Genomic DNA, 970,000 nt, shown 5'->3' on the forward strand with positions numbered 1-970,000 from the left:
CCGCTCATTTCCTGTCTCTACACTGTCCTATCCAATAAAGGTGCAAAAAGCCCAAAAAAATATCTTTAAAAAAAGAAATAGCATCAAAATACACCCTGTGTGTTTCGGAAATACATTCAGCCGGTAAACAGGAAGTCGATGTGCGACAGACCTGAAAACGGTACACACGGTATAGAACTCCAAGCTGAAGCTCAGTACCAAATATCAAGCAGTTGTGATTTGTAGTTGCTGAGAAAAGGTGTTACGAAAATTTTGTAAATCCACGCGATATACGTTTTGTAAATACATTCAGCCGGTAAACAGGAAGTCGATGTGCAACAGACCTGAAAACGGTACACACGGTATAGAACCCCAAGCTGAAGCTCAGTACCAAATATCAAGCAGTTGTGATTTGGAGTTGCTGAGAAAAGGTGTTACGAAAATTTTGTAAATCCACGCGATATATGTTTTGTAAATACATTCAGCCGGTAAACAGGAAGTCGATGTGCGACAGACCTGAAAATGGTACACACGGTATAGAACCCCAAGCTGAAGTTTGGTACCAAGTGGCTATGATTTGTGGTTGCTGAGAAAAAGGGTGCTTTGGATGGACGGAGATACAGACAGACAGAGGTAAACCAGTATACACCCCTCCCCCCCTTTTCAGAGTGGGGGCATAAATTAAAATAAATAAATTAATTAACTTTTTTGAAAAAACCAAACCCTGCACCTGCAGAATTACATTTGAATTCAGAAGGAGGGCATCTGATTATCTGGGATAAAAACATCAAGTGGATCCCATTCATTTTTTTTTTATTCTTATTACCTCGCCCACTACAGAGTAAACGGGGCGAGGTATTGCTTTCGATCGGGTTTCTTCATTTTTTTTTTTGTTAGCAACATTACGGGAAAAAGGCTGGACCAATCTTCATGAAACTTTCAGGATAGATGGGCACTGGTCTCAAATAGAACCTCCAACATTGAGGGTCATCCAGTCAAGGTGACCAAAAAGACTTGGGGGGGGGGGGGATTAATTAATTAATTTTAAAAAAAGCAGCTCTGAACTCAGACTGCAGGAGTGCTGCCTCAGAAAGACTCCTCCCACAAACACGCTGATTGGATCACTACCTGCGTCATTTGCATACACTGCTGTCATTGGATGGCTTCTTGGCTCGTTTACATACGCAAAGGAAGGGGTTGTGGCCACGCCCACTTTTAAACCCCTTTGATAAAAACTTCCCCGCTCTGTTGATTTATTACCACCACTTCGCCCGCTATGGACTGGATTAAAGAAATCGCTTCCAGACATCTCATCTCATTATCTGTAGCCGCCTTATCCTGTACAGGGTCGCAGGCAAGCTGGAGCCTATCCCAGCTGACTACGGGCGAAAGGCGGGGTACACCCTGGACAAGTCGCCAGGTCATCACAGGGCTGACACATAGACACAGACAACCATTCACACTCACATTCACACCTACGGTCAATTTAGAGTCACCAGTTAACCTAACCTGCATGTCTTTGGACACGGGGAGAACATGCCAACTCCACACAGAAAGGCCCTCGCCAGCCACGGGGCTCGAACCCGGACCTTCTTGCTGTGAGGCGACAGCGCTAACCACTACACCATCGTGACGCCCACTTTCACACGTTTATGCTTATTACAGACGGAAAGCGCGTTCCACTGAGCTCTAGCACCGGGCCATTTCCGGGAAATTAGAGTTTGGGTCATGGCGACAGCGTGTGTATGTCAGCCTCGGTTCAGAGGTTTCAGTTTCGAAAACTGCAAGCTGTAAGAGTAGAACAAGATAAAAGTACAGACACTTGGTATATTTTATTATATTATACCTATTTTTTTCTGCAATATCTTCCTTCATATTCATCATAAGTGCTACCAGGCAAGGTTTGTTTTGCCCAGCAACACTTATTATTGTAATCCTGTAGAACCTTGAAAGCACCAAATGTTGCCTTCACATTCCCCCACACACAAAAAAAAGAAAAAAAAAAACAGTTATAAATGTACAAGTGTTGAGGAAATTCTCACAGTTAAATCATTAAGGGTCAATTAAATAGTTTGCTCGGGCAAATTACAAGGCTGCACTGTGAGGAAACACTTTGGTACGAAGCAAATCATAAGACTAGTTTCCATGACAGATTATTCTGAGAATGAGAGACTGCTGCTACTTCAGTATGCATGAAGAGAGAAGAGAAAGAAAAAAAAAGCCTGAGTGAGGGTCTCAATAAATTGAAGTAAGAGAATAAATTTCCGCGTCTGATCACTCCCTGGGCGTACAGGAGAAACTCATCATATAGGAGTTAAACATCAGAGAGAGAGAGAGAGAGAGAGAGAGAGAGAGAGAGAGAGAGAGAGGAGCTGTTGGCAGAAGTGTCTTCCGTTATCTGCAATATTATTCATAAGCTACAGCAATGCAATACGCTCGACAGAGAGCTTGACATAAAACCTTAAAACTGAAGCACTAATGACAACTGCCGCCTTCATCTTACTCAAAAGAGAATTACTAAAATATTATTCACAATCCTTTAAAGATTATGCCTAATTAGGCTCACATGGAACGCTGGAGTGGAGCATGGCTTGTTAACGTGCTGAAGAAAATGAGAAAAGGGTTTCCCACTGGGGCCTCGGATGACATTTCGTAACTTTGAAATGACAGCCAAAGCAACGCACCCACATGAACTAACTCCAGCCTTTTCTGCCTCTCCGATTTCCTCTGCTTCCTTCCGGTATCAAAGATTTCCAGTCGTCAAGGCAGAAAGCTAAATCCATAATATTCAGGATTATTTCTTTACCTTGAGCCTTCAGGATGCTTCGCGTTTACGGTTAAACTAATTCCGGCTCAGAAACGTGACCTACTTTCCCAGCCTTCCTCGCTCCTAAAATCTAAGGCTGTAACGCTACGTTCACACTGCAAGGCTTAATGCTCAATTCCGATTTTTTTGTGAAATCCGATTTTTTTGTGAGGTCGTTCACATTAACAAATATGTGGCAGATCACAGAATCCAGGGACACATGTCGGCCCGGGGACATTTTGAGTTATTGACAGATTCAGAAAGTACAGTTTCTAAGCTTTCCAGTGATGCCTTCTATGTGGAGATCTGACAATATTTGAAGAATGTGTGGCCTTTTGAAAGTGTATACTTCTTAAAACAGAAAAGGGAGAAAATCGCCCTCAAATGCCGCTTTTCCACTACAAACGCGGCTGAGTTGGGCTGAGCCATGCCGTGTCGAGCTGAGTGAGGCTATTGGAGTTGCATTTCGACTACAACCGCGCTGAACTGTGCTGGCTGGAAGTGGGTGGACACATTGGGTGGAGTTAGCGAAAGTGCGTGGACGTCACGTGATGTCGTTAAGCAGCGCAAACAGTGACAGTGATCTTTTAAGCGGTAGTCTCACAACCCGAATAGTAAACAATAAACATGGACATGAAGTCGTTAGTGTTGCTGGTCTTGGTTCTGTGGCTTGTTGTCACCGACAACGCCAACAGATACTGGCAAGAGCGTATAGATGAGGCGAGGCGCATAAGGCTTCAGAAATTCTCGTAATTCTTCTTCTTCCGGGTCTACGGTGTTTACAGATCCCAGCGTGCTCGCGGGGCGTGTGTGGGCATGTGAGGACACTCCTCCTCACCAATCAGTGCACAGGGGAGTGTCTGCTCACGCCCCCAGCCTCACTCGGCTCGCTTTGGCTCGCTTCAGCCCCACTCCAAAACCGTGCGAGTTTTAGGGGCTAAGCAGGGCTGAAGCGAGCTGAGTCGTGCTGTTCTTTGGTAGTCGAAACACGAGCCGTGTCGGGCTGAAGTGAGCTGAAGCGAGCTGAAAAAGGGTAGTGGAAAAGGGCCAAAAGTTTTCCATCTCAGCTACTCCTGGGTGTAGGGCGGGCACATAATGCTGCTCATCTGCATGACATTAAGGAAAGCCCTACCCCCTACTAGCTAGCACGATGCTACTTTCATGTAAACAAAGATCACCACGTCAATTTTCCTTCCATGCAAAGTATGCCCAAAACAATTATGAAGTGCAAAAATAAGTCCTAAAGTATACTTTAACGTTTTGTGGTTGAAAAATTACTCACACCGTAAGAAAGAAAGATAGCACAATGATGACACAACTAACAACACTAGTTTCATGTAAAGCCTCGGTCACAACCGGCCGTACCGTGCTCCTACAGCCGGTCTACATGCAAAAAACGCAAGAAACACACGGAGAGCGCGCGTGTGAAAAGCACGAGAGCGTGCGTGTGACATACTGATTTTCGAGCCACAGACCGGCCGCAGAGGTTCTTTGTCATGTCAAACAAACTCTACGGGCGCTTACGGTTTTTTCAGGTTGCAAGACAAACTTACGGCCAACGCACATCTTTCTCTGTGAAAAAAAAAAAAAAAACGTAGCGATTTGGGAAACGCCAAAAATCACACGGCCAAAAAAAAAAAATCGTACGTCCGGTTGTGACCTAGGCTTAACCAAACCACAGCACTCTCCATTACATGCAAAAATAACCACACAGCCTTAGATTAATAAACACCCCATCAGAAAGAGAAACGGCGCCTTGCACACATCAATGCCTCCGATGGACTGTAATCCTAGAACGGTCCGTGTATCATCCGATCATTCAAGTATTCCATTCAATCTGGAAAACGAGGTTGCGGTTTTTTTTTTGGCTAGAAATGGTGATCTCCGATGTAAATACCGTGTGTCTGTTTGCTTCGCGGTGTGTCAGGTCCTCTGCGCTCTGTTTAGTAACTCATTCCATAGTGAAATCACACGCCTGTATGCAGTTAAGTAGCCATGCACTCAGCTCGCATCATACAGCTGATTCGCAGGAAAAAAAAAAAGACTTAAATCATCATGTGAATGGCCCATAGGGTAATTTACCCACACCCCCCAGCAGGCTACAGTCCTGACAAAAACAAGACAATTTGCAACAAAAAAAATGTATGCTTTTCCAACAAAACAATCTATTATCTAAAATACTGATTGCATTCTTCAAGATCTCAACTTGCACATGATGGAAAAAAACAAAAATCACAAATTTCGAAAAAAAATGCTTCTTTTGCGATTATCTCGGATTCGTTTCGGCCGACATGTGTCCCTGGATTCAGTGAGGGGTCACATATATGCGACTTGTATATGATCCTCAGTATGAACGAAAAGCGACCTAAAAGTGTTCCGCATGCGCATTGCAGGATACGACGACGTCACACGCAGTGAGCATGACCAGTGTTTACGGAAGTAACCTAAAGTTTCCTGTGTGTGACAGTAGCCAGCATGGAGTACCTGGCGATGCTGCAGTTGTTGTTGCAACGGAGCCAGAACATGCACAATAGCCTGATGTTAAGGAGGAGGTTGAGAAGGAAGAGGGCAAGGGTTTCGGCTCAGGCGTTCTGCGGGGTAGTGACTGCAACCTCCGTTCAAAGGAACGTGTCATGCGCCATGTTTTTGTAACTTTTTTTGAGAGACCCGCCGCCTACTTCAGCGCAGAATAGTGACGTTTGTGGCTTGTTGATGACGTGCAAGTCGGATGAATGCGACCTGGCGGTTCAGACTGAAGTCGCATATGAAAAGATCGGACAGGAATCGGAATTAGGACCACATATCCAAACGGCCTGGGTCGGATTTGAAAAAAAATCGGATCCGTGTCGTTCATATTGTCAATAAAAGATTGGATACAGGTCACATATGAGCGAAAAAATCGGATTTGAGTCACTTCAGCCTGCAGTGTGAACGTAGTGTAAGTCGAACCTAGAACTCCACACACATTTCATAAAGAAACACGAACCAGCATCCAGTAGCTTAACTATGTTCAGCCAGTCAATGTGGAATTTCCAGAGCAAATCAAGATTTGTGTTCACATGCGTTCCTGGTACGATGAGCACCAGGAGACAATGAAATGGTGAAGGTGGCAAGGGAGGAGAGAGACGATGTACAGTGACAGAACGAGAATGTATTGGATTGTAACACAGACACACTGTAGCTCACAAGAGAGACCACACCGTCAGCTGTCTTACCAACAGCACAGCTGAGGCACTGCAGGCGCGAGTTCAGGACGCTCAGTACATAGACATGCACATAAATATTCCACTCTTATTCCAAATATGACAGTTATTCCATAAAATCGAGTCGTACATGAGCTGACAGCCGACGAGGCACGGAGTCGGCTAGAAGCCATGTACGACGAGATTAACTGTTTTATTCTATCTATATTCGCTGGATTTTGAGAAACAGAGCATTTTTGTCATTTTCTGCAAATTCGATAAATAAAAACTTTATACAAAACGTCCGACAAAATAATTTCGGCTTAGAATGTACACAAACGGGCAAAATAACAGGAGCAATTTGTTAAAAATGATTTCCATATTTTGTTGCTTTTTTCAGGGGTTTTGTTTTCGAGTCGAGTTTTATTTCGTCCTCGGTTGGTTCAGCAACACACGCCACCATTTTGTTTTTCTACTCACGGTATAGATGACTTGCAATCACGTGATCAAAACATGCTGCATCATGAGCGTCCGCCATGACGGTGGACATACAAAGTAACTAGCCGCTGAAAGCGTGTCCGTAAGCAAATGCTGGATTTTCTCAGCATTACGACAATTTGAACGTTTGAGCGAAGATTCAATACAAAGAGAAGATAGGTGTGTGTGGTTTTGACCCAAATTATTATTAAAAAGTCAGACTTGGGGGCGTCGTGGCTCAGGTGGATAAGGCGCCATACCATAAATCCGGGGACCCGGGTTCGATTCCGACCCGAGGTCATTTCCCGATCCCTCCCCGTCTCTCTCTCCCGCTCATTTCCTGTCTTGACACTGTCCTATCCAATAAAGGTGGAAAAAGCCCAAAAAAAATCTTTAAAAAAAAAAAGTCAGACTTTTCTGAAGATAAGATGCTTCTACCGAAGAATCAAGTCCAACCTTGGACAAAACATAGCCCATGTTCTGAGTGGGTGCCCAGTCTGGATCGTTTCTTTCGTATAATTTTGCTGGCGCTCGTAGAAGTAAAACGGTAATACACATGCTAAAATTATAACGACCGAGTGAACCACAACAAAAGAACGCTCATTTTATAGCAAATTCTAGCAACACGAAAAATTCTTCCATGATATTATCAAGAAAGCTTTCGAATCTGACCTGAGATAAATTCATCACTGCAATCACAAGCTGTTTTGGTTTTAACCTCTGTTCGATCAGCCCTGCCGATGTTGTTCAGCCGTGCTCGTCTCCTCTCCGTACTAAGCCTCAGGTGGTGTTTACATTAGACCGTATCCGTATCGTTTTCGTTGCAGATGCACTGTCCGTGCACATTAAAACGCCGGAAAACGACTCCACAGGCGGAACAGTCTGAATCCGCCAGGGTCCACGTATTCAACCCAGTACGTATCTGATCCGGTGCTGTGTAAACATTGAGGAACGAGGATACGCAGTGCTGAGCTCTAGCTGACGTCGTCATTGGACAACGTCACTGTGACATCCACCTTCCTGATTCGCTGGTGTTGGTCATGCCACGTTGGTCATGTGAATGAGCAATACAGGAAGTGTGTTGAAGAAGTCATTAAGTGAATGAGCAATACAGAAAGTGCGTTGGTTACCGTAGCACTAAATAGTCTTGTTGTAATCGCAAAAAACGGCCGTTCTGCGAGGTGAAGAGTGTACCGAACACTGTTAGATCCTTCTAGCATAAACACGAAGGCCATACACGGTGTAAAAAAGGCGTCATTGTAGTACCAGTACCGCCGATAACGGACTGGCATACTTCATTTTTTACAACGACATCCTTCCACTTGCAAGTGGTGAGTGACTTGCGCATGCCCGATATGCACTGGGATCATGTGATGTGCCGTCTAATTAGTCATGTGATTAGCGTATCCGTGTATTGGCGTTGCTGTGTGCACGGGGAACGGTTTTGTTGCGGGCACAGAAAGTGTGTGTGTGTGTGTGTACGCGAATCGTTTTAAAAACGTTAATCTGATGATCCGCTGATTCGAAATAATGTAAACAGGGCCTCAGAGTTTCCTCGACCTCTTTCCGAATCACGGACGAAATTCTAAAAAACCGGAACGTGCCATCATCACGAGTACTGTTGTGACTGCGACCACATACGGCACAAACGATATGGCATCGCTAAAAGAACGCTTAAAGCAGTGCAAAAACAGTTGTGTGCGCGTGATTATGTTTTGTATGGAATGACGTTTGACCCCGCATTTGTATATCCACCAACATGGCCGACGTCCGGGTTTCTACTTTGCTTTGATGTCACTTGCAAGTCAAGGATATGAGCCGATAGCCTCATAGTAGACTAGCCAATCAGAGTGCACGGTTGCTCATATCCAGTGAATGTGGATAGAAGAATCGCAGTTTGATACGGGTCACGTAAACAGCATTATCCGATGACTATATCTGGGATGTGCCGATATTATTCGGGTTTTAGGTGCTTTGGGGTTTGCTAATAGGCAAACCCCAAAGCATGGAAATTATATCTATCTATCTGTGAAGGTTCTCAGTCATCCAGGTCATAGTAAACCGTGGTTGCTAAAGAAGGCAACTGGACTTGTTTGAAATTCTTGAAGACGTTTCAGCTCTCATCCGAAAGGCTTCTTCAGTTCTGTTTGACACATACCCCTTTTCCACCAAATCAGTTCCAGGGCTGGTTCGGGGCCAGTGCTGGTGCTGGTTCACAACTCGTTCAACTTGCGAGCCAAATGAGAACCAGTTTGCTTTTCCGTAGCTCGGGGTGCTAAGGGGAGCCACGTCATTACGTCGCTGTATATGTCAGTTACATCACTGCATTTGCATAAACCTTGGCGCAAACATCGAAGCAACAACACCACGAAGAAGAAGCAGCAACAACAACAATAAATAAATGACTTCGCGTTTGTACAGCTGCTGCTTCTCGTCGCTTAAAAATGGCGACCTTTCGCGGTCTTGTTATTGTTGTTGGTCTTAACAACTCCACCCCCCCCAACTGACGTAAGCGGTTCTTTCCTCTGGCCCAGCAAAGAGCTGGTGCTAGCCTGGAACCGTTTTTTCTGGCCCCAGAGCCAGTTCTTTGTCAGTGTAAACAGAAAACCTGGTTCCAAACTAAGCACTGGCCCCGAACCAGCCCTGGAACTGCTTTGGTGGAAAAGGGGCAACAGATCACGAACGACTCTCTAAGCTGCTAACACCGTTCACACCTGGCCCCCAGGGACCGACACCTACAGGATGACTCAATGACCCAGGTGAGCTCAGTGACTCTCCTTCGGGTTGCTTTTGATCCACTAGAGGATAAATATCTGGAACTCCCCACTAGTCAGACAGAACTGAAGAAGCCTTTTAGATGAAAGGTGAAACATCTTCAAGGATTTCAAGCAAGTCCAGTTGCCTTCTTTAGCAACCACAGCAAGCCAAAAGCCTAATGCTGTCAACGCGGGATGAAAAAAGGCAGGGGGGCCATGGGTCATCCCCCAGAAAATTTTTAAAATACAGATGTAAAAATAGTGTATTCTGAGTGATCCTGAGTAAATAAAAATCTTCTTGATCTCATGATTTAGGTGGGTAGGGTAATATGTAAAAAATATAAAACGAATGAAAATGAAAGTAAGGCTTCTCTGATGACTTCATGCCAATTTGACCCATTTTCCAAGTTTTAAAGGTCAACCATGGGTCGACTTTTAATACATGTAGTAATTTTTTGAATATTTAGTTATTATTGTGGAGGTCAAGACTATCTTCAAGATTCTGCAGGCATTGAGGCTTCAGTAGGAAAACGGCAACCCTAAGAAGAGCTGCTCCAATACGAGAACAAAGAAAATAGTCTATCAGAACGAAAAGAGACTAAATATTTTACATGAGGAACTCGAGTTAAAACGCGAGTCAATGTAAAGTACTCTTAACAGGATTTATACATTTATGTATTTATACTATTAAAGCACTTCATACAAAAACATTAGTGAAACTTCTATTCAATTGTAATTCTATTAATGTGAAGCCTAGGTCACAACCGGACGTACGATTTTTTGGCCGTGCGATTTTTGGCGTTTCCCCACATCGCTGCGTTTATTTTGTTCGTGGAGAAAGACGCACGTTGGCCGTAAGTTTGTCTTGCAACCTGAAAAAAACGTAAGCGCCCGTAGAGTTTGTTTGACACGACAAAGAACCTCTGCGGCCAGTCTGCAGCCAGTCTACGGCTTGAAAATCAGCACGTCACACACGCGCCCTCCGTGCGTTTCTTGCATTTTTTGCACGTAGACCGGCCGTAGGAGCACGTACAGCCGGTTGTGACCGAGGCTTAAGCAAAACCTAACTGCACTTTTTTTTTTTTTTTTTTAACTTGTCTAGCTTTGTACTTCATTAATGACAAACGTCAAACTGTGTTATTTTTACTGGCAACAAAAGCCGTGAATCAACAGACTTCACTTCGATGAAGTTTAAATGCAACTCGGCTAGGTAACGCGTACGCGGTACTGACACAGATACTAGTGGACAATGCTCACTGTCATAGCAACACAATTCTTGCCATCTAAAAACAATCACTTTTCTCAGCGAATTGAAACAAATAGACTCCTTCGCAGTAAACGTCATTCATATGAAAGCGGAAATTGCGCGCGCAGCCTGGACCCAAAAAAGACTCAGAAATGCCTAGTTGTTGTGTTGTCGGGTGTCAGAATCGTAGCAGTGATGAGGTTAAAATGTTCAGAATTCCAGCAGGATCTCACCCATTCCCCCCCCAAAAAAAAATATCGCCGACGTCTATGGCTACAAGCCATCAAACGTGTAGACTGGGATGAAAGCACCATCAAAAATGCGCGGGTTTGCAGCGCCCACTTCATCACAGGTAAGATCAGGCTATTTATTAAATCTCTCTTTTTTATTCTTTCTAGTCTTCGTTTATTGATGTAGCAAAATACTTTGGTAATGTTTATCTGATTAGCTGGGTCATAGTTACACAATGTAATGAATATTGTTAGCATGTTAGCTTAGCTTTGCATGCAGTTTTGTTTGTAGGAGAGGTCTCGCTTGACTCAAGCAGTCCAGATTTTGTGCCATCATTATTTGCGTATGCCGAAAATCACAATTTTAAAGCAAGGATGGAAAGGTAAAATTGTGTGCCCTCACTCTAAATGCCAACTTACGCTGACTGCTCTAACCTAGCTCCCGCCCCGTTCAGTTTCATTTCTGCTCTCTGCCTCTCGCTTTTTACGCAGCTCTGATTTCTCTTAGCTGCGCTCTTTACACCATCATTCCTTTCATGCCATTCCCTCCTGCAAATTGCTGTTTAGTGTTGGGATTTGCTGTTGTAGCTAAAGCCACATTGCCATCACATCACTGGCGTAATTTGATTAAAACAAAATGAATATGAATGGCCCATTGTTAATCAAGTTGTACATGCCCACACATAATCATATGCGTCTAAAGACTTGTAGGCACGAAGTTTTTCGTGGGTGTACACTGAAGTCTTGTCAATAAGGTACGAGTATATATCTGGCCATTGTATACCAGGGAACTTACTAACATCGTCCGTCCACTCTTTAATTAAATGCGGATCCGGTAGGCGATGTCCACTTGTTAGAGTTAACTTATTTATGTAGCCTTCTCGATCTTGTAACGACAATTGTTTGGCATAATCTGACAGCTCATAATGCCAGTCTATGGGCAGCGCCATTGTTTCTGGGTCCAGGCTGCGCGGGCATCCTGGCAACGGTCGGTTTGTTTACAAACATGCGAAGGGGTCTATAAAGCAGGCCACATAAAAATACAAGTAGTTTTTTTTTTTTTTTTTAAACAACCCACTGCGAGGAGCCGGCGATGGAGCGTTTACAGGCCGCAAAATCGCCAGCTGCCGGCAGTTACCGAGACAGCTGCTAAAAGTAAGATATTATATAGGCTTATTATAATTGTGATTCTTTTTTTTTTATTTCATCAATTCAAAGAGTCATAAATTTCTATCACGATTCATCATAGCTCGATATACAGTTGTGGTCAGAAGTTTACATACAGTGGCATGAACGTAATCTTGGATATGAATGTCATGGCAATATTTGGGCTTTCAGTAATTTCTTTGAACTGTTCTTTTTCTGTGGCAGAATGTACAACATACAGATTTACATTTTTTTTTAAAAAGCCACTTGAATTTGGTGCACAAGTTCTTTGGGTTTTCTGAAAATCAACACAGGGTCAAAATTATACATACAGCACACCTAATATTTGGGTAAAATGTCTCTTCGCAAGATTCACCCTGACCAAACATTTTTGTTTACCATGAACAAGCTTCTGGCAGAATTCTGGTTGGATATTTCATGACCCTTCATGGTAAAATTGGTAGAGTTTAATTAAATTTGTTTTTTTTTTCTTGGCATGGACTCGACTTATAAGCGCCGTCCATACAATAGGGTTGAGGTCAGGACTTGTTTTCAGCTTAATGTTAGCCTGCTTTATCCTCCACAACCAGCTCTGATGTGTGTTTGGGTTCATTGTCCTGTTGTAACTCCCAAGTCGTGTTCAAGTTTCTGATGGTTTATGCTGAAGAATTCTGAGGTCGTCCTCCTCCTTCATTATTCCATCTACTTTGTGCAATGAATCAGTTCCACTGGCAGCAAAACAGCCCCAGAGCATGATGATCCTACCACCACCACCAGCTGGTACAGTGTTCCTCTGTACATGGTGGTCATTGTGGCCAAACAACTCAATCTTTGTCTCATCTGACCATACAGCTTTCCTCCAGAAGGCTTCTTTGTCCATGTGGTCAGCTTCAAACTTTAGTTAAGCTTGAAGGTGTCAATTTTGGAGCAGGGGGTTATTTCTTGGATGGCAGCCTCTTATTCCATGGTGATCTGAACTGTAGACAGTGATCCATCAGCTTCACAGGGCTGTGCCAGGGTGGTTCCCAGGTTGTTCCTGACCATCCAAACCAACTTCCTTTCAGCTGATGGTGACAGTTTGGGTTTCCTTGAAGCCAAGTGGCTTGGCAAAGTGACTACACCTCACAATAACTTGGATACAATTGTCTGAACTGATCTTGGAATTTGCAGTTGTTTAGAAATGGCTGTGAGAGACGTTCCGGAGTTGTGTAGATCTGCAATCCTCTTTCTCAGATCTGCACTGAGCTCCTTGGACTTACCCATTTTACTGTGTGTTGGTCAATCCAATGAGTGCTGTAAACAAACCCTTTTTATGAAGCCACAGAGAAGCTACCAGCTGTAGTCAATCATGATCGAGACCTCGGCCTTGGCAAGATAAGAGACATTTTGGAAGTTTCAGCACCTCTGAATTAATAATCTAAGTGAGCATATGTACATTTTTGACCCTGTGTTGATTTCAGAAAACCCAAAGAAAATTAAAACTTGTGCACCAAACTCTAGTGGGTTTTTTTTTTTATTAAAGATGTATGCTGTACAATCATTCTGCCACAGAAAAAGAACAGTTCAAAGAAATTGCTGAAAGCCCAAATATTGCCATGACATTCATATCCAAGATGACATCCATGCCATTGTACGCAAACTTTTGACCACAACTGTATTGTTACACAACTACACACACACCAGCAATCTGGAGTCACTAATCCACCTACTGGCGTGATTTGGAACACTGAAGTAAACCCACGTGACCGTGGAGAATGTTCGAAAACTCTGCACAGAGAATCACATTAATTATGCATATTACTCCTAGCTAATGTTGATAACATCGAACACCAATATTTGCTGAAGTTAGCTACGGCTACTGATAACGCCAATTTGTTCTGTATGAGCAAAATAATAAACTGCCCCAAACGGATTCGAAAGTTAAGACCATGAGACCTGATGTACTTGAATTAGGACAGCGTTAGGATGACTGGAATATGCCGTGCAGCTCGGATTAAAGCTCACTGTACTTTTTTCATTTTTGATAGATTCGGTCTCTGTCAGAAGTTTGATGTGTGATGACTGATAAAGGCATAACAACCGATTAATAAGCTGTGCCGATTTGTTGTAATTTAGCAGCTGCTGCTGAGATTAAACATTCGGCTTGAGACGCTGATCATAAGCTAGTGTTCAGTGGAGAGGTTTTGTCCAAAAGTAATTAAATAAACCAAAACACTTTAATCATCCACAGTAGAAAACAGATGGAGAAACATCCCAACGCTTCATTAAGTTCACGCTCCTTGGGTGCCTTGTCTGTAAAACTGAAAATAGAATGAATTAAATCAGTAAAATGACATTACAGCAATGCCATGGTGAAAGAACTCTGTGTGATGATCTAATAACATTAACCTTCCTTATTCTAACTGATCAAACGTTACCTGGTGATGATGAAGCAGATAGCAGGTGATGTGCCTGCTTGGCTGAATGGTGGAATAAGGCTGTCCAACAACTTTTTCCACTTATCCATCTATGCCATTTCCAAATGTGTTAGATCAGTCATTGTCAATAATAAACAACCCCATCCTCACACGGTCAAGAATGAATACAAAACCTGTGGCTCGCAGGAGTAATTTCAACACACACGCACGCACTTTCCCAAATGGTGTCTTCAGTAAAACGAACAGGTTGTGTTTATTTTTGGCTAATGCGTATCAGCTACTCACGTCGCTAGATTATTTTAATTTCTGGGCAATTCTTCAGCAGAGAGGCCAAAAGGACGAAATTAATCAGACTGCCTTAACTTGTCAGCTCAGTGATCTTGCTAAAGTATGGACTCCAAGGCAAAATGTACTGAAAACCATGTTAAAAAATTCACACGCCCCCACAAATTATAGCAATGTCGCTTCAGAGAAATCTTGGTTTGAATTTTCTCATCTCATTATCTGTAGCCGCTTTATCCTGTTCTACAGGGTCGCAGGCAAGCTGGAGCCTATCCCAGCTGACTACGGGCGAAAGGCGGGGTACACCCTGGACAAGTCGCCAGGTCATCACAGGGCTGACACATAGACACAGACAACCATTCACACTCACATTCACACCTACGGTCAATTTAGAGCCACCAGTTAACCTAACCTGCATGTCTTTGGACTGTGGGGGAAACCGGAGCACCCGGAGGAAACCCACGCGGACACGGGGAGAACATGCAAACTCCGCACAGAAAGGCCCTCGCCGGCCACGGGGCTCGAACCCGGACCTTCTTGCTGTGAGGCGACAGCGCTAACCACTACACCACTGTGCCGCCCGGCAGCGCTCGAAACTAACGGTGTCCCGACGTCCCGGGGACCATAAAAAATGTCATCGGGACACAAAATTATCATATCTGGGACAATCCCGGGACAATGGAAAAAAATAAATCTAGAAAAAAAGTTCTACATTAATATTATTTACAAAGCCGTAACACATACGTAGACATTCACCTAATTTGTCAATTTTAATTTTAAAACGTTAACAGCGAAAAATACATAGTAGCTACACTTTCGATGCACCTGCATCCGTAGGCTACAGAGCAGCGCATTCTGTTCGAGAATCTTCGGCCGGAGTCCGCATTATATGGACTTGGAATGGAATTGCTACCGCACACGCTGCGCCGACTCTTGCCAGAACAAAAATGCTGAAGTGGTTGAAGCGGACCGACCGCGGGGAAGAAACTGAAAGCCCAGACATAACGTCTCCGGGACCTTCAGGATCCAAAGTGTCATCGCCTGGTCTGCAGGCAACGCTAGCAACTTAATGAACACTGTTAGACACGTTATAAAATACAACAGGAATGATGTGGATGATATTGACGGAAGATACCGTTCAACAGAATAAGTGAGTTTTCTTGGTGTCTTTCTAGTTCAGAAAGTTTAGTCAGTCAGCAGCACAACTAGGCTCGGACCTGCCACTATGCTGATGTTGCTAACATTTGCACCCACGTTTCGGCAGCGAAAGTTCATAAAAATGGATAACGGAAAGTTCATAAAAATGGGTAACGGTAATGGATAACGGAAAGTTCATAAAAATGGATAACGGTAATGGTGAAAATGATAAGTTGGCCTTATAAGTGCCAACAGATATTCAAGGTATAAGTAGATGAAATGAACATAAAAGGGGTCTTATTTTCAGCTAAAGTGTACTGCAGATGTAGGGAGTTGAAACATTTTCTGAATGAGCTAGTTGGCCCCTTTAAATAAACGGGTATCTATTCATACAGTGAGATCGCCAAAGTTTAATAAACTGAAAATGCAATAACTGTAATTTTGAAGTAGATGATGTATAGGACATGTGTCGCTTGTGTCTTGTGACTTATTGTAAAAATGATATAAAGGGTTCAAAATCGCATAGTTACAAATATAATAGTAACTTCATATGATAATATGGTTATTTCAGAGAGGAAAAAAATGGGGACACTATTGCTTCCATTCGGGACAATACAACACAGAATTCGGGACCACTGGGGGACACAAAGAAAAAAAGTTAATTTCGAGCCCTGCCGCCCGGTTTGAATTTTAAGAAATGAAACTTCAGGTTTTTTCTGACGTTATTCCGTTACTGACTTTTCTTTCTTTATGAAAGATTTTGCATTCAGAGTTCAACATAGAAAAATTGGCGATGCTTTTTTAGGGTCCAAAGATCCCTCCATACAATGTGAAATTTTTATTTAAATACCATTATCTTGAGTACTGCAACTTAAATTTTAATTAAAAAAAAAACAACCCACACAAACATTTTACTATGAATGTAATTCTGTTACCAACAAACTACCCTTCTAAAGGCCTCTGCATGCTCTTGCGACAAGGCTTTCGCAGATAGCTTTTCGCAGACGGTTGTAATTTGTCGTTGAGCGGGGAGTAATAGGCGTGTGCGATGTTATTCACCGCCACAACGCAAGGGGGTGCGAAGTCGCTAGGAGTAGTTGGTGGGTGTGGTTAGTGGAGTGTTTATCCTCCGGTTACTTATAATGACTAGAACTGGAGTCGTATAGATGTCCGTACTTCCTCAATCAACCGCTCTTCATGCTGCTCCATCTTCGCTCGTGTTTTTAAAAATGCCGGTCGTGAAAACAAACCAAACCGGGAAAGTAGGGAAGCGGAAGTGCGTGAACAGCGGATGTAGAGTGGACCAATCAGAGCCCTCTTGTCTGTGGCGCTGTCTGCGAGGCTTCTGCGGTGGTCACAATTTTTGGGAGGTGCGCGCAGAGCATCTACAAAGGTGGGGGGGCTACGCAGACACTGTCTGCGACGCTATCTGCGAGGACTGGGTTGTCAGCATAAATTGGCCTTAACAAACATCGCTAGCTACAACACAGACAGGGACAAATTTGTTCATACCCTTACCAGGGTTTTTTCGAGAAAAATTTAGTATGAGGGCGCTCACCATGGCGAGGGAGCAAAGCGACGGGGGGGGGAATGGTGTTAGTTGTCCCCCCGCCGTGCGAAGTCTTTGAAAAATTGAGGCTACAATGGGACATTCTGAGGCTATCTATCAGAGGGAAATTGTAACAAATTGTCTGTCAACATTGAAAAAGAAAGAAGTAATCATCTTCTGCCCCGGACAGTCTTTGGCTTTCTTCCGTTTCGTGCCGCGGGATGACATCTTTAAATGCCCAAGTGTCAACAAAAACAACTCGCGAACTACTTCTGTCAAAAGCTCCCGCGCCGGTGGGTGAAAGGTCATTCAGTCTCGAGAAATCTCGCTCTACAAGTCAGCTGACCTTGTATGTAACCCATGACAAATCTCGCGAGAGCAGCCGCGACAAGTAAACAACTAAACAACATAGCGCCTCAGTCTGTTAAACGCCAATTCGGATTGTTTTTGCACCGTCTGGCGGTGTATCTACTATGATTGGAATATTTTTGGAGTAATTATAATGTATTTGATGATCAGACACATTGTCACGTGGTGTTGCTGGGATGTTTTCACGGAGAAAAGATCGTTTTGAGAAAGATTGCATGTTGTGCAGTAGCATACAGTAAGTGCATGGCCTAAGTGGGACTTGGGGTTCAATCGGCATTTCGGTAAGGGGGCGCACGCCGAGAGTAAGAGGGCGCAGCGCCCCTGTTCCCCGGTTTAGACGAAAGCCTGCTTACAGCTCAATAAAACAATACTTTACTCCAACTGAAAAGTAATGAAATTAAAAGCAATTCTCTCATGTATACTTGCATGTCAGAGTCAAGGAAAAACAAGTGTGAAAAGAAATTATTTACTGCTTATTTTACAAAGATATTCTAAAATAGCCTGGACAGATTTGTATGTCCCTAGAAAAGATGATAAATAATTGGATTACAATGATACTGTTTAACCTTAGGCGGCACGGTGGTGTAGTGGTTAGCGCTGTCGCCTCACAGCAAGAAGGTTCTGGGTTCGAGCCCAGTGGCCTTTCTGTGCGGAGTTTGCATGTTCTCCCCGTGTCCGCGTGGGTTTCCTCCGGGTGCTCCGGTTTCCCCCACAGTCCAAAGACATGCAGGTTAGGTTAACTGGTGACTCTAAATTGACCGTAGGTGTGAATGTGAATGGTTGTCTATGTGTCAGCCCTGTGATGACAGGACAGGAATTTCACGAGTGCCACGGCCCACGTGCCCTCTCAATTTGGCCTTGTGCCCTTGGAAAAAAAATATCTGCCGTAAGGCCACAGTGGCCTTGATGCCCTGCGGTTTTGTAGTCTGCTTCGTGACTGCCCATAGGCTTTAACATCACCTGCGTCTATTGATGACATTCTGGATTCTTATTGGGCAACTCATCAGTGGTGGATCAGACTCGAGCCTGGCATGAACCGCTCCGACGCGCTATAATGACACCAATCTATCACCAGCCAACCAGGAGACTTAATCAAACGCATCCCCCGCCCACTTGTGTCCGCATCCGAGATGTTGAATTTTCACAGAAGGAGGGAAGAAGTTGACTGAGGTAAGACTGTGTGATAAATTAACGAACGAATAAGATAGGAATTTCAACATATAGGGCTTAAGTTTGTTACCATTAAATAAGCATTGCTTGTACAGTAACGTTATGTCGTTATAACGTTGACCCAATTTTAACGTGCCGAGTACCGACTGTAGCCGCTAACAAATGCTAATTAGCTTGCTGTCAAGTTTTTCCTTTGTCGAGCTTTAAGCGCAAGGTCATGGATGTTACTACTGCTTGTTCCTGCCGTAATATGGTACGTGATGTGTGCTGTTGTCTGTTCATAGCCACTTTTTTAATCTATGCAGTTAGCATGGTTTTGTTACCAGTATTGTATGTTTCTTTTTGCTGTTTAACCGAAGTCAGAAGGTCAGAAATGTTTTCTTTGTCGTCTATTTAGTTCATTTTATTTCCTCAATAATTTTCCTTGATTGAGAAATCGGTCTGGGCTCTTATGGGTTAATCAGTAGCCTGCATGCTAGTATATGTTCCATTTACAGTCAAACATTTTGATGGACTCCAGGCTCAATTTTGATTAATCAAAAATCTGCGTAGTAGTACAGTCTGAAGATGCTCTTGCACAGTCGGTGTCAACTGAACAAAAATTATGGGCGGATATAGGTTTAATAAGTTTTACAATTTTTGAAGTGAGTGATGGATTGATAAGTTTAGATGTGTTCAATATTTTCTTATCTTCAGACATAGTGTAGGAGATGTTTCTTTACCTGCTTGATAGTTTCGACTGAGACTCCAATCTTCCTCAGAAGAGTCATTAGTCCTTAAATTAAATTAATTAAAAGTAAAGTAACTTTACAGACGTGAACTTAAAATCATTGTTTTATTTTATGGCCTTGGTGCCCTGGCTTTTGGCCTTCGTGCCCTCAAAAATTTGACAGCACAAAAGGCCAAGTGGCCTTGCCCCTAAAATGGCGAAATTCCAGGCCTGCCTGCCGACTTATCCAGGGTGTACCCCGTCTCTCGCCCACAGTCAGCTGGGATAGGCTCCAGCTTGCCTGTGACCCTGTACAGGATAAGCAGTTATGGATGGATGGATGTTTAACCTTAATTAGTATCACAGGTTTCTTCACTCTTGTAAATCAGCCTCATTCATCCCATCTCATTATCTCTAGCCGCTTTATCCTGTTCTACAGGGTCGCAGGCAAGCTGGAGCCTATCCCAGCTGACTACGGGCAAAGGGCAGGGTACACCCTGGACAAGTCGCCAGGTCATCACAGGGCCGACACAGACACAGACAACCATTCACACTCACATTCACACCTACGCTCAATTTAGAGTCACCAGTTAACCTAACCTGCATGTCTTTGGACTGTGGGGGAAACCGGAGCACCCGGAGGAAACCCACGCGGACACGGGGAAAACATGCAAACTCTGCACAGAAAGGCCCTCGCCGGCCACGGGGCTCGAACCCAGAACCTTGTTGCTGTGAGGCGACAGCACTAACCACTACACCACCGTGCCGCCCCTGTAAATCAGTCATTTGGTCTATTTAAATGGAGAAAAGTCGCCACTCTGCCATTTGGTATAGTCATGTGCACCACACTGAACATGGACCAGAAAGCAAAGGAGAGAGTTGTTTGAGGAGATAAGAAAGAAAATTATAGATAAGTATGTTAAAGGCAGAGCACGAGTTGGCCTCGTGGTTAGCGTGTCTGCCTCTCAACCGGGAGATCGCGAGTTCTACTCACGGTCGGGTCATACCAAAGACCATCATAAAAATGGTACCTCCTACCGTCTGACAAGACACGCTGCAATACAGATGTGAGTGGGGAAGTCAAACTCTCACGGTTACCAGAGGACTAGCCCCCCCACTGTAACCCTAGCTGTATAGGCGAGAGCCAGAGGGCTGTTGAAATGGAGATTGGCGCTGCACCCATACGCCTTAAAGAGCTGGTTCGTACTGGGACAGGAGACTGCCTGGGAAGACCAGATTCTGGCATGAGAGATATTAAAAGGCAAAGACTATGAGAGCATCTCCAAGCAGCCTGATGTTCCTGTGACTACGGTTGCAAATATTAAGAAGTAGTTCTACGGGACTGTAGCCAACTTTCCTGGATGTGACTGCAAGAGGAAAATCTATCACAGATTGAACAGAAGGATAGCGCCAATGGTAGACAAAGAGCCAAGGACAACTTCCAAAGAGATAAAAGTGGAACTCCATGGTCAAGGTACATCAATGTCTGATTGTACCGTTTGTTATTTTTTGAATGACAGTTGGCTCAATGGAAGAAAACCCAGGAGGACTCAACTGTTGAAAGAAAAAAAAAAAGCAGCCAGATTGAAATTTACTAAAATGCAGACTGACAAGCCACAGTGCTTCTGGGAGCATGTCCTATGGACGGATGAGACAAAACTCAAGCTTATTGGCAAGTTATATCATCTCCATGTTCACAGAAGAAAAAAAATTAAGCTTTAGAAGAACACCGTACCTACCGTGAAACACAGAGGAGGCTTGATTATGATTTGGGGCTGCTTTGCTGTGGGGTGCCTTGAATCTGTGCAGGGCACAAATCTCAAGACTACCAAGGCATTCTGGAGCGAAACATACTACCTGGTGTCAGAAAGCGCCGTCTCAGGTGCAGGTCATGGGTCCTCCGACAGGATAAAGACCCAAAATACACAAGTAAAAACACCCAAGAATGGCAAAGAACAAAACATTGGACTATTCTGAAGGTGGCCTTCTATGAGCCCTGATCTGAATCCTAGTGAACACCTCTGGAAAGAGCTGAAACATGCTGTGTGGAGAAGCCACCCTTCAAACCTGAGACGGCTGGAACAGTTTGCTCAGGAAGAGCGGGCCAAGCTACCTGCTGGCAGATGCACAAGTCTCACTGAGCGCTACAGAGATCACTTGTTCAGAGTGATTGCTGCTAAAGGCCGTGCAACAAAATATTAAGTTCAGGGTAGTATCATTTTTGTCCATGTCATTTTCACTTGTTTTGTTAAATTAAAAATAAATTCAACTGAATCAAAAATCAAAAGCAAACTCTGATGCGTGTTAAACATGGAATAAACAATGATGGATACCATTAACCTGTCAGTTTTGAGTTATTTCAGACATAGTTATGGGTTCTTTTTTTTGGTCCATGTCTGTATAGACCCTTCCCACTGACGTCACCGGAAACCGGAAGTAAACAGACCCTGCGCCATATTGGAAGACCAACAAACTCGTGATTAGGGGGAAATAATGGCAGCGCGCGGAATTTAAACCCACGAGGCACTTGATTCATCATAAACCTACAATGGTAAACTTTTGTGCGGTGTTAGGGTGTTCCAACAAAGCTGATGGGAAAGGTGAAAAGAAGTCTTTCTACAGAATACCAGCTGTGATTGAGACACAAGGGGAGCAAACCAAGGAGCTTTCTGCCAGGAGACAGAGAATAAGTGCATTACTGGGTGTCTGTGAGCAAAGGAGAGCCTGAACGTTGCAACCTCCCTATTGGCTGTTTGTAAAAATGCATCAATTGTTGCCCTTCATCACGGGCTCGAGAGACGAGACCTGACGAGTTAGCTCGTTGGTAGCAGAACAAAATGTCTGGACACAAATCGGGTTTTCAGAAAAGGAAAGAAAATAAATGGAGGGTCGAAAATACAAAAAAGGAGGCAGAAAAAGCAAAACGAGTTAAGGTAGAACAAATGGTTACTTTTCTGAGGCAGCCCGCCGTGGCTGCCTGCAGGCTTATTTATTATAGCCCATTTAGTTAACATAGTTGATATAAAATGTTTATAGTTATGTGATGGTTGTCCTCAGTGTTCGAACTATGCCGATATTTTCAGGGGGGTTCCTTTTTTTCCCTGGGGGGTGCTTGCGCTTGTCTCGGAGCGCGGATCTCCAAACACGAGAAGCCTATCTTACGCACATATCACGCGGACTCTACACCTCCACACACGCATCGCGTCTGAAGTCATAACTCATCAGGGGAAATCGTGTCCGCACTGGCATGTTCAAAAAACAACCTCGCGTCAACAATGATACCACACGCAAGAAAAAAAAAAAAAACAGTCAGGCTACTCAACAACCAACCTGGCAGCAGCAGTCGTTGTCATATCGGCTGATTTTATCTTTGATGTAAACACAACACTTCGGATATGCAAAGGCTTCCCGTTACACACGATTGCTATGTCAATAAACATCATTTTGCCAATATTTTAGAGACCCCCCAACATTTCCCAAATCATGTTTTCAAGGGATCTCATGTCTGTTTCAGGGGATCTCGGATCCCCCGAGTACCCCCGTAGTTCGAACACTGGTTGTCCTGATTTAGACTGGTGTGTTTTGGTTTTTTTTTTTGGGGGGGTTGCACGATGTTGCACCCGGGTCCAGATTAGGGTAGAACCGGCCCTGGCTACATCTCAGGTGTAGTTTGTTTTATGCATGTATGTACTTGCATAGATGTGTACTTGGTCTTCCAATATGGCGACTACCGAAATCTCGCGGCGCGGTGACGTCATGCGGGAACCCTCTATACACTTTCTGCTGTGACAAACATTTACACTCACTGTTCACTGTAAAACCAGCAAGTAGAACAGATTAAAGGTGCTGACTACAGTCATGTGACATTCAATTTTTTAATTTTTTTTTATTTTTTAATTGTGCATGGCATTTTCCTATGTCCCGCAGGAACAAGATGTGATCATTTTGACATGCTGAGAGTCGCTTTTCTCCGTTTTGGGACCATTTTCCTACTTCTTGAGGTAAACAATACGGCCCGACAAAAACAGCAGAATTTGAGGAGCTTTAACTAATTAGCATAACTATGGAACTGCGTCACACCAAGATGGCGATGCGTGGAAAACATCGTGACTCTGCAGCAACCTCGGAGAGTTTTGAGTCGCAGGGATGTCATTTGTGGTTGACGTTCACGAATACGTCTTTTCTCAGTTACTGCTTGTGTGTTATCGTTTCTTTCTCTGTAAGATGAAAACATTAGGTGTGCAAGTCCATACGCGCTACCGTGGAGTCGAGCCCATGCATTCTTAGGCTAAGATAGCTAAGCACTAGCTAGAATGATTTAGTTATCTGTCCAGAAAAACGACACGTCATCTAACCTTGCAGTTGCACTCATTAGGCAGGGTTTCCTTTTCTTTTCCGCTGACAGGAGAGCGGCATCTGCCATGTTTGCCCACGCCGACTTGTTTTGGATAAAAGTAGCTCAAACATGCCCCACGGTGGTCATGTGATAATTGTTGCTCGCTTGCTTCGGTGGTCTCCGGAATCATAAAACGTGGGACGCTTTTAATCTCAGCAAAATGTTTACACACAAGATACACAGTGTGTGCAGCAGCCAAACATCTCAAAACTCCAACAGCAACAGAAATAAAACATTTTACCCAGAATTCAACTTTGTAATAAGAACCTTTAAGATGACGCCAATCCCATTTTGTACACTTATTATTATCCATCCATCCATAATCGCTTATCCTGTGCAGGGTTGCGGACAAGCTGGAGCCTATCCCAGCTGACTACGGGTGAGAGGCGGGGTACAGCCTGGACAAGTCACCAGGTCATCACAGGGCTGACACACAACCATTCACACTCTCATTCACACCTACGGTCAATTTAGAGTCACCAGTTAACCTAACCTGCATGTCTTTGGACTGTGGGGGAAACCGGAGCACCCGGAGGAAACCCACGCGGACACGGGGAGAACATGCAAACTCCACACAGAAAGGCCCTCGCCGGCCACGGGGCTCGAACCCAGAACTTTCTTGCTGTGAGGCGACAGCGCTAACCACTAGGGGTGTGCAAAAATATCGATACGGCGATATATCGCGATACTTTGTCTTCTGATTCAATATCGATACTCAAAATTTGAATATCAATATTTTTTCAAATAATAAATCATGTTTCAGATGGGTTGTAAATCCAGTATGACTTCCGCACCTCCGCTCCGCGAGGTGTCGCTACCTCACTGCAAGGCACTCTTCGTCTTCTCTTTTTTCCCCCGACGGTTGCAGTGAGGAAAAAAAACAAGCAAGCATGGCTGTTAACGTAAACCTAGAGACGCTGCCGAACTTTAAGGCAGATGTTTGGAGGCACTTTGGATTCCAAAGGAAAGGAGAAAAAAAAAAAAAAAAAAGTGAGCCGGTGTTCTGTAAAGTTATCCTACCTCTTGGATTTGTCCTACCAAGCCTACTGCGCATGCGCGAAATCCAGGAGGGTAGGAAAATTCAACAGTAGTTTTGTCCTACCGATCAGCTGGGCTGATAGAAAATCGGTGAGTATTTCACGCATTTGCCGATTTTTATGTTTTGTGCGTATTGGTCGAGTCTTTGGCCGAGTCAAATAATTTGTAATGCCTTGTTTTGAATAATAAACCGGTCTGTATGAGAACTTGCTAATTCATGTCTTCTGCGCATGCGCAGTAGGCTTCGCAGATGCACAGTAGACTAAGATGCCCACTGCACTTTTCAATGTTTCAGACAGTGTGTTGTTCCTGCAAAATAAGCACAAGTTAAATGTTCTCCGGTACGTGTTCTCAAGTTTACAAAGAACAAATTGATATTAGTGTTAGCGCTGAAATGTATGTGCAGTCTGCAGTGCAAGTTTTAAGTTTTCATAAAACAATTTGATTCTGCTTGTTAAGCAGCACTGGTGTGTCCATGCTTTCAGAAAAGTTGAGAATACTAGCACAGAAATGGGAATTTTCTGTATGTTGTAGTGAAGCAACTCTTGGTTTTGCCAGCACTAGAATAGAGACAAATACATGTCTGGCAAGAGTGTGTAGTTATGTATGTGAAATGTAATTTTACAGTGGTCAATAAATTCTGATTTTCTTCAGTGACACAGATATCGTGATGTGGTTGAAATTTCTTGCAATATATCGATTATCGCAGAATCGCTGTACTGTGATATCGTTATCGTGGGCAAAATATCGCCATAGTATCGTATCGTGAGGTATCTGGTGATACCCAGCCCTACTAACCACTACACCACTGTGCCACCCATATAATCATCAAACAATGCAAAACATTCAAAAAGACACGTATTTCACTCTTCTCCAGGACCACATACTGAAGCTTCATGTCTGCTCTCACCAGTATATAACCTAAATCAAATCTGGATAATCACTGGCCATGACTGTCCTGCACTTTCACCCTAGATCATTGGATCTCTGTTAAAAGTTCATCTGGGAGTGTCTATACATTTTTTCACCAAAATAAATAAATAAATGGATAAAAACCCACAACCAGCATTAAATAAATAAATTTCCCCAAATGATGAAGTGTTCATGTGGTTAATTCACATTTGAGTGAAATGCAAGAGAGCACCTTACATTACTGGAGGTCAAATATTGTTATGGTCAAAAGGTACGGAGAAAATCCTGTGACTAAAACGTTCTGGAAGTCAAAGCAACGTTTAACAGAAACGTCTTGTGTATTTTTATCATGAAGATATTTTATTGAAAATGCGGCTAGAATTTTGTATAATCATATAACAAATTAAATGTTATTAGCTTATTATATAGCGTGCGCACACACACACACACACAGAAAACTGATTTAATAAACTAAATGCCTAACCTTCCTCATTCCAAACAGTGACCAAAGGACATACAACAGCTAACACTCAGAAAACCCAAAGTCAAAGCTGGAAGAGTTAAGCCAAGCAGGCGTGGTGAGGAAATAGGGGTCAAGTCAGGCAGTCGTCACGTCACTCTGACGATAATGTAAATCTCTGAGTGCAAGTGACAAACAGGATGCAAATAAATGCAAACCAACAGCAGCACACTGCTCATTTGAGGTAGGGGTTAGTTGGATATGTTTGTCCTCAGGACTGCAAAAGTCAGACCAATACCCACCTCTGCTCAGACTGACCACATCTCGGACACGAGATCTTCAGGTGCACGGTTACACAACCTGTATGTCCTGGATGTGGTCTCCACAAATTTACATCGCCTTCATGAATCACTTAAATACAGAGGAACAGGGTTAAATCGGACAGGGCTCGACGTGAACGTGTTCGGTCTGAGAAAAAGGCGTCGGAAATTCGCCGTTGCTGAATCCTGAACCAAAGTTTAACCTCAACCTATAAATGGGGGCATCATGGCTCAGGTGGATAAGGCACCATACCATAAATCCAGGGACCCGGGTTCGATTCCGGCCCGAGGTCATTTCCCGATCCCTCCCCGTCTCTCTCTCCCGCTCATTTCCTGTCTCTGCACTGTCCTATCCAATAAAGGTGAAAAAAGCCCCAAAAAATATATTTAAAAAAAAAAAAAAACCTCAACCTATAGACCCCTTCGCAGTAAACGTCATTCATACGTAAGCGGAAATTGCACGCGCAGCCTGGACCCAAAAAAGACTCAGCGATGCCTAGTTGTTGTGTTGTCGGGTGTCAGAATTGTAGCAGTGATGGGGTTAAAATGTTCAGAATTCCAGCAGGATCTCACCCATTCCAAAAAAATCGCCGACGTCTATGACTACAAGCCATCAAACGTGTAGACTGGGATGAAAGCACCATCAAAAATGCGCGGGTTTGCAGCGCCCACTTCATCACAGGTAAGATCAGGCTATTTATTAAATCTCTCTTTTTTATTCTTTCTAGTCTTCGTTTATTGATGTAGCAAAATACTTTGGTAGCGTTTGTCTGATTAGCTGGGTCATAGTTACACAATGTAATGAATATTGTTAGCATGTTAACTTAGCTTTGCATGCAGTTTTGTTTGTAGGAGAGCTCTCGCTTGACTCAAGCAGACCAGATTTTGTGCCATCATTATTTGTGTATGCCGAAAATCACAATTTTAAAGCAAGGATGGAAAGGTCAAATTGTGTGCCCTCACTCTAAATGCCAACTTACGTTGACTGCTCTAACCTAGCTCCCGCCCCGTTCAGTTTCATTTCTGCTCTCTGCCTCTCGCTTTTTACGCAGCTCTGATTTCTCTTAGCTGCACTCTTTACACTATCATTCCTTTCATGCCATTACCTCCTGCACATTGCTGTTTAGTGTTGGGATTTGCTGTTGTAGCTAAAGCCGCATTGCCATCACATCACTGGCATAATTTGATTAAAACAAAATGAATATGAATGTCCCATTGTTAATCAAGTTGTACATGCCCGCACATAACAATCATATGCGTCTAAAGACTTGTAGGCACGAAGTTTTTCGTGGGTGTACACTGAAGTCTTGTCAGTAAGGTACGAGTATATATCTGGCCATTGTATACCAGGGAACTTACTAACATCGTCCGTCCACTCTTTAATTAAATGCGGATCCGGTAGGCGATGTCCACTTGTTAGAGTTAACTTATTTATGTAGCCTTCTCGATCTTGTAACGACAATTGTTTGGCATAATCTGACAGCTCATAATGCCGGTCTATGGGCAGCGCCATTGTTTCTGGGTCCAGGCTGCGCGCGCATCCTGGCAACGGTCGGTTTGCTTACAAACATGCGAAGGGGTCTATAAATATACAACTATGAGAGGGAGGAAGGGGTGGGGGAGAGTGAGAGAGAACTCCAAACACTTAATGGTGGTTAGAAATAAAACTTCTCAATTCCCCCCCATAGCTATATTTCAGCAAAATTATGCGGAAATGTATTATTTACTTTTTAACCTTCACTCCACCAGCTTCCTTCAGAAGACCCAGTTTAACAAGTGCAGCATTACAAATCCAGTCTGTCAAAAGATCTCTACACCGGAGGTTTGGTGAAATTAGCAAACGAAGGCAAACATTTTCAAACAGCGTCTCATTTGCTTCGAGTTCATTGTGAACATTTGCGCAAACACCCACAAACTGAATGAGGATGTCGTTCTCAGGGAACAAAACATGAAACCGTGCATCAATACAGACGCAATGAACGCAGAGTACAGACAGAAGGCTCCGTCAATATCCGTATTTAACCTTGAGCATAAGCGAGCCAGAACTGAAAAAGGGAGGTGTGCGCCTAGAGTCATCCCAGAAAATATATTTAAGCTTTCGATTTTATTTAACCTTCTTACAATAATTCAAGTGATTAACTTGTCTGTCAGTTACATTCAGTGTTGTAGTCGAGTCACTAAACCTCGAGTCCGAGAACATGACTCCAACCGCAACATTTGACGGTGGCTGTTGCTGCCTTTATGTGAAAGCGTCTCTGCCACTGTGTTGGACTAACGTTCCTGCTCAACTGCACCGTTATAGTTAACAGGCTACAGATACAAAGCGAGTGCATCACTCAGCAAGCCCCGCCCACTATCAATAGGGCAAATCACATGAGCGAGGGTTAACACTAGCTAGTTCATCACTCAGCAAGCCCCGCCCACTATCAACAGGGCAAACAACCTGAGAGAGGGTTAACACTAGCTCGTTCATCACTCAGCAAGCCCCGCCCACTATCAACAGGGCAAACAACCTGAGAGAGGGTTAACACTAGCTCGTTCATCACTCAGCAAGCCCCGCCCACTATCAACAGGGCAAACAACCTGAGAGAGGGTTAACACTAGCTAGTTCATCACTCAGCAAGCCCCACCCACTATCAACAGGGCAAACAACCTGAGAGAGGGTTAACACTAGCTCGTTCATCACTCAGCAAGCCCTGCCCACTATCAACAGGGAAAACAACCTGAGAGAGGGTTAACACTAGCTCGTTCATCACTCAGCAAGCCCCGCCCACTATCAACAGGGCAAACAACCTGAGAGAGGGTTAACACTAGCTAGTTCATCACTCAGCAAGCCCCGCCCACAATCAACAGGGTAAACATGAGAGAGGGTTAACACTAGCTAGTTCATCGCTCAGCAACCCCCGCCCACAAACGGCAAACAACATGAGGGTTAACACTAGCTAGTTCATCACTCAGCAAGCCCCTCCCACAATCAACAGGGCAAACAACATGAGGGTTAACACTAGCTAGTTCGTCACTCAGCAAGCCCTGCCCACTATCAACAGGGAAAACAACCTGAGAGAGGGTTAACACTAGCTCGTTCATCACTCAGCAAGCCCCGCCCACTATCAACAGGGCAAACAACCTGAGAGAGGGTTAACACTAGCTAGTTCATCACTCAGCAAGCCCCGCCCACAATCAACAGGGTAAACATGAGAGAGGGTTAACACTAGCTAGTTCATCACTCAGCAACCCCCGCCCACAAACGGCAAACAACATGAGGGTTAACACTAGCTAGTTCATCACTCAGCAAGCCCCTCCCACAATCAACAGGGCAAACAACATGAGAGGGTTAACACTAGCTAGTTCATCACTCAGCAAGCCCCGCCCACAAACGGCAAACAACATGAGAGAGGGTTAACACTAGCTAGTTCATCACTCAGCAAGCCCCACCCACAATCAACAGGGCAAACAACATGAGAGAGGGTTAACACTAGCTAGTTCATCACTCAGCAAGCCCCGCCCACTATCAACAGAGCAATGAACATAACATGTCACTTCCTTCTCTGGGTGGAGTCTTGCCAAATGACAATTGACGTTCGAGGTTGTCCCCGTCGTCTCCTCGATAATTCTTCTATATATGGAACACGTAGCAGTGCATTTTCCCCACTGCAGGAGAAATCTGTATAAGCAAAGCAGCCAATCTTAGGGGCGTTCTCTCCAGGCATTTTAGCGCCACGTTTAACGTTAGTTTGCTCCTGAACATGACGTATGAACAGGTGAATGTGCATTCTCTTGCACGAAATTAGTATAAACATGAATGCAGATGTAAATATCTTATACCAAATTATTATGGCAAGTTACAAAAAAATAGAGAAAATCCGAGTCCTCGTCTCCAGTTTATGAGTCTGAATGCAGTTAAGGCACGAGTCCCAGTCCAAGTCCTCAGTGCTCAAGTCAAGTCACGAGTCCTTAAAATTAGGGCACGAGTCGGACTCGAGTACTACAAGCCTGGTTACACGGGCTCTTTTTCTGAAAGCCTCTTTGTTCTATGCCATCATGATCAATCCTAAGTGTTAGCGAAGTGAGTGTCTTGCTCTCTGTGGTTGCTAGTTTAGGATAACTTGCATACACCACATACAGCTAAAGCATTAGGTATTCAAATCTAACAATTTGAAATGTTTCAACAAAAACTTTCAAATCCAAAACTTAAAAATAAATAAATAAAAGTTCCCTGAATTTGAACACACCTCTTTATAGCCAAGTGCGATTTTTTCACATGCTGTAGTGAACGTCATACTTGGATAACGTTTATGGATAAACGTTAAATACGCTAAATATCTCGAAGACCAAAGACATGGTTATTGATTTTAGAAAGCACAACCAGATCCAGATGCCCACAGAAATTAATGGTCAGAAAGTGAAGCGTGTGGACAAGTACAAATATCTTGGCACCATTATCGACAACAAGCTCACATTTGAGGTAAACTGTGAAGCTGTTTTTAAAAAGGCCAACCAGCGTCTGCACTGTCTGAGGAAACTGTCTTACTTTCACACTGATCGACCCTTGCTTACCCTCTTTTACCGTGCTTTTATTGAATCCATCTCATCTTTCTGCTTGGCGTGCTGGTTCAACAACCTGTCTTTTAAAACAAGAATTCCCTTTTTCAAATAGTTAAGTGGTCTGGCAGGCTGATTGGAGAGCCACAACTTAGTCCTGAGACCCTGTACACCAGACAGTTGCAGAGGACAGCTGGTTCCATCTTGGAAGATAGCGCTCACCCACTGTATAAGGAATTTCAGCTCCTTCCATCTGGTTACAGATACAACCTACCTGTCTGCAAGACAAAGCGTTTCAGAGGAAGTTTTGTCCCCTCTGCTATAAGAGAGATTAATAATCTCATCTCATTATCTCTAGCCGCTTTATCCTGTTCTACAGGGTTGCAGGCAAGCTAGAGCCTATCCCAGCTGACTATGGGCGAAAGGCGGGGTACACCCTGGACAAGTCGCCAGGTCATCACAGGGCTGACACATAGACACAGACAACCATTCACACTCACATTCACACCTACGCTCAATTTATGCCGCTTTTCCACTACCAACGCGGCTGAGTCGGGCTGAGCCGTGCCGTGCTGAGTCGGGCTGTTGGAGTTGCATTTCGACTACAACCGCACTGAACCGTGCTGGCTGGAAGTGGGTGGACACATTGGGTGGAGTTAGCGAAAGTGGGTGGACGTCACGTGATGTCGTTAGGCGGCGCAAACAGTGACATCAATGATCTTTTAAGCGGTAGTCTCACAACCCGGATAGTAAACTATAAACATGGAGGACATGGAGTCGTTAATGTTGCTGGTCTTGGTGCTGTGGCTTGTTGTCACCGACAACGCCAACAGATACTGGCAAGAGCGTATAGATGAGGCGAGGCGCATAAGGCTTCATAATTCTCGTAATTCTTAATTCTTCTTCTTCCGGGTTTACAGATCCCAGCGTGCTCGCGGGGCGTGTGAGGACACTCCTCCTCACCAATCAGTGCACAGGGGAGTGTCTCCTCACGCCCCTAACCCCACTCAGCTCGGTTTGGCTCGCTTCAGCCCGGCTCGCTTCAGCCCTACTCCAAAACGGTGCGAGTTTTGGGGGCTAAGCAGGGCTGAAGCGAGCGGAGTCGTGCTGCTCTGAGATAGTCGAAATGTGAGCCGTGTCGAACTGAAGTGAGCTGAAGCGAGCTGAAAAAGGGTAGTGGAAAAGGGCCATTAGAGTCACCAGTTAACCTAACCTGCATGCCTTTGGACTGTGGGGGAAACCGGAGCACCCGGAGGAAACCCACGCGGACACGGGGAGAACATGCAAACTCCACACAGAAAGGCCCTCACCGGTCACGGGGCTCGAACCCAGAACCTTCTTGCTGTGAGGCGACAGCGCTAACCACTACACCACCGTGCTGCCGATATTAATAATATAACTTCTAAACATAGGCTGTAATAGCACAATTTATTTTATTTGTTTTATAATTCATTTTTAATTTGTTTATATATTTAAGGATCTTATCAGTCTCATTTTATTACATATTCATCAATCTGTCATGGCTGGGATATCACTGTTTTTTTTTTTTTTACACAATGTGACACTAGGTCACTCTAGGATGCGCTACTTTGGTACTGTCTAATGTTTACTGTTTTTAAACATTTCTGTAATATTTCAAGTGTTTGTATGTTAAGTGTGTCCTTTGTTTTAAATGTTTTGTATGAGTGGAGATCACTTGGCTGCGCACCAAATCTACCTTTGGGTACAAATAAGTTATCTAATCTAATCTAATGGATAACTACATGATGTAACAAAATGGACACAAGCCTATTCAATGCTGTTCATACTCAATCTTTAAATCTATGGTTTTCTGCTTTTTCACTTTCAACAGCAAAAAGCAAGATACACACACACACACACACACACACACACACACACACACACTGCATGGCTCAAAGACTGCTGATGTGTCACCTATATGAGCCTTTGTACAGGGTGCCTTTGTATGTTCCAGCATGGCAATTCCCCTGTGCACAAAGTGAGCACCATGAAGACCTGCTTTGCTGAGGTTGGAGTGGAAGAACTCGAGTGTCCTGCACAGAGCCCTGACCTCAACCCCACTGAATACCTTTGGGATGAACTGGAACACTGAGTGCGCCCCACACCTCCTACCCAACATCAGTGCCTGAGCTCGCTAATCCTCTTGCGGATGAATAAACACAAATCCCCACAGTCACGCTCCAAAATCTCACAGAAAGCCCTCCCAGAAGAGTGGAGGTCATTATAACAGCAAAGGGGGCTACATCTGGAACGGGATGGTCATAAGACGACATCACAGGATCAAGTCAGTTCAGGAACGTCTATAGCTTTCAGAAATACAGAACCAGTCAAACACACCTTGAAATTCAATGGGGGATTTTTCCCCCCCTTTATTTTTATTCACCAGAAGGTCACTTCATGTCTTAAAAGTAATGATGGATGTCGTTTCTTGACATAATATAGATTACTACAGTTGTGGAATAGGGTTATTTACTGTATTATTATTTATAAGTAATGATCTCAAACGCATTAAGAAGGCAAGAAATTACACTAGAATTTTTGATGAGGCACGCCTGTTAATTGTAAAGCATTCCAGGTGACTCCCTCGTGAAGCTGGTTAAGATAATACCAACAGTGTGCAAAGAGTCATCAAGGTAAACGGTGGACTCTTTGGAGAATCTAAAATATGAAAATATTGGGGGGGGGGGGGGTTTAAACCCTTTTTGTGTTTACCACATAATTCCATATACAACCCCTGGCAAAAAAGTATGGAATCACCAGTCTTGGATGAGCACACATTCAGACGTTTTATTCTGTAGAACAAACTGAGATCACAAACATGATACAATAATAAAGTCATTCCAAAGTGCAACTTCTTGGCCTTCAGAAACACTAAAAGAAACGAAGAAAATACATTGCGATAGTCAGCAAATGTTACTTTTATAGACCAAGCACAGGGAAAAAAAATATGGAATCACTCAATTCTGAGGAAAAAAATATGGAACCACTCAATTTTCAGGTAGAAAATAAGGACTCACCCAGTCAATTTCCTTTCCCTAAATTGACACCTGCCTCAGATTATATCTGCTCGTTAGTCTGCAGTTAGAAACAGCGCAGTTATCACACCTTGGAGGGCTGCTGGACCAAGTGGACTGGCAAGAATCATGGCTCCAACAAGAGAGATGTCTCTTGAAACAAAAGAGAGGATTGTCAAACTTCTTAAAGAAGGTAACTCTTCACGCATGGTTGCCAAAGATGTGGGCTGTTCACAGTCAGCTGTATCTAAGATATGGACCAAGTACAAACAGCATGGGAAGGTTTTTAAAAGCCAAGCGTACTGGTAGACCAAGGAAGACATCAAAGTGTCAAGACAAAAAACTTAAGGCCATATGTCTTGAAAACCGAAAAAGTACAACAAAACAAACGAAGCATAAATGGGAGGAAGCTGGAGTCGACGTACAAGTATGTGACCGAACCGTGAGAAATCGCCTAAAGGAAATGGGATTTTCATCTAGGAAAGCTAAAAGAAAACCATCATTGACACCTAAACAGAAAAGAACAAGACTACAATGGGCTAAGGAGAAGCAATCATGGACTGTGGATGACTGGATGAAAGTTATCTTCAGTGATGAATCCCGAATCTGCATTGGACAAGGTGATGATGCTGGAACTTTTGTTTGGTGCCGTTCCAGTGAGATTTATGAAGAGGACTGCCTGAAGAAAACATCCAAATTTCCACAATCCTTGATGATATGGGGCTGCATGTCAGGCAAAGGCACTGGGGAGATGGCTGTGGTTACTTCTTCAATAAATGCACAGGTTTACATTGACATTTTGGACAGTTTTCTTATCCCTTCAATTGAAAAGATGTTTGGGGATGATGAAATAATTTTCCAAGATGACAATGCATCGTGCCACAGAGCAAAAACTGTGAAAGCGTTCCTTGGTGAAAGACACATCCAGTCAATGTCATGGCCTGCAAATAGTCCAGATCTCAACCCAATAGAAAACTTGTGGTGGAAATTGAAAAAAATGGTCCACGACAAGGCTCCGGCCTGCAAAGCTGATCTGGCAACTGCAATCAAAGAGAGTTGGCACCAGATTGATGAAGAATACTGTTTGTCACTCATCAAGTCCGTGCCTAAGAGACTGCAAGCCGTTATAAAAGCCAGAGGTGGTGCAACTAAGTACTAGTGATGTGTTTTGAATGTTCTTTTGTTTGTCTGTTTTTCATGATTCCATATTTTTTTCCTCAGAATTGAGCGATTCCATATTTTTTTCCCTGTGCTTGGTCTGTAAAAGTAACATTTACTGACTTCCACAATGCTTTTTCTTCATTTCTTTTAGTGTTTCTGAAGGCCAAGAAGGTGCACTTTGGAATGACTTATTGTATCATGTTTGTGATCCGAGTTTGTTCTACAGAATAAAACGTGTGAATGAGTGCTCATTCAAGACTGGTGATTCCATACTTTTTGCCAGGGGTTGTATTATATGAATACAAGTGTTTGACTGGGAATTATTATACATCCAGGGCACTTTTTCGATGTAATATAAACATGTATTCTATTCCCTTCCAGCGGGTTTCATTCATGTTTTGATAGCATGCAATATTGTTAGCATATTGCTTATCAACCATGTATTATGCCACTCTACCCAATGGAGAATGAGCGTGCAATACTGTTACAATACCGTATGCTGTAAAGACAACACCAGGGCTCAATATTAAGCATTGCCCGATTGCCCGGGGCAAGTGAAACATGCATTCAGGCGAGTGAGATATATGTCTCCGACATGCCCGATTGGGAGAGTTGAAATGAGCATATATTACGAACTAGCACCACAAAAATTAGGCTTTTTGATCTTTTATTTCAGTTCCTAAAAGCATCCTTCACCACGTATCCACCATTTTGTCTTGGCTGTTTTCTTCGTTTCGGTTTAATTTACTGCTTTGCAAGTTATTTTATATCCCCCCGCTGTTGTAGTATGATACGCGTACTGTTTACAGACCCCTTGTGCATGACGTCACACGATAATTACAGCTGGGGCCAGACAGACACCGTCTTTCATCCGTCTTCAATATGGTTAATTTTTGCGCCGTTTTTGCTTGTTCAAACAGAGAAAAATCGATAAAAGGCATTACCGTCTTCCTGCCATCAAGAAAAATGTTAACAAATAGAACCAAATGCTTCAAGAACAACGAGGAAATGAGTGGTTAAAGAATACGAAGAGAGGAGCTCAGCCTGAAAACTCCAGAGAAATTCACAATTGTATTTAAAATGTATTTTACAAAAACAAAAAGTTGGAAGTGGGGTCATTCCGTGCCAACTCACCTAAGGGTCCCCACATCACCGTCTCAGATTTTGCTCAAAAAATTCTATAATCAAGAATCATATGTTTGTACCACACATGCAAAATATTAGCTCCCAATTCATTGTAGTTTTGGAACTACTGGCCTTTGAAATTTTGATGTCAAAATACCACATGACGAAATGGCTCTTTCCCCAACTTCAGAGACCCATAACTTTTTATTGCAGCTATCTAGACAGTTGTGTTTGCAGATTCTTACTGAATGATACCCACTCTTTTCAAATCTGTTGTCAGAAAGCCTCTGAAGGACATACGTTTTGCATAATGGGAAGCCAAAAATGACGTTTTGGCCAAAATCACATAAAATTCATTAAAACTCTAGGGGGCATAGTAGAAATATGAAGCTAGTTAGATTTTTTTCCCTCACTACATAGTATTTGTAGGGTTGTTATCTGTTCACAGAAACATATTTTGCCATGAAATTTCAATTCCTGAATTTACAAAAAAAATTTTAACATCTTACGTCCTTTCCGAGGGGGCTAAAATAGGGCATTTTCGCCATCTTATTTGGTCATGTGGCTAGGGGTTTAGGATCTTCAAATTTTTTGTGAAGATGCTCTCATATAAGATGTAACTACTCCCTGATTTTTTTTAACAAACGCCCCTTGCTTCATATTTTAATAATTTTTTTTGTACATGGACAGTTTCATCATTTTTCACTTTTTTCCACATTCAGAACTCTGTAACTCTAAATTGGAAGATTCCTACTAGCAGCTATTTCAGATTTACCTACACTGACACACAAATTTTCATATTTTAGTAGTTGTATGCCCAAGAAATTCATATTTTTCTTTCTATTGGGACCTAAAAACAGCTATTTGGCCAAAAATGACAAAAACGCTGGGCAGCTTTTAATAAACAAGGGAATAATAAAGGGGTGTTTTCCACACAAATTAAGGCTTATAAGAACCTAATCTAGGCATACACATTTCCTGAACAACTTTTTCTGTATTGTATATTATTTTTTGCAATTAGAAAATTTTAGGTATAATTGCAATTTTTGTTGAATATCCTTGGAAAATATAGAAAAATAACAACAAAATTCTGGAGTAGTATTTTTTTATATACTTCAAGGTTGTGTAAGCACAAAACATTTAGCAATGAGGTTTTATTTACATATTAACACATTCAATGATCCATGATCATGATGTTGAAAAACATCACAAGATTTGTACATAATTTAAAGTCAAATATGGGCATCCGTGATAATGGGTAATTCATTCACAGGCAGTACAGTTTCATGTGATGTGCTAAGACACTCATAAACTGTCATCTAGTAGTACATAAGTTAAAACTTAAGTCTTTCACAAGTTTGAAGTCATCCTCTGTTAGTTGGTAATGGCGTCCCCCACTTTTTATGTTTGGGGCCTCTACCACACAAAGGACATGAAGCAAAGGCACCCAACATTCATCTTTCCTGCTTTGTGGTGGCCATGAGAATGTGTTGCCTCGTCCTTGTCTCATGAAATTGACATACACATCATTTTCTTCTTCATTTCTGGTGACAATATTTCCAATGTACCATTTTCTGTCATAAACACAGGCAATATATTTGCCTGGCTGGTACATATTTGGTGCAGATTGGGACATTTGGCTTGGGGCCTGTAACTGGGACTGTAAAACTGGTGTGGTTTCAGGTCCTATGTCCACTACCGATGATGGTACCACATCAGAAGAAACCCTTCTCATCTCCAGCTGAGTGGGTGCAATTGGGCAGAAGCTGTGATGAGATCTTGTTCCAGGATAGAAAAAGTCACCACATCTTTAATTTATGAGGAAAATAGCCCATTCCCTCCAGAACTTGAAAAATATTGTCAACATTTTTGTCATTTTTGGCCAAATAGCTGTTTTTAGGTCCCAATAGAAAGAAAAATATGAATTTCTTGGGCAGACTACTACTAAAATATGAAAATTTGTATGTCAGTGTATGTAAATCTGAAATAGCTGCTAGTAGGAATTTTCCAATGTAGAGTTACAGAGTTCTGAATGTGGAAAAAAGTGAAAAATGATGAAACTGTCCATGTACAAAAAAAATTATTAAAATATGAAGCAAGGGGCGTTTGTTAAAAAAAATCAGGGAGTAGTTACATCTTATATGAGAGCATCTTCACAAAAAACTAGAAGATCCTAAACCCCTAGCCACATTAACAAATAAGATGGCAAAAATGCCCTATTTTAGCCCCCTCGGAAAGGACGTAAGATGTTAAAAAAATTTTTAAAAATTCAGGAATATAATTTTCATCGCAAAATATGTTTCTGTGAACAGATAACAACCCTACAATTACTATGTAATGAGGAAAAAAATCTAACTAGTTTCATATTTCTACTAGGCCCCTTAGAGTTTTAATGAATTTTAAGCGATTTTGGCCAAAATGCCATTTTTGGCTTCCTATTATGCAAAAAGTATGTCCTTCAGAGGCTTTCTGGCAACAGATTTGAAAAGAGTGGGTATCATTCAGTAAGAATCTGCACACACAACTTTCTAGATAGCTGCAATAAAAAGTTATGGGTCTCTGAAGTTGGGGAAAGAGCCAATTTCGACATGTGGTGTTTTGACATCAATATTTCAAAGGCCTGTAGTTCCAAAACTACAACATAATTGGGGGCTAATATTTTGCATGTGTGGTACAAACATATGATTCTTGATTAGAGAATTTTTTGAGTAAAATCTGAGACGGTGATGTGGGGGAGTTCCTGAAATTTAGGTGAGTTGGCACGGAATGACCCAGTGAGGATGGACGAGTTTGCTGAAGAAACTAGTTTTATATTTTTCTGCTTGCATTCGAATTAGCGCCTTCATCAAAGTGTTTGATTTTCTTAAAGGTGAAGCCGCTTCCTTATTTGACACAGAAAACCCAGACTAGTTTCAAACAACTCGGGCATTTAAAAAAAAAAAAAAAAAACCCTCAATAAGGAGCGACATGCGCAATAAATCCTGAAAGAACAGACATATATTGATCGGGTATTTTTTGGTCATCATCCACCTCCAGGTTTATTTAACAAAAAAAAAAAAAACACCCACCCCACACTGCTTCATGACAGACTGGCTGCACTGATTCGGTTTCAGGTTGCCAGGTCTGTTTCAAACACCTACAAACTAAACAATAATTTTAAACTCAAACATTATCCTCCCTGTCATGACGCAGCACTTTTTTTGTTTTGTTAAACCTAGAGGTGGATGACCAAAAAATAAATATATATATATATATATATATATATATATATATACACACACACACACACACACACACACACACACACACACACACATACACACTGTACTGTTCAAAAGTCTTGGCACCCTATTGTTTTCTTCATACAAACTTTGTTATACATTTAGATTTCTATTTTAGGATTTCTACATTATCGAGTAATGAACCTACAGAGAGTTCTACACAAACACACTGAACTTTACAACAGCTGCATGCGTGTGAAATGGAAATAAATCGACTAAGGCAGGAAAAACTATTTTGGATAAAATTGTTATTGTCCGTTACAAGTAACCAATAACCCAACTTAATAATAAACTTACTCAAGAACCAAACTTCAACTCAATGTGTGATCTTCATTTTATGTTGCAATTCACAACTATTCTATGGTTTACTAAAAAAATTTTAAAAAATAAAGTCGTACTCGCAAAATAGGGGGAAAGTGATCATACTGGGGGGAAAATGGAAATTAACTCCCACTTGCTCCCCAGGGCAAGTGGGTTTAAAAGTTAACCTGGGCTGAGGTCAGTATTCAAGGCCGAGGTCACGGTATTTCACCATACGGACCGACCTTAAGCTGGTAAATAATATATTTATTTTTCCCTTTACCAAATTCTAACAGAAAACGAGAGCGCCCGAAAGGGAAAACCGAGCCAAGCCACCATTTTGAATCCTCATTCACGGCTGTAATGCAAATTGCTTCCTCCTCGGTATACAAGTGCACTTCCATGACAGGGGAAAAAAAAAAAAAAACTACATTTTGCCGCCTATGTAGTCCCCTATTTTAGGGCTGTGCGGTATACATGGTATGACGGTAGAAACAATGTAAATTTGGCCACGGTAGAGATTTGTGCTCTGCCGTCATACCGTCGATTACGTCATCGCACCTGCCTCTGTGTGAAAATGGCCGCAAGCACAGGAGTGGCGGAGAAGGAGGAGCTAATCAAAAAAAAAAAAAAAACACCAGTGCTACATCCGTGATTTGCATGTGGTTCAGGTTTAAAAAGTCGGATGTTGAGCAGAAAAACATCATCTGCAAAGTGTGTGGAGTAACTGTGACCGCCAACAAAGGTAACACGAGCAATTTATTTCACCATTTGAAATCAAAACATGTGCTCGAGTATGCAGAGAGCCAGAGGCTGCGCTCGGCTCAAACACCGGCTCAGTCTACGAACACGGGAGGAAAGAAAAAAAAAAAAAAAGTTTCCCCCGCAACCCATCAAGGCCAATTTATGCTGACAACCCAGTCCTCGCAGATGGCGTCGCAGATAGCGTCTGCGTAGCCCCCCCACCTTCGCAGACGCTCTGCGCGCACCTCCCAAAAATTGTGACCACCGCAGAAGCCTCGCAGACAAGAAGGCTCTGATTGGTCCACTCTACATCCGCTGTACACGCACTTCCGCTTCCCTACTTTCCCGGTTTGGTTTGTTTTCACTACCGCCATTTTTAAAAACACGAGCGAAGATGGAGCAGCACGAAGAGCGGTTGATCGAGGAAGTACGTACATCTATACGACTCCAGTTCTAGTCATTATAAGTAACCGGAGGATAAACACTCCACTAACCACACCCACCAACTACTCCTAGCGACTTCGCGCCCCCTTGCGTTGTGGCGGTGAATAACATCGCGCACGCCTATTACTCCCCGCTCAACGATAAATTACAACTGTCTGCGAAAAGCTATCTGCGAAAGCCTTGTCGCAAGAGCATGCAGAGGCCTTCAGACCTCCATTGTGCAAGCCTTTTCCAAGGAGTACTCCTTATGGCAGAAAGAGCACACGGTGGAATGACAGAACAAGAGCCATCACAACACACTTGTGCAAAGACATGGTCCCTTTCCAAACGGTGGAGCGCAGCGAGTTGAAACACATGATTAAAATTGTATTTAGAATTGTATTTGTGTTCTTTAAGATGTGGAAAATTTGTTTGGTAACTTTTGGACTATTTTGGATTAGAGAAGAAAACCTTATCGTTGGCAACCAAAGTTCAGTGTTTGTGTTTGCAGCTTGATTGTAATTTGAAATATGAAACCAAAATGTTCAGTGACAGTTTTTGCACACGAGAACAAAAGCCTGTTCTGTCTGTGTACTTGAAGTAGTGTTATTAGAATATCTATTTATTTTTTGTGTTCTTTAAGATGTGGAAAATTTAATGTTTGGTGTCTTTTGCACTACTTTGGATTACAGAACTATTTCACTGTTTTTGCCATTTGCCTGATAGAAAACCTCTCTTACTTGAAGTACTGTTTATAATATCCCCTTTATTTTTGTACTTCTGAGGCGCTATCCTTACTTCTGTTGTTCTTCTGCACAATAAATGCTCAAAAAATTACATCTTTGCTTTTTTGTTGTTTAAATCAATTTAGCTTTGCTAAGGAACTACAAAACCCATTCAGAAACACTTCCATTATAAGTTCTACACCGCGACATTTATACCGCGATATATACACTACCGTTCAAAAGTTTGGGGTCACTTTGAAATGTCCTTATTTTTGAAAGAAAAGCACTGTTCTTTTCAATGAAGATCACTTTAAACTAATCAGAAATGCACTCTATACATTGCTAATGTGGTAAATGACTATTCTAGCTGCAAATGTGTGGTTTTTGGTGCAATATCTCCATAGGTGTATAGAGGCCCATTTCCAGCAACTCTCACTCCAGTGTTCTAATGGTACAATGTGTTTGCTCATTGCCTCAGAAGGCTAATGGATGATTAGAAAACCCTTGTACAATCATGTTAGCACAGCTGAAAACAGTTGAGCTCTTTAGAGAAGCTATAAAACTGACCTTCCTTTGAGCAGATTGAGTTTCTGGAGCATCACATTTGTGGGGTCGATTAAATGCTCAAAATGGCCAGAAAAATGGCTTGACTATATTTTCTATTCATTTTACAACTTATGGTGGGAAATAAAAGTGTGACTTTTCATGGAAAACACAGAATTGTCTGGGTGACCCCAAACTTTTGAACGGTAGTGTACCGTTACCGTGAAGAGATTCAATTTATACTGTGATATGAATTTTGGGTCATACCGCCCAGGCCTACCCTATTTATACAAAATTGAGTCATTCAGGATTCAGCCAGGGCGGCACGGTGGTGTAGTGGTTAGCGCTGTCGCCTCACAGCAAGAAGGTCCTGGGTTCGAGCCCCGGGGCCGGCGAGGGCCTTTCTGTGCGGAGTTTGCATGTTCTCCCCGTGTCCGCGTGGGTTTCCTCCGGGTGCTCCGGTTTCCCCCACAGTCCAAAGACATGCAGGTTAGGCTAACTGGTGGCTCTAAATTGAGCGTAGGTGTGAATGTGAGTGTGAATGGTTGTCTGTGTCTATGTGTCAGCCCTGTGATGACCTGGCGACTTGTCCAGGGTGTACCCCGCCTTTCGCCCGTAGTCAGCTGGGATAGGCTCCAGCTTGCCTGCGACCCTGTAGAAGGATAAAGCGGCTACAGATAATGAGATGAGATGAGATGAGGATTCAGCCATGTTTTTGCTCGGCGTTAGCAACAGTTACAGGTTTTTAGCTTTCTCCTGAAATGTTTTCTTTTATTTCTTCTTCCTCAGGGTAGTAAAACTCGCTTTCGCTGTGAACACTGTCATTATCGCTATCCATGCTGTAAAATTAATGCTATTATGCTGAGAAATGCTGGCAAAAATTGATAAGATTTTTGATAGAAATCTTATAAATAAATCTTATAAAAAGATAAATGTTGACAAAAATTGCTACTGTGTTGTTTGTTGTTGTTAACGAGCGAGTCGCCAGAGGTCCGTAACCGGGGATATGGACCCGCTTGCCAGCCAATCAGAGCACAGGATTTGATGGAAACCAGAACACGAAAAAAACAGAAGAGACTTTTGTCACTCGTGAAGAAATCGATGAATTGTTTTGATAAATTTGGGTACTTTGTTTGTGGATGTGTCTATATAATAAAAAGAAAAAAAAAAAAACGTTGGCTTGAAGATATGAAGTTTATCTTCTTGTGTTGAAAAACTTGCATTCTTCATATGAAATTCATCACGGATCGGAGTGACATATTTAAATAATATTGGCTGGCGTTGAGTGGTCCATCAGATATATTCCACTCAGCTAGCATGATATTGAACGAGTCGAAGATGAGTTCAATATCATGCTTGCTGAATGGACTATATCTGATATACCATGAAATAAAGTCAGCCAATATTATTATTATAATAATAATAATAATAATAAACACATTCGATGGAACAATTCTAGATTTTACAAAAAAAAGTAAAGAACGGGAGGTTACTCTCAAAATCGTCCCTATTTAACAAAGCAAACCTGGTGGCCAAGTTGGTTTACAAATTGTCACAGTCGCTCGCTAGCATGGAAGTTTGACGTGTAAACACTTATCTTATGGCATTTTCAAATCACTGCGACAGTTTACTGCGGGCGCTGCCAGCAAACAAAGAAATGCTTCTGCGCATGCGCAGCAAAAACCTCGCTCATTGAATATTCGCATCAGCTCCGACATGTGACGTCACGTTGTCTTGACAACCATGCAATATCGGAAACCCTGTTCAACACTCATTCTCCATTGGGTAGAGTGGCGTAATACACATAGAATACTCGATATGCTAACAACACTGCATGCTCTCGAACCAAATGAATGAAACCCGCTAGAAGGGAATGGAATACGTTTTTATTCCATTGACAAAGTGTCCTGTATGGATAATAATTCCCGATATTTATTACACTCCGATGACGTCACTCCCAGCGTCTTCCCACTGACTAGACGCGTGTTGTCAAAATGGCGAACCGGTTCAAAATTGAAATTCTTTTGATTAACTTGCTTTTTTTTGTGGATGTGTCCATAGAATACAAAGTTTGCTTCGCTCACTCGTGATTATAATATACATTACCACTCAAAGATAAACTTCATATCTTCATCCAACTGTGTAATATCCTCTCGACAGATGTTCTGTATGGTTTTGATATATTCAGTATTGTTCTACAATGCAGATCAGGCAGTCAGTTCAGTTGTTCGGGTTCAATGCCCGAACTGATAAAATCACATCAGTTTTTCTTTGGCTAATCAGACACAAGGTACGCCACCACTCTTGCCAGAGCGGTTGGGGGTTAGGCGCCTTGCTCAAGGGCACTTAAGCCAATCCTGCTAGTCCAGGGAATCGAACCAACCACCTTTTGGTCCCAAAGCAGTTTCTCTAACCATTAGGCCATGGCTTCCCCATACAATGTCGGAGAGAGTCATAATACAGAAAAAAAACAATGAATGAGTAGGCGTGTCCAACCTTTAGACAGGTCCCGATCGGACAGACAGATAGATGAAAATGCCAAAATTTGATGTGAAGAGGTTTCCCAGTCTGCCACATAAATACAGCCAGGAGCATCAAAATTAAATTCCCCTCAGCGGGATGGACAAAATAAATCCAAACTTTGATCAAAAAACAAACAAAAAAAGAAACCAGCTGTAAAAGGTTGAAAATATACAGCGTACTTAAAGTGCTAAAAATCACACAGTTGAAGCAGGGCATTATGATCTCCCCCAGTATCGGTTCCACACTAATAATTTATAGCCAGCAGGCCTGACATCTCTAATCTGCTCGAGACACACACACGCAGGCATTATGCAAATGTGCATACACATTTTTAGATTTGTTGCCACCCAGCTGACGAAACACCACTAGCTTTTAGCTTCTTCACTCTGTTAGTAGCTGATGATTTCTGAGTGGATCCTGTACACGAGTCTCCCGCACTCCGATACGTGATGTACTTATAATCATCTGCATCATGTATGTGGCGTGTTCTTTACCGAGAGAGCGGGGACGCACACATCCCAGACTGAGGGACATTTTCTCATCTGATCACCTGAAATATTTTATCAAAGTGTGATGTTCAAGGACATCGCACAGCTCTTTCACACGAACACAGCTCACAAATGAACTTAAAGCTCGGCACGATTACACCTGTAACATTTCATACTCACTAACACAAGCTTGCAAACTGAGCCGACTCGGTTACTAAGGGCGTTTTCACACTTGGTCCCTTTCAGCCATCCCATCTAACCGAACTCAGATCGATGACTCAGCATTTTTTGCGCATATGTGAACACTCCAACCGTACCCAGACCCCTTGAAAGCGAACCGAACTGAGACCACCTCAGGAGGTGGTCTCAGTACGGTTCGCTAAAAATCAACGGTACGGTTCGCCTAATCTGCGCATTGTGAACAAAAAGCGCACCGGGTTCACTTCGCCTTTTTCACTGTAGTTTAACCTTCTTCGTTTGCCGTAGTTGGTCACGTGACTGTAGCAGGGAAACTCAACTTCCTTTTGGAACTTACCAGCCGTGTTTTGTGCTCATAGATAGCTGGAATAAATTTATTTTCCTTAATCCGCACTATTTTGATCAAAGAATACAGCAGGGCAAGCATGGCAGCAGACATTTTGATTCACGAGAAAATTACCCAGAATTCCGTGCACTGGGGGTCTGAGGGCTCTAGAGGACCTGGTGCGAACAGAAAGAGGACTGAGGCCCCATCAAAGCTTAACTGGACCAGAAAGAGAACCCAGTCCTCTTTGTAATAAATTCACAGTGTGAACACAAAAAGAACCGAGTTCTTTTTCTGTTGGTCCACTTTTTGGTCCACTTAAAGAGGACTGAGTCTGGTTCCTTTAAAGGGGACCAGGTGTGAAAACACCCTTAATTTTAAACAGATTAGCACAAATACAGGTCTGGTCAAAAGTTTGTACACCCCTACTCATTCATAGGTTCTTCTGTATTTTGTACATTGTAGACATCAAAACTATGAAATAGCACATGGAACATAGTCCTCATCAAAAATTATGTGGTGAACAAAAAAAACGCTTCATATTTTAGGTTCTTCAAAAACACCACCGTTTACTTCGCCGACGCTTTGTAGACTATTGGGGTTATCTTAACCAGCTTCATGAGGGAGTCAGCTGGAACACTTTTCAATTAACAGGTGCCTCGTCAAAAGTTAATTAGCACAATTTCTTGCCTTCTTAATGCAAACGGTAAATAGTAAATGATAACACAGTAAATAGCCCCATTCCGCAACTGTAGTAATCCATATTGTCAAGAACCATTCAACCAAGTAAAGAGAAACAACATCCATTACTTTAAGACATGAAGTGTCTTAATTAATAAAAATAAAGAAAAACATTTAATTAGAAGGCATGTCTAAACTTTTGAATGGTTCTGTATGCATCATTATCTGATTTTTAAATCATTAAAACTTTTTATGCTTGAACTTGCCATTACTGAAATCGACAGATGCAGATTTGAAACACTATCATCAGCTCAACATTTTTGGTTTGATAAAAATTGCAAAAATAGTTAAAAATATATATTTTATATAAAATAACCAACCAACCACAATGGGTGGCACAATGGTGTAGTGGTTAGCACGGTCACCATACAGCAAGAAGGTTCTAGGTTCGAGCCCAGTGGCCGACAGGGGCCTTTTTTTTGTGTGTGGAGTTTGCATGTTCTCCCCCTGTCTACATGGGTTAGGCTAACTGGTGGCTCTAAATTGACTGTACGTGTGAATGTGAATGGTTGTTTGTCTCTATGTGCAGCCCTGCGATGATCTAGCGACTTGTCCAGGGTGTACCCCGCCTCTCACCTATAGTCAGCTGGGATAGGATCCAGCTTGCCCGCGATCCTGTACAGGATAAGTGGTTATGGATAAGAAGAAGAAACCTTTGTCACATGCACACTTCAAGCACAGTGAAATTCGTCCTCTGTATTTAACCCATCTGAAGCAGTGAACACACGCGTGCACACCAGAGCCCCTGGGGAGCAGTCAGGGGTTAAGTACCTTGCTCAAGGGCACTTCAGCCCAAGGCCGCCCCACGTCAACCTAACTGCATGTCTTTGGACTGTGGGGGAAACCGGAGCACCCGGAGAACATGCAAACTCCGCACAGAAAGGCTCTCACGAGCCGCTGGGTTCGAACCCGGAACCTTCTCGCTGTGAGGCGACCGTGCTAACCGCTACACCACCGTGCCGCCATAATGGATGGATGGATGGACAATAACCAGTGTTTCAGAAAAGCATACTGTGACATAATTGATCACAATATCAATGTTATATTATCACATGGTGTAGTGGTTATCACTGTCGCCTCACAGCAAGAAGGTCTGGGTTCGAGCCCCGTGGCCGGCGAGGGCCTTTCTGTGTGGAGTTTGCATGTTCTCCCCGTGTCCGCATGGGTTTCCTCCAGGTGCTCCGGTTTCCCCCACAGTCCAAAGACATGCAGGTTAGGTTAACTGGTGACTCTAAATTGACCGTAGGTGTGAATGTGAATGGTTGTCTGTGTCCATCAGTGCGTTTACATGCACATAGAGAAAATCTAATTTCTGCCGTTGCTCGACTGAAATCGAAGTTCTAAATGCCATGGAAACACCTTAGTTCGGCTGAAATCGAACCGAACTTGATTTCTCGTAATCGAGCTACACGACCTAGATTATGCGATTTTAGCCGAGCTACTTAGTGCATGTAAACCCTATCGAGCTACGTATTCGAGCTACTTACTTCAGCACTGCCCCTTCCGGAAGTGACGAGACCACAAGCGGGAAACACAACAGCCTCGGTCGGCATGACAACAGCATGAATCTTTTCTTTTTGTGGCATTGTTTGCACTGTTAAAATTTAGCTCACTTACTGTATCACCAAATACATCTGTACAGCTGTTGCATAGCTGTGAATTGTGTACATAAACAAGTCATTGTATTTGTGTGTGCATATATACGTGTCCAACATCTGAAGAATGTCAATAAAAACAAAACAATTGAACTTTGTGTTTATTAAGACATAAGTTAAATTGTAAGCAAAAAAATATTTTGTAAGCAAAAAATGGACTTTAGAAAAATATACAATTGTGCAAAATAAGTTGTCTTACAAAACAGTGGTCTGCGCAGGACAGTTTGTAGCCATACAGTCTGTTAGAGCAAGCCTAACAGCTTGAGCACGGAACTTGTGAACACGGAACTGCCAGTGTTGCCAGATTGGGCGGTTTTAAGTGTATTTTGGCGGATTTGAACATGTTTTGGGCTGGAAAACGTCAGCAGTATCTGGCAACACTGCTGATAACTTTGTTTATACTCTTGAATAGCTCTTCTTCCTGACGACAACCGGAAGTGTACCAACACGATGGGGCGTGTAGCGCCACCTGTGGCTCGGGTGCACAGTGTACCTCACACAATCGCTCGATTTCCTTGTGTGCATGTAGGATTGGATTTCTCTGGCACCCCTGCTGGGACCCTCAGCAGCTCGATTTGGATGTGCATGTAAACGCACTGCATGTGTCAGCCCTGTGATGACCTGGCGACTTGTCCAGGGTGTACCCTGCCTCTCGCCCATAGTCAGCTGGGATAGGCTCCAGCTTGCCTGTAGAACAAGATAAAGCGGCTACAGACAATGAGATGAGATATTGTCACATCACCCAACCCGAGTTAACAGCAATCTCCAGTGCCATCAAAACAGACAGTGACCAAGCTGGAACAAGATGATACGGACCGGTATCGGGCATCATTGGATACTCAAAGTTCTAATGCGAAAAACGTCACCATAGTGAAATTTTACAAATAGGATCAGTCCATGCCAACATTTAGGATGTTAGAGAAATAAACAAACAAAGTCCGTGTCAAGGACAAAGCTGATCCCTGAAATGTTTGATGTATTAAATATGATGTCTGAGAGCTTCCTGGAGAAGAAGAGAAAAAAAAAAAACAACAACAAAGTCACATGCACTCAGCACAGGCTTCAATCCCAAGGCACACTCCTCACACTCCTCATGACTCAATGTCATCCTGATTAATTAATGACTGTGGATCAGAGGCACTTGATCACAGGAAGGAGAGATTACACATGTACCTGAAGGGTCACAGGAGGTCAAATGACACCCAGGGACACTCGTGAGTAAAACAAAATCGGACTGTAAGCACAGGAGGAGTGTTTTAAACAAAGAAAGAGTCTGGGTGAAGAAGAAACACAGGCACCACTCTGAGGAGTGTGTGGAGTGTTAACAACAACAACAACAACAGTGCTCATTTTATCGAAGACGGGAGGTTTTTAAAGCACAGCACTCTGAGCTTTCCTCACTAAACCTTCTCTAGACACAAAACACAAAGCGGACACACTTGTCCTCCTCACAGCAGAGCCACAACACACACACACACACACACACGCAGCTCCACCAGAGCGCCGCTCATTGTTCATGATGAACCGGTTAAAGCCTGTTAGCATAGCGGCGCGCGCTGCACACAGTTATCGCCACTCCATCCCGAGCTAGCCGGCTAAGCTAATGCTAAGCACCGCAACCTGTGATTAATCACGGGCGAAGCGGGAGCGGTTACCTCTCCTCACAGCCTCGTCGTAGGAAAGGAAGCCTATCCGCGACTCTTTGGCCCCCATGTTGCTGCCCTCATTTCAGTGAGGAGTCTGTCGGTCGGTCTGTCGGTCGCTGCGTGCTGCCCCGCTCTCCCCGAGTAGCGCCTCCGCCGCGGGACTCCGCTCAGCTCCAGCGCCTCCAAACTACACTTCTGTGTTGTGAATGTGTGACGCGCGCGCCCTCCGCTCCAAGCCGACACCGCCTCCATCCTGGTTCACGTGACCCCGTACGGATGACGTCGCAACACCTTCTGGCTCCCTGTGTCAGCGCACTCGATGAGGTATTCAATAATAATGCCTTTCGCAGCCTATCTAGTGCACTTGATATCATATAGGAAGCGATATGGGATACAGCGCCTGGCCCATCACCTGATCGTAAAGCGGGGGGGACTGAGGGCTTGGAGCGGAACTGGACCGGAGAGCTGGAGTGTTTTATTAAAGAGAAACTACTGAACCTTATTGCACTCAGTCGGACTGTGGTCATGCTTAGGAATCATGTGGTTCTCCCAAGAAGGAACTATTGGCTTGACCACAGTAATTACCACCATACCGCGTGTGTACACACATACAGTACAATATACTATATAACAAGATTTGCATTTACAGGATAGATAGATAGATAGATAGATAGATAGATAGATAGATAGATAGATAGATAGATAGATAGAGTGCCTGAAAAAGAAAGAGGGAAAGAGAGAGGTTTTACAGAGTTTAGACAGAAATTAAGAGACAGGGAAGTTGATGAAGATATTTAGACATAGATAGATAGATAGATAGATAGATAGATAGATAGATAGATAGATAGATAGATAGATAGATAGTGCCTGAAAAAGAGAGAGGGGTTATACAGAGTTTATACATGGAGAAATTAAGAGACAGGGAAGTTGATGAATAGATAGATAGATAGATAGATAGATAGATAGATAGATAGATAGATAGATAGATAGTCTGAAAAAGAAAGAGGGAAAGAGAGAGCGGTTATACAGAGTTTATACATGGAGAAATTAAGAGACAGGGAAGTTGATGAAGATATTTAGACAGACAGACAGACAGACAGACAGACAGATAGACAGACAGACAGACAGACAGACAGATAGATAGATAGATAGATAGATAGATAGATAGATAGATAGATAGATAGATAGATAGATAGAGTGAGTGCCTGAAAAAGAGAGAGGGGTTACACAGAGTTTATACATGGAGAAATTAAGAGACAGGGAAGTTGATGAAGAGATAGATAGATAGATAGATAGATAGATAGATAGATAGATAGATAGATAGATAGATAGATAGATAGATAGATAGATAGCCTGAAAAAGAAAGAGGGAAAGAGAGAGGGGTTATACAGAGTTTATACATGGAGAAATTAAGAGACAGGGAAGTTGACGACGTCTCTTTCAGGGAAGACCTTGCATTTTCCAACATGACAATGCCAAACCACATACTGCATCAATTACAGCATCATGGCTGCGTAGAAGAAGGGTCCGGGTACTGAACTGGCCAGCCTACAGTCCAGATCTTTCACCCATAGAAAACATTTGGCGCATCATAAAATGGAAGATACGACAAAAAAGACCTAAGACAGTTGAGCAACTAGAATCCTACATTAGACGAGAATGGGTTAACATTCCTATCCCTAAACTTGAGCAACTTGTCTCCTCAGTCCCCAGACGTTTACAGACTGTTGTAAAGAGAAAAGGGGATGTCTCACAGTGGGAAACATGGCCTTGTCCCAACTTTTTTGAGATGTGTTGTTGTCATGAAATTTAAAATCACCTAATTTTTCTCTTTAAATGATACATTTTCTCAGTTTAAACATTTGATATGTCATCTATGTTCTATTCTGAATAAAATATGGAATTTTGAAACTTCCACATCATTGCATTCCGTTTTTATTTACAATTTGTACTTTGTCCCAACTTTTTTGGAATCGGGGTTGTAGATAGATAGATAGATAGATAGATAGATAGACAGACAGACAGACAGACAGACAGATAGATAGATAGATAGATAGATAGATAGATAGATAGATAGATAGTGAGTGAGTGAGTGAGTGAGTGAGTGAGTGAGTGAGTGAGTGAGTGAGTGAGTGAGTGAGTGCCTGAAAAAGGGAGAGGGGTTATACAGAGTTTATACATGGAGAAATTAAGAGACAGGGAAGTTGATGAAGATATTTAGCCAGACAGAAATAAAGAGATTGATTGATGGATGGATGGATGGATGGATGGATGGATGGATGGATGGATGGATGGATGGATGGAAAGAAAACAACATAGCTTAGGTGTCATTAATAAGACCAACACAACAAAGTTTGAATGAAGTTTCTCAGTTAAGTGATTCTTGAGGAATTATTCGCAGAAAATCAGTTTGAAGAAAAAGAGGAAATAATAAAAAGTGAGGAAGAACAGTATAGTACTCAGGACACCTATACGTCAGTACTCTCGGGCATAAAGACATAGTATTGAAGTACAAGATGTATAATGGAGTCAATAGACAACATAATAGTTGCTTTGGAGGGCATTAGGAGGCATTTTTGGGGGAAATTAGGCCAACTTGTTGTGTAGCTTAATATCACTGGAGAAGAGAATCAAAAATCTTGAATCAAAAGTTTTGACTCGGAATGATCTGAAATAAACTGCAGCATGGTGGTGCAGTGGTTAGCCCTGTCGCCTCACAGCAAGAAGGTTCTGGGTTCGAACCTACTGGTCAACCCCGGACCTGTTTGCATGTGCGTTGCCTCCCACAGTTAGGTCAGTTGGCTCCTCTAACCTGCCCGTAGGTGTGAATATGGGTGTGAATGACTGTCTCTCTGTGTGAGCCCCGTGATAGACTGGAGAAATGTCCAGGGTGTGCCCTGCATCTCGCAGCACTGGCTCCAGCCCACCTGCCATCTTCAATGGATAACCAGTATGGAAAATCTCTGAATGATCTGAATCATTACTAGAAGAGAGAGAGAGAGAGAGCAGATCCTCTACAGCAGGGGTTTTCAAAGTGTGGGAGAGTGAGCCCCCCCCTCAGAGAGCAAATAAACAACAGCACCCCCCCTTACAATTTTTGTTGTTGCTATACTTAATGTTCTATTCATATTTTTAAAAAATGGTTGTTGTACACATTTTTATTTTTTTCTTTTACACATTTTAAACATCTGTGCTTTTTAAAAAATCTTTTTTACACATTTTAAACATCTGTGCTTTTTTAAAACATCTTGTTTTTTTACACATTTTAAACATCTGTGCTTTTTTAAAAATCTTTTTTACACATTTTAAACATCTGTGCTTTTTTAAAACATCTTGTTTTTTACACATTTTAAACATCTGTGCTTTTTAAAAAATCTTTTTTACACATTTTAAACATTGTGCTTTTTTAAAACATCTTGTTTTTTTACACATTTTAAACATCTGTGCTTTTTTAAAACATCTTGTTTTTTACACATTTTAAACATCTGTGCTTTTTTGAAAATCTTTTTTACACATTTTAAACATCTGTGCTTTTTTTAAAACATCTTGTTTTTTACACATTTTAAACATCTGTGCTTTTTTAAAAATCTTTTTTACACATTTTAAACATCTGTGCTTTTTTAAAACATCTTGTTTTTTACACATTTTAAACGTACTTTTTTTAAAACCTCTTTTTTTTTACACATTTTAAGCATTTGTGCTTTTTAAAACATCTTTTTATGCATATTTTAAACATCTGTGCTTTTTTAAAACATCTTGTTTTTTTTACACATTTTAAACATCTGTGCTTTTTTAAAAATCTTTTTTACACATTTTAAACATCTGTGCTTTTTTAAAACATCTTGTTTTTTACACATTTTAAACATCTGTGCTTTTTTGAAAATCTTTTTTACACATTTTAAACATCTGTGCTTTTTTTAAAACATCTTGTTTTTTACACATTTTAAACATCTGTGCTTTTTTAAAAATCTTTTTTACACATTTTAAACATCTGTGCTTTTTTAAAACATCTTGTTTTTACACATTTTAAACATCTGTGCTTTTTTAAAACATCTTTCTTTACACATTTTAAACATCTGTGCTTTTTTAAAACATCTGTGCTTTTTTAAAACATCTTGTTTTTTACACATTTTAAACATCTGTGCTTTTTTAAAACATCTTGTATTTTACACATTTTAAACATCTGTGCTTTTTTAAAGCATCTTGTTTTTTACACATTTTAAACATGCTTTTTTTAAAACCTCTTTTTTACACATTTTAAGCATTTGTGCTTTTTAAAACATCTTTTTTTTTACACATTTTAAACATCTGTGCTTTTTTTTTAAACGTCTTGTTTTACACATTTTAAACATCAATAGCATCGTTAGCTAGCACCTCTTGGCAGACAACACACTGTGGCAGTGGAGCATCTTCAGATCCAGTCCATGAAAATCCAAACTTTAAATAATCGTGCTCATACTTCCTTCTTTTTCTGCTTGGCCCAGACTCCGTCTCCTCATTCACTGTAGCTTTAGGCACTAAAAATCGATCCATTTTGTCTCTGGCAAAGGCTAGCTGAAGTTCGCTAAATGTCCGCAATAGTAACTTATTCTGGTTTATTTTTCCTCACGTTGCGCCCCCCCGAAGAACTCTGGTGCCCCCTAGGGGAGGCGCGCCCCACACTTTGAAAAGCCCTGCTCTACAGGATGTGACAGTCTAAAATAATCTATCCAGCACATGTGCTGCTACTTTGGATTCCACCGAGGGCATGCATTATAAAAATAGAAGACTCCGAAATCCTCAGTAATTGCACAACAGGTGATGGCTCAGACCGTTTCATTATTTTCAGAAAATACTTTTCAGAGATACTGCATATTTGAGGATTTTTAGGAAATTCAGCAGCCGTGCCTTGATTGATACCCATATCCTTGAATTTAATAAAATGCTAGGAGTAAATGGTGGCATTTAAAGCAGACGTGAAGCATGAACAGAATGGATGTATAAATGTTTGGTGAGTCTTAATGATGTAGTCTGCAGTGGAGGGACATTTGGATGGCATTTGTAATAGACTAGAGATTGCCATGACAAAATGAAGTGGATCAATTCAGGAAGGAGTGCTGGATTTCAGGAAAGGCAACATCATGTATTCTAATGCCTTGAGAGCCACAGACATTAAGACAGTTGTTCTCAAAGTGAGGTCCAGGGACACTCAGACGTCCATGAAGCATCACCAGGGCATCTGTTTGTTTGTTTTTTCTTTTTTTTTTTAGTTGCAGTGGTGGAAATCACAACCTACCATTATCAAATTTATTATATTTAATCTTGTATAGTTATTCGATTACTGGAGTGGTTACTTGAATGAAATGGGTTTAATTCAAACTTCAATAGCTCAAAAAACAAGAAGTAGAGCCATAAATAATGTCAACTTGGACCTAATATGTTCTGTCAGTGGAAAGTTCAGAAAGACACCTCGAAAACTCATATAAACAGACAAAATATTGTTGTACACATTTACACTCACCGGCCACTTTAATTGGAACTTGTTCTTGATTCTAAGATTCTTGTTCTTGGCTGCAGGAGTGGAACCCAATGTGGTCTTCTGCTCTTACATGCTGAGATGCTTTTCTGGTCAGGACGGTTGTAAAGAGTGATGATATGAGTTACTATATCCTTCCTGGCAGCTCGAACCAATCTGTCTATTTTCCTCTGACGTCTCTTATCAACAAGGCGTTTGTTTCCACCCAAAGAACTGTCCCTCACTCAATGTTTTTTGTTTTTCGCACCATTCTGTATAAACTCTAGAGACTGTTGTGTGTGAAAAGCCCAGGAGATCAGCAGTTTCTGAAATACTCAAATAAACCAGTCCATCTGGCTCAAACCAACACCCATGCCACAGTGAAAGGCACACTTTGAGATCACAATCTTTCCCATTCTGATGTTTGAAGTGAACATTAACTGAAGCTCTTGATTTGGATCTGCATGATTTTATGCGGGCGGCACGGTGGTGTAGTGGTTAGCGCTGTCGCCTCACAGCAAGAAGGTCTGGGTTCGAGCCCCGTGGCCGGCGAGGGCCTTTCTGTGCGGAGTTTGCATGTTCTCCCCGTGTCCGCGTGGGTTTCCTCCGGGTGCTCCGGTTTCCCCCACAGTCCAAAGACATGCAGGTTAGGTTAACTGGTGACTCTAAATTGAGCGTAGGTGTGAATGTGAGTGTGAATGGTTGTCTGTGTCTATGTGTCAGCCCTGTGATGACCTGGCGACTTGTCCAGGGTGTACCCCGCCTTTCGCCCGTAGTCAGCTGGGATAGGCTCCAGCTTGCCTGCGACCCTGTAGAACAGGATAAAGTGGCTAGAGATAATGAGATGAGATGATTTTATGCATTGTGCTGCTGTCAAGGGATCGGCCGATTATGCCCAGGTCAGACAGCAGGCTGCAACTAGTTTTCAACTACTTGCGTCTACCTGCGATAACAAAATCACAGGTAAATGCAAGACTGGTCTTGCATCGACACACGACGACACAGATAACGGCAGAGTGTTGCAGAGGGTCTTTAGCAGAGGCAGGTTGATGCAAGTGGATCATGATCTGTTCGCATTCCAGATGCGATTCGCTTCCAATCGGTGCGCATACCAGGTTGAGGCGTGTAGAGGCAGGCGGTCGTGCAACGCTTGAGCGACCAATCGCAGGTTGAAGCAGGTAGTAGCAGCTAGATGCAGGCTGACGCAGGGGAAGACAAGTCTTTAGAGAGGGCTGCGATGCATCACAGGTAGATGCAGACTGCACCTGCAAATAGTTTCCAACAACCTGTGAGTAATCTTATGGTCTGATATTTTTTAAAGGTTTTCTGTGCGCCGTGTCAATCTGCGTCTAGCTGAGTCTGCATCCGACTGGTTGATTCAGCTTAAAAACTCTGCATCTTGCAATACGTCTGACCACAACGAAGGATTTGACGCAAAACGCCTGCGTCCATCTGCGACCGATTGCATGTCGCAGCATGTGTCTTTCTGCCGTCTGATCTGGGCATAAGATAACTGCATAAAACAGCAGGTGGATGGGTGTTCCTAATTAAGTGGCCGGTGAGTGTAAATTATGCTCATGAAATAAATCAGTGTTGAGGGAGTCTGTGGAATTTACAGTTAAAGTGGTTCCTGACCACAGAACATTTAAGAACCTCTGACCTGCCTTCAGCATAGTGCTTACTGACTTCAACTATGCATGTGGAATACTTTGAATAATAACTTTCATGGCGTTTCAGTTTAATGATTATTATTTTCATTTCATTTGAGTAATCAATGTAATTTGTAGGGGCGGCACGGTGGTGTAGTGGTTAGCGCTGTCGCCTCACAGCAAGAAGGTCCTGGGTTCGAGCCCCGGGGCCGGCGAGGGCCTTTCTGTGCGGAGTTTGCATGTTCTCCCCGTGTCCGCGTGGGTTTCCTCCGGGTGCTCCGGTTTCCCCCACAGTCCAAAGACATGCAGGTTAGGTTAACTGGTGACTCTAAATTGAGCGTAGGTGTGAATGTGAGTGTGAATGGTTGTCTGTGTCTATGTGTCAGCCCTGTGATGACCTGGCGACTTGTCCAGGGTGTACCCCGCCTTTCGCCCGTAGTCAGCTGGGATAGGCTCCAGCTTGCCTGCGACCCTGTAGAAGGATAAAGCGGCTTGAGATAATGAGATGAGATGAGATGTAATTTGTATATGCCTTTATTTTTAACCATAAAGAAGGGGTTCTCAAACTTTTACCAGTAAGGGATCCTTTAAAAAATTCCATAGACTCCCTCAATACAGGTTTTTCATAATTCTGACTTAAGTTCTCATCATGAAATCTTATCTCCTAATAATGACTTATGATTTAGTGTCTCATAATAATGACTTAACAGACGTAACACTCATAACAATGAGATCTTAAGTCATAATTGTGAGAAAATGTCCTCATTAGTATGGCATAAGTCATAAGTCATTTGAGATATGTTCTCATTGTTATGATATGCTACAGTATGTGACTTCATTTATTATTATATTATTTTTTTTTATAAGTGGTGGACTGGGGTGGCACGGTGGTGTAGTGGTTAGCACAGTCGCTTCACAGCAAGAAGGTCCGGGTTCGAGCCCCGTGGCCGGCGAGGGCCTTTCTGTGCGGAGTTTGCATGTTCTCCCCGTGTCCGCGTGGGTTTCCTCTGGGTGCTCCGGTTTCCCCCACAGTCCAAAGACATGCAGGTTAGGTTAACTGGTGACTCTAAATTGAGCGTAGGTGTGAATGGTTGTCTGTGTCTATGTGTCAGCCCTGTGATGACCTGGCGACTTGTCCAGGGTGTACCCCGCCTTTCGCCCATAGTCAGCTGGGATAGGCTCCAGCTTGCCTGCGACCCTGTAGGACAGGATAAAGCGGCTACAGATAATGGATGGATGGATAACTGGGAGGGCGGCACGGTGGTGTAGTGGTTAGCACTGTCGCCTCACAGCAAGAAGGTCCGGGTTCGAGCCCCGTGGCCGGCGAGGGCCTTTCTGTGCGGAGTTTGCATGTTCTCCCCGTGTCCGCGTGGGTTTCCTCCGGGTGCTCCGGTTTCCCCCACAGTCCAAAGACATGCAGGTTAGGTTAACTGGTGGCTCTAAATTGAGCGTAGGTGTGAATGTGAGTGTGAATGGTTGTCTGTGTCTATGTGTCAGCCCTGTGATGACCTGGCGACGCCCGTAGTCAGCTGGGATAGGCTCCAGCTTGCCTGCGACCCTGTAGGACAGGATAAAGCAGCTAGAGATGAGATGAGGATAACTGGGAGCAGATGTTCGCTTGGTGCCCTCTAGTGGCTGCTTTTTTAACAGCATTATTCCTGCTGGGGCACGGTGGCATGGTGGTGTAGTGGTTAGTTTGCCGTTGCCTCTCAGCAAGAAGGTTCTAGGTTCGAGCCCAGTGGCTGATGGGAGCCTTTCTGTGTGGAGTTTGCATGTTCTCCCCGTGTCTGTGTGGGTTTCCTCCGGGTGCTCTGGTTTCCCCCACAGTCCAAAGGCATGCAGTTGGGTTAACTGGCGACTCTAAATTGCCCGTAGGTGTGAATGTGTGAGTGTGAATGGTTGTTTGTCTCTGTGTGTCAGCCCTGTGATGACCTGGTGACTTGTCCAAGTTGTATCTCGCCTGTAGTCAGCTGGGATAGGCTCCAGCTTGCCTGCGACCCTGTAGAACAGGATAAGCAGCTACAGATAATGGATGGATGGATGGATGGATGGATGAAGGTATCTTTGCTCTCCGGCATTTCTTTGGATGTGCCTAAGACTTTTGCACACTACTGCATATGCCCCATGTGATAATTTACATATTAATGCTCTCAAAAGTATGACCTTTTATGTGAAACAGTGCCACTCTTCCCCCACGTATTGTGGACAGAAGGCTGCTCATTTTCCACAGACTATCCCCAGCACATGACAGCTTTTTGGTACCAATAACTTGGTCACCCATGAAAGGTCCAGCAGTCTTGCTGCTCATCTCCATCTGTTCATGTTCATGGAATGTACCTGGAAATACATTAGGAGCTAAGGCAGCACAGACCTCACACCATGTTAACTGCTTGGACCCACCCAGTCCAAAATCTCAGGTAACTGACAACCAACGTCGGGCAAATGGTTCCCAAAATTACTGTGTGCGAAAGGTGGGGATTAGTTGCCATATTCATGCTATGTTTTAGGCCCTTTGGACACACCACCTCATTCGTAGTTTTTTGATTATTTTCTGTATTGTATAACAATACTGAAGGCATCAAAACTATGAAATAATGTATGGAGTATATGGAATTATGTGGTAAACAAATGTTAAAAAAAACAAAATATGTCTCATATATGTACTACTCTGGACACCACAAGGACATGTCTTCCAGTCTTCCACTTCCTGGACATTATAACCACAAACAGCTTCCTTTAGGGCAGCATGGTGGTTATCGCTGTCGCCTCACAGCAAGAAGGTCTGAGTTCGAGCCCCGTGGCTGGCGAGGGCCTTTCTGTGCGGCGTTTGCATGTTCTCCCCGTGTCCACGTGGGTTTCCTCCGGGTGCTCTGGTTTCCCCCACAGTCCAAAGACATGCAGGTTAGGTTAACTGGTGACTCTAAATTGACCGTAGGTGTGAATGTGAGTGTGAATGGTTGTCTGTGTCTATGTGTCAGCCCTGTGATGACCTGGCGACTTGTCCAGGGTGTACCCCGCCTTTCGCCCGTAGTCAGCTGGGATAGGCTCCAGCTTGCCTGCGACCCTGTCGATAATGAGATGAGAGATGAGACAACTTCCTTTACAAGGAGCTCTGCACAGAGAAGCAGGAGGAACCTATGACCCACAGGGGCTTCCTGGAGGAGGTGATAGTCCAGTTGTGTGGTGTCACAGTTGCAGTCCCTCTTGCCCAGGCACTGAGTGGCCTCTTACCCGTGGCAGTCTCTAACCAACCTGATACAAGCAGGAGGGCATGATATTGGTATAAGACCTGTGTAGACTGTAGGCAAATCAGGCAGGTCAGTCAGTCTACCCCCGGGATGTGTAAGGAGTGTGATATGGCCCTCTGTCTCATCGTAGACAGGAACTGCTTTGAGGCATGGCACAACTAATGTTTGTTGTAAGTAAAAAAAAATGGAAGGACTTCTCTTGAAAAAAAATTTAATAGTTTTTGATGTGTGTTGGTTCGACTCTGTTTCTTTCCCTTGATTGCCATGACTTGGGTGAACAAGAGTCCAAAGCCAAAAACCTTCATTCATTATTGTTCTCTTTGTGAACTTGATTGTACATTACAGGGTTGAGGTTATACAAACATTATTACGCAAGGAGAAAAACAGGAACACATGGCTTAAACCCGAGCAAAAACTGTTGATGATCACAGCTAAGGAAGTTTGGGGAACAAAGATCACACCTCATCTCCTGAAGCAATTTCCCATCCAAGCCTGTAGAGGTATGTCTCAAACCCTTTCTCCTCGGTCAAAAGAACCACAGAGGGATTCAATGGACCCTGAAGACTCCCTGCAATGAGACAGCACCCTCACCTGGTATCTCTCTCTCTCTCTCTCTCTCTCCAGGGCTCTGGGGTGAAACAAAGCTTCCTGAAACACGAATCACATTTAAACTGGTTGCACTGGAAACTGTATCGAGGTTCAAAACTCTCTGATCTCACTAGTGACATCTTCTGGCCATATGTATTAAAACACTACACACTAATATCTCATCTCATCTCATTATCTGTAGCCGCTTTATCCTGTTCTACAGGGTCGCAGGCAAGCTGGAGCCTATCCCAGCTGACTACGGGTGAAAGGCGGGGTACACCCTGGACAAGTCGCCAGGTCATCACAGGGCTGACACATAGACACAGACAACCATTCACACTCACATTCACATCTACGGTCAATTTAGAGTCACCAGTTAACCTAACCTGCATGTCTTTGGACTGTGGGGGAAACCGGAGCACCCGGAGGAAACCCACACGGACACGGGGAGAACATGCAAACCCTGCACAGAAAGGCCCTCGCCGGCCCCGGGGCTCAAACCCGGACCTTCTTGCTGTGAGGCGACAGCGCTAACCACTACACCACCGTGCTGCCCGCCTGATAATATTAATGATAGATAAAATGTTAGCATGTAGTAATAATAATGGCACTTGTGATGACAATATATATATATATATATATATATATATATATATATATATATAAAATAATGTTTTGAACAGGGGATTCAAAGATTTGAATAAGGAGTATTCTGGGGGGTTGAAGTTTAGCTTAGATTAAATGCATTGTCAAATTTATGCTTGTTTTGTGCAGTTGGGTATAAAAAATGAAGTCTGTGGAAAGAGTGACCTCAAAGAAATCCATCCATTATCCGTAACCGCTTATCCTGTGCAGGGTCGCGGGCAAGCTGGAGCCTACACTACCGTTCAAAAGTTTGGGGTCACCCAGACAATTCTGTGTTTTCCATGAAAAGTCACACTTTTATTTCCCACCATAAGTTGTAAAATGAATAGAAAATATAGTCGAGACATTTTTCTGGCCATTTTGAGCATTTAATCGACCCCACAAATGTGATGCTCCAGAAACTCAATCTGCTCAAAGGAAGGTCAGTTTTATAGCTTCTCTAAAGAGCTCAACTGTTTTCAGCTGTGCTAACATGATTGTACAAGGGTTTTCTAATCATCCATTAGCCTTCTGAGGCAATGAGCAAACACATTGTACCATTAGAACACTGGAGTGAGAGTTGCTGGAAATGGGCCTCTATACACCTATGGAGATATTGCACCAAAAACCACACATTTGCAGCTAGAATAGTCATTTACCACATTAGCAATGTATAGAGTGGATTTCTGATTAGTTTAAAGTCATCTTCATTGAAAAGAACAGTGCTTTTCTTTCAAAAATAAGGACATTTCAAAGTGACCCCAAACTTTTGAACGGTAGTGTATCTTGGCTGACTACGGGCGAAAGGCGGGGTACACCCTGGACAAGTCACCAGGTCATCGCAGGGCTGACACATAGACACAGACAACCATTCACACTCACATTCACACCTACGCTCAATTTAGAGTCACCAGTTAACCTAACCTGCATGTCTTTGGACTGTGGGGGAAACCGGAGCACCCGGCGAACATGCAAACTCCACACAGAAAGGCCCCTGTTGGCCACTGGGCTTGAACCCAGAACCTTCTTGCTGTTTGGCGACAGCGCTAACCACTACACCACTGTGCCGCCCCCAAAAGAAATTATACATGTAAATTTGAAGTGGATATATACAGTGGAAATATATTAAATAGCAAACGCAAGTGTGTCCAAATATTTTTCCCTTTACTCTAAGTATTTTATTAATTGATATTAAGTAAATGGTATGAACTGACAAAGTGAGCAGCACGGTGGTATAGTGGTTAGCACTGCCGCCTCACAGCAAGAAGGTTCTGGGTTCAAGCCCAGTGGACGATGGGGGGGGGGCCTTTCTGTGTAGAGTTTGCATGTTCTCTCCGTGTCTGCATGGGTTTCCTCCACAGCCCAAAAACATGCAGTTAGATTAACTGGCTACTCGAAATTGTCCATAGGTGTGAGAATGGTTGAAAGGAGAAAACCTCTACAATAATCCAGTAGAAGGGAACAGGAAACCACTAGAAACTCTGATGGATGTCAGAACCGGACCTGCCATCAGGCAGAACACTAAAAGAGAGATGAACTGACTAAATAGCACACATTAGCATGAACTACTGGTATTTGAAATAGCAGCGTGAATTTAATTTCGCCTCTTGTTAGAATGAGCAATACCTGACGCATCTAGTTTGCAGGCGGCACAGTGGTGTAGTGGTTAGCGCTGTCGCCTCACAGCAAGAAGGTCCTGGGTTCGAGCCCCGTGGCCGGTGAGGGCCTTTCTGTGTGGAGTTTGCATGTTCTCCCCGTGTCCGCGTGGGTTTCCTCCGGGTGCTCCGGTTTCCCCCACAGTCCAAAGACATGCAGGTTAGGTTAACTGGTGACTCTAAATTGACCGTAGGTGTGAATGTGAGTGTGAATGGTTGTCTGTGTCTATGTGTCAGCCCTGTGATGACCTGGCGACTTGTCCAGGGTGTACCCCGCCTTTCACCCGTAGTCAGCTGGGATAGGCTCCAGCTTGCCTGCAACCCTGTAGAAGGATAAAGCGGCTACAGATAATGAGATGAGATCTAGTTTGCATCTGGATTATTGGGAAACGGTGGCTCAGTGTTCAAGGCTTCGAGTCACTGTGAAAGGTTTTATCAAATACCAGCACAGCAATTGCTGCTATTCTTGTCCTTGATCAAGACCTTTAAGTCTCAACTGCTTCATTGTATGCTATCTAAAGTTGCTTTGGATAAAAAGCGTCAGGCAAATGAACAAAATGTAAATGCTGGGTAATATCTTGCTGGACTAGTTTGTGAAAGGTGATTTGATATCCAAATGAGTACAAAATAGAGACGAGTAGGTTTTCACGAAACAAGACTGCTGTAGATACACCTACAAAACACGTCGCTTAGTGACTGGAATGAACTACACGCTATTGCGCGAAGTACGAGAGACAGTTTAGATTGGTGTTGGACGGAACTGTAGATACAGGGTCAAAATGGGATGTGATTTTGATGACAAGCTTGAGAATTTAAAACAGCTTGAATGGTTAGTTTTATTTACCCCCCCCCCAAAAAAAAGTGCAGGATATAATCATCTCTGTTTGACTCAAACATTCAATACATTCTATAGATATTTGCAAATGAATGAACATCTGAAGACAGCCATGTTTTAATATTGGTCTTATTAGTGTGTCAAAAGGAAACTGATTTACAAAGTCCACATCAGCATCATATTATTTTTGACCCCAGTTACAGATGTTCACAGCTGCTGCAGATACAAAGAAGCTGAACATAGTTTGATGGTTACAGGTGCAGAAATTAACACACACACACACACACACACCAAAATCACTGATGTTGACGTATTCATGACCTCTATTGTGATTAGAAGCGTGTCAAAGAAGCATTGGGTCAGGGTCTGTTTTCTCAACAAAAGAAAAGGAACGTCTGTAAGAAGAAGCCGAAGTGCTAACCCAACGTGAAAAATATCTGAAAGTAATATTCTACAGTAAAAGGATCATGCGCAGTAATATAGATGGTGATTTCCATGATTAAACTAGCTGTGTTTTATTAAAATCAGTGTCGCTGTTTCCACACTTCAACACGTTTATAGTAAACGCTATTAAAACAGAGCCCGGTCTTGGTTCAGGAAATTTTTTCCCCCCATTTTATAGAGCTCTAGTTTCTAAAGTAGATTTTTTAAAATAAATAATCAATTTTGGGTTTTAGCTCATTATTGGGAATGCTATTAAAACCTGAGTTACCACAAAAGCTACACTGCACAGAAATGTAAAATAATTGCACGAAAAATAAATCAAAGCCCTTTGATGCTACTTTATTATGAGCTGGAAATACGGTTGTACATCACTTCGTTACACTTGGCATATTCATATAATAATTAGTTTGTTCAGGCTTGCTGCCTGGTGGAAAAGTGATTCCCCCCCCCAATTTCTATCCACTGTCCAGCTCTTCATCATACAACAGCGACCAAATGGGAAGGATGAAGATGACCATGTGTTTCTTCTGAGACGCGTGAAGCCTGCCAACAGCATCTTTTCCAACTGCTGCTCCATCAGAGGACACAAACAGAAAGTGCCATCAACCCTCTTCCACATACATGGGCTTATCATTGACCATGAATGCCAAATGTGAAGGACAGAGAGCGAAGGATAAAGAGGAATCCAGGGAACATGGTCAATTTTGATCCCTTGGTTCCCAGTGGTGGTGTCAAGAATCAAACTTATAGGCTCCTGAAAATATGGAAAGATGTTTTTTGTTGCGCTAGTTGGGAGCGGAGAAGGTCAATCAAATCATTTTGATAGGCAGTCAAGCTACATCACAAGACAATTTCTTCCCCCAGCATTACGTTTTCCAAATCTAATGCCGGAATTAAGAAAGGCTGCTTCCTTTTATCGCGTCTAGCATCTGATCCGGCTTTTTTTTCCCACGAACGTGCAAGGTGCTCTCTTTTTCCCAGTGCACCCTGGGAAAACTTTCCTCAGTCTCAGCAGTATCTGGACTCAAATGCAACAGATTTTACTTCAGCCATCTCATAAGAACAGTAACTCCAAGTATTTTCTATTCGGTCATCAGCAGTGATTCATTCAGTGCGAATCAGATCCTCGAAACTCTCATTTCCTGGGATTCTGTTTAGACACGTGTAATGCGCTCCAAGATTATAAACCATTTGCAAGGTTATCCAATCAGAGTGTGTATGTGTAAAAATAAAATTACAGCTGCAAGAGCGCTCGACTATCAAAGAAAGGCAATCATTTCCAGTTTAGAAACGATCACCTCACCAAATTAAGACGAGAATGAATACCTTTAGATCTTCCAATGATTTCCACATGGTTACACTACACCACACAGGACCAACTGAGGAACACCAATCACTTAGAATTTTAAAAAAGTCTAATTTGAGTGAGACCGGTTCACTTATGTAGTTTCCCCCCCAATTATGTTTTCATGGTCATGGACTGACAGCAACTTCTTACAACGTTGGAAGGTACTCCCAAAAACAACAAAATGACATCTATAACAGTTTTACAGTCAAATATCTGACAACATCCACAGGATGATCAACATAACGCTGCCGTTATTACAAATCAATCATTCAAATGGGAAATACATCACTGTCAAGATCACAGGTTGTTTTTATTGGTCGTGTTGTAATCTTCCAATAATACATGTATCTGTGTAAACAAGGCAAACTTTATCACTACTCCAATTCCCTTTATATCATCTGCAGGGTGGTGAAATCAGATTTCCAACAGTAGAACAGGTGAGACAAACTTCAGTGCACTCACATATGGAATGTGAGAGCGAGAAGAGAACTCGTCCTGCAATTTCAATTTACTAATTTTCACGGCTGGAACCGAAGCAAGCGTATGGGCTGACGAAGCCAGAGCACCACCAGCTGAGCGTTCGTTAAGGCTAAGGCTGGGACTTTACTTAGTGCCGGGGTCATTAGTGCAGCGTTGGTGCATTCCAAACCACTCCATGCAGATCAAGGCAACGCTCTGCATTTACTTTTCTTTCTCTCACACACACACAAAGTAGACTTCACAATCTGATCTCGTCACTGAAAATAGAAACGCCATGCCCCCCCCATTTAAAACAACAGTCCTGTAATATATAACACAAATATTTTAATGTGTGATTTGGAAAGTCGTGTTTGAGAATACTGCCTCTGTTCAAAGTAACAAAATGCTTCTATGCAAACTTTGCTTAAAGCTTCACCAAGCATCTTGCTCATTGCAGAATTCAGAACAAGTGGAGAGAGAGAGAGAGAGAGAGAGAGAGAGAGAGAGAGAGAGAGAGAGAGACAGTCATTAATAAGTAACAGGAATCAAATGGATCTTAATTAAAATCAGGAGGATGAGAGTACAGCCATTATGTGCATGGTACATGGTGGCTAATGAAGTCCGCCTCCATGACGGTGCTCATCAGTTCACACCAGCCCTACGTTATAAACACAACTAGTCCCTCTGTGGAGAGTGGAGCCTCTTCACAAAGCCGCTTGCAGTGATCAGCTCTTTTCTCTGGCAGAGCGCCAAAGGTCTTACATCAGTGCAAATCTGAATAGGTCTATGAAAGGATAACAACAACAACGACGACAATGACCAATTAGAGCAGACCACACGACACGCTCGTGTGCGTTGCCATTGTCCGTCTGGGTGTATCCGTTGCTCGGCTGTCTGACTCTGCAGTGGTTCGTGTGTCCTCGCCCGCTTTACTCGCTCCTATTGGCAGCCATGTTCTCACCAGCAGGTTTAAATCAGTCAGTCATTTTGGCTCATCCACTTGCAATGTTGCACCTATAAGATTATAGCACACTTTGTATATAAATTATTGGCATTTTTAAACGATACTATGAGTCAGTACTAATATGCAAGGATACAAAAATTAGGGGAAGGAGAGAAAAGGGGGAGGGGGAAGCACAAACTCTATATATAAAGCAAAATCCACTGGTCCATAATTTCTATTCCTTTCATCATGGCATGAAAGGAAAAAGACACCAGAAACAATTAAAAAAAAAAAAAAAAAAAAAAGTAACACAGGTTTCCTCATACTTGCCAAAACAGAACAAACAGGTAAATCATAAAATGCAGGACTCGCCATTGCAGGGAGAAGAGAAGTGGTAAACTTGATAAAGAACTTAGACAAGCGTACGGTATGTGATGCATCTGTCCTTCACTTGTCCCGAGAAAAAGTGACTGGTCTCCCTGTCTAGCCTGCCTCAGTGAGCACTCGGTCCTCGCTTTGGGAGTGCAGGCAGAGAACATCCACAGTATTTATGTGTGGAGCAATAGTTCAGACAGCACCCCCCCCCCCCCCCCCCCCCCCAAAAAAAAAAAAAAAAAAAAAAACACACAAACCACACATTTTATATTTCAACCTGTAAAACTAATAGGATGCGCGTCTCGCTTTTTTTTTTTTTTAAGCAAGTCAGATAAATAATCCGGTCCTCTGAAGTCTAAAATTCCATTATAGGAACGTGAGCTTGGTGCCATCAAAAGGTGGCTTTTCCACCGCAAGAGTTCTGATTGCATTGGTAGAGATGCCATGCCATCACCAGGGCTCATGTGAATAACAGGGCTGTGGGACTTGCTTACATGGGTGACCTTGCACCTTGAAGATCCAGTCCCTCTCGCGACTCAGTGTGATTAGGTGTAAATAAATCCGGATGAGGATGTGTGAGAATGCAGGTGAGTGAATTAGGAGTGTGTGGAATGAAGACCACAAGGTCCTGTAATTTAACCCATACAGGAACGTCCTACAGCGTGGCTATTTGACAGCAGGAAGGACTGCACCACTTCGTCCGTGGCCTGGGGGCTGGTGTTGACGTCTTCTAGGGCGTCAGCCACCGCAAACTGCCTGTCTCTCAAACGGTTCCAGTTGGACAGGATGTTGTGGTACTCAAACACCTTCTCATAATTCCCCACAGAGTTGTAAAGCTTAATCAAGCCTCTGTAGTCATACTCGAGTCCACTGTAGCCCTCTCCAAACAGCTTCTTACCTGTAGAAATAGACAAGGCACATGTTGGAATTACAACAAATCTAAAGGCAACTACGATTCCTGCTCGACAAGCAAAAAAAAAAAAAAAAAAAAAAAAAAAATCATCAATACCGTATCTCCAAACAGACAGACATTCACTCACTGTTGGTCACAAATATTAGCTTTTACTAATTATGCAACGAAATGTCATTGGGTTCACCATGATTCGATGGTCCACTGGCTGACAACACATGAGTGAAGGATGGATCTCACTTTCCCCAATCTCAACCAACAAATCCTAATACCATGGTCAACTCTGGGTCGTGTTGATCCAATGGGTACATGGTTGCTAAGCATCAAAGAAGTTAGTTTGTACTGGCAACTATGCCATAACTCTGGTAAAATGTGACCGATTTGAATGAAATTGCAATATGCGCATTCCCGACATTAAGAATCCTGCCAAGTTCCATGAAATTCCTCCAAAAATTGAGAAAGGAGGAGTTGATTTCAGAAGGAGAGTACCCTTCCCGGGAGGGACATCACCATAACATATAATCCCCTTTCGGGCCTTTCAGCCAGCAGAGGATTAAAAAAAAAAAAAAAAACACCCCTTTTTGCCAACTACATGAAATTCCTCCAAAAACTGAGGGAAGTTGATTTCAGAAAGCAAGCTCCCCTTGATCAAACTGCCAAAGTACAAGTTTGTTAACAATCAAGGGCATAACTCTGGTAAACATTTGCCCAAATTAAACAAGATTTCAATGTGTGTAACTGTCATATAACAAAGCCTTTTGCCAAGTTTGGTGAAATTCTTCCACAAATTGTGAAAGGAGTTGATTTCAGAAGAACGTACACCCTCATGAAATTGTCCAAGTACAACTTATTTAAATCAAGGGTCAAAACTCTGGTAAAATTTCACACGAAATTAAATCACAGTATGTCTGCATTACCGTCATATAACAAGGCCTTTTACCAAGTTTTGAGAAATTCATCCAAAAATTGAGAGAGGAGTTGACTTCAGAAGGAAAACGCGCTCATGAAATTGTCAAATTATAATTTTGTTAATCAAGGGCTGTAAATCTGGTAAAATGTGACCGAACTGGACGAAATTAGGATATGCATATTACCGACATATAACAAAGAATCCTGCAAAGTTTCGTGAAAATCCTCTAAAAATTGAGAGAGGAGTTGATATCAGAAGGTGAGCATCCTTCCTGGGACGGACGGACGTTGCCACGACATAATCCTCCTTCGGGCCTTTTGGCCAGCGGGGGGTAAAAACTCCCTTTTGCAGCGCTTGTGCACACACATTAGGGTATCAGGAGTGCCTAGGAGTTTCTTTTGGGCGGTTCATTTCAGAAAACATGCTTCAACAAAGGGCGGCACGGTGGTGTAGTGGTTAGCGCTGTCGCCTCACGGCAAGAAGGTCCGGGTTCGAGCCCCGTGGCCGGTGAGGGCCTTTCTCTGTGGAGTTTGCATGTTCTCCCCGTGTCCGCGTGGGTTTCCTCCGGGTGCTCCGGTTTCCCCCACAGTCCAAAGACATGCAGGTTAGGTTAACTGGTGACTCTAAATTGACCGTAGGTGTGAATGTGAGTGTGAATGGTTGTCTGTGTCTATGTGTCAGCCCTGTGATGACCTGGCGACTTGTCCAGGGTGTACCCCGCCTTTCACCTGTAGTCAGCTGGGATAGGCTCCAGCTTGCCTGCGACCCTGTAGAACAGGATAAAGCGGCTACAGATAATGAGATGAGATGAGATGCTTCAACAAGCTGTTCAGATTTGGCGCCCCCTTCTACCGGTAGATCAAAAGGGGAGCTCATTAGAATGAGAAGTGTATTGGTATTTAGACCAAAGCCTATCGCATGAAGACCTCAGGGAACTGTCTCAACTACGAGATCCTATGAGGAAGCACAGTTTATATCTGTCGTTTTTAAATCCATATGGAGCTGGGGCATTGCTTTCCCCCCCCATTCATCTTCTCAATTTGGACACCTGCCGATTTGCACCCACTACCCAGATCTCCCATACCACATGACAGTACGGCCAATTTGGTTCTCTTTATGGCTGTGGAACCACTGGGATTTAAACCAACGATCTCTAGATGATGGGGCGGATGCTGTTCTGTTGTGCCACTTGTGGGGGACATTGCTCTTTAATGAAGGCCCTTCACCGACCCTGGTGGGATGAGCTTTGGACAGGCATGTATGGACATATACGTGGGGCTCACCAATGGCGATGGAGCGGAGATAGAGCCGTTCGGCGTCATCGTACTGGTTCATGTCGTAGTTGTAAAGGGAGGCCAGGTGTCCCACAGACAGAGCCACCTCATAGTCCTCCTGTCCCAGTAACTGCTCTTTAATCTGGATGGCCTTGATGTGCATCTCCTCGGCCTCCTGTAATACAAAGCCACCTTCAAGAAGTCTGTTCACTCTTTAGGAAAACGATAACCTCAAACTGACTCGTTTTCACTCAAACTAAAATACATGTTTTCTTTAATGAACACATCAGATGTACTTTTCCCAATTGCGACATACCATTAAAATCAAAACCAACTGGGAGCTGCAGTCACCGATTTGCTTTCTAACCTACAGGTGATCATATTTATATTAAAAAAAACCAAAAAAAGTCATGCTGCAGTCATTTATTAACCTAGATTAAAGCGACTTAACCTGACTCACTGAAAGGAAAAATAAATAAATACATCTTATAACCTTGAACTTGCGCATAGACTGGTAGAGACGGCCCAGGTTGCCATAATGTTTCGCTGTCTGGACATTAAACTCTCCAAAGGCTTTTTTAGCCAGCTGGAGGGAGGAGAGGTGCAGGTCATGGGCCTCCTGCAGAAGCCGCTCTTCCGTTTCTTTATTGTGGCAGTCTATGGCAATTTCCTCCAGGATTAGTGCTAGTGAAGGATAATTAACACACAAAATGGAGTGAAATAAGTGTTAGATTTCCAACAAGCGGGAAACCAACAAGGACAAAAGGTTAAGCTTTTCTCTTCACAGACAACTTCCTTCACTTTAAAGGAGTTAGAAACGTTGTCGAGCATGGCCCTTACCTTTCACCCTCTTGGAAGAGGCCAGTAGTAGATGATCCTCAGGGAGAATGTGAGTTATGATGTCTATGGCCCGTTCTGCATGAAAGCTAAACACAAGGTCTTGAGTAAGACTACTGAGAAACATTACACATCAACTGGGCACTTCATCTTATTGAATAAATTTTTCTGTGAATAAAAATAAAAGGCGTGCCCTTTCTGACAGAACAATTTAACCATGTTAAAGGCCAGAACAGCAAGTAGAGGTCTGTGCTCATGTGTCTGATGCCAAAAACACTAAGAGCCATTGAAAAATCCCAAAGGAATTGCACTGTTTGAGTAAAATTGTGATTTTATTGCATCATCCTATCTTCTGAACTCCGCTTGCCAATGAAATGGTATTTCCTTTGGATTAAGAGTCACGTTTGTCCCAGCACAAAGAGAACACATGAAAACATTCTTGCTCTTTTGCCTCTGACCTACAAAATACATATAAACAAGCACTTGCCTAGGAGGAAATAAATAAATAAATAAATACAAATCTGAGAAAATGAATAATACCCCTGATTATTTCCAGGGAAAATCAGATTTATCTGGTACTGTACTTCTGTCAGCCAAACAGCCAGCTACGAAGTCTGGGAAGAGAAAGCCTTACTCACAGTGCATTGTCAAATTTTCCAGAGCTGTACTGGTGCACATAAGAGGAGTATGCGAGGTCTTCATGTGCCGTGGCCACATGGATATTTTTCCCTCCAAACACAGACTGCCGAATATCTAGGGCAGTCTGACAACACGCACACACACAAAATGCGGTTAATAAACAGTAAGCTTTTCCTATTTAAAAAAAAAAAAAATGCGTGACTGCTGAAAATGACACTGAACCCACCTGATATATGGCGACAGACTGGCAAATGTTATCTACATTCAGAAGATAAAATCCATAATCCAGCAGCGTATCAGAGTACTTTGGGTGCTTGTGTCCAAAATGTTCCCTGAAAAATGCAATCATGCATCAGTATTTATTTAAAAATAAGTGCCCTGCAAGAGTATTACTGTGGAAAAGGAAGGGAGGTTGTCAGAATATTCCCCCCCCTGCCAAAAAAAAAAAAAAATGCAATACTTTTAACCAACATGCACCACTGAAAATGCAGATCCACAACAATGCTATAAAAATATATGTTACAATACACGAGCAGACATGAAGAACTGCTCACACACTGAGAACATGTTTACAATAAATTATCAAACTACTAACCAGACCCAACATTAGTTAAACCAATAAGATGAGGGCGGGTTGATCTTGCTCGGTAATTTTTCAATTTATGAATGATTCTCAGCAGCACGGTGGTGTAGTGGTTAGCGCTGTCGCCTCACAGCAAGAAGGTCCGGGTTCGAGCCCTGTGGCCTACAGGGGCCTTTCTGTGCAGAGTTTGCATGTTCTCCCCGTGTCCGCGTGGGTTTCCTCCGGGTGCTCCGGTTTCCCCCACAGTCCAAAGTCATGCAGGTTAGGCTAACTGGTGACTCTAAATTGAGCGTAGGTGTGAATGTGAGTGTGAATGGTTGTCTGTGTCTATGTGTCAGCCCTGTGATGACCTGGCGACTTGTCCAGGGTGTACCCCGCCTCTCGCCCGTAGTCAGCTGGGATAGACTCGTGACCCTGCACAGGATAAGCGGCTACAGATAATGGATGGAGTTCTTATTTAATGCAATTTGGGGGGGGGGGGGGGAGACGACGACAAGCAAACAAAAAAAACATAGGTTTAATTAGAATGGACTTCGGAAAATGTAGCTGAGCAAACATTTTCCGTTGCTTTTAAATAAAGAATATTAGAATTTTTTTTTTTTTTTACACTATTTGCAACTGATTGTGCAATGGGCATCATGTTTCGCATTATGATACCAAATGCCACCACATCAGTAACTTTGTTCCCCTGGGCTCTTTGTCATATGGAACAGGACTTTTAAAAACAAAAGGCTCAGCTAATGTCACTTTTGAATTGAGATCACATCTTGTAATTTAACCTCCAACTGGAAAGAGTCAAAAGAGGGGGGGAATTAAGATGAAATTCCTACTAGTCAACATGGCTGCTCACCAAATCAGTAGTACACATACACAGTGGCTTTGAATGACTTCTGTTTTACACACCACACACACGTATTTGCTTGTGATCAATCACTATACAGACATGTAGGCCCTTAAAGCTAAAACGTGGACTACACACACCATGATTAGCTGGCTAACTTTATGCCTACAAAATACGAAAATGGAGGCATCCATGCTTTACTCTTCATTGGTCAAACATGTTGAGGTGGAAAACATAATTCCAACCAGCAAATCCGCTTACGAGCATTTTATTTTTCACGAACTTGTTTGTGTATGACTTTTCAAACCAGTACCACTTCCACAGCTCTGAAGTGATCTTTCCATGTGCTCATTCCTCAGTGATGTGCTGCCTGTTTATTTTGGTGTGGGTTTTTTTTTTTGGTCCAAGCGTGCTGTTTGGAGGCAGCGCAGGCTGTAGGAAGTGTTTATCTAGTTAAGAACGCAGTGTTTTTGCTTTGTTCTGAAGAGCATTTACATTTTTTTTTACATTAAAAAAAAAAAAAAGTAAAATATGCAATATGTACATAAACAATCTTGATTAAAATGTTTTGAGAATCATCTCATCTCATTATCTGTAGCCGCTTTATCCTTCTACAGGGTCGCAGGCAAGCTGGAGCCTATCCCAGCTGACTACGGGCGAAAGGCGGGGTACACCCTGGACAAGTCGCCAGGTCATCACAGGGCTGACACATAGACACAGACAACCATTCACACTCACATTCACACCTACGGTCAATTTAGAGTCACCAGTTAACCTAACCTGCATGTCTTTGGACTGTGGGGGAAACTGGAGCACCCGGAGGAAACCCACGCGGACACGGGGAGAACATGCAAACTCCATACAGAAAGGCCCTCGCCGGCCCTGGGGCTCGAACCCAGGACCTTCTTGCTGTGAGGCGACAGCGCTGTTTTGAGAATCATGTTAAAACCAATTAATCGAGAAAAAAAAAAAAAATCACCCAGCACTGTACAAGACAGACAGATTCCGTGAATCAGGTTAAATTGGTAAATCAAGTTAACACATCTCGTCAGTAAATCCATCCATCCATTATCTGTAGCCGCTTATCCTGTCCTACAGGGTCGCGGGCAAGCTGGACTCTACCCAGCTGACTATGGGTGAGAGGCGGGGTACACCCTGGACAAGTCACCAGGTCATCACAGGGCTGACACATACAGACAAACAACCATTCACACCTACGGTCAATTTAGAGCCACCAATTAGCCTAACCTGCACGTCTTTGGACTGTGGGGGAAACCGGAGCACCCGGAGGAAACCCGTGTCCACACAGAAAGACCCTAATCAGCTGCTGGGCTCGAACCCAGAACCTTCTTGCTGTGAGGTGACAGTGCTAACCACTACACCGCCTCAGTAAATACAATTTAAATTCAATAAAAGAATTGTGGCGTCTCAAACCTGATAATGGCACACTGTTTGTGTGATCCATTCAGACTCTTAGCAGCATGTAATGAAACAAAAGCTGTGCATTTCAAAACGTACCAAAATCAAACATGCAAATTAGCTCTCTGGCCAAGCTCTCTTTTGTGTAACTCAAAAGGAAGAAGGATAAGCCTTTTCATTTCGTTTTCTCAACAACCCTGTTGCCCATCCCAATTTATCCAAATAAAGAGGAAGCATGGGATTGCTTAAAGGGGACATATGAAAAACTCCCTTTTTAAAAAAAAAAAAAAATGCTTGTGCACAGACGTTTGGGCAGATGGAGCCAACCAACCCACAAACGCTGAAATAAGACACCTAATCAGTTTCTTTTGAGCTGTGCACTTCAGAAAACATGTGCTTCAACAAGCTGTTCAGATTTGGCTCCCCTTTTTTCTTAGTCACAAAATCATTAGAATCATGTTCCTCCTCCTCCAAAAAAAAAAACCATCTGACTATCTGCCTTCGTGGCTTACGAACGATCATTGTGAATGAATATTCAAGAGGAAAGTACTACCTGACGGATAGATAGATTTACTTTATTGATGCCGAGCTGGGAAATTGTTTAAAGCCGGATGGTAGAAAAAGGCGAGTCGGGTGAGCAGTGGCTCTTTACCGTTTAAATGAACAGAAACTTGAGAAGAGAGCTGTGCTGCTTGATCCTTGTGGTATTTTGACCAAAGCATGTCTCAGATATTTCATTAAGACCTCAAGACACGGTCAGCTCGTGGAAACGGAGTATTTCACCTTCAAGTATAAAATGTTCATTACACTTCACACAACAGAAGCAATATTTTACCACAAATGGTCTGCTTTATTGTGCAGTCTGTCGCGTGGATTGCTTGATACACAGATGTAGCACATCAAGAGCCCCGTATCTTAAGACACTAGTGTGTGTCGTGTACGAATGAGTCGGAAAGACTGTTTGATGAGCTACTGGATGGAAACATTTATGATTGAAAATATACTGAAGCAAATACTACTGTAGTGATTATTAAATTATTATAAAGATGCTTAACTCTTTAACCCTTAAAGCAGTTGCTACAGCCACCCTTGTACATGTATATACTGTTCACCCTTAGAACATATTTACAAGAAAAAAAAAAAGTCTAAAGACTAAGTTTTAGACAAGACGTCATATGTCGTCATTATGGGATATACACGGGGTCGTCATTACGGGGTAAAGAGTTAAAGTAATGCTAAATCATATTATGCTTTAACTGGCTATTTTAGATTAAAATACAGTGCTAGGCAAAAGTTTGGACACTCCTACTCATTCATAGGATTTTCTGTATTGTGACTACTTTACATTGTAGAACAAAAGTAAAGACATCAAAACTATGAAATAACATACAGAGCATATATGGAATTGTGTTTAAAAAAAAAATTTCATGTTTTAGATTCTTCAAAAGCAGCCACCGTTTACCTTGAGGACGCTTTACACACTCTCGGCGTTATCTTATACCCTGTCCACACTAGGGATTTTGTACCGATACAATACTACTTTCGTACCGCAACACCTGTCCACACTAGCAACTATACTGGTACTGTAGCGGTATAACTGTAACGGTACGAAACCCACAAATGTATGGGTTTCGTACCGGTACAGTATCGGTACTGTAGCGCTTCGCTGTAGTATGGACAGATGAAGCGGTTCTGTATTGATCCCAGGGCTTTGAACCAGAATTTTTTTCCTATTGGCTCGTTCCGAACAGAAACGGAATTTTAACGTTTCCGGTTTGGGGTTCCACCATTAAATAGACGTTCCCGAACCGGTTAGAACAAAAAAAATTTCGTTCCCGGAACGGTTAATTACGTTCCCTGTCAGCTATTTAACAAATGGCTATAAAATTATGTCTCTGTCTCATCCAGCTTAAGCCAAATGTAGGCTAATTCTATTACAACCTTCATTAAATAAGACAAGAAATAATTCAAAACAATTATTATTTCAAATGTTGGCGATTTGGATTCTCAGTACGTCTTCCCATCTACACAAACAGAAAAAGTGCCAAAAATGAAAGATAATTCGTTTAGTGTGTTACCAAAGGCTAGTCAGGCCCTATGCATTGATAGGCTAACAGAGGTTAACGTCATTTAATGTTCGCGAGCCTCTCATTAACGTGGACAAATATATTGATATCGTGTTTGAAATTGACGTTTTTGAATAACGATAGACTGCAATATTTACCTCTTATTTAAGATGTGGAGACGTGATAGTAGTCCACCCTCCCGCTCTCTCCATTCAGTCAGCGAACGTCACACAGGAAGTGAACCCCAGCGGGTCATAGAAACTTGCGCAGGAGAAGAATGACTTTTTTTTTATTTGTAGGCTACGGAAACTTTGAGGAACGAAATAAAAACCGGTATTAACCGGTTACCATTATTTTTAATAAGTGTTTCTGTTCCGGAACATAAAAAATAATAAAGTTTCTGGTTTCGTTTCTGTTCCATGTGAAATAGAAAAAGTTCCCGGTTTTCGTTTTCGTTCCTTGAACCGGTTCAAAGCCCTGACTGATACAAATATAATGCGCATGCGCAAAGTCACACACCTCAATCAAAAAGCGCACACGTTTCATCCGGCATATTCTCGGAAGGAAGTTACTCGGTAACCACGGAAACATTTCGCGCACGCGCATTTCAACTACCATGAAAGAAAACCGCAAACATTTCTCGCTAGTGTGGACAAATGCACTAAACTGTACCGGTATACTTTGTATCGATGCAGTTATACCACTTTCGTACCGGTATAAGTGTGAACACAGCATTAACCAGCTTCATGAGGGGAGTCCCCGGAACGCTTTTCAATTAGCAGCTGCGCCTTGTCAAATGTTAATTAGTGAAATTTCTTGCCTTCTTAAATGATGTGTTTGAGATCAAACAGTAAATAATAATAAAAACACAGTAAATAGCCTAATTCCACAACTGTAGTAATCCATATTAGGTCAAGAACCGCTCAACTAAGTAAAGAGAAACGACATCTATCAATACTTGAAGACATGAAGTGACTTCTAATTTAAAAAAAAAAAAAAACCCACACCACTGAATTAGGTGTGTCCAAACTTTTGATTGGTACCGTCCTTAACATAATAAAACGGCATGGAACACAGAGGGCGTTAACCCGTTGGTCAGAGAGAGCTTACCGTGCCAGAAATACTGCATGTTTTATCAGCTGCTCAGCTTTCCTGAACTCCCTTTTAACAACACATGCCTGCAGGGGACACATTTGTCACAAAATGAGACACTGTTCAGAATAAATTCATCTCAAGTCTGCTTACGGACTGTAGCCATCTCGTCCGTACAATTATTTATTCATAAAACAATCAACTGATTGTGGAAAACCCAAACATGACCATTCTACAGTGCTAAAGAAATACCTTTGAGGCTTGTCTCAGGACATCGACCACCACCTTGACAGGCAGGCCAACAGTGATCTCCTTCATGGCCTCTATACACCAGCGGTATGCCTGAAAGGCCAAAGAGTACATATTCGACAAACAGAAAAAGGTACACTTTTTTTTTTCTAAACACGTGAAAGATCAGGCCTGGGTGTTCAGCTCCTTACCTCATCATAGTGGCTTTTGGCAAAGAGCAGAGCGCACAGCTCTCCGTAAAGGGCAGCCTTGTTGGCATGGTGACCATGTTTGGCTAACTTGTCCATGTACGACTGGGCCAGTTTGAACGTCTCCTCTCCCAGGTGATATTTGCAGTTGCCGTTGCGCACATGAAGCAACCTGACACAATCCAAACAGCAAGAGGAACAATAAAGGATCCGTGATGTGGCTTGAGGAGTTATGAGTCATCACGGAGTAATTGCAAATCATTAAATTACGAAGTTCAAAGAAAGAATATTTATCCTCACCTCACACAGCACTCCAGTGCACGATACCAGTGCAGAATCTCATCATGTAACATACACAACTGCAGACATGAGAGGAAGACCTTCTCTGCGTCCCCGTACCAACCAGCATCTGACAGAAAGCCACCTGACAGGAAAACAGACGTTACTACCACTTTCAGTCAACCATTAACAATATTTAAAAAACAAAAGCACAGCTGCGGACCTAAAACAAAGCCAAATTGGATGGCCTTCTCTTTAACGTGAGTGTCTGACTCGGCAATGTACGAGCATCTACGGCTGAAGGAGTTTGCCAGGATTGATGCCACTTTCACGCCATGGTCCATTAGTGCCTGGAAACAGTGGTGTAGGAGGTGCCTGAGAGGACAAAGGTAAAGAAATCTCAGACAACGTAAGGAACAAAGGCCAGGTTCCCCACAGACAAAAAAATAAGAGATAGAAAACTCCATGTTTCTTAAAGATGCCTCAACTTTCATTTGTGATACTCGTTTGGGTAAGTCCAAGCCAAAAAGACCCAGTATACAGAAAATTGGTTGCAGCAATATTTTTATCTTAATAGTGGAAGTTACTGATGAAAACATGTAAATCTAAATTAGTTTTCAAAATTTCAGCTTTCTAGACCCAGAGGTTTATTTACACCATTTTGAAAAATTACCAAATTAGACTAGAAAACGTACCCCCGAAATTCTCGCCAGGGATTTTAAATGCATTTTTATGAGCTTCTAGGCTGCACAGAGGTTTGAAATTTGGTAAATTAACTCTCTACATGTTGCTAATCTGGTAGGAAAACGTAGAACCATCTATCTAGAAAATTCTGGCCATAGGTACTTCCTAAAAATGAAGAAAAACGCACTCGTGAATGGGGTTTAGGGCCCTAAAAATACTAGAAAACAAAATGTATTCATCTATCACTACCTGGTCTTATTATAAACCAGATTACCTGGTCACGTATATAATGGGAGCTCTTTAGATAAAATATTTACAGAAATATGGCAGATTCAATTACATACCCCACAAAAAGGATCATATCTTTAAGACCCTGAATGGAAATGAAGCACAGTTAGCACAGGTCTGCAGCTTGGTAAATAGTTTCATTAATTCAGTCACTACAAACATGTCAAGTGTCATCTTGTTATTTGTGCATCATTCTCTTTTTTCAATCCCAAATCATCCATTTTTAAACACCCTCGAATTTGTGTATTTAGAAGAAAACAAAGGAAATGTCATCAAATATAAAGTGATTAAATTATATACATGTATTTACGGAAGCCGAGAGAGGCCCTTCATATAATCCTTTTTTTTTTTTAAATTCACCCTGTTATCCCGAGATAACGACACAATTAATTCAGGATCTCGAGAAAACAAAACCGTTATTCCGAGATAACGACATAATTAATTCAGGATCTTGAGAAAAAACACCACAACTAATTCGAGATCTCAAGAAAACAAAATTATTCCGTGATCGAGAAAACAAGACAATTATTCCATGATCTCGAGTAAACAGCTGAGAAATGGTTCATTCAGGTGCGCCAAGAGACTTGTGATATGCTGACTTTGGGGCTATTTCTCATTCTGTATAGACGCAACTTTGGTCATTAGAATGTCTGGAATAATCGATCACCTAATAAGGCAATATTCTGATCAGGGGTTGACACAGGGAGAGATTGCATTAAGTCTTTTAATAAGGGATCATTTCAAAATTAGTCCGCGGCACCTCCGCAGAAGACTGGCCCGGCTTCGCCTCTACCGACGGAGATACAGTGATCCAGCTGAGATCACGGAATAATTGTTTTGTTTTCTCAAGATCACGGAATAATTGTTTTGTTTTCTCGAGATCTCGAATTAGTTGTGTTGTTTTCTCGACATCCTGAATTAATTATGCCGTTATCTCGGGATAACAAGATGAATAAAAAAAAGATTATATGAAGGGCCTCTCGCGGCTTCCGTATGCATTTTAAAATACTGGTGTATACATGATCTATGGAAAATTATAAATACTGACAGTCTGTCAGAAATGCAACTGTAAACAGACAATACACCCAATATCTGTCATGACAAACATATGAATAGAGTGCTGCATCTGCGATCTTAAATTACTCCCTCATGGTCAAGTATATAGTTATTTGTGAACTGTACAGTACATATAACAGCAAAACCAACGTCATTAAAAATGGATGATTTGGGATTGAAAAAAAGAGAATGATGCACAAATAAGATGACACTTCACATGTTTGTAGTGACTGAATTAATGAAACCATTTACCAAGCTGCAGACCTGTGCTACATTTCCATTCAGGGTCTTAAAGATATGATCCTTTTTGTAGGCGAGGTCATTGAATCTGCCATATTTCTGTAAATACTCTATCTAGAGAGCTCCCATTATATAAGTGACCAGGCAATCTGATTTATTATAAGACCAGGTAGTGATAGGAGATGAATATATTTGCTTTCTAGTATTTTTAGGGCCCTCAACCCCACTCGCAAGTGCGTTTTTCTTCATTTTTAGCAAGTACCTATGGCCAGGATTTTCTAGATAGAAGGCTCTATGTTTTCCTTCCAGATTAGCAACATGTAGAGAGTTAATTTACCAAATTTCAAACCTCTGTAGTCTAGAAGCTGAGAAAAATGCATTGAAAACCCCCAAAAATCCCTGGCGAGGATTTAGGGTGTACATTCTGGTCTAATTTCAGTCATTTTCAAAATGACTGGAGTTCATAAACACACAGAATAAGGCCCTGAAATGCATCACTTCATATTTCACCAGTATCTCTTACCATAAGCCTTCACAAAAAAATGAATCCGGTGCTGCAACCACCATCTGGTCATTTGGCATGGACCTACCCGTTTGTATAGGTTTATACTGTGTATAAATAAGATCTCTTTTCTGAAGTTTTTAGGGTCAAATGAAGGATCTGGAAAAAGAAAGCTCAACTACAAGTAAAAACGAACATGTCGACAAAACAAAATGGAACGGCATTAAAAAGGTTGATCCTGAACGAGCAGTGATGTACTGTTCAAATCTCTTACACATCATCATGTTCTAACATGCAGTGAAATAAGCCCCATGCTTCGTTGCTGCCCAATACTGACAAAAAAAACAAGACAGATCTCTGTCCTACTGTCCCGTACCTTTTGTCAGAGGCTCGGAGGACTTTGGCAAAGACCTCAAGCTCACAGAACTCCCCTCCCAGCTGACAAAGCCGGCCTTGCTGGTAAAGCTGGAAAATTCAGAGAAATGTGAGACTGACTTCACATTTATTGTCCATGTTGCACAATGCAGACAAGTAACCCTTTCCCTTGGGAAAGGAACAGAGCTGGAAAATGGATGCAAGGAAACAAAAAAAGGCCATTCAGAAACACACACAATAAGAACATGCAGTACTTGGACATACTTCTAGAAGAACTTCGACATAGTTTTCACTGAACCCTGCTCTGAATCAACAACACACTACAGGAGACAAATCTGCAATAATATAATAAAAAAAATATTTTCCCAAAAGTGGATAGAAATTAACCTGAAAGGAAAAAAGGGACAGAAGGTAGTCAGTTTCATCAGTACTAAAAGGACAGAAGGATAGGACTGAAAGACATGCACTACATAAAAATATAGCTGCCTTTTTTTTTTTCCCATGGTATAATCAGATATATTCCATTCAGCTAGCATGATACTGAATTTGTCCTCGACTCGTTCAATATCATGCTAACTGAATGGAATACATCTGATATACCACGGAAAAAAAGCCAGTCATCATTATTATTATACATAAACATTCCTTTCAGGTGTTCAGCATGTCCTCATCTTTCAAAAATCTCTCAAAATCTTCCGCATTTAACGAAGCAAACCTGGCAGCCATTATTTGTTTCCAAACTGTCACAGTCGCCTGCAAGCGTGGAAGTTCTGCATCTCTGATGCGTCTCTTTTCCAGTTTTTTTTTTTAATGTTTAAATGTCCGTTGGTATGTTTTTCTCTTATAAATGTGTGTGTGTGAATCTAATGAAGTTTTGGGAGTCTTTCAGGTGTCCAATGCATCCTTCTCTTTCCCGGCGAACAAAAGGGGTGTTCACACGGCAACTTTTACTCCGGTGTAGCACCGGGGCTGCCCCGGTAGAGCGTTCACACGGTACAAAGTTATACCGGTGTAGCCCCTGAAAGCTGCTTAAACCGGTGCAAATCTAACCCTGCTCGGGAGGTGGTTTAAGAAATTTACTCCGGAGTAAATGCTAGTTTGCGGGGCAGCACCGATATAAAATGGGACGTCTGAACGCTACAGGGGTAGACTCGCTACGTGTGAGGAGAGTTGATTACATACGGGCATTGCATAATTTGCATCCTGGTATTTTGCGCTTCCAAAATGGCGAATATCAACAACAACAGAACTGCGTGTCTTCCAGTGTTGCCAGATTGGGCGGTTTTAAGTGCATTTTGGCAGATTTGAACATATTTTGGGCTGGAAAACGTCAGCAGTATCTGGCAACACTGGTGTCTTCATCCACGTTGTTTTCCCGGCGCTTGGTGATGCCATGACAACCGGGAAAAGGAAGTACATTTTCACGCATGCGCATATTTCATTTCCGCATCATTACGATCATAGCACGGTCGCAAAAACTGCCGTGTGAACGCAAGTGGGGCTGCACCAGTGCTAACACGCTTCTCTCTAGTAAGCAGGTTTGTGACGTGTGTAAGATATATCGCAACAAAATACATCGGTGCAGCATCGATGCAAATATGTGCCGTGTGAACACCCCTAAAGACAATTTTCTGCGTATGCACAGCCAAAAAAAAAAAAACCCCACTCACTGAATCGTCATATCAGATCCAACATGTGATATGTTTTGACAACCATGCAATATAGCCAGTATCTCACTGGGCTGCGACAACCTGCGACTAGTTGGAGACAACAATTGCGTTACAACATGCGCATTCAGTTCTCGCACTTCAGCCAGTCTCTCACTTCACGGAAACTGACTTGAGAAGGGTTCGTGATGGCTTTGCGACACCAGCGACGCGTTTGCAGCTATTTTGAGAGAAAATCTGTCGCGCTAATTTTTTGAACATGTTCAAAACTTCAGCGACAAAGGAGCGACACTTTGCGACTCGCGCGAGGAAATTCAGAAGCCCCGCGAACGTTTCAAGACACTTTTGAAACTCTCTTGCGAATGACGTTCGCAATTTGTCGCAGCCCAGTGAGATACTGACTTACCAAACCATATTCAACACTCATTCGCCATTGGTTAGAGTGACACAATGTATGCAGGATAAGCAACATGCTAAAAACATTGCATGCTATCAAACCAACTAAATGAAACCTGCTAGAAGGGAATAGAACGTTTTTATTCCATCGGAAAAAAAGTGTCCTGTATGTATAATAATTCCCGGTATTTCACGCCGATGAGGTCAGCGTTTTCCCACTGATTGGACGCACGCGGTCAAAATGGCAAACTGGCTCAAAATTTAAATTCTTTTGATTAACGTGCACATTTTTTGCGCACGTGTCCATATAACAAAAAGAACATTATATACAGTGGTGCAAAGATATGACGTTTATCTTCTCGTGTTGAAAATACTTCCACCACTCGAAGATAAAACTTCATATCTTCGCACCACTGTGTTGTATCCTCTGTTTAGGCCAATACCAAATAAACCAATTAAAGGGGACATGTGAAGCCCTTTCAGTGCTTGTGGTATTTTGACCAAAGCGTGTCACAGACATTTCATTCAGACCTCATGGAACTGTGTTAACTTGTGGAAAAGGGGAAGAACATGCAACCTTTGGTATATTATCGACCATTTTAGCAAACAAGTATGAACGAGATTATTTATCTATTGCTCACAGAACAATCAACATGATGTACTCCATCGCTAAAAGGAATGGTTTGTGCTGGAACGATTGGCCAAATAACCACATGAACAGAGCTTTCATGCTGTAGGCACTTTTCGTCTGCAGATTAGGCGTTATTTTCAATGTTACCATGACAACATGGGGTGCTTAAGTGCAGCAGGAACATTCAACTAATTAAAAATTACTTAAGATATTAAAAGGATATTAATGGTTCATTTGGTCATGCTATTTTTGTGTCAGTAGCAGAAATTATAAACATTTTGAGGTTTTATGATCAGAAATCACAGATTTACAGCCATCACATGCTTAATCCAAGGCACATCTACAGCATCTTTTTGAACTGCTGCTCATACAACATTAGGGGGTGGCATAACACTCGAAGAAAAACAATCTGCCCACTTCCATACGCACAAAGCTCACGATTGGTTAGTGTCACTGTAACTGACAAGAGAGAAAGAGTTATACCACCCTTCCCTCCCCGAAAGCACGGCCAATTTTGTTCCCTTGGGCTCCCGGCCACGGATGGCTGTGACATCACCGGGATTCAAACTCGCGAGCTCGGGATGATCGGGTGAATGCTTTTCTGTTGTGCCACTTAGGAGCCACGCTGATACAACATTTAAAAGCACATTGCTGTTCTTTTCTTATTTGAAAATAAAAAATAAAAATAAAAAGGAGTCCATTTTTCTGAAGCCTGTACCTGTCACTCAGAGAACATGCACGAATTGAATGACTGACTATCTGTCTCGTAGCGTGCGCCGTTATTCAAGGGATGCGATAAGCCATTTATGAGCCACGGAGGGAGGAGGCGGCTCAGGGTTTGTTCATGCAACCAAACCGTGCAGGGCTCGAAATTAACTTTTTTTCTTTGTGTCCCCCAGTGGTCCCGAATTCAGTTTGTATTGTCCCGAATGGAAGCAATAGTGTCCCCATTTTTTTCCTCTCTGAAATAACCAGTGGTTAATATTATCATATGAAGTTACTATTATATTTGTAACTATGCGATTTTGAACCCTTTATATCATTTTTACATTAAGTCACAAGACACAAGCAACACATGTCCTATACATCATCTACTTCAAAATTACAGTTATTGCATTTTCAGTTTATTAAACTTTGGCGATCTCACTGTATGAATAGATACCCGTTTATTTAAAGGGGCCAACTAGCTCATTCAGAAAATGTTTCAACTCACTACATCTGCAGTACACTTTAGCTGAAAATAAGACCCCTTTTATGTTCATTTCATCTACTTATACCTTGAATATCTGTTGGCACTTATAAGGCCAACTTAAAATTTTCACCATTACCGTTATCCATTTTTATGAACTTTCCGTTATCCATTACCGAGCCTAGGTGTGCTGCTGACTGACTAAACTTTCTGAACTAGAAAGACACCAAGAAAACTCACTTATTCTGTTGAACGGTATCTTCCGTCAATATCATCCACATCATTCCTGTTGTATTTTATAACGTGTCTAACAGTGTTCATTAAGTTCATTCAGTTGCTAGCGTTGCCTGCAGACCAGGCGATGACACTTTGGATCCTGAAGGTCCCGGAGACGTTATGTCTGGGCTTTCAGTTTCTTCCCCGCGGTCGGTCCGCTTCAGCCACTTCAGCATTTTTGTTCTGGCAAGAGTCGGCGCAGCGTGTGCGGTAGCAATTCCATTCCAAGTCCATATAATGCGGACTCCGGCCGAAGATTCTAGAACAGAATGCGCTGCTCTGTAGCCTACGGATGCAGGTGCATCGAAAGTGTAGCTACTATGTATTTTTCGCTGTTAACGTTTTAAAATTAAAATTGACAAATTAGGTGAATGTCTACGTATGTGTTACGGCTTTGTAAATAATATTAACGTAGAACTTTTTTTCTAGATCTATTTTTTTCCATTGTCCCGGGATTGTCCCAGATATGATGATTTTGTGTCCCGATGACATTTTTTATGGTCCCCGGGACGTCGGGACACCGTTAGTTTCGAGCGCTGGAACCGTGTATTCGTTAAGTGCTTTTCTGGAGGTCTGTATTTAAGTGAAACCGAATATTTTATCGAACAATTTTCTTATTGCGACTGACCAAGCGTCTTTCAAAAAGTACATATCGCTAGTCTGGCTAACGCAACTTCAAAGCTCTGCGAGCATTGGTCTGGCATAGATATTAAGCCCAACCGTTTCCCAAAGCGCGTGGTTGACCCGCCTCCCTGAAATGCCTCAGTTTGCTACTGGTCCAAGCCAGAAAAGGCTGTGACGAAGCTTAAACCAATCACATCACTCTTTCCTCTGACGTATGTGACGCGACGGAAACTGCTTGAGTAACAGGAAGAAGATAAATACCTCCAGGGCTGCTCTTTGCTCCGTTTTCAATGAGAACTTCCCGTTGAATGCTTTCAATGCAGCATCTACCGCTGTGTCAAAGGCTTGCCGCTGCTCCATGTTCGTAATGTTTCTAGTCAATGAAGCGCTTCCGGCATAGATTCTGTAAACAATCTATGGCTTCCGGTCGCAGTTCTACTACGTCACTGCCTTGAACACGCCTCTACCCAGGGCCGTTGGAGATGCTCAAAGTTGATTGGCTCCCGATTTTTCGGGAGCTTGGAAGAGCTGGAGATAGCTTGCCTTGCCAGACTAAGTTCGCAACACCCCCCCGTGTTGCGTCACACTTAGGATGGGCGGGCCCAGGCTAACATATCGCTATCGTTTTATCACCCAGGCCTCGCACAGCTTATATACAAGCACTAACAACTAAACATACTCTGTATTGAACTGCATCATGATGTTTATATATAGAAGATATTACGGAGTGGTGTGAAGATAGGAAGTTTATTTTTGAGCGGTGTGAACATATTCACAAGTGAGTGAAGCAATTTTTCAACATGAGAAGATAAACTTCACCTCTTCGCACCACCGTGTAATGTTCTTTATATTATATGGACACATGCACAAAAAAAGAGAGAAAAAAAACCCCACGCAAGTTAATGAAAATATTTTTAATTTTGAACTGGTGCGCCATTTTGACAACACACGTCTAGTCAACGGGAAAAACACAGAGTGACGTCATCGGAGTGAAATATTGCGAAATGTGTCGTCAGGCAGGTCCGTGATGCATTTCATATGAAAAATCTGAGTTTCACACATTTCACTATACAAGACTAGTGCCAAAAGTAAAGGTGATCTTTATCTCGCGTTAACTGAAATCTTCAACACGGACATTGGGGAGAATTTGAGGCAGACGAGTCTTTATGAAATGTAACGTATTACACAGACAAGTGTTTTACTGGAAAATATGCCACTTGTACATTTTTTCATACGAACTACATCCGGGACATGGAGCAACACATTTTCCATATCCTCACGAGTGAAGATATCGATGGATTGTTTTGATAAATTTAGGTACTCTGTAGAGCTGGGCGATATGGCCTAAAAATAAATTTCGATTTTTTCACAAAAAATCCGATTTTCGATTTTAAATCGATTCCCCCTACTAAAAATCAAACTACAGATGACAAAGAAATGGTTCAAAACAAGTTTTACCTTTGCTTTCACTTAAATTTCCCCTTTGGGGTTAAAGGAACAGTCCACCGTACTTCCATAATGAAATATGCTCTTCTCTGAATTGAGACGAGCTGCTCCGTACCTCTCCGAGCTTTGCGCGACCTCCCAGTCAGTCAGACGCAGTCAGACACGCTGTCACTCCTGTTAGCAATGTAGCTAGGCTCAGTATGGCCAATGGTATTTTTTGGGGCTGTAGTTAGATGCGACCAAACTCTTCCGCGTTTTTCCTGTTTACATAGGTTTATATGACCAGTGACATGAAACAAGTTCAGTTACACAAATTGAAACGTAGCGATTTTCTATGCTATGGAAAGTCCGCACTATAATGACAGGCGTACGGAGCTCAGATATCAATGCGCTGCCGAAGCGCGCAGAAGGTGTTAGTACGCCTGTCATTATAGTGCGGACTTTCCATAGTATAGAAAATCGCTACGTTTCAATTTGTGGAACTGAACTTGTTTCATGTCACTGGTCATATAAACCTATGTAAACAGGAAAAACGCGGAAGAGTTTGGTCGCATCTAACTACAGCCCCAAAAAATACCATTGGCCATACTGAGCCTAGCTACATTGCTAACAGGAGTGACAGCGCGTCTGACTGACTGGGAGGTCGCGCAAAGCTCGGAGAGGTACGGAGCAGCTCGTCTCAATTCAGATAAGAGCATATTTCATTATGGAAGTACGGTGGACTGTTCCTTTAAAGTGCAACCAGAAACAAGCTAAAAAAACAAGCTTGTAGATGAGAACATCGCGATAGCATCTGTGATTGCCTTCCACCGCGCCCCATTCTCATCATAATGCACACAGTTCGAAAAAGTGTCTGGGACGGTTGCTTGCTTTACTGTGGATGGTGCGCTCGTGCTACGGCTGTGTTCATTCGGCTGGGAGCAGCACTTCTCCAGCTCCGCTGCAGGCTTCTGTTTAATGCCTCGGTCACAACCGGCCATACGTGCTCCTACGGCCGGTCTACGTGCAAAAAACGCAAGAAACGCACGGAGGGCGCGCGTGTGACGTGCTGATTTTCGAGCCGCAGAGGTCCTCTGTGATGTCAAACAAACTCTACGGGAGCTTACATTTTTTTCAGGTTGCAAGACAAACTTACGGCCAACGTGCGTCTTTCTCCATGAAAAAAAAGCAGCGATTTGGGAAACGCCAAAAATCGCACGGCCAAAAAAAAATCGTACATCCGGTTGTGACCTAAGCTTAAGGTGTTGGAATAAATTCGTCGTGCTGCTTCCTTTCAAAGCAACCGTTTTCAAACACACCTTACAACGAGGACTTGTTTGGTCTGCATCCGACGCCGCAAAACCGAACCAATTCCACATCACGGAATAAGTTGCTCCTTTCTTGGGCACAAGCTGCAGCTTTCCCCCAATTGCTGCCATGTTGTTTGGGAGTGTCTATGGCAAGCGCGCGGGAGGAGGGCTATAGTGTCGGTGCCCGATCCGTCCCTGCTGCCCGATCTGTCCTGCACATGCGCAGAGGGGAGCGTCGGTGGCGAAAGTTAAAACTGAGAGAAAACCAATTTTCATAAAAAAAACACAGTCCTTAACTGTAAATTCGAATTAATTGATAAAATCGATTTATCGCCCAGCTCTTGTACTCTGTCTATATAATAAAAAGAAAAATCACACATTGGCTTGAAAATATGAAGTTTATCTTCTCATGTTGAAAATATTTTTCACTCATGAAATACAGAGTGCTTCAAAAAATGTGATATTATTTGAGGAAGAATAAACCTTTATTTGTCGCATGCACACTTCAAGCACAGTGAGATTCATCCTCTGCATTTAACCCATCTGAAGCAGTGAACACACGCACACACTCAGAGCAGTGGGCAGCCACACTACAGCGCCCGGGGAGCAGTCAGGGGTTAGGTACCTTGCTCAAGGCCAACCCACATTAACCTAACTGCATGTCTTTGGACTGTGGGGGAAACCAGAGCACCCGGAGGAAACCCACGCGGACACGGGGAGAACATGCAAACTGCACGCAGAAAAGGCCCTCGCCGGCCACGGGGCTCGAACCCAGAACCTTCTTGCTGTGAGGCGACAGTGCTAATCACTACACCACCGTGCCGCCCAGAAACTACATAGTCAAGGCAAACGAAACTGAACAGGCTGAACATTGCACAATATAAGAATATTGAGAAATTCAAAAAGGTACGTGGATTCCATGAACCATTTCACAAATTTTCAAAATGCGTGCTGCCTGAGAAGCAGTCAGCCTTCCTCTTTGAACTTTTTGCGTCATGTCCAAATCTGCACTGCACATTTTATCGCAATTGTTGCGTCTCCAACTAGTCGCAGCCCAGTGAGATACAGGAAGTGCGAGTGTATCTCACTGGGCTGCGACAGCCTGCGACTAGTTGGAGAGACAACAATTGCAATAAAATACGCAAATTAGCGACAATTTTCACTTGGAATCACACCGAATTGATATTCGCACATTTTATCGCAATTGTTGCGTCTCCAACTAGTCGCAGGCTGTCGCAGCTCAGTGAGATACACCCACACTTCCTGTCTCACGGAAACTGACTTGAGAAGGGTTCGTGACGGCTTCGCGACACCAGCGACGCGTTTGCGGCTATTTTGAGAGAAATTTCGTCGCACGAATTTTTTGAACATTTTCAAAATTTCAGCGACGAAGGAGCGACACTTTGCGACTCCTGCGAGGAAATTCAGAAGCCCCGCGAACGTTTCAAGACGCTTTTGAAACTCTCTCGCGAATGACGTTTGCAATTTGTCACAAGCCCAGTGAGATACTGACTTAAAGCCTACAGCTCATTTCCTTTTAAAACTGCACTCACTGTACCGGAGACTAATTTTTTTTTCAAAATAAATTGAATGCGTTTCTGGAGACTTTGTCAAATTTGCTTCTTATTTTTGCAGCAAAACCCTTCATTATACAGAAAGCTGTCTATAACATTAGGTTTCCAGCACAAAACTGAACAGTTGGAAAAGTAAAATGTTTTCATACTGACTTGCAAGAAGTCTCATCTCATCTCATTATCTGTAGCCGCTTTATCCTGTTCTACAGGGTCGCAGGCAAGCTGGAGCCTATCCCAGCTGACTACGGGCGAAAGGCGGGGTACACCCTGGACAAGTCGCCAGGTCATCACAGGGCTTACACATATGGCCCTTTTCCACTACCCTTTTTCAGCTCACTTCAACTCACTTCAGCCCGACACGGCTCGCGTTTCGACTATCTCAAAACAGCACGACTCAGCTCGCTTCAGCCCTGCTCAGCCCCCAAAACTCGCACGGTTTTGGAGTGGGGCTGAAGCGAGCCAAACCGAGCTGAGTGAGGCTGGGGGCGTGAGCAGACACTCCCCTGTGCACCGATTGGTGAGGAGGAGTGTCCTCACATGCCCACACACGCCCCGCGAGCACGCTGGGATCTGTAAACACCGTAAACCCGGAAGAAAAAGAATTACAGATTACGAGAATTTCTGAAGCCTTATGCGCCTCGCCTCATCTATACGCTCTTGCCAGTATCTGTTGGCGTTGTTGGTGACAACAAGCCACAGCACCAAGACCAGCAACACTAACGACTCCATGTCCTCCATGTTTATTGTTTACTATCCGGGTCGTGAGACTACCGCTTAAAAGATCACTGATGTCACTGTTTGCGCCGCCTAACGACATCACGTGACGTCCACCCACTTTCGTTAACTCCACCCAATGTGTCCACCCACTTCCAGCCAGCACGGTTCAGCACGGTTGTAGTCGAAATGCAACTCCAACAGCCCCGCTCAGCTCAGCCCGACTCAGCCGCGTTTGTAGTGGAAAAGCGGCAATAGACACAGACAACCATTCACACTCACATTCACACCTACGGTCAATTTAGAGCCACCAGTTAACCTAACCTGCATGTCTTTGGACTGTGGGGGAAACCGGAGCACCCGGAGGAAACCCACGCAAATATGGGGAGAACATGCAAACTCTGCACAGAAAGGCCCTCGCCGGCCCCGGGGCTCGAACCCAGACCTTCTTGCTGTGAGGCAACAGCGCTAACGACTACACCACCACGCCACCCTCGCAAGAAGTCATACAATAAAAATCATGACATTTGTACGAAAAAAAAAAAAGGATACCCAAGACTTTTGCACCGTACTGTAGCTATGGAGCAGCCATGGCCTGAAGGTTAGAGAAGCAGCCTTGGGCCCAAAGGGTTGCTGGTTTGATTCCTACATCATAGCTGAAGTGCCCTTGAGCAAGGCACCTAACCCCCAACTGCTCTCCAGGTGCTGTAGTATTATTCTTCATTTGCATGGTTAATTATGCATGAGGCTTTGAACCGAAAGTTGGCCATACTGGAGGATATACACAAACTCACACGGCACACATTGACTATAGAAGTTATTCTCAAGAGGTTGTTACGCTCAAGAATTCCTTTTGCTTCTTCACTATGCCGACTCTGTGCTGTAATTGGGCGCAGGCACAACTCTATTCAAGATAAGGGGACTTAAGTTAAGCCTAGGTCACAACCGGACGTACGATTTTTTGGCCGTGCAATTTTTGGCATTTCCCAAATCGCTACTTTTTTTTGTTTGTGGAGAAAGACGCACGTTGGCCGCAAGTTTGTCTTGCAACCTGAAAAAAACGTAAGCGCCCGTAGAGTTTGTTTGACATGACAAAGAACCTCTGCGGCCGGTCTGCGGCCAGTCTACGGCTCGAAAATCAGCACGTCACATGCGCGCCCTCCGTGCGTTTCTTGCACGTAGACCGGCCGTAGGAGCACGTACGGCCGGTTGTGACCGAGGCTTTATTTTTTAGAATTCCAGCAATTCTAAATCATCAAGGAGAAGGAAAAAAAAAAAAAAAAAAAAACCTTGCCCAAGGAGCGTCGACATCAACGGCTGTCCAACTGGCTGATCTAAGCGATGAGAAAGCAAAAACTACACGAGTCTGCAGTGAACATTTTATCAATGGTAAGTGCTATGAACTAGTTATTAATTGAAAGATCGCAATAAGAAATATTAGATCGTTTAATAGCCTGGTTGTGCAGAAACTCGCAGTGATCAAACATGACAAAACCGTGACCGAGTGTGTGATCCGACAATCAAAGGCTTCTACGATTATTTCGTTTTAAAAAGAGCTGTATAAGATTTTTGATGACGCTGCTTTTATTTTGCTTTTTCTTTCGATTAAGGAGACCAGCTGAGCTCGACAATTTTACGGATCCAGACTGGGCTCCAACACAAAATACAGGCCGCAACAAAATCAAGGACGGTACTAAAGGTGCGCTTGAAACGCTCGCGCAGAAAGAAATGTGAAATTATTGAAGAATCTTCCCAAACGATCACAGGGCCAATCGAAGAAGATTCATGTCAGTCCCCTACCTCAAATATTAGGTACAGCCTCCTCGCCTGGTCAGCGCTCTTTTATAACAGATTTAGTTATGTAGTGTGGTAGATACCTAGCATTTTGACTGCTTCAAAAGACTGTTCTTAAAATGGATTTGAGACAAGAGACAAGCTTCTAAATGTAACCCTGCTTTACCTTCCAGTCTGTACTCTTAGGCCAAAAAAAAAAAAAAGGAGTGTTTCCGGTAACCCGACCGATCGAGAATTTCCGCGTCGAAATTGCCGACCGTAAAGTTTTTATTACAAATTTCCCTCGATATTTTAGTGTAAGCAGCGTTAGTTTGTCATAATTTTTTGTTTCAACGCATTCAAGTTGTGAAAGAAACGATAAAAAGTAAAATGTTTCGCCACTTCTATCAGCCCTCCTGCATAAACATGGAAGCGCACTTGTATACTGAAGCAGGAAGGGAAAACTGAGCCGAGGCATCATTTTGAATCCTCATTCAAGGCTGTAATGCAAATTGCTTCCTCTTCAGTGTACAAGTGCACTTCCACAGCAGGAAAAACACTACATTTTGCCGCCTATGTAGTCCCCTATTTATACAAATAGGAGTCATTCAGGATTCAGCCATGTTTTTGCTCGGTGTTTTTGCTCGACCCAAGTTCTACAGTAGGCTAGGCTAGGCCGTCTGCTTCTAATGGAAGTAGCCTAGGCCGTTATTTTCACGTTATTTCTTGATAAGGTGTTTTCACGTTATTACATGAAAATATCATGAAATAACGTGATAATTTCATATCATGAAACTACGTGATGTTATGTTATTACATGATAAATATAACGTAAAAACGTGATAACTTTAACAATATCTTCACGTAATTACTTGATTCTAAGCCAGTTTTTTTTTTTTTTGAGTGTGGCAGCAATACGCTTCCGTAGATCATAACTCGAACTCGTGATTTTTTTTTTATTCGTTTAAAGATTTAAAACACTTATTTTATTATGTGTGGTATAAAGGATTCTGTGCCAAAATACTATTTTGTAAGATGCTTACTTGTGTTAATTTTTTCGAACAAAATAAAAATAAAAAAAAAGGAAAAAAAAAATTCCTATCTACCGATCTTATTTTAGTATTTCATGTTACCTGAAAGGCTGAAATGCACTTTTTTTTTTTGGCCTTACCACTGTGCATATTGTATACCCTCCAACATCAAATCCAAGTCCTTCCCATGCCATATGGTGGCGCCAATCCCAGTTTCCGTAGCCCTCAGCCTCTCACATAGCTAGGGTTAGAGTGGGGGGGCGGGTCCTCTAGTAACCGTGAGAGTTTGACTCCCCACTCGCATCTGTATTGCAGCGTGCTTTGCCAGATGGCAGTAGGTACCATTTTTATGATGGTCTTTGGTATGACCCAACCGTGAATAGAACTCACGATCACCCGATCAAGAGGCGGACACGCTACCACTAGCCCAACTCGCGGTATCCTCCAACATGGCAGCGGTCAATGACGCAAGCAGTCTTGACCATGTGGCTGCAAACAAAAAATAGCTGCCCACTGCTCTGGGTATGTGTATGTGCTCACTGTTCACTTGTGTGTTCTCACTACTTCAGATTGGTTAAAGCTATACAGAATTTCGATTTCATAAAATCAGTGAAATTTGGTCATTGCGATCTATGTTTATTTCGGTAATATCTCACAAAATATCAGGCCATTCTGTAGCTGGGAAGTTATTTAATTTGAGAAGATTAAAACAAATAGTGTGCATGAAATTGCTCGCCTTGCGCAGTCAAGCAGACAGAGGAAGTCTGTGTGTGTGCGCACACGCATGCGCAGGTTTACCTGCGTCATCATCTTTTCCTTTTGGGTTTTACGACAGCTGGCATCCAGTGTTGCATTACTGCCATCTACAGGTTTACCTTTGATGGTGCACCGAGTTACATCATTCTGTTGCTAAATGAACAGCTGGTCACATCGAGGTGCTTGCTGACCACCGATATTTATTAGTTTGCTCCTGCGTTTCCTTTCCTTCGTATCTAACAATGTATTTTCTTCCTGCTTCGGTCTTTCACATTTCATTCGCACACTCATGTACTGCATTTTTCTCTCCTGTTTCAAATTCGTATTCCAAGGATGTTAAGGTTTGCGATAGGAGTGACAAGGCTGGACAGGATAAAGAACGAGCACATCAGGAGAGTTTGGGAATTAAAAGTGCATATCACAGGTAAATTCAGGAGCAAGATCAATGTAATTCTCCTATTTTATATTAAACTTGTCAAATATCTGTCACATTCTGCATTCTCTGCAATTTTTTTTACCTTGTTCAATACCAGAAAAATTCAGTTGAAATCAAGCCATTTGAGTTGAATTGGTCCACCTCTGGAAAAACTTGGCATTTGGATTTCCCGGCAAACATTGATTTTCGTGACGTCACGTGCGGAACGCCTCCCTCTGAATCCTACGTCAGCGCTGGTTTGTTTATGAGAAAACGACCTGGTGGTTTTCTGCAAATTTCTTCAACGTTATCGTCTAATTATTAAAATGGTTAACAGATGTATCGTAGGAGGGTGTAGCAACACCAATCTTAATGGGATTAGTACTCATCGTTTTCCAAAAGACCAGACAATGAGAGAGAAATGGGAGCGCTTGGGCTACACAGGCTGTGCACTGAAACCGTGCAAAGCTCGCGCAGCCTGCTGGCGCTTCCGCAGGTGACGTCACGAATCTGGCTCCAGACTCCCTTGGGATTTTTCCAGACGCGTTTTGGTATTTTATTTTTTTCTGCTGTAGACAGATGGCCTTGCGCAAAATTACCCTTCTGGATGAGTGTGTAAAGGGACATACTTTCATATTTAAAAAAAAAAGAAAAAAAAAGAAATTGGTCCAGAATATGCCCTTTAAGCTAAGAGAGATGAGACTGAGATGGTATGGGCACATCCTGAGAAGAGATGCAGAGCATGTCAGAAGAAGAACGTTGAGGATGGAGCTGCTAGGCAAATGAAAACGAAGAAAACCAAAGAGGAGATACATGGATGTGGTGAGAGAGGACAAGAAAGTGGTAGAGAAGGATGTGGACGACAGGGAGCAATGGAGACGAAAGATCCGCTGTGGCGACCCCTAATCAGGAGCAGCCAAAAGAAGTAAAAAGAAAGCACAACTTTATTCATCACACACTTGTGAAATTTTCTCTCTGCATTTAACCCATCTGAAGCAGTGAACACACACATGAACAATGAGCACGCACACACACACACACACACCCAGAGCAGTGGGCAGCCATGCTAACAGCGCCCGGGAGCAGTCGCCTCGCTCAAAGCCGTCCCATGTTAACCTAACCGCATGCAAACTCCACGCAGAAAGGCCCTCACCAGCCACTGGGCTCGAACCCTGAACCTTCTTGCTGTGAGGCAACCGTACAAACCACTACACCACTGTGCTGCCCAAATTTGTATCCCAGAATGCCTTGCACGAACAGGGAAAGCCCACCACGTGATGCATGACGTAGTATCTTGAATTGGGTCATGGTGAAGCAGGAAAAAAATAAATACTGTAGGCCACGTGGGAGGAATTTCACTGCTCGAGTGCACAAGTGAGGCTTCTTCTATCCAGCATACACTAACTTCTACACACACCAAGAGAAGAAATGGATAACTTAAAAAAAAAAAAAAAAAAAAAAAAAAAAAAAATTGTAAAAACCCTCCTGATGCACGGATAGAATTAAAAATGCATTCCTTCAAAGTGGCCATGGTTTATTTAGGCTTCATACTGACATGAACCCAGACACTTCAGTAAAGGGTTGTTTTACAATCAGGCTACGCAAGCTAAAAATCACATTTAACACTTATTCTCTTCAATATCAAAAGGCTTGACTAATGCCGCTTTTCCACTACAAACGCGGCTGAGTCGGGCTGAGCCGTGCCGTGCTGAGTCGGGCTGAGCGGGGCTGTTGGAGTTGCATTTCGACTACAACCGCGCTGAACCGTGCTGGCTGGAAGTGGGTGGACACATTGGGTGGAGTTAGCGAAAGTGGGTGGACGTCACGTGATGTCGTTAAGCAGCGCAAACAGTGACATCAGTGAGCTTTTAAGCGGTAGTCTCACGACCCGGATAGTAAACAATAAACATGGAGGACATGGAGTCGTTAGTGTTGCTGGTCTTGGTGCTGTGGCTTGTTGTCACCGACAACGCCAACAGATACTGGCAAGAGCGTATAGATGAGGCGAGGCGCATAAGGCTTCAGAAATTCTCATAATTCGTAATTCTTCTTCTTCCGGGTTTGCGGTGTTTACAGATCCCAGCGTGCTCGCGGGGCGTGTGTGGGCATGTGAGGACACTCCTCCTCACCAATCAGTGCACAGGGGAGTGTCTGCTCACGCCCCCAGCCTCACTCGGCTCGCTTCAGCCCCACTCCAAAACGGTGCGAGTTTTAGGGGCTAAGCAGGGCTGAAGCGAGCTGAGTCGTGCTGTTCTTTGGTAGTCGAAACGCGAGCCGTGTCGGGCTGAAGTGAGCTGAAGTGAGCTGAAAAAGGGTAGTGGAAAAGGGCCATAAATAAACTTGGTTGTTTATTGTAGCCCTGTGATAGCTCTATTTACCATGCAAAAAAAATTGGTGATAACGTTATTTTTGGTGAATGTATGGCAATATGTCATATTTAGCAAAATTACTCGTGTCATTTAGAAAAAGTGCTTTTTTGACCACAGGTAGCTCCAAAAAGGATGCGCTTACATCATTCTTTATACCATAAAACACATATTTGGTTCCATATCATTGGAAACATAGTTAAGTTTTAAAGTTGAATGCCAGTAAGTTTTCAGACTATTTTGATCAAATCAGTATGTAATTGTGTCAAAAAAAAAATGTCCTCTAATTTTTCAATATAAAATAACATATCTAAAATGATTATTTTCATCCTAAAATGTGGTCAAGATATTGGGACAAAAATATTAGAGACAACGAACACAAAGCTTACAGCCTTATATTTAAAAGCACTATGGAAGTAGTGGATTCTGAATTGTCAAAAAAAAAAAAAAGTCCTCTCCGAGAATCACTTCATTTGTTTCTCCCATCTTACAGCAGATTACACAAAACTACCATACACATTAGGGTGGTCCCGATTCCGAAATGTATGGGAAAAATTTCTACCAAAACATTCCGACCACCCTGCCATTTTTTTTACATAGGCTAAAAGAAGGCAACAAGCAAAATTTCAGAAAAATTGGTTAATATTTAGAGGTGCCACACGAGGTTGCAAACCGGGTTAAGCCATTAACATTAGTTGGTGTGTAGACTGTTGCAGAGAAGATCTCAAACCCCCAAAAAGTCACAGTTCTAGAGGGAATACGCCACTTCTATGAAAAAGAAGAGGCAGGAAGAGTTTATAGACTGATAGAAGGTTAACTTTCATGCACTAAGGGGTTCTTAAACAATGAGCACTGATCGTAATATGCTGATGAAGTTGTGAATGTTTTTCTTTCTATGTTTTTCAGATGGCTAGCAACAGGAATACAAGTAGTACCGGTGGTGCAAAGCACAAAACCAGAAAGGACAAGTATGTTTGGTTAATTGGTCCCACTTCCAAGGAACTGTCTGGGAGAAAGCTTCCTTCTGCTAGGGAAGTCCTTAGTGTGTTCTTATCTCCACAAGATACCATAATACCGAAGGGTTTAGAAAATCACAGACAAGTAATAGCTATTGTTACTTTGAACACAGTTAGTTATATTACTGTACTGTTTGTATTAATATAAGGTCCCTTCACTGGCTTCCAGCAAGATACAGAATTGACTTGAAAGCATTGCTGCTGGTGCACAAATCTCTAACGCCGCTTTTCCACTACCAATGCGGCTGAGTCGGGCTGAGCCGTGCCGTGCTGAGTTGGGCTGAGTCGAGCTGAGTGGGGCTGTTGGAGTTGCATTTCGACTACAACCGCGCTGAACCGTGCTGGCTGGAAGTGGGTGGACACATTGGGTGGAGTTAGCAAAAGTGGGTGGACGTCACGTGATGTTGTTAGGCGGCGCAAACAGTGACATCAGTGATCTTTTAAGCGGTAGTCTCACGACCCAGAGAGTAAACAATAAACATGGAGGACATGGAGTCGTTAGTGTTGCTGGTCTTGGTGCTGTGGCTTGTTGTCACCGACAACGCGGACAGATACTGGCAAGAGCGTATAGATGAGGCGAGGCGCATAAGGCTTCAGAAATTCTCATAATTTGTAATTCTTCTTCTTCCGGGTTTACGGTGTTTACAGATCCCAGTGTGCTCGCGGGGCATGTGAGGACACTCCTCCTCACCAATCAGTGCACAGGGGAGTGTCTGCTCACACCCCTAGCCCCACTCGGCTCGGCTCGCTTCAGCCCCACTCCAAAACCGTGCGAGTTTTGGGTGCTAAGCAGGGCTGAAGCGAGCAGAGTCGTGCTGCTCTGAGGTAGTCGAAACGCGAGCCGTGTCGGGCTGAAGTGAGCTGAAAAAGGGTAGTGGAAAAGGGCCATAAATGGTACAGGGCCCAATTACCTCTCTTGCCCGTTTTCCACCAAAGCAGTTCCAGGGCTGGTTCGGGGCCAGTGCTTAGTTTGGAACCGGGTTTTCTGTTTCCACTGACAAAGAACTGGCTCTGGGGCCAGAAAAACCGGTTCCAGGCTAGCACCAACTCTCTGCTGGGCCAGAGGAAAGAACCGCTTACATCAACGGGGGGGGCGGAGTTGTTAAGACCAACAACAATAACAAGATCGCGAAAGATCGCCATTTTTAAGCGACGAGAAGCAGCAGCTGTACAAACGCAAAGTCATCCATTATTATTACTGTTGTTGTTGCTGCTGCTTCCGCCTTGTTTTTGCTTCGATATTTGCACCAAGGCTTATGCAAACATAGTGACGTAACTGACGTATACAGCGACATAATGACGTGGCTCCCCTTAGCACCGCGAGCTATGGAAAAGCAAACTGGTTCTCAGCTGGCTCGCAAGTTGAACGAGTTGTGAACCAGCCCCAGCACCGAACCAGCCCTGGAACTGATTTGGTGGAAAAGGGGTACCTGATATGTTGCAGCGGCCTAACCCAATCAGATGGTAACCAGATCGCAGCAGCAAAATTTACTGGTAAAACCTGTTGTTAAAACAAAGTGTGGTGAAGCAGCTTTTAGCTACTATGCAGTGCAGCTATGGAACCAACTCCCAAAGGACATCAAAGGCTACGTTCACACTGCAGGCTGAAGTGACTCAAATCCGATCTTTTCGCCCATATGTGACCTGTATCCGATCTTTTATTGACAATATGAACGACACAGATCCGATTTTTTCAAATCTGACCCAGGCCGTTTGGATATGTGGTCCTAATTGCGATTCCTATCCGCTCTTTTCATATGCGACTTCAGTCTGAACCGCCAGGTCGCATTCATCTGACTTGCGCGTCATCAACAAGCCACAAACGTCACTATTCTGCGCTGAAGTAGGCGGCGGGTCTCTCAAAAAAGGTTACAACAACATGGCGCATAATCACGGGCGCAGATAGAGGGGGGGACGGGTGGGATTCGTCCCACCCAGATTTAAATTCACTTCGTTCGGTCCCCCCCACTTTGCATAAGGCAAACCTCATGGAAAAATCAAAAGACTAATTACCATTCGGTTTATTGAGGTGCACGGCAGTGTATACATAGTTGCAACAACTCGCATAAAACAAAACAAAGACTAATATTCGGTTGGTTGAGCTGCACAGACTGCACAGGTTGCGAGCTCGAGCTTGGTTGCTATGGTAACCCACAACAAGTTTGACAGGCATATCGGGGTTGGGGTTGGTTTGCTGGCGCTTTGTCCCCCCCCAGTTCAAAAAATGTATCTGCGCCCCTGCGCATGACATCAATGCGAGGGACGCTTCGGGCTGTGAAGGTTCTGAATCTTCTCAATGGAAGGACGCAGAGGTTAGGGAGCTGATTTCCATTTGGGGGGATACAGCTATTCAAGCTAGATTGGATGGGTCATACCGCAACCGGGCGGTTTTACTTCCGTAAACACTGGCCATGCTCACTGCGTGTGACGTCGTCGTATCCTGCAATGCGCATGCGGAACACTTTTAGGTCGCTTTTCGTTCATACTGAGGATCACATACAAGTCGCGTATATTTGTTAATGTGAACGACCTCACAAAAAAATCGGATTTCACAAAAAAATCGGAATTGAGCATTAAGCCTTGCAGTGTGAACGTAGCGAAAAATGCTCCTGCTGTTGGCAGCTTCAAATCTAGACTAAAGACCAAGCTGTTCTCAGATGCTTTCTGCTAACTGATAAATATCGTCATCTTTACAGGTGGCGGCACGGTGGTGTAGTGGTTAGCGCTGTCGCCTCACAGCAAGAAGGCCCTGGGTTCGAGCCCCGGGGCCGGCGAGGGCCTTTCTGTGTGGAGTTTGCATGTTCTCCCCGTGTCCGCGTGGGTTTCCTCCGGGTGCTCCGGTTTCCCCCACAGTCCAAAGACATGCAGGTTAGGTTAACTGGTGACTCTAAATTGACCGTAGGTGTGAATGTGAGTGTGAATGATTGTCTGTGTCTATGTGTCAGCCCTGTGATGACCTGGCGACTTGTCCAGGGTGTACCCCGCCTTTCGCCCATAGTCAGCTGGGATAGGCTCCAGCTTGCCTGCGACCCTGTAGAACAGGATAAAGCGGCTAGAGATAATGAGATGAGATCTTTACAGGTTTTAAACTTTACTTAACTTTTATTCTGCTGTTTTTTACTGAACTTTTACTTCATTTTATTATTGTATTTCTACTATTGTTTAATTCTTAGTATTTTTTTCCTCTCTTCTTCCCCCGTTATTTTATGTAGTTTTATTTTCTATTGTTTTGCCTTTACCTCTGTAAAGCACACTGAACTGCCACTGTGTATGAAATGCGCTGTAGAAATAAACTTGCCTTGCCTTAATATGAAACAGTTAATCTCATTCATCTCATTATCTGTAGCCGCTTTATCCTGTTCTACAGGGTCGCAGGCAAGCTGGAGTCTATCCCAGCTGACTACGGGCAAAAGGCGGGGTACACCCTGGACAAGTCGCCAGGTCATCACAGGGCTGACACATAGACACAGACAACCATTCACACTCACATTCACACCTACGCTCAATTTAGAGTCACCAGTTAACCTAACCTGCATGTCTTTGGACTGTGGGGGAAACCGGAGCACCCGGAGGAAACCCACGCGGACACGGGGAGAACATGCAAACTCCACACAGAAAGACCCTCGCCGGCCCTGGGGCTCGAACCCAGGACCTTCTTGCTGTGAGGCGACAGTGTTAACCACTACACCACCGTGCCGCCCATGAAACAGTTAATAAGCCACATTATTTTATATTGTGTCTTGAGTGAAAACTTTAATGGCTTTGTGGCGCCTCTAAACATTGTTCAATCTTAACCAAATTTCGCACAATAACTTCTTTTAGGCAATGTAAAAAAAAAAAAAAAAGTGGTCGTAACAAAATCCTAAAAAAAAAATTGGGGACCACCCTAATACACATGTCAAAAAAATTACCTGAAATCTGTTCTTTAACTTGTCCTTCACTTAAAAACTGGTACAAGAAGCAGTTTGAATCAATGTGAATTCTGAACCCCTGTGACACAAACTTTGTTCCTTGATTGTAAAACAACCCTAAAGTTGTCAGGATTAAATATTTGCCACACAAAAACAGACCATGCAAACAGTGAAGACAGATCCCAGCCAGTTGATGACTCCATCATGGACTGACACTGAGTGAACTCCTCGACCTCGCTAGTGAGCTCAACTTACTGATATTCCCACACACGATGAAACCACACAACACACACACACACACACACGTTATTTATTAACCCAAGCTCGCTTTTTCAAGCACAACTCGACACAACTTCCGGTCTCGCTAGTTTAACGTTAGCTAATCTTTCCAACACAGCACAAGCTTCCATGCTAACCTCAAAACAAAGTGCTTCTCTGTACATGTCGTTAGCGAGTCTTGTTTACCTTGTAGTAAACGTCAAACTGGATATTTTCAGGAAGTGAGCGGATATCCCGTCGCGACCGACTGTAATTATCCACCACGGCTGATATCGCGGTGTTGTACAGGGTCTCAGGAATCCACTCCAGCTCCACAGCAGCCATGTTGTTTTCCTTCTCCAAATATCCACCAACAGCCCCCTTTGACTTTCCCCTTCCTTCGCTACCTTAGCAAGGTACACCGCTTTTCTCCGCCGCTCCTCATACACCTCAATCCGAGAAACAGAGCGGGAGGGAGAAAAAAACCCCAAAGCGATCGAAACAGACCGCTGTCCTGCGGGTTATAAAAGCGACCCGGTCATAATCTCATATTTTTAAATCTGGTCCTCCTCCTCCCCCCCCTCTCTCTCTGTCTTTACAGACGACGTTGATCGAACTCGACGTAATGACGCAATGACGTACAGGACGTCGATGTGAAGCCACGCCCACCACGGTCAAACAAAACTGACCAACCCCTGATAGTGTACTAATCCTCCTTTTTCATCAGAATAGAGCAACCTGTAAATGTGTCAGAGATTTCTAATCACATATACAGTTTAATATATAAAAAATAGTGGTTAGTGCTGTCGCCTCACAGCAAGAAGGTCCGGGTTCGAGCCCCGTGGCCGGGTGGGTTTCTTTCGGTTTCCCCCACAGTCCAAAGACATGCAGGTTAGGTTAACTGGTGACTCTAAATTGACCGTAGGTGTGAATGTGAATGGTTGTCTGTGTCTATGTGTCAGCCCTGTGATGACCTGGCGACTTGTCCAGGGTGTACCCCGCCTTTCGCCCGTAGTCAGCTGGGATAGGCTCCAGCTTGCCTGCGACCCTGTAGAACAAGATAAAGCGGCTAGAGATAATGAGATGAGATATAAAAAATAGCATGAGGTTTAGGGGTGGCACGGTGGTGTAGTGGCTGGCGTCGTCGCCTCACAGCAAGAAGGTCCAGGTTCGAGCCCCGTGGCCGGCGAGGGCCTTTCTGTGTGGAGTTTGCATGTTCTCCCCGTGTCCGCGTGGGTTTCCTCCGGGTGCTCCGGTTTCCCCCACAGTCCAAAGACATGCAGGTTAGGTTAACTGGTGACTCTAAATTGAGCGTAGGTGTGAATGTGAGTGTGAATGGTTGTCTGTGTCTATGTGTCAGCCCTGTGATGACCTGGCGACTTGTCCAGGGTGTACCCCGCCTTTCCCCCGTAGTCAGCTGGGATAGGCTCCAGCTTGCCTGCGACCCTGTAGAACAGGATAAAGCGGCTAGAGATAATGAGATGAGATATAAAAAATAGCATGAGGTTTAGGGGCGGCACGGTGGTGTAGCGGTTAGCGCTGTCGCCTCACAGCAAGAAGGTCCGGGTTCGAGCCCCGTGGCTGACGAGGGCCTTTCTGCACGGAGTTTGCATGTTCTCCCCGTGTCCGCGTGGGTTTCCTCCGGGTGCTCCGGTTTCCCCCACAGTCCAAAGACGTGCAGGTTAGGTTAACTGGTGACTCTAAATTGACCGTGAGTGTGAATGGTTGTCTGTGTGTCAGCCCTGTGATGACCTGGTGACTTGTCCAGGGTGTACCCAGCCTTCCGCCCGTAGTCAGCTGGGATAGGCTCCAGCTTGCCTGCGACCCTGTAGAACAGGATAAAGCGGCTAGAGATGATGAGATGAGCATGAGGTTTAACTCATTCTTCTTCTTCTTCTTTTGGCAGCTCCTGATCAGGGGATCACCACAGTGGATCTTTCGTCTCCATTGCTCCCTGTCTTCCGCATGCTTCTCACCACATCCATGTATCTCCTCTTTGGCCTTCCTTGTTTTCGTGTGCCTGGCAGCTCCATCCTCAACATTCTCTTTCCAACATGCTCTGCATCTCTTCTCAGGATGTGCCCATACCATCTCCGTCTCATCTCTCTTCGCTTAATTCCCAAGCTCTCCACAAGTGCTGTCCTTCTGATGTGCTCGTTCCTTATCCTGTCCAACCTCGTCACTCCTTATTGCAAACCTTAACATCCTCAACTCCGCCACCTCCAACTTTGCCTCCTGTCTCTTCGTTAAGTGTACGGTCTCCAATCCATACATCACAACTGGTCTCACTACTGTCTTATACATCTTACCTTTCACTTTTGCTGGGACTTTCCTATCACAAACGACTCCCGAAATCCTTCTGCAACTGCTCCACCCTGCCTGCACTCTCTTTCTCACCTCACTATCACAGCCTCCATTTTCCTGCATAGTTGACCCCAGGTACTTGAATTCACCATGAGGTTTAACTCATTAAATTTCCCAATGTGGTGGCACAGTGGTGTAGTGGTTAGCACAGTCGCCTCACAGCAAGAAGGTTCTGGGTTCGAACCCAGTGCCTTTCTGTGCAGAGTTTGCATGTTCTCCCCGTGTCTGCGTGGGTTTCCTCCAGGTGCTCCGGCTTCAAAGGCGTGCAGTTAGGTTAACATGGGGCGGCCTTGGGCTGAGGTGCCCTTGAGCGAGGCACTGCTCCCCAGGTGCTATTAGCATGGCTGCCCACTGCTCTGGGTATGTATGTATGTATGTATGTATGTGTGTGTGCTCATTGCTCATGTGTGTGTTCACTGAGAGGAAATTTCACAAGTGTGTGATGAATAAAGTTGTGCTTTCCTTCTTTCAATATTCCCACTGGATGTACTGTATCTGAGACAGCTTTCACAGCAGCAGCACAATCACAGGATGTCCCACACAAACAGGGCCACCTTTTTGTCTTGGCCAGACAAATGACTGCTGCATGTTTTGCTATTTTCCTAAATAAATGCAGATCAGAGTGGAATTGAAATGTCAGTGATTTGTTTACTGAAGTGATATTAAATGAAAGTTTGAATCAGCATTGCCCTAGGTGATTCCATCCATTCATTATCTCATCTCATCTCATTATCTCAAGCCGCTTTATCCTGTTCTACAGGGTCGCAGGCAAGCTGGAGCCTATCCCAGCTGACTACGGGCGAAAGGTGGGGTACACCCTGGACAAGTTGCCAGGTCATCACAGGGCCGACACATAGACACAGACAACCATTCACACTCACATTCACACCTACGGTCAATTTAGAGTCACCAGTTAACCTAACCTGCATGTCTTTGGACTGTGGGGGAAACTGGAGCACCCGGAGGAAACCCACGCGGACACGGGGAGAACATGCAAACTCCACACAGAAAGGCCCTCGCCGGCCTCGAACCCAGAACCTTCTTGCTGTGAGGCAACAGTGCTAACCACTACACCACCGTGCTGTCCTGCCCTAGGCGATTATATAAGCAATAAACAACAACAACAACAAAATATATCTACAAGCAGAGATGAGGGGGCCAAGCACCCAGCAGAGCATAGTTGCCATGGAAACCTAATGTCATTCTGTCAAGGACATGGTTGACAAAATGACTCGCAGGAAATTCCATGTCAACTGACCACTGATTGGCTGAGATATGAGCACACTTCCTGTTTGGCAGCTTTGCCGTCAAAAATACAATCTCAGAACAGGAAATGGCAGCATGTTCTGATGTCAGGATCACAAAAGGCTTGACTGGAAAAAAAAGATTCAGGTTTTGAGAAAAAAGACATGCAGAGTAATGACTAAAAAAAATGCTTTTCCTTATTATAGCGCCCCAGCGTGGTCAAATAGGGGTACTTGTTGCTGGACTCCTTCAGGGTGGAGTTAAGTCATTTCACCAACACCAATGTTTAGTGTAAAAGTGTTGCTGAGATCTGGACTCACTTCCTGTTTGGTGGTTTCACCATTGGATTTCATTGGATGACAGTGGCCATATCGTTTACCCTAGCACAATACTTTGAAGAACTTTTGGTCAGAACCCTCTGTAGATGATATGTACCAAATTTGGTGGTGATAGGATCAACAGTCTAGGACTAGTTTACAAAAGCAGGTTTTTCGAAAAATTCAAAATGGTGGAAAATCTTTAAACGGCGGGTGGTGTAGTGGTTAGCGCTGTCGCCTCACACCAAGAAGGTCCTGGGTTCGAGCCCAGCGGCTGGCAAGGGCCTTTCTGTGTGGAGTTTGCATGTTCTCCCCGTGTCTGTGTGGGTTTCCTCCGGGTGCTCCGGTTTCCCCCACAGTCCAAAGACATGCAAGTTAGGTTAACTGGTGGCTCTAAATTGACCGTAGGTGTGAATGGGTGTTTGTCTCTGTGTCAGCCATGCGATAACCTGGCAACTTGTCCAGGGTGTACCCCGCCTCTCACCCATAGTCAGCTGGGATAGGTTGTAGAACAGGATAAGCGGCTACAGATAATGGATGGATGGAAATGGATGGACCTTGAAATTTGGCCTGTTGGTGGCACTACAGAGATGGATGGACGGATTGACCCCAAATTTGATGCCTGGATAATTTGGACTGTCCTCTATCAATATGCCAGATTTCATCAAAATACACCAAGGGGTTTGATGGGCTGCCATGGACTCCTATGGCAAAAAGTTTGAAAATAATATTGAAAAATTCAAACAGTTACAATAGATGCCTTGCATCCTCAGTGCTTAGACCCCAATGACAACAGTATGAGGACTGATTAGTGAAAAGTGGTCTCTTATATAATATTCTTCTTTTCTTGACTGACATGGAATCATTTTTTTCTGTAACATTTAATTTTGTGCAGAAAAACTAATGTTTGGAAATCTAAAAAGTTTTTATACTGACTGGATACTGTGCAAGTCATAAAATAAAAATCTACAACAAAGTTTGTACTAAAAATAGGGTTCCTAAGACCTTTGGACAGAACTGTATGTCAAATAAGTACAGTAATACAATACTGAACCTAAGAGGAAGAAATGTGCAATATACAATTGTATGTGACAGTTATACAGGCAGCATGGGCTGAGTGTAAATGATTCTGTTGTAACATTACAGTCAGGGGTCTAATAGTGCCATACAAAAGTGGAAGAGCAGCATTTCAACTGACACTGACAGAAGGCAACACACTGCTGTCATTTAAAGCATGTAATATTTTCAATAATGATATAAAGCATGGTGGCACGGTGGTGTAGTGGTTAGCGCTGTCACCTCACAGCAAGAAGGTTCTGGGTTTGAGCCCTGTGGCCGGCGAGGGTCTTTCTGTGTGGAGTTTGCATGTTCTCCCCATGTCCACGTGGGTTTCCTCCGGGTGCTCCGGTTTCCCCCACAGTCCAAAGACATGCAGGTTAGGTTAACTGGTGACTCTAAATTGAGCGTAGGTGTGAATGTGAGTGTGAATGGTTGTCTGTGTCTATGTGTCAGCTCTGTCATGACCTGGTGACTTGTCCAGGGTGTACCCCGCCTTTCGCCCGTAGTCAGCTGGGATAGGCTCCAGCTTGCCTGCGACCCTGTAGAACAGGATAAGCGGCTACAGATAATGAGATGAGATATAAAGCATGGTGGCATGTTGGTACAGTGGTCAGCACTGTTGCATTTCTCTGTGGAGTTTCCATGTTCTCTCTGTGCCCGTGTTGGTTTCCTCTGGGTGCTTGTCCCCTCCCAACCCAGTCTAAAGACATGTGGATTAGGTCAACTGGCTACTCTAAATTGCCCATCGGTGTGAATGTGAGTGTGAATGGTTGTTTGTCTTTGTGTAAGCCCTGTGATAGATTGACAACCTGCCCAGGGTGTACCCACCTCTTGCCCGAAGTCAGCTGGGAATAGCTCCAGCTTCCTCTGCAAACCTGATGCATAAGCAGTATAGATGATAGATGGATATAGCAGTATAGATGATACATGCATTCCAGTTATTAAACAACAAATTAAGTAGAGTCTGCTCTTAAAGGCATGGTAGGTAAATTTGAAGAAACCAGCAAGAGTATGTTAGATTTTGAAAGTATCTGAAAAATTCCACCCTCTCCCTTCAAATCACTCCTCCAAACCATATGAACGAGCACTGCCTGACTACTGCTGGAGGACGAGTCCACTAGAGAGAACTTTGGCGGGGGGTGTAGTCGCACATTGTTGTCAGATCCAACTACCTCATGTCTCATTCACATGTAAGAAAACACCAAAGATTATCATAATGTATGTAAGCAACGAACATAGCAACTGATGCTCAGAGCTGTCAACGAACTCACTAGCTTTAGCAGTATGTCTGCCGAGCATTGTGGAAGACTCTGGTTAGGCACAATGGGTGTGCAGGTGGACAGGCAGGTAGATAGACAGGCAGGTAGGTAGACAGGCAGGTAGACACACTGCAAAAAATGATGTCTTAGCAAGTGAAAATATCTTGAATATAGTTGAAACGATCTAGCATTTCCCATTCGAAGAATACAAGACACCAATTCTGAGATTATTAAATCTAGTTTGAGATTGCAATCAACTTATTCCAAGATGTCTTACCAAGTAAAAATATCTGTCCATGCAGAAAGATAATTTCACGAGTATGAAGTAATTTTCTCCTCAAATTCAGTTTTAATTTTTTTGCAGTGCAAGCAGGTAGGTAGACAGGTAGGTACACAGGTAGACAGGTAGGTACACAGGTAGGCAGGTGGACAGATAGGTACACAGGTAGACAGGTAGGTACACAGGCAGGTAGGTGGACAGGCAGGTAGGTGGGTGGACAGGCAGGCAGGCAGGCAGGTAGGTAGGCAGCTACACAGGCAGGCAGGTAGACAGGCAGGCAGGTAGACAGGCAGGTAGGTAGGTAGACAGATAGGTAGGCCATTCAGATTGAATGAAATGACTGGACAGGCTTTTACAGCCCTGAGATTGCCAAAGATGACCAGATATTTTTCTTTTTATTGTCAGAGTATTTGATTTATTAATTACTATCAGGGTGTAAAGATAATTTCAATTAAAAAAAATGGTGGTGTAGTGGTTAGCGCTGTTGCCTCACAGCAAGAAGGTCCTGGGTTCGAGCCCCGTGGCCTACAGGGGCCTTTCTGTATGGAGTTTGCATGTTCTCCCCGTGTCCGCGTGGGTTTCCTCTGGGTGCTCCGGTTTCCCCCAAACACATGCAGGTTAGGTTAACTGGCGACTCTAAATTGACCGTAGGTGTGAGTGAATGGTTGTTTGTGTCTGTGTGTCAGCGCTGTGATGACCTGTGCAGGGTGAACCCCAGCTGGGACCCTGCAGAGCAGGACAGTGGAAGGCCTGCCTTTTTCTTTTCCCCATTGTTGTAAGTGGATAATTTGACCAGCAGATGTCGCCACACCTGTGTGTGACTGTAAGGCCAGTAACGGACCCTCCGCCTTCAGCTCATCACACATTACAACAACAGCCGCCGTGTTCCAATGCAGTGCTGCGCCCTTCTGCACACACACACCCAGACCCAGCCCGCTGCCTGACCGCCCGGAGAACGGTGAGTCCTGGCCGGTTTTGCTGTTATTCTGCGGGGGTTCTGTTCTGTGCTGTTTGGGTCGGGGCGCTGTGTTTATTGTGTTCTGTGGTGGTGGAGAGAGAGAGAGAGAGAGAGAGAGCCGCTGCAGTGAGCCGCTGTTAGCCTGTTAGCTAACTGTAAACCCCGGAGAGGAAAAGCAGCGTTTTCCCTCAGAGCTGCTGCACATGAGGGCTGCGCCGCTGGAGTCAGTACAGCCGAGGAACATTCCAGCCGCAGGGGTTCACTCACTCTCTCTCTCTCTCTCTCTCTCTCTCCGGCTCCGGGTCCAGATCACTGGAAGTGCAGGAATAATAGGAATAATAATAACATGACTTAGCTGTAAGTGTCAGCTGGGCTGTCCGGGTCCGAGCCCACACTGACCCTGAGGCGAGTCTCCTTCAGCTCCTCCTTTCTCCTTCAGCAGGCTGCTCCTTTCTCCTTCAGCAGGCTGCTCCTTTCTCCTTCAGCTCCTTTCTCCTTCAGCAGGCTGCTCCTTTCTCCTTCAGGACTCTCATTCACTCCTTCAGCAGGCTGCTCCTTTCTCCTTCAGGACTCTCATTCACTCCTTCAGCAGGCTGCTCCTTTCTCCTTCAGGACTCTCATTCACTCCTTCAGCAGGCTGCTCCTTTCTCCTTCAGCTCCTTTCTCCTTTAGCTCCTTTCTCCTTCAGGACTCTCATTCACTCCTTCAGCAGGCTGCTCCTTTCTCCTTCAGCAGGCTGCTCCTTTCTCCTTCAGGACTCTCATTCACTCCTTCAGCAGGCAGCTCCTTTCTCCTTCAGCAGGCAGCTCCTTTCTCCTTCAGCAGGCTGCTCCTTTCTCCTTCAGCTCCTTTCTCCTTCAGCAGGCTGCTCCTTTCTCCTTCAGCTCCTTTCTCCTTCAGCAGGCTGCTCCTTTCTCCTTCAGCTCCTTTCTCCTTCAGCAGGCTGCTCCTTTCTCCTTCAGCTCCTTTCTCCTTCAGCAGGCTGCTCCTTTCTCCTTCAGGACTCTCATTCACTCCTTCAGCAGGCTGCTCCTTTCTCCTTCAGCTCCTTTCTCCTTCAGGACTCTCATTCACTCCTTCAGCAGGCTGCTCCTTTCTCCTTCAGCAGGCTGCTCCTTTCTCCTTCAGGACTCTCATTCACTCCTTCAGCAGGCTGCTCCTTTCTCCTTCAGCTCCTTTCTCCTTCAGGACTCTCGTTCACTCCTTCAGCAGGCTGCTCCTTTCTCCTTCAGCAGGCTGCTCCTTTCTCCTTCAGCAGGCAGCTCCTTTCTCCTTCAGCAGGCTGCTCCTTTCTCCTTCAGGACTCTCAATCACTCCTTTCTCCTTCCGCAGGCTGCTCCTTTCTCCTTCCGCAGGCTGCTCCTTTCTCCTTCCGCAGGCTGCTCCTTTCTCCTTCCGCAGGCTGCTCCTTTCTCCTTCAGGACTCTTTCACTTCTTTCTCCTTCAGCAGGCTGCTCCTTTCTCCTTCAGCAGGCTGCTCCTTTCTCCTTCAGGACTCTCATTCACTCCTTCAGCAGGCAGTTCCTTTTTCCTTCAGGACTCTCATTCACTTCTCCTTCAGCAGGCTGCTCCTTTCTCCTTCAGCAGGCTGCTCCTTTCTCCTTCAGGACTCTCATTCACTCCTTCAGCAGGCTGCTCCTTTCTCCTTCAGCAGGCTGCTCCTTTCTCCTTCAGCAGGCTGCTCCTTTCTCCTTCAGGACTCTCATTCACTCCTTCAGCAGGCTGCTCCTTTCTCCTTCAGCTCCTTTCTCCTTCAGCTCCTTTCTCCTTCAGCAGGCTGCTCCTTTCTCCTTCAGGACTCTCATTCACTCCTTCAGCAGGCTGCTCCTTTCTCCTTCAGCAGGCTGCTCCTTTCTCCTTCAGCAGGCTGCTCCTTTCTCCTTCAGGACTCTCATTCACTCCTTCAGCAGGCAGCTCCTTTCTCCTTCAGCAGGCTGCTCCTTTCTCCTTCAGCAGGCAGCTCCTTTCTCCTTCAGCAGGCTGCTCCTTTCTCCTTCAGGACTCTCAATCACTCCTTTCTCCTTCCGCAGGCTGCTCCTTTCTCCTTCAGCAGGCTGCTCCTTTCTCCTTCAGGACTCTCATTCACTCCTTCAGCAGGCTGCTCCTTTCTCCTTCAGCAGGCTGCTCCTTTCTCCTTCAGCAGGCTGCTCCTTTCTCCTTCAGCAGGCAGCTCCTTTCTCCTTCAGCAGGCTGCTCCTTTCTCCTTCAGGACTCTCAATCACTCCTTTCTCCTTCCGCAGGCTGCTCCTTTCTCCTTCCGCAGGCTGCTCCTTTCTCCTTCCGCAGGCTGCTCCTTTCTCCTTCAGGACTCTTTCACTTCTTTCTCCTTCAGCAGGCTGCTCCTTTCTCCTTCAGCAGGCTGCTCCTTTCTCCTTCAGGACTCTCATTCACTCCTTCAGCAGGCAGTTCCTTTTTCCTTCAGGACTCTCATTCACTTCTCCTTCAGCAGGCTGCTCCTTTCTCCTTCAGCAGGCTGCTCCTTTCTCCTTCAGCAGGCTGCTCCTTTCTCCTTCAGGACTCTCATTCACTCCTTCAGCAGGCTGCTCCTTTCTCCTTCAGCAGGCTGCTCCTTTCTCCTTCAGCAGGCTGCTCCTTTCTCCTTCAGGACTCTCATTCACTCCTTCAGCAGGCTGCTCCTTTCTCCTTCAGCTCCTTTCTCCTTCAGCTCCTTTCTCCTTCAGCAGGCTGCTCCTTTCTCCTTCAGGACTCTCATTCACTCCTTCAGCAGGCTGCTCCTTTCTCCTTCAGCAGGCTGCTCCTTTCTCCTTCAGCAGGCTGCTCCTTTCTCCTTCAGGACTCTCATTCACTCCTTCAGCAGGCAGCTCCTTTCTCCTTCAGCAGGCTGCTCCTTTCTCCTTCAGCAGGCAGCTCCTTTCTCCTTCAGCAGGCTGCTCCTTTCTCCTTCAGGACTCTCAATCACTCCTTTCTCCTTCCGCAGGCTGCTCCTTTCTCCTTCCGCAGGCTGCTCCTTTCTCCTTCCGCAGGCTGCTCCTTTCTCCTTCAGCAGGCTGCTCCTTTCTCCTTCAGGACTCTTTCACCCCTTTCTCCTTCAGCAGGCTGCTCCTTTCTCCTTCAGCAGGCTGCTCCTTTCTCCTTCAGGACTCTCATTCACTCCTTCAGCAGGCAGTTCCTTTCTCCTTCAGGACTCTCATTCACTTCTTTCTCCTTCAGCAGGCAGCTCCTTTCTCCTTCAGCAGGCTGCTCCTTTCTCCTTCAGGACTCTCAATCACTCCTTTCTCCTTCCGCAGGCTGCTCCTTTCTCCTTCCGCAGGCTGCTCCTTTCTCCTTCCGCAGGCTGCTCCTTTCTCCTTCCGCAGGCTGCTCCTTTCTCCTTCAGGACTCTTTCACTCCTTTCTCCTTCAGCAGGCTGCTCCTTTCTCCTTCAGCAGGCTGCTCCTTTCTCCTTCAGGACTCTCATTCACTCCTTCAGCAGGCTGCTCCTTTCTCCTTCAGCAGGCTGCTCCTTTCTCCTTCAGGACTCTCATTCACTCCTTCAGCAGGCAGTTCCTTTCTCCTTCAGGACTCTCATTCACTTCTTTCTCCTTCAGCAGGCTGCTCCTTTCTCCTTCAGGACTCTCATTCACTCCTTTCTCCTTCAGCAGGCTGCTCCTTTCTCCTTCAGCAGGCTGCTCCTTTCTCCTTCAGGACTCTCATTCACTTCTTTCTCCTTCAGCAGGCAGCTCCTTTCTCCTTCAGCGGCAGCTCCTTTCTCCTTCAGCAGGCAGCTCCTTTCTCCTTCAGGACTCTCATTCACTCCTTTCTCCTTCAGCAGGCTGCTCCTTTCTCCTTCAGGACTCTCATTCACTCCTTTCTCCTTCAGCAGGCTGCTCCTTTCTCCTTCAGCAGGCTGCTCCTTTCTCCTTCAGGACTCTCATTCACTCCTTTCTCCTTCAGCAGGCTGCTCTTTTCTCCTTCAGGACTCTCATTCACTCCTTTCTCCTTCAGCAGGCTGCTCTTTTCTCCTTCAGGACTCTCATTCACTCCTTTCTCCTTCAGCAGGCTGCTCTTTTCTCCTTCAGCAGGCAGCTCCTTTCTCCTTCAGCAGGCAGCTCCTTTCTCCTTCAGCAGGCAGCTCCTTTCTCCTTCAGCAGGCTGCTCCTTTCTCCTTCAGGACTCTCATTCACTCCTTTCTCCTTCAGCAGGCAGCTCCTTTCTCCTTCAGCAGGCTGCTCCTTTCTCCTTCAGCAGGCTGCTCCTTTCTCCTTCAGGACTCATTCACTTCTTTCTCCTTCAGTGATGTTGAACTGAGAGCTGTCATTCAGGTGGGGAGTCAAGTTCAGCTGCCCTCATGTGTGAGGAATAAAGATAATCTCATCTCTCTGAGGTGTTAATTTGAGACCTGTGTGTGTTTTAGCAAGACCTGGCATGCTGTCAGTGAGGAGGATAAACTGTCCGAGAATCACACATTTAACCAGCAGGATGTTTTGTAGAGATGTGGCTTTGTGTTTTACCAAAATTTAGATAGATAAGCCACATTAACATTAAAATACTTGCCTGAAAAATGTATCTGCTAAACAGCATTGCCAGATCTTTCTCATCTCATTATCTGTAGCCACTTTATCCTGTTCTACAGGGTCGCAGGCAAGCTGGAGCCTATCCCAGCTGACTACGGGTGAAAGGCGGGGTACACCCTGGACAAGTCACCAGGTCATCACAGGGCTGACACATAGACACAGACAACCCGTATAACCCGAGTAATAATCAGTGTGAGTAACGATATCTCATCAGGGCTCGACGTTAACTGTTTAACCCGCCTGTCCAGTCGGAAAAGCAGCAAGATTTTTCACTTGTCCTGACCTTAACATTATTACTATGTATGGAAAGGAAAGTGGTTAACAAAGTTTACCCGAAAGCATGTATAGTTATGATAATCATTATGCTTTAAAGGGGAATTGAAAGCAAATTTTTTAATCACCAAAATTCTATTTCTCTCATTTTATAAAATGTAAGAATGCATTTCCGACAGCTGTTTTGTCGCTGCTGTAGCAAGTTCTGAGTGTTTGAAATATGCTCTGTAATATATATCAGTCCATATGTCAAAGCAGTGGCTGTAAACGAGATTCGCCGAGACCTGTGCGAGACATCGTAGGACGGAAGTAAAACGTACAGCGGAAATAAAAATGACCAACAACATCTGCCAACGTTCTCAAAAGATGCGCGCGCCCTCCTTCGAATGCTGACGTAATCAAGCCGGAAGTTTTCCGTGTCTGAAATCGCTCCCTACTCGCTATATAGGACACTATATAGCGTGGACACCATTTTGTAGCGCTGTCCGAAACCTTAGTGAGGATTATGTGGGAAATGCGCTCAGTATAATATGGATTTATCACAAAAATACATCTCATCTCATTATCTGTAGCCGCTGTATCCTGTTCTACAGGGTTGCAGGCAAGCTGGAGCCTATCCCAGCTGACTACGGGCGAAAGGCGGGGTACACCCTGGACAAGTCGCCAGGTCATCACAGGGCTGACACATAGACACAGACAACCATTCACACTCACACTCACACCTACGGTCAATTTAGAGTCACCAGTTAACCTAACCTGCATGTCTTTGGACTGTGGGGGAAACCGGAGCACCCGGAGGAAACCCACGCGGACACAGGGAGAACATGCAAACTCCACACAGAAAGGCCCTCGCCGGCCACGGGGCTCGAACCCGGACCTTCTTGCTGTGAGGCGACAGCGCTAACCACTACACCACCATGCCGCCCTAACTGTATTTCTGAAATGCTATTGGCTAGTTCGTTGCTTGGTTACGGTTATAAAGATTAGCACATTTTGTCAACAAAATGGCTGACTCAGCAATGCTGCGTTTCGCTATATTTGATGAAGAAATCATAAACCAATCGAAAGCTGCAAGCGGAAATGAAAATACCAAAAAAAAGTAAGGTTTCTTGGCTTTCCGTGTTTAAGAAATGGGCCACAGAAAGACAAATAAACGACTCTCTGGTGGCATATGAATGCTGTGAGTTAGACAAGGTGCTATTGCAGTTTTGTGCAGAAGTGAGGAAAGAAAATGGGGAAAACTACGAACCAGACTGTTAAAGTGCATATCCTGGACCAATTTCATTTTTTTTTTTAATATGAAAGTATGTCCCTTTACACACTCATCCAGAAGGGTAATTTTGCACAAGGCCATCTGTCTACAGCAGAAAAAAATTAAATACCAAAACGCGTCTGGAAAAATCCCAAGGGAGTCTGGAGCCAGATTCGTGACGTTACCTGCGGAAGCGCCAGCAGGCTGCGCGAGCTTTGCACGGTTTCAGTGCACAGCCTGTGTAGACCAAGCGCTCCCATTTCTCTCTCATTGTCCGGTCTTTTGGGAAACGATGAGTACTAATCCCATCAAGATTGGTGTTGCTACACCCTCCTACGATACATCTGTTAACCATTTTAATAATTACGCGATAACGTTGAAGAAATTTGCAGAAAACCACCAGGTCGTTTTCTCATAAACAAACCAGCGCTGACGTAGGATTCAGAAGGAGGCGTCTCGCACGCGACGTCATGAAAATCAATGTTTGCCGGGAAATCCAAATGCCAAGTTTTTTCAGAGGCGGACCAATTCGCCTCAAATGGCTTGATTTCAACTGAATTTTTCTGGTATTGCGCAAGGTAAAAAAAAATTGTGCAAAATGTGACAGATATTTGACCAAAGTTTAATATAAAATAGGAGAATTACATTGATCTTGCTCCTGAATTTACCCGTGATATGCATTTTAAAGTAATGCAGGCAGCATTGGATCGGCATCTGAGACGAGAAATATCCGGGATCAATCCTGAAAGATGTTACTTTTCAATAATCACGACAAGTCCTCGAGGGAAAGCGAGAGATTTGCGAAAACAAGGAATGCTTTAGAAACTGATTCAAACGTGCAAGATAGTCTTGCACCCTGATTGGTTCAGAAAACATGAATGACAAATGTTGTGAACTTGAATGGCTTCCGAAGTATGAATTTGGCCCTGTATATTATAAACAAGTAATCATATGGGGCCGAGTAAAATTAAGGATCAGTTTCACTCGTGATTTCAAAGTTTTGAAATTGCCCTCAAAACTTCGAAATCACTCGTGAAATGAATCCTTAATTTTACTCGGCCCCATATGATTACCTATACTAATCAGCTCAAGGTCCAAAAAAGAGCTCCGTGAAACCAACCAAGCAATAAACCCAACCCAGTCCCAAAAGATCTGAGGTGGACAGTAACCAAGTACATTTACTTGAGGACTGTACTTAAGTGCACTCTTTGAGTATCTGTAATTGGGGGCCAAGCAGCGAAGCTGCGAAGGCACCCATAGTGATTCTATTGTTTCTTATTATTATTATTCAGTCCACTTCCGCCTCTGCAAGTCTATGGCAGCCCATAGAACCGTCTGGTAAAAAGTTGTGAAATTTGGCACACTGATTCTAGACACTCTCAACATTCCTCTCAGCAAATTTCAGGCCTCTACCTCAAACCCTCTAGCGCCACCAGCAGGTCAAAGTCGCAGATACATTTCTGCTTGTAACTTTTGAACCGTTGGTCTGATTTTCAAAAACTTGGTATCCCTGGAATCCTTGGGCCAAGACGAATCCAACGCACCCCATGACGTCATTTTCCGCCCATATAGTTTTCCCGCCATTTTGAATTTTGTGAAAATCAATTAAAATGTTTCAACTCCCTCAATTTTTTACCAATTTCTCCCAAACTTGGAAGATAGCATAATTGGACCAACCTGCACAAAAGTTATACCCAGTGATTTGAATTTCACAAGCGTTTGCCCGTGGCAGCCAATCAAATTTGGCTGCGCAGATGCCAAACAGGAAGTGTGCTCATATCTCGGCCGCCCTTTGGAGTATCTTAACGAAACTTGGTGGCATTATGCCCCACCCATCCAAAAAGGGCCACAAAAAATTTGGAACAAATTGGCTGCTAGGGGGCGCTATAACTAGGAAAAATGTCTTTTGGCTCATATCTCATGATGCCTTTTGGGTAGAAACAAAATTCCACTGCCTCTGGAATCCTTGCGTCAAGTCGAAACTATCGCACCCTATGACGTCATATTCTGACTTGAGGTTTTTCCACCATTTTGAATTTTGTTAAAATCAATGAAATTCGATGGCAACCCATAGAACCATATGACTAGAGGTTTTCAAATTTGGCAGCCTGATTCTACGCTCCCTCAAGGGTCTTGTCGCCAAGTTTCAACTCACCACCTCAAACTCTCTAGCGCCACCAACAGGTCAAATTCGCAGGTACATTTCTGCTTGTAACTTTTGAACCGTTGGTCTGATTTTCAAAAACTTGGTATCCCTGGAATCCTTGGGCCAAGCCGAATCCAACGCACCCCATGACGTCATTTCCGCCCATATATTTTTCCCGCCATTTTGAATTTTGTGAAAATCAATTAAAATGTTTCAACTCCCTCAATTTTTTACCAATTTCTCCCAAACTTGGAAGATAGCATAATTGGACCAACCTGCATAAAAGTTATACCCGGTGATTTGAATTTCACAAGCGTTTGGCCGTGGCAGCCAATCAAATTTGGATGCAAAGACGCGAAACAGGAAGTGTGCTCATTTCTCGGCGGCCCTTTGGCCTATCTTAACGAAACTTGGTGGGATTATGCGCTACCCCTTCTCAAAGGGCCACAAAAAAGTTGGAACAAATTGGCCGCTAGGGGGCGCTATAACTAGGAAAAATGTCTTTTGGCTCATATCTCATGATGCGTTTGGCCTAGAAACAAAATTCCACTATGTCAGGAATTCTTGGCTGAAGACGAATCCATCGCAACCTATGACATCATATTCTGCCTTGAGGATTTTCCGCCATTTTGAATTTTGTTAAAATCAATGAAATTCTATGGCAACGCATAGAACCGTCTGACTAGAGGTTTTTAAACTTGGCACACTGATTCTAGGCTGCCTCAAGGATCATGTCACCAACTTTCAACTCAACACCTCAAACTCTCTAGCGCCACCAACAGGTCAAAATCACATGTACATTTCTGCATGTTACTTTTGAACAATACGTCTGATCATCAAATTCTTAGTATCGCTGGGATGCTTGGCGCAAAAGGAATCCAACGCGCCCTGTCTCGTCATATTCCACCCAGTAGATTTTCCGCCATTTTGAATTATGTGAAAATCAATTAAAATGCTTCTCCTCCCTCAATTTTTGAACAATTTCTCCCAAACTTGGTAGATGGCAACTGGGGACTAAGCTGCATACAAAACTTACCCGGTTTTTAGAATTTCCTAAGCGTTTGGCCGTGGCAGCCAATCAAAATTGGAAGGCAGATGCAAAACAGGAAGTGTGCTCATTTCTCGGCCACCCTTTGGCCTATCTTAACGAAACTTGGTGGCATTATGCACCACGCCTCCCCAAAGGGCAGCAAAAAATTTGGAACAAATTGGCTGCTAGGGGGCGCTATAACTGGGAAAATGTCTTTTGGCTCATATCTCATGATGCGTTTTGGGTAGAAACAAAATTCCATTATCTCTGGAATCCATGCGTCAAGACGAATCCATCGCACCCTATGACGTCATATTCTGACTTGAGGTTTTTCCACCATTTTGAATTTTGTTAAAATCAATCAAATTCGATGGCAACCCATAGAACCATATGACTAGAGGTTTTCAAATTTGGCAGCCTGATTCTACGCTCCCTCAAGGGTCTTGTCGCCAAGTTTCAACTCACCACCTCAAACTCTCGAGCGCCACCAACAGGTCAAATTCGCAGGTACATTTCTGGTTGTTACTTTTGAACCATACGTCTGATCGTCAAAATCATAGGATCTCTGGAATGCCTTGGTGACATCGAATCCAACGCGCCCTGTCTCGTCATATTTCACCTGGTAGATTTTCCGCCATTTTGAATTATGTGAAAATCTATTAAAATGCTTCTTCTCCCTCAGTTTTTAACCAATTTCTCCCAAGCTTGGTAGATAGTAACTGTGGACGAAGCTGCAGAAGAATCTTACACGGATTTATGAATTTCATAAGCGTTTGGCCGTGGCAGCCAATCAAATTTGGCTCCTCAGACGCAAAAGAGGATGTGTGCTCACATCTCGGCCGCCCTTTGGCAGATCTTAATGAAACTTGGTGGCCTTTTGCCAGACGCCACCAGAAAGGTCCCCAAAAAACTTGGAACAACTTGGCAGCTAGGGGGCGCTATAACTAGGAAAAATTACTTTTGGCTCATATCTCATGATCTGTTTGGGCTAGAAACAAAATTCCACTATCTCTGGAATCCTTGGCTCAAGCCGAATCCATCGCAGCCTATGACGTCATATTTAGCCTTTACGATTTTCCGCCATTTTGAATTTTGTAAAAATCAATTAAAATGCTTCTCCTCCCTCAATTTTTCACCAATTTCTCCCAAACTTGGTAGATAGCAACTTTGGACTAAGCTGCACAAGGGCATTACCTGGCCCAAGTGCATTCTGCTGGCCTTCCGACTAGGCTCATATGTTGCTTGGCCCCCACATTGCTGCTTGCAGCTATATTTTTACTTGAGTTTTTTTATTTTTTTGAAAACTTATGACTTTAACTTCACTACATTTGAAAGACAAATATCGTACTTTTCACTCCACTACATTTCTGTCAAGTTCCTCGTTACTATGAAGCAGCTTTGAAAGTGGATCTTTTTTCTTTTCTTTTCTAAAATGCGATTGCTTTTTCCCCAGGTGACACTGAGACAGCCGATCAGTAATCACCAGGGTCACGTCACGTCCATAGACTGTATAAAATCAAGCTCAATGATTTCTCAGCAGCGTTATTTAACACGATCAGTTGATGGCAGAATGGAAGGAGGCGGTTCTTCTGGAGAATGCACACACTCATGACCCATGAACCCATGTTTCAGTTTTCTGAAAGGATTAAAGATTCATTTCATTTTAAATGTTTGCTTTGTTTGTCGAAAACGAACCACGTCACGGCCTACAAAAACTCGCCATCCGACCTGCAGAAGCATATTGAGGTCTAATAAACGTTTTATTCCAAAAGAAAGTCTGCAACGAAGTTGTCTGTGCTTTTAGAGCTCGCGATAACAGGCCTAGAAATTCATATATTTTTTTCACCAGCCAGCCGGACTAGTTCCCTTCCAGAGTAACTCGCCAAACAGAAAATCAACTCGCCAAAATTTGTTCATGTATGAATTTTACTTCTGTCAAAAATAACGCAAAAGAGAGTAGTTACCATTGTTCATGACTAATGTGCATTTATTTCAACACCCGAGTATTATGATACTGTTGTTAAATACATAAATGAGAACAACACAGAGCACCATAATATAATATCAACAAATAATAATATATTGGAAAACTTGGCAACTTGGTGTATGAGTATTGAAAACAAATATAATTACTATCATGACTATAGCACCCAAAATATGTCCAACATGCTTTCTGTATTTAACCATTTATGAGAGAGAAAGCATTAGGAGCTTCATATTGACTAGGAATCAACTTGAAAAAAATTAGTTATTCCATAAAAATCGTATCGCAGCCAAGGCCTACCCTGCTCCCACGTTTGCTTAAAAGCCCTTTGTCGTTTCTCCTTCTCGTACGCTTTATCGGCGGCCTTTTTCTCCTCTTCAGACCGAGGTCGCTTTGTCCCCATCTCTGGCGGTTTCTGTACACCTTTCAGAAAATTCCACATCGCAACGTAGCTTTGGCAGATGTAGATGTAAACAACAACAAAAACACGTGTTTAAACGGGCGATAATGTGGCCACATCTATTGAATTTGATAACGTGATTACCGCGATATTCAACGAGATGTGTTATATACATGCGCAGTAGTGAAAAAACCGACAGCCTGACTCGTACACGATATGATTCGGAATTCTTCGGTATTTTCCGTCCTGCCGATAAACACATCGATTAACACAGACACGGCACGCGCTTAATATGTGGCGGCTTTAGTTGACGGTGTGTCTGAATCTTTGCTTCTTATATATTTTTTATTTTCAACTAGCCAGCCGGGCCGGCTAGTGACAGGAATTACCCGCCAAATGACAAATAAAATCACCTTGGGCGACCGGACCACCGCGAATTTCAAGCCGTGGATAACGTTGCAACAGCTATGCAGACTGGTTAGTCAAATGACTTTCTGTGGATTTGCCCGCCAAGTTGCCGTAGCCTTGTCCATGGCTAACGTTAACACATAGCTAGTTAACTTGGACACAGTTAGTTAGCATGTAAAAACGGAGTTACGCTAACATGAATAACGTTAACTTTAGTATAATCTTGCCGAATAAACAGAATGTAGAAATCTTTCTTTTCTAGTAGCGTTAGCGACCCAATATGATTTCGAGTTTGAAAAGCGTTTGCTAGCATGTCAGGTGGAGCTTCACTGACTAGCTAGCTTAACGTTAAACCAGCATGATGGCACAGAATGCGTTCATTTTGTGAATTCACATTTCTGTCCTTGGTAACGGTATTAGGTTTTGTGGCAATAATACAACGATGCATTGACAGAAAATGTACAACCCCGATTCCAAAAAAGTTGGGACAAAGTACAAATTGTAAATAAAAACAGACTGCAATGATGTGGAAGTTTCAAAATTCCATATTTTATTCAGAATAGAACATAGATGACATATCAAATGTTTAAACTGAGAAAATGTATCATTTAAAGAGAAAAATTGGGTGATTTTAAATTTCATGACAACAACACATCTCAAAGTTGGGACAAGGCCATGTTTAGCACTGTGAGACATCCCCTTTTCTCTTTACAACAGTCTGTAAACGTCTGGGGACTGAGGAGACAAGTTGCTCAAGTTTAGGGATAGGAATGTTAACCCGTTCTTGTCTAATGGAGGATTCTAGTTGCTCAACTGTCTTAGGTCTTTTTTGTCGTATCTTCCATTTTATGATGCGCCAAATGTTTTCTATGGGTGAAAGATCTGGACTGCAGGCTGGCCAGTTCAGTACCCGGACCCTTCTTCTATGCAGCCATGATGCTGTAATTGATGCAGTATGTGGTTTGGCATTGTCATGCTGGAAAATGCAAGGTCTTCCCTGAAAGAGACGTCGTCTGGATGGGAGCATATGTTGCTCTAGAACCTGGATATACCTTTCAGCATTGATGGTGTCTTTCCAGATGTGTAAGCTGCCCATGCCACATGCACTAATGCAACCCCGTACCATCAGAGATGCAGGCTTCTGAACTGAGCGCTGATAACAACTTGGGTCGTCCTTCTCCTCTTTAGTCCGAATGACACGGCGTCCCTGATTTCCATAAAGAACTTCACATTTTGATTCATCTGACCACAGAACAGTTTTCCACTTTGCCACAGTCCATTTTAAATGAGCCTTGGCCCAGAGAAGACGTCTGCGCTTCTGGATCATGTTTAGATACGGCTTCTTCTTTGAACTATAGAGTTTTAGCTGGCAACGGCGGATGGCACGGTGAATTGTGTTCACAGATAATGTTCTCTGGAAATATTCCTGAGCCCATTTTGTGATTTCCAATACAGAAGCATGCCTGTATGTGATGCAGTGCCGTCTAAGGGCCCGAAGATCACGGGCACCCAGTATGGTTTTCCCGCCTTGACCCTTACGCACAGAGATTCTTCCAGATTCTCTGAATCTTTTGATGATATTATGCACTGTAGATGATGATATGTTCAAACTCTTTGCAATTTTACACTGTCGAACTCCTTTCTGATATTGCTCCACTATTTGTCGGTGCAGAATTAGGGGGATTGGTGATCCTCTTCCCATCTTTACTTCTGAGAGCCGCTGCCACTCCAAGATGCTCTTTTTATACCCAGTCATGTTAATGACCTATTGCCAGTTGACCTAATGAGTTGCAATTTGGTCCTCCAGCTGTTCCTTTTTTGTACCTTTAACTTTTCCAGCCTCTTATTGCCCCTGTCCCAACTTTTTTGAGATGTGTTGCTGTCACGAAATTTCAAATGAGCCAATATTTGGCATGAAAGTTCAAAATGTCTCACTTTCCACATTTGATATGTTGTCTATGTTCTATTGTGAATACAATATCAGTTTTTGAGATTTCTAAATTAGTGCATTCCGTTTTTATTTACAATTTGTACTTTGTCCCAACTTTTTTGGAATCGGGGTTGTTCTTTTAATACTTAAGTATTTTTAAAAGCAAGTACTTCAGTACTTTAACTTGAGTAAAAATTTGACTGGACAACTTTCACTTGTATCGGAGTAACATCTGACCACCAGGATCTGTACTTTGACTTAAGTAGTGAAGTTGGGTACTTTTGTCCACCTCTGCAAAAGCTTTACTCTCTTTAAACATATCTTCAACTTATTCATCCATCCGTTATCCGTAACCGCTTATTCTGTACAGGGTCGCGGGCAATATCCGTGAGCCAGTCCCAGCTGACTATGGGTGAGAGGCGGGGTACACCCTGGACAAGTCGCCAGATCATCACAGGGCTGATACATGGAGACAAACAACCATTCACACTTAGTCAATTTAGAGCCACCAATTAGCCTAACCTGCATGTCTTTGGGGACGGTGGTGGGTTCGAGCCCAGTGGCCGACGAGGGCCTTTCTGTGTGGAGTTTGCATGTTTTTCCCTGTGTCTGCGTGGGTTTCCTCTGGGTGCTACGGTTTCCTCCACCATCCAAAGACATGCAGGTCCTAAATTGACTGTAGGTGTGAATGGTTGTGTGTGTGTCTGTGTCAGCCCTGTGATGATCTGGCAACTTGTCCACCTCTCACCTATAGTCAGCTGGGATAGGCTCCATTTTGCCCGCGACCCTGCACAGGATAAGCGGTTATAGATGATGGATGAATGTCTTTGGACTGTGGAGGAAACCCACAGACACGGGGAGAACATGCAAACTCTACACAGAAAGGCCCATGTCGGCCACTGGGCTCGAACCCAGAACCTTCTTGCTGTGAGGCAACAGCGCTAACCACTACACCATCGTGCAACCTCGGGTTATCCATTATGTTGTAAAATTATTTAATACAGCAGCCTCACAGACTTGCATCTTGACACTTAAAGTGTGATCTTAAATGGCGTCAGATTTATCGTGTAACTTTTTGAGCTGTTTTCGTTTTGCTTGGCTGTTTCTGAAATCACCCACAATGCTGCTTGATTTGGTCAAAGTCGTGCCAGTTGGATTTAGGGCTACTGTGCTGTATCGTATCGTCCATGTTGTACCGGTACGATTCCTTCCTGTGATGAGAATTTGTCATCCCGCGATGTTGACAATTTAGTATAAATACACAGACGATTATAGAAAATCGTGGTCGAGAGATTTGGACTATTTCTCGATAATCACCTCGAGCGACTCGGCAAAATGGCGGCCGATCGCTTCGTCACCGTAAGAGAGGAAGAATTACAAATGATGAAGGAAAACGCTGTTCCTAAAAGCACGAAAGATGCTCCGAAGTTTGGTCTAAAACTATTCAAAGGTAACGTGGAGTCGTGACTTATTTTATAGATTTCAAAACAAAGTATTTTATGTGACTCGGCGTAGATAAGTGACAAGTCTGCGCCGCGCCGTAGAGCCCTGCACTCCCGCGGGACCCGCCGCAAAGCAGTGCGGCGCGGGACAAATTTTGAAAGCTCATTGCGGGCGGGACCGGAAGTGCACATATGCGGGCGGGAGCGGGAGTGCACATATGCGGCGCGGGCGGGAGCGGTGATAAGCTGCAGTCCCGCTAACTAAAAACATGTTTGAAATAAAATTTATAAATTATTAATTTATGTCTATCATATATAATTTGTGCTGGATATTTTATTTGGCATTAATAAAAACATTTTAAGATGCCTATATTTGCAGAGAGAGTCAGATTGCCAGATTGAGTGAGGAATGGCATCTTAAATTTGCCATTGATCACCTTAACGGGAAATCCTTTGATCACTCTAATGACTTGCCGTTCACACCCAGCTAGCAAGAGAACCATGAGTGAAGTGATTTACTGCTTGAGTTAGTCTACAACTCTAATCAGAGAGACAGGTTACACAGTGACGGTAGGCTTGACTCAATGCTATCCCAGAAATCCTTCCTGTAATATGCAAATTTGGCTGTCCAATCAGAGGCGGCCAAATTTGCATATTACAGGAAGGATTTCTGGGATAGCACTGAGTCAAGCCTACCGTCACTGTGTAACCTGTCTCTCTGATTAGAGTTGTTCACTCATGGTTCTCTTGCTAGCTCTGTTTTGCAATAAAAAAAAAAAAACATTGGTACAAAGCAAGCCCATTCACTTTTTTATGCTGATCAGAGAATTACAATGGTTTCTCATGTGACAAAAATGTGTGATTCGCTGTTAAATATTTTAATCACTGGACAGCACTAATTATTATTATTAGAGACACTACATGCTGAATCCAGAAACAAGGTAAATAATAACAAACGTGAACATGAGCTGTAGATATTTATGCTCAACTCCACTCAAAGTAGGGGGCGGGGCACCATCACGCTGTGTCAAGACAAGAACTTTCCTGAGAAATAACGCGAACGTCTGCATCATGCGGGATTTGTGGGCGGGAGCGGGATTTGTGGGCGGGAGCGGGACTGAAAATCATAATTCTTTGCGGGCGGGAGTGGGACTGCACAATGCGGGCGGGAGCGGGACTGAAAAATCCGACCCGCGCCGACCTCTACCGCGCCATTATGACTGTACATTAGCATGCTGTTTTTGAAGTTTGAAATAAGTGATTTTTTTTAAAGCATGATTTATTTTTATTTATTTAAATAATGACTTGTGTGTATTTATGCTAAAATAATTATCCACCTCAGGCTCAGTGGGTATCGGTGAATAATAACCTCAACTCTGTCTCTGTTATGATTCACCGATATTCACTTCACCTTCGGTGAATAAATGTTAAACATCGATGACGTGTTTACGTGTGCGCTGGAACGTAGGCAGCTCACACGTAGAACTAGAAGAAGGAGGGCGGAGTCAGTAAAATTCACATTGTACTTTTCACCTACTTAATCGGTCCACTTTAGTATTCGATGATGGTCAGGATCGTTTTACTTTTTTGGATCAGTGTTTGGACTCTCAAGACAGGATGTTGATGTTACTGTACTTATGGCCAAAAAGGCATTGTGGAATGGTGCTATTTTCATACTGTCATTTTATAGCTTTGCCGTAAAAACTACAATGAGAGATCGCGATAGAGTTTTTGGTCTATACAGCCCAGCCCGAGTGGGTTTTAGCCCTTGCTTCACCTCTTCCTGAAGACAGTGATGCAGCAGAGCTTTAGTCCTTTAAGCTGTCTCACCTCTTCATCTGTTCACTCTGCTCCAAAAGATAAAGTTCAAAAGCTTCATGCGAAAACCCAAGTTGTTGATGATGTAATGCTTGTCATTCCGTAGCTCTTTGGGTCTTTACTGTCACGCGGTACAACTGTGTTGTATTCTAGAACGTAGAGTCTGATGGTTCTGTTTCCACGTCTTCTTATTAATGACATTGATATTTGCTGAGTGAGAAAAGAAGGAAGATGATGACCAATCAAATGAGGGTTCTGGGTTCCAGAAGGTTCCACCGATGTTACGCAATAGAACGACAAGCCGAGAAAGCCGGCAAAAAGGACGAGCAGCTTGTGACGCTTGTTGCCCGAGATCCCGTCGAACTCCACGACAGTCATCCGAATATATTGTCTGAACCTGTCGCGGTACAGCTTCAACTCGAGATTATGAACGTCTCACTGTTGTCGTTTCTGGTCCAAAAGTGAGTCGGGTGGACTCGAAACTTTCTCTGACTGAGTGCATGTCTGTAATTATTACGTCCTCATCACTGCGAGACGACCCCACCGTTCACTCAGGACGTTCTTGAGAGTCGTGGCGTGAAAAGAGCACAAAATGGAACGCGTAATATTAAAAAAAAAAAAAAAAAGTAAGTCCCCAGATCTTAAGTCAGTTGAACACCTATGAGAGATTTTGGAGTGACGTGTTTGTCACAGCGCTCGACAACACTATCATCAAAACACCAGCTGAGAGGGATTACTTTTGGAAGAACCGTTTTAAGCAAGCCAGTGTTATTGTAGAGGCTTGTACAATCTGTGCTGAGACGCTTTGAAGCTGCTGCGGTGGTTTGTAGTGTTCGTTCTTTCTCTCTTTATCTCTCCTTTCCTTCCTTCCACTCATCTGTATATTCTTATCTGCTTTTTTTTAATACAAGTTTAAATAATTAAAATACAATTTTTGATAGCCCACACTAGGGCTGCGTACCTAAATGTAACATTAGGTACAGGTACCGGTACAGAGGTTTAGGGACAGGTCCAGACCTGTACCTGTACCCAGGGTGCGATTTGTCAAAAAACCAGAAGGGGGGATGTTTTTTTTTTTTTTTTTTTAATCATGAAACGTCACAAAATTAAGGTAACAATAGGCTAACCGCTCAATAACATCCGATGATATCAAATGAATAACACTAAATGAAAACGAACACTAAACCAGAGATAGTAAATTCATCTTCCTATCTCTCTGACTAAATACACGAACACTAACACACAACAAAGTTCGCATGGCTTGTCGCGTTGCTGTGATGTTTCTCTCCCTCTGGATTAAATGGACAGTGACTCGAAAATCACTAAAATACATGAATACTAAGGTGGGGTTTACATTAGACCATATCAGCGGATCATCAGATTAACATTTTTAAAACGATTAGCGTGCACAAAGCAACACCAATACACGATTCGCCTGCACACAGCAACACCAATACACGGATACGCTCGGCTCCGCAGGCATCCTGCGCTCCAAATCACTCCGCCCTGAACAGCGAGTGCCCTCTGGAGGGTGCGCACTCCGGCCCTGCGCAGCTCACAGAGCGCATGAGTGAAGCGCACGAGCAGTGATTCGGGACTGAGCCGCTGTGTGTGTGATCCCAGTGCATGTTGGGTATGCGCGTCACTTACCACTTGCAAGTGGAAGGATGGCAAGCCTAAAGACAATCATAACTACACAATGGGCAGTATTTGCATCAGTATTTGCAGTATTTTCATACTTTTATACTCTTTAATGAAAGGTGATACAAGGCGGAAGTCCGCGCCGTTTTTCAGCAGTCGCGTCACATGACCAACGCCAGCGAATCAGGAAGGTGGATGTCACAGTGACGTTGTCCAATGACGACACCAGCTAGAGCTCAGCACAGCGTATCCGCGTATTCTCAATGTTTACACAGCACCGGACCAGACACGATCTGGATTGAATATGTGGACCCTGGCGGATTCCCGTTTCCCGGCGTTTCCAGGCGTTTTAATGTAAACGGATAGTGCATCCGCGAAGAAAACGAGACAGATACGGTCTAATGTAAACTTGGCCTAAATGAACAGTTTGTTCTGATGGCGCAGTTCATGTGGCCTTTTCTGCTTTCCCGTCGATGCGCTATCCGCCGCGTTTTGCCCTTCTTTAATCCACATTTCTGCGAATTTCTCAGCAGGGAAGGAACGCACGTCTGGCCCACTGACAGCGAGGAAAAGAAGGCTGTCAGTGTGGATACATTCATTCTGTTGCGCTCATCAGTAAGGATGTGATTCATGGCGCTAAATCCACGTTCACACTCTGGATATTGTTATTATCTACAATGTATCTATTTGCTGGGGACGTTCGTGAACATCAAAGCTGCCACTTCGGGTCATTTTGAGAGTGAGTGCAATGTAGACCATAGAAAACTGTCACAACATGCCTGTCATGTCAACTTTTTTTTTTTTTGGTTTGTTTGTTTTATTGACGGGGTTGTCCCCGAGGATTTTTTTTTTCAGCAGAGATAAAAACCAGAGGGGGGGATGATCTCCACCATCCCCCCCAGCAAATCGCACCCAGCCTGTACCTGAACAATTTGACAAATTCTTCTGAACTTCTTCAATAATGACAGAAACAATAATAAACTGTTGACAACTTGTCAGTATCTTTATTCAAAGAAAACCGAACAGAACTAGGTTTTCTACCTCACTTCTCAGTCTCACACTATAGTTAACTTGGGACAAAAAGTCATAAGTTGTCTCACAGCGAGAAGTGACTACACTAGAGTACTACAGACTACGCGCAGTCCGCGGCCTTTAACTTGCGCGGCAAAATTACACAAAGCAACAAAGGCTGCCAATGCCAGCAAAGGAAAAATGGCTGACCTGCTTTTGAGTCTTTTTGACCAATCAGAACGCTGGATCAGCCAAGCTCTCGCAATGTCTCGTGAGACTGTGGCGAGAGGATCTCAAATCAAAGATGGCTCTGATTTCAAGTTTCAGCGCGGCATTTTACGTCTTTTCCAGTGCTATATTTTCGATTTTCATCTTTGTGGTAGGATTTACGCATCTTCAGTCACAAAATAAGCATTTACTTAGTGTAAATTTATATCGGTACAGTACCGGTACTTCATGATCCGGTATTTTGGACCTGTACCGAATCGATTTTCATGGTACAGTACCGGTACGCAGCCCTAGCCCACACGCTTTTATAAATTCATATTATTAATCTAAAGTATGCGATAAATAAACTTATGACAGCAGCTAGGCGCGTGAAGCTTCACCCAATTCATGATTCGATTCACGATGCGATTTTCCCATGATATTTTTGAAAAAAAAATTAAGAATTTTATTCCCCCACCAAAAAAGCGACATTTATTTTCCTATTTTTTTATCAATTTGAATATTAATTTGTTCAATTAAAAAAAAAAACTTTTCAGAGATGTCCACAAGCACCGGCGACTGGCGGTTTTCTCCGCCTACACAGACGCTGTACGCCGGTTGCTCGATCCCAGAAAAAAAACCCTTGCCTTTCAATGTTCAAGTGATTTATATCGTCTCTGCTGTCCATGCTTTGCTGCAAATCCACTTATTTCAACACAAAACTGTCTTCGATTCGGGTCTCGCATGACCGGAAGCGGTGCCATATTTGTTGATCGGTTCTCGCACTCTGATTGGCTGAGCCTGACCACATGACCCTGCCGTAGCGTATGTAGTTATGTTACAGAGCCAGGCAGCGTACTACAGAGAGAACCCTGCCTTTTATTTAATTTTTTTAATAACAACAATAATTATTTACACATGTTTGGAAAGGTTGTAGTAAAAAATATATATGTTATTTACCAGTTGGGAGGTCTGTATCGTGAAATACCGTGACCGAGGTCTTGAAAGTACTGAGCGAGGCCCTCTGGGCCAAGGTTAGTATTCAAGGCCGAGGTCACGGTATTTCACCATACGGACCGACCTTAAGCTGGTAAATAATATATTTATTTTTTCTTTACCAAATTCTAACAGAAAACGAGAGCTCCCGAAAGGGAAAACCGAGCCGAGGCGCCATTTTGAATCCTCATTCACGGCTGTAATGCAAATGGCTTCCTCCTCGGTATACAAGTGCACTTCCATGGCAGGAAAAAAACTACATTTTGTCCCCTATGTAGTCCCCTATTTATACAAAACTGAGTCATTCAGGATTCGGCCATGTTTTTGCTCGGCGTTAGCAAGTTAGAGGTGTTTAGCTTTCTCCTGAAATGTTTTCTTTTATTTCTTCTTCCTCAGGGGAGTAAAACTCGCTTTCGCTGTGAACACTGTCGTTATCGCTATCCATGATGTAAAATTAATGCTATTCTCCTGAGAAATCCTGGCAAAAATGTATAAGATTTTTGATAATCTTATAAATAAATCTTATTTAAAAAAAAGATAAATGTTGACAAAAAATGCTACTATGTTTGTTGTGAACAAACGAGTTGTCAGAGGTCCGTAACTGGGGTCCGTATCGTAGGACACGGACCCGCTCGCCAGCCAATCAGAGCGCAGGATTTGATGGAAACTGGACCGTGAAAAAAAAAATTGCCTATTAAATAAAATATCCCTTTTATTAAACATGAAAAAGGTTAAGAATAAATAGGCCTTTTCTTCATAACCATTTTTGAACATTTCTACGACCTCCATTTACTTCTCTTTACTTTAGCCTTCAGCAGTCTGTAAAAAGAGAGCTCGGAGTTCTCGTTAAATCTATTTGTAGAGTCAATCGTACAACAGGTCGTTCCCATTTTAGATCTGGGTTGTTGTTGTTTTGTGTTTTAGTGCCATTAGAGCTGTATTACATGCCTCACAGTAACTCAAAGGTAGACAGAAAAAAATGTGGCAACCCTGCCATTTACTAAACGAAAGCTCTATGGGTTAAAACTGTAAGCTTGTGTGTGTTATCAGTTATCATGCAGTGAAAATAAACACGTACGCTACCGTTCAAAAGTTTGGGGTCACCCAGATAATTTTGTGTTTTCCATGAAAAGTCACACTTTTATTTCCCACCATAAGTTGTAAAATGAATAGAAAATATAGTCAAGCCATTTTTCTGGCCATTTTGAGCATTTAATCGACCCCACAAATGTGATGCTCCAGAAACTCAATCTGCTCAAAGGAAGGTCAGTTTTATAGCTTCTCTAAAGAGCTCAACTGTTTTCAGCTGTGCTAACATGATTGTACAAGGGTTTTCTAATCATCCATTAGCCTTCTGAGGCAATGAGCAAACACATTGTACCATTAGAACACTGGAGTGAGAGTTGCTGGAAATGGGCCTCTATACACCTATGGAGATATTGCACCAAAAACCAGACATTTGCAGCTAGAATAGTCATTTACCACATTAGCAATGTATAGAGTGCATTTCTGATTAGTTTAAAGTGATCTTCATTGAAAAGAACAGTGCTTTTCTTTCAAAAATAAGGACATTTCAAAGTGACCCCAAACTTTTGAACGGTAGTGTATGATTGTCGTATTAATGTAAAGCATGCTACACTGGACACATGCGTCTTTAACACTACGTTCACACTGCAGGCTGAAGTGACTCAAATCCGATTTTTTTCGCCCATGTGACCTGTATCCGATCTTTTATTGACAATATGAACGACACGGATCCGATTTTTTTCAAATCCGACCCAGGCCGCTTGGATATGTGGTCCTAATTCCGATTCCTGTCTGCTCTTTTCATATGCGACTTCAGTCTGAACCGCCAGGTCGCATTCATCCGACTTACACGTCATCGACAAGCCACAAACGTCACTATTCTGCGCTGAAGTAGGCGGCGGGTCTCTCAAAAAAAGTTACAAAAACATGGCGCATGACACGTTCCTTTGAACGGAGGTTGCAGTCACTACCCCGCAGAACGCCTGAGCCGAAACCCTTGCCCTCTTCCTTCTCAACCTCCTCCTTAACATCAGGCTATTGTGCATGTTCTGGCTCCGTCGCAACAACAACTGCATCATCGCCAGGTACTCCATGCTGGCTACTGTCACACACAGGAAACTTTAGGTTACTTCCGTAAACACTGGCCATGCTCACTGCGTGTGACGTCGTCGTATCCTGCAATGCGCATGCGGAACACTTTTAGGTCGCTTTTCGTTCATACTGAGGATCACATACAAGTCGCGTGTATTTGTTAATGTGAACGACCTCACAAAAAAATCGGATTTCACAAAAAAATTGGAATTGAGCATTAAGCCTTGCAGTGTGAACGTAGTGTAGGTCTCAGGTCTTTAAATGGAGTTTCAGTCCTGGTCAGAGTTTAATAGCGCTGAAGTGAAACAAGCAGAAGAGCTGAAAGCAGAAATGCCTGCAGTGTTGTTCCTGGTTGAATCGGATTATAATTTTAGGTGCTGTAAATGAGGGGATTTTGAAGAAGTTAGTAGCACAGGAACAGCAATTCATTATAAAAAATGGCCTCATATTCTGTTTGCGTTTGTCCTGGAATGACTTCCTGTCTTTGGAGGAGGAATTTTTTCCCCCTTGTTAATGGGCCTTGTTTGGATATTGGGCTCTCCTGCTGGTGGGAAACGGAGAATGTAAAAGCTGTTTTTTTAGAGCCCTGTGGATTTCATAAGTCCCCTTAAGCCATTAAACTTGAACTCCCGATGTTATTATTAGCCTGTTAATATTGTTGTTATAGATGTAGCATGTTTATTACATTAAGCTCACGGAGTGAAGTTTTCAGTCAACGTGATGAATTTCTGTCATATTTGGAGGCCATTATTGAAACATTTGCACCATTTGTGGGTTTATAGTCAAATATTTTCATGTAATTTGTGGAACGTTCACAGCTGCACTTCCAAACACATCTCTGCGTGCAGGGTCATTGAAAGTTCAAATGTTTTTAATGTTTGTGTGCTGTTCTCAAAGCAAATGTGGCCACTAGGAGAACAGGAGCCGTGTGTGTTTTGCTAGTTTATTCCCTATCGCTATGCTATCGTAAGTGAGCGAAGTCATCCCGGATGATTTTAATATTCTGTCGAACCAAAGGTGGTATTCGATCTGCTCATGGTATATGGTCTGACTGACATGCTCCAATGCGGGTCCTCGCTGTACGTCGAACTCAAACCCTACTGATAATGAAAAGATGAATCTGCCAGAGTGAATCCATAGTGTGTTCTGATCACCATGAGCAGGTCTCGACATTAATGGTAGCCCGACTGTCCGGGACGACCAAACAAGTTGAATATTTCTTAATCACCATTTTTATATGAATTATTCCAGAGTTACATCAATAAAGTTCCAACAAAACCAGTTCAATCGCCTCGATTCGGCCGTGTTATTGTTTACGAAATTCCAGGGACGCCGAGTACAGCAGTGTAAAAATAACCAGCCAAATAAACATCTGTGGTGAATCTTCATTTCATTTGAACGGTCATTGTATTTTTCTTTTGGATGGTCCACATTAACCGTCACAAATGTCTTAAAATATTTCGGGGGAATTTTACGACAGTGCTGAACTCGCGGTTTGTTTTCGTCCGCAACGTGACTCTGTCACCCTTATCATGTCCAACTCGTTTTCTTTCGGTTTTATTTCTTTAAATTAATTTATACTTGACGTTTTACTGGATTAATTAAGATTTAACTTTATTTCCTCCAGAAGCTTTGAATTTGGGTGAGTCTAACTCTTAAAACTGCCGATCAGGTAATGGGTTATAACAACACATGCATCATAATGGGGCATGGGATAGTTTTTATCCCCCTGGCATATAAACCGGGGGGGGGTTATAACTATTGCACTGTCCGTCTGGAAACATTTTAGTTTCCGGAGCATAACTCAAAAATTATTAGGAATTTTTTCACAAAACCTGATGGTTATGTTAAGTGACTAGAGGAGCCTTTTACTCGGCCTTTTGACATTTTGTGATTTTTGTGATTTTTTTTTTTCCCCTGTATTTCCATGGCAACCAATTCAACTTAGGAAAATTTGGAGTGGGGGCTGGGGGATGTCATCTCCTGATGACTCTGGTTGTTTATTTGTTCCAATTAAAGTTTGAGTTTTATTGAAAAATTATAATCATTAAAGGAGAACTCCGGGTGCTCCGGTTTCCCCCACAGTCCAAAGACATGCAGGTTAGGTTAACTGGTGACTCTAAATTGAGCGTAGGTGTGAATGTGAGTGTGAATGGTTGTCTGTGTCTATGTGTCAGCCCTGTGATGACCTGGCGACTTGTCCAGGGTGTACCCCGCCTTTCGCCCGTAGTCAGCTGGGATAGGCTCCAGCTTGCCTGCGACCCTGTAGAACAGGATAAAGCGGCTACAGATAATGAGATGAGATGTATTTTTGTGATAAATCCATATTATACTGAGCGCATTTCCCACATAATCCTCACTAAGGTTTCGGACAGCGCTACAAAATGGCGTCCATACTATATAGTGCCCTATATAGTGAGTAGGGAGCGATTTCAGACACAGGGAAAACTTCCGGCTTGATTACGTCAGCATTCGAAGGAGGGAGCACGCGTGTTTTGAGAACGTTGGCAGATGATGTTCGTCATTTTTATTTCCGCTGTACGTTTTACTTCCGTCCTACGATGTCTCGCACAGGTCTCGGCGAATCTCGTTTACGGCCACTGCTTTGACATATGGACTGATATATATTACAGAGCATATTTCAAACACTCAGAACTTGCTACAGCAGCGACAAAACAGCTGTCGGAAATGCATTCTTACATTTTATAAAATGAGAGAAATAGAATTTTGGTGATTTAAAAAATTTGCTTTCAGTTCCCCTTTAAAGCATAATGATTATCATAACTATACATGCTTTCGGGTAAACTTTGTTAACCACTTTCCTTTCCATACATAGTAATAATGTTATGGTCAGGACAAGTGAAAAATCTTGCTGCTTTTCCGACTGGACAAGCGGGTTAAACAGTTAACGTCGAGCCCTGATGAGATATCGTTACTCACACTGATTATTACTCGGGTTATACGGACAGTGACCAGGAAATGTCATATGCTTTTGTTGGTGTGGCGTTTTCCCGTTAGAACATGCGCTCTTTAGCCCTGTTTACATTATTTCGAATCAGCGGATCATCAGATTGTTTTTAAAACGATTCGCGTACACACACAAATAGCAGGAAGTGAAGTCCGCGCCGTTTTTCAGCAGTCGCGTCATATGACCAACGTGGCATGACCAACGCCAGCGAATCAGGAAGGTGGATGTCACAGTGACGTTGTCCAATGACGACGTCAGCTAGAGCTCAGCACTGCGTATCCTCGTTCCTCAATGTTTACCCAGCACCGGATCAGATACGAACTGGGTTGAATACGTGGGCCCTGGCGGATTCAAACTGTTCCGCCTGTGGAGTCGTTTCCCGGCGTTTTAACGTGCACGGACAGTGCATCCGCAACGAAAACGATACGGATACGGTCTAATGTAAACACCACCTTTGTTCCAGGCTGTTGATGGTGTTATTGTTGTTGCTTGACGCAGACATAAGACACATGACTTTCAAAACACGGGCTCGTTGAAAACTTCTCACTGCACCGCGGCTCGTTGCGGGACAGCGAACCAACGTTTCTGACGCGAAGTTTAGCCGTATTCTGAAGGTGACTGTAACTAGACTACTCACGTATGATCTCTGTTGTTTTCCTTTTCTTCAGGTGACATGAATTAAGGCGTTCTGGACTTGCATGAGCCACCCTGCCTCTGTATGGAAAAAAGCCTCACATTTGAAGATATAAGGGCCACAGTTGTGGGACTTGCTGTTGTCAGAGCTGAATCATGTTCCACTTGATCAAAAAGGACAAAGAGAAGGATGCAGGGAGGAAGAAGGACAAGAAAGACAAGCGGGAGCGGATGTCTGCCGCGGAGCTGCGCAGCCTCGATGAGATGAGCATGAGGAGGGGCTTCTTCAACCTGAACCGCAGCTCAAAGCGGGACTCGCGCAACAAGCTAGAAATCTCCAACCCCATCCCTATCAAGGTGGCCAGCAGCATGGAGCTCAGTCTCAATGACATCGAGTCGGACGGGCTCAGTAACCGCAGCAGCGTGGTGCTCGACTCGGAGCAGCTCAGTGCTGCGAGCTCAAGCGACGATCTGAAGGGTGACTACGGGAACTCTGTGCGGGAGCGGGCGGCTCGGTTCGGCCCTCTGGCATCGCACAGCTCGCAGATGAGCCAAATTATGAAGCGTTTCTCCTTCTCGCAACGGAGTAAAGAGGAGAGCCCTTCGGAAGGCTCCACTCCATCTGGCCAGAACTCGGCTGCACCGTCTCCACAGGTGGAGAACAAACTGCTGGTCTCTGAGCGTAAGCAGAGCCTCCCAAAGCAGCCTGCAGCTGGGAAGAAGGTTCACATCCCAGAGATGGTGGAGAAGACCTTCCCAGCCAGTTTGTGCCTTCCAGCTGTGGTCCCTCCACCAACTCCTGAGATTCGTGAGCTGGAGCTGCAGCGGCGTAAAACGGGTGACTTCGGCTTTTCCCTTCGTCGCACCACCATGCTGGACCGGGCGCCTGATGGGAGTGTGTACCGGCGAGTGGTGCATTTTGCTGAGCCTGGCGCTGGGACTAAGGACCTAGCTTTGGGGTTGGTGCCAGGAGACCGGCTGGTGGAAATTAACGGCCGAAACGTGGAGAGCAAGAGCAGGGACGAGATTGTGGAGATGATCAGGCAGTCGGGTGATTCCGTACGTCTGAAGGTGCAGCCGATTCTGGAGCTGAGCGAATTGAGCCGCTGTTGGCTGAGGAACACGGATGGGTTGCGCCGAGATGCCTTAGATGTAAGCCTTTGTCTGTCTGTCTGTCTCTCTCTCTTTCTCTCTCTCTTCAACTGCTGTCAATGCTGTTATTAACCAACTCAGGGAAAATCTCACCCACTTTGGTTTCCTTCCACCAGGTATCCTTCTGTACACAGTGTTGTATTTGCATTCATTTCTTTTCAGGGGGAATGCTCTTACTACAGGACTGATCTTCTCCAATCTAATGAGTATTTTCTTTTCAGCCCACTTTCCCATCGGAGACGGCATGTAACGATATATTGTGCGGTGATAAATCGCGATACAATTTTATGACTATTTGAATCGATGAAATAAAGAAAAAAAAATGAATCGCGATTATTATCAGGCTGTGTAATCTTTTGTTTTTCTTGGCGTTAATCGTGCTATTTAGACAGCAGAGGGCACAATAATGTATAATCGCAGGAATACGTGTGACTTCACCATAGGTGGAAGTAACACAGCGTTAATACTGCCAAAATACATGAAAAATAGATCTAAAATTGGAAAGAGCTGTTCTGCGATTGACTGTACACACAGATTTAACAAATCAGAACTATCTTTTTACAAACTGCTGAAAGCTGAAGAAAAGACGAAAAATGGAGGGAGTACAAATGTTCATAAAAATTTATGAAGAAAAGACCTGTTTAAAAAAAAGTTTTTAATAGAAGGAATATTTTAGTTAGGCTATTTATATCAGGCTTTCGTCTAAACCGGGGAACGGGGCGCTGCGCCCTCTTACCGAAATGCCGATTGAACCCCAAGTCACACTTAGGCCATGCACTTGTATGCTACTACATAACATGCAGTCTTTCTCAAAACGATCTTTTCTCCGTGAAAACATCCCAGCAACACCACGTGACAATGTGTCGGATCATCAAATACGTTATAATTACTCCAAAAATATTCCAATCATAGTAGATACACCGCCAGACGGTGCAAAAACAATCCGAATTGGCGTTTAACAGATTGAGGCGCCATGTTGTTTAGTTGTTTACTTGTCGCGGCTGCTCTCGCAAGATTTGACATGGGTTACATACAAGGTCAGCTGACTTGTAGAGCGAGAGTTCTCGAGACTGAATGACCTTTCACCCATCGGCGCGGGAGCTTTTGACAGAAGTAGTTCGCGAGTTGTTTTTGTTGACACTTGGGCATTTAAAGATGTCATCCCGCGGCACGAAGCGGAAGAAAGCCAAAGACTGTCCGGGGCAGAAGAAGATTTACTTCTTTCTTTTTCAATGTTGACAGACAATTTGTTACAATTTCCCTCTCAGATAGCCTCAGAATGTCCCATTGGAGCCTCAATTTTTCAAAGGCTTCGCACAGCGGAGGAGGGGGGGGATGGACAACCGACCCCATCCCTTCCCCTTTGCTCCCTCGCCATGGTGAGCGCCCTCATACTAAATTTTTCTAGAAAAAACCCTGTATATTTTACTCCAACCTTTTATAAATGTCAGGAAATAATTATCGTTGGTGGTTCAGAAAATGAAACAAGTTGTTTTTTTTTTTTTTTTTTTTTTAAACAGAAGTTATTTTTAAGTTGATGAATAGGAAATTAATTCTTGCGGCTTTTGGTAATAAGTTTCTTCATTTTGTTTTATTTTTCAAAAATTTTGTTGGAAAATTGAGCCATGAATCGAATTGAGTTGTGAATTGGGCGAGTCGTTCTATGCCTCCATAGGAGTCGCGGGTTGCAGTGATTTAAAGGAACAGTCCACCGTACTTCCATAATGAAATATGCTCTTATCTGAATTGAGACGAGCTGCTCCGTACCTCTCCGAGCTTTGCGCGACCTCCCAGTCAGTCAGACACGCTGTCGCTCCTGTTAGCAATGTAGCTAGGCTCAGCATGGCCAACGGTATTTTTTGGGGTTGTAGTTAGATGCGACCAAACTCTTCTGCGTTTTTCCTGTTTACATAGGTTTATATGACCAGTGATATGAAACAAGTTCAGTTACACAAATTGAAACGTAGCGATTTTCTATGCTATGGAAAGTCCGCACTATAATGACAGGCGTACTAACACCTTCTGCGCGCTTCGGCAGCGCATTGATATCTGAGCTCCGTATCAATGCGCTGCCGAAGCGCGCAGAAGGTGTTAGTATGCCTGTCATTATAGTGCGCACTTTCCATAGCATAGAAAATCGCTACGTTTCAATTTGTGTAACTGAACTTGTTTCATATCACTGGTCATATAAACCTATGTAAACAGGAAAAACGCAGAAGAGTTTGGTCGCATCTAACTACAACCCCAAAAAATACCGTTGGCCATGCTGAGCCTAGCTACATTGCTAACAGGAGCGACAGCGTGTCTGACTGACTGGGAGGTCGCGCAAAGCTCGGAGAGGTACGGAGCAGCTCGTCTCAATTCGGATAAGAGCATATTTCATTATGGAAGTACGGTGGACTGTTCCTTTAAAGTTCAAAATTTGTTTGTTCATCAGCTTTTCTTCACCCAAACTCTCAGTTTAATTCAGTGTTGTGTTTAAGGAGGTTGTTTCCTCTGGTGTAACAGCCACTCCACACCTGGAGACATGCAGCACAGATCTTATCGAATATTTTTTTTCATTTTCCGTGCAAAGTGTGTGTGTGAGTGAGTACGTATTACCATGTTAAAATGGATTTTGACACTAAATCTTTTTTTTTTTTCCTGTTTGTTTCAGTTGCTAAATGCTTGGCATAATGCCAGGTAACTTTAAGCGATTACATTCACAAGTGGTATTTTCGCCTCGTTCTGTGCATTCAAAAAAGACGAAGCCAATTTTGTTACGCTTGATGAGTTTCTTTGCCAGTTTAAGGCTCGGTCTCCAAACCATCCATTATCTGGAAAAAGGATGGGTATGATCTTACTTTGGGTTCATTTAGAAAGCAGGCGTACATGATGGAGCTAAAAATATGTTTTCACAATACAAATTCAAGATGTTAAGACGGTATCTAGGGTCGCTGACAAACAGACTACGGTGTTAATGATAGCTCTGGAAATGGTCTTAAGATTTCTAAAAGAAAAGGAGTTGAAATGAATCATTTTTTTTTCTGCTTCGGTAACTGCTTTATCTTGATCAGTGTCCCAGTGGATCCAGCTGTGTCGCGGCTATATCGGGAACAATGGGCGGGAGGCAGGAATACACCCCGGATGGGACGCCAGTCCATAAATACATAACAGCAGCGTCTGTCAGTGTTTTACACTCAAAAGCCACTTTAATAGGAACATCTGCGCGCCTACTAGTTTATTCGGCTCTCGGACGTTTTTTCAAACCTTTAACTATCCAGTTTTGGTGAGCCTTTCCCTCCTGTGCCTTTCTCTTCCGGCGTGGAACCTTGTGTCATCTGCCTCAAGGTTCAAAGTGTTGTGTCTTTTGAGATGCTTTTCTGCTCATCCCAGCTGTAAAGAGTGCTTATTCGAGGTACTTTAACCTTCGTATGAAATTGAACCAGTCTGGTCATGATCCTCTGACTGCTCTTATCAACAACTGGTGGTTGTTTGTTTTTCGTGCCATTCTGTGTAAACTCTGGAACCAACGAAGCATGCCATGGTCAAAGTCACTGAGATGACGTTTCTCCCCGTTCTGATAACGTTAAAGTGCCATTCCACCATTGGATGTATTCTTTGGCATAAAATACAATATATTTTGACAACATATATAAATGGTATCACTAGACAGAGAAATCTTTTAGCTTCAAAATGATATATCAAACATCATTTTTTGACAACGACAAGTATATTTAATTTTGCGACCAAAGTCACCTACCCTTTTAATTTCCGCGCGTGATGTCATCGGCAGGTTCCCCTTCTTGTGTACCACGTGACATGTGACGTGGCACATATTATCAGCAATGGCGGATAGAACGCGATAAAAATAATACCAATAAATCTAGCTAATACCAATAAATCTAGCTAACTGAAAGATTAACTCAAAATTTTTCGCAATTTTTTTGGCCCCCATATACGAGGAGAAATGACTCTCTCACTTTGGGGGTTTCCTGGTCTAAAAATAGACCGACACGTGGTACACAAGAAGGGGAACCTGCCGATGACATCACGTTTCACTACCGCACGGAAATTAAAAGGGTAGGTGACTTTGGTCGCAAAATTAATATACTTGTCATTGTCAAAAAATGATGTTTGATATATCATTTTGAAGCTAAAAGATTTCTCTGTCTAGTCATGTTGTCATAAAATATATTATATTTTATGCCAAAGAATACATCCAATGGTGGAATGGCACTTTAACTGAAACACGTGACCGGTATCTGTATGATTTTATGCATTGAGCTGCTGAAATATGATTGGCTGATTGGGTAATTGTGTGAATGTGCTGCTGTACAGGTATTCCTATTAAAATGGCCAATGAGTGTAAAAGTACTGGTGAAAATTTCAATAAAATGTGCACCGAGATGTGATTTTGATATTGATATGAAATTGGTATGTAGACTGAGGGGCGGCACGGTGGTGTATTGGTTAGCACTGTCACCTCACAGCAAGAAGGTCCGGGTTCGAGCCCCGTGGCTGACGGAGGCCTTTCTGTGTGGAGTTTGCATGTTCTCCCTGTGTCTGTGTGGGTTTCCTCCGGGTGCTCCGGTTTCCCCCACAGTCCGAAGACATGCTGGTGGCTCTAAATTGACCGTAGGTGTGAATGTGAGTGTGAATGGTTGTGTGTCAGCCCTGTGATGATCTGGCGACTTGTCCAGGGTGTACCCCGCCTCTCACCCATAGTCAGCTGGGATAGGCTCCAGCCCGCCCGCGAGCCTGCTCAGGATAAGCGGCTACGGATGATGGATGGATGGATGGATGGATGGATGGATATAGACTGGGGCTGCCCTACCAGTGAATATGGACTAGGTATATAAAGCAAGAGGAAAGAGCCAATTGTTATAGCATTTATTTTGGTATCTATTCATTGAAATCTGAATAGATGGGCACAATTTTTACATTTTCTCATTACATTTAGTCACATATCATCACCATCTCTGTCTCTCTCTGTGAATTGTGAAAAATAAGCACACGCAGGCCAGCTGGCCTTTTGCAAAATGAGCGTGTCCCCAGACTGCTGACAGCACAGACAGAGAGACGTCACTCCTCCTCATCCTACTGTGTGCATGACAGTAAATAAGATGCATGTCCTAGCGTGAGGAAAGCAGCCTCTTCTGTGTGTGTGTGTGTGTGTGTGTGGGGTTAATGTGAACTTGAGGCTAATAGTACTGTAGGGAAGCAGCAGGGAGCATAATGAAGCTCTGAGCCTGAAAGACACGATCTGCTCTGAGCTGCTTTATGCCTGTGATTGTATCGTCTGCACGTGTCCCTGTATGTTTTTATAAGCGGGTGATGTATTTGCCACCGAGTGACACCACACTCTCACAGGCTTGCTGTGTAACGAGGGTGGGGGTTTGTGAAGAATCCACCCTAGACACGCTACTCTGATGCAGCGAGTCCTTTCCAATCCCAGGCTGGGAATCACTGGAACACCAGTCAAAGGCCTGGAAAACTCTGACATGTGAACATAGCGTTCACAACCCTGTAGAAATGAGATCACTGAAAGGCTTGAGACAGAAACTAGAGAATGTGATTTTACAACACAATGGACAAACAGTGACCAAGAATGTGCTTTTCTTGTAAATTGAAAACGCGCGCACTAGTTACCCCCTTTCATACCAGAGCTGCTCCATTGTTCTATTTTTGGTTTTACCAACAAACAAAGAAGCACTTGACACGGCATCTTAAAGCCAGTCTCCTTTTCTACTTATTTCTGCTTTGGAGTGATGGGAGAACTGAGATTTTCTTGCCCTATGGCACCACTATAGACTTTACCACTTACCCATCATTTTTAAAAATCTTGCTTTAAATAGAAATTTCTCCAATGTCAATATTATTAGTCCCACTGGAGAACTCCTTTCTCTTCACTTTCCCATGGCGTAAGCAAGTCCCTTATTTTGTCGCATAAGCCTCAGTCACAACCACAACTCAGTACGTGCTCCTACGGCCGGTCTACGTGCAAGAAACGCACGGAGGGCGCGCGTGTGACGTGCTGATTTTCGAGCCGTAGACTGGCCGCAGAGGTTCTTTGTCATGTCAAACAAACTCTATGGGCGCTTACGGTTTTTTCAGGTTGCAAGACAAACTTACGGCCAACGTGCGTCTTTCTTCACAAACCAAAAAAACCGCAGCCATTTGGGAAACGCCAAAAATCGCACGGCCAAAAAAATTGTACGTCCGGTTGTGACCTAGGCTATATATGATGCTGCTTAAAGACATCTCATTCTATTATTTTTATAATACCCCTGCTCCCTGGGGGGGGTGTATACTGGTTTACCTCCATCCATCTGTCCGAAACACCCTTTTTCCCAGCAACCACAAATCATAGCCACTTGGTACCAAACTTCAGCTTGGGGTTCTATACCGTGTATACCGTTTTCAGGTCTGTCGCACATCGACTTCCTGTTTACCGGCTGAATGTATTTATGAAACGTATAGCGTGGATTTACAAAATTTTCCTAACACTTTTCTCAGCAACTACAAATCACAGCTGCTTGATATTTGGTACCGAGCTTCAGCTTGGGCTTCTATACCGTGTGTACCGTTTTCAGGTCTGTCGCACATCGACTTCCTGTTTACCGGCTGAATATATTTACAAAACACAGGATGGATGTTGACGCTATTTCAAGAAGCAGAATGCTGGGGGCGTCGTGGCTCAGGTGGGGGGGTGTCGTGGCTCAGGTGGATAAGGCGCCATACCATAAATCCGGGGACCCGGGTTTGATTCCGGCCCGAGGTCATTTCCCGATCCCTCCCCTTCTCTCTGTCCCGCTCATTTCCTGTCTCTACACTGTCCTATCCAATAAAGGTGCAAAAAGCCCCCAAAAAAATCTTTAAAAAAAAAAAAAGAAGCAGAATGCTGTTTGAAAATGACAGTTTACCAGGATGCTATTTGAAATCCCTGGGGAGAGACACGGCTCTTTACTTACTTGTTTCAGGGTTAATTATTTGTTGAAGTCAACATTCATAATCAGTGTCCTATTCCTTCCATTGCCTGCCTTCTGATATAAGCGAGAGCGGGGGGATACGTAAGTGAGCAGGAGCTCAGAGTTGATCTTGTTTTTTCATTTTCTTTTCCTCTTTTCTGAGGATCTTTAGAATAAAACGAAAGAACAGAATGAAACAAAACATCACTTAATTGTTGCCTAAATTGTGATTACGGGTAGTGCAGGTGGGAAAAAAAATTATAGTATTATCCATTTGGTTCTCACAGTCGTTTGTCCTAAAACGTTGCCTATTGTAATGAAAGACAGTCTGCAACAATACGATAGCGACGGAGTCCATACGTGCGGCGCTCCATGCAACCCCATGTTGTTCTCCAGAATTTGAGAAAGAACAACTGTAGGTTTGAAGCCACTGTTAGTCTCTGAAACCCATCAGTGGGTTTCCTGGAATATTCTTGGCATGTCCTGTGAGTAAGCACATATCAGGATCACAAACAGGAACTAAAGAGCTCAGTCTTTGTTCTGGTGTGTGTGTGTGTGTGTGTGTGTGTGTGTGTGTGTGTGTGTGTGTGTGTGTGTCAGACTGGTGATGTGGGGCTGCCACGAGCCTTTAGAGACGCCGTGTGTGCCCGCGTGACAGACAGCACGGGTGTAAACCGAGGCCCTCTTTAAGCAGCAGGAGATATTCTGAGCTCCTTTTATCCAGGGAAAACAAATAGCAAGGTTATAAATTCAGAAAAGGAGGAGCTGGAACGTGATCATCTATCTCCCCATTCAGACACTGGCCAAATAGGAGTGGCTGGCAGGCTGTATTGAAACTTTTAAATGTGACTTGTTGGCAAGTTTATCAGTGACACGATGGCAGTATTATCAAGCGAATAATACCTTATATTATTACTCTGTTTCTCAGCCCAGGCTGGATCCTCCACCTCTGACGGACCCGGCACTCTAACTTATTAGTCTGGAGGTATCATTTGGTGTACTTAAAATATTGTTTTTCTTCATAATCATGATGTCTAAAGGAGGGTTTGAAGAGAACCGAGTCGAAATTGTTTTCAGGGCTCAGATCTCTTACTTTAGGGCTCCGGGAATCATTGCTCACGTTTGCCAGTAGGAAGTGAGTATGGGATTAATTCTTCATTGGAAAATAGAAGACTTGGAACTGTGCGTAGGGGTGAGATTTAAGAGTATGGATGCACTATTTTTGCCTCTTCAGAGCAAATTGTCGAAGAGTGATTGCTTTTGGCAGGAAGCGCCATTCAGGAATCTCCCTCCTCCATAGAATAGCTGAGGAATGCCTCTGAGGAGGAGGGAGTAAGGAACACGCTGTAGGTTCCTCTCCCTTCTCGCCTCATTCTTCCATGAATGTCACCAGGATGTCCTGTGACTAACTTCAGGAAGCCTGCATTAGAGAGCTCCTGAAACAAACAGGTAAATAGGTCTCCGTTCACAGTCTGACCATGATATCTTCACTGACGCTATGTATATACACTACCGTTCAAAAGTTTGGGGTCACCCAGACAATTTTGTGTTTTCCATGAAAAATCACACTTTTATTTCCCACCATAAGTTGTAAAATGAATAGAAAATATAGTCGAGACATTTTTCTGGCCATTTTGAGCATTTAATCGACCCCACAAATGTGATGCTCCAGAAACTCAATCTGCTCAAAGGAAGGTCAGTTTTATAGCTTCTCTAAAGAGCTCAACTGTTTGCAGCTGTGCTAACATGATTGTACAAGGGTTTTCTAATCATCCATTAGCCTTCTGAGGCAATGAGCAAACACATTGTACCATTAGAACACTGGAGTGAGAGTTGCTGGAAATGGGCCTCTATACACCTATGGAGATATTGCACCAAAAACCAGACATTTGCAGCTAGAATAGTCATTTACCACATTAGCAATGTATAGAGTGCATTTCTGATTAGTTTAAAGTGATCTTCATTGAAAAGAACAGTGCTTTTCTTTCAAAAATAAGGACATTTCAAAGTGACCCCAAACTTTTGAACGGTAGTGTAATAATAATATGTTCAATTTATATAGCGCCTTTCTCAAAACCCAAGGTCGCTTTACAATAATAGGCAGGAAAAAAAAAAAAGTCCACCAAATAGAGGTCAGGATATCATTCCAATGGTGTAGCCGCCACAGTCCCACCAAAAGGCACACGAAAACAAGTCCCACATCTCCAGCATAGCCGCCGTGACGCCGCCAGCAACATCGCTCGAACGCCACGCCATGGATCCATAAAGCGAGCACAGAAGCACCGCCATGCAGAGCGCTGGTACGTCCCAAACCACCTGCACAGACACCGCGACGCCACCGAGCAACATCACTCGGAACATCACGCCAAGCATTAAAGCACAGAGTGCTGGTACGTCCCAAACCGCCTGCACAGACGTCGTGACGCAACCGAGCAACATTGCTCGGAACATCACACCAAGCATTAAAGCACAGAGCGCTGGACAACCACAATGTTAAAATGAGCAACGAGCTCACTGCAGTCCATAGCTGGGAACACAGGCATCACCCACGGCGAACCAAGGCCTGGAGGGAACCGATGCCCAAAACTGGGTCTGGAGCTACACCACAACCGGCGGACAGAACACTCAAATAAACACCAAACGCAGAAAAAAGAAAAAAAATTGGAATAAAAAAAGGAGAGAAAAAAAAGCTCCGGTGAGAAGCAGAGTATATGAGCTTGTCCGTGTTCTTCCCTATTTGCCGCTTGTGAACCAAACTCCAAACCAAATCTTGACTTTCGCATGCGGTTTTGGTGGCACGAACAGAAACCAATTATTTTATTTATTTCTCTCCCTGATGAGCATTTACTCAAATGATTTCAAATAATCAGTAAAATCTGAGGTGCATTAAAAAGACGGTGCTTTGTTGCACTATTTCTAGTTTGGAGAAGAACCGAACTGAGAGTTGATGTGTGCGTACTTGCAATATGATGGACAGCATGTTTCTCAGGCTCCACGGAAACGCCCTGTGTCTTACCCGCTGTGACGCTGACTACAGCAAGTTGCCCACAGCTGTGTGCCAGATGCAGACATGATTGCACATGGAGTTTTCAGGTACAGGGACACACGCTCGTATTTAGCTTGAAAGGCTGAGCATTCGATTAAATATTCAAGGTGAAACCATGACACACACGTTCACACAATACCAGTTTTGCAACTCAAGTCACATGTCTCTGATATGCACGCTTTGTGCATTTTTGGAGAGCTGTTTACTTCCACTGACAGGGCAGGGACAGAACAGTAAACAGGCTGCACACATTTTACCATTCTGAAATGTTGTTACGAATAAGAATAAGATGCAGGTAATGATTTTATTGGAAGCATGCTTGGAAGTGTGTCACGCAGTAGACTGGATCAGAAGGTATCAACTTTGCTGTGACTTTTTCTTTGTGGTACTAGGATTTTCTGTTTCTTAGTACACAGGCTGAAGTTAAAGACACCAGCATTCCACTGCACATAGCTATTATTATTATTATTATTATTATTATACCCCTGCTCCGAAGGAGGGGGGGTATACTGGTTTACCTCTGTCTATCCGTATCTCCGTTCATCCATCCGAAACACCCTTTTTCTCAGCAACCACAAATCATAGCCACTTGGTACCAAACTTCAGCTTGGGGTTCTATAGCGTGTATACCTTTTTCAGGTCTGTCGCACTTCGACTTCCTGTTTACTGACTCAATATATTTATGAAACACACACGGTGGATTTACAAAATTTTCACAACATTTTTCTCGGCAACTACTGTAGAGACACCCTGATGTGGGTGGAGCACAGAAGCACGGCAGGCGGTTGTTTGCGTCGTAATTATTTTCTTTATTGCTGCTTTTCAGCACGCAACTCAAAACTCTCTCTCTCTCTCTCTCTCTCTCTCTCTCTCTCTCTCTCTCTCTCATACATACATATATATATATATATATATATATATATATATATATATATATATATACACACACACACAGGCTACTATCAATCCCTCGGTGCTGACCTCCCCTTCTCACTCCCCTTCCCTGACTCCGCCCTCCATTCACAGACTAATGCTCTGCTACGCCCCTGCTGCCACATACCCCCACCGTCCAACTCAAGCCAGGGAGCCGTCTGGCCTGCAGCGGACACCCCCCCCCCCCCCCCCCCCCCCACTGAACAGAGGGTGAAAGGGCGTCCCAGTAGGTAGTACCAGAGGGTGAGGACCGCCCACTTGATGGCTAGGCACTCTTTCTCTATCGTGCTGTACCTACCTTCCTGCATTGACAGCTTCCAGCTAAGGTACAGAAAAGGATGCTCCTCCCCCTCCACTTTCTGGGACAGAACGGCCCCCAGCCCTCTGTCCGATGCATCTGTCTGTAAAACAAAGGGGAGAGAAAAGTCAGGGGAGTGTAACAGTGGACCCCCACACAGTGCAGCCTTTACCCTAGAGAAAGCCTGTTGGCATTGCTTCGTCCACTGGACCAGATCTGGTGCTCCCTTTTTAATGAGATCAGTCAGCGGGCTGGTGACATGCGAATAATTAGGTATAAACCTACGATAATAGCCAGCCAGCCCCAGGAACCGTCTCGCCACCTTTTTGGTCTTGGGCCTCGGGCAGGTCGCAATCGCTGCCGTCTTATTAATTTGGGGACGCACCTGCCCATGGCCTAAGTGGAAACCCAGATACCGTACTTCCACCCGCCCAATTGCACGCTTGTTTGGGTTAGCTGTGAGACCCGCCCGCCTCAGCGACTTTAGGACGGCCCTAAGGTGTTCAAGGTGCTGCAGCCAGTCATTGCTGTAGATGATAATATCATCGAGATACGCGGCTGCGTAGGTGGTGTGGGGGCGGAGAACCCTGTCCATAAGCCACTGGAACGTAGCAGGCACCCCAAACAACCCAAAAGGAAGCGTGATGAATTGGTGTAAGCCAAACGGTGTGGAAAAGGCTGTTTTCTTTTGGGACAGAGGAGTCAAGGGGATCTGCCAATATCCCTTCGTTAAATCCAGTGTCAAATAAAAACGGGCAGTGCCTAATCAATCGAGCAGCTCGTCAATGTGAGGCATTGGGTACGCGTCACATTTAGACACCGCGTTGACTTTCCAATAGTCCATACAGAACCGGACCAACCCATCGGTCTTGGGGACCAGGACTACTGGGCTGCTCCAGTCACTGTGGGACTCCTCGATTTATGCCCATTTCAAGCATGGCCTCGAGTTCATCCCGGACCACCTTTTTTTTTTGGTGTGTTCAGGCAGGCGGTAAGGGCAGCTGCGCACTACCACCCCCGGGGGCGTCTCAATGTGGTGTTCTATGAGGTGGGTGCGGCCAGGCAGGGGCGAAAACACATTGGAAAATTCTTTCTGCAACTGGGCTACCTCCGTGAGTTGGGCCGGGGAGAGGTGGTCTCCATAGGGGACCAGAGTGGTGGGTGATGTCAATTTCCTTTCTTGAACCTCCAGCCTCAGCTCCGCCTTCTCCGGGATTACTGACACCAACGCCACGGGGACCTCCTCATTCCACTGTTTTAATAGATTGAGGTGGTAAATTTGCAATGCCCCACCCTTGTCCGTTTGCCTCACCTCATAGTTGACGTTCCCGACTCGCCGTGTGACCTCGAAGGGCCCTTGCCACTTGGCGATCAATTTGGAGCTCAGCGTGGGCAGTAATACGAGTACTTTGTCTCCCAGTGTGAACTCCCTAAGGAGTGTGCCCCTGTCGTACAGTCGGACTTGATGTTCTTGTGCCTGCCGCAAATTCTCCTGGATTAAGTGCGTGAGTGTGTGGAGCTTGGCGCACAGGTCGAGAACGTATTGAATTTTGTTCTTACTAGTTGAAGGTCCCAATTTTCATGTAGCATGTCCAAAATGCCACCCGGCTTATGCCCATATAATAATTCAAATGGTGAAAAACCTGTGGAGGCTTGCGGGACCTCTCGTACTGCAAATAGCAGGGGCTCGAGCCACTTATCCCAATTACGTGCATCTTCGCTTACGAACTTCCGCATTATATTTTTGAGAGTTCGATTAAAACGTTCCACTAAGCCATCAGTTTGTGGGTGATAGACGCTGGTGCGGATAGGTTTAATCCCCAGTAACCCATATAGCTCACGCAGTGTGCGTGACATGAATGTAGTGCCTTGGTCTGTCAGGATTTCTTTTGGAATCCTGACCCGGGAGATAAAGCAGAAGAGCACTTCTGCAATACTGGGCGCTGAGATATTGCGCAGAGGCACTGCTTCTGTGTATCGCGTTGCATAGTCCACCAGAACTAAAATAAAGCGATACCCCCGTGCTGACCGATCTCATGGCCCGACGAGATCCATCCCAATTCTTTCAAAAGGGGTCTCAATTAAGGGGAGAGGGCGCAAAGGTGCTTTTGGAGTGGCAGCGGGATTTACTAATTGCCATTTGCAGCACGCTGCACACCACTGACGGACATCCCCGCGAATCCCTGGCCAATAGAACCGGGCCATTATTCGGGCTAGTGTCTTATCCTGCCCTAAGGGTTAACCGCCGCCTTTACACTATGCTTTTCCTCTCGAAATAGAATGTGCATGGACACTAAAGGGTAGTTGTGAACATCCCCATGCACACAGAACACCTTCACCACTCGTGCTCTCTCCAATGCCTCACCTTGCACCAGGCTTTGGTGGATTGAGGTCTGGTTACAGCCGGAATCCACCAAAGCCTGGTATGTATCCTCCTTGGACACTTACCGGTATACGATACGCTCCGGCCCGATCGAGGGCGGTTTCTGGCGCGTAGGGGACCCGGACCACCACGCCCACCTCCATCGCGGAGCACTGATGTTGGAGATGTCCCTGCTCCCCACAGCGCCAGCACACCGGCCCAGGCTCTCTCTCTCTCTGCACCAGTGTTACGGACATCACTCACCTGGGGGGGAGGAGACACAGACAAGGAAGGGGAAAACGGGAGGACACCACGGGTGTACCGAGCCACGCCCTCCCCCCCCCACAGTGGGGGAATGGGGCAAGGACGGGAAGCGGAGGGAGAGGGAGAGAGAGGGGAGACATGCCTTCCTGCCGTCGGAACTGCCGCCATGTGGTACTCTGCCAGCTCGATAGCTTGGTCCAGCTACGCCGGGTGATGACACTGGGCCCACTCCGCTGGTCCTTCTGGAAGTTGCGCGATGAATTGCTCCAGTGTCACCAGATTGATCACTCCCTCGACGTCGCGGTCATCTGCCCTCAGCCACCGTCGGCAGGTGTCCCGGAGTTGTTCCCCAAATGCGAATGGTCGACTGACCTCCTCCAAGTGCAGTGAGGGGAAGTGCTGTCGTTGTTGCACTGGGGAGCGGCTGACATGCTGGAGGATGGCTTGTCGGAGGTCCACGTACACGAGCCGGCTGTCGGCGGGGAGCTGCAGCGCAGCCAGCTGCGCCTCGCCTGTCAGCAGGGGGAGGAGGCGCGCTGTGTGCTGGTTGACCGTCCAACCCCACGCTTCCGCTGTTTGCTCAAAGAGCACAAGGAAGGCTTCCGGATCGTCGTGCGGACCCATCTTTGTTAGGGTGAGGTGGGGAGGGTCCGCTCTGGTGGCGGTCGTGGACCCCGCTGACGTGAGCAGGTGCCGGAACACCTGGTGGTCTTCTTGTTGGGCCAGCACCAAGGCTTTGAACCGTTGTTCTTGCTCCTTTCAGAGGGCGACCAGTGCTTGGTGCTGGTTCTGCTGGGTTGTGGCGAGGGCATGGATCAGGTCCTTGAACGGAGAGGATTCCATGGGGCTGTTCCCTTCTGCAGTCCGAGGTTTTGGCACCACTGTAGAGAGACCCTGATGTGGGTGGAGCACAGAAGCACGGCAGGCGTTTCTTTGCGTCTTAATTATTTTCTTTATTGCTGCTTTTCAGCACACGACTCAAAACTATCTCTTCTCACACACACACTACTATCAAGTCCTCGGCGCTGACCTACCCTTCTCACTCTCCTTTTATAGGGCGCGGTCACTGGAGGGGAGACACAAACACACGTTAATTGACAACAGGTATAGCGATACGACCACTCACCTTCCCTGACTCTGCCCTCTGTTCACAGACTGACGCTCGGCCACACCCCCGCTACCACAACTACAAGATATTTGGTACTGAGCTTCAACTTGGTGTTCTATACCGTATATACCGTTTTCAGGTCTGTCCCACATCGACTTCCTGTTTACCGACTGAATGTGTTTATGAAACATATAACGTGGATTTACAAAATTTTCCGAACATTTTTCTCAGCAACTACAAATCACAACTGCTTGATATTTGGTACTGAGCTTCAGCTTAGGGTTCTATACCGTGTATATCGTTTTCAGGTCTGTTGCACATCGACTTCCTGTTTACTGACTGAATGTACTGACAAAACATATAGTGTGGATTTTGACGCTACTTTAAGAAGCAGAATGCTATTTCAAAATGACAGTTTACCAGGATGCTATTTGAAATCCCTGGGGAGAGACACGGCTCTTTACTTAGTTGTTTCAGGGTTAATTATTTGTTGAAGTCAACATTCATAATAAGTGTCCTATTCCTTCGATTGCTTGCATTCTGATATAAGCGAGAGCGGGGGGATACGTAAGTGAGCAGGAGCTCACAGCTGATCTTGTTCCCTTTCAATTCTCTGAGAGTTGAGGTAAATTGTTGTGGGTACCCCCCCCCAGGACTGTTATGTTATTTGAACCCTGTTGATGTAGGAACAGGTTCAGCGTGACAGTTTGTCCCATTGAACAACATTTATACTCCGAAGACAAGTGTTTCGGGTGCAATAACCTGAATTTGTTGGAAAATGCCCTATTTGGGATATTTTACATCAGTGCATGTGTTTTTGTAAAGCCTCCGTCACAGAAATGTCAAGGCCAGACTTGCTGTTGTAACATCATACCAGTTATCTCTAGATTGATGGAATTTAGACACTCAGGATGGTTCTTGTTTTCCCACTTCTGCCCCATTACAGATTAACAGTGTCAGAATCAAAGGCTCAGGCCTCTAATCATATGGATTATGCTGTCTGTCATGTGGTGTGAATTTGCATTGCTCTGAATAAATGCACACAAACACACAGACGTCACTCGCCCTAAACCACCTTCCTGCACACGGTTACCGTTGCTGTTGTGTTTGGCCCAGGCCGTATTATTTTACTCCCCAAGATTGAGCGCTCCATTCAGGAAGTACTCCTGATTTGATTGGCTCTCACTTTATCGTAACTGTCTTAACTGATTTCTGAACTTAAACGCACCCTATTCTGAGCTCAGCAGCGTTTATTTTTTTTTCTCCGTTTGCTTTTCCCCAGAACTAAAACCACGCTCCAATAACTGCACACTTGCAAAACTATAGGTGACAGCAATGTTTTTCATTGCCTCTTAAAGATTGCCCTGCTGCTCCAACTTAATGATTGTATAAAACGGGAGGTAATTTTTTCCCTTTGGCACTTCAACAGCCACATTACCTGCTTTCTTTGCTGTCTGTGCCCTTTTTAGTCAAAACTATGCATGTTGGCAGAAGTAATGAATGAATGTTTAAGCCATACAAACAGGTTTCATTTAGAATTTGAACCTTTTGTGTCTGTATAAAAGCAACATGACGTGTGCGAGGCTGTTTTTTTTCAAAATCATCCTTTTTCTTCAGTTTTGAAGGAATTTTGACCAAACCTGCATGGTCCCCGCATACACTCTTTACCAATCTTGACCACTCCCACAGAAAGTTTGATCAGTCCAGCTTGCTCTTGTATAAAGGATGACCAATTCCACCCGTTCCCACTTAATGTTTGACCAATCCTGCCTGCAGAAAGTCTGACCAACACTTTGAACTTGCCCAGAAAGTTTGACTAATCTGCCTGCAGAATGTTTGACCAATCTTGCATGCTCTCGTAGAAATTTTTACCACTCCTGCCTGCTCTGGCAGAAAGTGTGACCACTTGTACCCACACCTGCACATAGTTTGTCCAATTCTGCCCTCTCCCACAAAATTTGACCAATCCCGCCCACTTCTGCAAAATTTTTGACCCAACTCATCTGCTGCCACAGAATGTTTCACCAATTCCCCTGCTCCTGCAGAAAGTGTGACCAGTCCTGCCTGCTCCTGCAGAAAGCGTGACCAAACTCATTTGCTGCTGCAGAACGTTTCCCCAATTCCCCCGCTCCCACCGAAGGTGTGACCAGTCCTGCCTGTTCCTGCAGAAGGTGTGACCAGTCCTGCCTGCTCCCGCAGAAAGCGTGACCAAACTCATTTGCTGCCGCAGAACGTTTCCCCAATTCCCCCGCTCCCACCGAAGGTGTGACCAGTCCTGCCTGTTCCTGCAGAAGGTGTGACCAGTCCTGCCTGCTCCCGCAGAAAGCGTGACCAAACTCATTTGCTGCCGCAGAACGTTTCCCCAATTCCCCCGCTCCCACCGAAGGTGTGACCAGTCCTGCCTGCTCCCGCAGAGCGTTTTACCAATTCCCCTGCTCCTGCCGAAGGCGTGACCAATCCTGCCCTCTCCTGCCGAACTTTCACCAATTCCCCTGCTCCCGCCGAAGGCGTGACCAGTCCTGCCCTCTCCCGCCGAAGGCGTGACCAGTCCTGCCCGCTCCCGCAGAAGATGTGACTGATAGCTCTTTCCACCATGCTCCCACATTGAATGAGGCCTTCAGAGTTTTTTTGTTGGGTCCTGTGGCATCCCAGTCCAGATTATAAAGATTTGTAAATCAGGTAGCCTACAGTATTTAATATAGTGACATCAACCACAGCATTACCCTATAAAAGAGGACACTGATTTGTATTTCCTGGTAATGCACGCATTTACTGTTGATGCTTTTGTAATGGTACACTGGTCTCATGCATAGTGTCCAGGGCTGTTTATAGGAGTGGTAGTTTTTGGGGGCTGAATAAAGCTTTGCTGGGTGTGCCAGCCTCGAGTGTGATATGAAGGAAGTAATTGAGCGTGCTCAGGAAGTCCTGCATGGCAATCAGATAAAGCCAATTGTTCATGCTGTACTTGCCACTTGGACTCAGCTGATTTTTATTTTTTATTTTTCCCCCCACTGGCATTTGTTAGATTCTGATGCAGTGTTTGTAGATACACAATGAGATGTTTTTTGGCTAATGAATGGAAAAATGCTCTCTAATAGGGAAATATTTTGTTGTGTAGGTCTGCAGAGAATCTTTAAGGGTTCCCCTAGAGGGAGAAACTGAAGAACTCGTGATTTACTTTGCCCATGGGAGCTTTCCAGACCTTCTTTTGGACACGTGTCCCTGAGTAGTATTGAGGAATGTTGATTAGGCCTTGTTTGTGTGTTTATGATTAATGTTAATGTGTGGTTCAGCTCTGTGACTGATGGGGGAAACATTTCCTCCCTTAACTTCTATTCTGGCATTTGTGGAATTTGCTTTGGAACAAACATGACACTTCCTGACCGGGTCTTTGGAGAAAGCAATGCAGAGGTGGGGTTTAAGACACAACTGAGAGCAAAGTTTCGAAGAGAACAGCATTTTATATTCATGTATCTGCTTAACCATAGCCTTCTTTTAAAACTGATCGACTGTGTTAGAGAAACTTAAGGTCGGATATATCTGTCGTGAATTGTTTCACTCTTCAGACTGTGTGTGCTTTGAGGAGAGTATGGATCATTTGAAATACGGAAAGACTGTAGTTTATGATGGTTATTTTTACTGAGTGTCATATCTTCTCAACTGTTTATGTTCAGACAGGGGTACGCTAAATGATCTTTACTGCCCTTTAGTCAGTCTGAGCGTCTTGTCCATCAAGACCTAATGAAGATTCATATTGGTGCATATGACTTTTCAAGTCCACACCAGGATTGTGCACGACCAGGTCACCATTTCCGTGAATTCTTTCTTGATAGTGAACTTGGTCTTTGACACCTGTTTTCTCAATCACCGAGGGTCCCAATTAGTCGGGAAGTCTCCAGAGGAAGTGTACGAGAAGGCTGCGGCTGACGAGAATAGAGATGCTTAGAAGTCTGTGATGCTTCCCGTCAGGAAGGCACTTTCATCAGTGTCATGAGAAAATGGCTCAACTGTTCCACGGTGGCTTACTGCGCTAGACCCTGCCCATCCGGGACCCATGTAACCCTTCCCTCCCCTCCCCGTTATGTCTCGGATAGCCCCCACCCTTTATCGTTTTGGAAATTTGTCAGTCTGCACGTCATTCTCAAGAAGAAAAGGACAAAACCCTCCATTGAGCAGGCACTTAGAAGACATTAACATTTTGCATAGGTTTGCACGGTCTGCCCTATGAAGCAATAAAGGCCATGGTGAAGTGGCAGTGGCTGACCACCACTCTCCAGAGCAGAGAAGGGCCCTTCTGTTTGCCTGCACTGAGAGAATTTCCCTCTCGCTTCCTCCACCCCCTTGTATACCCACAGCTTCTGGCTCAGATTGATCCAGGTTTGATTGTCGCCTGGACTTGGTACAAAGCATGCTTCTGTTCTAGATTTAGTGTTGAACGCACAGGCAGAGCGTTTTCCTATTAAAACCTGACATTAGCTGTGGGGTTGGGGAGTGTAGAGTATCAGCGTTTATTCTACCTATACAACCTTTATTCAGTCGCTCCTCTCTGAAACAGTGGAATTCCTTTGGCTTTGTTAGCTGATTTATGAAAAAAAGACTAGAGCCTTGTGGTGTAACAGTAATCCGCACACAGCATTTAACTCGAATTCACATGAAATCCAGAACAGGATGGCTAGGATAGAGTATATACGGTAAGATTGATTTATCAGTCTCGCAGAGGCACTTGAGCCTCTGACGATCTTTAGACGTCTGCCATCTTTAAGGATGTACCTAAATGCAGTCAGAGGAATCCGTGAGAGGGGGTTGGAGAAAGGAAACTTCTAGAGCGACGGCACATGGGTGGTTCCTCTGCTTTTTATTTTTGCACATAATATAAATGGGGTATGAATGCCCCACCTCTTGCAAAACGACATGATGCATGCAGATCCAATAACGAGAACCACAAATAGAAAATCTCATTCTCATCTCATTATCTCTAGCCGCTTTATCCTTCTACAGGGTCGCAGGCAAGCTGGAGCCTATCCCAGCTGACTATAGGCGAAAGGCGGGGTACACCCTGGACAAGTCGCCAGGTCATCACAGGGCTGACACATAGACACAGACAACCATTCACACTCACATTCACACCTACGGTCAATTTAGAGTCACCAGTTAACCTAACCTGCATGTCTTTGGACTGTGGGGGAAACCGGAGCACCCGGAGGAAACCCACGCGGACACGGGGAGAACATGCAAACTCCGCACAGAAAGGCCCTCGCCGGCCCCGGGGCTCGAACCCGGACCTTCTTGCTGTGAGGCGACAGCGCTAACCACTACACCACCGTGCCGCCCACAAATAGAAAATGAAAAATTGTAATGAAATTAACAGTGGGGACAAATAAAATGCTTTGCTTCAAAAAGCAGGCAAGCAGAATCGTTAAAAAGAAAAAAAAAAAAACACATCAGCATCGAAGCATGTTATGTGCACGTGCAAGAATGCTCTAATTAAGGATCATTTAGTGTACAGAACCAGTCAAACGTTTAGACACACCTTCTAATTCAGTGTTTTTTCTTTTTTTATTAAGACACTTCATGTCTTAAAGTAATGTTAAATGTCGTTTCTGTTTACTTAGTTAAGTGATTCTTGATATAATCTGGATTATTACAGTTGTGGAATAGGGCGATTTACTGTCTTTTTATTATTTACTGTTTGATCTCAAACACATTAAGAAGGTAAGAAATTGCACTAATTAACTTTTGACGAGGCACCCGCTAATTGAAAAGCGTTCCAGGTGACTCCCTCGTGAAGCTGGTTAAGATAACGGCAATAGTGTGCAAAGTGTCAAGGTAAACGGTGGTACCATATGATTCCATCTATGTTCCATGTGTTATTTTATAGTTTTGATGTCTTCAGTATTGTTTTACGATGTAGAAAACTTTGGGAGCAAAATGTCGCCGGTTCGATTCCCTGGACCAGCAGGAATAGCTGAAGTGCTCTTGAGCAAGGCACCTAACCCCCAACTGCTCCTCGGGCTGCTCTGGGTATGTTGTATGTCGCTCTGGATAGGAGTGTCTGCTAAATGCCTGTAATCCATCCATCCATTATCTGTAGCTGCTTATCCTGTCCTACAGGGTCACGGGCAAGCTGGAGCCTATCCCAGCTGGGGTACACCCTGGACAAGTCGCCACAGGGCTGACACATAGAGACAAACACCCATTCACACTCACATTCACACCTACGGTCAATTTAGAGTCACCAGTTAACCTAACCTGCATGTCTTTGGACTGTGGGGGAAACCGGAGCACCCGGAGGAAACCCACACAGACACGGGGAGAACATGCAAACTCCGCACAGAAAGGCCACTGGGCTCGAACCCAGAACCTTCTTGCTGTGAGACGACGGCGCTAACCACTACACCACCGTGCCGCCCTGAATGCCTGTAATATAATGTAGAAAACAGTCAAAATGTAGAAAAACCTATGAATAAGTAGGTGTGTCCAAACTTTTGACTGGTATTGTATATCCTTCATGGATGCTGGATAACCTACATTTCGTTAAATCCAGAAAAAAAAGACAGGTAAAAATGAATCATGATATTATTTCAGGCGGCAGCACGGTGGTGTAGTGGTTAGCGCTGTCGCCTCACAGCAGGAAGGTCCGGGTTCGAGCCCCGTGGCCGGCGAGGGCCTTTCTGTGTGGAGTTTGCATGTTCTCCCCGTGTCCGCGTGGGTTTCCTCCGGGTGCTCCGGTTTCCCCCACAGTCCAAAGACATGCAGGTTAGGTTAACTGGTGACTCTAAATTGACCGTAGGTGTGAATGTGAGTGTGAATGGTTGTCTGTGTCTATGTGTCAGCCCTGTGATGACCTGGCGACTTGTCCAGGGTGTACCCCGCCTTTCGCCCGTAGTCAGCTGGGATAGGCTCCAGCTTGCCTGCAACCCTGTAGAACAGGATAGAGCGGCTAGAGATGATGAGATGAGATGAGATATTATTCCATTAAAAACGGTGGTAACTTTGAGGAATCTAAAATACGAAGCATGTATAGTACTGGGAAAAAGTCTTGGGTGCATGGAAAGAAATGCTAGAGACCAAAAATGGCTTAAAAAAGAATGAAATGAAATGTTTCATCTTAAAAAAAACAACCCCCCCCCGATAAACAGCAGTAAGCCATAATAAATGAAACACAGTCAATATTTGGTGTGAGACGACCCTTTGCTTAAAAAAAAAAAAAATAGTAGTCTGAGGTACAGTGAGTGCAGTTTTATAATGAAATGAGCTGTAGGTTTTACTGATCATCTTCCAGAACCAGCCACAGTTCTTCTGGACACTTGGTCACACTCGCTTCTTCATTTTGCCCCCAAACCCAGCAGACTTCAATATGTTTTCTTTTTTAATCTGAAAAGTGCTCTCTTATGTAATATGCTGCTCAGATACAAACTTTTTTTTTTCCCACATTTAAGTTTGTGCTGGAAAATGAACGTTTGGACTCTAAAATGTTTTCGTACCGACTCGAGAATGTAGAAGTCATAAAATAGAAATCTATAACAAAGTGTGTATGAAAAAAAAAATAGGGTGCCTCAGACTTTTGCACAGTACTGTATATTTTTTAACACTTTTTTACGACATAATTCCATACATGTTCCGTATGTTCACTAAAGTCCATTTAATGTGATGGTTGTGTCCAAATCACTCACTCGTTCACTACTCCCTACTCACTATATAGGGAATTCTATATTGATGGCTATATTTCAAAATAATAAATACATGCGTGTATTTTTGTGATAAATGCATATTATACTGAGCGTATTTCCCACGTTAATAAATACAGAGTACTTTGTGTCTGCTGCATCTTTCAGCTCTTTTAAATCAAGGCTGGATACTTTCTTCTTTGCCGCTGCCTTTTATTCTGTCAAATTTGAGGCTTTTGATTAATTCCTCGCTCTGCACTCACTTTTTATTCCTATGTTTTGTGTCTTATTCTATTTTAGCTTTTATTTCCTAGTCCCTGACTATTTTTAAGTGTGCTTGAATGTCCGTTTATAATGTTTCTTCCTCCGTCAATTCACCCCAACACCCCCCCCCCCCCCCCCCCCCCCCCCTTCTTTAAGCATGACTGCAGTGCATGATGCAGGGTTTTTTCTAGAAAAATTTAGTATGAGGGCGCTCACCATGGCGAGAGAGCAAAGAGGGGGGGATGGTGTCGGTTGTCCGTCCCCCCCCTCCGCCGTGCGAAGCCTTTGAAAAACTGAGGCTCCAATGGGACATTCTGAGGCTATCTGAGAGGGAAATTGTAACAAATTGTCTGTCAACATTGAAAAAGAAAGAAGCAATCTTCTTCTGCCTCGGACAGTCTTTGGCTTTCTTCCGTTTCGTGCCGCGGGATGACATCTTTAAATGCCCAAGTGTCAACAAAAACAACTCGCGAACTACTTCTGTCAAAAGCTCCCGCGCCGGTGGGTGAAAGGTCATTCAGTCTCGAGAAATCTCGCTGTACAAGTCAGCTGACCTTGTATGTAACCCATGTCAAATCTCGCGAGAGCAGCCGCGACAAGTAAACAACTAAACAACATGGTGCCTCAGTCTGTTAAACACCAATTCGGATTGTTTTTGCACCGTCTGGCGGTGTATCTACTATGATTGGAATATTTTTGGAGTAATTATAACGTATTTGATGATCAGACACATTGTCACGTGGTGTTGCTGGGATGTTTTCACGGAGAAAAGATCGTTTTGAGAAAGATTGCATGTTGTGCAGTAGCATACAAGTGCATGGCCTAAGTGTGACTTGGGGTTCAATCGGCATTTCGGTAAGGGGGCGCACGCCGAGAGTAAGAGGGCGCAGCGCCCCTGTTCCCCGGTTTAGACGAAAGCCTGATGATGGGATATATTGCTTGGTTAGTGACCATCAGTTGTACACTACTTTTCATGATGCATTGTGGGATGCTTTGAGTGCACTATATAGGGTGTAAATAATTCTCACTATACATTCGGACAGCACTACAAAATGGCGAACTCATTCACTATATGGTCCACTGTATAGCGAGTAGTGAGTGATTTCGGACACAGGGCAAGTGTCAGTTAGCGAGACGGTTTCATTTGCTAAATATGTTTGTTCTTTCCTCTTCCTTTTCCTGCATCCTTGCTCATTTTTCACAATTGGAGGTGGTAAGAAGCAAGAAAGGAACACTATAGAAGTGAGACGCACCCAGTATCCGTTCTGTGCGAAGGACGACTGAAATGTTTCCGAAACACTTTCAGTGCCTTTACGATATGTGACAATTACGGTCCATGACCTCATGCTGTAATCTGTTTACGAGCTGTAAGAATCTTCCTTCTTACTGGTAGCGGAAAGTAGTGTAATTTTTTACGCAGTCTCCCCCATGGAAACACTAGAAGTGTGTAGTGAGATGGGGGAAAGGAATGCTTTTTGTCTCCAGACTTGTTCTTTTCCGTGCAGTCCAGTATGGTTGTGGTTTGTGAAGAAATACCACTGATTCCTGATGGCTCATAGTTTATTGTTCCCCCTGGCTACAAGCGTCTAAAGCAAGCGCTGGTACACTTGGCCATGTTGACTGAACTCGAATATCCAGGTGAGCGCCCGTCTCCTGACGAATCCTGAGGATGACGTATTGGTGCATTACTGACTGTTGATCACCAGCCTGCTTGTTATCGCAGGTAAAAGTGGAGCAGTCCGAATGTCTCCGAGGAGAAAGACATGATGTGTGTCACTGTCCTGCATGTCTGCACAAGCATTTTTCCTTAACTGTGATCTCAGCAAAAAGAGTAATGACATTATCCATTTAGGCCATGCCAGAAGGCCAGTCTATCAATTACCATTCAACAGCTGTTGGTTTATCTGGCAGATGTTCTGTTAAGCTTTGAGAAGATATCAAGCTTGGGGTTGAACATCTGTTTACGGCCAGAGTCAGATTATGCATCTGTGGTATGTGATTATGGCATTACGGTGAGTGCACTGGAGCAGTTGAGTTAGTGCTGTATGCGTTTTGGTGCTTTTACACAAGGCTTACACACCCACCATGTACTAGTGCATCTCAAAAAATTAGAATATTGTGAAAAAGTTCAATATTTTCCATCAGGTATTTAAGAAAGTGAAAATGTTATATATTATAGACTCATTACACATAAACAAATGTTTCAAGCATTTTTCTATTTTAATTTTAATCAGTATGGTATGCAGTACAAAAACATAAAAAAAAACCCCATCTCAAAATATTAGAATATTTCATTTCGAGTTTGAGTAAAACAGTATGAACACAGTGTATCTCTCGGTCTAGTTCAGTACACACAACCACAATCATGGGGAAGACTGCTGACTTGACTGTTGTCCAGAAGATGATCACTGATGCCCTCCACAAGGAGGGTAAGCCACAAAAGGTCATTGCTGAAAAGGGTGGCTGGAAAAGGTGCACAAGCAACAGGGATGGCTGCAGTCTTGAGAGGATTGTCAAGAAAAGTTGATTCAAGAACTTGAGAGAGCTTTACAAGGAGTGGACTGAGGCTGGTGTCAGTGTATCAAGACCCATCACGAACAGACATCTTCAAGAAAGGGGATACAACTTTCACATTCCTAATATCAAGCTACTCCTGAGCCAGAGACAATGTCAGAAGTGTCTTATCTGGGCTAAGGAGAGAAAGAAATGGACTGTTGCTCAGTGGTCCAAAGTCCTCTTTTCAGATGAAAGTACATTTTGCATTTAATTTGGAAATCACGGTTCTAGAGTCTGGAGGAAGAGTGGAGAGGCACAGAATCCAAGGTGTTTGAAGCCCAATGTGAAGTTTCCACAGTCTGTGATGATTTGGGTGCCATGTTATCTGCTGGTGTTGGTCCACTGTATTTTATCAAGTCCAAAGTCAACACAGCCATCTACCAGGAGATTTTAGAGCACTTCATGCTTCCATCTGCTGACGAGCTTTTTGGAGATGCTGATTTCCTTTTCCAGCAGGACTTAGCACCTACCCACAGTGCCAAAACTACTACCAAATGGTTTGTTGACTATGATATTACTGTGTTTGATTGGCCAGCCAACTTGCCTGACCTGAACCCCATAGAGAATCTATGGGGTATTGTCAAGAGGAAGATGAGAAACACCCGACCCAAAAATACAGATACGCTGAAGGCCACTATCAAAGCAACCTGGGCTTCAATAACACCTCAGCAGTGCCACAGACTGATTACCTCCATGCCACACCGCATTGATACAGTAATTCATGGTAAAGGAGCCCCAACCAAGTATTGAGTGTATAAATGAATATACTTTTCAGAAGTTGGACATTTCTGTATTGTAAATCCTTTTTTTGATTGATCTTAGGGAATATTCTAATAATTTGAGAGACTGGATTTCTGATTTTCATGAGCTATAAGCCATAATCATCAAAATTAAAACAAAAAAGGCTTTAAATATTTCACTTTACATGTAATGAATATAGAAAATATGAAAGTTTACCTTTTTGAATTAAATTATGAAAAAAAGGAACTTTTTCATGATATTCTAATTTTTTTGAGATGCACTAGTATAGTAGTAGTGCTGTCCATTGATTCCGATGATGTCTGAATCATCGCTCTCCAAGTTGTTCTTTGATTGCATAGTCGCTGCCAAGAGTTAAGAGGAATGTTCCTTTCTTTCAAGTTGTGTTTTACTGTATCTTTGAACCGGAGCTTGGGACAACCAACTCCTCTGGTACCATCTTCCAGTTGGGAGATGATGATGAGCTTTGGCAGTCTGTAGTTGGGCATTCTGTTAACATGACCAGTCCAGCGAAGAGTTCTACTAATCAGAATGTCATACATGCTGGGCAGGGAGGCCCTTTTGAGAATGGTACTGTTAGAGACATAATGCCACCATTTTATACCCAGGATTTGTAGCTGTCGCATCATGTATGCATTGAGTTTTTGGGCTGAGGCTTTGTAGACTGTCCAGGATTCCACGCCATAGAGAAGAGTGGAAAGTACGATGGCTCGGTACACTGCACGTTTGGTATAAAAAGTTTAATCCTTATTATACCAAATCCTCTCCTTCAGCCGACCAAACGCTCTAGATGCATAGGACATGCGGAACTTGAGTTCTGTGTCAATTTTATTATTTGATGTTACAGTTGAGCCAAGATATTTGAATCTAGGGATGGCGAAAACTAAAAAAAAATCTTGCCCGACCACCGAGCCTCATTAGCCGGTTAAAGTCGGTTAACCTATGAGTTTAAAATTCTAGAATTGGAATTATTAGAATCTATTCTAAATCTAACCGCGAGCATCCGCACATTCAGTCCCAGTCGCTGCCCTCCACTCACATTACCTTTTCTACAGCGCGAAACATTTAGTCAAACTGATGTCGAGGGGTTTGTATTGGAGCGGAGGACAAATGGCTCCAGCTTAGAGACAGTTTCAGTTGGCCATGATGGCGTTGAAAATCAAGTCAAGTGCTAGAAGTAGTACATAACATTCAGTGATGGGAATAACGGCGTTAAAATAAGGGTGTTTTCACACCTGGTCCCCTTTAAAGGAACCAGACTCGGTCCTCTTTAAGTGGACCAAAAAGTGGACCAACAGAAAAAGAACTCAGTTCTTTTTGTGTTCACACTGTGTGAATTTATTACAAAGAGGACTGGGTTCTCTTTCTGGTCCAGTTAAGCTTTGATGGGGCCTCAGTCCTCTTTCTGTTCACACCAGGTCCTCTAGAGCCCTCAGACCCCCAGTGCACGGAATTCTGGGTAATTTTCTCTTGAATCAAAATGTCTGCTGCCATGCTTGCCCTGCTGTATTCTTTGATCAAAATAGTGCGGATTAAGGAAAATATGCGCAGTGCACGATCATTACATTCACTTTTTTATTGTGGCCGACTCATCAGTCAGTAAGTTCAGAAAGCGGCTGTGGTAAGTTCCAAAAGGAAGTTGAGTTTCCCTGCTACAGTCACGTGACCAACTACGGCAAACGAAGAAGGTTAAACTACAGTGAAAAAGGCGAAGTGAACCCGGTGCGCTTTTTGTTCACAATGCGCAGATTAGGCGAACCGTACCGTTGATTTTTAGTGAACCGTACTGAGACCACCTCCTGAGGTGGTCTCAGTTCGGTTCGCTTTAAGGGGGTCTGGGTACGGTTGGAGTGTTCACATATGCGCAAAAAATGCTGAGTCATCGATCTGAGTTCGGTTAGATGGCTGAAAGGGACCAAGTGTGAAAACGCCCTAAAGGCTGTCATAACGCCGGGTAATCTAATTAATTAGCTACAATCGTTATAACGCCGTTACCAATATCAACACGCCATTACTGCATGGTATTGAAGTTGCTCTGAAGCCGTCACCGACTTGGCTCACAGACATAAAAGCTGCGTTTGTCACTCCCCCTCCAGACACCGCTGTCATTTCATTCTCTCCCCTTCCCTCCAAAAGTCGGCATCTGCGCCTTTAGTTTGCGTGGAGATCTGCAGAGATCTGATCTGCAATAACATGCATTGTTGGCTACAGACCGAAACATACTTTCAGAATGCACTGGCCAAGGCAGGACTAAACTCCATGTGCCTTCTAATAATAATAAAAAAAAAAAAAAAAAAACAGAATAGTAATTTGTAAGCTAAAAAGTCTAGCCTGATACTTTTTGAGACTTTTCTTTCACCGAGTGGCAGCTGTCTTCAACTGGGGCGGGAGGGCGGGACATGACTAAATGGGTCTTTAACTGGGGCGGGAGGGCGGGACATGACTGAATGGGTGTTTCTGATTTGTCAGTTGTCGTCCTTACACCGCATGGCATGCCCCAAGCGTTTACAGCACAGAATTCCAGGTTCTCCGCTCCAAAATCGGCAGTTTCAAAACGATTTATTTATTTATTTTTTTTTAACTGACACGTTTGTGACGAGAAGTCGCCCGTGTGCACGGAGCTTAAAGGAGATACACAGAACTTTTATTTTTAAATACATTTCTGAGTGGATAGTATCGTCATCCTTGACTCTTGTATGCTGCATAAATGGGAATAAAAAAATATATTTTTGAGAGTTAAAATCGACCGCAAAGTTGGCATTCGAGCTGCCCCGCTGAGCCGGCCAGCCCTGAGTGCGTGACGTCGCAGCGGGAACCGGTTTTAGGGCCGAGGCCTTTTACAGCTATAGACCAAAGTCATATAAATAAACATTTATTGTGAAAGTAAGAAATCCCGTTACCAACTTGCTCAACTAAGACTGATTTGACTTCATTGATTGTGGGTTGACTCTCATTAAAACAGGATGGGTGTTATAACTTATGCAACTTACATGTACATGCATGCATTTTCACTGATAAAACGTAAAAGGCTCATTAAATAATCAGATGAACTGAGATAATCACATTCTGAAGCAAATTAAATAATCTTATACCAGTAACTTAAACACGCAATACAAGTTACGTGTATTAATCTAAATGCAGGTAAACACTGAGTTGTTTTTGTTGTTTTGTATCCAAATGAGAGTCGGAGCTTACCCGTCTGTGTTCTCGCTTCTTGAAGGCCGATCTTGTGGCCGATTGTTTTGAAACAATCTGACTTTCAGTTGTTCGTTCAGTTCTCTGTTCATTCACTTCTTCCACGTAAGGGCGAGATATTGCTGCTGAGGCGAGCATATCCAGCGGAGAAATCAGACGGCTGGTTCACTCATTCTCCATTTTCTCCATACTGAGTACTCCGTCATTACTGCTCGGCTCAGGCAATTACGAAAACCCGAGATGGGACGTCACTGGTTTTAGCAACGACCGTGGGGAGGTCACTGCCCGAGTGATATGTCACGTCACGTTCCATCCTGGGTTTTAGCAACAACCCTCAGCTCACACTGAACTGGTGCAACTGAACTCACTTTCCTTTTCTTGTAGTTTTATTTAATTGTTGGTCCTGCACCCTCTTTCAATACGGGCTTATAGCCAACGCTCCTCAACAGATCAGAGGTTTCATACGAGCCTTCAGTAAAATGTGCAGAGCGGAGGAGAGACCACTTCGTTGGCGCCCAATGTGCCCGTGAACTTCTCGCAAAATGCGTCCAAATCTTTGCAGTTTGAACATTCTTGGGCCATGAATGCAACGTAAATTCACCTTCTGTCATGTTGCTGCACCCGCCAGCAACACATCTACGTGGCATGGCAATAAATTAACTCAAAATGGAGGCTCGGAGTTGCAATCAGCTCTGTATTTTAGTATAGCGCAAATGGCGATGAGACCGATAGCCTTCCTGCTGTGACATCACGGATGCCAACGTCGTTCACTCAGACCGCTACCTATATAAGTCACTTTAATCGTAAAAATTACTATATTAGATTTATTGTTAACACTTAAAACTATTCCTGTGCCATTTCTTGAGGTCTCAAGGCGTTTATAAACAAAAGTGAGGCCATGGCTCTGTGTACATGCTTTAAGATGATGCCAATAGTGTGCAAAAACATCAAGGTAAACTGGCTATTTTTGAAGAATTTAAAATATGAAACTTTTTATTTTTTTAAAACACTTTTTCATTTACTACACAATTCCATCTGTGCTCCAGATGTTATTTCATAGTTTTGATGTCTTCGGTATTGTTCTACAATGTAGAAAACAGTGAAAAATGCAGAAAAAACTATGAATGAGTAGGGGTGCCCAAACTTTTGACTGGTACCGGATATCCCGTTCTCAGAAATATCGTGGCCTTAAATTATTGTGTTCCTAATATGTCTTATTTCATATCTTGCAAAGAAATTTCGTAAGAGAAACAATGCAAGCTGGAAAGTAAGAGTTTTTAAAGCATAGTTCGGATGCCTTAAATATCTGGTTAACTAGAACTCGCTGATCTGGCAGAGAACCCGAGGCTGGAGTCTGCAGACGTCCTGTTGCAGCAGCATGTTTGGATTTGCCACAAATGACATGCTTTAGACTTGTACCACAGCCTAAGCTTCATAGGTTCTTGATGACTGTTTAACTCTCTTGCACATTTTTCCACATTCTGGTGTGATCTGGAGCTTGATTGGGTAATCATTTGTGCTAGTTCCTGTACATGTGAAACCGGCAGTCCCACATGCCAATGTTGAAAACATGCTATTAAATCACGAGAAGGAGAATCAAAGAAAAATAGTGTGCTGTAACGGTGTGGTCTGAGGTCTGGATGGATGGAGTGAGTGAGTGCAGTTAGGGTACGGAAGAAATCATGCTCCGTTTCACCCCCTCCCACACTCGTGCACGTACGCACAAGGTCTTCAGTGCACTGCAAAAAATGGCCTTTCAAAAATAAGAAATAAAAGATTAAAGCAAATCATATTTGCTTGAATCAGGTGAAAAAAATCTGCCAATGGAACTCGTCAAATTTGACTTGGTAAGATTTCTTAAAGTAAGATGAAAAATCGAACCTGTTTTTAGATGAAATAATTCCAAAATAAGATTGGGGAACTTATTATGCGAGATCTGATTAACTCAAAATAATCAAAATAGTTCTTATAACAAGATCGTACTTCTTACATTTAGCCATTCAAGTCATTTATTTCATTTTAAGGGTATTTCACTTAAATTCATGACAAAGTCTTAGCAGTAAAAACTGAATTTAAGATAAATATACTAATAAGGATTGTTAAATTCTACAACTAAGCATTGCTAGCTTAAAAGATTCTCCTTTTGTGACCTGTAATTAGTAAAATACTCTAGATATCAGACCAGAGACTATCTTGAATCAAGTTGATGACACGTGTAGCATTGCAACAAGTTTATTTATTTTTTTCTCATTTCAACATTCAAACATTAAAACATCTCTTAAGATTCCACTTCCCCAGGTCCTCAGGCACCAAAAAAAAAAAGAAGTCTACGCATTTTGACTTACAGTGCTTACACAACGCCAAAGCAACCGTGCATTTTGGGGGCACTGACTATTCATGTGTACGAGGGGTTTACAAGATCAGGCACAAAAAACAAACAAGCAAACAAAACCACTGAACTTAACTCACAGCATTCCAAAAAGACCTCACTAAAACGCCCTCCACTTACTCATAAACTTTTTGAAGGCACTTGTCTGGTCTAGAGTCTGTACAGCATCTAGAAGGAGCTCAATCTGAATGACTGAGTAAACAGTCGCAGTAAACTAAAGATATGCAAGGTGACCAAACGTCTACGCATTTTGACTTACAGTGCTTACACAACGCCAAAGCGACAATGCATTTTGGGGGCACTAGATTCAAAGATTTCAGTAAAGTTCATTTATTCCCAAAACAAGCATACTTTTTTTTTCTTGAAACAAGATGAACCGCATTTGACAAATGTCCAAAATGTACTTACTTGTTTTAAAAAAAAACTTGTTTTATTTTCAAAGCTGCTCCAAATAAGACTTTTTCAAGACATTTTGTCTATACAAGATTTTCAAGATGGACTGTCTAAAAACTAGCCTTTCTAGCTAAATGAGGTTTTGCTTGTTGGGCAATTATGTCTTATAATAAGGGTGGCTAGATGTATTGACTTGAAAATAGACAAATAAACTTCCTAAGATTTTTATTTTTTGCAGTGTGGTGTTCTGGCCCATGAACATGAACCCAGTCCTCCCGACTGGTGAACCAGTTATAGGCGTTCCTTGTTCCCTGGTGGTTCCCTGAGGCTTCAGAACCATCACGAACCTCCGACACTTTGACTGTCATGAGCTGCTCTGGTCAGGATGGTGGAATCATCTGAACAGACATGGAATGCTCTTAATTGAGCCTTGGTGTTTGGAGCTTCTGCTCTGTGTGTGTGTGTTTGTGCTCAAGCTTGGTGTGTTGTTCTAAAAGTTAAAACTAGAACAGACGGCATTACAAAACCACCAGAACTGGATAATATTTTTCTATCAGATGTTTCTGTAGTATTGAATATGATCAGATCTCGAAATGCCCGTGTCCTTCAGGTGCTGACAGGGACGCTGCCGATCTCCCACACTGTGGCCAAGCTCGTAACTGTTAATTATTTAAAGACAGCCGCTGCAGACTCGGTGCATAATGAAACAGGTATTTGGGAGGAAGCCACTGAAGTGTGAATCACTGACCTTCAAAATTCTCTGCTTGTGTAAAAAATGTTGGAGGGGGGCTTCAGGAGTTATCCTCGTTTTTAACCAGCAGAGGCCCTTCAGTACTTATGGCTGAAGTATGACTGTGAGGAGAAAGTCACGTCGCCAGACCAGCTTTCTTTCTCAGCAACTACATGATGCAGCATGTTGGTAAAAGATGTGTGTGATATCACTGGGTGTTAGCTGCTTGGACATGAAATGTTACTTCACATTCCTGCTCGAGCTTTCCGAAATTTAACGCAAGCTTATTTGTTGTGAGAGGGGTTTTTTTGGGGGGAATAATTGACTCTTAAAACCGTCAATGAGATAATGACATGGAAATGGCCAGAGAGGTGTAATTTTAATTATTCTATCCACATTCACTGGCTATGAGCAATCGCGCGCTCTGATTGGCTACTCTACTCCTAGGCTAAAAAATCTTCAGTTCCACACTCCCAGTTGATGGCGGTTTGCCAACTGCCAAAAAAACCCTTAAGCTTTTTTTTTTTTACCTGAGGGGGTCCGTGTACTTTTTCGTTCATTCATTATTCTATTTTGGAAGTCACATGAGAAATGAAAAAGGACTCGTTTATGAATTTTTACACTTGTGTAGGACTTGTGAAATGGAATCCAGAGCCATGTTTTGATGTATTTTTAGTTGCTGAAAATGAGTCATTGAACAACAGAAAAAGGGAAAAAGCAATTTTGAAAAAGGCCGTTCTGAATTGCGTTTTAGTTTATTTAGAACTTAGGTTTTGGGTGACCTGGAAGTCAAGTCAAGTTTATTTGTATAGCGCTTTTAACAATAAACATTGTCGCAAAGCAGCTTTACAGAATTTGAACGACTTAAAACATGAGCTCATTTTACCCCTAATCTATCCCCAATGAGCAAGCCTGTGGTGACGGTGGTAAGGAAAAACTCCCTCAGACGACATGAGGAAGAAACCTCGAGAGGAACCAGACTCAAAAGGGAACCCATCCTCATTTGGGCAACAACAGACAGCATGACTATAATATTAACAGTTTAACATGAAGTCAGTTTCGTTGATGCTATAAACCCCACACCGATGGAAACCCGAGCGCAAAACTGTTCACAACAACTGCAGTCCCAAAGTCAGCAAGTCAACTGCAGTCCCCAGCCACAAAAGCACCACTGCAAGAGTCCAGAGCGTCCTCCAGGCGTGACCCCCAACTGTCCACATGGGGCCGCCCTCCACAGGAGCGATGCGATGAGACTCCAACCAGACACAGGGCACCAGGATGGATCAGGCAGGTCCGAGGAGCAGAAGAGGTCAGCATCTCAATCCCAGGACTGACATGTAACTCAGAGGGACAGATGGGGGGGAGAAGAGAGAGAAAACGCAGGTTGTTAGGTATGCCCAGTGTCACCTGAATAAGTAGGAACGGTATACATATTGCACTGAGTACAAGCAGGGACTCCGGCAACTAACTAAATAGCATAACTAAAAGGGGAGAGCCAGAAGGTAACACAGGCATGAGGGAGTCCCGGAACATAAAGCAGCAGCCACTACACCGTCAACAAACTCGAGCGAGCAAGTGAGTGGGGACTGACAGCATCCATACATCCCAGTTCACCAAAACACTCTATGTCTGAGGACCCTCCAGATCTACACCTTTACCTCATAAACACCATTAACACAAGGCTTGACTAAACAGATATGTTTTCAGCCGAGACTTAAACGCTGAGACTGTGTCTGATTCCCGAACGCTACTTGGAAGGCTGTTCCATAACTGTGGGGCTTTGTAAGAAAAGGCTCCGCCCCCTGATGTAGCCTTCACTATACGAGGTACCAGCAGATAGCCTGCACCTTTTGATCTAAGTAGGCGTGGCGGGTCACAGAGGACCAGAAGTTCACTCAGGTACTGTGGTGCGAGACCATTCAGTGCTTTAAAGGTCAATAGTAGCATTTTATAATCAATACGAAATTTGATTGGGAGCCAATGCAGTGTGGACTCAACACTGATCTTTAATACCATCATGATGAGTCATGGCTCTGCACTTATTTTAATTCAGTATTTCTATAGTGACAGCCTAAGCTTGTGGGCGGGTTGGGAGCGTTATGGTTTGTTTATTCTCATCCGCATGACATGGCGTCTTTGGAGGCATATTCTGACTTAATTTGCAAAATGTTGCGAAGGCATGCTACGCATGCAGATATTTCACAGTCTTCTTCACGTAGATTCACCCGTTTGGGGCCTTTGAAGAGTATGTACTGCGTAGCATCCATGATCCATGAACTCGCTGGAGGTTGATCTGTCGTCGTCGTCGTGTGTTGTAAGTGAGACACGAGTGAGCGTGAGCCAGGCGGTGTAATTTACTTCCGGGTGAAATATAGGATCAGTCAAATGAAATTCAATAAAGGAATAAATGAATATTACAAAATAAGAAAACGATCAGAAATGTTGTCCACTTTTCTAATACTACTATTTGATGATGGCAATACATTTCGAAAACAAAATAGAGCCATTTCTGCTTGTATTGTTTTAAATAAAACACCAAGCTGCACCCTTTTTTAAATTTCATCTTTCATTCCAAAATAGAATAATGAATGAATGAAAAAGTACACGGACCCCTGAGCTTTTTCTTTTTTCTTTTTCTTTTTTGTGTTTGTGTAGTTTGAGGTTTGTTTTTGTTTGAGTGATTTGTCCGCCGGTTGTGGTGTAGCTCTGGACCCAGTTTTGGGTGTCGATTCCCTTCAGGCCTTGGTTCGCCGTGGGTGATGCCTGTGCTCGTAGCTATGGACTGCCGTGAGCTCGTTGCTCATTTTAACATCATAGTTGTCCAGCGCTCTGTGCAGCAGTGCTTTAGCGCTTGGCACGGTGTTCCGAGCGATTCCGAGCGGCTGTGCAGGTGGTGTGGGACTTATTTTCGTGCGCATTTTGGTGGGACTGTGGCTGCTACACCATTGGAACGACATCCTGACCTTTATTTGGTGGACTTTCCCCCCCATAATTGTAAAGCGACCTTGGGTTTTGAGAAAGGCGCTATATAAATTGAACATTATTATTAAAGAAGAAGAAAATCCAAAAAAATACAAAAAAAAGCAACAAAATATGGAACAAAAGTATTTGATGGTAAGAATGCGTCTCTTTAAAAAAAAAAATTTTTTTTCAAGAATTATCGCATTTTCACAAATTGCTCCTGTCATTTCACTGGTTTGTTTACATTCTCAGCGGAAATGATTTTGTCGGAGGTTTTGTATAAAGTTTTTATTTCTCGAATTTGCAAAAAATAAAAATGCTCCGTTTTTTCAAAATCCAGTGAATGTGGATAGAATAAAACAATTATTCTGCTCAGTCTCATCGTACATGGCTTATCTGCTCATGTACGACTCGATTTCGTGGAATAACTGTTAAATGTACACGAGTGGAACCCAATGTTGAGATCTTCTGCTGTTGTAGCCCATCTACCTCATTGCCTGATGCGCTGAGCATTCAAAGATGCTTTTCTGCTCATCATGGTTATAAAGCGTGCATATTTGAGTTACCATAGATTTCCTGTCAGCTGTAGCCAGTCTCCTCCGATCTCCCTCATCAGCAAAGCGCTTCTGCCTGCCTGCCTTTGGCTTTTGCACGATTCTGTGTAAACTCTATAGTGAAAATCCCCAGGAGATCATCATTAGTTTCTGAAATTCCCCAACCAGCCCATCTGGCACCAGCAACGAAAGTCACAGAGTACAAAAACCACGAGAGGCCCTTCATATAATCTTTTTTCACCTTGTTATCCCGAGATAACGACATAATTAATTCAGGATCTCGAGAAAACAACACAACTAATTCAAGATCTCGAGAAAACAAAACAATTATTTCATGATCTCGAGAAAACAGCTGAGATTTCTAGCAGAGCTGAGACGAAGCCGGGCCAGTCTTCTGCAGAGGTGCCGCGGACTAAATGATCCCTTATTAAAAGACTTGATGCAATCTCTCCCTGTGTCAACCCCTGATCAAAATATTGCCTTATTAGGTGATCGATTATTCCAGACATTCTAATGACCAAAGTTGCGTCTATACAGAATGAGAAATAGCCCCAAAGTCAGCATATCACAAGTCTCTTGGCGCACCTGAATGAACCATTTCTCAGCTGTTTTCTCGAGATCATGAAATAACGGTTTTGTTTTCTCGAGATCTTGAATTAGTTGTGTTGTTTTCTCGAGATCCTGAATTAATTGTTGTTATCTCGGGATAACAAGGTGAATAAAAAAAGGATTGTATGAAGGGCCTCTCTCGGCTTCCGTAACAGAGATCACATCACTTTTTTTTTTTTTTCTCCCGGTCTGATGTGAATATGATCTGAAGCTCTTGACCTGTATCTGCGCCATTCTATGCATTGCTCTGCTGCCACATGTTTGGCTGATTTGGATAATTGCATGAATGAGCAGGGGGAGAGTTGTTTTGAATAAAGTGGCGGGTGAATGTAATAATTCATTTAGACATTTTTATGAGTGACTTACAATTGAGGCTGGATGCAATCCAAGAACCGAGCGGAGTCATTGTGGCATGAAGGTCTTGCGTAATGCCTGCATGCTGGTTCTGTCATTTGTGGATTTAACCACACAGTGTTATGATCACGAACCCTGGGCAGGCCTAGAAATTCATATATTTTTTTTTTTTCACCAGCCAGCTGGACTAGTTCCCTTCCAAAGTAACTCGCCAAACAGAAAATCAACTCGCCAAAATTTGTTCATGTATGAATTTTACTTCTGTCATAAATAACGCAAAAGAGAGTAGTTACCATTGTTCATGACTAATGTGCATTTATTTCAACACCCGAGTATTTTGATACTGTTGTTAAATACATAAATGAGAACAACACAGAGCACCATAATATAATATCAACAAATAATAATATATTGGAAAACTTGGCAACTTGGTGTATGAGTGAGTATTGAAAACAAATATACTTACTATCATGACTATAGCACCCAAAATATGTCCAACATGCTTTCTGTATTTAACCATTTATGAGAGAGAAAGCATTAGGAGCTTCATATTGACTAGGAATCAACTTGAAAAAAATTAATTATTCCATAAAAATCATATCGCAGCCAAGGCCTACCCTGCTCCCACGTTTGCTTATAAGTCCTTTGTCGTTTCTCCTCTTCAGACCGAGGTCGCTTTGTCCCCGTCTCTGGCGGTTTCTGTACACCTTTCAGAAAATTCCACATCGCAACGTAGCTTTGGCAGATGTAGATGTAAACAACAACAAAAACACGTGTTTAAACGGGCAATAATGTGGCCACATCTATTGAATTTGATAACGTCGTTACCGCGATATTCAACGAGATGTGTTCTATGCATGTGCAGTAGTGAAAAAACCGACAGCCTGACTCGTACACGATATGATTCGGAATTCTTCGGTATTTTCTGTCCTGCCGATAAACACATCGATTAACACAGACACGGCACACGCTTAATATGTGGCAGCTTTAGTTGACGGTTTGTCTGAATCTTCGCTTCATATATGTATTTTATTTTCAACTAGCCAGCCGGGCCGGCTGGTGACAGAAATTACCCACCAAATGACAAATTAAGTCGCCTTGGGTGACCGGACTAGGGATGCCGAAAACTAAAAAAAATCTTGACCGACCACCGAGCCTCATTAGCCGGTCAAAGTCGGTTAACCTATGAGTTTAAACAGGGATGCAAACGGCGCGCCTTTTGGCGGATGCCGCCTTTTTCACGGCTGAATCGTGCAGATCCGATTTTTTTTTTTTTTGGGGGGGGGGGGGCGTTGGAGTGTCTGAATAATTTCATCAGAGTAAATTCTGTATTAAAATTACTACATAAGCAAATGCCGTTACAGTCCATGAAACATAGGAAGTATGAGAAGAAAACAGTAAATCAGAAAGCTGCGCACGTTACATTTAGTAATTTTAATACAGAATTTACTCTGATGAAATTATTCAGACACTCCAAACGCCCCCCCCCCCCCCCCCCCCCCCCCCAAAAAAAAAAAAAATTGGATCTGCACGATTCAGCCGTGAAAAAGTCGGCATCTGCGCCTTTAGTTTGTGTGGAGCGATATGATCTGCAATAACATGCATTGTTGGCTACAGACCGAAACATACTTTCAGAATGCACTGGCCAAGGCAGGACTAAACTCTATGTGCTTTCTAATAATAATTAAAAAAAAAAAACAGAATAGTAATTTGTGAGCTAAAAAGCCTGCATCTACACTTTTTTCTTTCGCCGAGTGGCAGCTGTCTTCAACTGGGGCGGGACATGACTGAATGGGTGTTTCTGATTTGTCAGCTGTCTTCAACTGGGGCGGGAGGGCGGGACATGACTGAATGGGTGTTTCTGATTTGTCAGCTGTCTTTAACTGGGGCGGGAGGGCGGGACATGACTGAATGGGTGTTTCTGATTTGTCAGCTGTTGTCCTTACACCGCATGGCATGCCCCAAGCGTTTACAACACAGAATTCCAGGTTCTCCGCTCCAAAATCGGCAGCTTCAAAACGATTGATTTTTTTTTTTTTAACCGACAACCAAAAAAAAATTAACCGGTTGACGTTGATTCGGTCAACCACCGGTCAAACGGTCATCGGTTAACATCCCTAGACCGGACCACCGCGAATTTCGAGCCGTGCTGGGCCTTAACCACTGCCGTCTTCAGATCTGCCTGGGCAGGATGTTGTCTCGGTTTTTGTAGTCAGTGTAGTGAATGTATCCAGACTGGCACTGGCTGCAGCCATGGCTTCGGTGTGATTCTGCATGCCTGAGAGAGGTGGCATGCTGTGAGCTGCTCTGTTATAACTCGGTGTGGTGGGACAGCCACTCCACTGCAAATTGAAACACTTGTCATTAACTCCTCAGACACAGGAAAGAGTTTTTCCTATAAACACAGTGTAGTGTAGTGGAGCAATGGAGGACCCACAGTGTTCTGGAACATTCATTATTCACATTGTCGGAGTCCTAACACTGGCGACAGTGCGTTTTCTTTGGAGGAAATCCCTGGCAAGATGATGTTATCAGTGTCCGGATCAAGGCTGTAATTAGTTTGAAGTCCAACTTCCTGTTATATTGTCTCTGGTTCAACGCTGGCTTCACAACACCGTCGTTCATGTAAGTGAACCTTCTTTCATGTGTCAGCAAATGATGTACTGTTGATGATGCATGACGTTTGAGTCCGAAACACACACACACGCACACAATCTGACCTGACAGCTTAGATTTATTTAAAGGAACATTTAGCCCTTTTCTCCTGAGCTATTTGAAGCAGTGCTTTCTTCAGAATAATTTTCTTCTTTTCTTCTTCATACATACTTTGAGTTTTCAGAAAAAGTTACATATTGCAATTTCAGCATGATTATTCGTTCACTTGGGGATAAGGGTTGATTGATTATCAGCCTAACTGATAACCAGAGCCGATATTCAAAGTTTTTCTGATGATTAGACTCGGCACCTTTTCTTGCTGATAAAACCCTATTTTTTTATTTTTGGGTTATGTACAGTACTGTGCAAAAGTCTTAGGCACGTGGAAAGAAATGCTATCGACCAAAAATGGCTTAAAAAATAATGAAAAATGTTTCAACGTACTATAAACAGTGATCAGTAAGCCATAATAAATGAAACAAAGTCTGTATTTGGGTGTCAGACGACCCTTTGCTTAAAAAAAAAAAAAGTAGTCTGATGTACAATGAGTGCAGTTTGATCAGGAAATGAGCTGTAGGTTTTACTGAGCATCTTCCAGAACCAGCCACAGTTCTTCTGGACACTTTGACTCTCACGCTTAATTTTGCAGCAAAACCCAGGGGCCTTCATTATGTTTTCTTTTTTAATCTGAAAAGTGCTCTCTTATGTAATATGCTGCTCAGATACAAACTTTTTCTGTAACATTTAATTTTGTGCAAGTGAACGGTTGGAGCTCTAAAATGTTTTTGTACTGACTCGATAATGTAGAAGTCATAAAATAGAAATCTATGAAAATGTTCATATGGGGGGGGGAATAGGGTGCCTAAGGCTTTTGCACAGTACTGTATTGCCCCTTTTCCACCAAATCAGTTCCAGGGCTGGTTCGGGGCCAGTGCTTAGTTTGGAACCGGGTTTTCTGTTTCCACTGACAAAGAACTGGCTCTGGGGCCAGAAAAACCGGTTCCAGGCTAGCACCAACTCTCTGCTGGGCCAGAGGAAAGAACCGCTTACGTCAGCGGGGGTGGGCGGAGTTGTTAAGACCAACAACAATTGCAAGACCGCGAAAGATCGCCATTTTTAAGCGACGAGAAGCCGCAGCTGTACAAACGCGAAGTCATCCATTATTATTATTGTTGTTGTTGCTGCTGCTTCTTCTCCGTGTTATTGTTGCTTCGATGTTCGCACCAAGGTTTACGCAAACGCAGTGACGTAACTGACGTATACAGCGATGTAATGACGTGGCTTCCCTTAGCACCGCGAGCTATGGAAAAGCAAACTGGTTCTCAGCTGGCTCGCAAGTTGAACGAGTTGTGAACCAGCACCAGCACCGAACCAGCCCTGGAACTGATTTGGTGGAAAAGGGGTATATGTGTATATCCTGACACAACTGCGATTAAAAAACAAACAGACAAACAAAAACCCACAGCACTATTGGATTGCTTGAATGAAGAAGAAGAAACCTTTATTTGTCACATGCACACTCAAGCACAGTGAGATTCGTCCTCTGCATTTAACCCATCTGAAGCAGTGAACACATGTGCGCACACATACCCAGAGCAGTGGGCAGCCATACTACAACGCCCAGGGAGCAGTTCGGGGTTAGGTACCTTGCTCAAGGGCACTTCAGCCCAAGGTCACCTCATGTTAACCTAACTGCATGTTTCCCGGAGGAAACCCACGCAGACACGGGGAGAACATGCAAACTACACACAGAAAGGCCCCTGCCGGCCGCTGGGCTTGAACCCAGAACCTTCTTGCTGTGAGGCGACAGTGCTAACCACTACACTACCATGCCGCCTGTGGGACACAGAAATATGGGTGACGCATCAAGTACAGCCAACCAACTCTTCTGTCGTCTGTCTCTGTGTCCCATCTGCAGTGTTGTTGGATTGACAGAAACGTGGACCATTTACCGAGTAAATCCAATCAAACCTGCTTTTCTGTGTTTGTGAGAAACATAGGAATTAAGCACTTTTTAAAAAAAAAAATACTGTTCTAACATTTTCATTTCCTGCAAGTTGTGAGTAAGAATTAAATTATTTCAAAGTACAATTATCAAATTTATGGTAAATTAATATCGGGTCCAAATATCAGTCATCAGTGTACTGGTACTTGATGACGACTAATAATTGGTATCGGTATTGGCCCAGGAAAACAAAAATATTGGTTGAGCCCTACTTGCGGAGTCCAACACAGAACGAAACGAATATGTACAATGCCACTCAAAAGTTTGTGCACCCCACTCATTCATTGGTTTTTCTGTATTTTGACTATTTTCTACATCGTAGGACAAAACTGAAGACATCAAAACTATGAAATAACATCTGGAATTATGTGGTAAACCAAAAAAAAGTGTTCAACAAATGTTTCACGTTTTAGATTCTTCAAAGTAGCCACCGTTTACCTTGATGACGCTTTGCACACTATTGGTATTATCTGAACCAGCTTCATGAGGGAGTCACCTGGAACGCTTTTCAATTAGCAGCTGTGTCTCGTCAGAAGTTAATTGGTGCAATTTCTTACCTTTTTAATGCACTTGAGATCAAATAGCAAATAATAAAAATGCAGGAAATAGCCCGATTCCACAACTGTGGTAATCCATATTATGTCAAGAACCGCTCAACTAAGTAAAGAGAAACATCATCCATCATTACTTTAAGACATGAAGTGACTTTTAATTAATAAAAATAAAGAAAAACAACTGAATTTGAAGGTGTCGCCAAACTTTTGACTGGTGCTGTATGTTCAAAACGCAGCATAAATTGTTGTGGTTATGACAGTTTTTTTTTTTAAATATATATTTTTAATGTTCATTCAAAAGCTGAAGTGGTTTGAGGATTTTGCAGAATTAAGTAAAGAGGTGAGAGATCTGTAGACTAAACATGTCCATCCGTGATGTTTAAATCACACCTTCAAGGAGAACTGAAGGCAATTTTTTTTTTTATCATCAAAATTCTATTTATCTCATTTTATTAAATATCGGAATGCGTTTTTGATCGCTATTTTGTCGCTGCTATAGCAAGTTCTGAGTGTTTGAAATATGCTCCGTAATATATCAGTCCACATGTCAAAGCAGTGGCCGTAAACGAGATTCGTTGAGACCTGTGTGAGACATCGTAGGACGGAAGGAAAACGTACAGCGGAAATCAAAGTGACCATCATCTGCCAACGTTGTCAAAAGACGCGCGCGCCTTCTTTCGAATGCTGATGTAATCAAGCCGGAAGTTTTGTTTGTTTTGATAGCAATCAGGAAAGTTTGAAAAAAGTCGGCAGTAATCGTCATTTAATCTTGTTTTTGTGCAATACTTGTTTTGGAAAACATCAGAATCTAAAAGCTAAACGATGAAAAAGCTCATAAATTCTTAACACATGAATGTGTGTCTTGTGCTAAGTCAGCAAATTACATCTTGATTTCATCAATATGTCGTAAGACAATCATAAGCAAAATAACTAAGAATGTCTTTAACAATGTTAAACAAATATATTATAAGAAAGTAAACAAAAAATAAGGACAAACCTAAACAAAGACAGTCATAAGCAAAACATCTCATATCAAGAATATGTTCTTAAACAATGTCCAGCCGAGACAGAAGGTCATTTTAACTGAACAGAAATTAATCCTTAATTTTGTCACCATTTTAATAAATTACTGCCTTCTTGGTCAAGAATAATACTTATATAAACCTAACAGTTTTCAAAATGGCGGCACTGACACCTGGCTGACACTTGACGTTTTGAAGTCTCGCACAAGTCTCGTGAAGATCGCGCGGATAAGCGACGCCTGCCGTGGACCAAACGAACTAAATTCAACACAGCTAAAAACCGAATAGGCCGATAAGTATAATATTTAATTGCAATTAGTTGCCAATACGAGTCACAGTGTAAGGTTACGAAAACCGAAAATGTCATTGAATAACACGTTAATTAAAAAATAAAGCAAGTTTAAAAATGGCTTGAGTTCTCCTTTAATAATATGGACTGCTCCTAAACTCTTAAACTGGTCAGGAGTTTCAGATAGCTGGATCTAACGCACACTCCGCTGCTCTGGACCAAAGGCAAATAAACACCTCGATGTGTGTTTGTCAGCAGCAGATGTTCGGATCCCTCTTTATTCACTGAGAGCTCGGGCTCACACTGCTGTTTACTAACCGATATGTGTTTGCCTCAGGGCAGAGGCAGGGCAATCAATTCATTAGCGTCAGGAAGCATGTGAAGGACGGAGCACATTTTGTACTCCACTGAGGCTGAGAGGGCCCCGTGACTGACTAGTTTATGATGTTCCCTGTTTAAACCCTGCTGATTCAGCCGAACCAGCCCAGCTTGCTGCAGAGCGATGGAGAACAGTCGAGCATGTTTGTGGAAGAGCGAACGTCGTACTAAACAAAGCCATACTGAGGCACTGTGCCAGTACAGCGGCAATGAATGGCACGTGGTCTAGAAATGTATCGGTGACCAAATGCTCACGCTGAGTGAGAAGCGTCGTAATTACACCGCAGGATTAGACGGTGGCAAATCCGTCACCACCAAGGAAGATGACTGTTCAAGCATATTTCATTAGAATGAGGTAATGAGGTGCTTCACACGTTGACAGCTGATGTCTTTGCCAGAGGAAATATACAATAGAGGCTTTGCGCCTTCACGTGACACCCCCCCCCGTAGCAACGGTAACTAGGGCGCCATGACAGGGGGCATGCTTGTAGTGCTTCATTCAACCGAGTTACTGGTTATTGATCAGTATGGGAAGGTTTTGCTGTGTTTTTGGATGTGCAAGTCGTTTTGAATGAAACCAAGACATCAGATTTTTTTAATTTCCTGAAAGTAATTCATCATCAGGGAGGAAAAAAACGAGATTTCTCAACGTGGAAGGGGAAAAATGGGGAAAAAAAACATTCAGTGCGACTCGGTGTTGAACGGAGATGTTAAAAACCCCGTGATATGCTCACTTCATTTCCATGAAGGCAAGAATTAAAAAAAAATTATTTCGTAACTGCAGCGCAGTGCTCATTCTTGTCCAGTGAAGTTAACATGAGCAACACAGCAGCTCTGCAGAGCCTCACCTTCACTGAGACTTAGTGCATTTATATCCGGGGATCCTTTGGAGTGCATTGTGCACATGCTTGGGACCCAGTTATTATGGAAAATACCTGATACCGATTTGAGCGCAATCAGCACGCACATGTAAGGACATGGAGGCTTTGTGACACATCATCATTATCACAGTCATGTTTGTTTGTAGCCATCCATCCATCCATTATCTGTAGCCGCTTTATCCTGTTCTACAGGGTCGCAGGCAAGCTGGAGCCTATCCCAGCTGACTACGGGCGAAAGGCGGGGTACACCCTGGACAAGTCGCCAGGTCATCACAGGGCTGACACACAGACACAGACAACCATTCACACCTACGGTCAATTTAGAGTCACCAGTTAACCTAACCTGCATGTCTTTGGACTGTGGGGGAAACCGGAGCACCCGGAGGAAACCCACGCGGACACGGGGAGAACATGCAAACTCCACACAGAAAGGCCCTCGCCGGCCACAGGGCTCGAACCCGGACCTTCTTGCTGTGAGGCGACAGCGCTAACCACTACACCACCGTGCCGCCCCTGTTTGTAGCCATGTTTATGATTTTGTTTTTGTAAATATCACGGCTGGTAATAAGGGGTGTTCACACGGCACATATTTGCATCGATGCTGCACCGATGTATTTTGTTGCGATATATCTTACACCGGTGTAAATTTTGTGGAGCGTTCACACGTCACAAACCTGCTTACTAGAGAGAAGCGTGTTAGCACCGGTGCAGCCCCACTTGCGTTCACACGGCAGTTTTTGCGACCGTGCTATGATAGTAATAATGCGGAAATGAAATATGCGCATGCGTGAAAATGTACTTCCTTTTCCCGGTTGTCATGGCTTCACCAAGCGCCGGGAAAACAACGTGGATGAAGACACCAGTGTTGCCAGATACTGCTGATGTTTTCCAGCCCAAAATATGTTCAAATCCACCAAAATGCACTTAAAACCACCCAATCTGGCAACACTGGAAGACACGCAGTTCTGTTGTTGTTGATATTCGCCATTTTGGAAGCGCAAAATACCAGGATGCAAATTATGCAATGCCCTTATGTAATCGACTCTCCTCACGCGTAGCGAGTCTACCCCTGTAGCGTTCAGACGTCCCATTTTATATCGGTGCTGCCCCGCAAACTAGCATTTACTCCGGAGTAAATTTCTTAAACCACCTCCCGAGCAGGGTTAGATTTGCACCGGTTTAAGCAGCTTTCAGGGTCTACACCGGTATAACTTTGTACCGTGTGAACGCTCTACCGGGGCAGCCCCGGTGCTACACCGGAGTAAAAGTTGCCGTGTGAACACCCCTATTAACACACTTCCAACACTTAGAGCCATCTACCTCCACATACCTGACGGAATATTTCACAAAGTCTCTGTGTCCGAAATCACTCACTACTCGCTATACAGTGGACTACATAGTGAGTTCACCATTTTGTAGTGCTGTCTGAATGTTTAGTGAGAATTATTTACACCCTATATAGTGCACTCATAGTATCCCACAACGCACCGTGAAAAGTAGCGTACAACCGATGGTCATTAACCAAGCAATATATACCGTCATGCTGAAAAAAGAAGTATGTTGGGGTGAATGGACGGAGGAAGAAACGCATTATAAACGGACATTCAAGTACAATTAAAAATAGTAAGAGAATAGACAAAAGCTAAAATAGAATAAGAGATAAATACAAGAATAAAAGAGTGCAGAGCGAGGAATTAATCGAAAGCCTCAAATTTGATGTAATAAAAGGCAGCGGCAAAGAAGAAAGTATCCAGCCTTGATTTGAAAGAACTGAAAGATGCAGCAGGCACAAAGTATTTTGTATTTATTAATGTGGGAAATACGCTCAGTATAATATGGATTTATTATTTTGAAAACCCACCAGCCGACTGATCTGGCACGTTTTAATTGTGCGACAGTAATGATGTTTATAACACATCGGGCCAAATTACTCAATTCCGACTGGTCAATCAAGGAGGGCTTTTTTCCTGAACACGGGGCCGTATTTCTGAAATGCTATTGGCTAGTTCGTTGCTTGGTTACGGTTACAAAAATTAGCAAATTTTGTCAACAAAATGGCTGACTCTGCTGACTCAGCAATGCCGCGTTTTGCTATATCTGACGAAGAAATGATAAACCAATTGAAAGCTGCAAGCGAAAATGAAAATACCCAAAAAAAAGTACGAATTTTTGGCTTTCCGTGTTTAAGAAATGGGCCGCAGAAAGACAAATAAACGACTCTCTAGCGGCATGTGAATGCTGTGAGTTAGACAAGGTGCTATCGCAGCTTTATGCAGAAGTGAGGAAAGGAAATGGGGAAAACTACGAACCAGACTCAAAGTAATGCAGGCAGCATTGGATTGGCATCTGAGACGAGAGAAATATCCGGGATCAATCCTGAAAGATGTAAATCCTCGTGTCATGATGAAAGATGCTTTAGAAACTGATTCAAACGTGCAAGATAGTCTCGCGCCCTGATTGGTTCAGAAAACGTGAATGACAAATGTTGTGAACTTGAATGGCTTCCGAAGTATGAATTTAGCCCTATATATTATAACCAAGTAATCGTATGGGGCCAAGTAAAATTAAGGATCAATTTCACTCGTGATTTTGAAGTTTTGAAATTTTCCAAACTTCGAAATCACTCGTGAAATGAATCCTTAATTTTACTCGGCCCCATACGATTACCTATACAAATAACAGCGTGACGGGTTAATGTGAAAGTGCTTTTTTTTTTTTTTTCATTTTGCCAATGAGCTCACTATATATAGTCCTCTATATAGTAATTCCCTATGTAGGGAGTAGGGAGTAGTGAATGAGTGAGTGATTTTGGACATAGCCAAAGTCTCTGTGAAAACAGTGTGCTGATTGCGCACTCATCAATATCCGGTGTTTTCCATTATGACTGGGTCCCAAGCGCATGCACAACATGCTCCGAATGCACTTTCAGTCTCAGTGAGGCTCTGCAGAGGCGCTGTGTTGCTCATGTTCACGGCACTGTATAAGAAAGAGCACCACACTGCAGTTATGAAGAAAAATTTTTTTTTTGGAATTTTTACCTTCACGGAAATGAAGTGAGGATACTGTAGGATTTTTGACCTCTCCTTTCGACACCGAGTCCCAGTGAAATGTCCCCCCCCATCCCATTTTCCCTTCTAGGTTAAGGGTGTTTTCACACCTGGTCCCCTTTAAAGGAACCAGACTCAGTCCTCTTTAAGTGGACCAACAGAAAAAGAACTCAGTTCTTTTTCTGTTCACACTGTGAATTTATTACAAAGAGGACTGGGTTCTCTTTCTGGTCCAGTTAAGCTTTGATGGGGCCTCAGTCCTCAAAGAATACAGCAGGGCAAGCATGGCAGCAGACATTTTGATTCAAGAGAAAATTACCCAGAATTCCATGCACTGGGGGTCTGAGGGCTCTAGAGGACCTGGTGTGAACAGAAAGAGGACTGAGGCCCCATCAAAGCTTAACTGGACCAGAAAGAGAACCCAGTCCTCTTTGTAATAAATTCACAGTGTGAACACAAAAAGAACTGAGTTCTTTTTCTGTTGGTCCACTTTTTGGTCCACTTAAAGAGGACCGAGTCTGGTTCCTTTAAAGGGGACCAGGTGTGAAAACACCCTTAGATGCATTTTAGGATACTTGAATTTCACCCAAGTAGTGTTTCCCTCCACCAACTGTGTCGTCTTGTCTGCTCTGACTTGTTGTCCAGCAAATAATACAACTGATTGGACGCTCTCTTAAAAGCTTTCATTTGGCTGCTAAATGAGCACGACAGTAAAAGAGTACATGCAGGAAGCGCTTAGCCTGCTGGCTTGCGTGTCTCTCAAATAATTTATGACTTGTCTGTTCGGCCAGGCAGTAATGGAAAGGCTTTACATGCACTTCCCTCATACTGAAGTCGGCTTACAGTAAAACCAAGACATCAAATAATTTATACCAGACAGGTTAATATCGCCTTCAAGTATGCTTTTGGCTCTGTATAACCAAACACACACACATGCAAGTTAGAGTAAACTGCAGAGCAGGCATCTTCAACCCCCTCCCCAACACAGGAACAGTGCCAGCTGTTAGTTTAAGCAGGTATTATCTGTCAGTGTGTGTGTTAGAGATTGACCTGCAATAAACGGCTGTGTTTAGTCTGACTGTAGAACCTGAGCTTTGTGTAAGAGACATGTCCAGGACGCAGTGCGAGTCGACGCTGACTCTGATCACAACTGCCTTGCTGAAAACAGAGCCAGGTCAGAGGCCTGGTATTTCAGCACCAGCCAGATCGCGTCAAATGCTGATTGTTCATCTGGTGCAGAAGTCGAATGCGATAACAATAGAAGCTGCTGTGGGTGAATTTGCTCATTCGGTCATGATTTGTATAAACAATGAGGCTGGATTATTCTTTGTTATTACAACTTCATTAAAAACGGTGCCTTGTTCTGGGCTGCACTCTGTTCTTCTCGGAGCTCTTCCACTGAAATTCCCATGTTCCCATATCTGACATGTTTCCAGTATCAGTGAGCAGCTCACATGCAGTTGATTTGGTGATTGATTTGAGCCTAATCAGCACAGGTCAAAGCCTCGCTTGTTCATTGCTGTTTACCGCTGCGAGGGCGGTCAAATTGCTTTCAAGTTTTTAATCACTGAAACTCTGCAGAATGCTGAATGCACGTGGGTATTTTTGAGCCTGTAATGTTACACAACCATAGACAGGCCAAGCTTTTGCAGCAGCACGACACACGATTGCCTGAATCGTAAGAGGTGAAAATTGTCACTTTATGGAAAGAAAGTCACAAGAAGACAGAGTCACCTTTTTATTGGAAAAATGCCGTGATTCATTTTTATCTGTCGTTATCATCTCATCCGGCCGGTAGGCAATGAGTTTATGTCGTCATGTGTTGTCCGTCCGGCGTCATCCACATTTCATGAAAATTGCTGCTTCTCCCTGAATTCACCAATTTTTATTCTTTTTGGCAGAAAAGTAGATCTGCCTGGGGTACATGTACTGTAGCTTCTACCCAAATTTGCATAATTGCATTTAATAATGAAGATTTGGAGTAATTAAAGTGCATATCACGGGTAAATTCAGGAGCAAGATCAATGTAATTCTCCTATTTTATATTAAACTCGGGTCAAATATCTGTCACGTTTTGCGCAATTTTTTTTACCTTGCGCAATACCAGAAAAATTCAGTTGAAATCAAGCCATTTAAGGCGAATTGGTCCGCCTCTGAAAAAACTTGCCATTTGGATTTCCCGGCAAACACTGATTTTCGTGACGTCGCGTACGGGACGCCTCCCTCTGAATCCTACGTCAGCGCTGGTTTGTTTATGAGAAAACGACCTGGTGGTTTTCTGCAAATTTCTTCAACGTTATCACGTAATTATTAAAATGGTTAACAGATGTATCGTAGGAGGGTGTAGCAACACCAATCTTGATGGGATTAGTACTCATCGTTTCCCAAAAGACCGGACAATGAGAGAGAAATGGGAGCGCTTGGGCTACACAGGCTGTGCACTGAAACTGTGCAAAGCTCGCGCAGCCTGCTGGCGCTTCCGCAGGTAACGTCACGAATCTGGCTCCAGACTCCCTCGGGTTTTTTTCAGACGCGTTGGCCTTGTGCAAAATTACCCTTCTGGATGAGTGTGTAAAGGGACATACTTTCATATAAAAAAAAAAAGAATTTGGTCCAGAATATGCCCTTTAAGCCCTGACGAGCAGTTTCCACACAAATCGCTGCTTCTCCCTCAATTCTTCACTGATTTTGATTCGTTCTGGCATGAAGGCAGGGGTACCTAGGGGGCATATAACTTCTACCCAGATTTGTTGAATTACAATTATTAATGAAGTTATGGACTAATTAAGCCTTAATGAGCAGTTCAACAAAAATTGCTTCTTCTCGGTCAATTCTTCACCGTTTTGGATTCTTTCTGGCAAATAGGTTGGTATTCCCAGGGTGTCTGTAACTTTTATAGTGCAAGGTCGCCCACTTTAGATCATTCCTTCTGGACTCAACGGGGCCGGAGTGAGAGACACTGCCATTGACAGTCTTGTTGTTGTTGTTATTATTATTAATACTACTACTCCTACTACTACAGCTACTACTACTAATAATTTTATTTGCTGAATTTAACTAAATGTCGGTTATCCAGCATCCATGAAGGATATACAGGATGAGTCAAAAGTTTGTACACCCCTACTCCTTCATGGGTGTTTCTGTATTTGGAGTATTTTCTACACTGTACAACAATACTGATGTAGGTGCAATTGGTAATTGAGTGATCAATCTCATTAAATCTGAAGGTTAATAATTAAATAATTAAATTGAATCAGTCTCCTTGAATCATACCATTGAATCATTCTCATTGAATCAGTCTCATTGAATCGTTTTCATTGAATCAGTCTCATTGAATCATACCATTAATTTTGGTGCTTAATAATAAATTACCAAACAGCTAAATTATGGTATGTTCCAAATTATTATGATCACTTACCGTATTACACAATTTATATGCACCTTTGAACAGCCCTATTCCACAACTGTAGTAATCCATATTATGCCAAGAACCGCTCAACTAAGTAAAGAGAAACATCATCCATCATTACTTTAACACCTGAAGTGTCTCTTAATTAATAAAATTAAAGAAAAAAATTTAATTAGTAGGGGTGTTCAAACATGACTGGTACTGTGTGTGTGTGTGTGTGTGTGTGTGTGTGTGTGTGTGTGTGTGTGTGTGTATATATATTCAGTCCCTTTAACACACATTTAGGCTTGTTGCATAATAATGTGGATTTTGCACCTTTAAATGCAGGTTTGAATAATATTTCAGTCCCAAACAACTCTGTCTCGTTGTGTGTTCAGAGACGGAGAAATTCTCTTTGAACCTGAATCTGAAATTTTCCAAGTTTTATAAATTCAAGCATATTTTGCATTCCATGTTGATTAGCACAGACAGAAATAGTCTGGTTCCCAAATAAGGTCCGATTGTGGGTTGGTGTGTGGGAGCAGGCTGCAGTTAAACTGTCATTTGTTTACACCATATGGGTTGGACATCAAATTACTTGGAAGTGTTTTGTGGGATCTCGAGGCAGTGTCAAGTGACACGCTTGTGTTAGGGTTACCTTCTTTGGCGTGTCTTGAAATAGAAAGTGATTGATTGTTATATAGTATTTTGTTTTAAGGTGCCTGGAGATCAGCATTTTAGGCTTCGCTCGCAGTGAGCGGAGACACACCATGCGAATGATGAGCTGCTTTTTTTAATCACAGGGTTGAAGCGGTAGTTGAAGTCATTAAGACAGAAAAACGGATCTTCGAGCTAGACCGTTCTGCATGTTTTCAAATTTCAAGGTTTATTATCTAAAGGCGAATTCTCAGCAAACTGAAGGGGATTAAAGCGTCATCCGAGAGCTAGAGTGCCATGACTTTTGTGCACTTCTCTATCCACAGTCTTCAGAATCCGATTGGCTCTCGGCACTTCTGTATAACTTTGGAACGTCTTGCTATCCTTTCTTTATAAATTTAAATAATTTATCAAATAAGTTGATTAAATTAATAAATTATACTTGATTTAATTATTTTTATTTCACCTTTATTTAACCAGGAAAGACTTGTTGAGATGATTAAAAATCTCTTTTACAAGAGCGTCCTGGCTAAGACTGGCAGCAGCACAGTTAGTATGGAATCAATTTTGTGCCAAAATGTTCATACAATACTTTTGAAATATCAAACAAAAACGACAAATCAAAATCCAAAAAAAAGTCAATTTTTTTAGACTGGCAAACAAATTATTCGTGTAATCGTGCAAAATCTCAGTCTATTACTCTTCAGAAACCTTTTATTTTTGTTCCGCGTCTTTCTCAGTTTTGTTTGACGTAATTTATTTTGGTTGCGATTCCAGCTTTCTCGTTTGCGCTCCCTGACTTTTTGCTTGCAGTTTTGGCACAAACTTCACGTGTGGGTGGGCTGTCCAGGAACGCATTCCCATTGGCTAACTTGTGTTTGACTGACGGCTACGCTCGGCGATTCCCCGGAGGCTGTTGCGGCCATTTCCTACTCGGACAGCCCACCCACACGTGAAGCTTGTGCCAAAACTGCAAGCAAAAAGTCAGGGAGTGCAAACGAGAAAGCTGGAATCGCAACCAAAATAAATTACGTCAAACAAAACTGAGAAAGACGCGGAACAAAAATAAAAGGTTTCTGAAGAGTAATAGACTGAGATTTTGCACGATTACACGAATAATTTGTTTGCCAGTCTAAAAAAATTTTACTTTTTTTGGATTTTGATTTGTCATTTTTGTTTGACATTTCAAAAGTATTGTATGAACATTTTGGCACAAAATTGATTCCATAAGTTAACAAAGCATAGAGGCAAATGTATATCCATACACACAAAGATTAAATAATTTACAAAATAAGTTGCACAATAAAAAGGTCATTTAAAAGTAAATCAACAAAAGTTCATTAAAAATCTATATCGCGAAAAGTCAGGCAAAACACTTCGAGCGAGATGTTTCTGTCTGCAAGTCATTTAAAATTGCTTTAAGAACATGTAATGAAATGAACTCCTGAGGTTTCAGGTCAGTTGGGAATTGGTTCCAAGCAGAGGGCGCAAAAAACTTAAATACCTTTTTTCCCCGATTAAATAATTGATTTTCTGTAAGAATAAAAATCATTGATGTTGCTCCCCTCAGGGCTGTGTTCTGAGCCCTCTGCTGTTCACGCTGACGGCACATGACTGTGTCTCCAGGGCTACCAGCAACCACGTTGTGAAGTTTGCGGACGATACAACAGTGGTGGGCCTCATCAGGGACGATAACGACCTGGCCTATAGAGAGGAGGTGGAACAGTTGGTGGGCTGGTGCAGGGAAAACGACCTGATCCTGAACGTGGACAAAACTAAAGAGATCATTGTTGACTTCAGGAAAAACCAGCCCAGCCATGCTCCACTTCTCCTCAATGACACGGCCGTGGAGGTGGTCAATAGCACCAAGTTCCTGGGGGGATACATCCCGGACAACTTCACCTGGTCTGTGAACACCGCGTCACTGGTCAAGAAGGCACAGCAACATCTGGACTTCCTGCGTAGGATGAGAAGAGCCCACCTGCGCCCGCCCATCCTCACTACATTCTACAGAAGCACCATAGAGAGCGTTCTCACCAGCTGTATCTCTGTGGGGTCTGGAGGCTGCAGTGCCTCTGACTGGAAGACTGTGAGGAGAGTGGTGAGGACAGCAGAGAAAATCATTGGGATTTTCTTCTCTTCCCTCCATTCAGGATATTGCACCAAGTCAGAAACATCATCAGTGACCCCTCACACCCTCGCTATAGACTGTTCTCCCCTCTGGAAAGAGGTTCCGCGGCATTAGGTGCAGGACCACCAAGTTCTGTAACAGCTTTTTCCCCCAGTCCACCAGACTGCTCAACTCCAAACCCAAACTCTAAACTTCTATTTATAACTTGAACATTCCAAATCCCACAGGTCACTTTATACTACTGCACTTTATAATATTTTTCCTGCTGCATACATGTGTTATTTACCAGCTGGGAGGTCTGTATTGTGAAATACCGTGACCGAGGTCTTGAAAGTGCTGAGCGAGGCCCTCTGGGCCAAGGTTAGTATTCAAGGCCGAGGTCACGGTATTTCACCATATGGACCGACCTTAAGCTGGTAAATAATATATATATTTTTTTCCTTTACCAAATTCTAACAGAAAACGAGAGCGCCCGAAAGGGAAAACCGAGGTGAGCCGCCATTTTGAATCCTCATTCACGGCTGTAATGCAAATGGCTTCCTCCTCGGTATACAAGTGCACTTCCATGGCAGGAAAAAAAACTACATTTTGCCGCCTATGTATATGTTTTATACAAATAGGAGTCATTCAGGATTCAGCCATGTTTTTGCTCGGCGTTAGCAAGTTACAGGTTTTTAGCTTTCTCCTGAAATGTTTTCTTTTATTTCTTCTTCCTCAGGGTAGTAAAACTCGCTTTCGCTGTGAACCCTTGTTATCGCTATCCATGCTGTAAAATTAATGCTATTCTCCTGAGAAATGCTGGCAAACATTTATAAGATTTTTGATAATCTTATAAATAAATCTTATAAAAAAAAAAGATAAATGTTGACAAAAAATACTACTATGTTTGCTGCTGTTGTGAACGAGTGAGTCGCCAGAGGTCTGTAACTGGGGTCCGTATCATAGGATACGGACCTGCTCGTCAGCCAATCAGAGCACAGGATTTAATTTAATTTAATACACTTCATATTTATTTCTGTGTTGAGCCAAACTGCAATGAAATTTCGTTTGGTGTACACTTGTTGCAGACTGAATGACAATAAAGGTTGTCCAAGTCTGTTGTATGCAGCACTACTGTTTTGTCAGCATATTCGAGGCATTGGGTTCTTTCTGTAACGGTGGCACAAACCTGCCTCTACCCTCTCCTCTGCCTCTACCCTCTCCTCTACCCATACCTCCAACCCTTCAAGCGGTTCATTCAGCCGTGACTGACCATGAAGAAGTGCTCTGTTGCTTTCAAGAGGACGCTCTCACATTCACCATGCGTCTTTATGAAGCACCTTAAACTTAAACTCAGTACAGATTAGTTCCAGGGGTGTGTACCTGAGGCTCTGGGAGTGTGTAGCGTTTAAGCCTAGGTCACAACCGGACGTACGATTTTTTGGCTGTGCGATTTTTGGCGTTTCCCAAATCGCTGCGTTTTTTTTGTTCGTGGAGAAAGACGCACGTTGGCCGTAAGTTTGTCTTACAACCTGAAAAAACCGTAAGCGCCCGTAGAGTTCGTTTGACATGACAAAGAACCTCTGCGGCCGGTCTACGGCTCGAAAATCAGCATGTCACACACACTCCCTCTGTGCGTTTCACGCGCACCCTCCGTGCGTTTCTTGCATTTTTTGCACGTAGACCAGCCGTAGGAGCACGTACGGCCGGTTGTGACCGAGGCTTTACATACGTGATGAGAAGGGTGTGTGTGTGCATGCTCTTCTCCCTTGACCATCTTACACATTTAAGAATGAGTGCATGAGAAGCTGTGTAATGCAGCCATACGCTGTCTCATCTGTGCTCCACTTCTTCTCTTACGGCTTCATAAATAAGTAAATTAATTCTTCTTTAGTAACCGTTTTATCTTGGTCAGGATTGCAGTGGATACACTGTCCATTTCAGGGCTCTGTGCACGCGCGCGCACACACACACACACGAAATTTACAGTAGTCAGTCCACATACTGGCATGTTTTTGGGAGATGGGAGGGAATCCAGAGGAAACCTAAGCGGACACATGATGCGTGTGCAGTAACCTGAGCTCAGGACTGAACTGTGGACCTGTTTGTTGTTCCACGTTTTCAGAAAGCTTGACTGCAGCACTAAGAATAATGTGGCTATGATGAGAACAGGCTCTCGGGATTATAACTCCAGATAAATATTTTGCATCACTGTGGTGCTTTTTATATCTAAAAGTATACAAATATTGAAGTTACTGTATTTTGCATATTTGTCTCACAGCCTTGTTCTGTACTGCCTCACTTTGGGGGGAGGAGAGGATTCTTATCTATTTCACACACATGGAATAAACTTTAGGGCGTCTTGAAATATAAACGTCCATTTCAAATATTTAATCATGTATATCTTTTTAAATTTTTGCAACGTTACACACAAAGGCTTGAATAATGCAACAATGCTCTCACAGCAGGAAATGATGTCATGTTAGCGTTTGAGAGTATTGGGAATCAGTCCTCAGCTTTTATAGTCCAGTTAACAAATGATTATTGATGTTTATATGCTCTTTAAATCTTGTACAGTTCAGCAGCTTACAGAGGCATTAATTACGTTGCCCCATATAAGCTTATAGCCTCTGGTCATTTTCCACAAACACTCTATAGTGCAGTAATGTTAATATAGCGTTAATACACTACATTTCTTCTATCAGTGGCCACCCTGCTCGCGTCTACAGTTTTCCCTTCGTAACACTGGCTTTAATGCATGAGTGTCGGGTTTCTGAGAGGCCACGCTTTCCTCAGAGCTGATTTTCAGAAGGTTTCTTATCACTCCTTTTTTTAAAACAAAGTGCCAGTGGGGCGGCACGGTGGTGTAGTGGTTAGCGCTGTCGCCTCACAGCAAGAAGGTCCGGGTTCGAGCCCCGTAGCCGGCGAGGGCCTTTCTGTGCGGAGTTTGCATGTTCTCCCCGTGTCCGCGTGGGTTTCCTCCGGGTGCTCCGGTTTCCCCCACAGTCCAAAGACATGCAGGTTAGGTTAACTGGTGACTCTAAATCAGGGGTCACCAAACTTTTTTTTCTCTGGGGGCCACATTATCGTTCCTGACTGTGATGGGGGGCTGGGGTCGGGTCAGCTATATCACATAGAATTGTATGACCCAGACAAATATGACCACCAGCAGGCCTCATTGTGTAGTAGAGATTACTAGCCTGGCACAGCCATCCCCACTATTATATCCACACTACTATATCCACACTTGATTCCTGGCACATATTTGTTTATCTTTACTAGTGGTTTGCAAAAGTAGTAATCAAGTCTTCACACTTTGTTTTAATTTGAAATACCACTGATATTCCATTTATTTATTTTCTAAGAAAAATAATATCAAAGCTGTCAAGGTAAGAAACATCTGCCTAGTTGAGGTGATTGACACTGGCAAAGGTGAGTGGAAAATTATAAATTGTAGGTAGGCCTGTTGATATTATTAATAATATTGATAATAATTGTATGCAGCACTTAATAAAGGTCAAATAAATAGGCCTAGAAAATAAATACATTTTAAAAAACAGTGAAATTATAATAATATGAGCAATAGATCAATAGATCACAGCAGTTGTGCTGTGTCCTGCACGTCGTTGCTCTCATCCATGGCCAAAGCAAAAAACTCGAATTCTGACGCTTTCTCATTCAGCTGGTCATACACGTTGTCCCCCAAATCTTCGGTTCGCCTGGTCATAGTAGGTGCGGAGAGACTCACCGCGTTGAGCGCATCCTTCTTGTCGGGACACACCTCCTCAGCCACAGCAAGCATGCATACTTTCACAAAGTCCCCATCGGTAAACGGCTTTCCATGGGTAGCGAGTAGGTGAGCTACCTTATAGCTAGCTCGGACAGCAGCCTGGTTGATCTGGGTTTGGGGAAGGAATACATTCTGTTGTGCAGCCAGTCCGCATTTCATCCTCCGAATCCTGTCTTCTCTTGTTTGCCCTCGCAAACTAGCATACTCTTTATGGCGGGTTTCGTAGTGACAACGCGGATTATATTCTTTGAAAACCGGCACACTTTCTTTACATACAAGACAAACTGCACGGTCCTTACACTGAACGAAAAAATAATCGGTGGTCCACTGTTCTTTAAAAACTCTGCACTCTCTGTCAGCTTTTCGCTTACCGCTAGCCATTTTGCTGTCCTGAACACTGACAGTTCTCTGCGCGTGCGCTGCCTGTCACTGCTTGATCGCGAGCATATGACGAAAATTCGGAAAATATGAATAGTTCATTTTATAACTAAATATCAATTTTAATTGATAAAATCAACAAAATACAAGATGCAGACATGTTATTATTTGCCAAAAAACTATTTAAAAAAATAGGCCATGACCACTTTTGGGGATTGCCTCATAGGGCCGGTTCAAGTGGTGGGGGGCAGAGGGGCTGGGGGGCTGGTCAAAGGGGGGCGGCGGGCCGGATCTGGCCTGCGGGCCGTAGTTTGGTGACCCCTGCTCTAAATTGAGCGTAGGTGTGAATGTGAGTGTGAATGGTTGTCTGTGTCTATGTGTCAGCCCTGTGATGACCTGGCGACTTGTCCAGGGTGTACCCCGCCTCTAGCCCATAGTCAGCTGGGATAGGCTCCAGCTTGCCTGTGACCCTGTAGAACAGGATAAAGCAGCTAGAGATAATGAGATGAGATGAAGTGCCAGTGATTGACCTGGACCCACTGTTCCACCACAAAGAGACGTCAATAAAATCCTTTAAAACAATCAGTTGTCGAAACCTCACATAGCTGAGATTTTTAACTGTTGATTGTCTAAAGTGCAAGTCTGAGTGCTGACCTGTGTAGGAGACCAAAACACCCCCAATGCAGTTCTTCACTTTCTAATCCTCCTTAATGACCATTATTTGTTTTCAGAGGTGGACAGTAATGAAGTACATTTACTTGAGTACTGTACTTAAGTGCACTTTTTGAGTATCTGTACTTTAGTTGAGTATTTTTTTTTGGAAACCTATAACTTTAACTCCACTACATTTTCTATCAAGGTCCTCGTTACTCGTTACTATGAAGCAGCTTTGAAAGTGGATGTTTTTTGTTTTCTTTTCTAAAACGTGATTATTTTTTTTTCACAGGTGACACTGAGACAGACTATCAGAAATCACGAGGGTCACGTCACGTCCATAGACTGTATAAAATCAAGTTCAGTGATTTCTCAGCAGCATTATTTAACACGATCAGTTGATGGCGGAATGGAAGGAGGCGGTTCTTCTGGAGAATGCACGCACCCTATATGGCTATACCTAGAACCCATGTTTCAGTTTTCTGAAAGGATTAAAGATTCGTTTCATTTTAAAGCTCATAGGCAACGGTTTTAATTTTATGCACATTTGAAACTTTATATGTTAAAAAACCCTCTGTAATTTTCTTCTGGTATTGTTAATAAGTAATAATTAAAATAAGTTAGTGCGGATTGCGGGAAATTTCTGTTCAGCTATTTTCGTGACCACTCGGTGCGTGATGTCATTTAAGCCAAACAAACCGCTTGAGTTGAGTCCACTTCCGTTTACTTACATTGCCATTTGGCTTGAGTGCAGACGTGCGTTCGGGAATTTCCAAAGAAAAACCATGCCTTATTGTTGTGCAGTGGACTGTAACAACGGGACCAGGTCAGGAAGAAGTTTTTACCTTTTTCTGAGAGAGGAGAAGAGGCAGAGCGAGTGGGTTGGCTTTTTCCGGAAGAGGAGAAAAGGCGGAGTGAGTGGGTTGGCTTTTCCGGAAGAGGAGACGAGGCGGAGCAAGTGGATTGTGCGCGTGAAGCCAGAGGGTTGGCTTTTTCCGGAAGAGGAGACGAAGCGGAGAGAGTGGATTGTGCACGTGAAACAAAATCAAGCAGTCAAAGAAGAAACGGAGCACCAACGCTCAAGCAAAAAGGAGAAGATTGGCGGTAAACATTTTTACTTTTGCTGGCAATTGACAAGTCAAGAATCCTGAGGGATCCTGGACAGTCATTGTGGAAATGAGACAAAGGGATATTTCCTCACTTAGAGTCGGCTATAAATAGTATAATCCCGCGGATGGCAGGCTAATGCGGCCTACCGGCGCACTGTCAAGTAATCGTTCCCTATATCCACTAGGGAGGGCGGTTTAATTATTCTTCAAAAGGGCTCTTATTTAGTATTACGACAAAAGTAGGAATTTATCATAACTACCAGGATGAATTGTTTGGGCGCGAGTCTTGTTGAGGGTCACCGCGATCAGAGTCAGCCGAGTCGCTGTCCGATTCCGAGGCCGCACGGTCAAACCAGTGAGCCACATTCACCGATTGCTTTGCAACGGCCATAGGTTCATACATGTATGGTTTCACCTCTCGATATTTAATTTGGAGAGTTCCTACTCCAGAATCGCTATCAGACATTTTACACAACCTCTCACGACCAAAGTCCGTACACGTGTGCTCGGTTCGCAAGTAAACACAGAGCTGCTCCCGGTCTGTTTGGCTTAAATGACGTCATGACGACGGTCCCCTGGTGGTGAAAGTGCGCATAAGAGATGTAAACAAACCTTCGGAACTTGGGCAAAACAGAATATTTTAACCGTTTTATTCAATTTTAGGGTGCAAATTAGACACCAGGAAGATTGAATTTGCTTTTTAGGTCGTTCTTCTAGACAATAAAGTTGATATTCTGCGTTTCACCTCCAACCGTTGCCTATGACCTTTAAATGTTTGCCAAAAACAAACCACATCACGGCCTACAAAAACTCGCCGTCCAAGCTGCAGAAGCATATTGAAATATGTAAACGTTTTATTCCAAGAGAAAGCTTGCAATGAAGTTGTCTGTGCTTTTAGAGCTAGCGATAACGTTGCAATAGCTATGCAGTCTGGTTAGTCAAATGACTTTCTATGGATTTGCCCGCCAAGTTGCCGTAGCCTTGTCCACAGCTAACGTTAACACATAGCTCGTTAACTTGGACACTGTTAGTTAGCATGTAAAAACGGAATTACGCTAACATGAATAATGTTAACTTTAGTATAATCTTGCCGAATAAACAGAATGTAGAAATCTTTCTTTTCTAGTAGCGTTAGCTACCCAGTATGATTTTGAGTTTGAAAAGAGTTTGCTAGCATGTCAGGTGGAGCTTCAGCTCTACAGGTTTGACAAAATAGTCAGTAAATCCAGTCGGTTGCTTCATAGGCGTTGGGTTTTGTAAGCGTTGTGGCAATAATACAACAATGCGTTGACAGAAAATGTATTTTTAATACTTAAGTATTTTTAAAAGCAAGTACTTCAGTACTTTAACTGAAGTAAAAATTTGACTGGACAACTGTCACATGTATCGGAGTAACATTTAATCAGTGGGATCTGTACTTTGACTTAAGTAATGAAGTTGGGTACTTTGTCCACCTCTGCTTGTTTTAGGTTGAACACTTTGTTGAAGGCTTGTTTAATCTTTTTAGATCAAAAATGTAGTTTTCCTTTTCTTCTCTCTTTGGCATTGTTAATTGTTTGTATAAATACGGAGGTGGTGTAGAAAATCATGCACTGATTGGTCAAGAGATTCGGATTATTTCTCGATAATCACCTCGAGCGACTCGGCAAAATGGCGGCCAGTCGCTTTGTCGCTGGAAGTGAGGAAGAATTACAAATTATGAAAGAAAATGCTGTTCCTAAAAGCACTAAAGATGCTATGAAGTTTGGTCTAAAACTATTCAAAGGTAACGTGGAATTGTGGTGATTTTATTATTTTTTAAAATCCATTTCAAAACAGAGGATCTTATGTGACTCGGCGTAGATAATTGGTGCAAGTCTGTGCCGCACCTTTTATATTTGCGTACCGCTTTTGAAGTTTGAAATAATTTTTTTTTTTTTTAATACGAGGTTGTTGGGTTTTTTTGTAATCACCTGTCTGTTTATACAAAAACAATTATCTGCGTCAAGCTCAGTGAATAATAACCTCAACTTCGTCTCAGTTATAAATCACTGATATTCGCTTCGCCATTGGCAAATAATTGTTAGTTCATGATATACTGGTCTATACTGGATTTTCAAAGTCCCTTCCCACGCCATGTGGCGCATAGGGCCGCGCCGATCTCCATTTCCGTAGCCCTCGGCCTCTCACCTATTACCGTACGTAGCTAGGGTTAGAGTGAGGGGGCGGGTCCTCTGGTAACCACGAGAGTTTGACTCCCCACTCACATCTGTATTGCAGCGTGCCTTGCCAGACAGCAGTAGGTACCATTTTTTTATGCTGGTCTTTGGTATGACCCGACCGTGAGTAGAACTTGCGATCTCCCGATTGAGAGGCGGACACGCTAACCACTAGGCCAACTCATGGTTATTGATGGATTTTATTTCACATTAATGACCTCGAAACAGTTTCAGTTTACTATGACGGAAAGTCTGAGAGCCCATATGAGTCCAGTCAAAAGCATATGAGATGACGGAAAGGGGCGGGGCTTCCAGGTAATGTCAGTTAAAGCCAGGTTATGTAGGGATTTGAGCTTCAAAATCATTTTGATGATGCATCGACTTGTAATACGGAGAACGGCTTGTCTTCCATCCTGACCCCACACCCAGAACCCCGGTTCTAGCGCTGTGTAGCTCTGGTGGAGTGTTCCTGAGACCTCCCGTGTGAACTGCATGACACTTTACAGGGCCACATCAACAACTATTGGTCTTCGGTTAGCTTTAAGAAGAAACTAGCTCGGTATTCCAGGACGGACATCATGGCAGAGGCAAAGAAATCAAAGAAAACGCTGCTGGAGGAAGTCAGGATGAGAAAGAGAGAGTGAGTGACCGAGAAAGAGACCGGACAAGAAGAAATCTTGGACTGACTTTGACTTATCAACGAGAGCTAAGAGGTTAATTTAGTTGACTAGATGTTCTTTATCTATTAGCACCCCATAGTGTTAGATACGTCAGTGTGAGTAGTATATTGTCTATGGTTCTAGTTTATGTTAGCTTAGCATGCGACTGTTCTGAGCTGGATGTAATACTTGTGCAAACTTTGCCTCAGAAAACCTTCAGTCAGCGTGGTTCTTTGGATTCTGTGCCCGTCAGCATGCCAACAGATGCAAAAACTGCCAGTTCTCATATAACCAGGCTTTAATATCAGAGAGTTTAAAACACTTGTGCAAATCATTTGAGATTCATAATTAAGTTATTCCACGAAATCGAGTCGTACATGAGCTGATAGCCGACAAGGCGCATAGCACTGAGTTGGCTATCAGTGATGTACAGCAAGATTGAGTGGAATTACTGTTTTATTCTATCCACAGTCACTGGATTTTGAGAAACGGAGCGTTTTTATTTTTATTTTTTTTGCAAATTCGATAAATAAAAACTTAATACAAAACGTCCGACAAAATCATTTCCGCTTGAAATGTAAACAAGCCGGCGAAATGACAGGAGCAATTTGTGAAAAATGCAAAAATAGTTATTGTTAAAAAAAAAAGATATGTTCTTACCATCAAATACTTTCATTCCAAGTTTTGTTGTTTTTTTTTGTATTTTTGGGGGTTTTGTTTTTGAGTAGTTTTTATTTCATCCTTGGTTGGTTCAGCAAAACACGCCGCTATTTTCTTCCTTTTTTTTTTGTTGGTTGGCAAACCAACTTAAAGGTGCATGACTGCCACCGACTGGGCTGGAGTGTGGAACAGGAAATATTTGGGGCAGAACTATATTCTTTTATTTCGCTATTTCTGTTTCTTTTAAATACTTTAGAACAAAGTGATATATCTGACTTGATGTGCACCACCGTTTTTTTTTTCTGCTTACAGTACCGGTATGTGTGCTGATATCCTAGTAGTAGAGTAGCCAATCAGAGCGCACGATTACTCATATCCAGTGAATATGGATAGAATGAAATGTATATAAAAATAACATACGCGCGCATATGCTTATCTCCTGTTTTACTGGGGAGAAGACAACTGCTCGTTTGGTTTATTTTTAAATGATGACGCATACTCTTAGTGTGGCAGGCGGGTCTGGAAATATAATTGGAGTAAAAATCACTGGATATCGTGGCCGTGTAAAATCCCTACGTCAGTGACTAATCACCTCTATGACTATGATTCTTTCTGCTTGTTGAGGTATTAAATAATCCTGGTGTGACTGTGCAGTGGATCAACCCAGTTCCCTGGAGGCTGTGGTGCTGAAGCATGACGTCACACTGCTGACCTCTGCACAGATGCTCCCGTCCCTTTCACCGCCTCTGTACCTTTTTGATCTTTGTCTCAGGGATGGAGTCATGCCCGTGAGGACGTCTGGTGCCTTTTCGGGGTTATGACTGGGAGTGGGATGTTTATCTGTGGCCTTTTTATCTTTATTTCAGTGGACTGGACTGCAGTTTTGTCTGGGTGTGGTGGACGAGCTGAACAGTAGCCCTGTGGTTAGTTTGGGCTTAACCAGCGCACAGTGGGTTTACTTCCCATGACTCCTTAAGTCCATAGGGAGAACATGTCTTGCCTGTTATATTCTATTTTGTGCACAATTGAAAGTTTTGAGCAAACACTACACATACTGTGAGTCATGTTAACAGGTCACCTGGTCTGTATCAGCATCTGGACAGTGCAGTGGTGCTTGAAAGTTTGTGAACCCTTTAGAATTTTCTATATTTCTGCATAAATATGACCTAAAACATCAGATTTTCACACAAGTCCTAAAAGTAGATAAAGAGAACCCAGTTAAACACATGAGACAAAAATATTACACTTGGTCATTTATTTATTGAGGAAAATGATCCAATATTACATATCTGTGAGTGGCAAAAGTATGTGAACCTCTAGGATTAGCAGTTAATTTGAAGGTGAAATTAGAGTCAGGTGTTTTCAATCAATGAAATGACAATCAGGTGTGAGTGGGCACCCTGTTTTATTTAAAGAACAGGGATCTATCAAAGTCTGATCTTCACAACACGTTTGTGGAAATGTATCATGGCACGAACAAAGGAGATTTCTGAGGACCTCAGAAAAAGCGGCGTTGATGCTCATCAGGCTGGAAAAGGTTACAAAACCATCTCTAAAGAGTTTGGACTCCACCAATCCACAGTCAGACAGATTGTGTACAAATGGAGGAAATTCAAGACCATTGTTACCCTCCCCAGGAGTGGTTGACCAACAAATATCACTCCGAGAGCAAGGCGTGTAATAGTCGACCAGGTCACAAAGGACCCCAGGGTAACTTCTAAGCAACTGAAGGCCTCTCTCACATTGGCTAATGTTAATGTTCATGAGTCCACCATCAGGAGAACACTGAACAACAATGGTGTGCGTGGCAGGGTTGCAAGGAGAAAGCCACTGCTCTCCAAAAAGAACATTGCTGCTCGTCTGCAGTTTGCTAAAGATCACGTGGACAAGCCAGAAGGCTATTGGAAAAAATGTTTTGTGGATGGATGAGACAAAAATAGAACTTTTTGGTTTAAATGAGAAGCGTCATGTTTGGAGAAAGAAAAACACTGCATTCCAGCAGAAGAATCTTATCCCATCTGTGAAACATGGTGGTGGTAGTATCATGGTTTGGGCCTGTTTCGCTGCATCTGGGCCAGGACGGCTTGACATCATTGATGGAACAATGAATTCTGAATTATACCAGCGAATTCTAAAGGAAAATGTCAGGACATCTGTACATGAACTGAATCTCAAGAGAAGGTGGGTCATGCAGCAAGACAACGACCCTAAGCACACAAGTCGTTCTACCAAAGAATGGTTAAAGAAGCATAAAGTTAATGTTTTGGAATGGCCAAGTCAAAGTCCTGACCTTAATCCAATGGAAATGTTGTGGAAGGACCTGAAGCGAGCAGTTCATGTGAGGAAACCCACCAACGTCCCAGAGTTGAAGCTGTTCTGTACGGAGGAATGGGCTAAAATTCCTCCAAGCCGGTGTGCAGGACTGATCAACAGTTACCGCAAACGTTTAGTTGCAGTTATTGCTGCACAAGGGGGTCACAAACACCAGATACTGAAAGCAAAGGTTCACATACTTTTGCCACTCACAGATATGTAATATTGGATCATTTTCCTCAATAAATAAATGACCAAGTATAATATTTTTTGTCTCATTTGTTTAACTGGGTTCTCTTTATTTACTTTTAGGACTTGTGTGAAAATCTGATGATGTTTTAGGTCATATTTATGCAGAAATATAGAAAATTCTAAAGGGTTCACAAACTTTCAAGCACCGCTGTAATGTATAGGGTGAGATTGCTGGTTAAGTGCATTTTATTCAGACTAAGGGGAACAAACATTTATAGGAACATTTATCTTCTAGCAACATTTCTAAAGTGCATCATGATTCTCTCAGTGTTTCTTCCTCTTGTCGTCTCGGAGTTTTTCCTTGCTAACGTTGCCTTTGGCTTGCTCATTTGGCTTACATTTGTAAGTGTGTCTGTTGTTCAAAACGCTATACAAATAAATTGACCTGACTTGATTGCACATTACTGGTCAGCTGTAAGAGTTTGCTCTCTTCACGCTGGTTTATGATTAGTTTTGTCAGCTTTTCCATGGACCTGTGTGTTCCTGCTTCTGAAAGCTCGTCTCTTTCTTGCACACCATCATGAAGCACTTAATATCCCTGCCAAATGAAAACTTTTTTGTTTTGTGAAATAAGAGGTACCCATCTGGACATGAAATGTAACGATTGAACGACTGATTTGTCAACCCCGTTTATGCAGAATGGACAGCAGCAAAGCAGCTGATGTTTGTATAGTGTGGTTTTGGCTGTGCTAGCGTTCTTACATAACAAAATGATGAGTGAGCAAGTCTGAGCCTCAGGTACATTCGGGTGTGAGTAACAAACTCTGTGTTAATATGTGGTTAGCACAAGTAGCCACGTCATTCCAGTTAACACCCCGCTGCTGCCTTGGACAGAAGCCATGTCTTTCATTATGCTGTTGGCCTTTTCTTTTAGTTTTGCAAGCAACAGGTCCACGATGTTAATCAGCTGATTTCTGTAAAGCTCTACAGATCAGGCCGGAGTTTCCCAAAAGCATTGCAGCACAAAAATCATCGTTAAATGGTCGAGCGAGCAGCACAATGAACGCTCGCTCTCCTAGTTAAGATGCTCTTGGGGTTAAGAGGCTTTTGGGAAACCCACCTCAGGAGTTTCTGAGGCCTGGTTGGTGGGTGTTGATGCGATTTGAGGCTGTTTGGAGAATAGACAGAGGTGAAATGAGGTATGGCGAGGTGATGCTCCAGAATACATAGTCTTCACGTTATCCGTGGCTGACGGGCTCATAGCTCACAATCGTCCCCAAATGCTGCCTATACACCTTTAAGTGCACTGTACCATTTCTCCATGTACTTCAGTCAACGGTTTCAGTCACACACTCATCCACATGGTATTGAGTCATGCTAATTAACTCTGTTTGAGCAGGAGCTGAAGGCAAACAACAGGTCTTTGAGAGATTGATCCTCTGTTAGAACCACACGGGCAGGCTGGGTCAGTTTTAATAAAGCTTAGAGCGCCCTCATGTGACTGGATCACTGAACTGATGCAGTGTCGGCACAGTCATGCCATCTGATGGCAAGATGATGAATTGCAGCTACTGTACAGGTCGTAAGAATAGGAGAGGCCCAATTTTATAATACTGGTAAAACACATCAACAGTTCAGCATTGTCCACAGCCTCAGTAAAGGATTTTTGCTGATGCATAACCAATGTGTGAAAGAGTTCAAAACTTTCTGCTGTAAAACAGCCATCACATTCAACTTGGATAAGCATCTGACTCACGAGCATCACAGCCTCGATATACATTCCACAGGTAAGATGTTTATAGCTCAAGAGCTTCTGTTTACCTGAGTGATGTTCATGACTGCTTTTCCTCTGTAGTAAACAAAATTTTTTTCGCGGTCCGGTTTCTGTCAAATCCCACGCTCTGATTGGCTGGCGAGCGGGTCCATATCCTACGTTACGGACCCCGGTTACGGACCCCTGGCGACTCACTCATTCACAACGACAACAGACATAGTAGCAATTTTTGTCAACGTTTATTTTCGCATTTCTCAGGAGAATAGCATTAATTTTACATCATGGATAGTGATAACGACAGTGTTCACAGCGAAAGCGAGTTTTACTACCCTGAGGAAGAAGAAATAAAAGAAAACATTTCAGGAGAAAGCCAAAAACCTGTAACTTGCTAATGCCTAGCAAAAACATGGCTGAATCCTGAATGACTCAATTTTGTATAAATAGGGGACTACATAGGTGGCAAAATGTAGTTGTGTTTTTTTTTTCCCTGCCATGGAAGTGCACTTGTATACCGAGGAGGAAGCAATTTGCATTACAGCCGTGAATGAGGATTCACAATGGTGGCTCGGCTCGGTTTTCCCTTTCGGGCACTCTCGTTCTACTTCCTTGTCTCCAGACCGCCAGATGGCGCAGTTTAGACTGTGTGAAACCCCTTGCACTAGCCGCATCTCTTGCCTAGAATTTATACCCAAGTGGTCAACTCGTGACGTATGACGTGCCCTAAATGATAAAACAGTAGCACGCACGTCTATCATTGCCTTTCGCTTTCTCGCCGTTGTCGAGATCAGACGTGGATGCAACAGAGCTATCTTACGGAGTTGTCTCCAACAGCTGGCTCCACAGTTTTACCCTTCGGATCGGATTGAATATACAGTTAGGTCCATAAATATTTGGACAGAGGCAGCATTTTTCTAATTTTGGTTCTGTACATTACCACAATGAATTTTGAACAAAACAATTCAGATGCAGTTGAAGTTCAGACTTTCAGCTTTAATTCAGTGGGTTGAACAAAATGATTGCATAAAAATGTGAGGAACTAAAGCATTTTTTAAACACAATCCCTTCATTTCAGGGGCTCAAAAGTAATTGGACAAATTAAATAATTGTAAATAAAATGTTCATTTCTAATACTTGGTTGAAAACCCTTTGTTGGCAATGACTGCCTGAAGTCTTGAACTCATGGACATCACCAGACGCTGTGTTTCGTCCTTTTTAATGCTCTGCCAGGCCTTTACTGCAGCGGTTTTCAGTTGCTGTTTGTTTGTGGGCCTTTCTGTCTGAAGTTTAGTCTTTAACAAGTGAAATGCATGCTCAATTGGGTTGAGATCAGGTGACTGACTTGGCCATTCAAGAATATTCCACTTCTTTACTTTAATAAACTCCTGGGTTGCTTTGGCTTTATGTTTTGGGTCATTGTCCATCTGTATTACGAAACGCCGACCAATCAGTTTGGCTGGATTTGAGCACACAGTACGTCTCTGAATACCTCAGAATTCATCCGGCTGCTTCTGTCCTGTGTCACATCATCAATAAACACTAGTGACCCAGTGCCACTGGCAGCCATGCATGCCCAAGCCATCACACTGCCTCCGCCGTGTTTTACAGATGATGTGGTATGCTTTGGATCATGAGCTGTACCACGCCTTCACCATACTTTTTTTCTTTCCATCATTCTGGTAGAGGTTGATCTTGGTTTCATCTGTCCAAAGAATGTTCTTCCAGAACTGTGCTGGCTTTTTTAGATGCTTTTTTAGCAAAGTCCGATCTAGCCTTTTTATTCTTGAGGCTTATGAGTGGCTCGCACCATGCAGTGAACCCTCTGTATTTACTTTCATGCAGTCTTCTCTTTATGGTAGATTTGGATATTGATACGCCTACCTCCTGGAGAGCGTTGTTCACTTGGTTGGCTGTTGTGAAGGGGCTTCTCTTCACCATGGAAATTATTCTGTGATCATCCACCACTGTTGTCTTCTGTGGGCGTTCAGGTCTTTTTGCATTGATGAGTTCACCAGTTCTTTCTTTCTTTCTTTCTTTCTTTCTTTCTTTCTTTCTTTCTTTCTTTCTTTCTTTCTTTCTTTCTTTCTTTCTTTCTTTCTTTCTTTCTTTCTTTCTTTCTTTCTTTCTTTCTTTCTTTCTTTCTTTCTTTCTTTCTTTCTTTCTTTCTTTCTTTCTTTCTTTCTTTCTTTCTTTCTTTCTTTCTTTCTTTCTTTCTTTCTTTCTTTCTTTCTTTCTTTCTTTCTTTCTTTCTTTCTTTCTTTCTTTCTTTCTTTCTTTCTTTCTTTCTTTCTTTCTTTCTTTCTTTCTTTCTTTCTTTCTTTCTTTCTTTCTTTCTTTCTTTCTCAGGATGTACCAAACTGTAGATTTTGCCACTCCTAATATTGTAGCAATTTCTCGGATGGGTTTTTTCTGTTTTCGCAGCTTAAGGATGGCTTGTTTCACCTGCATGGAGAGCTCCTTTGACCACATGTTTTCTTCGCAGCAAAATCTTCCAAATGCAAGCACCACACCTCAAATCAACTCCAGGCCTTTCATCTGCTTAATTGAGAATGACATAACGAAGGAATTGCCCACACCTGCCCATGAAATAGTCTTTGAGTCAATTTTCCAATTACTTTTGGTCCCTTTAAAAACGGGGTGGCACGTGTTAAGGAGCTGAAACTCCTAAACCCTTCATCCAATTTTAATGTGGATACCCTCAAATGAAAGCTGAAAGTCTGGACTTTATGTCCATGTCCATTATATAACTATAACCTGAATATGTTTCAGTAAACAGGTAAAAAAACAAAATTTGTGTCAGTGTCCAAATATATATGGACCTAACTGTATCATCAGTGGATTCCAGTTTAGAAAAGCTAGTCTTAGAAGAAGGTGAGTTATCTTTGCTGTGCAGACCCACCACACCGGTCTAGCACGCTGACTAGCATTCGCAGCTAGGTACAGTCCGATGCCCACACCCCGGCATTGGAACACCATACCATAATCGCCTCACACTCTTGTCTGAACGTGTGCTAGTGCCCAGCCCCCGGTGCAACACATTTCCTTAAACCATAACCGACGCCATCCCTGGCTCGGCATCGAGAGGTAAGTTCAGTTGCGTGGTGACAGACCTCTCCACCGGTCTAGCACAGTCAGTAGCGCACTAGCGCCCAGTCCCCGGTGCAGCAGCGCAATAGCGAAACGACCACTACCTGTCCCCATTCCCTGGCGCAGCGTAGCGAAACAATAAATAAAGAGCACCTGTTTACCCGTGCCTTTATCCGCTTCACAAGTGCAAGGTGCTCAGCCCCCAGCACCAAAACATTTGTATGGCCTCAAGCTTACAGTGAATCAGATTGGATTACAGCACTGTTAACAAGCAATTCTCGTGTGTTCTCTCCATGACACATAACGTTAACTGATTGTGTGTTAATCGGCTACAATAATTAATACAATAACATTAACACGATTAGTAAGTATGGCCTGGCGTGTTCTGTGTGGTACACCCATGGAAGTGGAAGAGCCACATGATCACTGCCCCAGCTGCCTGGGAATTAATCATCTCAGAAAGGCTATGACTGATCCATGTGTGCATTGCAGCCTGCTCTCCATACAACAACGGCAGGCACGATTAGCAGGCATTGAGGGAAAAGAGGACTGCCTTCTCTCTTCTCCTCCAGCTCAGGAGCACGCAGGTAAGCGCCCAGTGGCTTCGCATGCTCCCCCAAGAGTGAAAAAGCCTAAACGTTCACAGGAGCTGACACGCAGGGTAGATCAATTGACAGAGTGTTGCACAGATAAGAGAGATGCTTATTAGTATGCATTCACAACATGTGTCACAGCCTGGCTCTCAGACAGAGGATGAGGCTCCTCTGCCTGCTTCACAGCCAATCCTGCCTCCATCTCCCCTACACAGAGAGGAGGATATGATTTCTCTTGCTGCCACAGATAGCTTGTTTCCTTTGGGCAGAGATTTTTCATCCCCAGACGACCATGTTGCCTTCCACTCTCCTGCTACAGAGAGTGGCAAGTAGTCAGAGGACAAGCCAGAATCATCCGTGGTCAATGCCACTCTAGCAGGAACCATTCGAATGGCCCTGGCAAAGCTTAACATAGAACCTCTTTCTCAGAGTCTGGTGCAGACAAACCATCTTTGTTGCTTATCCACACACAGCAATGATCTTTGTCCCTCACTGTGAGGACTTTAAGATGTTTACTGAGGCACTAAAGGAGGCAAATACCAGCAGAATGGACCGTCCCACTAGACTGCTTGCTTCCATGGCAAACCCAGGCTCTGCAGGCCTGGGCCCCATGCCATCAGTGGAGTCAGCAGTGGTGTCACTGGTTGCCCCACCTGATGAAGCCCTTCGTGCTGACCCGCGGTGCCCTAGCCCAGAGTGCAGACGCACTGACAATTTGGTGTGTAGAGCTTATAACACTCAGGCTACAATGGGGCGGGTCCTGAATACCATGGCCCATTTACTACTTGCTTTGCAGACAACCCTACAGCCAACCTCAGATGCGGCTGCCTCTGAGTTGATAGACACTGCTCTTCAGGGCGTGGGGGCAATGACTAAGCAGTATGGTAAGTTTATGGGACTGCTACTCCAAGCGCATAGGCAGATCTGGGTATCACAGTCCCCTCTTCCTGATGCAGCTAGGAATGTCTTGCGCCAACTACCCTTGGCCGCTGAGCAGGTGTTTGGCCCAGCAGCGCAAGAGGCTCTAAACCGCCGCCAACTTGTTTCTGAAACACGCTCCCAACATGTGAAACCGAGACCTGCTTTCAGACGACCTCAGGCATTGCCACCACCTACCTTTCGCGGCGCCCCTTCCTACCACTGCCATACAGCAGCAGCCTTCCAGCAGCCTCAGCGGAGGCAAACAGAACATGGTTTTCCCCAGCACGGAACACGTGGCAGACCCCCTACCTCTTTTCCAAGGGTGACTCACAGCCGTCCCCCCAAAGCTGCACACCGCCCACAGTCACGAGACTGATGGTGCGTGGCCAGCGGCAGGGCGTTTTACTCCTAAACAGCTGGAGTGCTGGGGCTCAACAATGCCAAACCTGTAGGTCCTGAACACCCTCAAAGGTGGCTATCGCCTTCAATTTCGCCGCCGGCCTCCTCTAAACTTAGGGCTATGTGTCACGTGTGCTCAAAGCCTGGAAACACGTTCTGCCCTACTATCGGAAACTCAGTCCCTCTTAAACAAAGATGCCGTAGAAAAAATAGACCCCCAGACACGTCTGGGTGTGTTCTCCACCTACTTCGTTGTACCCAAGAAAGATGGTGGGCTCCGGCCAATACTAGATCTACGCCATCTAACACTTAGCTATCTAAACACTTACTGCCCTTTCGTATGCTGCGTACTTCGGACGTGCTCCACTCGGTGGAGGCGGGAGACTGGTTCATTACAGTGGATCTACGAGACGCGTATTTTCACGTACCCATTCATCCTCAGCACCGTCTCTTCCTTTGTTTCCATTTCGAAGGTCGCTTGTTCCAGTTCAAGGTGCTTCCTTTTGGGCTATCACTGGCCCCCTGGGTCTTTACCAGGTGCATGCGCGAGGTCCTGTCTCCATTACACTGCCAGGGCATCTGTGTTCTACCCTATCTGGATGACTGGCTGCTTTGTGCATGGTCCCCAGAGCAAGCGCGTGCGAATGCTCAGATACTACTCAATCACGCTTCAGCTCTCGGTTTGACGGTGAACTTCAAGAAGAGCACACTGGAACCGACTCAGACCATCGACTTCATAGGCATTCACCTGAATGCAATCACGCTACAAGCATGCCTGACTCAGGGAAGAATTCGCAACATACTGGGGCTGGCCACACGAGTCCGGTCAAGTCAGACCGTCTGCTATGGCCTGCTGCTGCGTCTTGCAGGCATGTTGGTGGCTGCAACACCTGTTATTACATTAGGCAGGCTTCATCTCCGGCCTTTCCGATCATGGCTGAGGGCCAAGAGACTCTCAGCTCAGACCCAAAAGCGTGTGCTGGTGTCTGACACCAAAGGGCATTGCCTCCCTGAAGCAGTGGGCACTGAGAGCTTTTCTTCTGAGGGGAGTCACACTGGGACCACCCCCAGCTCAGAGGGAGGTCATCACCATGGATGCCAGTCAACACGGCTGGGGCAGAGTGTGGAATCACCAGGGGATTCATGGTGTGTGGCAGGACAGGTTCCGGTCCTGCCGCATAAACTACTTGGGACTGCGGGCCGTCTGGCTGACGCTACAGCGCTTCAGAGGACAGCTGGAATGCAAACGTGTCCTTATTCAGTCGGACAACACTCCAACAGTATATCACATCAACCACCAGGGGGGAATGAGGTCCTCCTTGCTGAACACCCTAACCAGGCAGATCTGGCTGTGGGCGGATGCACACCTGCTATCTCTGAGGGCAATACATGTGCCCGGGAAGAAGAATTGTGTAGCGGACACACTCTCTCGGGGCGGGCCCCTCATGGGGGAGTGACGCCTGAACGAGGAGGTAGTTCAGATGATTTGGAAAGCATACGGACAAGCGGAGGTGGACCTATTTGCCACCAGAGAGACGACCCACTGTCCGAAGTGGTTCTCACTGCGGGGCGAGCCTGGGTCCCTGGGACAGGATGCATTGGCCCATCAGTGGCCTAACCTGAGGCTGTATGCGTTCCCTCCATTTCCACTGATATGGCAGATACTCGAGCGCATACGGATGACCAACCAGCCTGTGCTTCTGGTCGTGCCATACTGTGTATACAGTCCCTGGTTTTATCTTCTGAAAGCACTGTTGACAGGTCCACCCAGCCCTCTACCAGTCAAGACAGACCTGCTGACCCAGTTGAATGTCAGTCTGTGGCACAGACACCCTCAGAGACTGAAGCTCTGGGTCTGGCCCTTGGGGGCTCATCCGGCATACTAGAATGTTCACAGGGGATCAGGAACACTCTTCTAAATGCTCGTTCTCCATCTACATGCCTGTTGTATAGTGGCAGATGGAAATATTATTCAGCATGGTGTTCTGAACGCAGTATTGACCCAGTGGCAAATACTTTGAAGAACATTTTGGAATTTCTGCAGGGCCTTTTGGAGGCTGGTCGCTCTGCATCGACCCTGAGAGGATATGTGGCTACGATGTCAGCCTACAGGGGTCCAATTGATGGGCACCCTGTCGGGGCGCACAAGATGATTGTGACCTTCCTGAAAGGTGCAAAACGTTTGAATCCACCTCGCAAATGCGTCGTACCTCAGTGGGACCTCCACATTGTGTTGAACAGTCTCTGTAGCCCTCCATACGAACCTCTGGGGAGTGCTGAAATTAAGTGGCTTTCAATGAAGACTGCTTTCCTGATTGCAGTGGCCTCAGCAAAAAGGGTAAGTGAGCTGCAAGCACTCTCCGTCAGCCCACTGTGTCTGCAGTGGGGGCCAGAGATCTCACGAGTAACGTTGTGGCCGAACCCTACTTTTCTACCTAAAGTGTTGGGTCCAGATTTTGTTAACAGGCCTCTAATTATTCCTAACTTGGATCCTTCAGATAATACACTGAACATGGACCTTTGTTCTGTTAGGGCACTTAGGCAGTATGTGACAGCCACAGCAGACTAGCGAACCACTGACCAATTGTTTGTGTGCTTCAGTGACAGATGTAAAGGAGCGGCCTTGTCTAAGGATAGGTTGGCTCATTGGATTACAGACACTGTGTATCTTGCACTTATTCTTCTACAGGCCATGACATGCCGACGGCAGTGAAATGTCACTCCACTCGTTCTGTGTCTACCTCTTGGGCTGCCCTGAACGGTGTGAGTCTATTGGATATTTGTTCAGCTGCAACCTGGATGTCGGCCTGCACATTTTCCAGGTTCTACAGGATAAATGTCGCTTCTAGTTCTTCATGCATGCATGCAGGCTGTGTTTAGTGCTGCTCCATCTGTTCATTAGCTGTGGACAACAGCAGTTCCTTTCATGGGAGGTGTGAGCTTTACAACCTCCACCAGTTCTTGATTGTTACAAATGCAATAATAGAAGTGTAACTAATCTGACTTGTTCAATAAAGTGAAGTCAGTAACATAACGCTAGTCTGTGGTGTTTTTTTCCTTTGTTATGTCTTATATATTAGTTGGGCCCTCGTGACAGCTTGGACACAAGTCTTCCACACAGTCTAAACTGCGCCATCTGGCGGTCTGGAGACAAGGAAGTAGAATGCTGGTTACATAGGTAACCGTGGTTCTATGACTGGTGGAAGACCGCCAGATAGACCAGTCACTCGGGACTCTGATTCTGGCGAAAAAGGCTCCAGGCAATGATAGACGTGCGTGCTACTGTTTTATCATTTAGGGCACGTCATACGTCACGAGTTGACAACTTGGGTATAAATTCTCGGCAAGAAATGCGGCTAGCGCAAGGGGTTTCACACAGTCTAAACTGCGCCATCTGGCGGTCTTCCACCAGTTGTAGAACCACAGTTACCTGTGTAACCAGCATTTTCTGTTAGAATTTGGTAAAGAAAAAAATAAATATATTATTTACCAGCTTAAGGTCAGTCTATATTGTGAAATACCATGACCTCGGCCTTGAATACTGACCTCGGCCCAGAGGGCCTCGGTCAGTACTTTCAAGACCTCGGTCACGGTATTTCACAATACGGACTGACCTTAAGCTGGTAAATAACATATATTTATTTTTTTCGCGGTCCAAATCTTGTGCTCTGATTGGCTGGCGAGCGGGTCTGTATCCTACGGTACGGACCCCAGTTACAGACCCCGGTTATGGACCTCTGCCGACTCGCTTGTTCACAACCACAACACAAATAGCAGAATTTGTCAACATTTTTCTTTTTTTTTTTAATAAGATTTATTTACAAGATTATCAAAAATCTTGTAAATTTTTGCCAGCATTTCTCAGGAGAACAGCATTAATTTTACAGCATTGATAGCAATAACGACAGTCTTCACAGTGAAAGCGAGTTTTACTAACCTGAGGAAGACGAAATAAAAGAAAACATTTCAGGAGAAAGCTAAAAACCTCTAACTTGCTAACGCCAAGCAAAAACATCGCTGAATCCTGAATGACTCAATTTTGTATAAATAGGGGACTACATAGGCGGCAAAATGTAGTTTTTTTTTTTCCTGCCATGGAAGTGCACTTGTATACCGAGGAGGAAGCAATTTGCATTACAGCCGTGAATGAGGATTCAAAATGGCGCCTCGGCTCAGTTTTCCCTTTCGGGCGCTCTCGTTTTCTGTTAGAATTTAGTAAAGAAAAAAATAAATATATTATTTACCAGCTTAAGGTCGGTCCGTATGGTGAAATACCGTGACCTCGGCCTTGAACACTGACCTCAGCCCAGAGGGCCTCGTTCAGTACTTTCAAGACCTCGGTCACGATATGGACCTCCCAGCTGGTAAATAACATGTATGTATTGCATTGATGTTGAATATTGCAAGATTATACATGCTGTTGCTATCAAAGTCAGAAATTCTTGCATTGTGACAACCGTAGTGGGCGTGGCCTTGGAAAAAAAAAACACTGAAGATATTTGTTTGAATAATTTAGTGGCATTTTTAACATGACATTTTAATTGTTTGTTGTTGATTGATGAAGGATGCTTTGTCCTCTGGAACAGACGTATGTTTCTTTAAAAGACTGGCATTATATTGCAGTGCTCATTTTTGTCTCTGCTAGTGAAAGAGATGAATTGTAGGTGAGCTGTAGAGCTGTAGTGTCTTCCTCTCGGTGTGCTCTTTAGTTATGAAACGGCTCATAGGAAGCGCCAGGCCCTTGCATCATTTCCTCTGCCTGCATCTCACAGCACTTTTGCATTTGTGTTTTCCTCTGCCTTCGGCTTGCTGCACCCTGACCCAGTCCAACCTGCAACAGCCCAGAGCAAACGGATCCGCTTGGCCACATGAGCTCACAGTGGATTTACATACAGAGCAGAATCAGTTTGTATCGATGAGCAGCTGTTGCTGAGAGAGTGGAGTACAGCAGAGAGCAGAGTGTCATCATTCTGCATTTTGCATTCTTGGGGGTGGGGAGTAAGTGAGGACGATTAGAGAAGTGATGGTGGTTGGGATCTATATTTAGCCTGTCGTGACCCCCTTGCACTGCAACAGCTGTCCCTCCTCTTCGTCTCGCCATGCAGTGTCAGGAATCGAGGAGTCCAGTCAACCTGTGAGGGACGTGAACTCGTCGGATCTCCCCTTTGTCTCTCTGTCTCTTTGTGGTGGCTTCTTCGAACTTGTCTTGTGGATCGTTTTGAAATACGGAGGGTAGGGAAGCCACACTGGCACTGAAGAACCAGCACAGAGGAGCTGAGGTAAGGCAGTGAACGGACTTCAGACTTTGAGGATTTTAGCGCTCGAGACACAAGCAGAGCTGTTTGGAGAGACTGCGGGCTCAGTGTGAAGGCTCAGGCCGAGGCCTGTCGAGCTCTACTCCACTATTTTTAGGCTTGAGAACGGCAGGTCAGTGGAGTATCTAACTTGGGCTACTGTAGCACTTTAATCGAGCCCTGAAGTATCAGTGTGGTCGCTTTATTTTGGCATGTTTAGGTGCTGCATGGTTGGGGTTGGATTGCTTCTGGCTGCCCTGTGAGGTCCGTCAATAAAGAATAGACTGAAGTGAAGCTTTTTATTTGAGTGTTTCTTGTGAATAAAGGCTGCGAAGATTCTGATCATCTGCTATAACTGTTTTTTAACATCACTATTAGATTTTTGTTATACTCGATAATGCCCCAGAATTGATATGCTGTTTTATGAGTTTAACAAACATCCAGCTTGTTGGGTGAAACGTAAAAAGCTCGATCAGTGACTACTGTTCTTAGGAAACTTTCAGAACCACAATAGCTCCCAAAGGTTTCCTGTTTCCTGTGATGGAAAGACAAATCTGTCTATTAGTGAGTTCCATGATCACATTCTGTGCTTTGTGTTAAGGAATGAGGTGGTGTTTTCGTAAAGAAAGGGCCTCTGGTGCAGTGTGGGAGAGTCGTCTGCTGTTTAACTGTACAGCAGATGTGAAAGTTGCAGGAGTGTGAGCAGGTAACGCTGCTCTGGAAATGGACTTTTTGTTCTTGTTGTAGATGTCTAGTCATGGGTTTTTATTTTTTCGCTCTCGGTGTACTTCTTTAATCACGGCTGTATTCGGATTTTTAGGCCCACTTTACACGGGGACGGTCTGAAACAAAAACGCAAAAGTCCGTTTTCGTTCTCACTTTTTTCCGCGTCTACATGACTGTTTTCAAGGAGGAAATCTGCGTCTATACGGTGACGCATAAATGTGTGGAATTCAATTGGATGTGCATGCCAGGCGGCTAGGTGGTGCTGTGAAAGACCTCCGCTATGTCTGCACGCATGCGCAACGTCTTCCGTCTTGTCTGATCTGCACATCTGCGCCGCGAAAACTTTGACTACTCTGGCTATGGTAAGTAAGAAAGTAAGTAAAAAAGTAAGAGCATACTATACCCGCCTCTGTTCATTAACGGTATATGTGCAGATTCGGTATAGATGTTCGAAGGACTCCTGGACGTTTATTAAAGCTGCCAGAGCAGCTTGAAGGTCTGTTGGATCGATGTAATCAGACATGCTCTTACTTTTTTACTTACTTTCTTACTTCCCGGGCTGGCATGTACAGTATATGACATATGTATGACGTAAACGCGTACCCGACGTGAGCAGATCCGAGCAGGGTTTCGCGTATTGGGTAGTTTAGACGGATATGCAACGGGGGCTGTTTTTAACTTATCCACTCTGGAAGGCGTTTTAAATTTTTTTCCGTTTTTCAGCCTCGGAAACGCCGTCCCCGTGTAGACGAAAGGCACTTCCGATAAAATATTTAGTCGTTTTTACCCGACAGCGTCCTCGTGTAAACAGGCCCGATTATAGGTGTTGTCCTGCAGGGTAGGTGTTATTTCTGGGTTAATACCTGAGGATAAATTTGGGGTCAGCAAAACATTGCTGCAATTGATTTTACTATCTTTAGAAAAAAAAAAGTGTGTGTGTGTGTCGAAGTCTGGGAAACCCATTGGATATTATAGAGGCTAGATTCCAGCAAACACCTTAAAAAAAGGTTTAAAAATGTTAATTTTTTTAACGACTGTAACATACTTCTCAAATGTAAACCATAATATATTTCACCAAAATGATGTTAAAATGTTTTTATTCACTTTTTAACCTTGATAAATATTACGTTGCTGTTTAAAAACAGTCACTCCACCTAAAGATTTTTAAAACCTTGTTCGGAAAGACTTGGATCAAACTGTTGGGGATAACCAAAATGTTAACTTTACTGTATTTGACCTCTAATTTCCAGAACTACATACTGTATCGTAGAAAAGGTCGGAGTTCATCCTGTGAAGGGTTTTCCCAGGCCGTCACACGCGCATGTGGTTTTAGCGAGAGCTGTAGAACAGTGTCCGTCTTTTTTCATGTATATCGGTGTTAAGGAATTCATCATTTCATACTTTTTTTCATGCGTTTGTTCAGTTTCTTTGTTCAGGTGTTACCCGAGTAGACTGTATGGCAGTACTGAAGACGTAGCTCCCAAAAAAAGGTTCTGCTCTCACTTCACTTTACATAGATAAGCACTCTTTATTTAGCAGGAATGTGTGTGTGTGTGTGAGATGACTATGAGCCTTGAGATGCACGATTAACCTGATTTTTAATAATCAAACCACTTTACTTAGGCTGTGGGCATCGTAGCAGATGTTCCAGATGTGTGTGTTTTGTTAGAGTAATCACAGCATTCACATGATGTAATAGACAGAAATGCCTGTAATCCAGTGTGTATAGCAAGCTTTCAGACTTTTTCACACAGTTGCGGTGTGTTGTGTAAGCCTGGATAGTTTGAGGACTGTAGGTTAAGGACAGTTATTTTGTAAGATAAAATGTTGTTCTGGTCCAGCAGAGAGGTCTGGAGCTGAAGCCTCACATTTTGCCCAATGTCTGAAACCTTGCAGCATTCTCAGTATTACAGATGTTTCACTGTGTATTCAAAGAATGTGTAATAATTAATAATACTAGTGTACGAGCAGTTGGTGCTATTATACGAAAATGGTCCACACACACACGGGTGGTGTGAAGTGGAGAGTCTTACCACCCCAAAGTGCATTATTTTCATGTACCAGCGTGTTTCATCGTGTGCTGTTATGCTTATACCACAGTAATTTGCCAATGATTTCAATATTTAATTTATTAATGAATGATGTCACACTTTTTATGGTTTATGCTTATATTTAATGTTGTGGAACTTCCATGAGACAAGTTTTTCTTCCTGTCAGGTAACACGAGATGTTTTTGGACAAGAGGAACTATTTCATAGTTCTTAGAACTGTTTGAGGAAGGTTCAGCCTTTTTTTTGGAGGGGGGGGGGATGTGTCTGCACTGCAGGAACAGAAAATGATCGTAGAATGCCATTTTTAAGGACACATTTTTATTTATTTATTTATTTATTTATGTATGTATTTTTAAAGCTCCTAATTCAGGGTAGGTACTCTCCTAGCACAAGAGGAGCTGTGAGTTATGAGAGTCTGCAGGGTTTTGGTCCCGATGTAGGTCTTCGGTGATTGGTCCCGATGTAGGTCTTCGGTGATTGGTCCCGATGTAGGTCTTCGGTGATTGGTCCCGATGTAGGTCTTCGGTGTTTTGGTCCCGATGTAGGTCTACGGTGTTTTGGTCCCGATGTAGGTCTACGGTGTTTTGGTCCCGATGTAGGTCTACGGTGTTTTGGTCCCGATGTAGGTCTACGGTGTTTTGGTCCCGATGTAGGTCTACGGTGATTGGTCCCGATGTAGGTCTACGGTGTTTTGGTCCCGATGTAGGTCTACGGTGATTGGTCCCGATGTAGGTCTACGGTGTTTTGGTCCCGATGTAGGTCTACGGTGTTTTGGTCCCGATGCAGGTCTACGGTGTTTTGGTCCCGATGCAGGTCTACGGTGTTTTGGTCCCGATGTAGGTCTACCGTGTTTTGGTCCCGATGTAGATCTACGGTGATTGGTCCCGATGTAGGTCTACGGTGATTGGTCCCGATGTAGGTCTACGGTGATTGGTCCCGATGTAGGTCTACGGTCTTTTGGTCCCGATGTAGGCCTGCGGTGTTTTGGTACCAATGTAGGTCTATGGTGATTGGTCCCGATGTAGGTCTTCGGTGATTGGTCCTGATGTAGGTCTTCGGTGTTTTGGTCCCAGTGTAGGCCTGCGGTGCTTGGTCCCAATGTAGGTCTATGGTGATTGGTCAAACAAGAGCCAATACAGCATTTGCAACCACCATGTTTTTAAAAATCAGTGTAAAATGGTACCCGTGTAAACAATACGTCTTAATGTTAGCATGAAAGAAAAAGAAAACACGGTCAAATGAACCAACAGAGAAGTCCGGGCTTTATTGAGCGTATATGCTAGAAATTGTCGCTAGCATTTCCCGCTAACGTCATGCTATCAAGCTGGTTTACATCAGTTCAGTATTTCTATTGGTGGTGCCACTGTAAACAGAAGAAAAGCCCTTGAAGGTATGTAGTTCTTGGGGGAGCTTCCCATTGGGTAGTTCCTCTTAAAAGTCCCGAGAATGGTTTGATCTGAAAGCACCTACTTACAGTCAGGCCCATGAATATTTGGAAATCGACAAACTTATTATTTTATTTGTCTATCACAGTATATTGGAATTACTTGAAATAATGAATATGAGCTCAGATCTTCAGCTTCAAGTTTAAGGGTATTTATGTCCAGATTGGGTGAACATTGTGTAGGACTTGCAGCACTTTTTTGTATGTGGGCCCAGAACACCCCACACACTCCCAAAACAAGGTTGCAAATCCTTTGTAGTCAATGACTGCCTGAAGTCTTGAATCCATAAACATCATCAGGTGCCGGGTTTCTTCCCTGGTGATGCTCTGCCAGACCTTTACTGAAGCTGTCTTCAGTTTTGGTTTGTTCTTGGGGTGGTTTCGCCTTCAGTTTTGTCTTCAGCAAGTGTAATACATGCTCAGTGGAGTTCAGGTCAGGTGATTGACTTGGCTATTGCAGTTTGGAGTTACTTGACTGAATCTGAGCAAACAATCTAGCCCAGTACACGTCAGAATTCATCCTGTCAGCAGTCATGTGTGCCTCCTCCAGGACATGAGGTGGTACGCTTTATAATGGTACTTGATAATTAATGGTACTTGATAATTGTGCGGTTCCAGAACTGTACAGGCATTTCTCAATGGTGTGGTTGGTTTTGCTGTTTTAAATTTTTTTTTGGCAAATCTCTCTTTTTGAGGCTTACCAAATGGTTTCCATCTTGTATTTAAACCCTCTGTATTTTCTCTGGCAGTCTTCTGCTGATTTTTGACTGACACAGACCTCCTCTTCCTGGAGAGGATTCTTGATCTGACAAACTGTGGTAAAGGAGTGTTTCTTCACCAGAGAATGAATTTTTGTCGTCTACCAGAGTAGTTTTCCATGGTCTTCTGGGCCTTTTGATGTTCCTGAGCGCACCAGAACGTTCTCTCCTTTTAAGAATGTTCAAAATCATTTCACTAACCACACCGAATGTTTTCGCTATATCTTGGATAGAGTTGTTTTAATTAAAAAAAAAAAAATTTTAGCCTAACGATGGCTTGTTTTGAGATCATATTCAAGAGCTCATTAACAATAACTTTGTCAGTAGCCAACTGTTTATGGACCTGACTGTACGTTATAGCAATGATAGTCATCCCCTCACGTCCTGTGTCTCCTTTTTTTCCTCTCTTGAAGTTTCTTCTCTCAAATGAGACAAAAAAAAACTTTTTTACAGAGAAGCAGTCATTTAACAGAAAATACAGAAAGTGTAAACTGGATAAGCATGAGAGTCTCTGGTGTTGGCAAACTTTCCAAAGAACTGTGACCGTTACAAAGCATCTTAGACGGCAGTGCTATAGGATTCGTGAATTTTGATTCTTCAGTAAGTGTTGATGAACTTCTTATAAGAGTAGCCCTGACTGTAGTGCTGGCTACAAGACAAACCTCAGGGTTACATTAGCGTGCTTGTTCTAAGATGCAATGTTTCTGTAGCAACAGCTTATTCACAGGTACTAGGGCTGTAACGATATGCGTATCGAAATCGCGATACGCAGAGCCACGATCCGTATCGCGATACAAGAAGGCAGAATCGCGGTACACCCTTTCAAACTTCTCCTCAGCCCAAAAACAGAGGCGCTTCCAAACTTCAATTTATGAATACTTTTTATTTAAATTACATTTTAAAGTTACTTAAATTACTTTTATTTTTTTATATCTATTAGTAAGTCGTTTTTTCGCCGACCTGCGACAATCTTCTGCGAGTCACGCAACGTCCACACTCGCCACTGGCAGAGCATTCATTTCTTTTAAGCGGTCGCCATTCTGGTTGCGACGCGGGGAGCGAATCTGTAAACAAGCAGCTCATTGGCTGGCGAGGTGTGCCACAAGCCAATCACAATCACTTGACCGGAAAGGCATGCAGTGTTGCCAGATTGGGCGGGTTTAGGTGCTTTTTGGCTGGTTTTGAACATATTTTGGGGTGGAAAACGTTAGCAATATCTGGCAACACTGAAGGCATGTCTGCTTGGGCGGAAGCCTTCTGCGGCAGTTACATTTTGACACGCGAGCAATGTTTCACCATAAAAATTCCGTAATTTCCATCCGTTTTCCGCGATCACAGAAAATCATTGGCCCTATGAGAGTGAGACAGTGAGAGAGCCACCCCCCCAAAAAAAAAATCTTAACGGATTTACACAATTTGGAAAAATGACTTTTTCAGAACCGAAAAAAACAGAGCTTCCGGCTCAACAGTATTATTTTGAGAAATAAAACAATCTTTGGATATACATTTGTTCATTTTTGCATACATATTACTCATTCTCTGCAGTGGTCTGAATTATTTGTTATTAAATAGTTAATGTAAGTAAGTAAATGTTAATAAGTCAAATTTACTACTTTAAAAAAACATTTTTAAAAAAATCCATCGATTCGTGGGTCAAAAATCGCGATACGAATCGAATCGTGAGTTGGGTGTATCGTTACAGCCCTAACAGGTACTAGTATGGAGGAGGTGGCATGGTGGTGAAGTGGTTAGCACTGTCACCTCACAGCAAGAAGGTTCTGGGTTCGAGCCCAGAGGCCTACAGGGGCCTTTCTGTTACCCCTTTTCCACCAAATCAGTTCCAGGGCTGGTTCGGGGCCAGTGCCGGTGCTGGTTCACAACTCGTTCAACTTGGGAGCCAGCTGAGAACCAGTTTGCTTTTCCATAGCTCACGGTGCTAAGGGAAGCCACGTCATTACGTCGTTGTATACGTCAGTTACGTCGCTACGTTTGCATAAACCTTGGCGCGAATATCGACGCAAAAACAACACGGAAGAAGCAGCAGCAGCAGCAACAACAATAATAATAATGGATGACTTCGCGTTTGTACAGCTGCTGCTTCTCGTCGCTTAAAAATGGTGATCTTTCGTGGTCTTGTTATTGTTGTTGGTCTTAACAACTCCGCCCCCTGCTGACGTAAGCGGTTCTTTCCTCTGGCCCAGCAGAGAGCTGGTGCTACCCTGGAACTGTTTTTTCTGGCCCCAGAGCCAGTTCTTTGTCAGTGGAAACAGAAAACCCGGTTCCAAACTAAGCACTGGCCCCGAACCAGCCCTGGTGGAAAAGGGGCATGTGTGGAGTTTGCATGTTCTCCCCGTGTCTGCACGGCTTTCCTCCACAGTCCAAAGACATGCAGGTTAGGTTAACTGGTGACTCTAAATTGACCGTAGGTGTGAACATGAGTGTGAATGGTTGTTTGTGTCTCTTTGGATCAGCCCTGTGATGACCCGGCGACTTGTCCAGGGTGTAACCCGCCTCTCACCCATAGTCAGCTGGGATAGGCTCCAGCTTGCCCGTGACTCTGCACAGGATAAGCGGTTACGGATAATGGATGGATGGTGATTGAACAAAGCAAAATAGTCAGCTGTTGATATGGTGCAGTTTTCTGTGAGCAGATAAAATTCTGCAAAATGGATTCTTCTCTTTTAATTGCTTGCAAATTGCTGTGGTATAAGAGGGTTTTGTTTATCGGAAAATAATACGTTTTGAGGTGGTAACGGCATTCCACCACTCCATTGTCGATCATTTTTCTATAACGGCACACCCTGTCATGTGTTACTCCTTACCTCGTGCCATGTTTTCCTTTGACCCCTGTCACCCTCTAAACCTCACTTTAAACCACAGATATTCAGTGTCTCTTCTTTCCTCCAGTGCTGTGCAGACGTTCTTACTTGAAGCTCGGTCCAAGGTTGACGTCTCCAATACCAGAATCTATTGTGCTCGGAATCTTATCTCTTGGCTGTCACATATCGGCTCTCCCTGCCGTTCATCCCCTGCTCCTCCTTAGCCAGCCCAGCCCATGAGCGCAACGTCACCACCATGGCTTTCTCATCACGCTTTTCCTTCTGGGAGCAAAAGGAAAGTGGTGTTCCGTTCTCAATTCTCCTTTCACTGCGCAGTGTGGTCCAAGTAGTGTTTTTTTTTTTTTTTGCATGCATCATGGCTACAATAATACATAAAGGGTGATGGCTCTCATAATAGTCATCAGTGTATATTCAAATGCATGGCGCAGTTGGTGTGTGATGTGTGTACTTTGAGGGACATGATTCACTGTGTGAAAATGACCAGTGCACTGTAACACAGATCATATTCGAAGGCGTTCTGCAAGTCTACTGATGCTTTGCCAAAGTACTACAGTTTAAAAATAAATAAATAAAATAAATTTGCAACTTGCCTGACGACTTCACTAAATGGATGCTGCTGGTTTTATATATAACAATCAATTTTGAGCTTGGATCATATTGTGTGATATTTTTATTATTCATGGATACAAACGGCGTGCCTTTTGGCGGATGCCGCCTTTTTCACGGCTGTCTGGGGGACTTGTGTGAATCGCGCAGATCCGATGAGTTTTTTTGGGGGGGGGGTGTTGGAGTGTCTGATTATAATTTCATCAAAGTAAATTCTGTATTAAAATTACTAAATAAGCAAATGCCGTTACAGTCCATGAAACATAGGAAGTATAAGTATGAGAAGAAAACAGTAAATCAGAAAGCTGCGCACGTAAAGCCAATTACGTAACTTACGTTGGACTGATGGAAATCCTTGCGCGTACAGTGAAGTGCAGCCAGCAGCAGATAATGGCGCGCAGCCAATTGGCTTTACGTGCGCACTCCAACACCCGCCCCCCCTTAAAAAAAAAAACTCATCGGATCTGCACGATTCACACAAGTCCCCCAGACCGCCGTGAAAAAGGCGGCATCCGCCAAAAGGCGCGCCGTTTGCATCCCTGATTATTTCAATTTGCACATCATTTCAGGCCCACTTTACACGGGGACGGTCTGAAACAAAAACGCAAAAGTCCGTTTTCGTTCTCACTTTTTTTCCGCGTCTACACGACCGTTTTCAAGGAGGAAATCTGCGTCTATACGGTGACGCATAAATGTGTGGAATTCAATTGGATGTGCATGCCAGGCGGCTAGGTGGTGCTGTGAAAGACCTCCGCTATGTCTGCACGCATGCGCAACGTCTTCCGTCTTGTCTGATCTGCACATCTGCGCCGCGAAAACTTTGACTACTCTGGCTATGGTAAGTAAGAAAGTAAGAGCATGCTATACCCGCCTCTGTTCATTAACGGTATATGTGCAGATTCGGTATAGATGTTCGAAGGACTCCTGGACGTTTATTAAAGCTGCCAGAGCAGCTTGAAGGTCTGTTGGATCGATGTAATCAGACACGCTCTTACTTTTTTACTTATTTTCTTACTTCCCGGGCTGGCATGTACAGTATATGACATGTATGACGTAAACGCGTACCCGACGTGAGCAGATCCGAGCAGAGTTTCGCGTATTGGGTAGTTTAGACGGATATGCAACGGGGGCTGTTTTTAACTTATCCACTCTGGAAGGCGTTTTCAATTTTTTCCGTTTTTCAGCCTCGGAAACGCCGTCCCCGTGTAGACGAAAGGCACGTCCGATAAAATATTTAGTCGTTTTTACCCGACAGCGTCCTCGTGTAAACGGGCCCTTAGGAGGTCATGCATGAGTGTGTGTGTGTGGTGTGTAATCTGCAGCACGACCTGGCTCAGCCATGTTTTAATTGGTTTAAAGTGCACATTATAATTGCTTTCTCCCACAAACCTCTTCAGGTTAAAGAAGAGACAAAGGCAGCCCCCAAGAGTTTGAAAGAGAGTGTAAGTGTTGTGAAAAACCATCACGACTAACTGACAGGAAGCTGATTTTACTAGTTGGTGTGGCTCTAGAGGAAACATTCTTATCCACTTTACAATGATTTATATCACTCCGTGTTGCATAAGGCATTTTACTTCGAACCTTTGTCAATACAGAACAGGATATTGTCTTCACGAAGCTGAACTTGCCTGCTTATGAGATCCAGGAATAATGCTCTTGCCTTCCTGTAGGACAGTTAGCACAACAAGCAGATGATCTACCGAGTCTCCGATAGTCCTGCAGGCTGCTGATATCTCTTATGGTTAAGTCTGTCAAGCTGTATGCTTTAGCAGCATATAGTAAGGTACACGCAGGGTCATAAAGTGCACGAATGAACTGCGCAAGGATTAGATCTGTTCATCGCAGATTCCACAAAGTCCTCAGGGAGACTGTCTTGTAAAACGTTAAATTGTGCTTGTAATTGCGCTGGTTAGCTAGTATGTGTCATTCTACAGATATAAATGATTTATTCGACTGAGATTAGTGTAACTTTTGGCAGTACATGAGGTCTACTGGATTGCTGTATGAATGCAAGCCAAATGGTATGGATTTCCATACCAAGAAAGGTATGGAAAAGGAAGTCTTGGGTTTAGATCTGCATGTCATTCTAAGCTGCATGTCTTATCTCAGTATCTCTTATCTCAGGATTTAAGATTCTGGTTTAGTGTAGGGCAACGTGTTACTAATCAGCGAACGACTTGCTTCAATGTTACCTACTTTGCTGATCGTTATTCCTTGTGTCACTGACCCCAGGGGTGGTGCAGCAAATGAGACAGTTCAGTAATGCATGAACAAGAACATGAGCACAATCCTGGCTCTTTAGCTTATTGAGCCTGTTCGTGTTATTTTAGTGTTCTGTTAAGTATTAGTATAAGTAGTTTATCACCTTTTCTTGAACTTTCATTTATATATGTCCTTTAACACTCTTGTTCCTTGCCCAATGCCGTCTGGCTGAGTAGTCAGATAGTAATGGCAGTTTCAGTAGTCGCTCCCAGTCAGTGCCCAGTCTGGAGCCTGCTAAAAGGCTGCTGCGGACCAAGAGCCCCCAGCCTGCTCGAGATCCTCTTGGACATGCCCAGTCCCAGCCCCAGTTCCGGGAGCGATTCCAGAGCCCTTCACCCACAAGAAGCAGGTTTTCTATTATCAAGAACCCAGACCCATCCAACATCCAAGAGCACTTCAAAAGCCCTGAGCCCCGTCCAGGTTTGCAAAATCATGAGCCTGTCCTGAATGGAAATAGCAAGACCAATGGTCCTTTAGCTAGCAACACCACAACCACAGTCAGTGCCTGTCAGCCAGAGATGACCGAGGAACCGAATGGTGTAACTTGCAAGAAGGTTGTGAAGGTGGTGAAGAGAGTGGTGAGGAGGATAGAACCTGTAAATGAGCACGCTGCTGCTACTTCTAAGTCCGCAACTCTTTGTCAGACTCCCACAGAGCCTCCAAAATCTGCCTCTGAGCCACCCAAACCCTCAACAATGTCTTTGATACCCCAGTCTGCCCCTGAACCATCCAAACCTATGCCAACATCTGTGCCCAAGGTCACAAAGATGCCCATGTTTTCTTTTAAACATGACTCCATAAAGAAGGAGGAGAGAGATGACGTGTCCAAAGGAGTAACCAGCCTGTTGATCCGGGGTAGGACCAGGGAGCTGCGACCTCGTCCTTGTAAGGAGGTGTCTGCAGAAAAACAAGAACCCAAAGAGGAGGTGAACACCGAGGACAAAACAACCTCGGCAGCAACAGGGAAGAGTGTGCAGAAACCAGAAGCCAATCGAAGTATGCATTCAAAGCCAGCGGAAAAGACTTGGGCATCTTCTCCTTCGATCTCTCCTGCTACTTCACCTCCAGTTCAGTACCCCATCACCCCACCAGCCGGATTCATCCCAGCTCCCAAGACAGTACTTGTGCCAAAGACTTCACACATGGTTCCTCAGCCTGGTTTTATTCCTAAAGCTACCGAAGTCATTAAAACCCCTCCAGTTTCTGCACCACCAACATCCATTCCAAATCCTAAACCTGCATCCATTGTGCCCAAGCCAGCTCCTGTAACTTCCAAAGCACCTCCAGTGCTTACTCCAGTCAAATCTACCATTAACTCATGTCCTGAACTGTTGACTACTTCGCCCAGGTTCACCCCAACCCCCAAACAACTGACGACAAAGATCCTAAAGGTACTGCTTGCGTTTCTGCTGCATGAAACACTTTACCATCGTTGGACTGTGTGTGAGAATTCAGGCAACTTAAACTAGCAAGTTTGTCCAAAGTTTTAAAAATGTAACAACTTTGCTTTAACATTGTGATTTCTGATTTTAATGGTTCTAACATCACTTACTTTGTACAGCGAGAGCAAATTATTTTCCCAAAAGATAGAATGGTTATCGCCAGAGTAAATTTGCCACGGGTGTCATCTGTTTTCAGGTTGTCCGTATGCTCATCTGAAATAACCAGTTTCAACAACCAGTGGTTGAATGTTTGTAGGATTTGTATGAAATTATCATTGGAACCAGCAGATGAACTGGTTAGATTTTGTAATTGATCCAAATAAGGTCATAGTTATGGAATCAATTTTGTGTCAAAATGTTCATACAATACTTTTGAAATATCAAACAAAAACGACAAATCAAAAAACAAAAAAAAAGTCAATTTTTTCTAGACTGGCAAACAAATTATTCGTGTAATCGTGCAAAATATCAGTCTATTACTCTTCAGAAACCTTTTATTTTTGTTCCGCGTCTTTCTCCGTTTTGTTTGACGTAATTTATTTTGGTTGCGATTCTAGCTTTCTCGTTTGCGCTCCTTGACTTTTTGCTTGCAGTTTTGGCACAAACTTCACGTGTGGGTGGGCTGTCCAGGAATGCATTCCCATTGGCTAACTTGTGTTTGACTGACAGCTCCGCTCAGCCATTCCCTACACGGATTCTGGCGGACTGTTTGACGAGTGACCGATCCATTGACGGTAAACAAGGATGGAGTGGACTTCAGTGGCGACTATGATATTGAATTAATTCAACAAAGTGTAAGTGCGGGACAAATGTGTTGTATGCGTTGCAGTAGTGCACATTATGCAGGCGTGTTTAACGTTAGTCAGACAGCTATTATATTGGGTAGTGGAGCTAAGGCTAACATTTGACTTGCCACGAAACACCTGCATAATGTGTTCAATATCACTGAAGTCCACTCGATCCTTGTTTACCGTCAATGGATCGGTCACTCGTCAAACAGTCCGCCAGAATCCGAGTAGGGAATGGCTGAGCGTAGCTGTCAGTCAAACACAAGTTAGCCAATGGGAATGCACTCCTGGACAGCCCACCCACACGTCAAGTTTGTGCCAAAACTGCAAGCAAAAAGTCAGGGAGCGCAAATGAGAAAGCTGGAATCGCAACCAAAATAAATGACGTCAAACAAAACTGAGAAAGACGCGGAACAAAAATAAAAGGTTTCTGAAGAGTAATAGACTGATATTTTGCACGATTGCACGAATAATTTGTTTGCCAGTCTAAAAAAATTGACTTTTTGATTTGTCGTTTTTGTTAGATATTTCAAAAGTATTGTATGAACATTTTGGCACAAAATTGATTCCATACATGGTCACAAAGTCCAAAGTTTGAGAGAGTTTTAAGTTTGTTGTACAGAGAGATTTCTTTTCGTTTCGTGTTCAGGAACGCACGGCCAGTTTTTGGTGGCGGTGTCCCTGTTGGCACTGTTGGGGTCATTCTGCTACTTCAATTTTTATTTTATTTTTTTACTTGGGTTATGATTAAAATCTATGTTTTATTGATAGCATTGATAATTTTGATAGTGTACCTATATATATATATATATATTTTTTTTTTACGGCTGAAGTGGAGGTCAGAACAAACATGAATAAAATTCCCTCGGCAGAAATGGCAGCTCACTGAAGGGGAAAGGAGATGCGATGTGAGGGATGCAGTTGTTTTTGTAGCAGTTATATTTGCGTTGGCCTTCTTTATCTTTATCACGTTGAACTTTGAACTGAGAACTCGCAAGAATCTGTCATGTGAGCTAGTAGAAAACTAGAAGACAGGATTGTGGTCTGTTTAGTTGGTGAAAAGAGCTGCTTATTATGAAATTGTCACACCAGGTGTTAAAATTTTCTTTTCTCTGCTCGCGAGGATTTAGTTTCTTGTGAGCAACGTTGGCACTTCTGTTTGGACCATGTTATTTGGAGTGTGTCCATGTTTAACAGAAGTCTTCGTTTTGGACTAAGAACAATTAGTTCTTTCTCGCTTGTGAGATTAGAGTCCTTTAGTACGAGCACAAGGCTTTGTGGCTGTATTGTCATGGGCAGGCTTGTGAATCTGTGCGAACAAGATGGAGTTAGAATAAGAGCGGGGGCCTGAGAAGGCAGTTAATTGCGCTTACACACTTTGCACACGAGGGAAGAAATCGGTCCAATCCAGACAGACCTTCTGTAGTGAATTATTTTGCTTGTAGATGTGCATTGCATGTTAAAATCTGGCTGTTTGTGTGCTTGTTTTATCACAAACTCATTTACTGGAACATGAATGCACTTGAACGTGTTAACGCTGACCTTATGCACATACTGTGTATGTATGTATTTATTTATTTTTTACATGTACTATGTATATATGCCTAATGTTCAAAGGTGAAGACAGTATCACGTCTATCCTTGACCCAAACTGCAAACTCTTGTCAGGGCATCATATCTAAAGTCTGTCATCTACCGATGATCCAAAAGGTGCGTTTGTGTGTGTGCATGCTAAAGTACGCAGCGGATGCACATTGCAAGAATGAAACGCATTAGAACAGACACAACTAACACACGTCTACCATCGCTGTGGTCAGCTCTGTCGCACTAATCTACCCGAAGAGGTCTCTCGAACTATGTGGTCACAAACTGTAGCCATACAACCTTCACAGCTACACTTCCTTTTGCTGGTCTGACTTGTAGGAGAGCCCTCCACCGAGTCCTACTGAAGCAGCTCAAAGACGATTGGAGCAGATCTTCTCTGTAACTGTAATTACTGCTGTCTTTTTTTTTTCCCTCCCCCTTTCCTTTAGTGTTATTTATCCTTTCCTTTTATTTTCACGATAATCTGTTCCTTTGCACTGGACCGGAGTTTTCTCCCAGTAAAGCCCCCCCCCCCCCCCCCCCCCCCCCCCCCCCCCCTAAAACTAACCAGTTTCACCCTCAGTTTTTCAATCTTACAGTAGGGGTTGTTGATGCAGCAAAAATATCACATCACGATACTTGATAAGTCTGATATCTGAGGAGTATTACAATGTATAAGACTGCTGACAACCTGTTAGGCCCTGGTCACACTGCAGTTCACGATGGGTTTGTGAATACTTGGCAGTGAAAAATTGGTCGCATCGCCACCAGAGGTGGACAAAGTACAGATCCCGGTGGTCAGATGTTACTCCGATACAAGTGAAAGCTGTCCAGTCAAATTTTTACTTAAGTTAAAGTACTGAAGTATTTGCTTTTAAAAATACTTAAGTATTAAAAGAACATTTTCTGTCAATGCATTGTTGTATTATTGCCATAACGCTTACAAAACCTAACGCCGCTAGTAAGGACAGAAATGTGAATTCGTAAAATGAACGCATGCTGTGCCATCATGATGGTTTAACGTTAAGCTAGCTAGTCAGTGAACCTCCACCTGACATGCTAGCAAACTCTTTTCAAACTCGAAATCATATTGGGTAGCTAACGCTACTAGAAAAGAAAGATTTCTACATTCTGTTTATTTGGCAAGATTATACTAAAATATTTCTGAAAGGACTTCAGATAAGTTAACGTTATTCATGTTAGCGTAACTCTGTTTTTACATGCTAACTAACAGTGTCCATGTTAACTAGCTATGTGTTAACGTTAGCCATGAACAAGGCTACGGCAACTTGGTAGGCAAATCCATAGAAAGTCATTTGACTAATCAGACTGCATAGCTATTGCAATGTTATCGCTAGCTCTAAAAGCACAGACAACTTCACTGCAAGCTTTCTCTTGGAATAAAACGTTTACAGACCTCAATATGCTTCCGCAGGTTGGACGGCGAGTTTTTGTAGGCCGTGATGTGGTTTGTTTTCGGCAAACAAAGCAAACATTTAAAACGAAACGAATCTTTAATCCTTTCAGAAAACTGAAACATGGGTTCTAGGTAAAGCCATGGGTGTGTGCATTCTCCAGAAGAGCAGGGATCCCAGACGTCCGCTATTTAGCGGAATTCCGCTATTTTTCTAGCCAAAGTGGTGGTGGTGGTGGTTTTTTTTTTTTAATCTCTTGTATATCCGTTAAAAATATGTTTAAGTAAAATGACCAGCAGAATACATTCTGATTTGGTTTGCTTGTTTAGCGATGTTTTTGTCAGCTTCGTTTGTTCTCGTTGACATTCGGGAACACTCGGAAGTTAAATTGATGTAAATACCGCGAGACTGTACACGATAGAACGAGAAAACAGTATGGCTGCGCCCATTTGCTAGAAAATGTGTTTTAACTCCGTTCGTGCTTTTGTTTCTAATGCGTTGAACTTACTTCAATATGCAGGGCTGTGAAATTTCCGCGGATTCTGTCGCGAAAAATATCTTCACAAAACGTCTATTTTTGCATTAAATCATTGAGGGGATCTAGTCGGTTTTAATCGCCTTGCACGAGACCGGCGGCTCAATACAGCCGGACTCGCGGAGTTTTATGCCAGCTGAGCGTGGAACACGTCTTGACTGCGACTCGTGCATGACAGAGCTAAAAATAGCTATTGCGTGACCTGGCACCGCGTACGTGAATTCTGTACTTACAGGGTGCAAGATCAGACATAGTTAAGATGCCATCAAAAAGGAAAGCTCAGGAGGTGTTTGAGAGAGATGCAAAGAGGGCGAGAAAAGAACACACAGACTGAAGGAAAAGATGAAAAAGAACAAGTTTGCAAAACTGAAAGAGATGGTGTTAAAGAAAAGAAAATTAAAAGACTTTCATTAGATGCTGTTTGACAGACTATGAGCATTTTGTAAATAGCTTTAATAGAGGAATGCAAATACTATAGAACTAATAACTAATAGCCTTACTGAAAGATGAATTGAAAGAAATAGCTGGGAGTGATGCAAAGAGGAATAGAAGGAGCCAGAAGTAAAAGAAAAGATGTAAATAATATATTCGATAAGAAACACTAGTTTTTTTAAAACTTTTGCTCTGTAGACAAGAGACATTGTGAGAGACTCTTGGAAAAAGCCAGGACATAATACAAGAATTAAGTGTAATTTGGAAGACAACAGGTATCTCTCACTTAAATATTGAGCATGATTTTTCACAAAGTCATTTTGAAAGGCCTATCAAAGTTTTCTTTTATTAACATTTCTTTAAATTGTTATTTACACATTTTTTTTAACTTTTATTTTGATTACGAGATAAAATACATAGGCACTTATTAGATATTTCAAGGTATTTTACATGGATCTTTCATTTTAAAAGAGAAAACTGTTGATGGGTATTTTATATGGCAAAATGAAGACCAAGACTAGTCAAATATTTACTTGTTGAGATCAATTTTTTTACTTGCAGGAAATGCTCAGAATACACCATATAACACCTAAAATGGCTTGGTGTCTGGGGGCCTGTGGAAAAAAGATATCGTCCATAAAAGAGATAGCGGAACAGTGTCCGGGTTAGAAGAAGTATATTCTTCAAAGCTGCATTTTCATCTAATTTTTATAGCTAAATAATTTTTTTTTTTGCCACTTATGTCATTGATTACAAAATATGCCATCAAATAGACACACATTATTGTTAAATTCTGTTGCTTTTCTATGTTAAATCTATGTAAAAAATGTGTTCTATAGCATCTTTAAATGTTAAAATCTCAACAGCTTCAGGGGGCTTGCAGCGCCCTTGACCCCTGCTGATAGAGGAACGTAAGAAACTATTTTTTTCAATTACTGCTGGGATCCCTGGAAGAACCGGCTCCTTCCATTCTGCCATCAACTGATCGTGTTAAATAACGCTGCTGAGAAATCATTGAGCTTGATTTTATACAGTCTATGGATGTGACGTGACCCTAGTGATTATCGATAAGCTGTCTCAGGGTCACCTGCGAAAAAACCAATCGCATTTTAGAAAAGAAAAGAAAAAAGATCCACTTTCAAAGCCGCTTCAGAGTAACGAGTAACGAGGAGCTTGATAGAAATGTAGTGGAGTGAAAAGTACGATGTTTGCCTTTCAAATGTAGTGAAGTTAAAGTCATAAGTTTCCAAAAAACTAATACTCAAGTAAAGTACAGATACTCAAAAAGTGTACTTAAGTACAGTACTCAAGTAAATGTATTTCGTTACTGTCCACCTCTGATCGCCACCAATCATGTGATACATGGCGAATGTTCTCTGAGCTTCGCAAGTGTTGTTTTTTTTTTTTTTTGGGGGGGGGGTGTATCTCCACCTCATATGTGGCCAAAAATGTCATGAAAAATTTCAGTTCATGCATTTAAATTTGGTGGTGATGGTCTTGTCGGCAAATTAAACAGCGAATACTCGCAGATGGGTTTGGGAATATTTCCCAAAGCTCAGGGAATCTTCGTCGAGCCTCTTGAGATGTACTTGTCTCAAATCCATTCCCGATGCTCACGGAAGCCTCATCAACACAGCGGCTCGGCATCACCTAATCTTCGCCAAGACTTAAAAAGCACATTTCCATTTGAAGATCCTTCGGCGCGTGCATGCATGCTCTTGGGACCCAGTCGTTATGGGGAACACCTGATGCTGATTTGAACGCACTCAGCATACGCATATAAGGACGCTCTTTTCACAGAGACTTTGCAAGTATTCTGTCAGGTATGCAGTGCAGGAAGAGTGTTTATTAGCAGGCGTGATACATTTACAAAAAACAAAACGTGAAGCAAGGTCAGGGTAATAAACGAAACCAGGAGCAGAGTCATAAACATGGCTAGAAACAAACGTGACCGTGATAATGATAATATTTCACAAAGCCTTTGTGAAAACAGCGTCCTTATATGCACATGCTGATGGCGCTCAAATCAGCATCGGGCGTTTCCCAAAACGACTGGGTCCTGTGAGCGAGCGTGGTCGCTCAAGCACGCGAAGGTGTGACAGTCAAGTGTTCACCTGATGTGTGACACCAACTTTTATGCCATGCATCATCACCAAAACGCCTCATTTTCACCGATAACCCATCGCAAAGCATCACGAGCTGTAGTGTGACCATCGCTTTAGTAAAACAATAGTGTTGCGTTAAAAAAAGAGCTCAAATAAATTAAATTAACATGATGTTAAACTAAAAAAAAAAAACATGATACAGGAATGCCTGGGATATCACAGAAGTGTATTGTCACATCATTTATCATATCATCAATATTGTATTGCCCAGCCCCATCTACAGTTAACCTGTTATTCCTATAGATGGTATTGATTGAACATCTCGGTGCATCCAAATTCTGCCTCGTTTAAGCCACGGTTACAACCGGCCGTACGTGCTCCTACTGCCGGTCTACGTGCAAGAAACGCACGGAGGGCGCGCGTGTGACGTGCTGATTTTCGAGCCGTAGACTGGTCGCAGACTGGCCGCAGAGGTTCTTTGTCATGTCAAACAAACTCTACGGGCGCTTACGGTTTTTTCAGGTTGCAAGACAAACTTGCGGCCAACGTGCGTCTTTCTCCACGAACAAAAAAATACGCAGCGATTTGGGAAACGCCAAAAATCGCACGGCCAAAAAATCGTACGTCCGGTTGTGACCTAGGCTTTAGACTGACGTCAGATTTTGACACTATTTGTGAAATTGCACGAATGACCCTTTTGTCCACTTTGTCCCACTCGCTCTAGTCTCTCATCCAGGTTGTTTTGCATTGGACTTATCTGCATGCTTCTCTGTCTCACTCCATTGCCTTTCTAGCACAACATCAGCATTTTCTCTGGAGTTCCTTCATGTTCATCTCCATTTCTCTGTCCGTTTGCTCTTCTTACCTGTTATCTTACGTGTTTTCTCATCTGCCCTTCTGTTTCTTGTCCATTGCTGTCTTGGCTGCGGCACTTGACGTCACTGATTTGGCTTGGCTACTTTAGCCGGAGCCCGTGCAAAGGGCATCTGTGTCCACATCCACTCAGGTCCAGGGCCAGCCCGAGAAATCATCTTTCAGTTTCACCGCAGTGTGTTCTCGCGCAGTCTGCTTCAGTGTAAGCTTCTGTTCCATGCCCTCTCCATTTCCCCAATGCTTCTTTTTTCCTTCATTTGTCAATTAATGCTTATATTGACCTTGTTTTTTTTTATTTGAATAACTAGGCCTCAGATTAACACTCTCTATGATACAGTCCCACATAATACTTTAATTACACCCTTAACACTCGTATCCATTCTTGTGTTGGTAAGCCTAGCCATTGCATGGTGGCTAAAGATGAGCTTGTTCAGTTTGAAGCCTGCAGCATGTAACAGTTATGTTTCAGTGAAACGTTGTGATATTAGTTGGTTGGCATTTGTAAATGATTTGCACAGCGTTGCTATTTATGAATACCACCTGCTGTTGTCACATTGCACCTTCATGTTTATAATGTTCATACGACTGTGTATTACTTCATCTCACCAGTGCAGAGTCTTAGTCTGGTAAGCCATTTTATTCTATTCGGTAAGCTGGAGACGACAAATGGGATTCACAAGAATGCTGACCATCTTAATCGTTCTCTTAGAAAATGCTGTTTGAAATCAAGCCATGATTGACTGATTTAAACGCCAAGCTTAAACCACACTCACAACCCGCCGTACGTGCTACTACGGGTGGTTCTATGGTAAAAAAATTTGGCAAAACCGTGCTTGAGACTTGCGCGACGCTTGCTTGTGTTCAGCGCTGTAGAAGGTCGCAGACTGGCCGTGGAGACTGTTGGTCCCGCACATGGAAATTCTACGGGTCCTGCGAAAAATCAAGAACGCATACACGACGTACAGGACCCGTGCTCCTTTTGTACGCCTGAACCAAGTCAGCGGCACGGCGAGTAGGGGCTTTTTGCGATGATTGTGCGTCACTCGTGCATCTTACTGTCATTGTACGAGTGACGTGACGTGCCTCAGAAGTACTACATCAGTATTCCACACTTGCTATTTCTGCGGACCCCAAGACAGAAGTACATCTCACTTAGACCCCAAGGTGTGGCGCGCGGCGCACGCGATCTGCACGCAACATGAGGGGCAAGGCTGTGGGTATATACTGTACATTGGGGGAGGAACCGATCATGTAGCGTGTAGCATTGTAGAAGGGAACAAGATGGCCGTCACCATACCATCGCAACGACTGAGGGGGTTGGACCTTTTATAGGCAGATGATAGAAGATGAGGAGCAGCACGAAGCGATATTGATTTTGCTAATACAGGAACACCGATGTCGGAACGTGAGGCGGCAGAGGCGGTGGCCTCTGTCCCATCTTTTCCCAATCACTTCCTCTCTCTTATCTTCTGCCGAACGCAACCTGTACTTGACAAGTACTTTGCCCATGCTCCTCCCCCAAACTTTCCCCCGGGTTCACCGCGACCCTGCGGCACGGCTGCGACCTACCAAACCCTGCGACCCACGCGTGTCCAAAACACTTACGGCGGGTTGTGAGTGTGGCATTATGTTGAGAAGGTGCTCTCGCCTCCTGACAGCTGAAATGTTATACTGTGTGCTTTGATGTAATTCCTCCCATTCCCAGCACTCTATGCAATTACATTTCTATAATATACACAATTAACAGTTATTCCACAAAATCGAGTCGTACATGAGCTGCACGCCGAGTCGGCGACAAGCCATGTATGACTAGATTGAATGAATGAATAATTGTTTTATTCTATCCACATTTACTGTATTTTGAGAAACGGAGCATTTTTATTTTTTGCAAATTCGATAAATAAAAACTTTTATACAAAACGTCCAGCAAAATAATTTCCGCTTAGAATGTAAACAAACCGGCGATATGACCGTAGCAATTTGTGAAAAATGCTGCTATAGAGGTTTTTCACCTGACGTCACAGGGTCACGTGACGCCCCGGTGTCCGCCATTTTGAAGGTCAAGCTAGCTAATGTCAACAACAGTAGCTGGTATGTTACTGTAGCAATGTTTACGTTCAGTCATTTGGATGACTGTTAAAACCTTTCAGTCTCAAGTTTTTCCTTTACTGTATTTACTAGTTTACTGAGGTAGCGCGCTCGGGCAGGCCGGGAGCTAGCGCGCTCGGGCAGGCCGGGAACTAGCGCGCGCCGGAGCACGCTAGCTCAGTAAACTAGTAAATACAGTAAAGGAAAAACTTGAGACTGAAAGGTTTTAACAGTCATCCAAATGACTGAACGTAAACATTGCTACAGTAACATACTAGCTATGTTGTTGACATTAGCTAGCGCTAACAGCTAGCTGCTAGTACACTGCTACAACACAGACACCAACCCTAATAATACAGTTCTTGGTCATTGCCTGGTAACAGCAAATTTATAACGGGCCACGTCTCAACAGACTAAGAAGTTATTTCAATGACATTTCATAACATTTTGTTTATCCTGAGGACCGAAAGTAAATGAAAATGTGAACAAACCGTAGCTGTAATAAGACGGCGACCACCAGCTCCAGGGACGACCCGCTGATGTAGGCATGTTACCCAGCCTGACAAAATATTTGTAGGCATCCAAACTCTTATACGCTTTCAGATCAATACGATGGCGTATGGCGATGGGTTTTTAACGACATAGGTATACAGATCATGTGGGATACAGATATACAGGTATACAGATCTAGCGGGAGTCGCCATTGTTGTGACCGCCAAAATGGCGCCATCTACTTGTCAACATGGCAACGGTCACGTGGGTCGAAAACCTCTATAACAATAATAATTCTTGAAAAATAAAAAAAGGTATGTTCTTACCATCAAATGCTTTTATTCCGTATTTTGTTTTCAAGGCGAGTTTTTATTTTGGTTGAGCAGCATGCTCCGGCATTTTGTTTTTCTCTACTCACGGTATATGAGCTGATAGCTTCGTAGTAGGGTAGCCAATCAGAGCATGTGATTTGCTCCTATCCAGTGAATGTGGCTAGAATGATATATCCTTTCTCTAAAAGAGTAGCACATAGAAATGTGAATATGGAGAGGTTGATGGTATGTAACAGTGTATTTGCTCCTTCTGGTCGGCTGCATGTCACAGGGACAGGTGGACGAGGATCCTGTGGCTGTCCTCCAGGCGGCCCATGCTGCTGCCGCCCAGCCTCAGGTCTGCTGTGTGTGTGTGTGTGTGTGTGTGTGTGTGTGTGCTGTTGCCCCTTGACTTTCCATGTCAAGAGTGCTACGTGTGCCCTTTGTTCGGAGTGCTGTGATCTCACACCTACCCTGAACAACACCACTTACCCCAGCAGCATAAGTGACACATTAAAATGATAAATATAACTACTCTGAAAGGTGACGAGCAATAAAAACTGATCATGAATATTTTAACACGTTCGGCTGATTCGGACCTTTTGTTACTGTATATCTGGGTGTGGTGTTGCGCCTGTTTGCTTTTACACCGAGTGAGAAATGCAGGATTATAGTCACAGATCAGTTTGACATTTTTTTCCTGTAAATATTTACATGAGGGTTCAAAATGTATCAGGAATGCGAAGAAGCATCAATACCATTCTTTCTTGTTATGTGATGTCCTGATGTGAATTTATAGCATTCAGCACCTTAATATCCTGCTTTCTTTTGTAAGCCGACCCTGCCGGTCATGCGAACACTGTTTATTTGTACCCTTTGTTTGAAAGCACCTCTGGTTACCCATCATACACCCCTGCAGTATAGAAGCTGGCTTTTCATGCTGAACTAAGGTTTTCAAACAGCACCAAAAGGCAACTTCGATCGTATCTCCTGCGGTAGTTGTTCTCCAGTGCATGCACCATGCATGGAGTGCTTCTGAGTGGGTTTTGAGTCTGTATAAAGTATAATGTTTGAGCGTGATGGGTGTACTTTCTTGTACAGGTGAAGACGGAGGAGCAGATAGCTGCAGAGCAGGCATGGTACGGCTCGGAGAAAGTGTGGCTGGTCCACAAGGATGGCTTCTCTTTGGGTGAGTTCCAGCCCTGTGGAACATTTTATTTATTTATTTATTTATTTATTTTTTAAGTGTTTCATATAAAACTTAAGAACGTTCACAATGGGCTCCAAAAGAAGAACCTTATTGTCGAGTGATCGCAAGTTTATGGGCATGAGTCAAGGGAGCAAAGTTGGCCATGCTCTCTGGGTGAGACGGATGGCATACAATTTTTTTTTTTTCCCTGTCAATTCCATGGACACCTGCCAAAGCTGGGCGTCTGTAAGCTCATGTATGTGGAAGAGGGCAGATAGCACTTTCCTCGAAATGGTATGCTGGCATGAGCAACAGCTTGAAAAGAGGCGATTGGTATTTTTTGGTTGGCAAATACATATTCCTCTGTCTAATCACCTTTTGAACATGAAAGTTTCTGAAAAAATTTACACAAATGTGTTTGATTTACCGCAGCAGAGAGTCTTCCACAGAAGTCAAGGGGGGTTCATGGTTCAAATGTTCAAAAGTTGATGGACCCCTATATTATGGTTCCACTATGGTGCTTGCTTAGAACTGTGTTTGAGCTTTGAACCATGATACCACCTTGATTTTATTGTGGAACTATGGTTATGTTAAACTATAATTGTACAGTAATTTCATTCTGGTGTATTGTGATAACTGTTTATTTCGCATTTAACCATAATACTACTACATGATAGAGCAGCTGATATATACAGAGGCTCCAACTTGGGAAATTGCAAAGAGGGAGATTCTCCCTCTCTGCGAGTAGCTCGGAGGGAGACAAGTTTGAGCGCCGTAGGCGCGAAGGCGGGTTTTTATTTTTATATATATATATATATATATATATATATATATATATATATATGAGTGATTCCACGCTTATGGGTACTGAAATGGGGACATGAACTTATTCACCTAAAACCATTTCTTTTTTTACCATCAGGTCACAAAACATGTAATCTTTAATGAATGATATGTTAAAAGATAACTTTAATTTTCTGAGATGTAATTAAAACATATTTATATGCCAAAGTCAAGCCTATGAGTTCCAAAATGATGTCTGTTCCATTACTTCTGTTACGATTGTCCATCTCGCGTCTGTTACAAATTAATTACAATCTAGCTCTATACCATGTTAATCTTATTGAAAGAATGTGTATGTTTATTCTACTACACATGTTTATTAATTATATTTGCTAATTCTACATTGTTAAAATTGAGAATATATATGTCCACAACACTTCTGTTACGTTCTGACTTTGGCATATAAATATGTTTTTATTACATCTCAGAAAATTAAAGTTATCTTTTAACATATCATTCATTAAAGATTACATGTTTTGTGACCTGATGGTAAAAAAAAGAAATGGTTTTAGGTGAATTTTTAAAAATAAGTTCATGTCCCCATTTCAGTACCCATAAGCGTGGAATCACTCCTCATACATATATATATTAGGGGTGGGACTAGATTAAAAAAATCTAATTAATTACAGGCTTTGTAATTAATTAATCTTAATTAATCTCAATTAATCACACTACCGTATTTGCCCCAAAAGCAACATTTATTTTATGTAACTAAATAATATGTGAAGAGTTCAAATAATACACAGACATGATTTTTAGATTCAAACTCATTTAATGGCTGTAAACAATAAATTGCATTTCATTTTGCAATAGTAACAAAGGTAAGGTCCCTGTCCAAAATTGAAGAGACTAAGGTTTAAGTGGCTTTAAAAAGTGTCTTGGAAAAAACAAATTGCATTTCATTTTGCAATAGTAAACAAAGGTAAGGTCCCTGTCCAAAATTGAAGAGACTAAAGTTTCAGTGCCATTTTACTAACCATTTTAGTTGTTACCTTCCGGATCACACGCCGCAATCTGAAATACATCTATCTCGTAGACCCTTGTCTTCTACCACCGATAGCGGCCTGCAGTCCAAGGCGATCCACTTGGCCAGCGTGTTCGCAAAATTTTCCGACGTTGCCCTGCTCATTTTCTTCTGGAATCCAGCCATTTCTTCGAGTTTGCACTGCTGACCAGAACTGCTACCTCGAGCTGCAGCTGTTTCAGTAATCGCGGTGACATGCTTGGCATTTAAATGGTACCGTAAAGTTGACGAGCTTCTGTGATAAGCAAACTCCTTTCTGCACAGTTTGCAATAAACTGTGGTTTTATCAACAGTTCCACCGGGTCGTTTTTTTGAATATAAATTTACTGTCCAGCAGACCCAGCGCGCTTTCAAGCTCCATTGCTGTAACTGGAACTGTGTGCGTCAGTATATTTGTCGCACCATAACACGGTGCACTAACAACGGTTCCGGGTTGTTTGGCATGCAAACTGCGATAAAATGCGTTAATATTTTTAACGAATTAATTTGTTTGAAATTAATTAATCTTAATTAACATGTTAATGTCCCACCCCTATATATATATATCTCATCTCATTATCTCTAGCCGCTTTATCCTTCTACAGGGTCGCAGGCAAGCTGGAGCCTATCCCAGCTGACTACGGGTGAAAGGCGGGGTACACCCTGGACAAGTCGCCAGGTCATCACAGGGCTGACACATAGGCTACGTTTACATTAGACCGTATCTGTCTCGTTTTCTTCGCGGATGCACTGTCCGTTTACATTAAACCGCCTGGAAACGCCGGGAAACGGGAATCCGCCAGCGTCCACGTATTCAATCTAGATCGTGTCAGCTCCGGTGCTGTGTAAACATTGAGAATACGCGGATACGCTGTGCTGAGCTCTAGCTGGCATCTCATTGGACAACGTCACTGTGACATGCACCTTCCTGATTCGCTGGCGTTGGTCATGTGACGCGACTGCTGAAAAACGGCGCGGACTTCCGCCTTGTATCACCTTTCATTAAAGAGTATAAAAGTATGAAAATACTGCAAATACTGATGCAAATACTGCCCATTGTGTAGTTATGATTGTCTTTAGGCTTGCCATCCTTCCACTTGCAAGTGGTAAGTGATATGCGCTGGGATCACACACACAGCGGCTCAGTCCCGAATCACTGCTTGTTCACTTCACTCGCGCGCTCTGTGAGCTGCGCAGGGCCGGAGTGCGCACCCTCCAGAGGGCACTCGCTGTTCAGGGCGGAGTGATTTGGAGCGCAGGATGCCTGCGGAGCCGAGCGTATCCGTGTATTGGTGTTGCTGTGTGCACGCAAATCGTGTATTGGTGTTGCTGTGTGCACACTAATCGTTTTAAAAACGTTAATCTGATGATCCGCTGATACGGTCTAATGTAAACATGGGCATAGACACAGACAACCATTCACACTCACATTCACACCTACGCTCAATTTAGAGTCACCAGTTAACCTAACCTGCATGTCTTTGGACTGTGGGGGAAACCGGAGCACCCGGAGGAAACCCACGCGGACACGGGGAGAACATGCAAACTCCACACAGAAAGGCCCTCGCCGGCCCCGGTGCTCGAACCCAGACCTTCTTGCTGTGAGGCGACAGCGCTAACCACTACACCACCGTGCCGCCCTTTAATGAATGATATGTTAAAAGATAACTTAAATTTTCTGAGATGTAATAAAAACATATTTATATGCCAAAGTCAGAACGTAACAGAAGTGTTGTGGACATATATATTCTCAATTTTAACAATGTAGAATTACTTTTTGAAACATAGGAAGGAGATGTTTTAGCAAATATAATTAATAAACATGTGTAGTAGAATAAACATACACATTCTTTCAATAAGATTAACATGGTATATAGCTAGATTGTAATTAATTTGTAACAGACGCAAGATGGACAATCGTAACAGAAGTAATGTAACAGACATCATTTTGGAACTCATAGGCTTGACTTTGGCATATAAATATGTTTTTATTACATCTCAGAAAATTAAAGTTATCTTTTAACATATCATTCATTAAAGATTACATGTTTTGTGACCTGATGGTAAAAAAAGAAATGGTTTTAGGTGAATAAGTTCATGTCCCCATTTCAGTACCCATAAGCGTGGAATCACTCATATGTATGAATGATTCACCACATTTCGTGTCAATTAAATCTTATTAATAGTAACGGATCTAGATAAATCCAGTGACTATAGACCAAACTTTAATATGCCTGAAGTCGATGTTAATGTAAATAATGACTATTATAAATTGCCAATGGTAGACCCTCTGATGATAATGTTCTTCTAATAATATTCTATTTCTAAGTCTAAGTTAGTAAAAGTCAGACAAGTTGGTTAGAATCTAACGTCTGGTCTGGTGATCTAACCTTGTCAGATATAGGGTCGTCTTGCTGCCGTCCAAAATAGTCCGCCATTCGTCCCTGGCGACCATCGCGACGGGTGATCCGAACTTTATCTTGGTGATTTTCTGATATTTTTTTCTTTGTAGTTTGGCTTTCGCCATTTCCACCAACGGAACTTCGTTTCATTATCTCATTCAAAAGAACGTAAAGTTAAAGACGAGCAGGTGAGAAATGCAGACGCAAAAAAGCAAACAAAATGGTTGAGTGTTGCGGGTTTTCTCGTTCTCTCATGCGTATCATTAATTGCGCCATCTGTATGCTTTATCGGTAACTGCTAAGACATTGGGTGGGCTCAAGTGTGTACCCCGCGGCGTACCGAATTCCGCTCGATTCATATGCGGGCTTGATCTGCGCGTGCATGCCTCCGGCATTCACTCCAATCCCCCCCGTTACACCGATCGATGTACCGACCGGGGAATCGGCATATACTGCGGGGTACACACTTGAGTCCACCCATACAGTGCCAGACACACAAAAAGCGGAAAGTCAACTATTAATTTTCTTCAACATAAACGTATCAAGTTTTATATATATATATATATATATATATATATATATATATATATATATATATATATATATTTAACTAATCATGTGTAGTAAGGGCGGGCGGGAGATTTTTATGTTGTCAGTGGGGGGTCGGGAGGATTTTCTAAATGTTCCCTAAAGCGGGAGATCTCCCGCCCACGGTGGGAGAGTTGGAGCCTCTGTATATATATTTTCCCTGATGGTACTGCTAGTGTCCTACTGCGATATATTATGGTTACTGTGGTTGTTGTATACTTTTCATGACTGGTTTGTTTACTTTTGTGCCAAAAACATGGTTATTTTTTTAAACTATATATAATTTAATTAACTATTTAAAGGTAGACGGCCTTTCAGATTTTTCAAGTGTAGATCATAAAAAGAATTTTGCCTGACTCCCAATTGTTTTTGTTTAGTGGACTGAAAGCTACTGAATTCGAATTGCAGGCTTCCAGATTTATTAGTGTTTTTTTTTTTTTTTAAATAGAACAATTAATGAATTTAAGGCCATGTGGCTCTAAATTCTCCGCTATTTTTTCCTGCTTCACCATGACGCAATTCAAGATACTACGTCATGCATCACGTGGTGGGCTTTCCCTGTTCGTGCAAGGCATTGTGGGATACAAATTTAAAACAGGAGAGAAAAATGGCGGATGTGAGTGTGCGAATGAAACGTGAAAGACCGACTACAGTAACAGAAAGCGAGAAGAAAAGACGTTGTGTTATATACGAAGGAAAGGAAACGCAGGACCAAACTAATAAATATCGGCGCTCAGCGAGCACCTCGGTGTGATCAGCTGTTCGTTTAGCGACAGAACGATGGAACGGTCAGTGCACCGTCAAAGGTAAACCTGTAGATGCGCGCACACACGGACTTCCTCTGTCTGCTTGACTGCACGAAGCGAGCGATTTCATGCACATTATTTGCTTGGGAATCCGCTCAAATTAAATAACTTCCCAGCTACAGAACGGCCCGATATTTTGTGAGATATTACAGAAATAAACATATATCACGATGACCACATTTCAGAGGGAACTAAATTTCACCGATTTTATGAAATCGAAAGGCCGTCTCGCTTTAACGAGCTTAATAGTATTTCGCCTAAATGGAAAACCTTGTCTTTGTTTGCTTTTATTTTCAAGGCCTTTGGCATTTTGTGCCATGTTATTTGCAAACTGTTTGGGCTCAGCACATTTGTGGTTGGTCTTTTTCCCCCCCATGTCACTGCAGCCACTTTGGTGAAGACAGAGGCGGGCAGCCTGCCAGAGGGAAAGGTGAAGATCAAACTGGAACATGACGGGACAGTACTGGATGTGGATGAGGATGATGTGGAGAAGGTCAGGATATGAGCAGTTTCCTGTGTTCTTGCTTTGTGTGTGTTTGAATAGAGGGAATTTTCTGGGCAGGGTTATTTGTCCCTTGGACAAGAAGCACAGGCGGTGGTAGACAAACTGTGCATGAGTTTCTATACTTGAGTAAGACTACGTTCACACTGCAAGGCTTAATGCTCAATTCTGATTTTTTTGTGAAATCCGATTTTTTTGTGAGGTCGTTCACATTAACAAATATATGTGACTTGTATGTGATCCTCAGTATGAACGAAAAGAGACCTAAAAGTGTTCCGCATGCGCATTGCAGGATACGACGACGTCACACGCAGTGAGCATGGCCAGTGTTTACGGAAGTAACCTAAAGTTTCCTGTGTACGACAGTAGCCAGCATGGAGTACCTGGCGATGATGCAGTTGTTGTTGCGATGGAGCCAGAACATGCACAATAGCCTGATGTTAAGGAGGAGGTTGAGAAGGAAGAGGGCAAGGGTTTTGGCTCAGGCGTTCTGCGGGGTAGTGACTGCAACCTCTGTTCAAAGGAACGTGTCATGCGCCATGTTTTTGTAACTTTTTTTGAGAGACCCGCCGCCTGCTTCAGCGCAGAATAGTGACGTTTGTGGCTTGTTGATGACGTGTAAGTCGGATGAATGCGACCTGGCGGTTCAGACTGAAGTCGCATATGAAAAGAGCGGATAGGAATCGGAATTAGGACCACATATCCAAACGGCCTGGGTCGGATTTGAAAAAAATCGGATCTGTGTCGTTCATATTGTCAATAAAAGATCGGATACAGGTCACATATGGGCGAAAAAATCGGATTTGAGTCACTTCAGCCTGCAGTGTGAACGTAGTGTAAGACACACACACACACACACACACACATAATGTTTTGAACTCTGATAAAGTATTAGCATTAGAACATAGTTGTCAGAGAGCTCACTTGTCTTTTAATAGGAGAACGTGTATAATGAAGGTTAAATTTCACTTTCAGCCGGATGTACACTACCGTTCAAAAGTTTGGGGTCACTTTGAAATGTCCTTATTTTTGAAAGAAAAGCACTGTTCTTTTCAATGAAGATCACTTTAAACTAATCAGAAATGCACTCTATACATTGCTAATGTGGTAAATGACTATTCTAGCTGCAAATGTGTGGTTTTTGGTGCAATATCTCCATAGGTGTATAGAGGCCCATTTCCAGCAACTCTCACTCCAGTGTTCTAATCAGGGCTTTGAACCAGAATTTTTTTCCTATTGGCTCGTTCCGAACAGAAACGGAATTTTAACGTTTCCGGTTTTGGGTTCCACCATTAAATAGACGTTCCCAAACCGGTTAGAACAAAAAAATTTCGTTCCCGGAACGGTTAATTACGTTCCCTGTCAGCTGTTTAACAGATGGCTATAAAATTATGTCTCTGTCTCATCCAGCTTAAGCCAAATGTAGGCTAATTCTATTACAACCTTCATTAAATAAGACAAGAAATAATTCAAAACAATTATTATTTCAAATGTTGGCGATTTGGATTCTCAGTACGTCTTCCCATCTACACAAACAGAAAACGTGCCAAAAATGAAAAGAGAATTCGTTTAGTGTGTTACCAAAGGCTAGTCAGGCCCTATAGAGGGCTACCGCATGACGTCACCGCGCCGCGAGATTTTGTTAGGCGCCATATTGGAAGACCAAGTACACATCTATGCAAGTACTGTACATGCATACATAAAACAAACTACACCTGAAATGTAGCCAGGGCCGGTTCTGCCCTAATCTGGACCCGGGTGCAACATCGCGCAACCCCCCCCCCCCCCCCCCCCAAAAAAAAAAAAAAACCAGTCTAAATCAGGACAACCATCACATAACTAGAACTATAAACATTTTATATCAACTATTTTAACTAAATGGGCTATAATAAATAAGCCTGCAGGCAGCCACGGCGGGCTGCCTCAGAAAAGTAACCAAAGTAACCATTCAATGACACAACTGAAGGCCTGCAGGCACAGCGGTCTGCCTTAAAAAGTAACCATTTGTCCTACCTTAAAACTCGTTTTGCATTTTCTGCCTCCTTTTTTGTATTTTCAACCCTCCGTTTATTTTCTTTCCTTTTCTGAAAACCCGATTTGTGTCCAGACATTTTGTTCTGCTACCAACGAACTAACTCGTCAGGTCTCGTCTCTCGAGTCCGCGATGATTCCCGTGGGAAGGGCAACAACTGATACATTTTTACAAAAACAGCCAATAGGGAGGTTACAACGTTCAGGCTCTTCTTTGCTCAGACACTCAGTAATGCACTTACTCACTTATTATCACGTGGAGACGTGATAGTAGTCCACCTTCCCGCTCTCTCCATTCAATCAGCGAACGTCACACAGGAAGTGAACCCCAGCGGGTCATAGAAACTTGCGCAGGAGAAGAATGACTTATTTGTAGGCTACAGAAACTTTGAGGAACGAAATAAAAACCGGTATTAACCGGTTACCATTATTTTTAATAAGCGTTTCTGTTCCGGAACATAAAAAATAATAAAGTTTCTGGTTTCGTTTCTGTTCCATGTGAAATAGAAAAAGTTCCCGGTTTTCGTTTTCGTTCCTTGAACCGGTTCAAAGCCCTGGTTCTAATGGTACAATGTGTTTGCTCATTGCCTCAGAAGGCTAATGGATGATTAGAAAACCCTTGTACAATCATGTTAGCACAGCTGAAAACAGTTGAGCTCTTTAGAGAAGCTATAAAACTGACCTTCCTTTGAGCAGATTGAGTTTCTGGAGCATCACATTTGTGGGGTCGATTAAATGCTCAAAATGGCCAGAAAAATGTCTCGACTATATTTTCTATTCATTTTACAACTTATGGTGGGAAATAAAAGTGTGACTTTTCATGGAAAACACAAAATTGTCTGGGTGACCCCAAACTTTTGAACGGTAGTGTAGCTACTTATAATAATGCTTTCATAATCCGAAAGTGGATTTTCAACTGAATGTCTGAACCATCTGTTTGATATGTTTGGATCCAGGACAGCAGTTTGAATTAATGCAGCTATGACCGCTTTAATCTCATTAAAACAGAGGGTGTGTCAGAAACCGAGAGCAGCTGCACTGATGTCTTACTGCCTAAGCTGTCTTACAAGGGACATCTTGAAAAACTGTGAAGGCACCTTTATAAGGAAACTGTTTAAGACAGGCTTCAGAGGTAGCACACAGCACGTTGCCAGTTTTCTCACCAAGCCTGTAGGTGTGATTGAAGTATCAGTGAGGAAAATTGAATGTTCTGCCTTTTTCTTTTTCCTGACTGTTGATGCACTGGATTATGGGATTATATAAGACAGTGAAGGATGCGTATAGATTTGGATTTGACTTTATCCTCATGCGTCCTTAATAGACAGCAATTTTTTTTTTATAGTTTCAGACAGACCCAAGGTGTCAAACCTGCACTCGTCTCACTCCAGCCTCTACCACTCTGTTCATTGCTGGCCTTTCTTCTCCCAGGCAAATCCTCCATCCTTTGACCGCTCTGAAGACTTGGCGACTCTGCTCTACCTGAACGAGTCGAGCGCGATGCACTGTCTGCGGCAGCGCTACGGAGGAAACCTCATCCACACTTACGCTGGGCCCAGCATGGTGGTCATCAACCCCATCAGCGCTCCTTCCATGTACTCTGAGAAGGTAAAAACAAGGCACACTTCTTCCTACTCAGGATTTTTCTAGATAGATAGTTTATATCTCCTATCAAACGGCTCAGCTGTCTGCATTATAATACATGTCATTTTTAGACAGACCATTTTAAACATGATGTGAAATGGACCAGTAGCTCTAAGTGGCTAATGGGATCAGCATTCTATGAAATTTTATAAAGGATCTACTCATTTGTATTATAAAATGTATTTACTGACCGAAAGCTGTAGTATTTTTGTTGCTCATGAAAACTCGTACCATAATGCTTTATAGATCAGGCTGATTAGTTGGCGGTGTAGAAATTTGAAACCTTTTGCAGTAATGTGGGATTAGGCATGTTGAAGACAGACCTAATGCCCAACATACTTTTCAGATTAATAGCTATTTGAGCGCCATTATTTTGCTTCCATTGAGCAATACGAAGTTATGTGCATACTTCTTAATCTTGGCAGTTTATTCCCAACCAGGCTGTGGAAAAATAATAAAAAGTTACTGCAGTGTGGTCTAGGCTTTTATGATGATTAACTTTTGTTGGTGTAACTTTGGGTTTTTAGTCGCCAGCAAAAATATGTGCGTTATTTTTATGGGCACCCAATGGCATTGCCTTTAGAGGTTTCTTTACATGGTGCTTTTGCTCAGTGGGAGGTACAAATGATGGAACCACTGAATTAATAAGTCAATAACAATTCTGAAATTCTCATCTCATCTCATTATCTGTAGCCGCTTTATCCTATTCTACAGGGTCGCAGGCAAGCTGGAGCCTATCCCAGCTGACTACGGGCGAAAGGCGGGGTACACCCTGGACAAGTCGCCAGGTCATCACAGGGCTGACACAGACACAGACAACCATTCACACTCACATTCACACCTACGCTCAATTTAGAGTCACCAGTTAACCTAACCTGCATGTCTTTGGACTGTGGAGGAAACCAGAGCACCCGGAGGAAACCCACGCGGACACGGGGAGAACATGCAAACTCCACACAGAAAGGCCCTTGCCGGCCCCGGGGCTCGAACCCAGGACCTTCTTGCTGTGAGGCGACAGCGCTAACCACTACACCACCGTGCCGCCCAATTCTGAAATTAATAGAACAAATTGATTTAAAAAAAAAACATAAGCTTTGTGTTATTGGGGTGTTTTTTATTACTTATTTGACTCGCAGTAGTGAGTTGCCATTGTGAGTTTTTAGGTAACACTAGCAATTCATTTGAAGTACAGTATTACTTGTTCAAAAATTGCAAACACATCTCCGTTGCACCGAAAATGATTGCCTTGTTATTTAGGAAGAAAAGTCCACCCATGTCAAGCTAAGAACATTGCAGATCTGACTGTGGACACTAACACTGAGCCAGGGCTCAAACAAAATTACTAGATATTTACAGTATATAAATAAAACATTTTTGTGTATGCATCTACTGTTTGTTTTTTCTCTGTCTGTTTGTTGGTTTAAATATCCAGAGCAAATTGCATTTCTGCAGCACCACCACCACTCTGCTCTGTGGGTCAGTTTCGCGGCTCAAAACTACAAAAAAATAAAAGACCACATGCAAACCAAAATAGATACAGTGGTGCTTGAAAGTTTGTGAACCCTTTAGAATTTTCTATATTTCTGCATAAATATGACCTAAAACATCAGATTTTCACACAAGTCCTAAAAGTAGATAAAGAGAACCCAGTTAAACAAAATATTATACTCGGTCATTTATTTATTAAGGAAAATGATCCAATATTACATATCTGTGAGTGGCAAAAGTATGTGAACCTTTGCTGTCAGTATCTGGTGTGACCCCCTTGTGCAGCAATAACTGCAACTAAACGTTTGCGGTAACTGTTGATCAGTCCTGCACACCGGCTTGGAGGAATTTTAGCCCATTCCTCCGTACAGAACAACTTCAACTCTGGGATGTTGGTGGGTTTCCTCACATGAACTGCTCGCTTCAGGTCCTTCCACAACATTTCCATTGGATTAAGGTCAGGACTTTGACTTGGCCATTCCAAAACATTCACTTTATTCTTCTTTAACCATTCTTTGGTAGAACGACTTGTGTGCTTAGAGTCGTTGTCTTGCTGCATGACCCACCTTCTCTTGAGATTCAGTTCATGGACAGATGTCCTGACGTTTTCCTTTAGAATTCGCTGGTATAATTCAGAATTCATTGTTCCATCAATGATGGCAAGCCGTCCTGGCCCAGATGCAGCAAAACAGGCCCAAACCATGATACTACCACCACCATGTTTCACAGATGGGATAAGGTTCTTCTGCTGGAATGCAGTGTTTTCCTTTCTCCAAACATAACGCTTCTCATTTAAACCAAAAAGTTCTATTTTGGTCTCATCCGTCCACAAAACATTTTTCCAGTAGCCTTCTGGCTTGTCCATGTAATCTTTAGCAAACTGCAGACAAGCAGCAATGTTCTTTTTGGAGAGCAGTGGCTTTCTCCTTGCAACCCTGCCAAGCACACCATTGTTGTTCAGTGTTCTCCTGATGATGGACTCATGAACATTAACATTAGCCAATGTGAGAGAGGCCTTCAGTTGCTTAGAAGTTACCCTGGCGTCCTTTGTGACCTCGCCGACTATTACATGCCTTGCTCTTGGAGTGATCTTTGTTGGTCAACCACTCCTGGGGAGGGTAACAATGGTCTTGAATTTCCTCCATTTGTACACAATCTGTCTGACTGTGGATTGGTGGAGTCCAAACTCTTTAGAGATGGTTTTGTACCCTTTTCCAGCCTGATGAGCCTCAACACCGCTTTTTCTGAGGTCCTCAGAAATCTCCTTTGTTCGTGCCATGATACACTTCCACAAACGTGTAGTGAAGATCAGACTTTGATAGATCCCTGTTCTTTAAATAAAACAGGGTGCCCACTCACACCTGATTGTCATCCCATTGATTGAAAACACCTGACTCTAATTTCACCTTCAAATTAACTGCTAATCCTAGAGGTTCATATACTTTTGCCACTCACAGATATGTAATATTGGATCATTTTGCTCAATAAATAAAAGACCAAGTATAATATTTTTGTCTCATTTGTTGAACTGGGTTCTCTTTATCTCCTTTTAGGACTTGTGTGAAAATCTGATGATGTTTTAGGTCATATTTATGCAGAAATATAGAAAATTCTAAAGGGTTCACAAACTTTCAAGCACCACTGTAGCATGTTTGGTTCATGCCCTGAAATTGGGTCAATTCGGGGCTGAATCTCTCTCTCACTCCAATAGAAACGCACTAGACTTGGATTGGAACCAAACTTTTACAACCTTGATCAGTAGGTTTTGGACTGGTTGTCCAGTTGCTGCGTAACTGCCTAAATGAACCAGACTGAGGGGATAAAAACATACCAGAGTGCAATTCAAATGGACTAAATGCTGTTAATGTGAAAGTACCCTAATAAACCTTAGTTCATAACAGTTGAGAAAACGATCATGAGTCACTTTGATTACTGAAGAAAGTCTTATTTCTAGTTGGAAAACAGTTTTACCTGTCGAATTTTTTTTTCCCTTTTCCAGTTTAGTTTTTCTATTGTGACCTAAGACTTTGTTGCGATCCTGTACATACGGATTATAAATCTGTATAATTCTTGTGCCTCTAAAAATAATAATAATTTAAATATGTACAGTTCTCGCTCAAAAAAACAAGCTCATCATCCCAACCCTATATTTGCAGGTGATGCACATGTTTAAAGGCTGCAGGCGTGAGGACACAGCACCTCATATCTATGCTGTGGCTCAGTCGGCCTACCGGAACCTTCTGACCACACGGCAGGACCAGTCCATCGTTCTGCTTGGCAAAAGTGGCAGTGGGAAGACCACCAACTGCCAGCACCTGGTGCAGTACCTGCTGTCCATTGCTGGCAGCACTGGCAAGATCTTTTCTGGTAAGTAATGCTGAAAATGTTAATGAAAAAATAATGATCATAAATCATACATGGCAAGGCAGGGTGTAAAGATAGTATGAGAGTGAACTGGTTAAGGTATTGGAACAAACCAGGAGAAGAGGCAACTGTGCAATACACTACCGTTCAAAAGTTTGGGGTCACCCAGACAATTTTGTGTTTTCCATGAAAAGTCGCACTTTTATTTCCCACCATAAGTTGTAAAATGAATAGAAAATATAGTCAAGACATTTTTCTGGCCATTTTGAGCATTTAATCGACCCCACAAATGTGATGCTCCAGAAACTCAATCTGCTCAAAGGAAGGTCAGTTTTATAGCTTCTCTAAAGAGCTCAACTGTTTTCAGCTGTGCTAACATGATTGTACAAGGGTTTTCTAATCATCCATTAGCCTTCTGAGGCAATGAGCAAACACATTGTACCATTAGAACACTGGAGTGAGAGTTGCTGGAAATGGGCCTCTATACACCTATGGAGATATTGCACCAAAAACCACACATTTGCAGCTAGAATAGTCATTTACCACATTAGCAATGTATAGAGTGCATTTCTGATTAGTTTAAAGTGATCTTCATTGAAAAGAACAGTGCTTTTCTTTCAAAAATAAGGACATTTCAAAGCGACCCCAAACTTTTGAACGGTAGTGGACGTGCAGCGTAGTGTTAGGGCTGTGTGGCAGACGCTCTGAGAAAAGTGAGAGTTTGGCAGTAGAACAGGTTGGCATTTATTTGGTGGTGGAATGGTATTGAGGAAGTGAATGATTGATTGATTGATGGATGGAGGCTTTGCTAATGATGCCCACCAGACCAACTCTGATAATTAGCCTTGCGTATTATGCAGTCAGCACGATTATTGATTAACTGAAGATTACATTGTAGTTTTAAAGAGGCCAAGATGCTATCTGCATAGGTTCACTTCACTACTACTTCATCTGGAAACACCCCTTATGGGTCAATCAGGGTGTAAGATCAAGCTTGTGTGTGTGTGTGTGTTTTCCTTTATAGCAGAGAAATGGCAGGCAGTCTACACTATCCTGGAGGCATTTGGGAACTGCACTACCTCCATGAATTCAAATGCAAGCCGTTTCTCCCAGATTGTCTCTCTGGACTTTGACCAAGCCGGCCAGGTGGCCTCTGCCTCCATCCAGGTACTGTTTTGTTTCAAGTCTTATAAAAATGTACACACAGCTGTTCTGAATTTCAGTAGTACTCCAATTCTGCTCTTTAAAAAAAACCCAACCCAAAACCTGTTTTGGCATGGCTGTGTAGACGATGCTGCTGGAGAAACTGAGGGTGGCCAAGAGGCCGGAGGCTGAGTCCACTTATAATGTGTTTTATTACATGATGGCTGGGGCTGACAGCACTCTCAGGTAAGAGTGTTCATGTGTGTATTCACAACTTTACCCTCAGGCAAACCTTATAGCTACGGATAGTACTGTACTAATTCTGGCAGCTGCGAAAAGTGAACATTCCATTTCCAAAAGCTTTTCTATCAAACAGTTCACCATTTCGCAGAAACATTAGCAAAACATGAATTTTATCCTTGAGCAAAGTTCACCAGTGCATTTTTATTACTATTTTTTTCGTGGTCCGGTTTCCATCAAATCGTGCGCTCTGATTGGCTCGCGAGCGGTCCGGAATCCTACCCCGGTTATGGACCTTTGGCGACTCGGTCGTTCACAACAACAAAAAACATGGTCGCAATTTTTTGTCAACGTTTATTTTCACATTTCTCAGTATAATAGCATTAATTTTACAGCATGGATAGCGATAACGACAGTGTTCACAGCAAAAGCGAGTTTTACTACCCTGAGGAAGACGAAATAAAAGAAAACATTTCAGGAGAAAGCTAAAAACGAGCTTGTAGCAGGTTTGTTCTAAATGTAGTTTCCCTTTCGGGCGTTCTCAATTTCTGTTAGAATTTGGTAAAGAAAAAAATAACTATATTATTTACCAGCTTAGCTTTAGGTCGGTCCGTATCGTGAAATACCGTGACCGAGGCCTTGAAAATACTCTGGGCCTCGGTCAGTATTTTCAAGACCTTGGTCACGGTATTTCACGATACAGACCGACCTTAAAGGATATGGGACATGGATTTTTACCTGGGTATAATTATGTATAAAGGACATAAGAAATGCCATCTAAATCACTGCAGGGCGTCAAAAATGTGAAAATCATCACATTATTCAAGTTTTTTTATACATCAGCGTAAAACAAGGATTCGTTAATGAGCTAGGTGGTCACGTGACCCGTGACGCAACAAAAACTTTCCAAGGAGCCAGCGCTTGGGAATCTAATGTAAACAGGTTACCGAAATGGACACCATCGACAGTGATATTCCCGATGTTTCACAGAGATGTGAAGTTAGACCCTATCAATTCAAACCGATAGCTGGAAATTCACATGAACATGGATCTTGTCTTTACTCTGACGGGTCAGATGATTCTGAGAGTGAGAGTTCATTCAATCCCCATGAAACTGAAAGCGGTCGGCTGGATAACACTTCCTGGTAAGTTAAAAACAATTCTGCTCAAAGGCTAATGATCTGTTGAAAGAAGTATTATTTTTGTATCATACATTGAAAGTTCATCATAGATCTAGCTAAAGTCCGTTGCAAGCTAGTTTTTTTTTTTTTGCTGATATTTTTCGAGATTGTTTGAGATACAATGCTTCCAGAGTCCGAGATGAAAACATTCAAAATGGTGAAACGAGTCAGAATTATGATAATCAATAATTGATACACCCAAAATTATAATACTAATCCTTACCTCGGCTTTCAGACGCTTAGCGCAGAGGTCTTCAACAGGGGGGTCGCGAAATCGCACCGGATCACTCATATCAACAAAAATATTCCTGCCCTGTCCCCTGGCCTCCGTGCAGGGATGCAAACAGCGCGCCTTTTGGCGGATGCCGCCTTTTTCACGGCTGAATCGCGCAGATCCGATTTTAAAAAAAAAATAGCGATATTAATTCATGAAACATGAAGTATAAGGATGAGAAAAAAACAGTTTAAATCGGGAAGCTGCGCACATTTGTGCAGCCTGGCGCAAATGTGCGCAGCTTCCCGATTTAAACTGTTTTTTTTTTCTCATCCTTATACTTACTGTTTCATGAATTAATATCGCTCAGTACCTGAGTATTAATGTTGAAAGAATCCTCAGTGAAATGGTCCGAACACAGTTTGTGGGAAACAGCAGGTGCAAAGTTTTTTCAACAGGTGTTCTATAAAGTTATCCTACCTCTTGGATTTGTCCTACCAAGCCTGCTGCGCATGTGCGAAGCCTACTGCGCATGCGCAGGTGAGCCCACACTTTCCTCAGCTTCGGGTCCTTGGGGAATGCAAAAAAACTTACTCCAGGGCATTTCCCATTGGAATTATTGCAACCATAAGCAGCACAGTACACCATGATGTCCAATGTATGATGTTCAATGTACTTTAAAGACTATAAAAACAATTTTCTTGTCATCCACTTCTCCATTCATCTACCCGCTTGTGCTGTGCCCGAAAGTTTTTGTGACGTATGATCACGTGACAGCGGCTCTTCCAGTTGCAAAAAATGCATATCGGAAGTCGAGCAGAAATGCCATATAATCATCACGAATATAACGATTTTGCTGAATTTAATAGATGATTTTGTATTTGTTGATGCAATTAATTCATATTTTTAATGGAAAGAAACTGATATAACGTGCTTTTATGTTTCATGTATATCCTTTAAGCTGGTAAATAATATATATTTATTTTTTCTTCCCCCTCCACAGGACCGAGCTTCATTTCAACCACTTTGCTGAGAAAAACACCTTTGGAATTATGCCTCATTCAAAGGTAGAGCCCTTGCACAAACTTGCAAAGTACACATCATACTGATCTGAAGATGCTTTAGCACAGGCTAAATGAACTTTACGATGTGGACTTCCTGCTTAAAGATACCTCATTTAACTTCAAGTTAGTTACTAGGTTCAGGACATTTGTTCAAGTATTAATAAAGGTGTGTGTGTGTGTGTAGTCTGAAGACAAGCAGAAGGCAGCACAGCAGTTCACTAAGCTGCAGGCAGCTATGAAGGTGCTCGGTATCTCTGCTGATGAGCAGAAAGCTCTTTGGCTCATACTGGGGGCCATCTACCACCTGGGAGCTGCCGGGGCCACGAAAGGTAGGTGTATGTGTGAGAACCTGAGATACAGATCTCATTGTGTATCCATATTCAGTTCAAATACTTCTGTGCCTCTCCAGACATATGCCCCTTTTCCACCAAAGCAGTTCCAGGGCTGGTTCGGGGCCAGTGCTTAGTTTGGAACCGGGTTTTCTGTTTCCACTGACAAAGAACTGGCTCTGGGGCCAGAAAAACCGGTTCCAGGCTAGCACCAACTCTCTGCTGGGCCAGAGGAAAGAACCGCTTACGTCAGCGGGGGGGGCGGAGTTGTTAAGACCAACAACAATAACAAGACCGCGAAAGATCGCCATTTTTAAGCGACGAGAAGCAGCAGCTGTACAAACGCGAAGTCATCCATTATTATTATTGTTGCTGCTGCTGCTGCTTCTTCCGTGTTGTTTTTGCTTCGATATTCGTGCCAAGGTTTATGCAAACGCAGCGACGTAACTGACATATACAGCGACGTAATGACGTGGCTTCCCTTAGCACCGCGAGCTATGGAAAAGCAAACTGGTTCTCAGCTGGCTCGCAAGTTGAACGAGTTGTGAACCAGCACCGGCACTGGCCCCGAACCAGCCCTGGAACTGATTTGGTGGAAAAGGGGTAATATTGTCCACCTAACCCACACACTGGTTTTGCCCTGTAATGACTGACTGTACCAGTACCAGTACACCATACTCAAAGCCAATCAATACATAGAACACACACACACAGCACAGTGAGAGCTGTAGTGTAGCTATTTTTGTGCGAGCATCAGATCCCAAGACCCTAAAACCTGGTTTAATAAGACCGAAGGTTTTAGAAGAAGCAGATGCAGTCTGAGTTCATTAAGACATAAGGTTCAGAAAGGAGCGTACTGTATAGAGGAGATGTTCTCTGATGCATAAGACTGTGTCGGCATGTGTGAGATATGTTAGTGTGCTGTTTTTCTAACCCTGATGGAGTTAAATTGCTCTGTGTGTAGTAGCTTCCTTGCCACAAGGCCAGGATGGACGCACTAATAACAGTCCTCAGATTGCTCGGTCTCTACATGTGGCCGGGCTGTTTGTTTTACTATATTGCATCCGACACATCTGTCTGTATTGTTGCTGCGCTCTGTGTGACACTCTGCTCACTCTCTCTCACACACACACACACACACACACACACACACACACACACACACACACACACACAAGGGACGGGCTGGTCGCGGGCTTCAGTCTGATTGATGTGTCAGTATCCAATCATTTTGAGGTGGTACCTCGATATGATTGGATGGCGTTTTTCCTTTATTTTACACTGTAGACTGGATTAAAATATTTCGTTTTTTGGGTCAAACCTTCTATTGTACTGCTTGCAACATGGGTGTGCATTTCATCCATTGATGGTATGGCTGATGGCTTTCAAAACATCTCTGAATGGGGCAACAGGTATATTACATAAAAATGGATAACGGTAATGGTGAAAATGATAAGTTGGCCTTATAAGTGCCAACAGATATTCAAGGTATAAGTAGATGAAATGAACATAAAAGGGGTCTTATTTTCAACTAAAGTGTACTGCAGATGTAGGGAGTTGAAACATTTTCTGAATGAGCTCGTTGGCCCCTTTAAATAAACGGGTATCTATTCATACAGTGAGATCGCCAAAGTTTAATAAACTGAAAATGCAATAACTGTAATTTTGAAGTAGATGATGTATAGGACATGTGTCACTTGTGTTTTGTGACTTACTGTAAAAATGATATAAAGGGTTCAAAATCGTATAGTTACAAATATAATAGTAACTTCATATGATAATATTAACCACTGGTTATTTCAGAGAGGAAAAAAATGGGGACACTATTGCTTCCATTCGGGACAATACAAACTGAATTCGGATCACTGGGGGACACAAAGAAAAAAAGTTAATTTCGAGCCCTGGATCCTGAAAATAGCGAGTCGTCATTCCGAATGTTATCAGTGGAGAAGCAGCGATTGAACCCAGTTTTCGACCACCAAAAAAACCCTACAGTAACCTTTAGACTCTACGGTATGTACGCCTTTCTCTGCTTGGTGTTAAGGTGTTCTAGACCAACGGGGCTGTGTTAAAAACACAGCTATAAAACATGCTGACGTCGTGAGATGATGAGTAAAGCCTGTAGCATAGGGCAGGTTAAAAACGAGAGGGTTTTTTTGTGGAAGTGTGTGCGTGTGTATGTATACAGTGTCCTCCATGATTGCCACCCTGTAAAGATTAGTAAAAAGGGTTTAAAGTGGCACATGTATTTTGTTGAAAATAATTATTTCTCGATGAGGGATTTGTTTTTCTCTGAATAAATTAATTTCAATTAAAGGTTTGATTTCTCTCACTTTTTCAGTGAGAGACGAAGCTAGTTCATCAAAAGGTGATTTTTTTTTTCCTTTTTCTTACCCTTTTTACTTATTCTTACAAGGGGTGCCAATAATCATGGAAAGCACTCTGTGTGTGTGTGTGTGTGTGTGTGTGTGTGTGTGTGTGTGTGTAGAGCATTGTGTCCTTATTTAGAAACACCAGGGCAGGGGAATATGATATAACATCAATATTGTGGTCAATTGTGCCACAGTACATGATGTGTCATAAAGTATCTCAGTTTTTATTTTACAACAGTTTTTTAAATTAAGTTGCAAACTTTGATTGAAAGCAGTTGGTTCGATGTTAGTTTTATGAAGTCCAAATTTTTCCAGATTTTTCCCACTTTTTCTATATTTAATTAATTTTTGCAGACATCAAAGGACATACGCAGAACCTTTATTTTTAAATAAATTTCTGAGTGGATAGTATCTCCATCCTTGACTCTTGTATGCTGCATAAATGGGAATAAAAAATATATATATTTTTGAGAGTTAAAATCAACTGCAAAGTTGGTATTCGAGCTGCCCCGCTGAGCCAGCCAGCCCTGAGTGCGTGACGTCACAGCGGTAACCGGTTTTAAGGCCGAGGCCTTTTACAGCTATAGACCAAAGTCATATAAATAAACATTTATGGTGAAAGTAAGAAATCCCGTTACCGACTTGCTCAACTAAGACTGATTTGTCTTCATTGATTGTGGGTTGACTCTCATTAAAACAGGATGGGTGTTATAACTTATGCAACACACATGTACATGCATGCATTTTCACTGATAAAACGTAAAAGGCTCATTAAATAATCAGATGAACTGAGACAATCACATTCTGAAGCAAATTGAATAATCTTATACCGCTAACTTAAACACGCAATGCGAGTTACATGGATTAATCTAAATGCAGGGAAATAACAAGTGTTGTTTTGTATCCAAATGAGTCTCGGAGCTTACCCGTCTGCGTTCTCGCTTCTTGAAGGCCGATCTTGTGGCCGATTGTTTTGAAACAATCTGACTTTCAGTTGTTCATTCAGTTCTCCGTTCATTCGCTTCTTCCACGTAAGGGCAAGATATTGCTGCTGAGGCGAGCATATCCAGCGGAGAAATCAGACGGCTGCTCCACTCATTCTCCATTTTCTCCATACTGAGTACTCCGCCATTACTGCTCGGCTCAGGCAATTACTAAAACCCGGGATGGGACGTCACTGCTTTTAGCAACAACCGCGGGGAGGTCACTGCCCGAGTGATATGTCCCGTTCCGTCCTGGGTTTTAGCAACAACCCTCAGCTCACACTCCAGGAGGACTGGTGCAACTGAACTTACTTTCCCTTTCCCTGTATGTCGAGCTATACATGCTCGACATACAGCACAGATGAAATATCAGTCCTCTCTGACCCACGGTGCAAACAGGCAATGCAATAAATAAAAATAGAATAATTGGAACAAAAAACAGTATAAACACTCTAGATAGGAACTAGACATAGACTAAACACTCAGACAAACAATATAAACAGTATAAACACTAGATGAGAACAAGACACAGACTAAACACTCAAACAGACGGTATAAACACTCTAGATATGATCTAGATGTAGACTAAACACTCATATATACATACATACATACCGTATATATACACACACACTGGTTCAAATAAACAAACAATCAGGGGCACTTGAGGGCACTATAGTTTTCTTTTAATTGTTGGTACTGCGCCCTCTTTCAATACGGGCTTATAGCCAACGCTCCTCAACAGATCAGAGGTGTCGTACGAGTCTTCAGTAAAATGTGCAGAGCAGAGGAGCGACCACTTCGTAGGCGCCCAATGTGCCCGTGAACTTCTCGCAAAACGCGTCCAAATCTGTGCAGTTTGAACATTCTTGGGCCATGAATGCAACGTAAATCCACCTTCTGTCATGTTGCTGCACCCGCCAGCAACATGTCTACGTGGCATGGCGATAAATTAGCTCAAAATGGAGGATCGGAGTTGCAGTCAGCTCTGTGTTTTAGTATAGCGCAAATGGCGATGAGACCGATAGCCTTCCTGCTGTGATGTTTCGGACGTCAAGGTCGTTCACTCAGACCGCTACCTATATAAATCACTTTAATCATAAAATTACTATATTAGATTTATTGTTCACGCTTCAAACTATTCCTGTGCCATTTCTTGAGGTCTCAAGGCATTTATAAACGAAAGTGAGGCCATGGTTCTGCGTATCTCCTTTAAGTTAACGTATCAGCTCAGTTTTCATAGTTTATTTAAGGAACATGACTGCTGGCAGCTTAACAAACCTGTATATATCACGATACATGTTGTGTATTGTCATATTGCCCATCTTCACTTAACAGTATATACAAGTAATACATTCTTGGGACATAATTGTAATAGGCGGCACGGTGGTGTAGTGGTTAGCACTGTCGCCTCACAGCAAGAAGGTCCTGGGTTCGAGCCCCGGGGCCGGCGAGGGCCTTTCTGTGTGGAGTTTGCATGTTCTCCCCGTGTCCGCGTGGGTTTCCTCCGGGTGCTCCGGTTTCCCCCACAGTCCAAAGACATGCAGGTTAGGTTAACTGGTGACTCTAAATTGAGCGTAGGTGTGAATGTGAGTGTGAATGGTTGTCTGTGTCTATGTGTCAGCCCTGTGATGACCTGGCGACTTGTCCAGGGTGTACCCCGCCTTTCACCCGTAGTCAGCTGGGATAGGCTCCAGCTTGCCTGCGACCCTGTAGAAGGATAAAGCGGCTAGAGATAATGAGATGAGATGAGATAATTGTAATAGTTCTAATATTACAGTACATTGAGCAACTGCAAGGAACATGGGCTTACTTTAAAAGATAAATTTGTGAAAACACACCTGGATTTCAAAACAAACAAACAAAAAAAACCCACACTCAGATCCAGATATGTTCATGTTTTCTGAAAGTTGTAATTTATTCCTCCATCGTGGAGCCGGACTTACAGTGTGTATCCTTGTAAGCTGCTTTGTACGATCTCTGTTGTGAAATTACCGTGAGTTGGCCTAGAGGTTAGCGTGTTTGCTTCTTGACTAGGAGATCGTGAGTTCTACTCACGGTCGGGTCATACCAAAGACCAGCATAAAAATGGTACCTACTGCCATCTGGTGAGGCACACCACAATACAGATGTGAGTAGGGAGTCAAACTCTCATGGTTACCAGAGGACCAGCCCCCCCCACTCCAACCCAAGCTATGTAATAGGCAAGAGGCCGAGGGTTATATAAACAGAAATCGGTGCTGCCCAGTGCACCTTAAAGGTGTGGTTAGTACTGGGACAGGACGCTGCCTGGGAAGACCAGGTCCTGGTATGGGAGGGACTTTTTTCAATTGTTAAATTGTATCAGAAACTAGAAGTACAGTCATATGTGGCTTTGTACGTCTCAACAGCCACATTAATAGCTCTGGAATATTGCGTCAGGACATGTGCTTTGATGAATGCTGAACACCGAGTATTTTCGCATCACAAAGACAAACAAACAAAACCGAGAACCACCATTGGAGGGCAGTGTTACCCTTCCTTAAAGAGTCATTCTAACCCAGGGCTGTTCAACTCGGCCACATCAGCATATCTGTGAGTCCTTGAAGGGCCATAATTTAAGGCTTTTATTTATTTATAAACACGTATCAATTAACATCAGTAACTTCGGCTCTAAAATTAGAATATGGTACTTTAGAGAGAACAGTGAACAAAACTTGAGTGTGTCTGATTTAAGAAGAACTCGCACAGGATTATGCCCCATCGACATCTGCAGATGTGTCCTTGGTCTCTCCTCCCCTTGAGACTTGTCTTCATGCTCCATCAACTTTTCTCTCCTTTTTTTTTTTTTTAAACACATTTTTAGAGCTCTACACCGGGCGATACGTTTTGGGATTTGGAGTCAATCAGAGGAACGCACTACAGGCCAACGCTCGGCTCTTTTTGAAATCTTTTTTTGGATGCAGGTCTGACTTGCATCAGCGCAGCAGAAAGGCATCCAATTAAACGAGCGTTTTAGCTTGGGGTCTGGTGTACGTTCTAGATTGTATGAGAATGTTGATGAGTAGGTACCACAGGCCATTTTAATATTCGATTCTGCAAGTTCACACGGGCGAATGAAATGAGGCAGCAGGCAGTGTTTGGTGTGCAAGCCCTGAACGTAACCTTTCAGACAGAACAGGTGCAAAACACACACACACACACACACACAAACATTTTGCACTGAGTGTCTGTGGCTGCTAATAAGGTTCCACAGGCTTATCGGCTTTGGTGGAAATCTCAGCGATAAAGCACCAATTATGTCTCTTTTTAAAAGTTCTCTAGAAAAACCAGTCGTGAATTTTGATCAACAAAATATGAAATTATAAGTACTTATTTCCTTTAATGTATTTACTTCAAATGAAGGTTAGAGTTCCCACTTGTGTTCACTGTGAGATTAAGCTGATTCACTTTTTATGACCCTTTTACCCATCTTTACAAAGAGTGCCAATAGTTCTGGAGCTGGCGATGCTTTTAGTTTAAACTTTATTAAACGCAGAATCCAAAAAAGATAGACCTTATTTACATTGGAGCTGTGTTTAGTTAAAAGAATTATGTACAAGGATATAAAAATCTCGGGGGCGTCGTGGCTCAGGTGGCTAAGGCGCCATACCATAAATCCGGGGACCCGGGTTCGATTCCGACCCGAGGTCATTTCCCGATCCCTCCCCGTCTCTCTCTCCCGCTCATTTCCTGTCCTGTCTCTACACTGTCCTATCCAATAAAGGTGAAAAAAAATCTTTAAAAAAAAAAAAAAAGGATATAAAAATCTCATCTCATTATCTGTAGCCGCTTTATCCTGTCCTACAGGGTCGCAGGCAAGCTGGAGCCTATCCCAGCTGACTACGGGCGAAAGGCGGGGTACACCCTGGACAAGTCGCCAGGTCATCACAGGGCTGACACATAGACACAGACAACCATTCACACTCACATTCACACCTACGGTCAATTTAGAGTCACCAGTTAACCTAACCTGCATGTCTTTGGACTGTGGGGGAAACCGGAGCACCCGGAGGAAACCCACGCGGACACAGGGAGAACATGCAAACTCCGCACAGAAAGGCCCTCGCCGGCCCCGGGGCTCGAACCCGGACCTTCTTGCTGTGAGGCGACAGCGCTAACCACTACACCACCGTGCCGCCCGCGGATATAAAAATATAGATTATAAATATATTCAAATGAAAATGAGCAAATATGAATAATAATGAAACAAAAATAAGAAACTACGTTAAACAATTCTGCATAGCATCAGATGAAATGATATCGAAAGTCAGATTAGTGCCAATACTTAAATATGTACAAAATATGCAGGCTAATAATTAACTTTAGACCAGTAATTATTAGTAAAAGCCCTTACAGAAAAAGATTTCTTGATACTGTCTTTAAGACTGTTAAACGATTTGGCAGCAGAAAAGGAAAAAGAACGAAGGCCAGACTTGGAAGAAACTTTTGACATACGTACCCGTATATGAATATTATTTCTAGATCTAGTGTTTATAATTATGTACTTCTGAATTCAAGCAAAAAAATATTAGACAAATATGACGGACAAAAGCCATTTAAGCATTTAAATACACTTCTGAAAATTCCACCTGGCGGTTAAACTAACCCAACCAAGACTTCTAAATAACGTTTCAGTACGTTCATCTCTGACTGACTTTCTTAAAGTGCCATTCCACCATTGGATGTATTTTTTTGGCATAAAATACAATATATTTTATGACAACATGACTAGACAGAGAAATCTTTTAGCTTCAAAATGATATATCAAACATAATTTTTTGACAACGACAAGTATATTAATTTTGCGACCAAAGTCACCTACCCTTTTAATTTCCGCGCGTGATGTCATCGGCAGGTTCCCCTTCTTGTGTACCACGTCACGTGTGACGTGGCACAGATGATCAGCAATGGCGGATAGAACGCGATTGTCAGCTTCGGAAAAGAAGCGAAGGAAAATAGCAAGTGATGCCCAAAGGAGACGGTCGATGGTGAATATCGGCACAGCAATCGACAAGTGGAAATCGCGTTCTATCCGCCATTGCTGATAATCTGTGCCACGTCACACGTGACGTGGTACACAAGAAGGGGAACCTGCCGATGGCATCACGTTTCACTACCGCGCAGAAATTAAAAGGGTAGGTGACTTTGGTCGCAAAATTAATATACTTGTCGTTGTCAAAAAATGTTTGATATATCATTTTGAAGCTAAAAGATTTCTCTGTCTAGTCATGTTGTCATAAAATATATTGTATTTTATGCCAAAAAAATACATCCAATGGTGGAATGGCACTTTAAGGTAATACGAAATCTTTATCTCTATTGTTTTGGCCCTCAGGGTCTGTTTTAAAACCTGATCATTGTTTTAGTGACAATATTTATGTGATTTTGTCCCAATATCTGCCAGAGAGTGCTTTGTGGTTGCGTTGAATGAGTGAATGATTCAGTGTTTTGTGTGTTAAAATGCTGGTGTTCTAACCTCCCGTTTTCCAATTGCATGTTGCATGCCACTGAATGCAGAGACTGAAGAAGGTAAAGAAAAAAAAAACCCAAACCCATAACCTCAATCAAACTTTTCTTCAACTCCATGTTTGAGCGGTATTTCGTAACGCCTTTATCGCTGCTGCCAGACATTTTCATTTGCATTTTTATTGTCTCCTGTCCCCATTCTTCTTTGCCTTACTGTTGGTGTCTCTCTCGCTCTCTGTCTCTCACTCACTCTGTCTCTCTGTTCCTCTCTATCACTTGGTAGCCACGTCCCAGACTTTCTCAAAGCCAAGCTAAATCTCGTTGGAGGCGGAGCGTGGGATCAGAACTTTGTTGTCTTTTAAGCTCCACTGCTCTGATGTCCCCCTCCCCTCCCCTCCCGCTTGTAGACTTTTCAGCTCTGCAGTGCTTTTGTGTTCTTACCATCCAAAAAAAATAAGAGAAAGCTTGTCTGTTGTCTGGCCTTGTCTGTGTTCAGCATGTTTTCTGTGATAGAGGTTTTTTCTTCTTCTGCATGAGCTGCTTTGGGTGCTGCTTTCATGCCTCTACCATCTGCTCGTACCACTTTACACACACTTTACTCTGTGGGCTTTGTAATTTCAAATTCTTAAACTTTTTTTTTTTAACTTTTGTTTGACAAATGTCATTCTTTGAAAGCAGATGCATTTTCTGTGATTAGGGTGAAATTGGCTCGGAAACCTCTCGAAATAAGTCTGTTATTACATCCCTGGTCTGGCAATTTAATCCGTTTGTTACCATGCTAACATTAATTTGCCAAGACGTCGATCAGTGGAGCCACTGAGTGTAAATGGAATTCTGTCTGATAATTAAAAAAAAATCATTTGAAATGTAGTTCAGAAACAGAAAATGCATCAGAAATGGCATTAGCCTAGAGCTCTTGAATTCTCCAGCGCTACAGCTGCTAACACGGGCATTTTCCTGACAGTCGGCCGTAAACAGTTTGCACATCATGAGTGGGCCCAGAAGGCGGCCTACCTCCTGGGCTGCACTCTCGAAGAACTTTCCTCATCCATCTTCAAACATCATCCAAAAGGAACCCTGCAGAGATCCACCTCCTTCCGCCAAGGTCCAGATGACATCGGCGCTGGAGAAAGCCCAGGTACACACCTTTTGATCTGACAGTCCGGACACACTAAACATGTCGAGTAAATAATTCAAAAAGTCATCATGATGTGCACCAAATGCCTGAGTTCACTACCAAGTGTTGTTCATCACTGAAGCAGAAATGCTTCCAAATTAATTTTATGAGAAAAGATCATCTTCATGAATTTAGACAAAAATGCTGATAGCAAGAATGTTGTTAATTTTTTTAAAACAATTTTTGTGTTGTTAATAAAATGAGAGTGCTTGGTAGTAGTTATATTTCCGTTTAAGACACGTGCTCCTGAAGCTTATTTGCCTTGCTTTGGTTTAAGCTAACGCATTGCTGATGATTCAGGTACAAAAATCACGGCTCTGGAGTGTCTGGAGGCCTTGGCTGCTGGGCTCTACGCAGAACTCTTTACTCTCGTCATCTCCCTCATCAACCGGTCAGCCCCTTCTCTGCTCATTTCCTCCATCCTCAGAACAGCACCGTAGCCCTCACCACAGATGAACTTAATGGAGTGTGGCTAAGGGCTTTCACTTTCTGTGCATCTCCAAAGCAAGAAGGCATAATTTAGCAGTCCATAGCTTTATTTTTGTGCATTTTATTTATTTTATAATAAAAAGAGGCAAGCTGAAATGGCTCCAAGTATAACCTCATGATTTTGAAACGTTATCATTTTATAAATCATGTAAAAACATATATCCTGGTCAGACTGAAATTGCATGTCATAGGATTTTCATTTTCTCTTAATATCACTTCAAGCGAGACTGCCTTTCGATTTCATAAAATCGGGTTCCCTCTGAAATTTGGTCATTGTGATGTATGTTTATTTCTGCAATATATATATATATATATACTGGGTGCGATTTGCTGGGGGGGATGGTGGGGATCATCCCCCCCCCCCCCCCGGTTTTTATCTCTGTTGAAAAAAAATCCTCGGGGACAACCCCGTCAATAAAACAAACAAACCAAAAAAAAAGTTGACATGACAGGCATGTTGTGACACAGTTTTCTATGGTCTACATTGCACTCACTTTCAAAATGACCCGAAGTGGCAGCTTTGATGTTCACGAACGTCCCCAGCAAATAGATACATTGTAGATAATAACAATATCTTTGCGTTCTATGCAGGGATGCAAACAGCGCGCCTTTTGGCGGATGCCGCCTTTTTCACGGCCGTTTTTTTTTTTTTTTTTTAGGGGGGACGTTGGAGTGTCTGATTATAATTTCAAAGTAAATTCTGTATTAAAATTACTAAATAAGCAAATCCGTTACAGTCCATGAAACAGGAAGTATAAGGATGAGAAAAAAAAAGTTTAAATCGGAAAGCTGCGCACAATGTGAACTGCGCCATCAGAGCAAACTGTTCATTTAGTATTCATGTATTTTAGTGATTTTCGAGTCACTGTCCATTTAATCCGGAGGGAGAGAAACATCACAGCAACGCGACAAGCAATGCGAACTTTGTTGTGTGTTAGTGTTCGTGTATTTAGTCAGAGAGATAGGAAGATGAATTTACTATCTCTGGTTTAGTGTTCGTTTTCATTTAGTGTTATTCATTTGATATCATCGGATGTTATTGAGCTGTTAGCCTATTGTTACCTTAATTTTGTGACATTTCATGATTTAAAAAAAAAAAAATCCCCCCTTCTGGTTTTTTGACAAATCGCACCCTGTGTGTGTGTGTGTATATATATATATATATATATATATATATATATATATATATATATATATAAACCAGGCCATTCTGTGGCTGGGAAGTTATTTAATTTGAGCGGATTCCCGAGCAAATAACGTGCATAAAATCGCTCGCTTTGTGCAGTCAAGCAGACAGAAGAAGTCCGTGTGTGCGCATATGCAGGCTTACCTTTGGCCGTGCGCTGACAGTTCCATTATTCCGTCGCTAAACGAACAGCTGATCACACCGAGGTGCTCGCTGAGCGCCGATATTTATTAGTTTGGTCCTGCGTTTCCTTTCTTTCGTATATAACATAACGTCTTTTCTTCTCCCTTTCCGTTACTGTAGTCGGTCTTTCATGTTTCATTCGCGTCCTCTGTTTTTCTCTCCTGTTTCAAATTTGTATCCCACAATGCCTTACGCAAACAAGGAAAGCCCAACACGTGATGCATGACGTGGTATCTTGAATTGTGTCATGGTGAAGCAGGAAAAAATACTGAAGAATTTAGAGCCACGTGGCCTTAAATTCATTCATTGTTTCATTTTAAAAAACCTAATAAAATTGGAAATCTGTGATTCGAATTCAGTAGCTATTGGTCCATTAAACAAAAATAATTGGGTGTCAGGGAAAGTTCTTTTTTACCTTTTAACTTGAAAAATCTGAAAGGCAGTCTAGCTTTAATTAGAAAGCAAATAGAGTGTCCGTGTATATGAATTTCTGAGGTTAAAAAAAAAAAAGTCTAAAGCATTATATCTGAAATAAAAAAAAAAACACATCCTCCCATGTGAATGTAAAAGTCAAAACGTTCTGGTTTAAAATGTTTACTCTTAATGGCTATACAACTACAGAAAATATAATTTCTCAAAATATATCCATGTTCTGGAAAGGCACAAAATTGATGCAGTTTAGAAAAATATAGTTTTACAAAAACAAAAGTTTGAAACAGTTCAACTGGAGACAGGCTGAACTGAGAATGAAAAAATGTCTAAAAAGCAACAATAATTAGGATAGTGATTTGATGTAAAATTACAGTTATGATCTCAAGTGACATGGAGGTGATTTTACATTTGTATATTTTCCTAAAACAGTGTTAAATTGACTGTGTGCACAGTATGCATGAAAGAGTTAAAGGCTAAATGAGTGTAAACTGCAAATAAATGGTAAATGAAAACTTTTTAGTAGACTTGTACACAGACGATGCGAGATGAGGTTTATTACAAGAGATGGATTTTGGTGCAATTCATAAAAAAAAAAATCAATAGTCTTACAGATGCACAGTGAGTTTAAGTTAACATGAGGGTTTTGTGTGCATGTATATTTTAGAGCACTGAAGTCAAGTCAGCACTCGCTGTGCTCTCTTCTAATTGTGGACACTCCGGGTTTTCAAAACCCTCGGCTAGCGAAGCGCGGCGCCACTTTTGAGGAGCTGTGCCATAACTATGCTCAGGAGCGCCTGCAGGCCCTGTTCCAAGAGCGTACGTTTGTCCAGGAGCTTGAGCGATACAAGGAGGTACAACAATGAAGATGTACTTGAATAATCAGTGTTGTTCTCTCTCTCTCTCTCCCCCCCCCCCCAGATCATACTGTGCTTTATTGATTGATTAATTCCGTCTTTAATCATCAAATTATATACAATTAATTGATTGGCAAATTATGTAGATTTGAGAATTAATTTTTATAACTTATTGTTGTTTTGCTGCGGTTTTGTTACATGATTTTCAAATTGACCTGCCTTGTGACCAGAAGAAATAAACCCCGGGATGAAAATGATATAAATTGCTGGGATCAATCAGGCCAGTGCTAAATTATATCTCTGTCTCGAATACTGTGACATTAGGATTTGATAACGTTTCAAATAGTGAAGCAGTTTTAGCAAAATCAGAAGACAATGATAGAAATGTTGAATACGATTGGCTCTCATTTTCAAAAACATCTTTCCTGTTTTATGTTCAATAAGGCGTTATATACCCTGTCCACACTAGGGATTTTGTACCGATACGAAACTACTTTCGTACCCCAACACCTGTCCACACTAGCAACTATACCAGTACTGTAGCGGTATAACTGTATCGGTACGAAACCCACAAATGTATGGGTTTCGTATCGGTACTGTAGCGCTTCGCTGTAGTGTGGACAGATGAAGCGGCTCTGTATCGATACAAATATAATGCGCATGCGCAATGAACCATTCCTACTTCTTCCGAGTTATTCATACAATACGCACGTGCTTTCCAGCTGTAAATAAAACGTCAAAATGGCTCAAAACGACCATGGAGCTACATGGAGCAAAGAAAGGGGGGAGAAAGGGAGAGGGGGAAAGAGGGAGGAAGAAAGGAGGGAGAGGGGGAAAGAGGGAGGAAGAAAGGAGGGAGAGGGGGAAAGAGGGAGGAAGAAAGGAGGGAGAGGGGGAAAGAGGGAGGAAGAAAGGAGGGAGAGGGGGAAAGAGGGAGGAAGAGGGGGAAAGAGGGAGGGAGAGGGGGGAGGGAGAGGGGGGGAGGGAGGGGGAGAGGGGAAAAAGGGAGAGAAAGGGAGGGGAAGAGAAGGGAAGAGGGAGAAAGTGAGGGGGGAGAAGGGAAGAGGGAGAAAGTGAGGGGGGAGAAGGGAAGAGGGAGAAAGTGAGGGGGGGAAGGGAAGAGGGAGAAAGTGAGGGGGGAGAAGGGAAGAGGGAGAAAGTGGGGGGGAGGGAGAGGGGGGAGGGAGGGGGGGGAGGGAGGGGGAGAGGAAGAAAGGAGGAAGAGGGGAAAAAGGGAGAGAAAGGGAGGGGAAGAGAAGGGAAGAGGGAGAAAGTGAGGGGGGAGAAGGGAAGAGGGAGAAAGTGAGGGGGGAGAAGGGAAGAGGGAGAAAGTGAGGGGGGAGAAGGGAAGAGGGAGAAAGTGAGGGGGGAGAAGGGAAGAGGGAGAAAGAGGGAGGAAGAAAGGAGGAAGAGGGGAAAAAGGGAGAGAAAGGGAGGGGAAGAGAAGGGAAGAGGGAGAAAGTGAGGGGGGAGAAGGGAAGAGGGAGAAAGTGAGGGGGGAGAAGGGAAGAGGGAGAAAGTGAGGGGGGAGAAGGGAAGAGGGAGAAAGTGAGGGGGGAGAAGGGAAGAGGGAGAAAGTGAGGGGGGAGAAGGGAAGAGGGAGAAAGTGGGGGGAGGGAGGGAGGGGGAAAGAGGGAGGAAGAAAGGAGGAAGAGGGGAAAAAGGGAGAGAAAGGGAGGGGAAGAGAAGGGAAGAGGGAGAAAGTGAGGGGGGAGAAGGGAAGAGGGAGAAAGTGAGGGGGGAGAAGGGAAGAGGGAGAAAGTGAGGGGGGAGAAGGGAAGAGGGAGAAAGTGAGGGGGGAGAAGGGAAGAGGGAGAAAGTGGGGGGGAGGGAGGGAGGGAGGGGGAAAGAGGGAGGAAGAAAGGAGGAAGAGGGGAAAAAGGGAGAGAAAGGGAGGGGAAGAGAAGGGAAGAGGGAGAAAGTGAGGGGGAGAAGGGAAGAGGGAGAAAGTGAGGGGGGAGAAGGGAAGAGGGAGAAAGTGGGGGGGAGGGAGGGAGGGAGGGGGAAAGAGGGAGGAAGAAAGGAGGAAGAGGGGAAAAAGGGAGAGAAAAGGAGGGGAAGAGAAGGGAAGAGGGAGAAAGTGAGGGGAAGAGAAGGGAAGAGGGAGAAAGTGAGGGGAAGAGAAGGGAAGAGGGAGAAAGTGAGGGGGGAGAAGGGAAGAGGGAGAAAGTGAGGGGGGAGAAGGGAAGAGGGAGAAAGTGAGGGGGGAGAAGGGAAGAGGGAGAAAGTGAGGGGAAGAGAAGGGAAGAGGGAGAAAGTGAGGGGGGAGAAGGGAAGAGGGAGAAAGTGAGGGGGGAGAAGGGAAGAGGGAGAAAGTGAGGGGGGAGAAGGGAAGAGGGAGAAAGTGAGGGGGGAGAAGGGAAGAGGGAGAAAGTGAGGGGGGAGAAGGGAAGAGGGAGAAAGTGAGGGGGGAGAAGGGAAGAGGGAGAAAGTGAGGGGGGAGAAGGGAAGAGGGAGAAAGTGAGGGGAAGAGAAGGGAAGAGGGAGAAAGTGAGGGGGAAGAGAAGGGAAGAGGGAGAAAGTGAGGGGGAGAAGGGAAGAGGGAGAAAGTGGGGGGGAGGGAGGGAGAGGGAAAGAGGGAGGAAGAAAGGAGGAAGAGGGGAAAAAGGGAGAGAAAAGGAGGGGAAGAGAAGGGAAGAGGGAGAAAGTGAGGGGGAGAAGGGAAGAGGGAGAAAGTGAGGGGGAGAAGGGAAGAGGGAGAAAGTGAGGGGAAGAGAAGGGAAGAGGGAGAAAGTGAGGGGGGAGAAGGGAAGAGGGAGAAAGTGAGGGGAAGAGAAGGGAAGAGGGAGAAAGTGAGGGGGGAGAAGGGAAGAGGGAGAAAGTGAGAGGGGAGAAGGGAAGAGGGAGAAAGTGAGGGGAAGAGAAGGGAAGAGGGAGAAAGTGAGGGGGGAGAAGGGAAGAGGGAGAAAGTGAGGGGGGAGAAGGGAAGAGGGAGAAAGTGGGGGGGAGGGAGGGAGGGAGGGGGAAAGAGGGAGGAAGAAAGGAGGAAGAGGGGAAAAAGGGAGAGAAAAGGAGGGGAAGAGAAGGGAAGAGGGAGAAAGTGAGGGGAAGAGAAGGGAAGAGGGAGAAAGTGAGGGGAAGAGAAGGGAAGAGGGAGAAAGTGAGGGGGGAGAAGGGAAGAGGGAGAAAGTGAGGGGGGAGAAGGGAAGAGGGAGAAAGTGGGGGGAGGGAGGGAGGGAGGGAGGGAGGGAGGGGGAAAGAGGGAGGAAGAAAGGAGGAAGAGGGGAAAAAGGGAGAGAAAAGGAGGGGAAGAGAAGGGAAGAGGGAGAAAGTGAGGGGAAGAGAAGGGAAGAGGGAGAAAGTGAGGGGAAGAGAAGGGAAGAGGGAGAAAGTGAGGGGGGAGAAGGGAAGAGGGAGAAGGGAAGAGGGAGAAAGTGAGGGGGGAGAAGGGAAGAGGGAGAAAGTGAGGGGAAGAGAAGGGAAGAGGGAGAAAGTGAGGGGGGAGAAGGGAAGAGGGAGAAAGTGAGGGGGGAGAAGGGAAGAGGGAGAAAGTGAGGGGGGAGAAGGGAAGAGGGAGAAAGTGAGGGGGGAGAAGGGAAGAGGGAGAAAGTGAGGGGGAGAAGGGAAGAGGGAGAAAGTGAGGGGAAGAGAAGGGAAGAGGGAGAAAGTGAGGGGGGAGAAGGGAAGAGGGAGAAAGTGAGGGGGGAGAAGGGAAGAGGGAGAAAGTGGGGGGGAGGGAGGGGGGGAGGGGGAAAGAGGGAGGAAGAAAGGAGGAAGAGGGGAAAAAGGGAGAGAAAAGGAGGGGAAGAGAAGGGAAGAGGGAGAAAGTGAGGGGAAGAGAAGGGAAGAGGGAGAAAGTGAGGGGAAGAGAAGGGAAGAGGGAGAAAGGGAAGAGGGAGAAAGTGAGGGGGGAGAAGGGAAGAGGGAGAAAGTGAGGGGGGAGAAGGGAAGAGGGAGAAAGTGAGGGGGGAGAAGGGAAGAGGGAGAAAGTGAGGGGGGAGAAGGGAAGAGGGAGAAAGTGAGGGGGGAGAAGGGAAGAGGGAGAAAGTGAGGGGGAGAAGGGAAGAGGGAGAAAGTGAGGGGAAGAGAAGGGAAGAGGGAGAAAGTGAGGGGGGAGAAAGGGAGATTCGTTTTGTTTGTTTCTTTCTCAACTGCCTCGCGCGTTTTATACGATTCGACTGAATAAATGACCACCAGAAATGCAGACTGTACATTGACAACAAAAAGCACACACGCGTTGTTTCATCCGCCATATTCTCGGAAGAAAGTTACTCGGTAACCACGGAAACATTTCGCGCACGCCCGTTTCAACTTCCGTAAAAGAAAACCACAAACATTTCTCGCTAGTGTGGACAGATGCACTAAACTGTACCGCTGTACTTTGTATCGATACAGTTATACCACTATCGTACCGGTGTAAGTGTGAACACAGCAATAGTTTAGTCACTGGTCACAGGGTAACCAAAGAAACTCCTCACACACCTACAAAAATCAGTGATGTCCTCGTGAACTAATGACCCCTCTGTTCCCATTTAGGAAAACATAGAGCTTGCATTAGATGACATAGAGCCCAGTACTTCCTTATCTGTAGCAGCTATAGACCAGGCCTCAACCCAAGCGCTGGTAAGCACCTCCTCCTCTTTCCCACTGTCCCTTGCTGTGTGTCCAGCACTGCAGATTAGCATGGTGATCTTTCTCCCTCCATGCTCTGGGCTCTTCCTGAAGCAGTGCGATGCACAAACGCAGCAGCTACCACTTGCATGATGCACCTCTGCTTTTTTTTTTTTTTCTTCCACTTTGTGAATGCCTACTCCATCTCATTTATGGTAATTGTCGTAATGATTGTAATGTGGAATGTAGGGTTGTTTATGCCTCCTGTGTTGAATGTAATAAGGACCGTAATGACAGTGGAGTGTCGAGTGTGGTTTTTTTTTTTTCCCCTCTTTCTTTCTCTCTCTAACTCTCACACACGTACCTTCTCTTGTACAGACAGATGTGGATATGATAGATTTATAATTGCACTTTCAATACTTTCAGATTGTAATGAGCCTGTAAATTTATTCTTCAGTTGACAGAACAAACATTAGCAGCAGCTATACTTTCATCACTTTCCTCTATAACCGTCATAAAATCATGGGGGGGAAATAACCATTTTCATTGACATCACTGTTTGAACTTTTTTTTAACCAACAGTACTTATTTCGTACCACAATTTAGCCCAATTATTCAGAAGTACTTAGATATCATTTTATCCCCCGCTGGCTGAAAGGCCCGAATGGGGATTATGTCGTGGCAATTTACGTCCGTCCGTCCGTTTGTCCCAGGAAGAAGGGTGCTCACCTTCTGAAATCAACTCCTCTCACTATTTGTGGAGGAATTTCACAAAACTTGGCAGGATTCTTTGTTATATGTCGGTAATACGCATATTGCAATTTTGTTAAATTTGGTCACATTTTAACAGTTTTACAGCCCTTGATTAACACAGTTATACTTGACAATTTCATGAGTGTTTTCTCCTTCTGAAATCAACTCCTCTCACAGTTGTTGGAGGAATTTCTCGAAGCTTGGCAAAAGGCCTTGTTATATGACGGTAATACACTTATTGCGATTTAATTTCGTTTGTGAAAATTTGACCAGAGTTTTGACCCTTGATTAAATAACTTGTACTTTGACAGTTTCATGAGGGTGTACGTTCTTCTGAAATCAACTCCTCTCACAGTTGTTGGAGGAATTTCACCAAACTTGGCAAAAGGCTTTGTTATATGACCGTTATACGCATATTGAAATTTCGTTTAATTCGGGCAACTTTTACCAGAGTTCTGCCCTTGATTATTAACAAACTTGTACTTTGGTAATTTCATCAAGGTGTGCTCGCTTTCTGAAATCAACTTCCCTCACAATTTTTATCCCCCGCTGGCTGAAAGGCCGGAAGGGGGATTACTGTATGTCGTGGCGATTTCCGTCTGTCCGTTCTGGGAAGGGTACTCACCTTCTGAAATCAACTCCTCTCTCAATTTTTGGAGGAATTTCACGAAACTTGACAGGATTCTTTGTTATATGTCGGTAATACGCATATTGCAATTTCGTTCAATTCAGTCGCGTTTTACCAGAGTTATGGCAGAGCTGCCAGCGGGGGATATTGTATTCTCAGAGCACTGTTATTTAAGGCCGTCCAACACGTCGGGTGAATCCCAAATGGCGTGAGAACACATAGTTTGTTTTTATATACACTACCGTTCAAAAGTTTGGGGTCACCCAGACAATTTTGTGTTTTCCATGAAAAGTCACACTTTTATTTACCACCATAAGTTGTAAAATGAATAGAAAATATAGTCAAGACATTTTTCTGGCCATTTTGAGCATTTAATCGACCCCACAAATGTGATGTTCCAGAAACTTAGGTGGTGTTTACATTAGACCGTATCAGCGGATCATCAGATTAATGTTTTTAAAACGATTCGCATGCACACAGCAACGCCAATACACGGATACGCTAATCACATGACTAATTAGACGGCACGCAAGTTGAAATGTGTAGTGCAGCTCAGCGCTTCTTCCTCAGCGGCTCGGCTCCGCACAGGCATCCTGCGCGCCAAATCACTCCGCCCTGAACAGCGAGTGCCCTTTGGAGGGTGCGCACTCCGGCCCTGCGCAGGTCACAGAGCGCGCGAGTGAAGCGCACGAGCAGTGATTCGGGACTGAGCCGCTGTGTGTGTGATCCCAGTGCGTATCGGGCATGCGCGTCACTTACCACTTGCAAGTGGAAGGATGGCAAGCCTAAAGACAATCATAACTACACAATGGGTAGTATTTGTATCTTACCATGAACAACATTAAGAATGACAAAGCAAAGCATTATATTCATACTTTTATACTCTTTAATGAAAAACAAAAAGGTGATACAAGGCGGAAACAATAGCAGGAAGTGAAGTCTGCGCCGTTTTTCAGCAGTCGCGTCACATGACCAACGTGGCATGAACAACGCCAGCGAATCAGGAAGGTGGATGTCACAGTGACGTTGTCCAATGACGACGTCAGCTAGAGCTCAGCACTGCGTTTCCTCGTATCTCAATGTTTACACAGCACCGGATCAGATACGAACTGGGTTGAATACGTGGGCCCTGGCGGATTCAAGTTGTTCCGCCTGTGGAGTCGTTTCCCGGCGTTTTAATGTGAACGGACAGTGCATCCGCGACGAAAGCGAGACAGATACGGTCTAATGTAAACACCACCTCAATCTGCTCAAAGGAAGGTCAGTTTTATAGCTTCTCTAAAGAGCTCAACTGTTTTCAGCTGTGCTAACATGATTGTACAAGGGTTTTCTAATCATCCATTAGCCTTCTGAGGCAATGAGCAAACACATTGTACCATTAGAACACTGGAGTGAGAGTTGCTGGAAATGGGCCTCTATACACCTATGGAGATATTGCACCAACAACCACACATTTGCAGCTAGAATAGTCATTTACCACATTAGCAATGTATAGAGTGGATTTCTGATTAGTTTAAAGTGATCTTCATTGAAAAGAACAGTGCTTTTCTTTCAAAAATAAGGACATTTCAAAATGACCCCAAACTTTTGAACGGTAGTGTATGTGATTTATAAAATTGTTACATAGGTTCAAGGTCTTTAAAAAAAAAAAAAGCATGCCATTAATTTATTCACAAGACTTGTTTTTCTACATCAGGTGTGATTTATTTATTTTTTATTAAAAATAAATAATCAGGTGACAAAAAATACAGTGTGGGATCTTTTGTATGTAAATATTTTAAATATTATGAAATCCATTTCATTCGTACCTTAATTTTTAACTCCGTAAACTGAGACATAGCTTGTATACAACATAGCTCATATTAGGGACTTTATACCTTATTTTGTTATGAGCATTCGTACTGAATTAGTGTTCCCCAGTGTTAAGTATTCTTAATGTAATAATTTGAAAAAATAATGAAGAAAAAAATATGTTTAGTCAATTCAGGGAAGTTCAGTCCGACAGTCTATACTAGGGCTGCACGATATCAGAAAAATATGCGATATTCGATAACATGACTGAATATCTCGATATCGATATGTATCACAATAATTAAATATATAATGTTTTTCTTACCTCTACTCGCCGTTCTGCCCTGTCTAGCATTTAAAAAAAAAAAAAACACCCAATGCATCGCTTCCATTCCAACATTATTTTTTTATTGGAAAAACATGGCTACACCTGCAATGGTGTCCATCAGTCATCTTTAAATCTCTTAATTTTTGTGAGCGCAGCAGAAATATATTCGGGGAAGTATACAGTCTCTAGACATCGTGTCTTCAGCTCGAACTCTTCAGTCAGAAAATGAACTGTGAAACTCAAGTAGGGTTCTGTGGTGCGACTTGACCATAGGTCTGTAGTACTTGCGTAGTACTCCGCTCCACTTACTTCAAGTGTAACTGATTTTCAACACGTGTTGTACATGTCTGGAATTGCGACTTGAGAAAAATAATTCCGTGAGGGAATTTTATACCGTCGGTCCAGTATTGAAATCATGTCCACAAATCCACTGCCGGTAACAGCTGTCATTGGCATCATGTCTTTCGCCAAGTATCTCGCTATGCCTGCCGTTATGTCTTTGTGGCGTTTAGAATGTGTCTCATAAGGGGTTATACTAGCAAAGCTCTGCTGAACTGTAGTCACCTTCGTAATTTTAGATGTTGAAGGACTTGGCATATCATTGGACTGTTTGCTGCTAACGCTAGCTTGGATCTCTTCGTACAGGTGTTTATGGTTGTGTTGTACATGCTTATGGAGATTTGTCGTGTTCCCCTTGGTAGCTGCCACCACTGTTTTACATGTCTTGCAAAGTACCTGAGTTTGCAGTACGTCATCCCTCCTGAATCCAAAGTACTTCCAAATAGTAGACGTGCGGTTTTTTTTTGGAAACCAGTTCCTCCTCACACAAGTTTGTCTCACCACACTTGCTACCGCTCCCACCTTCCGCCATCACCACGAGGCTTTTACTTGTTTTGCAATAGGGGGCAGAGTTATCCCGCGGCGCTTGTTGACATTCGAATGTGATTGGACGGCACAGAAAAATGTGCCTTTTATTGAAATTTAAGTAATTTTTGCGGTATGTGTATCGCAAACTATGATATCGCGATATCGATACTTTTTCGATATATTGTGCAGCCCTAGTCTATACATACATACTTTTTTTTTAATTAAAAATAAATTTTTAAAAAGGTCCACTGAAATGCATTTTACACATTTCACTGACATCAGCAAAACAATTTATTCTGGTTCCCACCACTGGAGTAGTCAACCACAAGCTATAAGACAAGAAAAAAAAATTGGCAAGCCATTAAAGCCAGTAATTGCTTAAGTGGACAGCCAGAGTGCAAAGTTTAAAATCGCCTGCCTGACTTCCCTGGAGCTTTACTTCAACGCGAGGCTTTTAATGAGGAATCTCGGGCTAATGGGTCGTCTTTTGTTTGTGTGATGTTAAGATGATTAGGCTTTTGTGACTCATGCTTTTCCCGCTCTATTTCACAAAGAATGCTCAGCAGTGCTGCATTTCTGAACCCTGAACTGTGTTTGTGTGCATCTTCTTGCGCGTGTGTCAGGTGAGGACTCTGGCGAGGACTGATGAGGCACGCGGATTGTTGTGGCTGATGGAGGAAGAGGCTCTGCAGCCCGGGGGCTCCGAGGAAACTTTGCTGGAGCGCCTTTTCAGCTACTACGGCCCCACAGAGGGAGAGGTCAAAGGTCAGCATCATCTCTCACACACACCCTCAACATAGGCAACCCAGTTCTTCCAGAATACCTTACAGTTACAGGAGATGGGTTTGTGTCTTCACACTTTTTCAAATCCACATCCCCCCCTCCCCTTTCATCTAGGCCCGAACCTTCTACTGAAGAGTGAGAAGCAGTATCACTTCCTGCTGGGTCATAGTCATGGCACAGACTGGGTGGAATATGATGTTCTGGGCTGGTTGTGTCACGCCAAGCAGAACCCAGCCTCCCAGAATGCTGTCACTCTGCTACAGGACTCGCAGAAGTAAGACACACCTCCCAATGACTAGCAGAAGCATCTTTATTTGATTATACCGTAAATCCAGTGTCCAGTTTATTGTATGTTTTCGTGAATTCTGACACCTAATAAAACTGTCTCGGCTGGCTTGAGAAGTTGAACGAGCACCAGGAGGCTCAGTAAAAGTGAACTATTATTAGCAAGTACTTCTTTTAACACTCGTCTATTACCGAGCAATATCACTATAAAACAGAGGACTGTATTCTTGTTGGCTGTTGAACGGTTAAGAATATCTTATGACCTTGGGTTGAGGTGACCTAGGTATAAACGTTACGAGAGAGCGCTTGTCGTGAGAAGCCGAAGAAGAGAATGTGAGCATTGAACTGACTCTGATATGCCCCTTTTCCACCAAAGCAGTTCCAGGGCTGGTTCGGGCCCAGTGCTTAGTTTGGAACCGGGTTTTCTGTTTCCACTGACAAAGAACTGGTTCTGGGGCCAGAAAAACCGGTTCCAGGCTAGCACCAACTCTCTGCTGGGCCAGAGGAAAGAACCGCTTGCGTCAGTGGGGGGGGGCGGAGTCGTTAAGACCAACAACAATAACGAGACCGCGAAAGATCGCCATTTTTAAGCGACGAGAAGCAGCAGCTGTACAAACGCGAAGTCATCCATTATTATTATTGTTGTTGTTGCTTCTTCCGCGTTGTTTTTGCTTTGATATTCGCGCCAAGGTTTATGCAAACATAGCGACGTAACTGACGTATACAGCGACGTAGCTGACGTATACAGCGACGTAATGACGTGGCTTCCTTTAGCACCGCGAGCTATGGAAAAGCAAACTGGTTCTCAGCTGGCTCGCAAGTTGAACGAGTTGTGAACCAGCACCGGCCCCGAACCAGCCCTGGAACTGATTTGGTGGAAAAGGGGTAACAGAGGGAAACACCTGTGTATAATCCTGAAGCTTCAAAAAAAAAAAAACCTACTTCTCTCTTCCAAGTTCATGCTTGCTTGCATTTTTAATAAGAAGAAAACACAAAATTTACTTCACAATCCAGCAGCCTTTGTGGACTTGGCTAAAGGGTTTTCTGTGTCTCACTGTTTAACTTGTCAAACATGACGCTAACATTTTGTCTCTTCCTATTCTTGCTTTTGCTACTCAGGAAGAACATTAGCGGGTTGTTCATGGGGCGTTCAGGAGGCGCCACCGTGCTTTCAGGCTCCATTGCCGGCCTTGAAGGAGGTTCTCAGCTGGCCCTGCGTCGGGCCACCAGCATGAGGAAGACTTTCACCACCGGCATGGCTGCCGTCAAAAAGAAGTCCCTGTGTATCCAGATCAAGCTGCAAGTGGTCTGTACAAAACTATTTAACTGTATTGTGAGACAGCCTGAAAAAAAAAACCCTCAAAGGAGGAGGTAAATCTGTTGTATGGTTTGTGTTTGCTGCACCAGGATGCTCTTATAGACACAGTGAGGCGTTCCAGGGTGCATTTTGTGCACTGCCTGCTGCCCAAAGCAGAGGCTCTGAGTGGAGAGCTGCGTTTTCATGGAGAAAGCTGTGACACGGGGCTCATGCAGCTAGACGTGGTGCTGCTGCGCGCTCAGCTCCGAGGCTCCAAGCTGCTTGATGCTCTGCGCATATATCGCCAAGGTAGGACACGAGAGTGCGATGATTCAAATCCACCTGCACAAACCTCTCCATGCCAGTAGAGACGATATAAACGTGCGCATTTTGGTTATTTTCATATACTTGACTGACAAAATGGGCAAGTCCATTAATTCTTGAAAGTTGAAAAGAAAAAAAATCCACACTGACTTGTCTGGTTTCTTATTTAGAGCCTACTGATAATCCTCCCAGCACTACACGTTGATGAGACTTTATTTTCATATGCTGTGCTTTTGTTCTGGTGTGGGATTGACAAGTGTGGTTTTGTCAGTTTTGACAATGTAGAAATGACCCCCGGGTGACTTCACATTCCACCAAATCAGTTCCAGGGCTGGTTTGGGGCCAGTGCCGGTGCTGGTTCACAACTCGTTCAACTTGCGAGCCAGCTGAGAACCAGTTTGCTTTTCCATAGCTCGCGGTGCTAAGGGAAGCCACGTCATTACGTCACTGTATGTGTCAGTTATGTCGCTACGTTTGCATAAACCTTGGCGCAAATATCGAAGCAAAAACAAGAAGAAGCAGCAGCAACAATAATAATAATAATGGATGACTTCGCGTTTGTACAGCTGCTGCTTCTCATCGCTTAAAAATGGCGATCTTTCGCGGTCTTGTTATTGTTGTTGGTCTTAACAACTCCGCCCCCCGCTGACGTAAGCGGTTCTTTCCTCTGGCCCAGCAGAGAGTTGGTGCTAGCCTGGAACCGGTTTTTCTGGCCCCAGAACCAGTTCTTTGTCAGTGGAAACAGAAAACCCGGTTCCAAACTAAGCACTGGCCCCGAACCAGCCCTGGAACTGATTTGGTGGAAAAGGGGCATCAGTCATCAAAGGACAGCTTCGCGTTTTTTTTTTTCTGTAAAATACACTAGCCTGAGAACAAGACATTTGGTTTAATTCCAGAAATAATCAAAATAAGAACTAATTCGGCTTAAGATTCTGATTTTATTACATTTTTCATGAAATTAACTGGAGTTGCTGTTAAAAGGTAGGTTGATGCTGTAAGCAGTAAAGTGAGCGAGCTTGTATTCAAGAACATGCATACATTATGTGGATTTAATTTGTTCTGGTGAATATCATTTCTATGAATTATGCAGCAAAATCAGCAAAGCGTGTCATTGTAAAACTTCTGGTTTCCAAAGCTGATGTTAGAGTCAGCAGAAATTTGTGGAGATTTGCCCATTGTACACTGTCCTTGTCCTTGTGTTGATCTGGTACTGGGAACTTTCTCATACAGCTCATCAACCTCACACAATCAGCTCAGCATTTGGCTCTCCTCTCTCTTCAAGGTTACCCCGATCACATGGTGTTCTCCGAGTTCCGCCGGCGCTTTGACGTACTCGCACCACACCTGACTAAAAAACATGGACGTAACTATATTGTGACAGATGAGAAAAGGGTGAGTCACTTTCTGTGTGTGTGTGTGTGTGTGTGTGTGTGTGTGTGTGTGTGCGCGCGTTTTTTTTTTTTTCTCCATTAGCTTCTCTACTGTGTAATCGATTATGACAACGCTGGGGGCCCCTGAGCTGAGTAATGACCAGCTCTGCTCATCGTTCTTTTTCTATCTCCGCTGTCTCAGCAACAGAACAATAAAACAGCTTAAATCAAAGACCTCAGTGAAACCTTTCTGAGAACCATCCCGTCCTCCTAACTAAACTCACCTCAGGGAAATAGAATATCTCAAGGCCAAGATTAGGATGGTTATTATATACTACGAAGAATACTGTGAACTAAGACTAAGTACGGTGCTGCTTTCTACAGTATATGCAACAGAGGCTTAATGGGAGTTTAGAGACACTTCCCTTTTTTAATTTTCGACGTAAAATTTGATTTGCGGCAGTATTTAAAGACCTGAAAGCTGTGCAAGAGAGATTTAGACGAGAAAAAGGCAGAACTATCTATAAGGGAATATCCCAGTCAGCCAACTTTAATGGAATTTTCCAGCTAATTTATTTCTACTTTGTCTGTAGTGTATGCACAATTATCACCAACAGCAATTTCAACATGTTTACCTACGCTCAGAAAGGAATGGGGAAACCTGTTTATACTCACAACTCTCTGATTTAGATTAGATTCGATTCGATTCGATTCGATTCGATTCAACTTTGTCATTGCACATGTCACAGGTACAAGGCAACGAAATGCAGATTGCATCTAACCAGAAGTGCATCGCAGTAAATAACACAAGTGTAATATACAAACAGGAATTACAGGGTATGGAATGGTATTATGATATAGATATGTACAGTATGTGCTGATCTTCATCCCAGCCGAATGCGAAGCGGCTGGGATGAGGATCAGCACCTCCAAGTCCGTAAGCCGGAAACGGGTGGAGTGCCTATTCCGGGTCAGGGGGGAGTTGCTACCAAAAGTGGAGGAGTTTAAGCATAGACATCCTGTTATTACGTAGACGGAGCATCCAACGTAAATTCTAAAAGCGCTGACGAGACGCAGGGCCGCCATCTTGGAGTGGTGATACGCTGCACTCAGTGTAATGCGCCATAGACATCCGATTATTACGTAATAATAGGATGTCTATGTAATGCGCTGGCAGCACTGGCTCGCATTTTTTTGTCATACATGTAGCTATGATAAAGGATAGCAGTGGGGTTATTATTCATAGCTGGCTTCACGTTAATAGAATATCCTGATATTAAGTGAACAGACGTCGGAGATTGTTGAAGTTGAGGAAACGGTGATTAATATCCTACAAAAAATGTGTGAATACTAAATACATTAGATATAAACAGCTTAACATTTTTCTATCGGCTATAACCACCAATCTGTTGCAATGGATAGGGTAAATTCAGGTAAAGTGGGACACTTTTTTAAATAAAATGCGGTTTTAACAATCTAAATCCATTATAATGATTCAAATGTGTGTATGTTTTCTTTAAATAGATTGTTAAGAACATATCAAAGGGGAAATTAATCTCATCTCATCTCATTATCTGTAGCCGCTTTATCCTGTTCTACAGGGTCGCAGGCAAGCTGGAGCCTATCCCAGCTGACTACGGGCGAAAGGCGGGGTACACCCTGGACAAGTCGCCAGGTCATCACAGGGCTGCACATAGACACAGACAACCATTCACACTCACATTCACACCTACGGTCAATTTAGAGTCACCAGTTAACCTAACCTGCATGTCTTTGGACTGTGGGGGAAACCGGAGCACCCGGAGGAAACCCACGCGGACACGGGGAGAACATGCAAACTCCACACAGAAAGGCCCTCGCCGGCCACGGGGCTCGAACCCGGACCTTCTTGCTGTGAGGCGAGAGCGCTAACCACTACACCACCGTGCCGCCCGGAAATTAATCTAGTCAGTGAATTTATAAGAGCCTTTTACATCCTTCAACACAATCTGACCCCCCTTCAGCAAAGCTGATGTATTCAGGTTGAGTGGGGCACTTTGTTTGGTATGTAGGATGTGTGTGATGACCATATATTGACCACAAACATTTTTTTTTTGTTTTAAAGCATATCAAAACATTTATTTATAACAAATTAATGTCAAACATAAAAAATATAATGTAGTAAATGAATAAACTAGTAAATAAATAAAAAAGGTAGTATATGAATAAACATTTAATAACAATATATATAATATTAGCATACAACATTAAAACATGACTCTGTTTGAAATGGTTCGCTCGTTTGAGCAGGAGTACGCTGAGCACCAGCCTGGCATCTTGTCTCTTGTCTTCTTCTTCAGTCGTGTAGTATGGTGCAGTAATAGACGTTACCTTGATATATATGAGTATCTCGCGCTTATCTCACCACTCCAAGATGCAACCGTATTTCTTGCGTCAGAACAGCCAACGCTCCGTCTACGTAATAATAGGATGTCTATGAGTTTAAGTATCTCTGGGTTTTGTGCACTAGTGATGGTAAGGGGGGGCGGGGGGCGGGAGTTGGACAGACGGATCGGGACAGCGTCAGCAGTGGTGTGGACGCTAGGGCTGGGTATCACCAGATACCTCACGATACGATACTATGGCGATATTTTGCCCACGATAACGATATTATCACGGTACAGCGATTCTGCGATAATTGATATATTGCAAGAAATTTCAACCACATCACGATATCTGTGTCACTGAAGAAAATCAGAATTTACTGACCACTGTAAAATTACATTTCACTTACATAACTACACACTCTTGCCAGACATATATTTGTCTCTATTCTACTGCTGGCAAAACCAAGAGTTGCTTCACTACAACATACAGAAAATTCCCATTTCTGTGCTAGTATTCTCAACTTTTCTGTAAGCATGGACACATCAGTGCTGCTTAACAAGCAGAATCAAATTGTTTTATGAAAACTTAAAACTTGCACTGCAGACTGCACATACATTTCAGTGCTAACACTAATATCAATTTGTTCTTTGTAAACTTGAGAACATATACCGGAGAACATTTAACTTGTGCTTATTTTGCAGGAACAACACACTGTCTGAAACACACTGAAAAGTGCAGTGGGCATCTTAATTGGAGCATCTTAATTTAATTGGAGCGAAACAGGCTTTGCAAAGTGCATTCTCTTTGTCCGGCTCACTGTTTTGTTTTTTTTTTTTCTCCTTTCCTTTGGAATCCAAAGTGCCTCCAAACATCTGCCTTAAAGTTCGGCGGCGTCTCTAGGTTTATGTTAACAGCCATGCTTGCCTGTTTTTTTTTTTTTTTCCTCACTGCAACCGCCGGGGGAAAAAAGAGAAGACGAAGAGTGCCTTGCAGTGAGGTAGCGGCACAGCGACACCTCGCGGAGCGGAGGTGCGGAAGTCGTACTGGATTTACAACCCGTCTGAAACATGATTTTATTATTTGAAAAAATATCGATATTCAAATTTTGAGTATCGATATTGAATCGGAAGACAAAGTATCGCGATATATCGCCGTATCGATATTTTTGCACACCCCTAGTGGACGCTAAACCGGTCTGTGGTGGTAAAGAGAGAGCTGAGCCAAAAGGCAAAGCTCTCAATTTACTAGTCCATCTACGGTACGTTCCCACTCTCACCTATGGTCACGAGCTGTGGGTAGTGACCGAAAGAATGAGATTGCGGATACAAGCGGTAGAAATGAGTTTTCTCCGCAGGGTGGCTGGGCTCTCCCTTAGAGACAGGGTGAGAAGCTTGGTCATTCAGGAGAGACTCGGAGTAGAACCGCTGCTCCTCCAGATCGAAAGGAGTCAGTTGAGGTTGTTTGGGCACCTTGTTAGGATGCCTCCCAACGGAGGTTTTCTGGGCATGCCCCACCGGGAGGAGACCCTTGGGCAGACTCAGGACATGCTGGAGAGATTATATCTTTCAGCTGGCCTGGGAACACCTCGGTATTCCCCTGGAAGAGCTGGTGGAGGTGGCCGGGGAGAGGCAAGTCTGGGCTTAGGCTGCTACCCCCACGACCTGGATCCAGATAAGCGGTAGAAGATGGATGGATACAAATGTGCGATATGAATGTACTATAGTGCAATGGTATGATATGATCTAGATATTTGCAGTATATACAAAATGCAGTATGAATAAACAGTAGTGCAAATGGTGATAGTGCAGTGAAGTCAGTTCAAGTCAATTCAGTTTGGTCGGGGGGGGTTGGTGAGTGTGTGTGTGGGTGCACCGTTGAGATGGGGGTGTGTGTGTGTGTCAGCATTCTTCCTGAAGTCCATGATGAGCTCCTTGGTCTTATTGGTATTGAGCAGCAGGTTGTTCTCGCTGCACCACACAGCCAGGCGGTCCACCTCCTGCCTGTAGGCTGACTCATCGTTGTCCTTGATGAGGCCCATCACTGTGGTGTCATCCGCAAACTTGATGATGGTGTTAGTGTAATGTACAGGTCTGCAGGCATGAGTAAAGAGGGAGTAGAGGAACGCATCATAACCACCAATAAACTCTAATTTCCACGTATATCTATCCTTTGCTTCTTTCTGACTTAGATTATCCAAATAATCCGGTAGTAAAGCTTTTTTAGCTGTAGCTTTCTTCGAACTACAGACGTCTGACATCATCGTCAATATCGCTTGTCTTCCATATTTAAACAAAGTTCACTTGTCCCTACCAGGACGAGGGTAGCGACGGTTGGTAATGTAAGTGTGACGTCAGTGCAAGGGGCCTATATATGGAAAATAGGACTGTTTTAGAAAGCAAATTCTGTGTAGCAGTTATTGTCCTGTTTTAAAATGTAGGTTTTTTTATGCCTCCGCCACCGTAAGGTGCAAGAGGCATTATGTTGTCGGGTTGTCCGTGCGTCCGTCCCGAAACCTTGTGAACGCGATATCTCAAAGGCTAATGAAAGGAATTTCACCAAACTTTCACCATTTGTGCGCTTTGGGACAAACATGAACTGATTAGATTTTGAGATCAAAAGGTCTAAGGTCAAGGTCGCTGTGAGGTCAAATGTCTGTCCGAAAACCTTGTGAACACAATGTCTCCAAGGCGAATGAAAGGAATTTCACCAGACTTTCAATATTTGTGCATTTGGGGACAAAGATAAACTGATTAGATTTTGAGATCAAAAGGTCTAAGGTCAAGGTCACTGTGAGGTCAAATGTCTATCCGCGTGCATCCGTCCCAAAACCTTGTGAACGCGATATCTCAAAGGCTGATGACAGGAATTTCACCAAACTTTCACCATTTGTGCACTTTGGGACAAACATGAACTGATTAGATTTTGAGATCAAAAGGTCTAAGGTCAAGGTCACTGTGAGGTCAAATATCTGTCCGGAAACCTTGTGAACACAATATCTCCAAGGCGAATGAAAGGAATTTCACCAAACTTTCACCATTTGTGCATTTGGCGACACAGATAAACTGATTAGATTTTGAGATCAAAAGGTCTAAGGTCAAGGTCACTGTGAGGTCAGATGTCTTTCCGAAAACCTTGTGAACACAGTATCTCCAAGGCTTTTTTAATGCAAGTAATTTCAGCAGGTCAAGATTACTGTGAGATCAAATGTCCATCCCCAAATCACACCTTAATAAGGCGTGTAGTCTACCAGGCGGAGGAATCCCCATCGACGCTGTTGGCGTCGAGTTCTATCTACTGTAGTTTTTGTTTTTTTTTGTTAATCTATACAGAACCAGTCAAAATTTTCATCACCCCTTTTAATTCAGTGGTTGTTAATTAATTAGAAGTCACGTCATGTCTTAAAGTAATGATGGATGTCGTTTCTCTTTACTTAGTTGAGCGGTTCTTGACATAATATGGATTACTACAGTTGTGGAATAGGGTTATTTACGGTTTCGTATCATACACATTAAGAAGGCAGGAAATTGCACTGATTAACTTTTGACGAGGAGCAGTTGTTAATTGAAAAGCATTCCAGGTGACTACCTCATGAAGCTGGTTAAAATAATGGCAGTAGTGTGTAAAGCGTCATCAAGGTAAACGGTGGCTATTTTGAAGAATCTAAAAGATAAAACATTATATTTTTGTCTTGGACAGTTTTTTTTTTTGACCGCATAATTCCATGTATGCTCCATGTGTTGTTTCATAGTTTTGATGTCTTCGATATTGTTCTAGAAGATAGTCAAAATACAGAAAAACCTATGAATGGGTAGGTGTGTCCAAACTTTTGGCTGGTACTGTATGTAAATATGAAAATGTAATATTGTTTTCATAAAAAAAAAAAAATTGGTTCGTTCTAACCAAGCAGCATTGATTGGCCACAACACCCTGATCTCTGTGTGATCAGTACGAATGTGCTGTTCCTTCGAACGAGAGTTTCACACTGGAATCCACTTGAAAGTAATCTGTAAAAGTGACTGATTTGGTAAGGGCCTACGGTATGAAGAGACAGTGACTTGAGAATACCACGAAGGAAACAGCATCTGAGCTGAGTGAACAAGATGAGATTTGGGACAGCGAGGCAGTTTTGAATCCAAGTGGATGGATGTGAACATGTAGGGGGCAGAGCTGTGCCATACTGCGGTGCACTGTGTATTAACTTTCTGTACCTGTCGGCATGTGCATGTTTGTGTTTCAGGCTGTGGAGGAGCTACTAGCGTTTCTGGAGCTGGAGAAAAGCAGCTATCACATGGGTTTGAGCAGGGTAAGTAGTGACACATTCTCACTCTGATCACAGGCTTTTTTTTTTTTTAAATCCCATACTTTTATTCAACAATCCTCGATTATGGATCAGTGCATAGAACAAGCATTTGGCATACAGAATCAGGACAGGGATCAGTTCTGAACAGATGGTATGATTTCCATTTAGATTATGAAATCTTTTGGTTTCCCTCTATGCCACTGTCATCTGCCTCGAATCGATGCTGCTGACACCCCCCCCCCACACACACACACTTCACAGCTGGAGAAAACAGTGCAGCAGCCAATAGGGAAGCTGGGCCAAAAGGTTGTTCCTCCTCAGCCGTTCATTGATGCTATGATGAGACTGCCACTTTTGGAGCACGAAAACCAATTAAGAGACATTTGCGTCTCACAATTAGCAGTCATGACTTTGGCTAAGGCCTGGAAGTTTCTGCCGCACTCACTGATTCTCTATGTTTCGTGCAATTAAAGTTGAATTTGTGCCCTTTCCTACATGCACATTCTGAACGATACTGGCAGACAACAGCTGTGCATTTGGGACGTGCTGTACGCCAGTGAGTTACAACGAACGCCAGTCAGCTCAGTGGGATCACAGCAGCAAAGAAGGAAAGAAAGAAAGCCAATATAGCAGCAGGCTTATAAATTGCTGGTTTAAATGGGGGGGGGATAGGAAATGGGAATCTCTAGGACAATACGCAGACCACAAGTGGTGCAAATTTACTCGCATGTACAAAACCAAATGTGACAACTGCTTTCAGGTGTGTATAAAAGTATAATAGTAGCTACAGAGTGGCACAACAGAAAACCTTCACCTCATCAGTAGATCAAAGGTTCACAAATCCTGATGTCAAAGCCATCCATAGCTGGGAAGCAAAATTGGGCATGCTGTCTGGAGAGGTGGCGTTCTCTCTTCAGTCACAGTGGCGTGCTAATGGTGGGCTAATTCATGTAGAAGAGGGCGGATAGTGCTTTCTTCCCATTGTGTTATACTTCATTGTGATGCAGCAGTTCTTAAACCTGGCTTCATGTGTCTCGGAGGAAACGCGTGTTTGCCTTCACCCTCCCTGGTTGGTAGATGATGTTGATGGGTGAGAATTGGCAAGTGACCGGGCTGGGGAGAAAATTGGGGGGGGGGGGGGAACTCGAACTCATAAATTGCATTTCCACCAGAGGAATCAGGGACAGTATTTAGTTCATGCACCATCGTCCTAGAATCCTTGTTACTTCCTGCTCTAGAATTAGTTTTTGTGAAGCAGAACATCAGTGTGGGAGTTTGTCATACTGAACTGATTAGTACATGCTCCTGGTGGCATGCGTGCTCACAGTAAGCGGTGTAAAAAGTGCGAAATTGTCCTTTCTGTGCACAGCTGGATTAAAAAGCTCGGGTTAATGTTCATATCATATTTGTTCTTCGAGGCAAAAGCAAAAGAACAAAACTGCAGAATGATGAATTATAGCTATATTTTATTTCAGTTTGATGTTTAATAAGAACGATAAAGAGATGTACCCATTATCTCAAATTTTGCAAAAAAAAAAGTTCAAGCAGAGCATATGTGAGGTTTTTGTGCTGCAATTTGTCTGTGATGATAATGCCTTCCCACAAATGAGTCCAAAATCATTCATGGGTACAGACTTGAGTATTTGGGCCAAGTGTGAAAAACAGCTTGAGGGCATCAGCATGAATGAATTGATGGAGATCAGTGAACATCAGATTATTATGCTCAGTCCTTCCAGATGTAGGTAAGGAATGGAACACACAATGGAAGCTGTGTAGATGGAGACTATGTTTAGCCCTGTTTAGGACTGTAGCTGCTTGCGTTTAACCTTCTGATATATGAGCATTCTGATGTACAGCGGTGCTTGAAAGTTTGTGAACCCTTTAGAATTTTCTATATTTCTGCATAAATATGGCCTAAAACATCAGATTTTCACACAAGTCCTAAAAGTAGATGAGATCCCAGTCAAACAAATGAGACAAAAATATTATGCTTGGTCATTTATTTATTGAGGAAAATGATCCAATATTACATATCTGTGAGTGGTAAAAGTATGTGAACCTTTGCTTTCAGTATCTGGTGTGACCCCCTTGTGCAGCAATAACTGCAACTAAACGTTTCCCGTAACTGTTGATCAGTCCTGCACACTGGCTTGGAGGAAATTTAGCCCATTCTTCCATACAGAACAGCTTCAACTCTGGGATGTTGGTGGGTTTCCTCACATGAACTGCTCGCTTCAGGTCCTTCCACAACATTTCCATTGGATTAAGGTCAGGACTTTGACTTGGCCATTCCAAAACATTCACTTTATTCTTCTTTAACCATTCTTTGGTAGAACGACTTGTGTGCTTAGGGTCGTTGTCTTGCTGCATGACCCAACTTCTCTTGAGATTCAGTTCATGGACAGATGTCCTGACATTTTCCTTTAGAATTCACTGATATAATTCAGAATTCATTGTTCCATCAATGATGGCAAGCCGTCCTGGCCCACATGCAGCAAAACAGGCCCAAACCATGATACTACCACCACCATGTTTCACAGATGGGATAAGGTTCTTATGCTGGAATGCAGTGTTTTCCTTTCTCCAAACATAACGCTTCTCATTTAAACCAAAAAGTTCTATTTTGGTCGCATCCGTCCACAAAACATTTTTCCAGTAGCCTTCTGGCTTGTCCACGTGATCTTTAGCAAACTGCAGACGAGAAGCAATGTTGTTTTTGGAGAGCGGTGGCTTTCTCCTTGCAGCCCTGCCATGCACACCATTATTGTTCAGTGTTCTCCTGATGGTGGACTCATGAACATTAACATTAGCCAATGTGAGAGAGGCCTTCAGTTGCTTAGAGGTTACCCTGGGGTCCTTTGTGACCTGGCCGACTATTACACGCCTTGCTCTTGGAGTGATCTTTGTTGGTCGACCACTCCTGGGGAGGGTAACAATGGTCTTGAATTTCCTCCATTTGTACACAATCTGTCTGACTGTGGATTGGTGGAGTCCAAACTCTTTAGAGATGGTTTTGTAACCTTTTCCAGCCTGATGAGCATCAGCAACGCTTTTTCTGAGGTCCTCAGAAATCTCCTTTGTTCGTGCCATGATACACTTCCACAAACGTGTTGTGAAGATCAGACTTTGATAGATCCCTGTTCTTTAAATAAAACAGGGTGCCCACTCACACCTGATTGTCATCCCATTGATTGAAAACACCTGACTCTAATTTCACCTTCAAATTAACTGCTAACCCTAGAGGTTCATATACTTTTGCCACTCAGATATGTAATATTGGATCATTTTCCTCAATAAATAAATGACCAAGTATAATATTTTTGTCTCATGTGTTTAACTGGGTTCTCTTTATCTACTTTTAGGACTTGTGTGAAAATCTGATCTTGTTTTAGGTCATATTTATGCAGAAATATAGACAATTCTAAAGGGTTCACAAACTTTCAAGCACCACTGTATGAGCAATTTGTCCTTACAGCACCACGAGTGAAAATGCTCTCTCGAGTTTTTTTTTTTTTCTTTCCTCCTCGTCTCAGACATTATGACAAGATGAGCTTCGTGACCCATCTGACAAAGCCGTTCTGCTCAGATAACCATGCTGACCTTCAGCTGTCGGTACTAGAGCAGCCGTGCAACTTAGTGGGTGAAGGATTCAGGGCTGCTTGCTGACCCAAATTGGCACCCCTTGGTGTTGCTTAGTAGTTTCATCAGCACTCTTCATCATGGGTGTCAACACGTACTGCTCCAGCTAAGCAGTGTGTCCTAAAAATGTGTTGCGATGATGTGATTTAAAAATAGTTGTGTCAAGGGGTGTCCTAATAAATGAATTATGAAGTCTCGGTAGATTATATGGTATTGTTTCATTACCCTCCACTCATCTACAGGCTGCTGTGTGTCTTAATAAAAAAAACTGCAGAAATGTTGGCTGGTTTTGATCTATAGAGGAAACCTGCACTGTGGTGCAACGGCATATAAAAACTCAATCAAGAGACGTTTGCTGGCATCGTTACCGATGTAGGGTGATTTAATCAGCCGACACTCAGAACCTCTGCTCTGTGCTCTCGTCGTACTGGCTGTTAAATCCTTTGGGTAGTAATGCAGTTATACTGACACGTTTTTATTTCATACAAACGGAACATGTGAAATGAGAGAGGATGCTTGTTGCAGCTGGTGTGCTTTAGAGAAAGAACTCTCCGACTAGACACACAAAGAAGTCAAATCGCAGCGCTTGTTTTACGAGCTGTGGATCTCATAAATGTGCTCTCTTTACAGGTATTCTTCCGGGCAGGTGTTCTGGCTAAGCTGGAGGAACAGAGGGATCTGCAGACCAGGCGCAACATCACGCTCTTCCAGGCCACCTGCAGAGGCTACCTCGCCCGGCAAGCCTTCAAAAAGAGGAAGGTGAGTGCCGATAGAGCTTTTTAATTCTTCATCATCAGTGCCACCCCTTAAACATCTTATGGCAATAAAATACGATTCAGAATATGAGCAAAATGAGACTGCGTTATATTTTGTTCTTTGGGCTGCGTTTGAAGTGAGAGTCCTCTGCGGTGAGTGCACGTCCATCTGCTGTAGGACTGTTTGCCCATCAGGACTACATCAGGATTTCATCAGAGCAGCCTATAATAAATCCCCCTGGCTGTGCCCTCAGTTGGCAGATAACATTCAATCTGACTGTCTTCAGGGACACACTGCCTCTCACTCAGCCCTCCATCATGGCTGGATCGATCCCAGCTTGCTCGTGTCCTCTTTCACCCCCACCCTCACCCTCTGGTACCCTGTGTACATTTATGCCTCTGTTCACACTCTCTTTTGGTCGAAAATCAATACGAATGCATTTCTATGGAGATGTGTGCAAATGAAAAATAGTAGTCTAAAGACTACAGCAGAAAGTATGGAGTCATGTTTTCCCTTTTTGCCTCACGGAAATGGCGTTCGTTAAAATGGAGACGCACGTATTTTATCAATGAGAACAGAGTTATTTGTATGGTGAAAACGTTTCAGAAATATTTATGGTGTGAATTGATCTTGGACTATGAAGACGTTATTCTTGCACACCAGCTTTATCTGAAGTCTTCGGTCTTCCTTTCGTCAGTCTGTCATATTGAAAAAATAAAGTCCAGCACCAAGCCGTGATCGAACTCTCCCGCTATAACTGTCACTTTTTGTTCTGTTCTTACATGACAACTTTATTTATCACACGTACACTTTAGCACAGTGAAATGCCTCTCTGCATCCAACCCATCTGAAGCAGTGAGCACACACATGCACACATATAAGTGAACAATGAGCACAAGCACATACCCAAAGCAGTGAGCAGCTATGCTACAGCACCCGGGGCGCTGTTACTGTAGGGGTCTTGCTCAAGGGCACTTCAGCCCAAGGCCACTCCATGTTAACCGGGAGCACCCGGAGGAAACCCACGCAGACACGGGAAGAACATGCAAACTCCACGCGGAAAGGTCCCCATCGGCCGCTGGGCTCGAACCCAGAACCTTCTTGCTGTGCCGCTCAAAACATCACACGTTAGATACAGTGCTGAGCGTAAATGAGTACACCCCCTTTGAAAAGTAACATTTTAAACAATCTCTCAATGAACACAAACAATTTCCAAAATGTTGACAAGACAAAGTTTAATATAACATCTGTTCAACTTATAACGTGAAAGTAAGGTTAATAATATAACTTAGATTACACATTTTTCAGTTTTACTCAAATTAGGGTGGTGCAAAAATGAGTACACCCCACAACAAAAACTACTACATCTAGTACTTCATGACAGCACCAAGTCTTCTAGGCATGGAATGAACAAGTTGGCGACATTTTGCAACATCAATCTTTTTCCATTCTTCAACAATGACCTCTTTTAGTGACTGGATGCTGGATGGAGAGTGATGCTCAACTTGTCTCTTCAGAATTCCCCATAGGTGTTCGATTGGGTTCAGATCAGGAGACATACTCGGCCACTGAATCACTTTCACCCTGTTCTTCTTCAGAAATCCAACAGTGGCCTTAGATGTGTGTTTAGTCATGTTGGAAAAGTGCACGACGACCAAGGGCACGGAGTGATGGTAGCATGTTCTCTTTCAGTATAGAGCAATACATCTGTGAATTCATGATGCCATCAATGAAATGCAGCTCCCGACACCAGCAGCACTCATGCAGCCCCACATAAGGACACTGCCACCACCATGTTTCACTGTAGGCACCAGGCATTTTTCTTTGTATTCCTCACCTTTGCGACGCCATACAGTTTTGAAGCCATCAGTTCCAAAAACATTTATCTTGGTCTCATCACTCCAGAGTATAGAGTCCCAGTCGTCTTCATCTTTGTCAGCATGGGCCCTGGCAAACTCTCGGCGGGCTTTTTTGTGCCTGGGCTTCAGGAGAGGCTTCTTTCGTGGACGGCATCTATGCATGCCATTCCTCTGCAGTGTACGCCGTATTGTGTCACGGGAAATAGTCACCCCAGTTTGGCTTTCTACTTCTTTAGATAACTGCAGTGAACTTGCATGCCGATTTTCTTCAACCGTTCTCATCAGAAGACGCTCCTGTCGAGGTGTTAACTTCCGTGGACGACCTGGACGTCTCTGTTGCAGTTCCATCTTTCTTAAATTTTTGTACCACTTTTGCTACAGTATTCTGACTGATAAGTAAAGCTTTGCTGATCATCTTGTAGCCTTCACCTTTGTGGTGTCAAGAAATTATTTTCTTTGGGGAATTCTGAAGAGACAAGTTGAGCATCACTCTCCATCCAGCATCCAGTCACTAAAAGAGGTCGTTGTTGAAGAATGGAAAAAGATTGATGTTGCAAAATGTCGCCAACTTGTTCATTCCATGCCTAGAAGACTTGGTGCTGTCATTAAAAATCATGGAGGCCATATAAAGTACTAGATGGAGTAGTTTTTGTTGTGGGGTGTACTCATTTTTGCACCACCCTAATTTGAGTAAAACTGAAAAATGTGTAATCTAAGTTATATTATTAACCTTACTTTCACATTATAAGTTAAACAGATGTTATATTAAACTTGTCAACATTTTGGAAATTGTTTGTGTTCACTGAGAGATATTGTTTAAAATGTTACTTTTCAAAGGGGGTGTACTCATTTACGCTCCGCACTGTATGTTCAATTCTGCGTCTTTATTTTCTCTCAGTATGTTTCACTGTTAAATGACTATTTACTTACCATCGGAGTGTTCTGTTACTGCTTTGTGGTGTGGTGGTTTCATCAGTATTTTCACATACCTGCGTGTTCCTGTTTCTGAAAATGTAATCTACTTTGTAAAAAAAAATTCTACTAAAAGCCATATAACAGCTAGCCTGATGCGAGTAGCACAGTGCTATACGCAGACTTCAGCAAAACCTTTTTTTTTCATATGTAGGCTTTTTTCATTAATTTTTCTGTTCATGACATTGCCTCCATTGATATACATATCAGTAGTGTGCAGTCGTAAAGCACGACTTTAAACGCCGCCTGCATGTCCAGTGAAACCCTTTGTCTTGCGACTGTCAATCAGGAATAGGCTCCGCCCCGTTTTTCTGATTGTTACTGCCACTTGTTTGCTGGGTAACTGCAGATTAAAAACATTTTATCCTGGGTACTGTGAGTATTGGTGCAGGATATTATAGATAATCTTGGTGATGGTTCAGGCTGGTGCAGCGCTGCTGTGGAGGTTACATGGAACCTCATCCCTGTGGTTTAACACCGCTGTTTGTCTGAACATTTTTGTATGTGCATCTGTAAAAGGTTTCCACAATATCATTGTGTTTTTCAATCCACTTTTGTGTAAGGGAAGCAGACTGTAGTTTAAGTTTCTTGGTTAAATCCATCCAAGGTTGTGACATTTATTGGAGAGCAGAAGGATGCTGAAGTGGGCCTTTGTACCTGTTACTTTACCCACAAAACCTACTGGTGGACAGTGTTGGGCACGTTACTTTCAAAAAGTAATTAGTTATAGTTACTAGTTACTTTTCCCAAAAAGTAACTGAGTTAGTAACGGAGTTACTTTGTCATTAAAGTAACTAATTACCAGGGAAAGTAATTATTCCGTTACATTTTGTTACCCCCCCCCCCCCCCCCCCCAAAAAAAAAATCAAATTCAATTAGTGTAATCATAATAAAAGTGAATGTTAAATGTGTTTAATGACTGAAATGGACACTTAACAGAACCAATCAGTAACATTATCTACACTATATTAATATTTTTGTGGGACAATGTGAGAAGACATCAAATTTAATATATTTTTGTAGTTATTAAAATTGTTACTAATTACTGGCCACTGACGAGGACAAACGCTTTGTTCCTCGACATAATGTGCATTGCACGTAGACATTTTTGCCTTTTATTTCAAGTAATGAAAAGCAATGGCTGTATTTCCAGTTTGAACGCGCAGTGTTGGGCTGACTGCTCGCCATCACTGTGTCTTCTGATTGAAAGCATGCGCAGTAGTGCAGTAGGCGTGGCCTACCTACGTATGTTGTCCAAATCTACTCTGATTGGCTTACTGTGCCGTTGTCTCGCGTCTCCCTGCCCCTCACGAAAGCAGAGTGAAGAAAGGCTGAACGAGCATGTGCCAGATGAGAACAGCTTTAATAAAGTAACGCAAAGCATTTTATTGTAAGTAACGGGAACGGCGTTATAACGATGTAAAAAGTAATTAGTTAGATTACTCGTTACTAAAAAAAGTAACGCCGTTTATTTCTAACGCCGTTATTCCCATCGCTGCTGGTGGAACACATTTTCTTCACAAGGCTTTTTCAGAGAAGGAAGTGTGTGAAAAGCCTGCCTGTGGTGTGAAGTTTATTTGTAGTCTTCTGCTAATTAAACAGTGTGTTTGGATGCAGGCAGGATGAGGAACGCTGCTCAAGAACTGTAATGGTTTTTCATTAATGCTGGGATCCGACTACACCAGGGCTATTCAAATACATTTGCAGGGGGGCCAAACTAGAAAATTACAAGATTTGTGAGGGCCAGACAGAAAATTGATATCAGCTAAAGGCAATTAAAATATACTATACTAAGGTACATAATATATGAAATAAAATAAGGTACATTATTCTTTTCCTTTATTATGAAATATAATGAAAACGGTACTTTTTTTAATAGATGAGGACACGTTGTCTTTCATTTTTTGGTCAACAATCCTTTTGTCAACAACCGCCAGCATGTAGTTTCTGACTCGGTGAAGGGTCTTTTTTTTTTTTTCTTGTCAGTATCCACGCCACTCGTAGAGATGCAATCAAAGCTCTCTTGTTCTGTGCAAAAGCCACCAATTGCACGCTGACTTTGTTCAAAAGAAGTTACCAGTCTGTCTATTCTCCTTCGTCTGTCCTCGGAGCCCTCTCGGTATTGCTCAGAAAATGAAGCATGTTTCGTTGTAAAATGTCTCTTCACGTTGTACTCTTTGGCCACAGCTACAGATTCGTTGCACAATAAACACACAGGTCTATCGCTTGCCATAGTTGGCAAAGTAAATAAGTACTTTTCAGTCCATTCGCTTTGAAATTTACGGTTTTCTCTGTCAACTTTGTGATGTTGCTTGGACACTGCCATGTTGCCACTGCTGTAGCTGCATGGAGTGTCACATGGCGAGAATGAGTGAGTGTTTGTCACCATGGAGATGACCTGTACTCTGGTCTGTGCCAGAGCGGTAGAGAAAACTGTGCACCGCGGCAGATACGTAGATATGTTTTTTGTTTTGTTTTAAAAAATCTGCCGCGGGCCGGATTAAATTTCAATCGGGCCAATTTCGCCCCCGGGCCGCTATTTGAATAGGCCTGGACTACACAATACATACATATATATACTTTGTCTTTCACAATGGTCACAATGTCATTAGGCAGTCCTAGTGCTATAAATTCTTGCTGTGTCTTGGTCAGAAGACTGGCAGCACAAGTTTGACCCCGACGAAGCATCGTTCACGTCCTTGCGTGTCGTCATGTGGGAGGGTAAAGAAATTGTCAGTCATGGCTATCAAGGAACGCGTTGTTAAACTGCAAGAAAATTCAGACGTGCTAGACTTTTCATCTGGGTGTCATGGGGCGTCCCAGGTGCCACATCGCCGTTCTTTGTTTATGTCAAGAATCTAATTACTCCTGACAAGCCGTCATGTCCCCGCCATTCCTCCAGTAGGAATCTCTTAAAGAAACCTTCCTTCAATCTCAAGATCTGTAGATCTTTGTATTATTGCTGCTCCTCAACTGTGGAACAACTTACCAGAAGACAGCAAGGACTGTACTAACATCGACTGCTTTAAACGAAAACGCAAGACAAGACGCATTTGTTTAATCAGGCCTTTGAATTGTAACTCACGGAAATGACACCAAGTCCATCATCATCATCATGTCACACTACAAGGCCAGTCCATCATTCCCAACGTTCATATTGAGGCCTAATGCTGGAAATGTATCGGCCACAATAAAACCGTGTCAAAATCGTGCCGAATACGATTCGTGTGGTCTGATCCTGGCACAATTCTGCCCGAGACTGTTAAATTGAAGGTTGTCGTGCTAACTGAAAAAACAGCAAACTGCCACAAATTGCACTTAATTTTCTTGTCCTCTTTTCTATTTGAGAGCTCCTGAAGCTTGGATTGCAGCTCTTGAAATAGAGACGTTTCCAAAAGAACATGGGTCTCCGTCTCTTTTAGTGGTGGAGCAATAATAGCTCTGATAGACCGGTCATTACAGAGAAATTTTAGCTGAGAGTCATGCAACTTTTATGTCCTGATTGAAAACTCTGAATGGGATTGATGGAAAAAAAAAAAACTTTCTGAACAAGGTTGTCTCTTGTGGAGAAAGAAAGGAAATGATGACATGTGTTCACGTAATAATTTTAATTGCAAATCCTGTTTAGCCTTTCTGGAACCTCCTTTTTTTTAATTTTTAAAAACCCCACTCCGAAAGAAGGGGCATACTGGTTTACCTCTGTCCGTCTGCCTGATATACCCTTTTTCTCAGCAACCACAAATCATAGCCACTTGGCACTGAACTTCAGCTTGGGGTTCTATACCATGTGTACCGTTTTCAGGTCTGTCGCACATCAACTTCCTGTTTACCGACTGAATGTACGGTATTTACGAAACATATAGCGTGGATTTACAAAATTTTCGTAACATTTTTCTCAGCGAATACAAATCACAACTGCTTGATATTTTGTACCGAGCTTCAGCTTGGGGTTTTATCCTGTGTATACCATTGTCTTGTCGCACATCGACTTCCTGTTTACTGACTGAATGTATTTACGAAACTTATAGGGTGGATTTACAAAATTTTTGTAACACTTTTCTCAGCAACTACAAATCACAAATGCCTGATATTTGGTACCGAGCTTCAGCTTGGGGTTCTATACCGTGTATGCCGTTTTCAGGTCTGTCGCACGTCAACTTTGTTTGCCGACTGAATGCATTTATGAAACATATAGCGTGGATTTACAAAATTTCCGTAACATTTTTCTCAGCAACTACAAATCACAACTGCTTGATATTTGGTACCGAGCTTCAGCTTGGGGTTCTATACCGTGTATGCCGTTTTCAGGTCTGTCGCACGTCAACTTTGTTTGCCGACTGAATGCATTTATGAAACATATAGCGTGGATTTACAAAATTTTCGTAAGACTTTTCTCAGCAATTACAAATCACAATTGCTTGATAGTCAAGTCAACTTTATTGTCAAATATGCTATACATGCTCAACATACAGCACAGATGAAATATCAGTCCTCTCTGACCCACGGTGCAAACAGGCAATGCAATAAATAAAAATAAAAATAGAATAATTGAAAAAAAAACCCAATACAATTTGGTACTGAACTATTACTGAAGAATCCTATTTCAAAATGACGGTTTACCAGGATGCTGTTTGAAATCCCTGGGGAGAGACACGGCTCTACTTACTTGTTTCAGGGTTAATTATTTGTTGAAGTCAACATTCATAATAAGTGTCCTATTCCTTCGATTGCTTGCATTCTGATATAAGCGAGAGCGGGGGGATACGTAAGTGAGCAGGAGCTCAGAGTTGATCTTGTTTTTTGTTTGTTTTTTAGTGCTTTACGTCATACAGGAGGAAATATTTTTGAGCAGACTTTGAAACTGTAGAACCTAATGACAGCCATTTTATTCCCATGTCTGAATCCTTGTGTTTCCTTTGTGAATCCTTTGCCTCAACCCTGCTGACAGAACTGCGTCCAATTCATAGTGTCTGTTGTTACAAAAACGTGACTGTGGAAGCTAATATGTATGTAGGTGCCTGTCAGAAGCGTGCATGCACATAAAAGCTACCTGCTGCTTCACATTCGAGTTCAGACGAGCTCAGGTCCATGTGTGTGGGACCATTTGAGAGCGAGCAGATACAATTTTGTTGTGTTAAGGCTCTTGCTGTGTGACAGATTACCTGAAGGCCATTACCAGCTCTTACAACCACGAGCTGAATTTTGCCACTCTAATTGGATTTCCAGATAATCTGCTCTCATTGAAGATACGCATGTTTCAGCAGCCAGGAAACATTATAGCAGTTTAAATTAGCTTCTGAGTGGTATTGATGTGCAGTTTAATTACCCGCAAGGGTTTGGGATCTGCTTCGCAGTCCAGCATTGAGTAACTCTCTCAGCAAGAAGATAGGCTTTTCTATAGCATGAAGGCTCCATAGATCCCAAGCCCAGAGATTTGGACCTTCGTCCACTTGGGGGTTATCTTCCTGCTTTCTGCTGCACTGGAGCTGGACAGAGCTGCCGTTCCTTCCTCATTCCGAAACAAAGCTCTATGTAATGACAGATGAACATGAAGAGTGAACTAAATTCTTCTCCTTTTTGCATCTTTTTCCCATGTCTATGTGGGATCGATGCGGATAGGTTGAGCTGATAGGGTTACGGGCCCAACATTGGAAGCTTGGCGGTGCAGAGGTGCGACCCCCAGACCCTCTGATCAGTAACTCAGAGCTTTAATTATTAAGAGGTTCTGTGGCAGAAATCTGGCAGCAGTGCAAAAATGGTTTCCTCCTCTTAATGTTCTGGGGAAAAAAAGTCAATCACTTCAAGCTGTTAGTTTTTTGGGTATTTATTTTTCTACGTATTCTCTATGCTTGAAGGTGAGTCTAATGTTTTCTTTTACATTGTTTAATGCGAGCAGGTGTCACAAAACTATATAATTTTTCTACACGCTCTCCATTTTGCTCAGTGCAAATATTTCAGTGCTTACAGCAGATACGCAGAACCTTTATTTATAAATAAATTTCTGAGTGGATAGTATCTCCATCCTTGACTCTTGTATGCTGCATAAATGGGAATAAAAAATATGTTTTTGAGAGTTAAAATCGACCGCAAAGTTGGTATTCGAGCTGCCCCGCTGAGCCAGCCAGCCCTGAGTGCGTGACGTCACAGCGGTAACCGGTTTTAAGGCCGAGGCCTTTTACAGCTACAGACCAAAGTCATATAAATAAACATTTATGGTGAAAGTAAGAAATCCCGTTACCGACTTGCTCAACTAAGACTGATTTGACTTCATTGATTGTGGGTTGACTCTCATTAAAACAGGATAGGTGTTATAACTTATGCAACACACATGTACATGCATGCATTTTCACTGATAAAACGTAAAAGGCTCATTAAATAATCAGATGAACTGAGACAATCACATTCTGAAGCAAATTAAATAATCTTATACCACTAACTTAAACACGCAATACAAGTTACATGTATTAATCTAAATGCAGGGAAACGACAAGTGTTGTTTTTGTGAATTTTTTCTTTTTTTTGTATCCAAATGAGAGTCGGAGCTTACCTGTCTGTGTTCTCGCTTCTTGAAGGCCGATCTTGTGGCCGATTGTTTTGAAACAATCTGACTTTCAGTTGTTCGTTCAGTTCTCCGTTCATTCGCTTCTTCCACATCAGGGTGAGTTGGCAGCAATATCCAGTGGAGAAAATCAGACGGCTGCTCCACTCATTCACTCCATACTGTGTATTCTGCTCGGTTCAGGCAATTACTAAAACCCAGGACGGAACGGGACGTCACTGGTTTTAGCAACAACCGTGGGGAGGTCACTGCCCGAGCGATATGTCACGTCCCGGGTTTTACCAACAACCCTCGGCTAACTCCGGAAGAACTGGTGCAACTGAACTCACTTTAAAAAAAATAAAATAAATACTTTCCTTTTCTTGTTTTCTTTTTCTTTAATTGTTGGTACTGCACCCTCTTTCAATACGGGCTTATAGCCAATGCTCCTCAACAGATCAGAGGTGTCGTACGAGTCTTCAGTAAAATGTGCAGAGCAGAGGTGCGACCACTTCATAGCCGCCCAATGTGCCCATGAACTTCTCGCAAAACTCGTCCAAATCTTTGCAGTTTGAACATTCTTGGGCCATGAATGCAACGTAAATCCACCTTCTGTTGTGTTGCTGCACCCGCCAGCAGCACATCTACGTGGCATGGTGATAAATTAGCTCAAAATGAAGGATCGGAGTTGCAGTCAGCTCTGTGTTTTAGTATAGCGGAAATGGCGGTGAGACCAATAGACTTCCTGCTGTGACGTTACGGACGTCAACATCATTCACTCAGACCGCTACCTAAATCACTTTAATTGTAAAAATTACGCTATTAGATTTATTGTTAACGCTTCAAACTATTCCTGTGCCATTCTTGAGATCTCAAGGCATTTATAAACGAAAGCGAGGCCATGGCTCTGCGTACATGCTTTAACAAGTGTCTGGATTCCTCTTGAAAAAATTGGTTCAATTCTAATATACATCATATGGCCAAAAGTATGTGGACGGCTGCCCATCGGACTCTGAGGGGGGTTTAGTCCAATAATCTCCACTCTTCTGGGAAGATTTCACGAGATTTCGGAGTGTTGCTGTGGGCATTTGTGCTCATTCAGCCACAAGAGCATTCGTGAGTTCAGGCACTGATGTTGGGCGATGAAGCCTAGGTCTCAGTTGGCATTCCAGTCCATCCCAAAGGTGATCATTGGGGTTGAGACCAGGGCTTTCACACCAGCCTTGGCACACCATGTCTTCATGGACCTTGCTTTGTGCACAGGGGCATTGTCATGCTCGAACAGCTTTGGGTCCCTTAGTTCCAGTGAAGGGCAGTTCTTAATGCTGCAGCATACAAAGACCTCCTGTACAGTTGCGTGCTTCCAACTTTGTGACAACAGTTTGCGGAAAGGCTCACACATGGGTGTGATGGTCAGGTGTCCATACATTTTTGACCATATAGTGTTATAATCTTGTACAAGGTTTACATTTGGCTCACCCTCCTAGTTGGAACTGCTGATTTGAGAGTTCCACAGCTGCTCCTTTTTACTGTATGATGTGTTTTACTTTACTTGTTTCAACAAGTCGTATTTTAAGACAAATTTATTAAATAACAAAATAGGAGTAGGATTGTTTATGCTGGTATTTCTGTAAGGTTATATCAGCTGGATGTTCAGTTTTGTTTTGTTTTTTTATATGTTGCAAGTCTGTGCTCCAACCGCCATGTTACGATGTTGCAGATCCAAGACCTGGCCATCCGCTGCATCCAGAAGAACATCAAGAAGAACCATGGCGTGAAGGACTGGCCCTGGTGGAAGCTCTTCACCACCGTACGGCCTCTCATCCAAGTGCAGCTCAGCGAGGAGCAGATTCGTGGCAAAGACGTATGTTACTGCTTATTTATCAGCCACCCCCAACCCAATGCAGGTTCTCTTTGTTTTGTGATCCTTTCCTCTCGTGTTCTATCACTACCAATCTCAGTAAAGCCCTGTCCCAAATAGCACAGTAAACCCTCTATGATGATGCAGACAAAGTGTGGTCCCGTTGTACGCTAATCATTGAGGGTCATTGCTCACTAAATTATGACTAGTCAAACTTTTGTCATTTCCAAAGATACATTCAACATAGCAATGATTATCAAAGATTATGTACGGCACAAAGGTGAAATTACTCGGGGGGCGTCGTGGCTCAGGTGGATAAGGCGCCATACCATAAATCCGGGGACCCGGGTTCGATTCCGACCCGAGGTCATTTCCCGATCCCTCCCTGTCTCTCTCTCCCGCTCGTTTCCTGTCTCTACACTGTCCTATCCAATAAAGGTGCAAAAAGCCCAAAAAAATATCTTTAAAAAAAAAAAGGTGAAATTACTTGCTTACAGCCTGTGCAGTAGCTTCATATCAAATGATAAATAATCTATAGGCGAAATTGCATTATTTATTGTGTTCGGTTTTTATTTGTTAGTTATTTCACATTTCGGAATCATGTTAATATATTCTTCTTCGTTGTTTTCCACCATTTGAAATGATTGGTGCTATTCATGTGTTTAAACTGCCTCAAAACAGAAATGGGAAATGCTTCATACACAGCTGAGAGGGTGCCAAATATCTCTTTATCTGTGTCTGTTTCTCTCCATGGATTTGTCTGTTCTCTCGGTTTTGTCTCCATTTCTTTCTCTCTGCTCATGTCTGCCAACATCTCTCAGGATCCACCTTCTGAACGGAGTCCTTTCCAGACACTTCAAAAGCACTAAATCGTTGCACCATGTTTAGGTTTTGGCATTTGACAGTGGCAGAGCTGCACATAAAGCCTATGTGGATGGTCCCTGTTACTTGCTCTTCCCTGTCGTAGTCCCTCCTGAATTCCAGCCTCTCAGAATTCGTTTAGTCTCAGCCAAAGCCCCTCGGCCCCTTTGATTCACGTCTCTGCATTTTTATCTCCGTGTGACTGTAGAAAAATGTGTGTGAATACATTACCTGTGTACTTTCAGCCTGCTGGCTCTTTTGGGATGCGTCGTGGCACAGAGATGTTACTTGGATCAAATGCAGCTCCTCCTCTTGTGGGAGACTGAAGTGAGCCAATAATTCAGCAGGTGTATACGTATTTATGTGTTGCACGTCCACTTGGCTGCGTCCTGCTGAATTTTGTGGTCAAGTAGTGAGGCGTGCTGCTGACTCTAGCTCAGGGCAGCCTGATTTAACAGAAACGGTGCGAACTCCTTTAGCCAGACAGTATGCAGAGCCACACCTTCTTCAGCATTCAGGTGAGAGAAGAAGAGGCTGGAGGAAAGAGTGCAGAGAGGAGAAGTTCCTTTTTATATATATAATATGTCCTTTCTGTTAAATTGTCCATCAGTTGAGTGTCTCTGATGAGGATTGTGTGTTGTTTATGAGCTTCCTGTCTGGAGGAACTTCCTGTCTCCTAATTTTGTGTCTTTTTTTTTTTTTTTTAAAGGAGGAGATTCAGCAGCTGAAGCTGAAGCTGGAGAAAGTGGAGAAGGAGAGAAACGAGCTGCGACTCAACACTGATCGTTTAGAGAGCAGGGTGAAGTTACATTACATTATTATTACATTACAGACATTTAGCAGACACTCTTATCCAGAGCGATGTACAACAAACCCAGAGCAGCCTGGGGGGCAGTTGGGGGTTAGGTGCCTTGCTCAAGAGCACTTGAGCCATTCCTGCTGGTCCAGGGAATCGAACCGATGATCTTTTGGCTTCTCTAACCATTAGGCTTTCCCCACACGCGTTGGAACACAAGTTCATGCAGATTTCACTGCTCGTATCCAGGTTTCAACAAAGGCTGGATTAGGGCAACTGCTAAGATGCTAATAAAGGCAGCCATCCATCCATCCCCCCCCCCCCCCCCCCCCCCCCCCCCCCCCGTGCAGGGACACAGGCAAGCTGGAGCCTATCCCAGCTGACTAGAGGCGAGGTTAGGGTCAGGTCATCGCAGGGCTGACGCACCGAGACAAACAACCATTCACAATCGCACCTACGGTCAATTTAGCGCCACCAATTAGCCTAACCTGCATGTCTTTGAACTGTGGAGGAAACCGGAGCACCCGGAGGAAACCCACACAGACACGGGGAGAACATGCAAACTCCGCACAGAAAGACCCTCGCCGGCCACTGAGCTCGAACCCAGAACCTTCTTGCCATGAGGCAACAGTGCTAACCATTATACCACCTGCTAATAAAGGCATTTTAGCAATATTAAATTATTATTAATATTATATGCAACCAATTAGACAGCTGATGAAGACTCATGATTTAATGCACGAAAAAAAAAACCAAACCAATATCTGAGCTTAGCTGTATTGCTGTGATTTGATGTTTAATGGAAGAAGCCATGATCATGATTAAAACATAATCAACAATTACGTAGCCCCGGGTCAGAATGCGAAGTTCCAGATTATTTTTAGAAAATCTTTTGATTGCGCGCACACGCACAGCCTCAAATGACATAGCTAAAATGCTAACAGCTTCGTGTCACATATCTAAAGCATGATGTTGAGGTTCAACACCGGACTTATTCACAACAATCTGAGGTCATTTGAGGCAAGGCCACTGTATGGTAAGTGCCTGCATTTCTGTGTTTTAGATCACAGAGCTGTCATCAGAGCTAGCTGATGAAAGGAACACGGGCGAGTCTGCCTCTCAGCTGCTCGAGTCCGAGACCTCCGAGAGACTACGGCTGGAGAAGGACATGAAAGACCTTCAGGTATCTGCAGAACTGCTATGACACTTTGCAGTAGAGTTGAAATTTGACAGAATAATTTCTAGGGCAGCGCCTCGTCTTGGAGTGTTGTAAATGCACTGGGATAATAAATAATCGTAATATTAATCGTAAATAACACTGTGTGGACTAGGGTGCATCAGTTGCCCTCACTTTCATAAAATCTGATGCATTTTTGTTTGGGTGTTCCTTTTCACCAATAAAGACATCCTGTAACATTTTTTGACCATATTCAAAAGTCTAATAGTGGCACCATGAGGTTCATTTTTTTGCCAAAAAACGCTTATTTTATGTTTGAATCACAATGTTGGACTCCATTTATTGATTTCTTGTGAGCCAGAGATCGTGTTAAGAACCTTTGCAAGGGATTGAGAAGCATTAATGTGATTCATAATACATTTGTATTGTTTAAAAGTAGTTGAACAATGATTCAATGAACAGCTAAAACTCAAACTGTGCTTGATGATATATTTAGAATATGTACTAAAAATGTGTATCTAAGATATTTGGTATACTCTATAAGGTGCCATACACTACGTTCAGACTGCAACCTGAAACGACCCATATCCGATTTGTTGTGAAATCCGATTTTTTTGTTAAGCCGTTCACATTACCAGTTATATGAGACTTGTATGCGATCTCCAATATGAACGGAAAACGACCCAAAAGTGTCCCGCATGCGCAAATTGACACGTAATAAGCACATCTACGTAATACATAAACAAAAAAAAAAGCGCACTCTTCAAGTTTAATGATTTCTTTTTTTGTTTGTTTGTTTAATTATCTGATTAGTGTTAAAGTGTGAGGTCTCGTGTGTGTTTTTGTTTCTGAACTGAAATGAAAACGTGTAGCCTGGTAACGAGGGTTGACTCCTAAATGTCTCTCTAATTTCTATATAAGTGCACTACATGTTACTAGGAAGTAATGGATTTTTAAACTCTATATAGTGCACTCGAGCTTCAGTAGGCAGTCATTTGGGATACGGCCGCTGTATTACCAAACTCTTAATTCAGGCTTAATAATTTGCACATATTTATTTCGTCATATTAATAAACTTTTTCGACATTTTTATAAATATTTATTTAGATTGTTTATAGCCAGCTGAATTCTGCAACTTCTCTCAGCGCTGGCTCAAGGTGCAGAAACACCAGTGCAGTTTGCGATGGAGATGAGGCGAGACCTGGCGATGTGGTTTTTGTGGCGGCGGCGGAACTCACACAATAATCTGATTAATGTGGGCAGCAGACTAATGAGACCGAAGGTGTCAAATTACTGGAAATTTCCAGAACAATCTTATCTTGTAATACAGGATGGTTTAAGTTATAAATCAGTTATAGAAACTGTTTTATTTAATCAGGCTAACAGATCAACATCCAGGTCCCTACCAAATCCACCATTAGCTTGATCAATTCTATAAAAGTCTATTTAAATTCTGAAAACTGTACAAATGTTGTTGTTTTCCACCAAAGAGGCGGGATTAGCCAACGCAGAATAGTGACGTTTGTCTCTTGTTGATGACGTGTAGGTCGCATGAATGCGACCTGTCCGGTCAGACTGCAGTCGCATGTGAAAATATCGGATATGCATCGGATTTAGGACCACATATCCAAGCGGCCTGGCTCGCATGTGAAAAAATCGGATCTGTGTCGTTCAGATTGTCAATAACAAATCAGATACAGGTCGCATATGGGCAGAAAAATCGGATATGGGTCGTTTCAGGGTGCAGTCTGAACGGAGTCATAATGTTTCATGAAAAGTGATCGAAATTGTCATAAAAGTCATAGCAGCTTTTTCCATAACTTTGAGCTCCTGGTGCCACCATTAAACTTATGAATTTTGTCAAAATATTTCACCCAGTGTGTTTTCTTACCAAAAGGAACATAAAAACAAAAATGCATCATGATCGGAGGAACTTTTCATTTTTAGGGGGCAACTGATGCACCGTAGTGTGTGTGCACACTAGGAAGCTACAAGTGACTCCTATGTGGGGGTGCTACCGTATGACTGCTGCGGTTATTTCTTGTGGGTGTGTACTGTCCAGGTTTTTAATGTTCAGTTAAGTGGTAAATCGAATGCAGTGGTGTTGTATAATGTCAAACTTTCCTGTACTCTGAATTAAATGCTGCTCATCACCCTGGAGCTGTGATGCCTCTGTGGCACAAACATTAAGACACGAATCGGTGCACATCACTTGCAAGTTTGATCGCAGGGTTAGACAGAAGGTGTTTTTGTGTGTGGGAGAAGGAGAGAGGCTCTGTACTTGTCTCTGCTGATGGTGTATGTACACTACATATTTATTTTTTGCTCGTTTGGTTAAGTTGGCCTGTGAGGTACAAAGCTCTTCTTTTCGAGCAGATGGTATTTACCAGATTCAAGAACCTGTGTGTGTGTTTGCATGCGTCAGGCCAAGTTCGACACTATGAAGAAGCAGATGGAGTCTATGGAGATGGAGGTCATGGAGACTCGGCTCATACACGCCTCCGAGCTTAACGGAGAGATGGACGACGATGACACAGGCAAGGGACAGTACTTCTTGCTCAAAGCACTCAAGCATATATGCAACACACACCACTGCCATTTCACTATAACGGTGTAGGCTGTGAGTGGGAATGAATTATGTGGCCAACTTTTCAACTAATAGCATTCTTCATGAAAAGGAGCAGATGGGTGATATTTTTAGTATAAGCATTAAGGCATGCTGTACATCTTTTTTTTTTTTCCACCCAGCTATCCATTTTTGTTTGTTTTAAACTTTTTCCGAGCATCCTGACAGTTAATTACCCCAGAAAGAATATCAGCACTGAGTTTCTCTGTGTAATCTCTAACAAGGTGACACTTGTAGAGAGATTTTGGATCTTGTCCTTCATTCAGACCATTTTAAGCTCCTTTATACAACCCCTGGCAAAAAGTATGGAATCACCAGTCTTGGATGAGCACACATTCAGACGTTTTATTCTGTAGAACAAACTGAGATCACAAACATGATACAATAATAAAGTCATTCCAAAGTGCAACTTCTTGGCCTTCAGAAACCCTAAAATAAACGAAGAAAAAGCATTGTGATAGTCAGCAAATGTTACTTTTATAGACCAAGCACAGGGAAAAAAATATGGAAATCACTCAATTCTGAGGAAAAAATATGGAATCACTCAATTTTCAGGTAGAAAATAAGGACTCGCCCAGTCAATTTCCTTTCCCTAAATTGACACCTGCCTCAGATTAGATCTGCAGTTAGAAACAGCGCAGTTATCACACCTTGGAGGGCTGCTGGACCAAGTGGACTGGCAAGAATCATGGCTCCAACAAGAGAGATGTCTCTTGAAACAAAAGAGAGGATTGTCAAACTTCTTAAAGAAGGTAACTCTTCACGCATGGTTGCCAAAGATGTGGGCTGTTCACAGTCAGCTGTATCTAAGATATGGACCAAGTACTGTACAAACAGCATGGGAAGGTTTTTAAAGCCAAGCGTACTGGTAGACCAAGGAAGACATCAAAGCGTCAAGACAAAAAACTTAAGGCCATATGTCTTGAAAACCGAAAAAGTACAACAAAACAAACGCAGCATAAATGGGAGGAAGCTGGAGTCGATGTATCAAGTTTTCAAATCAAATCAAGTTTATTTGTACAGCGCTTTTAACAATAAACATTGTCGCAAAGCAGCTTTACAGAATTTGAACGACTTAAAACATGAGCTAATTTTATCCCTAATCTATCCCTAATGAGCAAGCCTGTGGCGACGGTGGCAAGGAAAAACTCCCTCAGACGACATGAGGAAGAAACCTCGAGAGGAACCAGACTCAAAAGGGAACCCATCCTCATTTGGGCAACAACAGACAGCCTGACTATAATATTAACAGTTTTAACAGGTATAACCCTCAACTGTCCTCATGGGGCCGTCCTTCACAGGAGTGGGGCGATAAAACTCCGACCAGACACAGGGCACCAGGATGGATCAAGCAGGTCCGAGGGGCAGAAGAGGCCAGCATCTCAATCCCAGGATCAACATGTAACTCAGAGGGACAGATGGGGGGGGGGGGGGGAGAGAAAGAAAACATGTTGTTAGGTATGCCCTAAAAATGACAAGTATTAAATCTGTGTGGTAGGCTCGCAGAGACGAGAGTCTTTACATCAGGCATGACGCACAATGGCATGTTAATATGGTAAAAAATATATCATGACCTGCTCTGGCTGGATGCTTGATTGGGTGATGGGAGCACACTCCTCAGCAATGATGAGATGCAGATGGGACCCTTAGGCCTGGCCAAGACAATTCAGTTACATTTCACCGGGTCTGGGACATGCGACAGAATGTCTGACGGCCGATTCCCTGCAGGCTACGATAGCCAGTCGAGGTCCCCACCGTCTCCACCAAAAGATTTCCTGTTGACTCCATGTAACTCAAGTATGTGACCGAACCGTGAGAAATCGCCTAAAGGAAATGGGATTTTCATCTAGGAAAGCTAAAAGAAAACCATCATTGACACCTAAACAGAAAAGAACAAGACTACAATGGGCTAAGGAGAAGCAATCATGGACTGTGGATGACTGGATGAAAGTTATCTTCAGTGATGAATCACGAATCTGCATTGGACAAGGTGATGATGCTGGAACTTTTGTTTGGTGCCGTTCCAGTGAGATTTATGAAGAGGACTGCCTGAAGAAAACATCCAAATTTCCACAATCCTTGATGATATGGGGCTGCATGTCAGGCAAAGGCACTGGGGAGATGGCTGTGGTTACTTCTTCAATAAATGCACAGGTTTACATTGACATTTTGGACAGTTTTCTTATCCCTTCAATTGAAAAGATGTTTGGGGATGATGAAATAATTTTCCAAGATGACAATGCATCGTGCCACAGAGCAAAAACTGTGAAAGCATTCCTTGGTGAAAGACACATCCAGTCAATGTCATGGCCTGCAAGTAGTCCAGATCTCAACCCAATAGAAAACTTGTGGTGGACATTGAAAAAAATGGTCCACGACGAGGCTCCGGCCTGCAAAGCTGATCTGGCAACTGCAATCAAAGAGAGTTGGCACCAGATTGATGAAGAATACTGTTTGTCACTCATCAAGTCCGTGCCTAAGAGACTGCAAGCCGTTATAAAAGCCAGAGGTGGTGCAACTAAGTACTAGTGATGTGTTTTGAATGTTCTTTTGTTTGTCTGTTTTTCATGATTCCATATTTTTTTCCTCAGAATTGAGTGATTCCATATTTTTTTCCCTGTGCTTGGTCTATAAAAGTAACATTTACTGACTTCCACAATGCTTTTTCTTCATTTCTTTTAGTGTTTCTGAAGGCCAAGAAGTTGCACTTTGGAATGACTATTATTATTGTATCATGTTTGTGATCTGAGTTTGTTCTACAGAATAAAACGTGTGAATGAGTGCTTATTCAAGACTGGTGATCCCATACTTTTTGCCAGGGGTTGTATTATTATTGTTTGGTGACGTGGAAGGTGTTTCACATCACAGGTTTCCAAATGGAGTTTAAATCTGGAGACTGAGATGGCCTTTGATAAACATTGATTTTGTGTCCCTGTACCAATTTCTCTGTTGATTTTGAATAGTATTTGGGTCATTGTCTCCAGACGTGAAGTATTTCTCGGTTAAAATAACTTCGGATTTTGAAGAAAGCACGATGCCAGTCATTTAAAGCCTGGATCACTGGCCACAGAACAGCCTCAGTGATCCAGCAGCATATTTTAATCAGAGTACGATTTTGCGGACTTGAGCGGAGCCATTGTCAGCAGTCTGAGTTTTTGATTCGTATGTCAAAACCACGCCCACGACCTACTACTTAATTATTTTATACAAATATTTGTGCCGATCCTCAGAGTCTAGACAGCTCCCAACAATTCAGGAGTTGATTGTAAGCGAAGAGCAGCATTATGATGCCTGGGTTTAGAGCTGAGGCCGCAGTTTCCATCTGTCATGTGCCTGTGTTTAGCCCTCAGCTTGAGGGATTTTAAGAGACTTTGGGAGGCCATGGCTCACTGGGCGTTCAGATCGGCTGGTTTTGAGCTCGGATTCAGGTGGGCTGCCTGGCCTCGGTTTCAGACCTCCTGACAAATGAGAAAATAATCTGCCGGATCAGGTGCAGCTCTACACCAGCCACTGTTAGACGACTTCTCTAAAAATGCTGCACTGCTATCTAGAGCATAGACGTCTGTCTGTCGGTTCCTCTCTCTGAAGGAAAACGTTTTATGTAAAGTAGCTGTCCTGCATGTTCTGTCTGTCTTTTTGGATAGTATCATTATGAAAGTATTAACTGACCTCTTAAAAAAAAAAAAAAAATATCCGCGACCTTCATTCACTGTAATGTAAGGACTGGTTCTGAGCTGAATTGTAATGAATAAGACTGATGAATCTGCGTGTGTAAGATGGGCTCCGTTGTGCTGAGCTGTTTCCTGTTTCAGTATGATTGATTTCTGAATGTTCAAGCTAAGCCATGTGTATCCAATTTGTCCCACTCCCCTGTAGTTCCCCTTTATCTACTGATTATCACACTGCACTCTTCATGCGACTGCTAAGTTGTTAAAGTGCATATCACGGGTAAATTCAGGAGCAAGATCAATGTAATTCTCCTATTTTATATTACACTTTGGTCAAATATCTGTCACATTCTGCATTCTCTGCAAGTTTTTTACCTTGCGCAATACCAGAAAAATCCAGTTGAAATGAAGCTGATTGGTCCGCCTCTGAAAAAACTTGGCATTTGGATTTCCCAGTAAACATTGATTTTCGTGACGTCGCGTGCGGGACGCCTCCTTCTGAATCCTACGTCAGCGCTGGTTTGTTTATGAGAAAACGACCAGGTGGTTTTCTGCAAATTTCTTCAACGTTATCGCGTAATTATTAAAATGGTTAACAGATGTATCGTAGGAGGGTGTAGCAACACCAATCATGATGGGATTAGTACTCATCGTTTCCCACATTGCGCTCAGGTGACAATTCCATATTTCAATGCAAAATCGCTAGCTGCTAAACTTGGACTACACAGGCTGTGCACTGAAACCGTGCAAGCTTGCGCAGCCTGCTGGTGCTTCCGCAGGTGACGTCACGAATCTGGCTCCAGACTCCCTTGGGATTTTTCCAGACGCGTTTTGGTATTTAATTTTTTTCTGCTGTAGACAGATGGCCTTGTGCAAAATTACCCTTCTGGATGAGTGTGTAAAGGGACATAGTTTCATATTTAAAAAAAAAAAAGAATTTGGTCCAGGATATGCACTTTAACGTTCCTATAGAATGAACTACGCATTTTTACAACATGGATGCAAACAGCGTGCCTTTTGGCGGATGCCACCTTTTTCACGGCTGTCTGGAGGACTTGTGAATCGCGCAGATCCGATGAGTTGTTTTTTTTTGGGGGGGGGGGGGGGGTGTTGGAGTGTCTGATTATAATTTCGTCAAAGTAAATTCTGTATTAAAATTACTAAATAAGCAAATGCCGTTACAGTCCATGAAACAGGAAGTATAAGTATGAGAAGAAAACAGTAAATCAGAAAGCTGCGCACGTAAAGCCAATTGGCTGCGCGCCATTATCTGCTGCTGGCTGCACTTCACTGCACGCGCAAGGATTTCCATCAGTCCAACGTAAGTTACGTAATTGGCTTTACGTGCGCAGCTTTCTGATTTACTGTTTTCTTCTCATACTTATACGTCCTATGTTTCATGGACTGTAACGCCATTTGCTTATTTAGTAATTTTAATACAGAATTTACTTTGATGAAATTATAATCAGACACTCCAACACCCCCCCCCCCCCCCCCAAAAAAAAAAAAAAAAAAACCTCATCGGATCTGCGCGATTCACACAAGTCCCCCAGACAGCCGTGAAAAAGGCGGCATCCGCCAAAAGGCGTGCCGTTTGCATCCATGTTACTAGGAAATTCAGCAGGGAAGTTTTTCACTTGAATATGTGGTACTGTGTAAAGCAACATGCATTTAGGTTTGGGCAATAAAAGCAAAATTATTATCGAATATATGGCATTATTTTCAGAAATTTGCATGGGTACCAGTATCAAAGCATACACATTTTTTGTGGCTATCTAAAGAATCATTTACAAGTTTATGGTCTCTCAGACAAGGATGTTTAACTTTTTTATATTTAATGACTCATATATAAATTGCAATGAAACAAAACTGAGAACAAATTTCGTAGTGAACAATCTCGAGGTTTTGCACCACAGACCAGTCTAGCAGCTGTGTGAAAAAGCTTCATTTTCTTAATACTGTATTAAAGAGTCATGTAAATATCTCTAAACTAATACATTTTTAATGTCATGCCTAATTTATTCTTGAGTTTGACACTGACACGTACACTACCGTTCAAAAGTTTGGGGTCACTTTGAAATGTCCTTATTTTTGAAAGAAAAGCACTGTTCTTTTCAATGAAGATGACTTTAAACTAATCAGAAATCCACTCTATACATTGCTAATGTGCTAAATGACTATTCTAGCTGCAAATGTGTGGTTTTTGGTGCAATATCTCCATAGGTGTATAGAGGCCCATTTCCAGCAACTCTCACTCCAGTGTTCTAATGGTACAATGTGTTTGCTCATTGCCTCAGAAGGCTAATGGATGATTAGAAAACCCTTGTACAATCATGTTAGCACAGCTGAAAACAGTTGAGCTCTTTAGAGAAGCTATAAAACTGACCTTCCTTTGAGCAGATTGCGTTTCTGGAGCATCACATTTGTGGGGTCGATTAAATGCTCACAATGGCCAGAAAAATGTCTCGACTATATTTTCTATTCATTTTACAACTTATGGTGGGAAATAAAAGTGTGACTTTTCATGGAAAAAACAAAATTGTCTGGGTGACCCCAAACTTTTGAACGGTAGTGTAATTGTGAGCATAGTTGTTGTCGGAGTGTTTTGGCTCCATGTATCTGTGCGATTTTTGAACACAGACTATAGCCATTTCTGTGAGGCTTCTGCATTCCTAAAAACACACACACACGTGCATTAAAGCTGTGTAAACACTCATTTTCTGTAATGCATGGACCACGACAGCTGTTTTGTGTGTGCAGCCATTTTGCAACAAGTAACACTTTTAAGGCAAATACATCTGTTGTGTTTATAGCTTTTTCCCCCCCTCAACCATTATATGAGTGGTTGATAAACATCTCCAACTTTAGCCTTAATTGGCATCCCCTACAAAAGTCCCTGTGGAAGTTGTTGCTATAGAATACAGTGGATATAAAAAGTGTACACACCCTGTTAAAATGATAGGTTTTTCTGATGTAAAAAAAAAAAATGAGATCACGATAAAAAATTAAAAAACTTTTCCCACCTTTAATGCGACCTCTACAATTCAATTCAAAAACAAACAGATCTGTTCGGGGGAAAAACAGAAAAAATTTAAAAAATAACAATAAGCTGGCTGTGTAAGTGTGCACACCCTTTAACTAATACTTTGTCGAAGCACCTTTTGATTTAATTTCAGCATTCAGTCTTTTTGGGTCGGAGTCTATCAGCCTGCCACATCTAGACTTGGCAGTATTTGCCCACTCTACCTTGCAAAAGCGCTCCAGATCTGTCAGATTGCGAGGGCATCTCTTGTGCACAGCCCTCTTCAGGTCACCCCACAGATTTTCAATTGGGTATAGGTCTGGGCTCTGGCTGGGCTGTTCCAAAACTTTTTTGGGGTCATTGTCATGCTGAAAGATGAAATTCCTTTTCAGCTTTCTAGCAGACACCTGAAGGTTTTGAGCCAAAATTGACTGGTATTTAGAACTGCTCATAATTCCCTCCACCTTGACTAAAGCCCCTGTTCCAGCTGAAGAAAAACAATCCCAAAACATGATGCTGCCACCACCATGCTTCACCGTGGGTGTGGTGTTCTTTTGGTGATGTGCAGTGTTGTTTTTGTGCCAAACATTACCTTTTGGAATTGTGGCCAAAAAGTTCAACCTTGGTTTCATCAGACCATAACACATTTTCCCACATGCTTTTTGGAGAGTTGATGTATTATTATTTATTTTTTTATTTTTTATTTTTTTTTGCAAAATTTAGCCAGGCCTGGATGTTTTTCTTTGACCCTACCTCATAGTCCAGACATATGGAGAATACGGGAGATTGTTGTCACATGTAGTACACACCCAGTACTTGCCAGAAATTCCTGCAGCTCCTTCAGTGTTGCTGTAGGCCTCTCTGCAGCCTCCCTGACTGGTTTTCGTCTTGTCTTTTCATCAATTTTGGAGGGACGTCCAGTTCTCGGTAATGTCACTGTTGTCCCATATTTTCTCCACTTCATGCTGATGGTCTTCACTGTGCTCCATGGTATATCTAATGCCGTGGAAATGTTTTTGTCCCCTTCTCCTGACTGATACCTTTCAACAATGAGATCCCTTTGACGCTTTGTAAGCTCTCTGTGAACCCTGGCTTTTGCTGGAGGATGCAACTGAGTGAATGTCTGAACTTTATTTGGGGTTAATCAAAGTCATTTTAATAGATGGCAGGTGTGAACCCAAAAAGACTGAATGCTGTAATTCAATCAAAAGGTGCTTTGACAAAGTATTAAAGGGTGTGCACACTTATGCAACCAGCTTATTGTACGTTTTTTATTTTTTATGTTTTTTCCCCCGAACAGATTTGTTTGTTTTTCAATTGAATTGTACAGGTTATAGGTCACATTTAAAGGTGTGAAAAGTTCTGAAATTTTTTTACATCAGAAAAACCTATCATTTTAACAGGGTGTGTAAACTTTTTATATCCACTGTACCGTATATAATAAATTAATCACTTTCTGACCAATCAACAGTATAATTTACTTTAGGCCACACCAATTTAATTAGTTGGTTCTCGGATTTTTTCAGGAAAAATATGAAGCGAGCGGGCGAAATAAAATTAAAAAAATGCTCTGATGGTAAAATTAGCGGTGGAAATAGACCAAACAATACAGGCAAACCAGTAAACAGAATTTCAGCACACCTGTCAAAGATTTTACGCTTCTGTTCGCTGAATATCCTAACAATCACAAACACAGGCTTTGCAGGATTCCCCTCCACAGGCATGTTTCTTCCACAAGTCTTTATTGAAAGTGAAAGGGGCGATTTGATTGGTTTTCGATGTCACATGACTTTTTCTATTGGCGGGAGTTTGATTTCGATTTTTTTTTTTTTCATTTTGCATTTTCTTCAAGCGGCGATTCCGAGAACCAACTAATTGAATTGGTGTGGCCTTAACCACTTATAAAAGCATCATGGTACTTTGGTGTGTTTTTTTTTTTTTGAACCAAATAAAACTTAAAAATATGTGTACGTTGTGTGCTTGTATAGGAGGAGAGTGGAGACTGAAGTATGAGCGAGCAGTCCGTGAGATTGAGTTCACCAAGAAGAGGCTGCAGCAAGAGTTCGACGACAAGCTGGAGGTGGAGCAGCAGAACAAGAGGCAGCTTGAAAGACGGGTAAGGCTACATTCTGCTGTAAGATAATATTGTGTAATTCGTATTAAATTTATTGTTTTTGTTTTTTACTGCACAAACAAAGCAAGAATTCATCAAAGAAATATTACTTTTTCTGACTTGGTGGTCATGATACTGTGGTTACACAAGATGCATCATATAAATACCTAGCAGACAGAAATGACACCTGTATTCTCACACACACCTCATAGGCAATCACCTCGTGCACGTTTTCACACTGCAGCTTGTACTGCTGACAATAATAAAAGCAGTAGAAAGGCACATCATAGTCAAAATTTATGATGGATCACAATGAAATTCTGCTGCTCTTCACTCTGAGTGATGCAAGGCAGGATGCTTGCACACTCCCTGCCAGTGTTCAGAGATGTTCACAATTATCAAAGGTGCATAAAACACTCTCCGGAAGCTGCTTGGGTTTTTCCTTAACCAATACAGAAAGGAGACTGATGACACGCTGTCTGAAAAGGCTCTGAACATTTTGTATGTGTTAGCTGACAGACATGCAGGCAGACAATGAGGAGGTGCAGCGGGTGGCGCAGCAACTGAAGAAGAAATGCCAAAAGCTGACAGCCGAGCTTCAGGACACCAAACTCCACCTGGAGGGCCAGCAAAGTCGCAACCATGAGCTGGAGAAGAAGCAGAGGAAGTAAGACTTGCAACATTAAAAGTCTGTCAAATTTTCCAAGCAGTCATTAGGGTAAGGGCTGAGGGCCCGGTCCCACAACACCAATAACTATACCTATAGCTATAACTATGGCTATACCTATGCCTGAATTGAGTTCCAGTCTGGAGCAGTCACACCATGACTATAGACCCCTTTCACATGACGTCACCGCGCCGCGAGATTTTGTTAGGCGCCATATTGGAAGACTAAGTACATGCACTCACAATATAAAACAAAGTACGAGCGAGAGTAAAGTGACACGATGGATGATAATTCGGGTTATGTGAGTACATTACCAGCTGCAGAAAGGGCACGGTATGTGGAGAAACTGGCTGTGATTGATGGGTTTGACCCATATGATAAGACTCGCGGCAAGGGAGAATGGAAACATAAGGAGGACCTGACACCAATTCTGCCATCTGTTTGTTACCCAGACATTGTAAACTATTTGTTGTTTACACCCAGTGCCTACACTCAGTGTTCGAACTATGCCGATATTTTTCGGAGGGGGGGTCCCTTTTTTCCCCTTGGGGGTGTGTGTGCTTGCGCTTGTCTCGGAGCGCGGATCTCCAAACACATGAGAAGCCTTGCGCTTGTCTCGGAGCGCAGATCTCCAAACACATGAGAAGCCTATCTTACGCACATATCACGCGGACTCCACACCTCCACACACGCATCGCGTCTGAAGTCATAACTCATCAGGGGAAATCGTGTCCACATTGGCATGTTCAAAAAACAACCTCGCGTCAACAATGATACCACACGCAAGAAAAAAAAAACAGTCAGGCTACTCAACAACCAACCTGGCAGCAGCGAGCAAGCCCCAAACCATCCTAAATTATTATTATTATTAAATTGTAGAAGTCTGGGAGGCTTGCTCCTCATACAGTTACCAACTTGGGGCCACTTTAGCATGTTTTAAATCTGAATTTCTTGCGTTTGCTTACCTCAAAGTGTCCGCAGATCATGCACAGACTTGTCCATTATATCCACAGTTTTTTGCCAAGTCTCACACAGGTTTCTTTCAAGTCTACTGTTGGGCCAATAAATCATAAATAAAACAGCTCAGATTTGTTTGTTTAAGTCGTTTGCTACTCCACTTTATTCTCGTGGGTTCACATACCGCTGCCGTTATTTCCCCCTAATCATGAGTTTGTTGGTCTTCCAATATGGCGCAGGGTCTGTTTACTTCCGGTTTCGGGTGACGTCAGTGAAAGGGATCTATAATCCCGACTGGTCCTTCCACTCAGGGAAATAAATGCATGCAACTTAGGAATAGTCATGGAAGTTTTTTCCAAGTAGTAGCGCATTATTCCGGGCCATACTGCACAGCTTGGACTTCAAAACAACCCATGCACACACTCCGGTGGTTGATAAAATACGCAAAGGTGACTGATTTACGGAAATATAATAAAAAAGGATACAAAATACGGAGTGGTTACGGATTTTAATACGGATACTAATAATTTACAGATTGGTCACGGAGATTTCAGTATATTACAGATTGGTTATTGATGATCCATCACGGATAAAAAGTTAAGAATTGTAAAACAATTAAATGTTTGGACTGCCGAAGTTCATAATTAAAACATCCTACTTGCATTTATATATTCATCATCATCATTCGGCTGCCGAGCAGGCGACCACTAGCTTCCTCTATTTCAGCTTGTCATTGGCAAGGGATTCAATTTCCTTGTCGGAAATGAGATCATATCCTTCACCCGTGAGTGACTTTCCGGATGTAGGTCGGATATAAGGTGGCTTGTCTACCAGGCCTTTGTTTGCCATGTTGTGGGACGTACAAGGCATAAGTCCTTGCTGGCTCGTCTGTGTTCAGACGAAGTTGGTGACCGAGGAAGGACAGTTGGCGGTGCTGTACAGTGTTAATGAGTGTCTCCGCCTCCAGGCGTTGGTATATGGTCAGGTTAGAGACTCTCAGTGCGTTTGATGCCAAGCATTATCCTGTAACACGAGGTTAGATTAGATTAGATAAAAATTTATTGATCCCTTTGGGCGGGTTCCCTCAGGGAAACTGAGATTCCAGCAGCATCATTACAGATAAACAGAGAAAAGAAATAGAGAAAACTTCTAGATAAATTAAAATAAATTAAGTATTTACATATACAAATATATAAAAAGAATAAGATATGGGGGAGGGGGAAGGGGGGCGGTAGGAGAGATATTGCACTTTATATTCCAAAATATAGGTTAGGTTGCGTATGAGTTGATTTTATTACTCATGTCTTGTGAGATAACCCAGGTTTTACAGCCATACAGGAGAACGGAGAGACAGGTTGTTCTAAAGAAGGCGAGTTTTGATTTCAATGGGACTTCTCCCGATCTTCTCCAGCCTCCAAAAAATTGACCATGCTAATCCCCGTCTCCGGTTTAGATCAGTTTTGCTGTCAGCAACCATGGAACCCAAATAGTGGAAATCCGAGACATGATTGAGTTCCTCCTCATTAACCTGGAGGTGATTCTGAGGGCACAGGTTATATGTCATGTACTCAGTCTTGCTAACACTTATCTCGAGCCCAACTGAATCAGTTGGGGCATTTATATATTTACTTTATTAATTTACTATTGAGTATATTACTATACTATTAAACTGCCTCAAGTGGAGGAGTTTAAGTATCTCGGGATCTTGTTCACGAGTGAGGGAAGGATAGAGCGCAAGATCGACAGGCGGATCGGTGCAGCCTCCGCAGTGATGCGGTCGCTTTACCGGTCCGTCGTGGTGAAGAAGGAGCTGAGCCAAAAGGCGAAGCTCTTGATTTACCGGTCAATCTACGTTCCGACTCTCACCTATGGTCATGAGCTTTGGGTAATGACCGAAAGAACAAGATCGCGGATACAAGCAGCCGAAATGAGTTTCCTTCGCAGGGTGGCTGGGCGCTCCCTTAGAGATAGGGTGAGAAGCACAGTCACTCGGGAGGAGCTCGGAGTAGAGCCGCTGCTCCTCCACAGCGAGAGGAATCAGCTGAGGTGGCTCGGGCATCTCTTTTGGATGCCTCCTGGACGCCTCCCTGGGGAGGTGTTCCAGGCATGTCCCCCTGGGAGGAGGCCCCGGGGAAGACCCAGGACACGCTGGAGGGACTATGTCTCTCGGCTGGCCTGGGAACACCTCGGTGTTCTTCCCGAGGAGCTGGCCGAGGTGTCTGGGGAGAGGGAAGTTTGTGCTTCCATGCTCAGACTGCTGCCTCCGCGACCCGGCCCCGGATAAGCGGAAGAAGATGAGATGAGAATTTACTATTGATATTTCATGGAAACTCTCATATCTGTCAATAAAAGATCCGTGCTTTGTATTTTTCCATGAATCCATATTCCATGACTTCATGATACAACAAGGATGTGCACAGGTGCCTGGGAAAAATAGCACGTGTTCAGACAACGTCACATGTAAAACAATTACCTGATTGGTCAGATGTTTTATCGGATCAGGTCCAGGCCTGGAAAAATCGCTCCAGAAGCAATTTCACCGATACGGATAAACCCAGGCCTGGGCTATAGGGATCGTTATCGGTCTGGTGTGACCATCAACCACATAAACTGCAAGGGACTGATTTATTTATAGTTATTGCTATAGTTGTTGGAGTTATCAGTATTGTGGGACCGGGCCTTGAAAGTACGGTAAGTGTTGATCATAGTGCAGGGAAGAGTGGACAGCGGTTATCATATTTTCCTAACTAAGCAGGCAGGGATGGCCAACAATGCATTCAAATGTATTTTGATACATAGTATAGCACACTTTAAATGTTTATATAATAAAAAGGTGCAGAATACTACAAACATTTAAACGTGGTGTGTTGTATCTTAATATACATAAATGCGTTTTCTGAAGAAGCCTCGATCAGTGGTGCTACTTCAGTTGATTAAGAATAATCTGAGCGTTCTTGCTTAATATAGGTAGTTAACACTACACTGTAAGTATGAGCTAAATCATGAAGAGTTCTTCTTCTGTACGGTTTCTTTCATTTGTACTTTAGTTAGTAGAAATACAGATGCTAACTTGCCCCTTTTCCACCAAATCAGTTCCAGGGCTGGTTCGGGGCCAGTGCCGGTGCTGGTTCACAACTCGTTCAACTTGCGAGCCAGTTGAGAACCACTTTGCTTTTCCATAGCTCGTGGTGCTAAGGGAAGCCACGTCATTACGTCGCTGTATATGTCAGTTACGTCATTGTATACGTCACTTACATCGCTACGTTTGCATAAACCTTGGCGCGAATATCGAAGCAAAAACAACACGGAAGAAGCAGCAGCAGCAACAACAATAATAATGGATGACTTCGCGTTTGTACAGCTGCTGCTTCTCGTCGTTTAAAAATGGCGAGCTTTCACGGTCTTGTTATTGTTGTTGGTCTTAACAACTCCGCCCCCCCGCTGACATAACCGGTTCTTTCCTCTGGCCCAGCAGAGAGTTGGTGCTACCCTGGAACCGGTTTTTCTGGCCCCAGAACCAGTTCTTTGTCAGTGGAAACAGAAAACCCGGTTCCAAACTAAGCACTGGCCCCGAACCAGCCCTGGAACTGCTTTGGTGGAAAAGGGGCAATAGTCAGCTCATAGAAGCTTTATCTGTTAAGTATAACAAATAAAATTATCATGTAAATCTTTTAATGACTTGGCAGTCATCCAGTAGCAACACTCCATGGATTTATTAACATTGGTGACATGACGACTCTTGGCATTATTCCCTGAGAAGCCTGAAGGGGACACAGTGAGAGTGTTGTGTACTGTCGGCAGTGCTGTAGGAGTAACTGGCACTGCACCTCTTGCTTTCTCGCAAAGAGAAAGATGAATCTCAAATAATTTTCCAGCTCAGTGCCACCTTGTGAACCCACAAATGACAAAATTCATAGTTGCTGATAGAATGATTGAAGTCTCTCATCTGCAGGAAGTGAGCACTACGTGGGTGAGTAGCTGTAGCTGAGCTTGTCCTGGCTCTTGAATTAACAAATGTATTCACCTCACTTTGGGGGTGGGTGGGGGGTCGAGCGCCGGGTGTGAGCGCCAATATAACCTTCATAGTCTGTGTTGAGCTGCCAGTGAACATGCACATGTTTTCTTTAATGTCTCGCAAAATGACACAGCTTGCCAATCAATTTAAATTGTCGAATCATTAAATATAAAAAAAAGCTGATAATTTGTCAAAAGTATAAAAGGATATTTGTTGGAGTGCAAAAATCTGATAAGTAAATCAGTATCATTGATATTGTCCTGAAGCAGGAGATTAAATTTGACATATTTTCCATGTGGGTGTAGTGGTTAGCACTGTCGCCTCACAGCAAGAAGGTTCTGGGTTCGAGTCCAGCGGCCGGCGAGGGCCTTTCTGTGCGGAGTTTGCATTTTCTCCCCGTGTCCGCGTGGGTTTCCTCCGGGTGCTCCGGTTTCCCCCACAGTCCAAAGACATGCAGGTTAGGTTAACTGGTGACTCTAAATTGAGCGTAGGTGTGAATGTGAGTGTGAATGGTTGTCTGTGTCTATGTGTCAGCCCTGCGATGATCTGCCGACTTGTCCAGGGTGTACCCCGCCTTTCGCCCGTAGTCAGCTGGGATAGGCTCCAGCTTGCCTGCGACCCTGTACAGGATAAGCGAATTACGGATAATGGATGGATATTTTCCATGTGTGAGATAAAACTGACACAACATGGACAATACATTTGAACATAAATGATCTTAAACCATCTTGCACTCTTGTGATGTTTCTCTCTTTGTTTTTCAGCAAATATAGCAGTGTCATACTGAAAACAGGAAAATTGCATCAATGCATGCTTACCTAAAAGACATCAATATTATCGTTATTTAACAATTATTCGCCGAAGGCAAAGGGAATATCGTTGATGAATAACCGAGACGAAGTCGAGGTATACCAAAACTGACTGTTTTTAGTACAAGTACACAGGCTATTATTTCAAAAAGAACAAAAACAATCATAAGAAAAAAAAATTATTTCAAACTTCATGCAAGCAGCATGAATGTAATGTGCTGTAATGTGCGCAAGCTTGTCACTTATCTGTGCCGACTCACGTAAAATACTTCGTTTTGAAATAGATAAAAGAAATCACAGTTCCACCTTAACTTTTGAATAGTTTTAGACCAAACTTCATAGCATCTTTAGTGCTTTTAGGAACAGCATTTTCTTTCATAATTTGTAATTCTTCCTCACTTACGGTGACAAAGCGATTGGCCGCTATTTTGCCGAGTCGCTCGAGATGATTATCAAGAAATAGTCTGAATTTCTCAACCAATCAGTGTGCGTGATTTCCTGAAATCATCTGCATATTTATACTAAATGTGTATAGGCACTGCCTAAAAGCGGAGCTCCCGATGAGTGTAAAATGCGTTAGTAAATTATCCCATGTTATTTTTTTTTTAAAAAGCAAATTAAAAAATAAGCGCTGGATAAAAACTCATCTATCGTATGTAAATAAAGATACAAATTTTGTTGTTCACTGGACAAATGTTTGAGATACGTTGCCTTGCACTTATGATCGGGTTCCCTGTGGTGGTACACGTACGTTGTTTGTATGTTGCTTGTCTTTATGGACGTCGTACAGTTGCAAAAGCTATCAGAAATCAGGTTGATGCATTACCATATTCTCTTAAATATGAAGCGTCGCTCTGCACGTGGGGAGCTCCGCTATAAGAAGCATTGTTCAAGGCCAAATTGTTAGGGAAATATTAAATTACATAAGTGAATGTTGCAGTAGTGCTGCGGTAGCTGTGCAACTCATTGCTTAAATTGTCATGTTTTCTTTTTATCTTTTCCACTGATGACTTTAAATGTTGGACAGACTTTATCTATTATCTGATCCCACCCTACTCGTATTTATTCCAGTCCCAGAACTTCTTGAAGGTTTTGATGTTCTATATTATTGGTATGTTATTGCCTGAATGGGCAAAAAGAAAATGTGGGGTCTGTGTGTGTTTGTGCACAGGTTTGACTCTGAGCAGAGTCAGGCCCAAGAGGAGGTGCAGAAAGAGAGAAGTCAGCGTGAGAAGCTGAGCCGGGAGAAAGACATACTGACTGGAGAAGTATTCGGCCTCCGACAACAATTGGAGGTCAGCAACTTCTCATCTTCTGCTTTCACGTCTCTTAATATGCGATACGCAGCTATTACTTCTGGCATAACATTAAGGTTCCCTTTACAGACCATTTTTACTGCATTTAGTTTAACATTGACAATCTATATGCTTTCAGCATTAACCCTCATCCTACTGACATATTTTACATACAAATCTTACCGACTGGGGTCCGTTTGGACCCCAATTACAAAATGTGAATTTTTTCAATAAGTAGTAATGACAACATTTTTAGTGAGAACTTATTTTATTAATTAAAACCAAACAGGATTACAATAAAAAATGCTCATTATTAACAGTTTATCTACTCTAACTAAGCTATAATCGGCACATACTACTCTAAAAAAAAAAATAGGCACGGTTTGAGATATTTTGCCGATTTTTTTTTTTTTTGTAACTGAATTACCTGAAATTCAAATGGAGTTGTACCGGTATTTGTGTCAGACAGAGTCTAAATGTGGAAAAAATATAAGCATATGCAAGAATGTTATATGAAAATAAACCTTTCTGAACACAGAATCTATGCTCTGTACAAGGTTTACTGACTGGGGTCCGTCTGGGTTGGGTTGAGGAAGCTGGTTAGCATTAACTTGTTCTCCATTTCCTGGGTCTACGGATTCAGTGTCACTGTATTCTGACTGTTCTGAAATATAATCCTCTTCTGCATCTGATAGGTCTGAAACCTCTAAATCAGACCCATCATCTACCTCTAGGATAGCTCTTGGGGCTTGAGCAGCAGTGTAACTTGCCAATCTTCTATTGTTTGCCATTATTCACTGTAAAAAAAAAAAATCAGGATGATATATGCATCAAAAATGTTGACAAATTCACATTCCTGACTGGGGTCCGATCGGACCCCAAAGGAATATTGTTTATTATTGCCGCATAACAATTAGAAACCTGAAATAAAATGATGTATTGGAACAACCTGACATAGTCTGACAAAGTCATAAAATAAAATAAAAAATTGTGCGAATAATAATTGTGTGGCATATGAAAAATACCCTCTGGGGTCCAATCGGGCCCCAGTCGGTAGGATGAGGATTAATATACCAGAAATAATGCAACTTAAAACGCGTATCAAGTGAAGTCTGTTTAAATGTTAATGAAATAAAGCACCATTGAATTGCTTATTCAGTGCTTGCTTAGAAAGTCCTAAATTATTTAAAAAAATTATAGTGTGTTCCTAAATGTTGATGTATTACTGAACTTACTGAATGTGTGAATATATCAACTCGCTTTTCAGGCTCAATTTAACAACTGCAAACATGTTAAACAAGCTGGTGGTTCATACTGGCCATCGTAGGCTTAATTATTATGCTTCTACCACTAGTTTCTTTGTTTCTGCATTTCTTGGAATAAGTGATTTAATGTAGGATTTGTACTAGTGCACCTCAAACAATTAGAATATTGTGAAAAAGTTAAATATTTTCCTTCAATTATTTAAGAAAGTGAAAATTTAAAATATTCTAGACTCATTACACATAAACTAAAATGTTTCAATCATTTTTCTATTTTAATTTTGATAATTATGGCCTACAGCACAATTTTTTTTTTTAATCTCAAAATATTGGAGTATTTTTCATTACAGGTTTGAGTAAAACAGTATAAATACCGTGTATCTCTCAGTCTCATTCAGTACACATAACCACAATCATGGGGAAGGCTGCTGACTTGACAGTTGTCCAGAAGACAATCAATCATTGACACCCTCCACAAGGAGGGTAAGCCACAGAAGGACATTGCTGAAAAGGCTGACTGGAAAAGGTGCACAAGCAACAGGGATGACCTCAGCCTTAACAGGATTGTCAAGAAAAGTTGATTCAAGAAATGGAAGAGCTTCACAAGGAGTGGACTGAGGCTGGTGTTAGTGCATCAAGAGCCACCACACACAGACGTCTTCGGGAAAGGGGCAAGAACTGTTGCGTTCCTAATATCAAGCCACTCCTGAACCAGACACATCGGAAGCATCTTACCTGGACCAAGGAAAGAAAGAACTGGACTGTTCCACAGTGGTCCAAAGCTCTCTTTTCAGATAAAAGTACATTTTGCATTTCATTTAAAAATCAAGGTCCTAGAGTCTGGAGGAAGAGTGGAGAAGCACAGAATCCAAGGTGGTTGAAGTCCAGTGTGAAGTTTCCACTGTCTGTGATGATTTGGGGTGCCATGTCATCTGCTGGTGTTGGTACACTGTGTTTTATCAAGTCCAAAGTCAACGCAGCCATCTACCGGGAGATTGTAGAGCACTTCATGCTTCCATCTGCTGACAAGCTTTATGGAGATGCCGAGTTCCTTTTCCAGCAGGACTTAGCACCTGCCCACAGTGCCAAAACTACTACCAAATGGTTCGCTGACCATGACATTACTGTGTTTGATTGGCCAGCCAACTTGCCTGCCCTGAACCCCATCGAGAATCTATTGGCTATTGTCAAGAGAAACACCCAACCCAAAAATACAGATGAGCTGAAGGCCGCTATCAAAGCAGCCTGGGCTTCAGTAACACCTCAGCAGTGCCACAGGCTGATCACCTCCATGCCATGCTGCATTGATGCAGTAATTCGTGGTAAAGGAGCCCTGTAGGTGCAAGAGGCTTATCAAATCAGTCTCATGTAAAAAGGGATCAGTCTCATAAATTCATTAATCATTAATTCAAGTGTCTAATAGTTTATAGCTAAACTGTTAAAATCACTGGAATAACTTGGTGGTGATGTTGCTATAGTTTATTGTAGCTCAAATGTAATATGTTTACTCTAGATCTATAACATTCATATAACAACCAAATGAGTGAAGGCAATTAGAATACTTGGTTGGCAGAGGTTGGCATTCAGTGGATGTTGTAGCAATAAACAGGACACAGTTTATTCCAAAGATACCATTTATTGAAATAGCTGACATGAATTAGCAAACTAATACTGATCAGATATAGCAACAATAGCAGCCAAGGAACAATTCAGTATTGTACTATATGCCAGTGTTAGAGTGTAGGGGCAAGTGGATGTTAAAATGTGATGGGGAAATCACGTGTTTATGGGGGGGTGTGTGTGTGTATGAGTAGGTGTGGTGTGTGTATGGAATGCGAATGGAATGCGCGAGCCGTGCCAGGCTGCGCCCAGAGGGGGAGGGTCAACACAGGAGAGCGCGTGGAAAAGAAGAACAAAGGAATCTGTAGTTTAACCTAGTCTCGGCTAGGCCTTAAACCCAAATTCTGCTCAACCCTTAGCTACTTCTGAAATTCCAATGTTGAGGAATGGAGTACGACGGAGGGAGTTACAAAAGAGAGAGAGAGAGAGAGAATGCATGCACGATCTAACTAAATACAGATAGTAAACAAAGTAAATCAAACAACACGCGGTCTAAGACTGACTTTCATGTGAATCAAAATGTGTACATTTAAACCATAAATTAATTCAAATAAACAACACTCTTCACATTAACTAGCCACAACTAAGACTAACAATTGCCCAGATGCCAGCCTTACTTGAGATCGCTCTTGTTAGGGATTGAAAGTGCACCTTCCATATCTGAAGACAGCGCGGGGCGCAGATCTCGGGAGAAAGCAGTGGTTCCTTTCACTTTTAGCTCGACAGCTGAAGATCTTCAGTGTCCCGTTGGTCGTCCGATGATCTGGAAGGAATCTTGTTTATAGTTTGTCGACGTTGAAAAAGGGAAAAGGGATCCGGTCGCCTTTTCTCTTTGAAATACTTGCGTGGGCTGCAGTAACTAACCGGTTCAGTTATTATTACAACTATGCGAAGATCAAATACATTGAACTTTGGCTAAAGGTCCGGTATCAATAGCTCGTTCTTTGTTCTTGTCCTTCTGTAGCACTGATGCATCGGTTTCTCTTTCATGTGTGGAATCCACTGCCAGAGAGAAAGAATTTCGGTTCCGCCACTGGTTTAAAGCAGTCGTGACGTCACTGTATTTGGTATCCGGTATCGTCTCTGTATCCAGTACCGTTGCAGGGAGTCAGAAGAATGGGCGGAGCTAGAACATGGCGTCGAGTACAGGGATTGGTGTGTTTCAAAAATGGTTACTATGGTTATGGGCATGGCAATCCATCCCTACAGCCCCGACCAAGTATTGAGTGTGTAAATGAACATACTTTTCAGAAGCTGGACATTTCTGTATTGTAAATCCTTTTTAATTGATCTTCGGAAATATTCTAATAATTAGAGATCCTGAATTTCTTATTTTCATGAGATATAAGCCATAATCATCAGAATTAAAACAAAAAAGGCTCTAAATATTTCACTTTACGTTTAATGAATATAGAACATGTGAAAGTTTACCTTTTTGAATTAAATTATGAAAAAAGAAAACCTTTTCAAACTTATTCTAATTGTTTGAGATGCACTAGTATATCCTTGCTACCACCAGAAGAACTGATTACAGTTTAGCATGGATCCAGACATGGTCAAGGTATATTTTAAGGGTATTTGAGGCATATAAATTAATAACAAGAAGGGATACAGTTATTGGAGGCGGAGTTCTACTTGTATTAGTTGAAAGTGTGAACATTGGTTAATGCATGTGCTGATTATTTGGCTAAATTGGTTTATTATTGAAAAATAACGTTATACAAGTGTCAGTTACAGTGTTTTGTTTATGGTGCATTAATACTGAAGTTCATGGTTAACTAAGGTGTTAAATCATGTTAGGTAAGGAATCTTGAATGTAAAACGTTACATGCATCAGCAGTAAGTTCTGTGTGGGGTTGAGTGCAGATCACAATGAGAACTGTAATAACCTAACACTGGTTATATTTTCACTCAGGACAAAGATCTGGAAATGTGTGCTCTCAATCTGAAGCTGGAGCAGATGGAGGCTGAGCTGCAGGATCTGAACTCTCAGGAGTCAAAGGATGAGGCCTCACTAGCCAAGGTCAAAAAGCAGCTCCGTGACTTGGAGGCAAAAGTCAAAGATCAGGAGGAGGAACTGGATGAGCAAGCAGGCAGTATTCAAATGTTGGAGCAGGTATGTAAACACAAACTCGTTGCAGCTTCCTGAAGGGAATAGATTCATTTACATGACACACTTCAAGAATGCAACTCTTGTTTAAAGGTCATAGGCAACGGTCGGAGGTGAAGAACCCATTCTCAAAAAGATTGCGTTTTGGGCACCCAAAACGCCGGTGCCATGTGGACGCCAGACCTAAACGATAAGCAATTGTATCGGAGTCACCTGAATCCGTTGCCGTGTGGACAGGGCCATGGCCACATTATTAGGAAGACGTGTGTCTGTATAAACACGCACATACATTTAGCATGCAAATGGCATGTGAACCATTAGCATGTTAGCATGCCCGCAGGTATCATTTTAGCGGTGACCAGTTAACTTCAGCTTAGTGGCCACTTCATCAGGAACACTTGCGTTCGAACATACATATACACACACGCACACAGACGTTTATCATGTTAGTCAGTAGCATGCTGGCATAGCCATGACAAGCTATCCCTTTTGTCTCATTTACACAATGATTGTACAGGATCCCTCAGGATTCTTTACTTGAAAAATTGCAAGCAAAGGTAAAAATGTTTATCTCCAGTCTTCTCCTTTTTGCTTGAGCATTGCTGGTCCATTTCTTCTTTGACCGCTTGCTTTTGTGCTCGAATTTTGTTGGAACAGCGTCAGGTTTGAGCCTTCTCTGTTCAACACTGACACCTAAACTCTCCAACAGTTGGGGATTCTTCAAAAACGAATCCTCCTCGAAGTGATCGGAGCACAGAGCGGCGTATTTTAGCCTGGGCCCGCCCATCCTAAGTGTGACGCAACACGAGGGCCTGTTGCGAGCTTAGTCTGGCCAGGCAAGCTATCTACAGCTCTTCCAAGCTCCCGAAAAATCGGGAGCCAATCAACTTTGAGCATCTCCAACGGCCCTGGGTAGAGGCGTGTTCAAGGCACTGACGTAGTAGAACTGCGACCGGAAGCCATAGATTGTTTACAGAATCTATGCCGGAAGCACTTCATTCACTAGAAACATTACGAACATGGAGCAAGTTCTCATTGAAAACGGAGCAAAGAGCAGCCCTGGAGGTATTTATTGAAAGGAAGGACGTTTTCGCCTTGCTCCCGACCGGCTTCGGTAAGAGTTTAATCTACCAGTTAGCCCCGTCGCGTCACATACGTCAGAGGAAAGAGTGATGTGATTGGTTTAAGCTTCGTCACAGCCTTTTCTGGCTTCGACCAGTAGCAAACTGAAGCATTTCAGGGAGGCGGGTCAACCACACACTTTGGGAAACGGTTGGGCTTAATATCTTTGCCAGACCAAATGCTCGCAGAGCTTTGAAGTCGCGTTAGCCAGACTAGGCATATTTACCCGGCTGCCAACCCTCTCACTTCGTGCACACAATCCACTCTCTCTGCCTCTTTTGGAAAAAGGTAAAAACAACTTCCTGAACCGGTCTTGTTGTTAGAGTTCACTGCACAACAACAAGGCATGGGTTTTTCTTTGGAAATTCCTGACCGCACGTCTGCACTCAAGCCGAACAGCAATGAAAACACATGTAAGTGGACTCGACTCAAGCGATTTGTCTGGCTGAAATGACGTCACGCACCGAGTGGTCACGGAAATAACCGACAGAAATTCACTGCAATCCTCACTAACTTATTTTAATTATTATTTATTAACAATACTTCTTGGGACCAGAAGAAAATTACAGAGGGTTTTTTAACATATAAAGTTTCAAATGTGCATAATGAGCTGTAATGTATTCATTCCTTGAATAATGAGTGCCCAATTGCAACATGACATGCAAATATGTTGATATATTCATCCAGATAGTACACAGTCAGCATTTTTTTTTTTTTTAAACACTGAAATGTAATACCTACTTGGTTCATATTGTTTGGCATCAACACATGCCACAGGAATGTGTAGACTGGCATGTAGTGATGTGCTATGGTGTGTTCATGCAGGCCAAGCTACGTTTAGAGATGGAAATGGAGAGGCTGAGACACACGCACTCTAAAGAGATCGAGAGCAAAGATGATGAGGTGGAGGAGATCAGACAGTCATGTAGTAAGAAGGTAAGACCGTTTCCTTTCACACTTGGGTGTATCTACTCATATCCCCACTTCATCATTATAACTGGGGGGAAAAAAATCTTTGTTTCGGATCAGTGAAAGTAACTCGGTTTGTTTCCAATGCCTTAATTATGTATACATTATTGGAAGTGCCTAGGATTCCTGATAAATGCCCATCTGGTTCAACACACTATAAAGGGAAAAAATACAGTAGTGCTCTCATGCAAAATGAATTAAACAAGGTACAATCTGGAATATAATGACAAAGTACAATCTTCATGCTAATATTCAGGTTATCTGTGGGTCACAAGGCTGTGGGTGATTTTATGAGGATTGAAACAGGTGTTTCAAAACAGCTATTCTTCTTGAGCTGCTTCTTTCAACTAAGCAGTTACTGTACTTTGATACTTAGTGTAGAGTTTTAAATGACTGATGACCGTAGCCTTTTCCAGGTGACGGTGCTGGTACTTCTAATGGTTATTTTGCAAAAAAAATCCACATTCAACCCCATTTCCAAAAAAGTTGGGATGCTGTGTAAAATGCACATAAAACCAGAATGTGTAACTTGCAAAGCATTGAAACTCTGTCATGGAAAATGGGACAAAAACACATGTTGAAACTGAGAAATTTTATTGTCTTTTGAAAACATATACAACCCCGATTCCAAAAAAGTTGGGACAAAGTACAAATTGTAAATAAAAACGGAGACATCTCTGAGACATCCCCTTTTCTCTTTACAACACTCTGTAAATGTCTGGGGACTGAGGAGAAAAGTTGCTCAAGTTTAGGGATAGGAATGTTAACCCATTCTTGTCTAATGTAGGATTCTAGTTGCTCAACTGTCTTAGGTCTTTTTTTGTCGTATCTTCCGTTTTATGATGCGCCAAATGTTTTCTATGGGTGAAAGATCTGGACTGGCCAGTTCAGTACCCGGACCCTTCTTCTACGCAGCCATGATGCTGTAATTGATGCAGTATGTGGTTTGGCATTGTCATGTTGGAAAATGCAAGGTCTTCCCTGAAAGAGACGTCGTCTGGATGGGAGCATATGTTGCTCTAGAACCTGGATATACCTTTCAGCATTGATGGTGTCTTTCCAGATGTGTAAGCTGCCCATGCCACACACACTAATGCAACCCCATACCATCAGAGATGCAGGCTTCTGAACTGAGCGCTGATAACAACTTGGGTCGTCCTTCTCCTCTTTAGTCCGAATGACACGGCGTCCCTGATTTCCATAAAGAACTTCAAATTTTGATTCGTCTGACCACAGAACAGTTTTCCACTTTGCCACAGTCCATTTTAAATGAGCCTTGGCCCAGAGAAGACGTCTGCGCTTCTGGATCATGTTTAGATACGGCTTCTTCTTTGAACTATAGAGTTTTAGCTGGCAACGGCGGATGGCACGGTGAATTGTGTTCACAGATAATGTTCTCTGGAAATAATTAGCCCATTTTGTGATTTCCAACACAGAAGCATGCCTGTATGTAATGCAGTGCCTTCTAAGCGCCCGAAGATCATGGGCACCCAGTATGGTTTTCCGGCCTTGACCCTTACGCACAGAGATTCTTCCAGATTCTCTGAATCTTTTGATGATATTATGCACTGTAGATGATGATATGTTCAAACTCTTTGCAATTTTACACTGTCGAACTCCTTTCTGATATTGCTCCACTATTTGTCGGCGCAGAATTAGGGGGATTGGTGATCCTCTTCCCATCTTTACTTCTGAGAGCCGCTGCCACACCAAGATGCTCTTTTTATACCCAGTCATGTTAATGACGCCAGTTGACCTAATGAGTTGCAATTTGGTCCTCCAGCTGTTCCTTTTTTGTACCTTTAACTTTTCCAGCCTCTTATTGCCCCTGTCCCAACTTTTTTGAGATGTGTTGCTGTCATGAAATTTCAAATGAGCCAATATTTGGCATGAAATTTCAAAATGTCTCACTTTCAACATTTGATATGTTGTCTATGTTCTATTATGAATACAATATCAGTTTTTGAGATTTGTAAATTATTGCATTCCGTTTTTATTTACAATTTGTACTTTGTCCCAACTTTTTTGGAATTGGGGTTGTATGTTCATTTGAATTTAATGTCAACAACACATTTAAAAAAAAAAAGTTGGGACGGGGCAACAAAAGACTTGTAATGTTTTAAAAAAAATGGTTAATTGGCAACAGGTCAGTAACATGATTGGGTCTAAGAGCATCCAAGAGAGGCGGAGTCTCAGAAGTAAAGATGGAGAGGGGTCCACTGCTCTGGGCAAACAGTGCAACAATTTAAGAATAACGTTCCTCAATGTAAAATTGCAAAGAATTTAGGGATCACATCATCAATAATACATAATATCATTAAAAGATTCAGAGAATCTGGAGAAATCTCTGTATGCAAGGGACAAGGCCGGAAATCAACATTGGATGCTGTGATCTTCGGGTCCTCAGGCGACACTGCATTAAAAATAGACCCGATTCAGTCGTGGAAATCACTGCATGGGCTCAAACACTTCCGAAAACCATCATCTGTGAACAGTTCTTTACTGCATCCACAAATGCATAAATGGAAATCGTGGACACCGCATCCTCCAGGCTAAAGAGGAGTGGGACCATCTGGCTTGTCATCAGTGTATAGTTCAAAAGCCAGCATCTGTGATGGTATGAGGTTGCATTAGTGCACATGGCGTGGGTAGGTTGCACATCTGGGAAGGTCTCATTAATGTTGAATGATATACAGTCATGTGAAAAAGAAAGTACACCCTCTTCCAGTTACATGGTTTTACCAATCAAGTTGACATAAAAATCATCTGATCCTTACCAGGTCCTAAAATTATGCAAATCTAACCTTGGGTGTAAACCAACACACGACAGATTCCACCATGTCATTATTTATTTAACAATAATTAAGTGAAAATGCAGAATCCATGTGTGAAAAGTAAGTACACCCCATGATTCAATAGCTTGTAGAACCACCTTTTGCAAGCAATAACTTGAAGCAGTCATTTTCTGTATGATTTTATCAGTCTCTCACATCATTGTCGAGGAATTTTTGCCCTCTCTTCTTTACAACATTGCTTCATGTTTGAGGATGTTTGTTTATGCACAGCTCTTTTAAGGTCCCGCCACAGCATTTCAATTGGGTTGAGGTCTAGACTTTGACTTGACCATTCCAACACCTTGATTCTTTTCTTTTACAGCCATTCTGCTGTAGGTTTGCTTGTGTGCTTGGGATCGTTGTCCTGTTGCATGACCCAATTGCGGCCAAGCTTTAGCTGTTGGACAGATGGCCTCACATTTGCCTCTAGAATACTTTGGTATACAGAGGAGTTCATGGTTACCTCAATGACTGCAAGGTGCCCAGGCCCTGTGGCTTCAAAACAAGCCCAAATTATCACCCCTCCACCACCGTACTTGATGGTTGGTATGAGGTGTTTGTGCTGATATGCTGTGTTTGGTTTTCACCAAACATGCCACTGTGCCTTATGGCCAAACATTTCCACTTTGGTCTCATCTGTCCAAAGGGCAGGGTTCCAGAAGGCTTGTAGCTTGTTCAGATGCATCTTTGCAAACCTAAGCCGTGCTGCCACATTCTTTTTAGATAGAAGAGGCTTTCTTCTGGCAACCCTTCCAAACAAGCCATACTTGCGCAGTCTTTTTCTAATTGTACTTTCATGAACTTTAACATTTAACATGCTAACTGTGGCCTGTAGAGTCCTAGATGTAGTTCTTGGATTTTTTGCAATTTCTCTGAGCATTGCACAGTCTGACCTTGGAGTAAATTTGCTGGGACGTCCACTCCTGGGAAGATTGGCAACTGTCTTGAATGTTTTCTGCATCTGAATAATCTTTCTCATAGTAGAAAGATGGATTTCAAATTATTTGGAAATGACCTAATGACCCTTCCCAGACTGATGTGCAGCAACAATTGCTTCTCTAAGATCATTGCTGATGTCTTTCTTCCTTGGCATTGTGTTAACATAGACCTGAGTGCTCCAGACCAACCAACTGCCAAAACTTCTGCTTTTTTAAGGGATGGCCAAATTTGCTGATGACTAATTATCAAATTCGTTTGATCAGTACCTGGCTGCTAGTCTGGTTAACACCAGACCATATCACAAGTGAAATATGGTCTGGAATCCGCCTATTGAATTTCTCGTAGGGGAGGTGTGGTTTACGATTGTCAACGGCCGTTTATTGGACGTTGCGAATGTCTATCATTTGGCGTATACGTAGCCCATGACCAATCATGGCAGTTGTACCCGGTGACGTAGTTAGAGCGACGAAGAAGATGAAGAGGCGAAGAAAGACTGTAACGCCAAACGCTGTTCTTTTTTTAAAACAAACTTTCGCTCTAAACTATTCAGAACAGTGTCTAAAGCTTGATCGAAAGTTTGGTTCGTATCGCTCGCTGCCATGTTAAATGTGATCCGTAAACAGTCCCAAATAAACTACAAGCTTCCGTTTGTCGGGTAGTACGTGTCACCGTCTTTCCACCCCTCCCCACTCTCTGATTGGCTCCCTAACTCAGGTGAGCCTTTAGACCATAGTTTCCATGCTGTCTTTTCAGATCGGAACGATTGTGCAAAGCAGCATGGGATTTCCCAGGCTACCTGGCTGCTAATTGCCTTCATAATTTCTATGGAAGCAGTAAGGGTGTACTTAATTTTTCACACACTGCTACTGCATTTTTGGCTTACTTTGTGTTAAATAAATAATGACAGGTGAATTTGTCATGTGCTATTGGTAATCTGAGGTTGTATTTCCCTAAATTTAAGACCTGGTAAGGACCAAATGATTTTTTTAATGTCCTGACACTTAAAACCTAGCCTTGAAAGAGGGTGTACTTTCTTTTTCACATGACTGTATATACAGGTTTTGGAGCAACATGCTGCCATCCAGACACAATATTTTTGGGGGAAGGCTGTGCTTATTTCAGCAAGACAAACCACATTCTGCATGTATTACAACTACATGGCTCCGTATTAAGAGTCCAGGTGCTAAACTGGCCTGCCTGCAGTCCAAACCTGTCTCTCATTTAAAACATTTGGTGCATTATGAAGTGCCAAATACAACAAAGGAGACCCTGAACTGTTGAGCAACTAAAATTGTATGTCAGGCAAGAATGGGACAACATTTCTCGTTCAAAACTACAGCAGCTGGTCTCGTCAGTTCACGTTTTAGCTAAATGTTTAGAGTGTTGTTAAAAGTAGAGGTGATGCAACACAGTGGCAAACATGCCCCTGTCCCAACTTTTTTGAAAAGTGTTGCCGGCATCAAATTCAAAAGGAGCACGTATTTTTCATAAATTTCTCCACTTAAACATTTACAAAATCATTGTTCTGTTTTTATTTGTATTTTACAGTGTCTCAACCTTTTTTTTTTTAGAAATTTGATTTTAAACCATGCACTATAAGCCTTTCAGACATAACCCCCCCCCCCCACCCCCCCAAAAAAAAGGACAGGAAAAAAATTTCAGTCATCCTCTGTTTTCACATCTCTGCTTAAAAAAAATAATTAAAAAAAACCCCGCACATACTGAATTAGTGCCAAGCACTGTGTGCTTTCTTGCATTGTCCTCTCCATTGTTCTGTGTGTTGGGGAGGAAACGAGAGCGTGCAAACACAGATTCCTTTTTTTTTCCTTTGCATTTCTTTCCCAAAACAAATTCCATGAATCTGAAAACATTCTTGGCTAATTAATAATTGTGGTTGTCTTTGTACAGATACTGTGTTTTTGCCCATTGGTGCCCATATTTAGTTTTAACAAATGTAACACCAGAACACGTTATTTGTTGTATTCTGATGTGCTGCTATGATGCCTAAGTGGCTTCCTTGCTTTGCTCTTGCCATCATTTTGTAGTGTGTGTCATCATCAGGAAATTTCCAGGTGAAAGCAGGGTTAAAAATAATACCCAGAAAACCTCTACAGACTATATTCATGAGTTGCACCCCTACATTAGATTATATCACTGCTGAATTTTTCTTTGATAATTACAATGCATTCTGATTGTTGCTCATCTATTTTTGCCGGGTGTGTGGGTGTGTAGCTGAAGCAGATGGAGGTCCAGTTGGAGGAGGAGTATGAAGATAAACAGAAGGTCCTTAGGGATCGAAGAGAGCTGGAGGCCAAGCTGCTGACCGCACAAGACCAGGTATAAAACAGCATATACAAACATTTTTATTTCCACTTGTCTTTCTTTATCTCCCTCTTTCTCTTTACTTCCTGCAGCACGGTGAGATTCATAAACGTTTTAAAACAGTTTCTTGTTTACGTCGAGTTCATTGCGAACGTTTCCAAACACATACGAACGGTCTGAGGAGAGAATTCTCAGCGAACAAACATGGATGCTGGATTTGGGGAGATGGGAGTTATCATAGAAAATATATGTCGGCCTTCAATTTTATTTAATCTTCTTACGATAATTCAAATAGTTAACTTATCTAACTGATAGTTACATGCTTTCAGAAGAAGTCTCCTTTTTTTGTATGCTGTCGTTATTGATTCTTAGTGTTAGCTAAGCTTGAGTATTGCTCCCTGTGGTGGTTAGTTTAGGCTAGCTCGTGTACATCACATACAGCTAAAGCATTCGATATTTAAGTTTTGAAATAGAGCCCTGCACTCCCGCGGGACCCGACGCAAAGCAGTGCGGCACGGGACAAATTTTGAAAGCTCATTGCGGGCGGGAGGGGGAGTGCACAATGCGGGCACGGGCGGGAGAGGTGATAAGCTGTAGTCCCGCTAACTAAAAACGTGTTTAAAATAAAATTTATAAATTATTAATTTATGTTTATCATATATAATTTGTGCTGGATATTTTATTTGGCATTAATAAAAACATTTTAAGATGCCTAAATTTGCGGATGTGGTCTAATCTCGCGTACGTTTCCGATTCCTTTCCGCTCTTCCGTGTTTGAGATCTCCGATCATGCCAGAAGAGCAGAGCTCCTCTAGTGAAGCTCACAGTGCTTCAGAAGTAAGTGCTGCTTTAAAAAGAGGTACATTTACCGTTAAAAAGTCAAGAGTCCTGAAATCAGACATTTGGAAGTCGTTCTCACTCGTGTACGACGCAGAGGGAAATCAGCTGCCCTTTGCTTGTTGTGATAAGTGTTGTGAGCTGTAGATATTTATGCTCAAATCCACTCAAAGTAGGGGGCGGGGCACCATCACGCTGTGTCTTTAAATAATATTAATTTCTTATAGGCCTACTTGTATTTCCTAGAATGTAAATGTGAGGAGTGACATATAAGCTATGTGCAATGTACAATATTCTTAATATCCACTGTAGATTTTGGTAGGTGTGTTGGGTATCTCTGTAAAGCCTGAGCTGCGCATGCCGCCTGGCAACGCGCACCCTCGCTACGTGCGCTAGGTGAAGGATCGGTCAGTGGAGAGCTCAGCTAAGTTCAGCATGTTTAATTCCCCAAGCCAATGACAAGAACTTTCATGAGAAATAACGTGAATGTCTGCATCATGCGGGATTTGCGGGCGGGAGCTGGACAAAATATGGCAGGCGCGGGCGGGAGCGGGACTGAAAATCATGATTCTTTGCGGGAGCGGGACTGCACAATGCGGGAGCGGGTGGGAGCGGGACTGAAAATTCTGTCTCGCGCAGACCTCTATTTTGAAATGAAACTTTGGTTGTTATTAGTAGGCAAGAGGATTCATGTCATCAGAGTATGCTGATCTAAAAAAAAGTTCAAATTTAAAAGTTCAAAGAAAATCTCTTCACCTGGAACATTCACTTCAGTTTGCCGAATTTGAACACACCTGTGCTCTTGATTTTAGTTGTCTCAAAATTTATACAAGTGCTGCGAGAAGCAGAATAACTGCTGGGTCTTCTGCTGTTATTTGTTGTTCTGTTTCCCAGGTTAGCCACAGAGATATAGAGACAGAAAAGCGCCTCAGGAAAGATCTAAAACGCACCAAAGCCCTTCTGGCTGATGCCCAGATCATGCTGGACCACCTGAAGAACAACGCACCTAGCAAGAGGGAGATTGCCCAGCTGAAAAACCAGGTGTGGACACTGTTCCATCATCAGTTGCAGGCTGTGCATCCAGTGCTGTGGGTCCCAGGACTGACTGTGTGTGTGTGTGTTTTCCAGCTGGAGGAGTCAGAGTTCACCTGTGCTGCTGCAGTCAAGGCCCGCAAGGCCATGGAGGTGGAAATCGAGGACCTTCATGTTCAGATGGATGACATCTCCAAAACCAAGCAGGCTGTGAGTGTGGGCAGATCAGTAAAGAGGGACAGTAAAAGTTCTGAGGACGAAACCTAATTAAAATGTGTTTAGGTTGCCAAGGAAGACGGTATTGTGCATGAGGTTATAAGGCAAGTACCAGGTCTTTTCAAATGGGCCAAAAACAAAAAGCATCTAAAGAATGCAGGATCAAAAAATGAGCACAACTTTGGGAACAGTCAGGGCTTCTAAAAACGATATTATTAATGTGAATCGAAAAGAAAATTTTCTCAAATTAATGTATTGGAAATGAAGCATTAGAGAAAGCGCTCACAAATCCAGAAAATCAGCAGTGTCCATCAGGATATCGGTTCAATAATTTACAGCAGGGAAATGATTTCTCCCCATAATTACATGTTTCCGATTCCTTCTCTAATTTGAACAAGACATATCATCCTGAAATACATTTACTCTTTAATAACGCTGTCATAAGCCGCCACTTCTGCAGCCTGAAAGGAGGATTTATAATTGAGTTCACACAGCAGCAGGTTGGAAAGAGGTATTGGAAGAGAGATGAATGGTTGTGATTTTACACACATCGTTTTGGGCCCAATCTTTATTATTCTGTTTTCCGTTTACAGCTCCTGTGGAGCGAAAAACTGTCTGATTGGGTGTCAAATTGAGTCGTTTTATCTGTGAAAACGGCACAGTTGAGTGTGGTACCATAGTGTGTTACTCTGTGGTGTATGTGCAGTATCCTTTAATGTTTTGTGGCAGCGTATAGATGCTCTCCTGTAGATGCAGACCGAGATGTATTCTCGGCTTTGGAGGAATAGTGGAGTAAATACTGGAATGAAATGGCGACATTTAAAGGTCCGTTTAAAACAGCACGGCGAGGTTCGAAATTGAATTCCCACAGTATTCATTCTATTTTTAATGGCTTGCAGAAATAAAATAGAACTAGACCCTTGTGAAACACTACTGAGATTACCGGTCAACTATACATGCAGATATACTGAGGCAAAGCTCTGTGATCCAGCAGCCATTGAGATGAACCCGTATACTAATCTATTATTGTCTCCAGTTACCGTTTAATTTCAGTGTTGTCACATGGTGATAACAAGCCCGTCTAATACTTATGAGTGTAATTCATTCTGCAGTACAGACTCCCATCTTTCATGACCCAGCAGAGATTGGTTTTGTCAAGACTGAGCAAATACACATTGGCCAGATATATTTGGGAATCAGCAGAGTTTTTCAGACCGTGTGTACTGGAGGTGAGAACTGAATGAGGAAGAAGCCCATATGCTGACTTGTGCCTGTCAGAGCGGGTAGAGGAAATGACTGGGAAGCTGAAGACATCCTCAGTTTGTTGGCTCTGGGTGTTGAAAGTGTATGTTAAAGATCGTTTTGTATGTCGTTAACTTGTTTTCCATCCATTTCCGTTTGCTAAGAGGATTATAGAACGAAAGGAAACGGATACGGGAGGAATTTAGAAATAACAGGCATATTGAATAGCTCCCTGCTGATGTGTTCACATTTTTATAAAGATGTGATTTATGATTCATTCTACTGCATGCTCAAAAGCCCCTTTGTCGTTTTAAAAACGTTTACTGTCGGGGGTTTTTTTCCCAGCAAACAAAAGGAAGCGTGATTGTAGACTTCTGCTGAAAGTGCAGATGTCCGACTATTTGAAATGTAATTTACAAAGCACAAGTTACTGTCCGTTTTACAGTGTGTAATGACCACAATTAGCATACATATTGTACAATAAACTGTAATGAAAGCCTCATATTATAGGGCTGTTTGAAAGGAAAGTGATTCAGGCCATTAGCTACAGTATCTTTGTCCGTTTTTGTAACATGCGAGTACGATCAAAAGCTCTACAGCTACACAGACTGGTTCTAAACTCCATTTCATTTCCCACTTCTCTGTTAATGAATTCGTTCACTTTCTCTGATATCCACATTTTCATGCCCTATTAATAAACCCAGCTCTTATTCTTCAGAGATTGCTTTACTGTATCGTACAAGTAATTATTATTGAACGGAATTAAACCTCTGACACTCCCAGGGAAAGCAAGTTGAGAAGTGCCAGCTGTAGCTTGTAATAGTAAAAGTGATTATTGTGTATGGCGCTTGTGTTTCTGAATTATGATGGGATTTTGTGTGAGAGAAAGCAAGTGCACACATACACACAAAAATTACCAACTTCATCAAAGCCTTGAGGCACCTGCTTGAAACAATGACAAATTTTCTCTTTTGAGAGGCGCCCTCGATATTTTTTATGCAAAGCAAAATTCAAGCACAGTTTGTGAATACTGATCTGCTGTGCTGCTTTCTGCCTGCTGTCTCTCCCAGTTGGAGGAACAACTGAGCCGTGTGCAGCGGGAGAAGAACGACCTGCAGTCGCGCATGGAGGAAGACCAGGAGGACATGAACGAGCTCATGAAGAAGCACAAAGCAGCTGTTGCCCAGGTAACTATTTCCCCCCTTCTTTTCTCTCTGGACCCATGACACCACTGCTTCCTTCATCTGCACCAGTACATTGGAAGCACGATGGTGTGTATACAACCTGACACTCTTCCACTAGCTTTCAGTTTCTCAGAAACAGCATCAGCCAATGGCAATTCTGTACAGAATTATTTTTAGGTTTGTTATTTTGTGAAAGCTTGTCATTACAGTGGTGCTCTTCAGAAAATTGGACTTCAGTCTCTTCAGTGCTGTGTTTCTAAGGAAGAAGAGTTCCTGGAACGAAAAAAAAAAAAAAATCTGAGTCACAAAATGTTTTGCAGCAGTTTTGCTCTATTTGAAGCTGTTTCTGAATATTTGCTTAGCTCACATGCTATCATTTCCCAGTCTATTATAATTTACTGCTGTGTATGGAGGAATTTCACCAAACCTAGTAAAAGGCATTGTTGTATGTCGGTAGTACACATATTATTTTGTTCAATTTGGTCGCATTAACAACCTTGTACTTTTACAATTTCATGGAGGTGTGCTTGCCTTCTGACATCAACTCCTCTCAAAATTTTTGGAGGAATTTCTCGAAGCTTGGCAAAAGGCCTTGTTATATGACGGTATTACGCATATTGCGATTTAATTTCGTTTGTGAAAATTTGACCAGAGTTTTGGCCCTTGATTAAATAACTTGTACTTTGACAGTTTCATGAGGGTGTATGTTCTTCTGAAATCAACTCCTCTCACAATTTGTGGAGGAATTTCACCAAACTTGGCAAAAAGCTTTGTTATATGACAGTTATACGCATATTGAAATTTCGTTTAATTTGGGCAATTTTTACCAAAGTTCTGCCCTTGATTATTAACAAACTTGTACTTTGGCAATTTCATCAAGGTGTGCTCGCTTTCCGAAATCAACTTCCCTCACAATTTTTATCCCCCGCTGGCCGAAAGGCCGGAAGGGAGACTATGTTATGGTGATGCCCTTCCTTCATTCCTTCCTTCCGTCCGTCCCAGGAAGGGCGCTCACCTTCTGAAATCAACTCCTCTCACAATTTTTGGAGGAATGTCACGATACTTGACAGGATTCTTTGTTATATGTCGGTAATATGCATTATTGTAATTTCGTTCATTTCAGTCCCATTTTACCAGAGTTATGGAATAGTTGCCAGCGGGGGATATTGTGCTCTTGTTTTATTTAGTCAATGCTTTTGCATATTGTAGATGCAGTATATTTTTATGGTAAGGGGCTGAGTCTGGATATCCAGCCTTCCTTCATGTCACTTTCCCACCTTCTCTGCTCCATCATTTCCACTTTTAGTTGGCTTTCGTACAGTCCGTGGCAGTATGTATAAGTAGGTATATCATACATATAAGTGAAATTAATATAGTGCAACCAGTTGCAATCTCATTGTTTCTGACCATGAAATTATAAACACTATGGAAAGAATATGAATAATTATTAGGAAGGAACAGAAAATGTGTTCGATTAGATACAAATACAAATAGGAATAGAAGGTGCACCGTTTGTTTGTTTGTTTGTTTTTGTACATTTGCACTCGCAGTAGCACTGAGTCTCAGCTTTGTAGTAGATTCTGATAGTGAATTTGTAGCAATACAGTGTATAACAAACCTAAAAATGACGGTAAATGACACAAAATGTTCTTTGATCGCTATTATTGTCAACTAAAGTCAGTAGTTCTGTAATTTGCCAAAGACAGTTGTTTTGAAAGACAGTTCCCTAGCTTGCTCAGTCACATTAGATAGACACTTGCCGGGAAGTTCCACACACCATCGGGCACTGGTATGAACTCGAATGATGTGGATAAGGAACTGGAGTTCAGGAATGGATTAGATTGAATTATGTACTGTATAAAGCCTCGGTCACAACCGGCCGTACAGTACGTGCTCCTACGGCCGGTCTACATGCAAAAAACGCAAGAAACGCACGGAGGGCGCGCATGAAACGCACGAGAGCGTGCGTGTGACGTGCTGATTTTCAAGCCGTAGACCGGCCGCAGAGGTTCGTTGTCATGTCAAACAAACTCTACGGGCGCTTACGTTTTTTTCAGGTTGCAAGACAAACTTACGGCCAACGCGCGTCTTTCTCCGTGAACAAAAAAAAAAACGCAGCGATTTGGGAAACGCCAAAAATTGCACGGCCAAAAAAATCGTACGTCCGGTTGTGACCTAGGCTTAAATAAAATAAATTGCTTGAAAGTTGTTTCTACTTAAACAGTTGTTTCTCATTTGTTGCATATGGGACTGTTTAGCACGTTATTTTTTTTATACTTTACATAAAAACACAGTCTGCCGTAAATTGCACTAAAAATCAAACTCCGTGTTCCTGTGAAAGTGGGAGGACCTCCCAGACTTTCCAGTAATATCTAGAAATTTGGCTTTCCTAAATAAAATGAATCAAAATCTCATCTCATTCTCATTATCTCTAGCCGCTTTATCCTTCTACAGGGCCGCAGGCAAGCTGGAGCCTATCCCAGCTGACTACGGGCGAAAGGCGGGGTACACCCTGGACAAGTCGCCAGGTCATCACAGGGCTGACACATAGACACAGACAACCATTCACACTCACATTCACACCTACGGTTGATTTAGAGTCACCAGTTAACCTAACCTGCATGTCTTTGGACTGTGGGGGAAACCGGAGCACCCGGAGGAAACCCACGCAGACACGGGGAGAACATGCAAACTCCGCACAGAAAGGCCCTCGCCGGCCACGGGGCTCGAACCCAGGACCTTCTTGCTGTGAGGCGACAGCGCTAACCACTACACCACCGTGCCACCCATGAATCAAAATTTTAAATGAAATAATGCTGTGTTTTTTTTTTTTTTTTACATCTACTAAGGCTGATGATACAGTATAGCGTATGCACTAATGGTTTTATAGGATTTTTCACATTGACTTAGGCGGGATATTGTGAGTGACTGACTCTTCTTTCCTGTTGTACAGTCCTCTCAGAGCCTGGCACAGGTCAGCGAGCTCCAGACGCAGCTAGAGGACGCTATGAAGGAGAAACAGGAAGTCCAGGAGAAGGTAAGTCCAAAGACAGAGAAGCTATGTGTCTGTTGCGTTATTAGAGATTTGTTTGTATTTTTAGCATGCAACATGAAAAGTTAAATGGAGAATGAGCCTGCCTCGATTAGGGATGAACTCCTTTTGTAAAACTTAAGGTCTCTCTAAGCTCCTGACTTACAAGTGTAACAAGTAAGCTTGCTCTATTCTCAAAAACTCCTGCGGCAATAAGGTCAGGACACTAGAGATCAGTGTCTCCCTCCGCTCCAAAAAGCAACAAGCCATAGATAAGGATCAGATCATGTCGCTCAGCAATTACCCTTGCTGTTTCAGTCAGCTAATCTGGTGCTTACTCCCGACTCACAGATATGCGGATAAACAGGCCAGAGCAGCTGAACTATCAGCTGCACGATTTCATTCCATTGGCTTTGTGGAAAAATATTTAATGCCTCAAACCCAAAGGTGTCAGCAACTCAAGGGCATACAAAGTTGCTTCTGTTTTCATCTTCGTTTTCATCTAAAGTTCAGTTCAACAAAACAACAGCTCCGAGCCTGGCTCAAAAGTCAATATCTGAGCAGTCATTATTCTCAGCTGCAAAATTCTTCACCTCTTTGAAAATAAATGAGAGCACGCTCAGAGATGGAAAACAGAAGTGCCAAGAGGGCTTTTGAATAATGGATTCAAGAGGTTGGCAATTAAGACTCCAATGCGGTATGCTGAGCCAGGCCAATGGAGCACTTTTAAAGAGGGCCACCAGTAATACATCCTGTGGCGATTCTCTATCGACAAATTATGACTCCTTTCAGCCAAGAACAACAACCACCTCTGGAAGTTTCATAATTCAGTACAGATCCCACAGCAGAATGCAGATGAATTTTGTAGTCCACAGTTTATCTGGGTCTGTGTTTACGTGTCCTTGTGTCACTAATCTCACTTTGCGTGTACTCCGGCAGCTCACGGCACTGCAGAGTCAGTTGGAGTTTCAAGAACAGTCTATGGTGGACAAATCTCTGGTCAGCAGGCAAGAGGCCAAGATCCGTGAGACCGAGACCAAACTTGAGTTTGAGAAGACACAGGTGAAACGTCTGGAGGTGAGTGGGCAGGACAAGTGCTCTGTTTGTGTGACCTTGTTTTTGTGTTAGGTAAGATTAGTTTGCGTATAGCCTACAGTCGAAAAGACCAAAAACTCAGGCTGCACAACATTTCAGCTGCGTTACTTTTAGCTGTGGAAAGTGTGTCAGTATACAGTTATATAACAGCTAAAATGTTGTCGTTTAAGTTACCAGATTAAAGCCATAACCAGATCTCAGTAAATCTGATTAAGACATTATAATTTTAGGCCAGAAATTGAGTTGTTCTTTAGTTTCTATCGAGTTAGTTTCCAGCCAGAAAAAAAAATACTTATTGGCAACTTCATGTTTGTTTGGGGCGGCACGGTGGTGTAGTGGTTAGCGCCGTCGCCTCACAGCAAGAAGGTCCGGGTTCGAGCCCCGTGGCCGGCGAGGGCCTTTCTGTGCGGAGTTTGCATGTTCTCCCCGTGTCCGCGTGGGTTTCCTCCGGGTGCTCCGGTTTCCCCCACAGTCCAAAGACATGCAGGTTAGGTTAACTGGTGACTCTAAATTGAGCGTAGGTGTGAATGTGAGTGTGAATGGTTGTCTGTGTCTATGTGTCAGCCCTGTGATGACCTGGCGGCTTGTCCAGGGTGTACCCCGCCTCTCGCCCGTAGTCAGCTGGGATAGGCTCCAGCTTGCCTGCGACCCTGTAGAACAGGATAAAGCGGCTAGAGATAATGAGATGAGATCTTTGTTTGTTTGTTTTTTATTTAAAAGTGCACGCATTAGAAAAGAAAGCCAATACCTATTGACTTATGTGTTTTAATGGTTCTGCTGTTCTTCAGAGTCTAGTGTCGAGGCTGAAGGAGAATATAGAAAAACTGACTGAGGAACGTGACCACCGTAGCACCAGTGAGAACCGTGAGAAGGAGCAAAACAAACGACTGCAGCGTCAAATCCGTGACCTCAAGGAGGAGATGGGTGAACTGGCCAAAAAGGAGGCTGAAGCCACCCGGAAAAAGCACGAGTTGGTGAGATGGGCAATACTTTTTTTTTTTTTAAATTCTTGTGTACAGTAGGGGCAGGCTTATTCCTAACACAGTGTTTGTGATATGCACAGTGCAGTGCTTATCATGCTTGTCCTGTGTTGTACCATGTGTTAAGTGACCCTGTTCCTATAGGAAATGGACATTGAGAGCATGGAAGCTGCAAATCAGAGTCTTCAGGCAGACCTCAAGCTGGCCTTCAAAAGGATCGGTGACCTGCAGGCGGCTATCGAAGATGAGATGGAGAGCGATGACAACGAGGATCTTATCAACAGGTAAACTGTTCTATTACCCCATCTCTCTCTCTCTCTCTCTCTCTCTCTCTCTCTCTCTCTCTCTCCCCCTTTCTCTCGCTTATCCCTGCCAAATGCAACGACTCAGTGGGGGAACGAAAGCTTTGGACAGACAAGTTCTTTGAAGTCAGTTATCACTTATTCAGACTGATTAAAATATTGGAATAAAAATTGCTACACAAATCAGAGAATTATTTTCATAATCGATTCATTAGTAATCATGTCAGTAACTGGATGTCAATTCACTTTATGCACATTTTGTAAGCGGTTAAAATAAATGTTTACGAATGTTAATGGGTTTCACTTTTAGTGATAAAAAATGCTTTACATAATTATGCAAATAGCTGCTGTCACATTAAGTTTACTTTGGCAAGTTAAAAAAAAAAAAGCTCTTTGCCTTCTAGAAATGTATAGCACAATATCATGCACACATTTTCCTTTGTTTGGCTTCCCTGATGTTTCCATCGCCAATTGATAAAGGTGACAGAAACGTAATCAACCGAACAGACAGGCAGCTGATTAATGCTGGCTGGTGTCCTGTCTTTCCGATAGCACAGCGTCTTTCTGTAAACACTGAGATTTGCTTGCATTTATCTGAGGTTTTCTGTTGCAAACCCCATTTCCAGAAAAGCTGGGATATTTTCCAATATGCAATAAAAAACAAAAATCTGTGATTTGGTAATTCATATGAACCTTTATTTAACTGACAAAAGTACAAAGGAAATATTTTCAATAGTTTTACTGACCAACTAATCGTATTTTGGAAATATAAACAAAGTTAGAATTTGATGCCTGTGATGCACTCCGAAAAAAAAAAATGTTGGGCAGAGGCAAAGTAAGACTAAAAAGTTTATAGGATATTTAAGTAACACCATTTTGGAAGAGTCCGTAATTAGCAGGTTAATTGGTAACAGGTGAGGGTATCACGATTGGGTATAAAAGCAGCATGCACCAAAGGCTCAGTCTTTGCTAGCATGGATGGGTCGTGTCTCACCCCTTTGTGCCAAAATTCGTGAGAGAATTGAGAGTCAATTCAAAAAGAACATTTCTCAATGCAAGATTTTAGGTCTTTCAAAATCCACAGTGCATAATATTGTGAAAAGATTCAGAGACATCTCGGTGCATAAAGGGCAAAGTCGGAAACCACTGTTGAACATGCGTGACCTTCGAGCCCTCAGGCAGCACTGCCTGAGAAACCGTCATGCTAATGTGACAAATATAGCCACGTGGGCTCGGGAGAACTTTGGAAAACCGTTGTCACTTAACACAGTCTGCTGCTGCATCCAGAAATGCAAACCTGAAACTGTATTACACAAGGAGGAAGCCAGTCATCAATTCTATGCAGAAATGCCACTGATTTCTCTGGGCCCAAACTCATCTCAGTTGGACTGAAAGACAGTGGAAATGTGTGCTGTGGTCAGATGAGTCCACATTTCAGTTTGTTTTTGGGAAAACCGAGCATTGAGTTCTCCGTGCCAAAGGTGAACACGACCATCTAGTTTCTTATCAGAGAAAAGTGCAAAAGTCAGCATCTTTGATGGTATGGAGGTGCATCAGTGCCCACGGCATGGGCGAGTTGTACAGTATGTGTGTGAAGGCACCATTGATGTAGAGGTATATATTGGGATTGTACGAGACGCATGTTTCTATCAAGGGAGCGTCTCTTCCCGAGAAGTCCATGCTTATTATAGCAGGACTGTTCCAGGCCTCATTCTGCACAGGATACAACAGCGTGGCTTCATAGACACAGAGTGAGTGTGCTTGACTGGCCTGCTGCCAGTCCAGATCTGTCTTCTATTGAGAATGTGTGGTACGTCATGAAGAGGAGAATCAGACAGTGGTGACCACGGACTGTTGAGCAGCTGAAGTCTTGCATCAAGCAAGAATGGACAAAAATTCCACTTGTAAACCTGCAACAATTAGTATCCTCAGGTCCCATACCATTAAAAAAAAAAAGTGTTATTAAAAGGAAAGGTGATGCAACACAATGGTAATAATACCTCTGTCCCAATTTTTTTTGTGTGTGTGTGTTTTTTTTTTAAGGTATCAAATTCTAACTTTGTTTATATTTACAAAATACAATTAAGTTGGTCAGTAAAACTACTGAATCTTTTCTTTGTATTTTGTCAGTTAAATAAAGGTTGAATTGACAAATCACAAATTTTTGTTTTTATTGCATTTTGGAAAATATCCAAACTTTTTTGGAAATGGAGTTCGTAAATATAGATGAAACATTATATTCTAGAATTAAATCACTAACTTTTTTTGTTTTGTTTTTTTTGTCTCCCCACTAAAGTGCAATTTTATCACTATGCCTTTTTCCTACAGAGGGATTTGTTATAATAGATGACGGGTTGACAGTCCAATCACGTAACACCTGAATTTGTATAATTACGTTATTTTCCTTTTTTCACTTTATCCCAACATTTCAGCAAATAATTTACTTAAAATTGAAAGGGGCAAAAAAGAAATAAGATGAAAAGCTGTTGAGTGAACTTTTTTGTTTTGCTCATTGACTGACTGATTCACTGACGGACCTATTTACTGACCGAATGACTCAATGACTGACTATTGATAGCATTCAAAGAAAGACAGTGAAAATATTAGCATTTACATGTACCAAAGTCCTGAACAAGTAGCGCACGTGTATGGTATAAAAGAGAGGGGAGAGAGCACCTAGTCAAGGCCAGACTATAATCAGAAATGGCACAAATGCTTTAGCAAGGGGGAAAAACCATCTCCACACCAACTTTTGCTGAATCTGCAATAAATATTTTCTTCAAATTTGGACCTTGGTTCACATTTATTGCATAATTTTCTGGTTCAGGTCATCTCATTTATCGATCCATTTTGTGTCTGTCTGTCTGTCTGTCTGTCTGTCAGTCACTTTTTTTTAGTTTGTGATATATGCCTGTCTCACTTTTCTTTTCTCTTTTTCTATTTGTTTGTTTCTTATACATCTTATATTTCCAGTTTACAAGAGATGGTGACTAAGTATCAGAAACGAAAGAACAGAATGTGAGCCTGAGCAGTTGTTTGAGCTCATTTTAACCTGGTTTGGTCTTCTTTTTGGATAATATTGCAGTATCCAAGTCATTTTGAGAAAATGACCCTGCAAAAAATGTATATAAATAATATGTCAAATACAGTTATTTTTAGTTCAAATTGTTATTGTAGTGAGGGTCCAGATTATTAGGCGACAGGCCAGTGATACTGCAATACGCTCCATGGACATGACAATTAACATCACCCACTGGTATATGATTATCTCCACTATTTGTTTTGCATGGAATCACGTTATAATCCATGCATGTCACTGACCATATGAGCCAAGCATGATCTCAGTTTGGTTTTCTTTGTTATATGTACATTTTTTTTCAGTATATGCTTGTTGATACTTTGGCAGGTAAGTGTGTGTGTGTGTGTGTGTGTGTGTGTGTGTGTGTGCAACCATACTGCCTCTGGACTAAACGTGTCATTTGAACTTGTGTTGTTCTCAAGTGCCATCTCTCCTTACGGCATCCTCTACAGAGCTACTAGAAAGCTGCCACCTGTCTTTCTCTCAGAGTCTACGATAGAATATACTCAGTCACTTTATTAGGAACACCCATACCCCTGCTGTCTGTTTTCTGCAGTTCTCTAATCAGCCGATCCCTGGACAGCAGCACAATGCATAAAATCATGCAGATCCAAATCAAGAGCTTCAGTTAATGTTCACTTCAAACATCAGAATGGGAAAAATTGTGATTTCAAAGTGTGACTTTCACTGTGGCATGGGTGTTGGTTTGAGCCAGATGGACTGGTTTGAGTATTTCAGAAACTGCTGATCTCCTGGGCTTTTCACACACAACAGTCTCTAGAGTTTATACAGAATGGTGCGAAAAACAAAAAACACTGAGTGAGCGACAGTTCTGTGGGTGGAAACAAACGCCTTGTTGATAAGAGAGGTCAGAGGGAAATGGCCAGATTGGTTCGAGCTGCCAGGAAGGATATAACAACTCGTAGCAACTCTTTACAACCGTGGTGAGCAGAAAAGCATCTCAGCATGCAACAGCAGAAGACCACATTGGGTTCCACTCCTGCAACCAAGAACAGGAATCTTAGAATCAAAAACGAGTTCTGATTAAAGTAGCCGGTGAGTGGGGGCGTCGTGGCTCAGGTGGATAAGGTGCCATACCATAAATCCGGGAACCCGGGTTTGATTCCGACCCGAGGTCATTTCCCGATCCCTCCCCGTCTCTCTCTCCCGCTCATTTCCTGTCTCTACACTGTCCTATCCAATAAAGGTGAAACAAGCCCAAAAAAATCTTAAAAAAAAAAAAAAGTAGCCGGTGAGTGTATATATTGTGTGCGCTGAATATTTTACAATCCTTCTCCTGGGATCCGACTGCTTTTGACAGAGAAAGACGAGGGCGTGTTTCTCATCAATCTTTTAACCATGCAAGCTAAATAATACATAACCCACAAATGACCTGGTAAAAAGTCCCTCCAGACCTGCCTACGAGTGGCTCCCAGCGCTGAACCATTTTCTGGCATCAAGCTACTCTATTCGCACGGCAGTGACTCATTTTTACCGACCAGCACACATTGCATTCTTTTTTTTTTTTATTTCATGTGAAAATGTTTTACCCCCAAATAAATAAACTAATAATCAGTTGCAAGCTAAACAAAAGTTGGGTGGGCAAAGAACGGAGAAATTTTACTGAAGTGAAAATACAGACACTGCGTTGATGTCTTACTCATTTAAAAGTGGAAATATTCAGCCAAAAAACTTACTCAAGTGAAGTAAAAAGTAAACATGTTAACTAATGAAATTAATTTCATGTCACGTTTTCTTGTGAAAAGTAACATAAGAAAGAAAAAAAAAAGAAAGAAAGCACAACTTTATTCATCACACACTTGTGAAATTTCCTCTCTGCATTTAACCCATCTGAAGCAGTGAACACACACATGAGCAATGAGCACACACACGTACTCAGAGCAGTGGACAGCCATGCTAACAGCGCCCAGGGAGCAGTGCCTCGCTCAAGGGCACCTCAGCCCAAGGCCGTCCCATATTAACCTAACCTGCATGTCTTTGGGCTGTTGGGGAAACGGGAGCACCCGGAGGAAACCCACGCAGACACGAGGAGAACATGCAAACTCCACACAGAAAGGCCCTCGTCAGCCGCTGGGTTTGAACCCAGAACCTTCTTGCTGTGAGGCGACCGTGCTAACCACTACACATAGTAACTGCATAAGAGTATACATATTCAATTTCAATAATACTCAAGTAAATAATAAATGTGCCAAAATAATATTGAAGTATAGTAACAAAGTACAATTACTAAAGTATTGTCCACTCCTAGTTGCTATGCAAATTTTCCATTGCAATTCAGAACATTTGCAAGCACAATTCATAGGATGCCAAGTCCAAAGTGAAACTTCAGTTCAATTTGATACTAAAAATTACCCCTGCTACTGTTAAAAATATATATCAAAGCCTCATATGTATTATTAGTGCATGTGTATTATATTCCACAAAACCATATCCTGTGAGTTGTTCATTGGTGCAAAAGTGTTTGTTTGCCTAACAAGACTGTTACACAGTTTCCCTAATGCTGTGCAGTCAATATCAAACTGTGTGATACAATGCCGTAATTGTGTGATCAAGTCCTTGACTACAAAATACCTCGTGTCCTGCCTGCCCAGCTCCAGATTTCCATACACATACCCCTTTTCCACCAAATCAGTTCCAGGGCTGGTTCGGTGCTGGTGCTGGTTCACAACTCGTTCAACTTGCGAGCCAGCTGAGAACCAGTTTGCTTTTCCATAGCTCGCGGTGCTAAGGGGAGCCACGTCGTTACGTCGCTGTATACGTCAGTTACGTCACTACGTTTGCATAAACCTTGGCGCGAATATCGAAGCAAAAGCAACACGGAAGAAGCAGCAGCAACAAAAACAACAACAATAATAATGGATGACTTCGCGTTTGTACAGCTGCTGCTTCTCGTCGCTTAAAAATGGCGATCTTTCGCGGTCTTGTTATTGTTGTTGGTCTTAACAACTCCGCCCCCCCCGCTGACGTAAGCGGTTCTTTCCTCTGGCCCAGCAGAGAGTTGGTGCTAGCCTGGAACCGGTTTTTCTGGCCCCAGAGCCAGTTCTTTGTCAGTGGAAACAGAAAACCCGGTTCCAAACTAAGCACTGGCCCCGAACCAGCCCTGGAACTGCTTTGGTGGAAAAGGGGTAACAGAGCGTCTCCCCTCTAGCCCTACTCAAGACATTTAGAGGCCAGCTTGGTTCAAAGTCGGTGCACATACACAAGCACTCAGAGCGCTTTAATAAAGGCTTGGGGTGTGCTCCAAAATTACTTATACAACTATATTCCTCATCCTGCTGCAGTGGAATCAATTCAGTTTTTGTTTCTCCATTGTGTTTGTGCTAGATAAATGAATAATTTTATGGATATTGAGTGAGTTCAGTGTGTGTGAAAAGCAGATGTAATTCTCTTTTCTGAAACAACATTATTCTCTGTAACTTATTCTGGAGACAGCTGACTGCGATGGTCCCAGAACACAGCTATAAGCACATTGTCAAAATCCCAATTAAAACTAGGACTGGTAGCTGTGACCTCATTTGGAGTTTATCCTGTGTATGTCAACTCTGAATGAAGCTGCTACTACCTTCTGACTCCACTGATGCTTTTTAAAATATCTATTCCATGCACAGTGCTGCACAATAAGTGAGCTATAAGACTAATCTGTAGAGACAGGGAAGAATTGACTTGCAGCTGTGGCTAAACATAAATCCTGGGGCTTTATCTTGGTCTGAGAAATGAGCAAACAGACCTGGGATTTTAGTTAGCTGCTCCATGTGCAGACCATTAATGTCTTGGCTCCTGGGGACTGTATGTTTTCCCCCCAATTACTGACGGCACCACTGATCTTCCACTGTTACTGCTTTATATCTGTTTGCAGAACGGTGCAGTCACTGTTAGTAAAGTTGGTTAAAACTATCCAAGTGCTCATGTTCTCACCCTTTTAATGTATTTAGAAATTAGTCCTTTACATATGACCAGAGAACTTTGTAAGAGCTCCCTTTTCTTACAGTTTTTATCCCCCGCTGGCCGAAAGGCTCGAAGGGGGATTACGTCGTGGCAATTTCCGTCCGTCCGTCCCAGGAAGAAGGGTGCTCACCTTCTGAAATCAACTCCTCTCACTATTTGTGGAGGAATTTCACAAAACTTGGCAGGATTCTTTGTTATATGTCGGTAATACGCATATTGTAATTTCGTTAAATTCGGTCACATTTTACCAGAGTTACAGCCCTTGATTTACAAAATTATACTTTGACAATTTCATGAGAGTGTGTTTTCCTTCTGAAGTCAATTCCTCTCACAATTTGTGGAGGAATTTCACCAAACCTGGTAAAAGGCTTTGTTATATGTCGGTAATATGCATATTGTTATTTTGTTCAATTCAGTTGCATTTTACCAGAGTTATGGCCCTTGATTAACAACCTTGTACTTTCACAATTTCATGAAGGTCTGCTTGCCTTCTGACATCAACTCCTCTCAAAATTTTTGGACGAATTTCTCGAAGCTTGGCAAAAGGTCTTGTTATATGACGGTAATGCACACACATTGTGATTTTTAATTTTGTTTGTGAAAATTTTACCAGAGTTTTGACCCTTGATTAAATAACTTTGACAGTTTCATGAGGGTGTACGTTCTTCTGAAATCAACTCCTCTCACAATTTGTGGAGGAATTTCACCAAACTTGGCAAAAGGCTTTGTTATATGACAGTTACCGTATACGCATATTGAAATTTCATTTAATTTGGGCAACTTTTACTAGAGTTATGCCATTGATTATTAACAAACTTTGGCAATTTCATCAAGGTGTGCTTGCTTTCTGAAATCAACTTCCCTCACGATTTTTATCCCCCGCTGGCTGAAAGGCCTGAAGGGGGATTACGTCGTGGCGATTTCCGTCCGTCCCAGGAAGGGCGGTCACCTTCTGAAATCAAATCCTGTCTCAGTTTTTGGACGAATTTCACGAAACTTGACAGGATTCTTTGTTATATGTCGGTAATACGCATATTGCAGTTTCGTTCAATACAATCACATTTTACCAGAGTGATGGCATAGTTGCCAGTGGGGGATATTGTGTTCTCAGAGCGCTCTTATTGGATTTTGTGGTCTTTTACAAGCTTCTGTCAGTCCATAATTCCTCTCTTAGATGTCTATGTTGCTGTCATTTAGAAATGCAGCATTTGCACCCCAAAGTCTTCATTTTTATTACCCCAGAGTTAAAAGCTCTTTTGATTACACTCTCTAAAAAATTGGGAAGCCCTCTCCACTTTTCATCAGACTCATTTATGTACTGGGAAGAAAAAGCAGAGTCTGCTCAGCTAGGATGTCCAGTGCCTGCAAGGACTCGAGTATGAGAGCTGACTAACACGAAGAATGGCATTGAGGCTTTTAGGCCTCTGCTGATTGAGCGCATGTCTCAATGCTGTTGTGTCTGTGCTATAAAGCCATTTGTTTCTCCCCTACTGCCAAACTAACAGTTCATGCCGAATCTGCTTTTAGCCCGGGCGCTGACACTCTCCATTTCCTCCTTTTCTTCCTTATAGTGAAGGTGACTCAGATTCCTGCACTGAAGTGGAGGACCGAGTTGATGGTGTGAAGTCCTGGCTCTCAAAAAACAAAGGCTCGGCCAAGAACCTGTCAGATGACAGCAGCCTGAAGAGCTCAAGGTCAGTAGTTAGAGTCTACCTTTCCCCTCTGGTTGCTTATCGAATGGTTCGGTCCAAACAAAGTACACCATGCACATAAAGTGGGTTAGGAAAGTGCATTTGCTTGCTTGAAGGGAACTTATTCTTACCCACTCACTTAATCTCCTCATTGCCACAAGGTTTGATGACAGAGGCTTCTTTAGAAGAAGCGGCCTGCCTGGCAGATTTATCGACACGCCTCTTGGCCAGCTGGCATGCCTACACCTGCTCCCCTCTTCCAGAGATTAATAGATTGAGCCTGCTGGCTGACAGCTTCGATTGCCCTGCATTTGTCTCTTTTCCAGAAGATTTAAGCCTTCCTCTTGAGCCCCTCACAACTTTTAAAAAACTTTGGAGCTTTAAATTCCTTTTCATCATGTTCCCCATTGTGCACTTGCCCTAGGCATGGGTTTTGAGGCAGCATTTCTCAGAACTTCTGGTTAACTTTTAGTAACACAAACAATTATGTAAAGACAATCGGACCGCGATATTGCAAAATTACACAAGTGATATTTGTGTGCACTGTACCTTTTATACTTAATTCAAGTAAAGAGCTTAAGAAGGTATGGTTGATAATTGAATTTGAATAACAACTAATTATGTTTGGGTTCTGTTTGGATTGCTTTTTAAAGCATCAGTGCTTCCTGTAAGCCAAATCCCCACTTTTTTCACCTTTTACATTACTGTTCTGTCCTGACTTCTGACATTTCTATCAGATAAAACCATGATTTAAAGGAGGAATCGTTCCACATACATATTTGAATAATATGATTCCTCACCGTGGTAGAGGAATGCAGTTACCATTCACAGTGTTTCTCTAGAAAATGAGCTAGTGGTCAGTTAGCAGCTGTGTATTTGTTTTCAAGCAGTGAGAGAGCGTGAGACAAAGGTTCACCAAAACATAACTGTAACTGCACTTTAAATGCTGTGTGGAAATCTCTTTCTTAATGCCACACATCATTTTTTTTTCATTTCGTAACTCATTGTTCATTTCTATGTCTATCCTCCTTTCCATTTCTTTCCATTTCTTTGTTTGCTGTATTGGCCTACTCCCCTTCAACTGCCCCCTTCATCTAGATATGCTGCAAACAGTGATGCCAAAGAGGGGAAGGAATGGCAAGAGAATGGCAAAGAAGGTAAAGGTTTAGACCAGAGTAGGCCCGTGTCTGTGATGAGTTCACTCAGTTATAGGAAACGCTCCAACCTTAAAGATTCCGTTGGTGGCAAAGGAGATGAGGGCTCACTCTTTAGCACCCTCAAGGAACAGGATGACTCTCAGGAGCTCTCATCCTTCCGCAAAAACAAAGCCATGCAGCCTGATGCCAGGGACTCGTACTCTGTGAATTCCTGGTTGAACGATGATCTGGATGATGGCGGCTCAGTTATCTCAGAGGCTTACTCAGCAGCCAGCAGGGCCAGGAAGGGCATGGACAGCCGCTGGTCAGAGTTGGACAACAAATCGGTTGTGTCGTCCATGGGCCCAAGCCGAGCCTCTTGGTTGGATGATGTCAGATCCAGTGTGAGTACTGCAAGCATGCTGAGTCGTCGCCGCAGTATGTCTCGACTCGACGAGCGCCAGAGCGAGCGTGGCTCAGCAGTTAGTCCATCCCTGAGCTGTAGAAGTCCAGGAAGTGTGAGCCGGAGAAGCCCTGGCAGTGTGAGCCGTGCTGATTCCCGTATATCCTTGGCTCGTAGTTGCCGCCTGAGCGAGTTTGATGTGGACGATGATGCCATGAGTGTGGCTTACACCGAATTGCACTCCAACTCCTACAGTCCCCACCACTCCTCCAGCGGCCGCAGCATGTCCGTGCCCCCACGAGCAAGAACCACTGACGCCGATCTGCCTGATGCCTCCGACCTCAAGCCTGTCAGCCACCGCAATTACCTTGACCCAGATTTGGAAGCAGCAATCAATGAGGTGCTGAACTTCAAGCCCATCAAGTTCAAGCGAAGCAGCTTGGAAGACTCTGAGGCTGAGACTGGCAAGCTAAGCAAGCATGGCGAGGAGGAAGATGATGAGGTGAAGAGTATGAGGTCTGGCAGGGACAACAGCCGCAGCTCCTCCTGCTTGAGGCGCTCTGCTTCAGCTGTGGACTTCAGTCGCTCCAGCAGCAGCCTGAGCACCCGGAGCAGGAAGAAGAGCAAGAGCAGGAAAAGGAGAAGCCACAGCTCCGATTCCTCGGAGAACGAGCGTCGAAGGAGGAGGTCCAAGAAGAAGGGCAAAAAAAAGAAGTCGAAGAAGGAGTCATCCTCCTCTTCCTCCTCTGAATCTCAGTCTAGCTCAGAGTCGGATTCCAGCTCGGGAGCCTCCACTGTCTCATACAGAAGTGCTAACAGCATCAAGAGGGCTCCTGGTAGGCAGGCATCAGCTTCTGAAGACGAGAGAGAGCCTGGAGGCTGTTCTGAAGCGGCTCCACCACTCAGCAAGAAAGAGGAGAAGAAGAGGAAGAAGAACGTGGATAGTGTGATGATGAAGTATCTGTACAGGCCAGACAGTGACTGAAGATGGCAGTAGGTGATGCCTGGTTTGGAGTGAAGTGTGCTGTATGCATGATGATGAACTAACCCTGAACATGTGTCTCCAGACCATCTCACCTTTTTAAACGTATCACACTATCTTTTAGCATGAATAATGATGAGCATTTTCTCTTCACATGTATTTTATTCTTATTCATTCTAACACGCTCTGAGTTACAGGTTTGTTGTATGCATGAATCTAACGAAAGGTAACAGAAGTTCTTTCTTTTTTTTAAATTATGACTCTCAAGTGATTCAGTCATGACTTTTGCACTCATTTCAGTTTAGAAAGGGGATTTGTTTTTGCTCAATTTGTTGAAATGTCCTTGTGATTAATTGCTCCAAACAAAAACAGCCAATGGAGTAACTGAAGTCAATTCAGAGGTAACTATAGATTTCCCCTCTGGTATTTTAATTCCGGTATAATTAAAACAGACCATTGATCTGCACAACTTGCCAGGAATCTTAAAGTACAGCAAAAGTTAATCTAAAGCATAGTGATTTTATTTATTTATTTATTTAAAGTTCAGTTAAATATTAGCTGTAATGACACTCCAGGTTTGTGTGTATACTGCCATGTATTTGCTTCTGAGCTATTATCCTATATGTACAGTTGCAGTCAGAACATTGCATACACAGACAGACATGAATGTTATGGCAATATTGAGCTGTGAGTAACTTTCTTTGGGGGGAAAAATATTTTGTTGAACAAGTTTCCATTTAGGGGGCGGCACGGTGGTGTAGTGGTTAGCGCTGTCGCCTCACAGCAAGAAGGTCCGGGTTTGAGCCCCGTGGCCGGTGAGGGCCTTTCTGTGCGGAGTTTGCATGTTCTCCCCGTGTCCGCGTGGGTTTCCTCCGGGTGCTCCGGTTTCCCCCACAGTCCAAAGACATGCAGGTTAGGTTAACTGGTGACTCTAAATTGACTGTAGGTGTGAGTGTGAATGGTTGTCTGTGTCTATGTGTCAGCCCTGTGATGACCTGGCGACTTGTCCAGGGTGTGCCCCGCCTTTCGCCCGTAGTCAGCTGGGATAGGCTCCAGCTTGCCTGCGACCCTGTAGAAGGATAAAGCGGCTAGAGATAATGAGATGAGATGAGAAATCAACACAGGGTCAAAATTACGGTATACATACAAGGTCAAGAATGTACGTACAGCACACCTCATACTTGGCTAAATGTCCCTTAGCAAGTTTCACCTTTAACCAGATGCTTTTGGTAGCCATCAGCAAGCTTCTGGCGGAACTCTGGTTGGATATTTGAACACTGTTCTTGGAAGAATTCAGTTAAATTTGTGTTTCCTGGTACGGACCCAACTTTTGAGCACAGTACACATATTTTCAGTTGGGTTTGAGGTCATGACTTGCTTGTTTTTGTCAAACAAACCCTTTCTATGTTGGCACAGAGAAGCTACCAGATGTAGTCAGTCACAATCACTAACAGGAAGTTAAAAGGCTTTGGCAAGTTGAGACATTTTGGAACTTTCAGCACCGCAGAATTAATAATGTAAGTGGGCGTATGTAAATTTTTGACCCTGTATATATAATTTTGACCTTGTGTTGATTTCAGAAAATCCAAAATAAATTAAGATGTGTGCACCCAATTCTAGCTTCTTTTTTCCCCCCTTTTAAAGATGTACAGTACCAGTCAAAAGTTTTGACGCACCTTCAAATTCAGTGGTTTTTCTTTATTTTTATTAATTAAAAGACACTTCATGTCTTAAAGTAATGATGGATGTCGTGTTTCTTTACTTAGTTGAGCGGTTCTTGACGTAATCTGGATTACTACACTTGTGGAATAGGGCTATTTACTGTATTTTTACTATTTACTGTTTGAGCTTAAACACGTTAAGAAGGTAAGAAATTGCACTAATTAACTTTTGACGAGGCACCTGTTAATTGAAAAGCGTTCCAGGTGACTCCCTCATGAAGCTGGTTAAGATAACGGGAATAGTGTGCAAAGCGTCAAGGTAAACGGTGGTGTCTTTGAAGAATCTAAAATATGAAACACATTTTGATTTTTTTTAAACACTCTTTTGTTTACCACATAATTCCATATATGTTCCATACATTAATTCATAGTTTTGATGTCTTCAGTATTGTTCTACAATGTAGAAAAATGGCTAAAATACAGAAAACCTATGAATGAGTAGGGGTGTACAAACTTTTCACTGGTACCGTATGTTGTACAACCATTCTGCCGCAGAAAACGAACAGTTCAGAGAAGTTATTGAAAGCTAAATATTGCCATAACATTCATGTCCATGATGGACAGTCGTTCAAGTCCGTGCATGTAAACTTCTGACTTCAAGTGTACAGCTGGGTAGGTAGGTTGTACGTTCGGTGGTAGCTGGTTTGCTTCGCTAATCTTCCATCCTGATATTACAGCAAGAGTTTGCCAGTGTCGTATTGAAGAGTTGTGTGTCAGACATCACATCGTCTTCACAAAATCTGCCACACGTTCCTTGTGATTTTAATCAAACCCTGTTTATCCTACAGTCCCGCCTCTGGTCGAAGACGCTTCTGCCTCAACAGATCTGATGAGGAAGAGGAGGAGGAGAAGGAAGAAAAGCGCACAGCCCGACGCGCCTACCGCTGCTGATATGCCTGGAGCAGCTACCTGAATGACAGGGGCAAGCAGGAGACGAGCATGTTACACTTCTATACACTCACAAACAAGCAAACACACACGCGCACTCTCTCTCTCTCTCTCTCTCTCTCTCTCTCTCTCTCTCTCTCTCTGTCTCTCACACACACACACACACACACACACACACACCCCTCACATCTTGCTACTCAGTATTGGCATCCTCCTTTGAGTCCTGATGCAAATGAGAGGATCTCTATCAAGGAAAAGTATTCTGGAGCACCATCATCCATCTCTTTACTGCACTGCGCGCGCACACAGCCGTCACATTTTATTATCGCATATAGTAATGTCACTTCTACTTTCGTGCATTGTGTTATGGATACTTACGCCTTCAAGTATCAAAGACGCACTACACTGGAAGTTTTTGGGGATTTTTTTATTTTATGTCGTTGGACCTGCTTTGTCTCGTTTCCCCAAGTACTTCCCCAGAGTGTACTGTACCGTTCCACCTGGTCCCTCCTGGTCCTGCCGGCACAAGTCAAGCTGAGCCCAGGGATTACCTTGCTAGTGTAAAGTGGGGAGATTTGTCCTGTTTGCACTTGATTAAAAATAGGAAAATGGAAACAAATATTGTTCTACCAAAAAAGCTTTTGTTGCAAGTGTGTACATAGATTTTTCAGGAAAAAAATTTTTTTTTCCTTTCCTTGACTTTGAGTAATGTAAGGAAAGTAGTGTCATCAATATAATCTCAGCTTTCTGTAGGTATGAGCAACCCCCCCCCCCCCCCCCACACACACACACACACACTGCGTCCTGAGACCCTGAGCTGTCTTTCCTCAGCGATCTTGCAGTGCAGCGAATTCATTTTTTCATGCTGAAGAAGGCTGCAACCTCTGTTTCTCCCTCTCTGTCCTCACTGTGATTTTGGGATGTCGCACATCATTCGCCTGATAGTACTGTGCTCATGATTGAAATTCTCGGCTCAGCTGTCATCTTCCTTTTTCACCATTGTGTTTATGCTTATTTTGCTTCTTGCTCCTAGCGTACATTCTGGCTTTCCAAAGGGAATGTGCTTGATCCTCAGTTTGGTGCAGTTTGACGATTACCTTGCCCATTTCCTTTATTTTCACATGGTCAAATACTGGAAAGTGCATCATCTTTGACAGTTGTGAATGGCTTTTAAATTGATATTATACAACTAAACAACACACAAGTGGCATGAGCACATGAATGGAACTGATGCTGTGAATCCAGCTTTCCTTCCTTCCATAATTCCTTACACCCTTGCTTGCTTACTACCCTCCTTCCGTATTTCCTCCCCTTCCTTTGTTCCTTAAGTATGTTTCCATGTTGGATTCTGCAGTATTTTCAGCCTTACTTTTTGCTTTTTAGGTAGAGCTGCACTTTCTTCTGCCGTTGCTCTTATTTTGCTTTCATTATAGTATTTATGGACTAGCATTAATGAAGTGAGCAAAGTTGCCAAATGCACACCGTTTTACAAAAAGCATGGAGAGAAAAGATCCGCTGCTTTTATTTTATTTCGAAGGGAGCCAGCATTTGTTTCACGTGGTTTTTATGAACTCTCATAGGTCAGTGATTTCTTCCTCATTTCTATGCAGTCATTATTAATTTTATTATAAAGAGTGTGTGTTTTATCATGTTTTGGCTCCAGACAAACACAAGGCAAAAAGATACATAACACTGCTGGCTGTACACATTAATATGAATATATAAGTCTGTATGATTCATCATAGCTTTTAAAATAACTCATGTTTATTTTCCTTCTTGAATAAATGACCACTTGTTATAAGTAATAATTTTTCCATTATGGTTTAATATATTGTAAATAAATGATGGTGATTGTTAGACTTGCTTCAGTGTTTTTGATTTCCTCATTTCCTTCTCTCCAGTTTCTTCCATGAAAGCTTGCCTTTATAAAATCCTTTTGTTGCCATCTTAAATATGCAGCTTCACCTTACTTAGCTTTTTCAGAGCGTTGGTTTGGTTTGAGAAACCTAAGAAGCAAGACGCTATGGTAGAGCAAGCCCTTACCTTTTTTAAATCGTATTTGGGGGGGAAAAAATAAAGTCTGTTGCTTCAGGCCATGTCAGATGAAGAGACACATGTCGAGCCACAGAAAAACTGCACAGCTACTGTATGTCAAAATATATATGCACTCTATATTCACATACATATTTCAGGCAGTTCAATGCTAACTGCAGAAAGTAATCATGTCTGCTTTTTTTTTTTTTATAACCCCGCTCCGAAGGAGAGGGGGGTATACTGGTTTACCTCTGTCTGTCCATCCATATCTCTGTCTGTCCGAAACACCCTTTTTCTCAGCAACCACAAATCATAGCCACTTGATACCAAACTTCAGCTTGGGGTTCGATACTATGTCTACCGTTTTTGGGTCTGTCGCACGTCGACTTCCTGTTTACTGACTGAATGTATTTACGAAACACACGGTGGATTTTGACACCATTTCAAAATGACAGTTTACCAGGATGTTATTTGAAATACAGGTGTGGTCAGAAGTTTACATACAGTAACATGAATGTCATGGCAGTATTTGGGCTTTCAGTAATTTCTTTGAACTGTTCTTTTTCTGTGGCAGAATGGCTGTACAGCATACAGCTTTAATAAAAAAAAAACACACTAGAATTTGGTGCACAAGTTTTAATTTTCTTTGGGTTTTCTGAAATCGATATAGGGTCAAAATTATACATACAGGGTCAAAAATGTACTTACACTTACTTAGATTATTAATTCAGAGGTGCTGAAACTTCCAAAATGTCTCTTATCTTGCCAAGGCCGAGGTCTCTTAACTTCCTGTCAGTGATTGATTGACTACAGCTGGTACGGTAGCTTCTCTGTGCCTTCGTAAACAAACCCTTTTTATAGCACTCATTGGATTGGCCAACACCCAGTAAAATGGGAAAGTCCAAGGAGCTCAGTGCAGATCTGAGTAAAAGGATTGCAGATATACACAACTCCGGAATGTCTCTTGGAACCATTTCTAAACAACTGCAAATTCTAAGATCAGTTCAAATAATTGTATGTAAGTTATTGTGAGGTGTAGTCACTTTGCCAAGCCACTTTGCTTCAAGAAAACCCAAACTGTCACCCTCAGCTGAAAGGAAATTGGTTTGGATGGTCAGGAACAACACAGGAACCACCATGGCACAGCCCTACCATGAACTGGAAGCTGATGGATCACTGTGTACAGTTCAGATCACCATGGACTTAAGAGGCTGCTATCTAAGAAATAACCCCCTGCTCCAAAATTGACACCTTCAAGCTTAACTAAAATTTGAAGCTGACCACACGGACAAAGGAAAAGCCTTCTGGAGGAAATCTGTATGGTCAGATGAGACAAAGATTGAGTTGTTTGGCCACAATGACCAGCATGTACAGAGGAACACTGTACCAGCTGGTGGTGGTGGTAGGATCATCATGCTCTGGGGCTGTTTTGCTGCCAGTGGAACTGGTTCATTGCACAAAGTGGATGGAATAATGAAGGAGGAGGACTACCTCAGAATTCTTCAGCATAAACCATCAGAAACTTGAACACGACTTGGGAGTTACAACAGGACAATGAACCCAAACACGCATCAGAGCTGGTTGTGGAGGATAAAGCTGGCTAACATTAAGCTTAAAACAAGTCCTGACCTCAACCCTATTGAAAATATATGGACTGTGCTTATAAGTCGAGTCCATGCCAAGAAAAAAAAACAAGCAAACTTAATTGAACTCTACCAATTCTACCATGAAGAGTCGTGAAATCCAACCAGAATTCTGCCAGAAGCTTGTTCATGGTAAACAAAAATGTTTGGTCAGGGTGAATCTTGCAAAGAGACATTTTACCCAAATATTAGATGTGCTGCAGGGGCGATTTCTCAGAGACAACAAGGGAAGCCGAACTTCCCCTAAAATTCTCTCCCCAAACTGCGGCATCTACGACGTTGAATTCTCATTAAAACAATAACTTGCATAACATAATATATGCCCAAGATTGTATTTACGTTCATAACTATCCCTATGTCATCCTGTAACTTATTTGAGTGATGTCTGACGAACTTGCAGTTCGCTACGAGAATCACCTTTGCTGGCAGCCGGGTATCCGTTGCAGTCTACGAGATGGCTCTGAACAGCCAATTTCGGCTAGTTGTTATTGGTTAAAATCGACAAAATCGTCACTTCCAGGGAAGCCGGGTATCTCTGGGGGTAAACGGAACATTGGGCGGGCCAAGAAGCCGGGCTGATAAAGGATTATTGGAGGTGGTGTTTGAAAGACATGAGGAGGGCGGTCGCTGTACTTCGGCGTCGGCGAGGAACACGGTAAGCATGATCAGTCAGTCCCTAGCGGATGTCGAGAAAGTGTAGTCGTGTGCCAAAGTGCTGTCCGAATTTCTTTTCATATAAACGTTTCTTCTCATTGATGTCTCTGTACATTACTCTGCAAATAAATGTAAATATTACTCGTTGTGCTCCGTTAACTTTCATCCATTCTATCAGTTTGATCATTCGTGAATTCACTCATTTATTTCATTTGTAGTTCAATCAACGTGGTTGTAGGCTAGCTTGAGCCTTATTGGGATCTGCAGTGCTAGCTGCTAACAGCTGGTATCTATCTGCTATAATGGCAAACGTCGTGGACATGCTTTTGTCAAAACGTTTTGACACTCTGCCATATGAGGAGAAAGTGAGAATTAAAGAGCAAGGCAGACCAAAGCCCAAGCTTAATCTCATTCAAAAATCAGCAGGTCATAACAGGTCTTTTCAGGTGTCTTGGTATGAAAATGTGAACTGGTTGACTGGGTCTCCTGTGACTAATAAAATGTACTGTTGGCTATGTCTTTTGATGAAGCCCTCTCAGGGAAATTTAGTTTGGTCAAAAGATGGGTTTGGTGACTTGGTGAATTTCAAAAGGGCTTGCAAAAGGCATGAAACGAGCAATGAGCATGTCACTTCATGTGCAAGACTTGGGTGTCTGGGGAGGGTCAGGGTGGAACATGCCATCGATGAAGGTGCTCGTATACAGTGTGCAAGGCATAATGAAATAGTCACTCAAAACAGGGCCTTCCTGAAACGTTTGATAGATGTTACCTCATTGCTTGGCCGTCAGGAACTGTCATTCAGGGGGCACAATGAGAGTCATGAATCGGACAACAAGGGGAATTACAGAGAATTTACTGAAACATTAGCAAAATATGACTCTGTCCTAGCCACACGTTTTCAGTCATCAGCTGTGTTTACTGGTATGTCTCACACCATTCAAAATGACCTGATCAATGCACTTGCTGCCACTGTTTCTGACGAGATAACCAGTGAAGTGCAGGCTGCTCCCTTTTTTGCTTGGCAGGTGGATGCTTTGATATCCGGCCTACAGGTTTTACGATGAATGCGTAAAATGGGCTTCCCCTGTTTTAAAAACTAGCAGCCGCCACTGGTGTGCTGTATGTATATTTTTGACTCTGTATTGATTTCAGAAAACCCAAAGAAAATTAAAACTTGTGCACCAAATTCTAGTGTTTTTTTTTTTTAAATTAAAGCTGTATGCTGTATAATCATTCTGCCACAGAAAAAGAACAGTTCAAAGAAATTACTGAAAGCCCAAATATTGCCATGACATTCATGCCACTGTATGTAAACTTCTGACCACAGCTGTACCTGGGGAGAGACACGGCTCTTTACTTACTTGTTTCAGGGTTAATTATTTGTTGAAGTCAACATTCATAATAAGTGTCCTATTCCTTCGATCGCTTGCATTCTGATATAAGTGAGAGTGGGGGATACAAAGTGAGCAGGAGCTCACAGCCGATCTTGGTCTCTTTTTTTGGGGGGGGGGGATTTTGGGGCCAGAAAATCTGACTGGAATTGTATTCATCTCTCTAAGGTACTCATAAGCAATAGCTGGAGAAATAAATTACTACTCAAAGAAATCTTAGGAATCATGAAAATCGATGCATTGCAGGAATCCTGTTACAACAGATCTTCTAAAGATCTCATTAAGTAATTAATAACTGTCTAAATTATGTAAGTGCCATTTGTAATACAGGTAGACCATGTGGACAAATTGAAGGTTGCTGAAGAGATGTGCATCAACATTATTACATCAGTCTCAAGGCGAGGTACAAATATCAGCGTACAGTGTAATGCATTTCTAAGAAAAGCTCAAAGAACAACAAAGTATTGGTATGTCCGCCCCGTTTCCCTGCCTCATTTAGATCAATAATGGTTTGCTCTATTAGGTGTAACAAATTATGATAATTAGAAAAATATTGCATGTGGATGACACATTATGGTGGTATGATTATATGTAATGACTGTAATTATTAGATGTGCAATCAACCTTGAATCTGAATAAAAATTCAGTAATGAAATGAGTAATGAGGTTACAAAAGCACGTTTAACATTCTTAATATAATGAATATAGAGGTGATATTTTGACTTATCACCTGGAAAATAAGCAAAACAGAGTCATGCTTTATTACAGTTGTGATCGAGCACATATTCAAATCCATGCCAACATTCAGAAGTGTATAAAAATACGGAGTCAGCGAAGCCGCTTTTTGCATAATTGAGGCATTTCTATCAAGCACAGGGAAAATATGTAATGCGTTTTCTTTTCCCATATTTGCTTATGCAGACTGTATTCACGTTTGCTTTGTTCACAAATAATTGATTGTGCTCTGTTCCTTCATTACTTTTGGATGGTGTTTTTCTTGCAGAGTAACTACATTGTGCAGCTCACTGCCATCACAAAGCTGGAGTCAGTGTGTATTTAACTGTAAACTGAACACATGACAATACACACTGAAAAACATAAGCAGCTTAAAGAAACAATTTTTTGTTCTCACTAAATTAGTCACATAATGTTTATGCTTGGTTAAAATAACATGACCGATCAGAAAAAGTTCCACTATTGTAATACATTAGACTCAATAACATTGCAGTTATTAGGGATGTGCAGTTGCACGAGTATACATCTACCGTACAACCCCAATTCCAAAAAAGTTGGGACGCTGTGTGAACTGTAAATAAAACAGAATACGATAAGTTGCAAATTATGGAAACCCTATATTTCATTGAAGATAGTACAAAGACAACATATCAAATGTTGAAAGTAAGAAATTCTATTGTTTTTTTTAAAATATGTGCTCATTTTGAATTTGACACTAGCAACATGTTTCAAAAAAGTTGGGACGGGGCATGTTTACCACTGTGTTGCATCACCTCTACTTTTAACAACACTCTGTAAACGTTTGGGAACTGAGGAGAGCAATTGCTGTAGCTTTGAAAGAGAAATGTTGTCCTATTCTTGCCTGATATACAATTTTGGTTCCTCAACAGTTTGGGGTCTCCTTTGTTGTATTTTGTGCTTCATAATGCGCCAAATGTTTTAAGTGGGAGACAGGTCTGGACTGCAAGCAGGCCAGTTTAGCACCTGGACACTCTTACTACAGAGCCATGCAGTTTTAATATGTGCAGAAAGCAGTTTGGCATTGTCTTGCTGAAAGAAGGAAGGCCTTTCCTGAAAAAAATTTTGTTTGAATGGCAGCATATTGCTCTGAAACGTGTCGATATCATTCAGCATTAATGATGCCTTCCCAGATGTACAAGCTACCCATGTCATGTGCGCTAATGCACCCTCATACCATCACAGATGCTGGCTTTTGAACTGTGCACTGATAAGCCAGATGGTTCCTCTCCTCTTTAGCCTGGATGACGTGGTGCCCATGATTTCTAAAAGGAATTTCTACTTTTGTTTTGTCAGACCTCGGGACAATTTTCCACTTCGCCTCAGTCCATTATGAAAGAGCTCAGGCCCAGAGAAGGTGGCGATGTTTCTGAATATTGCTTATATTTGATTTTAACTTGCATTTGTGGATGCAGTAATGAACTGTTTTCACAGACGATGGTTTTCTGAAGTGTTCCTGAGCCCATACAGTGATTTCCACTACAAACACGTCTGCTTTTAATGCAGTGTCGCCTGAGGGCCTGAAGATCACAGACATCCAATGTCAGTTTTCAGCCTCGTCTCTCACATCCAGAGATTTCTCCAGATTCTCTGAATCTTTTAATGATATTATGTCCCAACTTTTCTGAAAAGTGTTACTGACATCAAATTCAAAATGAGCATGTATTTTTCAAAAAAACAATAAAATGTCTCAATTTCAATATTTGGTATGTTGTCTTTGTACTATTTTCAGTGAAATATCGGGTTTCCAAGATTTGCAACTCTTCAAATTCTGTGTTTATTTACATTTTACATAGCATCCCAACTTTTTTGGAATTGGGGTTGTACTGTAAAACACTCGATTATTTCTGTATCTGATTTGATATGCACTCACTGGATGGAAGACCTTTCCATCATCTCATTCATGCAAATATCCACTCATGTCACAACAGCACAATTCATGCAGACACAGGTCAAGAGCTTCAGTTGATGTTGACATCAAAATCAGGACAAGGAAAATGTCAGTGACTCAGTGACTGCGGCATGGTTCTTGGTTTGAGCATTTCAGAAACTTGACTTCCTGGGATTTTCATGTGCAACACACTCGAGTGTATACAGAATTGTGCAAAAACATTCAGTGAGTGGCAGTGTTTTGTGCAGAAGCACCTTGTTGATGAGCGCTGTCAGAGGAGAATGGCCAGACTTGTTTGACATGAAGGCTATGGTAACTCAAATAACCACTCTTTACAACCATGGTGAACAGAAAAGCATCTTAGAAAGCACCATGTCAAACCTTGAGCTGGATGGGCAACACCAGTCGTCAGCCAAGAACAGAAATCTGAGGCAACAGTAGGCACAGGTTCACGAAAGCAGGGCAGCTGAATATTGGGAAAAACATCAAGTTCTAAACCAGTATCTGCATGATTTTATGCATTGTGCTGCTGAAACATGATTGGCTGAATGAATAGCATCCCACAGATCATAAAGTTTGCTGGGATTTTACATGTGATGCTTCAGATTTTGAACTGTTATATACCGTATAAAATGAAAAAAGTTGGCATATCAAGCATTTTATCATATTTATTCACAGTAATCTTTTCATAGGTTTCATCTTCACTACTTAATTACAGACCACAAATAACACACTATGCTCTCATTGTGTTTCTAGGGAACAGCTTATATCCCATTAGGGCACCTCTTTTGTGTTCTAGTTTTAGGGCTCTCATCTCTCAAAGCAGCAACCAGGTGAAGTGTGTTTTTGTGAGCCAAAAAGACCAATAGCTTGGAGCTTTTAGGGACTGGGCTTTGTTTGATGTATTGTGCTTTCACACATTTCATGTTCAATACTGCTGAGCCTTTCTACAGGTCTTTTATTCAGGTTAGACCTTTACAGAGAGGTAAACAACCCAGGGCTTCCTCAAGATAACTTTTAGATGTGTTCTGTTTCTTCTGTGTTTTTACACTGAGACCCAGATGAAAGCCAGCGTGAAGAGGTTACAATGGTGGAAAATGCAACCGTAGAAAAAAGCTGTAAGCAAAAACTTAGTTGGTTTATTTTTGGATATTCATGCATTTTCTGACAATACATGTCATTAGTTGTACACTTGAAATAATCTTGTCGAATCAAGGTAAAGCGGCAGTATGTGGTGTGTTAAAAAAAAAATTTCAATCAAAGAAATACCTAAATTACAGTATCGTTACACTGCTGTGAGTCAACACAGAAAGCCTGTAATAATAATTTAGAGTCGGAGCTGTCAGGTCAGGCTTGGTGTGAGTTTCTGGGACTCGACATCACAGATATACCATGAGCTAGTTTTAATGGCAGTGTTATGAAGCCAGCACCAAAGCAGCGACATGGAGGTTATACCTAAACATCAACCCTGTTATCCTCTGCTCTGTGCCATCACTGTTGTCAATCAAAAAAAGGAAGGAAGGGATGGTGATCTAGAGATCCAGCTTGCAAAATGGGAAACCAACAGGGGCCTGGATGAAAATGGAGGATGAATATCAGTTATTCACAAGGAGTGACGTTGAGTTTGAGAGTAATGAGTTGGCTTTTTGTTGGCTGAACAGATACAGTAGTTACCGCGTTTAGTAGTTACCTTGCTAAGTTCTAATACAATAACCAGTCAACTTAACCTTGTACAATTTATAGCTGAGGTTGTTTCAGCTGGTTTTAATCAGCTAGACTGCATATTCTATTTGTTTGGCTGGATTAAGTATTTCTAGTTCACCTGTGTCCAGTCTATTGATTATGACTGGACCAAAGCTCCTGGTTGCTTTCAGCATGTGTATTTTGTTCTCTGCTTTCAGTAACATGGAGAAATTAAGTAACTCTGCACAGATAGTAATCTGAGTTCAGGATCAACTCATGAACACTGGAGCTGTGAAATAAGCACGATCAGCTACACCACTTTGCGGTCCCAGAGTAGCCTCACAGTCCTACAATTTCCAAATTTTGTAAATATTTACAAACAATACAGTATATAATTGTATATACGTAAGCTCAGAAGCAGTGGCGTAGCTAGTAGTTAATTTCAGGCAAGATGAGGAAATGTAGTAAATAAAATCGCTGTGATCTGTACGATTAAATCCATTAAGTCTTCCGGTAGATTAAAAGGCAATCTCATCTCATCTCATTATCTGTAGCCGCTTTATCCTTCTACAGGGTCGCAGGCAAGCTGGAGTCTATCCCAGCTGACTACGAGTGAAAGGCGGGGTACACCCTGGACAAGTCGCCAGGTCATCACAGGGCTGACACATAGACACAGACAACCATTCACACTCACATTCACCCCTACGGTCAATTTAGAGTCACCAGTTAACCTAACCTGCATGTCTTTGGACTGTGGGGGAAACCGGAGCACCTGGAGGAAACCCACGCGGACACGGGGAGAACATGCGAACTCCACACAGAAAGGCCCTCGCCGGCCCCGGGGCTCGAACCTGGACGTTCTTGCTGTGAGGCGACAGCGCTAACCACTACACCACCGTGCCCCCCAGATTAAAAGGCAATCTCTGAGAAATTAAAATTTCTTCTGGGGAAGAATCATTGTCTTCCTAAAAATAACTGTGCGCAGACTGGCACTGGGATTTGAACTCTCATAAAATCTACAACTGTGCTGTATTGAAATAAAAGCAAAATAAATACAGTAAGGGAGAAATAAATATTCAGTTTTGTCTTTTATTCAATATACGGGCGGCACGGTGGTGTAGTGGTTAGCACTGTCGCGTCACAGTAAGAAGGTTCTGGGTTCGAGCCCAGTGGCCGACTGGGGCCTTTCTGTGCGGAGTTTGCATGTTCTACCTGTGTCTGCGTGGGTTTCCTCCGGGTGCTCCGGTTTCCCCCACAGTCCAAAGACATGCAGGTTAGGTTAACTGGTGACTCTAAATTGACCGTAGGTGTGAGTGTGAATGGTTGTTTGTCTCTGTGTCAGCCCTATGTAGGTACACACAGTCTCTTTAAGAAACTACATTTCCCATCAGCCAACTTCCGCGTTGACCTACGTCATGCCTGGGCGGGATTTCCAACGTCACATCCTCCATGAAAGCATAAGAAACTGAGCAACGCTTCCTTCTTTCTCTTTGGTTCTAGGACTTGGATCCGTAGGCATAAAGAGACACTATCTCCTCGGCTCTGTGAACCACGCGGTAACAGACAAAGGAGGCATCTGCTGTCAGAGCATCCACGATTCAGCGCGATTTTTGTTTACCTTTGGCCACGGTAAAAATCCAGAATCGTGCAATTTTTAGACTCAGACTGAGTTACAACCGGTTTTCATTTATTCATTATAAGTACGTACGGACTGCAGCCAAGCAGTCAATTTAAAAAGTTAGAAGCGACCGGATCCTTCTAATTTTAAAAGCTGTGCACATTGTCTGATCAGAGACTTTCTTTTCATCACGAGCGACCACCCATCGGACCAAGAAATGCTCTGCGCCTCACCTGCTCCACAACAGTGAAACTACAAAAGTCTCGGAACATCTCTTCATAATCTTGCGTAGAGGCAAGATACTAAGTAAGACTGGCAAATTTTGGGCATAAAACTAGCCTTAGGAATTAGCTTTATTAAGGAGTGTGAATTAAACTCAGTAACGGTTTAATTGTGTACACTGTAGACACTCTGTGTTGAATTGATTGTTCTATTTTGTTTTGATCTCTCAATTGTTTAATAGATAGGCTTTGCATGCTCTCTCTCTCTTATTCCTATCTAACACTTTAATTTCATTATTACACATATCTTGACCTCATCAAGATTTCAGCGGATTTAGTAATGCTATAAGCTAGTGAAATTAGCCTACGGCTAATTCTTTTGTCTCATTAGCATCCAAGGCTAATTGTACTGTCTCAAGGGACCACAAGGCCTCCACCACGTGGAGTTAGCTACCAGAGCTAATTCTTTTGTTTCCACAGGCCCTACACAAACACACCTTAGCTAGCATTCCTTTGTCTTAGCTAGCGACACAAGGCTAATCTGTGTCTCCACACGTGGCCAACATATCTCAATTAGCAACCAAAGCTAACTCTCTTGCTGTACTTAGAAACACGTGGTCATAAGGCCTCGCTCACACACACACACACACACACATATACCATATCATATTTGTATATAATGATTCCAACTGCTATTATCCATTTTTATCTTTGTTATAATAAATTCATTTATTATTGAAACTGTGTGTTTATTTGTGTTCCGATATTTTTGAAGTCACCCAACCTCAAAGAATTCCAAGGTGCATATGAGTTGTATAATACGGTAAGTGATCATAATAATTTGGAATATACCATAATTTAGCTGTTTGGTAATTTATTATTAAGCATCAAAATTAAAGATATTATTTAATGAGACTGATTCCATGAGAGATTTAATGACTTAATGAGACTGATTGATTTAATGAGATTGATCACTTAATTACCAATTGCACCCACACCTGCGATGACCTGGCGACTTGTCCAGGGTGTACCCCGCTTCTCGCCCATAGTCAGCTGGGATAGGCTCCAGCTTGCCTGCGACCCTGTACAGGATAAGCGGTTATGGATAATGGATGAATGGATTTAATATACTTCCAGTGCATACCTGTATATCTACCTCAAATTTGCACACATCTTTTGACTTTGTACTTATGAATATGAACAAAAATGTAAGTATTCATTTTATACATAAAATGTATATTTTCTATTTAAGATGTATATTGTTCAATCATACTGCCACAGAAAAAGAACAGTTCAAAGAAATCACTAGAAGCCCAATATTGCCATAACATTCATGTCAGTGTATGTAAATATCTGATTGCAACTGTATGTAACAAGGACCTAAACTGAACTAATAAGGCACCTGCAGGATTATATCATTATTTTCTCTTTTATGAACGCTGATGTGGAGAAAGATATTGCTTTCCTCATACAGCTGTTACGTATGTTTTTTTTTTTCATATATACATTCATAAAATTGGTTCATTCATTCAGAAAATTGGTGGGCTTGAAACTTAATTTTGAATTATTCAAAGAGGACCTGACGGAATATGAAACAATTAAAACTATAAAGAAACGTAATATTTTTTGCTAAATTCAGTATTTTTAATTAGTCACATGTCAAATGAAAATAATCAGCTCTTTGTTCGTTATCCTAACAACCCGTGAATAAGCAAACTGGGGCTGGGGGAGAATCTGAGGACAAGATGTTTGACTCCCAACACCCCATTCCCCTGCCATTCTTTTTGTGTGTGTGTGTGTCAGAAATAAGAATATAGATCAGAACTAAGCAGATCAGCAAAGGGGGGAAAGAAAGAATTTTCTCACCAAATCAGTTTTATTTTGTATCATATTGTTGCTGATTCCCCATCCCATAGGGGGGGAAAAATCACATTTATTACACGATATTCATTCCTGAATATTCTTCTCCTGTAAATTAAATCTGTCACTACATATTTCTCATCGAAGCCTCACACTGTACCTGCCTCTCTTTGCAGCACACATCTGTGCAACGTTGCTGTGTGCGTTGCTTTAAATCCTGATTGGTAGGAAAAATGCAATATTCTTGGGGCAAATTATCATTTTCTACCATAAAGTGTCACGAAACGTAAAGAGACCGAGATCTAACAAAAGATAGAAAGAAAGTACTGTGGTGAGGATTTGATGTAAAGAGACTATAAAACCATTTGATGATGTTCCATGTTCCCCCAGTAGCAGTGCCACAGAGCTCATTACGCTTTGAAATGCAGCGGTTGCATGTTGGTTTGTTTATTTATTTATTTTTATTTATTTAACTAACCCTCTCCCCTGGGAACTCCCAAATGAGGGAGGAAATGGGGCTTATACTGCCGTCAAAATGCTTCTCGGGAGCATTCTGAGACTTCCACACCATCACATTCAATCCACACAGCCTGAAATCCAGGTCTAATATTAGAGATATGGCATAAGCTATTTCTTACGTCACATTAAATTGAGGAATCCGAGTGCTTTCCTACATATAACAAGCTTTATTGGATAGGATTTATTTATAGTCTTACTTTTTACTCCATAAATTCCTCCCCAGCCACTGTGAACATTTTCTAATCCATAAACTGCCAATACCACAGACAGCCCTACTTCACATCACCAAGTTCAGCAGTACTAGACAATATTGCCATTTTCTCATGAGTTTTGACAGATGACCTTTGCAATTTGACCTTCATTGAAACTGTCACTGTGCTCTGCTCTGGATGATGAGTTCCAGTCCAGTGACTGAACCAAATCACTCTGCTCTCACCCAAAACGCCCCTCGATATCATTGCTCTACAGGACTCCCCATGTCTGGCTTCATCAGGCCAGGAAACAGACCTCACTCAAAGCTCTTATTTCTACCAACAGTGAGGATCTGGAAGAGTCAGTGAGCTTGGAAACCTGCTACTAACATCTGTGTCTTGAGGCTGCACGGGCTCTGGTAAATAAATGTGGCGGAATAATGGCAGTACAGATGCAGGGTTCAAAAAGTCACTGCCACCTTTTGTTATACAGCTACACACACATGAGAGGGGGAAAAAAGTCCAAGAATTTAAGGAAGTATCAGAATGTCCTGTAATATGATATGGAGTTTGCTCATAGTTAGAATTGCATTACGATTTTTTTTTTATAATTATGTGCATTTTTATGTCGGACTGCAGTGTTTTAGAAGTACATCTTCATTATACAGTACTTTTTGTGCTTTAGCTCATGAAGGGTTTAGTTTAACTCGTCGTCATTGTTGGCTGTCCATCGCTAGCGATGATGACTGCTTCATTAGGATGCACAGAAATGCAGATGGACTGTGAGGCCTGCACCAGAATGACAGAGTCAGCCACAGCAGTGGCACGAATGGCCCGGCCGAGCCGCCACAGAATATCTGGCTTTGTGAGCTCTCTACTATTCTCTTAACGAAGCGCCTTGTACAGTAAGGTAAGACAAATGACGTCGTGCCCCCATTGTGTTGTCTCTCTGGACCTCCAGACCTGATGCCAGGTGGTGCACAAAAAGCACCACAGATCTGATGGATATGGAAGTTGCCTCACAGTGACAACTGACTTGCCAAGTGATGTCATCCATTGGCCATTTGAGTGGTTCTTCCGCATGCCATCTGGCGGAGTACTATTGACCCTGTTGGGTTCATCTGCCACATTGCACCAAAATGCGCCCTGCTGCCAGCACCTTATTCGTGATGTACTATTTAATCCATAGCTGGAACCCAGGTAGGTGCTACCACTCCAGGTCAGAGCAGACCTGGGAGCAATGGTGATTAAGGGGTAACTCCACTTTCCTCAGTACTCAAGTCCTCCCAGACCTCAGACTCACCACCGGTTGCTGTTTAAAGTCATACCCAGGACTGAGAGGATGGGATAGGATAACTTGGGAGAGAATAGAACAGGGATGGGCAACTTGCATGATAAAGGGGGCCACAATTTTTCATCACCACCATCAGAGGGCTACATGACCGTGCACTTCAACTAATCAGATATGAGAGAAGTTACAAAATAATTTTAAATAAGAACAAAATATTTGTTTATTCTTATGTCTGTATGTTTATTGAACCAACATACATTTATTTAATATTTTCCACACTGAAATGCATTTTTAACATAATGCTCGTCTTGTTAAACGACAAACACAAGTTTGTTTTAAAAGAAACAAAGTGCAAAGGGCTCACATTCAATGAGGCACAAAACTAAAAAAAACAGCGGCCCAACATTAAGTGCAACTTAATGAGATACTTGTGGTTTTGCCTGCTGGCGCACAATAGACTGGATATCAATGTCAATCTTTGTGCATCCAGTCCGCATCAAATGAAAAAGAGCATCATCCGTGAGTCTGTTCCTCTCTTTTGACTTAATGTGCTTCATTGTTGAAAAGCTGCTCTCACAAATGTAAGTGCTCCCAAACATGCTGGCCATTGACGGAGCAAAATCTCTGAGGAGTGGAAAACGTGCCTCTGGTAGCAGGCTCCAAAATGAAATTCCCCTCTCGTTCCGCTTTGCTTGAAAATACGGATCTGACTGCAACTTGCAGAGTTCGAGCTGCAGTTCTGATGGTTGCTCGCTGACAGCAGCAGAGACGGGGTCCGTGAATAGCGTAATTTGTGGTTTCATCACATGAAAATCTTGGAAACAATCGTTAAACTGCTCCTGCAATTTTTCGATGTCGGCCCTATACTTCTGAAGTAGTTTCTCGCACCTGGGGTTATCTTTTCGCATCTCCTCACAAGCGGGAAAGTGTGCCAAATTTGGACGATGGGAAGAAAATCCTTCTATGAACAGGTTGAGTTTACACTGGAATGCGGTTGTGTGCGCATACAGATCGCAAACAGTTTGGTCTCTCCCCTGCAAGTGTGTGTTAAGGTGGTTGAGATGCGAGGTGATGTCTGTCAGAAAGGCCATGTCGCAAATAAACCATGTGTCTTTGAGTTTTCTGCAGTAGGTGCTTGTATCACCAGTAATACTGTTCTCCAAGAACACTGGTAGTTCAGAGCGCAGCGCAAAAAACGCTCCAGACACTTTCCTCGACTCATCCATCTGATCTCAGTGTGCATTTGTAAATCCCCATACGCGGCGTCCACTTCATCCAAAAAAGCAATGAACCTCCTGTGACAAAGGGACCTGTTCCCCCCTCTGATGAGATTTGTTACTTTGGTCACTAAATCCATAACATGGCTAAAGTTCAGTGTCTTCGCGCAGAGGGCTTCCTGGAGAGATAAAATGCATGGCATGTTAAAAAAATATTTTTGTCCTGCCATGTCAAACTCAGGCCTACATCTCACAGTTAATATGAGGCTACTCACCTGATGTATGATACAGTGCAGTATAGGGCAGTTTACCCCACTCTGTCGGAGGAGCCCTGCGAAACCTCTGTTGCCCCTTTTCCACCAAATCAGTTCCAGGGCTGGTTCGGGGCCAGTCCTTGTATACAGCATCGTAATGACATAATGACGTGGTTTCCTTTAGCACCGCGAGCTAAAGGAAGCGCCCTCTATCGGTCAACAGTGTAATTACAACTGTAAAAAAAAAAAAAAAGGCCGCAGTTAATTTTTTTTCCTGATAATTAATAAATGATCTACGGGCCACACTGAGTAAGGAGGTGGGCCGCATGCGGCCCGCGGGCCGCCAGTTGCCCATCCATGGAATAGAATATGACAAGATAGTGTACATTAGGATATAACACAAAGAATAGAATGGTCACAGAAAAGAACATGACAAAATAATATAGAATCTGAGAAACAATTAGGACAATATGATAGAGTACATTATAAGAGAAAAAGAGGGAATATGACAATAGAATAGAAACCATTTTTAAGACGTAGAAAAGAATAGGACAAAATACTATACATATTCTATTTAGTTATAGAATAGACAGTCATGACAATACAACAGAATAAATTAAAAGAAAAAAGAAGGGTATAGAAAGAAAGAGAAAGATAGAATGCACAACTTAATTTTACAAGTGTGTGATGAATATCCTCTCTGCATTTAACCCATCTGAAGCAGTGAACACACACATGTACACACATGTGAGCAATGAGCGTGCACACATACCCAGAGCAGTGGGCAGCCATGCAAACAGTGCCCAGGGAGCAGTTGGGAGTTAGGTGCCTCGCTCAAGGGCACCTCAGCCCAAGGCTGTCCCATATTAACCTAACCACATGTCTTTGAACTGTGGGGGAAACTGGAGCAACTGGAGGAAACCCACGCAGAGATGGGGAGAACATGCAAACTCCACACAGAAAGGCCCTCGCCGGCCGCTGGGTTCGAACCCAGAACCTTCTTGCTGTGAGCCCATCATGCTAGCTACTACACCACTGTGCCGCCCTATATGACAGAATAGAATACAACAAAATACTCATCTCATCTTCATCCACTTATCCGGGGCCGGGTCGTGGAGGCAGCAGACTGAGCATGGAAGACCAAACTTCCCTCTCCCCAGACAACTTGGCCAGCTCCTCGGGAAGAACACCGAGGCGTTCCCAGGCCAGCCGAGTGACATAGTCCCTCCAGCGTGTCCTGGGTCTTCCCGGGGGGACATGCCTGGAACACCTCCCCAGGGAGGCGTCCAGGAGGCATCCGAAAAAGATGCCCGAGCCACCTCAGCTGATTCCTCTCGATGTGGAGGAGCAGCGGCTCTACTCTGAGCTCCTCCCGAGTGACTGTGCTTCTCACCCTATCTCTAAGGGAGCGCCCAGCCACCCTGCGAAGGAAACTCATTTCGGCTGCTTGTATCCATGATCTTGTTCTTTCGGTCATTACCCAAAACTCATGACCATAGGTGAGAGTCGGAACGTAGATCGACCGGTAAATCGAGAGCTTCGCCTTTTGGCTCAGCTCCTTCTTCACCACGACGGACCGGTAAAGCAACCGCATCACTGTGGAGGCTGCACCGATCTGCCTGTCGATCTCACGCTCTATCCTTCCCTCACTCGTGAACAAGATCCTGAGATACTTAAACTCCTCCACTTGAGGCAGGACTTCTCCACCAACCTGGAGAAGTCCTAGAACTGGCCCTTATTGTAGTGGAGGGGTTTGTGTGCTTGAATGATCCTAGGAGCTATGTTGTTGGGGGCATTACGCCCCTGTTAGGGTCTCCCAAGGCAGACAGGTCATAGGTGACAGGCCAGACCAAGAGCAGTTCACCAAACCCCTTATGGATATTAAAAGAACAAGGACCGTGACATCGTCCAGTATGGCACAGCCGGGGCCCCACCCTGGAGCCAGGCCCGGGGTTGGGGCTCATATGCGAGCACCTGGTGGCCGGGCCTTTGCCCACGAGGCCCGGCCAGGCTCAGCCCGAAGCGGTGACATGGGCCCGACCTCCTGTGGGTTCACCACCCACAGAGGTAGCCGTAGGGGGCCGGTGCAGTGTGGATTGGGTGGCAGTCGAAGGCAGGGGCCTTGACGACCTGATCCCCGAACACAGCGGCTAGCTGTTGGGACATGGAATGTCACAACAAAATACTATTTAGCTAATCCAATACTGATCCATCAAAGTTCCTCTCATGCCAGAATCTGATCTTCCCAGGCAGTCTCCTGTCCCAGTACTAACCAGCTCTTTGAGGTCTATGGGTGCAGCACCAATCTCTGTTTCGATGTCCCTCGGCCTTTCGCCTATACAGCTAGGGTTACAGTGGGGGACTAGTCCTCTGGTAATCGCAAGAGTTTGACTCCCTACTCGCATCTGTATTGCAGCATGCCTTACCAGACGATATTAGGTACCGTTTTTATGATTATCTTTGGTATGACCTAACCACGAGTAGAACTCACAATCTCCCGGTCGAGAGGTGGACACGCTAACCACTAGGCCAACTTGCGGTATAATACTGATCCATACTTTGTTTATATTCCATTTCTCATGTCCTATGTGTATTGTAAAGAGACAGCTCTTTACTGCAATAAAACTACATGTCTCTCTACAGTAATGTAAAGAGAGAGCTACAGATTGAGGTGAAAAAGCCTAGTGAATTAGTATGTACAGTGGTGCTTGAAAGTTTGTGAACCCTTTAGAATTTTGTATATTTCTGCATAAACATGACCTAAAACATCAGATTTTCACACAAGTCCTAAAAGTAGATCAAGAGAACCCAGTTAAACAAATGAGACAAAAATATTATACTTGGTCATTTATTTATTGAGGAAAATGATCCAACATTACATACCTGTGAGTGGCAAAAGTATGTGAACCTTTGCTTTCAGTATCCGGTGTGACCCCCTTGTGCAACAATAACTGCAACTAAGCATTTCTGGTAACTGTTGATCAGTCCTGCACACCGGCTTGGAGGAATTTTAGCCTATTCCTCCGGACAAAACAACTTCAACTCTGGGATGTTGGTGGGTTTCCTCACATGAACTGCTCGCTTCAGGTCCTTCCACAACATTTCGATTAGATTAAGGTCAGGAATTTGATTTGGCCATTCCAAAACATTAACTCTATTCTTCTTTAACCATTCTTTGGTAGAACGACTTGTGTGCTTAGGGTCGTTGTCTTGCTGCATGACCCACCGTCTCTTGAGATTCAGTTCATGGACAGATGTCCTGACATTTTCCTTTAGAATTCGCTGGTATAATTCAGAATTCATTGTTCCATCAATGATGGCAAGCCATCCTGGCCCAGATGTAACAAAACAGGCCCAAACCATGATACTACCAGCACCATGTTTCACAGATGGGATAAGGTTCTTATACTGGAATGCAGTGTTTTCCTTTCTCCAAACATAACGCTTCTCATTTAAACCAAAAAGTTCTGTTTTGGTCTCATCCATCCACAAAACATTTTTCCAATAGCCTTCTGGCTTATCCATGTGATCTTTAGCAAACTGCAGATGAGCAGCAATGTTCTTTTTGGAGAGCAGTGGTTTTCTCCTTGCAGCCCTGCCATGCACACCATTGTTGTTCAGTGTTCTCCTGATGGTGGACTCATGAACATTAACATTAGCCAATGTGAGAGAGGCCTTCAGTTGCTTAGAAGTTACCCTGGGGTCCTTTGTGACCTGGCCGACTATTACACGTTTTGCTCTTGGAGTGATCTTTGTTGGTTGACCACTCCTGGGGAGGGTAACAATGGTCTTAAATTTCTTCCATTTGTACACAATTTCTCTGACTGTGGATTGATGGAGTCCAAACTCTTTAGAGATGGTTTTGTAACCTTTTCCAGCCTGATGAGCATCAACAATGCTTTTTCTGAGCTCCTCAGAAATCTCCTTTGTTCGTGCCATGATCCACTTCTACAAACATGTGTTGTGAAGATCAGACTTTGATAGATCCCTGTTCTTTAAATAAAACAGGGTGTCCACTCACACCTGATTGTCATCCCATTGATTGAAAACACCTGACTCTAATTTCACCTTCAAATGAACTGCTAATCTTAGAGGTTCACATACTTTTGCCACTGACAGATATGTAATATTGGATCATTTTCCTCAATAAATAAATGACCAAGTATAATATTTTTGTCTCATTTGTTTAACTGGGTTCTCTTTATCTACTTTTATGACTTGTGTGAAAATCTGATTATGTTTTAGGTCATATTTATACAGAAATATAGAAAATTCTAAAGGGTTCACAAACTTTCAAGCACCACTGTACTAAATCTCGTCTCGTCTTCTTCCGCTTTATCCGGGACCGCATCGCGAAGGCAGCAGTCTAAGCATGGAAGCCCAAACTTCCCTTTCCCCAGACACCTCGGCCAGCTCCTCGGGAAGAACACCGAGGCGTTCCCAGGCCAGCCGAGAGACATAGTCCCTCCAGCGTGTCCTGGGTCTTCCCTGGGGCCTCCTCCTGGGGGGACATGCCTGGAACACCTCCCCAGGGAGGCGTCCGGGAGGCATCCAAAAAAGATGCCCGAGCCACCTCAGCTGATTCCTCTCGATATAGAGGAGCAGCGGCTCTACTCCGAGCTCCTCCCGAGTGACTGTGCTTCTCACCCTATCTCTAAGGGAGCACCCAGCCACCCTGCGAAGGAAACTCATTTCGGCCGCTTGTATCCGCGATCTTGTTCTTTCAGTCATTACCCAAAGCTCATGACCATAGGTGAGAGTCGGAATGTAGATTGACCGCTAAATTGAGAGCTTCGCCTTTTGGCTCAGCTCCTTCTTCACCATGACGGACCTGTAAAGCGACCGCATCACTGCGGAGGCTGCACCAATCCGCCTGTCGATCTCACGCTCCATCCTTTCCTCACTCGTGAACAAGATCCCGAGATACTTAAACTCCTCCACTTGAGGCAGGACTTCTCCACCAACCTGAAGAGGGCAAGCCACCCTTTTCCGGTCGAGAACCATGGCCTCGGACTTGGAGGTGCTGATTCTCATCCCAGCCACTTCACACTCGACTGCAAACCGCCCCAGTGCATGCTGGAGGTCCTGGTTTGAAGAAGCCAACAGGACAACATCATCCGCAAAAAGCAGAGATGAAATCCTGTGGTTCCCAAACAGGATTCCTTCCGGCCCCTGGCTGCACCTAGAAATTCTGTCCATAAAAATTATGAACAGAACCGGTGACAAAGGGCAGCCCTGCCGGAGTCCAACATGCACTGGGAACAGGTCTGACTTACTGCTGGCAATGCGAACCAGACTCTTGCTCCGTTCGTACAGGGACCGGACAGCCCTTAGCAAAGCACTGTACTAAATGAATGTTAATATTCAATTCGTCTCTTTGTGCTTAGTGCATACTATTGTATTAATCCCTGACCAAATATCATCTAAATGCCAAGACAACTGATGACTCTTAAAATAAATAAAGTATTAATTGCTTATCAGACTTGTTAGAAATGCTATCTTCCCTCCATTCACAAACCGGTGCTTGACCATGCGCCACTTCCATATACAGAAGTTAAACCACATCTTCAGGGCAATGACACAGGATGCTCACAGGCTCCCTTTCAGTATGCTCACTTAGTGTACTTCACTTTTTCAGTAGAGTCATGCCATTTGCAGAAGCACTCTCATGCCATGACTGTGGTGGTGTTATGGATCAGGAGTGGGCAGAAGGATGAATAATGGGATTTGGTGAAGGACTGTGTGGAGTGGTGCACACATGCAGCCCTACATAAGTAAGAAGGGGGATGCTGGTGGATTTTAGCAGGATCAAGCCCCTTCTGCCTTCTGGCACTACTGATCAAGAGCCCACTGAAATGGTGAGGATGGAACAGCACCTTAGTGTGCACTTAGACAGCCGACTTAACAGTGCTACCAACGTGATTGCTTTTGGGTAGCTCTCAGGAAAACTCTGTTAATTTAAAAAAAATATGACGACAGTAAGATGATGTCATGGTGGTACAGTGTAAAGTTTGCATGTTCTCTTTGTATTTGCGTGGGTTTCCTCTGGGTGCTACAGTTTCTGTCCACAATCCAACAGACGTGGACAGCAACAAAGTACGTTTACTTGAGTACTGTACTTAAGTATACTTTCTGAGTACCTGTACTTTTACTTGAGTATTTTTTTTTGACAACTTATGACTTTAACTTCACTACATTTGAAAGACAAATATCGCACTTTTTACTCCACTACATTTCTATCAAGGTCCTTGTTACTATGAATCAGCTTTGAAAGTGGATGTTTTTTTCCTTTTCTTTTCTAAAACATGATTGTTTTTTTCACAGGTGACACTGAGACAGATGATCAGTAATCACTAGGGTCACGTCACGTCCATAGACTGTATAAAATCAAGTTCAATGATTTCTCAGCAGCATTATTTAACATGATCAGTTGATGGCAGAATGGAAGGAGGCGGTTCTTCTGGAGAATGCACGCACTCGGCTTTACCTAGAACCCATGTTTCAGTTTTCTGAAAGGATTAAAGATTCGTTTTGTTTTAAATGTTTGCTTTATTTGCTGAAAACGAACCACATCAAGGCCTACAAAAACTCGCTGTCCAACCTGTGGAAGCATATTGAGGTATTCTTTCTTCTTTCTTTGATTCATCCATTGTCTTGCAACATTGGTGATGCCATGACAAAATGTGTTCTCCAGTGTACTCTGTTGTTCATCACTCTCACCAGTTCAACATCGTTCAGACAGGTTTCTTCCTTGATAAGTTGCCTCAAGGTACTACGAGGGCGACCAATCCTACGTTTACATTCTGGCTGCCACAACAAGAGCTTTCCAGCAGGTTCATTGCTACACATCACATGACCAGCCAGTGCTAGGCGTCGTCGTTGGATCACTTCGCTAATGCGTGGAAGAGAACCATACAGTTGGGCGTTCATCTTGTTCATTCATGTTCATCATGTTTTGGAGGTATATCAATGTTTTATTCTAAGAGAACGCTTGCACTGAAGTTGTCTGTGCTTTTAGGGCTAGTGATAATGTTGCAATATCTACAGTATGCAGTCTGGTTAGTCAAATGACTTTCTATGGATTTGCCCACCAAGTTGCCGTAGCCTTGTCCATGGCTAACGTTAACACAGTGCTAGTTAACTTGGACACTGTTAGTTAGCATGTAAAAACGGAGTTATGCTAACATGAATAACGTTAACTTATCTGAAGTCCTTTCAGAAATGTTTTAGCATAATCTTGCCAAATAAACAGAATGTAGAAATCTTTCTTTTCTAGTAATGTTAGCTACCCAATATGATTTTGAGTTTGAAAAGAGTTTGCTAGCATAAACCACCATGATTCCACAGACAGATTCATATGTGAATGAATACATACACTTACGCATGTGTGCACCCACACACGAGACCTGTGAGATGGACAGTATTGTACTAGTCAGTCGCAACAAATTGCTGGAATTTTTTGTTTTGATGTCAGATGATGGTCTTGCATTTTTTTTTTGTGTCTTGCTTAAAGCAGTATTGCTGTTACACAGTTATTTAGCTCAAGGTGTGGATCTGGGTTTTAAGCAGGTTGGACTGTCATTTTTATTTTCTGAGCAAGCTGCATTTACAGCTATTTCAGTGTCTTAATGATACACATACATGTGTGCACACGCTGCCAGAGCTTGTCAGAACACTACCATGCTGCTTTGTGGGGGTGGGGAGGAGTGTTACAATTAAAAAAAAAAAGACAATGGCTCTTTTTCGGTTCAGTTGTGTTTCATTTTGTATCATTCTACCAGGCGTTTATTCTACAGGTTCTACAAGCTGGTCAGTAAATCCAGTCGGTTGTCTCAGAGGCATTAGGTTTTGTAAGCATTGTGGCAATAATACATATATAAAACAAATATAATACAACAATGCATTGACAGAAAATGTACTTTTAATACTTAAGTATTTTTAAAAGCAAGTACTTCAGTAGGGCGACATAGTGGTTAGCACTGTTGCCTCACAGTAAGAAGGTCCGGGTTTGAGCCCAGCGGCTGGAGAGGGCCTTTCTGTGTGGAGTTTGCATGTTCTCCCCATGTCTGTGTGGGTTTCCTCCGGGTGCTCCGGTTTCCCCCACAGTCCAAAGACATGCAGGTTAGGTTAACTGGTGACTCTAAATTGACCGTAGGTGTGAATGGTTGTTTGTCTCTGTGTCAGCCCTGCGATTACCTGGTGACTTGTCAAGGGTGTACCCCGCCTCTCACCCATAGTCAGTTGGGATGGGCTCCAGCTTGCCTGCAACCCTGTAGAACAGGATAAGTGGCTACAGATAATGGATGGAAGTACTTCAGTACTTTAACTTGAGTAAAAATTTGACTGTCCAACTTTCACTTGTATTGAAGTAATTTGACCAGTGGGATCTGTACTTTGACTTAAGTAATGAACTTGGGTGCTTTGTCCACCTCTGCAATCCAAAGACATGAAGATTAGGTCAGCTGGCTACTCTAAATTGCCCATAGCTGTGGATGTGAGTGTGGATGGCTCAGTGTTGTATAGTAACGAAGTAAAAATACTTCACTACTGTACTTAAGTACATTTTGGGAGATTTTGTACTTTACTTGAGTTTTCAAATTTTTGAGAACTTTCACTTTTACTTCACTATATTTTTTTAACTTAATTGCATAGTTTTACATTTTCAAAGAGCTGTTTAGTTACTCGTTACAAAAAAAGAAAGGGAAAAAAACGTGTTTTAACCCCACTGACTGCAACGAAGTCAGGACGTGCCTGGGCTTGTTCACCACTTGTGCATGACAACCAATAGGCTACACCTACCTGTTGGCTTCACGCAGTAAGCAGAAAGCTAGCTTCGCAATCAACAGCCCTGATGGAAGAGGAGACGGAGACAGCAGCTACTTCGGCTACAAATGAAGAGGAACCTGATGATGGGCACCCCTGGCCATATTTGAACACAATGTTCCCTTACGTTGATGTGAAGGATTCGTCCTATCGAATGAAGTGCCTCTTATGCCTTCCAAAAAACGTGGAAATTCTATCTTATAGAAACTCCCTGTCCAATCTAAAGAAACACATCGAGGTTTTCTCAGGTTTTTCAGTTTTCTCCAAATTACTTTTTTCTTTTGATTATTATGACAGCAATTGCATGTATGCACCTCCATAGTTTATAAAGTGCAATAACAGTAGCAGCTTTTTTTATGTTTTTTTTTCTTAATGGTGTGATGTATGCCTAATTTTCAGTACTTTCTCTTAGTTTAAAAAACAAAGGAAAAAATGAGAAAAAAAGTGTCAAAACTATGGTCTCCATCTTCAGATGCCAGATAGGCAGCTTCATTTTTCTCCCAATTTATTTTTTTCTTGTTGTGTGTGCACCTCTATTTTCAGCAGTGTAATTGCTTGTCATGAACCATTGGTGACAAATTACCTTCAGTTTACCAAAATATTAAAAATATTACAAATTCAGATTGCCTTTGCTTGTTTACTTTTACGTGTACTTTTAATTACATTACTTGAGTACATTTATTTTTGCATTACTTGTCATACTTAAGTGCAAGAAATGTCAGATACTTTAAGACTTTAACTCAAGTAACATTTCAGTCAGTGACTTTGACTTTTACCAAAGTCATTTTTTGGAAGGGTACCAATACTTTTACTTGAGTGTGATTTCCCAGTACTTTATACAACACTGGGATGGCTGTTTGTGTCTCTGTGTTAGCCCCGTGATAGACTGGAGACCCATCCAGGGCTTTACCCCTGCCTCTCGTCCCATGTCAGCTGGAATTGGCTCCAGCTTCCTAGCGTTCCACACTGCAGCTCTGAATAGTGGCATTTGATACTATTCTTCGTGTGCAACCATGTGACAAAATAGTGTGACGTATGCATCCGCCGCCATGTTGGATGACGTACAAATCCAGAATGCCTTCTCGTGCGAACAATAACTGATGCATCTCTCTGACTTTCTTGAAATATTATGATTCTCTGGAGTCCTCTGCCAAGTCAAGATTCAGAGAAAAATTTGAAATTTGTGGCTTTGACTCATATATGTCAAAGCCGTCCGATTATACAGAGGATTTAGCCTCATCACCACTGATTGAATACCCTGATATTGTGAACTATCTTGTTCTACAAAAAAAAAAAAATTTGCATAAGTAAACTGAAGTTACTGGCTTACTGGAATGGCATGGCGAATCTCTCACCTGGCAAAGTTGACCCACATGGTTCTCCTTGTGTATCCAAACTCGCTAAGGTTTGCGCTGCTTCTAATCTGGCTTTCTTGGCAGATCTTTCATTTATCCTGTTGCATCCTGATCTTATCACGTCCTAATTTGTGTTGGTGCCCAATCTGGATTTGTTTTATCGCGTAGGTTTGCCGGTGCTCCTGCAAGGTGAGAAGCAGAGCGTTTGTGCTAAAGCTCAAAAGTTCAAATTAATCAGCAAAAACACAGCTTTAATTAACAATGAATTCTTACCAAATATAAAGTGGTCACCACACACATGGGTGTAATTAGCTTTTTCCTCAGTTAAGTCCTTACTGTGTATGTTTTTGAACCACAGTGTATGCATGGCTCTCTCTGGACAGCTCTTCATCTGTCTTGTCGCCGTTTTTAATTATTTTGGGAATTCTGAAGAACCGTTTCTCTTTGTTACGAGTAGCATTATTACCGCAATTATATCCTGCACACAAAAGAGGCACGGTCTTTCTTCAAAGGCAATTAAATCAAAAGAAAATCACGAAGCATTGCAGCAGCTCAAAAATGAAACGCCGCTATCTTGGTGGTGGTGGTTGTTATCATCCAACATGGCCGACTTCCGGTTTGGAAAATAAGTGACATGTCACATGCACACAAAGAATTTGATTCTTTGCCTTCCTAAAACTGAATGGTGTTTTCTCCTCTGTATGTTTTTTACCTGACTTGTGCAGGCCAACAACCTCATGTCTCTTTTGTGTTGAAGGCTTATTGGTTTTTATGGTTTTCTTGTTGGAAATGGTTGACAAATGGTATTTTATCAAATGGAATGGGTAATTTATGGCAAAGCCAGAAACCTATGTAGTTTTCCCAGCCACTTTTAATGACATTCAGTGATTAAGTCTCATGCTTGCTTTTGTATTTGTCCACTTTTCTTCTGATGCGCTTAATACAGCCCTTAAACATGACAACACACCTCTACTCCTTTATTTTATCCTCCTCTAGATCAAGAGCACTCATACGCTCAGGTTCATAAAACCACACATGACCAAACTTGATCCAGTTCTCTCTTTTTCTATTAGACACAAAATATCCCTGTAATCCCCTCCATGTAGAGGCATTCTGAATAGAAACAGCTCACCTGTATAGTGTGAAGCTGAAATCCTGACTCCTTGTGTAGCCTTACACACACGAGCTACAAAGATTTTATTTATTTATTTATTCAGACTATGACATGGAGCCAGATTCCTGCAAGCTAAGAATGCAGCCTGGAGCCCCTTCTGAGCCCAAACTTGCTTGTCCACTCTTTGCTCATGCATTGTTCAAAAGCTCACACCATCATCAAACCCCCATCTGCTGAGGTAAATATTAGCTCACGCATGTTTGATGGCAATTTAATGTAGCCATTAATAATCTAACGCAATCAATATGCTCTTACTCCTAGCCCCAAGGATGAATGAGCTCCAGCTCCCCTGCTGTCACGCTGTATAATTTCCTCATTCCTGTTGATGGTGGTGAACGGCTATAGTAATGGACCACCTGATTAGTGATTAACATGTTTACAGGGTGAAATAGTTACAGGCGGCACAACACGCAGCCTGGTTCCTTTGAGGCAAATTGCTCCGTGGCTGATGTCTCTCTTTTTTTAGCAAACAATTTGCTTTGTATGCAGCTGGGACACTCGCTTGGGTATAGAGAAGGAAATAATGCATAAAACAAATATGTGCTTTAAGTTGAATGAAAGATGAAAACATTGGTATTGTGCATCTCATTAGATGAAGCTAATGGCTCCCATGACTTGACTCAAGGACTAGATCTCTTCCCATTTGAGGCAGGAAGATCATCTCAGCTTTGAAAATTATTTAAAATTATTTTATTATTTGGGGTGGCACGGTGGTGTAGTGGTTAGCACTGTCGCTTCACAGCAAGAAGGTTCTGGGTTCGAGCCCAGTGGCTGACGATGGCCTTTCTGTGTGGAGTTTGCATGTTCTCCCAGTGTCTGTGGGTTTCCTCCAGGTGCTCCGGTTTCCCCCACAGTCCAAAGACATGCAGGTTAGGTTAACATGGGGCAGCCTTGGGCTGACGTTGGGTTGAAGTACCCTTGAGCAAAGCACCTAACCCCCAACAGCTCCCCGGGGTGCTGTAGCATAGCTGCCCACTGCTCTGGGTATGTGTGTGTGCTCATTGCTCGCATGTGTGTGTTCACTGCTTCAGATGGCTTAAATGCAGAGGAGGAATTTCACTGTGGGCTTAAGTCTGTGCTTAAAGGGAAACTGAAGGCAATTTTTTTTATCATCAAAATTCTATTTATCTCATTTTATTAAATATAGGAACACATTTTTGATAGCTATTTTGTCACTGCTATAGCAAGTTATGAGTGTCTGTAATATATCAGTCCTACAATGTCAAAGCAATGGCCGTGAACAAGATTCGTTGAGACCTGTGCGAGACATTGTAGGACGGAAGTAAAACGTACAGCGGAAATCAAAATGACCAACCCTGTGTCCGAAATCGCTCACTCATTCACTACTCCCTACTCCCTATATAGGGAATTACCATATAGAGGACTATATAGTGAGCTCATTGGTAAAATGAAAAAACGCTTTCGGACACTACTCCATCACGCTGGTATTTATATCATTACTGTCGCACAATTAAAACGTGCCAGATCAGTCGGCTGGTGGGTTTTCAAAATAATAAATACATGCATGTATTTTTGTGATAAATCCACAAAGCGTATTTCCCACATTAATAAATACAAAGTACTTTGTGTCTGCTGCATCTTTCAGTTCTTTTAAATCAAGGCTGAATACTTTCTTCTTTGCCGCTGCCTTTTATTACATCAAATTTGAAACTTTTAATTTGATTTCTTTCAGCGCGACCGCAATGCATGATGGGATATATTTCTTTAGTTAGTGACCATCGGTGGTACACTACTTGTTGTGACGCATTAGATATTTTGAGTGCACTATATAGGGTGTAAATAATCTGCACTAAGGTTTCGGACAGCACTACAAAATGGCGTCCCCACTATATAGTGCCCTATATAGTGAGTAGGGAGCGATTTCGGATACAGGACAACATCTGCCAACGTTGTCAAAAGACGTGCGTGCCCTCTTTCAAATGCTGATGTTTTGTTTGTCTTGATAGCAATCAGGAAAGTTTGAAAAAAAGTAGGCCGTCATTGTCATTTAAATTCGTTTTTGTGCAATATTTCGTTTGGAAAACAGTTTTCAAAATGGCGGCACTGACACCTGGCTGACACTTCACGTTTCGAAGTCCCGCACAAGTCTCGTGAAGATCGCGCGGATAAGCGACGCCTGCCGTGGACCAAACAAACTAAATTCAACACGGCTAAAAACCGAACAGGCCGATAAGTATAATATTTAATTGCAATTAGTTGCCAATATGAGTCACAATATAAGGTTACTAAAACTGAAAACGTAATTGAATAACACGTTAATTAAGAAATAAAGCAAGTTTAAAAATGACTTCAGTTCTCCTTTAAGTGTATGTGTGACAAATAAAGGTTTCTTGGCTTCTTCTTAATGGAAGACAATTATGTTTGTCCTGTTTACCGTGGTCGATTTGAACTCATATTCATCCATGTGATATGAATTTTTCTGCAGCTTATCATGTACTGTGGTCTTCCTTTCAGACAATTACAGCAGAGGAAGTTTTGAGATGTAAACCAGAGATATCACAGATACATCATTTAGCCAGAGCATGTACCAATGTGTATTTCATAGACATTATCAAGACATACAAGATTTTCATTGAAATTACTTGAATTTTAGGCATTATTGATTTACCAACAATCTTCACTCAAGCTAAACTAACAAACTACTACAAATCATGTGTATAAGCATTCTTGATAAATTAGTCTTGTGTTACTAGAAATTTCTTCACATGTATTCTGCTACAGATGATGGTCTCATGATGGATCTTATTTACACTTGCCCAGGAAGCGCTGGATACTGAAAGGTGAAAGGTCATAGGAAGGATTCTGGCCCATGCTCAGCTCACATAGCACCTTCCCTACGATTGGACCAAACTTAAAACCGTGGCCTATGGAGATACAAATCAGATTTTTGTACAGGTGACACACAGCACTCTGTAGAGGAGAATATACAGTCCTTTATGTATAGCGTAAGAGGTGCTCCAGAAAAAATAAAATACCCATGGGGACAATTCTCTACAGTATGTTAAATAAAGGAGAATGTCTTGCATGCATATCAATTCTTAGACGCTGATGTATAAAGGGTGGCACGGTCACTGGTTTGAGCCTAACACCCGGTGAAGACCTTTCTGTGTGGAGTTTGCATGTTCTCCCCGTGTCTGCGTGGGTTTCCCCCAAAGACATGCAGTTAGGTTAACATGGGGTGGCCTTGGGCTGAGGTTGAGCTGAAGTGCCCTTGAGCAAGGCACCTAAACCTCAACTGCTCCCTGGGCGCTGCCCACTGCTCTGGGTATGTGTGTGCACATGCGTGTGTTCACTGCTTCAGATGGGTTAAATGCAGAGGACAAATTTCATTGTGCTTGAGTGTGCATGTGACAAATAAAAGCTGCTTCTTCTTCTTGATTAAATTAGAGCTACAATATGTAAGATGTTCTGAAATGTACTGCTTTCAGAGTGAGGCTTTTTTAAGTACTGATGGCTGAGTGGCCTAGTTTCTGACCAACAGACCTGCGCGATTGTGTGATGGTAATGTGAAGGGTAGCCATGGCAACTGTGAAGTCCTTGCTCCAGTGTAGCAGCTTTTATGTTAAGTGCATAGTGGACAATAGAAGGTTGTTTCCCCAAAACAATCTCAGAATTGGAGTCAAATCATTGCACGCTTTGAGATTTTCGGTCAGCAACACACACACACACACACACCCAGAGCAGTGTTTAGGAGAAGCAGAGAGCCCGAATGCAGTTATTACAGCACTAAATAGAGAAAAAAAGAGCAGTAGAAGGTTAATAACAGGGCTTTCTCAGTTCCAGTCACAGGCCTAATGTTGAATTGAGGGCGAAGAATAAGTGCCATAAATCATTAATGGAGTGTGTGGTCTACAATGCTCTCCAACACACCTCCCTTCAACCGCTCCTCTATATGAGAACAATACAGCACAAAATGAATAGCTTTCCCCAATATATCCCAATAGAAGCTTTATGGCACTTTTTTCCTGAAGCCTTTAAAATGAAACTATACTAGCAGAGTTCTTTCGGTCGATGGTCTGAGCGGAAATTAATTAGCCTCGTAATTAGTTAAAGGATGAGACAATAGGAGCAGATGGATTGAATGCCAGGAGAGCCCTTTGGTCCCAAAGAGGCAGCTATGGAAGCATGCAGCCACCCAGCAAGCCACAAGCATCTTTAATTAGAGGATAAAAGGCATGTGCACTGGGGGGATCCATTCACCGTCCTTCACTGCTGCCCCAGCTCAGTCCCTCATTAAAAACTAAGCCTCTGTGTGTGTGTGTTGTGACACTCAGAAGACATGGGAGTAAGAGATGTATGGTTTATTACTACTGACCTGAGAAACCAGCTCCAATCACAATGTTGCTGTAAGATGGGTGGCGGTCCAGGATAAAATGGTTGTCAGGTGTGACCTAAGCGAACAGGCAAATAGAGAGAATGTCATAATAGCACTCTTCACAGAGAAATATTACATGACATTACATTAATGGCATTTAGCAGACATGCTTATCCAGAGCAACGTACCACATACCTAGCACAGCCTGGGGAGCAGTTGGGGGTTAGGTGCTATGCTCAAGGGCACTTCAGCCATTCCTGCTGGTCCAGGGAATTGAACCAGCGACCTTTTGGTCCCAAAGCTGCTTCTCTAACCATTAGACCACAGCTTCCCCCATTAAATATTCACTAAATACTCCACTGACTGCTTTTAATGAACAACACGCAAGCCAAAGAGATCAGGATAGAATTCAGTTTGTAAAAGAATTTCACTTTTCAAGAGCGAGGCAGCATGGTGGTGTAGTGGTTAGCGCTGTCGCCTCACAGCAAAAAGGGTCTGGGTTCGAGCCCAGTGGCCGACAGGGGTCTTTCTGTGTGGAGTTTGCATGTTCTCCCCGTGTCCGCGTGGGTTTCCTCTGAGTGCTCCGGTTTCCCCCACAGTCCAAAGACATGCAGGTTAGGTTAACTGGTGGCTCTAAATTGACCGTAGGTGTGAATGTGAGTGTGAATGGTTGTTTGTGTCTGTGTGTCAGCCCTGTGATGACCTGGTGACCTGTCCATAGTCAGCTGGGATAGGCTCCAGCTTGCCTGCGACACTGCACAGGATAAGTGGTTATGCATAATGGATCGATGGACGGACCTTTCAAAAGTTGTGAATGCACGCGTTTCACTACACTAATGCCTTTGTAAACGTGACAGAAAATGATGACAACTTGCATGTCATCAAAAGGGGAGATACCTCCTCAATGGGAAGTCATTATTAATTTATTTCTTTACATGCATATTACTGTGTGTCCACAAGCCTACCATGAATCTAATTTTTAAAGCTATCATGGATTTTGACTCCCTCAGGTTTTATTTTCCCATTATTTTTTAGAAGCAAGCATGTAATCATCTGTTCACGGTCATTTTTGTTATTGTAAAGTTTTAGTAGTTAGTAATTTAGTGAAATATTACACCCCAGGTCCAGGAAGCATGTCTCATGAAGCAGGGTTCCTGACTAAGTTCTTACTTAAATTTTAACAAATCCAATACCGGTGAACTCTCCCAACGTTTGTTCATGACTCTGATATAGCTTTAGACAATAAGGGATCAATTGGTCCCATTGCAGCCAATTGTGTGAGACTTTTCTGTGGCCAAACAAGAAATCCTATATCACAAATGTGAAGCACATAAAACAATGATCCTGGCAAAAAAATAAAAATAAAATAAAAATAAATAAACTGCTAAATTTGAGCAGACAGTTTTATAGTGAAAATTGCTAAATATATTTTAGCTTCACTTGCTATAATATGCAATATGCATTCAGTAGCTCAACTCATGGCTTGTAGAGACTAAGCTGTCTATAATTATTCTTTAGTTGCAATAATAGCAGTTTAAATTGTTGTTTCATTGTTCTATGTTTTAATTTGATGAAGATGTAAGATAGAGACGGCTTACAGCAAAATGTAAAAAAATAAAAATTAAAATAGTGAGACCACGTGTGCCAGATAATACTCTCGCAGAAGGCTGTGTCTAATACTGCGTGGTATTTTTTACATGCCTCTTTGATACAAAAAAAAGTATGTGTATTTTCTTTACAACAGTAATGCAGGTACGTAGGGCTGAGTGTATTTCTCATGTACCGTTCAAGGGAAGTTCTTTTTGAAACCAGTACAAACAGTTATGGAGCCCAAGAAGAGGGGTGTATCAAAAGCAAGCAGTGTACAAGAAATACAGGCTTTCCTGTAATTAATGCACTGCTGTATTTGGCTGTTGGGGGAAGATAATAATGTGGAGGAACAGGGAGGTTCATTCATTTGCAATTGCCACAGGACCTCCTTTATATATCTTTTCTACACCCTCAAGAGAATGTGGAAAAAAATAATTGGGGAGCTATAAATGTTGGAATGAAAAAAAAAGTACATATTTATCTCCCTCCAAATTGTGCCTTGTGCTGTATTGCTTTTGTCTCTTTCCAGAAAAGAGAAATGTTGTAAACATTTTGGTGCTATGAGTTCCTTTTACTGTAACTTTTTGCCATGAAAAAAATTGGGTATTAATGTTAGATGTTATCTCTGTCAGCCGAGAGGTCAGGGTTGATGTGCTCTACCTTATAAATGTACAATAAGTAACTTCAGGTAGTTAAATTATTAAACATAATGCTTGCAGACAGAATGGGAAAGAATTTGACTTGTACATGTTCACTGAATAACTAACATCCCTACCTATTATGTATAGATGAATGAATAGGTGATATTCGCTGACTGATCAAGTCATGAATAGCTTCAGGACTGATAGCTGGAATGTGAGTGCAATCTATAGCACTAAACACCGTATCGTATCAATCTCTGATAAGCATCTGTTAACTTATTATTAATAAATGAAGCTTAGGCTAAATATTGTTCTGTAGAAGTATATGTCTATGGCAAATCAACCACCTTGCAATGGGCTTAGCAAGCTTATCGTACACAGAAAAACACTTTACATGGCAGAAAGCAAGTCTAGTTTTGACGAGTGTTATTTGCAATATCCATCCATCCATCCATTATGCATAACCGCTTATCCTGTGCAGGGTTGCGGGCAAGCTGGAGCCTATCCCAGCTGACTATGGGTGAGAGGTGGGGTACACCCTGGACAAGTCGCCAGATCATCACAGGGCTGACACATAGAGACAAACAACCATTCACACTCGCATTCACACCTACGGTCAATTTAGAGTCACTAATTAACTTAACCTGCATGTCTTTGGATTGTGGGGGAAACCGGAGCACCCGGATGAAACCCACACAGACACGGGGAGAACATGCAAACTCCACACAGAAAGGCCCCCGTCGGCCGCTGGGCTCGAACCCGGACCTTCTTGCTGTGAGGCAACAGCGCTAACCACTACACCACCGTGCTGCCTCTGCTATTTGCAATATCATGCTCTAAAAGGCAGCAAAGATAAAATGTTCACTCTATGGAAATTCTGTATCTCTGACATAAAAAAAAAATCAGGGAAATCCATAGGACTTCAATCTACAAGTGACCGTTTCACAATTTATGCTCTTAAATCGAAGTTTACAGAATGGTACAGCTATTTACACAGTGGGCACTTAGCACACTGTGAAAAATTGAAGACTGAATTTGAGAAGAAAATTACTTAACACTAGTGAAATTACAGTGGGGCAAAAAAGTATTTAATCAGCCACCAATTGTGCAAGTTCTCCCACTTAAAAAGATGAGAGAGGCCTGTAATTTTCATCATAGGTACACTTCAACTATGAGAGACAGAATGGGGGGAAAGAATCCAGGAAATCACATTGTAGGATTTTTAATGAATTAATTGGTAAATTCCTCGGTAAAATAAGCATTTGGTCACCTACAAACAAGCAAGATTTCTGGCTCTCACAGACCTGTAACTTCTTCTTTAAGAGGCTCCTCTGTCCTCCACTCGTTACCTGTATTAATGGCACCTGTTTGAACTCGTTATCAGTATAAAAGACACCTGTCTACAACCTCAAACAGTCACACTCCAAACTCCACTATGGCCAAGACCAAAGAGCTGTCAAAGGACACCAGAAACAAAATTGTAGACCTGCACCAGGCTGGGAAGACTGAATCTGCAATAGGTAAGCAGCTTGGTGTGAAGAAATCAACTGTGGGAGCAATTATTAGAAAATGGAAGACGTACAAGACCACTGATGATCTCCCTCGATCTGGGGCTCCACGCAAGATCTCACCCCGTGGGGTCAAAATGATCACAAGAACGGTGAGCAAAAATCCCAGAACCACACGGGGGGACCTAGTGAATGACCTGCAGAGAGCTGGGATCAAAGTAACAAAGGCTACCATCAGTAACACACTACGCTGCCAGGGACTCAAATCCTGCAGTGCCAGACGTGTCCCCCTGCTTAAGCCAGTACATGTCCAGGCCCGTCTGAAGTTTGCTAGAGAGCATTTGGATGATCCAGAAGAGGATTGGGAGAATGTCATATGGTCAGGTTAAACCAAAATAGAACTTTTTGGTAAAAACTCAACTTGTCATGTTTGGAGGAGAAAGAATGCTGAGTTGCATCCAAAGAACACCATACCTACTGTGAAGCATGGGGGTGGAAACATCATGCTTTGGGGCTGTTTTTCTGCAAAGGGACCAGGACGACTGATCCGTGCAAAGGAAAGAATGAATGGGGCCATGTATTGTGAGATTTTGAGTAAAAACCTCCTTCCATCAGCAAGGGCATTGAAGATTAAACGCGACTGTGTCTTTCAGCATGACAATGATCCCAAACACACCACCTGGGCAACGAAGGAGTGGCTTCGTAAGAAGCATTTCAAGGTCCTGGAGTGGCCTAGCCAGTCTCCAGATCTCAACCCCATAGAAAATCTTTGGAGGGAGTTGAAAGTCCGTGTTGCCCAGCGACAGCCCCAAAACATCACTGCTCTAGAGGAGATCTGCATGGAGGAATGGGCCAAAATACCAGCAACAGTGTGTGAAAACCTTGTGAAGACTTACAGAAAACGTTTGACCTCTGTCATTGCCAACAAAGGGTATATAACAAAGTATTGAGATGAACTTTTGTTATTGACCAAATACTTATTTTCCACCATAATTTGCAAATAAATTCTTTAAAAATCAAACAATGTGATTTTCTGTCTCTCATAGTTGAAGTGTACCTATGACGAAAATTACAGGCCTCTCTCATCTTTTAAAGTGGGAGAACTTGCACAATTGGTGACTGACTAAATACTTTTTTGCCCCACTGTATCTTGCTGCATGGACAGATATTTTTACTTGGTAAGACATCTTAGAATAAGTTGGTTGCAATCTAGAACTTTAATAATCTCAGAATTGGTGTCTTGTATTCTTCTAATAGGAAATGCTAGATCGTTTCAGCTATTTTCACTTGCTAAGACATCATTTTTTACAGTGCCGACATCAGGGAAAATGTGTGATTTTTCTGACTCCTAACTGGTCCAAGAGCTATTTACACTCTCCGATCCTAAACATGTCAACTCTGCAGTATAAGTCAGCACAGCCTGATGTAGGAAATTCAGGGTAAAATAAAACCAAGCTTAAATATAACCAATAAATCCTTCGTGAAACCAGCCCTAGGCATTGCTTAAAGCTTCTCCTTTACTTACAGGCACAACATGCTCTATGCAATTTAGTGAGACTCATTGGTGCAGTATCTTCAGCTTAAAAAAAGTGTACATTTTCTATTGCACCATCTGGTTAGCAAATTCAAGACGTTAGTCATGCTGTAAAGTAATAGTGTATCCACCTGCCAATCTGCTTTTACAGTTTTACTAGGGCTTTAACACTCAGTGTGTTGGACTATATAGAGACTACAGTATGTACGTAAAGAGCACTAACTCACCGTGTACATACAGCTCTCCACAACAGCAGGCACAGGCACAAGGCCCGGGAAGCAGCGACTGATATAGCTAGACACAGTATCCACGTCGTGTCTATCTGTCTCTCTGTCTCTCTCATCCGGCTCCGTTTCATTGCCCCTGTGGTAGCAAACCTGAACATGACACACATGACCAGTAGGATTTATAACAAGAGAAATACAACAGCAGATCCATTGGGAACCTTCGTACAGCAATACAGCACCATATTTCATCATTGGTAGTTTACTCAGAAGAGCTGATAGGCAGAAAAACCCAGACTCTAGTGACTGGTGCAAAGATGCATCGAACATGACTTAACTTTGTGTTCTTTTTCTCAGCCACGTCAAGCATGCTCAGTCGGAGAACTCCCACTGAGGCTATAACATGCTGCGAAACAGGGTCCATGACCAGGAGAAGGGTGACTACTGCTTTTTAGTATAAATACATAGGTGATTATAGAAAATCGTGTACGCTGATTGGTTGAGAAATTTGGACTATTTCTCGGTAATCACCTCAAGCGACTCGGCAAAATGGCGTCCAATTACCTTGTCACCATTGGTGAGGAAAAATTAGAAATTATGAAAGAAAATGCTGTTCCTAAAAGCACTAAAGATACTATGACGTTTGGTCTAAAACTATTCAAAGGTAACGTGGAGCTGTGATTTATTTTATCGATCTCAAAACAAAGGATTTTATGTGACTCAGTGTAGATAAGTAACACAAGTCTGCACTGCATTTTTATTACATTTGCATGCCGCTTTGGAAGTTTGAAATAAATTATTTTTAATATGATATTTAAAAAAAAAATCATCTGTGTATTTATACTAAAACAATTATCTGCTTCAGACTTGGTGAATATCAGTGAATAATAACCTCGACTTCGTCTCAGTTATTATTCACCGATATTCACTTTGCCTTCAGTGAATAATTGTTCATTAATCAAACATGTTTTACTGAATACAGAACAGCACCGCAGATTTGTGGATCAGTCTAAGAAATGAACCTCTGTGATGCTCTCAGTGGATATATGAAAGCTTGCTCAGTCACTCTAGCCAATTTTCACACTAATTCCAATGAAATTTCAACTTTTTAAATCACATCTATTGCAGTGATGTTCAAATTTATAAGGAATATTGTACTGTAATGTTTGTACATATGAGTTTTAATTCGAGAATTACAGCAGGTATCGTTACAGCATCTCAGCTCCAGGGTCCTTGGTTAGGGCTTAAAGTGCATATCACGGGTAAATTCAGGAACAAGATCAATGTAATTCTCCTATTTTATATTACACTTTGGTCAAATATCTGTCACATTTTGCATTTTGTGCAATTTTTTTACCTTGCGCAATACCAGAAAAATTCAGTTGAAATCAAGCCATTTGAGGTGAATTGCTCCGCCTCTGAAAAAAATTGGCATTTGGATTTCCCGGCAAACATTGATTTTCGTGACGTCGCGTGCGGGACGCCTCCCTCTGAATCCTACGTCAGCGCTGGTTTGTTTATGAGAAAACGACCTGGTGGTTTTCTGCAGATTTCTTCAACGTTATCACGTAATTATTAAAATGGTTAATAGATGTATCGTAGGATGGGATTAGTAGGGGAGAGCGGGGTAAGATGAGCCACCCCCTGTTTCTAAGAAACAGTAAACAAATGTGATCATGTGACCACATTCAAAGGGGGGCGGGACCATTTACTTACACTTGTGGAGAGGAGCACCACATGTCAAACTAGGTGAGGGAGATATTTATAAAAATGTGTTTTTGTGCTTTCTAAGTCAATTCCATGTTTGTCCACAGTGAAGATGATTTAGAGAAGACAAAAGTAGAATAATATTTAGACACATTAGGGTTAAGTTAGTGGCTTTCTAAGCTATGATATGAATGCTAATAAAAATAATTTTGATTAGCCTAATCCCCTTTATTAGCATTTTTCTACAAAATGGTGGCCACGGGGTAAGACGAGCCATTAGATGTGGGGCAAGTTGAGCCACTGGCTCAACTTACCCCATTGGTGGCTGAGCTTACCCAATATGGATGACACTTAAGTTTTCACATTTACTGGTCATATATGACAACAACATTTTATATATATATATATATATATATATATATATATGACATCAGATGAGGAAGACCAGTTGTTAGATGTGGGGGATTATGTTGTGGCAAAATTCACGGGGAAGAAGAAAGTGCATTTCTTCATTGGCCAGATAATCAAATTGGATGTCTTCGAAATAGAGGCAAGATTTCTCAAAAGAAGCCAGTCATGCCATGGCTCTGCAAGAAAGCCAACCTTTGTCTTCAAAGAGAAAGATAAGGCTGTCCTGTCAAGACAGGATATTGTGAAAAAATTGCCCCACCCCTTTACTGTTGGGGGGACAGCACGGAGGGAGAGGCAAATGGTGTTCCCTTGCAATTTGAATGCTTGGAACATTGAATAATGATGAAATGATTGATGGAATGATTGCTGCATGTTTTAGCAATGTTTTAACCTACTGAAAGAAATAAGATTTTTTGGCACTGTTCTACTGTTTTAGTAATTTCTATAATATAGTATATCTCTCATTCCCTCTCTAACCATCCATCTTTCTATCTATCTATGCATATCTCTCTCTCTATCCATCTATCTATCCCTCCCTATCCCATCTCGTTCTATCACCTCTCTCTTCATCTCCCCTTCTCTATGCAACGGCCCTATCCCCCACTTGATTGACTTGACTTGATTCACTGATTGCATTTCTAATAATAAAAGTTGTTTACTTTGTTAACCTAACATGTTTTGTGTTGGCTCAATTTACCCCACACAGTGGCTCATCTTACCCCGTGCATGGGGTAAGTTGAGCCACTTGACATTTTTTTTTCAAGAGGTAATATCACTAACCATAAGAGCTTATCAATTATTTTTTGCTCAGATAGTAACAGTACACTTTGAAATTTGGTATGGTGTGTAGACTGGAAGCAAAAATGGCTTTAACATGTAGTTATGATGAAAAATGTAAAAAGTGGCTCATCTTACCCCGCTCTCCCCTACTCATCGTTTTCCAAAAGACCAGACAATGAGAGAGAAATGGGAGCGCTTGGTCTACACAGGCTGTGCACTGAAACCGTGCAAAGCTCGCGCAGCCTGCTGGCGCTTCCGCAGGTGACGTCACGAATCTGGCTCCAGACTCCCTTGGGATTTTTCCAGACGCGTTTTGTTATTTTATTTTTTTCTGCTATAGACAGATGGCCTTGTGCAAAATTACCCTTCTGGATGAGTGTGTAAAGGGACATACTTTCATATTTAAAAAAAAAAAAACCAAAAACAAAATTGGTCCAGAATATGCACTTTAAGCTTGAGTCAGTGTCTGTGTGCAGTTCTGCACATTCTCTCCTTCATGTTGGTTTCCTCTGGGTTCTCTGGTTTCCTCCCACCTCCCAATAACATGCCAGTAAGTAAACTGACTACATTAAATTGCTCCAAGGTATGAATGTGTGTGTGAGAATGTGCGTATTTTGCCCTGTGATAGACTAACATCTCATCCAGGGTGGATATGATTGCGGGCTAATGTGAATATTCTTAGCTTCAATCAGATATATGAAACACAATGTTATTAAGCCGTTGTGGTTATGAAATGATTCAATGCCCTGTGCGTTTGATATGGTGTTCAGTGTGACTTGCTCTCCCCTCGTTTGTAACATGAATTGCGTGCCGCGTGTGCCTTGGTTGGGGTTACTTTACGGGGCTGGAAAAAGTTGGCTGTGTCTTGCCTGGCTCAGCTGCCCCACTGCCTTTGCTAGTACCTGCTGCATCATCCGAATCTTTTTTAAAATATTTATGCAGTGAGCTCCTGAGTCTCTTGGTTTCTTCCTCTCTTTTTCTCTTTTCTTTTCTGTGCTCCTGACTTGTGCATGTTGGCAAATGGCACGCACGCTGATTGTCGAAGCGCTATGATCGAATGATGTCATTTTTTTCCCCTTAAAGGTGGAGTAAGAGATTTTGGAATAACGGTTCCCACAAGCCATATTTTGAAAAGAAACACACCTGCCCTCGCCATGCTCCCCCCCCCCCCCCCCGCGTCTCCACCCCTCCTCCCCCTTATAAAGCCTGAGAAAGTCCAGCTTTATAATGGGTGTCTATTGCGTTACACACCAGTGGAGCAGAGTGTAGAGAGCTTGGAAAAATAGCTCAAACTTTCTCATTTAAACTGTGTTTTCAGCTCCAATTTTCACTCCACACACATAATTTTCTCAAAAGTAGTAGCCACACTTGTCCTGATTCACACAATGTGTCTACCTACACGATAGGACTTGCAGTTTTTGAATGAGAAGCCTGAAAGTGAGGAGAGGACAGGCGAGCAGCCCCATAGACTGCCATTATAAACTTGGCAGAAAAGTCACTCGTTTTTAACTCGCTCTAGTGACCTCATTTTTTACACTACAGACAAAAAAAATTACATCAGTGTGTTCAGGAGAGCCTTGTGGCGCTCAATGTGAAAGAAATTTGTGAATATCTCCTTCCGTTTACGTGTAAATCCCCGTTGTTTGGAGGGAGCGCACTGAGAAAATCCTGTGACACTGCTCGCAGTGTGCGGGTTAGGGGAGGGGCTGCTCTCTCTCTCTCACACACACACAGAAGGGACGGGCTGAAAGAGTCAGACCAAACCATTTTTGCATTAGGGGTGGTAGGGGGTTCTTGACGCCTTTTTCAAAGACAATAAAGGCAAAAGATCTAGAAATAATTTATTGAATGCAAATATAGCACATTTCTCCCTCAAATCAACACATTTTGAAATGAAATAAAATAATCACAACTTCATGAGAGCCCAGTTCTGCCCCCCCCATTCCTGGGCCCGGGACAACATACCCGTTCGTCCCCCCCTGTCGGCGGGCCTGGTCCTTCATACTGCAAAATTAAGGAAACACTAATTTTCATGTGTTGTGTTCAGACATGATTTTTTTTAAATATTACTTTTTTTTGTATTTTCGTACTATTTATCTTTTGCCATCCTCTTCAGAAGTAGGAGCAGAAACAACAGTACACTTTCCAGTTTTCTCATGAATACCACAGTATTTCTGTATTTAAATGGAGGACACGATGTGGCCTATTTGACATGAAAATATAACTTGCAGATTTCTAGTGTGACTGTAGTTTTAAACAAAGTACTACAGGTACATTATCATTCAAAATGTTGGGTATGTATGTTGAAATCTGTTCCTCAGACAAATTTTAATAAGCAGCTTAAAAGTAGATGGCCTTTCGATTTCATAAAATCTGTGAAATTTAGTTCCCTCTGAAATTTGGTCATTGTGATACATGTTTATTTCTGTAATATCTCACAAAATATCAGGCCATTCTGTGGCTGGGAAGTTATTTAATTTGAGGGGATTCCCGAGCAAATAATGTGCATGAAATCGCTCGTTTTGCACAGTCAAGCAGACAGAGGCAGCCCATGTGTGCATGCGCAGGTTTACCTTTGACTGTGCACTGACAGTTACATCATCTTGTCGCTAAACGAACAGCTGATCACACCGAGGTGCTCGCTGACCGCCGATGTTTATTAGTTTGGTCCTGTGTTTCCTTTCCTTCACAACATAACGTCTTTTCTTCTTGCTTTCCGTCACCGTAGTCGGTCTTTCACGTTTCATTCGCACACTCACGTCCTACATTGTTCTCTCCTGTTTCAAATTTGTATCCCACAATGCCTTGCGCGGACAGGGAAAGCCCACCACGTGATGCATGACTTAGTATCTTGTATTGTGTCATGGTGAAGCAGGAAAAAATAACAGAGAATTTAGGGTCACGTGGCTCTAAATTCATTAATTGTTCTTTTAAAAAAAAAAAAAAATTGGAAGTCTGTGATTCGAATTCAGTAGCTTTCAGTCCACTAAACAAAAATAATTGGGTGTCAGGGAAAATTCTTTTTATGACCTAAACTTGAAAAATCTGAAAGGCCGTCTAGCTTTAAGTAATTTTTACTTAAAAGTAAAGTATTTCCTAAACAAGAACTAAATTTACAGTGACTGACTTGGAGAACTTAGGCAAAACAACCATCTTATTTAGGAACTTTAAGAAAAGACTCCTGAGTGGCTTCTTCCTTTGATATTTTTCAGTGATGTGTGATACCTCAGAGTAATTTTTCATTGCTGTATGATGCAAAATGTTAGTGTTTGATTTGAGACATTACGACATACTCATGTACATAGTGTACAGCATAAAATAATCTAATATAGCATGCACTGAGAGGCTCTGGTTGAAATTATGGATTCTCTGAAGTGATTGGCACAGTACTATTTTGTGAGGGGCACAACACTGAAGAAAACAGCACTATGCCAGTCACCGAAGATAATCCATAATTCCTGGTGACTCTCAGTGCATGGCATATTTGATTTACATCCCTCATCAAAAAAATTCCCAACTAAGTGTTAACTCCGAAGAATTAGAAATAAATATGAAAAGAAAAAATCAAATTGCTAGGCATGATCATGATGCGTAGATCTACACACAGAGAAATGCTCGTGGAGCCACAGCTGTGACTCGAGTTGGCTGTATAGCTTGAAATTGTGACATCAGTTCATGATATATCCAGGATATACCATGACTGACTCACACCATATCCATTTTTTTTTTTTTTGGACGTCACAAGAAACATTGCTTAATTAATGGTGGAACTATTTTATGTCATGTGAGCCATCCTTGGTCAATCCCTGCATGGGAATTTTTTGATGAGGGATATGATATACACCTTTTGAGATGCATGTCGTGGGTCATACATGTTGTTGATCAGCTGGACAGAAATTCTCAGCTCCTTTCGCTCACCTTCATCAGTCCTGGATATTCATTGGATGGGAGACCATAGATATCATGCTCCGCCTCCTTTGGATGCATCTGGATGAAGCAGGGAAAGCGATTACTGGTGCTGTAGGAGCCTGGGACCTTCTCTTTCCAGTAGCACACATTTATCCTTAGCACCTGCCGAGAGATACAGAGAGAGAAAGAGGAGTTGTTGCTGCTGCTGTTTTTGATCCCAGAGTAATCACCAAGAGTACTGTTCTCTTATTACTGCAGCATCAGGAATAAGATTTTAATTAAATGAATGTACACTGATATAAATCACATCCTGAGGAAAGTAATAAGTATTTAGAAGTTCTCACTTTAATGAACTGTCTATCCTGCTTCCTCATTCAGAGATCATAAAAACCCAGAACAAATCCAGACATCACACATAGACCTACTTACTTGGATGCAGGCTCTCAGCCTTAATTAATAATGCAATTTCAATTCAGAGACCAAGCTTAAAGGAGATACACAGAACCTTTATTTTTAAATAAATTTATGAGTGGATAGTATCGTCATCCTTGACTCTTGTATGCTGCATATATGGGAATAAAAAATATATATTTTTAAGAGTTAAAATCAACTGCAAAGTTGGCATTCGAGCTGCCCCACTGAGCCAGCCAGCCCTGAGTGCGTGATGTCACAGCGGTAACCGGTTTTAAGGCCGAGGCCTTTTACAGCTATAGACCAAAGTCATATAAATAAACATTTATGGTGAAAGTAAGAAATCCCGTTACCGACTTGCTCAACTAAGACTGATTTGACTTCATTGATTGTGGGTTGACTCTCATTAAAACAGGATAGGTGCTATAACTTATGCAACACACATGTACATGCATGCATTTTCACTGATAAAACGTAAAAGGCTCATTAAATAATCAGATGAACTGAGACAATCACATTCTGAAGCAAATTAAATAATCTTATACCGGTAACTTAAACACGCAATGCTAGGGTGACCAGATTTCCCTAGTCTGAAACCGGGACACTTTTGCGCGCGATCATGCTCGTGCACGCACACCTTTTTTTTACGTAAACGTGACACTCAGAGAGGTGCTCTTATCATTTTGTTGAAGCTCACATTTATCAACATCTCACATGAAATAAAACAAACAGGCATGTTGTTATCTAGTAGCATAGTGGTATACAGATCAGTTAAATTATGGTCAGACAACAGATTTTGTAATGGCTGAGAATAGGCCAGGCTATGTCCATAGGCCAAATTTAAACTGATTTATTTCACCTGTTTGTGAGAACACCAAGAAGAATGCATATGCACATGTAGGCTATATCTCTAAAATTGTATGCACTATAGCATGAACTTAAAAAGTAGATATGTGACCTCAACATAGCCTCGGTCAGAATCAACCTTACTAACCATTCCCCACAACTGAATGAATAAAGCAAGAAGATGTGTACAAAAGTGAACACTTTAATGGAAGGTGCAACAAGCTGTTCAACACAGCAATATGGCCAAACTGTCAGAATGGTATGTTAAACAGAATCCTTTTTTTATTCACCTTGTTATCCCGAGATAATGACATAATTAATTCAGGATCTCGAGAAAACACAACTAATTCGAGATCTCAAGAAAACAAAACCGTTATTCCGAGATCTTGAGAAAACAAAACCGTTATTCCGAGATCTCGAGAAAACAAAACAATTATTTCATGATCTCGAGTAAACAGCTGAGAAATGGTTCATTCAGGTGCGCCAAGAGACTTGTGATATGCTGACTTTGGGGCTATTTCTCATTCTGTATAGACGCAACTTTGGTCATTAGAATGTCTGGAATAATCGATCACCTAATAAGGCAATATTTTGATCAGGGGTTGACACAGGGAGAGATTGCATTAAGTCTTTTAATAAGGGATAATTTCAAAATTAGTCCGCGGCACCTCCGCAGAAGACTGGCCCGGCTTCGTCTCTACCGACGGAGATACAGTGATCCAGCTGAGATCATGAAATAATTGTTTTGTTTTCTCGAGATCTCGAATTAGTTGTGTTGTTTTCTCGAGATCCTGAATTAATTATGTCGTTATCTCGGGATGATAAGGTGAATAAAAAAAGATTATATGAAGGGCCTATCTCGGCTTCCGTAAATATACACTCAAACAAAACAGTAATAAAGGAGGAGAGGGGCGACAGCCCGAGGAATGCCCCCACAGGAGCGCACAGCATTTGCAACATAGGCTACCCAACTCAGTACAAGAGCAAAGCACTTACAGTGTGTGCAGTAGGCTTCGTGCGCATTGTTCTGCACCTCTCGGAGGAAGGGGTAGGTGCCCTGTAAATCTTTGGAAAAGGTAAATTTTCTTTTCGGCATAATTGCTGCGGCATTACTGCTGCTAGCTGCTAGACAAAGAACATTCGCGCCAGTTAATGTTTATTTTATTGTTGCATGGCAACACGTTCTGTTGTCTGGAATAATGTGGCTAAATAAACACCCACGCCACAGGGCCAGGGGGCAGTAACCAGGAAAGCTTGCGATTCCTGTCAATTCATCAAATAGTAAATGCAGACATTTCTCCGCTAATGATTCCCATGCTGCTCAGTCACAAACGTCGCGAGTGGCGAAAACCGGGACATATCCGTGTCCCGACAGACTTTTGTCGGGACTCGGGACACACAACCCCAAATCGGGACTGTCCCGGTAAAACCAGGACGTCTGGTCACCCTACGCAATACAAGTTACATGTATTAATCTAAATGCAGGTAAACAACATGTGTTGTTGTTTTTGTTGTTTTGTATCCAAATGAGAGTCGGAGCTTACCCGTCTGTGTTCTCGCTTCTTGAAGGCCGATCTTGTGGACAATTGTTTTGAAACAATCTGACTTTCAGTTATTCGTTCAGTTCTCCGTTCATTCGCTTCTTCCACGTAAGGGTGAGATATTGTTGCTGAGGCGAGCATATCCAGCGGAGAAATCAGACGGCTGCTCCACTCATTCTCCATTTTCTCCATACTGAGTACTCCGCCATTACTGCTCGGCTCAGGCAATTACTAAAACCCGGGACGGGATGTCACCGGTTTTAGCAACAACTGTGGGGAGGTCACTGCCTGAGTGATAATATGTCCCGTTCTATCCTGGGTTTTAGCAACAACCCTCGGCTCACACTCCGGGAGAACTGGTGCAACTGAACTTACTTTCCCTTTTCTTATAGTTTTCTTTTCCTTTAATTGTTGGTACTGCACCCTCTTTCAATACGGGCTTATAGCCAACGCTCCTCAACAGATCAGAGGTGTCGTACGAGTCTTCAGTAAAATGTGCAGAGCAGAGGAGAGACCACTTTGTAGGCGCCCAATGTGCCCATGAACTTCTCGCAAAGCACGTCCAAATCTTTGCAGTTTGAATGTTCTTGTGCCATGAATGCAACGTAAATCCACCTTCTGTCGTGTTTCTGCACTGGCCAAAAACACCTACATGGCATGGCGATAAATTAGCTCAAAATGGAGGATTGGAGTTGCAGTCAGCTCTGTGTTTTAGTATAGCGGAAATGGCGATATCGGTCTGATAGCCTTCCTGCTGTGACGTTATGGACGTCAAGGTCATTCACTCAGACCGCTACCTATATAAATCACTTTAATTGCAAAAATTACTATATTAGATTTATTGTTAAGGCTTCTAACTATTCCTGTGCCATTCTTGAGGTTTCAGACATTTATAAATAAAAAGTGAGGTCATGGTTCTGCGTTTATGCTTTAAAGAAGCCCAAATGCTTCCCCATTGCCTGTGTTTGTGTGTGACTCATGGGTGGGACAGGGAAAGAGACGTGCCCTGGTTTGTTTATTCTGAGCAGTGGTTGACTTTTCAGGCTGACCGGGGGTGATGCCAGTCACGCTCCAAAGCCTTATGTGTATTTCTCAGTCCCTAACCTCACTGTTGCACTATGGTGGAAATGATTTTCCTTCAGATAATGCATCGTGACCTAGAGTCTAGCATTCACTTCAGGACAGGATTGTTGCCGTATGAAATTTTAAAGGCAGATAAAGATGGAGCAGGTGAGTGAATGTAAGATGTTGTCTGCCTGTGGTTTGGTGAGAAGCTGTCAGTGCAGAGCTCTGCAGTACCTGCAGTGGAAGTTGCAGTCCAGTGTGGGAGAGAAGTGTTTTGGCCCAGGGACCAGCTGTGATCACTAGATTCTTTGCTTGGTATGTCCCAGAGTCTGTCGTCACTGTGATCAAATCGCCAGGCTCAATATTAATCACTTTCTCTCCATCTTTTATCACACCACCATGTGACTGGAACACCATCTGGAAAGAGGAGAAAAAAAATCCTTGGATTTAACAAACCAATAACAGACAAACCTCAAAACTGGCACATACAGTGTCCTCCATGATTATTGTCCCCCTTTGTAAACTTTAGTAAAAAGGGTTAGAAAAAAAATCCACCTTTTTGGCGAAAAAGTAATCGCTCACTGAAAAAAATGAGAAAAATCAAACCTTTAATTTAGATAAATTTATTCAAAGAAAAACAAATCCTTCAAGAAATTATTATTTTCAACAAAAACACATGTGCCACTATTATTGGCACCCTGGAAATGATGGTGAACACGATGTAACTGAACCATGTTTCCCATTTAAATTGTACGTGTTTGAGTTGATTGGAGTGTGTAGGAACTTTCAAGCTGTAATCCATGACTTCCTGATTAACTGGGGCACAAATCTGAGGTGACACAGAGGCCAAATTCTCTTTCCCTGTGTCTGAAATTGCTCACTCGTTCACTACTCCCTGCTCCCTTTATAGGGAATTACTATATAGAGGGCTATATTTGGACTATCATTGGTAAAATAGGAAAAAACAACAATGCTTTCGGACACAAGTCCCTTGCGCTGGTATTTACGTCATTACTGTCGCACAATTAAAACATGCCAGATCAGTCAGCTGGTGGATTTTCAAAATAATAAATACATGCATGTATTTTTGTGATAAATCCATATTATACTGAGCGTATTTGCCACATTAATCAATACAAAGTACTTTGTGTCTGCTGCATCCTTCAGTTTTTTCAATCAAGGCTGAATACTTTCTTCTTTGCCGCTGCCTTTTATTCCATCAAATTTGAGCCTTTTGATTTTATTTCTTTCAGCACAACCGCAATGCATGATGGGATATATTGCTTGGTTAGTGACCATCAGTTGTACACTACTTTTCGTAATGCATTGGATACTTTGAGTGCACTATACAGGGTGTAATAATTCTCACTAAGGTTTCGGACAGCACTACAAAATGGCGTCCCCACTATATAGTGCCCTATATAGTGAATAGGGAGCGATTTTGGACACAGTTAGTCATCCATCAACATGGGAAAGATCAGAGAACACACAAACCGAATGAGGGAGAAGTGTGTTGACCTTCATGAGTAAGGGAATGGTTATAAAATAAAAGTAGCTACTAGCCTGAAAATGTCAATTTCTACTGTTAGGGCAATAAAAAAAGTGAACACCAACTGGAACTGTTACAAACTTGCCTGGAAGAGGACCCAAGTTTATTTTACCCCCACGTACAGTGAAGAGGAGGGGAAGAGAGGCAAAAAAAAAAAATCCCCAAGGATCACTGTTGGTGAATTACAAGAAAAAGTAAAATCTTGGGGGCATCAAAGTCTCCAAAACTGCCATCAGACTCCACCTCCACGCCAACAGGTTATTTAGGTTTGCCAGAAAAAGGCCTTTTCTGTTAGTTAACCACAAATGTAAGTGCCTGAAGTTTGCAAAATGCTGGACAACTTGTGATGTATTAAAACTGGAGCTTTTTGACAATAAACACTCAAGGTGGGTTTGGTGTAAAATATGGTTGGAAGTTCTGTGATGTTTTTTCTCCAAAGCTGCTGGAAACCTTGTTCGGGTACATGGCATCATGGACTCCATGAAATACCAGGAGATGTTAAATCAAAATCCGTCTGCCTCTGCCAAGAAACTAAAACTGGGTCGTCACTGGATCTTCTAGCAGGACAGTGATCTGAAGCACATGTCCAAATCAACACAAAAATGTTTAGCTGAGCACAGAATCAGGCTTCTGCCCTGGCCATCTCAGTCCCCTGACCCATTGAAAACCTGTGGGCTGAGCTGAAGAGGAGAGAGCACAAGAGAGAGCCTCAGACCCTGGATGATCTGGAGAGATTGTGTAAAGAGGAACAGTCTCAGATGTCCTGCTCTGTATCTCCAACCTTATAAAATGTTATAGGAGAGACTCAGTGCTGTTTTACTGACAAAGGGAGGGTGTACAAAGTATTTAATGCAGGGGTGGCAATAATAATGACGTGTTTTTGTTGAAAATGTATTTCTTGATGAGGGATTTGTTTTTCATTCATATCATTATCTCTAGCCACTTTATCCTGTTCTCCAGGGTCGCAGGCAAGCTGGAGCCTATCCCAGCTGACTACAGGCGAAAGGCGGGGTACACCCTGGACAAGTCGTCAGGTCATCACAGGGCTGACACGTAGACACAGACAACCATTCACACTCACACCTACGGTCAATTTAGAGTCACCAGTTAACCTAACCTGCATGTCTTTGGACTGTGGGGGAAACCGGAGCACCCGGAGGAAACCCACGCGGACACGGGGAGAACATGCAAACTCCACACAGAAAGGCCCTCGCCGGCCACGGGGCTCGAACCCAGACCTTCTTGCTGTGAGGCAACAGCGCTAACCACTACACCACTGTGCCACCCGGGATTTGTTTTTCTCTGATTAAATTTATTTCAATTAAAGGTTGGATTTTTCTCATTTTTTTCAGTGTGAGATGAAGCAACTTTACCAAAATGTGGATTTTTTTTTCCTAACCCATTTTACTGATCTTTACGGGGGGGGGGCAATAATTGTGGAGGGCACTGTATAATCGTAACCTTAGTTAATGGCAACCTTCAGAAGAATGAGTGCAAATAATTCTAGGAACAATAGACATAATAATTCAGTAACTAAATCATTTTTCTTTAAACAAAGCTCATCCATTATCTATACTGCTTATCCGTCAGAGTTGAGGGGGAAGCTGGCGCCAATCCCAGCTGACTTCAGGTGAGAGGTCCAATAGTTCAATCTGTCACAGGACTAACACAGAGACGAACAATCACTGACACTCACATTCACACCTAGGGGTAATTTAGAGTAGCCAGGTGACCTAATCTGCATGTCTTTGGACTGCATCAAAACCTTTCCTAAATAAAATATTTCTTAAAACATAGGTGGTGAAATTACTGGTATGTCCTAAAGAAGAACAATGATGATGACAACAATAATAATACAATTTGGGAAAAAGTCCCTTGTTCACCATCATAGGGAAACCGACAGAACTTTTAAGACATAACAGATCGATGGTTATTAATCTGGACATGGAAGGCAATGAATATTTAAAAAAAAAATACACAAGCAGTTCAAAATACCATAATAAAAAAAGTTTTAAAAGTCTAAAACAGTTGAAAATTTACCAGAAACTGGACCCATGAGCATACAGTGTGGGTGATGCTGATGTAGCCAAAGAATAAAGATCAAATTTCAAAATGTACAGTTTAGCTGATTCCTGCATGTTGTCACAACACAAGTTACACATTCAGCTATTAGACACCATCTGTGTAGAAAAGTATTGTGCAAAATAAGCCCTTCCTGGGTGTCACACAAAAAAGCAGGGCCTGTACTTTGCCAAGCCTGACTGGAACTACATTTGAAAGTGTAATTTTTAAACTATTCATACGTTTGGTGAAAAAAAAAGTTTTACATACAAAGATATGCACCAACATTCACTGTAAAATATGTACAGTGGTATGCAAAAGTTTTGGCACCCCTGGTCAAAATTGCTGTTACTGTGAACAGTTAAGCAAGTTGAAGATGAAATGATCTCCAAAAGGCATAAAGATGACTCATTCCCTTTATATTTTAAGCAAAAACAATTTATTTTCATCTTTTACATTTTCAAAATGACAAAAAAGGAAAAGGGCCTGAAGCAAAAGTTTGGGCACCCTGTATGGTTAGTACCTAATAACACCCCGTTTGGCAAGTATCGCAGCTTGTAAACATTTTTTGTAGCCAGATAATAATCTTTCAGTTCTTACCTGGGGGATTTTCACACATTCGTCCTTGCAAAAGGCTTCCAGTTCTACAAGTTTCTTGGGCTGCCTTGCATGTACTGCCCTTTTGAGATCTATCCACAGATTTTCAATGATGTTTAGGTCAGGGGACTGTGAGGGCCAGGGCAAAACCTTCAGCTTGTGCCTCTTGAGGTATTCCATTGTAGATTTTGAGGTGTGTTTTGGATCATCGTCTTACTGTAGGACCCATCCTCTTTTTAACTTCAACTTTTTTACAGATGGTGTGATGTTTGCTTCCAGAGTTTGCTGGTATTTATTCGAATCCATGCTTCCCTCGACCAATGAAATGTGCCCTGTGCCACTGGCTGCAACACAACCCCAAAGCATGATCAATCCACACCCATGCTTCAGAGTTGGAGAGGTGTTCTTTTCCTGGAATTTGGCACCCTTTTTTCTCCAAACATACCTTTGCACATTGTGGCCAAAAAGTTCTATTTTGATTTCATCAGTCCACAGGACTTGTTTACAAAATGCATCAGGCTTATTTAGATGTTCATTTGCAAACTTCAGACGCTGAATTTTGTGGCTAGGACGCAGGAACGGTTTTCTTCTGATGACTCTTCCATGAAGGTCATATTTGTTCAGGTGTCGCTGCATAGTAGAACAGTGCACCACCACTCCAGGGTCTCCTAAATCTTTCTGAAGGTCTTTTGCAGTCAAACAGGGGTTTTTATTTGCCTTTCTAGCAATCCCAATGAGCAGTTCTTTCAGAAAGTTTTCTTCATCTTCCAGACTTCACCTTGATCATCACTGTTTCTGTTAACTGTCATTTCTTAATAACATTATAATCTGAGGAAACAGCTGAAAACACTTTGCTACATTCTTGTAGCCTTCTCCTGCTTTGTGAGCATCAATTATTTTATTATTCAGAATGCGAGGGAGTTGCTTAGAGGAGCCCATGGCTGTTGATTTTAGGGACAAGTTTGAGAAGTCAGAGAATTTATACAGCTTTGAAATCTGCATCATCTGGCCTTTCCTAATGAAGAATTTGAACAAGCCACAGCTCAATAAGCTAATTAAGTCAAGTCAAGTCAAGTCAAGTTTATTTGTATAGCGCTTTTAACAATAAACATTATCGCAAAGCAGCTTTACAGAATTTGAACGACTTAAAACATGAGCTAATTTTGTCCCTAATCTATCCCCAATGAGCAAGCCTGTGGCGACGGTGGCAAGGAAAAACTCCCTCAGACGACATGAGGAAGAAACCTCGAGAGGAACCAGACTCAAAAGGGAATCCATCCTCATTTGGGCAACAACAGACAGCATGACTATAACATTAACAGTTTTAACATGACAGTTTCATTGATGTTATAACTCTTCATTGATGGAAACTTGAGTGCAAAACTGTTCATGACAACTGCAGTCCTAAAGTTAGCAAGTCAACTGTAGTCCTCAGCCATAAAAGCATTACTGTAAGAATCCAGAGCATCCTCCAGGTATAATCCTCAACTGTCCTCATGGGGCCGTCCTCCACAGGAGCGATGCAATAAAACTCCGACCAGACACAGGGCACCAGGATGGATCAAACAAGTCCGAGGGGCAGAAGAGGCCAGCATCTCAATCCCAGGACCAACATGTAACTCAGAGGGACAGATGGGGGGGAGGGGAGAGAAAGAGAGAGAAAGAAAACACAGGTTGTTAGGTATGCCCTAAAAATGACAAGTATTAAATCCGTGTGGTAGGCTCGCAGAGATGAGTCTCTTGACATCAGGCATAATACACAACAATGGCATGTTAATATGGTTAAAAAATATCATGACCTGCTCTGGCTGGATGCTTGATTGGGTGATGGGAGCACACTCCTCAGCAATGATGAGATGCAGATGGGACCCTTAGGGCTGGCCAAGACAATTCAGTTACATTTCACCGGGTCTGGGACATGTGACAGAATGTCTGACGGCCAATTCCCTGCAGGCTACGAGAGCCAGTCGAGGTCTCCACCCTCTCCACCAAAAGATTTTCTGTTGACTCCATGTAACTCAGAGTGACAGATTTTGGGGGGGGAGGGAAAGAAAAAGCAGGTGGTTAGGTATGCCCAATGTCACCTGAATAAGTAGGAACAGTATACATATTGCACTGAGTACAAGCAGGGACTCCGGCAACTAACTATGACAACATAACTAAAAGGGGAGAGCCAGAAGGTAACACAGGCATGAAGGAGTCCCAGGACATATAGCAGCAGCCACTACACCGTCAACAAACTCGAGTGAGCAAGCGAGTGGGGACTGACAGCATCCATACATCCCAGTTTACCAAAACACTCTATGTCTGAGGACCCTCTAGATCTACACCTTTACCTCATAAACACCATTAACAAAAGGCTTGACTAAACAAATATGTTTTCAGCCTAGACTTAAATGCTGAGACTGTGTCTGATTCCCGAACACTACTTGGAAGGCTGTTCCATAACTGTGGAGCTTTGTAAGAAAAGGCTCTGCCCCCTGATGTAGCCTTCACTATACGAGGTACCAGCAGATAGCCTGCACCTTTTGATCTAAGTAGGCATGGCGGGTCATAGAGGAGCAGAAGTTCACTCAGGTACTGTGGTGCGAGACCATTTAGTGCTTTAAAGATCAAAAGTAGTATTTTATAATCAATACGAAATTTGATTGGGAGCCAATGCAGTGTGGATAAGACAGGGGTGATGTGGTCATATTTTCTAGTTCTAGTAAGGACTCTTGCTGTTGCATTTTGAACTAACTGGAGCTTGTTTATGCACTTACTGGAACATCCAGGCAGTAAGGCATTACAATAATCCAACCTGGAGGTAACAAAAGCATGGACTAGTTTTTCCGCGTCATGCAATGACATTAAATTTCTTATCTTTGCAACATTTCTGAGATGAAAGAAAGCTATCCGGGTAATGTTATCAATGTGAGTTTCGAATGAAAGACTGGGGTCAATAATCACTCCGAGGTCTTTTACTGCTGCACGTGAAGAAACAGAAAGGCCATCCAGAGTTACTGTGTAATCAGAAAACTTACTTCTAGCTGTATGTGGTCCTAGTACAAGTACTTCAGTCTTGTCAGAGTTAAGCAGAAGGAAATTAATAAGCATCCAGTGTCTAATGTCCTTAACACATTCCTCAATTCTATTAAGCTGGTGTCTCTCATCAGGTTTTGCAGAGACATACAACTGTGTGTCATCAGCATAACAGTGGAAACTAATACAATGTTTATGAATAATATCACCCAGAGGTAACATATATAGAGAAAAAAGCAGTGGACCCAAGATAGAACCTTGTGGAACACCAAACTTTACTTCAGTACGTCTAGAAATATCACCATTTATATCAACATACTGATAACGATCAGTTAGATAAGAGCTGAGCCAGGAGAGGGCCGTTCCCTTAACTCCCACAACATTTTCTAGTCTATCCAGAAGAATGGAATGATCAATGGTATCAAATGCTGCACTAAGGTCAAGCAACACAAGTAGCGAGACACAGCCCTGATCAGACGCCAACAGTAGGTCGTTTACTACTTTAACCAGAGCTGTCTCTGTGCTATGATGAGGTCTAAATCCTGACTGATACATTTCATGGATGTTGTTCCTATGTAAATATGAGCATAACTGTTGTGCAACAGCTTTTTCAAGGATCTTGGAGATAAAGGGGAAGTTTGATATTGGCCGATAATTGGACAGCTGACAGGGATCAAGGTTAGGTTTTTTAATCAGGGCTTTGATAACTGCTAGTTTAAAGGATTTGGGTACATAGCCAATCGTAAGAGAAGAATTTATTATTTTTAGAAGCGGTTCAATTGCTTCAGGTATTATCTGTTTGAATAGACATGTAGGTAAGGGATCTAGTACGCAAGCTGAGGCTTTTGATGCCGAGATTAATGAAAGTAATTCAGTTTCTTTAAGGGGAGTAAAACATTCTAACTGATGATCTGATACAGTTATATTGTTAACTACAAGGTCACTTTCATTGAATTAGTAGTTTGAATTTTTTGTCGGATATTCTCAATTTTGTCATTAAAAAAATTCATGAAGTCGTTGCTACTACTGTACATACTGCAGGTGTGCATGTGTATAGTGGACTTATTCCTCATTAATTTTGCTACAGTATTAAATAGGAATCTAGGATTATTTTTGTTATCTTTTATTAGGGAGGAGAAATATGTTGATCTCGCAGCACTAAGAGCTTTTCTATACTTCAGGAAGCTCTCCTTCCATGCTAATTTGAACACTACCAATTTTGTTTGACACCATTTACGTTCCAATTTTCGAGTGGTCTGTTTTAAAGTGCGAGTGTCATCATTATACCAGGGTGCTAATTTTTTGTCTCTGACCATTTTCTTTTTTAGAGGAGCTACATTATCTAAGGAATGGTGGAATGTTGACTCTAAGCATTCAGTTGCCTGATCAAGTTCTGCAGGAGCTGACAGTGACCCAATCAAAGTTGATAACTCTGGGAGATCATTTATAAAGCTCTGTGCAGTAGTTGACGTGAAAGTACGTTTAATACAGTAGCGTGGTGAGGTGCATATATTATTACTCAGACATAGTTTGAATGAGATGAGATAATGATCTGAGATAACTTCAGACTGTGGAAGTATGACTATATTGTCTACGTTTAATCTGAATGTAAGTATTAGATCAAGGGTGTGACCACCATTATGGGTCGGTCCTATGACATTCTGATTAATCCCTACTGAATCTAAGATGGACACAAACGCTGTTTTTAAAGGGTCTTCTGGGTTATCGAAGTGAATATTAAAATCTCCGACAACTAAAGCTTTGTCTAAGGAAATAACCAGATCTGAGATAAAATCTGCAAATTCAGAAAGAAACTCAGAATATGGCCCCGGGGGCCTGTAAATAATAAGCAATGGAATTAACTGGGTAGACTTATTTTTCGAGGCTACATACATTATATGAGTATGAAGAACTTCAAATGTATTAAATTTATAACCAGGTTTTTGTGTTACACCTAGATAATCATTATAAATAACCGCAACGCCTCCTCCTCTGCCAGTTAGACGAGGCTGGTGTATATAACTGTATCCAGGAGGACTCGCTTCATTTAATGTTATATATTCATTTGGCTTAATCCATGTTTCAGTTAAACAAAGTACATTAAACTCCTGATCAGTAATGAGTTCATTAACCATTAGCGCTTTAGATGTAAGAGATCTAATATTTAATAGCCCCACCTTTAGATCAAAGGTGCTGGCAGCAGCTGTACAGTCAGTATGATCTAATTTTATATTGATTAGGTTACTGGAACAAACTCTTTGAAAATTTCTACCTTTTTGTTGAGCTCGGGGAACAGACACAGTCTCGATGTAGTGGGCCCTGAGTGACGACTCTGTAGCTAGCAGACAGTCGGTTTAGCCTGTTCATCTGCAGTATGATCTAATTTTATATTGATTAGGTTACTGGAACAAACTCTTTGAAAATTTCTACCTTTTTGTTGAGCTCGGGGAACAGACACAGTCTCGATGTAGTGGACCCTGAGTGACGACTCTGTAGCTAGCAGACAGTCGGTTTAGCCTGTTCATCTGCTCCCTGGCCTTGGCTCTGGATTGTCAGAAATTAACTAGGCCTGTTCTGAGACTATGACCTATGCTGCAGGAAATGAGAGCAGCACCTTCCCAAGTGGGATGGATACCATCCTGCCCTAACAGGCCAGCAGTGCCCTCAAAATTAGCCCAATTATCTATAAAGCCCACACTGTTTTCAGAGCACCACCTGGACAACCAGCAGTTCAGCGACCATAACCTGCTGTAAGCTACATCGCCACTCCGCATTGGGATGGGGCCAGAGCATACTACAGCATCGGACATCGCCTTCGCTAATTTAAACACCTCTACAAAGTTACTCTTAGTAACCTCAGACTGACGAAGGCGTATATCATTAGCTCCTGCATGGATAACTATCTTTGAGAACCTGTGCTTGCCTAGGACCCTAAGATTACCTGCTATGTCCAGCGCCCTGGCTCCCGGTATACACCTGATTAAAGCTGCTGGTGCCCCTAAAGGCTGAGCTAATTTCACGTGCCGTATTATAGAGTCCCCTATAACCAGAGCTCTTTCAGGTTTCTCAGTGGGTGCATCACTAAGGAGAGCAAACCTGTTCAGCACGTGAAGCGGAGAGGAGTGGTGCTCCCATGGGTGAGCCTCAGCAGTAGCTTTGGCTCTACGCTTATGCCGCCGAGCCATCACCCATTCGCCCTGCTGTAAGGGCTCTAATGCTGGAGTTGGGGGATTACTAACTCCACCTAGGGCATCCAGACTTTCCCCTACAGAAACTACACTGTTCTCACGCTCACTGACCTTCTCTAAAGCCTGGATACGCGCTTCTAACACTATAATCTTCTCCGTCGGAGAGCTAACTAATCTGCACTTATCACAAATAAAGCTAATAAAGCTATCACTAGTGACAGAGGAAGAATGACTAAACATCTTGCACTCAGCACACTGAACAGGCTGAAGGTGTGCCATGATGAAAAGATTCACATACCTTAATCGAAGATCTGTTTATATTAAAGCAGATCCGATGTGGATGGCCTCCGCTTGTGGTCTTTACACAGGAGGAGAGAAAAAGAAAGCTTCCGGTCTCGGCGTTCTTCCAAAAAAAGAAAGAGAGAGAAAGGAAAAAAAAACGGAAAAAGGAAAGCGACAGTACAATAAAAATTAAGAGGATACTGGAAAATTATTTGTAGAAAAAAAGTTAAAAAAGGATTAGTAATTAACGCCAGCACTCGCGGGAAAAAAGGACTCACCGCAAACAACTCCGGAACCAGGAAGTGCACAAACCAGGTCTGGAATTAAGGTCTGGAACCTTGGTAAAAGTTATCTGAGAACTCAAATGTATTGGGGTGCCCAAACTTTCGCATGGTGTTCCTTTTCTTTTTTCACTCTCCAATTGTACAAAACAAAAATAATACACAAATCTTGCAGAAAACGCTGAAAAGAAATGTCTTTACTTTTATGCCTTTTGGTGATCAGTTCATCATCTGCTCACTTAACTATTCACAGTAACAGACATTTTCAGTAAGGGTGCCCAAACTTTTGCATGCCACTGTATACTGGATCTTTGATACTTTGGAGCGATGTTGTGGTTGGTGGTTTGGTGGCTGATGTCATGGTTGACGGATGGTTGACTGTTCACTTTGTTTCAGCAAAGAGTCTGGCTGCCATGTGGTTTAGATTTATACATCGAGCATTCAACAACATAATGACCCAAATCTTGGATTCAAATAAATATAGAAATAATTGCAGAAACACAAAATCAATGTTTTGCCATGATCACCTCAGTCTCCGGGTTTGAACTGGGTGAGATATGAATTGAATGGCCATCTACCTGCATTAAAAACATAAGAATATACCAGAGCTTGAAGTGTTCTGCGTGAAGAATGGGTCCAAGATCTCTCATGTGTTCTGCAAGGTTGTTTGGCATTAGAGGAAGTATGCTGTTATTCCCTTCAGATGAGACTTCACTGAATATTAGCTACTGAATTGTTCATCATTTGGAAACCCAACTTTTGTTTTCTGGAAAAATTTCTTCTTCTTTCAGCTGCTCCCGTTAGAGGTTGCCACAGCGGATCTATTCCGTATATTTTGATTTGGCATAGGTTTTACACCAGATGCCCTTCCTGACACAACCTCCCCAGTCTATTTGGGCTTGGGACTGGCACTAAGTCTGCAGTGATTTGTACAGCCCCAGTGGCTGGGTATTTTACCTAATCTGCATGTATTTGAACTGGAGGGGAAACCAGAGCACCCACACAGATACCGGGAGAACATGCAAACTCCACACAGAAAGGCCCCCACCAGCCATAGGGTTTGAACCCAGAACCTTCTTGCTGTGAGGCAACAATGCTAACCGCTTCACCACCATGTTTTCTATTTTCTGGAAAAAATTATACTTAAAAAAAATTATACTATTTTAATGAAGCTTTTAGTGTTTGAGAAAATATTGTGTTAAAATATAACTAGCACCACTCGTATATATAAGCTCAAAATATGTTTAAGCTCACTGTGTATGTGTTATTTATTTTATATGGTCACTTTTGTTTGTTTTCATGATGTATGCCCAAAGTTCTGGTAGCTTTTCTGTTGTATAAGTTGTATTTCTTTTCAGGTGTACTGTGATCTGAGGGCAGAGCAGAATGATGATGATGATGATGATGATGATGATGAGAGCTGGGGAAAAAGTGGACTAGAAAGAGTAGCCCAACTAATGAGCAAGACGCAAGAACTGCTTTTAGACAGGAACATCAGGGAGCCTAACGGTAGACTCTGATGATGAGCTGTCAGCCAGACCAGCCTGAGACTTGGAGAACATTTTCTGTGTGCAAAATGCAAGGTCTTATGGCAGAAAAGCCAGAACAAGCTACATTGACTAATGATAGCTGTCTCATCTTCAAGACTATAGTGCATGCTTAGGAGTGTGGTCCAATTACATACTGGGAGGTCACAGCCATAAAACTACATCTTGGATCATTTAAAAAAAAAGAAACCAGCTTAAAATATGATGGCAAATGTATGTCATTTTCTTCAAGGTTAATAATGGTTTTTAGTGCCTTATCTGCACCCTAAATAGAAGATTAATCTTTTAAAATAAATGCACAGAGGAGAAAATAACTGTCTGCCTATTGAAATAAAACTGACTAATTGCTTTGTGCTCGATGGTGCACTTAGAAGAACTTTTCTTCTCAAAGCTTTGTTCCCTGTGAAGCATTGTGCTGATCTGTCATACTCTGATGAAATGATGAACAAGTACTCTTTATGGATTTTTTTCCCCACACTTTAGAGGAACAGGCTATAATGACAAGACATACTTAAACTCTATCAAACAGCCAAAGTTTGAGAAACACTTTTAATCCAGTTCAAATTTAGTGCAATGAATATGTTAAACATAAAGAGACGTGGTCTACATAAATTGATGAACCCAAGGGTTCACAACCTCCCAGCTTCCAAAAACATACTAGATTAACAGTGGTGCTCGAAGGTTTGTGAACCCTTTCGAATTTTCAATATTTCTGCATAAATATGACCTAAAACATCATCAGATTTTCACACAAGTCCTAAAAGTAGATAAAGAGAACCCAGTTAAACAAATGAGACAAAAATATTATACTTGGTCATTTATTTATTGAGGAAAATGATCCAATATTACATATCTGTAAGTAGTAAAAGTATGTGAACCTTTGCTTTCAGTATCTGGTGTGACCCCCTTGTGCAGCAATAACTGCAACTAAATGTTTCCGGTAACTGTTGATCAGTCCTGCACACCGGCTTGGAGGAATTTTAGCCCATTCCTCCGTACAGAACAGCTTCAACTCTGGGATGTTGGTGGGTTTCCTCACATGAACTGCTCGCTTCAGGTCCTTCCACAACATTTTGATTGGATTAAGGTCAGGACTTTGACTTGGCCATTCCAAAACATTAACTTTATTCTTCTTTAACCATTCTTTGGTAGAACGACTTGTGTGCTTAGAGTCGCTGTCTTGCTTCTCTTGAGATTCAGTTCATGGACAGATGTCCTGACATTTTCCTTTAGAATTCGCTGGTATAATTCAGAATTCATTGTTCCATCAATGATGGCAAGCTGTCCTGGCCCAGATGCAGCAAAACAGGCCCAAAGCATGATACTACCACCACCATGTTCCACAGATGGGACAAGGTTTTTCTGCTGGAATGCAGCGTTTTCCTTTCTCCAACCATAACGCTTCTCATTTGAACCAAAAAAGTTCTATTTTGGTCTCATCCGTCCACAAAACATTTCTCCAATAACCTTCTGGCTTGTCCACGTGATCTTTAGCAAACTGCAGATGAGCAGCATGCACACCATTGTTGTTCAGTGTTCTCCTGATGGTGGACTCATGAACATTAACATTAGCCAATGTGAGAAAGGCCTTCAGTTGCTTAGAAGTTACCCTGGGGTCCTTTGTGACCTCGCCGACTATTACACGCCTTGCTCTTGGAGTGATCTTTGTTGGTCGACCACTCCTGGGGAGGATAACAATGGTCTTGAATTTCCTCCATTTGTACACAGTTTCTCTGACTGTGGATTGGTGGAGTCCAAACTCTTTAGAGATGGTTTTGTAACCTTTTCCAGCCTGATGAGCATCAACAACGCTTTTTCTGAGGTCCTCAGAAATCTTCTTTGTTTGTGCCATGATACACTTCCACAAACATGTGTTGTGAAGACCAGACTTTGATAGATCCCTGTTCTTTAAATAAAACAGGGTGCCCACTCACACCTGATTGTCATCCCATTGATTGAAAACACCTGACTCTAATTTCACCTTCAAATTACCTGCTAATCCTAGAGGTTCACATACTTTTGCCACTCACAGATATGTAATATTGGATCATTTTCCTCAATAAATAAATGACCAAGTATAATATTTTTGTCTCATTTGTTTAACTGGGTTCTCTTTATCTACTTTTAGGACTTGTGTGAAAATCTGATGATGTTTTAGGTCATATTTATGCAGAAATATTGAAAATTCGAAAGGATTCACAAACTTTCAAGCACCACTATAATAACATATTTAAAAACATACCCACAGTCACAGTGACGTCAGAGGTCTAGAAGTGGCTGACCTGGGCTGCTCTGACTGCTCGGTCTGCGTACAAAACTCCCGCAGTTGTTTCCACAATTGCAGCATCTCCGCTCGTCAGGTTCACATTGGGGATGTGTTTGCTAAACTCTTGTCTCTCCAGCACCACAGTAGGAACCTTGTTCCTCTGCATTGAACTCTTAATGAGCTGGAAGTCCTTTCCATTCTCTGGACCCATCAGCAGCAGGCCAGTATGCCTACAACATATAGCACTGAATAGTTGACTTCCAGTTAGGCCTGTAAATTAATCATCATTACCACATCCAAGGCAGCTGGAAACCCAAGGTTTGTCAATTGGAGTCTAAAATTAACATTGTGTCTGTGTGTCAGGAAGTTCCTGAAGAGACAAAGTTGAAAGGAATAGAAAATTATTGGTTTGTAACACTCCTACATCTGCCTACTACCATAATGCACTGGCTCAATTTTAAAGGTGCAACTCCTTGGTCAGTTTGATGACTATATGTACATGGGAAGAGATTGGCTAAGAAGATTTGTATAACTGTATGTGAGACAGACTGTGACAGGCTGGCTGTATGCTTATAGCCTGAATGCATCAACACATCTCATATCTCTTTAACAGATGACTGGCATGTAAAGGGTACCCACAATCTATAGCCTTTACAATCTTGAGGGATTCTCTCCTTTCCAGTGTCTTCCAAAGGTATTCATCCCCCTTGATGTTTGTCCTGTTTTGTCACATTACAAGCTGGAATTAAAATGGATTTTTGGAGGGTTAGCACCATTTGATTTACACAACATGCCTCCCACTTTAAAGGTGTAAATTGTTGTTTTATTGTGACACAGACAATAATTAAGATGAAAAAACAGAAATCTGGAGTGTGCATAGGTATTCATCCCCTTTCATATGAAACCCCTAAATAAGAGCTGGTCCAACCAATTTACTTCATAAGTCACATAATTAGTTGATTTTGATTGCACACAGGTGGCTCTTAGTGTCACATGATCTGTCACATGATGTCTGTATAAATCAGTAGCGGCTGGCTTTTGTAAAAGTGAGGGAGGAAGGAATGCTTGGTTGAAGGTCACGGGCCCCAATGCGACCGCACCTGCTGGACCGGCTATAGTTACACGCACGGGTTGAGTTGATAATAGTTGAAAAACCTATCATTTTAACGGGGTGTGTACACTTTTTATAGCTGCTGTACACATTACTTTCAGGTGTTCAACACATCTTTCTCTTTCAAAATTCTCTCAAAATCTTCCGTATTTAATGAAGCAAACCTGGCGGCCATGTTTGTAGCTCAGCCCATGGAAGGGTTTTGCAAGCAAAACATTCACCACGTCCTCTGTTTCCATTACTTTATTTGTAGAATATCTATAACATAGTCAATCCACTTCCACCTCGCCGTTCTCACTCTGACTGCCGAAGTGCCCGAGTCACCGGATCTAGAAGTTAAGTTTGATAAGATAACCCCTCCCCCCAGGCAGCTAAGGCCTCTACTTATTGGTTCATTGCGCAACGAGGGCTGCAGCCTATTGGTTGATATTTTGTAGCACTTGTCAGATCTCTTAGCTAGTCCCACCCTCTTAGAGGAGGATTTTCCTCCTCTCTCTCATTGAAGTCTATGTTAACCACGAGCCGCCAGTGCCGGAGACTGTTTGAATCGGAGTGAATGGGAGCCGAAGGGAGGAAGATCCTCCGTGCAGTAATTTCTAATAGCGAGCGATAGGGGGTGCTAATGTAATTTCACCCAGAGAAATGAATATAATGTACATGTCGTATTTGGCAGTAAAATAGTAATATTCAAGGACAGCAATTCATTAAATTGGTCAAGACAATTTCAACTTTTTATTCTTAGAATTTTTAAGGAGGATCTTCCTCCCTCTCCTCACTGGAGAAGCCACCTGTGGTATAAATCAACCTGTTCTGGAAGGACCCTGACTCTGCAACACAACTAAGCAAGCAACATGAAAACCAAGGAGCCTCCAAACAGGTCAGAGACAAAGTTGTGGAGAAGTATAGATCAGGGTTGGGTTATAAAAATTATCCCAAACTTTGAATATCTCAGGGAGCACCATTAAATCCATTATAGCAAAATGGAAAGAATGTCACCACTACAAACCTGACAAGAGAAGGCCACCCACCAAAACTCACAGACCAGGCAAGGAGGGCATTAATCAGAGATGCAACAAAGACACCAAAGATAACACTGAAGGCGCTGCAAAGATCCACAGCGGAGATGGGAGTATCTGTCCATATGACCACTTTAAGTCGTACACTCCACAGCGTGGAGCTTTATGGAAGAGTGGCCAGAAAAAAAAGCCATTGCTTAAAGAAAAAAATAAGAAAACACGTTTGGAGTTTGTCCAACAGCGTGTGGCAGACTCCCCAAACACATGGAAGATGATTCTCTGGTCAGATGAGACTAAAATTGATCTTTTTGGCCATTATGGGAAATGCTATGTGTGGCACAAACCCAATGCCCTGAGAACACCATTCCTACAGTGAAGCATGGTGGTGGCAGCATCATGCTGTGAGGATATTTTTCATCTGTAGGGACAGGAAAGCTGGTCAGGACTGAAGGAAAGATGGATGGTACTAAATACAGGGCAATTCTGGAGGAAAAAACCCTGTTTGAGTCAGCCAAAGGTTTGACACTGGGACGAAGGTTCACGTTCCAGCAGGACTATGACCCTAAACATGCTGCTAAAGCTACACTGGAATGGTTTAAAGGGAAACATTTAAATGTCTTGTAATGGCCTAATCAAAGCCCAGACCTCAATCCAATTGAGAATCTGTGGCATAACTTGAAGATTGCTGTACACCAACGCAACCCATCTAACTTGAAGGAGTTGGAGCAGTTTTGCCTTGAGGAATGGACAAAAATCCCAGTGGTTAGATGTGCTGAGCTAATAGAGACATACCCCAAGAGACTTGCAGCTGTAATTGCAGCAAATGGTGGCTGTCCAAAGTATTGACTTTGGGATGGGTAAATACCTATGCACACTCCAGATTTCTGTTTTTTCATCTTAATTATTGTTTGTGTCACAATAAAAAAACAAAAACAATTTGCACCTTTAAAGTGGTAGGCATGTTGTGTACATGAAATCGTACTAACCCCCCAAAAAATCCATTTTAATTCCAGCTTGTAATGTGACAAAACAGGACAAACAACAAGGGGGATGAATACTTTTGCAAGACACTGTACCTGTTCTTATACTGTGTCCATGGTCAGTCTGTATGCTAAACAGAGATCTGTAACAAATCCGTTTCACAAATAATTTGTCCACATTTCACATATTTCCTGTCCACATACATTTAGCTATCATGTACATTAGTTGACAGATGTTCAAAGGTGCAAGTATGATTTGGCTGGTGAGTCTTTCTCAGCATATCAGTGACACTAATAAGGCAGTTTAGTGAGTATTGCTGGGATTAAAAAAAATCATTGCTGGGTTAAGAATAGTCTAAGCAAATTCATTTATTTTGCGTAACTGCTGCTATCTTGTTGTATCCTGGTCAGGATTCCTGTGAATCCCAGGAACATCGGGGGAGGGGCAGGGATACACCCTGATGGGATGTCAATCCATCCAAGCACAGCATACTCACACTTTTCAATTTATTGATTTTTTTCTACATTAATTTCAATTTCAATTCTCAATCCACCTCAGATATGATTTTGATAGGTGGGAGGAAACTCGAGAGCCTAGAGGAACCCCACACAGCTCTGTGGAGAACATCAGAAATTGCACACAAACATTAAACCAAGCTCAGGATCAAGCTGATAAATGCTTTAAACGTTTAAAAAAAACCCCCGCAACACAGCTGTAAATGATTCACTCATACCGGAGCCGCACACACAGCTTGAGAATTGTCTACCAGCTAAATAACTTCACTGGTGGCCCTGTATTGGTTCCTTTTCACTATGGATGGAGTAGACGAGGTGATATATTGTGTGATTCATGTAAGTATAATCTAAATGTACCTGGTAAACAGGCGCACACACAGAAACACACCTGTAAAGCTTCACTCCTGCCTCCTTTTCCAGCTGCTCCCACAGCTCATAGCCCTCCTCCATCATGTCTATGTAGAAGTCTTCGACATAAGCTTTCCTGATGATACGTGTTTGGCCATGAGAGCTCCCACGGGAGTGTGGCAGGAGAAACTAAGGAGAAACGCAAGTGCACACACAGCAGCACATCCTTTCAACATTTTAATCTAGATCTCTTCTCACTCAATACTTAATTCAATAATACTGGAACACATGCAACAGTGCACCAATTACAGTGAATGAAACATTTACATTACAGTATGATAAACAAATCTTAAACTGCAAATAAATCTAACAGGTTGAGCTTGACTGCTACAGATACAGCATGCTTCTATCTTTTTACATATATCACCAACTTGTTCCAGCAATAGAGTTTTCTTGTTATTTTTGGAGAGGTGGTAGGCGGTAAACGATCCCTGAATCCCAGCACCTATAACGATACACTCGTACATCATGTTGAAAAAGAAGTGCTGTTTAAAATGTGCTGAACTCCACTTCCAGTACAGACCAAAGTTCTCACATTTCACTTATGTAAGTGCTGGCACGCTGTGAGACACACCCACTCAGTACTGTTAAAAGTAGACTTGCTCTATAAATGGATTACACTGTGATAAACGTATGCAGAATGATTTAGTAAGTTCTTTGCATATGCTCAGTCAAAGCTGTGCATAAATATGTGCACAAATCTAAGCAAATGTTTATTTTTGGTAAATCCAACGTGTTGAAAACAGATTTGTGTGTACTGATAAATGAGGAGTGTGGACTTTGCTTGAGGATAGACACTAAAATGAGAATGACATCTTGCCAGGTTTCTGCCATTTTTTAAAGCACAACACACAAGGCCAAAGTGGGAGAACTTCCTTCCATCCATTATTCCATTATCTACACCGTTTATCCATCAGGGTCATGGGGGAAGCTGGAGCCAATCCCAGCTGACTTCTGGCAAGAGGTGGAGTACACCTTTGGCAGGTCACCAACCTATCGCAGGACTAACACAGAGACAAACAACCATTCACCCTCACATTCACACATATAGGCAATTTAGAGTAGCCAGTCTAGTAGTAGACTGCTGAGTTCATATACCCAGGCAGCAACATTGCGTCCTCCAAGATAGACGTCGAGCTTCGTCTCTGAAAAGCCTGGGGAGCTCTAAACAGCTTGGATAAAGTTTGGAAATCCAACCTTCCACCAGACCTAAAACATGACTTCTTCAGAGCCACTGTTGAATCTGTCCTGGTTTATGGGTCAACTACCTGGACACTCACCTCCAAACTCCAATCCTCACTCGACGGTGCGTTTACAAGAATGTTAAGAACAGCTTCAAATATCTCCTGGAAAGACCGTCTAACAAATAAAGAACTATACAGATTTATTCCCCCCGTATTGGCAACCATCTGGGAGAGAAGACTACAGTTTGCTGGCCATTGCTGGCTCAACAAGGAAGAGCTGGCAAGTGATCTCCTTCTATGGCAGCCCAAACACGGTACCACCTCTGTGGGTCATCCTGCACATACCTACATCAATCAACTGCAGGACGATACGGGCTACCTAGTAGAAGAACTGCCTGCAGCAATGCAGGATAAATTCGGTTGGAGAAGCAGGGTGGTGAGGGTCCAAGCTTGCTCGACATGATTGATTGATTGAGAGTAGCTAGTTGACGTAATTCGCATGTCTTTGGGCTGTGGGAGGAAACCGGAGCACCTGGAGGAAACCCACACAGACACAGGGAGAACATGCAAACTCTGTGGAAGAATGTGTGTAACAAATTTTCCCTCTTTACCAATTGTGAAATTTGTGGCTATAATTCTTATTACTTACATCAATGCGCTATGACATGAACACACTGCAAAGCAGTGTCTGAAATAGCACACTGCTGTACTATACCTATCGTGTAGCAGAAGGTCATGTCTTTAGACCTACCATGTCTGAATGGTCTTTCGGCATTTTTACTTACAACTCCAATTCCAAAAAAGTTGGGACACTGTTTAAAATATACATAAAAACAGATGTGATGATTTGCAAATCATGGAAACCTGATATTTCATTGCAAATAGTACAAAGACAGCATATCAAATGTTGAAAATGAGAAATTGTATTGTTTTTTGAAAAATGTATCCTCTTCAAAGATTCAAGATTCAAAGATTTTTTTTATTGTCAATTCACTATATATCCAGGACATATAGGATAATTGAAATGCCGTTTCTCTCTCACCTTACCTTGTAAAATCAGATAAAAATATTTATATTAAGAATATATACACACACTGTATATATTGTATGTATGTAAAATCAAACAATGTACAAAATAGCAGTAGTGCAAATACAGTACAATATCTGTAACATAGAAGGTGCTTAGAAGAGCAGCTTATGAAGTGTATATGAACAGTAGTGCAAATGAGCAATAGCAGCAGATACAACAGTAATGTAAATGATTGTAGTGTCATGTGCAAACGGATGAGATAGAGTTTCTTGTGTGAATAAATGTGTTACAGACCAGGGGTAGGGGGTAGGGTAATAGACAGAGTTCAGCATCCTGACAGTCTGGTGGATGAAGCTGTTCAGTAGTCTTGTGGAGCAGGCCCGGAGGCTCCGGTACCTTTTCCCTGAGGGCAGGAGGCTGAAGAGTTAGTGTGAAGGGTGGGAGGTGTCACCAGCGATGCTGATGGCTCTGTGGGTGAGATGGGAGTGATAGATGTCCATAAGGGAGGGCTGAGGGGTACCAATGATCTTGCTGGCTGTGTTCACTATGCGTTGCAGAGTCTTCTGGCAGGAGGCATTGCAGCCTCCATACCACGCAGTGATGCAGCCAGTGAGGACACTTAATGGTGCCCCTGTAGAAAGAGCTCATGATGGGGGGTGGGACTCGTGCACTTCTCAGTTTGTGGAGGAAGTAGAGGCAAGTTTGAGCCCTCTTGGCCAGCGATGCGGTATTGTTGGACCAGGAGAGGTCCTCAGCGATGTGCACCCCTAGGAATTTGGTGCTGCTCACCCTCTCCACTGCAGCACCGTCGATGGTTAGAGGGGGATGCTGTGAGTGACCTCTCCTGAAGTCGACTACAATCTTGAATTTGATGCTATAGCAATGTGTTTCAAAAAAGTTGGCACAGGGGCATGTTTGCCACTGTGTTGCATCACCTCTACTTTTAACAATACTCTGTAAATGTTTAACTAAAATGTGAACTGAGGAGACCAATTGCTGTAGTTTTGAAAGTGAAACGTTGTCCTATTCTTGCCTGATATACAATTTCAGCTGCTCAACAGCTCAAACATCCTTTGACATATTTTGCGCTTCATAATGCACCAAATGTTTAAATGGGAGACAGGTTTGGACTGCAGGCAGGCCAGTTTAGCACCCAGACTCTCTTATTACAGAGCCATGCGGTTTTAACATGTGCAGAAAGCGTTTTGGCATTGTCTTGCTGAAAGAAGCAAGTCCTTCCCTGAAAAAGATTTTGTCTGGATGAAAGCACATTACTCCAAACCCTTAAATAAAAATTTAAGGTTTTGGAGTAATATGCTGCCATCGAGGCATTTGGACAAAGGTGTGACAGTCAACTGTTCGCCTGCTGTGTGACCACAACTTTTAGCTCATGTGTATATTGCCATGTATTGCCAACAAAATGCCTCATTTTCATCGATAACCCATCGCAAAGCATCGCGAGCTGTAGTGTGACCATAGCTTAGTGAGGCGGATATGACGTCAGATGCCACCCAGCAATTGTACCCAACTACGAGTAAAAATTAGCTTCAATTGAAAGAAAAAAAATCAGCCCAGTGGTTGAGAAACACTGCATTAGACCACAGGACAGTTTTCCACTTCACCTCAGTCCATTGAAAAAGAGCTCGGTCCTAGTTTTCCACTTCACCTCAGTCCATTGTAAAAGAGCTCAGTCCTAGTTTTCCACTTCACCTCAGTCCATTGTAAAAGAGCTCGGTCCTAGAGAAGGTGGCGGTGTTTCTGGATATTGTTTATATCTGGTTTTAACTTGCATTTGTGGATGCAATTACGAACTGTTTTCACAGATGATGGATTTTGTTACTGAGCCCACACAGTGATTTCCACTACAGAATCGTGTCTGTTTTTAATGCAGTGTCACCTTGCATACAGAGATTTCTCCAGATTCTCTGAATCTTTTAATGATATTATGTACCGTAAATGACGTGATCCACAAATTCTTTGCAATTTTACATTGAGGAATGTTATTCTTAAATTGTTGCACTGTTTGCCCACACAGTCTTTCACAGAGCAGTGAACCCCTCCCCATCTTTAATTCTGAGAGACTCTACCTCTCTAGGGTGCTCTTTTAATACCCAGTCATGTTACTGACCTGTTGCCAATTAACCAAATTATTTTTTTAACATTACACAACTGTTTCAGTCTTTTGCTGCCCTGTCCCAACTTTTTTTGAAACGTGTTGTTGGTCTCAAATTTAAAATGAGCATATATTTAAAAAAAAAAAAAAAATTTTTTTCTCAGTCTCAGCATTTGATATGTTGCCTTTGTACTATTTTCAGTGAAATATAGGATTTCCATGATTCACAAATTATTACATTCTGTTTTTATTTACGTTTTACACAGTGTCTCTTTTTTTTGGAATTGGGATTATACGTTCTCATTTCCCCTGTCTCAACTTACATTCTAGGTTGTTCTGGGCTGTTTTACAATTAAATCTTCTCTTTAATGTTTTACAGATTCTGATACTAGCCATTATGAAGGCTGCTGTTGCTACTTGAACCATTTCTGATGTTTCCCCCTGCTTTTCTTTGATTTACCGTATATTGGAACATTGATGGAGGGATTTATAGAGGATAAAGGAAGAGAAGAGGGGATTGTAACAAAAGAACAGAGGGCTGTGTCTGGCAGGCATCTTTGAAAAGGCTGAGACTAGGCTTCTCTGTGTGTGCTGTGGAGTTTCAGGCCATTTGGCTAAACAGATGGCTCCCACTGATAGAATGGTGTAGAGAGGGTCAGTTGGTCATGTTCCCTGCTGTCCAGGCCTGTCATGGACAGATAAAGTGTGATCCTCCCTATTGGCACACTTCTACAAAAAAAACTCATATCTTCAAACATCATCTTGCAGAAGATAAACAACATGATGAACAACGTCAAACACCTGAATGTGCATGTATGTAAATTGAACTATGTGATTAACCCTGTGTCCGAAATCACTCACTCGTTCACTACTCCCTACATGGGGAATTACTATATAGAGGACTATATAGTGAGCTCATTGATAAAATCTCATCTCGAAAACCCCCCCCCAAACTTTCAGACACTACTCCGTCATGCTGTTATTTACGTCATTACTGTCGCACAATTAAAACATGCCAGATCAGTCGGCTGGTGGGTTTTCAAAATAATAAATACATGCATGTATTTTTGTGATAAATTCATATTATACTGAGCGTATTTCCCATATTAATCAATACAAAGTACTTTGTGTCTGCTGCATCTTTCAGTTCTTTTAAATCAAGGCTGAATACTTTCTTCTTTGCCGCTGCCTTTTCATCTCATCTCATTATCTCTAGCCGCTTTATCCTTCTACAGGGTCGCAGGCAAGCTGGAGCCTATCCCAGCTGACTACGGGCGAAAGGCGGGGTACACCCTGGACAAGTCGCCAGGTCATCACAGGGCTGACACATAGACACAGACAACCATTCACACTCACATTCACACCTACGGTCAATTTAGAGTCACCAGTTAACCTAACCTGCATGTCTTTGGACTGTGGGGGAAACCGGAGCACCCGGAGGAAACCCACGCGGACACGGGGAGAACATGCAAACTCCACACAGAAAGGCCCTTGCCGGCCCCGGGGCTCGAACCCAGGACCTTCTTGCTGTGAGGCGACAGCGCTAACCACTACACCACCGTGCCGCCCGCCGCTGCCTTTTATTACATCAAATTTGAGGCTTTTGATTTGATTTCTTTCAGCGTGGCCGCAATGCATGATGGGATATATTGCTTGGTTAGTGACAAATCGGTCGTACACTACTTTTTGTGATGCATTGTGGGATACTTTGAGTGCACTATATACTGTAGGGTGTAATAATTCTTACTATACATTCGGACAGCACTACAAAACCACTATATGTATGTATGGTCCTGTTAGGACTGGGACTGTTTTGGCCTCTAGAGGCCGCTGTTATTTCCTTATCTTGTCTTGTTTGTTTTGGCCTCTAGAGGCCGCCACTGTTCCTGTGTTTTGTGTTTGTGTTGATTGCCTGTTTGTCCTCATTAGTGTCACCTGTTTCCCATTTAGTTTGGTGTATATATACTCCCTCAGTTTGGTCCCTAGTCACGGAGTCTTTGTGCTACCTATGGTTTGTTGCCTCTTTCCCGTGTACCTTTAGCCTGGGAAATCCCATGCTGCGTTGCACAATCGTTCCGATCTGAAAAGACAGCATGGAAACTATGGTCTAAAGCAGGGGTGTCAAACCTGATCCATAAAGGGCCGTGTGGCTGCAGGTTTTCATTCCAGCCATGCAGCAGCACCCTGATTTGGCTTATTCAATCAACTGACACACCCACCCTTTAATCAAGGGTGGGTGTGGCTGCAAGTATTTGACTGTGTGAAGACAGTTCAGTTGATTGAATGAGCCAAGTCAGGTGTGCTGCTGCATGGCTGGAATGAAAACCTGCAGCCACAAGGCCCTTTATGGATCAGGTTTGACACCCCTGGTCTAAAGGCTCGCCTGAGTTAGGGAGCCAATCAGAGAGTGGGGAGGGGTGGAAAGACGGTGACGCATACTACTCGACAAACGGAAGCTTGTAGTTTATTTGGGACTGTTTACAGATTACATTTAACATGGCGGCGAGCGATACGAACCAAACTTTCGATCAAGCTTTGTCTTGCACAAACGGCAGTAATCGTTCGGTGCCATTGTTTTCCTATTTTTGTTTGCCTTCTCTTTCTCTTTCCTTCTCTTCTTCGCCTCTTCGTCGCTCTAACTACGTCACCGGGTACAACTGCCATGATTGGCCATGGGCTACGTATACGCCAAATGATAGACATTTGCAACGTCCAATAAACGGCCGTTGACAATCGTAAACCACACCTCCCCTACGAGAAATTCAATAGGTGGATTCCAGACCATATTTCACTTGTGATATGGTCTGGTGTTAACCAGACTTGCTTATGCTCTTGTATTTTTTGGTATTTTGTTTTCTTTGGATTTGTTCTACCCTTTTGGATCTTCTGAGCATTTTGCATTTTGCCTTTTCTTTTCTTTGGACTTTGTACTACCTTTTTGGATCTTCTGAGCATTTTGCATTTTGCCTCTTCTTTTCTCATTTTTTGGACTTTGAACCTTTGGATTATACTTTTTGTTTTTTGCCCTGGATTGTATACAGTGTATATATTGTAAATAAACTGTTTTTTGATACTCTACTTTCTCCTCAAGCCTCTGCACTTGAGTCATTTCCTTGGTGGCCTAGTGGGGGTTTGCTGGATCACTACACCAGCATTCCAGGTTCGATTCCCAGCAAAACCCTAACAGGTTCACTGTATAGTGAGTAGGGAGTGATTTTGGACACATGGTTAAATGTCATGTTGGGTTGAATTATTTTAATGTATTCAAAGATCTGTTTCGATCGACCCTTTATTTCTAAACAGAACCTTTAACACATTTTCCCTGTAATTGACAGGTAGCTTTTAATAACTGAGGAAATTTCTCAGCTGCTGTCTACATGTATAAAATCATCTCTGAAGTATACTGTTACTTTTCTTGCTGCTAAAACTATAGTTCACACACTTCAGCCTCTACTTGAAATTTCTCAAGTAATCCTGTTGGACCCGCATTCCAATTAGACTTGATTTCCCACATCATCTCACTAGAATGGATTTCCTCCACTTCAGACCTCTGACCTCTGAGATATATCAGCCTCTTTGAGATTTCTGGTAGTGGATCAATTATGGCACGTTATTTTATGTCTAAAGAGTGGAGCGTTTAATTGGAAACAGGCTTCTTAATTAATTAAACTGTTTAGCTGTGTCATAATTACTCCCTTGAACATAAAGGTGCTGATAACATGCAGTGCTGCCCCACTTGATAGCAAATAAAATACAATGGTGTTCACGTGTGAGGTTCTGTGAAAGCACTGAGCCACTTCACACTTGCACACAAAGGTGACATGATATATGGCAGCTCTCTTAGGCTTTTTAAAGGAGCATTGCTGTGCTGTTAAGTCGTGTATAAACTGCAGTGTCAGGTGTTCCCAGGAACGCTGCTTTGGAATGACATCAGTAAGTGATTGTGAGTGGAAAATGATACTGCAATTATTTTCGAGGCAGTGGGATAAAAGTGCTGTCACACCACTCTGTTAATGTCTGCCTGTGTTGCTGTATATGTGACCTTAGTGCTCATCAGGGAACTGAGGTGACATGAAAGCTAAACTTTTAAGCATTTCTACTTCTCCGTAGGATACAAAACGGTGCAATTAAGCCATAAAGTCAATATTTTCACTTCAGTATTTTCACTAGCTTTGAAAAAGCAGAATTAATGAACAAAATATAAAGTTTATTAATAGTTTGTTCTGTTCATATGTAGGCATGTTTAGCTTAAGTGTGAATATTTTTATTTAGCCAGTTCAAGTATATCTTTATCCTAAAATGACAGCAGTGTTTGCACACATTCAGTAGGTGAAGCCTGATGATGAGGCTCATACAGATAAGCAACTTGTTACCAAACTTACTGTACAATCCTTACTCTCAGTGGAAATACTCATTCTGGGACCATTGCACATTCGAGGTTAAAGCTAGACTGCCTTTCAGATTTGTCAAGTGTAGGTCATAAAAATAATTTTCTCTGACACCCAATTATTTCTGTTTAGTGGACTGAAAGCTACTGAATTCGAATCACAGACTTCCAATTTTATTAGGTTTTTTAAATAGAACAATTAATTAATTTAGAGCCACGTGGCCCTAAATTCTCTGCTATTTTTTCCTGCTTCACCATGACCCAATTCAAGATACTACGTCATGCATCACATGGTGGGTTTTCCCTGTTCGCGCAAGGCATTGTGGGATACAAATTTGAAACAGGAGAGAAAAAGAGGATGCGAATGAAACGTGAAAGACCGACTACAGTAACGGAAAGCGAGAAGAAAAGACGTTATGTTGCGAAGGAAAGGAAACGCAGGACTGAACTAATAAATATCGGCGGTCAGCGAGCACCTTGGTGTGATCAGCTGTTCGTTTAGCGACAGAATGATGGAACTGTCAGTGCACGGTCAAAGGTAAACCTGTAGATGGCGGTAATGCAACACTGTGGATGCCAGCTGCCGTAAAACCCAAAAGAAGAAGAAGGTAAACCTGCGCATCTACACACGGACTTCCTCTGTCTGCTTGACTGCGCGAAGCGAGCGATTTCATGCACATTACTGTATTTGCTCGGGAATACCCTCAAATTAAATAACTTCCCAGCCACAGAATGGCCTGAGTTTTTTTTTAAAAAAAAAGATATTACAGAAATAAACATATAATCACAATGACCACATTTCAGAGGGAACTAAATTTCACTGATTTTATGAAATCGAAAGACCATCTAGCTTTAAGTTCTGCCTTCAGTGTTTCTACATCTTTGTATTTTATGTAAAACCCCCCACCTTGATCAGTTACATAAGCAAGTTACAAGGTGCAAACAAATCACAAAGTCAGTATTTTCACTCGTGTTTTTGGTTGAAAGAATTATTTTTTGTGGTAATAGTCCTCCCCTCAAAATAACTATGTAAGCTACAATTACCAGGCACTCTTGGGTGAATCATAATAAGTGGAAGAACAGCTTTCCATTGGAAAGGTCATGCATCAAAATAACAGCAGACAGGCAGAAGTCTTCAGTGCACTGTATCACGGCTTGTTATTTACTTGCTGTTTGTTTTAACCACTTTATCATGTTTAAATGGGAATTCATTATTGTCAGTATTCATTATCTCCATATTGAATGTATATGATGGTGTCCAGTCTTGTCTGATGAACAGTTGAACCTCTAGTAGTGGTTTAAAAGTGACTGCTCTATGACTATATCCACTCATCTGAGTATCTCTACTCATGGCTTGAGAACTGCCTTTGTGAATGAATATTCATGAAGAAAGTGCTACCTGATTGGCTGGAATAAGGGGGTGGGATAGGGTGGGGTTTGAGCAGTGGCTCCTTATCATTTAAAGGAGCAGGGACTCAAATCAGCAGTTTTGAACAGGGCTGTTTAGACAGGTGGAGAAGGGAGCTTGTGGTGTTTTATCCTTGTGGTATTTTGACCAAAGCATGTCATAGATATTTCATTAAGACCTCAGGGAACTGTGTCAACTCATGGGAAAGAATATAATATAATATAATATAATATAATATAATATAATATAATATAATATAATATAATGTGTCACCTTTAAAGAAAGAATAGCTTGTTGGTGATCACTCTGGGGAAATCTGATTTCCTCCACAAAGGGAACTGTACATATTTATGAGTGTGATATAGCAGAAAGCAAACTGAATATCCCATTTATAAGCAGTCTCAGAATCTGGAAAACTTGAAAGTTTTAATATTATCAGTCAGGACAAGAGACTGAAATACATAGAGGATATTACACGGTTGCGTGAAGATATGAAGTTTATCTTCGAGTGGTGATATATATCACGAGTGAGTGAAGTGAACAAGTGAAATATTTTTCAACAAGAGAAGATAAACTTCATATCTTCACACCACCGTATAATATTATTTTTATTATATGGACACATGCACAAAAAATACGCAAGTTAACCAAAAGAATTTTAATTTTGAATCGGTTCGCCATTTTGACAACACGCATCCAGTCAGCTGGACAACACTGGGAGGGAGTGATGTTATCAGAATGAAATACCAGGAATTATTATACATAAAGGACACTTTTTCGATGGAATAAAAACACGTGTTCTATTCCCTTCTAGCGGGTTTTGTTCATTTGGTTTGATAGCATGCAATATCGTTAGCATATCGCTTATCCTACATGTATTACGTCACTCTATGAATGAGCGTTGAATATGGTTTACTATATTGCATGGTTGTCAAGACAACACGATGTCACACATCAGAGATGATGTGAATATTTAATGAGAGAGTTTTCTGCTGCACATGCGCAGAAGTATTTCTTTGTTCGCCGGGAAAGAGAAAGACGCCCTGAACACCCGAAAGGCTACCAAAACTTCATTAGATATTCTTCACACATATTTACAAGAGAAAAACATACCAATGGACATTGAAAAACTGGAAAAGAGACACATCGGAGACGTAAAACTTCTGTGTTAGCGAGTGACTGTGACAGTTTGTAAACAAACATGGCCGCCGGATTTGCTTCATTAAATACGGAAGATTTTGAGAGAATTTTGAAAGAGAAAGACGCGTTGAACGCCTGAAAGACTACCAAAACTTCGTTAGATAGTCTTCACGCATACTTACAAGGGATAAACAGGAGTTTCTGGAGTTGGACGTTTTGGAGTGGGACCATTTTTATTGTAAGAACTTTGACTTTGTACATGTACATTGTATTGACAGAGCATTGAATTACATTGGATCAGAATCAGCATTCTGTATTGGTAAGTAACCCCTCCTGTTCTTAACTTTTTGTAAAATCTATAATTGTTCTATTGAATGTATATGTATAATAATAATATTGGCTGTTTTTTTTCATGGTATATCAGATAGATTCCATTCGGCTACTTGTCTTCGACTCATTCAGTATCATGCTAGCTGAATGGAATACATCTAATATACCATGAAAAAAAGCCAGCCAATGTTATTTAAATATGTCACTCAGGTCCACAATGTATTTCGTATGAAAAATGAATTTTTCAACATGAGAAGAGAAACTTCATATCTTCAAGTCAACGTGTGATTTTCTCTTTATTATATAGACACATTCACAAACAGACAAACAAAAAAAAACCCTATGCAATTTAATCAACACGATTCATCGATTACCTCACGAGTGAGGATATTGGAAAATATATTACTAAATGTCTCGGATGTAGTTTGCATGAAAAATATGAGTATCGTATTTCCCAGTAACACACTTGTGTCTATATAATAAAAAAGGATATTCGCTTTTTTTTTTCCATATTGCATATATTAAGTTCTGCAGCCCAGTCTGTTCATAATATTCTGAAAGTGTGGATTATTTTGGAGGAGACGTATGGAGAAATAGAGTGATGTTTTCAAAAATTGTTTGTCAAAGAAGTGTTTTATAATGACGTCTGAGCAAGATCTTTTTATTTGCAGTTATTTGCCTTGGTCATATCCGATGCAATATGTTTGGAGGGAAAAAAACATTCAATATTACAATCTTATAAGGGAAGCACCGCAAGAAACTATGCTGTGAAAATCTTAATGTCTTTCCTTGCCCAGGATGGCAATCTACCAGTGAAAGGAGCATTTTGTGGAAAGATAAAAAATATATATATATTTGAGTTATTTTGTCTGTTATTTTATTTTATGTTTCTAGTAATGGTTTTCAGAGCTGCCCTCCAATATGCTTTCACAACTCCAGTGTGGCAAGTTTTGTATTTGCTTCACCAGAATATCTAAGCTAATGTGAACCTTACTGACCTTTTTGTTTTAGTATTTTCATGATTTATATGGATCTAGGAAGCAACAATGCTGTTTTCTCCTGCACAGGAGAAACACAGCCATCCTGGTGATGGTGTGTATGTGTGTAAAGGACATCAGTATGTCGGATTAGCAGGATTTTTTTTTTGAGCATATAACGCTGGCCTTATTACTGTATACAGAGCCCGAAACCAGATGGAGAGAACGTACATAATAATAGTTCATTGGGTGCACACAATTGTATAAGAGGTCTTTGTATGCTGTAGCATTACAATTTCCCTTCAGTGGAACTAAGGGGCCCAAACATGTTCCAGTATGACAATGCCCCTGTGCACAAAGTGATGTCCATTGTTTACTCATGTTGGAGTGGAAGAACTTGAGTGTCCTGCACAGAGCCCTGACCTCAACCCCACTGAACACCTTTAGGATGAACTGGAATGCTGACTGCGCCACAGACCTCCAGCACTGGCATTAATACCTGACCACACTAATGCTCTTGTGGCTGAATGAGCACAAATCCCACAGTCCCGCTCCAAAATCGAGTGGAAAGCCTTCCAGACGAGTGGTGGTTAAGAAGGACTAAATCTGGAATGGGATGTTCAAAAAGCACAAATAAGTGTAATGGTCAGCTGGCCACAAACATTTGGCCATATGGTGCATACTTGCCATGTCTACTGATTCACATGGTAGTCGACCACTTTTGACAGGTGAATACCGCCTACCGCTATTCGTTCTAAAATCTACCGCTTTACAAAATAATCAGCGAACACTGATGGATTTGCTCTTCCAATCTCGCATCATCTGTTTTCAGCACAGGGGACACAAGTATATAGCGCCAAATAGTTAAGTGAAGTTGAGAGCCAATGGAATGGCACGGTAATGATGTTCAATCTAAATTGTATTGCTCTATCATGCTATTCCATTGGCTCTCGTTATGGTTCTAGCCAATCAGCAATGAGGTCACATGTTACAACAAATCGTGCCAGTATTTGTAAAAACCAAACACACTCTGGTCATTGTGAATAATGAAAACTCCAAAGAAAAAAGTGACAACAAGTTGAAGCTGAATTGGTCAAAGGATCATCCATGCATCAAAGCATCAAGGCAAGGTGAGAAGCATGCATTATGTGAAATATGTCGGTATGATTTCTTGATGAGTTTTCTTCAAATATGGCACTCAGAATGCAGGAGAATGCACCATTTTACACCACTTTTTCCCCCTAAAATTTTCCAGGGGTGGGGGAATGCCCCTGGACCCCCGTAGAAGGGTGTGAATGCGCCACACAATTTCATCTACCGCTTTTAATTCTCTGGGGATTAGCAAGTGTGTCTGGTGTAATCAGGCTTGTAGTACTTGAGTCCAGGACTCAGACTCGAGTCTGACTCGTGCCCTAATTCTAAGGACTTGTGACTCGATGTAAGGACTGTTGGAAGCGGGTGGAGCACAACAGGCCAGAACTGAGTGTTACAAAAACTCTTTTTATTAATAGCTTTTCAGCTTTCCACACTCTCCCAGTCACACACGCACACAAACAAGTGTTCTGGTTGGGGAGAGAGCTCCCTTTCTCTGCTCTCTCTCTCCTTTTAAAGGGCGTGGTCACTGGGGGAGACACACAAACACAGGTTAATTCACATCAGGTGCAGTGATTCTGCCACTTACCTTCCCTGACTCTGCCCTCCATTCACAGACCGATGCTTGACCACGCCCCCGCTGCCACATACCCCCACTGCCCGACTCAGGCTGGGGAGCCGTCCGGCCTGCAGCTGACTCTCCCCCCCCCCGACAGGAGAGGAAATCCGCCACAACCATCTGCGTCCCCGGCCTGTGGACCACCTCGAACTTAAACGGCTGGAGTGCCAGATACCAATGGGTGAGCCACACGCTGGCATCCTTCATGCGGTGGAGCCACTGCAGGGGCGTGTGGTCCGAACAGAGGGTGAAAGGGCACCCCAGCAGGTAGTAGCGGAGGGCAAGGACCGCCCATTTGATGGCGAGGCATTCCTTTTCTATTGTGCTATACCTGCCCTCATGCACCGACAGCTTCCAGCTGATGTACAGCACTGGATGGTCCTCCCCCTCCAGGGACAGGACAGCCCCCAGCCCTCTGTCCAACGCGTCCGTCTGCAAAACAAAGGGGAGAGAAAAGTCAGGGGAGTGTAACAGTGGCCCCCCACACAGTGCAGCCTTTACCTCAGAGAAAGCCCGCTGGCATTGCTCCGTCCACTGGACTGGATCTGGAGCCCCCTTTTTAGTGAGATCAGTCAGCGGGCTGGTGACATCTGAATAATTAGGTATAAACCTACGATAGTAGCCAGCCAGCCCCAAGAACTGTCTCACCCCCTTTTTGGTCTTGGGCCTTGGGCAGGCCGCAATCGCTGCTGTCTTATTGATTTGGGGACGCACCTGCCCATTGCCCAAGTGGAAGCCCAGATACCGTACTTCCACCCGCCCAATCGCACACTTCTTCAGGTTGGCTGTGAGACCCGCTCGCCTCAGCTACCTAAGGACGGCCCTTAGATGGTCTAAGTGCCGCGGTCAATCATTACTATAAATAATTATATCGTCCAAGTATGCGGCCGCGTAGGTGGCGTGGGGGCGGAGGACCCTATCCATAAGCCGCTGGAACATAGCGGGCGCCCCAAACAGCCTGAAAGGAAGTGTGATGAACTGGTGTAAGCCAAACGGTGTGGAAAAGGCCGTTTTCTCTCGGGATAGCGGAGTCAAGGGGATCTGCCAATATCCCTTTGTCAAATCCAGTGTCGAATAAAAACGAGCCGTGCCTACTCGAGCAACTCGTCAATATGAGGCATTGGGTACATGTCGAATTTAGACACTGCGTTGACTTTTCTATAGTCCACACAGAACTGGACCGACCCATCGGCCTTGAGAACCAAGACCACCGGGCTGCTCCAGTTACTGTGGGACTCCTCAACGATGCCCATTTTGAGCATGGCCTCAAGTTCTTCCCGAACCACTTTTTTTTTGTGTTCAGGCAGTCTGTAAGGGCGGCTGCGCCCTACTACCCCCAGGGGCGTCTCAATGTGGTGTTCTATGAGGTGGGTGCGGCCGAGCAGGGGCAAGAACACATCAGAAAATTCTGTCTGCAACTTGGCGACCTCCATGAGTTGGGTCGGAGAGAGGTGGTCTCCACAGGGGACCAGAGCGGTGGGCGATGTCAATTTTCCCTTTTGAACCTCCGGTCCCAGCTCCGCCTTCTCTGGAACTACCGACACCAATGCCACGGGGACCTCCTCATTCCAAAGTTTTAACAGATTGAGGTGGTAAATCTGTAACTCCCCGCCCCGTCCGTTCGCCTCACCTCATAGTCGACGTCCCCAACTCGCCGTGTGACCTCAAAGGGTCCTTGCCACCTGGCGATCAATTTGGAGCTCGACATGGGCAACAACATGAGTACTTTATCTCCCAGTGTGAATTCCCTAAGGCGCGTGCCCCTGTCGTACAGACGGACTTGACGTTCTTGGGCCTGCCGCAAATTCTCCTGGGTTAGGTGCATGAGTGTGTGGAGTTTGGCGCGCAGGTCAATAATGTATTGAATTTCATTCTTACTTGTTGAAGGTCCCTCCTCCCAATTTTCACGCAGCACATCTAGAATGCCACACGGCTTACGCCCGTATAATTATTCGAACAGGGAGAACCCCGTGGAGGCTTGGGGGACCTCTTGCACTGCGAATAACAAGGGCTCGAGCCATTTATCCCAGTTGCGTACATCTTTGTTTACAAATTTCAGAATTATGTTCTTGAGAGTGCGGTTGAACCGTTCGACTAAGCCATCCATTTGTGGGTGATAAACGCTGGTGTGGATAGGCTTAATTCCCAGTAACCCATACAGTTCGCGCAGTGTGCGTGACATAAACGTAGTGCCTTGATCAGTCAGAATCTCTTTGGGGATTCCGACTCGGGAGATGATGCGGAAGAGCGCTTCTGCAATACTACGTGCTGAGATATTGCGAAGAGGCACTGCTTCCGGATATCGCGTTGCATAGTCCACCAGAACTAAAATAAAGCGATATCCTCGTGTTGACTGATCTAATGGCCCTACGAGATCCATGCCAATTCTTTCGAACGGGGTCTCGATTAATGGCAGAGAGCGCAAAGGCGCTTTTGGAATGGTCTCTGGATTTACTAACTGGCATTCGTGGCACACCGTATACCACCTACGGACATCGCCGTGAATCCCTGGCCAATAGAACTGGGCCATTATTCGGGCTAGTGTCTTATCCTGCCCCAAGTGTCCAGCCATGGGATTAAAGTAAGCTGCCTGGAATATAAATTCCTGGCAGCTCTTTGGGATTAAAAGCTGCGTTATTGGTTCCTTAGTCTGAGTGTCCTGCGTCACTTGGTATAATCTATCCTTAATAATGGAAAAATAGGGGAAGGATGGGGTGGCATTTGGCTGGAGCGTTTGACCATCGATTACTCTCACTTGGTCAAATGCATGCCACAGAGTCTCGTCTCGCGACTGCTCCAACGGGAAATCTGCGAGGGATTCCCCGAGAGAGGGAGGAGGAGCCTGCTGCTCCTCACTCTGATGCAGTGATGACGTAAACAGCTCTGTGACAGCTGCTCCCACCAATGTCACACCAGGACCTCCCCCCGCTAAATTATGGCAGGCCCCACTCTTCACTAAATGTGACATTAATTCCCTAAATCCCGGCCAATCAGTCCCCAAAATTATCGAGTGGGTAAGGCAAGGATTAACTGCTGCCTTTACTCTAAATTTCTCCCCTCGAAATAGAATGTGGACCGACACTAAAGGGTAGTTGTGAACATCCCCGTGCACACACAACACCTTCACCAATTGTGCTCTCCCCAATGCCTCATCTTGCATCAGGCTTTGGTGGATTGAGGTCTGATTACAGCCGGAGTCAACCAAAGCCTGATACGTATCCCCTTGGATACTCACCGGTATGCGATATGCTCCGGCCCGATCGAGGGCGGTCCCTGGGGCATCAGGGATCTGGACCACCGCGCCCACCTCCATCGCTGACCACTGATGCTGGAAGTGCCCTGGCTCCCTGCAGCGCCAGCAAACTGGCCCAGGCTCTCTCTCTGCACCAGTGTTCCGGAGCTCACTCGCCTGAGGGGGGGAAGACACAGACACGGAAGTAGGAAACGGTAGGGCACCGCAGGTGTGGCGGGCCGGCTGGGGTGGAGCCGGCCCCCGCCTCCGCGGTGGGGGAATGGGGTGAGGACGAGGAACAGAAGGGGAGGGAGAGAGAGAAGAGAGGGGAGAAGAGGAGACATGCTGTCCTGCCGTCGGAACAGCCACCATATGGTCCACCGCCAGCACGATGGCCTGATCCAGCGATGCTGGGCAATGGCACTGGACCCACTCCGCTATTCCTTCCGGAAGTCGGGCGATGAATTGCTCCAGCACCACCAGGTCGACGATTCCCTTGGCGTCGCGGTTGTCGGCCCTCAGCCACCGCCGGCAGGCATCCCGGAGTTGCTGGCCAAACGTGAACAGCTGGCCGACCTCCTCCAGGCACAGTGCGCGGAAGCACTGCCGTTGCTGCTCCGGGTTGCACCCACGCGTTGGAGGACGGCTCTGCGGAGGTCGGCGTAGACCAGCCTGCTGTCGGCGGGGAGCTGTAGCGCAGCCAGCTGCGCCTTGCCCGTTAGCAGGGGGAGGAGGCGTGCCGCACGCTGTTCCACCGGCCAACCCCACGCCTCTGCTGCCTGCTCAAAAAGAGCGAGGAAGGCTTTGGGGTCGTCCTGCGGACCCATCTTCGTTAGGGTGAGGCGGGGAGGGTCCGTGGCGTTGGTGGTGGACCCCGCCAACGCGAGGAGTTGCCGGAACACCTGGCGATCTTCCTGCTGCACCAGCACCAGGCAGCGCTCGAAACTAACGGTGTCCCGATGTCCCGGGGACTATAAAAAATGTCATCGGGACACAAAATTATCATATCTGGGACAATCCCGGGACAATGGAAAAAAATAGATCTAGAAAAAAAGTTCTACATTAATATTATTTACAAAGCTGTAACACATACGTAGACATTCACCTAACTTGTCAATTTTAATTTTAAAACGTTAACAGCGAAAAATACATAGTAGCTACACTTTCGATGCACCTGCATCCGTAGGCTACAGAGCAGCGCATTCTGTTCGAGAATCTTCGGCCGGAGTCCGCATTATATGGACTTGGAATGGAATTGCTAGCGCACACGCTGCGCCGACTCTTGCCAGAACAAAAATGCTGAAGTGGTTGAAGCGGACCGACCGCGGGGAAGAAACTGAAAGCCCAGACATAACGTCTCCGGGACCTTCAGGATCCAAAGTGTCATCGCCTGGTCTGCAGGCAACGCTAGCAACTGAATGAACTGAATGAACACTGTTAGACACGTTATAAAATACAACAGGAATGATGTGGATGATATTGACGGAAGATACCGTTCAACAGAATAAGTGAGTTTTCTTGGTGTCTTTCTAGTTCAGAAAGTTTAGTCAGTCAGCAGCACAACTAGGCTCGGACCTGCCACTATGCTGATGGTGCTAACATTTGCACCCACGTTTCGGCAGCGAAAGTTCATAAAATGGATAACGGAAAGTTCATAAAAATGGATAACGGAAAGTTCATAAAAATGGATAACGGAAAGTTCATAAAAATGGATAACGGAAAGTTCATAAAAATGGATAACGGTAATGGTGAAAATTATAAGTTGGCCTTATAAATGCCAACAGATATTCAAGGTATAAGTAGATGAAATGAACATAAAAGGGGTCTTATTTTCAACTAAAGTGTACTGCAGATGTAGGGAGTTGAAACATTTTCTGAATGAGCTAGTTGGCCCCTTTAAATAAACGGGTATCTATTCATACAGTGAGATCGCCAAAGTTTAATAAACTGAAAATGCAATAACTGTAATTTTGAAGTAGATGATGTATAGGACATGTGTCGCTTGTGTCTTGTGACTTATTGTAAAAATGATATAAAGGGTTCAAAATCGCATAGTTACAAATATAATAGTAACTTCATATGATAATATTAACCACTGGTTATTTCAGAGAGGAAAAAAATGGGGACACTATTGCTTCCATTCGGGACAATACAACACAGAATTCGGGACCACTGGGGGACACAAAGAAAAAAAAGTTAATTTCGAGCCCTGGCACCAGGGCTTCGAACCGTTGTTCCTGCTCCTTCTGGAGGGCTACCAGTGCCTGGTGCTGGCTCTGGTGGGCCGTGGTGAGGGCATGGACCAGGTCCTTGAAGGGGGAGGACTCCATGGAGCTGTTCTCTTCTGTACTTCCGATCCCGGGTTTTGGCACCACTGTAATGATTGTTGGAGGTGGGTGTAGCACAGAAGCACAGCAGGCCAGAGCTGAGTGTTACAAAAACTCTTTTTATTAATAGCTTTTCAGCTTTCCACACTCTCCCAGCCACACACACACACACACACACACACACACACACACACACACACACACACACACACACACACAAGTGTTCTGGTTGGGGAGAGAGCTCCCTTTCTCTGCTCTCTCTCTCCTTTTAAAGGGCACGGTCACTGGGGGAGACACACAAACACAGGTTAATTCACGTCAGGTGCAGTGATTCTGCCACTTACCTTCCCTGACTCCACCCTCCATTCACAGACCGACGCTTGACCACGCCCCCGCTGCCACACTCGACTTGGACTTGAGCACTGATGACTCAGACTCGTGCATTAACTGCATTCGTACTTGTAAATTGGAGAAGAGGACTTGGATTTTTTCTTTATTTTTTGTAACATGCCATAATAATTTGGCATAAGATATTTATTAATTACATTAATTTTGTACTAATTTCGTGCGAGAGTGTCACACCTGCGCGCCTTGGCACATGTATCAGATAGACTCTCAGGAGCGCTCCGGACAGCACACACGCCAAGTGGACTCTTGTGTGCGCACCATAAACGACTCACACCTGCACAGGATTAAGGCGCAATCAGTGCGCCAATATAAAAACTGTGAAAACACACTTACTTTGCGAAGTATTGAGTTACATTGCTGACACATTACCGAGCCTTATTTCCTTGTTAGGTTTCCTGATCCCTGATTTCCTGTTTCTCGCCTTTGACTCCTGCCGAGTCTATGATAGCCTGTTTGTGCCTCGCTTGACCTGCTGCCTGTTTCAATGTTTTACAATTTTGCCTGCCATTCTGGATTGTTTACCCGTCTTCACTTGTATTAATAAACACACCTTCTGCACTTACATCCATCTCCCAACCATCTCTGACAGAATACTTCACACTCCCTGACAAAGAGAATGCACATTCACCTGTTCATACATCATGTTCAGGAACAAACTAATGTTAATGGAGCTAAAACAGCCACCGTCAAATGGTGTGGTTGGAGTCTTGTTCTTGGACTTGACTCGAATCAATAATGGACTCGACTTGGACTCGACTCGAAATTTTCTTTAATGACTTGGACTTGACTCAGACTTGAACACCGGGGACTCAAGACTGGACTCGGACTCGAGGTTTAATGACTTGACTACAACACTGTGTTGTAATATTATTAAACACCTGAAAAATGTAGTGGGATTACAATAAGGATAGTCTGAATGAAAAAGGGTCACTCTGAGACTCATGAACACTGTGTGGCACAGCTAGACCTCATAGCTGCCTTATTAACTCATAGCTGCTGAGAAGCAAAATAAAGTTATTATAAAATCATGAAACATTTGAACATTTTGCTACTCCTCTGTACAGTGCCCTCTTTAGTCCATTTTACTTGAGCAAGTGTGCACTGCCAACTGTAACACTGCATCCACTCTGGATCTGCTCCAGCTATGGCCAAGTGTCCTTTTCTATAATAGCCCAATACTTATCCATTTTGCACATCTATGCAGAAATTTATTTGAGCTCTGGCCCACGTTAATAAGGAATGTTGTTACATCTGGCCCTAGGCTGGTGCAGATCCAAATGTAATTTTAATGCAATTCAGAAGTGGTTCAGACCTAAGACATATTGGTTTATTAAATAAAATTATGACAGTTTTCAGCCTTTTTTTTTTCAAAAAGTAATTTCTAAGAAACTATGAAGACCACTCATCTTTAAAAATAAAAACGTGCAAAGCGGAATGATATTTTTAGTGGCGTATTTAGGAGCAGACTCTCCTACTCTTCATCACTGTTGTAGCTGTTAGCTGAATGGTCATTAGATAAAGGTCATTAACTGAATGGTAATGTTCATGACTTTGTTGACGGTAGATGCTCTTTACTACTATACCTCCCCAGTCGGATACCAGATTAAACCTTCTGATAACATGTTTGTTGTTGTTGTTTTTATTTGTAGCTTGGAAGGCAAATGGGATTTTGCAGACAGCCTCCATGGATCTGATCAGTATGTTGTACACATATCCACTGAATGGTGGCGCTGACATTAGCTTGATCGTTTTAAGGAGCAATAAATAAGAGTGTAACACTGAATTATTGGCATAATGGTGAATTCAAGATTTAATTTATGAATATACATATACTGGGGTCCAAAAGTCTGAGACCACATTGAAAGTCTTGTTTGTTTTTTCCATTTAAAATGGGAAATAAACAGAAGGTTTTAGAAGACTGAAATATTTAAAACAAGGAATGTCAATGGTCAACATTTACAATTAAATATTTAAAAGGTGCTGACTGCAAAGTTGAATTCTGGGTAACTGGTAAATGTTCTATTTTTGTTGCTGTTGGAGTTTTGAGATGTTTTGTTGCTGCACACACCGTATATACTTTGTGTAAATGTTTTGTCAAGATAAAAAGCGTCTCGCATTTTACGATTCCAGAGATTGCTGAAGCAAGTGAGCAACAATATCACGTGACCACCGTGGGGCGCAGGACTTTACATTAACTTTTTTGCTCACCGGCCACTGTGGCTAGTGGTTTTCCTGAGTCACTAGCCATTCAGCCTTTTCACTAGCCACAATTTTGTTGCCAGGAAATCACAGTTTTTTCTTCACCATGATATGTTAAAGTTCGGAAGATTTAGATTTAATTATGAATGGCGGCGTATAATGTATCTCTACAGTAGCACTCAAGTATTCAGTGCTGTTAAGGTAGATCCCTATATGAAAACATGCAACCAATTCAGACAAAAATATAAACAGAGTATTCTGTTTATTGAACTCAAATTCAAGCCCCTTACAATATGAAATATCATATAATATGAAAAATAACATTCAGTACAACTGAACTGATTCTAATATTAAAAATCCAATTCAAAACATTTATCATTGAAAAACATTCGATGTTTTGATATGCAAGTATTATGTGTATTATCAAGTCTCTCATCTCATTCATCTCATTATCTCTAGCCGCTTTATCCTGTTCTACAGGGTCACAGACAAGCTGGAGCCTATCCCAGCTGACTACGGGCGAAAGGCGGGGTACACCCTGGACAAGTCGCCAGGTCATCACAGGGCTGACACATAGACACAGACAACCATTCACACTCACACCTACAGTCAATTTAGAGTCACCAGTTAACCTAACCTGCATGTCTTTGGAATGTGGGGGAAACCGGAGCACCCGGAGGAAACCCACGCGGACACGGAGAGAACATGCAAACTCCACACAGAAAGGCCTTCGTCGGCCACGGGGCTTGAACCCGGATGTTCTTGCTGTGAGGCGACAGCGCTAACCACTACACCACCGTGCCACCCCATTATCAAGTATTATGTATATTAAGTATTATCTATTAATAGTGTGTGTGTGTGTGTGTGTGAACATGTGAAGAGAGAGACATTAAATGTCCTCATTACATTCATCATCAGATGAGTCTGAATGGTCCATGAAAAATGGTCTTCGTGACCTGAGGCTTCCAGCAGGCCATAAGTTGATGGGGCGAGATCAACTTCTTTCCAATCGCATGAATGTTTCTAAACAGCAGCTCCATCCTCTCCAGCTCAGCCAACTTCATGACAGCCAGGGACTTGAAAGCAATGCTGTCCTGTAGTGAACCAGCCGTCTTCGCCTGTTTTGATATAGTATACCGATGTGTGCACTTGACTTTTTGTGGTCCTTTATAGTTTTGAGTGTTTAAAATTACTGGTGCCTGTCTTTGTCAGACTTTCTACAGTCTTCACAGTACAGGGTATTTTCGGTTTTGCTATGAACTAGCCAATCTCACCCGAACTTCCATTTGTCATTCAACTGTCTTATCTTCCTATTAGCATCTTGTTCAACTCCATGGGCATAGCCAGCTCTGAGGCCCCCGTGGTCCAGACCTCAGTCATTTTTAAGAGCTGAAAATACATTTGTACGCTAAATATTCAACTGGATAAAAAAAAAATAAAGAACATTAAAACGTCTCTGTAAAAAGTGCATTGTTAATTATGTTAAATGCTGATTCTGTCTTCTGTGTCTGTTTCGTGTGGCTCTGAGACCAAGAACACAAAACTGAATGAGCACGCGACTCGGGGGAGGAACGCAGTGCAGGAGACATGAGGTTTCCATGGTAACCATCAGCGCACTTTCATCAAGCTGTTAAATTTACATTTTCGAAGCAGCACAGTTGTAGCCTGCCTTGTTTGTGATTTTTAAAATAAATCATTCAATAAGCCAAAGCAATAGAGGGAAAAGTTTCAACTTACAGTGGTGCTTGAAAGTTTGTGAACCCTTTAGAATTTTCTATATTTCTGCATAAATATGACCTAAAACATCATCAGATTTTCACACAAGTCCTAAAAGTAGATAAAGAGAACCCAGTTAAACAAATGAGACAAAAATATTATCCTTGGTCATTTATTTATTGAGGAAAATGATCCAATATTACATATCTGTGAGTGGCAAAAGTATGTGAACCTTTGCTTTCAGTATCTGGTGTGACCCCCTTGTGCAGCAATAACTGCAACTAAACGTTTCCAGTAACTGTTGATCAGTCCTGCACACCGGCTTGGAGGAATTTTAGCCCATTCCTCCATACAGAACAGCTTCAACTCTGGGATGTTGGTGGGTTTCCTCACATGAACTGCTCGCTTCAGGTCCTTCCACAATATTTCGATTGGATTAAGGTCAGGACTTTGATTTGGCCATTCCAAAACATTAACTTTATTCTTCTTTAGCCATTCTTTGGTAGAACGACTTGTGTGCTTAGGGTCGTTGTCTTGCTGCATGACCCACCTTCGCTTGAGATTCAGTTCATGGACAGATTTCCTGACATTTTCCTTTAGAATTTGCTGGTATAATTCAGAATTCATTGTTCCATCAACGATGGCAAGCCGTCCTGGCCCAGATACAGCAAAACAGGCCCAAACCATGATACTACCACCACCATGTTTCACAGATGGGATAAGGTTCTTATGCTGGAATGCAGTGTTTTCCTTTCTCCAAACATAACGCTTCTCATTTAAACCAAAAAGTTCTATTTTGGTCTCATCCATCCACAAAACATTTTTCCAATAGCCTTCTGGCTTGTCCACATGATCTTTAGCAAACTGCAGATGAGCAGCAATTTTCTTTTTGGAGAGCAGTGGCTTTCTCCTTGCAATGCTGCCATGCACACCGTTGTTGATCAGTGTTCTCCTGATGGTGGACTCATGAACATTAACATTCGCCAGTGTGAGAGAGGCCTTCAGTTGCTTAGAAGTTACCCTGGGGTCCTTTGTGACCTCGCTGACTATTACACACCTTGCTCTTGGAGTGATCTTTGTTGGTCGACCACTCCTGGGGAGGGTAACAATGGTCTTCAATTTCCTCCATTTGTACACACTCTGTCTGACTGTGGATTGGTGGAGTGCAAACTCTTTAGAGATGGTTTTGTAACCTTTTCCAGCCTGATGAGCATCAACAATGCTTTTTCTGAGGTCCTCAGAAATCTCCTTTGTTCATACCATGATACACTCCCACAAACATGTGTTGTGAAGATCAGACTTTGATAGATCCCTGTTCTTTAAATAAAACAGGGTGCCCACTCACACCTGATTGTCATCCCATTGATTGAAAACAACTGACTCTAATTTCACCTTCAAATTAACTGTTAATCCTCGAGTTTCACATACTTTTGCCACTCACAGATATGTAATATTGGATCATTTTCCTCAATAAATAAATGACCAAGTATAATATTTTTGTCTCATTTGTTTAACTGGGTTCTCTTTATCTACTTTTAGGACTTGTGTGAAAATGTGATGATGTTTTATGTCATATTTATGCAGAAATATAGAAAATTCTAAAGGGTTCACAAACTTTCAAGCACCACTGTATGTTTGTCTTGGATAACTTTGCCTAAAACATGGTGGTGTATACTGATTTTTTTCCCCCAGAATTTGTTTTTTTGTGTGTCGGTGTAACGGATGCCAGATTGTTAATGTATCTTAGGCCCACTTTACACGGGGACGGTATAAAACAAAAACGCAAAAGTCCGTTTTTGTTCTCACTTTTTTCCGCGTCTACACGACCGTTTTCAAGGAGGAAATCTGCGTCTATACGGTGACGCATAAATGTCTCCGCTATGTCTGCACGCATGCGCAACGTCTTCTGTCTTGTCTGATCTGCACATCTGCGCCGCTGTTCTGTCAAGTTATCCTACCAAGCCTACTACACATGCGCGAAATCCAGGAGGGTAGGAAAATTCAACAGTAGTTTTGTCCCACCGATCAGCTGGGCTGATAGAAAATCGGTGAGAATTTCACGCATTTGCCGATTTTTATGTTTTGTGCGTATTGGTCGAGTCTTTGGCTGAGTCAAATAATTTGTAATGACTTGTTTTGAATAATAAAACGGTCTGTATGAGAACTTGCTAGGATAACTTTACAGAACACCGGTCCGGCTGAGGTACTGTAGTGCTCGAGGGAGGAGCAGGAGCAAACCGAAACTTTTAATCTGCCTTTATTAAGTAACACTCACTCTTGTTTCGGTGAAGAAAAGGCAGTGTCCATCTCAGCAAAATAAACCCGTTCGGCTGCTAGTTTTGTTTTCAGTCTCGGGTTTATGGTTTCACGGGCGGCTTGAATAGGCGGCGCGCGCGTGCACGCACACGCGTGTGCGCGCGTGTAACTTGGCGACACCAAACTGAGGAGCTCCAGCCGGGCGGGTAAGCAGGAAAACACATCTACTGCATTAAAACACAGAGCAGCTTGAAGGTCTGTTGGATCGATGTAATCAGACATGCACTTACTTTTTTTTTTTTGGATAGGACAGTGTAGAGAGACAGGAAATGAGTGGGAGAAAGAGACAGGGAGGGATCGGGAAATGACCTCGGGTCGGAACCGAACCTGGGTCCCCGGATTTTATGGTATGATGCCTTAGCCATCTGAGCCACGACACCCCCACTTACTTTCTTACTTCCCGGGCTGTCATGTACAGTATATGACACATGTATGACGTAAACGCGTACCCGACGTGAGCAGATCTGAGCAGAGTTTTGCGTATTGGGTAGTTTAGACGGATACGCAATGGGGGCCGTTTTTAAACTTATCCACTTTGGAAGGCGTTTTCAATTTTATCCGTTTTTCAGCCTCGGAAACGCCGTCCTCGTGTAAACGAAAGGCACTTCTGATAAAATATTTAGTCGTTTTTACCCGACAGCGTCCTCGTGTAAACGGGCCCTTAGTTCCATAGGCTACATGGTTAGGGTATGTTTTGTCCTCATTGCTTGGGCCAGATCAAACCATTAAACAAGCTAAAATTATTTTTGCTCTTGCCAGATGCATTATTTTTTTTTCAAAACTGATATTCAGTTCAAACACCATTAAAAGTAATTTCAGGAATAGATCTCTTGTATGGCGTGTAATTCACCCCTCTCATTTAAATATGTCGAACATTTTTCGGCACACGCTTTGCGCATCACGGACCTCGGTGATTTTAAAATGTTGCTCTGCCCCTGCTCATCTCTGCCCCTTTTTTCCTGAGCAGCAGGGTTTGAAACTCCAGCTATATGCCGCCACATAGTGTGCTTGTCAGTCGTCAGCAACTTTGTTGCTTCGTTCATTAACCGCAGGTTACCGTATCACTGATTTTATCTCAGATGTGTAACGGCAGACTCGTTTACCATCACATAATGAGGGACAAGACACAAAATGGTTCAAATCAATAATAAAAAAATTATTACCAGTATTAATAATCAATCAAATAGGGGTATGAAAAAGATAATAGTCGATGTCGTGCATGAGTGGGTGAATGAATGCATCAGTATGTTAGGTAAATAAATGAGAAAGTGAGAGCTAAAGAAATGTAAAGGGGGACAGATTGAGAAAGGAGTCAAAGTGCCTGTGTCAGAGAGAATATCAAATAGTGCCTACAAAAACCGAAAAGTGCTTCCAGCCCTCCTGAGAGAGAGACAGAAACCCTTTTATAGCCCCACCCTAAATACAGTGGGGCAAAAAAGTATTTAGTCAGTCACCAATTGTGCAAGTTCTCCCACTTAAAAAGATGAGAAAGGCCTGTAATTTTCATCATAGGTATACCTCAACTATGAGAGACAAAATGAGAAAAAAAATCCAGAAAATCACATTGTCTGATTTTTAAAGAGTTTATTTGCAAATTATGGTGGAAAATAAGTATTTGGTCAATAACAAAAGTTCATCTCAATACTTTGTTATATAGGGGAGAGCGGGGTAAGATGAGCCACTTTTTACATTTTTCATCATAACTACATGTTAAAGCCATTTTTGCTTCCAGTCTACACACCATACCAAATTTCAAAGTGTACTGTTACTATCTGAGCAAAAAATAATTGATAAGCTCTTATGGTTAGAGTGATATTACCTCTTGAAAAAAAATGTCAAGTGGCTCAACTTACCCCATGCACGGGGTAAGATGAGCCACTGTGTGGGGTAAATTGAGCCAACACAAAACATGTTAGGTTAACAAAGTAAACAACTTTTATTATTAGAAATGCAATCAGTGAATCAAGTCAAGTCAATCAAGTGGGGGATAGGGCCGTTGCATAGAGAAGGGGAGATGAAGAGAGAGGTGATAGAACGAGATGGGATAGGGAGGGATAGATAGATGGATAGAGAGAGAGAGATATGCATAGATAGATAGAAAGAGGGATGGTTAGAGAGGGAATGAGAGATATACTATATTATAGAAATTACTAAAACAGTAGAACAGTGCCAAAAAATCTTATTTCTTTCAGTAGGTTAAAACATTGCTAAAACATGCAGCAATCATTCCATCAATCATTTCATCATTATTCAATGTTCCAAGCGTTCAAATTGCAAGGGAACACCATTTGCCTCTCCCTCCGTGCTGTCCCCCCAACAGTAAAGGGGTGGGGCAATTTTTTCACAATATCCTGTCTTGACAGGACAGTCTTATCTTTCTCTTTGAAGACAAAGGTCGGCTTTCTTGCAGAGCCATGGCATGACCGGCTTCTTTTGACAAATCTTGCCTCTATTTCGAAGACATCCAATTTGATTATCTGGCCAATGAAGAAATGCACTTTCTTCTTCCCCGTGAATTTTGCCACAACATAATCCCCCACATCTAACAACTGGTCTTCCTCATCTGATGTCATATATATATATATATATATATATATATATATATATATATATATATATATATATATATATATATAATGTTGTTGTCATATATGACCAGTAAATGTGAAAACTTAAGTGTCATCCATATTGGGTAAGCTCAGCCACCAATGGGGTAAGTTGAGCCAGTGGCTCAACTTGCCCCACATCTAATGGCTCGTCTTACCCCGTGGCCACCATTTTGTAGAAAAATGCTAATAAAGGGGATTAGGCTAATCAAAATTATTTTTATTAGCATTCATATCATAGCTTAGAAAGCCACTAACTTAACCCTAATGTGTCTAAATATTATTCTACTTTTGTCTTCTCTAAATCATCTTCACTGTGGACAAACATGGAATTGACTTAGAAAGCACAAAAACACATTTTTATAAATATCTCCCTCACCTGGTTTGACATGTGGTGCTCCTCTCCACAAGTGTAAGTAAATGGTCCCGCCCCCCCTTTGAATGTGGTCACATGATCACATTTGTTTACTGTTTCTTAGAAACAGGGGGTGGCTCATCTTACCCTCTGGCTCATCTTACCCCGCTCTCCCCTACCCTTTGTTGGCAATGACCGAGGTCAAATGTTTTCTGTAAGTCTTCACAAGGTTTTCACATACTGTTGCTGGTATTTTGGCCCATTTCTCCATGCAGATCTCTAGAGCAGTGATGTTTTGGGGCTGTCGCTGGGCAACACGGACTTTCAACTCCCTCCAAAGATTTTCTATGGGGTTGAGATCTGGAGACTGGCTAGGCCACTCCAGAACCGTGAAATGCTTCTTATGAAGCCACTCCTTCGTTGCCCGGCCAGTGTGTTTGGGATCACTGTCATGCTGAAAGACCCAGTCACGTTTCATCTTCAATGCCCTTGCTGATGGAAGGAGGTTTTCACTCAAACTCTCACGATACATGGCCCCATTCATTCTTTCCTTTACACAGATCAGTCGTCCTGGTCCCTTTGCAGAAAAACAGACCCAAAGCATGATGTTTCCACCCCCATGCTTCACAGTAGGTATGGTGTTCTTTGGATGCAACTCAGCATTCTTTCTCCTCCAAACACGACAAGTTGAGTTTTTACCAAAAAGTTCTATTTTGGTTTCATCTGACCATATGACATTCTCCCAGTCCTCTTCTGGATCATCCAAATGCTCTCTAGCAAACTTCAGACGGGCCTGGACATGTACTGGCTTAAGCAGGGGGACACGTCTGGCACTGCAGGATTTGACTCCCTGGCGGTGTAGTGTGTTACTGATGGTAGCCTTTGTTACTTTGGTCCCAGCTCTCTGCAGGTCATTCACTAGGTCCCCCTGTGTGGTTCTGGGAGTTTTGCTCACCGTTCTTGTGATCATTTTGACCCCACGGGGTGAGATCTTGCATGGAGCCCCAGATCGAGGGAGATTATCAGTAGTCTTGTATGTCTTCCATTTTCTAATAATTGCTCCCACAGTTGATTTCTTCACACCAAGCTGCTTACCTATTGCAGATTCAGTCTTCCCAGCCTGGTGCAGGTCTACAATTTTGTTTCTGGTGTCCTTTGACAGCTCTTTGGTCTTGGCCATAGTGGAGTTTGGAGTGTGACTGTTTGAGGTTGTGGACAGGTGTCTTTTGGCCCTTTTCCACTACCCTTTTTCAGCTCACTTCAGCTCGCTTCAGCTCACTTCAGCCCGACACGGCTCGCGTTTCGACTACCAAAAACCAGCACGACTCAGCTCGTTTCAGCCCTGCTTAGCCCCTAAAACTCGCACCGTTTTGGAGTGGGGCTGAAGTGAGCCAAGCCGTGCCGAGTGAGGCTGGGGGCGTGAGCAGACACTCCCCTGTGCACTGATTGGTGAGGAGGAGTGTCCTCACATGCCCACACACGCCCCGCGAGCGCGCTGGGATCTGTAAACACCGCAAACCCGGAAGGAGAATAATTACGAATTACGAGAATTTCTGAAGCCTTATGCGCCTCGCCTCATCTATACGCTCTTGCCAGTATCTGTTGGTGTTGTCGGTGACAACAAGCCACAGCACCAAGACCAGCAACACTAACGACTCCATGTCCTCCATGTTTATTGTTTACTATTCGGGTCGTGAGACTACCGCTTAAAAGATCACTGATGTCACTGTTTGCGCTGCTTAACGACATCACCTGACGTCCACCCACTTTCGCTAACTCCACCCAATGTGTCCACCCACTTCCAGCCAGCACGGTTCAGCGCGGTTGTAGTCGAAATGCAACTCCAACAGCCCCGCTCAGCCCAACTCAGCACGGCACGGCTCAGCCCGACTCAGCCGCGTTTGTAGTGGAAAAGCGGCATTTTATACTGATAATGAGTTCAAACAGGTGCCATTAATACAGGTAACGAGTGGAGGACAGAGGAGCCTCTTTAAAGAAGAAGTTACAGGTCTGTGAGAGCCAGAAATCTTGCTTGTTTGTAGGTGACCAAATACTTATTTTACCAAGGAATTTACCAATTAATTCATTAAAAATCCTACAATGTGATTTCCTGGATTCTTTCCCCCCATTCTGTCTCTCATAGTTGAAGTGTACCTATGATGAAAATTACAGGCCTCTCATCTTTTTAAGTGGGAGAACTTGCACAATTGGTGGCTGACTAAATACTTTTTTGCCCCACTGTACAGGTGCAGACAATAAAGCACTTAGGCTCAGGTTCAGCCCATGCCCATGCACTGGCAGGGCCAAACCTGAAGGGGACGCAGGTGGGCATCACACCTCCCTCCCTAAGAGGTTTGCTATAAGTAAACCTCAAACAAATAAACAAACAACAACAAAAAAAAAAGACCTCCTGTGCCACATCATCTTAAATCCTGGGGCCCCCTAGGACTAGGGAAATGCAACACATCAGTACCCATACTAACCAACACCCATACTACGGAACTTTACATAACCATAGTGGAAATAAAAACCCCCACATGATTTTAGACTCTGGACAACGCATCTGCCACAATGTTGTCCTTGCCTCTAATATGTTGAATTTTTAACAGATATTGTTGTAAAATTAAGCTCCAATGCATAATGTGCTGATTCTGGTTCTGCATACGATCAATGAAGACCAATGGGTTATGGTCAGTGAAAATGTCTATTGGACTCAAAGATGAGCCCAAGTAGACCTCAAAATGTTGTACTGCAAGGATTAAAGCTTGCGCTTCTCTCTCCACTGTGGAGTAGACTTGCTGTTGGTGATTAAATTTCTTTGAAAAGTATCCTACCGGGTGTTCTACCCCATCTAATCCTACTTGTAACAGAACTGCTCCAGCGCCACTCTCACTGGCATCAACAGCAACAGTGAAAGGACGGTCAAAATTTGGAGCAGATAGCACAGGGGAAGAAGCAAGCAAAAGCTTAACATTATCAAATGCTTCTTGACATCTGGAAGACCAATGAAATTGAACTTTAGGACTAAGAAGGTTTGTCAAAAGGTGTAATGAGAGAAGAAAAATTCTTACAAAAGGCCCTATAATAACCTGCCATACCAAGAAACCTCCAGAGTTCCCGGTGGTTCTCAGGTATAGTAAAATTACATATGGCTTCAATCTTCACTCCTACAGGTCGAACTTGTCCTCCTTATCTTACCAAGATAAGTAACACTAGCCTTACCAAACTCACACTTGGCAAAGTTTATAGTTAGGTTAGCAGTAACAAGACGAGTTAAAAAGTTCATTGATCTGGTCTAAATGATGAGTCCAGTTGGTACTATAAAGATCATCATCAAGGTATGCATCACAACCCTGCATACCTGCCAAGACCTGGTTGACGAGCCTTTGAAAAGTGGCGGGAGCATTTCTGACCCCAAATAGCATAACATGATACTGCAGGAAATTATCAGCTGTTACAAAAGCAGATAATTCTTTAGCCCTGGCTGTTAAAGGGACCTGCCAATATCCTTTTAGGTGGTCAAATTTGCTCAAAAATTTGGCTGAGCCAACACGGTCTATGCAATCACCACATCGGGGTAATGGATAACAGTATGGCTTTGTAACTAAATTCAGTCTACGATAGTCAGTGCAAAAATGAAAGGTCCCATCTGGTTTGTTCACTAACAAGCAGGGTGAACTCCATGCACTAAAACTAGGTTCAGCAAGATTATGGGCTAACAGATAGTCTACTTCTTTCTGCAACAATTCCCTCTTCCTAGGATTGACACGATAGGCATGCTGTTTAATTGGCAAAGCTCCACCAACATCAATATCATGTTCAATCACAGATGTACAAGTCGGAACATCAGGGAACAGAGCAGGAAAAGACTCAATCAACCCAATGATATCTGTTTTCTCCACATCATCCAAATGGGAAAGATGTAAAGTTAACTGTGCCAGGAACTTAGAATTTCGCAGACACACCCTCCACGATCGCCTGTGATAACCCTTACTGGACTCCTCACTGACAAAATCAAGACTTTCAGAACCATTATCCACCAAAGAGATCACATGATCTGGATCACTAGAGCCCCCTAGAGGCGTAATGGCAATTAATCCAACAGGTGCAACTGGTAAAGGAGAAAAATAAGGTTTCAAAAGATTAATATGACAAACCTGCACCTTTTTCCGCCGATCTGGCGTACTAAGAATATAATTGTGATCATTGAAACATTTCACAATTTCGTACGGGCCACTGAATTTAGCCTGAAAGGGACTATTCAAAAGAGGCAACAAAGCTAAAACTTTATCCCCAAGGTTAAAACTACGTTGTTTCGCCCTGTGGTTATAAAGACGTTGCATCTTGGACTGAGTTTTACCCAGTTTACATCTAGCAGCAGCTCTAGCTTCGTACAAACGGTAGCGAAATCCACTAACATAATCCAACACGTTCATGGGTGTCTCAGCTGTACACCACTCCTCAGCTAAGACAGCGACTGGCCCTCTCACAGCATGTCCAAATACTAGTTCATTAGGGCTAAAGCCCATGCTCTCCTGAACAACCTCCCTAATTGCTAGGAGAAGCCAAGGGAGACCCTCATCTCAATCAGACCCAAGTTCTACACAGTAAGACCGTAACAGAGACTTGAGCGTCTGATGGAAACGTTCGAGAGCACCCTGACTTTGGGAATGGTAAGCACTTGAGATGTTATGTTTGGCTTTCAATTGACATAATGCCCTAGCAAACTGTTTTGACATGAAATTAGACCCTCTGTCACTTTGAAGGACTTTTGGAGTACCAAAAGTTGACATGAAATTGGTAAGAGCCTTCAACACAGACTTAGTTGTCATTGACCTAAGTGGATATGCTACAGGATAGCGCATAGATTGACACATCACTGTCAATAGATAAAGATGTCCAGCCTTAGAGCAAGGCAATGGACCCACACAATCAACTATGAGGTGTTCAAAAGGATTGGACACTGCAGGAATGGGCTGCAATGGCGCGACAGGAATCTGTTGATTAGGTTTGCCGGTTAACTGGCACACATGACATGATTTACATAGGAGGCAACATCTTTCCTCAACTTGGGCCAATAAAACCGATGCACAATCCTGTCATATGTCTTCCACACCCCAGTGTGTCCAGCTACTTTGTTGTGAGCTAGGTCTAGCATCGCTTTCCTGAACTTACAAGGAACTACTACCTGTACAAAAAAAAAAAAGAGTTGGTAAAAGTCTCTCTGAAACACATACCTTCCACACAACAAGCCATCTTGTACAAAGTAGGAGGATTCATCCTCAGGTTTCTCTTGAGATGTTAAAACAAAGGTTTAAGAGAAAAGTCAATCAACTGCTCTCTAATCAAATCTTCACGTGAAACCTTGAACAAATCAGGCAAAGAACAGCGCTCAAGCTCATTCAAACTCAAAGTTGTGACTTCTAACTCACCATTAATCACTCCCAAAGGAGGGGCTACTTTCACAGACTTACTTAACATCTGAGTTATCACCACCTCCAGTGGAGTCATCCAAGTTAGTGTTGGTAGTCTCTAGCTCCCCTACAGGTGATTGTGAAGAACCACTACACACATCAGGTTTAGTAAGGAAAGTGTCATTTAGAGACACCAAATCAGAATCAAGGCCACATTTTACCATGGCAGAAGTGACAGCACAATTAGGAAACACATCAGGATGCCGCCGTGAGCACTGATCAGGCTTTAGTGGTACTTCAGGCACCGAATCAAAGACAACAGGTGGCAAGACGGCCTTGGTGTTACCCCAAACCTTCCCCCCAGCTAGATCATTGCCCAAGATAAATGAAATGCCTGGTACAGGGAGACATTGATGAACTCCCACCAACACATCACTTTTGACCAGTTTTGAAGAGAGACAAACGCAATGTAACGGCACCTGAACAGGACTCATTTCCAAACCCCTGACTAGAACATGTGTTCCGGTGGAAGTACTGTCATACAAAGGCAAAACCCCAGACAGCATAAAAGACTGAGCTGCCCCAGTGTCTTAGTATACGTACTGGCACACTACAATGCCCATCAGGCAAAGACACAGAGCCTTTGGTGACAAAGGGAGTGTACTCTGCATCAACTTCACATTTATCTTGCTTAGAAGCAACCATAGGCCCAACACTCAGTATTATTTAAAGACAGGGCGCTTCCACAGGAAGCCACCAGGCCAAAACTCTTGGCCTTCTCTTTCTCTTACGAAGTTCTACACAATCATATTTCATATGGCCTACCTTCTTGCAATAGTTGCAAATGACCTCTGTGTTGTTAGTAGTAGGACGGCTAGCATTAGCAGGGGGAGATGAGCGCGGCACATTATTTCCACCTCCAGACTGTTGCTGACTCTTAGGAGGGGATCATATTCTGTTCTGATGGCTTACCCAGCCACTACCAGGTACACGCTTATGCGTAAGAACAAACTTATCAGCAAGAACAGCAGCCTCGTTCAACTTTTGCACTTCCTGTTCAGACAGGTGGACAGCCACAGGGAGACAATTCATGAAATCCTCTACGAGGACAAGTTGTCGTAGGTCTTCCCTGGAATCCGCTTTTTGTGAACAGCACCACCGGTCAAACAGACGCTCTCTCACGTGCAAATTCTACAAACATTTGCTGTTCTGTCTTCCTGGTCTTCCTAAACCTTTGGTGATAAGCCTCAGGGACAAGCTCATAAGCGTGGAGGATGGCCATTTTCACATCCTCATACTTCATAGTCTGTTCTAAACTTGGAGCAGAAAACACCTCCTGTGCCTTCCCTATAAAAACGCATTGAAGCAACAGAGGCCACACCTCCTCGGGCCATTTAAGAGTGGTTGCTACTCTCTCAAAGTGAGAAAAATATTTCAACATCTTTCTCTATGAAGGGTGGAACAAGGCGAATATTCTTAGTGACATCAAAACCAGGTTGCAGACGGGCAGGAGGAATGGGTTGTTTCAGTTCAAGCTCAAGCTTCTTCAAGGTCAAAGAATGCTCTTGCTCTTCATTCTCCATATGCTTCAACTCGAGCTCATGCTCGAGTTTGTGAACCTCTAAAGCCCTCTTTGACTCAATCTCTTTTTCTCTAAGAACTCTAGCCTCCCTCTCAGCCTTCAATTTCTCAAATTGTAACTGGTCTGAAGGAGGAGCCTCTGATTCCAACACTCCTTTAAGTATAAGCTGGCTCCTTATAGACTGGAACAATGTCTCTCTCAAGCTTTTCTCTTGAGTAGTTAAGGCCAGTTGATAATGCTCAGCCACTGCACAGAGTTGCACCTTGGTTAAACTAGACAACACTTCCTCAGACGGCTTGGCAATAAAACCTTCAGGGGTTGCCATTTTAACTCACTCAAACCAGTACAAACACTATGCCCAGTTCACACAAAAGTATAGCTATGTGTTACCTATTCTGCCACAATAGGGGTTTAAAGAAACACAAGCTAGGATACCATACACAGCAAAGGGCTACCAAGCGGCCACAAGCAGCTACAAAAACAATCAAAATTTGAGGCACAAAGAAAATTACAGGCTAGGCCACTAGTTCTCTTTCACACATGCAGGCTACACACAGTGGCAAACAAACTGTGATACACAAAACAGTGCACCACACAAATGAACTGGTAACTAATAACCAGAACCAAGTAGACAAATCTACAAACAGCTAATTGTTCACCAATATTTACTGTAGCTTAGCTAAACACCGAGAACGTTAAAGTTCAAACAAGCAACAAGCACTCACTCCCTCAGTTTTAAACTACTTCCCAAAAGGCTAAGTTACTGAGAACAAACAAATAAACCAACAGAGACAATACCTCCATAACACAGTAACTTTAAATAACCTGCATACCCGTTCGCACGCGCAGCCTAAAAATAGCAAAGATAGGCTACGCAAATCACAATGAACATCAGTCAGTCTAAAAATAGACCCGTTCACGTTCTACAAACGTGCACAAACAACTTGCACAGCAAACGCAGACAGCAGTAAACTAATTTATAAACTAACAAAAAAAAAAAAAGAACCCACCACATCCGCAAACACGAACCAAAATACTCCCATGCATCCGGGTGAAATCGTCCATTGATTGACGGTGTATCCTATAAGGCAGTCCACTGGCGTCCTAAATACCTAACCAAAGAAGCTAACTGTCCTAGCTAGCTCTTCTGAGACATGCCGGCCTTGAGGCAACTGGATAACGCTGAATTCGCTACAGACAAGCTGCACGAAGCGTGCCACTGACAGAAGTTATAACAACTTCAGACCAGGATTGTCTCAAAATAACAACCTAAAACAATAAAGAAAAAACAAACAGTGCTCTGAAGGAAAGGCAAGGCCCAGCTGGAGCACTCTTCCTTAGCCAGAGACTGCACGAAATTAATTAATAACCAATGCAAACAACAGACGTTCTCACCTGAACCCACGAAAGTCTATGATCCGGATTTTCAACAGCTCTCCCGGATGAGCCCCCAAATTATGTAATGGCAGACTCGTTTACCATCACATAATGAGGGACAAGACACAAAATGGTTCAAATCAATAATAAAAATGTATTATTACCAGTATTAATAATCAATCAAATAGGGGTATGAAAAAGATAATGGTCGATGTCGTGCATGAGTAGGTGAATGAATGCATCAGTATGTTAGGTAAATAAATGAGAAAGTGAGAGCTAAAGAAATGTAAAGGGGGACAGATTGAGAAAGGAGTTAAAGTGCCTGTGTCAGAGAGAATATCAAAAATAGTGCCTACAAAAAACGAAAAGAAGTGCTTCTAGCTCTCCTGAGAGAGAGACAGAAACCCTTTTATAGCCTCACCCTAAATACAGGTGCAGACAATAAAGCACTTAGGCTCAGGTTCGGCCCATGCCCGTGCACTGGCAGGGCCAAACCTGAAAGGGGCGCAGGTGGGCGTCACAGACATTAAAGTACATTCTGAACAATTCTAACATGTCAGAATGCTTATGCAGGTGCTCATGGGAGTTGTAGGCGCGTAATATTACATTGCAATGCGTTTATTATATCAGATGCCTTCAGAGAAAACTACAATTAAAATATATTGCCATACCACAGAATAAACCACCCGCCAAAGTGGCGAGTGGGACTAAAGTCATTACCCGCCAAAGCCAAATTTTACCCGCATTTGGCGGGTGCTAATGTAAAGCCCTGGTGGGGCGTGTTTGACCTACTTTTAACCAAAACAAGTCAGCGTGGGCAAGCATGGTGGACTCTGCTCTCCAGCCAGCGGAAAAGAAAAGGAAAACCTGTCTAGTGAGTGCAACTGCAAGATAGAGCAAGGTTCGATGACGTACCATTTTTCTGGACAGATAACTAAATCATTCTAGCTAGCACTTAGCTATCTTAGTCTGAGAATGCATTGACTCAACTCCACAGTTGTGAGTATGGAGTTACACACCTAATGTTTTGATCTTACAAGAAAAAGAAATGATAAAAGCAGTAACTGAGAAAATATATATTCGTCTTTTGTTTCACGGATCTATTCGTAAATGTCAACCACAAATTACATCCTTGCGACTCAAGACTCTCCAAGGTTGATGTAGAGTCATGATGTTTTCCATGCATCGCCATTTTGGTGTGACACAGTTCCATAGTTATGCTAATTATATAATCATAGTTATGTTTACCTCAAGAGGTAGGTCCCAAAACGGAGAAAAGCGACCCTCGGCACATCAAAATGATCACATCTCGTCCGCATGATACTGTTCTTGTGGGATATAGGAAAATGCCATGCACAATACATTTTTTTTTTTAATTTCAGATGACTTTGCAGTCAGTAAGTAAGCAAATCTGTGATATTGACCATGTTAACTGCTTTGTACAAAAATAAATAAATAAAATAAAATCAGATTTCCTCATGCCTAATCTCTTCTATTGAAGCATGTGTGGGTGGTGCAGTGGTTAGCACTGTAGCCTCAGAGCAAGCAGGTTTTGGGTTCAAGCCTGCTGATAAGCTGGGTCCTTCCTGTATGGAGTTTGCATGTTCTCCTTGTGCCTGTGTGGGTTTCCTCCAAGTGTTAGCCCTATGATAGATTGGCGACCTGCCCAGGGTGTACCCCATCTCTCATCTGATTTTAGCCGGATAAGAGATATAGAAAATGAATGAATGAAACATGTTCAGATAATACGCCATTGGATTTGATCTAAAATAGATTATAAGGTCACAGTTTTTAAAACAAAACAAAGCGGGGACATACTGTATCAAATACTAAGAAACTCTGATATTCATGTAAATATTTCAAATATTCAACTTTATTTAGTCAATAATATCATTTGTAATGAAAATTGTTGTATTACATGAGAAAAGAATGCATAATAGGTGTGAAAGTCACTTGTGCTCTCAGACCTTTAGGCCCCACTGTATATACTGTACATACTGTATTGTAAATAGCTTTCTCTTTCTCTATTGTTTTCTAATATAATTCTGCACACTGTTTTATAAATGAGACCCACATGCATTCAGAGTCTGTTGATTGACAGAAAGGTCAAGTCCACTCTAAGAATGCAACTGTCAGGACTATGTCATGACTCCCATCATCCAAACATGCTTGGTGGCAGGGTTGCGTAATGAATTATTTCGCAAATGTGGTTTCTGGTTATAGACACAAACAATATTCCTTTTTTCAAGAGCGTTCCATGTTTTCACTTGGTTGTAGGAGAAACACAGCAGAGGACATTCAGATTCAGGCAAACAGGCTGCTTTTGGGAATACCTGAGAGTTTACGCTTTCATGATTTGTACATTTCTGCTTGGCAAAGCAAGTTTGGAAATTACAGTCTTTGTGTGAAACAAATGAGTTTTGCGCACAAAAATGGCAGGTTTAGAGATTTCTTCCATTATTTCTCTGTTTCACCACTTTTACCCCCATGCAGAAGCGCAGTAAAAAAAATTAAAATAAAAAAACAGCAACACAGAAATGCCACGAGACAATTATTCTTTGGGACATATGTCACCATGGTGCACAGCTTTCTGTTGTACCTGAGTTAAATGATTTCTGCTTGCCCTTGCATTTATCTGTAGCTGAGCACCTGGAGAGACAGCTTCGCAAATCTCTGACTGGTGTGGGAGAACAGACCTGTGGGGCCTTGGTCACATCTGGGCAATGTGCAGATTTAGTGGAATAGAGAGATGAGGGGGAAACAAGTCAGACAGTCTACACTGCACCAAACATGGCAGAAAGTAGTGGAATGAAATGTCTCATGGATATGGCACAGAAATGAGCTGTTAAAGGTAGACTGCCTGTCAGATTTTTCAAGTGTACGTCATAAAAATAATTTTCCCCGACACCCAATTATTTTTCTTTAGTGGACCAAAAGCTACTGAATTTGAATCACAGACTTCCAATTTCATTAGTTTTTTTTAATAGAACAATTAATGAATTTAGGGCCACGTGGCCCTAAATTCTCCGCTATTTTTTCCTGCTTCACCATGACCCAATTCAAGACACTACGTTATGCATCATGTGGTGGGCTTTCCCTGTTCGCGCAAGACATTGTGGGATACAAATTTGAAACAGGAGGATGTGAGTGTGTGAATGAAACATGAAAGACTGACTACAGTAAAGGAAAGCAAGAACAAAAGACGTTACGTTGCGAAGGAAAGGAAACGCAGGACCAAACTGATAAATATCGGCAGTCAGCGAGCACCTCGGTGTGATCAGCTGTTCGTTTAGACAAAATGATGTACAGTGGTGCTTGAAAGTTTGTGAACCATTTCGAATTTTCTATATTTCTGCATAAATATGACCTAAAACATCATCAGATTTTCACACAAGTCCTAAAAGTAGATAAAGAGAACCCAGTTAAACAAATGAGACAAAATATTATACTTGGTCATTTATTTATTGATGAAAATGATCCAATATTACATACCTGTGAGTGGCAAAAGTATGTGAACCTTTGCTTTCAGTATCTGGTGTGACCCCCTTGTGCAGCAAAAACTGCAACTAAACGTTTGCGGTAACTGTTGATCAGTCCTGCGCACCGGCTTAGAGGAATTTTAGCCCGTTCCTCCGTACAGAACAGCTTCAACTCTGGGATGTTGGTGGGTTTCCTCACATGAACTGCTTGCTTCAGGTCCTTCCACAATATTTCGATTGGATTAAGGTCAGGACTTTGACTTGGCCATTCCAAAACATTAACTTTATTCTTCTTTAACCATTCTTTGGTAGAACGACCTGTGTGCTTAGGGTCATTGTCTTGCTGCGTGACCCACCTTCTCTTGAGATTCAGTTCATGGACAGATGTCCTGACATTTTCCTTTAGAATTTGCTGGTATAATTCAGAATTCATTGTTCCATCAATGATAGCAAGCTGTCCTGGCCCAGATGCAGCAAAACAGGCCCAAACCATGATACTACCACCACCATGTTTCACAGATGGGATAAGGTTCTTATGCTGGAATGCAGTGTTTACCTTTCTCCAAACATAACGCTTCTCATTTAAACCAAAAAGTTCTATTTTGGTCTCATCCGTCCACAAAACATTTTTCCAATAGCCTTCTGGCTTGTCCACGTGATCTTTAGCAAACTGCAGACGAGCAGCAATGTTCTTTTTGGAGAGCAGTGGCTTTCTTCTTGCAACCCTGCCATGCACACCATTGTTGTTCAGTGTTCTCCTGATGGTGGACTCATGAACATTAACATTAGCCAATGTGAGAGAGTCCTTCAGTTGCTTAGAAGTTACCCTGGGGTCCTTTGTGACCTCGCCGACTATTACACGCCTTGCTCTTGGAGTGATCTTTGTTGGTCGACCACTCCTGGGGAGGGTAACAATGGTTTTGAATTTCCTCCATTTGTACACAATCTGTCTGACTGTGGATTGGTGGAGTCCAAACTCTTTAGAAATGGTTTTGTAACCTTTTCCAGCCTGATGAGCATCAACAACGCTTTTTCTGAGGTCCTCAGAAATCTCCTTTGTTCATGCCATGATACACTTCCACAAACATGTGTTGTGAAGATCAGACTTTGATAGATCCCTGTTCTTTAAATAAAACAGGGCGCCCACTCACACCTGATTGTCATCCCATTGATTGAAAACACCTGACTCTAATTTCACCTTCAAATTAACTGCTAATCCTAGAGGTTCACATACTTTTGCCACTCACAGATATGTAATATTGGATCATTTTCCTCAATAAATAAATGACCAATTATAACATTTTTGTCTCATTTGTTTAACTGGGTTCTCTTTATCTACTTTGAGGACTTGTGTGAAAATCTGATGATGTTTTAGGTCATATTTATGCAGAAATATAGAAAATTATAAAGGGTTCCAAACTTTCAAGCACCACTGTAACTGTCAGTGCACGGTCAAGGTAAACCTGTAGATGGCAGTAATGCAACACTGTGGATGCCAGCTGCTGTAAAACCCAAAAGAAGAAGGAAAAGAATTAGAAGACGGTAAACCTGCGCATGTGCACACGGACTTCCTCTGTGTACTTGACTGCGCGATGCAAGCGATTTCATGCATATTATTTGCTCAGGAATCCCCTCAAATTAAATAACTTCCCAGTCACAGAATGGCCTGATATTTTGTGAGATATTACAGAAATAAACATATATCATTTCAGAGGGAACTAAATTTCACAGATTTTATGAAATCGAAAGGCTGTCTAGCTTTAAGTAAATGTGGTAGTGGTGTCTAGAGTAATGGGGGGCATAGAACCTTTTGGGTAAAATTGCATTATTAATTTTGTCATTGTAGTCAGTTGATATATAACGTTTTAGAGATAAAAATCATGTAACACATTCTGTGTAATGTGATTGACCTTAGCATTAGCAGCTGTGCTAAATGAGATTCAGTCCATGTACCACATTCTGTTCTGCATGCACAGCATCATATGTTACCTAATAAAGAAAACAAGAGAACTGGCCATTTTATATGGAAATGCTTGAAATACTAAACATAGTGAAATAAATATGAGCAGTTAGAAATGCTGACTGAACCATTTTATAGAAAGAATAGTGATTATATAACCAAGATTAGATTATGAAAAGCTGGAGCAATCAGCTCGACTTGCCATAAACCAGAGGAAACAGGCTCACTCATAATATATATTGTTATGCTCTGTAGAACATGACCTAAATTACAGAATATTGTAGCAGTGTTTGCTTGGTATTCCTTTTTATTGCTTTGCCAAATGACCAGGCAGGGAGACGTGCCTGACTGTGCACTGGTGATGACTTACTCTGGATGCAAAGAAGAGATGCATTCTGGGTTGAGGGTCTTTAAGCAGCTCAGCAAAGTCCATCCATCCATTATCCGTAACTGCTTATCCTGTGCAGGGTTGCGGGCAAGCTGGAGCCTATCCCAGCTGACTATGGGTGAGAGACGGGGTACACCCTGGACAAGTCGCCAGATTATCGCAGGGCTGACACATAGAGACAAACAACCATTCACACTCACATACACACCTACGGTCAATTTAGAGCCACCAATTAACCTAACCTGCATGCCTTTGGGGGAAACCGGAGCACCTGGAGGAAACCCACGCAAACATGGGGAGAACATGCAAACTCTGCACAGAAAGGCCCTCGTCAGCCGCTGGGCTTGAACCCAGAACCTTTTTGCTGTGAGGCAACAGTGCTAACCACTACACCACTGTGCCACCCCCTCAGCAATGTCTCTGACTTTTATTAAGACAAATAAGCAGGGCAGTATCGGAACTGCATGGTCAAGCTCTGAAAGCGCACAAATAAGATGATACGGTAGGCAGAAAAAGAGAGAGGGGAGACCTGTGTCTTTAATGTCCTTCATCTTAAATTACTCATACTTTGAATTCATTTTGAGTGCACTTCATCATAGAGTGCATGTCTAGCCGAACAAGAACTGGCGCCTAGCCTTGATGAGACTTGATGAATATGCCTCGACCTGATGAGAGTTGAGAACATATTTAATATTGCTGAGAGAGAGAGAGAGGTAGTGACTTGGCTATTTGATGTAATGGAAGAGTGTAGCGGCAAGATCTGAACTACAGATTTCATTACCGCTGATTGGTGAGTGAATTGCTCTCTCTTTCTCTAGGTGGTGAAAGTGTGAAGGAATCTGTGCTATTTTGTTTTGTGCTGTTTTTTCTTTCTTAAATAATTCATACTATGCAACATACTATAGGATGAAGAAGACTATGTCTGTTTAGAGTATGATATACAGTGGGGCAAAAAAGTATTTAGTCAGTCACCAATTGTGCAAGTTCTCCCACTTAAAAAGATGAGAGAGGCCTGTAATTTTCATAACAGGTATACCTCAACTATGAGAGACAAAATGAGAAAAAAAAATCCAGAAAATCACATTGTCTGTCTGATTTTTAAATAATTTATTTGCAAATTATGGTGGAAAATAAGTATTTGGTCAATAACAAAAGTTCATCTCAATACTTTGTTATATACCCTTTGTTGGCAATGACAGAGGTCAAACGGTTTCTGTAAGTCTTCACAAGGTTTTCACACACTGTTGCTGGTATTTTGGCCCATTCCTCCATGCAGATCTCCTCTAGAGCAGTGATGTTTTGGGGCTGTCACTGGGCAACATGGACTTTCAACTCCCTCCAAAGATTTTCTATGGGGTTGAGATCTGGAGACTGGCTAGGCCACTCCAGGACCTTGAAATGCTTCTTACGAAGCCACTCCTTCGTCGCCCAGGTGGTGTGTTTGGGATCATTGTCATGCTGAAAGACCCAGCCACGTTTCATCTTCAATGCTCTTGCTGATGGAAGGAGGTTTTCACTCAAAATCTCACGATACATGGCCCCATTCATTCTTTCCCTTACACGGATCAGTCGTCCTGGTCCCTTTGCAGAAAAACAGCCCCAAAGCATGATGTTTCTACCCCCATGCTTCACAGTAGGTATAGTGTTCTTTGGATGCAACTCAGCATTCTTTCTCCTCCAAACACGATAAGTTGAGTTTTTACCAAAAAGTTCTATTTTGGTTTCATCTGACCATATGACATTCTCCCAATCCTCTTCTGGATCATCCAAATGCTCTCTAGCAAACTTCAGACAGGCCTGGACTTAAGCAGGGGGACACGTCTGGCACTGCAGGATTTGACTCCCTGGCGGTGTAGTGTGTTACTGATGGTAGCCTTTGTTACTTTGGTCCCAGCTCTCTGCAGGTCATTCACTAGGTCCCCCTGTGTGGTTCTGGGAGTTTTGCTCACCGTTCTTGTGATCATTTTGACCCCACGGGGTGAGATCTTGCATGGAGCCCCAGATCGAGGGAGATTATCAGTAGTCTTGTATGTCTTCCATTTTCTAATAATTGCTCCCACAGTTGATTTCTTCACACCAAGCTGCTTACCTATTGCAGATTCAGTCTTCCCAGCCTGGTGCAGGTCTACAATTTTGTTTCTGGTGTCCTTTAACAGCTCTTTGGTCTTGGCCATAGTGGAGTTTGGAGTGTGACTGTTTGAGGTTGTGGACAGGTGTCTTTTATATTGATAATGAGTTCAAACAGGTGCCATTAATACAAGTACCGAGTGGAGGACAGAGGAGCCTCTTAAAGAAGAAGTTACAGGTCTGTGAGAGCCAGAAATCTTGCTTGTTTGTAGGTGACCAAATACTTATTTTACCGAGGAATTTACCAATTAATTCATTAAGAATCCTACAATGTGATTTCCTGGATTCTTTCCCCCCATTCTGTCTCTCATAGTTGAAGTGTACCTATGATAAAAATTACAGGCCTCTCTCATCTTTTTAAGTGGGAGAACTTGCACAATTGGTGGCTGACAAAATACTTTTTTGTCCCACTGTATAGAGGATATTACACGGTTGTGTGAAGATATGAAGTTTATCTTCAGGTGGTGAATGTATATATCACGAGTGAGTGAAGCGAACGAATTATATATTTTTCAACACGAGAAGATAAATGCCATACCTTCACACAACCATGTAATGTTCTTTATATTATATGGACACATCCACAAAAAAAGGAACAAAAGAAAACGCAAGTTCATTAAAAGAATTTTAATTTTGGACCGGTTCGCTATTTTGACAACGCGCATCAAGTGAGTGGGAAAACACTGGGAGTGACATCATCAGAGTGAAATATCAGGAATTATTATACATACAGGACACTTTTTTGATGGAATAAAAACTTATTCTACTCCCTTCTAGCGGGTTTCAATAATTTGGTTTGAGAGCATGCAATATTGTTAACATATCGCTTATCCTATGTATATTACATCACTCTACCCAATGGAGAATGAGCGTGCAATATTGTTACAATATTGCATATTGTCAAGACAACATGACATCACATGTCGAATCTTATGTGAATATTCACTAAGAAATTTTCCTGGTGTGCATGCACAGAACCACGAGATGCATTGAACGCCTGAAAGGCTACGAAAACTTCATTAGATATTCTTCATGCATATTTACAAGATAAAAACAATAATAATGAACATTGAAAAACTGGAAGAAATGTTTTTTTCCCTAACTCTAATCCGTGTAACTCGGTGTTGCGCTAACATCACCGAGTTGTGAGTAAGCTAGTGTTGGCCTTCACTAACGCTACTGATGAATGCTACACTGGCTGGAAGGTGACTGCACTCCCACGCTAACAGCACTGTGTTGTGGGTAAGCTAGTGTTGGCCTTTGCTAATGCTACTGATGAATGCTACACCAGCTGGAATGTGACTGCACTGTCGCCCTAACAGCACCAAGTCGTGGGTAAGCCAGCGTTGGCCTTCGCTAACACTACTGATGAATGCAACACTGGCTGGAAGGTGACTGCACTACCGCGCTAACAGTGCCGACTTGCGGGCAAGCTAGCACTGGCCTTTGAGAATGCTGATATAAAGAGAATGTGTATGTATAATACTAAGAATAATATTGGCTGGCTTTTTTTGTGGTCTGTCAGATATAGTCCATTCAGCTAGCATGATATTGGACTCGTCTTTGACTTGTTCAGTATCATGCTAGCTGAATGGAATAGACTACTCAAAGCTGGCCCATGTTATTTAAATATGTCACTCAGATCCACAATGTATTTTGTATGAAAAATGTGAGTTTTTCAACATGAGAAGATAAACTTCATATCTTCAAGCTAATGTGTGTTTTTCTTTTTATTATATCGACACATTCACAAACAAAAAGTACCCAAATTTATCAAAACAATTCACCGATTTCCTCACAAGTGACATATAGTGATTTATGTCATGGTTTTGGTTCTCCATGTCCTGGATGTAGCTCGTATGAAAAATACGAGTGGTGTATTTCCCAGTAAAACACTTGTGTCGATATAATATAAGGCTGTATGAGTTGTGTACATGTATTTGTGGAATAAAAGCTACAAATATCTTGTTTTCCATTCTGTGTTTTCTGTGCACTGCAGTTAATCATAGCTTCCAATAGAATTAGAATGCTTTTGGATACTTTGTGCTTTGAACACATTTGGAGTAAACAAGCATATTGCTGTTTGCATATAAGGTATTGAGAGTAATCATGCTAATTCATCAGGTCAGAACACCACCTACCCTTTTTAAGCCTCAATTCTTAAACTAGACTGTTTAAGGTGTTTGCGCTAATCTAAACGACAGAAAAGATCAGCAGAATCAATAGTGTAAGCACTGCTTGAGCGAGTTATTCCCTGAGGTGATCTGAACACATAGATACTGTATATCAATTCCCAAGCTGAACTGCTGAAATACTACCCTTCCCAAATGGCCTTCAGCTCATGTTGTAGTTTTATCATTTCTTTATAAGGCATTCAATCAAAATTAATGGTCGTGTTTAAAACTGTATCCGAGTACCATTCTTCAATTTTGCACCCGTAAGAAGAAGCACTGTGTTCCTATAGACTGATTTGCATATAAAATTTAAATCTTTGAATAACAGATTTAATTCATTTCATTTACACAGAAAAGCCACCGTTTAAAATTAGACAGCCTTTCGATTTGATAAAATTGGGGAAAATTAGTTCTCTCTGAAATTTGGTCAGAGTTTATTTCTGTAATATCTAAAAAAAGAAAAGAAAACAAACAAACAAAAAAACGGGCTATTCTATGGCTGGGAATTTATTATCCCCCACCCGAACGAAATTTGGATATAGAAAGGATATAGAAATGGGTTCCGTTCATCTGTCCGTCCGTCCGTCCAGCTGTCCATCTGATCACATTTTCATTTCTGGGCCGTATCTTTAAAACTACTGAAGATATCTTCATGAAACTTTGTATAAATATCAAGCAACATGTGAACTGGTGCCTTTTGCTATTTTGGATTTTTGAAAAAAAAAGTATTTTTCAAATTTTTACATTAAAAACTAGATTTTGACTTAATTTCTAAGAGCAATGTTCGTTTCCGGAGCATATATCCAAAACTATTCATGATACGGATTTGAAACTTGGCATACATGCTAACAAGGTGATGTAGATGTGCCTTTTCATACTAAGAAATTTGAGAAATTTTAATTTTTCATGTTTCCATGGAAACAATTTCAGACTTAGTCTCTCAGGTTAGTCTTTGGGGTAGGTTTTGTTTCCGGAGCAGAACTTGAAAACTATGAGTGGTACGGTCTTGAAAGTTGGTATATGTGTTGATTAAGTAATGTATTTGTGCCTTTTGATACTAAGAAATATGAGAAATTTAAATTTTTACCTCACCTGGACCAGAGGTCTGGTGGGTTTATGCCATGGGCTGCTGAGGTCAGTGTAAAGAGGTAGGGTTGGTTTCCTGCAGCACAACTTGAAAAATGTGACAAATAATATCTTGAAACTTGGTATATAGTTGGTATATAGGGCGGGGGATATAGATGACTTTGTCTTCTTGTATTTGCACTCGGTTAGGCCACGTGACCCTGAATTCATTAATTGTTCTATTTGAAAAAAAAAAATCACTTATAAAATTGGAAGTCTGTGATTCGAATTCAGTAGCTTTCGGTCCACTAAACAAAAATAATTGGGTGTCGGGGAAAATTCTTTAGATGACCTACACTTGAAAAATCTGAAAGGCAGTCTAGCTTTAATGATCAGGCTTCGGCTTGATTACTGCAATTCAGTTTTCTGATCTACCTTTCTCTCTTTTTTTTTCTGGGTTTGAGAAATTTTGGACGTTATTACCACTCTACCCTCCTTATCCTCGTGAGCTGAGGTACGGTTGGTATTACTGGCTCTATGAGCAGAGATTTCAGTCTGCCCTACAGCAGAGTAAGCCAGGCTTCACCTGCCCACATGTTCATTTACACACACACACACTGTTCATGCACTAATACCAAAGAACATGTGTGCACTTTACTGAGCTGAACCAAAGCTGCTATGAATACATTTAAGGTTATTAGGAGTGAATTTTTTTTCTTTCTTAGTGAATATCTTATTCACTGGTAATATTTATTCAGTCAACAAAATGTCTGTTTTTGAGCTCTGAACAGTAGTTACTGTATTCTTAAGAATTGTATTGAATAATTGTATTTTATATTATTTCCACATAAACAAGCAAATTTAAATTGAAATATTTGTGGTAGTGTGTGTGCACATAAACAACAGTAGCATGTTTAGCATATTTAGCGTACACATGCTAAGATTTGTGTAAAGCATTCAAAAATATCAGTTTCGCCATTATTTCTTTAAAGCTTTCCATCTATTCTCATGTATAGTGCATGAGGGTTGCTCTGTCAGACCCTGTAGCTGGATGCCGAGTGCAAATACTGACTATTTATGAGTGACTCACTGCATGACTAATTTTATATGAGGCATCTTTTCTGGTCCAAGGCTCAGAAAAAGACCAAACATGACATTTCATTTGAATCGTGACAAACTGATTCAATAAACTAGTCTTACCGATGTGATGGTGGCTCAGCTGGATAGAGTAGGCGTGCCATACCCATTGAAACTGAGGTGACGCGTCCCCTCACAATGTGCTCTGTGGGTCAGTTAATTGCAATTTAATTTAATCAATTTTAATCTAAATTCATTAGCAATGGGACAATGGCCGAGATGTGACACAGGGTGATAAGTGACACCCTGATAGCTGCCACTGAAATAAACCTCGCCACCTCAACTCAGACCGCAAAACGACTCTCGAAGAGATCTGTTGCTTCTATGCAACACTTGCAGAGTTAATCACACATAACTCATATTGATTTAATTTACTTTGAAACCTTTTGACCAAATCCTCAGAGTATTAGGAGCTATAGAGGAACTATGAGGCCAACCAATGTCTTTATTTGGTTATTTATTTTGCAAATCAATTACTCTGCAAATGCAACTTTGTCCCATGGCTAATCAGGTCATGCCACCCTTTATTGTGCTTTTGCTCATATCAGCTGCACCAAAAAAGTAAATTTATCCTTTTAGATGTTTAGCAGAGAAAACGAGCCAAGCATGTAAAGATTCATGTTGACAAAATGCATTTTTAGTATAAGTCTATTTTTCTTCTCCAATTTCTCCCAAATGTGGCAAAATCTCCCCTATCACACGAGAGCTACCAACCAGGGAGGGCGAAGGCTTTGAGGCTTCCTCCAAAGACTGCACCAGCATCAGGAGCAGCATAAAAAAACACTATAAGGAAAGCGATATCCACCCACCTCCACATGAATGAACTCATGGACATCAATGCCACTGTGACTGATAGGGGACAGAGAGTACACTACCCCTCCGTCCCTGAGAGGACAGCCAATTTTGCTCTCTTGAGCTCCCAGCCATGGATGGCTGTAGTATTTTTGGGATTCAAACTCACGATTTCCAGATGATAGTGTGATTGCTTTTCTGTTGTACCACTTGGAAGTCGAGTATCAGGAAAACATGAAAATGTGTCATTTTGACTGGAACAGAACACAAGAGATAAATATGCTAGAATAAAATAGCCCAGCGGTTGTCACAATGTTGTCTGGTGACCCCAGGGGCCAATGAAGCACAGCTGGGGGTGTTTTTGTTTGTGTAATTTTTATTACATTGGTGGAAATCATAACCAAACATTATTATTATTATTATTATTATTATTGTTGTTGTTGTTGTTTTCTTAGTTAGCTTACTTGACTGGTCACTTAAAGGGGAACTGAAGGCAAATTTTTTTATTATCAAAATTCTACTTATCTCATTTTATTAAATACAGGAATGCATTTTTGATCACTATTTTGTCACTGCTATAGCAAGTTATGAGTGTTTGAAATATGCTATGTAATATATCAGTCCAGGGGTCGCAGGCAAGCTGGAGCCTATCCCAGCTGAACAGGATAAAGCGGCTAGAGATAATGAGATGAGAATATATCAGTCCATATGTCAAAGCGATGGCCGTAAACGAGATTTATTGAGACCTGTGCGAGACATCGTAGGACGGAGGTAAAACGTACAGCGGAAATCAAAGTGACCAACATCTGCCAACGTTGCCAAAAGACGCGCGTGCCCTCTTTCGAATGCTGATGTAATTGAGCCAGAAGTTTTGTTTGTTTTGATAGCAATCAGGAAAGTTTGAAAAAAGTAGGCAGTAATCGTCATTTAAACTCGTTTTTGTGCAATATTTCGTTTGGAAAACAGTTTTCAAAATGGCGGCACTGACACCTGACTGACACTTGACGTTTCGAAGTCTCGCAAAAGTCTCGTGAAGATCGCGCGGATAAGCGACACCTGCCGTGGACCAAACAAACTAAATTCAACATGGCTAAAAACCGAACAGGCCGATAAGTATAATATTTAATTGCAATTAGTTGCCAATACGAGTCACAATATAAGGTTACTAAAACCGAAAACGTAATTGAATAACACGTTAATTAAGAAATAAAGCAAGTTTAACAATGACTTCAGTTCTCCTTTAAATTGAATGTGTGTAATCAAAACATGAATTACTACAAACAAACAAACAAACAAACAAACAAACATGTAGGCCTAAAAAATATCAGTTTGTACCTACTTAATGACAGTGGAAAGTTTGGCTCAAATAAATAACCCTTTTTTTCCCCTTCTTATTTGATATTTTTTATAAATCTCTCCCAAGAGCTCCACTGAATTTATTTTAGAGTTTACATATAATTAACAGTTATTCCACGAAATCGAGTTGTACAGGAGCTGATAGCCAACAAGCTGCGTAGCACCGAGTTGACTATAAGCGATGTACGATGAGATTGAGTGGAATAACTGTTTTATTCTATCCACATTCACTGGATTTTGAGAAACGGAGCATTTTTATTTTTTTGCAAATTCGATAAATAAAAACTTTATACAAAACATCAGGTAAAATAATTTCCACTTAGAATGTAAACAAACTGGCAAAATGACAGGAGCCATTTGTGAAAAATGCTATAACAATAATAATAATAATAATAATATCCATCCATTATCCATAACCGCTTATCCTGTGCAGGGTTGCAGGCAAGCTGGAGCCTATCCCAGCTGACTATGGGTGAGAGGCGGGGTACACCCTGGACAAGTCGCCAGATCATCGCAGTACTGACACACAGAGACAAACAACCATTCACACTCACATTCACAATTTAGAGCCACCTGCATGTCTTTGGACTGTGGGGGAAACTGGAGCACCCGGAGGAAACCCACACAGACACAGGGAGAACATGTAAACTCCATACAGAAAGGCCCTCGCCGGCCGTGAACCCTGAACCTCCTTGCCGTGAGGAGACAGTGCTAACCACTACACCACCATGCTGCCACAGTAATAATATCCATCCCATCCATCCATTATCCGTAGCCGCTTTATCCTGTCCTACAGGGTCGCAGGCAAGCTGGAGCCTTGAGGGAGGTGTTCCAGGCATGTCCCCCCAGGAGGAGGCCCCGGGGAAGACCCAGGACACGCTGGAGGGACTATGTCTCTCGGCTGGCCTGGGAACGCCTCAATGTTCTTCCTGAGGAGCTGGCCAAGGTGTCTGGGGAAAGGGAAGTTTGGGCTTCCATGCTCAGACTGCTGCCTCCGCGACCCGGCCCCGGATAAGCAGAAGAAGACAAGACGAGACTTTATCCTGTTCTACAGGGTTGCAGGCAAGCTGGAGCCTATCCCAGCTGACTACGGGCGAAAGGCGGGGTACACCCTGGACAAGTCGCCAGGTCATCACAGGGCTGACACATAGACACAGACAACCATTCACACTCACATTCACACCTACGGTCAATTTAGAGTCACCAGTTAACCTAACCTGCATGTCTTTGGACTGTGGGGGAAACCGGAGCACCTGGAGGAAACCCACACGGACACGGGGAGAACATGCAAACTCTGCACGGAAAGGCCCTTGCCGGCCACGGGGCTCGAACCTGGACCTTCTTGCTGTGAGGCGACGGCGCTAACCACTACACCACCGTGCCGCCCCAATAATAATTCTTGAAAAATAAAAAAGATACATTCTTACCGGGGCGGCACGGTGGTGTAGTGGTTAGCGCTGTTGCCTCACAGCAAGAAGGTCCTGGGTTCGAGCCCCGGGGCCGGCGAGGGCCTTTCTGTGTGGAGTTTGCATGTTCTCCCCGTGTCCGTGTGGGTTTCCTCCGGGTGCTCCGGTTTCCCCCACAGTCCAAAGACATGCAGGTTAGGTTAACTGGTGACTCTAAATTGAGCGTAGGTGTGAATGTGAGTGTGAATGGTTGTCTGTGTCTATGTGTCAGCCCTGTGATGACCTGGCGACTTGTCCAGGGTGTACCCCGCCTTTCGCCCGTAGTCAGCTGGGATAGGCTCCAGCTTGCCTGCGACCCTGTAGAAGGATAAAGCGGCTAGAGATAATGAGATGAGACATTCTTACCAGCAAATACTTTCATTCCATATTTTTCCCTTTCTTTGTATTTTTTGAGGGTTTTGTTTCCGAGTAGTTTTTATTTCTTCTTCAGTTGGCTCAGCAACAAGCTCCATTTTGTTTTTCTCTACTCATGGTGTATGAGTTGATATCCTAGTAGTAGAGTAGCCAATCAGAGCGCACGATTGCTCATATCCATGGATGTGGACAGAATAAAGTTAAATATACATATACACAGGCGGCACAGTGGTGTAGTGATTAGCGCTGTCGCCTCACAGCAAGAAGGTTCTGGGTTTGAGCCCCGTGGCCGGCGAGGGCCTTTCTGTGTGGAGTTTGCATGTTCTCCCCGTGTCCACGTGGGTTTCCTCCGGGTGCTCCGGTTTCCCCCAAAGACATGCAGGTTAGGTTAACTGGTGACTCTAAATTGACCGTAGGTGTGAGTGTGAATGGTTGTCTGTGTCTATGTGTCAGCCCTGTGATGACCTGGCGACTTGTCCAGGGTGTACCCCGCCTTTCGCCCGTAGTCAGCTGGGATAGGCTCCAGCTTGCCTGCGGCCCTGTAGAACAGGATAAAGCGGCTACAGATAATGAGATGAGATGAGATACATATACACTTGCTGCAAAAGTGTAAGAGGGATTGAAGTAGCATAGAAAACCATGAACTCCACGCATGCGCAGTTGCCACCTGATATGGTAAAGTTAGTTCTATCTCTGAGGTCGCACAGGGCGCCGAATACTGTGTAGAAACGATGAGAGCGCTGTGCGGCAGTGCAGTCGGCGCTGACATGGCTGCTGTGGGGTTTGTGAGTGTAAGAGATGTTAACTGTCTGTAGATGGAGTTGGACCGCAGTGACGGAGCCGCTGAGCGCGTGCAGGATGGTGCAGTACTGGAGGCGCGTAAGCGAGGGCACTATTAGATTATGTACGGTACGAAGTTGGCGCGCGACTGAAGCCGTTCCGCTTTTGAACGCTAGGAGCCCAAGCAGCGGCGGCGGCGCGCGCGCGCTCAGCCTCAAAAAGCGATCAAAGCGGTTTAGAGAGCGCGCGCGTTTATAATCATCCCCACACCTTTATTCCAGAGCGGAGCTCGCGCGCAGAGACCCCAGGTCCCACTGCAGGCGCGTGTGCGCGTGCGCGCATGTTTGTATTATTGTTTATTTTGGAAGAGCAGTGCCTGTTTATGAAACCAAAGTGTTTATTTTAACACAAGGACGCGTCGCTCTGGCAAAAAAGAAAAAGAAAAAAAAGGAGACTTGAGCATGAAAGCAGCGGCAGTATTTTACAGCTCGAAGATGCTCCTGTGGATGACGGTGGTGATGATCGCACCGGGGAAAGGTAAGACATTCAAAATCACATCCTTCAGTCCCCATCCAGGAGCGCAGGGGTCTGACTCCCTCATCTGAGCTCAGTCACATCAGGACCCGAGGAGCCCACGATGGATTAGGGATCGTTTGCTTTCTCTCTCTCTGTGGTTTAACACGTGTTTTTATTTGCAATGACATGTCAGGATAGAACACACACACACACACACACACACACACGAGATGAGGAAAGGATCAGGAAAAATGAATTTCTCTCTCTCTGTCTTTCTCTCTCTCTGTCTTTCTCTCTCTCTGTCTTTCTCTCTCTGTCTCTCTCTCTGTCTTTCTCTCTCTGTCTCTCTCTGTCTTTCTCTCTCTCTGTCTCTCTGTCTTTCTCTCTCTCTGTCTTTCTGTGTCTCTGTCTTTCTCTCTGTCTCTCTCTCTGTCTTTCTCTCTGTCTCTCTCTCTATCTTTCTTTCTCTCTCTGTCTCTCTCTCTGTATTTCTTTCTCTCTCTCTGTCTTTCTCTCTCTCTGTCTTTCTTTCTCTCTCTTTCTCTGTATTTCTCTCTCTCTCTGTCTTTCTTTCTCTCTGTCTTTGTCTCTCTCTGTATTTCTTTTTTTCTTTCTCTGTCTTTCTCTCTCTGTCTTTCTTTCTCTCTTTCTGTCTGTCTTTCTCTCTGTCTCTCTCCATCTTTCTCTCTCTCTGTCTTTCTTTCTTTCTCTCTCTCTGTCTGTCTTTCTCTTTGTCTCTCTCCGTCTTTCTCTCTCTGTCTTTGTCTGTCTTTCTCTCTTTCTCTCTGTCTTTTTCTCTCTATCTCTGTCTTTCTCTCTCTCTCTCTGTCTTTCTCTCTCTCTCTCTCTCTCTCTCTCTCTCTCTCTCACTCACACACGCACACACACTGTGATGTGTCACTGTTTATCATTATCATGTTTGCTGTATCTTCAGAGCCCATAACTCGTAGTTGTAACAGGTTCTTATGAGCACTGCTGTTCTGCTCCGTCCTGGTCCCAAAAGTTTTAGCCAGCCACTTTATCATGGAAATGATGATGCAAGGAGACCCGATTCAACAGGCACTTCTGATATTAAGGATGTAAGATCATTTGAAAGATTCATTAATTACTCAGCATAAATGAGCCCATTAGATTCACATTAATAATATTTTAAGTTTCAGCCCATATATCGTTCTGATCTTAGTAGAGATGGTTATTGTGAAGTGATCTGCTCACAGAAAATATTTAACTGACTGTATTATTCAAAGGATGTATCCAAAGATCATTATAAATATTTAAAATGTACATATTTATCTGATATACTATAGTATAAAGAGCAGTAAACAGTGATAAATGAAACAAAGTCAGTATTTGGTGTGAGACGACCCTTTGCTTAAAAAAAAAAGTAGTCTCAGGTACAGTGAGTGCAGTTTGATAATGAAATGAGCTGTAGGTTTTACTGAGCATCTTACAGAACCAGCCACAGTTCTTCTGGACACTTTGACTGTCACATGTGCTTCTTAATTTTGCACCAAAACCCAGGAGCCTTCATTATACTTTGTGTCTGAAAAATGTCTCTCATGTAATAAACTGACATCCAGACATATTTCTGCAACATTTAATTTTGTGCTGGAAATCTAAAATGTTCTGGATATGTAGAAAATCTGGATAAATCTGCATAATGTAGAAGCCATAAAATAAAAATCTATAACAAAGTTTGTATTAAAAAATAGGATGCTGAAGACATTTGCACTATACATGCACACGCGCGTATACACACACACACACACACACACACACACACACACACACACACACATATATGTATACATTTCTCCCTGCCCCTGCATATCTGCCCCTGCTTCTGTATGTTATTATGAGCTAGTGTGTACCATTTAGAATAAGCAATTATGCATAAATTATTTTATTATAGGTAATTGTATGGGGCCGAGTAAAATTAAGGATTAATTTCACGAGTGATTTCGAAGTTTTGAAAATGTCAAAACTTTGAAATCATGAGTGAAATTGATCCTTAATTTTACGAGGAACCGTACGATTACTTGGTTATAATATATAGGGCCAAATTCATACTTCGGAAGCCGTTCAAGTTCACAACATTTGTCATTCGCGTTTTCTGAAACAATCAGGGCGCAAGACTATCTTGCACGTTTGAATCAGCTTCTAAAGTGTCTTTCATCATGACACGGCGACACGACACGAGGAGTTTGAGGTTTATCATTTCTTCGTCAAATATAGCGAAACGCGGCATGGCAGAGTCAGCCATTTTGTTGACAAAATTTGCTAATTTTTGTAACCGTAACCAAGCAACGAACTAGCCAATAGCATTTCAGAAATACGGCTCCGTGTTAAGAAAAAAAAGCCGTCCTTGATTGACCAATTAGAATTAAGTAATTTGGCCCTGTGTATTATAATTATATTAACACACAAGATTTGTGGAGCCCTAAGCATCCAGTATTTACCTGAGCAGTTCTCATTCTGAATGATGATTTATTGTGAATAATAATAATAATAATAATAATAGGGCGGTATGGTGGTGTAGTGGTTAGCACTGTCACCTCACAGCAAGAAAGTTCTGGGTTCGAGCCCAGTGGCCGGCGAGGGCCTTTCTGTGCGGAGTTTGCATGTTCTCCCCGTGTCCGCGTGGGTTTCCTCCGGGTGCTCCGGTTTCCCCCACAGTCCAAAGACATGCAGGTTAGGTTAACTGGTGACTCTAAATTGAGCGTAGGTGTGAATGTGAGTGTGAATGGTTGTCTGTGTCTATGTGTCAGCCCTGTGATGACCTGACGACTTGTCCAGGGTGTACCCCGTCTCTCACCCATAGTCAGCTGGGATAGGCTCCAGCTTGCCCGCGACCCTGTAGAACAGGATAAGTGGCTACAGATAATGGATGAATGGATGGATAATAATAATAATTCACACTTTGAATTGCAGGGTAGAAAAATGTATATCTGCTGCAGGAATGCATATGATCTAATGACCACTGAACATTTTGAAGGTACTTCCTACAGCATTAAACTGAAAATCATTCATACCGAGCAAAACATTGTATGCTATTGTGTTTAAAGGAAAAATATACATACCTTTATCGTAAGAGTAATTTCTTTGTAGTTTGCTCACTTGGGCTGTTGCTCAGAGTAGCCCAGAGTTTACAATATAAGGTTACCTAAACATGATCAATCTTGACATTGGCTTATGTGTGAAGTACAGCAAAAGTAGTTGGATAACCCGTTTATAATATTTTACACTGATCAGTTACCTTCCCCATGGTGCGCAGTGGCTTCAGGCACTCTACCTCGCTCTTACCTTCAACAGCACTCCAACTAATGCACCATCGATCCTTATCTTACAGTAAGAGGCAGCTAAAAGCAGGTCCCACCAAACACTACACTATGGATAACATCATAATTTTAAAACAACAGAGAAAGATTGATAGGGTGATTTTTCTCCCAGTGTACGCACATATGTATATATGTTGCAAGAAGTGACACAGGTTTAGATTTGGAGTATGTAACCTGTCTATCGGAGGTTCTTGTGTCTTCTGGAAGTGCGTAAATCCACCTCAGTTCCAGTCGAGCTCTCCCCAGGGTTTTGCTGTGATTACGGGAGTGTCAGAGAAGGTTGATACATCGCTCCCTGCTGGTGCTGGGTAGATCTTGCCTTTGATGCTGACCATTCCTATTGAGAGCAGCCCTGCAGAGGTTAAGCTATTAGCCCCGGTACCAGGAGGTGCCCTGGTCACATCAACCTCTATCAGGCCTCTCGGCTGCGCTGCCTGTCAGTTCTTTCATCCCACCACCAATTCATCCATGTCTTTGTCTCCTTTGGTGTAAGAGGTTATGCCAGGCTCAAGGTGTGGAACAGCTGCCCCTTTCCACCCTACATGTTGTCCACCTTGACATATTGGACTTTTCAGTATGCTACGAGCCTGTGAGTTCGTAACCTTGATTAAAGCTGTGATTATATATGTGAGGCACTGTACTTCATGGTTTCCCATTTTGATCACTTGCAATCCTGAATCGCATCTCTGCTCTCCTGTATACTTACAGTACATGTAACATATTGTATTTCTACAAACAGAACTTAAAAAATAAATAGAATAGAACTTGTCTCTATTCTGGACTTCTATACTGGTCTCGTTAACATTAATCATGCATTTTCATTGCAGGAGAGTTTCAACCTCATGGTACTGTACTAGACATCCTTCCCCATTTTTTCCCCGATATTGTGGACGATAACGTTTTAAATTCATTTAAATCCATTGAGAGTTCTCTTGTGGATAATCTCTAAAGATGTCTCAATGATCAAGTGCTGTGCCAGACATCAGGAGACTACATTAAAGAGAAAAAAATGTGCACAGAGTCACAGGGGAGAGCTGAGCTAGACCCATTTTGTTTGCCTGATTGAACATTTTGTTTTATTTTAAATAGCATTTTCAATAGATATTGGCTGTGGGTTGATAAAACCTTGATGATTCACAGGATCTAATTATACAGCACATTTTCAAAGCTCCTCTGTACTTTTTTTACAGTCTAGCCTGTGTGTCTGCACTTGACCTGGTTATGTCACAGCTTGTATTTTCTTCCAATTATTTAGGATGTTAGAGTCTCATGTGGCTACACACACACACACACACACACACACACACACACACACACACACACACACACACAGAGTAAAACAAAGATTATAATGAAATGTGGTAGAACTCAAGCTTTATGAGTCCTCTCTTCCACTTCTGTAAGTCAGCAGCCTTGATCGCCTAAATCACATCTATAGCACAGTATCCATTCATCCATTATCTGTAGCCGCTTATCCTGTCCTACAAGGTCGCAGGCAAGCTGGAGCCTATCCCAGCTGACTATGGTCGAGAGGCAGGGTACACCCTGGACAAGTCACCAGGTCATCACGGGGCTGACACAGAGACAAACAACCATTCACACCTACGGTCAATTTAGAGTCACCAGTTAACCTAACCTGCATGTCTTTGGACTGTGGGGGAAACCAAAGCACCCGGAGGAAACCCACGCGGACACGGGGAGAACATGCAAACTCCACACAGAAAGGCCCCTGTCGGCCACTGGGCTCGAACCCGGACCTTCTTGCTGTGAGGCGACAGTGCTAACCACTACACCACCGATAGCACAGTATCATTTTCTACAATTCAGTTTATAGCACATCACGTGAATTCTATAACAGCAGCTCTGACAATAATGCTGGCGAAAAGGCAAATCACAGGTTTTTATTAATGCACTCACTTGTATGGTGACCAGATGTCCTGATTTATCTGGGACTGTTCCAGTTTTGAGCTGGGTGTCCCGAGTCCCGACAATTTTATTTGTAAAACACTAAAATGTCCCGGTTTTCAAAATTCACCAACAAATTGTCCCAGTTTTCACCACAATTAAAATATAATGATAATTTTTTTCATAATAATAATAATAATAATAATAATCTCATTATCTCTAGCCACTTTATCCTGTTCTACAGGGTCGCAGGCAAGCTGGAGCCTATCCCAGCTGACTACGGGTGAAAGGCAGGGTACACCCTGGACAAGTCGCCAGGTCATCACAGGGCTGACACATAGACACAGACAACCATTCACACTCACAGTCAATTTAGAGTCACCAGTTAACCTAACCTGCATGTCTTTGGACTGTGGGGGAAACCGGAGCACCCGGAGGAAACCCACGCGGACAACATACAAACTCCGCACAGAAAGGCCCTCGCCGGCCACGGGGCTCGAACCCGGACCTTCTTGCTGTGAGGCGACAGCGCTAACCACTACACCACCGTGCCACCCCGTAATAATAATAATTATTATTAGGCCATCCTTAAAAAAAAATCCGTTTCCTGTCCACCGGGTGAGCAAAAAAATTTTCAGTTGGGAGGGAGGGATTTTTTATTTTTTTTTATATATATGGATGGATAAGAAATCGCAATTCTGCGTTTGCTTTTTCTTTCAGAACTTTTTTATTACAAAAGCAGACACATTTAATAAAATATGACAGTTTAATCAACTGAAACTTGTACAAAAACTTTAAGTTAGCATTTTAAATGCTGACTGCAACATTTGCAAAACTTTTACAAAGGTACTTAAAATGTCCGACACACGGACTTTTTGTAGTTCTAAATCGAGCGTTAGGCCTAGTTCGGATGAAATTACACTATTAAAATGATCACTGAATGATTTGTTTTTCTGAATCTTTACTATTTTGTTGTTCGCTAGAATACCATTTTGCGATTTCACACTTAAGCAAATGTTTGAAAACTCCGCATCTCCTTCCTTCATGGTGGCTGCCATTTTTTTGTGCCGCACGGCGCATGCACAGAGCTGATTCAATTCTATATTCTGTGCGGAATGCAGGGCTTTCCACAAGTGCCGGCTGCCGCCATACAGCCAACTACACAATTAAGTCCAGCCGGCTACTTTAATGACTATTTTTGTAGCCCACAGGCCCTAAATATTAATTTTCGATTTTAATAAAATTAAATGTTTATCTAACGGACTGACAATAATGTCAAACTGAACCGCACTCATTTAAGTTGTGATTCGCGCTGTTTGTACCGATAATAACCACAAATTCCCCGCAGACTTCGTTGATCAAGGGAGAGTAACTCATCCGCGGCCCCAACATGTGGTGTGTGTGTGCGCGCACACTCGGCGGAGGCAGTAGTGTGTCGGGGCCGTCGGAGGGAACAGAAGCAGAGAACACTTATTTTGTCTCCGGTAAACCGGTCTTCTCTCGTTCAATTACGTGCTGGCATCAAAAGACACCATTGGTTGTAAATGAAACCAAACTGAGTCATTGGAGTGTATTTTCATACACAAATGGAGAAATGTTCGCTGAGTGTGTAATTGTGTAGCCCCACTGCAGACCGTTGTCGTTGTTAATTCATAGCATGCTCAGTTGCGTGAATGTGTCATGCACCGAAAATAAGAGATTTACAAGCCAGGAACGCCTCATGATGCAATACGCAAGAAAAGAAAGAAGATTTACTGCCATTTTACTTTGTATTTGAGTAAAGTGAATAAATAAATGGTCTGTGGAAAATACATTTAATCCTGGGAACTGTGTGCACAGGAGTTTATTTTGTGTTTACTCCCCCCCCCCCCGGCTGGCTACTTATTTGTCATGGCTGGCTAGTATGAGCCTTAGTGGAAAGCCCTGGGAATGCGTAAATGTCAAGTTCGATTTTAGATTTACGAACCTGAAAAAAATGTCGAAAAACCGGCGTTAAAAAAAAAATTTCAACCGCACAAACGGCACTCACCCGGCCGGTGGACCGGAAACAGAACATTTTTTAATAATGGCCTTATTATTTCAAACTTCAAAAGCAGCATGCAATTGCACCTTAATCCTGTGCAGGTGCGAGTCGTTTACGGTGCACACGCGAGAGTCTGCTTAGCATGTGTGCTGTCCGGAGCGCGCCCGAGAGTCTATTTGATGCATGTGCCAAGGTGCGCAGGTGTGACACTCTTGCACGAAATTAGTACAAACATTAATGTAGCTATAAGTATCTTATGCCAAATTATTATAGCATGTTACAGTACAAAAAATAAAGAAAAAATCCGAGTCCTCATCTCCAATTTAGGAGTCCGAGTCCAAGTCCAAGTCAAGTCACAAGTCCTTAAAATTAGGACATGAGTCGGTCTCAAGTCCGAGTCTGGGACTCGAGTACTGCAAGCCTGGCGCAGGTACAAAAAAAGGTGCACCTGATACAAAAGTAATGAAGTTTAGCCATGGTAAAGTATGGGAGCAATTTTTTGTAATACAACTCTGATCACAAATTCTTATCATATAATCTGCAATGATTGAAAATGCATGTCATTTTCTGCATTCCAGCAGGATAATCAAGGACTATTCTGAGTATGTATACCCTGCTAATTGTTGTAAACAGCCACTTTTCCAACTGACTCATTTGGAAATGAGTGTTATTGTCACACCTCGAAGATGAAAAACGGCACTCCAGCACTTCCCAGTTGCTGTTAGGGTTCTAGAAAGTTTGTCGCTACCTTCCCCCACATTCTGCAGTAACCATAACCGGATCAGTTGTGCAGTCATGCATGTTTTTTATCCTGGTGGCTGTCAATCACCATGTTATTTCCCCTTCTGTTGTGTTCATGCTCATGACAGAATATTACCATTCAGTATGCATGTATTCTCCTCATTCATTCAAAAGTACATCTGAAGCAGTAAAAATTCCGGAGTGCCTGCGATCTTTTAGTCGGCATATCAGATGCTCATTGTGCATGCAGACGATCATCTAAGTTTCCAAATCTGTTCTTGCTTGAATATTTGAACTCTTGAATATTTTCTATTGTGAATACTATCATTAAAAAGCTTATAATCTCTGCTTTCCAAAGAAATTTATCTTGTTAAGATTGAGGTTGATGTTGGTACAACAGAGTACATTCTGCTCGCGGGACGTCGGGAAACTGCCAGTGCTTTTTGAATCATGGGAAAGCGGTCAGGCTCTCTCTCTCTCTCTCTCTCTCTCTCTCTCTTCTGATTGGTTTCCAACTGGATTACTCATGAATATCAATCAGATAACTTTTATAAAGATGTTCTCTCACTCTCACTGTTTCTGATGAAGGATTCAGCAAAATTTTCCGTCTGCTAGTTTTGATGTTATAATTCACGGGAGACTTTGAAGTGAGTTTTCATAACTTTACGTACTTATTTTTTCAAATCAAACTGATTCATGTAAATAAATAACTATTTTAGAATATAACTGTAGTCGTTGTGATGAAAAATATTGAGATCTTAGTGGTCGGAATGAGATTTTAAAAACCTGGAAGTCAGAAATGCGAGTGCCAATTTCAATTCAGTTAATAGGAATTGTTAGTGGATGTGGCTCACACAGTTTTTTTGAGGTTCGCCTTGAAAGCTGTGAATATTAATCAAAATAATCATTTATATTCTTTCATATAAACACTAGTCGGCCCTACTTAGAAATACAAAGGTCTACAGAGCACAAAGAGGGTATTAGAAATAATATTTTATTACTCTTTTATTTTGATAGAGAATGGTAGATGTGAATGACGTTCAGTGCTTATTTATGCAGATTTTATCATTAACATTGATTTCTCCTTCTTTGTGATGTATAAATGAGAGTTAAGATCAGCTTTATATTGCACAAATAAAGCCATTTGGTGAACCTTGAAGAAGAGAGTGTACCGATTTAACGTTTTTACCTAATTCACATAATTAATACTAATTAAATACGAATTGTTTTTTTGTTTTTTTTTTACAAATCTTTCAAACTTTGTATTCAGTATATAACCATCTATGTGAGTGACAATTTCCATGTAAATATCTTGAAAAATAGAAAAGTTATTAATAAAAAACATTTGATCTCATTGGTTAATGAGGCCCATTTTGGACCATGTGATCCTCATACAGAATATTACGGCAGTTTTCTAAAAATTAAGCCGTTTTTTCAATCTTTGATTTGTAATATCTCAAGAATGGATAAACATGTTTTAATTCTGTCAAAAGTATGTTGTCCTGCATTCAATTCTGAATTCAATGAGAGCAGTTTCAAGCAATTTGGATTGAATTAGAATTTTCACCTGATATGCCTACTATTAGCTCCTGTGCTATGATAAGCACCACACTTTATTTGGCATTTCTGATTATGCCACGTGGTTATAGCCTTATTGTACTGACAGATGGTCATATGGTCATCTCTATCCAGCTGGGCCTGAGCACTGATGTCTGTTCTTATAACTATGGCGGTGCTGAGTACAGCCAGGTCGCTGTGTCTGCTCTTTGTGCCAACTCAGTTCCACCTCAGTGAGCATGCTGACGTGGACGGTACACGGGTCGAGGTTGGCATTATTGGTGTGCTATTATCACTCAGACTCACAAGGCTTTATAATACAAGCTTTTGTCCCACTTGTATGGAGAAGAGGTGGCAGTGATGGGGGGAAAAAAAAAGTGTGGTTGGAGGTATTCATCACAAATCAATGAGGCAATCTCCTTCAATAGCAGCTGCTCCTCACCACGTGATTGTTCTGGCTATCTCCATTTGACTTGGGCCAGTAATCCATACTGCTTATAAATCCTGCAGGCCTTTTGCGTAGAGTTTAGGTCTTACTGTCAGCCATAAAGAATGAAAGGATGGAGGAGCCCTGTGCCTCGCTTCACTGGGTATGATATCTCGGATTCATAATGCACCGAGCGCCTCCACTTCACCCTCCTCTCACTCGTGACCAATCATTCTGACACCAATGAGCTCTCCACACAGGGGCTACAACACCGCCTGTGGTGAGGAAGGGAAATCAAAATAGAAGAAGCTACTGCTATTAAACTATAAACCATTATTTAAATTGCAGACAGAGGCACTGTGCTGCTTTTAATGTTCTCTGAGTCATTGCTATCATTTTATCAACCTGATCGTTGGTCTACATCCCAGCAGCAGACATGTTGTCTGGCACATCTGCTAGGCATGCCTTTCTATTGATCGGGCAGCCAGAGAAGAGCAAACGTTAGTGCAGTGCATCAGCTGCCCCTTGCCTCTCCTAGACTGGCAGGCTGTATACACCTGGCTAATTGGAGCTGGCGTGTGCGGGGTATTCGGAGTCCTGGGTTTTCTGCAGTGATTAAACATCAGATAGCCCATTCTTTCTTCTCACTGTTTGGAATGCCAGCTTCCATCTAGAAGCTGCTTCATCTCAAGCAAAAGCCTGATACGGCTCAGCAGGAAGAGAGGCAGGGGTAATCACCTCAGGAACATGTTTGGTTTACAGAACCAGCTCCTCATTGTTCAAGATGACCGGTGAATTTTTTTCAGCGATAAGAGTAGATTTGTTTAGCTAGGATACTAGTAACATGCAAGGATAAAATATTATATAATAATCTGAATTATTAGTTAGTATTATGAGTTAGAATTATGAGTTATGAGTGTTAAAGGGGGCGGCACGGTGGTGTAGTGGTTAGCGCTGTCGCCTCACAGCAAGAAGGTCCGGGTTCGAGCCCCGGGGCCGGCAAGGGCCTTTCTGTGTGGAGTTTGCATGTTCTCCCCGTGTCCGCGTGGGTTTCCTCCGGGTGCTCCGGTTTCCCCCACAGTCCAAAGACATGCAGGTTAGGTTAACTGGTGACTCTAAATTGACCGTAGGTGTGAATGTGAGTGTGAATGGTTGTCTGTGTCTCTGTGTCAGCCCTGTGATGACCTGGCGACTTGTCCAGGGTGTACCCCGCCTTTCGCCCGTAGTCAGCTGGGATAGGCTCCAGCTTGCCTGCGACCCTGTAGAAGGATAAAGCGGCTAGAGATAATGAGATGAGATGAGTGTTAAAGGAGAACTGAAGTCATTTTTAAACTTGCTTTATTTCTTAATTAACGTGTTATTCAATTACGTTTTTGATTTTAGTAATTATATCATGACTTGTATTGGCAACGAATTGCAATTAAATATTATACTTATCGGCCTATTCGATTTTTAGCCATGTTGAATTTAGTTCATTTGCTCCACAGCAGGCATTGCCTTATCCACACGATCTTCACAAGACTTGTGCGAGACTTGGAAACATGAAGTGTCAGCCAGGTGTCAGTGCCGCCATTTTGAAAACTGCTTTCCAAACGAAATATTGGACAAAAACAAGTTTAAATGATGATTACTGCCTACTTTTTTCAAACTTTCCTGAGTGCTATCAAAACAAACAAAACTTCCGGCTTGATTACGTCAGCATTCGAAAGAGTGCGCGCGTCTTTTGACAACATTGACAGATGTTGGTCACTTTGATTTCCGCTGTACGTTTTACTTCCGTCCTACGATGTCTCACACAGGTCTCAAGGAATCTCGTTTACGGCCAGTGCTTTGACATATGGACTGATATATTACATAGCGTATTTCAAACACTCATAACTTGCTATAGCAGTGACAAAATAGCTGTCAAAAATGCATTCCTGTATTTAATAAAATGAGATAAATAGAATTTTGATCATAAAAAAATCCCTTCAGATCTCCTTTAAGAGTTAGAATTATGAGTTAATATTTCCTGCATTTTCAGAATAGAACTAGTCTTATATTGTTAATAAAATGAATGCTTGAATCAAATTTTTATTGCTTTTAACCATTGTCGATGCCTTGATATTGAAATCTAGTTGGGCCTTTGAGTTTTCAAGCCACAGAACAGTGGCAACGTTGTAAATCCAGGGCAGTAATTAACAACCCTGGTGCTGGAGTAACCCCGCACGGCACATTAGAGCGTTTCCCTTGTGCTAACATATCCATACTGACGTAAGAATGGCTTACTAATTAGATAATTACTTTGATCAGATGTGTTAGAGTGAGAAAAACACAGCCAAATATACAGGGTGGAGGTAATACAGGCCCAGGGTTAGGGGACAAAATGTTGAGCATTTTGAGCTGTTAAAGTGTATGTAGTGCCTTATTGTAATGCTTTAAAATGATTAAATATCATTAGTAATGACCAAAATGAATTAATAAAGCAGGGGGAAAAATAATAGAAATTATTTTTTATTTTATTATCAAGCACAAAACTATCAATAAATCATGGCGTCCGGATCCCAGAAAAAGGCAGCCTTGCCCCAGGGCTAATCTCGCATGACGTCACGTGTGGAACCCCCAGTTACCTGGGTCATTTCCGTTCATCTGACTCCGTGCTTGCTTACTCACTGAAATTGGATATTGTTGTTGGACTCTTACAAAAATAACTATGGGAAAGCGCTGCGTTCTGTTTGAATGTTCAAATTCATATACATTGGTATGCAAAAGTTTGGGCACCCCTGGTCAAAATTGCTGTTACTGTGAACAGTTAAGCAAGTTGAAGATGAAATGATCTCCAAAAGGCATAAAGTTAAAGATGACTCATTCCCTTTATATTTTGAGCAAAAACAATTTTTTATTTTCATCTTTTACATTTTCAAAATGACAAAAAAGGAAAAGGGCCCGAAGCAAAAGTTTGCACACCCTGCATGGTTAGTACCTAGTAACACCCCCTTTGGCAAGTATCACAGCTTGTAAACACTTTTTGTAGCCGGCTAATAATCTTTCAGTTCTTACCTGGGGGATTTTCACACATTCGTCCTTGCAAAAGGCTTCCAGTTCTACAAGTTTCTTGGGCTGTCTTGCATGTACTGCTCTTTTGAGATCTATCCACAGATTTTCAATGATGTTTAGGTCAGGGGACTGTGAGGGCCACGGCAAAACCTTCAGCTTGGGCCTCTTGAGGTATTCCATTGTAGATTTTGAGGTGTGTTTTGGATCATCGTCTTATTGTAGGACCCATCCTCTTTTTAACTTCAACTTTTTTACAGATGGTGTGATGTTTGCAACCCTTTTTTCTCCAAACATACCTTTGCACATTGTGGCCAAAAAGTTCTATTTTGATTTCATCAGTCCACAGGACTTGTTTCCAAAATGCATCAGGCTTATTTAGATGTTCATTTGCAAACTTCAGACGCTAAATTTTGTGGCTAGGATGCAGGAACGGTTTTCTTCTGATGACTCTTCCATGAAGGTCATATTTGTTCAGGTGTCGCTGCATAGTAGAACAGTGCACCACCACTCCAGGGTCTGCTAAATCTTTCTGAAGGTCTTTTGCAGTCAAACAGGGGTTTTTATTTGCCTTTCTAGCAATCCCAACGAGCAGTTCTTTCAGAAAGTTTTCTTCATCTTCCAGACTTCACCTTGATCTCCACTGTTTCTGTTAACTGTCATTTCCTAATAACATTATAATCTGAGGAAACAGCTACCTGAAAACACTTTGCTACGTTCTTGTAGCCTTCTCCTGCTTTGTGAGCATCAATTATTTTATTATTCAGAATGCGAGGGAGTTGCTTAGAGGAGCCCATGGCTGTTGATTTTAGGGGCAAGTTTGAGGAGTCAGAGAATTTATACAGCTTTGAAATCTGCATCTGACCTTTTCTAACAAAGAATTTGAACAAGCCACAGCTCAATAAGCTAATTAAGGTCTGGAACCTTGGTAAAAGTTACCTGACAACTCAGATGTATTGTGGTGCCCAAACTTTCGCATGGTTTTCCTTTTCTTTTTTCACTCTCCAATTGTACAAAACAAAAATAATACACAAATCTTACAGAAAACGCTGAAAAGAAATGTCTTTACCTTTATGCCTTTTGGTGATCAGTTCATCTTCTGCTCACTTAACTATTCACAGTAACAGACATTTTCAGTAAGGGTGCCCAAACTTTTGCATGCCACTGTACAACAGGATATTCAGTTCACAAATTTCCAAGAAATGACACTAATCTAAAGTGACAGTGGGTGAATTTTGTGCAAACGAAGCGGGCAGATTTTGTGTCGCCACCAGAGAAGAGTCAAGTGGGAATTTGTGAGCAGCATTTCGACAAGAACTGCTATGAAGGACAGATGTTCTTGATGGAACAGATGACAGGCCAGAAGAGAAAAAACCTTTTGAAACCAGGAAGTGTGCCAACTATCCAGACTGGCTGACAATGACCACACTGGCACTTGAAATATACCATATACAACCCCGATTCCAAAAAAGTTGGGACAAAGTACAAATTGTAAATAAAAACGGAATGCAATAATTTACAAATCTCAAAAACTGATATTGTATTCACAATAGAACATAGACAACATATCAAAAGTCGAAAGTGAGACATTTTGAAATTTCATGCCAAATATTGGCTCATTTGAAATTTCATGACAGCAACACATCTCAAAAAAGTTGGGACAGGGGCAATAAGAGGCTGGAAAAGTAAAAGTAAAAGTAAAAGGAACAGCTGGAGGATCAAATTGCAACTCATTAGGTCAATTGGCAATAGGTCATTAACATGACTGGGTATAAAAAGAGCATCTTGGAGTAGGGCTGCACGATTATGGAAAAAATGATAATCACGATTATCTTGATCAAAATTGTAATCGCGATTATTAATCATAATTATTCTTGATGTTAGGGAAATCACTTAAATTTTATTTCACTATATTCAAACTAGGGGTGTGCGATCTGACGATATAAAATCGTTAAGAATAAGAACGAGTAGAAGATCGCAGACGATCTGCCAAAGTGGAGAAATCGTATAGGTCGCCTTGGCCAATGAGCGCAATAACTTTTTTTTTCCCTTTGGGTACAATAACTTGACGTTCTATGCTGGTTCCCGCCGACGCGGCAGACGTAAGACGTCCTTAACCTGTAGAGGGACTGAAAATCCGCGATCGCGGAAAATGGGCGGAAATTGCGGAATTATGCATCTGAAACGGAACTTATTGTCAGAAATGGAATTTACACATTCTAAGCTTGGGGAGGCTGGAGCCGCCGATGGGAAAACGAAACTTAAGCCGAGCACCGTGGCTCTTCGTCGGGCTGGAGCCCGGGATAGAAACGAAACCTAAGCGGAGCCCCGCGGCGCGCCTCCGCTTAGGTTTCGTTTCTATCCCGAGGTGGCGCGCCGTGCCCGCGCTGGTTCTTTGGGCAGAGTGCAGAGGTCTCTGGCTGTCAAGTTTGGGGAAGCTTCTTTAAATATAAACTACATTTCGAGCACAAGAGGCTGGTGCTAGCAACATTCAAACAGCCACAATAAAGCTATGCAGAAGCCTCCCCACCACCAGTCTGGACCATTTTCAAAAAGCTATTTGGTGTTTTGATACTTAAATCATTTCAAAATAACCGAAGACTGTGTGTTATTCAACATTTCATATTTTACTTTCTTTTTTATATTCTAAGAATGCACTTTATCAGAGTGATGTTTACTTTATCAGAGTGATGTTTACTTAGTGTTGTTGTCTTCACAACCAATAGTGCACTTTATCAGTGTTATCAATGTGTTTACAATGTTTGCACATGCAAAATTGCTACTATTAATTAAAATCTGTTCAGAAAGGTTTGTAGCCCCAAAATGCCTGTTTTTTTTTCGATGGAAGATCGTGATAAAAAAATCGAAATCGAGATTTTATGTTAAAAAATCGTGATATGACATTTTTGCCATATCACCCACCCCTAATTCAAACAAACGAAATGAACAGCTTTCAGTGCAGAATGAAATTTAAAAGAGAAATTCTGATTTCCAAATGACAAATAAATGAAATTTATCCAAGAAATTACCAAAGGATTACCAAAGGAACTGAAAACTCAGTTGCAACAATTACATAGCATTATACTGAGGCCTACAAGTTTTTAGCTAGAAAGAGCAGCCTATCAACATGCTCTGGCTTTAAACATGAGCGAAGGCAGGTCACAGCATTGCCTCCAGTGCTAAATAGTCTGTTCTGACATATGCCGCTTTTCCACTACAAACGCGGCTGAGTCGGGCTGAGCCGTGCCGTGCTGAGTTGGGCTGAGTCGAGCTGAGCGAGGCTGTTGGACTTGCATTTCGACTACAACCGCGCTGAACCGTGCTGGCTGGAAGTGGGTGGACACATTGGGTGGAGTTAGCGAAAGTGGGTGGACGTCACGTGATGTCGTTAAGCAGCGCAAACAGTGACATCAGTGAGCTTTTAAGCGGTAGTCTCACAACCCGAATAGTAAACAATAAACATGGAGTCGTTAGTGTTGCTGGTCTTGGTGCTGTGGCTTGTTGTCACCGACAACGCCAACAGATACTGGCAAGAGCGTATAGATGAGGCGAGGCGCATAAGGCTTCAGAAATTCTCGTAATTCGTAATTCTTCTTCTTCCGGGTTTACGGTGTTTACAGATCCCAACGTGCTCGCGGGGCGTGTGTGGGAGTGTGAGGACACTCCTCCTCACCAATCAGTGCACAGGGGAGTGTCTGCTCACGCCCCCAGCCTCACTCGGCTCGCTTTGGCTCGCTTCAGCCCCACTCCAAAACGGTGCGAGTTTTAGGGGCTAAGCAGGGCTGAAGCGAGCCGAGTCGTGCTGTTCTTTGGTAGTCGAAACGCGAGCCGTGTCGGGCTGAAGTGAGCTGAAGCGAGCTGAAGTGAGCTGAAAAAGGGTAGTGGAAAAGGGCCGATAGCTTTTCTCTCTCACCTCAATCTGTTACCTACTCTCACGCCATTAGGGGGCGAACCGACGCATGTAAGGTTTCATTACTCCGCCTAAGGCTTGCTTGCTTATTTAGGCGGAGTAATGAAACCTTACATGCGTCGGTTCGCCCCCTAATGGTTTGGAGTACTGGTCAAAAAGTGCTTAATCATATGCAGCAGAGCTCGGGTTTTAAATGGAAATAAATCGCGATTTTCATTTAATTTAATCGTGGCAGCCAAAATCGCGATTTTCGATTAAATTCGATTAATTGTGCAGCCCTATCTTGGAGTGCCAGCGGCTCTCAGAAGTAAAGATGGGAAGAGGATCACCAATCCCCCTAATTCTGCGCCGACAAATAGTGGAGCAATATCAGAAAGGAGTTCGACAGTGTAAAATTGCAAAGAGTTTGAACATATCATCATCTACAGTGCATAATATCATCAAAAGATTCAGAGAATCTGGAAGAATATCTGTGCGTAAGGGTCAAGGCCGGAAAACCATACTGGGTGCCCGTGATCTTCGGGCCCTTAGACAGCACTGCATCACATACAGGCATGCTTCTGTATTGGAAATCACAAAATGGGCTCAGGAATATTTCCAGAGAACATTATCTGTGAACACAATTCACCGTGCCATCCGCTGTTGCCAGCTAAAACTCTATAGGTCAAAGAAGAAGCCGTATCTAAACATGATCCAGAAGCGCAGACGTCTTCTCTGGGCCAAGGCTCATTTAAAATGGACTGTGGCAAAGTGGAAAACTGTTCTGTGGTCAGACGAATCAAAATTTGAAGTTCTTTATGGAAATCAGGGACGCCGTGTCATTCGGACTAAAGAGGAGAAGGACGACCCGAGTTGTTATCAGCGTTCAGTTCAGAAGCCTGCATCTCTGATGGTATGGGGTTGCATTAGTGCGTGTGGCATGGGCAGCTTACACATCTGGAAAGACACCATCAATGCTGAAAGGTATATCCAGGTTCTAGAGCAACATATGCTCCCATCCAGACGACGTCTCTTTCAGGGAAGACCTTGCATTTTTCAACATGACAATGCCAAACCACATACTGCATCAATTACAGCATCATGGCTGCGTAGAAGAAGGGTCCGGGTACTGAACTGGCCAGCCTGCAGTCCAGATCTTTCACCCATAGAAAACATTTGGCGCATCATAAAACGGAAGATACAACAAAAAAGACCTAAGACACTTGAGCAACTAGAATCCTACATTAGACAAGAATGGGTTAACATTCCTATCCCTAAACTTGAGCAACTTGTCTCCTCAGTCCCCAGATGTTTACAGACTGTTGTAAAGAGAAAAGGGGATGTCTCACAGTGGTAAACATGGCCTTGTCCCAACTTTTTTGAGATGTGTTGTTGTCATGAAATTTAAAATCACCTAATTTTTCTCTTTAAATGATACATTTTCTCAGTTTAAACATTTGATATGCCATCTATGTTCTAATCTGAATAAAATATGGAATTTTGAAACTTCCACATCATTGCATTCCGTTTTTATTTACAATTTGTACTTTGTTCCATCTTTTTTGGAATCGGGGTTGTATACACATATATTACAAATACATGTAGCTTGGTGAAATATAAATCTACATGTATCAGATATACACATGTACATGTATGTACACTGATATACGGTACACTGGTACATCATAACATGCACAGTTGCACACCATGTAGGGACACTCGAATCTAGACTCAGTGTTTACCAGTGTTTACTGCACATAAATCTACACATGACTAAGCCTACTAATAATAAATCTGATTCATCAAGTGTTCATCACCACCAGAACGACTACATGGGAATTATTGGAGCAAAAAAGAAACCCATTTATTTAATAAATGATATCTGATCTGACATTGACAGTTCATCGATTCCCCTATTATCGCCCACTTCATATTTTCTTTCAGTTATTACAGAGTAAGTGTACGTTTTAAAGATTATATTTCTGCATTTATTGAGGTACATGTAAATATTTTCCCTAAATTAGCCAGCTTAGAATAAAAATCTACAGACCAATCTGTGTTTCCAGTTCTCTCTGGCTGGTGGTGCGCTATCGGCGGTGAGTGGGATTGTCGTGAACTGAGTGAACTGGCATTTGTTTCTCGTCTTGGGGGCTCGAAAAGATAACCGTTTACTTGGGAATATCCTTGATAATCATCTGCCCCTTCATCCGACATACAGTATAAGAATCCCAATCATTATCAGAGTTCTCTCCAAAACGTGATTCCATATCGAGACTGATCTAACCACTGCTGCGCACGGGAACGAAATTGATACCTGGATTGTTACACGTGTGACGTCACGTACCCCTTCGGGATCTTCCGGATGAATCTCAGGAGATTCCGAGAAAATCGGCTGATCTTATTGATTTTCCATCAATTTATGGCCTTTTGGATCAGCTATGGTTCGAAAACACATGGTCAATTAACATAATGATTGTTGCTTTATAAAAAGAAAAAAGTGGGGTTCAGGGACATTAAATTCACTTTAAAATTATTCAGTCCTCTTTCACATATGAATCCTCTTGGGCTCCCTTTCCCTGCACACAAAGCTGTTCTTTATCAAGTTATTCATCTAAGCACAAAACATTTCTTTAAGTTTCACTACATATGGAATTCCCATGCCAGGTCTTTGGTTTTGATATTCTAGCTTTCAGATAAACATATTCAATATGCAGCAGAGCTGCAGAGTAAAATCTTCGTACTTTTAAAAGATGCAATGCATATTATTAGGGGCACTATAAGGCTCACATTTTCATGCAGATGAAAGCTGCCTTTATGAGACCCACAAGTGACACTGGAGCTGTAAACGATTTGCTTAAAGGTGAGTTGCGGGTTTGCCAGAGCTGTTGCTAATGAACCAAGTGTGTAAGTGCGAGGCGGGTATTGTCAGTTCCCTATGAGCCACAGACAGGACTGTAATAAAGATGAATAATACAAATCCAGGGTGCTGGCATTAGGTACCTTAGGTAAGAGTCAACCTGCTCATTATTTACCTTTACACAGTTGTCAAGGGGGATGGCATGCAGCACTCAGCAGCAAATAGATGGACCAGAGAACTCAGAGATGGTAAAATAAGACAAATGTGGCTACAAGGTTTCAGCATTAATCACAATAAAACCACTGCCTTTCTTCAAACACAGATCAACGACAAGGTGAGAAGGCTGGAGAAGTATACAGTTCTTCAGGAGGCCATAGTTGTTTTGTTCTGATGCAAGCTACAGTACGAAATAGCTAAAATGTTCTGATTTGGGGAAGATGGTTTCTTTTATAGGCGACACGGTGGTGTAGTGGTTAGCACTGTCGCCATACAGCAAGAAGGTCCTGGGTTCGAGCCCAGTGGCCAATGAGGGCCTTTCTGTGTGGAGTTTTCATGCTGTCTGCGTGGGTTTCCTCCGGGTGCTAAGGCATGCAGGTTAGGCTAATTGGTGGCTCTAAATTGACCATAGATGTAAATGGTTGTCCGTGTCTATGTTAGCCTGTGATGACCTGGCAACTTGGCCAGGGTGTACCCCACTTCTCGCCCATAGTCAGCTGGGATAGGCTCCAGCTTGCCTGCAACCCTGTTGGACAGGATAAGCGGCTACAGATAATGGATGGATGGTTTCTTTTATAATACCAGCTATAGTACTTTACCAGCCCTTAGGGAAAAAATGATTACAGGACGCTTTACGTCTTTGAGCAGTAAATAGCGGAAGATTTAATTCAGCATAGCAATGCTTTTCTCCAGTTGAAGTTGACTCAATGGTGGTTAATTGCCTCTTACTAAGGACACATTAACTTTGCAGGGAGACGTCTATGAAAGAGCAGATGTGGAGCTTAAAATGAGCTTGCATTGTACAACCATCTGCAGCAGAGATGTTACTGTGGCCTCCGTAGGCTGCCTCACTCACTAAGACACAGCTGATAAAAGTGCACTCTTCTGAAATTAAAACAGTTGTAACCCCCGGTGTACGTGGGGCAAATGATCAGTTACATTACTGATACTGTAAATGCCACTTCACAGACACAGTTTTCCAGCATATGATTACAAGCTACTGAATCGTACTCAGTAATAAAACAGAATCAGAAATACTTTAATAATCCTGAAGGGAAATATAAATATTTCTATTCTATAACTTTGTGATAGGGCGGCACGGTGGTGTAGTGGTTAGCGCTGTCGCCTCACAGCAAGAAGGTCTGGGTTCGAGCCCCATGGCCGGCGAGGGCCTTTCTGTGCGGAGTTTGCATGTTCTCCCCGTGTCCGCGTGGATTTCCTCCGGGTGCTCCGGTTTCCCCCACAGTCCAAAGACATGCAGGTTAGGTTAACTGATGACTCTAAATTGACCGTAGGTGTGAATGTGAGTGTGAATGGTTGTCTGTGTCGATGTGTCAGCCCTGTGATGACCTGGCGACTTGTCCAGGGTGTACCCTGCCTTTCACCCGTAGTCAGCTGGGATAGGCTCCAGCTTGCCTGTGACCCTGTAGAAGGATAAAGCGGCTAGAGATAATGAGATGAGATGAGATGAATCCTGAAGGGAAATATAAATATTTCTATTTTATAACTTTGTGATAGGGCGGCACGGTGGTGTAGTGGTTAGCGCTGTCGCCTCACAGCAAGAAGGTCCGGGTTCGAGCCCCGTGGCCGGCGAGGGCCTTTCTGTGCGGAGTTTGCATGTTGTCCGCGTGGGTTTCCTCCGGGTGCTCCGGTTTCCCCCACAGTCCAAAGACATGCAGGTTAGGTTAACTGGTGACTCTAAATTGACCGTAGGTGTGAGTGTGAATGGTTGTCTGTGTCTATGTGTCAGCCCTGTGATGACCTGGCGACTTGTCCAGGGTGTACCCCGCCTTTCACCCGTAGTCAGCTGGGATAGGCTCCAGCTTGCCTGCGACCCTGTAGAACAGGATAAAGCGGCTAGAGATAATGAGATGAGAACTTTGTGATATTACAGTATATATGGAGCTGGTGTTTGTATTGTTATCACCCTGAAGTCCTAAATATTAGTGTCCTATAACAGCATGTCCTGAAGTGTCTTATTCTTCTTCAGGAATATCACAGCAATTTGCCAAGAATTACAATTTTGAATTTATTCATAAGCATTAATCATCTTATTACATTTTTTCAAAAGTCTGCGAGACATGTTAGTTCCGGTTGTCAACACGGTGGTGTAGTGGTTAGCACTGTTGCCTCACAGCAAGAAGGTTCCGGGTTCGAACCCAGCAGCCGGCGAGGGCCTTTCTGTGTGGAGTTTGCATGTTCTCCCCATGTCTGCGTGGGTTTCCTCCGAGTGCTCCGGTTTCCCCCACAATCCAAAGACATGCAGTTAGGTTGACGTGAGGTGGCATTGGGCTGAAGTGCCCTTGAGCAAGGTACTTGGCCCCTGATTGCTCCCCGGGCGCTCTGGTGTGGCTGTCCACTGCTCTGAGTGTGTGTGTGTGTGTGTGTGTGTGTTCACTGCTTCAGATGGGTTAAATGCAGAGGATGAATTTCACTGAGCTTGAAGTGTGCATGTGACAAATAAAGGTTTCTTCTTATTATTATAAACAACTGTTCCCTTATCAGCCTCTCATTATTATAATTTCTCTTGAAGTTAGAAAATAAGACCATGAAAAAAAGCTTATCATGTTGTTGAGAAACTGGAAAACACAAAGCCCTCTGTCCTGAAGACTTCCCCATGTCAGAAACCTTACAGACTGTTTCACAGCACTGACACCTGAGACTTCTTCCCTAATGTTAAAGAAATAATTTTTTTTCTTTGTTAAAAAAAGTGTTTTTTTTTTTATTTATTACATGACATAGAGCATCCGTCATACAAATCAGTGTTCCTACAGAAATGAAACTATATCAGAATGAGGGCATTTATATACCAGTACACCTCTGATTTACAGCTGGAACTTATGCCAGAGCTGCTGTTATGTACAGAATAACACACTTTGTGCTATTACAGAAAAATAATCCTGGGTGTCAGGGTGGTGTGATACATTGCTACCTCAAAGTTGCATCCAGAAATATGTTATTTCTTTTATACCACCCACAGCAATTTGCCAACAAATTAGATTATTTATTAATGAACACATCATAGTTTTATAGTTACATTTAATTGTTATAGGATGTCCATGAGAGAAGCTAGTTCCTATTATCACTTACAACAATTATTCCCTCACTGCTCTCTCTTTTTTTTGGTTTCTTTTGAGGTTAGTAAGGTAAAAAAAAACAAAAAACAACCAACCAGAGCAGCTTGTCGTGTTTCTGAGAAACCAGAATATTGACTGCTTTCACATTATCCATAATGCTTTGCACCTGGGGGGGGTGTAACCAAAATATAATATAAACAAGCTAAAACAACATGGCGTGGCACCAGGCTTGTAGTACTCGAGTCCAGGACTCGGACTCAAGTCCAACTCGTGCCCTAATTTTAAGGACTTGTGACTCGACTTGGACTTGAGCACTAATCAGGCCTAGACATTAAGCATTTACCACTGGTGGGCCAGTGGAATTGAAAAGTTACTGGCCCAAATGGAAAATGTAGTGTCCCGAATGCGCGTGGTACCTGAACCACAGCTGCCGCAGGCACAAAGAGGGGGGTCCGGGGGCCCTCCCCTGGAAAATTTTGATTTTTCAATTCATATTCGTGCATTCTGGTGCATTTTAAGGTGAAATTAATGAAAATAAGATTATTCATATTTTGCTAACATTATATCTTTATTATTCGTTCACATTGATATTTTATTGTTTGCATTTCTTGTTCTATCAATTTCTTAGTTACATTTAAAAATTTCCTTTGTTTTTGTTCTCTGTTCATTTAACACATGCTGTTGATTACTGTTTTACATTAACAATTGTTTGTATAAGTTTTAGAATAAGCTAAGTTTTGCCTCACCATGCAACTAACTTGTTTATGGGCAATTCCATGTAAATGTCAACCTCACCATGCAAAAATAAAGCAACATGTAATACATCAAAACCACTCCCAGAGATCTCACCTAGGCCTGTATTTTACAGATGTGAATAAGTTGAACCAATTTGTAACCAACCTAATATGTCACTGTCAGTCTTTCTTTCTTATAATGTAAACCCCAAGCTAAAATCAACTTTGATCATGTACAATTCTATATTATTGCCACAAGCCACAGAAATGTATGCTAAAATCCACAAAACAGCAAAACGATAGCCATCCTAAATATTATTTAAGAACTTTGATAGTTTTAGCTGATATTTAGAGAGTTTTTCAAAGGGTTATGGTGGTTAAATTGCTGATTTTCTAAACATATGCCATGTCCATTTCAGACGCGTCACATCCATAACGGAATTTCGTCACATCCATAACGCTGACTTTTCCTTCCGAAACTCTGCATGAAATACAAAATATTTTAAACAAAGATTTTTTAATATTCACCTTGGACCCCTCTATCAAATGGATCTCTCCATTTCGACATTAGGTTTACAATTTCACAGAGTTTGATAAAAATGTACAGTCACCCAAGAAAAGTGATACTTTTTCTGTCACATCCATAACGCATCTTTTATTGGCGTTTTCTGGCACGCCCTAGCTGTACTATGGGAATTGTTCTTGTTCTATCACTTCTCCAGTATGGTACAGCCTTAAAATATGCAACACCTGTTTAAATACTGGGAGACAATAAAACATGCACTGGGTCATTTGTTGCCATTTTGAGTTCAAGTGTCACGTCCATAACGCTGGAATTGCTCTGATAGAATAAGCTTTGCCTGTAACCCACCCTGTGTGATGGAGACATATTTTCCTTTTTTGTCATGGTTCCAACTTTGGCTCATATATTCTCAACATTGTAGATATTGAATTCTCACCACTGTAGATATTCTAATAGAAATAGAGGTACAATTAACTTTTTACATACACCTTTATATAATAGCCACAAGACACACACAGGCCAGTCCCAAGTCTGGATGAAAGGTGAGGGTGGCATACTAACCCTCATCATGCTGGATTTAAATAGGCATTTTTATTGCCCATGAAGAAGTTTTATTTCTTAATTAATAAAATATCATGAGAATCACTGACAAACCATACATTTCCTGAAAGGGTGGACTTTGGGGAATAATCTAGTGAGATTTTTGCAAAGCCTTACCTGCTCGGGGGTGATTTATAACCCTAATTACCTGTTAATTAGCTAATTAACAGGTATGCTCAGGTGAGCCAAAAAGTGGTGAAATGTTTGGTTTTTTTTTAATAAGACATGATATAAACACTAAATTTTCAGGATATGTCCTTGGGGGAACTAGTAGTAAATTTTTGCAAATTCAGCTCATTTGCATAAACCGTTGCCATGGCAACAGCAGATACCCTAGCAACTGGGGGTATACTGGGTTTAGCATGGTCTGGTTGTACCAGAGAGGGTCAGAATAGTTATTATTTTTGTTGTAATGAACTAATGTAAACCTAGTTTGGCTATTTTGATAGATTTCATCATCTTTGGATATTTGAATAATATAATATATGGGATCAGATCTAATTTACCACATTATTTTATCTGTTCTTCTATTTCAGTCATAGCAACCAACATTTATACTTAATTCTTTAATCACTAAAAGTTGATACACGTGTAGCCATATTTCTTGGCAGTGTATCCTGAAATTTTGATATTAATATACAAAGTCTGAACGATTTTACACCATCTGAAGCTGAAGCGCATGTGTTGAAATGCTGTTTTACGATTTTACAAGTTGTAAACCGAGCGTGACGTCGCGCGCTCTGATTGGCTGCCGAGTTCAAAATGAAGCCAAACATTTCCGAAGATGCACGAAGACGACACACTCCTGTCGCGGGGCGGAGCGGAGGATGACAAAAACAAAGATGGCGGACCTTGTATCGAAAAGGTGCATTTTACGAACAATTTCTTCACAATTCTGGGTAAAATATGAGTAATAAAATTTGTTAATTTGTATCGAAAATGTACTGGCCCACCCGGGCCACTGTTTGGCCAAATTTAGTGGCCCGAACTGGCCCGAAAGACGTAAAAAACACTGCCGGGCCATCGGGCAAGTGCTAATGTCGAGCCCTGCTAATCTTTATTTTTGTAACATGCCATAATAATTTCGCATAAGATATTTATATCTACATTAATTTTGGACTAATTTTGTGCAAGAGTGTCACACTTGTGTGCCTTGGCACGTACATCAGATAGACTCTCGGGCGTGCTCCGTACAGTACGTGCGCCAAGCGGACTCTTGCGCACACCGGGAACGACTCGCACCTGCACAGGATTAAGGCGCAATTGGCGTACCTGTATAAAAACTGTGAAAACACACTTATTTTGCAAAGTATTGATTTGCGTTGCTGACACATTACCGAGCCTTATTTCCTTGTTGGGCTTCCTGAACCCTGATTTCCTGTTTCTCGTCTTTGATTCTGCCGAGTCTACAATAGCCTGTTTGTGCATCGCTCGACCTGTTGCCTGTTTCACTGTTTTACAATTTTGCTTGCTGTTCTGGATTGTTTACTGTCTTCACTTGTATTAATAAACACACCTTCTGTACTTACATCCGTCTCCCAGCCATCTCTCACAGAATACTTCACACTCCCTGATAAAGAGAAGCACATTCACTGTTCATACGTCATGTTCAGGAACAAACTAATGTTAATGGCACTGAAACAGCCACTGTCAAATGGTGCGGTTGGAGTCTTGTTCTCGGACTTGACTTGGATCAATAGTGGACTCGACTCGGACTCGACTCTCAATTTTTTTTAATGACTTGGACTTGACCTGGGCTTGAATACTGGGGACTCGAGACTGGACTTGGACTCGAGGTTTAGTAACTCAACTACAACATGGCGTCGCACACTGAGAGTAATCTTTCAAATTTAAATCTCCCTAAAACCTTCAAAGAAGTGTCAAAACTAACTAAACCAAAGCTTAAAGAAATCTGCAAAGCCTTTTCTGTGGACTTCGAGAAATCATTTGGTAAAAAAGCACTTGTAAATATCGTATGAAATGCTTTGAACATCTACTTTGGGTGACAGTCAGCAGCCTTCTTCGTTTGTCAAGACGGGTGTTCCAACAATTACTGACCTGCAGAAGGTAAAAGATCGGCAGAAGAGCTGAGAAAGATCCACACCGATCATAGAAGAATCCACAGTGAAGTGGTTTTTGCTGGCTGCTGGTTATGACGAGAAAGCCGTAAGAAAATACAAATCGCTTCATGCATGAGAACACAAGTAAGGAATTCATTCAGTCGAGTAAGTACTGTCAACACAGCAGGACTGTCAGATTTATTTTGATTTCCTTCACTCTGATTTTCCTTGAGCTCATATGCTACCAGATTGCGACAATCTTTGGACTGTTATAGGAAGCTGTTAGGGCTACAGGGTCAAATAATACATTCGCTCTCCCTACATAAACACTAAAAAAGGAAGTACATGTAAGCTTACTTACACTGCATCGTTTGTGCTTTGTTTTGGGAGTTGATCCTTCAATAAAGTCGTCCTTTTCAGTTCTTTGACTTGTCCTTGTTTTTCAGTTTTCGCACTTTTTATGGCTAAACACAAAGGCAGAGGGGTTGTAGGCTTCGTGACTTGGAGCATCAGACTTTACTCCACTACTGAAGTGTGTAGAACACAGTCGCGTGTTGTCTATTGGTGTAAAATTTTGACTGAATTCTGACTAACCTTGCTTTTTGACACTTAGCTTCTTTAGGTAGTCTATAAAACTTTAAATCAGGAAAAGTCGTTTTTCCCCATGTGAATTTGAAGAAATGACTGAGGTTATCTGACTTAGTAAACAAATCTAGCACCTGATTCAGCCCCCAAGGCGCGAGGCATTATGGGTAATGGGCAAGTAGTCAATACAAACTCCTCTGCCCGGGGAGAAAACATGTTGACCCTTACAAAGTGCTGGCTCTGGAAACTATTAGCATAACCTTTAAATAAAAACCTTTCGGCAGAATGCTTCCCCATATCAACAATTTTGGAAATTTCCCTCAATGGTGGAATGGAGAAAATCCAGTATGAGGTCCATAAAGTATTGTAAAGAGTGGAATGGTGATATAATTGTGCATGCTCACCATTACAGATAAGGAGCCTGCTAAAGGGTTTCTGAAGCTGCACTTCATCTTCACAAGATAATGTTTATACAACGTGTAATTTCCATGCAAGTCTCCATGAACATTCTCTATATCAGTATTACTGTGAGCATTATCCATCTCTATATCTAGTTTTGTCCAGAATTGAATAACCCACATCCATCCATCCATTATCTGTAGCCTCTTATCCTGTGCAGGGTTGCAGGCAAGCTGGAGCCTATCTCAGCTGTCTATGGGTGAAAGGCGGGGTACACCCTGGACAAGTCGCCAGATCATCGCAGCGCTGACACATACCGTAGACACAGACAACCATTCACACTCACATTCACACCTACGGTCAATTTAGAGCCACCAGTTAACCTAACCTGCATGTCTTTGGACTGTAGGGGAAACGGAGCACCCGGAGGAAACCTACGCAGACACGGGGAGAACATGCAAACGCCACACAGAAAGGCCCTCGTCAGTCACTGAGCTCGAACCCAGAACCTTCTTGCTGTGAGGCAACAGTGCTACACCACCGTGCCTCCTTATAAACTACTATGTTTATCTAATTTTGCATATAGAATGCTGTACAAAAGTCTTGCAAAGAAATGCTGTAGAGAAAAGATGCCTTCAAAAATAATGAAATTACTATACTATAACGTATACTATAATATACAATCAATATTATAAAGAACAGTAAATAGTAATAAATGAAACAAAGTTAATATTTGGTGTGAGACAACCCTTTCCTTTAAAAGAAATAGTAGTCTCAGGTACAATGAGTGCAGTTTGATAAGGAAATGAGCTGTAGGTTTTACAGAACCAGCCATAGTTCTTCTGGACACTTTGACTGTCACACTTGCTTCTTAATTTTGCATCAAAACCCAGGAGCCTTCATTATACTTTGTTCTGGTCTTTTTGTGTGCGTGTGTGTCTGAAAAGTGTCTCTTATGTAATATACTGCTTTCTTTATTGACATACAAACTTTTCTGTAACATTTACTTTTGTGTTGGAAAACTAATATTTTGAAATCTAAAATCAGGGGTGCCGTTGGGGGGAGTTAGGACGATTCTAAGGGCCCAGCATTGACAGAGGACCCTCAGAGGACAATATTAATATTATTACCATGTGTAAGTTAATCTAATAAAAAATATTTTAATAATTTTGTCTCTTAAAACGAGCAAATACAGCAACCTTCTGGTTTGGTTTTCCATTTTCTGCAAAATTATTAGAATCCATCCATCCATTTTGGCATATCATTACAGTAACGTGGCCGCTCTGACGGCTTCAGCCATCAAAGTCTCTAGGGAACATTATAGTAGTGGTTTCCCGTTGCCTTCTACTGGATTATTATAGAGGTTTTCTCCTCTCAACCATTCACACCTATGGACAATTTTAGAGCCACCAATTAGCCTCACCGCATGTCTTTGGACTGTGGGGGAACACCTGGAAGCACCTGGAAGAAACCCACACAGACACGGGGAGAACATGCAAACTCTACACAGAAAGGCCCCCGCTGACTGCTGGGCTCGAACTCAGAACTTTTTTGCTGTGAGGCGACAGTGCTAACCACTACATTACCATGCCACCCAATTATTAGAATAGATAGTCTTTATATTTGACCCCTCTCCCGATTCATTCCACGGTACAGTCTTGCGTAGGCGAAGCCAGAGCGTGACACCGTGTTAGGTTTGTTGCTTTCCAATCTAGCACTAATGTTAGCTGCGTACGGTAGAAGCAGAACTGATGGTGAACCATCAGTAGATTGACACCATCATGAAGAAGTCGGGTTACCAGAAATGTAAGGGGAGGGGGGGGGGGGGGGGGGCAATATTATATACTTTCAAAATTTCTAGCGGCGCCCCTGTCTAAAATGTTTGTACTGACTGGATGATGTAGAAGTTTGCCAGTGTTTATAATGAGTTTATTTTCCTTTTAATATTGCACGTGTACACTCTTTTCAGTTTGAGGATGCTGCTTGTTTCACATTTAAAAATTATCTGTTCAGAATGTGCTGATCAGGTTGTGCAGTCCACCCTGTGCTGTTCCATAGAGGCTTTTAATGAATCAGTGAGGAGCAGTCACATTGATTAGCTTTGTCAACCCACGCTGTTCACTTCTCATTGTGTTAGAGGCCAGCTGCTCAGCACTTTGATCGCTCTTGTAATGACTTGAAGTTTGAAGGTTTGCCAGGAACTGTCCACCTACAGGGAGCAGCTGCACACCAAGCCTTTTTTTTTATGCAAGTCTTTGAAATCCTGTCACATAATCAAATACATTATAGCTATGTGGTGCCATTCCTTATTATTCTGTAAGAAGGAGGTCTTTTCTTTTGATACTTCAGATGCTTAGTCCTCCAAACAATTCAAGATGTGTATTGATGTGTTACTGCTATTGAACATGGGATTTCAATTAGAAATTGTAGTACATTTTGTTTTCTCACAGTCCAATTTGATTTTTATTGATTACTCATTGGAATATGATTTCTGTGGAGTTCCAATTTTTATGCATCATTACATGATACAACTGATAACAAGTACTAGTTATGATCAGGTTCACTTATTTTATGTATTTGAACACTCAATAATCATCATTTTTCTATCCACATTCACTGGATATGAGCAGTTGTGCGCTCTGATTGGCTCCTCTACTACTAGGATATCAGCTCATATACTGTGAGTAGAGAAAAACAAAATGGCAGAGCATGTTGCTGAACCAACCGAGGGTGAAATAAAAAACTCTACCCGAAAACAAAACACCAAGAAATAGAAAAAAAAGCAACAAATTTTTGAAATAAAAGTATTTGATGGTAAGAGCACATCTTTTTTATTTTTCAAGAATTATTATTATTATTATTATTGCAGGGCGGCACGGTGGTGTAGTGGTTAGCGCTGTCGCCTCACAGCAAGAAGGTCCTGGGTTCGAGCCCTGGGGCCGGCGAGGGCCTTTCTGTGTGGAGTTTGCATGTTCTCCCCGTGTCCGTGTGGGTTTCCTCCGGGTGCTCCGGTTTCCCCCACAGTCCAAAGACATGCAGGTTAGGTTAACTGGTGACTCTGGATTGACCGTGGGTGTGAATGTGAGTGTGAATGGTTGTCTGTGTTTATGTGTCGGCCCTGTGATGACCTGGCGACTTGTCCAGGGTGTACCCCGCCTTTCGCCCGTAGTCAGCTGGGATAGGCTCCAGCTTGCCTGTGACCCTGTAGAAGGATAAAGCGGCTAGAGATAATGAGATGAGATTATTATTGCATTTTTCACAAATTGCTCCTGTCATTTCGCTGTTTTGTTTACATTCTATGCAGAAATGATTTTGTTGGATGTTTAAAGATTTTATTTATCAAACTTGCAAAAAAATGTAAATAAAAATGCTCTGTTTCTCAAATTCCAGTGAATGTGGATAGAATAAAACAGTTATTCCACTCAATCCCATTGTACATGGTTTATAAGCAATTCAGCACTCCGTGCCTCGTTGGCTATCAGCTCATTCATGTACGACTTGATTTCATAGAATAACTGTTAAATATACACTCACATTGTTCACCCGTATTGTTCTCAGAGCAGTATGGTATGGACTCCATAAGTTGTTAGAAACGTTCCTTTGAGGTTCTGGTCCATGTTGACATGATGGAATCATATATAATTGCTGCAGATTTGTCAGCTGCACGTTCATGCTACGACTCTCCTGTTCTACCTTATCCAGTAGGTACTCTGTTTGGTGCAGGTTTGGTGACTGTGGAGGCCACTGGAGTACACTGGTGAAAGTTACACAGTGTAGGGTTGACTGGATGGAAAGGCCGCAATATTCAATATATTTAAAAAAATTAAATCAGATGAGTCGTGCACTTCTAGCTTCCTGTAATAGACTGATTTGTCCTGCTTAGTACCTTTTTAAACATAAAGCGATCAATAAGCAATGAAACTCAGGCCTGTTTTTGACTTCTGTCCTTGCTGATATTAGAGTCAGAGGTCATCTGTGTGTGTTCCATATTTGTCAGGGTAATTGTATTGATCAGTTCTGGCTGCGATGTATCAGTCTGACAGCAAGTCGCAGGCGTAAAGTGCTTAGACAGTTTTCTGGGAGCAGTGTACTCAATACAGTGTGTTGAGGGAATGTATCTTATCAAACTCTGTGTGTGTGTGTGTGTGTGTGTGTGTGTGTGTGTGTGTGTGTGTATGCTTGTACTTGCTACATATCGAGGACCAGAATACACTTTTTACCAACAGAGTTTGGAAATTTTATGGGACGTGAGGACATTTTAGCTGGTCCTCATTTCTTCAAAGGGCTGTTTGAGGGTTAAGAGACTTAGTTTTAGGGTTCAAGTTAGAATTAGGTTTAGGTTTAAGTTAGAGTTAGGATTAGGGTTGGGATTAGGGTGAGGGTTAGGGTTAGGATGATGGTTGGGATTAGGGTTAGAGTTAGGTTGTAAGGATTGGGATTAGGGTTAGGGTGAGGGTAAAAATTGGGATTAGGGTTGGGGTTAGGGTTAGGTTGTAAGGGTTGGGATTAGGGTTCGAGTGAGGGTAAAGGTTGGATTAGGGTTAGGTTTAGGGTAAGGGTTGGGATTAGGGTTAGGGTGAGGGTTGGGGTGAGGGTTAAAGTGAGGGTTGGGGTTAGGGTGAGGCTTAGGGTGAGGGTTGGGGTTAGGGTGAGGGTTAGGGTGAGAGTAAGGTTTGAGGTTAGTAAGGGGCTAGGGAATGCATGTCAAGGAGTGTCCCCACAAACACAGAAGTACAAGAATATATGTGTGTGTGTGTGTGTGTGTGTGTGTGTGTGTGTGTGTGTGTGTCTGTCTGTCTGTCTGTCTGTCTATGCATGTGTGTGTTGATGTCCACAATGTCCCCATAAGGATAGGAATATCTGACAGCTTTGACTTTATGGGGATGTTTTGTGGGTCTCCATAAGGAAACAGTGTGTGTGTGTGTGTGTGTGTGTGTGTGTGTGTGTGTGTGTGTGTGTGTGTTGTTTTCTACAAAAGATGCAACTTTTATTTAAAAAAAAAGTAAAAGTGCTAATAAGAAAATCAAATGTGTGTGTGTGTGTGTGTGTGTGTGTGTGTGTGTGTGTGTGTGAGATAAGCAGAGTTTTATGTATTGTTGGTGTGTGTTTATGCATTTGTGTTTATAATTATTATCTCTTCTAAAAAATATTCCATTTCTGAAAAGCTGTATTTATTTCTAATGGAAATGATAGCCATGTGACAAATAGTTCATTACCCCATTCCTGTTCCACTCATGTTCCTGCAGTGTAGATGGCTAAATCTCATATGCAGTCTCTTATCAGCATCCTGTACATACAGACAGTGAGTCACATTACTACTACATGATGAGTGCTTCAGTGCTCTTGTTCTGAAGAGTAAATGTGCAATTTTGTTTAAATATTCCTGATTTTAAGTGCATGGATTTATCAAGGAAATAATGGTCTTAAAACCAATCAATAAATAACAGCAAATTTCATTGTTATAATTCAGATCCCCCTCCCCCCACACACGTATGTATATAGGCTAATACAGCAATTAGTCGGCATATCAGACAGTCGCTGGCTGTTCTGTGAAAATTGCACATGCAGAGGCTCATCTAAGTTTCCAAATTTGTTATTGCTTAATCCTTGAATATATTCTATCAGGAATACTATCATTAACCCTCTGGGGTCTGAGGGTATTTTCTGGCACTGTAATGATTTTGGCATGCTCTGATTTTGTTGTCAATTTCAACAAATCTAAGCAGTATTTTCAAAGTCATATGACTTTTGTGTATTCAGCACACAAAACTATTGTTCAGCTACAACAATAGTTGTATGTCATGATGGTACTTTAAAAAAATAACAGATAAATGAAGAAGTTGTAAAAAGCAGTTTTAGAACTGTGTTGGAATGTGTGAAAAAACATGACCTTGCCCATTGTGACGAACTGTTTTGATCACTTGAGGTGCTTAGGAATGGATCAAGCACAAAAACTTAAATCTGCTCCATTGATTTGGACAATTAACTGGTCATCAAAAAAAATGATGTCCTATTGTTTTGGGATAAAGGGTTGGCAGTGGGAGGGGTATTCAATGAGAAGGGTAAAAAATTCCATTCATTCAATGAGAAGAGTGAAAACCCCCTCCCACTGCCAACTCTTAATCCCATCAGATTAACTCTTAATCCCATCAGATCAAGTCCCAATGGGTAAGGTCATGTTTTTTCACACATTCCAACACAGTTCTAAAACTGCTTTTTACAAACAGCTTCATTTATCTGGTATTTGACTTTATTTTGGTATTTGACTCTATTCAGCATGTCTTGAAATTAACTCTTGTATGACTTTACTCAGTTCAGAGCAATAACCAACTCTGTTACACAGTGTCGCAGTTCTCAAGATTGAATTGAATCACTGTCCTGAATCATGAATTGATTCGCCGTCCTGAAATTGAATCGCTGTCCTGAATCATGAAATGAACCATGAATTGAATCGCTGTCCTGAATCATCCGAAGCGCATAAAATCCTTGTGCCATCTCACAACAAGTTTTACCTCCAAATAGCTTAAACTATGTCTGACATATTTTATCCTGTTTACGGTGGGCGTTCCCACCACGAAAGAGAAACCAATCGAAACCGAAAGTGTGAAAGTGATTATCATGCCGGTACCATGTGAATAGTCTTTTATGAATGTGTAAGTGTGCACTCAGCGCTCTGATTCTGGTGTGACTGAGGAAGGTGACAAGTTTTATTTTTCATCTAAGTTAGGTAATTTAAAAACTATTATATTATTTGGCAGTGGACACATAGAAAAGTGTACAGTATAAAGTTTGTCAGTATGTTTATCATGCTTGTATAATGAAAAACTTGCGAAGATATTTATCTAAATTCATGACCTACTCGTTCTAAACCTGCCGAGCTTCGCCGGAGAAGCTCTCGACTCCAAAGGGGGGTTAAAAAGCTTATAATTTCTGCTTTCCAAAGAAATTTATCTTGTTAAGGTCTGTTCAGTACTTTGGGAGTAACAGCAGGTTGAAGTTGGTACAACAGAGTACACTCTCTGCTCACGTGACGTCAGGAAACTGCCGGTGCTTTCTGAGTCATGGGAAAGCGGTCAGGCTCTCTCTCTCTCTCTCTCTCTCTCTCTCTCTTCTGATCGGTTTCTGACTGGATTACTCGTGAATATCAATCAGATAACTTATAGGGATGTTCTCTCGCTCTCACTGTTTCTGATGAAGGATTCAGCAAAATTTTCCATCAACTAGTTTTGATGTCATGATTTACGGGAGACTGTGAAGTGAATTTTCATAGCTTTACCTACTTATTTTTTCAACTCAAACTGATTCATGTAAATAAATAACTATTTTAGAATATAACTGTAGTTGTTTTGATGAAAAATATTGAGATCTTAGTGGTCGGAATGATATTTAAAAAAAAACAAGTCAGAAACACGAGTGTCGATTTCAATTCAATTAAATGTTATTGTTTATTGGATGTGGCTCACAGTTTTTTCGAGGTTCGCCTTGAAAGCTGTGAATATAAATCGAAATAATCATTTATATTGTTTCATATAAATACTAGTATGCCCTACTTTTGAGAAATACAAAGGTCTACAGAGCACAAAGAGGGTATTAGAAATAATCTTTTATTACTTTTTAATTTTGATAGAGAATGGTAGATGTGAATGACGTTCAATGCTTATTTATGCATATTTTATAATTAACATTGATTTCTCCTTCTTTTTGATGTAAAAATGAGAGTTGAGATCAGCTTTATATTGCACAAATAAAGCCATTTGGTGAAACTTTGAAGAAGAGAGTGTACCGATTTAACATTTTACCTAATTTACATACTTAATACTAATTAAATACTAATTTGCATAATTGTTTTTACTATTTTTTAAGCTTTGTATTCAGTATACAACCATCTATGTGCCTGCTAATTTCCATGTAAATATCTTGAACAAGAGAAAAGTTATTAAGAAAAACATTTGATCTCATTGGTTAATGAGGCCCATTTTGGACCATGTGATCCTCATACAGAATATTACAGCAGTTTTCTAAAAATTAAGCCTTTTTTTGAATCTTTGATTTGTAATATCTCAAGAATGGATAAACATATTTTAATTCTATCCAAAGAATGTTGTCCTGCATTCAATTCTGAATTCAATGAGAGCAATTTCAAGCAATTTGGATTGAGTTTGAATTTTCACTTGATATGCCTACAGTAAGAATTAAAAGTAATACACAAAGAAACCTATCCACCATATTTATGATAAAAATATTCACATAGTAAATGTTGTCAGGTGTCTTGCTATATTGTGTATGATCAGAATGACCATAGAGCTGTATGTTATGCCAGCTAAACCCATTGTGATTTCGCTTGATTGCTGCACAGATAAGTTTCAAACTGTGCTAAAAACCCCAGATGCCTATTTATTATTATTTTGATTGGCGCCATCGACCTTAAAAAACATCTGATGTTGCTGTAGTTATTTTGTACCTAACTGTAAGATATTTTCAGCTTCGTAAGGAAGCCATACATCACATTGTAGCTTGTTCCGTCTCTCTTCCACGTTCTGGCTTTGAATGAGATTGGTTCCTTGCTGTCATATTAACATTAATGATGTGAGCAGGATATTTCATGCATGATGAGATTCCTGCTTCTTGATTCCCAATGTAAGAGAGCCATTCATACTTGTCAGAAACTTTATTTCATCCTGTTACAGTTGGACATTGCCGTTTGCATATTGGTTTGAATAGAATTCAGTTTGCCCAAGTAGAGCATGCGATGCTGTGGTGCCAAATGACTGGTTTGAGGTTGTTCAATATTGGAGTGTTTACATGGTGTGTGATCAGGGCTGTAGGCTGAAAGTTTTTGTGCTCAGCAACTAAAGGAAGTGCAGGGGCTCGGCAGTTGAGCCCGTGGGGAAATTGCCCACCTTTCCCCGTCTCTCCCAGCTTGCCACAGAGAAACCTCCATTAAACAATGTGTCTGTCGTCAACCAGTAGCTATTTCTGCACTGTGACCCTGGCCAAGCCCAATCTACTGCAGTGCAGCACACAGTCCGCTCAGTCAGTTAAGCGTCTGCAGACAGAAGTGGGTGCTGCTGTATGGGCTCATACCTGCTCAAGTGGAAAGAACAGAGGATGGGCCTTGAAGACTGGGGACTTTTTTTTTTTTGAAGACCTGGTCATTGTTTTATAGTGGTCAAGACCTTTGTTGAAATTTAATGTAGTGTGCTTGCTTGGCCTTGTGTCTAGAATGCATTTTTGTGACCCTCTCAATCAACGACTAACCAGAGACTGTGCTATCTGAAGATTCTGGGTTTTTTATTAAAATTTTTTTTTACTGTTTTCCAATGAATAGTGAGAAGTGAGTGTTTCAGGTGTGTGTGTGTGAGAGAGAGAGAGAGAGAGAGAGAGAGAGAGACTTGCATAAACCAGCATCAGCAGCATTTGATGAATGTATGTGACAAATTGCGTGTACATGAATTAAATTGCCCAAAACACTACATCAACACATCCGTTTCTGCTGCTCTTGCAGTACAACAATTTCCTTACTGCTACTAGAAAACATCGAACAAAGTATTACACTCAATATCAGTATTACACTCGCAATCATGCTGTTGTACTCGATTACCTGTCACCGAATCTCAGCCATGCTGATATTCAGTATAGCGCTATTGCCTTTATGATATTCTTTAAATAGATTGAACTATTTAAACACCTTTTTTTCTAATTGTTTAATTTCTACACATCATTGCTACTAAAAGCAGACCAAGGCAAAACATAAACTTCAGGCTGCGCTTTAAGGGTGGTGCTTCACAAAAATTGAATCTTTCCTTAACTGATTAATCAGGTTAAAGTTGCATTAGGTTAAATAAATAAATAAATAAATAAATAAACTTATATAGCGCCTTTCTCACAATCAAGGTCGTTTTACAATTACAAAAAAAAAAGTCCACCAAAAGAGAGTCAGGATGTAATTCCAATGGCATAGCTACCCACAGTCCCACCAAAAAGTGCAGGAAGTTATGCCTCACACCACCTGCACAGCCACCGTGACGCCACCGGGCAACATCGCTCGGAACACCGCACCAAGCACAGAAGCACTGCTGCACAGAGCGCTGTACGGCCCCGATGTTAAAAAAGGCAACAAGCTCACTGCAGTGCATAGCGAGAAACGGCAGCCAAAATGTGCACAGCGTACTCTCAACCGGAAATGGAAATGGAAATTTCCGTTCCCTCATAAATTGTCAAGATTAGGTCTTTATCATAGATAAGTAAGTGGAGCTGAATACGATTTGAACAATTTATTTTGTCTTTTCCCACCTGAAAACATAAAGCCATGGCTCAACTAGAATTAGCATGCTAACGTGTGACGATAAATCATGATACACATTTATACCCAGTGTTATCCAGTGCCTTTCACAAAACATTCGTTCATTTTCTGCATTTTACCGAGCCTTTGGTTTTGTATTTGCGATTGGTTATTGACCCTGTTCTTGTTTCCTGGTATCCGTCTCTGTCCCTGCCTTTGATTGTGGGTTGTTGATCACCTAAACTTTGCTTATTTGACTATGATCTTACGATACAGTTTGGATCTATTTGCCTTGTGTTTATTTTTAATAAACTTTTCCTGCACATGCATCCAGCCTCTACCCTGTCATTACCTAATAAGAAATGGAATGGAGCAGTGTTGCTTACTTTCTGCTAGATTTCAGAATTAATTAGAGGTAATTTTCTCTCTCTCTCTCTCTCTCTCTCTCTCTCTCTCTCTCTCTCTCTCTCTCACACACACACACATTTACACACAGACACCAAGGACGCGTTATCCTAAGGCCAAGTTTACATTAGACCGTATCTGTCTCGTTTTCTTCGCGGATGCACTGTCCGTTTACATTAAAACGCCTGGAAACGCCGGGAAACGGGAATCCGCCAGGGTCCACGTATTCAATCCAGATCGTGTCTGATCCGGTGCTGTGTAAACATTGAGAATACGCGGATATGCTGTGCTGAGCTCTAGCTGGTGTCGTCATTGGACAACGTCACTGTGACATCCACCTTCATGATTCGCTGGCGTTGGTCATGTGACGCGACTGCTGAAAAACGGCGCGGACTTACGCCTTGTATCACCTTTCATTAAAGAGTATAAAAGTATGAAAATACTGCAAATACTGATGCAAATACTGCCCATTGTGTAGTTATGATTGTCTTTAGGCTTGCCATCCTTCCACTTGCAAGTGGTAAGTGACTTGCGCATGCTGCCCGATATGCACTGGAATCACACACACACAGCGGCTCAGTCCCGAATCACTGCTCGTGCGCTCTGTGAGCTGCGCAGGGCCGGAGTGCGCACCCTCCAGAGGGCACTCGCTGTTCAGGGCGGAGTGATTTGGAGCACAGCCGCTGAGGAGGAAGCGATGAGCCACACTGACACATTTCAACTTACGTGCCGAATTAGTCATGTGATTAGCGTATCCGTGTATTGGCGTTGCTGTGTGCACGCGAATCGTGTATTGGCGTTGCTGTGTGCACACTAATCGTTTTTAAAAACGTTAATCTGATGATCCGCTGATACGGTCTAATGTAAACACCACCTAATGGGCTTCATGGGCAGCTGCCCAGGGCCTCGGCCACTAGGGGGCCTCGGAGGTAGCGAGATCGGAAAATCTCATCATCTCTAGCCGCTTTATCCTGTTCTACAGGGTCGCAGGCAAGCTGGAGCCTATCCCAGCTGACTACGGGTGAAAGGTGGGGTACACCCTGGACAAGTCGCCAGGTCATCACAGGGCTGACACATAGACACAGACAACCATTCACACATTCACACCTACGGTCAATTTAGAGTCACCAGTTAACCTAACCTGCATGTCTTTGGACTGTGGGGGAAACCGGAGCACCCGGAGGAAACCCACGCGGACACGGGGAGAACATGTAAACTCCGCACAGAAAGGCCCTCGCCGGCCACGGGGCTCGAACCCGGACCTTCTTGCTGTGAGGCGACAGCGCTAACCACTACACCACCGTGCCGCCCAGATCGGAAAATATGAAATGATATTTTCAGAAGTTTTGATCATATTGATAACATTTTTGATGCATTTCGCCACCCGTAAGGAAGCCCACCTTGTCCCGTCACATAAATCACCCGTCATTGTCAATATGATCACTGTCCACCATGTCTTCACACGCTACGCCAGCTTGAGTTCAATGATTTAATTAATGACTTCGCTTTCCAGAAAAGTAGGAAAGTGCCCTTAATTGTAAGTTGACCCATGGCTGTCAAACTGAATGCACAAAGCTGTGTGCCACTGCTGTTTGGGACATTACGTGTGTGAAAGGATGAAATGTTTCACATAGCCTAACATTTTGAGATTTATTTCTGAGAGGCAAGATATTTTTCTTTCTTTGTTATCGCTCTTTGTTTTCACAAGTTAAAAGTCGCCTGGATTCCAAAATGAAAATGAACGGTTATATACCAAATGAATGTTCTTGTTCTGAATACTAAAGAAACTGTTGTAGGCCGAGGTTATGTTCTTGACATGCTGTTCATTGACTCACTCATTCAAAGGCTTCTTGAGGCTAAACTTTAATTAACCAGACTTGTTAACCGTGATGTCTGATGGATTTTTTCACCATGCAGTTGCCTATTTCACCATTGCTTTTTCTCGATTAAATAGGTGTTGATGGATATAAAGTTTTATCGTTCAATAGTATTTCTAATTGTGCCACTGTCATTATTTAAGTTTCTGTGTCTAGTTAGACAGGCACGTCTGAGGGGGTGAATTTGCTGAGCGCAGTTGACAACAGGCGGGGGTGGGGCCTCGGGGGGGTGTCTGCCCAGGGCCTCGGCAAGGGTTAACGCGGCCCTGACAGACACAGAAGGATCAGATAAATAACATGATTTGAAGTGGAAAAAACTCCTAACTCCATACCCACGCTTTATGTATGAAGTGTAAAAGACTTGCCATGCACTGTAGCAAGATGTGATTTTCATGTATGTGATAGAAAAAGAAAAGAAAGAGCCTTAGAAAAAAATAATAATAAAAGAATCTAGCCAGAGAACAAGCTTCCAGATGTACACACTGCATATTTCTATCTGTCCTTGCAGGACTGACTCACTGTTTTTCTTTAAATGTTTCATACCTTTTCTTTTTCTTCCATTTTGCTTGCTCTCTGAACATCTCACAGCACTGGCAAAGCTGAACACTAGAATGAAGCATGCTTAAAATAAATTATGTGGCGGCCTTTGTACTCACCTGTATAGAGAGCCTCCTTATGAGCCACATCGTTGTAACCCTGGAAAGATTAGACAAAGCAGTCGCTGTCACTTACATTGTCACTGAAAGGATCCTTTGATTGAAAAAAAGTACATCATGCATGAGTGGTTTTTTGCTTGCACTTTGAGGGGAAGAGAATAAATGTAGGGAAATGGTGACCCTGAGCCTTTGACGTGCACAACCTTCACTCCAAAAACCTGCAGCGCTGAATAGAAACCTAGATAATGTAAAAAGTCTCACTGGTGAGAAAATGCTGCTTCTTTTGAAGCCTTTAGTCTGTAAACATAAAGGAAATTCAAGCCAGACAAAAGGTTCGGCTTGTACCGGAGCATTGAACTTCCTTATGGTGCATGGCGCCAGTTCATGCTGAACTTTACTAATACTATACTCTATATATTAACTCCTTGGCTGCCACCCCATAATTAATTGTAATGGGCCGGGCATATAGGACAAAAATAGGTCAAAATTGGGATATTTTGATAATCTTTCTCTAACTTGTTCAGAACTTTATATTTTTAATATTTGTATAGAAAAATCACAAAAAACACTGTTGTAGAGTAAAAATAACTTTAGTAATCAAAAACAACTTCAAAAACATAAAAAAAACCCCAAGACAACGGGTCTTGTCAATGAGAACCTGTTCATAAACATGAATTACTAGTACTTAAAAACGCAATGCATTCCAAGTAACTGGGTACCATTTTTATGAAGGTCTTTGGTATGACCCGACTGCGAATAGAACTAGCAATCTCCCGATTGAGAGGTGGACATGCTAACCACTAGGCCAACTCATGGTAATGTGCCACTGTGAAGTAAAAGTAATGTGCCATGTAAGGTACATAAAAGGAGGTGTTTATGACAAGTAGCGTACGTCATAAGGCACAGCGGTAAAAGATTTCATGACGTATGTGACTCGTCCAAGGGCATTGAAGGAGTTAAATATGGTGAAACTCCAATTGGATGTGTGTTGCATAATTACAACATACTGTTTATTTACTTGAGTTCATGGGAGATTTTTGGGCACACTCTGTTATTTTTCAGGCACTATCCAGCCATTATCTGTAACCACTTATCCTGTGCAGGGTTGCAGGCAAGCTGGAGCCTATCCCAGCTGACTATGAGTGAGAAGCGGGGTACACCCTGGACAAGTCGCTAGGTCATCTCAGGGCTGACACATAGAGACAACAACCATTCACACCTACGGTCAATTTAGAGCCACCAGTTAGCCTAACCTGCATGTCTTTGGACTGTGGGGGAAACCGGAGCACCCGGAGGAAACCCACGCAGACACAAGGAGAACATGCAAACTCCACACAGAAAGGCCCCCATCAGCCACTGGGCTTGAACCCAGAACCTTCTTGCTGTGAGGCGACAATGCTAACCACTACACCACCGTGCTGCCCTGATGGGAAATAGTGATGATGAAATTGGTGAATGTCGATAATGAGGTTTGCTCTTGAATTTCTACACACAGGAAGTTACCAGCTGGTCTTCCTTGAGTGGGCAAGTTTTAATCAATTAGTGAAAGGTCATAAGGAAGCGTACAAAAGACGCTGTGGCTCCTGAAAGGAAGTTCAACAGAAAGTTAAAAAAAAAAAGAAAAAGGATTGAATATTTCAGCTTGGCATCCTTTCTGCTACAGTTACAGGGCAGCACGGTGGTGAAGTGGTTAGCACTGTCGCCTCGCAGCAACAAGGTTCTGCGTTCAAGTCCAGTGGCCAACGGGGACCTTTCTGTGCGGAGTTTGCATGTTCTCTCCGTGTCTGCATGGGTTTCCTCCGGGTGCTCCGGTTTCCCCCACAGTCCGAAGACATGCAGTTAGGTTAACATGGGCTGAAGTGCCCTTGAGCAAGGCACCTAACCCCAAACTTCTCCCCGGGCGCTGTAGCATAGCTGCCCACTGCTCTGGGTATGTGTGTACTCATTGCTCACTTGTGTGTGCATGTGTGTGTTCACTGCTTCAGATGGGTTAAATGCAGAGGTTAAATTTCACTGTGCTTGAGTGTATGTGTGACAAATAAAGGCTAAATTAAAAAAAAAAGAAAAAAGACTGCACTTGCATCTGCATCTTTAAATTTATACCACAGCACTGTTGAATTCTTGAATCTGATTGGCCTGATGGTGTTGATTAGTTTTCTAACAGTACGGTGCTGACAGTAGTGCTGACTGAAATTCAAATGGTAGGTTCATATTAATAATGTTACTATAGAAATATAGAATAGTCATAATGCTTCCATCCAGCCATTATCTATAACCGCTTATCCTGTGCAGAGTCACAGGCAAGCTGGAGCCTATCCCAGCAGACTATGGGCGAAAGGCGGGGTACACCGTGGACAAGACACCAGATCATCACATAGAGACAAACAACCATTCACAGTCAATTTAGAGCCATGAATTAGCCTAACCTGCATGTCTTTGGACTGTGGGGGAAACCAGAGTACCTGGAGGAAACCCACGCAGACACGGGGAGAACATGCAAACTCCACACAGAAAGGCCCCCGTCAGCTGCTGGGCTCGAACCCAGAACCTTCTTGCTGTGAGGCAACAGTGCTAACCACTACACCACCATGCCGCCCAGTAATAATGTTACTACAGAACATTATTGTTTCTATAGTAACAAATCTTTCACAAGAATTTGTATGGCAGAACCTCCACTTAAGTCTCATCTCATCTCATTATCTCTAGCCGCTTTATCCTGTTCTACAGGGTCGCAGGCAAGCTGGAGCCTATCCCAGCTGACTACGGGCGAAAGGCGGGGTACACCCTGGACAAGTCGCCAGGTCATCATAGGGCTGACACATACTGTAGACACAGACAACCATTCACACTCACATTCACACCTACGGTCAATTTAGAGTCACCAGTTAACCTAACCTGCATGTCTTTGGACTGTGGGGGACACCGGAGCACCCGGAGGAAACCCACGCGGACATGGGGAGAACATGCAAACTCCGCACAGAAAGGCCCTCGCCGGCCACGGGGCTCGAACCCGGACCTTCTTGCTGTGAGGCGACAGCGCTAACCACTACACCACCGTGCCGCCCCACATAAGTCTAATAATAATAATTTAAAAAAAAGTTAAAATAAATTGGGATTGTTGGCAAATTGCGGTCTTATAAACAGAATAATACACTTCGAAATGTGCTGTTATTAGAAAATAATTAATTTCAGGGTAATGGTTTCCGATAACAGCACTCTCCATTGTTATTTTAGCAACAGCTAACCATCACTGACAGAAAGAGAGTGTAACACTTGCTGAAAACTCATGTTTGTGTTGTCCTTCACAGATGTAAATTTTTCTCTCCTGTTCTTTTATACAGTGCACCGGACATCTGTGTTTTTTCCTTGGCATATTTCAGAGATACTGAGGAGTGTACTTCACTCATTCACACTTAGTTAACTGCCTCCTACGTTTCTCACGTCTCACATTCTTATTTGTTTATTTCAAAATAATACAGTACCGAGATGGCGTCTTTGTGTGAAAGTGTTGGTTTAACAGGATGTGTGAGCTGCTTTGGTGTTACCATAGAAAAACTCCACATAAAAACGAAGTGAGAAAATGTTTTATTTAAGGGTGTGCGTGTTTATAAGGGTACTTTAGGAAGGGTGTGAAGTGTGAGCTAAGTGCATAGTCCTGACAGTGTGTTCTTGTGTAGGAGGCTGAGGTGTGTCTGCAAAATACAACTTTGGCCCGAGCAGCCTCTGAACTATCTCTAACTCCAGGAGCTCTCTCCATGCTCGAGAAGTACAAATCTCCTCAGTAGGACTCGAGGCCGTGGTCTTGGCAGTTGGAGTAAATAAAAAGATGTCGAAGAGCTTTACTTCCTCTTTCTGTACTCACTAGGATTTAAGCTGTTAGATCCAGCACCGATCCTGTCTATCACACTGGCTGTTTTTTAGTTTGCCAATCTTCAAATGAAACCTCGTAGAGAACACACTTTACTGAAGGGTAATAATACCAAAGGGCTACACGCTACATACAACAGAGACAAACCTACATAATCATTTAAATTCGTAGGGTTTTACCTGGTTATGAGCATCTTATGACTCAGGAATGATGTTACCTGATTTTATTGTCACTCTGTAGTCAGATATCATGAACATATTGCAGAGATTATGTTTTGGTCAGTTTAATTTGTGAGGAACAAAGTGAAATTAAGTGTTGAAACAAGGTTGAATAAAATGCTGTGTGTCTCGTTTCATAGATATTTTTATTGCTTATCCCAACAGGCTTCAATTGTCATAAAGACTGCTTTTGTGAATTGGATTTTAAAATGACATAAAACCTGAGTGAAGTGGCATATTTTGCATAAGGTTGTGTTAGGACAATTTTCTGCGCTGCTTTATGATTTTACAGCGAACGTTGTAGCTCAGTGCATAACTGTTATAGCAGAGTCACATGATCATATCTCATGTCAAACGTTAAAACCAACCTCACTCTAATTTAGGGCTGGGGGAAAAATATATAACTCTTATAATCATAAATAATCTCATCTCATTATCTCTAGCCGCTTTATCCTTCTACAGGGTCGCAGGCAAGCTGGAGCCTATCCCAGCTGACTACGGGTGAAAGGCGGGGTACACCCTGGACAAGTCGCCAGGTCATCACAGGGCTGACACATAGACACAGACAACCATTCACACTCACATTCACACCTACGGTCAATTTAGAGTCACCAGTTAACCTAACCTGCATGTCTTTGGACTGTGGGGGAAACCAGAGCACCCGGAGGAAACCCACACGGACACGGGGAGAACATGCAAACTCCACACAGAAAGGCCCTCGCCGGCCACGGGGCTCGAACCCGGACCTTCTTGCTGTGAGGCGACAGCGCTAACCACTACACCACCGTGCCGCCCATGAAGGAAGATATCAGGAAAAAAAAAATAGGTACCCTATGGGTACATGTGGCTACTGCTTATAAATAAAATAGTTTTCTGATACCATGTCCATTCTTTAACAAAGAAACCCGACCGAAAACAATACATCACCCCACTTACTCTGTAGCGGGCAAGGTAATAATAATAATAATCATTATCATCAATAATCATGATCATCATCAATAATAATAATAATCATCATCAATCATCACCATCATAATCAATAATAATAATTATCATCAATAGCAGGATGTTGGTGAAGTGGTTAGCACTGTCACCTCACAGCAAGAAGGTTTTGGGTTCAAGCCCAGTAGCTGATGGGGGTCTTTCTGTGTGGAGTTTGCATGTTCTCCCCGTGTCTGTGTGGGTTTCCTCCAGGTGCTCCGGTTTCCCCCACAGTCCAAAGACATGCAGGTTAAGCTAATTGGTGGCTCTAAATTGACCGTAGGTGTGAATGTGAGTGCGAATGGTTGTCTGTGTCTATGTGTCAGCCCTGTGATGATCTGGTGACTTGTCCAGGGTGTACCCCGCCTTTCGCCCGTAGTCAGCTAGGATAGGCTCCAGCTTGCCCGCGACCCTGTACAGGATAAGCGGCTACGGATAATGGATGGATGGATCAACAATCACCATCATCAGTCAACATCTGCATCCATCACCATCAATAATTATCCATCATTATCATCATCATCATCATCATCATCAGTCATTTCAGGATGCCTGAATATCATGGTGAGCAGCTTCACTATACTCAGTACTTTGGTCACCATGTGTAAGAATTTGGTGTAGTACGAGAGAATAACCCATTTTTCCTTTCATGAACTATACAGTCTACTGTGGACAGTCCAAACTTTGTCCTTCATGATGTACAGTAGCTCTATGTGAGATGCTAGAAAATGATTTTATCATTCATGTCCATACGCAGCCATATCTGGCCCTGATTCTCTCATTTCCCCGACTTGTTTTTTTCCCATTTGGCTTCATTCCTCCATTCTTCCTTCTTTTGACCTCATCACCTTTCTCTCTCCAGCCTTGATGGGCAAGCTTCTGGAACAGGAGACAATTTAGGGCTGGTATTAGGAGAGGTCTATCCTCTGCCCTGGCCTCATGGCTTTTAAGCCCATAAAGTCCGGCTAACCCCCCACACATCACTCACATGCCACATGACCCTGCTGACCCCTCTCGGAGCACACCATTACTGCTGAGTGTGGGGTGAATTCTGCAGTAATCCACTGAACCTATGCTATCACCTGCATGTTTACAGTCTAAGCCTTAATTCTGATTTGTGTTTGACCTTGTTTTTGATATAGTGTGTGTATATTGGTGTGCTGAGTTCAGGTGCTGAGGGATAATGACCGTGAGACAAAGATTACAATTTTATTTGTATGGCTGTAGTCTTTGACACTTCAGTCCACTGGGGCATTGCTCATGCTCTTATTCGCTCTTTCAGACACACCAGGAATATGAACAGTTTCAATTCAAAACACAGTATATACATGTTTAGAAATTTTATTAACGGATGACTTTTTAAATAAAAAAGTCTCGTCTTGTCTCATCTCGTCTTCTTCCGCTTATCCGGGACCGGGTCGCGGAGGCAGCAGTCTAAGCATGGAAGCCCAAACTTCCCTTTCCCCAGACAACTCGGCCAGCTCCTCGGGAAGAACACCGAGGCGTTCCCAGGCCAGCCGAGAGACATAGTCCCTCCAGCGTGTCCTGGGTCTTCCCCGGGGCCTCCTCCCGGGGGGACATGCCTGGAACACCTCCCCAGGGAGGCGTCCAGGAGGCATCCGAAAAAGATGCCCGAGCCACCTCGGCTGGTTCCTCTCGATGTGGAGGAGCAGCGGCTCTACTCCGAGCTCCTCCCGAGTGACTGTGCTTCTCACCCTATCTCTAAGGGAGCGCCCAGCCACCCTGTGAAGGAAACTCATTTCGGCCGCTTGTATCCGCGATCTTGTTCTTTCTGTCATTACCCAAAGCTCATGACCATAGGTGAGAGTCGGAACGTAGATCGACCGGTAAATTGAGAGCTTCACCTTTTGGCTCAGCTCCTTCTTCACCACGACGGACCGGTAAAGCGACCGCATCACTGCAGAGGCTGCACCGATCCGCCTGTCGATCTCACGCTCCATCCTTCCCTCACTCATGAACAAGATCCCGAGATACTTAAACTCCTCCACTTGAGGCAGGACTTCTCCACCAACCTGGAGAGAGCAAGCCACCCTTTTCCGGTCGAGAACCATGGCCTCGGACTTGGAGGTGCTGATTCTCATCCCAGCCGCTTCACACTCGACTGCAAACCGCCCCAGTGCATGCTGAAGGTCCTGGTTTGAAGAAGCCAACAGGACAACATCATCCGCAAAAAGCAGAGATGAAATCCTGTGGTTCCCAAACAGGATTCCTTCCGGCCCCTGGCTGTGCCTAGAAATTTTGTCCATAAAAATTATGAACAGAACCGGTGACAAAGGGCAGTCCTGCCGGAGTCCAACATGCACTGGGAACAGGTCTGACTTACTGCCGGCAATGCGAACCAGACTCCTGCTCCGTTCGTACAGGGACCGGACAGCCCTTAGCAAAGAGCCCCGAACCCCATACTCCCGAAGCACCCCCCACAGAATACCATGGGGTACACGGTCGAATGCCTTCTCCAGATTCACAAAGCACATGTGGACTGGTTGGGCAAACTCCCATGAACCCTCGAGCACCCTATGAAGGGTATAGAGCTGGTCCAGTGTTCCGCGACCAGGACGAAAACCGCATTGTTCCTCCTGGATCCGAGGTTCGACTATTGGTCGAATTCTCCTCTCCAGTACCCTGGAGTAAACTTTCCCTGGGAGGCTGAGAAGTGTGATTCCCCTATAATTGGAGCACACTCTCTGGTCCCCTTTCTTAAAAAGAGGGACCACCACCCCAGTCTGGCACTCCAGAGGCACTGTCCCCGACCACCATGCGATGTTGCAGAGGCGTGTCAACCAAGACAGCCCCACAACATCCAGAGACTTGAGATACTCAGGGCGGATTTCATCCACCCCCGGAGCCTTGCCACCAAGGAGCTTGCAAACCACCTCACTGACTTCGGCTTGGGTAATGGACGAGTCCACCTCTGAGTCATCAGCCTCAGTCTCCTCAGTGGAAGACATGACGGTGGGATTGAGGAGATCCTCAAAGTATTCCTTCCACCGCCCGACAATGTCCCCAGTCGAGGTCAACAGCTCCCCACCCGCACTGTAAACAGTGTTGGCAGAGTACTGCTTCCCCCTCCTGAGGCGCCGGACGGTTTGCCAGAATTTCTTCGAGGCCGACTGATAGTCCTTCTCCATGGCCTCCCCGAACTCCTCCCAGTTCCGAGTTTTTGCCTCCGCAACTGCCCGAGCTGCAGCACGCCTGGCCTGCCGATACCCGTCGGCTGCCTCAGGAGTCCCGGAGGTCAACATGGCTCGATAGGACTCCTTCTTCAGCTTGACGGCATCCCTTACTTCCGGTGTCCACCACCGGGTTCGGGGATTGCCGCCACGACAGGCACCGGAGACCTTGCGGCCACAGCTCCGAACAGCTGCGTCCACAATGGAGGTAGAGAACATGGTCCACTCAGACTCAATGTCCCCCGCCTCCCTCGGAAGCTGGGAAAAGCTCTCCCGGAGGTGGGAGTTAAAGACCTCCCCGACAGAGTGCTCGGCCAGACGTTCCCAGCAGACTCTCACCATACGTTTGGGCCTGCCAGGTCTGTCCAGCTTCCTCCTCCACCAGCGGATCCAACTCACCACCAGGTGGTGATCAGTTGACAGCTCAGCCCCTCTCTTCACCCGAGTGTCCGAGACATAGGGCCGGAGATCAGATGAAACGACTACAAAGTCGATCATCGACCTCCGACCTAAGGTGTCCTGGTGCCACGTGCACTTATGGACACCCCTATGCTCGAACATGGTGTTCGTTATGGACAAACCGTGACTAGCACAGAAGTCCAATAACAAAACACCACTCGGGTTCAGATTGGGGAGGCCGTTCCTCCCAACCACGCCCCTCCAGGTGTCACTGTCGTCGCCCACGTGAGCATTGAAGTCCCCCAGTAGCACAATGGAGTCCCCAGTCTGAGCACCCCTCAGTACCTCTCCCAGGGACTCCAAGAAGGCCAGATACTCTATACTGCTATTTGGCCCGTAGGCACAAACAACAGCAAGAGCCCTCTCCCCAATCCGAAGGCGCAGAGAGGCAACCCTCTCGTTCACTGGGGTAAACTCCAACACATGGCGGCTGAGCTGGGGAGCTATAAGCAAGCCCACACCAGCCCGCCGCCGCTCACCACGGGCGACTCCAGAGAAGTGGAAAGTCCAGCCCCTCTCGAGGAGCTGGGTTCCAGAGCCCAAGCTGTGCGTGGAGGTGAGCCCGACTATCTCTAGCCGGTACCTCTCAACCTCCCGCACAAGCTCAGGCTCTTTCCCCCCCAGCAAAGTGACATTCCATGTCCCAACAGCCAGCCGCTGTGTCCGGGGATCAGGTTGTCGAGGCCCCTGCCTTCGACTGCCACCCAATCCACACTACACCAAACCCCTACTGCTACCTCTGTGGGTGGTGAACCCACAGGAGGTCGGGCTCACGTCACCTCTTCAGGCTGAGCCCGGCCGGGCCCCATGGGCAAAGGCCTGGCCACCAAGCGCTCGCATACGAGCCCCAACCCCGGGCCTGGCTCCAGGGTGGGGCCCCAGCTGCGTCCTACCGGGCGACGTCACGGTCCTAGATTTTTTCTCCATAGGGGGTTTTTGGTGAACTGCTCTTGGTCTGGCCTGTCACCTAGGACCTGTCTGCCTTGGGAAACCCTAACAGGGGCATAATGCCCCCGACAACATAGCTCCTAGGATCATTTAAGCACACAAACCCCTCCACCACAATAAGGTGGCAGTTCTAGGAGGGGTAAATAAAAAAGTAAACAAGTATTTATTTTTCTTTATTAATTTTATTAATTTCTTTTTTATACCAGCTTATATCACTCTTTAAATTTATTTTAGCACAGGTATGCTGAACTTTTTATTGAAATATTGTCAGTAACTGCGTCGAGAGCGACAGTTCGAGACGAACTGCAAACATGGATTCCATTAACTACATCTCCCAAGATCCACAGCGCCCTCTGTCATCTCATCTCATTATCTCGAGCCACTTTATCCTGTTCTACAGGGTCGGGGGCAAGCTGGAGCCTATCCCAGCTGACTACAGGCGAAAGGCGGGGTACACCCTGGACAAGTCACCAGGTCATCACAGGGTTGACACATAGACACAGACAACCATTCACACTCACATTCACACCCATGGTCAATTTAGAGTCACCAGTTAGCCTAACCTGCATGTCTTTGGACTGTGGGGGAAACCAGAGCACCCGGAGGAAACCCACGCGGACACGGGGAGAACATGCAAACTCCACACAGAAAGGCCCTCGCCAGCCACGGGGCTCAAACCCAGACTTTCTTGCTGTGAGGCGACGGCGCTAACCACTACACCACCGTGCCGCCCGCCCTCTGTCATCTGAGTTCTAATTGCACTTGTCTTTCATTCCACTAATCACTTCCCTTGCTACTTAAGCTTCCCTCTCACACTTCACAGAAGCGAAGTATTGTTCAGTGTTTACTTCTGTGTACTGAGCTGTTTGTTTGCTTAGTCAGACATCCTGTTTCCTCGACGTAGTTTCTCGTTGATCTCACCTCGCTCTCTAGTCTAGTCTCCGTTGCCCTGGTTGCTGATCGATCAACCCCTGCTTGTTTTCTCAACTATGATTCTCGTCTTGTGATTCAGCTTGGTCTCCAGTTTACTTCCCCGCTGTCCCCTGCACATACATCCGTAAGTGCCTGCACCCTGACGAATATATTGTGAACACATTTTTGTGGAGACACTAAGGAATATTTTTGACAAAATACAATATGTGCATCAGAAACAATTAACATAATTACATGTTTCTAAAATAACCAGTGGAATTTGAACAATGAATCTAGATGTAAAATGTAATTTAATTCTGAAATAAAATAAAACATTTTGCATCAAATATTGGAAAAATAACATTATGTACATTAACTACAGAATAAACAATACCAATATATAAAATATACATATTTGTATGATAATGCAATATGATGTGTAATGAAACAAAGATTAATAGCAATTATATGTAATGCATACTCCCAATGGTTTAAAAAAAAACTCAACAAATTTAGACATAAAATTTAATCATGAATTAAAATTAAAACATTTGTGTAAAAATGGAGAACTTATATTAATTTTAAATACCTGTCTGAATCTCATCTCATTATCTCTAGCCACTTTATCCTGTTCTGCAGGGTCGCAGGCAAGCTGGAGCCTATCCCAGCTGACTACGGGCGAAAGGAGGGGTACACCCTGGACAAGTTGCCAGGTCATCACACGGCTGACACATAGACACAGACAACCATTCACACTCACACCTACGGTCAATTTAGAGTCACCAGTTAACCTAACCTGCATGTCTTTGGACTGTGGGGGAAACCGGAGCACCCGGAGGAAACCCACGCAGACAAGGGGAGAACATGTAAACTCCGCACAGAAAGGCCCTCGTCGGCCACGGGGCTCAAACCTGGACCTTCTTGCTGTGAGGCGACAGCGCTAACCACTACACCACCGTGCCGCCCCCTGTCTGAATCAAATAAGTTAATAAAAGTTCTTAAACCTTTGGGGTCGAGAGCTTCACCGGTGAAGTTCAGCAGGTTTAGAATGAGTAGGTCAGGTATTGAGATCTTTGCGAGTTGTGTTTTTTTTTTTTTAATCATACAAGCATGATAAACATATTGACAGAAACTTTACACTTTCCTATGTGCCCACTGCCAAATAATATTATCGTTTTGAAATTACCTAAATTAGATGAAACATAAAACTTGTCACCTTCCTCAGTCACACCGGAGTCGGAGCGCTGAGCGCCCACTTACACATTCATGAAAGACTATTCACATGAAAACGGCATGATAATCACTTTCGCTCTTTCAGTTTTGATTGGTTTCTCTTTCATGGTGGGAACACCCACCGTAAACAGGATAAAATCTGTTTTTTTTCATCGGATTTTATGCGCTTCGGATGATTCAGGACAGCAATTCGGTTCAAGCTTGAGAACTGCAACACTGATGATGAATGGTGCCTTTTTTTTAAACTTCGACTTGATTCAGCCAAAGATCAGCTCAAGTATGTGTAAATATTTCTTCTGTTTATTATGAGCAGATCGGTTGATGTGTGCGCTGTAGTGCATACACAGGAAAAATGACTGAGCAATTTTTTTTACCAGAATTAAAAGTATTTTCCTCAAAAATAGTTAATTTTGCTCTATTTTGAGCTTGGAGAGTAAAATTTGGAGTGGGAGCAAAATTACAGAATATTGTGTAACAGAGTTGTTTGTGGCTCTGAACTGAGTAAAACTGTACAAGAGTTAAATACCAGATAAATGAAGGTGTTTTTAAAAAGCAGTTTTAGAACTGTTGGAATGTGTGGGGGGAAACCCATGACCTTACCCATTGGGACTTGACCTGATGGGATTAAGAGTTAATCAGATGGGGATTAAGATTAGGCAGTGGGAGGGGGTTTCACTCTTCTCATTGAATGGAATGGAATTTTTTTACCCTTCTCATTGAATACCGTTCCCACTGCCAACCCTTTATCCCAAAACGATAGGACATAACTTTTTTTGATGGCCAGTTAATTGTCCAAATCAATGGAGCAGGTTTAAGTTTTTGTGCTTGATCCATTCATAAGACTGAACAGAATCACCTCAAGTGATCAAAACGGTTAGTCACAATGGGTAAGTGTCATGCTCCGCCCCGGACTTCCACTCTGGAGATTTATTATCTCCCAGTTCAGGACTAATCTGGATCCTGGACTTCCATCTTGCCGGCATTCACGTCCTGGTTTACTCTGCTGTGTATAAAAAGGCTGTTCTCAGAAGGGGACTTTGCCAGAATGTCTCGTTGGTTTTTCTTGTCGTCTCTGCGCCATTATTGCTTCTTGGATTTTGCTCTCTGTTTTGCTTGTTTCTTGTCAGTTTTTTGCACTACGTTTTTGTCTTTTTTCATGTTTGTTGTGCTATGTTTTTGTCTCAAGTTTTTTGTCTGGATTGTTTTTTTATGCTAGCAGGTTTTTGTTTTTTTTGTCCTTGCCTGCCTTGTTTTTTGTCCCTAGCTTTTTCTGGTTTATTTTTGGTTTATTTTTTTACTCCTATTAAATCGTTTTTATTATTGGAGTTACTGGTCTGTGTTCTGCTCTTGGATCCTACTCACCACATCTCACCACCCATAACAGTAAGGTCATGTTTTTTCACACATTCCAACACAGTTCTAAAACTGCTTTTTATAACATCTTCATTTATCTATTTTTTTTTTTAAAGTACAATCATGACATGCATACTACAGAGATATTATTGTAGCTGAACTTGTGCTGAATACAAAAGTCATATGACTTTGAAAATACTGCTTAGATTTGTTGAAATTGACGACAAAATCAGAGCATGCCAAAATCATTACAGTGCCAGAAAATACCCTCAGACCCCAGAGGGTTAATTTAATGTGTTTTGGGAAGCCATGGCCTAATGGTGAGAGATGTGGCTCTGAGACCAAAAGGTCACCAGGTTGATTCCCTGGACCAGCAGGAATGGCTGAAGTGCCCTTGAGAGGCACCTAATCCCCAACTGCTCTCCAGGCTGCTCTGGGTGTCTTGTATGTTGCTATGGATAAGAGCATCTGCTAAATGCCCGTAATGTAATGTTTGTGTTTGCACGTTTCCAGGTTAGAGTTTTCAGTCATAGAGCTTTAAAGGTAGACTGCCTTTCAGATTCATAAAAAGGATCTTCCCTGACACCCAATTATTTTTGTTTAGTAGACTGAAAGCTACTGAATTCGAATCACAGACTTCCAATTTTATTAATGAAATAAAAATGAACAAATTTATGGCCACGTGACCCTAAATTCTCCACTATTTTTTTCCTGCTTCACCATGACACAATTCAAGATACTACATCATGCATCACGTGGTGGGTTTTTCCCGTTCGTGCAAGGCATTGTGGGATGCAAATTTGAAACAGGAGAGGAAAATGGAGGACATGAATCTGAATGAAACATGGAAGACCAACTACAGTAACGGAAAGCGAGAAGAAAAGATGTTGTTGCGAAGGAAAGGAAACGCAGGACCAAACTAATAAATATCGGCGGTCAGCGAGCACCTCGGTGTGATCAGCTGCTCATTTAGCGAGAGAATGATGGAACTGTCAGTGCACGGTCAAAGGTAAACCTGTAGATGGCAGTAATGCAACACTGTGGATGCCAGCTGCTGTAAAACCCAAAAGAAGAAGGTAAACCTGCGCATGCGCACACGGACTTCCTCTGTCTGCTTGACTGCGTGAAGCGAGCGATTTCATGCACATTATTTGCTTGGGAATCCCCTCAAATTAAATAATTTCCCAGCCACAGAATGGCCTGTTTTTTTTAATATATATATTACAGAAATAAACATAGCCCTGTGATGACCTGGCGACTTGTCCAGGGTGTACCCCGCCTTTCGCCCGTAGTCAGCTGGGATAGGCTCCAGCTTGCCTGCGACCCTGTAGAAGGATAAAGCGGCTAGAGATAATGAGAGATGAGATGAGAAATAAACATGTATCACAATGACCAAATTTCAGAGGGAACTAAATTTCACTGATTTTATCAAATCGAAAGGCTGTCTAGCTTTAATTCTGAGCAAATATGTAACAGGTGTAACAGAACTAATTTTTTTTAAACTCATCGACGTTTATAATGCAATCAAGCATAATCAGCACAATCACTTTAATAGGAACACCTTCACACCTGCTCATTCAAACGAACAAACAAAAAAAACCCCTACGTCCTTTTCCAGTCTTCAGCTGTTCAGCTTTAGTGCCCAGTGTCGCCTCAGATTCCTGTTCTTGGCTGCCAGAAATGGAACCTGATGTGATTTTATGTTATACGACATCCGCTTCAGTGTTTGGCATGTTGTGTGTCCTGAGATGCTTTTCTTATCACTGTGGTTGTAAAGAGTGCTTATTTGAGTTATTGTGAGCTTCCTGTGAGCTCGAACCAGTCAGACCGTTCCCCTGTGACCTCTCTAATAACCTCTCTATTAAATGAGGTGTTCTTGCCCTCTGAACTACTGCTCACTGGGATGTATTTTGTTTGTCATATTGTTCTGCATAAACTGTTGCACGTGAAAATCCCAGGAGATAAGCAGTTTTAGAAATAGTCAAACCAAATCTGGCACCAACAACCATGCCACAGTCCAGTCACTGATACCCCTTTTCCACCAAATCAGTTCCAAGGCTGGTTCGGGGCCAGTGCTGGTGCACAACTTGTTCAACTTGCGAGCCAGCTGAGAACCAGTTTGCTTTTCCATAGCTCACGGTGCTAAGGGAAGCCACGTCATTACGTCGCTGTATACGTCAGTTATGTCGCTGTATACGTCATTACGTCGCTGTATACGTCAGTTACGTCGCTACGTTTGCATAAACCTTGGCACGAATATTGAAGCAAAAACAACACAGAAGAAGCAGCAGCAGCAACAACAATAATAATAATGGATGACTTCGCGTTTGTACAGCTGCTGCTTCTCGTCGCTTAAAAATGGCGACCTTTCGCGGTCTTGTTATTGTTGTTGGTCTTAACAACTCCGGCCCCCCGCTGACGTAAGCGGTTCTTTCCTCTGGCCCAGCAGAGAGTTGGTGCTAGCCTGGAACCGGTTTTTCTGGCCCCAGAGCCAGTTCTTTGTCAGTGGAAACAGAAAACCCGGTTCCAAACTAAACACTAGCCCCGAACCAGCCCTGGAACTGCTTTGGTGGAAAAGGGGCATGAGTTCACATGTTTTCTCATTCTGATGTATAAGATGAACATTACCTGAAGCTCTTGCTGTGTATCTGCATGACTGTATGCATTGTTCTGGTGCCACATAATTGGCTGATTTGGATAACTGCATGAATGAGCAGGTGTACAGGTGTTTCTAATAAAGTGGACGGTTGTATGTCATGACCTGTGAGCTTTCAGTTCTACTGATAAACACATCAAATAACGCGAGGTTTAACATGATTCAGAAACAAACTCTTCTGATACTATTTCTTATATCTGTTGTCACACGTTTGCCAGTGGGAAAGCATAAGAGAATGAATGGTTCGATTTGACAGCTCTGAATATAGTTTTTCACGTTCGTCAGAGAACTGATTTGCTCATTCTGCAACTTTTATTTCTCAGCTATCACTTTTATGTTTCTGTATGAATAGAATAGCTCTGAGATTCGATTTCTCGGTCCAGTTACCTACACCACCTTGCTCTTCCATGTGGTTTATACTAACGCAGACTACTCCCTACAGAGTAGTTTCTTTTAAAAACACTTTATCTCTCCTGATGAAAGCTGTAGGTATGGTGTGATGGATGGCTCATGCACTCTGTCAGTGGCCCATACTGAAGGATGATGCCCTGCACAGTCAGTGTCCATGCTAATGAATGGCTAGGGAAGGGAAAGATATTAGAGTCCTAAACATTAAACTACTTTAGAAATGTAAGCACTTTTGCTGTGCATAAATACAACCCTTTTATTCTTTGGTCTCACAAAGTCGAACTGATTCATTTTCATGTTTTCCAAACGTTATAAAATATAATGTAATTAGATCTTCGCCACCACTGAACCATTTTAGTCAATTGGTGTAAGGGGTTTTACAGAAAGAGAGATAAAGTAGCAATAGAGAAAATAATAATAGCCTCTGGTAGTTTATTATTATTATTATTATTATAGGCCCCCATGGGGGCTATCTGTGTCTGTCTGTCTTATATGTATATATATATGTGTGTGTGCACACCGTTAAGATGATAGGTTTTTCTGATGTAAAAAAAACGAGACCACAATAAATAATTTAAACTTTTCCCACCTTTAATGTGACCTATAACCTCATCTCATCTCATTATCTCTAGCCACTTTATCCTGTTCTACAGGGTCGCAGGCAAGCTGGAGCCTATCCCAGCTGACTACGGGCGAAAGGCGGGGTACACCCTGGACAAGTCGCCAGGTCATCACAGGGCTGACACATAGACACAGACAACCATTCACACTCACGGTCAATTTAGAGTCACCAGTTAACCTAACCTGCATGTCTTTGGACTGTGGGGGAAACCGGAGCACACCCACAACATGCAAACTCCGCATAGAAAGGCCCTCGCCGGCCACAGGACTCGAACCCAGACCTTCTTGCTGTGAGGCGACAGCGCTAACCACTACACCACCGTGCCGCCGACCTATAACCTGTACAATTCAATTGAAAAACAAACAAATCTGTTAGGGGGGGAAAACACAAAAAATAAAAAAATAAAAAAGTACAATAAGTTGGCTGCATAAGTGTGCACACCCTTAAACTGATACTTTGTTGAAGCACCTTTTGATTTAATTTCAGCATTCAGTCTTTTTGGGTCGGAGTCTATCAGCCTGCCACATCTAGACTTGGCAATATTTGCTCACGCTTCCTTGCAAAAGTGCTACAAATCTGTCAGATTGCGAGGGCATCTCTTGTGCACGGCCCTCTTCAGGTCACCCCACAGATTTACAATTGGATTTGGGTCTGGGCTCTGGCTGGGCCGTTCCAAAACTTTAATTTTCTTCTGGTGAAGCCATTCTTTTGTTGATTTCTATGTATGCTTGGGGTCAGTGTTATGCTGAAAGATGAAATTCCTCTTCAGCTTTCTAGCAGACACCTGAAGGTTTTGGGCCAAAATTAACTGACTGGTATTTAGAACTGCTCATAATTCCCTCCACCTTGACTGAAGCCCCTGTTCCAGCTGAAGAAAAACAACCCCAAAACATGATGCTGCCACCACCATGCTTCACCGTGGGTGTGGTGTTCTGTTGGTGATGTGCAGTGTTGTTTTTGTGCCAAACATTACCTTTTGGAATTGTGGCCAAAAAGTTCAACCTTGGTTTCATCAGACCATAACATATTTTCCCACATGCTTTTGGGAGTTTGTGGGTTTTTTTTGAAAAATTTAGCCAGTTCTGGATGTTTTTCTTTGTAAGAAAAGGCTTCTGTCTTGCAACCCTACCCCATATTCCAGACTTATGGACAATACAGGAGATTGTTGTCACATGTAGTACACAACCAGTACTTGCCAGAAATTCCTGCAGCTCCTTCAGTGTTGCTGTAGGCCTCTCGGCAGCCTCCCTGACCAGTTTTCGTCTTGTCTTTTCATCAGTTTTGGAGGGACGTCCAGTTCTCGGTAATGTTACTGTTGTCCCATATTTTCTCCACTTCTTGATGACAGTCTTCACTGTGCTCCATGGTATATCTAATGCCGTGGAAATGTTTTTGTCCCCTTCTCCTGACTGATACCTTTCAACAATGAGATCCCTTTGATGCTTTGTAAGCTCTCTGTGAACCCTGGCTTTTGCTGGAGGATGCAACTGAGTAAATGTCTGAACTTTATTTGGGGTTAATCAGAGTCATTTTAATTGATGGCAGGTGTGAACCCAAAAAGACTGAATGCTGTAATTCAATCAAAAGGTGCTTCAGCAATGTATTAGTTTAAGAGTGTGCACACTTATGCAACCAGCTTATTATATATATTTTCCACCCCTACCAGATTTGTTTGTTTTTCAATTGAATTGTACAGATTATAGGTCACGTTAAAGGTGGGAAAAGTTTTGAAATGATTTATCATAGTCTCATTTTTTTTTACATCAGAAAAACCTATCATTTTAATGAGGTGTGTACACTTTATATCCACTCTGTGTGTGTGTGTGTGAGATGTATATAATTTCACTTTCAAAAATGGACGGTGAGTGTATACAGTTCGGTTCACCATTCGAAATAAATGGACTAGAGTAAAGAAATCGCTTTCAGAAGCGTTTATGCTTATTACAGAGGGAAAGTGCATTCCACTGAGCTCTAGTGCCGGGCCATTTCCGGGAAATAAGAGTTTGGGTCATGTCGACAGTGTGTGTATGTCAGCCTCGGTTCGGAGGTTTCAGTTTCGAAAACTGTAAGAGGTAAGAGTAGAATAATATAAAATACAGACACTTGGTATATTTTACTTCTGTGATTTTTAAGTTGTTTGCTTTTGGATTACGCTTCATTTTTGTGGCTACTGCCTCAGAGTAAATATACATGCTATCTTTACTGTATGGACATGGTATCAGAAAACAATTTTATTTATAAGCAGTAGCTACATGTACCCATATGGTACCTATTTGTTTTTTTCACAATATCTTCCTTCATATTCATCATAAGTGCTGCCGGGCGAGTTTTGTTTTACCTGGCAACACTTGTTTATATAGAGATTCACTTGCACGGATTCGTAACCATTCTTGTCACCAAACTCCAGGAAATACTAGGGCGTCGGGCGAGCATAAATGGGCGGAAATATATTGGGGATGCCCTTTTCTCGACCTGGCTACAGTTTGGATACAATCTGTCAACGTTTCTTACGAGAAAAGTGACTTTTATTTAATGAGCTGGGCATCTATCCAGCCACCATGGCAGTGACTGAACGGGCTGGATTTCTCTGAGAATGTATTCCATTCGTATTCTCATTTAACGTGTTGGGGATTATTTCTGCTGAAATGCCAAAAATGCCTTGAAAAAACTTTGAAACACCTGATATTCCTCTTACACTGTGCGTGCTCTGTATCGTAATGTAACGCTGTGGATCTCATTGACACGATGTGTAATTATAAGGCTAATGGCATATGTTGTCCAATAAATCGACGGTATAGATTGTCCTCCTGTCTTTAGCCTCCTCTGTTGCTTCCATGCTCTCTATGGTGAAAATGACAAAGAACAAAGACAGGTCAGCAAACTGATCTGCCTTTTTTTTCCCTTTTTTTTTCTTTGAATGCCACAATAAGCTTTTTAACATAAAATATTTATTAAACTTACAGAAAAAAAAAATCATAGAAAAATCTAGGTACCGTAACCGACCATTCATGACGGCTGCATGACCGCCTACAAAAATGCTGTCGGGAGGGGCCTCGTGTTCCTTGAACACATTTCTAGTTTATAATAATAAATTATTAAAAGTACCTACATTTAAAAAAAGGGGGCGTCATGGCTCAGGTGGATAAGGCGCCATAGTATAAATCTGGGGACCCGGGTTCGATTCCAGCCCGAGGTCATTTCCTGATCCCTCCCTGTCTCTCTCTCACACTCACTTCCTGTCTCTACACTGTCCTAACCAATAAAGGTGCAAAAAGCCCCAAAAAAATCTTTAAAAAAAAAGGTGGTCTGTTACTGTTCATGTATTCTACAAGGTATCCACCAGTACATAATTTTGTCATGAAGGTGTTAATAAAGTATTTTTCATATTTCTTTCTTTTTTACATCCTTGGAAAATGAAGTTGAAGAAAAATGCCTCACTGTTTATCCTGGTTCAATGAAACTACCTATATAAATGGTTTCCAACTGAATTAAAGATGAAATACCATAAGGAAGCAGTGTGGTATAGTTTTTTTTATTATTATTAATTTTTTAATAGGTTTAATCAGGCATAATTGTGGGTATTCTGCTGTTTTAACAGATCTTGTATTGTAGGTCTCTGTTCAATCCCACTGGAAAGGAATAAAACATTACCAAGACTGCAAATCATACAACCTTAATTCCAAAAAAGTTGGGACAAAGTACAAATTGTAAATAAAAACGGAATGCAATAATTTACAAATCTCAAAAACTGATATTGTATTCACAATAGAACATAGACAACATATCAAATGTCGAAAGTGAGACATTTTGAAATTTCATGCCAAATATTGGCTCATTTGAAATTTCATGACAGCAACACATCTCAAAAAAGTTGGGACAGGGGCAATAAGAGGCTGGCAAAGTTAAAGGTACAAAAAAGGAACAGCTTTTTGCAACTCATTAGGTCAATTGGCAATAGGTCATTAACATGACTGGGTATAAAAAGAGCATCTTGGAGTGGCAGCGGCTCTCAGAAGTAAAGATGGGAAGAGGATCACCAATCCCCCTAATTCTGCGCCGACAAATAGTGGAGCAATATCAGAAAGGAGTTCGACAGTGTAAAACTGCAAAGAGTTTGAACATATCATCATCTACAGTGCATAATATCATCAAAAGATTCAGAGAATCTGGAAGAATCTCTGTGCGTAAGGGTCAAGGCCGGAAAACCATACTGGGTGCCCGTGATCTTCGGGCCCTTAGACGGCACTGCATCACATACAGGCATGCTTCTGTATTGGAAATCACAAAATGGGCTCAGGAATATTTCCAGAGAACATTATCTGTGAACACAATTCACCGTGCCATCCGCCGTTGCCAGCTAAAAGTCTATAGTTCAAAGAAGAAGCCGTATCTAAACATGATCCAGAAGCACAGACGTCTTCTCTGGGCCAAGGCTCATTTAAAATGGACTGTGGCAAAGTGGAAAACTGTTCTGTGGTCAGACGAATCAAAATTTGAAGTTCTTTATGGAAATCAGGGACGCCGTGTCATTCGGACTAAAGAGGAGAAGGACGACCCAAGTTGTTATCAGCGCTCAGTTCAGAAGCCTGCATCTCTGATGGTATGGGGTTGCATTAGTGCGTGTGGCATGGGCAGCTTACACATCTGGAAAGACACAATCAATGCTGAAAGGTATATCCAGGTTCTAGAGCAACATATGCTCCCATCCAGACAACGTCTCTTTCAGAGAAGACCTTGCATTTTCCAACATGACAATGCCAAACCACATACTGCATCAATTACAGCATCATGGCTGCATAGAAGAAGGGTCCGGGTACTGAACTGGCCAGCTTGCAGTCCAGATCTTTCACCCATAGAAAACATTTGGCGCATCATAAAACGGAAGATGGGCGGCACGGTGGTGTAGTGGTTAGCGCTGTCGCCTCACAGCAAGAAGGTCCTGGGTTCGAGCCCCGGGGCCGGCGAGGGCCTTTCTGTGCGGAGTTTGCATGTTCTCCCCGTGTCCGCGTGGGTTTCCTCCGGGTGCTCCGGTTTCCCCCACAGTCCAAAGACATGCAGGTTAGGTTAACTGGTGACTCTAAATTGACCGTAGGTGTGAATGTGAGTGTGAATGGTTGTCTGTGTCTATGTGTCAGCCCTGTGATGACCTGGCGACTTGTCCAGGGTGTACCCCGCCTTTCGCCCGTAGTCAGCTGGGATAGGCTCCAGCTTGCCTGCGACCCTGTAGAAGGATAAAGCGGCTAGAGATAATGTGATGTGATGTGTGATAAAACGGAAGATACGACAAAAAAGATTTAAGACAGTTGAGCAACTAGAATCCTACATTAGACAAGAACGGGTTAACATTCCTATCCCTAAACTTGAGCAACTTGTCTCCTCAGTCCCCAGACGTTTACAGACTGTTGTAAAGAGAAAAGGCGATGTCTCACAGTGGTAAACATGGCCTTGTCCCAACTTTTTTGAGATGTGTTGTCATGAAATTTTAAAACCACCTATTTTTTCTCTTTAAATGATACATTTTCTCAGTTTAAACATTTGATAGGTCATCTATGTTCTATTCTGAATAAAATATGGAATTTTGAAACTTCCACATCATTGCATTCCGTTTTTATTTACAATTTGTACTTTGTCCCAACTTTTTTGGAATCGGGGTTGTATGTGCTGTTGAAGTATATTTTTGTAACTGATGTATGTTATAGTGCCTTTGAGAGCTGGATTTCAAAACCCTTAGTTCCCTATGATGAGATTGTAGTGCTTCTTCTTGTAATAGCACTGCTTCAATTTCAGAATGAGCATCAGCGTTTGACCTTTAAGCTGGATTCAAGCGGCTGTAAATTCCATCCAAATGAGAAACGTGGCACTGGTGGCTGTGGCTGATGAAATCGGGGAAACCTGGGGCCCAAGAAACACCATTCATCTATCAATTTTCAGGAACTGTTAATTTAAACAGTGCCAAGATTTCAACATGGTGTGATTAAATTCTGTTCATCAAAAGCTAGACAGAGGTTACATACTGAAGAATTCCTCAGCTTAATATTCAGCTTTATCATGATCAGAGTTATGATGGATCCAGAGTCTAGGTGGAAACACACCCTGGCTGTGATGCCAGGACATTGTAAAGATATATATACTAGTGCATCTCAAAAAATTAGAATATTGTGAAAAAGTTCAATATTTTCCATCAGTTATTTAAGAAAGTGAAAATGTTATATATTATAGACTCATTACATATAAACTAAAATGTTTCAAGCATTTTTCTATTTTAATCAGTATGGCATACAGTACAAAAACAAAAAAAACATCTCAAAATATTAGAATATTTCATTTCGAGTTTGAGTAAAACAGTATGAACACAGTGTATCTCTCGGTCTAGTTCAGTACACACAACCACAATCTTGACTGAGAGGAAGACTGCTGACTTGACTGTTGTCCAGAAGATGATCACTGATGCCCTCCACAAGGAGGGTAAGCCACAAAAGGTCATTGCTGAAAAGGGTGGCTGGAAAAGGTGCACAAGCAACAGGGATGGCCGCAGTCTTGAGAGGATTGTCAAGAAAAGTTGATTCAAGAACTTGGGAGAGCTTCACAAGGAGTGGACTGAGGCTGGTGTCAGTGTATCAAGACCCATCACGAACAGACATCTTCAAGAAAGGGGATACAACTTTCGCATTCCTAATATCAAGCTACTCCTGAGCCAGAGACAATGTCAGAAGTGTCTTATCTGGGCTAAGGAGAGGAAGAAATGGACTGTTGCTCAGTGGTCCAAAGTCCTCTTTTCAGATGAAAGTACATTTTGCATTTAATTTGGAAATCACGGTTCTAGAGTCTGGAGGAAGAGTGGAGAGGCACAGAATCCAAGGTGTTTGAAGCCCAGTGTGAAGTTTCCACAGTCTGTGATGATTTGGGGTGCCATGTCATCTGCTGGTGTTGGTCCACTGTATTTTATCAAGTCCAAAGTCAACACAGCCATCTACCAGGAGATTTTAGAGCACTTCATGCTTCCATCTGCTGACAAGCTTTTTGGAGATGCTGATTTCCTTTTCCAGCAGGACTTAGCACCTACCCACAGTGCCAAACCTACTACCAAATGGTTTGCTGACCATGATATTACTGTGTTTGATTGGCCAGCCAACTTGCCTGACCTGAACCCCATAGAGAATCTATGGGGTATTGTCAAGAGGAAGATGAGAAACACCCGACCCAAAAATACAGATACGCTGAAGACCACTATCAAAGCAACCTGGGCTTCAGTAACACCTCAGCAGTGCCACAGACTGATCACCTCCATGCCACACGGCATTGATACAGTAATTCATGGTAAAGGAGCCCCAACCAAGTATTGAGTGTATAAATGAATATACTTTTCAGAAGTTGGACATTTCTGTATTTTAAATCCTTTTTTTGATTGATCTTAGGGAATATTCTAATAATTTGAGAGACTGGATTTCTGATTTTCATGAGCTATAAGCCATAATCATCAAAATTAAAACAAAAAAGGCTTTAAATATTTCACTTTACATGTAATGAATATAGAATATATGAAAGTTTACCTTTTTGAATTAAATTATGAAAAAAAGGAAATTTTTCATGGTATTCTAATTTTTTGAGATGCACTAGTGTGTGTGTGTGTATATATATATATATATATATATATATATATATATATATATATATATATATATATATATATACACACACACAGTGGTGCTTGAAAGTTTTTGAACCCTTTAGAATTTTCTATATTTCTGCATAAATATGGCCTAAAACAGGGCTTTTCAAAGTGTGGGGCACGCCCCCCCCCCCCCCCCCCCCCCGGGGGGCGCCAGAGTTCTTCAGGGGGGACGCAACGTGAGAGACAAAATGGATCGGTTTTTAGTACCTAAAGCTACAGTGAGTGAGGAGACAAAGTCTGGGCCAAGCAAAAAAAACAGAGCCTCCAGGATGTTGCGATTTGCAACTTCAGCGCAAATTCAACCAATCCCCGCAAATTCAGGGCGGTGTTGCAATTATATCCAATCACCGCAACTTTCCCGCAAATTTGACCAATCGTTGGCGTCGTCTTGAGGTGACGTCGACAAACTACCTTCCGCCTTACTTCCGTGTGTTCAAGAGAAGCAGCATGCGCGTCGTGTTGCCAGATTGGGCGATTTCAAGTGCATTTTGGCGGGTTTTGAACATATTTTGGACTGGAAAACATCAGCAGTATCTGGCAACACTGAAAGTGTGTTATGTTTACACTGAAGGACTGTGCACTTTATTTTTTTTTACTTAATACAAGAAATTAATGGATGCCAACATTTTTGCCAAAATGGTATTTTATTTTCCATTGTTTAGGCAGCTTCAGCATCATACTGTGAGATTCTGTTCAAATTGTTTTTTTCTTCTATGAAGCCTGAGCCATTTATTTTATTAGTTTATAATTATTGTTTAATTTAGTCTTCAGGAGAGACTGCCTGCACACAGTACTAGTATTAATAGTTTTTTTTCTTACATAAAAGCTGAGGCATTTATATTATATTTTAAGGGAACTTAATGTTGTGCTGTGAGGTTCTATGCACTTTAACTTTTGAACCAACAGGTGCATTTGGATAAGTAAAGCCTATTTTTCTGCATTTTTGTAGTCCTGGTAATCTTTTATATTGGTAAAGTTGTTTATAGGACCATTTCTCTTTGTTTTTTTAATCAATAGTTTTTCAGTAATAACTTAATATTTAACATAGCACTCAGTTTTAATCACAAAAAGAGAAAATCGCAACAATTTCTCGCAACTTTCACTTCCTCCCGCAATGTTATCGCAACAAAAACCTAAAAAACACCGCAACTTTCATCGCAATTTTTTTGGAAACCCCCCCGCAACATCAGACATTTTAGCCCACAACAATCACAAAAAAGGCCCGTGGAATCCTGGGGGACTGGAAAACGAAGGAAGTATGACCACGATTATTTAAAGTTTGGATTTTCATGGACTGGATCTGAAGATGCTCCACTGCCACAGTGTGTTGTCTGCCAAGAGGTGCTAGCTAACGATGCTATGGGATGTTTAAAATGTGTAAAACAAGATGTTTTAAAAAGCACAGATGTTTAAAATGTGAAAAAGAAAAAAATAATGTGTACAACAACCATTTTTTAAAAATACGAATGGAACATTAAGTATAGCAACAACAAAAATTGTAAGGGGGGGGGCGCTGTTGTTTATTTGCTCTCCGAGGGGGGGCTGACTCTCCCACACTTTGAAAACCCCTGGCCTAAAACATCATCAGATTTTCACACAAGTCCTAAAAGTAGATAAAGGGAACCCAGTTAAACAAATGAGACAAAAATATTATACTTGGTCATTTATTTATTGAGGAAAATGATCCAATATTACATATCTGTGAGTGGCAAAAGTATGTGAACCTCTAGGATTAGCAGTTAATTTGAAGATGAAATTAGAGTCAGGTGTTTTCAATCAATGGGATGACAATCAGGTGTGAGTGGGCACCCTGTTTTATTTAAAGAACAGGGATCTATCAAAGTCTGATCTTCACAACATATGTTTGTGGAAGTGTATCATGGCACAAACAAAGGAGATTTCTGAGGACCTCAGAAAAAGCATTGTTGATGCTCATCAGGCTGGAAAAGGTTACAAAACCATCTCTAAAGAGTTTGGACTCCACCAATCCACAGTCAGACAGATTGTGTACAAATGGAGGAAATTAAAGACCATAGTTACCCTCCCCAGGAGTGGTCGACCAACAAAAATCACTCCAAGAGCAAGGCGTGCAATAGTCAGCAAGGTCACAAAGGACCCCAGGGTAACTTCTAAGCAACTGAAGGCCTCTCTCACATTGGGTAATGTTAATGTTCATGAGTCCACCATCAGGAGAACACTGAACAACAATGGTGTGCATGGCAGGGTTGCAAGGAGAAAGCCACTGCTCTCCAAAAAGAATATTGCTGCTCATCCGCAGTTTGCTAAAGATCACGTAGACAAGCCAGAAGGCTATTGGAAAAATGTTTTGTGGATGGATGAGACCAAAATAGAACTTTTTGGTTTAAATGAGAAGCGTTATGTTTGGAGAAAGGAAAAGACTGCATTCCAGCATAAGAACCTTATCCCATCTGTGAAACATGGTGGTGGCAGTATCATGGTTTGGGCCTGTTTTGCTTCATCTGGGCCAGGACGGCTTGCCATCATTGATGGAACAATGAATTCTGAATTATACCAGCGAATTCTAAAGGAAAATGTCAGGACATCTGTCCATTAACTGAATCTCAAGAGAAGGCGGGTCATGCAGCAAAACAACGACTGTAAGCACACAAGTTGTTCTACCAAAGAATGGTTAAAGAAGAATAAAGTTAATGTTTTGGAATGGCCAAGTCAAAGTCCTGACCTTAATCCAATCGAAATGTTGTGGAAGGACCTGAAGCGCGAGGAAACCCACCAATATCCCAGAGCTGAAGCTGTACTGTACGGAGGAATGGGCTAAAATTCCTCCAAGCCGGCATGCAGGACTGATCAACAGTTACCAGAAATGTTTAGTTGTAGTTATTGCTGCACAAGGGGGTCACACCAGATACTGAAGGCAAAGGTTCACATACTTTTGCCACTCACAGATGTGTAATATTGGATCATTTTCCTCAATAAATAAATGACCAAGTATAATATTTTTGTCTCATTTGTTTAACTGAGTTCTCTTTATCTAATTTTAGGACTTGTGTGAAAATCTGATGATGTTTTAGGTCATATTTATGCAGAAATATAGAAAATTCTAAAGGGTTCACAAACTTTCAAGCACCACTGTATATATGCTCTCATTCACACCAAGGGGCAATTTAGTGTAGCCAGTCCACCTACTAGCATGTTTTTGGGAAGTGGAAGGAAACCAGTGAACCCAATGGAAACCTATGATGTGAGGAGAACATGCCCAGTAACTCCACACAGACAGTAATCAGAGTTTAGGATTGACCCAGGACCTTGGAGCTGTTAGATGGTAACATTAGCTGCTGAGTCACTGCGCTGAGCCACCCTACTGCTCCATGCTTAATTACACACACACACATACATACATACATATATATATATATATATATATATATATATATATATATATATATATATATATATATATATATATAAACATGGTCCTTAGTGAAAACAGACAATGATCATTGCACTGCAAAAATACAGTTAGAACTAGGGTTGTGTAAGGTTATTCTAACACTTGATTAACCATTTGCTTCACCATTATTGAAATACTGAAGTCACTTCTTTAGTATTTTGGATGCTCTATACCAGGGGTTCTCAACCTTTTCTACTTCGAGACCCACCTGTTCATACTTGTAACAAGTCGGGGCCCATTAAAAAAGATCCACAATTATTTTGGCTCATCTATTCTATTTGAATCTAATAATCTACTGTAAAGTGTATTAACGGGATGCGACATCACTCCCTCTTACAGATGGGAACCCAGGAATTAAATAAGTGCAATAAAAACAAACTGTTTTTAATTGCAGGAATTGTATTTAAAACTGTATGGATGTGCCAGAAGCCAAACCATGCATGCAGGTCACTCCCAGTCAAAAGGGATTAATCATCCAAAAGTGGAGTCTGGTCCATTAACACAAGAACTTACTGCCATGTTTGTGTACAGCAAACAAGCAAGTTATTAAAACCAAGAAGTACACTCAAAAGAAGTGGATATAAAAACGACTCAGTGGGATAGATCCTTACATGCTAACAAAGAAGGATTTTTTCCTACGAGTTGGAAAATGATCCATCTGTTGAGTTCCCCGACATCTCAAACTACCTGGTGCTGCAGACATCGTTCTATACGGATGCACAGATGAAGAGCAGGGAGGCGTACAACTTTTTATATGTGGCTGGGTTAAAGATCTGGGGATCAAGACACAAGATAAACGGTGGTAGACGGATCTAAGTGCAGGAAGAGTGTTTTATTAGCAGTGATGATGTTTACGAAAGCAGAATCCTAAAGCAGAGTATTTAAACAGTGTTATAAACATGCCTAGAAACAAACATGACAGCGACAGTGATAATACTTCGCAAAGCCTCTGTGAAAACAGTGTCCGTATCTGCACATGTTGATTGTGCTTAAATCAGTATCAGGTGTTTCCCATAATGACTGGGACCCAAGAGCGTGCACGAAGTGTTCTGTGAGCGAGCACGGCTCAAGTGCGCAAAGGCGTGACAGTCAAGTGTTCACCTGCTGTGTGGCCACAACTTTTAGCTCACGTGTATATCGCCAACAAAATGCTTCATTTTCATCGATAACCCATCACGAGCTGGAGTGTGACCGTAGCTTAATGAGGCAGATGTGACGTCAGATGCAACTCAGCAATTGTACCTTACTATGAGTAAAAATGAGCTTCAACTTGGAAAAAAAAAAATTCACGGCCCACTAGATGGCGCTTCGCAACCCAGGCCCAGTGGTTGAGAAACACTCAGTGCATTTACATGCACATAGAGAGAATCGAATTTCTGCCGTTGCTCGACTGAAATCAAAGTTCAAAATGCCATGTATACACCTTAATTCGGCTGAAATTGAACCGAACTTGATTTCTCGGAATCGAGCTACACGACCTAGATTATGCGATTGTAGCCGAGCTACTTAGTGCATGTATACCCTATTGAGCTACATAGTCGAGCTACTTACTTCAGCACTGCCCCTTCCGGAAGTGACGAGTGACGAGACCACAAGCGGGAAACACAACAGCCTCAGTCGGCATGACAACGGCATGAATCTTTTCTTTTTGTGGCATTGTTTGCACTGTTAAAATTTAGCTCACTTACTGTATCACCAAATACTGTACATCTGTACAGCTGTTGCATGGCTGTGAATTGTGTACATAAACAAGTCACTGTATTTGTGTGTGTGTGTGTGTGTGTGTGTATATATAGATGTCCAACATCTGAAGAATGTCAATAAAAACAAAACAATTGAACTTTTTTGTGTTTATTAAGACATAAGTTAAATTGTAAGCAAAAAATGGACTTTAGAAAAATATTTTTTGTAAGCAAAAAAAAAATTTTGTAAGCAAAAAATGGACTTTAGAAAAATATACAATTGTGCAAAATAAGTTGTCTTACAAAACAGTGGTCTGCGCAGGACAGTTTGTAGCCATACAGTCTGTTAGAGCAAGCCTAACAGCTTGAACACAGAACTTGTGAACACAGAACTGCCAGTGTTGCCAGATTGGGCGGTTTTAAGTGCATTTTGGCGGATTTGAACATGTTTTGGGCTGGAAAACGTCAGCAGTATGACGACAACTGGAAGTGTACCAACACGATGGGGCGTGTAGCGCCACCTGTGGCTCGGGTGCACAATGTACCTCACACAATAGCTCGATTAACTTGTGTGCATGTAGGATTGGATTTCTCTGGCACCCCTGCTGGGACCCTTAGCTCGATTACCGACAGCAGCTCGATTTGGATGTGCATGTAAACGCACTGACTGATCTATACCACATTTTAATATTTTAATGCAGAGAATATCACTGTTGGTTTGCAAATTCGACATCTGTATTTTTGTTTGAATGTTAAAATTAGGCAGATGGCACATTAAAATGTATGAAAACATAAACATTATTTGTATGATAATGCACTATGATGTATAACGTATTCCATATGTTGCACATTGTGGCGAATCTAGATTAGATTTTCTTTCATCCCGAAGTGTAGAGCTGTGCTTTTGTATAACGTTTTCACTGAAGGCTCATTCCTGAGGACATTCATTATATGTCTTTGCACATACTGTATTTGTGCGTTGAGTGAAAATACGGTGTTTACTGTAAGTGCTGAAGATGCAGTGTGGCTCTTTTGTTGACTTAAAGCAGCAGGAGCCTCGGTATGCAATAAAAAGTGCTGAGACAAAATGTTGAATATGAAACAATGGTTAATATATCACCTGCCACCAGCCTATAAATACTTGTCCCTAGAGCACTCCATATGCAAAGCAGTAAGCAGGTACTTTGTCAAAGCCAGTGTGGAAATATCTACAAATTGGACATGGAGGAGTCCTGGGAGTCAGCGGGGTGCTGACACAGTGTGGATTCATCACGCTGCGTACAAAAGTCTGTCTGTCGCAGGCACTGCAATATTTTTGGCGTGGCTTTTTTGTAACAATCGACCAGGTGCAAGACCAAAAATACGGATGTAGACATGGACGTATCCGATTGACTAACAAGTTTACCAGTAATTGCAAAAAGTAGTTAACTAATTCCTATTCTATAGTCAAAGCAAAAATCAATTCAGAACGTTGCTATTTTATTTAGGCTGCTTTTTTCTGTGTAGCAAAACATTGCACTTCAATTAATTACCTTTTCAGCTTCACTGCTTTTTCATGCTACACTTCACTGTTAACAACAAAAGTAAATAAATCAATGCAATAAATGTGCAAAATGATAAATCATATTACACTCTTTAAGGATATACTAATTCTTAAAATGCACTTATGCACATGGATGAGTTGGCAGCTTATCTGAAATTGCTGATTTGTGAACCTGAAACCTATGAGCACGAAAACTCCTCATAGTATGGCTTAATTATGAATGGAGGAGGCGATGTCTCCAACACTGTCTGGAAGGTAATTCTGCCATGTAAAATCCGCAAACAAGTCTGGATCGACCTGTAAAAAGCGGCATGCGCTGTTGATCCGACTCCAAACTGGGAGTTTGATACTGATGTACAATTTGTGGCTCTGAATGGTTTGCAGTTATTTAGCACAACAGTCTTTTTAGCGCAAAGTTCTGACATCCTTTAGCGCAAGATCCAAGAACACTTAATCTTTATTATGAATACTTCCTGATCATGTTTAAAGATGTTTGATGGATTTTTTTTTTTAATGAAAGTTGCCGAGATTCCGATTGAAAACGAGCGATTGTATTTCCCCACTCCGCCATCTTGAAACCACCATGTTTGATGTAGCCCGTACGTTAATCACCAATACTCCCTCCAAATTATTTAACACAGCACGTCCCCTGACACAGTACACCGCTACAGCCAACTTCCAGGTTTGTTTCGTCTTTATTAAAGTGCTAAGCTTAAATTATATCATATTTTATTATTTACAATTTGCTAATTTGATGAAGAATGAAAAGTCAAGTGAAATTGACATGATAAGAGTTTAAAGAAAGCTTTTTGTTTGTGCTTTATTTTAATTTTTTACAAAAGAAAAAAGGTTGAAAGAAAGGAAAACTATGTACAGCTATTTCAATTATTTTATTAAGCTATTTACATTTTAGATAATTGCTGTGACTCCTAAATGCAAGAAAGTGAAATAATAAAACTTGAAACAAAAAAAAACAACTCAATACTTTTATTTAATTGCCATTCGTTCTAGGATACTTTAGTGGACGTTTCTTTCGTTTGTTTACATATCGCAACTCTTGGTTACTTCTTCGTCGGCAAAACACGCGTTGTCAAGCAGGGTAAGAGACATAATCCCGCGGTTAATTAATTCGCCAAATGTGTAATTATTGACAGTCAGTTGAATTTGTGATATGATCAGAAGTGACTGAAGTTATCTATGAAGGTGCCCACAATTCAAGGTTTGTTATGGCTTAACTACAAATATCCAAAGACACCGAAAAATCAGATTTTCAGTCCACGTTTCAGGGGTCAACAATTTATCCTTAACATGCATAGCAGCAGAAATTCTGGCTTCCAGTCCCTAAGCAATCATAATAAGCCCCTTCCTATATCAAGAGGAGTATTTTTTTTTTCCGATTATTGTGACCATAATCCAGAGTTGTACTAAAAGACTTTAGATTTGTGCTAAAAGACTTTTGTGCTGGGGTGGCACGGTGGTGTAGTGGTTAGCGCTGTCGCCTCATAGCAAGAAGGTCCGGGTTCGAGCCCCGTGGCCGGTGAGGTCCTTTCTGTTCGGAGTTTGCATGTTGTCCACGTGGGTTTCCTCCGGGTGCTCCGGTTTCCCCCACAGTCCAAAGACATGCAGGTTAGGTTAACTGGTGACTCTAAATTGACCGTGAATGGTTGTCTGTGTCTATGTGTCGGCCCTGTGATGACCTGGCGACTTGTCCAGGGTGTACCCCGCCTTTCGCCCGTAGTCAGCTGGGATAGGCTCCAGCTTGCCCACGACCCTGTAGAACAGGATAAAGCGGCTAGAGATAATGAGATGAGACTTTTGTGCTAAATAACCGGATTCCTTCTGAATGCACTCTGAATCACATACAGCGCTCCAACAGAATTCACTGTGCCACAGTGCAATGATATGATTTATATTTTATTTATTGTTAAAGCCATCAAATACTGTATAACTGCAGGAGGAATTCCTTTGGGAGCAGGCAGGAATTGGATTTAAAACAAACACAAACATCCTGACGCCTTACACCTCTTCACTTCATGCAAAGTAATATCAAAATGTTAACAGTCTGGTAAATCAAGAGAAAATAAAAGAAAATGTTTTCCTAGTTGAGTAGAGTTGCTTTCATCTAGTATGAGATGTGTATTCAGCTTAACAAAGTACATTTAGCTGTTGTCTTTATCAGCTTTTTACCAACCGCCTCATTTTTTCCACCGCCCCGACTAGTCGACATCCCCACAGAAGTAACTAGCGACGTATTTGAATAGTCTCTGCAACCCCTGGCACACAATACATAAAATACTGGAATATGGCATCACACAGATTGTTCTGTCATCAGTTGAGTACAGTAAAAATAATATTTCCCCTCTACAGAGTTTGGTCCAAACAACAGATTCTTTTTTTTATTTGATGGAAGATGTATCTTTGAATTTCACGCTACATTTATTGTCATCTGGCAGACAGCCCAATTAACCCTCAGCACAGTGGTGAAGGGAGGACAGAGCGGAATAATGGCTGTTTTTACACACTAGCATCCAAACAGCAATTAGCCTGCATTTCACGCCACATTGGCCCCATGTTTTTGCCAAGGTGGAGCACTCCAGGGGTGTGCAGCCCACCCAAATCGAGGGACGAACATCCCCATCAATTTCACATTATAGTGTTATTTGTCCAGAAATGCAGCCTGTCTCCTCTCTTCCTGTCTCTTTTCATGTGTGACCCTTTCTCTGTTCTGGAAGATGATACAGAAAGTGTCTGTATTGTCTTCTGAAACGAAACCTTTTCTTTCTGTGTACTGCCGTTATTAGGGATAGTTTTATATTTTTTGTTCAATGGGGTCATTTTATGCATTAAGCCATTTTGTCCATTTTAAGCATTACTCATAATTGAGAGAACAGCCCATTTATATAACAACTACACAGAGGGGATTAAACCTATTTCAGTGTCACTTTACCATTATGTTTGTAAAATCATAAGCACATTATGTTATCTGGAGTGCTCAGTGTCAGAGGCTGAAGTTGCAATGGCTCAATGCCTTTCAAGGTAAAACTCAGGCTATTTATCTCTGCCTGAATATGCAGAAGGGATTAAACTGGCCATTAGATCCAATGAGAGAAAAGTGGACAGGGGAGTGACTATCATCCTCAGCCTATGCTACTTACCAACACACTGTATAAAGCAATAATAATAATAATAATACAGTGTTCTACCCAGGATTAAAATAAAGCCCCAACTTTTGGGTGGCTGCACGGCTCGTAGGGTCGAGAGTATGTAGGCGTGTGGGGGGAGAGAATGAGAGGGGGGGTTTCCCTCATCTCATTGGGGGGCTCCCCCAGAAAGTTTTGAAAAAAGGGAGCCCATTTGGTGGCATGTGGTGACTTTTAGGAGCATTTTATGGTGGCACTGACACTGTCACTTTTTACTGTTAACATCGTTGAAAAGGTTGCTACAACAAGTGGAGGTCTGTGATGCTGTGGTTTACAGCATGGGGCTCAGCTGAGCAATAAATAAAGTCATCATCTGACAACAATGTATTATATAATAGTGCTGTTTTATTACCTGAGCCCCTGCCAGAACACCACTCACCAAAGGTTTAAATGAGTTCTGTTGCAGTTAGAAAATAATAACACCCCCTGTAGACTGCATTTACTGCACAAATGCCCTTTATACTTCCATCCGTCCATCCATTTTGGCATATTACTACAGTGACGTGGCGGCTCTGACGGCTTCAGCCATCAAAGTGTCTTGGGAACATTACAGTAGTGGTTTCCCGTTGCCTTCTACTGGATTATTATAGAGGTTTTCTCCTCTCAACCATTCACACTCCCATTCACACCTATGGACAATTTTAGAGCCACTAATTAGCCTGACCTGCATGTCTTTGGACTGTGGGGGAAACCGGAGCACCTGGAGGAAACCCACACAGATACAGGGAGAATGTGCAAACTCCACACAGAAAGGCCCCCGTCGGCCACTGGGCTCGAACCCAGAACCTTCTTGCTGTGAGGCAACAGTGCTAACTACTACACCACCGTGCCATCCCCTTTATACTTGGGCCTACTTAATACTTCATACTTTGGATAAAATTGTTATTGTCCGTTACGCACTTATCAACCTGTGTGACTTAGTTGTGCCTTTTAAATAGAGAATAAATGAAGAGGGAAGTGAACATTAACCGTTTATTGAAATTATTATTAGCATTTGTAATTATTGTACCATCCACTATTAGATCAAATTAAAATCTTTGAAAGTCTAGAGCAGGATATTTTATTTTACAAATAACACTTCAGATATTGTTTTAACATTAATAAGCATCACTGTATAAATGATAGTGCAGATAGCTGTGTAACTAGATGTCGTTGGGGTTGTTGAGACATGGAAGGCCAGGAGGGAATACCATCCAGCCCACAGTTCAGGTCAGAGTCCTTTTGAGAGTAAATGCTTTGGCTTTCGCAACATTCTGTTCCCAAAAGCTGATGTCGGGAAAAAGTCTTTACACAAAGAAGGCTTTCTTGCTTTTGTATTTTTTATTTTTTAAATTGTTCTTCCATGTCGGGACTCTTCAGGGAAAAAGAAGGTATAGTCCAACATGTAGCTAATGCTAACACTAGGTCACAAATCTGCACCGTCACTCCAGTCATTTCAAGGAATTTTGTATGGCTCATAACCGCTAATAAACTCTAATTTCCACGTATATCTGTCGTTCGCTTCTTTCTGACTAAGATTGTCCAAGTAATCCAGTAGTAGAGGTTTTTTTTTTTTAGCTGTAGTTTTATTTGGGTGTCACAACGGGCGTGTGATTTGAGGGCGTTTGTTGTGACTGGGTATTTCCCAGGGGTATTTCCAGTCTGCCTGAGAGCATCATGGCAGCAAACTGGCCCAAAACACTGATTTTTCCTTCAAAACATGCCCCAAACGTTGCAAGATAGAAATCTGACGTGATTTTTCAGCGAGTGTCGGAGCAAAAAAAAAAAGCATGTCGGCAAATTTAAAGCATGTTGGCATGAAATTAAAGTGTGTCGGCCCCGACACGCAAAAGTGCTCTGGGGAGAACACTGTAATAATAATCCCTTCACAATGCAGAAGTCTGTTTTGTTGGGTTCAGTGAGGATCCTCAGAAGAGCCCTGAAATGCCGCCTGCTCTGGATTCACCAGTAAAACTGTGATGAACATCATGTAGTACAGTAATAATCTCATCTCATTATCTGTAGCCGCTTTATCCTTCTACAGGGTCGCAGGCAAGCTGGAGCCTATCCCAGCTGAGTACGGGCGAAAGGCAGGGTACACCCTGGACAAGTCGCCAGGTCATCCCAGGGCTGACACATAGACAACCATTCACACCTACAGTCAATTTAGAGTCACCAGTTAACCTAACCTGCATGTCTTTGGACTGTGGGGGAAACCGGAGCACCCGGAGGAAACCCACGCGGACAACATGCAAACTCCACACAGAAAGGCCCTCGCCGGCCACGGGGCTCGAACCCAGGACCTTCTTGCTGTGAAGCGACAGCGCTAACCACTACACCACCATGCTGCCTACAGTAATAATAATAATAGTAGTAGTTATAATAAGAAATGAAGAGAAAGTGGGGCATGAGAACCACAACCATATAGGTGTTCTTGGGCTCGTCAAGGAGGGAATGGAAAAGTACACCGGCAAAATCCCCAGAAACCATCAGGATGGAAGAGCTTCAGAAGATCGTTCTCCTTGGAACTGCTCACATACTCAGGAGGACCCTATCCATCAAGTAATCCATCACACCCTTATGATTAGTCATGCAGTTAGGTTAACGTGGGGCAGCCTTGGGCTGAAATGCCCTTTAGCAAGGTACTTAACCCCTGACTGCTCCCCGGGCTCTGTAGTGTGGCTGCCTACTGCTCTGGGTGTGTGCATGTGTTCACTGCTTCAGATGGGTTAAATGCAGAGGATGAATCTCACTGTACTTGAAGTGTGCATGTGACAAATAAAGGTTTCTTCTTCTTCTTGCCCCAAGTTCAAGGGAACCTCTGCTCTATAAGAGAAAAGAGCTGGACTTCAAGGATAATAATAATAATAATAATAAATTTCAAACTTAAAGCAGCATGCAAATGTAACAAAGGTGCGGCTCAGACTTGTGTACATAAGTACATTAATAATCAAAAATTTGGCTGGATATATATACAGTAAAACTAATATAGAAATACAAAATTGTGTTAAGAAAAAAATCTGAATGTGTGAATGGAAAAAAAAAAAATAAAGAAATAGTATTGCTGGGTTTCACGTGACGTCACATCTGCCTCATTAGTTATTCAAAACTTTAGCTGGTGGTCTACCAAAGCTCAGTTGATAAAGCATTTGTACGGAGAAGGTGCATTGCTCACCTAAAAAATGCCTTACGCTTGCGTTGTTTTAGGTTGTTCAAATTGATCAAACTGTGAAACTGATAAAAGTTTCTTCAGGGTTCACTGTGAACTAATAAAAAAGGGTGAACGAACACAGGAAAGGTTCATTTGGTGAAAGGTTTGTATCCCTCTCAGCTATGGCCTTAGTGTTTTTCCAAGTACTTTTCTTGCTATGTGTTATTTTACAGTACTTTTTTTAGTCACGAAGCGCTAAAGTCCCCAGCGGTTTCTTTGTTTACTCCTCACAAAGTCCATGCGCATGAAGGTCGCGACAAAATTCTTCCCCAGCCATACAGTTACAATGCACCATGATCACTTCTCCGTCCTGTTTAACTAAGATCCAGGTCTTTAAAGGGGTTTCTGATGATCTTTGTGAATGATTTACCTGAGAGATAAGAGCCAACACAAGTGAGAATCAAGCGAACTGTTGTTTGTTTACACTTCAGCTTGCAGCGCTTCGTTGTAAAGACGTGAACGAAAAGCTTAAAAAAATATACACGGGCAAAAACAATACAGGATTCATTCAGCAGCGACTTGATACCGAGGTCCTTTACCCAGCCACATACAAAAGAGTTGTAAGACTCTTCCACACTTTCATCTGTTTTGCGGTGTAGAAGGACGTCTGCAACACCAGATAGTTCGAGATGTCGGGGAACTCGACTGAAGGGTAGTTTTCGAGATCATATGACAAATCCTTCTTTCCCAGACTGTAGGGGTCGATTCCACTACACATAGCAATCTTCTGAATATATCTAAAGCGAGCAGTGGCTTCTAGATTACGAGCATACTCTGATAAGTTATCGCTAGTTGTTTCCACTACGGTAGCTGTTTAGACCACCAGCTATTTCACTTCTGCTAAAACCGCTAAGAAAAGTCACGTGACTGAAACTTAAGAGTCAATGGGTCAGTCCTGAATACCACAGGGGAAAAAATGATAAAGAAAGCTAGATGGGTTATTTAATTAAAATATCAGGCTTGATAAAACAAGCTAGTCACACACATACATATCAACCTATACGGAATGTCCGTATTTTATACGGATTTGATTCAATAAACGTAGTATACGGGCGTATAAATAAAGTTATACGGATTCTTTAAAAAAAAACTTCAATATTTATTTAGAGCTATAATCAATTCCCACGATGATAAACGTACTGTACACCACTGACAGCCAGTAAAGAGTCTTATGAAATCGCGCGTTATCTTGTGGTAGCGAGACTTCGTTCCACTTTTGATCATGCGCACACCGCATTGCGAGAATCCCGCCAACCGGGAAGTCATAGACATATAAACATAGACTCCGCCTTCTGCGTAGAATCATACGTCATCCTCACCGCCATATTGGATGGGGCAAAGTGGAGATTCTTCAGCCGTCTCTGGTATAGACCCCTTTCACTGACGTCACCCGAAACTGGAAGTAAACAGACCCTGCGCCATTTTGGAAGACCAACAAACTCGTGATAAGGGGATAATAACGGCAGCGGTATGTGAACCCACGAGAATAAAGTGGAGTGGCAAACGACTTAAACAAACAAATCTGAGCTGTTTTATTTATGATTTATTGGCCCAACAGTAGACTTGAAAGAAACCTGTGTGAGACTTGGCAAAAAACTGTGGATATAATGGATAAGTCTGTGCATGATCTGCGGACACTTTGAGGTAAGCAAACGCAAGAAATTCAGATTTAAAACATGCTAAAGTGGCCCCAAGTTGATAACTGTATGAGGAGCAAGCCTCCCAGACTTCTACAATTTAATAATAATAATAATTTAGGATGGTTTGGGGCTTGCTCGCTGCTGCCAGGTTGGTTGTTGAGTAGCCTGACTGTTTTTTTTTTTTCCCTTGCGTGTGGTATCATTGTTGACGCAAGGTTGTTTTTTGAACATGCCAATGCAGACACGATTTCCCCTGATGAGTTATGACTTCAGATGCGATGCGTGTGTGGAGGTGTGGAGTCCGCGTGATATGTGCATAAGATAGGCTTCTCATGTGTTTGGAGATCCGCGCTCCGAGACAAGCGCAAGCACACACACCCCCAAGGGAAAAAAAGGGACCCCCCGAAAATATCGGCATAGTTCGAACACTGAGTGTAGGCACTGGGTGTAAACAACAAATAGTTTACAATGTCTGGGTAGCAAACAGATGGCAGAATTGGTGTCAGGTCCTCCTTATGTTTCCATTCTCCCTTGCCACGAGTCTTATCATATGGGTCAAACCCATCAATCACAGCCAGTTTCTCCACATACTGTGCCCTTTCTGCAGCTGGTAATGTACTCACATAACCAGAATTATCATCCATCGTGTCACTTTACTCTCGCTCGTACTTTGTTTTATATTGTGAGTGCATGTACTTGGTCTTCCAATATGGCGCCTAACAAAATCTCGCGGCGCGGTGACGTCATGTGAAAGGGGTCTATACAGTAGCCGAGAATAAAGATGCCTCATTCATGTGGTGCGTTTAACTGTACCAACAGGTTTACCGTCCAAACGAGATCACATGGGATTACCTTTCACAGGTGAGACTGGAAAAATACTTTGTATTCATTCTGAAGGTTTATTGTTATTAATATTGAATAAAAAGTAACTGGGATATATATATTGTTAATTATCATTCAAATTTTAGGTAAATTATTTTAATTTGCATCTTATACGGATTTTATAAGGGAAATACGGATTTTGGAGGTTGGTTATAAAGGTTTGATTGACCAAAGGTTGACATGCATGCACACAGCTTGGCAAGCAGCATTGCTTTTTTTTAATAATGGAAAATTAACCATCCAGCATTTTATTACTATTTTATAGTAATGCTAACAATGCGCTGTAGTTTACCATGTTATTACAATAGAGTTTCAACAGTGTTACAGCAGCTGCAAGGGGCTTTGATACAGTATAATATCCCAGTACTGTAAATAAACTACATGGCCAAAGGTTTGTGGCCACCTGACCATAACACTCTTATGTGCTTGCTGAACATCCCATTCCAGATTTAGTCCCCCTCTGCTGTTATAATAATCTCCACTCTTCTGGGAAGGCTTTGCACTAGATTTTGAAGCATAGCTGTGGGGGATTTGCTCATTCAACCATAAGAGCACTGATGCTGGATGAGGAGGTCTGGGGTGAAACCAATGTTTCAATTCATCCCTAAAGTGTTCAGTGAGGTTAAAGTCAGGGATCTGTGCAGTACACTCAAGTTCTGCCTCTCTAACCTTGGCAAGATACAGTGGTGCTTGAAAGTTTGCGAACCCTTTAGAATTTTCTATATTTCTGCAAAAATATGACCTAAAATATCATCAGATTTTCACACAAGTCCTAAAAAGAGATAAGGCCATCCTTAAAAAAAAAATCCGTTTCCTGTCCACCGGGTGAGCAAAAAAATTTTCAGTCAGGAGGGAGGGATTTTTTTTTTTTAATATATATGGATGGATAAGAAATCACTATGCTGTGTTTCCTTTTTCTTTCAGTACTTTTTTATTACAAAAGCAGACACATTTAATAAAATGACAGTTTAATCAACTGAAACTTGTACAAAAACTTTAAGTTAGCATTTTAAATGCTGACTGCAACATTTGCAAAACTTTTACAAAAGGTACTTAAAATGTCCAACACACGGATTTTTGTAGTTCTAAATCGACCGTTAGGCCTAGTTCGGATGAAATTACACTATTAAAATGATCACTGAATGATTTGTTTTTCTGAATCTTTACTATTTTGTTGTTCGCTAGAATACCATTTTGCGATTTCACACTTAAGCAAATGTTTGAAAACTCCGCATCGCCTTCCTTCATGGTGGCTGCCATTTTTTTTGTGCCGCACGGCACATGCGCAGAGCTGATTCAGTTCAGAGTGCGCGCGCACTCAGCGGAGGCAGTAGTGTGTCAGAGGGAACAGAAGCAGAGATAATGCTTATTTTGTCTCCGGTAAACCAGTCTTCTCTCGTTCAATTACGTGCTGGCATTAAAAGACACCGTTGGTTGTAAATGAAACCAAACTGAGTCATTGGAGTGTATTTTCATACACAAATGGAGAAATGTTCGCTGAGTGTTTAATTGTGTAGCCACCACTGCAGACCGTTGTCGTCGTTAATTCATAGCATGCTCAGTTGCGTGAATGTGTCATGCACCGAAAATAAGAGATTTACAAGCCAGGAACGCCTCAGGATGCAATACACAAGAAAAGAGAAGATTTACTGCCATTTTACTTTGTATTTGAGTAAAGTGAATAATGGTCTGTGGAAAATACATTTAATCCTGGGAACTGCGTGCACAGGAGTTTATTTTGTGTTTACTCCCCCCCGGCTGGCTACTTATTTGTCATGGCTGGCTAGTATGAGCCTTAGTGGAAAGCCCTGGGAATGCATAAATGTCAAGTTCGATTTTAAATTTACGAACCCGAAAAAAATGTCGAAAAACCGGCGTTAAAAAAAAAAAATTCAACCGCACAAATGGTACTCACCCGGCCGGTGGACCGGAAACAGAACATTTTTTAATAATGGCCTAAAGAGAACCCAGTTAAACAAATGAGACAGATATTATACTTGGTCATTTATTTATTGAGGAAAATGATCCGATATTACATATCTGTGAGTGGCAAAAGTATGTGAACCTTTGCTTTCAGTATCTGGTGTGACCCCCTTGTGCAGCAATAACTGCAACTAAACGTTTCCGGTAACTGTTGATCAGTTCTGCACACCGGCTTGGAGGAATTTTAGCCCATTCCTCCATACAGAACAGCTTGAACTCTGGGATGTTGGTGGGTTTCCTCACATGAACTGCTTGCTTCAGGTAACTTCCACAACATTTCGATTGGAGTAAGGTCAGGACTTTGACTTGGCCATTCCAAAACATTCACTTTATTCTTCTTTAACCATTCTTTGGTAGAACGACTTGTGTGCTTAGGGTCATTGTCTTGCTGCATGACCCACCTTCTCTTGACATTCAGTTCATGGACAGATGTCCTGACATTTTCTTTTAGAATTTGCTGGTATAATTCAGAATTCATTGTTCCATCAATGATGGCAAACCGTCCTGGCCCAGATGCAGCAAAACAGGCCCAAACCGTGATACTACCACCACCGTGTTTCACAGATGGGATGAGGTTCTTCTGCTGGAATGCAGTGTTTTCCTTTCTCCAAACATGACGCTTCTCATTTAAACCAAAAAGTTCTATTTTGGTCTCACCCATACACAAAACATTTTTCCAATAGCCTTCTGGCTTGTCCACATGATCTTTAGCAAACTGTAGACGAGCAGCAATGTTCTTTTTGGAGAGCAGTGGCTTTCTCCTTGCAACCCTGCCATGCACACCATTGTTGTTCAGTGTTCTCCTGATGGTGGACTCATGAACATTAACATTAGCCAATGTGAGAGAGGCCTTCAGTTGCTTAGAAGTTACCCTGGGGTCCTTTGTGACCTCGCTGACTATTACACACCTTGCTCTTGGAGTGATCTTTGTTGGTCGGCCACTCCTGGGGAGGGTAACAGTGGTCTTGAATTTCTTCCATTTGTACACAATCTGTCTGACTGTGGATTGGTGGAGTCCAAACTCTTTAGAGATGGTTTTGTAACCTTTTCCAGCCTGATGAGCATCAACAACACTTTTTCTGAGGTCCAAAGAAATCTCCTTTGTTCGTGCCATGATACACTTCCACAAACATGTGTTGTGAAGATCAGACTTTGATAGATCCCTGTTCTTGAAATAAAACAGGGTGCCCACTCACACCTGATTGTTGTCCCATTGATTGAAAACACCTGACTGTAATTTCACCTTCAAATTAACTGCTAATCCTAGAGGTTCACATACTTTTGCCACTCACAGATATGTAATATCGGATCATTTTCCTCAATAAATAAATGACCAAGTATAATATTTTTCTCATTTGTTTAACTGGGTTCTCTTTATCTACTTTTAGGACTTGTGTGAAAATCTGATGATGTTTTAGGTCATATTTATGCAGAAATATAGAAAATTCTAAAGGGTTCACAAACTTTCAAGCACTGCTGTATTTCTTCATGGACCTTGCACTGTGCAAAAGGGGTATTGTCATGCTGGAAGAGGTTTAGGCCCCTTACTTTCAGTGAATTTCTAATGCTATAGTATATAGAGACATTCTATACAATTGTTTGCTTCCAAATATGTGGCAGCAGTTTGGGGAAGAACCAAATATTGGTGCTCATCAGGTGTCCACAAACTTTTGTCCATGTAGTGTATCTTCCCAGAATAAGAGACAGGGTACAGTAAAAGACATGTACTGTAAAGTATAATACTGTTTTAAACATGGTATTTTGTTGTACAAAATGGCATACACTCTTTATATTGTGCTCTTTTAAGAATTGTTTCTGTGTTGAAGGAAAACAGCACGGACATGGATGCTAATTAAGACTGCTTACTCGGACCACTCAGAATTCCTATTTGTTCACACTCTTGTAGTTTTACATTATCCATCACTGAGCAGGGGAGCACTTATGGGAGACATGTAATTTATGCACTGGTAAAGGGGAATCGATCAGCTTGGATACAGACGACAGCTGACAAATCCATGGCAGTCCCAAAGGTGTGGAGGAAGATTGTCACTTTAGAAAAGAGCCAGTGCCTTACATGCCCTAAAGGAGCTATTCTACTCCACCAGAACTCTTGGCCCATCAATATCCTGCCAAGTAATGCAGCATTTGGCAAAGACCTCCCAGCTAACCCTACTGAAAAACAGTTAATTGTGTTTAAATGCAGCCTTGATAAATATTTCAGTTTTTCCTTTAAAATTGGTCTTCAGAAACATCCTACATCATGGGGTGGTGAACAATTATGAATGAATGAACAGCATTTGCTGTAATTAATATAATTACTACATGGTTATACTGTTCAGCAAGAAAGGAGACTGAAACTATTATGAACACAGGATCTGGGACAGCTCTCTGAAGATGCCCTTTTAAATATTTTCTTATTTCTTTGACCGTGAGTTGGCCTAGTGGTTAGCGTGTCCACCTCTCGACCGGGAGATCGTGATTTCTACTTGCGGTCAGGTCATACCAAAGACCCTCATAAAAATGATACCTGCTACCATCTGACAAGACATCCTGCAATACAAATGTGAGTAGGGAAGTCAACCTCTGGCAGTTACCAGAAGACTAGCCCCCCACTGTAACCCTAGCTGTATAGGCGAGAGGCCGAGGGCTGTCGAAACGGAGATCGGCACCGCATCCATATGCCTTAAAGAACTGGTTAGTACTGGGACAGGAGACTGCCTGGGAAGACCAAATTCTGGCATGAGAGAGACTTTGACTTGGCTATCATTTCTTTATGAATTGTTTTGATAAATTTGGGTATTTTCTGTTTGTGAATGTGTCTATTTAAGAAAAAGAAAATCACACATCGGCTTAAAGATGTGAAGTTTATTGTCTTGTGTTGAAAAACTCGCATTTTTTTTCATCCGAAATACATCGCAGGTCTGAGTGACATATTTTCTTATATTTCACTCCAATGACATCACTCCCAGTGTTTTTCCCGCTGACTAGCCGACCGTTGTCAAAATGGTGAATTGGTTCAAAATTAAAGTTTTTTTGATTAACTTGCATTTTTTTTTTTTTTTTTTTTGGCATTGACTACACATAGATTAACTTCATATCTTCGCAGAACCATGTAACATCATATACTTGTGTCATGGCTTTGGTTCTCCGTGTCCCGGATGTAGCTAATATGAAACATATGAGGTGTGTGTGTGTGTTGTCAAAAGTTAATTCGTGGAATTTCTTGCCTTCTTATTGTATTTGAGATCAAATAGTAAATAATAAAAATACAATAAATAGTCCTATTGGGTGGCACGGTGGTGTAGTGGTTAGCACTGTTGCCTCACAGCAAGAAGGTTCTGGGTTTAAGCTCAGTGGCCGACGGGGGCTTTTCTGTGTGGAGTTTGGATGTTCTCCCCATGTCTGCATGGGTTTCCTCCGGGTGCTCTGGTTTCCTCCACAGTCCAAAGACATGCAGGTTAGGTTAATTGGTGGCTCTAAATTGCCCCTAGGTGTGAATGGTTGTCTCCCAAGCCCAGAAATGGGAGGGCTGCGGCAGGAAGGGTAGCCGGCGTAAAACTGTGCTCCAATTAATATTACCTGTGGATCAATAGGGTCCACCTGGACTCCGGCCTGGCAACAGTGCTGGATAAGGGAGAAGAAGAAGACAGTTAATAGCCTTATTCCACAACTGTAGTAATTGATATTATGTCAAGAACCACTCAACTAAGTAAAGATTAACGACTTCCATCATTACTTTAAGACATGAAGTGCCTTTTTTATTTAAAGGTAGACTGCCTTTCAGATTTGTCAAATGTAGGTCATAATTTTCCCTGAAACCAAATTATTTTTGTTTAGTGGACCGAAAGCAACTGAATTCGAATCACAGACTTCCAATGTTATTAGGTTTTTTAAAAATGGAATAATTAATGAATTTAGAGCCATGTGGCTCTAAATTCCCCGCTATTTTTTCCTGCTTCACCATGACCCAATTCAAGATACTACGTCATACATCATGTGGTGGGCTTTCCCTGTTCGTGCAAGGCATTGTGGGATACAAATTTGAAACAGGAGAGAAAAATGGAGGACGCGTGCAAATGAAACGTGAAAGACCGGCTACAGTAACAGAAAGCAGGAAGGAAAGGAAACGCAGGACCAAACTAATAAATATCGGCGGTCAGTGAGCACCAAGGGAGTAACTTTGATTTTGACATTGGTGGGGGCACAAAAGTGATCCAAGGCAGAGCTTCCAAAAGGTGTTTTTTTTCCCATTAGCAATCATAATTTCATGTCATGCAGATCTTGTTGAGTTTTTAAAGCTCGACTGAAACCCTGCACTTACATTCTTGACTTTGAAGAAGAATGAACGAATGTCTCGTTTCTTGGGAGGTGGGCCGTCATCCACGATACTCAAGTCAGCATGCGAGTCGTAGGGCAAGCATGCATGGATATCGAAGTCCAGCTCAATTTGTAGGCTGACGGAGAGTGGGGGGTGCGTGAGGTAGGTCAGGTGTGTACGTGTGAAATACGGGGGGTTGATGGGCGGGTAGTCACAGCTGCTGTGGGAAGTGTGCTGCTTTTACAGCAGATGGAGTGACAGCTGGGATAGCCAACCATGTAAGCTAGCGAGAAACAGGTAGCTAATCAGAGAATGTATATCTACGTTAGAGGGGGGATTATTAGCAGTGTCATACATTTAACCCTTTGTGTGCCATAATCATTGCTCAGGTTAGGACATCGGTTTTATTGATCGTGATTACACAGTAGCGGCTGAATATTGGTAGGGACACGTCCCTAGCGTCCCTACCCAAAATTACGCCCTAGGTGAGCACCTCTGTGTGATCAGCTGTTCGTTTAGCGACAGAATGATGAAACTGTCAGTGCACCGTCAAAGGTAAACCTGTAGATGGCAGTAATGCAACACTGTGGATGCCAGCTGCTGTAAAACCCAAAAGAAGAAGGAGGCAAACCTGTGGCTGCGCACACGGACTTCCTCTGTCTGCTTGACTGCACGAAGTGAGTGATTTCATGCACATTATTTGCTCGGGAATCCGCTCAAATTAAATAACTTCCCAGCCACAGAATGGCCTGATATTTTAGATATTACAGAAATAAACATTTGACCAAATTTCAGAGGGAACTAAATTTCACCGATTTTATGAAATCGAAAGGCCGTCTCACTAATAAAGATAAAGAAGAAACATTGAATTATTAGGTGGATCCAAACAGATATTTCAATATCTGGTGTAATAATAAAAAAATAATAGTAGTCCCCGGTGTAGTTTGTGTAGTTTTATAAGGAAAATATTTGGTAAGTTTTGCTGTGAACCTGCCACAATTTTTCTATAACTTTTGCACAGTACTGTGTGTGTGTGTGTGTGTGTGTGTGTGTGTGTGTGTGTGTGTGTGTGTGTGTGTGTACACAGTATACATAAAGATAAGATGCTATGGTTTGGCACATCTATAGGATCTTTTACCATTTCACTCTGCAGAACCTCTCACGCTCTGACAGTTTGAATCGGGTGTGTTGCTCTCCGGTTGTATTATAACCACTAAATGTGTTCACATGCCCCCAAAGATAAATTTTTTACTAAAAGGCACAAAAATGCGTTTTGGCGATGGAGTGAAGAGAAGTTGAGATAGTAGGGAAGGATAGCCCAGGGCAATACGGCAGGCTAAATGGAGCTCATCTGTTTGCGTTATACAACTGGCTGGTTTCTTCGATGTCAGATTTGTTGTCTACATAAAGAGCAGGTAAGAGAGCTGGATGCACAGCCATGTGTGATGACGTTGTCCAAGACGTTGCTGCTGAAGCCTGGAATGGGAAGGTGCTTGGAAACATTTCTCAATGCTTGCTCGAAATTAGAAATTGCAGATTCATTTCATCACCCGGCTCTAGTTCTACAGCTCTGGTACTGATTCTCGGACTGAGGAGACACCGTTTTAGTCATGAACAGTGCGATGGTTGAAAATTCACTGGCATTCAAACAAATAGCATAAATATGTATGAGCAGCTTATTCATAAGTCTGGATCTGCTAATGGGTTAAAGCAGGTGATTATGTCCACTAATTCTGGTATTACTAAAATAGCTTGGTTTTGTTTAGAATAAAGAGACTGAATTTTAATGTGTGTATTATCTCACAGCATCAATTCTTACTGATCCACTTTTATGGGATTTTTTTTTTTTTTGAGCTTTTATACTGTCACTGAGTATCCACTCATAGTAACGGAGTGCACCAAAAGCAGCTCTCTACAATGCTGAAGGATCCTTTGATCAAGGAGGGTGTTTAATAGGTTGCTGCTGATGGACATCAGATTTGGCCTTAGCAAATAAGACAGCTGAGCCTTGATCTAATGCTTTATTGTTAATGGGAAAAGCACTGAGGAAATGAAAGAGGACGATAAAACAGTGTTGATTATTCAATTAATTAAAAGACAGATTACTCTGCAGTTCCCTCTTGGCAGTGTCGCCGAACATGGTATTGTCATCAGCGACATTTTCCATTGTTGTTGTTTTCTGAACAAGAAATATTTCATGTTAATTACATAGCAGATGCGAAACAAGGCTTTGTAATCAGACCGTTTGTCCCTCCATAATGGTCAGTAGCTGAAGCACAGGTGTGTGTGTGTGTGTGAGAGAGAGAGAGAGAGAGAGAGAGAGAATAGCTGACACTGTTTTTGGTCTTTGAAGCAAAAATACTGCATTTGTGTCCGCCTACTGCTTAATATAGCGTTGCACAGCATGTTTACAAGAGGGAGAGATGTGGGCAGTGATGACAACCATGAAGCACTTTGCTGAGTTCTAAGCAGCAGGCAGAATGTGGATCCTAACACACACACACACACACACACACTCATGCACACAGTTTATAATTTATAGCAAATAACAAATACAAATCCTTTTGTAATTTTCTCAGAAGGCATAACAGTTTCTTGGCGTGTTTTACACTGGGGTGTTGTGGTTGAGATGCACCGACACTCCATGCAGTCAAAATAAGTTGCCATGCAAAACCGACTTAATGATCAATTATTCATTTCACTACGCTGTCTCGCATAATGGTGTTAAAATTGCAGTACTTGATCATTTCATACGGCTGCACACTCCAGGATTCACGCCAAATTTTGAGGCCTGATTAGTTGTTGAAACAACACTATCATACTCCAGAGAGCATTTTATCTCCTGCAATCATATCCTTCGAGGTATACTTATAATTAGAGATCAATACAGAAGAATGAAGGTTTATGAATAAATAAGATGACGCTGACTTAAACTGTTTTTTTAATAAAAATGAGATTTTATGCTTTATCAAAATAAAAGGAGTCTAAAAGATTCTCTTCATCAGCCCATATTCATACTGCAGTTATTACACACTGGGGTGTGGGTTCCCCCCCCAGTAACCTTTCTGAGAAAGATTCAAGGACTCAGTCTCAATATTTATTAAGAAGGTTATTGTGTGTGTAGAACTGCAGGGGGTCCCACAGGTTTGTGGTCTACTGTAGTTTTGACAATTTATAAAATGTTTATTAAACTTTATGAAGCAGATCTATTTATATTAAATGTGACATTTAAATGTAAATTTTCTTTGCAATATTTTGCCATGGGCAGCACGGTGGTGTAGTGGTTAGCGCTGTCGCCTCACAGCAAGAAGGTCCGGGTTCGAGCCCCGTGGCCGGCGAGGGCCTTTCTGTGTGGAGTTTGCATGTTCTCCCCGTGTCCGCGTGGGTTTCCTCCGGGTGCTCCGGTTTCCCCCACAGTCCAAAGACATGCAGGTTAGGTTAACTGGTGACTCTAAATTGACCGTAAGTGTGAATGTGAGTGTGAATGGTTGTCTGTGTCTACTGTATGTGTCAGCCCTGTGATGACCTGGCGACTTGTCCAGGGTGTACCCTGCCTCTCGCCTGTAGTCAGCCGGGATAGGCTCCAGCTTGCCTGCAACCCTGTAGAACAGGATAAAGCGGCTAGAGATAATGAGATGAGATATTTTGCCATAATTTTTTTTTTTAAGTACGTTGAGTCAGACATTTTTTAGTGTGTGATTCAAGGAGGACTGATCACTGGTCGCATGCATTTGTGGTTTGCAAAGTAAGCAGAAGAGAAGAGAGGAGCTGTGTATCTCTGTCTGTTTGTTTCTCTCCATCACTTTTTATCCCCCGCTGGCTGAAAGGCCTGAAGAGGGATTATGTCGTAGCTATGTCTGTCCGTCCCAGGAAAGGGTGTTCACCTTCTCAAATCAACTCCTCTCTCAATTTTTGGAGGAATTTCACAAAACCTGGTAAAAGGCATTGTTGTATGTCGGTAATACACATATTGTAATTTCATTAAATTGGGTTGCATTTTACCAGAGTTACAGCCCTTGATTAACAAAATTATAATTTGACAAGTTCATGAATGTGTTTTCCTTCTGAAATCAACTCCTCTCACAATTTGTGGAGGAATTTCACCAAACCTGGTAAAAGGCCTTGTTATATTGGTAGTACGCATATTGTTATTTTGTTCAATTTGGTCGCAGTTTACCAGAGTTGTGGCCCTTGATTAACAACCTTGTACTTTCACAGTTTCATGGAGGTGCGCTTGCCTTCTGGCATCAAATCCTCTCACAATTTTTGGACGAATTTCTCAAAGCTTGGCAAAAGGCCTTGTTATATGATGGTAAGACGCATATTGCAATTTAATTTCGTTTGTGAAAATTTTACCAGAGTTTTGGCCCTTGATTAAATAACTTGTATTTTGACAATTTCATGAGGGTGTACGTTCTTCTGAAATCAACTCCTCTCACAATTTGTGGAGGAATTTCACCAAACTTGGCAGAAGGCTTTGTTATATGACCGTTACACGCATATTGAAATTTCATTTAATTTGGGCAAATTTGACCAGAGTTACAGCCCTTGATTATTAACCAAGTTGTACTTTTGGCAATTTCATCAAGGTGTGCTTGCTTTCTGAAATCAACTTCCCTCACAATTTTTGGACAGATTTCATGTAATTTGGCAAAAAGTTGTGTGTTTTTTTTTTTTAATCCCCTACTGGCTGAAACGCCCAAAGGGGGGTTATGTCGTGGCGATGTCCATCCGTCCCAGGAAGGGTACTCAACTTCAGAAATCAACTCCTCTCACAGTTTTTGGAGGAATTTCACCAAACTTGACAGGATCCTTTTGTTAGGGCTGGTGGAGGTATGGTGAAGTTAGGATCCAAAAACAGAACACAGACAGACAGTAATCCAATAAATAAGATGATTTAATACAGGGAAGAGAGGGTGTGGCAAAAGATAAACAGGACAAAAAACAAATAGCAAAAATAGTCCGGACAAAATGAGAACAAACAACTTGACAAAAACATGAGACAGGCAAAGACAAACACGCTAGCGCAAAAAAACATAAACAACAAAAGAACCTTAGTGCAAGAAACCATGAACCAGAAATAACCCTTAGTGCAAAAAACCAAGAACCAGAAAAAGACTAGTGCAAAAACCATGGACAAGAGAAAATCGCTAGAGAGAAAAGCCATGAGGAGCAAGAGAGGCACAGAAACAGCTAGAGAAGCAAATGAGACGTTCTGGCAGTGTTGCCAGATAGGAAATATGCAAGTATCGTACCAAAACCTCAAAATTATCGTTTTTTGTGAGAAATTATTGTACACAAACAAAACGCATACAATAGTTATTTTAGCTGTATTTTAATTTCCAAAGAATATTACTTAAATTTTTAAACAGTAATTCGCAATATTCCCGTAGTAGAGGGAAAACTATGACACAAAGAGAAAGTAAATGCACAATTACCGTAAGACTAGAATGATTCGAATTCAACTTCCAGGTCGCTGTCGTCATCCGATGCCACGCTCACTTGTGCAGATGTTGTTGGTTGGGTAACCCTGTCACGGTAGAGATTGGATGCCGTCATGGACCGCAGCATGGTGTTCGTTGGTTTGAAGGCATGGCACCCACCAGCATTCCCCACACACTCTGAAGTGTGCACAAGTCCATTCAGAGTGTCTGTAATGAGCCGGTTTCGTGATTTTGTTTTTATGAGATTGACTTTGGAAAAAACTCGCTCGCGTGATGCATTGGAGTGGGGAAACACAAGCACATCCAGGGCAAACTTTCCCAGTTCACTGAACACGGTAAATTCTCCACCTTAGAAACGTGATTCCAGAATTCATCGACATCCATTGCTTTCGTGTCTTCACTCAATGCCACGAGGTTTTGGTACGATACTTGCATATTTCCTATCTGGCAGCACTGGATGGCACCTGAGTGGAAAGCCTTCGAAATGATTCTTGGGGATCAGAGAGAGAGAGGGATGCGTGCTTGGACAACCAACTGAAAACTTTGAAATTGTCGTACATTTCAGATTTTTTCCCATTATTGATTGTACATCGTACAGAGGGCAAAATTATCGTACAAATACGACAATTATCGTACATCTGGCAACACTGCGTTCTGGCAAAGTCGGAGTCTGAGAATGGCGTTTAAATAAGCAGCAGTGAAAACCAGGAAGTGAGTTCAGGGGAGAAGGAATTCCTGTCCCAGATCCGGATCGGCGTTGGCGTGAGAGATCTGTAATCTCCGGAGTGGATGTCCGGGGCAGAGCATGACACCTTTGGTATACGTCGATAATATGCATATTGTAATTTCGTTCAATTCAGTCGCATTTTACCAGAGTTATGGCCCTTGATTACCAAACTTGTACTTTGACAATTTCCTGAGGATCTATTAAGCACTTATAGCACAGATATAGTTGCCAGCGGGGGATATTGTGCTCTCAGAGAGCACTCTTTTCTCTTGCTCTCACTACCTGTGTCCTGAGAGAAAGCTCTCTATGCCCCCCCCCCCCCCCCCCCCCCAAAAAAAAAGAGGCCATTGTTTTAGTTCTCCTCAAACAATATGGATGCACAGACATCTCACCATACTGTCCTGCTAAGATGGCCTCTGGCAGTGGACACACATGTTTGAAACACACCATATGCTGATGGATTGGATTATAACGTTACTTTAACCTATAAAATATGAATTTGACAGCGCTGTCATATCTGTATTGTCAGTTACGGCATAAATGTCCTCAGTGACATAAAGCACATATTGCAATGACACTTTGACTTGATTTTATTTAACATGAGGCCACTTATGTACGACTGTATCTGTTATCTAATTTCAGGAATTTCACATCACATTGTCTGTTTACATGCAAAGATTTCTATCAGTCTGATTTATGATGCAATAATCTGATCTCTACATACAGTTTATATATATATAAAAACCCAATTTGTTTACCTGTAATCTGATCTCCGTTTACCTACAGGATACATATAATTAGATCTGTTTATACTGTATGTAACCGTATATAATCTGATGTCTTTATGTATGTTTACAGTGTCTTGCAAAAGTATTTTACCCCCTTGGTGTTTGTCCTGTTTTGTTGCGCTACAAGCTGGAATTAAAATTGATTTTGGGGGAGTTAGCACCATTTGATTTACACAATATGCCTAACACTTTAAAGGTGAAAATTTTTATTTTTATTTTAAATTGTGACACAAACAATAATTAAGATGAAAAACAGAAATCTGGAGTGTGCATAAGTATTCACCCCCTTTCATATGAAACCCCTAAATAAGAGCTGGTCCAACCAATTCACTTCATAAATCACATAATTAGTTGATTAAGATCCACCTGTGTGCAATCAAAGCGTCACATGATGTCTGTATAAATCAACCTGTTCTTGGAAGGACCCACCCTGTGTCCAAAATTGCTCCCTACTCACTATATAGTGAGGACGCCGTTTTGTAGTGCTGTCTGAAACCTTAGTGAGGATTATTTACACCCTATATAGTGCACTCAAAGTATCCCACAATGCATCACGAAAAGTAGTGTACAACCGATGGTCACTAACCAAAGCAGTATATCCCATCATGCATTGTGGTTGTGGTGAAAGAAATCAAATTAAGTCTCAAATTTGATTTAATAAAAGGCAGTGGCAAAAAAAGAAAGTATTCAGCCTTGATTTAAAAAAAATTGAAAGATGCAGGTACTTTGTATTTATTAATGTGGGAAATACGCTCAGTAAAATTTGTATTATCACAAAAATACATGCATGTATTTATTACAGGCCTAGACATTAAGCATTTACCACTGGTGGCCCATTGGGCCAGTGGAATTGAAAAGTTACTGGCCCAAATGGAAAATGTGGTGGCCCGAATGCGCGCGGTACCTGAACCACAGCTGCCGCAGGCAGCCGCTGAGAGGCACAAAGAGCGGGGTCCGGGGGCCCTCCCCTGGAAAATTTTGATTTTTCAATTCATATTCGTGCATTCTGGTGCATTTTAAGGTGAAAATAAGATTATTCATATTTTGCTAACATTATTATATCTTTATTATTTGTTCACATTTATATTTTATTGTTTGCATTTCTTGTTCTATCAATTTCTTAGTTACATTTAAAAGTTTCCTTTGTTCTTGTTCTCTGTTCGTTTAACACATGCTGTTGATTACTGTTTTACATTAACAATTGTTTGTATAAGTTTTAGAATAAGCTAAGTTTTGCCTCACCATGCAACTAACTTGTTTATAGAATAAGCTTTGCCTGTAACCCACCCTGTGTGATGTAGCCATATTTTCCTTTTTTGTCATGGTTTCAACTTTGGCTCATATATTCTCAACATTGTAGATATTGAATTCTCACCACTGTAGATATTCTAATAGAAATAGAGGTACAATTAACTTTTTACATACACCTTTATATAATAGCCACAAGACACACACAGGCCAGTCCCAAGTCTGGATGAAAGGTGAGGGTGGCATACTAACCCTTATCATGCTGGATTTAAATGGGCATTTTTATTGCCCATGAAGTCTCCCATCTCATCTCATTATCTCTAGCTGCTTATCCTGTTCTACAGGGTCGCAGGCAAGTTGGAGCCTATCCCAGCTGACTACGGGCGAAAGGCGGGGTACACCGTGGACAAGTCGCCAGGTCATCACAGGGCTGACACATAGACACAGACAACCATTCACACTCACACCTATGGTCAATTTAGAGTCACCAGTTAACCTAACCTGCATGTCTTTGGACTGTGGGGGAAACCGGAGCACCCGGAGGAAACCCACGCGGACAACATGCAAACTCCGCACAGAAAGGCCCTCGCCGGCTACAGGGCTCGAACCCGGACCTTCTTGCTGTGAGGCGACAGCGCTAACCACTTCACCACTGTGCCGCCTGCCCATGAAGTTTTATTTCTTAATTAATAAAATATCATGAGAATCACTGACAAACCATACATTTCCTGAAAGGGTGGACTTTGGGCAATAATCTAGTGAGATTTTTGCAAAGCCTTACCTGCTCGGGGGTGATTTATAACCCTAATTACCTGTTAATTAGCTAATTAACAGGTATGCTCAGGTGAGCCAAAAAGGTGTGAAATGTTGTGCTTTTTTAATAAACCAAGATATAAACACCAAATTTTCAGGATATGTCCTTGGGGGAACTAGTAGTAAATTTTTGCAAATTCAGCTAATTTGCATAAACCGTTGCCATGGCAACAGCAGATACCTTAGCAACTGGGAGTATACTGGGTTTAGCATGGTCTGGTTGTACCAGAGAGGCTCAGAATAGTTATTATTTTTGTTGTAATGAACTAATGTAGACGTAGTTTGGCTATTTTGATAGATTTCATCATCTTTGGATATTTGAATAATATAATATATGGGATCAGATCTAATTTACCACATTATTTTATCTGTTCTTCTATTTCAGTCATAGCAACCAACATTTATACTTAATTCTTTAATCACTAAAAGTTGATACACGTGTAGCCATATTTCTTGGCAGTGTATCCTGAAATTTTGATATTAATATACAAAGTCTGAATGATTTTACACCATCTGAAGCTAAAGCGCATGTGTTGAAATGCTGTTTTACGATTTGGCGCCATATTTGGCGAGTTGTAAACCGAGCGTGACGTCGTGCGCTCTGATTGGCTGCCGAGTTCAAAATGAAGCTGTTCGTTAACACCCGATAGTTAATTTATGCACGATCGTACTTAAACTGCTTACCTGGCCTTTGGCCAGGTTGGGGAGCTTGGAGTTTGAACATATTTCTATTTGAATTTCACCGTTCTGATGGTCTCCTTGCCGCAACCGTCTTCGTCTACAAGATACTATTTTCCCGCCAAAATGACGCTTCTGAACAGCGCCGAACATCTCCAAAGATGCACGAAGACGACACACTCCTGCCACAGAGCGGAGTGTGACGAAAACAAAGATGGCGGACCTTGTATCGAAAAGGTGCATTTTATGAACAATTTCTTCACAATTCTGGGTAAAATATGAGTAATAAAATTTTTTAATTTGTATCGAAAACGTACTGGCCCACCCGGGCCACTGTTTGCCCAAATTTAGTGGCCCGAACTGGCCCGAAAGACGTAAAAAACACCGCCGGGCCATCGGGCAAGTGCTAATGTCGAGCCCTGTATTATTTTGAAAGCCCACCAGCCGACTGATCTGGCACGTTTTAATTGTGCAACAGTAATGACCTAAATAACAGTGTGATGGAGTAGTGTCCGAAAGTGTTTTTTCATTTTATTAATGAGCTCACGAAATAGCCCTGTGATGACCTGGCGACTTGTCCAGGGTGTACCCCGCCTTTCACCCGTAGTCAGCTGGGATAGGCTCCAGCTTGCCTGCAGCCCTGTAGAAGGATAAAGCGGCTAGAGATAATGAGATGAATGAGATGAGCTCACGAAATAGTCCTCTATATAGTAATTCCCTATATAGTGAGTAGGGAGTAGTGAATGAGTGAGCGATTTCAGACACAGGGCCTGACTCTGCAACACGACAAAGCAAGCAACATGAAAATCAAAGATCACTCCAAACAGGTCAGAGACAAAATTGTAGAGAAGTATATATCAGGTTTGGGTTTGTAGGACCATTAGAATCACAGCAATGTAAAGTGCACACAGATTCTGACTGTGAATCAGGAACAGATTCACCTGGCTATTATTCTCCTGTTTAATGGATTATTAAAAGGATTACCTCATTCAAATTTGGATTGATGCCTCAGTGGGTTTATTCTGTACTGGTTGAGGTATACAACCCCCCGTTTAATTTTCTTAAAATTCTGACTGAGCCATCATTCGGGTTATTAACAGATCATCAGTCTGCTTGCAAATACAGCTATTGTGTGTTTTGACTGCTGTACTGGGTGCACTGCATTGTGTTTGGCCCTAAACTGCTCTAAGTAGTCAATGTTCTACAGTGTTGTGTAAGATAATGTAAGTAGCATTGAAAGTCAACTTTTTGTGCTTGTCACAGATTAAAGCTATACGACCTTTTGATTTCATAAAATTGGTGAAATTTAGTTCCCTCTGAAATTTGGTCATTGTGATGCATGTTTATTTCTGCAATATCTCACCAAATATCAGGCCATTCTGTGGCTGGGAAGTTATTTAATTTGAGGGGATTCCTGGGCAAATAATGTGCATGTCAAGCAGGCAGAGGAAGTCCGTGTGCGCATGGAGGTTTACCTTCTTCTTTTGGGTTTTACAGCAGCTGGCATCCACAGTGTTGCATTACTGCCATCTACAGGTTTACCTTTGACCGTGCACTGACAGTTCCATCATTCTGTCGCTAAACGAACAGCTGATCACACAGAGGTGCTCGCTGAGTGCCGATATTTATTAGTTCGGTCCTGCGTTTCCTTTCCTTCGCAACATAACGTCTTTTCTTCTCACTTTCCGTTACTGTAGTCGGTCTTTCACATTTCATTCACACACTCGCATCCTCCATTGTTCTCTCCTGTTTCAAATTTGTATCCCACAATGCCTTGCATGAACAGGGAAAGCCCACCATGTGATGTATGATGTAGTACCTTGAATTGGGTCATGGTGAAGCAGGAAAAAATAGTGGAGAATTTAGGGCCACATGGCCCTAAATTCATTAATTGTTCTATTTTTAAAAAATAATTAAGCTGGAAGTCTGATTCAAATTCAGTAGCTTTTGGGCCACTAAACAAAAATAATTGGGTGTCAGGGAAAATTCTTTTTATGACCTACACTACCGTTCAAAAGTTTGGGGTCACTTTGAAATGTCCTTATTTTTGAAAGAAAAGCACTGTTCTTTTCAATGAAGATCACTTTAAACTAATCAGAAATCCACTCTATACATTGCTAATGTGGTAAATGACTATTCTAGCTGCAAATGTGTGGTTTTTGGTGCAATATCTCCATAGGTGTATAGAGGCCCATTTCCAGCAACTCTCACTCCAGTGTTCTAATGGTACAATGTGTTTGCTCATTGCCTCAGAAGGCTAATGGATGATTAGAAAACCCTTGTACAATCATGTTAGCACAGCTGAAAACAGTTGAGCTCTTTAGAGAAGCTATAAAACTGACCTTCCTTTGAGCAGATTGAGTTTCTGGAGCATCACATTTGTGGGGTCGATTAAATGCTAAAAATGGCCAGAAAAATGTCTTGACTATATTTTCTGTTCATTTTACAACTTATGGTGGGAAATAAAAGTGTGACTTTTCATGGAAAACACAAAATTGTCTGGGTGACCCCAAACTTTTGAACGGTAGTGTACGCTTGAAAAATCTGAAAGGCAGTCTTGCTTTAATTATTGTTTCAGGAGGAATGTATTATGCTGAGTAAACTGCAAAATAAATCACAAGCATTGCTCTGTGAAAATGAGACATTTTCTTCATAACTTCATGCAACCCCAAGTATACTGAACCATACTGATTAGTGATCTGATGTTACATGCAGTTTTATTTGTATCTTTATTAACACCTCTTCCTAGTAACTTATACCACACAGTACTACACTTCACTAAGAGTACCACACACACACAGAGCATTTTGACCACACATTTCTAATTTGTAATTTTTCTGCAGGAGGTTTTCAGGACAGATTAGGCTGTGCTTGGATGTGGCTGTTCAGGGATATAAGTGGAGCTAAATCTTAATAGCTCTCTTATGTCTGTGCCGTATGCCTCTGTTTGAGCCAGTTAAGCCAAGGCTCCCCAGAGATGAGCAGAAAGCTCGTGAGGTTGTTTAATTAAGGAAAATCATTGCCTGGCCGAATGATCTGGAAGACTTTACTTAACAGGGAACTGAGCTTGATCGGCCTAATGAATTCTGCTCCAGGTCCTTGAACTGACCTCAAGCTCAGAGACACTAAGCTAAGAGAGCCAATCTTATTCCCTTTGCAGCAATAAAAGATATTCAGAGATAAACGAGGAGATGACCGCAAATGAATACAGTGGCTACTGTGCAAACCGTCCCCTCACACAGGATAATACTGTTAGACTGAGATCAGACAGTATTTTACTTCCTCAGCCAGCTGAGAAATTTGCAGCACCTCTATGAGCAACCCTGTTTTTGATCTGTCTCCCTGGTGGCACTAACTCTGAATAATGACGGAGGCCATCTTTGCAAAACGGAGTGGAAGGGCATTAAAAGAGCAAGTGGTAGATGAATGAGAGTCCCCAACCACAACCCTGTACAGGCTCAGGCCAGGACTTGATGATAAATAATTTTGTGACAGATGGCCATTGCACGGAGAGCGGCTCAGTGAAATGTCAGCAGGATTAAGCTGCTGAAGAAAAAGACCAAGCCAGTAAGAAGATCCTCCATCCCAGCGGAGAGAAAATGTTCGGTGTCTGAATACACACCATGTCACTCCAGCAAGTCCTGCATCAAGTTTCTCATGATCGTAGATGCGCCCAGATCAAGCCCAATACCAATGAATTGGTTATAGAACTCTGACACTGGGAATCTAAGGCTGAGAGAGCACTGCTTCTTTTCAAGCATGCAAGGCTAACACACCGAGCGAGCGCAGCGGGAGAGGAGCCCTGCGGCGCTCTGCATAATATGAGATGACACTTCACTGGCACACAGTCTGAAGTCATACCATAATGAGCATAACCAGGCAGAAATGTTCAACAAGTCACTGTTCGGTGAAGCACAGAGAGGAGAAGGTTCCAATCATGTCTCCGGCCTGTTGCGTATTGGTTGTGCTATTACTAGTAGGCACATAAAAAATGTTGTTTTGGCCTGATGAGCATGATGAAGAGGGTATGTTTGAAGAACAGCTGGATCTGCTTGAAAATGTAATGTTTTCTTTCTACTGCACTCACTGACTGATTTTTCTTTTGGATAAATTCCTGACAATCAGCAGGTAAACTGGAATTATTGATGTGCCCAGATTCAGCGTGTGTGTGAGCGCGTGACTTGGGCTCGGAGCAGCAGGTTGTGCTTATAGTGTGTCGTCTTGCACACGACTTAGCATGCAATGCGTGTCTCACCTCAGGCTGGTCATTATCATTCAAGTCTGAACACAAGGATGGTGGAAGAGATCGGCTCCAGGAGGATAAGCATAAAAACGCATTAAACCTGTTGTAATATTCAGACAAAGCTAGCTAGCTATCTAACTAACTTTGTCCTTTATTTGACCATTAACATGCTCCCATTGTGTGAATGGGGATCTCTAGTAGGGATACATCAGTGCTGGTATCGCTGATACCGTGCTCATTTCATCATATTTGTAAAAATGCCAGGTGATACTTTGTGATATAAACCTAGTGCATGATGCCATGAAACGAATGACATGACACAAAATGACAGCAGTCAAAACATGTTTCATGAGTTAATTAAAACAAAGCAGCATGCAAACTGTGCTCTGTGAAGATAACAAGAGGAGGAGCTACTGCGTCTTTCTACAATACAAGTAACCTGAGAAAACATCTTAAAAACAAAAAAACTTAACACAAGGAAATAACTGGCGAGCAGCACATGACGTCACCAGTGCTACTGCACAGGCTAGCTAAGTGAGAAAAAACATCTAGAGCCAAACCTCATCTCATTATCTCTAGCCGCTTTATCCTGTTCTACAGGGTCGCAGGCAAGCTGGAGCCTATCCCAGCTGACTACGGGCGAAAGGCGGGGTACACCCTGGACAAGTCACCAGGTCATCACAGGGCTGACACATAGACACAGACAACCATTCACACTCACATTCACACCTACGGTCAATTTAGAGTCACCAGTTAACCTAACCTGCATGTCTTTGGACTGTGGGGGAAACCGGAGCACCCGGAGGAAACCCACGCGGACACGGGGAGAACGTGCAAACTCCGCACAGAAAGGCCCTCGTCGGCCACGGGGCTCGAACCCAGACCTTCTTGCTGTGAGGCGACAGCGCTAACCACTACACCACCGTGCCGCCCTAGAGCCAAACCTAGGTGAGTGAAATGAACAGTCCTTCCCCAGTGTGGTGTTATTGACAGCGAGGAATTGCAGTGAAAGTCTTTTACATATAGCTGCGTAGAAGTGCTTTTCGGAAGTGTAATAAAACATGCTTTTCTCCGCGGCAAACCTACGTAACCAAAGCTAACTAACAGAGCTATGGTAGCTAACGTATTTAAACTCAATCAGCTAATGTTTTAAAGCTAGACTGCCTTTCAGATTCTTCATGTGTAGATCATAAAAAGAATTTTCCCTGACACCCAATTATTTTTGTTTAGTGGACCGAAAGCTACTGAAATCAAATCACAGACTTCCAATCTTATTAGTTTTTAAAAAACGGAACAATTAATGAATTTAGGGCCACGTGGCTCTAAATTCTCTGCTATTTTTTCCTGCTTCACCATGACCCAATACAAGATACTATGTCATGCATCACATGGTGGGCTTTCCCTGTTCGTGCAAAGCATTGTGGGATACAAATTTGAAACAGGAAAGAAAAATGGAGGATGCGAGTGTGCGAATGAAACGTGAAAGTCCGACTACAGTAACGGAAAGCGAGAAGAAAAGACGTTCTGTTGCGAAGGAAAGGAAACGCAGGACCAAACTAATAAATATCGGCGCTCAGTGAGCACCTCCGTGTGATCAGCTGTTCGTTTATCAACAATGATGCAACTTTCAGTGCATGGTCAAAGGTAAACCTGTAGATGGCAGTAATGCAACACTGGATGCCAGTTGCCATAAAACCCAAAAGAAGAAGAAGATAAACCTACGCATCCGCACACGGACTTCCTCTGTCTGCTTGACTGCGCGAAGCGAGCGATTTCATGCACATTATTTGCTCGGGAATCCTCTCAAATTAAATAACTTCCCAGCCACAGAATGGCCTGATATTTTGTGAGATGTTACAGAAATAACCATGTATCACAATGACCAAATTTCAGAGTGAACTAAAGTTCACCGATTTTATGAAATCGAAAGGCTGTCTTGCTTTAAATGAGCCTAATAGTCTAAGTGCAAAAACTTTTTTTTTTTTTTCTGCGACATTCCTGATTACTTAATACTAAGTAGTTTACTTCGTGATCAATGGGTATCAGTAAACATGTATTTTTAAAAAATGGCTTCAGTGCATTCCTACTTTCTCCTCTAAATGTCCCGATTATAAATTTGCTCACATTACTCTTGGCCTTTGTGTGTATGGTCATAAAAGATTGCAATGAGTGCAACAGCTACAGTTTTTATGATGGAATTCAATTTAAAAAGGCAAGGAATATGTTGCCTGGGTGTCACTGTAATGAGCCGAATTTGTTTCACTTCGGTATGTCAGTGTTCCTCTGTAATACACTACAGATCTCATTACAGTAAGGGGAAATTAAATTGCCTGGTGCTTGACCTCAACCTTTCAGTGCTTTTGAAAATGTGGACCAATTAATGGGAAAGGAAGGGTGGATGTGATACAAACGTCCTGTCAACGGCTGCACGTGAAATGATCTTCACCAGCAGGTACGGTGTGAATTTGCCGCCAGCTGTTTTACCGAAGGCTGACTGCGTAGTTCATACAGTAATGAAGATGAGAGGTGAGCTGGGGGGGAGGGTGATTGCAGGTTCTGGTAATGTGCTGAAATAAAGACAGCAGTAGGAGCTTTAAACAGCGTGCATCTGAGGCTTAAGTGAATCATACAGCAGCTCGGCGCGCCCCTCCTGCGTTCCCTGCCTGTTTCCTCTCATGCTGATAGTTTTGTGTCCATGTCAATTTTGGACGTAAATCCTGCAGCAGCCTAGATTAGCTGCCGAGAACCAGAGAGGCTAGAATGGGGAGAGCATTTGGAGATGCTGAATTTCTAACCTCTTCAGATACATTCAGTTTTTTTTTTTTTCCAAAACTGTCTGCTGTTATGGAGTGCAGTTTTATCTAACTCTCCTCCATCTGAATACTGATTTGTAAGTTAACTTTGATTCCTCCTTATCTTTAAAAAAAAAACAGCTCAGAGGTCAGAAAGACAGTGTCTTTGGTGAAACTGCTGTAATTTAACTAATTGCACCAATCAGCCTCCATAAAAAGTGATTTGATCTGCTGTGAAATTTATAGGCCAGTAAGTCATTCAGCTTTTTTCATCCAAAGACTATTATGACCTAATGAGACATTATTCAGTACATAATTCAAGCGAGATGTTTTAAAGTTTTTAACGCTGCTGCTGCTGCTGCTAATGCTTTTAGAAGAACCCAAACATAGGATTAAGTATCTTATGGCTATGTTCAACATGTATATTCATTAAAGTAGAAAAAAAATTACTGCTGGATAGATAAATACACCACTTCCTACTTGGATTTTGCATCTGTGATCAAAAATCTCAAAAGTCATAAAATTGCTTGGCTTCTACAGTTGAGTTTTTAAGGTTTGAATAAATGACTAGAGAATTTCCATTTCCACTGGACTAAATAACAGATGGTAGAAAACTAGCATGTTGGTTGTACACTGTGCAAAATAACCCAGTACCAGGAGATGGTTTGGGCTGAATATTTCAAACCATGACCTATATATGATGAATTCCATGTTGGATACTCTCAGATCACGGCATTGTATGTGTGTGTGTGGGGGGGGGGGGGGGGGGGGGAACCAGATATCCTCCGGACATGATTCATATTCTTGCAAGAATTTTTAAAAAAGATATCTCTGGATTCTAGGGTTTTGGTGCAGTGGTAGCATTATAATTTTGCAACTAGTTACATTTTCCTCATGCTCCCACTGAGCCTGCAGTACCGGATAAGTTCTTTTGATGGATTTACATACAGTTGTGGTCAGAAGTTTACATACAGTGACATGAACGTCATCTTGGATATGAATGTCATGGCAATATTTGGGTTTTCAGTAATTTTTTTTGAACTGTTCTTTTTCTGTGGCAGAATGATTGTACAGCATATAGCTTTAATTAAAAAAAAACACTAGAATTTGGTGCACAAGGTTAAATTTTCTTTGGGTTTTCTGAAATCAACACTGGGTCAAAATTATACATACAGGGTCGAACATTTATGGTACATACGCTCACTTAGATTATTAATTCAGAGGTGCTGAAACTTCCAAAATGTCTCTTATCTTGCCAAGGCCGAGGTCTCTTAACTTCCTGTTAGTGATCATGATTGACTACAGCTGGTAGCTTCTCTGTGCCTTCATAAAAAGGGTTTGTTTACAGCACTCATTGGATTGACCAACACACAATACAGTGGGAAAGTCTAAGGAGCTCAGTGCAGATCTGAGAAAGAGGATCGCAGATCTACACAACTCCAGAATGTTTCTTGGAGCCATTTCTAAACAACTGCAAATTCCAAGGTCAATTCAAACAATTGTATCCAAGTTATTTTGAGGTGAAGTCACTTTGCCAAGCCACTTTGCTTCAAGAAAACCCAAACTGTCACCCTCAGCTGAAAGGAAATTGGTTTGGATGGTCAGGAACAACCTGGGAACCACCATGGCACAGCCCTGCCATGAACTGGAAGCTGATGGATCACTGTCTACAGTTCAGATCACCATGGACTAAGAGGCTGCTATCCAAGAAATAACCCCCTGCTCCAAAATTGACACCTTCAAGCTTAACTAAAATTTGAAGCTGAGCACATGGACAAAGAAAAAGCCTTCTGGAGGAAAGCTGTATGATCAGATGAGACAAAGATTGAGTTGTTTGTCCTCAATGACCACCGCATGTACAGAGGGACACTGTACCAGTTGGTGGTGGTAGGATCATCATGCTCTGGGGCTGTTTTGCTGCCAGTGGAACTGGTTCATTGCACAAAGTGGATGGAATAATGAAGGAGGAGGACTACCTCAGAATTCTTCAGCATAAACCATCAGAAACTTGAACACGACTTGGGAATTACAACAGGACAATGAACCCAAACACGCATCAGAGCTGGTTGTGGAGAATAAAGCAGGCTAACATTAAGCTTAAAACAAGTCCTGACTTCAACCCTATTGAAAATATATGGACTGTGCTTATAAGTCGAGTCCATGCCAAGAAAAAAAAATTAATTGAACTCTACCAATTTTACCATGAAGAGTCGTGAAATATCCAACCAGAATTCTGCCAGAAGCTTGTTCATGGTAAACAAAAATGTCTGGTCAAGGTGAATCTTGCGAAGAAACATTTTACCCAAATATTAGGTGTGCTGTATGTATAATTTTGACCCTGTATGTATAATTTTGACCCTGTGTTGATTTCAGAAAACCCAAAGAAAATTAAAACTTGTGCACCAAATTCTAGTGTTTTTTTTTAATTAAAGATGTATGCTGTATAATCATTCTGCCACAGAAAAAGAACAGTTCAAAGAAATTACTGAAAGCCCAAATATTGCCATGACATTCATATCCAAGATTACGTTCATGTCACTGTATTTAAACTTCTGACCACAACTGTATTTGCAGATGCTTTTCAAATCATTACCTGCTCGCTAACATTACACTGTTATTCCCAGCTGTCAGATTAATCTCAAACAGCTAGAAGATGAAAACTACAGATCTGTCTGTGAAGGTTCTCCTCAGTCATCCAGGTCATCATAAACCATAAGTGCTAAAAAAGGCAATTGGACTTGGTTGAAATCCTTGAAGATGTTTCACCTCTCATCTTCAGTTCTGAACTGAAGCAGCCTTTAAGATGAGAGGTGAAACGTCTTCAAGGATTTCAAGCAAGTCCATTTGCCTTCTTTAGCACCTACGGGAAACTACAGGTCTTTATCACAGCAACACCAAACATGTTTCGCAAGAAAGATCCAGACATCTAAATATGTATCATTTGCTGACAAAGCACTTGCAATCATAATAAAAAGTAATAGGAATTATTCTATCCGCATTCACTGGATATGAGCAATTGTGTGCTCTGATTGGCTACTCTACTATTAGGATATCAGCTCATATACCGTGAGTAGAGAAAAACAAAATGGCGGCGTGTGTTGCTGAAGCAACCGAGGACGAAATAAAAACTCAACTCGAAAACAAAACACCCAAAAATACAAAAAAAAGGCAACAAAATATGGAATAAAAGTATTTCATGGTAAGAGTCTTTTTTTTTTTTTTCAAGAAATTATTATTATTATTATTCACACACACATTCACATTATCTCTAGCCGCTTTATCCTTCTACAGGGTCGCAGGCAAGCTGGAGCCTATCCCAGCTGACTATGGGCGAAAGGCGGGGTACACCCTGGACAAGTCGCCAGGTCATCACAGGGCTGACACATAGACACAGACAACCATTCACACTCACATTCACACCTACGGTCAATTTAGAGTCACCAGTTAACCTAACCTGCATGTCTTTGGACTGTGGGGGAAACCGGAGCACCCGGAGGAAACCCACGCGGACACGGGGAGAACATGCAAACTCCACACAGAAAGGCCCTCGCCGGCCCCGGGGCTCGAACCCAGGACCTTCTTGCTGTGAGGCGACAGCGCTAACCACTACACCACCGTGCCGCCATTATTATTATTATAGCATTTTTCACAAATTGCTACTGTCATTTCGCTAGTTTGTTTACATTCGAAGTGGAAATGATTTTGTTGTACATTTTGCATCAAGTTTTTATTTATTGAATTTGCAAAGAATGAAAATGCTCAATCTCAGCGTACATGGCTTATAGCCAACTTTGTGCTACGTGCCTCATCGGCTATCAGCTCATGTACGACTGGGTTTCGTGGAATAATTGTTAAATATATTCTGACTGACAGCCTGAAAGTAACTAACTAGCTATCATTGTTATTCAGCTCCTTACAGTTAGAATTAGAAATTCATGCTGAAGCCATGTGATGTTTATTGACCTGAAAGGTTGATCTATTGAGAGAGGCTTACATTTTTATAGTACATATCACTTGATATTTGCCACTGTTGCTCTTTTCTAAGACGAGATAGCTTGATGCCCATTACATAAGGCCGTGTGTGCGTGTATGCATGTTTTCTCTGACCTTGCACTGGAGTGAATGTGTTAGTATATGTGAGAAAGGAGCTGTGAGGCATCCACATACGTGCCTGCCAGCTATTACAATGTGTTGTATCTCTTACTGAGGTGACAGACAGTCAGACCTGATATCCAACAGTGCTGAAGGTGTCCAGCAGTCATGCTATTGAGAATGAATCAGCTACCATGAGGTACCGCTTTCTCAGAGTACTTACACCATAACATATTTAGACAATTAAAGTTTGAGTAAAATAAAATAATAATCCACTTATTGAAATTGAATTTTGAGAGAATATAAATGATACTGATATCTGTGTTTCAATATAGCATCCTTATATTTCCCTACAGTATATCCAAATTTCAGGTAGCAGTTAATAACATGTCATTTGTTATCATGTAATTTGACAGAAATGGCCAGAGATAGTAACAGATTAAACTGTGGCAGTTGGGAGAAATAACATGGAAACACACAGGAAAATAGAAAATGTTAACAAATTAGGGATAATGTACAGCGAGCCGGTCATTATTACAAAATAAACCCTGGTCGGGAGATGCAGGACCCTGACACGAAGCAGTGGGGTCTTGAATCACCCTGAAGGGGTTTATTTTGCAATAATGACCAGCTCGCTGTGCATTAGTTGTCACGAATGGTGGCAGTAGATGGATGTAAGTGTGGGAAAAGTTTGTTGAATATAAAAATATGCAGACTTACAATCCAAATCATCAAGCAGAATCAGTAACCGTGGACAGGCAAAGGTCGTGTGAGGCACAGACTATAGGAGGATCAGACAAAAGGCAATAATCCACATAGAAACAAACTAGAGTTGAAAAAACAGGATAACAATATAACAAGACTAAGGCTCGGTAGGTGGCACGGTGGTGCAGTTGCACTGTCTCCTCACAGCAAGAAGGTTCTGGGTTTGAGCCCAGTGGCTGACGAGGGCCTTTCTGTATGGAGTTCATATGTTCTCCCCGTGTCTGCGTGAGGGTGCTCTGGTTTCCCCCACAGTCCAAAGACATACGGTTAGGTTAACTGGCTACTCTAAATTGTCCATAGGTATGTGAGAAGAGAAAACCTCTATAATAATCCAGTAGAAGGCAATGGGGAAACCACTACTGTAATTCTTCCCTAGAGACTTTGATGGTTGAAGCCGTCAGAGCGGCCACGTCACCGCAGTGATATGCCAGAGAGAGAAGGCTCGGTAAGGTCACATAGAAAGCAATATTTCGCAATGTTTGTTAGCTTCAGCGTCCTTATAAACGCGTGCTGATTGCGCTTTAATCTGGGACAGGTGTGTGCAATTAGTCCTCGAGGTCTGTGCTGCTCAGAGTGCAAATGCGCACAAGTGAAATTTTCGAAGTGCAGACGTGACATTAGTCCGCTTATTAAATGGCTACATACTAAAGAAATCATTAATTTGAAACAAACTGTTGATTTTAAAATGATTTCACTGCCTCTGCTAAAAGTCTGTTCGATTCGTAAGCTCTGTAGACTACTTAAGATTAGCTTACTTAGCCTTATAATTTACGTTAAATTGAACATTAATGTGGCGGCACGGTGGTGTAGTGGTTAGCGCTGTCGCCTCACAGCAAGAAGGTCCTGGGTTCGAGCCCCGTGGCCGGCGAGGGCCTTTCTGTGCGGAGTTTGCATGTTCTCCCCGTGTCCGCGTGGGTTTCCTCCGGGTGCTCCGGTTTCCCCCACAGTCCAAAGACATGCAGGTTAGGTTAACTGGTGACTCTAAATTGAGCGTAGGTGTGAATGAGAGTGTGAATGGTTGTCTGTGTCTCTGTGTCAGCTCTGTGATGACCTGGCGACTTGTCCAGGGTGTACCCCGCCTTTTGCCCGTAGTCAGCTGGGATAGGCTCCAGCTTGCCTGCGACCCTGTAGAAGGATAAAGCGGCTAGAGATAATGAGATGAGATGAGAATGAACATTAATGTGAATATTAGAAAAATCTTCCATGGTGTTTTCTGATGGAGTAATGTTTCTGTTGACACAGGGTGTCACAAATGAGCTGATGTTGTTGTGAATTTGATTAGTAAAGCAACAAAATTTACCAAACTTCTTTCTGCGGATTGATCTGATCGGACGTGGTCCTCCAAAGTCTGTAATCAGAACTGTGTCCATAGCAACGGTCCACTATTCAGAAATCACAGACTGGAGAATGCCATAATTGACCAATCAGAATCGAGTATTCAACAAAGTGATGTAATAAAGTAATCTAATGTGGTATTGTCGTTGTCACTGCCGAACCCGATCTGGGCTTGAGGTGAACCGTGTTTGGTTGAGGTGGCCATAATTGCAGCAGTTGGGTGGACACTCACACATTCACACCTATGGGCAATTTAGAATAGCCAGTTAGTCTAACTGCATGTTTTTGGACCATGGAGGAAACCAGAGCACCCGGAGGAAACCCACGCAGACATGGGGAGAACATGCAAACTCCACACAGAAAGGTCCCCGTCAGCCACTGGGCTCAAACCCAGAACCTTCTTGCTGTGAGGTGAGAGTGTTAACCACTGTGCCGCCGAATATAGTATATAGATCAGTTGTAATGGTAAGTTCATCTGCTTGGTGTTCTCTCTGATGAGGTGAAATCAAATCCCTCATTATGTTTGTCTGGATGCAGCAAGTAGTTTCACTTTTTGCTTTCTGTCTTTTTTTTTTTTTTTTTTGGCTAAGCATAAAAATAAAGAAATAAAGAAGGATCTAATTTGGGACATACTCTATGTCCCTGGGGAGGTGTTCCAGGCATGTCCCCCCGGGAGGAGGCCCCGGGGAAGACCCAGGACACGCTGGAGGGACTATGTCTCTCGGCTGGCCTGGGAACGCCTCGGTGTTCTTCCCGAGGAGCTGGCCGAGGTGTCTGGGGAAAGGGAAGTTTGGGCTTCCATGCTTAGACTGCTGCCTCCGCGACCCGGTCCTGGATAAGCGGAAGAAGACGAGACGAGACGAGACTCTATGTCTTCTGTGCTTTCTAGGGAGAGAGCTGAATTTGTTACTGTCATCTTTGCAAAGCGGTTTTCGGAAATGAAATCAGTGATTAGGCAGAAATAATAAATATGAATGCTCTTTTTGAAATTACAATGGGCTGACAGGGTTTATTTAGTAATAATGGACGGTGGTGGCTGGGGAAATTTATCAAACTCAAAGTAGCTATTTAAATGCAGCAAAAAAAAAAAAAATCTCAAAACATTTATGTTGAAGTGCAGTAAAGGAGAATTTTACTGAAAACTTACAGTATACCTCATAGCAGTGAAATATTTTTAGACACACTATCTCATCTCATCTCATTATCTCTAGCCGCTTTATCCTTCTACAGGGTCGCAGGAGCCTATCCCAGCTGACTACGGGCGAAAGGTGGGGTACACCCTGGACAAGTCGCCAGGTCATCACAGGGCTGACACATAGACACAGACAACCATTCACACTCACACCTACGGTCAATTTAGAGTCACCAGTTAACCTAACCTGCATGTCTTTGGACTGTGGGGGAAACCGGAGCACCCGGAGGAAACCCACGCGGACACGGGGAGAACATGCAAACTCCGCACAGAAAGGCCCTCGCCGACCCCGGGGCTCGAACCCAGGACCTTCTTGCTGTGAGGCGACAGCGCTAACCACTACACCACCGTGCCGCCCTAGACACACTAACGCTCTTTTATTTATGGGATTGTTGTTTGTCATTTGGAAGCCATCCGAGATGCAGTACAGACCCAGTATGTGGTTCTTACTGGTATAACGCTCAGCTTATCGTTTAGGAACCGAATGGTGCTTTATCTTCTGAGCAGCTATGTGCCATTTTGAAATGATGCATGTGAGTTGTGTGTGGTATAATTTTTCCCCTGACTTGGTGATGCTTAGGGATGAACAGACATTACAGCTTGGGACAGAAGCCAGAACAAAACAAAAAACAAAACAAAAAAACCCCCAATGCTTAAAAGGATGGTGTGTGGAAGATATTGGACAGGACAAGGTCAGAGGCTCTTTGTGGAAAGGGGACATGGATAATTAAAGTCAGCACTCTGCTGACTCTGTGTCCCTGCATTTAAAGTCTCTGAAGGAGTTATGGTGAGACATGAGCTGTGCTCTGTCCTTCAAAGCTGCTTCACTGCATGGCTGTGGCAAGTCAGAAAAAAAAGAAGACAAATTGAAAAGCAGATAATTTACATATTTGCATAATTCAGTTCAGTCCCATCCTGACCAGGATAAAGTTGAGTGAAAATTAATGACTGGCATCAATTAATTTATGAACGAACTGATGTTTATAATTCAAAGTAAGCCAGTAAGCCGATGTTCAGACTGTCAGTCAACATCTGATTTACGTGCAGATCCAACTGGACTCCGATCATATGTAGTCCAAACAGCTGATAATCACGAGATCCCATTTTTACAAATCCGTTTTCAAAGGATTGAAACCGAATGTTTGCAAATCTGACTGCTGTGATTAAATTTCAAGTGTTTTTTTTTAAACGTCAATGACTTTTTATGCCACGTAAAGTTCACGTTTGCATCACACGTACAGGAAATATTAAAATGATATAGTATTATAATAATAATATTATAATAAAGCAGAGTGGGCAAACCTTCTGTTCTCTGATGCTGTTTCATTATTTTTATAAAACCTGTGCTGCGGTTCTACATTGCCATGTGGTAAACAAGAGTCATACAGAGATGACCTATCCCCCCGGCCCCCACATGAAACCCCACTCCAAATTTTCCTAAGTTGAATTGGTTGCCATGGAAATACAGAAAAAATAAAACCACAGAAATCCCAAAATGTCAAACAGTACAACTACTCTAGTCATGACTGTGTAATTATGTATTATGAAACTTATCTGCTTTTCAATTTCTCATCTCATCTCATTATCTCTAGCCGCTTTATCCTGTTCTACAGGGTCACAGGCAAGCTGGAGCCTATCCCAGCTGACTACGGGCGAAAGGCGGGGTACACCCTGGACAAGTCGCCAGGTCATCACAGGGCTGACACATAGACACAGACAACCATTCACACTCACACCTACGGTCAATTTAGAGTCACCAGTTAACCTAACCTGCATGTCTTTGGACTGTGGGGGAAACCGGAGCACCCGGAGGAAACCCACGCGGACACGGGGAGAACATGCAAACTCCACACAGAAAGGCCCTCACCGGCCACGGGGCTCGAACCCAGACCTTCTTGCTGTGAGGTGACAGCGCTAACCACTACACCACCGTGCCGCCCGCTTTTCAATTTATTTTATTTTATTTTTTTTGACTTGCCACATGACTGTCAAGTTTCGTGAAAAAATTCCTAATAGTTTTTATCCCTTGCTGGCCAAAAGGTCCAAAGGGGAATTGTCATGGCGATGTCCATCCGTCCTGGGAAGGGTACTCCCCTTCTGAAATCAACTTCTCTCTCAATTTTTGGAGGAATTTCACGACACTTTGCAGGATTCTTTGTTATATGTTGGTAATACGCATACTGTAATTTCATTCAGTTCAGTCGCATTTTACCAGAGTTACAGCCCTTGATTACCAAACTTGTACTTTGACAATTTCATGAGGGTGCATTTATAGCACAGATATAGTTACCAGCGGGGCATACTGTGCTCTCAGAGCCCTCATGTTGAGTTATGCTCCGGAAACTACAGACGGATGGACAGAGTGATAGCTATATCCCCCCGCGTTATATGCCAGGGGGATAAAAAGCAAGTCCATTTCATTTCTCTTCATTTTGTTATGTTTGTCAACTACTTCTACTTCCAGGGGTAATGTCATTTGCTATAACAACCAATGTGAATAAGATTGAAATGAAGATTGCCATACGAACACACAGATCTGATCTGATCCCTTGTGATATATACTGTGGACACTCAGTGAGGAAGGTCGGATATGCAAAAAAACGGATTTGGACTGACTGTATGAACATAGCCTAGGATGAGATAATGGCTGTGTTCTCCAAGTGCTCTTGTGATCTGATAAGAAGATTAGCATGCAGTCATCGGTCACAGGGTGACTTTATACATTATCATGGCCAACTGATCCTCCTTCCAGACTCCAGCGGATAAAACTATTCTTAGATCTTTACAAAGTCTTTCTGCTGTTTTGTTTTAGACACTTCTTATAGCAATATAAACAGAACAATACATTCAAAAGCTTTGCTGGTTTAGAGGCATGGGCAAAACTAGTACCTTAATAATGTGCTGTATTTTATTGAAGGAAAGCCTTCGCCATCCTTAACAGCATTATTGTAGACTTTTCTCGATGCTGCGTACATTTCAGTCTAATGATCGTTGACGATCTTATTTAATTCTGATGCATCACTGTTCTCCAAATCCTCAGACAACATGTGACAAAATATCTTTCTGTAAAGATTTAGTAAAGATTACAGTATGGGTGACAGCGATGAGAAAACAAAGCAGACAATCCAGACAAACAAATGACTTTCATTATATGGTAACCATGAAATAACAGGGCTTGGTTTGGGAAGTGATGTGCCATCTTTGGTTAAAAAAAAAATACAAAAAAAAGACAAACTGTCTTCTTGCCAATCTCTTGTTCATTCCTTTTGGGTTTTACATTGCTTTGTGATCATGCTGTCACTGATTCATTGATTCCTTCATCCTCAGTAATTGCTTTATCCTCGTCAGTGTTATGGTGGATCTGGAGCAGGAGCACTGGGTACGAGTAAGAAATCTCAGGATCACTAGGTGCGATTCGGGAATCTTGGGAGTACATGCCCAATGAGACACCGGTATCCAGTCCATCTAACTCTCAGAAAGTAAAGTACATTATTGTACCTTTAGGGGTACAACGGCTTAACACCGGGGCAGCATCCTCTAAGGCAGCCTTTCTCAACCGGGGTGCCGCGGCACCCTGGGGTGCCGTCTGGCTTCATTAGGGGTGCCGTCAAAAAAAAAAAATTCTAACATTGAAATAAATAAAATGAATTAAAATTCCAAAAAACGATAGTTACACTAATGCAGATCATTGCCACCTCATGCATCATCAAAATTTGTCTCATGGCCCCCTTTCCCATGTTACAACGTCACTGCCGGGGTCAGCGTATGGTCAGCGTGACTGCGTATATTTTATATGGGGGTGCCTTGAGAATTTGCGTACTTCTGAAGGGTACCGTGACTGAAAAAAGGTTGAGAAACGCTGCTCTAAGGTATATATTTGTACCTTTTTATATACTGCTTGTGAACATATATGTACCTTTTTGGCCCTACAAAGGTACACATATGCCCCTTTTCCACCAAAGCAGTTCCAGGGCTGGTTCGGGGCCAGTGCTTAGTTTGGAACCGGGTTTTCTGTTTCTACTGACAAAGAACTGGCTCTGGGGCCAGAAAAACCGGTTCCAGGCTAGCACCAACTCTTTGCTGGGCCAGAGGAAAGAACTGCTTACGTCAGCGGGGGGGGGGCGGAGTTGTTAAGACCAACAACAATAGCAAGACCGCGAAAGGTCGCCATTTTTAAGCGACAAGAAGCAGCAGCTGTACAAACGCGAAGTCATCCATTATTGTTGTTGTTGCTGGTTCTTCTTCTCCGTGTTGTTGTTGCTTCGATGTTCGCGCCAAGGTTTATGCAAACGCAGCGACGTAACTGATGTATACAGCGACGTAATGACGTGGCTCCCCTTAGCACCCCAAGCTATGGAAAAGCAAACTGGTTCTCAGCTGGCTCGCAAGTTGAACGAGTTGTGAACCAGCACCAGCACTGGCCCTGAACCAGCCCTGGAACTGATTTGGTGGAAAAGGGGTATTAGTTACCTTGAGGTCCAGTGATGGGCCCTCTGGGGCACATTACTGCAAATCAGTGCTTAATTTATGAAGTGGGAGGTCCTGGAACGTAGGAGGCGGGTGGGTCCGGTGACTCAAAAAAAAAAAGGCGGGGGGTGGTTTACTATACGCACACACGCCTATTGTGTGTGTAAAAAAAAAATAATAATAATATCAGACATTATGATCTTAGAAAACGTTTTAGTGACGAATAGTTAGACAGTAATATGTCGTGATATTATGTTATAAAATATTATTTTTTATTAGGTTATATATTAAATTATATATTAAATTTATCTTCTAAAATAACAGACTGTACTCATATCACAACCGGTTTATTTCACCATTGGAGATCAGATCACACAAGACATGAGTTAAATTACTCATTTTAAGGATTTAAGTAGGGTATTTAAAAGCGTTGCCAGCAGGACTTTGTAGCTCAGGTGGATAAGGTGCCATACCATAAATCCGGGGACCCGGGTTCAATTCCGACCTGCGGTCATTTTCCGAGCCCTCCCTGTTTTTCTCCTGCTCATTTCCTGTCTCTACACTGTCCTATCCAATAAAGGTGGAAAAAGCCCAAAAAAGAGAATAATTTAAAAGCAGTGCCAGCAAACATAAGTGCAATCAATTCAAGTAATAGTTAAGAAATAAAGGGTTTACAAAAAAGTTGGAGAATTCATTTTAAAAATTTTAGTAAGCTTTCTTGTTTTTTTTGCCATTTTTTCCACAGCGCAAGCTAATGGCTACAAAAAATCCGGTGTTCTATTGAGCGGAAGTATACACCCCATGTCCCTCCCTCTTCCCCTTTCGCATAGATTTTGTGGATGTCATAGGCGAGAAATCAACAACAGATGTCAAAATCAAAACCGAACACTAAACAAATTTTTATTTACTTATTTATTTAATTTATTGTTTGATTTTTTTTTCCCTTTGTGATGGTCACGGAGGTGATCTGATCCATTTAAATAGCTGCCGGAACACCGAATGAAATGAAAATAGCTGCCGGATCCGACGACGGAGGTTCCGGATCTTGTTCTGTCATGTTCCGGCTCAAATTAAGCCCTGGTGCAAATTGTACCTTGAGGGACAGAAATGGACTCCTACTGTACTCCTATTTCTCACAGAGTACACTATCTACTGCCCCACCATAGCATACACGTTGTCTTAATTGCAGGTCATGTTTGTTCGGCAGATGATGAGGGTTTTTCAGGAAGGACGCTTGATGCTGCTCGGGCCCTTGTTTTAGTCTCCAGAAAGTGATGTTGAAGTCTTAGTAAATTGGTTATTTGGCAAATAAACCACATACCAAGGATAACTTCACAAAGACTACAAATAAGGACTTCTCATACTGAAAGGGCTGATTTCCCAAGTATATTGGCACTCATACGTGTCCTTGTATCTGTTGGTTGAAACAAGATTAATAATATTGTAGAAATAGTGCAGCAGCGTTCCCTGTTGCCTGTTTCAAAGCTCTGTTTATAAAATATATTTTATCTTGTCAACTGTTGAGCATTTTTTCCTCTTCAGAAAGTAATCCAAACCCATACATTTGTCAGTAAATTGAAGCACAAAGTCAAACTAATCTGAAGCAAATCAGACTGTGTTATAGTTGGCTTGGGGCAGTTTATTCCTTTATTTACGGCAGGTTTCTTCCTGATCCTGTAATCCTGCACACTGGTACCTGCTACATGCAGCTCACACGCTTTTATTTGTCTCCATTCTGACATCTGCTCGAATACAATAATATATTTTCACATGTGGGGTAAGCAGATCAGTCAGTGAGGCTCTTTCGAGACAGCTGAGTAGTCTCAAGCCTCCGTCCAACCAATGTGACTGAAGATTAATAAACATAACTTGACTTCTGTGTATTAATCTGGCCTTGAGGAATTAGACATTTGAATGGGTATAGATCTATACAGTTCTAGGAAAGCTTGTACAGTCACAGTAAAATAAAGTACAGCCTCTTTCAGTTCAAGGTTTTTAGTTATCAGGGGTTAAATAACAGTTGTGTGGGCCTAATCAAATTCTATTAAAAAATAATAATCTCATCTCATCTCATTATCTCTAGCTGCTTTATCCTGTTCTACAGGGTCGCAGGCAAGCTGGAGCCTATCCCAGCTGACTACGGGCGAAAGGCGGGGTACACCCTGGACAAGTCGCCAGGTCATCACAGGGCTGACACGTAGACACAGACAACCATTCACACTCACATTCACACATACGCTCAATTTAGAGTCACCAGTTAACCTAACCTGCATGTCTTTGGACTGTGGGGGAAACCGGAGCACCTGGAGGAAACCCACGCGGACATGGGGAGAACATGCAAACTCCTTTATTTATTTATTTATTTTAAAACCCTTTGGGGTCAAGAGCTTCGCTGGCGAAGCTTGACAGGTTTAGAATGAGTAGGTCATGTATTTAGATAAATATCTTCAAGTTTTTCATCATACCGCCTTCAAGACTGAACATTAGCTGCCGTCAAACCCATTCTGCTAGCAATCTGGGCATTCTTAAGTGTCGAACTGAACGTTACAGAACTAGTGCCATCCCGCACATGGTTCGTTGAATCAACACTTAACTGTTCAAATGTTCTTCCTATGTTTTAATTAGGAGTATAAGTCTGAATATTGATCTTTTACGTTATTTTTAATGTTAACAATCGTATTTTGTAATGTCACAACATCAATTCAGCCCTTGGGCTGTGACTGTGGTGATATGAAGTTGTATTCTTAATAAAACCATTACTACTACTATACAAGCATGATAAACATATTGACAAACTTTACACTTTCCTATGTGCCCACTGCCAAATAATATTATAGTTTTTAAATTACCTAAATTAGATGAAACATAAAACTTGTCACCTTCCTCAGTCACACCGGAGTCAGAGCGCTGAGCGCCCACTTACATTCATAAGACTATTCACATGGAAACGGCATGATAATCACATTCACTCTTTCGGTTTCGATTGGTTTCTCTTTTGTGGTGGGAACACCCACCGTAAACAGGATAAACTGTCTGACATAATTCAGGCTATTTGGAGGTAAAACCTGTTGCGAGATGGCACGCAGATTTTATGTGCTTCGGATGATTCAAGACGGTGAATCAATGCATGATTCAGGACAGCAGTTCAATTCAATCTTGAGAGCTGCGACATGGTGGTAGCTTGCCAGATGTAGTGTGGTGTAAATGTCCGTGATGGAGGGAAGAAAGACTCCAATGATCTGCTCAGCTGTCCTCACTAGCCGCTGTAGGGACTCGTGATCCGAGACGGTACAATTCTTCCCAGGCAGCCTCCCATCCAAGTACTAACTAATGCACATCAGGCGGCGCTGATCTCCATTTCTATAGCCCTCAGATACTCTCACCTGTTACACAGCTAGAGTTACAGTGGGGTGCTGGTTCTCTGGTAGCTGCGAGAGTTTGACTCCCTACTCACATCTGCCTCACAAGATGACCGTAGGTAGCATTTTTATGATGGTCTTTGGTACTATCCAACTGCAGTAGAACTCGCAATCTCCTAGTCAAAAGGCAGACGCGCTAACCACTAGGTCAACTCGTGGTGGTAATAAATAAGTACACCCTATAATTCAGTAACGTGCAGAACCACTTTAATCAACCATAACTTGAAATAAACATTTTCTGTAAGAGTTTATCGATCTCTTTTTGGAGGAATGTTGACTCACTCTTCTTTACAACATTGCTTCAGTTCATTGATATTTAAGGACATTCTTATTCCCATGACTGAACAAAGGCTGATGTCCCAGCATGACCTTCTTAAGAAAGCTATAAAACCGAATGTAATACATGTGGAAACTACAACAACATATGAAGCATTTCTTTAAATTGTTAAAGACTTGAGTTGCTGTAGCTGTTTACCAAGGATTATTATCTCAGTTGTGCTGCTGTCGGATATACCTTGTCCGAGTCCCACAAAATCCCACAGATTGAGGCAGTAGGCACACTTCACTATTGTGAGAGTGTACGCCTGTAATGTTGTGGATAGAGCCTGCACACTATTTGAAAGCTGTTCTAGCTGGCTGCTTTGTCCAATTTTCTGCATACATAAACCGTGTGCACATGGCAAATTAAAATACACACATTGAGTAAGTGTAAATGCTTATCTGTATTGTAGGCTTAAATGGGAAATTAAATTGGGGTATCTGCTATCAATATGGAAATACTGTACGTGTGGCTCTTGCAGAAATTATGCAGTTTGGGTCCATTTTGTAATTGCAATCCATTTTAATAAAAAAAAATGTGATTGCTCGGAAATATACAGGTGTGATTGCATATTGGATGGAGCACCTTAGATAGAACAGTTATCCTCCTTGCATTTCAATAGCATGCAATAGTGCACAAGTTTAATCCTAAAATCAACAAATGCTAATAAAATATGCTTCAAATACAGCAGAGCAGACAGCCAGGGATTACAGATATCATTGTTGTTTCTTTCTACAGACTGTTCATTCTTTATGGTCAACGAGACAATAATTCCTTGTAACTGCTCTGATAGATATGCCATGGTTTTATTTATAGTTGCTGCTTTCTGATACCATAAAAATATTTTCCCCTCCATTTAAGATATATGCACTTCCCTCACCGCTTGTCATAGCCTTTCTCCTGCTCAAGCAAAAGGAATACTCTTTATTAATCATGTGGCAAAATGCACCCTGAGTAACATCAGTGCTTGATCTACAATGGCTAAAAATAATCTGTAGCTCTTTTACATTTTCTTGCTGATTGCACAATTTTATCTCAACATCCATTTAACGTGCAAGCTCTTGTCATAATTAAGGCCTGGGTGACAGCTCCTTTCGATTTGATCACCATTTGTGATGGCCTTACATTCCACAGGGATCTGATGCTGGATGTAGTGACAAAGATGACACACTTGGTTGTGCTTCACTTAGATTATCTCTATTACCTCCTCGGGGACTTGGGTGCTCGTGGTGCAGGGGGTGGCCTGGGGGGAATTGTGTGTGTGTGTGTGTGTGTGTGTGTGTGTGTGTGTGTGTGTGTGTGTCACAGTGGAGCAGGGGTGGGCAATTATTTTTTCCAAGGGCCACATGAGAAACAGAAAATTTTGTGGAGGGCCGGACCAAAAGGCTGAACTAAATTCTGCATAATATTAATTGTATTTCTTTATATAAAGCAGTAAATAACATTGTTTTTACAAGCTGCTAAGACTGGTAAGAGTCTGGACAAAACGAGGTTGCCTTACAAAAAATGTCATTTATTCAATCAAATTTCCTAAAACAATGGTTAACAAAATGTGAACGTTTGTACCTTTTTTTTTAAGTCACATTCACCCCAAAACACAAGGACATCACAATATTGTCTTTCTACTCCAAATATCAAGCAAGATACATCATATTATAATAATGATGTCCACATTTGGTGTTTTTCAGTTTTCTATTTGTTCAGTGAGAGAAATCTAGTCTCTGTTGGTCTTTAACGAGTGCATCAGAGTCAGGTTGAATGTCTGAGATGGAGATGCGAAGCACAGCTGACAGATGATCATCAGTCGATTCGGTGTAGGAATCAGATCTACAGATCGGCTCGGGCTCCGGCGCCTGCTGGTGATGTCACACTATGTGATTGGCTGGACCGTTTGAAGGATGACGTACAAGTTTGTGGTTGGTCTGGACAAATTACGGAAGTAGTTATCGCGGGATTAGGTTTCGTTGAACACAACTTCAAAATAAAAGCAATGCACATTCAGTCCATGCATGAGGTAAAATTAGAAAATACGTTTATTTCCAATCAACCTTACGCGGGCCGGTCAGAATGAACCAAAGGGCCGGATGCGTCCCGCAGGCCATAAAATGCCCAGGTCTGCAGTGGAGGATAGGATCTTCCCAGATTAAATGTGTTGAGTTAATTTTATTATTTTCTGAGATTTCCACCAACATGCCATTTACATTATTGCATTTGTTCAGCATCTTCAGTATCCACTTTATTCTAGTCAGGGTTGCAGTGGATCCGGATCTGGATCCTATCCTGGGAACACTGACTGGTACACCAGTCCATCACAGGCACCATGCACACACACATTCACACAGTCCTGAATACCTATAGGGAATTTAGAATGGACAATCCACTTACTACTAGTAACTCAAGTTCAGGATTGAACCAAGGACCCTGGCGTTGTGACCCTCTGTACCACCATGTTTATATACTGAACTAAATAAACTTGGTGTGCGTTTTACATACATGTTGTAACTTGTGAATCAAGAACCCATTGAAGACGTCACCAACTTCACCTACCTGGGCAGCATTATTGCTAAAGGAGGGATACAGAGACAGATGTCAACTCCAACCTCGGGTGTGCAGCAGCACTGTTTAGAAGAATGAACAAGATTTGGGCCAGTACTTTGGTTAGCAACCATATGAAGATCCTGCTGTACCAGAGCAATGTTCTGCCAATAGCAGTCTATGCAGGAGAAACTTGGAAAATGACTGCCAAGATCACTCAGAAGTTGAACGTATTCCACCAATGATATTTGCACAAAATACTCAAGATCAGCTACAGGGACAGAATCACAAACTCTGAAGTCCTGAAAAGAGCCAATCTACGCAGCCTGCAAGAGATTGTAGTGGAAAGAAGGGTGAGACTTGCAGGTCATGTTTTCCGACTGGCAGAAGAACGAATACCCAAGAAAGCTATACAGTGGGTACCACCAAAGGGATGAACGAAGAGAGGGAGACCCAGGAAGACATGGCGTGCCACCTTCAAAGAAGATCTGAAGCAATTCACACCTATGGTCCATTTAGAGCCACCAGTTAACCTAACTGCATGCCTTTGGACTGTGGGGGAAACCAGAGCACCTGGAGGAAACCCACGCGGACATGAGGAGAACATGCAAACTCCACACAGAAAGGCCCTCGTCGGCCACTGGGCTCAAACCCAGAACCTTCTTGCTGTGATTCTTGCTGTGAGGCGATAGCGCTAACCACTACACCACCATGCCGCCTGCATTGACCAAACTGTAATTCCAAACTCATTTGCATTTCCCTGAGTACTGGACAAATCATTATTTGTGAGTTCTCTAATAAATACAGGAGAGAAGAGTGTCAGAAACGAAGCAAATCATTCTTGATTACTGAATTTTAATAGCATTCCGTCCAAGTCTGTAATGACTTGCAGTGTTGATGTAAAGGCTCTGTGGATCAGAACGGAGTTGGAACAGCCGAGTCGGTACATGTTAATTAATTTTGTTCCTTGCAACAGCTGCTTGCCTCTAGATCCACACAGCTGAGTCTAATCCTTTACTGGGTTCAGGGTTAATATGAAAGATAATTGCTTCAAGGCGAGGAGGAGGAACCTATTTATTTGAAAGAAGATATTAAATCATCGAAGGGGAAAAAAGGCAAAGGCCGGGAAATCCTTTTGTTGGATAATCTTACAATAATCTCAGAGGAAACAAATTGAGGCGGATTATCTTTAGGGCCTGTATTACTGGTTTATATATTGCACAGTTGTATTTGATATATAGTTTTATCAGGTATACATTTGAAATCCCACATCAAATATACGATATCTAGAATGTTATGGATGTAAAACATTGATGTTTGGTTTGAACATACAGTGCCTTGAAAAAGTATTCATACCCCTTGAACTTTTTCACATTTTTCCACCTTACAACCACGAACTTAAAAGTTTTTTATTGAGATTTTATGTGATAGACCAACACAGAGTAGCACATAATTGTGAAGTGAAACGAAAATGATAAATGGTCTTCAAAATTTTAAACAAATAAAAATCTGAAAAATGTGGTGTGCATTAGTATTCAGCCCCCTGTACTCTGATGCCTCTAAATACAATCCAGTGCAATCAATTGCTTTCAGAAGTCATCTAATTAATTAATAGAGTCCTACTGTGTGTAATTTACTCTCAGCATAAATACACTTGTTCTGTGAAGGCTTCAGTGGTTTGTTAGAGAACACTGAAGAACAAACAGCATCATGAAGACCAAAGAACTCACCAGACAGGTCAGGGATAAAGTTCTGGAGAAGTTTAAAGCAGGGTTAGGTTATAAAAAAATATCCCAAGCTCTGAACATCTCAAGAAGCACTGTTCAATCCATCATTCAAAAATGGAAAAAGTATGGCACAACTGCAAACCTACCAAGACATGGCCGTCCACCTAAACTGACAGAGCGAGCAAGGAGAGCACTGGTCGGAGAAGCAGCCAAGAGGCCCATGATCACTCTGGAGGAGCTGCAGAAATCCACAGCTCAGGTGGGAGAATCTGTGCACAGGACAACTATAAGTCGTACACTCCACAAATCTGGCCATTTTGGAAGAGTGGCAAGAAGAAAGCCATTGTTGAAAGACAGGCATAAGAAGTCCCGTTTGCAGTTTGCCAGAAGCCATGTAGGGGACACAGCAAACATGTGGAAGAAGGTGCTTTGGTCAGATGAGACCAAAGTTGAACTTTTTGGCCTAAATGCAAAGCGCTCTATGTGTGGTGGAAAACTAACACTGCTCATCACCCTGCACACACCATCCCCACTGTGAAACATGGTGGTGGCAGCATCATGCTATGGGGATGCTTTTCTTCAGCAGGGACAGGGAAGCTGGTCAGAGTTGATGGGAAGATGGATGGAGCTAAATACAGGGCAATCCTGGAAGAAAACCTGTTGGAGGCTGCAAAAAACTTGAGACTGGGAAGGAGATTCACCTTCCAGCAAGACAATGACCCTAAACATACAGCCAGAGCTACAATGGAATGGTTTAGATCAAAGAATATGCATGTGTTAGAATGGCCCAGTCAAAGTCCAGACCTAAATCCCATTGAGCATCTGTGGCAAGACTTGAAAATTGCTGTTCACAGATGCTCTCCATCCAATCTTGCTGAGCTTGAGCTATTTTGCAAAGAAGAATGGGCAAAAATTTCAGTGTCTAGATGTGCAAAGCTGGTAGAGACATACCACAAAAGACTTGCAGCTGTAATTGCAGAAAAGGTGGCTCTACAAAGTATTGACGCAGAGGGGCTGAATACTAATGCACATCACATTTTTCAGATTTTTATTTGTTTAAAATTTTGAAGACCATTTATCATTTTTGTTTCACTTCACAATTATGTGCTACTCTGTGTTGGTCTATCACATAAAATCTCAATAAAAAACTTTTAAGTTCGTGGTTGTAAGGTGGAAAAATGTGAAAAAGTTCAAGGGGTATGAATACTTTTTCAAGGCACTGTAATGTGCAAACCACAAAATGGGATTTTTTGCTTGAAAGGCCTTTAGTGCTATTTATATTTACTTTCGGACATAATTATTTGCAGTGACTTTGCATTAACCCTTTGGTGACTGACCCCTTGAAAATGGTTCCTCCAGGAACGATGACGTTTCAGTTGTCAAGACAATGGAAAAACTAAAATACAAAAACAGAAAGATACGTCACAATGCTCTTGTGCACAAAACAAAATGCTCTTGTATTTGTATTTGTATTTTAGTTTTTCCGTTGTCTTGACAACTGAAACGTCATGGTTCCTGGAGGAACCATTTTCAAGGGGTCAGTCACCAAAGGTTAAAGGAGAAATAATATAGAACTGGATCCTTTAATTTCTCATTGGCTGAGCTCTACGGTGTGTGTGTGTGTGTGTGTGTGTGTGTGTGTGTGTGTGTATATATATATATATATGTATATATATATATGTATACAGTATATTGGCAAATTTAATGAATATTTAAGTTATTCCATGAAATCGAGTCGTACATGAGCTGATAGCTAACGAGCCGTGTAGTACTGAGTTGGCTATAAGCCATGTACGACAAGATTGAGTGGAATAACTGTTTTATTCTATCCACATTCACTGGAGAAACAGAGCACTTTTATTTTTTGCAAACTCAATAAATAACTTCATACAAAACGTCCGACAAAATAATTTCCGCTTAAAACGTAAACAAAGCAGCGAAATGACAGTAGCAATCTGTGAAATGCTATAATAATAATAATAATAATTGAAAAATAAAGATATGTTCTTACCATCAAATACTTTTATTCTGCATTTTGTTGCCTTTTTTTTTTGGGTGGTTGGCAAACCAACTTAAAGGTGCATTACTGCCTCAGACTGGGCTGGAGTGTGGAACAGGAGATATTTGGGGGGGGGGCTGTATTCATTTAGCTAATCCTGTTTCTTTTAAATACTTTAACAATTTTTGGGGTTTTGTTTTCAAGTAGAGTTTTTATTTCGTCCTCAGTTGGTCAGGCAACACACTCAGCCATTTTGTTTTTCTCTACTCACAGTATATGAGCTGATAGCCTAGTAGTAGAGTAGCCAATCAGAGTGTGCGATTACTCATATCCATTGAATTTGGATAGAATAATATGCATTATTCTATTGTGTTTGTGTTGTAGACTTGGGATCTATATACTTGAGAGCCATTTTGTAAACAGTTTAGTTCTTTACTGATTTTTATGCCTCCGCCACCGTAAGGTGCAGGAGGCATTATGTTTTCGGGTTGCCCGTCCGTCCGTCCGTCCGTGCGTGCGTCCGCGCGTGCGTCTGTGTGTCCGTCCCGAAACCTTGTGAACGCGATATCTCAAAGACTAATGAAAGGAATTTCACCAAACTTTCACCATTTTGTGCGCTTTGGGACAAACATGAACTGATTAGATTTTGAGATCAAAAGGTCTAAGGTCAAGGTCACTGTGAGGTCAAATATCTGTCTGGAAACCTTGTGAACACAATATCTCCAAGGCAGATGAAAGGAATTTCACCAAACTTTAACCATTTGTGCATTTGGGGACAAAGATAAACTGATTACATTTTGAGGTCGAAAGGTCTAAGGTCAAGGTCACTGTGAGGTCAAATGTCTGTCCAAAAACCTTGTGAACACAATATCTCCAAGGCAGATGAAAAGAATTTCACCAAACTTTCACCATTTGTGCATTTGGAGACAAAGATAAACTGATTACATTTTGAGGTCGAAAGGTCTAAGGTCAAGGTCACTGTGAGGTCAAATGTCTGTCCAAAAACCTTGTGAACACAATATCTCCAAGGCAAATGAAAGGAATTTCACCAAACTTTCACCATTTGTGCATTTGGGGACAAAGATAAACTGATTGGATTTTGAGATCAAAAGGTCTAAGGTCAAGGTCACTGTGAGGTCAAATGTCTGTCCGAAGACCTTGTGAACACAATATCTCCAAGGCTAATACAAGTAATTTCACCAGGTCAAGATTACTGTGAGGTCAAATGTCCATCCCCAAATCACAACTTAATAAGGCGTGTAGTCTCCCGGGTGGAGGCATCCCCATTGACGCTGTTGGCATCGAGTTCTATCTAGTTTCTTTCTTTTTCCTTTTTTTTTTTTTGGGGGGGGGGGGGGTTAGCAGTAAAACCATTAGAAGCTGCTATTCTTGTGGACAGCAGACACCTAAAAACCTGGTCATAAAGTACCTGTGAGAAAAGGGGGCTTCTCCACCCCCCACCTCACCTCAGGACTGGCCCTTGCCAATAAAGGATAGAAGAAGACTTGGCAACTCAAATATAAAGTGAATACGGGTGCGAATTTATTTACAGTGAATAATAAGTGCATACAAAATAGGGGAAAAAAAAAACTGAATAAACGCAAAACAAAACCGGCCTCAGTCAGGCAACTTAAATAATAACTACAACAAAAAAGTCAAATTTTGCATTGCACTTACATACTTTGCACCTACATTGCACAGCCTCACAGCAAGCCTGCATTCCCCTCACTCTCTCTCTCCATAATGACAAAAACTGCCCCTTTTAAAGGGCTCACAGGCGGCAGCTCCCTGCTGATTGGTCCACCAATTACCCAATACAAAAAAAGTACAAAAAGTATTAAAACACACATTTAAATTCCCCTAGAAAATACCCCAATATTCCCCCCCCCCATTAAAACTAACAAAAATAACAGACCACATTAACATGCATCCATAACTGAAATAAAACTGCACAAAACAATTTCCCAAACACACTACACTTCCGGAAGTCCAAATGTTCTCCCCCCCCACTGCACCAGATCAGTGGTTAAGAACGGTGGTTCCGAGAGACTCTGGTTTCCTCTCGGACCAGCCTGCTGTTGCACCAGGAAGTGAGGTGAGTGAAATGTTTGTTTATTATGTGAAGTGATGGGAATGCGTATGAATTATGGAGCGGAGACAACGGGTACCGCGCTGCTCGCTAAAATGATGAGTGAATGAATGAAAAGTAGACGTTTTTGTGCAAGTCTCATTTTCACGCTAGTCACGCTAGAAAAGAAAAAAAGTTCCAATATGTGAATGTTTGGACTAACAGATGTCTCGGCTGCATGTGTGCGTGTATGTTAGCGCATGAGTGAGTCTCTGAATGTCGGGCAGTGTCTGAGCGTACGTGAAGGCATATAGTGAAAAATGTCCGTGAAAAATGGTGCTACAATCCCTCATCATTTTTCACATTTCCTCCCCCTTCTGTTGGCTCGCCACCAGGGTGGCGAGACAGGAAGTCCGCTACAGGGTTCTGTGACCCTGCCCTGTATTTCACTGTAAACCTGTAGGGCTGCAAAGAGAGGAACCAACGTGTAATACGTGCATTAGAGTCTTTCATTCGGTCCAACCATTGCAGTGCTCTGTGGTCAGTCTCTAGTAAAAAGTCTCTGCCCAACAGGTAATACTTAAATGTCTCTAGCGCCCATTTCACCGCAAGGCATTCAAGCTCTACCACCGAGTACCTCGTCTCTCGGGGGAACAGCTTTCGGCTAATATACGCCACCGGCTTCTGCTGCTCTGCCTCCCCCTGAAGAAGGACTGCCCCCAGTCCAACCCCAGAGGCATCTGTCTGCACAGTAAATGTCTGTTCGAAGTCTGGGCTCTGTAGCACAGGCTCACAAAGCAGAGCCCCTTTCAAGTCCTGGAAGGCCTGCTCCTGCACCTCCCCCCACTCCACCTTTGCTGAACCTGACTTACGAGTCAAGTCTGTGAGGGGTGCCGCGCGGGTGGCGAAGTTCGGAATGAACCTCCTGTACCACCCTGCAAGGCCCAAGAAAGAGCGGACGTCCTTCTTGGTGCGGGGTCGTGGACAGTCCCGGACCGCCTCGACCTTGTCCTTTTGGGGCTTTATCACCCCCTTGCCAATAATGTGGCCCAGGTACCGAACCTCCTGCTGAGCCAGAAAGCATTTCCTTGGCTGGATGGTCAAGCCAGCCTCACTAATGCGCCGGAACACCTCGGCCAGGTGTTGGAGGTGCCCCTCCCAAGTGGCGCTCCAAACCACGACATCGTCAAGATAAGCCGCGGCGAAGTCCCCCGTGCCCTCCAGCACACGGTCCATGAGTCTTTGAAAAGTCGCTGGTGCCCCCTGCAGACCAAAGGGCATGGTAGTGAACTGATACAGGCCTTGAGGGGTACGGAAGGCGGTGTACCGTTTTGCCCCCTCGGCCAGTGGCACCTGCCAATACCCCCGGCAGAGGTCAAGGGTTGTGACGTAAGACGCCCTTCCAAGCCCCTCAATCAAGTCCTCCAGCCTGGGCATTGGGTAGGCGTCGAATGTGGACTGCACGTTCAACTGTCTGAAATCAATACAAAAGCGGATGCTGCCATCCTTCTTTGGGACCAGCACGACAGGACTGCTCCAGCTGCTGCTGGACGGCTCAATGACCCCCAGCTGCTTCATTATCTCCAGCTCCTCCTGCAGAGCTGGAAGCAATCGCTCTGGGATGCGATACATCCTTTGCCGCACTGGATTCAAGTCCTTCAGCTGGAAGTCATGCTCAACCAATGACGTGCGCCCAGGCTGCTCAGAAAACAAGCCTGGAGGGATGATGGCCTGCAACTCCCGTGCTTGCTGGGCTGTCAAATGGGAGACATCCGGGTCAGTTGGTGCACCTGCTGCCGGGAAGAACTGCTCCTGTGGCTCTACATCACTGTCCACGTCCTGCACCAGGAGCTGCTGGCTGAGCGGCGCCTTCCGCTCCTGCCACTCCTTAAGCAGGTTAATGTGGAAGGCCTGCTTTGCCTTCCGTCGTCCTGGCATCTCCACCTCGTAGGTCACTGGCCCCAGCTGACGCACCACGGTGTAAGGACCTTGCCAGCGGGCCAGCAACTTATTCTCGGTGGTGGGTAACAGCAACAAAACCTGTTGCCCAGGTGCGAAGCTCCTCTGCCTCGCCCTCTGGTCATACCAGCTCGCCTGGGTCTGCTGGGCCTTGGTCATGTTCTCCTCCACCAAGCTAGCCATCTTCCCCATCTTCTCCTGTATCTTCAAGACATAGGAGAGCACGCTGTCTGGCTCCTGGGGTTTTGGAGTCACCCAGGCATCACGGAGTAAATCCAATGGGCCCCGGACCTGGCGCCCATACAGCAACTCAAAAGGGGAGAAACCAGTGGATGCCTGTGGTACCTCCCTATAGGCAAAAAGGAGGTATGGCAACCACTGGTCCCAGTCTTTGCCGTTATCTGCCACAAATTTCCGCAACATTGACTTCAGGGTCTGGTTGTAACGCTCCACCAGCCCATCAGTCTGGGGGTGGTAGGGAGTGGTCCGTATCCCCTTAATCCCAAGCAAACTATACACTTGTCTAAGTGTTTTGGATAGAAATGCGGTACCCTGGTCTGTCAGTATTTCATGTGGTATGCCTACTCGTGATATCAGTTGCAACAGTGCTCTTGCCACTGACCCTGCTGTTATCTTTCGAAGGGGGAATGCTTCAGGGTAACGTGTAGCATAATCACACATGACTAAAATGAACCTGTGCCCTGACCTGGTTCTCTCCAAGGGACCTACAATGTCCATCCCTATCCTCTGAAATGGAATGCCCATAATGGGAAGTGGTTGCAAAGGGGAGGGTCTAGCCTTGTGTTTACTAGTAAGCTGACAGGTAGAACATGTGCGACAATATTTTTGGACATCTGTGTAGAGCCCTGGCCAGTGAAAACGTTGTGCCACTCTTTCTAGGGTCTTAACAGTACCTAAATGCCCTGCCCAGGGTATGTCATGACCTAAACTGAGCACTCTCTCTCTCAGACTCTTTGGCACTACCACCTGCTCCACATTGCCATTCTCAGGTTGGTGGTACAATATGCCATCTCTCATAAAGTAGTATTCACCAGTTAGCTGTTTAACCACACCAGTTTCAACACCATCAATTTCTGTGACCTTAGTAAACGCATCCTTCAAAGAGTCATCATTCTTCTGCAGGTCAGCAAAATTATGGGGAGCCTTCCACACATCCTTTTCATCAACAGGCTTTGGCAAGTAGCTGATCACCTTATCTGCTGTGCCCTGCAGTTTAGCAAGTCTTCGCTGCCTACGGGTTTTTGGCATTCTAGTAGACACAGGGGGATCAATATCACATTGGCTATAGGGCAACATATCACATACAACTTTCTTTGCCTCCTCCTCAGCAGACTGCTTAGCCCTAGCTCTGGTGACTACCATGCTAATGGGCTCTGCTGACTGCACCAGCTCAGGCAAAATGAGGACATCCTGACCCAAGACTACAGGATACCGTAAACCTTGTACAATGCCTGCCCTCAGCAAAAAAGCTTGCCCCTGAACCTCAAGACAAATATCTGCCACTGGATACACATGCTCGTCTCCATTCACACAACGCACTCTCAGCTGCTCTGTCCCCAATTCCTCTGACTTATCAATCAGGTGTGGCTGGACTAGAGTGTGTGTGCTGCCCGTGTCTAGTAATGCAAATGTTGGCTTATCATTCACAGTTACAGGGATAGTCTGCACTCTGGATACAGTGTCATCAGCTCCGCCCTCAGGTCTAGGGACATTACAAAAACTAGACCCCTGAGCTTTCCTGCCTGGACAGTCCCTGGCGATGTGACCAGGCTTGTTACAGTGATGGCATGTGAAGGGCGGCCTATGTATGGTAGCTGTGGGCGCTGGCTGTCTAGGCGGTGGAGTATAGGGGCGTGTAGGAGTCCTAGGTGCTGGGCTGTAAGGGGGAATATAGGTATGGTGTGGTGGTCTAACCTGACCTAACCCCCTAGGACCAAATCCCCCACCAGGAACCCCAGACTTACCCCCTCCGGCTGGTCGGCTATAGTTCTGGCTGCGGAACACCTTCGGACCCGGTCTAGCTGCCAGGAACGCCTCCACCAGTTCAGCTGCCTGCTGGCCTGTGGCTGGGTTATGTTCCTTAACCCAGATCCGGATTTCAGGAGCTAGAGTGCGCAGGTACTGTTCAAGCACAAGGATTTCTCCAACTTCCTCCACAGTCTTGCCTGCCGGCCTCACCCACTTCTTGTACAAATCCATCAGGCGGTTGTACAGTTCCCGGGGGGTCTCCTCTACTCGCACATCTGGCTCACGGAAACGCTGCCTGTACGTCTCGCCGTTGATTTCATACTTGTTGAGGATTGCTGCCTTCACTCGATCATAATCCATAGCCTCGTTCATGTCCATCGCGACGTATGCCGCTCGGGCCCGGCCCGTCAGATATGGTACCAGGTAGATGGCCCAGTCCGACCCAGGCCACCTGTAGGCCAAGGCAAGCCTTTCAAACGTGGTAAGGTATTGTTCAATATCATCTCCATCTTCCAGCTTTGGCACTGCTGCCCTTGTCCAGGCCACTGGAGTCAGTGCTGCTGGTCCTGCAGGAGGTAGTGCTGCTGGCGGTGGTGCTGCTGCTGCTGCTTGGAGTCTTGGCGGTGGCGCAACTGGATTGTCTTGAGGACTTAGCTGTAGAGGAGTCCCAGTACCGTCGTCATCTGGCTGCTGCTCCCGCTCCTCTGCTGCCTTTCGTCGCTCCCTCTCCAGCTCATCGTGCACAGTGTTGAGCTGGATCTGGACGCTGCGCCATCTCATGTCCTGCTTGTGTGCCTCACGCTGCTGATCCAGTATGGACTTCTGTAACAAACTGTATACAAACTGTATAGCATGCTCATGTCCCGTGTCTGTGGAACATCCCCTGCTCCGCCCATGGCTCCTTCAAACTCCTCACCAGCCTCTTGCTCCTCCTCCTCAGCCGTCACCCCCTTCACGGCATCTTGGGGTAGCCGCCGATAAGCCATGCCTCGTTTAGGCTGAACCCGTCGGCCTATCGTCTTCTTCAGAATCTTCCGAGGCGCCACTATCCCACTCCTGACACCAACTGTGAGAAAAGGGGGCTTCTCCACCCCCCACCTCACCTCAGGACTGGCCCTTGCCAATAAAGGATAGAAGAAGACTTGGCAACTCAAATATAAAGTGAATACGGGTGCGAATTTATTTACAGTGAATAATAAGTGCATACAAAATAGGGGAAAAAAAAAACTGAATAAACGCAAAACAAAACCGGCCTCAGTCAGGCAACTTAAATAATAACTACAACAAAAAAGTCAAATTTTGCATTGCACTTACATACTTTGCACCTACATTGCACAGCCTCACAGCAAGCCTGCATTCCCCTCACTCTCTCTCTCCATAATGACAAAAACTGCCCCTTTTAAAGGGCTCACAGGCGGCAGCTCCCTGCTGATTGGTCCACCAATTACCCAATACAAAAAAAGTACAAAAAGTATTAAAACACACATTTAAATTCCCCTAGAAAATACCCCAATATTCCCCCCCCCATTAAAACTAACAAAAATAACAGACCACATTAACATGCATCCATAACTGAAATAAAACTGCACAAAACAATTTCCCAAACACACTACACTTCCGGAAGTCCAAATGTTCTCCCCCCCCACTGCACCAGATCAGTGGTTAAGAACGGTGGTTCCGAGAGACTCTGGTTTCCTCTCGGACCAGCCTGCTGTTGCACCAGGAAGTGAGGTGAGTGAAATGTTTGTTTATTATGTGAAGTGATGGGAATGCGTATGAATTATGGAGCGGAGACAACGGGTACCGCGCTGCTCGCTAAAATGATGAGTGAATGAATGAAAAGTAGACGTTTTTGTGCAAGTCTCATTTTCACGCTAGTCACGCTAGAAAAGAAAAAAAGTTCCAATATGTGAATGTTTGGACTAACAGATGTCTCGGCTGCATGTGTGCGTGTATGTTAGCGCATGAGTGAGTCTCTGAATGTCGGGCAGTGTCTGAGCGTACGTGAAGGCATATAGTGAAAAATGTCCGTGAAAAATGGTGCTACAATCCCTCATCATTTTTCACAGTACCCTGTCTGTATCACATCAAAGGTATCTTCCCTGGCTCACTTACTGTCTGTTTGAGAAGCAGAAAAGTGGGATCTTGTTTCAGCTTATGTGACTTAGCTAATGAGCTACTTTACACAAGAATTGAAATATTCAAATTATTCTGTATGTATATAATACAAATATGTACGTTTTAATAAATTTTTTATGAAATATGTAATACATATTTTATGAAATCAAACATGAACATGTCACTATTATTCTTATCATGCTGTGAATGATTGAAGTTAAAGATGAATCTTAATAACATCGAATTATTAGGTAACTAAGCTACAGAAGTATTCACCTTGCTAACACGTGGGGTAGCCTAAAGTTAACAATAGTGAGCATTACTTTTGAAAATGACATCAAAAATAAAATGCAATAAACAGAACAGCATGGATTATTATTGCCCTTTTTTCCTTTTCATAATTTCTCCTCTTTTTCTGAACTACATTGCTGAAGGTTCATCCTGCTCTGCTGACATTTTCACTGTCAGAGTGCAATCCTAAAATAAAGACTTGCAAGTCACAGTTTATATGTCATAAAGCATGTTATCTGAATACCAAATGAGAGAGTGAATGAGGTGCTTTTCGTTGTTAATTTGCTTTTAAGGTAATATTACAATGGTAGGGATTAGTGTTTTGAGGATATGTCGACTGTCCAGTGCTAGTGATGATGATGACTGCTTCATTAGGATGCTCAGAAACACAGATGGGCAGTGGGGCCCACACCAGAGCGACAGAGCCATCTTCAGCAGTGCCACTAATGGCCCGGCTGAGCCACCATGGAATGCCTGGCCTCATAAGCTCTCATATGCTATTCTCCTCTCCTGACGAAGCGCCTTGCACAGTAAGGTAAGACAAACGATGTTGTGTTGTCTCTCTGGACTTCCAGACCTGATGCCAAGTGGTGCACAAAAGTGCCACAGACCTGACGGGTATGGAAGTTGCCCCGCAGTGACAACTGACCTGCCGAGTGATGCCATCTGTTGGCCATTTGAGTGGCTCTTCCACGTGCCATTGACCCTGTTGGGTTCATCTGCCACAATGCACTGGAAAGCGCCCTGCTGCCAGCATCTTATTGGTGATGTACTACTTAACCCATAGCTGGAACCCAGGCAGGTGCTACCACTCCAGGTCAGAGCGGACCTGGGAGCAATAGTGATTTAAGGGGTAACTCCACTTTCCTCAATACTAAAGTCCTCCCGGACCTGAGACTCACCACTGGTTGCAGTTTAAAGTCATATCCAGGACTACACTACTTTGAGGGTACACAAGGTTTGCTGTAAAACAGTATACATCCAAAAAGGAAAAACACTTAATGAAAATTAAAAGCATGACTTGGCTAATCTTGTCTTCGAGGACAACCTATTGTATGTCACCAAGCTCACTGGATAGGCTTAAGTATTGGAAGCTTTTTGACATTACTGGATGAATAATTCATCCTTATATAACCCAGATATCTGTATTGTTACATTCTGAGCGCTTTCTGACGACACAGCTGGACACATCTAGCACAGTAAGCTGATCAGCTCGAGCTCAGGTCTATTTCTAGCCTAAGCCACTCAGCAGGCACACTGAAAATCAAACAAAAACAGTCTGAATACTTCATCATTGTGAAACAAAATGTTTTGTGACTAAAAATGTTGATTACCTATGGCTTGAAAATCTAATATACTTGTAAATTCTCATCCCATCAGTCAAGGGCATCTTGGTCACTGTCTAGCTGCCAAATCAATTGTCTTATCAGTACACCTACTTTTATTTACCTCAAACTGATGGTGTGTGCACTTTCTCAGGTTCATGTTTGATCTTCCTGCATGATGGGATTCTTATCACACCCACACTGCACACCTCATCTTTATCTACCCTTTTTAACTGCCTTCCCTTCATTCCTGGCTGAGGAGAGATGTTATGACCGTCACTGAAGTGATGCTGAAATATGTGTGTGTTCTTCAGAGAACATTGAAGAACTTTTTAGCTAGTTTGGTAAAGTGCTGTGTGGTGTTATTCAGCATTTCACTTTGGCTTTCTCTGAATGCTAATGTTATCGGATACTAATACGAGGGTGAGTCAAAAAGTTCTAAGACAAATGAAAAAAAATCTTCATTTATGAAAATAAAGCTATTTATTTTTTTCGCGGTCCAAATCCCGCGCTCTGATTGGCTGGCGAGCGGGTCCGTATCCTACGGTACGGACCCCAGTTACGGACCCTGGTTACAGACCTCTGGTGACTCGCTCGTTCACAACAACAAACATACCGGTAGTAGCAATTTTTGTCAACATTTATTTTCGCATTTCTCAGGAGAATAGCATTAATTTTACAGCATGGATAGCGATAACGACAGTGTTCACAGCGAAAGCGAGTTTTACTACCCTGAGGAAGAAGAAATAAAAGAGAACATTTCAGGAGAAAGCTAAAAACCTCTAACTTGCTAATGCTGAGCAAAAACATGGCTGAATCCTGAATGACTCAATTTTGTATAAATAGGGGACTACATAGGTGGCAAAATGTAGTTTTTTTCCTGCCATGGAAGTGCACTTGTATACCAAGCAGGAAGCCATTTGCATTACAGCCGTGAATGAGGATTCAAAATAGCATTAATTTTACAGCATGGATAGCGATAACGACAGTGTTCACAGCGAAAACGAGTTTTACTACCCCGAGGAAGACAAATGTAAAAAACATTTCAGGAGAAAGCTAAAAACCTATAACATGCTAATGCCGAGAAAAAACATGGCTGAATCCTGAATGACTCAATTTTGTATAAATAGGGGACTACATAGGCGGCAAAATGTAGTTTTTTCCTGCCATGGAAGTGCACTTGTATACTGAGGAGGAAGCCATTTGCATTACAGCTGTGAATGAGGATTCAAAATGGCGGCTCGGCTCAGTTTTCCCTTTCGGGCGCTCTCGTTTTCTGTTAGAATTTGGTAAAGAAAAAAATATATTATTTACCAGCTTAAGGTCGGTCCGTATGGTGAAATACCGTGACCTCGGCCTTGAATACAGTCCTCGGCCCAGAGTCAGTACTTTCAAGACCTTGGTCACGGTATTTCACGATATGGACCTCCCAGCTGGTAAATAACATATTTCTTTACATATCCTCCATTTAAGTCTAAACACTTCTACAAGCGATGTTACCATCGGATAAATGCTTCTTTGTATTCCTTTTTTGAATTCGTTTGAATTCCTTTTGAAATTATAACATCTGTCTTAGAACTTTTTGACTTGCCCTTGTACATTTGTCTGCTATATTTGGACTTGAATACTACAGCAGTGTGATGGAGGAATTTACTGCCTTGGGAGATGATAAAGTTCCTGATTTTCCTATCGGTCCTTGATGGATCCTTTCTGCTTCTGATTACAATTTTGTTAATATGATTTTGATGAAAGGTGCTGCATGTGCCAATGTCACTTTGAATAGGGAGTGTTTAAAAAAAAAAGAAAAGTTAAGTTTAATAACTCATTTTCCATTTCCTCAATGCTGCTGAAGTATTTGGCGCGTACAATTATGAATAAGAAGTAATCAAAGTGACATAATAGAGAGATTGATTTTTCCCCCCTGAGATTGCTTTTTTGAGCTAGGATCTGACCAGAAGTGGAAATAAAATGTGTGTTGATTTTTCTCTTGTGTAACTCCAGCAGCCAGTGCACGGGTACTGATTTTCATTCTGAACAAATAACCTGGTGGAATGGATTAAGATGGGCATGGTGAAAAAATGATTAGCACAGTCACCTCACAGCAAGCAGGTTCTGGGTTCGAACCTGATGGCTGACTGACTCCTTTCCGTGTGGAGTTTGCATGTTTCCTCCATGTGCTCTGGTTTCCTCCCACAGTCCAAAGACACGTGGATTAGGTTAACTGGCGACTCTAAATTGCCTATAGGTGTGAGTGTGAATGTCTGTCTGTCTTTCTGTGTTAGCCCCACTTCTCGCCCAAAGTCAGCTGGGATTGGCTCAACTGTGACCCAGACTGGATGAATGGTACAGGAAATGAATGACTAAATAAGATGGGCTTGTTGGGTCACAAGTTAGGCCAATTTTCCATAACTTAACAACAACTTGACGTTTAAAAGCACTATTGCAATATAATATACGCATTAGGTTATGAGTCACTATCAGTTATAATCAGAAGAATAGTTAATGAGAGTATTTTATATTTGATTGTGTGTGTGTGTGTATATATATATATATATATATATATATATATATATATATATATATATATATATATACACACACACGTATGTGTGTGTGCGCGCGTGTGTGTGTGTATATATGTGTGTATATATATATATATATATATATATATATATATATATGGGCGGCATGGTGGTGTAGTGGTTAGCGCTGTCGCCTCACAGCAAGAAGGTCCGGGTTCGAGCCCCGTGGCCGGCGAGGGCCTTTCTGTGCGGAGTTTGCATGTTCTCCCCGTGTCCACGTGGGTTTCCTCCGGGTGCTCCGGTTTCCCCCACAGTCCAAAGACATGCAGGTTAGGTTAACTGGTGACTCTAAATTGAGCGTAGATGTGAATGTGAGTGTGAATGGTTGTCTGTGTCTATGTGTCAGCCCTGTGATGACCTGGCGACTTGTCCAGGGTGTACCCTGCCTTTCGCCCATAGTCAGCTGGGATAGGCTCCAGCTTGCCTGCGACCCTGTAGAACAGGATAAAGCGGCTACAGATAATGAGATGAGAATTATATATATATATATATATATATATATATATATATATATGTGTGTGTGTGTATATATATATATATATATATATATATACACACACACACACACATTGTGTATCTATATATATATATATATAATTCTCATCTCATTATCTGTAGCCGCTTTATCCTGTTCTACAGGGTCGCAGGCAAGCTGGAGCCTATCCCAGCTGACTATGGGCAAAAGGCGGGGTACACATCTGGACAAGTCGCCAGGTCATCACAGGGCTGACACATAGACACAGACAACCATTCACACTCACATTCACACCTACGCTCAATTTAGAGTCACCAGTTAACCTAACCTGCATGTCTTTGGACTGTGGGGGAAACTGGAGCACCTAGAGGAAACCCACGCGGACACCATGCAAACTCCACACAGAAAGGCCCTCGCTGGCCACGGGGCTCGAACCCAGACCTTCTTGCTGTGAGGCGACAGCGCTAACCACTACACCACTGTGCCGCCCTATATATATAATATATAAATAAAATAAAATGAGGGTGTTCCATGTTCCAGATTTTGTACAAAAGGCTGTTTCTCTGCTTTTCATGCTTTAACTTTGGGATATGGAGCATTGTTCTTGAAGTCTTTCTTCGGGCTGCAGGCAGTGTTGACGTGTGTGTGTGTGTGTGTGTGTGTGTGTACCTTTGTGGATTTGCCCATAGCAGTGCGACAGTTAAGTGCGGAGGCCGTAATGAAGTGTGGAGGTGAGGACTGTGCTCTGCTGCTTGTGGAATAACCTCCCCTGGCTCAGACATCTTGACATTTCTATCACGAAAAAGCAGAGGGAAGTCATGGTAGTGGCACGGGGGGGCTGCAGATCACGTTTATTATTTTGTGAGGAAGTGATTTCAGCATCCCCACCGCTTCAGAAAAGTAAACCACACATCACTTATTGTCAGCTCTGCAGACCTCAACACCCTGCCGTCTTCCTCCTTACCTCACCATCCTCCTTTCTGTTCCTCCATTCCACTCATGTATGTGTGAACCAATCCCTTCCAGTTTCCCCTCCGTCACTTTTAATTGAGGCCAAGGCTGAGGGCACAAGCAAAAACAGAAACTGATGTGTAATCTTTCCTGAGAAATGGGCCCGGGCTGCATCACTGTCTGCAGAAAAGAACCAGTTTGTGCTCCGGTAATCTGCGGCCTGCTGGTTTACATCACCATCATTTAACTTTATTGCTTAATTCCAGCTATTGCATAGCCTCTGGCTAAATGTGAGATATGGATCTGTGCTAGTGGATTTGGATTGCAAATTCATTTAGTATTAAAATAGAGTACTTAGGGTCTGGTTTTATAGCATATTTTCAAAGCAATAATTGGTTATTTATAATGACAAAAATACTACTGTATGATCTGTACTCTGTCGCATATAATGCAAAATGATTTATTTGACTTGTCTTTAAAACAATCAAACAAAAAATACACAGCAGGCATTGTGTTACTGACATCAAATTATTACTGTATTGTTTTTAATTAATTTCTGACAGTCCCTTGAGTCAGTTTAATAACCATAATTTGAATTCTTTGATCATTTAATCTAACAATTCGCTGTGTTCATTGCTTATATGACTATAATTCACACCACTATAGATGTCATTTTGTAATAAAATAGCTAGTTTTCCAGAATCAGAACACAAAATTGTGGCCAACTCGGACATTAGCTGTAAAACAAGAGTAAATACAGTATTTGGGCTTTATCACTTTGTATGCTGCAGCCATTGATTTGCCTTAGATTGGCTTTTGGATTCCTTCCAAGAGAGGCCCTTTAGCAAATGTCACTTCAGGCAGTACTTTGGCACCTCACTTATTTAAGAAATTGTCCCTGGGGTTTCATTTACATCAAATTAACGGCATCACAGAAGAAAATCTCTAGTGCAAATGGTGATCTACTGAAGCAGTTGTGGAGAAAGATTGCAGTTTGCTTAATTTAAGGTTAATATTTTTATTTTTTTAGATTTTTGAACCTTTGCTGTAAGAATGAAATTTATTCAGCTAGACCCTGTTTTCACTGCCCATGTTTATTTGCTGCCAGGGAATCTCATGACACTCAAACTTTCTGTGAGGTTTCTTGAAATATATGGGGAGAAAAAAATGTATAATACATGGGCTGCACACGGATTGACAAGGATTGGCACATGACACACTTCAGTTTTGGGAGGCTTATTATTTTTTATTAAGGCTTATTGCTGTAATCTTTCCAATTTAACTTCACTGTTCCTCCAGTTGTCTCCAAAATGTTAGAGTACAGGTGGTAGGTACATTTGTAAAAATAAAATATGACAGGCCCTGCTGTTCTAGGATAATAATCCAAAATAAGGATGGAGCGAAGCAAAGTTGCTTTTACATTACATTTAGGAGAATTTAGTAGATGCCCCTATCCAGGGCAACTTGGACTCTATCTGTAATGTGCTTTGTAGTTTCTATCAAATATACATAATCATTCAAATTTATTTGGTCAGGAACTAAATGTGCGATCAATCTGAAAACCCTGTTGGCAAGGTTAGTATGGGATTTAAAATTTATATATAAAATATACAGACTGCCTTTCAGATTTCTCAAGTGTAGGTCATAAAAAGAATTTTCCCCGACACCCAGTTATTTTTGTTTAATGGACCAAAAGCTACTAAATTCGAATCATAGACTTCCAATTTTATTTGTTTTTTAAAAATAAAATAATTAATCTATTTAAGGCCACGTGACCCTAAATTCTCCACTATTTTTTCCTGCTTCATCATGACCCAATACAAGATACTATGTCATGCGTCATGTGGTGGGCTTTCCCTGTTCGTGCAAGGCATGTGGGATACAAATTTGAAACAGGAGAGAAAAATGGAGGACGTGAGTGTGCAAATGAAACGTGAAAGACTGACTACAGTAATGGAAAGCGAGAAGAAAAGACAGTATGTTGTGAAGGAAAGGAAACCTCGGACCAATTTAATAAATATCAGCAGTCAGCGAACACCTTGGTGTGATCAGCTATTTGTTTAGCAACAGAATGATGGAACTATCAGTGCACGGTTAAAGGGCATATCACGGGTAAATTCAGGAGCAGGATCAATGTAATTCTCCTATTTTATATTAAACTTTGGTCAAATAACTTTGGTGGTGTAGTGGTTAGCGCTGTCGCCTCACAGCAAGAAGGTCCGGGTTCGAGCCCCGTGGCCAGTGAGGGCCTTTCTGTGTGGAGTTTGCATGTTCTCCCCGTGTCCACGTGGGTTTCCTCCGGGTGCTCCGGTTTCCCCCACAGTCCAAAGACATGCAGGTTAGGTTAACTGGTGACTCTAAATTGACCGTAGGTGTGAATGTGAGTGTGAATGGTTGTCTGTGTCTGTCAGCCCTGTGATGACCTGGCGACTTGTCCAGGATGTACCCCGCCTTTCGCCCGTAGTCAGCTGGGATAGGCTCCAGCTTGCCTGCGACCCTGTAGGACAGGATAAAGCGGCTACAGATGATGAGATGAGATGAGACTTTGGTCAAATATCTGTAACATTTTGCATTCTCTGCAATTTTTTTTACCTTGCACAATACCAGAAAATTCAGTTGAAATCAAGCCATTTGAGGCGAATTGGTCCGCCTCTGAATTTCCCGGGAAACGTTGATTTTCGTGACATCGCGTGCGGGACGCCTCCTTCTGAATCCTACATCAGCGCTGGTTTGTTTATGAGAAAACGACCTGGTGGTTTTCTGCAGATTTCTTCAACGTTATCACGTAATTATTAAAATGGTTAACAGATGTATCGTAGGAGGGTGTAGCAACACCAATCTTGATGGGATTAGTACTCATCGTTTCCCAAAAGACCGGACAATGAGAGAGAAATGGGAGCGCTTGGGCTACACAGGCTGTGCACTGAAACCGTGCAAAGCTTGCGCAGCCTGCTGGCGCTTCCACAGGTAACGTCACGAATCTGACTCCAGACTCCCTTGGGATTTTTCCAGACGCGTTTTATTTATTTTTTTCTGCTGTAGACAGATGGCCTTGTGCAAAATTACCCTTCTGGACGAGTGTGTAAAGGGACATACTTTCATATTAAAAAAAAAAAATGACCCAGAATATGCCCTTTAAGGTAAACATGCGCATACGGACTTCCTCTGTCTGCTTGACTGCGCAAAACGAGCGATTTCATGCACATTATTTGCTTTAATCCCCTCAAATTAAATAACTTCCCAGCCACAGAATGGCCTGGGGTTTTGTGAGATATTACAGAAATAAACATGTATCACAATGAGCAAATTTTAGAGGGAACTAAATTTCACTGATTTTGTGAAATCGAAAACCCGGCTAGCTTTAATTGATTTTTTTTTCTTGAAGTTAATAAGACAAAAACTAATGAACAAAAAAACCTTCTGTCTCCTAAGACACACATTGTACTGTGTGCTAGAAAATGCTGACACTCAAGGTTGTTTCTGTAAATGTTAAACATCTGCTTTACAAGTCCCTGTCAATGACCTTTTTACTCCAGAAACATGAACGCATTCAACTAAGTGCATTAATCTCAAGCTGTGATTTGAATGACAGTCAGCCCTACTATCAGAGCTACTGTTGTATAAAATCAATCAACACCTTCTGAATAATCAGATTTGCGATTTCAACAGTGCTGTAGTACAATGTCCAATATCTAATAGTGTTAATCCTCTTGTTTACCTGTGTACATCACACTGCCTTCCTTCCAGGATAATACAGGAGGTTATTTTACAGCTGGAGTTTTGTCACTTTCAGATCTCTGGCATTTGTTGGAACCTGTTTGGGTTGTGATTTTCTTCTTCTTCTTCTTCTTCTTCTTCTTCTTCAAAATGGCATTTGGGTGGGAATCGGTGATTGAATCAGGCCCAAACATGTCTTGGTTATCTCTGTATTTTTGGGGAGCAGGGCTCGTCTCGATGCAGGTGTCACTCGTATTCTGTGTTCATGTGTCAGATAAGCCAGCACTGCCTGCAAAGGGACAGCACTTATGTCTGTGCTGGCTGATCGTCACATCGATGGCTTCCTGTCAGTGAAGTGACTTCTTTTACCTAGTGCTGCCTGAAAACAGACAATGAAGACACTGTTGTTGAACATTTACAGCAATTAGCAGATGCCACGATCCAGAGTGACTCTGAGAAAGGCTTTGGAGTTTCTATCAAAAACATACCATTCACTAGTGCCCCTTTTCCACCAAAGCAGTTCCAGGGCTGGTTCGGGGCCAGTGCTTAGTTTGGAACCGGGTTTTCTGTTTCCACTGACAAAGAACTGGCTCTGGGGCCAAAAAAACGGTTCCGGGCTAGCACCAGCTCTCTGCTGGGCCAGAGGAAAGAACCGCTTACGTCAGCGGGGGGCGGAGTTGTTAAGACCAACAACAATAACAAGACCGCGAAAGATCGCCATTTTTAAGCGACGAGAAGCAGCAGCTGTACAAACGCGAAGTCATCCATTATTATTATTGTTGTTGTTGTTGCTGCTGCTGCTTCTTCTGTGTTGTTTTTGCTTCGATATTCGCGCCAAGGTTTATGCAAACAGCGACGTAACTGACGTATACAGCGACGTAATGACGTGGCTTCCCTTAGCACCGCGAGCTATGGAAAAGCAAACTGGTTCTCAGCTGGCTCGCAAGTTGAACAAGTTGTGAACCAGCACCAGCACTGGCCCTGAACCAGCCCTGGAACTGATTTGGTGGAAAAGGGGTATAGGTCAGGGGCTATGAGGAACATCAATCTAAAGCCCTGTTGGGAAGGTGATTCAAGTATTAAAGGAAACTACAAGGTAAAGAGTTTTTTTTTTTTAATAAATAGATTAACAAAATGGCGGCACGGTGGTGTAGTGGTTAGCACTGTTGCTTCACAGCAAGAAGGTCCGGGTTCGAGCCCCGTGGCCGGCGAGGGCCTTTCTGTGTGGAGTTTGCTTGTTCTCCCCGTGTCCGCGTGGGTTTCCTCCGGGTGCTCTGGTTTCCCCCACAGTCCAAAGACATGCAGGTTAGGTTAACTGGTGACTCTAAATTGAGCGTAGATGTGAATGTGAGTGTGAATGGTTGTCTGTGTCTATGTGTCAGCCCTGTGATGACCTGGCGACTTGTCCAGGGTGTACCCTGCCTTTCGCCCGTAGTCAGCTGGGATAGGCTCCAGCTTGCCTGCGACCCTGTAGGACAGGATAAAGCGGCTAGAGATAATGAGATGAGATGAGATTAACAAAATGCTAATTCAAGTGCTTGATGAAGAGCTAGATTTTTAGTCTTTATTTGAAGACAGCCAGTGACTCGTTTATGAAATCTTGACACAATCTCCAAACAACATTTTATTTGATAACAAATATCTCTTTCTTACAGGCTCTTTATTTTTATAAGCTCTGGTTAATAGCGTTTTGGAGAGATGAGTTTTTTTGTGTTCTGTAGATGTAAAGTACTTTGCCCACACAAATGACTAAGAGGCACGCAGGGTCATGCAGAAAGCATTGCACTATTCATTTTCTAAGGACATGATCTTTACTGGCAAGTAAAGCGTTTCTGCCTCACAGCTCCAGTTCGATCCTAAGGTCAATCCAGAACCTTACAATCTCTGTGGGGTTTTGCATGTTCTGCCCATATGGGTTTCCTCTAAGGGGTTTAGTCTCATCTCCCAAAAACATGCTGGTAAATGGATTGGCTACTTTAACTGGCTCTTAGGTGTGAGTATGTCTGTGCACCGGACTCTGAAATGGTCCCTCTGATCCGCCGTGACACTCACCAGGACAAAGCAGTTAATGAAGATGAATGAATGAGACCTTTATTCTGTCCATTTCCTATTTATTTTCATTCCTGAATCCTAATTTCTAATTTAAGATTCACAATCAATGTTTAATTGATTTTAAGTAATTTATATTATGTACTTTTTTTTTTTACTTCAAGCCAAACACAGAGTTGTTTTCATTTGGCTATTGCGTGTTTATGCCAGTGTGGATTGTCTGAATGGCCAACAATGCTGGCAAGGAAAAACAAAATGCAAGCTGGGAAAAACTGCGCTTTTTTTCGTTTTTTTTTTTTATGCAAGTTTTGAGTATAAGATTGGAGGCATGAATCTGACCTCTTGTAAGTCTCTGTATCAGCACAGCTGACAGTGCTCTAATAACTCTCAATTTCCACGTTGTTGCACACAGAGATTCTACACCTGCCTAATTTAACAATAACATGGCTACGGTGTCATGGCTCTGTGTCTGTGTCTCTACTCAGGCCAGGCCAGGACAGGGAAAGGAAAGTTGGAACATGGCACACCTCAGATGTAGGCAGCCATCACTGATTGACGTGTCATGACTGTGCTTTTAATTACCCATCACAGAGACCTGTCAGCTACTGCTGGGTATCAGTCACATGACTTTTCTTAGCGGTTTTGCCGGAAGTGAAATAGCTGGTGGTCTAAATGGCTGCCGTAGTGCAAATAACTAGTGATAACTTATTAGAGTATGCTCGTAATCTAGAAGCCATGGCTGGCTTTAGATATATTCAGAAGCTTGCTATGTGCAGTGGAATCGACCCCTACAGTCTGGGAAAGAAGGATTTGTCATACGATCTCAAAAACTACCCTTCAGTCGAGTTCCCCGACATCTCGAACTATCAGGTGTTGCAGACATCCTTCACAACGCAAAACAGATGAAAGCGTGGAAGACTATGGAGGCGTACAACTTTTTTGTATGTGGCTGGGTAAAGGACCTCGGTATCAAGTCACTGTCGAATGAATCCTGTATTGTTTTTGCCCGTGTAAGTAGGTGTTGTTGTTTTTTTTAAGCTTTTCATTCACGTCTTTACAACAAAGCACTGCAAGTTGAAGTATAAACAAACAGTTCGCTTGATTCTCACTTGCGTTGGCTCTTATCTCTAAGGTAAATCATTCACAAAGATCATCAGAAACCCCTTTAAAGACCTGGATCTTAGTTAAACAAGATGAAGTGATCACGGCGCATTGTAACTGTACGGCTGGGGAAGAATTTTGTCGCGACCTTCATGCATATGGACTTTGTGAGGAGTAAACAAAGAAAGAGCTGGGGCTTTAGCGCTTCATGACTCAAAAAAAGCACCATAAAATAACGACACATGGCAAGAAAAGTACTTGGAAAACACTAAGGCCATAGCTGAGAGGGGAATGCAAACCTTTCACCAAGTGATCACTGCAAACTCGAGCATGCTTCGAACCGGCTCCCTTCGATTTCAGTGAGAGGTTCAAAAGCCACCTTTCTTGACGTCTGTTTGCGAAATCCTGTGTCCGTTCACCTTATTTTTTAGTTCACAGGGAACCCTGAAGAAACTTTTATCAGTTTCATGGTTTGATTGATTCAAGCAACCTAAAACGACGCAAGCGTAAGGCATTTTTCATGCGAGCAATGCACCTTCTCTGTACAAACGCTTTATCAACTGAGCTTTGGTAGACCACCAGCTAAAGTTTCGAATAACTAATGAGGCGGATGTGACGTCACATGAAACCCAGCAATACTGGCACTGAGACTTTAAGCCAGGTCATTTACATGCACCGAATCTTATAAGCAAATCCTATTTTTCCAGCCTGTGTTTTGTTTTTCCCTTCCAGTGTTGACCATGAAGATAATTCATATCGGGACATCTCTTGCACCATTGCATTGTCCTATTTAATTGCACCACTTGTTTTCTTCTTTACATCTTGTATACCCAACTATGTTTTGTCTTGCTTATTCCCCAAGCTTCTTTTAAGACAATCTTGACCTATTGAACTAGAAAGACCTTTCTCTAGGCTCACTGTGCCTCACCCTGGAGCAGTAAACTCTCATTTCTGGGGCTGTCAGTTTGCTGAAGCCAGGCAGCCATGCAGAACACTACTGTATTGGCTATACCTTCAGTGGTGAAAATGGAGCAGTTCTGAGGCTGGGTAAGGTGCAGGCTCACATCTCGGAAGTGAGAACATTGATATTTCTTTACACAATGCTGCATATTGATTTTTGTGATTTGTGTATTTTTTTTCTCTTTTTCATAATGGTAAAAAAAGTCATATTTTTGTGTCTGTCGTGTGCATATAAATCATTTTTATACTGTTTACATCAATTTAATTCAGCTCATAATTATGCAGTTGAGAAAAGTCTTTATTACGGCTAATTTCTCAAAATGCTAAAAACGTTATTTTTAAAAAAATTTCATTATTTATTTTATAATATTGTAACAAGTTTTAATTGTGTGTATTGTCTGCCTGGTGAACATGCCAGATAAGTTCTCTCCATGTGGATAGATCTTGAGTGGGTTTCCCAAAAGCCTCTTAATGCTAAGAGGATCTTAACTCGGAAAGTGTTTATTGTGCTGCTCACGCTACCATTTAACGATGATCTTTGTGCTGCGATGCTTTTGGGAAACCCACCCCTTAGCATTTAGCAGGTTAGTGAGTGTAAATCATATTGGCAGATCACAGGAGCCTATTACACCTGGCTCTTAATTTACGTCTCATCTCGTCTCGTCTTCTTCCGCTTTATCCGGGGCCGGGTTGCGGAGGCAGCAGTCTAAGCATGGAAGCCCAAACTTTCCTTTCCCCAGACACCTCGGCCAGCTCCTCAGGAATAACACCGAGGTGTTCCCAGGCCAGCTGAGAGATGTAGTCCCTCCAGCGTGTCCTGGGTCTTCCCCAGGGCCTCCTCCCGGGGGGACATGCCTGGAACACCTCCCCAGGGAGGCGTCCAGGAGGCATCCGAAAGAGATGCCCAAGCCACCTCAGCTGATTCCTCTCAATGTGGAGGAGCAGCGGCTCTACTCCAAGCTCCTCCTGAGTGACTGTGCTTCTCACCCTATCTCTAAGGGAGCGCCCAGCCACCCTGCAAAGGAAACTCATTTTGGCCGCTTGTATCCGCGATCTTGTTCTTTCGGTCATTACCCAAAGCTCATGACCATAGGTGGTCTCTTAATTTACCTTCAGTGAAAATTAGACCCATCGCATGGTCCACCCCTTGTCGTGGTGTGATGGCTTGAGTACCTCAATGATCCAGAGAGCTATGCCAGCGGGAGTGTATGCTCCTGGTAGGGCCACCCATGCTGGACAGGTCAAAGGATAGAGGTCAGACAAATGTGGACCACCTCACCCAGAGGCTAATTGCATTTGCGTAGGGTTAACACCTCTACCTGTAAAAAGAACAAGTTACAGAAGCATCGACAACAACAAACCTAATCACTCACCTGGGAGAGGAAGGGTCTCCATCTGGGAGACACATGACACAATGCAGTGAAAGCCGAAAGGAAGCTGTGAGGCCGACTCCCCTTCTGACATCCAGGACACCAACAAGAATAGCTACATGGAACATCAGGACAATGTATGAAGCGGGAAGAACCATCCAAGTAGCGAGAGAGATGAAGAACTATAGGATCGGAGTTCTCGGATTGAGTGAGACAAGGTGGCTACAGACAGGACAGCTAAGACTGTCATCAGGAGAGCAGCTGTTGTACTCGGGACACACAGAGGATGGAGCCCCCCACACTGAGGGTGTGGCCCTGATGTTGGCACCAGAGGCACAGCGAGCACTCATCGGCTGGGAACCTGTCAACTCCCGCATCATCACAGCCAAGTTTACCACCAAGAAGAAGGACATCAGGCTGAATATCATCCAGTGCTATGCTCCCACCAACGATGCGGAAGAAGAAAGGAAGAAGGAATTCTACCAGCAACTGCAGGCAGTGATAGACAGAGGAGGAGCCAAGGACATGACCATACTGATGGGAGACTTCAACGCCAAGATCGGGTCAGATAACACTGGCTACGAGGACATCATGGGGAAACAGGGACTGGGACAGATGAACGAAAATGGTGAGTGCTTTGCGGACCTGTGCGCACTGAACCAACTGGTGATTGGAGGAAGTATCTTTCCACACAAGCGCATCCACAAAGCCACATGGAGATCTCCAGACCAAAGAACGGAGAACCAGATCGATCATATTTGCATCAGCCGGAAGTTCAGGAGGTCATGGCGGGATGTGAGGGTGCTGAGAGGAGCTGACGTGTCATCAGATCACCACCTGGTTGTGACAGCAGTGAGACTCCGGCTCAAGAAATACACCAATGCCAACAATAACACACGGACAAGATACAATGTGGGTCTGCTCAGGAACAAAGACACACAAACAGCATTCCAGATCAGCCTTTCCAACAGGTTCCAGCTACTACAGGGGCTGATAGATGACAGTGAGACAGACCTTGAGACACAGTGGGAGGAGAGCAAGAAACTCTGGCGGGATACGTGTGAAGAAGTCTTGGGTAAGAAGAAGGCCCAGCACAAGGAATGGATCTCCACTGATACCATCCAGAGGTTGGAGACAAGGAAAGAGAGGAAAACTGCACTGAACACAAGCTGGACAAGAGCAGCTAAATCAAAAGCACAGGCAGAATACACAGCAGCAGACAGAGAAGTAAAGAGGATCATCAGGAAAGACAAAAGGGACTTCATCGATAACCTGGCAAGCCAAGCGGCGGAAGCAGCCAGACAGGGTAACCTTAAAGACTTGTACCTGACCACCAAGAAGCTGGCAGGCAAGTTCCAGCAGACGGACAAGCCAGTGAAGGACAAAGACGGAAAACCACTGACGACTGTAGATGAACAGATGAAGCGATGGGCAGAACACTTCAGAGAGCTGCTGAACCGCCCTGCCCCTGAATTATTACCCGACATCCCATCTCCGGAGAGAGAATTACCAATCAGCTGCGATCAGCCCACAAAAGCAGAGATCAAGAAAGCCATCATGACACTGAGGAACGGGAAAGTGGCCGGGCCGGACGGGATACCAGCAGAGGCCATAAAGGCAGACATTGAAACCATGACCAGTGTGCTGCACAGCCTTTTCAACAAGATCTGGGAGAAAGAGGAAGTGCCAGCTCAGTGGAAAGAAGGGATTATGATCAAGCTGCCCAAAAAAGGAGACCTCAGGGACTGCAACAACTATCGAGGGATCATGCTCCTGTCAGTGCCAGGCAAAGTGCTCAACAGAATCCTATTGGAGAGGATGAGGGAGGCAGTTGACCCCAAGCTCCGAGATCAGCAGGCAGGCTTCCGCAGAAACAGGTCATGCGCGGATCAGATCGCCAGCTTACGCATCATAGTGGAGCAGTCGCTTGAGTGGAACTCCACCCTTTACATCAATTTCATAGACTACGAGAAGGCTTTTGACAGCGTAGACAGGGAGACACTGTGGAAGCTGCTATGGCACTACGGAGTCCCTGACAAGATCATCTCCCTCATCCGGTGCTCGTACGAAGACATGAGCTGCAGGATCGCCCATGCCGGCCAGCTGTCCGAAAGCTTTGAGGTGAAGACCGGAGTCCGGCAGGGGTGTCTGCTGTCACCATTCCTCTTCCTCCTGGTTATCGATTGGATCATGAAGACCACCACAATAGGCAGGAACAACGGAATACAGTGGACACCCTGGACGCAGCTAGATGACCTCGACTTCGCCGACGACCTGGCGCTCCTGGCACACAATCACAGCCAGATGCAGGACAAGACCACCCAACTGGAGACCGTATCGGCTGGGACAGGGCTGAAGATCAGCAGAAAGAAAATGGAGCTGATGAAGATCAACTCCACTGCCTGCACACCAATTACAGTCAGGGGAGAGTCCATCAGGGAGGTGGATTTCTTCTTCTACCTTGGAAGTGCCATTGACCGACAGGGGGGCACGGACAGAGATGTCACAGCCAGGATCGGCAAGGCAAGGGCAGTCTTTGTCATGCTCAAAAACATCTGGGCCTCCAAAAAGATCAGCACACGAACCAAACTGCGTATATTCAATTCCAACATGAAGTCAGTCCTGCTGTATGGATGCGAAACATGGAGGAAGACAAAGACAATGCTGCGGAAGATCCAGACATTTATCAACACATGTCTGAGGCGCATCTACAACATCAGATGGCCGGAGATGATCCCAAATGAAGAGCTGTGGGAACGAGCAGGACAAGAACCTGTGGCCAAGCAAATTCTGAAGAGTAAGTGGCGCTGGATAGGACACACCCTCCGTAAGCCGGCATCCAGCATCACACGCCAAGTCCTGACCTGGAACCCGCAGGGGAAGAGGAAGAGAGGCTGGCCTCGCAGCAGCTGGAGGAGAGACACTGAGGCTGAGCTGAAGCAACAAGGCACCACCTGGACAGGAGCAGCAAGGACAGCCCAGAATAGAGTGTGCTGGCAAAGAGTCGTAGATGGCCTATGCTCCACCGGGAGTGAAGGGCCTAAGTAAGTAAGTAAGAAAATTAGACGATGTGGTTACAGCTACGCTTGAATACAGTATTCATAAGCATATTACAAATTCTACAAGAAATAAAGTGATGCATTCACATTTCATAATTTGTGGCAGCCAGGCTACAAAACCATGATAACAACCTCACAGTCAGCACAACCCTGATTCAAGAATATCAGAATTCTGATTATCTGTATTATAATAAGCTTTCTTAACACTACAGTGTCTTGCAAAAGTATTCCTCCCCCTTGGTGTTTGTCCTGTCTTGTCGCATTACAAGCTGGAATTAAGATGGATTTTTAGGGACTTGGTACCATTTGATTTACACAACATGCCTACAACTTTAAAGGTGCAAATTGTTTTTGTTTTTTTTAATTTATTTATTTATTATTATTATTATTTTTTTTTTTTAATTGTGACACAAACAATAAGATGAAAAAAAAACAGAAATCTGGAGTGTGCATAGGTATTCACCCCCTTTCATATGAAACTGCTAAATAAGAGCTGGTCCAACCAATTCACTTCATAAGTCACATAATTAGCTGATTTAAGATGTGTGCAATCAAAGTGTCACATGATGTCTGTATAAATCAGCCTGTTCTGGAAGGACCCTGACTCTGCAACACTACTAAGCAAGCAACATGAAAACCAAGGAGCCTCAGAACATGTCAGAGACAAAGTTGTGGAGAAGTATAGATCAGGGTTGGGTTTTAAAAAAATATTCCAAACTTTGAATATCCCACAGAGCACCATTAAATCCATTATAGCAAAATGGAAAGAATATGTCACCATTACAAACCTGACAAGAGAAGGCCACCCACCAAAACTCACAGACCGGGCAAGGAGGGTATTAATCAGAGATGCAACAAAGACACCAAAGATAACACTGAAGGAGCTGCAAAGATCCACAGCAGAGATGGGAGTATCTGTCCATAGGACCACTTTAAGCCGTACACTCCACAGAGGGGGGGCTTTATGGAAGAGTGGCCAGAAAAAAAAGCCATTGCTTAAAGAAAAAAAATAAGAAAACAACGTTTGAAGTTTGTCCAGCAGCATGTGTCAGACTCCCCAAACACATGGAAGAAAATTCTCTGGTCAGATGAGACTAAAATTGAACTTTTTGGCCATCATGGGAAATGCCACGTGTGGCGCAAACCCAACACCCTGAGAACACCATTCCTACAATGAAGCATGGTGGTGGCAGCATCATGCTGTGGGGATGTTTTTCATCTGCAGGGACAGGAAAGCTGGTCAGGACTAAAGGAAAGATGGATGACACTAAATACAGGGCAATTCTGGAGGAAAACCTGTTTGAGTCAGCCAGAGGTTTGAGACTGGGACGAAGGTTCACATTCCAGCAAGACAATGACCCTAAACATACTGCTAAAGCTACACTGGAATGGTTTAAAGGGAAACCTTTAAATGTCTTGGAATGGCCTAGTCAAAGCCCAGACCTCAATCCAATTGAGAATCTGTGGCATAACTTGAAGATTGCTGTACACCAATGCAACCCATCTAACTTGAAGGAATTGGAGCAGTTTTGCCTTGAGGACTGGGCAAAAATCCCAGTCGCTAGATCTGCTAAGCTAATAGAGACATACCCCAAGAGACTTGTAGCTGGATTTGCTGCAAAAGATGGCTCTGCACACTCCAGATATCTGGGTTTTTTTTTTCCATCTTAATTATTTTTTGTGTCACAATTAAAAAAAAATTTGCACCTTTTGAAGTGGTAGGCATGTTGTGTGAATCAAATGGTGCCAAGTCCCTAAAAATCCATTTTAATTCCAGCTTGTAATGCGACAAAACAAGACAAACACCAAGGGGGATGAATACTTTTGCAAGACACTGTACTGTACTTAAAAATGCTTGAATTGCATTTTAGAAAATATGTATGATCCTGTGTACAAAGTTTGTGTCAATTTTATTTCTGCAAACTTTTTTTCATATTAATAAAAATCGAAGTGCATCAGACATCAGCAAGAACAGCTTGTTCTTCTCTTAGTTCCTCTCGTACAGTCGACCTGTACATCAGGCAGCAAGATGTCACCAATCAGAACAGCTTGCTACCACTGACAAAAAAATAAAATAAATTAAAACATAGCTGCTGTTTAATAATCATGGGACCTGTTAATAATGCCATTAGGACTTTACGATAAGGCTTTCCTCAGAAACCCCACATGAATAATTATCTATTAATGTCCATGAATTCATTTGCTTTAGGTTTCAATTAGACTGAAGTACTTGACATTCTTCTCAGAGAAATCCTCTGAAAGCTTTTGACTTTACTGCCCATAATTAAAGCCTAGTTAAATAAGAGATTTCAGTGATGCTCGAGATGATCCAGTCTTGCATTTTCCTCTATCTTTCCGTCTCTGTGGACTGATTGTAAGATTGACATCACAGCCACAAGGGTGTGTCCACAGCCAGCACAGGACAGACACATTCTGATGGCCCCCTGACCAGTAGATCTCCTAATGGCAGGTAGAAATTGCTTTTAGTAAAGAGAGATACAATCTCCGAGGTGTGCTAGAGAGGAAACGCCAAATGTGTCAGAAGCAGAGGAGGAAATGCAAGATGGCACTCTTCTTTCTCATTTTGCCTTCTTCCATGAAAATGATTAAATGATTAGCCCTCATTCTGTCATACACTGCAACAGTGAGGAGTAGGAACAGCAAAAGGAAAAGATTGATTTTTTTTCTCCATTAACATCTTTCTGGCACTTTTTTGTTGTTTACATCTGAAGATTGTGTCTTATAGCCCTTGTTTTCACAGTCTGTAATTCATAGATGCACCTGCACCTGAATCGGAGCCACTACTGCACCTGAACCACATTCCATCTGAATAACAAACACAGTACACAGAAGTTGTAACCCTTTTGTTCAAACCAAAAAAACCCCAAACTTACGGTTTTGTCATCCGTCCTTTTGTGTAATGTGTACTTTGATTTGACAGTGTGCTCAGTCTATCAACTTTCAATTTCTCCTCCAGACATATTTTAGCAGAAATATAATTATAGAGTAAATAATCCACTTTCATCATGTTCATTACAACTGCCACTGAGTCCATGACATGCCTACTGGCAGGCTTGTAGTACTTGAGTCCGACTCGTGCCCTAATCTTCAGAACTCGTGACTTAACTTGGACTTGAGCACTGATGACTCAGACTCGTGCATTAACTGCATTTGGACTCGTAAATTGGAGACGGGGACTCAAATTTTTTCTTTAGTTTTTGTAACATGCCATAATAATTTGCCATAAGATATTTATATCTACGTACATTAAATTTTGTACTAATTTCGTACAAGAGTGTCACACCTGCGCCTTGGCACATGCATCAGATAGACTCTTGGGCGCTCCGGACAGCACACACACCAAGCAGACTCTCGTGCATGCATCGTAAACAACTCTCACCTGCACAGGATTAAGGTGCAATCAGCACGCCGATATAAAAACTGTGAAAACACACTTACTTTGCAAAGTATTGAGTTGCGTTGCTGACACGTTACCGAGCCTTATTTCCTTGTTTGATTTCCTGATCCGAGGCGGCACGGAGGTGTAGTGGTTAGTGCTGTCGCCTCACAGCAAGAAGGTCCGGGTTTGAGCCCCGTGACCGGCGAGGGCCTTTCTGTGCGGAGTTTGCATGTTCTCCCCGTGTCCGCGTGGGTTTCCTCTGAGTGCTCCGGTTTCCACCACAGTCCAAAGACATGCAGGTTAGGTTAACTGGTGACTCTAAATTGACCGTAGGTGTGAATGTGAGTGTGAATGGTTGTCTGTGTCTATGTGTCAGCCCTGTGATGACCTGGCGACTTGTCCAGGGTGTACCCCGCCTCTCGCCCGTAGTCAGCTGGGATAGGCTCCAGCTTGCCTGCGACCCTGTAGAACAGGATAAAGCGGCTAGAGATAATGAGATGAGATGAGATGAGATAATAATAATAAATAATCCTCTTTAAAACATTAACCAAGGATAAGATGATGTTGATGCCCAAAATGAAACCATATATTAATTTTTATTTTTTTTAACCTTTGAAAGACAGATGGGGCTTAGCTCTGCTAGCACATTGATCTGAGCCACCCCTGCCTAGATATATAGAATAGAATGCCTTTATTGTCGCTGCACAAATGTACAACAAAATTTAGTTCATCATAGGAGAGCAAAGCCGCTGCATATGTGTGCGCCGCCACTCTTGAGCACTTCAGCCCAAGGCCGTCCCATGTTAACCTAACTGCATGTCTTTTGAACTTTTTATGAATATTATGAAGATATTCAGCACATAATTGTATGTACGGATTGTATATCTTCACGAAAGTACCGTATAGAGGTTTTCGACGTGATGTCACAGGTGACGTGACGCCCCGGTGTCCGCCATTTTGAAGGTCAAGCTAGCTAATGTCAACAACAGTAGCTAGTATGTTACTGTAGCAATGTTTACGTTCAGTCATTTGGATGACTGTTAAAACCTTTCAGTCTCAAGTTTTTCCTTTACTGTATTTACTAGTTTACTGAGCTAGTGCGCTCGGGCAGGCTGGGAGCTAGCGCGCTCGCTCCCAGCCTGCCCGAGCTAGCGCGCTCGCTCCCAGCCTGCCCGAGCGCGCTAGCTCAGTAAACTAGTAAATACAGTAAAGGAAAAACTTGAGACCTGAAAGGTTTTAACAGTCATCCAAATGACTGAACGTAAACATTGCTACAGTAACATACTAGCTATGATGTTGTTGACATTAGCTAGTGCTAACAGCTAGCTGCTAGTAAACTGCTACAACACAGACACCGACCCTAATAATACAGTTCTTGGTCATTGCCTGGTAACAGCAAATTTATAACGGGCCATGTCTCAACAGACTAAGAAGTTATTTCAATGACATTTAATAACATTTTGTTTATCCTGAGGACCGAAAGTAAATGAAAATGTGAACAAACCTTAGCTGTAATAAGATGGCGACCACCGGCTCCAGGGACGACCCGCTGATGTACCGTAGGCATGTTACCCAGCCTGGTTTTTAACGACATAGGTATACAGATCATGTGGGCCAAAGTCAGGTAAAGACGAGGGCTTGGTGTACTTCCGTACGTCAGTGAACAATCCTGGTGGAAGCAGGTAAACGTCGTTCTCTAAGCCTGCTAACATCAATTTTTGCAAATACCTCTCCCTCTGCTCGCCCTGTAAATGCCCTACATCGCTGGATAGTGAAGGTGTTTTCTGCATCTCGTTCCTTTTTCTTTTATGTTTTTTCCCTGGTATTTCCCACACGCCTGACTGCAGGTCAGGAAGATCACCCTCGCTGCAGCGCTGCAAAGCCAGAAAAAGATAGCCTGGTAACATGTACGGATCACGTACACCAGCATCATTGATTTTCTGGTGATATCGCTTCTTACTCGCGTCATCTAGGCCAGATAAAATACTCGACAATGAGACTTCATCATGATCAACAGTGTATCGCTACCGGTAGTCGCCATATTTGTGACCATCAAAATGGCGCCGGCTACTTGTTGACATGGCAATGGTCACGTGGGTCGAAAACCTCTGTAGGCTCCTTTCTCTTTCAAATCTCTTTGAAGGTCAATCCAAAGCAAGTGTAAGAGATGCCACTCAATGTGCATATTATATTGGTTAATATCTAAGCATGGCAATTCAAGGCAAGTTTATTTGTATAGTATTCAGGATTCATTTATTTTCAGTCTAAAGGACATAACCAAAAACAAGTGGAAATGCACGAAGTGAAAAGCTACTCACAGAATAACATTTAGTAAAGTGGGTCATGCTATGTCTCATTTCATTATTATAAAAAGGACAATGACTTTATTATCTCTGCATCAACTGTAACATGTTATTACAAGTGTGGATGTTGTATGGAAGTGTAAACCAGCGTTGTAGTCAAGTCACTAAACCTTGAGTCCGAGTCCAGTCTCGAGTCCCCAGTGTTCAAGTCCGAGTTAAGTCCAAGTCATTAAAAAAAAATTAGTCAAGTCCGAGTCGAGTCCACTATTGATCCGAGTCGAGTCCAAGAACAATACTCCAACTGCACCATTTGACGGTGGCTGTTTCAGCGCCATTAACATTAGTTTGTTCCTGAACATGACGCATGAACAGGTGAATGTACCGTACATTCTCTTTGTCAGGTATTGCGAAGTATTCGGTCAGAGACGGTTGGGAGACGGATGTAAGTGCAGAAGATGTGTTTATTAATACAAGCGAAGACAGGTAAACAATCCAGAATGGCAGGCAAAATTGTAAAATGGTGAAACAGGCAATAGGTTGAGTGAGGCACAAACAGGCTATCGTAGACTGCAGAATCAAAGACGAGAAACAGGAAATCACAGATCAGGAAACCAAACAAGGAAATAAGGCTTGGTAACGTGTCAGCAACGTAACTCAATACTTCGTAAAGTAAGTGTGTTTTCACAGTTTTTATATAGGCGTGCTGATTGTGCCTTAATCCTGTGCAGGCGCGAGTCGTTTATGGCACGCATGAGAGTCGGCTTAGCATGTGCGCTGTCTGGAGCGTGCCTAAGAATCTATCTGATGCACACGCCAAGATATGCAGGTGTGACACTCTTGCAAATTAGCACAAAAATTTACGTAGATATAAATAGCTTATGCTAAATTATGGCATGTTACAAAAAATAAAGAAAAAATCTGAGTCCTCGTCTCCAGTTTACGAGTCCGAATGCAGTTAATGCACGAGTCCGAGTCATCAGTGCTCAAGTCCAAGTCAAGTCACGAGTCCTTAAAATTAGGGCACGAGTCAAACTCAAGTCTGAGTCTGGGACTCGAGTGCTACAAGCCTGGTGCATACTGACACAGTTAAGGTCGAATTTGCATCACACACATGAAAGGAATCGGTCACATTTTATTTCTATTAGTTCTTTCCAAGGTAAAAGAACCATTAGAACAATAGTTGAAGGGTCTGGATAATTTCTATCAGCTTGCAACTTGAAGCCACTTCATAAAAAATATGGTTGTTGTTACAGTACAAGCAGTGTCTTCGATTAAGATGCTGTGTTCTACTTTTCATGGACTGTCATGAACAAGAGTAAAATACTTAATTGATTTAGTACTGTACGTCCCAGCCAATCATCCGGGTCTGTGAGTTCATGTATGCAGAAGAGGGTAGATAGCACGTTCCTTCAATTGTGTTACGCTGCCCTGTGATGCAGCATGAGCATTGTTTCAAAAAGATGCAGTTGGAGGAAGCATGTGTTAGACATGGCCCGCTATTGTAGGACACTCCTTTTTGACACCCCTCATAATATGAATGTAACAATTCATAATTCATATAAATAGGGCCAGTTTTGCAGCTAAAGCTATAGATTATATAGCTGGTTGTTTATTTGGTTGTTGGCAAGTCATGCATCGATCCTGTCAGCAGGCTGGGATTGGAACTTCAAGGATCTGTATCTGCTTGGTCTTGCGTGAAAGAATCAGGCACTGATGGATCCCACATCTCCATCCTCCTTATATATTAGTGTGTGTCTGTGTATTTATTTCTTCCTTTATTAGTATTGTAAACTTTCGAGATCCTGTTACAGGCCAGAATTCAGTTCCAAGGAATTTGTTCTGTGCCCAAGAGTGTAACTTTGACTTGCTGTCTCTTGAGTAAGCTCTCGGTTTGTCTGTCTTTGGTCAGCCAGTAAAAAAAAAAATCCCAGTGGTCATGCCATAACCAGCTAGTGTTGTCACTTTACAGGAACATGTACTGTAGATCAAGGGACTCTGCCATTCCAGAGTGTCTCTGTGTTGAGGAATGATGGATTGTTTTATGGGCAGGCTGACAGAACAGAATAGCTGAAGACAGACACAGCTGGTATATTGCCATATCCTAGTACTGTCATGTACAAGTTGCTATTGTGATTCAGCTTATCACTGATTTGTTGATTTGAATCAGTTCTCTGAGTTAGAGAAACAAGATCTGAGAAATTATCAGAATCCCATTCAATTTCACTGTGGTGTTGAGTGGAGTCTGACTGGTTCTGATTATCATTTTGTATCCAACAGTGCATAGCAGAGAGGAGTAATATCCTGCTCGGTTAGTATCTGTCTGTCTAAAAAATTGCCCCTCCCAACAGCAAGATGCTCGGCTCACTGGGGCAAAATTGGTAATATTCTGCTGATTCCATTGTTATTTTGTTTGCATTTGATCAATTAAACGTCTGCAATAAAGAGTGAGACTTGCGGATTGTAAAGGATGAGCTGGAACAGATCCAGTCACAGCCAGTCAGAGGAGATAATTTAAGCAGACAACGGTTTAGGCTCTGGGCTACTGATCACAAGGTTGGGGGTTCAAGCCCCAGCACTGCCAAGCTACCACTGTAGGGCTCTTGAGCAAGACCCTTAACCCTATCTGCTCCAGGGGCACTGTATCATGGATGACCCTGTGCTCTGACCCCAGCTTTCTAACAAGCTGGAAGTTACTGGGGGGTGACAAATAAAACTTCTTCTTCTTCTTGATGAAATGAAATGCTGTTCTGTAAGTATGAGGAGCAGGGACAGCAGTTGGAGAATCACTAAAAACAAACTTTACCCAAAGTAAAGTTTTTGTTTTTAACATAGTGATGTGTCATTCACAAATGAGATGACTTTTTGAGTCAGGTCTTTTATGTTGAGAGGCGACTTGTATACACTACCATTCAAAAGTTTGGGGTCACTTTGAAATTTCCTTATTTTTGAAAGAAAAGCACTGTTCTTTTCAATGAAGATCACTTTAAACTAATCAGAAATACACTCTATACATTGCTAATGTGGTAAATGACTATTCTAGCTGCAAATGTCTGGTTTTTGGTGCAATATCTACACAGGTGTCTCCTCATCTCATTATCTCTAGCCGCTTTATCCTGTTCTACAGGGTCGCAGGCAAGCTGGAGCCTATCCCAGCTGACTACGGGCGAAAGGCGGGGTACACCCTGGACAAGTCGCCAGGTCATCACAGGGCTGACACATAGACACAAACAACCATTCACACCTATGGTCAATTTAGAGTCGCCAGTTAACCTAACCTGCATGTCTTTGGACTGTGGGGGAAACCAGAGCACCCGGAGGAAACCCACGCGGACACGGGAAGAACATGCAAACTCTGCACAGAAAGGCCCTCACCGGCCACGGGGCTCGAACCCGGACCTTCTTGCTGTGAGGCAACAGCGCTAACCACTACACCACCGTGCCGCCCTACATAGGTGTATAGAGGCCCATTTCCAGCAACTCTCACTCCAGTGTTCTAATGGTACAATGTGTTTGCTCATTGCCTCAGAAGGCTAATGGATGATTAGAAAACCCTTGTACAATCATGTTAGCACAGCTGAAAACAGTTGAGCTCTTTAGAGAAGCTATAAAACTGACCTTCCTTTGAAGCAGATTGAGTTTCTGGAGCATCACATTTGTGGGGTCGATTAAATGCTCAAAATGGCCAGAAAAATGTCTTGACTATATTTTCTATTCATTTTACAATTTATGGTGGTAAATAAAAGTGTGACTTTTCATGGAAAACACAAAATTGTCTGGGTGACCCCAAACTTTTGAACGGTAGTCTATCTGAGCTATAAGAGTTGTAATAGATGTTTTTACCATTTTGCTGAGAGTTTGGCAGTGTTCTGTGTTGTGTTTGATTCTTTAATGCTGTTAATCATATCCAGTACAATCATGACCAAACTGCATAGAGTGAATCTCATCAGCAACTGATTTGCTTGGTACAGAACAACAGAGACAGTTCTAGCGAGAATGGTGAGACATCTGTTTGACTCCCGTGTGTGAGAGACTGTGGCAGCATGAGCTTTCAACTGCACTGCTGTTTGCTATGATGTATGGAGCATATTAAGAAGGTGAACATCAAGGAATTGTTCTTCTGAAGTGAGAGTTGAGCACAGACACAATAGTATAATCACATTTCTCAATGCAAATATGTAGCACAATGGTTTTATATTTATTTAGATTTTATAACAGACAATGCTAAGTGTAATGTTATTTTGTTAATTGTAACAGTACATGTGCAAGTGATGCGCACAGACTGGAGCAGGAGAAGGCTAGACAGGTCCACTGGATTTGTTAGAAATTTTGATTGCAATTAGTAATTTGTAGCATATTTAAAAGGTGCTGACTGCAAAGTTGAATTCTGGGTAAAATGTTTCTTTTCTGTTGCTATTGGAGTTTCGAGATGTTTTGTTGCTGCACACACCGTGTGTCCTGTGTGCAAATGTTTTGTCGAGATAAAATGTGTCCCGCATTTTACGATTCCGGAGGTTGTCGAAGCAAGTGAGCAACAATATCACATGACCACCGCAGGTTGTGTTTGAGCTACTTTTAACCAAAACAAGTCGGTATGGGCAAACATGGTGGACTCCGCTCTCCTGCCAGCAGAAAAGAAAAGAAAAGCCTGCCTAGTGAGTGCAACTGCAAGATAGAGCAAGGTTACATGGCATGCCATTTTTCTGGATGGATAACTAAATAATTCTAGCTAGCGCTTAGCTACTGTATCTTAGCATTAGAATGCGTGGGCTCGACTCCATGGTAGCGAGTATGGAGTTACACACCTAATGTTTTGAACTTACAGAGAAAGAAACAATAACACAAAAGCAGTAACTGAGAAAAGACATATTCGTCTTTTGTTTCACAGATCTATTTGCGAATGTCAGCTGTTAGGTTTCTTCACCTCTGGCCCTCACCATCTCGAGATCAGTCCCCTCGTGTCACCCAGACGTCTGGGGATGAGTCGCAGAAAAAAGAAAGGAACCCCACAATCTTTAGTTTGCAATCTTTATTCTCAAGTCCCCCAATACAACGAGAGAATACAAGGATTTTATATGTGTCTTATCTGTGTGGATGAAATTACATCACTGTTTGATATCTGTCTATGTGTTTGTGTCCGTGTGGATATGCAGCTATGCTGTGTGTGTGTGTGTGTGTGTGTGTGTGTGTGTGTGTGTGTGTGTGTGTGTGTGTGTGAATGTGTGTGTGTGTTATGTGTGTGTGTGTGTCGTAGGATGTCAGACTATGACAACAGTGACTAGGTCAGTAAACCTTGGACTGAGCAAAACACATCTTAATAAGCAATATATTTCATATCAACGAATGTTTTTTAACAACTCAGCAACTCAGCATTTACGCACGTCAAAGCGCGAGATGTTTTTTTTTTTTACGACAGTTTTAAACAAAGACATGTTTATGTCTAGTCTAGCAAAGAAGTGTGTGTCTTCTCCACCGGAGGAAGGTCACACAGTAACTTTACAGGAAATTATACAGGAATAGGATCTAAGAGGCTAAAATATTAAATTCATAAAGTCTTAACAATCCCAAATCACATTCTGCATTCTAAAACTACAAAACTAGCTTAAATCACTTAATGCAGCTTTAAATCTAACATTAAATCTAACATTCAATCATTTCAATTTCAAATTCAACACTGGAGAGACTGGTTAAATCTAACAATCCTAAATCACGTTCTGCAACGATAAAACTAACTTAAATCATGGCTTTAAATCCTAACATCAACCACAAATTACATCCCTGCGACTCAAAACTCTCCGAGGTCGATGCAGAGTCACGATGTTTTCCATGTCACCATCTTGGTGTGACGCAGTTCCACAGTTATGCTAATTAGTTAAAGCTTCTCGTATTCGGCTGTTTCTGTAGCGCCGTACTGTTTACTTCAGGAGGGAGGATATTTAGGCCTAAGACAGAGAAAAGCGACTCTCAGCACATCAAAAAGATCACATCTTTTCTGCATGATATTGTTCTTGCGAGACATAGGAAAATGCCATGCACAATAAAAACATTTTAAAATTTCAGATGACTTTGCAGTCAGTACCTTTTAATATAAAAGCTTTTTTACCTTACAAATCTGAGCGTTGATTTGGTTAACCATTTGTGGCAAGACATGTTGTTGACCTTCCATATACAATCCATGTTATCGCACCACCTTAGAACTGTTTCTAAGGTTCTATGTGACTTTTGAGAGGGAAAAGGTTAATTTCACCATGGTGGTGCAACTTATCCCCTGTTCATTCCTGAGCTTGAGCTACTCTCTCTGAGGAATTTTGCATGCTCTCCCAGTATCCATGTGGGGTTTCATATGGGTCCTTTAGTTTCCTCCCACCACCAAAACCATGGCTTAGGTGACTTGGCTGCTCTAAAGTGCCCCTATTTGTGAAGAAGTGTGTGTGCAATGGACTGGAGTCCCATCCAAAGTGTATTCCCACCTCATCCACAGTGTTCCCCAAGGAAAGGTTCCAGATTCACCACAAGCCAGACCAGGATAATAAAGCTTTTGATGAAAAAGATGATGAGTTACAGTTATAAATATATTATTTACATGTCATTGAATATATCGGTTTCTGTTGAATCTGCTTTGACCTTACGGAGGGTTAAACCTTCAGTTCAGGTAGAACCATATCATTTCATTGTTTTAATACAGACAGATCTCTACTCCCACCTCTGAATCAATTTGGAAATTTTCTTCAGGTCTGTAGGTGTGGAGTTTTACATGTGTTTAGGCACCGGGAAACACCATTAGTATCTTTTTGAAATTCTTAAAAAAAAAAAACAACCCTAATATTTAGATTATGCACATAGAAGAGTGTGTAGAGTCTGGTTCAGGTATGTGCTGAGCAGGGTTTTTTTTTCCTTATTAGTGGGAGTGTTTGTTTTTATTCCCTATAGAATCTGTATAGATCTGCACAGTTTTGTTGGCTGGTGCTGTCAAGTATTTGAAAAGATGTCATAAAAAATCTGCAGAAGGAGCCCGAGAGTGTACGTTTGTTTACGGTTTTTATCTTCCCTAGACTGATTTGTTTATCCAGAGAATGCACCGCTCATGTCTGCCTCAGTGTGACAACTTGACATCTCTCTGGCATCCAGCGTGAAGGCAATTCCAGCATTACTTGAAGCAGCCCATTAATGCCTAGTTTTCCACCCACTTGTATAGAGTGTTATTTCTGCTACCATGCAGATTACATGGCCATAAAAGATTTATATGGCACCGTCATCAGGAGCTTGCATTTTTCTTCAAAGCTGCATGATTCCAGAGGCCACAGTACACAGAAATCTTCTATACTCATTTTAATCATCCAAAATGCATCATTTACTCATGGTTGCATCAAATTAATTTTTGTATTTAGTAGACCACAATTTGTTTATGCATTGATTATGCTGTTTTATTTTGCAACATGAAATTTGACAGAGCTTCACCTCAGATTTCTTTCAAGATTTGGACTTTGGGGCCAATCAAAGGCTTGTCTCTCTCTTGTTTTTGTTTTTATTATTATTATTATTATTATTAGTGTGCTTGCTCAAGCACACAGCAGCCGAAGGCAAGCACACTATTGTTCTTCTTAAGTTTACTTATTCTGCCTTATTCCGACACGTTTTTTGGATCCACTACTCCTCCTAGGGCATTCGAGATAGAGACACCATTCCAACTCTGAGACGTCTGGCCCAAAGTGGTGTAATGTGCTTGTATACAGCTTTTGGATCAACGTGTCCGTTCTCTTGTTCTTGTCGTTTTTCTTTTGTTTTTTTCCCCCATAGAGAATGAATAGGGCTCATGAATCGAATCGTCCTACTCGGACACACTCCATCGCAGATGCACCAAACCTCATGTGATACTTCAGGCCAACTCCCCCGACACATACATGCAATCAGTTCTGATCCGCACTCATATTTTTCCTTTCTTTTTGCTCATCCCTTTTTCCTCCATAGGCTTGCATTGATTTTTGGCCCCATTGAAAATGAATGGTGTTTCAGGAGAAAAACTTTCACTCTCCATCAATTTTTTTAACTAAGTGACCAAACTTCAAGAAACTTCACTTGATGCCTCAGGCCAAGTCCCCGCACAGATCCATCCCCTCATCTGAGACCCGCACTCGTCTTTTCCTTAGTTTTCACACATCGCTTTTTACCTCCGTAGGCTTCCATTGATTTTTGGCCCCATTCAAATGACTGGAGTTTTGCTCAGTAACACTTCACCACACATCCACCAAACTTCATACGGCACCTCAGGCCAAATCACCATCACACACATGATATCGGTTCTGACCCGCACTCGTCTTTGTCTTGCCTTTCATCCATCCATTTTTTCTCCATTTTGCCGCTAATCAATGGAAGCTTGACTGAGTCATTCCTCCCTTCCCCCATAGGTGGTGATGCATTTGGAAAGGATCTGCTCATTTGAGACTTTGACAGCAAATCAACTTCAACTCAATGGCCACTTTATTAGGAATACTTACACGCACACACGATAGCAATTAGCATATAAGCATTCACGTGTTACCATGCTAGCTATTAGCATGTTACCCATTACGATATCATGCCTGCTGTTAGCTCGCGAGTTGTTAGCATGTTCACCATTAGCATGTTATCATGAGAGCTGTTAACGTGTTAGGATTAGCATGGTAGCATGCAGAGTTTGCATGTTTGCTGTTAGCGAGTTCACCTGAGCATGTTAGCATGCTAACTGTTAGCATGTTAGCTGTTAGCATGTCACCCTCAGTGTGTTAGCATGCTAAAAGTTAATATACTAGCCATTAGCATGTTAGCCTGTTAGCTGTTAGCATGATAGCTGTCAGCATATTAGCCTTAAAGTGTTAGAATTTTAACAAATATCATGTTAATCATTAGCATGTTAGAATGCTAGCTGTTAGCATGTTATCTATTAGCATGTTATCTATTAGCATGTTAGCATTAACATGTTAACATGTTAGCTTTTAGCATGTTAGTATGCTGTTAGCATGTTAGTATGCTGTTAGCATGTTGATATGCTAACTGTTAGCATGCTAGTTGTTAGCATGTTGGCATTAGCATGTTGGCATGCTAGCTTTTAGCATGCTAGCATGATAGCTGTTCTGCTACAGCTCAGCAAGCACACTTTGCATTTTCTCTGTGGAAATGCAGTCTAGTTATTATTATTATTATTTTTTTTTTTTTTGGTGATTAATCAGTAGGTAAGTGTGATTTTTTTTTTTCTGGAGATATGGAAATTTCTGTAACCCTAAATGATTGCCAATCTCATCTCATCTCATCTCATTATCTGTAGCCGCTTTATCCTGTTCTACAGGGTCGCAGGCAAGCTGGAGCCTATCCCAGCTGACTACGGGCGAAAGGCGGGGTACACCCTGGACAAGTCACCAGGTCATCACAGGGCTGACACATAGACACAGACAACCATTCACACTCACATTCACACCTACGGTCAATTTAGAGTCACCAGTTAACCTAACCTGCATGTCTTTGGACTGTGGGGGAAACCGGAGCACCCGGAGGAAACCCACGCGGACACGGGGAGAACATGCAAACTCCACACAGAAAGGCCCTCGCTGGCCACGGGGCTCGAACCCAGACCTTCTTGCTGTGAGGTGACAGCGCTAACCACTACACCACCGTGCCGCCCTGATTGCCAATCTGTGGCAGAAATATTGACCTACTTCATTTTTCTGTTCAGCTGACATTATAATACTCTTAAGACAAAGCGCTAGTAATTTATTTTGGTAAAAATGTGTGAAAGCATGACAAGTATGTGAACCCATAATTCAAGTTAATACTTTGGTATGTTTACAAAATACAGACTTTACAAACAGGATGGAAATTAATTAAGCAAGCCTGTGAGAATATTTTGTTAAGTGGTTTTAAATACTTTGGAAGTATTACCTTTGCTGTCATAATCAATACAAGTAACAACTGTAATAAAGGGGTGCAGTAGGTAGTGTTGGTGGTGTTCTGCTTCAGGTTCTGGAGTTTGATTATGACCTGTAGCTACAGTTTGCGCAGTTTGTGTTCTTGTCTGTGTGGGTATCCTCCAGATATTCCTATTTCCTCCCACCTCCCAGTGGATGCTACTGGCTACTAATGAAATTCCACCTAAGTAGAGGTGTGTGTGTGTATGTATACACGTGTACACGCACGTGCATGGTGTCTGTTCCACCTTTGTGCCCAGTGTTCTAGGAAAGGCTCCAGCTCCACCACAACCTTGACCAGGATAAAGTGCTTATTGAAGATGAATGAATGAATCCCTGATCTTAAAGTATCACTGTTCTGTGCTTTTGGCTTTTTTTTTGCCTGCTTTTGTAGATCTAATTACCTAATTAATAGGCCCTACATGAGTCTATGAAGGTCACTGCTGAAAAGGCTGGCTGGAAAAGGTGCACAAGCAACAGAGATGACCTCAACCTTAACAGGATTGTCAAGAAAAGTTGATTCAAGAACTTGGGAGAACTTCACAAGGAGTGGACTGAGGCTGGTGTCAGTGCATCAAGAGCCACCATACAAAAATGTCTTCAGGAAAGGGGCTACAACTGTCGCATTCCTTATATCAAGCCACTCCTGAACCAGAGACAACCTCAGAAGCGTCTTACCTGGGCTAAGGAGAGAAAGAACTGGACTGTTGCTCAGTGGTCTAAAGTCCTTTTTTCGGATGAAAGTAAATTTTGCATTTCATTTGGAAATCAAGGTCCTAGAGTCTGGAGGAAGAGTGGAGAGGCACAGAATCCAAGGTGTTTGAAGTCCAGTGTGAAGTTTCCACAGTCTGTGATGATTTGGGGTGCCATGTCATCTGCTGGTGTTGAGCCACTGTTTTATCAAGTCCAAAGTCAACGCAGCCGTCTACTAGGAGATTTTAGAGCACCTTCATGCTTCCATCTGCTGACAAGCTTTATGGAGATGTTGATTTCTTTTTCCAACAGGACTTAACACTTGCCCACAGTGCCAAAACTACTACCAAATGGTTTTCTGGCCATGATATTACTGTGCTTGATTGGCCAGTGAACTCACCTGCCCTGAACCTCAGAGATAATCTCTGAAGTATTGTCAAGAGAAAGATGAGAAACACCTGACCCAAAAATACAGATGAGCTGAAGGCTGCTATCAAAGCAACCTGGACTTCAAGTTGATTGCCTCCATGCCATGCTGCATTGATGCAGCAATTTGTGATAAAGGAGCCCCAACCAAATACTGAGTGTCGAAATTAACATCTCATCTCATCTCATCTCATCTCATCTCATCTCATTATCTCCAGCCTCTTTATCCTGTTCTACAGGGTCGCAGGCAAGCTGGAGCCTATCCCAGCTGACTACGGGCGAAAGGCGGGGTACACCCTGGACAAGTCGCCAGGCCATCACAGGGCTGACACATAGACACAGACAACCATTCACACTCACATTCACACCTACGGTCAATTTAGAGTCACCAGTTAACCTAACCTGCATGTCTTTGGACTGTGGGGGAAACCGGAGCACCCGGAGGAAACCCACACGGACACGGGGAGAACATGCAAACTCCGCACAGAAAGGCCCTCGCCGGCCATGGGGCTCGAACCCGGACCTTCTTGCTGTGAGGCGACAGCGCTAACCGCTACACCACCGTGCCGCCCAAAATTAACATACTTTTCAGAAGTTGGACATTTCTGTATTATAAATCCTTTTTTGATTGACCTTAGGAAATGTTTTAATAATTTGAGATACTGGATTTCTGATTTTCATGAGCTATAAACCATAATCATCAAAATAAAAAAGAAGCTTGAAATATTTCACTTTACATGTAATGAATATAGAATATATGAAAGTTTACCTTTTTGAATGAAGTTATGAAAAAAATTAACTTTTTCACACGATATTCTAATTTTTTGAGAAGCATGAATATAATGTGGTTAGCTACCATACATCCTCTGAAGGAATGGTAGCAGTCTAAGTCCTTGACAACCAGTCCTTGACAACCAAAGATGAAGGCACTGTTGCTGTCATCTTCTTGCTCTGCCATCCATGGACGACATTTACATATTTTTAAATTTGTAGTGATTTTTTGTTGTTTTGGGTAAATGTCCTATCCAGGAAGTAGAGAGGCATCTCTTTATAGCATATACCTCCACAGAGCTACAGTATTAGTATTGCTATCTCTCTCTCTCTCTCTCTCTCTCTCTCTCTCTCTCTCTCTCTCACACACACACACACACACACACACACACACACACGTTTTAGTAGCGGAGTAATGAGCCCACTACATATGTTTTATTCAAGTGATTTTCAGAATTAAGGGTTTCAAAGTTTGTTAATGGGTGAATGTTTGCTTTTAACAGAACGTGTTGATGACCTGGGCAAATGCATTTTAGGAAAACTGTCCTCCATATTTCATCTTCCTGTAATATCCTGCCATTGACCATTATTGACACAGATGAAAGGCACTCGTCAGTCAGGACAAACAGTTCACTTGCTAATCATAAATGATTAGAACACTGTTGATTTAAGTGCACTTAATTCAAGAATATTTACCTGAGACCTAGTGACCGAATGGCACTTTATTAAAATTGCCATAATGGTTTGAATATAGTGTGGAGTTTCTGTGTGGAGTTTGCATGTTCTCCCCGTGTCCGCGTGGGTTTCCTCCGGGTGCTCCGGTTTCCCCCACAGTCCAAAGACATGCAGGTTAGGTTAACTGGTCACTCTAAATTGACTGTAGGTGTGAATGTGAGTGTGAATGGTTGTCTGTGTCTATGTGTCAGCCCTGTGATGACCTGGCGACTTGTCCAGGGTGTACCCCGCCTTTCGCCCGTAGTCAGCTGGGATAGGCTCCAGCTTGCCTGCGACCCTGTAGAACAGGATAAAGCGGCTAGAGATAATGAGATGAGATGAGGTTTGAATATATCTCTCGGCTGGCTTGGGAATGCCTTGGGATCCCTCAAAAGAGGTGGAGGAGGAGGCTGGGAGTGGGAGGTCTGGGCGACTCTGTTTAGACTGCTGTCCCTGTGACCCCGATCTGGATAAGCGGTGGATAATGGATGGATGGATGGTTTGAAGAGCAGGGCACAAAGCAACTTTAACAATTTATTAACACTAAGATTTAGACGTCTGTTAAATTTTTTGAAAGCTTGCTACATTTTTCATGAAACTACTGTGAATTTTGTATGCGTTACAATACAATTCGATGGAAATTCCTACTATAGTCATCTGTGACTGACAGAACTGTAAAATAAATTTAAATGTATGCAGCTGTCATGGGGGAAACATCACTAGACCTTGACATTTTAGAAAACAGAATATAAAGAATTTAAAGCTTTCTGTATGTCACAACCGTTTAAAAAAAAGAAGTTTTACAGTACTACGCCACTGAGTCTTCTAAAACTCTTAGGAAATGGAGCTGCGAAAGCATGATCTAACCAATAATTACATAAAGGACCAGCTCTAAAAGGTTGAATTTTGTGAACAATGAAATAAACCCTCCTTACTGAAGTATTTAAATTGAAATATTGATGACTGGCATTTGATTGTTACAGAAAATAGGTTTACAGTGTGTGACTCATGCCTTAAAATATTTTCCTGTACTTCCTGTTTGCCAGGCCAGCAGAGGTTTTTTTTTTTTTTTGCGACTAGAAATGTCATTGTATGTTGCATTCCTGTAGTGTAATTATGACTGATTTGTACACTGAATATTATTAATTATTAATCATCAATGTTAATCATTCTAGTGTTTCAAAGCACTGAAATAAGCATGAGTAACAGTACCAGACTTGCATCCCAGAAAGATTCTGCACATTTAATAAGCACTTAAATGCAAATCCATATCTTCCTTTCCGCTGTCTTACAAGTATGTCTGTTTTTGGGTGGGGAAAAGGAGCACTGCCAGAGTTGGGGGTAATGAAGCATAGGAGAGGGCGATTAATAAAGCATCAGTGCAGGAGCCCATGCCACTGTTAATCCTGATTAAAAGCATAAATGCTGTTTTGCCAGCCCGCTCTGAATAAACTCATTAACTTTTACGGGGCGATTAAATGACGCATGTGAGAAAATGTAGCACAAGAAAGGAAACGCCTGCTAAGTTTCTATTTCAGCTTCTATCAGACTTTCTCAATCTCTTTCTTTCTGGTCTGGTGATGGAAATTGGCTAAGGATGAAACAGCACATCCATACAGATTAATTGATTGATTAAAAACATTTATTTATTTATTGGATGGATGGATGGATGGATGGATGGATGGAACAATGTATATCCCCAGGGTCAAATTGATATTGAAGCTCCATCTAATTGATTGTAACAGTATTATTGATAATTCAGTATCATTTGGAAGATGCCGTGACCTGCCTTTGCCGCACCGTATGAAAATGGCTGACAAGTAAGCATATACATCTAGTAAACATATCCGTGTTTTATTAGCTATTTCACCATAGCTGTTTTAGAGAAATAGATTTTTGGAAAGCCAGGATTGTTTTGAGATCACTGGTGAATAGCATTATGCTAATGTGCACTGGGAGCTAGCTTTATTGCATTAATGATGGGTCATATTGGATGAGCACACTGGTGCCATTAGGACGCAGTTATGTGAAAGTGTCTTTAACGGCAAAACCTAGTGAACCTGAACAGAAGGAGAAAACTGTCCTCCTGGAATGCTTAAAGAGCAAAATGAGCACACTGAGACACAAAAGATGATCGCAGGGGCCATATAGTAAGCAGTTACACACAAAAACACACAAAGCCTACTGCCATTGAGGAGAAGGAAGAAAGGTGGTAATGGATATAGGTGAAACTCTCAAGTCTTTGTTTTTTCTCCAGAAAAAAGCACCAACCAGCATGCCTGTGTGCTGATATAAAAAAAAAGGCTTATGTGACTGTACACTGTAACCAGTGCTTTAAGTGGGCCGGTATGCACCGGTACACAGTACCGCCACTTCTAGATTTTAACCCCGGTGTACTGGGACTTTGTACGGCGTACCAGGACTTCACGCAAGCTCACAGTACCCTTTCCTGTCCTCTCCATATCAGTGTCTCTTGGTGATTCATTATGACTGTAGCGAGAATCGCGTGTGGGTGGAGCACAGAGGACGGCAGGACAGAGATCAGGTTTGACTATCGGCTTTATTGCCACACTTTTCAGGGTTACAATAACGTTCAAATAGTGAGAGAGACACACACACACACACACAGCGTCTCGTCCGGGGATGATCTCCTCTGCTCTCGCTCTCCCTCCTTAAATAGGGCGGTTTACTGAGGAGAACACACAAAACACAGGTTAATGACACTCAGGTGAAGCGATTCTGCCAGTTACCTTCCCCAACTCCGCCCTCCTGTCACAGACCGGTGCTTGACCACGCCCCCGCTGCCACATACCCCCACCGCCTGACTCAGGCCGGGCGCCCGTCCGGCCCGCAGCCGACTCCCCCCCCCCTTGACGGGAGAGGAAGTCCGCCACGACCATCTGCGCCCCCGGCCTGTGGACCACCTTGAAGTTGAAAGGTTGGAGCACCAGATACCAACGGGTGATCCGCGCGTTGGCATCCTTCATGCGGTGGAGCCACTGGAGGGGCGCGTGGTCCGAACAGAGGGTGAAAGAGCGCCCCAGCAGGTAGTAACGGAGGGCGAGGACCGCCCACTTGATGGCCAGGCACTCCTTCTCGATAGTGCTGTAGCGCCCCTCACGCACTGACAGCTTCCGGCTGATGTACAACACTGGGCGGTCCTCTCCCCCCACCTGCTGGGACAAAACGGCCCCCAGCCCTCTGTCCGACGCATCCGTCTGCAACAAAAAGGGGAGAGAGAAGTCAGGGGAGTGCAAAAGTGGCCCCCCACACAGTGCAGCCTTTACCTCAGAGAAAGCCCGCTGGCACTGCTCCGTCCACTGGACCGGATCTGGCGCCCCCTTTTTAGTGAGGTCAGTCCAGATACCGTACTTCCACCCGCCCAATCGCACACTTCTTCGGGTTGGCAGTGAGCCCCGCCCGCCTCAGCGACCTAAGGACGGCCCTCAGGTGTTGCAGGTGCCGCTGCCAGTCATTACTATAAATGATGATGTCGTCTAAGTAAGCGGCCGCATAGGTGGCGTGGGGCCGGAGGATCCGGTCCATCAGCCGCTGAAACGTAGCGGGCGCCCCAAACAGCCCAAACGGAAGTGTGACGAACTGGTGTAAGCCGAACGGTGTGGAAAAGGCCGTTTTTTCCCGGGATAATGGAGTCAAGGGGATCTGCCAATATCCCTTCGTCAAATCCAGTGTCGAGTAAAAGCGAGCCGTGCCTAGTCGATCGAGCAGCTCATCAATACGAGGCATTGGGTACGCGTCGAATTTAGACACCGCATTGACTTTTCTATAGTCCACACAGAACCGGACCGAGCCGTCGGCCTTGGGAACCAAGACCACCGGGCTGCTCCAGTCACTGTGGGACTCCTCGACGATGCCCATTTCGAGCATGGCCTGAAGTTCTTCCCGAACCACCTTTTTTTTGTGTTCGGGTAATCTATAAGGACGGCTACGCACTACCACCCCCGGGGGCGTCTCTATGTGGTGTTCTATGAGGTTGGTGCGTCCGGGCCGGGGCGAGAACACATCCGAAAACTCGGCCTGCAACTGGGCGACCTCCGTGAGTTGGGTCGGGGAGAGGTGGTCTCCACAGGGGACCGGAGAGGTGTGAGATGCCAATGACCCTTTTTGGATCTCCGGCCCCAGCTCCGCCTTCTCCGGAACTACCGACACCAACGCCACAGGGACCTCCTCATTCCAGAGCTTCAGCAGATTGAGGTGGTAGATCTGTAGCGCCCCCTCCCTGTCCGTTCGCCTAACCTCATAGTCGATGTCCCCGACTCGCCGTGTGACCTCGAAGGGCCCTTGCCACTTGGCGATTAATTTGGAGCTCGACGTGGGCAACAGGATGAGTACCTTATCTCCCGGAGTGAACTCTCTAAGGCGCGTGCCCTTGTTGTACAGGCGGGTTTGCCGTTCCTGGGCCTGCCGCAAATTCTCCTGAGTTAAGTGGGTGAGCGTGTGGAGTTTTGCGCGCAGATCCATAACGTATTGAATTTCATTTTTGCTCTGCGAAGGTCCCTCCTCCCAATTTTCCCGCAGTACATCTAAGATGCCGCGCGGCTTACGCCCATACAGTAATTCAAATGGGGAGAACCCCGTGGAGGCTTGGGGGACCTCTCGCACTGCAAACAACAAGGGTTCGAGCCACTTATCCCAGTTACGTGCGTCCTCACTTACGAATTTTTTGATAATATTCTTGAGGGTGCGGTTGAACCGTTCGACTAAACCGTCCGTTTGTGGGTGATACACGCTGGTGCGGATCGGCTTAATACCCAGTAGCCCATACAGTTCGGCCAGTGTTCGTGACATAAACGAGGTGCCTTGGTCAGTCAGAATCTCTTTCGGGATTCCGACCCGGGAGATGACGTGGAAGAGGGCCTCTGCAATACTACGTGCGGAGATATTGCGAAGAGGCACCGCTTCCGGGTATCGCGTTGCATAGTCCACCAGAACCAATATAAAGCGGTACCCTCGTGTTGACCGATCTAATGGCCCGACGAGATCCATCCCAATTCGTTCAAACGGGGTCTCGATTAATGGTAGGGGGCGCAAGGGCGCTTTTGGAATGGCCGCTGGATTTACTAACTGGCATTCGCGGCACGCCGTACACCACTTACGGACGTCGCCGCGAATCCCCGGCCAATAGAATCGGGCCATTATCCGGGCGAGTGTTTTATCCTGCCCGAGGTGTCCCGCCATGGGATTAAAGTGAGCCGCCTGGAATACCAATTCCCGGCGGCTCTTTGGAATTAACAACTGGGTGACACGCTCCTTCGTCTGAGTGTCCTGCGTCACTCGGTATAACCTATCCTTTAAAATGGAAAAATAAGGGAAGGTCGGGGTGTCATTCGGCTGGAGCGTTTGACCATCGATTACTCTCACTTGGTCAAACGCGTGTCGCAGAGTTTTGTCTCACGATTGTTCCAGTGGGAAATCCGCGAGGGATTCCCCAATAGAAAGAGGAGGAGCCAGGGGCTCCTCACTCTGTCGCGGAGATGACGTAGACGGCTCTGCGACCGCAGCTCCAGCCAAAACGACACCGGGACCCCCCCCGGCTAACCGGCAGGACCCACTCTTTACTAGGTGTGCCATCAACCCCCGGAATCCCGGCCAATCAGTCCCCAAGATTAAAGAGTGGGTAAGGCGAGGATTAACCGCCGCCTTTACTATAGATTTGTCCCCTCTGAAATGTATGTGGACCGACACCAACGGGTAGCAGTGAACATCCCCGTGCACACACAACACCTTCACCCCTTGTGCTCCCCCCAATGCCTCGTCTTGCACCAGGCTTTGGCGGATCGAGGTCTGGTTGCAACCCGAATCCACCAACGCCTGATAGGTCGCCCCTTGTACACTTACCGGTATGCGATATGCTCCGGCCTGATCGAGGGCAGCCTCTGGCGCCTCGGGGATCCGCACCACCGCCCCCACCTCCATCGCGGCACACTGTTGCTGCAGGTGGCCCGGTTCCCCGCAGCGCCAGCAAACCGGCCCGGGCCTCCCCTCTGCAGCTGTGGATTGAGGGTCACTCACCTGAGGGGGGGGAGAGACAGACACAGAAGGGAGAAACGGGAGGGCACCACGGGTGCGGCGGGCCGGCTGGGGTGGGGCCGGCCCCCGCCTCCGTGGTGGGGGAATGGGGCGAGGACGGGACACGGGAGGAGGGGGAAGAGAGAGAGAGAGAGAAGAGGAGAGAGAAGATGACATCCGTTGTCCTGCCGCCGGGACAGCCGCCAGATGATCCTCCGCCAGTCCTACGGCCTGATCCAGCGACGCCGGGCGGTGGCACTGGACCCACTCCTGTTCGTACAACGCGATGAACGCCTCGGGGTCGTCCTGCGGGCCCATCTTAGTCAAGGTGATGGGAGATGGGCCCGCGGCCGGGGCGCTGGTGGACCCCGCCGACGCGAGGAGGCGCCGGAACGAAGCCTCACCAGGGCTTCGAAGCGGCGCTCCTGCTCCTTCCGGAGCGTGACGAGCGCCTGGTGCTGGCTCTGCTGGGCCGTGGCGAGGGCGTGGACCAAGTCCGCGAACGGGGAGGATTCCATGGGGCTGTAGGACAGGTGCTCCACGATCCCGGGTTTCAGCACCACTGTAGCGAGAATCGCGTGTGGGTGGAGCACAGAGGACGGCAGGACAGAGATCAGGTTTGACTATCGGCTTTATTGCCACACTTTTCAGGGTTACAATAACGTTCAAATAGCGAGAGAGACACACACACACACAGCGTCTCATCCGGGGATGATCTCCTCTGCTCTCGCTCTCCCTCCTTAAATAGGGCGGTTTACTGAGGAGAACACACAAAACACAGGTTAATGACACTCAGGTGAAGCGATTCTGCCACTTACCTTCCCCAACTCCGCCCTCCTGTCACAGACCGGTGCTTGACCACGCCCCCGCTGCCACAATGACATTTAAACTACATTACCCAGGATGCACTACGCGACGCTTGCCTCTCTAGACGTTCGCAGGACTACATGGACGCTCACTCACTTGTTCACGGAGAAGTTGGAAACAACAAACGGGAAAAACAAAGAAACAAAAACAGGACAGTTATGTTGGCATGGCTACAAAAGGGCACAAAGAGAATGAGAGTCGAAATGGAGTTGGATGATGACACAGCTCTTTGACAGTCAAATTCTACCACGGCAGAAAATGCAGGTGGGGAGCGGGAAGCTAACACTAGTGTGTCTGCTAATAATGAAGAGCCTGGTTACTATCGATACTCCGGCCAACTGCGATGTTAACAATAACCTCCTTCAACATGGATGGCCAGACTGTTGGTCAAAGGATCAAGTACGGTATTTTTGCTCACAAAACGACTGGCTTATTTGTAAAGACAAAAAGCTTGGGTGTAAGATATGTAGCCGCCCAACTCATATGCCAACAGGTAAATATGGGAAGTACTGGCACTTTTTTTTTCCCACTTAAAGCACTGACTGTAACCATAACAAATTTGTTACTGCATCTATCTAAATTTATTAGCCACAAAGTTTTGATTTGATTTCTCAACATTTAGTGTAACTATAGCAATGAAGTGTTGTCTTCAGCACTGCAAAATATCAGATCAGATTTCTAGGTTTTAAATCTTGTATTTGTTGACAAACAGACAAACTCGTACGTCTCTGTGTTGATTTTTCTCACTTGCCCCTCCCAAGCTGCGATTCGATTGATCAGGCAGTAAAAATGTCCTTGACATTACTCTGGTTCTCTGCAAGAACCCTTCACATTATCAAAATTTGACATTGTCTTAAATTGTTTTGACATTTTGATATATATTTCTGAAAAACTACAGCTTTCTAGCATTTTAAAGTCTATTTTCCCTAAATGTTAAAACAGTTGCACTAAAAGACATCCTGCCTACCCCTAGATTTGTAAAATGTTTTTAGAAATACAGTATTGCCGCCAAATTTTAAACAATTATTAGTTGACGGTGGGAAATGAGTTATCACTTTAATTATTAGCATCATCCATACACTGTAAACCCGAATAAGTTGAGTTTACTTAAAAAAATTGAGGAAAGTGATTGCCTTAAAAAAAATAAGTAATTATTAATGATTGAATTGAGTACCTTAAACTTACCAGAAGATTGTAAGTTTAAGGTACTCAATTCAATCATTAATAATTACTTATTTTTTTTTAAGGCAACCACTTTCCTCAATTTTTTTAAGTAAACTCAACTTATTCGGGTTTACAGTGTATTAGGCTGTGTCTCATCACCTGAGCTAAAACTTACTCACAGTGTTTAAACTCGAGCCTCATTGTCACTCGACTCTGTTCATCCTAACATCAATGGAGAAATAATCGCCGATTAATTGAGTCAGATCTTTTCTGTTGGCAAAATTTCTTTGAATTAATTTTTTTTATCCATTAGTCTTATAGAAAGAAGGAAAAGTCTACTGCCAGGCAATACTAAATAGGCTAAGTGACATAGTTGACACTGAATTGCGTGAAGAACAGGAAGGCTTCTGACCTAACCGATCTTGTGTGGAACAAATCTTTACCCTGAGGCGGATCATTGAAAAGTGTGGAGAATACCAGATCCCACTGGCCATCAGCTTTATTGATTTCAACAAAAGCATTTGACAGTGTCCACAGGCCATCTCTCTGGAAGATCCTAAAGTCCTAAAGCATACCACCAAAATTTGTCTCATCCATAGAACAGATCTGCGAGAACACCAAATGCCGAATCTGGACAGAAGATGGCTACAGTGACTAGTTTGATGTCCTTACCGGTGTCAGACAAGGGTGTATACTATCCCCTCTCCTCTTTGCAATTGCCATTGACTGGGTAATGAAACATGGCACACAAGGAAAAGGAATTCAATGGTCTGAAGGAAAGAACCTTGCGGATTTGGACTTTGCTGACGATATAACGGTCCTGGCAAACACCACCCAGGAGCTCCAATATCTAGTGGATGACATTAGTAGATACACGGGAAACATTGGCCTTGTCATCAGTGCCAAAAAAACCAAGAATATGTTAAGTGGAGAACACCAGTCTCCAAGAGATGTCTTGATTGACCAGAAGAAAGTGGATGAAGTCCAGACTTCATAGACTTCACCTATTTAGGCAGTTCCATCAACAGCCTGGGCGGCACGGTGGTGTAGTGGTTAGCACTGTTGCCTCACAGCAAGAAGGTTCTGGGTTCGAGCCCAGTGGCCGACAGGGGCCTTTCTGTGTGGCGTTTGCATGTTCTCCCCGTGTCTGTGTGGGTTTCCTCCGGGTGCTCTGGTTTCCCCCCACAATCCAAAGACATGCAGGTTAGGATAATTGGTGGCTTTAAATTGACCGTAGGTATGAATGTGAATGGTTGTTTGTCTCTATGTGTCAGCCCTGCGATGACCTGGCGACTTGTCCAGGGTGTACCCCGCCTCTCACCCATAGTCAGCTGGGATAGGCTCCAGCTTGCCCGTGACCCTACACAGGATAAACATTTACAGATAATGGATGGATGGATCAACAGCCTAAACCACATAGACCACGAACTGAAATGTCGTATTGGGAAGGCATCACCAGCTTTCAACCAGCTGAACAAGATATGGAGCAAAAAGAAATTCTCCCTTAAAATCAAACTGCAGTTCTACAACTCAAATGTTCTATCCACATTGCGATACGGATGCGAAACCTGGCAACTGAAAACCAGCCAAGAGAGAAAACTGGATGCATTTGACACCAAATGGCTCAGAAAAATCCTCGGCATCAAATGGAACAACTTTGTGTCAAATAAGGAAATAAGAGACAGATGTCAACAACCTCCTGTATCTGCAAGCGACACCTCCACTGGCTAGGACATGCATTGAGACTCCCCACGACAAGACCTGCAAACCAGGCCGCCAAATGGGTCTCAACAGGCAAGAGAAAAAGAGGGTGACCCAAAATGAGTTTGCGACAAACAGTGGAGAAGAACCTACATCTCAGCTCATTATCTCTAGCCGCTTTATCCTTCTACAGGGTCGCAGGCAAGCTGGAGCCTATCCCAGCTGACTACGGGCGAAAGGCGGGGTACACCCTGGACAAGTCGCCAGGTCATCACAGGGCTGACACATAGACACAGACAACCATTCACACTCACACCTACGGTCAATTTAGAGTCACCAGTTAACCTAACCTGCATGTCTTTGGACTGTGGGGGGAAACCAGAGCACCCGGAGGAAACCCACGCGGACACGGGGAGAACATGCAAACTCCACACAGAAAGACCCTTGCCGGCCCCGGGGCTCGAACCCAGGACCTTCTTGCTGTGAGGCGACAGCGCTAACCACTACACCAGCGTGCCGCCCCAAGAACCTACATTTGATACATAAAAATTGGAAAGCTGCCAACGGAATAGCGCAGGACCAGTCGAAATGGAGCGCCTTGACCGCCTCATGCGCCGCTACTGTAGATGCGGGAGTGATTAAGTCTAAGTAAGTTATAGAAAGAAACCTAAATTTAAAAAAAAAATCCATGTTGTTTTGGTAAAATGTAATTCTTAAAGTAGAGATGTCTACATATATTACTGGCAGAAAATCTCTTCTCTTTTTTTTTTCTAAACCCAATTTTTCATTATTTTTGGTTGTTTCCAGAATTCAGCTGCAGTGACATCTGACAGCTTTTCCCAGGTTGTCATACAAATATAAAACCCAACTATACATGACTTTCCTGCATCAAAGTGTCCTTGTCAGTAACTGTTATTACACTGGGGAAAAGCTCAGTCCGAGTTATCATTCACTGCAGAGCCAGTTTAATCAATACACATGAGAAACTTACACTACTGAGGGAGACTCATTGTATCAGCTTGCATTGTTTTGTTCCCTGTATGGAAAGGAAATTAGATCTTGTTTTGCTGTTTTGCCTCCTCACAGTAATAAGATAATGATTGTTGGAAATTGAACCCTAATGTCATTCAACAGCTCCTCTTGTGTGTTGCCTGAAGAGGCTGATTAGGCTGCTTTCCATAGCAAAGTGCTTCTGCATTCCATTGATATGCTGAAAGAGTTTGGTGCAAACCTGCTGTGTAGAAATTTCTAGGTGTTTATTCTGTTGATGCCTAATCATAATTACATACACCTGCAGATAGAGAGAGGGCTTTTGTTTAAAAAACAACGACACATAGATGTGTAAAAAACCTAATGTGCAGGAGTAGAACCTGATGTGGTCGTCTGCTGTTGCATGCTGAGATGCTTTTCTGCTCACCACGATTGTAAAGAGTGATTATATGAGTTACGATATCCTTCCTGGCAGCTCAGACCAATCTGGCCATTTTCCTCTGACCTCTCATCAACAAGACATTTCCACCCACCCAGAGAACTATCACTCACTCAATGTTTATATATATATATATATATATATATATATATATATATATATATATATATATATATATATATATATATATATATATATATAATATGCGGCACGGTGGTGTAGTGGTTAGCGCTGTCGCCTGTGGATCCAGACCTAGGCCCACAAACACTGGGCATGTGGTGTGAATGCACCCTAAATGGCACCACACACATTAGCACACTCATTCACAGCTAGGGGCAATTTTTTTTTTTATCCTGACGCCCTATAGGCCAATTGGCCTGTCAGTTGCCAGCCTCTTATGAGGCTGTCTGCATCTATCAAGAGCACACTTCATTTACTACTGGCTTACTAAGCCTGTCGCAGCTTCCCAGACAAGCAACCATTCACACCTACCGGCAATTTAGAGTACTAGTTTTCTGCTAAATTATTAATATTGTCATCTCTACATGTTTTAAACTCTTTACTTTTACAGTCTCTGCATGTTTTAAATTTTACTTAACTTTTATTCTATTTTATTCTGCTGTTTTTTTTTAATTGAACTTTTATTTCATTTTATTATTTTATTTATACTATTGTTTAATTGTTATTATTTTTCTTCCCCATTTATTTTATGTAATTTTATTTTCTATTGCTTACTGTTTTGCTTTTACTTCTGTAAAGCACATTGAACTGCCACTGTGTATGAAATGTGCTATATAAATAAACTTGCCTTGCCTTGCCTAGTTAAAGGGGAACTGAAGTCATTTTTTAAACTTGCTTTATTTCTTAATTAATGTGTTATTCAATTACGTTTTCGCTTTTATTAACCTTATATCGTGACTCGTATTGGCATATTATATTACACTTATCAGCCTTTTCGGTTTTTAGTTATGTTGAATGTAGTTCGTATGGTCCACAGCAGGCATCGCTTATCCGCACGATCTTCATGAGACTTGTGCAAGACTTCAAATGTGAAGTGTCAGCGCCGCCATTTTGAAAACTGTTTACACAGCGGCCAGATCGCCATATCATTCCAATTTAGGTTAATTTTCGAGATTTGCCAACTTCATCAGTGATGGCGTGTCAGTCCTGTGCTCTGTGGCGCAGGCACCTGAAGGCGTGCCGAGTGGACTCCAGCGCGCGCGCTGTGAACAAGGCGCACCTGAGCTCAATTAAGGAACTATGTGTTTGCCTATTTAAGGACTGTACTGATGCATTTGCATCACGAAGTATTACGATACGCATGTATGCATTACCGAGCCTTTCTACCTGTTGTCTTGATTTCCTGTTTCATGACCCTTTTGCCTGTATTCTCGTTTTTGATCTCGCCTGCTGTTTTGGATTGTTTGCCTGTGTATATATTGTCTCACTGTATATATATTCTGCACTTTATTAAACTGTATACTTCTGCACATACATCCGCCTCCCTCGTGTACGTGACCTGGAGATTATTCCATATGACTTCGAACCAGCATGGAGTAGAGAAGAGTTGGAAAGAAGACAGGATAAGGACGAGTCCGTCGCACTGGTATTTACATCATTACTGTCACACAATTAAAACGTGCCAGATCAGGCGGCTGGTGGGTTTTCAAAATAATTAAATACATGCAAGTATTTTTGTGATAAATACATATTATACTGAGCGCATTTCCCACATAATCCTCATAAAGGTTTCGGACAGCACTACAAAATGGCGTCCCCAATTTATAGTGCCCTATATAGTGCCCAGGGAGTAGGGTTGAACGATCTATTGTTTTCGACCGAAAATCGCGATCTCAGACAACACGATTTTGGGATCGTTAAAGCCGCGGTTTTTCTCAGTGCTCCTAAACTGACCCATGTTTTGTTTCGTCAATAAATTGTCCTCATTTTTTACACTACAGACAAAAAAAATTACGTTCAGGAAAGCCATGTGGCACTCAGTGTGAAAGAATTTTGTGAATATCTCCTTCCGTTTTCGTGTAAATCCCCGTTGTTTGGAGGGAGCACTGTGAGGAAAAAGTGCACTTTCTCTGTCTCTGTGTCTGAGCGCGTGGGTGGGGGAGGGGCTGCTCGCTCACTCTCACACACACAGGAGGGAGGGGCCCTGCAATTGAGGTATTTCACTCACGTGACCAAGTCACGTGATGCCGCCATTTTGGACGGCACGCTTAAGTCCTTCAGTGCAAGGCGGTATGAGATGGTGGAGACCTTTGCGCATTTTAACAAGAAAGTAAGCTGTGATTCGTGTTAAATTGGATCTGTCTTTTATCATAAACACTACCCAGCCTTGGTATGGAGCCAAGGTTGTCGACAGAACTCAACAATTTGATGAAGGATGACCCCAGCAGTTTGAAATGGTACAAGGTAGGCTATGTTCACAACACTTTCTTGTTACTCGGGGGATCCGAGATCCCCTGAAACAGACATGAGATCCCTTGAAAACATGATTTGGGAAATGTTGGGGGGTCTCTAAAATATTGGCAAAATGATGTTTATTGACATAGCAATCGTGCGTAACGGGAAGCATTTGCATATCCGAAGTGTTGTGTTTACTTGACAACGACTGCTGCTGCCTGGTTGGTTGTTGAGTAGCCTGACTGTTTTTTTTCTTGCGTGTGGTATCACTGTTGATGCGAGGTTGTTTTTTTAACATGCCAATGCGGACACGATTTCCCCTGATGAGTTATGACTTCAGATGCAATGCGTGTGTGGAGGTGTGGAGTCCGCGTGATATGTGTGTAAGATAGGCTTCTCATGTGTTTGGAGATCTGCGCTCTTTTTATTTTCTTTTTTTTCTCTTTCTTTCTTTTTACGTAATTTCCCTGTTTATTTCCGTCCTGTTTCTTTCTAGCCTCTGTTATTGCGTTTTATGTCTGTCACTTTATCTACTTGTTTTGTAATGACTTGATACTTTCAATATATTAAAAAAAAGATCCGTGCTCTGAGACAAGCGCAAGTTGGCTCCCAATCCTGTCTCTTCATAGCTGCAATCCATTTGGCCCTCTTGTCTGGGTCAGTAGGAAACCGGTAAAAGGAGCATCCTGCACGCTGTCCCTGTCTGTTGTGGCAGCCCACAGCACAACAAGCAAACACCATAGTTATTTATAGACCGCTTACTGACAAATTAATCGATTCTAGGTGTCTGTAACACGTTTTTTTTCAAGCTGGTTCTCCCTCTCTGTCTGCAGCGTTAGTATGTAGCTTGCCGTCCAAAATGGCGGACACCGGGGCGTCACGTGACCCTGTGACGTCAGGTGAAATACCTCAATAACGACTGCTACAGCCACTGCATCACTCTTATTTCCCACAGGGGAATTGTTGGCTCTAGTTATAATTTATAATGCTTATGTACATTCTTTTACAAAAGTCCAATATTTTGATGCTGCTGAGCCATTGATCAACCTTTTTTTATGTCTGATATGTTGTAGATGGGAAAAGTAAAAGAAGCAAAAGTTTACTTAAGAAAGATGGCTCTCTTTTTATTATTTTAAGTTATTATAACTTGTTCCTCAGGCACTCAATGTTAATAAACAGGCCTACATTTGAAATCTGTTGACCTCAGTTTTCATTCTTGCATTAGCTTTATGGAATTCATTGTATTAATTAATTTGCACTGAAACTTGATTTAAAGAAAAAAAATCGTGGTTGAAATCGAAATCGCAATATCTGCCAGAAAAATCGCAATTCAATTTTTTCTTAAAATCGTTCAGCCCTACCAGGGAGTGATTTCGGACACAGGGAAAACTTCCGGCTTGATTACTTCAGCATTCGAAAGAGGGCGCACGCGTCTTTTGACAACGTTGGCAGACGGTGGTCACTTTGATTTCCGCTGTACGTTTTACTTCCGTCCTATGAAGTCTCACGCAGGTCTTGGCGAATCTTTTTTACAGCCATTGTTTTGACATATGGACTGATATATATTACATAGCATATTTCAAACACTCATAACTTGCTATAGCAGTGACAAAGTAGTTGTCAGAAATGCATTCTTACATTTTATAAAATGAGATAAATAGAATTTTGATAATAAAAAATTTGCCTTCAGTTCCCCTTTAACCTAACTGCATGTCTTTGGACTGTAGGGGAAACCAGAGCACCTGGAGGAAACCCACACAGACACGGGGAGAACATGCAAACTCTTTACAGAAAGGCCCCCATCAGCTGCTGGGCTCAAACCTAGAACCTTCTTGTTGTGAGGTGACAGCGCAAACCACTGTACCACCATTCCCCCAGGGGCAATTTAACACTGGCAATCCATCCACTGGCGCTGGGTTGTTTTTTTTTTTGGAAAGGGAAGGAAACTAGAGAATCTGGAGGAAATCCATGTGGACATAGGGAGAACATGCAAAGAAACTCAGCACAGACAGTGACCCAAGCTCAGGATAGAACCTGAGATTCTGGAGCTGTGAGGTCCTTCGCACTGCATAATTGTATATTATGGACTTGGAAGCAAGTGCATAGCTAAATCTGAAGCAGTAATTTGTTCAGTTATTCTGAGATTATTATTGCAGCAAAAAGAGGAGGCATGTGGGAAGTGGCATTATTTTAGAAGCTGTGGAGGCTGACTAGTGTGGGGTTTCTGTTGTGAAGGGAAATGCTGGAAGTAAGGATGGTTCGGGTGCAAAGGGTCAGCCATTTTCTCTGCACTTTGCACAGAGTGCTGTTCTTTGGCAGCTTCTATATTCTTAAGCGGTCATAAAAAGCACAAACAGTTCAAGGCCTTCTTGAGAATAGAGCGAGCGGTGTCTACATCCGGAAACAATTTATCCCCAAAAGGCTGGATTGTATAGTGCGTGTGGTCATCTGTATTATAGGTGTTGTAATATAATTGCTGTGGGGAGACCGTCTGTCCAGATTAGAGGCTGGAGATGGAGAGTGGTGAAACAGCACTGAGAGCATTTTCTGTGTGTTGCTGGCTCAGACATGCAGAGATGAAATTAAATGAAAGCATGTCTGGATTAAAGCTCATTAAGTTGGAGAAGAGCCTTAATTGCTGCTGCTCTGTACAGCCGCACAAAGAGCCTGCCTCACTAATCTGTTCCTTAAGGGTGATTGTTTTCTGCATTCACCAACAAAATGCATAGCATAAGAAAACAGTATTTTCGGAAAGGTTGTTTAACAAATTGGCTCAATGCCTTCTGGAGAAAAAAAGCAAAGCATGTGTGTGATTGGATTTTCGTGCCTGTGCTTTGTGAAGAAAAGGAAATGTCTTCGTGTTTTAAAACTCATCAGCTTTTAACTGGCTTGTGGAAAATAGGATAGACTTAATTTTCAGAGAGTATTTTTCTAAACAGAGCAAAAAGCCTGCCCTGCAGTGTACTAACAAGTGGCTTTCTCTGAATTGCCTGCATCTTGGCACACAAAATACTTGTTCAATATCAACTTTTAATGCAGCTTTACAATATAATATATAAATACACTATTTAAATACAACAATGCGAAAACGTGAGCTTAAAGACATAAGCCTAGGTCACAACCGGACGTACGATTTTTTGGCCGTGCGATTTTTGACGTTTCCCAAATCGCTGCGTTTTTTTTGTTCGTGGAGAAAGACGCACGTTGGCCGTAAGTTTGTCTTGCAACCTGAAAAAGACGTAAGCGCCTGTAGAGTTTGTTTGACATGACAAAGAACCTCTGTGGCTGGTCTGTGGCCAGTCTACGGCTCGAAAATCAGCACGTCACACGCACGCCCTCCGTGCGTTTCTTGCGTTTTTTGCACGTAGACCGGCCGTAGGAGCACGTACGGCCGGTTGTGACCGAGGCTTTAGTCATAGTTTGACATTCAGGGGTGGGTTTCCCAAAAGCTTCTTAACACTAAGAGCAGCTTAACTAGGAGCAAGAATGCTCATTGTGATGCTCGCTGTACCATTTAACGATTATCTGTGTGCTACGATGCTTTTGAGAAACCCACTCCTGATATGTCTAAAACAATATGACGTGCAAATATTAAACAATTATTGGATGAGGTCGAGGGTGGCACGGTGGTGCAGTTGGTTAGCACTGTCGCCTCACAGCAAGAAGGTCCTGGGTTCGAGCCCAGTGGCCGGTGAGGGCCTTTCTGTGTGGAGTTTGCATGTTCTCCTTGTGTCTGTGTGGGTTTCCTCCGGGTGCTCCGGTTTCCCCCACAGTCCAAAGACATGCAGGTTAGACTAATTGGTGGCTCTAAATTGAGCGTAGGTGTGAATGTGAGTGTGAATGGTAGTCTGTCTCTGTGTCAGCCCTGCGATAACTTGGCAACTTGTCCAGGGTGTACCCCGCCTCTCGCCCATAGTCAGCTGGGATAGGCTCCAGCTTGCCTGCAACCCTGTAGGACAGGATAAGCAGCTACAGAAAATGGATGGATGGATGAGGTTGAACAAAATATCATGATTTGTTAGTGGCAAGCCTTTGGCACTGCCTTTGGCATCGGCAAATAATTGCTTGCACGCCACTAACAAATCACGATATTTTGTTCATTCTCATCCATCCATTATTTGTAGCCGCTTATCCAGTTCGACAGGGGTTACAGGCAAGCTGAGTCCAATAATTGTTTTATCATTCAATTTTTAAAAAAAATACTGATTATAAAGTTTGCATGATAAGTCAAATGATTAAAAAAAACAGATGCAATCACTGTTTTATTCACATCTCATATGTCAGTAATGACGCTGAAAATCTGAGTTCAGAGCAGCCTGGAAACATGGCTGCCCCGAACTACAATTCCCAAGAGTCACAGCATGGCCAGAATTCTAATTATATCACCTGTCACCAATCTACCCGTAATCACCCAACCCATATATACTCAGTTCTCACAGTCAGTGCGAAGTATTATTCTTCGTCCCATACCTGACTTTACCGAGCCGTTTTGATGGCTGCCTGAGTTCCTCTTTTGACCACTGTTCACGCTTAGTTTCGACTTCGTCTTCTCGTCTGCCCTACGTTATCCTGTTTGCTGACTGACTGACCGCCGCCTGACCCGACTATGATTTCTGTTTCTCGACTCGGCTCAGTCTGCAGTTTGCGACGCACCCGCACTCCCCTGCGATTGCATCTGTAAGTGCCTGCACTCTGACATCATAGCACTCAAAATACAAAAGTGCGAAGTAACTGTGCATGAGCAGACCATTATTTGTAGGCAGTTATTTGCAGTTTGCTGACCCAATCAAAACAGTGTAAAAAATAATTTGGATGATAATAAATATTGACTGAATTAGAATATTTCATTTGTTCATTTTATCAGAGAGACGGTATTGCTTTGCATTCCTCTGAAATCAAGCTCTGTTTCATTTCTGTGTGGCACATGAAACTGAAAATACAAGCTCATTAAAGCCAAACAAAACCCAAAAAATAAACTCCTTTATACTGACAGATGGGCGGCACGGTGGTGTAGTGGTTTAGCCTGGGCCCGCCCATCCTAAGCGTGACGCAACACGAGGGCCTGTTGCGAGCTTAGTCTGGCCAGGCAAGCTATCTACAGCTCTTCCAAGCTCCCGAAAAATCGGGAACCAATCAACTTTGAGCATCTCCAACGGCCCTGGGTAGAGGCGTGTTCAAGGCACTGCCGTAGTAGAACTGCGACCGGAAGCCATAGATTGTTTACAGAATCTATGCCGGAAGCGCTTCATTCACGCTTCCGCATCTATTACGCATAGATGCTGTATTGAAAGCATTCAACGGGAAGTTCTCATTGAAAACGGAGCAAAGAGCAGCCCTGGAGGTATTTATTGAAAGGAAGGACGTTTTCGCCTTGCTCCCGACCAGCTTCGGTAAGAGTTTAATCTACCAGTTAGCCCCGTCGCGTCGCATACATCAGAGGAAAGAGTGATGTGATTGGTTTAAGCTTCGTCACAGCCTTTTCTGGCTTTGACCAGTAGCAAACTGAGGCATTTCAGGGAGGTGGGTCAACCACGGGCTCTGGGAAACGGTTGGGCTTAATATCTTGGCCAGACCAATAGCTCGGAGAGCTTTGAAGTCGCGTTAGCCAGGCTAGTAGTGGTTAGCGCTGTCGCCTCACAGCAAGAAGGTCCGGGTTCGAGCCCTGTGGCCGGCAAGGGCCTTTCTGTGTGGAGTTTGCATGTTCTCCCCGTGTCCGCGTGGGTTTCCTCCGGGTGCTCCGGTTTCCCCCACAGTCCAAAGACATGCAGGTTAGGTTAACTGGTGACTCTAAATTGAGCGTAGGTATGAATGTGAGTGTGAATGGTTGTCTGTGTCTATGTGTCAGCCCTGTGATGACCTGGCGACTTGTCCAGGGTGTACCCCGCCTTTCGCCCGTAGTCAGCTGGGATAGGCTCCAGCTTGCCTGCGACCCTGTAGAAGGATAAAGCGGCTACAGATAATGAGATGAAATACTGACAGATAATATCCATACAAGACATGTTTGAATGTTCACTTGTTCATATTTGTACTTGTAGACTGTGCACAGATTTTATTTTAAAAGAAAAACAATGTCCCTGTGCACTGCCATTACTCTCTCCGAGGTTCAAATATCGCGCCGAGTACAAATTACATGAGAGAAGCAGAGATTGCGATGTCAGTTACATGCTACATGACTTACTGAGGCTGAGATCTAGAGGATACATTGCTTTGAAATTGTTATAAACAACCCTGAAGATGCCAGAGTGTCAAGTGTTTCTCATCTCATTATCTGTAGCCGCTTTATCCTGTTCTACAGGGTCGCAGGCAAGCTGGAGCCTATCCCAGCTGACTACGGGCGAAAGGTGGGGTACACCCTGGACAAGTCGCCAGGTCATCACAGGGCTGACACATAGATACAGACAACCATTCACACTCACATTCACACCTATGGTCAATTTAGAGTCACCAGTTAAGTGTTTGGCTGTAAAAATAAGTCCGATCATTGAAGCAATGAACACGCACCCACACACACACACGTAAACATTTAGCGCACACATACCCAGCCTTTAGTCACTTCCATCGCTGGCTATTCGTAATTTTTCTTTTTTCCTTAAAAAATTAAAACTTTCCTTGTATTTTTGTGACATGACTTTGTTTGTTTTTATTCACAGAGAAAAGTGAACTTTTTAGATGGGTAAGAAACGTGTTACTATGAAAACGTCCATTGTTTACGAGTATCTGTGTCAGTACTGCGCATGCGTTATCTAGTCGAGTGAGATTTAAACTTCATAAGTCTTGATTCTTGTACTTTGTTGCCAGTAAAAATCACATGGTTACAGAAACTTTCTGATTAGAGTTTTAGAATTAGAAGCTTTTATTTGTGACTTACAGCACATCAAGTCAAGTCAAGTTTATTTGTATAGCACTTTTAACAATAAACATTGTCGCAAAGCAACTTTACAGAATTCGAACGACTTAAAACATGAGCTCATTTTATCCCTAATCTATCCCCAATGAGCAAGCCTGTGGCGACGGTGGCAAGGAAAAACTCCCTCAGACGACATGAGGAAGAAACTTTGAGAGGAACCAGACTTGAAAGGGAACCCATCCTCATTTGGGCAACAACAGACAACATGACTATAACATTAACAGTTTTAACATGAAGTCAGTTTCGTTGATGTTATAAACTCTTCATTGATGGAAACTTGAGTGCAAAACTGTTCATGACAACTGCAGTCCTAAAGTTAGCAAGTCAACTGTAGTCCTCAGGCATAAAAGCATTACTGTAAGAGTCCAGAGCGTCCTCCAGGTGTGACTTTCAACTGTCCATATGGGGCCGTCCTCCACAGGAGCGATGCATTGAGACTCCAACCAGACACAGGGCACCAGGATGGATCAGGCAGATCCGAGGAGCAGAAGAGGTCAGCATCTCGATCCCACGACCGACATGTAACTCAGAGGGACAGATTTGGGGGAGGGGAGAAAACACAGGATGTTAGGTATGCCCAATGTCACCTGAATAAGTAGGAACATTATACATATTGCACTGAGTACAAGCAGGGACTCCGGCAACTAACTATGACAGCATAACTAAAAGGGGAGAGCCAGAAGGTAACACAGGCATGAGGGAGCCCCAGGACATAAAGCAGCAGCCACTATACCGTCAACAAACTCGAGTGAGCAAGCGAGTGGGGACTGACAGCATCCATACATCCCAGTTTACCAAAACACTGTGCGAGGACCCTCCAGATCTACACCTTTATCTCATAAACACCATTAACAAAAGGCTTGACTAAACAGATATGTTTTCAGCCTAGACTTAAACGCTGAGACTGTGTCTGATTCCTGAACACTACTTGGAAGGCTGTTCCATAACTGTGGGGCTTTGTAAGAAAAGGCTCTGCCCCCTGATGTAGCCTTCACTATACGAGGTACCAGCAAATAGCCTGCACCTTTTGATCTAAGTAGGCGTGGCGGGTCATAGAGGAGCAGAAGTTCACTCAGGTACTGTGGTGCGAGACCATTCAGTGCTTTAAAGGTCAATAGTAGTATTTTATAATCAATACAAAAGTTGATTGAGAGCCAATGCAGTGTGGATAAGACAGGGGTGATGTGGTCATATTTTCTAGTTCTAGTAAAGACTCTTGCTGCTGCATTTTGAACTAACTGGAGCTTGTTTATGCACTTATTGGAACATCCAGACAGTAAGGCATTACAATAATCCAACCTACGTAGAGGTAACGAAAGCATGAACTAGTTTTTCCGAGTCATGTAGTGACATTACATTTCTTATCTTAGCAATATTTCTGAGATGAAAGAAAGCTATCCGGGTGATGTTATCAATGTGAGTTTCGAATGAAAGACTGGGGTCAATAATCACTCCAAGGTCTTTTACTGCTGCACGTGAAGAAACAGAAAGGCCATCCAGAGTTACTGTGGAATCAGAAAACTTACTTCTAGCTGCATGTGGTCCTAGTACAAGTACTTCAGTCTTGTCAGAGTTAAGCAGAAGGAAGTTAATAAGCATCCAGTGTCTAATGTCCTTCGCACATTCCTCAATTCTCTTAAGCTGGTATCTCTCATCAGGTTTTGCAGAAACATACAACTGTGTGTCATCAGCATAACAGTGGAAACTAATACAATATTTATGAATAATATTACCCAGAGGTAACATGTATAAAGAAAAAAGCAGTGGACCCAAGACAGAACCTTGTGGAACACCAAACTTTACCTCAGTATGTCTAGAAAAATCACCATTTACATCAACATACTGATAGCGATCAGTTAAATAAGAGCTGAGCCAGGAGAGAAGCTGGTATATATAACTGTATCCAGGAGGACTCGCTTCATTTAATGTTATATATTCATTTGGCTTAATCCATGTTTCAGTTAAACAAAGTACATTAAACTCCTGATCAGTAATGAGTTCATTAACCATTAACGCTTTAGATGTAAGAGATCTAATATTTAATAGCCCCACCTTTAGATCAAAGGTGCTGGCAGCGGCTGTACAGTCAGTATAATCTAATTTTATATTGATTAGGTTACTGGAACAAACTCTCTGAATATTTCTACTTTTTTGTAGAGCTCGGGGAACAGACACAGTCTCGATGTAGTTGACGCTGAGTGATGACTTTGTGCAACTAGCAGACAGTCGGTTTAGCCTGTTCGTCTGCTCCCTGGCCTTGGCTCTGGATTGTCAGAAATTAACTAGGCCTGTTCTGAGACTATGACCTATGCTGCAGGAAATGAGTGTAGCACCTTCCCAAGTGGGATGGATACCATCCTGCCCTAACAGGCCAGCAGTGCCCTCAAAATTAGCCCAATTATCTATAAAGCCCACACTGTTTTCAGAGCACCACCTGGACAACCAGCAGTTCAGCGACCATAACCTGCTGTAAGCTACATCGCCACGCCGCATTGGGATGGGGCCAGAACATACTACAGCATCGGACATCGCCTTCGCTAATTTAAACACCTCTACAAAGTTACTCTTAGTAACCTCAGACTGACAAAGGCATATATCATTAGCTCCTGCATAGATAACTATCTTTGAGAACCTGTGCTTGCCTAGGACCCTAAGATTACCTGCTATGTCCGACACCCTGGCTCCTGGTATACACCTGACTAAAGCTGCTGGTGCCCCTAAAGGCTGAGCTAATTTCACGTGCTGTATGATAGTCCCCTATAACCAGAGCTCTTTCAGGTTTCTCAGTGGGTGCATCACTAAGGAGAGCAAGCCTGTTCGACACGTGACGCAGAGAGGAGTGGTGCTCCCATGGGTGAGCCTCACCAGTAGCTTTGGCTCTATGCTTATGCCACTGAGTCGTCACCCATTCGCCCCGCTGTAAGGGCTCTAATGCCGGAGTTGGGGGATTACTAACTCCACCTAGGGCATCCAGACTTTCCCCTACAGAAACCACACTGTTCTCATTCTCACTGACCTTCTCTAAAGCCTGGATACGCGCTTCTAACACTATAATCTTCTCTGTCAGAGAGCTAACTAATCTGTACTTATCACAAATAAAGCTATCGCTAGCGATGGAGGAAGAATGACTAAACATCCTGCACTCAGCACACTGAACAGGCTGAAGGTGTGCCATGATGAAAGGATTCACATACCTTAATTGAAGATCTGTTGATATTAAAGCAGATCCGATTACATTACAATACAGACATTACAGCATAATTAAATTCTTCCTCTGTATTTAACCCATCTGAAGCAGTGAAAACACCACAAATGCACAGAGAGAGAGAGAGAGAGAGTAGTGAAGAGCTTTGTCTGGAGCAGGCCCCCCCACCTTTTTTTTTAAACCGAAGCCTTTATTTGATGGCTCTGTGTTACTAAGGGAAACAGTGTACTTGTGCGCTGGTTACATCACAAGTGGATTTCCAGTTTCAGTGCAGATGGCTGGGGCCAGGTAAGCCTAATTTTAGCAATATGATAACTTTTTTAAAATGGATAAATTGTTGTTATAAAGGTGGGTTTTTTTTGTTTGTTTTTTTGTTTTTTAATTTAAACATGCGGGGAGCACATCAAGGTGCTTGCTGTGATTGGCAAATGGTGTTTATTATTGGTTTTTGTTTGGTTTTATTAAACAAATTGCCAGGAATCTCAAGATTCTTACTTCATGCTTGTTCCCTAAAATTCTAGCTGAATCAGTTCTAGGGTGGTCAATAACCTCAAGCCACCCTTTAGTTCCACCTTAGTTCCACCCCTGCTCCTGCTTCCAACATTTTTGAACTTTTGTATGGATGTCTTGATCTGGCATAATTTCAATGTTGACTTGAGATGGCTTGAATCCAGCTGCTGGTTATTAGATTAGATTAGATTAGATTAGATTAGATTAGATTAGATTAGATTAGATTAGATTAGATTAGATTAGATTAGATTAGATTAGATTAGATTAGATTAGATTAGATTAGATTAGATTAGATTAGATTAGATTAGATTGAACTTCATTGATCCCTTTGGGAGGGTTCCCTCAGGGAAATTTTCACTGTGAATGAAGACAAAGGCTTGACCAGCTGTAGTAAATCCTGCTTTGTCACACCTCTGTGGTTATTTGATTCACTGGAGAAAATTAGGTTTATATTTGAGACACGCTCCCTCTTCCCATGGCTTATTCCAGTTCAGCTGTGCAACATGTCCAGGTGATACCTTCATTTTTTTTTTCGGTCTCATACCCCATCCTCTTTCACTTACCCACATAGTGCCTTATTATTTTGGCTAGTTTCTTGCATCATTTTTCTCCTCATTCATGCCTGGTCACTATTCTAGTGATGTCCATCACTGAGCAGTCTGGAGGATTGAGTTAGTAATATTCCTGGCTAAACATAGACTAGGCTAAGGGTCTGGAGGCTGCTGAGTGCCTTTGCACATTGTTAGACGGCTGGGATCAATAGTTTGCTCCAGTGTATTTCTCTTTATCTTGCTGTTTCTCTCTGACCGGGCAGCTGAGAGGCGCCTCAGTGCATTGCTGGTTACTGATCAATAAGCTGCCAGTGATAGCAGGTGTCCTTGCATTGATCAGGCTGTTCCTTGCCGCTGGTCATTATGGAGATGTAAGATTGACCTTTACACAGAGGTGTGTGAGAAGGCAGAAAGTAGCAAGAACTCTGCTGCAAAGCCCTTCTGGGACCTGCACTTTCACAGAGTAGAACCATGTCCCTCAGCCTCAATGCTGCTGCTGGGGTGACATTTCAAAAATCCCATAAATCACACTGGAGACAGTATAATACAGGCACAGATGGCATATTCATGGGGTTGGCTGGAATTTTGTGCCAGAGTTGTGATATATATATAGTCACGTGTGTGTGTGTGTGTGTGTGTGTGTGTGTGTATGTATGTATATGTGAATGGTTGTTTGTCTCTGTGTCAGCCCTGTGATTACCTGGCAACTTGTCCAGGGTGTACCCCGCCTTTCGCCCATAGTCAACTGGGATAGGCTCCAGCTTGCCTGCAACCCTGTAGGACAGGATAAGCGGCTACAGATAATGGATGGATGGATATGCATATGTAATCAATACTGTACAGCAGGGGTGTTCAAATTGATCCATAAAGGGCCATGTGGCTGCAGGTTTTCATTCCAGCCATGCAGCAGCACCCTGATTTGGCTTATTCAATCAACTGACACACCCACCCTTTAATCAAGGGTGGGTGTGACTGCAAGTATTTGACTGTGTGAAGACAGTTCAGTTGATTGAATGAGCCAAGTCAGGTGTGCTGCTGCATGGCTGGAATGAAAACCTGCAGCCACACGGCCCTTTATGGATCAATTTGAACACCCCTGCTGTACAGTATGTTAGCGTTTTAGCTTCATGGGTTCTAATGTTCATTTGCATTGAGCTGCTTTGGGATGTCTTTTACCAGTTATATTGCTCCTCAAGGGCTTAAACCCAGATAGTAATACAGACATCCAGCCAAAGTCAGCTTAATGTATACAAATTCCATTTCAATGATGTCGCATGAGAAGATATCAGCACAATATAATTTTTTTTTACTACTTTTAATGCTTATTCTTGGACTAATTAGAGTACTTATTCGGTTGCTGATTGTAGTTGTTTATTTAAACAATCAAATAAATCACCACCAAGAGGGGGTGCTGTCTTACAACACCTGAATTTGAATCACTGGGTTCAAATCACACTTTTACATTATGCCAACATCTTACCAATTAGCAAATGAGGTCTCTGTGAAGGCTTTGAGGCATAAACTGCTCATGATTTGCAGATGTATTGTGTTCTATCTGAGAAAGGGGGCTCGAGTTAGAATCTGAGTTCTAGTTATAATGTGAGGTATAAACATATTTATGCTTCTAACCCGAATACAGGAATCCCTGCTCCTCATTACCTATAGTGGCTGCCAGAGTTTGTTCACATTATTCAGGTAGATAATTAACTTTCCCTTTTTTTTTTTTTTAAGCTAACTGGAATCAGAACGTAGACCCGTCTATAATGGGCAAAACCCTAATACCTACAATCTTTACTGCAAAAGACAATGCACAACAATAACCCATTATTATTAACCCGTTTTATAGCCTTTTAGCACACTTCAGTTGCTAACGTACTGTAGTTAGTTAACCTATGTTGCTAGGCACCTTAAAAGCACTATTTTAGACAAACAGCTTTTGTTTTCTCACTTGTTAGCAACAAAGCCTTTGTTAGCCGCATTAGTGTCAAAACATCGATATGCTTGATGGTTTGGTCTTGTTTCCATTGTCTCTGTGGCTATATATTCTCGGAGTAAGAACTAATGATTATGTGCTAGCTAGGTAAATATTAAAATTAATTAATTTAACACATTTGAGGGATAAATTGTTGATTTTGTCGTTTTCACTGAATCTTTACATTGTGTTCGTAAGCTCCAATGAATATGCGCTAGCTAATGAAATCAAAATGTAATGTAGTTAATTTGAACCTTTTCATATTTTACCAACACATCTGAAGGAGACAATGATATTCTGTGCTCAGTATTGCTTATATTGTGAGCTTATATTGTTAGCTCAAATATAATGACTTTTATATTAGCTTTGTTGTCATAGTTAACATACCATGCTAGCTAGATTACAGGTACCCGGGTTTTTCGCCACCTTGTAAAAGCTGTTCCGAGATTTACTTTTGTCATGTCAAATCAAGTTTATTTATATAGCACTTTAACAACAGGGCGGCACGATGGTGTAGTGGTTAGCGCTGTCGCCTCACAGCAAGAAGGTCTGGGTTCGAGCCCCGTGGCCAGCGAGGTCCTTTCTGTGCGGAGTTTGCATGTTGTCCGCGTGGGTTTGCTCCGGTTTCCCCCACAGTCCAAAGACATGCAGGTTAGGTTAACTGGTGACTCTAAATTGACCATAGGTGTGAATGGTTGTCTATGGCCAAGTTTACATTAGACCGTATCTGTCTCGTTTTCTTCGCGGATGCACTGTCCGTTTACATGGAAACGCCGGGAAACGGGAATCCGCCAAGGTCCACGTATTCAATCTAGATCGTGTCTGGGTCCGGTGCTGTGTAAACATTGAGATACGCGGATACGCTGTGCTGAGCTCTAGCTGGCGTCGTCATTGGACAACGTCACTGTGACATCCACCTTCCTGATTCGCTGGCGTTGGTCATGTGACGCGACTGCTGAAAACGGCGCGGACTTCCGCCTTGTATCACCTTTCATTAAAGAGTATAAAAGTATGAAAATACTGCAAATACTGATGCAAATACTGCCCATTGTGTAGTTATGATTGTCTTTAGGCTTGCCATCCTTCCACTTGCAAGTGGTAAGTGATATGCACTGGGATCACACACACAGCGGCTCAGTCCCGAATCGTGGCTTGTGCACTTCACTTGCGCGCTCTGTGAGCTGTGCAGGGCCGGAGTGCGCACCCTCCAGAGGGCACTCGCTGTTCAGGGCGGAGTGATTTGGAGCGCAGGATGCCTGCGGAGCCGAGCGTATCCGTGTATTGGCGTTGCTGTGTGCAAGCGAATCGTGTATTGGTGTTGCTGTGTGCACACTAATCGTTTTAAAAACGTTAATCTGATGATCCGCTGATATGGTCTATTGTAAACATGGGCTAAGTGTCAGCCCTGTGATGACCTGGCGACTTGTTCAGGGTGTACCCCGCCTTTCGCCCGTAGTCAGCTGGGATAGGCTCCAGCTTGCCTGCGACCCTGTAGAACAGGATAAAGCGGCTAGAGATGATGAGACATCTGAAGGAGACAATGATATTCTGTGCTCAGTATTACTTATATTGTTAGCTCAAATATAATGACTTTTATATTAGCTTTGTTGTCATAGTTAACATACCATGCTAGCTAGATTACAGGTACCCGGGTTTTTCGCCACCTTGTAAAAGCTGTTCCGAGATTTACTTTTGTCATGTCAAATCAAGTTTATTTATATAGCACTTTAACAACAGGGCGGCACGATGGTGTAGTGGTTAGCACTCACAGCAAGAAGGTTCTGGGTTTGAGTCCAGCAGCTGACAGGGGCCTTTCTGTGTGGAGTTTGCATGTTCTCATGTCTGCATGGGTTTCCCCCACAGTCCAAAGACATGCAGGTTAGGTTAATTGGTGGCTCTAAATTGACCGTAGGTGTGAATGTGAGTGTGAATGGTTTTGTCTCTATGGCTACGTTTACATTACGTCGAATCAGCGGATCATCAGATTAACGTTCTTAAAACGATTCGCGTTGACACTAAAACCGTTAGCCGTGCACACAGCAACACCAATACGCGGATACGCTCGGCTCCGCAGGCATCCTGCGCTCCAAATCACTCCGCCCTGAACAGCAAGTGCCCTCTGGAGGGTGCGCACTCCGGCCCTGCGCAGCTCACAGAGCGGGCGAGTGAAGTGAACAAGCCACGATTCGGGACTGAGCCGCTGTGTGTGAGATCCCAGCGCATATCACTTATTACTTGCAAGTGGAAGGATGGCAAGCCTAAAGACAATCATAACTACACAATGGGCAGTATTTGCATCAGTATTTGCAGTATTTTCATACTTTTATACTCTTTAATGAAAGGTGATACAAGGCGGAAGTCTGCGCCGTTTTTCAGCAGTCGCGTCACATGACCAACGCCAGCGAATCAGGAAGGTGGATGTCACAGTGACGTTGTCCAATGAGACGCCAGCTAGAGCTCAGCACAGCGTATTCGCGTATTCTCAATGTTTACACAGCACCGGAGCTGATACGATCTAGATTGAATACGTGGACGCTGGCGGATTCCCGTTTCCCCGCTTTTTCAGGGGGGTTAATGTAAACGGACAGTGCGTCCGCGAAGAAAACGAGACAGATACGGTCTAGTGTAAACGTAGCCTATGGTGGGGTTTACATTAGACCGTATCAGCGGATCATCAGATTAACGTTTTTAAAAACGATTAGCGTGCACACAGCAACGCCAATACACGATTCGCGTGCACACAGCAACACCAATACACGGATACGCTAATCACATGACTAATTCGGCACGTAAGTTGAAATGTGTCAGTGCGGCTCATCGCTTCCTCCTCAGCGGCTGCGCTCCAAATCACTCCGCCCTGAACAGCGAGTGCCCTCTGGAGGGTGCGCACTCCGGCCCTGCGCAGCTCACAGAGCGCGCGAGTGTAGTGCACGAGCAGTGATTCGGGACTGAGCCGCTGTGCGCAAGTCACTTACCACTTGCAAGTGGAAGGATGGCAAGCCTAAAGACAATCATAACTACACAATGGGCAGTATTTGCATCAGTATTTGCAGTATTTTCATACTTTTATACTCTTTAATGAAAGGTGATACAAGGCGGAAGTCCGCGCCGTTTTTCAGCAGTCGCGTCACATGACCAACGCCAGCGAATCAGGAAGGTGGATGTCACAGTGACGTTGTCCAATGACGACGCCAGCTAGAGCTCAGCACAGCGTATCCGCGTATTCTCAATGTTTACACAGCACCGGATCAGACATGATCTGGATTGAATACGTGGACCCTGGCGGATTCCCGTTTCCCGGCGTTTCCAAGCATTTTAATGTAAACGGACAGTGCATCCGCAAAGAAAACGAGACAGATACGGTCTAATGTAAACTTGGCCTATGTGTCAGCCCTGCGATGACCTGGCGACTTGTCCAGGGTGTACCCCACCTCTCACCCATAGTCAGTTGGGATAGGCTCCAGCTTGCCCCCGACCCTACACAGGATAAGCAGTTACAGATAATGGATGGATGGACTTTAACAGTAGCCCTGGCTGACCATAGTGCTTTACATAGATTGTTAAATCCCAATATGATCCGAGGCATAAAAGCAACATACGTATACATAATCTGCTCTGTAATACATTTAATTCTCCTGAAATGCTAATGAACACAGATGAGATTTAAGTGTACATTTAAAGATTAAAATAGAAGAAGAACACCTAATGTGCAATGGAAAGTTATTCCAGAGCTTTGGTGCCATCACTGTGAATGCATGATCATCCTTTACTTTAAACTGGACAAAAGCAGCTGGTCAGAGGACCTCAGTGATCTTGACGCAGTATGTGGACTTAGCCAGTCGGCGATATAAGAAAGAGCTAACCCATTTAGGGCTTTAAAAGGAATAATAAAATCTTAAACTGAATCTGTACTGAACTGAGAGCCAATGGAGGGAAGCCAAAACTGAAGTAATATGGTCTTTCTTTGCACCAGTTAAAAATCACACAGCAGTATTTGGGACTAACTGTAAGGCTAAGCATGACTGGCTGACCCCAGATGTACAGTGAATTACAGTAACCTAAATGAGATGAGATAAAAACATGAACAAGTTTTTCCCTTTCATAAGAAAAGAGGTATGGCTATTTTTTCCCCAATTGTCCTAAGTTGGAAAAACTACCTTTAACAACAGCATTTCTTTGTTTATCAGAGTCAAAAAATGACAATGATTTTAAGGCCTAACATATGGAGACAGAGAACCCAGGTTTCCCATAATGCTTTTAGTCAGTTTTGGAAGACCAAATAAAATGTCTTCAGATTTGCTGTCATTTAGTTGTAAGAAGTTTTTATACATCCAACTTTAGATATCGTCCAGGCAATCATAAAACCTGTGTAAGGAGTGTGCATCATGTCTGTGTATCATCAGCATAACATTGAAAACCAATGTTAGGATCCTGAATGATATCTCCCAGGAGCACATAAATAGAAAACAGCACATGCCCCGGAATAGACCCTTGGGGTAATCCATATCCATATTTGATCGTCGCCACAGAGGAAAACAACTCATGAATATTTACTGAAAAAAAAATCATTCCTTACTTGTTTATTTTGATGTCATTTACATTTTTGCAATTTTTTTTTCAAGCATATGGTAGAGTATTTATAACAATTACTTATCCATCCATTCATCATCCATACCGCTTATCCGTAAGCTTTTAGAGTAGCCACTTGACCTAATCCGCATGTCTCTGGACTGTCGGAGGAAACCCGTGCAGGCATGTCGAGAACATGCAAACTCCACACACAAAGGCCCCAGTCAGCTGCAAGTTTCGAACCTAGAACTTTCTTGCTGTGAGGCAACAGTATGAACCACTACACCACCATGTCGCCCGCAATTACTTATATTTTTGTATTTCCATATTATTTGTAATAGTAAGACAAATATTTGAATTATTACAGCTTTTAACCAGATCTTAACATAACTCTGAAGCTACTGCTTCAGTGTTTATGGCCTGAAGTGCTCATTGAACTTTATGCAGCCATATTTTCAGAAAGAAGATTACTGTCTCCTTTAGCTGGGATTAGATTTGGCTGGAAGGGTCTGCAGGGTTAGAAATATTCACGAGTCGTCACAACTTCAAGTGGCAGCACAATCACAGTTACTTTCAGTCCTCCTGCAGAAACACTTTAAAGGCTTTACTGTGTTTCACAACAGCACATTCTGAAATGGAGAATCAGGGTATCTTAAAATTACTCAGAGTTTAGGTACATACACAGACCCTGTGTCCGAAATCACTTCCTATATAGCGGACTATATAGTGAGGTCGCCATTTTGTAGTGCTGTTTGAATGTATAGTGAGAATTATTACACCCTATATAGTGCACTCAAAGTATCCCACAATGCATCACGAAAAGTAGTGCACAACTGATGGTCACTAACCAAGCAATATATCCCATCATGCATTGTGATCGCGTTGAAATAAATCAAATTAAAAGCCTCAAATTTGATTTAATAAAAAGCTGCGGCAAAGAAGAAAGTATTCAGCCTTGATTTAAAAGAACTGAAAGATGCCGCAGATACGGAGTACTTTGTATTTATTAATGTGGGAAATGCGCTCAGTATAATATGGATTTATCACAAAAATACATGTATGTATTAATTATTTTGAAAACCCACCAGCCGACTGATCTGGCAAGTTTTAATTGTGCGACAGTAATGGCGTAAATAACGGCGTGGCAGAGTAGTATCCGAAAGCATTTTTTCATTTTATCAATGAGCTCACTGTATAGTCCTCTATATAGTAATTCCCTATATAGTGATTAATGAATGAGTGAGTGATTTCGGACTCAGGCAGAGACATGACCATCCTCTCACACTAATTTTCCCACTACACAATCTGGCAACTCAAGTTTCGCTATACCAAGGGGAAAACACTGACATTCTGGGTGATTAACTTCTTTGTGTCAGCATTTTGCCCACATCCAAATGTAACTTCCTGAAGCCTCTTAATATAGCTGCCATTTTCTTTTTGCCCTACATTCCATTTGAACATGTTGTTCTGTTCATATGGTTTTGAAGATGAATGTTATGTTTGATAAATTGTGAAGAATATCATATGTATTTTTGACTGCTTTTGTTGTGACAGAGTAGTGCTGAAAGAAAAGGCTTTGTGTCCAAGCTAGAAGCTTCAAAAGGCCTTTGAATTAAATGTGCCTCCATTGAGGAGAATGAAAAGGGTTGGACATGTGGGTATCATGCTGCAGGAGACACTGGTTCTATGCCACACTTTCTGGCATTGATCGGTTGGACATGTGGGTATCATGCTGCAGGAGACACTGGTTCTATGCCACACTTTCTGGCATTGATCGGTGTTTTGCATTAATCTTACAACTTTTTTAGACTAGAACTACTTTGTAACTACACTACAATAAATTTTATGGTACATGCAGGGGGAGGATCTCATCTCATCTCATTATCTCTAGCCGCTTTATCCTTCTACAGGGTCGCAGGCAAGCTGGAGCCTATCCCAGCTGACTACGGGCGAAAGGCGGGGTACACCCTGGACAAGTCGCCAGGTCATCACAGGGCTGACACATAGACACAGACAACCATTCACACTCACATTCACACCTACGGTCAATTTAGAGTCACCAGTTAACCTAACCTGCATGTCTTTGGACTGTGGGGGAAACCGGAGCACCCGGAGGAAACCCACGCGGACACGGGGAGAACATGCAAACTCCGCACAGAAAGGCCCTCGCCGGCCCCGGGGCTCGAACCCAGGACCTTCTTGCTGTGAGGCGACAGCGCTAACCACTACACCACCGTGCCACCCATAAACAATAATTAAGATGAAAAAACAGAAATCTGGAGTGTGCATGGGTATTCACCCCCAAAGTCAATACTTTGTAGAGCCACCTTTTGCTGCAATTACAGCTACAAGTCTCTTGGGGTATGTCTCTATTAGCTTAGCACCTCTAGCTGCTGGGATTTCTGCCCATTCCTCAAGGCAAAACTGCTCCAACTCCTTCAAGTTAGATGGGTTGTGTTGGTGTACAGCAATCTTCAAGTTATGCCACAGATTCTCAATTGGATTGAAGTCTGGGCTTTGATTAGGCCATTCCAAGACATTTAAATGTTTCCTTTTAAATGAATGAATGAATGAATGAATGAATGAACCCTTTATTGTCACTGTTACCAGTGAAATTGACCATCAACCTGTCCTTACAGAGGGGGAACAGGACAGGAAGACAGGGATAAAAGAAAAAGAAACACAATAGTAACATGAGGAAAGATGAGGAAAAAAGAACACCCCCCCACTATGCTCCTATCAGGAGTACAGTGTGGGAGCATTTAAAAACCTCTGCACAAGCACACAATAACACAAGTACACTTTAAAACATGGGACTTGAGGGGGGGAAAGGGGGGAAGGAGGGGGCAATCGGGGTGGGGGGTAAGAGGGGAGGGGAGGAGGTAGAGGTAACCCAGCGCAAGCAAGCAGCTGTCTGCTCCTGCAGCCATGCAAACGGTGCTGGTCACGCACCCGCTTGTCACACTGGGGGTGAAAAACGGCGACCGCGGAAAATTGGGGAAGGAATGCGAAGAATGCGAGAGTGTCTCCCAGCAGTGACCTTCTGGGGGAAATGTTGTCCCAGCAACGGCCTTGATCGAGGCCGGTGCTGTTCAGGGAGCCGAATGTCGATAAGATAGAGATTATTTGGTCTTTCGAACAGACGCAGTTTTTACACGTCCACACCACTCGTCCATATCTGTCCATTTCGTCCATTTCTGTTCAATTCAATTCCATTTGGTCTCCGAAATACTTATTCCTTGCAAAGCCGAAAGTGTCTCCAAGATGACAACCATGTTGTGGTTCAAGTTCTATAGCCACAGTCTGAGTGCCGACAGCTTTGCCCACCGCTTTAATCATATCGGGCAGCTTTGTGGGGCTTTGAACAGCTGTCACCATTGTCTGATTTCCTCGATATACCAGGGCAATGCCTAATCCAATCAGCCATTGGATTCCATTCCAAACCATTCCAGTGTAGCTTTAGCAGTATGTTTAGGGTCATAGTCCTGCTGGAATGTGAACCTTTGTCCCAGTCTCAAACCTCTGGCAGACTCAAACAGGTTTTCCTCCAGAATTGCCATGTATTTAGTGCCATCCATCTTTCCTTCAGTCCTGACCAGGTTTCCTGTTCCTACAGATGAAAGATATCCCCACAGCATGATGCTGCCACCACCATGCTTCACTGTAGGAATGGTATTCTCAGGGTGGTGGGTTTGCACCACACGTTGCATTTCCCATGATGGCCAAAAGGTTCAATTTTAGTCTCATCTGACCAGAGAATCTTCCATGTTTTTGGGGAGTCTGCCACATGCTGTTGGACAAACTCCAAACAGGTGTTCTTATTTTTTTTCTTTAAGCAATGGCTTTTTTTTCTGGCCACTCTTCCTTAAAGCCCCATTCTGTGGAATGTACGACTTAAAGTGGTCCTATGAACAGATACTCCCATCTCTGCTGCGGATCTTTGCAGCTCCTTCAGTGTTATCTTTGGTGACTGTTGCATCTCTGATTAATGCCCCCCAATGTCTGTGAGTTTTGGTGGGTGGCCTTCTCTTGTCAGGTTTGTAATGGTGACATATTCTTTCCATTTTGCTATAATGGATTTAGTGGTGCTCTGTGGGATATTCAAAGTTTGGGATTTTTTTTATAACCCAACACTGATCTATACTTCTCCACAACTTTGTCTCTGACCTGTTTGGAGGCTCCTTGATTTTCATGTTGCTTGCTTAGTAGTGTTGCAGAGTCAGGGTCCTTCCAGAACAGGTTGATTTATACAGACATCATGTGACAGATCATGTGACACTTTGATTGCACACAGGTGGATCTTAATCAACTAATTATGTGAATTATGAAGTGAATTAGTTGGACCAGCTCTTATTTAGGGGTTTTATACGAAAGGGGGTGAATACCTATGCACACTCCAGATTTTTTTTCATCTTAATTATTGTTTGTGTTTACCCCCCTTGGTGTTTGTCCTGTTTTGTTGCATTACCAGTGTAGGAAATGGGTGCCCGCCCCACCGCCCGTCGCGGTCAGTTTGCAGCAAGGGCGGAATGAATTTATAAGTTGCCAGCCCCACGGGCGGTCCCTCTTTGAGGGGGTTCATCGTTCTCTCGATATTTCATCATATTGAAGGACTTTTCAAGACATTATCACTAGATTCTGTTGGTTTGTTTACCGACGTGGTCGCGGCCATATTGTTTTCGCTTAGAAATGAAACGAGCGCTCTGATTGGCTGTTGCTTCGGAGGTTCAGCCAATCAGAGAGCTCGATACACACAGCTCAGTGAAATCCACCCCAAGTCTTCCCAAGTCACATCTATGTCTGTGACTTTGAAAACCAGCATCCTACCACATGAGTTTTGTCAAAATATCACATAAAATTGATTGTTAATTGTTCCAAATATCTGAAAATGTTGTATGACTATCTTGGGATAAAACCACCTGAACCAAAGACCTCTCAAAAATGAAAACAAACTGAAGAAGAGAGAAAGAAAGCACAACAAAAATATGATAAAGATAAGAGAAGGAGAACTGTTGTGGACAGTTGGAAGCAAGAGTTTGACTGGCTGGTATCCGATGACAACAAACAAACTATCTACTGTAAGGTGTGTAGAGCTGCATATAAGGGCCCTTGTCTAAATGAAAAACCCCAGATAGACTTAGGAAATATGCCAATGGAGCTTTTGTCACTGGTTCTATCAATCTGAAGCATGATGGTTTGGCTGATCATGAGAAAACCATGGGTCACCGGGAAGCCAAGATGTTTGTAGATGGCAAGAATAAGCCTGTTGATACACCTGCTAGCAAGGCATTACAGTCAATGAATAGGTCTGTTTTTGACAAGTTATGCCCCTTGTTATGCTGTGCTCCCCAGGTTATGCTGTGCTCACATTTCCTGGTTAGCAACCCATGCAGCAATGTACAGAAGCTGCCCCACATGCAGTTATGTTACAAGCCAGCTAGCATACTACAGAGAGTGGGTTAGGGGTTGAAGGGTACATAGTGTGCAGGATAGGGTACAAAGATAGCAGCGCTAACACCACATTATTTTTTGTTAAATAGGAACTCAATCAAACATAGGTCACATATACATTTATATACATAAACACCAGTAATAAATCATAAAACTAAATTGAATATATGAAATTACATGCATGATACAACATTACATGCATTGTCTCTTTTACAATTTTTAGAAAATTATGCGATATTACGGCGGATTATAGTTGAAATTGGGGCAGGCAACTTTTGAGCAGGGCAGGCAACTTTTCAGAGTTGCCTGCCCTGTGGTCTGGCTGATATTTTCCATGAATTTCCTACACTGGCATTACAAGCTGGAATTAAAATGGATTTTTTGGGGGGTAACACCATTTGATTTACACAACATGCCTACACCTTTAATGGTGCATTTTTTTTTTTTTATTGTGACACAAACAATAGTTAAGATGGAAAAAAAAACAGAAATCTGGAGTTTTGCTTGAACAAAAATGTTCTGAAACAGGACGAGAATTCTCTCAACAAAGACATGATGCAGTCTGACTGGTGCCATATTATTAACTAGCTAACATCTCAGATTGGGCTTTTCACAACAGTGGACTTGCCCTCTGAATTATACGTCATATTTCGGTCTTGTATCGTTTACACGTCTCACACAGGTTTGTGCTCCATAGCATTCCACTAAATACAGTTAGATGGGAATACACAATATCCGTTACTTTTCCATTATGGAAGACTGAGTGAGAATGAAAACAAAGAATAGATAAGTTGTTTTTACCTCATACAATAACAGAAAAATAACATATGTAAAAGGGGCTTATGATGCTAATGTGGTAGAAGATGTTTAAAGCCTGGGTTAATGTTTTCTTGTATTTGTTTGGAACTTTGTTAGTCTGCCACAGTACATTGCCGTATATACTATGTACTGTATGCCTAGCCATTAGCATCAAATATTGCAGACTATCATGCATCCAGTTGAATATGAATAGCGGAGTCCTTTTTTAATCTTGGACCTATTATAAAGTATTACAATGCACATATGAATGGTCGTTTATTTCCAAGACATTGTAAAAATCTGATAAACTCTTAACAATCTTTCTCAGCCACTGCAGTTACTTTCTTATTGGACTTTTATGAATGTTTAATTTAACGCAGTGTGCATGTGTAAGAAGCTGTTGCTGTGGGAATGATTAATCCAGCTCCTGGTTCCTGTGGTCTGCCAGAAGCACGTGGGCAGCTCTTTGCTCTCCATACAGATTAATTATAAGGCCTTGGCGTGTGGAGTGGGAGAGCTCTGAGTGAGAAGGACATGAATCAGTGGAAATCAATTTGAGATGAAATGTATCCTGCACTCTCTCTCACCTAATCTCCATTGTAGGCTGTCATCACAACAGGAATGCTGGACTCTCTTTTGCAGAGAGGGAAAGAGAGAGCGATGCAATAAGGTGCAGTCCATGTATTTTCTATAAGGTTGAGGTCAGGATTTGAATGGTAGTCTGCTTCCATTCCACAACCAGCTTTTGTGTGTGTTTGGGGTCATTGCCCTGTTGGAACACTCAATTGTGTCCAAGTTTCAACTGTCTAGCTCAGGGCTTTTCAAAGTGTGGGGCGCGCCCCCCCTGGGGGGCGCCAGAGTTCTTCAGGGAGGGCGCAACGTGAGAGACAAAATGGATCGATTTTTAGTACCTAAAGCTACAGTGAGTGAGGAGACAGCCAAGCAAAAAAACAGAGCCTCCAGGATGTTGCGATTTGCAACTTCAGCGCAAATTCAACCAATCCCCGCGAATTCAGGGCGGTGTTGCAATTATATCCAATCACCGCAACTTTCCCGCAAATTTGACCAATCGTTGGCGTCGTCTTGAGGTGACGTCGACAAACTACCTTCCGCCTTACTTCCATGTGTTCAAGAGAAGCAGCATGCGCGCAGTGTTGCCAGATTGGGAGGTTTCAAGTGCATTTTGGCGGGTTTTGAACATATTTTGGACTGGAAAACGTCAGCAGTATCTGGCAACACTGAAAGTGTGTTATGTTTACAGTGAAGGACTGTGTGCACTTTATTTTTTTTTACTTAATACAAGAAATTAATGGATGCCAACATTTTTGCCAAAATGGTATTTTATTTTCCATTGTTTAGGCAGCTTCAGCATCATACTGTGAGATTCTGTTCAAATTGTTTTTTTTCCTTCTATGAAGCCTGAGCCATTTATTTTATTAGTTTATAATTATTGTTTAATTTAGTCTTCAGGAGAGACTGCCTGCACACAGTACTAGTATTAATAGTTTTTTTTTCTTACATGAAAGCTGAGGCATTTATATTATATTTTAAGGTAACTTCATGTTGTGCTGTGAGGTTCTCTGCACTTTAACTTTTGAACCAACAGGTGCATTTGGATAAGTAAAGCCTATTTTTCTGCATTTTTGTAGTCCTGGTAATCTTTTATATTGGTAAAGTTGTTTATAGGACCATTTCTCAGTGTCTTTTTTTTAATCAATAGTTTTTCAGTAATAACTTAATATTTAACATATCACTCAATTTTAATCACAAAAAGAGAAAATCGCAACAATTTCTCGCAACTTTCACTTCCTCCCGCAATGTAATCGCAACAAAAACCTAAAAAACACCGCAACTTTCATCGCAATATTTTTTGGAACACCCCTCCGCAACATCAGACATTTTAGCCCGCAACAATCACAAAAAAGGCCCGCGAAATCCTGGGGGGACTGGAAAAAGAAGGAAGTCTGACCACGATTATTTAAAGTTTGGATTTTCATGGACTGGATCTGAAGATGCTCCACTGCCACAGTGTGTTGTCTGCCAAGAGGTGCTAGCTAACGATGCTATGAGATGTTTAAAATGTGTAAAACAAGATGTTTTAAAAAGCACAGATGTTTAAAATGTGAAAAAGAAAAAAATAATGTGTACAACAACCATTTTTAAAAAATACGAATGGAACATTAAGTATAGCAACAACAAAAATTGTAAGGGGGGGCGCGGTTGTTTATTTGCTCTCCGAGGGGGGGCTCACTCTCCCACACTTTGAAAAGCCCTGGTCTAGCTGATGGTTTAGGGCAGGGGTTTTCAAAGTGTGGGAGAGTCAGCCCCCCCTCAGAGAGCAAATAAACAACCCCCTTTACAATTTTTATTGTTGCTATACTTAATGTTCCATTCGTATTTTAAAAAATGGTTGTACGCATTTTTATTTTTTTCTTTAACACATTTTAAACATCTGTGCTTTTTAAAACATCTTTTTTTACACATTTTAAACATCTGTGCTTTTTAAAAACCTCTTTTTTACACATTTTAAACATCTGTGCTTTTTTAAAACCTCTTTTTTGCACATTTTAAACATCTGTGCTTTTTAAAAGCTCTTTTTTTTTTACACATTTTAAACATCTGTGCTTTATTTAAAACATCTTGTTTTACACATTTTAAACATCTCATAGCATCGTTAGCTAGCACCTCTTGGCAGACAACACACTGTGGCAGTGGAGCATCTTCAGATCCAGTCCATGAAAATCCAAACTTTAAATAATCGTGGTCATACTTCCTTCTTTTTTTGCTTGGCCCAGACTCTGTCTCCTCACTCACTGGAGCTTTAGGTACTAAATATCGATCCATTTTGTCTCTGGCAAAGGCTAGCTGAAGTTCGCTAAATGTCCGCAATAGTAACTTATTCTAGTTTATTTTTCCTCACGTTGCGTGCCCCCCCGAAGAACTCTGGCACCCCCTAGTGGAGGCACGCTCCACACTTTGAAAAGCCCTGGTTTAGGGTTATGCTGATCTCTCTCACTCTCTTTCTCATATATATATATATATATATATATATATATATATATATATATATATATATATATCACGCTCCTCACTCTAGGGTGTTGAAGAGACAATGATACTTCATACCGTTTCAGACCACGAAATCAGCATGGCTATGGGGCAGAACTGGTTAATCATGTGCAACTAGGACGGCTTAAGCGGCTGCTAAATCTACCCTCCTCAAACAGCCAGGGGAAAATAAAGAGGCACGGCCATGCACTTGGCAGTCCAGAGGAATGGGTGCTAGATTCTCACAAGGTGTTTGGCCCACCAGCGTGCTGGTCTAGTGAGCCAATGGATCATGCAGCCAACCTACCAAATCTTCATGAAAGAAACGGTACTGCAATAGGAAACCATTTGGCAGCTGCTCCACCCCGTCGTATGGCTCCAGGTGTCCAGCCCTGTGTGCTGGAGAAGGCACTCAGATCCTGGCTGAATCACCCTGACCTCAGTGTGGGACTGTGTGGCACGTCTCCAACTACATCCATTGATTGGCGAAGTATTCTGTCAGTGAAATTGGTGTAGAGACGGACATAAGTGCAGGGAATATGTTTATTTTACAGGCATGCACGATTTACAAATGTGAGGCAAGGTCTAAACATGGCTAGGAACAAATGAGAGTATAGAGACAGATGCAATAATAACAGGGTTAATACTTTGCGCCATGTAGGTGTTAGCAGTGTCCTTTTGTGCGCATGCTGATTGTGCTCCAATCAGCAACAGGTGTCTGGACAACCAGTTGTCCCAAGGGTGCACGCAATGTGCTCTGTGAGCACGAACAAGAGCGGGGCGCTCGTGCTGAGCCAGGCTTGAGCGCACAAAGGCCTGACAACTGGATGCCCATTTTTGGTCTTGAAGTCATTTTTTGTTTTGTTTTCAGCTTCATGAGGACGGAAAGGAAGTTTCTGAAGCTCACTGAGATTTGTGTGGACTGAAAAATCCCTGTGTAAAATCATAAATATGTAAATACCATTTTTGAAATTTCTCTAAGATCGCAGTATGTCAGGAAAAGTTAAACTTGAGTAGGCAGGAATGGGCACAAAGCTACATCCCAACCCCTGTAGTAAAATAGTGCATTCATCAAATTGGGAAAGCTCATCACTAATGTAGTTATTCTTAACCCACACTCTCCCAACACATTTGAACAGCAACTGTTTGAACAGCAGTAAAAAGGTCAAAATTCTCGACGTATTGGGCCTGTATAATGAACATGGGCATAGTTTCCCCCTCCCTAACCTTGTTGACTAAAAATACTACATGTTCAAAGATGACTGTACCAGTGTTATAGTCAAGTCGCTAAACCTCAAGTCCGAGTCCAGTCTCGAGTCTCTAGTATTCAAGTCCGAGTCAAGTCCAAGTCATTAAAGAAAATGTCAAGTCCAAGTCAAGTCCACTATTGATCTGAGTCGATTCCAAGAGCAAGACTCCAACCGCACCATTTGATGGTGGCTGTTGCTGCCTTTATGTGAAACCGTCTCTGCTACTGTGTTGGACTAACGTTACTGCTTTTAGTTAACAGGCTACAGATAAAAAGCTTGTTCATCGCTCAGCAAGCCCCACCCACTATCAACAGGGCAAATAACATGAGAAAGGGTTAACACTTGCTAGTTCATCACTCAGCAAGCCCCGCCCACTATCAACAGGGCAAAAAACATGAGAGAGGGTTAACACTTGCTAGTTCATTACTCAGCAAGCCCTGCTATCAACAGAGCAATGAACATAGCGTGTCACTACCTTCTCTGGGTGGAGTCTTACCAAATGATGATTGAAGTTCGAGGTCATCTCCTCGATAGTTCTCCTACATATGGAACACATAGCAGTACATTTTTTTTTCCCACTGCACGAGAAGTCTGTATAAGCAAAGCGGACAATCCTAGGGGCATTCTCTCCAGGCATTTTAACACCATTAACGTTTGTTTGTTCCTGAACATGACATATGAACAGGTGAATGTGCATTCTCTTGCACCAAATTAGTATAAAAATTAATCTTCTTCTTCTTCTTTTGGCCGCTCCCAATTAGGGGTTGCCACAGCAGATCTTTCATCTCCATTGCTCCCTGTTTTTCGCATCTTTCTTGACCACACCTGCCACTTTCATGTCCTCTCTCACCACATCCATGTATCTCCTCTTTGGCCTTCCTCGTTTTTGTGTGCCTGGCAGCTCCATCCTCAACATTCTCCTTCCAACATGCTCTGCATCTCTTCTCAGGATGTGCCCATACCATCTCCGTCTCATCTCTCTTAGCTTAATTCCCAAGCTCTCCACATGTGCTGTCCCTCTGATGTGCTCGTTCCTTATCCTGTCCAACCTCGCCACTCCCATCACAAACCTGAACATCCTCAACTCCGCCACCTCCAACTTTGCCTCCTGTCTCTTCGTTAAGGGTACGGTCTCCAATCCATACATCCCAGCTGGTCTTACTACTGTCTTATACATCTTACCTTTCACTTTTGCTGGGACTTTCCTGTCACAAATGACTCCCGAAATCCTTCTTCAACTGCTCCACCCTGCCTGCACTCTCTTTCTCACCTCACTGTCGCAGCCCCCATTTTCCTGCACAGTTGACCCCAGGTACTTGAATTCACCAACTTTCTTTACGTCTACTCCTTGCATCTTCACTACACTCTCATCCCCATTCTCATTGATGCACATGTATCCTGTTTTGCTACTGCTCACCTTCATTCCTCTTCGTTCCAATGCATACCTCCATCTCTCCAAACCCAACTCAACCTCCTTTCTACTTTCACCACATATCAAAATATCATCCGCAAACATCATGTTCCATGGTGACTCTTGCCTCACTTCATCCGTCAAGCTATCCATCACTATGGCAAACAAGAAAGGACTCAAAGCAGATCCTTGATGGAGTCCCACCTTCACCTTGAACCATTCAGTCGTTCCAACTGCACACCTCACTGTTGTTTCACTGTTCTCATGCATGTCTTGCACCACTCTAATATACTTCTCATTCACTCCACACTTTCTCATACAGTACCATAATTCATCTCTCAGCACTCTAGCATATGCCTTCTCCAGGTCTACAAACACACAATGTAGCTTTCTCTGGCCTTCTCTGTAGTTCTCCATTAACATTCTTAAAGCAAAAATTGCATCCGACGTGCTCTTCCTTGGCATAAACCCGTACTGCTGTTCACAAAAATTTAAAATTAGTATAAAAATTAATATAAATATATTATGCCAAATTATTATAGCATGTTACAAAAAATAAAGAAAAAATCTGAGCCCTCATCTCCAATTTACGAGTCTGAATGCAGTTAATGTACGAGTCCACATCATCAGTGATCAAGTCCAAGTCAAGTCACGAGTCCTTAAAATCAGGGCACAAGTCAGACTCGAATCGAGTCCTGGACTCAAATACTATAAGCCTGGACTGTACTTTTATGTGTGCTTAATTTTTGTTGATCAATTTACATGTACCCTCCCAAATAAATCCCTCGTTCATAGCACTTATGTTTCCTGCTGTTAACATTTAATTAACAGCAGTTTATCCTTTGCAGTCTCCTTTCATACCCACTACTGGACATTTCTGAGCGTATGACTCACATATTATATTCCTGCTGCGTTTGTAATCATTTGCACAACCCATCATGACCCACCCCTCCTGTGATTTTTTTTTTTCCCCCAGTGAATCTGACCAAGCCTTAATTTCCCCCCACCTCCCAATTTTCATAAACAGCAGTGTAGTTAATGGAAAGTGAAGAATTGTGAACCTGGTGAACTGGCATGGATGATTGTTTAGTACCTCAAAAATGAATGTAGCCATCCAGTAAACTTTATTTGGATATTTATACCCAGATGTGTGCCTTAAACTGTAAAAGCATTACAAATTCATTCATTCTTTTCATTAAGACAGTGTGTCAAGCTATTGCATAACAAATATGCAACAGGTATTAAACTATCAAGTGCAATCTGAACCTTACATCCATGCTTCTACACTATAAAATCAAATATTTATTTTTTATATTTATTCATTTACAACCCCGATTTCAAAAAAGTTGGGACAAAGTACAAATTGTAAATAAAAACAGAATGCAATGATGTGGAAGTTTCAAAATTCCATATTTTATTCAGAATAGAACATAGATGACATATCAAATGTTTAAACTGAGAAAATCTCATCTCATCTCATTATCTCTAGCCGCTTTATCCTGTTCTACAGGGTCGCAGGGAAGCTGGAGCCTATCCCAGCTGACTACGGGCGAAAGGCGGGGTACACCCTGGACAAGTCGCCAGGTCATCACAGGGCTGACACATAGACACAGACAACCATTCACACTCACATTCACACCTACGGTCAATTTAGAGTCACCAGTTAACCTAACCTGCATGTCTTTGGACTGTGGGGGAAACCGGAGCACCCGGAGGAAACCCACGCGGACACGGGGAGAACATGCAAACTCCACACAGAAAGGCCCTCGCCGGCCACGGGGCTCGAACCCGGACCTTCTTGCTGTGAGGCGACAGCGCTAACCACTACACCACCGTGCCGCCAACTGAGAAAATGTATCATTTAAAGAGAAAAACTAGGTGATTTTAAATTTCATGACAACAACACATCAGAAAAAAGTTGGGACAAGGCCATGTTTACCACTGTGAGACATCCCCTTTTCTCTTTACAACAGTCTGTAAACGTCTGGGGACTGAGGAGACAAGTTGCTCAAGTTTAGGGATAGGAATGTTAACCCGTTCTTGTCTAATGTAGGATTCTAGTTGCTCAACTGTCTTAGGTCTTTTTTGTCATATCTTCCGTTTTATGATGCACCAAATGTTTTCTATGGGTGAAAGATCTGGACTGCAGGCTGGCCAGTTCAGTACCCGGACCCTTCTTCTACGCAGCCATGATGCTGTAATTGATGCAGTATGTGGTTTGGCATTGTCATGTTGGAAAATGCAAGGTCTTCCCTGAAAGAGACGTCGTCTGGATGGGAGCATATGTTGCTCTAGAACCTGGATATACCTTTCACCACTGATGGTGTCTTTCCAGATGTGTAAGCTGCCCATGCCACACGCACTAATGCAACCCCATACCATCAGAGATGCAGGCTTCTGAACTGAGCGCTGATAACAACTTGGGTCGTCCTTCTCCTCTTTAGTCCGAATGACACGGCGTCCCTGATTTCCATAAAGAACTTCAAATTTTGATTCGTCTGACCACAGAACAGTTTTCCACTTTGCCACAGTCCATTTTAAACGAGCCTTGGCCCAGAGAAGACGTCTGGGCTTCTGGATCATGTTTAGATACAGCTTCTTCTTTGAATTATAGACTTTTAGCTGGCAACGGCGGATGGCACGGTGAATTGTGTTCACGGATAATGTTCTCTGGAAATATTCCTGAGCCCATTTTGTGATTTCCAATACAGAAGCATGCCTGTATGTGATGCAGTGCCGTGAAGATCACGGGCACCCGGTATGGTTTTCTGGCCTTGACCCTTACGCACAGAGATTCTTCCAGATTCTCTGAATCTTTTGATATTATGCACTGTAGATGATGATATGTTCAAACTCTTTGCAATTTTACACTGTCGAACTCCTTTCTGATATTGCTCCATTATTTGTCGGCGCAGAATTAGGGGGATTGGTGATCCTCTTCCCATCTTTACTTCTGAGAGCCGCTGCCACTCCAAGATGCTCTTTTTATACCCAGTCATGTTAATGACCTATTGCCAGTTCACCTAATGAGTTGCAATTTGGTCCTCCAGCTGTTCCTTTAACTTTTCCAGCCTCTTATTGCCCCTGTCCCAACTTTTTTGAGATGTGTTGCTGTCACCAAATTTCAAATGAGCCAATATTTGGCATGAAATTTCAAAATGTCTCACTTTCGACATTTAATATGTTGTCTATGTTCTATTGTGAATACAATATCAGTTTTTGAGATTTGTAAATTATTGCATTCCATTTTTATTTACAATTTGTACTTTGTCCCAACTTTTTTGGAATCGGGGTTGTATTATCATTATTTATGAATAAAAATCTTTTATCATAGAGGTACACAGCATCTCTGGTGCTCTAGTGCTGGTCTTGGTTAAAGGGATAGTTTGGGATTTTTGACATGAATCTGTATGGCATCCCCATCAATAGTGTCATGCAAACACACTGACCGCATCCTGTGAGTCCAGTTCTTGTCCAGTTTTGGTCCAGACGAAAGTAGTCCGGCAAGTTTGTTGGGGTCACGAAAGTAAAACGTTTTTCGTCTCAAAACAGTATGTGTTCAAAAGAGTGATATATTTGCATCACAAAACCGTTGGCAAATAAAAAGTCAGACCTCGAAATCGCTTGGCACTATTTTCCTGCGCGCTGCCGGCTTCATCCAGCTGCGGCTCCAGCTTCAAGGATAAGCTGGAGCCACATAAGTAGGAGTCCTGGCGGGTGGTTTGTATTCGATTCGTTTATATCCCGACCTTGTTAGCTGTCAGATTTATGTTCATGGACCCGGTAAGCTGGTAAATAATATTTATTATTATTTTTTTTCTTTACCAAATTCTAACAGAAAACGAGAGCGCCCGAAAGGGAAAGCTGAGCCGAGCTGCTTCACGGATGTAATGCAAATTGCTTTCCTCCTCAGTATACAAGTGCGCTTCCATGTCAGGGAAAAAGAAACTACCACTGCTGCCTATGTAGTGCCCTATTTATACAAATAGGAGTCATTCAGGATTCAGCCATGACACGGAGCAAAAACATGGCTGAATCCTGAATGACTCCTATTTGTATAAATAGGGCACTACATAGGCAGCAGTGGTAGTTTCTTTTTCCCTGTTTTGAGACGAAAAACGTTTTACTTTCGTGACCCCAACAAACTTGCCAGACTACTTTCGTCTGGACCAAAACTGGACAAGAACTGGACTCACAGGATGCTGTCAGGGGTAAGGTCAGTGTGTTTGCACGACACTATTGATGGGGATGCCATACAGATTCATGTCAAAAATCCCGAACTATCCCTTTAAGTCACACACACACACACACACACACGTTAACCAAAACTGCTCTTATTATTGGATTTATTGCAATGAATGTCTGAATGTACAATTAAAAGTTTTTAATTTTTATCCCCTGCTGGCTGAAAGGCCCGAAGGGGGATTATGTCGTGGCGGTTTCCATCCGTATGTCCATCCCAGGAAGGGTACTCACCTTCTGAAATCAACTCCTCTCACAATTTTTGGAGGAATTTCATGTAACTTGGCAGGATTATTTGTTATATATCGGTAATACGCATATTGCAATTTTGTTAAATTCGGTCACATTTTACCAGAGTTACAGCCCTTGATTAACAAAAAATTATAATTTGACAATTTCATGAAGGTGTGCTTGCCTTCTGAAATCAACTCCTCTCACTATTTGTGGAGGAATTTCACCAAACTTGGCACAAGGCTTTGCTATATGACCATTATACGCATATTGAAATTTCGTTTGATTTGGGCAAATTTTACCAGAGTTATGCCCTTGATTATTAACAAACTTGTACTTTTGGCAGTTTCATCAAGGTGTGTTTGCTTTCTGAAGTCAACTCCCCTCTCAATTTTTGGAGGAATTTCATGTAATTTGGCAAAAAGTTTTTATTCCCCACTGGCCGAAAGGCCCAAAGGGGGATTATGTCGTGGCGATGTCCGTCCATGCCAGGAAGGGTACTCACCTTCTGATATCAACTCCTCTCACAATTTTTGCAGGAATTTCATGAAATTTGGCAGGATTCTTTGTTACATGTCAATAATACGCATATTGCAGTTTCGTTCAATTCAGTCATATTTTACCAGAGTTATGGCCTAGTTGCCAGCGGGGGATATTGTGCTTTCAGAGCATTAAAGATAACATATCTGAAAACAATTTCAGAGTATTTTATTTACTCTGTAAATGCAGTGTAATTAAGATGGAGTCAAGTTCTGTGGTTCAAAATGTGTAAAGAGCATTTCCTGGACATTCTGGGCAAATACTTTCGACTGGGATTGATTTGGTTGGTGAGTCAGTTTCACTTTTAAATTGTAAAACTGGAGGTAATTTGGATGAAAATGTGGTGTTCTTTTTAAATGAATACTTCAGCCATCCCCAAATCCTCATTGGCTATAATACTTATTCAGAGGTTCAGATAAGGATGTCTTCCTTCTCTTCATGCATCTCATTCTGTCCTTCTTTAACATCAACTATGAAAAGTTGTCATTGTGTCTGAAACGGTTGCTCTATGCCAACAATTGTGTGAATGCATGACCATGTGGATTTTGCACATTGCCTTGTGTTATTAGCAGCATCGTACATTACCACTCATCCCTCATCCAAGCCAACTACAATAGATTTACTTTTCTTTTCAGTAATTCCTGTGATAAACAGGATGAATTTCAGATTCTTGAAACATAATGACCAATTCGGTAAATTTTCTGTACATTCTGTTTAAAATTTGAACAAAGATGGGGGGAGGGAATGTTCCAGCTCTTTTGATTGTCTTGTTTTGAGTTATTTGCGTTAACTGCCATTACATTCTGTCATAGATTTTGACACAGGTGAAGATCTCTTGTTTCATTTGCCATTGTTTCTGATTTATGGGCTATTTGTTTTGAGATTTGCTGAAAAAAAATGAACACTGTGATACATTAGGGGTTTTTTTTTCCTCCAAAAGCATTCAAAACTAGACGGCCTTTCGATTTCATAAAATCAGTGAAATTTAGTTCCCTTTGAAATGTGGTCATTGTGATATGTTTATTTCTGTAATATCTTAACAAAAAACAAAATAGGCCATTCTGTGGCTGGGAAGTTATTTAATTTGAGTGGATTCCTGAGCAAATAATGTGCATGAAATCGCTCACTTTGCGCAGTCAAGCAGACAGAGGAAGTCCATGTGCACATGCGCAGGTTTACTTTTGTTTACTTCTTTTGGATTTTACGGCAGCTGGTATCCACTGTTGCATTACTGCCATCTACAGGTTTACCTTGACTGTGCACTGACAGTTACATCATTCTGTTGCTAAATGAACAGCTGATCACACCGAGGTGTTCGCTGACCGCTGATATTTATGAGTTTGGTCCTGTGTTTCCTTTCCTTTGCAACAGAACGTCTTTTCTTCTCGCTTTCCGTTACTGTAGTCGGTCTTTCACGTTTCATTCGCATCCTTCATTTTCCTCTCCTGTTTCAAAATTGTATCCCACAATGCCTTGGGCAAACGAGGAAAGCCCACCACATGATGCATGACGTATTATCTTGTATTGCGTCACAGTGAAGCAAAAAAAAAAAAAAAATAGCGGAGAACTTAGGGCCACGTGGCTCTAAATTCATTAATTGTTCTATTAAACAAAAAATTGGAAGTCAGTGATTTGAATTCAATTGCTTTCGGTCCACTAAAAAATAATTGGGTGTCAGGGAATTTTTTTTAATGACCTAAACTTGAAAAATCTGAAAGGCAGTCTAGCTTTAACTGCCACAGCACATAAATCAGCTTCATACTGTGTAAAGAATTCATTTTCAGCAACTAGCCCTGCTGTAATTCTGCCATGTTCTATAACTAGATCTGTATCGCAGGTATTGATTCTGGTTATGACTTTGTTGTCAAGACCTTTAACTGCTCCTGATGTTTCACTGCAAATTTGGTTACTGTCTTTTGATTCAAGACCTATGCTCTTCAGCTGAGCATCTCAGCATGGTGTCATATTGGTTTTGGGAAAATGGGTGTCTCAGTTATGTTTCAAAATAAATTTTGAAGGCTGGTACATGGTCAGAAGTGAGAAATTGTGAGATCGAGAGAGTGATGGAGTGAAAGGACTGAAGGTCTAAAGTGGAAAGGTGCATTAGCCAATCTAGCTGAAAATTAAGGGCATGGAAGTCCTATAATCAGAAAAATGCAGAAGAGTGGTGTTGTTATCAAACGTTCTTTAGATTAAAATCAACCCTCTACGTCAGCCTTACATTTTAATACAATGAGAGAATGCGCTCTTAACACCTTTGGCTTGTAGCTGGAGCGCTGAATAATTGTTTTTTGTTTTGTTTTTTCTCTCATCTCTCTTTTTTTATTTTATTTACTTATTTTTTTTATTATACTGAGTCAAGTGTGTTCTTTTCTGGGGGGTGTTTCTGGACCTGGCTGGGAAGAAGAGGTCACTGAGCACCTTTGAAAAAGTCGACATGTTAGTCTCCCTGGTGCATTATTTATGCTATACACAATGAGAAGATGAGAAGAGCAGCTCTTTGCCTCCAGTCATTCACTTCTTCTTATAACACGCTCTCTCTCTCTCTTTCTCTCTCTCTCTGTTGTGTCTAAAGGCTTTGCTAACTCTCTCTCTATTGTTATCACTCTTACTCTCTCTCCCTTCTTCCACACAGGAGCAATCAAGACTCATTTTGAAGTAGAAAAAAGCAGCTAGCTGTCATTACAGAAATACACGAATCAGTGCAAACAGCGCATAAAGCAATGAGTCAAAAGCTTGAGGAAAAGCTGAATGCAGAGACACCCCTAATGCGTAGCTCACGACCACATGTCAAAATCAGGTTGGGTTTCAACTGAATTTCACACTATAATCTGCATATCTGCTGTAGAGGCACAGGCAGCATCTGTCTCGACTTGGAAATTCAAACCCATGAGAGCGTTTCGATATGCATGTACAACCCCGATTCCAAAAAAGTTGGGACAAAGTACAAATTGTAAATAAAAACGGAATGCAATAATTTACAAATCTCAAAAACTGATATTGTATTCACAATAGAACATAGACAACATATCATGTCGAAAGTGAGACATTTTGAAATTTCATGCCAAATATTGGCTCATTTGAAATTTCATGACAGCAACACATCTCAAAAAAGTTGGGACAGGGGCAATAAGAGGCTGGAAAAGTTAAAGGTACAAAAAAGGAACAGCTGGAGGACCAAATTGCAACTCATTAGGTCAATTGGCAATAGGTCATTAACATGACTGGGTATAAAAAGAGCATCTTGGAGTGGCAGCGGCTCTCAGAAGTAAAGATGGGAAGAGGATCACCAATCCCCCTAATTCTGCGCCGACAAATAGTGGAGCAATATCAGAAAGGAGTTCGACAGTGTAAAATTGCAAAGAGTTTGAACATATCATCTACAGTGCATAATATCATCAAAAGATTCAGAGAATCTGGAAGAATCTCTGTGCGTAAGGGTCAAGGCCGGAAAACCATACTGGGTGCCCGTGATCTTCGGGCCCTTAGACGGCACTGCATCACATACAGGCATGCTTCTGTATTGGAAATCACAAAATGGGCTCAGGAATATTTCCAGAGAACATTATCCGTGAACACAATTCACCGTGCCATCCGCTGTTGCCAGCTAAAAGTCTATAATTCAAAGAAGAAGCCATATCTAAACATGATCCAGAAGCGCAGACGTCTTCTCTGGGCCAAGGCTCATTTAAAATGGACTGTGGCAAAGTGGAAAACTGTTCTGTGGTCAGACGAATCAAAATTTGAAGTTCTTTATGGAAATCAGGGACGCCGTGTCATTCGGACTAAAGAGGAGAATGACGACCCAAGTTGTTATCAGCGCTCAGTTCAGAAGCTTGCATCTCTGATGGTATGGGGTTGCATTAGTGCATGTGGCATGGGCAGTTTACGCATCTGGAAAGACACCATCAATGTTGAAAGGTATATCCAGGTTCTAGAGCAACATGTGCTCCCATCCAGACGACGTCTCTTTCAGGGAAGACCTTGCATTTTCCAACATGACAATGCCAAACCACATACTGCATCAATTACAACATCATGGCTGCGTAGAAGAAGGGTCCGGGTACTGAACTGGCCAGCCTGCAGTCCAGATCTTTCACCCATAGAAAACATTTGGTGCATCATAAAACGGAAGATACGACAAAAAAGACCTAGGACAGTTGAGCAACTAGAATCCTACATTAGACAAGAATGGGTTAACATTCCTATCCCTAAACTTGAGCAACTTGTCTCCTCAGTCCCCAGACGTTTACAGACTGTTGTAAAGAGAAAAGGGGATGTCTCACAGTGGTAAACATGGCCTTGTCCCAACTTTTTTGAGATGTGTTGTTGTCATGAAATTTAAAATCACCTAATTTTTCTCTTTAAATGATACATTTTCTCAGTTTAAACATTTGATATGTCATCTATGTTCTATTCTGAATAAAATATGGAATTTTGAAACTTCCACATCATTGCATTCTGTTTTTATTTACAATTTGTACTTTGTCCCAACTTTTTTGGAATCGGGGTTGTATCTAATACTATGCGTATATTTAAAGGAAAACTGAAGGCAATTTTTTTTAAGCAAAATTCTATTAATCTCATTTTATTAAATATAGGAATGCATTTTTGATAGCTATTTTGTCACTGCTATAGCAAGTTATGAGTGTTTGAAATGCGCTATGTAATATATCAGTCCATATGTCAAAGCAATGGCCGTAAACGAGATTCATTGACACCTGTGTGAGACATCGTAGGACAGAAGTAAAACGTACAGCGGAAATCAAAGTGACCAACATCTGCCAACGTCGTCAAAAGACGCGTGCGCCCTCTTTCAAATGCTGATGTAATCAAGCCGGAAGTTTTGTTTGTTTTGATAGCAATCAGGAAAGTTTGAAAAAAGTAGGCAGTAATCGTCATTTAATCTTGTTTTTGTGCAATATTTCATTTGGAAAACAGTTTTCAAAATGGCGGCACTGACACCTGGCTGACACTTGACGTTTCGAAGTGTCGCACAAGTCTCGTGAAGATTGCGCGGATAAGCGACGCCTGCCGTGGACCAGATGAACTAAATTCAACACGGCTAAAAACCGAATAGGCCGATAAGTATAATATTTAATTGCAATTAGTTGCCAATACAAGTCACAATATAAGGTTACTAAAATGGAAAACGTAATTGAATAACACATTAATTAAGAAATGAAGCAAGTGTAAAAATGACTTCAGTTCCCCTGTAATTATTCCATGAAATTGAGTCACACATGAGCTGATCGCCGATGAGGCGTGTAGCACCGAGTTGACTATAAGTCATGTACGATGAGATTGAGTGGAATAACTGCTTTGTTCTATCCACATTCACTGGATTTTGAGAAACAGAGCATTTGTATTTCTTGCAAATGTGATAAATAAAAACTTTATACAAAACGTCCAACAAAATTGTTTCCGCTTAAAATTTAAACAAACTGGCAAAATGACAGTAGCAGTTCGTGTAAAAGCTATAATAATTATTGAAAAATAAATATAAAAAAATACGCTCTTACCATCAACAAAATATGGAATAAAAGTATTTGCTTTTTTTGTATTTTTGCAGGTTTTGTTTTCAAGTAGAGTTTTTTTTCATCATCAGTTGGTTCAGCAACATGCTCCGACATTTTGTTTTTCTCTACTCACAGTATATGAGCTGATATCCTAGTAGTAGAGTAGCCAATCAGAGTGTGCGATTGCTCATATCCAGTAAATGTGGATAGTACAATTCATTTTACATGCTGAATGCTCAGGTGCACTCTGCTGTAGTGCAGTGCAGTAATTCCACATTGCCATGTCGCTCCTTTTTGAATCTGCTGTTTCAGATTGCATCATTCATTGCTGGATTGTAATATTTATTTATTTATTTATTTATTTATTTATTTTTGCTTTGTGACTGGTTGATTTACACCACCACTGTAAGTTCTAGCACTTACTCCAACCAGTGTTTGTTCTCGTTCTCCATTTTTTCTACTTTTACTTAAATTTGTTTTCTGGCCAGAATGCAAAAGTTGCACTTATCGCTCCTTTAATCCATGCACTTGAGTTGTATTTGGCCTCATTTGAAAATTGCTTTGGATCAAAGCGTGAGGATTAAAACGCAACTGGGCGTGCTGTCATAGGACAATCATGAATGATGAGATGCAGGCAGACATGCAAGTTCCCTCACCAGCTTTTTTAATGTCTCTTTTTATAAGTTAATAAGACAAAAGATGGTGTGAACATGTTACAGAGAAAGCACAAAGTCCTCTGTCTTGAAGAAAAAGGGACAGTTTTGGCTTAATGGTCACAAAACGCTGTTCCAAAGCACTGTTAGTGTTGTGACAGTTGTTTAGTTTTCTGTAGCTGTATTCTGGCACCCATTCAAAACATGTTTATAAAGAGCATCACTTAAAAGTGAACAGGGGAATACATTACAATATGCAATAGAGAGAAAAACAAAGTCTGTTCCCTGGTCTATGGAAAAGATTCAAATGTAGTTCACAGCCATTTAAAAGTCAAATGTGGTCAGTGGAGAGTAGAGAACAGAGAGATCTTTGAATGCACAGCGGAGTCAGTCTGTTTATACTGAAGCTGTTTTAATGATGGAAATCCAACCCCAAAGCATCTCAATCTGTCCCTCACATTTGGGTTAATGTTTTATTTTTTTCCTGCAGCTTTTAAGGCTTTTGAACTCCATACACCTGAAGCCATGAAACGTGTGGCTCATACGGCTCTTTAGGATTACACAGGTGTCGATTTAGGATTCACATCACATAATGTTTAGTTTAGGTAACACTTAATTTAGTATAATTTCAACACTTTTAATCTTCTCAATCCGGTAACATCACAAATAATTTTTTAATAGTAAAGAATAAATAAAAATTATAACATGATGGGGTATGCGGTGATAGAAAAATAATCAGTGATGGAGTGCTGTAGTACAGCCTGACATGATGCAAAATTATTTGCCAATGATTTTTAATTTATTGATGCTTTTTAACCATTGACAGTTACTTGTAATGTTATGGAACATCTGGGAGACAAGTTACCTAGGTTATGTAGAGCGTCCATATCAAGCCCTGTGAATGAGCTGTAACTTTAAAAAGATAAGGTATTAGAAGTAGCATGTTACAGCTAGGGTTGGTCATTTTGAAGAAATCAGAAACAGTAAGCTAGATTTTGAAATGATGAAAAAATGAAAAAATCCCACCCCCTCCCTTTAGTTTTCCCTCCAAAGCCACACGTTCAAAACACATGAACGCGCACTGCCTGGAGGACAGGTCCATGAGAGCGAGCATTGGGGAGAGGAGCGTAGTGCATCATTGTCATATTCAATTACCTCATGTCTTGTTCACATGTTAAAAAAAAAAAAAACTAACATTATCATAATTAACGTAAACAACTACCACGGATATTGTTAATGCTCACAGCTGTTGACTAGCTCACAAGCTTTAGCAATATATCTGCCTCGCCTTGTGGAAGACTCCGGTCATTCATGCACAATGAGTACATGGGTAGTGTGCGCAGGTAGACAGGCATGTAGGTCAGTTGGAATGAATGAAATGACTGGGAAGAAGAAGAAGCCAAGCCAAGAAGCCTTTATTTGTCACACTAAATTAAATCAAAACTCAAGCACAGACTTGAGCACACAGTGAAATTTAACAACCCATCTGAAGCTGTGAACACACACACACACACACACACACACACACACACACACACACACACACACACACACACACACACAGAGAGAGCAGTGGGCAGCCATGCTACAGCCCCCAGGGAGCAGTTGGGGGTTAAATGCCTTGCTCAAGGGCACCTCAGCCTAAGGCCACCCCATGTTAACCTAACCACATGTCTTTGGACTATGGAGGAAACCGGAGCACCTGGAGAAAACCCACACAGACATGGGGAGAACGTACAGACTCCACACAGAGAGGCCCCCATTGGCCACCGGATTCAAACCCATAATGTTCTTGCTGTGAGACGACAGTACTAACTACTACATCACTGCGCGGCCTGAAATTACTGGACAGGTTTTTTACAGCCATGCAATTGCCACAGATGACAATTTTTCTTTTTATTGTCAGAACATTTGGTTTCTTCTTTTGCTCCAATTTATATATGTGTGTGTATATGTGTGTGTATATATATATATATATATATATATATATATATATATATATATATATATATATATATGTGTGTGTGTGTGTGTGTGTGTGTGTGTGTGTGTATATATATATATATATATATATATATATATATATATATATATATATATATATATATGATATATGTACACACACACACAGTGGTGCTTGAAAGTTTGTGAACCCTTTAGAATTTTCTATATTTCTGCATAAATATAAACTAAAACATCATCAGATTTTCACACAAGTCCTAAAAGTAGATAAAGAGAACCCAGTTAAACAAATGAGACAAAAATATTATACTTGGTCATTTATTTATTGAGGAAAATGATCCAATATTACGTATCTGTGAGTAGCAAAAGTATGTGAACGTTGGTTTCAGTATCTGGTGTGACCCCCTTATGCAGCAATAACTGCAACTAAACATTTCCGTTAACTGTTGATCAGTCCTGCACACAGGCTTGGAGGAATTTTAGCCCATTCCTCCGTACAGAACAGCTTCAACTCTGGGATGTTGGTGGGTTTCCTCACATGAACTGCTCACTTCAGGTCCTTCCACAACATTTCCATTGGATTAAGGTCAGGACTTTGACTTGGCCATTCCAAAACATTAACTTTATTCTTCTTTAACCATTCTTTGGTAGAATGACTTGTGTGCTTAGGGTCGTTGTCTTGCTGCATGACCCACCTTCTCTTGAGATTCAGTTCATGGACAGATGTCCTGACATTTTCCTTCAGAATTCGCTGGTATAATTCAGAATTCATTGTTCCATCAATGATGGCAAGCCGTCCTGGCCCAGATGAAGCAAAACAGGCCCAAACCATGATACTGCCACCACCATGTTTCACAGATGGGATAAGGTTCTTATGCTGGAATGCAGTCTTTTCCTTTCTCCAAACATAACGCTTCTCATTTAAACCAAAAAGTTTTATTTTGGTCTCATCCGTCCACAAAAATTTTTCCAATAGCCTTCTGGCTTGTCCACGTGATCTTTAGCAAACTGCAGATGAGCAGCAATGTTCTTTTTGGAGAGCAGTGGCTTTCTCCATGCAAACCTGCCATGCACACCATTGTTGTTCAGTGTTCTCCTGATGGTGGACTCATGAACATTAATATTAGCCAATGTGAGAGAGGCCTTCAGTTGCTTAGAAGTTACCCTGGGGTCCTTTGTGACCTCGCCGACTATTACACACCTTGCTCTCGGAGTGATCTTTGTTGGTCGACTACTCCTGGGGAGGGTAACAATGGTCTTGAATTTCCTCCATTTGTACACAATCTGTCTGACTGTGGATTGGTGGAGTCCAAACTCTTTAGAGATGGTTTTGTAACCTTTTCCAGCCTGATGAGCATCAACAACGCTTTTTCTGAGGTCCTCAGAAATCTCCTTTGTTCGTGCCATGATACATTTCCACAAACATGTGTTGTGTAGATCAGACTTTGATAAATCCCTGTTCTTTAAATAAAACAGGGTGCCCACTCACACCTGATTTGTCATCCCATTGACTGAAAACACCTGACTCTAATTTCATCCTTCAAATTAACTGCTAATCCTAGAGGTTCACATACTTTTGCCACTCACAGATATGTAATACTGGATCATTTTCCTCAATAAATAAATGACCAAGTATAATATTTTTGTCTCATTTGTTTAACTGGGTTCTCTTTATCTATTTTTAGGACTTGTGTGAAAATCTGATGATGTTTTAGGTCATATTTATGCAGAAATATAGAAAATTCTAAAGGGTTCACAAACTTTCAAGCACCACTATATATATATATATATATATATATATATATATATATATATATATATATATATATGGGCGGCACGGTGGTGTAGTGGTTAGCGCTGTCGCCATACAGCAAGAAGGTCCGGGTTCGAGCCCTGTGGCCGGCGAGGGCCTTTCTGTGCAGAGTTTGCATGTTCTCCACGTGTCCGCGTGGGTTTCCTCCGGGTGCTCCGGTAACCCCCACAGTCTAAAGACATGCAGGTTAGGTTAACTGGTGACTCTAAATTGAGCGTAGGTGTGAATGTGAGTGTGAATGGTTGTCTCTGTCTATGTGTCAGCCCTGTGATGACCTGGCGACTTGTCCAGGGTGTACCCCGCCTTTCGCCCGTAGTCAGCTGGGATAGGCTCCAGCTTGCCTGCGACCCTGTAGAACAGGATAAAGCGGCTGGAGATAATGATTATATATATATATATATATATATATATATATATATATATATATATATATATATATATATGAGTGTTTAGTCTATGTCTAGTTCTTATCTAGAGTGTTTATATTGTTTATTTCAATTATTCTATTTTTATTTATTGCATTGCCTGTTTGCACCGTGGGTCAGAGAGGACTGAAATTTCATCTGTGCTGTATGCCGAGCATGTATAGCATATTTGACTATAAAGTTGACTTGACTCAACTTAATTGCTGAAATAGTGTTAAGAGAATTTCAGGAAATATAACAAAAACATGTTTTAGAAAACATTACCTACCCTAGCTTTAATATAAACCTGTGATTTGACATAGATCCAGGACTACTTTCAAATGTGTGCTGTTCTAGAAAATTAATCAACACATTAATCAGCACTGTAGTGTATTAGATGATATTATTCATTTGACTTGCAAGGTTGAAGTCAGCAATGCCACACACTTCTGCTTACTGTACTTTATTTATTCTGGTTTCTATAATTATGTAATTATCCTCCAAGTCTAATTCTAACTAACTTGAACTGATTCTTTGCATGGGCCACTTCTCTTACTGTGTCAAAAATCAAGTATTACTAGTCATTAACACCACAATTAAGTAATGGGTTCTCCAGATAAGCACTTAAATGACTATTGAGTGTTTAACACCATAGAGAGCTGAGTGACTACTGAAATGGTTTCATTTCTGCTTGAACACACTACAGCTACATCACCAGATATAGAAAAAGTACTGAGAAATTAAACTTAAGTGAAAGTAGAAATAATCTGTCAAAATCTTACTTAAAAAGTAAAAGTATCCAGCCAAGCTAATTTAGTTAAATATATCCACTTAATGTTAGCAATTTACCAAAATGCACCTCAACACTCTTGTTCAAATTAGATGGAGTCCATGCTTTCTAGGTTGGCAAAGGAGACGGCTCATTTTATCTAAATCTTTGTTTATTCCAGTATTTTGAAACTTTTTACTGAGGTAGGGCCAGAGGCACTCAGCTTCAAATGGCTTATCCATCATCTAAGGTACACATGTATGTAGTTATATCACTACACTGTGCAGCATGAGAAGATCACTGTAGATGACCAACGGTCATGATTATAGATGTAGGCATATCAGGTGGAAATTCAATCCAAATTGCTTCTAGTTGAATTCAGAATTGAATGCAGGACAACATACTTTTTACAAAATTAAAATATGTTTATCCGTTCTTGAAATATTACAAATCAAAGATTTAAAAAAGGCTTAATTTTTAGAAAACTGCCATAATACTCTGTATGAGGATCACATGGTCCAAAATGGGCCTCATTAACCAATGAGATCAAATATTTTTTCTTAACTTTTTTTTATTTTTCAAGATATTTACATGGAAATTGTCAGGCACAAAGATGGTTGTATACTGAATACAAAGTTTGAAAAATGAGTTTAAAAAAATGCTAATTATTATTTAATTAGTATTAATTCTGCGAATTAGGTACAAACGTTAAATCGGTACACTCTCTTCTTCAAAATTTCACCAAATGGCTTTATTTGTGCTATATAAAGCTGATCTTAACTCTCATTTATACATCACAAAGAAGGAGAAATCCATGTTAATTATAAAATATGCATAAATAAGCACTGAACCTCATTCACATCTACCATTCTCTATCAGAATAAAGTAATAAAAGATTATTTCTAATACCCTCTTTGTGCTCTGTAGGACTTTGTCTTTCTAAGTAGGGCCTACTAGTGTTTATATAAAATGTGATTATTTTGATTAATATTCATAGCTTTCAAGGCAAACCTAAAAAAAAAAAAACTGTGATTCACATCCTATAAACAATAACATTTAACTGAATTGAAATTGACACTTGCATTTCTGACTTCTGGGTTTTCAAAATCTCACTCCGACCACTAAGATCTCAATATTTTTCATCAAAACAACTCCAGTTATATTCTAAAATAGTTATTTATTTAAATGAATCAGTTTGATTTGAAAAAATAAGTAGGTAAAGCTATGAAAACTCACTTCACAGTCTCCCGTGAATCATAACATCAAAACTAGCTGATGGAACATTTTGCTGAATCCTTCCTGAGAAAAAGTGAGAGCTAGAGAACATCCCTATTAAAGTTATCTGATTGATATTCATGAGTAATCCAGTCAGAAACTGTTCAGAAGAGAGAGAGAGAGAGCCTGACCGCTTTCCCATGACTCAAAAAGCACCGGCAGTTTCCTGATGTCCCGTGAGCAGTGAACTCTGTTGTACCAACTTCAACCTGTTGTTACTCCCAAAGTACTGAACAAATCTTAACGAGATAAATTTCTTTGGAAAGCAGAGATTATAAGCTTTTTAATGATAGTGTTCGCGATAGAAAATATTCAAGAATTAAGCAGTGACAGATTTGGAAGCTCAGATGAGCATCTGCATACACAGTTTTCACAGCACAGCCAGCGAACCTCTGATATGCCTACTAGATAGTCATTTTCTATATTAATTAACTTGATTGGATGAATTGTGAAATAGCTGAATTGTAAATAATGCATGGCAGCTCATTCAATTGATGTATCTATAGACCCTTTTCAGTCACGTGACCTTCGTAAACGCGACCACCATTTTGGACATGTAGTGGACTTCGGCTCGAATCAGTTTGAATGCGAGAAAGGCAACAAACGAAAAAAAAATAAAAGAAAAAGGAGCGAGATGCAGAAAACACCTTCACTATCCAGCGACGTAGGGCATTTACAGGGCGAGCAGAGGGAGAGGTATTTGCAAAAATTGAGGTTAGCAGGCTTAGAGAACAACGTTTACCTGCTTCCATCAGGATTGTTCACTGACGTACGCTCCGGCTTGCTCCCCCTCAAATTAAGCAGCGCGCTCCGGCTTGCTCCCCCTCAAATTAAGCAGCGCGCTTCGGAAGCCGGAGCGCGCTGCTTAATTTGAGGGGGAGCAAGCCAGAGCGCGCTGCTTAATTTGAAGGGGAGCAAGCCGGAGCGCGCTCTGGAACCTCGGCCGGAGCACTCCGGGAGCAAGCTGGAGCGCGCTCCGGAACTTTGGCCGGAGCACTCCGGGAGCTGGCCGGAGCACTCCGGGAGCAAGCCGGAGCGCGCTCCGGAACCTCGGCCGGAGCACTCCGGGAGCAAGCTGGAGCGCGCTGCTTAATTTGAGGGAGAGCAAGCCGGAGCGCGCTCCGGAACCTTGGACGTTGGCTCCGGCAGCTATTTACACTGGATCCGGTGTAAATAGCTGCCGGATCATAATTACAGTAAACTAGTAAATACAGTAAAGGAAAAACTTGAGACTGAAAGGTTTTAACAGTCATCCAAATGAATGAACGTAAACATTGCTACAGTAACATACTAGCTACTATGTTGTTGACATTAGCTAGTCAACAATAGCTACTACAGAAGAACAAAGAGGTTACAATGGGTTATTTTAACCTATTTGGTTACACACTCGCCGCCACAGAATGTTAACAGCAATGTAATGCCTTTTCTGGCTAATTTTATTCGTCTTACCTCCAACAAAGTGGTCACTACACAAGCGTTGGTATGCCGAGGGCTGCCAATCTTTCCTGTTAATGGTCGCTATCCATCTTCTCCGTCGGGATCCGATAAAATGATAAACCTTGCTTTGTTTGTTGATGGTTACTACATCCAGGTGCACAACAATATAGTGGCATGATGGAAGTCTTGCTGAAAGTAAAAACTTTCTTTGCTGCCGTTCCTCAATGTTGGCTGTGGTAAACTACTGGTAGTACATGTCCAAAATGGCGGCCGCGTTTGTCGTGACGTCACGTGAAAAGGGTCCATAGCATCATTGATCAAATGAGTGTCTTTTATGATTTGTAATGCATACTTTAGTGTTCTAAACAAAAACCTAATAAATTTTGGAAATGTAATTTTTGCAAGAGAACAAGTATTCAATTTTAGTAATGCTCGTTAAAATGATAATATGCCAAAGTACAATTACTCAAGTATGTTCTACCCCTGTAAAATGCTCCCTGTGTCCAAAATCACTGACTCATTCACTACTCCCTACTCACTATATAGAGGACTATATAGTGAGCTCACTGATAAAATGTAAAAACACTTTCGGACACTACTGCGTTGCACTGTTATTTATGTCATTACTGTCACACGATTAAAACGTGCCAGATCAGTCGGCCAGTAGGTTTTCAAAATAATAAATACATGCATGTATTTTTGTGATAAATGCATATTATACCGGGGCGGCACGGTGGTGTAGTGGTTAGCGCTGTCGCCTCACAGCAAGAAGGTCCTGGGTTTGAACCCCATGGCCGGCGAAGGCCTTTCTGTGTGGAGTTTGCATGTTCTCCCCGTGTCCGTGTGGGTTTCCTCCGGGTGCCCCGGTTTCCCCCACAGTCCAAAGACATACAGGTTAGGTTAACTGGTGACTCTAAATTGACCGTAGGTGTGAATGTGAGTGTGAATGGTTGTCTGTGTCTGTGTGTCAGCCCTGTGATGACCTGGCGACTTGTCCAGGGTGTACCCCGCCTTTCGCCCGTAGTCAGCTGGGATAGGCTCCAGCTTGCCTGCGACCCTGTAGAAGGATAAAGCAGCTAGAGATAATGAGAATGAGCATGAGCATATTATACCGAGCATATTTCCCACATTAATAAATACAAAGTACTTTGTGTCTGCTGCATCTTTCAGTTCTTTTAAATCAAGGCTGAATACTTTCTTCTTTGCCGCTGCATTTTATTACATCAAATTTGAGGCTTTTGATTTGATTTCTTTCAGTGCGACCGTAATGCATGATGGGATATATTGCTTAATTAGTGACCATTGGTTGTACACTACTTTTCATGATGCATTGTGGGATACTTTAAGTGCACTATATAGGGTGTAATAATTCTCACTATACATTCAGACAGCACTACGAAATGGCGACCTCACTATATAGTCCGCTATATAGGGAGTGATTTCGGACACAGGGGCTAAGACCTAAAAACAAGTTATCAGCTTACTCGGTATATATGCACTGATGGTGGATTATAAGGAAATTGTGGAGATGATGTTTCCCACCAAGCAAATGCAAAATATTGATGTAACTATTGCAAAATAATTGAATTGACTAATCTATACATACAGCTGTATTAATGATAATATACACTGTGTGTATTTTAATAAAATGTAGGTTTAGCTTTTACATATTCAAAAAAAAAAAAGGCAAGGATTAAGGACCTCTCCCCATATGCGAGAGCCTTCATGTGTCATTCTACTTGGATATGACTGACACGCTGTATGCTGATTTGATTTTATCCATGACAGAGACAGTCAGTCTCTCATAAAACACCCATTGCTTCTTGTGGAAATGATGATACTCTTCTTCTTCTCCACTCTTCATAACATGAAGAGAGGAAATGTATTCTGTCAGTTCTGTTTGCTTTGAGAGATTATCTTTTTCTGGCCATATGTCTCAGATTCTCTACACAGGACTTGGCAATTTGCAGTGCTTGCTGAGATTTGTTGAGAACTTGTTGCTGATATAGTGAACTCTGTTGTTTTAAGCAGACTGGTTTTAGTAAGATGATGACAGAGAAAGAGCTATTAGTGTGGAAATGATGCATCATGAGGAATCAGCACTTCGCCCAGCACAGTGCAGCCTCCTGAAGGGTGCATGATTACATCTCACCAGGTGACAGTGGGGATGACTCAGTTTTCCCACCACTTTTTGAGATCAACTCACTAAAACTCACCGTGTGATGAATATCTACTTATATTAACTGACTGGGAGAAAAGATAGCGTGTGAATGAGAAATTACAAAGTGATAAGCTTTCTTTTACTTTGCGTCTTGATCTGCAGTACAACAGGGGCACTATGACTCCCTTTTCCCTTTGCGACAAGTTTTCGCTCGCTGAGAAAAACCAAGAAGCATACAGTATTCCTCACAGGAAGCCAGTTATTTGAACAAAGTGGGTAAAAAGAAATAACTGTGGCTTAAAAATAATTAGTAATATTAAACCCAGACCACATTTTGCAGTGGTTTTTGAGGTTCTTTTTATATTCCTGTAGCAATCAATAAAATATGGTCTCTGTAGTGCTCTAAAAAAACAAATGATGTGCACCACTAACTTTCAACTAATCATGACCTGCAGGCTCTTCTAATAACAGCTCAATTTAAAAAGCAATCGTTCAGTTCAAACCAAGGCATGTGTTGAGGGCAGTGGTTCACCTCTTGAGGTCTTTGAAGCATAACCAGTGGGTTTGTGGGTTTTTTTGGTTAATTAAATGTAATTAATTTACAGTGGGGGAAATTATAACCCACCATTATCAAAACTATTATATTTATTATGGACATATAGTACTACCGATTGTGTAATTATTAGCCTGTTAGACTGAATGGGTTTGATCCAAACCTTAAGTCAAAGATGTAAGGCCTATAAATAATTCCAGTATGGAACTAATGACTTCTGTTGCAAGTTTCAAGTTCAGGAATAAAAAGCTCTATGGCTCCAATAAATAGCCAAAATTTTAAGTGTTTAAATGATGAGTCTAATATCTTAATTTTTCATAATATTCATAAAATGTCATCTCATCTCATTATCTCTAGCCGCTTTATCCTGTTCTACAGGGTCGCAGGCAAGCTGGAGCCTATCCCAGCTGACTACAGGCGAAAGGCGGGGTACACCCTGGACAAGTCGCCAGGTCATCACAGGGCTGACACATAGACACAGACAACCATTCACACTCACATTCACACCTACGGTCAATTTAGAGTCACCAGTTAACCTAACCTGCATGTCTTTGGACTGTGGGGGAAACCGGAGCACCCGGAGGAAACCCACGCGGACACGGGGAGAACATGCAAACTCCACACAGAAAGGCCCTCGCTGGCCACGGGGCTCGAACCCGGACCTTCTTGCTGTGAGGCGACAGTGCTAACCACTACACCACCGTGCCGCCCTTCATAAAATGTGATAGTCATAAAAAATATTTTTTTAATGATGTCCATGGAATTTATTTGACTATAAAGGAGTGCAAATGTTTGAGAAGCCCTGGTTTAAGAGGTGCTGCTTGAGTTAAATGTAAAAAAAAAAATGTTCCTGAAAACAACTTCAACCAAATTAATGAACTTTAATTGTACCCGATTTTGTGCCTCATTCAGGTTCCTTCATGGATGGAAAGATGGCAGTCACTCAGAGAGGGGACTCTCTCGACTCCGATAACAAACAGGGCGTGTTCCACAACACACCAGACACAGGCAGAGAACTTCCCCCGGTCACTACAGCCCCACCTTTCACCGACCTCAACCACCACCTTCAGTTCAAAACTATTTCTCAACCTGATCGACGCTATCAGAGCCAGGAACACTTCAAAGATAGCAGACAGGTGACCCATCATCTCTTCAAGGCTCTATCAGCTCAACTGATTCCTCATGAGGATGCAGTCCCATTCTCCGATGTGGCTTCAGGGACTTTCTCTGTGCATGCTACTAAGCTCACTGCTGGGAGCCTGGAGCGAAGTGGAGCTGCTGGAGAAACCCAGAGGCAGAGCTCCGATGGACTGTCCACAGAATCACTGACCACCAGTATCATGCCAACTTCTGCCCCACCTCCCTGCCACACAGTTCCCCAAGAACAGTCAGGACAACCCCATGGAGCAACCACACAAAAGACTGAGGGTGTTACGACACTGGTGATGAGAGAAGACAAAAGTTCAAAGACTATAGAAAGGCACAAGGTTCCTGCCACTGATGCAACTGCACTGACGTTGTCTGTATCTGGGGATCAGGATGATGAGACTACCACAACCACTATTTTTACCACTACTATTATTACCACAATACAGACTCCAGGTAACACCACCTGCACAATGATGTCACAACAAACTATTATTAACATGCCACTCTAGAACATGCCCTTGACCAAACGTTCTGTAATATTAGTGCAATAAATAAAGCAAAGAGTCGAGAGACAGAATTTCTTTTCTCTCTGACACCATATCAATGCCAGAATGCTACTTGCAGCCTTTTAGCATGTTGAACATGGTACTGTGTGATGCTGTGAAACCAGCCAGTCATCAGGAATAACTGGTCAAACCTCAGAACAATAATCCACAAAATTATTGAGTCATACATGAGCTGCTATAAGCCATGTCCGAGACTGAGTGGAATAATTGTTTTTTCTTTCTATCCACATTCACTAGATTTTGAGAAACAGAGCATTTTTTGACTTTTGCAAATTCAATAAATAAAAACTTTACACAAAACGTCCAACAAAATAATTTCCGCTGAGGTGGACTTCTTAAAGCTAGACTGCCTTCCTGATTTTTCAAGTGTAGATCATAAGAATTTTCCCTGACACTCAATTATTTTTGTTTAATGGACCGAAAGCTACTGAATTCAAATCAGACTTCCAATTTTATTTGTTTTTTTTTAAATAGAACAATTAATGAATTTAAGGCCACATGGCTCTAAATTCTCCGCTATTTTTTCCTGCTTCACCATGACCCAATTCAAGATACTATGTCATGCATCACATGGTGGGCTTTCCCCGTTCGCGCAAGGGATTGTGGGATACAAATTTGAAACGGGAGAGAAAAACGGAGGACACGAATGAAACGTGAAAGACCGACTACAGTAACGGAAAGCGAGAAGACGTTATGTTGCAAAGGAAAGGAAACGCAGGACCAAACTAATAAATATCGGCGCTCAGCGAGCACCTCTGTGTGATCAGCTGTTCATTTAGCGACAGAATGATGGAACTGTCAGTGCACGGTCAAGGTAAACCTGTAGATAGCAGTAATGCAACACTGTGGATGCCAGCTACCGTAAAACCCAAAAGAAGAAGGTAAACCTGTGCATGCGCACATGGACTTCTTCTGTCTGCTTGACTGCATGAAGCGAACAAGTTCATGCACATTATTTGCTCAGAAATCCCTTCAAATTAAATAGCTTCCCAGCCACAGAATGGCCTGATATTTTGTGAGATATTACAGAAATAAACATGTATCACAATGACCACATTTCAGAGGGAACTAAATTTCACCGATTTTATGAACTCAAAAGGCCGTCTTGCTTGAAAAACCTATCAATGGCTGCATGAAATGACTTTTTTTGTAGAAAGTGCCGTCTTGCTGTCATGCTGAGGTATAGAATAGCTTTAGACATTTATTTAATTCTTCCTTGGACATTTCAGTTATGTAATTTTCAAACTTCTTTGAGCTTTTGAACCAGTCTAAAAAAATTTCAACAAATTTTAATGCTTAAAGATGAAGAATGTAAACAAGCCAGTGAAATGAATATATTATAGCAATTTGTGAAAAATGCTGTAACAATAATTCTTGAAAATAATTTAAAAGATATGTTCTTATCATCAAATACTTTCATTCCATATTTTGTTGCTTTTTTGTATTTTGGGGGGTTTTGTTTTTGAGCTGAGTTTTTACTTCGTCCTCGGTTGGTTCAGCAACATCTCATCTCATTATCTCTAGCCGCTTTATCCTTCTACAGGGTCGCAGGCAAGCTGGAGCCTATCCCAGCTGACTACGGGTGAAAGGCGGGGTACACCCTGGACAAGTCGCCAGGTCATCACAGGGCTGACACATAGACACAGACAACCATTCACACTTACATTCACACCTACGGTCAATTTAGAGTCGCCAGTTAACCTAACCTGCATGTCTTTGGACTGTGGGGGAAACCGGAGCACCTGGAGGAAACCCACGCGGACACGGGGAGACCATGCAAACTCCGCACAGAAAGGCCCTCGCCGGCCACGGGGCTCGAACCCGGACCTTCTTGCTGTGAGGTGACAGCGCTAACCACTACACCACCATGCCGCCGGTTCAGCAACATGCTCTGCCATTTTGTTTTTCTCTACTCACGGTATATGAGTTGATAGCCTAATAGTAGAGTAGCCAATCAGAGCATGCGATTGCTCATATCGAGTGAATGTGGATAGAATAAAAGACAATATAGAGTAGATGCTTATATGAGCTATCTGGGAAAGTTGGTATAGTTAAATTTTTGGTTTGAGACAAATTACTCAATGGCAATTTGAATGATAGACTTCATATCTTTCCACATAATATTATGCACATGTTTTATCAAGTGGAAGTTTGGTCAGAGATGAGTGTACGTTTTCATCGAAACCAAAAGGAGTCCTGGGTTACAGTTTTGCCAGCAAAGCGAAACATCTTTGAAATTGTGTGAGTCTATTGTAATCAACTGAACTATCATACAATTATTCTGTATAACATACTTTTGAGTGTTGCTTGGAAAATATTAGGTAATTACTTCTGCCAACTTTGCCGGAGGAGGTTATGTTTTCGCCTCCATTTGTTTGTCTTTTCCCAGTGCAAGTCAAAAAGTAGTGAACGGATTTTGATGAAATTTTGAGGAAATGTGGGCCATGGGCCAAGGAGCAATTGATTAGATTTGGATGCAAATCCAAATATGTGGCTTTGGCAGAGGTATGCACTCTACCGAGTGCCCTTCTAGTTACAATAGATCATTAGATGTTCATTATGCACATGCAGAGAAGTGTGAGCAGAACAATCACCCATTTAAAGATTTTGATGATGCACTGCTCATAAATCCCTGTTTTTTGTTTGTGTGTTTTTATTTTTCCCATCTATTTTTTGTTATAGTAACCATGTTTACAACAGTACAATATGGTATATGGTTAATATAGTTTAATCATAATTCTATGATTATTAGGAAAACAACTTTATGTACTCTGCATCAGTTTAAAAATGAGTGTGTCTTTCCTGTCTCAGTGCTGCTAGGTTTCGCGACTCTTAAAAGTCTGAGACAACCCTGAAGATGCAGTGTACAAAAGGTGTTACAATCATACTGCAGGTCACACCCATGATTTTTTTATAATGTTGCAAACAGTAAATGTATGAGCAAAATCTGAAAAAATATGCTGACAGTTAATGTAGAAGTAAGTGTCCAGAACTGCACAGATTTTAGAGAAAACAAGCATGCTATAAGTGTACCAGCTCTCCCTTAAACCCAAACATAACATTTCTCCAGTTCATGGAAGCTACATAAACATGCGATTTGAGAGAGGACTATCAAAACACTGGGCTCGGGCCATCTTGATTTAAAGCCAGGTAATGCGCACACTCCTACAGCGTGCCCAGGTGTACGGAGTCAGATGGTGTCAGGGCACCGTGAATCTCAGTCATACACTTGTGGCTCCAGTAGGAATCTCTCTTACAAGCAGCAGCTCTTGACTCAAAATGAGATAAAAGGGGCAGTGAAGTGGAAAGACCTAAAGGTGACTGGAAAATGCTCTGCCCAGCCACTGCACCTGAGCCACACACACACACAGCAGAAGAGAAAAACAGGCTTTGTTGGATCTGCAGGAAATGAGAAGCCCAGCAAATATAATCAAGATAGGACTATAGTGAGGTGGAAGTGTGTCTGTTTCTGATGTGATCTATTTTTTCTATCTTGCTTTCAATAGCTCCATGCAGCATCAATTTCACAGCGCCAGGGGGCTATATAGAGACACCACCACGAGGCAGCTATGACTACTCCAACTTTGACTGCACTTACACCGTGACCGTCTACATGGGCTACGGAGTGGAGATTCAGGTTGGAGATCTTTATAATGTCTCTGCTATTCTAACTATGGAATCTGAGTGGCATAATGCACAATTTGTGATACATAGTGTAGATCACTTCTCAGACCTCATACAGGCCCACAGACACATTCACAGACTTGCTCTCTCATTTTCCTTACAAAACAGCAGATTCCTGAAGAAGTGTGCATATCCCATATGGGTCCACGTAAAATGAAAATTGTATTAAACAGATTTTTTTAAGCATTAGCTTTAAGATATTTGCATGGCATACCATATAATATCAGGATCATGCACGCGCACACACACACACACACACACACACACACACACACACACACACACACACACACACAGTCAAGCCAGAACATCTGCACACCCCTTTCACCTTCACCATGTTTTATTACGTTACAGACTTATTCTGCAATAGACTGAGTTCATTTTTTGTCACAAAATTATACACAAAATAGTCCATAATGACAAAGTGAAAGCAGGTTTTTAGAAAATATGCAATTTTATTTTACTGACAAAAATAGGTTATTTAGGGGTTACATATCTGTACACACCCTTAGCCTAATATTTGGTTGATGCACCTTTGGCAGCAATTACAGCTTCAAGACATCTTGGGAAAGAAGCTACAAGCTTGGCACACTTGTTTCTGGATATTTTTGCCCATTCCTCTTGGCATATCCTTGCAAGCTCCGTCAGGTTGGATGGGGAGCATCAGTACACAGCCATTTTCAGCTCCTTCCACAGATGTTCAACTGGATTCAGGTCTGGGCTCTGGCTGGGCCACTCAAGGACATTCACAGACTTTCTCCAAAGCCACTCCTTTGTTCTCTGGCTGTGTGCTATGGGTCGGTGTCATGTTGGAAGGTAAACCTTCGCCCCAGTCTGAGGTCCAGAGTGCTCTGGAACAGGTTTTCTTCAAGGATCTCTGTGTATTTAGCTGCATTCATCTTTCCCTCTATCAGGACTAGTGGCCCTGTTCCCGCTGCTGAAAAACATCCCCACATCATGCTGCTGCCACCGCCATGCTTCACTGTAGGGATGGCATTAGCCAGGTGATGAGCAGTGCCTGGTTTCCTCCAGATGTGATGCTTGGTTTTCAGGCCAAAAAGTTCAATTTTGGTTTTATCAGACCAGAGAATCTTGTTTCTCATGGTTTGAGAGTCCTCTAGGTGCCTTTTGACATACTCCAAGCGGGCTGTCATGTGCCTTTTTCTAAGGAGTGGCTTCCATCTGGCCACTCTACCATAAAGGCCTGATTTGTGGAGTGCTGCCTGGATGGTTGATCTTCTGAAAGGTTCTCCCATCTCCACAAGGATACACTGGAGCTCTGTCAGAGTGACCCTTGGGTTCTTGCTCACCTCTCTGGCCAAGGCCTGGCTTCCCCGATTGCTTAGTTTGGAGCAGGCGGCCAAGGCTAGGAAGATTCTTGGTGGTTCCAAACTTCTTCCAATTTTGAATGATGGTGGCCACTGTGCTTTTAGGGACCTGTAAAGCTGCAGCAATTTTTTCTGTACCCTTCTCCAGATCTATGCCTTGCCACAATCCTGTTTCTGAGGTCTGCAGATAATTCTTTTGACCCCATGGCTTGGAGTTTGCTCTGACATGCACTGTCAACTGTGGGACCTTATATAGGCAGGTGTTGGCAAGCCTCAATCATGTTAGACTGGTACCAAAATTCAAAAAAGTGCTTATTTAAGGAGTTAAAGGCATTTTTGAGACAAAGTCGGCAAACAGTCTTATTTTGTCAATTTGGGTGTGCCGAATTCAAATCTGCAATATGCCGAGCTCTATCTGACCTCTGTTGACCTCTAGAGGTCACTGAACTTTGGGCCTGTAAACGTCTCAGCTGAACCCAGTTTCTCAGCTTTCTAAGGAATGAAATGTACTAAAATGATTAATGAAGTTAGCAAATGGCCTTGTTTGTTAAATGTTTGGGTGCTGAATTCATTTTTCATTTGTAAAATGACACATGACCTCTGATAACCTCAAGGTCATTAAACTTGGCTTATAGGCCTATGCATTTAACGGCATTTTTAAACTGACTTTACTCCCCCAAAAAGAATATGAACAGACAAAAAACAAATAGAAAGGAACAAATACAACATTAAATGCCAGTCCATGTACATGTGACTGACTTTTCACAATGAGAATGCCTAGGCGATCACCTTACATAACATTGCATTACATTTAGCGGTTATTGTTTATACAAAGCTACTGAAAAAAGGACAGATTCAGCAGCATACAAAATGTGGGGGCATACAGGGTATACAGGTTAATCAGGGTTAGTATATATGAGAGTTTTTTTCTTTGTTGTTTGTTTTTTTGTAAAGGCTTTACCCCGTTTAAAACAAAACAAAACAAAAAACAAACAAAGAAAAAAACTCTCATATATACTAACCCTGATTAACCTGTATACCCTGTATGCCCCCACATTTTGTATGCTGCTGAATCTGTCCTTTTTTCAGTAGCTTTGTATAAACAATAACCGCTAAATGTAATGCAATGTTATGTAAGGTGATCGCCTAGGCATTCTCATTGTGAAAAGTAAGTCACATGTACATGGACTGGCATTTGATGTTGTATTTGTTCCTTTCTATTTGTTTTTTGTCTGTTCATATTCTTTTTGGGGGAGTAAAGTCAGTTTAAAAATGCCGTTAAATGCATAGGCCTATAAGCCAAGTTTAATGACCTTGAGGTTATCAGAGGTCATGTGTCGTTTTACAAATGAAAAATGAATTCAGCACCCAAACATTTAACAAACAAGGCCATTTGCTAACTTCATTAATCATTTTTGTACATTTCATTCCTTAGAAAGCTGAGAAACTGGGTTCAGCTGAGACGTTTACAGGCCCAAAGTTCAATGACCTCTAGAGGTCAACAGAGGTCAGATAGAGCTCGGCATATTGCAGATTTGAATTCGGCACACCCAGATTGACAAAATAAGACTGTTTGCCGACTTTGTCTCAAAAATGCCTTTGGGTGTCACAATTCTGGATTTTGGTACCAGTCTATGTCCAATCAATTGAATTTACCACATGTGGACTCCAATTAAGTTGTAGAAACATCTCAAGCAGTATCAGTGGAAACAAAATGCACCTCAGCTCACTTTTGGGTGTCATATCAAAGGGTGTGCACACTTGTGTACATATAATATTTTACATTTTGATTTTTAATAAATTAGCATAAATGTCTAAAAACCTGATTTCACATTTTCGCTTTCATTATGTGTAGAATTTTATGACAAAAAATGAACTCAGTCTATTGTAGAATAAAACATGAAGAAGGTGAAAGGGGTGTGCAGACTTTCGTGTGTGTGTGTGTGTGCGTGCGTGTATACACACACACACACGTGCATCTCAAACTGCACGTGCATCTCAAAATTTGAATATCATGTGAAAAAGTTCATTTTTTCATAATTTAATTCAAAAGGTAAACTTCCATGTATTCTGTATTCATTACATGTAAAGTGAAATATTTTAAGCCTTTTTTGTTTTAATTTTGTTGATTTATGGCTTATAGCTCATGAAAATCCAAAATCCAGGATCTCAAATTATTAGAATATTTCCTAAGCTCAATCAAAAAAGATGTGCAATACAGAAATGTCCAACTTCTGAAAAGTATGCTCATTTATACACTTAGTACTTGGTCAGGGCTCCTTTACCATGAATTACTCCATCAGTGCAGCGTGGCATGAAGGCAGTCAGCCTGTGGCACTGCTGAGGTGTTATTGAAGCCCAGGTTGCTTTGATCGCGACCTTCAGCTCGTTTGTATTTTTGGGTCGGGTGTTTCTCATCTTCCTCTTGACAATACCCCATAGATTCTCTCTGGGGTTCAGGTCAGGTGAGTTGGCTGGCCAATCAAGCTCAGCAATATCATGGTCAGCAAACCATTTGGTAGTAGGTTTGGCACTGTGGGCAGGTGCTAAATCCTGTTGGAAAGGGAAATTGGCATCTCCATAAAGCTCATCAGCAGACGGAAGCATGAAGTGCTCTAAAATCTCGTGGTAGATGGCTGAGTTGACTTTGGACTTGATAAAACACAGTGGACCAACACCAGCAGATGACATGGCACCCCAAATCATCACAGACTGTGGAAACCTTACACTGGACTTCAAACACCTTGGATTCTGTGCTTCTCCACTCTTCCTCCAGACTCTAGGACCTTGATTTCCAAATGAAATGCAAAATTTACTTTCACTTGAAAAGAGGACTTTGGACCACTGAGCAACAGTCCAGTGCCAAGTTTCCCAAAAGCATCATAGCACAAAGATCATTGTTAAATGGTAGCGCGAGCAATGAACACTCTCTCTCTCCTAGTTAAGGACATCACAAGATGTCATGGTCAGAACTTAACAAAATACACACAAAATTTGGATACACACCGAATTTTGTGAAATTTCATTCATACTGAGCACTACAGCTGACACATGTCCGTATCTCAAAAACCAGTTAAGTTAGAAATCTTAAATTTGGAGTACTTGGCCCCATTTTCCTAAATGTCCTAAAGTGCCAATTGACTGGCTCAACAAATGTCCACCAAATGGCCAATCAAATTTCAGCAGCCAATAATTGCCATGGTGAATGCCCAATCCTGATGAAACTTTAAAGCATCATGCTTACTGGCACACAGAAGCAATGTACCAAACATGAAACAAATCTGCCAGAAGAGCGCTATATTAAGCACATTTATTTTTTTTGTGTGTCATATCTCAGCAACCACATAGGTTACACCAAAATCTTTCTTCTGATTCTGTATAATTTCTCCAATCAAATGGGCCTAAAACCACCATTTTCCACCCCCAACTCTTACTGCCATTTCAATTTCATGAAAAAGGCAGGAAAATGAACTCGTCTGAAGCCCTCCATCCAATTCTCAAGACACTCGGTCTGTTTCATCTTCAGCCCATGCTGATAAAACATTGTACAGAAATTTTTGATTGGTGCATCTGTTTCTAAGTTATGAGCCAATGAATATTTAAAGTGTGGCCCTTACTGGCTTATGGCCAATATCTTGTGATGTAAAGGATCAAACTTAATGAAATTTGACAGCCTGCATCAGTACTAAATTCTTTGGATGCATGCCACATTTTGTGAGATTCCATCCATGGGGCACTGCAAATGACACAGTATCTCAAAAACGGCTTCAACTTAAAAAAAATGAAATAAAATTCTGTGTATTTCTAATTGGCCATGTTTGCTAACATGTCCTGTAATAAAACATAAAAAATATTTTGATTCATCAAATTGTTGAAGAAGATACCTTTGTCACATGCACACTTCAAGCACAGTAATATTCATCCTCTGCATTTAACCCATCTGAAGCAGTGAACACGCGCGTGCACACACCCAGAGCAGTGGGCAGCCACACTACAGCACCTGGGGAGCAGTCAGGGGTTAAGTACCTTGCTCAAGGGCACTTTAGCCCAATTCCGCCCCACATTAACCTAACTGCATGTCTTTGGACTGTGGAGGAAACTGGAGCACCCAGAGGAAACCCACGCAGACACGGGGAGAACATGCAAACTCCACACAGACAGACCCCCGCTGGCCACTGGGCTCAAACCCAGAACCTTCTTGCTGTGAGGCGACAGTGCTAACCATTACACCATCGTGCCACCCATTGCAAAGTTATGAGACAATGAAATTTCAAGGTGTGGCTCTTATTACCTCTATAGTCAATAGCTAGGGGTGTAAAAGTTCAAATTTCATGAAACTTAACTCACTTCATCACCAACACATTTCTTAGAAGTGCATCATATTTTGTGACATTTTGTCAATAGAGGGTGCTATAACTGAAATATTTCAATATCTTAAGAACCACTTAGGGCGGCACGGTGGTGTAGTGGTTAGCACTGTTGCCTCACAGCAAGAAGGTCCGGATTCGAGCCCCGTGGCCGGCGAGGGCCTTTCTGTGCGGAGTTTGCATGTTCTCCCCGTGTCCGCGTGGGTTTCCTCCGGGTGCTCCGGTTTCCCCCACAGTCCAAAGACATGTAGGTTAGGTTAACTGGTGACTCTAAATTGACCGTAGGTGTGAATGGTTGTCTGTATCTATGTGTCAGCCCTGTGATGACCTGGCGACTTGTCCAGGGTGTACCCCGCCTTTCTCCCGTAGTCAACTGGGATAGGCTCCAGCTTGCCTGCGACCCTGTAGAACAGGATAAAGCGGCTAGAGATAATGAGATGAGATGAGAAGAACCACTTAAGCTAAAAATTTGATATTGTGTTTGGTTGTATGGCATTTGGCCAACCATACTAGCATGTCCAGAAATACCGAATGGCTCGGTCAACAAAAATGGCTGCCAACTGTCAATCAAATTTCAGCAGTCCATATTTGCTGGTGGGAACTTCATGAAATACAGTGCCTTGCAAAAGTATTCATCCCCCTTGGTGTTTGTCCTGTTTTGTTGCATTATAAGATGGAATTAAAATGGATTTTTGGAGGGTTAGCACAATTTCATTTACACAACATGCCGACCACTTTTAAAAGTGCAAATTGTTGTTTTATTGTGACACAAACAATAAGATTAAAAAACAGAAATCTGGAGTGTGCATAGGTATTCACCTCCTTTCGTATGAAACCCCTAAGTAAGAGCTGGTCCAACCAATTTACTTCATAAGTCACATAATTAGTTGATTAAGATCCACCTGTGTGCAATCAAAGTGTCACATGGTCTGTCGCATGATGTCTGTATAAATCAACCTGTTCTGGAAGGACCCTGACTCTGCAACACTACTAAGCAAGCAACATGAAAACCAAGGAGCCTCCAAACAGGTCAGAGACAAAGTTGTGGAGAAGTATAGATCAGTGTTGGGCTATAAAAAAAATATCCCAGGCAGCACCATTAAATCCATTATAGCACAATGGAAAGAATAAGTCACCACTACAAACCTGACAGGAGAAGGCCACCCACCAAAAGTCACAAACTGGGCAAGGAGGGCATTAATCAGACATGCAACAAAGACACCAAAGATAACACTGAAGAAACTGCAAAGATCTACAGTAGAGATGGGAGTATCTGTCCAGAGGACCACTTTAAGCCGTACGCTCCACAGAGTGGGGCTTTATGGAAGAGAGGCCAGAAAAAGGTCATTGCTTCGAGAAAAAATAAGAAAACACGTTTGGAGTTTGCCCAACAGCATGCAGCAGACTACCCAAACACATGGAAGAAGATTCTGTGGTCAGATGAGACTAAAATTGAAGTTTTTGGCCATCATGGGAAATGCCACGTGTGGCACAAATCCAACACCCTGAGAACACCATTCCTACAGTGAAGCATGATGGTGGCAGCATCATGCTGTGATGTTTTTCATCTGCAGGGACAGGAAAGCTGGTCAGGACTGAAGGAAAGATGGATGGCACTAAATACAGGCCATTCTGGAGGAAAACCTGTTTGAGTCAACCAGAAGTTTGAGACTGGGGAGAAGGTTCACGTTCCAGCAGGACAGTGACCCTAAACATACTGCTGAAGCTACACCGGAGTGATTTAAAGGAATTTTTTAAATGTCTTGGAATGGCCTAGTCAAAGCCCAGACTTCAATCCAATTGAGAATCTGTGGCATAACTTGAAGATTGCTGTACACCAACGCAACCCATCTAACTTGAAGGAGTTGGAGCAGTTTTGCCTTGAGGAATGGGCAAAAATCCCAGTGAGTAGATGTGCTAAGCTAACAGAGACATACCCCAAGAGACTTGCAGCTGTAATTGCAGCAAAAGGTGGCTCTACGTAAGTATTGACTTTGGGGGGTGAATAGCTACGTATGCACACTCCAGATTTCTGTTTTTTCATCTTAATTATTTTTTGTGTCACAATAAAACAACAATTTTCACCTTTAAATTTGTAGGCATGTTGTGTAAATCAAATGGTACTAACCCCCCCAAAATCCATTTTAATTCCAGCTTGTAATGTGACAAAATGGGACAAACACCAAGAGGAATGAAGAATTTTGCAAGACACTGTATAATAGGTTAATTCATAATGGCTCATAGAAGCTGTACACTGAATTTGAAACAAATTGGCCACAAGAAGTTGTGCAATTTAATGTAACACATTTTCCCCTGTAATTTTTGAATGGATTAGGACTTCTTCAAAATTGTTTTCCTTATAAGTCCTTATATAATTCCCAAAGTTTATAAACTTAAAAAAAAAATGCTAAAAAACCCCCCTCATGATTCTTGAAAAATATGATGTAGATCATCTCTACGCTATGCAGATATATTTTTTATGACACTTTAATATTTAAATATTAATGGGGACTCCATTGTTCTACTGGGGGACTTTAACGCTCACGTGGGTGACGACAGTAACACCTGGAGGGGCGTGATTGGGAGGAACGGCCTCCCCGATCTGAACCCGAGTGGTGCTTTGTTATTGGACTTCTGTGCTAGTCACGGTTTGTCCATAACAAACACCATGTTCTAGCATAGGGGTGTCCATAAGCGCACATGGCACCAGGACACCTTAGGTGAGAGGTTGATGATCGACTTGGTTGTCGTTTCATCTGATCTCCAGCTCTATGTCTTGGACACTCGGGTGAAGAGAGGGGCTGAGCTGTCAACTGATCACCACCTGGTGGTGTGTTTGATCCGCTGGCAGAGGAGGAAGCCGGACAGACCTGGCAGGCCCAAACGTATGTTGAGGGTCTGCTGGGAACGTCTGGCTGAGCACTCTGTCGGGGAGGTCTTTAACTCCCACCTCCGGGATAGCTTCTCCCAGCTTCCGAGGGAGGTGGAGGACATTGAGTCTGAGTGGACCATGTTCTCTGCCTCCATTGTCGACGCGGCTGTTTGGAGCTGTGGCCTCAAGGTCTCCGGTGCCTGTCGTGGCGGCAATCCCTGAACCCGGTGGTGGACACCGGAAGTAAGGGATGCCATCAAGCTGAAGGAGTCCTATTGGGCCATGTTGGCCTCCGGGACTCCTGAGGCAGCTGACAGGTATCAGCAGGCCAGGCATGCCGCAGCTCGGGCAGTTGCGGAAGCAAAAACTCGGAACTGGGAGGAGTTTGGTGAGGCCATGGAGGAGGACTATCAGTCGGCCTCAAGGAAATTCTGGCAAACCATCCGGCGCCTCAGGAGAGGGAAGCAGTACTCTGCCAACACTGTTTACAGTGCGGGTGGGGAGCTGTTGACCTCGACTAGGGACATTGTTGGGCGGTGGAAGGAATACTTCAAAGATCTCCTCAATCCCACCATCACGTCTTCCATTGAGGAAGCGGAGGCTGATGACTCAGAGGTGGACTCGTCCATTACACAAGCTGAAGTCACTGAGGTGGTTTGCAAGCTCCTCAGTGGCAAGGCACCGGGGGTGGATGAAATCCGCCCTGAGTATCTCAAGTCTCTGGATGTTGTGGGACTGTCTTGGCTGACACGCCTCTGCAACATCGCGTGGCGGTTGGGGACAGTGCCTCTGGAGTGGCAGGCCGGGGTGGTGGTCCCTCTTTTTAAGAAAGGGGACCGGAGAGTGTGCTCCAATTATAGGGGAATCACTCTTCTCAGCCTCCCCGGTAAGCTTTACTCCAGGGTACTGGAGAAGAGAATTCGGCCAATAGTCAAACCTCGGATCCAGGAGGAACAATGCGGTTTTCACCCTGGTCGTGGAACACTGGACCAGCTCTATACCCTTCATAGGGTGCTCGAGGGTTCATGGGAGTTTGCCCAACCAGTCCACATGTGCTCTGTGGATCTGGAGAAGGCATTCGACCATGTCCCTCGTGGTATCCTGTGGGGGGTGCTTCGGGAGTATGGGGTTCGGGGCTCTTTGCTAAGGGCTGTCCGGTCCCTGTACGAACAGAGCAGGAGTCTGATTCGCATTGCCGGCAGTAAGTCAGAGCTGTTCCCAGTGCATGTTGGACTCCAGCAGGGCTGCCCTTTGTCACCGATTCTGTTCATAATTTTTATGGACAGAATTTCTAAGTGCAGCCAGGGGCCGGAGGGAATCCTGTTTGGGAACCACAGGATTTCATCTCTGCTTTTTGCGGATGATGTTGTCCTGTTGGCTTCTTCAAACCAGGACCTTCAGCATGCACTGGGGTGGTTTGCATTCAAGTGTGAAGTGGCTGGGATGAGAATCAGCACCTCCAAGTCCGAGGCCATGGTTCTCAACCAGAAAAGGGTGGCTTGCCCTCTTCAGGTTGGTGGAGAAGTCCTGCCTCAAGTGGAGGAGTTTATGTATCTCGGGATCTTGTTCACGAGTGAGGGAAGGATGGAGAGTGAGAGCAGTGATGCTTCTGCAGTGAGGGAGGATGGCGCGTGAGAGCAGTGATGCCACAGCCTCCGCTGTGATGCGGTCACTTTACCGGTCCGTCGTGGTGAAGAAGGAGCTGAGCCAAAAGGCGAAGCTCTCGATTTACCAGTCAGTCTACGTTCCGACTCTCACCTATGGTCATGAGCTTTGGGTAATGACCAAAAGAACAAGATCGCGGATACAAGTGGCTGAAAAGAGTTTCCTTCGCAGGGTGGCTGGGCACTCCCTTAGAGATAGGGTGAGAAGCACAGTCACTCGGGAGGAGCTCGGAGTAGAACTGCTGCTCCTCCACATCGAGAGGAATCAGCTGAGGTGGCTCGGGCATCTCTTTCGGATGCCTCCTGGATGCCTAATAAAAGCACTGATTTTACTTCCATGTTGTGCTACGTTCCTGCTAGTGTACAAATCTTTGCATCAAAATAAAACTGGTCTTTATTCACAGTGGTTATGCTTAGCATCACTTTGCCTTTGCCTTCTGCTCCAGACATTTGAATTTTGTTTTGCTTATCTAGTCTCTATTGTATATTACGCTTCTTCTCTGAACTGCATTCGCAACATCTGGGATATTTTACCACAAGCTGCCATTGCAGGGTGCGTGCACAGTGACTTGACAGCTGCCCAAAATTGAAGCCAAAACATCTCAATTGCTCCCTGATAGCTGGATTTTAGATTAGGAAGCACTAGATTTGATTTGCAGTGGAATTTTCTATGAACAGAGTATACATTTTACAGTGGTGCTTGAAAGTTTGTGAACCCTTGAGAATTTTCTATATTTCTACATAAATATGACCTAAAACATCATCAGATTTTCACGCAAGTCCCAAAAGTAGATAAAGAGGACCCAGTTAAACAAATGAAACAAAAATATTATACTTGGTCATTTATTTATTGAGGAAAATGATCCAATATTACATATCTGTGAGTGGCAAAAGTATGTGAACCTTTGCTTTCAGTATCTGGTGTGACCCCCTTGTGCAGCAATAACTGCAACTAAATGTTTCCGGTAACTGTTGATCAGTCCTGCACACTGGCTTGGAGGAATTTTAGCCCATTCCTCTGAACAGAACAGCTTCAACTCTGGGATGTTGGTGGGTTTCCTCACATGAACTGCTCGCTTCAGGTCCTTCCACAACATTTCCATTGGATTAAGGTCAGGACTTTGACTTGGCCATTCCAAAACATTAACTTTATTCTTCTTTAACCATTCTTTGGTAGAATGACTTGTGTGCTTAGGGTCGTTGTCTTGCTGCATGACCCACCTTCTCTTGAGATTCAGTTCATGGACAGATGTCCTGATATTTTCCTTTAGAATTCGCTGGTAAAATTCAGAATTCATTGTTCCATCAATAATGGCAAGCTGTCCTGGCCCAGATGCAGCAAAACAGGCCCAAACCATGATACTACCACCACCATGTTTCACAGATGGGATAAGATTCTTATGCTGTAATGTAGTGTTTTCCTTTCTCCAAACATAACGCTTCTCATTCCAACCAAAAAGTTCTCTTTTGGTCTCATCTGTCCACAAAACATTTTTCTAATAGCCTTCTGGCTTGTCCATATGATGTTTAGCAAACTGCAGATGAGCAGCAATGTTAGCAATGTTATTTTTGGAGAGCAGTGGCTTTCTCCTTGCAACCCTGCCATGCACACCATTGTTGTTCAGTGTTCTCCTGATGGTGGACTCATGAACATTAACATTAGCCAATGTGAGAGAGGCCTTCAGTTGCTTAGAAGTTACCCTGGTGTCCTTTGTGACCTCGCCGACTATTACACACCTTGGTCTTGGAGTGATCTTTGTTGGTCGACCACTCCTGGGGAGGGTAACAATGGTCTTGAATTTCTTCCATTTGTACACAATCTGTCTGACTGTGGATTGATGGAGTCCAAACTCTTTAGAGATGTTTTTTTAACCTTTTCCAGCCTGATGAGCATGAACAACGCTTTTTCAGAGGTCCTCAGAAATCTCCTTTGTTCGTGCCATGATACACTTCCACAAACATGTGTTGTGAAGATCAGACTTTGATAGATCCCTATTCTTTAAATAAAACAGGGTGCCCACTCACACCTGATTGTCATCCCATTGGTTGAAATCACCTGACTCTGATTTCACCTTCAAATTAACTGCTAATCCTAGAGGTTCACATACTTTTGCCACTCACAGATATGTAATATTGGAACATTTTCCTCAATAAATAAATTACCAAGTATAATATTTTTGTCTCATTTGTTTAACTGGGTTCATTTTATCTACTTTTAGGACTTGTGTGAAAATGTGATGATGTTTTAGGTCAAATTTATACAGAAATGTAGAAAATTCTAAAGGGTTCACAAACTTTCAAGCAACACTGTAAATATCAATATTGCAGTTGATCATGTTTATTTAATTGTGGAAAGCCAAAATAATGATCAAGATTAATATTCAATTAATTGTGCGACCCTAACACAAACTTGCATGAAATTTATTTCATAGGTGGCACTATAAGGGAAACATTGTAATATCTTAATCACTTAAGTTTTAAGTTAAAAAAATTGACAAATTTCATGATCACTGATGGCTACAGTGCTAGATTCCATTAAATATGCTTTGTACTGAATTAAAAAATTAATCCACAAGGAAGTGACAAACTATAATAATAAGCTATTAAACACCAACAACCAACCATTTCCTGTCAACATGACCCACTCATTCAGAATGGCTGACATTACCAGTTTGAATAGAACCTAGAAAGGGCCCATAATGACTCCCTAGTGATCCTATAATTCCTCTATGGCCCTGTGATGTCTCATCTCATTATCTCTAGCCGCTTTATCCTGTTCTACAGGGTTGCAGGCAAGCTGGAGCCTATCCCAGCTGACTACGGGCGAAAGGCGGGGTACACCCTGGACAAGTCGCCAGGTCATCACAGGGCTGACACATAGGTGGGGTTTACATTAGACCGTATCAGCAGATCATCAGATTAACGTTTTTAAAACGATTAGCATGCACACAGCAATACCAATACACGATTCGCGTGCACACAGCAATGCCAATACACGGATACGCTCAGCTCCGCAGGCATCCTGCGCTCCAAATCACTCCGCCCTGAACAGCGAGTGCCCTCTGGAGGGTGCGCACTCCAGCCCTGCGCAGCTCACAGAGCACGCGAGTATAGCGCACGAGCAGTGATTCGGGACTGAGCCGCTGTGTGTGTGATCCCAGTGCATATCACTTACCACTTGCAAGTGGAAGGATGGCAAGCCTAAAGACAATCATAACTACACAATGGGCAGTATTTGCATCAGTATTTGCAGTATTTTCATACTTTTATACTCTTTAATGAAAGGTGATACAAGGCGGAAGTCCGCGCCGTTTTTCAGCAGTCGCGTCACATGACCAACACCAGCGAATCAGGAAGGTGGATGTCACAGTGACTTTGTCCAATGACGACACCACCTAGAGCTCAGCACAGCGTATCCGCGTATTCTCAATGTTTACACAGCACCGGACCAGACACGATCTGGATTGAATACGTGGACGCTGGCGGATTCCCGTTTCCCGGCGTTTCCAGGCGCTTTAATGTAAACGGACAGTGCATCCGCGAAGAAAACGAGACAGATACGGTCTAATGTAAACTTGGCCATAGACACAGACAACCATTCACACCTATGGTCAATTTAGAGTCACCAGTTAACCTAACCTGCATGTCTTTGGACTGTGGGGGAAACCAGAGCACCCAGAGGAAACCCACGTGGACAACATGCAAACTCCGCACAGAAAGGCCCTCGCTGGCCACGGGGCTTGAACCCGGACCTTCTTGCTGTGAGGCGACAGCGCTAACCACTACACCACCATGCCGCCGTCCTGTGATGTAAAAGTTTAAATTTCACAAAACTTTATCAGCAGCTCGTTCTTTGCAAGTACATAAAACTGTGTGAATTTTTGTCTATATAGGCCTGAGAACTCAAAATATTGTAAATGTATCACTTGAAAATGCCAGAAATTTGTCACTGTGGCTATACAAATTGGTGACTTATTAAAAACACACAAAATATGCAATCATAATGTTGATTATAGTAGCAATATTTTATTTCAAGTCATCAAACAGTAGAATGCTGGATGGAATGCAGTTGGGTTTACATTATGGCAAGAGAACATTTAAATAATATTGGCTGGCTTTGAGTGGTATATCAGACATATTCCATTCAACTAGCATGATGTTGAACGAGTCGAAGACAAGTAGCTGAATGGAATTTATCCCATATACGGTATCATGAAAAAAAGCCATTATTATTATTATTATTATACACATTTGATGGAACAATTATAGATTTTACAAAAAGTTAAGAACAGGGGGTGTAACTTGCCAATATTGAATGCTGATCGAATGTAATTCAATATTCTGTGTACATGTACAAAGTCAAAGTTCTAACAATAAAAATGGTATAAGTCCAAAAAGCCTGAACAACCCAACTTATATACAAGCTATATACAGGTTGACAGTTCAAGTTCAAAGTTACTTTTGGTAGGAGCTAATTGCAGTTGTTCAAAACAAAAGGGCTTTGTTGAGTGAAATCCATGAGTGAAGTCCTCTTGTAAAAGTCTCCGTCACTTTTCCTCACCTCCAAGTAGAACTTTGACAATATTTCCACCATTGCTCTCTTTTCCAGTTTTTTTATATCTGTTGGTATGTTTTTCTCTTGTCAATATGCGTGAAGAATATCCAGTGAAATTTTGGTACCCTTTCGGGTGTTCAGCACGTCTTCAGTTTCAGTTTTCAGTTTATTTGTTTAGTGCTTAAACTGAGCACTGAATTAACCTCATCTTCTCTCTTTCCCAGCCGACAAAGAAATGATTGTGCGCATGCACAGCAGAAAAGTTTTGTCATTGGATCTTCACATGAGCGCCGATGTTTGAGATTGTATTGTCTTGACAACGTGCAATATTTTAACAGTATTGCATGCTCATTCTCCATTAGGGAGAGTGATGTAATACATTGAGGATAAGTGATATGATAACAATATTGCATGCCATCAATTAACCCACTAGAAGGGAATAGAATACATGTTTTTATTCCATGGAAAAAGTGGCCCGTATGTATTGTCAAATTAATATCGAAGGGCTGTGCTATTTACTGAGGAAAAAAAAAGGAATGGATGCATAGATGCATATTGTTCCAGCAAAACTTGTAATTAAATTCATATTCAGTTGTGCATATGTGGCATATTTTCCATATGTTTGTTTTTTCCAAAATTACCAGTGTTTTACTCTGAACAAGCATGGGAAGTAACACTTATTTGAACTATGCATGACATATCTGCACAATTTTAAATGTGAAAGTGAGGCATTCAGACTATTGTGTAGCAACTTGTGCTGTTTCCTACATTACCTATGTTTAAGTACGTTTCCAATATATATGATTTGTATTTACTGTAATTAAATGCTCGATATAATTAGACATGTTCAATACACATATATTGTGTTGGGCTCTTTTTTTGACGAATGTAGGCCTAATATATCAATCTAGTCCATAACATGGTGGTGTAAGTGGTTAATGCTGTTGTCTCACAGCAAGAAGGTTCTGGGTTTGAGCCCAGCAGCCGGCGGAGGCCTTTCTGTGTGGAGTTTGCATGTTCTCGCCACGTCTGTGTGGTTTTCCTCTGAGTGCTCTGGTTTCCCCCACAGTCCAAAGACATGCAGGTTAGGCTAATTGGTGGCGCTGAATTGGCCATAGGTGTGAGTGTGAATGGTTGAGAGGAGAAAACCTCTATAATAATCCAGTAGAAGGCAATGGGAAACCACTACAGTAATGTTCCCTCGACACTATGATGGCTGAAGCTGTCAGAGCGGCCATGTCACTGTAGTGATATGCCAAAATGGATGGATGGAGTGCATAACTGACTTTCATTCAGTAAATGTTTTTATTTCAGTGGCTGAAGAGTATGTTTTCTTGTTGCTTTTCCAACCAGGTCACATTAGGAGGGTTTCATGTGAAAATGTCTGTAATAGTGGGTTTAGAGCTGTGCAGTGGAAAATAATAAGAGACATGCAATGCAATAATAATATATAGTAGTTACAGCTAGTCACTTGGCACACACTAATCCAAAGCAGCTTACAAATGAGGTACACTGCAAGCACGTAACAAATCAAGGACAAATATCAAAAGTAAGTGCCATGAACACAATTTAAATGCTGTCTTAGAAACACTCTAGTGGGTTGTGTCTGAAGCCTGTTCTGAGTTTTTATTCATTTTTATTTTATTATTTTGTTAAATTACTTGCATTGTCATTGATTTTATTACTTTTGTCAGAGCCTGTTTTTAATTTCTCTATGACATTACAGGTGTAGTTACAGTACGTCAGGAAGACTACTTGATAAGCCCTTTTGGGCTTCTTGCCCCACCTTGTACCATTCATTTGATTTTGTCCTTAACTTGCTTTGGGTTCTCATCTGGCTGAATAAATAAATAAAGTTTTGTTTCTAGGAAAGAGCTATTTGGGGTGGCATGGTGGTGCAGTGGTTAACACTGTCGCCTCACTGCAAGAAGGTTCCAGGTTCAACCCTCATGGTCAATGGGGGCCTTTCTGTGTGGAGTTTGCATGTTCTGCCTGTGTCTGCGTGGGTTTCCTCTGGGTGTTCTGTTTTTTTCCCCTCAGTCCAAAGACGTGCAGTTAGGTCAACTGGCTACTCTAAATTGTCCGTAGGTGTGAATGGTTGGTCCCAAACAAATGGTTGGTCCTAGAAATGGGAGGGTGGTGGCAGGAAGGGCATCTGGCATAAAACTATGCTCCAGGTAATATCCCACACCCATAAGTGGGACAAGCTGGAAGAAGGAAAGAGATATTTATAAACAAGATTAAAGTTTATAAGAAGTTGTGGGAGAGATGGGTCTTCAGCTGCTTGTTGAATAGTAGGAGAGTTGGTAGAGAGTGTGGAGCTGGGCAATCATTCCACCACCATGGCACCACTGAAGCAAAAAAAAAAAAAATCCTTGCTTAGGCTTTTTGACGTATGATGTAAGCACTACTGGATGTTGCTCAGTGACGGAGTATAGTTGACAAGATGGGTGTTATATCTGGAAGAGGGAGTTGTTAGGTGAGTGTCAAGGTGGCTACTCTGTAGTCAAACATCAGTGCATTGATTTTAAGAACTGCTTAATCTCCAATTTTAAAATTATATGTGGTTGCAATTGACCACTTATGCTGTTGAAGACATTGAAGCACTTCTGATTTCACTATTGTTTGCGACTTCTGCGAGTGCTTGGACCCCGATGATCGCTGCTTGCGGCTGTATTATTGGATACTGTTGTTATTGTTCTTTGTTCCAGATATGTAAATAGCTTTTCTTTGGCTCAGTAAACAAAACAATGCATACTGTATGTGAAAGCACTCTTAGACATTCCAGAAGCCTGGCTTGTGAGACAACAACGCTGTTTCCTGGTTGTAGGATCATTTTCACAATCGCCTCCCCCGTGCACAACAAGCAAAATCACTTGTTTGTGGTTGCTGGTTGTGATAGCCATACAGTGGTGCTTGAAAGTTTGTGAACCCTTTAGAATTTTCTAAATTTCTGCATAAATATGACCTACAACATCATCAGATTTTCACACAAGTCCTAAAAGTAGATAAAGAGAACCCAGTTAAACAAATGAGACAAAAATATTATACTTGGTCATTTACTGATTGAGGAAAATGATCCAATATTACATTGGATAATTTTAAGTGAGATACATATCTGTGAGTGGCAAAAAGTATGTGAACCTGTATTACATATCTGTGAGTGGCAAAAGTATGTGAACCTCTTGGATTAGCAGTTAATTTGAAGGTGAAATTAGAGTCAGGTGTTTTCAATCAATGGGATGACAATCAGGTGTGAGTGGGCACCCTGTTTTATTTAAACAATTGTGTGCATGGCAGGGTTGCAAGGAGAAAGCCACTGCTCTCCAAAAAGAACATTGCTGCTCGTCTGCAGTTTGCTTAAGATCACATGGACAAGCCAGAAGGCTATTGGAAAAATGTTTTGTGGATGGATGAGACCAAAATAGAACTTTTTGGTTTAAATGAGAAGCGTTATGTTTGGAGAAAGGAAAACACTGCATTCCAGCATAAGAACCTTATCCTATCTGTGAAACATGGTGGTGGTAGTATCATGGTTTGGGCCTGTTTTGCTGCATCTGGGCCAGGACGGCTTGCCATCATTGATGGAACAATGAATTCTGAATTATACCAGCGAATTCTAAAGGAAAATGTCAGGACATCTGTCCATGAACTGAATCTCAAGAGAAGGTGGGTCATGCAGCAAGACAATGACCCTAAGCGCACAAGTCGTTCTACCAAAGAATGGTTAAAGAAGAATAAAGTTAATGTTTTGGAATGGCCAAGTCAAAGTCCTGACCTTAATCCAATTGAAATGTTGTGGAAGGACCTGAAGCGAGCAGTTCATGTGAGGAAACCCACCAACATCCCAGAGTTGAAGTTGTTCTGTACGGAGGAATGGGTTAAAATTCCTCCAAGCTGGTGTGCAGGACTAATCAACAGTTACCGGAAACATTTACTCGCAGTTATTGCTGCACAAGGGGGTCACACTAGATACTGAAAGCAAAGGTTCGCATACTTTTGCCACTCACAGATATGTAATATTGGATCATTTTCCTTAATAAATAAATGACCAAGTATAATAATTTTTGTCTCCTTTGTTTAACTGGGTTCTCTTTATCTACTTTTAGGACTTGTGTGAAAATCTGATGATGTTTTAGGTCATATTTATGCAGAAATATATACAATTCTGGGCGGCACGGTGGTGTAGTGGTTAGCGCTGTTGCCTCACAGCAAGAAGGTCCTGGGTTCAAGCCCCGGGGCCGGCGAGGGCCTTTCTGTGTGGAGTTTGCATGTTCTCCCCGTGTCCGCGTGGGTTTCCTCCGGGTGCTCCGGTTTCCCCCACAATCCAAAGACATGCAGGTTAGGTTAACTGGTGACTCTAAATTGACCGTAGGTGTGAATGTGAGTGTGAATGTTTGTCTGTGTCTATGTGCAGCCCTGTGATGACCTGGCGACTTGTCCAGGGTGTACCCCGCCTTTCGCCCGTAGTCAGCTGGGATAGGCTCCAGCTTGCCTGCGACCCTGTAGAAGGATAAAGCGGCTAGAGATAATGAGATGAGATGAGATATACAATTCTAAAGGGTTCACAAACTTTCAAGCCCCACTGTATGTATGAAATCTAGCAATGTAAGGTTCCTCTCACTGGAATCTCCTTTGTCCTCATGATTTGAATCTAACTTCCTTCTTACTAGCTTCATAAAATATACAACAGCCATTACCCTGCTGACCCTCCCTATAGATTGTTTAATGTATTGGGGAATGGAAATGATATACGGAATCACTGAATACTGAATCACTGCCAGTGACACACACACACACAGCTTCGATGCCCTTTACCCCCTCTCTCTTTCTCTCTCTCCCATTTCCCATTGTGCAGACCTAGTAACCTGGGACAGTATATAAATACCTGTCTCCTTCTTTCTCCTCTCTTTCTGCAATTATTCTGAGTGACTGATACGTAAGGAAGCTGTAGAGTTCCCCCTTAATTAATTGCTTATGGATTATCCGTCCTTGCCTTTTGTTTGTTTATAGCATTTTTAATGCCGTCCTGTTAAACTGTCCCTCAAGTGACTCTTAACTAAATTAAAGCAGCCACTTTCTCTTGCTGATGGACAAAAATGATGTTTCATTCAGACAATCTGCGAGATCACTTTGCATTCTTGTGGCTACTCAGTACCTCATTTATCTGTTTGGTCACGTTGTTCTCTTAAAGACCCAGTTAAGCATTCTTCTGATCCGGAAACCTTTCTGAAGGCAGCGTAGACTCCGGTCTGATGTGTCTGGAAGAGCTGGTGATCTGCTGTGGATTGTGAAGAACGTTTATGTTGAATTAAACTATATCTGTCATTAAGACTTCAGAAGAAAGGTGATTTGTTCCTCTTAATAATCCAGTATTGAAGGCTTCCCCCCCCCACATGTTTTTCACCACCAGTGACTCTTACAGTGAGGTTCATTGTGAATGGATGTTCACATTCAGGAGTGACTGTACTTGAGGTGAAGGTCAAACATTTTTCATCCAACTCACTACTTTAGACAAAAGTAGGAACAGGATTTATTCATCAGGATTTATCAAATAATGCTTCCCTTGGCTCATCAGTTTCCCCATTCACACAGTGAATTAACTTGGAGAAAGTTTCTCATATTAAAACTATAACTAGGTATATCAGATGCTTGCTGGCCGTGCTGTGAAAATTCTTCATGCAGACGCTCATCTGAGTTTCCAAACCTGTCATTGCTTATCTCTTGAATGTTTTCTATTGTGAATACTATAATTAAAAAGCTTATAATCTCTGCTTTACAAAGAAATGTATCTTATTAAATCATTAAAGTACTGAACAGATCTTATTAGATCTGTTCAGTACTTTGGGAGTAACAGCAGGTTGAAGTTGGTACAACAGAGTCCACCCTTTGCTCGCATGACATCAGGAAATTGCCGGTGCTTTTTGAGTCACAGGAAAGCGGTCAGGTTCTCTCTCTCTCTCTTCTGATCGGTTTCCAACTGGATTACTCATGAATATCAATCAGATAACTTTTATAGGTACATTCTCTCGCTCTCACTGTTTCTGATGAAGTATTCAGCTAAATTTTCCGTCCGCTGTTTTTGATGATATGACTCACAGGAGACTTTGAAGTGAGTTTTCATAGCTTTACCTACTTATTTTTTCAAATCAAACTGATTTGCGTAAATAAATAACTATTTTAGAATATAACTGTAGTTGTTTTGATGAAAAATCATGAGATCTTAGTGGTCGGAATGAAATTTAAAAAGACAGAAGTCAGAAATGCGAGTGTCAATTTCAATTTAGTCAACTGGAATTGTTTATTGGATGTGGATCACAGTTTTTTCGAGGTTAGCCTTGAAAGCTGTGAATATTAAATTGAAATAATCATTCATATTCTTTCATATGAACACTAGTCAGCCCTACTTAGAAATACAAAGGCCTAAAGAGCAGAATGTGACCTGACAGTTGAACTGCCATGAAATTGAGACTAGGAATATACTAGTATAGGATCTAAGATCGAAACATGAAGGAACAGCGACTGTACCTGTGACGTGACATGAGAAGAACAGAAATCAACAGTTAAAGGGTCATGGAAGTAGGTAATGATATTGGAGAGGAAACATGGATTTTAACTGAGAGGGGGGGAAGGACAGAGTCTGGGAGAGTCTTAGATTAGTGCAGAAAGATCGAGCCTTCAGATTGATAGAAGAGAAGGAAGAAACAGCCTTTGAGCAACGGTGGTCCGAGATTGGGGCCTGTGAGCAACCCTGGGAGAAGAAGCAGCTTGGACATTAACTAAATATTACAGATTAAGATGCAGTTTAGGAGCTCCTTCCTTGACCAGAACAAGTTGACTCGGTAGGATCTGTTGCTCCAGAGATCGTCGTCAGCAGCAGAGCAGAGTTCTCAGAAGCTGTTGGTGGTACAGGGTTCTCAAAGACTGTTGGAGAAACAGGGTTCTCACAGTCTGGTGGGGAGCAAGGTTCTTGAAAGGCTTTGGAAGAATAGGTACCTTGGAGGCCATTGTTTGGAGCAGGTTCCTGCTGACAGTTTCAGTAAAGCAGACATGAGGTGCAGGTAGGAGGTTGAGGCCCTAGGCTTATAGTCTGCTGTTTTGCTTGAGAATTACAACCTTGTATTTGTGAATAATGGCTCGTTTGAAGAAAACATGTATTGGTTCTGTGAGTGCATTCAGAGGCAATCTTGTATTTGCAGAGGAGAGCATTAAATAGTGTGACTCAGCAACGGCTAAAATGTCTGGGTCTTTACTGCCATCGTTTTAATGGATTCCATTTACACAATCTGGGGCATGTCATTTGTCATCTCAAATCATTTGAGGCATTCCTGTAAACACTGTATGGACTTTAGTGCTATGTTGATCTATTTTAACCCATATGCAGTTTCCTTGGCATCATATTGTTCAGAACTATGGATTAATAACCACAGCTGCTGTAATTTAATCTTTCCTCAGAGCCCATGCATAATTCCAGAGATAAAGGAAGGGAAAACCAGGCTTTATTAATTACCTGTCACAGCTTTTTGGTTACTGCTGCCCTCTGTTCAAACACAGGTTCTAGAACTATAGTGGAGGCTTTGCAGGAGCCACAGTTTGTTTGTTTGTTTGTTTGTTTGTTTGTTTGTTTGTTTGTTGTTTTAATATAAGAGCATTAATGAGTAAATGCATAGACTTCTAATTCACTACTAATGCCATCCCTTCCAGACTGGTACATTTAGTGGGAGTTTAGGAGAGGAGCTTAATCTTGCAGAGATTTCAAGACCCAGAGCATTATGAACTATAACAGGCCAGGAACCATTTAGGTTAAACTCATTTGAATATAAGCACAGCAGCAGTGTAGTGAAATGAGGTTATATTGGTAGCCTGGTCCCTATAGGAGCCTTTTTAAAGCTCTAAAGACAAACTTTTAACAAGCAGGTTAATGTGGATGTTCCCCCCTACTGTATAGCGGCAGTAAGTACTGTCAGCCAGAAGAAAACTCTTCTTCTTTTTGAAGCTTAATTGATAATGCTTCACAACTCTATATCTGACTCTGACCCTGGCGTGACAAATAATTAGAATAGAGGTTAAATGACCAGCGGTGCTTTAGTTACTGCCACTGCTTTACAGGAGTCTGATTGGCAGAGCTACTCTACTTGGCCTACTCCATAAAAATACTTTTTCCTCCTTGTGTTTTCCTTTAGACTTTCAAAGTGCTTCTTAAAAAAGATCATGACTAGTCTTCTTTCTTTTTTCCCAGCTATCAAGTCCATCAGTTCCACTTATCTGCATTTTCTTCATTGATTGTAGTTCAAACAAAATCCATGTCAATTTGTTTAGATGCCAGTCATCTGTGCCCAAAAGGTGGGCACCCTCTCACTGGAACATAGGAGGAAAGCTGCAACTGTCAGCACTTTCTACCGCCACATCTTCCTGCAATCTTCTGTGGAGCTTTCAAAAATCTTGCCTGCTCAAGCACCTAGAGCACGAGTAACTTGAGCATCTATGAGTGGTCACCCATACCTTGTCAGTGTACCCAAATCTAACACCCAGCTCCATCCATCTTCGTACGTCCCTAGGGCAAGCAGATTGTGGAACTTGCTTCCAGCTTCTGTATTTCCCAACACTGTCAATGTGGACAGATTCAAGACTGCTATAAATGCACATTTCTTGAAGTCATTGTAGATACATATATTTATATTTGTATTGCTATTAATGATAGTCAGATGACAATGCGATTGCGATGTAATTTATACAACCCCGATTCCAAAAAAGTTGGGACAAAGTACAAATTGTAAATAAAAACGGAATGCAATGATGTGGAAGTTTCAAAATTCCATATTTTATTCAGAATAGAACATAGATGACATATCAAATGTTTAAACTGAGAAAATGTATCATTTAAAGAGAAAAATTAGGTGATTTTAAATTTCATGACAACATCACATCTCAAAAAAGTTGGGACAAGGCCATGTTTACCACTGTGAGACATCCCCTTTTCTCTTTACAACAGTCTGTAAATGTCTGGGGACTGAGGCAAGGCAAGGCAAGGCAAGTTTATTTATATAGCACATTTCATACACAATGGCAGTTCAATGTGCTTTACAGAAGTAAAAACAAAAACAGTAAACAATAGAGAAATACAATTACATAAAATAATTTTATCTTTATTCTAAAATAATTAATTAAAATAATTAAAAGAATTAAAAGAAAATAATAAGAATTAAACAATAGTAGAAATAAAATATTAAAATGCCAAAAAGAAAAAGGAGAAAAAGAAAGAGAAAGGGGGAAAAAAAACCTAGCAGAATAAAATAGAATAAAGTTAAAATAAATTTAAAACATGCAGAGAAAATAAAGATTATAAAAAATGTAAAAATATTAATTATTTAACAGAAAGCATCTGAAAACAGCTTGGTCTTTAACCTAGATTTGAAGCTGCCAACAGCAGGAGCATTTTTAATGTCCTCTGGCAGTTGGTTCCATAGCTGTACTGCATAGTAACTAAAAGCTGCTTCACCACACTGTTTTAACAACTGGTTTTAATAGTAAATTTTTCTGTTGCGATCTGGTAGATCTGATTGGGTTAGGCCGCTGCAACATATCAGAGAGGTAATTGGGCCCTGTACCATTTAGAGATTTGTACACCAGCAGCAATGCTTTAAAGTCAATTCTGTAGCTCACTGGAAGCCAGTGAAGGGACCTTAGAATTGGAGTAATGTGCTCTGTTCTTTTTGTTCGTGTGAGAACCCTCGCCGCTGCATTTTGAACCAGCTGAAGTCGTTTGATGGTCTTTTTTGGCAGGCCTGTGAAAAGGCCATTGCAGTAATCAACCCTACTAGAGATGAAGGCATGTATTAGTTTTTCCAGATCATGTTTTGACATAAGTCCTCTTAGTTTGGAAATGTTTTTTAGGTGATAAAATGCCGTTTTAGTGATTGCTTTCATGTGACTGTCAAAGTTTAGCTCGCTGTCAATGAAAACACCAAGATTTTTAACCATTTCTTTAGTTTTAATCCCTTTTGTGTCAAGAATAGTGGTAATCCTGAGTCTTTCATCTTTTTTCCAAATAGAATTATTTCTGTTTTATCTGTGTTCAGCTGAAGAAAATTTTGTGACATCCAGCTATTGATTTGATCGATACACTGGTAGAGACATTCAAGGGGGGCATAATCATTTGGTGATAGAGCAAAATAAATTTGGGTATCATCTGCATAGCAGTGATACAAAATTGAATTTTTATTGATAATTTGCACAAGTGGGAGCATATAAAGGTTGAAAAGTAATGGTCCAAGAATCGACCCCTGGGGGACACCACAGGTCAAGGGCATTGACGTTGAGGAACAATTTCCCAGGGTAACAAAGAAGCTTCTATCTTCATTCATTCATTCATTATCTCTAGCCGCTTTATCCTTCTACAGGGTCGCAGGCAAGCTGGAGCCTATCCCAGCTGACTACGGGCGAAAGGCGGGGTACACCCTGGACAAGTCGCCAGGTCATCACAGGGCTGACACATAGACACAGACAACCATTCACACTCACATTCACACCTACGGTCAATTTAGAGTCACCAGTTAACCTAACCTGCATGTCTTTGGACTGTGGGGGAAACCGGAGCACCCGGAGGAAACCCACGCGGACACGGGGAGAACATGCAAACTCCGCACAGAAAGGCCCTCGCCGGCCCCGGGGCTCGAACCCAGGACCTTCTTGCTGTGAGGCGACAGCGCTAACCACTACACCACCGTGCCGCCCGCTTCTATCTTTTAAGTATGATTTTAACCAATTGATAACTTTACCAGTCAATCCAACCCAGTGTTCAAGTCGATATAGCAGTATGTTGTGATCAACAGTATCAAAAAAGCTGCACTGAGGTCCAGTAATACCAGGACCGATGTTTTGCCTGCATCAGTATTAAGACGTATGTCATTTATAACTTTAATCAGCGCTGTTTCAGTGCTATGATTGGCACGAAATCCTGACTGAAAATTATCAAAACGGCTGTTTGATATCAAGAAGGCAGTTAATTGATTGAAGACAATTTTTTCCAGGATTTTCCCGATAAATGGTAGATTTGATATTGGCCTGTAATTATTTAGCACTGAAGGATCCAGATTATATTGAGGAGACAAGCTGCTCAAGTTTAACTGTCTTAGGTCTTTTTTGTCGTATCTTTCGTTTTATGATGCGCCAAATGTTTTCTATGGGTGAAAGATCTGGACTGCAGGCTGGCCAGTTCAGTACCCGGACCCTTCTTCTACGCAGCCATGATGCTGTAATTGATGCAGTATGTGGTTTGGCATTGTCATGTTGGAAAATGCAAGGTCTTCCCTGAAAGAGACGTCGTCTGGATGGGAGCATATGTTGCTCTAGAACCTGGATATACCTTTCAGCATTGATGGTGTCTTTCCAGATGTGTAAGCTGCCCATGCCACACACACTAATGCAACCCCATACCATCAGAGATGCAGGTTTCTGAACTGAGCGCTGATAACAACTTGGGTCGTCCTTCTCCTCTTTAGTCCGAATGACACGGCGTTCCTGATTTCCATAAAGGACTTCAAATTTTGATTCGTCTGACCACAGAACAGTTTTCCACTTTGCCACAGTCCATTTTAAATGAGCCTTGGCCCAGAGAAGACGTCTGCGCTTCTGGATCATGTTTAGATACGACTTCTTCTTTGAACTATAGAGTTTTAGCTGGCAACGGCGGATGGCACGGTGAATTGTGTTCACAGACAATGTTCTCGGTAAATATTCCTGAGCCCATTTTGTGATTTCCAATACAGAAGCATGCCTGTATGTGATGCAGTGCCGTCTAAGGGCCCGAAGATCACGGGCACCCGGTATGGTTTTTCGGCCTTGACCCTTACGCACAGAGATTCTTCCAGATTCTCTGAATCTTTTGATGATATTATGCACTGTAGATGATATGTTCAAACTCTTTGCAATTTTACACTGTCAAACTCCTTTCTGATATTGCTCCACTATTTGTCAGCGCAGAATTAGGGGGATTGGTGATCCTCTTCCCATCTTTACTTCTGAGAGCCGTTGCCACTCCAAGATGCTCTTTTTATACCCAGTCATGTTAATGACCTATTGCCATCTGACCTAATGAGTTGTAATTTGGTCCTCCAACTGTTCCTTTTTTGTACCTATAACTTTTCCAGCCTCTTATTGCCCCGTCCCAACTTTTTTGAGATGTGTTGCTGTCACGAAATTTCAAATGAGCCAATATTTGGCATGAAATTTCAAAATGTCTCATGTTTGACATTTGATATGTTGTCTATGTTCTATTGTGAATACAATATCAGTTTTTGAGATTTGTAAATTATTGCATTCTGTTTTTATTTACAATTTGTACTTTGTCCCAACTTTTTTGGAATCGGGGTTGTATTACTATAAATTCCTAGAGCCGCTTTTCATCTTTTAGATGGCATCACCAGGCTCAGAACTCAGATGTGTAAAAAAAAAAAAGTTTGCCTACAAATCATAATGGCCCTTCATACACTAAAGTTATTTTAATGACGTATAAAATAAAACACCCTGAACTCATAAACAAATAGTATGGTATGAACGCTAACCCATGCCCCGACCCTAGCTTTCAATCTGAAAGACAGTGTTGAGAGGGGGAAAACATGCCCAGACTTTTTAATGTCAGTTCAAATTATTCATGTTTTACTTTTAAATACTTTACATACAGTTAAGTATATTTAGGTAAGTTAATTTTTACATTTCAGTCAAGCATAATTTTGAGTAGCTACTTCCATTTTAATTGAGTGAGATTTGACATCAGTATTTTCACATAATGTATTTATTATTTTTCTTTACTTGTTCCCATCATTTCTTAAATTTCCACTTGCTTGTATGTGTACTATATTTCATTTTCATTTTCTAAACGTTAGTGGGGTTTTTTTTGTTTTTTTTTTAATTGTTTGTTGTCCAAATCTTGTCAATTTTTCAGTCGTCTCTGTTAGTAGCCAGGTTTCCATTGCAGTGCTGCATAAAATAGAAACGATTAAAAAAAAGTTGACAAAACATGATTGCGAATCGTTTGTGATCCCATTAAGTGATGTTATATGATTTTAAAACTGGGGTTTCTCCTCTTGTGATAGTTTCTCCTCCCGCAGTAGCTCTTACAGAGCACTCTTTTTTTTTTCCGAAAGGTTCTTTACATTTGTTCTTCATGTCATGTCATGTGACATAAATGTGAAAAATGTGTTTCCATTTCAATTTTGTGAAGTATTGCTTTATCAGTTCATCTGAAAAAACACCTCATGCAAGCATAAAAACATTTTTGCGATATTTGAGAGATTTTTTTTTTCCAAAATCATGTTTTTTTAGATCGCAATTTCAAATTTCTATTGGTCTCAAATAGAACCTCCAACATTTTGGGGGTCATCTGGTCAATGTTTTTGTGACTACTGCTTCATATAGAGGCGGTAGCCACTATTGCCCCTTTTCCACCAAAGCAGTTCCAGGGCTGGTTCGGGGCCAGTGCTTAGTTTGGAACCGGGTTTTCTGTTTCCACTGACAAAGAACTGGCTCTGGGGCCAGAAAAACCGGTTCCAGGGTAGCACCAGCTCTTTGCTGGGCCAGAGGAAAGAACTGCTTACGGCAGCGGGGGGGGGAGTTGTTAAGACCAACAACAATAACAAGACCGCGAAAGATCGCCATTTTTAAGCGGCAAGAAGCAGCAGCTGTACAAACGCGAAGTCATCCATTATTATTGTTGTTGCTGCTGCTTCTTCCGTGTTGTTTTTGCTTCGATATTCGTGCCAAGGTTTATGCAAACACAGCGACGTAACTGACGTATACAGCGACGTAATGACGTGGCTTCCCTTAGCACCGCGAGCTATGGAAAAGCAAACTGGTTCTCAGCTGGCTCGCAAGTTGAACGAGTTGTGAACCAGCACCAGCACTGGCCCTGAACCAGCTCTGGAACTGATTTGGTGGAAAAGGGGTATCTGTCATCATGCTGTAAGAATGTAAGAGTGTAACAATCGTGCAGTATGTTGTGTTTTGATTGGCTGAGAGCAGTACAGTGTCTTCTGATTGGCTGAGAACAGCAGAGAATCAGAATCATGTTTATTGGTCAAGTATGTTCACACACAGGGTCAAAATCAAGGTCAAGGTCACCAAAAAGGTCAATATTGTTTTTTTCGCGATATCTTCCTTCATATTCATCACAAGTGCTACCGGGCGAGGTTTGTTTTGCCTGGCAGCACTTGTGTAACTTGTTTTGTAACCAAATAAAATATTAGATCTGATTACATCTAAATGCTATACCTCCGTAAATTAAGAGGTTGACGGAGCTTCCCTGAACGCTGACAGAGAGGAGCATTTTAACATTCAGAAGCTGGCTTTGGGATAGCTCCTAATCCAGGGCAGTGCAAGCTTTAGATCTCATTTTTAATGGTTTCTCTTGTCACGGGATCTTTGCAGCTTCACAGCACCTGTGTGATGGTGCGAACAATGCATTGTGACATCAAAGGATACTGTTCTATTCACTAAAAGAGTTTTTTTAACTGACAGACTGCTAGCATTAACATTAGGGGATGCGTCTCTTACATCTCAAGGGCAAGTTACAGCTCTCATAAACCTCTTTGGTGCTCATTGCTGATCTGCCTCTTTGATGCAATGTTATGTTCATAACAGGGTTGACATTTTCAGTGGGTTGTTTTCATTAACATTTTTAATAAAGGCTGTAAAGGCATGGGCAAGGAAGGAAGAACCCATATGTGTGTGGCAATCTGAGAAAAAAAAACAAAAAAAACATTGTCACTGTAGATAGATTCTACTAAACAGCCAAAAATGGGTAAAATGCAAGTTTTGACCAAAAATAAGAGTTTTCTACCAATATCATATTTTGACACTTCTCTTTAAAGAAATCATAATCAATAAGATTTAAAATAAAAAAAAAAAACAGAAATCTGGAGTGTGCATAGGTATTCACCCCCTTTTGTATGAAACCCCTAAATAAGAGCTGGTCCAACCAATTCACTTCATAAGTCACATAATTATTTGATTAAGATCCACCTCTGTGCAATCAAAGTGTCACATGATCTGTCACATGACGTCTGTATAAATCAACCTGTTCTGGAAGGGCCCTGACTCTGCAACATGACTAAGCAAGCAACATGAAAACCAAGGAGCCTCCAAACAGGTCAGAGACAAAGTTGTGAAGTATAGATCAGGGATGGGTTATAAAAAATATCCCAAACTTTGAATATCTCAGGGAGCACCATTAAATCCATTAGAGCAAAATGGAAAGAATATGTCACCACTACAAACCTGACAAGAGAAGGCCACCCACCAAAACTCACAGACCGGGCAAGGAGGGCATTAATCAGACATGCAACAAAGACACCGAAGATAACACTGAAGGAGCTGCAAAGATACATTGCAGAGATGAGAGTATCTGTCCATAGGACCACTTTAAGCCATACACTCCATAGAGTGGGGCTTTATGGAAAAGTGGCCAGAAAAAAAGTCATTGCTTAAGAAAACACATTTGGTGTTTGCCCAACAATATGCGGCAGACTCCCCAAACACATGGAAGATGATTCTCTGGTCAGATGAGATTAAAATTGATCTTTTTGGCCATCATTGGAAATGCCATGTGTGGTGCAAACCCAACAACCTGAGAATACCATTCCTATAGTGAAGTGTGGTGGCAGCGTCATGCTGTGGGGATATTTTTCGGCTGCAGGAATAGGAAAGCTGGTCAGAACTGAAGGAAAGCTGGATGGCACTAAATACGTGGCAATTCTGGAGGAAAACCTGTTTGAGTCGGCCAGAGGTTTGAGACTGGGACGAAGGTTCATGTTCCAGCAGGACAATGACTCTAAACATACTGCTAAAACTACACTGGAGTGGTTTAAAGGGAAACATTTAAATGTCTTGGAATGGCCTAGTCAAAGCCCAGACCTTAATCCAATTGAGAATCTGTGTCATAACCTTGAAGATTGCTGTACACCAGCGCAACCCATCTAACTTGAAGGAGTTGGAGCAGTTTTGCCTTGAGGAATGGGCAGAAATCCCAGTGGCTAGATGTGCTAAGCTAATCGAGACATACCTCAAGAGACTTGCAGCTGGAGTTGCAGCAAAAGGTGGCTCTACATGAGTCTTGACTTTGGGGGATGAATACCTATGCACACTCCAGATTTCTGTTTTTTCATCTTAATTATTGTTTGTGTCACAATAAAACAACAATTTGCACCTTTAAAGTGGTAGGCATGTTGTGTAAATCAAATGGTGCTAATCCCCCCAAATCCATTTTAATTCCAGCTTGTAATGCAACAAAACAGGACAAACACCAAGGGGGATGAATACTTTTGCAAGACACGACACATTTAATAAATGTTCAGTTTTGATCAAGGTTTGGATGGCTGTACACCATCGCAAAATGGACATTTTCATAATCAATAAGTTTGTAATCAGATACCGGATGTCAATATCTCAGGGCACTTTTATACATATTACAGTATCTTATGCACACTTATACACAGGGCACATTATCTGACTAGCTCAGATTGTCTTCATTTAGCTTTTTTGTTTTGTTTTTATTTATTAACGCACCTGTAGCTTTATTACCTGGACAATTTGTTTCACTTGACACTTTATTCCACATGACACTGTATACATCTACCTTATGTACTAACTTGCAGATTACATAATAGTGTTTTATTAGTAATTTTTGCGGTGACAAAACAATTTCCCTCAGGGATCAGTAAAGTAGTCTATCTATCCATCCATCCACTCTGTACAGATGACAGTGGTGATCTAAAGATAATATTTTAACCTGGTTTAATATATTTAACTGTACGGAAGAGCGATAGTTCCACTAAGAAATACATATATTTTTTTTAATTTCTGAGAAAAAAACTCAGAATTTTCGAGATTAAAGTCAGAAATTTCGAGAAAAAAGTCAAAAATTTTGAGAAACAATCTCAAAACTTTTGAGAAAAAAGTCAAAATTTTCGAGAAAAAAAGTAGAAATTTTTGAGAAAAAAAAGTCGAAATTTTTCGAGAAAAAAAAGTCGAAATTTTTGAGAAAAAAAAGTCAATTTTTTGAGAAAAAAGTCAAATTTTTTGGAAAAAAAGTCGAAATTTTTTTTTTTTTTTAAAGATATTTTTTTGGGCTTTTTGCACCTTTATTGGATAGGACAGTGTAGAGACAGGAAATGAGCGGGAGAGAGAGAGACGGGAAGGGATCGGGAAATGACCTCGGGCCGGAATCGAACCCGGGTCGCCCGCATTCATGGTATGGCGCCTTAACCACCTGAGCCACGACGCCCCCAAAAAAAGTCGAAATTTTTGAGAAAAAAGTTGAAATTTGAGAAAAAAAGTCGAAATTTTCAAGAAAAAAAAGTCCGAAATCTGTAGAAGGCGGGCTTCCATACGGAAGTGACACTCACGGCCGGTAGACATGAATGGCTGAGACCAGAGCCATGGAATTCAGAGTTCTGACAACCGGGGTACAGGAAGTCAGTTGGTGATGTGATTCACGTAGATTCAAATACTTCTAGGCAGCGGCTTTCTGTTTGCTAGAGACTAACACAGAACCACTACATAACAAGAAAAGATTAAGTAGAAACGAATTACATTTACCTTTAATGCACTTTCTGTGTTCTACGGCCACTTCCTGGAACTAGTGGAACTATGTCAATGGCGATCTATGTGTCTAGTTCCAGGAAGTGGCCGTAGAACACAGAAAGTGCGGTAAAGGTAAATGTAATTCATTTCTACTTAATCTTTGCTTTTTATGTAGTGGTTCTGTGTTAGTCTCTAGCAAACAGAAAGCCGCTGCCTAGAAGTATTTGAAACTACGTGTATCACATCACCAACCAACTTCCTGTAACCCGGTTGTCATAACTCTGAATTCCATGGCTCTGGTCTCAGCCATTCATGTCTACCGGCCGCGAGTGGGTGTCACTTCCGTATGGAAGCCCGCCTTCTACAGATTTCTGACTTTTTTTTCTCGAAAATTTCAACTTTTTTTCTCAAAAATTTCGACTTTTTCTCTCAAAAATTTCGACTTTTTCTCTCAAAAATTTTGACTTTTTTTCTCAAAAGTTTTGAGATTGTTTCTCGAAATTTTTGACTTTTTTCTCGAAATTTCTGACTTTAATCTCGAAAATTCTGAGTTTTTTTCTCAGAAGTTTCCAAATAAAATATAAAACCCTGGCCCTATTGCTCTGCCGTATAACTGAGATAACATACAGTAGAGATGAGATCAGGGTTATTAAGTACTCTTAAAATTGGTTGTGATTAGAAATGGCCCTGATCTGACACCCAGGTATTGGGCTGATACCAGCATAAATGTTGGAGAAAAAAAAGAATGCAGTATGATCCTGTAAAAAAAAAAAAATGGAAAAGGTTTGTTTTTATAACTGTAAATGTTTACATAAAGAGACACGGTTGTATTTTTTTTGAGGATTGATTTTTATTATATTTATACTAAATAAAATCTTATTATCTCATCTCATCTGTAGCCGCTTTATCCTTCTACAGGGTCGCAGGCAAGCTGGAGCCTATCCCAGCTGACTACGGGCGAAAGGCGGGGTACACCCTGGACAAGTCGCCAGGTCATCACAGGGCTGATACATAGACACAGACAACCATTCACACTCACATTCACACCTACGGTCAATTTAGAGTCACCAGTTAACCTAACCTGCATGTCTTTGGACTGTGGGGGAAACCGGAGCACCCGGAGGAAACCCACGCGGACACGGGGAGAACATGCAAACTCCACACAGAAAGGCCCTCGCCAGCCCCGGGGCTCGAACCCAGGACCTTCTTGCTGTGAGGCGACAGCGCTAACCACTACACCACCGTGCCGCCCTAAAATCTTATTATATTTTTTATTATTATAAGTAAGAGTGTGAGTTTACCTGTATATAAAAGGCTGTGTGTCAGGCGGATGTATGTGCAGAAGTGTTCAGTTTAATAAAGTGTGTGTGTGTGTATATATATATATATATATATATATATACACACATATATACACACACACACACACACACACACACACACACACACACACACAAAGGCAAACAGTCCAAATTGGCAGGCTAGATCAGAGACATGAAAACAGGCAGAGGGTTGGTTGAGGCACAAACAGAACATAGAAGGCTAAGCGAGAACAATAACGAGAAACAGGCCAAAGAATCAAGAAACCAGAAAAACAAGAACACGGGTAGAAAGGCTCGGTAATGCATACTTAATGTAGCGTAATACTTCGCGATGCAATTGCATCAGCTCAGTCCTTAAATAGGTAAACACAGTTCTCTAATTGAGCTCAGGTGCGCCTTGTTCACGCATGTGCGTGCTGGAGTCCACTTGGCACGCACACAGCCCGAGGCGCGCCTTCAGGTGCATGTGCCACAGCATGCCGGACTGACACTGTGGTTTTGTGTATCATATTTTCAGCTGTGTATTTTCCCCAGAATTGCTTCCATAGAAAACTAAATCAGTGTATTGCTTTTTAAAGAAAAAAAAAAAACAAGTATCAGATGGGTATTGATATTGGCTGATACTCAAGTTTCAATACCCTGATCGGTATTGGAAAAGAAAAGGTGGAATTGTGTCATCTCTAATTGTGATGATAATAATGATTATAAATAAATGTTGTTTGCTCTTTTAATTAAATGAATGTTATTGAGATTAAACATGGAATGACTACTGGATAACTGGGACTCTGAATATTCTGATGTTCAGAATACTCTAGTAGCTGCTTATAAACAGTCAATGTGTTGGTGTCTCTCAGTGGAGTCAGAATCTTACTTGACTTAATCCCTTCGCCCCTTCGAGGAGCATAGGTCATCCATTATCACCCGCCATTTACATCGGTCCAACTGTGATCGGTACCTTGTCATGGTAGAGCAGCTTGTGTGTTTCTATGACCCAGAGAGCTATGCTGGCGGGACCAAAAGCTCCTGGCAGGGCCACCCTTGCCAGACAGGTCAAAAAGTAGAGACCAGACGAAATCCGATCACCCACTCCTCCCGGTTGGAGGTTGTGCGTAGGGTTAATACCCCCACGACGGAAAAAAGATATGCGACAGAAACATCCACTTGTCAAGAACAGGAGTCAGAATGCAGTATTTAAATGCTCAGAATTTTTCTCCCTTTTCATTTATGAGGTAACTAAACTTTAAAATGCTATACCTTACCTTGTGGTTGAAAACCATGTTCATTCAGGAAAACCTGTAGTTGTCTGGAGATGATGTTGAGATATTGTGTAAAAAGGAACGGTCTCAGATGCCCGGCTCTGCATCTCTAACCTTATAAAATGTTATAGGAGAACACTTAGTGCTGTTTTACTGAAAAAGGGAGGTTGTACAAAGTATTAAATACAGGGGTGCCAATAATAATGGCACTTTTTGGCTGAAAATAGTTATTTCTTTATGAAGGATTTCTTTTTCTCTTAAATTCATTTCAATTAAAGGTTGGATTTTTCTCATTTTTTCAGCGGGAGATGAAGCGACTTCAGCAAAAAGGTGGATTTTTTTCTAAGCCTTTTTTACAAACACATACATACATACATACATACATACATACATACATAAGTCAGTTTTCAAGAGGATTCTTATGAGAGGTTCTTTTAAAAATAAATGAGTTAAATTTAATAGAAATTTCATTTTGAAAATTGCTTACTCTATATATAGGGCAGCGAAGTGAAATTACTCGTTTGAAGTTCATTTTATCATTTAATGAATCTCAGCATGTGTGGGTTATGAGGTGCGGAAGAAGCAGTCTGCATTTGCTTAGAAATCTCACCATATTTAGTCTGTAGTTTAGTAAACCTTATGAAAGGACCCATTATGGCCATTATGGGATAGATTTTAAAGCAAATTACTATTAAAGGTTCACTTTGTTTCTTGTGTGATGTGAAACAATATATATATTCATTTTCATTAATATTAAAAATAAAGTATTTAACAAGTCACAAGTTGTGTGTGCATGGTATTTTGTATAACCTGTGGCATAGTTCGAATTACAGGGGGTACTGGGGGGTACTATACCCCCCAATGAAGACCCAGTACCCCCCAAAGAGACAAAAATATAAGTTTTGGGGGGGTCCAATATTTTTTCTGATATTGTGAAAAGGAATATATAATTCAAACCAACTCCCATTCGGCATTCTTATTGTAGGAACATTTTAATGTAAATCGATTTCAGACAGACACCCCTATTGTGGACCATACCATTTTTAGTCACCGCAGCGCTAGAACGCGCTAGAGCAGGGCCTTTCAAAGTGTGGGAGAGTCAGCCCCCCCCCCCCCCCCCCCCCCCCCCCCCCCCGCAGAGAGCAAATAAACAACAGCGCCCCCCCTTTACAGTTTTTTTGTTGCTATACTTAATGTTCCATTCGTATTTTTAAAAAAATGGTTGTTGTACACATTTTTATTTTTTTCTTTTACACATTTTAAACATCTGTGCTTTTTGAAAACATCTTTTTTTTTTACACATTTAAAACATATGAGCTTTATTAAAACATCTTTTTTTTTTACACATTTTAAACATCTGTGCTTTTTTTAAAAAAAAACATCTTGTTTTACACATTTTAAACATCTCATAGCATCGTTAGCTAGCACCTCTTGGCAGACAACACACTGTGGCAGTGGAGCATCTTCAGATCCAGTCCATGAAAATCCAAACTTTAAATAATCGTCTCCTCATTCACTGTATCTTTAGGTACTAAAAATCGATCCATTTTGTCTCTGGCAAAGGCTAGCTGAAGTTCACTGAATGTCCGCAATAGTAACTTATTCTGGTTTACTTTTCCTCACGTTGCACCCCCCCTGAAGAACTCTGGCACCCCCTAGGGGAGACGCGCCCCACACTTTGAAAAGCCCTGCGCTAGAAGCAACAGCTTCTAGTCCACACCGTATTCAGTTGATTCATCAGATACAGTCCATGGGTTTGCAGCAATTTATACAGTCTATGGTTTGCAGCAGAAGACGTGCATTGGTCATGTTAGTTGCTAACCAACTTTTAGCCTGTTGAAAATGTGTTATTTTACAACTTTCATTTATTAAAGTGATTTGTTCTTCTTTCAGCTCATATCACGTCTTTATACAGTACGTTGAATTACTTACCCACCGAGGCCAGTAGGCTACAGTGGACGGACGTTAATGTTAGTTACCAACGTTAGTTAGCAAGATAAGCTACAGTGTGGTATAGAAACGATTCTCTTTTCAAAGGAGAAGAACTCCATACTGTATGTTTCCATTCTCATTTTATCATGAATAAATTGTGCCCTTCTGAAATTCATTTGGCACATAGGCCCATCCTGTGTGTGTGATTAGGCACAAGAAGTTCTGATGTAGGCCTAGCTAAGCCTATGTAAAATTACAATCAGAACCTCTGGGGGCAACATAAAAAGAGCCAGGTAGTAGGCTAGCCTAGGCAAAATAGCCTAGTACATATGCTAGTATTTGAATGTTTTCTATTGTTTTTACTTACATTCCTTTTGTATTATTTTTAAGATAGTCATAGTTTCATCTGAGTACCCTGTTTGAGTTTATTCACAGAGACAGTAGGCCAAACATGAGGAAAAGAAAAAGGCCAGACATCAGGCATTTTTTTTGGTGCTAAAAGAGTAAGTAGTAAATATTAGCACTAAGATCTACAGACAATGACAGTACAAGTGTAGGTGCAGTTAGGTTTTATACACTGTTCATGTGAATAAAGAAAATGGGTTCCCAGCAGACAGGAGAGGCACAGCAGGACGAAAGAGAGCAAAACATTCAGCAGGACTGTTCTGCATGTGTGTATGTACTGTATGTGACTCATTTGTAGTGTTGATACCCAGTTTGTTCTGACAAAGAAGGTTATCAGGTTGTACTGCTGTTTTTCTTCTGTGGTAGTACTGTATGGTTTGTCATGCTTCTTAATGACATTAAAAATTATTGTTCAGAGTTATTGTGTTGAGTTACTGACACCGACTTCCATAGACGAGATGGGACGGGACCGGGGGGCGATTGATATGATAGTGGACCATGATGGTACCCCCCAATTATGGTGGGGTAATTCGCACTCTGACCTGTGGTATAATTAGTCCTTCCTCACTGAGTAAAGTGCTAACTGCCAATAGTGACACTGGCTCTGTGATGGTAGATTTATTTGGCCGAGGTCAGAAAGAACATGTCTTATCAGCTTAGCATCTACTCTGGATTGGTTTTATTGAATGACTAATCTGTTTAACCAGAATGCATCTGGGAGCCTTGGCTTTGCTCCATGCCAACTCCTCTTGTACCCCAGTGCCCTGACGAAGCTTTCTATACAAGTGGGTAGAGTGCCCCTCAGTCAGGGTCACATCTCGCCAGAGGAAGATGAGGAGAGAAGTCCATTACTCTCTCTCAGGTTCCTCTCCCTGGCCCTTTTTGTTGTACATTTTTTTGTGTGAAGGGATTTCAAGTTTTCTAGTGTGGCTGAGGGAAGGCTTTTAGATGTGGAGAGTGTAGTGCTGCACTTTAGAAGGCTTTCAGCTATAGATGTGGGTGTATGCATCTGTGTGCTTTTTTTTTTTAAGTCTCCACTGGGAGAGGGAGGTGAATTGGCCAGTTATCAGCTCTCTGCAGTCCTCTTGGCTGCCTTTGATTTGTTTCAACAGTGAGACCTTTGGCCCTTTCTTCTGGCCTCTAACTCCAGAGGTCATATTCTGCTAAAAGTTCAGCCTTTGTTCTCTGGTCACTTCAAAATGCATATCCAGGCAGTATTTCTCACAAAGCATTAATGGATTTATGAGGAAACAAAGAGAAGAAAGAGCATCGGAATCATTACATAAGGGAGAATTTAGGCCATAGTGCTTTTCAACAGAGAAGGATGGTGACTAAAAGAGAATAAAACGAAGAATAAAACAAAGAGAAAAGGTGCTTCAATGGGACATTTCTAGATTTCATTTTTGTGAAGCTCAACTAAGTCTCCAAGGAGTGTCTTACATGTCAATGAAATCGAATTCAAGCAACATGAAGAACTGAATTTCTCCCCATATTGCTTAACAAGCTATATTTCCACATTTACCACTTCATATTTCTTTCTGTATTTAAAGTATTAAATAGAGCTTTACTTTTTATTGCTCAGTTCTTAGCCGTTTTCATCCATCCATTATCCATAACCGCTTATCCTGTGCAAGGTCGCGGGCAAGCTGGAGCCTATCCCAGCTGACTATGAGTGAGAGGCGGGGTACACCCTGGACAAGTCATCAGGTTATCGCAGGGCTGACACATAGCCCATGTTTACATTAGACCGTATCAGCGGATCATCAGATTAACGTTTTTAAAACGATTAGTGTGCACACAGCAACACCAATACACGATTTGCGTGCACATAGCAACGCCAATACACGGATACGCTCGGCTCTGCAGGCATCCTGCGCTCCAAATCACTCCGCCCTGAACAGCGAGTGCCCTCTGGAGGGTGCGCACTCCGGCCCTGCGCAGCTCACAGAGCGCGCGAGTGAAGTGCACAAGCCACGATTCGGGACTGAGCCGCTGTGTGTGTGATCCCAGCGCATATCACTTACTACTTGCAAGTGGAAGGGTGGCAAGCCTAAAGACAATCATAACTACACAATGGGCAGTATTTGCATCAGTATTTGCAGTATTTTCATACTTTTATACTCTTTAATGAAAGGTGATACAAGGCGGAAGTCCGCGCCGTTTTTCAGCAGTCGCGTCACATGACCAACGCCAGCGAATCAGGAAGGTGGATGTCAGTGACGTTGTCCAATGAGACGCCAGCTAGAGCTCAGCACAGCGTATCCGCGTATTCTGAATGTTTACACAGCACCGGAGCTGACACGATCTGGATTGAATACGTGGACGCTGGCGGATTCCCGTTTCCCGGCGTTTCCAGGCGGTTTAATGTAAACGGACAGTGCATCCGCGAAGAAAACGAGACAGATACGGTCTAATGTAAACATAGCCTTAGACAAACAACCATTCACATTCACACCTACGGTCAATTTAGAGTCACCAATTACCCTAACCTGCATGTCTTTGGACTGTGGGGGAAACTGGAGCACCCGGAGGAAACCCACACAGACACGGGGAGAACATGCAAACTCCACACAGAAAGGTCCCCGTTGGCCACTGGGCTGAAACCCAGAACCTTCTTGCTGTGAGGTGACTGTGCTAACCACTACACCACTGTGCTGCCCCCAGCCTTTTTCAATGCAGACTATATTTACAGCCTGAAAGTCCTCTTTTAGTTATCGACTCTCTGTCAGACACTGGAATATAATGCAGAGGCATAACCTAGGTTTCAGTGAAACATCATTTATCTTAATGCATTGCTTAAATATATTTGTTCTGAAAGAAGAATAGAAGGCAGACTTGCAAAAATGAAGATTGAAAATGTACTAAGCAATGACTCTTGGGCAAAGACGTTGTTCGTGTGGTGAAAAAGGCTTAAAGTAGCTCCCTTAAAACATAACTTCACTTTAAGAAGAGGGTTTTATTTAACTGTTGAATATGGCAGGGTCATTCATTAGGCATTTTATATTTGACCAAATTTTTTTTGCTTCGCAAACTTTACTTAAGAGTGATATTAATTGGGGTACAGGGTGCCTACAGTACATACATCCTTTACGACAACTGACAAACGTATTCATGAATGCTTATTACAGTAAGTGTCAGCTGTCATAATGACTGCTTTCAGTAATTTTGAATTTATTTGTTATTGCACTTTTATGCTTGTTTATGGTTTGCATTAGAACCTCATGAAAGTTGACTTTATAGCATGGTGTTCATGTACATCTGGTATTTCATAGCTATTTAATGATGGTGATGAGTTATAGCTTGTCAAGTCAGACTCACATTAAAAAAAAAAAAATCTGAAAAAGGGGAACACTTCCAAAAGATCATTGCTGGTTTCTACTGACCTACATTGTAAATATAATTTTCAGGAAAACCTGATTCAACACTAATGTTACACTCAGCCAACAGCTAAAAGAGTTTGTTTTATTTCACTTTTTTTTTTTAAATTAAAACCTATAACAATACCATAGCACCAAAATGAACGTTATGCACATTTTTTCTGAGGTGAAAGTAGAGGGTGTATTAATATTTAACATCACAACTATTATGTGAAATACCAAAACTCTGAGCTACAAAGTCAGTTGTTATACCTAAGACACACAGTGTCTTACAAAAGTATTCATCCCCCTTGGTGTTTGTCTTGTTTTGTCGCATTACAAGCTGGAATTAAAGTGGATTTTTGGAGGGTTAGCACCATTTGATTTACACAACATGCCTACCACTTTAAAAGTGCAAATTTTTTTTTTATTGTGACAATAGTGCCATCCATCTTTTCTTCAATCCTGACTAGCTTTCCTGTCCTTGCAGATGAAAAATATCCCCCAGCATGATGCTGTCACCACCATGCTTCACTGTAGGAATGGTGTTCTCAGGGTGATGGGTTTGCGCCACACATGGCATTTCCCATGATGGTCAAAAACTTCAATTTTAGTCTCATCTGACCAGAGAATCTTCTTCCATGTGTTTGGGGAGTCTGCCACATGCTGTTGGATAAACTCCAAAAGTATTTTCTGAAGCAATGACTTTTTTTTTTCTGGCCACTCTTCCGTAAAGCCCCACTCTGTGGAGTGTATGGCTTAAAGTGGTCCTATGGACAGATACTCCCATCTCCGCTGTGGATCTTTGCAGCTCCTTCAGCGTTATCTTTGGTGTCTTTGTTGCATCTCTGATTAATGCCCTTCTTGCCTGGTCTCTGAGTTTTGGTGGGTGGCCTTCTCTTGTCAGGTTTGTAGTAGTGACATATTCTTTCCATTTTGTGATAATGGATTTAATGGTGCTCCCTGGGATATTCAGAGTTTGGGATATTTTTTATAACCCAACCCTGATCTATACTTCTCCACAACTTTGTCTCTGACCTGTTTGGAGGCTCCTTGGTTTTCATGTTGCTTGCTTATGGCCCTGTCACACTATAGCGTTTTGTTCGACGTTTGGTTGCGTTTTTAAAAATTTGAAAAACGCCGGGGAACGTCGACATTCTTCAAATTAAGTTTCTAGGTCAACGATGTTGTAATGTTCTTGTAATGCTTGGGTAACGCTCAGCCAACGTTCCCTCAGCATCAGGCGACGTTTGTGGTCGAAAATAGCAGCAAAACCTAGCGTTCTCATAGCGTCCACAGCGCTTTGATAGCGTTCTCATAGCGTTTGGGTAGCGTCTGCCTTGCGTCCAGGTAACGTTCTCGACGTTTGTCCAGTGTCTAGCTGACGTTCTCGATGTTTCCACAGCGTCTGCCTAGCGTTCCTGTAGCATTCGAGTAACGCATGGAGCGTTTGTGTGACGTTCCTGTTACGTTTCGCCAACCTGCGGCTGGACGTGCAGTATAAAAGGGGGGCTTTTGGCCAGAGTGCATCACTTCCATTTCAACCACCGCGCAGTCAACATCAAAGAAGTATGCCTCCCAAGAGCAAAAGGGCCAGCAGCAGAGGTCGGGGCAGCAGCAGGGGCCAACGAGCAGCATCCTCTCCCAGCCAGGAGGTTGTTTCCATCACTGCAGAGGTCCATCCCCCTCCTGTTGAAAGCGAGGCTGACAGCCAGCCAGCAGGCAGCCAGCAGCAGAAGCAGCCGAAGAACAAGAGGGCAACAATCACCCCCTCCAGGTCCCAGTCGCCATCTCCAGCCTCTCCAGGGTCTCCAGGGTCTAGCTGCTCCTCCTCCTCCTCCTCCTCCTCCTCCTCCTCCTCCTCCAGAAGCTTGTCAGCAGCCTTCTCACAGGACAGAGGCAAGAGGAAGAAGAGCGACAGGATAAACTACAGCCTCTCTGAATCTGATGAGGCCATCATGGTCGAGTGGTTACAAGAGAACCGGACATTGTGGGACTCTAAGCTCCAGGCTTACCACAAGATTACGAACAAGGAGAAGTTGTGGGAGGCCCAGGCAGAGAAGATGCATAAGACAGTGAAGCACCTGAAGGGCTGGTTCCGGTCACTGCGGGATAAGAACACCAGACTCATGAAGCACAAGAGCGGTGACGGTGCCCCAAGAAGAACAGAGAGGGACGAGTGGGTGCTCAGCAACTTCAGATTCCTGCAGGAGGTAGTGCGACACAGACCGGAGCCAGCCAAGCCCATCCTACCCAGCAGAGCCTCAGCTGCAGCAACTGTCCAGGAGGAGGATTTACCGGTATCTGGACCTTCTATCACGGAGTCTACTGCCATACCTTCCAGACCTTCCACACCTGCCACAGCAGCCTCCAGCAGCAGCAGTTCCAAGAGGCCCAGAAGATCTGGACAGGATGAGGATACCACCACCGAGGATGACGTGTTGGCTACCCTGCAGGAGAAGGTCAAGGAGTCAGAGGCTATACTTAAGGGTTTGTTCCAGCCTCCAGCAGTGACCCCTGAGTCGACCTTTGCCAACTACATGAGGGACAGCCTTCTCACAATGTCGATCCGAAAGTTCAAGAAGGCCAGGGCCAGCATCAACATGATCCTCACGCGGCTGATGGATGAAGACACTGAAGAGGAAGAGGAGGACCTGCCTACCTTCTCAGCTAGATGTCGGTCCGCCCCCCCCCTCCTGGCATCACAACCACCAGGCAAGCCCAGAGCGACATGTTTCAGCCAGACCCTAGCCAGTGGCATGACAACCCGCCCACTGGCACTCCTTGGCAGTCACAAAACAGGGAATGGATGGCCAGATACCACCAGCAGCAGCCTCACTCGTCCTTCCAGCAGCCTCACTCATCCTTCCAGCAGCCTCACTCGTCCTTCCAGCAGCCTCACTCGTCCTTCCAGCCGCAAAGGTTCTTCCAGCAACAGAGTAGGAACTCTCCCGTCTTCCACACGCTGACAGCACCAGCCACCACCCATGCCTCCGTCTCTACGGCCATCAGCTCTGCAAGACACGCCATGGACCAGAGCAACCAAGGCAGCAGCTCTCCAGCCCTGGTTGTCACTTGTGCCGCCACGGACGTTACCGTGTTCCCCACCGGAGTGTCTACAGCAGCCAGTGTCAGCGACTTGTTCAGCACCCTGGACAGTCCAGTTCCAGTTGCCACCCCGTCCATGGCTACCTCTCTGAATGACACGCTGAACACTCCACAGCCACCAGTGGACCCAGAGACTGACTCTTAGAACTTTTTGTTAGGAATCTGTAAATAAATGTTGTACATCGTTTGAACTTTGCCTGCTTCTTGCATGATACTTTCAATTTCTTGTTTTTAATATTGTACCCCCCCAAAAAATAATGAAAAAAAAATACAAAATAAAAAATAAAATAAAAAAATACAAAATAAAAAATAAAAAAAGTAAAATAAAAAATAAAAGATAAAATAAAAAATATAAAATAAAATAAAAGATAAAATAAAAAATAAAATAAAAAATATATTTTACTTTATTTTTTTTATTTATTTTATATTTTACTTTGTATTTTATTTTATATTTTTTATTTTATTTTATATTTTACTTTTTATTTTAAAATAAAATAAAAAATAAATAAAATAAAAAGTAAAATATAAAATAAAATAAAAAATAAAATAAAAAAATAAAAAAAAAAAAAAAAAAAAAATAAAGTTAATAAAATGAAAAAGAATAAAACAATACAAAATAAAACTATGACATTTGTTAATACTGTTTTATACGTTTGGTTACGTGAAAAGGGGTCGACCGGGAACTCAGTAAAATAAATAATTGAAAAAGAGATCGTGCCTAGAACAGATTGGCTAAAAAAGTAGGGTGATCAGTAAAAATAATTACTTCGAAATGACTCACACAATTACTTTTATTATTACTGTTATCTACAAATAAGTCATTGTAAGTAAGTTACACATACAATATTTCAGTTTCTAAAAGTTGTGTCTACCAAAAAATATAGTCTATATTAAGTCCATTCTGCATTGCAACACTAGGGTCCAGGTCTACACCATCCTGTCCTGCCAGTCCAGTGCCCCAGCTAAGGAGTTGACCCAGTGCTTGATGAGGTTCCTCTGCTTCTTGGCTTCCTTGGTCGCAGTGTTGGGGCCTGCAACAACCTGTGTGTCTTCCATATTGAAGCCATCTCTCCAGGCACCAGGCACAAAGTCTTCTTCTGGACCTTCTGGCTGGTCCAGCTGTTGGTTCTGCAGCGTTGGATATCTGACCCTCATCAAGTTGTGAAGGACCAAGCAGGTCTTCACTATCAGCTTCACAGTCTCTGGCTTGTGCTGCATAGTGCCAAGAATCACCTGGATCCTGTTGGCAAGGATCCCAAAGGTGTTCTCCACGACCCTCCTGGCTCTCGACAGTCTGTAGTTGAAAATGCGCTCCTCCTGTGATAGACCACGGAGACTGTAGGGCTTCATCATGTAGGCTGTCAGGGCAAAGGTGTCATCTCCAATGAAGAAGTATGGAACATCTGTAGTGTCTTGTGGGAGAGGTATAGGCTGTGGAAACCCAAGCAGGTCTTCTTCAGCTCCATGTTTCAGCTCACTGGAGTTGTAGATCTGGGCATCGGATGCTGATCCCAGGCCTCCAAGATCTGCCCACAGGAACTTGTAGTCAGAATCCACAAGGGCCAGCAACACGATGGAATAGAACCCCTTGTAGTTGTAATACAAGGAGCCACTCTCTGCAGGACACGTAATGGCCACATGCTTGCCATCTAGTGCTCCCAGGACATGGGGGAAGTTCCACCTCTGATAGAATCTGTCAGCAACTTCCTTCCACTCTTCTGGCGTACTGGGGCAGGTCAGCATCTCATCCAGGTACTCGTCCAGTATGGCATGGCAAACCTCTCTGACCACCAGTGACTGTGTGTTGTGAGGTACTCTCCAGGCAAACTTCTGCGAAGCATAGCTGTCACCAGAGGCAAGGTGTCGCAAAGTCAGGGCCAGCTTCATACCAGGGTCGAGGGCCGGTCTAAAGCGAGTGTCCTTCTTGGTGATCCTGGGACCAACTCTCTGTCTCAGCTCATCAAACATCACTGCTGGCATGCGCAGGAAGTTGTGGAAGGAGGCTTGGTCTTCAGCTCTGAGTTCAGCCATCAGCTTGTCATAAACACCAAACTGTGGTCGCCTTCCTATCCAGGGTCTCACCCAGCTCTTTCTCCCTCTCCTCTTCCTTTTCTTCTTTGACTCTGCCTTGGACATCTTAACCTGGTGCAATGCCAACTGCAGGAGGTTGTTGTGATGCATGAGAGCAGCAACAGCATACTGGTGTTTCTCTTGGTCTGTCATTATTCTGAAGTCTTCACTCTGTGAAAGTTCCAACAGGACTGTCGGTGGCCTCTGCAAGCCCCTTTAATAAATATATGGCAAGTGCCTGCCAAATGCTCCTGAATGCTACCAGTAGGTTACAGGCGCGTTACAAGGACGCTACATGGATGTTACACAGACGCTGGAAAAATTCAGGACGCTGACAGACGTTAGAAAGACGTTGAAAGAGCGTTACATGAGCGTTAAGAACGCTCGGCGAACGCTGACGAACGCTGAAAAACGTTGGCGACACGCTGGACAGACGTTCGATGGACGTTACACAGGCATTAGGCAAGCGTTACCCAAGTGCTAGGCACGCACTGGACACTCGACCCTGATGGGCCGGCGTCCGCCTAGCATCCAGGGAACGTCCTGACTTTCGAGTAACGTTCGAGTAACGCCCGCAAACTTTCGTGTAACGTTCCTCTAACGTGTAAGTAGCGTTTTGATAGAACGTCCTGAATTTTTGTGCACACCCAAAACTATTTTTCACCCTCAGCATTCGCCGACGTCCCTCAACGTTCCCCAACGTTTGCCGACGCTCGTCTAACTTTCTTGTAACTTTTTTCTAACGTTCTCGATGTTCCTCTGCGTTTCGCAACACGTTACTTGAACGCTGGTGAGAACGTCGTAGTGTGACAGGGCAGTTAGTTGTGTTGCAGAGTCAGGGTCCTTCCAGAACAGGTTGATTTATACAGACATCATGTGACCGATCACGTGACACTTTGATTGCACACAGGTGGATCTTAATCAACTACTGTAATTAAGGCCCGGTCCCACTGCACTTACGGATGCAAAGAGGATGTAAAACGTAAAAAAATCTTTGCCATCCGTTGGAAAACGCTATGCATCCGTTGTGTACTCATTGCATACGTGCTTCATACGCTCTATCCATCGAGCATCCGTCCACTGTGATTTCATCTGCGCAAAAAGTTTTGAGCTGCACAAAACTTTTAGAACGGATGAACTTTCCGCCGTGTACGATGTAAATCCGCGACATATACGAGCAACAAACGTTCTATGTCCGTTATCATCCGTTAAACGTCTGCTGTATCCTCTCTGCATCCTCTGGGCATCCTCGCAACTCACATCCGCTGCAGCTGAAAACGGAAAGAGGGAGGAAAGATAAGGTACATGAAACGTCTATTCATCGTTAGTAGCACGGAAATAGAAAGGATGTAAGCGTATGCATCTCGTATATAAAGTATTCAAAACGGACAAAGCGTTTATATCTGGGATGTATCTCGTATATTTAGGATGTCTGGAGTATGTCTAGAGTATGTAGAAGGACACCTAGCGGACAATCGATATTTTGTATAAAAGGGGGGAGAAAATCATCTGGATCTCAGTACGAGTTGAACAGCCATGGTGTTGATACAAGACGTAGTAGAGATGTATCAATGTAGCCTTCTTCAAAAACGAGATGTAGTAGAGATGCATCGATGTAGCCGCCAGCACGTCTTTCCGCTTTATGCTGACGGCGTGCGTGCTGCATCCCTTTATATCCGCGGAGCAGACACAATTCATACCCCCCGCATGCGCAGTGAACGGTCTGCATCCGATATACATCCGCACAACATCCCCTTTGTTTCCGTTAGGCGTACGTGATGCATCCCCTTCATCCGCTATGCATCCGCTCTTTCTGCTATGCGTCCGCTTCTCAGTTATCACCGGTAACCCCTTCGGAGCTGTCATCCACTTCCATCCGCTTTCATCCGCTAGGCTTCCTATGAACATGCGTTTAACATCCCCGCTATATACTACCCATGTCCGTTCTTTTCCGTTCAGTTTTCGCAAATTTTCGCCAATTTTGTCCATTTCTGGAGCGGATGAAAACGGATAGAGCCACCCCCGAAATTTTGCTCGTCCGCTGTGTCCTTTTTGCATACGTTTTGTGTCCATCGGCCAGTGGGACCGGGCCTTTATGTGACTTATGAAGTGAATTGGTTGGACCAGCTCTTATTTAAGGGTTTCATACGAAAGGGGGTGAATACCTATGCACACTCCAGATTACTGTTTTGTTCCTCTTAATTATTGTTTGTGTCACAATTAAAAAAAACAAACTTATTTGCACCTTTGAAGTGTATTTTGTGTAAATCAAATTGTGCTAACCCTCCAAAAATCCATTTTAATTCCATCTTATAATGCGACAAAACAGGACAAACACCAAGGAGGATGAATATTTTTGCAAGACACACACACACACCTATATATAAGTATGTGGACACCTGACCATTACACCCATTTGTGCTTGTTGAACACCCCATTCCACATTTAGTGCCCTTTGCTGTTATAATAACCTCCACTCTTCTGAAGGCTTTCCACTAGATTTTGAAGCATGGCTGTGGGGATTTGTTCATTCAACCACAAGAGCATTAGTGAGGTCAGATATTGACGTTGGGTGAGGAGGGCTGGGGTGCAGTCGATGTTCCAGTTCATCCCAAAGGTGTTCAGTGGGGTTGAGGTCAGGGGTCTGTGCAGGTCAATGGAGTTATTTCACTCCAACCTTGGCAAACCACATCTTCATAGACGTCAATTTGTTCACATAGTATTGTCATGATGGAACATGCTTGTGCGCCTTAGTTCCAGTGAAGGAAAATTGTAATTCTCCAGCATACAAAGACATCCTATACAACTGTTGACTCCAACTTTTTGGCAACAGTTTGGTGAAGACCCACATATGTGTGTGATAGTCAGGTGTCTACAAACATTTGGCCAAATAGTATAACTGAAGGTTGCATTTATAACTATTGTTATACAAATGAGTGGAGGGTTGCCAGAGTGGTTTTCCTTCGGAATGAGTTGAGTTTCCCAGTTTACTCGTTTCCTTGCTGAATTCTACTAGCAAAGTTGTCAGCTTGTGACCTTGACCTCACAACCTATTAAAGGCCCCCAATATGCAACAACAGGAATTACAGCAGAAACTTATGTTAATAAAAATCTGCATCACTTGTCCTCTTGACATCAAAACTTCAAAAAAAAAAAAAAAATCAAACAGCTCATGCCTGTTGGAATAAATGTTTATAAGAATTTATTTTGGATTGTGTGACTTGTCAGATGTCATCATCTCTCTCTAATTAACGAGATTCTCAGTCCTAATCCATACTGCTTCCTGTCGAACTTTGAACACAGTATTTACTCTCTTTTTAATCATTATTCCAAGTGCATGCCAGACTCAATTATTTACACACTACAGAGAATCTATATACTTCTTATCATAGTCGAGCCCTTGTTTTTCAATTTTCTGAGCGCTTTTCAGCCATGTTGCCTTAAACCAATTTCTGCAGCAGTGTGTCAGGGATTTTGGTGTTAATGAAAAAAGAGACCAGGGTGAATTGAATGTTAAAATGAGAAGCGTCACCATGAATAGTGTGGGAATGCCCTAACAGTGGGGAGACTGGTACCATTCTCTCCCTAGGCCTTTATTCTACCCTACACAGAGTCTGGCAATAAAGTGTTTGTATGCTGATAAGGTGTGGGACACAAGTACAAGTGTGTATTGCAACTATTGGCACAAGGAGACACAAACTGGAACATCTGGATGGTCAAACTATTGTAAGGTCAGTTCGGTCTATGAAATTCGTGCGTTGTCAAACTAACCCAGATAGCATTACAGTCCGTGGCTGATGTTCTAAGGTCCGCATTGGCTCCGTCTGACAGGCCAACCCTTTCCCCGGATCAGCGTCAGATGTGAGCAGAATGATAGTTTTATACACCCGCGGGGCGGGACCTCGTGGATGCGCTCTTCAACAGACACCAACAATTTCTTCAACAGTTTCAAAAGCGCGGGCGCGCTCTTCAATAGTTTCAGCAGACACTACTTCAGTCCAGTCCACTCGCTGTATGCAGCACTTGGCAGACTTTTTCGGTAAGTGCCTTTTTGACATTCAGTTGTTTTATGATATTGGATGAATAACCATAGTATTTTGGATGAATAACCATAGTATTTTACGGAATGAAGCTAAGGTTGTTTGGGATAAGTTATTTTGTGTGTGAGGCTGTTTTGGCATGGCTGGGATTATTTTCCACATGGTTTATTTTGTTAATGTGTTTTTATATTAAAACAGTACAGTTGTAGTTATTGGTTAAATATAAAACAGTAGTGTTGTAGACACTGTGTGTTTAGACGAGTTCCTGTATGTACAATATTAAAGTAAATTGCTGATAATTGGACTAAAAAAGGCTGAGCTATCGGCTGTTGGACTGGAGCTAAGGCTGAGTAGCATTAGGCTAACATCACCAACTCTGCACAGTTAGCAATGTTAGCCTAATGACTGAAATTGATTACCGTATTTTCTGGACTATAAGCCGCTACTTTTTCCTAGGTTTTGAACCATGCGGCTTATACAAAGGTGCGGCTATTCTGTGGATTTTTCTTCCACCGCTAGGGGCGCTCTAACCGGAAGTAGAATCAAAAATAAGATAGACGAAAAATCAATGCAAAGAAGAATTAGCAGATCTTTAGCAGATAGAACACGCACGACAAATTACTAACTGGTAATTATTTTCAAATCCAGCGAAGATGATTAAAGTGACTTGTGGTTTCAAACACAGGAGAAATGAAGGTAAATAAATACCGGTTATTTTCTCTTGGTTCTGTTCCGTTTTAATCAGCAAAGTTGCTGCCGTGTTAAAAGGCACTGTTCGGAAAGAATCTGTTCAGGTACATACATGTACATTTACAGTACAAAATCGTTCTGTACATGCAGTAAATATCTAATTTTTCAACATAGATATCTGCGGCTTATAGCCCGGTGCGGCTTGTATATCTTTTTTTTTATTTTTTAAAAAAAATAGAGCGGATGCGGCTTATATACAGGTGCGCTCTATAGTCCAGAAAATACGGTACTAAAATAATCAATGGTTTCAGCTCTAATTGCCAGAAGTTTTGGTTAAATCAGTTACACCAATCATGTAGGGAAGGATTGCTGGATATACTTGTGTTTGAATCATACCATTTTGAGAACTGATAAATGTTTTTCATCTTCAGGTACAAGGGGCTGAGCACGAGGCTAATGATAATGTGTGCTTGTAGAGAGGGGTGCTCTCTGAGGGCGCAGTCACACCGGGAAGTTTGGTCAGTTTCCTCCGTTGGTTTGGTTCGTTTGTAGTGGTGTGATCGCTGATTAAATCACATGTGTGAAAACTTTGTACCAATACCATACACTGCCATTTTCTTTCTTTCTTTTTTCTTTAACCCAATTTTTAAAGCCATGGTTCACTTGGCATGCTGGGCCTGTGTGAACTTCAGGACATTTTGGTGTGAAAGCAACCTCTCTTACCTCAGCGACAGCATGCATAAGGTTCACTTTACAAGCCTGGACCATGAACTTGAGTACATTTTGGTGTGAAAGACATTTGTTTTATATCCATGTTTTACTTGTATGGTGTTTATAATGCAGTTCAGCACTTAATCCATATTTTACACATATGGTGATGTACGGTATATTATGCAGTTTAGCACTTTGAACATTGTTGACAATGTTTAACTTTTTTTTTTGCACTGTTCATTATCGCACTGTGCCAGAAATTTTGAGCTGATACCAATTACCAATGTGAAAATAGCTGATCTACAAAGTCACATGTTCAAATGTCAATAAAAGCACTTTGTGATTGAAGATTTTTCCTAACATTTGTCTTATTAATGCTAATGAAGCAGGGTTGGGGGTTCACCTCAGACGGTTGTTGTACATATCTGGACTACATCCGGCCCTGATCCAACTCACATCCGTACCTGATTTGGGCAGTGCAGAGAGAGGTTTTTAGTGATCCGTGCCGGACCTGGCCCACATCCGTTCCAGATCCAAAAATTGTATCTGTGCCGGATACAGGGCGGAGAGCAAAAGTTATGTGGGACGGATCCATTTGCTGTATTCAGACCGAACTTTGGGGTACATCCGGTGCTGATCCGGCTCAGATCAAATTGTGTGTGTTCCGTCTTCCTTGTATTTTGTCAATATTCTAACTGGATGTTTGTTTTCCTGCAGTCTCCTTAATACTCAGTAGAACTATTACTTTTGTGCCCTCCAGCTCTCTCTGTATATGTCTTTGCCCAGGACTTGAATGACCTTGTGGGGAGCATCAGTATTCACTGCACGTACTCACTGTGGATTATTCAGGTGCTGAAATAGAAGAAGGAATAATGAAGGGGGTTTTGTACTAGGTGACATGTTGTTCAATCTCTTTGCCTGAGAGCAGAGTTAATCTCACCACTTCTCTTTATCACGTCCCTGGCTCCAGGCCATGTGGCTCTTTTGTGGGAAAAGCCATGTAAATGACAAGTGCAGAACTTGTCATGTAATTTGGAGCACAATAGCAGAAGGGTTTGGTGAATGCAGGACAGAGCTTCTCTTCCCTGCAGTGATGTGTGTGAGAGAGATAAAGGATTTCAGGGTCTGTCTGCAGCTTGTATATGGGATATCAGTCAGCTATTCCAGGCACTGCCTTGCCAGATGGCACAGAACTTTTCACTTGCTCTCATCCTATATTTACTCCTGTGAGTGACCCTCTTTTTGGGATTTTTTTTTTGTTGTTTGTTTGTTTGTTTGTTTGTTTCGGGGCTTTTTTTGTTATGGTTATTAACTTTGTGTCTACAATAATTTTTACATAATTTTGGCTTCTCAAATTCACAATACTTAAGACACATGTATATACAGACACATTACGCCAAGAGCAAGAAAATGATTTGCCGTTAATTCTTGCAAAAACATATTAGGCAGACCAACTGCACATAGTGTTGTAGTTAAGACCACATAAACCAAGACCAAGTCATGACCAAGACCAAAGTGTATCAAGACCAAGACTTTGAGGGGTTGAGATCAAGTCAAGACCAAGGCACTATGAGTGAGTCAAGACCAGGACCAAGGCAGGGCAAGACCGAGTTAAGACCAGGACCAGATGAGTGTGTGTGAAGGGGGGCGGGGACGGGTGACAGCCTTTAACAAGGAGAAAATTTTCAAATTAGGAACAAGTCACGTTATTGGTTTCATTTGAAGCAGGAAATTTTACACTCAGTCACAGTAACAGTGTTAACAAATAAATCAATGTGCAAGCAATTTAGTGAAATCTCTGCAGTTGTGGTCTTGAAATAAAATCTTGAGTCCTCTATGTCTGAGACTGAGACAAGACCCAAATAAAAATGTGGTCGATTCCGAGATGAAACTGAGACCTTCAAAAAGTGGTCTTGAGATTGGTCTCAAGTATGACTGCACATTCTTCCATGAACAAGACAGACAAACTAACATTTGAGGCTCCATGTGCAATTTGCTCTCTGCCTTTCTTCGAAAAAACAATGCTTTTTCACTGCATTTCCCAGCACACAGTATAAAATAATTAATACTGAAACAACAGAACAAAACATAAACTAAATAAATACAACACACAGTATATAATAATTTTTACAACAAATAAAAACAACACATTAAAGCCTTTCACATTTTCCAGGTTTAGGTCAGGAAAAGAATTTTCCCCGACACACAATTATTTTTGTTTAGTGGACCGAAAGCTACTGAATTTGAATCACAGACTTCCAATTTTATTCGTTTTTTTTATAGAACAATTAATGAATTTAGGGCCACATGGCCTTAAATTCTCTGCTATTTTTTCCTGCTTCACCATGACCCAATTCAAGATACTATGTTATGCATTACGTGGTGGGCTTTCCCCATTCATGCAAAGTGGGATACAAATTTGAAACAGGAGAGAAAAATGGAGGACATGAATGTGTGAATGAAACGTGAAAGACCAACTACAGTAACAGAAAGCAAGAAGAAAAGACGTTATGTTGCAAACAAAAGGAAACACAGGACCAAACTAATGAAAACTCGGCGCTCAGCGAGCGCCTCGGTGTGATCAGCTGTTTGTTTAGCAACAAGATGATGTAACGGTCAGTGCATGGTCAAAGGTAAACCTGCACATGCACACAATGATTTCCTCTGTCTGTTTGACTGCGCGGAGCGAGTGATTTCATGCACATTATTTGCTCGGGAATTCCCTCAAATTAAATAACTTCCCAGCCTCAGAATGGCCTGATATTTTTTGAGATATTACAGAAATAAACATATATCACAATGACCAAATTTCAGAGGGAACTAAATTTCACCAATTGAATGAAATCGAAAGGCCGTCTAGCTTTATGTATAAGATAATATATAATAATGTAGTTGCACAGACAGTGTTACTCAGCAGGTTTTGATGTTTCCAGCAACTGCTAAATTCAGGACACACAAGTGTTGCCAGGCAAACAAACCTCGCCCGGCAGCATTTATTTCATATCTGTATGTTGATGATGGTAATATTTCTCAATCATCAGCTGTCAGACTATAGTCCTATGAAAATCCATGACCTTGAGTTTGAGATTTCAGAGTCATTCAAGGTCAAAGGTCATGGTGCCAAATGAAAGCCCATATGGCACTTCCTATAAATTGATAATGGTAAATATCTGTCTACCATCAACCGTTTTCAAGTTACAGCCCTCTGAAAATCTATGACCTTGAGTTTGACCTTTCAAGGTCAAAGATCATGGTGCCAAATGAAAGGCCATATGGGAGTTCCTATATTCTCATAATGGTAAACGTTTGTCTATCGGCAACCGTTTTTGAGTTATAATGGAAAATGTTATTTTGACCGAAAGGTTGACCTTTAAGGTGACCTTGACCTTTACCTTGACCCGATTACCCCCAAAATTTAATCAGGTAATCTACGGACCATTGCCCACCTGCCCTGAAAATTTGAAGTCAATCGGTGCAACCGTCTAGACGCTAGATTGTTAAGACTGACAGACACACACAAACAAACAAACAAACACAAACAAACAAACAAGGTCATGGTGCCAAATGAAGGCCCATATATGACTTCCTATATGTTGATGGTGATAAACATCTCTCTATCTCTAACCGTTTTCGGGTTATAATGGAAAATATCCAAATTTTAGCAATGACCATGACCCCCCCTGACATTTGACCCCCAACTGCTAAGAAAACTATGAGAAATACCCCATCATGTAGCATATTAATGGAAGCAGAATTGAAAGATGAACATTTTGGAATTGGATTGAAGTAAATATGATGAATATGAAAGAAGATATCGCAAAAAAAACCCACAATTTTGACCTGTTTGGTGACTTTGACCTTGACCGGATGACCCTCAAAATGTCGGAGGTTCTATTTGAGACCAATGCCCATCTATCCTTAAAGTTTCATGAAGATTGGTCCAGTTGTTTTCCTGTAATGTTGCTAACAAAAAGCAAACAAACAAACCCCACCGAAAACAATACCTCGCCCCCTGGTGGACTCCGTCTTGGGTGAGGTAACAAGTGCACAGTTTGTTTGATTTTTATTTTTACATATTTTTTTCAAATCAAGACTCAATGAGCAAGCTCTTATGGCACGTCATCACCATTTTGTGACTCAGATGCAGCAGACATACCAGAATTACACTGCACTACAACAAAATAAGTGTGATATAATGTTCTAACTTAGTCAGTGTGGTATAAAATCATTGCACAAACATTTATCAACACACATCTGTCATGCAACATCAGCTTGATATCAAAATTGTCTAAGGCAGTGTCTGACAATGAAACTGTCACTAAATGTTTACATAAGTTAATTTCTTATGAAAGGCTTATGTAGGTGTTGTGTAGCCCCAAGAAACACTGTTCTTCAGTAAAGTGCCATTTGACATTCTGACTGTCAAAAAAGGTTTGTCATGTTGCAGTGGATTTGTTCAACATTTCAAGACATGTTTTTAACCCTTTGGGGTTGAGAGCTTCACAGGCGAAGCTCGACAGGTTTAGAATGAGGAGGTCATGTATTGAGATAAATATCTTTGAGTTTTTCATCATACAAGCATGATAAACTATTGACAAACTTTACACTTTCCTGTGTGCCCACTGCCAAATAATATTATAGCTTTTAAATTACGTAAATTAGATGAAACATAAAACTTGTCACCTTCCTCAGTCACGTCGGAGCGCTGAGCGCCCACTTACACATTCATCAAAGACTGTTCCCATGGTAACGGCATGATAATCACTTTCACTCTTTCGGTTTCGATTGGTTTCTCTTTTGTGGTGGGAATGACCAACGTAAACAGGATAAAATCCGTCAGACATAGTTTAGGTTATTTGGAGGTAAAACTTGTTGCGAGATGGCACACGGATTTTATGCGCTTCGGATGATTCAGAACAGCGAATCTTTTCATGATTCAATTCATGATTCAGGACAGTGATTCAATTCAATCTTGAGAACTGTGACACTGATGATGAGCAGTGCCTTTTTTTTTTTTTTTTACTTTGACTCGATCCAGCCAAAGATCAACTCGAGTAAGTGTAAATATTTCTTCTATTTATTTTGAACAGATTGGTTGATATGCGTGCACAGCAGTGCATACACAGGAAAAATGACTGAGCAATTTTTCCAGAGTTGAAAGTATTTTCTTCAAAAATAGTTAATTTTGCTCGATTTTGAGTTTAGAGAGTAAAATTTGGAGTGGAGTTTGGAGCAAAATTAGATTAATTGTGTAACAGGGTAACAGAGTCGGTTGTGGCTCTGCACTGAGTAAAATAGTACAAGAGTTAATTTCAAGACACACTGAATAGAATCAAATACCAAAATAGAGTCAAATACCAGATAAATGAAGCTGTTTGTAAAAAGCAGTTTTAGGACTGTGTTGGAATGTGTGAAAAAAACATGATCTTACCCATTGGGACTTGATCTGATGGTATTGAGTTAATCTGATGGGATTAAGAGATGGCAGTGGGAGGGTTTTCACTCTTCTCATTGAATGAATGGAATTTTTTACCCTTCTCATTGAATACCCCTCCCATTGCCAACCCTTTATCCCAAAATAATAGGACATAAATTTTTTGATTGCCAGTTAATTGTCCAGATCAATGGAGCAGATTTAAGTTTTTGTGCTTGATCCATTCCTAAGACTGAACAGAATCACCTCAAATGACCAAAACGGTTTGTCACAATGGATAAGGTCATGGTTTTTTCACACGTTCCAACACAGTTCTAAAACTGCTTTTTACAACATCTTCATTTATCTGTTATTTTTTAAAAGTACAATCATGACATACATACTACAGAGATATTGTTGTAGCTGAACTTGTGCTGAATGCAAAAAAAGTCATATGACTTTGAAAATACTGCTTAAATTTGTTGAAATTTACAATAAAATCAGAGCATGCCAAAATCATTAGAGTGCCAGAAAATACCCTCAGAGGGTTAATGGTGCTTCTTTATCATCAAGCGAACCTCTTTGCCAGAGTCTTTGTTTAGTAGATTTTCAATATCATGGTAAACATGTTTTCTGACACATAGACACACAACCATTCACACTCACAGTCAATTTAGAGTCACCAGTTAACCTAACCTGCATGTCTTTGGACTGTGGGGGAAACCGGAGCACCTGGAGGAAACCCACGCAGACACGGGGAGAACATGCAAACTCCACACAGAAAGGCCCTCGCCGGCCACGGGGCTCAAACTCGGACCTTTTGCTGTGAGGCGACAGCGCTAACCACTACACCACCGTGCCGCCCATGACAAACATGTACAGTATAAAAGTCTAAAAGTTTCAGAGCGCTAATGAAATTGTTTCTATGTTGCATTCCCTTCTAGTTTAATACAAAATTTTCATTACAAATTATTATTGATGACAATTTGAGTGAAAATTACAATATTTGGCTTTAATGACAATGTGCACTTGAGCTGGCATGGACTCCACAAGTTTGTGCAAAAACCTATGACCCATTTTAGATCAAATTAATTAGCGCATTACCTGAACAGCTTTAATAGAAGAGATTAGGCATGAGGAAAATCTGACCTTTTTATTAACATGATGTTAACATGGTTAATATCAAATTTGATTACATTTAAATAGGGACCTCGAAATCATGCCAAATCTTCTCATCTCATCTCATTATCTCTAGCCGCTTTATCCTGTTCTACAGGGTCGCAGGCAAGCTGGAGCCTATCCCAGCTGACTACGGGCGAAAGGCGGGGTACACCCTGGACAAGTCGCCAGGTCATCACAGGGCTGACACATAGACACAGACAACCATTCACACTCACATTCACACCTACGGTCAATTTAGAGCCACCAGTTAACCTAACCTGCATGTCTTTGGACTGTGGGGGAAACCGGAGCACCCGGAGGAAACCCACGCGGACACGGGGAGAACATGCAAACTCCACACAGAAAGGCCCTCGCCGGCCATGGGTCTCGAACCCGGACCTTCTTGCTGTGAGGCAACAGCGCTAACCACTACACCACCGTGCCGCCCATGCCAAATCTTGAATATTAAATATTCAAGATATTGAACAATGACTTTCTTTGTTTTAAATATTTCAGAATGAGAAAAAAAATGTCTCAGCCCTTCGGACCCTGCTGTATGTGTGTATCAGTTGTCATGGAGGTTAGAAAGTTGCTTCTTGAATTTGTTCTCTATTTGTATATACAGTTAATTAATTGCTCCTTGTTTCCCAATGATATAAAGAACAAATCCAACACAAAGGTTACAGCTGTGTATCCAAACCAATTTTGGCAAGATGGGCTTAAGTGGCACATAATTATCCTTATTATTGTAACTACCTATTTCCAACCACCCCTTATAATCCACTCTTAAAATTGTACATGATGCTGTTCTGTTTGAATGTGTATGATCATTTGTCCTTTTGTATTGCAATTGACTAATATTAGACTAGTAAAGTAATCATAGATTTAATATCCAAAACAATGACTCTTTTTTTTTTTTTGGTAGTAGTTAATGGGGTGGGGGCTTGGGGGGGGGGGGGGGAGGCAGGGTGATTGAACACACCACTGTGTCTTTTTGTCATCTGAAAACATTAAAACATTTTGACTAATCTGACGACTGATCAAATCTGAAGAAAGCTTCTGGTCAAGGTGCTACACCTCCTCCTCCTACTATTAATAATAATAATAATAATAATAGTGGGGCGGCACAGTGGTGTAGTGGTTAGCCCTGTCGCCTCACAGCAAGAAGGTCCTGGGTTCGAGCCCCGTGGCCGGCGAGGGCCTTTCTGTGCGGAGTTCGCATGTTCTCCCCATGTCCGCATGGGTTTCCTCTGGGTGCTCCGGTTTCCCCCACAGTCCAAAGACATGCAGGTTAGGTTAATTGGTGACTCTAAATTGACCGTAGGTGTGAATGTGAGTGTGAATGGTTGTCTGTGTCTATGTGTCAGCCCTGTGATGACCTGGCGACTTGTCCAGGGTGTACCCCGCCTTTCGCCCGTAGTCAGCTGGGATAGGCTCCAGCTTGCCTGCGACCCTGTAGAACAGGACAAAGCGGCTAGAGATAATGAGATGAGAATCTTTTATCTAAATGGGTTGTTGCCTTGGTAAATTTCAGCCAGCTATAAATTAATGATAATTATTGTACAATCAATCTATTGATTGTTTATTATATTATCACAATGTTTATTATATTATATTATTATTTATATTAAGTGCAAAATATGTATATAGGAATCATTGTATATAAAATCACTTCATTTTGCTTTTACTTAAGTTATTGAACTTATTTAAATTTATTTTATTTATTCTTTTTTTTCAGATGATTTTATCTTCTACTTTTAGACATGTTTACTTCTCTGATTCAGAAGCTTGGTAGCAAATTTGAATTTCCCTCCGGGGATTAATAAAGTAATTGCACTTTATTATGCATATGCACGTTGTCAAGACAACACGACGTCACACATCAGAGCTCATGTGAAGATCCGATGACAAAACCTTTCTGCTGCGGATGCGCACAATCATTTCTTTGTCCACCGGGAAAGAGAGAAGACAGGGTTAATTCAGTGCTCGGTTTAAGCACAAAATAAATAAACTGAAAACTGAAACTAAAGATGCGCTGAACACCCAAAAGGCTACCAAAACTTCATTATATATTCTTCATGCATATTTACAAGAGAAAAACATACCAACGGACATCGAAAAACTGGAAAAGAGACACATCAGAGATGTAAAACTTCTGCACTAGCGAGTGACTGACAGTTTGTACATAAACATAGCCTTCATTAAAAGCGGAAGATTTAAAGAGACAATATCGCTCTGAACAAAACTTCACTGGATATTCTTCACGCATATTTACAAGAGAAAAACAGACCAACGGACTTTGAAAAACTGGAAAAGAGAGCAATAGCGGAAATATTGTCAAAGTTCTACTTGGAGGTGAGGAAAAGTGACAGAGACTTTTACAAGAGGACTTCACTCGTGGACTTCACTCAGCAAAGCCCTTTTGTTTTGAACAACTGCAATGTAGCAATTACGGTAACTACGACCAAAAGTAACTTTGAACTTGAACTGTCAACCTGTATATAGCTTGTATAGAAGTTGGGTTGTTGTTCAGGCGTTTTGGACTTGTACTGGTTTTATTGTTAGATCTTTGACTTTGTACAGTACATAGAATTACATTCAATCAGAATTAGCATTCAATATTGGTAAGTTGCTCCCCTGTTCTTAACTCTTTGTAAAATCTATAATTGTTCCATCGAATGTGTATGTATAATAATAATAATAATGGCTGGTTTTTTGTAGTATATCAGATATATTCCATTCAGCTCGTCTTTGACTCGTTCAGTATCATTCTAGCTGAATGGAATATATCTGATATACCACTCAAAGTAGGGCTGGGTATCACCAGATACCTCACGATATGATACTATGGCGATATTTTGCCCACGATAACGATATTATCACAGTACAGCGATTCTGCAATAATCGATATATTGCAAGAAATTTCAACCACATCACGATATCTGTGTCACTGAAGAAAATCAGAATTTATTGACCACTGTAAAATTACATTTCACATACATAACTACACACTCTTGCCAGACATATATTTGTCTCTATTCCACTGCTGGCAAAACCAAGAGTTGCTTCACTACAACATACAGAAAATTCCCATTTCTGTGCTAGTATTATCAACTTTTCTGTAAGCATGGACACATCAGTGCTGCTTAACAAGCAGAATCAAATTGTTTTATGAAAACTTAAAACTTGCACTGCAGACTGCACATACATTTCAGTGCTAACACTAATATCAATTTGTTCTTTGTAAACTTGAGAACATATACCTGAGAACATTTAACTTGTGCTTATTTTGCAGGAACAACACACTGTCTGAAACACATTGAAAAGTGCAGTGGGCATCTTAATTGGAGCATCTTAATTTAATTGGAGCGAAACAGGTTTTGCAAAGTGCATTCTCTTTGTCCGGCTCACTGTTTTTTTTTTTCTCCTTTCCTTTGGAATCCAAAGTGCCTCCAAACATCTGCCTTAAAGTTCGGCGGCGTCTCTAGGTTTATGTTAACAGCCATGCTTGCTTGTTTTTTTTCCTCACTGCAACCGCCGGGGAAAAAAGAGAAGACGAAGTGAGGTAGCGGCACAGCGACACCTCGCGGAGCGGAGGTGCGGAAGTCGTACTGGATTTACAACCCATCTGAAACATGATTTTATTATTTGAAAAATTATCGATATTCAAATTTTGAGTATCGATATTGAATCGGAAGACAAAGTATCGCGATATATCGCCGTATCGATATTTTTGCACACCCCTAACTCAAAGCCAGCCAATATTATTTAATTACTCAATGTCTTTGGGAATACATTTCAATACTTAATGTATTCATGTTTTTATATGTCTTTTTGTCATTAATTCCTAGAGTGAATGTTATTGAAAAACATTTCCACTGTCTCAAGCACTGGATTATGCTGGTTAGGGTGGTTTGTTTTCTCTGTCATCCCCCCCCCCCCCACACACACACACACACCCGCTCACTCACTCATGTAGTAAATCCATCTCCATCTGCGCTGACTGTGATCCAGATGTGCACTGTAGAACAGGTGCTAGCAGTGCATCATTTCCTGTCTCTTAATCACAGGCTATAATTAGGAGTGTGAAGGCAGTTCTTCCCACTTTCACCCACCTCCCCCCCCCACCCCCCACCCAACCCTGTCCAGAAACGAAACATGCTAATTAGAGGAGATTTCCTTCCTCTCCTTCTCTTGTCCTCTATTTCTCAAGTGGAGTGCGGCCAAGGCAGCAGATGAGCTGAGCGCAGTGGGGAGTGAAGGAGGAAGAAATGAGAGAGAAAGATTGTTTGAGCTCTTCCACGGAGAGCTCTGGGGTTTACATTCTTACGCTATAAAGGAAGAGAGGGAGAGATCAGCTTCCACAACAAGACTAAGATTTACACAAGATTCCCCAAGAGCTCACTGACAACCCACTGTGCATTTCCTATACTGTTAGCACTGAGAGTCAGGTTTTCACACAACACCTTCAGGAGTAAACCATAATAAGCCTCTTAAACACATGGTTAATCCTCAGTGCATGGGACAACATACAAAGAACAAATGGTGGCCACTGTTTCAGACCACGATAGTCCTCTCGTGGTGTTGGTGTGATCTTGCTGCAGGAACCTGTGACCTACAGAACCAACGAATCAATAAAATCCCTGATAAAAGCCCTTTGCAGTATCACTGAATCAATGATATACAACCTCTCCACGTTTCATTTAGTTTATGATTATTCACAGCTGTTGTTTTAACCAAGAAGGAAGTGGCTTATTGAGGAGTGCATCAAAACTGGAATCACATTAGACCCAGCAAGCCCAGGACACCTTTCTTTTGATGTAAGCAAGAGCATGAGATCAGAAATGAAGCTCATAGGACCAGCAGTTGGTGTGCCCTAGTAAATAATTACCTCCGAAATTCCTCTTTTTTTAAGATTAAAAAAAATGGTCTTTTCTCTATTTCCAGTGTCTGAGTATTTGAGGGGCTAAAGTTAACCTCGATTGGAACATATGGGACTCAGAGGTAGAGCTTGGCTCCATGTCATAGAGGTCTTTGATACAGATCTTGGCAAACAGAGTTGACATGCAATCCTAAATCAAGGTCAATAAGCATGCATGGGTCAGAAACATGGCTGATAATACAAACAAGACTAAAAGATTGCCCAAAATATAAAACAAAGGTCTAGGGTCTGGTAAAGCAATCTGAAATAATCAAGGCTTGAAAATTATACACACACTATGTATGTGAAGCAAGATTTTGCAATGGGCTAATACATGAGTTACTTCAATTGTCCAACACCAGGAAGTGTCGCAGAGGTCGTGCCAGAACTCTGTGAGCTCAGCTGGCAGGGAGAGGAAATGTCAATGAGTTCAAACAAGAGCAATGCAAAAAGTAACCATTACCAGAAGTGGATTTATTTAAGTACACTATATGTCAAAAAGTGGTGGCACAGTGGTGTAGTGGTTAGCACTGCCACCTCATAGCAAGAAGGTTCTGGGTTCGAGCCCAGCGGCCGATGGGGGCCTTTCTGTGTGGAGTTTGCATGTTATCCCTGTGTCTGTGTGGGTTTCCTCCGGGTGCTCCGGTTTCCCCCACAGTCCAAAGACATGCAGGCTAGGTTAACTGGTGACTCTAAATTGACCGTAGGTGTGAATGTGAGTGTGAATGGTTGTTTGTCTCTGTGTGTCAGCCCTGTAATGATCTGGTGACTTGTCCAGGGTGTACCCTGCCTCTCGCCCATAGTCAGCTGGGATAGGCTCCAGCTTGCCTGCGACCCTGCACAGGATAAGCGGTTACGGATGATGGATGGATGGATGTCAAAAAGTCTATGGACACCCCTCCTCATTATTAAGTTCAGGCATTTAAGCCATACCCATTGTTCACAAGTGCATTACAAATATTTGCAGTAGAATGAGTCATAGAGCTGAAGAGCTCAGTGACTTAAACAATGGCACTGTCATAACATGCCACCTTTGCCACAAGTTCATTCAGGAAATCTCTGCCCTGCTAGATCTGCTCTAGTCAAATGTAAGTGAAATGGAAGTGTTTAGGAACAAGTCAAGTTTATTTGTATAGCGCTTTTAACAATAAACATTGTTGCAAAGCAGCTTTACAGAATTTGAACAACTTAAAACATGAGCTAATTTTACCCCTAATCTATCTCCAATGAGCAAGCCTGTGATGACGGTGGCAAGGAAAAACTCCCTCAGACGACATGAGGAAGAAACCTTGAGAGGAACCAGACTCAAAAGGGAACCCATCCTCATTTGGGCAACAGACAACATGACTATAACATTAACAGTTTTAACATGAAGTCAGTTTCGCTGATGTTATAAACTCTTCATTGATGGAAACTTGAGTGCAAAACTGTTCATGACAACTGCAGTCCTAAAGTTAGCAAGTCAACTGTAGTCCGCAGCCATAAAAGCATTACTGTAAGTGTCCAGAGCGTCCTCCAGGTATGACTTTCCATTGTCCACATGGGGCTGTCCTCTACAGGAGCAATGTGATGAGACTCCAACCAGACACAGGGCACCAGGATGGATCAGGCAGGTCCGAGGAGCAGAAGAGGTCAGCATCTCAATCCCAGGACCAACATGTAACTCAGAGGGACAGAGTTTTTTTTTTTGGGGGGGAGAGAGAGAGAGAGAGAGAGAGAGAGAAAACACAGGTTGTTAGGTATGCCCAATGTCACCTGAATAAGTAGGAACAGTATACATATTGCACTGAGTACAAGCAGGGACTCCGGCAACTAACTATGACAGCATACGGTAACTAAAAGGGGAGAGCCAGAAGGTAACACAGGCATGAAGGAGTCCCAGAACATAAAGCAGCCAGCCATTACACCATGTAGATCTGGAGGACCCTCCAGATCTACACCTTTACCTCATAAATATCATTAACAAAAGGCTTGACTAAACAGATATGTTTTCAGCGTAGAATTAAACGCTGCAACTGTGTCTGATTCCCGAACATTACTTGGAAGGCTGTTCCATAACTGTGGGGCTTTAAGAAAAGGCTCTGCCCCCTGATGTAGCCTTCACTATACGAGGTACCAGCAGATAGGCTTTACCTTTTGATCTAAGTAGGCGTGGTGGGTCATAGAGGAGCAGAAGTTCACTCAGGTACTGTGGTGCGAGACCATTCAGTGCTTTAAAGGTCAATAGTAGTATTTTATAATCAATACAAAATTTGATTGGGAGCCAATGCAGTGTGGATAAGATAGGGGTGATGTGGTCATATTTTCTAGTTCTAGTAAGGACTCTTGCTGCTGCATTTTGAACTAACTGGAGCTTGTTTATGCACTTATTGGAATATCCAGACAGTAAGGCATTACAATAATCCAACCTACGTAGAGGTAACGAAAGCATGAGCTCGTTTTTCCGTGTCATGTAGTGACATTAAATTTCTTATCTTAGCAATATTTCTGAGATGAAAGAAAGCTATCTGGGTGATGTTATCAATGTGAGTTTCAAATGAAAGACTGGGGTCAATAATCACTCCGAGGTCTTTTACTGCTGCACGTGAAGAAACAGGAAGGCCATCCAGAGCACGGGCGATTGCTCTAAGACAACGAGGGAGGCTCAGCCTCCTCTAAAAATGACAAACATCGTGTAGGATGAATTGCGCTAGGCTTATGTTATAGCCGACCTTATAACATTGCTATTTCAAATCCAGAATCATAGAAATATATGTGCTCAACCCAACTACAGTGCGAAATCATTCCGTTATAACTTTCCCCAGTTCACCTAATGTGTGCGTGAGTTTTTCCCCCTTGTGACAGCGCGATGCAGCCCAGCCTCAGTGGACTTCAATGGCATTTGGGAGCTATGCACTTTCAATATCAAAATGCAAGACGATTATTGGACAAATACTGCGAAAACGCACGCCCACGGACTCCCAGCCTCAGTGGACTTCAATGGCATTTGGGAGCTATGCGCTTTTCAATATCAAAATGCAAGACGATTATTGGACAAATACTGCGAAAATGCCCGCCCCACGGACTCCCAGCCTCACAGTGGGAGGGACATGGCAAAGCTTTCCGCGAGGAGACTGGTGATTGGTGAAAGCGGCCGGATATTTTCTTTGATTGACAGCTCGTTTCAAATATAGACAGGCAGCGGTGAATTTCAGTTCAGTCCCGTGCGGATTCGCAAGTGGTGTGGTGTATTGTAAGAGATCAGCTTACATTTCGATTTCATTCATTACATACGGTTTCTACCAGCTTTTTTAGTTTGTATATATTTTCATTGTAAATAAAGTGTAAATATAGTGTTGTCAAGTTTGCTATCTTAGTTCCAGAAATGTCGTTTATTTGAGTGACTGAACTTGAACTTGAGGGGGCTAGTCAGCTAGCAAGAAAGCCGCGCACGGATGCCAAGCATTGCTGATTTAATTTTGGCGAAGCCATTTGCCAGTCTTCCTTTCGAGGAAAAAATTAAAATTAAAGAGCAGGGTAGACCAACGCCTCAAATTGACTTGGTGAAAAAGGTAGGGAATAATACTCGTTCCTTTCAGCTCTCCTGGTACGAGAAAGTGAATTGGCTAACAGCAAGTGACCCACATCAACAACAGTAAATAGGCTACTTTAGTAATATGTCATGGATGGACCAAAAATATAGAATCTATTTAAAATGTTTATGCTGAGTATATTATATTGGAATATATATTTTTCTGGATATGAATTAAACATAGCTACAATTTGGAAAACATTTTTAAACAAAAACACAGCCGAGAACATTTCACACTACAGACCTGGATTAAAAGTGAAGGGTTATCAAAATTGTCAATAAAGCATTTCTCAGTCAAAATAAGTAAAATATAGGGAAAGTGTCATTGAATGACATGTGTGGCACCCAGCTCTATGTTTGGCTCCCCAAGGTCAGTGCCTGTGGCTATTCCAGAACACTCTGCTGTTACTGCTGAGGTTCCTGACAAAGAGCTGCTTTCAATAATGATCAATTTTTAAACAACATGCCACAATTTTAAAATATAAAATGTTAAAATATACCCCCCAACACCACCATCATGTATATTGGACAGTAGGCTAATGGGCCAAAAGAACCTGTTATTTCACAGTTTGTGACCGTGCCAACAATCAGCCAGATCAGAGGCAAGAGTATGGGCAAAATTGATGTGTTTTTTCTTTTTTCTTTTAAAATCTGGAAATATCGTAACCGACCAGCCTCCCCTGTTTGAAAGACTACCAGCCGCCACTGATCCGGAGTTACTGTGTAATCAGAAAACTTACTTCTAGCTGCATGTGGTCCTAGTACAAGTACTTCAGTCTTGTCAGAGTTAAGCGGAAGGAAGTTAATAAGCATCCAGTGTCTATTGTCCTTCGCACATTCCTCAATTCTATTAAACTGGTGTCTCTTATCAGGTTTTGCAGAAACATACAACTGTGTGTCATCAGCATAACAGTAGAAACTAATACAATGTTTATGAATAATATCACCCAGAGATAACATATATAAAGAAAAAAGCAGTGGACCCAAGACAGCACCTTGTGGAACACCAAACTTTACCTCAGTATCTCTAGAAAAATCACCATTTACATCAACATACTGATAGCGATCAGTTAAATAAGAGCTGAGCCAGGAGAGGGCCGTTCCCTTAACTCCCACAACATTTTCTCATCTATCCAGAAGAATGGAATGATCAGTGGTATCAAATGCTGCACTGAGGTCAAGCAACACAAGCAGCGAGACACAGCCCTGATCAGACGCCAACAGTAGGTCGTTTACTACTTTAACCAGAGCTGTCTCTGTGCTATGATGAGGTCTAAATCCTGACTGATACATTTCATGGATGTTATTCCTATGTAAATATGAGCATAACTGCTGTGCCACAGCTTTTTCAAGGATCTTGGAGATAAAGGGGAGGTTTGATATTGGCCGATAATTGGACAGCTGACAGGGATCAAGGTCAGGTTTTTTAACCAGGGGTTTGATAACTGCTAGTTTAAAAGATTTGGGTACATAGCCAATCGTAAGAGAAGAATTTATTATTTTTAGAAGCGGTTCAATTACTGCAGGTATTATCTGTTTGAATAGACGTGTAGGTAAGGGGTCTAGTACACAAGTTGAGGCTTTTGATGCCAAGGTTAATGAAAGTAATTCAGTTTCTTTAAGGGGAGTAAAACATTCTAATTGCTGATCTGATACAGTTATACTGTTAACTACAGGGTCACTTACATTGTCTGACCTTAAATTAGTAGTTAGAATTTTATGTCAGATAGTCTCAATTTTGTCATTAAAAAAAATTCATGAAGTCGTTGCTACTACATACTACACGTGTTGTTACGGTCTTCGGCTTGTCCAAAAAAAACGCAACATAAAGAGGGACACGGACAACAAGGTTAAATTTAATCAAATAATAATTTATTAAAAATCAAACAAATAATAACATTGAGTCTAGGGGAAATGTATATGTATGTTGTCATGCACATGTGGATGTAATGCCAGCATCAGTATGTTTAGAGAGAAAATAAAAGAGAGCCGTGCAAATGTGAAAGAAAAATGAATCTAGTGCCTGCAGAAAGGAGAGAGGAGAACCCCTTAAGTACTCACGCCCCACTACAGGTGTACTCCATTAACTACCTATCCCTACCAGGCCCAACCCTGCCCGTGCACTGACAGGGAGGAGCCTGAAGGGGTCACAGGGGGTCATAACAGTGTGCATGTGTCTATAGTGGACTTATTCCTGGTTAATTTTGCTGCAGTATTAAAGGGCTGATGACACGAACATGACTCTATGCAATTTCTTAAATAAACTATACAACATGGCAAACATGTTAGATTTCTGTTATAATTACGTGAAAAGAAGCTGCTGTTACGCGAATATCCAACTTTTAATTGCACAGCGCAAGAAAACTGGGTCCGCGGCTCGTGGCCATGTTGAGACATCAGCAGAAGAACATGTTGCGGTTCACTGGCTGTTCTACTCTGGTTCTACTCAATGGAAATGGCACATGAAAACGCCGGTGAACTCTCTAGTGCTAGCTCTTCCTCTTCTGGGAGTCTAGAATTGTGTTGATCTCTTCCGAATAGAATCTATGATAGCCTACCCTCTTTACCCTTTGCCTCTCGTTGCTAGGCGGCAGTTACATGAAAGCCGCAAGCTTTCACAAGCAAATACATGACTGATATCACGCCGACTTTATGATTACATTTATGATTATCATGTAGAATCTATAGCTCTACGTACCTTTATCTTATGTCGTTTCACAACACATGTTCTGACAGGAGGACTGTCTTTGGATCCGGCATAGCTACTAGTAGACCCCCTCCGGAATACTGGCAGTGTTGCCAGATTGGGAGGTTTCCCGCCCAGTTGGGCGGTTTCAAGTGCATTTTGGTGGGTTTTGAACATATTTTGGGCTGGAAAACTTCAGCAGTATCTGGCAACAGATACTGCTGAAGTTTTCCAGCCCAAAATATGTTCAAAACCCACCAAAATGCACTTGAAACCGCCCAACTGGGAGGGAAACCTCCCAATCTGGCAACACTGTGTAGGCACTGCTGATGGTAGTAACACATGTTTGTGCTGAACTGAACACCCAAGAGATTCTTTTAAGCTGGGAAGGGTGTCAAAACAATCCAAATCGAAGTGTTCAGAGCACAGGACGGATGTTGGTGAGGGCTCCCACTTGTCACGAGTGCGCCTGACTTGCTTCACCCACTTCGCATGCAGCTCGGGATCTCTGGGAAACTTGAATAAACTTACCCCATCCTTGTGGGTTTTGGAGCAAAAGCCGGCAACACAACGCGAAGGCATAATAACTATATATATATATATATATATATATATATATATATATATATATATATATATAATGTCTAATTAAAAATACTAATAATGACAAACTGAACACCTGCCGCATCAACAACAAACTGGTAAGTTAGGAGGAAGGTTCTTTCGCTGACGTCATATAGCCCCTCCTCCTCTTTCGTCTCCTGGGTGCTGCAGCCCCGTCAAATTTGCCCAAATAGCCGCGTTTTTTATCATAACTTGTAAAATAGGCGCCTTCGTGAATTAATATATGGATCATCGGGAATTACTTTTTATGTTATAAAACATCGCCAAAGATGTCAAAAACGTGTCATCAGCACTTTAAATAGGAATCTAGGATTATTTTTGTGATCTTCTATTAGGGAGGAGAGATATGTTGATCTAGCAGCACTAAGAGCTTTTCTATACTTCAGGAAGCTTTCCTTCCACGCTAATTTGAACACTACCAATTTTGTTTGACACCATTTACGTTCCAGTTTTTGAGTGGTCTGTTTTAATGTGCAAGTGTCATCATTATACCAGGGTGCTAATTTTTTGTCTCTGACCATTTTCCATTTAAGAGGAGCTACATTATCTAAAGTATGGCGGAATGTTGACTCTAAGCATTCAGTTGCCTGATCAAGTTCTGCAGGCTGACAGTGACCCAATCAAAGTTGATAACTCTGGGAGATCATTTATAAAGCTCTGTGCAGTAGTTGATGTTTAATACAGTAGCGTGGTGAGGTGCATATATTATTACTCAGACATATTTTGAATGAGATGAGATAATGATCTGAGAACTTCAGACTGTGGAAGTATGACTATATTTTCTACGTTTAACCCGAATGTTAGTATTAGATCGAGGTTGTGACCACCATTATGGGTCGGTCCTATGACATTCTGATTAATCCCTACTGAATCTAAAATGGACACAAACGCTGTTTTCAAAGGGTCTTCTGGGTTATCGAAGTGAATATTAAAATATCTGACAACTAAAGCTTTGTCTAAGGAGATAACCAGGTCTGAGATAAAATCTGCAAATTCAGAAAGAAACTCAGAATATGGCCCCGGGGGCCTGTAAATAACAAGTACCGGAATTAACTGGGTAGACCTATTTTTCGAGGCTACATACATTATATGAGTATGAAGAACTTCAAATGTATTACATTTATAACCAGGTTTTTGTGTTACACCTAGATAATCATTATAAATAACTGCGCCGCCGCCTCCTCTACCAGTTAGACGAGGCTGGTGTATATAACTGTATCCAGGAGGACTCGCTTCATTTAATGCTATATATTCATTTCGCTTAATCCATGTTTCAGTTAAACAAAGTACATTAAACTCCTGATCAGTAATGAGTTCATTAACCAGTAGCGCTTTAGATGTAAGAGATCTATTATTTAATAGCCCCACCTTTAGATCAAAGGTGCTGGCAGCGGCTGTACAGTCAGTATGATCTAATTTTATATTGATTAGGTTACTGGAACAAACTCTCTGAATATTTCTACTTTTTTGTAGAGCTCGGGGAACAGACACAGTCTTGATGTAGTGGACCCTAAGTGACAACTCTGTGCAGCTAGCAGACAGTCGGTTTAGCCTGTTCGTCTGCTCCCTGGCCTTGGCTCTGGATTGTCAGAAATTAACTAGGCCTGTTCTGAGACTATGACCTATGCTGCAGGAAATGAGAGCAGCACCTTCCCGACTGAGATGGATACCGTCCCGCCCTAACAGGCCAGCAGTGCCCTCAAAATTAGCCCAATTATCTATAAAGCCCACACTGTTTTCAGAGCACCACCTGGACAACCAGCAGTTCAGCGACCATAACCTGCTGTAAGCTACATTGCCACTCTCATTGGGATGGGGCCAGAGCATACTACAGCATCGGACATCGCCTTCGCTAATTTAAACACCTCTACAAAGTTACTCTTAGTCATCTCAGACTGACGAAGGCGTATATCATTAGCTCCTGCATGGATAACTATCTTTGAGAACCTGTGCTTGCCTAGGACCCTAAGATTACCTGCTATGTCCGGCACCCTGGCTCCTGGTATACACCTGACTAAAGCTGCTGGTGACCCTAAAGGCTGAGCTAATTTCAGGTGCCGTATGATAGAGTCCCCTATAACCAGAGGTCTTTCAGATTTCTCAGTGGGTGCATCACTAAGGAGAGCAAGCCTGTTCGACACGTGACGCAGAGAGGAGTGGTGCTCCCATGGGCGAGCCTCAGCAGTAGCTTTGGCTCTACGCTTATGCCGCCGAGTTGTCACCCATTCGCCCCGCTGTAAGGGCTCTAATGCCAGAGTTGGGGGATTACTAACTCCACCTAGGGCATCCAGACTTTCCCCTACAGAAACCACACTGTTCTCATTCTCACTGACCTTCTTTAAAGCCTGGATATGCGCTTCTAACACTATAATCTTCTCCGTCAGAGAGCTAACTAATCTGCACTTATTACAAATAAAGCTATTGCTAGCAACAGAGGAAGAATGACTAAACATCCTGCATTCAGCACACTGAACAGGCTGAAGGTGTGCCATGATGAAAGGATTCACATACCTTAATGGAAGATCTGTTGATATTAAAGCAGATCCAATGTGGATGGCCTCCGCTTATGGTCTTTACGCAGGAGGAGAAAAAAAGAAAGCTTCCGGTCTCTGCGTTCTTCCGAAAAAAAGAGAGAGAAAAAAAACGGAGAAAGGAAAGCGAAAGTGGAAAGTGCAAAAAGGAAAGTGAAAGTGCAATAAAAAATGAAGAGGATACTGGAAAATTATTTGTAGAAAAAATAAAAAAGATTAGTAATTAACGCCAACACTCGCGGAAAAAAGATTTGTTGCAAACAACTCGGGAACCAGTAAGTGCGTAGCACAGAATGCGCATGCATGTTGTACCCAGTGTCTCCATGAACAACAGCCATGAAGCAGTAGATCACAAAAAACGTTGCCTGTCCTCTGTTGCATCTCTCGCTACCGAGCTCCAGACTGCCTCTAGAAGCAGCATCAACACAAGAACTGTGTGTTGAAAACTTCATGAAATGGGTTTCCTTGGCCAAGCAGATGCGCACAAACCAAAGATTACTGTGTGCAATACCAAATGTTAACTGGAGTGGTGTAGAGCACACCACCACTGGAATCTGGAGCTGTGGAAACATGTTCTCTAGAGGGATGAATCACCCTTCACTATCTGGCAGTCTGACTGAAAATACTGGGTTTGGAGAATGCCAGGAGAAAGCAACCTACCAGAATACAGCGTGTCTACAGGAATTAAAGGGTGGTGGTGAATGGATAGTGGTCTGGGGCTGTCTACAGTTTTAGATAGTTGTATGCCTCAAACTCTATGGTAACAGTTTGGGAAAGGCTTTCTCCTGTTCCACCATGACATTACCCCTGTGCAGAATTGAGGTCCATAAAGCCATGGTTTAAAGTGTTTGGTATAGAGGAACTCGAACAACAGTGCCTGACCTTACAAATACTCTTTTGACTAAATGGGCAGAAATTTCTCCAGGCGCACTCCAGAAACTTTGTAGAAAGCCTTAACATACATTCTCTATTGAAAGGATACATTCTCTATTGAATGTATGGCACATCATGTAGAGGGGAATCAGACAACAGCAACCACAGACTGTTGAGCAGCTGAAGTCTTGTATCAAGCAAGAATGGACAAAAATTCCAATTGCAAAACTCTGACAATTAGTATCCTCAGATCTCGTTCGATTAAAAAGTGTTATTAAAAGGAAAGGTGATATAATAATACCTCTGTCCCAACTTTTTTGAGTGTGTTGCAGGCATCAAATTCTAACTTTGTTTATATTTACAGAATACAATTAAGTTTGTCAGGAAAACTACTGAAAATCTTTTCTTTGTTCTTTTGTCAGTTAAATGGGTAGTTCTTCAGTAACGGAATTACATTCACAGCAAAATGTGGTAACAAGTTGCAGTACTCAAGATAATAATAATATTAAATAAAAATTTCACACTGTATGAGGGATCTTTTGACCTTAAAAAAAGCATCGAAAAATTGGCTGTGTTTAAATCTGGACGCAAAATATTTTGAATAAAGAAATGTCAGTAACGGAATTACGTCAGAAAAAGCTGAACTTTCCTACTTTTTGGATGTTTTGATTTTGGAGCATGCTCCAGCCAGATTTCATAAAGCCACAACACAATCAATCAATAACTGGTCAGCTGCTATAGCTTTCCTCAAAGACTTAATGAAATAATTACAAGCCATGTATCTAAGCCATATGTGTCATATATAACTGTTAACTTCCTATGTGTATGTTGTATCAATAATAATAATAGTATTTTTTTAGCATTGCTGTTGCGTGTTTGCCTTGCTTGAAAACATATTAACAAAAAAAGAAAGAACTGAACTTTCATTTCTTAAAATTCAAACCAAGATTTCTCTGAAGTGACACTGCTATACAGTAGTTGGGGTGATGATTTTTAAATATGGTTTTCAGTACATTTTGCCTTAAATTTAATACTTTAGCAAGATCACTGAGCTGACAACACTGTAAAAAATAATTTGTTTGTCAAGTGCGCAAGGGAGGCAGATGTATGTGCAGAAGTGTTTATTATAATACAGTGCGATATATACAAAAAGTGCATGAAACACACACAAAGCAAACAGTCCAAATCAGCAGGCAAGGTCATAAACATAAAAACAGGCAAAGGGTCGATTGAGGTGCAAATAGGATGTTGGAGGCAGAACGAGAACTAGGAACAGGAGTCGAGAAACCAGGAAAACCACAAACACGGGAAACAAGGCTCGGTAATGCGCACTGAACGTGGCGTAATACTTCGCATCGTCCTTGCATCAATACAGTCCTTAAATAGCCCAACACTTAGTTCATTAATTGAGAACAGGTGCCCCTTGTTCACGGCGCACGTGCAGGAGCTCACATAATAACGCGCATGCTGGAGCTCACTTGGCGGGCGCACAGCCCGAGGCGTGCCTTTTGGTGCACGCGCCACAGCGCACAGGACTGACATTGTTGTGTTAACTTAAAGTGATTAACCTGGTTGCCTTAAAATTCTGAGTTCATTAAAACTCATACAACCCTGATTCCAAAAAAGTTGGGACAAAGTACAAATTGTAAATAAAAACGGAATGCAATAATTTACAAATCTCAAAAACTGATATTGTATTCACAATAGAACATAGACAACATATCAAATGTCGAAAGTGAGACATTTTGAAATTTCATGCCAAATATTGGCTCATTTGAAATTTCATGACAGCAACACATCTCAAAAAGTTGGGACGGGGCAATAAGAGGCTGGAAAAGTTAAAGGTACAAAAAAGGAACAGCTGGAGGACCAAATTGCAACTCATTAGGTCAATTGGCAATAGGTCATTAACATGACTGGGTATAAAAAGAGCATCTTGGAGTAGCAGTGGCTCTCAGAAGTAAAGATGGGAAGAAGATCACCAATCCCCCTAATTCTGCGCCGACAAATAGTGGAGCAATATCAGAAAGGAGTTCGACAGTGTAAAATTGCAAAGAGTTTGAACATATCATCATCTACAGTGCATAATATCATCAAAAGATTCAGAAAATCTGGAAGAATCTCTGTGCATAAGGGTCAAGGCCGGAAAACCATACTGGGTGCCTGTGATCTTCAGGCCCTTAGACGGCACTGCATCACATACAGGCATGCTTCTGTATTGGAAATCACAAAATGGGCTCAGGAATATTTACCGAGAACATTGTCTGTGAACACAATTCACCGTGCCATCCGCCGTTGCCAGCTAAAACTCTATAGTTCAAAGAAGAAGCCGTATCTAAACATGATCCAGAAGCACAGACGTCTTCTCTGGGCCAAGGCTCATTTAAAATGGACTGTGGCAAAGTGGAAAACTGTTCTGTGGTCAGACAAATCAAAATTTGAAGTTCTTTATGGAAATCAGGGACGCCGTGTCATTCGGACTAAAGAGGAGAAGGACGACCCAAGTTGTTATCAGCGCTCAGTTCAGAAGCCTGCATCTCTGATGGTATGGGGTTGCATTAGTGCGTGTGGCATGGGCAGCTTACACATCTGGAAAGACACCATCAATGCTGAAAGGTATATCCAGGTTCTAGAGCAACATATGCTCCCATCCAGACGACGTCTCTTTCAGGGAAGACCTTGCATTTTCCAACATGACAATGCCAAACCACATACTGCATCAATTACAACATCATGGCTGCGTAGAAGAAGGGTCCGGGTACTGAACTGGCCAGCCTGCAGTCCAGATCTTTCACCCATAGAAAACATTTGGCGCATCATAAAACGGAAGATATGACAAAAAAGACCTAAGACAGTTGAGCAACTAGAATCCTACATTAGACAAGAATGAGTTAACATTCCTATCCCTGAACATGAGCAACTTGTCTCCTCAGTCCCCAGACGTTTACAGACTGTTGTAAAGAGAAAAGGGGATGTCTCACAGTGGTAAACATGGCCTTGTTCCAACTTTTTTGAGATGTGTTGTTGTCATGAAATTTAAAATCACCTAATTTTTCTCTTTAAATAATACATTTTCTTAGTTTAAACATTTGATATGTCATCTATGTTCTATTCTGAATAAAATATGGAATTTTGAAACTTCCACATCATTGCATTCCGTTTTTATTTACAATTTGTACTTTGTCCCAACTTTTTTGGAATCGGGGTTGTAGTAAGTTAGCATTCTGAGGCAATCAAGTTGTATTTTGCAAAAGATGTGACATGTGACAACTTTTCGCCATTTAGCCCCTACCCCTAGTTGCCACCCCTACCCAACCCTAACCCACCACTAAACCTAACCCTAATTCTGACCAATCAAAAGATGTGACGTGACAACTTTTCGCCATTTAGCCCCTACCCTAGTTGCCGCCCCTACCCTAACCCAACCCTAACCTAACACTAAACCTAACCCTAATTCTGACCAATCAAAAGATGTGACATGTGACGATATGAGTTTCAACAAACTTGAAATTTTAAGGCAACCAGGTTAATCACTTTTTTTTTAAATTAACATAACAAATTATTTCTTACAGTGAAGTTAAGGCAATCTTAATAATTTCATAATGTTGGCCTCTCTGCTGAAGAATTGCCCAAATAAAGGTTCACATGAATTAACAAATGAAAGATTTTTGTTTTTATTACATTTTGGAAAATATTCCAATTTTTACGGAAATGGGGGTTAGTATATGAGACGAGGGATCCGAATTTCAACTTAAATTTTCTGACCTTTAGATCTAGATGTGTTAACCAGCTTAGAACATGGCACCCTTTGTTTGAACCCACCGACTGGAACATGTGACTGACGGCTGTTTCTTGTTGCCCAGGCGTGCCCTGGTATGATTTGAATCATAATCTGTTAGATTTACTCGCTCTGATTTACACTGGAATTTGTTCTGCCATGTGTTTGATATAGCCATTTACTTTATTTTCGGTTCATTTTAAAAGTATTCTTATCATTGTGATTGTACAACTGAGTGTTCTTTGGGTGTGTGTTTGTGTGGTTTTTCTTGTCCCAGATAAGCTTGTTATCTTTGGCATGTCAGTACTGATTCGGGAAGCCCTGCTGGAAAGACTGCTACTGGACATCCCTGACCACTTTTTTTTTACCCACCTTGCTTCAACCATTATTTTTTTCCTTTTCTCTCACTGTCTCTCTCACTGCTGCTCTGTGCCTTTCTTCCATATTTCTGTTCTCTCCTCTTGTCTCTGGATGTCTCTCCCTGTAGATTTCCCATGTTGGTTTATTATCCTGTGTTGAACAACTGTAGTTTGTTTATCATAAGGTGAGAGGGGAAGGAGTGGGTAAGTGTCAGCTCTCCAGTGGGAGGAAGTCAGGATCACAAAGCTCTTTTTATAGTCTCATTGCTCTTTGCTCCAGGGCTTTCTGCTAATGTGTTAATGTTAATGTGACACAGCATGCATCTCCAGATTAATTAACTGTCCTCCTGCAGTCAGCGTACTGATATATTCAGCAGTGTGTATATGAGATAAAGAGACGAGAGTCTTATAGTATCTTCTGATTGGACAGTCACGTTTATTGTCTTCCAGATTTGGCCATACTTTATTAAGCCTGTGTGTTGTACGTGAATCAGCTGATGTGACTTGTGAGACATAACCAAAGACATAACCAAGCTAAACAGTTACTGTACAGTCACACAACTGGCAGAAACACTTTTCTCTGATCAGAGAGCTCCATGTGCAACGGCAGCCCTCCTGTTGATTCTTCTCTCAGATCACACTGCCGAACACACACTATACTCTTCTCCTGAACCAGAAACACAAACCACTTCTCTTTCAACAGACCCCTAGTCAGAAAAAAAGCTGCCACATTATATTTAAGCTATTCCATGAAATCGAGTCGTACATGAGCTGATAGCCAATGAGGCGTGTAGTGCTGAGTTAGCTATAAGCCATGTACGATGAGATTGAGTGGAATAACTGTTTTATTCTATCCACGTTCACTGGATTTTGAGAAACAGAGCATTTTTATTTGTATTTTTTGCAAATTCGATAAATAAACGTTATACAAAACGTCCAACAAAATAATTTCCGCTTAGAATGTAAACAAGCCAGTGAAATGAAAGTAGCAATTTATGAAAAATGCTATAATAATCTCATCTCATCTCATTATCTCTAGCCGCTTTATCCTGTTCTACAGGGTCGCAGGCAAGCTGGAGCCTATCCCAGCTGACTACAGGCGAAAGGCGGGGTACACCCTGGACAAGTCGCCAGGTCATCACAGGGCTGACAGCTATAATAATAATTCTTGAAAAAAATAAAAAGATGCGTTCTTACTATCAAATACTTTTACTCCATACTTTGTTGTTGTTTTTTTATGCCTCCGCCATTGTAAGGTGCAGGAGGCATTATGTTTTCGGGTTGTCCATCTGTCCGTGCGTGCGTCCGTCCCGAAACCCTGTGAACACGATATCTCCAAGGCAGATGAAAGGAATTTCACCAGACTTTCACCATTTGTACATTTGGGGACAAAGATAAACTGATTAGATTTTGAGATCAAAAGGTCTAAGGTCAAGATTACTGTGAGGTCAAATGTCCATCCCCAAATCACAACTTAATAAGGCGTGTAGTCTACCAGGCAGAGGCATCCCCATCGATGCCGTTGGCGTCGAGTTCTATCTAGTTTTTTGTATTTTTGGGGGTTTTGTTTTCAAGTAGTTTTATTTTGTCCTCGGTTGGTTCAGCCACACACTCCGCCATTTTGTTTTTCTCTACTCACGGTATATGAGCTGATAGCCTAGTAGTAGAGTAGCCAATCAGAGCACATCATTGCTCATATCCGGTGAATGTGGATAGAATAAAATGCAATAGCACAGGTTCACTGAAACTTCAGCTGTCTTCAGTAGTCCAGTTTTGGTGAGCCTGTGCCTGCTATAGCCTCAGACTCCTTTTCTTGGTTCACAGAAATGGAATCTCTCAACTGTCTTTGGCCCATCTGCCTCAAGGTTTCACATGTTATGTGTTCTGAGATGTGTTTCTGATTACCATGGATGTAATGAGTGGTTATTAAAATTCCTTTTAGCTCAAACAATCTGGTCAATCTTATCTGATCTCTCACATGGACAAGGTGTTTCCATCTGCAGAACTGGTGCTCACTGGATATACAGTATATATATATAAAATTATGTGTAAAGTCAAGCGACTGTGATGTGTGTGTGTGTGTGTGTGTGTGTGTGTGTGTGTGTGTGTGTGTGAAAATCTCAGGAGAACACCAAGATCACATTTTTTCCCATTCTGATGTTTGATATGAAAATTAACTGAAGCATTTGGCCTGTAGCTGCAAGATATTATTCATTGTGCTTGAGGATAATTGCATAAATGATCAGGGGAATAAATGTTTCTAATAAAATGGACAGTGAATGTGAATTCCTATTACAGTATGTGAAAATATTATGGCTGCATGGATTGCATTTCTTTTCTTTTCAATACTATACTGATATCAGAGTATCAGATCACTGATATGTATTCCATATTGAATATATGCTCCCAGCAAGGCTTTTCTTTTCTTTTTTCATGCTTTTTTAACACCACTTTTTGGAACATACTCTGAGCTGTAATCATGAATATATTTTGGCACAATCTGCATTGGACGAGTAACAAACGTATCCAAATATCAATATTTATTATATGGCATGAGCTACTTTTGGTAAAATTGTGCGCTCTGAATGGTTCTTTGGCAGGGAGTATTTTCCCGTAATGCCCGTGGGCAGTTACGTACTTTCTTTCCAAGGCGCTGGCTTTCAATGTTGCAAAAAAACAAAACGACAAAAAAAGATTAATTGGAAATCAAAATGGAATAAAAAACAGCCGAAACACAAAATACAAACACGTCACCGAGTTATTCATGAAATGAGCAACGAAGCGCGTTCAGAAACCGCTAACCGTTTATTCTGCATGCGTAACTCAACTATGTTACAAATATGACGTGATTGAAAGCAGTGTCACGCTCATTATAACGGCTGTTTATTTTAATCTTAGAAATAAAAAATCCATAGAATTAACTCCTTATTAACCTCACTTGCTCTGTCTTTATGGGAAAATATCAGACATTGGTCTTTTTGTACAGTCCGTACTGTCAAGACCAACGTCTGATATTTTCCCGTAAAAACCTTGCAAGTGAGGTTAATAAGTAGTTAATAACAAAAAAAAAAAACATTTATTATTATTTGGTTTTTGTCAATAAAAAATTTAGTAAGTTTTCAACATTATTATTGATTTTTGCAGATCAGATGGTGTTCGATACAAGTTGGTTGGCGAACAACCCATGGTATAGTGTATATAGTTGACAAACACCATTGTATTTATTTGTTAAGTATTACTAATTGCTAATTACAGAAATATGGGCAACAAGTATCCAGTGTGATGGTGAAACTTTGACAGATTAGAAGAGACTAGATAGAACTCGAAGCCAACAGCGTCGATGGGGATGCCTCCGCCTGGTAGACTACACGCCTTATTAAATTGTGATTTGGGGATGGACATTTGACCTCACAGTAATCGTGACCTGGTGAAATTACTTGTATCTGCCTTGGAGATATTGTGTTCGCAAGGTTTTCGGACAGACATCTGACCTCACAGTGACCTTGACCTTAGACCTTTTGATCTCAAAATCTAATCAGTTCATGTTTGTCCCAAAGCGCACAAATGGTGAAAGTTTGGTGAAATTCTTTTCATTAGCCTTTGAGATATCATGTTCACAAGGTTTCAGGACGGATGCACGGACGGACGGACAACCCGAAAACATAATGCCTCTTGCACCTTAAGGTGGCGGAGGCATAAAAACAAAAAGTTTATCGGCATCATGACTCATATAATAGTGCACTATGCATCCATTGTCTGTAACTGCTTATCTTGTGCAGAGTCACGAGCAAGCTGGAGCCTATCCCAGCTGACTATGGGCGAGAGGCGGGGTACACCCTGGACAAATTGCCAGATCATCACAGGGCCAACACATAGAGACAAACAACCATTCACACTCAAAAAAAGCCACCAATTAACTTAACCTGCATGTCTTTGAGGGAAACCAGAGCACCCAGAGGAAATCCACACAGACACAGGGAGAACATGCAAACTCCACACAGAAAGGCCCCTGTCAACCGCTGGGCTCGAACCCAGAACCTTCTTGCTGTGAGGCAACAGTGCTAACCACTACACCACCATGCTGCCCTAATAGTGCACTCATTTACTTCTATTTACATCTGACATGATTCAAGTAAACCTAGTAGTCTGTGTTTTTTTTATGCCTCCGCCACCGTAAGGTGCAGGAGGCATTATGTTTTCGGGTTGTCCGTGCGTCCGTCCGTCCCGAAACCTTGTGAACACGATATCTCAAAGGCTACTGAAAGGAATGTCACCAAACTTTTACCGTTTGTGCACTTTGGGACAAACATGAACTGATTAGATTTTGAGATCAAAAGGTCTAAGGTCAAGGTCACTGTGAGGTCAAATGTCTGTCCGAAAACCTTGTGAACACAATATCTCCAAGACAGATGAAAGGAATTTCACCAAACTTTCACCATTTGTGCATTTGGGGACAAAGATAAACTGATTAGATTTTGAGGTCAAAAGGTCTAAGGTCAAGACGTCCATGCATGCGTGCGTCCGTGCGTGTGTCCATCCCGAAACCTTGTGAACACGATATCTCAAAGGTTAATGAAAGGAATTTCACCAAACTTTCACCAAACTTTCACCATTTGTGCACTTTGGGATGAACATGAACTGATTAGATTTTGAGGTTAAAAGGTCACAGGTCAAGATTACTGTGAGGTCAAATGTCCATCCCCAAACTTTGTGAACACCATATCTCAAAGACTAATGAAAGGAATTTCACCAAACTTTCACCATTTGTGCACTTTAGGACAAACATGAACTGATTAGATTTTGAGATCAAAAGGTCTAAGGTCAAGGTCACTGTGAGGTCAAATGTCTGTCCGAAAACCTTGTGAACACGATATCTCCAAGGCAAATGAAAGGAATTTCACCAAACTTTCACCATTTGTGCACTTTGGGACAAACATGAACTGATTAGATTTTGAGATCAAAAGGTCTAAGGTCAAGGTCACTGTGAGGTCAAATGTCTGTCCGAAAACCTTGTGAACACGATATCTCCAAGGCAAATGAAAGGAATTTCACCAAACTTTCACCATTTGTGCACTTTGGGACAAACATGAACTGATTAGATTTTGAGATCAAAATGTCTAAGGTCAAGGTCACTGTGAGGTCAAATGTCTGTCCGAAAACCTTGTGAACACAATGTCTCCAAGGCAAATGACAGGAATTTCACCACACATTCACCATTTGTGCGCTTTGGGACAAACATGAACTGATTAGATTTTGAGGTTAAAAGGTCACAGGTCAAGATTACTGTGAGGTCAAATGTCCATCCCCAAGTCACAACTTAATAAGGCGTGTAGTCTACCAGGCGGAGGCATCCCCATCGACGTCGTTGGTGTCGAGTTCTATCTAGTTTTTTTTGTTATTTCAAGTTGGTTGTGGGACATCTGTGAGAAGACAGTTTAATATTGGTTAATTATAAAGTAAGTATGACAGATCCGAAAAGCCTCTGAATATCAGAAACGCAGTATATCAATTACTTTCCATTCCTCTGCTTCACTTCATGCTGATTCCCTGTGGACAGATTGTACGAGCAGGAATAATAGATTTGAGATTAGATTTCCCTCCTTCTGATCCTGTTAGCCGTGCTTGGCACTAAAGGAAATGGATGTTTTCATCAGGAATGACCTGGCATGCCTTCCTCACGACATGTGTGCATACCAGCATCTGTGTCTGTCTGACAAGTCGTGTTTATACAATGGATTATCCGTGTGAGGAAGGTAATTGGGCCGAATGCCAACTCAAATTGGATTACAGCATGCAGTATTTTGGACGCGTTTCATTATGCCAGGGCTTTTAGTTTAATGTGATTACTTTGTAATACATGTTTTATAGCCCATATTAAGACTTTATTAAGTGTGAATAAATTATTGAGTACCTGTTAATGTTAAAGAACCTGATATACTGCTGTGTTTTGCTTAGATTTACAATAATAAACTTTTAATTACCTTCCAATAACCTGCAACATATACTGTACATTTATAAATGTTGTGCAGCATTTAGCATGCAATCTTTCTGACTTTAATGCTAAGTATGAAGGAGATCTAAATATAGTCTGTGTAGCAAAGGTCTGGCAGAGGTGTATTCCTATCTGAATTAATTACACATCTCTAACCCGAAAGGGATGTGTGTGCTAGTATGTGTCAGGCTTCATTAACCTGTCCCAGTATCCATATGAGGTTTGATTTGCTCCCTGGGTCATTTCCATTTATCGGAATCTGATTCTCATTACGTTTGGAGAGCAGAGGCGATTCGAGGCCACCTTGGCTGGCTTATATAAGCTCTGCGATGTATCGCTCACACAGGTGAATTCATCTGGCCATGCTTGTTTGGTACACTTAAGCTCAAGGATACAGACTTGCCTCAGTTTTTGTGCTATACACCACAATGTCACACCTCCTCCAGCTGGGACACTGACTCACAAGGTTGTTTACTGTGTGAAGGAGAAGACGTGCAATGGATGCACACGCCAGCTGTGGCAGACAGGTGATTGTCACTCACCTGGCTTTCCTGGGTAATTAATGGCCAGGTTTGGCAGCGATGTGGCCCAACAGTGAATAAAGATGCAACAGGAATGCAACATACGTGCCACTGACGCTCTGTCTCAGTCCATGGAGCTGTAAAAGCCAACTGAATCTGCTGAAGGCATTATCTGGGTTGTCTGCTATAATGATGTGTGGGAGAGCATTATTATGGGTTTGCTGTGTGTTAAAGAACACAATGTGGCTCGATGTAGCCACAATATGCTTGCAATGAGTCCGAAATTAAGGTGCAGTTTACTAAACCTGTATCTAATCTCAAAATCTAATCAAAAGAACCCCAAGTGTAAAACCACTAAGATATACTGCATATTATAATAGACAATAAAAGAAGGTGTTTAAAAGTCCTGTGGAATGGAGGAGAGACACTACAGGAGAAAAGGCAGGGAAATTTTCATGCAGAGCTCGCCACTGCTAATTTATAAAAGGTCTTCGGGATCTTTAAAATGTCACATTAACAGGTTTTTATGTTCTCAGCCAATGCGAGACTTCGGATCATGGCATACTTGCATATACATAAAAGTAATGGCTTTGATTTACTGAAGACACCGAAATGGAGCTTAATGTAGCCTCTTTAGTTTAGAGGCTAGAAAAATACAAAAGACAACTCGCAAATTCTTTAGAAGCAGATTAGTTTTAGTCACTGCGGTAAGACTTACTTACGAGTGTTAGTGTTATTTGTGTTACTAGTGTTACTCCAAGTAACATGTTAAATGACAAATATAACAATGAGGAGTGCACTTCTTTTCATCAGCCAGGGTTACCAGTTACCTCCATGACCAGTGGTGATGGAGGTAAAAATATTTTTCTCAGCAGCAAAAAACGGCTACTGTAAACAAAAACATTGCAGGTCTATTGCATGTATAAGAAATTGTGTTATTGATTATAAAGAATGAGTTGTCAATAGAAAGAAACTGCGCATACCGTATATATATATATATTTATATATATCATCTCATCTCATTATCTGTAGCCACTTTATCCTGTTCTACAGGGTCGTAGGCAAGCTGGAGCCTATCCCAGCTGACTACGGGCGAAAGGCGGGGTACACCCTGGACAAGTCACCAGGTCATCACAGGGCTGACACATAGACACAGACAACCATTCACACTCACATTCACACCTACGCTCAATTTAGAGTCACCAGTTAACCTAACCTGCATGTCTTTGGACTGTGGGGGAAACCGGAGCACCTGGAGAAAACCCACGCGGACACGGGGAGAACATGTAAACTCCACACAGAAAGGCCCTCGCCGGCCACGGGGCTCGAACCCGGACCTTCTTGCTGTGAGGCGACAGCGCTAACCACTACACCACCGTGCCACCCTGGTAAAAACATTTCTTTTTTTTATTTTTCAAGAATTATTATTATTACCGCATTTTTCACAAATTGCTCCTGTCATTTCACTGGTTTGTTTACATTCTAGGCGGAAATTATTTTGTCGGACGTTTTGTATAAAGGTTTTATTTATCGAATTTGCAAAAAATAAAAATAAAAATGCTCTGTTTCTCAAAATCCAATGAATGTGGATAGAATAAAAGAGTTATTCCAATCAATATCGTCGTACATGGCTTCTAGCCAACTCGGTGCTACGCGCAGTTTCTTTCTAATATACTCTGTGTATATATATATATATATATATATATATATATATATATATATATATATACCAGTTATTCCACAAAATCAAGTCCGACATGAGTTGGCTATAAGCCATGTATGACAAGATTGAGTGGAATAACTCTTTTATTCTATCCACATTCATTGGATTTTGAGAAACAGAGCATTTTTATTTTTTACAAGTTCAATAAATAAAAACTTTATACAGAACGTCTGACAAAATTGTTTCCGCTTAGAATGTAAACAAACTGGCAAAATGACAGTAACAATTTGTGAAAAATGCAATAATAATAATTCTTGAAAAATAAAAAAGATACATTCTTACCATCAAATACTTTCATTCCATATTTTCTTGCTTTTTTGTATTTTGGAGGGGTTTTGTTTTCGAGGACAGTTTTTATTTCATCTTCAGTTGGTTCAGCAACACGCGCCGCCATTTTGTTTTTCTTTACTCATGGTATTGCTGGGTTTCAGTCACGTGACTTTTCTTAGCGGTTTTACCGGAAGTGAAATAGCTGGTGGTCTAAACGGCTGCCGTAGTGCAAACAACTAGCGATAACTTATCAGAGTACACTCGTAATCTAGAAGCCACTGCTCGCTTTAGATATATTCAGAAGATTGCTATGTGCAATGGAATCGACCCCTACAGTCTGGGAAAGAAGGATTTGTCATATGATCTCAAAAACTACCCTATGTAAAAAACAAACCAGCAAAATGACAGTAGTAATTTGTGAAAAATGCTATAATAATAATTATTGAAAAATAAAAAAGATATATCCTTACCATCAAATACTTTAATTCCATTTTTTTTTGGGGGGGGGGGGGGGGGGCACATCTTCTTCTTCTTCTTCTTCTTCAGGGTTTTTTTGGTGGTTGGCAAACCAACTTAAAGGTGCATCACCGCCACCGACTGGGCTGGAGTGTGGAACAGGAGATATTGGAGGAAAAAAAATCCCAAAAAACTATATTCTTTTAGTCATTTCTGTTCTTTTAAATACTTGGCAACAATTTTTGGGGTTTTGTTTCGAGTCGAGTTTTTATTTCATCCTCGGTTGGTTCAGCAACATGCGCCGCCATTTTGATTTTCTCTACTCATGGTATATGAGCTGATAGCCTAGTAGTAGAATAGCCAATCAGAGCATACGAATGCTCATATCCAGTGAATGTGGATAGAACAAACAAACAAATAAATAAATGGGGCGGCACAGTGGTGTAGTGGTGATCACTGTCACCTGACAGCAAGAAGGTCCGGGTTCGAGCCCAGTGGCCTGCGAGGGCCTTTCTGTGCGGAGTTTGCATGTTCTCCCCGTGTCCGCGTGGGTTTCCTCCGGGTGCTCCGGTTTCCCCCACAGTCCAAAGACATGCAGGTTAGGTTAACTGGTGACTCTAAATTGACCGTAGGTGTGAATGTGAATGGTTGTCTGTGTCTATGTGTCAGCCCTGTGATGACCTGGCGACTTGTCCAGGGTGTACCCCGCCTTTCGCCCGTAGTCAGCTGGGATAGGCTCCAGCTTGCCTGCGACCCTGTAGAACAGGATAAAGTGGCTACAGATAATGGATGGACAATAATGGGCAGTTTTTTGAATTCATGATGCTGATGAAAAACAGACAGAATACAGAAAAAAATGTGTTTTTGATTAATGACTTTGCATGGTGACACAGTGGTTAGCACTGTCACCTCACAGCAAAACGAGTCCGGGTTCAAACCTCATGGCTGACGGGGTCTTTCTCTGTGGAGTGTGCAGGTTCTCTCTGTGTCTGTGTGGGCTTCCTCCCACTTCAAAGACATGCAGATTCGGTAAAAATTGTTGAACTTGTACATCACTCTGGATAAGAGCATCTGCTAAACGCCTGTAATGTAATGCATTCCTTAGACGGTTCAACAAGGCAGTTGTCAAAACAAGGTAGTTCAATACCACAAAACTGAAAACACTAGGCTTGGAAATAATGATTACAAAAAAAGCATGATAAGGCTTTGCTATTGATACAACAGGGTGTACATTGTGTCAGGGAGTAACACAACTCAGTAACAAACAGGATAAGGTGTGGAGACAGGACTAGAAAAACATCAAAACACACACATCTCTGTCATGAAGGTAACAAAGAGATGCTGATTTTTTTTCTCCAAAATTTCAATATCTAATGTTTTAAGGTTAAGAAGTTTTTTTATTTGTTTGTTTTCTAAAATTTGATTACAGTCTAATGAGCCAGAACAGATCAGAGGTGGGTTCCCAAAACCCTCTTAAGGCTAAGAGCATCTTTAATTACCTCTTAAGATCTATTGTTATGCTAATGTGGTTTTTCCCAAACAACATCATCGCCAAAGCAGTCCTGTAGTTTGCTCTTGACTTCCGAGAGATCCGGACCACTCTTTCACAACAAAGAGCGACTCACTCGCAGCCGAATACACAGAATGCAAGTTGCAAGTACATTGAGTTAATTATTAAATAAATATACACAAAACATTTATTTCAATATGTTATGGAATCACGTATGGATATTATAATGTCACATTGATATCACCACATTTTAATCTCCATTAGGCGAGTGATTATCTCATTTATCTCATTGCCAACTTGGCGTTGTGGATAACAGTTGAAATAATCCTGACTGCTTGATTGGGTAACAGTGATATGAGCGGGCACGGGAGAAAAAAATTAACTTAATTATTTAGTTTATTCTTTGCTCATTATTTTGTGTGAACGTTTGTTCAAAAATTGATCATCCAAACATGTAAAATCATTTAAATTATTACCACATTATAAATGTAATGTTTAACGATGATACAATATATTAACATATTTTAACACTTTATATTTCATTGTTTTTTGGTTAAAAACAAAAACAAAAAACAAATGCCATGTGACCTCATCGACCGGATTTAGCAACTACTAATGCCTTCAGCAACAACAGTATGAAGGCCTTTAGCAACTACTAATGCCTATATCAGGGACGTGCATTGCAAAGATGCTCTTAGCAAAGACTCCTTACGAGTGAGTTTGAGAAAACCATGTACAGAGACAACATTCGTTGCTTAAGAATGTCTTTAAGCTTACTCTTTAGCCCTAAAGTGCAACCTTATTGGAAAACCTACGATATGATAGTGTGTCAAATTCACACCCTCTCTTTATCTTTTTTGCATTTAGGTGATGAATGTGAGTTTGGCTGAAGGGGACTCTGTACGGTTCGAGGATCTGGGAGGCCGTGAGCCATCAGTGCTGGCTAATGAGTCCATCCTGATGAAGGGTTTGGTGGTGCGCAGCTACAGCAACCAGATCTCTGTCCACTTCCATAGCCGCCGACCCTGCCACGGCTCCTTCCTCTTACTCTACCAAGGTAATTGCGCCCATGTAGCAGCTGGCGAATATATCTCTCTCTCTCTCTCTCTCTCTCTCTCTCTCTCTCTGTGTGTGTGTGTGTGTGTGTGTGTGTGTGTGTGTGTGTGTGTCAGAGAGAGAAAGGAGTCTGGCACTGTGCCAGAGCTTGAGACAAAACCCACTGCTTATGAGTACACTTTCTGATTAGATTGGTGAGCGCGATTATGCGTCTGGGAGGAAGGAGCTCTCAATCATTACTTTCCATTATGAGAGGCTCTCTGTGCAACGAGGAGGAAAATACTTCTTGTTATCACTTGTCAGGATAATATGCTTATGTTAGCCTGAAAATGACAACTGCTGTCAATAGGCTGCCACATAATTACACTGGAGTAGGGCTCAGATGAAATTCCCTGCTAATAGTCCTTTAACAGAGATATGTGACAAATCAGGAAAAAGGTTATTGAGTTCTCTACACTGCCAAGGTTTGTTTTTCATTTTGTGGAGGTGCTGGGGGGGGGGAAAAAGAAGATTACTTTGTATGCAGACAAATCCCTTTTGTTCCTGTGAACTAATGAACTGTGGCAGGTTAGCAGTGGGGTAATACAATTTCACAGGCTGCGAACGTGGCTGTTGGATAAGAGAACCTTTTTCCTCATTTTCTCTGTCTCTGTGTCTTTTCCCCCTCTCCTTCTTTCTGGGTGGGTGTATGTGTGAGGAGGGGCTGGTGGTAATCAACTGTGTGTATCTCCCAAAGAGTGTATCCTGCCCAGCTTAAAAGAAGGCTTTCATGCCTTTATTAAGCTCACAGGAATCATCCAAAGGCTTTGCTGAGCTCCATCTATAATGACTTGGAGTTTTGATACCAAACGTCCAATTACCACCTGTTCTCTCGTGTGCATCAACAAATATGCTGGCTGGAGCTGCACAAATGAGAATAAATAATGTTGCAGTAGTAATTACATTTCAAGAAAAATTTCGAAAGGTAGCAAGAATGACTCCTTGTTATTTTCCTTAGAAACTGGGCCGAGAACAGGACCTTTCTGATCCATGTATATCTCATCTCATTATCTCTAGCCGCTTTATCTTGTTCTACAGGGTCGCCGGCAAGCTGGAGCCTATCCCAGCTGACTACGGGCAAAAGGCGGGGTACACCCTGGACAAGTCGCCAGGTCATCACAGGGCTGACACATAGACACAGACAACCATTCACACTCACATTCACACCTACGCTCAATTTAGAGTCACCAGTTAACCTAACCTGCATGTCTTTGGACTGTGGGGGAAACCGGAGCACCCGGAGGAAACCCACGCGGACACGGGGAGAACATGCAAACTCCGCACAGAAAGGCCCTCGCCGGCCACGGGGCTCGAACCCGGACCTTCTTGCTGTGAGGCGACAGCGCTAACCACTACACCACCGTGCCGCCATCCATGTATATATGCAGGAATAATAATAATAATAATTTCAATTTATACCACGCCTTTCTCAAAACCCAAGGTAGCTTTACAATTATAGGGAACAAACAAATAAATAAAGTCCACCAAATAAAGGTCAGGATGTCATTCCAATGGTGTAGCAGCCACAGTCCTACCAAAAGGCGCACGAAAACAAGTCCCACACTGCCAGCATGGCCGCCATGCCGCCGCCAGGCAACATCACTTGGAACACCACGCCATGGATCCACAAAGCAAGCACAGAAGCACCGCCACACAGAGCGCTGGTACGTCCCAAACCGCCTGCACAGCTGCCGCGACCCCCGAGCAACATCTCTTGGAACATCATGCCAAGCACTAAAGCACAGAGCGCTGGACAACCACGATGTTAAAATGAGCAACGAGCTCACTGCAGTCCATAGCTAGGAGCACAGGCATCACCCACGGTGAACCAAGGTCTGGAGGGAACCGACGCCCAAAACTGGGTCCGGAGCTACACCACAACCCGCGGACTAAAACATACAAACTAAAACAAACATCAAACTACACAAACACGCACAAAAAAAATATATGTAAAAAATTAATTTAAAAAAAATCATTTTTTCCCCCACAGTATTGTGCAAAAGTCTTAGGCACGTGTAAAGAAATGCTGTTGACCAAAAATGGCTTAAAAATAATGAAATGAAATGTTTCAACATTAAAAAATACTATAAACAGCAGTAAGCCATCATAAATGAATGAAACAAAGTCAATATTTGGTGTGAGATGACCCTTTGCTTTAAAAAAACAAAAAAGGTACCCTATAGGTACATGTGGTTACTGCTTATAAATCAAATTGTTTTCTGATCCCATGTCCATACAGTAAATAGAGCATATATATTTACTCTATGAGGCAGTAGCCACAAAAATGAAGTGTAATTCAAAAATGAACAATTTAAAAATCACAGAAGTAAAATATACCAAGAGTCTGTACTTTATTATTCTACTCTTACGTCTTACAGTTTTCGAAACTGAAACTTCCGAACCGAGGCTGACATACACACGCTGTCGCCATGACCCAAACTCTTATTTCCCTGAAAAGGCCCGGCGCTAGAGCTCAGTGATCTCAATACTCTTTTCGACAACTTCCTGCAACAATTCGGAAGTACTTTACATCTACGTCACACATGGGACCACTGGCCAAAGAAGGTGAGGAAAGGGGGACAGGAGTATATTTTAAAAGAGGAACGCACTTTCCTTTGGTAATAAGCATGAACATGTCTGAAAGCAATTTCTTTAGTCTTGTCCAGTTATTTTGAATGGTGAACCGAATTGTATATACTCACTGGCCATTTTAATAGGAACACCTGTATGCGCATGTGCAGTGTGTGATTGTTACATTCATTCTTGCATTCTTACAATATGAGGCTGTAGCCACAAAAAAAAAAAAAAATAGTAGTCTGAGGTACAATGAGTGCAGTTTTATAAGGAAATGAGCTGTAGGTTTTACTGAGCATCTTACAGGACCGGACACAGTTCTTCTGGACACTTTGACTGTCGCACTCGCTTCTTCATTTTGCACCAAAACCCAGCAGCCTTCATTATGTTTTCTTTTTTAATCTGAAAAGTGGTGTCTTATTTATGTAATATGCTGCTCAGATACAAACTTTTTTAAATTTTTTTGCTGGAAAACAAACTTTCGGACTCTAAAATGTTTTTGTACTGACTCAATAATGTCAAAGTCATAAAATGGAAATCTATAACAAAGTTTGTATGTAAACAGACTACATAGGAATGGTACTGATGGCATTGTTTGGCCCCATGCTGTATAGTGTTAATGATGCTTCACAAGTCCATCCATAGTCTATCACGTGGCGCTCCACTAGACACCCCATCTGTCCTCCACACCTGCACGTTTGGCAGTAGCCTGCATTATTTGACAGATGGGAGCTCCTCTAAATAGCAGTCTGTATCAGGAGGCAAGCACATTAAAGATTAAAGACTCTCAATAATTCACATGACAATGAAAGGGCAGAACCACCCCTCCCATCAGGTAGAGTTAAAGGTTAAATACAAACAAGGCAGGATTGATGGACTGGATTTGGGAGGAGAGACGTGAGTTTAGGGCCTGACCGTCTATTCGAAAAATAATCATCACTAACAATACTCCAGAGTTCACAGATCAAATGTTATGAGATCCTAAGATTTTGCTTACTTCCCTGGGATCGCTTATACCAGTGTAGAGAGATTCAACAAATTAACAGACTAAATTAGTTTATTTTTATTCATTTTCACAGTCAGGACTGAATTACAAGGAATGCCAGCAAGACGCAAACAATCCTACATACAAAAATAGGAATCAAAGTATTTGAATTGAGATGCTTCAATACTAATGTATTTCTAGAATTATAGGAACTCTGAGTGTTGGCATGAGCTTTACGCACATATCAGTCCAGCTAATCAGTTAGTTAATTGAAGCAGATAGACAATTAATCGCTGAATCTATATATACGGGTGGTACGGTGGTGTAGTGGTTAGCGCTGTCGCCTCACAGCAAGAGGGTCCGGGTTCGAGCCCCGTGGCCGGCGAGGGCCTTTCTGTGTGGAGTTTGCATGTTCTCCCCGTGTCCGCGTGGGTTTCCTCCGGGTGCTCCGGTTTCCCCCACAGTCCAAAGACATGCAGGTTAGGTTAACTGGTGACTCTAAATTGACCGTAGGTGTGAATGTGAGTGTGAATGGTTGTCTGTGTCTATGTGTCAGCCCTGTGATGACCTGGCGACTTGTCCAGGGTGTACCCCGCCTTTCGCCCGTAGTCAGCTGGAATAGGCTCCAGCTTGCCTGCGACCCTGTAGAACAGGATGAAGCAGCTAGAGATAATGAGATGATATATATACTTTTTTTTTACAGAGAGCTATATCTGTGCCACAACAAGCATAATTTAATGCCAAGTTGTTGATGTTTTGGTTGAGCACAAGCCAAAATTTTTATGTTTGCGTTTTGTTGCTGTTTATGATTATAAATTAATGCCCTGCGCTAACAAGGGTGAAACACTACAAAAGAGTCTAATGCAGTGAAAATCTACAATCCTAAATCAGAAAAAGTTGGGACAGTATGTTGAAACTGAAATTAAAATGATTTCTAAATAAGGCAGCATGGTGGTGTAGTGGTTAGCACCAGGCTTGCAATACTCGAGTTTGACTCGTGCCCTAATTGTAAGGACTCATGACTCGACTTGGACTTCAGCACTGATGACTTGGACTTGGACTCGTGCATTAACTGCATTCAGACTTGTAAATTGGAGACGAGGACTCCGATTTTTTCTTTATTTTTTGTAACATGCTATAATAATTTGGCATAAGATATTTCTACATTCATTTTTGTACTAATTTCGTGTAAGAGTGTCACACCTGCACGCCATGGCGCATGCATCAGATAGACTCTCGGGCATGCTCTGGACAGCGCGCGTGCCGAGCGGACTCTCGTGTGTGCCGTAAATATCTTGCACTTGCACAGGATTAAAGCGCAATCAGTGCGCCTATATAAAAACTGTGAAAACACACTCACTTTGCGAAGTATTGAGTTGCATTGCTGACACGTTACCGAGCCTTATTCCCTTGTTTGGTTTCCTGATCCCTGATTTCCTGTTTCTCGTCTTTGATTCTGCCGAGTCTACGATAGCCGGTTTGTGCGTCGCTCGACCTATTGCTTGTTTCACTGTTTTACGATTTTGCCTGCCGTTCTGGATTGTTTACCGTCTTCACTTGTATTAATAAACACACCTTCTGCACTTACATCCATCTCCCAACCATCTCTGACAGAATACTTCACACTCCCTGATAAAGAGAAACGCATTCACCTGTTCATACGTCATGTTCAGGAACAAACTAATGTTAATGGCATTAAAACAACCACCATCAAATGGTGCAGTTGGAGTCTTGTTCTTGGACTCAACTTGGATCAGTAGTGGACTTGACTCGGACTCGACTCAATTTTTTTAATGACTTGGACTTGACTCGCACTTGAACACTGGGGACTCGAGACTGGACTCGGACTCGAGGTTTAGTGACTTGACTACAACACTGGCTAGCACTGTTGCCTCACAGCAAGAAGGTTCTGGGTTCGAGCCCCGTGGCTGACAACAGCCTTTCTGTGGAGTTTGCATGTTCTCCCCGTGTCCGCATGGGTTTCCTCCGGATGCTCCAGTTTCCCCTACAGTCCAAAGACATGCAGGTTAGGTTAACTGGTGGCTCTAAATTGACCGTAGGTGTGAATGTTAGTGTGAATGGTTGTATATCTCTATGTGTCAGCCCTGTGATGATCTGGTAACTTGTCCAGGGTGTACCCCGCCTCTCGCCCATAGTCAGCTGGGATAGGCTCCAGCTTGCCTGCAACTCTGCACAGGATAAGTGGTTACGGATAATGGATGGATGGATTTGTAAATAATCTTTGACTTGTATAACACTCAAAACAAGACATCACATTATTTGATGTTTTACCTCATGAATTTTATTTTTTTTCCAAAATAAATATATTTAAATTTCGATTCTTGCAACACATTTCAAAAAAAGATGTGACAGTGAAGCATTTACCACTTTGTAATGTTGCCATTCCTTTTCACAATGCTTAAAATATGTTTAGAGACTGAAAACACCAAGTGATGAAGCGTTTCAGGTGTTATTTTGTCCCATTCTTCCTGCAAACAGGTCTTAAGGTGTGTAACAGTACAGGGTCGCCATTTCATATTTTTTGTTTCAAAATACGCCGCAAATTCTCTGTTGGGGACAGAAGAGTCAGGCACTCTCTTCTTCCACAGCTATGCCTTTGTCATGAGTGCACAATGTGGTTTTGCATTGTCTTGTTGAAATATCCCTGGAGAAGATGTCGTCGTCTTGAAGTCTGCATATGTTGCTCCAAAATCGTCTACTTACAAAATGACTTAGGGAAGTGTGTTACTTATGCCAAGTTCATAAATGTGATTGTAATCATGATTTAGTACAAAATCAGTATCCAGGAAAGGCCTAGTCTTTGAGGAGCAAAGATGTGCCGAGGATCTCCAGTTTATCAACAAATGCATGAGAAAATTATTTAAATGTTTAATAACAATGTTCTTCAAAGAAATATAGGAAGGGATTTGGATATTTGACCCTCTACAGTGCATAATATCATTAAACGATTCAAGGAAATTTGTTTATTTTGAAAAAAAAAAAAACCAAAACTAAAATTCATGAGATAAAACATCAAATAATATACTGTGTATTGCTTTTAGTGCAATACAAGTCAAGTCCAAGTCCCTCTTATGCCAGAATCTGGTCTTCCCAGGCAGTCTCCTGTCCCAGTACTAACCAGCTCTTTAAAGTGCATATCCTGGACCAATTTCGTGGTTTTTTTTTTTATGAAAGTATGTCCTTTTACACACTCATCCAGAAGGGTAATTTTGCACAAGGCAATCTGTCTACAGCAGAAAAAAATAAAATAACAAAACACGTCTGGAAAAATCCCAAGGGAGTCTGGAGCCAGATTCGTGACGTTACCTGCGGAAGCGCCAGCAGGCTGTGCGAGCTTTGCATGGTTTCAGTGCACAGCCTGTGTAGACCAAGCGCTCCCATTTCTCTCTCATTGTCCGGTCTGTTGGGAAACGATGAGTACTAATCCCATCAAGATTGGTGTTGCTACATCCTCCTACGATACATCCATTAACCATTTTAATAATTACGTGATAACGTTGAAGAAATTTGCAGAAAACCACCAGGTCGTTTTCTCATAAACAAACCAGCGCTGACGTAGGATTCAGAAGGAGGCGTCCCACACGTGACATCACAAAAATCAGTGTTTGCCGGGAAATTCGAATACCAAGTTTTTTCAGCGGTGGACCAATTCGCCTCAAATGGCTTCATTTCAACTGAATTTTTCTGGTATTGCGCAAGGTAAAAAAATTGCAGAGAATGCAGAATGTTACAGATATTTGACCAAAGTTTAATATAAAATAGGAGAATTACATTGATCTTGCTCCTGAATTTACCCGTAGTATGCACTTTAAGGCATAGGAGTGCGGCACCTATCTCCGTTTCAGTAGCCCTCAGCCTCTCGCCTATACAGCTAGGGTTACAATGGGGGACTAGTCCTCTGGTAACTGCAAGCATTTGACTTCCCCACCTGCATTGCAGCATACCTTGCCAGATAGTAGTAGGTACCATTTTTATGATGGTCTTTGGTATGACCCAATCACGAGTAGAACTCGCAATCTCCCAGTCGAGAGGCGGACACACTAACCACTAGGCCAACTCGCGGTCAGTGTAATACAGGTCAAAGATTATTTCCAAATAATTATTTTCAGCTTTGATTTCAATTTCAACATACCATCCTAATTTTTTTCTGATTTGGGGTTGCACTATAAATACTGAGAAAATGGTTTATGATAAGATATTAAACCCAGTCAAAGTACTTTTGTGACTCTTATCTATCTGTCTGTGCTTTATGCCATTTAAACATATAGGCAGAAAACGCCACTGATCAAATAGAAGATGGATATGAGTATTGTAGTTTTTAATATGTCTTTTTTTTCATTCACACTACTTTGACTCTTTGTCTCTCCACCCACGTCAGCTTTGAACTTAAGTGGCATGTTTTTCCTCTATATACGTACTGTATAATGCATATTTAAAGCAGCAATGTGAATGTCAACCTAAATGAAGTGTGTGGGAGTTACACAGAAATGTTTGCCAATGCATGTTGTATACTAAAGCACAAGCTCTTAACTTGACATTTCAGTGAATTTTCTGTTCTAGTATACCTAAGTAGATCTGGATTTCTGTAAAGTCTATTGTTAAAAGTGCTATGGAAAGAAAACTGAATCGAACTGAAGTGAGCCTAACTTGTTGCATTTGGTAGTAACGGAGTCATTCAAGCACTGTGCCTTCATGATTAAAGAAGGAATTTGTACAATTATTTGTACAAATATTATATTGTTCCACACAGTGATTGCAATATACTTCGCAATATATTCAAACACCATTGAACCTACTGAGGTAACATGATTAAAACTCACCCAGGATGATTTTTAAAAAATGTTATTTCCATGATTCGTCTAAGCAGCCAGAGAAATGGCCAACAGGAACATTTGAGGTTTGTGAGGAAACACTTACAGCATACAGCAAAACATTTACACCCTGATTTACTACGATCACAGAGGTTGAAGTTACACAATGTAATAAACTGAGCATGCAGCAAACGGGTAGAGAATAATTACATAAACGACATTGAGTGTAATGTTGTGTGAGGAAATATTAATTAAAATGAGTTCTACTGTATGTAATAACTATACTTGAAGCTGAAACTGAAACCTGCAATGAGACAGTATTCCAGATACAATATACTGTATTATATTTGTGTATATATTATCTTATTCTATCCACATTCACTGGATATGAGCAATTGTGCACTCTGATTGGCTACTCTACTACTAGGATATCAGCTCATATTGCTGGGCTTGATGTGACGTCACATCCGCCTCATTAGTTATTCGAAACTTTAGCTGGTGGTCTACCAAAGCTCAGTTGATAAAGCGTTTGTACGGAGAAGGTGCATTGCTCGCATGAAAAATGCCTTACGCTTGCGTTGTTTTAGGTTGTTCGAATCGATCAAACTGTGAAACTGATAAAAGTTTCTTCAGGGTTCCCCATGAACTAATAAAAAAGGGTGAACGGACACAGGATTTCACAAAAAGAGGTCGAGAAAGGTGGCTTTTGAACCTCTCACTGAAATCGAAGGGAGCCGAGTCGAAGCGTGCTCGAGTTTGCATTGATCACTTGGTGAAAGGTTTGTATTTCCCTCTCAGCTATGGCCTTAGTGTTTTCCAAGTACTTTTCTTGCCATGTGTCATTATTTTACTGTACGTTTTTTAGTCACGAAGCGCTAAAGTCCCCAGCTGTTTCCTTGTTTACTCCTCACAAAGTCCATACGCATGAAGGTCGCAACAAAATTCTTCCCCAGCCATACAGTTACAATGCGCCGTGATCACTACTCCGTCTTGTTTAACTAAGATCCAGGTCTTTAAAGGGGTTTCTGATGATCTTTGTGAATGATTTACCTGAGCGATAAGAGCCAACACAAGTAAGAATCAAGCGAACTGTTGTTTGTTTACACTTCAACTTGCAGCACTTCATTGCGAACGAAAAGCTTAAAAAAAACCATACAGGCAAAAACAATACAGGATTCATTCGGCAGCGACTTGATACCGAGGTCCTTTACCCAGCCACATATACAAAAAAGTTGTAAGCCTCCATACTCTTCCACGCTTTCATCTGTTTTGCGGTGTAGAAGGACGTCTGCAACACCAGATAGTTCGAGATGTCGGGGAACTCGACTGAAGGGTAGTTTTCGAGATCGTATGACAAATCCTTCTTTCCCAGACTGTAGGGGTCGATTCCACTGCACATAGCAATCTTCTGAATATATCTAAAGCGAACAGTGGCTTCTAGATTACGAGCATACTCTGATAAGTTATCGCTAGAGTTGTTTGCACTACGGCAGCCGTTTAGACCACCAGCTATTTCACTTCCGGTAAAACCGCTAAGAAAAGTCACGTGACTGAAACCCAGCAATACCATGAATAGAGAAAAACAAAATGGCGGAGCGTGTTGCTGAACCAACTGAGGATGAAATAAAAACTCTCCTCAAAAACAAAACCCCTCCAAAATATAAAAAAAGCAAGAAAATATGGAATGAAAGTATTTGATGGTAAGAATGTATCTTTTTTATTTTTCAAGAATTATTATTATCGCATTTTTCACAAATTGCTACTGTCATTTTGCCGGTTTGGGGCGGCATGGTGGTGTAGTGGTTAGCGCTGTCGCCTCACAGTAAGAAGGTCCTGGGTTCGAGCCCCGGGGCCGGCGAGGGCCTTTCTGTGCGGAGTTTGCATGTTCTCCCCGTGTCCGCGTGGGTTTCCTCCGGGTGCTCCGGTTTCCCCCACAGTCCAAAGACATGCAGGTTAGGTTAACTGGTGACTCTAAATTGACCGTAGGTGTGAATGTGAGTGTGAATGGTTGTCTGTGTCTATGTGTCAGCCCTGTGATGACCTGGCGACTTGTCCAGGGTGTACCCCGCCTTTCGCCCGTAGTCAGCTGGAATAGGCTCCAGCTTGCCTGCGACCCTGTAGAACAGGATGAAGCAGCTAGAGATAATGAGATGATATATATACTTTTTTTTTACAGAGAGCTATATCTGTGCCACAACAAGCATAATTTAATGCCAAGTTGTTGATGTTTTGGTTGAGCACAAGCCAAAATTTTTATGTTTGCGTTTTGTTGCTGTTTATGATTATAAATTAATGCCCTGCGCTAACAAGGGTGAAACACTACAAAAGAGTCTAATGCAGTGAAAATCTACAATCCTAAATCAGAAAAAGTTGGGACAGTATGTTGAAACTGAAATTAAAATGATTTCTAAATAAGGCAGCATGGTGGTGTAGTGGTTAGCACCAGGCTTGCAATACTCGAGTTTGACTCGTGCCCTAATTGTAAGGACTCATGACTCGACTTGGACTTCAGCACTGATGACTTGGACTTGGACTCGTGCATTAACTGCATTCAGACTTGTAAATTGGAGACGAGGACTCCGATTTTTTCTTTATTTTTTGTAACATGCTATAATAATTTGGCATAAGATATTTCTACATTCATTTTTGTACTAATTTCGTGTAAGAGTGTCACACCTGCACGCCATGGCGCATGCATCAGATAGACTCTCGGGCATGCTCTGGACAGCGCGCGTGCCGAGCGGACTCTCGTGTGTGCCGTAAATATCTTGCACTTGCACAGGATTAAAGCGCAATCAGTGCGCCTATATAAAAACTGTGAAAACACACTCACTTTGCGAAGTATTGAGTTGCATTGCTGACACGTTACCGAGCCTTATTCCCTTGTTTGGTTTCCTGATCCCTGATTTCCTGTTTCTCGTCTTTGATTCTGCCGAGTCTACGATAGCCGGTTTGTGCGTCGCTCGACCTATTGCTTGTTTCACTGTTTTACGATTTTGCCTGCCGTTCTGGATTGTTTACCGTCTTCACTTGTATTAATAAACACACCTTCTGCACTTACATCCATCTCCCAACCATCTCTGACAGAATACTTCACACTCCCTGATAAAGAGAAACGCATTCACCTGTTCATACGTCATGTTCAGGAACAAACTAATGTTAATGGCATTAAAACAACCACCATCAAATGGTGCAGTTGGAGTCTTGTTCTTGGACTCAACTTGGATCAGTAGTGGACTTGACTCGGACTCGACTCAATTTTTTTAATGACTTGGACTTGACTCGCACTTGAACACTGGGGACTCGAGACTGGACTCGGACTCGAGGTTTAGTGACTTGACTACAACACTGGCTAGCACTGTTGCCTCACAGCAAGAAGGTTCTGGGTTCGAGCCCCGTGGCTGACAACAGCCTTTCTGTGGAGTTTGCATGTTCTCCCCGTGTCCGCATGGGTTTCCTCCGGATGCTCCAGTTTCCCCTACAGTCCAAAGACATGCAGGTTAGGTTAACTGGTGGCTCTAAATTGACCGTAGGTGTGAATGTTAGTGTGAATGGTTGTATATCTCTATGTGTCAGCCCTGTGATGATCTGGTAACTTGTCCAGGGTGTACCCCGCCTCTCGCCCATAGTCAGCTGGGATAGGCTCCAGCTTGCCTGCAACTCTGCACAGGATAAGTGGTTACGGATAATGGATGGATGGATTTGTAAATAATCTTTGACTTGTATAACACTCAAAACAAGACATCACATTATTTGATGTTTTACCTCATGAATTTTATTTTTTTTCCAAAATAAATATATTTAAATTTCGATTCTTGCAACACATTTCAAAAAAAGATGTGACAGTGAAGCATTTACCACTTTGTAATGTTGCCATTCCTTTTCACAATGCTTAAAATATGTTTAGAGACTGAAAACACCAAGTGATGAAGCGTTTCAGGTGTTATTTTGTCCCATTCTTCCTGCAAACAGGTCTTAAGGTGTGTAACAGTACAGGGTCGCCATTTCATATTTTTTGTTTCAAAATACGCCGCAAATTCTCTGTTGGGGACAGAAGAGTCAGGCACTCTCTTCTTCCACAGCTATGCCTTTGTCATGAGTGCACAATGTGGTTTTGCATTGTCTTGTTGAAATATCCCTGGAGAAGATGTCGTCGTCTTGAAGTCTGCATATGTTGCTCCAAAATCGTCTACTTACAAAATGACTTAGGGAAGTGTGTTACTTATGCCAAGTTCATAAATGTGATTGTAATCATGATTTAGTACAAAATCAGTATCCAGGAAAGGCCTAGTCTTTGAGGAGCAAAGATGTGCCGAGGATCTCCAGTTTATCAACAAATGCATGAGAAAATTATTTAAATGTTTAATAACAATGTTCTTCAAAGAAATATAGGAAGGGATTTGGATATTTGACCCTCTACAGTGCATAATATCATTAAACGATTCAAGGAAATTTGTTTATTTTGAAAAAAAAAAAAACAAAACTAAAATTCATGAGATAAAACATCAAATAATATACTGTGTATTGCTTTTAGTGCAATACAAGTCAAGTCCAAGTCCCTCTTATGCCAGAATCTGGTCTTCCCAGGCAGTCTCCTGTCCCAGTACTAACCAGCTCTTTAAAGTGCATATCCTGGACCAATTTCGTGGTTTTTTTTTTTATGAAAGTATGTCCCTTTACACACTCATCCAGAAGGGTAATTTTGCACAAGGCAATCTGTCTACAGCAGAAAAAAATAAAATAACAAAACACGTCTGGAAAAATCCCAAGGGAGTCTGGAGCCAGATTCGTGACGTTACCTGCGGAAGCGCCAGCAGGCTGTGCGAGCTTTGCATGGTTTCAGTGCACAGCCTGTGTAGACCAAGCGCTCCCATTTCTCTCTCATTGTCCGGTCTGTTGGGAAACGATGAGTACTAATCCCATCAAGATTGGTGTTGCTACATCCTCCTACGATACATCCATTAACCATTTTAATAATTACGTGATAACGTTGAAGAAATTTGCAGAAAACCACCAGGTCGTTTTCTCATAAACAAACCAGCGCTGACGTAGGATTCAGAAGGAGGCGTCCCACACGTGACATCACAAAAATCAGTGTTTGCCGGGAAATTCGAATACCAAGTTTTTTCAGCGGTGGACCAATTCGCCTCAAATGGCTTCATTTCAACTGAATTTTTCTGGTATTGCGCAAGGTAAAAAAATTGCAGAGAATGCAGAATGTTACAGATATTTGACCAAAGTTTAATATAAAATAGGAGAATTACATTGATCTTGCTCCTGAATTTACCCGTAGTATGCACTTTAAGGCATAGGAGTGCGGCACCTATCTCCGTTTCAGTAGCCCTCAGCCTCTCGCCTATACAGCTAGGGTTACAATGGGGGACTAGTCCTCTGGTAACTGCAAGCATTTGACTTCCCCACCTGCATTGCAGCATACCTTGCCAGATAGTAGTAGGTACCATTTTTATGATGGTCTTTGGTATGACCCAATCACGAGTAGAACTCGCAATCTCCCAGTCGAGAGGCGGACACACTAACCACTAGGCCAACTCGCGGTCAGTGTAATACAGGTCAAAGATTATTTCCAAATAATTATTTTCAGCTTTGATTTCAATTTCAACATACCATCCTAATTTTTTTCTGATTTGGGGTTGCACTATAAATACTGAGAAAATGGTTTATGATAAGATATTAAACCCAGTCAAAGTACTTTTGTGACTCTTATCTATCTGTCTGTGCTTTATGCCATTTAAACATATAGGCAGAAAACGCCACTGATCAAATAGAAGATGGATATGAGTATTGTAGTTTTTAATATGTCTTTTTTTTCATTCACACTACTTTGACTCTTTGTCTCTCCACCCACGTCAGCTTTGAACTTAAGTGGCATGTTTTTCCTCTATATACGTACTGTATAATGCATATTTAAAGCAGCAATGTGAATGTCAACCTAAATGAAGTGTGTGGGAGTTACACAGAAATGTTTGCCAATGCATGTTGTATACTAAAGCACAAGCTCTTAACTTGACATTTCAGTGAATTTTCTGTTCTAGTATACCTAAGTAGATCTGGATTTCTGTAAAGTCTATTGTTAAAAGTGCTATGGAAAGAAAACTGAATCGAACTGAAGTGAGCCTAACTTGTTGCATTTGGTAGTAACGGAGTCATTCAAGCACTGTGCCTTCATGATTAAAGAAGGAATTTGTACAATTATTTGTACAAATATTATATTGTTCCACACAGTGATTGCAATATACTTCGCAATATATTCAAACACCATTGAACCTACTGAGGTAACATGATTAAAACTCACCCAGGATGATTTTTAAAAAATGTTATTTCCATGATTCGTCTAAGCAGCCAGAGAAATGGCCAACAGGAACATTTGAGGTTTGTGAGGAAACACTTACAGCATACAGCAAAACATTTACACCCTGATTTACTACGATCACAGAGGTTGAAGTTACACAATGTAATAAACTGAGCATGCAGCAAACGGGTAGAGAATAATTACATAAACGACATTGAGTGTAATGTTGTGTGAGGAAATATTAATTAAAATGAGTTCTACTGTATGTAATAACTATACTTGAAGCTGAAACTGAAACCTGCAATGAGACAGTATTCCAGATACAATATACTGTATTATATTTGTGTATATATTATCTTATTCTATCCACATTCACTGGATATGAGCAATTGTGCACTCTGATTGGCTACTCTACTACTAGGATATCAGCTCATATTGCTGGGCTTGATGTGACGTCACATCCGCCTCATTAGTTATTCGAAACTTTAGCTGGTGGTCTACCAAAGCTCAGTTGATAAAGCGTTTGTACGGAGAAGGTGCATTGCTCGCATGAAAAATGCCTTACGCTTGCGTTGTTTTAGGTTGTTCGAATCGATCAAACTGTGAAACTGATAAAAGTTTCTTCAGGGTTCCCCATGAACTAATAAAAAAGGGTGAACGGACACAGGATTTCACAAAAAGAGGTCGAGAAAGGTGGCTTTTGAACCTCTCACTGAAATCGAAGGGAGCCGAGTCGAAGCGTGCTCGAGTTTGCATTGATCACTTGGTGAAAGGTTTGTATTTCCCTCTCAGCTATGGCCTTAGTGTTTTCCAAGTACTTTTCTTGCCATGTGTCATTATTTTACTGTACGTTTTTTAGTCACGAAGCGCTAAAGTCCCCAGCTGTTTCCTTGTTTACTCCTCACAAAGTCCATACGCATGAAGGTCGCAACAAAATTCTTCCCCAGCCATACAGTTACAATGCGCCGTGATCACTACTCCGTCTTGTTTAACTAAGATCCAGGTCTTTAAAGGGGTTTCTGATGATCTTTGTGAATGATTTACCTGAGCGATAAGAGCCAACACAAGTAAGAATCAAGCGAACTGTTGTTTGTTTACACTTCAACTTGCAGCACTTCATTGCGAACGAAAAGCTTAAAAAAAACCATACAGGCAAAAACAATACAGGATTCATTCGGCAGCGACTTGATACCGAGGTCCTTTACCCAGCCACATATACAAAAAAGTTGTAAGCCTCCATACTCTTCCACGCTTTCATCTGTTTTGCGGTGTAGAAGGACGTCTGCAACACCAGATAGTTCGAGATGTCGGGGAACTCGACTGAAGGGTAGTTTTCGAGATCGTATGACAAATCCTTCTTTCCCAGACTGTAGGGGTCGATTCCACTGCACATAGCAATCTTCTGAATATATCTAAAGCGAACAGTGGCTTCTAGATTACGAGCATACTCTGATAAGTTATCGCTAGAGTTGTTTGCACTACGGCAGCCGTTTAGACCACCAGCTATTTCACTTCCGGTAAAACCGCTAAGAAAAGTCACGTGACTGAAACCCAGCAATACCATGAATAGAGAAAAACAAAATGGCGGAGCGTGTTGCTGAACCAACTGAGGATGAAATAAAAACTCTCCTCAAAAACAAAACCCCTCCAAAATATAAAAAAAGCAAGAAAATATGGAATGAAAGTATTTGATGGTAAGAATGTATCTTTTTTATTTTTCAAGAATTATTATTATCGCATTTTTCACAAATTGCTACTGTCATTTTGCCGGTTTGGGGCGGCATGGTGGTGTAGTGGTTAGCGCTGTCGCCTCACAGTAAGAAGGTCCTGGGTTCGAGCCCCGGGGCCGGCGAGGGCCTTTCTGTGCGGAGTTTGCATGTTCTCCCCGTGTCCGCGTGGGTTTCCTCCGGGTGCTCCGGTTTCCCCCACAGTCCAAAGACATGCAGGTTAGGTTAACTGGTGACTCTAAATTGACCGTAGGTGTGAATGTGAGTGTGAATGGTTGTCTGTGTCTATGTGTCAGCCCTGTGATGACCTGGTGACTTGTCCAGGGTGTACCCCGCCTTTTGCCCGTAGTCAGCTGGGATAGGCTCCAGCTTGCCTGCGACCCTGTAGAAGGATAAAGCGGCTAGAGATAATGAGATGAGATGAGATGAGATTTTGCCGGTTTGTTTGCATTCTAAGCGGAAATGATTTTGTCAGACGTTTTGTATAAAGTTTTTATTTATCGAATTTGCAAAAAATAAAAATGCTCCGTTTCTCAAAACCCAGTGAATGTGGATAAAATAAAACATTTATTCCACTCAATCTCGTCATATATGGCTTACAGCCGACTGCATGCCTCGTCAACTATCAGCTCATGTACGACTCGATTTCATGGAATAACTTAAATATTCAAATATCTAATATGAAACCAACTTTACTGCTGTAATATTGTCATTATTTTGTAAAACTTTCTCATTATAGAATAAGACATGACATTGAGAATTGTTAATAAAATAAGTGATTTAGGGCGGCACGGTGGTGTAGTGGTTAGCGCTGTCGCCTCACAGCAAGAAGGTTTGTTAAATGGCAGAAAGAGGCTTATGCAAACTTAACACCTGTCCTTCATGTGTACTTATTATTCTGAAGCATGGGCGTCGCCACCATTGAATGTGAAGGGGACGTGTCCCCTTCACATTTCATAATTCTTCATTTGGACCCCCCCACATTTAACATAAAATATTAGTTCACCCAGCGTCGTTTCTATTGCTTCGTGAAAGAATCCATTTCACTTGATCAATAAGAGAATACACAGACCACTGAAAATCCACTCCGGGTTTTCTGGGCGTTACCTACAACAGCTCACCGCGCGCGAGTGAATCTCAGTGCAAGCAGAGACATTTTGGTGCAGCTGCTCGAAAGTGGAGGAGGGAACGTCAGCCCCATTGCCACCTCACAATGTCTAGCTTTTGCTAAAACTTTATTCTTTTGTTATATGCCCTCAAAATTAACCCTAGACCACGTTAAATTAATGTTCAACTAAACAATGAAATAAGCTTAGCCTAATGGGGTATTCTTGGTTGATGATGAATTGTTTGCAGTATTTGCTCCTCCCCAGACACAATGGACATAAGGACATTCTTTACAAAGAAGCGGAAAGTCAGTCAAAATTTCCCCACAGGACATGGTTTTTTTGTCCCAATGGAAATGTTGGTGCAGTTAGCTGGCTAGTCGATGTTATATGTATCAGCTAGCTTAATGTTAGCTGTCATTTAATTCAAACCCAGTATGCCTGCCTTATTGTAATGCCAAGAATGAGGTCAAGTCTGCTCTGATGATATTTATTGATTCCCTGTTGTGATTTGAAGAACTTGTTTTGTCTGGTCTTTACCAGTTTTCTGGAAAGTAACATGGGAAATCAGTGTATGGGGAAGGAATAGTCGAAAGGAAAGCGATGGAGAGAGATGGATGTTATTCCAGGTGGATTGTGAAGGAAAGGGGGATAAAAGTTATGAAGTGATAGAAATTGTGGTGGCACCAATGTAAGGAGTTGTTATACTAATCTGTAAATGTTACTGTAGTACCACCATTGCATGTAGGTTGACAAAACTGCACTTGTTCATTGTGTGAAGTTCTCTTTTATGTGTCGTTGCTTGACACAGTGTAATTTTGTGTTATGAAGACTGCATGATGCCATGCCATTTTTGTTATGAGTATCACTAAATCGGAAAAAAATAAAATGCACCCACTAAAGTCACTGTTGGTGGTTAACAAAATTGCACCTGTTCATTGTGTGAAGTTATTTTTTATGTGTCACCGTTGCTTGGCACAGTGTGATTGTGTGTTATGAAGTTTGCATGATGCCATGTCATGCCTGTTCATTGTGTGAAATTATGAATATTCTTATTTTTAAACAGACAGTTGAGTGTCACTATTGCTTGGCACAGTGGCATGTTGCATTACATCTAAAACTAAATAAAAAAGGAAACACAACATAAAAAGTAAAATGCACCCATAAAGTCACTGTTGGTGATAAATTGTGTCACATTCATCTCATTATCTTAGGCAGAGCAGTGGGTTTAAAAACAGGCTGATGAATACAACCCCGATTCCAAAAAAGTTGGGACAAAGTACAAATTGTAAATAAAAACGGAATGCAATGATGTGGAAGTTTCTTGTGTGTAAGAACATAGATGACATATCAAATGTTTAAACTGAGAAAATGTATTATTTAAAGAGAAAAATTAGGTGATTTTAAATTTCATGACAACACCACATCTCAAAAAAAATTGGGACAAGGCCATGTTTACCACTGTGAGCCATCCCCTTTTCTCTTTACAACAGCCTGTAAACGTCTGGGGACTGAGGAGACAAGTTGCTCAAGTTTAGGGATAGGAATGTTAACCCATTCTTGTCTAATGTAGGATTCTAGTTGCTCAGCTGTCTTAGGTCTTTTTTGTCGTATCTTCCGTTTTATGATGCGCCAAATGTTTTCTATGGGTGAAAGATCTGGACTGCAGGCTGGCCAGTTCAGTACCCGGACCCTTCTTCTACGCAGCCATGATGCTGTAATTGATGCAATATGTGGTTTGGCATTGTCATGTTGGAAAATGCAAGGTCTTCCCTGAAAGAGACGTCGTCTGGATGGGAGCCTATGTTGCTCTAGAACCTGGATATACCTTTCAGCATTGATGGTGTCTTTCCAGATGTGTAAGCTGCCCATGCCACACGCACTAATGCAACCCCATACCATCAGAGATGCAGGCTTCTGAACTGAGCGCTGATAACAACTTGGGTCGTCCTTCTCTTTAGTCTGAATGACACGGCGTCCCTGATTTCCATAAAGAACTTCAAATTTTGATTCGTCTGACCACAGAACAGTTTTCCACTTTGCCACAGTCCATTTTAAATGAGCCTTGGCCCAGAGAAGACGTCTGCGCTTCTGGATCATGTTTAGATACGGCTTCTTCTTTTTTAGCTGGCAACGGCGGATGGCACGGTGAATTGTGTTCACAGATAATGTTCTCTGGAAATATTCCTGAGCCCATTTTGTGATTTCCAATACAGAAGCATGCCTGTATGTGATGCAGTGCCGTCTAAGGGCCCGAAGATCACGGGCACCCAGTATGGTTTTCTGGCCTTGACCCTTACACACAGAGATTCTTCCAGATTCTCTGAATCTTTTGATGATATTATGCACTGTAGATGATGATATATTCAAACTCTTTGCAATTTTACACTGTCGAACTCCTTTCTGATATTGCTCCACTATTTGTCAGCACAGAATTAGGGGGATTGGTGATCCTCTTCCCATCTTTACTTCTGAGAGCCGCTGCCACTCCAAGATGCTCTTTTTATACCCAGTCATGTTAATGACCTATTGCCAGTTGACCTAATGAGTTGCAATTTGGTCCTCCAGCTGTTCCTTTTTTGTACCTTTAACTTTTCCAGCCTCTTATTGCCCCTGTCCCAACTTTTTTGAGATGTGTTGCTGTCATGAAATTTCAAATGAGCCAATATTTGGCATGAAATTTCAAAATGTCTCACTTTCAACATTTGATGTGTTGTCTATGTTCTATTGTGAATACAATATCAATTTTTGAGATTTGTAAATTATTGCATTCCGTTTTTATTTACAGTTTGTACTTTGTCCCAACTTTTTTGGAATCGGGGTTGTATATGGACTAGTTGAATGAGGACTTATTGTTGAGTCTCTAAAATAGTCGTTGAATTAAGTGACTTTTGTAGGTAAAATTAGGTGTTTAACAACCTGTTAAAAATACACCAGAATGCAGGAAATGGCATCTAATTAATTAAAAATGTTCTGGGCGAGGACCCCCAGACCCCCCGCCAGTGCCCCCCCCCCCCCCCCCCCCATTAAAAATGCTTCTGACGCCCCTGTTCTGAAGTGATTTTCAGGCTTACTGAATCACATTGCAAAAGTAACATTTCATAAAAAAATGCCCTATATTTTGCTGCTTTAGGGAAAAATATTGCAAACTTTTAGTATATTAGGACTTCAGGGCTTAGGGCTTTTCTATCATGACATTGACAGAACAGTAATATGTTTTGCATCCCTACATGGTATGAAAATATCTGTTTCTATTGTAGTCAGAGCAACAGTGAGAGTTTCATGTTTTAATGTGATACAGATGCATGCATTTCACTCAATCACTTCGGAAATATGTTAATTTGAGTGTCATCTATATAGAGAACATACACACTGAAGCAAAAACATTAACTAATGGTTACAAATGCAGCATTTCTAGACTGTGAACTGACAAACACAGAAAGAAGCTACAGACTGGGCAGGTTCTCAAAAAAAAAAACCCACAGGAAATCAGAATGTGGTGTCTTTGCTTTTTATGAAGTATTTTCTGAAGCACTTTGAATGAAATTAAAGTTTGTAGCTTTTTCTGTATAACTTATGTAGCTCTGCTATGCAAAATGAGTCTTAAATGTGACAGAAGATTCTTAAGCTTAAAGCTGTACTGCCTTTCAGATTTTCAAGTGTATAGTGGTGCTTGAAAGTTTGTGAACCCTTTAGAATTTTCTATATTTCTGCATAAATATGACCTAAAACATCATCAGATTTTCACACAAGTCCTAAAAGTAGATAAAGAGAACCCAGTTAAACAAATGAGACAAAAATATTATACTTGGTCATTTATTTATTGAGGAAAATGATCCAATATTACCTATCTGTGAGTGGCAAAAGTATGTGAACCTCTAGGATTAGCAGTTCATTTGAAGGTGAAATTAGAGTCAGGTGTTTTCAATCAATGGGATGACAATCAGGTGTGAGTGGGTGCCTTGTTTTATTTAAAGAACAGGGATCTATCAAAGTCTGATCTTCACAACACGTGTTTGTGGAAGAGTATCATGGCACGAACAAAGGAGATTTCTGAGGACCTCAGAAAAAGCGTTGTTGATGCTCATCAGGCTTGAAAAGGTTACAAAACCATCTCTAAAGAGTTTGGACTCCACCAATCCACAGTCAGACAGATTGTGTACAAATGGAGGAAATTCAAGACCATTGTTACCCTCCCCAGGAGTGGTCGACCAACAAAGGTCACTCCAAGACCAAGGTGTGTAATAGTCGGCGATGTCACAAAGGACCCCAGGGTAACTTCTAAGCAACTGAAGGCCTCTCTCACATTGGCTAATGTTAATGTTCATGAGTCCACCATCAGGAGAACACTGAACAACAATGGTGTGCATGGCAGGGTTGCAAGGAGAAAGCCACTGCTCTCCAAAAACAACATTGCTGCTCATCTGCAGTTTGCTAAAGATCACATGGACAACCCAGAAGGCTACTGGAAAAATGTTTTGTGGAGGGATGAGACCAAAATAGAACTTTTTGGTTTAAATGAGAAGCGTTATGTTTGGAGAAAGGAAAACACTGCATTCCAGCATAAGAACCTTATCCCATCTGTGAAACATGGTTTGAGCCTGTTTTGCTGCATCTGGGCCAGGACGGCTTGCCATCATTGATGGAACAATGAATTCTGAATTATACCAGCGAATTCTAAAGGAAAATGTCAGGACATCTGTCCATGAACTGAATGTCAAGAGAAGGTGGGTCACGCAGCAAGACAACGACCCTAAGCACACAAGTCGTTCTACCAAAGAATGGTTAAAGAAGAATAAAGTGAATGTTTTGGAATGGCCAAGTCAAAGTCCTGACCTTAATCCAATCGAAATGTTGTGGAAGGACCTGAAGCGAGCAGTTCATGTGAGGAAACCCCCCAGCAGCGGAGAGTTGAAGCTGTTCTGTATGGAGGAATGGGCTAAAATTCCTCCAAGCCGGTGTGCGGGACTGATCAACGGTTACCGCAAATGTTTAGTTGCAGTTATTGCTGCACAAGGGGGTCACACCAGATACTGAAAGCAAAGGTTCACATACCGGTACTTTTGCTACTCGCAGATATGTAATATTGGATCATTTTCCTCAATAAATAAATGACCAAGTATAATATTTTTGTCTCATTTGTTTAACTGGGTTCTCTTTATCTACTTTTAGGACTTGTGTGAAAATCTGATGATGTTTTAGGTCATATTTATGCAGAAATATAGAAAATTCTAAAGGGTTCACAAACTTTCAAGCACCACTGTAGGTCATGAAAAGAATTTTCCCCGACACCCAGTTATTTTTTTTAGTGGAACAAAAGCTACTGAATTCGAATCACAGACTTCCAATTTTATTAGGTTTTTTTAATAGAACAATTAATGAATTTAGGGCCACATGGGCCTAAATTCTCTGCTATTTTTTCCTGCTTCACCATGACCCAATTCAAGATACTACATCATGCATCACGTGGTGGGCTTTCCTCATTTGCACAAGGCATTGCGGGATACAAATTTGAAACAGGAGAGAAAAACGGAGGACGTGAGTGTGTGAATGAAACGTGAAAGACCGACTACAGTAACGGAAAGAGAAAAGAAAAGACGTTATGTTGCGAAGGAAAGGAAATGCAGGACCAAACTAATAAATATCGGCGGTCAGCGAGCACCTTGGTGTGATCAGCTGTTCGTTTAGCGACAGAATGATGGAACTGTCAGTGCACGGTTAAAGGTAAACCTGTAGATGGCAGTAATGCAACACTGTGGATGCCAGCTGCCGTAAAACCCAAAAGAAGAAGGTAAGCCTGTGCATGCGCACACGGACTTCCTCTGTCTGCTTGACTGCGCAAAGTAAGCAATTTCATGCATATTATTTGTTAGGGAATCCACTCAAATTAAATAATTTCCCAGCCACAGAATGGGCTGATTTTTTCTGAGATATTGCAGAAATAAACATATATCACAATGAGCAAATTTCAGAGTGAACTAAATTCCACCGATTTTATGAAATCGAAAGGCCGTCTCGCTTTAAACAATACATCGTTGCTTCATGAAATATTGTCTTACTTTAAACCATCTGGAGGCAAATCTTACGGTATCTCTACGTAAAACTGCAGGGATGAAATGAAAGTATGTGTCATGAAATGATCACATTAAGCCATTTTATCCCATCAAACTGCATGCACTAAACTTTAAGAAGCTTTAGGTTCCAGATATGAACAGATGCAGCCACTGAGAACCTGCTGCTTAATGTTCCTGTAACTTATTCAAAACAAGTCTTGCATCTTTGCTTTTTTCTCTTTATTAATGATTTCAAGCATGTGCAAGACAGATGGGCAAATCTTCCTTTAGGGTCACCTTGTTCAATAGGATAATGTGTGAACGTTTTTATTAGATAAGCGTGAAGGAGGAGACAGATTTGATTACATGTCGATACGCGTCTTCTAACCACCTGGATAATTAATTTCCTTCTCCACAAGCACATTGTCAGGGAGATCTGCAGGCTAATGAATCCTGAGTCTTCATTCTCGAGCCATGACTCTGAACTATGAGAAATGACCCTGGCTGCTTTAGTCTGATATCATCTGCCTGACTAGCAGCACAGACTAGTGACAATAACTCTGCATTCAAGAAAATGGGCAACAAGAAATCAGCTGAAATAAACTGTATCGGTGAGAAAAATCTATTGAACTCTAGAATATTTCTAAGACACTGTTTACACTTGATTTTAAAATGCATCTTGGGCGACCAGGTCACAAGTGGACAGCTCTAAATTCAAGTGTAAATCACCACCAAGATGCATTCACTCAAACCACTTGCCGAGGTGGTCTGGGACACACTTGACCACATATATCTTTTGTAGTGTAAACGTTAATGTGTCTGGATGCGTCCCCAATAAGGACGTAAAAGGAAAATGCATCATCAGCACAGGACATGGTGGTTGTTTTGGTGACAGCATGCCAATGCTTGTCTTGTCCTGTACTCTTTTGCAAGTTGCAAATGACTTTATCCTGTCACCCTCAACAGTTGGAATAGTCCATACATGTATATTAGTTCTAGAAATATTTTTTCTTCGCTAGCCCATAGTAAACAAATCTAGTACTTGACCTTCTAGCTGAAGTGACATAGGAAGTAACAAAATCTGAACACAAGTGGTCAGTAGACACAGATGTAAACAATGTGTCTCTGCTGTCTACCTGTGATATGATTGCCCAATACACATATTAAAACCAAGTGTAAACAGCGACTAAATGGTTTTATATTGCTATTTACGACTTTAATATTTTCAGTCTGTTATTTTTTAGGATTAGATCAGATTCAGACGTTGGCTTCCCTTACTTACATATTTAGCCCTGGAACAGATAGTGCTTGTTTTGATGAACTGATTTATAGGAACCTGTTTATCCTGGGTGTGGGACGGTGGTGTAGTGGTTAGCATTGTCGCCTCACAGCAAGAAGGTTCTGGGTTTGAGCCCAGTGGCTGACTGGGGCCTTTCTGTGTGGAGTTTGCATGTTCTCCCCGTGTCTGCGTGGGTTTCCTCCGGGTGCTCCGGTTTCCCCCACAGTCCAAAGACATGCAGGTTAGGCTAACTGGTGGCTCTAAATTGACCGTAGGTGTGAATGTGACTGTGAATGGCTGTGTGTCTCTATGTATTAGCCCTGCAATGATCTGGCAAGTTGTCCAGGGTGTACCCTGCCTCTCGCCCATAGTCAGCTGGGATAGGCTCCAGCTTGCCCGCGACCCTGCACAGGATAAGCGGCTACAGATAATGGATGGATGAATGGATGTTTATCCTGGGTGCGGAGCCTATCCCAGGAACACTGGATGCAAGACAATAATGCCAGTCCATCAGTCCATCACATGGCAACCACCCCACCCACCCACACACACTTGCATGCTGGGGAAATTTAGCATAGGCAATCCACCTACTGGCATGTTTTTAGGATGTGGAATGAAACTGCAGAACTTTAAGGAAACCCATGCAGACACAGAGACAACATGGGAAACATCACACAGGCAGTAACCAGAGCTCAGAATTGAACCAGGGACCATGGAGCTGTCTTGACACTCTGTCTAAATAGATGCTGGCTGAAGAGGGCAGTCAGGATAAAAGCATATGGAAGCTGCTGTGATATTTAGCAGTGTGTCTACATTTTGAGTTGTTAGAGTTATGATAGACAGGCTGTATTTCATCTCTTTGGCAAGTTCAGCTCACACTGAGGCTGGATCATTTCTGCCACATTAACTTTACCAATCATCTGCCTCATAACACTAAAAGAGCCATTAATGAAGCTAAACCACCCCATCCTCATCCATTTAGTTTTATGATTGTATGGTCTGAGAGGCAGTGATCGCATTCTCTCACTAATCCATCATTATTTATGTATCTTTTTTGCCTATAAGTAAAGCCATTTCGAGTATATTTATTCTACCCCCGCTCTGAAGGAGGGGGGGTATACTGGTTTACCTCTGTCCATCCGTCCGTATCTCCATCTGTCCGAAACACCCTTTTTCTCAGCAACCACAAATCATAGCCACTTGGTACCAAACTTCAGCTTGGAGTTCTATACCGTGTGTACCATTTTCAGGTCTGTCGCACATCAACTTCTTGTTTCCAGACTGAATGTATTTATGAAACATACAGCGTGGATTTACAACATTTTTGTAACACTTTTCTCAGCAACTACAAATCACAACTGCTTGATATTTGGTACTGAGCTTCAGCTTGGGGTTCTATACCATGTGTACCGTTTTCGAGTCTGTTGCACATCGACTTCCTGTTTACTGACTGAATGTATTTATGAAACATATAGCGTGGATTTTGATGCTATTTCAAGAAGCAAAATGCTATTTCAAAATGACAGTTTACCAGGATGCTATTTGAAATCCCTGGGGAGAGACACGGCTCTTTACTTAGTTGTTTCAGGGTTAATTATTTGTTGAAGTCAACATTCATAATAAGTGTCCTATTCCTTCGATTGCTTGCATTCTGATATAAGCGAGAGTGGGGGGATACGTAAGTGAGCAGGAGCTCACAGTCAGTCTTGTTTATACCAGTCCAACTGATCTCATATGTCCCTCAATATATGCATACAAGTAAATGACCAAACCCAAACATGGAGCTCATCTCATTATCTCTAGCCGCTTTATCCTGTTCCACAGGGTCGCAGGCAAGCTGGAGCCTATCCCAGCTGACTACGGGCGAAAGGCGGGGTACACCCTGGACAAGTCGCCAGGTCATCACAGGGCTGACACATAGACACAGACACCCATTCACACTCACATTCACACCTACGGTCAATTTAGAGTCACCAGTTAATCTAACCTGCATGTCTTTGGACTGTGGGGGAAACCGGAGCACCCGGAGGAAACCCACGCGGACACAGGGAGAACATGCAAACTCCGCACAGAAAGGCCCTCACCGGCCACAGGGCTCGAACCCGGACCTTCTTGCTGTGAGGCGACAGCGCTAACCACTACACCACCGTGCCGCCCAAACATGGAGCTAAAATATTAATTATTAAAGCTGAAGGACACAGTAAAGAGACACCTTTACATTACATTAATGAGATTTAGCAGACGTTCTATCTGCCTGCTGTGTTCATACACTCACCGGTCACTTTATTAGGTACACCCATCCAGCTGCTGTTTTATGCATTTCTCTAATCAGCCGATCCCTTGACAGCAGCACAATGCATAAAATCATATAGATACAAATCAAGAGCTTAAGTTAATGTTCACGTCAAACATCAGAATGGGGAAAAATTGTGATCTCAAAGTGTGACTTTCTTTCACTGTGGCATGGGTGTTGGTTTGAGCCAGATGGACTGGATTGAGTATTTCAGAAACTGCTGATCTCCTGGGGTTTTCACACACAACAGACTCCAGAGTTTACACAGAATGGGGCAAAAAACAAAAAAACATTGAGTAAGCGACAGTTCTGTGGGTGGAAACAAATGCCTTGTTGATAAGAGAGGTCAGAGGAAAATGGCCAGATTGGTTCGAGCTGCCAGGAAGGATGTAGTAACTCATATAATCACTCTTTACAACCGTGGTGATCAGAAAAGCATCTCAGCATGCAACAGCAGACGACCACATTGGGTTCCACTCCTGCAGCCAAGAAGCTTAGAATCAACAAGAAGTTCCTATTAAAGTGGCTGGTGAGTGTATACTGTGTACATTGTGTACATATACTCTCAATTATTGTGTGTGTTATGTACATGCACATCAGGAACACTTAGCTTTACAAAATGTGTTCAGTCATATTTTCTTTGTCAAGGTTTAATAACTTAATTTATTTTTTTTTGCGGTCCGGTTTCTATCAAATCCTGCGCTCTGATTGGCTGGCAAGCGGGTCCGTATCCTACGATACGGACCCCAGTTACGGACCTCTGGCGACTCGCTCGTTCACAACAACAACAAACATAGTAGCATTTTTTGTCAACATTTATCTTTTTTTAATAAGATTTATTTATAAGATTATCAAAAATCTTATAAATTTTTGCCAGCATTTCTCAGGAGAATAGCATTAATTTTACAGCATGGATACCAATAACGACAGTGTTCACAGCGAAAGCGAGTTTTACTACCCTGAGGAAGAAGAAATAAAAGAAAACATTTCAGGAGAAAGCTAAAAACCTGTAACTGTTGCTAACGCCGAGCAAAAACATGACTGAATCCTGAATGACTCAATTTTGTATAAATATGGGACTACATAGGCGGCAAAATGTAGTTTTTTTCCTGCCATGGAAGTGCACTTGTATACCGAGGAGGAAGCCATTTGCATTACAGCCGTGAATGAGGATTCAAAATGGCGGCTCGGCTCAGCTTGGTTTTCCCTTTCGGGCGCTCTCGTTTTCTGTTAGAATTTGGTAAAGAAAAAAATAAATATATCATTTACCAGCTTAAGGTCGGTCCGTATGGTGAAATACTGTGACCGAGGTCTTGAAAGTACTGAGTGAGGCCCTCTGGGCCGAGGTCACGGTATTTCACGATACGGACCGACCTTAAGCTGGTAAATATATTTTTAGCCATTCCTCAGTGATGCCTTGCCTCCTGTAGGATGTCCTTACAGGCAGCACTACCTACTTTCTTCATAATTACTTCCCACACAGATTTAAGTTGTGTTTGCAGTGTTGAAAATTAAAAAATTCATAAAATTTCAAAACAATGAAGAAAATAAACGTTTTTAAAATGTTGTTTCAAACTCATTCTATGCAGTAAGTGCATGCAAATAGCTTCTTAGCACACTGTTATCACCTATATGGAGCTCCACTTAGCCATTCTGAGAAAGAGATCAGAAAATTTCGGGAAAAAAGAATTTAAGAAGTTACGTAGAAGAGCCCTTCATCCATTTTACTCTGATGTCATGATGATTAGTACTTTGTCATAATATATTACCTTGGCAGCCACTGACAGTGTTCTTGCATGGCTCTGGACTAGATGGTAAACATTATGAGCTTCCTGTAGCTAGAATTAGATCAAATTTATGTCTGTGCTAATACAGTACTGTGGTGTGTGTCCTCTAAACTCCAGCCCTGGTTCTTCAAGGTCCAGTGCCTGTCATTCACAGTGATGAGAGCCCAGCCCTAAACCTCTGATGTCCTCCACTCAGTTATTTATTCCTCTCCCCTGAGACAGAGTGCAGGAAGGAGAGCTCATATCAAACAGTGGATTAATGCTCCAAGTCTCCACCAGTTTCCTTGGAGACTGTACAACAAACAGAGTCCGTTCTCCTGCCTCTAATTCACCAAACATACATTGAATGAGCATGGTTAGCAACAGAGTTAGCTGGTTTCCAGGATACATAGCTTTGGCTCTGAGTGACTAATGAGTCACGCTGCAGGATTTGTACTCATGCAGACAGTGTTTAAACTCCCAGGAAGCTGAGGACAAACACTAGCTATAAGTTTGCTGCCAGCATTGACCACCTCTGGTTCAGATGTCCCCTGTCCTGATCAGTGTTGTAGTCGAGTCACTAAACCTCGAGTCCGAGTCCAGTCTTGAGTCCCCAGTGTTCAAGTCCAAGTCATTAAAGAAAATTTTGAGTCGAGTCCACTATTGATCCGAGTCGAGTCTGAGAACAAGACTCCAACCGCACCATTTGACGGTGGCTGTTGCTGCCTTTATGTGAAACCGTTTCTGCTACTGTGCTGGACTAACGTTACTGCTCGACTGCCCCATTTTAGTTAACAGGCTACAGATAAAGAGCTTGTTCATTGGTCAGCAAGCCCCGCCCACGATCAACAGGGCAAATAACATGAGAGGGGGTTAACACTACTTAGTTCATTGGTCAGCAAGCAAGCCCCACTATCAACAGAGCAATGAACATAGTATGTCACTTACTTCTCTGGGTGGAGTCTTACCAAATGATGATTGAAGTTCAAGGTTGTCCCCATCGTCTCCTCGATAGTTCTTCTACATATGGAACACCCAGCAGGGCATTTTTTCCCACTGCACGAGAAGTCTGTATAAGCAAAGCGGACAATCCTAGGGGCAGTCTCTCTAGGCATTTTAGCGCCATTAATGTTAGTTTGTTCCTGAACATGACGTACTGTATGAACAGGTGAATGCGCATTCTCTTGCACAAAATTAGTATAAAAATTGATGTAGCTCTCTCATGCCAAATTATTATGGCATGTTACAAAAAATAAAGAAAAAATCAGAGTCCTCGTTTACAAGAATTTACAAGTCCGAATGCAGTTAATGCACGAATCCGAGTCCAAGTCCGAGTCATCAGCGCTCAAGTCAAGTTACGAGTCCTTAAAATTAGGGCATGAGTCAGACTCGAGTCCAAGTCCTGGACTTGAGTACTACAAGCCTGGTCCTGACTGTGCAGTGATGCTGATATCGACATTGTGTCGCCACCTGGCAGATTTATGCCCTATTTGAATTTAAGCTGAACCATGTGTTGCAGCCTAAACTGCCTGCTAATCATAACATCCAGGATATGTTCCTGTCTCAGTGAGAGGGGCATGAACTGTAAATCACTGGAGGTACAAGGCTTTTCTCATGTAAAGGATCCATCTGGGAGCAGTGTCACTTTGGAGAGAGAGTCCCTTACTGTCTGGGGGTTGTACAGAGCCCCAGTGTGAGAGCAGACCAAATCAATTACAGTGGTCTGTCTAGCACTCAAACTTCCTTATTTCTCCTGATTTTCTTCCAATTTAGTCATCAGGCAGTTCTCCTATATTACACGACAGCGACCAACAAGGGAGGGCAAAGGCTGACATATGTTTCCTCCAAGGAATGAGGCCAGTTGACTACATCCTTTCAAACTGCTGCTCACAGAACATCAGGGGGCGGTGGAATACACTGAGACTACACACTATCCACCTACTTCTTCATACATGAGCTTACATAATTGATAAATGTCACTGTAATTGATGGAGGAGGGAGAGAGAGAGAGAGAGAGAGAGAGAGAGACGAGAGAGAGAGAGAGAGTATGCCTTCCCTCCTTGAGAGCATAGCCAATTGTGCTCTCTTGGGCTCCTGGCCACAGATGGCTGTGGCATCATCAAGGTTTGAACTCATGACATCTAGATGATAGAGAGAATACTTTTCTTTCTGTTGTGCCTCTCAGGAGCCATACTCAAATTCTAATTACTAGTCCTGAGATACCACCACATGAGGATGGTCCATTTGCACAACGTTGTTATGGTTAAATATATAAATCACCACATGGCACAAGGTCACATGGTACTTTCCACCATGCACAAGAACTCCCCAGGTGAACCACGCACACTTAGTCTCAGTGAGAGCAACTCACTTTCTGGTGCAGTAGCAGATGTGTTGTTGAGGGAGGGCATGTCCCTGGGAGACTGGCATAGTGGCGTCTGTATTTGGAAGTAGTGTCCCAGATCTGGGAAAAGTTTGCTTCATTTATATTTGCTTTATTTAAACCTTGTGTAATATTCTTTCCCATTTTTCCTCAAGCAAACTTCAGTATAAAGAATATTTTTAAGAGCATTTCTTGAAATCCATTTCTAAAAACTGTAGCTTGAGCTACATTAGCATCATTATGACTGTGAAGGTTCCTAAGGAGAGTCATTGAGGTCACATGGGTCATTGAGGCTACATCCACACGACAACGGCAACGAGATTTTATTAAAAAAAATATCGCGTCCACATGGGCAACGGATCAGTAAAATATCAGGTACATATGGCAACGCAACGCTTACTGAAAACGATGCAATACACATGCCACACCTCTACGTGCGCTGTAAGACGGTCCCATCGGAGACACCAGAACAATAGAAGAAGTAGGACACATGCACATAAACCCCTTCTTCTACCCGGCGTGAAGCACTCACAGGAACAAGCACACAACAACAAGAAGAAGATGGCTGCGACTACGCGAGGAAATCGTGCCTTCTGTGTGTACAAATTAGTTTTATTAGTGTGCATAGTTTTATATAACTTAATTTTCTTATTGTGTGTGAACATTTTGAAAAGCATTTTTATATAATTTATATAACTTTTTATATTGCGTGTGAACATTTTGAAAAGCAGTCTTATCCAATAAAAAAAAAGAAATTCAAGAAATGGTTCAGTTACTTGTTTATTTAAAAGAAAAGCTGTATACAAAAAGTGAATGCAATGCAGTGGTTCATACAAAACAGCGAGAGTGCTGCTTGTTCTAGTCATGTGGTTGTGACGTCATCGTAAACAAATCCGTTCTACTCATCCAGATGACTTCGCAACGGCGCCGTTGCCAGATTTTTCCACTCTGGAACCCGTTCTCGTTTTGGGGCACCCAAAACGCCAGTGCCGTGTGGACGCCAGGCCGAAACGATAAACAATTTTATCAGATTCACCTGAATCCGTTGCTGTGTGGACAGCCTCTGAGTCATCCTGTAGGTATAGGTCGCTGGGGGCCAGGTGTGAATGGTGTTAGCAGATCCACAGATCACCCTAATGACTCTCTAGGCTGCTAACACCATTCACACCTGGCCCCCAGCAACCTACACCTACAGGATGACTCAATGACCCATGTGACCTCAACAACTCTCCTTAGGGTTGCTTTTGGTCCACTAAGCTCATGTTTACATTAGACCGTATCAGCGGATCATCAGATTAACGTTTTTAAAATGATTAGTGTGCACACAGCAACACCAATACACGATTTGCGTGCACACAGCAATACCAATACACGGATACACTCGGCTCCGCAGGCATCCTGCGCTCCAAATCACTCCGCCCTGAACAGCGAGTGCCCTCTGGAGGGTGCGCACTCCGGCCTTGCGCAGCTTACAGAGCACGCGAGTGAAGTGAACAAGCTGTGATTCGGGACTGAGCGGCTGTGTGTGTGATCCCAGCGCACATCACTTACCACTTGCAAGTGGAAGGATGGCAAGCCTAAAGACAATCATAACTACACAATGGGCAGTATTTGCATCAGTATTTGCAGTATTTTCATACTTTTATACTCTTTAATGAAAGGTGATACAAGGCGGAAGTCCGCGCCGTTTTTCAGCAGTCGCGTCACATGACCAACGCCAGCGAATCAGGAAGGTGGATGTCACAGTGACGTTGTCCAATGAGACGCCAGCTAGAGCTCAGCACAGCGTATCCGCGTATTCTCAATGTTTACACAGCACCGGACCACACACGATCTGGATTGAATACGTGGACCCTGGCGGATTCCCGTTTCCCGGCGTTTCCAGGCGGTTTAATGTAAACGGACAGTGCATCCGCGAAGAAAACGAGACAGATACGGTCTAATGTAAACGTAGCCTGAGTCATCCTGTAGGTATAGGTCGCTGGGGGCCAGGTGTGAACGGTGTTAGCAGATTCACAGATCACCCTAATGACTCTCTAGGCTGCTAACACCATTCACACCCGGCCCCCAGCAACCTACACCTACAGGATGACTCAATGACCCATGTGACCTCAACAACTCTCCTTAGGGTTGCTTTTGGTCCACTAAAGGATAAATATCTGGAACTCCCCACTAGTCAGAACTGAAGAAGCCTTTGGGATGAGAGGTGAAACATTTTCAAGGATTTCAAGCAAGTCCAGTTGCCTTCTTTAGCACCTACGGTATCAGCATAATTAGTACTATATTTCTGTACAGGCAAGTGTTTAACGGTGATTACATATAAACGATCCATTTACACTGCCAAATGTTTAGATGGACTGCTGTCCAGAGGGTTGTCGAGGTTATGGCTATTATTGTTTCCTACTGACAACAGCAGACTGCGCCATCAGAATGAGTGACGGTAATGATACAGAACCACAATAATTATGTTAATGAGTGGTTGTGGCCCAGGGAGTATGTTAGCAGATGTGTTTAATGATGAGGTCATGTGCATCTGTGCTAGGGGTGAGGTGGCATGTAAATTAGGAGGCACTGAAAAAAATGCTACATGAGAGAATTGTGTGGAAACACAGGTTTGTTGCATACACACAGACTTTTGAGACTGGTGGATAGGTTTTTTTGTGTGTGTAAAAATAAATAAATAGATTAAAAAAAGTCCCTGCACTCCGGATTCCTTTGTGATCAGTTGTGAACAATGGTTGACATTGGGTTCAGGATGTGAATCCTATCTCCTGGAACATATGGTACTGCTCAAAAGTTCACTGTGCTCTTTCAGTAATTGCCTCTCTGCAACACTTCTGTGAGAATTGATCTACAGCTTGAAGTATTCCATCGAATTCAGAACATCACCATGAATGAAAACAATAGTCCTCTCAGTTGTTTATATTGTATAGAATGGCAGGATTTTTTTCGTGAATCCATATCCCAGTAAATTGAGTTCTATTGCATATATCGTGAAGGAGAAATTCCCATTCACTGCACGGTGCAGGTACAGGTAGATTGCTTCATGGTGTTAATGTAAAGCAAGCAGAAACAGGTAAAGTTGGAGGAACAGCACTGAGTCAACAGGAAAGCTGCATGGAGGTTAAGTGAAGTAAGAGGGGCACACTGGGATGCTGTCAAGATAACTGAAGCTACCTCAAAATCTTGTGTACCACATCCCAGGGCATCCCACATCCCACACAGTCTCTGTACCAGTGCGTTATATCCAAAACCAGACTTATTGTTTTGCTTTAAACAAGTACCATACCGGTATCATTTGAGACCAGATCACAAGAGCAAGACTATAGAGGATTTCGACGTGACGTCACAGGTGACGTGACGCCCCGGTGTCCGCCATTTTGAAGGTCAAGCTAGCTAATGTCAACAACAGTAGCTAGTATGTTACTGTAGCAATGTTTACGTTCAGTCATTTGGATGACTGTTAAAACCTTTCAGTCTCAAGTTTTTCCTTTACTGTATTTACTAGTTTACTGAGCTAGTGCGCTCGGGCAGGCTGGGAGCGAGCGCGCTAGCTCGGACAGGCTGGGAGCGAGCGCGCTAGCTCAGTAAACTAGTAAATACAGTAAAGGAAAAACTTGAGACTGAAAGGTTTTAACAGTCATCCAAATGACTGAACGTAAACATTGCTACAGTAACATACCAGCTACTGTTGTTGACATTAGTTAGTGCTAACAGCTAGTTGCTAGTGCACTACTACAACTACACCGACCCTAATAATACAGTTCTTGGTCATTGCCTGGTAACAGCAAATTTATAACGGGCCACGTCTCAACAGACTAAGAAGTTATTTCAATGACATTTAATAACATTTTGTTTATCCTGAGGACCGAAAGTAAATGAAAATGTGAACAAACCTTAGCTGTAATAAGATGGCGACCACCGGCTCCAGGGACGACCCGCTGATGTAGGCATGTTACCCAGCCTGGTTTTTAATGACATAGGTATACAGATCATGTGGGCCGAAGTCAGGTAAAGACGAGGGCTTCGTGTACTTCTGTACGTCAGTGAACAATCCTGGTGGAAGCAGGTAAACGTCGTTCTCTAAGCCTGCTAACCTCAATTTTTGCAAATACCTCTCCCTCTGCTTGCCCTGTAAATGCCCTATATCGCTGGATAGTGAAGGTGTTTTCTGCATCTCGTTCCTTTTTCTTTTATGTTTTTTCCCTGGTATTTCCCACACGCCTGACTGCAGGTCAGGAAGATCACCCGCGCTGCAGCGCTGCAAAGCCAGAAAAAGATAGCCTGGTAACGTGTACGGATCACGTACACCAGCATCATTGATTTTCTGGTGATATCGCTTCTTACTTGCGTCATCTAGGCCGGATAAAATACTCGACAATGAGACTTCGTCATGATCAACAGTGTATCGCTACCGGTAGTCGCCATATTTGTGACCGTCAAAATGGCGCCGGCTACTTGTTGACATGGCAACGGTCACGTGGGTCGAAAACCTCTATACTAACTCTGGTTTATACACTCACCTCGTGGGCATGTATAGTGGTTGTTAAAAGTAAGTTATTTTTACTATAGCACAGTCCCACTCTGATTTATTTAACCTTAGAAATTAACTGCCATGCTTTGAAAAGGCTAGAGGAAATGATTCCAGGTTAATATAAACACCATGGTTTATTAGCAAAAACTGAAAGAGACAAAAGGGCTGGTGAAGGCAAAGTCAGAACAACAAAAAGGCAAAAAGGTCAAAAACTATATAACAAGTAGAGAGGAAATGACTAGGGAAAAGTAGTATACCAGAGCACAGATAACGAAGGGCAAGCAGGGACCAGAATGCAAAAATACCAAGGCTTACTAATGAGAGATGGTGTGCTACAAATAGCAGTGAACTGAGGGAATTAAAGTCTCTTTGTACTGAGAGATGAAATGTGTAACAGGTGATATAAGGCAGAATCTTGGTTAGTTGGAGGAGAACATGGACAGAGGTGTTATTAGAGATGTGTGGATTACATGGCCTGTGGATTCTTGGCAGTCAGAGTGTTTGTGACATTAACGTCTCAGTGGTCTATATTGTAAGGATTTACTGTCAAATTTTTAATGTATTTACAAATAATTGCTGTACTTTATGACTGCTGTCACTCTGTTTCAGTAATATACTCTAAATGTTCCAATATTAATTTATAGTAATTTACTGGGAGCTGAGTGCATTTACAATAAATACTTGTAAATATGATTTCAGTCGAAACTAAAATATGCAGTATTAAAATATAATCCAGTATAGTTGCTGCTCATTTCGCTGCTGCTCCTATCCAAAGCAACATGCGACTGAGGCAGGATACAACAAAGCAGTTGAACCTTAAAGCTAGACTGCCTTTCAGATTTTTCACGTGTAGGTCATGAAAAGAATTTTCCCTGACACCCAATTATTTTTGTTTAGTGGACCGAAAGCTACTGAATTTGAATCGCAGACTTCCAATTTTATTTCTTTTTTAAAAATAGAACAGTTAATGAATTTAGGGCCACATGGCCTTAAATTCTCTGCTATTTTTTCCTGCTTCACCATGACCCAGTTCAAGATGCTACATCGTGCATCACGTGGTGGGCTTTCCTTGTTTGCGCAAGGTATTGTGGGATACAAATTTGAAACAGGAGAGAAAAATGGAGGATGTGAGTGTGCGAATGAAACGTGAAAAACTGACTACAGTAACAGAAAGCGAGAAGAAAAGACGTTATGTTGCGAAGGAAAGGAAACACAGGACCAAACTAATAAATATCGGCGGTCAGCGAGCATCTTGGTGTGATCAGCTGTTCGTTTAGTGACAGAATGATGGAACTGTCAGTGCACGGTCAAAGGTAAACCTGTAGATGGCAGTAATGCAACACTGTGGATGCCAGCTGCTGTAAAACCCAAAAGAAGAAGGAAAAGAAGATAAACCTGCGCATGCGCACACAGACTTCCTCTGTCTGCTTGACTGCACGAAGCGAGCGATTTCATGCACATTATTTGCTCGGGAATCCCCTCAAATTAAATAACTTCCCAGCCACAGAATGGCCTGGTTTTTTTTTTTTTAGATATTATAGAAATAAACATATCACAATGACAAAATTTCAGAGGGAACTAAATTTCACAGATTTTATGATATAGAAAGGCCATCTGTAAGGGTTTTGTTCAAGGACCCAACCATGGCAGGAACTGAAATCATGACCTTCTAATCTGTAGTGCAAAGCCTTAACAACTGAGCCACCACTTGATTCAACTAGTGTGCACTGATTCATCCACCTCTACCACTGAACTAACTCATGCTAAAAGGCTTTACTAAACTGAAGTTTTTTTGCTAGGATATAGATTTAAACTCAAAGTGGATTTGTGGCCATTAAAACAGTTGCGAAAATAAAGGGCACAAAAACAGTTCACAATTTGCAGATGTTGACAGTTTAATCCACCTGAAATGTTAAATATCCCACTATACTTTGTGGTTTTTGGTATTTCATTGTAAACCAATACGCTGCTGTAATTGCCAGATCATTTATAATACAATCCTGTAAGAATAATAGCAAAGTATTTTGCTGTAAAATAATTGCTAATTTATAATCATTTTTACAGTGATACAGCACAGTCTTAGAAAAGCCTGTTTGGATTCAATTAAATCAAGCTAATTGCTAATATAAGATGAATAAATGGCTTTTTAACAAACAGACTTGTTGGAATCCTATTACAAGGTACTATGCACTATGTATCTAAGCTATTAATGCAAATGGGGTATTAATAGGTCATTACCATCTCCACAATTTCCTTCCTTTGACAATGTAGAGTGTGCAGTGTTGATTTTTTTCCCCCATGAATTTCTGAGCACATCAGTTTCTAATAAATATGGAGCCACATGAGCATAATTAAACTGGCCATAATTAAACTGGTAGGAGACAGGCTTGTGACAACTTGGGGTGAGTTTTTTAAAATTATTTTAATTCGATGTTTTTAGCTTAATGCTTCACACATGCGTGTGCACACACACAGCACTGTCTTGATTCTCTCTGTGCTCACCGGCTTCTCTGCAAACACACCAAAAAATACTTTGCCAGATTAGACACAGGTGATACTCATCATGTGTTACCTGCCGGTTCTACCTGACTCCTCTTCACACACATTCAATGCTCAATCACACCCCTGCTGCCACATATCCCCACTACCTGACTCAGGCTGGGGAGCCATCTGGCCTGCAGCTGACTCCCCTCGTAGGTGAGGTATTCTGCCACCACCATCTGTGCCCCGGCCTGTGGACCACCTCAAGCTTAAAGTGCTGAAGAGCCAGATACCAATGAGTGATCCTTATTCTGGCATCCTTCATGCAGTGGAGCCACTGGAGTGGGGCATGGTTGGAACGGAGAGTGAAAGGGCATCCTAGCAGGTAGTACAGGAGTGTGAGGACCACCCATTTGATGGCCAGACACTCCTCATCATGTTGTACTTACTCTCCCACACTCTGCCAGTATCCCTTGGTTAAATCCAGTGTTGAATAAACGCAAGCCACACCTAACCAATCAAGCAGTTCATCAATGTGATGCATTGGATATGCATCAAAGACACCGCATTGGCTTTTCTAAAAGTCCACACAGAAATGAACCGACCTGTCTGTCTCAGGCACCAAGACCACAGGGCTGCTCCCATTGCAGCGGGACTCAATTACCCCCATGTCGAGTATAGCCTTGAGTTCACCCCGAACCACTTTTTTTTTTTCAGTGTTCAGATAACCGATACAGGCAGCTGCATACCACCACCATTGGAGGTGTCTCAATGTGGTGCTTCATGAGGTTAGCATGACCGGGTAGAAACAAGAACACATCAAAGAATTCCTCCTGCAGCCTGGCAACCTGTGCTCCTGTAGCCAATCACCCCTATTATATAGCCAGGATTATCGTTCTTGCGCCTGTAGAAATTTCTCCTAGGTTAGGTGGCACAATGTGTGGAGTTTTTTGCTCTTAGCTCAAGAACATCTCATCTCATCTCATTATCTCTAGCCACCTTATCCTTCTACAGGGTCGCAGGCAAGCTGGAGCCTATCCCAGCTGACTACGGGCGAAAGGCGGGGTACACCCTGGACAAGTCGCCAGGTCATCACAGGGCTAACACATAGACACAGACAACCATTCACACTCACGGTCAATTTAGAGTCACCAGTTAACCTAACCTGCATGTCTTTGGACTGTGGGGGAAACCGGAGCACCCGGTGGAAACCCACACGGACACGGGGAGAACATGCAAACTCCACACAGAAAGGCCCTCGCCGGCCCCAGGGCTCAAACCCAGGACCTTCTTGCTGTGAGGCGACAGCGCTAACCACTACACCACCGTGCTGCCCAGCTCAAGAACATACTGAATTTAATTTTTACTAGTAGAATGTCCCTCCTCCCTATTTTCCCTAATGATTTCCAAGTCTCCATACAATAATTTGAATGGGGAGAACCCCGTGGAGGCTTGAGGGACCTCTCCAACTGCAAATAAAAGGGGTTTCAACCATCTATCCCAATTTCTAGTGCTGTCATGCATTAACTTATGAATCATATTTTTAAGTGTCTGATTAAACCACTGACCAGCCTGTCCATTTGCGGATGGTAGACGCTGTTATGAATAGATCCAATCCCCAAAAATTCATACAGTCCGCAAAGCATGCATGACATGAATGTCAGGATCTATTTTGGAATCCTGACTCTTGAGAACAGGGAAGACTGCCTCTGTAACACTGCATGTTGAAGAACAGAAGTGTTGAAAAGAGGCACTGCTTCCTGTATCGTACTGCATAATCCACTAGGACAATACAAAGTAATGCCCTTGTGTAGTCTAATCGAATGACCCGATACAATCCATATCAATTTTTTCAAAGAGGATTTCAATCAATGGTAAGGGGCACGATAGCACTTTTGGGGTACCCAGTGGATTTCACCAATCAATCGGGGAGGTCTGAGGCATATCAGGAATTTGCATCAGGAATCCCACTGTCAGAAGGAAACGTTGATCCTGGAATGGCCTGGCTTTCCCACCATGCCTGCACACCTGCCCAGGTGTTGCCCTGATCTTGGTGGGCATGGACAAGTCCACTTGTGTAGAGAGAGAGGGAGTTAGCGGAGACCTCAGAAAAGAAGGGGAAGGGAGTGAGGAAAAGCGGGAAGGAATACAGATTTGGGGAGCCAGTTTTGAGGGAATTGGCCCCTGTTTCTGTGGTGCTGGGATGGTGAAAGGGAGGGGAGAAGAGAGGGCAGGATGAAAGAGAGGGAGAGAGAAGGGGTGGGATGCCTGCCTGTCTTGGGAAATGCCATCACATGGTCCTCAGCCAGCTGGATCACTTTCACTAGTGATGCCAGGTGGTGGCACTGGACCCATTCTGCCATCCCTTCCAGCAGCTGAGTGACAAGCTGCTCTAGTTCCATGCAGTCAATGATGTCATCGGCGTCACTCTCCTCAGCCAGTAGCCAACTTTGACAGGCATCATGGAGCTGTTGGGCAAAGGTGAACAGGTGGCCAAGATCACTGAATGTCAGCAAGCAGAAGCGCTGACAGTTCTGACTGTTGATGGGGAACCTAAAGGTTAGAGAAGCAGCTTTTGGGACCAAAAGGTCACCGGTTTGATTCCCTGGACTTTCAGGAATGGTTGAAGTGCCAATGAGCAAGGCACCTAACCCCCAACTGCTGGGTATGTTGTACATCACTCTGGCTAAGAGTGCCTGCTAAATGCCTGTAATGTAACGTAGTGCATCAGAGCATTTGAGAGCTGTTGGGCTGCAAGCTGGGCTTCCCCTGTCAGTAGCAGTCAGCCAAGTGCAGGCCTCCACAGCATGCTCAATGAGCTCAATGAAGGGTCATCATGCAAACTTATCTTCATGAGTGTGAGATGGCCACAGCTCAACGAGGAACTTATGTTAGCATCGGTGAGGGTCTGGATGATCTCAGTGATGGGCGATGACTCCATGACAGTGCTTCTTCCTCATGACTCCTGGGTTTTGGCACCAGTATAGTACTCTTGTAGATTGTGAGGAAAAATGAGGAACTGGAAGACAGGCAACTTGGGGTGAGTTTTTATTATTTTAATTTGAGCTTTTCAGCTTAATGCTTCACATACGCATATACACAGAACTGTGGTGGGTTTTTTTTTCTCTCTGCTCACCGGCATCTTTCCAAGCACACAAAAAGTAATCGTCAGTGGATGATTAGACACAGGTGATTAGATAATTGGACAGTGATTTGACACAGGCGATACTCATCACGTGTTACCTGCCAGTTCTACCTGACTCCTCTCCACCCACAGCTGATGCTTGATCACTCCCTGCTGCCACACTAATGTATTAAGTGAATCTGCAGTGCTCTGCATTAGGCAAAGGCTGATTGGTTGAGCAAAGCAGGTGTATCCAATAGCAGGGATGTGAACTGTCCATGTTTGTTTATTCTTTATTACTCCAGCAATTATTCCTATTTCTACATGCTAGTGATATTTCTTAATGTTTATGTTAAATGTCATTTAAACACTGAGTTTTTCTTTTTAATAAATGTAAGAAATGGACAGATTGATTTCTCACAAGCCAGGAGGAGTTCAACCCGAATGTGAATAACATTTATCTTGTGAAAAAAAACAAAACCTCTTAACTGGAATGAAGAAGGACAATGTATTATCTAAAACAAAAGAATTTGCCACTGGCAGGAAGGACTATTTTTGTTTTGTGTCAGGTTCATTTTGGCGACCATTAACGCAAATTTGTGAGCCAAAAGAAAGCAATAGGACTCTCATCTCATCTCATCTCATCTCATCTCATTATCTCTAGCCGCTTTATCCTGTTCTACAGGGTCGCAGGCAAGCTGGAGCCTATCCCAGCTGACTACGGGCGAAAGGCGGGGTACACCCTGGACAAGTCGCCAGGTCATCACAGGGCTGACACATAGACACAGACAACCATTCACACTCACATTCACACCTACGGTCAATTTAGAGTCACCAGTTAACCTAACCTGCATGTCTTTGGACTGTGGGGGAAACCGGAGCACCCGGAGGAAACCCACGCGGACACGGGGAGAACATGCAAACTCCGCACAGAAAGGCCCTCGCCGGCCACAGGGCTCGAACCCGGACCTTCTTGCTGTGAGGCGACAGCGCTAACCACTACACCACCGTGCCACCCAGGACTATCATCCTTCTGAAAAAAAAAAGAACAACAACAACAAATGGACAAAAAAACAACTAAGAAAGAGGAATGCTAATTATTATGTAGCAGCAATGTCATTTTGTGGTCTCCTTTTATTTCTGACCACAAATGAAAAAAAAAATTAAACACTTACCTTTTTTGTTAAGGAAATAAGGCCATCAAGTCAAGTCAAAGTCCCTCTCACGCCAGAATCCGGTCTTCTCGGGCAGTCTCCTGTCCCAGTACTAACCAACTCTGTAAGGCGTATGGGTGCGGCACCGATCTCCGTTTTGATAGCCCTCAGTTTCTCGCCTGTACAGCTAGGGTTACAGTGGGGGACTAGTCCTCTGATAACCATGAGAGTTTGATTCCCCACTCGCATCTGTATTGCAGCGTGCCTTGCCAGATGGTAGTAGGTACCATTTTTATGATGGTCATTGGTATGACCCGACCACGAGTAGAACTCATGATCTCCCGGCCAAGAGGCGGACATGCTAACCATTAGGTCAACTCGCAGTCGAAATAAGGCCATGCAAGACATATTTAAGGGTAATGTTGCTACAAATTATCCTCATAAACATCACTTTTTCACATACGGTCCTTTACTTCCTTTCTCCCTAATACATTTAAGCTTTTTCTTCTATACATTCTGGTTTGCTACATGTCACACTATTCCGTAGTGCATACAATTCCGTTATCTGCAAGCAGGACAACTCTGTAAACGTCCACGCACAACTCCAGAATGTGGATGCAGACATATGGAGATGTAGAATTATAAATCAGACCTAACAATTCATTTGGGGCTGCAAATTCAGTGAGTGTTCTGGGAAGGGGCAGTGTTATCACGTGGACTGGAATTTGTTTCTCTGTATCACAGAGATAGCAAAAGGTTATTTGCAGTCCAAGAAGACCTCACCTCTAACTGCCTCATTTTAGATATCACTTTGTCAGACAAAGAAGCCCACACGTCCACCTGTCCATCTCATCTCATTATCTCTAATCGCTTTATCCTTCTACAGGGTCGCAGGCAAGCTGGAGCCTATCCCAGCTGACTACGGGCAAAAGGCGGGGTACACCCTAGATAAGTCGCCAGGTCATCACAGGGCTGACACATACCCCTTTTCCACCAAATCAGTTCCAGGGCTGGTTCGGGGCCAGTGCTGGTGCTGGTTCACAACTCGTTCAACTTGCGAGCCAGCTGAGAACCAGTTTGCTTTTCCATAGCTTGCGGTGCTAAGGGAAGCCACGTCATTACGTCGCTGTATACATCAGTTACGTCGCTGTATACGTCATTACGTCGATGTATACGTCTGTTACATCGCTACGTTTGCATAAACCTTGGTGCGAATATCGAAGCAAAAACAACGCAGAAGAAGAAGCAGCAGCAACAATAATAATAATGGATGACTTCCCGTTTGTACAGCTGCTGCTTCTCGTCGCTTAAAAATGGCGATCTTTCACGGTCTTGTTATTGTTGTTGGTCTTAACAACTCCGCCCCCCCGCTGACATAGCCGGTTCTTTCCTCTGGCCCAACAGAGAGTTGGTGCTAGCCTGGAACTGTTTTTTCTGGCCCCAGAGCCAGTTCTTTGTCAGTGGAAACAGAAAACCCGGTTCCAAACTAAGCACTGGGCCCGAACCAGCCCTGGAACTGCTTTGGTGGAAAAGGGGCAACATAGACACAGACAACCATTCACACTCACACCTACGGTCAATTTAGAGTCACCAGTTAACCTAACCTGCATGTCTTTGGACTGTGGGGGAAACCGGAGCACCCGGAGGAAACCCACACGGACACGGGGAGAACATGCAAACTCCGCACAGAAAGGCCCTCGTCGGCCACGGGGCTCGATCCTGGACCTTCTTGCTGTGAGGCGACAGCACTAACCACTACACCACTATGCCGCCCCACCTGTCCATTTGGTTCATTTTATGTTCTTCAGAGCTGTGCCAAGCTGAACTGCTCAAGTTGTTGTGGTGGGTCCCCCCCCCGTCCTGTTAATGGGCCTTGTGCTGCAGGGCTGCTATGCCATGCTGTGCCACTCTATTGTTTTGTCATTTACTGACCCCTATCCTCACCCTCAGATCATTAACAGGACTGTATGAAAAACCGAGCTGTACGATGGTTAACAGCAGCACACCGCTGGCAGCTTATTTGCTTTTAATGAAATTATATTTGCTGTCACTGATTTATGGGGGTGTGCTGGAGCGAAACGTTTAGATGACTTGAATTATAGTTCAGCAACCCCATGAAAAGGAAAAAAATGACAGCAAGCAGCATGTTTAATGAAGCAAAGGATTTTTATTGTCCCTGTGTTTTGACACTTGAGAATAGAAAAGGTGTGGGTTGGTGTAATTTCCATGGGAACAAGCTAGAGTTGCTGTACTATTTCTAACTGTCCTCCATTTGAAATGATAGAGCAACTGTTAATGCACACACACTGTAAAATCCAGTAAGTAAAGTGGGCCAGGATAATACTGTACTTTTAGTGAAACTAAGTCATGAAATCTGTGTTATGGCATTTTATATCATCCATCCATTACCTGTAGCCGCTTATCTGACTACTGTATGAGCGAGAGGCGGGGTACACCCTGGACAAGTCACCAGGTTATCACAGGGTTGACACAGAGACAAACAACCATTCACACTCACATTCACACCTACGGTCAATTTAGAGCCACCAATTAACCTAACCTGCATGTCTTTGGACTGTGGGGGAAACCAGAGCACCCGGGGGAAACCCACGCAGACATGGGGAGAACATGCAAACTCCATACAGAAAGGCCCCTGTCGGTCACTGGGCTAGAACCCAGAACCTTCTTGTTGTGAGGTAACAGTGTTAACCACTACACCACCGTGCCACCCCTCATTTTATATCATAACTTTTCCTAAAGATTTGTGTTCATAATGACAGCGTTTGTGTGATATATTCAGACACAGGAAGGCTTCTTGCAAATGACTGAGTGATATTTGTGTGTGTGTGTTGTTTCATGTTTTTTATCTAGTCTTAGAGACCCACACAGAAGGTAATGTTGGATAAGTTTGTGGTATTAGCACCAGTGTATTTGGTGAATTTGATACACTGAAATGTTTCAGTCTATCAATGTCATACACTATATGACCAAACGTTTGTGGACATCTGACCATCACACCCATATGTGAAATTTATTTTTGAACATCCCATTCCAGATATAGTCCTCCCTTTGCAGTGATGATAACCTCCACTCTTCTGGGAAGGCTTTCCAGTAGATGATGAAGTGTGGCTGTGGGGATTTGCTCATCTAGCCACAAGACATTATAATGTTGCACAAAGCTTTCACACTAACCTAATATAAAATGTTCTCCACACACATGGGAATGTTTTTATCATCCAGTCTTCCTGTTTAACTGCAGCTCGCCATTTTTCTTGTCTTTCTGGGTTCTCAGGGAAGCAGTGAAAAGTTAAACCAGTCTTATCTCCATGTCTGTTATTACATCCAAAAGCACTACAGGTCTCTGGCATATGTTTATCTGTAAATGTTTACTGAATTGGGCTTACAATCACTCGCGTACACTTGTGCCGCTCATTGTTCAATGCAAAGCTCACCGGGCAACATGGCCGCGTAAAAAAATCCACAGTTGCGATGACATCACGTGAAAGTCCTCAATACCCAACAAAAAGTTAGCTTCAACTTGAAAAAAAATTCACGGCCCACTAGATGGCGTGCCGCAGCCCACTGGTTGAGAAACACTCCTGTAGTGTACACTTATCTTTTCACAAATGAAGACTGAGATCCACCAATATGGAATTTCGCCACTTTGAAGTCAAACCCCTTTCAATGGTCGATACAACCAGTTGGATTTTTACCACTCAATACCACAGTCTACAGTCAGGTGGATGCAGATAGATTAAAGAATGTCATACTGTTACCAATTTATATTTAATCAGTAAAATATGTAATTGTTGCCAAATTGCTATGCTAGTTGGGTACTAACTGCAATCTCCTTCACATCAGCATCATACCACCTCGGCAGTGATAATTTTCCTATAATATCATACCTTGTGGGCGGCACAGTGGTGTTGTGGTTAGCACTGTCGCCTCACAGCAAGAAGGTCCTGGGTTCAAGCCCAGTGGCCAACAAGGGCCTTTCTGTGTGAAATTTGCATGTTCTCCCCGTGTCCGTGTGAGCTTCCTCCGGGTGCTCCGGTTTCCCCCACAGTCCAAAGGCATGCAGGTTAGGCTAATTGGTGGCTCTAAATTGACTGTAGGTGTGAGTGTGAATGGTTGTCTGTGTCTGTGTCAGCTCTGCGATGACCTGGCAACTTGTCCAGGGTGTACCCCACCTCTCGCCCATAGTCAGCTGGGATAGGCTCCAGCTTGCCTGCGACCCTGTAGGACAGGATAAGCGGCTACAGATAATGGATGGATGGATCATACCTTGTCATGTAGGCTATAATCAATTGTTCTGCATTTTAAACTCAACCAGTACTTGCTTTTACCTTGGTGTTATTGAGAAATTATAGAAAAAAAACACTTCCAGGAGTGTCTCCATGCAGAAGATAAAGTGCAAAATCTCTTTCCTCATAGGATGTAAGCACATTTTTACCAACATGTCATTTTGGACAGTATTTATATTACTTGGGTTATTTCAACAGGTAATTTTATAGTAGGCATAAGATAATATTATCGTTGCATGGGACAGATTCACATGACCCCACTACCCATTGTAAAACGAATCCAGTCCAAATAAGGCTGAATATCTCATCTCATCTCATTATCTCTAGCCGCTTTATCCTGTTCTACAGGGTCGCAGGCAAGCTGGAGCCTATCCCAGCTGACTACGGGCGAAAGGCGGGGTACACCCTGGACAAGTCGCCAGGTCATCACAGGGCTGACACATAGACACAGACAACCATTCACACCTACGGTCAATTTAGAGTCACCAGTTAACCTAACCTGCATGTCTTTGGACTGTGGGGGAAACCGGAGCACCCGGAGGAAACCCACGCGGACACAGGGAGAACATGCAAACTCCGCACAGAAAGGCCCTCGCCGGCCACGGGGCTTGAACCCGGACCTTCTTGCTGTGAGGCGATAGCGCTAACCACTACACCACCGTGCCGCCCTAAGGCTGAATATAACCTCTAGAATTCAGAGATTTCCTTAAATGTTATAATGTTATTTACATTTAAATTTAAATATATTATGTTTGATCACCATCGAGCTAATGTTAATAGTGATAACTTAGTGCATCTACTGTCAGTAAAGGCATTGAGAACAACAGCGCTAGCGAACTACAAACATGGCCTCTCGGAACTACAACTCCCAAAGAGCACAGTGCCCCCTGTCACCAACTTATTGAAATCAGCTGTCGTTCATTCACAACTCATCAGCCACACTACTTAAACATCTCTCACTCACCTTCAATGCAAAATATTGTTCTGTGTTTTCCAGTTCATACTAAGCCTTTCTATCTCTGCCTGATGCTAGTAGTCCTGACCCTTGCTTTCTCTCTTCGTTTACGTTACTTGTCTTTTCTATATTGCCCTGTTTGCCGATCAACGGACCCTTGCCTGCCTTTTGACCATGCTTCTTGCTTTGCGATTTGGCTTTGTTTCAAGTTTGCTCCCCACTGTCCCCTGCACGTACATCCGTAAGTGCCTGCACTCTGACACTAAGATGACAGAAGTTAACAGAAAAATCCTGTCAAGTTAGCTTGCATTAGCTAACATTAGTAGTGAAGGAAAACATTTTCATATACCTTAAAAATTCCTTCATTATTTGTCAGGACCACTTGGAGCCAATCCCAGCTGACTTTGAAAGCGAGGCAGGGTACACTCTGGGCAGGTTGCCAGCCTATCGTAGGGCTAATACAGAAACAAACAGCCATTCACACCGACGGACAATTTCGAGTAGCCAGTTGACCTAATCCACATGTCTTTGGACTGTGGGAGGAGCACATGGAGGAAACTGGCACAGGCATGGGGAGAACAGGCAAACTCCACACAGAAAGGTCCTGGTCTACTGCCAGGTTCAAACCCAGAAGCTTGTTGCTATGAGGCGACAGTGTTGACCACTGCACTACCATGCTGCCCACCTTAAAAATCCTGTTGGAAATTCTGTCAAATTGGCTAACTAACTGAAGAGTTCTGTTACTGAAGATTGTTAACGTTATTATTTATAAATATGAAAATTCATGAAAGGTACATGGTGGTGTAGTGGTTAGTGCTGTCGGCTCACAGCAAGAAGGTTCGAGCCCCGTGGCCGGCGAGGGCCTTTCTGTGCGGAGTTTGCATGTTCTCCCCGTGTCCGCGTGGGTTTCCTCCGGGTGCTCCGGTTTCCCCCACAGTCCAAAGACATGCAGGTTAGGTTAACTGGTGACTCTAAATTGAGCGTAGGTGTGAATGTGAGTGTGAATGGTTGTCTGTGTCTATGTGTCAGCCCTGTGATGACCTGGTGACTTGTCCAGGGTGTACCCCGCCTTTTGCCCGTAGTCAGCTGGGATAGGCTCCAGCTTGCCTGCAACCCTGTAGAACAGGATAAAGCGGCTACAGATAATGAGATGAGATGAAAGGTACCTCAGAAATCTTCGGTTAGCTCATGGTAGTGTCTCTCAGCCTATGCTCTACTGTGTCTCTGGGCAATCTTGCACGTTGCACAATTCTCAGTGACTGGGGTTAATGTGAGGTGGAATGAAATGCTGTCTTGAGCCGAGAGAGATTTCACACTCATCATTGTCCTCTCAGACTAAATCCATCACACTCAATCAGGCTCAATGAGATCTCCTGAGCTGAAGCTGCATCAGTGAATCCCCTCACACTACATAATTGATAGCTCACCCAAATGAGGATGTATATTTAATCAGGTCATGTAATATCCAGGAGTCTTAATAGACCATTCATCTCTGTTAGTGGGATGGCACTCTGTATCACCTCAGAGAGGATGCCCATAGACATGAACCTGTCACCAGAGCACATTCCCTCCTCTGACACACACACACACACACACACATTTACACAAATTAGAAACTGACTCGGAATAAGGAAAAGGGCCCTGCTTATCACAAGCCTTATATACTGTATACAGTATTGTGCAAAAGTCTTACCCCCCTTCTACATACACACTTTGTTATAGATTTCTATTTTATGACTTGTACATTATCGAGTCAGTACGAAAACATTTTAGAGTCCAAACGTTCATTTTCCAGCACAACATTAAATATTACAGAAAAAAAAAATGTTTGTATCTGAGCAGCATATAAGAGAAAACTTTTCAGATTAAAAAAGAAAACATAATGAAAGCTACTGGGTTTTGCTTCAAAATTATATAGCAAGTGTGACAGTCAAAGTGTCCAGAAGAACTGTGGCTGGTTCTGTAAGATGCTCAGTAAAACCTACAGCTCATTTCATTATACAACTGCACTCATTGTACCTGAGACTACTTTTTTTTTTTTTAAGCAAAGGGTCGTCTCACACCAAATATTGACTTTGTTTAATTTATTATGGCTTACTGCTGTTTATAGAATTTTTTTTAATGTTGAAACATTTCATTTCAATATTTTTTAAGCCATTTTTGGTCTACAGCATTTCTTTACATGTGCCTAAGACTTCCACAGTAATGAATATATACCGTACACACACATTATATATATATATATATATATATATATATATATATATATATATATAAGAAATTCTGATAAAACTGATTCTAATTATATAAATATATAAGAACAAATTTGAAGTTGGTGGCACGGTGCTGTAGTGGTTAGCGCTGTCGCCTCACAGCAAGAAGGTCCGGGTTCGAGCCCTGTGGCCGGCGAGGGCCTTTCTATGCAGAGTTTGCATGTTCTCCCCGTGTCCACGTGGGTTTCCTCCGGGTGCTCCGGTTTCCTCCACAGTCCAAAGACATGCAGGTTAGGTTAACTGGTGACTCTAAATTGACCGTAGGTGTGAATGTGAGTGTGAATGGTTGTCTGTGTCTATGTGTCAGCTCTGTGATGACCTGGCGACTTGTCCAGGGTGTACCCCGCCTTTCGCCCGTAGTCAGCTGGGATAGGCTCCAGCTTGCCTGCGACCCTGTAGAACAGGATAAAGCGGCTAGAGATAATGAGATGAGATGAGAAATTTGAAGTTGTCATTCCGACTACTGAAGTTATGATGGAGTTAATATAATGTGAAACATCTAAATATCCTGCAATTAAAATACATTTTAAGGCAAAAATTTGTGTAGTATATATTTGCAATATACACAGTTAACCCCTTCAGTGCCCTTGGACGAGTCACGTTCGTCATGAAATCTTTTACCGCTGTGCCTTATGACATACGCTACTCGTCATAAACACCTCCTTTTATGTACCTTACATGGCACATTACTTTTACTTCACAGTGGCACATATGAATTACAGTCAATGCTTAAAACATTCTTCCATCATAAGGTACAGCGGTAAAAGATTTCATAACGTACGTGACTCGTCCAAGGGCATTGAAGGGGTTAAGCACATATAGTGAGGAGTTAATACCAAAATTGCACACACTTATTTTAAGACCTCAAATATAACTATGAACTTACAGGCTATGTACTGTAGGCACTCAATGAGCAGGGAGGAATTTGCCTAAACCAAGACGTGTCCTTTACATGCGATTGTGTCCTTGAACGCAAGTTGTTTTTTCAGCATTCTCTCGAGCACCCAATAGTATTGAGTCCAGCACACTGTCTGACAGTTTGCTGTCTGACAATGTCATGCTGAAATGTACGTTTGGGACTCTAAATACATCAGAAAAGCTGTGAAATGACATCTTTATCTTAAGACCATCTTAATCAGAGATGATACTTATCACAATGACCAAATTTTATATCGATAAAATTATGAGCTGTTTCATTTTGATATTTGCTCTGTAACCATAGATGAGTGCTTTATTGGATTAGCTGTCAAACCATGGGTGTTTTCTGAGTGTATTAAATTATCTAAAACACTGGCATAATTGTATTAACTGACAACTCGAAATAGTGAATTTTCCGTTTATTTAAAATGTTGAATAAATATTTTCAAATCTTCTTGTTCATTCATCTTTCAGTATTACAGTGGATCCATAGCCTTTCCCAGGAATAGTGGGAACAAGACAGGAATACACTAGCCCATAGCAGAACACCATGTACACACATATTTACCCTCTCATTTATACCTAAGGGCCAAGCTTGGGATTGAACTGGGGATCCTGGAGCTGTGCAGCAGCAATGCTACCCACTATTGCTTCACCATTCACTCCTGAGCATGGGTTATTGTTAGTCCTGTCTAATTACTGCCAGGTTACTGTCCCCCACATTCTCTGTTCTATCTCATGAATACTTCTTTCATGAATGCACACCAGCCCTGAATGGGTCTGATAACATACAAGCTACAAGCAATTGTCTAAATATAAAATAGCATTTGTTCTCATAGGCAAATATTTGTATTTAGTACAAATAAGGACTACTTCATTGTCCTGATCAACCTTACTTATAGGCTGCATTATATTTTTGTTCTACATCAGGGCTTTTCAAAGTGTGGGGCGCGCCTCTCCTGGGGGGCGCCAGAGTTCTTCGGGGGGGTGCAACGTGAGGAAAAATAAACCAGAATAAGTTACTATTGCGGACGTTTAGTGAACTTCAGCTAGCCTTTACCAGAGACAAAATGGATCGATTTTTAGTACCTAAAGCTACAGTGAGTGAGGAGACAGAGTCTGGGCCAAGCAAAAAAACAGAGCCTCCAGGATGTTGCGATTTGCAACTTCAACGCAAATTCAACCAGTCCCTGCGAATTCAGGGCGGTGTTGCAATTATATCCAATCACCGCAACTTTCCCGCAAATTTGACCAATCGTTGGCGTCGTCTTGAGGTGACGTCGACAAACTACCTTCCACCTTACTTCCATGAGTAAGTAAGTAAACTGCCAGATTGGGCGGTTTCAAGTGCATTTTGGCGGGTTTTGAACATATTTTCGGCTGGAAAACGTCAGCAGTATCTGGCAACACTGCATGTGCGAGTCAGTGTTTATATAGGCTCAAATTCTGTTACTGAAAGTGTGTTGTGTTTACAGTGAAGGACTGTGTGCACTTTACGTTATTTTTTTACTTAATACAAGAAATTAATGGATGCCAACATTTTTGCCAAAATGGTATTTTATTTTCCATTGTTTAGGCAGCTTCAGCATCATACTGTGAGATTCTGTTCAAATTGTTTTTTTTTTCTTCTGTGAAGCCTGAGCCATTTATTTTATTAGTTTATAATTATTGTTTAATTTAGTCTTCAGGAGAGACTGCCTGCACACAGTACTAGTATTAATAGTTTTTTTTCTTACATGAAAGCTGAGGCATTTATATTATATTTTAAGGTAACTTCATGTTGTGCTGTGAGGTTCTCTGCACTTTAACTTTTGAACCAACAGGTGCATTTAGATAAGTAAAGCCTATTTTTCTGCATTTTTGTAGTCCTGGTAATCTTTTATATTGGTAAAGTTGTTTATTGGACCATTTCTCAGTGTCTTTGTTTTTTTTTAATCAATAGTTTTTCAGTAATAACTTAATATTTAACATATCACTCAATTTTAATCACAAAAAGAGAAAATTGCAACAATTTCTTGCAACTTTCACTTCCTCCCACAATGTAATCGCAACAAAAACCTAAAAAACACCGCAACTTTCATCGCAATTTTTTGGAAAACCCCCGCAACATCAGACATTTTAGCCCGCAACAATCACAAAAAAGGCCCACGGAATCCTGGGGGGACTGAAAAAAGAAGGAAGTATGACCACGATTATTTAAAGTTTGGATTTTCATGGACTGGATCTGAAGATGCTCCACTGCCACAGTGTGTTGTCTGCCAAGAGGTGCTAGCTAACGATGCTATGAGATGTTTAAAATGTGAAAAAGAAAAAATAAAAATGTGTACAACAACCATTTTTTAAAAATACGAATGGAACATTAAGTATAGCAACAACAAAAATTGTAAGGGGGGGGGGGGGGGGGGGGTGCTGCTGTTTATTTGCTCTCCGAGGGAGGGCTGACTCTCCCACACTTTGAAAAGCCCTGTTCTACATCATACAGTATAACACTACATTTCAGAATCGATTCAGAATTCACCTCAGCTTCAGATTTCTTCAGCAGACCGCAAATCTTATGTACTCTCAAGGCTATCCCTTACAAAAAAGAAGTTTATACAAGTGTGCTTCTAGTATACTTCTTTTAAACTAAAAATAAGAGAGTATGCTTTCAGTTTACTTTTTATTTACTTATCAGAGATATACTTAATAAAGTTATACATAAGTATACTTGGCTTATACTGAAAAGTATATAGAAAAGTCCAAGTATATTAAGCTTATACTTAAACTTTGGATCAATATATACTTAACAAAAGTGTAATAAAGTATTAAAATATTTGTGCCTTATGTTTAAGTGTACTTGCCCCGTAGTTGTGCTTATCCTGTTGCTAGTAGCCTATAAAATACTTATTTTTCACACATATTGGCTTCTCTGTGATATACGGCAGCATGTTTTAAATCCCATCTTTTAAACCTACATGTACCATAATTTTGTGGTCAGCTCAAAACACTTAAGTTGTCTACTGGTAGTGTGCATGAGGTAAGGGTTAGGGCTAGAAAACTAATACTGTACCTAGAAGGGTAACTGCAGTATACTTCAAAACTAAAACATGGACTAGATGTACAGTATATAACCAGTAACTAATAGTATATTTCCAATATGCTATAAAGTATACTTTTATAAACTAAAAAGTGGACTAGAAGTGTGTAACAAGTAAACCAATAGCATATTTCCAGTATACTACAAAATATACTTTAGTAAACTAAAAAGTGGACTAGAAGTATAAAACAAGTAAACTCATAGTATATTTCCAGTATACTATGAAGTATGCTTTTATAAACTAAAGAGTGGACTACAAGTATAGAACTAGTAAACTATTAGTATATAAGTTTACTTGTGGTATACTTGCAGTACAAAACTAGACTGCATTTCCGCAGAGAAAATGCAAAGTGTGCTTGCTGAGCTGTAGCAGAACAGCTATCATGCTAGCATGCTAAAAGCTAGCATGCCAACATGCTAATGCCAACATGCTAACAACTAGCATGCTAACATTTAGCAGACTAACATGCTAACAATTAGCATACTAACATGCTAACAGCATGCTAAAAGCTAGCATTAACATGCTAGCTTTTAGCATGCTGTTAGCATGTTAGTATGCTAATTGTTAATGCTAACATGCTAATAGATAACATGCTAACAGCTAGCATTCTAGCATGCTAATGATTAACATGCTATTTGTTAAAATTCTAACACTTTAAGGCTAATATGCTGACAGCTATCATGCTAACAGCTAACATACCGATGGCTAGTATGTTAACTTTTAGCATGCTAACACGCTGAGGGTGACATGCTTACAGTTAGCATGCTAACATGCTCAGGCAAACTCGCTAACAGCAAACATGCGAACTCTGCATGCTACCATGCTAATCCTAACATGTTAACAGCTCTCATGATAACATGCTAATGGTGAACATGCTAACAACTCGCGAGCTAACAGCAGGCATGATATCATAATGGGTAACATGCTAACAGCTATCATGGTAACACGTGAATGCTTATATGCTAATTGCTATCGTGTGTGCGTGTAAGTATTCCTAATAAAGTGGCCATTGAGTTGAAGTTGATTTGCTGTCAAAGTCTCAAATGAGCAGATCCTTGCCAAATGCATCACCACCTATGGGGGAAGGGAGGAATGACTCAGTCAAGCTTCCACTGATTAGCGGCAAAATGGAGAAAAAATGGACGGATGAAAGGCAAGACAAAGACGAGTGCGGGTCAGAACCGATATCATGTGTGTGATGGTGATTTGGCCTGAGGTGCCGTATGAAGTTTGGTGGATGTGTGGTGAAGTGTTACTGAGCAAAACTCCATTCATTTAAATGGGGCCAAAAATCAATGGAAGCCTACGGAGGTAAAAAGCGATGTGTGAAAACCAAGGAAAAGACGAGTGCAGGTCTCAGATGAGGGGCTGGATCTGTGCGAAGACTTGGCCTGAGGCATCAAGTGAAGTTTCTTGAAGTTTGGTCACTTGGTTAAAAAAATTGATGGAGAGTGAAAGTTTTTCTCCTGAAACACCATTCATTTTCACTGGGGCCAAAAATCAATGCAAGCCTATGGAGGAAAAAGGGATGAGCAGAAAGAAAGGAAAAATGAGTGCGGGTCAGAACCAATTGCATGTACGGTATGTGTCAGGGGAGTTGGCCTGAAGTATCACATGAGGTTTGGTGCATCTGTGATGGAGCGTGTCGGAGTAGGACGATTCGATTCATGAGCCCTATTCATTCTCTATGGGGAAAAAAAACAAAAGAAAAACGACAAGAACAAGAGAACGGGCGCGTTGATCCAAAAGCTGTATACAAGCACACTACACCACTTCGGGCCAGACGTCTCAGAGTTGGAATGGTGTCTCTATCTCGAACGCCCTAGGAGGAGTAGTGGATCCAAAAAAACGTGTCGGAATAAGGCAGAATAAGTAAACTTAAGAAGAACAATAGTGTGCTTGCCTTTGGCAAGCACACTAAAAATACTAGTTGTATACTCAGAGTTTACTTCTCTTAGACTTAAAGTATATTTTTTATAAACTAAAAGTGGGCCAATTTAGTCCCAAGAAGTATTAGATTAGTTTACTTACAAGTATAGTGTAAGGACATTGATATCAGTATACTTGGTACACAAAAGTATACTTAATAAAATGAACTTGAAGTATACTTCTTTTTGATAAGGGATTTCAGTGTTTACGTGTGAAATGCATAGAGCCAGAAACCGTGTGAATATTTATTTGTTGTTTGAACTGAGGGTTCTCAAGCGCCCAACTTGACTATATAATGTGTTGAATATTACTGTTAGTCAATCTCGTACATGTGGAAACAGAGTCTTCTCACTGCAGGCCATTAGCTATAACTCACAATTGCCTATGATCACATGTTATCTCCATCCGGCATATAGGCTCTGCTCCAGAGGATCTAATGTGAGACATTAGCACTGCATCTGTTGCAGTCCAACTGGTTGCCAGCTAATCTCTGCACCACAACAATTGGTCTTTATGGTCAATAAAGCTGCGAGGCCACCCGCTTGCAAGGCACCGTGTATGATTTAAGACTGAGCTCGTAAAGTCAGCCTCCAGTGGCCCCTCAGTATTAGTCTAATTGAAACGGAAGCGGCAGGATGATAATGCTATAACAACACAGCCCTGCTGTGCTGATATGCCAGTAATAAAGCAGAAATGGGATGGATGGCTGGGGTGGTGCTACAATGCCTCATTGATTCCGCAAGAAGAGCACTCCCCCTTTTGGCACTTCGATTAGTTAGCCAGCAGGAGCACAGCCCCCTCACCACATGCCCCAGCAGTGCTAGCGAGGCTCTTTAAGGGCATATGAGGTTAGGGACTGTAAGATGGCTGTTCCTTTTATAATGACTTTCAGATAGTCTATTTGAAATATAAAAGATCTATCTTCAGGATAAGAATTGTTCTCTATACAACCTCCACATGGTGTTTTGCATGTTTTTTGGACTTGTTCTCTGGTATTCATTGCTAGGTTTTTTCTTAAATGTTGATTAACACCACCCCTCCAGGACCTTCTGGAGCATCTTGGTACAAGGAAAGAATTGTAGTGTTTGATCAAACCAAGGCTTTTTTGGAAGGCTCATCAGACTCCAACTAGACTTGAGTCAAAAATAAGATTCATTCTATTTGGATTTTTAAACTGTGCTGGAGGGACATGAACCTGGACACTTCCTCAATCCACCAGCAGAAGTCTCAATCATCTGAGTACTAGCACAGGCTTGACTATCATTTCCTGGATACTTCCTGGTTACTATTTAAACAGCTCATGTTTGTTTGTTCATTGCGGAGTCTTGCCATTTTTTGGCTAATAAAATAAAATGAAATAAAATAAAATAGAACCAGGGCGGCACGGTGGTGTAGTGGTTAGCGCTGTCGCCTCATAGCAAGAAGGTTCTGGGTTTGAGCCCAGTGGCCGAAAGGGACCTTTCTGTGCGGAGTTTGCATGTTCTCCCCCTGTCGGGGTGGGTTTCCTCTGAGTGCTCCGGTTTCCCCCACAGTCCAAAGACATGCAGGTTAGGTTAATTGGTGGCTCTAAATTGACTGTAAGTGTGAATGTGAGTGTGAATGGTTGTTTGTCTCTATGTGTCAGCCTTGTGATGACCTGGTGACTTGTCCAGGGTGTACCCCGCCTCTCGCCCATAGTCAGCTGGGATAGGCTCCAGCTTTCCCGTGACCCTGCACAGGGTAAGCGGTTACAGATAATGAATGGATGGATGGAAAATAGAACCACATGAACAGAAGGGTCCTATAATATGACAAACCTGGCAACCCTGAAGAATAATAATGCCTAGTTTTGGATTATTGATCTGCAGCTCAAACTATTTGAATGTGCATAAGCACTGAATATTGTAGGGCAGTAAAGCAAACAAGTGTTTTAAATCTCTATGCAGTTATGTATCATTACCCTTAATATTATTTGTAAATTGTTAGATTTAAGTCTTGGGTGTAGACCTATTTGACCTTTTTTTTCTGTCAAAATTTTTGTCATTGTTCAAAAAGTGATGTTTTTTAAAGCTATTTTCCGTGAACTCTCCTTTTACCTTCATAAAAGCGAGGGTGCCACATTAGTGCATATTTCAAGCACGGTGGGGCTTCCTAAGACTGTCATTTAATATTAGAGAATTCAAAACACCTGCGTGAATGTGGACTGGCTTATCTGCCATTTTTATTATGAATAAGCCAACTCTTTTTTTGGCTCATTTTGGAGTATGTACCAGTGTACTCCATTGCTAAAATGTCACGTCTTTTTAAATATTTATTTGTGGCATTTTCCATCTTACTCCCTTCCAGTTCTTTTGCAGGTCCTACAGTTTGAATTCCTCTGCGTGCATTTTAGTCTTGATTTTAGTCCTGACACTGGTATAGTATCTGTAGGACAATTTATAATGTGTTATAACATACACTCACGATTTATCTCACCTCATCTCATTATTTCTAGCCGCTTTATCCTTCTACAGGGTCGCAGGCAAGCTGGAGCCTATCCCAGCTGACTACGGGTGAAAGGCGGGGTACACCCTGGACAAGTCGCCAGGTCATCACAGGGCTGACACAGAGACACAGACAACCATTCACACTCACATTCACACCTACGGTCAATTTAGAGTCACCAGTTAACCTAACCTGCATGTCTTTGGACTGTGGGGGAAACCGGAGCACCCGGAGGAAACCCACGCGGACACGGGGAGAACATGCAAACTCCGCACAGAAAGGCCCTCGCCGGCCACGGGGCTCAAACCCGGACCTTCTTGCTGTGAGGAAACAGTGCTAACCACTACACCACCGTGCCGCCCCACGATTTATCAAATTGTACTCAATTATAGTGTTTATTAAAGGATAGAGCAAATTATATAGCATTATAAAAGGTCACTATACATGTAGTTAATGTGAGCTATTATATCTTTAAATATGAATTATTTATGGAGAACTATAAAGTCTTTACAGGTTTAAATCTAAAATCTAACTGGTACACACACACAAAAAAAAAATCTAACTGGTACACATGGGACATACTACTTTGAGTACTTTAATCAACAATGAGTAATTTGTTGAATTTTGTTGATCCTGTATGGGTTTATAAAAGATGTTATAATGACTGTGATGGTCCAGTGTCCCATCCAGGACGTATACTTAACTAGTGCCCAGTGTTCTTGCAATAGGCCGTGGATCTACCATGACCCAGATGAAGCGGTTATTAAATACTAAATTAAATAATTCATAGTCCTAAGTGCTATGTAATCTTATATTCCAAGGTAATATACTCATGATTTATAAAGTGTTTTACAAATAGCTGTAAACACTTTTTATACTTTATACAGGGTGTCGGATTTCTAAAGACCTATGGCTGTCACGAATGGCGAGCTGAGGTGAAGTGAGGACCCAAGAGCAGACTCAACAGGCAGTGTAAAGAGAAAACTTCTTTAATGAAGTAGATGACAGAAAGGCAAAGGTATAGTAGGGCTCAGGCAAAAATTGGTAATCAAAAAACAGGCCAGGAGGTCAAAAACACAAAGGAGCAGGTAGACACGATCAGGGACAAAAAACAGGACAGGAAAATCTTCACAAAAACTGATGAACACAGGGACAAGGGAAATCTAGGCAGAGATAGCAAAAGACACAATCCAAAAGAACAGGCAGGTAACAACAGGGACAAAAAACTGGACAGAAAAACAAGGAAAAATTCAGGCAGGGGGACTCAAGAAAACACAATACCAATGAGTTGTAGCAAGGCAAGGAAAGTCTACAAGAGACAGTCTGGCAAATGGAGTAGCTCCAAACAGTTCTTAAAAAGCCCTGGCTGATGGGAGAGGAGTGGTAACAGGTGTGGGAGTGCTGCTTCAGGAAATGGCCTTCAGCAAGGCAGGACTGGATTCCTGTCCTGGAGCCGGCATGGAAGTCCCACAATCTAAGGCATAGATGGACTGGACCAGACTGTGACAATGGCTTTATAAGGTGTTACATATTATAACACGTGCAATCCCCATTTCTAGAAAAGATAGGCTTGCCAAAGTGCAATAAAAACAAAAATGTGATGTTATTTCACGCAAACATTATTTAACTGACAGAAGTACAAAGAAAAGATTTTCAATAGTTTTACTTACCAATTTAAAATTATTTTGTAAATATAAACAAAGTTAGAATCTGATGCCTACAACACACTCAAAAAAGTTGGGACAGAGGCATTATTACAATTTTATTATATAACCTTTTCCTTTAATAACACTTTTTAATCATATGGGATCTGAGGATACAAATTGTCGCAGTTTTGCAAGTGGAACTTTTGTCTATTCTTGCTTGATGCAAGCCTTCAGCTGCTCAACAATCCATGGTCACAACTGTCTGATTGTCCCCTTCATGATGCGCCACACATTCTCAATAGGAGACAGATCTGGACTGGCAGCAGGTCAGTCAAGCACACTCACTCTGTGTCTACAAATCCACGCTGTTGTAGCTCATGCAGGATGAGGCCTGGCACTGTCCTGCTGAAATAAGCATGGGCTTCCCAGGAAAAAACATTGTCTTGATGACAACATATGTCTCTCAAATCCCGATATACGCCTCCACATCAATGGTGCCTTCACACACATGCATCACTGATGCCCCCGTACCATCCAAGATGCTTGCTTTGGCACCTTTTTCTGATAACAAACCAGATGGTCGTGTTCACCTTTGGCACTGAGAACTCGACTTCCGGTTTTCCAGAAAACAAGCTGAAATGTGGACTCATCTGATCACAGCACACATTTCCACTGTCTTTCAGTCCATCTGAGATGAGTTTGGGCCCAGAGAAATCAGTGGCATTTCTGCATAGAATTGATGACTGGCTTCCTCCTTGCATAGCAGTGTTTCGGGTTGCTTTTCTGGATGCAGCAGCAGACTGTGTTAAGTGACAATGGTTTTCCAAAGTTCTCTCGAGCCCATGTGGCTATATTTGTCACATTAGCATGACGGTTTCTCAGGCAGTGCTGCCTGATGGCTTGAAGGTCATGCACGTTCAACAGTGGTTTTCCGACTTTGCCCTTTACGCACTGAGCTGTCTCTGAATTCCCTGAATCTTTTCACAATATTATGTACTGTAGAGGGCGGCATGGTGGTATAGTGGTTAGCACTGTCGCCTCACAGCAAGAAGGTCCTGGGTTCGAGCCCAGCGGCTGGCGAGGGCCTTTCTGTGTGGAGTTTGCATGTTCTCCCCGTGTCTGCGTGGGTTTCCTCCGGGTGCTCCGATTTCCCCCACAGTCCAAAGACATGCAGGTTAGGCTAATTGGTGGCTCTAAATTGACCGAAGGTGTGAATGTGAGTGGTTGTTTGTCTCTGTGTCAGCCCTGTGATGACCTGGCAACTTGTCCAGGGTGTACCCCGCCTCTCGCCCATAGTCAGCTGGGATAGGCTCCAGCTTGCCTGCGACCCTGTAGAACAGGATAAGCGGCTACAGATAATGGATGGATGGATGGATGGATGTACTGAAGATTTTGAAAGACCTAAAATCTTGCATTGAGAAATGTTCTTTTTAAATTGACTAACAATTGTCTCACGAATTTTGGCACAAAAGAGTGAGCCACGACCCATGCTTGTTTGCAAAGACTGAGCCTTTGGTGCATGCTCCTTTTTTACCCAATCATGTTACTGATTAACCTGCTTATTGTGGAATCTTCCAAAATGTTGTTACTTGAATATCCTATAAACTTTTCAGTCTTATGTTGCCTCTGTCCCAGCTTTTTTTTCTGAGTGTGTTGCAAGCATCAAATTCTAACTTTGTTTGTATTTACAAAATACAATTCATTTGGTCAGTAAAACTATTGAAAATCTTTTCTTTGTACTTTTGTCAGTTAAATGAAGGTTCACATGAATTAGCAAATCACAAATTTTTGTTTTTATTGCATTTTGGAAAATATCCAAACTTTTCTGGAAATAGGATTTGTAGATCTTTCTTGTAGCGCAGTCTAGAGCATACAACGAACAGCAAATGTAGACAGTGCATTAGTGAGACTGAGTACCTCCCTGCAGCTTTTCTTGTGAGATACATTTCCTCTGTGAGAAGATAACATTGCCACAAAGCTGGCACTGTAACACTACTGAACACTTTTACATCTTACTTACCACCCTGAAATGTAATTAAAGTGTGGTGCTGGGTGTGCTGACAGATGGAGGCAACTCTGAGGTCATCCCCAAGGACTGAGTGCAATACACAGTGTAAAATTCATAGAATCTGTATCTCTTCCCACTTAAAGTAGAAGAGGCTGCAGCTGGAGACCAGGAAAATGCCTGAGTATGACAAAGCCAGGTCAAAAGTTGGGGTTTATTGACTTATTTAAGCCTGTAAATATCTTCTAGCCCAAGGCTTCGGTGAATCTCACAGTAGCAAAATCAATAGCAGATCTCTGCTGCAAATTTCAGCAGCTAACAATAAAGCCAATAGCGATAAATTATGTTCCAACTAGGAAGCTCTACAAACACCCATGTTACAAATTGCGAATGGTGTTCTTAGAAAAGAGGCAGACGATTCAAGTACGTGAATTAGTTGTTAGTTAAACAACTGGTCACTGCCAAAATAGCCTGAATACAGTGTTCACTGGGACGTGGGCTGAGAAGTTGGGCGCGTCTTCATAAAAGCTCCCTCTGTGAGCCTAAGAATAGCTCATAATTTTGGCCTGCTTTCAGGTGTAGCTCCAGTTAGAGCTATTGCTACCATTTAAATGGCTTCCATTTTAGAGTGCTAGTGTGCCTGGATACTTGCTTTATAATGCAGAGGGAAAGACAAATCTAAAAATTTGTCAGGTATGAGACAGACTTCCCCATCTTTGCATGTAAAAACGTCATGAAATGAATTTCCCAAGTGTCTATTTAGAGATCTGAAATGGCTTTAGCTACACTAGAAAACACCGGTCTCTGTTCAATTTTCCATTAAACACATTGGAGTGTTTTAGGTGTGTGTGTACTGTGACCTACAGTATGTGTTCAGCGTGAATGTGTTTACTTTTTTTAATTGCTTCTTTTTTTTCCCATTATGGACAATGCATGTCTAATCCATCATCGTAGGAGCCTAATGGTTGCCTGCTTGCATCCCAGCATGTCTATTGTTTGAAGAGGCCTACTGCTTACATTTTGGTGTATTTGGGGACACTAAATGTGTGACACTTGTTCACACACACAGAGAGAGAGAGAATGAATTTTCTCTGTGCTAGGCTGGAGGACATGGAAAAGGGATATACAAAAGAGATGAGTGTCTGACTGAGAAATAAAGAGCAAGGTTGAGTGTGGTGGGCTATTAAGTCTGCTGAAACCAGTGGACAGTTCACCTATTGAATTTGGACTTTCAACCCACATCATAGTTAATATTATAAAACCTTGGGATTCTAATGCCGCTTTTCCACTACAAACGCGGCTGAGCCGTGCCGTGCCGAGTCGAGCTGAGTCGAGCTGAGCGGGGCTGTTGGAGTTGCATTTCGACTACAACCGCGCTGAACCGTGCTGGCTGGAAGTGGGTGGACACATTGGGTGGAGTTAGCGAAAGTGGGTGGACGTCACGTGATGTCGTTAAGCAGCGCAAACAGTGACATCAGTGACAGTGGCGGAACAAGTCAGAGCCGGGCCGGGGGCGGGGCAAATGACCGGGCCCTTTATTAAAGCTTATCATAACATCATTTTAGGCTACAAAAACGAAGTCCTTCAAACGAACATGTAACTCAGAAACAAAAAACATTAGGATACTGTACATGGCTCATAATAAAACATCAATAGCCTATACTGCGCACATTATTTGAAGGGCATACGAATGAGCGCTCAGAGGTTGCAACGGTGACAGGAAGAGTCAGAAATAAAAGGAGGGCGGTGCAAACCTCACTGAATGCACTGTGTTTACCAATTTCAACACTACAGGGTGCAACTATGTTATTTTGTACATTAAGTCCTTCAAACGAACATGTAACTCAAACAAAAAAACATTAGGCGACATACTGTACATGGCTCATAATAAAACATCAATAGCCTACTGCGCGCATTATTTGAAGGGCATACGACGAGCCTTGCGCTCCGCGAACTCGTCCACGATGCTCTGTATGTCACTGTACTAGGCTACAAAAACGAAGTCCTTCAAACGAACATGTAACTCAGAAACAAAAAACATTAGGATACTGTACATGGCTCATAATAAAACATCAATAGCCTATACTGCGCACATTATTTGAAGGGCATACGAATGAGCGCTCAGAGGTTGCAACGGTGACAGGAAGAGCCATGTACAGTATCCTAGTGGTCTTTTCAGCGGTAGTCTCACGACCCGAATAGTAAACAATAAACATGGAGGACATGGAGTCGTTAGTGTTGCTGGTCTTGGTGCTGTGGCTTGTTGTCACTGACAACGCCAACAGATACTGGCAAGAGCGTATAGATGAGGCGAGGCGCATAAGGCTTCAGAAATTCTCGTAATTCGTAATTATTCTCCTTCCGGGTTTGCGGTGTTTACAGATCCCAGCGCGCTCGCGGGGCGTGTGTGGGCATGTGAGGACACTCCTCCTCACCAATCAGTGCACAGGGGAGTGTCTGCTCATGCCCCCAACCTCACTCAGCACGGCTTGGCTCGCTTCAGCCCCACTCCAAAACGGTGCGAGTTTTAGGGGCTAAGCAGGGCTGAAACGAGCTGAGTCGTGCTGGTTTTTGGTAGTCGAAACGCGAGCCGTGTCGGGCTGAAGTGAGCTGAAGCGAGCTGAAGTGAGCTGAAAAAGGGTAGTGGAAAAGGGCCATAAGGTTCTATGACATTTCTTGCAGAAATGAGTCAGTGTTATAGATGTGGGTCAGGTTATTTACCGTATATGCAACTCAGTATACTGCAGTACTGTATTTTACACCAAAGTATTGCATAAAAGTATGACTTTATACACAACTCAATATACAGGGTTAGTCAAAATTATGTTAACACTAATGGATTATTTTTCTCCTGAATGTGTGGTGTGCTGTGACCGCTGCTGCCGTAATTGGGCCCTACTTTGTTGACCCCCCAACAGTGACATCAGACGTCTACTTACAGATAGTGCAGCAGTACGCCGTTGATGAACATCCACTACAGATCCGATTGGCGGGGTATTTCCAACAGGATGACGCACCGCCGCATTTTGGCCGTACTGTTCGTGTTTATCTCGACCACACATTTCCAGGTCGTGGTGGTCCATTGCTGTGGCTTCCACAATCCCCCGATTTGACACCCTGTGATTTCTGGTTATGGGTATGGTGAAGGAGTGCATGTATAGCAGGAAAATTTGTGATATCAGTGACCTTAAGCACAGAATAAGGACTGTGGCATCATCTATTCCCCGCGAAATGTGTGTCCGTGCTTTAAATGGTACTGTTGCTCGCTGTTTTTTGTGTGTTGAACACAATGGCGAACAGGTTAAGACCGTCCTGTAAATCATCTTGCACATATGATGTATGTTTTGTGAATAAATGGTTTCTACCATTTAAGTGTTAACATAACTTTGACTCACCCTTTATTTAAATTCGACTTTTCGTATGCAAACTTATAATTAAATTTCCTACTTTTAAGTTTTAAAAAGATTTTTGGCAGAGGAACAGTATAATATACAGTAAGATTTTCATGGTTTGATCTGTGAATGAAAATGTACAAAGACTAAAGACTTTTAAAATGTTAAGTGTATTCTCTCCGCAGCGTTCGTCCTGAGCTGTAATTTCCCTGAGCGGCCAGCCTACGGTGATGTAACTGTCAGCAGTCTGCACGCAGGTGGAGAAGCTTATTTCTACTGCTTTACTGGCTACCAGCTTCAGGGCCCCTCAACCCTCACATGCCTCAATGCTACAACTCCGTACTGGAATGGAAAAGAACCCAGGTGTCTTGGTGAGTGTGAAACCCACCAACTTGGTCTAACATCAAGTAACACATTATTATATACAGTACATTTCCAGTACAGCAAGCGCTACATTTTAAGTAAGCATATCAGGTGAAAATTCAAATTCAGTCCAAATTGCTTTTGACAGAATTAAAATATGTTTATCCATTCTTGAGATATTACAAATCAAAGATTGAAAAAAATCGCTTAATTTTTAGAAAACTGCTGTAATATTCTGTATGAGGATCACATGGTCCAAAATGGGCCTCATTAACCAATGAGATCAAATGTTTTTTCTTAATAACTTTACTTTTCAAGATATTTACATGGAAATTGGAAGGCACATAGATGGTTGTATACTGAATACAAAGTTTAAAAAATTTGTAAAAACACATTTTGCAAATTAGTATTTAATTAGTATTAATTATGGTAATTGGGTAAAACGTTAAATCGGTACACTCTCTTCTTCAAAGTTCCATCAAATGGCTTTATTTGTGCAATATAAAGCTGATCTTAACTCTCATTTATATGTCACGAAGAAGGAGAAATCAATGCCATTGATAAAATATGCATAAATAAGCATTGAACGTCATTCACATCTACCATTCTCTATCAAAATTAAAAAGTAATAAAAGATTATTTCTAATACCCTCTTTGTGCTCTGTAGACCTTTGTATTTCTAAATAGGGCCGACTAGTGTTTATATGAAAGAATATAAATTATTATTTCAATTATATTCACAGCTTTCAAGGCGAACCTCGATAAAACTGTGTGAGCCACATCCAATAAGCAATAACATTTAATTGAACTGAAATTGACACTCGCGTTTCTGACTTCCGTTTTTTAAAATCTCATTCCAACCACTAAGATCTCACTATTTTTCATCAAAACGACTACAGTTATATTCTAAAAGTTATTTATTTACATGAATCAATTTGATTTGAAAAATAAGTAGGTAAAGCTATGAAAACTCACTTCAAAGTCTCCTGTGAATCATAACATCAAAACTAGCAGATCGAAAATTTTGCTGAATATTTCATCAGAAACAGTGAGAGCGAGAGAACATCCCTATAAAAATTATCTGATTGATATTCACAAGTAATCCAGTCAGAAACTGATCAGAAGAGAGAGAGAGCCTGAGCACTTTCCCATGACTCAAAAAGCACCAGCAGTTTCCCGACGTCCCGTGAGCAGAGAGTGAACTCTGTTGTACCAACTTCAACCTGCTGTACCCAAACAACCCAAAGTACTGAACAGATCTTAAGGAGATAAATTTATTTGGAAAGCAGAAATTATAAGCTTTTTAATGACAGTATTCAGGATAGAAAATATTCAAAGGTTAAGCAATGACAGATTTGGAAACTTAAATGAGTGTCTGCATGCACGATTTTCACAGCACAACCAGTGAGCGTCTGATATGCCTACTTTAATATTACTTCAAATTTATATCATCAATGGGGCTCCCAAGTGCCACAACAGAAAAACGTTCACCATGTCTTAACCAGATTACAAGTTCAAATCATGATGCTGCGACAACCATATTTGCCAGGGAGCCAAGTGTGGGAGGGATGGCATACGTGATGACAGTAGTCAATCATGGGTGCCTGTAGCCAGCTTATATAAGTAATATTGAAGACTAATGTTATCTGATGAAACTGTGCTCATTAGCTACCGTATGCTGAAGACTTTCTAATGTTTACATATTGTAAATTCCGTTCGTACCCTAGACCTGTATAGTGGTGCTTGAAAGTTTGTGAACCCTTTAGAATTTTCTACATTTCTGCATAAATATGACCTAAAACATCATCAGATTTTTACACAAGTCTTAAAAGTGGATAAAGAGAACCCAGTTAAACAAATGAGACAAAAATATTATACTTGGTCATTTATTTATTGAGGAAAATGGTCCAATATTACATATCTGTGAGTGGCAAAAGTACGGTATGTGAACCTCTAGGATTAGCAGTTAATTTGAAGGTGAAATTAGAGTCAGGTGTTTTCAATCAGTGGGATGACAATCAGGTGTGAGTGGGCACCCTATTTTATTTAAAGAACAGGGATCTATCAAAATCTGATCTTCAGAACACATGTTTGTGGAAGTGTATCATGGCATGAACAAAGGAGTTTTCATGAGGACCTCAGAAAAAGTGTTGTTGATGCTCATCAGGCTGGAAAAGGTTACAAAACCATCTCTAAAGAGTTTGGACTCCACCAATCCACAGTCAGACAGATTGTGTACAACTGGAGGAAATTCTAGACCATTGTTACCCTCCCCAGGAGCAGTCGACCAACAAAGATCACTCCAAGAGCAAGGCATGTAATAGTCGGCGAGGTCACAAAGGACCCCAGGGTAACTTCCAAGCAACTGAAGGCCTCTCTCACATTGGCTAATGTTAATGTTCATGAGTCCCCCATCAGGAGAACACTGAACAACAATGGTGTGCATGGCAGGGTTGCAAGGAGAAAGCTACTGCTCTCCAAAAAGAACATTGCTGCTCATCTGCACTTTGCTAAAGATCACGTGGACAAGCCAGAAGGCTATTGGAAAAATGTTTTGTGGAGGGATGAGACCAAAACTTTTTGGTTTAAATGAGAAGCGTTATGTTTGGAGAAAGGAAAACACTGCATTCCAGCATAAGAACCTTATCCCATCTGTGAAACATGGTGGTGGTAGTATCATGGTTTGAGCCTGTTTTGTTGCATCTGGGCCAGGACGGCTTGCCATCATTGACAGAAAAATGAATTCTGAATTATACCAGCGAATTCTAAAGGAAAATGTCAGGACATCTGTCCATGAACTGAATCTCAAGAGAAGGTGGGTCATGCAGCATGATAATGACCCTAAGCACACAAGTCATTCTATCAAAGAATGGTTAAAGAAGAATAAAGTTAATGTTTTGGAATGGCCAAGTCAAAGTCCTGACCTTACTCCAATCGAAATGTTGTGGAAGGACCTGAAGCGAGCAGTTCATGTGAGGAAACCCACCAACATCCCAGAGTTGAAGCTGTTCTGTATGGAGGAATGGGCTAAAATTCCTCCAAGCTGGTGTGCAGGACTGATCAACAGTTACTGGAAACGTTTAGTTGCAGTTATTGCTGCACAAGGGGGTCACACCAGATACTGAAAGCAAAGGTTCACATACTTTTGCCACTCACAGATATGTAGTATTGGATCATTTTCCTCAATAAATAAATGACCAATTATAATATTTTTCTCTCATTTGTTTAACTGGGTTCTCTTTATCTACTTTTAGGATTTGTATGAAAATCTGATGTTGTTTTAGGTCATATTTATGCAGAAATATAGAAAATTCTAAAGGGTTCACAAACTTTCAAGCACCACTGTACAATATCTGTTTTCTCCACTTCGTCTTTCATAGAGCAGATGTAGAATATTTGCAGCTAAAAGTTACTTTCTCCTTCAGCCCACCATTCAAAGTTTGTTCTTTTCAGTCAGTGTAAACAGGATGTGATGAGTCAAGGCCAACTATTTTGCATTCATCCTATGTTCATGTTGGATCATGGTTAACTGGCAGATAAAACCTTGTGGTTCTGATTTATTTCTGCCTTGAAAATATAAGGTTAGCTGCCTTGTAACCTAAAGCTGTACCATATAATAGTCACTTCACCTTAAACATCCTTATCTCCTCAAACAGCCTTTTCTTTAAACTGGGATGTGCTGTCAATCAATCCAACAGCTGTCTCCTCGTGCATGCTTATTTATACTACTGTGGAGCAATCTTGTGAGTGCTCCGTAGCAATTATAGTCTCCATTTGTGGCTCTCTGCGAAACACCCATAAGACCTCAAGGCATGCAGATACAATGGCTTCAATGCTTTCCCTAACATCAAGCAACACTCAGCCCTGAGTGTAAATATTTTGCCCACACAGGTGTAATTTAACTCGACTAGAGAGCAACTCCTTATGCTTTCACTACCTCTTCCTCTCATATTAATTTGGGTTTGATTGTTGATTTGGGTTGTAATTGTATTAAACGCTGTGCATGTGCCTGCAAGAGGTGAATATTAATATCTGTCCCTGTTTCAAGGCCTGAATGACACCATGGCAAACTGTTACTATTCGAGCTGGGACTTCAGCTCAGCCAAACACACCAAAAAAGCAATAAGGCAAAGGATTTTGCAAGGGATTAGTGGCAGGGTGCCAGGTCGTTCCATTGTGTGTAGCTGTTGATGTTGATTTTAAAAGTAACTCAGTAAATTATACAGGGAAATGAATACTTAAGTCTGAGTGAAAAATACTGTCACGAGCGTGCGTGGAAGAAGAGTCTGGAGACAGAAATCTTAGTTTCTTGGTCGTTAGCCTGTGCTACTTGCTCTCGATACTGTAGATAGCACTGGCTTGACCACTTTATTGGCATTCGCTAACACTACTGATGAACGCTACACCAGCTGGAAGGTAACTTCACTGACTGTGCCATCAGTGGTTAAGCTCGTGTTGGCCTTTGAGAAGGCTGAAGGCGATACATTTTTGGTCCCTCCCACTATATATCAAAATCTGATTAGTTAATTCATCTGTCACTTCCTACATAAACATACACTGCCATGGCCTTCTGTCCTGGCAATGAAGTCCTAACCAATGAGTGAGCAGCTCTAAACTCTTCCCTGCCGAGAGACAACAAACAAACAAAAAAATCCCATTGGATAACTATTTTAATGTTTTTAGGACAGTAACCCTTTCGTTTCTGAAGCAAATTTGATAGAAATTGAGGCCGAATTAGAAGAAAATAATTATAATGAAATTATGAAAGATTAAAGAAATTAAATATAACATTTGAAATGATGTATTTGGGCCTTCTCTGAAAGCATAGAAGGTCCTGACGGTTCCTCTCTGGAATGACAAGGCTGCATCTGTCTTTGAAAGTGAATCCCAAAGCCAAAGAAAGTTTTCTTTCCCCCCTCTTTGATTCTAAACAAGTCTGCAAGGTTGGTTTACCTAAAAGCGTCCTGTTTTGATGATGGATCTCATTTAGTTGTTTGGAGGTGCAGTATCGACTGCATGAACAGCACAGATGCAGCTATAGCCCTGAAGTTTCTCATTTCCACTATTGATCAAAGGGAAGGAGCTCAAATGTGGCATTTAAGGAGAATGCTGTGGTGGTGCTGAATGCTACCATGACACAACTGCCTTGATTACTGATCAGCAAGCAGCCAGGGAGTGAAGTTCAAATTCTCCTTTAATCAAGCGCTGGCTGGCTGGCTGGCTGGCTAACATAAACCTGATTGGCTGTGACATATTCCCTCTCCAATAACGTTTACTGCTTTTTACAAAGATTTATTGTCCATCTGTCAGGTCTGTTTGTGCAGTATGATAGCCTTTTTATTACAGACTCGCAATTTTGTTTCATTTCTTCACATTTTAGGATTTATCAGTGAATTGGCTGTGTAATGGTGTGTTTTGATTTTAGTAAGCTAAACATGTGGTGGTCTGTTAAAAACCACTGAACTCACGAGTTATGGAAAGCAGCCAAAAAAACATGGAAATTTTTTTTTTGTTCAACCTAAAGTGGGCTGTGCAACATACTGCCTGGCATTTCTAATTAAAAACTGTTCTCAACTTGCCTTGGATTTCTGCATTAAGTAGATAAGGAGCCAGTTTCAAAGACATGGCTGCAAAAAAAAAAAAAAAAACGACTGTAGGCTTTGAATAAAGGTGGGTATAAGGAGAGACATTGTGATCATCAAGGCCGGATTAACTATATGGGCCTGTGGCACAGTGCCCAGGGGCACTAACCACTCACAGCCAGTGGGGGGGCACCACATGACAGAAACTTTAAAAATATTTTTCGTGAATGTTTGTACACTTAAAATGGCTATACACTTGACATTGTTAAATAGTCATATATAATTCATTATGAACACTAATTTCATAAGAACAACAACAATAATCATAATTCTGAGCAAGAGTGGCCTATGTGACCATTAACTCCCCTTTCCTCAACCTGTCAGTTGAGCCAGTCCACCTACGGTGAAATGTATCAATTTTTTAAAAACCGTGGTAGAAATGAAAAATGGACAGACATCAATTGAGTGGTTGTGCGAAGAGAAAATTAAAAAAAAAAAGAGAGACTCCAGGCGTGTAGCTGCAATTAAAAATGTTCCAGTGTTAGATTGTTTTTTTATAAAAACATCGACAACTGCTGTCACTACCAGCGCTGAAGCCGAAGCTAGTGAAATCAGCGATGCTAGTGAGGGAGATGGCCCTACTAGCACTAGCCGGGGAGATGCTACAACCACAGCCAGTGTTAGCCGAGGGGTCGGCGACGACGAGGATCCCCTTGAGGAAGATGGGAGCGAGGGAGACCCTGGGGAGGAGGATATGTGCGAAGCCACTTTAAGCCAGGTAGAGATCAGTTCACACCATGGTGACGAGAAGGAAGATTGTACATCTGAATATGCCGTACTGGATGTTATTTGAATTTATATTTCGAATTGAGACATTTGAATATGTCGCCTAGATCAATGCTATTTTAATTGATACACATTTTGAATTGACACATTTGAATATGCTGTATTGTATATAGATGGATGCTGTTTAAATTGCTGATGCTGTTTGAATTGATACACATTTTGAATTGAGACATTTTAATATGGATAGAATAGAGTATGGATGCTTTGAAGGTTTTTATTGAGACATACAAATATATGCTGCTCATTTTTGAATAAGACATTTCAATATGCCTACATGCATATCGTTGGTTGTTTTCAGTGAATTTGATGGGCTGATGTAGCCTACTTAATACATTTTCAATGAGGAAGAATGACCTTGTTTATGTGTACTATTGTTTATGTATATGCTACCATTTTTGACAGCAAAGGGCAAGGTTTGTGAGTGTGTGCAGGAGGTTACTGAACGCGTGCGCGCAGGGTGGTAGTGGGGGGGGGGCATTTGAGGTATAGTGCCCAGGGGCACCATATTGGCTTAATACGGCACTGGTGATCATAGTCATGTTCATTCATTCATTCATTCATTCATTCATTCTTCTTCAAAGTCAAAAAACTCAAAGTCCTTCTCATGCCAGAATCTGGTCTTCCCAGGCAGTCTCCTGTCCCAGTACTAACCAGCTCTTTAAGGCGTATGGGTGCAGTGCCAATCTTCGTTTCAGTAGCCCTTGGCCTCTCGTCTATACAGCTAGGGTTACAGTGGGGGGCTAGCAGAGGTGGACAAAGTACCCAACTTCACTACTCAAGTCAAAGTACAGATCCCACTCGTCAAATGTTACTCCCAATACAAGTGAAAGCTGGACAGTCAAATTTTTACTCAAGTTAAAGTACTGAAGTACTTGCTTTTAAGAATACTTAAGTATTAAAAGTACATTTTCTGTCAACCCATTGTTGTATTATTGCCACAATGCTTACAAAACCTAATGCCTCTGAAACAATCGACTGGATTTACTGACTCGCTTGTAGAACCTGTACAATAAACACCTTTAAACACAGATAAACACAGATTTCTACATTCTGTTTATTTGGCAAGATTATGCTAAAATATTTCTGAAAGGACTTCAGATAAGTTAACGTTATTCATGTTAGCGTAACTCCATTTCACATGCTAACTAACAGTGTCCAAGTTAACTAGCTATGTGTTACTGTTAGCCGTGGACAAGGTGACGGCAACTTGGCGGGCAAATCCATAGAAAGTCATTTGACTAACCAGACTGCATAGCTATTGCAATGTTATCGCTAGCTCTAAAAGCACAGACAACTTCACTGCAAGCTTTCTCTTGGAATAAAACGTTTACATATTTCAATATGCTTCCGCAGGTTAGACGGCAAGTTTTTGTAGGCTGTGATGTGGTTCATCTTCGGCAAACAAAGCAAACATTTAAAATGAAATTAATCTTTAATCCTTTCAGAAAACTGAAACAAGGGTTCATGAGCCATGGGTGCGTGCATTCTCCAGAAGAACCGCCTCCTTCCATTCTGCCATCAACTAATCGTGTTCAAATAACACTGCTGAGAAATCACTGAACTTGATTTTATACAGTCTATGGACACGACGTGACCCTAGTGATTAGTGATAGTCTGTCTCAGTGTCACCTGCGAAAAAAACAATCACGTTTTAGAAGAGAAAAGAAAAAAAACATCCACTTTCAAAGCTGCTTCATAGTAACAAGGACCTTGACAGAAATGTAGTGGAGTAAAAAGTACAATATTTGGCTTTCAAATGTAGTGAAGTTAAAGTCATAAGTTTCCCAAAAATAAATAAATAAATATATATATATATATATATATATATATATATATATATATATATATATATATATATATACTCAAGTAAAGTACAGATACTCAAAGTATACTTAAGTACAGTACTCAAGTAAACGTACAGGTAGTCGCCGACTTACGACTGCGTTTGGTTACGACTGACCGGTCGTAAACCGATCTGGTCGTAAGTCGGCCTATGTTAAATGAATGTAAGTATATTGTGATGTGTAATGATGTTGTAATCATCTTAAAGTCTTATTTTATCAACATTTTCTTATTTCATTACCTTGGCTCATTATTTGTTTTAAGTCAAACACTGCATACTACACTGCGTACAGTACAATTCATTTAATATGTGCAAAACAAAAAATACAAAATACAGGTGTGAAAAATAGAAAACATTTTAGTTTGAAACATACCAAAATACAAATGTAAAACATAGCAAAATACAAAACTTAGTGACCGCTAGCATCACTGGTGCTTGGCTGTGGGTCGTCTACGTCATCATCAGCTGTTGCAGCGCTCGGGCTGGAGGGAGGATTTGCTCGTTTCATAAACCAGGAGCTGGGGTGGAAACTGTTGTACGCGGCGAGAGGCTGGATGCTGGGCGCTGCCAGGAGCTGGGGCGGAAACTGTCGTACGCTCAGCTAGCTCAGCTGGGAAACACTTGCCAGTCATAACCAGACGGTCGTAAAGTCAATCGGTCGTAAGTTGCATAGGTCGTAAGTCGACGACTACCTGTACTTTGTTACTGTCCACCTCTGGGGGCTAGTCCTCTGGTAACCACAAGAGTTTGACTTCCCTACTCACATCTGTATTGCAGCGTGCCTTGCCAGACAGTAGTAGGTACCATTTTTATGATGGGCTTTGGTATGATCCGACCGCAAGTAGAACTCACGATCTCCTGGTCGAGAGGCGGACACGCTAACCACTAGGCCAACTTTATTCTGAGCAGGGTCACAGTGGACCTGGAGCCACATCACTGAGCCTTTAACCAATCAAAGTGTTGGTGTTTTTCAGTGGGTTCTTTAAATGCAACTTTCTTCCCTTTCACTTTTAGCAGTAGCCTGACTTTAAAATGCTCTGTTTGTTTCACTTCCAAAAAGTAGAGAATGTCACAGTTTCTCAGTCGAAGGGTTTCCCTCTGGCAGGAACATCTCATTCATTATCTCTAGCCGCTTTATCCTGTTCTACAGGGTCGCAGGCAAGCTGGAGCCTATCCCAGCTGACTACGGGCGAAAGGCGGGGTACACCCTGGACAAGTCGCCAGGTCATCACAGGGCTGACACATAGACACAGACAAACATTCACATTCACACCTACGGTCAATTTAGAGTCCCGGCAGGAACATGCTTGTTGATTAATCAAATGCATAACTGTCAATACCTTTCAACAGCGGCCTGCGGTGGAATGATAAAGAACGCCACACTTGGCCGCATCGTGTCTCCTGGTTTCCCCAGTAACTACAGCAACAATCTGACATGCCACTGGGTGCTGGAGGCTGCAGAAGGTCAGCGGCTACATGTTCATTTTGAGAAGGTGGCGCTCGCTGAGGATGATGACAGGTTAGTGAATCATCCTGCCTGCTGAAGAATCAGCTATTACATTCTTTTACAAACACAGGCTCTAATGTAACATACTACTTATCCCTCACATGTTCTAGAACTGACTGTTGAACAAGCCTTTTTCAGGACTCGAGCTCCTCCTTGAAAAAACAAGGATCTCTCTCTCTCTCTCTCTCTGTTTCATTTTTTCTCTTTGCAAATCATGAAATATTATCAAATTCTATGATGTAATGCAGTAATAGCAATTGGAGGCTGATCCGAAGATTTAGAAAGGGGATTAAGTTAGTATTTTTGGCAATATCTTCCATTTCACTAATAAATGAACTTTTAATAGGGTCACTTGCTGCTCAGTTAGTCAGGATGATAAAAGGCAGTAGCCAAAAGATAGACTCTGCTGCCAAATGACTCTGCTGCCTTGCTTTTTGACTGCTTCTGAGATATTACCGTCCTGACTGTGTTCTGTCTGCAGGTTACTCATCAAAAATGGAAACAACATCGAATCCTCTACGCTCTATGATTCTTATGAAGTGGAATATTTACCCAACGAGGGCATTGTCAGCACCTCTAGATACCTTTTTATTGAGTTCACCACTGACAGCTCCGGCACCAACACAGGAGCCGCAATCAGATATGAAGGTATGGATGTGGCCTCATTCCTGGCTAACAAATACTCAACTGGGTTGCACATCATGATGTCTTCCTCTGCTGTCAGCCTGTTCAAAGCTAACAAGACAGGATTGTGCTCAGTGGAACCAGGCTTCTTTGAAACTTCGGAGTTTCTAGAAGCCGTAATTGCCCCAGCTGTAAAAGTCTACTGATTGCTTTTTGGTGCTTTATTTCAGCTGGACGCATTCTCTTGAGGGCCTCTGACACTTTAGCCTGATGACAAGCTACAAGCTACCCCGATCTTTCTTCCTTTCCTAGAAATTTTCTCCTTTCTTTTAAGAACTGTCCAAGCATTGCTGCTTCAAAAGCATCTTCTTGGCAAAGCTCTCGATACAGTTTTCTCTCATCCGTCTTTAAAGGCAACTAAAGATTTCACTGAAATGCTGTCTTCATTAGGCTACTATCATACTGTCTCGTATCTTGCCACGTAAGCAGCGTGTGGGTCAAACGCCAACAAATGAGGCGTATTTTGTCCAAAATTAAAGTCCTGTGACATACACGGCATATGTGTGATGTTCCTGTGGCGCTCCTGTAGTGTATCTGGGGTTTGTATGGGGTTCAAGGGACGTAAAGTTATGGCGTACTGAGGCGTATGCGTGGCATATTTCATTGTAGCCATTTCGGTGTAACCATTTCATTGCTTTCGTTGGCGTGGCGTTTCGTTCTTATGTGTGATGTTGCTGCTGCGTACCTGCAGCGTTCACAAGTGGGTATAAAAGGGGTCTCCATGCTGCTTTCGTTATCATTCATCACAGTCAAGAAAGCATCATGCCAGCAAAGAAGTCAGGACCCAAGAAGGGCAAAGGAAGAGGGAAAACATCAGCCGCATCCGCCCAGCCAGCTCCGGAGCCACCTTCATCAGATGCATGTCAACTAAAGCATTCGCACGGTGTAATAGGTGTTCGAGCAATATTCCTGCTGCATAGCTTTCATTTTTACGGCGTACACGTGAAGCATGTGTGACATATCAAAGCTGCTACAAATTCATGTCAGATTTTTAAGTGCGGACTTAAAAATACACCACACCCTGGCGTACAAGATCGTGTTACACATCCTTAAGTATCAGCTACGTAAGCTGGCGATGCGGTGTCGTTCCTTCTTACTGCCACGTATCCTGATATGCTGTACATACGCAAGGCTGAAATGCCAATGTGTTGTAATTCAAATGAAGCAGCCAGATGCAAAAAAATCATGGTCATTAGAGCCGAATTTTGACTGAAAGCAATGTTTACAGCCATTTTATTCCTTGAATTTGTACAGCTGTGTTTATCACACAACATATCTTAGTACCTAAATCAGTGTCCATTCTAATCTTGTTTTCCGCAACACAATCGGATTACACTATCAGGCGTTGGCTAATGCACTTCCTTTAACAATTCCAAGTCACATAAAGACTGAATGAATGAATAAATAAATAAATAAATAAATAAAGTCACCCTGCCACAAACAATGTTCCTTCAAAACATGTCACTTACTCATCTATCACGACTGACATACCAGCAATACATTTAGCATTAATTTGTGCTGACCGAGTTTGCTTGTTTCATGCCTCACCATGTTTAAATGTAATTACAAGTATTTACACAGACTTTCATACAAATTCATGTTAGATTTCAGTATGCAATGCCCTGGGAAATTTAAATCTGCATATCACCTGGTTAATAAAATGTGCAAACTTGATAACACTTATGGGAAAATAAAAAATAAAAACTGATTTACTAGCAGGTCTATGGAGGATGATGTATATAAAATAAAAAAAAAGTACCATGTCTGTTTTGCATGTAATTTGGGGCATTTCTACCTAAAAATGCTAATTACAGGGAGGGGTCAATGCAAACAGAGTAATTTAGCACCCTCAGTACACTAATGTACCCTCTAGGGATCATTGGACCTCAAGGTAGCTATGAGTACCTTTTGTCGGGTCAAAAAGGTACATATATGTTCCCAATCAGTATACAAAAGGTACAAATAAGTTAAATTTACCTTAGAGGGTACTGCCTCATTGTACCCCTAAAGCAACAATGTACTTTATTTTCTGAGTGTGTATGAGTTTCCCAGACCTGAAAGTCACTTCAAGAATGGTGTGCGCACACAAATTAATACATCCAGGACTGTTAAATAACAACAACATAACTTGTTTAGTAGGCATGTAACAATATATCGTGTGACGATAAATCATGATACAACTTTATCACGATTCAAATCAATGAAATAAAAAATGTGTTGTGATTATTATCAGGCTGCGTAATCTCCTTTTCCTAGCTGTAATTGCATTGTTTAGACAGCAGAGGATGAAATACAACACGATAGCAGAAACACACATGACTTCACTCGCGGTGGAAGTAACACAGCTTTAATGCTACATAAACACACACACAAAAAGCAGATCTAAAATGGGAAAGAGCTGTGGTGAGATTGACTACAAATAGATTTAACAAGAAATCAGAGCTCTCTTTTTACAGACTGCCAAAAGGTAAAGAAAAGAGAAGAAAAATGGAGGTAGTACAAATGTGTATAAAAGTTTATTCAGAAAAGGCCTATTTGTTATTAACTTTTTTTATTAACAAAAGGAATATTTTAGTTAATAGGCTATTATATTTTACTCCAACTTTTAAAAACGTGGGTAAATATTGTTGGTTATGAAGAAAATGAAAAATTTTCCTTTTTTTATTTAACAAAAAGAATATTAAAGTTGATAAAGAATAGGAAAATAAATGTTGCGGGGTTTTTTTGGGGGCGGCATGGTGGTGTAGTGGTTAGCACTGTCACCTCACAGCAAGAAGGTCCTGGGTTGGAGCACAGTGGCCAACGAGGGCCTTTCTGTGCGGAGTTTGCATGTTCTCCCTGTGTCTGCGTGGGTTTCCTCCAGGTGCTCCGGTTTCCCCCAAAGACATGAAGGTTAGGCTAATTGGTGGCTCTAAATTGACCATTGAATGGTAGTTTGTCTCTGTACTGTGTCAGCCCTGTGATGATCTGGCGACTTGTCCAGGGTGTACCCCACCTCTCGCCCATAGTCAGCTGGGATAGGCTACAGCTTGCCCGCGACCCTCTACAAACCCTGATAAGTGGTTATGGATAATGGATGGATTTTTTTTTTAATACAATTTTCTTCATTCATTTTTTTTTCCAAAATATCATAGAAAAATCAAATTGTGAACCAAATATCAACCTATTTCCATGTCCAGTCTCAGCTATACCTTTGTGGAAGGCTTTGAAATGATGGTAGTCTGATAGTTTGGTAATATGGAATGAAATATCAGCAGTTGATGAAAATGAATCATTTCCATTTATGTTGAAGTCAGAGGCTGAATAATGCATGTGGAAAGCGTGGAGGCTGCTGAGAATGAAGCATGGTGCTGTAATTTGCAGAATCACCTGTGTGTGCTATAGAGTGAGCAGAGCTGAATTCAAAACATCCTGGCAGGCCCACAGCGTGAGGAATGATCTATTCCAGCATGCCAGTGAATGAGACACTACCAGGAGGCATATCAAGGCCAGTCTGGAGTCTAAAAATGCGCATTTAATTTCCTGCTCCACTTTCCTAGCATATGAGCAGATATGCTGGTAACAAATCAACCAGGCTCATGTGAGCATGTTAATATAGATTTATTTATGAGGCACAGCTATCTGCAACTGGTGGTAAGACTGATTTGCAGCCTACTTTCTAAGGGCAAATGAAGACCTTGGAAGAAGTTTGGAAACTTAAGGTGCCTTCACATATGCAGGGTTTAATCCTTTTGAATCAAGAGATGAGAACTCAATTTCAGATCAGCACAACTGATCACGTGGAAGCGAGGCTACCTCGCTCAGACGCTCTTCAATTTCACTTCCAAGTGAAATCTAACACAGTGGCAAATTAATTCAACCCTGAATTGACACGAGCAGGAAGTAAAGCAAACTGAGCCAAAGGACAGAACTGCAGGAAGGTGATGTGTTCTAGAAATTTGGACTGAAAAAACAAAGAATGCAATACACAAAATGTTTAAAGTACAGTTGTATATGTTTACTGTAGATAGAATATTTATCTAATAATTTATTTTCCCTTTTTCCTTTTTTTTCTGTTGCTGTATTTCTGTCTAATGAATGAAAGAGTTATACAAGGATGGTTTCAGCCCGACACACCTCACAGCCAACATTTATTACTTTCATGTCATACAGTATGAAAGTAAATCAAACCAAATAGCAAACATAATCAAGTTATTCCATGAAATCGAGTCGTACATGAGCTGATAGCTGACGAAGCACATAGCACCGAATCGGCTATAAGTGATGTACGATGAGATTGAGTGGAATAACTGTTTTATTCTATCCACATTCACTGGATTTTGAGAAACAGCATTTTTTAAATTTATTTATTTATTTATTTTCAAATTCGATAAATAAGAGCTTTATACAAAACGTCCGACAAAATCATTTCCGCTTAGAATGTAAATAAACCGGCGAAATGACTATAGCAATTTGTGAAAAATGCTATAATAATAATAATACTGTAAATCTTGAAAAATAAAAAAGAGATGTTCTTACCATCAAATACTTTCATTCCATATTTTGTTGCATTTTAAAAAAAATTTTTGGTGTTTTGTTTTCAAGTAGAGTTTTTATTTCGTCCTCGGTTGGTTCAGCAACACACGCAGCCATTTTGTTTTTCTCTCCTCATGGTATATGAGCTGATATCCCAGTAGTAGAGTAGCCAATCAGAGCGTGCGATTGGACATATCCAGGGAATGTGGACAGAATAATAAAAGATGTATCAACTTTGCTCTGATTTGGACCCAGAAACTGGATTAAGTGTGAAAGCACTCTCATATGGAAATGATACAGATATTTTTATTTTCATATCTGAACTATTTCAATGCAGGTTTTCTGTCATGTTTATCAGCACTGAAGTGTTTGCATTTGCTGTGTGTCTGTGTGTGTGCAGCTTTCGCACCAGGGCATTGCTATGAGCCTTTTGTCAAGTATGGCAATTTCACCAGCAGTGACAACAGCTACGCCGTCGGTGCAGTGGTGGAGTTTAGCTGCGATCCCGGCTACACGCTGGAGCAAGGCTCCGTTATCATCGAGTGCATGGATCCCAAAAACCCACAGTGGAACGAGACAGAGCCTGCCTGCCGAGGTGTGTGTGTGGTGTGTTTGTGTGTGTTGGAATAAAGAGGGTCTCCTGTGGTGCCGACTGTAATAAGCAATTGGTGATGGACTCGATAAGCAGACCAACAATGTGCAGTAATGAGTGGAACAGATCCTTTTAGTGGTGTAAAAGTGTAATCCACTTCCGTTTGTTTCACCTGGTTTCAGCCTCCAGTGCACTTGGGTCTAATGTAGCACGAAAAGAACTTATCCCTGAATGCCAGAATGTAGACTTAGAGAGTTGGCAAAAATATTGTAAACGGAAAGCCCAAACACACAATGCTGCAATCTTATCTGATCCTGTGCTTGGGGTGCATTGCTCAAAGCCCTCAGTGGAAATTGGTTTTAAAGGATTTAAATCACAAAGGCTGAAGCAGTGGGTCAAGACAACCACTTTTCTGTTTGAAAATATTATGCTTCTGCATGGCTAAGCCAGTGCTTGGCAAGATAGAAGCAATAAAAAAACAAACAAACTGGAGGTCATGCTGTTTGTGAATCTGTTTCAGGGTGATTTTACTGGAAAGATCTCCTGCATGCACCGCACATTAATTCAGACCTTCAGTTTTCCCCAGCCCCTGAACCCAGACTCATCCTTGACATCGCTGGTGGAATAATAAATGTGTTAACCTTTGCAATAACAGTCTTGAAATGTGCAGGGTTTTTTCTTTTCTTTTTCTTTTTTTAAAAAAAATCTGATCGTTTGTGTTCTTTTTGAAGCAATATGTCATTTCGCTGTATGTGTGAGTAAGTTGTGTGTGTTATTTCAGCGGTGTGTAGTGGGGAGATCACTGACTCTGCTGGTGTGGTGCTGTCTCCAAACTGGCCTGAAGCTTATGATAAAGGCCAGGACTGCATCTGGGGTATCCATGTGGAGGAGGACAAGCGGATCATGCTGGACATCCAAGTGTGCGTAAATAAATCAGTCCATCTTTAATGGTGGATCCTCTTTTTTTAGCCCAGCATAGGCTGTTTTATACTGTACTTGAGGAAAGAACTCATTCATGTACCACCAGGTTTAACTATATGGATGTAGTTTCCATGCTAAAGTTCAATTCAAAGACAGCTTAAAAACAGAGTTACAATGGTGCTTGAAAGTTTGTGAACCCTTTAGAATTTTCTATATTTCTGCATAAATATGACCTAAAACATCATCAGATTTTCACACAAGTCCTGAAAGTAGATAAAGAGAAGCCAGTTAAACAAATGAGACAAAAATATTATACTTGGTCATTTATTTGTTGAGGAAAAATGATCCAATATTACATATCTGTGAGTGGCAAAAGTATGTGAACCTCTAGGATTAGCAGTTAATTTGAAGGTGAAATTCGAGTCAGATGTTTTCAATCAATGGGATGACAATCAGGTGTGAGTGGGCACCCTGTTTTATTTAAAGAACAGGGATCTATCAAAGTCTGATCTTCACAACACATGTTTGTGGAAGTGTATCCTGGCACAAACAAAGGAGATTTCTGAGGACCTCAGAAAAAGCGTTGTTGATGCTCATCAGCCTGGAAAAGGTTACAAAACCATCTCTAAAGAGTTTGGACTCCTCCAATCCACAGTCAGACAGATTGTGTACAAATGGAGGAAATTCAAGACCATTGTTACCCTCCCCAGGAGTGGTCGACCAACAAAGATCACTCCAAGAGCAAGGCATGTAATAGCTGGCAAGGTCACAAAGGACCCCAGGGTAACTTCTAAGCAACTGAAGGCCTCTCTCACATTGGCTAATGTTAATGTTCATGAGTCCACCATCAGGAGAACACTGAACAACAATGGTGTGCATGGCAGGGTTGCAAGGAGAAAGCCACTGCTCTCCAAAAAGAACATTGCTGCTTGTCTGCAGTTTGCTAAAGATCACGTGGACAAGCCAGAAGGCTATTGGAAAAATGTTTTGTGTATGGGTGAGACCAAAATAGAACTTTTTGGTTTAAATGAGAAGCGTTATGTTTGGAGAAAGGAAAACACTGCATTCCAGCAGAAGAGCCTTATCCCATCTGTGAAACACGGTGGTGGTAGTATCATGGTTTGGGCCTGTTTTGCTGCATCTGGGCCAGAACAGCTTGCCATCATTGATGGAACAATGAATTCTGAATTATACCAGGAAACTCTAAAGGAAAATATCAGGACATCTGTCCATGAACTGAATCTCAAGAGAAGGTGGGTCATGCAACAAGACAACAACCCTAAGCACACAAATCGTTCTACCAAAGAATGGTTAAAGAAGAAGAAAGTGAATGTTTTGGAATGGCCAAGTCAAAGTCCTGACCTTAATCCAATGGAAATGTTGTGGAAGGACCTGAAGCGAGCAGTTCATGTGAGGAAACCCACCAACATCCCAGAGTTGAAGCTGTTCTGTACGGAGGAATGGGCTAAAATTCCTCCAAGCCAGTGTGCAGGACTGATCAACAGTTACCGCAAACGTTTACTCGCAGTTATTGCTGCACAAGGGGGTCACACCAGATACTGAAAGCAAAGGTTCACATAATTTTGCCACTCACAGATGTGTAATATTGGATCATTTTCCTCAATAAATAAATGACCAAGTATAATATTTTTGTCTCATTTATTTAACTGGGTTCTCTTTATCTACTTTTAGGACTTGCGTGAAAATCTGATGATGTTTTCGGCCATATTTATGTAGAAAATTAGAAAGGGTTTACAAACTTTCAAGCACCACTGTACAATGTTGGCATGTAACGGATCTCACTAACTTCTGCATTCTGTTTACATTTTACCAGCTTCGTAATTATCTCCATCCCCAGCCTAAGTCACAATTCGTACATCATTCAACAGACTTTGGCAACTTTCATTTTATTACATACAACCCCGATTCCAAAAAAGTTGGGACAAAGTACAAATTGTAAATAAAAATGGAATGCAATGATGTGGAAGTTTCAAAATTCCATATTTTATTCAGAATAGAACATAGATGACATATCAAATGTTTAAACTGAGAAAATGTATCATTTAAAGAGAAAAATTAGGTGATTTTAAATTTCATGACAACACCACATCTCAAAAAAGTTGGGACAAGGCCATGTTTACCACTGTGAGACATCCCCTTTTCTCTTTACAACAGTCTGTAAACATCTGGGGACTGAGGAGACAAGTTGCTCAAGTTTAGGGATAGGAATGTTAACCCATTCTTGTCTAATGTAGGATTCTGGTTGCTCAACTGTCTTAGGTCTTTTTTGTCGTATCTTCCGTTTTATGATGCGCCAAATGTTTTCTATGGGTGAAAGATCTGGACTGCAGGCTGGCCAGTTCAGTACCCGGACCCTTCTTCTACGCAACCATGATGCTGTAATTGATGCAGTATGTGGTTTGGCATTGTCATGTTGGAAAATGCAAGGTCTTCCCTGAAAGAGATGTCGTCTGGACGGGAGCATATGTTGCTCTAGAACCTGGATATACCTTTCAGCATTGATGGTGTCTTTCCAGATGTGTAAGCTGCCCATGCCACGCGCACTAATGCAACTCCATACCATCAGAGATGCAGGCTTCTGAACTGAGCGCTGATAACAACTTGGGTCGTCCTTCTCCTCTTTAGTCCGAATGACACGGCGTCCCCGATTTCCATAAAGAACTTCAAATTTTGATTCATCTGACCACAGAACAGCTTTCCACTTTGCCACAGTCCATTTTAAATGAGCCTTGGCCCAGAGAAGACGTTTGCGCTTCTGGATCATGTTTAGATACGGCTTCTTCTTTGAACTATAGCATTTTAGCTGGCAACGGCGGATGGCACGGTGAATTGTGTTCACAGATAATGTTCTCTGGAAATATTCCTGAGCCCATTTTGTGATTTCCAATACAGAAGCATGCCTGTATGTGATGCAGTGCCGTCTAAGGGCCCGAAGATCACGGGCACCCGGTATGGTTTTCCGGCCTTGACCCTTACGCACAGAGATTCTTCCAGATTCTCTGAATCTTTTGATGATATTATGCACTGTAGATGATGATATGTTCAAACTCTTTGCAATTTTACACTGTCGAACTCCTTTCTGATATTGCTCCACTATTTGTCGGTGCAGAATTAGGGGGATTGGTGATCCTCTTCCCATCTTTACTTCTGAGAGCCGCTGACACTCCAAGATGCTCTTTTTATACCCAGTCATGTTAATGACCTATTGCCAGTTGACCTAATGAGTTGCAATTTGGTCCTCCAGCTGTTCCTTTTTTGTACCTTTAACTTTTCCAGCCTCTTATTGCCCCTGTCCCAACTTTTTTGAGATGTGTTGCTGTCATGAAATTTCAAATGAGCCAATATTTGTCATGAAATTTCAAAATGTCTCACTTTTGACATTTGATATATTGTCTATGTTCTATTGTGAATACAATCTCAGTTTTTGAGATTTGTAAATTATTGCATTCCATTTTTATTTACAATTTGTACTTTGTCCCAACTTTTTTGGATTCGGTGTTGTATGATTCCTTTAACATTTAGTGTGATTCAAATATCTGATTTATATACAGTCCTGTATATAAATTATACAGTGTATTTTCACACAGGGTAATGGCCATAAATAATATCATGTTAAGATCTTGTTTTCTAGTTCTTTTGTTTGTGTATAAGCAGCACAGTAAAAAAAAAAATTGCCAGGAGGTCTTTCTCCTAATCCCTGGACCATGACTCACCCTAGGTTAGCTGGAGGTGTATTAAGTGCCCTAACATTTTGAATAATAATGTTAAAATGTCCTGCTTTTTAATGTTGTTGTTTTCTGATGATTTGAGCTTCCTGTGCTTTCAGATTTCAACACTCCAGTCTTAATCAGTAAATAATCAGATGTAAACATAATGAGGATACCAACTTGAATTTATTGAACAGCAGCTATATTAGATAGGGATAATATAGCAGCACATCACTGGACTGTAGATAGAGAATCAGTGTAAGAAATGCAGCTACTGTATATCACTTCTGGCCCTTTTCCACTGCCTGGTACCAGATTAACTCAAATTGACTCGACTCACCTTTTTTGGTTTTCCATCGGAGGAAAAAGTTGGGGATAGTACCAGGTAACCAGTACTTTTTTTGATATCATCTCCGTTGAGGTGTCCAAGCGCTCTGAGGCAATACCAAAAATGTGCTTTGAAAACACATGAATCATATCACCGCGTCGTCATTGTGTGAGATGGGACTACTACTTCCTCCTCCTTGTCCAGCACTGCTGCCAGGTCGAGGTCCACGTGGACCCTATTGATCCACGTCATACTAATTGGAGCATTGTTTTACACCGGATGCCATTCCTGCAACAACCCTCCCATTTTGGGGCTTGGGAAACAACCATTCACACTCACATTCACACCTACAGGCAATTTAGAGCCACCAGTTAACCTAACTGCATGTCTTTGGACTATGGAGGAAACCGGAGCACCCGGAGGAAACCCAAGCGGACACGGGGAGAACATGCAAACTCCACACATAAAGGCCCCTGTCGACCACTGGGCTCAAACAAAAGAAGCTTCTTGCTGTGAGGTGAGAGTGCTAACCACAACACCACCGTGCCACGTGCGAGACAAGATGTCCTGAACAAACCCTCCATTTTTAAACAGTGTTATTTATTTATTATACTTCGCTGATTATATTTTTGGTGGTGTAGTGGTTAGCACTGTCGCCTCACAGCAAGAAGGTTCTGGGTTTGAGCCCAGTGGCTGATTGAGGCCTTTCTGTATGGAGTTTGCATGTTCTCCCCATGTCCACGTGGGTTTCCTCTGGGTGCTCCGGTTTCCCCCACAGTCCAAAGACATGCAGTTTAGGCTAATTGGTGGCTCTAAATTGACCGTAGGTGTGAATGTGAGTGTGAATGGTTGTGTGTCTCTGTGTCAGCCCTGCGATGACCTGGTGACTTGTCCAGGGTGTACCCCGCCTTTCGCCCGTAGTCAGCAGGGATAGGCTCCAGCTTGCCCATGACCCTGTAGGACAGGATAAACGGCTACAGATAATGGATGGAAGGATGAATATACAGTGGGGCAAAAAAGTATTTAGTCAGTCACCAATTGTGCAAGTTCTCCCACTTAAAAAGATGAGAGAGACCTGTAATTTTCATCATAGGTATACCTCAACTATGAGAGACAAAATGAGAAAAAAAAATCCAGAAAATTACATTGTCTGATTTTTAAAGAATTTATTTGCAAATTATGGTGGAAAATAAGTATTTGGTCAATAACAAAAGTTCATCTCAATACTTTGTTGTATACCCTTTGTTGGCAATGACAGAGGTCAAACGTTTTCTGTAAGTCTTCACAAGGTTTTCACACACTGTTGCTGGTATTTTGGCCCATTCCTCCATGCAGATCTCCTCTAGAGCAGTGATGTTTTGGGGCTGTCGCTGGGCAACACGGACTTTCAACTCCCTCCAAAGATTTTCTATGGGGTTGAGATCTGGAGACTGGCTAGGCCACTCCAGGACCTTGAAATGCTTCTTACGAAGCCACTCCTTCGTTGCCCAGGCGGTGTGTTTGGGATCATTGTCATGCTGAAAGACCCAGCCACGTTTAATCTTCAATGCCCTTGCTGATGGAAGGAGGTTTTCACTCAAAATCTCACGATACATGACCCCATTCATTCTTTCCTTTACACGGATCAGTCGTCCTGGTCCCTTTGCAGAAAAACAGCCCCAATGCATGATGTTTCCACCCCCATGCTTCACAGTAGGTATGGTGTTCTTTGGCTGCAACTCAGCATTCTTTCTCCTCCAAACATGACAAGTTGAGTTTTTACCAAAAAGTTCTATTTTGGTTTCATCTGACCATGTGACATTCTCCCAATCCTCTTCTGGATCATCCAAATGCTCTCTAGCAAACTTCAGACGGGCCTGGACATGTACTGGCTTAAGCAGGGGGACACGTCTGACACTGCAGGATTGAGTCCCTGGCGGTGTAGTGTGTTACTGATGGTAGCCTTTGTTACTTTGGTCCCAGCTCTCTGCAGGTCATTCACTAGGTCCCCCCGTGTGGTTCTGGGATTTTTGCTCACCGTTCTTGTGATCATTTTGACCCCACGGGGTGAGATCTTGCGTGGAGCCCCAGATCGAGGGAGATTATCAGTGGTCTTGTATGTCTTCCATTTTCTAATAATTGCTCCCACAGTTAATTTCTTCACACCAAGCTGCTTACCTATTGCAGATTCAGTCTTCCCAGCCTGGTGCAGGTCTACAATTTTGTTTCTGGTGTCCTTTGACAGCTCTTTGGTCTTGGCCATAGTGGAGTTTGGAGTGTGACTGTTTGAGGTTGTGGACAGGTGTCTTTTATACTGATAACGAGTTCAAACAGGTGCCATTAATACAGGTAACGAGTGGAGGACAGAGGAGCCTCTTAAAGAAGTTGTTACAGGTCTGTGAGAGCCAGAAATCTTGCTTGTTTGTAGATGACCAAATACTTATTTTATCGAGGAATTTACCAATTAATTCATTAAAAATCCTACAGTGTGATTTCCTGGATTCTTTCCCCCATTCTGTCTCTCATAGTTGAAGTGAACCTATGATGAAAATTACAGGCCTCTCTCATCTTTTTAAGTGGGAGAACTTGCACAATTGGTGGCTGACTAAATACTTTTTTGCCCCACTGTGTGTGTGTGTATATATATATATATATATATATATATATATATATATATATATATATATATAAACTGGCTATAGTTCAGTGACTCCAGTGTTTTAAACATGAACCATGGTTGTGTCTGTACAATGAAAACAGAATGCTTAACGATGATTGGACACGGAAGTATAAAACAAATCAGCACGTGTCTCATCTGTTCAGTGGTTCTCTGATGTCTTATTTACAGGCAACTAATTAGTAATGCTTAAACATTAAAAAGTGTCGCCATTCAGTCTTATGATTGCTTATCTGGATCTTGGAGGACTTGGAGCCTACAAACTTCAGAGATATTCTCTTTCACAAAAGGTTCGGAATAGAATAGCTTTTGTAAATTTGATTTATAGTTAACTATAGTGAGAGCCTTGTAAGGCACCCCTTTTTCTAAGAGTGTAGCGATGGTATAACTTTCTACTTCTTCCCCAGAACGGCGAATATTTGGTAGTCAGATGCTGGTATAGTGTGTGTGAGAACTACTTCTTTGTTGCTCAGAGATATTCAGTCTGGGCTAATCAATGAACCTTTGGGATAAATTCAGTTAATGATTTGTCTCTGCATGATCCTTTTTACAGCGTTCCCCTCTCTGCCCAGACTGCATAACTAACACTGTGTCTGCTTTCATTCCTCCTTTCTGCTTTCTTCATTTCAGACACTGAATCAGTATATAGATCTTTTTCTTGAGTCGTTCTCTCAGTATCCCTGTAGGAACTCCTTAACTTTTCCAGAATAATTCTACCTGTCCTTTAAAGTGCTAGTCTTACGAAAATGACGACATAAAATCCCGGGTTTTCTCTGTGCGATATGCTCAAATAGGTTGTAAAGTTCACCAATAAATAAATAAATGGGCTCGAAAAAAACTTTTTTGCGTCTGAATTTTGTTCCAAAAATTACTAAAATCTTGTCCGCCATTAGATTGCAGCAATTTATTGGTCAGCAGCGCTACGTGTGACATCACATGCGCAACTGCCTTCTTTTGTAAAGCTCTCTACACAACTTTTGACAAAAAGGATGAAATGACCCAGAGTAAGTATGTTTTGGTTTCATAATAGATCAGTAATTGTTTGTCATCTATCTAAGTATTGTGTTTGGCCACATAGAAACTACCTTACAATGTTATTGATCTGACTAAAGACAACTAATCAATTCAAGCAACAGGCTAAACACAAGCTTGACGCTTACTGTGCGGCAGTGAGCTCTTTGGGACGGCACTTCTGACTTGTTTCCAGATTGTAGGAACTGCTCCGCATACCAGACAACGCTCAAATCCATCCATCCATTATCCGTAACCGTTTATCCTGTGCAGGGTCACGGGCAAGCTGGAGCCTATCCCAGCTGACTATGGGCAAGAGGCAGGGTACACATCGCAGGACTGACACAAAGAGAGAAACAACCATTCACACTCACGGTCAATTTAGAGCCACCAATTAGCCTAACCTGCATGTATTTGGACTGTGGGGGAAACCGGAGCACCCGGAGGAAACCCATGCAAACATGGAGAACATTCAAACTCCACATAGAAAGCCCCCCATGGGCCACTGGGCTCGAACCCAGAACCTTCTTGCTTTGAGACGACAGTGCTAACCACTACACCACTGTGCCACCCTCGTGCAAATCCTTCTATGTGAATTTTCCTCACAAATTTATCTTTTTCAAACTGTATGGAGCAGACACCAAGCCACCCTGTCCATACAAATCGGACCCATTCATTCCGTAAGTGTCCTGCCAACTTTGGGCTATAATGGATCAAAATTCTGTGTTTTTTATCGCCTACACTTGAACAGCCTTAAACGACACACCTCTTAGGAGACAAGCTTTGGTTTTAATTTTTTTTTTTAATAAAAAAATAATTAAAAACGTGCTCCATGTTGCAAAGCAGACGAAGTCAGAGATGCTGCGAACTTTCAAGCATTGCGCATATGGTGTCACTTCCTTTGAATCAACAACAACTTACCAGGAGCACGTTCATGTAATGGCGGACTCAAAGAGCCAAAATTTACAGGCAAAATAGAATATGTTCCCGGTCTCGTATTAAAATACAATTTAGACAGTAAACTATTTAACATGTCTAGTTTCATAAGTTGTAATTTCCAGGGGTGATGTCATTTTCGTAAGACTAGCATTTTAAAACCTATGGCTCAATCTTGGTTGTTTTTTAAAGAGTTATATAAATGTATAATTATCCCCAAACAATATGTAAGAAATAAAACATGAGGCATGCTGTTATAGGAAAATAATCAACAGGGTGATACAGCCTGATGAAAAGGGAAGGGTTACTTTCCTATAACAGCACAGCTTAAAGTGTTTTATTCCTTTTATACCACAGCAATTTTCCAACATTTAAAAATATATTTTAATGCACTAAAGAATTACATGTCATAATTTTTATCTGTTTATAGTTAGAGTTAATGTTGTGGAGTATCTATGAGACAAGTTAGTTAACAATTATTCACTGAAGGCGAAGTGAATAACGGTGAATAATAACCGAGACGAAGCTGAGGTTATTATTCACCAATATTCACTGAGCCTGAGGCAGATAATTGTTTTTAATATAAATAGACTGGCGGTTATTTTTTTAAAAATATAAATAAGTCATATTTTTAAAAAATAATTTATTTCAATCTTCAAAAGGAGCATGCAAGTGTAATGCACGCAGACTCGTCACTTATCTGTGCCAAGTCACATGAAATACTTTGTTTTGAAATCGATAAAATAAATCACAACTCCACGTTACCTTTGAATAGTTTTAAACCAAACTTTGGAGCATCTTTAGTGCTTTTAGGAACAGCATTTTCTTTCATAATCTGTAGTGCTTCCTCACTTACGGTGACAAAGTGACTGGACGCCATTTTGCCGAGTCGCTCGAGCGATTATCGAGAAATAGCTTGAATTTCCCGACCAATCAGCGTGCGTAATTTCCTATAATCCCCTCCGTACTCATACTACTTCCTATTATCAGTTACCGTATGTTATAGAAACTCCAAACAATCATTCCCTTGCCAGCCTCTTTACTTTTTTCTTTTACTAGAACTTAATAAATGCAGCTTATAAGGTTACAGAAAACAAAGAAAATGCAAACTCCTCTGTCCTGAAGACTTTCCCTTGGTGGAAAACGTACTTTCCCTCCCAAAGTGCTGAAAGTCGATTCTTACATAAATGTTAAATAAACATCTCCTTCCAGAAAGCTCACTATGGGCCCGTTTACACGAGGACGCTGTCGGGTAAAAACGACTAAATATTTTATCGGAAGTGCCTTTCGTCTACACGGGGACGGCGTTTCCGAGGCTGAAAAACGGAAAAAATTGAAAACGCCTTCCGGACTGGATAAGTTAAAAACAGCCCCCGTTGCATATCCGTCTAAACTACCCAATATGCGAAACTCTTCTCGGATCTGCTCACATCGGGTACGTGTTTACGTCATACATATGTCATATACTGTACATGCCAGCCCGGGAAGTAAGAAAGTAAGTAAAAAAGTAAGAGCGTGTCTGATTACATCGATCCAACGGACCTTCAAGCTGCTCTGGCAGCTTTAATAAACGTCCAGGAGTCCTTCGAACATCTATACCGAATCTGCACATATACCGTTAATGAACAGAGGCGGGTATAGTATGCTCTTACTTTTTTACTTACTTTCTTACTTACCATAGCCAGAGTAGTCAAAGTTTTCGCGGCGCAGATGTGCAGATCAGACAAGACGGAAGACGTTGCGCATGCGTGCAGACATAGCGGAGGTCTTTCACAGCACCACCTAGCCGCCTGGCATGCACATCCAATTGAATTCCACACATTTATGTGTCACCGTATAGACGCAGATTTCCTCCTTGAAAACGGTCGTGTAGACGCGGAAAAAAGTGAGAACGAAAATGGACTTTTGCGTTTTTGTTTCAGACCGTCCCCGTGTAAAGTGGGCCTATATCAACAATTAGATGGTTTTTTTTCCTTTGTTAAATAACACATTAAAACAAGAGTCATCTGATGACGACATATCCCCCGGCCCCCACATGAAACCCCACTCTAAATTTTCCTAAGTTGAATTGGTTGCCATGGAAATACGGAAAATGACAGAAATCCCGAAATGTCAAAAGGTACAACTCCTCTAGTCACTTAACATAACTGTCAGGTTTTGTGAAAAAAAAATTCTGAATAGTTTTTAAGTTATGCTCCAGTAACTAAAATATTTACAGACAGACAGAGCGATAGCTATATCCCCCACGTTATATGCCGGGGGGATAAAAATGCATTTATGATTAGGCTTAAGGGGCGGTCACACAGCACTCCGCGTCTATATCGCGTACAAAAAGATACAAAAATCTGGTGGACGTGGTCGTAAGTGCTAATTTTTGGTCAATTTTGGCTTTGCCGTGCTTTGTACGGGGTATGGCCGTCGGCGGCTGTTTCACTGCTGCAGCACTGCCTAAGCACAGCTAACCAAGTCCAGCCACGCACCCAGATGTTCCGTACCACCCTCCTCCTCCTCCTCCTCCTCCTTCTTCTTCTTCTCTCAGCAAGGATATGTTGAGCCTGTATCAGTTGGTTCTGTTGGTGCTGGAGCATTAAGATGAGGACATCACAGCGTTGAGGGTTCATGTTCACCCCTTGACATCTAGACTGCAAGTGCCGAGGTCTCAGAAAATTACGGTATTTATACATGCCGCAAATCAGAAGTGATGCAGAAGTGATTAGACAGTGATCAATCGAATTTAGAACTTGTTTGAGACGTCGTTTAATTGGCTTAGACAGTGCTATGTACGCGGAAAAATCCATTTCTCAGTGATAAGCCGCTAAACACACGCTATATCCCGTGATACCAACGCGTAACACCCGTCCGATGACCGTGCTCTGCCCGTGATAGACCGCCAAACTTTCGCGTCTTACCACGTCTCCCCAAGTTTTAATAACGGCCGGGACACTGATTATCACGTGTTTTTCACGTGTGTTGCACATCTTTACCACGTGTGCCGGCCGTGGTTGTCCGCGGTCTAAAGTTTTGAGCAGTCCAAAACTTTTTACCGCGTCCGACGCCGTTCTGATTTTCCCCTGCGTCCTGTCACGTCTGTATATCGACTGTAACACGTCTTAACTTCGACATCAACACGAACAACATCGTCTGCTTCACGGGAGAGCACTTTTTGACGGGTTTTGGCCGTGATAAAGCCGTAAAGCGCTGTGTGACCGGGCCTTTAGGTTATGGTCCACCATACAGAGCCCTCTGAGTTCACGGTTGCTATCGAACTGAGCCAGCACTACTGCCAGAGCTGCTGTTATATAAATTAATCAATACCTTCTAACCAATCAGATTCAGGAATTCAACAATGTGGTATAATAATGGTATAACATCTGCTTCACTCATTTTCCAGACAGAAGCTTGACTCAAATGTAGTGTGGATCATGTCAGATGCCTTCAGACATTTTCACTTCATCTGTCAGAATTTTTTTTACACATTAGTTGGCAGGATCTTATGGTTGTTGTTTTTTTTTTTATAACTGAGACACTGAGTTTCTCAGATTGCACTGCTATTGCATAACTTCATCCATTCCCAACTGACCTGTTCAGTCCCAGCTCACTGCTTTTACTTACAAAGTGAAACGAGTACAATACAGCCTTTGGCAAGCTCAAAGATGGAGGTATCAAGGGGACTAATTTTAAGACCTTGAAACCCCTGTTTGGGATTTTATCCTACTTCTGCATAACACTGCTGCCTAGTTTCATCTTCCCGCTGATGCTAAACCTTATTAAAATTATATGAAAGTCTAATATTTATTGTTCATGTGCTCCGAGCTCAAAACATTTTTACTTACTTACTTTATTTACAGCTAGGCAAGCTATGAAGATACAAATGAGGGATGTGTGTGATTTAGAGTAGTTTGTTTGCACAAGTTTACACCAGATAAGGTTTTTGGGCAGCACGGTGGTGTAGTGGTTAGCACTGTTGCCTCACAGCAAGAAGGTTCTAGGTTTGAGCCCAGTGGCTGGCAGGGGCCTTTCTGTGTGGAGTTTACATGTTCTCTGCGTGGGGGTGCTTTGGTTTCCCCCACAGTCCAGAGACGTCAAGGTCAAGACTCTTTATTTGCCATTTCAACCATATATGGTACAGTCCACAATTAAAACGAAATAACGTTTCTCCAGGAACATGGTGCTACGTACATTAAACATCACAGGAGTACAAATAACATAATGTGCAGAGTTGAGTGTGCATATTGAGGTAGTACATGAGAAGGGAATAAATAAATGTAGGCGGTACAGAGGTGTAGTGGTTAGCACTGTCGCCTCACAGCAAGAAGGTTCTGAGTTTGAGCCCAATGGCCAACAGGGGCCTTCCTGTGTGGAGTTTGCATGTTCTTCCCGTGTCCACGTGAGTTTCCTCTGGGTGCTCCGGTTTCCCCCACAGTCCAAAGACATGCAGGTTAGGTTAACTGGTGACTCTAAATTGACCGTAGGTGTGAATGTGAGTGTGAATGGTTGTCTGTCTCTATGTATCAGCCCTGCGATGGTCTGGTGACTTGTCCAGGGTGTACCCTGCCTCTCACCCATAGTCAGCTGGGATAGGCTCCAGCTTGCCCACGACCCTGCACAGGATAAACGGCTACAGGTAATGGATGGATAAATAAATGTAAACCGTGTGTGTGTGAAAGACATTGTAAACATTGTAAAGTAATAGTGCATTACTGTCTATGGCAACTCTAAATTGCCCCAGGTGTATGTGAATGGTTGTTTCCCCAAGCCCAGAAATGGGAGGGTTGTGGCAGGAAGGGCATCCGGCGTAAAACTGCACTCCAATTAATATGACATGTGGATCAGTAGGGTTCACATGGACCCCGACCTAGCAACAGAAGAAGACCACATGAGGTTTTTCTTAAAATATCTGATCTCAGGTTAGTTCACGTGACGTTAACTTGACCTGTAGAATATGTTAAGAAAAATTTCAGGTTGTTTCCTTTTGAGAAAAAAAATAAAAGAACCTTATAATGGAGGTCTAAGGAGAGTTGAACTTTTCCATTAAATGTTTACTTACTTACTTACATGTTTCCTCATGTCGTTCCTGTGCCTTCAGATCTTCATCAATTCTGGAAAATGGCCAACCTCTGAAAAGGATGGATGGCACAAAGTTTAAAATAACACAGATTGAAAAATGAATGAGAAATTCATTAGAAATTGCACCTAGGTGTGAATGGTCTGGCATTGAGTAAAGGTTGTGTTTCCACCTTGTGTACAGTTTTCCTGTGATGGACTCTGGATCCACTGCAACCCTCATTAATAGGACTGCGCGAAGTGACAATATGACATCATTATTGCAATATACTGTATATGCATCATGATACAGTTTTTATCCCCTGCTGGCCGAAAGGCCCGAAGGGGGGATTATGTCGTGGTGATGTCCATCCATCCATCCATCCATCCATCCATCCATCCATCCATCCATCCATCCCGTCCGTCCTTCTGAAATCAACTCGTCTCACAATTTTTGGAGGAATTTCACGAAACTTGACAGGATTCTTTGTTATATGTCGGTAATACGCATATTGCAATTGCGTTCAATTCAGTCACATTTTACCAGAGTTACGGCATAGTTGCCAGGGGGGATATTGTGCTCTCAGAGCGCTCTTGTTTTAAAGTGTTATTCTCATCATTATTGCGTGAAACTTTCTGCTAAAAAAGTAACTGTGTATTAAAAACTAGTATGGACTGCTTATTCCATTTTCTCATCTTTTTCCTTGTGGCATACGGTACTTTTCAAATTTCTGAACATACAGTGACAGTTGTTGGCACTTTGTTAGCGAAACTCCAGCAGAAAATTTCAGTATCATGATCCAAACTGTGTGAAGTAAATATATCTTCAATCGTTGTGCTTTGATATTTTTTTTGCCACATTTCCCATGTTGCACATAAACATAAGCAAACTCAACAGCTCTCCTCAGACTCATATAAATTTTGAGTAAACAGGTTTTCCATTTCTGTCTCAGTACTAAGAAATGTGTGCAGATTATTTTCATTGAAAAGTCATGCACAAGCGACAGATATCATAGCTTGTGTTCTTATCGTGTGCAAGAAAAAAAGGTGATCGCAAAATAGTTTGCATATCAAAAAGCGGCAACAGACAAAGGTTAATAATAAACTCCACAGAAAGCCAGTGATTAAATTGGGTGGTGGTTTGGTTGTTTTTTTACACAAATGTGGAATCAATTATATGGAGCATGCGAGCGAGTATTGAGTGTGATTGCTCGGTCAGGTGAGGCTACACGACACAAAACCCTGCTGTGTCAGCCACTGATAGATTATTCATGCATTCGTTAATTTAGTATGCCTTAATTAGGATTCATTCATTTGCATGTTTCGTCTTGTTTGTGTATTTTTTTTTTTTGGTTGCACCACTTATATTGTTTGGCTGTGTAATAAATGACATCCTGGGTGTTTTGCAGGAGAAGCTGCCAGCATAATTAGTTTCCCGTTCATTTGGTGGTTGTGGGTAGGGAACGGGGGACAGTAGCTTCAGCACTCAGGGCTTCTCCATCTGTTGTCAGAGCTGATGATGAAAATATGGTCTGTCTATTTATGCGGAGTCAGTGCAGGGTCTCCTGTCTTAACTCATGGCCTTTTCAACAGGCAGCCAAGTCGGCTTTTTTATTTTTCTCTTCACAGATGATGTCCTGCTCCATGTTTGAGTGACAGGTCTGGACAACAAAGTGGGAGGAGCAATGCTTCATGGTGGCACACTCTTTCCTCCCCACTTTAAATGACTAAATTAGTCACACTGCTTCAACTGTCACATCAAATGATGAGTATAAATGGAAACAAAATAAGCAAGGAAGACGTTGACGACGGATGTTTAGCACAGGAAAGACAAAATGTGCGCTTATGATGAATCTGGGGAGATTCATACAACAAATCCAATTCTGAGGTCAACTCTTTTTACCGCTTACATTATAGGCGAGGCGGCACGGTGGTGTAGTGGTTAGCGCTGTCGCCTCACAGCAAGAAGGTCCTGGGTTCGAGCCCCGGGGCCGGCGAGGGCCTTTCTGTGTGGAGTTTGCATGTTCTCCCCGTGGGTTTCCTCCGGGTGCTCCGGTTTCCCCCACAGTCCAAAGACATGCAGGTTAGGTTAACTGGTGACTCTAAATTGACCGTGAGTGTGAATGGTTGTCTGTGTCTATGTGTCAGCCCTGTGATGACCTGGCGACTTGTCCAGGGTGTACCCCGCCTTTCGCCCGTAGTCAGCTGGGATAGGCTCCAGCTTGCCTGTGACCCTGTAGAAGGATAAAGCGGCTAGAGATAATGAGATGAGACATTATAGGCGTTTAGCAGACGCTCTTATCTAGAGCAATGTATAACATACCCAGAGCAGTTGGGAGTTAGGTGCTTTGCAGGGCACTTCAGCCATTCCTGCTGGTCCAGGGAATTGAACCAGCAACCTTTTGGGTCCAAAGCTGCTTCTCTAACCATTAGGCCATGGCTTCCTCTTGTGCATTTTGTTCAAATTTGCCTGTCCTGTAGATCAGCTTGCCCTCATGTTCTCCTGCCAGAGGCTCAGTACAGAGCTTTAAGAGTACACATGCTCCCTCTCCCCTGTAATAAATAATCAACACACCCTACGCTCACTGTTACACAAGAATATGGAGGTGTACCAAGGTCTGATTAAATTATTTTCTGAGAAGGGCCCTTAAGCTCTGAAGTGGGTCTTGAGTTTGAGGAAGACTGTAGGGTGGGTAATGTGGGCAGCACAGGTGACAGCTGGTACAACTGTCCTGGCTCAGACACAAAGCTGGAAAAGCTGGCGATAGTGGAGTGGTTTACAGGCTTCATGCTCTTGGGTGGCTTTTGTGTCTGAGAGAGCCCCCTACTGGAGGCATTGTGTATATGATATGAACTGATCTGGATTTAGATCTTATACTGTATAAAAGAGGATCCACTTTGATTTGTTGGCTTGTCATCTACTGTTTGATCAAATGAAACATCTTATCATAAATCAGGACAAGGATAAGCCTCCTTGAGGCTTCCACATTTTCTTCTGTTGCCTCCCTCGCTCTCTCTCTTATATCATGTATTGTGTGTTAAGGCTGTGTGGGTGTGTGCTAGATCTCAAACTGACAGCTTTTGGTCAATATTTACCTTCCTAATTGAAAAGTACTAAACTCATTTCGCTCCTTTATTTGTCCATTTAAGACTTTCCGATAATTGTTGACAGTTCGTGAAAGTTTATGACAGTTCATGAAATTAAAGTTTAGCATCTTTTGTTTGTCTAACATTTTGTAATGCCAGAGCTGTCCAGCATATTCACTGACATTTAATCACGCTTGCCTTTTTTTTTTCTCATCTCATCCAATCTTGCTATTGTAGAATTAAGTCTAGTTTAAACACATGGTCCAAAGGTTATCTGTAATGCTCTGTGCTTTCATTACTGCATATGGACTTCCTTTTAGAGAGCGAAATGCCAATCCCCAAATGCACACATCCTATACATAATATACACACGAACTGTATATGGTCTTAAAAAGGCCATCTATTCCGAAACACAAGTTATTGGTTTCTTTATTTTAAACAAAGCAATCATTTCAGTAGCTTAGTCTGTATGAATGGCAGGATGCGATTCAAAATAATTATTCAGCTTAGTGTCTGTGACAGATGACCTACAGTTGTGGTCAGAAGTTTACATACAGTGACATGAATGTCATCTTGGATATGAACGTCATGGCAAGATTTGGGCTTTTAGTAATTTCTTTGAACTGTTCTTTTTCTGTGGCAGATTGTACAGCATACATCTTTAATTTAAAAAAAAAACACTAGAATTTGGTGCACAAGTTTTAATTTTCTTTGGGTTTTCTGAAATCAACACAGGGTCAAAATTATACATACAGGGTCAAAAATATACATACAGCACACCTAATATTTGGGTAAAATGTCTCTTCGCAAGATTCACCTTGACCAGACATTTTTGTTTACCATGAACAAGCTTCTGGCAGAATTCTGGTTGGATACTTCACGACCCCTCATGGTAAAATTGGTAGAGTTCAGTTAATTTTTTTCTTGACATGGACTCACCTTATAAGCACGGTCCATATATTTTCAACAGGGTTGAAGTCAGGGCTTGTTTTAAGCTTAATGTTAGCCTGCTTTATCCTCCACAACCAGCTCTGATGCGTGTTTGGGTTCTAAGTCCCAAGTCGTGTTCAAGTTTCTGATGGTTTATGCTGAAGAATTCTGAGGTCGTCCTCCTCCTTCATTTTTCCATCCACTTTGTGCAATGAACCAGTTCCACAGTTCCAGCAAAACAGCCCCAGAGCATGATGATCATACCACCACCACCAGCTGGTACAGTGTCCCTCTGTACATGGTGGTCATTGTGGCCAAACAACTCAATCTCTTTGTCTCATCTGACCATACAGCTTTCCTCCAGAAAGCTTTTTCTTTGTCCGTGTGCTCAGCTTCAAACTTTAGCTTGAAGCTGTCAATTTTGGAGCAGGGGGTTATTTCTTAGATAGCAGCCTCTTAGTCCATGGTGATCTGAACTGTAGACAGTGATCCATCAGCTTCCAGTTCATGGCAGGGTTGTGCCATGGCGGTTCCCAGGTTGTTCCAAACCATCCAAACCAATTTCCTTTCAGCTGAGGGTGGCAGTTTGGGTTTTCTTGAAGCAAAGTGGCTTGGCAAAGTGACTACACCTCACAATAACTTGGATACAATTGTCTGAACTGACCTTGGAATTTGCAGTTGTTTAGAAATGGCTCCAAGAGACATTCCGGAGTTGTGTAGATCTGCGATCCTCTTTCTCAGATCTGCACTGAGCTCCTTGAACTTTCCCATTTTACTGTATGTTGGTCAATCCAATGAGTGCTGTAAAAAACCCTTTTTAGGAAGGCACAGAGAAGCTACCAGCTGTAGTCAATCATGATCACTAACAGGAAGTTAAGAGACCTCGGTCTTGGCAAGATAAGAGACATTTTGGAAGTTTCAGCACCTCTGAATTAATAATCAAAGTGAGCGTATGTAAATTTTTGACCCTGTATGTATAATTTTGACTCTATTGATTTCAGAAAACCCAAAGAAAATTAAAAATTTTGCACCAAATTCTAGTGTTTTTTTTAATTAAAGCTGTATGCTGTACAATCATTCTGCCACAGAAAAAGAACAGTTCAAAGAAATTACTGAAAGCCCAAATATTGCCATGACATTCATATCCAAGATGACATTCATGTCACTGTATGTAAACTTTTGACCACAACTGTATCTCTGATCATTGCCTTTACCCCAAGCCCTTCAACTCATGCTGAATCAGGTTCCTGTCTTTGGCAAACTAGTTAAATAGGCTCAGTCTGTGCCAGTATTATTCAAAATCTAGCAAATGTATACTGTCATTCTGTATGAGAGGTGGAAACAGTATGCTGAATTGACATTTTCAAGCTTGCAGGCTGAAAATATCAAGCCATTTTTGTCATGCTTTAGGCTTTTTTTTCCCCCCCTAAAGCCTGCATGCAAGTTTAATGTATTCTGAAGGTGTGAGGTGGCAGCTGTGCTGTGGGCCAAGTCAAGCTGAGCCTGTTTTTTTTGATTAAACAAAATGAAATTACTTCTAGCAAATAGAAAACATGATTGATTTTCTCGGCAGATACAACACGCAGCTACGCAAACCCTTGTTTTGCTTTATCTCAACAAATCCAATATGAGCAGAGACAGGTTTTTTTTTTTTTCACTTTCTAGTCGTGAGAGCAGGTGAGGGGCTATACAGTAAAATGAGGCCCAGTGTTAGAGCAGAAAAAGCAAGATGGTGCAGAATGCAGCAAAGCAAATGCATTGACCAAAAAAAAAAAAAAAAACACGTGTGAATAGTGTGGGTGGGTGGGTGGGTGTCTAGACATGTCTGCATTTCACTTTTGCACACATTGAACATCTTGTCTCCACTCTGCAACACTGCTTTTATGTTTGCTGCCATGGTAGGCCAAAGATGATTAATTATTTCTCTGTCCTGTGTTAATGAGCTCCATCACCAACCATTTGTGATTAATTAGGGACAAACCTGAGTGCATGCGTCACCTCACCATTCTATTTACTGGCAAGCCAGAGTCAGCAACGTGCTATCTAACAATATACGATATATGTAATAGAGAATATTACATTATAGAAGGTTTTTATGTTGTTCTTAATAGGGCTAGCATGTCATTTTAATAGATTGTAGGATTTCATTTATCGAGCTTATCCGTATCTGGATTTTACATCCATCGAGCCAAAAATAGAAATATATTTTTGTCACTTTTTGTTAAGGCTTCAACATTTTAATAGCATTTCAGATTGTTCAGAAGGTCATATGTTCCCAAGACTATTCATTCTGCTTCGCTCAATTTTCCCTTCCATTCTGAGCTTCTAAGCTGAATTGACGGGGAGCCGCTGTTGGATATTAGATAAGGCGTTTGAAATTGTATAGTAGAATACAGTACTTTCAGTTCCTACAGCATGAATAATTGCTGAGGTAATTGAACACAGCCTGTCTCCATAGCTGCTGAAGTCTTACTAAAGCAACACGGGGAAGTGACAGGTGAAATCACTCTTTTGTCATGCTGCCTCTCCCTATGAGATTGCTACAACTGAGTTACAGTGTCGGTCTAACAGTGGCTGTTGTGCTGGAAGAAATTGATTTTCCAGCTATTTCTAAAGATTAGGGAGGACAGAGCTGGTACGTAAGGGTATAACTAAGAGTTCTCTCCCCTGCCGTCAATTAATTAGCTCTATGTTCTGGTCCAGGGCCAAATAAACAAAGAGACAGCAAGTAGCAGAGATGCCGGAAAAGGAAAAAGGAAAGATATTATTGGTATTGATTTTTTTTTAAAGAAAATCCATAACAATACGTAGATGTATATACTACTACTACTCAATAATAATAATAATAATAATAATAATAATAATCAGGACAGTAAAGAATGTGAAAACTTTAAATGGCCCCTTACATCCATGTTTGGCAGCTTGGGAAATCCCTTCACATTGTAAAATTTTTACTATTGATAATTCTGAAGGCTACAGACTTTTCCGAACTGAAATTTGTGTCTAATATGCATGCATCCCAACTAGTACAGTTCTAGTATTTTAAAATTTGACTGCCACAAAAGTGAAAAAGGAAAAAAATTGCATTGAAAATTTCAACTTTGACCGATATCTGATTACATTCTATCCACATTCACTGGATAGAAGCAACCGCCGGCTCTGATTGCCTACTAGGATATCAGCTCGTATACCGTGAGTCAAGAAAAACAAAATAGCAGCTTTATCAAGTATTTAAAAGAAACAGAAATAGCTAAAAGAATATAGTTCCCCTCCCCCCATATCGCCTGTTCCACACTCCAGCCTAGTCGGTGGCGGTAATGCACCTCTAAGTTGGTTTGCCAACCACCAGGAAACTAGCCTGTTAAGCCAGACTAAATGTGAATATTTAGTCTGGCCTCGATCTGTAGACATTTCCGAAGTGGGTGGGAGGAACAAACCGCTGTCTTTCAAACAGTCTCTGGCCAACGCTCTGACCAATCAGCGCAACAGTGACTGTGACATAGTCAGAGCGACAGAAAGCAGTGGGGGAGGCCTTGAAATTAAATAATTTTTCAAAATGCGTATTAATTAATAAACAGGTTCTAGATATTAAGAAGTTTGGAGATAATGACCACAAGTTTGGAGTCTGTACCACATACACATTTTTTTCCAAGTGTTTTTCAAGGGTTTGCTTAAACTGTTTTTGAGAGTTTTTATTTAGTGGTGTTTGGTGAAATAATTTCCCTTAAATTTAAAATGACGGGAAAATAAGAAACAATCAAAAAGTAATGTTTCAAAGCTGTTTATTAATTCTTCGTACTGCACAAACTAGCCCCATCCTTTTGGCTACGAGCGGAGCCAGCTGGTAGATCAGACTTTTGCCATAGCCGGTCGGCAAAACAGCGAAAACGTCCTTCTTGAAAAGGAATGAGCGGAGAGCCTCTTCCTGCTCATGTTTCAACGAAAACTCCAAGTCTAATTCTTCTAAAACTGATTCCAAAGCGGAGTCAAACGCGCGCTGTTCACTAGCCGTAGCCATCTTTCCTGTTGCGCTTTCTCCAGCGTCACGCAGCTTTGTCGTCACTCCTGCAAAAGCCTGCCCAAAGAATCCAAACAAAAACCTTGCGTTGTGATTGGCGGGCACGATTTGATGCCCGGGGTGTTTTTGTTTTATATGGTGCGAGGCTAGACCCATTCACTAGGCAAAAAATATTTTTGGCTGCTAGGTGGTTGGGTTTAGTTTACTAGGCTACCAGAAAACCCTAAAAAAGAAGAAAATGGCAGAGTGTTTTGCTGAACCAACCAAGGATGAAATAAAAACTCTACTCGAAAACAAAACCCCAAAAAATACAAAATAAAAAGCAACAAAATATGGAATTAAAGTATTTGATGGTAAGAACGTATTTTTTTATTTTTCAATAATTATTTTTATTATAGCATTTTTCACAAAATGCGACTGTCATTTCACCGGTTTGTTTACATTCTAAGTGGAAATGATTTTGTTGGACGTTTTGTATAAAGTTTTTATTTATCGAATTTGCAGAAATAAAAAAAATGCTCTGTTTTTTCTCAAAATCCAGTGAATGTGGATAGAATAAAACGAGGGTTATGTATATAACCGCGGTTCTATGAGTTTTGGATGACCGCCAGAGGCGGTGCTTTCAGCACATGGATATCCATCACACGAACGTGCAGGTCGAGTAATAGTAACAACAAAGTCACGTGTGACCTGGGTGACGTCACCCCGTGACCCCGGCATAAAGGACCGGTAAACCCAGGAAGTGACCTCTTGGCAAATCTTCTCGTGTACACTCCGAGTGACTGCCAAGCTCTGGCGGTCATCCGAAACTCATAGAACCGCGGTTATATACATAACCCTCGTTCTATTTCGTTTCTACTGACCGCCAGAGGCGGTGCTTTCAGCACATGGATGACTAATACCAACCAGGTCATGAGGAGTGCCTACCCGTACCCAGTGCTGCTGCGACGGGCCTGGAATGACAGCCGTCGCCACAGGATTATGTGGGACGACATTAAGACGGTAAAACCTGGTGAAGGTGCAGCTGGAAGCCCAGGAGGCTGCGCTGCATATGTCTGAAAGGGGCACGCCCTTCAGTGATGCCCATGAGGCCACCACGCCCCGTGCAGAGTGCGCCCTGACAGCCGGAGGAATCGGGAAGCCACTGTGCCTGTAGGCATGTAATATGGCCTCGACTATCCACTTGGATAGCCTCTGCTTAGAGAGCGCCAGACCCTTCGTCGGTCCTGTGTGGCACAAAAACAGGGCGTCACTCCTACGGAAGCCCTCTGTACGTGACACGTACACCCTGAGGGCGCGAACTGGGCACAAAAGTTCCGACCTCTCACCATGGCCCGCCTCGAACGCCGCAAGGCTAAGGGGCTGGTTGACGAAGGTAGCAGAGAGGGTCTTCGGGAGGAAAGAGGGGTTAGGCCACAGGGTGACCCCACTGTCGCCGGAGTGCCACTGCAGGCACTCCCCACTGACTGACAGCGCGTGTAGTTCCCCGACGCGCCTCGTCGATGTAATGGCCAGAAGAAAAGCAGTCTTCAGGGAGAGCCATGAAATGTCTGCCGTGAGCAGGGGCTCAGAACGGTGCGTCGCAGAGAGCCTGCAGCACCAATGAAGGTCCCATGTGGGTACCCGGCTCCGTCGGGGGGGTCTCAACCGGAGAGCACCCTTCAAGAAACGTGCCACCAAGGCGTGGGACCCCACGGTCCTTCCCCCAACTCTGGCATGCTGAGCAGAGATGGCAGCTGCATAGACCTTGATGGTGGCAGGGGTAAGACCCTTATCAAAGCAGAGACTGGCGGAACAGTCGAATGGCCGGCAGGGGGCAGCATGTAGGCTCCTCCCCCCGAGTTAAGCACCAGTTGGAGAAAAGCCTCCATCTGTTGGCATAGAGGGCATTGGTGGGGGGTGCCCGAGAGCTTGCAATAGTGTTGACCACTGCCGGCTCACAAGGACCTTGCAGGGGGGTCCGGCCCTTCAGCGGCCATACCCAGAGCTGCAGACGGGCTGGATCCGGGTGCCAGATCTGCCCTCCCAGCTGTGATAGTAGGTCAGTCCTCACTGGCAGGCACCAGGGGTCGCCGTTCAGAAGTTGCAGCAACTTGGGAACCACACTCGGCCTGGCCACCGGGGGGGCGACAAGCAGCAGCCCGTGGTGGTCCATCGCAACCCTGTGTAGGGTTGGCACGATCAGCAGCAGAGGGGGGGAGGCATACAGCAGTTGCCTCGGCCAAGCATGCGCCAGCGCATCCTGGCCCAGGGGACTGGGGCCGTGGAGGCTGAACCACAGAGGGCAGTGTGTCGACTCCTGGCAGGCAAAGAGGTCCACCTCTGCCCTGCCAAAACGTTCCCAGATGGCGAGAACCACCGCTGGGTTGAGTCTCCATTCTCCGGGATCGAGGTCCCGGCGGGACAGCAGATCTGCTGCCCTGTTGGCAGTGCCTGGCAAGTACATGGCACGCAGGCTCAAGAGATGTCGATGGGCCCACCGCAGAAGTTGGCCAGCCACTTCCAAGCACTGGAGGGACTTTGTGCCTCCCTGGTGGTTGATGTAGTACACTACCGTGGCGTTTTCCGTCCGCACCAGAACGTGTCTGCCGGTCAGGCCTGGGAGGAAGTGCTGTAGGCCGAGGAACACAGCCCGTAGCTCCAGCACGTTGATGTGCTGCGCCCGTGCAGCACCGGGTGGAGGTGGAGACCGTTGAACCACCTCTGAAGCGGCGTAAGTCCAGAAGTCCCAGCGGGACCAGAGAGGAGGCTGCCGTAAGCATGCCCAGCAGGCGCTGAAAGGTCTTCAGGGCGAGTGACCTACCCCGTCCGAAGCGGCCAAGCAGTAGGCGGATGTTGTGGATCCTGGTCTGGGAGGGAGTTACCATCAACGACCTCGAATCCAGGTGCATGCCCAAGAAAGTCGTCTCCTGGCTGGGCACCAGCGAGCTCTTCTTGTAATTCACCCTGAGCCCCAGCTCTACGACATGCGAGAGCACAGTCGCAATGTTGGTGCGGGCCTGAGCTGCTGACCGTGAACAGACAAGCCAGTCGTCCAGGTAAGGCAGGACACGCAAACCCCTTGCCTGAAGTAGTGCCAATGCCGCACACCCGGTGAACACACGGGGTGCCAGCAATATCCCAAAGGGCAGAACATTGAACTCGAAAGCCTGGCCCTCGAAGGCAAACCGCAGGAACTGCCTGTGGTGTGGCACAATGGGAGCATGGAAGTAGGCGTCTTTCAGGTCGAAGGTGACAAACCAGTCGCCCGCCTGGATGTGGTGTAAGACATCCACTGTACGCAGCATGCGGAATCTCATGGTCCTCAAGTGGGAATTGAGGGACCTCAGGTCGAGGATCGGGCGGATACCGCCGTCCTTCGGAACCAGAAAATACCTGGAGTAGAACCCACCTTGCTGTCTCTGCCTGTCGACGGGAGAGACTGCTCCTTTCTCCAGGAGGGTGGCGATTTCCTGCCGGGGGACGAGGGACTTCCCCGGATGGCTCACGGTGGTGTGTTTGACCCCATGAAACGTGGTGGACGGCGGCAGAACTGGATGCGGTAACCCTCGGTGAGGGTCACCAGCACCCAGGGGTCAACGCTCTCCAGCTTTGGAGCTGTTCGCTGGAAAAGCGGCCGACCGCCGGCGCGCTGATGTCAGCGCCATCCAGAGCGCCCCCGTCGGTCACCATGGGGCGACGAGGAGTGGACTGGGTGTAGGGGGCGGCACCGCGGGTCCGGGAGGTGGTGGGGCGGCGAAAGTCATCAACCCGTCTGGTCTCCTGGCGGGTGCGTGGCCGAGACAGAGTCAGTGTGGGCCCCCTGAAGGACTGGGCAGCATTGCCATGGTGGTGGGCCTGGCGGGGGCCAGCGAACTGCTGTTACGCCTAGATGACCTGGGCACTCCGATCCAGGGCTTGCTGAGTGGCTTCGCCAAACAGCTCCCCGGGGACAACAGGGAGAGAGTGCAGCACACGCCGGTCGGGCTCGGCCAGAGGGGACTGTGCCCGCCATATCTGCTGGCGGCCGAGGGTGAGATACGACATCAGCCGGCCCAGTTCCCGCGACGAGTAGGCAAAGGCCTGGAGCCGCGTCACACAGCTCCCGTGATGCCGCGCTCGTCCCCTCCAGCGTCTGGGGGTCCATGACACCTGGCTGGCAGAAGGGAACTTAAATAGGGCGAGAACGCTCCAAGTAAGTAGCCCAAAATAAACTATCAGGCGGAAATAAAAAATAAACGACCGGGCGAACACACCCGTGGTCAGGAATATTAACAAGGATGGCGCCGTGCGCTACAGAACTGATAAACAGCGGCGAGAAACACCGCTTTAATTTAAATGAATGAAAACCGCTTACCTGAGCGACAACAAACCGGCCTCCAGCAGCGAGGACATGCCTCGGGGGGCTAGTCAGCTAACTCCACCGAGCGAGAGCGCTCAGCTTAACGGAGTAACAAACAATACGAATAAAACACACAAGACAGCCGGCCCGTGAGCAGGCCGGAGACAAGGCTACACAAAACAAGCGGTTGATAATATTAACAAGGATAGGCACTGTGCGCCACAGAACTGATAAGCAGCGGTGAGAAACACCGCTTTAATTTAAATGAATGAAAGCCGCTTCTCAATGTTGGGCATCTGCAGGAGGCCATAGGTAGGGGTGTCCTGCATTGCCGCCAGGGCCCTGCAGTCACTGGGGAGGTGGGAAGGCATCTAGGGTCCGCCCAACACCTCTGTAACTCCTCGATGTATGAGGCCGAGGGCGGAACAGACAACGAGGAAGGCTATGTGGGACCTCTGAAGGAAGCGCTCTGATGCTGGGCCACCGGGGCGTGTCCAACCCCAGATGGGCCAATGCAGCCCTCAGCGTTGGCTGGATGGATGAGCATCCGCCTTCCGACGCTGCCACGGTGCCATGGCTGGTGGCCTGGGAACCGGCCGGAGAGGTGGAGCCGTAACCATCGGACCCACCGCAGTCAAAGCTCTCCGAAGCCCGGATCGACAGTTCATCCAGGCCGCGTGCATCAACGGCCGGTGACAGAAGCGGTGGTGATGGTGAACAGTCGGGCTGCCAGGCAGAAGGGGTGGCTGCGGGAACACTGCCCCCTGTGGCGGAGGCTGAAGATTCGCCAGCAGGGCCTTCATCTCCTCCAGCTCGGTGGACATCACCTCCACCTTCTGAGCCAAATCGCCCGAGCGCTTCTTTTTCGCCTTAGAAGCGAAGACGTGTGGGGGAGCCCACGGCGCTTGCTGGGCCCCGCTGATGCAGCCGACACCGTGTCCTGTCCCCCCGAGGCCCGGGGGATGTCAGACGGAGAATCCAGCCGAGCCAGCCTGGCGGTCCGCGCAGCCACGCTCAGGCACATGCAGTCTGCGCAGGCCATGTCCGTCAGCCCCTGCCGCAGGTGATCAATACCCAGGCATGAGGGGCACTCGCGGTGGCCGTCCTCCGGTTCGAGGGGGACCGGCAGTTGGCGCAGCGAGAGAAGAGGTCCATGACGCCTGGCTGGCAGAAGGGAACTTAAAAAATAGGGCGAGAACACCCCCAAGTAAGCAGCCCAAAATAAACAATCAGGCGGTAATGAAAAACGACCGGGCGAACACACCCGTGGTCGGGAATATTAACACGGATAGGCGCCGTGCGCCACAGCACTGATAAGCAGCGGCGAGAAACACCGTTTTAATTTAGATGAATGAAAACCGCTTACCTGGGCGACAACAAGCCAGCCTCCAGTGGCGAGGACACCGCCCCGGAGGGCTAGTCAGCTAACTCCACCGAGCGAGAGCGCTCAGCTTAACGGAGTAACAATACGAATACAACCCACAAGACCGCCGGCCTGTGCGCAGGCCGGAGACAAGGCTACACAAAATAAGGCGGTTAATAATATTAACAAAGATAGGCGCAGTGCGCCACAGAACTGATAAACAGCGGCGAGAGGAACGCCGCTTAATTTAAATAAATGAAACCCGCTTACCTGAAGCGAAAACAAGCCGGCCTCCAGCGGTGAGGACACCGCCCCGGAGGGCTAATCAGCTAACTCCACCGAGCGAGAGCGCTCAGCTTACGGAGTAATAAATCAATACGAATATAACGACAAGAAGAAAGGAGTTGGTGGACTTAGCGCAGTTTCTTGGAGGGTGCATAAGCACAGCCCCAACCCTACGGGTAACGAAACTACCACAGCGCTTTGTCCAAATTTCAATCCAACTCGCAACCTGCAAACGCGAGAAGATGTAAGAGGTCACTTCCTGGGTTTACCGGTCCTTTATGCCGGGGTCACGGGGTGACGTCACCCAGGTCACACGTGACTTTGTTGTTACTATTACTCGACCTGCACGTTCGTGTGATGGATATCCATGTGCTGAAAGCACCGCCTCTGGCGGTCAGTAGAAACGAAATAGAACAGTTATTCCACTCAATCTCGTCGTACATGGCTTATAGCCGACTCGGTGCTACGTGCCTCGTCAGCTAATGTGTGACTTGATTTTGTGGAATAACTGTTAAACATATTGAATTAAGTTTGAGTACGAGTACTGCTAAGCTGTTAAATTTAGGCTACATCCACACGACAACGGCAACAAGATTTTTTTTTTTTAAATATCGCATCCACATGGGCAACGGATCAGTAAAATATCAGGTTCATATGGCAACGCAACGCTTGCTGAAAACGATGCAATACACATGCCACACCTCTACGTGCGCTGTAAGACGGTCCCATCGGAGACACCAGAACAATAGAAGAAGTAGACGCATGCACATAAACCCCTTCTTCTGTAGCATCAGCCACAAAGTTTTGATTATTAATCAGAAGCGTAAAACGAAAGACACGGAAAGAGGAATGAATGGGGGTAGATGGAAGCCGGTACGCCAACATTCTGATATCCTCCAGAATTCTTTAATGGTCCAGAATAAAATGAATGCTACACATTGATGGATTACTTTGTTCTTCTATGCCCTTTTTGAGGAATGTATTGTCGGACTTAAACCAACATCTGAAGAGGTGAGATCGCTCCTTTTTTTCCTATTTTTGCTGGCGGGATTGTTTTTGTTTTTGGAAAGCGCACGGGCGGTGCGCAGTTTGGTTATACTCAGTACTTCCGCAGTGTTTGGACTAAAGACTCTGCCCTAAGGGCTATTCTCTCACTCTCTCTCTCTCTCTCTCTCTCTCTCTCTCTCTCTGTCTCTCACTTTGCACCATTACACAATAAATATTCACAGTGAAAATATTTTGTAAGCGTGTTTCATGAACCAAGTTATAGGATTTGTTGACAACTCGCATCGAGTTCGTTACACTTCTACCCAGCGTGAAACACTGACAGTCATGTGGTTGTGACATCATCGTAAACAAATCCGTTCTACTCATCCAGACGACTTCGCAACGGGGCCGTTGCCAGATTTTTCCACTCTGGAACCCGTTCTCAAAAGATTTCGTTTTGGGGCACCCAAAACACCGGTGCCGTGTGGACGCCAGGCCGAAATGATAAACAATTTTATCAGATTCACCTGAATCCGTTGCTGTGTGGACAGGGCCTTAGGCTCCTGAGCAAAGCTTTTAACCTTCTTCTGCTCAGCTCAGCTTGTAATGTGCTTTGGAAAAGCAATTTTTTAAAAGCAATTGATAAATGTTTGACTATGGTATATAACTATAAGAACTTGAGAAAAGTCTGACATTTGCAGTGTGAGGAAAACATAATTTCAGGAAACCATTTTAAGATTGGAGACATCTTTAGGCCAACTGGCTTTCATTCATTCATTTTCTATACCGCTTATCCATTGCTGGTCGTGGGAGAGCTGGAGCTGACATAATCTGCATTTCTTTGTACTATGGGAGGAAACCGGAGCACCCGGAGGAAACCCACATCGGCACAAGGTGAACATGCAAACTCCACACAGAAAGGCCACCAACAGGCTTTTTCTTATTAAAACCTTTTCAAATAATATGATGGTCGAATGGTTTCTTAAAGGTTCACCCACAAAAGCACCAGACAGGTTTGCCAGACATGGAATCAATTTCTCCTAGTGCTTATGATCGTATTGCTGCACTACATATGATTTGTTTTTGCTATATGATTATTATTTATATTGATTGGCATGACATATTAATTATGTAGTTTACCTTCCATAAGAACACTGAGGAATGTTAGAAAGGACTGTATAAGGCTGTTTTTTTTGGCTCACAGGATAAAAGAGAAAACTGGTGTCGAAAAGTTTAAGTGGAAAATGGAAAAATAAACAGCCAGTGACTTTTGCAAAACGTTGGGATAAAGCTGAGACTTTCTCACTAAATATGTATTTTGTCTGCCTGCAGCCTCCACATGGGAATGAATGACCTGCTGACATTCTATGATGGAGATGACCTGACTGCTAAGATACTGGGCCAGTACAGTGGCTCTCGGCCACGGTTCAAGCTCTATACGTCTATAGCTGATGTCACCATCCAGTTCCAGTCTGACCCTGCCACCAATGTCTATGGCTACAACAATGGCTTTGTGGTGCACTTCTTTGGTAAGAGCACATAGTCAGTTAACAAGTTTGTTCTTTTGACATACAGAACCAGTCAAATGTTTGGACACACTTAGCCTACTCATTCATAGTAATGAGACGTCGGTATCGGCTGTCCATCTCTCCCGATGATGCCTGCTTCATTAGGATGCAAGAAACCCTCCATCACCACAGGGCTTTCCTATTCTCCTCTCCTAACAAAGTGCCTCGTACAGTAAGATAAGGCAAGCAATGTCGTGCCCCCGTCGTGTTGTCTCTCTGGACCTCCAGACCTAATGCCAAGTGGTGCACAAAAGTGCCACAGACCTGACGGGTATGAAAGTTGCCCCACAGTGACAACTGACTTGATGAGTGATGCCATCCGTTGGCCATTTGAGTAGCTCTTCCACATGCCGTCTGGTGGTGTGCCATTGACCCTGCTGGGTTCACCTGCCACATTGCACCGAAAAGCACCCTGCTGCCAGCGCCTTATTGGTGATGTACTATTTAACCCATAGCTGGAACCCAGGCAGGTGCTACCACTCCAGGTCAGGTTAAGGGGTAATTCCACTTTCCCCAATACGCAAGTCCTCCCGGACCTGAGACTCACCACCAGTTGCAATTTAAAGTCATACCTAGGACTACAGTAATGAGTAGGTGTGTCCAAACATTTGACTGGTACTGTACGGTTAACACCAGAACTACTAGCACAAATTATGGGAAATATACCCATCCATCATCTGTAGCCGCTTATCCTGTACAGGGTCGCAGGCAAGCTGGAGCCTATCCCAGCTGATTATGGGTGGGAGGCAGAGTACACCCTGGGCAGGTCGCCAGGTCATCGCAGGGCTGAGACATAGAGACAAACAACCATTCAGATTCACAACCTACGGTCAATTTAGAGCCACCAATTAACCTAACCTGCATGTCTTTGGACTGTGAGGGAAACCGGAGCACCCAGAGGAAACTCGCACAGACACGGAGAGAACATGCAAACTCCACACAGAAAGGCCCCTGTCGGCCACTGGGCTCGAACCCAGAACCTTTTTGCTGTGAGGCGACAGTGCTAACCACTACACCACCGTACCACCCAGTGGGAAATATATCAATGTATACAATGAATAACATGCAATTAGTGACATTTTGAACACTACATTTTTTTTTACATGTACATTTTCTTAAGAATTGCAGTTTTTCTTATAAAACACTGGTTTCAAAAGTATTGGCACCCCACAGTTAATATTCAGCGAAGACTCCACTGCAGTGAGCCTCTTTCTATGATGTGTACCACCGGCTGTTGCGGATCTTTCACCCTTCTCCATGCACAACATTTGAAGGTGCTTTATATTCTTATGTTTGCACGTGTGGGCTCACTTTTCTACAAGCACCATATGTATTTAGCATGGTTCAGATCTGGAGATGAGATGACTATTATAACACAGCGATTTTGTGTCTTGCATCCATTTCTGTATTGATTCAGATGTGTGTACTGATGTCATTACCTTGTTCTCATGAGATTGATTGATTTTTGTTCGAGGAAAGGTAAGTAGTTTTCCCGGTGGAAAAACATGAATCACACGGTGATTTTAAACACTCATTTTTACGGTACAGTTCTCTTGAAAGGGGAAATAATTATGGACTTCACTGTGAATAAATTCAGTCACAGTTGAATATTTTTGCCATTTAAGGTGTTTGTGTATTGTTATAAAAGCATTTGCATTTAATTATAATTATACAGGATATCTACCACAACACTAATTTGGAAAAGGAAGAAAAAACACTGCATCCATGTCATTTTGAGTATTTTCAAGTACAGTTGGATGTAATAATAAAAGAGAGGGAAAAAACATTGAATTGTTGATTAGAGTTACAGGTGAAACACGTTTCATCACTCCATTCAGCCGGACTAATTTATTATTACAGAACAGTGGGTAGAACCTATGTGAACTAGGGAAAGAGGCAGAAAGAAAGAGACAGCTGACTTTTTAAGTCGAGCGCTTTTCCCCAAGGATAGAGAATGGGCTACCATTCCATCAGCTTTCACTGGTGCCAAAATATAAAATGAGATCTGATAAGACATAATGAATTCCATGCAAAGAGGGAGTGAGTTGGTTGCAGAATACAGAAGGAGGAGGACTGGAATGGAGAGTTTTGCAGTCCCATCACACCCCATGTGAATAAATGTCTGCCAGCTCTTGCAGGTGTATGGGATTTGGCCATTTGGCCTGGCAGCGATGCAAACAATTACAACACGTTTGTACTCATTAGCCACATGCCCTCACCAGCTTCACCATGATCAAATTGAGCACTAGCAAATCACCTGGCACGTGCCTCTCAGTTCCCTTTCAAACCACCACTCCCAGTCCAATGACCGATGAGTGAGGGCTGTGTAACCTTAAATCTCTCTCCTTCTCTCTTTGCAGAGGTTCCTCGTAATGACACGTGTCCAGAGCTTCCTGAGATCACTAATGGCTGGAAGACTACATCTCACCCTGAGCTGGTTCATGGTGCAGTAGTAACCTATCAGTGTTACCCAGGCTTCGAGGTGGTGGGCACTGAAATGCTCATGTGCCAGTGGGACCTGACATGGAGTGGAGACCTGCCTACCTGTGAGAGAGGTGAATCATGCATACATTAAAAAATAATAATAATAAAAATAGGGATGTAACTGAATACAAATGCATTGTTTTGGCTGAACAGATGATGTGTTCTGAAGAAATACAAATAGAGATATAAATAGGAGACTCAGTGTTCATGTTTTTAGAAAGCTTGCCAGAGAAATTCACAGAACAATGAATCGCATGAGCTGGAGGTTTTTACTTTTATGTGGGAATGGACAAGCAGTTAGATGTCACTCGTGGGACATTTACAATGTTCATTCATTCATTCATTCATTCATTCATTTATCCTTAATAGCTGGTGGATGTTGCTTCTTAATTTTGCACCAAAACCCAGTAGCCTGCATTATGTTTTCCTTTTTAATCTGAAAAACGGTCTCTTATGTAATATACTGCTCAGATACAAACATTTTTTTTTTTTGTAGCATTTAATTTTGTGCTGGAAAAGGAACATTTGGACTTTAAAATGTTTTTATACTGACTCAATAATGTAGAAGTCATAAAATAGAAATCTATAGCAAAGTTTGTATGAAAAAATAATAGGGTGCTTAAGACTTTTGCACAGTACTGTAGAACCAACTAAATTTGTTAGAAATTATTGTGGGCAAGGACAAGCAAAAATAATATTTACACAACTGGAATTAAAGAAAAAAACAGTCCCATGCACATTCATTTTTCTACATCACTTATCCATTGCGGATCGCAGGTGAGCTGGAGCCAATCCCAGCTGAAATTGGGCAAGACATGGGGCACACCCTGGACAGGTTATCAGTCTATCACGGGGTTAACACAGAGAGACAGATAGAAATTCACATTCAAATCAATGTGCAATATAGAGTAGCCAGTTGCACTAATGTACAGTCTTTGGACTGTAGGAGGAAAGCAGCGAACCCAGAGGAAACCCACGCAGGTACCAAGAGAATATGCAAACTCCGCACAGAAAGGCCTTCGTCATCCCATGCACATCTTTATTTCAGAAACAAACCTTATGGTTTAAGCCACGCCAACTTTGGGTTTAGCTACAGATCCAAAAAAAAAGAGATTGATAGAGATTGTGACCATTGCAATACAGGATTAGTCAAAATTATGTTAACACTTAAATCGTAGAAAGCATTTATTCATAAAACATACATCATATGTGCAAGATGATTTACAGGACGGTCTCAACCTGTTCGCCATCGTGTTCAGCACACAAAAATTGGCGAGCAACAGTACCGTTTAATCTGTCACCCATGGCGTACGTCTGTCTGCAGGAGAAAAATAATCCATTAGTGTTAACATAATTTTGACTAACCCTGTACATCCCTAAATAACATAGAAAGCTTTTGTGCCTTAAATTCTTTCTGCACTGCTCTTGAACCAATATAGAAAGGCCACTAATCTGGAATGATGCTCTGGACAGTAACTCTCATTTTTAGATTCTATTTGCAGCATTGAACTTAACTGTAGTGGGAGGGAGAGACTGATGGATAATGACTTGCAGTTCTGCTGCGTGGGACCTGCATTGAAGGTGCATTGCCTGTGACTGTCCTCTGGTAATCCTCAGGGATCCCCTTCAGGCCCTTGCGTGCTATCAAAGAACGATGAATTCAGGATGGCTGCACATTATGTCTTTTGTTGTACCGGGTGTCAGTAGTGCACTGACATCAAGTTTGAACTTCTGCCTGTTCCATGTTGCATCAGCTGTGGACATGCACAGCGAGTCTACATGCAGACTGCAATAACAGATCGGGCTTTTGTCCTAGTCTCTCTACATGAACCCACTGTTTTCTGCACAAAAGAAGCAGCAGCAGGAGTGGGAGAGATGCAGAGCTCCCAGCATCCTGTCACCTGATACTTTCTTGCCAGGAAAGAAATTGGTTTGTGTGCTGCAGTGTGGGGTTTTACGATTATTATTATTATTATTATTATTATTATGTGTTCTAGACTAGATGAAACAGACTTTCCTTCTGGTACTTGTGAGGACTGTCCTTCCCCACTGCAAAGGCAGATCGAGGTGTGTCTCTGGCTGGCTGCCTGGGTGGGAACAAATCCAGGTGTGCCTGTTCTTGTTATATTCAGTAATTGTGGTTTGTCCTTATAGAAGCACCTTGGGGAATAGTCTGAATAGGATAGCCAGAGTAAACATACTGGCAATTTGCCAGAGCTCAGGGATGATGAAACACAATAACATTAAATCCAAAACCATTAACAGTCTACTGAGCATGTGTTCCAGTGTCTGAACATCAAATACATTGTGGTTTGGAGGGGAAAATACATAAACATTTCATAAATCATGGTTAAAGTGTACCTTATAAAATATTCTGGTTTAAATGCTCTGGTTCCAAGCTTCTGGGTTCGATCTTGGGTTACTTTCAGTGTCTGGTTTCTCCTCATGTTCTCCAAATGTTCTTCTCATGTCCACAAGGGTTTCCGCTGGGTTCTCTGGTTTTCTTCCACATCCCAAAAACATGGCTACGCAAGGTGTGAAGGAGTGTGTCAATGTGTGTGCATGGTTCCCTGCAATGGACTGGCATTCCAGTCAGGGTGTGTCCCTGCCTCACACACAGTGTTTCTGGGATATGTTCTGGATCCACAGCCATCCCATCTAGGATAAAGTGGTAATATAAGATGTATTGAATGAATGATGGTTTGAATAAACGTAAACCACTGTTAGCCTGTTTCATAAGATGTAGTTTTAAGGTTTCCTAGATTTGTTGTCTACATACTGGTATAAAAGCATTATAAATTGGCTTGGTAAGAGGGTTGGATTTAACCATGGTCCTTTATTGCCACCTATTGGTTAAATTGAGTCTTGCATGACATTTTGGAGAATGATAAGGGTGAAAACTGGTTTAAAACTTTATAAGGTTTTATTGTAAATTACATTTGCAAATAGAGACTCATGGTGAGCAGCAGTGAGAGACAGGGTCCACATGTCTCATAGCCACACTACAGTGGTAATTGGTGCAGCAACAAGACAGCCACTGTCTAGCTAATTAACCGAGACGAGATGATCATGGGACTCTATAGCAAACGCTGTCAAAGAATGTGTAAATGTTTTACTCTGCATATTACTCATCTCATCTCATTATCTCTAGCCACTTTATCCTGTTCTACAGGGTCGCAGGCAAGCTGGAGCCTATCCCAGCTGACTACGGGCGAAAGGCGGGGTACACCCTGGACAAGTCGCCAGGTCATCACAGGGCTGACACATAGACACAGACAACCATTCACACTCACATTCACACCTACGGTCAATTTGGAGTCACCAGTTAACCTAACCTGCATGTCTTTGGACTGTGGGGGAAACCGGAGCACCCGGAGGAAACCCACGCGGACACGGGGAGAACATGCAAACTCCGCACAGAAAGGCCTTCGCCAGCCACGGGGCTCGAACCCGGACCGTCTTGCTGTGAGGCGACAGCACTAACCACTACACCACCGTGCCGCCCCACGGAACAATGCTATATAAAGATAATTATAGCAGCCACGACACAATTTGTGATTTCAAATGTTTAATTTTTTACGTGGGGTTCTCAAAATACTCCAAATACTTTATTTTTTTGTCACCTTCCAAAAACATGCTGGTAAGTGGACTGGCTACTCTAAATGGCCACCAAGTGTAAAAGAGCTTGTGGGTGTATGTAATTGACTTGTTCCAATTCAGGGTGCATTCCTGTCTTGTGCCCAGTGTTCCTGGGATAGGCTCCAGATCCACCATGACCCTGTCTAGGAAAAAGTACCTACTAAAGATGAATAAATGAATGAAGAATAGGAGTTGGTAGCGAACCATCCTGTATTTTAATGTGTGTTTCCTCAGTGCTGTCATGCCCAGACCCTGGCATGGTAGAGCACAGCCGGAGGGTGATGTCAGGTCCTCGTCTGATTGTGGGCTCCACAGTGCAGTACATCTGCAATAAGGGCTACTCTCTGTCTGGAAACAGTCTCCTTTCCTGTTACAACCGTGATTCCACTGGACCCAAGTGGAGCGAGAAACCACCCAAATGCATCCGTGAGTACCATTTTCATTCCTCAGAAATAAGCATGATTCATTATCTGTAATAAACTTGTCTAGCTGTTTCATTAGGAGATTGATGTTCCAGAACTGCTCGGTGACATTTTCATTAGTAGCTGTTTGATTAAGTTTCTGTTACATGTCTGCATGAGGGATGGGGGAACAGATTGGAGAATCATATGGACCCTGTTTTTTTATGGCACAAAATACAACACCCTATGTCAAGAGTTACTACAGTGTAAATTGGTTGGATTAGATGGACTGTAATATTTAGGAGGCTGTGGTGATTATTATTATTATTATTATTATTATTATTATCGTCATCATCAGTGGCAGCTTATCCATAGACAGAGCCCCACTATTCAACAAATGTTAAGCTTCAGAAAGTCCTCAAATACATATCTTTTTAATTCCACTGAAATGCTAATAGCCTCATTTGAGTACAGTTCCAATAGTTTCATTGATTAGCTCACCTTTATAGATGTTGCACAAGTATGAAGAAGTGTTCCATAGTTTTTACTGGATTTAGTGATCAAAAGTGGAAACTGCAACATCTGGCAATAAAGGAAGGAAGTCTCATTGGGGAAGGAATTATGCGGCCCCATATTTGCACTATGAACACTTTCAGTGGAGGAGGAGTGGACAGGGAAGAGTTAGAAGGGTCACTTCACAGCTGCCAAGATCTTGTGTTATAGCAAACAATTAGAAAATCTAATATACAGTGGTGCTTGAAAGTTTGTGAACCCTTTAGAATTTTCTATATTTCTGCATAAATATGGCCTAAAACATCATCAGATTTTCACACAAGTCCTAAAAATAGATAAAGAGAACCCAGTTAAACAAATGAGACAAAAATATTATACTTGGTCATTTATTTATTGAGGAAAATGATCCAATATTACACATCTGTGAGTGGCAAAAGTATGTGAACCTCTAGGATTACCAGTTAATTTGAAGGTGAAATTAAAGTCAGGTGTTTTCAATCAATGGGATGACAATCAGGTGTGAGTGGGCACCCTGTTTTATTTAAAGAGCAGGGATCTATCAAAGTCTGATCTTCACAACACATGTTTGTGGAAGTGTATCATGGCACGAACAAAGAAGATTTCTGAGGACCTCGGAAAAAGCATTGTTGATGCTCATCATGCTGGAAAAGGTTACAAAACTATCTCTAAAGAATTTGGACTCCGCCAATCCACAGTCAGAAAGATTGTGTACAAATGGAGGAAATTCAAGACCATTGTTACCCTCCCCAGGAGTGGTCGACCAACAAAGATCACTTCAAGAGCAAGGTGTGTAATAGTCGGCAAGGTCACAAAGGACACCAGGGTAACTTCTAAGCAACTGAAGGGCTCTCTCACATTGGCTAATGTTAATGTTCATGAGTCCACCATCAGGAGAACACTGAACAACACTGGTGTGCATGGCAGGGTTGTAAGGAGAAAGCCACTACTCTCCAAAAAGAACATTGCTGCTCATCTGCAGTTTACTAAAGATCACATGGACAAGCCAGAAGGCTATTTAAAAAATGTTTTGTGGACAGATGAGACCGAAATAGAACTTTTTGGTTTAAATGAGAAGCATTATGTTTGGAGAAAGGAAAACACTGCATTCCAGCATAAGAACCTTATCCTATCTGTTAAATATGGTGGTGATAGTATCATGGTTTGGGCCTGTTTTGCTGCATCTGGGCCAGGACAGCTTGCCATCATTGATGGAACAATGAATTCTGAATGATACCAGCAAATTCTAAAGGAAAATGTCAGGACATCTGTCCATGAACTGAATCTCAAGAGAAGGTGGCTCATGCAGCAAGACAGCAACCCTAAGCACACAAGTTATTCTACCAAAGAATGGCTAAAGAAGAATAAAGTTAATGTTTTGGAATGGCCAAGTCAAAGTCCTGACCTTAATCCAATCGAAATGTTGTGGAAGGACCTGAAGCGAGCAGTTCATGTGAGGAAACCCACCAACATCCCAGAGTTAAAGCTGTTCTATACAGAGGAACGGGCTAAAATTCCTCCAAGCCGGTGTGCAGGACTGATCAACAGTTACCGGAAACGTTTAGTTGCAGTTATTGCTGCACAAGGGGGTCACATCAGATACTGAAAACAAAGGTTCACATACTTTTGCCACTCACAGATGTGTAATATTGGATCATTTTCCTCAATAAATAAATGACCAAGTATTATATTTTTGTCTCATTTGTTTAACTGGCTTCTCTTTATCTACTTTTAGGACTTGTGTGAAAATCTGATGATGTTTTAGGTCATATTTATGCAGAAATATAGAAAATTCTAAAGGGTTCACAAACTTTCAAGCACCACTGTATCTACAACCCCGATTCCAAAAAAGTTGGGACAAAGTACAAATTATAAATAAAAACGGAATGCAATGATGTGGAAGTTTCAAAATTCCATATTTTATTCAGAATAGAACATCGATGACATATCAAATGTTTAAACTGAGAAAATGTATCATTTAAAGAGAAAAACTAGGTGATTTTAAATTTCATGACAACAACACATCTCAAAAAAGTTGGGACAAGGCCATGTTTACCACTGTGAGACATCCCCTTTTCTCTTTACAACAGTCTGTAAACGTCTGGGGACTGAGGAGACAAGCTGCTCAAGTTTAGGGATAGGAATGTTAACCCATTCTTGTCTAATGTAGGATTCTAGTTGCTCAACTGTCTTAGGTCTTTTTTGTCGTATCTTCCGTTTTATGATGCACCAAATGTTTTCTATGGGTGAAAGATCTGGACTGCAGGCTGGCCAGTTCAGTACCCGGACCCTTCTTCTATGCAGCCATGATGCTGTAATTGATGCAGTATGTGGTTTGGCATTGTCATGTTGGAAAATGCAAGGTCTTCCCTGAAAGAGATGTCGTCTGGATGGGAGCATATGTTGCTCTAGAACCTGGATATACCTTTCAGCATTGATGGCGTCTTTCCAGATGTGTAAGCTGCCCATGCCACACGCACTAATGCAACCCCATACCATCAGAGATGTAGGCTTCTGAACTGAGCGCTGATAACAACTTGGGTTGTCCTTCTCCTCTTTAGTCCGAATGACACGGCGTCCCTGATTTCCATAAAGAACTTCAAATTTTGATTCGTCTGACCACAGAACAGTTTTCCACTTTGCCACAGTCCATTTTAAATGAGCCTTGGCCCAGAGAAGACGTCTGCGTTTCTGGATCATGTTTAGATACGGCTTCTTCTTTGAACTATAGAGTTTTAGCTGGCAACGGCGGATGGCACGGTGAATTGTGTTCACAGATAATGTTCTCTCAAAATATTCATGAGCCCATTTTGTGATTTCCAATACAGAAGCATGCCTGTATGTGATGCAGTGCCGTCTAAGGGCCCGAAGATCACGGGCACCCAGTATGGTTTTCCGGCCTTGACCCTTACGCACAGAGATTCTTCCAGATTCTCTGAATCTTTTGATGATATTATGCACTGTAGATGATGATATGTTCAAACTCTTTGCAATTTTACACTGTCGAACTCCTTTCTGATATTGCTCCACTATTTGTCGGCGCAGAATTAGGGGGATTGGTGATCCTCTTCCCATCTTTACTTCTGAGAGCCGCTGCCACTCCAAGATGCTCTTTTTATACCCAGTCATGTTAATGACCTATTGCCAATTGACCTAATGAGTTGCAATTTGGTCCTCCAGCTGTTCCTTTTTTGTACCTTTAACTTTTCCAGCCTCTTATTGCCCTGTCCCAACTTTTTTGAGATGTGTTGCTGTCATGAAATTTCAAATGAGCCAATATTTGGCATGAAATTTCAAAATGTCTCACTTTCGACATTTGATATGTTGTCTATGTTCTATTGTGAATACAATATCAGTTCTTGAGATTTGTAAATTATTGCATTCCGCTTTTATTTACAATTTGTACTTTGTCCCAACTTTTTTGGAATCGGGGTTGTAACAGATCCACTCTATCAAAATCCAATACATTTCCAGACAGTGTCTGTGATGAACAGAACCATTTCTATTGTAAGATACAGTGTCTTGCAAAAGTATTCATCCCCCTTGGTGTTTGTCCTGTTTTGTCGCATTACAAGCTGGAATTAAAATGGATTTTTGGGGGATTAGCACCATTTGATTTACACAACATGCCTACAACTTTAAAGGTGCAAATTTTTTGTTTTATTGCGACACAAACAATAATTAAGATGAAAAAAACTGAAATCTGGAGTGTGCATAGGTATTCACCCACCCCAAAGTCAATACTTTGTAGAGCCACCTTTTGCTGCAATTACAGCTGAAAGTCTCTTGGGGTATGTCTCTATTAGTTTAGCACATCTAGCCACTGGGATTTTTGCCCATTCCTCAAGGCAAAACTGCTCCAACTCCTTCAAGTTAGATGGGTTGCATTGGTGTACAGCAATCTTCAAGTTATGCCACAGATTCTCAATTGGATTGAGGTCTGGGCTTTGATTAGGCCATTCCAAGACATTTAAATGTTTCCCTTAAAACCATTCCAGTGTAGCTTTAGCAGTATGTTTAGGGTCATTGCCCTGCTGGAACTTGAACCTTTGTCCCAGTCTTAAACCTCTGGCAGACTCAAACAGGGTTTCCTCCAGAACTGCCCTGTATTTAGTGCCATCCATCTTTCCTTCAGTCCTGACCAGCTTTCCTGTCCCTGCAGATGAAAAAATCCCCACAGCATGATGCTGCCACCACCATGCTTCACTGTAGGAATGGTGTTCTCAGGGTGATGGGTTTGTGCCACACATGGCATTTCCCATGATGGCCAAAAAGATCAATTTTAGTCTCGTCTGACCAAAGAATCTTCTTCCATGTGTTTGGGGAGTCTGCCACATGCTGTTGGGCAAACTCCAAACATGTGTTCTTATTTTTTCTTTAAGCAATTACTTTTTTTTTCTTTTCTGACCACTCTTTCATAAAGCCCTGCTCTGTGGAGTGCACGGCTTAAAGTGGTCCTATGGACAGATACTCCCATCTCCGTTGTGGATCTTTGCAGCGCCTTCAGTGTTATCTTTGGTGTCTTTGTTGCATCTCTGATTAATGCCCTCCTTGCCCGGTCTGTGAGTTTTGGTGGGTGGCCTTCTCTTGTCAGGTTTGTAGTGGTGCCGTATTCTTTCCATTTTGCTCTAATGGATTTAATGGTGCTCCCTGAGATATTCAAAGTTTGGGATATTTTTTATAACCCAACCCTGACGTATACTTCTCCACAACTTTGTCACTGACCTGTTTTGAGGCTCCTTGGTTTTCATGTTGCTTGATTAGTAGTGTTGCAGAGTCAGGGTCCTTCCAGAACAGGTTGATTTATACAGACATCATGTGACACTTTGATTGCACACAGGTGGATCTTAATCAACTAATTATATGACTTATGAAATTAATTGGTTGGATCAGCTCTTATTTAGGGGTTTCATACAAAAGGGGGTGAATACCTATGCACACTCCAGATTTCTGTTTTTTCATCTTAATTATTGTTTGTCACAATAAAACAACAATTTACATCTTTAAGGTCATAGGCATGCTGTGTAAATCAAATGGTGCTAATCCCCCCCCCCCCAAATATTGGAAAGATTAAGAAAGGGAAAGGGGGATTGTGGGGAGGATAATGTCCATGCATTAGAAATTTGGGTACGCCATGTTTTGTTCCCAGTCAAAGGCTATGAAGAAGAATGTGTTGTCCTTTTCCATTGCCTGAATTATTTGGGTAGTTACAGGTCTTTAGTGTGGTTTGTGAGATACTGTTGAGCTTGAAATATTTCTGAAACCTATCAACCGTAGAACAAAGGTCTAAAATCATTCAACCGCTTTAGATGGGTTCCTCTGAAGTCAATTATAGACAAGCATAATTGCCTCAAACAAAATTGGAGAAATGTGGAGAGGCTGTGTTACATTACATTGCATGGTATTCAGCAGATGCGCTTATGCAAGCGACGTACAATGAGTGCAGAAGTCAGGTACACAAAGTGCTGAACTTCTAGACAAGAAAGTTCTAGTGCCAACTAAACATGTACGAGAATAACACTTGGTGGGGCATTAATGTGGTTATTAATGTCCCACCAATATCTATGGTCACAAAGCATAGCGGTCACTCAGTCATTTTATTAATTTTCAAGTAGCCACTTGGTTTAGTGATAAACTGAAAACTGCTTTACATTGAAAAAAAATTTGCTGATGTGAGTCAGAGAAGTAAGCAAAAGATTGCCTTGAATTTGCAAAGCAACACGTCCTTTGATATCTTCTGAGGATGTTGCAGCCTTATCTCTGCCATTGCATCACAAACCACATTAATAGAAAGGACACGTTTATGGATTATGTAAATATGCTTTCATGGGGAGGGAGCGCATGTAATTGTCTCTGACATCCAGGACTTTCGTACATGATGTGTTTTAGATGCTCTGTGAACATGTCAGGAACTTAATGCATGTAAGGCACCCTGGTATTTACCAGTGATATTGCCATGGGGATGCTGGCCATATCCAGTGCTAATGAAAAAAAAAATAAACAAGGAGGGAATATAAATGTGAAGTGTTTATTTCAAAATGCAGACTGAACTTTCAGTGCTTTGAAATACACCCTCTCTATGCGGTAATGGATTGTGCTACTCTGTTAAACCATAGCAAACTAAACAGAAGCAAACTGTTCATGTTGGTAATTAAAATCAAGGGTGTTGCAGTGCGATAAAGGAAAATAGAGCATTGCATGCAGCTTGTTTACTAATTGGCAAAACATCTGCAAAAGATTGTTTGCTCCTTTCAAATATTCTTGAGTACAGTGTATTGTGTGATTTAAACTCAACAGCGTTGCCAGACAGCACCCCCTTTTGGTGATCTTGATTTATTTAATCTCCACACCCTCACCCTGTTATGAGCAACTCAAGATCGCTTAACACAACTTTTCTCCTGTCAACATCATCAACCTTCGTTTGTTTGCCATTGTTTAGCCAGTAAAACACACAAATGACTACAGTAAACAACTGAATAAATATTCCAACCTAAGCTTAAAAATAGAATATTTAGAATATGCATTAATGGTCATCAGAAACCGATATGCACTTTTATCATGTGAGCTGTATCTGGTAAATGACACGTGCTGATGTTGATGATATATATGAGTGCCATCTGCAAAAAAATAGAACTATATTGTAGCACTAGGGCGGCACAGTGGTGTAGTGGTTAGCGCTGTCGCCTCACAGCAAGAAGGTCCGGGTTCGAGCCCCGTGGCCGGCGAGGGCCTTTCTGTGCGGAGTTTGCATGTTCTCCCCGTGTCCACGTGGGTTTCCTCCGGGTGCTCCGGTTTCCCCCACAGTCCAAAGACATGCAGGTTAGGTTAACTGGTGGCTCTAAATTGACCGTAGGTGTGAGTGTGAGTGTGAATGGTTGTCTGTGTCTATGTGTCAGCCCTGTGATGACCTGGCGACTTGTCCAGGGTGTACCCTGCCTTTCGCCCGTAGTCAGCTGGGATAGGCTCCAGCTTGCCTGCGACCCTGTGGAACAGGATAAGGCGGCTAGGGATAATGAGATGAGAATGAGATTGTAGCACTAGATTTAGCAGTGGTAACCTTCAAAACAAATGTAAACAGATCCTAGATGAGTTGATACTGTATACACTCAGGTTGTATGTGTGTTCATTCTCTGTTCTACAGCTGATACATATGAAGCCTGTAGGAACCCTGGAATCCCAGCATTTGGTTTTCAGGTATCAGAGAAGCAGTTCTACCAAGCAGGAGAGATATTGCACTTCTCCTGCCGAAGTGGCTATAAGCTCATTGGGGAAACAAATATTCGCTGCGTTCCCAGTCGCCCGTCCAAGTGGAGTCACCCACCTCCAGTGTGCAAAGGTAGCCTCTGTCTTCAGCCCATCGTATAGCAGATGTCACTCTTCTCACACTAGATGGATAGTCTTGCAATTTGAACTGTTTGTTGTGCTATGTACAATAAAATTCATCTAAAGTGTTTTCTTTCTTTCTTTCTTTCTTTCTTTCTTTCTTTCTTTCTTTCTTTCTTTCTTTCTTTCCTTCTTTCTTTTTTTTTTGCTAATTTATTTGCTAAAAAAATTCCCTCCTTTCCTTTCAGCAGCAGCACTGGAGTATGTGAATGAGCGCAGGCTTGATGGTAAGAAATGTCACTTTTCACTGCCTTAAGTGGATGAAAGGTGTTATATAAATAAAATTATTATTATTAGCATTAGTCTGCACTGTTGAGGATCAGCACACTGAGGGAGCTGAGCCGGAAGGCAAAGCTTTCGATTTACCAGTCCTCCCTTATTTCGATATTCCAACCCTCACTTATGGTCATGAGCTTTGGGTAGGGATCGAAAGGATGAGATCATGGATACAAGCGGCTGAAATGAGCTTTTTCTGTAGGGTGGCTGGGCCCACCCTTAGAGATAGGGTGAGGAGCTCAGACATCTGAAGGGATCTTGGAGTAGAGCCACTGCTCCTTCATGTCGAAAGGAGTCAGCTGAGGTGGTTCGGGCATCTGATTAGGATGCCTTCTGGGCGCCTTCTTTTGGAGGTTTTCCAGGCACGTCCAACTGGGAGGAGACCTCGGGGTAGACCCAGAACATGCTAGAGAGATTATATATCTCATCTAGCCTGGGAGCACCTTGGGATCCTCTAGGAGGAACTGGAAACCATTGCTGGGGAGAGGGACGCCTGGAATACTCTGCTTACCCTGCTGCCACTGTGACCTGACTTCGGATAAGTGGAAGAAAATGGAAATTATTATTATTTTTTATTTTTATTATTTTTTTTAATCAGAAAGGTCAATTTTTTTCACCTTCTGCATGGCACTCAGCCAATAGGAGAGCAAGAGATGTATATTTTTGGTAGTTTGCCCCAAAGAATACACCTTCCTCTATTTTTCAGAAATCAGCGCCCACTTGTTTCTCCAATCTTTTGTCCAACCAAATCAGGTTTTCTCTCTCTACTTGGCAGCCATCTTGGCAATGTTCCCAGTTATTTTAAGACCAGGCGCTTATCTGCTTGAATGCGGAGAGACCCATAAATCCAAAATGGTTGTCAAGATGACCTTTCAGAAATGGAGTTCGATTTTCTCTTTTAAAATCTGATACATTGAGTAAACGTGTGGTCTTTGAGTTAAATAATATGAAAAAACATATATTGTTTCACATTTCTCCATTACTTTCTTACTCTTGTATTATGTCTTTTATAATAATAATAATAATTTATATAGCACCTTTCACAAACCCAAGGTCACTTTACATGGGGAGAAGCAGATTAAGCAGTACAGGAGGAAGAGTATTGTTCACTGAAGAGGAACGTCTTTAATTCAGATTTGAAAGTAAAGAAAGAAGAGCAGTTATGGAGAGATTGAGGAAGAGAGGTTCAGAGTTTGGGACTGGGTGCATGTGCCAGTCATTTTTTACTGAGGGGAGGAGTTTATGTAATACAGCTATCTTACTGAATGTTGTATGCAGTCTCATTCATATTTTAAACAGTGGCCTCTACTCAAATAATGTCTGATGGTATTCATAGAACAAACAGCATGAAATCAGCTTTGGATAAATATGATTGTGATAAATGTCTGTCCAGATAACCTTTAGAAACTTCTACTGCCATGTACATACTGCACTGTATTACCCACACTAACCTAGTCAATATTTCTGTCTAGTTGCCAGAACAGATTTCAGCATGGAAGGAGCCAATGTGGTCTTTGCCATCGTCATCCCTGTAGCTATAATTATGTTAATTGTCATGTCCATATACTTCTATTTTTCAAGGTAAGCTTGGATTAAACCCTGGTTTTGCAGAAGCTCTTATTATTTCATTTTCCTGTCGATGAGTGTTAGATACAATCTTTGCTGTTGCTCTGTTTTCAGGGTCCAAGGGAAGACTTTTCGATTACCCATGTCTGCATCACCACAGTATGACCAGATCAGAGGCGAGACAGCCTTTGAGAACCCCATCTACGAGACAGCAGTAAGTACACACATCAGCTCAGTGGTGTCTTTCATTTTTCAGTACTCCACATTCAGTCAAAGCCTCTTCATCCTTCCTCAGCTAATGTGAAGTTTCTGTGGTTGTTTAGTTTCCATGACAAAATTGCATTCAGCTGTTCACCACGATGATTGTACATCTGGAGTGAAATTCTCATCTCATCTCATTATCTCTAGCCGCTTTATCCTGTTCTACAGGGTCGCAGGCAAGCTGGAGCCTATCCCAGCTGACTACGGGCGAAAGGCGGGGTACACCCTGGACAAGTCGCCAGGTCATCACAGGGCTGACACACAGACACAGACAACCATTCACACTCACATTCACACCTACGGTCAATTTAGAGTCACCAGTTAACCTAACCTGCATGTCTTTGGACTGTGGGGGAAACCGGAGCACCCGGAGGAAACCCACGCGGACACGGGGAGAACATGCAAACTCCGCACAGAAAGGCCCTCGCCGGCCACGGGGCTCGAACCCGGACCTTCTTGCTGTGAGGCGACAGCGCTAACCACTACACCACCGTGCCGCCCTGGAGTGAAATTATGATTTTAAAATTATGATTTGAAAACACCATCTGTGTTACCTTATTGCAGGCTCGTGTGCCAAAACGAATTAGCTTCATGAGCTTATGAAATTCCACACCTTTAGAAATGCGTCATGGAACCCTGCCAGGCTTCATGTTTTATAACATTATGATATTCATTTAAAATACATTCCACTTCTATACAGTACCAGTTAAAAGTTTGGATATGCATAATCATTCTTAGGTTTTTCTGTATTTTGACTATTGTCTACAATGTAGAACAATACTGAAGACATCAAAACTATGAGGGGTGACTGATAAGTTTTGAGCCTCCAGAAAATGATAGCCAATAAAAATCTTTTAATGCTTTATTTTTCAACATAATCTCTCTTCAAGTCCACACTTCTTCCACCGGTGGTGGAGTGCCTGGATCCCACTGAAGTAGAAGTCCTTAGTTTGGGCCTCGAGGTAGGCATCCACGGCCTCCATGACCTCCTCGTCGGTGGCATAGCATTGTCCAGCCAGATCCTTTTTCAGGTTCGGGAACAGGTGGAAGTCAGAGGGTGCAAGGTCTGGTGAGTATGATGGGTGAAGGATGAGTTGGAAGCCAGAGTCACGGATTTTTGCCATCGCCACCACTGAGGTGTAGGCTGGAGCATTGTCCTGATGGAACAAGATGCCTCTGGTCAGCATTCCTGACCTCTTCTTGATGTTCTCAGGCAGGCATGTCAGCAGGTCAGTGTAGTATTGTCCAGTGATGGTGTGGCCCTTTTGGAGATAATCCACCAGCAACATGCCTCGTGCGTCTCAGAAAATGGATGCCATGACCTTTCCGGCGTAGACTGTGACCTTGGCCTTTTTTTGAGGTGGGAGAGGACGGGTGCTTCCATTGCTTCGACTGCTGTTTGGTCTCAGGCTGGTAATGATGAACCCAGGACTCGTCTGTGGTAACGAATCAAGCCAGAAATTTTTCTGGATCAGCTTCAAAGAGTTCCAAATTGTTGGTGGACAGGGTGCATTGTGTGCGCTTCTGTTCCTAGGTCAGAAGATGTGGCATCCAGTGAGCGCACACCTTTGACAAGCCAAGTATGTTCCTCAGAATGTTGTCGACTCGCTCCTGGGACATGCCCAAACTGTCTGCTATTTGATGAGATGACAGTCACCAATCCTCCATAACCAGGTCAAGGTTCTCTGGTGTGGTCATGGTCGATGGCCTCCCTTACCTTGGATCGTCTTCGAGGCTCTACCTGACACCCTTGAATTCTCTGACCCAACATTTGACCATGGCATAAGAAGGAGCATCTTCCCCTAGTGTGTTCACCATATCCTCATGGATCTCAGATGGAGTCATGCCTTTCAACTGAAGATATTTGATCACGGACCAGTACTTGAGTTTCTCCATTTTCATGATACCTGTCGAGTGCGTTCACTTCAAGAGCTTGCAAAAAGGAAACAAAAAGTGTTAAGATCAAGAAACTTAACTTGGGTAGCACAGTAATGTTATTTGGCAGATTGCGTAGACTAAATTTAATTTGCCTAGCTCATTGTTTTCTGGGTGAGGCTCAAAACTTATCAGTTACCCCTCATATGAAATGACATATGGAACATGTATGGAATTATGTGGTAAACAAAAAAAAGTGCTAAAAATCAAACAAAACATGTTTCATATTTAGATTTTTCAAAGTAGCCACCTTGATGATGCTTCACACATTAGCTTGACCAGCTTTGTGAGGTAGTCGCCTGGAATGCTTTTCAGTTCATAGGTGTGCCTTGTCAAAACATAATTAGTGCAATTTCTTGCCTTTTTAATGCGTTTGAGATCAAACAGTAAATAATAAAAATACAGTAAATAGCTCTATTCCACAACTGTAGTAATCCATATTATGTCAAGAACCGCTCAACTAAGTAAAGAGAAACGGCATCCATCATTACTTTAAGACATGAAGTGTCTTTTAATTAATAAAAATAAAGAAAAAACATTGAATTAGAAGGTGTGTCCAGACTTTTAACTGGTTCTGTAGGTATATACGTTAGGAAGGGCATCATTTTGAAGCTCATCTTATCATCCTATTGTCCTTGTTCCCTTCTCACTGTCCTCCTGGCACTTTCTATTTCTAAAGCTTTAACACTGTGAATCTCTGTCTCTCCTCTCTCCCTTTCTTTGTGTCGCAGAAGGACAGTGAGGTGAGGATATCTGACAGCACTTAGTCAATACCATTAACTGTTTGTTTTGTACTGCAGAGTGGCTTCAATTCACGCCTTCTGTTTGTAATGTTTGTTTTCTGACATGACTGTCTGTGGTTAGGACCACATGATGCACTTCCATGAAGTGCTGTGAAATTTCAAGCCCAGGGGTCCAGTCTGTTCGGGTGTGCTTGTGTGTTCACATTAAGTGGGTCAGTGAGACGCAAAGACATTAGCACCTCAATTGGGTGTGAATGGAAACACTGCCTTTAGAGATGAGATGCTCCCTCGTGTGTGTACTATTTTTATCTCTGAGCTGTCCTCTACTTGGTTAGGGCTAGGAGATGTTTGCACATAAAAAAATATCTCATCTCATTCTCATTATCTGTAGCCGCTTTATCCTTCTACAGGGTCGCAGGCAAGCTGGAGCCTATCCCAGCTGACTACGGGTGAAAGGCGGGGTACACCCTGGACAAGTCGCCAGGTCATCACAGGGCTGACACATAGACACAGACAACCATTCACACCTACGGTCAATTTAGAGTCACCAGTTAACCTAACCTGCATGTCTTTGGACTGTGGGGGAAACCGGAGCACCCGGAGGAAACACACGCGGACACGGGGAGAACATGCAAACTCCACACAGAAAGGCCCTCGCCGGCCACAGGGCTCGAACCCAGAACTTCTTGCTGTGAGGCGACAGCGGTAACCACTACACCACCGTGACGCCCCATAAAAAAAATATATATATATAGGGAGTCAAAATTATGTTAACACTAATGGATTATTTTTATTATTCTTTAAATGGTACTGTTGCTCGCTGGTTTTTGTGTGTTGCACACGATGACTAACAGGTTGAGACCGTCCCATAAATCATCTTGCACATATGATGTATGTTTTGTGAATAAATGGTTTCTAGCATTTAAGTGTTAACATAATTTTGACTAACCCTATACAACCCCGATTCCAAAAAAGTTGGGACAAAGTACAAATTGTAAATAAAAACGGAATGCAATAATTTACAAATCTCAAAAACTGATATTGTATTCACAATAGAACATAGACAACATATCAAATGTCGAAAGTGAGACATTTTGAAATTTCATGCCAAATATTGGCTCATTTGAAATTTCATGACAGCAACACATCTCAAAAAAGTTGGGACAGGGGCAATAAGAGGCTGGAAAAGTTAAAGGTACAAAAAAGGAACAGCTGGAGGACCAAATTGCAACTCATTAGGTCAATTGTGTTAGGACTAGGACTGTTTTGGCCTCTAGAGGCCGCTGTTATTTCCTTTTCATGTCGTGTTTATTTTGGCCTCTAGAGGCCGCCACTGTTCCTGTGTCTTGTGTTTGTGTTAATTGCCTAATTATCTTCACCTGTGTCCTTAATTAGTTTGTCTATTTATACCCCTGAGTTCAGTCCTCTTGTCACGGAGTCTTTGTGCTGTTATGTTTATCTCCAGTTTCCTTTGTACTGTGTTTTTTTGATCTTCTTAGCTTTTGTATTTTTGCACTTTGCTTTTCTTTTGGATTACACTCTTTGGTTTTTTTTGTCTTTTGTTTTGCCCTGTATATAGTGTATATAGTTTAAATAAACCTTTTTGATTCTTTTTCTACTTCCGCCTCACGCCTCTGCATTTGAGTCATCCCCCTGGTGGCCTAGTGGGGGTTTGCTGGATCATCACACCAACGAACCAGGTTCGAATCCCAGCAAAACCCTAACAAATTGGCAATAGGTCATTAACATGACTGGGTATAAAAAGAGCATCTTGGAGTGGCAGCGGCTCTCAGAAGTAAAGATGGGAAGAGGATCACCAATCCCCCTAATTCTGCACCGACAAATAGTGGAGCAATATCAGAAAGGAGTTCGACAGTGTAAAATTGCAAAGAGTTTGAACATATCATCATCTACAGTGCATAATATCATCAAAAGATTCAGAGAATCTGGAAGAATCTCTGTGCGTAAGGGTCAAGGCCAGAAAACCATACTGGGTGCCCGTGATCTTCGGGCCCTTAGACAGCACTGCATCACATACAGGCATGCTTCTGTATTGGAAATCACAAAATGGGCTCAGGAATATTTCCAGAGAACATTATCTGTGAACACAATTCACCGTGCCATCCGCCGTTGCCAGCTAAAACTCTATATTTCAAAGAAGAAGCCGTATCTAAACATGATCCAGAAGCGCAGACGTCTTCTCTGGACCAAGGCTCGTTTAAAATGGACTGTGGCAAAGTGGAAAACTGTTCTGTGGTCAGACGAATCAAAATTTGAAGTTCTTTATGGAAATCAGGGACGCCGTGTCATTCGGACTAAAGAGGAGAAGGACGACCCAAGTTGTTATCAGCGCTCAGTTCAGAAGCCTGCATCTCTGATGGTATGGGGTTGCATTAGTGCATGTGGCATGGGCAGCTTACACATCTGGAAAGACACCATCAATGCTGAAAGGTATATCCAGGTTCTAGAGCAGCATATGCTCCCATCCAGATGACGTTTCTTTCAGGGAAGACTTTGCATTTTCCAACATGACAATGCCAAACCACATACTGCATCAATTACAGCATCATGGCTGTGTAGAAGAAGGGTCCGGGTACTGAACTGGCCAGCCTGCAGTCCAGATCTTTCACCCATAGAAAACATTTGGCGCATCATAAAACGGAAGATATGACAAAAAAGACCGAAGACAGTTGAGCAACTAGAATCCTACATTAGACAAGATGGGTTAACATTCCTATCCCTAAACTTGAGCAACTTGTCTCCTCAGTCCCCAGACGTTTACAGACTGTTGTAAAGAGAAAAGGGGATGTCTCACAGTGGGAAACATGGCCTTGTCCCAACTTTTTTGAGATGTGTTGTTGTCATGAAATTTAAAAGCACCTAATTTTTCTCTTTAAATGATACATTTTCTCAGTTTAAACATTTGATATGTCATCTATGTTCTATTCTGAATAAAATATGGAATTTTGAAACATCCACATCAGTGCATTCCGTTTTTATTTACAATTACTTTGTCCCAACTTTTTTGGAATCGGGGTTGTGTGTATATATACAGTGTGTGTGTGTGTGTGTGTGTGTGTGTGTGTGTGTGTGTGTGTAAAATCTAAAGTAGAAATATCCTGATGGTTGATAGCTCTGCATTCACCCAGCATGAACTTGTTGCAGAAACAGTCTGGGATTTGTTTCACACCTTTTTTTTTTTGTCATTTTGTTCAGATATTGATACACTGACATTTCTCCAAAACCATGGTTTCTCTTTCACTGCATTATTTGAAATATTTCATCAAATTCGGTTGGCTTTTCATGACCTCTGCATTGCCTATCTTTTGATGGTTTTATGTTTGAACAGAAAGTGATCATTGCGCCCAGGCACCAGCGCTTCTTCCCTATAGGATACTGTTGTAATGAGAAAGCCTGTAAGGAGAGTTGATCGGTGGAATAGCACTGTTTGGAGCAAAGCAGGTCGGAACCATAGGTGTGATGGGCGTCTTTTTTCCATCTCACTCTTATGTTTGCATTTACTCCTGCATTAATTTTGTTTTGTACTTTCTTTCTCTAATCCATTCATACTATTACACTTACATTACACTACGCTGTCTATGCCCAGGGTTCTCAAACATTTTGCAGCCAGGGTCCCCTTTAACTGTAGAATGAAGTCCAGTACAGATTTATGAACATAATCCAACTACCCAAACTCATTATTTAGACTCATTATTTTATGTTACACATATTGCATCATGTATAATAATAATTTGCCTATTTATTGGAGCCAGAGAGCTTTATATTAAGCTTTGGATTAAATTTACTCAATTCAACTGACTAGTCAAACAGGCCAATATCTATACTGGTACGTTCACACCAAAAGTGGTAAGAGCATTAAAATTTGGTCTGGCTGTCCTGTCAAAGATGCTGGTGAAGTTCATGTATGCTCTGTGACGTTGATGAAATGGGCAGTGACAAGTTCAGTCAGAATGCATTGTCTTGAAACTTTATTTAAAGCTGCAAGGCGCAAACACGTGTCAGCCGGGATCTTTATGTCAATTGATCAGTTAGCCTCATGAAATCTTTTTACGTGTAAAGGTAAGAAATTGGGGTGGCACGGTGGTGTAGTGGTTAGTACTGACGCCTCATAGCAAGAAGGTTCTGGGTTCGAGCCCAGTGGCCAACGGGGGCCTTTCTGTGTGGAGTTTGCATGTTCTCCCCGTGTCTGTGTGGGTTTCCTCCGGGTGCTCCGGTTTGCCCCACAGTCCAAAGACATGCAGGTTAGGCTAATTGGTGGCTCTAAATTGACCGTAGGTGTGAGTGTGAATGGTTGTTTGTCTCTATCTGTCAGCCCTGCGATGACCTGGCGACTTGTCCAGGGTGTACCCCGCCCTAGCTTAATCTTTTTTTTTTCTGTTATTTATGTCCCTGTAGGCAAACATGGACACATCATAAATAATGGGGAAACTTGCCACCGCAATTATTAATTTCTCTTCCATTGTACTTGGGAACGGTTTGAACGGAACCAAAATTTACACAGTTGTGTTCTCTAGTGTTCTTCAGAGCTGAGCACTTCTAAATTCCAAATGGTTGCCAATGAACTGCATCGTAACTCATTACTTTAAAGTTGCCTGGACTTCAGCTTTATTCTGATGCCCCCACCACCCAAGATGCACTGCCAACAGTCATGCTGCTGCTTACTGCCAAGAGACGTCGGCTCACATAGAAAACGAAAGACTTCCGGTCGCTTTGATGCTCTTGCCACTTTTGATGTGAACGTACTATAAGAACTAAGAGTAATATACTGTATATAATAACTATGATAATGGTGAGCTGTGATTTCTACCTCTATCACAAAATTACATCAACAACAACAAAAGCTTCTATCTATGCTTCCCAGATTCCAGGAGGTCCCTGGAACCCCACTTTGAGAACCTGAAAATATAACAGAATATCTATTTTATTTGTTCTGCATTTTAATATGTATTTTTTATGCTCTACAGGACACAAGAGAGTACGAAGTCTCCATTTAGATGTACTGCTTATGTCCACGCTAAGAACCTTAAGCCTTTCTTTGCCTTGTGGAGGTTCCCCAGTACCTTTCACCTGTTTTCTGACCTCCTGTTAACCTCATCTTGCCATTCTCACCACCCAACGTTTCCTGTCCTGGTCGGATGTAAATATCCTGATTGTCAGAGAATTTCCACAAGTACTGCAAGAAGTGTGGAGAATATGATCTTATTTTTGTAGAGATTCAATATCCGTGGTATAACAGCAGTGCTTTTGTAGGTTTTATCCAGTTATGGAGCACATAGCTGGAGATAAAACTACTGAAAGGAAAGACTAGCTGTATACTAAAGTCTAGGCTGCAGCCAAGGCAGTCCTTTTAATTATTCAGTCACAAAAAATGAAAAGAAAAGGCACAAAAAAGGCCACGTGGGCACACCATTGGAGAAGTGCCACACCTGCAGTCGTGGCATGAAACATTAAATTAATTCACATTTAAATATGCTTAACTAAGAACATTTTACACTAGCTGACCATTGTATTAATATGGTCTTGTGTTAATTTTAAAACATGATACAACCCCAATTCCATAAACTTGGGATACTGTGTACAGTAAAACATAAATAAAAACAGAATGTGAAGATTTGCAAATCATGGAGACCCTATATTTCACTGAAAATAGTACAAAGACAACAGATCAAATGTTGAAACTGAGAAATTTTATTGTTTTTTGAAAAATATATGCTCATTTTGAATTTGATGTCAGCAACACATTTCAGAAAAGTTGGGACGGGGCAACAAAGGACCGAAAAAGTTGTAATGCTTAAAAAAAAACAACCTAATTAGGTTAATTGGCAACAGGTCAGTAACATGACTGGGTATAAAAAGAGCATCCCAGAGAGGTGGAGTCTCTCAGAAGTAACGATGGGAAGGGGTTCACCGCTCTGTGAAAGACTGTGTGGGCAAACAGTGCAACAATTTAAGAATAACATTCCTCAATGTAAAATTGCAAAGGATTACATTGGATGTCTGTGATCTTCAGGCCCTCAGGCGACACTGCATTAAAATCAGACACATGTCTGTAGTGGAAATTACTGTATGGGCTCAGGAATACTTCAGAAAACCATAGTCTGTGAAAACAGTTCATTAGTGCATCCACAAATGCAAGTTAAAACCAGATATAAACAATATCCAGAAACATCGCCACCTTCTCTGGGCCCGAGCTCTTTTACGATGGACTGCGGCGAAGTGGAAAATTGTCCCGAGGTCTGATGAAACAAAAGTAGAAATTCTTTTTAGAAATCATGGACACCGCATCCTCCAGGCTAAAGAGGAGAGGGACCATCCGGCTTATCAGTGCACAGTTCAAAAGCCAGCATCTGTGATGGTATGAGGGTGCATTAGTGCACATGACATGGGTAGCTTGTACATCTGGAAAGGCATCATTAATACTGAATGATATCTACACATTTCAGAGCAATATGCTGCCATCCACACAAAATCTTTTTCAGGAAAGGCCTTCCTTCTTTCAGTAAGACAATGCTAAACCGCCTTCTGCATATATTACAACTGCATGGCTCCGTAGTAAAAGAGTCCAGGTGCTAAACTGGCCTGCCTGTAGTGCAGACCTGTCTCCCATTTAAAACATTTGGCTCATGAAGCACAAAATATGACAAAGGAGACCCCAAACTGTTGAACAAGTGAAATTGTACATCAGGCAAGAATGAGACATTTCTCTTTCAAAACTACAGCAATTAGCCTCCTAAGTTCCCAAATGTTTACAGAGTATTGTTAAAAGTAGAGGTGATGCAACACAGTGGTAAACATGCCCCTGTTGAAACTTTTTTGTCACTGATATCAAATTCAAAACAAGCGTATATTTTTCTAAAAACAATAAAATTTCTCAGTTTCAACATTTGATATGTTGTCTTTGTACTATTTTCAACAAAATATAAGGTTTCCATGATTTGCAAATTATCGTATTCTGTTTTTATTTACAGTTTACACAGCATCCCAACTTTTTTGGATTTGGGGTTGTACATAGACAGAAGTAGTACCCATCTTCTCATGTCTTCTGAAATAGAAATGCTTAATAAATTAGATCACATAATATTACATACTTGTGCCTTTGCTTTCTGGCATTTTCTTCAAATTTCTGACTGCCACAGAGATGTTTCTGGGCTGTTGCAGGTTGTTGAGGATTCAGCAGTTGCATTCCTGAAAACTTTTGGAGTGTAGATTGCAGCCTAGACTTCGACATGCACCTACTGTCATTAATCAATTGATGTCTCTCTATAATGAATTTTTATTTATTTGTTATTATAATTCATTTAAGTGTTCTAGTCTTCTTCCCAAGCACAGAGAGCCTGTGATAAAACATGTAGACCTGGAATTTTGTTTTCCATTTATGAATGTGACAATAGATGAGTCAACCTGATGATGGTACAGAAATATTTTGAGGGAAAAATAAACCGTGAAATTGATTATTGTATGTCGATCTCTCTCTCTCTCTCTCTCTCTCTCTCTCTCACACACACACTTTTGTCAAATAAATTTATGCATGTTTTATATATGTGTGTCCTCTTGTGTTTCCGATGCATTTACGGTACATTTCACTGAGATTGTTGCCTTTTAAGCGACATTCTTAGCTCATACACTCTGAGGTATCATTAATTCTCTGGGGTTTATTTTGTTAATTTCTCCATAGTAATAAGCAAAATGACACCATTAATCACCCATAAGCAAATTATATAAAGTATCATTAAAAAATGGGGCATCAAATTGGTACAGTGGTTAGCGCTGTCATCTTACAGCAAGAAGGTTCCGGGTTCGAACCTTGTGGTTGACTGGGGCCTTTCTCTGTGGAATTTCCATGTTCTCCTCGTCCCTGTGTGGGGTTTTTCCCCACAGTCCAAGCACATGTGGATTCAGTCAACTGGCTATTCTAAATTGCCCATAGGTGTTAATGTGAATGGCTGTCTCTCTGTGTTAGCCCTGTGATAGACTGGTGACCTGCCCAGGATGTACCCCAAGCTGTGAGTGGTTCCAGCTTCCCCCATGACCCTGAGGGATAAGTGGTACAGATAATGGATGGATCATAAAATGTTAATGAATAAATGCATCTATATAAGAAGAAGAAGCCTTTGTCACATGCACACTCAAGCATAGTGAAATTCCTCCTCTGCATTTAATGCACACAATAGTGAGCAATGAGCATACACATATATATATATATATATCCAGAGCAGTGGGTAGCTATGCTACAGCAACCAGGGAGCAATTGGGGGTTCGGTGCCTTGCTCAAGCATGATACATGATACAGAGGGAGTGGAAAGTGCTGTTCATTCACTCAACTCCCCTCACAATTTTCCTGCCAGTCCCAGGAATCGAACCAGCAACCTTCAGGCCATGGCTGCCTCCTATATCATGGGGGGCCTGGCCATATATCAAAATGGCTGCCATATATCAGGCTTTGTCCTTCAAATAACAATTGTCATTTTAATGATCTATTTTAGTCGACAGTATCACAATTTATCATAAACAACTCGACTTTTCTACACTGATTTGCTCCACTCCTCAAAAATGTTAACTGCTCACCTAAATGTATTTCAGTCAACATTGCTTGAACCATCGTGCATATGGCACAATAACCACTTTACCTCTTCCGATACTGAAGCTTTGAGTATTGGCCAATGTAGATCCAAGGAAGTTTTACAAATGATGATTTTTAACTGAAGTCATCTAAAATAACTATACTAAATATGCTCAAACTCTGTATTACTCTATAGGAAGAAATACATAGCAATCAGCATGAACGACACAAAAAACAGCTGTTTTATTCAGATAAGCCCCTTTTAAGTCAGCCAACATAAAAGCACAAATATTACAGGACACGTCACCCAATCTACAAAAAGTGGGCCCATTAGCAATTTTTGGTGTCTTTGGCTTGTGGGAGTTACAAAAAATGTTACAGCATTGAATTATTAGCTTTCATTTAAAGCATATGTGATACTGGGAACTTTACAACTGGAGCTGAAAGCCTATCTGTTTACGCGTTGTCACACTGTGAGTTCAAATACCCCCAAAAAACCATTTTTTAAATGTCCACGCAGCAATTACTCTACTCAGTGTACAAATACTTAGGTTTGTAAGCTTGGATTTTATTTTAGAAACAAAGCATGTTTTACTCTTCAAGCTAGAAAGAAACTGATAAATGCCACCTTTCTTCCTGTACTGGACTATGGCGACATCTTATACATGAATGCTGCCTCTACCACCCTACACGTCCTCGATACAGTTTACCATGGTGCACTACGTTTTATTGCGAATGCCAAACCACGCACTCATCATTGCACTCTCTATGAGTTGACTGGTTTCAGCTCTCTCTCACTGCGCAGATGGATCCATTGGCATATTTTTATCTATAAAGGTATTATTGGCAAATTGCCTTCATATCTTTCTAATCTACTGTCTCAAATGCACTCATCTTATAGTTTGCGTTCAAATAACATTATACTCTTAGACACACCACGAACACAGACTGAGTTAGGTAAGACAGCTTTTAACTTTGCAGCTCCCTGGTGCTGGAATCTCCTTCAAAAAGATCTTAAGTTATCTGTTGCTATTCCTCTCAACCATTTTAAAAAGCTACTCAAACACCTTAGATCTGACAGTTGTAAATGCTTTCACTAACTAACCATTCAGTTATTTCTGTGTTATGCGGTATTTGTCTTGATTTGCTTACTTGTTTTTGTATTTTAATCTCTCCAGTGTTATACAGTATGTTTTGTTGAACCTGTTTTTATGTGCTCCGTTTCTATGTTTTGTCATACTTTGTGCAATGTCTATATGTCTGTATGTCAGGGCTCCCTTGTAAAAGAGGCTGAATGTCTCAATGGGACTCACCCTGGTAAAATAAAGGTCAAATAAATAAAAAAAATAAATAAACAAACTCTCCTATTAAAATACTTTTAACTGTTCAAGGTTAAGTTTTTAATATTTGGACACTGTTCTGTAATGATCTTGCTTGAAATTGACAATATTTTTTTCCTACGATCGCCATTTGTCCGATCTCAAGGACTGTAGGAATGTTGTCCACAGATTTTGAGTAACTTCCATTACTGAAGTTTAATGAACAGTTATTTTGTATTAAAAACTCCTACAGTTAATGTTTTAGTGTCAGTCACTTCTCTTTTTAATCGCAGTTTCAATTTTTAAAGGTACTATTTTCCTCTTAAACAAAGCTAATGAGAAATTAGTTAAGAAGTAAGGCCAAGCAGTACCGAATGGTTATGGATGTAACTTCCATCACCAGTGTTTCATGAAAACAACAATTGTGATCCTTCAAGATTATCCATGCAAATGAGAAGGTACCCATGCTCTACTAATCTAACAATTAGTACATATTGGTTTGTGTATGGTGGTGTAGTGGTTAGCGCTGTCGCCTCACAGCAAGAAGGTTCTGGGTTCGAGCCCAGTGGCCAGCGAGGGTCTTTCTGTGTGGAGTTTGCATGTTCTCCCCGTGTCCGCGTGGGTTTCCTCCGGGTGCTCTGGTTTCCCCCACAGTCCAAAGACATGCAGGTTAGGCTAATTGGTGGCTGTAAATTGACTGTAGGAGACCAGGAAAATGCCTAAGTATGACAGAGCCAGGTCAAAAGTTGGGGTTTATTGACTTATTTAAGCCTGTAAATATCTTCTAGCCCAAGGCTTCGGTGAATCTCACAGTAGCAAAATCAATAGCGATGACTTTGGCGACTTGTCCAGGGTGTACCCCGCCTTTCGCCCGTAGTCAGCTGGGATAGGCTCCAGCTTGCCTGCAACCCTGTAGAACAGAATAAGTGGCTACAGATAATGGATGGACTTTACCTTCACTACATTTGAAAGGCAAATATTGTACTTTTCACTCCACTACATTTCTATCAAGGTCCTCGTTACTATGAAGCAGCTTTAAAAGTGAATGTTTTTTTCCTTTTCTTTTCTAAAATGTGATTGTTGTTTTTTTTCGCTGAGACAGCCTATCAGTAATCACTAGGGTCAAATAACATCCATAGACTGTATAAAATCAAGTTCAGTGATTTCTCAGCAGCATTATTTAACACGATCAGTTGATGGTAGAATGGAAGGAGGCGGTTCTTCTGGGGAATACACGCACCCAGGGCCATACCTAGAACCCTTGTTTCAGTTTTCTGAAAGGATTAAAGATTAATTTCATTTTAAATGTTTGCTTTGTTTGCTGAAAACAAACCACATCATGGCCTATAAAACTCACCATCCAACCTGTGGAAGCACATTGAAGTATGTAAATGTTTTATTCCAAGAGAAAGCTTGCAATGAAGTTGTCTGTGCTTTTAGAACTAGCGATAATGTTACAATAGCTATGCAGTCTGGTTAGTCAAATGACTTTCTATGGATTTGCCTGCCAAGTTGCCATCGGCCACTGGGCTCGAGTCACCCTGGACAAGTTACCAGGGTCGACATGGAGAACATGCAAACTCCACACAGAAAGGCCCTCGCTGGCCACTGGGCTCAAACCCAGGACCTTCTTGCTGTGAGGTGACAGTGCTAACCACTACACCACCATGCCGCCGTGAACTTAAAGTCCATCCATCCATTATATGTAGCCGCTTATCCTGTTCTACAGGGTCACAGGCAAGCTGGAGCCTATCCCAGCTGACTATGGGTGAGAGGCAGGGTACACCCTGGGCAAGTCACCAGGTTATCGCAGGGCCGACACAGAGACAAACAACCATTCACACTCACATTCACACCTACGGTCAATTTAGAGCCACCAATTAGCCTAACCTGCATGACTGTGGGGGAAACTGGAGCACCCGGAGGAAACCCACGCAGACACGGGGAGAACATGCAAACTCCACACAGAAAGGCCCTCGCTGGCCGCTGGCCTCAAACCCAGAACCTTCTTGCTGTGAGGTGACAGTGCTAACCACTACATGACTGTGCTGCCCTGACGTTAAAGTCATCCATTATCTGTAGCCGCTTTATCCTGTTCTACAGGGTCGCAAGCAAGCTGGAGCCTATCCCAGCTGACTATGGGTGAGAGGCAGGGTACACCCTGGACAAGTCGCCAGGGCTGACACATAGACACAGACAACCATTCACACTCTCATTCACACCTACGGTCAATTTAGAGTCACCAGTTAACCTAACCTGCATGTCTTTGGACTGTGGGGGAAACCGGAGAATCCGGAGGAAACCCACGCGGACACGGGGAGAACATGCAAACTCCACACAGAAAGGCCCCTTTTGGCCACTGGGCTCGAACCCAGAACCTTCTTGCTGTGAGGTGACAGTGCTAACCACTACACCATAGTCATAAGTTTAAAAAATAATAATAATAATAATAATAATAATAATACTTAAGTAAAGTACAGATACTCAAAAAGTATACTTAAGTAAATGTACTTTGTTAGTGTCCACCTCTGTTGGGAGTGATTTTGGACACAGAGTGACGCTTTAGAATATTTTGTTCAGGAAAGTGACAAAGCTCACAACTGACCCCAGTCTCCTCTAATACATGCCACACTTAAATGTACAAAGAAAGAAAGAAAGAAAGAAAGAAAGAAAGAAAGAAAGATGTTGTTTCTGTCTAAAGTCTGAATAAAGTCTCAGCTCTGTCGGTCCTGACACCTGAGAACAGGGGCATCAGAAGCATTTTTAATGTGGGGGGGACACACTGGCCTGGGGGTCCTCACCCAGAAAATTTTTTTATTAATTAGATGCCATTTCCTGCATTCTGGTGTATTTTTAACAGGTTGTTAAACACCTAATTTTACCTACAAAAGTCACTTAATTCAATGACTATTTTAGAGACTCAACAATAAGTCCTCATTCAACTAGTCCATATATTCATCAGCCTGTTTTTAAACCCACTGCTCTGCCTAAGATAATGAGATGAATGGGACAATTTATCACCAACAATGACTTTATGGGTGCATTTTACTTTTTATTTTGTGTTTCCTTTTTTATTTAGTTTTAGATGTAATGCAACATGCCACTGTGCCAAGCAATAGTGACACTCAACTGTCTGTTTAAAAATAAGAATATTCATAATTTCACACAATGAACAGGCATGACATGGCATCATGCAAACTTCATAACACACAATCACACTGTGTCAAGCAACGGTGACACATAAAAAATAACTTCACACAATGAACAGGTGCAATTTTGTTAACCACCAACCGTGACTTTAGTGGGTGCATTTTACTTTTTTTCAGATTTAGTGATACTCATAACAAAAATGTCATGGCATCATGCAGTCTTCATAACACAAAATTACACTGTGTCAAGCAACGACACATAAAAGAGAACTTCACACAATGAACAAGTGCAGTTTTGTCAACCTACATGCAATGGTGGTACTACAGTAACATTTACAGATTAGTATAACAACTCCTTTTTACATTGGTGCCACCACAATTTCTACCACTTCATAACTTTTATCCCCCTTTCCTTCACAATCCACCTGGAATAACATCCATCTCTCTCCATTGCTTTCCTTTCGACTATTCCTTCCCCATACACTGATTTCCCATCTTACTTTCCAGAAAACTGGCAAAGACCAGACAAAACAAGTTCTTCAAATCACAACAGGGAATCAGTAAATATCATCAGAGCAGACTTGACCTCATTCTTGGCATTACAATAAGGCAGGCCTACTGGATTTGAATTAAATGATAGCTAACATTAAGCTAGCTGATACATCTAACATCGACTAGCCAGCTAACTGCACTAACATTTCCATTGGGACAAAAACCCTGTCCTGTGGGGAAATTTTGACTTACTTTCCGCTTCTTTGTAAAGAATTTCCTTATGTGCATTGTGTCTGGGGAGGGAGCAAATACTGCAAACAATTCATCATCAACCAAGAACACCCCATTAAGCTAAGCTTTTATTTTTATTTATCCTTTATTTTACCAGGAATGTCCCATTGAGATATATTATCTCTTCTTTCAGGGAGTCCTGACCAAGGTGGCAGCAAATAAAGTTTCAATATACATAGACAACGTACATATAGAACGTGCAATATTAACACATATAAGCACACAGGCATTCCAAAAAAATAAAATAAAATAAACACAGACTAAGCACATAGACATTCCAGATGTCAACATTCCAGATGTTATGGACAAGGAAAAAAAATGAATTAAAGATATCAGGGTTAAAAATTATGAAAAACAATGGCACTGTTGTGTGAGAACTGAGTTTAAAATATTTTTAAAGACATTTAGTGAGGGTAGGGAGTCCAAATTTAAAGTATTTTGTAATGTATTCCACTCGTGTGCTGCATATGAACTAAAGGCAGATTTGCCCAGTTCTGTCCGTGTAGGTGGAGACTGAAGGAGGAGTTTCACTGATGAACGTGTACTGTAAGTGTTAATGCAGAGCGTCAGTAAATTGCATATGTACTGAGGTGGTTTACCCATTAAAGCCTTTGCAATAAATACTAGGCTGTGAGATTTCCTTCTAAGCTGTAGTGATGTCCATTGCACCATGTCATATAGATTACAGTGATGTGTTCTTGCTGCAGCACCAGTTACAAACCTCAAAGCAGAAGGATAAACAACGTCCAGCTTTTTCAGATAGGATGAAGATGCATGCATGTATATTATCTCATCTCATCTCATTATCTCTAGCCGCTTTATCCTGTTCTACAGGGTCGCAGGCAAGCTGGAGCCTATCCCAGCTGACTATGGGCGAAAGGCGGGGTACACCCTGGACAAGTCACCAGGTCATCACAGGGCTGACACATAGACACAGACAACCATTCACACTCACATTCACACCTACGGTCAATTTAGAGTCACCAGTTAACCTAACCTGCATGTCTTTGGACTGTGGGGGAAACCGGAGCACCCGGAGGAAACCCACGCGGACACGGGGAGAACATGCAAACTCCACACAGAAAGGCCCTCGCCGGCCACGGGGCTCGAACCCGGACCTTCTTGCTGTGAGGCGACAGCGCTAACCACTACACCACCGTGCCGCCCACATGTATATTATATCACCATAATCTAATACTGAAAGGAAAGTGCTCAGTACTAATGATTTTCTGGCAGTGAAAGAAAAGCATTTTTTCAAACGGTAGTGAAAACCTAATTTAGGACGAAGCTTTTTCAATATACTTTCTATATGGGCTCCTAATTTCATTGTTTAGTTGAACATTAATTTAACGTGGCCTAGGGTTAACTTTGAGGGCATATAACAAAAGAATAAGGTTTTAGCAAAAGCTAGACATTATGAAGTGGCAATGAGGCTGACATTACCTCCTCCACTTTTGAGCAGCTGCATCTTGCACCAAAATGTCTCTTTTTATATATATACAGTGGCGATCCTAGAATGATTTACTCCCCGGGCAAAACCCCCTGCTGGCGCCCCCCCCCCCCCCCCCCCCCCCGGCCCAACCCGACAACCACCTCACACCCACCACCTAAGAAAACACTAACTTCGTCCAGAACACACACGACCCCATACACAAACTCACAACAGCTATTTTCAAGAACAAATGTCCAGTTTTAATGACTAGTGCAATAAAAAATACAAAGATAAATAATAAAAGATAAACAATAAACAAAAAGACTCAATGACTTTGCATTACAGCTATCCACAGCTATTTAGGAAAGCACAACTGCACTACAGCACCACCCGATGGTCAAAATATTGCACAAGTCAGTCAGTTTTACCAACAGAGTGCACAATGAATTATCATAGAGTACCATTCACCATTATTATTAACAAGAAGACTTAAACTTCCATTAAAGTCGCACCACATAAATAACAAAAAAAGCTAAACAGTTAAACAATCACAATTACAGAATAACATCTCATCTCTCATCTCATTATCTCTAGCCGCTTTATCCTTCTACAGGGTCGCAGGCAAGCTGGAGCCTATCCCAGCTGACTACGGGCGAAAGGCGGGGTACACCCTGGACAAGTCGCCAGGTCATCACAGGGCTGACACATAGACACAGACAACCATTCACACTCACATTCACACCTACGGTCAATTTAGAGCCACCAGTTAACCTAACCTGCATGTCTTTGGACTGTGGGGGAAACCGGAGCACCCGGAGGAAACCCACGCGGACACGGGGAGAACATGCAAACTCCGCACAGAAAGGCCCTCGCCAGCCCCAGGGCTCGAACCCAGACCTTCTTGCTGTGAGGTGACAGCGCTAACCACTACACCACCGTGCCACCCCACAGAATAATATGAAGTGACAAAAGATCTAAAAATACTATACATTAAAATGGCAAAAATGGTAAAACGCAATCTCATCTCATCTCATTATCTGTAGCCGCTTTATCCTGTTCTACAGGGTCGCAGGCAAGCTGGAGCCTATCCCAGCTGACTATGGGCGAAAGGCGGGGCACACCCTGGACAAGTCGCCAGGTCATCAAAGGGCTGACACATAGACACAGACAACCATTCACACTCACATTCACACCTACGCTCAATTTAGAGTCACCAGTTAACCTAACCTGCATGTCTTTGGACTGTGGGGGAAACCGGAGCACCCGGAGGAAACCCACGCGGACACGGGGAGAACATGCAAACTCCACACAGAAAGGCCCTCGCCGGCCCCGGGGCTCGAACCCAGGACCCTCTTGCTGTGAGGCGACAGCGCTAACCACTACACCACCGTGCCGCCCCTAAAACGCAATCATGTATCATAAATAAATGAACTAACGACAGAGAAGAGGTAAATCCTATACATATTACTGTACACATAAGAAATAACAAACACTATTGTGTATCATAAATAACAAGAAGTAACAAATGAAGAAGTTAACACTCTTTAAAGTGGCAAAAATGGCAAACCACTATAATTTGTCATAAATAACAAGACGTGCAAAAGAAGTAAGAGGAAAACAGTCTATATACATTTAAGTGGCAATTATATTCAGGATGCAAAAGTGAAAGCACAACCTAAAAGTTGGCTTTTCTGGCCTTCCTGGATGCAAATTCTTCCACAATGTCTTCATATGAGATTTGTTTCCCTAAGGCGTGGTTTATGCTGATCACAGCAAGGCCACTGAACCGTTCCTGTGACATTGTTGACATTAGGTAAGTCTTGATCAGTTTAAGCTTCGAGAAGCTCCTCTCTGCCTGAGCCACAGTGACAGGCAGAGTGGCAGCAATTCTGAGTCCAGTCCAGAAATTGGGATAGATCTCTGATAGCTCGGCGATGTACAACACACGACGAGAAATGTTTAAACGACCATGTAAAGCTGTTAACATTCTGTTGGCTAAGGTGGGGTTTACATTAGACCGTATCAGCGGATCATCAGATTAACGTTTTTAAAACGATTAGCGTGCACACAGCAACACCAATACACGATTCGCGTGCACACAGCAACACCAATACACGGATACGCTCGGCTCCGCAGGCATCCTGCGCTCCAAATCACTCTGCCCTGAACAGCGAGTGCCCTCTGGAGGGTGCGCACTCCGGCCCTGCACAGCTCACACAGCGCGCGAGTGAAGTGCACAAGCAGTGATTCGGGACTGAGCCGCTGTGTGTGTGATCCCAGCGCATATCACTTACTACTTGCAAGTGGAAGGATGGCAAGCCTAAAGACAATCATAACTACACAATGGGCAGTATTTGCATCAGTATTTGCAGTATTTTCATACTTTTATACTCTTTAATGAAAGGTGATACAAGGCGGAAGTCCGCGCCGTTTTTCAGCAGTCGCGTCACATGACCAACGCCAGCGAATCAGGAAGGTGGATGTCACAGTGACGTTGTCCAATGACGACGCCAGCTAGAGCTCAGCACAGCGTATCCGCGTATTCTCAATGTTTACACAGCACCGGAGCTGACACGATCTGGATTGAATACGTGGACCCTGGCGGATTCCCGTTTCCCGGCGTTTCCAGGCATTTTAATGTAAACGGACAGTGCATCCGCGAAGAAAATGAGACAGATACGGTCTAATGTAAACTTGGCCTAATACAGAGCCCAACATTAACCCAAGGCAATGACAGCAATAACTTTAAACGTTTTGTTGCAAAGCCTAATCGTTATGCTGAAATTAATTTCATGTTGGGGGGCAGGCCAGGCCAGGTCGTCTGACTTAGCAAGCATCAATAATATAAGGCTAATTAGGGCACTAATTCATGTCACTCACTGAAATTGATTCATAAAGCATACCTTTTTCTTTTGCTCGTTTCTCCTCCTCTTCTTTCCTTTTCTTCCGGAATTGGGCATCTGATGGCTTTGACCTTTTCCTATCCATTAGATCTATCTCCGAGTACGACTCCGTTTATTTGTCATTCGACCTCCTCCTGAATGATTCCCCCTGCCTTCCCCCAACGCAACTCACCGTCAGTGTGTAGTGGTGATCACCTAACGCGAGAGGTGAGACTGAACCATTTCAACTTGACCAATTGACCACCACGACCACAATAATCTTGGGAATTCATTCGGTTCATACACACAATCAAACGTACAGCCGTTTTGAAGTTGTTTGGATTGTTCTGCTTTTCTGTTCTCTCCTCTTTCTCGCGTGCACACGCACACACAAAAGCGTTTGCTCAATGTAATGTAATGTGGTCTGCACATTTGAGAGGCGTCTTGAGTTTGTGTCCTATGCATTGCGGCACCATATTTGGTTTGTTATTTAAATTATACGGGGTTTTGTGCCCACAGCAAACGTGACGCATGATGGCTTTTGCGGCATGTTACACTTGTGTGTGTGTAACACTGCTGCAAACCCTTAATTACAATTGAGCTAGAAGAACTGACCAACTTCAGGTATTGACGCCTCTTGTTATGATGACGTCACCTGCGCAACTTTGGTATTGGGCTTCCCCATCCAAAATGTTCCCCGCCCATCTTGGTTTTTTTTTTCGGGGTTTTTTTTTGGGACCGTTTTTTTTTTTTCGCGCCCGCGCTCGTGCCGCCCCCCCGCGATGCCGCCCCGGGCAGCTGCCCGGTCGGACTGCCCCCAGGACC

The 970,000-nt window shown here is 42.4% G+C and overlaps 5 protein-coding genes and 1 long non-coding RNA gene across 15 annotated transcripts in view; 3 read left to right on the forward strand and 3 right to left on the reverse strand.

Moving 5' to 3' along the window:
• The window catches only part of usp32 (ubiquitin specific peptidase 32), a 146,726-nt gene extending 96,471 nt beyond the window's left edge, over positions 1-50,255 (reverse strand). For all 6 annotated transcript variants that reach the window (XR_009656865.1, XR_009656863.1, XR_009656862.1 and 3 more), the window contains exon 1: positions 50,046-50,255. Coding sequence is in view for 2 of the 6 variants with exons in the window: in XM_060943943.1 (XP_060799926.1) it covers positions 50,046-50,103 (58 nt within the window). In the remaining 4 variants the exon portion in view is untranslated. The remainder of the gene's footprint in view (positions 1-50,045) is intronic.
• Positions 50,256-67,914: 17,659 nt separating this feature from the next.
• On the reverse strand, positions 67,915-104,069 carry appbp2 (amyloid beta precursor protein (cytoplasmic tail) binding protein 2). The gene is made up of 13 exons (XM_060943948.1): positions 103,670-104,069; positions 82,132-82,220; positions 79,209-79,360; positions 79,007-79,130; positions 78,710-78,878; positions 78,522-78,611; positions 78,288-78,355; positions 72,495-72,600; positions 72,268-72,392; positions 71,633-71,718; positions 71,286-71,476; positions 70,802-70,967; positions 67,915-68,596 (listed from the first exon to the last, which is right to left on the reverse strand). Exons 1-13 carry the CDS (start codon positions 103,805-103,807, stop codon positions 68,334-68,336), a joined length of 1,767 nt encoding a protein of 588 aa, XP_060799931.1. The 5' UTR covers positions 103,808-104,069; the 3' UTR covers positions 67,915-68,333.
• Positions 104,070-110,859: 6,790 nt separating this feature from the next.
• myo18ab (myosin XVIIIA b) lies at positions 110,860-368,301 on the forward strand. Of its 5 annotated transcripts, XM_060943949.1 has the most exons (43): positions 226,960-227,130; positions 228,127-229,341; positions 231,798-231,890; positions 240,308-240,373; positions 241,117-241,204; positions 247,233-247,339; positions 250,808-250,984; positions 254,665-254,875; positions 255,897-256,039; positions 256,161-256,261; positions 258,654-258,717; positions 258,899-259,043; positions 268,850-269,023; positions 269,363-269,453; positions 272,017-272,203; positions 276,683-276,769; positions 281,748-281,889; positions 282,022-282,181; positions 283,312-283,498; positions 283,600-283,798; positions 285,096-285,205; positions 291,788-291,853; positions 296,120-296,248; positions 307,335-307,478; positions 309,046-309,135; positions 310,196-310,315; positions 312,735-312,846; positions 321,614-321,741; positions 322,251-322,405; positions 329,358-329,481; positions 334,279-334,479; positions 336,421-336,531; positions 342,570-342,674; positions 344,391-344,537; positions 344,625-344,738; positions 347,057-347,173; positions 350,124-350,207; positions 351,141-351,278; positions 352,085-352,270; positions 352,421-352,560; positions 355,552-355,596; positions 361,195-361,317; positions 366,345-368,301. In XM_060943949.1, the coding sequence occupies exons 1-43, from the start codon at positions 226,975-226,977 to the stop codon at positions 366,445-366,447; spliced, it is 6,585 nt and encodes a 2,194-aa protein (XP_060799932.1). In that variant the 5' UTR covers positions 226,960-226,974; the 3' UTR covers positions 366,448-368,301. The 5 variants fall into 5 exon arrangements, with proteins under 5 accessions (XP_060799935.1, XP_060799936.1, XP_060799932.1 ...); XM_060943950.1 differs by lacking the exon at positions 355,552-355,596; XM_060943951.1 differs by lacking the exon at positions 231,798-231,890.
• On the forward strand, positions 216,740-225,407 carry LOC132901509 (uncharacterized). The gene is made up of 3 exons (XR_009656866.1): positions 216,740-217,248; positions 219,413-219,479; positions 225,150-225,407. It is a non-coding gene; the product is annotated as an uncharacterized LOC132901509 (long non-coding RNA).
• A 22,031-nt stretch (positions 368,302-390,332) lies between the features above and the next one.
• Positions 390,333-956,210, forward strand: sez6b (seizure related 6 homolog b). Its single transcript, XM_060943954.1, has 20 exons — positions 390,333-390,625; positions 445,883-445,923; positions 725,910-726,599; positions 730,219-730,349; positions 818,906-819,095; positions 884,882-885,067; positions 894,681-894,849; positions 895,319-895,485; positions 900,437-900,631; positions 901,410-901,548; positions 931,575-931,771; positions 934,171-934,365; positions 938,168-938,359; positions 946,007-946,201; positions 946,437-946,475; positions 947,997-948,105; positions 948,205-948,304; positions 951,021-951,029; positions 954,379-954,491; positions 956,015-956,210. Exons 1-19 carry the CDS (start codon positions 390,606-390,608, stop codon positions 954,457-954,459), a joined length of 3,045 nt encoding a protein of 1,014 aa, XP_060799937.1. The 5' UTR covers positions 390,333-390,605; the 3' UTR covers positions 954,460-954,491; positions 956,015-956,210.
• pipox (pipecolic acid oxidase) lies at positions 397,548-434,870 on the reverse strand. Its single transcript, XM_060943955.1, has 8 exons — positions 434,714-434,870; positions 434,323-434,471; positions 430,328-430,541; positions 415,754-415,936; positions 411,666-411,818; positions 404,853-405,002; positions 399,353-399,428; positions 397,548-397,901 (listed from the first exon to the last, which is right to left on the reverse strand). The coding sequence occupies exons 1-8, from the start codon at positions 434,810-434,812 to the stop codon at positions 397,780-397,782; spliced, it is 1,146 nt and encodes a 381-aa protein (XP_060799938.1). The 5' UTR covers positions 434,813-434,870; the 3' UTR covers positions 397,548-397,779.
• Positions 956,211-970,000: the final 13,790 nt, after the last annotated feature.

This window comes from Neoarius graeffei, chromosome 17, assembly GCF_027579695.1.
Source record: "Neoarius graeffei isolate fNeoGra1 chromosome 17, fNeoGra1.pri, whole genome shotgun sequence".
Lineage (NCBI taxonomy): Eukaryota > Metazoa > Chordata > Actinopteri > Siluriformes > Ariidae > Neoarius > Neoarius graeffei.

Bases quoted from the DNA above. Each gene is read 5' to 3' on its own strand.
- appbp2 (XM_060943948.1), bottom strand. From the start codon at position 103,807: ATGGCTGCTGTGGAGCTGGAGTGGATTCCTGAGACCCTGTACAACACC. The intron at 79,361-82,131 runs GTACGGGACAGT...TTGTCCTCTCAG, and splicing joins CTCCGAGCCTCTGACAAAAG to GCACCTCCTACACCACTGTT. The intron at 78,356-78,521 runs GTATTTCTTTAG...TGTCCCCTGCAG, and splicing joins TCCTGAGACAAGCCTCAAAG to GCATGTGTTGTTAAAAGGGA.
- myo18ab (XM_060943949.1), top strand. From the start codon at position 226,975: ATGCATGAGTGTGTGTGTGTGGTGTGTAATCTGCAGCACGACCTGGCT. The intron at 272,204-276,682 runs GTACAACAATGA...GTTCCCATTTAG, and splicing joins AGCTTGAGCGATACAAGGAG to GAAAACATAGAGCTTGCATT. The intron at 309,136-310,195 runs GTGAAGTTACAT...TCTGTGTTTTAG, and splicing joins CTGATCGTTTAGAGAGCAGG to ATCACAGAGCTGTCATCAGA.
- pipox (XM_060943955.1), bottom strand. From the start codon at position 434,812: ATGATGTACGAGTGTATCGTTATAGGTGCTGGGATTCAGGGATCGTTT. The intron at 415,937-430,327 runs GTCAGCCACTTC...TCCTCTTTCCAG, and splicing joins GAGCAGTCAGAGCAGCCCAG to ATGGTGTTCCAGTCACATGG. The intron at 405,003-411,665 runs GTGAGCGAAAGG...TGTCATGTTCAG, and splicing joins AATATCCAGGACTGATGAAG to GTTTGCTACCACAGGGGCAA.
- sez6b (XM_060943954.1), top strand. From the start codon at position 390,606: ATGTTCATCATGTTTTGGAG. The intron at 730,350-818,905 runs GTTGGAGATCTT...TTTTGCATTTAG, and splicing joins GCTACGGAGTGGAGATTCAG to GTGATGAATGTGAGTTTGGC. The intron at 931,772-934,170 runs GTAAGAGCACAT...CTCTCTTTGCAG, and splicing joins CTTTGTGGTGCACTTCTTTG to AGGTTCCTCGTAATGACACG.